The sequence below is a fragment of the Phocoena sinus genome, chromosome 12 (assembly GCF_008692025.1).
Source record: "Phocoena sinus isolate mPhoSin1 chromosome 12, mPhoSin1.pri, whole genome shotgun sequence".
NCBI lineage: Eukaryota > Metazoa > Chordata > Mammalia > Artiodactyla > Phocoenidae > Phocoena > Phocoena sinus.
The window spans coordinates 72,404,039-73,557,471 of NC_045774.1; the positions used below are offsets into that span (position 1 = coordinate 72,404,039).

The 1,153,433-nt window shown below is 39.4% G+C and overlaps 7 protein-coding genes, 1 long non-coding RNA gene and 3 pseudogenes across 64 annotated transcripts; 5 read left to right on the top strand and 6 right to left on the bottom strand.

Moving 5' to 3' along the window:
* The first annotated feature begins 308 nt into the window (after positions 1 to 308).
* Positions 309 to 155,684, top strand: SNAP91 (synaptosome associated protein 91). 44 transcript variants are annotated; one of them, XM_032651402.1, is made up of 30 exons: positions 309 to 408; positions 1,742 to 1,901; positions 54,005 to 54,147; positions 54,781 to 54,856; positions 55,611 to 55,713; positions 57,502 to 57,595; positions 59,263 to 59,374; positions 67,378 to 67,484; positions 71,486 to 71,527; positions 77,135 to 77,205; positions 79,291 to 79,296; positions 82,764 to 82,791; positions 93,941 to 94,050; positions 96,467 to 96,585; positions 114,354 to 114,368; positions 114,517 to 114,684; positions 120,646 to 120,753; positions 121,396 to 121,659; positions 121,900 to 121,977; positions 122,138 to 122,209; positions 122,636 to 122,719; positions 123,991 to 124,074; positions 130,097 to 130,231; positions 131,786 to 131,935; positions 137,693 to 137,723; positions 138,841 to 138,952; positions 148,137 to 148,220; positions 148,978 to 149,082; positions 152,309 to 152,411; positions 154,275 to 154,299. In XM_032651402.1, the coding sequence occupies exons 2-29, from the start codon at positions 1,772 to 1,774 to the stop codon at positions 152,399 to 152,401; spliced, it is 2,724 nt and encodes a 907-aa protein (XP_032507293.1). In that variant the 5' UTR covers positions 309 to 408; positions 1,742 to 1,771; the 3' UTR covers positions 152,402 to 152,411; positions 154,275 to 154,299. The 44 variants fall into 44 exon arrangements, 43 of the variants coding, with proteins under 43 accessions (XP_032507293.1, XP_032507291.1, XP_032507325.1 ...); XM_032651400.1 differs by having other exon boundaries at positions 323 to 614; positions 154,275 to 155,677; XM_032651401.1 differs by lacking the exon at positions 309 to 408 and adding an exon at positions 608 to 867 and having other exon boundaries at positions 154,275 to 155,677.
* An 11,028-nt stretch (positions 155,685 to 166,712) lies between these two features.
* Positions 166,713 to 180,647, bottom strand: PRSS35 (serine protease 35). The gene is made up of 2 exons (XM_032650581.1): positions 180,459 to 180,647; positions 166,713 to 168,312 (listed from the first exon to the last, which is right to left on the bottom strand). The coding sequence occupies exon 2, from the start codon at positions 168,291 to 168,293 to the stop codon at positions 167,055 to 167,057; it is 1,239 nt and encodes a 412-aa protein (XP_032506472.1). The 5' UTR covers positions 168,294 to 168,312; positions 180,459 to 180,647; the 3' UTR covers positions 166,713 to 167,054.
* Positions 180,648 to 238,046: 57,399 nt separating this feature from the next.
* Positions 238,047 to 238,446, bottom strand: LOC116763324 (annotated as a pseudogene).
* Positions 238,447 to 264,186: 25,740 nt separating this feature from the next.
* Positions 264,187 to 455,604, top strand: ME1 (malic enzyme 1). The gene is made up of 14 exons (XM_032651130.1): positions 264,187 to 264,404; positions 294,660 to 294,793; positions 300,833 to 300,982; positions 337,183 to 337,258; positions 339,616 to 339,777; positions 357,986 to 358,089; positions 410,911 to 411,020; positions 422,599 to 422,696; positions 424,440 to 424,553; positions 438,757 to 438,862; positions 440,239 to 440,381; positions 443,132 to 443,305; positions 449,385 to 449,483; positions 453,929 to 455,604. Exons 1-14 carry the CDS (start codon positions 264,327 to 264,329, stop codon positions 454,094 to 454,096), a joined length of 1,716 nt encoding a protein of 571 aa, XP_032507021.1. The 5' UTR covers positions 264,187 to 264,326; the 3' UTR covers positions 454,097 to 455,604.
* LOC116763427 lies at positions 375,165 to 378,285 on the bottom strand. Its single transcript, XR_004352522.1, has 2 exons — positions 378,222 to 378,285; positions 375,165 to 375,267 (listed from the first exon to the last, which is right to left on the bottom strand). It is a non-coding gene; the product is annotated as an uncharacterized LOC116763427 (long non-coding RNA).
* Positions 455,605 to 462,670: 7,066 nt separating the features above from the next.
* Positions 462,671 to 468,176, bottom strand: RWDD2A (RWD domain containing 2A). 2 transcript variants are annotated; one of them, XM_032650639.1, is made up of 3 exons: positions 468,125 to 468,176; positions 466,874 to 467,091; positions 462,671 to 465,825 (listed from the first exon to the last, which is right to left on the bottom strand). In XM_032650639.1, the coding sequence occupies exons 2-3, from the start codon at positions 467,072 to 467,074 to the stop codon at positions 465,148 to 465,150; spliced, it is 879 nt and encodes a 292-aa protein (XP_032506530.1). In that variant the 5' UTR covers positions 467,075 to 467,091; positions 468,125 to 468,176; the 3' UTR covers positions 462,671 to 465,147. The 2 variants fall into 2 exon arrangements, with proteins under 2 accessions (XP_032506530.1, XP_032506529.1); XM_032650638.1 differs by having other exon boundaries at positions 466,874 to 467,216; positions 468,125 to 468,174.
* Positions 468,177 to 468,257: 81 nt separating this feature from the next.
* Positions 468,258 to 495,492, top strand: PGM3 (phosphoglucomutase 3). Of its 5 annotated transcripts, XR_004352452.1 has the most exons (16): positions 468,260 to 468,385; positions 470,067 to 470,272; positions 471,743 to 471,927; positions 474,834 to 474,901; positions 480,259 to 480,392; positions 481,302 to 481,497; positions 482,894 to 483,051; positions 484,639 to 484,722; positions 487,231 to 487,329; positions 488,865 to 488,981; positions 490,098 to 490,220; positions 491,040 to 491,213; positions 492,223 to 492,304; positions 492,839 to 492,984; positions 493,533 to 493,680; positions 494,889 to 494,943. XR_004352452.1 is itself a non-coding variant. In XM_032650634.1 (14 exons), exons 2-14 carry the CDS (start codon positions 470,069 to 470,071, stop codon positions 493,047 to 493,049), a joined length of 1,878 nt encoding a protein of 625 aa, XP_032506525.1. In that variant the 5' UTR covers positions 468,258 to 468,385; positions 470,067 to 470,068; the 3' UTR covers positions 493,050 to 493,355. The 5 variants fall into 5 exon arrangements, 3 of the variants coding, with proteins under 3 accessions (XP_032506525.1, XP_032506527.1, XP_032506526.1); XR_004352451.1 differs by having other exon boundaries at positions 493,533 to 495,492; XM_032650634.1 differs by lacking the exons at positions 493,533 to 493,680; positions 494,889 to 494,943 and having other exon boundaries at positions 468,258 to 468,385; positions 492,796 to 493,355.
* On the bottom strand, positions 493,118 to 603,815 carry DOP1A (DOP1 leucine zipper like protein A). 8 transcript variants are annotated; one of them, XM_032650630.1, is made up of 38 exons: positions 603,698 to 603,801; positions 580,448 to 580,651; positions 577,164 to 577,345; positions 570,658 to 570,828; positions 567,946 to 568,135; positions 563,253 to 563,351; positions 555,612 to 555,711; positions 554,762 to 554,871; positions 553,735 to 553,843; positions 552,385 to 552,505; positions 550,066 to 550,185; positions 548,215 to 548,329; positions 547,268 to 547,501; positions 533,722 to 534,343; positions 532,828 to 533,102; positions 531,580 to 531,732; positions 527,941 to 528,041; positions 526,295 to 526,554; positions 522,793 to 524,773; positions 521,864 to 521,975; positions 521,575 to 521,757; positions 519,814 to 519,939; positions 514,916 to 515,050; positions 512,103 to 512,158; positions 510,842 to 510,946; positions 506,321 to 506,387; positions 506,023 to 506,167; positions 505,771 to 505,850; positions 504,825 to 504,934; positions 504,415 to 504,564; positions 504,206 to 504,267; positions 502,561 to 502,713; positions 501,316 to 501,452; positions 500,371 to 500,426; positions 499,288 to 499,452; positions 496,389 to 496,518; positions 495,535 to 495,591; positions 493,123 to 493,745 (listed from the first exon to the last, which is right to left on the bottom strand). In XM_032650630.1, the coding sequence occupies exons 2-38, from the start codon at positions 580,583 to 580,585 to the stop codon at positions 493,440 to 493,442; spliced, it is 7,416 nt and encodes a 2,471-aa protein (XP_032506521.1). In that variant the 5' UTR covers positions 580,586 to 580,651; positions 603,698 to 603,801; the 3' UTR covers positions 493,123 to 493,439. The 8 variants fall into 8 exon arrangements, 4 of the variants coding, with proteins under 4 accessions (XP_032506523.1, XP_032506522.1, XP_032506521.1 ...); XR_004352449.1 differs by lacking the exon at positions 495,535 to 495,591 and having other exon boundaries at positions 493,610 to 493,745; positions 499,288 to 499,295; positions 499,406 to 499,452; XR_004352450.1 differs by lacking the exon at positions 493,123 to 493,745 and having other exon boundaries at positions 499,288 to 499,295; positions 499,406 to 499,452.
* Positions 603,816 to 606,377: 2,562 nt separating this feature from the next.
* Positions 606,378 to 950,891, top strand: UBE3D (ubiquitin protein ligase E3D). Of its 2 annotated transcripts, XR_004352625.1 has the most exons (11): positions 606,517 to 606,710; positions 615,630 to 615,826; positions 619,406 to 619,496; positions 630,059 to 630,290; positions 636,188 to 636,257; positions 644,449 to 644,518; positions 645,737 to 645,845; positions 649,151 to 649,314; positions 707,080 to 707,218; positions 903,068 to 903,220; positions 949,915 to 950,891. XR_004352625.1 is itself a non-coding variant. In XM_032651947.1 (10 exons), exons 1-10 carry the CDS (start codon positions 606,634 to 606,636, stop codon positions 763,621 to 763,623), a joined length of 1,170 nt encoding a protein of 389 aa, XP_032507838.1. In that variant the 5' UTR covers positions 606,378 to 606,633; the 3' UTR covers positions 763,624 to 764,215. The 2 variants fall into 2 exon arrangements, 1 of the variants encoding a protein (XP_032507838.1); XM_032651947.1 differs by lacking the exons at positions 903,068 to 903,220; positions 949,915 to 950,891 and adding an exon at positions 763,603 to 764,215 and having other exon boundaries at positions 606,378 to 606,710.
* Positions 711,180 to 755,775, top strand: LOC116763706 (annotated as a pseudogene).
* On the bottom strand, positions 811,713 to 812,342 carry LOC116763707 (annotated as a pseudogene).
* Positions 950,892 to 1,153,433: the final 202,542 nt, after the last annotated feature.

The following is a 1,153,433-nucleotide window of genomic DNA, read 5'->3' on the forward strand; positions in this document are numbered from 1 at the left end:
GCTAGAATTAACTGCCCACCCCAGATCCCAACTAAAACAGAGACAAGTAGAGGAGCTCCAAGGAGTTGAGGACGCACAGGTAACGGGCGCGGTTGGCCAGCAGAATCTGACATTTTAAATCGCCCTGCCCATCAGGGCCTCTGCTGCCTTTGACGGGCGGGCGAGTCAGAGGTAGGGGAGAGCTGGCTGGGCTTTGCCAGGCAGCGCGGGACGACGCCCCAGTCGCGGCCTTCACAGCGCTGAACTCCAGGAGCCCACTTGCCCAACTGCGCCAACGCCCCCGGCGCCCCCGGCGCATCCCGCAGTCGGCCGGCAGGTGTGCGTGGTGCGCGCGCACGCAGTGCGTGCTGGGTGCGGGTCCCGCGAGCCGAGAGGCAGCTGGGCGCCTGGCGGAGGGTGGCTGGCTGGGTGAGTGTCGCCCTCCTCGCCTCCCCGCCTCCTCTCCTCGCGCCTGCCGGGGATGCTCGCGCGCGGCGCCCCCTTGCCTGTAGGCTCGCGGCCCCGGGGGGCGGCGTGTGTGAGTAGCTGGGAGGGGGCCGCGAGGCGCTGCGTGGAGAGCTCGCCCGGGTTTGTCCGCCGCCGTCACCTGACTCGTCAGAGCAGCTACAGCTGAGGTGGGGGCGGGGATGGAGACGCAGCGCGGAGGGCTGGAGAGACACGGCGGCGGGCGGGTGCGGCTGGCTCCTGGGGCCACGGGCGGCGGGCGCAGGGACCGCGGAGCTGAGGGCGGGGGCCGGGCCAGGGCCGGAGGCGGCGCGCAGCGGACACCGGGTCCGCTCGCGGCCGCTCACACCCACCCGACGCGACTTCCCTCGGCGGCCTGGGCTCCGCTCATCCTGCGGCTGGCGGCGCCGCTCCTGGGGCGGGGTGAGTACCGCCGCCCAGGCTCGGCCCCCTCCCCGTGCTTGGGCCGCCCGGGGATCCGGAGAGGATAATCCTAGGGCGCGGAGAAGGGCAGCGGCCGTGTGACAGCTCCGCGGCGCGCTGAAGGGCGGGCGGGGGGCTGGGCTGTCAGCCCGTCTCTGCTCCGCTGTCAGGAAGGGCGAGGCGCTGCGAGACTCCGGCGCCTCCGCGGAGTCCTGGGGCGGCCCCTGCGGCGGCGATTTGGGGGCGAAGGGAGGGGGTCCGGGCGGAGGGCCTCGGCGGGTCTTTGGAGACCGCGGCGAGGAAGGAAGGGGAGGCGGGCGCGTAATATGGCGCAATACTAGGATAATCTCTGCCGCGACCGAGGGAGGACGAGCCGGTTGCTGCAGCAGCGCGAGGAGGAGGAGGGAGACGGCCAGGGCTTGGGTATACGATCCATTCTCTGAAGCCTGCGGGCTGCTAGGAGGAGACGCTGCGGCTGGCAGGCGAGAGGTGGGCACACGGCGGGCGCGGCGCCCAGGGCATAACCCCGACGCACGCGGGAGCTGGGCTGGCACCCGAGATAGCTTGCAGGGGAAGTGCTGATGGACGGGGGGGGCGCGGAAGGGTGAGGCGGGCAGCATCTGGGGGGAGGGGAGTGGGGGGGGTCGGTCGGGGACATTGTCACGATGCTGGCACCGGACTCGCACTAGTCTCGCTCAAGACTCCTAAACCGCGTCGTTCGAGCGGAGCTTAGCGCGGTGCTGCCTCCGGGAAGGTGGTACCAGGGCGGGGACGGAGAAGAGAGCCGCCCTGCGGCTGGAGGAGGCAAGGCCTGGGTGCTCGGAGGGTCTGGTCTGCGGCTTAAAGCAGGACCATCTCCCCCTTTTTCCCGCAGAAGAGAAGGCGGTAGACGCGACCGGAGAAGATGTCGGGCCAAACGCTCACGGATCGGATCGCCGCCGCTCAGTACAGCGTGACAGGCTCCGCTGTAGCCAGAGCGGTGTGCAAAGCCACCACTCATGAAGTGATGGGCCCCAAGAAGAAGCACCTGGACTGTAAGCATCTCTTTATATAAGTGGGACATGCGCATGGCCGAGGCGCCGTGGATACGGGCGACGCGGCCTGGGCGCTCGGTCGATAATGCTGCAGCCTTCCGACCTACCAGCGGGGCTGCCCCTGAGCTCGAAATCTCCCACCGTAGAGGTGTCGCCTTGGGTCGGCCCTGAAACCTTGACTTTGAGCCATTTTTTTCTCCTGTTGACCTCCAAGGTTTTGCTGGAGGAAAAAAACGATTATATAGATAGATAGATAGATAGATAGATTAATAATTTAAGATACCAAGAAATTGTAAATTCAGGGTTAGGCGCTTTTCACCTCTTTTCCTCCTTCCTTTCTCCACCCTTCCCCTTTTCCAGTCCACGTTCGAGGAAATGAGGGGTTACACAGTGGTAACAACAGTAACCCCAAAAATGGATTCATGGAAGGTCAAATTTATCACCCTAGTTGTTTCCTAAATACATTTTGGGTAGTTTTAAAAGTGTCATCTTTTTCGGTGCTGCTGCTGAGATTTGGTGCCTGAGTGTGTGTTGTATGTCACCACACCAAACTGAAACAAATTCAAGCTCTTCAATGAGGAAATTGCACATCATAGATAATGGAGATTTCATTTTACCCATCCCGGCACACTCCTTTGTCCCATTCTTGGGAACTGCTGGGCAGAATGACCATGCAGTGGACACAAAATGGATGTGCTTTCCCAGCCTTAGAGATGGTGCAATTTTAGATGAAAACATTCAACTTATAATTTTTTTTAAAGTATTGGGTTTTTTGATGGGTTTTTTAAAGTATTGGGTTTTTTAATCTAGTTTGGAATCTATATATTTCTGAAGTAAATATTTCATTTTATTAACAGTAAATGTTTAGTTATTGAAGGGCAAATGGGGACACTTAGAAAAAGGCTTTCACCTGCTTTGAGTAGTGAGGCTCCTTATAAGTAAGGCTACATCAGAATATATTCTGTAGTTGCTGTTCAGTCTTTTGGGACCTGCTTAGAATCTGTCCTGCTATTGTGTTCGTTGGTAAAGGTCAGTGCTGGCATGAAAGACACAGGCAGGTCAAGCCATACCCATTTCCCACCTGGCTTCCTTTGCCCATTTTCTGGTTTTCTTATGCTTGAGGCCTTCCCCAGTGTCTGCCTTGTGCAGCTGAGAAAATGGCACCACTGTTAGAATTGACTCTGGTCCTGTTACCTGTTTAAGCAAAGCTTGATGAAGCTGACAGCTGGATATCGTAAGGGTTCTCCGGCCTTGCGAACCTGTTGTCTCATAAAATTGAATAATTTTGCTACCAGAAGCTTGCCTGAGGGGGAAACACCATTACTCTTTTCCTGAGGGAATTTTCAACAAAATGTGTTGATTATGGTATCGTGTGTTATACATGCAGTACAGGGTGAGAGAGGTGGCCAGGGACCCTAACAGAAGTGGAAATTATAAATTCATGACCAGCTCGTTTTGCTGCAGCGTGCTGAATCGTTTAGCCATCTTTGATCAGTTTCCCCAACTCTGGGAGGATGATTCATGTTTTAAAGATAGGTGTAGGTGTAGCAAATCCTCATAATAAAAAAGCTATAGGTTATGGATTTGCTCAATGATTTGAAAATGATAGATCGATACATTGATACATTTCAGAGAACACTTACAGGTATTTCATTAAACGTGATTCACATAAAGACTGACTTTTCCATATCTAGATAGTCACCTTAATCTTTAGATCTTGAAAAGTCTTTTATAAATTTTCCAGGTGGGGGGTTTTTCAGTCTCTCCAGCATATGTTAGTAAGTGAAGTGATTCTGAAGATGTGGAACACAGCAGGAAGATTTAAGGAAAGCCGTGGAAGCAGGAACTCGTATTGAGTTAAGAACATGGACAATCATAAGAGCTAAACATTTATCGAGCAGTTACTATATGCTGGGCACTGAGCTTTACATTATTAATTTATCATCACTTAAAAGTTTCGGGGAAGGTAATTAACTTTCATACCTTTTAACCCCTGCACTTAACTGCCATCTGTGGTTTATTTAGTAATATTCTCTATTGGGGGGGTGGGGAAGGGAACCAAATGAGCCTGAATGGTCTAATCTTCAAAATACCCATCCTGTTTGCATGGCTTTGTGTGAAATTGAGCATCACAGCCCCACACACTTATTGTAATTTCTATGATATGCGTGCAGAAATGTTAATTCTGTCATTTAAAAAATGAGCAAAAGCCAAGCACTGAGGAGTATTGGTCTTTCTTTTTAACATTTTACTTTTCCAATAAGACATAAAATAAATTATCTTCACTTAAAGCCAACCTTAGGGTAGAATTTGGAAAGATAGGTATCAAGTTACTGATATGTCCTATTTTAAGAAAACATGATATGGAAAGTCTGAACATATAAATAGTGTTGTATGTATATGTACTGCAAGAGGGGATCTTTGCACAGAATTCTTTGTAATGTTCCTTTAAATAACAGTAGACTACCTTATAATTTATTCACAGGTGTTCCAATAACACACCAGTTTTAAAAGTGAGTTACACCAGTTATTAAAACATGCAAACATATAACTAAGTTTCACTATAGGCACTGAAATAATCTTAAGTTTATTTAGTTTTGAAAATATTAAATACTAGTTAGGAGGAAAAGAGTGCAAAATGTAGAGTTGGGGATTTGAAACCAAAAAAGTTTTTTTTTTAATTTCTCTTGTAAGTTTATTTTCAATATTCATAACAAAGAGCTTCCTGTTTTTTAGCTGGTATATAGGTCTTTTTTTTTTTTTTACATCTTTATTGGAGTATAATTACTTCACAATGGTGTGTTAGTTTCTGCTGTATAACAAAGTGAGTCAGCTATACATATACATATATCCCCATTTCTTCTCCGTCTTGCGTCTCCCTCCCACCCTCCCTATCCCACCCCTCTAGGGGGTCACAAAATACCAAGCTTATCTCCCTGTGCTGCTTCCCACTAACTATCTAGTTTACATTTGGTAGTGTATATATGTCCATGCCACTCTCTCACTTTGTCCCAACTAACCCTTCCCCCTCCCTGTGTCCTCAAGTCCATTCTCTACATCTGTGTCTTTATTTCTGTCCTGCCCCTAGGTTCATCAGAACCATTTTTTTTAGATTCCATATATATGTGTTAGCATATGGTATTTGTTTTTCTCTTTCTGACTTACTTCACTCTGTATGGCAGACTCTAGGTCCATCCACCTCACTACAAATAACTCAATTTTGTTTCTCTTTATGGCTGAGTAATATTCCATCATATATATGTGCTACATCTTCTTTATCCATTCATCTGTCGATGGACACTTAGGTTGCTTCCATGTCCTGGCTGTTGTAAATAGTGCTGCAGTGAACATTTTGGTACATGACTCTTTTTGAATTATGGTTTTCTCAGGATATATGCCCAGTAGTGGGATTGCTGGGTCATATGATAGCTCTATTTTTACTTTTTTAAGGAACCTCCATACTGTTCTCCATAGTGGCTGTATCAATTTACATTCCCACCAAGAGTGCAAGAGAGTTCTCTTTTCTCCACACCCTCTCCAGCATTTATTGTTTGTAGATTTTTTGATGATGGCCATTCTGACTGATCTGAGGTGATACCTCATTGTAGTTTTGATTTGCATTTCTCTAATGATTAGTGATGTTGAACATCCTTTCATGTGTTTGCTGGCAGTCTGTATATCTTCTTTGGAGAAATGTCTATTTAGGTCTTCTGCCCATCTTTGGATTGGGTTGTTTGTTTTTTTGATACTGACCTGCATGAGCTGCTTGTATATTTTGGGGATTAATCCTTTGTCAGTTGCTTCGTTTGCAAATATTTTCTCCCATTCTGAGGGTTGTCTTTTCATCTTGTTTATGGTTTCCTTTGCTGTGCACATGAAACCAAAAAAGTTTTAATTAGTTTGATTTGTATATAACTTTGTAGTTTGGAGATCATATTAGAAGGTTGTAAGAATAGAGTTTATGGCTCTGTGATTTTCTTTTTTTTTAAGACACTGGGTTAATTGAATGGGCTCAGAATCTTTATGAAATGTGTACTTAATATTATTTAAAGTACTGGTTTAGAAGATAATTTTTTTCTCCTTGGGTTGATAGGCCACAAAAATTATTGTTAACTATGGTAATTTATAAAATGATGCTTAATGATATATGATTTATACATTTGAAGAAATGATTTGTTAACATCTGGAGGCAGAATTACATGTAGTAAGAAGGTAGAGAGAGAAGCAAACTCTAGACATATATTCTCATATATTTTGTCCTTCTTTTCACTCATAGTATGTTTCTTGGAGGAAAAAAATGTATTCAGAAAAGCTTGACCATAATCAGCAGTTATAGATGAAAGTTAAGGGTTATGATTAACCTTAATAATTTAAATAAGGATTATATATTTTAAGGTACTTTTGGATTATGTAAAACTTTTATTCTATACTATCATAAGATTGCCCTTTGCACATGAAAATTAAACACCTAACCAATGTTAGTTTAACATTAGTTTTTCTGGATCCATCTGTACATCCTCACTTCCTTTCCCTTTAACATTGTGTACCTATTTGATAGCACATGGAACATCCAGACTTGTCAAGCATTCACCTTCTTGATTGCGTTACATTACAAAATGTAAACTATTTTACATTTCCACTGTTTTTCCTTTTCTGTTGTGTAGTTGATGGCCTAAGGGAGAGCCCAAGTCAAATAATAAAGTAACAGGATCCAGTAGGGCACCCTGTGCTTTCCCAAGTGCTGCGTCAAGGTTAAAGAACAACAACAAAATGGAGTTGGCCCAGAGAAACACCTGCAGGGAGAATTTGGGAAGTTTTACAGCCCTTGTATAAGATTCATTTTGGTTAATTGCTCTTATGAACAGTTTCTGTGTATGCTATACTTTTAAAATACCCTATTTAAGATTGTCAAAATTCCAAACTTAGACATTACTCTCAACATCAAACCAAACCTTATGAAAAGCCAAATTGCTTATCAGTAATCCTACTTTTTTCCATTCTAAACCTCTTGTGAGTTTTTAATAATGAGCTTATCCTACATAATAAGCAAGTAATTCAAGTTCTGAATCTTATGTTTGAGAGATATTGGCATTTTATAAATGATTCTTTTCCTCCCAAATTAAGAAAAAATAAGATTGTATTTCTTTTTTTTTAAAATCAGACTATCTTTATTAGATACCTTTTTTTTTAATACATTTATTTATTTTTGGCTGCGTTGGGTCTTCATTGATGCTTGCGGGCTTCCTCTAGTTGCAGCAGGTGGGGGCTACTCTTCATTGCGGTGCGCGGGCTTCTCATTGCGGTGGCTTCTCTTGTTGCGGGGCATGGACTCTAGGCGTGCCAGCCTTCAGTAGTTGTGGCACGTGGGCTTCAGTAGTTGTGGTTTGCAGGCTCTAGATGCACAAGCTCAGTAGTTGTGGCGCACGGGCTTAGTTGCTCCATGGCATGTGGGATCTTCCTGGACCAGGGCTTGAAACCGTGTCCCCTGCATCGGCAGGTGGATTCCTGACCACTGCGCCACCAGGGAAGTCCAAGATTGTATTTCTTATAAGAACATCTGGTAAAGGGAATGGGAGATACAAGACTATGTTTTGATTCGAGACAAATATTGGCAAATGACCACAAAATTCCTACTGCTTTTACTTTATTTATAAAATATCTGCTAATAAGAAATTTTGTGAGTAAACATAGAATGAAAATTTAAACCTAAAAATGTATTTGCTTTACATAAGCTTCTTTAGGATACAGTATATAAAATATATTTCAATTTATAGAAGTACTATTTGCACACTGATTCAGTTGATACCATATCTATCTTTGTGATAACTTATAGAGCTTTCTGTAATGCTAGTATCAAAAATGTAAGCTTAGTTTATTGAGTAAAATTAAGTTGGAACAGTGTATAAAAGTTTACTGAACACTAGGGTAACTTTCAATATGAGAAGTGTACTAACTTGCTGTAAATATATTTTACTTTGATTCCAGTTCTCATTTAACCATTTGTTATTGTCTAAAGAAACCCTCTAATTTTCTATACCGAGGCATACTCTGTTCCTCCTCCTTGATTTCACCGGAAGCCTCAGCCCATGTGGAGATGGTTTAGAACAGTCTGTGTTATTTTTTAGGTAGTCAAGAAGAGATGAGGGAAATAGACTTCTGAAAAACATTCAAGCTGAGTATCCTTTATACCTTAAATCTGAAGGGGTCCAATCTGTGTGGTCCTGTGACATTCTCAGGTGACGTTCAGCATCCCAGGAGGGGAGAAGAGAGATCTTGTGAAGTTTAGGGGTTAGCAGGATTAGGAAAAGAACAGTGGCAAGGAGTCTTAGGTACATCTTTGGGTCACTTTAGATTTTTTTTTCCCGTTTGAGATCAGTGTGGTTAGCGGGTACTTTCTTAGCAGCAGTATAAAATTGGTAACTCAAATCAATTTTTTAAGAAGTTACTCTAGTGATTTAAAAGACTGTAAACATGGAAAAAGATGTAAAACTATGGACGTAGTAGGTAAATTCATATCTTAATTGCAATGTTAGCTTGATGCATTTTAGATTAAAATCTGTATTTTTCGTACATTGCCATATTAGTTTTTGACATTTAACAAATGGCTCCTGAAGTCTTATTTGAAATTTAATCTGTGCACTTAGTTGCCATGGATCTTTCCCTTCGTTTTTCACAAGTAAATATCCTTTAAATATCTTACCTCTTCTCTTCAAATTGATTGATCCTGGGATAGGGTGTTCTTTGGAGCTTATCTTGGTTTCAGTAACTTGGTAAAGAAGGTCAGGAGTGGCATATAACCCTGTTCCCTGAGGGCCGAGGATGCTTGAGTTGTATTTTAGGTGACTCAACTCCTGAGCCAGCAACTCCTGAGAGAACCTTCAATACAATCTTAGTGCAGTTAAATAATTTGAAAAGCCACATTTCTTGCCATTAAAAATATTTATTCATCAGTTTCACTTTGTAAAATTCCTTTCTCTTTACAAAGGAATATATTGTTTGCTTGTAAGGGACATGTTGACTATCTGTTTTTCCTTAGGTGTTTATGTAACATGGAAGTTTATCTTTTGTTCCTCACAAAGGGGAGAATAGTTGAATGGCATACTCATTGTCAATTGCATGGTGACCTATAAGTGCAAAATGATGGTGTCTTCCTTGGAGCAGTTGGGTGAAAGCACAAACCAGAGCGAGAATTGTATCCTGAAGCCCACAGCCCTTCTCTAGCTGTTTTCCTGCTCTCTGTTCATTTGTCCTAAGCGTGTGAGGATCCCCCGTCCCCCCTCCCTGCCCTCCCATGTGTACGTAAGGTTTCTCTATTATGCATCTTTAAGAAGGGTCTAGTGTCTTCTAAAAGATTTTGTGATGTGCCATTCCTGGCTACCCAGGAGAGAGAAGCTAGATCTTTGCTTTCTGTGGTTTTGCTTTATGGCCTGATCATTTGATTATTCTCCTAGGGTTAGCACTTTTATTTTAAGCTATAACTCTCCTCCTTTCTGCATCAGTTATTCTCTCTGTCATCCGTATCTTTAACCTCTCTCTCTAGCTCTCTTACGAAATTTTCGAGTATCTCCATTGAAAACAAACAAACAAAACCTCCTACACACACAGCTCTCCTTGGACTCTATGACCTCTTCTAGCAACCAACCTGTCATCCTTTGCTTTTCTTTCACAGCCATGCTTCTTGAAACAGACACTCACGATTCCAAAGAAAACGAGCATAGCTCTAAGCTTACTTTGGATATTCTGTGTCTTTGGCTTAATTCATGCGTGAAATATTAGAAGCTTTGTGAGGTGCCAGGTATTGCCCACCCAGTTGCCCAGGCCACTGACCTGAGGGTTTTCCCTCCTCTCTCAAATTCAGTGAGTGATCAATTCTTTTAAAACTCTCTGACGTCTCCTTCTTTAGCTGTCTTCTGCCTGGTTTTGATCAGTAATAAACCTTATCTGTAAAATGATTAGTAATAGTACCTACCTCATATCTGTTGAGGAGTACGAGAGAGAGAGTACAGGTAAGAGACCCAGCCCAGAGCTTGACACACACACCTGCAATGAACATCAGTTATTACTACCACTACTGTAGTTAACCATTACTAGTACAGTTGCTGTTTTTGCCATGACTAGTACCATTACTGCTACTCCCACCACCATAACAACTGATGCATGATCCTTACTAATTTGCCCTTACTGTGCTTGTTTTTCGTCTCCTTTCAATTGCTTCAGGTTTTACTTTAATTCTGACTTTCCCCTTCTTTAGTTTGGAAGCTATATATACTATTTCTTTTTTTTTTTTAACAAGAATATCTTTATTGAATCACATTTTAAATTTATAATTCTAGACATTATAGTTTTATGAATAAATAATATTTGTATTGCATTTATAGGAAATGTTCAGAAAGTGCTCATTACTTTGAATTTGTTCCCAGTGATTTTTGTAGCTCTCTAGAAATGTACTACCATAAATGTATTATCGTAAATCAGATTCTAGCTTTAGAAGAGAATGTGTTATCTTTAATCATGGAGACCATATCCTATATTATATTTATCATTATTAGCAATACAGCTAGGTAGGACGTTACCTGGATTACAGTATATTTAAAAGACTTGTTTTACTTTTATTTCTTTTTTTTTATTTTGATTTTTTTTTACATCTTTATTGGCGTATAATTGCTTTATAGTGGTGTGTTAGTTTCTGCTTTATAACAAAGTGAATCAGTTATACATATACATATGTTCCCATATCTGTCCCCTCTTGCGTCTCCCTCCCACCCTCCCTATCCCACCGCTCTAGGCGGTCACAAAGCACCGAGCTGATCTCCCTGTGCTATGCGGCTGCTATTTCAGTTCTTTTAGTGTTTGCCCTTCAAAATTTAGTATGCATTCTTAAAGTCTCAAGTCGATCAGTATCTCTTTTTTTTCCTACCAAAGAAAAGAAATTTAGAAACTTTTTTTTTTGCCATGAAGTGTGTTTTATTGTCATTAATCATACAAACAATTTTCTATAATATCCCAGAGCAAACCAGAGAATTTGGCAGTCCTATAGAGGATCCCCTCAGAGACCCACAGGCCGGTGGCATCGGCACAGAGTGCCCGGGTTCACAGTGCAGCTTGTTGCTCGTGTCCATCTTGCAGGTGGCTCTTCCTCCACATCATGACTAGGGTCTCCAAGATGATGGAGGCGGAGAATCCTCCAGGTTCTTAGAAAATCTCACTTGACTTGCTGGGTGTTCTTCTCCTGCGTCTCCATCTTCTTCAGCTTGGCCTTATCAAAGCTCACGATTTCTCTCATGTCCAGCTTGTCTGCCATTTTCTTAAAACAATCTTAGAAGTTCCACTCCAAGCCTGTGGTCCCGGTGCACCCACTTGCGTCACTGCAACAAGAGACGAAATTTAGACATTTTTAATTCCAGTCATCCACTTTTTACTTATATGCTATTATTGTCCAGGGATTTAGTCCACCATTGTTTTAACCCCCAAAGCCAGACATTATTACTTCATACAGACAGTGTTCATTTAGCTGAATCCACCTTTCCTTCTTTGTTCACCATTCCTTGATCATGCCTAGGATTTCCTTGAACTATATCTTTTTGAAGCTCTTTCAGTGAGGCTGTTTAGTAGTAAACTCTGTTTTTGTCTAAAAAAAAATCTTTATTTTACCCACATTGCTGAAGGGTAGTTTATCTGGGTATACAATTTTAGATTGAGTTATTTTCTCTTTAAAGATTATATTTGGCTTCCATTGTTGCTCTTAAGAAGTCATCTATTAGACTACCAGCCTTTAGGTAATCTCTGTTTTTGTGGTTGCTTTTAAAATCTTGTGTCTTCTCTATCTATACTGTATGTGTGTTTAGACGTACTTTTTATTTACCCTATTTGGAGCTTTATGAGTTTCCAGAATTTGAGAATTCATGTCTCTCATTAGTTCTGGAAAATTCTCCATCTTTGATTGTTGCCTATACCCATTCTCTTCCTTCTCTCCTTCACACATGATTATGTATATGCTGGACCTTCTCATTACACCCTTATATCTATAAATATACCTTTCATAGTTTCTAACACTTTCTTTACTGTTTGGCATGCTTTGTTTTTCAGATATCTTCCAGTTCATTAATTCTTTCTTTAGCTGTATCTTGTCTGCTTTTACTCATTCTTAGTTTCTAATTTCATTCATTTATATTTTTCATTTTTGGAGTTTTTCAAAATTGCCCTGTTTGGGGATAACATATTACTTCCTGCTCACATTTTTGAGTTCCTCTTTTATTTCTTTACCATTTTGAACACAACTCATTTTATATTCTGTATGTCATAGATCTATTACATGAAGCTCTGTTTCTGCTGTTTTTGCCTAACCGTCAGTCATCGTTTATTTCTTCATGTGTCTTATAATTTTGGACTATGAGATCACGTTGGCTAGGACTTCATCTTTGGGAATCCTGGAAAGCCTAGGATCACCTAGAGAGGATTTGTGTTTGCTTCTGCAAGGTCCCACAAGTGCTACCATCCTGGGAGCACCTTAAGTTGATTTGTGCTCTTGGAGCTTCCCATCTAGTGCAAGACCAGGTCCATAATCCTTATCCATAATTGGAAAATCCAGAAAGCTCAGAAGAATGAAATTCTTTTTGTAAATCATCTGGTGGCAAAACTTGATCAGATATAGCTGTTGTACTACCTACCATGAAGGTTCATATATTGAGCTACAGAAATGTCATATTATGGTGTGTTGTCCACATTATACTAGGTTACTTAGTATATGGTATATGCACCACATTACTTTTGTAAAATCTGGGAAATCCTAAATTCTGAAACATGTATCGCTCTAAGGGTCTTGGATGGAGGAATGTGAGTCTGTAATATAAATTTGAATCACAGACTCCAAGGAGGTGAAAAGCTATGTTTACAAAATGCCCCAGAGATTTTTTCCCCGACATCTACTAAGAACCTAGGTTGAGGGAATAGTTTTCTTTTGGTCTTCCCTTTGCTTGAAGGTGTTCTTTGTTGATTTTTTTCCTCCTAATTTTAGTAAGGGAGTAACTCTCTGAGGATCCCAGCTCTATAAGGAGGTCTTAGTTCCAATCAGCCATCTTGCTTAGTCCCAACTGCCTTGTCTTCTATTCCCCACAGGGTTGTTAAAATCTAAGCCTCTGGCTGCTCAGACTAACACATGGCCTCAGGGCAGCCTTCTCTTAAGTATCAGTTTACCATGTGGTTTTCTGCATCTTCTTTCATTTCTGGCCCTGGGGATTGCTTTTATTTCCTCATGAGTACAGCCAAATGGGTAGAAGATGCCTGTAATGTTTATCTAAATTATCAGGTGTTTTTTTTCCTTGATAGTCCACCTGTATGCTAGAAATGGATCTAGCCTGTTTTTCCCATCCTCTGTCCTCCCACCCCCTTTACACACATCCCAGAGCAGCTCTGACATTCATCGGCTTCACTATACTGTGCATTATTTTGGGGCCTTTGTACACGCTGCTTCTATGTTTTAATATATATTTTAAAATCTCATGTCTGAAACCTGGCTTCACTCATTCCTTTTCAGTAGGTCGATGGCACCCAGTGCTTCTGTCCCTGTCATCTCACTCATGGAGCTGTGGTGGGTTTGGCGGCTCCCTCTGACCTGCAGTTTTGTGAGGCTGCCTTATCTCTAACACCAAACACAGCATGGTAGCAGGTTTAGGTAAACATTTGCTGAGTGTTTTTTTATTACACCTTTACTAAATTTTAGGCCCTTTTTTTCTTACTATTTAAAGATTCTATTTAAAGATTTTACTCTTTTATTTAAAGATTTTACTTTTGCTTACTAATCTTTCAGAAGGGCATGGACTTAAATGGATCCATTTTCTCTCAAGTTTATGAAAACAATAGAAGTATGATATTGAAGGAAAACAAACAAAAGAAACATTAAACTGTTTAATGTACATAGTTAATGTGCATTTCCTGACCGGCTCTTGACACTTGCATTCTTTTGACATGACAAAAATTTAATTTGGGGAAAATTATAGCCTTGATATGGAGAGTTTTTTGGATTTAAAGTATATGTACTTCTCTTGGTGCCTATCACTAATGATGAGATAGGAGATGATTGGGTATTAATATCAGAGAAAATTCTTCACCAGCGTCTTGTGTGCGCAGATGCATTTGCTTTGGGTTTTTTAGAGCTGGATACAGTTGGGTAGCATTGTTCTTCAATAGCCCCTTTATAATTTATAACTGCCTACATTATGAATGGTAAGGGTATTATGGAAGAAAAGCATTATTTCAAAAGTAGCTACATGTTGTTAATTTTCACTGAAATGATATCATTCACCAGGTGTATAGTGATATGATATTACCATTAACAACTTGAGGGTTTTAGAAAAACAGTGAGGAGAGGAGACAAGCTTAACCTAAAGCTTTGGATTCTCTTGCCTTTGTAAAAAGAACAGTGAATATCAACATATTTCATTTAGCTTTTAATGATCTGTTTGGAGAAATTATAAATTACTTTTAGTATTGAGGCTTTTAGTAGCTTATTAAGCACAATCCCATCATTTGTTCATTTAACAAATATTTGGGTGTTTACTAAATGCCAGGAATTATTCCAGGAGGCAGGGGTACTATGGTGAACAAGATACATACAGCTCTTGGCATCAGAGAGCTTGCAACTTACTAGTGTTGACAGAAAATGCAAACACTAATTACTGGTGGTTCTGAAAGTTTTAACAGGGGGAGGTGAAGACATCCATGGGAATGCATTGAAGAGGAACTGATATTTAAGCCCAGCCTTGAAGAACGATCATGACTTAACCTGAGTGAGGGGTGGACAAGGGCTGCCGCACAGTGTTATCTTGGAAGAGGCTTAGAGCAAGCGAGGTACGTTTTAGGAACTGAAAGAAGTTAAGGGCTGCTGGAAGACTGAGGTTAAGAAGGCTAAGAATGCTGTGAGAGGAAACCTGAGTTGTGGGCAGTGGCAGATATGGAGGGCCTTCTAGGCTACAGAGCATATTAGAAGTTGTCCAACTTTTTCATTTTTATAGATGAGGAAGCTGAGTCCCAAAGAGGCAAGAATCACACATTCTATATGTGTTCATACTGAATATTTCTTGGGACTTCCCTGGCGGTCCAGTGGTTAGGACTGTGCACTTCCACTGCAGGGGGCATGGGTTCGATCCCTGGTCAGGGAACTAAGATCCCACATGCCATGCAGCACGGCCAAAAAATAAAAAAAATACTGAATACTTCTTAGCTGTCTGCCTTCGGCAGGTGCACTAATGGGTCATTGCTTTGTTCACCTAGTTCTGATGGCTGTGCCTATATGGCATATAACATTCTCCATGTGGGGTCATGTGGGAAATGTAAAATATATATAAATATTAAGTAGACACACACATGCACGCACACTTTAATAGTGTTGAATTCAAATTCACCATAAATGTACACGTAACCCTGGGCACTTCTGACACAGGGACAACCATGCAGCTGTCCCTGGTAAGTGTTGCAGGCCTCATCCTGCCAGCCTGAACCTTTCTTACCGTTCTCCTCTCCTTGTCTTTTGCTTGGTTCTTGGGTCCTGGTGCTGGCACGAGAGAATGCTCTCTTTGCCATTGGTGACAGTGAAGACTTTGAAGATTACAGATGCGTAATTTAGTTGAAAGTCTTCTAAAACTATGTATTGAAACAAACTTTAAGGCCATTTGGTTTGGTCTTATTGTGGTGACATAATTTGTAACATTCCTTAACTATCACCACTGAAATAATAGAATTTTGCAAATCAGGCTTCCTAACTATTAAAACTACAAAACAAAATACCAAAAAGAATCCCCCCTCAAAACACCGTACATGTTAAGTATATCTAAGTACGTTCATGCCATACTTCACTGGGTTGGTCTGTTAGCCTGTTAACACCAAAGAAAAACACAACAGTTACTAAAATTTAGGTTAAGAAAATATCCAAGTGAAGAATGTTACCTTTCCCCTATTCTTTCCAAAGCCAGTTGCTTTCATATCGCTATCTTTTGTAATTTTTTCCTCAAGGTAAATATTAAAAAGATATAAGAAAATATCCTATTGGTTCTTCCTTAATAGAATTTTTTAAAACTTTCTATAATCTCACTAACAACTTGATTAACATCAAATTGTACAGCTTACAAACCATCATCTAGCTAAACACTTGAGTTAGACGGTGGCTTAATGAAGTTTTGTTATTTTTGTCTCCCCATTACAACAGAGTTGCAGTGTGTTCGTGTTTTTCTGGTCTCTTCATTAAATATTTTAACATTTAAGATTCTGGTTTTGGCTCCCCTTGAATGAGCATGAGTGTACTCATGGCACTTTCCATGGAAGACTGATTTGAGCCTTGCTAATGGACAGGCTGCACCAAATTTTTTTTTTTTTTTTTTCGGTGTGCGGGCCTCTCACTGTTGCGGCCTCTCCCGTTGCGGAGCACAGGCTCCGGACACGCAGGCTCAGCGGCCATGGCTCACGGGCCCAGCCGCTCCGCGGCATGTGGGATCTTCCCGGACCGGAGCACAAACCCGTGTCCCCTGCATCGGCAGGCAGACTCTCAACCACTGCAACACCAGGGAAGCCCCTGCACCAAATATTTTTCACACTTGAATCTCCTTTTTGCTTTGTGGTTCTCTAGTTGTTCATTTTTTCCCACAAGAGTTCTCATCATGGTTCCAAAGGAGTCACTTAATTTTTAGTTATGAAAAAATTATTGCATTTTTTGAAGAACAGTGTGTTGCACTAACATTACTATGTCAAGGGTCTGTTCTGTATGTGTATGTATATATATCGGTAGAATAGAGATTTGACTTTGGTCCTTCTTGTGGATTGTACTAATCATTTCATGCGGTAATGCTGTGAATTCAGCAAGAAATGCTTCTTCAGTTGAGTTCAGCATTACTTTCTCAGGTGGAAAAAGAAGAGTATGAATTGGGCACTGAGTTGGTGGGAGAATAAACTGGTACAAACTTTTGGGAGGGCAGATTGGCAGTACTAGTCAAAACTCTTGAAAACAACAATTTGACTGTTATAAATTGGTCTCAGATAAATAATTGGAAAAATAGAGAAAAGTATGCATTTAAGGGTATTTGTTGCAGCAATGCATACAGGAATACAAAATAATACTCCTAAATACTTGATTAAAAAAGGATGGTGTGTGCCAACAATAAGATACTAGGCAACCTTGAAAAATGAGTTTGTTAAAGTATATTTGACATGGAAGGACAGTTTATGAGATATGATTCAGTTTTCATTTTTTTAGAAAGTATGTATATGCCCATAGTACTTAGTTTGGTAGAATGTATGCCAAAACGTTGTCTGTGCATGGAAAGATTTTTACTTTCTGCTTCATACCCATATTCATCCTGACTGTTTTGAATGTGAGTCACAAGAATATAGATCAAACTTATTTTGGCAAACAGCTTCACCAAAAGAAAGGGACTCTCTTCCTAGAGCTAAAGTTTTACAAAATCTTAGGGAAGAACTTTTTTTAACATCTTCATTGGAGTATAATTGCTTTACAATGTTGTGTCAGTTTCTGCTGTATACCAAAGTGAATAAGCTATATGTATACATATAACCCCATATCCCCTCCCTCTTGCGTCTCCCTCCCATCCTCCCTATCCCACCCCTCTAGGTTGTCACAAAGCACCAAGCTCATCTCCTTAGGGAAGAACTTTGATTTGCTTTGCTCAGGTCCTTGTTGACCTGTGAGAGTATGTGGCATGGTACTAATGATTACCGGTCCAACCAGAACTACTTAGTTGGGAACCCCAAGAGCTAGTGGCTTGATACAAGTTTTATTTCTTGCTTGCCTCACAATTTGCTACAGATTAGTTCATTCCATCTAGGTGATTTCATCACCTAGGGTTTCAGAGTCCTCCACTGGATTCTATGCATCTGTGTGGTTGGAAGAAGGAAGACAGAAAGGGGAGTATTGCAGGGGAAGATTGAGGGCCAGGCCTAGACATCATTTCTGTGTATTTTCCATTGACAAGAATTCAGTGGCCTCACCAAAATGTAGGAGAAGATAGGAAATGAAGTCTAGCTATGAGTCCAGGTGTAGAAGGAAATGAGATGTGAACACACAATTGTTGACTCCACCGTGCCTGTGGAAGAAGAAATTGGATTATGGCTTGTCGCCTATATCTTAAAAACACTTATTTTATGCCACTGAGATCTCCAGCGATTTGACTCCTATAGTAATGTCATTCATATCTAGCAATAAGCTAGTTGCTGTTAATTTTTTTTCAGTGAGGCCAGATCATTCTGGAAATGGATGACTAATGGCTGGTCAGGAGACTCTCGGCATATTCCTCCCTCCTTGGCAGACATTGCAGATTGATGCTGGCACTCTTCGAAGCATTGATTCAGCCTCAAAATGCCGTACATATACAATGTTTTGGATTTCTACTGCCAATCATAGTTGACATTTAAGATGAAACAGATTTGCTATTACTTGTCTAGGTAATTTATCTATGTTAGATACTGAGGCATACTACTCTCTGGATTTATCTAGATGCCCAGAATTGACATTCAGCTTGGCTGGTTCGTAGCCCGGGATTCATCTGCCAGTGATCTTGTCTTTAAAAGCTAGTAATAGAGTGATTTGTGTGGTTAGGCCATGGGGAGAAGTTCTTCCTGGCTCCATTTAACAGCAAAAAGCTATTGTTCTTGATTTTATATTTTGTGTAACAGAGACAGTTATAGCTTTTGTGAGGTAAGGAAAGGATGTTTTGAATTTTTGCATAAAATCTAAACTTTCTCTAGGTAGGCATCAAGTCTGATATTAACCAGTGGCCTTAAAATATAAGTTATGCAAAGCATATTAGAATTTTAGTACGGAAGAATTGTCTTTGAGCTGCTGCTTAGGTACCTACATGGATATGGTTTCTTTTTTAATGTAAGTTGATTCTTGATTCACTTGTTTGATGTATAATGTATTAGCAGTCTATCTTTTCCTGGAAGATTTAAGTGAAGAAAACTAAAGGAGGCCCCTAGGGCTGAAGTGGGTGAGCGTTGTGCCTGGCACGTGTACAGGACCAATTGCTGTTTCCTCACAAACCTCCGTGAAGTTAATGCTCCTATCCTAGGGAGGTTGGGAAACTCACCTGAAATCCCCCAGCTAATGAAGGAAGGAGCCAGGGGTTCTAACTGCAAGACTTAAGGGTTATTTTTTTCCTTTGTATCGTGTTTTTTGCCTCTTGCCTGTGTCTCTAGTTATCACAAGTCTCAATAATCCGAACAAAACCAAACCAATTAAGATACCATATGATTGTTGTAGGGAGGAAAGACCAGGGTGAGCTCTGAAGGCAGTTCATTAGCTAATTAGCTTGATGGGCAGAAGCCCTGTGAAGGTCCTCTTCTGCGTAATGGGGAAAAAAGTGGAGGGGTGGTTTCAAATGACTGCCCTTAGCCCAGTCTCACCTCTCATCAGTTACGTCTTTTGATGCTTTGATACTGAAGCCTTTATTGGAAATACTTGTTAACTAAGGACTTTGGGCAGTGCTGGGAGGTACAGGAGGAGTAGTGATTTGTGAAGACGACCTAGGGTAATGCCAGGCTCTGTTGCTCTCTGGCTGTGATCTTGGCCAGATGAATTTCATTTCTTTGGGCCTCAATCTCCTCTTTTCCAAGGCATCATGGGGTTATGGTAATATTTAAATATATTTGTTAAAAACATCAATAACAACAATAAAATTCAAACGTAAATGACTGCAAATTATTGTGATTAGAGGAATAAGCCTTGTGGGCCCCAACAGTTAGCGTCCTACAATGTGCAGCAATGAATGTACAAAAAGAGCCCAGCCTCAGCTGCTCTCCACATATCTTTGGCATCTGCTTGAGAGATGATAGTTTCTTCCTAGAAGATAAGAAAAGAGAATTGGGCAATTAAACCCTCACTGTATGGTTTTCATGATCTTGTTTTTATTCTGTTGACAGATGTTAGTACTAATTATCAAAATACAGGTGTAACTTATGTTTGATTAAAATCATCTACTGAAATAGATTGAATTGATGCTATAGGTTTAAACTTCGCAGTTTTAGATATCAAGCTTTTCCAATATAGTCTTTTAGTAAAAGAGGGTTATTGCTTTAAGAAAGATAATGGTCGTTGCTCACTGAAATGTTTAATAGGACATGTAGGCAGTGGGAAGACTGAAAAATGTGGAGTGACTTTATTGTTGGCTCTAGATTCTTCATGGTTAGCATTTTGTACTATTTTTGGTTTATATTTGAACACATGAATAGAAATGGAGAGACACTAAATATACTGTTTTGCATTGAACATTAAAGAATTGAGGAAAGATTTTTTAAATATTTAGAAAAAATTTTTGAACTGATAGCAAAACTGATTTAAAAGTGAGGTCAGTTTCATGGTGAATCTCAATTTATATCGTATGTACTAATAATATTATATTTGAAGGATTTGACAATTTTTAGTACTAATAGAAAGGTAAACAAGATGTAGTAGAACCATATAACAAGATGTAGTCAATAAATAATGTTAAGAATACTGATGTTCATTGTTTGTATTGAAGACATTTTGAAAAAATATTAGCAGGATAATTGAATCATTTAAAATTTTACGTATGAGAATTTAGCTCCTGTAGCTAACAGTAAGCTGTGTAGCTGTGGTTAGGAATTCACAACATTTAATAAACGAATTGATCAGGTGAGGTATAACTTGAGGGAGGTTATAGTATGTAGAGCTTGTCAAAATCTTAGTTAGGTCATAATTATGAGCTGTCTTATTTTTAAACATTTTTTGTGTCTTTGTTGTATATTTCTAAAAATGTGTAAACTTGGCCAGCCTCTGTTAAGAGTGTGAAAAGGGGAAGCATTTGTCTTGACTCAGGACTACCATTTTTTGAATTAAAATTTTAATTTTAAAAACCCAGGAATTAATTATCTGTAGTAGAACATTGGAGTTGAAAAGGATAGGAAATGGAATATTAGCAATGTCTGTACCATAGTACGACTCACTATGTATATCAAGTCTTGGTTATTTTATATAAAACTGTGTTATATGGTAGTTTAAATGATTTTCTTTATATTATGTGATAGTTCTTAGAAAAATGAATGCTTTTCCCATTCTCATCTAATAATTATTTTTGGACTGTTAGTTAATATAGGAACCAAACTTATACTGCCCATCTCATCTTTCTTACAGTGCATGGCAGAAGAGATAAAATTGAAGGGTATTAGGGAATGAGATGGAAAAGCAGAAATTGTCAAAGTTGTAAGACTTACCTGTTTTCAGCTCAAGATTCACTATTTCTGTTTCCAGACTTATTCCTATGGAAACACATGAGGTTTTATACTGTCAGCCTTCTCTTTCCTTTCAGGTATGTCAGTCAGTTTGGATATAACCAACCAAACGAAACAACTTGTTCAGTGTATCTATTGCTTTAACAGAGAATTGAGAATTTTATTACTAATGTGTAACTGAGCTGAACTGTGTTTTCCTAGACCTACAAACCTTCTTTCAACAAATGCTTCCTAACTAACTTTGAGATCTTAAAATATGTTCTAGTCTCTTTTGAGTTGTACAGCAAAAGAAGGCTAATGAGTTCACACTTGTCATCAAAAACTGCTAAAAGAGAGGTACTTCAGAAATGTGTTCCGTTTGTCTTCATCACAGTATGATTTATTCCTCACAGAGAGTTTTGTTCATCAGAGTAGTATTAGGAAGTACTTCCTGGAAAACATTTAAATACTCAGGTTAAGTTATTGTTCTCTGTCCGTAATCATTAGGAAAACCTTCAATGTATGATGTCCCCTTTTATCCTTAAGTTCAAGAAAATTTACCTGAGAGTATTTTTTTTATACTCATCATGAATGCAAAGAAAACTTTAATTGTTCACAAATAGGGTGGAGTAGAAAGAAGCTGTTAAGATTAATAAAAGTTTTTTAACATATAAAATGAAATTAAATGATGAGAAACGGAAAGGAAGTAAAAGGAAAAAATGAAGATAATGATTGTAAACCACTTAAGATAAAATTTTATACTCTGAAGAAAAGACAGTTAAATGACAGAATGTGTAAGATAGAAAAGAAAGAAAGGTGAGGCAACTGACACGAAGAAGTGGGGGGTTTGACGACAAATATTTGACATAGTTTAATAGAAAATTAAAGATGTGATATTTATAGCCATACTTTTTTAAGGATTGATGTCAAAAATTGTTTTCAAAAAAATTTTTTAACATCTTTATTGGAGTATAATTGCTTTACAGTGTTGTATCCCCATATCTCCTCCCTCTTGCGCCCCCCCCCCCCATTTGAGGCCTCATTCTTTTTGGTCCTCTTTCTTTTCTTTCTGTCTTTTTTTTTTGGTGGTGGGGAGGCACCACACTGCCTGACACGTGGGATCTTAGTTCCCTGACCCGGGATCGAACCCGTGCCGTGCCCCTGCAGTGGAAGCACGGGGTCTTAACCACTGGACCACCAGGGAAGGCCCTGGTCCTCTTTCTTGATCTTTAGATGACAAGAGAGTACTTAGATGACAGAGTAAAGAGAGTACCATCATACTGAAATTGGGTTAATATTTACCAGATTTTAAAAATATTTATCCCAAAGTTATTTGAAAGTTTCCATTTTTTAGTGCTTGTTTTGTGTATACTTTTTCATATAATCTACGATTTTTTTAAACCATTCTCTGTATGAGCAAAATGTATTAAGATTCATTTATCACTGCTATGTTCAGCAAATGTTTACTGAAGACCATAGAATATTCCGCTAGGTGTTGGCTTTCTGGCTCTTATGGTTTTGTAATTTGGTAGGAGAGCCAAAGTAGAATTTTGAATTTTGAGGACTTAATTGGATGATTGTTTGAAAGCTGTGCTTTGTAGTTTCATAGGCATGTTATAAAGACTTCAATATATTCAAATACAAAGGATGGCTGATAGTTCAGTTACCATGAAGGCTGCTCTGTCATCAAGCTGTCTTGGCCTCCCACCCGCTTCCCTTTCTCTGGGTGGTCCTAAATGTCTTTGTCCCTAATGTTGCAGGTGGGATGGGGGAGGATGTCCTAAGGCCTACTCTGAACCTTGATGGGTGGCTCATCTGAAGGTGGAAAGATCTTGAATAAGAAGTACCTTTGCTACCTCTGAGCAACACTTAGTTTCATTGGGGAGGCTCAGTTTAGCAGACTTTTCCATGAACCTACTGCTTAGTGAGATGCTGTGAAGAAAACAGATAAGACACAGCAGCCTCTGTTGAGATCCTCATAGGATAAACATGTAAACAGACCAATAATAATATACCATTATAAGTGATATAGTGAAGGAATAACCAGTGTACTGTGAGAGCACAGAGGAGGGATGGCCAGTTTTGCCGGAAGAGAGTCAGGAAAGGCTTTTCTGAAGTGGTGCTATGTTTGGCTGCATGGGAGACAAATAGGAGTTTGCAAAGAACAAAGGAGTGTGACTAGGCACAAAATATTCAGTGTGCAGTGGAAAGGAAGAAGAAGTAGGGTGTAGTAAAGAATCGTAGGGGCCAGCCCTAAGTCTTATTTTATAAAGCAGTGAAAAGCCAATGCAGAGTTTTAAACAGGAGAGTTCCATTGTGAGATTTAATTTCTTGGAATATACATCTGGTTATGGAGAAGATGGCTACATTAGGAAGAATGGAGACCAGATGGAAATACTGGAGTGAGTCAAGTGCGAATGAGGGTCTGAGCAAGGAAGTTGCAGAGGGGATAAAATGGAGAGGCTAGATTTCAAAGGAAATTCTGCCTCAGAAGCTACGGGAGTGTGTTTGAAGGGTAAGGAGGAAAGATTTTAAGCTGGCTACATGGAGGCAAAATTAATGAGTTTGCAAACATCTAGACTCTTACACTCAGCACATCCAAGGCTGACCTGTTTATTTTCCCCTCAAACCCGTTTCATCTCATATCAGCCATCTGAATCTCAGTTGATAGCAGCTTCATCCATTCTGTTGGTTAAGTCATTGAGGTCATTCTCGACTCCTTTCTTTCTCTCCTCCCCTGTATTCTGTCAGTCAGGAAAACCTGTTGCCTCTGCCTATCTGCAAACTTGTGTTTATCCAACCACCTGTCACCACCTCCTCTGCCAGTCTCAGCCGCCATCATCTCTTACCAGGATTACTGCAGTAGCTGCCTAATTCTGCAGCTCAAGTGATCCTCTTCAGTGTCATTCCAGTTACGGCACTGCTCTGCTCAAAACCTCCATTCCACTCAACCCCAAATTTAAATTCTGATAAATTCATTACAGTCTACGCCCTGTCATTGTTAATTAAATACCTCTGTGGCCAGTAGCTCTTTTTTTTTGGCCATGCCACGTGGCATGTGAGATTTTAGTTCCCCAGCCAGGGATCGAACCCACACCCCCTGCATTGGAAGCACGGAGTCTTAACCACTGGACCACCAGGGAAATCCTGGGGCTAGTAGCTCTTAAAAAGAAAATGGTGAATTTTATTATGAGTTATGTAAATATGACCAGCTTATTCAGAAAAATACTCAAAGTAATAAAAATAGCACGTAACTAAGGAGCCACCTTACACCTGAGAGACTTCATCTAATTTTGTCTGTTTTGCAGGCCTGGTATAGGAAGAACCCAGATTAGAATCATAAGAAAAAATCAGAGCTGACTATAGGAGATGAAGGAAGACTAGACTTAGGCAATTGAGATAAAGGCAGAGTGCATTCCAGGTTGACAATAAGTATTAGTGAATAGGTCCGCTGTCCACCAGGTCCCGTTCTCGATGCTTGGGGGTACATCAGTGAACCAAACAGATGACAATGCTTCCCTTGTAGAGTTTATATTTGAGGTGGGTAAGACAGTCAAAATAAACATAAGCAAATGGAGTTAGATGTTAAAGACGAAAAATGGTCTAGAAAAAGAGAGAGATGAGAGCACAGATGCAGGAATTCATTGGGAGGGGCCTTGAGTGTGAAATAAAAATGACTACATTTTATTTGTAGGTAATAGGCCATTGAGATTGTTTAGAGCAAGAGAACAATGAGCTCAAAGAGATGTTTTTGAGAACCTCAGTCTTGTCGAATGTAGAGAGGGTTGGAGGGAGGGGAATCTAAGATTGTTTCAGGAGACCGGGTTCTGAAGGGTTGGTAGGCAATGTTTACAAGGAAATTGGAAGGAATGGACAGAATAAAAGACATTCGCAACACTTAGTGTGGTGATCAGGAAAAGGAGAGAGTCAGAGATTGCAGTGCTTCCAAGCCTTGTCTTGCCCCCGAGAATGGTTGAATAAGAAGTTAAGCAGTGTGTGGTCATCTTTAATTTACTAAAGTTAGGGATGGTCCCTCTTGGTGTTGAATCTCACTTTAATTCTTTTTAATCACAACGAGATGAATGTTCTTGGATAGGGAAAATCAATTTATGACTTCCTCGATTCTCTACTCTTAGTCTGTGCCAAGCAACGCATTAGGCATGGCTTCTCTCCTCCTTCTGCCCTCTGCCAGAAATGAGATGTCTCCCTGTGGGGAAGGAGGCCTGAAGCCCCAAGCTGGTGCACCCACTGTGCTTGGGGAAGGCGCAGAGGGGTTTCAACACTCATGTTCTGAGGGCACAAACAGGCAACTGTGTCCATGTGGGCTGTGTTCTGACCCTTATTCTATCTTTCTCTGATGCATAAATGTTGGGTCCGTGGCATCCAATCATAATTTTTCCCTTGTTTACACACTGAGGGACAAGTTTGGCTCCTTTTTCTAACAAGAAATTAGAGCAGCAAACAAGCATGATCTTTAAAGAGAATTTTAACAAGGTCTATGCGGATATTTCCCATCCTCCTCCCTTTCTTTTGGTCACGTGTCAGTTATCTTCTGGGGAGGAGGCACAGATCTTGTTGCAACTCACTGTAACAATAGTCATCGTGGTTTTCTCCATCTCTTCCTTTGAGAAAGGGGAGTCATCATATAGTGGCTCGAGAGTTTCTTGTGACTAATGTCAATGTGATATTACTTTCTGATTTTCTTAATTGATGGATACAGCTCCAAGAATTGGAGTTACTACTGCAGGTTTTTTGGGATAAGGAGAAAAGGAACATTTATTATAGTTCTCTCCAAAGGGTTTTATTGCATATCCACTGTGTTTCAGGGATTTTGCTGGTGAAGCAGAGCTCACATCCTAGTAAAACATGCAGATATGCAAATTATCCTGCATGATATTGTGAGATGAGCCCGAAAAGTGGGTCCAGAGTGCCATGGAAAGCACTGTGTTTGGTGAAGTCCAAAGAAGTTCACAAAGAAAGCATTGTGTGAGCACCCAGGCTGCATGGGAGCTCTTGAGTGGACAAGTGGAAGAAGAGAACGCCAGGCCAGGGAACAGCACGTGCAAAAGCACATGGGTGTGCAAAAGCACATGGGTGTGCAAGAGCCTGGAGGTCCTGTTTGGAGGCAGGCTGTGTGTGTGAAGAAGTAGCAGGACGTGATGGAAGTTGGGCAGCTGGAGGCCTGTGTCAGTCTTTCTCAACCGGGGTAACTCATCTGAACCACAGAACATAGAACATGATTTAAGTGACTCCTTCCTCAGTTCTCCCAGGGGTGGTCTATAACTAATCTATTCCAGATGCACGCCAGAGACGTTAATTTGTTACATACAATGGCTGCTCTAGGGCATTGGGGAACCCAGGTTGAAAAGGACAGTATTATATGAAACTGTTCATTTTATCAGTAGGATGACACCCCATTTATATTTAGAAATATATTTTGGAGAGCTGATTAAACATAAAGTGAGAAGAGGACAGGGAAACAAGTTAGGAGGTAATTGTGCGAGTGATCCTAGTGGAAAATAGGAAGATGGTTGAGCACAGCAGAGAAACAGTTTCAGAGATACGTAAGACGTAGGATCTGTAGGACTCAGTAATTAAATACAGAAGACAAGAGAGAAGACAAGGATGACGCTGAGTTAGAAAGCTGAGGCGCCTTGTGGATGGTGGCACTGTCATCTGGGCAAGGCTAAGTAGGTTTGAAGAGAAGGTAATGATTTCTGTCTTGCTGGTCCATTTCAGATTATCCAGGTCGAGTAGAAGTATAGGCATGGGAGCGAGTGCTTAGTAAGAGAGTCTTGATGAGAAAAGAAAAGTGATCTTGGGGACATCCAATATTTAAGGGACTGGAGGAAGAAGAAGGGCCAGTAATGGAGACTGAGAAGGAAAATCAGAGATAAGAAAAGGACTAGAAAAGGGCGGTTCCCCCAAATCACAGGAAATATGACTTTAAACACTAAAATTGGGGGGAAAAATTATTCAGCGACACACGAAATGGAATAGGACGGGAACTAGAGGGTGTCCACTGGTTTTGGCAGTTTAGGGGTCCCTGCTGGCCCCGGAGCAGATTCGATAGCATGGTGAGGATGACTGTCATGTTGTAGAGACTCCTGTGACTGAGTTCTAATGGATTCCAGACCCTTGAGTGAAGAAATGGAGGGAGAGAGAGAAGGTTTGAGTTCACGAAATCTAGAGTATAACACAGGGTCAAGAGAGGGATTTCTTGTTTCTTCGCCCTCCAAAATGGGCTATGTTGACCTTGTTTTTAGAAGATACAGAGGAGCGGGTATGATGGAAAGAATAAAGATATAGACAGAGTGGCAGAGAGGCCGGGGGGAATGAGAGCGCAGACTGAGGTGTGGCCTTAAGAAGGAGGGGAGGACTCGTCTTTCTCCAAGGTCGAGGAGAGAAAGCAGTAGAGTATCAGACCACCAGATGGAAGGGAGGTCAAGAGGGTGTCAGCGGAATTCTAGGGAGCTCTTGTTACCCTGTGACTTAAAAGAACATTCTCGTTTGCTGGTTGCCCCACCACCACCACTTCTGTGACTTGATCACGGGAGCCCCATGACCCATGGAACTGGAAGTTTAAGCTCTGCATCTCCACTGGTTTTGAGTCCGGCCTCCACTCCCCATTTCAGGACATTTCGGGAGGAACGGTAGAGTATGTTCAGTCATCTTTGGTGCAAGTTATTGTGTGCAGAGTTCATTGCTGCTTAATGGACAGCCCTCTGATCTACCTCTCAGCCCTTTCTCTGCAATACAGAATTGCTCCTCAAAGCAGCTACCCTTCATCTACCTGCGTTCTCTACTATTCTTCACTTCCAACAAGTGCAATTCTGTTTCTTTCCTCATCTTTTCTTCCTTTGATGTTTTCTAACTTTTTCTTTTGCCTCTGAGCTGGCTAGTAATCTTTGTCATATTGTAAACTATAGATGAATCTGAAGTGGACTTTTGTAGATACTAAGACCTATCATTTGTCTTTATCTTGGGGATCTAAATAAATGGGAGAAAAGAGCCGAAGAGAAGCATAGGAAGCTGACATCTTTTGGGGGCCGCTGGGTCTTATAAAAGCTGAAAGGCGATGTATTTTCCCACGGGGTCTGGAAAGGTGGAAAACCTCATCAGAGACAGAGACCACTCTTGGAGAAAATGAAAATGTGAGTCAGTAGTGCCTAAGGACCTTGAGGTAAAGGGACAGCCGGAGTAGAAGAGTTCAGCAGGATTTTGTGGGAACATAGCATTGTTACAGAAAGAAATGATTATGTTGAATCATATGAAGTTGCTGGTAGTGTTAAACCATTTTTTGATTGACAAAAATGGTAATTTTGATATAGCTCAACTGAATGTGTTCCTGATTCTAAGGACACTTGTAAACTTTAAAATCGTAACAATCATAACCCTTTCGAAAGCTGGGAACTGCTGTCCTTGGTTATGTGTGAGAGTTCCTTTCCTGTAAGTCTTCTTTGCTTACAGCAGTACATGCTCTCCGTGTATGTTCAGTTCTTATAGACTGCTACCCATGCAGTGCGGTCCTTTGCCCACAACTGCAACTGGAGAGGATACTGGTCACAGGCTGGGACAGCTTCCCTGGGGACCTAATCTAGCCTGACTTCAGCTCCTGAGATCTCCAGACTCTTACTCTAGACAAGCAGTTCTTACTAGGGGGCAGTTCTGTCCCAGTGGGGAAACTTAGCAGTGTCTGGAGATGTGTTTTGGGGGGGGCGGGAGGATGCTACTGGCATCTTGTGGCAGAGGTCAGGGTTGCCGCTAAGCATCCTCCAATGCACAGGACAAGCCCCCATAACGAAGAATTTATCTGTCCCCAAACGCCGGTAGTGCCAAGCCTAAGAAACTTCTTCTAGACTGAGCCACAAGGGAACTTAAGAAAGCACACGCAAATCATATTTCTTCGTGCTGAGCATGAAAAGTGTGTAAGGAGATGGGTAGAACTTGGCAGAATAAAGTTTGGAGAATATAATAGAGCAAAACCAATGGCTTAACTATCCTAGATTTCTGAGGCTGCTTGTCTGCAGAGTGCACTCAGAGCCGCTTAGACAACAGACAGTTTTGAAGAAGAGTTGGGAGCTGGGGTCTCAGGAGTTGACTAACTGGTTTAGCTTTCTGCTGCTACCTACCACCTGTTATATCTGAATTTCTGACCATCTTTCATTTTTCCCTACAGTTACGCATCAGTACATGAAGTCTCAACAGCTTCTCTTCCGTGTCTCAAGAGCAAATGTAAAGCCTTTTTTCAGCTTTTCCTTTATTCCCCCCCCTTTATCCCCTAGGGATTAAGGATATATATGAAGGAGAGGCCTAAATATTCTTTTCATTTCGCTTAAACATTCTTTTTCTCTTTTACTGCAGGAAAGTGATATTACATATATGTGTTTTTATATATTTATTTATGTGTTGATATATATAACATTTATGTATTAAATAATCCATAAAATAAATATGTATAAAGAACTAGAGTTGTATTCCTTAGTATTTCAGACCAAAAATAGACTTGGGTTTTTTTGAGGGTTTTTTTGACATTTCCTTCTAGGAAGTTATGTAGAGGATTGTGAAAAATAAAAACAAATATGACTTTGGGTAGGCCAAGGAGATGGGATAGTGCTGGGAGGTGTTGCCAAGGATCCTTGTGTTGTGGAGGAACAGGAGTGGAAAGCACAGAACATCCAGCCCTGTACTAGCCTTGGAGTGAGGGCTAAGAATTTGGGAGAGGGCTTCCTGGTGGCGCAGTTATTGAGAAACCGCCTGCCAATGCAGGAGACGCGAGTTTGAGTCCTGGTTCGGGAAGATCCCACGTGCTGCAGAGCAACTAAGCCCGTGCGCCCCATCTACTGAGCCTGTGCTCTAGAGCCCGCGACCCACAACTACTGAAGCCCCCGCACCTGGAACCCGTGCTCCGCAACAAGAGAAGCCACCGCAATGAGAAGCCTGCACACCGCAACAAAGAGTAGCCCCAGCTCGCCGCAACTAGAGAAAGCCGACACGCAGCAACGAAGGCCCAGTGCAGCCAAAAATAAATTTATATAAAAAAAAAGAACTTGGGAGGAACCCTGAGATTAGGCTGTAGATACAGCAAAGGAGGAAAGTTCTAAATGTCTACAGCAGGAGTTGTCATTTCTGGATACTATTTATTTTTAGGAAACATAAGCTTCACATATGTGAGTGGGGAGCTTGATTGGAATCAGAAAACTGATGCCTTATTTCTGCTGCCTGAGTCCTAACTATGCAACGCTGCTTTCCTCTATGGCTCGAGAGCAGTCTGAAAGGAGATGTTGAATATAAAGAGTTAACCGAAGTTGGAATGGCTGTTCTTTTCTGAGGATGGAATAAGAAGTGATGGGCTGTGGTTAGTGCATGAAGGACTTAGGTTAGACATTTAAAAAGACGTGCAGGGTTGATCAGTGTTAAGATACAGTAATTTACTAACATGGCAAATTCTTCTCCAGACACCCCTAAGATGTTGTTTGGGGATAACTTAAATATAAGCCCCTTAAGCTTTTAATTTTAGTCCAAGTCTCTGTGAAAAACAAAAACAAAACTTAAGGTCATCATGTAAATAGGGCATGAGTTAATTTACCTGACACACTTGAAGACTAGACGTAGGTAGATCATCATGTGGCAGTAGCAGGAACTCAGAAACCCAAGCTGCACGTATCTTCTGAAATCTCCCTGGCAACGAAGTCAGCAAAGGCCATCCTTCCAGCAGTTACTGCCAGCTTAAAGAACTGGCTAGAGATTCTTTGTGGATTGCCCAGAACACCAGGATCTTCTGTTTCAGTGGTTCTGTTACAAATGTCATCTCCTACCTCTGTGCTACTGTCTCCTTTTCTGGTATCCTTTTAAAATTCTGTTCATATAAATTGTCATCTGGTTCTTAAGGCCCAGAGTTCTTTTGAGAACCCTATGATAATTTATAGAAAACAATTGGAAGAGGATAACATATAAAAGCAATGTAGTGTTATGGCTAGTGGACGTATGTGTTTATTTCTACCTCAGGGTTACAGTGTTAATGCCAGCACTGTGTACAGATCCTAAAGGACAAAAATGTAACCTTCCAATTTTTGTGCTAACAATTTTCTACTACCCTAGAGTTAACTGAGGGTGCAATATTTGGTACATGGACTGCTTACCTGCCCCCTACCCCCCAATCCCAAGCAATAGTGGTTCACGGCCCTGGATCCAGAGTCAGGCAGGCAGGTGGGCACTTGTCCTGGTTCGTTGAAGCTCTGTGAGTCCTGATCCTGCATCCGGGAGGCACATGGTCAGTATCTCCTCTACTCCACCCGGTCAGAACAATCATAGTAATTTATAATGTTCCTTTTGAAAAGTTGCCTATGTCTGCATGTCAAACCAACCCATGTTCAGAACTCTTTTGGGTATAGTTTCCATGAGGCTTAAATGATTGACGTAATTCTTGGGACGTCCTTTTACGTGTTCCACAGACAATAGACCTTCCATTGGATGTAGCTCAAACGTTACACAGGGCATGGGCCTCCCTGTGGATGGGAGTAAAGTCCAAAAAGAGAGTGACAAAGTAGGTGAAAGGAAGTAGAAAGAGAAACAAGAACACGAATACAAGCCTAGGCCTCCCGTGCTTCCCTTCCCCAGAGGGTACAAGAGGCCCTTCATCCAGTTGTTCAGATGCTACAAGCTCATCATTCTTGATTCTTCTCTGTATCTCACGCCTCCCATCAAATCCATTGGCTAATATTCTTGGCTCTGCCTTTGAAATATCCAGAATCCTACCTTTTGTTTTCCTGCTTCTATCCCATTGTCACACTGATGTAAGCTCACTATCACCTCTCACCTGAACTATTGAAATAGCCTCCTTTATTGTCTCTCTAACTCTACTCCCTCTACCCAGTGTAGGCTCCACATTGCCCCCAGAGAAACTCTTCAAGATATAAGTTGGGTCACATCATTCCCCTGCTCAAAACCCTCTAGTGACTTCCTACTGCGTTTTAATGAAATGTCAAGTCCTTCCTGTGACCTATGATGCACTGAGTTACCTGGTCCTGATAGTTCTCTGTCTGCCACTCTCTCTGTTGCTTGCTGTTCCCCAGGAACCTGGCTTTCTTGCTGTTTCCTTTTTTTTTTTTTGCGGTACGTGGGCCTCCCACTGCTGTGGCCTCTCCTGTTGCGGAGCACAGGCTCCAGACGCGCAGGCCCAGTGGCCATGGCTCACGGGCCTAGTCACTCCGCGGCATGTGGGATCCTCCCGTACTGGGGCACGAACCCGTGTCCCCTGCATCGGCAGGCAGACTCCCAACCACTGCGCCACCAGGGAAGCCCCATCTCCTAATTTTGAATTTGCCAAAACCCTATAGGGAAGCAAATAGAGATAAGCAGGAGATTCTTATATTTCTACAAACGATTACAAAAAATCACAAGGTATACATATTTTTCTTTGAGATGAAAGATGTTCCCTTAGTGGTTTAGAAATTAGGTTACATTAAAGTTCACAGATGGTAATATGAAATACCAATAAAGTTTTTATTCAGCTGTATTGACCAAATTAAGTGAAAAATATTGAAAGTTTACATTTTATACCTTCTATTTAAAGGATTTGTTTGAAGGACACCTGTTGTTATGTTCTGCAAATCCTATTCATCAAGTTGGGCACATTTACAAAGTGCTCCCCCTTGATCTCTGTAAACTCGAAGGTGTTTATTCTTTTATTTCCTGCTCCATTCATCCTTGCTATCTACACTTAACAGTTGAGCGACATCACTTACCCTTGCTGTCTCCACCTTTGCTGTCGTTCTCGTAGCTCTCAACGCCTCCCCATTAAGCCCTCACTAGGTCACTTCATTTCACATGCTCAGCCCTGCCTAGACTTGCCAAGGTTCTCCCAGTACCCCTCCTCAGCTTCTTTTCTTTTGGGATGTCCATGCAGTGTCCAACCACCTCCTTCATATTTTTGTTCTGATTACTGGCTGTGCTACCTCTGAACTTCTATATGCAAAATTTATATCTTATAAAATTATTTCACATTTGTTAGGTCTTTCTGCATGGCACACAGAAACTCTTCTTTCTCCTTCCCGATACATAATTCTTTCAGTGGTACCCTCTATCCTAGTTCCTGTAACCAGCTCACCTGAAACAACTTCTATGCAAAAAGCGCTTACCTCTCAAGGGAAGGCATTAAGGGATTGTTGAACACTGTAAAAGCTCAGAAGCAACATGGTTTTGAGGAGCGGTGAGTGAGATGCTCAAAGGATGTTAGAGCTGGCAGGCACTGGGGAAGTCATGGGCCTGGTTCCTTTTGTTGTGTTATGTTCTGTGTAGGTTGTATCACTTAGGTTGCTTTCAGCTGCAAGTAACAATACCCTAAGAAAGGAATTGACAAGATTATTTACCATCTTCCTTAACAAGAAGTCTGGAGAGGAGCCAGTTCCTGGGTTTGATTAGGAGCTCAGCAGCATCACCACTGAACCAGATGCTATCCATAGTTCCCCTTGCTATCTTCAGCTTGTTGGTGAAGCCTGTACTTCTGTGTCGCGGTGACCGTGATGTCACAGGCATACACAACTACGTCCACTGAAAGAGAGGAGACTTGTTTCCACTCTGCTAATTGTACAGCTCTGCTCATTCCAAAGGGAAACGTTTTCCCAGGTGATCCAGCAGACTGCCACTTCTGTGTCCACGGCTAACTACAGGGGAAGCAGGGATGGCATGTATCTGGCATTTGTAGGCTTTCTGATGGGCGAGGTGGGCGTGTGGATTCTGCTGGTATAGAAGAAGAGAGAAGGAACTAGCTGTTGGTGTGGCACCCATTAATGTCTGCCATTCATACTGAACCCAAGAAGAGGAGCTTCTGAACCATCTGCATCATTACCTTTCTGCATTGCCCAAACTGGAAGGATTAGTTTCTGTTTACAAATGTTTGAGCTCTCTGATGTTGTTAACTAGCAGGAAGGAAGGGAGAGAGGAAGAAAGAAAAAAGATACAAATTTAGAAGAACTATAGTTAATAAATTTTCATGTATATCAGTTCCCGTGGCAAATACTCTGAGATGTTATGACGTATCAGCAACTCTTAAAACCTGCATATTAGTGTGTCACTGGACTTTGGTCTATAACGTCTCATTTTCTTTTTGGGGGCTCAAGTTTAGATGATTGTAAGATAAAATAATGACCAATCTTTGTACCCCTTTCTGGCATTCAGTCGAAGGAAAATTGCTTTCTTAGTGGAGTTTGACAGAATCATGTAATTGAACTTAGGAAGAGATTTTTTTAAAAATTGAAGTATAGGTGACTTACCTGTACTTTACAATATTGTATTAGTTTCAGGTGTACAGCAAAGCGATTGTTATTTTTATCAGATTATATTCCATTATAGGTTATTACAGGATACTGAATATAATTCCCTGTGCTATACAGTAAATCCTTGTTGCTTATCTATTTTATGTATAGTAGTTCTTATCTGTTAACCCCATACTCCTAATTTGTCCGTCCCACCCTCCCTCGCTCTCCCCTTTGGTAACTACAAGTTTGTGTTCTATGTCTGCTAATCTGTTTCTGTTTTGTATATAGATTCATTTGTACTGTTTTTAGATTTCACATATAAGTAATACCATATAATATTTGTCTGTTTCTGTCTGACTTACTTCACTCAGTATAATATTCTCTAGGTCCATCCATGTTGCTGCAAATGGAAATATTTCATTCTTTTTTATGGCTGAGTAATATTCCACTGTATATATGTACCACATCTTCTTAAGCCAGTCATCTGTTGATGGGCACTTGGGTTGCTTCCATGTCTTGGCTGTTGTAAGTAGTGCTGCTCTTGAGGTTCATGTATCTTTTCAAATTAGAGTTTTTGTTTTTTCCAGATAGTATACCCAGGAGTGGGATTGCTGGATCATGTGGTAGCTCTACTTTTAGTTTTTAAGGAACCTCCATTCTGTTTTCCATAGTGGTTGCATCAGTTTACATCCCCACTGACAGTGTACAAGGGTTCTCTTTCCTCCACACCCTCTCCAACATTCATTAATTGTAGACTTTTTGATGATGGCCGTTCTGACCAGTGGGACGTGATACCTCATTGTGGTTTTGATTTGCCTTTCTCTGATAATAAAAGATGTTGAGCATCTTTTCATGTGCCTTTTGGTCATCTATATGTCTTCTTTGGAAAAATGTCTATTTAGGTCTTTGGCCCATTTTTTTATTGGGTTGTTTATTTTTTTGATATGGAGCTATAGGAGCTGTTTGTATGTTTTGGATACTAACCCCTTGTTGGTCACATTGTTTGCAAATATTTTCCCCCATTCTGTAGGTTATCTTTTCGTTTTGTTGATGGTTTCCTTTGCTGTGCAAAAGCTTTTCAGTTTGATTAGGTCTCACTTGTATATTTTTGCTTTTATTTCACTTACCTTGCAATGAAGGCAAATTTCATTGACCTAAGAAAATATCACTACGATTTATGTCTGAAAATGTATTGCCTATGTTCTCTTCTAAGAGTTTTATGGTGTACTCTTATATTTAGGTCTTTAAACCATTTTGAGTTTTTGTTTGTTTGTTTGTTTGTTTAGTATGGATGTGAGGGAGTGTTCTAATTTCATTGATTTATATGTAGCTGTCCAGCTCTTAGGGAGAAATTTTTAAATGGAATAGAAGATGCCTTTCTAAATGTAGGCTGCTGATAAAAGTCCATGTAACAATGAAATAAAAAGTAACTCTTCCTTTCTAATTTGGTGATTCAGTTATGTCCAGTAGGAGTTATAGAAAGAAATAGCCTCTAATACCTATCAATTTTATCATGAAAGTATCTTAAGTTGAGGCAGATAATTCTAAGCCAGTCACGGCCATCTCATTTACTAAGTTTCTTTTGTATGTCAGGGCCTGTGTTATGTACAAAGGATCCAAAGATAGTGATGGCCTCATTCCTACCTATTGGACCTTGAGCTCCAATGGGGTAGAGACCTATGTAATCAAGCAATTACAATTCCAGGTACTACAGACTACAATAGAGATGTGTAAAAGTAAGGATTAGCACAAATGACAGTGTCTGTCCTATAAGATAGTTCATATTATCCTCATTTCTAGGTGAAAAAAACAGAGCCACAGAGTAGTCAAATTAACTTGTCCATAAACAGCCGAGTCAGGTTGTGAACTGCATCTCCGACCCCAGGTCCAGTGTCCTCTGGCCTACTCTGCATGGAAAGGAAAATCAGGTCTCTCTTCCCCTTGAGGGCAGTGTCAGAAAAGATCTCACAGAGGTTATAGTATTTGAGATTGGCCTTGAGAGATGAGATCTCAGTAGGGTGAGGGCAGAGACATTGTAAGCAATGAGAACAGCATGAAAGGCTTCAGTGCTATATAGTTGGTGCACAATTTGTAGCAGAGAAAAAAATTAGGAAGGTAGCTGAGCCTTCTAATGAAAGACCTTATAGTCAGGGTTGAGGTATTTACTTAATTCAGTGGACAGCAAGAGGATCCAGTGGGGTTTGAGCAGGTGACTGCTATAACCAGAAGGGTACACTTAAGCAATTATTTTTCCACAAATATATCTAGTTGGGCTGGAGGTGATCCAGAGAACAGGCTAAAGAGCAGTCCAAGCAAGAGGTAACGAGGGCCTGTCACGTGGCTCCCTTTTCACGTGGCTCAGGTAGATGAGAGTCTCCCGTAGTCATGGAACAAGAAGCAGGTGATCACAAATTTGAGAGCCATTCAGGTTTGTTGCTATTTTCTTGTCTTAGTGAACAATTATTTACAACTCCTAAAAGTTCAAGATTTTTTCCCACTCCCATTTATTTCTTTTATTCTCTTGATTGTATTATCTTGCCTCAGAGAGATTTTTCTAAGACATTTTTAATAGCATAAAACTACTGAAAATAGAGACTTACTTTGTGACAAGATAGAGTAGCAGGGTCTGTATTTACCCTCCTGCGTGCAACAGCTGAGAAACTGGACAAAGCATATGAAATAACTCTTTTCAATATGTTGGACGTTAGGCAATAAATGGCAGTGACGCCTGAGAGACGGGGAATAAACAAGGCTAACTCTAGGACTGTCGAAGCTCATTGCCATGAGAGGGTCTCCGTGCCATAGCACAGGGTGCTGGACCCCAGCTGGATCCTAGTGGTCTCCTGAATGGTGGAGGGTGGAGCTGGTTCTTTGAGAACATTGACACAGTTAAATGCCTTTACCCAGGCTGATCAGAAAAGAAGAAAGATGTAAATAACCAGTATCAGGTAATTAAGAGAGGGGGTGACGTCACTACTGATTCTGTAGCGGTTAAAAGGTCAATAAGGGAATACTGCTAATGAGTTGATGCCAATAAATTCAACAACTTACATGAAAATGACAAATCTGTTAAAGGCACAAACTACCCAGCCTCATTCAAAAATAAATTTAAAACCTGAAAAACCCTGTATCTATTAAAGAAATTGAGTTTATGGTTAAAAACCTAGCAAAGAAAACTCCAGGCCAAGATGACTTAATTGGTGAATTCTGTCTATAAAAGAATCAATCCCAAACTCTTTCTAGAAGAATACACAGACTCTTCCAGAAAATTGAAAACGAGAGAACACTTCTCTGCTTATTCCATGAAGACAGCGTTACCAAAGACGTTACAAGAAAAGAAAAGCTATAGACCAATATCCCCCATGAACATAGATGTAAAGATTCTGAACCTCCCTGTGGCACAGTGGTTAGGAATCTGCCAGCCAATGCAGGGGATATGGGTTCGATCCCTGGTCTGGGAAGATCCCACATGCCGTGGAGCAACTAAGCCTGTGTGCCACAACTACTGAGCCTGCGCTCTATAGCCCACGAGCCACAACTACTGAGCCCGTGTGCCACACCTACTGAAGCCCACGTGCCTAGAGCCCATGCTCCGCAACAAGAGAAGCCACCACAATGAGAAGCCCGTGCACCACAATGAAGAGTAGCCCCCATTCGCTGCAACTAGAGAAAGCCCGCGCACAGCAGTGAAGACACAACGCAGCCAAAAATAAAAATTTTAGCAAATCAAATCCATGATAAAATATCATGACCAAAGGGGTTTATCCCAGGAATGCAAACTTGGTTTAACATTTGAAAATCAGTCAATGTAATTCTCCATAATAACAGACTGAAAAGGAAAAGTGATTATGATCAGTATTTGACAAAGTCCAATATTTATTCATGAGAAAAAAATCTCAGCAAACTAGGAATAGAAGGGAACTTTCTTAACCTGTCATAGTACATCTATGAAAAACCTACAGCTAACATTATACTTACTAGTAAAAGGCTGAATGCTTTCCCTCTAAAACCAGGAAAAAAGACAGAGATATCTTCTCTTACCATTTTTGTTCAGATTGCTCTGGAGGTTCTAGCCATTGCCATCAAGTTTAAAAAAAAAAAAAAAAAGGAAAAGGTATTGAAATTGCAAAGAAGTAAAAACTGACTTTTATCAAAGAACACATGATCATCTGTGCAGAAAATGTGATGGAATCTACCAAAAAGAACTATTAGGTGACTGTAGCAAACTGTAGGATAGAAAGTCAATAATACAGAATAAGTTGTATTTCTCAATATTGGCAATGAACTATTAGAAATTGAAATGGAAAATAGTACCATTTACCATATCAAAGAATATGAAATACTTAGAAATGCATCTGACAAGATATGTATGAGACTTGTATACTGAAAACTGCAAAACATTGCTAAGGGAAATTAAAGCAGATTTAAATAAGTTGAGAGACAAACCATGTACATGGATTGGAATACTCAGTATTGTTAAGATGCCAGTTCCCCCTCAATTGATCTATAGATTCAACATAATCTAAATCAGAATCCCAACAGACATTTTTGTTAAAATTGATCAGCTCCGTCTAAAACTCATATGGAAATACAAAGGATCTAAAAAGAGCTAAAACAACTTTAGGAAAGAACAAAGTTGGAAGAGTAACTTTACCTGATTTCAATTAATTATTATAAATTTATAGTAATCAAGGTAATGTGATATTAGTATAAAGTTGGACAAGTAGATCAGTAGAACAAAATAAAGAGTCCTTTAATAGGCCCAAGGATATATGGTCAAAATTTATTTTTAACAAAGGTACAAAGGCAGTTCAGTGGGGAAAGAATAGTTTTTTCAACAAATGGTGCCGGAACAATTTGATATCCATCTGCCAAAAAAAAAAAATCATATATCCATACCTCACACCATTTATAAAAACTAACGATGTATTATAGACCTAGACGTGCAATCCTAAAATTATAAAACGTCTAGAAGAGACATAGGAGAAAATATTTGTGACCTTTACTTAAGCAAAGATTTCTCAGATATGACACCGAAAGCATAATCCATGAAAGACAAAAACCTGATAAATAGGACTTAATCATAATTTCTGTTCTTTGAAAGACATTGTTAAGGGAATGAAAAAGAAAGCCACAGACTGGAGAAAATATTTACAAATCGTGTGTCTGAGAGAGGACTTTATCCAGAATCACTCAGTGATAAGAAAACAAACAATCCAATAAAAATGGGCAAAGAATATATACCAATGGCAAGTAAACTAATGAAAAGCACATGAAAAACATGTTCAACGTCATTAGTCATCAGGGAAATGCAAAGAAAAACCATCACGAGATACCATGCTACACCTGTTAGTATGGTAAAAAATAAGTAAACTGAAACACTCATGTACTGCTGGTAGGAATGTAACATGGTACAGTCATTTTCGAAGTATTGATAGTTTGCCAGTTTCTTAAATATCTACTTCCAAATGACTTAAACATTTCACTCCTGGGCAATTACCCAAGGGAAATTAAAGCATATGTCCATACAGATACTTGTACACAAATGTTTATAGCAGCTTTACTCGTAATAACCAAAAACTGGAGTTGCCTCAGATGTCCATCAACAGATGAATGGATAGACAGTTTTGGTATGTCTATATAAGGCAATACACCTCAGCTATATAAAGGAATGAACTGTTGATACATGCAGCAATTTGATGACTTTCAAAATAATTATGCTAAGTGAAATAATCCAGACCTCTGCCACCCCTGCCCAAAGAAAAAAGTATGATTTTCTTTACAGAAAATTTAGAAAATACAAACTAATGTATATTTACTGAAAACAAATTGGTGGTTGCTAAGGGACAGCAGGGAGGCAGATGGGGAGGGATAGGAAGGAGGATTTTATAAACGGGATTGAGGAAACCTTTGGGGTGATGGATATGCTCATTATCTTGATTTTGGTGATAGCTTTATAGGTGTATAATGTTAGTCAAAACTTATCAAATAGTATGCTTTAAATATGTGCAGTTTTGTGAATCTCAATTATACTTCAGTAAAACTATTTCTAAACTACCAGAGTGCCACCAGATCTGTCTTCCCAAGTTCAACTAAGAGTGAATTCTAAGGAATTGAAATGTGATAAATATTTAGCATTTAGATTCTCACGATTTTCCAGAGTTTTGTTCAGCATGTTTATGTCTTTGTTCAATTTTTTGAAGTTCTTTACATGAAAGCCCTTTATTTCATGAAGAAGTAGAGCAGTATAAATGCATACAGACTACTGGTGAGAATATAAATTGGTGCAATCACTATGTGACAACACTTCTAATGTAAAATATGTGCGTACTCTACAACATAGCATTTCTCTTTCTTGGAATGGACCGAGAATAGCAGCTCTCAAACTGGTCTCAGGTCGCCTTTGCACTCTTAAATTATTGAGGAATTAAAAGAGCTTTTGTTTATGTTATGTGAGTTATATCTTTAGATATTTACTTATATTAGAAATCAAAACTGATAACATTTAGAAATATTTTTCATTTTTAAATAACCATAATAAACATACTGACAGGTTAACACAATTAATACTTTTAGGGAGAATAATGGTTTTCCAAAACAAAAACACAAGTGAGAAGAGTGGTATTGTTTTATATTTTTAATATATTTATATCTAACATCTTGCTCAATCGAAGATGGACACTCATATCTTTTTTTATATTTAATCTTTTGGGATATACTGTTTTGTTTTTTTTTTTGCGGTACGTGGGCCTCTCACTGTTGTGGCCTCTCCCGTTGCAGAGCACAGGCTCCAGACACGCAGGCTCAGCGGCCATGTCTCATGGGCCTAGTCGCTCCGCGGCATGTGGGATCTTCCCGGACCGGGGCACGAACCCGTGTCCCCTGCATCGGCAGGCGGACTCTCAACCACTGCGCCACCAGGGAAGCCCTGGGATATACTGTCTTAATTGAAGTGTATGAGGAAAATCTGGCCTCACACAGATATACAGTTGGAAAAGGGAGAACCTTTGCAGATAATTGTGGGTAGTCTTCTTTGATACTACACCGTAACTCTCTAAGTGATAGTTTTTAAAATTTAAGTTGCAGTGTTGAATCTGAAACCACATAAGTGAATTTTCTGTACACTGTTGCATTAAAATCCATCGGCATTTGTCGATCTGTACTTTGAATGGACTGATCACATGATTTGTAATATTATGCACTCGTTTGGAAAATATTGGCTCGGGTGAGTTATTCGCATCTCCCAAATGTTGACACATTTCATTATATAATATCAACAAATGATACTCATTAATATCACCCACAATCTTATCAGAAAAGCCTCAAAGAGCTAGAAAGCTGTCAAGCTTGCCATGGCAGACATAAGTTTTCTGAAATTCTAATTTTTACTTGAAAGACTGAGTTTTATCAATGGCAGCCAGTAATGCCATTCATTTCTTTGAAGCGACAGGTTCACTTTCTTTGTTTTCGAGAGGTAACTGTTAAATACCGAGTCTGAATCATGATGGTTTGAAATCTGTCAGTCATTCTTTCAAGTAAAACAGTGGTCTGTGGAAAAAGGGGTTAGTTCAGCTTGCAATTCAAGCACACGACTGCTTTTCCTTGAGATAGACGTTGCTATTTGTTAGACAGCAGAAGTGCCTTATGCAGCTTCCCATTTAGGGACAGAGCAGGAAACATTTTCTGTAAGAGGTCAACAAGTATGTACGTTAGGCATTGTGGACCACGGAATTGAGTTTAAGTTGAGTGTTGTAACGATTCAGCTACATCAGTGCAGTGTGAAAGCAGCCTTAGACAATATGTAAACAAATGGATGTGACTGTGTACCAATAAAACTTTATTTACAAAAACAGGGAGCGGACTAGGTTTGCACAGCAAACTGTAGTTTGCCAACCCTGACATACAGTATTAAAAAGATGAGTATATTAAGGTTAAGAGTTAATAAAATTAATAACTTGCTGCTTCACCAAGGACATGCTTCTCAGTAGCATTGATATCTGTCATCATTCTTCTATCTGAATGATAGATGCTCTTGAGCATCTATCAAGAGGATCCATGCTTACTGCTCTTCATTGTGTAACCCTCCACTCTGATGCTATTCTCAGCATCTGAGCCCTGGATTCTAGAGTTTATCCTGCCTTGAGAACATCCCATAAATTATCTCTACCCTCTTTTCAAACTCAGCTCTTTTTGACTTCTCCTTCTTGATCTCAAACATGCTTACACGTGTCCCATCTTTAAGTGATAAAAGCCTTCCTTTGACCCTCTCCTCCACTCACACCCAGTCTGTGCTTGGGCTCTATTTCCTTTGCGTGGCAGCAGTCTCCTAGTCGTACATTGTGTTCTTAGGGTTCTCTTTGCTAGGACTTTTGCAATGTTTGATACCAGTGATCCCTGACTGCTTCTTGAAATTTTTGAAGCTCTCTTCTTAATTCGCTCGAAAATTTAATTTTCCTGGGCTTCTATTTACCATTCTGATGGTTCTTTCACCCAGTTTTCTTCCATTCATTTCTTAAATGTTGGTCTTTCTTGGTTTTGCTTCTTATTTTCAATAAGATAATTTTCATTGTTCTTTGTATGATCCATGGGTTACCTCTTCTACTTTCATGATTTCAGCTCCCATGTCTTTGCTGGTGACTCCCAAAGTTGTATCTAGACTAAGCGTTTCTCCTGAGCTTTAGAACATGCTTCCAGTCCCCTATCAGACATCTCAATTTGGAGCTCCAACAGCTACTTCCTATGTATCATGTCTAAAATAGTTTATATCTCTTTTGAAACCCACTTTCCTCCTTATTTCAGTCAAAAGTATTTACTGGGCCCCAAACTAGAAATCTGGAATTATTTAAGATTCCTTTTCCCTTCACCTCTAATATCTATGTGCTCACCTGCAAATCCCCATAGCTGTATCTCCTAAATTTCTTTCTGCTACATTCATTATCTCCCTGTCTTCACTGCCTTTTTGTGAGTTCAGCTTCCTCTCTCTGGCTATCGCTGGGCTTTCTAACGTACCCTTGTCCTGTCTTCTAGTATATCTTTCCAGGCAAAGGTGATTCTTCCTTATCTGCCTCTTCTTACCTTGCGGATATTATTTAGTAGTCACTGGGTAATGTGGTTGCCTGTAAAAGCAAAATCTTATTGGTACTTTTCTGCTAAAAGACTCCCAGGGGCTCCCCTTGGTCCAAAGGGTGAAGTTGAAACTCTTTAATGCCAGGTGTGAGATCTCTCACTGGCCATCCCCTGGCTCTTTAGTTAAGTTTCTCCCCTCCGTCTGCCCACATATACCCAGCCCCCAGACCACCACAGTTCTCCAGGGACACGTCCATCACCTCTTACAGCTGCACTCTTGGCATATTTGCTAAAAATGTCCTCACTCCCCTCCCATGTCACAGTCGACTTAAGGGCCGCACTCCACTCTTTCCTTCCCATGGAGTCTTTCCTAATACCCCAACATACTCTCAAAGTGCACTGCATGGATAACAGCATTTACAGACATTTATTTTGGGTGCCTACTTTGTTCAGATCATTTGCAATCCTTATAATAACCCTGAAAGGTAGTAATTATTACTCCCACTTTAAAGATGAGTGCCCGAGTCCAAGATATATAATATTAAATGATTTGTCTGAAGTTAACACATCTAGACGGGGGCTGAGCTAGGCTCTGGAACTGGGCTCTTCCTGTTCTATCAGTCTGTATCTCTTTACTCTTCTAGGGATTTCTTTACTATCTGAACATGTATTCATCTCCTCTGATCAGCAGTACATTTCCATATCACCAGTTCAATAAATAAAGGAATAGAAGAATTTGTGACTGACACAGAGTTTCAGGTATAAAGCAGTCCCCTGATATAATCTCAGAAAACAGTGTTAGAGCTTAGTGATTTGTCTTTGTCAAAGAGCTGTTTATTTAGATCTTGGGTAAAGTATTTTGGTTCTTGTACATTTTGGTCAACAAATGTTTACTGTGTGCAGTGTTCTCCGAAGCCCTGCCCAGGAAACAGACATTGGTATGGTTGTTTCCATCCTCAGAGAGCTTTGGTATGGTAAGAATTTATGACAGACACACAGCTGATGTGGACAGGCGGTAAGAATAAAGTGCCTCAGGTTTTTAAGCAGAGGAAGGTCACGTGAGACTGCATTCAAATGGGACCAGGAAAAATTTCCTGATGGATGAGTAGAATTCCAATCAAGGGAGATATTTATTTTAAACTTCCCATCTTCCTATTCAGGGGATAGGAAGTTTAAAATAAATATAAAGTAAGAAAGAAGTCTGGTTTGGTCCATTTATAATTCAGATCAATTATTGATACCCTTTAGTCTTGGAGTTAAGAGCAGTGATGGAGTATCAATTTTAAAAATTCTGTTTATTGTACAGTAAACAAATGCATAAAGTAAATGTGGAGCTTAATGATTAATGAGTGTGGATTTTAAGTAAGGAACAGGGTGGGTTTGTCTTTGCGTTTGTTGCATGGGATTTCCTAGACACTGGGTATCCCATGCAGTCCTCTGCAGGACGGGTGTGGCCTGTAAGAGAATTCCCACAGTTTTCTCGTCCTGACAAGGTCATCTTGTCTGTTGAAGTAATTTTCTTAAGTCCACACTGCGCCAGGGTGGCTTTGCTTCTGTTCCTTAGGACATGGTCTTTGGTTGCCTCAGCTAACTTTTTGACAGTGCTCACTTTTTCTGAATTCTCGGCAGCCCCTCTTGGACACTATAGACATTTTTTTCCCCTGAGGTACACCTGGAATAGTAGCTAATATGTAGATGTGGATGGTGAATGTGTTACAAAGATTTACTCTCTTATAAACTCAGGTCAGATCATAGTAATTTAACGCCTGCATGATGTTCTGTGAAAGCTTTGATGAGCAGAGTGGAATTCTTTCTTCTTTTACTGTTCCCTCTCATTCTGCCACTTACATGACAAGTGTGTTATTAGCACCCATCAAAATTAAAATCCAAGTGAAGTAGGCTTTTCGATATAGTATTTCAAAAAATACACTTATGTTATTGCCTTCAGATGGTATATAGCAGGAGTCCCCAACCCCCCTGGGCCGCACAGCAAGAGGTGAGCGGCAGGCAAGCGAGTGAAGCTTCATCTGTATTTACAACCTCTCCCCATCGCTCACATTACTGCCTGAGCTCCGCTTCCTGTCAGATCAGCGGCGACATCAGATTCTCATAAGAGCTCGAACCCTGCTGTGAACTGCACATGCGAGGGATCTAGGTTGTGCGCTCCTTATGAGAATCTAATGCCTGATGATCTGAGGTGGAGCTGAGGTGATGCTAGCGCTGGGGAGCGGCTGCAAATACAGATTATCATTAGAGAGAGAGGTTTGACTGCACAGAGACCATAATAAATCAATTGCTTGCAGACTCATATCAAAACCCTATCAGTGAGTGGCAAGTGAAAACAAGCTCAGGGCTCCCACTGATGCTGCATTATGGTGAGTTGTATAATTATGTCACTATGTATTACAATGTAATAAGAATAGAAATAAAGTGCACAATACATGTAATGTGCTTGAATCATCCCGAAACCACCCCCCTGCCCAGTCCGTGGAAAAATTGTCTTGTATGAAACCGGTCCCTGGTGCCAGAAGGGTTGGGGACCGCTGGTGTATAGAATAAGTGTCCACATGTTTGAGACATTGTGCTAGGAGTGATGACAAAAAAGATTAACATAAAGTTTAGCTTCCCTGGGAGTTTGTAATTTTAAAAAATGACAGTGGTACCAGAAAACGGATAAAATTCAGAAGAGAATTCAATAGAAAAAATAAGCCCAAGAAAAAATAAGTACATTGGGTAAATGTATTTATATGTCCATGTGTGAAAATATGACATTTAATTTTCTTTGAAGGCAAGATATTTATTTTTTTTTAATTTTATTTCATTTATTTTTTTATACAGCAGGTTCTTATTAGTCAACAATTTTATACACATCAGTGTATACATGCCCATCCCAATCTCCCAATTCATCACAGCACCACCACCACCACCCTGCCACTTTCCCCCTCTTGGTGTCCATACGTTTGTTCTCTACGTCTGTGTCTCAGTTTCTGCCCTGCAAACCGGTTCATCTGTACCATTTTTCTAGGTTCCACATATATGCGTTCCACAAATATACGATATTTGTTTTCCTCTTTCTGGCTTACTTCACTCTGTATGACAGTCTCTAGATTCATCCCCGTCTCTACAAATGACCCAATTTCGTTCCTCTTTATGGCTGAATAATATTCCATTGTATATATGTACCACATCTTCTTTATCCATTCGTCTGTCTATGGGCATTTAGCTTGCTTCCGTGACCTGGCTATTGTAAATAGTACTGCAGTGAACATTGGGGTGCATGTGTCTTTTTTAATTATAGTTTTCTCTGGGTATATGCCCAGTAATGGGATTGCTGGGTCATATGGTAATTCTAGTTTTAGTTTTTTAAGGAACCTCCATACTGTTCTCCATAGTGGCTGTATCAATTTACATTCCCACCAACAGCGCAAGAGGGTTCCCTTTTCTCCACACCCTCTCCAGCATTTGTTTTTAGTAGATTTTCTGATGATGCCCATTCTAACTGCTGTGAGGTGATACCTCATTGTACTTCTGATTTGCATTTCTCTAATAATTAGTGATGTTAAGCAGCTTTTCATGTTCTTCTTGGCCATCTGTATGTCTTCTTTGGAGAAATGCCTATGTAGGTCATCTCCCCATTTATGGATTGGGTTGTTTGTTTTTTTAATATTGAGCTGCATGAGCTGTGTATATATTTTGGAGATTAATCCTTTGTCCGTTGATTCGTTTGCAAATATTTTCTCCCATTCTGAGAGTTGTCTTTTCATCTTGTTTGTAGTTTCCTTTGCTTTGCAAAAGCTTTTAAGTTTCATTAGGTCCCATTTGTTTATTTATTTATTTATTTTTAACATCTTTATTGGGGTATAATTGCTTTACAATGGTGTGTTAGTTTCTGCTTTATAACAAAGTGAATCAGTTATACATATACATATGTTCCCATATGTCTTCCCTCTTGCATCTCCCTCCCTCCCACTCTCCCTATCCCACCCCTCCAGGCTGTCACAAAGCACCGAGCTAATATCCCTGTGCCATGTGGCTGCTTCCCACTAGCTATCTACCTTACTACGTTTGTTAGTGTGTATATGTCCATGACTCTCTCTCGCCCTGTCAAAGCTCACCCTTCCCCCTCCCCATATCCTCAAGTCCGTTCTCCAGTAAGTCTGCGTCTTTATTCCTGTCTTACCCCTAGGTTCTTCATGACATTTTTTTCCCTTAAATTCCATATATATGTGTTAGCATACGGTATTTGTCTTTTTCTTTCTGACTTACTTCACTCTGTGTGACAGATTCTAGGTCTATCCACCTCATTACAAATAGCTCAATTTCGTTTCTTTTTAAGGCTGAGTAATATTCCATCGTATATATGTGCCACATCTTCTTTATCCATTCATCCGATGATGGGCACTTAGGTTGTTTCCATCTCCGGGCTATTGTAAATAGAGCTGCAATGAACATTCTGGTACATGACTCTTTTTTTTTTTTTTTTTTTTTTATGCGTTACGCGGGCCTCTCACTGTTGTGGCCTCTCCCGTTGCGGAGGACAGGCTCCGGACGCGCAGGCTCAGCGGCCATGGCTCACGGGCCCAGCCGCTCCGCGGCATGTGGGATCTTCCCAGACCGGGGCACGAACCCGTGTCCCCTGCATCGGCAGGCGGACTCTCAACCACTGCGCCACCAGGGAAGCCCATGACTCTTTTTGAATTTTGGTTTTCTCAGGGTATATGCCCAGTAGTGGGATTGCTGGGTCATATGGTAATTCTATTTGTAGTTTTTTAAGGAACCTCCATACTGTTCTCCATAGTGGCTGAACCAATTCACATTCCCACCAGCAGTGCAAGAGTGTTCCCTTTTCTCCACACCCTCTCCAGCATTTATTGTTTCTAGATTTTTTGATGATGGCCATTCTGACTGGTGTGAGATGATATCTCATTGTAGTTTTGATTTGCATTTCTCTAATGATTAATGATGTTGAGCATTCTTTCGTGTGTTTGTTGGCATTCTGTATATCTTCTTTGGAGATATGTCTATTTAGGTCTTCTGCCCATTTTTGGATTGGGTTGTTTGTTTTTTTGTTATTGAGCTGCATGAGCTGCTTGTAAATTTTGGAGATTAATCCTTTGTCAGTTGCTTCATTTGCAAATTTTCTCCCATTCAGAGGGTTGTCTTTTGGTCTTGTTTATGGTTTCCTTTGCTGTGCAAAAGCTTTGAAGTTTCATTAGGTCCCATTTGTTTATTTTTGTTTTTATTTCCGTTACTCTAGGAGGTAGGTCAAAAAAGATCTTGCTGTGATTTATGTCAGAGAGTGTTCTTCCTTTCTTTTCCTCTAAGAGTTTTATAGTGTCCGGTCTTACATTTAGGTCTTTAATCCATTTTGAGTTTATTTTTGTGTATGGTGTTAGGGAGTGTTCTAATTTCATTCTTTTACATGTAGCTATCCAGTTTTCCCAGCACCGCTTACTGAAGAGGCTGTCTTTTCTACATTGTATATCCTTGCCTCTTTTGTCATAGATAAGTTGACCATAGGCGTGTGGGTTTATCTCTGGGCTTTCTATCCTGTTCCATTGATCTATATTTCTGTTTTTGTGCCAGTACCATATTGTCTAATTACTGTAGCTTTGTAGTATAGTCTGAAGCCAGGGAGCCTGATTCCTCCAGCTCCATTTTTTTCCCTCAAGTCTGCTTTGGCTATTCGGGGTCTTTTGTGTCGCCATACAAATTTTAAGATTTTTTGTTCTAGTTCCGTAAAAAATGCCATTGGTAATTTGATAGGGATTGCATTGAATCTGTAGATTGCTTTGGGTAGTATAGTCATTTTCACAATATTGATTCTTCCAATCCAAGGACATGGTATATATCTCCATCTGTTGATATCATCTTTAATTTCTTTCATCAGTGTCTTATAGTTTTCTGCATACAGAAAACTTTTGTCTTTTGTCTCCCTAGGTAGGTTTATTCCTAGGTATTTTATTCTTTTGTTGCCATGATAAATGGGAGTGTTTCCTTAATATCTCTTTCACATTTTTTTATCATTAGTGTATAGGAATGCAAGAGATTTCTGTGCATTAACTGTGTATCGTGCAACTTTGCCAAATTCATTGATTAGCTTTAGTAGTTTTCTGGTGGCATCTTTAGGATTCTCAATGTATAGTAGTATCATGTCATCTGCAAACTGACAGTTTTACTTCTTCTTTTCCAATTTGTATTCCTTTTATATCTTTTTCTTCTCTGATTGCCGTGGCTAGGACTTCCAAAACTATGTTGAATAATAGTGGTGAGAGTGGACATCCTTGTCTTTTTCCTGATCTTAGAGGAAATGGTTTTGGTTTTTCACCATTGAGAATGATGTTTGCTGTGGGTTTGTCGTATATGGCCTTTATTATGTTGAGGTAGATTCCCTCTACACCCACTTTCTGGAGAGTTTTTATCATAAACGGGTGTTGAATTTTGTCAAAAGCTTTTTCTGCCTCTATTGAGATGATCATATGGTTTTTCGTCTTCAGTTTGTTAATATGGTGTGTCACATTGATTTGCATATATTGAAGAATCCTTGCATCCCTGGGATAAATCCCACTTGATCATGGTGTATGATCCTTTTAATGTGTTGTTGGATTCTGTTTGCTAGTATTTTTGCATCTATATTCATGAGTGATATTGGTCTCTTAATTTTCTTTTTTTGTAGTATCTTTGTCTGGTTTTGGTATCAGGTTGATGGTGACCTCATAGAATGAGTTTGGGAGTGTTCCTTCCTCTGCAGTTGTTTGGAAGACTTTCAGAAGGATGGGTGTTAGTGCTTCTCTAAATATTTGATAGAATTCACCTGTGAAGGCATCTGGTCCTGGACTTTTGTTTGTTGGCAGATTTTTAATCACAGTTTCAATTTCATTACTGGTGATTGATCTGTTCATATTTTCTATTTCTTCCTCGTTCAGTCTTGGAAGGTTATAACTTTCTAAGAATGTGTGCATTTCTTCCAGGTTGTCCATTTTATTTGCATAGAGTTGCTTGTCGTAGTCTCTTAAGATGCTTTGTATTTCTGCAGTGTCTGTTGTTACTTCTCCTTTTTCATTTCTAATTTTATTGATTTCAGTCCTCTCCCTCTTTTTCTTGATGGGTCTGGCTAATGGCTTATCAATTTTGTTTATCTTCTCGAAGAATCAGCTTTTAGTTTTATGGATCTTTACTACTGTTTTCTTTGTTTCTATTTCTTTTATTTCTGCTCTGATCTTTATGATTTCTTTCCTTCTGCTAACTTTGGGTTTTGTTTGTTCTTCTTTCTCTAGTTCCTTTAGGTGTAAGGTTAAATTGTTTATTTGAGATTTTTCTTGTTTCTTGAGGCAGGCTTGTATTGCTATAAACTTCCCTCTTAGAATTGCTTTTGCTGCATCCCATAGGTTTTGGATCATCGTGTTGTCATTGTCATTTGTCTCTAGGTATTTTTTTATTTCCTCTTTGATTTCTTCACTGATCTCTTGGTTATTTAGTAACATATTGTTGAGCCTCCATGTGTTTGTGTTTTTTACATTTTTTTCCCTGTAATTGATTTCTAGTCTCATAGTGTTGTGGTCAGAAGAGATGCTTGATATGATTTCAGTTTTCTTAAATTTACTGAGGATTCATTTGGGACCCAAGATGTGATCTGTCCTGGAGACTGTTCTGTGCACACTTGAGAAGAAAATGTCATCTGCTGTTTTTAGATGGAATGTCCCATAAATATGAATTAAATCTATCTGGTCTGTTGTGTCATTTAAAGCTTGTGTTTCCGTATTAATTTTCTGTTTGGATGATCTGTCCATTGGTGTAAGTGAGGTGTTAAAGTCCCCCACTATTATTGTGTTACTGTCGATTTCCTCTTTTATAGCTGTTAGCAGTAACCTTATGTGTGGAAGTGCTACTATGTTGGGTGCATATATATTTATAATTGTTATATCATTGATCATTATGTAGTGTCCTTCCTTGTGTCTTGTAACATTCTTTATTTTAAAGTCTATTTTATCTGATATAAGTATTGCTACTCCAGCTTTCTTTTGATTTCCAATTGCATGGAATATCTTTTTCCAGCCCCTCCCTTTCACTCTGTATGTGTCCCTAGGTCTGAAGTGGGTCTCTTGTAGATATCATATATATGGGTCTTGTTTTTCTATCTGTTTAGCCAGTCTGTGTCTTTTGGTTGGGGTATTTAATCCATTTACATTCAGGGTTATTATCGATATGTATGTTCCTATTACCATTTTCTTAATTGTTTTGGGTTTGCTTTTGTAGGTCCTTTTCTTCTCTTGTGTTTCCCACTTAGGGAAGTTCCTTTAGCATTTGTTGTAGAGCTGGTTTGGTGGTGCTGAATTCTCTTAGCTTTTGCTTGTCTGTAAAGCTTTTGGTTTCTGCATTGAATCTGAATGATATCCTTGCTGGGTAGAGTAATCTTGGTTGTAGTTTCTTCCCTTTCATCACTTTAAATATATCTTGCCACTCCCTTCTGGCTTGTAGAGTTTCTCCTGAGAAATCAGCTGTTAACCTTATGGGGATTCCCTTGTATGTTATTTGTCATGTTTCCCTTGTTGCTCTCAGTAATTTTTCTTTGTCTTTAATTTTTGCCAATTTGATTACTATGTGTCTCGGCATGTTTCCACCTGGGTTTTTCCTGTATGGGACTTTCTGCACTTCCTGGACTTGGGTGGCTATTTCCTTTCCCATGTTAAGGAATTTTTCAACTCTAATCTCTTCAAATATTTTCTCTGGTCCTTTCTCTCTCTCTTCTCCTCTGGGACCCCTATAATGTGAATGTTGTTTTGTTTATTGTTGTCCCAGAGGTCTGTCTTCATTTCTTTTCATTCTTTTTTCTTTATTCTCTTCTGCAGCAGTGAATTCCACCATTCTGTCTTCCAGGTCACTTATCCATTCTTCTGCCTCAGTTATTCGGCTCTGGATTCCTTCTAGTGTATTTTTTTTTTTTTTTTTTTTTTTTTTATTTATTTATTTTTCTGGCTGTGTTGGGTCTTCGTTTCTCTGCGAGGGCTTTCTCTAGTTGCGCCAAGCGGGGGCCACTCTTCATCGCGGTGCGCGGGCCTCTCACTATCGTGGCCTCTCTTGCTGCGGAGCACAGGTTCCAGACGCGCAGGCTCAGTAGTTGTGGCTCACGGGCACAGTTGCTCCCGCAGCATGTGGGATCTTCCCAGACCAGGGCTCGAACCCGTGTCCCCTGCATTAGCAGGCAGATTCTCAACCACTGCGCCACCAGGGAAGCCCTCTAGTGTATTTTTAATTTCAGTTATTGTATCGTTCATCTCTTTTTGTTTATTTTTTAATTTTTCTAGGTCTTTGTTAAACATTTCTTACATCTTCTCGATCTTTGCCTCCATTCTTTTTCTGAGGTCCTGAATCATCTTCACTATCATTATTCTGAATTCTTTTTCTGGAAGGTTGCCTATCTCCACTTCATTTAGTTGTTTTTTGGAATTTTTTCTTGTTCCTTCATCTGGTACATAGCCCTCTGCCTTTTCATCTTGTCTTTCTTTCTGTGAATGTGGTTTTTGTTCCACAGGCTGCAGGACTGTAGTTCTTCTTGCTTCTCCTGTCTGCCCTCTGGTGGATAAGGCTATCTGAGAGGCTTGTGCAAGTTTCCTGATGGGAGGGACTGGTGGTGGGTAGAGCTGGCTGTTGCTCTGGTGGGCAGAGCTCAGTAAAACTTTAATCTGCTGACTGCTGATGGGTGGGGCTGGGTTCCCTCCCTGTTGGTTGTTTGGCCTGAGGCAACCCAACACTGGAGCCTACCGGGGCTCTTTGGTGGGGCTAATGGCAGACTCTGGGGGGGCTCACACCAAGGAGTACTTCCCAGAACTTCTGCTGCCCAGTGTCCTTGTCCCTTGGTGATCCACAGCTGCCCCCTGCCTCTGCAGGAGACCCTCCAACACTAGCAGGTAGGTCCGTTTCAGTCTCTTACAGGGTCACTGCTTCATCGCCCTGGGTCCCGATGCGCACACTACTTTGTGTGTGCCCTCCAAGAGTGGAGTCTCTGTTTCCCCCACTCCTGTCAAAGTCCTGCAATGCAATCCCGCTGGCCTTCAAAGTCTTGGTTCTCTAGGAATTCCTCCTCCCGTTGCCAGACCCCCAGGTTGGGAAGCCCGACGTGGGGTCAGAACGTTCACTCCAGTGGGTGGACTTCTGTGGTCTAAGTGTTCTCCAGTCTGTGAGTCACCCACCCAGCAGTTATGGGATTTAATTTTATTGTGATTGAGCCCCTCCTACCGTCTCATTGTGGCTTCTCCTTTGTCTTTGGATGTGGGGTGTCTTTTCTGGTGAGTTCCAGTGTCTTCCTGTCGATGACTGTTCAGCAGTTAGTTTTGATTCCCATGCTCTCGCAAGCGGGAGTGAGAGCACATCCTGCTGCTCCACCATCTTGAACCAATCTCTCTGACATTTAATTTTTGAAAATCTTTTTAGCTGTTGTCAGTGCAATTTTGGACTCATAAACTCAACAGGTTTAAATGTTTAAAATTTGAAATGAAATTTTTTTATGCAATCATTAGTGTCATTGGCTGAAATCTTCTATTTCCATAGATTTGATCCAGGCTACCAATGAGACCAATGTTAATATTCCTCAGATGGCGGACACGCTTTTTGAGCGGGCAACAAACAGTAGCTGGGTGGTTGTATTTAAAGCTTTAGTCACTACGCATCATCTCATGGTGCATGGAAATGAGGTAAGCCATGTAGACCTAACTTTTCTTTTTCTGGCAGGGGAGGGAGGCTGGTGATGACTTAAGTTTCTTAAGCTTTCACTAATTAGGAGAAAAATAAGAGGAAGTATATGGTTCAGAGTCATCTGGAGTACAATTTTAATCTACTGTTTAGCTGTTTTTCAGAAATATGTTGTTAGACATTTTGTTAGGGATATCAAAGTGTTAAATCTGTATATACCATGTAAATGTATTAGTGGACAAAAATATTAGGAGAAAGGAACAACAAAATTATTTTCCCATTGGGAAGTAATTCTTTGTGCCTCTGTGTGAAAATTGCTTTCATAAAAATGTTTAATTTTGGAAAATATTGACTAAACTAAAAATTAGCCATTTTATATGGGATACCTACCGAATCCTATTAAATTGCAGTGTTTCTGTTATATACAGAAATGAAAGATCACACAATTTAATTCGATTTCAGTGGGTCTGATCAGTTTTTATTCCCCCTCAGAGAAAGCCCGTAGGAAACTTTATACTGAGTAAAAAAGATCACAATGAGAATTTATGTTTTTAGAAAATTGTCTTTAGTATCAGAACTTGTTTAAAGTAGTGATTTCAGAATATTGATGTTTAGTTCTGACTTTTGTTTTTCAGAGATTTATTCAGTATTTGGCCTCTAGAAATACACTATTCAATCTCAGTAATTTTTTGGACAAAAGTGGATCCCATGGTGAGAATATTATGTTTTATAATTTTCTTGCTAATGTTTTTGATGCAGAATTTTTTGATTTTTGAAATGAGGTTATCAATTAAAAATCCGTGTTAACTGATAGCTCCATTGGATATAAAAGGGAAAAAAATGTAAACCTAACTATATAGTTACTTTATACTAGCTTTAAAATACTTAATTGTTATGCAACTCAGCATATGAATTATACATTAATTCTATTTCTTGTCTTTTTCAGTGTTTACCTTAAAAAGTAACAGTGGGTATGTTAGATCCACAATTGTTTGTTAATGAAGGTGTAAGAGACAATGAAATGAAAAAGTACTTTGCCAATGAAAAATAATCCAGTTTTAAATGTTTTTTTGTAAATTAATAGAATTTGTACTGCAGTCATTTGTTCATTCAGCGTATTTACTGGTTGTCACTTAACGTATAAGGCAAGCACACCAAGCACGTGGATAGTTCTCAGATAGCTACATGTATTAAATCTGCAACAGTGAACAAAAATGCAAGGAAAAATCAGAAAAGGCATTCTGTACAAAGATGGTAGCATATCTAAATTGAATAGTCTTGGAATGTCTCATGCCAAAAGTATTTTTGCCTGAAGTAGGATTTTAAATGAGGCCTGTCTGGTACACTTATTGACCTCATCTTAGAATTATTTATATTTGAGGAGTTTAAAAAAAAATTGGAGCTAGCAAAGCACAGTTGAAGGTATTTTATTAATTAGTTTTATCTCCTCTGCCCCTCTCCCCAGGTTATGACATGTCTACCTTCATAAGGCGCTATAGTAGATATTTGAATGAAAAGGCTTTCTCTTACAGACAGATGGCATTTGATTTTGCCAGAGTGAAGAAAGGGTATGTTTTTTCTTTCTCATACTTATTTGAGCAGAAGAAGTCTTTGAGACATACTTGATTTATCTCAACTAAGTTAATTGCCAACTAGTTTTTTTGATCATGAAGGCCCAGTTTATAATAACCTAAAAAAAAAACTCAGATGCAAGTTACCTTGTGGTTGCAATGTTACTTATTTATATTTTCATGCAGAAAATCTGGTTTGCTGCTCAGAGTTGACATGGTACAACATTTTATTTTGTTAAAATCAACTCAAAATTCTTCAACAGTTATATACCTTCAAATAATTTTAAAGGGAGAGAATTTAAACAAGTTTCATTTAAAAGAACATGGCTGTAGTCGACAATAGTTATTTCATTGTGTTTTGATTGAGGTGAAACTGAACTGTATGTGTGTGTGGAGATCTGTCACAGATTTGGAGAACAGATAACACTGTCCAACTGTTATACATGCACACACACAAACACATGAAAACACACCATATCTGAACTAATTATTAATACTAACCATTGATTAGGAAAATCTCATTGATACAGACTCCTTGCATGTTTAATTCATAATTGCTATTTATTTCCCTCTAAATAGATGTTTGAGTTTAATCAAAAGTGTTCAGCTGTAGATCTGTGCAAATCTTGTATCCATTCCTAATTTGAAATAATGGCAACATATTGTACAAAGTTTAATATTTTAGTCTCAAGAATTCACACAAAGAGATATAACTCTGTTTTCTTTTTTTTTTTTTTTTTATAACTCTGTTTTCTGATAGCTGACCTCAACTTAGCTTTGAACGACTTTTTTTTTTATCATGGTAGTGAAAAATATAAACTTGCCTATTCAAAATAAACTAGTTTCTTGTGGGTGAAGATTTTATAAAATTAAGGTTTGAGTTCATCCCCATCTCATTAGAGATGATTCTAGTTGCTATGCCTTCCTCTGACTTCTTACATGGCCCTGGGCAGCCGTGGCTGATGTTCCGAGCTGGATTGTGACCTCTCCACGATATGTCCACAGCCTTCTTAGAAACTTCTGCACCGCTGAGTGGCACATAAGGGCACTTTGGGATGCTTTCCCTACCGTTGAGGTGGGAGAGACCGAAAGCTGCCATTATCAGCGCAGTCGTGTCAGCTGGGCATTTTCCTCAAATGTTTCACTCCTGCTGCTTCTTGACCATCTCTGGATACAGGAGCTCCCTAAGAGGCCTGTGGGTGGGTGCAGGCTTCAGTACCCCTTACGATGCACCCTTTAGTGCTAACCTCCAGTCACGTTCTCTACAGCTGGTTAAACTCAGCTCTTTTTGACCAAACTGCAAATCAGAATGCCTTTTTCTTCACTTGATGCTTAATAGTATAAATTCTGTTCCCAGTCCTACAGGTTTTGAAGACTTCCAAGACATGTTTTCTCTCTCTCTCTCTCAAAAACAAACAAACTGGGGTTTAGGAAACCTAGATTTTTAATACTACTATTTCTAGATTTTTAATACTACTAAATCTATAGTAATACTACTATAGATTTAGAAAAATCCATTCATAAATTCAGCTGGCCTCTTTTATCCAGACCACATTGCTTTCTTCCTGAGGGCAGTGCATAGAAAGCACGGCCTTTGTGGTTAAGGAACGCATGTGGGTGAGAAGGAGTATAGAGAAGGGACCCAGCCAAAGCCTCTTCACATCTCAGAATCATCCCAGGAGATTAACGAGGAAATAGGAGGAAAACAGTTTGGAACAATGCATGTGGTCTCAAATTTTCCACATACAAGTAAGTCTTACCTTTTTGGTTTTTGTTAAATTGTAGGGCTGATGGTGTCATGAGGATAATGGCTCCTGAGAAACTACTGAAGAGTATGCCCATACTACAGGGACAGATTGATGCACTGCTGGAATTCGACGTACGTACCTCACCAGAAAATGCTTCTTACACAATCATGCTGCCTTTTATTTGAAGGTGGGCTACAGATAAGGAATTTCCTCAGGAGACAGATTTAGGTCTCCCTCATATAGTTGAATTAGGTGAACACTTAGTTTAGGCCATCAGTGAGGAATAGAGGATTTTGGTTGTCCAGATTGTCAGAGAAGTTTGCAGGTGTTGACTTGAGTCATGGAAAACTACGAGTGGTGCATTCTTGGATCCCCATGTTCAGAGCAGGATGGTGGCCTCCTGTTGTGTTTGACAGAATAAAGTAGCTGCAAAACATACGTTCAGGCAGCTAAATACCCCAGCCTACTATTAGAAACTATTTTATACAGTCTGTTTAAATGGCACCATCCATGGAAGAGAATTATTTTTGTTTTGTCATGGTCCTTCTTCCTGCCAATACCAACGTGGCTTGTCTCTTAAAACCAAACTTGTATCTTGACTGTGATGTTGGATACACTAACTTACACATGCGATAAGATGATGTAGAACTAAACATACACACAACAGGTAAAACGGGAAATCTGAGTAAGATGGGTGGATTGTATTGATATCAGTATCCTGGTTGTGACATTGTAATATAATTTTGCAAGATTTTACCTCTGGGAGAAACTGGTAAGTAGTACATGGGAATCTCTATATTTTTCACAGTTTCATGTGGATTTGCAGTTATTTCAAACTAAAAATTTTAATTGATGAAACATACCTGATTTGTGAAAATAAAATGTTCTGCCCTGTAGGAAGATTCTTAACTCACATTGTTATCTTTCCTCTGTTTTGGTGGTTGCCTAAAACAAAGATTTTCCTCAAATATTAGTAACTAACATCTCTGTTAAGATTATGGTTTCGTCTATCCTGGTCACAACACCCAACTCCTGTGAAATTTCACTTAAAGCAGCAAACCATCTTACTGTTTTTTTTTTTTTTTCCATCTTACTGTTTTTTGACAGATTTGACAGTAAGGACATCACTAGGTATATATGGAATTGCTTCTCTTCACTTTTTTTCTTATTATTCATTTTTCTTTGTTTTCCTTACCCTTAATGTTGGTACTGTCTTACTTAAAGGAGAAAAGAAGTCAGAAAAGGAAAAAGAGCAGAGCGTGAGGAGTTGTGAGCAAGGACTGGGAAATGGAGAGAAATCATTCTTCTTTGTGCTAGTGATTAGAGTATTTGCTGGGTGGGCGAATACTGTGAGTCTCCAGAACTATTTTAGGGGTAGCCGGCTAAGGTATGTTTTCCCTGTGCTAGGCTTCCTCTCTGAGTCACTGCAGGCCCCTGGAGCCTGAACCCTTCCACAGAGGTCGTTACCCAGGGGAAGGAGAAGAATGTAATATGGCATAGTAAAAGCAACAGGAGTTCAGGTGTTCAAAAGTTGGATTTGATTTATCTGTGGGTCATTAATCCCATAGAATGTATATATGTCTTTTAATTGATAGGACTAACTTCATTGACTTAAATTGAAGCAAAAAAAAATAGGCAATCCAGTTTTTGATATTGGTAGTGTTACTCGAAGAGTTATGCAGCATTTGGTGAATATGAATGAATTTCTTGTCATCATTTGAGACTTCTTAACATGCTCTGAGAAAAATTGTCATTTGATGATCTGCAGTTAACTTATGAAATTTTCATCTGTTTCTAGGTACATCCAAATGAACTAACAAATGGTGTCATAAATGCTGCATTCATGCTTCTTTTCAAGGACCTTATCAAACTTTTTGCTTGCTACAATGATGGAGTTATTAATTTACTTGGTAGGTAGAACTACTGCATGGTGTCTGTGAAGAGAGACTGTATCAGAATGCAAAGATTTGGATGCTACAGACTTCATAAAAATCTAAATACACGGCTCATTCAGGTCACATTTCTGTGTGTGTTCTTATGTCGAGATTAAGTGCAGGGAATGGAAAGCTTTCTAGGTATTTTCAGCAGAAAGAGATTTCATACAGGGATTTTGATGCTTACAAAATTTTGGAATGACCGAAGGAGCAGGTTCTAGGCTTTGCCTCTTGGAATAAGTCCCATAACAATACATAACTGTTCCACTGTGCTGACAGCTACCTCTGATGCCTGCCCTGGAGGTGCTCCTATTTTGATGTAGTTCCATACATCTCACTATCTTTCATTTGCCATAAAGTGAAAATCAGATAGATACACTGCTTGACGTTTGGCCTACAGTAAAAGATTTCTTTCTACTGACAAGGTCACCCCTTTCTGGGATATAATGATTCAGCAAACCACTTCCACCTAGTGCCAGTCTGAGAAAACATCTCTAAACCAAGCTTGAATTATATTTTTCCCGCTGTCAGCTGGTCATAGGGATCTCCCAGGGGCTATAGGCATGATTGGAGGGAGAAGTAGCCGTCCAGAAGATGTAGGTATGCTGGGAGTATGAGCCACCCGTTCATACAACCTACATGGGTATTCAGGCACTGCTCGAGGCTGATCGCTTATATTACCACCTCCGTTTGATGATGGAGTATATTCTTGCGCTTGTCTAGCTTTACGGTTTGGTATATAAGATATCGCTTGAGGTCTTATGATCACTTGGTATTCTCTGGTCAGAACTTCAGTCTCTAGAAGCAAGCCTAGAGCAGTTTTTCCAAAGGAGATCAGTTACTATCTGAAAAAGAAATGGCCCTGCTCCAAAGCGCTAGAGGCTTCTGTTGTATTTTCCTATTGGCACGTGCCAGAGTTGTCCTGCAGCATTTGGATCTGCTGTAGACACTTGCAGCGCCTTTAGCTTTGCAGGAACAAAGGCCCGAGTGGCCCCAGGTTGGAGCAGTTGCAGAGTCTTCCTTGAGCTGGGCCCTGCTTCCATCTGACACCATACACCGATACTCTGTTTAGAGCAGCACATACACATGTTGTCTATGCTACCTCCAAAACCGAAAAAAGCTCGGCAAAACTTTCGCCTGCATTTTTGTTACAGAGAGTGCAAGGTGAAGCAATGTGTCTTTCAGATGGAGGGGACCTTCGGACCCGCAGAAACTTCATCGATGTAGCAGGTCCCTGGGCTTTCATAGATTCTCTCTCCTTCCCCTTGACCTGCCTCTGACTTACTAGGCACCTAGCATACCTGAAATTCTTTCCCACCAGCCACAGTCAACCTGATGTCAAGTGATATCCAATGACATTATGACAACCAGAGAGGTTAATATACTTGAAATAAGACAGTGACCATGTACTGGCATCCCAGCCAGATGAAAGAAAACTGCTTCTGATGGGCTGTGTTTACTGGGGTAGATAGAAGAGAACTTGCTAGTTTGATAGATGCTGATCACATGTCAGCAACTGTGCTGATTTTATGCTGGAAAGGAGGACACATCTGGATCTCTACAAGTAAGAATCATCACCTGATTAAGTTTCCAGTAACCTACAGTTCATCTCTAAGATTCACTCATCTTTTGCACAAACCAGGTATGCAAGTTAACTGGGAATATGATGGAATTGCTACCCTGTATCTTTGTAGAGATCATGAAACCGATGTGGAGATCCTGCTAGGTTTAAAGTATTTCTGTGTATTTCAAAGTATTTCATCTATGTATTCAGGAAACTGGGGAAATAACCACTCATAGTTTCATGCATCCACTGGATCTAATTTTTTTTAAATCTCCTAATCCCCAGAAAGCCTCCACTCAGATCGGTAGAAAATATAGTGACATTTTGGATCCCCAGAGACTAGCATCGGCTTAGAGTCTGTGTCCCTGAAAATTCTGGGTATGTCCCCTTTCCCATGTGTGTAGTCACTCTGGTAAGTGTCCTTTGCAGAAGAGTAGGAATAGATGCTTTTGGCTGTGTTTCAAGGCTCTTACTCAAGAATATCTGGATGGCTTATTAAAATTGAGGTTGCTGGATGCTAACTCAGAGTTTCTAATTCAGTAGGTCTGGGGTAGGGCCTGAGAATTTGCATATCTAATGAGGGCCTGGATGGTGCTGGGTTTGGGGGACTACAGTTTGGGAACCACTGTGTTAGATCCACTTCCGGATGTTCAGGCCAGCATTTTTTTTTTTTAACATCTTTATTGGAGTATAATTGCTTTACAATGGTGTATTAGTTTCTGCTTTATAACAAAGTGAATCAGCTATACATATGCATATATCTCCTCCCTCTTGTGTTTCCCTCCCACCCTCCCTATCCCACCCCTCTAGGTGGTCACAAAGCAGGGAGCTGATCTCCCTGTGCTATGCGGCTGCTTCCCACTAGCTGTCTATTTTACATTTGATAGTGTAGATATGTCCATGCTACTCTCTCACTTTGTCCCAGCTTACCCTTCCCACTCCCTGTGTCCTCAAGTCCATTCTCTACATCTGTGTCTTTATTCCTGTCCTGCCCCTAGGTTCATCAGAACCTTTTTTTCTTAGATTCCATATGTATGTGTTAACGTACAGTATTTGTCTTTCTCTTTCTGACTTACTTCACTCTGTATGACAGACTCTAGGTCCATCCACCTCACTACAAATAACTCAATTTCGTTTCTTTTTATGGCTGAGTAATATTCCGTTGTATATATGTGCCACATCTTTATCTATTCATCGGGTCGATGGACACTTAGGTTGCTTCCACCTCCTGGCTATACGGGCCAGCATTTTCAATCGGTGCTTCTTGGCATGTTCACGCAAATTGGTGAATTATCAGTGACATCAGAAGAACGAACGTAATGGTCCTTCTTTACTGCTCAGAACCTTTAGAATTTATTTAAATTCTCTAGATTTTTATCAATTAGGATTGCCCGATTCAGGAGGAAAAAATTACAGGACGTCTCGTTCAGTTTGTATTCAGATCAACATGAGTAACTTTTTTAGTATTAGTAAGTCCCATGGAATATCTGGGACCTACTTAAGCTAAAAATTATTTTTTACAATTTAAATTTAACTCAGTGTCTTGTATTTTATCTGGCATCCCGACTGCCGACATGGATTTGCACGGTCTTACACTTCTTTTAGCGTGTATGTTTTTTTCCTCTTGAGTCAGGCTTTGTACCTGTCTCCTGAGGACATGCTGGATTGCTGGGTTCTAAATCTCATTCTGGGTATTGAAGCAGTTGGCAAGGGGAAGGGAGTAAGAAGTAGAGGGACAGAGCACGAGGAGAATTTTTTGCTTGTTTGTTTGTTTTGTTTTTTGCGGTATGCGGGCCTCCCACTGCCGTGGCCTCTCCCGCCACGGAGCACATGCTCCGGATGCACAGGCCCAGCGGCCCAGGCCCATGGACCCAGCCGCTCCGCGGCATATGGGACCCTCCCGGACCGGGGCACGAACCCGTGTCCCCTGCATCGGCAGGCGGACTCTCAACCACTGCGCCACCAGGGAAGCCCATGAGGAGAATTTTTATTCCCTCGTGGAAGGTGGGTTGATTACAGGATCTCCAAGCAACGGAGGACCAGCCTCTTCAGACTGAGAAAGAAAAGCTTTTCCAACAAGGGTAGCTCATTTTGGTTTGAATCTACCCAAGTACTTTCCTTTCCAGTTTTCTTTTTCAATAAGAGTCCTAACTTTCACAAAGGAGACCATGTTGAAGCTTGAAATTTAACTTGCCCACATACATTATAATTCAGCAACTCACAAGATTAGCCTCTCTGACTTTGGCGATGACAGCCCTGTGTCTGTAGGGATAAGATTATTTTAGGGCAGCTTGGAGTACCACAGCTCCAATGACTGGAGCCTTGAGCCAGTCATTTTAAATCCTGTGTTGTCGTTTTCCTTTTTAAGCTCTCCAGTGGAGTCGGGAGCAGCCGTCCACCCCACAGTTCCATCTGCCTTGTTCTCGTCATGGTCTATCCCAGCAGCTGCTTATTCTGATAAGCTCCATTCTATGTGCTTATTTCAGAAAACCACAGGTCATAATTTAAGTCATTATTTTGCTCCTGTGCCGCACAGATTCCGAGAATCCCATTCTCCACTAGTTGCCGGTGGTCATCATAGCCTTCACATTCATTCAGTTATCTATCTAATCCCAGATTCCTCCCTTTGACGTTTTCGAGGGTCTGATTTCTACAGCCTCTTCAGCCACCAAATACTGCGTCTAATGCGAGAAACAGAAACCACTCTACGTATTCTAAGTAGAAAGGGATTCAAAACAAGGGGTTAGGTCTTCATTTAATTATGGGAAGCCTACAGGAACTGGTTCTGGTCTCGGCCTCCTGAGATGCTCCTGAAGTAACCAGTTCTTGTGCTCTAGGGAAGCTACTGCTTGTGAGGCCAGTACTTGAAAGTAGGCTGAAACAATCTCGGCTGCCTTACAACACTAGGGAGCTGGAGAAGGGACACTTGAAGCTATAATCCAGGGAATCAGGTCAAGTGGCTGTGACTGTGACAGTTATTCCCTAAAGCCCAGGAAAGCTGGAGGGTGACAGTGAAATGCTGTGAAGGGTAGCTCACCCTCCAAGGATCTTATCACTTGCCATAGGAAACAGCTGTTCAGGTACAGGAAGCCTGCTGCTTCGGCCTCAGTTTCACCTTCCAGATCGCCCACAGGTCTGTCTAATGTGCGGAACTAAATCTGCATCCAGATCCCTGGCTTCTCATGAGTCTAGAAAAAGATAGAATGGAATTGGGCGAGCCAGTCACCAACGTCGAATACAGTGCCCTGGGAGGTTTTGCCTTTCCTGGGGAGAGATTCCTGCCCGTGGTGTGCAGTTCAAAACCACATCACCTTTATTTCGCATGAGGGAGTTTGGTGGCAAGCCAAGTAAGGTAGACTTTTCCATTCGCTTTTGCTGGCTGACCTTAATCTTCTTTACAACTCATAAATGTGAGCTTTTGCTAAAGTTCATGTCCAGCCATCTGCTGTTTTGCTTTCTCTGTGTATTCTTCACTGGGAAACTTATCGTTTCCATTATGAGGAGTCTCACATCTATGCTTTCAGTCCTTCCCTTCCTCCTGAGCTTCAGTTTTGCACGTCTGCTTATTTGTCGACACTTAAATATTGTGTTCTTACCTCAAGCTTTGAGTTGCCCACTGACTAAAATCTGTGCCAGCCAGAAACGAAGTTCTGTTGATTCATTCTCATCCTCTCTCCCCAGCGTACCCCTGCTTCATCCCCACTTCTGCTTCATGAACGCTGGACTTAATGCCTTTACCATTGATTTAGCAATTAAAGATGTTAAGTCATGTGACTCTCCTCTGTTATTGTCTTGAACACTCCTTAAGTGCTGCCCTGCTTTACTTTATGTTGACTTTACAGATGGAGTGTATTAAGCATGCATTTTCTCCTTATATTAAAATAATAAACATTCCATGTATTTTTTTATTTCATTTAATTTGAAAAAGAGAGTCTCTTGCCTAAGATTAGGAGCAGAAAAGGAGAAGAGTTGTACCTTTTCATATTAGAGACCTAACCTTTCAAAAGTGGTAGTTGTACATTCTGGCCTCACGACACTGTGGTGTTGAGTGGCCTTCATTCAGCATTGTCAAATTGCTCTTGTAAAAGTAACACTCTAGAGAAGTATACGCAGTATCCCGAGTGGTTTGAGACAGGTCTGTTTTTTGTTTGTTTACTAACCAAGCTCTAGGAATTAACTTTATATATATATCATGGGTGAGTCTCAGTCAAGGACTTCATGACCTGTTCTCTACATCTAATGTTGGAATCAACAGTGGTGCAAATCTTAGCAAACATTTTATCACTGTAATGAAACTCTGGCGCATGAATAAGAAGATGCTTCCCTTACTGGCTAGTGGTCGTTAGTAATAGCTTACATGCAAGGTCTCAGTTTGTCTCACAGGGATGAGATACCTTTTCATCTGGTTCTTTTCCGCGGACAGTTATTCTGCAAAAGCCAGTACTAATATGACAAGGGAATTTGTCAACACTTTATAAAGATTCACGTTACAAATGTCAATATTTGATCATTTCAGATACTGAAAATCAACATGTTATCTTTATTATGAAAGAAAGAGACTCATTTCTGGGTGACCCATCCCCTCTGTTAAAAGTGTTAATTTCTCTGGTCTCTTAAGCGGGTGAGGGAACTTCCCAGCTTTGCACTGATCAGTACATGTTCCTTTTCTGTGTCATTACCACTGTTACAGAAACACTTAGGAGATTATAACCTAAAACCATCATTATTGAAAACTCTTTTGTTGCTGAATCCTAAATTACCACAAAAGATACAAACAACTTAAAAAGCATCCAGAGGAGACAAAAAAACACTGCTTAAGATTTTGATGCATTGGTTCTAAGAGGAGATTGAGATTATTCAGTTTGATTTCTCTTCTTGTGTTATCCCTGAAGATCTGATTCAAAGAAATAAACTTGTAGTAAAGAAAAGTAATTTAGACACTTGGAAGAAATTGTTTATGTGAAGATTGCTTAAAAAGCAAGAAAGGTGTGTTTTACCAGAATAAGTCCTAATTTTCAAAGGTTTAAACTGAAAAGATCTGTTCCCCTATAACACCATATTTCTGTCTCTAGCTTAGAAGACAGGGTGGGTGGACAAAGAAAGTATACTTAAATTTGGCCATTTTTTAAAAGACCCACTTTCCTCTCGAATCCTAACAACTAGAATACATTATGTGTTTGTTTTCTTGATCTTTTTACTTCCCTTGAATACCCTACAGGGGAGGTGCATGTTAAAAGTAAAATTACCGAAAAACTGTCAACAGAAGGTAATGAGTAGCTACCCTCAATAATTAGTTCTTTGTGTAATTATATATTATTAAACCTTTCATGAGAAAATTAAAAATACTTTTGAGGTAGTAAAATTACATGCCGAATGAAATCCAGAACTTTCAAATGTGAGAGAGCATAAAAATAGCATATGTTTAACCATGTGCAAATATGAAATAATGAAGATACTGAGCCATCAGTTATGATCCAGGGTTGCCAGGGAGCTATTGTAGACACTGGCCGACTGTGTCTCCATCCGCAGTGTTAGTAATTTTTGACTGAATGAATGGATGAATGACTGGCTGGGGAAAGCACTGTTAAAATGCTAGTTTTCTTCAAAACATGTATGGAGAAAAATACACTCTCATACTACACTTATAATTCATAATTCTAGTCTTGGGAAGCAGAAGAGAGCAGCAAAAGGACCCTTTGTTTTTCTGTCTAGAAAGCTAAAAGTTGAGAAAATACCCTCTCATACTACAATTATAATTCATAATTCCAGTCTTGGGAGGCAGAAGAGAGCAGCAAAAGGACCCTTTGTTTTTCTGTCTAGAAAGCTAAAAGTTGAGAAAGACGATACGATTATGGACTAGAAGGGACGAAACTCCACTATTTTATAACAAAAAGACATAATGTTTGAAAGAAATAGTTGATGACCAGTAAAAGCAAGTATCACTTATATGGAGTGTAGACAATTTCAAGAATTCTTTAATTCAGGGAAGTTTATAGATTATTGCTTTATAATATATAGATTATTGCTTTATAGTGAACTATTAAGAAAATAAGGATGCTGTAGGGTGCAGTTTTAACTTTTGAGATTGTTATCAGTAAGAATTTGATGCTATTTTCTGAAACAGAATATTACGCTATATGTATCATGAAGTATACCTGTTATGACAATTAATATATTCTTCTACTTTAACTGTATTTTCGTTATTTAAATTGTTTCATGTGAGACATCTTAGAACATAACACCTTTCCTAAACTACTCAGACCTCACTTGTTTAGGTGTTTTTAATATTTCCCATAAGTTTTAGTGCCAAGTGTTTTGATTCAGACATTAAAGTTGTTAAGTAGTTGTATCAATGTAAGCTTAGAAGAAGATTGAATATAATACACTTTCCGAAATGCTTATCTGTCTCTTCTAGAAAAGTTTTTTGAAATGAAGAAAGGACAATGTAAAGATGCTCTAGAAATTTACAAACGATTTCTAACTAGGATGACACGAGTGTCTGAATTTCTCAAAGTTGCAGAGGTAAGTAATATTAACACATGTATCTGGAGTAAACAGTAGAGTTCATAATCTGGCAAGACATTCTGCCACAGAGTCACAGGTTATTAGGGTTGGTAGTGGCCTTGGAAGACATTTCATCCAGCTTCTCACCCAGAGCTGTGCTCTGCACTCTTGCTTTTCAATCAGAAGATCATCCTGTGTCCAAATAAAAGTTTCATGGATAATGAGCTCACAGCTTTGCAAGGTGGTGGTCTGTCCCTCCATCTCACCTCATGGCTGTCCTTGATTTTGAGAAAGTGCTTCCTTTGTATTGAACTGTAGAAAAAAGCCCTTAGAAAAGTCTGTCCATTGTTCTTAGTGTGTAAACGATAAACCCTGACTTTTCTTACTGTGTCAAAATGATTTCAATACAAAGGAAAAAAGAAAACAAAGTATAGTTAATTTTATAAAGTTTATAAATTGTGTCTTAAGGATGTCTCTTTATACGTAATCACAATAACTGTGTAACCATACAGTTGTTGTTCCTGAGGTTATCTGTAAATTGGTGTCTTCTCTTATGAAATCCAATGATTGACTCATAGTGGAAATTATGACATTTTATTACATTCCTTTGTCAGGGTGACAAATGGGTTCTTATCTTGCTTGTCAACTAACTGATTGCTAGGGCTGACTGAAGTGTTTTGCGGGAAGGGTTCTGAAGCTCACCAGCAAAGCATAAAATGCTGTGGACGTGGGACATTCATGCCATGTTTTTGCTGTTCTTGCCATTTTCAGAATGTAGCACAAGAACAGGCATTTTATACACATAGTTTCAAAAGCACTCTAGTCCAAGCATTATTCTTCAAATTTCATTTATTCACAGGAGTGCTAATTGTCATATGTAAATTCCAAGACCAAAATAATCTTGCAAAATACTGTCTCTCGAGCTTAGATCCATACAGTTTATAATCAGAATTTGCTAAAAAAAAAAATCAATATGGGAAACAAAAGGTAAAGATTAGCTTAATAAACTACATATACATTAAAGCATGTTCATGTATATTTCCATGGGTTTATTGATGTTGGTGGCCTTTAAGGAAGGATAGAATTGCTTGAAACTTTTGCTGCTACACAAGTTTTATTTTTTGTATTTGATATGATTTTCCCATGGTTCAACTGTAATTATCAGTGTAATCTAGCAAAATTTGCCTAATTTCTTTCTGTGAGAGGATCAGTTATACCTAAACACTCAGGGCAGAAGATTATTTCACTGTTCGATTAATTCCTGATGCACACTCTTCCCAGTGTTCCCATCTGATGTTGTGTATATCGAAAAAGTAAAGAGCTGGACGTGTTACAATTTGGGGGTAAATATTTCTCTAATCAACCTAATAAGGCTGGGCTCAAGGTCTCCTTGAGAAAAAGGGTGCTTATATATCAGTTCCTTCTATTCTTACATGTAAAATTTTACTTTGTGTCTCTTGATAACCTCGTGTTATCACAGGCCCATTTCAGGCTGCTGAGAAGGAGATATACAGAAATTAGATGTCACTTTGAGAGTTTGTCTTTAAACAACATAATAATCAATATTTTAATTTTGTTCAAACATTATGACTAAGACTTCTTATAGAATGGATACTAATTTACAAAATTACTTTTAATAGAATAAACATTAATCACAATGGGTTAACCATTAGTGTTTTCTTTCACATTTAAATCGCATCGTTCATAATTTAAACATTAACTATTTGGATACCAGTGTCGAATGGTTTGGTTATGATTGGTAAATACAGAAAAATTTCAACAAATATACGAAGCTTCTCTTTTCTACCAAGCAGTGCTTGTGTGGTGTACATATGTATGGACTCCTACCCAATAAGCTACCCTGTTGTTAATACCATTTGCCTGAAGAATGTGCAGATGACTTGCAAGAATGTTGTTTCTAAAATACAACTCTATATATAGGCTATATGGCAAATGTTAACATTAAATTTCCCATCGTATTAAAAGAAATGTGGAGTAATTGAATAATTCCTATGGATATATTCAAATTTTGCAGAGGAATTGCTTAAAGTACAGAAAACTTCCTGTGCTTTGAATTTTTATACTGAAGTCTCCTAAAGCAGGCAACTGAAACTTTGAAAATGGTTATTTTACAAGTAATAGGCGTGTCTGCTAAACGCACTTACCTTTTATAGAACTAAATTATTCTTAGTTTGCTATTCCAAGGTAAATACCAACTCATTGGAGTTACGTCTCCCAGAATACTTGCAGACAGAAAGTGATGAGATTTTTGTAATACAATCGCACTTCATCCTCCAACTTCATTGTGATTCAGAAGTTCAGGACAGTAAGAATAGCAATGTAAAGGAAGAATTCCTTTAACAGAGTTACCCACTTCATAGAATCGAATCACCTTTTAAGGAGGTGATTCCAATATTAGGGACCCATAATGCTTTAATTTAAAAAACACTGACTTCATTCATATTCATATTTATTTTAATGGATCATCTCAAGAGGTATTGAAATATGGAAATAAATAGAATGAAGTTGCCTTAATTTATAATTTCCATACTTTGAAAGAATGTGAGTTTAGGGCAGACATAAGGCAGCCCCCAGCAAAGAATTATCATCCCAAAATGTCAATAGGGCCAAGGCTGAGAAACGCTGCTTTATTTTGTATTTTTTTTTAACATCTTTATTGGAGTATAATTGCTTTACAATGGTGTGTTAGTTTCTGCTTTATAACAAAGTAAATCAGCTATACATATACATATATCCCCATATCTCTTCCCTGTTGCGTCTCCCTACGCTGCTTTAGATATAGAAAAGGCAAAGGAAAGAAGTTAGCTCAGCATTTGACACACAAGTGGACTCTAGTTTGCCTTATTGTCTTTCAGGAGCCGACACTTAGGCTTCCTGTATTTGCTTCCACATTTCCATCAGCATAATGAAGCACTTCATTTCTCACAGAGAGACTTGGGTTAACCCGCTTTGTTTCTTTAAGCCTCAATTTCATCATTTATATAGAATGAGAGAATGAAGTTATGATTTGTATTTTTCCCCAGCTTTTTATTTTGAATAATTGTCAAACCTACAAAAGAGTTGATAAGCTTGTATAGTGAACACCTGTGTACTCTCTTCATTGATTCACCTTTATTAATATATTCCCGTATTTGCAGTCTTGATAGCACTTTCTTTTTCTGCCCCTCCCTCCCTCCCTTCTCTTCCTTCCCCAAGCTACCAAAATTTAAAATTCACATTTGCTTTTATCTAGTAATTCCACTTCTACAAATGTGTCCTACAGATGTGTCCACACAGGTGCAAAGTGATGTGTGCAGCATTGCTTGCAATGGCAAGGGATTGCACGCAACTTAAATGTTCGTTAATAGGTGACTTGTTAAATAAATTGTAAGACAAGGAAGCTGTTTAAAAATGAGGAAATTCTGTATATTAATATGGATATAGTTCCAAGATGTATTGTTAAATGAAAAGTATAATCCCAGTGTATATAGTACACCATTATTGTATAATAATGTGGGAAATAACTATGTATTTATGGATTTACTATTTCCTTGGATATGCATAAAGAAACTCTGGAAGGATACATCTTGGATGTCACAGTGGTTCTCTCTGTGTGAGGAAGGGTGGAAACTACACCCTGAACAAGTTACTAAAATTCAGTGAACATTCCCTGTCCAGAGGACTGACTGGGCATAATTAACAATTTAAATTTAGTCGAAGCATTTAAAAAAAATTTTAGTTGCCATTAACCATGGAGGAAACCTTTTACACTTCAGTTTCCTAAGTTCTTTTTTCAGGTTCTAGCAAAATTCTGCACATTTGTTATATCTATATTGCCAAAATCATTGCTCTTATATTGAGTGGAAAACTACACAAAAAGCACATATTCAAAGTGAGATTGATATATATAATAATTATTATTTTATACCAAGATTGAGCTGTGGTTTTAACTAATTCTATAGGTGATCTGAGAAATTAATTTTTTAAAACCTATTAAGTAACTTTTTTTTAATCCGCAGCAAGTTGGCATTGATAAAGGTGACATTCCTGACCTCACACAGGTAAGTGATTCTCTGAGTGAAAAATTCAGTATGCATGAAATTATTAATCCATAGTTTACCATAAATGGTCTTACCTAGGGCGGAGGCTTATAAGCATTTAATGCATTTTTGAATGTAGGCCAACCACCTTTCTTGGAAATCATTCTAACTTACTCTTTCTTTTTTAGCTATTAAATATATTTCTGGAGATAATATGAATAGTTTCCTAATCTTATAAAATCGTTTCCTCTTTAAAGGCAACGGTATTTGATTATTGAGCTCGTTTTTTTCATTCTTAAACTTGAATCAAACGGAAGCCTTGAAAAATGTTTAAAAAGTGTTTTATCCATGAAACGTGACTATTCATAGGCATGTAATCAGAACATTTGAACTGTTCTTCCTGCTTCTTCTCCTAGTTTTCAACATGTCCCAGGGATGGAGGAGGGGCACGAATAGCGAGAACACTGATGTCGTAGTTCTACTGTTCGATGCACTTGATTTTTGTCTCCCCTGTGAAGGGGAGGAATTTCTGTATACAAAAGAACCTTTTTAAAAAAAATAGTAGTGGTAGATGAGTGATTTTCTGGGGACTGTCTAGGAAGCAAAAACAATAGTAGAGCTTCCTTATCAATCCTTTTATCTGTTAAGAGGGTACATTGTATGGCTCCTTGGATTTAGAATCAAGATCATTCACATGTGCAGAATTACTGTAGGACCTTTCTCATAATTGGCAGGAACTATTTTTGTTTAATCAACTTGCATTCTGCTACGGTAAATTTCTGTTCCAAACATGTTCTTTAACTAGAAATAGATGATAGGAGAGAGTTAAGAACTGCTACCCTATATACCAGTAATGAATATATGAGTTTTCTGTCTTTGCAAATAAAAAGAAGTTATTGTAATTGAAGAAAATTGTCATAATGCAAGGTTACCCATTTTTAATAGTATCAAAATGTGTTTAATAATATATTATCTTTATTATCCCTTAAAATGTTTCTATATTTAAATGTTAACCTTAAATTTTTATTAAAAATTAGGGAAACCCAAAGTAATGGTCTCTGTATTGAGACCATTATTATTATTATTAAAATACCAATTAAATACCAAGAATTCTTCATAAATAAAATTCACAGAACAATTCAGAAAATGATGGCATTGTATTTTTTTATTTAAAAGTCGGTGGAAAGTGCCTTCTAATAGACAGAATATTAGTATAAAATATTTTTGCTACTATGAGAAAATAGTGTTCTTTGATTAGGTGCATACCTAAATAAGATATTGGTATCATCTTGGATATGGCTAAAAATTGTGTGCATAAAATACTATTAAAATTTCTTTATTAGATTATAATCTAATAAAGATTTGTTAATTTTGTACCACTGTAATAAAAAGCAAAGAAAATCACTGTGCTTTCATTTTAAATTATTTAATTATTTACATTATTAACATTTACATTGCAGTTTAAAAAAATAACCCAACTACATGTTAACCTAAAAAATGTAGATATTTAAATATTTAACTCAATGAATAGCTTTTAGAAATGGTAAATCATCTTTATTTCTACTGTACAGACTGCTCTCACCATGGAACAGAAGTAAAACTAGTCATGTTGTTAGAGAGGCTGGCAGGTTAAGAAGAAAATAGGTCCTCATTTATCTCAGTTTGGGCAGAGTCTGAAGGGAGATAAAAAAAAAGGTTTAAAAGGATACTTAAATACCTTTCTGTTTTTAAAATTAGAAAATTATAGCATATCATTGACAGATTTACATACTTGGCTTTAATTTTTAATGATACTGTTATATTCATTACAGTTTATATAATCTTCTCTTAAGAAGTCCAGAGGCATAATATTTTATGTAATGATGTATGTTCTGTGTTGTTACAATCTGGGGAACAGAGACCCATCCTTAAAGAAGATAAAATCTTACTCTGGGTCTAGTAGAAAGCAATTCTGTGGTAGAGATTCATTAGACACTGGTAACATTCTATCCTCTGCTTTTGTTATGACTTGAAGAGCCACGTAGACTTCAGTATTAACATTTATTTTGAAATTATCTCCTTATAAAAAAAATCCTCTAGTTCATTTCTCCAGTGTATATTTAAATCTCAATTCAAAAGTTTTGTGTGCTTCTGAAATTTCTTAATAAGTTACTTAATTGTGATTTCTGTTGGGTTCATGAGCAGCAGAGCTAAACACACTCCCTAATTTTTATTTAGAACCCTTCCACAGGTCTCATTGGAGGCTTGTCATTGAGCTGGGGTTTTAGACCCACTGTGACAGTCTGGTCAGACAGAAACTGGAATGTGAGCTGTTCTAGGGTTAGTCCTTCAGATAGTGTTAGACAAGAACTAATCTGGAGATGGGTCAGAAATGCCAGGTAGTGTGGACTCTGTTTGAGACCTGTGAGATTGGGTTCTACTCTCTGCCAGGCTTCTCTGTGGCTGCCATGGCCACTGAATCTAGCCGTGGCGATGGACAAAAATAGCCAGCAAGGAAGAGGATTAAAGAGATGATGGGGACCAGAAGGGCTACCTATTGACTGGGAGTAGGGAAAGGCTGCTCCTCACTGAGAAAGGATTAGAATTCCTCTTGCAGCAAGATGAAACAGAGGGATTGAATGGATGTCTTTCTGGTTAGAAAATGTACAGTAAATACCAGTGTGGTCATCTGTAGCCCTTTTTAAATTGTGCATATAATATCATCATAAAAGCATTTTAAATGATTTATAAATAACAGTGAAAAACCTTGTTAAACACTCAGAAGTACTGTATTGAATAAGAAGTGAATATGATATCAGAACTGAAATATTCCTCCTCAGCACTTTCCAATGGTTTCTTAGATCTAATAATCAAAAAATTTGAATGACCTTTTGGTTGCTTTTTATTTCCATTTGTTTTTAATGGTGCTTTAGGATCTAAAGCATCTGAATTGTAGATGGATGCTTCCTTTTTGATCCTGTGCTCACAATCAGCTATGAATTTGTTTCAAGAAAAGGATTTTCAAAATATTATTTCCTGTTTGGTGTGTGTGCATGTGTTCCGAATTTAATATATCTCCGTTTATGAAAAACATCTTAGGTTTTGATGTCAGGAATTCTGGTTGATCTGAAAACTACTGGTAAAGAAAAGTCTCCTTTTAAAGACTGTACCACTGATGAATCGGTAACCATGATATATCACTGTCATTTATTAGTCACAAGCTGCCTCTTGTTCTTTGGGTTGGTATTTTCACCTGATTGGTCTGTTGACTTCAGCAGTATTTAAACTAAGCAACTAAAGATACTGCTAATTATACTAAAGTTCCTTTTACAGCAGCAGAGGCATTCTCAAAGTTTTGCCCCTTGGAAATTTGAGACAGTTTTCATTTTTGTCTGCTGCATGCCAGGATGTGCTCAGTGCCATAGAGCTCAGAAGGCCAATATTCCTACACCCAATGAACTTTACTATCAAAGTAGTTTTTTTCCCTCCAAAAATGTTTGAAGAGTTTATTTCTGTTAGATTTCACATGTCCTAATAAGAGATATAAATGATGAAGCATTTTTAAACTTCTAAGCTAAAATGCTCCAAAGTTAATTTTATGTGCAATGCATTGCAAAACAACACCTCTTAAAGTCAGTTTTGTAGTCTGTGTTCTTGGTCACATTTCTCTCAACTATTGTGATTTTAGTGACTACTACTTTATTTTTTTCTTAAATTACTAAGAAACTTTACAAAAAGAATGAAATTGAAAACTATCATCCTGTTTTTGGTTTTTTTGTTTTACATAATCAAGAAACTATATAGGAAAAAATACTACTTCTTTTGTTATCCCATACTGTTCTCTATTTTATAACTATAAATAGCATTTCTTTAAACAGGTTTAGCACAGAATCACATTTCATTTACCTTGCATTTAATATTCAGAGCACCTAAGTCTTCCAACTGGAGAGAGGTTCTATGGCATGATATATTTTTCCTTACTGTGATCCCAATGAAAAGAATGGAAACCGAAAAGGTTAAAGTTATATGCCCGGGCCTCCTAAGTTCCATTATTATGACAATTATAATTACTACTATTATGACAGTTATAATGGAAGTTCTCAGGTGTGAATTCATCTAAAAATTGTTAAGCCATTTCTGTCTTCTTCCTTTTAAAGTTACAATACACATTCTGTTTATTAAGCGAGCGCATCTTAGTAGTTTACAATTTTTCTATAGAGCAAAATTTCCTTTATCTCTTAAAAATTCATTCTTTAAAACTTAGAAGTATACCCCTAGTTGCAGTTTACTGGAATTTGCTAAGTCACCTTTTACCTGAGCTATATTAAGAATTCTAATTTTTATAACTTTCAAAATTTATTATATCTCCTGAAAGTCATTTTTTCTACTCTACAGTAATTAACTTTTTATATAACGTTCACAGGGCTGTCCCTTTCTACCCTACCTTCGTCACTTTGATCAAGTTAATATTTTTGTTCACTTACTAATTTATATTTATAAATTTATGTGTGGCTCACTTTGTAATTTACATGTACAATAATCTCACATAATTATATATGTAATAATATTATTGTTAAGGCAGTATATGAGTCTATTAGTGAAATGAAAATGAATATTAAATGTACTAAACAATTTTAATATGAATTTTATTTTCATTTGTCATTAGAGGTGCAATGTAAAATGTAGAGTTATACTATTTTAGAAGTTAGCATAGTTACTTTAAAATCCCTCAAAATTAATTTTATATTAATTTTAAGAATAATTGTCAAAATTAAATGTATCTATAAATGTTATGCCAGTCTTTGAATGCCTATGCTGCTGTTAAAGTCTAACTTGGGTTAAGATTATTCGAGAAAGGTGAAGGTAAATTTCTAATGCTTGAGGAATAGATGGGGTGGAATATTTATATGAACCTATTATTTCTTCTCCTAATATACAGCAAAATGCCATCACTTTATATTGCCTAAAATATGATAAAAACATTCAGGTACTTCTTAATAAAAGAGGTGAAATATATTAAATTTGCCAAAACACAGTAGTCTGTTATAACATTAATATTTGCTAAAGTTACTTTATTATGTATATAAATTACATAGCTGAATAATAAGAAAATCTTAATTGTGATTGACTATTAAAGTTGTATTTTTTTCCCCACAACTCTCACTTACCCTCTCTTTTTTAATAAAGTAGTAATTTTCCCTAATATTTCAGTCAAATATGGATAAGTGAGATTTTACTGTATTTTCATATTTCTGTAAGTTTGTATTTGGGCACTTATATTTTTGACTTGGATACAAATACCTTTACTTTTTCCACTGTGGTCTTATGGAAACATATGGTGAACTTGATTTAATTGAGTTTACTACATTTAAGTAATATCTTAGTAAAAGTCTATCCAATGTCATTTCTACACCGAAACCACACTGTAACACTGTTTGTTATGCAGTGAAGTTAAGTATGTATATGATGGGCCTGTTTGAGATTCTGTGGAATTTAAATATCTAAGTACCAAAAGACCCTGGAATGAAATTATCTCCCATATGTATTAGGGTGCCCAGACCTGCACTATACAAAGTTACAGTGATGTTCCAGTGTATTTATTTTGAAAGAAAGCGATGCAGACATTTATATTTTACTTTCTTATTGTAGGCTCCCAGCAGTCTTATGGAGACCCTTGAACAGCATCTAAATACATTAGAAGGAAAGAAACCTGGAAACAAGTACGCATTAGTTGTATATTCTAAATAAGATGAAAAATACTAGACTTATTCTTTATACAGTGAGATTTATCACAGTACTACCGTTTTAGGGTATGCTTTATTGTAATTATCCTGAGTTCCCTCAAAACCCCTACCCTTCCCATTAACTTACGACATCATGACCCCATTATAGGTAATCTATCTGCAGGCTAATTCAGCAAACTAGTAGGTTGTACCTGTGTTGGCTGGACTTGCTGATTTATTTATTATTTTGCCCTCAGAAGGGTCTCACAATCCTCAGAAAAAGAATTTCTCGTGCTAAAACTTGAGACTGTCATCATTGGGAGCCCAATTTCCCAAGAAGCCTTGAACACTCTGTTAGGTTACCGACCCTACTGTGAAAAAGCAGAGCCTTCAGGAATGGCTTTCTGGATTCAGACTCTTCTCAGGTGGACCCTTCAGCATGACATGCTGCTGACACTTGACAGTTATTTTTCTAGACAGAGTAGCAGTTGAGCAGCGATAAGTGTAGTTTTAATAGACTTTCAACCTTTCTGTTTAGACACTTAGATTTTTGACCATTTTTCCTGACTGCATGCCAGAAATGTCCAGGTTCCATTTTTGTCCTCTCTCCAGCCGGGGTCATACTTGTCGGTTCACAAGACCTGGTACTTTCCCGTCTTTGTACCTCGCTCAGAGTGTAATTCTGCTCATCTTGGGTGCCTCCGCTCCTTGTCTCTGCGTGTGTGCATTTTACACATCCTGGGAGGGCCATCTCATGAGGGCTTCCTTAATCATGCACCACACTGTTTTATGACTCTCCTCCCCACCTCCCCTGCCCTCATATGTGGTTTAAATGGATTTTCTGATTCTTAAGGTCAGGGACTATTTTATACTTCATCATCTCCACCTAGAAACATAATGTAGCTCTCTCTACAGAGTCAGCTTGAAATCTGTTTTTGTTGGTGATCCCAGCTTTATGTTGATTCTGTTTAGATCGACAGCAGAAATTGGTAGAGACAACCCGTGAAGTGCTCATTGCAGGGCTGTAGGCTGATCGTGGATTTTACCTGTGATACAGCTACCAAAATGCACCTCCTTTCTGCTTGCTTCTCTCTGGGTGTTCTCCCAGAATCTAGACTCATGTGTTGAGTCACTCTTTTGCCTGTTGTTTAGCTAAGGGTGATTTCTGTCATCTTTTCCAAGTTAGTATAAAAACTATTGCATGTCTTAAGTTTTTGATGGTAAACAACGGAGTAGGGCTCTCTCAGGCTGTGATGGCAGAGCTATTTGGAATGATGGATGACAGGACCTCTCAGGGGCTCTGTCAAGGTTGTACCATTGTCCAAGGTCTGTCCCCACTTCAGTGTGGCCATGGACGATCAGACTTGTGTGTGTGGATTGACGTCAACTGAAAAGACGTGTGAGTATATTAAGTCACAAAAGAGGGTGCCCGCTTCCAGTAATTGCTGCCTTCTCACACCCCTCCCGTATTAGGGTGTCTGGGAAGCAAAATGAGTGGCCTAGGATTTAAGCCAAAGGAGGCAGGAAGCCTGAGAAATTTCCCTCTTCCTGTGGCAGATGGATCCCTTTAGCTGAGGAACTATGCATATGCCAGAGTTAGAGCCTCTCCCTTGGGCCATGCAGGATGCGCATGGGTGCAAGTCAGCTTCTCCGCCCTCTTCCCTGCTCAGGTCCCCGCACCCCGCACAGGTCCACCCTCTTGCCTCCTGAAATCTGCCAGGGCTGCAGTCCTGTGAGAAGCCGCCTTCTAGAGTGGATCTCATCAGCCCTAACTTCAGCTCTAAAGCCGCCCCCTTGGGGCTGCTACCAACTATTTTTGGACTATTTGGCTATGGACACTTGGTTACATTTCTAGGAGTAGTAAAATAAGAACCTAATGATCTTCTGTTTTGATTTACCTTGTACTGAGCATAATTTTCCTCTCTCCTTTAAAATCATTTTATGCTTGTCAGATTTCTTTTCTGAATTGGCTGAGACCACCTATGAACTTGTCTTTTGCTTATTCCCTATTTTTAAAATAAATGAACTATAGTAGTTAACTATTTTCTTCTTTGTATGTTTGTGCTTACCTGGGACCTTAAGTGAAGGGTGAGTACTATATTGAGTGACATTTTTTGCATTTGGTTATTCCTAAAAATGCAAAAAACACTCTTAAAATTCCACATTTGGTATTTAGAACATTGAAAACTGATTTCTGTCCATTTTACACATCTGTGTTTTTTCATTATACTCTTAAAATTTTCTCCTAAGGTGGCTCGCATAAATGGTTTTATTTTGGTCTTCTTTGATCAAGACTAACAGACTCTCTTAGTTGTATATTCAGATATCCCTCTTAGATTTTAGACATCAAAGACTTTTTCACTTGTTTAGTTAACAAAAGATTTCCCTATGGCACGTGGCAGAAGTGCCAAAAGACAATGCTATTAAGAAAATTAATTACTTAAATGGGTTTTCTTTGTCTTCTGGTAGCAGTATAAAACTATTCTAACCTCTAAGTCAAGTAAGTGCATAAAATGAAGCATTTTCAAATGTCTGCTGAAAAATACGTAGGCCTTTTATATTTAGTGCCTTATATCCACCGATACTCGTTTTTGAAATTCTATGCAATACTGTGTGATATGCCTTTGTATATTGTCTGTTTCTGTAATTCCACAGAACAAAAGAGAGAAATTGATTTTATTTTATATGTGGGTTTACTAAGTGTTGAGGGTGCAAGAAACTCAAGTTTATTGTAATCAAAATTATTTGGAAGAGATAGGTTTTTCACATCTGTGTTTTGTTTGTCTTTCTGGCTAGCATTTTTGACCAAAAACTGTGTAGGGATTAGTGTTGTGAATAAGAAATAAAATTTCTTCTTTTGATAGTTTACCATTAACACATGGGAAGTGTAAACCTTAGCATTTTCTGTATTCATCATAGAAACCCATGGATTTGTTTGTAACATTTTACAGGATCTGTGGGTCATTCATTCTCCTCTAAAATTACATTCGTGTTTTATTTTCCCCCAACATGGTTCACCATGTACTAAATTTCTCTAGCTGAAGTTATCGAAATAAGTATCGGGCTTTAAATGATGTCATTATATATAAAAGATTGTAGCATTTCCTTTTATAAAGGGCGAAGAGCCAGTGGTAGGGTAGAAAATCAGCTGAGGAACAGGTAAAAAGAAGCAATTTGTGTGTTGTGTAGGGGAGGAACAAATGTGCTGGGCTCCCCTGTGCTTTTGTCAGGACGGGCTGGAATGTGAAATGTGCACAGACAGACTTGGACTGGAGCCTGAAATCCACCATTAAAGAATGATGAGACTTTGGCGAGTTATTTACCTCTCTGAGCCTCAGAGCCCTCAGACTTGAATCAGTGTTGAGTGATGCTTTTTAAAGCTGTGGCCCCAATGGGAGCACCTCTGGTTCTACCTTTTTGATGAAATCATGGCAAAACCTGGATCTGGTCCATGGGAACAGAAGTCATACATCCTGACAGTTTAGTTTCATACAATATAATTTTTAAGATGTTTGGTTAGTTTATTTTGGTTAATATGTTTATCTGATATAAAACAATGAGATAGGTTCGCTTCCTTCAAAAAATTTGGCATCTAGTGGAGAAGACAGACGAATAAGATACAGTGCTTTAAGTGGGATGATAGTGGGAGACAGGAGATTTTTTTGCTGAATCCATGGGGTAGCTACAAGTGTCATTTAGTAATAGCACTCATGCAAGAGCTTGACAAAGTGATTCTTGTGCCAGTTATGATATTTTGTACTTAGGTTTGAGCATGATATTCTTTAGTAGTAGGTAGAGAAATTCTGTCATTTTTACTATATCTTTATTTTGCTACAGAGTATAGAATATGTTAGAAACTTTTATATATTAGTTTGGAAATACAGTTCAAAAAGTTCTCGTTCATCCTCAGTTCTCTTTTCTATATTAATATTGCTCACTGTGTCAGTACCACTAAGAATTGGTTCATGAAAATCTCTTGAGAGAGAAACAAATTAATTTCAATTAACTCATTCTTAGAAACTGACCACATCAGATGGCTTCTATGTTTTCTTTGCAGAGTTAAGGCTATTATTTTCTTGAATTTTTATTTAGACTTAACTCGCTTCCTTTTCCACATATGTAAAGAGAAAAAAATGGTAGGAGTGGAGGAATTATTAACCAAAAACTCATTAGGGAATTTTCAACCTCAGTACTAGATTTTTAGGTTCCTAAGTTTCTGAGATATAGAGAATACTGTGATTCCATTTATTTCAGTAGACCCTTAGTGAGCAATATAGAGAAGCATATATCCTTTTCTTCATAGGATATGTTACTCTGAAGATAACAGCCCAAGTACACATAACCTAATCGAGTGTAACCCTTATGCATCTGTCTTCCTTATATCACAGAAATCTCTGTTAGCCCTTGCTTTCATGTTCATTTTAAGTGAAAACTTAAATGACAGGAAATGGCAGGCTTGTGTTTGCAAATAAAGTTGAACATAAGAGGTATTAATCTGGCATATAATATTGTTAAATTTCTTTTGCTATATCCAATAAAATAAAAATTCATGATATTGTACAAAACTCCAGTTACTCAATCTCTGCTGATTTTATTTTACTCCTGCCACGTGTGATATTTTCTCTGTAGATAAGTAGAAGGGCATCCCTGCCATTCTCTGAGACCCTGACAATAGTCTTCTTACTGAAATGTCTTTTTTTCTTCATTTTGTTTCCTTACTAATTTATTTTCCACCAACTCAGGTTAGTAAAACCTAAGCTGTTTAGGCAGTCATCTCTGAAGCATTTTTCTGGAAATGATATATATAATCAGTGCTACCAGCAATCTAACTGAAAAAAAAAATGTATGTCTTCCTGATTTTCCCTCACTCCCTTAGACACAAGCATTGAGGTTACTTTTCTTTTTCCAGCTCCCAAGTTCTCACAGGATAATGGGAATATTTCTCATAGTTTTCATTACAGCCATGAAGAAAACCAGACAATCTCTAGGAGTACACACTGTGGAGTATGCACAGTGTGTCTCAGCTCAGTATGGAAGCTGAGACACGCATCAGGCACAGGGCTTGTAGGGATCTTTTTTTTAATTCTAGTGTTCCTTTTATGTATCACAATTATGACTAAATGAATCACAATGTGCTTTAACCTTAATGGGTTTTCTAACTTTTAAAAATAATAAACTGGACGATTTTCTAAAAATTCTGTAAAGCATTATTTTTCCCAAGTCTTGGCAATTTTTTTAAAATTCCAATTTGAACAGTTTATTTTTGATGGACGTAGGCAATAAAGATCAATTCGAATAATTAATTGAGTTGCTAGAGATACCAAAAAAAAGATTTTGAATTTAAGAATTTCTAATACTAGAAATTAAGTAGATGGGAGACATTGGAAGCAGATGTTGTAATGAGTGAAAGATAAAATATATTTTAAAAATAGTTTATCCATTACTAAAAAAGTCTGTATATAAACAAGTTCATGCTTGACCAACCATCAAACTTAAGTGCTTCTACAAATGTATTCATGTATATCCAATTTTAATTCTTTTTGGTTGCCTTTTAGATCTGGTGCTCCCTCTCCATTAAGTAAGGTAAGTTTGTTTTTTGTTTTGTTTTGACCATTTTAACAACTTTTGATTGTACAGTTCAGTGGCATTAAGTACATTCACATTGTTGGGCAGCCATCGCTGTCATCTGGTTGGAGAACATTTGTCATCTTCCCCAGCTGAAACTCTGTACCCTTTAAACACTAACTCCCCGTCCCCCTCTCTGACCACGCTCACCCCCAGCTCCTGGCAGGCACCATTCTACTTTCTGTCTCTATGAATTTGATTACTCTAGGTACCTCAAATAAGTGGAACTGTCCTTCAGTATCTGTCCTTTCATGACTGGCGTATTTTACTTAGCATAGAATCTTCAACGTTCATCCATTTTGTAGCATATGTCAGAAATTTCCTTTCTTCTTAAGTCTGAATACTATTCCATTCTATGTGTGTATCACATTTTGTTCATCCATCCATCCATCCATTAATGATCACTTGGGTCACTTCCGCCTTTTGGCTGTTGTAAATAACGCTCCTGTGAACATGGTGTACAAGTATCTGTTCAAGTCCCTGTTTGCAGTTCTTTTGGGTCTACACCCAGAAGTGGAATTGCTGAATCATATGGTAATTTTATTTTTAATTTCTTGAGGAAAGGTAAGTTTTTATGTATTCCCCTTTATATTAGTTTCTTAGCCATATAGCAATGTGTACTTAGCCCTCTATCTGGACTAAATTTTTCTTTAAGTAGACGAAATTTTCATACATTTATATTACAACTGAAAACAAATGTGTCAGTGTTAACGTCTTACTAGTTACAAAGCACTTTCTCGTACTCTGAATCACAGCCCTGTGACATAAATAAGGCACATAACATTGTGCCTGCTTTGATGGTAGAGAAACCAATTGTCATTGGGTATCCTCACAAGCATACCTTTTAGACAGTCTACCGTAATAACTGTCGCAACTCCTTCACCTCCCTCTCTCCTTTAGCATCCTGAAGGACAGGATTAGGGTTGTTAGTGACAGGAGTATTTACTTCTATAGATCAGTAGTTCACATTTGCCATTGTATTTTTCACATTGCCATTTTCATTGCAAAAATGTGATAAATGTGCTCTTTCCTCTTTGCCAAATTTCTGTTACATAACTGCTGTTATTACAGACAAAAAAGTTGGCATTATGACTGCACAGGGTACCCCAGATACCCTTTACTGTGTCGATACCTGGCCGGCTGCCCAAGAGACCCTCAGGGAGCTCCAACAATCAAACAAAGAAACAAACAACCTAAGCTCCCTGGTGATTCTGCTACAGAGCCAGGTTTAAAATCATTATGTCACATGGGAGAAGATGACAGTGTGGGAAGATGCAGAGTTAGCGTCTCCCCACAACTAGGGAGCCTGCTGGCCGCTGGTGGGGGACTCTGATGCCCAAGGAGATTGGAGGAACCCCAAAGTGAACCGGTAGGACGTAGGGGGACTGAGTGGGGAGGAGTAGTGGATGCCAGACAAGATCAGTGCCCCTGAGGCCAGGGAGATCAGGAGAGGCAGGCGGGAGGGGCCATCCAGGAGGAGCGGGAGAGGAGCAGAGGGCGATTGCCCTGCCCACTGGGGCCGTAGGAGCCTCTAACCTCCCAGGCTGGTCCCCTACAATCCAAAGCCCCCTCCAGGCGACGTGGGTTCTGGGAGCATAGGAGGGAGGCCAGAGAGATTAGGAAAAGCAGGCAGGAGGGGCCCTGTGGGAGGAGCAGGAGAGGAGCAGAGGGTGATTGCCCCACCCACTCGGGCATGGGGAGCCTGCTGAGCTCCCAGGCCGGTCCCCTCCCCACCAAGACCCACCCCTCCCTGCCAGCCACATTGGTCCTCGGGGCATAGGAGGGAGGCCGGGGAGATCAGGAGAGGCAGGAGGTGGTGGGGCGGTGGCCCTCTGGGAGTATCGAGAGAGGAGGGGAGGGCGTTTGCCCCACCCCCTTGAACCTAGGAAGCCTGCTGGGCTCCCAGGTAAGGTCCCCCGCCCTCTGAGACCAGGGGTGGGGGGCACGCCTGGGCCCCTTCTGTTCCTTGAGCCTAAGCCCCACCCCCTACTGTCCCCAGGGCCTTTTCCAGCCCTGTGGGTCCTGAGCACTGGCCCCACCCATTGTCCAAACCTCACCCTTGCTTACTCCCTGCCCTCCACAGCCAAGGCCTTTCCCGCCATTTTTTGTTTTCTTTTCCCTCTTCTTTTTTACTATTGTGGTACTGATGTACCTTCCGGTTGATTCATCTATATTTTATTTTTATATTCTCTCTAACATATCTGTTAGTTTCATACTCTAATTTTATTTTTTACTTTGTTATTCTGGTTTTTTTGTTTTGGGGTTTTTTTTTGCCACCCCACGTGGCTTGTGGAATATTGGTTCATGAGCCTGGGGTTGGGCCGAAGTTCCTGTGGTGGGAGCTCTGAGTCCGAACTACAGGACTAACAGAGAACCTCAGACCCCAGGGAATATTCATCACAGTGAGGTCTCACGGAGTTCCTCACCTCAGCACCAAGAAGCAGCGCTCTACCCAGCAGCCTACAAACTCAAGTGTTGGAAGCCGCAGACCAAACAACCAGTAAGACAGTCACACAATCCCACTCATAAAAAAAAAAAAAAAAAGGCAAAAAACTATGTCACAGATGAAGGAGCAAGGTAAAAACCTACAAGACCAAATAAATGAAAAGGAAATAGGCAATCTACCTGAAAAAGAATTCAGAGTAATGATAGTAAACATGATCCAAAATCTTGAAAATAGAATGGAGGCGTGGATTGAGAAAATACAAGAAATGTTTTAACAAAGATCTAGAAGAACTAAAGAACAAACAGAGATGAACAACACAATAACTGAAATGAAAAATACACTAGAAGGAATCAATAACTGAGGCAGAAGAATGAATAAGTGAGCTGGAAGACAAAATAGTGGAAATAACTGCCAAGGAGCAGAATAAAGAAAAAAGAATGAAAAGAATTGAAGACCTCTTAGACAACACTAAACACACCAGCATTCGAATTATAGGGGTCCCAGAAGCAGAAGAGAAAAAGAAAGGGTCTGAGAAAATATTTGAAGAGATTATAGTTGAAAACTTCCCTAACATGGGAAAGGAAATAGTCACCCAAGTCCAGGAAGCACAGAGAGTCCCATACAGGATAAACCGTAGAAAAAACACACCAAGACACATTAATCAAACTAACAAAAATTAAATTCAAAGAAAAAATATTAAAAGCAGAAAGTGAAAAATGAAAATAAAATACAAAGGAATCCCCATAAGGTTATCAGCTGATTTTTCAACAGAAACTCTGCAGGCCAGAAGGGGGTGGCAGGATATACTTATAGTGATGAAAGAGAAAAACCTATAACCAAGATTACTCTACCCAGCAAGGATCTCCTTCACATTCAGTGGAGAGGTCAAAAGCTTTTCAGACAAGTAAAAGCTAAGAGAATTCAGCACCACCAAACCAGCTTCACAACAAATGGTAAAGAAACTTCTCTCAGCGGGAAACACAAGAGAAGGAAAAGACGCACAAAAACAAACACAAAACAACTAAGAAAATGGTAATAGGAATACACATATCAGTAATGACCCTGAATGTAAATGGATTAAATGCCCCAACCAAAAGACACAGACTGGCTGAATGGGTAGAGAAACAAGACCCATGTATATGCTGTCAACAAGAGACCCACTTCAGACCTAGGGACACATACAGACTGAAAGTGAAGGGATGGAAAAAGATATTCCATGCAATGGAAATCAAAAGAAAACTGGACTGACAATACTCATATAAGATAAAATAGAATTTAAAATAAAGACTGTTACAAGAGATAAGGATGGACACTATATAATGATCAAAGGATCAATCCAAGAAGAAAATGTAACAATTATAAATGTTTATGCACCCAACAAAGGGACACCTCAGTACATAAGGCAAATGCTAACAACCATGAAAGGAGAAATCGACAGTAACACAATGATAGTAGGGGACTTTAACACCCCACTTATAACAATGTACAGATCATCCAAACAGAAAATAAATAAAGAAATACAGCTTTAAATGGCACAATAGACCAGATAGATCTAATTGATATTTATAGAACATTCCACCCAAAAGTGGCAGAATACACTTTCTTCTCAAGTGCACATGGAACATTCTGCAGGATAGATCACATCTTGGGTCACAAATCAAGCCTTGGAAAATTTAAGAAAATTGAAATCATATCAGGCATCTTTGCTGACCACAGTGCTATGAGATTGGAAATCAGTTACAGGAAATAACTATAAAAAACACGAATACATGGAGGCTAAATAGTGTGCTACTAAATAACCAAGAGATCACTGAAGAAATCAAAGAAGAAATTAAAATATACATAGAAACAAATGACAACGAAAACACGAAGGCCCAAAACCTATGGGGCACAACAAAAGCAGTTCTAAGAGGGAAGTTTATAGCAATTCAATCTCAACTCCAGAAACAAGAAACATCTCAAATGAACAATCTAACCCTACACTTAAAACAACTAGAGAAAGAAGAACAAAGAAAACCCAAAGTCAGTAGAAGGAAAGAAATCATAAAGATCAGAGCAGAAATAAGTGAAATAGAAACAAAACAGTAACAAAGGTCAATAAAAACTGGTTCTTTGAGAAGATAAACAAAATTGGTAAACCCTTAGCCAGACTCATCAAGAAAAAAAGGGAGAGGATGCAAATCGATAAAATTAGAAATGAAAAAGGAAAAATCACAACTGACACTGCAGAAATACAGAGGATTATAAGAGACTACTACAAACAACTATATGCCAATAAAATGGACAACCACAGAGAAATGGAAAAATTCTTGGAAAGGTAAAATTTTCCAAGACTGAACCAGGAAGAATTCGGAAATATAAACAGATCTATCACAAGTAATGAAATTGAAACGGTAATTAAAAATCTTCCAACAAACAAAAGTGCAGGACCAGATGGCTCCACAGGTGAATTCTAGCAAACATTTAGAGAAGAGCTAACACCCATCCTTCTCAAACTCTTCCAAAAAATTGCAGAGGGAGAAATACTCCCAAATGGATTCTATGAAGCCACCATCATGCTGATAGCAAAACCAGAAGAGATCACAAAATAAGAAAATTATAGACCAATATCACTGATGCACACAGATGCAAAAATCCTGAACAAAATACTAGCAAGTGGAATCCCAACAGCACATTAAAAGGATCATACACCATGATCAAGTGAGATTTATCCCAGGGATGCAAGCATTCTTCGATATATGTAAATCAATCAATGTGAAACACCACACTAACAAATTAAGGAATAAAAACCATATGATCATATCAATAGATGCAGAAGCAGCTTTTGACAAAATTCAACACCCATTTATGATAAAAAAAAAAAACCTCTCCAGAAATTGGGCATAGAGGGAACCTACCTCAACATAATAAAGGCCATATATGACAAACCCACAGCAAGCATCATACTCAATGGTGAAAAACTGAAAGCATTCCACTAAGATTAGGAACAAGACAAGGATGTCCACTCTCGCCACTTTATTCAACATAATTTTGGAAGTCCTAGCCACAGCAATCAGAAGAAAAAGAAATAAAAGGAATCCAAATCAGAAAAGAAGAAGGAAAACTGTCACTGTTTGCCAGTGGCATGATACTATACATAAAAAATCCTAAAGATGCCACCAGAAAACTACTAGAACAAATAAGTGAATTTGGTAAGGTTGCAGGATACAAAGTTAATGCACAGAAATGTCTGGCATTCCTATACACCACCAATGAAAAATCAGAAAGAGAAATTAAGGAAACACTCCCATTTACCATTGCAACAAAAAGAATAAAATACCTAGGAATAAACCTGCCTACAGACGTGAAAGACTTGTATTCAGAAAACTATAAAACACTGATGAAAGAAATCAAAGATAACATAAACAGATGGAGAACTATACTATGTCCGTGGATTGGAGGAATCAATATTGTGAAAATGACTGTACTACCAAAAGCAATCTACAGATTCAGTGCAGTCCCTAGCAACCAACCATAGCATTCCTCACAGAATTAGAACAGAAAATTTTACAATTCGTATGGAAACACAAAAGACCTGGAATAGCTAAAGTAATCTTGAGAAAGAAAGAGAGAGTTGGAGGAATAAGGCTCCCCAACTTCAAACTATACCACAGAGATACAGTAATCAAGACAGTATGGTACTGGCACAAAAACAGAAATATAGATCAATGGTACAGGATAGAATGCCCAGAGATAAATCCATGCACCTGTGGTCAACTAATCTATGACAAAGGAGGCAAGGATATACAATGGAGAAAAGACAGTCTCTTCAGTAAGTGGTGCTCGGAAAACTGGAGAGCTACACGTAAAAGAATGAAATTAGAACACTCCCTAACACCATACACAAAAATAAACTCCAAATGGATTAAAGACTTAAATGTAAGACCAGACACTATAAAACTCTTAGAGGAAAACATAGGAAAAACGTTCTTTGAGATAAACCACAGCAAGATCTTTTTTGACCCACCTCCTAGAGGAACAGAAATAAAAACAAAAATAAACAAATGGGACCTAATGAAACTTAAAAGCTTTTGCACAGCAAAGGAAACCATAAACAAGACCAAAAGACAACCCTCAGAATGAGAGAAAATATTTCCAAATGAACCAACTGACAAAGGATTAATCTCCAAAATTTACAAGCAGCTCAATATCAAAAAAACAAACAACCCAATCCAAAAATGGGTGGAAGACCTAAAGAGACATTTCTCCGAAGAAGATATACAGATTGCCAACAAACACATGAAAGAATGCTCAACATCATTAATCAGAGAAATGCAAATCAAAACTACAATGTGATATCATCTCACACCAGTCAGAATGGCCACCATCAAAAACACTACAAACAATAAATGCTGAAGAGGGTGTGGAGAAAAGGGGACACTCTTGCACTGTTGGTAGGAATGTAAATTGATACAGCCGCTATGGAGAACAGTATGCAAGTTCCTTAAGAAACTAAACATACAGCTACCATATGACCCAGCAATCCCCCTACTGGGCATATACCCTGAGAAAACCATAATTCAAAAAGAGTCATGTACCAAAATGTTCACTGCAGCACTGTTTACAATAGCCAGGACATGGAAGCAGCCTAAGTGTCCATCGACAGATGAATGGATAAAGAAGACATGGCACATATATACAATGGAATATTACTCAGCCATAAAAAGAAATGAAATTGAGTTATTTGTAGTGAGGTGGATGGACCTAGAGTCTGTCATACAGAGTGAAGTAAGTCAGAAAGAGAAAAACAAGTATCTTATGCTAACACATATGTATGGGATCTAAAAAAAAAAAAAAAGAAAAGGTCACGAAGAACCTAGGGGCGAGACATGAATAAAGATGCAGACCTACTAGAGAATGGACTTGAGTACACGGGGAGGGGGAAAGGTAAGTTGGGACAAAGTGAGAGAGTGGCAAAGACATATATACACTACCAAATATAAAATCAATAGCTAGTGGGAAGCAGCCTCATAGCACAGGCAGATCAGCTCGGTGCTTTGTGACCACCTAGGGGGGTGGGATTGGGAGGGTGGGAGGGAGGGAGACACAAGAGGGAAGAGATATGGAGATATATGTATATGTGTAACTGATTTACTTTGTTATAAAGAAGAAACTAACACACCATTGTAAAGCAATTATACTCCAATAAAGATATTAAAAAAAAAAAAATGGGTTGCAGACCTAAATAGACATTTCACCAAGGAAAACATACAGTTGGCCAAGAGGCACATGAAAAGATGCTCAGCATCACGAATTATTAGAAAAATGCAAATCACAACTACAATGAGGTATCACCTTATGCTGATCAGAATGGCCATTTTCAAAAAATCTAGAAACAATAAATGCTGGAAAGGGTGTAGTGAAAAGGGAACCCTCCTCACTGTTGGTGGGAATGTCAGTTGATCCAACCATTATGGAAAACAGTGTGGAGGTTCCTTAAAAAACTGAAAATAGAACTGCCATATGATCCAGCAATCCCAGTACTGGGCATATACCCTGAGAAAACCATAATTCAAAAAGAGATATGTACCACAATGTTCATTGCAGCACTGTTTACAATAGCCAGGAAGTGGAACCAACCTAATGTCCATCGAGAGATGAATGGATAAAGAAGATGCGGCACGTATATACAATGGAATATTAATCAGCCAGAAAAAGAAATGAAATTGAGTTATTTGTAGTGAGGTGGATGGACCTAGAGTCTGTCATACAGAGTGAAGTAAGTCAGAAAGAGAAAAATACGATACGCTAACGCATATATATGGAATCTAAAAAAATATATATGGTACTGATGAACCTAGTTGCAGGGCAGGCATAAAGAGGTAGACGTAGAGAATGGACTTGAAGATGTGGGGTGGGAGGGCGAAGCTGGGGCGAAGTGAGGGTACCATTGACATATATACACTACCAACTGTAAAATAGTTGGCTGGTGGGAAACAGCAGCATAGCACAGGGAGATCGGCTCGGTGCTTTGTGGTGACCTAGGGGGTGGGATAGGGAGGCTCAAGAGGGAGGGGACATGGGGACATGTGTGTGCATATGGCCGATTTGCTTTGTTGTGCAACTGAAACTAACACAGTACTGTGAAGCAATTTTATTCCAATAAAGATCTATTTTAAAAAATGAGTAAAATCATTATGTCTCTGGAAAAATTTTCACCATACGAATACTGAGTAGCGTGTGGTAAAATTCTGGAATCCTTTGGGATGGTCTGTTTCTGCAGTTTGGCCAAATTGAATTTTCATCTTTTCTTCTTGTAATAACAGGATTATTTTGGTTCTGTTTTCATACCTCCGGCATCTCTTCAGAACTTATTATTACAAGGCAGTTTTTTTGTTTTAATTTATTTATTTTTGGCTGCACCGTGTCTTCGTGGCTGCGCACGGGCTTTCTCTAGTTGCAACCAGCGGGGGCTACTCTTCGTTGCGGTGCGTGGGCTTCTCACCGCGGTAGCCTCTCCCGTTGCGGAGCAGGGGTTTTGGTGCACGGGCTTCAGTAGTTGTGGCTCGCGGGCTCTAGAGCGCAGGCTCAGTAGCCGTGGCGCACGGGCCCAGCCGCTCCGCGGCATGTGGGATCCCCCCGGACCAGGGCCCGAACCCGTGTGCCCCGCACCGGCAGGCGGACTCCCAACCACTGTGCCGCCAGGGAAGCCCTACAAGGCAGTTTTTAATGAGCCTTTGAAGACCTTCTTTTCTGCATTTATATTGATAGATTCATTGCTGTCATTACGTTCTCCCTGGTGTTTCATAAACATCACTTTCTAAGGTATTTACATGTATTGGTTTATTTTTATAAATTTATTTATTTTATTTTTGGCTGTGTTGGGTCTTCGTTGCTGTGTGTGGGCTTTTTCTAGCTGCAGCAAGCAGGGGCTACTCTTCACAGAGGTGAGCAGGCTTCTCACTGTGGTGGCTTCTCTTGTTGCCGAGCACAGGCTCTAGGCACACGGGCTTCAGTAGTTGTGGCTCGTGGGCTCCAGAGTGCAGGCTCAGTATTTGTGGCGAACCAGCCTAGTTGCTCCGCGACATGTAGGGTCTTCTTGGACCAGGGCTTGAACCCATGTCCCCTGCATTGGCAGGTGGATTCTTAAGCACTGAGCCACCAGGGAAGCCCACATATATTCGTTTAAAAAAAAAAGCCACTAATTTATTTCAGAGTTGTCAGTGTCCACAATGGATGACATGCAAATTAATGTTAGTCCTTTCTATCCCCTTGATAATCTTTCACATTCCATTTGGAAATTTTAAATTTTGGGTGAAGAGCAAAGCTTGAGTTCACCCTTTCTGAGCAACAGCATCCATACTGCTCATGGGTTTGTCTTTCTTGAAGTGCTGAGCGCTTGGCACTTGCGTATCTTTGGATTTTGACTTCTTGATTAGTTATATTCTTGGACAAACAGCTATTAAACAGATACTATCTAAGTCTGGAAACTCCTATACATTTCTTATCTCCTCAGTCCTTTTTCTTAAATTGTTCTTTTTCAAACTTCCTCTGAGTTTGGTCTACTTGATATTAGATGTCCTGTTACAGCAGTGTCTGATGGCCCTTGCTGGACCTTGGTCTCTGTGCATTTTGCTTGCTGTTAGGTCTCGTTTCCACTTACAGAACTAAGTATTGGTGGACTGGTTTGAAATTGCTATTAATCTTTCTCTTGTGAATACAAGCAAATTAAATATACCAAATAGAGTTAGGATAGTTACTAAACAAACATTTTTTTTGATATATTAGCTGACTATTAAGTCCTCTTCTTAAACCAGCCCAGGACAATAAATGTTAGGTTTATTTCACTTTTTTAGTTTTATCTGTTTCATATTAGTGATGGGCTGTCCTCAAGCTGTCAGTGACTTGAATCTTGTTTGGGAATTGTTCTCTGCCATCTGTGAACTATTTTGTAAGTTACCTTTCTAGATTTTAAAGGCATCTGAGAAGACTTTACATGAAATCTGTTTAGGATGCAGAAAAGAAAATAATGGCCTTGGTTTCACAGGAGTCATTACAATTAATTTTTTTTCCATTTTTGGCAGCTAGCAAGATCATTCCCACTAATTTAATGTTTAGAAAATATGTTTGGCTTTGATTTTATTTTATTTTTTTATTGAAGTGTAGTTGATTTACAATGCTGTGATAGTTTCTGATGTTCAGCAAAGTGATTCACCCCTTATATATATGTATATGTATTTGTGTGTGTGTATTCTTTTTCAGATTGTTTTCCATTATAAGTTGTTTCAAGTTACTGAATAAAGTTCCCTGTGCTATACAGTAGGACCTTGTTGTTTATCTATTTTATATATAGTAGTGTGTATCTGTTAATCCCAAACTCCTAATTTATTGTTTGGCTTTAACTGTAAATACAGGCATAGAAGTCATTGCAATGTTAGGCCAATTATTTTTTTCATAATTTTATGTAAATTACGTATAACTTTTAAAATTTGAAACATGTTTTGTCCAGTACTGATTATTTATTACAGTTCTCAATTTCAAATTTTCTTGAGTTTTTTTCTCCCACGAGGAGCAACCAGAAAATTGCTGGGAATGGCATGGGTCTGAAAATTGGAGGTCCTCTTGCCTTGTGTCCTGTAGATTCAAATCTGACCAGAGTGTGCTTTGCATCTTCCCTTTCAGTCTTCTCCAGCCACAACTGTTACGTCGCCTAATTCTACACCAGCTAAAACTATTGACACATCCCCTCCAGTTGATTTGTTTGCAACTGCATCTGCGGCTGTACCAGTCAGGTTAGTTCATGAGAATGCAGCGAACCGTTTATTAATATTATGATCAGGTTGTCATTTTATTTTTGTGTACCAAACCCAATGACTTCACAAAATGAAATGTAGTCCTAGTAAATGTGTGATATTTGGGGTTATTTTCAGGTACATAGACTAAGTTCTTCTATACTCCATACAGTTACTTAGGCTTGTACCTCTCAAAGTGTAAGACCTAAGCTGTGGAAATCACCTTGGTGCTCACACATTTGGCAAAGGAAGTGGAAGAAAGATGCACACACTTCAGGTTCTTCTGAAATGGATGATATGGACATTGTTTTCTGAAATTAGTTTCTTCTTATGTGAAATTTAAAGGGTGTCTTAAAGTGGTAAGAAATGAGATGAAAGGAAGTGTAGTGAAAAGAAATGCTTGTAGTTGCAGGCCAGTTAGCTGGTGCATATGAGGAACTCAAACTCTGGTGGTAGGAGGAAACCGTCAGGATGTGCCTAATTGCTTTTTTAAAATATTTATTTATTTATTTGGTTGCACCAGGTCTTAGTTGCAGCAGGCAGGCTCCTTAGTTGTGGCTCATGGGCTCCTTAGTTGTGGCAGGTGGGCTCCTTAGTTGAGGCTCCAGGAATGCTTAATTGCAGCTCCAGGGCTCCTTAGTTGTGGCATGTGAACTCTTAGTTGTGGCATGCATGTGGGATCTAGTTCCCTGACCAGGGATCAAATCCGGGCCCCCTGTATTGGGAGCGTGGAGTCTTATCTACTGCACCACCAGGGAAGGCCCCTTATTGCTTTCATAGTGCCTAAAGGTCAGAACAGTAGTGAGAAAACGGGGGATGACTGTGCTTTCTGTAAAATCTCTGAGCCACCTGAAATGAAGCCCCAACTCAGAGAGGCTTCCTCAGATAATAATTTTAGGTCAACTCTTTGTTTGGTTCTTTAGCCTTGAGAGCATTCTAGTCCCATCTTGTAGTATCTGTGACTCTGATTATGAATGCCCTGTATTTGGAGACGTGAATTTTGAACTGAGCAATAAAGCCCCATAATGTATGCATGTTAACTATGCACGTTACCCTCTACTTGCTTAATTCTGCTTTCATAATCACAGGCTTGGTAAAGCCAAGTCCTTTCTGCCTCTATACTAAGATAAATTGCTCCTTATAAAAGCTTTGATTCCAGTCTTAATAATAAATGTTTCCCTGTTCTGGCTCTTAGACCAGTCGTATTTATGAAATAGACATCAAAACTATGCAAGTTTCAGGGGTCTTGAAACTTTATTTTTTTAAGCAGCAGAATCCTTTTTTCCAAAAAATATTGCTGGGAAATCTAATACGTAAAAAAGAAAAAGATGGAATGGCTATTTATGAGGAGGGGTGGGGAACCTGGGACCCTGATGGCTTAGTACCTGGTCTGGCAGCCTTTAAGCCAGTGCTCCTTAAACCTGACTGTACAGTGAAACCCCTGGGGTTGTAGTAAAATGAAGACTGATGTAGTAGATAATGGTTAAGCCTGGGATTTTGCATTTCTAACAAGGTGCCAGGATGCTGCTAGTTTGGAAACTACACTTTGAGTAACAACGCTCTAGGCTCCTCCTTGGAACTTCTTTAGATGGAGGAGCTTTGAAAAGCACAGCCCCAATTGAATAAGAGTGAAAAATATGGAATTATTTTTAGGTGAGGTCTCTTATAGGCAAACTTGATGTGTTGTAGTTTAACTTAGAAAAAAGGTACAATAGTGATTATTCATTTTAGTATTCTTTGGTTTATAAATTCTTTTCAAGTTAAGAATTATTTACCATACTACAAAAAAAGCATACAAAAAAACTTTAGAAAATAGAGAAAAGGAAAAAAATTACCAATAATTCTCTTACCTTTATTATTTGGAGTATGTTTCCTTTTGTCACAGCCCTCATAACCAGCATTTCAGATGACCCAGTGGACATAACATGTTTAAAATTCCCCCTTATTTTGAGGCATTTAGATTTTCCCTTTTAATTTCTGCTCTGTGATTTGCTGAGTGACCCATTGCTTGAGGTATAATTTAACTTTGCAAGAGTTGGCAAACGATGGCCCATAGATCAAATCTAGCCCACTGTCTTTTGCTGTAAATAAATTTTTATTGGAACAAAAGCATGTTCATTTGCTTACGTACTGCCTATGTCTTATTTCACTCTGCACTGGCAGAATCGAATAGCGATAGAGACTGTCTGGCTCGCAAACCTAAAATTTTTAGTATCTGGCCCTTTACAAAAGTTGTTTGCCAACTCTCAGTATAGAGGAACATATGCTTTACTGCTGTACTTTACAAAATATTATTCTCTTACTGAATTTAAAATAGCCAAAATCTGTGATGTTTTCTGCATAAGTCTTCATTTTAAAAGCATCTTTACATTTTAAAATTTCAAAATCTGATTTTAAAATCATATTTTCCTTTCAGCGCTTCTAAACCATCTAGTGATCTCCTGGACCTGCAGCCAGACTTCTCCTCTGCAGGGGCGGCAGCAGCCGCGACACCAGCACCACCACCACCTTCAGGAGGCGCCACTGCGTGGGGGGGTGAGTGAAACCAGGCAACCATGCCATTTTTCTATTTAGTTGTTTTTATTCAGGCTGTAATTGTTATACTTACCTTCTGATTATCCAAAATGGTGCTAGAAACTCGGGGAGAAAATGTTAAGAATGGCATTGATTGATTGATTGAAATATATATTGAGAGAGCGAGACAAAGACAGAAAAAGTACCCATAATACAGTTAAAATATTCAAGTAATCATACATGTTTTTTAGTTTAAAAGCTGGAACAATGGGAGTATTTTTTCTTCGCTGTTCTCAAATTCTGATTATTTTTAGTAGTTGCTCCCTAGAGATGCAGGCCTTAGAAGATTGGGTGTTCCCATGAACTTATAAGTTTACTCAGAGGCAGCATTTCGAATTTGGTTTGTTCGGATATGGTCTCCTTCATGGATTCCTTTAGACCTTAACTGGTTTTATTCACATTGTATTTGACTTCATGCAGTTGAAATCTGGGATAGATTCTTCTTGGTGCCAGAAAATATCCGTACTAAACTAATTAAGAGGAATCACACCTAAGTGCTTGATTTCCATTTTATTCATGGATCTTAGGGGAAAAAATTAAGCTTTTATATGTTTTTAATTAAACATATTTAATACCAATATAAAAGTTAATTACTGCTTAATTCTCAAAGCTTCACAGAGTTGGTGTTAAATAACTTACTCTACTACATCAAACTATCAAAATAAAAAATTGTTTAAGTTTGAAAATGGCTCGTAGGAACAACACAGAGGGAAACAACACAGAGGGACTGACACAAGAGGTGTCCCATCATATCCCCCCATAGGAACAATACTTTGGCAGCCACCCACAGATAAAAGTGCCTTTGTGGGAGCTTTGGGATCCAGGTAAAAGGTTGCAAACCCCAAGTGGAGCCCAAGACCAAGAACAGTTGATTTGAGAAGGCAAGCCTACTACCAGGTGGGAGGCTCGCCAACGCTGGTCCTGGCAATAGACCTGGAAACACTGCCATGCCCCTGTGGACTCACTACAGTCCTGTTTGGCCATGATCCTGCCACCAGTAACATCTGCCAAGGGACCAGGGAGGAGTGTACCCAACCATGCCTTGGGTAACAGGCCTCCTGTCCTTGGTCTCAACTGTGGACCCTGAAACTGCCTGTGACCCAGCTCCAGCCTCTCTCAGTCATGGTCCAGGAGCAGTCCTGCCTGCCCAGGGATCCAGCAGGAGGCACATCTGTCTGTGCCCCCAGAGGCAGGCCCAGTGACCTTAATCCAACCTCAGATCCTGAAGCAGCCTTGTGACTAGGCTCCAGCCCCTCAGTCTTACCCACCCAGGGACGCTGTGGGAGACACACTCATCCATGCCCCTATGGGCAGGCCTATAGATCTTGGTCCCAACTGTGGACCTTAAAGCAACCTTCTCACTTCATTTAGCCCCACTTAGCTGCAGTCCAGGGCTAGTCTGGCCTAGCTGGAGACCCAGCAGGAGCTACACCCAGACACATACCTGGTAACAAGCCCACCATCTCTGAACCCAACTGCACATCCTGCAGTGGACCCTTGTCCCAGCTCCAGCCCTACTAACCAAGGTCGTGAAGGCAGTCCTGTCTGCTCAGGGACCAGGAGGCAGGATCTATACCTACCCAAGGCCCTGGTAACAGGCCCACTAACATGGACACTACAGCAGACCCAGAAGCAGCCACATGACCCAGCCCCAACCCCACTCAACTGCAATCCTGGAGTCAGTATCATCAGCCCAGGGACCTGACAGGAGAAGGCCTGCCAAAACCAGTGTTTAAAAACAGGAAGAGGTGTTTGCTCCTTCAGGTGCACAGACACCAACACAGGGCTACACAGAGTATGAAGAATCAGGCAAACAGACATGACACTGCCAAAGGAAACTAATAAATCTCTAATAACTTACCCTAAAGAAATGGAGATCTCTACATAGCTTGATAACAAATTCAAAATAATTATCTTTAAGAAACTCAGTGAAATACAAGAGAACACAAATAGGCAACGAAATTAAGTCAAGAAAAGTATACATGAACAAAATAAGAAAATAGAAACCATAAGAGGGAACAAAACAGAAATTCTGAACGAAACAGAATAGTATGACTGAACTGAAAAGAAAAACTCAGTAGAGAGCTTACTTGATCAGACAGAGTAAAGAATCAACAAACTCAAAGATAGAGTGTTAGAGAATAGCCAATTAAAAGAACAAAAAGGAAAAAAGTGATGCATACAGGACCTATGGGTTGCCATAAAATTAATTAATATATGCATTATGGGAGTCCCAGAAAGAGAAGAAAGTGAGAAAGAGAAGAAAGCTTATTTAAAGATAATGGCTAAAAACTTCATAAATCATGGGAGGGATATGGACATTTAAATTCACGAAGTTCAAAAGTCTCCAAGCAGGATCAATCCAAAGAATATTACCTGAGACACAGTATTTAATCAGATTGTCAGAAGTCAAAGGCAAAGAGAAACTTTTGAAAACAACAAGAGAAAAGCACCTCCTCACATACAAGGAAACCCTGATAAAGCTGTCAGCATATTTCTCAGCAGAAACCTTGCAGGCCAGGAGTAAGTAGCATGATATAATAAAAGTCCTGAAAGAAAAAAACTGCCAACCAAGAATACTATACCTGGCAAAGTTGTTCTTCAGAAGTGAAGGCGAGAAAAAGACATTACCTGACAAACAAAATCTGAGAGAATTCATCACCACTAGACCTGTCTTACAGGAAATGCTAAAGGAATTTCTTTAAGATAAAACAAAAGGATGCTAAATAACAATGAGAAAATGTATGAAAGCACAACCCTTGAACAACATGAGTTTGAACTGTGAGAGTCCACTTCCACACAGATTTTTTTTCCACTAAATATGTAATACACAACTAAACACTACATGGTTCGTTGAATCTGCAGAACTGTGGATATGGAGGACCAACTGTAAATGTATAGGTGGATTTTTGACTGCATGGGTGGTTGGCTCCCGTAACCCCTTTGCTGTTCAAGGGTCAGCTGTATCAAACTCACTGGTAAAGGTAAATTTGTAGTCAAATTCAGAATACTCTAATACTGTAAATGTAGTAGGTAAATCACTTTTAACCCTGGTATGAAAGTTAAAAGACAAGAGAACTTAAAATAACTAAAGCTACAATAATTTGCTACTACATACACAATATAAAAAGATGTAGGGTGGATAATATGTGGAGAGTAGAGAAAGGTAAAAGTGTCCATACTTTTTGTATGTGATTGAAATTAAGTTGTTATCAGCTTAAAATAGACTGTTAAAACTATAAGATGTTTTATGTAAGCCCATGGTAAACACAAAGAAAAAAAACTCTACTGGATACTAAAAATAAAGAGAAAGGAATCAAAGCATACCACTGAGGAAAATCATCAAGTCACAAAGGAAGAGAGGAAGAAAAGAACAAAGGAACTACAGAATGGTCAGAAAACAGTAAACAAAATGACAATAGTAAGTCCTTACCTGTAAATACTGTAAATTTAAATGGATTAAATTCTCCTATCAAATAATAGAGTAGTTCAGTGGATGTTAAAAAAAACAAGATCCAACAATCTAGTGCCTACAAGAGACTCCTTTTAACTTTAAGGACATACATAGGCAAGGTAAAGGGATGGGAAAAGATTTTCAGTCAAAATCTATCACAAGAAACAAAGAAAATCACTATATAATGATAAAATCAATTCATCAAGAGGGTATAAACATCAAAATGCCCAAATATATAAAGCAAATATTAACAGAACTGAGGGGAGAAAGAGACAACCATACAGTAATAGTGGGGGGCTTCAGTATGCCAGTTTCAACAATAGATAGATCATCCAGACAGAAATCAGTAAGAAAATAGCAAACTTGAATAACAGTTTACCCCAAATGGACCTAATAGGCATAAACAGAAAATTTCATCCAACACAGCAGAATATACATTCTCCTCAGGTGCACACAGAACATTCTCCATGGTAGATCATATGTTGGGACACTAAAAATTTCTTAACAAATTAAAGAAGATTGAAGTCATATCAAGTATCATTTCTGAGCTTCAGTGGTATGAAACTAGAAATCAGTAACAGAAGGAAATTTTGAAAATTCACAAATATGCGGAGATTAAATAACATACAACCAACCAATGGGTCAAAGAAGAAATCAAAAAGAAATTTAAAAGAATCTTAAGACAAAGGAACATGGAAACACAACATATCAAAACTTACATGATTCTGCCAAAGCAGTTCTAAGAGGGACATTTATAGCGCTAAATGCCTCCATTAAGAAAAAGAAAGATCTCAAATAAACAATCTAGCTTTACATCTCACAGAACTAGATAAAGAGCAAACTTAGCCAAAAGATAGCAGAAGGGAAGAAGTAATAAAGATTAGAGCAGAAATAAATAGAGACTAGAAAGACAATAGAAAAGATCAGCAAAACTAAGGGTTGGTTTTCTGAAAAGATAAACAAAATTTCTTACAGCTAGACTAACCAAGAAAAAAAGAGCAACAACTCAAAAATAAAATTATAAATGAAAGAAGCATTATAGCTGATACCATAAAAATACAAAGAATCATAAGAGACTACTGTGAGAAAGTTATGCCATAATTGGATAACCAAAAAGAAATGGATAAATTCCTAGAAAGATACAATTGACCAAGACAGAATCATGAAGACATAGAAAATCTGAACAGACCCATATGAAATAAGGAAGTTGAAGTGGTAATCAAAAACCTCCCAACAAAGAAAAACCCATGACCATATAGCTTCATGGGTGAATTCTACCAAACATTTAAACAGGAATTAATGCCAGTCCTACTCACACTCTTCCCAAAATATTTAAAAGGAGGGAATACTTCCAAACTTATTTTTTGAAGCTAGTTTTACCCTCATTCCAAAGCCATATACAGATACTACAAGAACATAGATGCAAGAATCCTTCACAAAACATTAGAAAACTGAATTTAGCAGCAAATTAAAAGGGTCATACACCATGATCAAGTGGGATTTATTCCTGGGATGCAAGGAGGGTTCAACATATGCAAGTGATACACACCACATTACAGAATAAAGGATAAAAATCATATGATCATCTCAATAGATGCAGAAAAAGCACTTAACAAAATTTAACAGCCTTTCATGATAAAAACTCTCAACAAATTAGGTAAAGAAGGAATATATCTCAACATAATAAAGGGCATATATGACAAGTCCACAGCTAACATGATACTTAATGATGAAAAGCTGTAACCTTCTCCTCTAAGATTAGGAACAAGACAAGGATGCCTACTCTCTCCACTTCTCCTCGACATAGTACTGGAAGTCTAAACAAGAGCAGTTAGTCAAGAAAAAGAAATAAAATGCATCCAAATAGGAAAAGAAGAAATAAAATTGTCTCTGCAGATGACATAATCTTATATGTAGAAACCCAAAAGACTCCACCAAAAAACTGTTAGAACTAATAAACGAATTCAGTAAAATTTGGGATACACAATTTATGTACAAAAATCAACTGGCTTTCTATACACTAACAGCAAACTATCTGAAAAAGAAATGAAGAAAACAATCCCATTTAGAGCAGCATCAAAAAGAATAAAATACTTAGGAATAAATTTAACCAAAGAGGTGAAAAACCTGTACACTGAAAACTACAAGACATTGATGAAAGAAATTGAAGATACAAATAAATGGAAAGATATCCTGTGTTCATGGATTAGAAGAATTAATATTGTTAAAATGTCCATACTACCCAAAGTGATCTACAGATTCATTGCAATCCCTAGAAAAATTGAAATGGCATTTTCCCATTAATAGAAAAAAAAATTTGTCTTCATACAGACCACAAAAGACACCAAATAGCCAAAGAAATCTTGAGGAAGAAAAATAAGGCTGGAGGCATCAAACTTCCTGAAATCAACCTATATTTCAAAGCTATAGTAACCAAAATGGGATGGTACTGGCATGAAAACAGACACATCAACCAACAGGACAAGAGAATAGAGAGCCCAGAAATAAACCCATGCATATTCAGTTACCTAACCTTTGACAAGGATGCCAAGAATACACAACAGGGAACAGATAGTCTCTTTAATAAATGGTGTTGGGAAAACTAGATATCTATGTGCAAAAGAATGAAATTGGAACCTTATCTTAAATCATACACAAAAATTAACTCAAATGGATTAAAGACTTTAAATACAAGATCTGAAACCATAAAACTCCTTGAAGAAAACAGGGAAAAAACTCCTAGACATTGATCTTAGCAGTGAATTTTTTGATTTGCCACCCAAAACACAGGCAACAAAAGCAAAAATAAGCAAGTAAGACTACATTCAAACTAAAAAACTTCTGCACAGCAAAGGAAACAACAAAATAAAAGTGCAGCCTGTGGAATGGGAGAAAATATTTGTTAAAAAAAAAAAACCCAAATAACTTGATTTTAAAATGGGCAAAGGACATAAATAGACATTTTCCAAACAAGATATGCAAATGGCCAACAAGTATATGAAAAGGTGTTCACTGTCATTAATCATTAGGAAAATGCAAATCAAAACCACAGAGATAGCACCCCACACTTGTTAGGATAACTGTTGTCAAAACCACAAGAGATAACAAGTGTTTGGTGAGGGAGTGGAGAAAAGGGAACCATTATTCATTGTTGCTGGAGATGTAAATTGGTGCAGCCATTATGGTTTTTTTTTTTTTTAAATTTATTTTTTTGGAGTATAATTGCTTTACAATGTTGTGTCAGTTGCTGCTATACAACATAGTGAATCAGCTATATGTATACATATATCCCCATATCCCCTCCCTCTTGAGCCTCCCTCCCACCCTCCCTATCCCGCCCCTCTAGGTCGTCACAAAGCATCCAGCTGACCTCCTTGTGCTATACAGCAGCTTCCCACTAACCATCCATTTTACGTTTGGTAGTGTATATATTTCAATGCAACTCTCTCACTTCATCCCTACTTCCCCTTCCCCATGCCGAGTCCTCAAGTACATTCTTTACATCTGCGTCATTATTCCTGCCCTGCCATTAGGTTCGTCAGTACCATTTTTTTAGATTCCATATATGTGCTTTAGCATATGGTATTTTTCTCTTTCTGACTTACTTCCCTCTGTATGACAGACTCTGGGTCCATCCACCTCATTACAAATAATTCAATTTCGTTCCTTTTTATGACTGAGTAATATTCCATTGTATGTATATACCACATCTTCTTTATCCATTCACCTGTCGATGGACATTGAGGTTGGTTCCATGTCCTAGCTATTGTAAATAGTGCTGCAATGAACATTGTGGTACATGTATCTTTTTGAATTGTGGTTTTCTCAGGGTATATGCCCAGTATATGCCCAGTGGGATTGCTGGATCATATGGTAATTCTATTCTTAGTTTTTTAAGGAACCTCCATACTGTTCTCCATAGTGGCAGTACAACCATCATGGAAAAAATATAGAGGTTCCTCAAAGAATTGAAAATAGAACTGTCACATGATTCACCATTCTCACTTCTGGATGGATGGAGATCTGTACCCCCATGTTCATTACAGCATTATCCACAATAGCCAAGATATAAAAATAACCTAAATGTCTGTCAACAGACAAAAGGATATAAAAAAAGCACATTGTATATATTCAATGGAATATTAATCATTTAGTCCTTTAAAAAGAAAGAAGTCCTCCTATTTGTTACAGTATGGATGATGAACATGAAGGACATTATGCTAAGTGAATAAACCAGGCACAGAAAGACAAATATGTATGATCTCACTTCTGTGTGAAGTCTAAACTCATAGATGCAGAAAGTAGAAGGGTGGTTGCCAGAGGCTGGCGGTGGGCGACGGAGGGCAGGGCATGGAGTGGGAAGACGATCAAAGGGTACAAAGGGTCAGTTGTAAGATGAATAAGTTTTGGAGATCTTATATACAGTATGGTTACCATATTTAATAATACTGTATCGTATACTTAAAATTTGCTAAGAGAGTGAATCTTAAGTATTTGCACTACAAAAATACAGTAACTATGTGAGATGATAGATGTGTTAATTTGATTGTGGTAATCTTTTCATAATGTATATGTATATCAACTCATCACATTGCATCTTAAATATATACAATTTTTATATGTCACTTATACCTCCATAAACCTGAAGGGGGTGGGGAGAAACAGCACTGGCAAAAGACATTAACTGGCTGATGAGGAAACCAGTAAGATGATAAAGCTGGCTCAAAGAGCGTTTTGAGGAACTGGGTATTTATAGACATTTGAAAGGAAATGTTAAAATAAGATGTTAAATAAATAAGTACAAAACTGGTTAATGTCCAGTAGAGCAGTAAAAACCATGTCTTGAGGTTTTCTCCCAGATAGAGCATCACTAGCAGACAAGAACTGTAACTCAGTATATCATTTCAGGATCAGAGTCCTTAATTAACAGTTAAATTGCAGCATCAAATGAAGATACATTTCCACAGGTAATTAAATAATCCTTGGGTGAGTTTGGTAAACATTGGCAATATAACATCAACACTACCTGCTATAATCTCTTGGTTTTATTTCCAAGTTTTTGTGGTAACAAAATAAACAAAAATAACTACTTGTGAAACAAAGTTGCTAACTATATTTATAAGCATTTAACTATTGGTGCTTTTCCATTTAAATACTTAAAACTTCTCCTTTGTTGAAATGGTCAACTCCTAAGCCTATAGCTATCATTTTCTTAATAAAAATTTTCTTTCAGCTACACTTAACTTTATTAAATTTCAATTGGTAAAGGAAAATATTTTTGTTGAAGAGATTTTATAAGGGCCTTCTGGTTTTCATGTTTTTTCATTCTGAGCTTCATCTTTCAGAAATGTTTGATTATTTCAGTTTACTAATAATTTTCATTGCCACGGTATCTTATACAGTGTATCATGTTTTCCTATTTATTTAAGAATGCTTCAAATCCATATCCTTAAATCAGGTTTTCTCTGTCACAAAATTCATATAAATGACTTTCATAGAACTTTTATAATTTAAAATTTAGTATTAATTATAAATTTGTAGGGTTATACAAAATTATTTTTCAGTATTATATGAATGTGTTAACTCTAATTCTCTCAACTGATTAAATCAGTAGATTGTTCACACTGTAATTTTTAGAACTTATTAGACATTTAGTTGTTTAGTGATTTAGAACTTTAATGAATAAACAGTGAAATTATAAACTGTCTCCTTTCACTGTATTCTCCAGCATCAAATTGAAGAGAAATTGTGTCCTTTTTGTTTGTTTGGTTTGTTTGGCACCAAAATAATAATAAATGAAAAAGAAGATCCCTTGGTGAAATCTTTTTAAATTGCATTGTAACATTTTTATTTATATTCAAGTACTTTTTGCTAAGACACATTATAAGGAATAAGTTTTAATAACCAACTTTATTATAACACATTTCAGTCTTTACTTGTTAAGAATAAATAACTATTGATGATTGAAACATTGAGGTGTCAGTGGATATAGAAGAAAGCAGATTAGTGTGGTTTTAACCAGGGCTGTGCAGTGTGGACCCGCAGTTTGTGCCTTGCCCAAAGGCAGGGCGAGAGGCCTGAAATTCAGCCTGCTTTCTGCTAGCCAAGCTGTGGGCTTTTTTCGTCCTTGAGGAAGAAGTAAGTGCTTTTCCTGTTCCAACCTGCTGGCCTAATGGGAGCACTTTTTTATAATTAGTACAAAACGCATTATAGTGTATGAAAATGTTGGCTTAGGACCTGATGGGTAGCATTAGTCTTTTGTTTCAACAAAATATCTACAGCTCCTTTCATAGCAGTAGAAAAGTCAGCTGGGGAGAAAAAATACTAATAAGTAAATTCTCTCATTCCTAAGCAAAACAGTAAAAATTATAAGCCTTAAGAAATTCAAGTAGGGAATTCCCTGGTGGTCCAGAGGTTAGGACTTCAGCGCTTTCACTGCCAGGGCCCGTTGTTCAGTCCCTGATCGGGGAAAATAAGATCCCACAAGCCCGTGCACACGGCGAAAAAATTAAAATATAAAATATGTATCTTATTTAAAAAAGAAATTCAAGTAAACTAGTTGAAATATGAAATTGATAAATGTTACCTTCAGTTACATTTATCCTGTAGATACCCAGTTGTATTGAAGAGGTGCTAAATTGTTACCAATATGTTTTGGCTCATTTGACTAAGCAAAAAGTAAATACATAAAACCACTTTCTCAGTCTTGTTTGATAAGATCACTCACTATTATTGTAGTTTATTTGAATTTTGTGTAACTAGATGGTAAAATGCAAACTCTAAACTCTTTAGACCTACTTGGATGTTCTTATCCGACCATAGTGATAGAGGATTTCATTTTCAAATGGACTATGGCCACATCAGTTGTTTACAGATTTCTCTTGGGTGTTTCTGGGTATGGATGAATATTTGCCATTTTAGGGGACGTATTGTAAAGGATAGTATTTCTTGTCATTGGTGTAAACCAAATTTTAGCAAATTCATATTTTAGTAAATTTTAATTTAAATAGTGCATATTCCATGTGGCATTCTGCCAGCCAGTAATGAACTTGGAAGAATACAGAGTGCTTTTAAATTCCTACCTTTCTCCCCATAAAAAGGAGAGTGTTTTTTTCCTTCATAATAAATTCACCTCTCTGCACAAACAAATGAGTGTGTGTGTGTTATACTCCTATGCATCTTAGAAGTGGAAAATGCGTAATTTTTTATTATAAATGCTTGAAGTGAAATTTCTACTTTTTGAGAAATACAGAATTACTGCTAGGGTTAATTAGAGTTAATAGACTTATAGAAGTTAATTTACACATGCTGGAACGCTCATCAATATTATGTGATCACATGACTTTAATAGTTTCCATGAGAAATATTAGGTACAGTACGAGCAGATTTTGTGACCCATATTACCATTTGCTTGTTAATTAGATCTGGGGGGGGCACATCTGCAGACTGTCTTCAGACACATTCATGTGTACACACACACACACACACACACACACACACACACATATACACACATATACACATGCTCTCTCTGAAAGATTTATAGAAGCTTTGAAATTCACAGTCCTATAATGAAAAATTATTATTTAACTTAAATGTTAGTTATTGCTATTTTTTTATTGAAGTATAATTGACATGCAACATTATATTAGTTTCAGGTGTACAACATAGTGATTCAACATTTATACACATTGTGAAATGATCACCACAGTAAGACTAGTTACCATCTAAGCTATTGCTATTATTAACTTTTATTATTGATATGTTCTTCGTATGGGCGAGCACTTAAATAAATTAACACACTTAATCTTCATAAAAACATGAAAAGTTCAGCTCCATCTCACAGCACAATATAGATTTCCTTGTTCATTTAGTTGTAGCTCTGTTTCCTTGGTTACAGGGAATATTTTCTAGCAATTTCTATAATACAAACAACTCTAATTATGTACTACTTGCAAATGGATTGAACTCAAAAATGGGGTTTTTTTGTATAGTTTAATCCTCTATAAAAAGTAGCAGTTTTGAGAATATTTAATAACCATCCTCATCATCTTGTAATAGGGACTTGCTTTATAGTAGAAGAAAATTTTGCATAAACAAGGAATATATAACATAAATTATATTTCATCTAGAAAATTAAGATTTGGAGACTAACACCTGTGGTTTCCAAGAGTGGAAAAAATTTTCAACATCAGTTATCCACCAATATGCTTAATCATTGTACATTTTCCTAGGAAATTTTACTTTCCATCTTCCATCATATCATTCTCATCACCCTCCATCTGAACAAAACACTAGTTAAGAGCAAGGAACTAATATTTTAGTCTTTCATACCTCTTTTTAAAATCTTTTTAGCTCTCTCTCCTTCTAGTACACATCAACAGTCTTCTCCTTTCTCACTTACCAAATGTATGAAATAAATTACCTGTCTCCTGTGATAGACAATGAGAGGTGTGGAAGTAGACAATGAGAGGTCTGGAAGCTGTTAAATCACATGGCTCTTAGCTCTTCTGCTAAGTCACACTGCAGCTTGAAGTAGCCATTGATAAGGGCAGGGCTAAGGAGAGCCCCACCAATGCCAGGAGAAAAGAGAATCCAATCTCTCTGGCTTCTGATGACCCACTTTGGTTTCTAATGAATATTTTTATTTATATATTTTATTTTTTTAACATCTTTATTGGAGTATAATTGCTTTACGATGGTGTGTTAGTTTCTGCTCCATAACAAAGTGAATCAGTTATACATATACATATGTTTCCATATCTCTTAGGACTTAGGACTGTAGAGTAACAGTTGTATTGGGTCAGGTCCGGTTGGCTTGAGGAATGACTGGAAGGACCTTCTACTTCTCAGGATTTGGGACCTGGACACCTAACAGCAGAAAATACCCTAGCCCTACTTCAGCTATCCACTAGGCGTACATTCTAAAATTTAAAAACTATTTCTAATGTCAAGAACTCTATGTGCTATAATTTTCTAATGTTGCTATGAAATATGTAAGATTTAGTTTTAGGAAGAGCCTTGATTATCTTAGTGGATCTGTAGATGCTTTACCTAATATTTATTGGGTTCACAAATTGCATAGTTAAATTAATGTGATAATTTTTTTCTTCCAGTTTTGTTGAGACATAATTGATGTACAGCACTGTTAGTTTAAGGTGTCCAGCATAATGATTTGACTTGCATACATCATGAAATGATGACCACAATAAGTTTAAGTGAACATCCATCATTTCATAGAGATACAAGATTTAAAAAAGAGAAATTTTTTTTCCTTGTGATGAGAACTCTTAGGATTTACTCTCTTAACAACTTTCATATATAGCATATATAGCATGGTGTTGATTATGTTTGTGATGTTGTATATTTTACCCCTAGTACTTTTTAATCTTATGACCGGAAGTTGGTATGTTTTCACTGCCTTCATCAAACTCCTTCATTCTTCCCCTGCCTCTGATAACCACAAATCTGACCTCTGTTTCTCTGCATTTGTTTGTTTGTTGTTTTGAACTATAATTGACCTACAACACTGTTAGTTCCCATTACATAACATAGTGATTCAGTATTTCTATACATTTCAAAATCATCACCACCGTAAGTCTAGTTACGATCCATCACCATACAAAGATAGTACCTATTAATGACTGTATTCCCCACAATACATTTCATCCCCATGACTCATTTATTTTGCAACTGGAAGTTTATATCCCTTAATGTCCCTCAGCTATTTCTCTCCTACCCCCCAACCCCTCCCCTCTGGAAGCCACCTGTTTGTTCCCCAAATCTGTGATTCTGCTTCTGTTTTGTTGTGTTGTTCATTTGGTTTGTTTTGTAGATTCCACATATAAGTGAAATCATACAGTATTTGTCTTCCTCTGACTCATTTCACTTAGCATAATCATCTCTAGGTCCATTCACATTGTTGCAAATGGCAAATATGGCTAAGTAGTATTCCATTATCTATATGTAGACACACACCACATCTTCTTTATTCATCTAGTGATGGACACTTAGGTTGCTTCCATATCTTAGCTATTATAAATAATGCTACAGTGAATATAGGGGTGCATGTATCTTTTCTAATTAGTGTTCTGATTTTCTTTGGATAAATAGCCATGAGTGGAACTGCTAGATCACATGGTAGTTCAATTTTTAATTTTTTGAGGAATCTGTATACTGTTTTCCATAGTGGCTGCACCAGTTTACATTCCCACCAACAGTGCATGAGGGTTCCCTTTTCATCACATTCTCACCAACACTTGTTATTCATTGTCTTTTTGATAATAGCCAGTCTAGCAGGTGTGAGGTGATATCTCACTGCGGTTTTGATTTTAATTTCCCTGATGATTAGTGATGTTGTACATCCTTTCATGTGTCTGATAGCTATCTTGTATGTCTTCTTTGGAAAATGTCTACTCAGGTCCTTTGCCCATTTTTTAATCAGGTTGTTTGCTTTTTTGATGTTGAGTTATATGCGTTATTTGTGTATTTTAGATATTAACCCCTTGTTGGATATATCATTTTCAAATATCTTCTCCCATTCAGTAGGTGGCCTTTTCATTTTGTTGATCGTTTCCTTCACTGTGCAAAAGCTTTCTAGTTTGATGTAGTCCCATTTGTTTGTTTTTGCTTTTGATTCTCTTGCCTGAGGAGACATATTCAGAAGAATATTACTAAGACCAGTATCAAAGAGTGTGCTGCCTATGTTTTCTTTGAGAAGTTTTATGGTTTCAGGTCTTACATTTAAGTCTTTAATCCTTTTTTTTTGCGGTACGCGGGCCTCTCACTGATGTGGCCTCTCCCACTGCGGAGCACAGGCTTCAGACGCGCAGGCTCAGCGGCCATGGCTCACGGGCCCAGCCGCTCCGTGGCATGTGGGATCTTCCCGGACCGGGGCACGAACCCATGTTCCCTGCATTGGCAGGCAGACTCTCAACCACTGCACCACCAGGGAAGCCCTGCGCCACCAGGGAAGCCCTCCATTTTTAACTTATTATTGTACATGGTGTGAGAAAGTAGTCCAGTTTGATTCTTTTACCTGTAGCTGTCCAGTTTTCCTAACATCATTTATTGAAGAGGCTGTCTTTTCCCCATTGTATATTGTTGCCTTCTTTGTTGTAGATTAATTGCCATATAAGTGTGGATTCGCTTTCTGATAGTTCACTCTTAATGTATAGAAACTCAACAGATTTCTGTATATTAATTTTGTATCCTGCAACTTTATTGAATTCATTGTGAGGTCTAGTCATTTTTTTGGTGGCATCTTTAGGATTTTCTATGTATGGTATCGTGTCTTCTACAAAGAGTAACAGTTTTACTACTTCCTTTCCACTTTGGATTCCTTTCATTTCTTTTTCTGATTGTATGATTGCTATGGCTAGGAGTTCCAATGCTATGTTGAAGAAAAGTGGCAAGAGTGGGAATCTTTCCCTTATTCCTGATCTTAGAGGAAAAGCTTTCTGCTTTTCACTGTTGAGTATGATGTTAGCTGTGGGTTTGTCACATGTGGCCTTTATTATGTTGAAGTATGTTCCCTCTATACCCCCTTTGTTGAGAGTTTTCATCATAAATGGATGTTGAATTTTGTCAGAAGTTTTTTCCCCATCTATTGTGATGATCATATGAGTTTTATTCTTCAGTTTTTTTGTATCACATTGATTTGCAGGTATTGAACCATTCTTGCATCCCTGGGATAAATCCCACTTGATCATGATGTATGTTCCTTTTACTGTGTTGTTGGATTTGGTTTGCTAATAGTTTGTTGAGGATTCTGGCATCTATGTTCATCAGTGATATTGGCCTGCAATTTTCTTTTTTTGTGGTATCTTTGTCTGGTTTTGCATCAGGGTGATGCTGGCCTTGTGGAATGAGTTCGGAAGTGTTTCTTCCTCTGCAGTTTTTTGGAGTAGTTTCAGAAGGATAGGTGTTAACTCTTCAATAAATATTTGGTAGAATTCACCTGTGAAGCCATCTGGTCCTCTACTTTTGTTTGTTGGGAGTTTTTCTTACTACTGATTCAATTTCATTACTGAACTGTTTGTATTTTCTATTTCTTCCTGATTCAGTATTGGGAGATTGTCCATTTCTTCTAGGTTGTCCATTTTTTTGGCATATAATGGCTTGTAGGACTCTCTTATGATCCTTTGTATTTCGTGGTGTTGGTTGTAAGTTCTCCTTTTTCATTTCTGATTTTATTGATTGGGATCCTCTCTCTTTTTTTCCTTGATGAGTCTGGCTAAAGCTTTATCAATTTTGTTTATTTTTTCAGAGAACCAGCTCTCAGTTTCATTGATCTTTTCTATTGCTTTTTTTAGTCTCTATTTCATTTATTTCTGCTCTGATCTTTGTGATTTCTTTCCTTCTTCTAACTTCTTTTTTGTTTGTTTGTTCTTCTTTTTATAGTTCTTTTATGTGTAAGGTTAGGTTGTATTTGAGATTTTTCTAGTTTTCTGAGATAGGCTTGTATTGCTGTAAACTTCCCTCTTAGCCTTGTTTTTGCTACTTTCCATGAATTTTGGATCACTGTATTTTCATTTTCATTTGTCTCTGGGTATTTTTTAATTTACTCTTTGATTTCTTCAGTGATCCATTTGTTTAGTAACGTATTGTTCAGCTTTCATGGGTTTGTGTTTTTTGAAGATTTTTCTTGTAGTTGATTTCTAGTCAAGGCATTTTGGTTGGGAAAGATGCCTGATATGATTTCAGTCTTCTTAAGTTTACTGAGACTTCTTTTGTTGCCCAGCATATGATCTATCCTATAGATTTTTCCATGTGCTCTTGAAAAGAATGTGTATTCTGCTGCTTTGGGATGGAATGTTTATATACATAAATTCATATATTAAAAAAATATATATATAAGTCCATCTAATCTAATATGTAGTTTAAGGCCAATGTCTCCTTATTGATTTTGTGTGGATCTGTCCATTGATGTAAGTGGGGTGTTAAAGTCTCCTACTCTTACTGTGTTACTGTCAGTTTCTCCCTTTATGTCTGTTAATATTTGCTTTATGTATTTAGGTGATCCTATATTGGTTGCATATATATTTAAAATTGTTATATCTTCTTCATTAATTGATTCCTTTATCATTGTGTAATGTCTTTCTTTGTCTCTTGTAACAGTCTTTATTTTAAAGTCTATTTTGTCTCACTTAAGTATTGCTACCCTGACTTTTCATTTCCCTTTACATAGAATGCCTTTTTCCATCCCCTCACTTTCAGTCTGCGTGTCTTTATATCTAAAGTAATTATTTTTAATGTCAAATTTATGTTTCTCAATCTTTTAAATGTCTTCTAGAACTTTTGGTTTACTGAGGTCCCATATGGCTTTTAAGGCTCTGAAAAAAATAGCTCCCTAATGAGTTTTGATAAAGTTTCTTCATGATTAAAATAAATTTCCAGTAACATTCATGAATTTGAATGTGATCCCTGAGATATATCACATGACTGAGAGTAGAAGAATGCCATTGGACACTATAAGTGTTTAACCTAACATCATAGTACAGTTAAAAATAATCCCTCCTAGGCTTTTTCTTTAGAATGCCAACTGTAATCCCACTGTTGGTCGCTAAGTCTGAACCTCCCATTGGAATGCTGGCCTCAGAAGGGCTGAAAAGTTTTGATGCTGTATAATCTCTCACATTCTTCTTAAAAATAATTTTCATATGTTGTCACATAATGTTTATAAATTAGAGATTATATATTGAACTGAAAAACACCTGGTAATGTGAAACTTACAAAGAAGAAAATAGCTTAAGGTAGAGTTTCTTTTTTCTATCCCCTAAACTTGCATTCAGCTTAGTATGTTCCACAGTCAAACTGTAGCCATTGTAAAGCCTCTGTTCATGCTCTGGTATGACACATCAAATAAAGAGGATCAATAAAATTCAATTAACTATGGTTTCTTCAGAATTGACAACTACAGTATAATGAAATCAACCAAAGCAGATGAAATGGTAAATCTGACAAGAAATCGATTGAGTTTGTCAAAGTTGTTTAGACCTAGCTTAAGGTAAGTCTCTTGACCTCCCTTGCTCTCAGTTTTCCCATCTATGAAGTTGGAAAGTTGATCTGGAGGATCTCTAAGGTCCATTCCGGCTCAAAAGTTCTATGGTAATAATAGGTAATACATTTATTTTTTAAATTTCAAATGGTCCAGAAAGGTACATAAAGCTAAAATTTCTTCAGTTAGTGCCTCACCCTGCTTGGACATTGGTGTGGTTGAAAGTTTCAGCTTTCTCTCTTATTTCTTCATATGCTGACCCATGGACATCGATAGACCTCTTGGGAGAGGGTGAGTAAAACTTTATTTGTAAACTTCTGTTTCGAGAGACTTCCGTATCTTAATAACTGTCCTCACTTTGATCATTTGGAGCCTGGTATATCTTTTGTCCTCTCCTTTTCTTCTCTTCCATTTGTTCTCTGTCTCTGGTGCGACATAGATTCTCTGGCTGCACTTTCCTCTGTTCCCTCCGAAGCACAGATTTCAGATCCGTTCGCACCAGAACCTACTCCTCCTGCTACAGCTGCTGAAATTGCAACTACTTCAGCCTCTGTCTCAACTACTACAACTGTCACTGCTGTCACTGCTGAAGTGGATCTCTTTGGAGGTTAGTCAGTCACATCACTTTTCTTTCATTTTCCTTCCAGGATTGCTAGCGTTAAAGCACTTAAATCTTTTACATGATAGAACATGGCAGATAGATAGAACATGCATGGCAGAGTGTTTAACTCCTTTTAAAATGTTTATTCATATATATTTATCTTTGCTCAATTTGTCAACTTCATATTCATTTAATTTTAGTGATTATAGAGCAAAGGTTGCAAATGCTTTGGACCTATTCAATTTTCTACTTTTTGCGAAGTTAGGATTTAAGCTGCTATTAGAACTCTTGTCCAGTATATGCTCCAGCCCTGCAGTATCTATAATAGTGGTACCAGATCTTTCTATCATATTTAGAATTGGTTTTTTGGCATTTTTTTTTAGATTTGAACTAGCTGAGAGAAAAAAATGTTTGGGGAACATGGGAGGAGAAATCCTGGCCTAAGTTATTTTTTAAGATTTAGGACAAAAAAAAATCACCTAAGTGGAGTTCAGATCTAGAGGTCTCTGAAGAGAGTTTAGGGATATGTCCATTTTTGCAACTTTTTAAGCTTGTTCTGTCCAAGCAAAAACTTGGATCATCTTTGGCTTCAGAACTTTGAGAGATCACTGGAGTCGGCACTTGCAACGCTGATTGAAAACAGGTTTATATCAGACTTTGAAACGATTGTCTGAAAATATTTTTCCCATGCAAATGTAAATTCTGACACAGAGTTGATTTACAGCTGTAAGCTTCAGTCAAATATCCTACACTCTGTCAATATAATATGCCTGGACCTGATGAACCATCTGAAACCAGTTTATTTACATCTTCCCATTTTGAGTGGTGCTAATGTCCAAACCTGGAGAAGTGCTCATTATGTGTACATTGAACCGTGTTATAGTCATCATAGTTTTGTGTTTCTTCGTTACAGTATAACATCTGTCCCAGGGCATTTTGAGAATATGGTAAAGAAATTGGAGGAAGCAAATGATAAGGGGTGGGGGCAGGAGAGATTTGGCAGGCTCTGGTGGAGTTAACGTATTCCCCTGGGAACATACACTTACTTACGCACTGTCACATACCACTGTGCTACATGCCGTGCCCCAGTCTCTGAGGCTTGCCAACGTTGTCTAAGACAAGGCATACTCAGCGGGACACAGCATCGTTCGTTGCCTCTGTTTCATGCGAGGAATTTGCTCCTGCCTTGCTGCACTGCCATTCTGTTGCTCTTCCAAATCTATTATAGGAGAAATTCGGGGTTTTTTGTTTGTTTTTTAAAGTAGGAGAAGGGATTTGCATACTCTGAATAATTTATTATGAGGAGTCATCCACTAGAGAAAGTTAGTTTTTCAGTTATGCCTCTGTAACTTTTGAGACCAGAAATTAAAATATTAGCTTAAATTTATAAAAACCAACTTCTTCACCCCATCCTTCCTACCTCCATTATTGGTCTTGAGTATGGATGGTTTCTCATAGGCTTATGTTCAGAGAAAAATTCAAGGAAAATATGGACGGGTTGGATGACAATTTTGGATGACAAAGCATTTCTATTCCTTTAGCTATTTAGATTTTTGTTTTTCAGCCCATTTTAAGGAGCTTAATTGCCTATAAGAAATCAGTCAACTCCATCTTGCTTCTCTCATGGTCCTGCCTAAGATATTTCTTGGAAATATTCTTTGTGCCATTATGCTGTTTGTGGTAATCATTTATTACTGCTTTGATGACAGTCATCAAGCAGAAGAATCTGTATGTTTGAAAATATTTTCGTGATGTCAGTCTTTCTACCCTGAAATACAAATTTAAAAGGTCAGTACTGTAGAAAATCATATGATTTAATGCCAAAGAATGGAGGCTGTCCTTTAATTTCACCAATATCCTTTCTAGTCATCTGGATGGAGGATAAGTAAAGATGAGTACATCTGCAAATCTCATCACAATTATTTTTACTAATCTTTATAGTTCTGTAAACTGTCTCCCGGCCTCTGATAGCTATAAAATCTCTATCTTTTATGTTCAGAAATCTATATGTGTCACTGTCTGTCTTGTAGTTTTCAGTGATACTCCCTGATTTCTTTCGTGTTCTTTATGGATTTATAAGGAATCATTTGGAGGTAAGATTTTTAATTAAAACTTAAACTAAAATCTCTTTGGTCGTGTTGTGTGGCCATTTTAAAAAAATTTTGTATCTCTAAAATGGGCAAGTGGTAGAACTTTTGAATAATAAGAGCACCAGTTATTTCATTTATATGACTTTAAAATATCCCCTTTGAGGTTTTATGTAGCATATATAGCAGTATTAAGTAGATTTCTTTAGAAATAAGCTTAATGAATTTTAATTTCTGAATAATGGCTAATTGTTTAATTTCAGGACTATGAGATACTGAAATGTTGAATTTTTCTATGTATTTTAGTCTTGTATTTTCATTACAAATTTGAAAAATACGGAGTGTCTGTTATTTTAAAATACTCAGATTGATACCCACATAATGTTTTAGTCGTTTCAATGTAAGTCATTAAAAAAAATTTTTAGAAACATTATATTTACTAAATGCTTATTTTTTTTAAGGGAACTTTTAAGAAATGAAATCTGCCTTCTGCCTTCTGTGGTCAGGCAGAACAGGACTGCAAGGCAGTGTTATGCTTTAAAAATGTAGTAAAACTTACAGATATTGATAAAGATAAAACACAGAATCCTTAAAGGCATTCTGTTTTTCACTGATGCAAACTCTACTAACAACAGCACATTAGTTTGTAACAATACAGTTTTTTTCTAAGGAGTGCAATGCTAAATGCTAATTCCTCTACATGTTCACCCGGGTACCCTTTCAGTCAACTGTGTTAATTTGTGTGCAAGCCTCCATGATGGTAGGCTGTGAGCACAGAACCAAGTGGCTGGAAAACCAAAGAACTTGCCTCCCAAACCTGACTTCATGTGAACAAGTTGGTTAACCAAGTTAATCAATCTTCCTTAACACCAATACTTAAATATAAGCACTTACAACTAGATTTCATGTAAGATTCTTATAATCTGGGACCTTTGGGGAAGAAAATGAACTGGAATGGTGACTCTTGGGCTCAAGAGGCTGAGAATGATTGAAACCTTTGTGCCGAGTATGTGATTTAAAGATGGTGTGTGTGCCTGGAGAAGACAGGGAGAGGAGTTCAGGCTGGAGAAGACAACAGCAGTAAGAAATTTTTACAGAGGTAGTCAGTCACATGATAAAAAATGAGGGAGAAAATTCTTCCTAGATTGCCAGAAGGAAGAGAAGGCTAGTCTGCAGCAGTGTCAGAGACTGGTTTGCTGAGTAAGGCTGGACTGAGTCCATAACAGTAGAAAAGCAGGAACATGCATTTCCTGGAAGTAGCACTGGTAGGTAATGGGCAGAATGTAGACCTGAACTGCAAATGGGTAACAAGGGAATGAGAACTAGATTGGAGATTGCTTTCGCTTTCAGTGCTGGAAGGATAATGCTGCCATCGATGATGAAAGAAAGCTGGGTAGCTAAGAAGTTTTGCTGTTTTTTTAAACAAAATCAAAATTATCTTATTGTCTCTGACAGTCCCAGGGGGTCTAGTGGGCTCAGCTGGACGGTTGTCTCTCAGGGTCCCTTTCGTGGCTACAGTCAGACAGTGGCTGTGGGGCTGGGATTATCCAGTCTCACTCGTTCACATCTCCATCAAATGGGCTGGGAACACTTAGCAGCTCGGGGCTGGAGCAGCTGGGGCTCCTTTGTTTAGGAGAAGTGTTGACAGTTGATGAGTTAAGTTTACAATGTTTAGTTTCAGAGAAGCATTAAAAGGAGATGTCTTGCTGACCAGGAATGGAGGGACACCACCTCTCCTAAAGATATAGCTACAAATATGGGTTTCACCTACGTACACAGAAATCATAATTAAGGAGGCCAGCCTGTGAATATTTGTTTGAACTCTAGCACTGATATAACTGGTGCTTATTCCATCCTGCAAGGAGGGGACAGTATAGTAGAATGTGGCACAGTTCATAACAGTAGAGTGGTCAAACACCCAAACCTCCATCAGACAACTTACAGCCAAATCCTCACCCCGCCACTTGACAGACCTTGGTCACATCCTCAGACTTTACAAGTTTCTGTTCTCCTATCTACAAAGTGGAGATGATAAAACCTATATCACAAGAAAGTTGGAGGAATTAAATTTAATAACGCAAATAAAATATTTACACAGCGACTGGCACATAAATAGTGATTGCTATTACTGTTTCTATTACTTCCAATGGTATTACCGTCAGTTCCAAATTTTCTAAGAACGAAAAGAAAGAAAACAGACCTGACCCGTGGCAAAATATTTTCAGCCCTTCCAACCTCCTCTTAGACTTTTCTTGTGGTCTTTTGCCCCAGCTGTTAGGGCTTTCAAGTTGCTCTAAGTCCTCTGTGATAGTATTCTTAGCATGGCATCTGAGGAGGTGTGTCTGTCCTATCCCCTGGTGTGTTTTTCCTACTCCATTATTATTATTCAGCCTCTCCCCTGACTGCCCTCTACTCAGAACATATATATATTCCCTCAGTGTAGCTGTGGGAAGCAATCAAATCAAGCTGTAACATATGATTGTCCCATTGTCCCTTCTAGGGATATTTGTGTTTTTGTAAAGGACCTTTTAACTCAAGCGAGTCTCTAATGTTTAATGTTTGTTAAGGCCGGGCTTCAGGACGTTACCATAATGTGTCTCATACTCAGATCAGTTTGGAACACGCTGGGTGAACCTGAGAAACAAGTGTCTCGACTGCAGGACTTCCTACAGCCCAATACACCACATAAATCTCTGAAAGTGGGTATACTGTGTAGCATTTCCCAAGCATGTTTGACAAATTCTTTTTAATGGCTAGAGGAGCAGTGTTCTAGGGAACACTGGTAGATACTGCAGAAGGCGGTATTTTAGGATGGGAAATCTAGCAGGTCAGTGGCAGGTTCTTGTTGGTCCCTACCTTCCAGAAATTTCTTCTAGGCAAGGCATATTTATGATGGCTTCATTCCTTCTGTAAAGGGTTTCTTTGAAAGCTCCAGGATTTTTTTTTTTTTACCATAATTAACATGGTGTGTTGACAGAAACACATTGGGAATCATTTGTACACATCAGCCACTGATAAATTGGACATTTATAAATGGAGGCTGCCTGCATGTTAATGGATCTACTGTATATTATTATAATCTACTATAGATAGTTATACACTTGTAGTCTTAAAACATGAAACTACATTTTTAATCTGTTGAAAATGGATCATTGACCACATAACTGGAGCAATTCAGTATTTGAAAACAACTATAAATTTAAGTCAAAATAAAGGCATTATGGTGCCATCTCCTAATTTTGTTTCTTTAGTTCTTTAAAACAAATCCTTGGTTGTGTCTGAAAATGTTTTTCAGGGATAGTGAAGATTTAACTTTTATGAACATTTAGTATACCTTTCATGTTAACAGTGTAATTTTGTCTGTAGTAGACTATAAAAGAACATGTAAACTAAAATTGTTTACATCCTCATCATATATTTAATTTTATTGGGCTTAAAGAAGAGATCCGTGTTTGCTAGAAACCACTAGTCAGAGACATCATAGTAACATAGTATATAAATATTACCTGGACATGAAAGATCGATGTCTTAAATTGCATAATAAAGTTATTTTTGTGTTTTATTTTTCACATCCATTTCCTTCCTAATGATACATAAAACATGCTTCTCAGAGCCCTTATACAATGAGAATCTTGTTACCTTTTGGATCCTCACAGGCCTCAGCAGGATCAAGGCTGTACCACTTGCATGTAACCAACATGAAGGGGCGCCAAGAGTCATTGTCTTGTGACCGCCAACAGTGCATGGGCCATAAAAATGCGTTTCAAGCAATTCATGTTGTATAAGGGAGCCTTCTTTGCAATTTAACTTGGTTCTTTTACGACATTTTTCTTCTCTTTTTATCCCTTTCATTTCTGTTGTTTTAAAACCTGCACCCAAGATGCCTTTGCAGCTTCTCCCGGGGAGGCCCCTGCAGCATCCGAAGGGGCCGCTGCGCCAGCACCCCCGACCCCTGTAGCCGCGGCGCTTGATGCGTGTTCAGGAAACGGTGGGTTTCCAGTCCTGAGCCCGTCTGTTGTCGTTCTGTCCTGATGTGAAACTCCTGTAGCTAGGCTTGGCCCTATGTGTTTCTGATTTTGCTTTCTTCTGAGTATAAAGTATCACTCATCGTAACGGAATAAAGAATGCGGGCACTTGAAAACATTAAGAAAACGAAGGGCATCCTTATCAAAATTGACAATTTCTCAAGATTGACAATTTTTGTCAGTGCAAGTATGCTCTCTTAATGTTTTTTTGTTTGTTTCCCTGTAATGCTGTATTGTACTCTTTTGTAACACTGAGTTCCAATACATTGGCATGTTTTCATGAATTTTCCAAGCTACCAAATTGACCAGATTAAAGTAAGGATTTGAATAACCATCTCTGATCCTAGACTGTAGGCTAATCTGACAATACTCTGAAGTGTTTCCGTTTCTGAACTTCGTGGTGCCTACTACATTTTCTTTTCTCTTTAGAAAAACATCCTAATGACTGACCCCTGCTAATAGGGTAGTAGCTCAAAGCAGGCCGCCTAACGCCTAGCTCGCATGTGAATATCTGTGCCAGGTGTCTCGTACCTATAGTTTAGACGCCTCTCTGTTGTCTGTTTCCTTACTGATGCCGTATGTGTCTCCACTTTCCTTTCCCCAAGACCCCTTTGCCCCATCTGAAGGTAGTGCAGAGGCTGCACCCGAGCTGGACCTCTTTGCAATGAAGCCACCTGAGACCAGTGTTCCTGTAGTTACCCCTACAGCTAGCACAGCCCCTCCGGTTCCCGCCACCACTCCTTCTCCTGCTCCCGCCGTCGCAGCTGCCGCCGCTGCCACTACCGCTGCCACCACAGCTGCCGCTGCCACCACTGCCACCACCTCTGCCGCCACCACCACCGCTCCTCCTGCTCTAGATATCTTTGGTGGTAATTTTTTTTTTGTCATTGTCGTTGAACTCTTTCCACCTGGTGGATTGAATTCTGGTCCTTGTGATGTACTGCATCCGCACCTCTGTCTGCATGGTGACTGTGTCATTAAATGGTTCTCCAGCAACCATTTGCAGCTCGTTTCAGAACCCTCCAGAGTGCTCATGCACAACTGGAAAGTGATGCTGTTTCAGGCGGGTTTGTCCAGTTGAGTAAAGGCATGTGTGTTCTTGGTCTTAGATTTATTTGAGTCTGCTCCCGATGTCGCCCCCGCACCTAAGCCAGATGCTGCTCCTAGCATAGACCTGTTTGGGACAGGTAAAGCCAACTCCCGCCTTTCTTTACACTAATTTGCCTAGATGTTTTCATGACTAAGCCCTTTGTCCTCACCTGTGATAATGCACTTGTTAGACTTGTGACTTTGATTTCAGCTCTCTACTTACCTCTGCTTGGTTTTGGTTTGTTTCACTTTTGGAAGATGCTTTCTCCTCTCCACCACAAGGGGCCTCTCCCGTGCCTGAGAGTTCTCTCACTGCTGACCTCCTATCCGGTGAGTGCTTTTGCCAAGGTGAAGCCTTCCGAGATGTCTTGTGGGCATCATATGTGGAGAGGCAGATGTGAAAACACGCGGGTTCGTCTTGAGTTCTTTTACACTCAAAACTCACTTTACAATAAAAAAAAAAGTCTCGTTTTGTGTCCATCCCCAACTGATGAGGGTAAATATTTCAAATCTACTGCCGATTGAAAAGAGAAAACCTCTTTTTCACGCTAAAACCTCTGACCTCAGGAGTCAAAAGTTTTATTTTCTTCTGGAAAGCATGTATTTTAAAATCTGTTGGCTTTTCCTTAACTGTTAAGATTGTCTACAGTCTTCGGGCTATTCAACATGAAATCTCAAGAAGCCGTTTGTCAAGGCTCATGGTTTCATTTTCCTTTGGGTGACATGCACTTTGTCCTGTTCTGTGCTTTGCTACAGTGGATACATTTGTAGCACCATCTCCTGCAACCACTGCGTCGCCAGCAAAGGTGGATTCTTCAGGTGTGATAGACCTTTTCGGGGGTGCGTATCTCTCCTCCTTCAACACTCACAGAATCTTTTATTCCCTCAGAATAGCTTTTAGATCTTCTGTTTCATGATACTTGGTCTTTTTTCTTTCGACTATGTGAAGTTATTTCCATCTTTTAAATGTAAACTTACGTTCAGATCTTTTCCATTTGTCATCATCATCTACATGCTCGTCAGTTCATCATATTTTTTAGTGCATGTCCTAACAAAACCAGATCATTTTTCATTTGCAGTCTTTTCATTCGAAGTCTTTGTGTTTTTAACTTTTTGTTCGTCCTAACGTAGAATCAGCTGATTGGACTTTCCTTCTACTGCTCTTCCTTAGTGATCCTGATCTGTTGGCTAAATCAACATTTCTAAGCTCTTAAAAGCAATATAAACATAGATAATTCAGAATTGAAAAGACATAAGCCAGTCGGAACTGAAAGCATAAGCTCTAGATGTCATACATTATTCTATAGGGTTTATTTATGTTGCGTTTAATGTTTCTAAATCCTCCCAGAGAACTGGAAGAGGTTTCACTGATTTAAATGCATTTTCCTTTTCCTGTGTGTTATCAGAAGACAGGCAGATGTACTGAATTAACTCTTGAACTACTCATTTGGATGATACATTCGAAGTCTTCTATTAGCAGTAAATTTATAGGGAAAAGTCCAGGTTTGAAGTGATTTCTTCGTGAACATCTATAAATGTGTATGCTATGGGGTAAAATACCATCCTTAGCAAATTAAACCCACACTGAGTACCTATAGTACATTGACACATCATGGCGTACAAAGATGTCACAGTCTGTGACATTCAGGGGCTCAAAACTTGTGCAAATAAACACTGAAATTTAATATATAGGTACAAGTAGGGCTGCTGCTGTTTAAATTAAGTTTGTTAAATTGTATTTAATAGAGTTCTAAGTGGGAAGATTCTTTCATTTTACCTTTGGGCAAAAATTTTAAAAACTTTGATCCTGTTTGGATAGGAATTAGAATTTACAGAATTTAGTCCCAGAGTTTTATTCGTAAAGAAAAGAAAAAGAATTCTCCTACTCTTACAGAGATGTTAATTCTTAAATAGCCTAGAACTCATCTTTTGAGAGAATAAACTGGTCAGAGCACAATTCAGTCCACTAAGTCATTTAACACATCCACAGGAGACAAGCTTACCTCACAGAGTGTCATGTCTGTGCATTTCTTGGGAAATCACTTCCCTTACTTGCTGTACTTACTGTTTACACTCTTTTACTTTTTTGCTGCATAATGGATAATGGGTAGATGCATTTGGAAGTAGTGCTTCTGAACCCCAACCTGCATCTCAGGCTGCTTCTAGCTCGTCAGCATCGGCAGACCTACTAGCTGGTAATTAATTACATTTACATAAAATGGTGTTTTGTTAAAGTTAAGTTTGGGTGTATTTTTATAAGTAACAGATATTATATAAATTTCAAGGTGCATGTTTTTTTCCCTTTTGAGACATGAAATTGAAAAGCAAGACATTGTGTAATAGAAGGTTGATTATTTCCCAGGATTTGATGAAATTGGTCTTAAAATCACAGCTGTACACAAGCCACCCCTGTGGCTCCTTGGGTGCTCTTAATATGCGTTACTTTCAGTTAGCACATTCCTTTTTTGTTTATTAAGGAGGTAATGTGCTTATAGCAATTTTTATCTTGTATTGCCCATGCCCACCTTTTTTTTTTTAAGGAGTTTGTGGGGAAAAGTACCGTGATATTTGACAGTTGGTTCTGTAACATGAGAAACTGTTACAGAGTTCCACCCTTGGGTTGAAGCCACTGCTACCTATATGTTACTGTAAAATAACTGATTGTTCTATCTGAAAACCCCTGGAGTGATCCCAGTTCAACAGGGCCATAGTGTGAAGTAGATTGGCACAAGGTGCCCACGATTATTGCTCATTGCCAGGATGGGATAGATAGAATAACAGGAAACATTTCAGCGACTCAAAGGTCGTAAAAGCCAACTAATAGTTTTCCTTGGGACCAAATCAAAGTGTGCTTAATGATAGCTAGACCTAGACATTATTATTGTTACAAGCAAAGCATTTGCCAGTTGTCAGACCACAGTAGTAAGTTTCAGGTTCAAGTTCTCAGTCAACAGCCTCTCGGCAGACGCTGCTGGTTTGCCTTGCTCTGACTTGACTTAGAAGGGTACATAACAGGAGGTACGGCAGTGGCATCACCGAGGCCACAGACACTCAGATGCAGCTTTGATGTCCCTCTCCTGTCATCACAAGGGACGCATTTTGTCACAAGGCTGGCAAGGGGCTGATGAGAGTGTGACTCACATCAGCACAAGGAAGTCACCAATGTCTGGAGTCTCTCAGCTTCAATTCCCTGCTACCCAGGTAGCCCCTGATAGGGTGAGAGGCTAGTTCTCATTTTTTAGTGTAATGAACAATCCTGACACCAGGAACAGCAGACTAAGGAACATTCTTTCTTGGATTAGTGATGACCAGTGACCTCGTTAAAGGACCCTCATCAGCTTTCCAAGTTGTAGGAAGTTGGACACAAGGTCCAGAGTCTGGAGGTGTCATCACAGCCCAGCTGTTACCCTTTCCTTCTATCGGTCATTCAGACAGGTTTAACAGTCTTTGCCAGGGGCAATAGCATTTCTTTTGCATTTTTCCCATTCTCTCCAGACTACCCTGGTTAAACATGACACTCTTGTTTTCTGAATCCACTTCAAACCAGTAACTGCCAACCGATATTTTCCTGAAGGGTGAAGAGCCAGGTTCCACTGTGATGTCACTGTGGACTTTGGAAGCTACAAGTATAAGAGGCAGTGCACTTAACACAGACCACAGCTGGTTACTTGGGGAAAACAGTACTACCTTGCCTGGCTTTTCTCCTGACCTAGGTAGTCTTCATAACAGCTTCAAATTGGTCACAGTAACTTTGAAGCTCTTACTAAACCAGTAAACTTCATCCATGTTTTCAAGGTTCAGCAAAAGGATTTTAACGGGCCACAGAAATAGCATATTTGGGGGGAAATGACCTTGTCAATTTTTACATGAGGTTGCTAATTATAAACCTTTTGCTCTGAAGTTATAATTAAGCTTCAGGTAGCACATGACATCAAACGTTCTGGCTTTTTGCAAAATTCTCAGAAGTCTTTCTTTCTCTCTGGGTAGCCCCCATCCTGCCACAGACCCCAGCAAGGGGTTTGAATCCTGCCAGACAGAAGCCTGGCAGAGTGGTCAGCCACCACTGACCACATCCAGTGCTGCAAAGCCATGTCGTCTTCTCCAGTGTCTCCAGTTTGTTTGGGCTCTCTGTGCTTCCAGGGCTAGAACCTGAGATACTGTGTTTCCAAAAGAGCCAGGTACACTAGAAACAGGAGCAGAGAGGCCAGTGGTGAAAGCCACTGTTCCCTTCCAGTGCCAAGTCAGACGTCAGTGACAGAGCTGAGAGATTTGATCCTGGGAGATGAGATGGATCTCAAATACACCTGTAACGAGCAGGAAGGGTTCTGTCACCTACTGCTGAGTCTAAGAGCAGGTAGCTGAGCCTCCACCGCTCAGCTTGGTACATGGATGGGTCCCACGGGGGAAGTGCACAGATAATGCAAGTCAGGTCCCTTCACTAGAAGCAAGCTTAGATTACTCAACTGTGTTGTCCATCCTGAAATCTTAGTAAAATGTGGTAGAAAAGAGCAGAAATCAGTGCTGAAAGTGACAGTGTCATTTACATAGGTGGTGTTTTTTTTTTTTTTTAATTTATTTATTTTATTTATTTATGGCTGTGTTGGGTCTTCGTTGCTGCGCACGGGCTTTCTCTACTTGCGGGGGGGGGGGGCCACTCTTCGTTGCGGCGTGCGGGCTTCTCATTGCGGTGGCCTCTCTCATTGTGGTGGCCTCTCTCATTGTGGAGCACGGGTTCCAGGCACACGGGCTTCAGCAGTTGCAGCACGCAGGCTCAGCAGTTGTGGCTCCTGGGCTCCAGAACACAGGCTTACCAGTTGTGGCGCATGGGCCCAGCTGCTCCGCAGCACATGGGATCCTCCCGGACCAGGGATCTAACCCGTGTCCCCTGCACTGGCAGGTGGATTCTCAACCACTGCACCACCAGGGAAGCCCTACATAGGTGTTGTTGACTGTGCCCTTCCCCCCTTTTCCACCGTATCTTCTTGTGATTATTTCAGTGATGGGAAAGGTATTTTTGTGTACATGTTTTCCTCTATTTTTTTCCTATTTAAATTAATTAATTTTTTAATATAAATAGGTATAAATGGGTTTTAATGTCTAGTTTGCTTTCCAAATATTTCTTGAAATTGAGTTTGTACATTTCTGTGTCTGATTTACTTGGCATGGGCCAATATCCTGATGTAAGAAATTTTCACCTAATATCCTGATATAGGAAATTTTAAATTACTTCTAACTTCTCCAGGTCTTAATTATTCGGGCTGGTTTTTCATACTTCTGTTTTGCTTATAGAAAAACATTTTTCACACTTGCTCAAGTAACAAAATAGCAAGAAGCCATGTTTTCAGTGAAGAATATCATGGACCATTAATGTAATTCTATCTTATGAACCAGAAGCAACTTTCCTAGCCAAAAAAATGAATAAACACAAACCCTGCAAATATATACAGTATAAAATCACAGTCATATTTGTACAGGTAATCTAGCTGACAGTGGCTATTCTGAGCTTTCACATTGCCTAGACATATTTATTTGATGAATATCAGTGATAGGACAAACATTCGGGGCCCTGTATTACAGTAATTTGCAGTGAAGCTTAGCACTTGGGTTATATCTGTGTGTGTGTCTGTGGAGACAGATCAGATAAGTCCACAGGCTACTGAAATAAAGGGGAACATTATTTTAAAAGGTAAATGAGCCTAATCATGGATAACAAAGAAGTCCACAACTGGGCTTCCCTGGCGGTGCAGTGGTTGAGAGTCTGCCTGCCGATGCAGGGGACACGGCTTCGTGCCCCGGTCCGGGAAGATCCCACATGCCGCGGAGCGGCCGGGCCCGTGAGCCAGGGCCGCTGAGCCTGCACTTCCGGAGCCTGTGCTCCGCAACGGGAGAGGCCACAACAGTGAGAGGCCCGCGTACCGCAAAAAAAAGAAGTCCACAACTGCCATCAGGTTCAAAGTAGGAATTTGAATTAAAAAATAAGAGAGAGAGAGAGAAGGTTGTATTATGTGAGTCTCTAGAATCTTGTATTATTGGCTTTCAGTAATAAGACGATTGTGAAAGAGTAAAAAAGAAAAATAATACACAGACACAGTAATGGGAGGTTCAGACTGTCCAGAATATAATGTCCGTTGCTTGACTGGGAAGAGATCTCACCTTATGCTTGACTGAGGTTAGATTTTTTTTGAGGGCATAAATATGCATGTAAATAACAAGGGAAATGCAATAAAGATGTAGTGTAGATGTAGTGTAAATTTTAAAAATGATTTTTAGAGATTTTAAACCAAAAATTAAGAATCATCTCAAAATTGGGGAGAAAGCTTTATCAAAACTTGGTTTGTAATTTAAAACTAGAAAATAAAGGCTAAGTGGATAATCTCTTAAAAATGGGCTTATCTCCCAGAAAAACTTGTTATTCTTCTTCATTTAATTTACTTCTAGAACTGTCAGATAGTACCAATTCCACAATTGAACTATGGATAAAATATCATCTTAGTCACCTTCTACTCCTTGAGTAAAAATTTCAAGTTCTGTTTGGTGCACCCAGTGTGGTGACACTAGAGAAAATTCTAGAAAAGGCAACTGCTGTGGCCAAGGAGAACCGACTAACAGAATAAGTCTCTCCAAGTCATCGAGATTACTGGTGGGATGCAGGTATTACCCGTATCTCAGACAGAGTCTGGCTGGACCCTTGAGAGTTAAGTTTATAACAAATAGAAGGAAATATTATTTCACACAGTGAAGAGTAAAGCTGTCAAATTCCTCTCATGATGTACCAGCTGAAAATACAGATGTTTGAAAGCTAGAGACAGATTCCTGGATGACAGTGGGAAGTGGATTATTAAGGGAGGTTAGGTATGTTGAAGGATATGAGGTTGACTTCTGAGGTTGACATTAAACAGGAAAACCATGTTCTTCCATAATAGACCATTCTGAGGCAACCGTGCCATAATCTGTACTAGTGGTAGTAATACATTTTTGATAATAGAACATCATCTAATGTCTTATTAAGAAATCACTTTCTTCACAGGCTGCATAATTTTGTACGGAAGCGAAACAGAGTGAGCTCTGCTTCTGTCTCTTGATTGAGAGCAGTACTTTACTTCCAGACTTCAAAAGAGAAATATTTAATTTGAGGTTTGGTTACTTTACAGTAGGCTTTGATTTTTCCTCACCTTTTAAATTCAGAAGTTGCCCTTCATTCAGTAAGTGTAATTCAGTGTTTTAGGCATTTTGTTGAATATTAGTGGAAAAGGTGAAAACAAGAGGAAACAGTTCCTGACACCAAAAAGCCATTCCTAGGCTGGGGTGGAGAGATGTACCAGGCGCTGAGGACGCAGAGGCAGAGCACATAACCCACGTGTACCGGCGGTGGGAGGGGCAGGGCGCGTTGTGGCTGGTAGCAGCAGCAGGCAATATAAGGTAAGGAAGCCCTCCCAGAGTTGGCGTTTGACTCACTACGGTGCATTATGGCTGCAACTGAGTTTGCAGGGATGGGGAAGGGCCCAGAGACAGATGAGCTTGTTTGCCATGCAGAGGAACCTGCATTTTATGAATCTGAAAGCTAAGGGGAGCCAGTGAAGGATTTCAGAGACGTTTTCCACTCAGAAAGATCACTCTGGCTGCACCGTAGAGGCTAGATTGGACGAGGTACGGGTTAGAAGCAGAAAGCCCCTCGGGTTGTGTTGGGTGAGCCTCAACTTGTCAGTACCAGCAGTGGGACTGGAACGTACGTGAAATATATTAAGGAGGATTTGATGGCAGAGTACACGCATACTTTTCTGATTTGCCTTTTATTATTATACCGAGCCAGTGTGTACAACTAAGCATTTTCTAGCTACCTGGTATTGTGATTTGAAGAGGCAAAATTTAAATACGATGAAAATAATTATCTGAAGTTTAACCCTGGTGAGACCTTCTTAGCTTTATGTACTCCATTAAAACAGTAGATTAGATAGCTGCAGGTTCTTTTAACAAGGGTATACAGTCTTGTGTGCTCTCTTATTTCCAGTTAAATTAAATCGCTCATTAATACATGACAGGTTTCAAGGTACTTGAAAAACTTTTTAAAAACTAACTTCCTGGGTTTCAGTGCCTTCTCATCCATATGCATTCAATTCCTTTTTGGTCTTCTATGACTTTTTCTGACTCTGTTTTAATGGCCTTTACTTATCTTTAGTTGTTTCTGCTTATATTTCTCTGGAATTATTTTTTTCCCAGGATTTGGGGGTTCTTTCATGGCCCCTTCTCCATCACCAGTAACTCCTGCTCAGAATAACCTGCTACAGCCCAATTTTGAGGCAGCTTTTGGAACCACACCTTCAACTTCTAGCAGCAGCTCCTTTGATCCGTCAGGTGAGGCAGTGATTTTCAAACATGCTTTTTATTTGTTCTGATTATAAAGTACACCACCTAAGGCTAGCGTGATATCAGGAAATTTATAAGCAAATATTGAGTGATGACCTTGTTTTAAAACTGTTCGATAAATCTCTCATTCTATAATTTAAAGTAAATATTTTCTGTACGTTTTGGTAGCTCTAAGAGTAACCTGCAATCCCTCTCTGTGTTTGTTTTTAACTTTTAGCAGAAATCTAACTTAACATGCACACCCATCTGTTTGCATGAGCTTACATGCACATGGTTTGGAGAAGGTTAAGGGAAAACAAATACTTTGTGCTAAATCTTTGTGCAGTATCTTAACGTGTGGACACTCCCACTGCTGTTGCTTACACCCTCTGAAGCTTGCCTGGCCCTTGGTTTTATGAAGTTGACACAAATAGTATTCTTTGCCTGCCTTTAACCTTTCATCCTGCTGTCATTTTGTTTGTATTCTCTTCCATTCTACTCTTCCCATGCTGGGTCCTTACTACAAATTTTCAATTGGTGAGTTTTTGGCAATCAAATGTGTTTCAGAAACACCCTAAATATATCCCCTGCTTGACAATTTGGTTGCTTCCTTTGCCAGTGCCTAGTTGAATGCTATCGTTTTTTCAACTTAGAATTATTGTAGAGTGGTGTGTATGGTAAATATGCATAGTTTTTTGATAAAAAATTAACAACCATAAAACCTTGACATAGTTATCAGCAATAACTTTTGCACACATCCTATGAGCCTTCATTTTGAATGGTCTTTCTGTATTCCAGGAACTAAACAAGTGATCATTTGTTATATGCTGATCAGGAACCATCCATAATGGCATGATTCCTGATGTTTAAAATAGTGTTTACTGTAGCTATGCCCTTAAAGTTAGAACCAAAAGTGAATACTGTAATGAGAGAAGAAAATCAAAATTCTTACTTCTACAATATGGTCAACTGTTTTTCAGATACTTATTACTAGGTACTGACCATTAGATCAGGTTTTATTCCAGCACTGATTTCATAGAAACTAGGAGATTCGGCCTTCCTTTCTCGTTTAAGAATTGTTATAAAAGTAAGCATTGTAAATACTACACACTGAGTACCTATATAAAGCAAGCATTATAATAAAGGTGTGACATATATTATCTATTTTAGTTTTCACAACAAATCCGTGTAGTAGTGGTACTCTCCCCACTTTCAAATGAGAAAACTAAAGCTCAGTCACTTTCTCAGAGTCACATGTTAGTGAGGCATGCAGCTGAATTTGAGCCCAATTCTGATTCCAAAGTCTATGCTCTTTCCTGTACATTATACAGATTTTCTTTTCCATCTTCACGTTCATTAGTATTCCCATACTTTATGAGTAGACATATGCAGAGATGTTCTTTTTTGGTGTTATAGTCGTTAAAAGTGTGAATGAAATGCCTTCTTTTATAAGATTGTAAATACATTCACTTGTTTCTATAGTTTTTCAAAAGGCAGTGTCCCTTTAATTTTGCATATGGGTTTTTTTGCAGTTATTCTGAACCCAGTCTATTTGATTTCCAGTGTTTGATGGTCTAGGTGATCTTCTGATGCCAACCATGGCACCAGCCGGGCAGCCTGCGCCCATCTCAGTGGTACCTCCCAGTTCTGCAATGGCAGCAAGCAAAGCTCTTGGGAGTGATCTTGACTCATCTCTTGCCAGCTTAGTAGGCAGTGAGTAATATAGTTTTCTTCAACAGAATCGTACGTGAATTTTTTTCTCTATCTGTTCGTATGTATTGTTTCTGGATTCACTTACAGGCGAGTGTGTCAAGGAGCAGACAGAAATTCTTAGCGCTTTACCCAGTACAGTTCCTTGGAAGATACACAGTCACTCTGCCGTTGTCTCCCAAGCAATACCCAGGACACTTTTAATCTAAATTACAGAAGGTGTAATTAGAGAGCATGTACAAGTATGAAACCAAGTGTATTATGTTTAAGAGGTACTTAATTTTTTATTTCTCTTGGAAATAACATAGAGTAGCTTAAATACAGTATATTTACCAATTGAGTATCCAAGTTGATTTCAGTTACTCATTGAACAAATATTTATTGAGCAGCAGGCAGTCTTCTAGTTTCTAGAGATAAATCATGAACAAAACAGGTATAAATTTCTATTAATAAGATGCTTAGAAGGGCAGAGACAAACATTAAATATTTTCAAATAAATGAATTTTCTAGTGCCATGGAGAACAAAAACAGAACACGCCAAGAGGGATTGTGAGTCCTACAGAGTGGGAGTTAGAGTAGGCCTCACTGAGAAGGTAAAATTTGAGCAAAGATTTGAAGGTAAAGGAATGAACCATACGGATATCTGAAGGAGAATATCTGCAGGCAAAAGAGAGAGCCAGTGCAAAAGCACTGGGGCAGAAGATTGCCTGAAATATTCAAGGAGTACCAACGAGGCTAGTGGCTAGAGCTGGCTAAGTGAAGGAGAGGGTCCTAGGAGATGAGGGCAGCTATTATAAAGATTGCCTTTTTTAAAACAACTCTGAATTTAATTTTTTATTAAGGTGAATGGGTTTACCATCACAGATACCTTTCATTTTACTCAAAGCTATATCAAAAATTTAGGCAGATCCCTGAGACAGACCTTTTTTCCTATGCATTATCCTGTGGACATACTTTTTTTCCCATTCATCGGTCCTTGGTCTGGACATTCATGAAAATGCTTTGATAACAACCACGGAGAGGTTATTTGAATATTTCTTCCTACTTTAAAATTTTATCTTGCTGGTGGATAGTCTGCAGTAGTAAACTGCTTTTACTGAATATTATAATGTACTGTCTAGATCTTCCTTCAGAAATAAAGACTTTATACCTCCAGGGCTGAAAGTGCCACTAGCACACATCCCTCAGGTGGCAGCCACCTTTAAAATTATCTCAACTGAAGCAAGCAGACCACTTGAGAAATAGCCAGACAATCTGGATAAAGAAGCATAAATTCGAAGTAGTCATATTTTGCAATATCAAAACTTCTACAAAGCTACAGTCATCAGGACAAATGGTATTGGCTTAAGGATAGAAAGATAGACCAATAGAATGAATAAAGATCTCAGAAATAAACCTCACATACATTGTCAAACAATTTTTCAAGGATTCCAGGACCATTCAAAGTGGGAAAGGACAATCTTTTCAAAAAATATGCTTGGATAACTGGATAGCCACATGCAAATGAATGAAGTTGGGCCTCTTCCTTATACCATCCACAAAAATCAATTCAAAATGAATCAAAGATCTAAATGTAAGATAAATCTGTAAAACTCCTAGGAAAAAAAACTAAGTACAAGTCTTTATGACCTTAAATGAGGCAGTGGCTTCTTAGATATAATAGTGAAAATACAAGCAATCAAAGAAAAATAAATTAATAAAAATTCATCAAAATTAAAAACTTTTGTGTTACAAATTGATACCATCCAGAAAGTGGAAAAACAACCCACAGAATGGGAGAAAATATTCCCATATATCTCATAAGGGACTTACATCCATAATATATAAAGAACTCTTACAATTCAATAATAAAAGTAAAACAATTTAAAAATCGGAAAAGGATTTGAATAGGTATTTCTCCAAAAAAAAAGCACAGGTGGCCAATAAGTATGTGAAAAGATGTTGAATGTCATTAGCCAGCAGAGAAATAAAAGTCAAAAACCACAATGACAGGCCACTTCACACTCACTAGGAAGGCTATCATCAAAAAGATAATAACAAATATTGGCTAGGATGTAGAGAAATTAGAATTCACACAGTGCTGGTAGGGATGTAAAATGATGCAGTTCTCCAAAAGTTAAACATAGTTTCCATGTGGCACAGCAATTTCAGTCCTAGCTATACATCCAAAGAGAATTGAAAACATATGTCCACATGACTTGTACACAGATATTCACAGAAGCAATTTTTATAACAGCCAACAAGTGGGAACAACCCAAAAGTCCATCAACTGTTGAACAGATAAACAAAATGTGGTACATTCATAAAATAATCAGCCATAAAAAGAAGATGAACCTTGAAAATAGTTTGCTAGGTGAAAGAAGCCAAAGTACAAAAAGCCACGTATTATATGATTACCTTTATATGAAATGTCCAAAGCCGGGGAATCTTTAGAAGCAGAATGTACATTAGTAGTGGTCAGAGTGACTGCTAATGGGGATGGGGATTCCTTTGGGGTGATGAAAATGTTTTGAAATTAGAGTGTGTTAATGATTTCACCACCTTGTGAACATACATTGTGCACTGAATTTTACTCTTTTAACAGTATGAATTTATGATATGTGAATTGTATCAGTCTTTTTAGAAGTCTCATCTTACTATACACCCATTAGAATGACTAAAATTTTTAAAAGAAGAGAAGAGCTGACAGTACTTTCTACTTACCAAGGGTGTGGAGCCTCTGGAATTCTCACACTTTGCTGTTGGGAATGCAACATAGTGTTGCCATGGAAATCAGTTTAGCAGTTTCTTATAGTTAAACCTATACTTAATATGACTCTGTAAATACATGTCTAGGTACTTGTCCTAGAGAAATGAAAACATATGTTCTCACAAAAACTTGTCCATGTATCTTTATAGGAGTATTATTTTAAAATGCCAGAAACAACCGAAATGTCTTTCACTGGGTAAATGTATAAGCAAACTGTGGTAAACCTCTTCATTAGAATACTACTTAGAAATGAAAAGGAATGAACTAGTGAGGTACACAAGAGCACAGATGAATCTCAAATACATTATGCTAAGTGAAAGAAGCCAGACATAAAAAAATTATATACTGGTAATTCCACTTATACAGTTTACTTTTGGGCTTCCCTGGTGGCACAGTGGTTGAGAGTCCGCCTGCCGATGCAGGGGACACGGGTTTGTGCCCCGGTCCGGGAAGATCCCACATGCCGTGGAGTGGCTGGGCCCATGAGCCATGGCCGCTGAGCCTGCGCGTCCGGAGCCTGTGCTCTGCAGCGGGAGAGACCACAACAGTGAGAGGCCCACGTACAGCAAAAAAACAAAAACACATACAACATATACAGTTTACTTTTGTTAAGGCAGAACTATAGGGAATATATCAGTGGTTGCCAGGGTTAGGAGTAAGGGGAAGTTTGGGTTGCAAAGAGAGAATATTTTTGAGTGATTAAATTGCTGTGAATCCTGATTGTAGTGATGATTACGTGAACCCACGTATTTGTCAAAATTTATAGAAATGTACAACACCCCGCAAAAAAGTCCCACTGAATTTCACTGTAAGTAAATATTTTATTAATGAAAACATATTCCAAAACTGAAAAAAATTTTATCTTCATACTCCTTATCAATATTGCAGCTTTGCTTTTTTTTTTACAGAAATTGACAAGCTGAACCTAAGATTTATATGGAAATGTAAGGAAGCCAGAATAAGCCAAAACATTTTGAATAAAGAAGAATCATTTTGAAAGACTCACACTTCATGATTTCAAAACTCAACTACAAAGCTACAGTAATTAAGACGCGTGGTACTGCATAGGAATAGGCATACACATCAGTGGAATAGAATGACAGGCTACCAATAAGCTTACACATCTGTGGTCAGTTGACTTTCAACAAAGGTGCCAGGACAGTTCACCTTTTTGATTTGTTGAAAAGAATTTGTTGAACAGAATTTGTTGAAAAGAATCACCTTTTCAACAAACAGTGCTAGGACAAGTGGATATCCACATGTAAAAGGATGAAGTTAGACTTTTTATTTACCCCAAAGTAATTAATTCCAAATGAATCTAGAACTAAGTGTAGGAGTCAAAATGATGAAACTTTTAGCAGAAAATTTATGAGTAAATATTGATGACCTTGGATTAGATAATGTTCCTAGATGTGACAGCGAAAGCACAAGCAACAGTAGAAAATAAAAGATAAATAGGACTGCATCAGAATTAAAAACTTTTGTGCCACCCAGGAGACCATCAAGACAGTGTAATATCCAGAATAAGTAAAGAACTCTTATAACTCAATAATGAAAAGACAACCCAATTTTTAAATGGTCAAATGATTTAAAAAAGACATTTCTCCAAAGAATATATACATGTGGCCAATGTACACGTGAAAAGAGGCTCAACATCAGTCATCTGTGAAATGCATATCAAAACCACAGAGAACCATCCCTTCACACCCATTAGGATGGCTATAATTAAAAAGGCAGATCATAACCAGTCTTGATAAGGATGTGGAGAAATTAAAACCCTCTAACATTGCTGGTGAGAATGTAACATTGGGCAGCTGCTATGGGAAGCAGCTTGGCAGTTTCTGGAAATGTTAAACATAGAGTTACCATTAGGCAGAGGTGCCTAGAAAGCTCTTCCCCAGATCTCTGCTCAGCTTTGCGTAAGCTTCACCCCTATGAGGCCTTCCTTGAACACCCTATTTAATCCTGCCTGCCCCTCACTCTCAGCCTACCCCACCAGTTCCCCCTTACCCTGCTGCTTTCCATTTTCCATAGGCTTGCCATATCATCTTCTAGCAGCCTGTATACTCTTTTATTATTTTATTGTTTTATCATCCATCTCACCCATCAGAATGCAAATTCCTCTGGGGTTGGGCTCTTTGTTTTTGTAACTAACCTATCCCAACTGCTTAGAGCAGTGCCTAGCATATGTAGGGTTCAATAAATATTTGCTGAAATAATAAATGAATTGAGCTTAGAGCAGAATGACTAAGCCCGTTGGGTCAGGAGTCCCCAGGACCACCCACACATTTATAGATCCACTAGGAGGACTCAAGGGAGTCAGCACGTAGTTGTACTCACAGCTAAGGTTTATTACAGCAGCATAGTAAGGATACACAGCTGGATCATCAGGGGCAGAGACACAGGCAGCATCCAGAAGAATCCACACATGGACTTCCTTATGCTCTCTCTTCCCCTTGAGGGGAAGAACACACAAACATGCAGCAACCCCTAGGATGTTCCTGCCCAGGAAAGCCCTTTAGAGACTCAGCATCCAGGGTTTTTATTGGATGCTTGTCCTGTAGGCACTCTGCCTGGCATGTACCAAAATATCAGTCTCGTGGAAGGAAAGCAGATTTTCAGCATACACCTTGTTTGTGCAGTTTAGATACAGTGATCCACGCTTATCATTAGGAAAACTTTTATCTCAGTATAGGGGACAATTGATATTAGCAAGGTCCCCAGCCACACGGGCTTTCCTAAGATAGCAGTCTCAAGCCTGCTATGTTCACTCTTTTCTGGACACCAGTAGACATTAAAATATGATCCTTAAGAATAACGTGAAGTGAAAGAAAATGTTAGACTTGAGAATATGTTTCCTAACGTGGTTTCTCCTTTGTAAAACTAAATGCAGTCATCTGTAGGCAAAATATGGACTTTTGCTAGACCTCTGATTCTTTGATCTTTTAAATGTCATATCATTTAAGCTGAGTATAGAGGTTTAAATTCTTTTTTCTTCTATCCATTTATAGATCTTGGAATTTCTGGTCCCACGTCCAAAAAGTAAGTATTTTTGAAATTGTCTGGTTTTCTTATGAAAAGTGTATCTGTACTTATTTGAGACTATCAAACATTGCGCTCATTGGAGTAATTACTCATTCCCAGGCTAGGTAACTGCAAAATTGGTTTTAATTCATTCCCAGTTTTTGTTTTTGTTGTTATTCTATTGGAACCTCCAAACTACTGGCTCTGCAGTGAGAAGGAATAATCTATTTCAGCCTCCATATTGTCACTAAGTATATCTAGAAATATTTGGGAATTGTGGTTTGAATACTTTAGTAGCTTTAAATTGTAGATTCATTGTAATATTACTAGCTAACATTGATTTTTAAAAAAGTCTCATGGGGGTCAGTTTTAAGGAAGAGTAGTAAAAATGACAAACAATGTACACTTTTTTTTTTTTTTGCCTCTCACTGTTGTGGCCTCTCACTGTTGTGGCCTCTCCCGCTGCTGAGCACAGGCTCCGGACACGCAGGCTCAGCAGCCATGGCTCACGGGCCCAGCCGCTCCACGGCATGTGGGATCTTCCTGGATCGGGGCACGAACCCGTGTCCCCTGCATTGGCAGGCGGACTCTCAACCACGGCACCACCAGGGAAGCCCCAATGTACACTTTTTTTTAGATGCATATTTCAACGTCTCTGAAATTGGGATGCATTTAACAGTAGATGTAATCTTACAATCACTTGAAGGCAGGTTGTAGTCATGACATAGTTATGTGAAACCCTCTTTTGAACCCTGTAAGATCCAGAAAGTGCCATTATGGATTCATCTTCAATTCAACAAAGGATATACAATATTTATGATATACTTATTTGGAATTTTTTATAACCAGTGATGAATTCAGTTGAATTTTGTGGCACATTTTTCCATTTGAAGTGACAAGAAATTCTTGTTATCCCTGAGGTCTAACCTCTAACTGATTTTTTTGTCAAATGCTCTTAAGATCTCTTAGATGAGATATGGTAAGACTCCTCTATCTGTTTTAACCTGTTCTCTTTATTACCGCTTGACCCAAACAGACTGCTTCTGACCCCAGATAAAAGTATTTAGGGAGCCACACACCCTTCTTTTCTGATTGTGTGTTTGTCTCTTTGTTTGGTTTGCGTGCTTGATTTTAGGGGAGATCTTCAGTGGAATGCTGGAGAGAAGAAGTTGACTGGGGGAGCTAACTGGCAGCCAAAAGTAGCCCCTGCCACTTGGTCAGCAGGTGTCCCACCCAGTGCACCCTTGGTATGTAGTCCCCAGAGGCCAGGGCAGTGTGGGCACTTTGCCAGTTTCCAAGTGTATAGAACAGGGTCCATGTTGCTGAATTTTGCTACTGACATTGTACTTTTTCACCCACATTAGGAACAAGATGCCATATTTACTGAAATGCAAATTTCATTGACTTTAGTAAAGATTATGACCTATCTTTTTATTTTAATGATTTCAAAATAGTATTTATGCTTCTTCAGATATTAGTCCTTTATTTGTACAGTTATGGAAATGATTCTTCAAAACATGTAATATCATTGATCGCTATCTGTGTTTTACCACATTTCTTGCCCAAATTTCCTGATGGCCATAAGAAGTAATGAAAACTTTTTTTCTTACCAGAAAGATTGGGCAGTTTTCTATCGTGTAAGTGAGCTTTCATTTTAAAACCTTGTGGATTCTTCTCACCATGTTTTCAATTTGAAACGACTTTCACCATCTTTTCTATAAAATTTAAATAGGTTTCATTTCTGTATATTAAATTTCTATCAGTATATTAAGGCCAACATTCACTCTGTGGAAGAACATATCACTGGAGATAAAGACTTAATTATTACTTAGTGTGATTTGCCACCACAAAAAGTACGTTTCCAGGATAGCAAAATTTACCATTTTTCTATATATGCCCCATATTTAGCAGAACTAGGCTAGCTACTGCTTCCCCAGCTCACCCGTAGTTTTTCACCTTTGCTTACATTACACCTTCACTTGTCTAATTGACCCATCTCTAAGGTTTTCTTGATGCCAACCTCTCCTTGTTGCTGAATTAATTCCTAACCATCAACCGCCAACCCCAGCCAAACAAGCATGCATGGAGGTGAATTAGTATATATTAGAATATAAACATTTTAGATAGGCTCCATTAAAAATGATGTGTTCCAGAAATTTATTTAAATATCTGAGTTTTTGAATTTAGAACACATTTTCTTTTTTTTTTTAACTTTTTATTTTATATTGGAGTACAGTTGATTAACAGTGTTGTGTTAATTTCAGGTGTACAGCAAAGTGATTCAGTTATACATATACATGCATCTATTCTCTTTCAAATTCTTTTCTTAAGTTGTTACGTAATATTGAGCAGAGTTCCCGATGCTGTACAGTAGGTCCTTGTTGGTTATCCATTTTAAATATAGTAGTGTGTACAAGAACACATTTTCTTTTAAACAATTTTATAAATAGTAATGTTTTTACACATAGTTTCATAGCGAGTTTATAAATAAAAATAAGCTCAAATCACTCTGAAAAAGGACTTTTGAATCAAAATTTACCACTAAACAGTACTAATAGTATTAGTTGAACTACAGTTTATACCGTAGTTTCTATAGGAAAATACATTCTGTGCTCAGACTTGGTTCTCAAAACCCACTTCCTCTGGTCTCCCCACTCCACCCCTTGGTGCTTGTAAGAGAGCAGGAAATTCAAGGACTGATATTCTCTGCCTTTGGTGAGTTCAAAAGTCTGAAAGAACTTAATTTTAAGAAGTGACTTCTAAAAAGATAACAATGAGAAGATTGCCTATTATGTATGGATATTTACCTCTTCAAATCTTTCATTATTTAAAAACAGTGCTTAAGAGGGCCATTTTTGTATTTAGCTATAAATAGAGTTCCATTTTAATTTTTAGAAAGGATACTTAGTAGAAAGCTACCAGTCTCTTAAACTGAGCTATGCCCAGGATAACCATATAATTTATTCCCGAACTAGGGCTCTTAAGGGTGGAAGGGAGCATAATTATTATCCTGGGACCCCAAGCATGTGCCTGGTACCTGGTGGCCCACATAGATGATCAGACCACAGTCAGGTAGCACTCTGGCCTAGGCAGCTGCACTCCATTCTTTTTTTTGTTTTTTAATTGACATAAAGTTGATTTACACTGTTGTGTTAATTTCTGCTGTACAGCAAAGTGATTCAGTTTATACACATATATGTATATATATCTTTTCATATTCTTTTCCCTTATGGTTTATTATGGGATAGTGAATATAGTTCCCTGTGCTGTACAGTAAGACCTTGTTGTTTATCCATTCTCTATATAATAGTTTGATTCTGCTAACCCCAAACTCCCAGTCCATCCCTCAGCTGCACTCTATTCTTAAATACAAAAACATTGCTGGGGGTAGAGGGAGAGAGATTCAATAAACGTAAATAACATCCCTAAAGAAAGAGAAAGCTTCTTTAGAACGGATCTTATAAATCTGTTAATACTGCATATTGACATGAACGCTCACCAATTTATATTATCATCACCAAATTAAAAGAAACTAATTTTTCTGCTCTGTTCTGTGCAAAATTAAAGAGACCTTATCTGCAGTCCTAAGAAGTTTATACTTAGTAGTGTTGCCCTTATCAGCAGGATAAAGCCATTTAATGTTTTTTTAACAGGTTAGTTTCAAAACAGTCATGGAGGGAAGGGCGATGAGAATACTGGCATCTGGCAGATCAGCTGTAGGTTTAAAAATTTTAAAAAGGTTGGAGCCAGAGGTGAGGATGGAAAGTAAGACAAGAAAGAAAAGTCTCAGGTAGATTCCATACAACTGGGGATAATTGTGAACAAACACACCAAGACACTGGTTGCCCAGGTTTGTATGTGGGGCAGTTTGCTAAGTAATGAGGCCATTACCCCAGAAGGGGAACAAAGGAGAAGTCCTTTAAAACGGTATTGAATTGGAGATCTTCCTTGGCCATCACCTCCCCTGAGATGAAGAGTTTAACCATACAAGGTTAGGAATTCATCAGGTGCTTAATTAACAGCTCTTTTGCTTCTTCAGGCCCACGAGGCTGCCAGTTACCTGATTGTCAGGCACCATCCCTGAGACTGAGATTAATACTCTTATATTTTTAAAACCCCAGAACTCCTTATTTTTGTTTAAGAAGCAGAAAACTTTATGTTGTTCATAGTGAAACTCCAGAAAGTTAAAGACAGTAGGCTTTAGCATGAAGTGTCCGCAGGCAGCTGTGGAAAGAGAAATTAGAACAACAGAAATAATTTATTAGGAGGGCAGAGTTACATGTAGTCCTATTTCTTTTGTTTATTTTCTTTAACATTTTAGGTAATAATATGAAGGCTGTCCTGTGCAGTTATTTTATCATTATTAACCCTCACTTAGTTGTATAAAATTCACTGCCATTTACTGCAAAGCTCTCCTTCCTGAACAAAGCTGTAGCCTTGTTTTTACTTGGTGGTGCAGCTCTAAAGTTTTTCAGACCATAGAACCCAACTTATATCTAAAAACCTTTAACAGGACTGGCATATCATCATGGCCATCAAGAGGGTTACTCATTCCTAGTTTTGAGCACAACAGACCTGTTAAGTTTCCATCAGACAAACTAGGAAGATACTTGCAACTCGGAAATATGTGCATTTTGCAGGAGGCCACAGAATCCACAATTCTCCCCCTAAAAGCAACTAATCTTTATATGCCTATAGGTGAAAGATTTTGTTGAGTGTGGAAAAAGAAAACAACTTTTAAAACCTTAGGACAAATAACACTGAGGGAGTAAATTATTAAGAGTTAATCTACCATTTGAGCAAAATGACAAACAGACTCCCTTTAAATTTTTTGATTCATTTGTCTGATCAGGATCTGCAGGTTCATTTTATTTTGGTAGCTTTTTTCGTTCACGGTCTTAAGTCCTAATGATACAATTCTTGTAAATACAGTTATCATTGTATGGTGCAATTCTGGGTCTAGTGAATAGCCTACCACCTAACCTGTTGAGTAGAGTGAATGTGAAGTATAATACTTCTTTTGTAGGGGAGGAAAAATAACTTCCCCTCTATCCTTCTGAATTCTTAGTAGAGACTCCTGTAATAAAAGACGTATGAACAAGAGAAAAACAGAAGTTTATTAACATGTATGCCTCATATATACAGGGAGATACCCAGAGAAAAAAATGAGTAACTCCCCAAGGTGGCCCAAGCCAGCAGCTTAAATATACCATTCAGCTAAAGACAAAAGAAAGAATGATGTAGGGAGGTTACCAGGAAAAGCAGGGTCGACAAAGTTAAGATTTGTTATGTAGATTTTAAGTCAGTGACTTCTCCATTGATAAGATTCTCTTGTGATTCAGTCATCCTTCTCTTCCCAGTACAGAGAAGGAGACACCCTTACAAGTGGAGATTTCCTTTATAAATCTAAATGTCCCTTACAAAAGTTTAATTTCTACCGTTTTCAGAGTTTCTCCTGCTGTTCTTCAAAATAATCAGCTCAAAATCATCCTTATGCCAAAGAAGCGTACGGTGGTGGGGTGGGTTTTTCTGCTACCCTTTGGATTTTCTTTCATTTAAAAATTTTTGAGATAAATTTATGTAACATTAAATTCACCATTTTCACAACTTTCAAGTGTATAATTCAGTGATTTTTAGTATATTTTTGAAGCTGTAAAACCATCACCATTCTCTAATTCCAGAATATCTCCATCACCCCATAAAGGAACACAGTCTTTCCCAATTTTCCCCTTCCCTATACCATGACATCCAAATATTTACTCTGTTTCTATGGACTTGCCTATTCTGGATTTTTAATATAAACAGAGTCATATACTTTGGAGCCTTTTGTGCCTGACTTTTTGGCTTCTTTCACTTATCATAATGTTTTCAAGGTTGATCCGTGTTGTAGCATGTATCAGTACTTCATTTTTGTATTGCTGACTGTTCTGTTGTTTGGATATACCACGTTTTATTTATTCATTCATTAACGGACAGACATTTGTGTTGTTTCCACTTTTGGCTGTTATGAAAGATGATTCTGTTATTTGTATACAAGTTTGGTAAGAATATATATGTCCTCAGTTCTTTTGGGAATATACCTAGGAATGGAATTGCCAGGACTTGTGTGACTGTTGAGCTTTTTGAGGAACTGCCAAACTTTTTCACAGCAGCTGCATCAGCTTATGTTTCCACCAGCAATGCACAGGGTTTCAATTGTGGTTTTCATGTGCATTTCCTTAATGACTAATGATACTGAGAATCTCTTCAGGTACTCTTGGCCATTTGTATATCCTTTTCCAGAGAAGTGTTTGTTCATGTCCTTCGCCCATTTTATAATTGGGTTGTCTGTTTATTGTCGAGTTCTAAGAGATCCTTATTATTCTGGATACCAGATACATAATTCGCAAATATTTTCTCCCATTCTGTGAGTTGTCTTTCTTGGTAGTATCTTTTAACCCACAAACTTTTTGATTCTGATAAGCTCCAATTTGTCTATTTTTATTGTTGTTGCTTTTGCTTTTTTTTTTTTTTTTTTTTTTTTTGGTATGCGGGCTCCGGACGCGCAGGCTCAGCGGCCATGGCTCACGGGCCTAGCCGCTCCGCGGTATGTAGGATCTTCCTAGACCAGGGCGCGAACCCGTGTCCCCTGCATCGGCAGGCGGACTCTCAACCACTGCGCCACCAGGGAAGCCCTGTTGCTTTTGCTTTTGGTGTCATATTTAAGAAGCCATTACCTAATCCAAAGCTTAAAGATTTACACCCAGATCTCCTTCTAAGAATTGTATAGTTTTACCTGTTACATTTGGTTTTTGACCTATTTTAGGCTTATTTTCATATGTGGTCCAAATTCTTTGTGTTGCATGTGGAAATCTAGTTAATCCCAGAACCATGTGTTGAAAAGACTGGTTTTTCTTCATTTATTGGTCTTGGCATTCTTCTCAAAAATCAATTGACCATAGATATATAGATTTATTTCCATACTCTCTATTCTGTTATATTGACCTATATGTCTGTTCTTATGCCAGCACCACAGTGTTTTGATCAATGTAGCTTAGTAGTAAGTTTTGAAAACAGAAAGTGTGAGTCCTCCAAATTTGTTCTTGTTTTACGAGATTGTTTTGGCTATTCTGGGTCCCTTGCATATCCATATAAATTTTAGGTTCAGATTGTCCATTTTTCCAAAAGAAGCTGTTGAAATTTTTATAGGGTTTACTCTGAATCTATAAAGCAAATTGGGAAATAGTGCCATCTTAACAATATTGTCTTCCAGTCCATGAACAGAGGACATCTTTCTGTTTATCTGAGTCCTCTTTAATTTCTTTAACAACGTTTTATAGTTGTCAGTGTACAAGTCTTATACTCTCTGTTAAATTTATTTCTAAGTATGTTGTTTTTAATGCTGTTGTAAATTAATTTTTTTATAATTGCATTTTTTATTGTTCATTGCTAGTGTAAGGTGAATGTCACATTGATTTTTGTATACTTATTTTGTATCCTGTGACTTTGCTGAACTTGTTTATTAACTCTGATAGTTTTTTTGTGTGTGGATTCTTTAGGATTTTCTGTATATAAGCTCATATCATCTACAAATATAGTTTTATTTCTTCCTTTCTTTCTGGATGCTATTTCTTTCTTTTTCTTACCTAGTTGCCCTGACTAGACTTTCCAGTACATCTTTGTCTTGTTCTTCGGGAGAAAGCTTTCAGTCATTCAACATTAAGTACGATATTAGCCATGAGTTATTTGCAGATGCCCTTTATCAGGTTAAGGAATCACCCTTCTGTTCTTAGTTTATTTAGTGTTGTTTTGTTCATGAAAGGATGTTGGATTTTGTCAAATGCCTTTTCTGCATCTACTGAGATGATCTTTTTTTTCTTATATTCTATTAATATGACATATTACATTGATTGAGCCTACCTTGCATTCCTGGGATAAATCTCACTTAGTTTTGGTGTGTAATTCTTTTAATATGCTGCTAGATGTGGTATGCTAGTATTTTGTTGAGAATTTTTGTATCACTGTTTGTAAAGGATTTGGTCTGTAGTTTTTTCTTGTGATGTCCTTGTCTGGCTTTGGTATCACAGTAATACTGGAATCAAAGAATAATTAGAAAATGTTCCCCTTCTATTTTTTTTTTTTTGAGAGCTTGAGAAGGATTGAAATTAATTCTCCTTTATAAATGTAATAGAACTGACCCGTGAAGCCATCTGGTTTTGGGCTTTTCTGTGATAGAAGGTTTTTGATTACTGACTCAGTCTCTTTACTTGCTATACCACTATTTAGATTTTTCTGTTTCTTCTTGAGTCAGTTTTCGTAGTTTGTGTCTTTCGTGGAATTTGACCATTTCATCTAGATTATCTAATGTTTTTAGCATGTAATTTCTGATAATATTTCCTCATAATTTTTTATTTCTGCAAGGTTGGTAGTAATATCTCCACTTCCTTTCCTGATATTGGTTATGTAAGTTTCTCTCTCTTTCTTGGTTTGTCTACCTGAAAGTTTGTTAATTTTATTGATCTCTTCAGAGAGCCAACTTTTGGTTTCTTCTATTTCCTCTTTTGTTTTCCCATCTCTATTTCACTTTTCTCTGATCTAATCATTATTATTTCCTTTCTCTGCTCACTTTGGAATTGGTTCTTCTTTTTGCTAGTTCCTTCTGGTGGAAGTTTAGGTTATTGATTTGAGATCTTTCTCCTGCATATGGGCTATATGTTCTTGTTTCTTTGCATGCCTCATAATTTTCTGTTGAAACCTGGACACTTTGAATATTATAATATGGCAGCTTTGGAAATCATGTTCTACCCCCTCCCCAAGGTTTTTGTTGCTACCTTTTTTGTTGTTTTGCTACCTTGGTTGGGGGGAGGGGGTTATTGTTTGTTTGTTTGTTTTGTCCTTTTAGCTAAGTGGTCAGCTAATGATTAGACAGATACTACTTAAACTCCTGGAACCAAAAATATCTCCCAGTCTTTGCAGAGGGGCTCTGAGTATGTATTAGGCATGACTTCAGACTCAACCAGGCAGTTTGCAACTCTGCCTTAGCGATCACGGCTGCTTTCTTAAAGCCTCAAAGTCAACCCAGAGGCATCTCACATCTATCCTGAGCATATGCACAGCCCTGGGTATGTGCCTGGCTATCTAAATTCCCAGGAGAAGGTCTGGGTTTTTCAAACCCTTTACCCTCAAAGCATCTCATTCTCCAGCCTTTCCTTCTGAGCTTTTTGTTTAGTCTGTTGTTTTTGCTGACTGATATCCATTGCCTGATACAGCAACAACTGAAAAATTTGCCTTTAAGTATTTTCCACAAATGTCTTCAGGTAACAGCTTTAGCGCTAGATGGGTTCCCAGTTTGGCAAGATAAGGACAAGCCTTTTGAGCCAATGTTTCCAGGGAGCCACCTATACACGAGACAAGACAAGGCAAATAATTAAAATATATTCTGCTCCTCGTGGTACTATTACTGGGACTGTGTGCTGTTATTTTCAAAGCTACAGCTGAACTGGAGAACAGTGGCTGGAACTCTAGGGTAAGTTAAAATGCCCCAAAGCTCAATGTTCTTACCAAGATTTAGCTGATTTTTTTTTTTTTTTTTTTGATTAAGTACTTTGTAGGCCGCTGCAAACTTTTAGTTAGTTTCCAGAGTTCCAAAAAAGTTGATTTTGACCATTTTTGCCTGTTTTTCCATTGCTTTTATGCCTAGGGGGACTCTTAGAGTTCCTTATTCCACCATTTTTGTTGATATTACTATAGTATTTTCTTTTTCAATTAGGATTTTGCTCTAACGGTTAACTTAAATTTAAGAGATTGCAGCAGGGTTAATTTTATACATAAGGGAAACATTAGGGGGTTTGGTGTGTGACTGAAGACTATCAAACCTGTACCTGAAATGGGATATATGTATGATATTATGTGCAGTCCTCTAAATGCTTCCTAAGACTTAGAATTAATTTTGGTCTTTGTGCAAATGTACAACAGTCAAAAGTCAGAGAGAAGCAAATATAACACAGAAAAGAATAATATAAAAATGGGGGGGGGGAATGGAAACCAAGCATTAAAAATGTAAATGAAAGCATTCTTTAAATTTCTAATTCGGTGCCTATTGGAGGATATAATGATAGGAAAAGACAAGCTTAGAAAAATTTGACTTGTTTACAGTGAGGGTGGTATAAGGAGACAGAGACGAAGCCCAGTGCTTGAGTGTAAGCTGAGCCCGAATAAGTGAACCCAAATAGCACCACAACAGTGAACATCAAATTAGTAACCTTCTTCATATCATTGGCGTGGTGCTAGTGCCTTTTTTTTTAATTTAAAACTGAAATTTGAGATTTCTTTACATCTTTACACATACTTAAGGGCATGCATTTTAAAATTGTATTTTGTCATTTTAAAACCAAATTATATTGGTTCTTTTTGTTTGTTGTTGTTTGTGTGTGTGTTGTTTCATTTTTATAGCAAGGAGCTGTACCTCCAACCAGTTCAGTTCCTCCTGTTGCCGGGGCCCCATCTGTCGGACAGCCTGGAGCAGTATTTGCAATGGTGAGTGATGACCGGTGCTAAAGATTGTAATGAATACTTCTACGGCCTTCCCCAAATCCCAGATTAACTATAGAATATAATTCTCCCCAAAATGCAGTAAAGTAAAATGTAAAAAGTTAAGTCATCTGCTTTAGACATTAAGTAGTCTACAGAGGGCATGACTGAGTCACTTATAAGACACTTAAATTCTGCCATCAAAATAATTTTTATAGTACACTGTTATGTCATTTTTGAAGTACTATTTACCAAACATATTTTTAGCTCAATCATCAAAATCCACTTTTAATCACTATACTAGGACTTTTCACTTACCACGTTTATCACTAGCAAATTTTAGAGCCATTTTCCTTAAAGAAACAAGTTTTCATCTCTTCAAGAACTATGCTTCCAGAAGATGGGTAAACAACAGCAAAGCCTGTGTGGGGTGAGGATGCTTTGTGGCCAGCCAGGCTCCTACTGCCCCTCAGTGATTCTTTGCCGTCTGGCAGCCTCACAGCACCCATTGTTCAAAATTACAAATTATACTTTCTCACAGACCTGGATTCCTCAGGGGATATGGGAATATATGTATACATATAGCTGATTCACTTTGTTATACAGCAGAAACTAACACAGCATTGTAAAGCAATTATACTCCAATAAAGATGTTTAAAAAAAAAAAAGGAAAGAAAAATTTTCAGGAACATATTAAAGACGTAAAGGTCAGGGCATTGCCAGAGTAGATTCCACTCATGCTATGAACTGCTCTGCTTTTCAGCCTCCTGCTGGGACAGGCATGCCCGTGATGCCTCAGCAGCCTGTCATGTTTGCACAGCCCATGAGGAGGCCACCCTTTGGAGCCACAGCTGTACCTGGCACACAGGTCGGTTTTTAAATGTCCCACAAAAGAATGACATTACTTTATAAATGTAAAACTGTCATGTGACAAACTGTTTAAAAATGTTTTTACCTGATACAGTCTTCATACCTGTTGCTTCAGAAGTAAAGGGAACATGGAAGAGAGATGAGCAATAGTGTGACATTTGGAGGAAAATGATGGAAATAACTAACTGTCCTAAAGTCCCTCCGTTCCTCTCCTACTTAATTCAGGATGGTTCCTGAGAACTACCAGGTGTTTAAAGTATCCAGGCATTTAGTCCAGAAAAAATGAGCAGCTCTGATCCATACTCTTATTATGTGTTCCCAAAGTTAGCCAAGCGGAAAGTTAGCGACACAGTCCTCCAGATTGCCAAGTTTGCCCAAGACTAGTAACACAAACTGCAGCGAGCTTGCCAAACTGCAAAGCCTGAGGGAGCAGTTCCCACAAGGCTGCCCTCGCATCAGACCCTTCAGGTCCCAAGGGCCACCCTCACTTCCAACCAGCTGCCTACAGATTTGAGGGTTCCCAGGACCATCCTCAGATTAGACAGTTTTCTAGAATGACTCATAGAACTCAGGGGAGCACTAACTTTATGATGACACTTTTAGTGTAGTAAAAAGATGCAAATCAGATCCAGCCAAAAGAAGAGATGTGTAGGGCAGAGTCTGGGAGGGGCCCACATATGAGGCTTCTTTGTCCTCAGGGATGCATTACCCACCTGGCATCAACGTGTGAGGGTACGCAAGCCGTACTGCCAACCCAGGAAGCTTACCTGAGCTTCAGCGTGCAGAGGTTTTATTGAGGTTTCATTCGATAGGAATGACTGATTGAGTTCAACCACATGGGAAATAATTCAGTCTCCAGCCCTCCTCCCTCCCTGAAGGTCAGGCTCATATCCTGTGGCCCAAAGACTTAACTCTGTAATCACATGGCTGGTCTTTCTGGCGTGGCTAGCCCTCCACCCTGAGTCATCTTGTTGGCATAAATTATCAGGTGTGGTTCCAGACGCCCACCCTGAATAATAAAGACATTCGTATCACTCAGGACGTTGCCAAGCGTTGAGAGGTTACCTACCAGGGTCCAGGACAAAGGGCAAACCTCTCTTTAGATGAGGCCAAATTTCTTCCTGCCCAATGTGCTACCTCCATTTTTGAAGATGCTAAAGTATATGCACTTGGTTGAACTGTTTTGCTGCTAATAGTGATGTGCATACTGATGAATCACCCTTTCTTTATTACTCTTATAAATTGCCTGGCCAAAGTGAAGGTGTGTGTAGAACCAAAGAGGTCACTGTGAGAAATTGATTTAGATGGAGACAGAACATTGTAACTACTAGCACCATGATAGTCCTATTCACATAGCTCAAATATATTTTAAGGATATCAGTAAATAGTTTCACTTCTATAATGTTTTTAATTTACCACATGGGTGTTTTTATTGTTTCAGCCGAGGAGTCCTACTGTGAACTTTCTGAGTGTACTTTAATCCCCTTTGCTTCCTTGAATCATTTCTAAATTCATTTTCTACCTGTTCCCAAAATTTGCTTTCTTCAGCTTCTTTACTTTAACCCTCAAAAGCCATAATGACCAGGAGAGAGAAGGGTGGGTGTCCAGAGAGATGAATTTACAATGTAAGAGACTCTAGCCTTCAAGGCCATAGCCAAAGCACTGGCTTCATGAGAAATCTTCTGTTCTGCTCTCATACTAATGAACGCTGCCTAAAGTTGTTTGGGGGGAGTGGGGTGGTAGTGAGGAAGCTTTTAGGTGTAATAGTTGGTTTTAAATTTAATCTGGATATATTTAAATTCTAAGAAGGATCTCATTTATTGTGAATGTCTCCTTGATGGTTAAATATATCCATGACTGTCTACCACCTTTTTGAAAGAAAGGAAAGCTGTTCCTATTTTTCTGAGATTTTTAAAAGTCATTGTGTTTGGTGTGCTGAAAGCTTTAGAAATAAATTACTATAATTTTATTATTTAAGGTAGTTTTTCTGTGTGATACCAGTGTTACAGAGCATCCGTTTGCTTACTTAATTCAAAGAATGAAAATGAAAAATAGATGATGTGATGAAAACAGTGTTTTCAATCATTTAATTGATTATAGACCAGTCCTTGAGTTTCTTATCTTCCAGACAACTCTGACCCTTACCCCGGTCTTTCTATGAAATACGATCCCAGTTTGAAAAATGGAAATTTGACTGATAGATACTACAGTCAGTCAGTAGTTCATGGACATAGGAACAAATCTGAAACTTCTTACTTCTGGAGCTTTGTTTATGGAACCAATGAAAACATACATCCGTGCCCTACAATCCCAGGTCTCTGAGGTTTCCATCATGTTATAAGCATAGGAAATTAATGAGACTCGAAGGATACAGGTCAGTTATTGCTCTGTGTAAATTCCTTGACCTTTTTCAAGGCCTTGGACCTTAACATTCCTGCAAAAGCCTGTTCCTAGAACTTATGTCTGTCACACAATGAAATAACTTAGGTATTCACTAAACAGAAACAAGGTAAGAAAATTTTTTATTGCTTTTGCTGCAGGTTTAGTATGACTCTTCTCTACAGTCTGTAATAATTAGTCCTCTCTACAAGCTTGGAATTAGCGACATTCATAACTAGGAGACTGTTTGCTCATCTGAAACTAACAGTGCCCCAAAACTTGACAGGTTTTCACTTAAAATACTTTCCATGAAATCCTAGTATATTTAGCTGATATTTTTAAATAATTTCTTAAGGAACTTTCTGCAAGCTGTTTTCTTCCCATTTTTCCTTCAAACTCACTGTCACTCTAAGAGAAGTCATTTCTATTCCTTTATTCGTTTAGTGGTACTAATAACTCAAAGTAAAATGCTTTGAATAGAGAAATGGTTTGGGTTTTTTTTTGTTTTTTTTTTTTACTGTATATTCATAATAGCTTTAATGTGACTAGTTTTTCACATCTTCCCTAACTAATATCCATATTGTTCTACCAGAGTCCTCAAATTTTACTTTGGCTAAATTTGATGTCAGAGAATTTCAAGAAAGCCAATATCCTTTGCAGTGTGTTTTATAAATCCAAAATCTAAAACAACACTGTGACTAAGTAGAACAAAGTAGATTTTGTCAACTTTTAGCCATCTAATCTTCTGCATGTTTGTTTTCTGTGGTATGTGCTCGGCCTAATGCTTGTCTATCTCTCTGTTTGCTTTCTGTTTCCACTGTCTTGGGCTGGCTTTTCCCCCTTAGCTTTCTCCAAGCCCTACACCTGCCACTCAGAGTCCCAAGAAACCTCCAGCAAAGGACCCATTAGCGGATCTTAACATCAAGGATTTCTTGTAAACAATTTAAGGTATCTAATATTGAGCTTTTCCTGTGGGCTTGTAATAATGACCTATGCTATGCTTAGCTATTTTATTAGGTATAATATTTGTACTTCTGTGTTTTTAATACATGTATATAATAATTTGAATGTTTATGCTTTTTGAATCAATATTGAAAGCTATCTTTATCAATGATTTTTTTAATCTTAATTTATAAAACTAAGAGGGAGAGAAACCTCCAAATTGTCCTTACACTGGAAAGCACAAAGGTTATACTGATAAAGTTGCCCAAGCTACTACATAAATTAGAAAATTCCCACTTCATTCCATGATGACTGGAATTTATGGAAAGGTAACATTTATAATACTTCATTTAGAAATTGTCTAAGAATATATTTGGCTACAATAATTGTAATTTTATTTTGCTTATTCTTCTTTATTCTCATCAAATAAAGCTTAGATTATTATTTTGTATTCTGCATTCAAGAAAAATTTTAAATTTCTAACATTCTAGTTTTAAATTTCTAATGTAGTTTATGAAATTACATTATGACTAATAGTGGACTTAACAGAAGAAAACTGATGAAGGAAAAGGGTTTACTACTAACCCCAGCACCAAACACAGTGGGTAGGTTCTCAAGAAATACTTGCTGAATGTGAATGAACAGTATTAATGATGCTTTTCATTTACATGGTATTTTTCGTACTTGCCAGTCATTAACTCCTTGACCATCTCTGTAGAAGATCAGACCCTGCGAGATAAACTAGTCAGATACTTTTGCCTCCATTTCACAGCTAAAGAAACTGTTCCTTGGCATTAAGTGATTTACCCAAGGCCACACTGGCAGAGCAGTAAGAGTGTTGAAGCTTTTGGACCCCCATCCAGTGTTATTTTTATCCTATATCTACTACCTATATTTTTTTTAACTTTCTCAAATGCCTACTAAGATTTTTGTGGATTCCTGCCTTATGAGTTTTTTCTTCATACAAAATTAATAAACAATTTATCATTTTAAGGCCTTGGCATCTCAGCCAAGTAATTCTCCTTGTGCCCAACTTTTCTGTCCCACTTTGGTTTGGATTGGGCTGAGGTAGGCATCATGTAGGCTTATGTAAGACAATGATCACTTATTTCTTAGCAGCTGAAGTTTCAGGAATGACCAAGGACACTGCAGGGGGCAGCCTTTTATCCGTCTTCTATTCAGTAATATTGCTGTCAGTCTGTGCAGGAACTCCGATAAGGACCTGAAACAGAGATACTTTAGACAGCCCCTGCCCTCAGAGATTCACAGTCAAAAGAGGAACAGATACAGACTATGTTTTGAAGAAGAGTTACCCCCATGGCTAAGCCTGAAGACCCCAGGAAAGTTTTCCTGGCAGAGATGTTGAAGCGTGGGAGATGGCCAGGGTGACTAGTGGGGGGTGGCATAAGCGAAAGCTTTGAATCGCCAGGGATATCTCCCCTCTATTCTGTTCTGTCACTTGTGCAACTGTTTAGTGGCTCCTTGAAAACCATAACTGAAAAGGACCCAAAAAAAAGGGAGTCCCTGCCCATCCCCCTTTTTTTCACTGCCCTTTTTTTAAGGTTAGCTGTTCTTAATTGGTACTGAATGTCTTGCTAAGGTTTCTAAGTATCCAAATTTCAAAATCTTGCCGATAGAATTTTCTTATCTAAAAATGAAGCTATACCTTGAAAGTTTTTTTTCCCCCTGGATGAAATTTTAAGCTTGTTTTAAAGAATTGTGAAAAGTATATAAATGTGACTTTGGTAATACGAAAACCTTTGATGTGAAGATTTTCATTGTAACGGCCAAGTAAAATTGCAAGGAAGGTAAAATCTTTGAGGAGTACGTAGTATTGTTCTCTAATTCGAGTGCTTTTTATCTTTACAGCTGCAATTTTTGTGACTGAATAGGAGAAAAAAATAATGAGTTTGGACACTTCAAATAAGACTGATGCTCAGAGTTTCAAAGGGAGCCACCAGTACCAATCCCAATGCTTATACATAACTTCTCTTCCCAAATGTGTAGCACAGCTGTGAAAGTGAACATTAGGAATGTGTACTACCTTAGCTGTTATCCCTACTCTCAAAATTGTAGTGTATATGGGTTCTCTGTGTGTTGTACGATGTAAACAACGAATGGATGTTTCTAATGCCTTTAGTGCTTCTCTGGACCTCACCCATGGATGGATGATGCAGCTGTTGTGTGGTGAGCCATTTGGAAAGACGTGTCTGTGTTTTTGAAGGTTTCAATGTATATATAACTTTTGGACAAATCTAAACTCGCCCCATAAATTCTCTTTTCTTCTGTATGTACGTTACAAACATAGTGTGATGATATCAGATAGTAAGGAAAACACTCTTAAATATACAGAACTTTTTTCGGTGTGGAGTACACTTTTCCAATCACAGGAACTTCAGCTGTTGTGGGAAATGTTTATTTTTGTGGCACTGTATATGTTAAGAACTTTTATTTTAAAAAAATGTAAAGGTTAATGTCCATAACAAATATTTCTCCTCGAAGCTACCTTATCAAGAATGAAATTCATATGGGAAGAATTCCATATTCAATCACTGCTATATTAAAATATATATTTTAATTCTATTTGACAGGTTTTGCATCTAAATTGACCTATTTGTTCATTTTTGATTCAATGCACTGAAAAGTGAAGGGTGCATTTCCATCATGTCTGTGAAAATGCAATTAGAAATGTGCTATTCAAGTGATTATAAAGGCACTCCAAGGTATAACTGTAATTTAAAGATTACTGCAAATATTTTTATTTTCTTGTGGGTTTTATGTACATCTGTTAATTTAGTATTTCTTTATGTGTTCTGTAGCGTAGTGTTCTTCCATCCCTCAATTGAGCTCAAAGTAGGTTTTGTTGTACCATTGTGATTAGAATTTAAACTAAATCAGAGAATTGTATCCTTTACTGTACATATTGTATTCTTTAATTTTTAAGTTGTTGTCATATTGTCTGTGCTGATGGCTTGGCTTAAGATTTCGATGCATAAATGAGGTCACTGTTGATCAGTGTTGCTAGTGGCTTGGCAGTTTTTTGTTAAAGCATATTGGGTTGGAAAGGTGTTTGCCTTTTTTTCAAATTATTCAATAGATGTATGGTACCATTTAAAAGTGGTTGTATCTGAATTTACTGTGGGGACAACATACACTGTAATGGGGAAAAATTACCTAAAACCAATTTCAAAACGGCTTTTCTTTGTATTTCAGTTTAAAAACCCAGTGCATGTATGCCCTCTGAGATGCAATAAACACCTTGAACAAAGAAAATGCAAACATAATCTTTCTCTCTTTGATTATTTCTTAGGGGAAAAAGTCTGTTTCAGATGACGCATGCCTTTACTGCCTCTCCTGGGCTCTGCGTGCATACACACGCGAGCACACCCTTCAGGGTGTGACCACACCACTGCTCACACAGGTGGGCACTTTGCTGGCCAACACAGGGCCCTCTGCCTTAATTCCCTCCCCCAACCCCACGAGTACAGCTAAATCCTACTCGTCCATCATGGCTCCCCACCCTCTTCTCAGAGCCCAACTTTCATCGGCCTTTATGGCACTTGACATACTGTGTTATAGTCAGCTGGGAAGGTGGAAAAAGGGCATGGTCTTGTAGCAGTAATGACAGTGTTTCTTGTGTGGAAGTAGTTGATGAAACTCAAAATGTGTGTTGTCTTAGTTGAAAAGTCACGTTGGTCTATACTTTTGAGGCAGCAGGCTTTGTGGTAGTTTGTTATTCATCCTCTTGGACTGTAAGAAAACTTCTGTTTCTCATTGCCTTGCTGACAGCACATTTCACTACTGGATACATCATTCGGGTCTCCTGTATGAGTGGAGATGTATGAGGGAGCAAGGTTTCGTGGCTTAGTGATATGGTCATTAACCTTAGCTAAACTGTCAGAGCCGCAGCACTAAATCATCCAAGTTCATTTCCACTTATGACATGCCTCGTCAAACAATTCTGAAAGAGGAATCCATGCTATAATTGATTCCATAATTAGGTATTCTGTATTTGATCGCAGAACAGAGATTTTCAAACTCTTTGTCTCAGAACTGAATTTGAACTTTTTTTTCGCCGCGCATCATGTGGGATCTTAGTTCCCCAATCAGGGATCAAACCTGGGCCTCCAGCAGTGGAAACGCGGAGTCCTAACCAATGGACTGCCAGGGAATTCCCTGAAATTTATTGAGGACCTCCAAAAGCTTTGTTTATGTGGGTTATGTCTGTCAATACTTGGCTATGTTAGAAATTAAAACTGAGGAAATTTTAAAGTTTTGTTTAATTCATTTTTTAAATATTAAAACTATTCTATATTAACATCAATAAAATATTTTTATGAAAAATTCCAATTAAAAAAAATTTAGAAGAGTGGCATTGTTTTGCTATCTTTAATCTCTTTAATGTTAGACTTAACAGAAGACAGCTACATTCTTTTATCTGCTTCTGCATTCAATCTGTTTTCATATCCCATGTCATGCAGTCACTGGGAAATTTCACAGTGAGCACAATTGTGAAAAAATGAGCATCCTAGTATTATTATGAAAACAGTTTTTACCTCACAGTATTGTTATAAAAATAACTTTAACCTCACAGACCCTTCGAAAGGGTCTCAGATCCTCAGGAGTCCCCAGACCAACCACACTTGGAGAACCACTTCTTTAGATCTGAAAGAACTGTTCACATGTTCTTTGAAAGAGAGAAAACATTTACTAGTTAACAGATTGCATCATTTTCTGTGTGTGTGAACAGAATAACCCTACCACCACCATGTGTTTTGTTCAGTGTCTGAACAAATGCCCTCCTCCACCAACCCCACATTACTTTTTAAGCAACTTTGAGACACGTACAGGAATGGGAATTCTGCGTCAGACTCCACAGAAGGGCATCCCTGCTCAACCACCCACTGTTACCTTAGGCAAGTTACATAAGTTCTCTGAATTTGTTTTCTTGTCCGTGGAAATGAGAAAATTTCTATCTTTGTACTTACTCTTCAATGAGATAATGCATGGAAAATGCTTGGCACAGAGATAGTGCCCAAGAAATACTGCTGTTGTTACTTTTAGAATTACTATGGCTGTTTTTGCTATAGATTTTGTCATTTGTCTATGATTGTAAGAACCCTAAGGGATGGAGAAGATGGAAGTATAAAAAGTAGTCAATAATAGGAATATTCCTTAATAAAGTACAATCACCAGAAGTACTAAACGTGTTTTAAGTTTCATCAACGTAAGTGCCTGTTCCACATATTAATACAGCTCACAATTCAACACAGCTGGAAGATGAGGTATCTGAGCAGGGTACAAACAACATCTACCACCGAGTTCAACTTGTTTCCCTGGAGCCTCTTCCTGGGCACAGTTTCCAGTGTCTAATGACACTTTTTAAGAACATAAATGAAAGATACTGATATGAAAGATGCTTTGGGCCCGTAATAGAATTGTTGCCATTGGCCAAAAGTGTTTCTACTTGGAGATCAAATATCTTTTAAAAAATACACTTAATAGTGATTTTTTTAAAATAGGAGAAATATTTAATGAGTATTTGACAGAGATGGAAGGTAAAAATATCCAGAATGGACATAGAATGTGCAGGTAGCAACATTGAGGACTGGAGTAGGGAGAAAATTTTGAACAGAAACCTACAGCAGCAAGAGACTATAGCCTAGGACAGAACCCAGGCCTGCAGACAGCAGACCACAGGTGAGTAGGACCTAGAAGGGCCCCCTTCCAACAAGGGGAGGGGGAGACAGTCTTCTTTTAGTGATCGTGTTCTCTGCTGTTAACCCACTCTTTAATGCTAAATTCATCTCCAGATACCCAAACAGCCCGTGGTTCATCTCTCTCCTTCAGAGTAGGGAACATCTTTGGGGTAAGTCAACTAATTTTGTAATTAATAATTGTCTTTGTAAAACCTAAACAGAAGGTCAAAACTTACAGCCTGAAGTGACTTACAAATCTGTGCCAAGGAAATTTGGAGTTACTTTTTAAATCACCTGCTATTTAGGATCACATGGCTTTTGGTACTCTATTGAAAACAGGACATGAAGTTGTGACCATGTGCGTAATATTTTAGTTGTGTATTTGGGGCCAGATTTTTTAAACATCTATCTCTTCTCGCAGGGAAAAAAAAAATGGCTTCAAAGCTACACTAAAAGGAACATTTAGTTTAGAACAGAGACAAAGGTGTTCCTATTTGATTGGGTCCAGAACAAAATATAGTTACATAACTGGCTAGTTGGTGATGTGTTAATGGGTTAGTTCACTGTAAAACCACATAATGTTTATAACTTGTTGCTTTCTTTATGTCTAGGTGTTATCAAACTTATTGATAAATATTCTACAAAAATGTTTAACAAACATGTCTAAGAGTGAACTCGTTATCTGTTTACCTCAAGCCTGGATTTTCTGTCTAGGTTGGTGGTCTCACTGTCTACCTAGTCTCCCAAACCAGAAAGTTGGTGTGACATTACACCCTCAGTTCTCCCCTGTATTCAGTGAGCCACTAAGTACACTGAACATTCTGCTCTCGGAATGTCTTACAAGTTGCCCTCTCGTGCCATTTCTGCGGCCACTTTCTTAGGACAGTAGCTGTTTACTGGGCTCTTTGCCTCTAGTCTAATCCCCACCCAAACTCACCCCAATTCAGCCTACATGGTTGGCCAGGTTTCCCTGTCAAAATTCTCATCTGATGACATGACTTTTCCCTGACCTCAAAACCTGCATGTAAAGGTTGAAGTCCAAGCTCTCTAGCATGACATTCAAGTCAAACGTCTATTCAAGGCTAGAAGTCTAGTTTGGAGCCTCATTTCTTGCCATTCCTCGCCACTAGCAGGAGCTAACCTCTCATGGCAGCAACCCCCAACACTGCGTCCTAAGCACACAGGACAGTGTCACACTTCCATACCTTTGCACAGGCTGTTTCATCTCCTGTGGGTGGCCTCCACTCCCCCAAGCTCCCCCCCGATAGGCTGGCAAACTTGAACGCATCCTTCAAAACCCAACTGAGGTATCACCTCCTCTAGGAAGCCTTTCTTTTCATCACATCTGCCCACCCCGATAGAGCTGATGCTTCTCAAATGTGTTCCTTCAGCACCTTGTACTTGCTTCACCTTTTTCACACCATTTTTTAAACATGTGTCTGACTTCCTTACTATATTATGAATTTTTTGAAGAAGGGTAGAATCTAGTACTTAACTCTGTATCCTATGTGCCTAAGATTGGACTCAATAAATGTTCATTGAACTACAGTGATTTGATCTAACCTATAGTGTAAAGCAGATCATGAATTTTAAAAAAAATGATCTCATTTCCAGGAAACAAGTAAAATTGGATTTTGTCCCTGATTGTAAAATGATTGCCTATGTTCAGGAGTTTTGTAAATTTGACTCGTTTCTTACCATCATAAAACAGAATTTGACAATGTTATTGCTAAAATGTGTTTCCGCTTTATAAAAATACTGAAAAGAATACCATCTATGTGTCTGATGGTTTTACCACCACTTTCCTTACCAAAGTACTTAAGATAGTTTACAGGAAAAAATATAAAGATAGGTAAAACTGAGAAAACATTTTATTGGGGAGAAAAAGACAAACATAATTGTGCACAGAAGGAAAGTGTAGGAGCTGGAAGAATTAATTTAGGGAAGATAGGTTTTCATGGTGGTTCCCAAATCAAGCTAAATTATGAACATCATAATTCCTTGGAGAGCTTTATCAAATATAGATTTCTGGGCCTCACTCTTAGGGGCTGCAAGGTAGATCTCAGTGGGGCCCTGGAAACAATCTTTCTAAAATAATTCCCTAGGTCATTCTGATGAGCAACCAACTTTGGAAACCACTGAAATGTCATAAATCTGGTGGACTCACAGGGTGTAGCTCTATTTGAACGTTCTAGATAATTCCAGCAAAAGAGAAAATTTCTGAAGTCTTCAAAATAGGAAAGACACGGAGAGTATTTTGTCTCATCTAGTCTAAAACTTGAGACATGTAGTTCCTAGTCATAAAAAGGTGGTCCCTATGGCATTATGATACATTAGCTTCCACCAAAAACCAAGCTTTCATTTGGCGGCTATGTGCAGGAAAGATGCTGGACCAATGAGTGCCCAGGACATCTGTCCATGGAGCCACATCAGCCACGTACCATCTACAGGAAGTGGCACCACTGCCCATTGGGTGGGTACAATGATGTTGCTTATTTTCCCAGGCCACAAAGAGAGCCTTTTAAAGTAAATGCTCCAAGTACAGTGGCAGAATACTAAATTTGGTTCTGTCTTAGAAATAACACGCTTTTATCTTTCGGCAGTTGCTTGATAAAGTGGTAGTTTTGTTTGGCAGTAGAATCTTGGCACCAAGCCCCCTCTGATTTTTAAAAGAAAAACATAATTAAACGGCACTTTTGTAGGTACTGTAAAGAAAAACTGTTGAAAAGTTTAAAAGGTGCATCTTCTAAGATTGTTAGCTGCAATTTTTTCCAACTGATCAACTTAAAGGAGTTTTGAGGGAAAAAATGAATGTGTCCTCTCAGATCTCTGTACTGTATACTAGTCTGTTCTTTTCTCCTATATGCTGAGATCGATGTTGTTTTGTGATCTGGTATCTGGGTCGGTAGCTGTAGTTTAAATCCTAAGGAACGGAGAATTGCAGTTTTTACTCCTGTCAGTTAAGAGGAGAAGAACGGAACATGCTTAGAACAGAAAGGGACTTCTTCTCATTTTCCAGAAGCCTCAGTCATCTAAGGATTACTCTCGGAAAGCCCCTGGAGGGCTTATCTAGCTGAGAAGAGAGTAGTTCCTTAATAGGCACTTCTTAGAAAAACCTTGTGTTGTTGGCTAAACCCCAGGAAGCTGGAGGTTTAAGAGTAACATAGTCGTGGGAAGGGGAAGCTGACCGTTTCAGAGAACAAGAGTTGCAACACCCCAATCCTCCCAAAACATGCACCAGCACACACTCACCCTCACACTAGTTCTTCAGGGATGATTGATTGGTGATCTCTGCCCTTAGGAACTTCCAATCTTTCTTTCAATTATAGGAGGTAATTTCTATCATTTTATAATACTAATTACAATTATCAGCATATTGTATTTGGTGACCATTTACTTCACTCAGGGCAGTCTACTAGGATTAGACAATTAAAGCTATTGTATTCCACGTCCTGAATTTTCTCCAATACACCAGAGTTGCTGTACCTGTGTGATGTGTTTGCATAAACTGGGTGCAGCTGTATGGCTAATTCTCAACTTTCAATACACTCATTAACAGTCAAAATCACCAATATTTTAATGGTTAAGGATTTGGGGGTATAATAAAACATCTGGGAAAGATTTTTTTCTTGACGTTCGAGATTAGAATTTCATTTGGTACAGAAGCAAGTCGATTCTGTAGACCACTGATGTTTTTCTCTTCTTTTAACAAAGCTTTAAAAATGTATGTTAAGCTTTTTTATGAAAAATGTTCTATAACACCTTACAAAACTCGTACTGACCATAACTAAATTTTATATCAATTATTCAGCCAGCATTGTGAACATAACATACATTGGTAGGCTTTCACAAGCTAGTATGGGTCGCATAGCTACTGCTCCGAAACTCAGCAGCTCTAAACAACTGTAATTTTGTAGTTTTTAATAACTGGTTTTTGTTGTTGTTGTTTTACTAGTTTAGTAGTTTGTCTGCACCTTCTCTCTCAGGCTGTCACTTCTGGGGACTGATCTAGACTTGCCTTGACAGCTGCTTTCAAGTATAGTTTAGGAAATGAGATAACCAAACTTGTTAAGATTATTTCCAGAGTAAAAGTCATTTCATTGTCATCCATTTCGGTTATCAGAGGATAATATCTGGGGCTTAATATTTTTGCTATATTTTGGATACTTGTACTTACCAGCAAAGGAAATTCTGGGTAAATAAGATGATAATCGTATGGTATATTACAAATCACTGATGAAGTTGAATGTAAAATACAGAGATGAGTAAAAAAAAATGAGTAGTCGTTATGCTGAGCAAAAGGCTAAAGGAACTTTCCAAACTCATCTGTATTCACTTGTGTGAACAGTTTCCAGAATTTTGCTCTCATCTGTGCCACGTGTGAGAGTATATACTATACACATTTCAGTATATGAATGCATACACAGAGGATTTCAAAAGCGTAAATGTCAGTTTTACTACTAGTAAAACATTTACAAATATAGATTAAAATGTGATCATATTGTCTCAGTTTGGTAAAACCACACTGGAAGGCAATAATGGATCATATGGTCACAGTGACTGCAATCTGGATTAAAGTAGACATTCTAAGCAGACTACTTGTCCCAGGGCTTGAGAAAAGTGAATGAATTTTAACATGTTATTGGAAATTTTAAAATATTGCTGAAACGAAAGACTTCAGAGGCAAGTTTTGAAGCAGAGATTATCTGATTAAATATTTACATGGCGTGGGGGAAGGGGAAGCTGGGACGAAGTTAGAGAGTAGCATCGACATATATACATTACCAAATGTAAAATGGATGGCTAGTGGGAAGCAGCTGCATAGCACAGGGAGATCAGCTCTATGGTTTATGACGACCTAGAGGGGTGGGATAGGGAGGGTGGGAGGGAGGGGATATGGGGATATATGTATATGTATAGCTGACTCACTTTGTTGTACAACAGAAACTAACACAACGTTGTAAAACAATTATACTCCAATAAAGATGTTTAAAAAAAATATTTACACAGCAGAGCAGGGGATGAGGCATAACTACAGGACCCTGGCACTCCTCAGTTTGAAAGCATTTTCATCAGAAATACCCAAACCAGTAGGGAACATGGCAAATGTCTGATTCCTATGCCATGCTACAATATTCTGATATTAAAATTCTCATTACAAATAAACGTCCCCATTATTTGAACATGTGCTATATACAATATGTGGCTAAGATAATACCTCTAGTATAATATTTTGGAGCCTTATCATGCAGTGCAGAGTAGATAATGCCCTGAAAGAGTAAGCCTCAAGGAATTCTGGGTGTTATTTTAAAGCATGTATTTATCACCTCCTCTGTGTCAGGTATAAGCACTTGAGATAATGATCATGAAAATGTGGAGAAGGAGATTGGTTGGCCTGGGCTTCCATTCATACCCCATTGCCTCGTTCCCCTGCTGACTGCTTTATTTTATGAGTTCCCTGGGCCTGGCCCAAGTTGCAACTTGTGGGTTTAGAATAGACACTTGTTATGGACTGAGTGTTTGGGTCCCCCCAAAATGCCCTACCCCCTATGCAATAGTATTGGGTGATGGGGCCTTAGGGAGGTAATTAGGGTTAGATGAGGTCATGAGGGTGGGGCCCTCATGCTGGGATTAGTGCCCTTGTAAGAAGAGACACCAAAGAGCTTGTTCTCTCTCTCTCTCTCTCTCTCTCTCTCTCTCTGAGAGCACACAAAGAAGAGGTCATGTGCACACAAGCAAGATGGCAGCCACCTACAAGCCAAGATCAGAGGCCTCAGAATGAAACCTACCTTGCCGGACTTCCCAGCCTCCAGAACTGTGAGAAATAATTTTCTGTTGTTTAAGCCACCCAGTCTATGGTATTTTGTTACGGCATCCCAAGCTGATTAAGAATTACCTGGACTGTGGGTAAAGCAAGCTAGCATGGCCACCATGCTCTAGACAGTTTCACTAACTGGATCAAACTGCCAGTTATTAAATACAGAAAGAAGTAGACAGGGGATTGCCCTCCTAGACTTTATTTAGAAAAAAAAAACACCTGAGGGTGATTTTGTTCCCCTTAGTTGAATGGCAAGTCGATAAAGAATTGTGAATCTGCCTATACACTGACCCCATATAATGACAACATGATTTCACCACCAATTAGACCAAATATCCTAAATATCTCTGAACTTTATGATTTGGCCATTGAAGAAAGCTAGAAAAATCAGTTTATTAAAAAGATTGTTTTGAAGCTGAAAAAACAAAAAGGTAATGATTTGTGCACAACTCTGATCTTGGTCATACATATATTTAAATCTTTTTCAAAGTGAATATCTGGGATTTAACTAGAAACATATCAAAAAAGGAAAAATGTCTCTTCTGCCCACACAGTTATTGATTTAAGCAAGAAAAAACATAAATAAAATGAAATGTATTATTTGGGTAAAGAAAAAAACATAATTCTAAGTTTCAGTTGTTTTATAAATAGTTCTTTAAATTCACCCATTGATAAGTCTTTCTAAGCAATAAGTCAGTATCATCCTTTACACACAGTAGACAACATATGTGTGTGTGGGTATATTTGTTCAGCTAAGAGGATTGAAATTAATTTTCTATTTCAAATCCGATAAGCATAACAGAAGAAGTATGTGAAGTAAAACTTTCTGAATAATGTAGTACATTTTGGTGGTCCTAAATAGGTCATATGAGATCCATGATTCTCTTGGGAAAGAGAAGAAAATGAGAGAATCAAACCTCTGTGAATAAAATGAGCTAAAATTTTGTATTTTAGAAAAGTATATTATACAGTGATTTTAAGGAAATCATGTATATTCAGAACTTAACCTTAAGAACCAAACTGTTGACAGTAAGCACCATAAATTCCTCCAAACTGACTCAAACCCAGGACTTACTGTCCAAGAAACTAAGATGAAGAATGCGTGTGTGTTTGCAAGAGTGCAAATGTGCAGAATTCACCTTGGAACATTTTTAGTCGCAGTGATCATATAGATGTTTCCCCAAAAAAGACTTGATCAAAGTTTTTGAGACAATAGCCCTATTCCACTACCACCAGTGATAAAATACTTCCCAGCAAAATGTGCTTAGAATTAAGTAGAATCATTTTTTTAAATAAACAGTTAATACTTGCTAAAACCTTGTATGTAAAACATATATACAAATACAGTAAGAGTGATAGTTGATTTATTTTAAAAATTTTTATTGAATGATTTTTAACAGATTCACATTATAAAAGAATATAACTTGTGCTAAATTTCAGCTATTTTCAACACCATTTACAAAATCACTTTTTAACATCATAATCTAATGTATTCCTTTGCATACTAGTCAAGGGTATAACTTCCCCTTATTACAGAAAATAATAACAAGTAAAATAAATTGGAACTCAGGCAGAATCAATGACTTGGGTGTGTCCCAAGAGAAGAGCGTGTACCCTAGACACTACCAGGAAGAGCAGCCCAGAAATAAGGTCTGCAACTCCTGAATTTTGTAGTGCACTCAATTACAAATCACTAAAACCCTTTAAACATAATGGCCTGAACTAAACCGCTTGTACAGCCATTCAGCAAATATCTGATCATTCAAGAAATATGTATTGAGTGTCTACTGTGTTTTGCCCCAGGGCAGCCACTGGGCTCTGTCTGCTGAGGCTGCCATGATGGCCCCAGTGTGTGCACCGCCTTGGTCCCTAATGAAAACGATCAGAACTTTCTTTTAAAAACTATATTCATAAATTATACTCACTTTGTTAAAGGGACATATCCAAAATCGCTAATCAGAGAATTCACCAAAATAATGTCTGTGGCCCTATTAAGAAAAGCGAACTTTGTCAAGGGGAAGAAAGGCTTTCTCTTAAAAAAGACGATAGAATTCCTTGTCTCAAACTGTAACACCTCATTCGTAGGAGACCGTGTAGCTGTATAAAATGATGTGGCTTTCAACACCTGATCATTTATTAACTTTGGAACTGTCTTCCTACGCATACTTGAAAAGTCCATATTCTGAATACTAGTTAAATAAAAACTTGAGATCTTAAAATGTCTCAGTTTCCCTGTTTTTAAATTAGATTTATTTCATAGAACAAAGTAGTTCTCCCTTAAATAATAACACTTCAGTTGGTATTTTTTTAAAGCAGTAAAACTGTTAATAGTTTTGTTTATAAAGATTGCTGTTCATTGTAATTCTTAAAAAAAAAAAAAAGAGGGCTTCCCTGGTGGCACAGTGGTTGGGGGTCTGCCTGCCGAGGCAGGGGACATGGGTTCGTGCCCCGGCCCGGGAGGATCCCACGTGCCGCGGAGCGGCTGGGCCCGTGAGCCATGGCCGCTGAGCCTGCATGTCCGGAGCCTGTGCTCCGCAACGGGAGAGGCCACAACAGTGAGAGGCCTGCGTACTGCAAAACAAAAAAACCTAAAGTTTCTCAGACCCAGTGGAAAACACAATATAAACATGGAGGGCATGAGCTGAATGGGTCTACCTCAGAGTAGTACAAACTGTGTTGTAACTGTCTCAAACTTGATTCTAGTCGTCCACCTCCGTATATGCAGTTTCACATTGAATACGCAACCAGCACCCTATTGGCCTCTTCTTAGAGTAGGACCCTGAGAGTTAGTCCATTGAGAAATCATATTATTTATGATACCAGCTTGAAATTTTAAAGAGTGTCTAATCTTTAACAAGGCAGAAAGAAACAAAACTTTTCCCACCAATGAAACTTATCACCATGTAAAGAAGAATATATACTTGGCATTGAAGTGTCCATCTAATTGTAGGATGCGTACCAACACCTTTTAAAAATGTATGAAAAGCTCCTAATTTTGAAAAAATAAACATGTTGAAATACTATGGATAGGGTTCAAGTCCAAGCAAAACCTATGAAGTGACCTTTACTAGAGTAATCAGAACCAGTTTTCTCTGCGATGTAGGTCATCCACAGCCTCGTTTCAGGGATCCGTTAGCCGTAGGTGCAACTGGCATCATCCCCGTGCATCCAGAGGCAGATCTGGGCGTACTTGAGGGGCGTGATGCGCACGGCCACGTTGTAGTCCTTCTGAACCCCGTTTATGTCCACCCACTGGTGGCCGGAATAGACCGCAATGATTTTGCGTTTCCATCTCTTTTTGTCCGGATCTTTCAGACGCAGATAGACCCCAGAGCCAATGGAGCCCGACTCGGCATCGCAGTATTGATAGAGAAGATCATTGGATTCCTCGGACACGCTGCAAAACCGGTAGACTAACTGATCCGCCCTGTCGTGATCAAATCCTGAGAAGTGGATCATTCCGCCGGGCAGCTTCTTGACAGTGGGACTGATGCCCAGCTCCATGTATTTCTTTTTGTGAGCACGCTTCAGCTCCAGAAGGGCGTAGTCATAATCCAAGGCTGCATCTCCCCTCCCTCCTCTAGCCCAGCCTTTGGGGATGTGGATGTTCTTGACCCGGGTCCACTGGAAGGAGGGCATCCCGTCAGCGGCTCTCTGACCCCGAGCAGATTCCTTTCTCCTTCTCCCAGCCTTGGCGCTCTCCTTCAGCTTCTCTCTGCTACCCTCTCTTCCAGCACCACCCCTTGCTTCCCTCCTGTTCCTCCTAGAACCTCTGTGCTTCTTGCCACTACCTTTATTTCTCATCTTCAACAACCCTACCCTTAGCTTTTTGCTACCTTTGATGTAGTCGTTTCCGTCGTGGACACAATGGGCAGCTGTTAGGACGTGGTTGGGGGAGATGAGGATACCACTGCAGCCCGTGGAGAGCTTCACGGCCGTATTGAAAGGGAAATTGGTTAAGAATCTCTTGTCCAAGATGCTGAACCTGCTGTCAGTGCCGTACACCTGTCTCTTTCTCCTCACAGGTGCTCCCTGGGCAGTGAGATTTTGATGTGGCTCAGGGACCCAACCTTGAACTTTCACTCTGGTCAAGGTTCGGGTGCCGTTCTCAAAGACAGTCTCATATGAGAGAGAGTCTTCCAGGTCAGAAAGTTTGGGAGCCGGGAGTTCTTTCTGGCATTCGATGCCACACGTTTGATTTAACACCATCTTAGCATCTGCTTCAAAGGTGGGGCTGGTGAGATGGAAGGTCCTTTCACTGACAAGCCGGGGTATTTTTCTCAAGTGCCACATAAAATCCCGTTCCATTTCAGATCCATCGATGAGAGTCCACCCAAGGGTGGAAAGTATCAACCAAAATAGCGTTTCCATTTTGTTCTTCTATGTTGTCCTTTAAAGTAGAAAGAGAGGCTTTATAATGGTTTCTTTTAAAATATGTTACTTATCATTCATTTAGGTCTTGGGTCCTAAACGTAGCTTCACCACAAATAGGAGCCCATATTCTCACTGTACTTAGATTTTACTGAGATTAGATAAACACCCTACTAAGTAGGCTCATACAGACATCCAAAATCAGTAAATTGTTTTCACTCAGACTGCCCTCCACCAGCCCTAATCCCCGTGCATCCTACTCCCATCTGCCATCTCCCCCTCTTTCTCCCCTCTTTCAACCCAACACATGGGAGAATAAGAAGGGGTGGCAAACTGCGGTCCTCTGTTGCATAAGCCACACCATCTTCCTTCCAAGGTGTCCTACAACCTTATCTCCAAATGATTTAGAAATAAAGATAACAGCAGATGTCCGGCCCTTTCCCTGAACTCAGCTTCTTAATAAAAGCAGGGATCATAAATTCCTCATCTCTAGAATGTAAATGGCTAGCACAGAGCTCAAAAAAAGCACTCACTGGAATACAATGAATTTCCCTTAATCACGGCTTGCAGACCAAGCTGATTGATGGTGCAATTAAAATCATAGGATAATATTCTAAAATATTCAGTAGAGATTTTAGAAGTAAATAAATGGGCTCCTCTGCTATTGACCTGCTTTGATTTTCACAAGCAGAACCCCTAATCGTAAAAAGAAAATACACAGCACAGGCCCTTTTATCCGAAAATAAGCAAAATGTACCCTGTACTTTTTTAAAACAAAGTTGTGCTTGGAACTACCACCTAAGCAAAGCACCACGCAAAAATACTTTATAGTGGCATTTTACTTTATGTTAAAATTGTAAGAATTTATGGAGCAAAGGCGATGGTTATGAATTTGCTACTTGGGGGAACATGATCATGATGAAATATAGTCCCTTTCATCCTGGGTCTCTCATCTGAAAACTGTTTAAATTGTATAATACCTCTTCTATTGTTTACATCTTCTTGCCTTCATTTCCTGCTTCTCTAGGTTCACTGGTATGTAAATCTGTTCCTAGAACTGACTTTCGTCAGTTGTTGCTTGGTGAGAGAGGGGGAGTAGTACTCTTTGGAGCAGCAGTTTGGAAATTTGTAAGCTATGTTCCAAGTTGTTTTTAACTAATAGTTAAAATACCCAGGCTTAGCACGTGATTTGCACTGTGTATAAAGCGGAGGCAGTTCAAGGTTAGATTATTCCTACAGTACCTTCACTCTCAAGGCTTTCTCATAAGCTTTCTTTGCTTATCAAAGAAAAGAAAGCTAATAAAGAATGTCAGGAATGGCCCACAAAGCAGGGTACACCCATAAGATCCTGGGAGCTGGCAGGAAAAGCCGAAGTTGTGTCTGATTCAGAGCCGAACATGGGCATCTCTTGATACAACAGAGTTCATTTTGCCATATACAAGTACAGAATTTTATTAACAAACTAATAACATCCTTTTGATAAAACAAAAACATATACTACATTAACCTCTTTGTTAAACATGATCTATTCATCAAAACACGACAATTAATTTGAATGATCATACATTGGAACGTGTTAAGCAAGTTTAGAATAATCTTTACCGTGACTTGCATCAGCAAAATTACGTAGAAGTTTTGCAATTTCCATTTTTTTCTGTTTGCTCCCAGTTGAATGCTAAGTAATGGTGATTCTGGTTAATATTAGTATTGTTTGCTGAATAGCTTGTACTTCATTTTGGAGACAGGGCATTCTTCTGTAGACTGATGGATATTGTCCAAAAAATCAGTAAACAATATACTTGAGAAAAAAATCCACACTCATGTCACAATATTTTCTAATCATTACCATGGCAAATTTGACTTTACGCAAAGCAGTAATTATATCAGTAATGATTTTGTTGAACCACTTAGTATTTTCTTTTGTTGCCTTTTATGCAATTTTCATAATGAGTATTTCATCCATTTTATTTAATTGGATTGGAATGACAAAGGCTAACAACTCAGTAACTCTACTGAGACCTTGAAATTGTATGTTTAACTGGGTGGTTCCCAAGATGAAAAGTTATGTCTTTCCAAAAAAAAAAAAAACTAAAATCATAGTTATTTGCTGCCTCTTAGTTTATCAACAGGCCATAATACATGATTTAAAAAAGATGCATACATATCTTTTTATCTACTTGATTCTTAGCAAAATTTCAACCAAGGGAGTTTTTTGATGTGGGAAACAAAAGTTTTAAAAATTGATTTTTTTATCTAGCTCTATGTGATAACAGCTGTTCATTATGTACTTAATATATGATTACAGCAAAGACTGAGAATCAGCCAATTACCCACATTAAAAAATACACAGGATCACCTTGTACATTTTAACACTTGGTAATAATGATCTGTGCAGTAATAAGTGTGTCAAAGGCATTCCTAGGCAAAAGAGAGAACATCAAAATCTTGGTGTTGTGGTATTGCTTCCACAGTTAGGTTTCGTTTTTCGGATTTGGGTTTTTTTTTTTCCAGTGTTGTTTAATTTAGTCTTGCAAATTTTTAGCTAGTTAGGATTTAGATAGGTAGAATGCAAATATTAAATTATAACAGACCAGATGGTATTTTGCTATACAAATAATTGACCTAGAATATGAATCTTAAATTTAGAAGTTCCTTTATTCTTTACCAAATAAAACATGTGCCCTGTGCATTAATTCTGTAGTCAGACTTTTAAGAAAGTCCCATGTAATGGTTAGTTTTATGTGTCAACTTGACTGGGCCACAGGGTGCCCAGATATTTGGTCAGATATTATTCTGGGTGTGTCTGGGAGGGTGTCTCTGGATGATATTAACATTCGAATTGGTAGATAGAGTAAAGCAGATTGCTCTCCCTAATGTGGGTGGGCCTCATCCAATCAGCTGAAGACCTACATAGAACAAAAAGGCCGACCCTCCTGTGAGTAATGGGGAACTCCTTCTGCCTGACTGCTTTGAGCAGGGAAATTGGTTTTTCTCCTGCCTTTGGATTCAAAATGAATTTTGAATAAGATTTTGTTTGTTAGTAAGATTTTGTTAGTAAGATTCTGTGCTTGTGAGTGGCAAAATAAACTCTGTCACATCAAGGGATTCCCAGGTTGTAGTCCCCAAACCAGCAGTGTCAGCATCCCCTAGGAACTTGTTAAAAATGCTAATTCTCAGGGCCCAACCCAGACCTACTGTTCAAAACTCTCCAGGAGAGGTGTGGGTTCCCAGCTAGGCATGTTGTACACAGCCCTCCAGGCAATTCTGATACTCAGTACGGTTTCAGAACCACTTCAGCAGCCAAGGTCCTGGTGTAGCAGCTTAAGCCCCTCCCAGAAGGTAGACTTTCCAGGGATGATTGCTTAACCAGGTTTCAAAGGACCTCTGCTTCATCTCTGTGTACAAAATAAATTCATTCTAAACTTTGCTCTTTTACTATGTTAGCAACTGTTAATATTGAATGGTTCCTCCTTTAATAGAAAAAAAACCCATACTTTTACATAAGTGATTTAATAATACTTCCGAAAAGATTCAAATTCAATAGGCTTGTGTGTAACGCCTCTGATGCTACAGATGATGCAGGAGTGTTAGTTGGCCAGCCCTATCTGGTGCCCTTTGAGGGACTCAGCTGCAATGGAGCACAGGAATAAAAGCCATGCCCACATTTATCCTTGGGCACGGGAAGGGCAGAGCCTCGTCATATGACCTCAGAATCACAGTAATAAAGGACATGGATTTAGTAAGCCTGTCTAATTCGGCCTATAATTTCAAACTGAGCAAATGTCTCAGGACACTTCCTTTTGGGAAATCTAAGTTTGCCTTGTGGTAAAACGTCAATGTAACGTAAATGATAGCTCTTGCTGATAGAGCAAGCCATGGTTCAGTGGATACATCTATAGACTCCTGTCATCCAAAAAGCACTAACTAAAGAGACACGGTCCCAGCTGGTGGAGCAGTTATAGTATTTTGAAAGCTTTAATGTGCCATGTCTTCCCTCATTCTCCTCCTTTTTCCTGTCTTCCATTATAATTGTGACCTTCCCTGTCACTTTCCAGATGGCTTGGATTTGGGGCTTCAGATTCCAATTTTGGTTAATAAAAGTGAGGTTGCAGTCATGGCTCTCACCACGAGTCAATGTACACATAGTTAATTATGGGTTGGACCATGGAGACGAACGGAAGGGAAGAGAATTAGGGAGGAAGCAAGAATACCAGGATTTATAGATGAATTCTTACTGATGAAGCAGACATCAGTCCACATTTCTACCTGGTCTGTACGATTAACAGAAATGACCACCCGTAACTACAAGAGATAACTTACTATTGCTTTTGTTTGGTTGCTTGCTTATACTTTCTTAGAAATGTAAAAGCTGATAGTATTTAGAATATTTGGGTATCTCTACCAGCACAGTGGTTACAAGGGCAGACCAAGGAGTAAGAAGACTTGGGTTAAGTCTCATCTTTACCACTTACTAGGCAACTGAATATGGGCAGTTTATTAAGTTCAATTAAGTTTCCATTTCCTCATCTGCAAAGTGAAGATAAGAGTAATCTCAACTTCATAATGTAATTGTGAGAATTAAATAAGTTGATATATGCAGAGAATTACCACTGAGCCCAGAGCATAGACACAATCAATAATAAGCTCTTTTATAGTTATTATTCTGCCTTAATGGGTGAATTAATATCACTTTAAAACAATTCATCATATAAGGCAAAGTTATAGCACTTTTAGTTTTCTAGAAAGTCAGTTTTACACTCAAATATTTTTATTTCAGGATAGTTCCTGACACACTCTCAAACTCCGTTTTTCTTTGTTTTGTTTTTTGTTCAAGGACAGCTTCACTTTAGAGACTTCTCAAATGAATGTTTTCCTAATTACTCATTTCTATGAATATCTGTGGCTTTGTAATATGTTTTTCTCATTGCTATTAAACTTCAGTGTGATTAAACATTACCCAGCCATAGAACACTTGAATTGCATTTCCCATGTCTTATTTTTAGCCTGGATCTACCCTAAGAATTCTGGAACTGCAACAGGCCCTCAGCCTAAAAAGAAACAGTCAGTGTCAGAATAATTACTCTAAGGGAGCGATTTACAGTGAAAGAAAAACCTAACTTTTTGAGTGAGTCTTCTAGAGTGTATAGAATTTTACCATGGCATGACATAATTACATTCTCAGGCTCAGTTTCTCTTTTGTTTTTTGGTTTGTTACCCTTTAAAGTTTATATTTTAACCCATGTCAGGCAGACGAAAGAAAGATTAGATGACCTTGCTATATTAAACGTTTTGAATGAACTATTTTTCTTGTAAATGAACATGAGCTGATTTACCATCCAGAATCTGCACCAGGTGATAGAGTCACACTTACCTGGGCCATTCTTTTCACCTGGTCCCTTGTAATGGACAGTGAAGTAGTTGCCCAAGTTCATGTGTATAGTATGCTGCCTTGGAACATAATTTTGCATTACTCTGTCAGACACTTTCTGAGGGGCTGATATGGGTCAGGGACCACTCAGATCAATGACCTCATAGGGCCAACACCAACTTCTACCTTAATGTATATTAGGACCCAGAAATGACTGCATAACCACTTTTGACAACTTGCCTGTCCTTTATTTAGCCATTCAAGATCCCAGCCACTCACCCCTCCCAGCATCACTGCCTGCATTTACACATGTGCACAAATGTGAAAACATGTTCCAGCTATCTCCCTCCTCCGCCAGTTTCATCCTCCACCTGCTCGGTCAAGACTGACACACAACAGGTAGACATTGCGGTCCGGACAAGATACTCTCTTTATCTGCAGAGAGAAGTGCTGGCTTAGGCAAAAGGCCAGGGCAGGAAAGGAGGAGCATTACTAGTGAGAGCAGACAGGTGGGAAGTGAGCATTAAACGGGTCAGGTTTTAGAGAACACTTGTCGAACTTTGAGTCACTTTCGCAAATTGGGAGCAGATGCAGAGGAGAAGTGGTTGGGAGTCCGCCTGCTGATGCAGGGGACCAGGGTTCGTGCGCTGGTCCGGGAGGGTCCCACATGCCGCAGAGCGGCTGGGCCCGTGAGCCATGGCCTGCAGAGCCTGAGCGTCCGGAGCCTGTGCTCCACAACGGGAGAGGCCACAACAGTGAGAGGCCCGCGTACAGCAAAAAAAAAAAAAAAAAAAAAAAAAAAAAAAACAGCTAGAAATGAAGAAGGCATGTGGAGAGCCGAGATAGGCTGAAAGCTAGGCTTCTGCACCAGTCAGCCAAGTTGTGAATGCAAAGAAGTTCTTGAAGGAAAGTAAAAGAGCTACTCCAGTGAACACACAAATGATAAGAAAGCAAAGGAGCCTTATTACTGATAATGGAGAAGGTTTTAATGGTCTGGATAGAAGATCAAACCAGCCACATATTCTTTAGGCCAAAGCCTAATTCAGAGCAAGGCCCTAACTCACTTCAATTCTCTGAAGGCTGAGAGAAGTGAGGAAGCTGCAGAAGAAAAATCTGAAGCCAGCAGAGGCTGGTCCATGAGGTTTAAGGAAAGAAGCCATCTTCATAACTTAAAAGTGCCAGGTGACACAGCAAGTGCTGATGTAGAAGCTGCAGCAAGTTCTCCAGAAGGTCTAGCTAAGAGAATTCATGACGGTGGCTACATTAAACAACAGATTTCCGATGTAGATAAAACAGCCTTCTATTGGAAGAAGACGCTATTGGACTTTCACAACTAGAAAGAAGTCAGTGCCTGGCTTCAGAGCTTCAAAAGACAGGCTGACCCTCTTGTTAGGTGCTAATGCAGCTGGTGACTTGAAGCCGAAGCTAATACTCATTTACCATCCTGAAAATTCTATAGCCCTTAAGAATTATGCTAAATCTACTCTGCCTGTGCTCTAGCGATGGAACAACAAAACCTGGATGACAGCACATTTCTTTACAACATAGTTTACTGACTATTTCAAGTCCACTGTCGAGACCTACTGCTCAGAAAAAGATTCCTTTCAAAATCTGACTGCTCACTGATTTTGAATTTTGAGAACTGTAATTTATATTTTCTTTTTATTTATTTTTATTTATGTATTTATTTTTGGCTCGTGGGCTTAGTTGACCCGCCACATGTGGGATCTTAGTTCCTCAACCGAGGATCTAACCTGCGTCCCCTGCATTGGAAGGCGGATTCTTAACCACTGGACCGCCAGGGAAGTCCCTATATTTTCTTTGGTAATACACAAATTTTTTTTTTTTTAATAAATTTATTTATTTATTTTATTTTTGGCTGCCTTGGGTCTTCATTGCTGCACGTGGGCTTTCTCTAGTTGCGGCAAGCAGGGGCTACTCTTCGTTGCAGTGCACAGGCTTCTCGTTGCAGTGGCCTCTCTTGTTGTGGAGCACAGGCTCTAGGAGCACAGGCTTCAGGAGTTGTGGCTCATGGGCTTAGTTGCTCTGCAGCACGTGGGATCTTCCCGGACCAGGGCTCGAACCCATGTCCCTTGCATTGGTAGGCGGATTCTTAACCACTGCGCCACCAGGGAAGCCCTACACAAATGTTTTGAGATGAACTGATTCTAAGTAACTGAATCTAATTAAAATGGACTCTTAACCCAGAAAAAAACATCTTACTGCTCACTGACAATGCACCTGGTCACCCAAGAGCTCTGAGGGAGATCTGCCATGAGATTCATGTTGTTTTCATGCCTGCTGACACAACATCTGTTCTGCAGTCCATGGATCAGGAGTCATTTTGACTTTCAAGTCTTATTATTTAAGAAATACATTTCGTAAAGCTACAGCTGCCACAGATAGTAATTCTTCTGATGGATCTGGGCAAAGTTAGTTGAAAATTTTTGGAAAGAAGACACTATCGTAGATGCCATTAAGAACATGCATGAGTCACAGAGGTCAAAATATTAACATTAACGTGAGTTTGGAAGAAGTTGATTCTCATGGATGACTTTGAGGGGTTCAGGACTTCAGTAGAGGAAGTAACTGCAGGTGTCATGGAAACAGCGTGAGAACTAGAAATAGAGGTGGAGCCTGAAGATGTGACTGAATTACTGCAGTTTCATGATAACACTATAACAGACGAGGAGTTGCTTCTTATGGGTGAGCAAAGAACGTAGTTTCTTGAGATGCAGTCTACTCCTGGGGAAGATGCTGTGAAGATTGTTGAAATGACAACAAAGGATTTAGAGTGTAACATAAACTTAGTTGATAAAGCAGCTCAGGAAAGAAGTTCTGTGGGGGAAATGCTATCAAACAGCATTGCATGCTACAGAGAAATCGTTCATAAAGGAAGAGTCCATCGATGCAGCAAACTTCAGTAGTGTCTTAATATCAAGAAACTGCCACGGCTGCCCCACTCTTCAGCAGCCACTGCCCTGCTCAGTCAGCAGCCATCAACCTCAAGGCAAGACCCTCCACCAGCAAAACGGTTATCACTTGCAGAAGCTCAGATGATGGTTAGCATGTTTTAGCAACGAAGTGTGTGTTCAATTGTTGTATACGTTGTTTTTTAGACATAATGCTATTGCACAGTTAGCAGACTACAGTAACTTTTATATGCACTGGGAACCCCCCCAAAATCACGTGACGCTTTGCTGCAATAGTCACTTTATTGCAGTGGTCTGGAAATGAAGCCATAGTATTTCCAAGTTATGCCTGTAACACATCCTAATGTGTCATATGTGACTATGTTCCTGACTTGGTAAAAGAGACTTTGCAAACGTGATTTAGTTAAGGATTGTGTGATGAGGAGATTAGCTCGGGTTACCCAGGTGAGCCCAATGTAATCACAGGGGTCCTTCTGAGAAGGAGGCGGGAGGGTCAAGAACGAGAAGGATCTGTGAAGATGGAGGCAGAGGTCAGCGTCAGGCAGGACCACAAGCTACAAAATGCGGGTGGCCTCTAGACCCTGAAAAGGTAAGGAGACATTCTCTGCTGGAACTTGCAGGGGAGAAGGCAACCCTGCTGACCCTCTCTGGACTTCTGGCCTCCAGAATTATAGGATACTGGGTTAAGTCACGAAGGTTTTGGTAATTTGTTACAGCAGCAATAGCAATATACTTAGAAGGGTAAAAACCTAGTTCTTAAAACGGCCTGCCCTGGTTGTTTGGAAAGAAAGAAGTAGTGGGGAGTGATATAAGGGGGGAAAGAACGTTTGGTTCAGAGACTTACATAAATGAAAATGTTCGTTTTCAGGAAAATTATACAGACACACAACTTTAGAGCTAAAATCAGAAGATCGTGATAAAACATTCCTGTAGCATGCAGCAGTATTGCTAGGGAGAATCAAGAACTGGAACAGGATAGATACATTCGTTTATTCGACAAATTCAGTGCAGTGCTGTGCATCACTTCATAAGCCTCTTTCCCTGCTTATGAAACTCTGTGATAAGTCCTCCTTAGCCATCGAGTTGGACTAGAACATTTCTAAGATCTCTTTTAGCTCTAAAGTCCTAGATTAAATCACAAATGAAAAAAACACAAGTTAACTTACTCATCGCTGAGCCTCAAGCCGCTTCGATCCCTAGCCCCCGGTGAGGGGAGGGGTGGGGGGAGGCGGGTAGGAACTTGCCTGCTATCCCTATTTCTACCACTAGATGGCGAAGCTAGCCTGGTGATGCCCAATCTAAGGTCCCACACTTAAGATGGTTTACGTTCCTTGAGGTACAAAATCGAATTTATTTTAAAAGCATGTAGGATTCAGGGGAGGGATAGAAGTCTAACTGGCTAACAGTATACTAGATGGTTATCACATAGAACTGATCACATTTAGAAAACCCACCTCCAGGCCACAGAGCCCAACCGGATGAGCTGAGGGCTGATAATGCTGTCTACAGCCAGACGTCTGGCAGGTGGTTTCGCAAAACCATTGTGGTGCCAGCACACTTCCACTATGACCTCGGGCGCTGCTAAACAGTCCCCCAAATGTGCTGCAGTTCATTTCAACAGGAAGAAAAATCTTCAGCCTGTCAAATATTTCCCATGTCTATCAACTACTTAATAATTCACTTCCAAAGGGTAAGCTCTCCACTGATTCTGTGCTGAAAATAAATGGCAAGGAAGTTCATTGACAATGTGCCAATTGCTATTCAAAATATCATACCATAGCACTATCTTCAAGTTTAGTTTCAGGAATGAGACAGAGTAATGTCTGCTGGAAAAGTTTCGCAGTAGTGGAGGGAAAGGAAGATGGTAAAGTTACACAGTTGATTACTTTACAGTAACCCACAACTTCTGTTTCTCATCATAATAAAAAAATAAAACTTCCCTTTGTTTTTTAAGCTATTTTTCCAGGACCTGTATATTTCAATCTGGGCAATGGATATGCTGTGTGTAAATCAAATTTGGGGTGAATGGCACTGAGGGAGCCCCAAGGGAACCCTCTGCTGGCTCTCTCATCCACTGACATAGGAAATGCACAGCGTATGGCTCCTGACTTATGTTTTATCTTGCAAGTTGGCCTTTGAAAGTGAAGAATATCTGGAACTGTATTAGGTTTGCTACTCTTCAGGCTTTAAAGCATCTTATGATGACTGTGTTTCTAGCTAAGCAAACATCTGTTAAAGCTTGTGAAGCTTTTGAAAGAATATTAGTTAAGCAAAGTCATAAAATAATAACATTCATACTTAACTTTGCTGTTTCCAATCTCTCATCTCAGATTTCTCATGTGCAAAGTTAACCCAGGCGAAGTAGCTTCAGCCTCCAAAATTCTGAGTCTGATCCCGCTGTTAAAATGCAATGTGCTTGCCTTGGATAGTTGAGCATTGGGCAGAGAAAGGTAAGTAATGAACTCAGCAGGGGAAATTAACTCACATTAGCAATTGATTACTTTAACATAATATGCACATTCTATGTGCCAAGCACGAGGCTAAACAATCTCACGTTTGAAAACACGGAAAAGATTCTTAAAAGTGTGCAGGTTTCCAAGCTGTCTGGAGGAGAAACAGGAAGAGTATCCACATCCGACCTCTTCTCACGTTAAAGGAGCTCTTCTAGTTATGTCCTAATAAACATAAAATTCCATACGATGCTCACACACTACTTTCAAGCCTAGATGTCTTATTTGGCTGGAATTTTAACCTTCTCTCTTCTAAATTATATGCCAGATCCTAAGCATAATTCTCCAAGCAGCAACATATGACTTTTATAACTCTCTGTGGAGACAAATGCACTTGGGATAAAATGAGAATTTCAGAAGTGAGAAGAGTTAATAGAAGGGAGAAAAAACACCTAGACAGGATATGCAGCTCCTTTCGAATCAATGACAGTGTAAAAAGGTCAGAGGAATCAGGCAGGAAGTGTTTCTACAACTTTTCAAAAACTTTTATGATAGGGCTTCCCTGGCGGTGCAGTGGTTGAGAGTCCGCCTCCCGATGCAGGGGACACGGGTTCGTGACCCGGTCCGGGAGGATCCCACATGCCGCGGAGGGGCTGGGCCCGTGAGCCATGGACGCTGAGCCTGCGCGTCCGGAGCCTGTGCTCCGCAACGGGAGAGAGGCCCGCGTACCGCAAAACAAAAACAAAAACAAAAACTTTTATGATAGAAAATTTCCAAAGTAGAGAGAAAGCTAGAAAGTAGAAAATCACAACCCCACATGCCCGTCATCCCGCGGCAACAATTACCAATATTTTGACAATCTTGTCTCACTCAGTTGTCTTCCCCCACCTTTTTTTTCCCCTAGAGTATTTTAAAGCAAGTCCAAGACTTTTCAATTTCATTTCATCTTCTCGCTTAAAAACTGTTTTGCGCTGCTCCTTTTGCTGACCTGTGCAGCCAGGTTGATGAGACAGCGAGAGATTCCTAGCTTTCATAGTAACTCTGCCAAAGAGGCTTTCAAGGAGACGAGGCTTTCCAGGAACGCGTTTTACACCTTTTTTTAATGGCATCTGTTAATAATCATAAAAATAAAGAGGGTCCCCTCTGGTAGTGCTTAAGTAGAAAGAATTCCATTTATATTCCAATGCAAACAATTTTACTGTTGATATTAAACGGTGCAGAGGCCGACACAAAGAATTGCCTATTTGGAAGAGTAGCTTCTTTGATGACTTAAAACTGCTAAGTTTGATCCCTATCTTTAGAGCCCTTCAAAGAAGCTCTCCCCGGGTGGGTCCTGCCTTTCTCGGGGGAAACTTACAGGTTCTAGGGTCTCGCCCTGTCCGGGGGCGGGGGGGGGGGGGGTCTCCATCTTTACCTGCGAAGGTTACTCGGTCCCGGGGGCGCTGCCCTGCTCGAATCAAAGTGCCCCCGAGGCAGTCACCGACGCTGGCGAGGCAGGAGGGCAGGGGTGCAGCTGCCTCGAGCCTCGGGACAAGCCGGAGTCAGAGCCTGGGCGCCCGGCCACCGCCCGCCTGCGTCGCCGGGAGCTCGCGGCTGAGACTGCGGGGAGGCTGGAGGCGAGCTGAGCGCAGCGTCGTGGAGGTGGGAGGGGAAAGGGGGCGGGGACCGGGGCGGCCGCGGGAGGGAGGGGGTGTCGGAGGAGAAGGGAGAGGAGGAGGGGGTCAGGCGGGGAGGAGGAGGGGGGATCTGGGGAGGGTTTACAAGGAGGTGCGGGGCGGACCGGGCAGCCTCTCACCCCAGCGCCTCTGCCCCCAGCATTAGGAAAAATTCATGAGTGGGTTCACAAGAGATGTCTGTCCCTGTGCTAGCGTGCATCCCTTAAATAAGGTTAAGAAGATACTCCCAAGTGTGTGCTTGGATGGATTGGGGAGGGGTGTTCGGGACTGCTTCTTTGAGTCCCAATCCCCCGGCTCTTAGACCCCAGCGCCTACAAGAACCAGGGGCGTTTCCCCAACCCCATCGCAAGCCTGTCTCCGCCCGGGACGCGCTCTCCACAAGGCAAATCCTGCGTCTCAGGCTCCTGCAGGCGCCCACATCCAAACTGAGGACCTGCGACCTGCCTTGGGCTGGGATCTGGGTCACCCTGTAAGCATCCCATGCGGCCTCCAGGGGGAGCGCGTCAGTTTCTGTCTGTCCTGAGGCTAGTAGGCTTTCTCTACTTTGGACGAGCCTCCTTTAAGATGTTTGCCCACCTCAGACCCACCAAAATTCTAAGCACATCCTTTCTTACTCTCTTCATTCTCCTCTTTAGGAGAGGTGCTCCTTTGGGGTGGGAGCTGCGTAACGAAGGGGACTTCATTTATTCAACATCTACTGATCTACTGGGTGGCAGGTCTGAAGCAAGATGGCACCGATAGAAAAATGAGTTGAAAAACTTGGTGCTGGCCCTCAAGGAAGGAAGGTCAAATAAGTGCACAAGTATTTATAACACAAGGTCTTAGCATGTCCCATAAGACTTGGCTCAGTAGTGGTTTATTGCATTTCTCAAGTTTTTATTTATTTTTTTAAGCAATGAGATTAGAACATATATACAATTGTTTCCTGTTTTTCCACTTAGCATTTTCATTTAGGCGCTTACCCATATAATTAAAATCTATTAATAAATTTTATCTGGTATAAAACAATTAGTTCTGAAGCCCTCTGTCTCACCAGTTAGATCATAATCTTCAAATGCATCTTTGAATCACCACCCTCTACCACAAGGGCTGGCATATAACGGCTGCTGATTATGTGCCGAACTTAAAAAGTTTACTGGTGAAATGGAGTGTGGGGAATTGAGAGAGGAAGCCCAGAACTCAGAATGGGAAGTCCCGTCTGACACTAAATAGATATGCCCTGGGCCTCAGCCTCTTCATCAGTAAATTGAGAAGGTTACACTGGAGGAGTTCTACAGTTTGGACTTCTCAAACATTTTGGGGGATTCTAGCACTGCATAAATCCAGGAGGATTTAGTGTGGACGCAGGTCTGATTCCTCTAATTCCGTCAGCACCCCTGTTGACATCACATAAAGCCAACTTCAAGGCTCTCACATTTTCAGGGCCCCCTTCCTGAGCCTTTTGCCCCAAGCCATCTTTTTTCCCCCAGTTTTATCGAGATGTCATTGACATGTAATATTGTGTAAATTTAAGACGTACAATGTGATGATTTGTTACACGTATAGCAAAATGTTTACCACACAAGGTTAGTTAATACATCCTTTACTTCACGTAATTACCATTTTTTAATTGTTTTTATGGTGAGAACATTAAAGCTTTACGTTCAGAGTAACTCTCACAATACAATATTGTTAACTGTAGTCATCAAGCTGTGCATTAGACCCCTGAAACTTATTCATCTTATAACTGAAAGTTTGTGCCCTTTGACCAACTTCTCCCCATTTCCCGCATCCCTCACCGCATTGAGTATTCCTGGCTCTCTTTTCAAATACTGGTTTACTATATATGTGTTGGTTTATTTCCGGGCTCTTGATTCTGTTCCATTGGTATATGCATCTGTTTTTGATGTATAGATATTTAACTAGATTGGTTAAATTTATTTCTAAGTATTTTATTATTTTGGATGTTATTGTAAATGGGATATTTTATTTAATTTTGTTTTCAGATAGTTCATTGTTTGTGTATAGAAACACAACAGATTTATGTAGGTTGATTTTGTATCCTGAAACTTTAGGATAGTTTATTAGGTCTAAGGGTTTTTTTAAGTCTGGAATTTGCTCTATACTGTACTACTCTGTACAAGATAATGTCATCAGCAAAGAGAGACAATTTTACTTCTTCCTTTCTGATTCAGATGTCCTTTTTTTTTTCTTGTGCCTAATTACTCTAGCTAAGACTTCCAGTAGTATTCCAAACAAGAGTGGTAGCAGCCTTTATTATTTATTGCTGTGGGCCTTTATGATGTTGAGGTATGTTCCTTCTATACCCAATTTTTTGAGAGTTTTTATCATGGAAGGATGTTGAATTTTGTTAAATGCTTTTTCTGCATCTATTGGAGTGATCGTATGATTATTGTCTTTCTATTAATGTAGTGTATCACGTTTATTGATTTGCATATGTTGAACCATCCTTGCCTTCCAGGGATAAATCTCACTTGATCATGATGTGTGATCCTTTTAATGTGCTCTTGAACTCAGTTTACAAATATTTTATTGAGAATTTTTACATCTATATTCATTAAGGACATTTACCTGTAGTTTTCTTGTGATATCTTTATCTGGCTTTGGCATCAGGGTAATGCTAGCCTTGTAAAATGAGTTTAGGGGTGTTCTCTCCTCTTCAGTTTTTCTGAAGAGTTGGAGAAGAATTGGCATTAATTTTTAACGTGTTTAGCAAAATTCACCTGTGAAGCCATCTGGTCCTAGGCTTTTCGTTGTTGGAGGGGATTTAAATGCTGATCCTATCTCCTTACTTGTTATTGGTCTGTTCAGATTTTCTATTTCTTCATGATTCAGACTTGGAAGGTTGTATATTTCTAGGAATTTATCCATTTCGTCTAGGTTGTCCAATTTGTTGGCATATAACTGTTCATAATACTCTCTTATGATCCTTTGTATTTCTGTGGTATCAGTTGTAATGTCTCCTTTTTCATTCTGATTTTATTTGAGTCTTCTCTCTTTTTTCTTGGTAAGTCTAGCTAAAAGTTTGTCAGTTTTGTTTATCTTTTCAAAAACCCAACCTTAGTTTGAGTAAAATTTTCTATTTTTTTCTAGTCTCTATTTCATTTATTTCTACTTTGTTATTTTCTTCCTTCTACTAATTTTGGGCTTAGTTTGTTCTGATTTTTATAGTTCCTTGAGGTATAAAGTTAAGTTTGCTTGAGAGCTTTCATTTTTCTAAATGTAGGTATTTATTGCTATAAACATTCCTCTTAGCACTGCTTTTGCTGGATCCCATAGGTTTGGGTATGTTGAGTTCTTATTTTCATTTGCTTCAGTATATTTTTGACTTCCCTTTTAATTTCAACTTTGACCTATTTGTTGTTCAGAAGTGTGTTGTTTAATTTCCACATATTTGTAAATTTTCCAGTTTTCCACCTGTTATTGATTATCCCCCCCGCCACATGTTTTTGATGTCACAATATACATTTTTATATTATGTATCCATTAACAAATTACTATAGCTATAAGTTATCTTTAGTTCTTTTGTCTTTCAACCTTTATACTAGACCTAAGTGGTTAACACATCACCATATTACAGTATTAGAGTATTCTGAATCTGGTAATTCAGATGTGTGTTGTTTATTTCTGTATGTTGTCATGTTTCTAGTTGGCAGTCTTTCATTTCAACATTTCTTGTAAGGCAGGTCTAGTGTTAATGAACTCTCTCAGGTTTTGTTTGTTTGCAAAAGTCGTTATCTTGCGTTCGCTTCTCAAGGACAATTTTGTTGAGTATTCTTGGTTGGCAGTTTCTTTCTTTTTTTTTTTTTTTTTTTTGCGGTACGCGGGCCTCTCACTGTTGTGGCCTCTCCCGTTGCGGAGCACAGGCTCCGGACGCGCAGGCTCAGCGGCCATGGCTCACGGGCCCAGCCGCTCCGCGGCACGTGGGATCCTCCCGGACCGGGGCACGAACCCGCATCCCCTGCATCGGCAGGCGGACTCTCAACCACTGCGCCACCAGGGAAGCCCAGGCAGTTTCTTTCTTTTAGCACTTAGAATATCATCCCATTCTCTCCTGCTCTGCAAAGCCTCTGATAAGAAATCTGCTGAGAGCCAAGTGCAGAGGTGTGCACTGGCGCCAGCCCCAGGGGGGCATGGTAGCTCATTGGCTCAGGCCACTGGGGTCCACAGAATTGACTTGGTGAGCACTACAAGAGGTCTTAAGAGGCTGCAAGGAGTCTTAAGAGGTTGTTTCGCTCCCCAGCAGCATCTCCAGGTCCAGCAGCTAGGGACCGGGGCAAGTACGGGTAGTGGCCAGAGCCAGTGATACACACACACTTGGCTGTGGGGGACCAGCTGTAGGCACCTGTGTAGTGGCAGGGGGGTTGGTTGCAAATGTACACGTAGTGGTGGGGGCCAAGGCAGGCAGCAAGGGCCGGGGCCAGTTACTGGTGCACTGGCAGCTGCGGAGGCCCTGGCTATCGGCGTGCGTGACTGTGGCTGCTGGCTCTTGTCGTGGGCACACGGCAGTAGAAGGTGATGATGGAGGTTGGGCCCAGAGCATGCAGGTGCACTGGCTGCCTGTGAGCACAGTGCAAGCATATGACGGAAAGACAAGGCCAGATCTGGGCCCACCAGCAGCTGCAGGGGCTCTGACTTCGGGCGTGCTTTTCCATGTCTCACCGTCTGCCCCCCATGTGTGCGCATGACAGTGAAGTCTGGTGATGGATTGCATGCGAATGCACAGCTAGAGGGGCTAGCCGTGAGCACACACACAGTGGTACTGGTCGGTCTCTGGGATCTAGGCTGGTGTCTTGTATTCTGGCAGCCAGAGAGGCCTGCAGTGGCTGTCGGTGTGGCTCCGGGGCTCTGGCAGGATTTGGGGGGTGATGAGCAGGGAGAGACTCGGGTAGCTGGTGTCAGCAAACAGGAACACCTGTGGGACGACAGCCAGTGAAATCTGCAGGAAGTCCATGGTGGCCATGCTGGCGGTTGGTTACTTCAGTGGTGAAAACTGTTGGGTTTATCAGCAAAGCAGGTCACCGAGAACGAGGATCACGCCCACTGGGTGGCTGCCACCGGTAGCCCCTGCTTTGCTCCCTTGTTCCTAGCCGTCTCTAATTGTCTCAGCTCTGTGTTCCCTGGGCAGGGTGAAACCAAAGCAGAACCTTCATGGGGTGATCTGAGGGGCTGGGGAAAATGGTAGCTCACCTCACTCTTCCTTCCCCTTTGAAGGCAACTCTTTGTAGCTTGGTGTGGGAAACGGTCAGCCATGAGAGCAGGCTGCAGACACGCCAGGCATGCCGCCGCTGCTCGAAGGGACTGTCCCTACTCGTTCCCCTCCTTGTTCCATCCCATGGGAGATAAATCACCAGGGCCCAGAGATCAGAAAGAATGTAAACTGAGACAAGCAAAGCTGTCTCCCCCCTGCACATGCAGGTTATTTTTGATGATTCTGGCTTTATGGCTTTTCTCCCAGGGAAGTTAACCTTGAGCCCAGACAGTCTGTAGATAATATAAGCCACCGTCTGGCAGCCTTCCTTTTTCTAGTCTAGATAATCTGCAACTGTAGCGCAATAAAATTTGCCTTGCAACCAGCAGTTGTCTTGGTCCTTCTGACCACATTCGTCGGTGCTACTTCAGTTCCTTACCCCTTCCCTTCTGACCCTGGGCCGTGAGATCCCCTTTCTCCAGCTGGTCCGCGGCAGCTTGGGTGTTCCCCTCCCTGTGCTAAGAGCTGCCACCTTGTGTGTGTGTGCATGTGGGGGAGTGCAGGGGGGAAGCAACAAAGCAGACAAAATGAAGCTGTCTTCCTTCCCTTTTGGGGTGGTTATTCTCAGGGGTTTTGTTCCACTGTTTTGCTGTTCCGTTTTCTCAAGTGGACTCCAGAGCTCCTCCAGATCTGTTTTTGTTCACTGATCTCCATCCTGATCTCTGTGTGGGTGCAGAGGCTGGAGCCTCCTGTGTGGCCATCTTGGTGACATGACTCCCCCATCTACCCCAAGCCCCCTTGTACTCTATTTCTGGATCTGATCAAGGTTGTCTTAGCATCAACTGGAAACTTTTAAAAAAATTAATTAACCAATTCATTCATTCATTTCTAGCTTTACCTCATCTGGCCCTGATGTGTGATAAATACTACTTCTCTGCTTTCAGGATTCTGGCTTCTCTTTATCGGAATTTCTTCTCCTGGCTTCATCCAGTCCCTCAGGTTTTCTGTAGCCTTGGGTGAGCCATTCAGACACCTATACCCAACTATCTCACAAAAAGGTCCTTTGCCAACCCCTCAAGTTCCCCATTCTGGTCCTGTTACAATGATCCTTCAATTTTCCAATGCTCGTCAATCAGTTTTCTTTGTGAGAATGAACACTTCATACAATACGAGTGACTCCTACCATTTCAGAAAATGCACTGTAGGGAATGCTGTTGTCAGTTTAAAATAAAACATGAATAATGAAGTTTCTAGGCTTCTTTCCCCAACATTCCTAGGCTTGGTCTTTTAGTGTTGCGACTACCATGACCGGAGATTTTATCCAATTACTTTCAATACAGCCCAAGCCCTCCATTAGTGCGGGAGTAGAATTCATAATTACCTACCCTGTGTGGGGCCTCTAGGTTATGGGCTCATTGGTATACCCCTCCAAAAATGGACCAAGAGTCCTGGACACATCTCTTGTCACATTTCAGGTCATTAGGGATATTGTGACTTTGGGAGAAGTCGTGGCCGTGATTAAGGCTGTATCACTTAACTTTTTTCCTAAACTTGATTTCCCAAGGGACTCAGATCAAAATAGAGGAGGTCCCTTTCTGAGGCTAAATCTTATTTGTCATGGAAATGTACTTGGAAAGTTTTAGCCATGGAAAGACAGGAAGAGATGTTTCATGGTTTATCTATGATCAGGTCTAAGCGATGACTCAGCCTTGTAGAAGGGGAATGACTTGCTATGGCTGGAATCATCCCTGTTAACTTTTAACTCCAAAGTTTGATCAAAACCTTTTACTTATTAGGTAGTACGGATATGGATCTCTGTGTTTAAAACCCAGGGCCTCTTGACTAACAAGACAGAGAAAATTAAGCAAATGTGATGATAAGAAAAATTAGAAGATAAGGTGACATTTACCCTCAGATTAGATTGAGTCTGAAAGGAGCCACCTTTGATCAGCTAATTTGAGGAACGGCTTCTGGCTCTCCACAAACTTATAGCATCCTTGACTTTCTCCATCTTTCTCTGTGGCCCGAGGAGAAGCAATGATGTATTCCCAAAAGAAATCTGGAAGTTGTGTCCCCAGGTGTAGCCCTCCTCCATTTGGACCTGGTCTCTCTGATAAGTGGTGTTGATCTCTCCCTCCTGTGTGCCCGCACTGGACCTGGATACTTGTCACACTCTCCTGGGATTATTTGTTCCCATGTCTCTTTCTCAGACTGGACTGTGAGAACCTCAAGAGCATCAAAACTTCTCTATCTCCAGCACCAAGTATAGTACCCAGAGTTTTGATATTCAGCGTTAACTGAGAAAATGAAAAGGCCTCCAAAGGGGACCAGAATGAAGAGATTCTCTCCCATGCCATGGGTGAATTAGAGAGTAGAGAAGACTATCAGAAGAAACCAGATTTCCCACAGAAATAACTAAGACTTAACCTAGAACCATCCCAAATAAGTATAAATAAAAAACCTGAAGAGGACCTGGACTCCAGGGAATGCAGCTAGGATACAAACACGGGGCCCCAACCAGAAAGTCTCCCAGAGACAGGATTTCCTAGGGCCTTGCTGGCAAATAGAGAACCTTGTAAAGCTGAATTTATAAGAATGTAGATTGAGGCTAATGGAGCAGAATCACTTATACTCCAAGCCTGGAAGCTCATGACACCTTTTTGTGTATTATTATTACTTTCTCTTTTGGTTCTGGAAATAGTGATAAATACTATAGGACATGAGCAAGGCTTCAGTAAAGATCTTCAACAGGGTCAGAATGATCCTGGGCAAACTGTACTTTCTAACATGTATCCAGTCAGGAAGAATAAAGGCTGTTCTCTGAATGAGGCACTGAGTCCATCTTAGGCTCGTAACAACACTACCCTCTGTGGAAGTGTTTTTGGGGTTGACAGAAGTTGGAAGCTGAACGCTGCCACTTATTAGCTATTTGATTTTGTCAAGCCATTTAACCTCTCTTTGCCTCTGTTCCCTATTTGAAAATTTGGCATGACAAAAACTTGCCTGAAGAGTGGTTCTGAGGCATAAATGTGAAAATGTATGTGAATGTCCTTAGCTGTGACCTGGTCCATGATAGGTGCTCAGTAAACAGATTCCAACTCCACAGATCCAGAGAAGTGGTCCCGGAATATAGAGTATAGTGGGTGACAAATGGCAGAGGTCATGACCTCACGCCCAGGTGTAACCGGAAGCTGATTGCTTTTTTAATTTAATTTTATTTATTTATTTTTTAACATCTTTATTGGAGTATAATTGCTTTACAATGGTGTGTTAGTTTCTGCTTTACAACAAAATGAATCAGTTATATATATACATATGTTCCCATATCTCTTCCCTCTTGCGTCTCCCTCCCTCCCACCCTCCCTATCCCACCCCTCCAGGCGGTCACAAAGCACCGAGCTGATCTCCCTGTGCTATGCGGCTGCTTCCCACTAGCTATCTACCTTACGTTTGGTAGTGTATATATGTCCGTGCCCCTCTCTCGCTTTGTCACAGCTTACCCTTCCCCCTCCCCATATCCTCAAGTCCATTCTCTAGTAGGTCTGTGTCTTTATTCCTGTCTTACCCCTAGGTTCTTCATGACAGTTTTTTTTCTTAAATTCCATATATATGTGTTAGCATACAGTATTTATCCCTCTCTTTCTGACTTACTTCACTCTGTATGACAGATTCTAGGTCTATCCACCTCATTACAAATAGCTCAATTTCGTTTCTTTTTATGGCTGAGTAATATTCCATTGTATATATGTGCCACATCTTCTTTATCCGTTCATCCGATGATGGACACTTAGGTTGTTTCCATCTCTGGGCTATTGTAAATAGAGCTGCAATGAACATTGTGGTACATGATTCTTTTTGAATTATGGTTTTCTCAGGGTATATGCCCAGTAGTGGGATTGCTGGGTCATATGGTAGTTCTACTTGTAGTTTTTTAAGTAACCTCCATACTGTTCTCCACAGTGGCTGTATCAATTGACATTCCCCCCAACAGTGCAAGAGGGTTCCCTTTTACCACACCCTCTCCAGCATTTATTGTTTCTAGATTTTTTGATGACCATTCTGACTGGTGTGAGATGATATCTCATTGTAGTTTTGATTTGCATTTCTCTAATGATTAGTGATGTTGAGCATTCTTTCATGTGTTTGTTGGCAGTCTGTATATCTTCTTTGGAGAAATGTCTGTTTAGGTCTTCTGCCCATTTTGGATTGGGTTATTTGGTTTTTTTTTTGTTATTAAGCTGCATGAGCTGCTTATAAATTTTGGAGGTTAATCCTTTGTTAGTTGCTTCATTTGCAAATATTTTCTCCCATTCTGAGGGTTGTCTTTTGGTCTTGTTTATGGTTTCCTTTGCTGTGCAAAAGCTTTGAAGTTTCATTAGGTCCCATTTGTTTAATTTTGTTTTTATTTCCATTTCTCTAGGAGGTGGGTCAAAAAGGATCTTGCTGTGATTTATGTCATAGAGTGTCCTGCCTATATTTTCCTCTAAGAGTTTGATAGTTTCTGGCCTTACATTTAGGTCTTTAATCCATTTTGAGCTTATTTTTGTGTATGGTGTTAGGGAGTGATCTAATCTCATACTTTTACATGTACCTCTCCAGTTTTCCCAGCACCACTTATTGAAGAGGCTGTCCTTTCTCCACTGTACATTCCTGCCTCCTTTATCAAAGATAAGGTGACCATATGTGCGTGGGTTTATCTCTGGGCTTTCTATCCTGTTCCATTGATCTATCTGCTTTTGTGCCAGTACCATACTGTCTTGATTACTGTAGCTTTGTAGTATAGTCTGAAGTCAGGGAGTCTGATTCCTCCAGCTCCGTTTTTTGTTCTCAAGATTGCTTTGACTATTCGGGGTATTTTGTGTTTCCATACAAATTGTAAAATTTTTTCTTCTAGTTCTGTGAAAAATGCCAGTGGTAGTTTGATAGGGATTGCATTGAATCTGTAGATTGCTTTGGGTAGTAGAGTCATTTTCACAATGTTGATTCTTCCAAGAACATGGTATATGTCTCCATCTATTTGTATCATCTTTAATTTCTTTCATCAGTGTCTTATAATTTTCTGCATATAGGTCTTTTGTCTCCTTAGGTAGGTTTATTCCTAGATATTTTATTCTTTTTGTTGCAGTGGTAAATGGGAGTGTTTTCTTGATTTCACTTTCAGATTTTTCATCATTCGTGTATAGAATGCCAGAGATTTCTGTGCATTAATTTTGTATCCTGCTACTTTACCAAATTCATTGATTAGCTCTAGTAGATTTCTGGTGGCATCTTTAGGATTCTCTATGTATAGTATCATGTCATCTGCAAACAGTGACAGCTTTACTTCTTCTTTTCCGATTTGGATTCCTTTTATTTCCTTTTCTTCTCTGATTGCTGTGGCAAAAACTTCCAAAACTATGTTGAATAAGAGTGGTGAGAGTGGGCAACCTTGTCTTGTTCCTGATCTTAGTGGAAATGCTTTCAGTTTTTCACCATTGAGGACAATGTTGGCTGTGGGTTTGTCATATATGGCCTTTATTATGTTGAGGAAAGTTCCCTCTATGCCTACTTTCTGCAGGGTTTTTTATCATAAATGGGTGTTGAATTTTGTCAAAAGCTTTCTCTGTATCTATTGAGATGATCATATGGTTTTTCTCCTTCAATTTGTTAATATGGTGTATCACGTTGATTGATTTGCATATATTGAAGAATCCTTGCATTCCTGGAATAAACCCCACTTGATCATGGTGTATGATCCTTTTAATGTGCTGTTGGATTCTGTTTGCTAGTATCTTGTTGAGGATTTTTGCATCTATGTTCATCAGTGATATTGGCCTGTAGTTTTCTTTCTTTGTGACATCCTTGTCTGGTTTTGGTATCAGGGTGATGGTTGCCTCATAGAATGAGTTTGGGAGTGTTCCTCCCTCTGCTATATTTTAGAAGAGTTTGAGAAGGATAGGTGTTAGCTGTTCTCTAAATATTTGATAGAATTCACCTGTGAAGCCATCTGGTCCTGGGCTTTTGTTTGTTGGAAGATTTTTAATCACAGTTTCAATTTCAGTGCTTGTGATTGGTCTGTTCATATTTTCTATTTCTTCCTGATTCAGCCTTGGCAAGTTGTGCATTTCTAAGAATGTGTCCATTTCTTCCAGGTTGTCCATTTTATTGGCATAGAGTTGCTTGTAGTAATCTCTCATGATCTTTTGTATTTCTGTAGTGTCGGTTGATACGTCTCCTTTTTCATTTCTAATTCTATTGATTTGAGTCTTCTCCCTTTTTTTCTTGATGAGTCTGGCTAATGGTTTATCAGTTTTGTTTATGTTCTCAAAGAACCCGCTTTTAGTTTTATTCATCTTTGCTATCGTTTCCTTCATGTCTTTTTCATTTATTTCTGATCTGATTTTTATTATTTCTTTCCTTCTGCTAACTTTGGGAGTTTTTTGTTCTTCTTTCTCTAATTGCTTTAGGTGCAAGGTTAGGTTGTTTATTCGAGATGTTTCCTGTTTCTTAAGGTAGGATTGTATTGCTATAAACTTCCCTCTTAGAACTGCTTTTGCTGCATCCCATAGATTTTGGGTCATCGTGTCTCCATTGTCATTTGTTTCTAGGTATTTTTTTATTTCCTCTTGGATTTCTTCAGTGATCACTTCGTTATTAAGTAGTGTATTGTTTAGCCTCCATGTGTGTGTAGTTTTTTACAGATCTTTTCCTGTAATTGATATCAAGCCTCATAGCGTTGTGGTCGGAAAAGATACTTGATACAATTTCAATTTTCTTAAATTTACCAAGGCTTGATTTGTGTCCCAAGATATGATCTATCCTGGAGAATGTGCCATGAGCACTTGAGAAAAATGTGTATTCTGTTGTTTTTGGATGGAATGTCCTATAAATATCAATTAAGTCCATCTTGTTTAATGTATCATTTAAAGCTTGTGTTTCCTTATTTATTTACATTTTGGATGATCTGTCCATGGGTGAAAGTGGGGTGTTAAAGTCCCCTACTATGAATGTGTTACTGTCGATTTCCCCTTTTATGGCTGTTAGTATTTGCCTTATGTATTGAGGTGCTCCTATGTTGGGTGCATAAATATTTACAATTGTTATATCTTCTTCTTGGATCGATCCCTTGATCATTATGTAGTGTCCTTCTTTGTCTCTTCTAACAGTCTTTATTTTAAAGTCTATTTTGTCTGATATGAGAATTGCTACTCCAGCTTTCTTTTGGTTTCCATTTGCATGAAATATCTTTTACTATCCCGTTATTTTCAGTCTGTATGAGTCTCTAGGTCTGAAGTTGGTCTCTTGTAGACAGCAAATATATGGGTCTTGTTTTTGTATCCATTCAGCCAATCTGTGTCTTTTGGTGGGAGCATTTAGTCCATTTACATTTAAGGTAATTATCGATATGTATGCTCCTATTCCCATTTTCTTAATTGTTTTGGGTTTGTTATTGTAGGTCTTTTCCTTCTCTTGTGTTTCTTGCCTAGAGAAGTTCCTTTAGCAGTTGTTGTAGAGCTGGTTTGGTGGTGCTGAACTCTCTCAGCTTTTGCTTGTCTGTAAAGGTTTAATTTCTCCATCAAATCTGAATGAGATCCTTGCTGGGTAGAGTAATCTTGGTTGCAGGTTTTTCTCCTTCATCACTTTAAATATGTCCTGTCAGTCCCTTCTGGCTTGCAGAGTTTCTGCTGAAAGATCAGCTGTTAACCTTATGGGGATTCCCTTGTGTGTTATTTGTTGTTTTCCCCTTGCTGCTTTTAGTATGTTTTCTTTGTATTTAATTTTTGACAGTTTGATTAATATGTGTCTTGGCGTATTTCTCTTTGGATTTATCCTGTATGGGACTCTGTGCTTCCTGGACTTGATTAACTATTTCCTTTCCCATATTAGGGAAGTTTTCAACTATAATCTCTTCAGATATTTTCTCAGTCCCATTCTTTCTCTCTTCTTCTTCTGGAACCCCTATAATTCGAATGTTGGTGTGTTTAATGTTGTCCCAGAGGTCTCTGAGACTGTCCTCAGTTATTTTCATTCTTTTTTCTTTATTCTGCTCTGCAGTAGTTATTTCCACTATTTTATCTTCCAGGTGACTTATCCGTTCTTCTGCCTCAGTTATTCTGCTATTGATCCCATCTAGAGTTTTTTTCATTTCATTTATTGTGTTGTTCATCGTTGCTTGTTTCATCTTTAGCTCTTCTAGGTCCTTGTTAAATGTTTCTTGCATTTTGTCTATTCTATTTCCAAGATTTTGGATCATCTTTACTATCATTATTCTGAATTCTTTTTCAGGTAGACTGCCTATTTCCTCTTCATTTGTTAGGTCTAGTGGGTTTTTATCTTGCTCCTTCATCTGCTGTGTGTTTTTCTGTCTCCTTATTTTGCTTGTCTTACTGTGTTTGGGGTCTACTTTTTGCAGGCTGTGGGTTTGTAGTTCCCATCGTTTTTGGTGTCTGTCCCCAGTGGCTAAGGTTGGTTCAGTGGGTTATGTAGGCTTCCTGGTGTAGGGGACTAGTGCCTGTGTTCTGGTGGATGAGGCTGGATCTTGTCTTTCTGGTGGGCAGGTCCACATCTGGTGGTGTGTTTTGGGGTGTCTGTGGACTTATTATGATTTTAGGCAGCCTCTCTGCTAATGGGTGGGGTTGTGTTCCTGTCTTGCTAGTTGTTTGGCATAGGATGTCCAGCACTGTAGCTTGCTGGTCGTTGAGTGAAGCTGGGTGCTGGTGATGAGATGGAGATCTCTGGGAGATTTTCACCGTTTGATATTATGTGGAGCTGGGAGGTCTCTTGTGGACCAGTGTCCTGAAGTTGGCTCTCCCGCCTCAGAGGCACAGCAGTGACTCCTGGCTGCAGCACCAAGAGCCTTTCATCCACATGGCTCAGAATAAAAGGGAGGAAAAGTAGAAAGAAAGAATTAGTAGAAGTAGAAGGAAAGAAAGAAAGAAAGAAAGAAAGAAAGACAGACAGGAGGGAGGGAGGGAGGAAGGAAGGAAGGACGGAGGGAGGGAAGGAAGGAAAAAAAAAAGAAAGAAGATAAAGTAAAATAAAATAAAGTAAGATAAAATATAAAGTTATTAAAATAAAAAAATAATTATTAAAAGAAAAAGAAACGGACAGAACCCTAGGACAAATGGTGGAAGCAAAGCTATACAGACAAAATCTCACACAGAAGCATACACATACACACTCACAAAAAGAGGAAAAGCGGAAAAAATCATAAATCTTGCTCTCAAAGTTCACCTCCTTAATTTGGGGTGATTCGTTGTCTATTCAGGTATTCCACAGATGCAGGGCACATCAAGTTGATTGTGGAGGTTTAATCCGCTGCTCCTGAGGCTGCTGGGAGAGATTTCCCTTTCTCTTATTTGTTCGCACAGCTGCCGGGGCTCAGCTTTGGATTTGGCCCCGCCTCTGCGCGTAGGTCGCCGGAGGGCGTCTGTTCCTAGCTCAGACAGAACGGGGCTAAAGGAGCCGCTGATTCGGGGTCTCTGGCTCACTCAGGCCTGGGGGAGGGAGGGGCACGGCGTGCGGGGCGGGCCCGCGGCGGCAGAGGCCGGCGTGACGTTGCACCAGCCTGAGGTGCGCCGTGCGTTCTTCCGGGAAGTTGTCCCTGGATCCCGGGACCCTGGCCGTGGCAGGCTGCACAGGCTCCCCGGAAGCGGGGTGTGGACAGTGACCTGTGCTCGCCCACAGGCTTCTTGGTGGCAGCAGCGGCGGCCTTAGCGTCTCATGCCTGTCTCTGGGGTCCGCGCTTTTAGCCGCGGCTCGCGCCCGTCTCTGGAGCTCCTTTAAGCAGCGTTCTTAATCCCCTCTCCTCGCGCACCAGGAAACAAAGAGGGAAGAAAAAGTCTCTTGCCTCTTCGTCAGCTCCAGACCTCCCGGACTCCCTCCCGGCCAGCCGTGGCGCAGTAACCCACTGCAGGCTGTGTACACGCCGCCAGTCCTCTCCCTGCGCCCCAACGCTCCAACGGAAGCCCGAGCCTCAGCTCGCAGCCCCGTCCGCCCCGGCGGGTGAGCAGACAAGCCTCTCAGGCTGGTGAGCCCTGGTCGGCACCGATCCTCTGTGCGGGAATCTCTCCGCTTTGCCCTCCGCACCCCCGTTGCTGTGCTCTCCTACGCGGCGCCGAAGCTTTCCCCCTCCGCCACCCGCAGTCTCTGCCCGCGAAGGGGCTTCTAGTGTTTGGAAACCTTTCCTCCTTCACAGCTCTCTCCCACTGGTGTAGGTCCCGTTCCTATTCTTTTGTCTCTGTTTATTCTTTTTTCTTTTGCCTTACCCAGGGACGTGGGGTGTTTCTTGCCTTTTGGGAGGTCTGAGGTCTTCTGCCAGCATTCAGTAGGCGTCCTGTAAGAGTTGTTCCACCTGTAGATGTATTTCTGGTGTATCTGTGGGGAGGAAGGTGATCTCCGCGTCTTACTCTTCCGCTATCTTCCCAGAAGCTCCCCGCAAGCTGATTTCTGTGCCTCTATGTGACCCCCAGGTAAGACACCCAGGGACCTCTAATGTCAGCTTCTTCTCTCTGTTATGCTTTCCCTTCTGTTCTCATTGTACCCCAACTCTGACTAGAGGTAAAGCATCAGTTAGGTCAAACAGCCTTCATAACATTGAAGTCAACAAACAGGGAATGATCACCAGAGGGTGGAGTGAAGGGTACGAAGGGAGGAGCGGTGAGTGCTGGAAATAACACACGAAGACTGGGCCACCTTTGATCTTAGGACCCATGTTTCAGATTGCAGAAGTTTTGGTATAGCTAATCAATTGGAAGGTTACTGTGAAAATCCTGATTTCTAGGATTTTTCTGTGAAAAATTAGAAGATCACACAAGTCAAGTTCACATTCCCTCGTGGCAAGAGTCTGTTGAAGCCAAGTATGAGCCAACAAATGAGGTGGCCCAGCCCTTCTTGAACTTGACAGTTGCTTCCACTCCTTTTTATCTGCCCTGTATCCAGTCTGAATACTGGTTTCCATTTGTTATCTCCATGCATGACTGTTTCTCTTAGCTAACTGTACTATTTACACGGTAGGGAGCTAGCAGAAGAGATAAGATCAGTTTGAGTGTTAGAAAAATAATCTTGGAAGCTGAAAGATTTGTAACTGTGAGAGGGAGATAAAGTGAAAGAGAAGGATTAAAGATCAAAAGTAGAAAGATCAGCTTAGGGACTACAATAGTTTACACTAAACATCAAGAACATTCCAACCGGGAGGTAGCCCTGGAGGTGGGGAGAGGATAGATTCCGAAGATAGGTTGGGAGCAAAATTGAGGGAGCTGGTGACTGAACATGGAGGGTGAATGAAGGAAAGGGAGAATTTCGGGGCACAAAATAAGTCAAGGCTATGCACAGGGGTCTTTATTACAACAGGTTTTGTTTAGTAGCAGAAAAATAGAAACCAAGTGAGTGCCCATCAAAGGAAAATGGTGGAAGATACCATGGTATGTCCATGCTCTGGGACACTGTACTGCCATTGTCAGGAATAAGTCAGATCCAACCAGCTGCCATGCAGGGATTTCCTCTGAGTGTATTTAGGTAAAATGCACTGAGGAACATTTATGAGATGATTCCATTAATGAAAAAGCAACAACCCCCTAACCTACGTATGTATGTATATGCAGAGAGTTGTGTATTCGTTCGTATATATGTACGTGTGTATGTTTGATTATGATCATATGAACAAAGGAAAAAGGATGGGAATCATTATAGTAATAGAACGTGGGAGTAAGTGGACAATGAAGGAAGTAGGAGAAAACCAAAAAAAAAAAAAAAAAACCAAGTATATTATAAAACGTGATCTTTGGATTTTTAAAGAATGCATATTTTATTTTTGTCTAATTGCATATGTGTGTGTAACCATTGAAAAGGTGCATGAAATGGATACATGGGGTCTGAGGGATTCCAGTTGATTTTAATTTCTTAGAGTTATAGATTATTTATAAAATTGGTATAAACTCCCCACAATATGTGAACCTAAAACTGCTTAACAAATGAAGTTTGCTAATTTTGTAAAAACCCACAAGAGATCTCTTTTCATTGTAGACAAGCACAAATCGAGGTATATTTTTCAATCATCTCAATATTCCTCTCATTTTATATTTAAATCGTGCCATGGCTGTTTCCCAGCTGGGTGAACTCAGGTAATTTACTTGATCTCTCTCTCTCCGCCTAATTTTTCTTATTTGAAAAATGGGAAAGATCATCTTAACCCTGAAATGTTGTTGCTAGGATCAAAGGAAAGAATATCCATAAAGTGTCTGGCCCCTGGGAGGCTCTCCTTAGATGACAGCTACTATTTTTAGTACTTTTACAGAATACTTTACCCCTACCCTGCTCACAAGTGTGACATGATTGATGGTTTCAGCCATGGCCTTCAGTGCCTCCTGAACCTCCAGATACTTTTCCGTCCAGTTCCAATGATAACGCTCCCTCTCCTTTTCTTTAGACTTTAATCAGTTACTTGAGGCCAAGGAAGGGATTCTGGGCCACTGGCCTGTGAGCAGGCATCAGGGCTCAGTTTCTTTCTCATCCTATTTTTAGCTGATCAGACTTCTTAGTTCAAAACTTACCATCAAATTTAAGTCATTTTCAAGCCTTCTGATCATGTTTAACAAGTAAAAGCCTTTCGAGGGGCACGTTTTTGCAAGTTTGGTAAGTTTTATTTTTGCAAGTTTTGCTCACAATGTAAAGAAAAAGATGAAACGAAGGTGGGATTTAGGTGTGATAACATTACTAAGTGCTAGGTAAGATTTACAGAGCCACCGTCCCTCCCAGCCCCATCAAAATATAATAGAAATTATTTGAACTTTGGATACAAAGAGGGTCAAATCGATTTAGAGGAATTAAAATCACCTTGTATTTGTATATTTGTTTAGTGTCTCCACTCCTGGAGAAACAAGAAATACTGAGATATTTCAGGTAGAGCTGTACTGTGTCAGCACTGAAGTTGCTTAGGGTGTTTCTGTTTTATTTTTAGCTAAGAAATTCCATATAAGTCTGGATAAAACTTAACAATTCAATTTGCCATGTTGTCTGTTTTATTTCTAAAATAAATCATTGATATAGGGAAAATGTATAAATAAGTGTAAAAATGCAAATCCCAATCAGTTGAAAGTTTCCCTCAAAGTTCGGTTGATTCCACATAAAACCTTAGAGCAAGTCTGTCCTAGCCCCAGAGCTTTTCAAAAGGAACTACAGGGGCCCTTTTATAATGAGTTAGACTTTGGGCATTTCTTGAATTCGTTAGGGGGTTTCTTCATATTTTATTTGTATAAGAATTTTATTTATTTATTTCTGAATAGAATTTCCTCTTTTTTTGGTCTCTAAATTACACTTTAATCTTCTTCAAACAGCAGATTACTTAAAATATTTTAGAAAATAAACCTTCAGATGTGGCCATTTCTGGGTAAAAATTCTATTCCATTTGATTTGCCATGATTAATAGAAAAACAGAAACCAACATTTACTGTTTATAATGCCTTAGGCATTGTTCTAAACAGGTTTCTCAACCTCAGCACTACTGAAATTTTGGACCGGATGATTCTTTGTTGTTGAGGGCCGTCCTGTACATTGAATACCATTAAACAGCATCCCTGGCCTCTACCCACTTGATGCCAATAGCACACCTCCACCAGCTGTGACAACCAAAATGTCTCTAGACGTTGTCAAATGTCCTTTGAGGGGCAGAATCACCCCAGTTAAGTACCCCCAATGTTGAAGACACTTTCACATAGGTCATTTTATTTACTCTTTACAACAGAGACTCTGAGAGTTTACGTTATTTTCCAAAGGTCACGTATTGGAGTAGTGAGTGGGGTCCTGGGATTCCAATTCCAGCTGGTATAATCCCACAGTTCCTCTTTTAGAGATCATGCTGGGAAAAAAGAACAGAAAAGAAAAAGGAGAAATCTGACTTAGCTTCAAGATTTCTTAAAGCATAAAAATTATTCTCAGTGCTATTCTCTAATAATTTCTACATCCTCAAACCTTATTCTCGTCCCCAGGATGTGCTTTTAGCTGCCGCCAACCCCCAGCCCTCCCTCCCAACAAATATCTCATTTTTCCCTGAGAGATGGAAGTTGTCTAAAGTGAGTTTTTTCCAGCTTTTTTCTCTTCATCTCAAAAGTCTTCCAACACCTAACCCATCTTTTACCATACTTCTTTCTAAGCCCAACCCCTCTACCTGTGCCCTTGATCACACCCCCTCTCTTCTCTCTAACCTTGCTTCATGAATGATCCCTACTACAAATGATCCCTGTGACAAGTCTTCAGTTCTTCCCTAGGCCTGAGCACATGCTTCTCCCTTTGTGATGGTTACTTTTAAGTGTCAGCTTGAGTAGGCCATGCATGGTACCCAGTTATTTGGTCAAATATTATTCTAGATATTTCTGTGGAGATATTTTTTAGATGTGATTAAAAATCAGTAGACTTTGAATAAAGCAGATTACACTCCATTGGGGGGGTGGGCCTCCAATCAGTAGAAAGTTGGCCTCTCTGGAAGAAGATGAATTTTTTTTTTTAAGGAGCCTGTCAGTGGATGTAATGGTTATGCCTCAGGAGGTCTTGTCTCTATCATTTGCTTTTTCTGTTCCAGTGAAGTATGTTGTCAATCAAACTTCTTTGAAGATGAAATTCTTAGGACTGAAACTACAACTCTTGTCTGGGTCTTCAGTCTACCAGCCTACCCTGAAGATTTTGGACTTGCCAAGCCTCCATAATCACAGAAGCCAATTCCTTAAAGTAAGTCTTTCTCCCTGTATATACAAATAGAAATTTGTTCTATTTCTCTGTAGAACCCTAATATACCCTCCTTTCCTAAAAAACCTTTTCCCTGAAGCTGCCTTGCATCTAAGCTCACATGCCCCTTCTCTACAAAGTCAGCTCTACTACCTCTCTCCTTCTGCTGGCTGCTCTTACAGTCTGCATAAGGAGATGTTTGAAATAGTGGGATTTCTGCAGTGTGAAACAAGGACGTAATCTATTTCATCGTTACATTTCCAAAATATGTCTAGCACAATAACTGGAATATTGTGGGTACTTGAGCTTATTCATTTGAAATGTCAAATCCTTTCTCTAAGTAAGGCTGAAAAACAACTGAGAAAAATGCAACCATAAACATTTCCTTTGATATTTCTGGACTAAGATGTTTGAATTTGAACTCTGTTTATTAAAAACATTCTTGCTGGGCTTCCCTGGTGGCACAGTGATTGAGAGTCCGCCTGCCAATGCAGGGGACACGGGTTCGTGCCCCGGTCCAGGAGGATCCCACGTGCTGTGGAGCGGCTGGGCCCGTGGGCCATGGCCGCTGAGCCTGCGCGTCCGGAGCCTGTGCTCCGCAACGGGAGAGGCCACAGCAGTGAGAGGCCAGTGTACCACAAAAAAAAAAAAAAAAAAAAAAACAAAAACACATTCTTGCTGGGTAATTTAGTCCTCTTTTCTCTTAAAAAATGTTTTTCAGAGTTGCAGTAAAAGAGGAACCCAAATGCATAACAAGATCAAAGAAATCATTCCCTACATCCCAGTAGTGATGAACAGACATGTGGTGAGTGGCTGGTGGACACTGTTCTACTTTACTACACGTTTAACCCCTTTGTTTCTGTCCATGGTACCTAGAATGTCCTTATAAAATCAGAACATTAGGAAAAATTTGAATTAATTATTAAAATAGATTTTTTTTAAGTCAATAAGAAAAAAAAGAAACAGGGTCAGAGAAGGAATATTACTGCTGTTAGTGAAAAACAGTTATATCAGTTGAAATTTTGACCTTTAGGCTGAAAATGGGAAAGTGGGTTTTAAAACAGGAACATATTCTTAGGGAATAAGAAGGAGCTTTTAAAAATTCAGTGGGGATTTACCACTGATATTTAAAAAAAAATTTAGCAACACTCAGGGCACTCTAAATTGAAAAGAGAAAAAATATTATCCACAACAACAAAAACACCATAAATCAAATCACTTCTGCTTTTATATTTGTTTTATTTCTACAGTCCTTGACCATTTAGATTTATAATTTTTCCAACAATGTATTATAAATCTTTGAAACAAATCACTCTATCCATCTTATTTTTGTTTTAAATACATTTCAAAGAAAGTTGCAGATACCAGTATACTTCACTATAACCAAATGGGATTTGTTCCAGGTATGCCAGGCTAGTTCAACATTCAAAAAAATCAAATAATGTAATACACCACATCAATAGATTAAAGAAGAAAAATCATACAATCATATCAATAGATGCTGAAAAACATTTGACATATTCAACATCCATTCATGATCAAAGCTCTCAGCAAACTAGGAATGCAGAGGAACTTCCTTAACTTGATAAAGAACATCTATAAAAGAAAAACCTATAGCGAAGACCATACTTCATGATGAGAAACTAAATGCTTTCCCCCTAAAATTGGGAACAAGGATGTCTCCTCTCCTGTCTAACATCATACTGGAAGTCCTAGCTAATGCAATGAGACAAGAAAATAAATAAAGTATACAGAATGGAAAGAAAGAAATGAAACAGTCTTTGTTTCCAGATGGCATGAATGTCTATGTAGAAAATACCAAAGAATCAATCAAAAAAACTGCTGGAACTAATAAGCAATTACAGCAAAGTTGCAGGATACAAGATTACTTTCCTATATGCCAGCAATGAACAATTGGAATTTGAAGTTATAAAAACAACACTATTTACATTAGCCTCAAAAAATTTTTTAAGAGATACTTAGGTAAAAATTTAACAAAATATATACAAGATCTATATGACAGAAACTACAAAATGCTGGTGAAAGAAATAAAAGAATATCTAAATAAATGGAGAGACACAAGATGTTAGTTCTTCTCAACTTAATTTATGGATTCCACACATTCTCAGTCAAAATCCTGGAAAATTATTCTGTATATATCAACAAACTGATTGAAAAGTTCATATGGAAAGGCAAAAGACCCATAAGAGCCAATACGACACCGAAGAGGAACAGAGTCAGGGGACTGACATTACCTGGATGAAGACAGTGAGGTACTGGTGAAATAATAGATAAACAGATCAGTAGAACAGAATAGAGAGTCCAGAAATAGATCCACACAAATATAGTAACTGATCTTTGACATGGGAACAAAAGCAATTCCGTGGAGAAAGGATAATCTTTTCAACAAGTGATGCTGGAACTACTGGATATCCACATGCAAATCATCATCATCATCATCATCTAGCCACAGACCTTACACTCATCCCAAAATTAATTCAAAATGGATTATAGATGTAAAAATGCAAAATTATGAAATTTCTAGAAGATAAAAAGGAGAAAATCTAGGTGACCTTGGGTTTGGTGATGAGTTTTAGATACAACATCAAAAGTGTGATCAGTGAAAGGAAAACTTGATAAGTTGGATTCCATTAAAATTTAAAACATCTGCTCTGTGAAGGACACCATTAAGAGAATGAAATGACAAGCCACAAACTGGGAGAAAATATTTGCAAAACTCATCTGGTAAAGGGCTGGTATCCAAAATATACAAAGAACTCTTAAAACTCAATAATAACGAGACAACCAATTAAAACATGGGCAAACAATTTGGACAGACATCTCACCAAAGAATACATACAGATGGCAGATAAGCATATGAGAAGATGCTCAATATCATATATCCTTAGAAAATTACAAGTTAGGGAATCCCCTGGTGTTCCAGTGTTTAGGACTCGGGACTTTCACTGCCATGGAATGGGGTTCGATCCCTGGTCAGGGAACTAAGATCCTGCAAGTAGTGTGGCGCAGCTAAAAAAAAAAAAAAAAAAAAAGAGGGCTTCCCTGGTGGCGCAGTGGTTGAGAGTCCACCTGCCGATGCAGGGGACACGGGTTCGTGCCCCGGTCCGGGAGGATCCCACATGCCGTGGAGCGGCTGGGCCCGTGAGCCATGGCCGCTGAGCCTGCGCGTCCAGAGCCTGTGCTCCACAACGGGAGAGGCCACAACAGTGAGAGGCCCGCGTACCGCAAAAAAAAAAAAAAAAGAAAATTACAAGTTAAAATAACCACTACACACCTATTAGAATGGCTAAAACCCAAAACACAACAACAAATGCTGGTGAGGATGCAGAGCAGCAGGAACTCTTGGTCATTGCTGGTGGGAATGCAAAACATTGTAGCTACCTTGGGAGAGAGTTTCGCAACATTTTACAAAGATAAATATAGGCTCCATAAATCCAGTCATGTTGCTCCTAGGAATTTACCTAAATGAGTTGAAAACATGTCCACCCCAAAATCTGCACATGAATGTTTATAGCAGCTTTATTCGTGATTGCCAAAACTTGAAAGCAGCCAAGATGTCCTTCACTAGGTGAATGGATAAACAAACTGTTATACATCCAAACAATGGAATATTATTCAACAATAAAAAGAAATGATCTATTAAACCATGAAAAGACACAAAGAAACCTTTAGTGTATATTGCTTTATGAAAGAAACCAATTTGAAAAGGCTACATATGGTATGTTATGGACTGATTGTGTCCCCCCAAAATTCACATGTTGGAGCTCTAACCCCTAATTTGACTGTATTTGGAGATAGGGCATTTGGAGAGGTAATTAAGGTTAAATGAAGTCATAAGTGTGGGGCCCTAATTGGATAGGACTGGAATCCTTAAAAGAGAAGAAGAGACACCAGCACTCTCTCTCTTTCTCTGCCCACACACAGACAAGAGGCCATGTGAGGACACAGCAAGATGGAGACCATCAACAAGCCAGGAGGAGAGATCTCACCAAACACCAACCCTGATGGCACCTTGTTATTGGCCCTCTGGCCCCCGGAACTGTGAGAAAAAAATCTGCTGTTTAAGCCACCCAGTTTGTGTTATCTTCTTATGGCAACCCGAACAGAGAAATACATGGTATGATTCCAAATATCAGCTATCTGAAATAGGCAAGACTATAGAGACAATAAAAAGACCGGTGGCTGCCAGAGGTTCAGGAAAAGGGAGGGAGATTTGAATAGGTAGAGTTCAGGGCATTTCTGGGACTGTGAAACTATTCTGTGTGATACTGTAATGATGGATACATGAGCTTATTCATTTGTCAAAACCCATGGAACATACAGCACAGAGAATGAGCCACAATGTAAACTATGGACTTTAATAATGATGTACATTATTTAATAATAATGTATCAATATTGGTTCACCAATGTTAACAAATGCACCACACTAATGCAAGACGTTAATAATGGGTGAGACCCTATGCATGAGTTATTAATACTTTCTCTGCACTTTTTCTACAAACCTACTCTAAAAAATAAAGTTTATTAAGACTTATAAAAATTAATATTCTAAATGTTAAAAATTAGCCTCATGGATAACTACCAGTTTTTTCTTCACAGTTATGTGTACTTTAATATAGTACCCATATTATCCAGTTGTCTGTCTTGTTCTTGAAAGTATTTTTCTGGTTTGCTGTTGACATTTTAAAGTTAAGGGTTTTGTTTGTTTGTTTGTTTTACAGAAGACTAGCCCCAGGTCAACTAAGAATGTAGCATATTTGTGACCTAAAGATGACAAGGTTGGTCTGCTTTTTAGAACATAACAGTCACCTCGAATACTTGAAAACACTGCATATTTAGTTATTTTCACATTTGCCATTAGTCTACCATGTGAAGAAGGTGAAGATGAGAAGTTAGAGTCGTCCAGCTCCCCTTAGAAAGTAGTTGCACTTCACCAAGATGGGGCAAGCCTGCCTGCTAGCTAGCACCTTGCTTGAAGTGATGGTGGTTGCCGGGAACCATATATGCCCCAAATCTCATACACCCCTTTTTCCAGAGACATTAAAGAAGGATTCTGACTTTGTATTGAGTATCTACAAAACCTAAAGCATACATTATCCCTTCTAAGTAAATTCTCAGGACCACTCACCTTTTACTGCCCCCCTCCCCTCCTACCCTTCTTCCTCTATTTTTTATCCCTGGTCCTATGTTCCTATGTTCCAGCGTTCAGTATCTGCTCTGCTCTCTCCACTTCCTTTCTTCTTCCTTCTGGTACCTTCTGTATCATTTTCTCCAATATATCTTTCAGTTTACTTTATATCATTTATTGTTAAAACCACCTATTAATGTTTTATTTTGTTTTTTTAAAATTCTTTTATTTCAGAGAATTTCAAAGTTCTCCAAACATACACATATACAAAATAGACAGAAGAGTAAAATGAATGCTCATAGCCCCGTGGCCCTGCTTCAATAATTGTCTTTTTTCATTTTTTTTAAACCAGTGGATTTTAATATAACAGAGTATCATAAGATGTTTTTTTCATTTATATTTTCTCTACAACTAAGTATTATTTGAAGCAAATCTGATAATCTTTTTTCAAGACTGCTTTTATTTATTTTTATAATTTTTATTGGAGTATAGTTGATTTACAACGTTGTGTTAGTTTCAGCTGTACAACAAAGTATCTCCACTCTTTAAAATTCGTTTCCATATAGGCCATTACAGAGTATTGAGTAGAGTTCCCCTGTGCTATACAGTAGGTCTTTATTACTTATCTATTTTGTATATAGTAGGGTGTATACGTCAATCCCAATCTCCCAATTTATCCCTCCCCCCACTTAACCCCTGGTAACCATAAGTTTGTTTTCTACATCTATATCTCTATTTCTCTTTTGTAGATAAGTTCATTTGTACCCTTTTTTTAGATTCCACATATAAGCGATATCATATTATATTTGTCTTTTTCTGACTTGCTTCACTCAGTATGACTCTAAGTCCATCCATGTTGCTGCAAATGGCATTATTTCATTTTTTATGGCTGTGTAACATTCCATTGTATATATGTACCACATCTTCTTTATCCCTTCATCTGTTGATAGACATTTAAGTTGCTTCCATGTCCTGGTTATCGTAAATAGTGCTGCAATGAACATTGTGGTACATGTTTCTTTTGAATTATGGTGTTATCTGGGTATATACCCAGTAGTGGGATTGCTGGATCATATGGTAGCTGTATATTTAGTTTTTTAAGGAAACCTCCATACTGTTCTCCATAGTGGCTATACCAATTTACATTCCCACCAACAGTGTAGGAGAGTTGGCTTTCTGCCCACAGTAATCACCTCCCACCGGTCAGAATGGCCATCATCAAAAAATCTATAAACAATAATGCTGGAGAGGGTGTCAAGACTGCTTTTAAACGCATGGCTATCTCTCCATTGATAGGCATTCCCTGGCCCTGCTTGTTTGTTCATCCTCTAGGAGATTCTATCAGAGCCTTAGGGTATAGTGAGAAAAGATTGGGAAGTGTAGCATACCAGGGCAGAGAGAAGAGGCTGACACTAGAGATCTCGAAGCTATTGCCTCTTCTGGGAGTCATGTGGCACAGTGATCAGTTTGTAATTAGAGTGTAGTAGTGACCTCTGTCATATGTCACCTGTTTTATTCTGCTCCTGGGGCCCTCCTCTGGCGCATGGCTTGTGGCTCAAGAAATTGTGCTCTGAGTCTCTTTATTGTATTTGTGTTGAAGTACTTTCAAGACAGACCTCACATAATTTCTTCAGACACATTTCTGAGGAATGTGAGCTCACAAGGAAACAAGGCAGGTGAGCAAGATCCAGGAGACCCAGACCCACAAGAGATTGCAGACATTGGAATTATTGGACATAACATTTTAAATAGTTTGTTTACTATGTTTAAAGGAATAAAAGAGGACATTGAAAATATGTGTAAGGATCAAGAGATTCATTTTTAAAAGACCAAGCAGATTTGAAAAAAGAACCAAATAGACTTTTTTTTGAAACGAGACTGCGAAAACTGAAATTAAAAGCTCAGTGTTGTCATGGATGAGATAGTCATGCCAGAAACATTGAACCTAGATGTGATTAAACCTCTGATTCCAACTATCAGTTTACAGGTGCGAGAGGAACTAAACCACAGATAAGCAACTGGCAAAATCCAAATTGTAGAAAATTCCACAGGACAAACAACTCATTAAAAAAAAATAGATTGCAAGGAAAAGAAAATATGGAGGACCTATTGATTCAATAGCAGCATAAAAGACACATTTACCAATTGCAATATTCATAGTTTGCTTGATTCAAGCAACTTGTAAAAAATATGACATTTAGGATACAATTGGAAATTTGAATAGTTACTGGACGTTGAGCCTACCCATGGATAATAAGCGGTTATTGTTAATTAGGGGTGTGATCATGGTATAGTGACTTTTTGTAAAAACAGGAGTTACTATCTTTTATAGATACATACTGAAATACTTATGGGTTTTTGTTTTCCTTGCATTGTGAGCAGAGAATTAGCATGATCAGTCATTCTGGTTCACCTAACTCTCCCAGTTTTAGCACTTAACCCCTTAGTCCCAGGCTAACCGGGATGATGGGTCACTCTAGTCTAATGTCAGTTCTTTAAAATTGGTTGAGTTATCAAATTATGATTAGATTATCCCTGTTAATTATTTTGTCTCTTTGGATATTCCTGAAATGAGTTAAAATCTAACACTTTTAATACGATTTTTTGGTGATTTTATCATTATAATTCTGTTAAGTTTTGCTACACATATTTTGAAGCTCTATTTAAGATACATAGAAGTTTATAAATGTTCTATCTTCTTGAATCCTTTAATTTCCTTATAGTCCTCCTTTTGATCCCTATTAATGCATTTAATTCTAAATTTTATCTTATTGTATTAGTATTGCTACATCAGCTTTCTTTGGTTAGTACTTGCTGGGTATATCTATTTCCATACTTTTATTTTCAACCTTTCTGGGTGATTTTCTGGTAATTTTGTCTCCTATATGTAGCATATACCAAGATTTTTTTAATTTTAATTTTTTATTGAAGTACAGTTGACTTACAATGTTGTGTTAATTTCTGCTCTACAGCAAAGTGATTCAGTTTATATATATATATATTCTTTTCAAATTCTTTTCCATTATGGTTTATTACAGGACACTGAATATAGTTCCCTGTGCTATACAGTAGGATCTTGTTGTTTATCTATTTTATGTATAGTAGTTTGTATCTGCTAATCCCAAACTCCTAATTTATCCCTCCTCCACCGCCTTTCCCCTTTGGTAACCATAAATTTGTTTTCTATATCTGTGAGTCTGTTTCTGTTTCATAGAAAAGTTCATTTGTATTATATTTTCGATTCCACATATAAGTGATATCACATGGTATTTGTCTTTCTCTTTCTGATTTACTTCACTTAGTATGGTAAGTGAAGTAAACCATCCATGTTGCTGCAAATGGCATTATTTCCTTCTTTTTTATGGCTGAGTAATATTCCATTGTATAGATGTACCACATCTTCATCCATTCATCTGTTGACGGACATTTAGGTTGTTTCCATGTCTTGGCTATTGTAAATAGTGCTTCTGAGAACACTGGAGTGCATGTATCTTTTCGAATTATAGTTTTGTCTGGATTTATGCCCAGGAGTGGGATTGCAGGATCATATGGCAACTCTATTTTTAGTTCTTTAAGGAATCTCCATACTGTTTTCCATAGTGGCTGCACCAATTTGCATTCCCACCAACAGTGTAAGAGGGTTCCCTTTTCCCCATACCCTCTCCAGCATTTGTTATTTGTAGACTTTTTAATGATGGTCACTCTGACCAGTTGGAAGTAATACCGCATTGTAGTTTTGATTTGCATTTCTTTAATAATTACTGATGCTGATGCATCTTTTCATGTGCCTACTGGCCATCTGTATGTCTTCTTTTGAGAAATGAAGATTTATTTTTTTAAATTGATAATCTCTGTCTTTTGATAGGTGAAGATAGTTCATTGAAATATATTAGAATTTTTCTTATTTCTGCTATCTTAGTTTGGGTTTTCTGTTTAACCTCCTCTTTATCTATTTCCTTTCTCCTCTTCCTGTGTTCTCATTAAATGATAAACTTTTCTATATACCCTTTACATCCTCAGAGATTTTGTAAAATAAGGATTGTTTTTCTATTATGATTTTTGGTTTTATATTTTAGTAGTTACCTTGAGCACAGCACGCCTTTGGCTTCAGCAGGACTCTCACTCTTAATTGTCCTGCTTCTTTTCTGGTTCTTGGAAATGTTTATATTCTGTTGAGCCTGATTATGTCTTTGTCAGCCTCTCTTATTTGCATTTTACATAAATTTCTGTGTAGAAATCATTGCTGTCTTTTAGAAGTAAATATTGACCTTCAAAGCATTAACTTATTATTAACAACCTTGAGCGGAATTCAGCCATTCAAGCTACTCATTTCTTACATACAAGTTAAAGATCCTTTATTTTTCTTTCTCTTTTTGTATTTTAGATAATGTATTGTCAAAATTTTACAAATTTATAGTTTATAGAATATTTTTAACATATCACATATTCAAAATGCAAAGTTACTTATTAAGGTATAATTTGTATAAAATACACAAATCTTAAAAACACAACTTGATAAAATTTTACACATTTATAAATCTGTGTAACCACCACCAATCAAGATGTAGAACATGTCTATCTACCCAAAAAAGTTCCTGTGTTATCTTCCCAGACAAAACCAACCTCTGAGGTAACCATTATGTTAACTTCTATCACTGTGGAAAAGCTTTGCCTATCCTAAAACTTCATATAAATGGAATCCTGCCCTATATACTCCTTTGTATCGAGCTTCTTTTGCTCTCAATATCTTTTTCAGTTTCATCCTTATTGTTGTGTATATCAGTACATTCCTTTTTTATTGTTGTGTAGATTTCCTTATATTAACATACCATGACTTATTCATTTGTTCCTCTTATGATGAATACTTGGATGGTTCCTAATTTTTTACTATTATAAATTAATATGCTATGAAGAGTCTAGCATAAGTCTTTTTGTGGACGTAGCTGTGCCATAGAAAAGACACTTGTTTAACTTTGAATAGAAACAGCCAAAGAACAACGTGTGAGAGTCTCAATTACTCCACATCTTGCCAACACTAGAAACTGTCAGTCTTTAACTGTAGAATTAAAGAGGGTGTGTAGAAGTATCTCTTGTTTTTAATTTGCATTTCCCTGATAAGTAATGTTGTTGAATAATTTTCTTATGCTCGTTGACTAGATATTTTATTTTGTAAATTATCTCCTAAATCTTTTGCCTTTTTAAAAATTAGGTTGTTTGCCCTATTATTATTGAACTGTAAGAGTCCTTCATATATTCTGGATACAAGTCCTTTGTCAGATATATGTTTTTCCAGGCTCTGGAGTGCCTTTTCACTTCCTAAAGAGTATCTTTTGATAAGCAGATTTTTAGATTTTGATGATGACCAATTTATCAGTTAAAAATTTTTATGGGGACTTCCTTGGTGGCGCAGTGGTTAAGAATCTGCCTGCCATTGCAGGGGACGCAGGTTCGAGCCCTGGTCTGGAAAGATCCTACATGCCGCAGAGCAACTAAGCCCGTGGACCACAACTACTGAGCCCGCATGCCACAACTACTGAAGCCCACACACCTGGAGCCTGTGCTCCGCAACAAGAGAAACCACCGCAATGAGAAGCCCACCCACTGCAACGAAAGAGTAGCCCCCTTTGCGACAACTAAAGAAAGCCCACGCGCAGCAACAAAGACCCAACACAGCCAAAAATAAATAAATAAATTTATTAAAAAAATAAATAAATAAAATAAAATAAAAGGGGGCTTCCCTGGTGGCGCAGTGGTTGAGAGTCCGCCTGCCGATGCAGGGGACACGGGTTCGTGCCCCAGTCTGGGAAGATCCCACATGCCTCAGAGCGGCTGGGCCCGTGAGCCATGGCCACTGAGCCTGCGCGTCCAGAGCCTGTGCTCCGCAAACGGGAGAGGCCACAACAGTGAGAGGCCCACATACTGCAAAAAAAAAAAAAAAAAAATTTTTATGGTCAGTGCTGTTTGTTCCCTCTTTTAAAAATCTTTGTCTGTCTCAAGGTAGCTTTAGCTTTCAAATTTACACTTGATCTACCCAGAATTAATTTTTGTGTGTGGTGAGAGATAACATCAAATATTTTTTTTCTATAGGACTATCCAGTTGCTCTAGCAGCATTTATTAATAAGACCATCCTTCCTCTTTGAAATGCATGAGTGTCATAGTTGTAAATCAAGTGACCAAATATATATGTGTTTATTTCTGAACTCTCTCTTTAGTTCTATCAATCTGTTTGTCTGTCTTTTTGCCAGTACCTCACTATCTTAATTACCAAGCCTTAGAGTAAGTTTAAAATCTGTTAGTATAGGTCTTCCAACTTGGTTCCTTTTTTCTTTTTTTTTTAAATAGTTTTGGCTAGTCTATGTCCTTTGCATTTCCCAATAAATTATAGATCAGATGATTGATCTCTATGCACAAAATATTAAGCCTTCTGGGATTTTCATTGGAATAGCATTAAATTTATAGATCAATTTAGGGATAATTGATATCTTAATAATATCAAGCCTGTGGTATATCTCTCCATTTATTTAGGTCTTCTTTAATTTTTCAGAGCACTGTTTGATAGTTTTTAGCATGTACATCTTGCACACTTTTTGTTAATTTACTTTCCTTTTCTAGTTTCTTGAAGTGGAAGCTTAACTCCTTGATTTTAAAACTTTCTTCTTTTCCAGCATATGTGTTTAAACATATAAATTTCTTACTAAGCATTGCTTTACTTACGTCTCAAAATTTTGCTAATTTGTGTTATTATTATTTGTTCCAAATAGTTTCTAATTTACCTTGTGATTTCTTCTTTGACCAATAGATAATTTAGAAATGTGTTGCTTAATTTCCAAATATTTGGACGATTTCTAATTATTTTTTGTTACTGATTTCTAATTTAATTCCATTATCTTTGCAAAATATATTTTATATGACTTTGGTCCTTTGAAATTTATTGAGACTTGCTTTATAGCCCAGAATATGGTCTATTTTTGTGAATGATCTATTGCACTTAAATAGTATGTGTTCTTTTTTTCTTTTTCATGGTTGTTGGCTATAATATTCTTTAAATGCTTTATTAATGTCGGATTAGGTCAGATTATTCATCTTATATATTGTGACTGATTTTTGTCTGCCTGTTCTATCAATTACAGAGAGATATATTCTCAAATATCCATTTCTAATTATGGATTTATCTATTTATCATTTTATTTCTGTCAATTTTTACTTCCTATTTTGAATGTATGCTATCAGGCATATACACATTAAGGATTATTATATCTTCCTATTGAATTGACCCTTTCATCATTATTAAATACCCCTCTTTTTACCTGGGAATACTTTCTGCCTTAAAGTCTACTTTGTCTGATATTATAGCCAGAGCTATAATTTTTATAAATATAAACTTAATTTTTAAGCTTTTTGTGGTTAGTGTTTACATCTAATATGGTATTCATGTTCCTAATAATTTACTTTCAACTGTTCTGTGTCCTAATATTTAAAGTTTGTGTCTTATAAGAATATTCTTGGGTCTGTTTTTTAGTTAGTCTAATAATATCTGCCTTTTAGTTAGGATGTTTAGTCCTTTCACATTTAATGTAATTACTGACATGGATTTCAGTCTGTCATCTCACTATTTGTTTTCTATTTGTCCCATACACTTTTGCTCTTCCTTTAATGGATTTTTTTTGGATTAATCAAAATTTTCCCTCCTATTTTGTCTACCTTCTTATGCTAACTGGAAATGTTTTGATGATGTAGGGAATAAATTACTAACTCAAAAACCTTGTGCACCAAAATTCACATAGTCACAGTTCTTACCTTTATACTTTTACATTGTGGTTATTATTTTTTTTCTATGTGAAATCATTTGGTCTCCTATTATAGGGTATATGTGGGTGGTGCATATGTGTAGGGGTGTGTGTGTGGGGAGTATGTGTTATGCATATGTGAATGTGCTGCATATGTGAGTATGTGTACAAACATGTATGCTTGCACATGTCTGCATGTATAGTGTGCCATGTGTGTGTTGCCTTTAAATCCTAAATATCTAGGTGATGAATTTTTTGTTTGTTTGTTTGTTTTGCGGTACGCCAGCCTCTCACCGTGTGGCCTCTCCCGTTGCAGAGCACAGGCTCCGGATGCGCAAGCTCAGCGACCATGGCTCACGGGCCCAGCCACCCCGCAGCATGTGGGATCCTCCCGGACTGGGGCACGAACCCATGTCCCCTGCATCGGCAGGTGAACTCTCAACCACTGCGCCAGCAGGGAAGCCCTAGGTGATGAATTTTAAGAGCACATTTCATAATTTAAAGATATCACTTCGTTAATTTCTGACTACAATGAAGTAATTCATTAAATGACAACAGACTGGTCTATCAGAATAAATGTTTCTGCCAAGCTGTTTTAGCTTGTAAGCCAGAATTTAACTCAAGTATTTGAAGAAAAAAGTTGTGCATTCATAAAATCTCTCAAGGGGAAGATATGAATGATGTCCTAATTTAATTCAATATGTATTTCCATAAAATCGTACAATAAAATTCATGAAACATAGTAAGATACCATGTCAGACACTCCTAGCATTGGAGAAACATATGCTGTATTGGTTTCATGTCAGCTTTCTTTTTTTGACTGATTTCTTAAGGAAATACCTTCCTCTCCCTCTGGTAATATGCTTGAACTTTGTTTGGAAAGCTTCAGGGCAAGGGAGGTTTGGGGCAGACTGCCTAGAGAACTTATTTCCCTTGGTGATTGATATGATCCAGGCTTACAGCATGCAGGTATGATGCAAGTCTGTACATGTGTGGAGATTATGTTTAACCAAGGGTTTTCTTGGTGAAGGGGTAAAACTGAACTCTGGGAAATTTTGAGAAATAATTCTGTGAGTTATAATTGTAACTAAGGTCTCTTCTCTATTAGCAGTAATTATATTAATTTCTTTTACCTTGATTTCGGTACTGTGAGAAAGACAAAAAAACGAAGTCATCCATTACATGAATTCACACTTTTTAAGCACTTGTAATCCTGCCAGGCACCATGGGTAATCTAAAATGAAAAAGTCTGGGTTACTGCTTAAGAAAAACACAGTCAAGTACAGGGAGCTACATTATGAACACAAATAACCGTAGGATAAGGTAGAAAGTGACATGCACCTTAAATTTGAAAAACAGAGGCTGGGATTGATCAAAGAATGCCTCCTGAAGGAGGGGACATTTGAATTGGGCCCTAAAAAATGGGTAGAAATTTGATAGCCACTGATGAAGTGAACGGTGTTCTTAGGGGCAGACACATGGTCAAACGTACAAGGATGGGTTTAGGGGAAAAGGAACAATTCTGTTTTATTGGTATATAAAGTACATAGGAAAGCAGTAATAGATAATTCAGGAAAGATAAGATAGACTATGTCAAGGAGAGTGTTAAAGGTTATTATCATTATTACTACACAATTAACTTTTTATTATTCCCCTCACTATGTGTTAAAAATAGGACCAGCTGCTGTGTAGACATGCAGAAGGAAACATGGTCTCTATGTGGATAGAAAATAAAACACAGTTCAGTTCCTCCAATTTTGAATTGTCTCCACTCTTTTCAACATTACAAACATCCTCGTTTTTTAAATGCTTTGTTTATATTAATATTTACTTATGTTTATATTTAATTATATTAAATTTATACTTACTATCATTTATATTGGCATTAACTGGAAAGCTGGTTCAAATAGCAAAATAGTTTTCCATTGATCTGCTGCTCATGGCTACTTTCATCAGTACCACCTGCCTATAGCCCCTGTTACTTATTGAGCTTTTGTCGGCCAAGGGCATAGAGATTTCCAGAACGTTTGTTCTCTTTCCTTAAATTTTAAGTATGCAGGGCTTCCCTGGTGGCGCAGTGGTTGAGAGTCCACCTGCCGATGCAGGGGACACGGGTTCGTGCCCCGGTGCAGGAGGATCCCACATGCCGCGGAGCGGCTGGGCCCGTGAGCCATGGCCGCTGAGCCTGTGCGTCCGGAGCCTGTGCTCCGCAACGGGAGAGGCCACAACAGTGAGAGGCCCGCGTACCGAAAAAAAAAAAAAAAAAAAAAATTTTCAGCATGCAGAACTTCAAATATACTAGCCAATCTTTAACATTAAATATCTAGGATATGTATGACCACTACTTAATAATTCCCCTGGCATTGACCTTCTACTCCGTGTTCTCCCTAGTTCTAGTCTGTGGTAGGTGGAATACAGATTCTCTTTTTTTTAATTTACATTTATTTACCATTTACCAATAAGACTGAACACCTTTTCCTATATTTATTTTACATTCAAGTTTCTTATTCCATGAAATGACTCTCTGTCCTGCCCTTTGATCTCTCTATTAAAACATTTGTCTTTTTTGTTTGTTTTGTTACCTTCTTTTTATTTTTAGAATTTTATTTATATTTTTATATAGCAGGTTCTTATTAATTATCCATTTTATACATATTAGTGTATATATGTCAATCCCAATCTCCCAATTCATCACACAACCACTGCTCCCCTGACCCACCACTTTCCCCCCTTGGCATCCATACATTTGTTCTCTATATCTGTGTCTCTATTTCTCCCCTGCAAACCAGTTCATCTCTGTACCATTTGTCTAGGTTTCACATATATGCATTCATATATGATATTTGTTTTTCTCTAACTTCTCTCTGTGTGATACACTCTAGATCCATCGACCTCACTACAAATAAATCAATTTCATTCCTTTTTATGGCTGAGTAATATTCCATTGTATATATGTGTCACATCTTCTTTATCCATTCATCTGTTAATGGACACTTAGGTTGCTTCCATGTCCTGGCCATTGTAAACAGAGCTGCAATGAACATTGTGGTACATGACTCTTACTGAATTATGGTTTTCTCAGGGTATATGCCCAGTAGTGGGATTGCTGGGTCATATGGTAGTTCTATTATTAGTTTTTTAAGGAACCACCATACTGTTCTCCATAGTGGCTGTATCAATTGACATTCCCACCAACAGTGCAAGAGTGTTCCCTTATCTCCACACCCTCTCCAGCATTTATTGTTTGTAGATTTTTTGATGATGGCCGTTCTGATTGGTGTGAAGTGATACCTCATTGTAGTTTTGACTTGCATTTCTCTAATAATTAGTGATGTTTAGTGGCTTTTCATGTGCTTCGTGACCATCTCTATGTCTTCTTTGGAGAAATGTCTATTTAGGTCTTCTGCCCATTTTTGGATTGGGTTGTTAATTTTTTTTAATATTGAGCTGCATGAGCTGTTTATATATTTTGGAAATTAATCCTTTGTCCATTGATTTGTATGCAAATATTTTCTCCCATTCTGAAGGTTGTCTTTTTGTCTTGTTTGTAGTTTCCTTTGCTGTGCAAAAGCTTTTAAGTTTCATTAGGTCCCATTTGTTTATTTTTGTTTTTATTTCCATTACACTAGGAAGTGGGTCAGAAAAGATCTTGCTGTGATTTATGTCAAAGAATGTTCTTCCTATGTTTTCCTCTAAGAGTTTTATAGTATCTGGTCTTACATTTAGGTCTCGAATCCATTTTTTTATTTTTGTGTATGGTGTTAGGGAATGTTCTAATTTCATTCTTCTACATGTAGCTGTCCAGTTTTCCCAGCACCACTTATTGAAGAGACTGTCTTTTCTCCATTGTATATCCTTGCCTTCTTTGTCATAGATTAGTTGACCATAGGTGCACGGGTTTATCTCTGGGCTTTCTATCCTGTTCCATTGATCTATATTTCTGTTTTTGTGCAAGTGCCAGGTTGTCTTGATTACTATAACTTTGTAGTATAGTCTGACGTCAGGGAGCCTGATTCCTCCAGTTCCGTTTTTTTTCCCTCAAAACTGCATTGGCTATTCGGGGTCTTTTGTGTCTCCATACAAATTTTAAGATTTTTTCTTCTAGTTATGTAAAAAATGTCTTTGGTAACTTGATAGGGATTGCATTGAATCTGTGGATTGCTTTGGGTAGTATAGTCATTTTCACAATATTGATTCTTCCAATCCAAGAACATGGTATATCTCTCCATCTGTTGGCATCATCTTTAATTTCTTTCATCAGTGTCTTATAGTTTTCTGCATACAGGTCTTTTGTCTCCCTAGGTAGGTTTATTCCTAGGTACTTTATTCTTTTTGTTGCCATGGTAAATGGGAGTGTTTCCATAATTTCTCTTTCAGATTTTTCATCATTAGTGTATAGAAATGCAAGAGATTTCTGTGCATTAATTTTGTATCCTGCAACTTTACCAAATTCATTGATTAGGTCTAGTAGTTTTCTCATGGCATCTTTAGGATTCTCTATGTGTAGTATCATGTCATCTGCAAACAGTGACAGTTTTACTTCTTCTTTTCCAATTTGTATTCCTTTTATTTCTTTTTCTTCTCTGATTGCCATGGCTGGGACTTCCAAAACTATGTTGAATAATAGTGGTGAGAGTGGACATCCTTGTCTCGTTCCTGACCTTAGAGGAAATGCTTTCAGTTTTTCACCATTGAGAGTAGTGTTTGTTGTGGGTTTGTCATATATGGCCTTTATTATGTTGAGGTAGGTTCCCTCTATGCCCACTTTCTGGTGAGTTTTTATCATAAATGAATGTTGAATTTTGTCAAAAGCTTTTTCTACATCTATTGAGATGATCATATGGTTTTTATTCTTCAATTTGTTAATATGGTGTATCACACCGATTGATTTACATATATTGAAGAATCCTTGCATCCCTGGGATAAATCCCACTTGATCATGGTGCATGACCCTTTTAATATGTTGTTGGATTCTGTTTACTAGTATTTTTTTGAGGATTTCTGTATCTATATTCATGAGTGATATTGGTCTGTAATTTTGGTTTTTTGTAGTACCTTTGTCTGGCTTTGGTATCAGGGTGATGGTGGCCTCATAGAATGCATTTCGGAGTGTTCATTCCTCTGCAGTTGTTTGGAAGACTTTGAGAAGGATGAGTGTTAGCTCTTCCCTAAATGTTTGATAGAATTCACCTGTGAAGCCATCTGGTCCTGGACTTCTGTTGGAAGATTTTTTTTTTTGTGATACGCGGGCCTCTCACTGTTGTGGCCTCTCCCGTTGCGGAGCACAGGCTCCGTACATGCAGGCTCAGCGGCCATGGCCCAAGGGCCCAGCCGCTCCGTGGCATTTGGGATCTTCCCGTACCGGGGCACGAACGCGCATCCCCTGCATCGGCAGGCGGACTCTCAACCACTGCGCCACCAGGGAAGCCCTGTTGGAAGCTTTTTAATCACAGTTTCAATTTCATTATTTGTGATTGGTCTGTTCATATTTTCTATTTCTTCCTGGTTCAGTCTTGGAAGGTTATACCTTTCTAAGAATTTGCATTTATTCCAGATTGTCCATTTTACTAGCATAGAGTTGCTTGTAGTAGTCTCTTAGGATGCTTTGTATTTCTGCAGTGTCTGTTGTCACTTCTCCTCTTTCATTTCTGATTTTATTGATTTGAGTCCTCTCCCTCTTTTTCTTGATGAGTCTGGCTAATGGCTTATCAATTTTGTTTATTTTTTCAAAGAATCAGCTTTTAGTTTTATTGATCTTTGCTGTTGTTTTCTTTGTTTCTATTTCATTTATTTCTGCTTTGATCTTTATGGCTTCTTTCCTTCTGCTAACAATGGGTTTTGTTTGTCCTTCTTTCTCTAGTTCCTTTAGGTGTAAGGTTAGATTGTTTATTTGAGATTTTTCTTGTTTCTTGAGGCAGGCTTGTATTGCTATAAACTTCCCTCTTAAACTGCTTTTGCTGCATCCCATAGGTTTTGGATCATCGTGTTTTCATTGTCATTTGTCTCTAGGTACTTTTTTTATTTCCTCTTTGATTTCTTCAGTGATTTCTTGGTTATTTAGTAACATATTGTTTAGCCTCCATGTGTTTGTGGGTTTTACATTTTTTTCCCCTGTAATTGATTTCTAATCTCCCAGCATTGTGGTCTGAAAAGATGCTTGATATGGTTTCAATTTTCTTAAATTTACTGAGGCTTTTTTGTGATCCAAGATGTGATCTGTCCTGGAGAATGTTCTGTGTGCACTTGAGAAGAAAGTGTCATCTTTTGTTTTTGGATGGAGTGTCCTATAAATATCAATTAAATCTATCTGGTCTATTGTGTCATTTAAAGCTTTTGTTTCCTTATTAATTTTCTATTGGGATGATCTGTCCATTGATGTAAGTGAAGTGTTAAACTCCCCTCTATTATTGTGTTACTGTCAATTTTCTCTTTTATAGCTGTTAGCAGTTGCCTTATGTATTGAGGTACTCCTATGTTGGGTGCATATATATTTATAATTGTTATATCTTCTTCTTGGATTGATCCGTTGATCATTATGTAGTGTCCTTCCTTGTCTCTTGTAACGTTCTTTATTTTAAAGTCTATTTTATCTGATATGAGTATTGCTACTCCAGCTTTCTTCTGATTTCCAATTGCATGGAATATCTCTTTCCATCCCCTCACTTTCAGTTTGTATGTTTCCCTAGGTCTGAAGTGGGTCTCTTGTAGACAGCATATATATGGTTCTTGTTTTTGTATCCATTCAGTGAGCCTGTGTCTTTTGGTTGGAGCATTTAACCCATTCACATTTAAGGTAATGATCAATATGTATGTTCCTGTTACCATTTTCTTAATTGTTATGGGTTTGTTTATGTAGGGCCTTTTCTTCTCTTGTGTTTCCCACTTAGAGAAGTACCCTTAGCGTTTGTTGTAGAGCTGGTTTGGTGGTGCTGAATTCTCTTAGCTTTTGTTTGTCTGTAAACTTTTGATTTCTCCGTCCAATCTGAATGAGATCCTCACAGCTACAGTAATCTTGGTTGCAGGTTCTTCCCTTTCATCACTTTAAATATATCATGCCACTCCCTTCTGGCTTGTAGAGTTTCTCCTGAGAAATCAGCTGTTAAGCTTATGGGAGTTCCCTTGTGTGTTTTTTGTCTTTTTTCCTTTCAGTGCTTTTTCTTTGTCTTTAATTTTTGTCAATTTGATTACTGTGTCTTTGCATGTTTCTCCTTGGGTTTATCCTGCCTGGGACTCTGTGCTTCCTGGATTTGGGTGGCTATTTCCTTTCCCATGTTAGGGAAGTTTTTGACTATAATCTCTTCAGATATTTTCTTGGGTCCGTTCTCTCTCTCTTCTCCTTCTGGGACACCTATAATGCGAATGTTGTTGTGTTTAATGTTGCCCCAGAGGTCCCTTAGGCTGTCTTCATTTCTTTTCAGCCTCTTTTCTTTACTCTGTTCTGTGGGAGTGAATTCCACCATTCTGTCTTCCAGGTCACTTATCCATTCTTCTGCCTCATTTATTCTGCTATTGATTCCTTCTAGTGTATTTGTCATTTCAGTTATTATATTGTTCATCCTGTTTGTTTGTTTTTTAATTCTTCTAGGTCTTTGTTAAATATTTCTTGCATCTTCTCGATCTTTGCCTCCATTCTTTTTCTGAGGTCCTGAATCATCTTCACTATCATTATTCTGAATTCTTTTTCTGGAAGATTGCTTATCTCCACTTTATTTAGTTGTTTTTCTGGGGCTCTGTCTTGTTCCTTCATCTGGTACATAGCCCTCTGCCTTTTCATCTTGTCTCTCTTTCTATGAATGTGGTTTTTGTTCCACAGGCTGCAAGATTGTAGTTCTTCTTGCTTCTGCTGTCTGCCCTCTGGTGGATGAGGCTATTTAAGAGGCTAGTGCAAGTTTCCTGATGGGAGGGACTGGTGGTGCATAGAGCTGGCTGTTGCTGGTTGGCTCCAACCAAAAGAGCTCAGTAAAACTTTAATCCACTTGTCTGCTGATGCGTGAGGCTGGGTTCCCTCCCTGTTGGTTGTTTGGCCTGAGGCAACCCAACACTGGAACCTACTGGGCTCTTTGGTGGGGCTAATGGTGGACTCTGGGAGGGCTCACGCCACAGAGTACTTCCCAGAACTTCTGCTGCCAGTGTCCTTGTCCCTGTGGTGAGCCACAGCCACCCCCCGCCTCTGCAGGAGACCCTCGAACGCTAGCAAGTAGGTCTGGTTCAGTCTCCTATGGGGTCGCTGCTCCTTTCCCTGGGTCCCGATGTGCACACTACTTTGGGTGTGCCCTTCAAGTGTGGAGTCTCTTTTTACCCTGTGCTGTCCAAGTCCTGTAATCCAATCCCGCTAGCCTTCAAAGTCTGATTCTCTAGGAATTTCTCCTTCCGTTGCCGGACACCCAGGTTGGGAAGCCTGACGTGGGGCTCAGAACCTTCACTCCAGTGGGTGGACTTCTGTGGTATAACTGTTTTCCAGTCTGTGAGTCACCCACCCAGCAGTTATGGATTTGTTTTTATTGTGATGCGCCACTCCTGCCGTCTCATTGCGGCTTCTCCCTTGTCTTTGGATGTGGGGTATCTTTTTTTTTTTTTTTTTTGGGGTATCTTTTTTGGTGAGTTCCAGTGTCTTCCTCTTGATGAATGTTCAGCAGTTAGTTGTGATTCCAGTGCTCTTGCAAGAGGGAGTGAGAGCACGTCCTTCTACTCCGCCATCTTGACCCAATCTCCAAAACATTTGTCTTTTTAAAAAATTGATCTGTAGGCCTATTTACATGTTTTAAATACTAATCCTTTATCAAGTGTATGCCTTACAATAAATGCAGTCATTTTGAGGTTTGTCTTCATTTAATTTATGGTATCTACTGATGTACAGAAATTTTAAATCTTAATTTAGCCTAGTTTATGAATCTTATCCTTAATGATATGTAGTTGTAAAATCTTGCCTAAAATCATCCTTTCCTAATCCAAGATCATAAAGGTATTTTCCTATATTTTCTTCTTAAAATTTTAAAGTTTTTCTGTTCACATTTACATCTTTTATTCACCTGGAATCTGTTTGGGGGAATGATATGAAGCAGAGATTGAAATATAATTTTTCAGTATGGACAACCAGCTCTTCCAGCATCCTGTCCCCAGGAGTCGGTAGTTCCTCTTTTAGTAAACAAGCTTCCGTATATGTGGATCTGTTTATAGACTGTTCATCAGTCTAGTTGCTCTCTCCCTGTACTAACCCACTCTGTCATAAACCACACTGTCCTAATTACAATAGCTTCAAGATATAAGATACATGATTTTTTTTTTTTTTAATTAATTCATTTATTTATTTATATTTTTGGCTGTGTAGGGTCTTCGTTTCTGTGCGAGGGCTTTCTCTAGTTGCGGCGAGCGGGGGCCACTCTTCATCGCCGTGCACGGGCCTCTCACTGTCGTGGCCTCTCTTGTTGCGGAGCACAGGCTCCAGACACACAGGCTCAGTAGTTGTGGCTCACGGGCCCAGTCGCTCCGTGGCATGTGGGATCTTCCCAGACCAGGGCTCGAACCCGTGTCCCCTGCATTGGCAGGCAGATTCTCAACCACTGCGCCACCAGGGAAGCCCCATGATTTTTTTTTTAATTTTTAAATTTTTTATTGAACTTTAGTTGATTTACAATGTTGTGTTAGTTTTTGGTGTGCAGCAAAGTGATTCAGTTATATATATCTATATTTTTTTCTCTTTCATTATGGTTTATTATAGGATATTGAATATAGCTCCCTATGCTATACAGTAGGACCTTGTTGTTTATCTATTTTATATAGAGTAGTGTACATCTGCTAATCCAAAACTCCTAATGTGTCCCTTCCCAACCTGCTTTTCCCTTTGGTCATCATAAGTTTGTCTTCTATATCTGTGAGTGTGTTTCTGTTCTGTAAATAAGTTCATTTGTATCATAGTTTAGATTCCACATATAAGTGATATCATATAGTACCTGTCTTTCTCTTTCTGACTTCATTAAGTATAATAATTTCTAGGTCAATCCATGTTGCTGCAAATGGCATTATCTCATTATTTTTCATGGCTGAATAGTATTCCAGTATATATAATGCTATATATACATATATATATATATATATATCTCCCATCTCCTTTATCCATTCACTCGTCAGTGGACATTTAGGTTGCTTCCATGTCCTGAATATTGTAAATAGTGCTGCTATGAACACTGGGCTGCTTGTATCTTTTCAAATTACAGTTTTCTCTTGACATACAAGATGCATGGTATTTTAAAAAGTGGGTCCCTTTTGTTCTTCCTAAAAATTATTTTGGCAATTTCTGGCCCTTTGCTCATTCAGATGGACTTTAGGGTAATATGGTTTAACTTTCATCAAAAGAAAAAGTCCATTGGGAGAACTGAAGTCTTTATGTTACTGAGACTTCCCATGCAAGAACATTTATTTCTTTAATAGCTTTCAATAAAGTTTTCCTCTTCCTATTAAAAATGTCTTACACACTTGTCAAAGATTTATTTGTAGATAACTTAAATGTTTTGTTGCTGTTATAAATGATATCTTTAAATGTTATATTTTTGAACTATTTGTTGCTGGTTTGGGGGATGCAGTTGGTTTGCATAATCATTTATCTGTTGGTTCCTTTGGATATTTTTATGTAGAAAAGCATATAAGTTGAAAATAATGATGGTTTTATGACTTTTTTTCTAATCTTTATATCTCTCTTAGTTACATAACAGCTATATATTATATGTGTATATTCCTATGTATAATATAGTATATGGTATACAAGTATATAGTATACAGTATATGCTATAGTATACCTATATAAATGGTATTACTATAGCAATATTATATAATAATATACTAATTATATATATTATATGTAATTATATATGCAGACACTTTAAGTAGAAAAGGGCTAACTTGTAAAGGGCTATCTGTGATTATTTTTAGTGGTAAGTCCAGGAGCTGGTTTAAGTAACTATATTCAGTAATTTACTATTAGAATTAGACCTGTAAATACATTTCAATATTTGCCTGAAATAAAATTGAATATGCTGTTTAACAGGATCCATTAACTTAGGCTCTGCAATTTAAGTCAGTTTTCCAGAAATGGTAATAAGTTTGTATTGACCCAATACAACTTTGCCACTAAGTATTCCTGAGGACCAAAGACGTAGTATTAGTTACTAAGTATAAAAGTATAATGCAAAGATCTGGTTGCAGATTCCCCAAATCAGCGGATTCAAAGCATAGACATTAGTAAGGGCATACACATCACGTGCATTTACACATTTCACATTAAAATAAAATGTTAAGGCATGCTTTTTTTTTTTTTTTTTTTTTTTTTTTGTGGTAGGCGGGCCTCTCACTGTGTAGCCTCTCCCTTTGCAGAGCACAGGCTTCGGACGCGCAGGCTCAGCGGCCATGGCTCACGGGCCCAGCCGCTCCGCGGCATGTGGGATCTTCCCAGACCGGGGTATGAACCCGAGTCCCCTGCATCGGCAGGCGGACTCTCAACCACTGCGCCACCAGGGAAGCCCTAAGGCATGCTTTTTAAAAATTATTTTCGACTGCCTTTATTGACCAATTGCTTTTCCCAAGCACGTCAAAAAAATCATTCGCTTCTACTGCTGACCAGGGCTACATTGGGGTCATAATTAGTACACTGTTGATTGACGTAAAGTCTAAGCCGCAGGCAAAACTCCGTTCTTCAACGTTGTCTCTCTTGTTTGCTTAGCTCAGCAGCTGGCCACCGACATGTATAGAGGAGCTTTGTGCAAGCACCGATTATCAAAAGTCTGTGCTTTCATCCACACCATTAATTTCTGAAGCCAGAAGACAGCATGGTGAGTGCACTGACGAACACTACTACAGAGAATCCCAGGACAAATAATCCTAGGAAAGATCAGCTCCTCTAGGACTGAACGGATCTTCATTTCTTGACCTGGGCACCTGTAGGGTGTGTCAAGTATAGTACGAGGGTAAATACTAATAGTGCTTTAGAGGTAGGCACTACCTTTCATCACAGAAGTTCACATTTTTCATTAGATGCTTTCCTTTGTCCTGACAGCACTGTAGTGGGATACATAGTAATTAATTCATGTTTTCATTTTCAAATAGGGACACCACACACAAAAGGAGCCCACTTATTTACTCAGATTTTCCTACGATTCTACCAGTTGCAGTCTTACTTAATCTTCTCCACCAGGCACACATATTCAGAAAGTTCTGGTGCCGTCAGGTTCACCAGACCCTGCTTGTGACCCTTCACATGTTTGCTGTCTGCTCTGTCTCTCTGGGGATGATGTTACACAGCTGTTGGCAACTTTATGTCCTCCAGTGTTCTTCCTCCCCTTAATCCAAACAGGACAGAGGTAGTGAGAGTGGAGAGAGAAGCACTTCAGCTAAAATCTCATTGCCCCAACTGCTAACTAGCATGACTTTGCAACGTTTCCAGACACTATTTTGTGTTATCAGCATCATAATGACAAATACATTAAACTGACTGAAAGGACTCTTTGAACTCTAACCAGAATGGACAAGTTATATGTTAGAGGGGGTTCTATGAATTATGTTCATTAGGGTTATTCTCTGTGACTGGTTCCATGGAACTGTCTAAATGAAAATGACTTGGGGGCTTCCCTGGTGGCGCAGTGGTTGAGAGTCCGCCTGCCGATGCAGGGGACACGGGTTCGTGCCCCGGTCCAGGAAGATCCCACATGCCGCGGAGCGGCTGGGCCCGTGAGCCATGGCCACTGAGCCTGCGCGTCCGGAGCCTGTGGTCTGCAATGGGAGAGGCCACAACAGTGAGAGGCCCGCGTACCGCCAAAAAAAAGAAAAAAAAAAGAAAAAAAAAAGAAAATGACTTGGGCTTAGAGCAGCCATAATTAGGAGGGAAAGGAAGTGCTGAAAACTTTCTAAATCGGTGTGAAGACAGTGGTAGAACAAAAGACACTAAGAGCTGGGAGGAACATTGGAATTCATCTAGTCTAAATGCTCATTTTACAGATTAAGTAATAGCCAACATGTTTCTCATCAGGGACACCACTGGCGTTTGGGCAGGACAGTTCTTTGCTCTGAAGGACCATCTCACACATTGCAGGATGTTTAGTATCCCTGGCACCTGCCCACTAAATGCCAGGAAGCGCCAGTCATTATGACAACCACAATTCCCCTGCCAACTTCCCAGTGGACCCTCCCAGAGGGAGCAGTACCCTCGCTGTTGAAAACCTCTGAGCCAAATTGCTCAGAGACAACCAGGAAACCCGTGCTAACACAACTGACTCACTGACAGCACTTCTGAGACTTTAATGTGTGTGAGAATCAACGAGGGATCTTGTTAAAAACACACACTCTGACTCAGGAGGTCTGGGATGGAGAGTGAGATTCTGCATTTCTGACCAGCTTGTAGGTGATGCCGAGACTGTGAGTTTGCAGATCCCACTTCGAGTAACGAGGGTCCAAGCATCTAAATGAGAGGACGTCTGAACTGTCTTGGTGTCCTTACCAGTTCATGTACCACTCAGAGTTGTGGCTTCGGAATTCCACAAATGGTACCTGCTCTCTGTACAAGCTTCTCGGGAGATCGGCTCTAGCTTTGTCTTGGGGACTCTGCATCTGATTCTTCTCCCCGGTGACCTGATGGCAGACTCTGCCTTTACCTCTCTACACAGCAGGCTTCAGACTATTTTTTTGTTTGTTTCCAGAGCCTGATTTTATGTAAGTCCCTCTCTTGGAGTCTCATACCCTCACCTGTCCAGCTGCAGCTCCTGGAAGCCCAGCTGAGACCAAAAGCAAGGTGCCCGCTGGTAGCTGAGCTGGCGGAGGTAGGTGGGTTCTGGGAGAGCCTAGGAGCTGTCATTTGTCTCAGTGACGGAGCTGCCCAGAGCCCGGGTTTCCTGACTCCTGCCCAGAGTTCCTCCCCAGTGGTCCATGTTCTCGTTTCCCTTCTATTCCTACCATTAAGTGAAACTGTGTGTCACTCAGTATATCTGTTTAACTCACCAGGAAACTGCCACCTACTCTGCTTTAGCAAGAAGGTTCCTCATGGACCAGCTTCCTGGTTGAAGTGCAATGTTGAGAACTCTTGCAACGTAGAACAAATGGTATAATGAGAAGTAAGTTCCCACAGGCATTGTCATTGATTTTTTTTTTCCATTTCTGGAACTTGGAAGTAGCTGATGGGAAGATTTGGAGATGGTTTCATCTCCACTGGTGATAAAACAAAGAGCTATAATGGAATTCAATTACTAGTCACAGAAAATCAGCTCTATATTCTCCCTTATCTTTTCTGGTTCCCTCCATCCCTTTTCAGCCAAAGAAACAAGCCAGAAGGCCATCCATGTGGGTGGGTAGGCATTTCATGGGGAGCAAGCTTCTCTGAAATTCCATAATATCTGTCTTAGCCTGGGTTCCTCTGAAAGCAGAGTCTGAGACAGATGTTCGTGTGATGGTAGGTTATTTGAGAATGGAGATTCCGTGGAGCGGCAGGGCAGACAGAGGGAGTCAAACAGAAAGTGAGGGGAAGAAAAATAAGGATAATTATCAAGTCAGCCCCTGGTACAGGTGATGGTGCTGGATTCCTCCTGGACCCTATGAACTGACTTGAGAGCTCTCTAACTAGAGGACAGAAGGAAGAAGCATTTACCTATCACTTCCCACTCCCCATTGACCAAGGGTGGGCCCACAGGTGTTGACTCCCATGAACTTTCAGGTTTTGCAGGTGTGAGTGTCCAGCAAGTTCCCAGAGGACCTCAGAGCTGGTCAAAGTCTGTGAAGAAACCTAGAGCAGGAGGTGGGGTTGAGTGAAATTTTAAGTGGTACCTAACAGGCAATAATCCTTGAGACAATGGAGGATACTGGAAACAGTTCTGGGAGTCCTGGGAAATGGAGGTATCCCCCTCGAAGTATCTTTGGCAGGCCAAGCACTGGCTCTTGTTTTTATATGGGAGCTGTACTTTCTGAAATTCATGCTTCCAACCTGCATTCTGTAACCCTGCATTGTCACAGCAAGGGCCCAAACGGGGAGTCTGGAAATTTTAGAGAATTGCAGACAATTTAGACCATTTCCCAAGTGTTGGTTTCTCATCCTCAACTTTGAGTTTGGGAACACCGACCATAAAAACAGTTTTGGAGGGCTTCCCTGGTGGCGCAGTGGTTGAGAGTCCGCCTGCCGATGCAGGGGACGCGGGTTCGTGCCCCGGTCCAGGAAGATCCCACATGCTGCGGAGCGGCTGGGCCCGTGAGCCATGGCCGCTGAGCCTGCGCGTCCGGAGCCTGTGCTCCGCAACGGGAGAGGCCACAACAGTGAGAGGCCCGCGTACCGCAAAAAAAAAAAAAAAAAAAGAAAGAAACAGCTTTGGAAAACTGGATATGTACGTGCAAAAGAATGAAGTTGGGCCCTACTTACATCATAGACAAAAATTAACTCAAAATTCATCAAAGACCTAAACATCAGAGCAAAAACTATAAAACTCTCACAAGAAAACAAAAGGGGAAACTTCTCGACAGTGGATTTGGCAAGTATTTCCTGGAAGTAACGCCAAAGGCCAAAAAAAAAGTAAAAATAGATAAATTGGACTACATCAAAATTAAAACTTTGTATGTACCAAAGGACTCCCAGCACGGAATAGAAGAAAATATTTGTAAATCATATATCTGATAAGGGGTTGGCATCTAGAATATGTAAAGAACTCCTACAACTCAACAACAAAGAAACCAACAACTCAATTTAAAAATGGGCGAAGGACTTGAATAGATACATCTCAAAAGAAGACACATAAATGGCCAAAAAGCACATGGAAAGATGCTCACCATAACTTATTAGGGAAGTGCAAATCAAAACCACAATGAGATGCCACCTTATACCCATTAGGATGGCTACTGTGTTAGTTTGTTATGGCTGCCGTAACAAAAGACCACAGGCTGGGTGGCTTAAACAGTAGAACTCTCTTTTCTCACAGTTCTGGAGGCTGGAAGTCCCAAGGTGTTGGCGGGTTTGGTTTCTGGCGAGGCCTCTCTCCGTGGCTTGCAGATGGCAGCCTTTCACTCTGTCCTCACCTGGACTTTTCTGTGTGTGTGCACATCCTTGGTTTTTCTCTGGATGCCCTAATCTCCTTTTCTTATGAAGACACTAGTCGGATTGGATTAAGGCTCACCCTAATGGCTTCATTTTAATTTAATTACCTCTTAAAGGCCCTATCTCAAAATATGGTTACATTCAGATAATCATATTGGGACTTCAACATATGAATTTTGAGGGGACGTAATTCAGCCCATAACAGCTGTTTTCAGCAAAACAGGTGTTGGCGAGGGTGTGGAAAAATTGGACCCCTTGTGCATTGTTGGTAGAAATGTAAAGTGATGCAGCTACTGTGAAAAGCAGTAGAGTGGCCTTCAAAAACTTAAAAATAAAATTACCTTATGATCCAGCAATTCCACTTTTGGGTATATACCCAAAAGAGTTGAAAGCAGGGTCTTGAAGAGATTTTTGTACACACGTGTTCATAGCAGCATTATTTACAATAACCAAAATGTGGACATAACACAGGTGTCCATTGAGGGATGAATGGATAAACAAAATGTGGTATATACGTACAAAGGAGCATTATTCAGCCATAAAGAGGAAAGAAATGCTGACATGTGTTATAACATGGATGAACCTTGAGGACATTATGCTAAGTGAAATGAGCCAGTCACAAAAAGACAGATACTGTAGGATTCTACTTATATAACACAGTCAAATTCATAGAGACAGAAAGTGGAATGGTGGGTGCCAGGGGTAGTGGTGGATGGGAGGGCAGGGGGATGAATGGGGAATTGTTGTTTAATGGGTGTAGAGTTTCAGATCTGCAAGTTGAAAGAGTTTTGGAGGTTGGTTGTACAATAATATGAATGTACTTAACACCACACTACTGAACTGTATACTTAAAAATGGTTAAGATGGTAAAGTTTATGTTATATGTATTTTGCTGAAATTGAAAGTAGATAAAACAAAATAAACAAATAAAAATATCTATGGAGGTGAGAGAGGAGGAAAGCCATCAGAAAATGGGCAGGGAGTTGGATAAATGGATGAACAAACATGAGCAAGTGGAAATTTTTAAGCTCTTGTAAAACTGTTTCCTTACTAAATGGGGATGATTTAAACGACTGAATCTTGCTGACACAAACATAGCTGTTAAGAAATCTGCTGCAAAGGCAGGAGCGAACCCTGTAAATCTTGATCTCTTCCCCACTCTTTGCTCCTGAGGCCATGCTACACAGTGCTTAGAAGCAGACAATGCACTGCAAGGGCAGTGAAAAGAAGCGTCCCTAGGGGTTCAGGGGCCCTCTAGCTACTGCTGCACATCTACAGTGTTGTCTTTAGGCACTGCTGGTGCAGGAGCCTAAAGCACTTTGCCAGTAAATTAGGGATGAGAACAGCATAAAGATGTCAGCTTGCGAGCCATTCAAGCAAATTGAAAAATCTGGAAAGATGGTTACACTGGTGGTAGCTGTTCATGCACAAAGTCATACCTCTAATGCTAACCTTATGTTACCTAACATACAGTCATCTTTGACAGCCACCAGAAACCAAAAGTCATTGCTTGTGTAAAGCAGCAGGGAAGTGGGAAAGACAAAAGCCTTAAAAATGCTTTTTTTATGTTTTGAACGGACCGATTTTCCATTTGGATTTTGCTGATGTCTCTGCCCTCTACCATTTGCTCGTAAGATTTTACAGATGCTCTGTAATCTTCTCCAAAGACGTAAGATAGTATGTAATTTACTTTAATTATATATTATTAACTTTTAAGTTAATCAACTTTTATAAATAAGTAATGGTTTTTCTGACTGATCAGGTTATTTTATAATATACACAATAAATGTTAGCATTTATGAAGAGTCTAAAAGAGATGACAAAGCTCAGAATGAAGGGGAGAGAAATTCACTAAACACTTCAGTTCCTACTACACTCAGAGTTGTTACTATGTGTTTTTGTTTAAAGCAGTTATCCCCATTGTTTTAAAAGTTCTTTATGACCTTAGTGTTAGGAAAGATTAATCCCATTTAGCAGAATAAAATTTTTATATAAAATGTAAAATCCAGTTTTGAGCACTGGTTTTGAAGAGACACAAATGTACTTGAGCATGTACAGATAACAGTAACTACAATGGAAGGGTCTAGAATCATTTTATGTGCTAAATGATTAACAAAGCTGGCAATACTAACTTAGAGAAAATTTGAGAGACAGGTGTTCATGTTAAAATACTTGAAGAGTTATTGGGTAAAAGATAAATTATATTTCTATGACATCAAAGGTAGAAATATGGCTGCTGGATAGAAATGAGACTAGAGAAACCTTTTGCCTATTAAAAAGATAAAAGTTCCTAGAGCTAGTAGGAATTTTTTAAGTCACATACTAAGGTCTACAAAATGTAATTTTTTTTTTTCTATGTCTAACAGATTTTATCGCAAGTACCCACCTGCAGGAAAAAAAAATTCATTTCAAGACAAATTAGATCAGTTCAAGATTCCTCAGAAAGGGAGCCTTTTTCTTCCTGCAAATGCACCAAGCCATGCGCCAGAGCACAGAGATTGGTTAGGGAGTCACAGGCTGGCCACTCACAAACCGTAGATGACGGGTTCTCGGGGGATGGGGCAGTGGTGGCTCCAGATGGGCCGGTCCAGGGAGACTGAAAGTCTTGACCTCTTTCTTCTTCTCCAGCCGCCTCTCCCTTCCCTCACTTCAGAGGGTCTTTACATATTCAGGAGATGGGAGGAGGCGAGGTAGGGAGGAATCGCGTCCCTATTCATCCAGATCCTTCTTGAAGAATTTGATATTTTGAAGTCTCGTTTTGTTTGAAGCCACCCATTTGAGGCAATGGAAGCTTCAGACTGCATTCGTAGTGGCTCCAATGGGTGGGACTCTTGAGGTGAGAGGAGAAGGCGAGAACCCACCATAAATGGCAATAAAGTTTTCCCCGACTACCATGGTCCTAGGCACTTTACATTTCAACCCTACAGTAGTCCTGTGAGATAAATATTATTTTATAACCATAATAATACCATTATCAAAATAAAACAAAACATCATCACTAACATCACTAACATATAGCCCACAATTAAATTTCCCCTGTTACCCCAAAAGTGATTTTATACCATTTTTTTAAAAATCCAAGATCCAGTTAAATTTCCACAAGGCATTTGGTGGTTAAATTTTTTTTTTGCCTATGCTGTGATAATCTCTGAATAAATTATTACATTGAAGGTTGCAAAATGCTGATTTTAAAACGATCATTCCTCCTGTACTTATTTGCTATTTAAAAGAATAATCTTCATATTTGTTTTCAACTATAGAAACATAGCAAAAACTTTTTTTTTTTAATTAATCAATTTATTTATTTATTGGCTGCGTTGGATCTTCGTTGCTGCGCGCGGCTTTCTCTAGTTGCAGCGAGCGGGGGCTACTCTTCGTTGCGGTGCACGGGCTTCTCACTGCGGTGGCTTCTCATTGCGGAGCACGGGTTCTAGGCGCCCAGGCTTCAGTAGTTGTGGTGCACGGTCTTAGTTGCTCCACGGCATGTGGGATCTCCCCGGACCAGGGCTCGAACCCATGTCCCCTGCACTGGCAGGCGGATTCTTAACCACCGTGCCACCAGGGAAATCCCTTTCTAACTTTTTTTTCAGGTGGTTTTCCCCCCCAGCTTTATTGAGGAATAATTGACACACAGCTTTGTATAGGTTTAAGGTGTAGAACATAATGATTTCACTTACATACATCATGAAATGATTGCAGTAGGTTTAGTGAATATCCATTGTCTCATTTAGATACAGCATAAAAGAAATAGAGAGAAATTTTTTTTCCTTGTGATGAGAACTTTTAGGATTTCCTCTCTTAACAGCTTTCATTTATAACGTACAGCAGTGGTATTGTCTTTATCATGTTGTACATGATACCCCTAATACTTATAACTGGAAGTTTGTATGTTTTGACCACCATGATCTAGTTACCTTTCCCTCCACTCCCCTTTCTCTCGTAGCCACAAATCTGATCTCTTTTTCTGTGAGTTAATTTGTTTGTTTTTGAAGTATAATTGACTTACAACAGATAAATATTTTAATTGCATTTTATAGATGATGAAAGTGAGGTTTACAAGATTAACATCATCAATATCACAGCTTTAAAGAAGCAGAACTGGGATCTGAAACTATAACTGCCTCATCCAAAGCTTGTAAGTTAATATTTTTGGTTCTACTCTGTGCCCCCAACTGCTGTATGTATTAGGAATAAATCAGCTTTAAACCACTATGCTCCCTTAGAATAGACTGTGTCAGAGAATTGAAAATTCTTGATCACCTGAGACATTCAGGCAAGAATAGAAGGCTTTTGGCTGAGATAGTTTCTATTGGACAGTAATCTGTAGCATTCATTTCAAATCAATAAAACATTAAAGCTTGAAGGACATAATCATTTAATCCAAACACCCGTGACTCAGAAGCATAATTTTCCTCACAATTCCATAAAACGCTTATTAGACTTTGGGTGCCTAGTAATATTTATGAAACTGCGCTAATACTAAGACTGCCACAGAAACTGGGTATGGTTATACTTTGGCTGAACACAAAGCCAATGAAAAGGACACCTTTCCAAATGAACAGCTCCAATGTCTGAACAGTGTTGGCTGAATTCTAGAGTGGCTTGACCTGTCGTAGGGTAATATTCAATCTCATAAAAAGGAGAATTTTTCAGAGTATATGAGCCATGGAGATTGGGCGTAAGCAAACCATGGCCGAACTGCCTACTGATTGCGACAGGCCCAGCCTGACACTCTTTGGGGATGTGCCATGAGAGGCTTGCTTCAATTACACGGTAATCATGAATGGCTTGATGTGCCACAGCTTCACATGAGACATAGGAGCAATTCTACTCTACCCTCCTATCTCCAGAAGTGAGTGACAGCTAAGAGTCACTGCATTTACTACAGCTGTTGCATAATAAGGCAGGAATGCTCCAGGAGATGACTTATACTTCTGCTCTCTGCCTTTATACTAGTGAGTGTACTGTTGCTATTCTTGGCATATGGAGCATTAACTGATTTGAGAAGCTGACAAATACTTTTGAAGCTTATAACACCATAAAACATAAAACATAATGGCAAGGTCTCTCTCCCTGGCCCCGTGATATTTATAAGTGTGACTAAGGGCCCATTTGAAAATACAGCATGTAAAATGCACATATGTAATGCATAATAACAGCTACCATTAAATGTAATAAATAACATAGACAGCTGTATTCCCCTCATCTGCCCATTTCCCTAAAATGCTGCCATTTTGTGGTCTGTGTTCCTTGACTCCTAAAGGTAATGTGTGTAAATATGGGTTATATGTTGATGACTCCCCACGGGACATCTTGAACTTGAACCCTTTCCTGAATTCTAGATTTATACATGCAGGGCCACCTCCCCAAACCTATTTTCCCCTAGAAATATCCCTCAAGCCATAAATCAGTGTCTCCCTTTCCCTACATCGAATCCATTCACAAGTCAGTTCCCCTTTCCAATATATCCTGAATCTGTTCATCTCTCTTCAGTCTGTTCACCTCTTCAGTCTTTTCCTTTCTACTGCTACCACCCTAGTACAAGCTTCCATCACATTTTCTCCAGATTTTTCTAATACATTCAAAGCTGCTCTCCTATTTCCACTCTTGTCCCCTACTATTCTTTTTACATGAACAACCAAAGTGATTAAAGATAGATAGATCATTAGATAGATAGATTGTTAGATAGATAGATGATAGACAGAGATTGTCTACTTTGTCTCACCAGCATTTTAGGCTCTTCAAGGTGATGCTATTCCCCATCTATCTATCTATGATGTTCTCAGCCCCCTGCTTAAAATCCTTCCTGAGTTTCCACATCACTTAGAATAAAGCCCTAATTCCTCACCACTGCCTCTAAGGTCCCATGTGACCTGGCTCTCTTTCTCCACATCTCAGCCCACTCCCTGCTAATTCACTGTGCTTCAGTGACGCCTTTCTGTTCTGTAAACTCACCAAAACTATTTCCACATCAAGGCATTTGCACATGTGCCCTCTGTCCAGAATGCTCTTCCCCCAGATCTTTGTATGACCACAGGATCATTCAGACTCCAACTCAAATGCCTGTTCAGAGAGGTCCCCTGAGCTCTACACCTAAAGCAGATCCCTCCCAGCCCATCACACTCTATCATATCACCCTGCTTGGACTAACTTACAGTAATTTTTTATAAAATGTTCTAACGTCTTATTTCCTTACTCACTTATTGTCTGTCTCCTACCATTAGAATGTGAACCCCCTAAAGGCAGAGATCTATTTGTCTCATTTACCACTGTATCCTCCGGGCCTAGAACAGTGCCTAGAACGTGGTGGGCAAAAATGAGTATTTGTTGAATGATTTGGTTTTTCCTTAGAGCACAAAGTGTGTTTCAAGGTAAAATACCTAGGTGGGGTACTGAGTCCATTTACTTACTTACGATAAAAGATGCAACCCAAAGACAGTGAAAGCAGAGGACTCGTCATTTGCTTTTCTAATAAACTCCTTTCTCAGCATTACAGTCCACTACTATGAATTAAATTTCTGTCTCTTGGGCATTAGTGATAGTAAACGTCTCAATTTCATTGAGACCGACTCTTGTTTTTCACAAAAAGCATGAGTCTGGACAATTAGGTATTTTAGAAATAGTGAAAAGTCAACAACTTTCATTTTATTCTTCAAGGCCTCTTCTTGACTAGGCCTCAACCTTTGCCTCTAAGAAATGTAACTTTTAGCACAAATGGTTTTATCCATCCTTCACACTAAGAGACTTGAACAAACACTAACATAATTTCTATCAGCTCAGAGCTGTGTTCCTAGGATGACAACCCCAGTCCCCTTAAGATGCCATGCCTGGAAAACTCAGTACTGCCTAAAGAATTTGTTTGTTCTAGCAAAAACCTGACCTCACTTTTCTTAGAGCATTGACTTTAGAAAACATGCCATTGTAAATCCTTTCTCTGTCTCTTTGAGATTGTATCTTCTGCAACCCAGGAATGTCTTTGTCAAGGATCTGGGAGCCATCCCTTTAAAATGCAATCATCAAGCCCAGGGTGCTTGTCTCCCTTTCAGATATAAATTGAGTAGATAAAGCTTACTCAGCAAGAATGGGTTGACTGAGAAGAGGGCCAATGACAAAACCTCCCAGGAAATACCAATATTTTCAGAAAGGGTGGAGGACCGTGTTTCCCAACTTTAAACATATAGGAGCACCCATAGAAAATAGCATCTGTATGGCACACTGCAGGTAAACTGTAAGAGATTTAGGGGTGTCTATGTGGACTTGGTGAAATTGTTCATTACTTTCTGTACTGGTTTCCGAGGGCTGCTGTAACAAAGTACTGTAAACTGGGTGGCTTAAAAGAACAGAAATTTATTGTCTTACAATTCTGGAGGCTTTAAGTCCAAAATCAGGGTGTCAGCAGGGCCATGTTCCTTTTGAAACGTGTAAGGGAAATCTTTCCTTACCTCTTTCTTGCTTCTGGTAGTTTGCCAGCAGTTCTTCGCTTTTTTTTTTTTTTTTGGCTTGAAACTGCGTAACTCGGCTATCTGCCTTTATCATTATATGTTCTTCCTGTGTATCTCTATGTCTTCATATGATCATCTTTTTGTAAGGACACCAGTCAGATTAGGGTTCCACCCTACTGCAGTATGACCTCATCTTAACTAATTATATCTGCAATGGCTCTATTTCCAAATAATGTCATATTCTGAGGAAATGGTGGTTAGGACCTCAACGTATCTTTTTGTGGAGGGAAAAAGAGTTCAATCCATAATAATAACTTCTTTACATACCATACCTATAATAAAATAAAATTAAAAGTAGTAGGAATGCTAAATATTGAATTTGTAAAATATTTAATATCAGATTTTGTTTGAAATGGATATATTTTCCTTCTAATTATATATGATCTCTTCAGTTTTTTTTTTTCTCTTCCAAATCCCTTTGAACGAAGCCATGGGCAGTAGAATATACAACATGGCTTGGATACGCAGCACAGCAGGGCCTAGATAATGAGATAATTTTCCCCACATCTTGGGGAAAAGAATGAAATGTATTTCTTTATGAACACTCTTTTTAAAATATAAACTCACAACATTCTCCAGGAGCTAGAGCCTAAGAGTTCCCACTGGGGATCCGTCATCCATCAGAAGCAGCCTCTAGGGAGGGGTAGGGAGTTTCTCCATGGTCGGGAGAGGCTGCAGCAGCCCCCGCCTTTGCTGGGAATGTGAGGCAGTGACAGCAGCAATGAGGGAACAGATCTGGTGGCAGCAGTTTGGGGCAGATCTTTAGCATCTTCATCACAAATACCCGGTAGGATCCAATTGGTGGCCTTGCCAGTGGGGCCAGAGAGGCGGAGGGAGCCTTTTCCTTCATGGAGGCAGAGAATTTGCTTGAAGGGAAAGAGGAGGGGCTGATAAGGAATGGGGGAGGGCATGGGGGCCCACAGAGTCTGCAGTCTTGGCGACCTCATCTGGACCACAGCCACGGCGTCAGGAGCAGGTTAAGCCTGGCCACTGTCAGCAGGAGAGGATGCAGAGCCCAATCACTGACAGGTTTGGGAAGTTTAGGTTCATATCTGTTGCAAAGTTTTTCTCTACCAACTTGGCATCACAGGGACTTCCAGAGCTGGAGTAGCCCGGCTTGGAGGTGCTTTTGTTGCTACTCCAGGCCAGGGGTCTGCCGCCTTTGGAATCCATGGTCCTCCTGTGTAGCACAGTTCTGTTGGAACTGGACACGGTGGCTCTGTGACTTGCGGCACTTCGGCGTGAGAATCAAAATCGGTGAAGAGGTAGATGGAGGTGTTGCTGGATTTCGGGCCTCTCGGCCGGTACAGGGTAGGATCAGGGCTCCGACTAATACATGCCATTTAGTCTTAAAACAGACATGGTTTTTTTCCTCTGCTCAGGGAATTTGATTCTCATATTCTTGATTATTACCAATGGTGAGAAATGTTCATGCAAATAGGTAATAAAAATTTTTATAACCACTCAAAAATTTATGATGGTTAAAATTATATTGTACATAAGGAATCCATCGGCCCTTCCTTTTTTTTTTTTAAATATTATTACTTTATTTTTATTTGTTTATTTTCTTTTGGCCGCGTTGGGTCTTCATTGCTGCGCACGAGCTTTCTCTCGTTGCAGCAGGCGGGGGCTACTCTTTGTTGTGGTGCGTGCTCTCGTGGCAGCGGCTTCTCTTGCTCCAGAGCACGGGCTCTAGGCGTGCGGGCTGCAGTAGTTGCAGTTCACGGGCTCTAGAGCGCAGGCTCAGTAGTTGTGGCACATGGCGCACGGGCTTAATTGCTCCGTGGCATGTGGGATCTTCCCAGACCAGGGATTGAACCCGTGTCCCCTGGGTTGGCAGGTGGATTCTTAACCACTGCACCACCGGGGAAGTCCCGGCCCTTCCTTTTTTTTTTTTAAATTTCATTGACAAATGTAATAGTAAATTTCATGAAAGTGAATTTTGAATCCAATCAGATTTTCTCTTTTTTAATTGAAGTATGGTTGATTTACAATGTTGTGTTAGTTTCAGGTGTACAGCAAAGGGATTAAGTTATACACACATATATATCTATTTTTTTCAGATTCTTTTCTCTTACAGGTTATTATACAATATTGAGTAGAGTTCCCTGTGCTATACATTAGGTCCTCGTTGATGATCGATTTTATACACAGCTGTGTGTATATGTTAATCCCAAACTGTTAATTTATCCCTCCCCTTACCTTTCCCCTTTGGTAACTATAACTTTGTTTTCTATGTCTGTGAGTCTATTTCTATTTTGTATATAAGTTCATCTGTATCATTTTTTTAAGATTCCACTTATAAGTGATTTCATAACGATATGTGTCTATCTAGCTTAGTATGATAATCTCTATGTCAATCCATGTTGCTGCAAATGGCATTATTTCATTCTTTTTCACGGCTAATAGTCCTTTGTATAAATATACCGCATCTTCTTTATCCATTAACCTGTCGATGGACAGTTAGGTTGCTTACATGTCCTGGCTCCTGTAAATAGTGCTGCAGTGAACATTGGGGTGAATGTATCTTTTCCAATTATTGTTTTCTCTGGATATATGCCCAGGAGTGGGATTGCCAATCAAATTTTCTCTTGATGCACAAGTCTGCCTTGTTAGGATGGTCACCCTGCAGCTACCTTGGAGGCTACTAAAAGTGGAGTTGGCACTAATACCCCTGAGGACTGAATTTGGTCCTCTGATTGCTGCTCCCATACGAAGGAACCCCTCCCTACCTGGCTTCCCCACCACTGCCAGCTATAGCTTGAGCTGTGTACTCCCCTCTTTGGGCTGCTAAAGTTGATGTACACCTTGGCCTTGGAAGTGAGTTCCGCGTTGCTGGGAAGGAGAGAGGCACACTTTCAGATCCATTCTTCTTAGTGGCCTTCATAGGATAACAGAATAAAAGTGCTTGTAATGACGGCCATCAGCTAGGAGGTTCTGTACTTCCAGGCACCATCTGGGTAAAGCAATCAGTATCTCTTTGCTTTCTGCCTGTTGGAAAGCTCTTAGAGGAAGTTAAGTCCTTAAATGGGCAACTGGTTAAGCAAGAGAAAAAACCAAGGAGTGTGGTGTCCCAGAAACCAAGGAGAGTGTAGCTCACAAAGTCAAGTGCTGGTGACACTCTTGGAAGATAAGGACTGAAAGATTTCCACAGAGAGGTTGTGGGAATACTATACTACTCATTGGAGGGAGTAGTTTCACTCAGTGACAGGAGCCCAAGCGTAAACTGCCACGGGTTACAGAGAATGGCAGTGAGAAGTGGGGATGGTAGAGGCAGGCATCTCTTCTACAAGCTCTGCTTACCGCTCAGTGCCTCTAAGCTTCCTAGTTGGTTTTGTTTCGTTTCTGTAAAGTGGGCAAACATTAAAACCCATTCCCACAGGATTGTTGGGAGGTTTGAAAGAATTAACATGAAAGCTTTCTGAAAATTATAAAGCACCAGAAATGTATATCTCTACGTTAGCAGGTATCTTTAGTTCTAATGAAAGTTTGTGATTCCTCCATGCCGACCCGTACTCCCACCTCCACCCACAAAAGCCATCTCTTTTCAAAGCTAGCTTTTTTTTTTTTTTTTTGCTATACGCGGGCCTCTCACCCACTGTGGCCTCTCCCGTTGCGGAGCACAGGCTCCAGACACACAGGCTCAGTGGCCATGGCTCACAGGCCCAGCCGCTCCGCGGCATGTGGGGTCCTCCCGGACCGGGGCACGATCCCGTGTCCCCTGCATCGGCAGGTGGACTCTCAACTGCTGCGCCACCAGGGAAGCCCTAGCTTTCTTTTTTTTTAAAAGGGTGGTGGGCTTCCCTGGTGGCACAGTGGTTAAGAATCCACCTGCCAATGCAGGGGACATGGGTTCGAGTCCTGGTCCAGGAAGATCCCACACGCCACAGAGCAGCTAAGCCCGTGAGCCACAACTACTGAGCCTGCATGCCACAACTGCTGAAGCTCACGTCTAGAGCCCCTGCTCCACAACAAGAGAAGCCACTGCAATGAGAAGCCCGCACACCGTAATGAAGACCCAATACAGCCAAAAATAAAAACAAATTAATTAATTAATTAAAAAAAAAAAAAGGTGGTGAACCAGGAACCAGAGCTGGGTGGAGTCAACATTTCCTGATCCCCTCTTTGGTGCCCAGGTGGTAATGGAAGGAAATGCCCTGGCATGTCATAAAGAAAGGAAAGAAAATTCCTTCAAAGAGCTGTCTCTCTGCAAACTATTGGATTTACTCTCTGAAAAGGAAGTGTTTTTCTATTAATAGTGATTCAGCTTTGGCAAAATGCTGAGAAGAAGCCAACAGACATGATGATTAATTCCTTGAAATTTGCAGAGAACATAAACTGGAGGAAGGGCTGGGAGTGTAGATTTGGGCTAGAAGTGGCCTTGGCTGGGCCTGAAAATCCTAGTGGAAACAGATCACTGGAGGGACCCACCTGAGAAGCCAGCCCCACCACTCCAAGCCTAGGTGGGGCTTACTTTGATGTTTAGCTAAAGAAAGAGTATGTTCCAGAAGAAACTATTCCTAGATCAAAAAGCTTGGCTTCCTTTCCTATCGTGTTTTCATGGTACAGCAGTTAAGCTGGGTAACAGGTCTGTGTAGCATTGAAGCAGTATCAGGCATAGCTACGTGTAACTGTAATTCTGTACCCTTCAGTCCTGGAATTGTATTTACCTTTGCAATCGAACCATTTCACCTTGTGCACATAACTGTCTGCTTGCCTAGGTAGACCATTCAACAGGGGGTTGACCTTAGGAAAAGAATATCAAAACTATTTTCAGTATAAACTAAGACAGTAGTTTGAATGACTATTTTCATTTTCTGAAAACTTCCTTCAGAGCAAAATTGCACCAAAGTTAAACAGGCAAGAAAGACTTTATTCAAGTCTATTGCGTTAGGGAAGAACTAACTCTGAATGTCAGAACTAACTCTGAACCCAGCTTCACTGGAGAAGGGTAGGTTTTTTAAGGGTTGGGGGCGCTGGAGAATGTTAGAGGAAGTCACAGGTCATCTGTGTTTGCTAAGTGGCTTTATCCAAAGGAAAAATAAACTCCTCATACCTTTATGACAGGAGGTAGTTTTGCAACTTGGAAGAAGGTACCCACTGAATTTAGGCTCCTACCCTCCCAGGGAGCTGGGAGATAGAGGTGCTGTCTCCTTTGATGATTACATTTTAAAGAGATAGCTCCCAGGTCATGGAGAAAGATATTCCTGGATTGTGAAACTGGCAAGAGAGTTTTTAAAGGGCATCTCAAAGGGACAGAGAAATAATTTACAAGTTTTCTAAAGACAGTGATCTAAGAAAAGGGAGGACGGGGGCCTGAGAATGAGGAAGAAGCCTATCTAAAGTTTAGTCTGGCTGAAGGAGATGTTAAGGCCACCTTAGTCCCTGGTCACATGATAAATGATCATTGAGCAAAAATTATTTCACTATTAAATCTAATTACTCAACTGTATATCAACTCCACTTCTGTTTTCTTCAGTAAAATTGCCATCTGTTCTCATCGTTGCAAGCCTCCAATTAGCACTGTCCGATAGAACAATCGGCAATGATGGAAATGTTCTGTAGTCTGCACTGTCCAACTCAGTAGCCACTAGCCACATGTGGCTACTGAGCCCTTGAAATATGGTTAGTGTGACCGTGGAATTGAATTTTTAATTTTAACTGATTTAAATTTAAATAATCACGCATGGCTAGTGGCTGCCATATTGGGCAATGTAGCCTCCAAATCTATCTCACCCTCATTTTATCAGCAGAAAAAAATGCTATCAAACATAACATCTATGACTGTGTCATTCTTCAAGGAAGAATTATCAGTGGAGTATAGGGATACTTATACTCACTTTGCAGGATGCTGGTAAGAATGAAGCCAGGTACTGTATGTAAAAGTGCCTAGCGAAATGCTTAGTATCAACTAGGTACCCAACAATCTTAGTTTCCTTTTCAGTCTCCTTCAGGGGGCATGTAATAAATCGCGGCAGGGTCTTCACCATTTAGAACATAGCGGTAGGGCCTTGATTGTGTGGGTGTTACAGGAGCAGGTGTGTTATTGTTCGTCACCATTACAATGCACAGATGCTCTTGCCGTTTTGTGATCTACAAGAGGTTACTTAATCTTGGAACCAATCTCCTCTTTTTATTGCCTCAAATTAAAATGCCAAAGCTTAACATTAGAAATTGCAAGCATTTGTTCTTCTCTTTCTGAAATACCATATGCACATATATATGGACTCTTAAAAAAAAAAAAAGGTTCTGAAGAACCTAGGGGCAGGACAGGAATAAAGACGCAGACATAGAGAATGGACTTGAGGACACAGAGGGGGGAAGGGTAAGCTGGGACGAAGTGAGAGAGTGGCATGGACATAGATACACTAGCAAATGTAAAATAGATAGCTAGTGGGAAGCAGCCGCATAGCACATGGAGATAAGCTCGGTGCTTTGTGACCACCTAGAGGGGTGGGATAGGGAGGGTGGGAGGGAGATGCAAGAGGGAGGGGATATGGGGATATATGTATATGTATAGCTGATTCACTTTGTTATAAAGCAGAAACTAACACAACATTGTAAAGCAATTATAGTCCAATAAAGATGTTAAAAAAAAGTGCTAAATTCCTTAACTTGAAAAAAAAAGAAATTGCAAGCATTTGAGTTACTCTCAAGACATTTAATATTATCTATTATTGCATAATGTTATTGATGCACTCTTTTTCTCAGAAGAATTAAAGCAAACGAAAACTAGAAAAATACTATATCAGAACATCCATACTCTGAAGATTCCTCTGGTGTAAAAACATGATTTTATATATTATATGTTTTTAAAAAACTTATCTCTTCTGTGGAGAGTGAGTTATATAATTAAGAATGTGGGATACACAGAGGAGGAAAGGAGTAGCATGTATAATGAGGGAAAGAGAATGCTTTTGGCAAATCTTGGCATACTGCAGTTAACCTTAGTCTGAAGTGAAGATGCTCTAGGCCCCGCCATCAGGAACTCCACATTATTGAGCTATGGTCACACAGCTGGTTTCTCCCACATACTATGTTCTCGCCTATGTCTGAATTGGCTTTTTCTCCACTGTTAATTACTGTCATGTATTTTCACTTGTTTTCAATAGTTCTGTCTTAATTTTCTCTTGGGAACTGTACAGTGATAAGTGGCCTCAAGAGGTAGTAAAATTTTTATAACGTGACCAGGGTGTTTATATGAAAAGTAATTATTTTGAATGACCTACCCTTACTCTTTTTAATTCAAGACTGGAGTGTTGTATTCAACAAAAAGTAGAATAGTGGAACCCCTGTCTCAGATCCCATCACATTGCCACTTAAGAATAAATGAATTGTAGCAGTTTATTTCATAATCGGTTTGAATAGGGAGGTGTCATATACTGCCTTTTTATTCTGAATCTTATGCCAAGAAGATATGACCCATTTCTCAACAGCTAAAAATGTGTACTGCAAGCAAAATGTTCTTAAAACAGCTCAGATTTACACAATGTAGAAATGATAAGGTTATACCTTGTTAACAAATAATATTAAAGCAGATCCCAATGATCCAGTTAAGATATTTAATGTATACAATTTCAACTTACACTTTTCAAGGTCATGACTATAGTGTAATGTAAGACACAACTATTCAACTATGTTTCCTTTGCCAGAAGTTGAACATATAATACAAAGCAAGGAAGGCAACTAACATTTACCAGGCCACTTCTATATGCCAGGTGCACATATGAAAAGGACTTTTAAAATCCAGTTTTGTAAATCCATTTTTAGTTCTCACCTACCTGACCTCTCTCCTCTACTGAATTCACTTGACTTTTTCACTTTCAACCATTGCATGATTCCTTTGGATACCACAAGTCACCTTTATGTTGGAATGATCGACTAAACAGGACAATGTTCTGTATTCTGCAAATACCTTATAACTTGCCTTCACTCCATTTTTTATATCAGTTAAGAAGCATATTAATTTCACATGAATAGCTGCTGAAATAACCATAACCTTTTAAGAAAATTAACTAGGAATATCCTTATCTATGAGCATTAAAAAGCTAAACCAAAAAGAATTAGCAAAAAATTGGGAGGTTGGGAAGTACTTAAGATTTCTGAAAAAGATCTCTCACAAAGTTAGTCACTTACAATCTTTCTAGAGGCCATGATTTATTGTTTTATCTCTGCATCATAACTCATCTCTTTTCAGAATATCTTTTGTCCACAAATCCAAAAGTAACTCCTTTCAAACACCTGAGGCAAACATTTCTGATTAATGAAATATTCATCAGACATTGACACCTTAAAAAACTTCAGTACTTGATTTAAAAAAAACCCCATGATTCTGAATATATTCAAGGTATAAGGTAATAGTATCAGCTAATCCTATTAATGCTAATACTGTATTAGGTAGACTAATTCTTTCCAAGAATGACTCCTGGGACATTGCCAATGTCTGTTTCCTTTTTTCCATTGTTTGACTCCTTTTCAGAGTTCATTATATAAGCTCTGCTTAGATATTCACCCTGAACAATTTATGAGATTACTACACAGTTTTCTTACTTTACTGAAAACTTTCCATTTTATAGTTTCAAAGATTTGTTTTTTTTTCCCTAAGGAATTATCACATTTGAAACACAAATATATTTCACGTTCCACACCATCCAGCTAGGAATAAAGGATAATGTCTCAGTAATTGTGTAAATTCACATTCTTGGGTTCCAAGCAACACTTTCAGAAAAGGTTAACTTTCTCTTTTGTTATTTCCAAAAGAAAGAAATCCTGTTGTAGAATAATATCCCATGATGAATTACATCATGGAATCAGACTCTTACAGTTGGATCTAATCCAATATCCCACCCAATGAAAGAATCCATTATTTAGTATAACTTAGCACCCTGATGGATGGTCATCTAACCTTGACATAAAGTCCACCAGTGATGGGAAACTCATCATAAAAACCTTGTTCTGTTTATGGTATAGTATAAAGCCCACTGGTTTTGCAACCTGACAGGCTGGATGGATTACGATCCCAGTTCTAACAACATGAGGTGGGGCAAAGTTACTTACCTTCTCTGAGCCTTGTCTTCTTTGCCTATTTCTGGCATATAAGTGCTCAAAAAATAGCTAATGACAAACTATGAAGACAAAACTGGTTAATGTAAAGTATACTCAGTGATTGATCTCCACAGAAAAAAAATTTTTTTCTTCTGTTAAGCCCAAATCTGCTTCTCTGTAAATTCATTCAATAAATATTTATAGGAACACTGTTCAAGCTACAGTATCTAACTGTGAACAAAGCTGAAGGGACCTTATTCTCAGGGAAATTATATTCTAGTGGGAAAAAACGGACAAACAGACAAAAGTTAAATGAACTAAGGTTATAGGGAAAAAATTAAATAATAGTCTAGGTTTTTGACTAAAACCTAGAATGAAAACAATACTCCAGATGTAGCCCAAACGACGTGGAATACAGCGACAGCATCTCTTCCTTTCACCTGGATTCTGTACTTCACTCCTGGGACATAAACTTGCATTATCTTTTTTTGTAGTGACTATAGCCCAATACTAAGTTGTCATCAACTAGAAGGACTGGGTCTTTTCCACAGGAACTCCCCTCTGGATACCTTGTGCCCTTCCTATGCTACACGGTTGTTTCTGTACTAGAGCTCTGTGGTTTACTTTTGCTATCTTGTTAGTTTCAATCTAATTCTTCCCGCCTCTTGGAGAGGTTTTTGCTTGTTTGTTTCCGGATTTTTTAATTGAGGTATAGTTGGTGTACAATACTGTGGAGAGGTTTTGAATCTTAATTCTCTCCTCTACTATCTTAGCTATGCTTCCATTCTCCATGTCATTCATAAATTTAGTTAATATGTTGCTAGGCCTATAAAATGGGCATCCAGCAAACACAAAAACATTTCAGAGCCGTGCTAATTTGTTCAAGAAATATAATTTGCCCATGAGAAGGAAAAGTCACACCACAATGGATGATTTCCTCCATCATCCATGTTTTCTAAATTATCCATATTAGGCATGAACTATTATTATAATTTAAAGACATTATAAAAAATATATCTTACATTACTTTTTTAAAAGGTATGCCTGCTACAGTTTCATCTAAAAAGTTGAAGAGTGTTAAAGAAAAAAGACAATGACAGAGCACTGTGTCATTCTATTAGAGTTCTCTCCTGGCTGATACAGGGCTGTTAATTTATTATTAGGACTGTTAATATAAACCCAACTCTTCCTGGGCTATGGTAACATATTACTAATTGTATTAATACAGGAAGGTAGCAACAAAATGAGGATGCAGGCCTTTGATTCCATGTCCTCATATCTGTTATCTTCTCAAAAAAATGAGATTATCTGGTGGAATTTCTACTTCTTAGATTAAAAGTAATTTTCTCAAGAATTCATGGAAATAATGATTAACTGTTTGAATCAAACAAAAAAATTTTCTTTTGTGCTATAATGTATACTTCAAAAACTAAACTAAAGAGTTTAGAATTGAAACTTGGCATAAAATGAATACTCGGAGGACCAAGAATGCATTTCTGAGTGTGGGAAAGCATTTGCCTTTGACAAAAATTTAGAATAAAAAAAGAATTTGCTGGGTGTGGGCAGAGAATTCATCCTTATTCAGAGAGAAATGGTTACATGATTTTAATAATTGTTTTGATAGAGTGTACACACTGACCTTGAGAAGTTCAGTTTGATTTGAATTTTTATCTATCCCTTTATTTCCCTGAAGATCTGACACTTGAATCTGATTCCTGTTTTGGAAAATTTAATATGTGCCTTTTTTCTAAAACTTGCCAGCGAAGCAGACACGATCAGTTCATTGCCTTAATAACATTATCCTCTTTTCTCCATCTCCCAGGTCACTTGCTGATCTCAGGGCAAGAGCTGAGATGGAACATGATGGGGAGAGCTGTGCCATCGGCTCAGGTCAGGAAAGGGGGAGAGGACTGAGATGAAGGATGGTTTTTGGTTGATAAAACACAGCAATGTCTTTCTAACCAGTTTCCCTAGAAAGAAAGCATATGGTCTTGATGAAGACATTTCTTATGTCTTAACAGATCTCATATCAACGACATTCATTGATTTTGACTAAAACCTAAGGGAGGAAAAAATGTCAGTCATTCTGCATCTTACTACTTAAAATAGAAGTTAGAGAAAGTCCTGGGGCATGCGCAATCCCTCTGTCTCTTCAAGTGCAGGTCAACAAACATTGCTTGAACTACCATGCCCCAAGCACTAGGCATTCAAAGATTAATGAAATGTATGTCTTGCTCTCAAAGAGCTCGTAATCAAGCAGCAAAGAGATACACTTAAACAGATTTGACTTGGAGGTAAGCACAATCAAGGTATGCCCAGATTACTGTATGATCACAGAGGGGATTCCTAGAGGAAGTGATCCCTCTAAGCCCATAATATAAACTTTTCAGAGAAGCATGTCCATCTCTGTTTCTCCAGCATCTGGCCCAATACCCAGCCCCTGGCCCAATACCCAGCCCATAGCGAGTGCTGCATAAATATTCGCTGGACTGAACTGAGTGTATTTTACTGATGTTAAAAAGTTTTATGAAAGATCAGAAGGGCTGATTTACGGTGAACTGTATATTTCCATGAAAGCTTGAAAAAATTCAGGAAAAACCTGCTTATTTTCTCCACAACGTTTATCACACCATATATTGTATACATTACTGTTTATTGTCTTCCACCCCCTTACCCTCAGGAATGTGAACTCCCTGAGGATGGGACTTGTATTTCCATTGCCTAGAACTGTGGCCGGCATCTAGTAGATACTCTGTAAATATTTGTTGAGTGAATATGGAACTCAACACTAGTTACATTGATGAAATGGACAGTTTAAAAGAAAATTCAATAATTTTGCTTTACTTTCTTTTGTGTTTATATGAAGCAAATTCATGAGACTCTGTATGAGAATTCAGTGCCGAAATTCTTGTTGCCTAGGACAGTGGTTCTTGTTCTTTTGAGAAGCTCATGAATGCTATTAACCCCTTCTACAGAAAATGCACAAACACATCAAGTTTTCACATCTATAAATAAACAAAAAAATCTGGTTGAGAACCCTTGACCTAGTGAGAAGGGGAAGTTTTTAAAAAGAATTGACTAGACTGTGTTATGGATTTGTTTATTTTTTGGAAACAATTGTAATGTCCACCTATCATGGCCCTTTATCTTAATTTATTTGTAAAATGAGAGTTATGGATGACAGATGTGTCAAACAAGCTATATTCCATGATATTATCTAGCTCAATACTGAAGCATACTTTGGAAAACTATATTACTTATTTCATTTTGACTCGCTTTAATTTTGTTTAGTCAAAAAAGTGGTTTTGATATATCAAATGTTCAGATATAGCATTAATCAGTGAAAACTAGGCAATTATTTTAAAAGGGCTATAAGAAATATCTCCGTCCCCCCCATTTAAAAAATCTTAAAGTACAAAACAGACCACATTTTATTAAAATAAAAACCACTAACCCTTGGAAATTGTCATCCAAAAGCGTTGAGATCTGAAAAAGCTCTGGAATTATAAAGAATGTCCCATATCAGGTGTGGTAGGCAGTCTCTAAAATGGCTCCCAAAGACACCTACCTCCTGGTATTCACACACTTTGTGCAATCTCCTCTCCCAGAGTGTAGACAACCTAGTGATTAGCTTCTAAAGATTCGAACAGGGCAAAAGCGATGGATGTCGTTCCTGAAATTTGGAAGCTCGTGCTGTGCTCTCTCTCTCTCTCTCTCTCTCTCTCCGGTTCTTCTTGCTTGTTCTAATGGAGCAACCTGCTGTGGTTGCCCTGCCCTGTGCGGAGTCCCACACAGCCAGCAAGGCCAACCAGAAACTGAATCCTGCCAATATTCACCTCAGTGAGCTTGGAATCTGATCCTCCCTGGTCGAGTTTTGAGATGAAAGCAGCCCTGGCCATCACCTTGACACAGCCTTGAGAGAGACCCCGAACCAGAGTATCGAGCTAAGCTGCCTTCAGATTCCTGCCCCACAAAAACTGTGAGATAAAAATGTTATTTTAGATCATTCAGTTTTTTGGTAACTTCTTACACATTAATAGACAACAAAATACATCAAGAACTACCTTATCTACCGTCAGGAAGACGCTAATGTTGTAACTAAAATGTTAAAATGGCCTTTAGGGTAGATGTCAATAAATCAGTAGTATTTCATAGTAAGGGGAGCATATTTCCAGCAGAACTGTCCTTACTAAGATCTCAGTTCACTCATTTTTAAAAAATTATCTAATTTTATGGTTCTCCAATGACATTTTATCTCCCCTAAGTTTTGGTTGTAGCATTAAACTTCTGTTTCATTTTCATAAGTTGAATGGGTAGAAATATTAGCAACCTATTAGAAAACTAATAGATTTAATTTTTGATAGATTTTTAAAAACATTTATTTTATTGAAGTATAGTTGATTTATCAATACAGTGTGTTTCTGGTGTACAGAGAAGTGATTCATATATATATATATGATATATATATGATTCATATATATATATATATTCTTTTTCCGTCGTGGTATATTACAAGATATTGCATACAGTTCCCTGTGCTCTACAGCAGGACCTTGTTGTTTATCCATTCTCTATATAATAGTTTGCATCTGCTAATCCCCAACTCCCAATCCATTTCTCCCCCACCCACCCTCCTCCTCGGCAACCACAGGTCTGTCCTCTATATCTGTGAGTCCGTTTCTGTTTTATTGATAAGTTCATTTGTGTCATATTTTAGATTCCACACATAAATGATATAAAATGATATTTGTCTTTCTCTGTCTGACATTTCACTTAGTATGATAATCTCTAGTTCTATCCATATTGCAGCAAATGACATTATTTCATTCTTTTTTATGGCTGAGTAGTATTCCATTGTATATATGTACCACATCTTCTTTACCCATTCATCTGTGGATGGACATTTAGGTTGTTTCCATGTTTTGGCTATTGTAAACATAGGGGTGCAGGTATCTTTCCAAATTATGGCTTTGTCCAGATATATGCCCAGGAGTGGGATTCCTGGATCATATGGCAATTCTATTTTTAGTTTTTTGAGGAACCTCCATACTGTAAAACTAATAGATTTGATAGTTTCATTAAATGACTATAGAAATAAGGAGATACCTGAAAAAAGCATGTAACTATTATGTTTATAAATAAATTTATATTTACTGATGGTTTTGAAATAATTGGAGTGTGGTAAATATTTATTTATAAATTTCTAAAAGGAATCTCTCTAAGGAGATTTCAAGTTTAGGCTGGGTTTATTAAGTACTCTAGTTCCTGTAAGAATATTATAGATCATAAAGATTGTCAGGAGTAGAGCTGGGAAACAAAAGGAACATAAATTCAAGTAAAATGTATCACTAAGGGAAGAAATAGCTCTTTCCTCTGAGCTCGATGAAGGTTTTAAAGCAGGTAATTTTGAAAAATATTGTAAGGCTGTATCTTCCTTAAGATGTGGGAGCTAGGAGTAGGGCATATGAAAAAGTGGGATCTTTAGGTACAAGAGGTACAAGAAAATTAAAATACTGTGCTTCTCTCTGCCGCTCTTTAAATGTTCAGAAACTACTATAAGGCTTCAAATTTATAGGACTTTGTTCTTATGCCCTTTTACTTTTGCTATGTACAGATCTATTATGAAGAATAGATACAGATTGGAGGAAGATGTTGTAATTAAAAAACTATTTTATTCTCATGAGATAGATTTAATGTCTCCCCAACAGATATTATCAGGAAAATTGCAAGCAAAACTATATATAACAAAGTCCAGTTGATTTAATATTTGTATTTTCTCCTACTATGTATCAGTTTCCCTGTAGACAGGGCTAACAAGTCAAGTACGAATCAACTCTGGGACATGACCTGTACAACTTTCAATCGTTTATTCTCTGACAAACGTAGAGCTGTTTCTGAACTTAGTTCCAAAAGCTTGAAGGCATTTTGTTATACTCCTTTTAACAGTGATTTGTATCATTTTGCTCTAACTTGGCCTGTGTTCCAGAAGTTTCCTCCATTTTTCTGCTCAGCATAGACTTTTCATTTTTTGCTCCCTGTTTTTTTTTTTTTCCCATTGCATCAGTAGTGGTTTAGTAAAGCATAAAGAAAGGCAAGGTAAGGGCTGAAGAGGGAGAGTGGGGAATTATTTGTTGTTTCTGTGCAGGTCCGGCTCACCTGATAGAACTTGATTCCTGCCTTGCTATTATTCTCCACCACAGGAAGACAATGGTAAGGGCATAATGGCCTCAGATCTTTCCACAGCCTAGTTTCACTGCATGACGCAGCAGGAGAGGAAAGTGCTCTCAGAATCCACCTTTTAACCTCAATTAGCCACAGATGATAAACAGGCTGTTCGGGGCTGGGGGGTGGGGTGGGGTGGGCGGGGAGCACAGGGAAGGTGATTGGTTGCTTCCTCCAACATTTTTGGCGTATGGTTCTAGCAAAGAACACCTATCCCCCAAATCTGAATAAGCACAGGGCTGGAAATGCACTATTACATCTAAGGTTTATATCCCTCCCCCATCCCTACCTTTCCCCTTTAAGCCTGGTTATTTTCAGAACCCCACAGTGACTTGTGACTTAATAACTCTCCTGCTGCATCTATACGATTTTTTTCTCCTGCCCCCAGATTCCCAATTTTCCTTCAGAAATTAGATCATGTCTTTGCTGTTTCCACTGCAGCAAAATTTATTTTAGTGTTCCACCCTGGCCTACGTGCTTTCTCCCAAGTCTCTTCATGTGTCATGAATGAACCTCTTGTATAACTCTCCTGAGTACAACCTTTCATACACATTTTCTCCCTCTCCCATTAACCAGGAGGTCTGGAGCTCTGCCACGGTATTAGAGCTTCAGTTTAGGACTCGACTTGAAATGCCAGGTTTCTGGTGACATTACAGATTGATGGTTGGTGCCTAAGGCTGGCTTAGTTGTATTTCTGGCAGTCACTGGATGCTAACCACTAGATACAGCCCGCGAGCTTCATGTTAACAAGGTCGATGTGTTTTGAGTTGATCTCCAAACACACAGAATATTCTGTCTCTTAAAATTCAAGTTAAGTAAGGCAACCAAATAAGGCTAGCCCTTTTATGGGTGATTTTTTTTGATTCATTACTTTTTATAACATCTGTTTGAGCTATACAGGCGAATAGTTTAACACAGTGTCAGAAATGAATGGCAATTTTCAAGCGCTTACTCGCTATTCATTAAAATGAGAAATTTAAGTAGTTTTTTGGGAAACATTTCTTGTGATTGAAAAACTTTATTTGAAATTCAATCATATTTAATGTGTATTTTCTCTAACTTTAAAATCAAGTTTTTCAAAACATGAAGCAGATACTAAGAAGTAAAAAAGCCCCATAATATTGTCATTTACAGAACTGCTATTAACATCATGTTATATTTGGAAATCAATTATTTGTTAACTAAATTCCATGATAATCTGTTATTTGGGTGAGTCTGCATTAAATGGTAAATTCAATATATAGTGTTAAGAAAAATGGTTACATTTCTACACAGTTTTTTAACTTTAAATTTTAATCTTTTTTTTGTTTGTTTGGTTTGGTTTTAGTCCAGCTTTTTCAAAGTTAGAAGAGTAGGGTGGATCCACACAGGTGTTTGGCAGAGAAGGGTATTATGAAATTTATCCTCCCTGTCTCCGTGTTGCATTATGTGGTTGGCTTCAGTGCCTCCTGGCAAGCAGAGATTTTAGAGTATCCATACTGTAAAGCAGCATATGCCAAATTGTCATCTTAAATTACCTTCGGAACAAAAGAAAAAAATCGAGATTCCTAAAATTTTACAGTATATTGGGTTGTTTTTTTTTTTGTTTGTTTGTTTGTTTTTAAAGCTTCAAGCTCCCTTTATTAGGGAGCCCTCCCGGGTGAGGTTCACTGGTCCGAGAGAAAGGGGGCCAGAGAAGTTGCCTGTTTTGGTTTTTTTAACATCTTTATTGGAGTATAAGTGCTTTACAATGGTGTGTTAGTTTCTGCTTTATAATTATAGACACTCCCGGGTATGTTCCACATTTTAAAGTTTTTTCTGAATGTAAAAGTAATTATACAAACTTCAAACATTACAGAACTGTAAAATACAACAAGCCATCAACAGTTTGGGAGCAGATCTTTCCAAATTAAAAAAAGAGAAAACTCCATTCGGTATTCAGTGTTCAGTATTACTTTTAATATGGTATTCGTACTAAAACTAAACCAGTACGTGGTTCCAACAGGCCCAGATGTCTTTGGTTTCTAAAATATAATTCTTTCACTGCTCCTTGTTAGCAGTCTATGAAACTAGCCTAATTTAGTAACCTCCTAACTATTGAAGATAATTAAGGTATTATAGAATAGTGCATTATGGCTAATTTAATATTCTGGCACTAATATATATATTTTCTATGTATTGTCATTTTTCAAAGTATTAAAAGAAAATATACCTCATTAAATCAGATTGAAAACAATTTAGAAAGCACTTTGAAATCTTGTAATATTCAGAACCATCATTGGTGACTCCAAAACCTGGTACACTGAAGATGTAGTAAAGGTTGGGGGTCTGTATCTAAACTGAATTATAGTTTGCCCTCTAGGCTGCTTTTCTAGAATACGTGTTTCTTGTTTCCTTATGCACATTTTATATTGGTGTAAATACTTTGTGTCAAGTGTACTGCCCACTGCATATTTTAGATGAACTAGTATCTAAAAAACGTGATGGGAACAAACATTTTAATAGATCTTTTCACACTCCTATGTGGCAGGTTGTATTTTCCAAATGGCTGCAACAAATCTCCTATCATACAAGCTCTTCTTACAGTGTGGCTTTGGCACTCTTCCCATTGAGACAGGCTTTTGTGACTGGATCAAGAGAGTATGGAAAAGTGACAGTCTGTGACTTCCAAGGCTAGGTAAGCAAAAGGAAAAGCACTTTTTCTAACCTGCTCCCTGGAATACTTGTTCTGGAAGCCTTCAGCCTCCAAGTAAGCAGTTTGACTGCTCCAAAGCTGCCATGCTGTGAGGAACCCAAATTAGCCCACAGTGAGAGACCCCATGGAGAGAACCAGAGAGTACTTGAGGGGGGTGTGTGTGTGTGTGTGGGAGAGAAAGAGAGAGAGAGAGAGAGAGAGAGAGAGAGAGAGAGAGAGAGTGAGTTAGAGTTGCCTGGACAGCCTCCAGCTACTCTAAGTTACCCCCTTTTCACTGGTTGTTTAACTGCAACCACGTGAGAGATGCTGGGCTGGCGCTATCCCGCTGAGGCTTCCCAAATTCTCACATGCAGAAACCATGAGAGAGAATGAAACTGTTATTATTGTTTAAAGCCACTAAATTTGGGGGTAATCTGTTACATACCGATAGGTAAATGGAATACCCTACAAGCTTTTCCAAATTTCTCATAACATAATTTCCCTGCTTCCCATAGAATCTGAGTAGCCCTACCACTCCTCAGTCTAGGGAAGAGGTTTGGACCAGTGCGGATATAATGGCCAATGAGAGTGGTCAGCTGTAGTGTGCAACTCATAAAAAATTGACCGGGATAGAGAAATGATGTGTTATGGAAGCTGTTCTGTGGTGATATCTTGGAAAGACTAACAAATCAGGGGAACTTCCAGGGATTCAACTATATTTTGAAGCACCTTCATCTCCAAATTTAAAAACACGAAATTTAAACAAAAACAAGTGACTTCAAATAATATTTACTTTGTTACAAGAGTAAAAAATACAAGAAAAATCTAGTACATTAGATAAGCCTACAGAATTAATACTCAACTCTTGTCAAGTCACTTAATTCTGCTTTCTAATGCCAAAACGTCTAAGTGCTGAAATTCTAACTAAAAATCCTGTCCTTAGGACACTCTAGTTTCTTCTAGTGCTGGTGATGGGTAGTGTTTTCTTTTTAAAAGTTCATAGAAAAAAAAAAAAAAAAAAAGTTCATAGAGTAGTGTGCCTGATTTATTCATCTTGTTGGTTTTCATTTGATAAATATTCATCTAGTGCTTATCACTAGTCAGGCTAAATCATCTGAGGAAACAAGGGGAGGTAAGTTAACAAGGGCACACAAGTTGGAGATGGCAAAGCTGGAATAGAAGCCCAGGAATTATGGTTCCAGACTCTATATTTCTAACCTACTACTTAATCATCAGGGAAATGCAAATCAAAACCATAATGAGCTATCACCTCATACCTGTTTGAATGGCAGTTATCAAAAAGACAACAAATAACAAGCGTTGGTGAGGGTGTGGAGAAGAGAACCCTCGTGCACTGTCGGCAGGAGGGAAATTGGTGCAGTCACTATGGAAAACAGCATGGAGCTTCCTCCGAAAATTAAAAATAAAACTACCATATGCTCCAGCAATTCCACGTCTTGCTATTTATCTGAAGGAAACAAAACACTATCTCAAAAGAATACATGCACCCCACATTCACTGCAGCATTATTTACAATAGCTAAGATATGGAAACAACCTAATTGTCCATGGATGGATGAATAGATAAAGAAAGTGTGATCTATATATATACCACATTATATATATATAAAATGGAATTATTCAGCCATAAAAAAGGAAGGCAGTCTTGCCGTTTGCAACAAACTGGATGGACCTTAAGAGCATGGTACTAAGTGAACTAGGTAAGACAGAGAAAGACAAATAATGTATGATCTGACTTATACGTGGAATCTTAAAAGAAAAAATAAAACGAGCTCATAGATACAGAGAACAGATTGGTGGTTGCCAGAGGAGGTGGGTGGGAGAGGTGGGAGAAATGGGTGAAGTGTTTTCATTTTTTGTTTTGGTTTAAATAAATTGAATTTAAAAAATCATACCAACGAATGACAGAGTTGCTATATTAAAAAGCACTTGGAAGCAATGATACAGATTTATCCATGACAGTGTTGGGGGTTGGTTTTTATCTAGATTAATTGATAAAAAACAAATGTAAGGAAGTAGTAAAATTTCAATTCAATGAAATTGAATAGCAAAAATATTGAACTGGATCTTTTTCATAATAGATGTAACTTTAGGTTTTAAATAATATAAGACATGCCATTAATGAATGGATACTTTATTGACAGTAGATATAATTGTACAGGATGATAAAACATTATACAGTTGTACAATCCAAATGAGTATTCCTTAGAGAACAGCCTCAGCCAAATTTATGCAATTCTATAGGAAAAGAGTAACGTGAATTTTTCAAGAACGATTTGAAAACTGAGGATTATTTGAAAGGCTATTGTGCCAACCATTGCAACAATGAATTTTCTATCTCCAATTCTGATGGCTCGTTAATTATTTCCAGATAAATCTTTTGCCAAAGATGAAGGGATCTATTCCCTTTATTCAGAAGGCTTAAAGGAGACAGTCAAATAAAAAAATATATATGTGAAAGAAATGTGTGTATAAATAAATAGATCATGAAATAAGTTAGAAAAGTTGTTTATGTGGAGTTTTGGAACATGGAAGTGTTGGGTTTCGCAGAAAAGACCAAAAGATATAAAACCTCCACTGCCATGGAGTTGACATGTTAGTAGTCATGGTAGTGAGATGACAAACAAATAATAAGTGAATTGCATTCTATATTTAAATATAAAAGTTATATGGAGAAAAATTAAGTAAGGAAGAACCATAGAGAGTAAGGAAGGTGGGTGAAGGAAGAATAGCGATTGCTGGATTCCGTGGAATGGTTGGTGAAGGCCCCAGGTGAAAAATGACATTTGGGCAAAGACTTGAAGGGATTGAGGGAGCCATGTAGATATTTGAGGGACAAGTGCTCCAGAGAAAGAACAGCAAGAGCAAAGGCCATGAGGTAGGAATGTGCTTCTCCTATTTGGGGAAAGGTAAGGCAGTCACAGTCAGTTAGAATAGCGGGAGAGGGGGGAGGAAAATAAAGGTAACAAAGCCGCAGAGATACAAGGGACTGGGGCAGTTCCTTTGGGGCCTTGTAGGCCATGTAATGACTTTGACTTCTATCATGAGTGAGGTGTGTGCCAATGGAGAATTTTGAGCAGAGGACTTCAATTTAGAACTAGTCCTTATTTTTAATTTTAGTATAAAAATAGGAACTATATTTTGCATTTGGAAATATTTCTGTGATTTTTTTTTAAGGCACAGGTTGTATGAATGTCCTTTATTTATGCAGTGAGATAAAACAACTATTATTTCAAACCAGATGTGACTGTAATTGATTCTGCCTTTTAAAGAAAGTGACATAGTTCATATCTATTGAGAAATAAATCTTTATATCGCTCTTCTATTTTCTCAGGGCATATTGAAAGAGAATTCTACTCATGGAGTACCGATTTGGAACTTGTCAGACATTTTATGCAGAAATATGTTTTAAAAACTTCAGGGAAGTACTCTTTTATTCTTTGTATGATATTTCAGCCATTATGTGTTAGTGGGCTTTTAAAGGCTACTGTGGAAGCATTTGTTGTATTATTTCTATGAAAAAAATGTAATACGATTGACTTACATCTGAACTTTAGGAACACAATTCATTACCAGTATGGAAACTGCCTACACAAACAGGTAGAAACAGGTAGGTAATGTTAATGATCAACCTTCAGTAGACCAAATAGTCTTAAATTTTTCAAATGGGGAAAAGAAATTTATTTGATTTTAATTTAAATATAAAACTCAATTTCATTACGAAAAACTTTTAAGTATGTTTGTGGCAACTTGGTTATATGCATCTACTACTTCAACTAAATTTTATAAAATCTAAGTACAGAAAAAGCACTTCTGATAAAAATTTGGTGTCAAAATTGAGATGCATGGTGGGTATAAAATACACATTAGATTTCAAACACTTAGTACAAATGAAAAAAGTAAAACATCTCATTAGTAATTTTTATATTGATAATGTGTTGACATACAAATATTTTGGATAAAGTATTAGGTTAAATAAAATATATGATTTAAATGAATTTCACCTGTTTCTTTTACTTTTTAAAAAACTTGGCTACTTGGAAAACTTTACATATGTGGATCATGTTATACTTCTGTTGGATAGCATTACTCTAGATCAGTGGGTCTCAAAATGTGGTCACTTGACTATCTCCAACAGCATCACCTGGGGACTTGTTAGAAATGCAAATCATGGAGCTCCACCTCCAACTTACTGAATCAGAGACTCTGGGGGTGGGTCCCTGCTTTAATGAGCCCCGCAACTGACTCTGATGCAAGCAAAAGTGTAAGAACCATTCTTCTAGACCAGGGGTACAGAATTCTAATTTGGCTGCAAAGTAGAATCATCTGGGGACCTTGGGCATAAAATCCAGGTACTAAAGCTACCACCCAGACCAAAGAAATCAACAACCTTGGGTCCAGTCAAAAGTGTTTTTAAAGCTCTCCAGGGGATTCTAATATGGGAGAAAGATTGAAAACCACTGGCCATGATCCATGATTTTTAAACTGTGCTCTTCAGAGGGGCTGCAGCTGGCTGGACCACGTTCTCCTTTCAGCTTCCGATGTGTCTGCTCGCTTTCCTGTCCTGCTCATCCTGGAAAGGCAGCCGCTGTGGTGATTTTCCTGGTGGATGGAGAGATACAGGGCTTGGATGGGCAAGAAGGCTTTACAGGTATCAGAAGTTCACATTTCAAATATATCTACCTACATGCGTCAGTTATGCCTGTTACATTAAATGGCTATATTATTGGGCTTTCATTAGATTCACAGGAGGATAAACCTGGAATTAGCAGAAAATGTAAAAGCTTTGATAGAGCAGAGGTGAAGAAGAGTATTCCTTTTAACATTATTATTTTGGGTAGTTTTTTTTTTTTTTGCGGTACACGGGCCTCTCACTGCGGTGGCCTTTTCCCGTTGCGGAGCACAGGCTCCGGACGCGCAGGCTCAGCGGCCATGGCTCACGGGCCCAGCCGCTCCACGGCATGCGGGATCTTCCCGGACCGGGGCACGAACCCGTGTCCCCTGCATCGGCAGGCGGACTCTCAACCACTGCGCCACCAGGGGAACCCTATTTTGGGTAGTTTTTTAGGGAGGAACTTTATCTTTGTACACCGCTATTACCACTCAGCAGTAACTGGCAGGCAGCACAGTTGCTGACTTCCACTGGGGGCTTGGATTCCACGGGGTTCTATCAGTGGTGCTAATAGAGATATTTCTATTCTCCAGTACCATGGAGATTACTCCCCTTAAGTTGGCCTAATGGTCGGTTTTCTTGCTGTAGAAAAGAAAAAAACATTGGTAAATCCAGTCAATGTAACCTTCAAAACCCAGTTCATGTCACCAGGAAATGATGGATATCAAGCAATTCATTGGTAAACTCCCACCTCCAGTTGATTGACATTTTCCTTGTGGAAAAGTACCCAGCATCATTGTAGTAGAGTATAAACTTTTTCCAGTGCCCTATCTTGAAACTTCTAATGTTTGCAGTGTTAAAATGTTTTACAAATACATACCATGACACAGACTAAATAATGTCTCCTCATGGGAAATTTATGATCTTTTAAGTTTCTATACATGTATAATATGATCCAGACTATACTAGTATTGAAATAGGTGAAACAGCTAGCTTCTTTTTCCCAAATGTAATTCAGCCAAATACTGCAAGCATATTTTTTATTACATCATTTGAAAACCATTAGCATGCTTAATGAAAACTTGTTCAGGTATAAAGGAACAGTTAAGATATAAATGATTTATGCATGTTCTGACTTAGTCTATAGATTTATTCCCAAATGACAAAATCACCATGCAGTATCTGTATTTTTATGTGTTCATCTATATTTAATGATTGTAATATATACTAAGAATGAGATGGTATTACATTATTCCTAATAGTAGAGGTAATAGTAGAGGGTTAATAAAGAGAAATACTGCTTCCTTCTTTATTTTTTAAAAAAAAGATGTGTTCTACAGGGCTCTAGACATTCTGTAGGGTCTCCTAGAGGATGGGGCTTTTGCATAAACTTTTGCTTAAAGAACAGAATAAAATAAGGGTGCATCTCTGCGAAACATTCTAATGAAATGACCCATGTACTCATTTCACCTGTTACTCTAATACTCAGATACCAATAACTTATAGCTTGGTTCATCAAGGATTCCTTAGAGCCAGGTAAAGCCAGGATATGTCACCCCAAATTATGAGGACCAGAGGAATCTGCAAACAAATCTTATTCCATTAATTTCTTCCTGTGTATTTACCTTCCTAGAGTTTGCCGCCCTTGGAAGCCTAAAACTGCTTTCCTGTGTCCTGTCACTTCTCTACCAATTTATTGTTCTTTGTCGAAGATGCTGTATAGATCGCAGTTCTAAGCTACTGCTTTGAGCCACTCTTAGTTTTAGGTTTCTCCTGGTTGATGTGCACTGCATGTGTTAGTTAATGAACTGTTTTTCTTTGGTTAATGTGTTATCTTCTTAGCGTCCCAGCTGACAACCTAAAATGGGTAAAGTGTTTCCTCCCCCCCATTAGTGCTCATTCAACTTGTATCCTCACTGCAGTAGGCAGGCAAAAAGTCAACTCTCGCCAAGGTTGCCAGTTACCCTGGGGCTGGCCACCCCAAGGATTCAGCTGCCTACTTCTGATTCTGAACTTTTAGGGTTGGCCACTCTCGTAGGCCTTGTCCTCTCTAATATATCGGACACTGGGATTCTCAAATTAGAACCCCCAAAGGTCAAAGGTCTTTCCTTCATACAGAAACACACCAAGAACCAGGCGCGTTAAGATTTTTAACTAAAAAAGAAAAGAAAAATTGGAACTAATTTTACACAGCAATAATGTGTTTTTGTGTGAAGAAATACAAAATCATTTACTTAATATCACAAACCATCACACAGCTACAGCTTTTTTCTATTAGATTTTTTTCTCGTGAAAGTTACATTTGAAATGTTGCATGTGCTATTATTACGTATTTCCTGAATTTTCTCTGCTTGAAATCTCAATGACCTTAGATAGGAATGCTACAATCATATTTAAATATGATTAGAGTTCATTGTACATTAAACTTGGGCAAGAAATATCTGATTTTGACCTAGTATTCTCACTGGGCATCAGAAACTACAGATTCTAGTTCCTTTGTTTGTGAATCACACGCATTCTTAACTTGTCAATTGTGTATAGAGTGACTGTAGTTTCTCATAAGGGAAATTATAGCAGAAGTTTTTCTAATGTGTTTGGTTTCTTTAATGTGTTTTTTGGTTTTTGTAATAAAACCTAAACCTACAAATCTTTAAAGAGGATGGAAAAAGTTGGTGTTCTAGCTAACATTTATGTGGAAAAATAGGTTCTTCCCAGTACTCTTGGAACTGCACATGAGTATACAAAATGACTCCCCCAGCTAGGCCTTATCCTGTCATTCAAGAGGATTGAAGCTCTTTTCACGAGAGAAATAAACGTGGAAGGGAGATGTGAACTTTCCCTGCACTGGCAGGATTCTGTAATCCCTCTGTAATGATGGCTTGGGGGAAGAGCTCACACACTCTTTTGGGGCTACTCCCTATATTTACATCAGCCTTTCTATCTGTAAATATTGTATCACAAAACTAGGAATAGACAGGTAATGTGTCTAAATTTATGTAATAAAGAGCTGTACTATAATAAGGTTCTTTTGTACTAACATTTTTGTTTCTTCTTCAGCATCTTGTGTTTTGTTTCCGGGCCTGTTGTTAAACTGGTCTTGTCGCCAATAAAATACGCTAATTGTAATGTACCTCAGTTAATTCAAGAGAGTGAGTTTTGTAAAGTATACCTTCTTCTCAGATGTTGTTGGGTTAATTATTGATGGATTATAGAATTCACAGGGAAAAGTGTTACTGGAATGCAAGGAATCTTGAAATAACTCTGTGATACAAATAAAATGTTCTCTATTAAAGCAGCTGATTCTAGATAATTTAAAGGCTAGCCCTAAGAAGCTTCTGGATGGCCAAAAAATAAGGCCGTAACAAATCTTTCTGATAAGGAAAAGTAACATAATTAGAAATGAAACACTTTGGTTGAACGTCTAGTTTATGGATATATAAAATCAAACGCTCAATCCCAAACACTACTTTTTGTAAAATCATTAGGTAGGAACAGGGCAGAAACTAGCGATCCTATTAACTGAAAAGGAAATTGGGGCACAGGAAGCCTTTAGGGTGTGCTGTGTCTGACGCTCCTTTTGGCTGTGATCTGATTGCTCCAACATTCCTTGAAACTTCAAGTATAAATATCAATAATAATGGAATTCCAGCGCTGGAAGATCATTTATTCCGACCTTCTCATTTTACCAAAGAAGACACTGAAGCCCTTAAAGATTGAGTTACCCACCATTATTCAGAGAGAGAGGTTCGTAAACATCTCGGCTTCTAGAACTCTTGGGAACAATATATACAAGATAAATGTGACTGTCCAGTGGGCTCTAACATTTGCACCTTGTCTTTTATATTAAATGGCATTAAAATAAAATTCCCAGGGATGACCTACAGAGACTCCTGCGGCGTCGCGGCCCGCACTTTCCTCTCTTGCCTTTCTCCCAGTTCTACCCGGGCCTGTTCTTTCTGGGTCAAGGTTGGTTTCCTCCGAACCCCGGCCCTGGCTGCCATCTGGAACTGTGCGCAGCGCGTTTGGAAGCGCCTGATAGGAGGGGAGAGATGAGGTGTCGTTCGCATCAGTCAGTTAAGGCCTTTTGCAAACAGCCCCCGGGCCCCCCCTCTGTGTCTGGGCAGCGGTCCTCTCCGCCCGAGGCTCTCCGTTTCCCACCCCATCTCAACCTCCCCGCTGGGTGCGGCTGCGGGGCCGCCTCGGCCAGGGGTGATGGTGCCCACGGGCCGGGCGGGGGGAACCTGACCTTGCTCCCCATTTGGTTCTCTGGAACAAGGAGGGCACTGCGTGCGCGACACCGAGCCACGTCCCACGCAGCGATGGGCTGGGACGGTTGCTCCTCTAAACCGATGGCGAGCGGGGACCTGGGCGTGGAAGGGAGCGGCACCGCCCGGGCCTCGCCCTTCCTCCCCCTCCTCCTTGCTCGCCGCTCGCCTCTCCCCCAGCCATGACTCAGCGCTTCTCGCAGGCTGCCGGGCTGGGGACACGGGCTCCTCGCCGGCCCCTCCCGCCGCGTCCACCCCCTCTCTCCCACCCACGCCCGCCCTCGGCCGCCGGCCCTGCCCCAGCGCCGCCGCCGCCGCCGCCGCCACAGTCAGCTCGGGCGTCCCGGCAGCATCAGCCGCCCGACCCGGCCAGACCCGACCCCGCCGACCCCGCGCGCCGCCCGCCATGCAGCCCCAAGCCCCCGGCCGCCGACACACCCCCCAGCGCGGCTACGCCGTGACCCGGAGCCCCCATCTCAACAAGGTAAGCCCGCCGGCCCCCCTCGGTCTCGGTCAAGGTCACGGGCAGGCCCCCCGGCGGCGCAGCGGACGCCGCTTAGCCCTTCCGCCCGCGCCCCCGGGATGCCGCCCCGCCGGAGCGCCCCCCGAGAGCCTGGGCGCGGGGCGAACGGAGGGGCCGCTCGTGGGGGTCGGTCCCCGGGAGCGTGATGGGAAGGGGTGTTGTGGCTCCGCGCCTGGGCATCTTGTTCGGGGAACGGAGGGGACGTAACTTGTTTAAATACCGCTTGGCTTCTCCGAAAGCGGGAGCCGAGGCAAAGAAAGTAGTGGCAGCGAAGTGCGTGACTGGAGTGTGCCTGTGAAGGTAGCAGGTGGGCTGCCAGCTCGGCCTCGATGTGCCACGCACGTACGGGGCGCACTCAGGGTGCCCATCACTGGAGGCTGCCGTGCAGCGAGGTGGCCCTACGGCCCCAGCTCGGCTAGAAACGCGTTCTGAGTGGGGTCACGTGAGCAACCGGAAAGTCAAGGCCTCTCGGTTTCTGGAGGGACGCGGTCGAGAGGCTGGGAATTCGTGGTGGGTGGCTTCTGCCTCGGGGGCCCTGGCGTGGCCCGGCGCAGAATCCCTGCCCCAGACGTGGGACTGTGGGTAAAGCCGTTCCTATGTCTTTGAACTTGGCCTGGAAAAATTATTATTTTTTTAAGACTTCTCCTCTTTTTTTATGAAAAGGGGAATACAGTGCAAGAGACCCTTTTTCAGATCCTCTTAACATTTCATTTTTCTTCACTGGTGATGTAAACACCTAAGATTTCTCTCAAATGGAAAACACCTCGGAGTGTATCAGTTTGCTGCCGAGATACTTAGCAGTCACATTTATTTTATCGCCAGGATTTGTCTCTGAATTGTTCTTTTGTTTAAGGGTGTGCTTTTTGACATTTCCTTTAGTACATGGAAAATGCCATCAATCAGCACAGAGGCCTGTTGGGTCATTTGGGGCTCTCTACCAGAGGCTTCTTTTCATCAAGAACTGGACCTCCGCGTCCCCCTCCCCCAACATGGTGCCGGTGATTTGTTAATCATTATTAATGGCTTAAAGACTTGTGACTTCTTTGATTTAACAAACTGTAGCTCCTGTGAGTTCTTTTTGATTTTTGTGATGACAGGCAACTTTTACTTATCTATGATTATTCAGTATTTCTGGTCATAAAGCATTATGAAATTTTAAATATTTCCTACCTATATTTTCCTCAGTGATTTTAATTGCTAGTTTGATTTTATACTTCCTTTTTATTATTCTGCAGGTTGGGGCCTATTTGCAGTAGGAAAAAAAGGGAAAATTGGATGTGACAAAACAATATATGACTTTCAGGTGTACCTGCCTGCTGTAATTTATGACCAAATAATGGGTTGCCCCTTAAAAAGAACCACGTGAGTGGTATAACCTGTTTGAATTTCCTCCAGTCAGGGGCCAGGGTGTCTGTTTCAAGGGGTTGATGGAATAGGCAATCCCTGAGCAAGAGTCATTATGCCTTTACTGTTTACATCAAGAATTTAATAAGAGTCCTGTACCACAGTGTTCACTGCAGCACAATTTACAATAACCAGGACATGGAAGCAACCTAAGTGTCCATCATCGGATGAATGGATAAAGAAGATGTGGCACATATATACAATGGAATATTACTCAGCCATAAAAAGAAACGAAATTGAGTTATTTGTAGTGAGGTGGATGGACCTAGAATCTGTCATATGGAGTGAAGCAAGTCAGAAAGAGAAAAACAAATACCGTAGGCTAACACACACACACACACACACACACACACACACATATGGAATCTTAAAAAAAAAAAAAGGTTCTGCAGAATCTAGGGGCAAGGACAGGAATAAAGACAGACACAGAGAATGGACTTGAGGACATGGGGAGGGGGAAGGGTAAGCTGGGACGAAGTGAGAGAGTGGCATTGACATATATACACTACCAAATGTAAAATAGCTAGTAGGAAGCAGCTGCATGGCACAGGGAGATCAGCAGGGTGCTTTGCGACCACCTACAGGGGTGGGATAAGGAGTATACTTAGGCATATAGCTGATTCACTTTGTTATACAGCAGAAACTAACACAGCACGGTAAAGCAATTATACTCCAGTAAAGATGTTAAAAAAAGAAAAGAATTTATGCTCTTGAAATCCTTTTAACTCCTGTTCGCGAGTAAGGGTTAATTTCCACTTAAGAATAATAATATCACAGAGATCTTCCACCAAAGGCATTAAGGTGTGGTATTTAATGTGTTAAGAACACGTGTTTTGACTTTGTAACTGAACTTTATTATCTGCATAGTATCAAATTGGATTTAAAATCCAGGTGGCCAGCTTTGGAGTGATTAATGGAATAAGCTTTACTCTTCTTGTTCAGCTCTAAGACAGTTCTGTGGTACCTCATGGAAGTCACAGAACATCCTCATATGTACCACTGAAACTATAGTTGTGGGATCTTCTTGATGGGCGCTGCTCTGAAGACCTCTGGGCCTTTAAGTTTTCCAGTAGCCCAGAAATTTTTCTTGATTTTTGTGGTAACCTTGGCTGCAAAGAAACTAGTAGATCTTTCCCCCATAACCCCCCAGCCTGTCACCTGGCTACACTAAGCCTTCATCAGCCACTGTCACACAGACCCTTCATCACCTTACCTTTGGGTAACTGGCACAGTTTTCCTGGTTTTATTTTCAGTATTATAGTCTGTCCTACGTGTAGGTATGAAAGAAATACCTTCATCAATTAGCATTTTATTCATGTTGCTCTTCTGTTATCCAAGTATTTTTAGTATGATATTATTTCCTATTACATTGAATGTAAAATCAATCTGTCAGTTAGGTCTACTGTCTTCTCCACATTTATCTCATTAGGTCCCCAATTTAGCCTTCCACTTAAAATATATTTGCTGAATGTCTTACTTAGTACTTGCCTTTTTGTCTGTGCGGAATTCCTACAATGAAAATGTCATTAGTTGATTTAATAGTGATCTGTTTGGGGAAGACTTTCCTAATTATTTTAGTCCTATTAACATTACTTAACACCTCTGTTTTTTATGTATTCAGTTGTAACATGTCATTTGGTATTTACTGCATTGTATTTTTTTCTTATTTGATTTAGATTGCCATAGTAATCATAATCCTTAGTACATAATTTTGCTCATTTAACATTAAATAAATGTTTATTTAATGGGGAAATGAGCCATGTTAAAACATTCTTTTTTTTGGTCTTCCAAACAGAACTCAGCTTTTAAAGCAGGTAGCTTTTAAAGTGGTAGTTTGAGCGTTATTCTAAGACATTTCTCCTCTTTAATGTAATTTCTTGTAAGTAAATTCACATTGAAGTCTAAAACTCAGTTGACTCCATATACCATTGTATTGTATAATGGCATATAGTCAGAAAAGGTGGAATTTGGTTTAAGCCTGACCATGAAATTTTAATTATTTGCTGGATAAGCTTTGGGAGGTGCTTAATCTTGGTACAGATTGAGGTAAACAGTAGATGTGATCTGAATTAAAAAATAATTTAAGGGAATTCCCTGGCGGTCCAGTGGTTAGGACTGTGCTTTCAGTGCCGAGAGCCTGGGTTCAGTTCCTCGTCCCTTGTTGGGGAACTAAGATCCCCCAAGCTGTGTGGCACAGCCAAAAATAAAAATAATAATAATAAAATAAAGAATTTTAAAAACGTTAGAGAAATAGAATCTTTCTTCATTTGTAATAATTCATGTCTGGTTCTTACTGTTTGTATACTCAAGTATACATCATTGCAGGTAGGATTTCATCATAGCATTTGGAGAAGCATTTCTACGTCACACTTTTGAGATTCAGTATCTTTCTGTTCACAGCCCAAATTACTTGTTCTTTTGTGTGTGTGTGTGTGTGTGTGTGTGGTACGCGGGCCTCTCACCGCTGTGGCCCCTCCCGCCGCGGAGCACAAGCTCCGGACGCGCGGGCCCAGCCGCTCTGCGGCATGTGGGATCTTCCTGGATCGGGGCACGAACCCGTGTCCCCTGCATCGGCAGGCGGACTCTTAACCACTGCGCCACCAGGGAAGCCCAGCTTATTAACTTTTAAATGTGAGAAATGAGCTTCTGGGCAAGTGCTTTTGTAGATGTTTGTCTTGATATGTCAAGACCTAATGAGCTGAATGTGTTGTAGGGAAAAAAAGAGAGAAACAAGGCTGATGACTATGAAGGAAAGTTACTTTAAACCCCCTCTTTTTCTTCAGTGTAAACTATACCAGAATGAATCATTCAAAAAGTTTTCACCTAGTACAGTTCTCTGGAGTGGCCTCAGCAATATGATAAACTGATATATTATTTAACGTGGAATCCCACTGATGTGAACCCATTGTAATGAAGTGTTCAGCCATACACCTCCATATTTGTCTATTGCCTTGGTAATGCAGGATAGTACAAAACCAAACAATGCGGTGCTCTAATGGGTAGAAAGATGAATTTGATTTGAGAACTGGTGGTGTGGAGTACAGAACATGTTGAAGAGAGGAATAGGTTTGAGATTTTTCATTTTGTGTTCTGATGTCCTTCAGACTTTCGGGCAAGTGTGGAAAATGCGAAATAATGGAATGAACCCTCTTAAGACTTTGTGTCTAGAAGAAATGAGTCCAAGTCACAATTCTTTTCATTAGCAGATTTTGAGTGAGATTTTCTTAACTGGCTTCAGTTATTTTTTTTATAAAATAGAATGATGATTTCATTTATTTATCTCTTTCAAATTTTAACAAATATTCAGAATCCACTATATGCTAGGTAACATTCTGGGTGCAGGGGATATAGCAATGAATAAGATTCCTGCTTTGAATATACTTACATTTCCATTTGAAATATGATTTGTTTTACCTCTTCCCTCAGATATTAAAGAGTGCATATTAGTTTTTTCTGACATATATTATAAAACAGGTTTTTTATTACTACAACTAATTATTGATATGATAATATTTTTTTTTTTTTTTTTTTTTTATGCGTTACGCGGGCCTCTCACTGTTGTGGCCTCTCCCGTTGCGGAGGACAGGCTCCGGACGCGCAGGCTCCGCGGCCATGGCTCACGGGCCCAGCCGCTCCGCGGCATGTGGGATCCTCCCAGACCGGGGCACGAACCCGTGTCCCCTGCATCGGCAGGCGGACTCTCAACCACTGCGCCACCAGGGAAGCCCTGATAATATTTTTATATAGAGAATCTGAACTCATAGCTGGAACGGTTATGAAGTACTTATTTTTTATGTACTTTTTACCCCCTTCTCTCTTGAATTTTTGATTTAACAAATCAAACATGATTGTGTGACCTATTAAATTTATGAGTGTCATAGTAAAAAATAAAACTATACTTTCTCTCTGGGAGAGACAGATGGACATTTTACTCTCAGATTCATATAAGTGAGCCTGACTGAGATCACACGTCCTTTGCAGTCTTTCATAGATTTTCACAGAATGCCAGGTGTAGGTTAAAAAATGTCTTTGTGAAGAAAAAGAACAAGGAAAGCTTTTTGCTTCTCAGTACTCTGCTCAAAGTGTGTGAAGGCTTGGAAGTGCGAAAGAAAGGTAGAGGTATGCCCTGGGGAGTTAAAATTGCTGAGGTGAGAGCAGTGAAATGCAAAGATACGGAATTTAAAAGTTCCAGTGGTGTGAAACCAGCCTTTAATCTATTTGACTTTGGAAGTAATCAGTTACTCTGACAAAACAGGTATATGGACCGTTTTCCAATGGCTTTCAAAACTGACATGACCAAATACTGTTACAGACTCCAAGTGGCCTGATTTGGTCTATTCATTACGTCATTATTTATTTTATGTTACTGAGCCAACTCAACAAACTTGTTGATAGTGTATGGACCCAGAATTGATCAGCAGACATGTTACAATTCAGTAGGACTAAGCTGGGAATGTTTCTAAGCTAAATTATTAAGAAATTTTCTTAGGCATGGGGCCTAAATATAAAGTTTGGTTGTTTGTATTCTTAAAGTGCTATTTAAAATATTTTATGGCTTATATATTAATTTTACCTGTCTGTAGCTTCGTGTATGTAATATAGTACACTATAAAACAAAGGATTAATGTTGCCTTAAATGAATTTAGAGAATTTAAAACATCAGTATTTTTCCTCAGGCCCTGAAGATATATCTAAGTTAGCCATCAACTAAACTGGTTTCAGATACTTGAGGTCTTTGGGATTAAAGACAGGGGAGAGACACTATGCCTTTAAATTTCTGTAGTTTAATCTGGTAGTTTGGGAAGTCAATATAGTAATTGATGATGTTCTCTAAAACATGGAAATGTAACTATTAGAGTTTCTATGCTAATAAACAAACCCTAGACCTAAAACACTAATTTTTTTTTTAAAATAAGTATTGGTTGAGTAAGAACATCAGCAAAAGTACTTTCATGTTCACAGGAACATGGTTCTATGAATTACATCAGGAATACATTATGAGTAGTTAAATTCTAAACTGTCTCACTAAGACCTGACGATCTGGAGACTGAAGGAGGCCTAAGTCTCCATTAAAATATTAAGGCTGGGCTTCCCTGGTGGCGCAGTGGTTGAGAGTCTGCCTGCCGATGCAGGGGACATGGGTTCGTGCCCCGGTCCGGGAGGATCCCACATGCCGCGGAGCTGCTGTGCCTGTGAGCCATGGCCGCTGAGCCTGTGCGTCCGGAGCCTGTGCTCCGCAACGAGAGAGGCCACAACAGTGAGAAGCCTGCGTACTGCAAAAAAAAAAAAAAAAAAAATTAAGGCTGAACCCCTTAAGCTTGCAATATATTAAAATACATTTAAAACATCTATTCAGAGTCCTCTAAGATATTTAAAAATTTTTTTGATTGTGAGACATTGTATATATACATACATAATATATGTGTAAACACATTGTTATGGGCTGAATTGTGTCCTCCCCAAAATCATATGTTGAAGTTCTAACCCCAGTCTCTCTGTATTTAACCATATTTGGAGATAAGGCCTTTCAAGAGGTAATTAAATTAAAATCAGGTCTTTAGGGTGGGCCCTAATCCAATATGACTGATGTCCTTATAAGAAGAGGAGATCAGGACACAAACACAGGAAAGTCAGTGTGAAGACAGTGGGAGAAGATAGGCATCTACAAGTCAATGAGAGAAACCTTGGAGTGTAAGCAGCCCTGCCCACAGACATCTTGACTGTGAGAAAATGAATTTTGTTGTTTTAGCCACCCAGTGTGGTACTTTGTTATGGCACCTTTAGCAAACTAACACATTTATGTAATTGAAACAATTTTATAATATAATACTTGCTGTGTATAGCACACTCTAGTACTATCCCATTTCAATTTTTTAAAAATGTTGGTTGTGATTCATTAATGAATCACAATCCATTTAATCCATTTTAAAATTCGAGTTAAAAAAAAATCTGCTCTGTTGCTTAAGTAGTGCATTTATGTGCCTGGGAGGATTATTGCAGAGTGACTTACTGTTCTGTGTCTTAGTGTTGTATATGAAGTTTGAGTTTGTCTTGGCAGTACTGGCCCATCCTCCTTTTGTTTTTCCATCTACCTGTCCAAACTGAGGTATGTCTTAAACCAATAGTCTTGAAACTATGAGAATGTTATTGTTGTAACTAATATTGGCAGGTCTGGTTAGTAAGCCAAACAGCGTCCTTACTTATGTACCCAGAGCCAATAAGAAATTGAAACTTGGTTAGTGAGCATTTTTATGGGCCTTTAAACTTTTTACTTAGTCAAAATCTTGCTTATATTTAATTTTTACATATGTTAACTATATCATAATAATATGACAGAATTGAGAGCAATCAAATTAGTCATGAATAAATATGAGTGAAGATTAACTCTAATAAAATTATTTTCAGATTGTTTCACAAAGTACAGGCAAGCTATGCTGAATATGAGAAATACATTGAGAACAAAATGTTACAGAAAGGCTAAAAATAAAGATATGAGAAAGTACGAACAGCAAGAAATCAGGGTTATCCTGACATCAGACAATGTAGACATCATGTCAAAAAGCATTAAACGATCAGGACTTCCTTGGTTGCGCAGCGATTAAGAATCCGCCTGCCAGTGCAGGGGTACCGGCTTCGAGCCCTGGTCTGGGAAGATCCCACATGCCACGGAGCAACTAAGCCCGTGCACCACAACTACTGAGCCTGCATTCAAGAGCCCGCGAGCCACAACTACTGAGTCTGTGTGCCACAACTACGGAAGCCCGTGTGCCTAGAGCCTGTGCTCCACGAGAGAAGCCACCACAATGTGAAGCCCGCGCACCACAAGGAAGAGTAGCCCCTGCTCACCTCAGTTAGAGAAAGTCCGCATACAGCAATGAAGACCCAACGCAGCCAGGAATACATAAGTAAATAAATAAATTTATTTTAAAAAAAGAAAAAGCATTAAATGAGACAAAATACATAATGCTGAAAGGTACAATTCTGAATGAAGTTATACATGTAATGAATGTCTGTGCACCAGATAACACAGCAGGTACCTTCATAAAAAAGACAGTATAGGAAATGCAAAGAGAAATAAAAAAGATACTAACGCTAGAAGACTTCAACTAATCTCTCTCAGTGCAGGACACATCATAGGGGGGAAAAACTGTTTCCGTACAGTAATTTCTTTCTCACATTTCTTGGGAAATTTATGTTTTTCCAAATCATGAGAATATTCAGTTGAGAAATTGGGAAAATAAGAAAGTTTAGTAAATAACAGAGATATTACTGAATAGAAAGACCTAATGACAAAAGGAAGAGCTGGAAATTGTACTTGTAGAGTCAGAGGTTAAGGTTGACATTTCATGGATCTTCACAGCAGTAATGGTCTATCTAATTAGTCAGTTTTGCTTGTAGCCATTGCCAGTTTCTGACCATATCTGTCTTGTAGTTTCTGTGTTTAGACCATTCACACTTCATGTAATTATTCATGTTTGGATTTCTGTCCAGAATTTTATTATTAGGTGTCTGTTCTCTCTGTTTTTTATTCTTCTGTTTCTCCTTTCCTGTCTTCTTGTGTATTATTTGAATATTTTTATCATTCCCTTGTAATTTCTCTATTGAGTTTTTTAAGTAAATTTATTTATGTATATATTTTAGGCTGTGTTGAGTCTTCGTTGCTGCGTGTGGGCTTTCTCTAGTTGCGGTGAGCAGGGGATTCTCTTGTGGAGCATGGGCTCTAGGCGTGTGGGCTTCAGTAGTTGTGGCACGTGGGCTCAGTAGTTGTGGCTCACGGGCTCTAGAGCACAGGCTCAGTAGTTGTGGCATACGGGCTTAGTTGCTCTGCAGCATGTGGGATCTTCCTGGACCAGGTCTCCAACCCGTGTCCCCTGCATTGGCAGGCAGATTCTTAACCACTGTGCCACCAGCGAAGTCCTCTATTGAGTTTTTGACAATATCTCTTTGTATAGTCTTTTTTATTAGTTGCTATGGAAATTATGATATACATAACTTTTCACAATCTACTTAAAATGAACATTTTGCCACTTAATTGGAGTGTAGAAATCCTACCATCATATCGGTCTCACTATGTTCCTCTGTTTATGTTGTAGGTGTTATGTGTTTTACATCCACTTACATCTTCATATGTGTATTACATAGTATTTTAAAAATTGAGATATAATTGACAATTGATACAGTTTCAGGTGTAAAACACAATGATTCAGTATTTGTATATATTGTGAAATGATCACAATAGGTCTAGTTAACATCCATCATTGTACGTAGTTGCAAAAATTTTTTTCTTGTGATGAGAACTTTTAAGATCTACTCTCTTAGCATCCCAATATGCAATACAGTGTTATTAACCACAGTCACCATGCTGTACATTACATCCCCAGGACTTACTTATTTTATAGCTGGAAGTTTGTACCTTTTGACCCCCTTCACTCATTTTGCCCATTCCTTATTCCCTACCTCTGGCAACCACCAATCTGTTCTCTGGATCTGTGAGCTCGTCTCTCTTTATTTTGTTGTGTTTTGTTTTTTGATTTCACATATAAGTGAGATCATACAGTATTTGTCTTCTCTGTCTGCCTTACTTCACTTTAGCATAATGCCCTCAAGGTCCATCCAGCTTACTGCAAATGGCAAGATTTCTTTCTTTTTATGGCTGAATAATATTCCATTGTAAATATTTACACCACGCTTTCTTTATCCATTCATCCATTGATGGACACTTAGGTTGTTTCTCTATCTTGGCTATCGTAAATAATGCCGCAGTGAACATGCGGTGCATATATCCTTTTGAGTTAGTGTTTTGTGTTCTTGAGATAAATACCAAGAAGTGGAGTTTCTGCATATGGTAGCTGTATTTTTAAATTGGAGAAGAACCTCCATACTGTTTTCCATAGTGGCTGCACCAATTTCACTTGTACTAACAGTGCACAAGGATTCACTTTTTTCCACATCCCTGCCGACACTTGTTATTTCTTGTCTTTTTGATAATAGCCATTCTAACAGGTGTGAGGTGATATCTCATTGTGGTTTTGATTTGCATTTTCCTGATGATTAGCGATGTTGAGCACTCTCCTGTGTGCCTGTTGTCCATCTGTATGTCTTCTTTGGAAAAATGTCCATTCAGATCTTCTGCCTGTTATTTTTTCTTTTTTAATCAGATTCTTTGTTTTTTTGCTTTGATTTGTATGAAAAAATTTTTTGATGTGATAATGTAATGTTTATAACTTTTGATTTTAATTGTGATACATGTTTTAAAGAGTTTAAGAGGGAAAGGACAATCTATTATAGTTACTGAGATATTTAATGTTCCTGTTACTCTTCTTTTATTCCTGATATTTCAAGTTTTCCTTAGGTATCATTTCCCTTCCACTTAAAGGATTTCCTTTAGCATTTCTTTTAGAGCATTTTGCTGGAGACCAGTTGTCCTCTTTTTCCTTCCTCTGAGAATGGCTTTATTTCATTTTCATTTCTGAAGGATATTTTCTATTTTCTTTTGAATTTTTTTTATACAGCAGGTTCTTATTAGTCATCCATTTTATACACATCAGTGTATACATGTCCATCCCAGTCTCCCAATTCATCACACCACCACTACCACCACCTCACCACTTTACCCCCTTGATGTGCATACGTTTGTTCTCTACATCTGTGCCTCAATTTCTGCCCTGCAAACTGGTTCATCTGTACCATTTTTCTAGATTCCACATATATGTGTTCATATACAATATTTGTTTTTCTCTTTCTGACTTACTTCACTCTGTATGACAGTCTCTAGATCCATCCAGGTCTCTACAAATGACCCAATTTCATTCCTTTTTATGGCTGAGTAATATTCCATTGTATATATGTACCATATCTTCTTTATCCATTCGTATGTCGATGGGAATTTAGGTTGCTTCCATGACCTGGCTATTGTAAGTAGTGCTGCAGTGAACATTGGGGTGCATGTGTCCTTTTGAATTATGGTTTTCTCTGGGTATATGCCTGGTGGTGGGATTGCTGGATCATACGGTAATTCAATTTTTGTTTTTTTAAGGAACCTCCATACTGTTCTCCACAGTGGTTGTAACAATTTACATTCCCACCAACAGTGCAAGAGGGTTCCCTTTTCTCCACACCCTTGCCAGCATTTATTGTTTGTAGATTTTCTGATGATGCCCATTCTGACTGGTGTGAGGTGATAACCTCATTATAGTTTTGATTTGCATTTCTGTAATAGTTAGTGATGTTGAGCAGCTTTTCATGTGCTTCTTGGCCATCTGTACGTCTTCTTTGGAAAAATGTCTATTTAGGTCTTGTGCCCATTTTTGGATTGGGTTGTTTGTTTTTTTATTATTGAGCTGCCTGAGCTGCTTATATATTTTGAGATTAATCGTTTGTCCATTGATTCATTTGCAAATATTTTCTCCCATTCTGAGGGTTGTCTTTTTGTCTTGTTTGTAGTTTCCTTTGCTGTGAAAAAAACTTTTGTTTCATTAGGTCCCATTTGTTTATTTTTGTTTTTATTTCCATTACTCTAGGAGGTGGATCAAAAAAGGTATTGCTGTGATTTATGTCAGAGTGTTCTTCCTATGTTTTCCTCTAAGAGATTTATAGTGTCTGGTCTTACATTTAGGTCTCGAATCCATTTTGAGTTTATTTTTGTGTGTGGTGTTAGGGAGTATTCTAATTTCATTCTTTTACATGTAGCTGTCCAGTTTTCCCAGCACCACTTATTGAAGAGACTGTGTTTTCTCCATTGTATGTCCTTCCCTCCTTTGTCATAGATTAGTTGACCATAGGTGCATGGGTTTATCTCTGGGCTTTCTATCCTGTTCCATTGATCTATATTTCTGTTTTTGTGCCAGTACCATATTGTCTTGATTACTATAGCCTTGTAGTGTAGTCTGAAGTCAGGGAGTCTCATTCCTCCAGCTCTGTTTTTTCTCCTCAAGACTGCATTGGCTATTCGGGGTCTTTTGTGCCTCCATACAAATTTTAAGATTTTTTGTTCTAGTTCTGTAAAAAATGCCATTGGTAATTTGATAGGGATTGCATTGAATCTGTAGATTGCTTTGGGTAGTAGAGTCACTTTCACAATATTGATTCTTCCAATCCAAGAACATGGTATATCTCTCCATCTGTTGGCATCATCTTTAATTTCTTTCATCAGTGTCTTATAGTTTTCTGCATACAGGTCTTTTGTCTCCCTAGGTAGGTTTATTCCTAGGTATTTTATTCTTTTTGTTGCAGTGGTAAATGGAAGTGTTTCCTTAATTTCTCTTTCAGATTTTTCATCATTAGTGGATAGGAATGCAAGAGATTTCTGTGCATTAATTTTGTATCCTGCAACTTTACCAAATTCATTGATTAGCTCTAGTCATTTTCTGGTGGCATCTTTAGGATTCTCGATGTATAGTATCATGTCATCTTCAAACAGTGACAGTTTTACTTCTTCTTTTCCAATTTGTATTCCTTTTATTTCTTTTTCTTCTCTGATTGCCGTGGCTAGGACTTCCAAAACTATGTTGAATAATAGTGGTGAGAGTGGACATCCTTGTCTTGTTCCTGATCTTAGAGAAAATGCTTTCTGTTTTTCACCATTGAGAATGAGGTTTGCTGTGGGTTTGTCCTATATGGCCTTTATTATGTTGAGGTAGTTTCCCTCAATGCCCACTTTCTGGAGAGTTTTTAGCATAAATGGGTGTTGAATTTTTCCAAAAGCTTTTTCTGCATCTGCTGAGATGATCATATGGTCTTTCTTCTTCAATTTGTTAATATGGTGTATCACAGTGATTGAATTGCATATATTGAAGAATCCTTGCATCCCTGGGATAAATCCCACCTGATCATGGTGTATGATCCTTTTAAAGTGTTGTTGGATTCTGTTTGCTAGTATTTTGTTGAGGATTTTTGCATCTATATTCATGAGTGATATTGTTCTATAATTTTCTTTTTTTGTAGTATCTTTGTCTGGTTTTGGTATCAGGGTGATAGATGGTGGCCTCATAGAATGAGTTTAGGAGTGTTCCTTCCTCTGCAATTTTTGGGAAGAGTTTGAGAAGCATGGGTATTAGCTCTTCTCTAAATGTTTGATAGAATTCACCTGTGAAGCCATCTGTTCCTGGACTTCTGTTTGTTGGAAGATTTTTTTTTTCTTTTTTTTTTTGCGGTACGCGGGCCTCTCACTGTTGTGGCCTCTCCCATTGCGGAGCACAGACTCCGGATGCACAGGCTCAACAGCCATGGTTCACGGGCCTAGCCACTCCGCGGCATGTGGGATCTTCCCGGACCAGGGCACGAACCCGTGTCCCCTGCATTGGCAGGCGAACTCTCAACCACTGCACCATCAGGGAAGCCCTGTTGGAAGATTTTTAATCACAGTTTCAATTTCATTATTTTTGATTGGTCTGTTCATATTTTCTTTGTCTTCCTGGGTCAGTCTTGGAAGGTTATCCCTTTCTAAGAATTTGTCCATTTCTTCCAGGTTGTCCATTTTGTTGGCATAGAGTTGCTTGTAGGAGTCTCTTAGGATGCTTTGTATTTCTGCGGTGTCTGTTTTAACTACTCCTTTTTCATTTCTAATTTTATTGATTTTAGTCCTCTCCCTCTTTTTCTTGATGAGTCTGGCTAATGTTTCATCAATTTTGTTTATCTTCTCAGACTACCATCTTTTAGTTTTATTGATCTTTGCTACTGTTTTCTTTGTTTCTATTTCATTTATTTCTCCTCTGATCTTTATGATTTCTTTCCCTCTACTAACTTTGGGTTTTGTTTGTTCTTGTTTCTCAAGTTCCTTAGGTGTAAGGTTAGATTGTTAATTTAATATGTTTCTTGTCCCTTGAGGTAGGATTGTATTGCTATAGACTTCCCTCTTAGAACTGCTTTTGCTGCATCCCATAGGTTTTGGAGCATTGTGTTTTCCTTGTCATTTGTCTCTAGGTATTTTTTTTTTCCTTTTGATTTCCTCAGTGATCTCTTGGTTATTTAGTAACATATTGTTTAGCCTCCATGTGTTTGTGTTTTTTACGTTGTTTTCCCTGTAATTGATTTCTAATCTCATAGCGTTGTGGTCAGAAAAGATGCTTGATATGATTTCAGTGTTCTTAAATTTACTGAGGCTTGATTTGTGACCGAAGATGTGGTCTATCCTGGAGAACGTTCCCTGTGTACTTGAGAAGAAAGTGTAATCTGCTGTTTTTGGAAGGGGTGTCCTATAAATATCAATTAAATTTATCGGGTCTACTGTGTCATTTAAAGCTTGTGTTTCCTTATTAATTTTCTGTTTGGATGATCTGTCCATTGGTGTAAGTGAGGTGGTTATAAAGTCCCCCACTATTCTTGTGTTACTGTCGATTTCCTCTTTTATAGCTGTTAGCAGTTTCCTTATGTATTGAGGTGCTACTATGTTGGGTGTATATATATTTATAATTGCTATATCTTCTTCTTGGCTTGATCCCTGATCATTATGTAGTGTCCTTCCTTCTCTCTTGTAACATTCTTTATTTTAAAGTCTATTTTATCTGATATGAGTATTGCTACTCCAGCTTTCTTCTGATTTCCATTTGCATGGAATATCTTTTTCCATCCCCTCACTTCCAGTCTGCATGTGTACCTAGGTCTGAAGTGGGTCTCTTGTAGATAGCATATATATGGGTCTTGTTTTTGTTTCCATTCAGTGAGCCTGTGTCTTTTGGTTGGAGTATTTAATCCATTCACATTTAAGTAAATTATCGATATGTATATTCCCATGACCATTTTCTTAATTGTTTTGTGTTTGTTTTTGCAGGTCCTTTTCTTCTCTTGTGTTTCCCACTTAGGGAAGTTCCTTTAGCATTTGTTGTATAGCTGGTTTGCTGGTGCTGAATTCTATTAGCTTTTGCTTGTCTGTAGAGCTTTTGATTTCTCCATCGAATCTGAATGAGATCTTTGCCCTGTAGAATAATCTTGCTTGTCGGTTCTTCCCTTTCATCCCGTTAAATATGTCATGCCACTCCCTTCTGGCTTGTAGAGTTTCTGCTGAGAAATCAGCTGTTAACCCTATGGGAGGTTATGTATGTTATTTATATGTTATTTGTCGTTTTTCCCTTGCTGCTTTCAGTAATTTTTCTTTGTCTTTAATTTTTGCCCGTTTGATTACTATGTGTCTCAGCATGTTTCTCCTTGGGTTTATCCTGTGTGGGACTCTCTGCACTTCCTGGCCTTGGGTGGCTGTTTCCTTTCCCATGTTAGGAAAGTTTTCCACTATAATCTCTTCAAATATTTTCTCTGGTCTTTTCTCTTTCTCTTTTCCTTCTGGGACCCCTATAATGTGAATTTTGTTGCATTTAAGTTGTCCGAGAGGTCTCTTAGGCTGTCTTCATTTCTTTTCTTTCTTTTTTCTTTATTCTGTTCCACAGCTGTGAATTCCACCATTCTGTCTTCCAGGTCACTTATCTGTTCTTCTGCCTCAGTTATTCTGCTATTGATTCCTTCTAGTGTGTTTTTCATTTCAGTTATTGTATTATTCATCTCTGTTTGTTCTCTAATAGGTCTTTGTTAAATATTTCTTGCATCTTCTTGATCTTTGCCTCCATTCTTTTTCCAAGGTCCTGGATCATCTTCACTATCATTATTCTGAATTCTTTTTCTGGAAGGTTGCTTATCTCCATTTCATTTAGTTGTTTTTCTAGGGTTTTATCTTATTCCTTCATCTGGTACATAGCCCTCTGCCTTTTCATGTTGTCTCTTTCTGTGAATGTGGTTTTTGTTCCACAGGTTGCAGGATTGTAGTTCTTCTTGCTTCTGCTGTCTGCCCTCTGGTGGGTGAAGGTATGTAAGAGGCTTGTGCAGTTTTCCTGATGAGAGGGACTGGTGGTGGGTAGAGGTGGTTGTTGCTCTGGTGGGCAGAGCTCAGTAAAACTTTAATCTTCTTTAATCTGCTGATGGGTGTGGCTGGGTTCCCTCCCTACTGGTTGTTTGGCACGGGGAGACCCAACACTGGAGCCTACTTGGGCTCTTTGGTGGGGCTAATGGCTGACTCTGGGAAGGCTCAGGCCAAGCAGTACTTCCTAGAACTTCTGCTGCCAGTGTCTTTGTCGTCATGGTGAGACACAGCCACCCCCTGCCTCTGCAGGAGACCCTCCAACACTAGCAGGCAGGTCTGGTTCAGTCTCCTATGGGGTCACTGCTCCTTCCCCTGGGTCCCAGTGCACACACTACTTTGTGTGTGCCCTCCAAGAGTGGAGTCTCTTTTTCCCCCAGTCCTTTCGAAGTCCTGCAATCAAATCCCATTAGCCTTCAAAGTCTGATTCTCTGGGAATTCCTCCTTCCGTTGCCGGACACCCAGGTTGGGAAGCCTGACGTGGGGCTCAGAACCTTCACTCCAGTGGGTGGACTTCTGTGGTATAACTGTTTTCCAGTCTGTGAGTCACCCACCCAGCAGTTATGGATTTGATTTTATTGTGATTGCACCCCTCCTACCATCTCATTGCGGCTTCTCCTTTGTCTTCGGATGAGGGTATCTTTTTTGGTGAGTTCCAGTGTCTTCCTCTTGATGAATGTTCAGCAGTTAATTGTGATTCCAGTGCTCCCGCAAGAGGGAGTGAGAGCACGTCCTTCTCCTCCACCATCTTGAACCAATTCTAGGTTGACGGTTGTTTTCCTTCAATGCTTTAATAATGCCATTTCTCTTTCTCTTGGCCTCCCTTATTTCTGATGAGAAATCTGCAGTCATTTGAAATGTCATGTGTATGTGATGTCATTTTTCTTTGGCTCATTTAAAGTTGTTTATTTTTTAGTTTTCAGCAACTTGAATATAATTTTTCTGGGTTTGGATTTCTTTATCTACTTGGGGTTTGCTGAGCTTCTTGAGTTTTTCAGTTTATGTCTTGTGCTAACATTGGTACGTTTTTAGCCATTATTTCTCCAAATGTTTTTTCTTTTTCCTCTGCTTTTGGATTCTGTTGAAATAAGTAGTAGGCCTTTTGGTATTGTCCCACAGGTCCCTGAGCCTCTGACTTTTTTTTCAGTCTTTTTTTTCTTTTCAGATGGTTAAATTCTAATTATCTATCTTTAAGTTAATTGAGTCTCTGCTCTTATACCTCGTTTCTGTTCTTGAGCCCATCCAGTGAATATTTTATGTCAGTTATTGTATTTTTCAGTTCTAAAATTTCCATTTGGTTTTTTATAGCTTTTCTTTCTTGGCCAAAACTTTTTATCTTTCCATTTGTTTCAAAATGTTTGGCCCTTATGGTTTGTGGCATAGTTGCAGTAACATTGTAAGTCTTCATGTGATAATTCCATTGTATGTGTCATCTCAGGACTGGCGTTTGTTGATTTTTTTCCCTTTGAGAATTAACACTTTCCTGTTCCTTTATATGCTCAGTAATATTTGCATGTATTCTGGATATTTTGCATATTAGGAGACTCTAGGTTTTGGTTAAATCCTCAAGGGAATGCTGTTCTTTTTAGTTTTTTGCAGCCACTCAACCTTTCAGTTTGTAATTTCTGTAGTATTTCAAACTTTCAGTTTGAAAGTTGGACTCACGTTCTATGGGTTGTGGTTCCAGTATCAATTATGTTTTCAAAGCCTACTTTGTAGTTCTGCTTGGATCTGTTCATCATGTGTACTGCTTAGTGGCCAGTGTAGGATCTATGCAGTGGTTTACTCTATAGTTTAGTTCTGAGGTCCTTTGTTATGCTGTTTAAGATCAGATCTATACATGCGTATCTTAGAGGTGACCTCAGGAGTTTATGTACAACTTTATGAGATTACTTTCTTGAGTTTCCTTTTCTCTGTGATCTTTCTGATACTTTTTGTCTTCTTGAGGTCCCCCCTTTCCAGCCCAGTAGCCAGAAAACTGGGCCTTTAGTTTCCCCGCTCTGCTATGTGTTTCTTCCAGGTGCGTTTGTGTCTGGAGCCAAGTTTTACTGGAAGACAGAGAAAAATGCAACAGACATTTGACCCATGATCTTTGGGCCATTGCTCCTTTGTTTAAAAGGAATGATTTTCCTCCCTCAGAATTTTAGACATCTGCAGTGGCTCCTGCCACCCACTATGGGATTGCCTGGGGTTTGGGACTGGAGAGAATGGAAAATAATAGTGAATCTCCCTCCTCTGTGACCTTTAAAAAGAGTACCCTTTTCTGATTCTTGGACCAGAAGGAGAAATCTTCTGTTGGCACTCTTTTTGCCTGCACTCAGTTGCATTCGCAGCCTTTGTGCTGCTTTTTGAGTCAAGGTCAGTTGATTACAGAGGGATATGAAAAAAAAAAAAGCCAGGTCATACTGGAGGGCAAACTCCAAGAAATGTCACTGATGCTTTGGTGGTACCTTGGATTCTGGTCTTCTTCCCCAGTTCTTCTCCTGCCATTTACCCTTCAGAGTTTTCACGTGGCTGCTCAGTGCATTGTATGCAAGGTCTATAGTTGGATTTAGTGGGAGAGACAAGGAAAAGTATGCTTATACCATCTTGCACAGGACCAGAACCCTTAGATTGTTATTTTAAAGGTGGGAATGTGTGAAACTAAGTCTAACTTGATTTTAAGTTTCAGGGGAAAAAAAAATGGGGGAATCAGCTCTCAAATGTTTATTCACATTTTTTTTGCCCAGTTTACTGGGGACATATTTTCTACAGCCAAATAAATATTAGTAATAAAGGTTATTCTGTGGAAAATGGTTCATTTCTATGTAGAGTTCTGTGGAAATATTTCTGTATTCTAAGGATTTAGAAAGATGATTTTTTTTTTTTATATCTATGTAGTACTTCACTTCTGTTCCTCTTCATGTTATGATGAAAAAAATACTACAGAAATTACAAGATTCAAAGTTCCTTGGTGGAGGTGGGTTGCAGGGTGGTTATGCTGGTTTGTATTAAAGCTTCATCTTTCAACATAGCTGCTCATAGGCCCTGGAATATAGTTAAGTATTCTGCAAAAAAAAAAGTTTATTGAAGGGATACATGAGGGATCATTCTTGAAGTCATTCTTATAGCTCTGTTCTACCTTTCAGATGTGGCCATAACCTCTCCACAGGTCACATGCCATTTGAGGGATGTTGATGCTGTTGGGTGTGTGTTGGAGAATCTCTTCCCTTTAGTGAGTATAAGGATGACCAGTGTATCATTTAGAATTAGACTTTGCGGGCTTCCCTGGTGGCACAGTGGTTGAGAGTCCGCCTGCCGATGCAGGGGACATGGGTTCGTGCCCTGGTCTGGGAGGATCCCACATGCCGCGGAGCAGCTGGGCCCGTGAGCCATGGCCACTGAGCCTGCGTGTCTGGCGCCTGTGCTCCGCAGCGGGAGAGGCCACAACGGTGAGAGGCCTGCGTACCGCAAAAAAAAAAAAAAGAAAACAAAAAAACAAAAAAAAAGAAATAGAATTAGACTTCGCTACATATAACAAACAAAAAACAACAAAACAGCAGTGACTCACTTAAGACCTAGCTTATTTCTCTTTCACCCATGAAGGAACTTAGAGGTAGACAGTCCGGGACTGTTTGGTGGGTCCACAGAGTCATCAGGGACATTGCTGCTCTGTCGTCTTCAAGAGCACTTCTTGGTCCTAACCAGCTATAGGTTTATAGACATCATCTACTCTTTCCAAGCTGGCCGCTGGAAGAAATGAGAGGAACACAAGAAGGCCTCCTTTCCAGTGGAGTCAGCTTTCTTTAAGGAGCCTTTCCCGCAATGCATGCAACACTTCTGCTTCCATATCATTGCTCAGGACTTCGTCACATGACCGCATCTCACTCCAGGGGAGTCTGGAATGGTAGTCTTTCACCTGATACATGACCGCCCTACATAATATTAGGATTTTCTTGCTGGGGAGGAAAGGGAGAACAGATGTTACAGTAGGCACCTGGCCGTCTCTGCCCAAGCCAGAGCTGCCGGAAACATAAGGATAGTGATTTAACCAATGTAAATAAGAAATACGATTATCTTATTCTTGGAAAATGAGATAAATGGTTCTTAATATGTTTTACTATCCTTACAGGTTCACTGTATAAAATTAAATACACAAAAATATGACAGGTTTGTTTCCCTCCCATTTCTGTGCCCCGGCTAGCTGTTTTCCCTTGCTGGGAACTGCTGCTTCTGGTGACCAGGGTTTCCATTATAGACCAGAAATATTCTACAAAGTGTGTTTTTAAATATTGTTTGAAGTTAATTTTCATATGTTAAGTTGTCACTGATGTAGGGTATGAATCCCTTAGTGTGGTGGAGAGGAGGTGGTGGTATACAGGGAACGGGCGCAGTTGGGGGGAAGTGTGCGAATTAGACGGAGACGCGGAAAACAGGGAGTCGTGGTCCCCTGCTGAGTCCTTTGTTAGTTGCCTGGTACTCTGAAACTGGTTCTGAAGCATGGCTTTTTCTTTCTTCACTGAGCCACCTTGAGTATCGGGATTCCTCAGTGTAGGAGTCACACATACTGTGTGGTGAGTGCTGCCAGCTCCCTGGTAGCATTTTCATTAGACGGCATAACTCACCAGGAAAACAACAACGACAACTAGATTTAAGGTTTAAAACTTTAACTAGTCAACAGGGCTTGCCTCTTTCATCATTCTTCCCACAGCTGGTGTTTCCTTCACTCTGCTCTCTCCAGGAAGCCACGCTTTTCTACATCGGGGTTTGTGCCTCTCTTTCCGGCATTACCACCTCCAGCGTTTCAGCTGGTCAACCCCTCCTCTTCTACTTGTCCTTAGATCTCAGTTGAACCTCACCGCTCAGTGAGCTCTTCCTTTTTAACCCTCCAGATGAATTTAGATCTTACGTTTTGCCTTTTCTTTCCCCTGTACTTATCACATTGTTATTTTAGAGTTATTTGTGTAGCTCTTCCTATAATGTCCTGTTAAGCTCTCTGGACTGCAAACTTCATGAAGCTTTGAACCACATTCAGCATGTCAGTGTTCCACTGGTTTAGTGCCTGTAAGCATTGTGAGCATTCGCTCAACAAATACTTGTTGAAAAATATTTGGTTAATTTTGTATCCACTTGACTGGGCCACTGGGTGCCCAGAAGTTTGCTCAGATATTATTTGGGGTATGTCTAGGAGGGTGTCTCTGGATGAGATTAACATTTGAATCGGTAGACTGAGTGAAGCACACTTCCCTCCCTCATGTGGGTGGGCCTCATTCAATCTGTTGAAGGCCTGGATAGAACAAAAGGGCTGACCCTTCTGTGAGTAAGAGGGAACCCCTCTTGCCGGACCGCCTACAGGCTGGGACACCAGTTTTTTCCTACCTTTGGACCTGAACTGAATCTTTGGTTCTTCCTGGGTCTTGAACTTACTGGCCTTCACACTAGAACCATACTATTGGCACTCCTGGTTTCTCCAGCCGTTGAACTTGGACTAGACCTACACCATTGGCTCTTCCGAGTCTCCAGCTGTACTGGCTCTGTTTCTCTGGAGAACCCCGATCAATACAGTGAACTTCACAGTTTTCCATAAAATAACTCTTGAGAGGAGATAGAATGTTTCTGAAAATCTCAACTGTGGATCTGAAGTAAGAAAGCCATCTTGTGGTATTTCTGGGAATATCATGTGAAGTATGCATCCCTTAGGACACCGAAGCATAATTTTCTGCAATGATTCTTAACATGTTTTTTGCCAAAGTCCCCTTTGGAAATCTGGGGAAGTCTGTGACTCCTTAAATCACTGGTTTAAATAAATAGTGTTTGAAATAAAGAGTGTTACAAAAGAAACCGATTATATTGAAATATAGATATCAGAATATTGAAAAAATAAATGTGGGATATTATAAGATATATTCCTCTTTATCAAAGACTTAAATAGCAAGATAATATACTTAAATACGGGCAATTTAAAATAAAATTTTATTTTGTAAAGAGGTCATTATGAAGGTCATCGATATGACTAGACTGTATGCCTGTTTATGTTATAAAACAACCATATTTTGGGTCTAAAACTACTGTAATTTCAAAGTGATGATAAGCATAAATGATATTTCAAGATATATGTCACAGATGTAATGTGATATGAAAATATTTGTTATTTCTGTTGATGACATAATCACAGGAACTACTACTATTTCTCTTCTCCCTTCTTTTATAATGGAAGGAAACACTAAATTTCATGCAGTTAGCGAGAAAAGATGTCCACATTTAAAGATTCCTGAATTATACCCACTGATTCCTTGAGGGTCTGTCATTATTAGGTCCTTGGACCTTAGGTTCAGAACCTTTGGTAGGGTTCTAAATTGGATCTTCACAAAAAGTACTGACAGGGTCTCTAAAAACTGATTCTTAAATTCAGGAGTTTTCTGACAATACCAAGAATGTGAAGAATAAAAGTCAGTATTTACTTAGTTCTTGTATATTCATGGTTTTGTTTTAAAAGTTATTATTAGTAACTCACGCATTTTTATCAATATAATACTTTATAATTCACATAGGATGCAAAAATATCTGGTCTCATTTTATCCTCTCAGCAACCAAACGAGACACACATAACATGCACATCTACTGTGTGTTCCATATGTTTGATTACTCCTATTTAGTAGATGCGAAAGTTGAGGAGAGCCTGCATTTAACCCCAGGCACTTTAAGTACCTGCTCAAAATCATAGTGTTAAATAATATCTCCTTGTGAACCAAACTTGGGTCTAAATCCAGATAGTATGCTCTATAGACTTATATTGCCATGAATTCATATTTGTTAGTGAATTATGTGTGTAAATTTAAAGTGTATGGATTAATGGAACCTATGATATATTCAAAATGTACTAGACAGCTGCCTACAACAAAGAATTATCTAGCCCAAAATGTCACTAGTGCTGAGGTTGAGAAACCCTTGTTTAGATGAAGGTACTTAAAAAAAATTCCTCACAAACTCTAGCACTTAGGCTGACAGGTAGAAATGTCTTTTTGTCATACTAAGTTGATCTTGAATACCTGGTTCAAAGTCATTTTAAAAAGCTGTTACAAGTGGATTAATTTAATTAAATAATCTAATGTATGTGTGGAAAGCGCAATTGTTATTTGAGAGATTTCAAATCATGAGCGCTCTGTATTAGTGCACATATGAAAACATTTTAGTTTGAATTTGAATTAGGTGTGTTGGTTATTCAAAATAGAGCTACAGAGAACTGAACTACATGAAACTGAAAAGTTGTTTCAGATCCATATATTTATTTATCCATTTGTTTATTTAAAATTGATCGAGGCACTGCTCCATCCTGATGTTGGATTAGGTGCTGTCATACAGACATGAATAGCATAGCGCCTGTCCGTCAGAAGCACCTAGATCTCTGGGCGAAATAGTAGTTAAACAGAAATAATGAAATATGGGAAGTTCCATGATAGAAGTACGTGGTGCTGTAGGAGAACATTGGAGGACACCTCCCTAATCCAGAGAGAAGGAGGAAGGCCACCATTCAGGAATCGGCAAGGGTCATTTACAAATTCATGTGTGATTTAATTGGTAACTCAGTGTATTGGATTGCTGTCTACTTTGAGGCTGTAGATTCTTCTACCTCAAAGAGGGAGGAAATCAAATGAAGGCACAGTAGACAGTTACCTTGTGGTCCTGATCTTTCTGGTTCACTGTCTTGAGTATTCGCTTTACTTATTATCGTAGGCATATTTAGAGGGTTTTGTCTGAGTCACATGTATAATATATTTGTTGGAATAGCGTAAATGTCCGTGTGATTACTAGAGACTCTTCTGGCGATGGGTATTACCCATTTGGTTTGGATTATTCATATACATTTCAATCTGTGATCTTAGACTTGGTTTTATCGTTTGTGTACACTGGTAGTTTCAATAGTTTATTAAGAATTACCAGTCTGCTTCCTTAACAGGGACTTTTCTCTACTGTGAAATTCGCCTTAGAACTTCTTTGAGAACAGTAGAACTCCATTCTGCTGAAAGGATTTTGAAACCTCATTAATGATTTTAAGACTTACATTTGGAAAATATAGTGTTGACATTGATGGGTAACAATTTCTCAGCCTTATAAGGAATCTATAAAGTTCTGACTTTTAAGTAAGAAATACTTGACCTAATTAAACATCTCATCTGATATTTTAAAAATCCTTTTGCTCCCTTAGGTAGAGGTGTTCTTTCTTTTTTAAAACTGAGCAAACATCACTTAAACTACAATGTAGTTATACTTGCTATATCCTGTAATACCTAGATGAAATAAGTTTGGGGTATTGTACAATTATGATATTTTCTTATAAGTTTTAGTGTATCTAGGGCCAAGTGTATTTTAGATATATTTTTATAATCATTACTTATATCAGTTTAAATTACTTTATATCAGATATCTGTAAGAATTAATTGCTATGTAATAAAGCCAAATATTTTTTCTTAAAGATGTTAATATATTGATTTTAAATAATTGATTTTTCTGTCTCTTAAAGGAGACTATTACCAGAGAACTTGACTGCACAACTGAATGCATTCAAAATAATCATATTATTTTTCTGATGTAAACTTTACCTTGGAAATGTATATTCCATCTGGCTGATGGTTTTTTTGAAGAAACGAGATTGTATACCACTAGGAAAATTTTAAAAGTTATTATCTATGTTGTCAATTAGAATTAAAAAAAAATCAGTTTCAAAGGACAATTTTTGGCAATCTGGAAGACTTGGGGGAAGGAACCATTCAGTAGAATGTGTCCAGGGCAAATGTCCAGTATCTCCTCTCATTCTATAGATATGAAATATGCACATAAACTATGTTAATACATTTGAAATTATTATATTTAAAACTAAAGCTCAATTTGATCTCTTTATTTCAGAACAATAAATAATAAAAATGTAAAGGTCTCTCCTTTTGTACTCTTTACATATAAATAATTTCTCCCCAAAATTACTGTCAACAAAATTGTAAAACATATTTTCATAAGACCTTTTAGGATAGATATGCCATATTACCTGTAATGTCACATTTATCAAATCTGTATGTAGTTCAGTCAAAATCATAAGTTATGAAAAAAATTTGGTAAAGAAATTGAAGACAAATTAGCTTTTAAAAAAGGTATTTTAAAATTTGGAATGTGAAATGCATCCATAATTTGCTAAGCAAACTTTAAGTTATTTTAATTATATTCTTTTCACATGAGCAAATTAGCTGCTGAATTGATTTTTTAATAGATTAAACCTAATAAAATTTAGCACAGTGAAATTCACTCTTTCTGGTATATACTTCTCTTTTTTTTTTTTTTTTTTTTGTGGTACGCGGGCCTCTCACTGTTGTGGCCTCTCCCATTGCAGAGCACAGGCTCCGGACGCGCAGGCCAGCGGCCATGGCTTACGGGCCCAGCCGCTCTGCAGCCTGTGGGATCCTCCCGGACCGGGGCACGAACCCGCATCCCCTGCATCGGCAGGCGGACTCTCAACCACTGCGCCACCAGGGAAGCCCTACTTCTCTTCGTTTTGACAAGTGTACAATGTTGTGTAACCAGCGCCACAATCAAGAAAAGTTCCACCACCTCGAAAATATTCTCTCGTGCTGCCCCTTTGTAGTCAGCTCTTCTCTCCACTCCCCGACCCGAGAACTGATCTTTTTAATCCTTATAATTTTGCTGCTTCCAGAATGTCAAATAAACGAAGCCACGCAGTATGTAACCTTTTGCGTCTGGCTTCCTTCATTAGCATAATGCATTTGCAGTTCATTTATGTTTCTTGTTTCAGTAGTTTTTCTTTTTTTTACTATTGAGTAATATTCTTGTGTACCAGTGTAGCTTAGTTGTTTCAGGTTTTTTGCGATTATTACTTTCCACTGTCTTTTCTACTTCTTTAAACCTTCTTTCTTCACTTTTCTGCTTTGTCTTCTCCGAAACGTATAATAGCAACTGTATAGTTACGGCAAATCAGTAATTGATTAATGATTTATTAATGATTAATGTGTTAATCCAACACATTTTTTTTTTTTTTTTTAAAGAGCAGTTAGTCCAATTTTATTTATCTATTTTTTTTTTTTTTTAAGATTTTTTTTGATGTGGACAATTTTTAAAGCCTTTATTGAATTTGTTACAATAATGCTTCTGTTTTATGTTTTGGTTTTTTGGCCACGAGGCATGTGGGATCTTAGCTCCCTGACCAGGGATTGAACCTGCACCCCCTGCACTGGAAGGCAAAGTCTTAACCACTGGACCATCAGGGAAGTCCCCCAACACATTTTTTGTTGATCATCTACAAAGTGATGAGTATTATTCTGGGCACTAGGGATTCACTGGTTGAATAAAACATACAAACATCTCTGCCCTAATATGATTATGGCTTCAAACATTAAAATTAATGAATTCTGTTGTCATAATGCATTACCATACATGTAGAAATTATCTTAAAGATTTTTGTGATTTAGGTAATGTTTTCCTTTTTGCCATTCAGCTTGATTATTTTTAGTCATTATACAGGGAAAAAAGAAAAACTACTGAAGTTCGTTGGAAACATTAAAGACTGTTAGTGTGGAATATAGATCCTATTTGTTGTTTTTATGGCAATAGTTTCTAATAAATTACTCCGGACAAAGTTTCTTTCTCAGTTATGTTTGCTCTGTGCAAACATGGTTTCTAATATAAGTCTCCTGTTATGCCAGGAATTTTGTTTTCATTTTTGCTTGAGAGTCTCAGTTTTCTCAAGAAGATATACATAGATTAATTAGTAGAGTCTAGAAGAATAGTTGTCCTGTTTGTTGCCCTCAGCAGTGAAACAACATACCATTCTGCTGTGTAGGGATCTAGTCCAAAAGGTTTTTTAAGGAGGAAGGAAAGTAAAAGAAAGAAAAAGAGAAAAACAGGGTTGAACCTAGAGTGTATGAGAACACTTTTAGGTAATTAGGATTATAGGTGATCTGGAAACCTAATATATGTATAGCTAAGCTTTTCAACTACATAAAAGACTTAATAGAAGTCATTTGAAAGTTAGAACTTGCATGTGTACTTTGGATACAATGTCCTTTGTTGGATAGGCCCTGCAGGAGAACCCTAAGGTAAAAATTCTTTGAAACAGGTATATGTTACCTTAACTTTTTAATAAGGAGAATGTATTAAGTTAGGGTGTCACTGTCAAGTTTTAGATGTAACTGACCTGTTTATAAATTTCTGCAAAATATATTAATATGTCTTTGTTAGTATGAAAAAATGCATTAGAGAGCCGGAATTATTACATTGTTCAAAATTCAACTTATTGTTTCTCTGAATACTTTTTGGGAAGTTGCTGGTTGGTAGGAATCACATTGATGTGTCATTCTTAAAACTGCTGTATATATTTAAAATTTTTCAGGGGTTTTAAGATTTAAGTTTACATATTCATTGATTTTTAAAAAATTCACAAAGAGTAGTAATAGGATATGAATCCAGTCATAGGACTTTAACTCTTTAACTTGGCCCTGTTCTTCAGATTCTAAGCCCTAGTGGTTTGTTTGTTTCTGTTTAAGAGTTGAATTTGTACTTTAGTGCGTGTTGGAAAATTTGGCTAACAGCTTATGGGAGTTTGTAGTTACTAAACATCAAAGAATATAGCAAGAGATATCCAGGTGGCGTTATCATTTACATGGCATAAGGTATGGTAAACCTGTTAGACTGAGGAATTGTTTCAGACCAAACATTGGAAAATTCATATAAAAAGACTGGCTAATGACACCAATAGATGAGTTAATGCCATTATAAAGAGAAAGAACGAGCATATGTTAGTACTTCCGATAATGAGCCTTATTCTCAGAATACCAATATTTTGATTATTATTTTTACAGGCAGATTTTCAAGGGCATAACATTCAAAAGTTTGCTGCTTCTTCACATATATTCATATGTTTTTGAGACTTTAACTTCAGCCTAGCTTTTTTCCCATTTTTAATTTCCAAGTTTTCATTTCAAGCTAGAGAGAAGTCTATTGTCTTCTTTTTCAAATAGATTACTGTATATAATTCTGCTTCATTTCTAGGAAGCAGACATTTTACATTATATCTTTATATTTTAAAGTATTTTCCTTTATGTCCTTATAAAAAGTTTTATATCTTTATAACAAGTTGTGCTTTTAGCAGGTGAAGTGTGCCTTCCATTTTGTAGATTCCTTTTTCACAAAAACATCCCTTTCTTGTTACTTTAAATTTTAAATGTAATTTTACCAGGCTTGATAGGCTAGTTTCCTGAGCAGCAGTTTTAATGTTTTTAAAATTTTAATGTCAGTCTCTAAAATATTTAAAACTTTCCATTTATCTTGCACGTTACTGAGGTCTAATGTCAGTTACTGTTCTGAGCACTAGGGATAAAGCAGTGAAAAACAAACAGACAAAATTCCCTGACCTCGTGGAGTTTGCATTCTGGTGGGGACACAAACCACAAATGAAAAAGAAAATGGCATGGAAGGGTTCTAGCAACACCGCAGTGTCTCCTGGTGCGGACGGGGACGCCAGGCAAGAGGATAGAGAGGCTGCGCTGGTCCGCTGTGCTCCAGGCATCTGGGAGGGGGTGATGGCACCAGGCACGGCCGGACACCCTGGATTATCCTCTTGGAGGGGGACCATCCTGCTGCTGTCCACGTGTATTAGAACTCCAGAGGACCCCCGGCTGGGCATGTAATGGGGCTTTTGTAGTGAAGGAATGGCTGCTGGTGGGGCAAAACATCTTGGAAACGGGCACCAGCCGTGCCAATAGCACGTGGAGCAAACCCGCCCATCATCACGCTGGGGCCAGACCCAAAGCAGTCAGTCTAATCTTGGGCTTCAGTATCTCCAGGGAGATCCTAATCTTCCAGATTAATGACTACTGGGTTTATCTGCTATTACTTCCCCTCGTATTATATCGTGGCCGGTCTCCTAGGTCCATTCTGGGTTTTTGTATGCACTCATCAGTTCTATTTTGTTTGCTTGTTTTTGAGTTTGTAATGCTGTTGTTTTGTACAGTCAGTGTTCATGTAAGCAGATGATGTAGGTATAATAATAAGGTTCGAATGGGCTTACTGGGTGAGTCTGGAAAGGCTTTAGAGAGGAGGGAGCGTTTGAGGTATGGCTTGAAAGGAGAGAAGCAGGGAAGGAAGACATTCTTGACTGTGGTATAGTGCAAGAAGAAAGGGGTGCGGCATGTCCAGGCAATGGTGAGAAGTTTTGTGTAACTAGGAGTGTATAATTAGTGAGAGATAGCTTGGGAGAGGAATGTTGGAAAAGGTACCGCGGAATCATAGATAAGGCGTCTCCTGACCTATTTTATACATAGAAACACAGCAGGGGACTTCCCTGGTGGTCCAGGGGTTAAGAATCGGTCTTGCAATGCAGGGGACACTGGTTTGATCCTTGGTCGGGGAGCTAAGATCACACATGTCGCAGGACAACTAAGCCTGTGCGCCGCAATTACTGAGCCCACGCACTCTGCAGCCCGCACGCCACATCTAGAGAGGAGCCCGTGCACTGCAACAAAGAGCCCGCATGCCACAACGAAAGATCCCGCGTGCCGCAACTAAGATCTGATGCAACCAATAAATAAATAAAAAAGAAACACAGCAGGTCGTAGGTGACCTACTCATGTTCATCATTTAAAAACCTTTTGTAATAACTACTATTCATTTTTAAATTTAGTGGTACTAATACTGATAATTATATCTTCTTTCATTTGCGTGGCTTCAGATAATTTCCTCCTATCCATTGCCTGATTTTATCCTAACATTATCTAAGTGACACAGATCTGAAAATATTATCCTAATATTTAAAGGTGAGGAAAGTGAGGTATGGAGAGATTACATGGTTTACTCAGTCACATGGCCACGCTTGGAGGGATGCCAGATCTTCTGATTTTCAATTCCATATACTTGTTGGATTTATCTGGTGTGTAGATATGCGTTTTGTCCTTTTCCCCCCTTGAATTATCGTGTTTTCCTTTTCTCCATAGGACTTGGCTTTTACCCTGGAAGAGAGACAGCAGTTGAACATTCATGGATTGTTGCCACCTTGCTTCATCAGCCAGGATATCCAGGTCCTTAGAGTAATTAAGAATTTCGAGCACCTGAACTCTGATTTTGACAGGTAACATGTTCCTGAGGGTGATTTTTATATGTCTCATTGGCAACTGTCTAGTTTATTTGTTATCAGATGAGAAAGTTTAAATATTTAGTGCTTTGGAAAGAGTAGCCAACTTCTAGGAAGATTTGCCTGTAAATACAATGATGTTTTGTAAAAAATTTACCCTCTGTAGGAACATCTGAACAAATTAAAGTTTTCTAAACTATATCCTCAGAAAGACAACTTTTCTCTTGTGATAAAGTTGTTGCTATGAAGGTGAATTACCAGGAAATGCCATTCCAAACTAGGTGAAAGTGGCTTTGAGTCAGACACTAAGTACGTTGTAGGTGAAAGTGCACTTTTTCATCTTCCAAGCGTGGTTCCGACACTTTTGTGAATTTAGGTCACTTACTTTGTTTAGGACCCAGTTTCCATGTTTGTACAAAGATAAAGGTACCCTTGGGAATTAGCTAGCCCTAAGTTGAAATTCTGGCCGTATATCACTAGAGCAAACCACTACACCCACTGCCATGACCACTGCATGTGCCTTGCCCTCTATTTTTGATGCTGCCTTTTCTTATTAAGGTGTTAGACCCATCTACACCTCAGTTTTTCCATTTGTGGGTTGAAGAGAATAATAGTTATTTGAAAATATTGTTGCGAAGGTTAGAAGAGAGAGCTAACCCAGTGCCTAGTAAGTCTTCGTATTAGTCAGGGTTCTCCAGAGAAATAGAACAGCTAGGATGTGTGTGCGTGTGCGTGTGCGTGTGTGTGTGTGTGCGCGTGCGTGTACATACACATAGTGAGAGGGAGAGAGAGGGAGGGATTTATTGATTGATTGATTTTGATTTCAAAGAATTGGCTCAAGTGATTTTGGAGGCTTGGTGAGTCCTAAATCTCCAGTTGGAGTCCCAGGGAAGAGCTGCAGTTCAAGTCCGAAGGCAGTCTGCTGGCGCAGTTCTTCTTTTGCTCTGGCGTTGGAGGGAAGGCCAGTCTTTGTTCTATTAAGGTTTTCAATTGATTGGATGAGGCTCACACACATTATAGAGGGTAATCTGCTTTATTCAGAGTACGCCAATTTAAATGTGAATCTCATACAAAAACCGCCTTCACAGAAACACCCAGAATAGTGGACCAAGTATCTGGGTGCTGTGTCCTAGCCAAGTTGACACATAAAACTAACCACTCCTTTTCAACTTGGCACCCATGCACGTCTCCTTAAACTAAACTGAATCTCTGCATAAAGACAATAAAAAGTCCTACCTCTGCCTAACATGATAGAACTATCCCAGGTACAACTGAAAACACACTCTTTCCCCAGAAGAGGATATAAAGCCCTTGGTGCTATTTACCCTTCTCGTTGGTATCTCTTGACTTTAATACTATGATGTAAAGTTAACTATACAGTTGACCCTTGGGGACTTCCCTGGTGGCACAGTGGTTAAGAATCTAGCTGCCAATGCAGGGGACACGCATTGCTGGTCTGGGAAGATCCCACATGCCTCAGAGCAGCTAAGCCTGTGCACCACAACTACTGAGCCTGAGCTCTAGAGCCTGCAAGCCACAACTACTGAGCCCGCGTGCCACGACTACTGAAGCCCGAGCGCCTAGAGCCCGTGCTCCGCAACAAAAGCCACCACAATGAGGAGCCCGCACACCGCAACGAAGAGTAGCCCCAGCTCGCCGCAGCTGGAGAGAGCCTGCATGCAGCGATGAAAAAAAGACCTAATGCAGCCAAAAATAAATATAAATAAATAAATAAATATTTTTAAAAAAGTATAGTTGACGCTTGAACAACATGGGTTTGAACTGTGCAGGTCCACTTATATTTGGATTTTTTCGATGAATGCATCCTACAGTACTACATAATCTGTAGTTGATTGAATCAAATGAGGAACTACAGATAAGGAGGGCCAACTATAAGGTTATATGTGGATTTTTGACTGTGTGGGGGTCAGCACCCCAATCTCCACATTGTTCAGGGTCAGCTGTTTTTAAATACTATGATATAAACTCAGTACATCTTAGGTTACATGATAAAGGGATAAGAGAGGGAAAAATTATATTTGTCTACATATATTTGTATATATATATTACAAATATATATATATTTATATACACATACACGCAAACGTATTCATAACAAAATAAGGAAGAATACACGTGGTAATTACAGTCCTCGTTTCTGTAACTGGTCACGTGATCGGAGCTGGTATTTATGACTACTGTCTGCCCCTACCCATTTCACGCTTCCTTTGCCTTCAGCCAGTACCTCAGCCAGTCTTGACTCCTTACCTGGTACAGTGAGCCAGATCTTTAATTCTGGAGGGTCTGGGCTGTTAGTAGTCCTGTCTGAATTGGGTTGTTGTAGTTTCCCATTGACTTTAATCATGGAGACCCCCTAATGGATCTCTTGTTTTCCAGACACCCTCTTCCTTACCGCCATTATGGAGCGGGAGTCCGATTTCCCCTTGAAGTCAGGGTTGGTCACCCCAGCCAGCACAGTAACTCCCTTCTTTGCCTGTTAGTTCGGAGGCACGCGGTGCCCAAAGCGGCCAGTGGCAGTCTTAACTTCCAGTTCAGTGGAATCATTGTCTCCTGGTGGAAACATTCCTCCCTTTAGAATGAACACTTCTAGGCCAGTGGAGCATCATGGCACAGGGACAGGAAGCAGGAGTTTCGCTGGCGGGTCACTGGGGGATAATGGTGAGTGGTGCCACTTCCATTTCCAGCCCTGTGATTCCGGGACTTGTGCATGCTGGCTATGGGAGAAATAGAACCATATATTGGATGCGGATTCAGAGCATGTATCACCTCCTGGAGTATCTTGCCCCAGCTTTACAAGGTGTTGTCACCTAGCTGGTGCTGTGACTGAGTCTTCAGAAGGCCATTCCACCATTCTGTCAAGCCAGCTGCTTCAGGATGGTGGGGACATGGTAAGACCAGTGGATTCCAATGAGCAAGGGCCCATTGCCTCACTTCATTTGCTGTGGAGTGAGTTCCTTGATCAGAAGTCATGCTGGGTGGAATTCAGTGGATGAGGCATTTTGTAAGTCCATGGAGGGCAGCTTTGGCAGAAGCGTTGTGTGCAGGGAAGGTAAGTCTTCATACAGAGCAAGTGTCTCTTCCAGTGAGAACCAGTGCCGTTCCTTCCGTGATGGAAGCTGTCCAGTGTAATCAACCTGCCACCAGGTAGCTTGCTGATCACGCCATGGGATGGCGGCATATCAGGGGCTCAGTGTCGGTCCCTGCTGCTGGCGGATGGGATTCTCAGCAGTGTCTGTGGCCAGGTCCGCCTTGGTGCGTGGAAGTCCCTGTTGCTGAGCCCATGGGTACCCTCCATCCCTGCCATGGCCACTTCTTTTATGAGCCTGTAAGCGATGACGGGGCAGCTGAGGACAGAGGCTGACTCAGTTTATTCAACATGTATATTTGCTTCTTAAATTCCTTCACCATCCCTTTCACATATTTCTTAAGTCCTTCCTTCAGCTGCTTCCATTTTTACTTTATATTCTTTTCCTGGGCCATTTTATCAGCTGCCTCCTCGGAGCTAGTGATTTTCATATTTTTATCACAGACTGTCCCTCAAAGATTTTTGTTTAATTAATTAATTAATTCGTTTGTTTATTTTTGGGTGTGTTGGGTCTTTGTTGCTGCGCGCAGGCTTTCTCTAGTTGCGGTGAGCGGGGGCTATTCTTTGTTGCGGTGCGCGGGCTTCTCATTGCGGTGGCTTCTCTTGTTGTGGAGCACAGGCTCTAGGCGTGTGGGCTTCAGTCGTTGTGGCTTGCGGGCTCTAGATCACAGGCTCAGTAGTTGTGGCGCGTGGGTTTAGTTGCCCCGTGGCATGTGGGATCTTCCTGGACCAGGGACTGAATCCATGTCCCCTGCATTGGCAGGCGGGTTCTTAACCACTGTGCCACCAGGGAAGTCCCTGTCCCTCAAATATTTATTGAGCATCAACTCAGTGTCAGGTGCTCTTTGAGTTATTGGGATTGTAGACAATGATCTCTGCCCTCACAGAACTTACCTAAATTATTTTTTTTAAAATACTGAAAAAAGGAAGTAAATAATAAAATAATAAGTAAATTATTTAATACGCTAGAAAGTGACAAGTGCTAATAAAAAAAAGAAAAGGTAGAGCAGGGTACGAGGGATGAGAATGCTGGGGAGCGAGTGGGTAGGGTCAATTTGCATTGTCAGGATGGACTTCATAGAGAAGGTAGGTTATGAGCAAGTAATGAGAGGCAGTGAGGAGGTTAGCCATGAGGAAGTCTGAGGAGCAGTGCTCTTTAGCTGGTAGATTCAGGGACCAGCAGGGAGACCTGCGTCTGGAGCAGGATGGTGAGGGGAAGAATGGTAGGTCGGGAGAGCAGATTAATGAGGTCACGGAGGACAGATTATATAAAGACAGATTGTGGAGGCCACTGACGGACTTTTGCTGTTACTCCGAGTGAAAGGGGGAGCTGTTCAGGGTTTTGAGCAGAAGGTCAACGTGGTCAGAGCTATGTTTCCAGAAGACTTGCTGCAGCGTTGAGAATAGAATGTAAGCCGGGAGAGTATTTAGGAGACTCTTACAGGCCAGAGATGATGGTGATTTAGATCCAGGGTGGTAGCAATGAAGGTGTTCAGGTTGGAATATATCCTGAAGCAAAGCCAACATAATCTCTTAATGTAATATAATATATTAGACAAGAGTGTTAGAGACCTTCCAGAGAAGAGGAGAAAATAGCAAAGAAACAGAAAAGGCATGATCAGTGAAACAGGAAAACCAGAGAATCTGCTGACCTGGAATTCAGGTAAAGAGAGTGTATGGAGCTCTAGGGAACGCCACTTGTGTCAGATGTCCTGACAAGTAAACTAAGATAAGGTCTGAGGATTGATCATTGATTTGGCATTGATGAGTTCCGCATGGCGAGATCAGTGTTTAGCATGTCTAAAAGTCATCATCTTCTTCCCAGTTGTTAATTTTTGGGGTTGAAATAACTCATCTATTTGCCAGGCATTAGAATCCTTGTGTCTCTGACTCCAAATTCTGTGCATTTTCAACTATTCCAGGGAATGAGAACCCACCCCCCCCCACCACCACCAAAAAAAAAAAAAAGCTGGTAAGGCTATTAAGGACAATTTTGGAAGATTCTTTTAAGTTGCACCAGGCAGTTTGAGTTTTATTCTATAAACCATTGAAGGTTGCCAGTAATATGATAAGGTTGATATTTAGACATCCTCTAGAAGGAAAACTGCCTCTAGAAAGAAAAAGACCATTTGATATAAGTAAAAAGTCCCTTGAACTTGCTTACCTTAGTAATTTTTAGGGTCAGTGCTACATTCCTTACTCATTTTCTGCTTGTCATTTCCCTTGGCCATTCAGTACTGCAAGGTAAAGGATGAAGTCTTTCTATTTACTTAACGTTTAAACTATATCCACAGTGGTGTTTTCATTTGTCTTTGATTTGAAAGTAGGGACAAAGTCTTTTCAAATATTAAATAAAACTGCTATTTCAGCACTGATTTTTTTTTTTTTTTTTTTTTTTGGGCTGCTTTGGGTCTTCCTTGCTGCATGCCGGATTTCTCTAGTTGTGGCGAGTGGGGGCTACTCTTGGTTGCGGAGCGCGGGCTTCTCTCATTGCGGTGGCTTCTGTTGCGGAGCACGGGCTCTAGGCACGCGGGCTTCAGTAGTTGTGGTACACGGGCTCAGTAGTTGTGGCTTGCAGGCTCTAGAGCACAGGCTCAGTAGTTGTGGCGCACGGGCTTAGTTGCTCCGCGGCATGTGGGATCTTTCCGGACCAGGGCTCGAACCTGTGTGCCCTGAATTGGCAGGCGGATTCTTAACCCTTGCGCCACCAGAGAAGTCCCTCAGCACTGATATTAACATTTTGAATGACACTAGCTCAGGTTTATGGTACTTCATTTTTTGAGATGATTAGGAATTCTTCCAAAGTCTTTTGATCAGATGTTTTCTGTGTGACCTACTGTATACTTGGTTGAGAAATGTTTAGTTAGATTTCTAACAGCTATTGTACAACTTTGTTGGAACGTAGATCTAATTATGTCCAATTTCCACAGGTATCTTCTCTTAATGGATCTTCAAGATAGAAATGAAAAGCTCTTTTATAGAGTGCTAACGTCTGACATTGAGAAATTCATGCCTATCGTTTATACACCCACTGTGGGTCTGGCTTGCCAACAATATAGTTTAGCATTTCGGAAGCCAAGGTATGTAAACTCTTAAGTACAATTTGTGTCTTTCTTTATTTTTTTGTAAAGTGTTTGCAATAATTAAAAAGAATTATGGAATGGAATGGAAGTTTGGAAAAATCTAAAACAAACTTCATTTAAAAGAACATTTAAAAATATAGTGTTTTATTTCTGATTTAAGATCATGGGAAAGTATTTTTTTATAAACCAATTTATGTTTCCTTTTACAGACAATAAATGAGCTTTTTCTTTTTTGGGGAAAAAGTAGTTGATCATAATTAAGCTTGGCTCTGAGATGGTAATTACCACTATTATGTTTGCATTTTACAAGTTAAAACAAAGATTCCCAGTTTTCCTGAAAATAAGGAGTATATTGTTTCCTAAATTCAGAGCTGACATTAAACTGGCTCTTTTGTTGATTTCTTTTAAATGAAATTGTAATCACCTTTAAAGATGTATAAAATATACAATATAGTTTTTCTAAAGCCATAGCTTTATTTATTATATCGCTTTAAATACTTTTGCAGCAAGAAACAATTGAAATAAGTATCAGTGCTTTTAACAGCAGCAACAATAAAAGCTCGAGTTGACTGCATTTGTGCTCCTTATAGTTCTGAATTTAAAGATAAAAAAGAAATGTTTATAAGTTTATACCACAAAAAAAGCCTATTGAAAATACTGTCATTGAAGTGACTATTTTTGAGGTAAGATCTGAAAGATTGAATATGTAGATTTCTTGAAGGTATATTGATGTAGTGATAGTACTTTGCACACTTGTGCCACATTACCCCTTGTATAAAGGGAAGAATTATATGTAGGCGGTCTGTTAAATTACACTAATAGCACATATCTATGTTGCATTTATATAATGGCTATGTTAATAGTGAATAAATTTTTTTCATAGACAAACAGAATTTAGCTGGTAATTGTATTATGACGGATAATTCTTTTTTGAGTATATCAGTATTTTTTAATCTTACAAATAATACATATTCATTATTGAAAGAATGAGAAAATGCATATATACAGAAGGAAGAAATATTTTAAAAATACACAATGTCATCATAGCAAAAATTCCGATACGTACAAATACATACTGTTTTCCTTATAGAAGGGATCATACTGTATAAGCTGTTCTTTACCTTACTGTTTCTCTGAGTGACATCATAAAATATATATGTCTGTCCATGTCTATAAAATATATTTCTACATAAAGACTCTTGATAAAAGTGTAAGTGTATACATCTTAGCTGTTTTAAAATGTAGTTTAAGCATATTTATTGAAATTCAAAGTTTTCTATGAGATCCTGAGAAGTGCTAACAACTATAAGACATGTAGAAGAGCTTAGCTCAAAGTATTTGGGTTGAAGTTGACATAGAAATCCCAATAGCAACAGTTACTTTTTTGAGCACTTACTAGGTACTAGATTTTCTACGGGCTTGGGATACATTGGTATATATATAAATCTAAAAACAGAAGAGACAGCGAAACAAAAAGTAATTGTCTAGAGTGTTGGGAGGCAATAAGTGTTATGGGGAAAGAAAAAGTTGAGCAGGAAAAGGGGGATGCGGAGTGTCATGTGCTTTGGGGGAGGGGCAGTAGCTGTTTTACATAGAGTGGACATTGTAGGTTTCATTGGAAGATGATATTGGAGGGTGAGAGGGGGAGATACAAGGGGGAACGTGTACCATAGAGTAGCATAGAGACAGGGTGGAGTGAGAGAGGGCTGAGTAGTAGATGAGGTCACAGATGTAGGATAAATAAGAGGGTATAGAGCCTATAGCTTCCTGTCGGCTATTTTGAAGAACGTTGGCTTTTACCATTAGTTAAATGGGTAGAAGAATCAGGTAGCAGCTATTGCAGTAAACCTAGTGAGTGATAACAGTGGCTCAGATTAGGAGGGTAGCAATGGAGTTCGGGGTAAGAGTTCAGTTTCTGGATAAAGATAAAGTCCCGAGGACTTCCTGTTGGATTGGAGGCTTCCTAGAGCAGTGGTTAAAAGTATGGGCTCTGGCGTAGATGGCCTATTTTTACTTACTGGTTTTGCCACTTGTTCTAGCGTTGAATAAATTAGTTAACCTTTCTGTGCTTCAGTTTCCTCCTCTGTAACAGTGGGGATAATACTATAGCCCAACATCCTTTATCTACATTTTTTAAATCCCAAACTTTGAAAACCAAAACATAAAAAAAGAAAAAATCTCATTTGGGACCAAACCTGATCTATCGGAGCCCATTTGGTGGCAAAATTTGAACTGAATTTATATGGGGATATTTATAGGATTTATGTGACGTAGTGTCATTTTTTTTTTCTTTAGAAGTATTAGTGTATTTGATTATGGGGAGCTTTGTCAGAAATAATCTGATAGGTGTGTGGATAGATGGAGATGGGTAGATAGATGGATAAGGAAGGAGAGGAGAGGGAGAGGAAAGGGGAGAGATGGGACGAGATGTAGCAGGGCATTCATAGCAAAATGCTCACAAATGTTGATTCTAGGTGACACATTCATGGTATTAGTCTATCAACTTTTCTGCCATATTTGAAATTTAAGGAATACTATACTAACAGAGAGAAAGTAAAATTTCCACAAGTGTTTCTAAGTAATCTCTTTATGGCACTTTTCTGTCATGTTGATTTTTTTTTTTTGCGGTTCGCGGGCCTCTCACTGTTGTGACCTCTCCCGCTGCGGAGCACAGGCTCCGGATGCGCAGGCTCAGCGGCCATGGCTCACGGGCCCAGCCGCTCCGTGGCATGTGGGATCTTCCCGGACTGGGGCGCGAACCCGTGTCCCCTGCATCGGCAGGCGGACTCTCAACCACTGCGCCAACAGGGAAGCACCCCCCCCAACTTAATTCTTTAGTAGAATAATTCTCATGGGTTCTCCCATGATTATAAAAAAAGAAACCTGTTTGAAAATGTGTTATGTGACATATCTAGATATTATATTTAATTAGAAAGGAAATTGTGTTCGAATAATGATGGATCTTTCAGGCATCAGTTAGCATCTAGACTTTTTTTTTTTTTTAAGCCCAAATTGACAAATGTCTTTTCAACCTTTCCTACCGCAACAGTAGGTATTCAAAGACATTTAGAAACTAAACAGGAGGATTATACCTCTTGTTATATTTACTTTGTGGGTTTGGTGGTAGCAATTAGGAACATAATTAGTGAAAGTTAAGGGTTAATAGTACAGGTACTGAGTTTAGTACAGTTGCAAATAGGTATATCTTTTGATCTTATACTTTTTTATATATCTTAATGACATGATACTTTCCTATGGCTAGATATTATTTTTCATTTTGAATATGGCATTAAAATCTGGCTAGGCATCCAAAAATAAATTCTTCTGTGAATAACTCGTAACATTTTTTTCTTGAGGTATGATGCTGGAATATTCTTTTGTTGGTGTTGTGTGGAATTTCTTTTCTCTTTGGCATAGATACATCGTGTGGGGTTTTTCAACACGTCGTGGATAATGATTTTTAAGAATGTTGTTGAGTTTGCTTAGATTATCTCGTTCCCATAACATTCAATTCTTGCAAAATTTTCGGTATTTGGTAGTGCAGTATGCTTACGTCAACACATCTAATTGTGGCTAATTTGTAGATGATAGAGGTGTGATTGTTGGAAGCTAAAGACAGTTCCTTTTTACATTTTTGCAGAATGCTGATCCTACTGTGTTACTTAAATTACTTGTATTCTGTGAAACTGTTCTTAAAGAAAAGTTTTGTGCAAATTGATAATGCAGGTTTATGTAAAGGACAGCTAAAGCAGATTTATATAATTTCTTTGGAAATATTTCTGCCTGCTATATTTTACACTGCATTTTCCAAGAATCATCTTCTCCTCTAAGTTCTTATTAGCTACATTACTACTTCACCATGCCTTTGGCAGTTAATCATGTTCCTATTTTTGGTATTGTGAATGTTCTATCAAGTACTCTTGGTCTCTTTTCTTTTTTAATTTAATTTATTTCAGTTTTTAAGTTGAGGTATAATCGACATATTGGTTCCAGGTATATAACGTGACGATTCTATATTTGTACATATTGTGAAATCATCACCACAAAGTCTAGTGAACATCCATCATCATACATAGTTAGAAAAGAACTTTTTTCTTGTGATGAGAACTATTAAGATATACTCTCTGAGCAACTTTCAAGTATGTAAAGCAGTATTATTAACTATAATTGCCATGCTGTATATTACATCCCCAGGACTTATTTATTTAATAACTAGAAGTTTGTAACTTTTGACCTTCATTCACTTCTACCCGTCCCCCTCCCCCTACTTCTGGCAACCAACAGTGTGTTCAATCTACAAGCTCAGTTTTTCTTTCCCCCCTTGGTTTCTTTTGTTGTCATTTTACTATTCATTTAGTTACAACTAGACTGTAAGCATCTAGAGAGAAAGGATCATATTTTAGAATTTATCCCTGTATTTCCCATGCTGTTTTAAGCTTAGTGTCTGCTTGGTGCTGAATGAATGTATGTTGTTTGCTACCTCACGGAAATAGTAACTTGATATTCCTCTATTCATCCACTCACGAAGAAAAACATAAAGTATTGGTATGATCTTTGTATCTCCTACTATTTTAAGCTTACTGTTTTAACAGGTAAATTCTCATAAATAATAGATCCGAAAGAAATTAGCTTCATTCCAAGGAATCAGGTTGTGAGGAAGTAAAGCTCTGATTAAATATAGACCATACAACTTTAAACACATAACTACACTCCTTTCAACTACTCATCTCTATACAGTGCATCACTGATACAATTTTGGCAAAAAGGATGAGCTAATACAACAGTTTGTTGGTGATAGTTTTTTTAAAAAAGCATTTCCAAAGTCTGTTCTGACTAGTACCATTAATTGGTTTGCCAACACTTAGGTGAAAAAAAACATTCAGTGTTCAATTTAATTGGAGAACCAGAGTTAACTAAAATTAAACAGGATTCTTTATTGTAAAATTTCTCAGAATAATACGTATTTTGAAAGTTTTTTGGTTGAGGAGAATTAGATTTAATATAGATAATATAGTTAACATAATTTTGGCACAAAGTAGTTTTTCCCAAGTAGTGGTTATTACAACTGGTACCATTATAACTCCTGGATTTCTGGGTGACTAAAGGAATGATGGTGTCATTCACTGAGTTTCAAAATAATTGAATATGTTTATGAGAGATATAGAAAGTTCTTTTTGGGGGCTTCCCTGGTGGCGCAGTGGTTGAGAGTCCGCCTGCCGATGCAGGGGACATGGGTTCGTGCCCCGGTCCGGGAAGATCCCACATGCTGCGGAGCGGCTGGGCCCGTGAGCCATGGCCGCTGAGCCTGCGCGTCTGGAGCCTGTGCTCCGCAACGGGAGAGGCCACAGCAGTGAGAGGCTCGTGTACCGCAAAAAAAAAGAAAGTTCTTTTTGGGACATGTTGAGTGGGATTTTTTCTCAGGCGTTTTATTTTAGTTTATTGAAGTATAAAGAATAAAATAACACATTGATTTGCAATGTGTTAGTTTATATGCAGAAATATATATATACATATATATTCTTTTTCATATTCTTTTCCATTATGGTTTATTACAGGATATTGAATATAGTTCCCTGTGTTGTACAGTAGGACCTTGTTTATTTTACATATAGTAGTTTGTGTTTGTTAATCCTAAATTCCTAATTTATCCCTCCCCCCGCTTTCCCTTTGGTAACCATAAGTTTGTTTTCTATGTCTGTGGGTCTGTTTCTGTTTTGTAAATAAGTTCATTTGTATCATATTAGATTCCACATATAAGTGATATCATATTATATTTGTCTTTCTCTTTCTGACTTATTTTACTTAGTACGATAATCTCTAGGTCCATCCATATTGCTGCAGACGGCATTATTTCATTCTTTGTTATAGCCGAGTGATATTCCATTGTGTATATATATATATATATATATATATATATACACCATATTTTCTTTATCCATTCATCTGTTGATGGACATTTAGGTTGCTATTGTAAACAGTGCTTCTGTGAACGTTGGCGTGCAGGTATCTTTTAAAATTATAGTTTTGTCCGGATATAAGCCCAGGAGTGGGATTACAGGATCATATGGCAACTCTGTTTTTAGTTTTTTTAAGGAACCTCCATACTGTTTTCCATAGTGGCTGCACCAATTTACATTCCCACCAACAGTGCAGGAGGGTTCCCTTTTCTTCATACTGTCTCCAGCATTTATTGTTTTACATTTTAATGATGGCTGTTCTGAACAGTGTGGGGTGATACCTCATTGTAGTTTCAATTTGCATTTCTTTAATAATCTGTGAAGTTGAGCATCTTGTGCCTGTTAGCCATCAGAAGGGACATGTTGAATTTTAAATGTCTTTGGGACTTCCAAATCGAGGGGGATGTCTAATAGGCAATTAAATGTATGGACCTGGAACTTAATGTATTTAAGGATCCTAGTATTTTAACTCAAACATTATATATGCTACATAAAAGGTACATGTTTTGATTTTGGCAATGATGAAGATTATTAACAAGTCTAATTGTCAAAGAGAATCAGTAAGATGCGGTTTTTTGCTGATTTTTTCCCAGAAAATTCTTAGAGAAATGCATGGAAGGAAATACTAAGATGAACCAAAACAAAATACTAAGATCGTTTTTCTACACTTATTGTTTATTTGTATACATATTTCCTTTGGAATTCTAAAAAGGACTTGAAGTACAGTATTTGTTATTTAATTGCGAGGACCAAGCTTTCTTTATTACCTCATGTGCAATTTCATAGGAGAATGTCTACCTGGTAATATAGAAATGGTCGTAAACATGACCATGATTAGACCATGATTATTGTAATGGAAATATATAGTTTATCCAGAAGGGCCAAAAGTTCAGCAAATTTTGTAGTCTTATAGGGTGAGGGTGTCGGTTTTAATTGATATTTGGTTTATGAAAGAGCAGCAAGAAAAAAGCTTAAAAGGAATAAATGTGAAAAGGAACCTTCCCAAAGCTAATACTCCTTTAACCCAAGAATGTCCTCATTATATGCTGAAGATTATAATTAGAATAGCTATCGAATGAATAGTTAATAGGATGAACACTTTCATATTGTATCCTGTTTTATAAATTTTCACATTTTAAATCTATCTGGTTTTCTTAAACAGTCTTTTTTTATATGTACTATACAGGTATATGATAGAGATTTTACTTTATTAAGCTATAAGTATTTCAATAACTCAGTAATTAATTATAAATAACGGCAGTTTAAGTTGCTTATGGAAAAGAAACATGATTTCACAGCCAGTTTTTTTTGTTTTTTTATATCATTTTTTTTACATCTTTATTAGAGTATAATTGCTTTACAATGGTGTGTTAGTTTCTGCTTTATAACAAAGTGAATCAGTTATACATATACATGTGTTCCCATATCTCTCACCTCTTGCGTCTCCCTCCCTCCCACCCTCCCTATCCCACCCCTCCAGGTGGTCACAAAGCACCGAGCTGATCTCCCTGTGCTATGCGGCTGCTTCCCACTAGCTATCTACCTTACATTTGGAAGTGTATATATGTCCATGCCTCTCTCTTGCTTTGTCACAGCTTACCCTTCCCCCTCCCCATATGCTCAAGTCCATTCTCTAGTAGGTCTGTGTCTTTATTCCTGTCTTACCCCTAGGTTCTTCATGACATTTTTTTTCTTAAATTCCATATATATGTATTAGCATATGGTATTTGTCTTTCTCTTTCTGACTTACTTCACTCTGTATGACAGACTCTAGGTCTATCCACCTCATTACAAATAGCTCAATTTCGTTTCTTTTTATGGCTGAGTAATATTCCATTGTATATATGTGCCACATCTTTTTTATATGTACTTTATCCATTCATCCGATGATGGACACTTAGGTTGCTTCCATGTCCTGGCTATTGTAGATAGAGCTGCAATGAGCATTTTGGTACATGACTCTTTTTGAATTATGGTTTTCTCAGGGTATATGCCCAGTAGTGGGATTGCTGGGTCATATGGTAGTTCCATTTGTAGTTTTTTAAGGAACCTCCATACTGTTCTCCATAGTGGCTGTACCAATTCACAGCCAGTTTTAATAGCTGTGAGTTAGAGGTTTAACCCGTAAATTGAATAGTTCTATCCTTCGTGATGTGGTCCTTTGTGATCCATTGTGATGTAAACTGCCAAGTGATCCAGTGCCCAGAGTATCTCTTGCTTTCCTAGGTAATCTCACTTTCAGAGCTAAGGGGGCTTCTGGGAAGAGGTCAGAGGAGGTCCTAAACCTCTGAGTAGTCCTGGATACAGAGCTGCGCAGGTGGACCAGGAATATTTTTTATTGAATTTGGCTTTCTTCGATTAAGCCACTTTAGAATCTTTAGAAATATTTAGGAGACTTTTGAGAACAGGGAATATTTTTCATTGATAGCTCTGGTTCAGTTTGTAATTTTTATTTTTTATTGTATTGGAATTTTCTGTTTCTACAATTTTATTGTGTTAGAATCTCTAGAAATTGAAATAGTTGGTGTTTAAGAGAGAATTTTTTAATGCTTCTAGAAAAGTTATTTAAATATTAGATATTAATAAGCTTTTCACCCTTTATCCATGGTAATAAGCCTTTGATTTGGATTTATACTTATTCCAAAATATTCTTTTGTTCACTTCTTTCTTTCCCCATGACATAGGCCTGATATTTGCATCTACGCACCCTCCCTTTTTTTTTAAAAAAAAAAAAACAACACTACATGGTGGAATTTTTTTTTTCAAAAATATGAAACAAGTTATTGGAATATTTGGACTAGTTCAAGTCTCTTAACTGTTACCTCAGTTGATTTTTTAGAGATAATTATTTGCAAGAAGTTGATTTTCGTTTATTATGGAGATTTAGAGGATGATGATTTGTTGAACTACTAATTAATTCAAATTGACTTTTTTTCTGAACAGACTAAATGTCATACTTATGAAAATGTATATGTGATTTGTGCTAAATAGGAGTGAGGTAGAGTAGCCTATATCTTAAGTTCTGGCAATACAGTGTGTGCCCAGAAGTAGTTTAAAATACCAAACTATCTTCTTTCTTAAGTATTGCCTTAATTAGGAAAAATCTGGAGAATGGAGAAAATGTAGGCATGATTCAAAGAGCGTTCTTTCACATCAGGATCTAAGGATTGTCTAAACGTTTGCATAGACATATAAATCTCTTTCGCAAGGCAGTTAAACTTATCTTTTACTGTAAAAGACCCTTAAAAAGTGTCAAGTAACAGTTCATCAAGTCTCCATATTCAGCTAGAGACTCGTAAGTGTGGAAAACTTGAATGGAAATTTAAGTTTAGGATCCAAAAATAACTTTGCTACAGTCTGTGTGGTACACCCAGGTGTTTTAAGTTTGCACATAGCATATGGAGAATTATGAAAAATTACCAAGTTTTATCTCAGGTAGTCTTTATGAAAGTGTATTAATTTGGGCGTTATTATGTCTTTAAGAAGGATTATAAGTGCCAGTCTTCATTACTGAAAATATAGAATTTTTTTAAAGGGAGGCAATAAATGGTTCTTTACATCACCTTCTCAGATCACATCTGGAATATTGTGTTTAGTTTTGGATTCCATATTTTTGAAGTGACGTTGGCAAACTGAGATATACCCAGAGAAGAGTGCCCAAAGCAGTGATAGTTATTGAAAACTTGTAATGTGAGAAAGAGTTGGTGGAAATAGAAATGTGTAGCCTAAAAGATAAGACTTGAAAGGGACATAGTTAGGTCTTCAATTATTTGGAAGATTTTCATGTGAAAAAAAAGTATACTTGCATGGAATAGCCTCAAAATGTAGAACTAAAATCAGTAGATAGAAGTTATTACAGGGATGCAGATTTACAGTCAGTGTAGGTGAAGCTTTTCTGATAATTTATCTGACATTGGAATAGACTTTCCTTATTCTCCTCATTGGAAATATTCATGTGGTTAGATAATCAGTGGTCATACACATTATAAGTGAGATTCTTGCATTGGGTGTGATTGTAAAATAGTTTAATTCTAAGGTCACTTTTAACTAGAAAATTCTGTGAATTTTTAAAAGAGCAGCCTACAGAAGAATAATTCCAGGTATTTGGAACACCTCACAACTAACTCATCACTTCAAGTAACCTTGCTTTCTAGTTCAGGAAGTTTTTAGTAGCAACTTTAAATCACAATTTTAGGATTTATTAAAAATAATAGATTTTCAAATAAGAAGGATTGTGAACAGATTTCAAGTGATTTGATGACACATCTCATCAAAATTCGTACTCCTTCCCCCAGACAAACACACAAGCACATGTCAGTTTACACAGCTGTATCCTGGTTATAATGTTTCTGTTAGTTTGAATGGATAAAAAGTTTAATGTTGACATTTTCTCATTTGAAGTAATTACATTCTTCTCATCTGAGTTTTAAAAATTTCTCTGTAGTTTTTTTCAGACTTTGTTCTGTGCTTTTAAACTGTTGTTTATTTTTATATATTTTCCTTAACTTAGTTACAGTTTTAGCTCCTAGAGAAATTATTAGGAAGAATTTTCCCAGAGGCAGTGCTTTGTCCCTCCCCCCGACCCCTGCCCCCCCAATCAGTAGTTGAGGAGAAATAGCCAGGCTAGAGTTTGCTTTTATTCTTTCCACCAAATTTCCTTTGTGCTTCTTAGGTATGCTTCTGAAAATTCAAAGGTCTGTTTTTATGACAAAGTACTCTGTAGTTAACATCGTCTAAGAATTATTTTATATACCTGTAAAAAATGTTGGTTATTTTATACGTAGGTAATTTTATAGTCTCAATTTTAACTGTTTGAAGTAAAGTCATAATTGAAGTTGTCAATTTGAGCTCCTTACTATATATTTTATAATAATATTTTATGTTCACTGTAGTAAAATTTATAAAATATTTGATAGAATTCCAAATTATGTAATTATCTACTTAAAATAAATCATGAAAGTTATTGAATTTCATTTCTTTCTAAGCAAGGAAAATGTTCATTTATCAATATAAATTCTAGTCTTACTATGATGGGCGGCTGAATGAATGACATTTATAATAATTTGGAGGGTGTCATATTTTACACATTTTACAAAATTAGTGCTGCTTTGTGAAGTTAAAACATTTTCACTGTGAAATGAGGTAATTTATTTTAAAAGCTGAAAATGGTTATTAGGGAAATGTTATTTCCCTAATGGAAGAAGTTAATTTTTATTGACAACGTGCCAAATAAATACCATCTGTTTGATGAATTCAGTATTACCTTAGGATTCTTTCCAGTGTTTTCTGCTGTGGAAAGTACGTTGGATTTTAACCATCTGAACAACACCTATTTATGCTTAATTAATTGGCATGCTCATATGAGTTTTAAAATGAATAAAGAAGAGCTTATCTCAAATTGTTTTTATGTACATTTTCAGTTCACATTTATTTGGAAACAGTAGTTGAGTGTTAATGGAGCATGAGGAGATAGAGTCATTAACGTATACTACTTGTTGGTTTTTAGAATCTATGTATTTTATGATTTAATACAGTCATTCCAAGGAAACTCAGTATCACCAGGTTGTTAAGTACCAGAGTTAGGGCTTGAACTCATTTTTCTACTTTGTACTCCTCTGTTTTAGAGTTCTCCAGAGAAAGAGAATCAGTAGAGTGTGTGTGTGTGTGTGTGTGCCTGCGTGCGTGCGTGCGTGTGTGTGTGTGATTTATTTTAAGGGATTGGCTCACTCAGTTGTACAGGCTGGCCAGACCCAGATCCTCAGGGTAGGCTGCCAGGCTGGAAACCCAGGGAAGAGTGGATGCTGCAGTGCACTTCAGAAGTCTGCTGGAAGAATTCCCTCTCCCTTGGGGAAGGTCATGTAAGTCTTTTCTAGTAAGCTCTTCAAATGATTGGATGAGGCCCATCCACATAATGGAAGGTAATCTGCTTTATTCAAAGTCTACTGATTTAAATGTTAATCTCATCTAAAAATTACCTTTACAGAAACATCTAGACTAATGTCTGACCAACCATCTGGATACGATGCCTAGCCAAGTTGAAAGACATAAAATTTTTTTTTAAATGTTATTTATTTTTGGCTGCATGTGGTCTTCATTGCCGTGCACGGACTTTCTCTAGTTGCAGCGAGTGGGGGCTACTCTTTGTCACGGTGCGCGAGCTTCTCATCGCGGTGGCTTCTCTTGTTGCAGAGCACGGGCTCTAGGCACACGGGCTCAGTAGTTGCGGCACGTGGGCTCAGTAGTTGTGGCTTGCGGACTCTAGAGCGCAGGCTCAGTAGCTGTGGTGCATGGGCTTAGTTGCTCTGCGGCATGTGGAATCTTCCCAGACCAGGGCTTGAACCCATGTCCGCTGCATTGGCAGGCAGATTCTTAACCACTGCGCCACCAGGGAAGTCCCGACACATAAAATTAACCATGACATCCTCCTAGATTCATGTTGAGTCGTCTTCTTGCATTGATTATGTTCTATCTTGGATCTGAGTTGTTCAGAGAAGCTACACTCTTAACATGTAGCTTCTTGGGTTTTTCCTCATTGACTAGTATGTGTTCTGATTTTCAAAAGCTAAAATTGTATGTTGTGTTGTTAATTAAGATTTGTCTCCCAAATAATGGAGTATTTACATATAAAGAATTTCATCTATTGCTTTCTAGAAGACTTAGTTCTAATAGATACTCCATAGGAATATTGTTCAAATATGGTTTCACTTTAAGAAGTTTCTAACACTAGTTGATTTAATGACAGCAATTTAACATTTAAACCTAGTTTTAGAAATTGTCAGATAACATTGCTGATCACTCAGTTGTTCTGGAAGGTCCCTGCTTTGTTTTCTTCCCAACTCTGCCACTTCTTCAAAATCTTTTTGTTGATTCTCTGTGTTCATGATTTCTTCTCTCCTTCCTTTCTTTAACAGAAGTGTATTGAGTGTCCACTACATGCCAGGCACTTTACTAATCTGAGTATAGGTAGATAAAAGGAGTATTTCCTGCCTTTGTGGAATTTATAAGGACAGGCATACCTGGAGAAGTTGCGGGTTTCGTTCCAGACCGGCACAGTAAAGTGAATATCACTATCAAGTGAGTCACACACATTGTTTTGGGTTCCCCAGTGCGTATAAAAGTTATGTTTACTCTGTGCTGTAGTCTGTTAACTGTGCAAGAGCATTTTGTCTACAAAACCAATGTACATACCTTAATTTAAAAGTACTTTACTGCCAAAGATTCTAGCTATCATCTGAGCCTTCAGTGAGTTGTCGTCTTGTTGCAAGAGTAGTATCAAAGATCACTGATCACGGATCACTGTAACAAATATGGAAATGTTTGAAATATTAGGAGAATTAGCAATGTATGACACGGAGACGCGAAGTGAGCGCATGCCATTGGAAAAATGGCGCTGATAGACTTGCTCAGCGAAGAGTTGCCACAGACCTTCAATTTGTAAAAAAACACAACATCTGTGAAGTGCAATAAAACGAGGCATGCCTGTAATATTCAGGGGAGCAGAGAAAGACGTGAGTACAGCTTGGGTTATGAAGGAAATGAACAGAGGAGAGTGATGAAGAACAACAGGGATTCCTTTTCATCGTGTAGCCAGGGATGTGTCTCTGAGAAGATAATATTTAAGCTGACACCTGAGGAATGAGGAGTTAGCTTGTGAAAACCAGAAAAAAAAAAGAATCATTTGAGGCGAAGGAAATAACATGTTCAAAAGGTCTGGAAGTGGGGAGGATGGCATGAGACGAGGTTTGAGATAGTCAGGAGTCACGTGCAGGTCTTGCGGTTCATGGTAGAGTCTCATTGTTATTCTTAATCCATTTGGGGAGCCGTTGAGGTATTTGAAGCAGAGGAATGATGACATCCAGTTAAAGTTTTAAAAGATTATTCTGGCTGTTAATGTGGTTAAAAGATTGGAAAGGAGGGGCTAGAGTGGACATGGGAGGCCCAGTAAGAAGACTGTTGTGATATGGGCTCCCCTTGCGTCAATCCTGATCACTCTGAGGGCACTGGATCCCCTTAGGATATGGAGTGCGGAAGTCAAGGAAGGCTGTAGGAAGCTAACACAGTTGCCAATAGCAGTAACCATCCACATGGGAATAACTCTACAGTCTCTTAGTCCTGGAGTGATGGCTGTAGGTGAGGTGACGTGGATATGCGACACCCTAGTGTGTTTACACCGACCCTGAAAACATTAGCAGAGATAAGAAGAGCTGCCGTCCATAAGAATTTCTCAAGCTTGCAGACTTAGTATGCCTAATTTTATTTATAACCCAAGTCCATTCTCCTAAGATCTTGTCCTCTGTGCACTGCACAAATCCGTCCTTTCTTCCGCCTCAAGGAAGAGCCAAGTAGACCATGTTTTTTTTTTGTTTTTGCTGTACGCGGGCCTCTCACTGTTGTGGCCTCTCCCGTTGCGGAGCACAGGCTCCGGACGCGCAGGCTCAGCGGCCATGGCTCACGGGCCCAGCCGCTCCGCGGCATGTGGGCTCTTCCCGGACCAGGGCACGAACCCGTGTCCCCTGCATCGGCAGGCGGACTCTCAACCACTGTGCCACCAGGGAAGCCCAAGGAGACCATGTTTTACACTGCCCCTACATCCTATTCATTTCCTTTCTGTGCCCCTATGTTTTCAATTCAGATGTTGTTAACGTGGGGTTGGAGTTCCGTAGCTCAGCCTCAGCCGGATCTTCTGCTCCTCCCGGTTGAGCTCCAGCTGTGTTCTTGGCTCTTCTCACCCTTAGGGTTGCAAGAATGTAAACACTGTACCTGATCTTCCTTATCTCATATACTCCTCTCCATTACCCCTAGGAATTCACTGGCTTAACGTTTTACTTCCATGAACTAAATCTAATCCGTTTCCGCTCTTCAATATATTTCCTTCTGCATCTGTACAGCTAAGAGCAGTGACCCACCCCACCCATTAAAATGTCAGTGCTCCCCACTGTTCTCTTCTAGGTCCTATTTTCTTTTTCTTCTGTTCCTCCCCAGCCTACCGTTCCAGTCCCCCAGGTTTCTTAACTTTGGGAGGTTCAACACCATCCACTCAGTCACCTCAACCAGACACCTCAGAGATTTTCAGGATTTTAACCCCCTTCTTTTCCCTTTTTGCGCCTTGTCAGTTTTACCTCTTATCTGTTGAATCTCTCTCATCCATTCAATCCCATTGCCACTCTTTTAGATTAGGCCCTTCTCATTTCAAAGGAGAGTGAGTGTTCACAAAAGGATGCCTAATTAAGTCCCTTCTCTGACTAAAATCCTAAGGCATTAGCAAATCAAGACTTGTAAAAAAAACTACTGAAAACGTGTTTGTAAGTATTCATTGAACACAAAGGAAGTTTATATATTATTCTGCTTCCTGACCAGTATATTATATTTGGTACAACTATTTCTGAAAACAGATGGAAAGTGTTAAATACAAGCAATAATTTAAACTCTGTTAAGTTTTTCAAGGAAGCACTCACCCAGAAAAATATCTAGTAGTAGGGGGGAGTTCTTTCACATGAGAAGATGAGCTCATTAATTTTTCCAGTAAGACAAACAAGATACTGACATTGCATACTTTTTTTTTGCAAAGATTATTTTTACACCAAATTTAGCTTCTAATTTATTATCTTGTAGTTATAAGACATTCCTAACATGTGACTTAAAGTCTTGGACATGGTAATGTGGTTTCTTTTTCCTTTATTACCCTTCATTATCTCTCATGTAACAAAATAGTATTGCTGTGTATCCCCTGAGGGGGAACCAGGACCCTGCCCCAAGGCTGTTTCACTAAATAATATGAAAAGTTGTACTAATGAAATATACTTTCTTAGTAATGTAAATAAGGAAGTAATTTGAACACAGTGTTTATCAAAGTATGTAACACTAACAGCGAACAATTCGAAAGGGTATATATAGATACAGAACAGCTTTCTTCTTGCTTTTATTTAGAAAGAGATACATGCGCTACCCCCAACCCCCCAAAATGAAAACAAAATACTAAACAGTCTCAGAGGACAATTGTCATTCCTTACCCAGAGAAAACCACCAGTGACTATGGTGGGAAGAATTCCTTGTGGTTGGAAAACAGGGATAAATTGCATGAAGTCTCATTTAATGTATTAAGCTGCTTGAGTCAGTTTAAGAAAACTTTCACATATGAAGGATTTCTATTGTGCAAGTGTCTGCCGACTGCCACCTTGAGTTTGCATAAAACCTTCCCTCCACTCGTGTGCCCCACTTAATAGACAGATAATTGCTGAGTAGAGAACATACCTCCCAGTTTGATACTTTAACAATACAGCAAACTATGATCAGTGAAGTTAGTTTTGATTTATTCAACCTGGTTCACAGGCATTCATAATTTAATGTTATATTCTGTCTTTCGTAGGGTCCCTATGAGAAAGAAATGCCAAATAGAGAAGTTCTTCTTTATCTTTTATTAAAACTTCTTTTGGAAAGAAAGTCTGATGTATTGTTCAGTGTCCTTTATATAAAGACTCATTTGATAAATTCCTCTCAGAATTGAAGAACTGCCTTTTTTTTCTTTCCCAGATGCAGTAGTATGTTTTCTTATGTTAGCTTTGAGAACTAACTCCATTTTCCCTCTTGGACTTTGGCTGTATTTTGTGCTCAATTGCAGTAGTTTTCTTTAGATCACCTTCTTTTTCCTGTTTCCATCCCGCCCCACACACCACCCAAATAGTATTAATTCTCTTCAATGAGTATGTCTTGCAGACCCAGGTTTTAGATAGTCATTAGCCCTGGATTTCTTCCCAGGCTAAGTGGAAAGCCCATGTCCTCTTAAAAAAAAAAAAATAGTATCTTACTAGAATTCTACATCTTCTTCCCCCTCCAGGGTAAGATGGCTTCCTGCACTCTAGAGAAAACAGTAAAGCCTGCCAGTCCTCTGGATCCCTGTGTTTCCTGTCATTTTTCTATGATTTGAATAATCTCATGGTTTCCCTGAATCTATAACTTGTATTGTTTACTGCCTCAAACCTTTATTAATGTAATGAAAACATCAATTTTTCTAGTCTAGTTTTATTTTAGTTTTAAAGGAACAAAAAAAAACAAGAACAGAAGCTAAAACCATCATTTCAGTCTTTGTTTTGTTCTAATGCTTTCTAAACACCAATCCCTTTGTTTTCCCAGCTATGAACATGTGACATAGTTGTTAATCAGCAAGATCTTGAGATCCATAAGGCTTCATACATTTTCTTTCAAGTGATGCTTCACCGACTTATTGCCTCTCCGTTTTAAACTAATTTGTTAGTTAAATATTTGGGAGCTTAAAAGATTATATTCTTTTGATTGCCAATATGCTGCTAAACATTAGGATAAATTTAAATTTTTCTGATAACCATATTCTCAAGTCTACGGTTCAGTGCTTGAGAGTAACTGATAATTGCATCAATGCCAAATGATTTTCTTTCCCCTTTCGGAAGAGACATTCTTGATAGAAACTTCATTTTATTTCTGTTACTTCATGTCATATTTATAAATGTGCCAACGTATAAACTACACCATTGAGAGAATTCTGTAGCTATTCACAATGTATGGGAAACACAAATCCTTAATTTAATAAGAACAGTCTAGAAATAGTAAAAAATAAGTTTCAAAATTCATGTTTCATCTTAAATTCAGTGAAAACTGTATTTCTTGGATTCTAAAATCATTGCCAGTCCTTTATTGAAGTACATGTATTCTTGGCATGCCACTCAACTGATTCGTTTAAGAATTTTGCTCGGTTCTGCAGCCAGTCACATTCAGGAGTAAATGTTAAATATAACATTGAACTTTTGCATCATTTAGGAAATTAAGATGGCACATCTGTCAACACCAGTGAACACTCGAGATTATGTTTGCTACTGTAGATCAGTGATCATCGTACTGTTTTGCTTGTTAACTCTTCAAGAGAATTTTGAAGAACTTCACCCTTCTTAACATGTAAAAACTATCATCATAAGTCTGAATAGTTGCAAGGAATGTAGTGCCTGTATTAAATTCTGGTGTTGGACTTTTAGAAACAATTAGGTAAGAAATATACGTAAATAATAAAAAGTAAATTTATTAACTTTGCTAGACATAATGTTCAAACTCTCTACATATTTCGTGAAAGATAAAAATACATGTTGCTAAAAATGAATTGGTATGGTAGATAATAACTTTACCTTTTAGATGAAGCTGTAGAAAAATATGCAACATTTGATAAAATAAAATAACGGGATTAACTGTAATAGGAAGAAATATGTCATAAATTTGATAAAATTATGTCTAATTAAATGATAGACCTTTTATTTGAATGGAATCATATTAAATTTTAATCTGCAGGTTTCATCCAGTATATCTAGAACTGTTTAATACTTTTGAAAAAAATCATAGGTGGGACACCTAACCAGACAGAACTGGAATTAGGCACAACTCCCCAAAAGAAGTAGCCTGAGAACCCTATTATAAATCAAGTTAATGCTGTTTAAGTTTCTCCTTTAATTTCCCCAAAGTCTTACTGATATAATAATAATACAGCTTATGCTTTTTGAAGGCATATTTCTCACTTATGCTTGACTTAAAGGAAATGTGACAGATTTCCTGTGATAGTGTAGATTTGAATTTGTAGAGGGATGGTCGAAATGTGAGGGAAAATGGACATTATTTGGTTTATAGAGTAGCATTGGGGGGATCAGTTTCTTAGGCCCCAGCAGTGGCAGCTCCCCCTGCAAAATTCTTTGGAAAAGTTGAAACCGAATCTGGCCTCTGTACCCCAACACTGAATTAAATCTCAGAGACAGAGTTTTGGGTGAAGTAGAAAAGAACAGCTTTATTGCTTTGCCAGGCAAAGGGGGCCACAGCAGGCTCATGCCCTCAACACTGTGTGTCCTGACCTGGAGGCGGTAGTGAGGAGTTTTATAGTACTGGTTCACAGGGGGCGTGGTCAGCTCGTGGACATTCTTCTGATTGGTTGGTGGTGAGGTAAGTGGGAGTCAGCATCCTCAACCTTCTGGTTCCAACCTGTCTGGGGTCTACGTGCTGGTGGGCAGCGTACTGTTAACTTCTCCCACCTGCTGGGGGTTTCAGTATCTGCAAAACAGCTCAAAGGTATTGCTGTGTATCCCTTGAGGGGGAACCAGGACCCTGCCCCAAGGCTGCACTACAGTTTCTTGACTTCCCTTGTCTTGCATCCCCTCCCTTGCCTAATTAGCAGTTGTTTGAACTTGTCCGTTGGAACTCAGGGTAAGTCGTGGAGGCTGAATGAAGCCTATTTCCTGTAATGAAAGAAATGGGGCACACAGGAAGGCTTTTGTGCCCAGGAGCCCCACAGGGCCCTGCTCCGTATCAAAGTGGCTTCACATCAAAGGCATTTGCTTGAACTGTATTTGGCAGTGTACCAAGTCTGCCCATGTGGCTTATATTTTTCTACTGATGAATTTTCTTTCTCTGAAAATGGGGGGAAAAAAAGACTACCTAGAGACAATACCTGTATACATTTTTTTCGTTTAGATGAATAAAGTCTTATTTTTATGATTCTCAGCATATGCATATGGAGCTCTGTTAGTTTTCTTCAGTATTAGAAAAGGAAATGGGACTAAGTGGGTGAATAGTTTGATCACTAGCTTTGGTTTTACATAAATTCCTCTGCAAGAATACAGATTCCCAAAGGAAAGATTAGCAAAAGGAAAGACTTCTGGATGAAGGCCCAGAGTCAAGGCTGTGGGATTTACTTTATTAGCCATTTGAAAAGAACCTGAAAGCAAAGCTTCATCTAAGAAGCTCTTGCTATCCAAGAATGCTGTTTATCAGAGAAATGAGAATGAAAGAATTAGGATAAACTTCAGTCAGTTTATAGCAACAACAGCATGATTAATGAAAGTTGTTACATTTATGTTGAGTCTCTCTTAAGATTTTGGACATGGGATCATGAGCCTGAGTGGGTGAATTTCATGCAAGTATTGGGACAAATCTTAATGGTCTGAGTAATGCGTTATACACAGAGGAGTAATTGAATTCTTCTGTATCCTCGTTTTCGTTGCTGTTTCTTGTCCTTAGTGCCTTTGCCTTCTTGCATAAAAAGAAGTGGCGTTATTCTAGGGCACTTCCATCATCGAGCGTCTTTATTATTTCCGCTCTCGAATGCCATTGCATAGTCAGTTTATATTGGCCTTGGATGTGACTCTCATTCCATAGACATCAAGTAACTGAAGGATTTTTGTTCTTCCATTGCTAGTAAATGTTTGATGGGATGTATGGATTTTCCCCTAACAGTGAGAAGAAAAGTGCTTTTTTTTTTTTTTTCCCCCCTTTCCTTCATTGCTGTTTTTTGTAATTTTGGAAGGAAACCTGAGATACCAGCTGAGATGTGAGACTAAGTAATTTTTCTGTTCTGATAGAATTTGCTAATTCAAACAGAATGAATCAGATGGATGCTTGGCAAGTAACTGGTCCTAACACAATTGTTTTCTGTGTATAGAAGTCTACCATTCTGTGACTGTTCTCCGTGTTTGTCTAGTCTCATTTTCGTTTCTGCCTCATAGCTCTGGATATTTTTAAATTTTCCTCACTATCACGTCATATTGAAAGGATTTTAGACTATCCTGTCAGATATTTTTGGTGTCTTTGCTACTGCTTTCTTTACTGAAAGGGAGTTTAGAAGAAGAAAATATCACATAAGGGATTAAATACAAGGTAGGTAAGGTTGCCTTTCTTTTTCCTTGCAAAGTTAAATTGCAGAATTGGTTGTACCTTTTCATCTCACCATACAGTATCTTGGAATAATAGTAGTACAGACTGAGAAAGACATGGATATGTCAGCTACTTTATTTCCTTAATTTCTAATATCACAGAAAATCTTAAACACACCTGCTTATGATCTTCCTAAACCTAACCATTTGAATACTTAACAGCCTTTACAAATGCAAACCTGAATCACTTGTATTTTATCTAAGTTTTTATTCTTAATTGAGATTTTAAAAATAAGGATTCTTATACTCTTTGTAAGAATCCTATAAATACTTTAAAACTGTTATCTTTTTCTCTGTATGTCTTCTCCACTGCATCCTTTGAAAACTTTTCCTTTAGAGGTTTCCTTTTAAAACGTTGAATCATCTTTGCTGTCCTTTTAAGATCCTTTAAAAAGTTCTCTATAATCACTTTAAATCTTATTAATTTGATTGAAAATATATAGGAATTTTGTTATAACTGCCAGGTTTTGATCTGAGAAAGAACATACTCCTTCCTCTCAAATTATGGTAAAAAAAATGGTTTTCTATGGCTTTCATTTCTGATAGTAGTAGATATTTTTGCTCTTTCCTGATAATGACATTTTGCAATAAATGAGAACATCCTTTCTGAGGATATTAAGAATTGAACTCTTTTTCATTGAGTGAGCGTTCAACACAGGATATGTTTGTCTTATTTCTATAAGCTGTAGGTAATTAAATATAAGACCAAAATATATATATTGCCTAAATAATAGAGAATAGATAACCTACATTTTATGAAATGACGAAAACAGTGTCATCTATAGAAACAGCACCAGCCATCTATATAAAGGGAGCTACCAGTTCAGATCAGTTGGCATGGCCTGTGTAGAAGAACCTATCATATTCTTTAAAATATTTTTATTCACAATGAATTTGTAATGATCACAATATTATCAGTTTGTACCGATGGATTGAACAAAAGGAAAAGTAGTCCATTTGTTACGCTTGATGAAACATTCTTAAAAATTATCACCAATTGTGGTAAAAATACATGCTTGTAACATTAATAATAATCAACATTTTTCATCTTAGGAAATAGAAGGGTCATTTTTCTACCAGTCATTCAAAAATGGAAGATATTATCTCCAGCTTAGGAACAAAAATATTTTCTTTATATGATGGCAGCCTTTGTATTTACATAAAAGGGGAAAATAATGTCATTGACTTGTTGGGAAAACTAAGGAATTGCTTTAAAATAATCTAACCAAAAAAAAAAAAAAAAAAATCTAACCAGCCCAAATCCTCTAAATTAAGGATATTTTTTAAAGCATGAAGCAAACATATCTCAGTTCACTTCAGTAGATACTTAGAGTGTATACATGTTTGCCTGTGTTTGACGTAGTTTGGTGTCAGGCATAGAAATGAAAGTTCCTATGACATGTTCTGTTTGGTCTCCTGACAGCTGGGTAGGTTTGTGATTTCCCACTCATCATCCCTCGTTTTTCTTCTTGTAATGACCCACACGATCTGATTCTTTTTTAAAAAATTAATTAATTATTGGCTGCGTTGGGTCTTCGTTGCTGCACGCAGGCTTCTAATTGTGGTGGCTTCTCTTGTTGTGGAGCACGGGCTCTATGCGCATGGGCTTCAGTACTTGTGGCTCACGGGCTCTAGAGCGCAGGCTCAGTAGTTGTGGCATGCGGGCTTAGTTGCCCTGTGGCATGTGGGATCTTCCCGGGCCAGGGCTTGAACCCGTGTCCCCTGCATTGGCAGGCAGATTCTTAACCACTGCACCACCAGGGAAGCCCTACACGACCTGATTCCTAACGATGTGCCTGAAACTACCAGGAAAAGTCGGGGGGGAAAAGTCACAGGAGAAAATTCTATAATGCATGTATCTGTTTTTATTTTTTTTAATATCTGTTTTCTCTGGAAGAAGAGTTTCTCCATTCAAATTTTCTGTAGTTCGGCTGGTAGCTATATATATTGCAGAAGAAAAAAAATAAAGTTGGAAAGTTCTTTCTATTGCAGTCTCAGGATTAGAAGAGACAATGTCATAGATGCAGAGATTCTTGAGACACAGCTTACTAATATCATTCTAGACCAAATCTTCTTTCTTATTTGTAACTTAGTGAGATGAGAAGAGTTAACTGACTGGTCTAGAGTTTTGTAGCTGTGACTAAAACTCCTCTTCCTATCCAGTGCCCTTCTATAATAGGAAGCCAAAATGTATGATATGGTCCACTCATTAAATGGTCATGTGTGTCAGTTACATAAACTGATGTCCTAAACTGTGAGATCAACATATGTAATTTTATTTTAATTCATTATAAAATAATATTTAAGTAACTCCTTTGGAATTAGAGGACTAACTACAACAAAAATTGAAAATGTATAAAGGCCAGAAAAGTAATAGAATTAATAATTAAATATTAATGCACAGCACATGAAAATAGTTAATTAGGGAACCAAGCTTATTAATATATTTGTGCAAATCATTAAAATATGGTTTTCATGCCATAGTTCTGCCACTTTAAAGGTTTATTCCCGGGAAAGGAGAGAGTGTCAAGCCAAGAGGAATGTCACACAAAGGACCATTAGTTCCCAAAAGGTCGTCACATGATCCATATCTCTACACCCTCCCATCCACTCTGTTTCTACCTCTCATAACTCTCAGACCTTCTTGTTAGGCAGTTGATTTACTTCCCCAATATTCAACTCTCCTGCTTTGATCATTATTCCACAGCTCTTCTCTTCCATCGTGATGTACGTTGAACTCTTTGCGTTCAGGTTGGCTCCAGACCCCTTACCTGTGAGTAGGAAACCCTGACTGCACATAGCCTGGTCACCTGGGCTCTACCTCATGTACTCTCTTGCTGGTCAGATGGCTGTAGACGCAAGTGGTTTATAGTATAGGATAACCCTTTATACTACTGGTTAGAAGGAGTTTACATCTCATAGTAAGATGGAAGGACCACTGATCTAGGTGTCACAAGATCAGAGTTTTTGTTCCACTTCTTCTACTAAGTAGCTGTCAAAGCTAGAAAAACAATCACTCATCTTCCTTCTGCTCAAAGAGAAATGTATTTACATTTACTTCACTTTTCTCTTAAAGATGGGAAATAAAATCATTTCTTGAAAAAAGTCAAAATGTAGGAAAATTACAAAGACTAATTACAAATACCCATGTATCCATCATTTAGATTTGACATTTGTTAACATTGTATCACATTTGATTTTTTTAAAAATTAGTGGTAAACTAAGATCAGGAACAAGACAAGGTTGCCCACTCTCACCACTCTTATTCAACATAGTTTTGGAAGTTTTAGCCACAGCAATCAGAGAAGAAAAGGAAATAAAAGGAATCCAAATCGGAAAAGAAGAAGTAAAGCTGTCACTGTTTGCAGATGACATGATACTATACATAGAGAATCCTAAAGATGCTACCAGAAAACTACAAGAGCTAATCAATGAATTTGGTAAAGTAGCAGGATACAAAATTAATGCACAGAAATCTCTGGCATTCCTATACAGTAACGATGAAAAATCTGAAAGTGAAATCAAGAAAACACTCTCATTTACCATTGCAACAAAAAAGAATAAAATATCTAGGAATAAACCTCCTAAGGAGACAAAAGACCTATATGCAGAAAATTATGAGACACTGATGAAAGAAATTAAAGATGATACAAATAGATGGAGAGGTATACCATGTTCTTGGATTGGAAGAATCAACATTGTGAAAATGACTCTACTACCCGAAGCAATCTACAGATTCAGTGCAATCCCTATCAAACTACCACTGGCATTTTTTACAGAACTAGAACAAAAAATTTCACAGTGTGTGTGGAAACACAAAAGACCCCAAATAGCCAAAGCAGTCTTGAGAACAAAAAACGGAGCTTTAGGAATCAGGCTCCCTGACTTCAGACTATACTACAAAGCTACAGTAATCAAGACAGTATGGTTCTGGCAGAAAAACAGAAAGACAGATCAATGGAACAGGATAGAAAGCCCAGAGATAAACCCAGGCACATATGGTCACCTTATCTTTGATAAAGGAGGCTGGAATGTACAGTGGAGAAAGGACAGCCTCTTCAGTAAGTGGTGCTGGGAAAACTGGACAGGTACATGTAAAAGTATGAGATTAGATCACTCCCTAACACCATACACAAAAATAAGCTCAAAATGGATTAAAGACCTAAATGTAAGACCAGAAACTATCAAACTCTTAGAGGAAAACATAGGCAGAACACTCTATGACATAAATCACAGCAAGATCCTTTTTGACCCACCTTCTAGAGAAATGGAAATAAAAACAAAAATAAACAAATGGGACCTAATGAAAATTCAAAGCTTTTGCACAGCAAAGGAAACCATAAACAAGACCAAAAGACAACCCTCTGAATGGGAGAAAATATTTGCAAATGAAGCAACTGACAAAGGATTAATCTCCAGAATTTACAAGCAGCTCAATAACAAAAAAACAAACAACCCAATCCAGAAATGGGCAGAAGACCTAAGTAGACATTTCTCCAAAGAAGATATACAGATTGCCAACAAACACATGAAAGAATGCTCAACATCACTAATCATTAGAGAAATGCAATCAAAACTACAATGAGATATCATCTCACACCAGTCAGAATGGCCATCATTAAAAAATCTATAAACAGTAAATGCTGGAGAGGGTGTGGAGAAAAGGAAACACTCTTGCACTGCTGGTGGGAATGTGAATTGGTACAACCACTATGGAGAACAGTATGGAGGTTCCTTAAAAAACTACAAATAGAACTACCATATGACCCAGCAATCCCACTACTGGGGATATACCCTGAGAAAACCATAATTCAAAAAGAGTCATGTACCAAAATGTTCATTGCAGCTCTATTTACAATAGCCCGGAGATGGAAACAACCTAACTGTCCATCAACAGCTGAATGGATAAAGAAGATGTGGCACATATATACAATGGAATATTACTCAGCCATAAAAGGAAACGAAATTGAGTTATCTGTAGTGAGGTGGATGGACCTAGAGTCTGTCATACAGAGTGAAGTAAGTCAGAAAGAAAAAGACAAATACCATATGCTAATACATATGTATGGAATTTAAGAAAAAGAAAAAGAAATGGACTTGAGGATATGGGGAGGGGGAAGGGTAAGCTGGGACAAAGCGAGAGAGTGGCATGGACATATATACACTACCAAACGTAAAATAGATAGCTAGTGGGAAGTAGCCGCATAGCGCAGGGAAATCAGCTCTGTGCTTTGTGACCACCTAGAGGGGTGGGATAGGGAGGGTGGGAGGGAGGGAGACGCAAGAGGGAAGAGATGTGGGAACATATGTATATGTATAACTGATTCACTTTGTTACAAAGCAGAAACTGACACACTATTGTGAAGCACTTATACTCCAATAGAGATGTAAAGAAAAAAAAAATTAGTGGTAACATTGAAGGTGCCTTTGGCCTCCAGGCTTACTCCCGTTACCTTCACCCATCCTGAAGGCAGTTTATTCATTGCCCACTAACGGCCTGAAATAAAATATCATAAAATATCCATAATATAGCATTGGATTAGATGAACAGTGGGTTATAATAATGTAGTTGTTATTATTTCTTAACTGTGCTGCAAAAAAGGAATTTTTTTCCCCCAAATGTATGGTTCTTTTTTCTGACCAAGTGTTCCTGTTTTCTCACATAGTATCTGAGGACATTACCACTCTGTATCTGCGTTCTTTTAAAAGAATACTGCCTGTGCGTCTTCTTGGAATTCTAAAAATTGAATTGTAATAGCTAGCATGTTACCACCATTTGGAAGAATATTACCGATCTTAGTACTGAGTCACTTTTAATTTCTGGAAACTACAGACATCTCTGCTAATTAATGCTTTGCGTTGGTAATTGGGTCACAGAAGTGACAACAGAGCTATTCAGCTATATGTGGATAGTCCTCTAGTATTTTCCCTGGTGTCTAGCCCTGTGTCATGTCTTCCATAAAATAAATATGAATCTATGATAAATGATGGAATGAGCATCTGAATTTTACTTTTTAATATACATACTATTTACATTAGGGTTGTATTGCTGTGTAACAAGTTAGTACAGACTTAGCTGCTTAAGACAACATCTCTTTATTAGCTCGCAGTTCTGAAGGTCAGAATTCTGGTGTGGTATGCTTGAATCTATGTTTAGGGTATCACAAGGCTAAAATCGCGGGATCGGCCAGACTGAGTACTCATCCAGGGGCTTACAGAAAAATCTGCTCCCAAGCTTCTTATTCTTGGCAGAATTCAGTTCCTTGTGATCGTAGGACTGAGGTCTCTGTTTCCTTGCTGGCTGTCAGCCAGGGACGGCTCTCAGCTGCTGGAAGTAGCTCTTATTCTTTGCCACTTGGCGTCCTCTAAGTTTGAAGCAGTGCCTGGAGTCTTTCTCACTCTGAACCTTTGACTTCCCCTTCTGTGACCAGCTGGAGAAATTCTGTGCCTTTAACGAGTACAGGCCCGCCCAGATGACCTTGCTACCTGAGGCCCAGCTGTGCTAATCATCTGTCACTTAATCAGAGTAAAATCCATCATGTGCACAGTCCTGGGACGATTCAGGATGTGAACACCAGGGAGATGGGAAATCTTGGGAACATCTTAGAAATCTGCCTACCACACTAATTGTCACTCCTCCCGAGGATTGAGACTAAAAATAGAGCTTTAAACATTTTCTGCAGTAAACAAAAAGAATCCACAAGATTATCATTGCAGAGCAAAATCCAATAGTTACCCAAAGAAAAATGTCATGCATGTTAGCAATATTAGGATGTTATGTGGGGGAAAAAACACCTCAAAACCTTACTTTTGGAAGTAGATGACCAGAGGAAATTGGAAATCTACCCTTCTCTTCTAATCTCAATTGAAAAGTTTTTTACTTGTATAATAAATTGGTGTTCAGTAACAAGGATATCACCTTCCACTGGCACTTGACCTTTCCACTGGGTCCCTCCCAACCTATAGACTCTGTCTCTTCCTACGTTTATTTCTAAGCTAAACCCGAATGAAGGCTGAGATGCTTAAACCATCTTATTTACCTTTCTTCCAAAGCTCATGTGATCTTATAATTTGTGATTCTTCCTCAGACCTAGTGGCTCTGAAGCTGTCAGTTGGTTCTCTCATTATTTCTTAAGTCTTTTGCTGTCATTCAAATCTGTTGCCCCCACGTTAATACTAAGATCTCAAACTGCTGATCGCTTAGCCGCAGATTCTCCAAGTCCTACAACTGGGCATTGACTCTGGTTCTTGCTCTACTTTCCCAGGGGCTTTCCCCATAAATTGCGATATCTTCGGTCTGGTCCTTGGCCTTGTCAGTTTCAGAAGACTCCCGAAATTATATATATCGACCACGTAGCACCTGGGTGTTCTCCAGCCCAGATTCTTTGCCGTACTGCTTTCCCCACCATTGGGTTAGCTAGTGCCAGAATCATATCTGAACTACCTTCCCCCTTTCTTCTTACTTATATTCTATCACTTCTTTTTATTTTTCTGTGAGAAATGTAGAATTCCTGACTTCAAGAGTTCATAATCTAATAGGACAGACATATAAGAAAGTGAAAAATTATATGACAATATGATGTGTTATGTTACAGAGAAGCAGCGGGGGTCTGTGGGATTACAGAGACATTCCAGCTCAGCTTGAATGTCGGTCAGGAAATACTTCCAAGAGGAGGTAACACTTGCACTGTCTCTGATAAGCAATTAGGAGCTAGCGTAGCAGCGAAGAGCAGTGGGGGGGCATTGGAGGGAGGCCTAAAGGAATCCTTTAAAGACCATCCAGAGTTAGAAACTAGATCGTTCTCAGGCTGAACTAGTTGAGCAAATGCCAAGAGCAAAGGAAGCAACCAAAAATGGGAGATAAAGCCAAAAGATGAGATATTCAGCAGAAGCTGAGGCAAAGTGAGCCTTGAAAATGAGTCCAAGGGTGGGAGCAGAGCAGGGTCCAGAGGCCTTCACTATGCATGAGAGTGAAAAAGAGAACTGTTTCGGAGCCTGCAGGGTGCCAGCATTTAAGGGTTAAGCAGAAACAGGAGACTGTGAAACAGACCAGGAGGAGGGCAGAGAGTGACAGCGGGAGGACAAACTGGGCTTGAGGACAGAGATACTGACGCTTTATTCACTGATGAATAGTGAACGATGGAAGCAAGTTTCTAGGTGGAGAGCTGGAAGCTGGAAGTCTCTACTGTGTCTTCCGAGTGAAAAATGGTGTGGTGTGTGAATCTGATGAGAGTGTAGAAGGGTGGGGATGGGGGACGGGGGAGAAAGGAAGTAGCTCTCGTGGACAATTGCAGAATAACCAGTAGAAGGCCCTCGAGGGAGTCATACTGAGTTATGAGGACCTGGCTGACAGTGGAGAGGCCATGAGGTTTCAGCGGATCTAACACACCCAGCTGAGTACCCGTCTCAAGCAGCATTCTGCAGTAGGGCTTGAGGAAAGGAGAAGGCAGGTGGATTGATTTAAATTTGGAGGTTTTCTGCAAGGGTGTGATGGGAAGAGAAAAAGTCAAGGGAGTTAAGAATGGTTGGCAGAACAGATAAAAATCTAGCTGAATAAAGAAGGAAGTTCAGTCAGGATAGACTGCTAATTTGGAGGAAAAAAAATAAAAGCAGGTACCAAAAGACAGGAGACATTCATGAGGTCAAAATGTAGTTATATCAGAAGTGTGATATTCAGAAAAGTATGATGTGGGTTAGATCCTCACATCACAGACTATAGTGACATTTCCGATAGATTTAAAGAACTGGATCAAACCTAGAAAAAAAAATTAAAATATAGGAACATGATTGACGAGGGAGGACTTTGTATACTTAAAAGAAATGTAAGAAATCTGAAAGGAGAAAAATCAATTCGTTTTACTATAAATAAATGGAAAACAAGAGTGAAAGATGAGAAATTAAACGAATTTGTACAAGTATGATAAGCAAAGGGATAAAAATCCTTCATCTGTAAAGATGGGATCTGGGTTGATATTTCCCAAGTAGCTGTGGATAATTATAGCTTCTTTTTGCACGTCTAGCACCAGTTTTTTTTGTGTTCCTCAACGATAACAGCAGCAGTCAGTCTGCACCCTCTCTCTGTCTCATGCTTGTCCTGTCTCTGATTAAAAGGGCCGGGAGCCCAGCATGGGGCGTTGGAGCCTGGGCGGGTCGAGAACACCTGTGAAGGAGGGCAGCCTGGAGGATCTGGGTAGGAGAGCGGTACAGCGCCAGGTGTCAGAGCCTCAGCGGGGCAAAGAGGGCATCCGTGTGGGAGGGCTGCCTACTTCAGAGACTGGAACCTTAGCGGAAGTAAGTGGGGTGTGACACAGCGAGAGGGGACAAGATTGGTTTCACACAGTCAGACCCATCAAGTAAGGAAATATATTAAACATGATGGGAGGTAGGTTTCTCGCTCTAGGAGAAAGTTGTTACAAATGTGAACAGGGGAGAATAGTAGAAGGAACCCTGTGTTGTTGGTGGAATTGGAGGTATTGGTGTGAATTTATAATTTTCAATGTACGGATAGATGAATGGATAGTTATAGAAATAAATAGGTATACATAAAATGTGTATATATGCGTGTACATACCCGTATGTGTGTACACATGTAGAGTACGTGTGCACACGCATATATTCTCTAGCTCTGCCCATTGAGTCAGCTTGGCAAGCCACAACACCCCAGTAACAAGGAGCCCAGCCAGCACTCAGATCTCAATGCTGCTTTCTGACAAAAGCAACCAGAACGCCTTAGAGAAATTGCTGATCCCAGGGCTGGGTCAGGGTAAGCAAAAGATGAGCTTGGAACCTCTTATACCAGAAAGCAAGGAGGTGCTTAAAGAATGATGGGGATGTGTTGAAAGGACATAGAAGCCAGCTTGAAGGGGCTCCCTCTGGCCCAATCTGGGACATTGTAAGCACTCAATAAATAATGTTTGCAGCAGATTAGAACCTACTGAGTAAAAGAACAAACACAAGCCCACATTGATATGCATAAATTTAGAGTTGAATGGAGGAATAGGGTATTTACAGAGTTTTGAAGAATCGTCCCATAAAATACTTGTTAATTACAAAGGGAAAAAAGAGCATCTTTGCCGTGAGGAAGCCTGGAAGGCACCACATTAATCAAGTGATCAAAGTGAACATCATCAATAATGGGAGGAAGGAAGAACAGCACCGCCTGATAGGGTGCAAGGAGAAGAAGCCAGCATCACTTCCGTGGCCTTCCTGCAAAAGATGTTATAGTCTGAATCGAATCGTGAGGAATCACCACCTAAATCCAGATTGCAGGACAGTCTACAAAAACACTGACTTTTAACTTCAAAAGTATTAAGGTCATGGAAGTCAAGGAAGGACTGAGGAAATGTTTTAGGTTGAAGAGGACCAAGAAACATGACAACTAATTACAGCACAGGATTTTGAACTAGGCTCTTTTGTTATGAAGGACGAATGGTGAAATGTGAAAGGTGTCTGAAGATTATATGATAGTAATGTATCAGTAGTAATTTTCTGATTATAATTATGTAGGAGAATATTTTTGTTTGTAATGCACTCAATTATTTGGTAATGATGAGGCATCATGCTGGCTACTTAGCTCACAAATAGTTCAGGAAAAAACAAATTTTTTTTAAAAGGGGGGGTTCTTTTTTAAAAATAAATTTATTTATTTTTGTCTGCGTTGGGTCTTCGTTGCTATGTGCGGGCTTTCTCTAGTTATGGTGAGTGGGGGCTACTCTGTTGTGGTGTGCGGGCTTCTCTTGTTGCGGAGCATGGGTTCTAGGCGCGTGGGCTTCAGTAGTTGTGGCGCACGGGCTTAGTTGCTCTGCGGCATGTGGGATCTTCCCGGATCAGGGCTCAAACCTGTGTCCCTTGCATTGGCAGGCGGATTCTTAACTACTGCACCACCAGGGAAGTCCCGAAAAAACAATTCTTTGTAATATACTTGGGAGAATTCTTTTAAGCATTTACTGAAGGATAGAATAATATTGACCCATGCCTTTAAAAAATTTTTTTATTGACGTATAGTTGATTTACAATGTCGTGTTAATATCTCCTTTACAGTAAAGTGATTCAGTTATATGTAGATACATTCTTTTTCATATTCTTTTCCATTATGATTTGTCACAGGATATTAAATGTAGTTTCCTGTGCTCTACAGTAGGACCTTGTTGTGTATCTATTCTATATATAATAGTTTGCATCTGCTAATCCCAAACTATCATTCGTTCCCTCCCCACTGGCAACCACAAGTCTGTTCTTTGTGCCTGTGAGTCTGTTTCTGTTTCATAAGATATGTTCATTTGTGTTGTATTTTAGATTCCACATATAAGTGGTATCATGGTATTTGTCTTTCTCTTTCAGACTTACTTTGCTTAGTATGATAATCTCTAGGTCTATCCATGTTGCTGCAAATGGCATTATTTCATTCTTTTTTATGGCTGAGTAATATCCCACTGTATAGATGTACCACATCTTCTTTATCCATTCATCTGTCAATGGCCTTTAGGTTGTTTCCATGTCTTGGCTATTATGAATAGTGCTGGTGTGAACATAGGGGTGCATGTATCTTTTCGAATTATAGTTTTGTCTGAATATATGCCCAGGAGTGGGATTGCTGGATCATATGGCAGCTCTATTTTTAGTTTTTTGAAGACCCTCCATAGTGTTTTCCATAGTGGCTGCACCAATTTACATTCCCACCAACAGTGTAGGAGGGTTTGCTTTTCTCCACACCCTCTCCAGCATTTGTTATTTGTAGACTTTATAATGATGGCCATTCTGACTGAGGTGAGGTGGTACCTCATTGTAGTTTTGATTTGCATTTCTCTAATGATTAGTGATGTTGAGCATCTTTTCATGTGCTTTTTAGGCATCTGTATGTCTTCTTGATACATGCCTTCTTAACATTTCCTCTGTTGACTTCCCCTGACTTTAGAAACACTGGTCGTCCTACCTGTTAGATTGTTTTTTTCTCATGGACTCTTCTTAGTCATCCTATTCTTCTAGTATAGGTACTAATTTGTAATGTGTTCTCCTTGACCTTCTCTTCTTTCTCCTTCAATAATTTCTTCCATTCCTTTCAACTCTAGGCATATGACTCTTAAATCTGCATCTTTATCCTAGGTTTCTCCTGACTTGCATTTTACCTGAACTTAGCTTTCTTTAGTACGACTTTTCTCATCAGCCCAGACCTGCTGGTATAACTCAACTTTAGGTTAACCCCTGGAGCTCACTAATGCATACTCAAATTTTGTGAAAAATATGGGGTTTAATTTTCTTCAGCTTCTGCAAGAGAGGATTATTATTGAAAACTGTAGAATGATTGCCTTCTCCACTGGGTTAGGAGAGAGTCATGAACCCATTTCCATAAGAAAATGTAAATCTAGTTACAATAGAAAGTTGCATGTTAGAAAATGAACTCTATTTTGATATGAAATAAATTTCATTAGAGATGTTATGTGAGACAACATGAAGTAAGAATATTATCTAACAAATCTGTTTTGAGAGTGGAATATATCCAGTGGCAGAGGTTATGAGAAAAGTTTGAACTGCATATATGAGAAAATGATCCACATTTTAGAATTATCTCAGTTCTAACATGAAATAGACACAAAAGTATGAGTATTTTAATTGGCATGTTTAATATACTTTGAATAAAGATTAAATATTTTAAACAAATTGATCATCAAGAAATTGGACCAAGAAAAGGTTTTTATTGTAATTCCATTCATTTAAAAATATCATTCATAAATAACTTTCTTGTCTAAACTTTTCATTTTATAAATACGTATATATTTAAATATGTTCAGATTAATGTTTCATATCCAGTTTTATACCAGGAAGCATGAGTCATTTCTGTGCTGAAATACTTTTGGATATCTCATTAGATTTCTGATCAAAGAGACATTCCAGGAAGTTTTAGAAATTATTCTATCAAAACGCTTGACTTTAGTGGAACATTACAGATTCTTCATTTTACTGAGCTCTCTCCAAGAGTAAGCACTTTTGTACAAATGAATCTGCTGAATGCAAGAGATGACAGGTGTCCAAATGGCTGTCCCACTGAAGTTGTACTCATATATTTGTTAATTAACTTTGGCAATTAATTGATGCAAATTTTAGTAAATTCATTGTCCCTCTTGTTTAAAAAGAATGATACTATTTCCTGAGACCAGTGTTACTTGGAAAACCTTGGCTAACTAACAAGTTCCCAAGGAACATTATTTAATGGTATATTGCCAAGAACATCTTAGATAATTCAACAAAATTGCCTTCTTTAAAAAGTCCAACCATATTTCATTTAAATTTGACAGTTATTTATTGAGATCTTTAATGTTGATTGCATAGTTGGGTGTGACAGGGATCCAAAAGAAATATATAACTTATAAAGAGCTTATAGTCATTTTGGAGAAACCAAATAACTTCATATGAAACAGCAAAAAATAAACAGGAAAGGATACAGTTTAGTGCCAACTTGGTAAATTAATGTTTTTGTTGAATCAGACAGTCGTCAGTAATCCGCCTGTGGTACTTACTATCATAATATAATTTTTGGTTACTTAATAAGTCATAATAAGTCTGGGTTTACGTCATGTTTTCTGTACGTAAAACCCTTTTTTGAATCCGGAAGGCTTATTTTTTCAGCACTGAAGTCAGCACGTGTTGCTGCACACATCCTGTGTGCCAGCACACTTACAGGCACTGGGCGTACAAATGTGAACAAAATAATCACGGTCCTTAGGGAACTTGCTGCTCTGTGTGTGTGTGTGTCCTGGGGGGCAGTGGCAGGGAGGAGACAGCCAGCCAACACGCGAGGAAATAGTCAAGGGGAGTTCAGATGCTTTCTACGCAAAATGACACTGGTGAAAATAGCAGGGTGGAGATGCTTGGACTGCTGTTATCAGAGAAGGCCTGTCTGAGGAGCTCAGGTTTGAGTTGAGGCCTGAATGATGCGAGGGCTTAGGCACGTAGTTAGATTGACAGTTTGGAGCTCAAGGGAGTGGTCTCGGTTGAAGATGGAAGTTTGAAAATCTTCATTGTGGGCATGACGCTGAAAGCCACGTCAGTCACAGTTGGGACGTGGAGTAGGGTGAGTTGAGAGCTGACCTCTGACTTTATCAGCTGTCAGTCGGCAGTGACTTTGGGAAGAGTTGTTTTTGTGGAGAAGTGAGGAGGAAAGGCCTAATTAACAGGGTGAAGAGAGAATGGGAGGTAAGGATATAAAGGCAGTAAGAATACGCAAGTCTTTGAAGCGTTTTGCCGTGAAGGAGAGAGAGTAGAAGGGTCGTGGCCGTAAACAGTGCTTTCGGCTGTACATTTGTCATGTGTGGTGCTCTGCATTTGAGTCGTATTTAACGATGCTAAGGCAAAACTTTTAAGTGAGGTTAAGACGTCTACAAATTTCTTATTTTAATTTTTAAAGTTCCTTGTTAAGCTTTCATAGGAAATGCAGGGCTGTCGGAGAGCAGTGTTAAAGACTGAGAGTTAAAGTTGAGAGTCTGAAGAGCAGAGTTGCAAACAACTGAGACCACAAATCGAAGAAGCAAGTGAAACCGAACTCTGCAAGCCGGGGAGTTTGCAGCAAAGTAAGGGTTTATTGCAGGGCGCCAAACAAGGAGGTGGGAGACAAGCCTGGTCTTTGAGTTGTGGGTGTCTTTAAAGGGGAAGAACATAGAGGCTGGGCTTTTAATCATTGTCCTGTGACATTTCTTAATCGTAGTTTTGGGAGTCAGGATGCTTCCGGTTTAGGGTTCTCTGGCCAGGTGGTCCGTGGCTTGGAGGTCTGTTAGCTCATCTTGCCCTGGAGAAACAGTTTGTATTGTTTGTATGTTAATAATGATATCTATAACAACAGTTTTAGTACATCAACTATGTTATCAACAACATGACTTTTAGCACCTGACTCTGGTTGATTGGTGTTCAGTTAGCACAGGATTGAGGTGAGAGGGGACAAGAAAAGAATAAAGTTTTGGCTAGAGAGATTAATCATAAACTTGGTAAGGGAACTTGGTTTTGTGGGGGGCCTCGGTTTCAGGGTTTCCCAAGTAACTTCCACATGAAAGGACTGCTCAGCGTGTGTCTGTCACTTCAGTCCTCCCCATAGGGGTCTTGTCTTCACACTGTGAATACGTAATAATGGAATATACACTGAAAATCCCTATGTACATATGCCTCATGCTGTTTTTCAAAGTGCTTTTACGTGTATTATCTTATTTAATGAAGACCGTGAATAAATCTATGTGTGGAAATGATAATGCTATCTAAATTCTCTGTGTATAAAAATAGTGAATATTTCTTTAATTAAAAGTATTTAAGAATATGTAATATAAGAGTGAAGCTACCTTTATTGTAGATGTTGATATATCATTTAAAATAATTTCTCCCTTACTTATAAGATTCTTGCCCCATATGTGTTTAAGGAAATAATTTTCACAGTTTGATAAAAATGGAGATATATTACATGGATTTGAAAATTTTAAAAAAAGTTCGTGATAGTGTGACAAGTCTGAAGTGAATTGAAATTACTCCTTTTTTTTTTTCCTGTCAGAGGTCTCTTTATTAGTATCCATGATCGAGGGCATATTGCTTCTGTTCTTAATGCATGGCCAGAAGATGTCATCAAGGTAAGTTAGTTATCACGTTTTCCCACTGTGGCACATTTGTTCTTTTTCCTATCCCATAACAGGCTGACGCTTTTCACCATGCTGTGTAGCCTTCACCAGCTTTTCTATTTATATCCCTTTGATTTTTGCATAGTGGATTAATTTTATTCTGATACCATTTGGATTCTAAGTTTCACCATTATTTCCATCAGATTTCTTAGTGTTTCTTCATTCATTGTAAGTTATGAAAAGTGTTGAAAAAATGTTGAAGTAGTGTCTGAATTTCTTTGAGCAAACTCCTTTTTCTTTTGTGTTTAATCATCCACTAAGAGGAATCAAGGTAGGCAAAAATCTTAATCCATTTCCTTTATCGTGGTGACCTGAAGTATCTAACCTGACTCCCCTCTGGGAGTGAGCTAATGAAAATAGAATAATAATAGTATCTACCGTTTGGTAGCTTTCTGAGTGAGCCACTTTACCTGGATTAACTCAGGTAGTATCATGATAATTCCATGAGGAAAGGAAGGCACAGGTGGGTTACATAGTAGTGGATGGTGGTGGTGGGAATTGAATGCAGGTGTCTCAAGTTGCCTTCTCCAAAACAGCCTAACATTGACCCTTTTCAATGAGACATGGAAAATTTGACAAAAGATCAACTTTATGGAATATGCAAAAATAATTTTCACCCACTTTTGGGTGAAATGTATATATGTATTTTTAAGTTAGTTAAAAGTACATATATACATGTACACATTTACTTTTAAGGCAGGTCTTTAAGAGCTGCATAATATAGGTGAACAGAAAACTAAATGAAAAGCCCTCAAACTTTAAAAATATATGTTCTGCATTATAGTGTGGTAGAAAAACACTGCACTAGGAGTTAACACACTCGGGTCCTGGTTCTTTGATATTAATGAGGTAAATCACCGTAGGCAAATTATTTCAGTTCTCTTATCTTCGGTTTCCTAATCTGTAAGAGGGATAGACTGAATGTACTCTAAATTCCCCTTGGCTTCTAAAATGCTATGACTCTGTACATTAGTCCTTATGATAATAATAGTACTAATATCTATAATTTTTTGAGAATTCGTAATATACCAGGTAATATGGTAAGTTTTGTTTATCATGATTTAATTGTATTGAATCATAGATTTATTCGATTAATTAATGTTTTTGATTGTTTACTATGTGCCAAATGCTGTGCTAGATGTTGGTGTGCAGTAGTGAGCACAACAGAGTTGGCTCCTAATTTTATGCAGCTACTCTGAAAAGTACATTTTTTTTTTTTTTTTTTTTTTTTTTTTGCGGTACGCGGGCCTGTCACTGTTGTGGCCTCTCCCGTTGCGGAGCACAGGCTCCAGACGCGCAGGCTCAGCAGCCATGGCTCTCGAGTCTATCCTCTCCGTAGCATGTGGGGTCTTCCCGGACCGGGGCACGAACCTGTGAAAAGTACATTTATCGTTTGTATTTTTATAAATAAGAAACAGAAGCTTTAATTCATCAGTTTATCTAAGGTCAAATAACTGACATTTTTTCTAGGCTCCATGGATATGACAAGTTTAGCAGTTTGTAGAAAATCTAATAAATTGTGTTTCACAAAATCGGTTTTGCTTAAATTCATGTAATGGCCATGAATCACAGAATACAGATGATAGATGCATTAATTTCAATAAAGATAACAAAGTACTTAGCATTAAAATCTCCACATGATTAAAATGTATGCTTTGTAGATATTCAAGATGATTAGAAATAAACTAAACAAAACTCATTGTCTAGTGGTACTCTACTATCAGGTAAGAGTAGTAATAGACTGTGCTTGGCATATTTCAAAGATGGTAGAACAGTATCCTATGTTATAGGAGTTAAAGAGGATGGATCAACATTGTTGTGAAATTAGGAGGATGCATAAACTAAAGATCAGAGCACTGGGGACTCCTGAGCAGTGATTTAACCATGGACTCTCCTAATGGTACTCAAAGTGGATGCGACTAGTTTCAAAGCTGTTCTAAGGTTCACTTTAGTTCCCAGTTTGAGCTCTTATTTACCTGTACTCTGCCCACTTACTCCTCCTGATTGAAGACTGAGTTATTTGAGTTGTTTGAATCTTTATGGGCATACCTTGTCTTCTTTTCTCAACAACCAAACAATCATATGTATGTATTTTAAAAATACATTTGAAATGCATATATCAAATTTATTTATTCTCCCCAGTCTTCCACACTTAATGATCATATAAAATCTTTTCCATGTATATTCAATTTATGCTTTTTGACAGCTTAGTATTTCATTGCATAAATATTAACTTCAGAAACAGAGTAGGAACGATGCCCCGGAATTTGCAAACATCTGTTAATAGATATTTTTTCTTTTTCTTTGAGGCTATTGTAGTGACTGACGGAGAGCGTATTCTTGGTCTGGGAGACCTTGGCTGTAATGGGATGGGCATCCCTGTGGGTAAACTGGCTCTGTATACAGCTTGTGGAGGGATGAATCCTCAACAATGTCTGCCTGTCATGCTGGATGTGGGAACAGAAAATGAGGTAAACAATTTAAGTCTGTAACACAGCTCTACACCTTAAAAAATAGTACCATATTTCTGCATTTTGAGATTATTTCAGGAACTTAATGAAATTCATCTTTTTTGTTTGGTTCTTTCTCTCTCCTCAAACCCATCCCCCAAGTCTTGTAAAGAAATTATTCTTTTGCTTTTCCTTTCCGCTTCCCCTTTTCTGTAATGTGATTAAGTTTTTAGCAGCTTCTTTAGTGTTTTAGTATCCTTTGATGAGCACTTAACACCATTATTCTATAGAGTATATGTTTTACTTTAGGATATCCTCGTTACTTTAAAAAAAATTATTTTTATACTAAGCAGGAACTAATCCCAAAGAATTTATTAAGTTTAGTCAGTCTGAAATCTTGTTCTAAAAATCTGTATTGTTTGTGGTAGATGATTTGGAGTTTAGCATTTCTTTTTCCTGCATCGATATTTTAGAATCTTAAAGTTATATATCAAGTAGTACATATTTTTGCTCATCTGTAATTGCTAATATTTGGATTAGTTGTGAGTGATAGGTACTATAAATTAAAGGTAGAGGTTTATGAAATAGAAATGAGAAATAATGGTCAGTTAAGATAGACTTTTCAAAAGTTGCATGTAAATATCAAACCTAGATCTTTATCATGTTGAGATATATTCTCTCTGTACCCACTTTTTGATAGTTTTTATCATAAATGGATGTTGAATTCTGTTAAAAGTCTTTTTGGCATCTGTTGAGATGATCATATGATTTCTTTTTCGAAAAATAAATTTTATTTATTTATTTATTTATGCCTGCGTTGGGTCTTCATTGCTGTGCACGGGCTTTCTCTAGTTGCAGCCAAGTGGGGGCTACTCTTCATTGCAGTGTGAAGGCTTCTTCTTTTGGTGGCTTCTCTTGTTGTGGAGCACGGGCTCTAGGCCTGTTGGCTTCAGTAGGTGTGGCACACGGGCTCAGTAGCTGTGGCTCGCGGGCTCTAGAGTGCAGGCTCAGTAGTTGTGGCGCGTGGGCTTAGTTGCTCTGCGGCATGGGATCTTCCCGGACCAGGGCTTCAACCCGTGTCCCCTGCATTGGCAGGCGGATTCTTAACCACTGTGCCACCAGGGGAGTCCCGATCATATGATTTTTTTATTGTTCAATTTGTTAATGTGGTATCTCACATTAATGTGTTACATCACATTGATTGGCAGATATTGAACCATACTTGAATTCCTGGGATAAATCCCACTTGATCATGGTGTTTGATCCCTTTAATGTATTGTTGAATTTGTTTTGCTAATATTTAGTTTAGGATTTTTGCTTCTATGTTCATCAGTGATATTGGCCTGTAATTTTCTTTTTTTGTGTGTGACATCCTTGTCTGATTTTTATATCACGGTGATAGTGGCCTTGTAGAATGAGCTTGGAAGCATTCCTTTCTTTTCAAGTTTTTGGAATAGTTTGAGATGGTTAGGTGTTATCTCTTCTTTAAATGTTTTATAGAATTTTCCTGTGAAGGCTTATGGTCCTGGACTTTTGTTTGTTGGGAGTTTTATTTTTATTATTATTGATTTAATTTCATTACTTGTAATGAGTCTTTTCGTATTTTATATTTCTTCCTGATTCAGTTTTTGGGAGACGTAAATTTCTAGGAATGTATCCATTTCTAATAGGTTGTCCATATTATTGGCATGTGATTGTTCATGTAATCTCTTATGATCCTTTGTATTTCCGTGGTGTCTGTTGTAACCTCTCATCTTTCATTTCTGATTTTACCTATTTGGGCCCTTTCTCTTTTTTTCTTGATGAGTCTTGGTAAAGGTTTATTAATTTTGTTTATCTTTACAAAGGACCTTATTTTCATTGGTCTTCTATTTTTTTTAGTCTCAATTTCATTTATTTCTGCTCTGATCTTTATGATTTCTTTCCTTCTACTAACTTCGGGTTTTGTTCTTCTTTCTATAGTTCCTTGAGGTGTAAGGTTAGATGGTTTATTTGAGATTTTTCTCGTTTCCTGAGGTAGGCATGTATAGCTATAAACTTTCCTCTTAGAAATGCTTTTGCTGGGTACCATAGGGTTTCTTTTTTATTTTTGTTTTAATCGAGGTATAGTTGATTTACAATATTATATAAGTTTCAGGTGTCTAGCATAGTAATTCACAGTTTTTAAAGGTTATATCACATTTACAGTTATTATAAAATATTGGCTATAGTCCCTGTGTTGTACAGTATGTCCTTGTAGCTTATTTATTTTATATATAGTAGTTTTGAACTCTTAAGCTCCTACCCCTCTCTTGTCCCTCACCCCTTCTCTCTTCTCACTGATAACCACTAGTTTGTTCTCTATATGTATGATTCTGTTTCTTTTATATTCACTAGTTTGTTTCATTTTTGAGATTCCACATATAAATGATATACAGTATTTGTCTTTCTCTGTCAAACTTATTTCACTTAGCATAATACCCTCCAAGTCCGTCCATGTTGTTATAAAAGGCAAAAGTTCATTCTTCTTATGGCTGAGTAGTATCCCATTGTATATATATATATGCCACATCTTTATCCATTCATCTGTTGATGGATACTTAGGTTGCTTCCATATCTTGGCAATCGTAAATAATGCTACTATGAACATTGGGGTGCATGTATTTTTTCGAATTAGTGTTTTTGTTTTCTTCGGATATATACCCAGGAGTGGAATTGCTGGGTCATTTGGTAGTTTTGGTTTTAACTCTTTTGAGAAACCTCCATAGTGTTTTCCACAGTGGCTGCACCAATTTACACTCCCACCAAAAGTGTACGAGGGTTCCCTCTTCTCCACATCCTCACCAACATTTGTTGTTTGTGGTCTTTTTGATGATAGCCATTCTGACAGGTGTGAAGTGATATCCCATTGTGGCTTTAATGTGCATTTCTCTGATGATTAGTCATGCTAAGCATTGTTTCATGTGTCTGTTGTCCATCTCCCTGTCTTTGGAAAAATGTCTACTCATTTCTTCTGCCCATTTTTTAATTGGGTTGTTTATTTATTTATTTTTGCTGTGTTGGGTCTTCGTTTCTGTGCGAGGGCTTTCTCTAGTTGTGGCAAGCAGGGGCCACGCTTCATCGCGGTGCGCAGGCCTCTCACTATCGCAGCCTCTCTTGTTGCAGAGCACAGGCTCCAGACGCGCAGGCTCAGTAGTTGTGGCTCACGGGCCTAGTTGCTCTGCGGTATGTGGGATCCTCCCAGACCAGGGCTCGAACCTATGTCCCCTGCATTAGCAGGCAGATTCTCAACCACTGCGCCATCAGGGAAGCCCCCCGGGTTGTTTTTTTAATATGAGCTGTGTATATATTTTGGATATTAATCTTTTATTGGTTATGTCATTTGCAGATCTTTTCTTCCATTCATTAGGTTGTCTTTTTGTTTTGTTGATGGTTTTCTTTCCTGAGCAAAAGCTTTTAAGTTTAATTAGGTCCCATTTGTTTATTTTTGGTTTTGTTTCCTTTAGGAGACAAATTCAAAAACATCTTGCGATAATTTATGTCAAAGAGTGTTCCACCTACATTTTCTTTTAGGAGTTATATGGTTTCTCGTGTTACATTTAGGTCTTGAATCCATTTTTTTTTTCTTTTTTTTTTTTTTGCGGTACACGGGCCTCTCACTGTTGCGGCCTCTCCCGTTGCGGAGCACAGGCTCCAGACGTGCAGGCTCAGCGGCCATGGCTCATGGGCCCAGCCGCTCCGTGGCATGTGGGATCCTCCTGGACCAGGGCACGAACCTGTGTCCCCTGCATTGGCAGGCAGACTCTCAATCACTGTGCCACCAGGGAAGCCCTTGAATCCACTTTGATTTTAGTTTTGTGTAAGATATTAGAGAATGTTCTAATTTCATTCTTGTACACGTAGCTGTTCAGTTTTCTCAGCACCACTTATTGAACAGACTGTCTTTTCTCCATTTCATATTCTTGCCTCCTTTGTCATAGATTAATTGACCACAAGTATGTGCGTTTATTTCTGAGCTCTCTATTCTGTTCCATTGATTTATGCATCTGTTTTTGTGCCAGTATCATACTGTTTTGATTATTGTAGCTTTTAATAAAATCTGAGGTCAGGGAGCCTGATTCCTCCAGCTCTGTTCTTTCTGAAGATTGTGCTGGCTATCTGAGGTCTTTTGTGTTTCCATACAAAATTTTAAAATTATTTATTCTAGTTCTGTGAAAAATGCCCTTGGGATTGCATTGAATGTATAGACTGCCTTGGATAGTATGGTCATTTTAACAATATTAATTCTTCCAATCCATGAACACGTTATATCTTTTCATGTGTTTGTGTTATCTTCAATTTCTTTCCTCAGTGTCTGATAGCTTTCTGAGTACAGGTCTTTTACCTCCTTAGGTAGGTTTATTCCTAGATATTTTATTCTTTTTGATGTGATGGTAAATGGAATTGTTTCCTTAATTTCTCTTTATGATCTTTTGTTGTTAGTGTATAGGAATGCAAGATATTTCTCTGTATTAGTTTTGTATCCTGCAACTTTACCAAATTCATTGATGAGCTCTAGTAATTTTCTGGTAGCATCTTTTTTTTTTTTTTTTTTTTTTTTTTTCACTACGTGAGCCTCTCACTGTTGCAGCCTCTCCCGCTGCGGAGCACAGGCTCCAGACGCGCAGGCTCAGCAGCTATGGCTCACGGGCCCAGCCGCTCCGCGGCATGTGGGATCTTCCCAGACTGGGGCACGAACCCACGTCCCCTGCATCGGCAGACGGACTCTCAACCACTGCGCCACCAGGGAAGCCCTTCTGGTAGCATCTTTAGGATTTTCTATGTATAGTATCATGTCATCTGCAAACAGTGAAAATTTTACTCCTTCTTTTCCAATTTGGATTCCTTTTATTTATTTTTCTTCTGTGATTGCCATGGCTAAGACTTCCAAAACTGTATTGAATAAAAGTGGCGACAGTGGACATCCTTGTCTTGTTCCTGATCTTAAGAGGCAATGCTTTCAGCTTTTCACCACTGAGAATGATGTTAGCTGTGGGTTTGTCATATATGGCCTTTATTATGTTGAGGTAAGTTCCCTGTATGCTCATTTTTGGAGAGATTTTTAGCATAAATAGGTGTTGAATTTTGTCAAAAGCTTTTTCTGCATCTATTGAGATGATTATGTGGTCTTTATTCTTCAGTTTGGTAATGTGATGTATCACACTGATTGATTTGCGAATATTGAAGAATCCTTGCATCCCTGGGATAAATCCCACTTGATCATGGTGTACGATCCTTTTACTGTATTGTTGGGTTTGGTTTGATAGCATTTTTTTGAGGATTTTTGCTTCTGTGTTCATCAGTGACATTGGCCTGTAATCTTTTTTTTTGTGATGTCGTCATCTGATTTTGGTATCAGGTTGATGCTGGCCTCGTAGATGGAGTTTGGAAGTGTGCCTGCCTCTGTAGTTTTTTGGAATAGTTTGAGAAGGAATGGTGTTCAGTCTTCTAAATGTTTGGTAGAATTCATCATAGAAGCCATTTGATCTTGGTGGGATTTTTAAAATTACTGATTCAATTTCATTACTGGTAATAGGTCTGTTTACATTTTCTACTTCCTCCTGGTTTAGTCTTGGGAGAGTGTACATTTCTAGGAATTTGTTCATTTCTTCTAGGTTGTCCATTTTATTTGTTTGTCATAGTCTCTTATGATCCTCTGTATTTCTGCAGTGTTGGTTATAATTTCTCCTTTTTCATTTCCGATTTTATTGATTTGGGCCTTCTCCCTTTTTTTTCTTGAGGAGTCTGGCTAAAGGTTTATCAATTTTGTTTATCTTTTCAAAGAACCAGTTCTTAGTTTCATTGATCTCTTCTTTTCTTTCTTTATTTCTTTTTTAAGTTTCTATTTTATTTATTTCTGCTCTGACCTTTATGATTTCTTTCCTCCCACCAACTTTGAGTTTTGTTTGTCCTTTTGTAGCTCCTTTGGGTGTAAGGTTGGGTTGTTTGTTTGAGATTTTTCTTGTTTCCTGAGGGAAGCTTATATCAATATAAACTTCCATCTGAGAACTGCTTTTCTGCATCCCATAGATTTTGGATCATTTGTGTTTTCATTTTCATTTGTCTCCAGGTATTTTCTGGTTTCCTCTTTGATTTCTTCAGTAATCCATTGGTTGTTTAGTAGCATATTGTTTAGCCTCCACGCGTTTGTGGTTTTTGCTCTTTTTTTCCTTGTAGTTGATTCCTGGTCTTAGAGCATTGTGGTTAGAAAATATGCTTGATATGATTTCAGTTTTTTAAAATTTACTGAGCCTCGTTTTGTGGTCTAACGTGATCTGTCCTGAGAATGTTCCATGTGCACTTGAAAAGAATGTGTATTATGCTGTTTTTGGATGGAATGTTTTATAAATCTATTAAGTCCATCTGGTCTAATGTGTCGTTTAAGGCCAGTGTTTCCTTCTTGTTTTTCTGTGTAGATGATATGTTCATTAATGTAAGTTGGGTGTTAAAGTGCCTACCATTATTGTATTACTGTCACTTTCTCTCTTTATGTTGTTAATACTTGTTTTATGTATTTAAGTGCCCCTGTGTTGGGTCATATATATTTTTAATTGTTATATATTCATCTTTGATTGATCCCTTTATCATTATGTAATGTGCTTTATGTCTTGTTATAGTCTTTAAGTCTATTTTGTCTTATATAATTGTTGCTATCCAAGCTTTTTCATAGAATTCTTTTTTTCATCCCATCCCTTACAGTCTGTCTGTTTTTCTATCTGTAGTGAATCTGTTTTAGGCAGCATATATATGGTTCTTTTTTTTTTTAATCTATTCAGCCACTTTATGTCTTTGATTGGAGCATTTAATTAATTTACCTCAACAATAATTGTTGATAGGTATATACTTATTGGCATTTTAAAATGCCAATGCTTAGGGCTTCCCTGGTGGCGCAGTGGTTGAGAGTCCGCCTGCCAATGCAGGGGACACGGGTTTGTGCCCCAGTCCGGGAGGATCCCACATGCCGCAGAGGGGCTGGGCCCATGAGCCATGGCCGCTGGGCCTGCACGTCCGGAGCCTGTGCTCCGCAATGGGAGAGGCCACAGCAGTTAGAGGCCTGTGTGCCACAAAAAAAAAAAAAAAAAAAAAAGCCAATGCTTTTTGGTTGTTTTTATAGTTTTTCTCTGTTCCTCTTTTTTTCTCTTGTGATTTGATGAGTATCTTTAATGTTAACTTTGGATTCCTTTCTCTTTATTTTTCGTGTATCTATTATAGTTTTTTTGTTTGTGGTTATATGAGGTTCATATATAGCAACCTTACATATAGGTGTCTGTTTTAAGTTGATGATCTCGTAAGTTTGAATGCATTCTAACAGCCCTACATTTTTACTCATCCCTTCCCCCACCATTTATGTCTAATGTCATATTTTACATCTTTTGTGTATTCCTTAACTACTTATGTTAGATATAGATGATTTTACTACTTTTTTCTTTTAACCTTTCTACTAGCTGTATAAGTAGTTGGTCCATTACCTTTACTGTGTGTTTGCCTTTACCAGTGAGATTTTGCTTTTTGTAATTTCCATATTTCTAGTTTTAGCTTTTTCTTTTTCACTTAGAGAAGTCCCTTTAACATTTTTTGTATAGCCGGTTTAGTGGTGCTGAACTCTTTTATCTTGTGCTTGTCTGTAAAGCTTTTCATCATCACTCCTTCAAATCTGGATGGTAACCTTGCTGGGTGGAGTATTCTTGGTTATAGGGTTTTTCCTTTCAACACTTTGAACGTATTGTGCCACTCCCTCTGACCTATAAAGTTTCTACTGAAAAGTCAGCTGATAGTCTTATGGGAGTTCCCTTGTACGTAACAAGTTGCTTTTCTCTAGCTGCTTTTAGGATTCTCTCTTTATCTTTAATTTTTGCCATTTTAATTATAATGTGTCTTGGTGTGGACCTCTTTGGGTTCATCTCCTTTGGGACTCTCTGTGCTTCTTGGACCTGGATGTCTGTTTTCTTCCCAAGGTTAGGATAGTTTTCAGCTATTATTTCTCCAGATAAATTGTCTGCCCCTTTCTCTCTCTTCTTTTGGGACCTCTGTAAGGTGAATGTTAGTATGCTTCATGTTGTTGAAGAGATCTCTTAATCTGTCCTTATTTTTTTACAATTCTTTTTTCTTTTTTCTGTTCATCTTGGTTAATTTCCACTACGCTCTCTTCCAGTTCACCAGTCCATTCATTGCTCTTTATCATGTAATCTGCCATTGATTCCTTTAGTGTTTTGTTTTTTTTTTTTTTTTTTTTGTGGTACGCGGGCCTCTCACTGTTGTGGCCTCTCCCGTTGTGGAGCACAGGCTCCGGATGCGCAGGCTCAGCGGCCATGGCTCACGGGCCCAGCCGCTCCACGGCATGCGGGATCTTCCCGGACCGGGGCACGAACCCGTGTCCCCTGCATCGGCAGGTGGACTCTCAACCACTGCGCCACCAGGGAAGCCCCCTTTAGTGTATTTTTATTTCAGTTATTATATTCTTCAACTCTGTTTGGTTCTTCTTTTTATTTTCATATTTTTGAACTCTGTTGAAATTCTCACTGTATTCATCCATCTTTCTACCAAATTTGGTGAGCATATTTATGATCATCACCTTGAACTATTTATTGGATGTATTGCTTATCTCCATTTTATTTAGTTCTTTTTTTTGAGGTTATGGCTTATTCCTTCATTTGGAACACATTCTTCTGTTTCCTTGTTTTGCCTAATTCTTGTGTTTTTTTCTATGTGGTAGGTAGACTGGTTACGTTTCCCAGTGTTGGAGAAGTGGCCTTATGTAGATGTCCTATGGGGCCCAGTAGCACTCTTCTCTCAGAGCCAAATGTTCTAGGGGTACGCCCTGTGTGGGCTGTGTGCATCCTTCTGTTTTGGCAGGGCCAACTACTCTGGGCATGCTGGTAGGCAGGGCTGGTTTCCGTCTTGGTTGACTGTGAGGCCATGCCTCCTGAGGTGGCTGTGGGCCAACTGGATGGGAGGGTAGGCTTCCTGTGTGTTTGGCTGTGTGACCTAGGGTGGCGTGGGTCTGTTGCCAGTCTGCTGGTGGGTGAGGCTGGGTCCCTGCATGGCTCTTTGTGCAGCTGGGGAGCCTGGGACCGATGCTGGCCTGCTGGAGTGTGGGGCCTGGACCCTGGTGCTAATAGGCTAGAGGGAAGATTTCAGAATGGTGCTTTGCTAGAGCCAGTATTATCATAGTAGAATGAGCTCCTCAAAATGGCTGTTGCCACTACTTCTTTCTCCGAGGGCAGTTCCAGTTGCTTCCTGCATCTTTTGGTGGCTCTCTAAGATCAGCAAGCATGTTGGACCCAGGCCTCTGCCTCTGTGCGTGTGAGATTTTGCTTATACTTTTTAGGAGCCAAGTCTCTGTTTCCTACAGTCCTCCAGCTCTCCCAAAGAGAAGCCCCACTGGTTTTCAAAGCCAGATATTCTGGGGGCTCATCTTCCCAGTGCAGGACTCCTGGGCTGGGGAGTGTGACGTGGGCTGAGACCCCTCGCTCCTTGGGGAGAACCTCTGATTGTGATATCCCTCCTATTTGTGGGTGGCTGACCTAAGAGTGTGGGTCCTGACTCTGTCATCTCTGCCTCCCACCCATCTCATTGTGATTTCTTCTTTATGTCTTTACTTGTGGAAAATCTTTTTGGTTAGTCTTCAGGCCTTTCTCTTAGATACTTGTTCTATAAGGAGTTGTTATTTTGTTGTGTCTGTGGGAGGAGGTAAGTTTAGGGTCTTCCTACTCCCCTATCTTGGCCACTTCTCGACACTTTATTCTCTTTATGCTTGCACTGCTACTGTACTGAGAAGACAAAAAGAAAACTTAATTCACTGAAATATGGCAGAATGACGGGTTTGTGTAACATGTCATGTAGTTTCTATGTTGCCACTCTGTATTCCACTTTCACATGTGAAAAACCTCTTGTAGTCAAAATGTCCTGTAGTCGTAATTTTTAATCTCATCCCTTTTGTGAATCTCTGTCCAGTTTTAACACTTCATAATAAAAATACAAAAGCAATTGCTAACAACAGTTAGTTTCTTAGCCAGAATAACTTAGCAAAGTTTCATGAAGGCTAGATCCATTTTTTATAAATTACAAATGTTTTCCTTTTTTATCATAAATACCTATATTGAGTAGTAATGAAAGTAGAAAAGGAATTAGCAGCTGATTGATAGGACAGTCCTCACTTGCTGTTAAACCACACTTGCCTGCCTTCTTCAATCTCTGCAGCTTACAACTAAAAGAAATTTAAAGGACAGAGACACTGGAACTGAGCCACCGAAGTACTTGCCCCAAAAATACTCTTATTCTTTAAGTTAATAATGCAAAACATTTATTTAGGTAGGATGTTTGTGTTTTTATCTTACCTTTCATCTATTATTTCATAGTCCACGTTTTCTTTAATTTGCTTGTGAAGCAGTTGCTATATAAAAGTTATCTTTTACCTGAAATAAATTGTCTTTGTCTCTTAAAAGCATTCCATACTTGCTTTTTTTTCTGTTGTTGCCGAATCTTTTCATAGAAGTTATGTTTATCATTTATCTTTTCTTAAGTAAGTGACCAATATCGAAGCTTGATATTTTACTAAAGATGGGAGTAAATGTTCCTTTTGCCCCCTCCAGTCTTAAAAACTGCTATGTGTATCACATGGTGTATGTTTGCTTGGGCTGCTGTAACAGTACCATAAACTGGGTGGCTTAGCCAATAGAAATTTATTTTTTCATAGTTCTGAAGGCTAGAAGTCCATGATCAATGTGTCAACAGAGTCAGTTTCTTCTAAGCTCTCTCTCCTTGGCTTGTCTTCCTTCAGTGGTATTTTGTCTCTGCATCTGTGTCCTAATTTTTTCTTAGGAGAGCACCGGTTACGTTGGATTAGGGCCCACCCTAGTGACCCCATTTAATTTAATTACCTTTTTAAAGACGCTGTCTGCAAATACAGTCATATTCTGAAATACTGGGATTAGGGCTTGAACATATGAATTTTGGAGGCGCACAGTTGAGCCCGTAACACATGGTTGGTCTTCAAGAGGGCATGGGCAGTGTGAGTGGGAGAATATTGTCTCTACATAGTCAGTCTCTGTTTATTAAACTGCTGCTCTGGATCTCAGCTTTTCTGATTCTAGCTTTATGTTTAGTCTGGCCTTCAGTTCATGTGTACAGTGTATCTAGATCTGGAATCCTTATTTGAACTTAAAGTCACAAAGTTGAAGCCTCTTCCTGTTGAGGAGGTTCCCCTTTTGTTCTAGAAAATGCTCTTCATGTTTGGCATGAAGCAGCTGTGTTGGGGAGAAACTGAACAAAAGAAAAACCTTATAGATTTTTCCGTCATATGAACCTGCCATGTATCTTTCAGCACTTGTACAGAAGTCATTGTTGGCACTAGAATGTGACTGGTACTAGGTTTCTATTGCTACCATGACAAATTACTACAAACTGAGCGGCTTAAAATAGCACAAATATATTACCTTATAGTTCTATAGGTCACAAGCCTGACACAAGTCTCAACAGGCTGAAATCATAAAAGATGTCAGCAGGGCTGAGTTCCACACCCTTGTCTTTTCCAGCTTCTAGAGAAATGCCTCCAGTCCTTGGTTCATGGTCCCCTTCATCTATTTTCAAAGTCAGCAATGTAGTGTCTCTCTGACCCTGTTTCTGTCATCCCATTTCTTTCTCTGACTACAGCCAGAAAAGGTTTTTCGCTTTTAAGGACTGACCTTTAATCACATCTGCAAAGTTTCTTATGCCACAAAAGGTAATGTATTTATAGGTTTGTGGGGAGGGGCATGTCATTATTCTGCCTGCCACATGGTCCCAGCTAGGTTGTCAGCATTTCTCCCTCAACCCCCCTCACTTTTTTTTTTTTTGCTGTACGCGGACCTCTCACTGTTGTGGCCTGTCTCATTGCGGAGCACAGACTCCGGATGCGCAGGCTCAGCGACCATGGCTCACGGGTGCAGCTGCTCCGCGGCACGTGGGATCTTCCCGGACCGGGGCACGAACCCGTGTCCCCTGCATTGGCAGGCGGACTCTCAACCACTGCACCACCAGGGAAGCTCCCCCCCTCACTTTTTATCTTTGTCCTTTCATATTATGGGGATTGCTTGTGTATGCTGTAAGGGTAAGCTGTGACAAAGCGAGAGAGTGGCATGGACATATATACACCCAGTCGAGTGATCCTGCATTTGAATGAGTACTAATCGTTATATTGTATAGTAAAGCCAGAGGAGAGAAGGTAATCCCTCATTTCCCAGCTTGGTGTGTATTGTCACATGCTTACTTTTTCATTGTCTCCTCTTACCTCACCCTCTCTAAATTAGGATTATATCAAGGATTTGTTCATCTGTTTTCTGAGGCACAACACCAATGTCTTGGGAAAGAGAATGGGGTCTACAGTTTGGTTTTATACGCGCTGCTAAGTCTCAGGAACTCCTCGAAGTTTGTGATATATTTCAGAAATACCCATTATATAAATGAAAATAGAAAAAAATTTACCTGAGACAGGAACTTTCGGGGAAGTAGAATACTTTTATTTTAACTTAATAATTTAAGGTTGAAACGAGTGGTTCTCAATATACGTTCCATGCACGAACCCAGTTCAGAATTACTGGGGGCATGTGTTAAAAATGCAGAATGCTGGGCTCCACTCCAGACTTACTGAACCACAGTCAAATTTTAATCGTTTTTATTTCCACTGCTTGTTAACATTCATGCCAGCTCATATGCATGCTGACATTTTAAGTATTGCTCGAGACTCTTGGCTGAGCATTGGCAGTTAGATTGCTTAACCATATTGATGACATGAACTAGCAAAACAGCAAAAAGTTTATATTATTTCTTTACAGCATTTGGTTTCTCATTTGCAAATAATGAGTAAATAGCAGCATAGAGTATGATTATCTGTATATTATAAATGTAATTTAAAAATAAATGCTGAAATGGGAGATATTCATAACATTTGTGGCAGATCAAGATTTAAAATGTTCTTAGTATTCAAAGAACAGTTTCAATTCAATGGGAAAATGTTAACTGTGAAATATACAAATTGCCTAAGTGGTCACAGATAATTTAAAAATGAAGAAATGAAAATGGTCAGTAAACTTATGAAAAATGTTTAATGATACTAGAAAAGAAATATAAATGAATACTACTTGATAACATTATATTTAAATATATTTATGTATTTTTAACTTTACTGTATATTTTATTTATTATATATTTTACATGTATACTTCAGATATACACACACACACACATATATGTGTGGAAAGATAATACTGTTCCTTTGGTTGCAACAAAATAAACATATTTATTATATGTCACTGGGGGGTGGGGGATTGTTAATTTGTCCATCCTCTCTAGAAGGGCAGAGTTCCAATACAGATCACAAATTTTAAAGATGTTCATCTACAGACTGCCAACAAACACATGAAAGAATGCTCAACATCATTAATCATTAGAGAAATGCAAATCAAAACTACAATGAGATATCATCTCACACCAGTCAGAATGGCCATCATCAAAAAATCTAGAAACAATAAATGCTGGAGAGGGTGTGGACTGCTGGTGGGAATGTGAATTGGTACAGCCACTATGGAGAACAGTATGGAGGTTCCTTAAAAAACTACAAATAGAACTACCATATGACCCAGCAATCCCACTACTGGGCATATACCCTGAGAAAACCATAATTCAGTAAGAGTCATGTACCACAATGTTCATTGCAGCTCTATCTACAGTAGCCCGGAGATGGAAACAACCTAAGTGTCCATCATCGGATGAATGGATAAAGAAGATGTGGCACATATATACAATGCAGTATTACTCAGCCATGAAAAGAAATGAAATTGAGCTATTTGTAATGAGGTGGATGGACCTAGAGTCTGTCATACAGAGTGAAGTAAGTCAGAAAGAGAAAGACAAATACCGTATGCTAACGCATATATATGGAATTTAAGAAAAAAAAAATGTCATGAAGAACCTAGGGGTAAAACAGGAATAAAGACACAAACCTACTAGAGAATGGACTTGAGGATATGGGGAGGGGGAAGGGTAAGCTGTGACAAAGCGAGAGAGTGGCATGGACATATATACACTACCAAACGTAAAATAGATAGCTAGTGGGAAGCAGCCGCATGGCACAGGGAGACCAGCTCGGTGCTTTGTGACCGCCTGGAGGGGTGGGTTGGGGAGGGTGGGAGGGAGGGAGACGCAGGGAGGAGGAGATATGGGAACGTGTGTATGTGTGTGGCTGATTCACTTTGTTGTGGAGCAGAAACTAACACACCATTGTAGGGCAATTGTACTCCAATAAAGATGTTAAAAAAAAAATGTTCATCTAGTGAGTTATGTGAAAACTTTCCACAATATATTCCTATGTGAAAAGGGGTTATAAAACAGTCTATGATATTGTCCCCAATTTGGACAGATAATATTATACAGGCATAGATGTAAAGAAAAGGACATAGAAGAATATGCATCAAGGTGCTAGTGGTGGGGTAGTTCTGAATGGGTAGAGCTTATTGGTTTTCTTTGTTTTTGATTTTACATTTCAGTGCTCTCAAAATCTCTGATAGGAAATACTGCTTTTTGTAATGATTTTTAAAAACTTAAGAATATTGAGAAAATATTTTTTATTTCTCAGAAACTTTAGACTGGTAGAAATGAGAGATATGAACAAGGTAAAAGTTGATAGTGATTACTATTAACTTCAAATAAAAATTCCCAAGGTTCCAGAGTTGAGGCAGTGCTAAGAAGTATGATAATTAATTTTACCGATATATACCCTCCTTATCTCCTTTATGAAACTCTCGTATGTTTCCATATGCTTTTGTCCTTTACTCTCTTTCAAAGCCTAAGTTTCTTCCTTCTCACATGCTTCTAAGTCTTTGTAAGTCTTCATTGACAACAAATGCATTGCATGTGACACCTCTTGTTAAAGAAGGTCTAATCTTTTTAAAGTGTTTGCTTAATACCAAGTCTTTCATTTATTTTCCAACAAAGATCTACTAAGTGTTTACTCTTGGCTGTGAGAAGTTTTTAATCCAATGAATTAATGTCACTTCTGTGCCAGGCTACTTGGTCTATGGTGCTATTATCACAACTGGGTAATCTTGTTAAATTGCTTTTTGTAGGTGTTATTTTTTTGTCAGCCAGATCTCCAAGAATGCACTCATTATTAAAGCTTTAATTATCATGAAATTTTTAAAAAAGAGTAATTTTTGACAGAGACATTATGACTGGAAGAATTTTATAACTCCCTGATTTAATTCAAAAGCTTTATCTTGTTCATAAATCTTCATAATTGACTCTTCACTGTAGCAGACTTTAATATACTTTAATTACTAGCACGGGAAAGAATGAGAGGAAAGAGAAGGGAAACATGTAACATCTTTTCTCCATTGTGTTCTTTTTCTAATTCCCGTTTTAGGAGAGTCCAGCTCTGTCCCAGACATGGAGGAAGTATTTTAATTCTGGCAGCCATTAGTAGCTCATTGGCACTTCAACATCAACTGTTCAGAAGCCTGCCAGTAGATTGTTTAACGTTTTTAGGCCTCAAGGAACAGCTGGGCTTTACAACAGTACTGTTTCAGATTTTACATTTCCTGTGAAATACATTTATACGATTTGATATGTTAACTTCCAGCTAGCCAGAAAGCCTTAACTCATTGTCGTGCAGTACATTATAAGTGGGACGACCACATAATGTATTGGCCAAACCAAGGCACTTTCACGATGAAAGAGGATACTGTTAGTACTTACACTAGGGCAAGACGTGTGAACTGGGCTATAGTTTCTGTTGTCTGTAAGCAGATTCCAACTTAGGTGATTCAGATGGTTCAACCTTCTTAACAACATGACCACACCTGCACAACCATATCATTTATCTATAAACCACCTCCAAACCTAGTGACTTAGAATAATTGCTGTTTTATTAATGTTCTTGATTCCCTGGGATGGCTAGGGAGGCTGGACTTCCTGGGACCGCTTAGCCTTTCTCCATAGAGATTCTCACCCTTCACACATTGTTCACATTCCACATGTAAAATATGCTCATCTCCATCCTAGGTTTCCAAAAATGTCATCCCAGGAAAAACAGCAGGCCCACAGTTCAGGATCCTGTCATCTAAATCAGGTCTAGATGCAAATGAAGACCCTCGTGTTTTGCTCCTTGATGTGGCTCCTCCTGTATGTTCCCACATACCAAGCATACAGTGGTGAGGCAGGGACAGAATGACTGCAGTCAACACTCCCTTTCAGAATGGCAGGAATAGGAGTCATATGGCTGTAAGTGGTTCATAGCAATTCTGAATTCCCAGTGGACGTATGTTGCCAGGCCACCTACTTGAGGAGCAGGGAGTGTTCTTTGAATAGTCCCAGTTCTTCTTCTTCAGAGTGGTTCTGTAGTTCATTGTTCTCCTAGGCTTTTGGCTCTTCTGTCTGGGCTCTTGGCTCTGTCCTCTGAGATAGTCTTCCTGTTCCATAAGAAATGGCCCCATTGCATCAGAATGGCTCTCTCAGTCTGCTTCCTGCCTGTGGAAAGTGGAGGATCCAGTGAAGTATTTTCGTTTTGAAGTGTCTCTGTGTCAATTAATCCAAGTAGTACAGTACCTTTAAAATTTTCTTTTTGGCTTTCTGTATATCAGATTATAGTCTACTACATTAGATAAAGGCCCTACTCACAATTCTTTTCAGAATAGGCCTTCTCCCTATTATTGGTTGACATATCAGAGTGCTGTGGTACCAGTTCCACTGAACTAGGCAAAATGGTCTTCTAGGCTCCACTTTAAATCATTCAGAAGCTTTCAAAAGAGTCATTACAACCACACACTTAATTTGTTCTTTGACCACAGGCCTTATTTTACTTTGGAAATCTTTTGCAGGCAAGTCTTGTGTCCTCTATATTCTGTTTAAATGTTGCTCACAAGCTGAACATTTCCTTCTTTAGTTCATGTCCGTTTTAACCTTAGCACACAGCCAGTTTATGCATTCAGCATTCTGCCTGGAAATCTTCTTAGTCAGATTCACAAGTGCGTTAGGTACATTCTTCTCTATTCTAGGTTACTGAAGGTGGCAGTGTTGTCAGTTGTTTCACTATTATGTCAAACAGATTGCCATTTTTCCCAGGCTGTAAAAAGTTTGTCTTTGTAATTTCTTTCAGCAGTATTTTGTGGTTTCCAGTATATAGGCCTGCCACATGTTAAATTTGTCCCTATGAATTTTATGTTCTGGAATGCTATTGTAAGTGGAGTTGTGTATTTTATTTCATTTTCAACTATTCATTGCTAGTATATAGATATACATTTGATTTGTGTAAATTGACCTTATATCCTACAATCATGTTAAATTCATGTATTATTTCTAGTGACTTTTTTGATAGATTCCTTAGCATTTCCCATGTACATGGTCATGTGTGTACACATAGAAACAGTTTACTTCTTCCTTTCCAATCCTTAGTCCTGTTTTTTTCTTTTTCTTGCCTAATTTTAATGGCTAGGATCTCTAGTATGCATAGTGTTGAATAGAAGTGATGAGACTAGATATCCTTGTCTTGTTTCCAGTTTTAGGGGAATAGCATTCAGTCTTTCACTGTTAAATATGTTGTTTGTTGTGGGTTTTTCACAGATGCCCTTTATTAATTTGAGGAATTTCCTTTCTATAGGAAAGGAAAGCTTTTGTTATAAATGGGTACATATTACTGTATATAAATTATACCTCAATTAAAAACTGATTTTATTAAAAAATTACCTATTCTAAAGCTTAAACAGAGTAGTGTTGCCTGATATATATATGTGTGTGTGTGTGTGTGTGTGTGTGTGTGTGTGTATCAGTTTTAGAAAAAAATCTAAGATAGGAATTGCTATCTTGCCATTTCCTAAGCTAATATGATACTTCAAATCTCAGTATTATTTTTCTATGTGATGAACTTTGCCTTTTGAATTTTACACAACTGAGAAATTTTAATACCTTTTCTTTCCTCTAGAATAAGACATAATAACAGTAAAAACATAAGAATCTTTTAAATGTTTAGTAATTATATTTCATATTCTTATTTATAAGCATGTAGCTATATTATATATAATACTAAATAATAACTCTGTAGGTTAATTCTGAATCAGTATAGCTAGATTTTATGTCCATTTCTATCCTTTTTGTACAGATGAGAAAACTGAGGTTCACTCAGAAAGAGTAAACGACTTGCTTTCAGTTATTTCTATACTTACGGTAACTTTTTTACGAATAGGAGTTACTTAAAGATCCATTGTACATTGGACTACGGCAGAGGAGGGTGAGGGGTCCTGAATATGATGACTTTTTGGATGAATTCATGGAGGCAGTTTCTTCCAAGTACGTATAATCTTTATTTTATCTATTTTTAAGTTAAATTTCAAAAACGTAAAGATAACATAATAAACTGTAACAATATCCAAGTATGGTGCAGTGTGTTTAATAACTAGAAGTGATTTGAATGAAATATACATATCTCCTCATAACTATTGCTGGCCAAATGACAATCTCATGTGTCTCCCCCGCCAAAAGTTGTCTCTGTTTCTATCCCAGAAGATACTATTTTCTTACAAGAATCTTCAGATTCTGTTGTTTGGGAGGCATGATTATGGTGAATGAGGCAGTGGCTAGTGACTACATTACCTGAGCAAGACTTTTCATGATTATGGGCCGTCTGTACTTTGTTTCTGGCTGCTGATAAAATCTGGTCTTCCGTCATCTTTGTGGGTGAATCTGACTCTTGTGGTAGGAGAAGCAGAGGAAGAAGTGAGCATTGAGTTAGTACAATCCACAGGGTCCAGAATGGAGCAAGATCCATGAATCTCTGATTAAATCGACTGTATTTGGTTAAGATGCAGTACAATATTTCACCTGGTCTAGGTAGCATTTAATTGTGGACCCAGGGCTACTGTAAAATTTTCCAGTTTTTTTCCTTCAAGGTAGCGACTTCTGCCATAATTCAGTAATAAGTTCTGAGAGAATTTTGTCACACTAACAGTCATCCCATTTGTTTCTGTATAGCCGCAGAAACCGTGTACTATTTAAAAACATATACGTTGCTTTGGTTTTTCATAGAAATGAACTCATCACTAGAATCAATTGTAACTATAGACATACTTCTCGTTTTTTTTTATTACAAGGTTTAATTTTAAGAAGCTGAATTCAACAGCCGAAAATGCTTTCATCAGCTTGCACAGTATTTAGAATATTTTGAATCTCTTATTACCCAAGATTTTGTGCAGAGTATATTTGCCAACTAGTGTGGACTACTTTTTTGCCATTAGTATGGACTACTACTGATTTATTTGTTATTATTTATTAACTTAAACTTATAATAAACTACACTGATTCATAGAAATAGTTGAGAAACTCTACAGTTTAAGTTCAAGATTTCATGGTACAGTTAATTGATAGTAGTTTTTCATGTTTAAATTCTTTACCCTGTAAAATTTATGTAAGTATTTGAAATTATGTGTAACTTTATAGGTAGCAACATTAATCAGGAGATTGTATAGAGAATACTGCAAGGCTATATGAAAGAAAAGGAAATTCTCAACTTGTTTGTTTTTATTTTCTGTTTGTGTAAATAAAATCTATCTTTATATCGATAACTTAAATATACTTACAAAGAAGCTGTTAAGACAAGTTATGAACTTAGCGTGTATGGCCTATATACTTAAATGCTGTTAAATAAAAAGAATATTTCCATAATCAATGAAAAGCTTTCCAGATGAAAAGCTAATTTTGAATAAGCTGTGTCAGTCTAGAATCAGAAAAGCTGTTGCTGTTTTTTTTTAAATGTTGTATTGAGAGGTTACCTAGGATCTATAATAAGGAAATGGGGTTTGACAAGAGTCAACAATAATTTAAAATGCAGAGACCACCTGTAAATCAGGAATTACACTTCTGGGCTCTTCCCAGAGAAAAGTCCCACAGACTTTTCAAAGACACTTCCTGGCAGGACACTACTTTGGGAAAAGTTTTCTAGTAATGAAACCTAGTACTACCAAATTAAATTGGGGAGTAGTCCTGAAGATAAGCCCAAGATTATTTAAAAAGGAAATATAACTTACATTCAAGGTAGAAAATGCCTGTTACAAGTTGGCTTAGCCAGGAATCTGGTTCTGAGATGGAGATATTAAGGAGTATGCTTGGAATCAACCCCTTTGGAGGGGGAGGGGACAGAAAAAGAAGTGGATAAAAGAGAAGTTGAGCTGCAACGTCGACCGGCCAACAGCCTTGGGATCACCCCTGCATGCTATTTAGACCCTTAAGGAAAACTAATTTCCATTCCCCACTCCCCAAGCAACATTATGTTGGTTTTATAATTTACTATCTTGTCAGGGTTGGGATGGGGCAGTTGCAACTTCTTCCTCTTGGCTTTCTCTGTAATTATATATCTTACCTCATAGGCCAGAGATTTGATACGGGTGTTGTGGCAGTCGCCAAGTATATGTCTATCCTGGTCCTATATTTGGGGACTGTGGAAACCACCACCGCCTGGGTCTGTGGTCCCAGTGGATCCAGTATGAACTAGACCTTGGCCAGGGCACCATTAATTACGGGCCTCCATACGCTTCTAACGTGGAGGGACAGCATATTGATGCTTCAGGTCTCCTGGTATCCCTGTCAACTCTGTGCCCTCAAAATGTTTGGGTATTCCCTGTCCCCAGTGCACAGTGGCTTGAATAAAGGGCTATAGGTCCGTTTGGGGAAGGATTGGGGGAATTATTATCTTGTATTCTTTTTTTTTTTTTTTGCGGTACGTGGGCCTCTCCCGTTGTGGAGCCCAGGCTCCGGACGCGCAGGCTCGGCGGCCATGGCTCACGGGCCCAGCCGCTCCGCGGCATGTGGGATCTTCTGGGGCACGAACCCGTGTCCCCTGCATCGGCAGACGGACTCTCAACCACTGTGCCACCAGGGAAGCCCTGTCTTGTATTCTGGCCATGGTGTTGCAAGATCCTTCCTTCTGGAGGCTAGGCTGCTTCTTCCATCAGTGAGTCCAAAAATTAGCGAAGGTTTGGAAACTGAGCATGTGATTGGGACTTCGTTGGGGCAGCTACCCTCAGCTTTGTGTTCATACGTCTTTGATTTCTTTTGAATGTACCTATTGAATAGTAGCCTCATTAGCTTCTTATTTTGTCTCTAGGGATGCCATACTCTATGAATTAGGTCAATAACTGTGGGTCAGCACCCCCTGCACACCAACCTTGCCACTCTCAGGATGATTGTACCTACCTGGCTTCTGGTGGCTTCCGGTCCTCATCTGGTTCTATTATCCCCATTGCTGTTAATGAGCCTGGTTCCATAAAAACCTTTCCTCTGTCACTTCTGACCTTCAGAAGAGAGCCACCACGCAGAACCTAGTAATGTAGATGTCTTCTTACTAATTCATTCCTCATGGCTTTGGTAAGTGGTATGTTTTCTGGACCTTCCCAGGCAACATCACCATCCAATGGGGTTCTGGCCTTATGTAGCATGTGCACCCCAGAATGTACTCTCTGAGCCTGTACTCCCCTCTTCTGCCATCTGCCCCCGCATTCTTAGCATTTCAGCATTACACGAGCTGTTCCTTTGCCCCTGTTTTGAGGAACCATCCTAGTAGCCAGTTTGTACCGTCTCCTGAGATTCTTGCTGGCTGTAAATCTTGCATCTCAGCACAGTGCCCTCAAATCGATAAACTCTCCCTTATCTCATCTTAAATTCCAGCCCCTTTGATTAAACACCCTCAGAATTTAACCTTAGATGTACTCTCCTTGCTAATGTAAACTTGCTAGATCTTGCAGTTCCTTTCTCAAATAAATAGCCTCTTTCTTTTTCCTTTATCAGACGTCTTACATCCCAGGTGGGTTATATTGTGATATAACCCTAGTTATACAGGCCAGAGTTTCTGGAGAGGAGGTGACGGTGGACAGATGGGGGGTTACAGAGGCACAGGTGGTCTTATGGGAGAGAAGCCTCTACCTACATCATCCCGAAAAAAGAAGGGGCAGGCCACTTTTGTGGGTTCAGAAAGTTCTGGGGAATCTGGGAATTCAGGACTTTGGGAGGCATCAAACGAGACATCTCATCCCATGTGGCAGGATCCTGTTCTTTTCCAGTCAGGATCCTGACGCGCACATCTTCTGTGCCTGGAAGTTAGGGAGCTTTTGACTACTCTGACGATTAATCCCTGTTCCTGGCCGTTACCTTTCTTTGCCCAAAAGCTTCAAGATCTGAGAGCATTTTTATATCTACCAGAGAGTTCCTCTGGCTTTCTTGGTGGTGGTTACTTGCCCTTAGCTTTTTTTTTTTTTCTTCAAATTTACAAATGCATTCCTTTTTTAAAAAAAAAAAATTTTTTTTTATCGGAGTATAGTTGATTTACAATGTTGTGTTAGTTTCAGGTGTACAGCAAAGTACATCAGTTATACATATATTGCCCTTAGCTTTTTATATTCTTTTTCCATCGTCCTTATAGTTTTTATTTCTCCTATGTTTCTCAAACATCATTCTGGCTAAAGTGTTCCCCTTCTGCTGGTATACCATCCCAGCCTACCTCTGGTGAGAGCTTTAACAGGTGGATAGCCACCTTGTGCCAGGGGTTCTGTGTGTTCCACTGGGGTTGGGCTCCTCTTTGCCAGCCAGGCAGCTAGTGACCTAGCTCCAAAGCCCCATCTGATCACCTGCTTTCTCAGACCACTCCTGGTACCGTCTGTCACAGATTAGGTTACCTGGGAAACATAGTTTGAAACGACCCTTTACTATTCAGAGGTTTATAAGACGTGCCCTACCCTGTGGAAGGGGTACCCAGGCGGCAGGAATGGGCACAGGGAAAAACTGAGCTGGGATGCAGCACAAGACACCTTCCTCTGGCCCCACGGGGAACTTTGCAACTACAGTGCCTTTTCAGAATTGTCCCCAGTTGGGCTGAGATAGCCAAGCCTTTCTATTCCTACAACAGTTAGTCATTGGATGTGTGTCACCCTGAGACAGAGCGTGACCTATGGTGTAGTGCTCTCTGTAGCTGAGGCAACCCCTGGGCAACAGTGGGGGATCCGAGAGCCATAACACAGTGATAGTTAGATTAAGATGAGAACTGAGCAGAAAAAAAGTTTTACGGTTTGTAATAAAGGCAGGTGCTAGAATCTGTAGGATGGACCATATTCCTGATATTCTGTTATAAGTCAGATGATAGACAGATGCTAGCCTCTGCGTAGTATTTTTGCTTTGGAAACATGGGCCATTGGAGCAAACCTTTGAGTTGCCCCAGGCAGCTGTGCCCTAACAGAAGCTGGATCTCTCCAGTAAGAATGTCGTGTCAATCTATTTTAAATTTCTCATTGTTTTGATTCATTCATTCATTTGTTGAAAGCCAGGCACTGTGTTTGGTGCTGGGGATATGGGGCTGAATCGGACAAAAATAACCCCTGCCTTTCACATAGCTTCTCTATTAGAGGAGACAGATAATAGACAAGAAAATAAGCAAGTAAGCAAATGAAAGAATGAAATTTATAGTGAATGCAATGAAAGAAACAGGAAATTGGACTGAGAGTAATAGTAAGTGACTTAATTTATATAAATCGGATGAGTGTTACAGATACCAGTTACCTCTTCTATGAAGTCCGTTGTCAAAGTCATGATACTTTTTAGTCATGGTACTTTTGTTGAAAATTAATAGGAGCTCTTTGATTATAGTTAGGTAAATTCATTAACAGTGGAAAACTGAATTCAGAAAGTATTGATTGATTAGCCTGGATACTAAGTAGCAGCTCCAATGGAGTACCACAGGTCTGTTTCCCTAGTATTTGCCTTTTCAATGATTTTACCAGTTGGTCCTAGTAATTCTACCTCTGAGAATATAGGTTAAGAAAATAATCCTGAATAGGAAATAATTTCTATGCCCGGATATGTTCACTGAACATTTTTAGTACATGATTTTCTTCCCTCTGCTTCCAGAATAGCACACCCTCCTCGCTTTCCTTCTACCTCACTGGTTGCTCCTTCACACTTCCCTTGGCTTCTTTCTTTTCATTCCCTTGACCTCTATACTTTACCGTACTCCAGGGCTTGGAGCTTTCCTCGTTACTTGGTGACCTCGTCTGGTCATTGATCTTTATATCTGTGACTCCGAAATCTGTGTTTGGAGTCTGTACCTCTCCTCTGAACTCCAGGATCATAGTCTGCTTCCTCCGTGATACAGATCTGCACTAGAAAGAAAGAGCCTTATGGAGCCCATGGGGAGCTGGACTCCCGACCTCCCACCCACCCCGCCCCGCTCCTGCTGCAGTATTTCCCACCCAGTAAGTGACAGCCCTTTCTTCCTGTTCCCGAGATGAAAATCACTGGAGTTATCACTCTGTACCATGCTACTTGCAAAACTTGTTAGCTTTAACTTCAAAATGTATCCCATTGCTCGTTGTCTGTATTGTTACTTCCCTTATCTGAACCTCTTCTCCCTGATTGTTGGTAACAGTCTCCCGACTAGTTTGAGTTGTTCCTACCTTGCTGCCCTTTAGTCTGTTCTCAACACAGAAGCTAAAATGATTGTACGTTAGGTAATTTCTCTGCTCAGAACCCTGCAAGGGCTTATCATTTCATGCAGAATAAAAATGAGTCCTTTCCATAGCAAAAAAGGCCCCGAACCATCTGATTCCTTGTTTGCTATTTTTCTAATTAAAGCCAGGCATGCTAATGCCTCAGGGCTTGTCATTTCTTCTCCTTGGAATCCTCCCACCCTCACCTTGCCCACTTTTCCACACGGCTAGCTCTCTCCTCCTTTAAAGAGATATTTAAAATTCCTCAAGGGAGTTCCCTGGCAGTCCAGTGGTCAGAACTTGGCGCTTTCACTGCCGGGGGCCTGAGTTTGATCTGTGGTCAGGGAACTAAGATCCCATGGCATGGCGAAAAAAAATAATAATAAAATAAAATGAAATACAATTTCCTCAAATGTCTCTTTCTCAATGAGGTCTTCCTTGAGCAACTTATTTACAATTTTACCCCCAACTCATTTTTCTTCTTCTCTGCATTTATCAGTATCTGACATATTTATATTTATTTATGTTCTGCCTACATCCTTACACTGTAAGTTTCATGAGAGCGGGAGTTTACTCCCTCCTTCGCTACCATATTGCTGGTTTCTAAAATATTATCCAGCGTGTGATAAGTACTCAGTAAATATTTGTCAGATGAATGATTGATTTGTTTTGTTTATATAGCTTAAAATGATAGGTATGAATGGCAGAACTCTGGTATTTTAAATAATTCCTTCTTTTCATGTGATTTAATTTCAGGAAATATTAAAACTCTTATAATCCTTACATACTGCCAAGTATATATTGAAATCACTACTTGTAGGCACTCCTTAAATATTTGTGTTTGTTTCTGTGCTTGTACTTCTCGTAGTAGCCTTTGTTTTCCAGAATCAGTTGCCTCTGAAAGTTAATAAGAAAAGTAGTGGCAGCTTCAGCTTTGCTGTCTAAAATTCTTTATATCAAAATTTCATTGATAGTTATTAACTGAATGAGAAAACAGGCAGTACCTCAAGTGAGCTTTAAAAAGCTAGTATTAAATTTTTTTATGAAAGTAATAGAAACTATTCAGCAATGACTGTACTTAATCTATTTTCCTTTCCCTCTTTAAATGATTAAAATTAAAAATCCCTTGGAGTCACTAAGAATGGCAACAAGGATGATTATTATATTTAGACCTCAACCTTGGCTACCATCACAAATTTTATTATGCTGTGTCACGTAAACCTTAAGAGAAATAATTCTAGTTTGAAGCCATTCCATCTACCATTTGCCACAAGGTGTGGTAATGGTGTTTTCATACAACGACGCTTTCTTTACTGATTCAGCATTGAACTAAAGCCTTGACTGTGTGCCTGAGACAGACCAGACTGTTTAGAGAAGTTATTAATTTGGTCAAAGGTCACATATCAGATTTCAAAGGTATAAGATATATAGCCCCCGATTATCATGGCCAGATTTACTAAATATATTTTTATTATTAGTATAATATCCTCTCTTTCTAAAGATGTCATCAGGTGTGTAAGTTAATGCGCTCTTCATCCTTACACAGGGCTGCAGTTCAATACTTTCTCCACCATTCTGCGTTAAATCTTTGGCTGCCCCGTAGGGAAGGGGCCTTTTTATTGTCCTGCCGTTCTTCTTTCTGCCATTTCTGCTGCAATTAATTTCATGGCTGACTCTCTGTGCTGCCTTCTTCCACATATTCCAGTCATTGCCTTTTATGCCTGCTCCTTGCTTTAGAAAAATGTATGTATTTATAGCTTAGATGATTTTATCTATAAATCTGTGAGTTCCTTTGGATTCCACCTGTCACTTTGGGCAGCATAATTTACTTTGGTTTTCATAAGAACTGTAATAAAAACATATGACCCTATGGGACACCACTGCTATGCTTCCTTGTGGTCCAAAGGTGATGTAAACCATTTGAAAGAGAAATCAAGTGGAAAGAATGTCTTTCAATATGAGAAAAATCAGCAACCATGTTACTAAGGAACATGACTCAAATCTAATTTATGACTAGATTTTTTTTCCATTTTCCCATCCAAAGAAAGATCAGATTCACACTTTAACTATAGCCATATTTTTCTTGGAGTTCCAGCTATTTCTGTTTATAACTTTCTCTCTACTCTTTTTTTCAAGTGAATGAAAAAGATAGGTCATGTAAGTATTAAAAATCCATAGGTATGCGTTGTGTGTGTGTGTGAATGTAAATACATTTATATTCCCTCAAAGATTTGAGGTGGATATATACCTCAGTATTTTAACGTTAGTTTTGCATCTTTGCCTTATTCCCATCCAGCCTTGGTGGAGCCAGTATGACTTGGAGGAACAAGTGAAATTTACTATCTTTCTGAACATAGTTTACAACTCTTTTCTTTCAGATGCTTTTCTTTCCTAATCCTAGTTTAATCATTAATTCTAATTGTATTAATTCCAGCATTCCTTTAATATGGGTGTAAATTTTTTACACTGATTTTGTTCTGTTTGTACGAGTCCTGTGTATGTACTACTTTATTGTGCCCTGTTTTCCTTACTTGAATGTGAGCTTTGTCAGAAAAAGCACTTTAGTATCAAGAGACAACTTTATTTCTCACTGTCCCACGTTATGCTGTACTACATAGTGAGAATAAAATAACTCCCGTTGAAAGCATTACTTACACGTTGAAGCTAACCGTCATCAAACTACTGTGGCACATATCCGAAGGAAAGGTGATTTCCTAACATAAACTAGAGAATCGTACAATTTTCCAAATAAAGTGGCTCTGCCTGTAGTAAACTAAAGGTTTGAATATTAATTACAGAGAGACATGTATGTTTTAGATTCTAAATTTTCTCTAAAGAAGCAGAGTGTTTTCATAAATTCCTGTTGTATCCATTGTTACCTCTCTTTTTCTCTTTGAATCAGCAAACATTGAGAGCTATATAGAGGCATCCCTTAATATTTTATCTGAGTTTATTAAAGCGAAATTATTGTATTTATTAAAGATAATCATTCTGTTTTGACAGTTTTTATACCGTGCTTCCTCATTTTCTTCTTTGCCTATTCTCCTGACTTTCATTTAGCTAAGTGAAGCCCAATTTCTTAAAAGCTTGTGTTTCTTGTTGTTTTCCGTCTCTATTACCATATGTAATAAATTAGAAAGAATGAATGAATATATCTGCTCATTGGCAATATTAAAAAAGGAGACTCACTGTAGATCTCCTTAGTTGTACTCATAGATTAATCTAAAAACAAAAGCAAAAAACCACTACCAGCAGCGATGCCTTTTGGGTCAAAATAAGGTCCTTTGTTATAACCTTCTTTCCTGCCCTCCTTAGTTTATATGTATTTATAAACAAAGATAAAGCAGGTATGCACATATGAAAGCAGTTTAGGTTTTATTTTTAGAAACTATCTGTATGGCTGGGTTTGATGGGGAAATAGTGTAACCGTATTTGAACGAGAGAGAGAGAATTTTATTATTGGAAATTAAAGATGCTGAAAGGAAAAGAGGAATTAAGGAAGCAAAGTCAGAAAGTTGGTTGGGGTAAGGTCAGAAATTAAAGGGACTTTTTTGTTCTTCTAGGAAGTGTGGAATCTAATTTGCAGTGATGTCGTATCTGGACCTAATGTTATTGCTGATGGTCAGAACATTTCAGTTAGTAGAAGCCAGAGCCCCTGTGCTGGCCCGTCCTCACCTCCCTGGCTTCCTCTGCCACTCTCTGCCCTGCCTTCCCTGTCACTGGACTCTCAGGGTATATTCTTCCCAATTTGTTCTTGCTCTTCTCTTTCTCTGAAATCTGCTCCCTCCTCTACCCTGAAATCTCCTTGGTCCACTTGGTTTTTCAGTATTTGTTGAAATCTTACCTTCTTCTGAGACTTATCCTGATTTCCCCCAGATGATACTGAAACAGCCCCACCTTCTCACCACCCCTGGCTCTCCTGATACACTTGCTTTGCTCGACTTTTTCTTATGATATAACTTTATATTATTTACAGAGATGATATCATTGTATATAATTCATTTATTACATTTTTTGCTTATTGCGTGTCTCACCCATTAGAATGTATGTTCCCCAAGGACAGGGATCTAGTTTGTTCCTTTTATGAGCAAGTTCCTGTATCAGTGCCTGGCACAGAACAGATATACGATAAATACTTGTTGAACCGAATTGAACTACACTCAAAGGGAGGCCACACAAGAGAATATGAGTGAATTGGCACAAATCTTTTCTGTTACTAGAAAATTAAATTTTAAACATGCCTTACTTTTGATGAGTTACTAGCATCATTTTCATGTGGAAGGAGAGCCATAAAGATGTGAGTGATGAATACCTGATTTTCTCAGGTCTCATGAATAGACTGTTTCTTGAGGGACTAAAAATAAGTGCCGAAGTTGGTATGTTACACAAAATAATAACTACATTCAGTGTAAGCTGGTGGTGGATACTTTTTGAGCCGATAGATTTCAAAGTTCTGTTATTTAAAGCTGTAACAAAATTTGTGTAAAATTTGCCCTAATCAAGACATAAGAACAAAATAATCATTCATATTGCCAAGATGATTACATTCTGGCTAACTCAGTTTTCCATCACTTGACGGTTACTTTTATTTCACAAATTATAAAGCAAGCCGGAATGACCATAGCATGCCACAATTTTAATTTAACCATGATGTAGTGATTAATTCTTCAGACTGTTTTTCTTTGTGGTATCCACAGATGATGACTCATTTATTTTTCATATCTTCAGTCAAAATAATACCACGTCCCGCAGTATATGTGTAAAGACTGCCACATTTGTGCATAGGAAACAAAATAAGCAGCTGTGAAATTTATTGTTAGCCAATATGGTGAGATAGGAACTGTAGAAGTTCAAAGGGAAAAAAGACTTAATCATTCTGAGCACAGGTTGGAGTGGGGTCGCCTGGGATAGGTTCACAGTCCATTTCTTCAGAGGGCTCACAGGATGAATTTCTTATGTCAGTGAGTTCACCGTAGTTTGGATCTGACTCAGCTCACGAAGTTTAGAGACCCGACTACAAAGCCCACATCTCAGGAACATGTGATATGTAAAACCTTGGCTTTGAAAAGTGCGTGGGCAGATGCACTTCAGTATATAGATTTCTGTCTTAAGTGAGAGGGTGGATTATAATTAAACATTCTCTGAAGTGTTCCAACTTTAGGATTTTATTAAAGTACTAAAGAAGCTGTATATTGGTTCACAATTCAGGGCTGATCTGTAGCCTAAAACTTAGTGAGTCAGTTGAAAATGTTGATCACATCATATAATTATACTTGACCCAGAGGAATAAGCTCATTCAATGTTTCAAACTACTTTGTTTTGCATAAACTTTAGCTTTTCCTTGCTGCCCAAAGATGATTTTAGCAGGAGCTCAAGAGACAGTTGGCAAAGGGATTCATTCAAGAGAAAAAAATTTCACAAAAGGTTTTTTATTTGCATTGCATTATTTTCTCTGTGCTGCCTATTAAATTGTATAATCAGCTTCAAAGCAGGTTCATGATAAGAATTACTTTTGCAATAAAAAAATGGTACAGAGAACTAAAACCTGTTGAATTAACTGTGTGAAGATTAAAAATGAGACTTGGGCTTACATAAGCCATTTATGCTAATCAACTAGACAAGTTCTTGACTTTCTCTCTCTCTCTGTTTTTAAAACATCTATATCAGCACCATCTGATTATACCCTGAGGAAGAGACAAATAATTCCTTCTTGAGTAATTCGTTGTATCCCATCTGATTATATCCCAAAGCAGAGACAAATAATTTCCTCTTCTTGAGTATCTTCTTTGACCCCCCCCCCCCCCCAGTGTTTTCCTATGCATTTAACTCAAGGACAGGTCCATTACTAAATCTGTCCCACATTTCCTCTCTTATGTCCTTGATCCATGCCCTGACTCCATCTGCATCACCGTAACCCACCTTCCCTAGACCTTGACCACTTTCTATCTTTATCACTGTATAGAACCCTCTGGTAACTTTGGTGTCATAGTAATAAGTCTTCATGTGCTTATCTTTACCCTTTTATTAACTCTTTTCACCCTCCACATATAAATCCCATTCTGATGTGGTCCTCGCACTCGGTCTTTCTCTCTTGCCACCTGCCACCCTCCGTGTATCCTTTGTACAATTCACGAAGAGCTAGTTTTAGTTGCCTGTACGTGTACCTGTCTGTCACACCTCTGTCTTTGTACATAATGCTCCTTCTTGCCTCAGTGCTTTTGATTATTTAATTCTTGCTTGTCTTTTATAAATCAGCTTAAATCTGTAGACTATCCCAGTCTAGATAATAGAGGCTTCCTAGATGGTTCCTTAGCATGGATATATCCTAATGGCATGTATCACACTGAGTTGTAATTACGTTTATTCATCTGAGTTAGCATTAAGTCTTAGAAATACTGGAGGTGAAGGACTGGGTCTTTTTTTCTTTTCCTTTATAATACCTGTTGTAATATGTAAGAGGTGCTCAAAAATGGTTATTGAATGAGGGCTGAGGTGAAATTTTGCACCTCAGAGATGTTGTATCTGAAGATTGTATATAACTTTAAGGAAAAGTATATTGGATGACTACCTGAAATTTGTTCTGAATTCCATAAAGAAATAGTGTTTCCACTCCCTATGGCTTTATAGTGTAAAACTAACAACTCTCTATAGATGAGCAAAACATCCATAGAGTGATTTATATTTGTTCAGTGTTTCTGGACACACTTTAGTATTTTATATGCATTTCAAGGGTAAAAGGATTTTTACGCATGGGAGGTAAAAGTTTAGCCTTATTTATGTCCCATACTTATGATTTAACCTGCAAGCATTTATGTTGTTTTCTGGTTAACAGATGGCTAAGGATATAAACAACTAATAATTCTAACCATTTTTAGTTTTACTAACTAAACTCTAGATTACTCTACATTTGGGTTACTCCAGATCTATAGTAGAATTTACAACTGTTGAAACTCATGTGTGCACAGGGAGTATATAAAGAGATGCTACAAGTTAATGCAAGAGAATAATTAAAACACTTAGTTCATTTTAATGGTATTTGTGATAAAAGTGACCCTGGAGAATTTGTATGGTAGAGATGGACTTTGCCTTTTGTTTGTTTTTTGTTCTTTTTAAAATTGCTTTGAAATGTTTCACACTCCAGATTTTACAGTTCTTTATTATTATTTTTTGGGGAGCACGCTGTGCAGGATCTTAGTTCCCCGACCAGGGACTGAACCTGGGCCCTGGCAGTGAAAGCGCCAAGTCCTAACCACTGGACCGCCAGGGAATTCCCTAGAGATGGTCTTTGGAAATACCTAGAATGAGGCCAAGTGCAGTGAAACAAGTGACCCAGCAGCAGGCCCAGTATGATAGCCCCTTCCTCTCTCTTATCTCAGCCCCCGCCCCAACCCACATATACACAGGGCTGATTTTCCAGGCAAAATTCATTTCTGTCCAGTTTATTTTAGAAAACATTTCTCGTCCAGGTTAAAATGCTAGGCGCTAAATCTTCGCTTTCAGCAAAACATACCTCAATAAAATGTTGCCCATAAGAAGTTGTTAGTGTTTGAGTCTCTTCCTATGAAGTATCTAAAGTAGTCAAGATCATAGGAACAGAAAGTGGAAAGGAGGATGCCAAGGGCTGGGGAAAGAGGAGAGGAGGAATTAGTGTCTAAAGCTTATAGTGTTTTGCAAGATTAAAAAGTTTCTAGAGATCTGCTGCAAAGCACTGCGCATATACTTAACTTATTGAACTGTTCATTTAAAAATGGTTAAGATAGTAAATTTAATGTTAGGTGTTTTTTACCACAATAAAAAAGAGAAATGGTTAGTAAAGTTTTTATGGATGAAAAATATAAGTGAGAAAGCTTTTTAAAGATTAGTAAAATATCATTTAGTGTTAGAGACTAAAATGTTTTACTATTTTTATGGTAAAGGAAATTTACAGTCCACGTAAAGTGCTTGGAATAGTAAAAGCTCAATAATGTTGTAACTGAATACAGTAACTTTCACTTTTCAATTCAATTTGATGCAATTTTATGTAAATTCCTTTTAAACTGCTTTTAATTACAGGATACTGGCATTCTGACTCAAAATGATCTGATATATTTCTGGTAAAGGGCTACGTATATAGACAGAGAGAACACCTTGAGGCTAAAAGGAAACTTTTAGTATAAATACACATTTTTCGGGATAGTTTGTGCTTTGTAAATTTCCCCAGAATAGCTACTCTGCTCCTCTGTTTATCACTTGTTTATATTTTTCTCCTAAATGTTATAAAATACAAAAGAAATTGCTTCTAATATACCTTTTACATACTACTGAACACTCAAAAATATTAGGCATTAAAAGGCATCTTTTGAAATTAACACATTATAAATCAACTATACTCCAATAAAAATTTTTTTTAAAAGGCGTATTTTCTTCTAACTTAGAAATGATCAGAAGGTGACTTGATTTGAAAGCATCGTTTGTTTTCTTGATATTTAAAACTATCTATTGAAATATAAGAATGAATACTTTAAAAATATTTAATTTTATTTTTGGCTGCGTTGGGTCTTAGTCGCAGCATGCAAGATCCTCTTTGACATGCGGGATCTTGCGTTGAGGTGCGCGGGCTTCTCTCTAGCTATGTTGCGCGGGCTCCAGAGGGCATGGGCTCTGTAGTTTGCGGCACATGGGCTCTCTAGTTGAGGCGCACGGGCTTAGTTGCCCCATGGCATGTGGGATCTTAGTTTCCCAACCAGGGATCGAACCTGTGTCCCCTGCATTGGAAGGTGGATTCTTAAGCACTGGACCACCAGGGAAGTCCCAAGGATGAATACTTGATATGCATTCAAATATTATCATGGACTAGAATCTTCAAAAGTTAAAGAAAGACTTTTACGGGTGCCATTGAGAGAGAGAACAAAGATTAAAAATTAAGGAATCATAATTTCATCTTATTTTGGGTATGACACATCAAGAAAACCACCAGATGTCTTCCATCATTATTAATAAAAATAATAACAGCAACAGCTAATATATTTTTAGGGTATATACCAGCCTCTGTTCTCAGTGCTTTAACATTTTTTTTTTTTTTTTTGGCTGCATGCTGGATCTTAGTACCCTGACCAGGGATTGAACCTGTTCCCCCCTGCAGTGGAAGTACAGAGTCCTAACCACTGGACCACCAGGGAATTCCCACTACTTTTACATCCTTTTAAATCCTCAAAACAGCCCTGTATTCTTACAATCATTTATCCCCATTTTTCTGTTAAGAAAACAGAGGCACAGAGAGATTGAGTAAATTTCTATAGCTACCCAACTGGAAAGTGACAGGGCTGAGATTCAAATCCAGACAATCTGGCTCCAGAGCCCATGCTCTTAATCAGTGTGCTTCTTTCCTCTCTGATTTAAAGGAATGTTGTCCAAATATGTCAAGTGCAAATAACATGGCATCTGTAGTCCGTTCTGAGTTCAGACATCTTATAAATGCAGCTTTTGGTATAATGGTGAAAATAGAAATCACAATAACTCTAAGATCTAGGCTGAATGTTAAACACATGGCCACGAAGATAAGCAGGGCCCTAACTGTGGGAAAGCAGTTACGGAAAAGTAGGTGATTTTGTTTGAAAACTATGCATTTTCCTATTTCCCCAAACATGATGACTTCCTTAAACATACGGAATAGTTTAATGATATTTTGTGACATTTGAATTATAAACAAATAGGAAATTTGTGTGAATGCAGTAGAATTCCATGGGAATTCCAGATCTTGCTATTTCTTATACACTTCAGATATATTCGCACCTTGGATTCTTCGCTTTTGCTGTTCTCTTGAACCTCCAGGCCTTTCTCTCGCCCTCTCTCTCTCCTCCAAGTCTTTACTCACTTGTCACCTTCTCAGTGAAGTTTGCCCTGTATCATTCTGTTTTACATTGCAACCCCCCACCCCTCCCACCCCACACTGGCTGGCTTTCTCTCCTTTCTCTGCTTTATTGTAGAGCTGCTTGTCACCTTATAACATGTTGCTTAATTTACTTATTCTTATTTATTATCTGTCTCCTGTAAATACAATGTAAACTCTATGAGAGCGAGGAGTTTTGTCTAATTTGGTTTACTGCTGTGTCCCCAGAGCCTGACTCCTAGGAAACACTCAGTAAATGTTTGTTGAATGCATTCAATTTATCTGTGGTTTCTAAATAATTCACATTAAGATTTAGCTGGTAGTTAACAAGAATGAAAACTTTCATCTTTTTTTTTTTTTTTTTTTTTTTTTTTCGGTACGCGGGCCTCTCGCTGTTGTGGCTTCTCCCGTTGTGGAGCACAGGCTCCAGACGCGCAGGCTCAGTGGCCATGGTTCACGGGCCCAGCCGCTAGGCGGCGTGTAGGATCTTCCCGGACCGGGGCACGAACCCGTGTCCCCTGCATCGGCAGGCGGACTCTCAACCACTGTGCCATCAGGGAAGCCAAAGCTTTCATCTTTTTGTTGCAGGTGAAAGAACAAAATGGAAGAAACCCATCCACGTGGTTTTGAATGGTCCCTAACACATAAGAAGTTTTCAATAACTGTTAAATATGTGTTATACTTTAGTGGTTTAGCTTGTTGTATTAGTCAGTTTTATAATATATTATACTTCCATTCCCAGTTTTTCATTCTTAACATTCTAATGTTAAGAAAAGACAAAACAAGCAACTATATCCCACAGTTATGCATATTAAATAGATTTATTCTGAAATTACATTCTGCTTTATAAGATTTCTTTCTTTTTTTTTTTTTCCCCTGTAACAGCTCCTTTACTTTGCAGTGAAAATTGATTTGTATATTTTTTGCCTCTGAGTCCTTGTAGGATTTTTTTTTTTTAATTCAAACAGAAAGTCACAAAAATTATAATCATCCTCATCAGTTCACTCAGTTCCATGTAATTAATTTTTTTCATCTTGATCTTTTGTTAGCACTTTTATGAATTCATCAGTTTTCCATTAGAGTTCTGAAAATGCTTATTCATTCAGTTCAGCAATATAGTCAGTAACCAGAAACCTGTACTGCTTTATTTCATCCAGCTAAAAGGTCTGTAAGTCATCACATTTCTATTGCCTTTTGGTCCTAAAATTAATCTTAATTTCGGTTGATATATATATGTCACCGTGACAAGAATCTGTGCATTATTTTTGTAAAAACTGAAAAAGAATGTCAGTCATATTTTATTTTTCTTTAGAATCACTTCATACCCCTACCATGCATTGGTTGTCATTAAATGTTGATTTACAACTATGTATTATTATTCAACGAGCAAGAAAATCATCGATTGTTTGTAATTTTAAACGTTGGAATGCCAGCCTGGAGAGGTAAAGAATTTTCCCAGGCATCTTTGGACTAGAAAGCCATTTAAATTTGATTGGTTTTAGCAAAACAATGCTCTATGTAGGAAGCATGCCATAGCCAAGTAGGACTTAATATGAACTTCAGTATGGGTCCAAAGTCAAACCAGTATTTTTATAGTTGTCTAAGTTAAACTTTTTCTCTAGGTAAGCTATGTTGATACATTGAAAAGCAAATAAATGATAGTGAGGCTACAGGAAAAAAACAAAATCAAACATTGTTGACTAGTACACAGTGAGAGAAATTAGCTCAGTCTTCCTCAGCTATCCCCCATCATACCAAAGATTTCTGTGAACATAGTCAAAAGAAAATATTTAGGGTACCTTGAATTATCTATTTATTCAGCAAACACATCAAGCACTTATATGTGCCAAGTATTTCTTTTGCTAAATGCTCTTAAGGAAATCAGTGTGGTTGGGGAGAGAGATAAGTAAACAGACATTTTCAGTAAGCCCTGTAGTAGAAATGACTTGAGTATCGTAAGAAAATATAGGAAACAGTGTACCTAATAAGTAATATAGGCGAGAGGAGTTGTCAGAGAAGACCTGTCCCACTTGTCTCTTCTGGCTTTTGTAGAAAGAATAGTTTAGTGTTCACTGTTCTTTTTCTCAAGTGCCAAACTATGTGAAATTAAAATTAGGGGCAGATTTCCTCACTTTGTTCCTTTTGATTCACCATCATCCCTTGATACTTTGAAAAAGTTATATTAAATTTCTGCGAAATTGGCTTTATTCATGGGGTAAGGCTGCCTAAATCTGCATATGTATCTAGAAAGCTTTCAAAGTGTTTTTTCACAAATGAGTGTTTTGTGTTTAAAGACGTAGACACCCGGCCTCAACACCTTTTAATGTGCCAGATGTAAGATCTTTTCCAGGCATACTCTTAAATACTTCTGCAAAGTTAGATTTCAGAAATGCAAACCAATACTGGAGACTTCATTTTGTTTGTGAGATGGTTGTTAAAGCAAGTTGACAAATAATATTTAAAAAATATTGCTCCTCAGCAGGTATCAAATGTTCTTCCTTTTAACATCAGTTCATTTATTCATTCAATAAATAATGTGTATTTGCTATATGCCATGTGTTGTTCTAGATACTGACGATATATTTTTATTACTAGTATTATCAGACTCTCCTGCTCAGAGTTGTTATATCAACTAGTACACACTTATATGTTCCTGGTGAGGCAAGGGTTATAAAAATTCTGTCACACTTCCAGGTCTTTATCCAATGTGGTTGCTGGATCAGTTCTTTCATTACTGTGGGCAGCTTTTTCTGTTTGTTTGTTGAACTTATTCACCATCTTGCCAAAACATGAGCATCAAAAAGATAGAGCAACTGGAGGAGCCAAAACCTGAAATACATAGAGCTCCAAGAGACACATCTAATATACTACAAATAAAGGAAGGCCAAGGAGTTAATTAGTATACGAAGAAACAAGTACTGACATAACATTCATTTTCTCTCTTCTATTAGTGTATCAATTATACTGCTTTTAAAAAATTTTAGTGGTTGCCCCAGGATTTGTAATACACATTTGAAACTAATACAAGTCCACTTTCAAGAAACTGTATCACATCATGGGTAGTGTAGGTAGCTTATAACAGAGTGAGTATTCCCAGTTCTCCCCCCATCCCTTATAACATCACTGTCATTTATTTCACTTGTCTGTAAACTCTAGTCACCAAATACATTGTTACCATTATTATTTTGAACAAACTGTTATCTATTAGATCAATTAAGATAATGAAAAGAGATTTTATTTTCTCTTCACTTATTTCTTCTCTGGAGCTCTTTCTTTATGTAGATCTGTGTTCCTGACCTACATAATTTTCCTTCTTTCTGAAGAACTTCTTTTTACATTTCTTGGAAGGCAAATCTACTGGAGATAAATTCCTTCAATTTTTGTCTGAGAAAGTCTTTATTTCTCCTTCTGTTCTGAAGGATAATTTTACAGGTTACAGATTGCTAGGTTGGTGGGTTTTTTTCTTTCAACACTTTAAATATTTCACTTTACTTTATTCTTGCTTGTATTGTTTCTGGAGAGAAATCTGATGCATTCCTTAACTTTGTCTATAGGTAAGGTATTTTCTCCCCTCTGGCTTCTTTCAAAGTTTTCTCTTTGATTTTCTGTAGCTTCCATATGGTATACTTAAGTATAGATTTTTTGGGGTATTTATCCTGCCTGGTGTTCTCTGAATTTCCTGGATCTATGGTTTGGTGTCTGTCATTAATTTTGTAAAATTTTTAGCCATTATTACTTCAAATATTTCCTCTCTTCCATTCTTTCTTCTCCTTCTGGAATATCCATTATATACATGTTATACCTTTTCTAATTGTCCCACACTTTTTCTTTTCTTTTTTTTATTGTATTCCACCAGTTTGCTATCTTTGGTGTAAAAGTGTCCCTATTTTCTTTTTTTTCTGTTTTTCTTATTCAAACAGAAAGTCACAAAAATTATAATCACCCTCATCAGTTCACTCAGTCTCATGTAATTAGTTTTTTTTTCATCTTGATCTTTTGTTAGTACTTTTATGAATTCATCAGTTTTCCATTAGAGTTCTGAAAATGCTTATTCATTCAGTTCAGCAGTATAGTCAGTAACCAGAAACCTGTACTTGTCAGAGTCTTATCCATGAATTCCTTGAAGATGAAACCCTTTTATAGGAATATTTTTGCAGAAGCATCACAGTACACCCAGAACTATCAGTAAATGACAAGACTTAAAAATGACCACGGTTGAAGATTTGCTGAAAGTTCATAATAACACAATTGACAAGGATATTTAGTTATTTCTGAGATGTACATTTTAAAATAATAACTAGAATTATGACTTATAACATTATACCAGAACATATAAGATTTTTACGAATTTCATGTAATGTCTGAAACATTTATATTAACATATTTCCATACAAATAACCCAAAGAAAGTTTAGTATTTGTTTTTTATTTTTTGAATTTTATTTAATTTTCTTATACAGCAGGTTCTTATTAGTCATCAATTTTATACACATCAGTGTATACATGTCAGTCTCAATCGCCCAATTCATCACACCACCATCCCCAACCTCCTGTGGCTTTCCCCTCTTGGTGTCCATACGTTTGTTCTCTACATCTGATTCTCAACTTCTGTCCTGCAAACAGGTTCATCTGTACCATTTTTCTAGGTTCCATATACATGCGTTAATATACGATATTTGTTTTTCTCTTTCTGACTTACTTCACTCTGTATGACAGTCTGTAGATCCATCCACGTATCAACAAATGACCCAGTTTCATTCATTTTTATGGCTGAGTAATATTCCATTGTATATATGTACCACATCTTCTTTATCCATTCATCTGTCAGTGGGCATTTAGGTTGCTTCCATGACCTGGCCCTTGTAAATAGTGCTGCAGTGAACATTGGGGTGCATGTGTCCTTTTAAATTATGGTTTTCTCTGGGTATATGCCCAGTAGTGGGACTGCTGGATCATAATGGTAATTCTATTTTTTAGTTTTCTAAGGAACCTCCATACTGTTCTCCATAGTGGCTGTATCAATTGGCATTCCTACCAACAGTGCAAGAGGGTTCCCTTTTCTCCACAGCCTCTCCAGCATTTGCTGTTTGTAGATTTTCTGATGATGCCCATTCTAGCTGGTGTGAGGTGATACCTCATTGTAGTTTTGATTTGCATTCCTCAAATAATTAGTGATGTTGAGCAGCTTTTCATGTGCTTCTTGGCCATCTGTACGTCTTCTTTGGAAAAATGTCTATTTAGGTCTTCTGCCCATTTTTGGATTGGGTTGTTGGTTTAGTTAATATTGAGCTGCATGAGCTGTTTACATATTTTGGAGATTAATCCTTTGTCCATTGATTCATTTGCAAATATTTTCTCCCATTCTGAGGGTTGTCTTTTGGTCTTGTCTGTGGTTTCCTTTGCTGTGCAAAAGCTCTTAAGTTTCATTAGGTCCCATTTGTTTATTTTTGTTTTTATTTCCGTTACTCTAGGAGGTAGATCCAAAAACATCTTGCTGTGATTTATGTCACAGAGTGTTCTTCCTATGTTTTCCTCTAAGAGTTTTAGAGTGTCCAGACTTACATTTGGGTCTCGAATCCATTTTGAGTTTATTTTTGTGTGTGGTGTTAGGGAGTATTCTAATTTCATTCTTTTACATGTAGCTGTCCAGTTTACCCAGCACCACTTATTGAAGAGACTGTGTTTTCTCCATTGTATGTCCTTCCCTCCTTTGTCATAGATTAGTTGACCATAGGTGCATGGGTTTATCTCTGGGCTTTCTATCCTGTTCCATTGATCTATATTTCTGTTTTTGTGCCAGTACCATATTGTCTTGATTACTATAGCTTTGTAGTATAGTCTGATTCCTCCAGCTCCACTTTTTTCCCTCAAGACTGCTTTGGCTATTCAGGGTCTTTTATGTCTCCATACAAATTTTAAGATTTTTTATTCTAGTTCTGTAAAAAATGCCATTGGTAATTTGATAGGGGTTGCATTGAATTTGTAGATTGCTTTGGGTAGTATATTCATTTTCACAATATTGGTTCTTCCAATCCAAGAACATGGTATATCTCACCATCTGTTTGTATCATCTTTAATTTCTTTCATCAGTGTCTTATAGTTTTCTGCATACAGGTCTTTGGTCTCCTTAGGTAGGTTTATTCCTAGGTACGTTATTCTTTTTGTTGCAATGGTAAATGGGAGTGTTTCCTTAATTTCTCTTTCAGATTTTTCATCATTAGTGGATAGGAATGCAAGAGATTTCTGTGCATTAATCTTGTATCCTGCACCTTTACCAAATTCATTGATTAGCTCTAGTAGTTTTCTGGTGGCATTTTTTAGGATTCTCTATGTACAGTATCCTGTCATCTGCAAGCAGTGACAGTTTTACTTCTTCTTTTCCAGTTTGTATTCCTTTTATTTCTTTTTCTTCTCTGATTGCCGTGGCTAGGACTTCCAAAACTATGTGGAATAATAGTGGTGAGAGTGGACATCCTTGTCTTGTTCCTGATCTTAGAGGAAATGGTTTCAGTTTTTCACCATTGAGAATGATGTTTGCTGTGGGTGTGTCGTATATGCCCTTTATTATGTTGAGGAAAGTTCCTTCTATGCCCACTTTCTATAGAGTGTTTATCATAAACGGGTGTTGAATTTTGTCAAAAGCTTTTCTGCATCTACTGAGATGATTATATGGTTTTTATTCTTCAATTTGTTAATATGTGTATCACATTGATTGACTTGCATATATTGAAGAATCCTTGTATCCCTGGGATAAATCCCACTTGATCATGGTGTATGATCCTTTTAATGTGTTGTTGGATTCTGTTGGCTAGTATTTTGTTGAGGATTTTTGCATCTAAGTTCATCAGTGATATTCGTCGGTATTTTTTTTTTTCATAGTATCTTTGTCTGGTTTTGGTATCAGGGTGATGGTGGCCTCATAGAACGAGATTGGGAGTATTCCTTCCTCTGCAATTGTTTGGAAGAGTTTGAGAAGGATGGGTGTTAGCTCTTCCCTAAATGTTTGATAGAATTCACCTTTGAAGCCATCTGGTCCTGGACTTTTGTTTGTTGGAAGAATTTTTTTTTTTTTTTTCCCCCAGTACGTGGGCCTCTCATCGTTGTGGCCTCTCCTGTTGGGGAGCACAGGCTCTGGAAACGCAGGCTCAGCAGCCATGGCTCACGGGCCCAGCTGCTCCGCGGGATGTGGGATCTTCCCGGACCGGGGCACGAACCTGCGTCCCCTGCATCCGCAGGCTGACTCTCAACCACTGCGCCACCAGGGAAGCCCCTGTTGGAAGATTTTTAATCACAGTTTCAATTTCATTACTTCTGATTGGTCTGTTTATATTTTCTATTTCTTCCTGGGTCAGTCTTGGAAGGTTATCCCTTTCTAAGAATGTGTCCATTTCTTCCAGGTTGTCCATTTTATTGCCATAGAGTTGCTTGTAGTAGTCTCTTAGGATGCTTTGTATTTCTGCGGTGTCTGTTGTAATTTCTCCTTTTTCATTTCTAATTTTATTGAGTCCTCTCCCTCTTTTTCTTGACGAGTCTGGCGTTTATCAATTTTGTTTATCTTCTCAAGGAAGCAGCTTTTAGTTTTATTGATCTTTGCCATTGTTTTCTTTGTTTCTATTTCATTTATTTCTCCTCTGATCTTTATGATTTCTTTCCTTATGCTATCTTTGGGTTTTGTTTGTTCCTTCTCTAGTTCCTTTAGGTGTAAGGTTAGATTGTTTATTTGAGATTTTTCTTGTTTCTTGAGGCATGCTTTTATAGCTATAAAGTTTCCTCTTAGAACTGCTTTTGCTGCATCCCATAGGTTTTGGATCATCATGTTTTCATTGTCATTTGTCTCTAGGTATTTTTTGATTTCCTCTTCAGTTTCCTCAGTGATCTCTTGGTTATTTAGTAACCTATTGTTTAGCCTCCATGTGTTTGTGTTTTTTATGTTTTTTTTCCCTGTAATTCATTTCTAATCTCACAATGTTGTGGTCAGAAAAGATGCTTGATATGATTTCAGTTTTCTTAAATTTACTGAGGCTTGATTTGTGACCCAAGATGTGATCTGTCCTGGAGACTGTTCTGTGTGCACTTGAGAGGAAAGTGTAATCTGCTTTTTTCGGGTGGAATGTCCTATAAATATCAATTAAAGCTATCTGGTCTATTGTGTCATTTAAAGCTTCTGTTTCCTTATTTATTTTCATTTTGGATGATCTGTCCATTGGTGTAAGTAAGGTGTTAACGTCCCCCACTATTATTGTGTTAATGTTGATTTCCAATTTTATAGCTGTTAGCAGTTGCCTTATGTATTGAGGTGCTCCTGTGTTGCGTGCATATATATTTATAATTGTTATATCTGCTTGTTGGATTGATCCCTTGAGCACTGTGTAGTGTCCTTCCTTGTGTCTTGTATCATTCTTTAAAGTCTATTTTATCTGATATGAGTATTGCTACTCCAGCTCTCTTCTGATTTCCATTTGCATGGAGTATCTTTTTCTGTCCCCTCACTTTCAGTCTGTATGTGTCCCTAGGTCTGAAGTGGGTCTCTTGTAGACAGCATATATATGGGTCTTGTTTTTGTATCCATTCAGCAAGCCTGTGTCTTTTCGTTGGAGCATTTGATCCATTCATGTTTAAGGTGATTATTGATATGTATGTTCCTATGACCATTTTCTTAATGTTTTGGGTTTGTTTTTGTAGGGCCTTTTCTTCTCTTGTGTTTCCCACTTAGAGAAGTTCCTTTAGCATTTGTTGTAGAGCTGGTTTGGTGGTGCTGAATTCTCTTAGCTTTTGTTTGTCTAAAAAGCTTTTGATTTCTCCATCGAATCTGAATGAGATCCTTGCCGGGTAGAGTAATCTTGGTTGTAGCTTCTTTGCTTTCATCACTTTAAGTATATCATGACACTCCCTTATGGATTGTAGAGTTTCTGCTGGGAAATCAGCTGTTAACCTTATGGGAGTTTCCTTGTATGTTATTTTTTGTTTTTCCCTTGCTGCTTTCAATAATTTTTCTTTGTCTTTAATTTTTGCCAATTTGATCACTGTGTGTCTTGGTGTGTTTCTCCTTGGGTTTATCCTATAGGGAACTCACTGCACTTTCTGGACTTGGGTGGCTATTTCCTTTCCCATGGTAGGGAGGTTTTCGACTATAATCTCTTCAAATATTTTCTCTGGTCCTTTATCTCTCTCTTCTCCTTCTGGGACCCCTATAATGCGAATGTTGTTGCCTTTAATGTTGTCCCAGAGGTCTCTTAGGCTGTCTTCATTTCTTTTCTTTCTTTTTTCTTTATTCTGTTCCACAGCAGTGAATTCCACCTGTCTGTCTTCCAGGTCACTTATCCGTTCTTTTGCCTCAGTTATTCAGCTATTGATTCCTTGTAGTGTAGTTTTCATTTCAGTTATTGTATTGTTCATCTCTGTTTGTTTGTTCTTTAATTCTTCCAGGTGCTTGTTAATCATTTCTTGCATCTTCTTGACCTTTGCCTCCATTCTTTTTCCGTGGTCCTGGATCATCTTCACTATCATTATTCTGAATTCTGTTTCTGGAAGGTTTCCTATCTCCACTTCATTTAGTTGTTTTTCTGGGGTTCTGTCTTGTTCCTTCATCTGGTACATAGCCCTCTGCCTTTTCATCTTGTCTATCTTTCTGTGAATGTGGTTTTTGTTCCACAGGCTGCAGGATGGTAGTTCTTCTTGCTTCTGCTGTCTGCCCTCTGGTGGATGAGGCTATCTAAGAGGCTAGTGCAAGTTTCCTGATGGGAGGGACTGGTGGTGGGTAGAGGTGGTTGTTGCTCTGGTGGGCAGAGCTCAGTAAAACTTTAATCTGCTGACTGCTGATGGGTGGGGCTGGGTTCCCTCCCTGTTGGTTGTTTGGCCTGAGGCAGCCCAACACTGGAGCTGACCTCGCTCTTGATGGGGCTAATGAGAGACTCTAGGAGGGCTCACGCCAAGGAGTACTTCCCAGAACTTCTGCTGCCAGTGTCCTTGTCCCCACGGTGAGCCGCAGCCACCCCCTGCCTCTGCAGGAGACCCTCCAACACTAGCAGGTAGGTCTGCTTCAGTCTCTCCGGGGTCACTGCTCCTTCCCTTGGGTCCTGATGAGCACACTGCTTTGTGTGTGCCCTCCAAGAGTAGAGTCTCTGTTTCCCCCAGTCCTGTCGAAGTCCTGCAATCAAACCCCACTAGCCTTCAAAGTGTGATTCTCTAGGAATTCCTCCTCCCGTTGCCGGACCCCCAGATTGGGAAGCCTGATGTGGGGCTCAGAACCTTCACTCCAGTGGGTGTACTTCTGTGGTCTAAGTGTTCTCCAGTCTGTGAGTCACCCACCCACAGTTACTGGGTTTGATTTTACTGTGATTGCGCCCCTCCTACCATCTCATCGTGGCCTCTCCCTTGTCTTTGCACGTGGGGTATCTTTTTTGGTGAGTTCCAGTGTCTTCCTGTCGATGATTGCCCAGCAGCTAGTTGTGATTCTGGTGTTCTCACAAGAGGGAGTGAGAGCAGGTCCTTCTGCTCTTCCGTCTTTGTTCCTCCAGTGTCTGTCATACACTTCTTGACTATTCTTTTCTTTTTCTCTGTTTGCATTTCCGTTTTGGAAGTTTCTATTGACACTTTTTCATGCTCATGAATTCTTTCCTCCTGCATATCTAGTTTACTGATGAGCCCATCAAATGCAATCTTCATTTGAATTACTATGATTTTGATTTCAAGCTTTTCTTTTGACCCTTTCTTAGAGTTTCCATCTTTCCACTTATATTACCCATATGTCCTTGCATGTTGTCTGCTTTTTCTGTTAGACCCACTAGCATTATTAACTCTAGTTGTTTTAGGTTCCTGGTCTGATTATTCCAAAATCCCTACCGTAGCTGAATCTCATTCTGATGCTTGCTTTGCATTTTTTACCTTTGATCATGCCTTGTAATTTTTTGTTGAAAGCTGAACGTGATGTTTGGGCTCTAGTTGGAGCGTTGCTCCTGGCCTTCTGTTCCTGGTGGGCTAGTGTTCTCTGTGTTTGCTGGGTTGTAGCTCCAGTTTTCAGGGCAGCAGGATTAGGCTAAGAAGAGTTATTAATTTTGAGTTTGTTCAGCTTTTTTCTTGTAATGACTGAAGTGCCGACTTTCAAGCTGTTTGCATGTCAGACTGGAAACCTTGACCCCCGATTCAGAAGCCTGGGTTGCAGATGGCAGGAGGTCCAAGAAGAAGAGGAAGCTTTCGGGCACACTAAGTTAAAATTCTAAATCTTATTTTTGTTTTCAGTTTTCGTTTGACAGTCCAGACTATGACCTTGCCTCATCATGTCCCGTATGAATCCTTTCTCCTTGTATTACCTTAAATTCCATAGTCTTCTAACTTTTCTGACGCAAGCCCAGCTGAGCCTTTGCTAACATACTGTGAGCATTGCTTTTCAGGTGTATTTTCTGCTAATGTAGAATGACTGGTTGATGCTGATTAAAGTGTGGGAGGTAAGCCTGTTGGGAGATTTATACTCAGATTCCAAAAACCATTGAATTTCACCCAGTGTTTAAAAAATTGTAGTAGTTAAGTGGTAGGCATTACACATCTTGGCTCTTACAGTTAGTGGATATAAGAATATAAATATTCTGTTTACAAAAGACAACGTAAATGGCTGGGCTTATTGTAATTATTTAGTTCACAAAATATATTAAAAGCTGTATTTCAGAGAATGTTTATTGCTGTATTTTCATCTAAAGGAATTCATCTCTTAAGTATTTCTTTGAGGTGGGATTCATTTTTATTTAAAACAGTTTATTTAAAAACAGATGACTCAAAAAAAAAAAAACAGATGACTCCCTGTCTTAGGACTTAATGCACTGGAATTCCTTCTAAAAATCTTTACTTTCTTAACTGTTTGTAGTCGAGCTAAAGAATTGTAACATGTAAGTTAGACATTTTTAGAATTAGTCTCTTTCCTGTGGCCGTTTGTTAATAGATATCTGCTAATAGGTAGAACTTTTTGCAGGTAATAAATTAATAAAAATGTACTTTCCATCCTTTTTTCTTTTTAATTTAACTGTGGACATGAGCACTTATCAGTACCATAAGAGAAATCAAAATGGAAATTTAAAAAGTCAGGCAATATGCATAAAATAACTTTATGTTCTTCTTTTCCATATTTCCGTGTTAGCAGAGCATTGAGAAACACCAATATTTGAGTATTATTAGCACAGTAGGGGAAAGGAGACAGATGCTGGAAAGGTAGCAGTGAGGCTAAGGATAAGCGTTACAGGAACGAGGGGTTAATGGGGCCAAACACAGCAGTGAGTCAAGCAAGGTAAGGATTAAAATTTTTCCACTGAAAATTTCCCTTTTTTTAAATTATAAAAATAGGACACGACATGAAGGGATTAGCAGGCACTTAACCAAATGAGGTCACTAGGGCACACATGGGAGTATAGTTAGAAAGCTTTGGCGGAATAAGACTTAACTGAAGCAGCAGAGATATTATCATATCACTTTCATTCCATAACATAGAACATGAAGTGGATTCTTGTCAGCAGGCATAATTTTTCTTCCAAAAGTCATGGTTGATGTTACCTGATTTGGCACTGTAAAATCAGTCATCTGAATATTTTAGGATAATTGAGTAGAAGGCAAAATCAAGCCTTTTTTTTAACCTCCATCTTTTTTAGGTAAAAATGCTTCATCATAGAAGGCAAACTTTTTTGCAATCATAGAATGTTGTTTTTGATTGTAGAATAAGACAACTTTTAGGATTTTTGTTGAAAATATAAGTTTCGATTTGAGATGCTTGATTGTTTTACGGCTTTTAAAATACTTTGTTAAAAATTTGTAACAATGGAAAACTTGAAGAGCAGTCTTCAAGGTTCCAAGGTTCTTATGAATCCAAGCTAGAAAAAAAATAGTATTCCCATGTAATGTATTTAGTCACTGTTTATATTTAACTGTGGTTTTGCAAAAGATTAGCTCATAAAAACATTAAAACTTTTTATCTTAAAAGAGATCATTTGAAACTCATTTTAGAAATGAATATTGCAGCTTTATATCTTATCTTTTGCCTTTATTCTGACGAGCTATTAGTTGCTTTTATAGAATTAGTCTACATCTAAAGATTAATTCTGTAAAGAGGTAAATATCAATATAAACTACAGATATATATAATTATTTGCATATAGATATGCTAAATATACACCTGCTAAACCTGTCAGTAGGGACTGATTCTGTAAATGCCTGGTGTATATGTCCTCAGTTTTAGAGAATAGCTTCGTCTTGATTTTAGTTGTATGAATCTAATCCTTGGATTTAGGGAGCTGGCTAGAGTAAGTAGCTGACAGCTTTTCTTTTCCAGTGACCCCTGAAAGGTAATTCCCCTATACCCTACAGCTTCCCCTATACATGGAACCATAGGAATATTTGAGAGCATAATATGTAAGTCTCTCCAACTTTAATCCTGATAACCTTTGTTCCACTTTCTCCCATTTCAGATTGTTTTTAAAAATCGTCATACTCTTCTGTATTCTATACTAGAATATTGTGTTTAGATACAATTAAAGTATGTTATACACAAATTATCTTCGATAACATTTGAAACTGATAACATTTTAAAATTTGACACAGCAATGTGAAGCTTAAGGTAGAGCCAGGAAAAAATCCTTCTCTTTGTTAGGATTTTACGGCAATGTTAAGACTTCTTCTATGCCATTGTTTCAAGAAGTATCAAAGATACTTCATATTCATAACTCTAGGGTCCTTTTAGTCTATCTGATGAGTTGGTTTAAGGATGTCCATGTTTTTAAATGTTGTCCTTACTGCCTATATTGTGATTATGAAGTTGAAATTTTTTACTTAAAGTTATAACCTCCAGTCTGCTAACACTCCGTGTTGTCTTTACATTTGCTTGGTATGTGGAGAATTTGGAATGTCTCATAGTTGATACTTTGCTTACAACCAGCACTGCTCTGAATCTGTTTTCTCTTTTATTGAAAAATTTCTTCTTAACTTGGGGTATGAAAATCTAATTTGTTACCCTTTTTTCCGGAGACCACAGAATCCACAAAATGTTACTGCTGTCAGCTTACGGGAAAACTAGGTGACTAATCCAGCTCATATGAGCGAGAAGAGCAGGGGCTTCTTCACTCCACATATGCTTATGATTTAAGCGTTGCCAGCTTTCAGAAAACCAGTTGCAGCCTCCATGTGACTCAGTTGTAGCTACATTCTCCTCTCTTCCGCTAAACCACTGTATACCTCTTTTCTCTCCTGATCCGGTAGAGTCACCCCGGGAAAAGAAAACTTGGTGCGTTCATGAAACTATGTCGATAAATTGTCAGTTGACTTACTTCCTTTAAAAATTTGTATCCCTTTTGAATTTTGTGGAACTTAGTGAAGTTTCTTACTATTTAATAAGCCTACCTTTGTACCAATAAATAATCTTGAAATAGGAATTTCCACCCATCACGTGCCCATTCCTTCTTGAGACCTTCTTATTTTGTATTACCAGAAAGTAAAAGGTCCTTTCCTGAAATTTTGTGTGGGCTCCCTTGTTAGATTTTTTTTAAAAAAATTTCTTAGCCTAGCCACAACCTTTCCTTCATTTAAAATTAACTCAGTGTTTTGGCATTGATGATACATATACCTTGTTTGGATTTTTAAAATTTCCCCTCCAAAAAAATGGCATCCCTATTCTTTTTACTAGTATAGAACAATAATTAACTCTTACATGTTTTGATCTTTATTATAAACTGTTGAACAACGTGGAAACTTTCTTATCCTATTTTAAGAGTTGCATGGGTAGGTCCTTCAGTATTCTTATCAACTCTTTTTGGGCCATGAAGAGGTATTTTTTTAGTTAAATAAGAATGATAAATTTACATATTGAGATTATGCATCTTCTCAGAGATCATTAGTTTATAATAGTATGTTGAAGTTCTGAGAACTCAAGTGCTGAGTGAAGAGACCTGTTTTGTTTTACCTAGTGTTTATCAAAACCCAAGGGCAAGAGTTGCTGTTTTTGCAAACTTCCTATTAACATACTATAGCACAAGGTTCTGAGAAGCCCAGTTTCTCAGATGTTCCTAATCATTAAAGTAGTGACCACTTTCGCAGAAGACCGTGTAATGGTCAAATGAGATTTGTCCTACATACAGATCAAGCTTTTTTTATTCTGAGGGAATTCTAGGGAGAAGAGGGATTTTGATCACTCACCTGGAAATCTGGAACCTAATCTGTTCTGTAGTTTAGCTAACAACTACAATAAGAAATGAAGAGTGGTGATTTAAAAGATAAGGTATAGTATGTAAGAGCTGATATAGTCTGGTTAAAAGTATATTTTAATAGTACGTATGTCTTAGAAAATGCAATAGGAATTTATTATGCAGATTGATCAAAGTAGGGTAATGTCACTCATTTTACTGACAAGATAGTGCATATCTTTTTCTCTTTCTACCACTTGCTCTAGCATTGTTTTTTTTTTTTCCGTCTTTATTGGAGTATAATTGCTTTACAATGGTGTGTTAGTTTCTGCTTTATAACAAAGTGAATCAGTTATACATACACATATGTTCCCATATCTCTTTCCCTTGTGTCTCCCTCCCTCCCACCCTCTAGCATTGTTTTTTGATGCATTATCTTGGTTTTTCGTTCCATTGGATGGATAAAGTATGGGATATATGATCTGTTTGCACAAATGTATTACAGAGGTCAGTAGGCCCGGACTTCTGGGTATATATTTCATCCAGGGTTTTGGAACAATACAGGTTTATTTTTCTTGCTCTGGAGAAATATAGAATTTTGGAATGAGACAGAAAAAATATTTCAAAAGGTTAATGGAGACTTTTATTTTTACAAGCATTTACTTATTCAGAAGTTTATATTTGGCCAAACTCCTAGTCTTAAAACCAAAGATAGGGAATAGAATCTCATTACAATAAATGTTTGACTGGCTCATTCTTAAAGACTTAATGTTCCTCCGAATTCTTATTCTCTTCGTCTCTGAGGACAAGAGTGCAGGAAGAATGCATTAGTTACTACACTTCTTTCCCGATCTTTCTTCGTAGATAGATATCATTTTGACCTTGAATTATTATAAATTTTAGAAAGTTATTGATGAAAAAAGGGGGAACTGGTGTGTATTTCTGGGAAAATAATTTTAGGGGAAAAAAACCAATCTAAAAAAGAATACCAGCTATGTTTTGACTTCTGCATTATCTTGGAAACAATTTATGATATTGTTTAACTGATTCTTAGTATCTCCCCTTAAGTAAACTAATACAACACTCTCAAGATGTGTGGACTATGAAATCCAAATATATGATACTCTTTTATTATAGAGAAGACAATTGATCAAAGCCTCCCAAGAATGTTTCTCAAGTTTTACGGTTTGTATTCTTTAATGTTACTTGCCTGTGTATTTTATTATAAGCAAAAAAAAAAAAAAAAAAAATCAAAACACAAGTGGTAGAGGAACAAGTTTTAGAATATAGATTAATCATTGACAAAGAGAATCGGGCTGGAACTATTTATCATCACTGAGTATTTTATTTGAGATGACCCTACCTTTACCCACATATTAGAATAACACCTATATAAATATACACACATATCTAAGGAAAGGACCAGTAAATTGTTCCCAGATCGTTGTTTACTAAATCATGGTTTCATATATCCCCAAGCCTAATCACAGCTCTTGTGATAAATAAGGAAATCACACTTGGTGAACAAAAACTAATATTTAGTGAATGCTTATTGTGTGTCAGAGATCGTTCCATCCAAGGGCTTATATTAATTTAATCACACCTACGAGGTAAGTACTATTATTATTCCCATTTTAAAGATGAGGAAGCTGAGGTGTAGGGAAATAAATAACCTGTCCAATGTCCAGAGGTGTTAAGACGTAGAGCTGGGATATAAATTCAAGCCATTTAATTCAGTAGAGGCTTGAGCTCTGATCTACTCCATCAAGATATCAGTTTGAGTTTTCCATAATGCAGTTCCTGAGATGGAGGTGAAATATGAGGAGTATATTGGGGGTAATGCCTGTGAAACTGGGAGGGAGAAGGATTGGGCAGGAAAAGCCTTCAGACCAGTGCACATCTGGGAAGCAGAACTGGACAGAGGACGCCTCAGACTGTAACACATATCTGACAAAGTCTCAGCCAACGCAGTGGGAGCCGCAGAGCAGAGATTGCTTGTTCAGTGAGTTCCGCATTGAGTGGAAATGGCCAGCCCCTAGTCCTACTGCCGTGCTCTGTCATTGACTGGGGACTCCTCGGGAAGAGCATGGCCTGCACGGAATGCTGCAGCCCGTCTTCAAGCTGTGGCTGGAGACAGTTATCTGACTGCGCTCCTTCTTTCTTGAAGGGCAGTCCAAGCAGCACGTTTCCACGGTTGCCCGACATCATCCTGTCACCTCACATTTCACATCCATTAGATGGGCAGAAATGTTTAAATCTGACAGTGCCACACGCTTGGGGGGCTGTAGATGAATATGTCTACTGCTTGCAGGAGTGTAAATTCATGAAACACTTTGGCAATATAATATATATGATCATCTCATCATAACCTACTGCACAGCGCTTGCACCCCAGAGAAACTCCTTCATGAGGAGACACGTACAGAAATGTTCACAGCAGCAGCACTTGTAGTGGTGATAAATTGGAAGCAATCTAAATGTCCATCAGCAAGAGGATTGACCATTTGTGCCGTATATATACACACATATATATAGAGTTTGCAGTACTGTACAGTACCTAAAAATGGAATGAACCAGTGTTTCGTATGTCCACACGAATATATCTAAGAACCAGAGAATTAAGGGAAAAATTCCAAAAGGAGACATTTTAACTCAGCCTGAGCTCTTAATCATGGCACCCATACTGTCATTTCACAAGGATCAGATACCATTCAACATCCATCAGATTCATATATAGTTATCCACGTACATAAAGTTTAAAAGCAATGTCATGTTTGCTTTCGGATATTATACATTTGTAGTAAAGGTATAGCATGCCTGGGAATGATAAACATCAAATTTAGGTGAGTGGTTACCTGAGGGAAGTAGGATCAAGGAGGGGCACAGGGAGTTTCAAGTGATGTGTGACCTTTTTGTGGTCTGAAATAAAGATGGTATAATGTTAATATTTCACAGAATTATGTAGTGGAACACATGGATGTTAGTGAATGTTCTCTAATGCTTTTCTGTGTGGTTAAAATGTTTTGTTAATAGATAGGTGGGTATTTAGTAGTGAAACCGTAGGTGTGCATCTAAAACTTACTTTCAGGGCTTCCCTGGTGGTGCAGTGGTTGAGAGTCCACCTGCCGATGCAGGGGATACGGGTTCGTGACCCGGTCTGGGAAGATCCCACATGCCGCAGAGCGGCTAGGCCCCTGAGCCATGGCCGCTGAGCCTGCGCGTCCGGAGCCTGTGTTCCGCAACAGGAGAGGCCACAACAGTGAGAGGCCCGCGTACCATTTAAAAAAAACAAACCAACAACAAAAAAAACCACCTTACTTTCACATGCAGGCATCCTATCTACAGATCCAAATAAAAGAATCCATTCAAGGAAGATCAGTGCCATTTCACTGAAATCCTTTGTTAAAAAGTTTTATGACATAAAAACGTAAATCTGTTTTTTAAAAAATCTTTGCCTGGCAGCCTTTTTATAGAAATTAACAGAATGGTTCAAAATGTTTATGGAAATATAAAGGACCTAGAATAGCTAAAACAATTTTGAAAAAAAAGAATAAAGTTGGAGGACTTATACTCCTTGATTCTAAGACTTAAACTACAGTAAACCAAGATAGTGTGATATTGGTATAAGACAATAGAACAATAAAGCAGAATAGATCAGTGTAAAAGAATTTAAAAATCCAGAGATAGACCCATGTGCAGATGGTTAATTGATTCTAGATAAAGTAGCAAAGTAATTCAGTGGGGATAGGATAGTCCTTTCAAGAAATAGTCTTGGAACAATTAGATATCCATAAGGAAAAAAACGAATCTCAACCCTTATCTCATACTTACCCCACAAAAATGAATTCAAAGTGGGTCATAGACCTAAATGTAAAGCTAAAGCTATAAAACTTTTAAAAGAAAATATAGGAGAAAATCTTGGTGCCTTTGCGTTTGGCAAGTATTTCTTACAGAAAGCACAAGTCATAAAAAGGTTTTAAATTGAACTTAAAATTGAAACTGATGCTCTTCAAAAGATGCTGTTCAGGAAATGACAAAGCAAGCCACAGATTGGGGAAAAGAGTTATAATACATACATCTGATGAATGCCTTCTATCCAGAATATATCAAAAAAACAAAGCTCTTACAGCTCAAGGTAAAGAACTCAGTTTTTAAAGTTGACCTAAAGATTTGAAACAAGACTTCGCAATGATCATTGAGCACACGTAAGCTCCTTAGTCATCGGGGAAGTGCAAATTAAAATCAAGTGAGGTGCCATTACATACCCATTAGATGGCTAGAGTTTAAAAGTCTGATGACAACAAGTGTTGGTGAGCATTTCCAACAACTGGCACTCTTTTATGTTGTTGGTGGGAGTGTAAAATGGCAGAACCACTGTGGAAAACTGTTCAGCAGTTACATTTTTTTATATACCTATCATACTACCAAGGAATTCCATTCCCTGGTATTTTCAAAGGAGAAATGAAAACTTTAAACTATTCACGGCAGCTTTATTTGTAAGATCCCCAAACTGCAATCAACCCAAATGTCCAGATGTCATCATATACCCAGATTGTGGTATAGCCATATAATGGAATAGTATGAAGGAATAAAAGTAACTGACTATCGATTTATGCAATAGCATGGATGAATCTCCCAAAATCAAGCTGAGCAATAGAAACCAAATATGAAAGGTTTCTTGTATATTATTCCACTTACATGAAATCTGGAAAAGACAAAACTAATCTATAGCAATAGAAAGTAGATCAGTGGTTGTCTGGCGCCATCGTTGGGCTGAGGATTGATTAGAATGGGCTACAAGAGAGCTTTTTGGAATGTTTGAATATTCCATATCTTACGTGTAGAGATGGTTTGATGGGTGTACAGTTATCAAAACTAATCAAATTTTATAACTAAAATGGGTGCTTTTTATCCTATATCATTAAAGTTGATCTTAAAGAAAGCAAGGCACAGAAAAAGTCTTAGTCGGACATAAAACTGTTAACAGTGCCTCATTTATTGAAGTGACTTTGTAGATGTTGTTATTTATTCTTCCGTATGTAGATTTTCCAGCCACTTTCAGTATTTTTCTCCTTTCTAAAGAATGTTCTGCCTTTTGGCAGTTTCACGGCATAGTAGAAAACCTAAAGGAGTGTGAAAAACAAAAAGGAAGAATGCAACATTTGAATTGGTCAGTTCAGGCTGTTTCAGTGAGGAGGGTGTTGAAACTTGGTTTATTATAAAAGGTTATCAAATATCGTGTATCTGTGTTCCTGTTCTCCAGATATTCCACAGTGGGTTATTAATGGTGAAGTGGAACACATGTATACAGTATTTATGTGTATATTTTAAAAGAACGAAGTTATGAGAAACTGATTCAGTATTCTCTTGACTTTATCAGTCTACTGTTGCTCAGAAGTAAGAAAGGAATTCTAATACTCTTACGCATGTGAAGTGTAATTATCTTTTTTCAGAGTATTTATGTTTCTTGCACATCTATGAAAAACAGGTGTGTCGAAATACTCCTATCTGGACAATGCAAAATTTATATATCTTGCCGTGTATGCCTACCTCATTAGTAGTCATAGTTTTATTCAGACATCTCTTATCAGAGAGCCTACAACTGTTCTCCATCTGGACTGCACTGAGAGCAAAATTATCAGATTTTTATTTCCTCACTTTCCACTGATCAGATTGGTGAAAGTCAGACTTTTGCAAAACCTGAATACTTTGCATAGTAATAGGTGGTTTGTGTTGTCAATGACCTCTGTTGAGTATATTTTTTCAATTCTTTTTATTGATTCAGAACTGCAAAAGGAGTTCTCAGAAAGGTAGTGGAAGAACTGAGAATTTGACCCAAAAGAGTCAGTTTATGAAGAGGCAGAACTCAAATGCAGGTAGTTAGATTCTAATACCGTGAGAGAATTAGCTTCACTTGAAGTGTTGTTTTTCAGTAAGTACTGTTGTAGGCACAGAAATACTTTGCCTTGGTTTGCATTTCTCAGTGATACCGGAATAAAATCATTAGTTTACAAATGATAAGTTAGCATACTTCCATATGCTCTTGTCCAAAATCAGATTTTGGAAATATGTCAGTTTGGCAGAGAAAGAGTTGCATTCTTGAAAACTTAGACTGAAATATGTGTACTTGTTAATTCAAAAAAGAGTCAGAATCATTTAAAAGTGATTTAATGCAAAAGGAAGTCAAAACAATTCTTTGAACTATGTCAGGTTTTGTTCCTAAGAATTGTTCAGAATTAAGTAGGGGCTCTGCAATAGAATTCTAATTTTAGTGTATTAGATTAAATCACTTCAACTAATTATCGAGCCATTTTAAGGGGAAAAGAAGGCATTGACATACAGGTAAATGTACCCATACAGGTGCCAATAGAAACAATCCTAAAGCAGTTTGGGCTTCAAAGACCTTCAGGACTAATGGAACATATGATGAACTTAGTTCGTGGGGTCCCCAGTATGTGGGAAGAAAAGAGCTTATTAATAAAGCAGGGAACATGATATTTTTGGCATTTTTATTAGTATTAGGCAATAATACTTCCGTAAGAAATACTATTAATATGGAAATGTAAATAGTCGTAACTTCAGGACACATTACTGGTAGGTGGGTTCTGATTATGGAAAATGGTTAGTGTTCAAACTTTGACATTAGCCCAGACGATTGAGCCAGAGAGGCCTGATTTGTAATTTACATTGGATTTGTGCCTTCAGCTATTTCCAAACGTAGAGTTCTCAGGTTTTTCTTGAATAATAGACATAGATTTCTCTTATTCAGTGGCATAAGAATGGATATCATCTGTCAAAGTTTTTAAGTAGTGGTACATGCAAAGTCCTTTTTCATTTTTACAACGATTTTGAGGTTTCACTATAAAGTAGCGTGATTGATTTTTTTTTTTTTTCTTTAAAAGTTAGATGTGGATGAGTGTTATCTCTTTCTAGGTAATACCCTGGAACTCTGTACAGTGATTACAGCCGATGTTCATAGTACTTTTGGAATGCCTCTTTGAATATTGTATTTAGAACCTATAGCAATTCTTTTACATATCACAATGATGGCATTTAAAGAAAAATCCTTTGAGACTGATAGTGATTCTTTTTTTTTTGATAGTGATTCTTGAGAACAGTCAGAACGAGAATATTGATCCAGGTCAGTATTTGGATGTAGTTCTTGTTCTCAAAATATTTCTTCAGATTTTTGTTTTTTTACTGCTAGTTAAGAAAGAGGGAAGAAAATTACCTACAAGATAGAACTAAGTAATAAAACTGATTTTAAAGTCACTTTGAAAGTAGTTGAGCAGTGTGCAGCATCATTGGATAAATAAATAGTCTGAAAGTGGACACTCTAAAGGATAGTATTCATAGTCACTTGAATATATAAATTGTGACAGATGTCTCTGGAAATATTCTGTACTTTATAGTCTGAAATAAGAAGATATTTTCCTACATCAAAAAAAGTCTCCTGGGATCATAAGTGGCTGTCATAGTTGGGGTTCCTGGCTTTTCTCTTAGGTGACAATACTCACTAGTGTCTGCTCCTGTAATCCGGTCTCCAAGGACCTTTCCAGCTTGAAAGTTTTATGGCTCTGATAATCTGCAGCAAAATCACACACAATTCTCTCTGCTGCTCAAAACCTGATCCCTAGTGTTTTGTGGAAGTTGTTGGCTTTTAAAAATAAACAGTTTGATCTAGTCTAAATTGGGAAGGAGACACAGACAGATTTAGTGATTCAAACTGCAGAAATAAATGACATGATTGAGGTTGGGGATAAGGTATCTACTGGAACATGCATTTGAGGAGACTTTTAATTCTCTATAGTAAGTTTGCAGATGGAGTTTATAAAAGCATTTTCTGAATTTCTGCATCCTTTATGTGAAGGTTTTCTGGGCATGGGACATGGTGCAGAGTAGAAATGGAGGATCAAAACACAAATGGCATGTTGAAACAGAGATCCGTCCGTTAGAGCCAAAGCTGCCCTTAGGATTTGAGCCTGTACTGGTGCTGCCTCAACTCATAGACACCAGGATGCAACCTTCCCCCTGCCGTAAACCCACCTCCTGGCACTCCATCTTTGCAGTCCATCACGTGGCCTCTGGACATAATTCTTAGAAAGCCTTACTTCATATTATTGTTATACTTGGTCTCCCGTTATAATGTAAAAATAACATCTCATTTGTCTAATTCCATATACCGTTTCACATACTTCATGCCTTTTCATACTTTATGTTTTGTATTTCCTCTCCCCTAAACCCAACTGCCAACATGCCCTTCCCTGTCAAAACTTCCCACTCTGCTTTTGGAACCCTGTTCCTTAATAAAGGCTCCCTAACTTCCTCACTGGATGGTCCCTTTACCTTCTTGCTTTCCTAAAACATGGCTCTCATTTAAGACCTCCACTGTTCCTGCAGTGCTTTCAAAGAGTGATGCTTGTTGGTCCACACAGTGTTTTAGGGTTGGGAGGTGAGATCAGTGCCTTCTCCCCGCTGTCCATTCAGACTATCAGTCCTGCATCCTTTTTTAAAAAATTTGTTTGTTTGTTTATTTATTTATTTATGGCTGTGTTGGGTCTTCGTTGCTGCGCGCAGGCTTTCTCTAGTTGCGGCAAGCGGGGGCTTCTCATTGCGGTGGCTTGTCTTTGTTGCGGAGCACGGGCTGTAGGTGCGTGGGCTTCGGTAGTTGTGGCGCAGGGGCTCAGTAGTTGTGGCTCGTGGGCTCTGTAGTGCAGGCTCATTAGCTGTGGTGCACGGGCTTAGTTGCTCCCTGGCATGTGGGCCTGTGGCTCCCGGACCCGGGCTCGTGCCTGTGTCCCCTGCATTGGCAGGTGGATTCTTAACCACTGCACCACGAGGGAAGCCCAGTCCTTCATCCTTATGTAAGCCCCTCACCCTGGCATCTTTGGTGTTTATGCCAATTAGGTTTATCTTATCTCTGTCTTCTCCCAGTTTCCTAACTGCCCTCCTCTAATTCTTACCTGTTTTCAAAGCCTTGCTCTCAACCTACTTTCATTTCCATGTGGATGATGTGTTTTGTTGGCCTTTCTTGTTCTTAGGATCTTCGTTTCTAATGGCCTTTGGCCCATACCAGTGTAGACACGCACTCACGGCTACCTCATGGGCCTTATCTTCACAGGCAGCTGCTCAAACTCTGACATACTAAAGTCACACACCTTAATGTCTCACGTACAGCTTCCTCTGCTTGCGTGTCGCTGAGGTCGCTCCAGGGCGGCGCTCATGATCAAGTGGCCCAAGCTAGAAACTTGGAATTCATCCTTGATTTCTTCTCTCTCATCATCTGCTCCTCTTCTCGAATCCGCCCACTTCTCGCTGTCTGCATTCCCATGCCAGGTGCAGGCCTGGGGTTTTGCGGCAGCCTCTTAAGGAGACTTCCTGCATTTGGTCCTCCCCATCTCTAATCCATTCTTTACCCTGACCACACAGAGTTAGTCTAAAATGCAAAGTGATCATGTCACACTCCTGTTTAATATCCTATTTGTAGGATCAGATACAGACCCCTCAACACAGGTTAGACGGCCTGCATAATCTTGCCCTACTTACCTCTCTAGCCTTAATTCTTGTCTCTTCCCCTTCAAACCCTGTGATTCAATCGTATTTAATTTATTTCAGTTCTTGAAATATGCCAGAATAAATATGATTTATTGAACCCTGGGCCTTTGAGCATGTTCCCTGTTTCTCACAAATTCTTTCCCTTTCTCTTAACTTGACAAACTCCTACTCATCCTTCAGGCTTTAGGTTCCTCTAGAAAGCCTTTGTTAATTCTCTTAATTCTGGGTAGGTGCCCCTGCTCTGTTTTGGAATCCTGAACTTCCTGTTACAGCACTTACCACACTGCATTATAATCTCCCACTTACTGTGTCCGCCCCAAACCTACAAACTCTGTGAGGGCAGGAATGTGTCAACAGCACCGAGAACAATTCCTGACCTCTAGTAGGTGCTCAGTATATTATTTGATAAATGAATAAATAAGGGAAGAAAGGAAGAATACGGTTTCTTTTTGAGAACGGGGGAGATAAGTTTATAAGAGCTCTCATTACACAAGACCTGCTTTAAAATAGGATGAAAAAATTTTTTACTGTGTAAACTGCCTTCAGTGGGGAAGTAAACACAAGCAAGGAGACGAACTAGGAGATTGCAGTACTGTTGCAGTGATGGGGTCCAAAGAGCCTGAACTTGAATTGAGGCACTTGGAATAGAAAGCTTAACAATTACTGTGAAAGGGGTAATCATTAAAAGGCATAACAGAACTTGACCACTAGGGTATAAGGCAGGAGGCAAAGTAGAAATTGATTACAGTATTTTGGCATTGGTGGAAATAGGAAGAGTTTGGATAATAGGTTTTGTAAGGAAAAAAGTTCAGAATTTCTAGAAATTTTATATTCACATATTAAATTAAAATCATTAGAGAAAAGATTTCACTGATTTTGGAGGCAAGAAGTAATTTTTAAATGTTTTTTTAGTAAATATACTAAATAGAAATTTTATTTATAAATGCAGTTTCAGAATTTGTTGAATTTTAAGGAACTTAAATTTTAACAAACCCTGCTGTCTTTTTTGAGAAGTAGATGGCAACCTAAGAAAATGGTTTCATTTTGTTTACGTTTCTTTGTTTGTCCTTGGTGTAAAAAAGTTGTGAATTTTTTGATACTATAAATACTTCTGATACTATAAATAACTGAGTAAGAATGGTTAACAATATATTAAAATATTATCTTATTAACATGTATTCCTCATTTAAAAAAGATTCATAATATAATATGTCTCCACATCTTTCTTACTATCCTTTTGGCTACATGGAGTTGGAGTTTCTTTGAAAGATTAGCAACAGAGATTATAGATTTAGAAGTTATTCATCTAAAGATGATTACTGAATCCCTAAGAATAGGTGAACTTGATAAGGGAAGATTATAGGAGGAAAAGAAGGAAAGAAAGGATGATTACTGCTGAATGTTTATAATTTCCAGTGTCACAGGGAATAATTAAGAGGTGTCAGCAAAATATAACAGAAAGAATGGTAAGAGAAATGAAAGGTATATCTAAGTGTCAGAAAATAATACAGAAGTAAAGTTGTAGGAACTGGATTACAGTGGGTTAACAAATGAGTGAACACATTTCTGTTCTTAATTCTTACCGACAAGGAAGAATTAAACTTGAGTGGTTCTTGGCCAAAGAGAACTTCAGTCAACTTCAAATTCCTTAACCTGGCATTCAAGACTATTCATAATCTGAAATTCAGTGGCCAATGTTGATCTTCTAAAGTTCCTCAAACTATTGTCCTCAAGGTCCTCCAGCACAGACTCTGAGACCTCTGTGGTTTTTATCCCCACCTCACTCTTTTCCCCACTGGAATCCTACCAAGGGCCCTGTTTTAAGCCTCAACCTAATTCATGTTGTCTTCCCTGAATCCCATAGTGATCTCTTTGTGTACCGCTGGTTTTGCTTTTAATTGGAACCTTCTTTAAAATTTCTGCTTGTATCTTTTGTCTTCCCAATGAGACTGTAAGCATTTTAAGGGCAAGATCCGTGTTTCCTATTTACTGCTCAATTTGCTCAGTTACATTTTTAAAAGTGAGTAATACATTATCGCTAAGGTACCCATCAGAGGTAAAATGCTGTGGATCTGGAATGCTGCATAGTGCCATGTATGTAATAAATACTAAAAAAAAATTTCATTAAATCAAAATGTGCTTGGTCGACCTGATTATAGTTAATTCTTGATAGTTTATAATCAAAGAAAGGCTAATGTTTTCGCCAACATCTGTCCATATACTTTCTGTCATAAAAATACCTTGTATACGGAATACATACAAATGCTGTGTTGGTAGTTTTATGATAAAATTATAACTCCCTTATTTTATCATTACAGTCCTTTTCTTTCTAAACATACTGTTCACTTCACTGATGGCAACATTGGTGCTCTGTGGAAGCCAGTATATAAAGTTGTTAAAACCATGGACCCTGTGGTTCAGTCCAGGTCCTACAACTTATTAGCAGTATGAACTCAAGCATGGCCCTAATCTCTCTGAGCTCCAGTTCCTCCATGCATAAAATGGGTAATAACTACCTTCCTCCCTGGGTTGCTGAGAGTTAAAGGAGGTAAACCCTATAAATGTGGAGCACTGTGCCTGGCCCTTAGTAAGTGCCATCCCTGTAATTAGGGTTTTGTCTAATTTAACAATGCCACAAGAGAAAGTTCTCTGCAGTTTTTACATGTTAATTTTATGGGTGGTATTTCTGTTAACTTCTAAAACCATTTACACCCACTATTTTATGTGATATTTTGATCATAAAATAGTAGGTTCTTTTCATAGTCATGTAGAGTCCAATTGGCTAACGTCCTTGTGTTCCACTGCTTATAATTTCATAGCGACAAGGCTGGTTCAATCTGGAACAAAATATCCCTTCCATGGCTTTCTTTTATTATATGATGCAAGATGCTTGTATCACAAAATGAATTCAGGGTGCCTCTCCCTATATCTTTAGGACTCAAATCCGAGTTAATTACCAAGTAGAGAAAATTCATGAAATGAAAACGGATAGGCAGTATTCTCCAGGGAATGATCCTAAAATATCCTTTTGTAAATGATGAGGTATCTTGTGCACCCTTTTACTACCTATGCCTATTCCCAGACTTCACTTAGAAAACATTATAAATTCATAACCCGACCCCATTGTATCCTAAACACTGAAGGCAAGCCATATTGTGAGGGTTTCATTTTAACCGCAGAGAAATTGTAACCAGCCCCAAACCACAGGACCAAGTAAGTAGTAGGTCCAGGAATAGAACTGAGAAGGCTCTGATTCCTCCTCACATCCTGTAACCACAAGGTTCTGCTGCTTTGGTACATAATAACAGATCATCTGGTGCTGCTGGACCACAGTACATGACACATCAGGAGCAAACCATAGGACCCTGTCTGAAAACACGCAGCCTTTACTTTCTAAAGGGCTGCTTAGAAGCCAGAGAGGTGGGGAAGGAGCCGTGATGAGCACCAGATGATTGCTGACTGATATTTGCGTTTGGGGTAAGCAGTTGCTACCACAAAGTTTGCCTCTCTGCTAAGGTTGTTTAAACAAAAACAAGGTACTGATTTATAGCCATGGAGATGCTTTTACCCATTCTTAATATTTGAGTTATTTTTAATCCAGATAGCTAAAGAGTGTCCTAGAATGGCATCGTGTCTATGAGAAGCGTAGACATTTTATGTTCCTTTCAAGAACTGGCCCACTCCCCATTTTACTTGAAAAGTTTTGCTTCTTTGCCTTTAGTTGATTTCCAGAGCACTGACATGGTTGTGTTGAAGTACTTGTCCTGCTGTATTGTTGCTGTGTGGGGAAGAAATTTGCCAGCCTCCTCACTGTGTCATGCTGGAAGTATAGCTTACTTATCCTTATTATTTTATATGGATACAAATTACTTGTATTTACTTACATTTTGTTTTGTTATATCACAGATGTGTTTTTTTCTGGGATTATTTCCTTTCTCTCTGAAATACACCCATTAGTAAAAGTCCTTTAGTAAAAGTCTTGGCTTTTATTTATCTAAAGGCGACTTTGTTTCAACTGTACTCTTGAAGAATAGCTTTGCTAGATATACTATTCTTGAATGATATTTATTTTCTCTTAGGCTTTGGAGGGTATTATTTCACTGTTTATGGCTTCTATTGTTACTATTAAGTAATAGAAAATATCTAGTGATTATGGAGTACTTAGTGCCAATCTTTACACATTGAACATTGGCACTTATCGCTTCATTTAATCCTGATAATATACTTACGATAATATGCCATTGTTATTCTTATTTATTCTGAGGGAGAAACAGGCACAGTGACAGAATCTCATCCCAGGATCTCTGACTCTAGAGCCCATGTTTATTTTCTTTTTTAGTTGAGGTGTAGTTGACATATAACATTATTTTAGTTTCAGGTGTACAACATAATGATTCAGTATTTGTATACATTGCAAAATGATCACCACAGTAAGTCTAGTTAACATCCATCACCGTACATAGTTACAAAAAAGTTTTTATCTTTCAAGATCTACTCTCTTAGCAACTTTCAAATATGTAATACAATATTATTAACTATAGTTACCATGCTGTACATTATATTCCCAGGACTTATTTACTTTACACTGTGACATTTGTAGCCTTTGATCACCTTCACCCATTTCCCCCCCCCCCCCACGCCCCCCCACCCCCTTCTCTGGCAGCCACCAGAAAGTTCTCTGTATCTATGAACTTTTTTTTTTTCTTCTTGTTTGTTTTTAGATTCATATATACGTGAGAGCATACGGTATTTGTCTTTCTCTGTCTTACTTATTTCACTTAGCATAATGCCCTCAAGGTCCTTCCATGTTGTTGTAAGTGACAAGATTTCATTTATTTTTTATGCCCAAATAATATTCCATTGTGTATATATGCCATATTTTCTTTATCCATTCATCCATTGATGGACACTTAGGTTGTTTCCATTTCTTGGCTATTGTAAGTAATGCTGCAGTGAACATGGGGGTGCAGATATTTTTTTGAATTAATATTTTCATTTTCTTCAAAGAAATACCCAGAAGTGGAGTTGCTGGAACATACAGTAGTTCTATTTTTAATTTTTTTTGAGGGACCTCCATACTGTTCTCCATAGTGGCTGCACCAATTTACATTCCCACCAACAGTGCAAGAGGGTTCCTTGCCAACACTTGTTATTTTTATCTTTTTGATAAGAACCATTCTAACAGATATGAGGTGATATCTCATTGTGGTCTTGATTTGCATTTCTGTTGATTAGCGATGATTAGTGATGTTGAGCATCTTTTCATGTACCTATTGGCCATCTGTATGCCTTCTTTGAAAAGTGTCTGTTCAGATCTGCCCATTTTTTAATTGGAGGGTTTTGGGTTTTTACTGTTGAGTAGAGTCTATGTTTTTAAACTGCTAACACAGCCAAGCAAATACTGAAAAAAGAAGAATGAGAGATAACTAATATTACTAAATATTAAAGTCACTTAAAAACTAAAGTTAAAATAAAGGCATTTTTCAGTGGATAGAGGGATTCGTAGGTTAATCATTACTATGATAGGCTATCATTACTGAGCAGGACCAACATGCTGTGCCTGTTTTCTCATCTATAAGATGCGGATAATAACAGTGCCTGCCTCATAGAGTGCTTGTGAAGAATAAGTGAGTGTACACACACACACACGTGTGCACACACATATTATTAAAGGTTAAAAGATATTTGTTGTCGTTAGCCATAGTAGAATAAAAGAGAAAAGCACAGAAAACTGACTCTACTATGTATGAGAAGATAGTATCTGATTACAGGTGATGAGGGGAAAAGATAGGCTATTAAGTAGATGGTGCTGGTAGAGTTGAGCGAATTATATAGAAGTCAGACATTTTTATCTATATTTTAAAAAAATCTACATCTAAACGGTGAAAAATAATACCAGCTGTAGAGGTTAATCATTTTCTATATCCATGATATCACTAGAGGAAATTTTTGATTAATAGTTAAACGTGTGTGGAGAAGATTGTAATAAGCATGCCATCAAGGGCAGAAGCTATAAGTAAGAAGATGGAAAGATCTGACTACATAAAAATTTAGAATTCCTTTTGTAAAAACAAACAGGAATGCTGTGTAAATGATTAATGACACAGTATGCTAGAGTAGGGAGGCCCCATGCACCATATGTAACAGGGAGTTAATATTCTTAATATGTGAAGAACTCTTATGAAATAATAAAGAAAAGACCGTAAAAATAGAAAAACAAACCAAAGACCATATAATCTTCCAGGAAGAATTACAAGTGACCAATGGACATAGAAAAAGACGCTAAGGTTCATGAGTAATCAAAAAAAAAAAAAGAAAAGAAACAAAAATTCAGGAAACAGTCTTCAGCTTGAATTTTACAGTGATTTAAAAAGATAGACCTTCAGGGACATAATAATAATATGTAAATAACTGCAATGGAAGAAAAACAGATGATTTACAAAGTATTTTGTTGGATCAGAAGAAAGAGACCTCATCTACATTGTGATATCAGAATGTGGTAGTGTGAGACTGTCTTTGAAGTATAGGCATAATATTAACAAGAAGTGAAAAGTGAGGGAAAGTTTGTCAGCCTCTCTTTTAGAGGTTTGGCAGTAGGTGGAAAGAGAGATAAGTAACCATAGCTTTGGCTTTGTCATGGTCAAGAGACATGGTTTTAAAATCAGGGAGTCCTGAGGCTCCTTGGAGACAGGAAGGAACCAGTAGAGAAGGAGAAATCGAAGCTGTTAGTGTAGAGAGGTAGAGTTGAGGCAGTAAGGTCTGTAGAGAGTTTAGAAACAAGGAAGCAAGAATACATCTCGGAAGTGGAGGAAGAGAAGAAGTAAAAGCACACATATTTTTAAAGGTGGGGGAGCTGAGAAGGTGAAGATTGTTCACTCTGCATGGCATTCATCTCAGTGAAGTAGTGGCTGGTAAGAGAAGGAATGCTTGTGGGACAAGGGGAATAAAAAATGGTTTGCAGAAGCTGCTCTGGGATCATGCTATGGACCAGTGAGCAATAGAAAACAAATATTGCAGGACTTGATTGAGGTCCTAGCTGAGACTCCATAGCACGGACTCGTGTGCTATCTAAGTGGAATGAGGGAGAGCAAGGGGCCAGGGGCTGCTAGTGTTGCTGAAAACTCAGCGTCTGTGCACCAGTGGCGAATCGAATCTCAGAGACAGAGTTTTGGGTGAAGGAGGAAAGAATAGCTTTATTGCTTTGCCAGTCAAAGGGGGACACAGAGGGCTCATGACCCTCAAAAACTATGTGTCCCAACCTAGGAGGATTTGGTGAGGAGTTTTACTGCAGTGGTTCAAGGGCTGGATTGCTGATAAGGATCAGGGTGTGTGCAGGGCCTGCGCTCCTTTAATCTGGTCTCATGTTGTCTCTTTTTTTTTTTTTTTTTTTGTGGTACGCGGGCCTCTCACTGTTGTGGCCTCTTGCGTTGCGGAGCACAGGCTCTGGACGCGCAGGCTCAGCAGCCATGGCTCACGGGCCCAGCTGCTCCGCGGCATGTGGGATCTTCCCGGACCGGGGCACGAACCCGTGTCCCCTGCATCGGCAGGCGGACTCTCAACCACTGCGCCACCAGGGAAGCCCTCATGTCGTCTCTTGATGAGCTTCTCTGGTTCCTTTCATCTGGCCTCAGGTGGTCTTCTCTGGAATGAAGGATGCTAACATCTTCAGTTTGTTGGGGGTTTTAGTTCTGTAAAGAGTTTAAAGATATTGTCATGTGTATCCCTTGAGGGGGAACCAGGACTCTGCCCCAAGGCTGCACTGTTGTTTCTTGACTGCACCTCCCTTGTCTCTGCATCCCCTCCCTTCCCTGATTAGCAACTGCTTGGACCTTGTCCTTTGGAACTCAGGGAAGTTCATGGAGGCTGACGGCTATCCTGTACAAGAATAGGGAGGACAGAATCGGGGGACAGAAAGTCTTCTATGCCCAGGAGCCCCACAGGGTCCTGCTCCGTTTCACTAGGGGGACGGCCAGTGTATGACTGTCTTCAGCATACAGAGGTGAAGCTAGGAAGAATGCACTCGGAGGAGAGGAAGGACCAGATGAAGAGTGGGTAGCGTGCTGGGGAAGGAGTTGGTGGAAGAGAGGGAAGACAGGACTAGCGGCAGAGAAGGAGAGTATTAGAGAATTTAAGATATTGGCAGTAGAACTTTTAGACCATTAACTTCTTATTCATATTTTATTAGTCTTTTTGCTCATACGGGAATTTTCTCATGCTGCTTGTTTGAATTAAAATATTACTTCTTTTAAAGGCCTAAAGGACTACTATAGAAAGTCTTCTGAACAAATAATTAACATTTCCAAAATGACTGATAGAAAAGAAAAGAGGAAGGGATACGGGAAAGAATTTTAAAGTGCTGGTGGAAAACATAGCAGTTTCTTAGGAATTTGTTTTCTTAGGTAACTGTAGAAAATATTTTCAAAGGAGGGGCAAATAAATATGAATAAAAATTATAAGAATAACTGTGATTTACATGATTTTAATTCCTGTTTGTATTTGGGAATTCAACCAAAAGAGAAAAATGTGTTAACGTCTTATAGTACTAAATGAGTTTTTTGAAAAATCTTGGTTTGCCTAGGCTAACCTTTTTACCTCTGTTAATAGAAACTATTGGTATTGAAAACGTCTATAACCTACTTAGTGCCAACTCTTTAAAAAGTAACATGAAACGAACTTGATTTTGTTTCTTGCTAAATAAAAGAGAAATTCTAGAATAAAAGCCATGTCTATTTAAATAATAGAAAGATTATACTTTTTTTGAACTAGTATGAAAAACGCAAAACACTAGAACTTCTGGAATTTGGGCAAGTAAAGGGAAATACCTACTCTGATGCAACTCATTCAAAGCAACTGATAGTCATAGTATTCGGCAGTACAGATTATTAACCGAACCAATTATTCTTATTGAATGAAATAAATTTTTGCTTACATATTATATTCACTTGATCTTCTCTCTACTGACGTAGTACTGTCTGAAAGAGTTTTAAGTCTCTCAGGAAGCTTTTGATCTAGTTGATGAGACATCTACATGCTAGTAGTTTTAGACCCCTCGTAACTGGTATAGAAAATATTTGCCGATTCAAGAGTGACGGTGATTTGCAATGGCAGTGCATTAATAAAGACATGGGAAGGAGGCGGACGTGGCGTGTTTGAGAGAGGAGAGAAGTGGTTCAGTGGGGAAGGGACTTACCCTGCAATATAGGGAGAGAGAAGGCAATTGAAAAGAGAAAATGTGATTGTAGATCCTTGAGTTTAAGGAATTTGAGCATCATCATCAGAGCAATCCACTCTGTGAATTTTGAGCAAGGGAGTAGCTGGCGGAAGTTGTTGTTTTACAAAACTTTGGTGGCTCTATGTCATATGTTTGAGGGAGACAAGGAGAAGCAGAGACCAGTAGACTTTTTGCAGTCCTAGCAGGAGCAAGACTAATTTCTTGGGCTGTGATAATATTTAAATAGTAGCAATGATAGAAAATGGTAATTAACTGAATATGGTGGGTTAAAAAGGAAATAGTAAAATAATAGCTTCAGTCTTTGGGTCTCTGAGACATGGAAATGTACGCTTCCCTCATAGAAAAACAGTTGTTGAAATTGAGTCAAGAGCCTACTTGACTTTGGAAATGTTCTATGAAGATGATTGAGTTTCAATAAGCAATTTAGGTTGGAAATACAGAATAGATAATCTGTAAGAAGGTGTTGGTTTCAGTCTTGAGGAGACGGACTTCACCATGAAGAGGTAGGGCCATCATAAATGTTAAACAACCAAACCTATGCTTAGCAGCTTTCTATTAACTGTTGGTTTGCAACAAAACATAACCCCTAAAGACTAGTCAGTCTTTTCACTAGTTTATCATTCTGATTAAATCTTACAAAACTTTTCTGTTATAGAGCTCCTTATTTTTAGTTTTAGAACTCAGCGTTGTTCAAAGGTATATACTTAAAGGTATATATAATAACCTACAGGATAACAGAAAGGAATCAATCATAAACTTAAAGCTTAGCTTAAACGTCAGGCTCTACCACCTCATCAGGCAGACTTGAGTGCAGATCTCCCCTCCCCAGCTTACCTGGTGCCCAAGGCTATCCTCATCTATAAAATTACACCCTGAGATTAAATGAGAAAATATCTATAAATTACATTCATCCAACAAATATTTGCTGAGCACTTATGGGTATTATGGAAATGTAATGAGTTTAATTTTGGACTTTTCAACTTGAGGTACGTTCAAGTGAAATTATCCAGCTGGTCATGAGATTTACAAGTCTGGAGTTCACAGGAGTAGAGTAGAAACATACCTTTGGGAGTCACTGTATATAATTGGTGATTAAAACTATGATAGGATTGAGATTCTGTCAGGATGGACGGACGTGCGTGCGCGCACACACACACATACACCATGTAGTAGACCAAGGACGGAGTCATGGGAAACACCAATGTTTAAGTGCTAAGAACTCCCTAAGGGAGAAAGAAGAAGAAATGATCAGTAGTTTCGGAGAAGGCACAGAAAAGCGTGATATCACATTAGCCTAGGGAATAGAGTTTCAAGGAAAAAAGGTAAACAGAATTAGTGGCAATGCAGCAAAGAGCCCTGGTAAATTAGGGATGAGAAACAGTGTTTCTTGGATTTTTTAGTTCGGAAACATTCTAATTTTAGAGCAGCAATTTTAGCAGAGTCGTGAGGACAGAAGGTAAATGACAGGGGATGGAGAAATAATGTAAACTGTAAACTAATATTTCATATACCTTAAATGGAAAGGATAGGAAAAACATGGGGTTGAGAAAGAACTTTTCCCCTCTAATAAGAAGCTCCAAGTCAGTTATCAAAAAAGAGGAAGGAACTTGTCCAGAAGAAGGAGTTTTAAATAGGAGAGAGGGAGCTAATTAAGAAGGAAGTGTTGGGAACAGTGGGCAGCAGCGGTGAGTTACCTTAAACAGGAAGAGGAACGCCTTGTTGACTGATGCCTGCAGGGTAGCGCTAAAGATAGAGATGGGAGATGGGAGATGCGGTGGGAGGAGAATAGTTGAGGGAGATCACACATTATGCCCTCACTATGCCAGGAAGTAGGAGACAGGTGAAGAGGTCAAGATTTAAAAGAATTGGCGAAGATTAGGAATAGCCTTTGGGTGCAGTAGCAGTGGAAGCTGACCAAAGACAAAGAAAAGGAACCATAAATATGGCAGCAGTGGGAGTCTAGCCGAGGTTGGAGACCATACATCTCTAAATCACCTAGCAAGGATGGCCATGGCTATAAGGCTTTCTCTGGTAACTCTCAGATACTTGGGGTATCAATGGTGTTAATTTCCCTTGTCTTGGATGTACAGGCCATAGATGATCGTAAGAATAAGGGGTCAAACCAGTAAGTTAATTTCAGGAATAAAAATCTGTGCTGTATACTTCAAAGCTCAAAGCTTTTCAGTGTTTGGTTATGGCCATAGAACAAACATCAGAATCCTAGGCGAGAATTTTTAAGGTTTCCAACATAAAATTCTGACCTTGTCTTTCACTACACGCTTACATGTACCAAACACGACATTTTGGCCAAATGGGGCTTCTTGCTGTTTTTTGAATGATTTTTTTTTACTCTCCTAACTTTCACTTCAGTTAGTTTGCTTCTGCTGTTTACTCAGCTTGTAGAACCTTACATCTCTACTTTTGAAATCATGACGTGATTAAAACTCAGTTCATTTGTTACCTGGTTTGTAACCCCAGTCAGGAGTGATATGTGGCTTCTCAACATGTTATCCCTTGTTTGTACCACTTTCGTATTACTTTTCATGCACTTTTCATTTATTTCAAAATAATTTCTACTAACTTTTAAATTACTTGACTGCAGGGTACCATATTTTTGTCATCTTTGTAGTATTTCACAGTGCCGATGCAATGCTTTTTCCTGTAGTAAGCATGTAGTAAATATTTACTGAACAGACACTGTATTATATATTTATACTAAGTACCAAGATAGGACCTTTAAAAGAAAATAATGTTTTGCCTTTTCTCCAGTCTAATTTTCAAGGTTTATTTTTAAATGTTATTTCATTAACCTCTTCTAATGTGAATATTTTGCCCTATAGGTATGGCATGAATTGCCTTATTCAGTTTGAAGATTTCGCCAATATAAATGCATTTCGGCTCCTGAAAAAGTATCAAAACCAGTACTGCACATTCAATGATGATATTCAAGGTAATCAGATTTTCACTGCATGTAGATCAAGACCAACATGTCCCGATATTAGTTTGTAATTTTATAATGATTCAAATTCAGTAAATTTGCACTGGATACCGATTAAATGCCAGGGATTATGCTTGATGATTTCACATATTATTTCTCATTTAATTTTATGTATTTGAGAAAAGAACTCTGTGACTTTAGAATGTACCATATTACGTGTGAGCTAGAGAACAGGTGCCCTAAAATCTCATAAAATCCCCAGTGATCATGGCTAAACAAAGAATAAAATGTATGAAAATATATTATTCATTGTTTAAAATGAAGACTGTATATTTTTCTCTCTTCAGCCTTCATCTCAGTCAGTTTTAGAGATCAGTCACAGTTTCGGAGCTTTACCCCAGCAGAAGCTGCCTTTGTATATACAGTGTGTACCGCAGTTTCCTGTTTGTCTTTGATTGATTGTAGATGCTTGGCTACCTGCTTTTGTCTAAGTTACTTGTTTTGTTTCTCACTAAGCCTTTTTTTGCAGCTCTTTCTAGATCCACACCGCCCCCCCCCCACCAGCCCACCTCCCCACATCCGAAACCTTCCAATGAGAATCTTACTCTTCCTGTTTCATGAAGGGCAGGTAGAATAAAGGCGCAGGCAGAGATCTAAAGGAGGAAGACCATAGTAAGTTCTGGCAACCTGAAAGATCACAAATGGCTTCCATTCCACTCATCGCAGTGAACATTTTTCAGTGTTGACCTTACTTGGATTCTCAGCAGCATTTAACATTGTAGACCCCACTGTCTTCCTTGAAATACTCTCTTCCGTCAACTTCCGTGTCACATGCCCGTGCTGACTTGCTTCCTACCTCTTTGAATTTTCACCCTTCTTTTTTTTTCCAGGTTCATCCCTCTCTGACTAGCTATTAAACACTGCAACACTGCAACACTCAGTACCAGGCTCTTTTCTCTTTGTTCTATTATATCTTAGGTATATACTGCAAGGCCACCATCCCACTAGCAGATTTATATATTTAGCCCAGACTTCTTTGAATTCCGGGTCCATATACCCATCTGGTTATTTAAAATTTCCTCTGGGATGTCTCAAAGTTATCTCATACTCAACCTCCCCACCATCAAACTCTTATTTCCCCAGCCTTCTTCGTGTGTTCTCCTTCTCTGTGAATTCCTGATGTCTCTCTCTTCTTTATCTCTCCCTGCCAAATACACTCCATCACTCATCCTCCTGATTTTCTGTTGTAAAAGTCTGTCTCTTCCACAGATTCCTCGCCATTAACCTAAGGTAAGTTACCATCATCTCTCCTAAATAATGGGCATTTTCTAAGAAATCTGTCCACATTTACTGTTGCTTCCCCTTCTTATGTGTTCTCTCCATAGTATGACTGCAGTTTGCCAGATGTAGACCTAGGAGCTGAGAATTTTGTGACAAGCCAAAGTTTTCTTTTTGCCATAGATATCTAGTCATATCATCCGTTCCATAAAATACTTGAATGGTTTTCCATTGCACTTAAGATGAAAGTCATAAATATGGTCCAAAATGCATGGTCTGATCCCTACTTGTCTCTCCAACCTCATTTTTTTTTGCCATTCTAGCCATCACCGTCTTTTTCAGGTCCAAACATAAGCCAGACTTCTTCCTGTCACAGGGTCTATTCAAATGCTGATCCATCCTCCTAGAATACTCTTCCCTCCCCTCTTCAAATCTCTTCTCAGTCAAGACATTCCTCAGGAGAATCTTCCGGATCCTTGTGCTAAGTCAAATCTACCTATCACAGGCTTGCATAGCCCTACTTATTTTTCCCTGGTTGAACTTATCACAGAAACAGTTCTATATATTTATATAATTAAAAAAATGAATACCTCCCTCCCCACTAAACTTTAAGCTCTGTGAAGGACAAGAATATGTCTGTTTTGTTCATCACCTTGTCATTAATACAGTGCCCAGCCCATAGAAAATACATAATGTTAGTGGAATGAGTGACTGTAACACGTCCAAAGCAGGAGTTAGCAAACTACAGCCTACGGGCCAAATCCAGCCCACTGTCTGTTTTTGTAAAGTTTTCTTGCCACACAGCCATGCCCATTTGTTTATGTATTATTTACGATTGCTTTTGTAAGTCTGGGGCAGACATCATGTGACTGCAAACCCTAAAATCCTTACTATCTGGCCACGTACAGAAAGAGTTTGCCAACCTCTGGTCTAAAAAGAGTTGGTGAGAGTCGAACTGAGGAATTAGGTTGGCTAAGGTAGGCGTGGCGTACATTTTGGAGAGATCCCTTTCACTGTTTTCAGTGTAGAGACTGGATTCATTGGGAGCAAGCCTAAAGGCTGTTGCTGTAGTCCAAGTTCATGATGATGGTGCCTGGTTCTGGGAAAATGCCAGTCAAGATTAAGAAATAGGTGAGTAGTTGTTGATGATGAGGGTGAGGAAGTAGCCAAGGACAGAGCCTAGGTGTTTGCCTTGAAGAACTGGTAGAATGGGAAGGCAGTAACTGAGAATGAGAAAATGAGAGACATTATAACATACAGATGTTAAGAACTCCGGGGTCAGACTGACTTGCTTTGCTCCTTCTTCATTGGCTGTGGACTTTGATCAATTGACTTCACCTCTCTGAGTTTTAATTTCTCATCTATGGCAGGAAGCTATATAATAGCTTCTATTTTTCTCTTTGGAAATGAGAGGATTAGAAGTTTGATGAGGGTAAAGGGAATTTGAAAGAACTGCTGTAGAGGACTAGAGAGCCATCTGACCATGAAACACAAAAGGATTCAGTAGTGGGTGCTGAGGGTCCACTGAAGTTGAAAACCACAAACATACCATGACCCCAGGCTGAGCAGCTTGAGTGCAAGAGCTTTAGGAGTAGGCAAGGCCAGGATGGTCAGTTGGGTTTATCTATGCTGGGTATTTTATGTATTTGTGCAGAGAAGGGACAACGGGATAAGAGTTAAGGTTAAAGTATGACCATAGCACTAAGTTGGATAGAGAAGGAAGTGCAGATATAAGGGTGGGTAGATAGGGCCAAAGGGCTAGATTCCCATGAAACTAAACAATAGGTATAATGGCGATAATTGAGTAAAGAACTGGAAAGGTAGGAGATTGCGACCATGATGAGTGAGGTATTCTAATGTAGTTCTTCCAAGAAGGATTAGTTCTCAGAGATGAACCAAGACGAAACAGGAGGAATGTAGCCAAAGTGGAGTAAGATGAATGCCATTGGAAATGAGGTGGTCAAAGAAAAGTTGACATGTAAAATGAGGATGATAATATTTCTCTCGTAGAGTTTATATAGTGGACCAAAATAGTTATTTGTGAAAATACTCTGTCAACTGAAATATACTTTATAATTTTTTAAATTGACTGTGCTTAAGTTCTTTAGTATAACATAGCTATGTAAATATAGTGTATTTAAAGGTAATGAGTCTCTTTTTACGTTTTGAGGCACACTAACGTAATTGGTTTACTCTTTCTTTTCCTAAAATCCTTTGTGACGTTAATTACATTATTACTTTATTGCCATCTTCATGACAAAGATCCTTATGTTATTTCAACTTCATTTTCTTCTTTTTGTATTCATTTTTTTGAATGTTTATTTATAAGAAGTGAATATGTGGAGGATTTCAGAAAGGAAATGAAGACAGTCTAATTTTAACGTGCTATAACCCTAACTTGAAGATATAATATATAATGATAGAGTGCCTTTGATGCTACAGACATAGGCTTTGTAGATCAGTGTCTGTAAGTCACTTATCAGTTCATTTTGTAGTAGTCTCTAAAGTAGCCACCAGTTAACTGTTGAACAAAACTGCCCTGTCCTTTTTTTAATAGTCTATATCTTTTGATTTTGTGGGTCTCACAGAAATGTCTGTATAGACGTTAAAGACCGGTATTGCACAGTTTTGAATCATTTTACAGAATAAATCGGTATCAGAGTTCAGTTTAGGGAAAAGAACGCTAAATCCAAATCATCAAACAAAATGAGCAATTAGGAATTAGGGTCAGCATTTCTGTCAACTGTGGCCAAGAATTTAGGGGTCAAGGCTTGGGCTGCATCAGCATTAAAGTCAGGAGCACAGGAAATCTGAGGCAGATGCCAGGCCAAGCCAAGAGCACTGCATGTGGAGCTGCCCTGAGAATCCACAGCGGAACATTTCCCCCAGCAGATCACCCCTATGGAGCATTAAATAACTAGTTTTCCCCTCAACTAATCTGCCTAAAGTATAATCTGCACACACACAGTCTACATATTTCCACATTTTAGGGTCCTACTGCCTTAGCCAACAGAAAGTTACGTTTGAGAAAAATGGGTCTAATCTCTGACTACACAAAACTTGTGGCAAGTTATTGGGGTTCTGACTAGAAATGACCAAACTGTCTTGTGCTTTCTCCATACCAAAATAGTGTCCTTAGTGACACATCTTCCCCATATGTTTCTATTTTACCTTTTTAACCATATGTTTTTTACTATTTTGCCCACAGATGTCATACTTTTCTCACTGTGGGCATAGAAATTGCATTCTAGTGCCAACAAAAATAATTACATAACTATTACAGCCTTACCATGTAAATAAATGCTTTTACACTGGGCCTTTGGGGGAACTTTCTTTCTTTCTTTTTTTTTTTTTTAACAGATGTGTTATTTAAATTTATTAGCATTTTATGAAAAGTATTTGATTTTTAAAAATACTTAAATTCTACTATATTAATGATCTAAAATAATCTTAAATGATAGAGATTTTGGTTCAAAATTTATTTACACCTTAATGCATTCTAATTATAAATTATTGCTAACTAGAAGAAGTGTGCAAATTAGCTATTAAGAAATGGAAATTACGGGACTTCCCTGGCAGTCCAGTGGTTAAGACTTCACCTTCCAATGCAGGGGGTGCGGGTTCGATCCCACATGCCTTGTGACCAAAAACCCAAAACATAAAACAGAAGCAATATTGTAACAAATGCAATAAAGACTTTAAAAATGGTCCACATAAAAAAAAAAAGAATTTTAAGAAAAAGAAAGAAAACAGAAATGGAGATTTAATAATATAATCTGGAGACCATCAGAATTCAACAAATTCAGATCAAAAGAATAAGATCTCATCCTTTGGTCTTTAAAATCAGCTGCAGGGCTTCCCTGGTGGTGCAGTGGTTGAGAGTCCGCCTGCCGATGCAGGGGACACGGGTTCGTGCCCTGGTCTGGGAAGATCCTACGTGCCGCGTAGCGGCTGGGCCCGTGAGCCATGGCCGCTGAGCCTGCGCGTCCGGAGCCTGTGCTCCGCAGTGGGAAAGGACACAACGGTGAGGCCCGCGTACCGCAAAAAAAAAATAAAAATAAAATTAAAAAATCAGCTGCAAAAAGAGATTTTTCTTCCCATAATACCCTCTCTGGAATAGCTATTCTCTTAACTTGACATTCTAAGTAATTTACATAGAAATTTTTGCCATAATGAACTAGCTTGTTAGGATTTTTAAAAATAAGGTAAATGTAGCCTAATCTTATATACCAAATGCTTTGATAATTGAAAAGATCAAAGTCAGACATGGTAGAACAGACATTTCACAAATGAAGGAATACCATTGGCCTGAAAACATGTTTTAAAGTTTAACCACACCAAGTTTTAAAAAGCGTATTAAACAGCAGATGACAAACTCGTTTTCTGTATCAAGCTGGCAAAGATTTTTATTGTAATCCCAACTGTTAATGATGCTTTAGGAAAATGAACACTCTTGTACATTGATGTTGGGAATATAAATTGGTACAACTCTTGGGGTGGCAATACATGTCACAAATCTTAATATTATGCAGATCTTTGATCCAAGAATTCTGTTTTTAGAAATTTATCCTCTGCAGACGAAGGTGTGCAAAACAAATATACAAGGATATTTAGCTAGTTAGTTTAAATATTTGCTTATTTTCAAAATGAGATGTAATTGACATATAACACTATTAATTTTAGGTGTACAGCTTAATGGTTTGATACACGTATGTATTGCTAAATGATCACCACAATAAGTTAACATCCATCACCACACATAGTTACAAGTTCTTTTTTTCTTGTGATAAGAACTTTGAAGATCTACTCTTGTGCCAACTTTCAATGTACAATATAGTATTATTAACTTAGTCACCATGCTGTACATTACACCCCCAGAACTTATCTTCTAACTGGAAGTCTGTGCCTTTTGACTCCCTGTACCCATTTTGTACAACTGCCACCAGTCTGTTCCCTGTATCTATGTGTTTGTTTTTTGTTTTAGATTCCACATATAAGGGAGGTAGAGTGTTTGTCTTTCTCTGTCTGACTTGTTTCACTTAGCATAATGCCCTCACGGCTCATCCCTGTTGTCACAAAAGACAGAATTTCTTACCTTTTAGTGGTTGAATAATATTCATATATATATCTACTTCACATTTTCTTTACCCATTTGTTTGTCATTGGACACTTGGGTTGTTTTCACGTCTTGGCAATTGTAAATAATGCTACAGTGAACATAGGGGTGCATGTATCTTTTCAAGACGGTGATTTCGTTTCCTGCAGAGAAATACGCAGAAGTGGAATTGCTGGGTCACATAGTAATTCTAGTTTTAATTTTTTGAGGAACCTCCATACTGTTTTCCATAGAGGCTGCACCAATTTACATTCCCACCAACAGTGCACCAGGGTTCTTTTTTTTCTACATCCTTCACAACATGTGTTATTTTTTGTCTTTTTTTTTTTAATACCAGAAATTAAGTTTATTCAGGAAGAGCAGAGGAATTGCAATTTGGGAGATGCATCCTGTAGCAAATTACAGGAGGGTCCCTTGTCTTTTTGATAATAGCCATTCAAACAGGTGTGAGGTAATATCCCATTCTGGTTTTGAATGGCATTCCCCTGATGGTTAGTGAGGTCTTGCCCATTTGTATGTCTTCTCTGGAAAAATGTCTATTCAGATAAAGATATTTATTGTGATGTTATGTTTAATGGCAAAAATCAGAAAGCCTCTAAATACCCAAAGATACAGGTTTGGTTAAATAAATTATCACAGGTTCATCCTATAGGATATTATAACTATACAAAATAATATTTTAAAATATATTATTGATATGGTAAGATAGTCACAAAATATTTTTAGGTGATAAAAATATGTTAAATAAGTATGTTAAAATAATAAGCATGGCATGAGATTTTTTAAAATTAATTTTTATTGGAATATAGTTGATTAACAGTGTTGGGTTAGTTTCAGATGTACAGCAAAATGAATCAGTTATACATATACATATAGCCACTCTTTTTTAGATTCTATTCCCATGAAATATTTTTCTATAAAGTTTTCTTGAATTTGCATATATCAGGTAGAGAAAGAACTTGTAAGAATGTACATCAGAATGTTGAAAACTACGGTACCTAGACAAGGGGATTATAGGTGACATTTTTATTATTATATTATTTATTATTCCTGCCAGTGTCAACTTTCTGCCAGTATTCTTCAAGCCAAGTAGGGAAAGAATAAACTTTCATTTAGTCTTCTTATTTTGAGTATGGTACCGTTGCACCATTATCCCTGGAACCTTACAATTATGTCTGGTGCCTTACAGTCCGGAGACCCTCTTTAGAAAATAAACCTCTAGGGGCTTCCCTAGTGGCGCAGTGGTTGAGAGTCCGCCTGCTGATGCAGGGGACACGGGTTCGTGCCCCGGTCCGGGAGGATCCCACATGCCGCGGAGCGGCTGGGCCCGTGAGCCATGGCCGCTGAGCCTGCGCGTCCGGAGCCTGTGCTCCTCAACGGGAGAGGCCACGACAGTGAGAGGCCCGCGTACCGCAAAAAAAAAGAAAAGAAAAGAAAAGAAAAGAAACCTCTAGTTTCTTTCTACACCTCCAGGGTGTGGGAGAGTCAACTGTGTGCCGACAGGAGAGGGAAGTGGATCTGGGTTCAGACAACTTCTCAACAGATTTTTGAGCAGCTTCCTGTGTGTATCCTCTCTTTTATCCCCACTTCCAGAGGTACTTGGTGCCTCCTACACTCCGGCCCTCAGGACCGGGGTAAGTGCCCTAAACGCCTCAGTCTGTGCTTAAGCACATTTATTCATCCTCCTCCTGCCTCTAGGTCTTGTTCTTCACCTGATCTATTTATCTAGTGAAGCACTGTGATAATTGGACTATACGTAAGTCTTCTCTACTAGTTTTATATAGTAAAGTCTAATCAGATTTAATAAATGAATTGCATTAGTAGAAGTGATTCTTTGACAAAAGGTAAGACTGATATTTAATAACCACAGCAAAGGGACAGCATCAGTGGTGACTTAATGTTAAAGTTGTAATGTACACACAGACAGTAGAAGTTTCTACACTTCTAAGGCTGACCCTTTAGTGTCTCGCTAACAATGTTAAATGTTAAGTACTCTTTAAAAGTGATAGTACAAAGATAAACTTTAACCTGTCTTTGATTTCCTAAAAGTTTAGTTTTCCATCTCAAGGCAGAAGTTACTTTGGAACAGTTGAATGTGGAGACTCACATTTTTCTGTAATATCAACTTGCCACATTTGCTCCCTTGATTGCAATGAAATTTAAGTCAAGGCAGTATCAGGTGGTAGGACCAGGTCATGTAGAAGAATCGTGTTCAAGTTCGCCTTTTGGTAGTGCTAAATATTTCTAATTTTGTTAATTAATTCTGTAAAGAGAAGTTTAGATGTTTCATTATGTCCTCAGGAAATACTATAAAATATATTTTTAAAGTTTATTTATTTATTTTTGGCTGCGTTGGGTCTTTGTTGCTGTGCGCAAGTTTTCTCTAGTTGCGGCGAGTGGGGGCTTCTCTTGTTGCAGAGCACGGGCTCTAGGCGCGCATGCTTCAGTAGTTGTGGTACGTGGGCTCTAGAGAGCAAGCTCAGTAGTTGTGGCACACGGGCTTCGTTGCTCCGCGGCATGTGGGATCTTCCCGGACCGGGGCTCGAACCCATGTCTCCTGCGTTGGCAGGTGGATTCTTAACCGCTGCATCGTAAACAGGGAACCCCCATAAAATATACTTTTAAATATAAGGCTCTGATATCCAGTGTAGATAGAGACTTATTTTGCCTTATTTGGGGTAATATGTCTGAACTTAAAACATGTTGAGTTTTAGTGCAGAATGATGTAGCATAACCATATAAAAATATCACACATTATAGCTAGTATCTTTTGGAATATTTTATTCTGTCTATCCTTAAATGCCCAATTCTATTTAAAAATCAAAACAATAGTATGGACAGTGATTGTTGATGATACTTCAACTTTGACTCTTCAGCTGGTTAAATCTTGGGGTGCTGGTAGAATCTGTAGAGACCCTTCAAGTTACAGAATCTCAGAGTTGGAAGGGAGCTTAGAGTCCCTTAAATCCCAACTTCTGGCCAATGTAGAGACAGTTTGAGATGCTGTTTGTGAATAAGTGTTCATCTAGTGTCTGGATAGCTGTACCTCTCTAATTAAAATTCTCTTTTCATCTGTTTAACAACTCTAGTCAATCTATCTTGTTTGTATGAAGCAAATACCATTCTAAACCTGCCATGGTATCTTTCTTACGTAGATCAGCCTTATTTTTACACAGGCTTTCATCATAAATAATATATAGAAGAGTGACCTTTGTGTGATGTGTGACTTAATTGCAATTCGTAATGTGTAGCATGGCGGCTCAAAATTGCAAGCATTTTATATTTGTGTTCCTAAATAAAAAACATGCAAGAGACACACAGCTCTTCAATAATTAATCATTTATTGTGATCTTATTTGTGACTACCAAATTCTATAAGAAAGAAGCAAACAACCAAAAGATGCAAAAGAACAAATCTACTGATGGTGCAATGTGTGATGCATCTTTGGTATTTGGCATACATAACGCTTCATCATTGTGTCACTCTTCAAACCTATCCTAATCTATGTTTTTTGGTTTATTTTTATTTTTTTAACTAAATGAGGGTGTTTAAAGTTTCACTAGGCTTTACTACCCAGTTGAGTGATCTAGGAATCATAGGTAGAACGTTACTTTAGAGGAGTAAATTGTAGATACAACAGGGAGGTACTGCAGGAAGCTTCAGGGTTATACTTCAGACGTGAACCATGAAGGAATTGAGCCATGTAATTATGTTCAAAGCAAAAGAACTGCTCTGTGATCTGTGAAAGCTTATATGGCAAAGTAATAAAATTAGAACTGGTGAAGTTTCTGCTACCATGAGGCATGATGAGGAAAGCTCAGTTTTTATCCTAAATAATTTTTACATTAATTTTGTCCAGTGTCTTTGGGATTCACCAGTGATTTATCGTAGGTGGGAAGCTGATTAAAGACTGCACCAACATCAGTTTTTCGTTGCTATTAACTTAATTTTTCCAGTTGAAAATTAAAACATTTAAATTTTCTAATAGCACTTAGTATTTTTTGATCTCGTATAATACAGTGATTTTACAGCTGAGCAAACTGATGAACACAATGATTTCTCTAAATTCATTTACTAGTAAACAGGTTGAGCTGGAAATCCACCTACGAATCCAAACCCCATGTTCTTTTTTATTTATTGATCTATTGATCTATTTATTTATTTTAAAATTGAAGTATAGTTGATTTACAATGTTGTGTTCACTACCGCTGTGCAGAAAAGTGATTCAGTTTGACTATATATACATTCTTTTTTAAAAATATTCTTTTCCATTATGGTTTATCATAGGATATTGAATACAGTTCTCTGTGCTATACAGTAGGACCTTGTTGTTTATCCATCCTATATGTAAAAGCTTACATCTGCTACACCCAACCTCCCACTCCTAATTTATCCCTCCCCCTCCACCTTTCCCCCCTGGGAACCATAACTTTGTTTTCTACATCTGTGACTCTATTTCTGTTTTGTAAATAACTTCATTTGTATCATTTTTTTAGATTCCATATATAAGCGATGTCATATGATATTTGTCTTTCTCTTCCTGACTTCCTTCACTTAGTATGATAATCTCTGGTTGCATCCATGTTGCTGCAAATGGCATTATTTCATTCTTTTTTGTGGCCGAGTAACATTCCATTGTATACACCACACCTTCTTTATCCATTCTTCTGTCAATGGACATTTAGATTGTTTTTATGTCTTGGCTATTGTGAATAGTGCTGCTAGGAACATAGGGGTGCATGAATCTTTTTGAATTAGAGTTTTTTCTGGATATATGCCCAGGAGTGGAATTGCTGGATCCTATGGTAGCTCTAGTTTTAGTTTTCTGAGGAACCTCCATACTGTTTTCCACAGTGGCTGCACCAACTTACATTCCCACCAACAGTGTAGGAGGGTTCCCTCTTCTCCACATCCTCTCCAGCAGGCTCTTAGTCACTGCATCACCAAATTGAGCCACAGAACCTTCTTCTTTGGAAAGTTTTCAACAGTCGTAAGTTGCTGTCTTAAAAGACAGGTGTCAGTAGCCTGAGAATTTCACGTCAAATGCAAGCGTGGGGTCAGACAACTGCAGGTTCCTTTTCTGCACCAGTTAACCTGTTGTGTGATGATTTCAAGGCATGAGTATCAGTTTGAGGCTTGGGATTCGGGATACAGCAGCGCCCATGTGAGGATTGCTCAGGGTGTTTCTTGTTGCAGGAACGGCATCTGTCGCAGTTGCTGGCATCCTTGCAGCCCTTCGAATAACCAAGAATAAGCTGTCTGATCAAGCAATACTATTCCAAGGAGCTGGAGAGGTACCTGCCTTATGTAGGGCTTATGTTCTCCTACACTAGTGAACATAACATACATTCTAATTGCTCATGAATTTGAAGTTTGAGGTAGTCTCTCAAATTTTTAGTTTATTGAAACTATAGGTTTTACTGAAAGGTTCTTCAAATTAAGTATTGAGGCATATTAATTTTTCACAGGAGACCTTAGAGGCATAGAGATATTTTCACAGTTTTCAATTTGTAAGATTATCAGATGTTGCCGTGGGTTTTTGTTAGGCATATTTAAGGTGCCATGCAGGAACCAAAAAAGTTTCCAATGTATGACTAATTATATATAGAAACCTTTAAGTATTTAAGCTTTTATAGCTGATGCTAACTTTTAGTATCCTCCAGTGTCACATACCAAAATTTTCTTAACTTGACTCACAATTCAATGTGCACGTTCATAACTATATAGAAGTTTCTTAGAAAAAATATCTTGAATTGAACATTCATCATGCATTATAACCATTCACACGCGAAAGAACTAAAACATTTAAAATTGTTGGAAAGAGATGGCAGGAATACAAAATAATGCTGTTTCTTGTTCTCTTTTTCTACGGGTTAATCATTTGAAAGAAGAAAATTAGACTCGTTATAATAATTCACCCCCAAAATAGAAATTAAAATGTCAATTTAGTTTGAGCTTCTTGTGAGAAAACTGCCAAAATCTTTTTAGAATTATAGAATGTAATAAATGGGGAAATGCTTCGTGGCTATACATATTTTAAGAAGCCTTAAATTTTCAAATTTAATATGATTATGAATAAAGGTGTTGCACTGGAAGAAACTGTGTATACTGTGTGGGGTTTGATTTTACTTGTTCGTAAAATAAAGCAAAATACATGAAGCTAAAACTTACAAGATATAAACGTGAAACGTGAAATTCAGGGTGTAAGTCACAAATTTATTTTCATATCAGAATAAAAATCAAGGTTAAATTACAGCTCATTAAAATTTGATTTTTTTTTTTTTATTTCTGTGAATTGTTACATGCTGTACTTAATTTTAGTAAACTTCTTTAAATTTCCAAAGGGTTTTGTTGAATGCCACAGGCCAGTTCTTGGTACTCAGCAGGAGAGAGGTATTCACGGTTGGATGATTCAAAACTGGCCCTTGTTTGTCCCTGAAAAGGTTTTGGAAATTTCACAGATCATCACCAAATTTATCATATACCAAAGGAGTTGTTTCCTTTAATCTTGCAAGAAATCTCACAGTACTTTCTTTGTCCAAATTAAGAGAGTAAATAAATGCTCGGGAACACATATTTTAAGTGTTCCATTTTATTGCCTAATTGGTCAAGTTCTCATCCAGATGACCAGACTTCATTCTTCCAATTCAGTTAGCAGAGCTTGAACTGAACAATAAGCAATACAGCCTCATAAGCAAGGTTGAAAAGTTCATTATTTTAAATTCAATATTTTCTTATTAGAGGAAATCTTAATTGTATGAACAGGGTTAAAGATGCTGACAACCAAGGATATCACCGGTTTATCTGTGGCTCAGTATAAAGCAGCATAATAGTGATTCTGTTGTAATAAAAGGAGTAAATAATTGTCATTTAGCAGAACCCAAATGTGACAAAAATACTTCACTCCCAGTACAAGTGAAGAATATAGCTCTTTCGGTCAATAGAGCCATTTTGTACTTCCTCGTTCACAGTGACGAAATGAGGTAAAATGTAATAAGGGATTATGTGGAACAACCTGAAACATTTTTGTTTTTAAGGCTGCCTTAGGGATTGCGCACTTGATTGTTATGGCCATGGAGAAAGAAGGTTTACCAAAGGAGAAAGCCATGAAGAGGATATGGTTGGTGGACTCGAAAGGATTAATAGTCAAGGTAAGAATTTGTCATTTTTAACCAGATACAGTATTTCAATCAGTACCCCATTCTGGACGCCCATCTCAGAGACAACTACTGTTTCCACCTACCTCACCTCCAACACTGTGTTAAAAGAGTAGCCATTGCACACGAATGACCATGTCATACCGTAAGGCGGGTACTCTTCTGAATAAAGAAGAAAACTATGGCTTGGCTGTCGTATCCGTCTGTCGTGTGAGTAGGCTTTTTACAGCTCCATCGGTTGTCTGCCCGCGTGAATTAGTTTAGTTTCCAAGTGAGGTAGTTTGAGACTGATACGGGTGAAACACTTCGGTCCAGCTCCTTTCACTAAGGGCTGTCTGTCAAATTGCACACTGGCTGGAAAGAAAGAAGGGAAAAAATGAAACAGCTACTCTTTACCAGCTACTTTCTCTTAACCAGAGTCTTGAGAGTTTTCGTGGTAATTCCTGAGAAGAACTTTAATAAATGGGCTGTTTCAGTGTTAACTTCCTTGAGGTTGTCTCCCAGCTTTAATAGAGACAATGGTATCCACGTCATAGGGTTATTGTGAGAAGCTAAATAGGAATAGGAAGGTGACCATGACCCAGTTGTAAGGCGTTATTATTACTGCTGCCAGGTGTGCACATCACCCACTCTTCCTTAAACTGCCAGAGAAAATATAGTTGTAAATCCCCCTTCCACATGAAGGAGAATTTTTTTTTTTTTTTTTTTTTGCGGTACGCGGGTCTCTCACTGCTGTGGCCTCTCCCGTTGCGGAGCACAGGCTCCGGACGCGCAGGCTCAGCGGCCATGGCTCACGGGCCCAAGCCGCTCCGTGGCATGTGGGATCTTCCCACACCGGGGCACACGAACCCATGTCCCCTGCAACGGCAGGCGGACTCTGCAACCACTGCGCCACCAGGGAAGCCCTAAGGTGAATTTTGTAAAAAAAACAGTGATAAGCAGTGTATCCAGGAATTTAATAGAGAAACAAATGTGAATGTGTGCTGACTTTCTGGAAAGCGATTTTATGTGTATCCAAGAGTCTTTAAAAGTTTATGCTTCTGATCTAACAGTTTCCATTCTAAGAACCTTTACCATAGAGATAGAGATGTGTACAGTGTTTTATGTGTGAGGGTGTTATCACAGCACTATTTACATTAGTGAAATGTTTCATCATACAGTAATTATAATAGTGATATGTTATACTTACCTAAATAAAGGATAATTGTGACATGAATTGGGGAATAGCCCCTGTAATATACAGGCTTAGAGTTATTTTCAAAGAACTATAAATAACCTTAAAGGATTCATAATATAATGTTAGGTGAAAATAGGAAAACACTATATTATATGTAACTATTTTGCTTTAAAAATTGAGTTGTATATGAAAGAGAAAGAAATGCATCAAATACATATTACTTGAAAACTTATTTTTAGTGCCTTTCTCCATATTCCAGATTCTCCTTAATCATTGTGTTTCTTTAAAGCTAGAAGAATGTTCATTTTTTAAAAGATATAGACCAAGAAATTTTGCTTTAAATGAAGAAAAAGTATATGCATAACTGTTTGTAGAACATGAGTATCTATAAAACCGTGAAACAAAACAGAAAGTACCTTTATAACATCTCCTGGGACCAAATAATAATAATTTTATCAATTTTATTAACAATAAATAGTAACGGTGTAATTGTTTATAGTATATAAGAAATAAAGTTTTAAGTTTGTTGGCTTAAAAATTCCTATTGCTTTAAAGAATCAGCACAACTATAAAAAATTGTACACTGTGGCCACCTGACGTATACTGTCATGAAATAAGAACATTTACTGAGTGAAATCATCTGTGGCTCAGGCATTATACTTGTGGGGACACAGTAAGGCCCTTGATCTCAGGAGGCTCCCAGCCTAGTGGGAAAAACTCAAGCCAAGAGTTACAACTCCACATGACAATGTTACAGAAATATGTCCTTGGTGCCAGGGGTGCACAGGGCATGGTGCTCCCACCGCACTAAAGAGAAGAACAGGGAGGCTGAGGACGGTTCCAAGACAAGGCGTCTCTCCAGCTGAGTTTGAAAGGAAGAGTTGGGAGTTGATCTCTAGTCTCCATAGACATCTTAAACTTCTTATATGCAAAACTGAGATAAGGGAAGTTGAATGGCAAGTTCACTCTGAGATCTTGATTGAAGCTACGGATCGTGTCTTCTACCTCTCTATCTTCAAAGCCCTACTGGTGTCTAGTAATTGACAATAAATATGTTGTTAATAAATGAGTTAATGAATGAGTGCCTTCCAGGCAGAAGAACGGCATTTGCAAAAGAAACCATTTTGCGAGAAGAGACATTTAGGGATTAGGATTGAAAGGAATCGAGTGATGACAGGTGATGAAGGCTCTTCTAAATCCTGAACGTGAGCAGTTTTCAGCGTCTTGTCACTCTGATGGCCTTGTGGAGGATGGACTGAAATGAGGTGCAGCTAAGAAACTAGTTACAAAGCTGTCGCAGTAATACAGATCAAAGTTAATTAAGGCCTGAAATAAAGCAGTGACTAAGAGGGTCAGTGAAAGATGTTTGATTCGGTAGATACTTAGGATGCAGGACTGGCGTACTTAGTAACCGATTAAATACGGAAGGAGGAGTAGAGCAGAGGAAGGAATCTAGCAGGACTCCTTGGGTGTATAGGTAAGTGATGTGGCCATTAATATTACCAAAAAAAAAAAAAAAAAAAAGGAATGAAGAATAGGCCAGTTTAAGGGAAAGGTAGTGAGATCAGTTTCGGACATAGCAAGTTTAAGATGCCCGTGGAGACCTCAGATGGAGGTATTCCTTTGGCAGTTGGAGAGACAAGACTGATGCTCGGGAAAAGGATCCGAGCTCCCAGAAGTGGAGATTTGAGGATCATCATGTGTATATAGTGGGAGCCATGGAGAACGCTGTACAAACTGTGCTGTACTTAGGGATGCAATACATGCGAGAATCAGAAAAGGTGAAAGCCCACGACTGTGGTTTTCTTTCATGATTTCTCATGACATTTCAATGAGAAATCTTCAAAAAAAATACATAGATTTTAGCATCTCAAGTACTTTTAACTAGATTAACTGAACTGAGACTCCAAATTCTGTGGATTACAGTACTTGGAAGGGCATGTATTACAGGCATGACTAGTATTTGGAATAACTGTGAAATTGTTGCCTAGACCGAATCAGTCACTCTTACTTCATGTCTTTTACTTGCCAAAACAAAGAGCTGCGTATGTTCTGCTTGCCAAGATAAATAAAGTTATGTTTTAAAAGACTCTTATATATTTAATAGTTTTTGTGCTATTTAATGTAAGAGAAACTTCAATTCACCACTTTTTCTTTCATGTTTTTAAACCGTCAAAATTATAATGTTGATTTTTGTGGCAGAACTAATAAATCTTAGAGTAACTACTAAATTGGTATAATCTTGCTTTCAGTTTTGCGTGATTTTTTGGTGCTTGTTATCCTTTATTCTTAGTATTTTTTACAACCTCTCTTGAAAACCAATAATAATCTTCTTATTAATTTCATTAAGTTACATGCAGTTGTTTATAATATGTAAAAAATAAAGTTCTAAATAAAATGTTTTATTAGTCGAACTCCTTCAGTCTTTAAACCCATAAAACCCAAACTATAAAGTAACACTGTGAGGTTAGCGCATTTATGGAGTTATGTAATCATCAGACTAGATAATTATTATTCTGATGTGTTGTCTGTTTTCAGTTTTTGTTTTCAACTCCACATCTATAGTATTTTCTATCATTTACCTCATATCCATATGTACTATAATTATCAATATCTTAAATAATTCATCAGTATCAGTAAGGTTGATTGAAATGGATTATTTGGTCACTGATAATACTCAGATATCTTAGTTTAGTGTCTTACATCAAGAAACAGTTGACATACTGTTTAGCCCACTAAGATTAGTACGTTTTAATATAAACAAACTAATACTTGGTTTAAAAGCAATCCTTCCAAACTAAATATTTAGAGGGAGAATAAATACAGTAAAGAAAGGATAAAAAAGGAGTGCTCCCAGCATGACTAGTATTTGCATTTCACAATGATAACTTGGAGCATTTTTAGGGAGGACAAGAAGCCACAAACAAAAACCAATCCAGACTTAAACTTTTTTCTTAAATAAATATGTCTTGGCTTTCACCAATAAACCAAGTGAATGTTAATGCAGGAAACTCCAAAATAAAATGTAGGATATTAATAGATATCATGAAGGATAGACTTCATCTAACACAGAATGGGACTATAGTATTTTATTTTATTTTTATTTTATTTTCTGTTTGGCACAGTTCTGTTTTCAATTATTTAAAAAGTTTCTTGCTTTACAGTTATAGTTAAATGTGTGGTTCCTGTAAGAAAGAGATAGTAACTAAAAGTATTTTGTATGTTGCAAGGGTAGTTGTTTCCTTCCTGAGAGTTTAATCTTTAGGTCTAGGGCTTGAAACTCCATGCTGTAGGGAAAAAGGTTTCCTTTCCCCTGTGATATTATCAGAGTTTTAGCCAGTGATACTGTCACCACCTTGAATGATGGTTAATACATTGCATACCCTGTGGTTTAAAAAAAGAAAATTCTGATTCCTAAGAAACTTTGAAGCTTGGTGAAAAGTATCTGGCTTGCTTTTTTTTCCTCCCTCTTTTCCATTTCTTACTGAGCATATGATCACTATATATGTAGGTCCTAAAAAGCGCAGAGGCGGAAGTTATATACACGAGTCTTTCAGACAGAAAATTATGGACATGGACTTTTAGCAAATACAAAATTAAATACTGATGGAGTTAACCACCTGTTACCTTCCGTTATGACCACTCTGCACCCCGTTGTTATGCTCACGTGGAAAACACTTTTGTCACATCGTTCATCTTCTTTTAGTCTGTCCTTGAGATGACGAAACTGAGCTCTGAGCTCTTCAGCAAGCACACACACTCGCGCTGCGAGTGAAACGTTATTGACTGACAGGTTCTGTCTTCAGATAAAGAGGGGCCAGATTCAACTCTGATAAACTATCGACATGACAACAAAAACAGGCCAGTAAAATGGGGCAGGTTGTCCAAGCAGGCACGGATTCCAGAGTTCTTCTAGTACCTGTGTGTAGGGAGGAATGCATAGTTATTAGTGGCAGTGCACAGTTATTTATTTTTATTTATTTATTTTTTTTGCGGTACGCGGGCCTCTCACTGCTGTTGGCCTCTCCCGCTGCGGAGCCCAGGCTCCGGACGCGCAGGCTCAGCGGCCATGGCTCACGGGCCCAGGCGCTCCGCGGCATGTGGGATCTTCCCGGACCCGGGCACAGACCCGTGTCGCCTGCATAGGCAGGCGGACTCTCAACCACTGTGCCACCAGGGAAGCCCCCACAATTATTTTTTTATACCTCTCCTGGGTCATGAAATGCTACCTCAAAATCCTGACAGTCTTTGCCACCCTTCTCCCCGCCCCCAGCAGAGCAGATGTTGCTTTTGAGAAAGGTAGTAGTTCAGTATAGTTGTATCTCCTGTACTAAGGATCAGCACAAAACCAAGGGGTGGCGGTGGGGGGGAAACCAAAGAAATAATAATATTCAAAAGAAACTCCCAGCTACTTGTAGTACATTTGGTGTAATTAGAGACTCTTGAAAAAAGAAACACCATAGAATTTGGGGTTTCTGAGATAAAAAGAGCCCACGTGCACGTTGCCAAATGAAGGTACAGTTTCAGCAAGGGATCCTGAATAGGGAGACTGAACTGATAAGAAATCTATATCCACATTTAGCTGAAGTGATGGGCGTAAAGAAGGTAGATTCCAAATTGGATTTTGAAAAGAGGAGAAAATTGAGCCATTGGCACAGAAAATAGAAGTCCAAAGATAAAAGACATTGGCCTGAGTGTTACAGATCTAGAGAATGTCACATTCCAATAGTTTTTAATCTAATCCAGATCATCACATCAACTTTGAAAATGGTATAGAAAATACTTGGGAGACCTTTATTTTTGTCTTTTGATTCTTCTGTTTTTGGCAAGTAGAGCCCTTGAGTGATGCTGGTTTGCATGATTTCTGGCCGCCTTTCAGTACTTATTCTCCCTTGGTTCCTAAGTCACCACCAAGAATTAAGCCTTTGGGGCTGAGGCTATAGGTAATTTATGTTTCTTGCTAGATGGATGTCTTCTGGCCAAGTTCTGGCTTTAGTGGCTAGGAGCTGCCAGTGCGGTTACTATGATTAATAAAGTAAGATGTTCATGATAAAAGCATACATCTTTTCATATAATGTTTATCTACCTTCTTGATGATTTGCTGCTCATTCCAGGAACCTTAGGTGGTTTAAACACATTAAATACTTTTCATTATATCTCAGGTTGCCAGCCAAAAGAGCACTACTAGAAATCTGTGCTTTTGCATTATTCTGTAGCTTTCCTCCTTTAGAACTCATCATTTCATACTTTCTTGAAAACAGATCACATACCTTTTAAAAATGCTTCTGGTAGAGATCTGATAAATCCTTTAGTGCAGTGATTCTAAAAACTGGCTGATCACTTGAATCATCTGAGAAGCTTTTAAAAAAATACAGACTCCAGGGCCTCGTCCTGGATTTGAATTAAAATATCTGGCAGCAGGGCTCAGGAATCTGTTTTTCCTCAGGTGAGTCTGGCACTCAGTTGGCTTTGGAAAGTCCAAATCAGGTTGATTTTTATTACACTGTCTTCATCACCTATCCAAACCATTTTCTAGATGGAGAAGCCAACATCTGTAGAAGTATCAAAGGACTTGCCCAAGGTCATGAGTGAATGGAAGGGCCTAAGGACTTCTCCACACTGATCCTGAGTCCCACGTTCAATCCCCAACATGTGCAGATGGCATTTATTGTGGCTAATTGGGGAGCTTGTCTTTCATTTTTTTGTATATCATTAAAGGTTTTCAGAAGTAACATAAATGTATTTGCTGTTCGCTATTAGAATGTATTCTGCTGCTAGTTATTTATTCATGTTCCTAAGCCAACAAAATTTATCACAATTTATATCAATTTGTCTTGACCACAATTGACAGTTGTGAGGACGACACTGTAAGATACATTTTTAAATGTTTCATTTCCTGTTTGGGATAATCTGGGACAGTAAGCTCAGGAAAATAATTTTGAATTATTGAAGTAAGAAAATGAGGATTATGTCTCTCCCACCTTCAGATTATTCAACATCTTTTAAATTCATTTCACATTATGGATTTGTAGGTCCACATTCAATACAAACAGACTAGACCCTCTTCTCTCATTTACATGCTACTTGTAGCAGCTGTTCAATTCATATCATGCAAGGTTGAATTTGGTTATTTCAGCTGCTAGTAAAACTTTTCTAAGACTTTTACTCTCATGCTAGTTTTATTTATTTAATATACTCATTTATTTTTGGCTGCGTTGGGTCTTCGTTGCTGCGTGCAGGCTTTCTCTAGTTGTGGCGGGCGGGGGCTGCTCTTTGTTGCGGTGCGCGGGCATCTCGCTGCGGTGACTTCTCGTATTGCGGAGCACGGGCTCTGGGTGCATGGACTTCAGTAGTTGTGGCACGTGGGCTCAGTAGTTGTGGCTCGCGGGCTCTAGAACGCAGGCTCAGTAGTTGTGGCGCACGGGCTTAGTTGCTCTGCCACCTGTGGGATCTTCCCGGACCAGGGCTCAAATCCGTGTCCCCTGCATCGGCAGGCAGATTCCCAACCACTGTGCCACCAGGGAAGCCCTCATGCTAGTTTTATTTTCTCACGTGGGAGGCTACTTCTTGGCTTGGTAATATAATGAAAATGAATAGATTTCCTTTTTTAAAAATTTTATTTTTATTTATTTATTTTTGGCTGTGTTGGGTTTTTGTTGCTGCACGTGGGCTTTCTCTAATTGCGGCAGTGGGGGCTACTCTTCGTTGTGGTGTGTGGGCCTCTCACTGTGGTGGCTTCTCTTGTTGTGGAGCACGGGCTCTAGGCCCACGGGCTTCAGTAGTTGTGGCACATGGGTTCAGTAGTCGTGGCTCGTGGGCTCTAGAGCACAGGCTCAGTAGTTGTGGCGCATGGGCTTAGTTGCTCCACGGCACGTGGGATCTTCCCGGACCAGGGCTCAAACCTGTGTCCCCTGCATTGGCAGGGAGATTCTTAACCACTGCGCCATGAGGGAAGCCCTAGGTTTCCATTTTATGCAAGTTTATTTAAAACTGTATAGCAGAAGCAGTTTAGGTATATTTTCATTGGCGTGTTGTTTGTCAGTAGCCAAATGGTCAAGAATGGGTTGTTTCCTCAGACTGGGAACACCCAGATGCTTTCAGCAAGCCTTCACTGTGAGCTAGTAATTCTTCTGTTTCTTACTGTGGGCCACAGTGCTTTACCATGGATTGTGTGGAATCTATTGTTTTGTGAGCCCAAACATTTTCTAAAATAAACAAATCCGTGGTACAGTTCCTCTTAAGCTATTTTTAGTACTTCCTATTCTTATTCTGTTAATAACCCTGAAATCTTATAAATGTCCTTTTTGCTCACAACCCTTTCAGTGGGCTTTCTGCTTTCTATTTCAAAGTAAACCACAGATAAAGATTAATTATAATCTACTGTTACTAAAGAAGAAAACTTGATACTAGAACGCATTAATAGAACATTGAAAGAAAGATCTAGGACATATGGTAATTCCTTAACGATATTGAGCACTGGTTATTCCTTTGATGGAATGTAATTGCAGAATACTTAAACGTTGTCAGGTGGAAACCAAAAGACCAAGAGGCAAAACCCAGTGATTCATTCAGTCTTCTCTAAGAGATGCGCGTTTTATCAGCAGCTCTCAAGATTACATTATGTTGCGTTGAGATGACGATAGTTGGTTTGGATTAGGTGAATAGTTATCCTGAGATAGTTTTTCTTTGTTAGAGAACCTAGCAGAGGTTGTAGCATTAGATACCCTGAAAAGCAAATCTCTAAACCTTTGAAGAAGTAAGCACCAGGCTGAAGTTTGAGGAATAGTTCCTGTAACACATATCTGCATTAACAAGGGAGCTGCTGTCTCTGCCCATGTGAGAATCAGGGTCTCGGCCACAGACAAGAAAGTTGCCAGATATGGTAGCTGCCACCCACTGTTCCTTAGCACCCACCTGTTGGTGGTGGACTAGAAACTAGAGACTGGAAACACAGCTGCCTGGAAACAAACACCACCACCACGAGCTTCCAGAAGAGCCGTATGGCTACCACTTCATGATGTGCATTTCTCCTTCAGGGTCCTGTGAAGGCACGTTAGCTTGGTGAGTGCTCTGTGTAAAGCAGAAACCCTAGCTGCAAGGGAGTCTGGGGCCTATAATTTAGCCCTTTAGGCTCCATTGTACTGGAAGTAGTGCTAGGAGCAATTTGCATTTTTGCAGTATTTGCCATGTAGGACCTGAGTGAGATTTTAGTGTAGTTACTTGCCTTTATACCTGCAGTTGAGTATATGTGTTTCTGGGAAAGAGTAACAAGCCAAAACTATGTTAGCTTAGAATTCTGGAAGCTGAAGGTTATTATCCCCAGGAAATATATCTCCCCAAGCTGCACCTTTATTTAGTACGTGTCCTAGAAATTGCCTCTTTGTGAGAATGAAAATAGTCATGAATTTTAGTTTATACTACTTACAGAGAGAGTTCAGAAACAATTTAGATAAATACTGTAACTGTCAAATGGCTCCAGACTCTTATTCCTATCCATGACCAGAATTTCTCTTTTTTCTAATAACGCAGGATTATTTTTTGCCAAATAACTAAGCAGTAATAAGGGCATTGAGGTAGCAGGTGGATTGCAAAAGTGTTCTCATCAAATCATTTTGGGGAAAGGAACCTCTATTTTATTTTTTTAATTTTTATTTTTTATTGGAGTATAGTTGATTAACAATGTTGTGTTAGTTTCAGGTGTGCAGCAAAGTGATTGTTATACATACACATTCTGTTTTTTCAAATTCTTTTCCCAGTTAGGTTACTACAGAGTGTTGAACAGAGTTCCCCGTGCTGTACAGTAGGTCCCTGTTGGTAATCTGTTTTAAATATAGCAGTGTGTACATGTCCATCCCAAACTCCCAATCTATCCCTTCCCCCCTCGGTAACCATAAGTTCGTTCTCTAAGTCTGTTTCTGTTTTGTAAATAAGTTCGTTTGTATCATTTTTTTTTTTTAGATTCCGCATATGGGCAATATCATATGATATTTGCCTTTCTCTGTCTGACTTACTTCACTGAGGAACCTCTTATTTTCAAAGCAACAGATAGGAATAACATTGGGTAAAAAGAAACGGTGGAATATGTAATCAAAATTAAAATCATCCCGAAATAGATAACCAACAAGGACCTACTGTATAGCACAGGGAACTATACTCAATATTTTGTAATAGCCTATAAGGGAAAAGAATCTGAAAAAGAGTATATAACTGAATCACTTTGCTGTACACCTGAAATTAACACAACATTGTAATTCAACTGTACTTCAATAAAAGAAGAAAAACAAACTAAAATCATCCCCTGTATCAGTTAGCTATTCCTGTGTTATCGAAAGCCACAAAATCTCAGTGACATACAAACAATAATTATTTATTTTCTCACACACCTGTGGGTCAGAGTGGGTGGCCGTGATGATGCTACTGGGTGGCTCTGAGCTATAGGTTGGGTCCAGGTCTGCTTCACAAGGCTCATCGTCCGTGGACCAGCAGACTGGCTTGTACTTCCAAAGCAGTGGTGATGGTACAAGAGAATTACTCTTAAGGCCTAAGCTTGGAACTGGCACACTGTCATTTTGGCCCACATTTTATGGACCAGAGCAAGCATCATGTTCAAATCCAAAGGCAAGTGGTAGGAAAGTATATTCTGCCTTTTGTAAAAGGAACTGTAAAGTATCATGGCAAAATCACTGACACAGGAAAGAGATGATGAGGAACTGGGGCCTAAATCAAAGTCTGAATTACCTTTTTTTTTTTTTTTTTTTTGCGGTATGCGGGCCTCTCACTGCTGTGGCCTCTCCTGTTGCGGAGCACAGGCTCCGGACGCGCAAGCTCAGCGGCCATGGCTCACGGGCCCAGCCGCTCCGCGGCATGTGGGATCTTCCCGGACTGGGGCACGAACCCGTGTCCCCTGCGTCGGCAGGCGGACTCTCAACCACTGCGCCACCAGGGAAGCCCTATCAGAACTTTTGGGGGAGGATTCTTGTGGCATGCAGATACCTCTGTTTTCTTATTTATGACTAATTAGCATTAAGCCTAGCTGCTTTTTACATGCTAGGATGATGCTTAATTAACCTCTGTGATTGAGATATGTAACTGAAATAAATTTCCCAGCTGTCAAGCTAAGAGAGTAGAGGATGGGGGCACCAGGTAGCCTCACCCCCCATTTAGTGCAAATTGTAAAGATTTCAGTATTGTAATAATTTTTTATATTATTAAAAGGCAATTTAAAAATCTCATAAATACAAAAGAATGGTTTGAGAATATTTAGTGGTTACTCACAAAATCAGTCTAGGTTTACATCAACTATTTGTGTTAGACCTATGACAAGTTGTAAAAAGGCTATGATAATAGTTAGGTTTTATGGAATGATTCGATGCTTCCTGATGAAAGTACAGCAACTGAATTTATATGATTCTCTTGACTGATTTTTTTCTTTAATAAACATGATGAACAAGAATATAGACTAACGATATTTGAGTTAATGTTACTAGAGCCTAGAATGTTCTCTCCTGAAGTGAATATGAAACAGGAAACCAAATTTGATTTGGAATGAATGAAATAAGGTTTTTTAAAATTGAGATATAATTGACATATAATGTTATATTAGTTTCGGGTGTACAACATAATTATTCAACATTTGTATATATTGTGAAATGATTACCACAGTAACTCTAGTTCACATCCATCATCACACATAGTTAACAAATGTTTTTTCTTGTGATGAGAACTTTTAATATCTACTCTCTTAGTGACTTTCAATACAGTATTATTAACTATTGTCAGCATGCTGTACATTACACCCGCAGGACCTATTTATCTTACAGCTGGAGGTTTGTACCTTTTGACCCCCTTCACCCATTTTTGCCTCCCCAGCCTCTGGCAACCACCAGTCTGTTCTCTGTATCTATGAGTTTGTTGTTTGCTTTTTGTTTTTTCAGGTTCCACGTGTAAGTGAGATCATACAGTATTTGTCTTTCTTTGATTTACTTCACTTAGCATAATACCCTCAAGGTCTATCCATGTTGTCACAAATGGCAAGATTTCCTTTTTTATGGCTGAATAATATTCCTACGTGTGTGCATGTGTATTTTCTTTGTCCATTCATCCATTGATGGACACTTAGGTTGCTACCACTTCTTGGCTATTGTAAATAATGAGGCAGTGAACATGAGGACACATATATCTTTTCCAGTTAGTGTTAAATAAGATGATTTTTCAGTTTCTCAGATGTAGTATATTTTGATGTGCAGGGAAGAAAAGGTAAGATAAAACTTTTTAGAACCCAGGAGTCAGTAATGGTGAATTCTGTTATTAGGATGCTGTTAGCTCTGAAGTCACGCTCATGACAGAAAACAGTGATACAGAAATAGCACTTTCCACTACAAAAAAGAGTACTAGAATTATAAGTGCTAGAGCTATGGTTTTTTCTTCTTCACAAAAATTTTAATTATAACAACTAACTTTGAGTTGTTGTTAAAAACTGGGCACAGTCCTAAGTGCTTTAGATATATTATTTAATTTGCTAAAAAGCTGATGAGGTAGAAATTCTAATTATTCTTATTTTATAGATGAAACGAGTGCAAAGAGGTTCATATGTTTCACGTTATCTATAATTCACATGTATTACTTTTAAAAACAAAAATAAAATAACCTTTTTATAAAAATTTTTGCTTTATATTGGAGTATAGTTGATTTACAGTGTTGTGTTAGTGTCAGGTGTATAGCAGAGTGATTCAGTTATACGTATGCATATACCTATACTTTTTCAGATTCTTTTCCCATTTAGGCTGATAATAACCTTTTAAAGCAAGAATATTGTACCATCTTCAGGATTAACAATTTGCATACAAGTTGACATATACCATTTGTAAAGTGTTTTTTCCAGGGCTGTACTGTGCTGTATTATTGGAAAGACTGATTTCTAGCACCTGTCTTGGGCAAGTTGCTTGATATCTCAGAGCCTCTGTTTCCTCATGCAAAAGCCTAATTGTATTTGCCCTACTTTTCAAATTGTTGTGGGGATCAAATGAAATATGTGAAAACAACTTATAAGCTATAAAGTACCATATAAAGTTAGGTAGTGATTTATTATGTAGTCAAAATCTTAAAAATTTGTAGGTAGAATATTATTATTGTTATTATTATTTTAATAATTTAAAAGTCAAGCATAATACGTAGTGCACTTAATTTACCTGTTGCTTCCTGGGAACAAAAAGCTATTGTATCACTCATTCTTTGATGAAAGCTTCAGTGAAGTAAGGAGATCGAATAATAGATGAAGGAGGAGAATTCTAATTTGAGCAGATTTTTATTCCTGGTCGTAGAAGTTTGGATGAGAATTTCATCTTCAGATCTACTAATTATGTGGAAAGATACAATACTGAAAGAGCAGAAGAAAAAAAAAGGAAGGACCAGATTTTCAGCTAACACTCCTCTCCCCCATCCTACGTTCTTTCTTGTAGCTACGATATTAAATTAGATGTTTCCTAGATAATAGTACGTGGTACGATTATAATCAAAACATTACAAAATAAAAACATATAAAACTAATAATTATGTAGAACATCAAAGTATGATATAAATATGGCATCAAGTTCCATTCTTAGTAGTCCATAAGTTATTTGTGCAGCCGCTAAAGGCGACTCTGCTTTATCAACACAGATCGTGTCTAGTAAACAGTATCTTTGTGTAAATGATGGTTTTCATTGCTCTTTGTTAATGTCAGTTTCTCGTAAATGTCTGTAGAGTTAGGTTTTTAAATATTAAATAATAAATAAGGGAAAGACTTTATTTTGTTCACTGTTATATCCCCATCGCCTAGAACATTGTCTGAGACAAATCTTTGTTGCAAGGGTGAATGAAATAATACTCTGGTAATTGGAAAGGAGACTTTAAGAACAGCTGGAAGACATAATACGTAAAAATGTTAAGCATAAATATGGGTAATATGCATAATATTCTGAAATTTCTTTGACTCTCACATGTTTGGCAGATTTATCGTTCCTTTTTATTTGCTGTACTTAGGGACGTGCTGCCTTAACACAAGAGAAAGAGGAATTTGCCCATGAACATGAAGAAATGAAGAACCTGGAAGCCATTGTTCGAGATATAAAACCAACCATCCTCATCGGTGAGCTTTGGCTTCTTCCTCCCCGCCATAAACCCTACCTCAGCCCCACGTGGGCTTGATTTGTTTTCCTACTGCTGAATTTTGAGACGTGATTTAGCTTTTTGAAATTCTAACCTTTGGCGTTCGCAAACAAAATTACGCATTCCCTGAAGCAACAGTACCCCCTAGAGGCCTAGATTTGTAAATGCAGTGCCGTCGTCTTAATCTTACTGATGATCCCAGCTGAAGTGTGTGGTTCCCTCTGCTCACTCTGTCAACCTGCCAGTACCTGGCATATCCAGCACTTTGCCAGGCTTGATTATTCCAAATGGACAGTGGTTCTCAAAGGGAGGTGGTTTGGCCCAGAAAGGAAACATTTGGCAATGTCTGGAGACATTCTTTGGTAGTCACAACTGGAGGGAGAAGGGGTGGTCAGAGCTCCGGACATTAGTGGGTAGAGACTAAGGATGCTGCTCCACAGCCTCCAGTGCCCAGCGAAGCCTCCCCCCAGTAAGGAATTGTCCAACCCAAATCGTTTGTGGGGCCAAGGTTGAGAAAGACTGAACTAGACCCTCCTTGAAAACAGGGACCGTATTTCATGTCTTTATATAACTCAGTGTGTTACACACTGCATGTGAACAGTAAGGTGTTTATTATGGACGAATTTGTTGCGGTTGAAAAAAACTCAAAAGTTTTGAAACTTTGTATCCTTTATCTTGTGTGTATATAATGTCAACCCTTACTTGGTATTACACTCCATTTCTAGAAGCTCCTGTGAAACAGATGACAATATTGAGAATAATGATGAGAACCATAGTAAAAACAAATACTCCATGACAGGAGTTAATGGGTAGTAGTAAGCCTTTATTGTTGTTTTTTATAAAGTATGTTCCATCAGGAATCTTACTTTTTCCATTCTCATTATGCTAATAGCTTTATTCTTCTGTTCAGTTTTTTTCAGTGAGTCATACTTCAGTTTTATCATTGAATCGGATGATTGTCTTAAGTGTTAGCACTGGATTATAAAATATGATTGCTTTATAGCCTGAGGGACTGAAATATACTTCTAGAATTGTTTACAGAGAGATAGTATATATTAGGCACATTTATTTCCTAATAAAATTGCCTGTAATCAGAATTCCTAGTGATTGGTCACTAAATTTATTAATGAGTCAAATGTTAAAGCTGTGATTTTTTTTTCATAGATACTTGTAGACTTGTAACCTTAAAGGTTGTTGGCATTAACGAACATCTCTATTTTGTCACTTTAATACACATATTCTATATTTTGTTTAGGCGGTATTACAAAATGACCTGACATGTCTCATTGTTTGGGGGGCACTGGATTAATTAACCAATGATAGTCCTATTCACTGGTTTCTTGTTTTCTACATTAGGAGTTGCTGCGATTAGAGGTGCATTCTCAGAGCAAATTCTCAAAGACATGGCAACCTTCAATGAACGGCCTATTATTTTTGCATTGAGTAATCCAACTAGCAAAGCAGAATGTACTGCAGAGCAGTGCTATAAACTGACCAAGGTAAAGCAAAAATGGAACTGATATTTTAATAGTCAAATTGTGATTCTTTATAAGGGAGCCCAGGGTATCTAAGGTGCTTACCGGTTAACCTTTAAAAATTTTATAACCAAGACTGAAAGAACAATGAACAGGTCATGAAGGATAAGAACCAATCCTTTTTTAGAATCTTGTATAAATCCTGTTCTTCAATAAAACAAAATAAACTTTGTAATGTTTTATTGATAATTTTCCTTAAGTGCTTTGGAAGTATCTAAGATTTAAACATGAAAGTTAAAAAGGAAAAAGCTTGATCCTAGATACTCATTAAAATAGCTTTTAACTAGCTATTCCCAAACATTGACGCACACAGTATAAAACCACAGTCTTATTTCTGCTTTGCTGACTCCTCCTGGGTTTGGATTTTGATGGCATGGGTGGAGCATTTGGGCAATTATTTTGACATCCAGCCTGGCTGGGATAGGAGTCCTCAAAGCTTCAATACTTCACTGTTTCCAAAAAAGTGACTTATTTTATACTGTGCTTGTATTAATATATATTTGACCAATATGTTGACAAGGGCCCTTTTTTTCCTTAAAAGACTTGAAAATGTCATTACAGCAAAACAGAAGTTGAGTCACATATATCTAACACTTTTATTTTGGAAAGAAATCTAAAATGAACTGGAAAAGATAAACAAGACAGAGTTAAGTCACTCTGCATAAATCTAACTCTAAAACTGCATAAATAAAACCGGGTGGCTCTACTTCTTTACTACTGTATCCTTAAGTGCTTATTACTAGAATTGATGAAATTTTGCAAAGGAGCGACTCCATTGTTTATTTCTCTTCTCTGGGATGGCGTCGGTATCCTCAGTAATTTAAGTTTTTATCCCCTCTCTAGGTTGGGGAATTTGCCTCATGTAACTCAGTCCTTAAATCCTTAAAGCAGAAAAAAAAAAACCAGTAACAGAATTTTAGCATAGTGCATTACACACAGTAGGCACATAATAAATAAGTGTTTAAGTACATATTTTGTTTTGGCATATTTCAGAAGGCCTCAAAATTTCCTAATAATAGATGTAAACAAAATTAGCCAAATTTCTATAGCTGTGTTTTTAAGTTCAAATGTGTCCGATATAAATGGCCTAAACTCTTTCTTATGATTTTGCCTAATGCTCTTGTGTTGCTATTTATAAAATTAAAAGTCATTTTGAAGCTGAAAACATCGGTTCAGCCAAAGGATTACAGAACAAGAAAGGGGCTATCTGTTGCTGGATGTGAGTCTCTGCTGCTTCAGGCACAGGTGAAAAGTCATTAGGAATGGTTAAAAATACAAAGAGACCGTTGAATTCCGAAAAACTGTAATTATACCAAAAATGATACGGAGAGGTTTCCTTCTCCATATTAACAATCTATATATAAGAGGATATCTAGCCGTTTATTTAATAGCATTCCTCCGTAAAATATGATGCTGCTGGAGTGACTGGCTGGAGTGAAGGAGAGGAGGGCGGCCAACAGGTGTGTGTAGAATGTTGCAGGTCTCTTTCTCAAATATAATTTTCAAAGGTATATATATATCAAATAATATATATATCAAATAAGTATATCAAATGATAATTTAGTTACATTAGAAATTTGCTTGTAACAAAACACTGTATCTGCTAAACAAAGCAGACTTGAAGGTATCACCCTTGTCTGAAAACAAAACCTAATTTTGTGCAAGACATATCAGTGTCTGATAAACACCTAGATGAGAATTTCTATTTTTTTCTCATCTATTTTCCTCTTTTTATATCCTGGAAAGGTTGAATCATGTTATACTTTACCTTTATGGAAAAGGTATAGTATGACATGTGTTAAAAATGAGTAAGTTAATATTATTAATATCATAATGGATTTAGACTCAAGGTATAAGAGGGATGAAATTTATAACCCAATCTATTACCATTTAAACTATGCTTTGGGGATTTAGTGCTTTTTTAGACTTTGCAAATGCATTTCTTAGACTGTAGCGCTTTATTTGTTGAGGGTTTCCCATCCCTGTTTCAGAAGCCTGAACGCTTCCATCTATATCGCCTCCCGGATCAGACAGACGCCCCCCTTTTGACTGGCAGTATGGAATACAGCACCTGACAGGCCCTAAGTTCATGCCATCTTAAAGCCTGTAGTACATGAGGTTCCTCAAAAATATTATGATGAAATATTAAGACCAGGAAAAAAAATGAAAGACAGTTTTAGACAATTACTGATAATTTAATCTCATTCTTGTCTGTTAACCCCATTTGTGCTAATGAATTTTTTTCCTATATGACTTTTCAGGTAATTCTTTACAATACAGAAATATACAGAATTTGTCCCAGTGATTACATTGGGAGCCTGTTGACCTCTAAACTGTAACCTAAAATGTCATCTTTTCCAAGATTCAAACATTAACCTACCCTTTTTGTCTTCAGAAGCCTGTAAGTGGAAGTCTGTAGTCTAGATTTGGTTGATGGGCCCGTGGGTTGGACCACTGCCAACAACAGGATGGTGGTCTTGGGGTCTCCTGTGTTTTGCATCCTTCTCCTACGAATAGAGAGGCAGATAGAGAACAGAAAGAATCACTCACTCCAGAACCTACTGCCAGCATCATGATAGCTTACTCACACTTACTAGGAAGTCCATGAAAAATCAGACTTCTTTCTAACTACTCAGTACTTGAATTACTGTCTTATGATCCATTTGTTTGACGATAGCCTGCCTCTTTTTTACAGTTGTGTGTCTGTGTTGCAGGGTCGTGCCATTTTTGCCAGTGGCAGTCCTTTTGACCCTGTCACTCTCCCAAGTGGGCAGACCCTATATCCTGGCCAAGGCAACAATTCCTATGTGTTTCCTGGAGTTGCTCTCGGTGTGGTGGCGTGTGGACTGAGGCACATCACGGATAAGATTTTTCTCACCATTGCTGAGGTATAGTACAATGCTCTGTGTTCGCCAAGGCTGTAAAATCTCAAATCAGCTCCTTGTAGGTTGTCTACTGTTTTATTTATTTAGTATCCCAGCTCACTGTCTAGGAGGTGTAAAGTCCAAAGAAGATCACATCTTTCCCGGTAGAGAGTAAGGGATGGGTAGTAAGTTCACATTGAGTCACTAGGAAAGATTGTTCTTCAGTAGCCAGGAAAAAGACTTACGTTCTGATTTCTTAAAAGAGGGCTCTTTAAAAATTGAAGTACAGTTGATGTACAATATTGTATGTTACAGGTGTACAGCATAGCGATGCACAATTTTCAAAGGTTATACTCCATCTATAGCTATTATAAAATATTGGTTGTATTCCCTGTGCTGTACGATATGTCCTTGTAGTTTATTTTATACCTAAAAGTTTGTACCTTGTACTCCCCTACCCCTATATTACCCCTCCCCCTTTCCTCTCCCCACTGGTAACCACTAGTTTGTTCTCTATATCTGTGAGTCTGCTCCTTCTTTGTCATATTCACTAGTTTGTTGTATTTTTTAGAGTCCACCTATAAGTGACATCGGGCAGTATTTGTCTTTCTCTGTCTGACTTATTTCACTTAGCATAATGCCCTCCAAGTCTATCCGTGTTGCTGCAAATAGCAAAATTTCATTCTTTTTTATGGCTGAGTAGTATTCCATTGTACGTATATACCGCATCTTATTTATCCATTCACTTGTTAATGGACACTTAGGTTGCTTCCATATCTTGGCAATTGTAAATGATGCTGCTATGAACATAGGGGTGCAAGTATCTTTTCAAATTATAGTTTTGTCTGGATATATACCCAGGAGTGGAATTGCTGGGTCATATGGTAGTTCTACTGTTCGTTTTTTGAGGAACCGCCATACTGTTTTCCACAGTGGCTGTACCAATTTACATTCCCATCAACAGGGTATGAGAAAAGAAACCTTTTTTTTTTTTAAATCTTTACACTTTCGGTTATGTTCTGTGACAGTAATGAGACAATAAAAATTTTGTTTCCAAATTATGGAGGAAGTGGTAAATATTTCTCCATGGAGAACCTACCTAGACGATGGCTTTTTTTTTTTTTGGCCATGCTGCGTGGCTTGCGGGATCTTAGTTCCCCAACCAGGGGTTGAACCTGGGCCCCAGCAGTGAAAGCACCGAATCCTAACCACTGGACTGCCAGGGAATTCCCGACGATGGCATTTTGAAGATTTAAGATGACAGTCTGTTAGAGAACGAACTTATGGTTACTGGGGGGAAGGGTAGGGAGAGGGATAGTTAGGGAGTTTGGAATTGACATGTACACACTGCTATATTTAAAATGGATAACCAACAAGGACCTACTGTATAGCACAGGAAACTCTGCTCAATATTCTGTAACGACCTAACTGGGAAAAGAATTTGAAAAAGAATAGATGCGTGTATATGTATAGCTGAATCAGTTTTTTGTGCACCTGAAACTAACACAACACTGTTAATCAACTGTACTCCAATATAGAATAAAAAGTTAGCAAAAAAGAACATACCTCCAATATCTACCTATCTACATATCTATCTAATAATCTTTGTAGTACTGTACTAATATAAGCATTATGGGAAATAAATGACAGTCTGATTTGGTATGGTGAAGTGTTTATTATTCAGGGTGCAGTGTAGAATACAGAAACCACTCTAGTACTTCAAGCAGAGAAGAGATTAAAACAGAGAATTCGGTGTTTGTAAAGTCATTAAAAGGACGGAAGTGGGCTCTTCTGTGGGCCTTCAGGAAGGATTCACAGAACAGCACAGAGCAGAGCCGGTAGGGATGCTCTATTAAGCTACTGCTTAAGAACTGTGAAGGGTCTGAAATTTCACCTTACTTGCAGGCTAACAAGTCAGCCTGCCACAGATTCATAGATGCTGGCAAAAGACACAAAACGCTTAGGTCAGCCACAAAGGCACAAGAGGTACTCTGAACCTAAGGCTCCCATCAGTTCCCCTTGCCTCGCAAACCTCAGGGGGTGATACAGTGGTTGGGCCGATATTTGTAAAATCATGAGCTGTGGGCAATCAGAATGTTCACCTGGTTGATACGTCTGAGGAGGATTCAATTCATGAAGGAGAAATTTGAGTGAATTTCTTCTCTTGAAATGAAACCACGCTAACTGAACCCAACCAAGTGAAGCCTGATTAACGTTCACATATTTTCATCATGCAAACAGACTGTTCTTTGCGTTGTGAAAGATTTTTATGTCATTGGTGTGATGGCAAGTAGCCTAAACCCGGGGTTTCGCGCCTTGGTGTCATTCTGTGAGAACAGAGGTCAGCCAGCTCTAATTCTCCTTTCTTTTTCTTCGCTGCATTAAAAGCACGACGGCTGGTGTCTTAGAGCTTCTTTTTTTTTTTTTTGCGGTACGCGGGCCTCTCACTGTTGTGGCCTCTCCTGCTGCAGAGCGCCGGCTCAGCGGCCATGGCTTACGGGCCCAGCCGCTCCGCGGCATGGGAGATCTTCCCGGACCGGGGCACGAACCCGCGTCCCCGGCATCGGCAGGTGGACTCTAAACCACTGCGCCACCAGGGAAGCCCTTAGAGCTTCTTTGACTCAAGAAATCATGTCTACTTACTTATGAGGGCTCTTCAAAGTTGTTCTTACTTAAGGGAAATGTAGTCATTGTCTTTTATAGCAGACACATCAGAAGAAGAAAGATCTTTTTACTCATGGTAGCCAGTGTTTTCTTTCCTAAATAACTCCAGCACCCTCTAGTAACAAATTTCATGAAAAAAAAAAAGTCTTTCTACTCAGGGAAAGTAATAATTACTCTCAAACACCTCTGAAGGAAAACAGTAAGATGTGGTGAGGTTACTGGTGTTATTCTTATCACAGCCAGCTATCTCTCCGGCTGAACCTTGGCCTTTCCACCGTTCCCCTCTTAGGCTTCAACACAATATTCCTGTTTTTCATGCCACCTCATCGTTTTCTTTGTCATCCTTTCAAGTCCCCCCCACCTTTTTTTTAAGACTTTTTTGATGCGGACCATTTTTTTAAAAGTCTTTATTGAGGGCTTCCCTGGTGGTGCAGTGGTTGAGAGTCCGCCTGCCGATGCAGGGGACACGGGTTCGTGCCCCGGTCCGGGAGGATCCCACATGCCGTGGAGCGGCTGGGCCCGTGAGCCATGGCCGCTGAGCCTGCGCGTCCGGAGCCTGTGCTCCGCAACGGGAGAGGCCACAGCAGTGAGAGGCCCGCGTACCGCAAAAAAAGAAAAAGTCTATTGAACCTGTCACAACAGTGCTTCTGTTCTATGTTTTGGGCCTCTGGCCGCAAGGCACGTGGGATCCCAGCTCCCTGACCAGGGATCGAACCCGTACCTCTGCATTGGAAGGCGAAGTCTTAATCACTGGACCTCCAGGGAAATCCCTCAAGTTCCTTTCAACTAAGCTTCTTCCTAGTATTCAGTTTTTTTGCCCTCACTTTTCTCTTTCCTTTTAAAGTCTACTTTCACAGATCTCACGCATTCTCTTATTTCCATTATCGTCATTCTAAAAGGGGCCGAGTCTGTATATCCCTATTCTTATGTTTCACCACATCTCCAGTGACCTGATGGGTATTTCCACCAAAATGTCCTGCTGTTTCCTTAAATACGATGTGGAAAACCATTTCTTATCTCCCCTCGCCCTCGATATCCGCATTTCTGTTCGTGACACCCTTTCTAAGCAGGCACCGAAGCTTAGAAGCCTGATGTTCCTTTTATCCTCCCTCAACCCAAAGCCTTTAAACACACCAGGCATGTGAACACCCATGTAACTGTCCGATGTATCATCCTGCCTGGAAAACTCCGAGACTCATTCTCCACCTGTCTAAGCCTATCTTCAGGTCACGGCTTAAGTCTCACCTCGTCCTTGGGTCCTTTTATGGCCTCTCTGACTCATTTTGATCTTTCTCCTAAGCCATGGCTGTCTCTAGGAAACACTTCATTTGATTCCTAGCTGTATTATGCTCTCGAGAGTTTCATGTATTGAACAATCAAGTCTTGCCTTATTTTTAAATTGTATGTTATCTTCTCTGAAGACAGAAGGTCTCCCATATACTTCTTTCAAAACACCAGTAGCACTAGTGCGATACTAAAGCACGTAGCAGAAACTTAGTAAATACTTATTGAATTAAATAGAACTAGTAGTCGGTAGTATTTATCAGTGAGAATAAATACAACACCACAGACACACCTCTAGAAGGGGCAAAAAGAAGAAGGTTCTTGTCTAGATTATATTTTGTAGTTAACAAAAGTAGCATGTAGGAGATCTAGGTGAATGTTTTGTTTGCCCACCCCAAATCTAGTAACTGTTAGGGTTATTGTCAAAGTACTAATTGGATGTCTTACGGAACTAGTAGTCTCATGGATTGGCACCAATCTCAAAGACTATTCCTGCACGTTTTTATATCACAAAGAGATTTTTGGATTTCTCGGTCCTCTGGACAGTCTCTGGGACCTCTGATGCTCCCTGGGGACAGCCCTGCTGGCCCTGCGCGGTCTGTGCAGCAGCCTGGAACAGTCTCCTCCCTCCTGTTCACATCTGGGAGGCAAACCTGGGTCTCCTACCCTCACACCCTCCTCCTAAGTCACCTGCTCTGTGTTCTCTCATTCTCCTTGCCCCACCCTTTCTGCTATCTGCCCAGAGGGCACTAGAGAGATCCCCACTGACAGCAGCGTCTGGAGGACACTGATTCATGTAAGTCACTGGATAACTGAAAACCCAGGTAACTTTAACGTTGATATGATACTATTATCTAACGTATAATCCAAATTCAAATTTGCCAGTTATCCATAAAAAAGACCTTTATAGCCTCTAGACTACTCTTTTCATCTGCAAGAGCATTTCAGCCTTTCTGTTTCTTTTACGGCGATGACATTGTGAAGAGTACAGGCCAGTTGTTTTTCACAACATTCCTCATGATTTAAGTTGTGTGGTTAGAGGGTTTGGTTTAGGTTTGCCTAATAATCGAATCCTTCTCAGTGAATCACATCAGGAAGCACATAACGTCAATTTGCCTCATGTTTTTAAGCCACTTTATTGAGGTGTGATTGACATAACAAAAAGCTATGTATCTTACAACTTGATGAATTTAGAGATAAGTAAGTATACACCTTTGAAACCATCACCACAATCCATGCCATACACAAATCGATCACCTCCAGAAGTTTTTTGTTTGTTTGTTTGTTTGTTTTTGTGGTACGAGGGCCTCTCACTTTGTGGCCTCTCCCATTGCGGAGCACAGGCTCCGGACGCGCAGGCTCAGCGGCCATGGCTCACGGGCCCAGCCGCTCCGCGGCCTGTGGGCTCTTCCCGGACCGGGGCACGAACCCGTGTCCCCTGCATCGGCAGGCGGACTCTCAACCACTGCGTCACCGGGGAAGCCCACCTCCAGAAGTTTTTCCCCACCCTCTTTATTATTATTATGAATGTGTATGTGATAAGAATACTTAACATAAGATCTACCCTTGTAGCCCATTTTCATGTCTACACTGTTTCCTTTAGAAATAGGGACTGGTTTGGGGACAGCAAAGGCTGAGGCTACTTAGGCGATTTGGCTAATCCAGAATCTGTATCCTGCTCTGCCATGTGAGTCGGAAATAGCTCTCTCGGCCTCCTGCTCTACCTCCCGTGCAAGTGTATGTGAGCTGGGAGCAAGGCCTGGCCAGCCTCTCCTCTGTTTTCAGGGTCCTTTTCCATCACTTTCCTCATCCTCCTCTGCCTTTCTTACCCTTCTTCCCCCGTCCCTCTAGTGCATCAAACAAGAAAGCCGCCAGCGTTTCATGGTACAGTAGAAAAGGAACTGGGTTAAGAGGAAACCCAGACACTCATCCCCATCTTTTTCACTATTTGTCTTCCGCCACCAGTCACCAAGCCCCTCTGAGCTCAGTTTTTCCACTGAGAAAGGGAGAAAGGGAGAAAGAGATGCAATTGGATGATGGCGTTAATGGGATCTGCTTTTATCCGCGACCATTCACCATTATCCTCACAACTACCACATTCTATGGTATGAAGTATTTTTTTGTCTTTCTTTCTTTTTTTTTTTTTTTTTTTAAGGTTATAGCTCAGCAAGTATCAGATAAACACTTGGAAGAGGGCCGGCTTTATCCTCCTTTGGACACCATTAGAGATGTTTCTCTGAAAATTGCAGAAAAGGTAAAAACCACTCTTGTTGAAGTCTCATTATTTTCCCTTCCACCTATGGCTGAATGTGCATGTTTAGGTATTAAAAATCCACTTCCTTGAAATATCTGTATCAACTTATTATGTCAGAAGTCAGAGAAATGAGGCCTGGTGCTTCGGTAGAGCTTGGGAACTGTTTGATCCTCCTTTGGACACCATTAGAGATGTTTCTCTGAAAATTGCAGAAAAGGTAAAAACCACTCTTGTTGAAGTCTCATTATTTTCCCTTCCACCTATGGCTGAATGTGCATGTTTAGGTATTAAAAATCCACTTCCTTGAAATATCTGTATCAACTTATTATGTCAGAAGTCAGAGAAATGAGGCCTGGTGCTTCGGTAGAGCTTGGGAACTATGTTTGATCCTTAGAGATGGGTTGAATCATTAATTTCCTCATCCTGTTTCTCTCCCATAATTCAGATAATTCATCAGGGTTTCATTTCAGCTAAGCTCCCTCCACTTGGCCTTTTTTTTGGTTGGTATCTTCCATATGACACTGAGATAGTCACCACAGTATTGCACATATGGTAGAGGGACAGACCTTGAACCACCTGCCTTATCCATGTCTCTGTGGATGTGTGGCACCTTGAAAATCACAGTTGATTATACTGGGCAGAAAGCGAAACAGTGACAACAGAGAACTCAAAGCTGGCTGGCGTGGCGGGTGAGCTCTTCAAGGAACTAGCCGAGAAGCAGCTCCATTTTCTACAACTAAGACGAGAGAGAAACCGACTCCTTTTGCGGGCTAGTTGTGTTCATTTACTAGGGCTGCCATAACAAACTGTCACAAACTGGGTGACTCAGATGACAGAAATTTATTTTCTCCTGGAGGCTAGAGATCTAAGACAAAGGGGTTGGCAGGTCTGGTTTCTTTGGAGGCCTCTCCCTGGCTTGTCGATGACCACCTCCTTGCTGGGTCCTCGTGTGGCCTTTCCTCTGTTTGCACATCCCTGGGGTCTCTTTGTGTGTCCAAGTTTTCCGTTCTTATAAGAACACCAGTCAACTTAGGTTAGAGCCCACCGGAATAGCGTCATTTTAACTTATCTGTTTAGAGGTCCTGTCTCCAACTACAGCCCCACTCTGAGGTACTAGAGGTTAAGGCATCAACATTTTCAGGTGACGTATTTCAGCCCACAGTAGTCATCATATGTTGAAACTAGGGTTTCTCAACCTCAACGCTACGCACATGGGTCTGGGTTACTCTTTGTCACGGGGGCTGTCTTGGGCATTGTCGGATGTTCAGCAGCATCCCTGGCCCTTATGCACCAGATGCCAGTAGCCTCTGCAACAGGTGTGACAACCAAAAATGTCTGCAGACATTGCCAGATGTCCCCTTGGAGGCAGATTTGCTCCTGGCTGAAAACCAAAGCTATTGGCAAATTTATCAGAACAACACTATTTAGATTTCATATGTCATGATTTATTTTGTTGATTCAGGGTAGATGCTTCAAAAACCAAGTAATCCTTCAAAAAAAAAAACTTCAGGTAATCTGCTTGGTTATCTATTTAGGAAAGAGTATGCTTATGTTTTCTCCTAGTTTGTATCTACTAGTTTTAAACTAGTTTGAATTATTAATACACTGAACATCACATTATCCCTTTAAGTTCATTTTGAAGGGTTCAATGAAAAGGAGTAGCATATGATCAGAGGGGTAACTAAGAAGACGAGGGACAGCAGGAGAGTATGAAAAACTCAGATATTACACCTAGAAAGAGGAACGAATGCTGAGTGGATAAACAGAAATTGGGAAACCTGGACAAAGAATCAGCTTCAGGAAGGAAGGTGATATAAGTAGACTGCAGGTTTGTGGTATCCATGGCAGCGGGTTGGCCAAAGGTTCGTTGTGGTTTTTTGTAACGTCTTACAGAAAAACCCGAACGAACTTTTTGGCCAATCCAATACGTTCAAATGTACAATTCTAACAAGTAGACGGTGATGACTGAAACTTAAAGAGAGGCTGGATATAAAGGTGGTGGATCATCTACACGTGGTAACAGGTGAAGCTCTCGTCTTCCAGAGAGTCTGGCGTTGACGAGAAGGGGAGAGTGAAGATTTCACTGAGAGAGTGCATCGTTAATACAGTGTGTCCTGGGAGCAGAAAGAGGAGTGGATTTCCGCAGAGTCTGTGTCAGGAATGAAACAGAACATTTTATTATAAAAGTGATACAGCCTTTGCAAAAGAGGCACAGGGGAACTTTTGGGGGTGATGGAAATGTTCTGAAACGGGATGTGGTAACAGTTGCCCAACTCTGAATTTATAGAAATAATTGGATTAAAAAAATTTTTTTAAAAAGAAATAATTGGATTATATGTTAAAACCATTGAATTTTGTGGTCAGTGAATTGTAACTCAAGAATATCTGTTAAAAACATAGTATTACCACATCATAGGTACTCTGAAACCTAGAAGAGAGGAAAATACCTGACATTCTGCCTTTCTGAAGCATTGTCTTCGTTTTGGCGTGTGTGCTTGCTTGCAGTCTGTTTTCGTCTGTTTGCTTTCTTTGCTAACACTGTTGTAATAACGTGTAAGGGTGTATTCACGTACTTCTGATCATGCTTTTTTCATAAACATTTTTCCACAGTACAGCACACTCTTTATAACTTTATTTTTTTTCATAAACGCATAATTTTACATTGAGAAGAGATACTTCACCATTCTGATATTCTTCAAGATCACGCTTATTCAAATAAGTCTGTCATACAAGTAGCTCCGTAATGATTGCTTTCTTAAAGACTGGAGTGAATGAAAGAGCACATATGGAGTGATTAATTTTGACAACAGGGAGAATCCATTCTTCTCAAAGAAGGCAGGGGAAGAGAATGTTTGACGATACGGAGGAGACAGTTTGAGTTGAGGAAAAGAGGAATTGAGATCATTCTCTTTGATCAGTTGGAATTTTCCCAACAGAGTGATGAGAGTCAAATGGAGATGTGAGGAGGGGAAGGTTTGAAATTGACTTCGGGGAAATTGACTTGAGACACAGTTTTTTTTAGGTCGTTTTTGATTTTTAAAGGGTAAAAGCATAATGTGCAACCACATGGATCCAAGTAAGGTTAGGAAAAGAATGACATGGCAGGAGACAGCTCTGAAAGGAGAAAGCCAGCACTGAGGGTTCCCCACAAAGACGTGGACACAAGGTTCTGTGATAGCGGCAAGGCACAGAGCACGGAGACTGGCTCCAGAGCCCCGCTGATTAGAATCAGGAGACCCTGGGATAGAGAAAGAGGTTGTGTAGGAGGCCGTGGTTGGAATCGGGATTGCTGAAACTGCAGGGTATCTGAGTTCAAACTTAGCAGGGATTTTAAGGTATTTAGTTCAGTTAATTATCAGTCAAGTCATTTCAAGGCTGTTAAGACGGACTTATCTGAGAAATTCTGGTAGGATCACCCATGAGTAAATCTGTACTATTCACACTCTGCTTTCTTGCTGATACCGTAGTCTACTCTTGTGACATAATTGCATTTTCACTTTGTATCTTCTTTGTGATTATGTGTTCTATTATAATACACTTAATTTTTTGGAAACAGACAAGATATAAATTAGAACTTAATTTTTTGATACATAAAAAATTCTTTTTTTAAAATTGAGGTATAGTCGATTTACAGTGTTAATTTCTGCTGTATAGCAAAGTGATTCAGTTAAACATATACACACACACACACACACACACACACATTCTGTTTTGTTTTGTTTTTTTTTTGCGGTATGCGGGCCTCTCACTGTTGTGGCCTCTCCCACTGCGGAGCATAGGCTCTGGACGCGCAGGCTCAGCGGCCATGCCTCACGGGCCCAGCCGCTCCGCGGCATGTGGGATCTTCCTGGACCGGGGCACGAACCCATGTCCCCTGCATCGGCAGGCGGATTCTCAACCACTGCGCCACCAGGGAAGCCCCCACATTCTTTTTTTTTTTTTTTTTTTAATACGCTTTTCCATTTTGGTTTATCATAGGATGCTGAATATAGTTCTCTGTGCTATACAGTACGACCTTGTTGTTTATCCATTCTATATATAATAGTTTGCATCAGCTAATCCCAATCCGTCTCTCCCTGGCCCCTCACTCCCCCTTGGCAACCACAAGTCTGTTCTCTATGTCCATGATTCTGTTTCTGTTTTGTAGATAAGTTCATTTGTGTCATATTTTAGATTCCACATATAAGTGGTATCATATGTTATTTGTCTTTCTCTTTCTGACTTACTTCACTTAGTATGATCATCTCTAGGTCCATCCACGTTGCTGAAAATGGCATTATTTTGTTCTTTTTTATGGCTGAGTAGTATTCCATTATATATATATATATATGTACCACACTTTCTTTATCCATTCATCTGTTGCTGAAACAGATAAAAAATTTCTGACATGTGCTCACCATCATCTCTATCCATTAAAATAATTAATATTCCTTTCTTATTTCTAGATTGTGAAAGATGCATACCAAGAAAAGACAGCCACAGTTTATCCTGAACCCCAAAACAAGGAAGCATTTGTCTACTCTCAGATGTATAGCACTGATTATGAGCAGATTCTACCCGATTGTTATTCCTGGCCTGAAGAGGCCCAGAAAATACAGACCAAACTTGACTAGTAGCTTAATAGCTGATATTTCTAACTCCATTGATGAGATCTTGAAGTCTTTCATAATTTTCAAAGATTAGAATCTTTTATAATGATTCATAGTACACTAGAGTAAGATAATTTTACTTTAACAATCTAAAAATTTGTGGACGAATATTAATATACTTTAGGTAAACATCTCACTAGACAATTTTGCTTCATTTACTTTATGGTTATTTATGGTTTCTATCTTAATTATTTTGCCCAAGTTCTGTTTAAAAGCTATTGTAACTACTGCTGAGAAACCCATCATTTTTATATAGGGAGCTAAGGGGAAGACTAAAATTAGTAATAAATTGATATCAGTATTAAAACCCATAATGCTTTTGTTGTTCATTTTATTAAAAATCTATTTTGTAAAAAAAGGATCGAAATGAATTTTAGGCATAGACGAACTTTTGCTAAAAACAGAAACAACACTTACTCTGTTGCCTAGAGAAAAACAACTCCTCAGATATTTTTATCCCAACCCTAGCTTATATCTGTTCTTTTTGTGCAGCTGAATTCTAACATTTCTAAGAAAGACCACTGCTGTTTACAATGCCTTGTGCAGCCTTAGATTTTAATGTTCTTTTGACATTGTTCCATCTCCTCATCACCTTGGTCCTCAGTCAGAATTCCCTTCATAAAAGCACTTTTCTTTCCCCCTGACCAAGTGCCCTATCTCAGCTCCACACCATTGCTGCTGGGCCTTTGTGAACCATGGCCCTATCCTGAGGTTGGTGCCTTCAGCTGAGCACGGCCTGAGAAGTGGGCAGAGCTGAGAAGAAGAGTGGGTGAGCTCCTTGAGAAAGGGCTGCCTGTGGAGTTGACGTCTTCAGACAAACATCCCCAGAGTCAAGGCAAGCTGAGTTCCCGACTGAGTGACCTGGCCTAAAGTCCCCTTGATTAGCTCAGGTAATTAAGAGTTCATTGTGTTGCAGCAAACTAACTCACTTTCCTCTGGGTTGGGTTTGAAGAAAGTTTTGTAACCACTTCCCCAATATCAGAAATTATCTTTACATCAGATATTAAAATATTCTAATTACTATCAGTAGTTACAGCCCAGAAATGAACGTTCATTTCAGGTTTTACTTTTGAAGTTAATAACTGAACCAGTGGAAACAACTGTAAATTCCTAAGCTCAGGTGCCAGTAACGTTTACTATTTATTTATAGAATTATCTGGAGACTTCTTTGTTTTTGAAGTAATTCTTTTAAAGAGTGTAAGAAGATGTTCTAGACAAACTATAGTAGTACGTGATTTCATTAAAAGTGGAAGGTTACACAAGTTGTTTTAGGTGTCAGTAGAAGAGGTAGGGGTATTTCTGAAGGTAACGTTTAGTCAAGAGTTTCCTCAATATAGTTATTTTGAAAAGATCCGGAATGCCTATTTCTCGTCTAGTTTCCGTGTTGTCTTGTAGCTCTAACTAATTGTATTTACTTATGCAAAGATTTATTAAAGCATAGAAACAGTGAATGAATAAAATTATAAAATAATTGTCTTTTTCTCTTAAAATATTGTTACACTTAAAAATGACAGTGCTGGGACTTCCCTGGTGGCGCAGTGGTTGGGAGTCCGCCTGCCGATGCAGGGGACGCGGGTCCGTGCCCCGGTCCGGGAAGATCCCACGTGCCGCGGAGCGGCTGGGCCCGCGAGCCATGGCCGCTGAGCCTGCGCGTCAGGAGCCTGTGCTCCGCGACGGGAGAGGCCGCAGCAGTGAGAGGCCCGCGTACCGCAAAAAATAAATAAATAAAAATAAAAAAATAAAAAAGGATCTGTTTAAAAAAAAAAAAAAAAAAAATGACAGTGCTGGGTCTTGGCAGTCATATGGTAGGGAATTTGGAATTTTAAAAATATTTCAATAGCTAATTTCACTATGAAATTCATTCATTTAATATATGTGTAGTCATATTTGCTGTATACTGTTATGAATGAGCTGCTTCCTTGTCCTCAGAGAAAGGTAATGAAACAAACATTGGATGATTACTTAACCAGGTACCAGGTAGTCTATATACCTTATCCTATTTAATGTAGTCCCCACAATTCCCTTAGGAAGTCGATAGTTTAAGTAATGTGCCAAGTCCACAGAGCTCATAAGTGAAGGAGGAGGGCTCTAAATCCATGTTTACCTTTCTCCATAGTCTGTTCTCTATTCACTAGAGTACAGTTAGAACAGCACGGTCGAATAGAAAAAAAACAAAGTGAGTCACACGAGTCATTCCTGTCCTGTGGCCTCATAAAAAGAAGAAACAGGTGGAATTCATTTTAATATATTTTATTTAAACCAACATATCCAGAATATTATAAAAAGTATTGAGATACTTTTACATCATTTTGTTCATACTAAGCCTCCAGCCTTTTCACATTTACATCAAAGATATTTGCATATACATCAAAGTCATGAGAACATATAGAACAATGGAATAGCACAGCTCACAGACAGACCCCCTGAATATATTAGTTACAGAGTTAGCACGAAATTCAACACATAAAGAATGGAGTGTTCAGTAACAGGATTGGGACAGCTACCTACCTCATGGACCTACCACCTCATCCTGTATAAAAAGGAAGACTTTAGGTGGATTAAAGACCTAAATAAGAATGGTAAAAACGTAAAGTTAATAAAAATGTAGCAAAATATCTTTGGGACCCCCAAAACACAAACATGAAGTAAAAACTGGATGTGTTGCATTATCTAAGGATAGGAAGGTTTTGGCTGATAAGTGGGTGCTGCCATATAACAGTATAAAGTGAGGAAATCCAGAACTGTGGAATAGGTTGGTTGCTTCTACAGAGATGGATTCATAAAGAGAGAGATAGTTTAAGTTCAAAGGCTTACATTCTCAGCTCAAGGCGCCGTATAAACACTAGAAAAAATGCCTCTGTTTTTGCTAAAAGAGTCTCTTCTCCCTTACTCGCTATAAGGCTGAAATAACAGAAACCCAAGGTCATACTTCATCCTGCTGGTTGCCAGATTTTAACAGGAGTTGTATTCACAGCCTCACCAGGACTCTCATGTGAAAGTGAAGAGTATTGACCAGGAAACAGGAGGATGTTGATTTGAAATGGGGATCTATGGGTAGGGAGATTTGGAGGACTTGTGATACCCTAAACTAGTCTTGAGTTCTGACAGTCCTGTGTCCCAGGAAACCCCTCATCACCAGGCAAACCAGCACAGTTGGCAAGTCCTTCCTTGCTCATCAAAACGGGAGCTCTTCCTGCCTAAAGAGGCTGTTACTGCCTTAGGTGAAGATCCGGTAATGACCTCACTCCATCTCCTCCCAGATGCCATCTCATGATCTCTGTAGGCATCATATCAGAGACCAGCATGGAGAGGAGCTGTGGTGGGTACAATTAAGAGGGCAAACCCAGGAGGAGAAGACTCCCACCAAAACAAGTCTAGACTTTGCTCATTTACATTGGCAACATCTGAGGAAAACATATGGAATTCTGAAAATGTTGTACCGAGGATGGAAAAGTGTAATTTGGGATTGGGCAGACTTGACTGATGGGGGTGCACTTGCCACAGATCCTGCATCTAATGTGCTGCCTTGAGCAGCTGAAAATGATTCTGCTTGTTGGTTCAGTTAGTTGACTGAAATGTAGACTTGATAATGACACACATTAAATGAAATTGAGAATGCAAACATTCCTTGAGATAACATAAAGGTATTCAAAGATTTACAAAGTTGGGAATATGGGAGTGGTGTTGTCACGTGCAATCTGACCACCCTAACCCTAATGATCTCCTAAGTCTCCCAAGAGGACCTATTGCTGAACCTCCTTTCAGCAAGACCTTGAGAAATAGATTCGTGAAGGGATTAGTAGCATCAATGAAAAGCATTTTTTAAATTGAGGTGTAATTAACATATAACACTATATTAGTTTCAGGCGTACAAGGTAATAATGTTTGTATATACTGCAAAATGATCACCACAGTAAATCACCATACCTAGTTACAAAAGCTTTTTTTCTTGTGATAAGAAATTTTAAGATTTACTCTCTTAGCATCTTTCAAATATGCAGTACAGTGTTATTAATTATAGTCACTATGCTGTACGTTATATTCCCGTGACTTATTTTATAACTGAAAATTCATACCTTTTGACCCCCTTCACCCATTTTGTCGACCCCTCCATCCCCCACCTCTGGCAACGACCAATCTATTCTCTGTATCTATGAGCTTGTTTGTGTTTTGTTTTGATTTAGATTCCATATATAAGTGAGATCATATGGTATTTATCTTTCTCTATCTGACTTATTTCACTTAGCATAATGCCCCTGAGGTCCATCCATGTTGTTGGAAATGGTAAGATTTTATTCTTTTTTATAGCTTGTGTGTGTGTGTGTGTGTGTGTGTGTGTGTGTGTGTGTGTGTGTGTTTTCTTTATCCACTCATCTGCCAGTGGACGCTTAACGTTGTTTACATGTCTTGGGTATAGTACGTATTGCTGCAGTAGGGCTGTATATATATTTTCAAATTGGTTTTTATTTTCTTCAAATACCCAGAAGTGGGATTGCTGGATCATTTGGTGGTTCTCTTTTTAATATTTTAGGAACCTCCGTACTGTTTCCATAGTGGTTGCACCAGTTTGCATTCCCACTAACAGTGCACAAAGTTCCCTTTTCTCCACATCCTCACCAACATTTGTTATCTCTTGTATTTTTGATTATAGACATTCTAACATGTGTTATGGTTTTAGTTTGCATTTCCCTGGTGATTAGTGATGTTGAGCGTCTTTTCATGTACATATTAGCCTCTGTATGTCTTCTTTGGAAAAATGTGTATTCAAATCCTCTGCCCATTTTAAAATCAGATTTTTTTTTGCTCATTTTGCTAATGAGTTTGATGAGTTCTTTATATATTTTGGATATTAATTAGCCCCTTATCAGATATGTGATTTGCAAATATTTTCTTCCATTCAGTAGGTTGCCTTTTCATTTGTTGATGGTTTTCTTTGCTGTGCAGGAGCTTTTTAGTTTGTTGTAGTCCCACTTTTTTATTTTTACTTTTGTTGCCTCTACTTTTGGTGTCAAACCCCAAAAATCATCACCAGAATTGATGTCAAAGAGCGTACCACCAGTTTTCTTCTAGTGTCATGGTTTCAGGTCTTTCATTCAAATCTTTAATCCATTTTAAGTTCATTTTTGTGTATGATGTAAGATAGTGGTCTAGTTTCTTCTTGTGCATGCGACTATCCAGTTTTCCTAACACCATTTATTGAGGAAACTGTCCTTTTGCCATTGTATATTCTTGGCTCCTTTGTCATAAATTAAACGATATATATGTGTGGATTTATTTCTGGGCTCGCTTGTTCTGTTCCATTGATTTATGTGTCTGGTTTTATTCCAATACCAGTTTGATTACTGTAGCTTTGTAGTATAGTTTGAAATCAGGAAGTGTGATGCCTCCAGCTTTGTTCTTAAGATTGCTTTGGTTATTCAGGGTCTTTTGTCGTGCTGTACAAATTTTAGGATTGTTTGTTCTATATCTATGAAAAATGCCATTGTAATTTTGATAGGGATTGCACTGAATCTGTAGATTGCTTTGAGTGGTATGGACATTTTAACAATGTTAATTTTTCTAATGAGCATATAATGGCTTTCCATTTATTTGAGTCTTCCGTTTCTTTCATCAGTGTCTTATATTGTTTTCAGTGTACAGTTCTTTCACCTCTTTGGTTAAATTTATTCCTAGGTATTTTGCTCTTTTTGATACAATTGCAAATGGGATTATTTTTCTTGATTTCTCTTTCTGATAGTTCATTATTAATTAGTGTATAGAAATACAACAGAATTTGTATATTGATTTTGTACCCTGCCACTTTACTGAATTTGTTCTAACAGAATTTTTTGTGGAGTCCTTAGGGTTTTCTGTATATAATATCATGTCATCTGTAAATAGAGACAGTTTTACTTCTTACTTTCCATTTTGGATCCTTTTTATTTCTTTTTCTTGCCTAATTGCTCTGGCTAGGACTTCCAATACTTTGTTAACAAAAATAACAAGAGTGGGCATCCTTGTTGCTGATCTTAGAGGAAAAGCTTTCAGGTTTTCCCTATTGAATATAATGTTAGCTCTGGGCTTGTCATGTGTGCCTTTATTAAGGTGAGGTATGTTTCCTTGATACCCTCTTTGCTGAGAGTTTTTTTTATAAATGGATATTGAATTTTGTCAAGTGATTTTTCTGCATCTATTGAAGTGATATGATTTTTATCCTTCATTTGGTAATATGGGTGTATCACATTGATTTTCTGATGTTGAACCATCCTTGCATCCCTGGAATAAATCCCACTTGATCATGGTGTATTATCCTTTTAATGTATTATTGAATTTGGTTTGCCAATATTTTGTGGAGGACATCAAAAGCATTTTAATGACACTTCTCTATAAGCTGGGAAATGCTGTAGTTAAAAATGGGCTCCTTATTTCAATAGAGACATCAGAATCTTGGGGCTACTAGAGGCTTAAAAAGCAGCACTTTGCAGTAATTAACAACTGGAGACAAGGTGGAAACAGTTACCATAATAGGGATCAGGTCCAGTGTAATCAGAATAGTTTGGCCTACAGAAATCTTTGGTGGGGGCCAGTAAATCACAGGGTCCCGGAGCTTGAAATGATGCTGAAAAATTGAACTAGGACCTCACAGGTCTTGATCAAGAAAAATAGACCCAGGTGTATACAACTGATACAACCACAGCAATGCATATCAGCTGAATGTCAGTTTGGCTTAGGACCAAAATGTGGACAACCCGTGTTAAGTCCTACTTGATATGTATAACAGTAACAGTGGAAAAGCCTGACCAGAGCCACCAAGACAGAGTAGCAAGGCCCTCACCAGACTGCCATGCACAGATATAAATGAAAGATCCCTAAGGTGAAGAACTCTGTAATATCATAAATATGTTTCCCAAATCTTCCTTTGAGGCTCCACTTACTAGGGTAACAATGCATTACAGAAAGGAAACCACTAGGCATTTGGGAAATCATCTGGCAACAGTCTGAACAAATACAAACTTCTGAAACCATTGTGATCTACTGGACAAAGTGTATGCTATCGGAATGAACCCATCGTCCAGTTATCTTCCCAGTGAAGAGTTAGAATTGATTTCTTCATTGTCTATGGCAACGTCCCCACATTGGATCCATGATACATAGAAAAATAGTTATTCTGGCAAGAAGTACCAAATGATTTGCCAAGGTAAGTCCCACTATCAAAAGCTTTAAAAGAAGCAGGGGTATGATTTTTATCACATCTGGACTTAAATGATCTTTGGCATGTGCAAGAGAAAGATAGGGCTCGAAGAGTGACGGCATTAGGTTCATTCATTTAACCAGATGCTGGTTCTAACTGTAGCTGTTGTCAGACAAGTTCTCTTTCTTGGAGCAAATCAGTAGGTAGCTATTAATTTGGCCAGTGCTTTTTTGTTTTTTCTTTATTCAAGTAAGGAGAGGGCACCTGTAGTGTAAGTTTATCAATAAGCAACATTAAAGATTGTCTTCTCGGGCTTCCCTGGTGGTGCAGTGGTTGAGAGTCCGCCTGCCGATGCAGGGGGCGCGGGTTCGTGCCCCGGTCTGGGAAGATCCCACATGCTGCGGAGGGGCTGGGCCCGTGAGCCATGACCGCTGAGCCTGCGCATCCGGTGCTCCGCAACGGGAGAGGCCACAACAGTGAGAGGCCGTTCCATTAACTCTCTGTGTGCCAGAATATAATTCTTGATACCAGACTTCGATCATCTCACCATTGTACAGGGCATCATGCCGGTCTTAACACATTGATGATGATACATGCTCATAAGACCTGGAGCACAGGTGTCATGAGCTTCTCTGGATACCTGGTAAGATACGTCGTGCTGAGGGGTAGAAGATAAATCCTGGGAAAACACAAGATCCTGCCACCTCAGCCAACTTTGTGGTGGTCTAGTCTTTGGTGTATGTTGGAATATACAGTCCACAGTGAAGAAAAAATTGTGTGCTCTATTCCACCTACAACTAAGGAGGAGCCTCAGTGTTTGGCGGGCCTCTTTGAATTTTATGTGCGATGCTCAAACCCATTTATGGGTTGATCCAAATGCTTCTAGATTTAACTGGGCTCAGGAGAAAAGTTTCTCCGGCCAATCCAGGTTGCAGTGAAAGTGGGTCTACCATGTGGACCCTTGGAGGGAGATCCAATGGGCTTAGAGTTTTGAGGCAAATCAGGATTCTGTATAAAACCAGGATTTTTGAGCAAACCGTACCCTCTTCAGAAAATACCTATTCTTTCAACTTACTACTGGGATGCTTTAGGTAAAAGCAAGTGAAAGAAAATTGTCCTGTTCAAGAGGGTTCTGTGAAGACCTCAGATAGGCTCCCTCCAAGCCTTCTCAAGTTCTCAGAAGGATGGCATGTAAGCAGACATACATAGAAACTCACAGGCAACATATTTCTGATTTCATATAGGGATGTTTTGAAGTCCTTATGGTGCATCAGCTCATCCAGCCCACTCTTCAATCCATTATGCGAGTATCCTCAGCCCTTAGCCTAACATAATAGACCAACAAGGAATGAAAAGCAGAGAACATATTTGAAGAAATACTGATTTAATTAAGTTAAAGAAAAAAAGACACAAGCATTTATAATGAGCATCGTTTCCAAATAACCATTTAAAAATATAATGTATACATCATCAGGGTTCTTGAATTACAAGCAATAGAGACTGATTCTGACTTTGAAGGAAAAATGGGGGCAGATGTTAGGTAGCTCAAAGGAGGTTTTGGCCAACTGAGCATTCCGTAGGCCAGAAAGGAGGGTGGCATTAGGGATTCAAGCAGCAAGGGATCAAAACCATCTCCCCGGGAGGCTGCTAGAGGGCAGCTTGATTCCAGTCACTTCTCCTCCCAGAGAAGGGGCATTTCACCAGAATAAGTGGTGTGTGTGTGTGTGCGTGTGCGTGTGCGTGTGCGTGTTTGGGGAAGGTAGGGGAGGTGCCTGCTCCTATCAGGCTAGGCAGACAACACCGGAAGTGTATCTACTATACATACAAGCCGAGCTTTGAATTATCATTGCGTGTATACATATTTTTTCTATGAAACCTACACTTCTATTATCAGTGCTTCTGGTAGGAAAAAGCATTGGTGCATGCTCCTATTGGACCTGTCAAAGTAGGTTCTGAAAAATTATCATCAGAAAGAGCTCCAGAAGCAGTAAAGCATTCATAGACCAGAATTTATTCCCTTCACTTGAATTATGTAAATAATTTTTGTTCCATATTCTTTCAGCTTCTCTCTCTCTGGCTACTTTTGTTCATTTAATCATAGAAAACCCTCTCTGAGTGGCTTAGGCAAATATTAGGTGGATGGCATCTATTCCTGTCTCAGTTCAAAGGGAAAAAAGTTAACGGGGTTCCATCTGTTTAGGGCCTGAAAACTTGTGAATGCTAATTATACTTCTTATGGCCTTGGGGAGATTATGTGGGAAATTGAACTCTGTACTATGTTGTTTTCAGTCCTGGTAAAGATTGAGAAATGAGTCTTTGGCAACGTCAGCCCTATTTCTTCCCTTTGTATACAGGGAAAGTGAGGCCCCGGCTTGAGCCCCAGGCACATGCAAAGCCAGGATTAAAACGTGACTAGGCAAGGTGGACAAGCAGGCAAGGCAGGCCCACGACAAGAGCCTTGGTTTGAGGGTCTGAGTTGTGCCGTGACAGGAGACTCATTCTGATGAGCTAAGAAGAGCGCAGGCAAGGACAGAGTGGACCCCGTTCCCAGGCCTCACGGTTAGGAGGGTCAGCTTAGTGCAGGGTCTGCTGTTTGTCACGTCCTGGCCCTGCCCGGACATGTGTCTGCATCCTAGACACAGACTAAAACCAGACACCGGAATGGACGATTTCATCAAAGATTCTGTAAGTGCCACCAGCACACGCAGGAATTTTGGCATCTAACATCATCGTGAGATGGGGAGTGAAGCATCCCCTCCATGTCACTAAATTTCAGCACCCAGCTTTGGTGTTCTGAGGGGACCAGGACATCGGTGGGGTGCTCCCCGGGAGAGGGCAGTAGTAGCTAGAGAGAGAGTGGGAAACCAGAGAAAGCTGCAGAGAGGCAGCTCACGACCTTATGTCCTCCCTTACTGCAGGTGAGACTCCCAGAAATTCCTGGAGAGGGGTAGATGCTTTGTAATAAAAAGGTTTAGCAAGAGCTACTTAAATAGGAGCTATTATCGTTAAACTCTCATTTTGAAGCAGGCAGGTGAAGCTTGTGGAGCTTGAAAGTTTCAGAAGAGATGGCAGTGACATCACCAAAATGTAGAGCCTGACTTCTGTCCTCTGGGAAGGTGATGGTACAGGGACATCCACAGTGGTCCTCTCCCAAACTCCTTGCCCCACAGAGCGATGCAAACTGGCACAGGGATGAAGACCCATGCGCACTACTGGTGGGGCTGCGTGGACAAGAAACCGCATCTTGTTCTGTGGAGAAGAACCCAACTAAGAATATTGGTACATGGTCCTTAGTATTGTCAATCAACCGATGTAACAACACGGCGTGGTGTCACCACCATTCCAGTCAGGATTTGGCTTTATGAAAAGAAAAAACCCCAAACAGGGAGTTTAAGTTAAAGTGAGAAACATGGTAAACACGTGCTCTCTCTTTGTTCTGATTTTAAACTCGACTTAGAAAAATGTGGGGTGTCACCTGCATGCTAGCAACACGAAAAGGAGAAATGTTATTCATATTTATGAGTTCGGAGCTGCAATTTGACTACTGCCATTAAACTGGGCTTTGGACTCCTTTTTAATCAAATTAGCTTCACTGGTTTAACTGACAGACAGGTTTTTATTAATTTACCATTAAATAGCTTTCAATTAACACAAGAACATAGAGGTAACATCACAATTGCACTGTTATAAAGTTAAAAGCCTTCTGTGTCTCATTTCCGGGGAAAAGTGCTGGAGCTAGGTTCCCCACAGATGATGCTTAACAGCCACTGGTCCTTTTATTTTGGTCTTACTAACAGAAATACTAACTTAGCGAGATTACAAGCATGGGTCTCTTAATAGCTTCCTAGGAGTCAGAACTTTTGCTTTCGATACCAAATAATATCTGGAAAACATGCTCACTTTTGTGTTTTTTGAGAAATTCTAAGAACTGGCCCAGATTCATGTGATAGTCATTCCTTAAGCCATAGTCACCATGGGCCTCAAGAAGTAATTCTTCAAAAGAATGGAAAAGGCGCAGGTCCTCCCCATTTCCTTCGGTTTCGATACTCTCGGCATGCTTACAGGAAATGTGTTTCCAGTTGGGATACCTAATTGTGTGCCAGAATTCCTCACAGTGCTCTTTGAAACCTTCCACACAGATTATCCCCGGCTTTCCCGTCATGCAAAATCCTGTCACATCTAACCTTTTCCCGATATCCAAAATCTTTTTTCGTAGGTCCTGCTGATATATATGGTGACTGTAGATCCACATTCGGAGGAATGTGTTCTTCACTGGCTTGGCTTGTGTAGATGGTTCATACACGAGCTTCCTGTTCAGGAAGTAGGAGGCACTGTTGTCCTGCAACCACTGGATGGCTGCACACACACACAGCTCACCTGGATCAAAAGTCCCTATGTAAGAAGTGAGACCTTTGTTGAGAAGGAGCTGCTGTTGTCTGTCAAGTTCGGATGACCGTCCAAATAGCTGCAGTGCTGCGTAGGGGTAGCTGTGAGGCATGGTTACTTGCAAGTCAATTTTCACCTTAAAATGAAAATCAAATAGATTTAAGTACTGTAAAATCACATAAGCTAGTTTATCCATGGCCACTGCACGATGCTGATAAATGTCATAGTTACTGCTACTATTACGTGTCAGCTATGTGCCAGACACCGCACAATTTTACAAACGCAATTTTACATACATAAATTCCTTCCATGTATGCATTCATTCATTCCCATATTCATCCAACACCTACCATGTGTCAGGTACCCTATACTGAAATAAAGAAGTGAAGAAGCTAGACACTAGTTCTGCCCTTCATGGAAAGAAGCCGAGAGCCTAGTGAAGGAGACAGACGTTAAACAAATAATTATACACGGCAAGTATTTCACTGCAAAGGTGAGAAGCATTGCCATAGAAAAGTACAGGGATCCACTGAAAGGTGGAACCAGAGGGATTGCATCCAGTCTGGGGAGCCAGGGAATTCCTCTGAGGGAATGACGCCCAGAGGCTGACTAGGAAGTAGCTAGCACAGCGGTTCTCAAATGTCTGGTCTACTTGTTACTTGGGCTATGCTAAAGTTGCTGGAGATAATGGATCAGAAGGTGAAGGTGAATTCATTTTCAGAATTTAGATTTTCTGTCTGTATTTGCTTTCAGTGTCATGGTGCCATCAAAGAAACAGTCATTAACTCCTTAAAAGCCAGTTTTGCTAAAGACAATATTTAGATTTGTGAAAATCGTAACATATGTACAAGATAGTCCATACTACAATAGCAAGACTGGTAAAAATGGATGAGTGAATAGAATAAAAATGGCAGTAGAAGACTGCAAGATGTGTTTAATAAAAACACTAGGCATATTTATAAAAAAAACCACTAGGCATATTGGTATAAAAGATGTGCATGTGTATGTAAAATTCAAGATCTTTATTGAAAACAATTTACAGGTCATCCCATATTTTGCTGGAATATTCCATATATGCACCTGGAATATTCTCTATTTGCTTCCTGGACAGGAAGCTCAGGTTCCAAGTGTTTCCAATATAAACTGGGCACCTGGAAACAATTAAAACCACTCAGGGCACCTACCTTGGGCTCCTCGATCTGGAGTGTAATCACAAATTCGATTTTTGGTGGCAGTGCCTCCCTTGTGCCTTCCAAATATCTCTTTATATTCGTCAGGGCATTGACATCTTCAAGTTTTACTTCTCCTTGGTTAGGAAACATAGAAAACAGCATTTCCATCTCCAGCAGCTGAAGTTGAAGGCATTCGTTCATTGAAGCGGACATGCTGACTTGAAATCAACCTGTCAGGAAAACCGGAAGGGCCCAGGGACACTGGATTTGTCAACGTCGCTGGTGTCCAGAGGAATTTCCCGCAGCTCCCTTTCCGTGGAAGCAGATTTGCAGGAGCGCTATTACGCGTCGAGAGCTAGGGGCACAAACCGGGACACTTACACTCTTCTGCTTTATCTCCTGGCCCCCAAATCTAGTATACACGACATCCTCCAAGATACGTCGTTGAAATTCAGATTCCCAGTCCCTTTATCCCCAGCCCCCGCTTCCGATCTGGATCAGGGAATCCGGACTCTCAACAAGTGTTCCGAATTATGCAGTTGCAGGTGGTTGGGCAACCACCACCTGCAGACGCTCTGCAAGCCTGAATTCTGGGAAAGGCGAGGGGCCCAGCCTCCGAATCCCACCCAGGTGTCGGGCTTGGGCGGAGCTGGCCGCTGCGGCGAGGGAAGCCCGCAGTGCCGGCGGGGCGGAGCTCCGCCTATCCCGGCTCCCAGGTCTCCGGGGCCCCGCTGCGCTCCACGCCAGTTGCCGCCCCTCAGCCCCAGCGCCACGAACCCCTCCCGGGTAGGCCTTTCCGCCTTTCTCGGGAGCCACCCTGGCCCCGGGCGGCATCCTGTGAGTCCTGGCGATTTGGATCCACCTGGCCTCTGCCCCGAGGGGCCCAGGCTTAGTGAGGGGGTCTTACAGGTAAATAAATAAAATGACGTTTTGTGCGAGCTGTGGCGGTAGGATGGGGAAGGGGGTGGGGCATGAGAAGGCTCCACAGAATCAGACGTTTGGGAGCTGAACCTCGAGAACCGAGAGTGGGATGCGAGAAGCCGGGTGGCGCTCACTGGGGCCGGGACCACCCGGTTAGAGGCCTCATATCGGGGCTGGTACCCCCCATCCAGGACCACTTGGAAGCCCGGCTTCCCAGGAACGCGGGCCCTGCCGCCCTCTGAGACCCGAATTTGGAGTCAGGGGCTGCGTATCTGCCGGTCGTAGTGCTCTGAGAGCCCGCGACCCTCGGCCCCAACCCCCGGGCCACCGCGGGGGCCTCACCCTTCCCGGTCATTCAAAGGAAACAGCCCCAAGTCCTCTCGCAACGCGGATCCGCAGTTCCGCAGGCGCGAGCCGCGCGTTAACCGGCAAGGAGGCGGGGCCTGGCCCGCGGACTCTTCCCGCGCTGTGATTGGCTGAGGGGCGGGACAACGGGCCGGAAGCCACGCAGGGCCACGTTTGCGGACGCCGATCTCTCTAGTCTGGTTCTCGTCTAGTCTGGTTCCCCCCGCCGCCGCGAGGAAGGTGGTCCGCGCTGTAGAGGTGAGTGGGGGGGGTTGTCTCCCGGCAGAGGTGAGCGGGGTCCCGAGGCTTGGCGGCGAGAAGGGGGCCTTCCGGCCCGCAGGGGTTCGGCCGACCGCCAGGCTAGCGGGCCGGCTAGCGGACTGACTCGCGGGCCGCGCGGGACACACCTACTCGCCACTGCGGATCGGGAGCGGACTAGGGGCGCGGGCCCGAGGGTCTCGAGCTGGGAAAGGGGTCTCGTCCATCACCTAGGTGGGGACCTCAGGGCTGGGTGCCAGGAAACGTGGGGCGATTCGGGGGCTGGGAGGAGAGGGGAACTAACCAGGTGCTAAAGACTGGAGGGAAGGGGGCCTTTCTTAGCTTTTTTAGAGTGGACAGTTTGGACTTGAGAATACTTTCAATAAAAGCCGCTCACAGGGCTTCCCTGGTGGCGCAGTGGTTGAGAGTCCGCCTGCCGATGCAGGGGACACGGGTTCGTGCCCCGGTCCGGGAAGATCCCACATGCCGCGGATGCGGCTGGGCCCGTGAGCCATGGCCGCTGAGCCTGCGCGTCCGGAGCCTGTGCTCCACAACGGGAGAGGCCACAACAGTGAGAGGCCTGCGTACCGCAAAAAAAAAAAAAAAAAAAAAAAAAAAAAGCCGCTCACATACTCGTTGAAAGTAGTTTTAGGACCTAGAACGCATGAAAGGGTGGAAACATTTTACCTTGACTATTTCTTTATTTTTTTGACTTTTTTTTTTTTTTAAAGACTTTTGGACGTAACAGCTCGTTTACGCCCTTAGAAATAATCAAGATGCATTGACGACTGGTCACTTTTTAATAAAACGTCTTCATACAGGTGAACTAGATTTGATCGCTCTAGGCCAATCTAAATTAGCGTCCTGGATGCCAGCTTTTTCCAACTGGGCAAAAGGAAACATTTAACTTTTGTTCATTGACGCAGTGAAGGACAATAAAAGAAAACGAGAGTTGGAAGCCCCAAGTTCCACTTAAAGTTAGAGTATCCCAGAGAAGGAAGTACTAGCGGGCTAAGGGCTGATGTTTGATTTTTTAAATGAAAGGTAAAAGGAAGATGTTGCTAGTTTCCGAGCTTAATTTAGAAGGGTGTCCTGAGCCTCCCTTACGAAAATACAAAAATCCACTGCAAGGTGTATTGGGAGGTCTGGGCAGTCTTGGAGAGGAGGCTTTTGCCCTTTGCTTTTCCTTTGGGAATAGGTCTCTGTAGTCTGGGAGGAATAGCAGAAGACCTGCACAGATTTCCCAGATATTTTGTATATGCAGCCCCAGTCCACTGGAGAATGTGACCTTCGGCCTCAGTCTGTCAGCAGCTTTCCATGTAAAATTTAGGTTGTTTAACTGATACCCAGAATTAAGTGTTCCCATTTGTAAAATGATACGGTCCCTTGTAGGATTCTCTCAATCTAGGTGTAGAATCTTCATTTTAGTTGGGAATGGACCATTTTAAGTTTGCCTTGGGTCCAGGAATTGTTGGGGACAGTCTCATTTCTGTCCTGAAGTGAACAGTACAGTTAATGCTAACCTCCGGGACTTATTCTACCATTTTTTTCCGCTCTCAAACATAGGATTTTGGGGGGAGGTTCAGAATGAGGCAGATCTATTAGTTTGGGATGGCAGTTTTTGAACCAGATGGTCCTTGAAAGATTTCTTATGCCCGAAAAATATTCCTTAATTTTGTAGACATGGATTTAGATGCTGTTACAAAGCAGTCAGCATTACATGCCAAGCCTGATGGACTCACTCTTCAATATGGGACTGCTGGATTTCGAACGAAAGCAGAACACCTTGATCATGTCATGTTTCGAATGGGATTGTTAGCTGTCCTGAGGTCAAAACAGACCAAATCTACTATAGGAGTCATGGTAACAGCATCACACAATCCTGAGGTAATGCGTTTAGTGCTCTGATAAAGCAAATGTTTATTTGCAAGACCAAACCTTAGTTTCTGAGCACTTTGACCCGAAGCACAAATTCTAATTCTAGGAGTGTGCCTTCTCATTGCTATATGCCTTTACTTTTAAAACAACTCTTTTCTTAACAAGTGTTCATTTAGCTCATGACTCTTTAAAGGGTGTGGAGAGAGTGAAAGGAGATGGTCATTTTTTGGAGTGTGTCCACATTGAGAAGTGACAGAATGTCCTTCCAAGTTGGTTGTATTGAGACAGCATCAGTAATAAAGTGTTTCCTCTGTTAATTTAGCAGAGATTAAAGAGATTGGAGGCAAGCTGGGGGAGGGGAGAAGGAAAACACGTGAAAAGACTTAGCACAGTTTGAAAGTTTTCACACAGCTTTTCTCTAGCTAGGGAATAGTTTCCCGTTCTGAGTGAACAGCCAAACACGTGGCTCCAGGGATCCAAAGGTGAGCCCTGGGCAGAATACTGATGAGGCCTGATGGGTCTAGTGTTTATGACAATTAAGTTTCTAAAGTATTCCTTTTGAGACAATTTAACCATCATATTCTGTACTGGCCTATAACTGATACGTGGCTTAAATAATATGCTTCTCTTTGGTTGCTAGGACATGAGACTTTTGCCTTTGTAGCTAAATCAGCAGCAAGTTAAAGCTCTGTGGGTTAGTGAAGGATTGTAACCTCCTCCCTTCCCACCCCAAAACAAGAGGGTGTTGCTTATTCAGCTTCTAAATGCGGATCACTCTGAAGGTGTAAGTGTCTGAATGGCTAAATCACCTTAATTGCTTAATGATTTGTAGACAGAACCCCACATTTATTGTTATTTCAGAAGCACTGCTTAAAACAATTCTGAGCTATTTCCTTCCTTTGACATTCACTCTGAACTACACTTTTTTTCTTTCCAGAAATTTGAGCAGACCAGAATTAGGCGTCAGTTTTCAGCTTCTGTACCACCCACTGGTTGACACGCTGGCCAGTGTGTTCTTTGAGTCCAGCCATAGTGAGAAGGATCTCCAGGGGTCCTGGGTCTGCTGCGGTTGTGCCTCGTCAGTTAATTGGTGGCGAATGCTCAGATGACAGCCTTTTCAAACAGCTAGTGTGGCACGGTGGCTGTTGGCTTTAAGAGTCAGATGGACTTGATGTTTTAATATCAGAACTGACACTCGCTGTATGAACATAAGCAGAGTACTTGCTCTGAATCTCAGTTTTCTCAAAGTAAGATTGGACTAACCATCGGATTATTAGTTAGACAGATAACGTGTGTTGTGAGGATTTACTGAGGTGATGTATGTACAACACCTGGTCCAGCGCCTGGCCTTCAGTAGTGGTCACCAGTGAAACTGCCCGGCCAGCACTGTCTTTTGTTGGGGGAAAAGCAGCTTGGGTTTACTTCCTCACCTCACCCTCACAACTGCACGGATGGCTTATTATTTGTTTTTCTTTCAAGGAAGACAATGGTGTAAAATTGGTTGATCCTTTGGGTGAAATGTTGGCACCGTCCTGGGAGGACCATGCTACCTGTTTGGCCAACGCTGAGGAACAAGATTTGCCGAGAGTGCTGGTGGACATCGGCGAGAAAGCAGCTGTGAATCTGCACCAAGATGCCTTCGTGGTGATTGGTAGAGATACCAGGTGACCATCAGAGCTGCTGGTGAAAGCTGCTTGGGAACACCACATAGATGGTTGCGTCTGTTTTAGCGCCCAGGACAAATCAAAAAAGTCGAGGAAAGTGGAACTGCCCTGAGAGGCTTCTCCACGTCCTGGTCTTTTCAGTAGGATGTAGGAGCTCAGTCACTACTGCAGCTTGGGCTTTGGAGTCTGAGCCCCAACTCTCACACTTACTGTACGGGTTGAGTAGGTCCCTTAACCTTTTGGAGCTTACCTTTACTCACCTGTACAGTGTTGATGATAAGCCTACATCATGCAGTCCTTCCTGAGGATTACATGAAGTAATACGTGCAACACACCTGTTTCCTGGCACAAGAGAAGCACGTAGCAAATGTCTCCCATCCCTTTACTTCTGCGGGTTTAGGTTTTTCCCCCATAGAGTAAGAACTTGTGATTGTAAGTCATTATTTTTAGAGGTTTACTTTATAACCTGTGATATTGTTGGTTCATAGGTCATTTTTCCCTTGCTGGAGTTCATTGGAAAGCATTAACCATCTATAGTATTTCTACGCATTTGTCACGTTTGGCAGCTCTTACCTTCCTTTTCAAAAAGGTGTTATTGTAAAATGTTAGATTAAAAGTGTACTTTGGGGCTTCCCTGGTGGCGCAGTGGTTGAGAGTCCGCCTGCCAATGCAGGGGACACGGGTTCGTGCCCCGGTCCGGGAGGATCCCACATGCCGCGGAGCGGCTGGGCCCGTGAGCCGTGGCCGCTGAGCCTGCGCGTCCGGAGCCGGTGCTCCGCGACGGGAGAGGCCACAGCAGTGAGGGGCCCACGTAACGCCAAAAAAAAAAAAAAAAAAAAAAAAAAAATAAAAAAAAAAAAAAATTAATTTGAAACAGAAGCATTCTCTTTTGCATAAGATCTGGTTTTAGCCAGAGATTCTTTCTAAAGGAAATTTCTACTCCGGCTCTGAATGGCCTAGACTGGTGTTTTACCCTTTGTGTGTTACCAGAGGGACTTCCAAATACCATTGTTTGTAGATTTATAGGTAACAGAATAGCCAAGTGACTTATGTTCTGTAGCAAATTATTATCTCACAGTAAAGTCTTGCATGTGTATTGGGTTGGCCAAAAGGTTCGTTCATTTTTTTCCGTATGATGGCTCTAGTAGCTCTTAGTTGTCTTTAATGTCATTCGAAACAGTTTTGTTAGATTGTATGTGACAGCTGTCATATCAGCGTGCAGTTAAAAACAGACATCAAAATTGGTGAATTTTTGTATAGCCATTTTAATATTGAAGATGGAAGAAAAACAACATTTTCGGCATATTATGCTTTATTATTTCAAGAAAGGTAAAAACGCAACCGAAACGCAGAAAAGATTTGTGCAGTATGTGGAGAAGGTGCTGTGACTGATCGAACCTGTCAGAAGTGGCTTGCAAAGTTTCGTGTTGGAGATTTCTCTCTGGACGATGCTCCACGGTCGGGTAGACCAGTTGAAGCTGATAGTTATCAAATTGAGACATTAATTGAGAACAATGAATGGTATACCATGCGGGAGATAGCCGACATACTCAAAATATCCAAATCAAGTGTTGAAAATCATTGGCACCAGCTTGGTTATGTAAATTGCTTTGAGGTTTGGGTTCCACGTAAGCTAAACGAAAAAAACCTTCTTGACGGTATTTCCGCATGTGATTCACTACATGAACGTAACGAAAACGTTCAGTTTTTAAGACAAATTGTGACGGGCGATGAAAAGTGGATACTGTACAACAATGTGGAACAGAAGAGATCATGGGCAAACTAAATGAACCACCACCAGCCACACCAAAGGCCCGTCTTTATCCAAAGAAGGTGACGTTGTGTATAGGGTGGGATTGGAAGGGAGTCCTCTATTATGAGCTTCTTCCAGAAAACCAAATGATTAATTCCAACAAGTACTGCTGCCATTTAGACCAACTGAAAGAGCCACTCGATGAAAAGCGTCTGGAATTAGTCGAGAGAAAATGCATAATCTTCCATCAGGATACCGCAAGGCCGCATGTCTCTTTTGATGACCAGGCAAAACCTGTTACAGTTTGGCTGGGAAGTTCTAATTCATCCGCCGTATTCACCAGACATTGCACCTTCGGATTTCCATTTATTTCGGTCTTTACAAGATTGTGTTAATGGAAAAAATTTCAGTTCCTTCGAAGACTGTAAAAGGTACCTAAAACAGTTCTTTGCTCAAAAAGATAAAAAGTTTTGGGAAGATGGAATTATGAAGTTGCCTGAAAAATGGCAGAAGGTAGTGGAACAAAAGGGTGATTATGTTGTTCAATAAAGTTCTTGGTGTAAATGAAAAATGTGTCTTTTATTTTTACTTAAAAACCGAAGGCACTTTTTGGCCAACCCAGTATTTGCCTCTTGTCTATTACCTGGTTTAAATGATACAGAACATCTTTTTCTACAAGGCAGTTATATATCTTACATATCTTATTTTCAGATAGATAGAAAAATAATTTATTCTGACTTTTTAAAATGAAAACTAGATTCTATACCCTTGGTGGTTTAATACCCAGCCCTGGGTTATGCACGCTCTGTGGTTTCAATATTTATTATTACTGTTCTCAGGCAGTGTATGTATTGTTACAGTCAAAGTTGAAAAGGTATTTAGGTAGGTTAATTAGTGTATCCTTTATATCTTTCCTAAATGCATTTAAAAGCCAAACTCTTTCCAAGAAATATATTGTGAAAGGCTAATGGAAAATGCTTAGACTTCACCCGTATTTTCAGAGTTTTCAGGCTTGGCGGGTTTCATTTAGTTCAAATACAATGGAGTTGTTATTCTGAAACTGGTAGCACAGAATTTCTGCATTTGCTTTTAGAACTAGCAGCTCAGTTGGTCTTGGGATGGGATGTAATATTTTCTTCCTTTTCTTTCCTAGGCCCAGCAGTGAGAAACTTTCACAGTCTGTAATAGACGGTGTGACTGTTTTAGGAGGTCAATTCCATGGTATGTATTTATCCTGACTTGTAAATTAATCTTTTAAAAAGTTTTATAAAAAAATCACAAAATAAATATATATTTAATTTATAGAAGTTTGAAACTACAGATAAACAAAGTTTAAAAAAATGGACTCCTAGATATAAACTACTAGCTTTTTAAGTTAAAAAAAGTTTAAAAAAATTTTCTGGGCTTGCATATTACATTTTACCTGTAGGAGATAATATGTAGGCAAGGCTGATCTTAGACAACTTCCTTTATAATCCTGAATTTCCTGATATAAAAACCCCTGGGGGGACTTCCCTGGTGGTACAGTGGTTAAGAATCTGCCTGCCAATGCAGGGGACGTGGGTTCAAGCCCTGGTCCAGGAGGATCCCACGTGCCATGGAGCAACTAAGCCCGTGTGCCACAACTGCTGAGCCTGAGCTCTAGAGCCCATGAGCCACAACTGCTGAGCCTATGTGCCACAGCTACTGAAGCCCACATGCCTAGAGCCCATGCTCCGCAATGAGAGAAGCCACCGCAATGAGAAGCCTGCACACTGCAACCAAGAGTAGCCCCTGCTCGCCACGATGAGAGAAAGCCCCCACGCAGCAATAAAGACCCAACACAGCCAAAAATAAGTAAATTTTTTTTTTTTTGTGGTATGCGGGCCTCTCACTGTTGTAGCCTCTCCCGTTGCGGAGCACAGGCTCCGGACGTGCAGGCTCAGCGGCCATGGCTTACGGGCCCAGCCACTCCGCGGCATGTGGGATCTTCCCGGACCGGGGCACGAACCTATGTCCCCTGCATCGGCAGGCGGACTCTCAACCACTGCGCCACCAAGGAAGCCCAAGTAAATAAATTTTTAAAAATGTTTACCAAAAAAAAAAAAAAAGCCCTGAGGTAACTTGAAGGTGTTCACTCTGGGGAGTTTTTGTCAATGTCGGGTATTCCCGAATAGCTGATCATGTGTGGAGTCAGCTGTTAACAGGTCAAATAACGATGGAAAATATCTTTGACCTACTTGTAATCATGATTTGAAGTTCTGACAGGTGGTTTTTCCTATTGTATCAACTGAAGAAGAATTAAATGCAACAAGACAGGCTGGAATCTTCTTCTCATGTTGGTTGTGTACCATGTGAATGCAGTGACTCCACTGTGCTTGGAGGTGAATTTTCCTGATGTCAGATCTCTCTCGTTTAAAATACCTTCTCTTGATCCCCTCAACCTCCTGTGTGTTCCCTCATTCCCAGTTAACCTGGCCTCTTCCAGGACTCACCTGGTTTGCTTCTCTGTTTGCTCTTCTGGTCATTACTAAGCCTACTGCTGGTGAGTCTCCATCCTTGCCTCTGCAGGGAAATGTCTCCCCCAACACTCATCTGTTATATAAAGCGGGAATTCAGCTGGGGCCTGGGCTTTCCGGGGCGTGTTTGGTTAAGCTGCAGGGATCCTGTGGGCCTCTGGATACAGCGTGCTGTGTTACCTGCACATACGCTTTTCTAGGGAGAGGAGTCATAGCTTTTGTCAGATACTCAAAGGGATCTGTGATCTAAGAATAACTCTCAGAATTTATATTTTAAAGTTTTTATTTCAGTTGATGTCTGTGAAGAGACATCACCTGAAATAACATCAACAGTCCACACTGTGACCTCTCCCTTTCTTTCCCTTCTACTTCCTTGGCCACTGTTGCGTGTTGGTCTTGTCCACGGGCTCCTCTTCTGTCTCTCCGAATGTGGCATTCCTCACTTCTCGCTTTCATTCTGCCTCATTTCTGAATGAGTATCTTTACTGCCATAGCTCCAGCTGCGTATATTCTTTTATTCATTTGCTCATCAGTTCATCTGCCATTTTTGACTACCGGCTACATACAGCCCTCCAGGAGTCTGTTACACTGCGTACGTATCACAACCTACAGTAAGAAACCGATTTTGTATCATGACATGTGTCTAGTGTGCTTGTGTGTATGACTGAAATGAAAGTTTCAGTGAACCGTACTTACCCATACTCAATGACATGTGTTCATCTGTTTTGTTAAAAAAATGCAGAAATGACGGCTGGGTCTGCTAAGTAGATTCCATGACCTGTTGACAGGCTTGGCCTGAGGTGTGAAAGCATTGGTCTGAGTGATGTCTCACCCTGTCCCAAACTGTGTTCTTTCTGTCATCCCCAGAGTGGTTGAACTTTCCAGTACTGTCATTCTATCTCTAGAACCATCACTTTTCTAGGGTTTTAATCTAGAAAAATTTGAGAGTGATTTTTTTTTCCTTTTCTTTAAACCTTTTGCTCATTTCTCTCTTCAACTTAGTGTATTTCAGGAAATGAAAGATGGTTAATGTGACTGCAGCACAGAGAGACTGGGGGAAGCTAGTAGAAGATAGGGTGAGGGAGGTAAGCAGGGGCCAAGTCATTCCAAGCCTTACAGGTCGTGGTGAGAATTGGGGCTTTACTCCAAATGCAGTGGGACTCTGTTGAAGGGCTTTATGCCAGAGAATAGGATCACATTTTCACTTTAAGTCCCTTTGGCTGTTGTGGGGGGACAGGGGGAGAGAGAGAGAGGCAGGGGGGAGAGAGAGGGAGGGAGGGGAGAGAGAGGGAGGGAGGGAGAGAGGGAGGGAGGGGAGAAAGGGGGGGTGGAGGAGAGGGAGAGAAGGATGGGGAAGCGGGGGGAGAGAGAAGGAGGGAGGAGAGGGAGGGAGTGGGAGAGAGGGAGGGGGGAGAGAGAAGGAGGAGGGAGAGGGAGGGAGTGGGAGGGGGGAGAGAAGGATGGAGGGGGGAGGAGAGAGGGGGGAGAGAGATGGAGGAGGGAGAGGGGGGAGAGAGGGAGGGAGGGGGAAAGGGAGAGAAGGATGGAGGGGGGAGGAGAGGGAGGGGGAAGAGAGGAGGAGGGAGGGGACAGGGGAGAGAGCGAGGGGGGAAGCGAGAGAAGGAGGAGGGAGGGGGCAGGGGGGAGAGGGGGGACTGTGCAGTAGTTCGTGCAAGACTGATGCTAGTGAGAGAAATGGAAAAAGGTGGAATTAGTAATGAATTCAGAGGATTTTGTGATACGTGATGAGGCTAGAGCTTGAAGAATGGCTTCTAGGTTTCTGGGTTGTTCCGTGGAATAGATGGTGATGCTTTTTACTGAGTAACTGTCTATAATAGTCATTTAGTAAATGTTTATTTGGTAATTTTGATATCGGTCACAAAATCCTTTTGTTTTGTCCTTCAGTATGTATCTTTGGAATATGGTTTTTCTCTCCTTACACACTTCCATTAAGCTAGTCTAAGCTCTTACTCACTTTTTTTGAGCTTTCCCACCTCCTCTCACCTAATCCTTATACCAGAGCCAAAGTTGCCTTCACAAAATACCGTTTCTGTTACATAACTGCAGGGCTCAAGAGCTTAAAGTGACTTTCTGCTTCCAGTCCAAACTCTTGTGCTTGACTCTGAAGACCATTGAGGGATTTTGTCACGGAATATTGATTGGATCCTGGTCCACTTTTGCTGTTTCTCTTGCTTCTTGCTTGTGGTGCCTTTCTTGTGTGTTTAGCTATTTTTGACTGTAAGCTGTTTTCTGGGAAAATTATTTCTGGGACATTTTGGAGGTTTATGATAAAGGTGTATTTCCCTGGCTGAGTTTAGTGTTTGCTTCTGCTGGGGCCTGGGGGTACTACCTGGCTGGTGGGTGACAAGGTTCTTTGATGCCAGGGCTCTTCTGATCCGTGTTTACGTGAATTTGAACTGGGTGTCTGTGGGAGGCCTGTGCTTGTGGTGACAGCTCTTCGGGGTGGGCTTCCCACTCTGCTCTGCTCGGTGCCAAGACAGCTTTCCGGGGAGTAGGCCCTGGGGGCTGATTCACTTCTAACCCACTCTTGCACCGACGAGTAGTCCTTTTTTTTTTTTTAATTTTTTATTTTTTATTGGAGTATGATTGATTTACAATGTTGTGTTAGTTTCAGGTACGCAGCAAAGTTATTCAGTTACACGTATACATATATCTATTCTTTTTCAGATTCTTTTCCCACGTAGGTTATTACAGAATATTGAGTAGAGTTCCCTGTGCTATACAGTAGGTCCTTTTTGATTATCTGCTTTATATATAGTATTGAATAGTATGTGTATGTTAATCCCAAACTCCTAATTTACCCCTCCCCACCACGTTTCCCCTTTGGTAACCATAAGTTTATTTTCTAAGTCTGTGAGTCTATTCTGTTTTGTAAATAAGTTCATTTGTTTTTTTTTGTTTTAGATTCCACATGTAAGAGATATCATATGATATTTGTTTTTCTCTGTCTGACTTAATCATTTAGTATGATAATCTCCAGGTCCATCCACTTTGCTGCAAATGGCATTGTTTTATTCTTTTTTATGGCTGAGTAATATTCCATTGTATATGTGTGCCACATCTTCTTTATCCTTTCATCTGTCGATGGACATTTAGGTTGCTTCCATGTCTTGGCTACTGTAAATAGTGCTGCAGTGAACATTGGAGTGCTTGTATCTTTTCGAATTATGGTTTGAAGAATAGTCCTTTGGGGCTTCAGCCTCATGAGAGCCTGTTCCCCCAGTTGCACATCTTAGACCAGCATGGACTGTTTGCACTGGGAACCATTGCTCAACTTCTTATTTAGAGGAATGTCCTCAGCAAAACTGGCTTCCCTTAGCTCACATCCTGGAGTTCTCTCTTCATGTAAATTTTGGCCTAATTCCTTTGTAATGTTGGTACTGTAATTCTTTTTAAAAAGAGATTTTTCTCTTATTCAGCATTTTTGGTTTTCTTCGGGAGGAGGGTTCATCTGAATTACATAGTTCGTAATGTTACTGGAAATAGAACTCAGTTATTACTTTTCTACGTTGCTGTATTTTTATACTGCTACCCGTCTATACTGAATGATTGGTTTTTGCTATCAGTAGTAGTTCATATTTTTTTTAGAACCAAGTGTGTGTCCAGTGTGTGCCTTTTCCACCACCAATTAATTCTGACACTATCTACCTGGAATTAGGGTCACATCCCACAGGTTAAAGGCTCAGTGCCACAAGCCTTGCCCCTCCCCCCTTGAGATGCCAGTCACTTGGGCTTCTTTTTTTTTTTTTCTTTGCAGTATGCAGGCCTCTTACTGTTGTGGCCTCTCCCGTTGCGGAGCACAGGCTCCGGACACGCAGGCTCAGCGGCCATGGCTCACGGGCCCAGCCGCTCCGCGGCATGTAGGATCTTCCCGGACCGGGGCACGAACCCGTGTCCCCTGCATCGGCAGGCGGACTCCCAACCACTGCGCCACCAGGGAAGCCCGAGGTGTCTTTTTTTGAAGAGGATTTGTCACCCTGAAATTCACACAGTATGAGTCCTAAACTTTTCTTCTTTCTTAAGGAATGTGGTAAATTGCTTTTTGTATTTCTGTGGCAGATTATGGCTTGTTGACGACGCCCCAACTGCACTACATGGTGTACTGTCGAAACACCAGTGGCCAGTATGGAAAAGCAACCATAGAAGGTTACTACCAGAAACTCTCTGCAGCCTTTGTGGAACTTACGAAACAGGTGAAAATCTCTTGAATGTGGTTAGAGCTTAAGAAGATGACCAAAATAACATCAGTTGAACAATTTATTTTAATTAGATATTTGTTACCCCTCCTCCTCTTCCAAAAATGTGGCGTGTCTCCTTTTTCTTTTTAGGGCTCTGCAAGGTCTGGGCCTTGTATCCTGCTAACTCTGTTGGCATTTACTCGGCAAGGCATGTAATATGTTCTGAGCTCACCGGGGGAGAAGAGTGGTGTACTTGCGGTTATCGTTGTGTTCATTCAGAGGAATTTGGTCTTAGAGTTACTGTAGGTGCTGTTGGCGTCATACTTGAGGCACCTACTGTTGAGAAAGCCTTTCTTCGAGGTGAATTAGCTTCCTAAACCTGAACAAGATTTGAGGGGTGTAATTCATTTGATTGGCAAATATCGATGTATGTCATTGTCAGGCGTAGTTAAACAAAACCAAGCCTTTGCTCTCATAGAACTTACATTCTGGGGTGAGATGGGTAGGAGAGGAGACTGACAGGAAAAAAGCCTGGTGGTGTAATATGCTCTGAAGAGAAGGATGGATGTTACGACTGCTCACTCATCTGTGTACTCAGGCCCATATTTGAATGCCTGCCGTGTAATACAGACTATAATATTGTAAGAGACCTTGCTTAATGGAGGCTAAATTCCAGTAAAGCTTCATTTCCATCATTTATTCAGTCAATGCAACTGTTCCAGTGTCTGTGTCTGAAAAAAGGTGTTTTAACATTTTACTTCGGTGTTTTACACTTTTCATCTGAATGTGTGTACCCTTTTGTTTCCTGGGTTAAAACAGACGAGTTATAACTGAAATAATGGAAGATGTTTATATATACATGTATATGCCATGCTTCACTGTTACAACTTGAAATTTTTCTTGCATATGTCTTTTCCTTTTCAGGCCTCCTGCAGTGGAGATGACCAAAGAACACTTAAGGTTGACTGTGCGAACGGCATAGGGGCCCTGAAGCTGAGAGAAATGAAACACTACTTCTCCCAGGGGCTGTCAGTGCAGCTGTTTAACGATGGGACCAAAGGGAAGCTCAATCATTTATGTGGGGCTGACTTTGTGAAAAGTCATCAGAAACCTCCTCAGGGTATGTGAAAGATGTGTTTTTCGCGCTCTCCCTGAAACCAGTCTCACAAACAGAGCTGGCCAGGTGAGCTGGTCCTGGCCCTGCCGCCGTTACACACATCTGGGCCTCTTCCCGCTGTTTGGTACCACATGGAGCACAGGCTGCTCTCTGCCTGCGCGTCACAGCACTCCTCATGGGGCGCAGGAAATCTGGTGGAGAAAGCAAAATCAAGGTGGGATTCTAGAGCAGCGCTCTCAAGCTTTAGCAGGCATCAGAATCACCTGGAGGGCTGGCCCGCACACAGATTCCTGGGCTCTGTCCGAGGGTTTCAGTCTCTGTAGGTCTGGGGTGGGTTTGTCCATCCGCTGCTGTCATGGCAAAGGAACAGCCACATTGTCTAAGATTTGATGTGACACAGCTGTTGAGGTTTCAGTAACTTTACACAAGTTACACAAGCCATTGGTCTCTCACAGGTTATCCTTTGCTCTTAATGACCAGTGTTTCTTGTTATTAATGGTGTTAACAAATAAAAATCACTTTTTTCAGGATTCAAGCACATACCTCATCTACTGCCGGTTATTTTTTATATGAGAAAGGACATTGTGGTGCTAGGGAAATTGCATTCAATTCAGTACGTGTAGCTCTGAAAACACTGTGTGGGAATCTGTATTGCCAGACCTCTGGCTTGTAAAATGGAATTTTATTTTAGTATCACATCGGGTTTCAGCTTAGATAGATTTTGAATGCTCTTTTCACTTAGCTGTGAAAGTTTGCCCTGTATACAGTAAACCTGTGTACTATTTAAAGCTTACGACATTGGTTTTCGTTTGGAAGGATAATTATTTTTATGTTGTTTTCTTTCCATTTAAATGAATCCTCTTCCCTTGATTTTGAAGCTATTATCTCCATTCAGGTACAGGAACAATTACATATGTTTATGTAGCGCTTCAGACAGGAGAAATGATCAGGATTCTCCTCAATGACAAAACACTCCAATTATTTATATTTGCTTGTACCCTCTGCTTGATCATGTAAGGATAGTAATGGTTCTTTATCTGCAGTTATAAAGACATTTATTCCTTTCAGCTGGGCTTCAGTTTACAAATTGGGAGAAACTTTGTTCAATTGATTTTTGTAAATCTTGAGGACAGGCTCTATTTGCCTAGCACATGTTTAATTCTGCTTAAGCCCTGGAAGGATAATTTTAAACGCCTCTTGAAAAGTCATAGTGGACATGCTTCCATGTAACACAGAAGGTCACTTATGATCAGTACTTAACCAAAAGAATTTTCCCTTGTAACTGGTGTGAGAGAAAAACCAAAAACTTTTTACACTGAGTTTTATCCCCCTTTATTTGAAGAAATTTGAATTATTCAGTTAATTTGAATTATTCATTTTGAATTATTCTGTGTGGCAGGAATCGAAATGAAGTCCCATGAAAGATGCTGTTCCTTCGATGGAGATGCAGACAGAATAGTTTACTACTACCATGATGCAGACGGTCAGTTTCATCTCGTGGATGGAGACAAGATAGCAGCACTCATCAGCAGTTTCCTTAAGGAACCCCTGCTGGAGGTATGGTGCGGGGACGGACTGCCCTTTCAAGCAAGACTCACTGGGGAGGTTGTTCGGTATCAGGCAGTCATTTGAATGTCTGAGGCATGATCGTGGGAAGTGGCCAGAAAACACAGAGAAGTGGTCATTCCAGTCATTTCAACACTGGGGCTCTGGTTTGGAACCTGAAGAGAGTAGTCTTTTCTTTTTTAAAAAAAATTTATTTTATTTATTTATTTTGGCTGCATTGGGTCTTTGTTGCTGCACGCAGGCTTTCTCTAGTTGCGGCGAGCGGGGGCTACTCTTTGTTGTGGTGCGCAGGCTTCTCATTGCGGTGGCTTCTCGTTGCGTGCAGAGCACAGGCTCTAGGCGCGCGGGCTTCAGTAGTTGTGGCACACGGGCTCAGTAGTTGTGGCTCCAGGGCTCTAGAGCGCAGGTTCAGTAGTTGTGGCACGTGGGTTTAGTTGCTCCGAGGCATGTGGGATCTTCCCGGACCAGGGCTCGAACCCGTGTCCCCTGCATTGGCAGGCAGATTCTTAACCACTGCGCCACCAGGGAAGCGCAGTCTTTTCTTTTTCACACTGGCAAAAAGTTTCATGATCTGCAGCTTTACGAAGTTTTGGTTTCTTCATAACTGATATTTTAATGAGGGTTCCACGAACATCATTCCCCAGAGCCTCAAGTTTAAATAGAAAATCTCCTCCTCTGAGGGATTTATTTACTACGATTATGATAAGCTTAGTAACGTGAGATTTATTTTGTTATGCTCTTTTGGAAATCTCAGGTTAGCTGCAAGTATAAAATGTAATGATAATTATCACAATCGGGAAAATGTGTACTTTAGGAATTCAGTGTATACTTTTATTAAAAACGAAAGAGAAAAAGATCAAGAAACCACAGGTTTCTTTGAAAAGGATTCCTTAACAAACAAGATGTCCTTCATAGGCGAATAAACTGTGGTCCATCCAGACAATGGAATATTATTCAGCAGTGAAGGAAAAAAGAAAGAAAAAAAGATGTATCAAGCCATGAAAAGACGTGGAGGAAATTTGAACGCATGTTACTAAGTGAAGGAAGCCAATCTGAGAAGGCTGTGTATTTTAGTATGAGTCCAACTATATGATATTCTGCAAAAAAATCCCACAGAGACCGAGGAGACAGTTAAAAGATCAGTGGTTGCAAGGGGCTGGGGGGAAGTGGGTGTTGAGGGATGAGTAGGTGGAGCACGAGGCTTTTTAGGGCTGAAAACACTCTATATGATACTGTAAAGAGGGAGACGTGTCCTTATACATTTGTCCAAGCCCGCAGAATATACAGCACTAAGGGTGAATCCTGATACAAACCGTGGAGTAACAGAAACGAAATCAGGTGATTTTAAAAAAAAAACACAAGGATTCCTTGTACAGTTGCTTTAAATAATGCTCAAAAGTATTTTTATCTTTTTTTCTGGCATACATGTAAATTTTTGGTGAGTTGTTTATTGCATAAAACTAAGGCACAGCTGAACTGGCTGATAATTTTGTCATCCTTTAGAACTCTGATTAAAGGTTTGCTTTTGTAGGGTCTTTACTTTTGATGGCAAGGTAATTTGTCCTTGTTTTTGTCTAGATTGGAGACAGTTTGAGTCTTGGTGTCGTACAAACTGCATATGCCAATGGAAGTTCAACACGCTACCTGGAAGAAGTTATGAAGGTATCGAAACATTTCCATTTTCTGGTAGCTTCCTCATCATTATCTTCTACTGTGAGGAAAATAATGCCCTCACAAAAATAAATAGGTCGAAGTGCACGAAGCTGAGCTGTTGTCTACTTAAGGATAAATAGAAATCAAAAATAAGAAAAAGTTGAATTGTCCCTAATGCAAAAAGGGAAAGAGACTTTCCTCCCTCTTTTTTCTGAGAGTATTTCTTTTAGAAAACTTTTTTCTCTGTCCTTTTGAAATTAATATCAACCTTTTTAGGTGAAATAGGCCAGTTTTACAGTTCAGAAGTGTTTACCATAAGGGCCTGGAGTCACCTCTTTGAAATATAAACGTCAAGGAAGATAGCATCCCATGCCTCAGTCTCCTGAGAGTTTCACCTAGCTACCACTTAGAGCCAGACACCTATCTTCTTGACAGAGAGAGATGAGAAGTTGTATTATTCCTTTGCAGAAGGGCAGTTAGCTAACACCAGTGGCCACTCCACTTATCAGGTAGATTTAGGACAAACTCCGTGTGACAGAAGGTACTGTGACGTCTTCCTAAGAAGTAGGCTTATTCAATAGATACATCGCCATGGGGTTTTGTAGCGGGGAACAGAGACTGGGCTCAACTCCTAACACAGCAAGGAAAAGTGGGGATTTTGTAGCCAAGGAATAAGGTGGGGGGTGGGTGTTGGTGGATGGGAAAGTACGAAGAGGAACGGGGGCGGCTAGGGGGGATTCTGGCTAAACCAACCTAACAGGAGTTTTGCTGAAGGCAGGCCTGGGTGATCAGATGCTTCTGGGTAGGGACTTCGGTCAGATATTGAGGGAAGGGGATTCTGGCTAAAGTGAGTTAGCAAAAGATTCCTGATAAAATTGGGCTCCTGCAGACACGGCCAAGGACAGGACCTATTCAGGCTCAAAGGAGCCTCCCTCACGTTCGGTTGAAGAGAGATCTTGATCACTAGCTAGCTTTAGCTCTGCAAAAGGGTGGGATTTCTTCCTGTCTCGCCATCTCTTAGCAGATTGCCTGAGATGTGCGTCACAGTCTGGCTTAACGCTTACTCAGTAATAAAACCTGTCTTCTTCTTCTGTGGAGATGTTTTCTGGATTGGTGGGAGGTTTTGTTTCTGATTTTTTTCCCCAGCATCCACCAGGTAGGTGACTGTCCTGTACCATGCTACCTGCTTTAAGAGTTAGAGGCTGCGGGGCCGAAGTTGGGTCTTTTTGCCTTTATTCTTTTTTCCCTGGCTAGTGTAGTATTTTCCAGCATTTGTGTATCCATTTTCAAATGTCTGCATTTTAGTAGTTTTTGTGGCCACTCTATTGTTGTTAAAGCAGGAGTGACAAAGTCAGGTTCCTTTAGGATCTGGATGGGGGCAGTGAACGAAGCCAGTAGGCGGGCGAGGACTAGGAAGGTATGCCAGGCCAGCTGCTGCCCCCTCTGGGCAGAGTCTTCAGGAGAAGCTGAAAGTCTGAGTTGTGTGAATTTCCTGCCTTTTAAGTCTTGGCAGCTGATTCAGAATTGAAAAGAAATAGTGGGTAGTCCAAATAAAACACATCTGGAGGCTGCTAGTTTGTGCCCTGATTGTGCCCAGTAAACTTACTCAAGGGACTCCAGCTGGGGCCCAGTTGCCTGCCTTTCCTAGGGATTCTCAGTGTTAGGGTTATTTGAGTATTTTCTTAATTTCTGTCTCAAAACTTCCTTATAGTAAAATGCCCTGTTGAAGAAACAACATCAGAAGCTACTCCTTCTCAACACATTCTCTTATGGGTTAAATATTTTCAGCACTAGCCATTCCTGAGGTCCCCTGAATCCAGTTAAATGCCAGGCTCGTTTGAGCTTGCTCTCTTCTGCAGTTTCGCTGCCGTCTTTCCTCAGCCATGCTTGTCTGGCAGATCCATCCAAGGCTTTCGCTACCCACTGTTGCTGTCCCAACCACCGTGATTTCTTACTGGGATTAGCCCTAGAAACCACCTAACCTGAGCCAGGGCTTAGCAGACAGTGGCCTGTGGGCGACGTCCAGCTGGCCAGCTGTTTCTAGTGTTATTGAAATACAGCCGTGCTCGTTTGTTTTTGTATGGTCTGTGGCTGCTTTCGCACTGAAGTGGCAGAATCGAGCGACTGTGACAGAGACCACATGGCCTGCAAAGCCTGAAATATTAGTTATCTGGTTCTTTATAGTAAAAGCTTGCAGACCCCCCGCTCTAAGCCATTCTCCACACTGTAGCTACACGGAGCTTTCAGAAACAATTGTATCGTGCCACTCCCCAACTTGGGATCTTTCATTATCTTGTAAGGGACCTCTCACTCTCACCCTGCTTTTCTCTCTGGCTGTGTGCTTCTACAGTGCAGCCACTCCCCCGCAGTGACACTTTACACTTAGTATTTCAATTGCTTAGCTGTCTTCCTCACTAGACTAAGCTCCGGAGGCTTTGTTCCCTGGGATGAGAGGTACACAGTGAATATTTGCTGATGGAATAACTGCTGTTGTTTCTTTCAACATGTGTGTTACAGGTACCTGTCTATTGTACTAAAACTGGCGTAAAGCATCTGCACCACAAGGCTCAGGAGTTTGACATTGGAGTTTATTTTGAAGCCAACGGGCACGGCACGGTAAGTTCTCGTGAGCAGCGGCATCTGGCTTTAGCTGGCACCTCTCTCCAGTGATGGAATTCTGTATCTGGGTAGTAATAGGTAATATTCCACTTTGCTGAAATGACTGGGATGGTGATAGAATAAGATATAGTTAATATATTATTATGTTCTGTGAAACTATGGCTCTTTTAGGTTATAATGATCTTCGAGTGTGAGGAGATAATGCTGATTTGTTCCTATAATACAGTTTTTTTCAGAAACATGGCAGGTCTTAATTTTCCTACAACCAGATGGTCTGTACATCCCTTTTAAAATATTTTCCTTCAACTGGCCATACGTGGCAAAAGGAAAGTTCAGTAGCTGTGGTGAATTGAAAAGTGTTGGAAAGGTTGAGAGTTAAGTTACTAGCAACTAAAAATGAGTTTAAAGTAATTAGAATTGGCATATAAAGTTTTTTATGGCTCTTAGCAGAGAAAATTTTAAAGGTTTGAGATATAATTTGCGTATCATAACGTTCACTATTTTAACGTATATTAATAGGTCTTTAGCATATTCATAACGTTCAGAATATTTATTAAATGTTTTTTTATACATAGCCTCATTTCATAAATGGATTTGAAGTGGCTAACAAAATTTTATCTAGGTCAAATAATTTTCATTAATTCAAAATTGGCTTCTAGAGGCCATGAATATGAGAAGAAAACTGAGTTCCTAGAAAATGCAATTAAAATATAACTTCAGTGATCTAATGCAGGGGTTGGTAAATTATTTTGAAGGGCAGATAGACAGATAGATAGTAAATATTTTTTAGTCTTCACAGGCCGTAAGGTATGTCGCATCTGCTCAGGTCTCCTGGTGGAGGGTAAATGAATGGAAATGGCCGTGGTTCCACAAAACAAGTGACCAGTGTGCATCTTAGTTTACCAGCAGACTTCTCTGTATATCACAAGTGGCTTTTCCTCTTTAGTACTGGGCCTCCGAAGGCACTAAAATCATGCCAGGCAAGGCAGTCCCAAAGGGCGGGGATCCTGAGCAACACGCTGTTTGTTTATTATACTGAACATCCGTGGCAGTGTTTGCCGTAACGTAAGATAGAAGATGAACCTCTTTTCTACTTTTGCTTAGTTTATGTCCTTAAAAACTTAGGACAAGAAAACTGCACTAATTGCAGTGAGTTATTTCTTCAAAGTAAAATGAATATAGGTAAGGCTTAAGGAACCCTGGTTGCCCAGCACTGGTTCAGCTGGCTGAGGGCAACATCATAAACTCGCCACGTGCATTCTCCTTTGCCAATGGGATATTTTATTTGTAATCTTTATATTTCGATAACCCAGTTTTATAATCCATAAAGGAACTCCCCCCCCACCCCCCCTTGTAATATCTTGAGTTCTGATTTGGTTTTTTATACTAATTTCATACATTCTAAGGCTGCCATTTTCCCCTCAGTTTCTCCAGAGTCATTGAGAGTTTCAAAAGCAGTTCAGTTGGGAGGATCGTACGTAAGACTGGGGCATGGATAGTGTTTTCTGACTTTTGTTATGCTTTGATTGTAGGTTCTGTTTAGTAAAGCTGCTGAAATGAAGATAAAACAACTAGCAAAAGAATTAGAAGAAGATAAGAAAAGGAAAGCTGCTAAGATGCTTGAAAACGTGATTGACTTGTTTAACCAGGTCAGAACTGAGGGGTGGCGGGCTCTTGGTCACTTTTACATCATTCAGAAGGTGGACAGGATAATGTGCTGTATAAACATCAGAGTGGAGAAGTGGTGGCGGCTTCCTTGCAACAATTTAGATTTATACTGAAATGCAGTGACAGTGTTTATGTGCTTCATATTTTCAAGTAATGAGTAGCTTATAGCTGGAGCCAACAGATTCAGCTACTAAATGTATCTAAGCATATGTTTTGAAACCAGCCTTCTCAAGGGAATTCAGGAAAAATAGTCTCTGACAAGGCACATATGTGGGTCAGATTATTGGATTGGAGTGGAGAATATGGCAATGGAAGCGCAAAGTGTAGGTCAGCGGAAAGCAATAGAACTAATGTTTGAGGGTCCTGCGCATATTGGGCACTTTGCATACCTCTCACTGTGTAATCCTTGCAGTAACAGAGGGAGAGGGGTCACCATAATTCCTGTTTTTTTTTTTTTTTGCGGTACGCGGGCCTCTCACTGTTGTGGTCTCTCCTGTTGCGGAGCACGGGCTCCGGACGCGCAGGCTCAGCGGCCATGGCTCACGGGCCCAGCCGCTCCACGGCATGTGGGATCCTCCCAGACCGGGGCACGAACCCGTGTCCTCTGCAACGGCAGGCGGACTCTAACCCACTGCGCCACCAGGGAAGCCCCCTAATTCCTGTTTTATAAATGAAGAAGACTCAGTGGCACAGTATGGACCCAACTTTAGGTGTGTCTTACCACCAAAGCTCCTATTTCTCCACTTTACCATGCATGAGGCCTTCCATCATCGTGGCGTAGTATCTCAAGAGGGATCTAGTTGTAAGCAAAATTCTGAGCCATACAGTGTTAGTGCTGGAACCTTAAGAGTTCGTTACACTTCACAGATGAGCAGGAAGGTTAAAGGCAGGCTCGTCTCAGTATTCTTGGTAGACCCGTTACTGCTGTCTTCCATGGATACCTTTTTCCCTCGTTGTAGTTCGTATTTACCCCCGTCAGTTACCTGCATTGGGGGCGGGGGCTGGGGTGGGGAGGGCAGCCAGGACATGACGATTGGTTTTGAGACAGAGGCATTCATGTCCACGCTCTGCTTGTATTCTGCTTCTGCATCTTGCAGGCAACTGGTGATGCTATTTCTGACATGCTGGTGATTGAGGCAATCTTGGCTCTGAAGGGCTTGACCGTACAGCAGTGGGACGCCCTCTATACAGATCTTCCAAACAGACAGCTCAAAGTTAAGGTGTGAGCGAGATTTTAAAATTACTTCTTTTCTGAAAATTAACTAAAACAATTGCATTCTGTAAATAGATATTGCATAGAAAAGACTATTTTCTCACATCTTTAAAGATTACAGAATCGCTCTTAACCATTGTTATTTAGTAGTATCTGGTTTCCAACGTTAGTATAAATGATATTATGTATCACTTTAAAAGATTTTATTATAAAAATTTAAAAGATAACATGTGTAGAGAGAACAGATTTCAACAGGTGCCCTCCATGTCCCTAATATTATTTTGAAGCGAGTCCTGGATAGCCTGTTGAGTCAGCTGTAAATATTTCCTCTGCATTATTCTTGGCTTACAGAGTACTTCCAGAGGCTAGATGCTGACAGGTAGAATCTGTGGGCTGAAAGAGAATTCTTAAAGGCATTTCAGATAAATTGCTGGTTGATTTCTATACAGATTTATACCAGATTACACATTCACCAACAGAATTTTTGAAAGACAGAGATATGGAAGCCAGAGCTCACAGAAACGGCTGCCGATTGTTCAGATCAGTTTTTTCTGGAGATTCTTATGACCCTCTTTTTTTAAATACCTAAGATTATTTGATCAATGACTAAGTCATACAGTACTTACTGGCCATTATTTTAGTAATAACTGTAATACAGTCTGTGGAAATCTCAGTGCTGTACTCTTTGTGGTACAGTAAGCTGAAATGTGGGCCTGTTCCTGTTGACATGAAATGGCCATAATCTTTTGGTGGGAATTATGTTGAATGGGTTAAGCTTGTGAAAGGGAGTGTGATATGGTAACAAATGAGAAATGCTTGTGCTTAGGTTGCAGACAGGCAAGTTATTAGCACCACAGATGCCGAAAGACAAGCAGTTAAACCTCCAGGACTCCAGGAGGCCATCAATGAGCTGGTGAAGAAGTACAGGCTTTCTCGAGCTTTTGTCCGGCCCTCTGGTACCGAAGACATAGTCCGAGTCTATGCAGAAGCGGACTCGCAGGTAAGCTGGGACAAATTCTGTTGGAGGAATGTGCAGTGAGAGTCTAACATAGGTGGAGGAGGGCAGGCAGCAGGAGAGAAAACTATTTTAATGGTGTTGGAATCTCTAATGTGTGAGATTCATGGAGCCTTTTAGGTTATTTTCATCAGTAGTAGTTACACAGTTGAACAGAATTTCCCCCAGATATTTTTCTTATAATTTATTCTAGATTTCCTGAAAGTGTCATATTTCTTATAACTGCTGCATGAATAACTAATACTTAGTGTACTAAACCATACTTAGTTTGACACATATTAAGCATATACATCCTGAAGTGGATTATACCTTTTTCCTTCATTTAAAAAACATCCTGTTGCTTTATGAAAATAGCTGGTTAGTTCAAGTCCACTTCTAAATCAACTGGTACCGTCATCCATACTGCTTGAAATTCATCTTTGTCTCTGGACTTTTCAATTTGTTTTTCAAAAGATTTCCTTTAAATGACAGCCTTGCTCTGTGCCTCTGTTTTCTTGATAGGGTCAAAGACTTAAAAGTGTTTGCTCAGCTGAGGCAGTTAGAGTGGGGTGACTAGGTAAATAGCTCTCAGAAGGAGATATTTACCGTTAACTTATACAGTAGCTTTTCTGCAGAAGCTTAGGCCGCCCCAGAATATACTGAATAAATATCCCTAGTGGATGAGGATGGGGCCTTAAGAGTTACTTACTCTTCAGGCTGGTTGTGGCCTTCCTGCCTTTAAGGACTAGGTTCTATTGAATTTATTCAGAGCTTTAGCGTGATAATCAAATCAGCTTATAAAATCAGTTAACCAGGAACTTACCCGATTTAGAAGAACGTGACTTGTTTTCCATTTATCTGAGGGTCTTGTAATTCGTTACTGAAAGATGAAAAAAAGTTCTCATTTGAATATTTGTTAGTGAATCAAAATCAGAAAGCTACCTCCCCTAAAGTTGCAAGTAACCTGGTAGATGCTGTGTCTTTCTCATCTAATATCCTTTCATGTAATTTGCAGGAAAATGCGGACAGCCTTGCATATGAAGTGAGCTTGGCAGTATTTCAGCTGGCTGGAGGGATTGGAGAAAGACCTCAACCAGGTTTCTGAGGACAATTTTTATATTTTTTAGAAACTAGACTTTTAAAAACTTTTTACAGGATAATAATAGTACTGCCATTATTGTGACAGGTTCAGACACATAATCATAAATGTTTAGTCTGTACCTTACTGGATTATTTCTAGATCTGATTATTCTTCTTAAACAAACACTACCAGAAGCATTCTTTAGAAATAGGTAAGCCCTTATACTTGTTAAAATTTAGCTTTTTTTAAAAACTGAAATTTACCTCTAATATCAATCACACTAATGTAAACTATTGGAGCTTAAGTATATGATTCAGTCATTAACTTTATAATATATGCAAGGAAAAATTCATGAAGGCTGCTAGAAAATTAAACTTTATTTATTACCAATTCCATACGATGTCTTTTCTGTCATCGTCACCTCAGTCATTTTGCAGTACTAATACTCACCATTGTTAATACACACGAGGAGGTTGGAGAAGACTTCATATAACCAATTTTTCATAGCGGAGTCTCCAGAACAATTCTTAGATGACTTACCTCTCTTCAGTGAACATCACCAGGAATTTAGAGTTGTGACTATGGAGGCCGTATACACCTGTACTCCGTCCCGAGGTCGAGATGCTCGCGCTACACTTACAAGGAAGGATGTGCGGCCCAGGCTTCAATTATTCATTACTCCTCTTAGTGAAGAAGGTATGTGGGAGAAACGAGTTGTAATACATTACCAAGCCTCTGACAGAGAAGTGACGGCTTTCTGATACTAGAATGTGGGTTAATAAGGGAAAGAAAAAAATCCCCAACCAATCTAAATTAAACAAAGCCTGAAACCAATAGAAAAAATGTGCAGTGTGTATTTGGCAGGTTTAAGACAACTCAGGACAGTAAAACAATGGACCATAATGGACTATTTATGTATATAGAGATCTCTCTTAGGCACCATAATCAATATGCGCCTGTAATATTTAAGCTTGATTCAGGCCACAGTCACATTCGTTCTTATTTACAAATATTTAAATTAAATACAACCTGAAACGTGTTTCGTTACATACAAAAAAAAAAAAAAAGAAAACAAAAAGAAACTCTACAACTCAGAGCAATGTTTTAAATAATTACATTTACATTTAAACTAAATGGAACCACTATGTCGCTCAAGTTTTTATCACCCCTTCCAGAAAATCTTTTTCTACCATCTCTTCTATTTTTTGCCTGGCTTTGCTGGAAAATGGTTTGTGGTTTTCCAGCTTCATGTCCTTGCTCGGGAAGGTGTTTGAGTAGAGGACGGGGCTCCCTGAGTGTCCTGCGCATCGGCTGGTGACTTTGCTGTTGAAGACTTGGCTGAGCACGTTGAAGAATGGCAGGAGCTGCTCAAGGCTGCGCACCGTGCAGACGGTGAGCAGCAAGTGCCCCGGCTCCCAGCCCAGCGCTCTCCCTGAGTTGTCCTCCTCCGGGTTTTTCTGCAGAAAACAAAAAGGCGACTGTTCCCAACAGACGATGCAGTATGCGAGGAAACTTAAAAGAATATAAACATCAGCAAACAGGGTTAAGAAATGAATACAAGCGATGACATTAAGTCTCCATTCCAGACTTGCTAAGATGTTTGCTTCTAACTGAGGCCTTCTGGTGCCAATTATTAATTGTACATTGAGGGTCTAACACTGTAGTAATATTTTCCAACTTGAATGCACAAGTAAGCTTAGTTATTAGCTGAATTAGTTTTGCATAGGGACTGTCAAATCCAAAAGTTCATGTTGTGCTTTGCATATACTCAAAAAGCTCCCAGATTTCTGGATCCCCACTAATGTATCCGAGGACTAGGTCAAAATGACTAAAGAAGGGACAGAGTCTTACACATTTCACTACTAGCAAGTCAGTCAGTTACCTTGTGGCCAAATGGCTTAAACCTGCCACAAGACAGCAGCAGAGTCCACAGTGAATCATTACTATCAGCACAGAGAAAGGAAAGGAACTCCCAGGACAGACCCTGCCATGCGCTTCTGTGTTGTGCTAAACCACATGGGAGCAAAGCTGGACCTGGAGTCAGAATAACGCCAGGGTCAGGGCCCTAGCTCTGCCGCTTGCTTACTGTGTGTGTCCTGGGCAAGTACAGAACAGTTCCTCACTCGTAAGATGGGGCGATGAAGAGAATGTATGTGAAAACCTGTCAACTGCATTAACACGACAATTTACGTACTTCAAGTAGCTAGTTTGAGAAGCCAGCTAAACTGTACACACACAGCTGTAGACATCGGTCTATCTAGAGAAAGTTCTGAGAGAAGTGAAGGTGTTTGAACTGGGGCAGAATCATAGATATGAAAACACACTGAGTAAAGATAATGAAGACAAACAACTAGGTAGAAGAAACTATCAAGTGGGACTTAGGAAGCAGAATTATAGTCTGTCATATTTGTTAACAAATGGAGTTGCCTTCTAAGATGAGATGTTGCTGAGAAACTTGCATTGTTCACTTAATATTTTAGTATCACTAGTTTCCTAGTGGAGAAAACAGATGCAAAATCCAGCTTATTTTCTTGTGTGTGCTTAAAATGTTTGCCTATTTTAAAATAAAATCCTGTTTTAAATCTGTTTTCCTTTCTCAGAGGTCTACAGGAGCAAACAAGAAAAAAAGATCATCTAGTTCTTTATCTATGGCCAAATTTAAAAAAAATAAAAAGGAAAAAGAAAAAACAGCTATTAGTTTATTTCTCAGTACGAAACCGCTTTCCTTTCTCTCACCTAATAACACTGGCTTTAATGATGGTCTGGGACTGATGACCACTCCACCGTCAGTCCCCTGAGTCAGAGTACAATTCAGTAGTCATGAAAGGGTCCACAGAGATGCATTTACTGAGGGGAGACGAGTAATACGCTTGAACCCTCTACGGAGCTGACTTTCAAATGTAAGGAAGCTATGATGTAACCTTTTGTTTCTATTCTTGTCAAGATGTACCTTTAAGAGGACTTTTACTAAGCTCTTGACCAAGAACAGTGCACTTGTTTTATAGTGTTTCTGCTTTTCTTAATCAGAACTACGCCACCTCCTCACTAATAAAATTAACAAGTCAAACATGTTTCCATATGAACTGTTTCTCCTTTCACTGCAACAGTCTACACTTGAAGAAAGACTTCCTTCCTGTTTACCTCTCTTGTCCTGTTGAAATCCAGACCTGGGTTTGTGTCTCAAGATGTGGCCCAGAGGTGGCAGCTTTTGCTGCCATACCACAGGCATCAAAAAGCCACCCTCACCTGATGCTTGGCCATCTCCAGTCCCTCCACAGTCACTGTCTTAAAGTCCTCCTCGTCCTGTGGAAGGAAAGAGGAGAGCTCACAGCCTTTGCTCCAGTGAAAAGTGGGCTTGGCCATGAAGACCTTGTTTAAGGTGTTTTGGATGGGAAAATGCTTTCCAATCAAAACATTTTTTTATTCTGTGGGACAAGCGTTGTGCAAAAGCCTGTCATGTTTATTCCTTAGATAAGGGAGGAGTTTTATAAAAACTGTCATTACTAATGAAATGCAGGGATGACAAAGTACATGTGCCTATAATCACATTGCTTCCGGATTTGTTGTCATGATTATTTTTTCCGACCCTGCAATATCAACATGAAAGTACCCAAGTGCTCTCCTAAACTCTGGACTCAACTTTCATCTTTCATCTCTTCTTTTACTTATTAGTCCCTAAAGAAACAACTTGATTTGAAATCAAGTTCCGCATGTCCTTCAAGGACACTGTCCTCCATTCCGTCTCTGGAGTCTGTGGAATGTGGTTTAGGAGCTGCTGCCTGATAGGGGACCCCAGAAGAGTGGAAAATTTCTGAGCACTCAAAGCACATATTACAAACTAGGGCTCGCAAAACAACCCAGATCGTCCCCAGACTGTACAATTTATTTTTGAAATTTTCTGAATGCAAGGAAAAGATGACAAAAGGTTTGTAACAGAGGCCTACTGATGGACGTAAGAAACTCACTACTATTTTCTTGGGTAAAGATCTGTAATTAATCAGCCTGAAGCACAGTGGAAGATGCACATAAGATACAAGTATATCTTACAAAGTTTATCTTCTTACACTTAACAAAAACAACTTTTAAAAAGAATGCAATACCTTTGCCCTTTTCCGAAGAAGCTTTGCAAGTCGTACTACATAAGGTTTAAATTCTCGTTGATGTATGCCCTGCCTTCTCACTTCCAAACCGGAATCATCTGAGGCTTCTGGAATAAAGGCCCATCGGTACCTACGTATAGAAGAATGACACCAGTATCGGTAAGATGCACGCTGTGCCATCTAAGACAAGGCCACATAAATCCAGTAGACACATCATGACCCCACCACTTATACAGATTCACATACCAGCTGTGCCACTTGTAGCCCTGTCACCGTGGGCATGTTTCTTAACCTGGGCCTTTACCGGTAAATAAGGACAATATTAACTACTTCATAGAGTTGAAATGAGTACATGAACATTTGTAACGAACAAATGAAATTTGGAAAGTACTCCACACCATTTTTTCCATGAGCACAAGTAACTTGACAAATGTTTCCATGCTCATTCATTACTATATAGATAAAAATCTCCAACATTTATTTCAAATTTTGTCTTTAATAAGTAAAATTAATATCTATGGAAAAAACTCAAACAGTATAAAAGGGCAAACCAAAGAAAGGTAGTCTCCTTCCCACCACAGGCTCCACCAATACTGCCAGTTTCGTATATACCGATTCAGAGTTTTATTATGCATAAAAGAGCACACAGTCACACAAGCAACCCTCTCCTCTTTTAATAAATAAAATGATTGCTGCTTATTTTAATTACACATCTTGGAGATAAGATCATATAAAACAGCATCCTTTTTAACAGTTACATAGTACTCCGGTGTTGGAAGGTACTGATTCAACCAGTCTCCTAGACTGTCTGATTTCTAGCTATTACAAATAGTGCCATAAACGTAACTGCTGGCTTTTATGCGTGTCTGAGAGGACAGTGAGTGGAGAAACCCTCGGATACAGCAGAATTACTGGCCTAATGAGAATCTGTATTTTGAATTTTGGTAGATATAAACCTCTGGAGAAAAATGAGACAATATCAATGTACTCTTCCAACAAGAGTAAGAATGTCTCTATTGTTAAGGGTAAAAGGAAGTACACGTTTAGATCTTTAGCATTCTGATAGTTATTAGTAACTTTAATTGGAATTTCTCTTGTGAGTATCACTGAGCACCTTTTCGTACGTTTTACAAGCCATTCCTTTTCTCTGAACTATTTGTTAATCCTGTCATCGTCCCATTTTTCTATTGTGTTATCCATTTTTACATATTAAACAAGTTAGACTTGGTCATATACATTGTAAATATCTTTTCCCAACTCAGTGCTGTCTCTCAATCTTTATGGTATTTTTTAGTCACACAGAGACTAAAAATTGTATGTAAGTAAATTATGAAATATTTTAAACTTTTGGAAAAAAATCATGCTCAGAAAGATATTACCCTTTCAAGATTATTAAATTCTCCATGTTATCTTTTATTACCTTATAGGTTTTTTGAAAAGAGACAGTAGTTAAAAGAAAAAAAACTGTAGTTGATATTACAGCATTTTTATCTCTTTTCTGATTCTCGACAAGTAAAGAGGATAAACTCAATTTTGCTTCTCGTCACAGAAGCTGAAAGGTCACTGCTGTAAGCATAACACTCTCCCTAGAGCATGAAGACTGTAGTTTCTGTTACCTCTGTGAACATAAACATCCTAGTTAATTTTGGCCACTTTCCTACAGTTCTGCTTCGTATCCTTTTCTGAACTTCTTCAGGAGTAACAACAGTTTAACAGACACCCAACCACTGAAATTCATTAAGAAGTGGATATATATGGTTTTCAAATGGAAAAAAAAAGGAACTGGAATTAATGTAAAAAAATTTCTAGTTCTTACCATTAAATTTAATGAAAAGTAAGCTTGTGCAACAGAAATTTTTAGAGATTTAAGTATATCCAAATATAGAAAAAAGATTCTGGTATCTTACTCTTTATCCTATTAATATTCCATTCCAGAAGAATAATATAACACAATTTTATATATTATATAAATACATATTTGATCATGTGGATAAATTCTCAAATTAGCTATAGTGATAAAGCAATCTTATACAGTTTGCCTATTATTTAAAAAATTTAAATATGAAAAATCATAATTAAATATTTTTGAGCACTTATGAACAAGGCATTTAACTTACATTAATTTTCTCCCTATTCCCCTCTGCCATTTCTAGTTCAATTCACTATCACCTGAAAGAAGAGCCTCCTTGTTTCCAGTCTTGCCCACCTCCCATCCTTTCTCCAAACTACACAGCCAAAGTAAAATTTCTAAAATACAAGACTGATAACATCACTTCACTCCTTAAAATTCATGCTTCAGTGGCTTCCCACTGTCCTTAGTTAAAGTCCAAGTTCTCGAATATAGCTTGTAGGTCATGTAACTCGGGCCCTTTCCAGCCTCATATCTCGACATGCTGCTCCAGCGATACTGACCTTTCAACACTGCAGACACACCAGGGCCATTCCAACCTCTAAGTCTTCACCCCTGCTTCCCCCAACCATCACCCCACCTCCTCAACGTAAAACTGCCCTCAGGCCTGCTCTGACCCCTAGAGCTCAGAGGGGTCTCCGCTGTGTGGCCTCACAGCATCCTGCACAGCTGCTCTCAGAACACCCGTGGTGTGTTAACGGCCTGTCTCCTACACTGGACTTGAAGCTCTTAAGTCATGTATCCGGCGGCCTCACGTGTGTTGCCTACTCAACTTGTTGACTGAGTGACCTGTCAGTCTTAATATACCCACAACGGCCATTTCCGATACCTTCCAACAACTGTTGCCCTACCATCCTCCTGCCAAAACAATTACATTTTAATAAAAATTATGAATACTTCAACTTACACAAAAAAACTTTATCTTAGATGTCACCAACCAAAGCAAATGCATTTCAAAAATATCCATTTAATATCCTTACTTTTACTTACATCTGAAACTGAGGAAGATTTTCGGAGGGCAATGCCAGAGCCAGATCCAAAAATTTGCAAGCAGAAAGATAGAGGTTTAACCACCGCTGGCTGTTATATGAAGTAGAAAAGCCATTACCTCCTGTGTAGGTTGTCTCCAGACCAGCCACAGAGGGGCCTGAAGTCCTATAAGCAGGAGACAGTGCTGTCAGCAGCTGGACCCACTTACTCCCAGGTAATTCCTGGAAAATCTCAAAGTGCCAGCTACTATTTTTCATAATCATTCTGATAAATGTACCAGTAATCGCTAAGCAAGTTCATGACTAAATTAATATTACTGTTCTCAAATCAAAAATTAATTTTTCTTCTTTAAATTTTAAGAATGTAAAAATAGTAGAGAATAACTTGTTATACTCGAGAAGTATAAAAATACAAGCTGTAAAACCAGGAGGCCTCCCTACTACCCAGTGTCCTTCTGCAAGGATGGTGGGAGGGAAACTTTCTATAATAATCAACACAGTTATTAGTATAGGGGATTCTCTTTTATAAACCTAGTATTAAAGAAGAGTAAAATATATTTAAGACACACAGTGTTAAAGGAACTTTTAAATTTATAAACTTATTTGTACAAAAATTCCTAAATAAAAACAAATTATATTTAGTCACATATTAATAAACTGCTTCTGCTGAAGAAAACCCCAAATTTTAGTACATTAAATGGAGATCATCCTGGAAGATATGGACATTTGTATACCTTAGTTACAGGTTACCTGCCATAATAGGTTTTGCTGAATGTTTCAGGAAAAAGATCTGACCTACTAAAACCGATACTGCTCACATAGCTGAAACAGTATTGCTTTAAACTAAATTTGTGTCTAGAGGCCAAAGGCCACACATGTTGATAGTTTAATTCAGTCTAAAATACCTAAGGAATACATGTAACTGTATTATATCCAAATATGATCAATTGGATAATAACAGACTAAATACATAAAGTGTTCAGATAAAATAGTGTCTATACCCTCCTAGTTGTAAAGTAACGTTCTGGATGATTTTAGGATACTACACACTGACAAGACTAAATCAAAATGAATTACATATTACCGTGAAATGTCTTCATCAGCAGTGAGCTCCTGCTCCATCAGTAAAAATACCTGTACCTGAAGACCGTGGAAAAAGTGTCAAATGTTTATTTAAACCTTCTTTCAAGTTATCTTTAGGCTATATTTTCATTAATCCAAATACAGATTCTAGGATACAACTTTAGGATCTTTAAATTATACTTAGTTTCCAAAAGTAAAACTGAAAATTCAGCACAGAGCCTTGCTACTAATTTGGCAGAGGTGAGACGAAAGCATGGTCTTATTTGGTGATTATGGAACAGAGATACAGTTATTAAAAAAGGAAAAAATATTAAAGCCAATTTCTTTGTGGGGAAGTTATAATGCTGGGTTTTCGGAGTTACAGATTCCCGTCCCTTTCCTTTCTCATCTCTTTCCCCAGCTCCCCACGTTGTTCAGATGAGGGCGACAGGGTATGGTTTGGGAGGGGAACGGACGGGTGTAGTGGGACTTAGGAAGGTTTTACTGTTTGGGGGTTTACAAAATCTTGTCAAAGTCTCTCTGAAGCAGCTTACCTGGGTAAGTGCTGCACTTCAAGAGTGATACATGCCCTATGTCAGGCCATCTAAATCTAGCTAAACCATCTCTAACCACTCTCAAGGTGGTGCTGCCAAAGGCAGGAACCAGGCCTGGCAGCCGTGACAAAGTTAAAACTCTGGTGTAGTTGAGAATGAACTAAACCAGATCAGACGAGGTCATGATTCGCAAGGAGCTAATAATTGCTAATGCTGCATTTTTCAAAGTTTAAGCTGTATGGAGACAGAATCTGACGTGTTTTACTATTTTCATCTGTACAAATTTTCAGTAACAGGCTTAACTAGAGTTCAGTTCTCTTCCAAGATTAGTTTTTATCCGGTAAGCATGTTGATGCTTGTCACATTGTTTTACAATTTAGATTCATTACCTAATTGAATTAAAATTAACTCACAAGTTCTGTGATCATGGTAGGCCAGAGTGAGGTAAGGTGTTGTGGAGACATTCTTAAAAGTAACACTCTGAAGAACAGGAACACTTGAGAGTGAAGAGTTGGCACCTGGGGCAAACGGAGACTCTCAACCAATCTCTCTGAAGGAAATACAGTATATTTTCAATACCAAAATAGAATCATTTTCATATAAACTTTTCTATATAATCTAGTTCAGTACTTCTCAAACTATGATGATCAACTTTTTAAATAATTTCCAGTCTGTTGCAGACTGATACTTTCATAAAATATAATAAAAATGAATTACCAGAAAAAATCAAATTAAAAAAAGATAAATACAAGCCATGTTCTTATTATTAGATTCAACAGATTCTATCACATTGCTGTAAAGGCTTACGATGCTTACTCTACATTTCTGAACGTAACATGGATGGAATAACAGACTGATACTGGTCCATGGACCACACTTTGAGTAGCACCAATCTAGTCGATTTAAAAAAAAAAAATCAGAGGACAAATAGTGTGCATGTTGCACACTGGACATTAGGTATAAAGGGTCAGAAAAGGAGGAGTCACTTATCTTCTGAGGGAGAAATAATCTCAGTAAAGAGATGACGACTGTCATCCCCAACCCCATCCCCCACAGCCCGCTGAGGCTGGCTACTGCACAAGCACACTGACTCGGCAGCGAACAATACTGCCTGGGGCAAGCTCACTCCCATCATGGAGCCATTTGGTGGCACAGGGTGATGACTGCCCTGATACCCTTCAGGACACAGAGAGCCACCAAACCCATGGGATGAAGGTTATCAAAAGCCTTATACAACCCCAACCCTGGCCCCAAACTCTAGATCTCCACCTACTTCTAGCTAAAACAGAGGCTACGCCTCTATTTCAGACCCCTCCTTTAAAGGTGTATAACCTCTCACCCACAACAAAAAAAACCCCACTAATATGCCTGTCTGCAGTAAAACAGTCTTACACCTCATTCTCAAACATGAATTCCTAGGAAATTTGACCCAAACAATAAAATGGAGACCATGTTTAGGCAAGTCCTATAAACTCAGTGTTTGATTTCTTTTACATACTGGTGATAATTTTTGTCGTTTCAACAGAACAAATTTCTAATTCAACATTCTCCATCTACCAACGCTTGGTATATTTCACCCCAACTTACAACTTACGGAAGGTAATTTCTAAGGAACCAAAAAATTTGGAAAATAGAGAAAATAGTTTTCCACTATTTACCTTGTATATCTGGAAGATATTTCTGATACTGGTCAATTTCACTGCTAAAAATAGCAAATGCTAATCTCTTCAGAAGCATGGCTCTCTGCTCTAGCTCCACATCACGGTTTGCAAAGAGATTAAGCGAACTGCTCTGAGCTACAGCTACACGAGCTGGAAGAGAAAAAAAAAAGCAAGTGAGAGGCTGTGATGCAGTCATCAGGCGATTTGAGTAAAGATGATTCTGTATTTTGTTTTTAAGAAAGTCTAGACCCTATGACATCCAGGAGAGAGGACCTCAGGGTAGAGGACTTGGGACTCTACCTCTCCGAGGCAGAAGGACTGGCAAACAGATCTAGCATATACAAGCCAGAAGACCAAGGGGTGGGAATTGCAATGTGGAGAGAGAAAAAAATTTAGAACTGTAGGTTTCAGAAGGTAAAATCACTAACAATGCCATTTTATAAAACCCTTTATTATTTCAGGCCATCTGCCGAAATCCTTCTCATTGCTTTAAAAATTTCTGGCCTGGCCAGGCCTAGCCTACCCAGCTCTCCGTCCTCATGTCTCGTACTCGCCCCCATTCCCTCTTCTGCAGGCACTGTCTTGCTTGCTCTTCCTTGAATTCGCCGAGCTTGTTCCTACCCTGAGACCGTTATTATTTTTGTCCCTTATCCCCGGAATACTCTGTCCCTAGGCCTTCTCGTGGTTGGTTTCTCTAGTTTCACATCAAATATGAGCTCTTCAGCTGTTATTTAAAATCTATCGTATCACCCTATTTCCTTCACAACTTCTTACCTACTGTCTGAAATAATCTCATCTATTGGATTAAGGTGAGGATAATGCCTGGCCCATTTTGTGTCTTTTAATAAATAACTGTTAAATAGATGAATCTGAACCTTAAAACAAGCCTGTGAAGATTATAGCGAATACGATGTCCCTTTTCCAGAGGGGGAAACTGCAGCTTGGGTTAAGAAGTGACAAGAAATTCTACAGATTCATCCAACTTCACTGCTATTTAAGGTCACTAGTTTAATAACTTTCAAACTTTTAGAAAACCCTTTTTTTTTCCAGATTAGATACTATGAGGAAGCCTAATATATAAGCCAGTAAGATAGAGAAGAAGTGGGGCGGAGAGCGATTCTGGCCTTCCTGGCCCCTCTCTTTCTTCCTTCCGAGAAGATAAACACAGCCCCAGGACTCATTTCGGCCGAGCCATGCAGCGTGTGGGATCTTAGTTCCCCGACCAGGGATTGAACTTGTGGCCCCTGCAGCGGAAGCTTGGAATCTTAACCACTGGAACGCCAGGGAAGTCCCCAGAGCCCCAGGATTTAGAAGGAGTTGTTTGCTAGGTTTGTTCCTATTGCTGCCATTCTTAGCCTCCCTACCTGTCAGTCTTTTCGTTCAGTGATTACTTATTGAGTGCCATGTTCTACGTTATGTGCTGAGGAAACAGTCTGGAGACAAATTTGACATGGCCAAATAGTTTTACTTATTATTTATCAACTATGTTGTCCTTTTTAAGTTTTAACATTATGTTCCTATCGGGTACTAAGTATAACTTGACAAAGAGCTAACTCAACAGTTTCTAGAAAAGAGCAAAGTACATACGAATGGATCCTGTATAGGAAAGACACTGCTTAGGTTGTCACCCCACAATACTCACTCATCAAATCTCTAAATGTCGTCTTATCATGTGTCATCAGATTGTCCATAATTGCTCTCCAACTGAAAGAGACAAAGATTATGATATGTAAATAAGATTTTGTTGTTGTTTATTATTATTAAAAAAGTGTTCTACTTTGCAGATGGTAGTTGATTTCAACAGACTTTGTGAGGTACATTATCATGTTGGATAGAAGCAAGATGACTTACTGATTAACACAAGAGGCATCCATCTGAAAGAAGCTGGGATCCATAAAGAGGTCAAAGGCTTCTTTTTTCCAGGCTCTCCGTGTGTACTGATACCCACTAAGGCTGCTAAGCAGCTGGACACAGGCTCGATAACTAGGGGCATTATGTGCACTAGGAGGAAGGAAAACCACTTTAACCTGTATGTTGTAACTTTAATCACCATATTACGTTATACCTAAGTGGTCACATTTACCTAAAGCCCTGATGGGAAACAGAAAGCACTATAAGAGAAATAATTTTTTTTTATCACGATAATTCAAGGTAAAAATAAAGTCATTTTGTGGTAATTCCAAAAATGGCAATAAAGGAACACAATTTATTTTTAACAGAGTATGAGTTAACTAACACATCTAGTTAAACAATAATAGTACCTGTGATTTCGGAGGTAGGGCACAACGTAATGCATGATATTTACAAGTAAAGGAATAACCCGTTCTTTTTCATCACTGTAGAAAACCATATCCAAAAGATGAGCCAAAACCTAAAAAAACGTTAAGAAATGAAATGGAACGTATAATCTGAGCGCTAAAACTGACAGCACTTACAGGTGGTTTTCAGTCTGTAAGAAAATCAAGAATACCTTAAAAGTAGAAAAACCTAAAATCAAATCTCCCTAAGCCATTTTTACATGAATGGTTTCTGCCACAATGGTTTTCTCCATTATAACTATAGGATATAAATATGGGCAAATGTTACTATTTCTAACCAAGACAGGGAAGACGAGAAAAAGAGAGGTTAAGAACCTTCCAATGTGACAGTGAGTAAACAGCAAATTTAAGACTAGAAACTCAGTATTCCCTTCTCCTGACTGGGATACGAGGTGGCCTGGGAAAAACCCAACCACATGAATTGACTGTCACTTTGGTCTTAGTCACACTGTGCTACTCTCTCTCTGTAACCACATCTGTGAAGGGGAAACAAAAATGCCCTGATAACAGGGTATAAAAGAGAGCATGTCAGAGGATGTATATAAAACTGTTTGGTAAACTGTAAATGCTTTGTAGTGGCAAGCATCATTATACCACCTCCACCCTTCCCTACCACACTGTGAAACAAAAGCACTTATCATTTTTAAAAAGTACACTTTTAAAAAACAGTGCATGGGGGGGGGAGCCATATCTAAAGTTATTATCACTAATATTTAACAAACTACTAACCTGAATACAAAGTCAAAACTTTATTTTACATAGTGATTTCTTAAAGTACAAAACAGTTTTTCAAATTAAAATCTTCTCTGTAAGAATTACTTGCTAATATTTAATTGTGAAACTGTTTACTTGAAAGTTCATGTGAAAAAACCCGATAATGTTTATTTACCTCAGAGAGTAATGTCAATGCATGGACACTATATACAGAAGGAGTTATGTTTGAGGTTTCCATTGCAGGTGATAACATATCTAAGTAAGAGAAAAGACAGGTAAAGATATGGTTAGGTTTTTTCCCCACTGAAAAAGCTACCTGCTAAACACAAGAAAAGAGATGATTTTACTGTACTCACAGTGTTGACTGCAATAAATTCTTAGTGAACAGATGCCTACAAATATAAACCTAAATGTCTGAGATCAATACCTTCAACATCAGATTCCAAATTGGTTCCATCTACCATTATTTTGGGAGAAGGTTTAACTTCAAGATTTCGCCGCAGCCATGTTGTCTGTTCCAAAGAAGAACCCGCGATTGCACCGATCGCATCCACTATTTTATGAGTCACATCCTGAAGAAACAGGGATAACCCATTATATCTACGTATGTACACAGGCGCACACACAAAACTTCACAGACGATCTTGTCTGACTTCCCCATTTTAGACTTGAGGTACTGAGAAACACAGAGTTTGGGCAACAGCTCTCAATTCAGAATGGCTTACCTGGAGGTCTCTTTGGTCTTTTTTATTTTCCAAACTAGGGTTTTTCATAATAAACTCATTCAGAACCCTAAAAGGACCAAAGAAAAGAACAAACAGGAAATATTGGTGTAAAGAAAATGATGCAATCTAACTTTTCACAGTAAGCAAGTGGTTTTGTGGCCTGAGCTTCTATTTTGTATGTTTAATGGATGGATGGGTGGGTGGCTATCCTATGACTCAGGTGAAACGCATAAACATACGCATGAAAGACCTGTGCAAGGATGTCTATAACAGCATTATCTGTAAAATCCAAGACGGGAAAGAACCCAAATGTCCAGCAACACAAGAGATAAACTGTGGCATATTCATACAATGAAACACCAAACAGCAATGAAAAGGAATAAATTATAGCTACATGAAATTACGTGGATAAATTTTAGAAACCTATGTTGTGTGAAAGAAGTAGACACACACAAAAATATTTATATAGAATTACTATTCAAAACAAGACAAAATTTATCTGTGTTGTTAAAAGTCAGAACAGCGGTTTATCTTGGGGTGAAGGGAAAGGACAGTAATTGGGAGGGGACCTGAGGGGACATATGATGTCTTATTTCTTAATTTAGGTTTGTGGTTGAACAGTTGGTATATTCACTTCATAATAACTTGTGGAGTTGTATGTGTTTTATACATCAACAAAAAATTTTAAAAATACCCCAAATCCCACCAATCTTAAATTGTAATATAAAAATGGTTTCTTGTGTGTGTGTATGTGTGTGAGTGTGTATAGTAGACAGGTATAAAAGATTAAAAATACTTCGTGAATGGAAAAGAATCCATTTCCATTGTTTGCTAAAATTCCACTCAATATTTACCTTGACTTGCTTTTATTAAGGTAAATTATATGTATAATTATTTCCAAACTAATATGAAAAGTGATATTGAAGAGCAATCATATCAATTTCTATTTTATAATTAGGAATTTTTAAAGGATCAGTGGAATGGCTGGGGGAAAAAATAAGCCATCAGAAATTTAAAAAGGGAATTTTCTAGTATAACTGAAAATGTCCAACTTTTAATTTAAACACTCAGAAGATAACAATTGAGAAGGAGGTAGGATCGTTCATTATCCAAGAAACAAGAAAGGAATTAAAAAACAGTAAATCTTGTGGGGGAGAAGCTACAAGTCATAATAGATGGCCTTAATTTTTTTTTTTTTTTTGCGGTACGCGAGCCTCTCACTGTTGTGGCCTCTCCCATTGCAGAGCACAGGCTCCGGATGCGCAGGCTCAGCGGCCATGGCTCACAGGCCCGCTCCGCGGCATGTGTGATCTTCCCAGACCGGGGCACGAACCCGTGTCCCCTGCCTCGGCAGGCAGACCCCCAACCACTGCGCCACCAGGGAAGCCCCGATGGCCTTAATTTTTAATGAAATCAGCCAGCAGGATATTTGGTGATGATTCAAAGAACTGTCCATATAGTCCCTCTTTGAGCCTTAGAACAGTTCAGAGGTAGGTAAGGCAGGTACTGTTATTCTTGACAGACAGGAAGATAGTCTTGGAGAAGTTTACTGATGTACCCAGGGTGCCAGAGATGAGGGTTAGAACTAGAGATCAGAAGATAAGAATCAGAAATCTTCACGAGAACGTTGTTTGAGTCCCAGTGTTTACCGTTATCGGTCATCACTAAAAATTATCACACACACTAGTTATCTTAATCTTTGATCCAGGAATTGCAGACACTGAGTCCGCTGCTCTTTTCATTACACGTTCAATGTCTAAAACTCCTTCAGCTTTTTGGTGTAGAGAATAGACAGCACGAGGGTCTAGGGATCATCGTGACCCCTGACGCTCTCGAGCAGGATTGCTAGCTCACTGTGGCCGGGCTGGGCTCCCTGTGCTACTCAGCTTCTGCAGGCTGATCTACTCTCCTCCAGCTCTCATGACTGTCTCTCCACCCCTTCTCTGCTTCCTGGTGGAAGACTACACTCCTACATTTACCAGAACACTTGAGGCCATTTTACTAAAGAGCCCTCACTTTCCCTCCCCTCCACTTCAAAATTTTCTAGACCACTGGTTGCCAAACCAGAATCACCAGTTTTCTTAAGGACAACAGAGAAGCTATGTCTGTGTATATAGATACTGGCAACTACCTATTTAAAGTCACCATCAGAGGGCTTCCCTGGTGGTGCAGTGGTTGAGAATCCGCCTGCCGATGCAGGGGACACGGGTTCGAGCCCTGGTCCAGGAAGATCCCACATGCCGCGGGGCAACTAAGCCCATGAGCCACAGCTAGTGAGCCTGCGCTCTAGAGCCCATGCTCCACAACAAGAGAAGCCACTGCAATGAGAAAGCTGCGCACCGCGACAAAGAGTGGCCCCCACTCGCCTCAACTACAGAAAGCTCGCGCACAGCAACGAAGACCCAACGCAGCCAAAAATAAAAATACCATCAGAGCTACAGGGGTTGAACAGAAGGTCAAACTTCTTTGCGCTTGGTTGAATTTACATCCATTCAGCGTGAAAACATGCGGACTGTGTGAGGTAATGTAACCCAGGTTGGAGAAAAGTGTGTTCCCTTTCCTTCCCCTCTTCTGTCTTAAGCAGTCCTTTTCAAACTTTAGGGTGTACTCAAATCACGTGAGACTTGTTAAAAGGCAGATTCTGGTTCGGGTGGTCTGGGGCGGAGATTGCGACTCTGCATTTCTAACAAGCTTCCAGGCGACTCCAGTGCTGCTGGCTGAAGGATCAACCTCTGAGTAGCAAAGTCTTAGAGAAAATGCAGCAGGACTTCCCTGGTGGCGTAGTGGTTAAGACTCCGCGCTCCCAATGCAGGGGGCCCGGGTTTGATCCCTGGTCAGGGAACTAGATCCCACGCACATGCTGCAACTAAGGAGCCCGCCTGCCACAACTAAGACCTGGCACAACCAAATAAATAAATTAGTTAATTTAAAAAATGCAGCCTTCTTTCTCACTCTTACACCTGCCATTCCCTCGGCTCCATCCCCTCCCAGCTGTCTCTGGAATCTGGTGCTATCAAGGAGGACCCCGCTCTCTACAATCTTCTGTCTAGCACTCTCCTCTTATATGACACTTATCATCGGCCAGGCACTATTCTAGGAATTTAACAAATATTAATTCATTTAATCCTCGTAACAACTTTATGAGGGAGGCCCTATTATCGTCTCCATTTCACAGATGGAGAGGTTAATAACCTGCCCAAGGCCATACAGCAAAGAAGTAAAGGAGCTGGGATTTGAATCCAGGAAGAGTCTTTGCTGTTCACTACTCAACATCCTCAGGTCATCCTTACCATTAATGATGACTTTCAAATCACATTTCCTCCTGCTACCTTGCCAGTTCTCTTTCTTCTCATAATCACACATTCAAAGAATAATCCACACTTACTTTCTCACTCTAACCCTTGCTGTGCTTATCGTCTCACCAAACTCCTCTCTCCTAAATCACCAATCCTCTCCAAATCATCAATAAATACAGCCTCTTTATTATATATCATCTTCCTTAATCTTTCTGAAGGCATTAGCCAAGCCCTCTTAAATTCTCTTTGCTTCTAGAACATCGAATATGCCTGTTTTCTTCTAACTTTCCGATGTTTCAGTGTTTGCTTTTCTACCTCCTTTGCTGGCCCGCTTTCCTTCTTTTGTTGTCCTGTGATTTCAATCCCACCATCCACAGCACACAAACCTGCTACCTCCCATGAGAAACAATTCCTAGTCCATCTTCTTTTCCCTCTGATCCATTCTACTATTAATTTGCCAGCCATGACCCACCTCAAAACCTGCCATCACTCCCACCCCCTGCCCAAGGCCAAACTTCTTAATGAAAATGCAAAATCCTTCCCCCTTCTAGCTCCCATCTCCCTTTTCATCCACCCACCATTCCACTGCTGTGCCCTATTTCATAGCCAAACGAGACAAGGTACCTTGCCCAGTGTACCCTTCCCCTTCCTGTTCCACAAAGGCTTTCTGCTCCTACCACCTCCATTCACTGAGCAAATACTGCTTAGGGACATATTATGAACCAAGAATAATGGAGAGCAAAAGACAGACATTGCCTAGGACATCATGGTGCATGCAGTTAAGGGTGACTGGAATTTATCAAATAATCACACACATTATTAACATAGATCAGGAAACAACATGACAGAGAGAAAATGATTCTTCCAAATCTTTTTATGTTTAGGGCCCTGAACTCAAATGACCCTCCTCTAGGAAGTTCCCCTTCAGCCATCCTACTCACCCTCACGCCTTTCAATCCCACACTTCCTCCTAAGTGACTAAGGTCGCAACAGCTTTATGTTAGCACATTTACATTTTCCTCGTGTATAAACACACAATGTTCCCTCCGAATCCTCCCCCGCCCCTTTTTTTTTACTGGCCTCATATTATACATCTAGTTCTGTACCTTTGAGAATCCTATGAGAAGGCAGATGTCACACAGTCACCCAACACATGTTATTCAGCAATCAGACAATGAACATTATTCTTTTATTTGAAATCATATTTTTAAGTGAAACTGCTTACCCAAGTATAAGAAACTGCCCTGGGGCTGGAAGGCTCAATTGTATGGAGTCTTTCAGAAGTATCAACAATGATGCCCAGCTATCCACTAAATTGGGCACTGGAATTCTGCAAGATAAACATAGCTTCTATATATAGAGAAAGCCAACATCAACTTTAACTTTCCCTATATTTCCCCTGTCTTTACCATATTTTCCCACTACTTTCTCTGAAACATTTCCTGAATTTTTATAGGCTGTGATAGAACATTTCTAAAAGTTTTATATTTTCTACTAATATTATATATAAAAAGAAAACCAAGCACACTGAAAATATCCAGTGTAAACTATTAGTCTAGAAATTCTGCTGTATAGAAATACCAAGTTTTAATCACATGGACTCTCAAAAGTAAAATACAACTGCAATAAATCTCAGTTTAACTACTGCCATCATAGTTACCTACTCAATCCTATTCTCTCCACATCTCTCTCATACTGGCTCTTTTTCCTTCACCTATGAGTCTCTATCTCATCTAAGGGAGAGCCGTCAATCTATCCTGAATATCAATCACCTCTAGAGAAATTAAGATTATTACCTCTGTTTCCGGCTGACCTTAACCCTAACTCCTCTCTGTGTAACCTGAAGTCAGCTTTTAGGCAGTCCTTGCACTAAATCACAACCAGTTTAACCTAACTTTATAAATGTTAATCATAGATCACAGACTGTTACCAAGCTTGATGATTAAAATGGAAACTACCCTATAAGGGAGGATTAAGATTCAGGTTCTGAAGTAAGAAGTCCATCAAAACTCAAATCAACTAACTTCTGTTCAGCTGTCAGTTAAATGCAAAACTGGAATACCACAGAAAGAAGATATTTTCATATCATCATTCCTAACATTAAAAACAGATTAGATTACCAGGTGTTCGCCTATATCAAAATAATGGATTTAGTGGCAGTAGGCATGGTTTCAAGAGTAGGATGTAGCTTTTCATTCATATTTTAATGATTTTCTTACAATTCACTGTTTTCATGTCCAGTGTATCTTTAATACACTTAGGTGTTTATGTTCCTAGGATTTGCATGACTGGGTCATTAAGACACCAATGACCTTTACTAGTATATCCGTAAACAACGTTTTTCTGTTTCTGCTATTAGTTCTTTTCGTTTTAGAAGGAAAAAAATAAGCAACTTCTTGAAAGAATTCAGGTGCTTTTCTCCTATATTTCCTAACTTTTATACACTGCTAAATGAAATGAGGAGAGATCCACATCAGTTATCTTACCTTTGAATATAAGCATAGAAAAACTGAAGCATGCAGACTTCCAGAGAAAGATGTTTCTATAAACAAAAGAAATCAGTTTTATAGTGAAGAAAAATGCTGCCTCTCCTTTTCATAGTTGCAACTACTCTGTATTTTACTGCCAATTTTAAATTAAAAAATGAAAAGCAAACAAAATCAAACACTAGGTTGTCATAAAAACCACGCAGCTCTCTTCCATGTAGTAGGGAAAACACAGAACAAAAGCTATTTAAAAAGTTGAAAATGGACAGAAGAAATCAAACTATTCTCAGTCCCCTGCCCCAATCCCATAGCCGAAGTTGATATCCCAGTCATTACTTTTAATGATCCATTCACTCTGTAAGCATCAACAAACACTATTTTTATTTTAATCAGCCTATGCTTGGCTGGGGCTATCAGAATTAGCTTGAAATTTTTTATGAAATGGGAATTTAAATCTATTTTACCACATGTTTCTGTTAAATTAGTGTAGTTGTCCCAAATTTGAACTAACTCCTAACAGCCTAAAATGTAATCTTTAACTAAAGGTAGTGCTGAGTGTAACATATAATAAAAAGAACACAACTGTCCTTAAAAATCAGTAACTGGCAAGAAAATAATACCGATGTCCACTAAAATTTACCAATTCGTTACTTTTTAGTATGAACTATTCCCTTGAAAACTTCCTCTTTTACCATATAAAGAAAAATTCAGAATTTAGTATATTGAGAGCAGGGGGCGCAGCAGGTGAGAGGTGCAGAATTTGCTCTTATTTGTTTTTATATCCTTCACACTTAGCCCAATATTTCGGGCACAAGTAGATGCTCAAAATATTATGCTGAATTGAGCTTTCACATGCAAATTTAAAATCCTATCACAAATGCCCCAGAGGTGATTTCAGAACAGTAAGGAAATTGTTAAAAAGTTAATAGGAGGATTAATCTCCAAAACATACAAGCAACTCATGCAGCTCAATATCAAAAAAACTAACAACCCAATCCAAAAATGGGCAGAAGACCTAAATAGACATTTCTCCAAAGAAGACATACAGATTGCCAACAAACACATGAAAGAATGCTCAACATCATTAATCATTAGAGAAATGCAAATCAAAACTACAATGAGATATCATCTCACACCAGTCAGAATGGCCATCATCAAAAAATCTAGAAACAATAAATGCTGGAGAGGGTGTGGAGAAAAGGGAACCCTCTTGCACTGTCGGTGGGAATGTAAATTGATACAGCCATTATGGAGAACAGTATGGAGGTTCCTTAAAAAAAACTAAAAATAGAACTACGATACAACCCAGCAAACCCACTACTGGACATATACCCTGAGAAAACTATAATTCAAAAAGAGTCATGTACCAAAATGTTCATCGCAGCTCTGTTTACAATAGCCAGGACATGGAAGCAACCTAAGTGTCCACCAACAGATGAATGGATAAAGAAGATGTGGCACATATATACAATGGAATATTACTCAGCCATAAAAAGGAACGAAACTGAGTTATTGGTAGTGAGGTGGATGGACCTAGAGAGTGTCATACAGAGTGAAGTAAGTCAGAAGGAGAAAAACAAATACCGTATGCTAACACATATATATATAGAATCTAAAAAAAAAAAGAAAAAACAGTGATCAGAAGAACCTAGGGGCAAGACGGGAATAAAGATGCAGACCTATTAGAGAATGGATTTGAGGACACGGTGGGGGGAAGGGTAAGCTGGGACAAAGTGAGAGAGTGGCATGGACATATATACACTACCAAATGTAAAATAGATAGCTAGTGGGAAGCAGCTGCATAGCACAGGGAGATCAGCTCGGTGCTTTGTGACCACCTAGAGGGGTGGGATAGGGAGGGTGTGAGGGAGGGAGATGCAAGAGGGAACAGATATGGGGACATATGTATATATATAACTGATTCACTTTGTTATAAAGCAGAAACTAACACACCATTGTAAAGCAATTATACTCCAATAAAGATGTTAAAAGTAAATAAATAAAATAAAAATAAACTCATGGTAGGAAAAAAAAGTTAATAAGGACACTGGCTATTCACACACACAAGTAATACACTCTTCAGGCAACAGAAAAAATAATATTTTCAGGTATGTGTAATAATTCTTTTAAGGAAGTGATTAGGTCTATTTTGCCTTGGCTTAAAATCTAATGTTTTCAGTTGGTAAATATTTTTTAAGAAAATAGGGCCTCTTAGTGTTCTGGAACAAAGAGCAAAAAAAGTAGAGAAGTCCATAACTTTAGTAATTTGTAGACTGTTATGTCTGCCTAGCTAGAGACAATGCATTGTGAATGTAGAGACTCCGTTATTCACTTTTTGGTAGCCCTTGCACAGTACAGTTTGTACATGGTCAAGAAATGACACTGACTAGAACTAAGGTTACGGCAAAATGTGGGGAGTTTACAGACTTGAGACATTCATTCTGAAGAGAATGCAGTAAGAAGCTGTGAAAAAGGCAAAAACTGAGGTAAACAGACCTTGGGCTCTGGCTTCTGTGCTCTTCCTTTACATGACCAGAAAAATCTCACCTAAGAATTTGGTCCCACAGCCCCTAACTGCCTTAGACGTACATCTGGAGAGCTACGAGCAGTGAACTGCTCTTCACTGGCCACAGGGATAATCACACAGCAAGTCACTGCAGATACTGAGAACTGTTTTTATTAGGGCGATTCGAGGAACACATGCAGTCATTTCTGCAATCCTTTTAAATAAAAGGATGTATTGTACAAAAAATATCTTACCTACCAGGGTCATTTCTGAAATACAACTGTAAACAAATCAAAGTTCTTCTTACCTTGTCCTTGGCTATGGCTGGGGGCTGCTTTAAAACTTCCTTCACCGTCTGTATGACAGTTTCTGCTCTCATGACACTGATTGAACGAACCAGTTCTACTAGTAAAAGCTGTTCTTCACTGGCTGCAGGAATAACCTGGAGAACACATCATTGTATTCACTTATGTACGTGTATATTTAAGTCTTTTAAGACAAATCACACAATCAAGAGAATATTTTATGGCCTCTTCTTTAGGTAAAATTTCTTTTTTTATCCATATAATACCTGTACATCATTTCAAAAAATCAAATAGGACAACAAGCCTTTTAAGACAAAATAGCAGTGCCCTCACACTTCTCATGCCCCAAAGCAACAATGCTCAACTCTTAGCTCTTTTCTATCATTTCTGAGTAATATACACTCATTACTTTTCCTACTTCACAATATTTTCTTTAATTTTACACACCATCTACTGACTTCCTACTTTAGAAGACAAAGGTTTAGCTCTCTTACACTTTTCTCCCTATCCTCCCAACGTAGTTACATCATAACTTCATTTAAATCAACATCTAGGGTTCACATGACTACTTATGGTTATGCTGTGTATTATCACTGCATGTCTTTTCTTGTATGACTTTTTTTTTCCCTAGAGTTAAACTGTTTTCTTTTGCCAATCTTTAAAATAGTTTTCATTATTCATTCCAATGATAAGGTTCAACAAATCTAGATTAATAAAATAATTTGCCTCCAAGAAATATAATTGTTTTTAATTTAATTTTTTAAGGACTTCCACAAAGAAACACTGGATATGATGAACTATGTATGTGCTTTCATTCATTTCAGAGTTGTTTATGATATGAAGAATTATTTACGCATATTTTGTATATAAATTTCCTCTTTGCGCTAAAATCATGATGAAAAAAATAAAAGATGTATGAATAATTGTATATCAACCAGCAGATGGATGAAATAAATGAATATACATCAAAGGAATACAATACCCGTATTCATAGTATTTCATATGTAAATGTGTTTAAAATTCTGATAGTATATACAAGAAAACATGGTTATCATTAAGCAGTATGACTTCAGTTGGATTTTTCTACCTTTATAAAAAAAACTTCCTTAATTGTCACGTGTTTAATAGTGTGTGTGCACATACATGTGCATTTGTGTGTTTGCACTATTTTTGTTTGCTTGGTTTTCTCTATCACATGTTCATCCACAAACATGCCAAAGACGGTAAATGTCCTGTAATTGCGTATTCAAAAACATCAGATAATTAATCTCTCTACCTTCTACTTGGGTTGGTACTCTCTAGGCTTGCTATACAGTATCATCTTGATATCTCTCCTGTGACCACCAGTCTTAAAGATTCCCTTTCCTTTTCTTCTGTGTCGGAACTCCTATTTCTTGGACCCCATGTTGCCTTCTTTCTTGTTTTTTTCCTCCTCTGGTGGAGATACATCTTACAATAGCTGAGAAAGGGTAAATTGATCACAATTTTTTTGTTTTTCTGAGACATTTCATGGTCAAAACTCACTTGAGTGACAGTTTGGCTCGGTTAGGATTATAGATTGAAACTAATTTTCCCATCATAATTTCTAGTGCTGCTGTTGACAAGTCTTATCATTATTCCATTGAATGTGACCAGTATCTTCTCTTTAGAAGACTGTCAGATCTTTTTTTTTAATTTCTTTTTTATTTTTATTTATTAATTTTTTTGCAGTACTCAGACCTCTCACTGCTGTGGCCTCTCCCGTTGCGGAGCACAGGCTCCAGACACGCAGGTTCAGCGGCCATGGTTCACGGGCCCAGCCGCTCCGCGACATGTGGGATCCTCCCGGACCGGGGCATGAACCCGTGTCCCCTGCATCGGCAGGCAGACTCTCAACCACTGCACCACCAGGGAAGCCCCTGTAAGATCTTTTTTCTTCAGTGTTTTGAAATTACTTGCTGATCTTTGTGTAGACATATCTCTTTTTACAGTGCCTGCAGCAACTCATTTCCTTCATTTCTGCAGAATTTCCTTGTACTATTTCTTAGATACTTTTCTTCCTTCATTTTTTCTATTCCTTCTTTCTTCAAAAAGATCTTGAGCCTCCGGTATCCTTTCCGTAATTTTTAAATCTCCTTTCACCTATTTTCCATATCTCTAAATTTACATTCTATATTTGGTATTTATCTACTTTCACTTTCCAACCCTTATAACTGATTTTGTTTTGCTTCTGCTATAAAATTTTTTAACATTCAAGATAATTTAAAAATTTTGCAATAGTCTTTCTTATAATCTCTTCTTATTTCATGGATGCAATATGGTTTTACCTCTTGAAGGACATTACTATTATTTACATTTTCTTCTGTTACATGCATTGTTTCTTTTGACTTTCTCTATTTAGTTGTTTCGGTCTTTGTCTAATTTTTTGAGACTTTCTTCATAAGAGTTGGCTATCAATTTTAAATGTGAGTAATAATAATATAACTATATATATATTTACAGAGTGCTTATTAAGTACTGTGCATTGGTAAGTGCCATATATATATTTTTCCTTCTTCCCTTCCTCCCTCTCTCTCTCTCTCACTTTCTTTCTGATTCTCACAACCCCATGAAGTAGTACTGCTACCCTGAAGAAGTCATATAGTTAGTGAGTGGAGAAGTCAATATTTGAACCCCAGAGATCTGGTTTCAAAGTCTGCGCTCTTAACAACTATGCTACTATTGCCTTTCAAAAAGAAAGTAAAACATGATGGGAACTCAAGCATTTGTGCACAGGACTACTGGATAGGTGGGCCTTCCTGTGTGGTGATAGCAGCCTAGTTTGTTTTTGCTAGGAGACTCAACTTCAGTAACTACAGATCTTTTTCCTTGGTCAGGTCATTTTCCTAGAGAGGAATCCTCCAAACTCCTACCTGAGGGCCATAGTAACTTACTGCCATCTCACTGGGGTGAGGGTGATTCCCATTTTTCAAAATGTAGACTTTTGAATGCTGGTTTCAGCATGAAGTCTAATTTCTACTTGTGTCAACCTTATGCCCTTGGGTCAAGAGCCCCTCTTTTTTTTTTAAATTAATTAATTAATTTTTGGTTGCGTTGGGTCTTTGTTGCTGCGAGCAGTCTTTCTCTAGTTGTGGTGAGCGGGTGCTACTCTTCATTGTGGTGCATGGGCTTCTCATTGCAGTGATTTCTCTTGTTGTGGAGCACGGGCTCTAGGCATGTGGGCATCAGTAGTTGTGGTGCGTGGGCATCAGTAGTTGTGGTGTGTGGGCTCAGTAGTTGTGGCTCGTGGGCTCTAGAATACAGGCTTAGTAGTTGTAGCACATGGGTTTAGTTGCTCTGCAGCATGTGGGATCTTTCCAGACCAGGGCTCGAACCCATGTCCCCTGCATCGGCAGGTGGATTCTTAACCACTGCACCACCAGGTAAGCCCAAGAGCCTCTCTCGATAAACTCTTCACATAGTAAACTTGACTCCAGTCTCCTGATGGGATAGGGTAAGAGAAGTGGGTGGTTGGTTGCTTGGGTTGGGAAAAAGGGATCTATAAACTCTCAATCAGTCCTCCAGATTTCAGCCCCATCCTAACTCTCTGCCTTTAAGAAGTATCTGATACTTCTACTTCCAGAAACTGTCTATAGTTTTTACAGTGGGAATTGAACCCCTTCTTGCAGCAACTGTAGAGTAGAGAAGCTGATACTGATATCTAAGTCAATTACAACTCAGACATGTGTTTTTCATCTTGCAAAATTTTGTTGACTCTTATTTTTTTGTGGTGACCTCTCCCGATTTCTTTGTCATTGTGGGTTTTGCCATTAAAAATGTTTTTACTCTCATTTTTGGGAAGAAAGCAGAGAAAAATGCATGTGTTCAATATGCCATATTAAACCACGTGTGCTTGACTGATTTTAAATAGTCTAGGATCTCAGTTCTGTCCAATGTAATATCTACTACTGAATCCTCACATGCAAAATGTCATATAAGTGGGAATGTTTATTTTTATTACTTTAGATATGTCAGCCTATATGTAATGTGAAATCAGCACAAAAATAAGATTAGAAACCTTTAGCTGGACAAATCATATATCTTATGGGAACATAAATTATTTAATAGCCTTAGTATTCTAATGACTTAGTATTTATATCCAATATAGAACACTTTTTTGAGCTTTTTTTCTTTTCAGATTAAAAAAAAATTATTAATTTCATTGATTTTTGGCTGCATCGGGTCTTAGCGGTGGCACGTGGGATCTTTTTGTTGCGGCGCGCAGGCTCCTCTCTAGTTGTGGCGCGCGGGTTTCTCTCTAGTTGTGGTGCACGGGCTCCAAAGCATGTGAACTCTGTAGTTGCGGCACATGGGCTCTCTGGTTGTGGTGCGCAGGCTTAGTTGCCCCGCGGCATGTGGGATCTTAGTTCCCCAACCAGGGATCGAACCCGCATCCCATGCATTGGAAGGTGGATTCTTAACCACTGGACCACCAGTGAAGTCCAAGAACACTTTTTTGAGCTTTCATACCCACAAAGCAACAAAATTTTCACATACATAATCCAAAGACAACATATGAATTACATTTAGAAATGATTTAAGAGGTCACGTTGTAATGGAAAACTAGTCAAGATGAAAATTTCTCTCCATATTCTTGCCCTGTACCCTGAATGACTATCATTTAAAAAACACATTGCATTATATTACCATTTCTATGTAAAATACAGCTACAGTTTTAATATTACATTAATTACCTGTCTTCACATAAAATATCTTTTATATTTATTTAAGAAATTTAGGCAATATATCATTATCTAAACCTGTACACAAACTTGTTGCCTTTCCACCACCCACCCTATCCCAGCCCCACTGCAACTAATGGAGAATTGAAAATCAGCATGTGCTCACCATATGCTTACCAAATGAAAAGACAAATACATACCTTGGTCCTAGTGGTGGTTTTGTTCTGTCTTCTTTCATTCCATACAAAGGCGATGGCAGCCATAAAGTGAACACCATGATTCATTGAAATGGGCCCCAATAATTCTAGGATCTGCTGTCTCAAGTTCTACAAAAATTTAAGCAAATGACAAGTGAATTAAAAATTATGTAAGCATTAATAACTGGACCGCACTTTTAGTTTTTCTTGAAATAATATACAGAACTTGTATGTTTTACTACCTACATAATGGTAGAGGAAACTTTAATAGTGTTAAGAGATGCAACCATGGTCATTTTAATTCAAAAGGAAAAAAAACCCCTATAATAGTTTAATCCAAACATCAAGACTTAAATACAATTTTCTAATGAGTTCTACCCTTCTCCCGCAATGCCCGGTGTGCTCCCATGACTCCCAGATCTAGGAAGTCAGGTCTAGGAGCAAGATGAGGTAATTGAGGGATATCAATTTGACAACCTGCCATAGCCTAACACGCTCTTAAACATTCACATAATTTCCCTCTAAATATAAAGAAGACAATTTGGAAAATACCTAAGAGTATAAGAAGAAAAACACTTTTTTAAAATCAACAATTAACCTCATCATATTAAGATAATCACTATTAACACGTGAATTTTCTTTATTCCTTTTTCTGCAGATAGATTTTTTTTACATAATTAGAAATTCAATATTTGTTTAATTATGTAACATCCCTGTTCCACTAAACTTTTAAGCACTTTCCATCCACTAAGAATTCTTCAAAACCACGACATTAGTGGCTACATAATGTAACACTGAACAGATAATTATTTAATCATTCCCTTATTGTTTAGGATCTCTCTTTTTTCTGCCATTAAATAAGGCTATAATAAATATTTTATGTATATATTTACATAATTTTGATTACCTTAGAATTCATTACTAAAGTAGATTACTAGGTCAAAGACTATGAAACTTAAAGATCTCTGTACATATTGCTAAACTGTTTTCCAGGAGAGATTTGCATATTAAAATGTCAGCTTGAGGGCTTCCCTGGTGGCGCAGTGGTTGGGAGTCCGCCTGCCGATGCAGGGGACGCGGGTTCACGCCCCGGTCTGGGAGGATCCCACATGCCGCGGAGCGGCTGGGCCCGTGAGCCTATGGCCGCTGAGCCTGTGCGTCCGGAGCCTGTGCTCCGCAGTGGGAGAGGCCACAAAAGTGAGAGGCCTGCGTACCGCAAAAAAAAAAAAAAAAAAAAAAAAAAAAAATGTCAGCTTGAAATGTCCTAAAAAAAGGAACAAAGTTATGTATGAATGAACCTCAAAAATCTTATGTCACATGAAAGAAACTAGATACAAAAGACCAAATAATGTATAATTCCATTTACAGGAAATGGCCTGTAAATGGTAAAAGCAAACCGATGTAGAGAAAACAGATTAGTGATGATTGTGGTTAGGGATGGGAACTGAGGGGCTGCAGATGGGCATGAGGCATCTTTCTGTGGTGAGGGGTATGCTCAAACATTAGGCTGTGGTGACAGTACTACAGCTCTGTACATTTACTAAAAAACAAACACAAACATTGAATTATATATGCTTAAAAAGGGTGAATTTTGTGTTATGTCATCTCAATAAAACGGTTAAAAAATTACTTGATAACTAATTACACAATCTATGCAGAGAATCATAAATACTACTCAAATTATTCACAAATTCAGAACATAATCTTTGGGAGAATCCTCAAATAGCCTCTTGAGCGCCAAGGGTGAAGTGTGGATTATCTAACCTTTGTGGCTCCAAGATTAACAGTGGTAACAGAGGCGGATGCAGCAATGGGTATCTTTTCCGAAGAGTCGGCCTGATGCAGTGCGCTCCAAAGCAGTGTCACAGAGGACATGATCATGTGAAGGATCGAGAGGATTCCACTGCGGGCTTCGAACAGGTGTTTCTGGTCTACATTGACCAAAAGCTATTGAAGTTGGGGGAAGAAAATGTATCACTTCCTGAGGATTACAAATGGGACTTATTAGGTCTCATAATCTTTAAAAAGCAGTCAAATATTTCTGCAGTCTTACTTGGTGATACTGTGTAGTAGGGTCCAACAAACAGTAGTGGATAATGGCTGTGATCCCTTCCAAAAGGGTAAGAATCATATCTGGTGGAATAATTGATGCCATCCACAGAGGCCTGAAATAAAATGTATCCATTTGAACACAAGTTCTGTGAAAGAGAAGTTTGTGTTTTATCAGTAGTAAATGTCCCGCGTGTGACAGGCACACAGTAAGTGCTCAATAAATATTATATAAATAAATAACTAAGTGAATAAATTAGGAGCTTTTATATCCTCTTCTAATAAAAAAAGTGAGTCACATTAAATGTACTAAAGTTCTTTTTGGATAATAAATTCTACACAAAATAAATACAGCCAGTAAATCTCTAGCAACCGTGTAATGGCAGGCATATAAATATTAAAGGATACAGGCAGTTTTCTTATATTTTATATCTAGTACCTGAGATTATACAGGATATAAAGCCAGACATTAGTCTATTAAACATCTAGATAATTTTGACAGATTAATTTTGAACATGGCCTGGGGATACAGATAAAATTCGTCACCAAACTGAAAATCCTGAATGAGAAGTAAGATCAGATGGGAAAAGATTTGTAATTTTAAATTAATTTTAGTGTGAAATTAAAGATATCAGATAAAACCAGGGAAACCCTTTGCTGAACTTTCTATTACTTTTGCCAGCTCTGTTAAGAGCATCAAAATTAATTTCAGCTCTTAGGAGAAAAAAGTCCTGTTTATATATTCCTTGTTTTCCACTCCTGATTCTTTTGTTGACACTTCTCCTCAATGCTCTTTATGAAAATAAGATACTGTTCGTAACCTAATGATAACCACTAATTTACTTCCCCAAACTGCAACTGACTTACTGGATGATTAAGCAGTAATATAGGTAAAAAATGTTAATAATGACAAAATTAAAAATCAACCCTTACCTACTGTCAGATAATCCCGTTTCATATTTGTACTGTTGAATTAGGTTATCTAGATTTCTGCAAAGCTGTAGTGTCACAGAAACAACGACTCTCTGTAGAACTTTTCCCATATAAGGCAGAGTAGATGTGATTAAACCAATCCATTGTGGGTGCATCTTACAAGCACAGTGTTGATGTAAAGCTCGTATCACCGCACAGAGGAACATGCCTTGAGATGTGATTGGCTGGGCATGCAAATACTGAAGAGAAGTCATGGGCTGATGGGGATTGATGTGTTCCAGATCAGATACCACAAAATCAAAACCTGTTTCATTCTCTTCAGGGACAGTCATTACCCTGTGTTCTAGAACAATGAGCCTCTGAAGCACTTTAAGAAGCTGTGACTGGAGTGTGCTGCCATTGTCAAATTCATCTTCCGAGAAATTGATCAGGCTGTCCTCTGAGAAACCTTCTTCCACAGCAACCATGTTCTTACCTGCCATCTTTTCACTGTGCCATTTCTGTGCACTAAAGATGGATGACAGCAAACAGTGAAGAATCACTTTCTGAACTTTGCACTTGGATAACATATCAGAGATAAAACTAGGGAAACCTTTTGCAGAGCTTTCTATGACTTTTGCCAGCTCAGTAAAGAGGAGTGTCAAAATTTCGATGCTCATCATCTGCATGTTTCGATTGCCTATTAAATCTTGTGACGTGACCTTGACATGAGTTGGGTAATGGCTACGCATATAATACAAGCAGAGGGAAATAAGGATTTCTATGTACATAGAACTCCGGAAATTATGATTCGAGTCCACAGGAATGTGACTATAAAAATCTTTGCCCATAACAGAAATCCGGTGTCTGGCCAATAGATTCTGAAGCAGAGACAACTGAGGAGTATATGCATTATTTACACTAGTGGTTGAAATGGCATTTACAAAAGCAATGGGGTTAGTTTTCAAGATGGCCTTGATGGCAGAAAAAGCATACAGAGTCCTTGATGAATCATACAACTGGAGATACAAAAGCACATGTTGATAGAGTGGATGGATGTTGAAATTGGGAGACCTCCGTGATCCCGGAGAACCCACGTCACTCTCAATTTCAGAAATTTCTCCCTCTCCACAGCTATACCAGTTCTCTAAATCCAGACCATCACTAAAGAAAACATTGGTTTGTCTGAGCTTTTCATTTGAAGTTTTTTTCTTGTCATCATCCTTTTTTCTGGCAAGTTTTACTTTAGGTTTTGCTCCTGGTTGTTTACCTGACTCCTTAACAATTGTTTCTTTCTCTGAGACTTTTTCCGATAATTTTTCTTTGAAGCTGAACTGAATACTACCGTGACTTCTGTGTCTAGATCTGGTCTCTGTAGCGGCAACAGGAGAGTCATGGAGAACCTGTGTGGTTCCTGAAATGCAAGGTGAGGAGCTATTTCTGGAGATCCCACTGGGCACACACTCACAGCCTTCCTCTGCAGACACAGACAAAAACTGAGAATTTCCCTTACTCAGCAAAGCAACCTGAGCGGACTGATCTTCACTTTTAATCATCTCCTCGCCTGGATCTACATCGTTGTCCTTTGGGGGCGTATCTTCAATTTCTAACTGAGATGGCACTGATGCAGATTCTGCTTCGAGGCCACTTACGACTTTACATATCAGGTCAAAGACTACCTGCTGAACATCGTCATCTGGGGAGCCTGCGTTTGGCATCTGGGAATCCTCTTGTGCATTCACGTTTTCAGGATCAACTTCGTAACTCAAGTTGTCCCCAGCAGAGGACTGAGAACATCCAGAGTCAGAACTCTGAAGTATTTCTATCTGTTGGTCTGGAAGATCAAAATCAGATACAACCATTGGAATTGTCTCACTGCTGGTACTTAGAAGGGACAGTCTGTCACTTAATGGATTAACAGTAAGACTGAAGTTCTCTATTTCATCCATGGTAAGCGTCTTTTCACCATTTCCTTTCGATGCAATGAGTTGTACTTGGCTTACTGGCATATGAGAAAAAGAGTAAAGGAAAAATATAAAATATATTAAAATAACTGAAATGTAGACTGGACAAGATTTTTAATCATTACTTTCATTACCTCCTTATATTTTCCTATTAAAATATTTATTAATATGCTAGACTTAAGTTAGAAAATTATGTAGATGACCATTAATCAGAATTTAATAGACAATTCAGTTTAATTCAACTGAATTAAACAAAACAGCACATTTAACAGATAAAATATAAAACTTTGCCCTTATCCCCAAATACGACATCCTTTTAAAATCATTTAGTATATAGTTAATATATAAATACATAATCTTCTTGATTTTAATAAAATTCAACAAGCATTTATGAATTATATAGTTTGAGTAAGGCCCTAAACCAGGACAGGAGGGTGAGGTAAGGAAAAGACATCACTGTTCTAAGAAGTTTAAAACTAGCAGGGCATCACAAACATCCATTTCAGTACTTTTGGGGGAACATTCTTTTAGAGAGGCTTAGTTCCGTGCAAGCAGTGCAAAATCAGATGCTTCAAATTTAGGAAAAGCATCATGACACCACAGGTGAGGTCTGAGAATGATCTCAGAGGACAGATGAGAATTCAGCTGACAGGCAGGAACTACGGCAGGCAAAGCGCTAACACCAGAGTTCTGGCAATAAGCAGGGTAGAGCATGTTCTTAGAAGATTCAGGGGAAGCAGTGGAAACGTAGTAAGAGAAAGGAACCAAGGCTCTGTAGAAACACACTAAAGATGAAGTAGGAGCACGACAGTTTAGTTCTAGCTTAACCGCTTACCAGCTGTGGGACTTTGAGAAAGCCACAGCCTTCTAAGCATCAGCTTCCTGCTCGGTCAAATGACCTTTCATTACTGACCTCACAGGATTATTTGACAAGAGATACAAATGAAATACTGAGTCTTTTGTCCCTAAGGTATATTAACCTAAGGGGGCCATTATCAGTGTATTACAGAGGGTATCATTTGGCAATTTGTGAAGTGTGGACTTTATTCTAGCAATAGAGAATATTTATCAAACACACTAGTCTCTGCACTAAATATGTCACAAACGTTACTATGTCTAACATTCACAATGAAGCCTTAGAGATGGGTATTATCATTCCTATTTTACAGATGAGGAAAATGATGCATGAAATATAAAGTGCATTATAAGCTTACTAAAGATTCCCAGTGAAGTATCTACAGAGCCTTGCAGGGCCAGGATTATAAACTCTAAAGGTTATTTGTTAATACTGAAGAATGTTTCTGACCAGAGCTGGGCTGAGTCCTCCCCTGAAAGAAGCAACTGATAACAGAGATCCAAGTCCCCTGTGATGGTCGCTGATAAGGTACATACTGACACAGCCCATGTGAGCACTGCTAGTCCATGAGGAGGGGAGAAAATCAGCCCAGGGAGAAATTCTCACGTTTGGTTCTCCTGACAATCACTGTTGTGTTCGCCTTTCATTTTATTTTAATAATTTAATTCTAAATAAAGTTGTTCTACTTCTGTGTGATATTCACCATTATTGCAGGAAAAGTTTTGCATGAAATGCTTGTCATTCTCTTCTCCGGGATAACAGGGGGCCTTATTCCAATAACGTTCTGCTTGTACCCGCTGCACTGAAACCCTCTGAGTTTTGGGATGCAGCAAGAGCAAGAGCAGTGGTTCCAAAACTCTTGCAATATCATGTCTTTGCAGGACTTGGTTCAGCCAGGCTTGTCCCACAGAGCTGGTGGAACCATCGAGACTGTTAAGGCTATCTAACATGATGAACAGTGACCTACAATAAACACCAATAATTAAAACAAAGAGCAAAATACCTACTTTAATTTTAACACTCTAATTTTTCTAAAATTAACATTACGATAAATTGTGTTTCTGGCTTTGAATTAACTGTTTTAAAGTAATCATACTTCAGAATAACTTTTGACCACAGTATTTTAATAATCTTAATCCCCAGTCTCAGTAGATACAATAAGAAAGGAGAAATAGTTTTTTCTCTTTTCTTGTGTTTTTTGAAATTTCACAAGCATACATTACCTTTAAAAGATAAATACCAAAAAACAGGGAAAAAAAACCTTAGACAATTAGTCTTGTTTTAGCAACATATTACTGTTCACATCACCAAATACTGAACTGTCTGCAAGTCAACACTACTTTCATGTTGGTCTGTGCCCCACTGCTCCCATTCTCTTTACCAGTTGAAAGCGATGTGCTTAATTCAAGGAAAGACCTTCTGTGAAAGGTGTGGAGGTATAGTTTGGAATCAGACAACCTAAGATTCAAATCTGGGCCATCCACTTCACCTCGTGTATAACGATCTTGGGCAAATCACTTAACTTCACTGGGGCCTTCACTGCCTCACGTGATGAGGACAGGCAGTCATTAAATTACAGATGGTATTTGTAAAGCACCTAGGCCCAGGGACCAGTTCATTACAGGGGTTCAACAGCAGACCGTTTTAAAATGGTGATGCTGCATGAAATAACCAGCTGAAATAACATCCAGTAGAGTCCACATCTGATCCTGAGTGCGGCTTCAGTGTAGTTAGATTTGGGGCCACCTCTATGAGACTTGCTGGTGAGACTGCTATCTATGCCAATGTATGTAAATTTACCTATAAATGGCATCTCCTTGGAAGTTACTGCAAATCTCATATTTGGGGTATGGGTCATCTATGTAGTCTAGACAAACTCTCAGGCAGTTAACTGCAGATTGTTTTAATCCATGGAAGCGCTTTGTCAGTATTTTTGCTGTAGATTTTAAGGTCTGGTTCAGGCAGAAGACTGAGAATGATTACTAGAGAAACACTTATACAATCTACTGTTTATATGAAATTTCACTGAATGTGAACTCAAGCAGGCTGTATCTGTTGCTGTAACCCTGACACCTAGAACGGCTCCTGGCACACAGAAGTAACTTGATGAAGTCATCCAATGAAAGGAAGGGGAACTGGGTGCTCCAGAGCATGAAAGGTGAAAATCTGTTAGATAAATGAAAATGCCATGCCTTTTAATACAGCTTAGATTTAAAAAAATAATTTATAAATTCTCTTTATAAAATCGCAAGTTGCTCTCTCCTATCCCTGCTCTCTCTCCCCTACCAAATAGGCCAGGGGATTCAAGAAAAGAAATGTTAAGATATCAGAATATAAAATGTAACCAACCTGTCAAAAGACCGTGCAAAAGATGAAGACTTATTTATATGGAGGTCCCTTGTTAGATGCCAAAGAACTGCAAATTTTGCATGTGCTTCCATCCTTATTTTCTGAGGATGAATATGAGAGATTATTTTATTATCCTTTCAAGGTATTAAGTGATTTTAGTATGAACAAAGTAGTTATTTAAGACAGAGTATTATGTTGTATTATGTTCAATGTTCACAGAACTCCAACACCCGATGAAATAAGCTGTGTTTTTTATGGAAGTAGAAAAGTGGAAAATACTTAAATATATAAAGAAATATTAAACCTAAAGGATCATCTCATGCTGCCACATAAGTTATTATTTAGTTTAGGTAATCAGTTTACTAGATTATTTTATAACAGGGGATGGAAAAACCTAATAATGTGCATGTTATGATATTCTGAGTATAGGAAGCACTTTCCCCCTCATTTTAATATATAAATACACAGTAGTCAAAACCAATTTTATGGCACTATATACTTTGCTTTTGCTCCCAGAAATTACACGTTAATCCCAAATGAATTTATCAACACCTACAAAGCTGGTTTATTAGATTAAAAATTTTAAGGACCTAAAAAAATTATTTCTACAAGAAAAATATTACATCACTTTTGGGATTATTTGGAAAAGATTAACTGTTAAGATAACAATAGATAGAATAATGGAAAAATAAATTATTTAGAAAGACCAGCATCTGGTATTAGGTAATGAAAATGTGTTAATGGAAATCACAAAGAAATTGTTCTTGGATTGAAAAAATCAATATTGTGAAAATGATTATACTACCCAAAGCAATCTACAGATTCAATGTAATCCTTACCAAATTACCAATGGCATTTTTTACGGAACTAGAACAAAAAATCTTAAAATTTGCATGGAGACACAAAAGACCCCAAATAGCCAAAGGAATCTTGAGGGGAAAAAAATGGAGCTGGAGGAATCAGACTCCCTGACTTCAGACTATACTACAAAGCTACAGCCATCAAGACAATATGGTACTGGCACAAAAACAGAAATATAGATCAACGGAACAGGATAGAAAGCCCAGAGATAAACTCACACACCTATGGTCAACTAATCTATGAGAAAGGAGGCAAGGATACACAATGGAGAAAAGACAGCCTCTTCAATAAGTGGTGCTGGGAAAACTGGACAGGTACATGTAAAAGAATGAAATTAGAACACTCCGTAACACTATACACAAAAATAAACTCAAAATGGATTAAAAACCTAAATGTAAGACCAGACACTTTAAAACTCTTAGAGGAAAACACAGGAAGAACCCTCTATGACATAATTCACAGCAAGATCTTTTTTGACCCACCTCCTAGGGTAATGGAAATAATTTTAAAAAAATAAACAAATGGGACCTAATGAAACTTAAAAGCTTTTGCACAGCAAAGGAAACTATAAACAAGATGAAAAGACAACCCTCAGAATGGGAAAAAATATTTTCAAATGAACTAATGGACAAAGGATTAATCTCCAAAATATATAAACAGCTCATGCAGCTCAATATCAAAAAAACAAACAACCCCATCCAAAAATGGGCAGAAGACCTAAATGGACATCTCTCCAAAGAAGACATACAGATGGCCAAGAAGCACATGAAAAGCTGCTCAACATCACTAATCATTAGAGAAATGCGAATCAAAACTACAATGAGGTATCACCTCACACCAGTTAGAATGGGCATCATCAGAAAATCTACAAACAACAAATGCTGGAGAGGCTGTGGAGAAAAGGGAACCCTCTTGCACTGTTGGTGGGAATGTAAACTGATACAGCCACTATGGAGAACAGTATGGAGGTTTCTTAAAAAACTAAAAATAGAATTACCATATGACCCAGCAATCCCACTACTGGACATATACCCTGAGAAAATCGTAATTCAAAAAGACACATGCACCCCAGTGTTCACTGCAGCATTATTTACAATAGCCAGGTCATGGAAGCAACCTAAATGCCCATCGACAGACGAATGGGTAAAGAAGATGTGGTACATATATACAATGGAATATTACTCAGCCATGAAAAGGAACGAAATTGGGTCATTTGTAGAGATGTGGATGGACCTAGAGACTGTTATACAGAGTGAAGTCAGTCAGAAAGAGAAAAACAAATATCGTATATTAATGCATATATGTGGAATCTAGAAAAATGGTATAGATGAACCGGTTTGCAGGGCAGAGAGACACAGATGTAGAGAACAAACGTATGGACACCAAGGGGGAAAGTGGTGGGGGGTGGTGGTGGTGGTGGTGGTGGTGGTGGTGGAATGAATTGGTAGATTGGGATTGACATGTATACACTGATGTGTATAAAATGGATAACTCATAAGAACCTGCTGTATAAAAATAAATAAATAAAATTTAAAAAAAAAAACAGAGAAAAAGAAATTGTAATATTCCAAAAATTTTATAGTCTTCCTCCAGCATTTGTGGAATCCTTCAAGTAAAAGACCCCTGAAATCGGGATTGCGACTGTCTAAACTGTTTGTGATAGGTTAGAGGAGCGCCTGCTTTTTCTGTGGGCCTAATAAATGTTCTTCCAATGAAGCCTGTGCTTGTACATCAACCAACATGTAAATAAAAGTAAGTAATAACAGATAGTTTTTTCCGTGGATATATAATATCTTTATTCAGAGCTTAGTATTTCTTTAAAATGAAATGTTATACAAGTCAACAGGTGTATAATTTGTCCTAGATTTACACTTAATGTAAAGCAGATTACTGCACTGAAATACAAGGCTCTATTTAAAATTTTCTGAACAATTCTGAAAGAATGTGTTGAAGTAAAATTAGAATTTTAACAGTTTTCTTGGAATAAGCTTTTCAGTCCTCTCATTTACTCCTTCATTTGCCAGGTCCCCCTGCCAAATGCTGCATTTACTCTACACAATGTCTTTTTGAACATAACCCATTCAATCTCACTAGCATTGAGAACTTTTCAAAATGAGGGCAATCCACTTCTAAAAGCTGTTCAATAAAATCTTCTTAAAATTAATGTTAGAGAGCAGATACAGGAAGACCACAAACTTCATTAAGTTACCCTGAACAGGTCAATCAGAATGATCGTTCTAGCTTCTTCTCAGGCCCAGTCATGACTCAGCCATATTTACTCTAACTGACGTATGTATCACACTTCATATACATTTGGATACAAAATCCTTATTCTGGATGTTTATTATAAGGCAAATAATATAATCTCACATACTAACACTCTATAGCTTATAAATGTCATTTCACATATATTAGTTAATGTATCCACCAGTTTCATAACAGAGGCCACCGAATACATCTTTAAACAACCCAAGAACTTGGACCACCACCAACTTTAATCATCACTCCCCACAGGTGGTATCCTGAACCAAGAAATAAACCCAGCATTTGATTTTGGGTTCCTTGATTTTTCATATTACTGACGCTTATGTAAAGAACTTTCCTCTAAAAAGAATAGAACACATGTATTTTAAAGATTTGATGATCACTGAATGAATTCCTATTATCTCTTATTCAGATACTAGATGAAATAATTTTCCTAGAGTTTCCTTAATTTACCTTTTAGTATAATATGAGCAGGAGGTAGGGTGGGCACAGGATAAGAAGAGAAGAACTTACCTTATCTTTATGGGTCAACTGCTGACTTATAACATCCTCACAGATGCTAGAAGAAGGAACCAAGTTATGTAATTGATAAAACAGTTCCACACTCTTTTGGTGGTGCTGAGGTGTCCCATCTCCCATCTGGTTCCACAATGTTAAAGCTACATGCTATAAAAAAAAGATGTAAAAGTCACAGTTACAAAATTGCAAATGGAAACTTATTTAACAGACATTTCCTATTAGGTACAAACAAGCCTCTGACTGCCAGACCTAGAAGGTCTTAATACTCATTATGCCACTGGAATGAGATTTAAAAGTGTAGCTTTCCATCTGTTCACTTTCTGGTCCAGGCTTTTAGAACCTCTTACGATAGTCCTTTAATTATATTTACCTTAAACAGCAGATATGTAATCACTTTTTACAGGGTCCAGATGAGACCCCATTTCACTATTTGAGAGATGTTTAGTAAAGTGATGCTAGAATATGTTATCTTTAAGAGGATATAAATCCCACATTGAAGGCGCTTTAACGTTTACAGTTATATGCTGCAAAGTGAAATATAATTCATAGTCCAAATATGCAAACTACTTAAAACGTACAAAATAGGTTGTATGTATTTCAGTGCTACATGTGTTAACACAGCACTTGATGATCTATGACAGCATTAATAAAAATGCAAGTCATCAGGGTTCACCACAACATTGTAGAACCCAACTCTAACCTAGCAGGAGGAACTATCTGGAGGGGCACAATAACTTGAAATTACATTAAAATTAAAGAAAAATTTTATATATAAATAGTCTACCTGCTTAAATCAAATATACTTGATGTTCTTTCTATGTAGAGGATATCATATGTACTGTTGTGACAGAGATCAAAGACTGCATTTTTTTGAATGACATCATACATCACCAATGATCATCAGACAATTCAGAGTCAGAAAACTTTTTCTGGGTGTTTTGGAGAGCTGAGGTTGCACTCTACGAAAAGCAAAAGTGTCACAACCACTTTATCTGGAAATACATTTTACTGTATAAATGAACTTTTCTCTTTACCCTAATACTCCCCTCATCCTTATCTTTTTTCTCCTCACAAAACTGGGGAGAAGACCGGCCAAGCAGCACTGATCAAGTGTGGTGTCTTTTCCTATATGGTATGATATTAAGAGGTGTTTAATTAAGCCTGATTACCTTCTTTAAAATCTCTGCTATGCAAATTAGCTCAAGTATCATCTTAGTCATGAATGTATTTCTTAGGGCTCACCTTGAAAAATTCAGTCTTCTCAGCTATATATCTCAGATTGCCCGGAGTGAGGGGAGGTCTAATAACCACAGCTACTCTTCCCTGGTTTGGACTTAAGGGTTGTGCAGGCTCCACACTGTTGATGTTTTCCCCAGTGACCATGGCCACCGACTGAGTCAATCCTACCAGATCCATCACTAGTGAAATCGCAGCGCTCTGCACACTGCAATCACTTGCTTGGCTGCAAGCGGTCATCAGTGTCTGGAGCCACAGTGGAGGCTGCACGTGCTCCCAGTCTGAAACGAAAGCCGGAAGCCAACACGGTCCATCACACTGAACCTTTCACGCACACTCTATCTTCCAAGTTAATTTCAAAACACAAAGCACTTCTACCAAATAACTTTAGGCCTTGCTCGGTGAACAAAACCATGGTTTCTCACTTAGACTAGAGCTTCAATAAAATAAAGCAGAAACAGGAATTTCATAAAAATTTTTAAATATGTATTTGTCTTATGCAAGTCATACAAGCTATTTTATGTCCTAAAAAAAGTTTAGTAATCAATTAACATTATGTAGTACTCACTGTACTATGTGTGTGTACCATGTATGTGTGTGTGTATGTCTGTGTGTGTGTGTATATATATATATATATATATAAAAAAATAAAAATTTAAATGAAGGTAATCACATATGATGCTAGTCATAATAAAGGAAATCAGGAAATTTTCCAACATATCAATCTCCCCATAATGACAGTATTTCATTGAAAAAAAAATCTATAAATTAAAAGTTTTAAAAATTAAGAGGCTAAAAGAAATCCCAGTTTTAGTATCTGAGTGTTCCTTAAAATAAAGGAGGAGGGGAAAGCATGCCATAAAAAATATTTTTAAATAAATAAAACAGAGATGACCTTACCAGTCTCTGATTTTTCAGAACATAACTCTGAGGTATGGTTCCCCTCAGCAATGTAAACTGGGAAGCTTGAGCACTCCAGGAAGAGCTGACAGGCAGCAAGGAAGGCAGAAAGGTATTCTTTTGAAGTTTTTTGTTTACTTATGTTTCTCTCTTTTACACCACCACGGGAATCCCTGTCCCAGTCTGAAGTCTCTCCTAGCTCTCGACTAAGATCCCCTTGATGCTCTGTAGCCAAAGCCTGAGAGAAAGAGTTACTCTGAATGATGTAGAGGTTGATAAGTCTGGTGAGAAACTGTTGGACATACTCCAAGCAGCACTGCATTGCAGTTTTTTGCGCTGTCTTCCCACTTTGGGGTGCTGTCCCCTGAGTGACTATGGAAGGGGGCTGGATGATGGTTTCTTCAGATCCCACAGTGGAGGCCGTTTCTGTTTCAGATGATGTGCTACCAATTGGGATGGCAACTGCCTCCGGTCCCTCACTCAGTTCTCTGTCGATGTCATCAGTTCGGTCTGCTTGATATTGTATGAACTCAGTGAATCCACTCTCTGAGGAGCGACTACTTGGTGGATTTTCTCCATCTTCAAACACTTCAGTAGGATTTTCAAGAGAAACTGATAATACCTGGTAGAGTGTAAAAAGAGCAGAAGGCTGAGTAACTAAATGTATTATATTAGAAATTAAAATTAAAAAGTCACATTTTGAAAGAAGTCAGCTTTATATTTGACTTATTCACAACCTAATTCACGTTTCACAACTTTATCTATCTATCTATCTATCTATCTATCTATCTATCTATCTATCTATCTATATTTTTTTTTTGCGGTATGTGAGCCTCTCACTGTTGTGGCCTCTCCCGTTGCGGAGCACAGGCTCTGGACGCACAGGCTCAGTGACCATGGCTCACGGGTCCAGCCGCTCCGCGGCATGTGGGATCTTCCCGGACCAGGGCATGAGCCCGCATCGCCTGCATCAGCAGGCGGACTCTCAACCACTGCGTCACCAGGGAAGCCCTAATCTATATATTTGGTTGAATCTTAAAAAAAGAGTTTCTACAATTGATTCACATATCTATGCTAATAGGAAATACTGATACGGTTCTAATTAATATATTAATATAAAGCTATTCAATAAATATTTATTATTTGCTATATGCATAACTTAAGCTTAGGTTCTTGAGGACAAAATACGTATATGTAAAACTCTCTAGGATCTACATCCTTGTTTTCAAACTACTAATAATTTATTCAATCTACTTCATGAAATCACTTTCCTAACGTCTAAACAATGCATGGAATGAGACATGTAAGGTTAAAAAAATGACATTTTAAAAACTAGAAATAGGGTGGCCTTCAAAATGGCAGAGAAGACATGGAGATAACTTTCCTCCCCACAAATGCATCATAAATACATCTACATGTGGGAACAACTCCTACAGAACACCTACTGAACGCTGGCAGGAGACCTCAGACCTCCCAAAAGGCAAGAAACCCCCACGTACCTGGGTAGGGGAAAAGAAAGAATAAACAGAGACAAAAGAATAGGGACGGGACCTGCACCTCTGGGAGGGAGCTGTGAAGGAGGAAAGGTTTCCACACATTAGGAAGCCCCTTCGTGGGTGGAGACTGCGGGTAGCATAGGGGGAAGCTTCGGAGCCACGGAGGAGATCGCAGCCACAGGGGTGCGGAGGGCAAAGCGAAGAGATTCTCGCACAGAGGATCAGTGCCGATCGGCACTCACCAGCCCGAGAGGCTTGTCTGCTCACCGGCCGGGGCGGGCGGGGGCTGGAAGCTGAGGCTCGGGCTTCGGAGGTCGGATCCCAGGGAGAGGACTGGGGTTGGCTGCCTGAACACAGCCTGAAGGGGGTTAGTGCACCACAGCTAGCCAGGAGGGACTCCGGGAAAAAGTCTGGACCTGCCCAAGAGGCAACAAACCATTGTTTCGGGGTGCGCAAGGAGAGGGGATTCAGAGCACCGTCTAAATGAGCTCCAGAGAAGGGCGGCGCGAGCCGCAGCTATCAGCGCGGACCCCGAGACGGGAATGAGACGCTAAGGCTGCTGCTGCCGCCACCAAGAAGCCTGTGTGTGAGCACAGGTCACTGTCCACACCTTCCCTCCCGGGAGCCTGTGCAGCCCGCCACGGCCAGGGTCCCGGGATCCGGGGACAACTTCCCCGGGAGAACACACAGCGCACCTCAGGCTGGTACAACGTCGCGCTGGCCTCTGCTGCCGCAGGCCCGCCCCGCATCCGTGCCCCTCCCTCCCCCCGGCCTGAGTGAGCCAGAGCCCCCGAATCAGCAGCTCCTTTAACCCCGTCCTGTCTGAGCGAAGAACAGGCGCCCTCCTGTGACCTGCATGCAGAGGCGGAGCCAAATCCAAAGCTGAACCCCGGGAGCTGTGCGAACAAAGAAGAGAAAGGGAAATCTCTCCAGGCAGCCTCAGGAGCAGCGGATTAAAGCTCCACAATCAACTTGATGTACCTGCATCTCTGGAATACCTGAATAGACAACGAATCATCCCAAATTGAGGAGGTGGACTTTGGGATCAACTGTAGACTTGGGGTTTGCTTTCTGCATCTAATTTGTTTCCAGTTCTATGTTTATTTTATTTTAGTGTTTAGAGTTTATTATCATTTGTAGATTTGTTTATTGATTTGGTTGCTCTCTTCCTTTTTTGTAATATACATATATTTTTTCTCTTTTTGTTAGTGTGTATGTGTATGCTTCTTTATGTGATTTTGTCTGTACAGATTTGCCTTTACCATTTGTCCTAGGGTTCTGTCTGTCCGTATTTTTTTGTTTGTTTTTTTCAGTATAGTTCTTAGCACTTGTTATCATTGGTAGATTTGTTTTTTGGTTTGGTTGCTCTCTTCTCTTTTCCTTTTTTTTATTACTTTTTAATATTTTTATTAATTTTTTAATAACTTTATTTTATTCTTTCTTTCTTTTCTTTCTCCCTTTGCTTCTGAGCCAAGTGGCTGACAGGGTCTTAGTGCTCCGGCCAAGGGTCAGGCCTGAGCCTCTGAGGTGGGAGAGCTGAGTTCAGGATGCTGGTCCACCAGAGACCTCCCAGTCCCACATAATATTAAACAGCGAAAGCTCTTCCAGAGATTTCCATCTCAACGCTACGACCCAGCTCCACACAATGACCACCAAGCTCCAGTGATGGACACCCTAAGCCAAACAACTAGCAAGACAGGAAACCAACCCCACCCATTAGCAGAGAGGCTGCCTAAAATCATACTAAGTCCACAGACACCCCAAAACACACTGCCGGACATGGTCCTGCCCACCAGGAAGACAAGACCCAGCCTCATCCACCAGAACACAGGCACCAGTCCCCCCTACCAGGAAGCCTATGCAACCCACAGAAACAACCCTACCCATTGGGGGTAGATACCAAAAAAAACGGGAACTATGAACCTGCAGCCTGTGAAAAGGAGATCCCAAACACAGTAAGTGAAGCAAAATAAGAAGACAGAGAAATACACAGCAGATGAAGGAACAAGGTAAAAACCCACCAGACTGAACAAATGAAGAAGAAATAGGCAGTCTACCTGAAAAAGAATTCAGAGTAATGATAGTAAAGATGATCCAAAATATTGGAAATAGAAGGGAGAAAATACAAGAAGTGTTGAACAAGAACCTAGAAGAACTAAACAGCAAACTAACAATGATGAATAACACAATAAATGAAATTAAAAATTCTCTACAAGGAATCAATAGCAGAATAACTGAAGCATAAGAATGGATAAGTGACCTGGCAGATACAATAGTGGAAACAACTACAGCAGAGCAGAATAAAGAAAAAAGAATGAAAAGAACTGAGGACAGTCTCAGAGACCCCTGGCACAACATTAAACACACCAACATTCGAATTATAGGAGTCCCTGAAGAAGAGAAAAAGAAAGGGACTGAGAAAATATTTGAAGAGATTATAGGTGAAAACTTCCCTAATATGGGAAAGGAAATAGTCAACCAAGTCCAAGAAGTGCAGAGAGTCCCACACAGGATAATCCAAGGAGAAACACACCAAGACACATATTAATCAAACTATCAAAAATTAAATACAAAGAAAAAATATTAAAAGCAGCAAGGGAAAAGCAACAAATAACACAGAAGGGAATCCCCATAAGGTTAATAGCTGATCTTTCAGCAAAAACTCTGCAAGCCAGAAGGGAGGGACACGACATATTTAAAGTGATGGAAGGGAAAAACCTACAACCAAGATTACTCTACCCAGCAAGGATCCCATTCAGATTCGATGGAGAAATTAAAACCTTTACAGACAAGCAAAAGCAAAGAGAATTCAGCACCACCAAACCAGCTTTACAACAAATGCTAAAGGAACTTCTCTAGGCAGGAAACCAAAGAATAGGAAAAGACCTACAATAACAAAGCCAAAACAAAAAAGAAAATGGTAATAGGAATATACATATCAATAATTATCTTAAATGTAAATGGATAAAATGCTCCAACTAAAAGACATAGACTAGCTGAATGGATACAAAAACAAGACCCATATATATGCTGTCTACAAGAGACCCACTTCAGACCCAGGGACACATACAGACTGAAAGTGAGGGGATGGAAAAAGATATTCCATGCAAATGGAAATCAAAAGAAAGCTGGAGTAGCAATTCTCATATCAGACAAAATAGACTTTAAAATAAAGACTATTAGAAGAGACAAAGAAGGACACTACATAATGATCAAGGGATCGATCCAAGAAGAAGATATAACAATTGTAAATATTTATGCACCCAACATAGGATAGGAGCACCTCAATACATAAGGCAAATGCTAACAACCATAAAAGGGGAAATCGACAGTAACACATTCATAGTAGGGGACTTTAACACCCCACTTTCACCAATGGACAGATCATCCAAAATGAAAATAAATAAGGAAACACAAGCTTTAAATGATGCGTTAAACAAGATGGACTTAATTGATATTTATAGGACATTCCATTCAAAAACAACAGAATACAATTTCTTCTCAAGTGCTCATGGAACATTCTCCAGGATAGAGCATATCCTGGGTCACGAATCAAGCCTTGGTAAATATAAGAAAGTTGAAATTGTATCAAGTATCTTTTCTGACCACAATGATATGAGAATACATATCAATTACAGAAAAAAATCTGTAAGAAGTACAAACACATGGAGGTTAAACATTGTGCTACTAAATAACCAAGAGGTCACTGAAGAAATCAAAGAGGAAATCAAAAAATACCTAGAAACAAATGACAATGAAAACACTATGACCCAAAACCTATGGGATGCAGCAAAAGCAGTTCTAAGAGGGAAGTCTATAGCAATACAATCCTACCCTAAGAAACAAGAAACATCTCAAATAAATAACCTAAACTTACACCTAAAGCAATTAGAGAAAAAAGAACAAAAAACCCCCAAAGTTAGCAGAAGGAAAGAAATCATAAAGATCATATCAGAAGTAAATGAAAAAGAAGTGAAGGAAACAATAGCAAAGATCAATAAAACTATAAGTTGGTTCTTTGAGAAGATAAACAAAATTGATAAACCATTAGCCAGATGCATCAAGAAAAAAAGGGAGAAGACTCAAATCAACAGAATCAGAAATGAAAAAGGAGAAGTACAGAAGTAACAACTGACACTGCAAAACTACAAAGGATCATCAGAGATTACCACAAGCAACTATATGCCAATAAAACGGACAACTGGAAGAAATGGACCAATTCTTAGAAAAGCACAACCTTCCAAGACTGAACCAGGAAGAAATAAAACATATAAACAGACCAATCACAAGCACTGAAATTGACACAGTGATTAAAAATCTTCCAGCAGGGCTTCCCTGGTGGCGCAGTGGTTGAGAGTACGCCTGCTGATGCAGGGGACACGGGTTCGTGCCCTGGTCCGGGAAGATCCCACATGCCGCGGAGTGGCTGGGCCCGTGCGCCATGGCCACTGAGCCTGGGCGTCCGGAGCCTGTGCTCCGCAACGGGAGAGGCAACCGTGAGAGGCCCGCGTACCGCAAAAAAAAAAAAAAAATCTTCCAGCCGACAAAAGCCCAGGACCAGATGACTTCACAGGTGAATTCTATCAAACATTTACAGAAGAGCTAACACCTATCCTTCTCAAACTCTTCCAAAATATAGCAGAGAACGGAACACTCCCAAACTCATTCTACGAGGTCACCATCACCCTGATAGCAAAACCAGACAAAGATGTCACAAAGAAAGAAAACTACAGGCCAATATCACTGATGAACATAGATGCAAAAATCCAACAAAATACTAACAACCAGAATGCAACAGCATATTAAAAGGATCATACACCATGATCAAGTGGGGTTTATCCCAGGAATGCAAGGATTCTTCAATATACACAAATCAATCAACCTGATACACCATATTAACAAAATGAAGGATAAAACCATATGATAATCTCAACAGATGCAGAAAAAGCTTTTGACAAAATGCAACACCCATTTATGATAAAAAAAAACCTCCAGAAAACAGGCACAGAGGGAACTTACCTCAACATAATAAAGGCCATATATGACAAACCCACAGCCAACACTGTTCTCAATGGTGAAAAACTGAAACCTTTTCCACTAAGATTAGGAGCAAGACAAGGTTGCCCACTCTCACCACTATTATTCAAAATAGTTTTGGAAGTTTAAGCCACAGCAGAGAAGAAAAAGAAATAAAAGGAACCCAAATTGGAAACGAAGAAGTAAAGCTGTCACTGTTTGCAGATGACATGATACTACACATAAAGAATCCTAAAGATGCTACCAGAAAACTACTACAGCTAATCAATGAATTTGATAGAGTAGCAGGATACAAAATTAATGCACAGAAATATCTTGCATTCCTATACACTAATGATGAAAAACCTGAAAGTGAAATTAAGAAAACACTCCCATTTACCACTGCAACAAAAAGAATAAAATATATATGAATAAACCTACCTAAGGAGACAAAAAACCTGTATGCAGAAAATTATAAGACACTGATGAAAGAAATTAAAGATGATGCAAACAGATGGAGAGACATACCATGTTCTTAGATTGGAAGAATCAACATTGTGAAAATCACTCTACTACCCAAAGCAATCTACAGATTCAATGCAATCCCTATCAAACTACCAATGGCATTTTTCACAGAACTATAACAAAAAATTTCACAATTTGTATGGAAACACAAAAGACCCTGAATAGCCAAAGCAATCTTGAGAAAGAAAAACAGAGCTGGAGGAATCAGGCTCCTGGACTTCAGACTATACTACGAAGCTACAGTAATCAAGACAATATACTACTGGCACAAAAAGAGAAATATAGATCAATGGAACAGGATAGAAAGCGCAGAGGTAAACACGCGCACATATGGTCACCTTATCTTTAATAAAGGAGACAAGAATATACAATGGAGAAAAGACAGCCTCTTCAATAAGCGGTGCTGGGAAAACTGGACAGCTACATTTAAAAGAATGAAATTAGAACACTCCCTAGCACCAAACACAAAAATAAACTCAAAATGGATTAAAGACCTAAATGTAAGGCCAGACACTATAAAAGTCCTAGAGGAAAACATAGGCAGAACACTCTATGACATAAATCACAGCAAGATCCTTTTTGACCCACCTCCTAGAGGAATGGAAATAAAAACAAAAATAAACAAATGGGACCTAATGAAACTTAAAAGCTTTTGAAAAGCAAAGGAAACCATAAACAAGACGAAAAGACAACCCTCAGAATGGTAGAGGTAGAAAATATGAATCAAAGGACAAAGGATTAATCTCCAAAATTTACAAGCAGCTCATGCAGCTCAATATCAAAAAAACAAACAACCCCATCCAAAAATGGGCAGAAGACCTAAAGAGACATTTCTCCAAAGAAGATATACAGATTGCCAACAAACACATGAAAGGATGCTCAACATCATTAATCATTAGAGAAATGCAAATGAAAACTACAATGAGGTATCACCTCACACCAGTCAGAATGGCCATCATCAAAACATGTACAAACAATACATGCCGGAGAGGTTATGGAGAAAAGGGAACCCTCTTGCACTGTTGGTGGGAGTGTAAATTGATACAGCCACTATGGAGAACAGTATGGAGGTTCCTTAAAAAACTAAAAATAGAACTACCATATGACCCAGCAGTCCCATTACTGGACATATACTCTGAGAGAATCATAATTCAAAAAGAGTCATGTACCACAATGTTCACTGCAGCTCTGTTTACAATAGCCAGGACATGGAAGCAACCTAAGTGGCCACTGACAGATGAATAGTTAAAGAAGATGTGGCACATATATACAATGGACTGTTACTCAGCCATAAGAGGAAATGAAATTGAGTTATTTGTAGTGAGGTGGATGGACCTAGAGTCTGTCATGCAGAGTGAAGTAAGTCAGAAAGAGAAAAACAAATACCGTATGCTAACACATATATATGGAATCTAAAAAAAAAAAAAAAACTGGTTCTGAAGAACCTAGGGGCAGGACAGGAATAAAGACACAGATGTAGAGAATGGACTTGAGGACAAGGGGAGGGGGAAGGGTAAGCTGGGATGAAGTGAGAGAGTGGCACTGACATATATACACTACCAAATGTAAAACAGATAGTGGGAAGCAGCCGCAAGGCACAGGGAGATCAGCTCGGTGCTTTGTGACTACCTAGAGGGGTGGGATAGGGAGGGTGGGAGGGAGACACAAGAGAGAGGAGAAATGGGGATATATATATATGTATAGCTGATTCACTCTGTTATACAGCAGAAACTAACACACCATTGTAAAAGAATGATACTCCAATAAAGATGTTAAAACAAAAACAAAAACTCGAAATAAAATCTAATAAGTCTTCTATTTGGGACCGTATGAAGTGAACTTTCTGTCTGAAATATGTGAAGTACTATTTAAGTGTTTGCTATTAAGCTTACATTCTTTCAACAAGCAGTTACTGAACTGACATTATTTCCCACATGAGGTATTTGGAACAAAAGGAACTGTTTATAATCTAGAGGAGAAGAGACAATTACAGTATAAACAAAAAATGAACCAGCTACTGAAGTAGAATAACTTCATCATTATTAACAATAATGATTAACTGTTCCCTCTCTATAAGATAGGATGAGTACAATCATCAAGCATATTTTCTGGCTTAGTTTAAGTAAACAAAAGCTATACATACCACAAACTCCTTAGGTGATTGTGCCAGAGCATAATTTGTACTTGAAGATGATCACTAAAAAGTGATCTTATGGAAGATCACTGAAGATATACACACTAAATGCTCTGGTGCTACAAAGCTGGGCCTCACCTGGTGTTCTCTGCCTCAGTGAATGACACCACCCTTCAACAAAACAGGAAGGCAGAAATCTAGAGGCGATTCTTGGTACCTTCTCCACCTCTCCTCCACACCTTCCTTACATCCATTCCAGTACAGTGGTCAAGAGTGCTGGCCATGAGTCAGCTAAGAGTCTGCCACTTTCCCGCTTGGCAAGTCATCGAACCTCTCTGAACCCTGGCAAGTTACTGAACCTCTCCAAACCTCCTAATCTATGTAACTGAGATGGCAAATTCCCACATTTTACAGTTGCAATGAGGATTAAGTAAGACAGTGTAGAACCTGCCACTTAGTAAACCTTCAATAAATGTTAGTGATCACTCATTACCCTACCAATGCATTACTACAGCTTATTGATTTTTCCTCCTCAATACGTGGCTGATCCGTCCATTTCTGTCTTTACTCCCCCATCTTGTAAGCACATGTTACCACCACCTCTCATCTGCACTACTGCAGGTCTCCCCACATCCATTTCTGTTTCTCAGATCCATATTCCACATTGCAGCCAGAGTAATTTTTCTTTTCTTTTTTTTTTTTAACATCGTTATTGTAGTATAATTGCTTTACGCTGTTGTGCTAGTTTCTGCTGTATAACAAAGTGAATCAGCTAAACGTATACTTATATCCCCATATCCCCTCCCTCGGACTAATTTTTCAAATACACAAATCTGATTATGTCACTTGCTTCTCTCCCTTCGGTGTCTTCCCATTGCTCTGAAGATAAAGAATAAAAGCCTTAGTACAGTGAAAGGCTCCGTAAGACTTGGCCCCCGCCTACCTCAGTAGCAGCATGTCCCCTCCCTGTCTGCACAGCGCTCCTTTTTGCCTAGAGTCTGCAAATGCTCCTTCCTCTGTCAAGGGCTCTCTTCTTCCTACCTCACCCGCCCGGATTTCTCTAGAGCTTCACTCAAACAATCCGTCCTCAAGAAAGCCTTTCAAAAAAAAAAAAGAAAGCCTTTCATGGCCCCCAATCTAGGTCTGATCACCCCTTTCCCACATTCCTATCACTCCATTCTTTCCTTCATACATTTATCACAACTATAATTAAATATGCAATTATTTGTTTAATATATGTCTCCCAAGCAGAAAGAAAGGGCCAGGAAGGGCAAAGTTCACCTAGGTATGCCTAGTTCACTGCTGGATACATAGAGTGGGTGCTGAACAAAGAGAGGTTGTTTTCTCTATTTCAAAGGTAAGAAAACTGAGGCTCAGGGAAGTTCAAAACAAAACTCGCCCAAGGTCATAGCAAATAAACTTAGTAGGTAGAAGAGCTCAGATTAGATGATTCTAAACTTCATCCTCCTTTCACCACAGCAGATCACTGTCTCTATAACAGCATGAGAACTTTTCACATTGGAATGCCAAAGTTTAGAGGCAACAGAACTGAACTTGTCGATTTTTCTCCTTTGAAATTAATACATTAAAAAAAATAAGTCTTATTTAAATGGTAAAATTGTCATTAGCTTATTATTATTTCTGTATCAATCTTTCTCATATAAGGATTATAAAACAATGGATGATATTACATTAATAGAATTCATGCTATAAATTCAGTTATACCTGCATACATTTATAACAGTTGTATGGTCTATATTATGTAACTATAGTTCAGATTATTTTATAGTAAAATATCTTTCTGAAAATAGAAAGGAATTACATTTGGGTATAGAATGCAATACACTGATTTTACAAAAATGTACTAAGTGCGTGGAGAAAAAATTAAGATTTATAATTTTTAAAAGAATCATTCCTTCAATTACAATTTCAAAAAAAGGAATACTGAAAATACTCTCAGCTTTCAAATATGATCAATATTAGACATCTCAGTGAAGATAATACCATTGTGCTTCAGTAAGAAATAGAAAAGAACATAGAAACCCTGGGAACAGGCAGGAAGACCAAAGGGTGAGGGGGGGAAGCATATCTAAGGTTAATCAACGATTATATTTAAAAAGTGTATTATTTAATTCTTTCATTTAATATGAATGGGTGTTCCCATTTACTTTACCTGTAACCACCGATAAAGTGCCTCCAGATGTTTTCTACATAGTAAATATTCACATATTTGAATATGTTATTGAGAGACTGCTAAGGTCCCTCCCCTACTTTCACTAATCTCATTCAAATAAAAACCAAACCAATAACAGCTAATATCTATTTTAGTTTTATTCCTAAGATCCTAGAGGCATAAATTAAGGAAAAACAGCACAGCAAAATGAACTGTCCAACAACAGAATCATTATCTCTCACATATAAATAATAAGCAGGTAGGAAGGAAAATAAGACAAACTAGTTTTAGTTTATGTGGGATAATCCTGGGATATATTTAAATTGTTTGAGGGTAATGTTCATTTCATACATGAAAGGCAATATATTTAGAAGGTCCAAGAAAAAAGTTCTAGGGTTAAGACTTGATGGAAAAGGCTGTATGAGATCATCCTGATCATGTATTTTGCCTGGCTGACAAAATTAAAAAGCAACTGAAAAAGAAGTAAGGGCAACTATACAACCACAGGATTTAGGTAATGACCTTACATGCTAGAAATTTTTAAATCTTGTTTTTGACATAGTGCCCCTGTACCTAGATTCAATGGAATTACATGATTCTGGGAATGTTTTCATTACTATTTACTAAAAAGTATATGTCATATTATAAACCTGAAAGCTTTTAAATCGCTGAGTTTTCCACACCCATTTCATAGGTATTTAAATATGTTACTAGTGCCAGACATTAAAATTATAGTTGACTCTGAGCAATGAAGGGGTTAGAGGTACCAAACCCCTATACAGTCAAAAATCCACATGTGGGCTTCCCTGGTGGTGCAGTGGTTGAGAGTCCGCCTGCCGATGCAGGGGACAAGGGTTCGTGCCCCGGTCCGGGAAGATCCCACATGCCGCGGAGCGGCTGGGCCCGTGAGCCATGGCCGCTGAGCCTGTGCATCCGGAGCCTGTGCTCTGCAACGGGAGAGGCCACAACAGTGAGAGGCCCGTGTACCGTAAAAAAAAAAAAAAAAAAAAAAAAAAAAAAAATCCACATGTAACTTTTGTTACCACCAAAACTTAAGTTCTAAAAGCTTACTGTTGTCTGGAAGCCTTACTGATAACATAAATAACATATTAAAACATATTTTGTATGTTATATGTATATCTATGTATATTTTATGCATTCATGACACACCTAACTTTTTCTTAATTTTTGTGATTTTTCTAGGCTGTGCGGTTTGTCTGAGAGTTCTCTCAAATCTCCAAAAGAGAGTCACAAATCTCCAAAAAATTTTCCAATATATTTATTGAAAAAAAAAAATCCACATATAAGTGGACCCACTCAGTTCAGACCTGTGTTGGTCAAGGGTCAACTGTGTTACAATTCTATTCAACATCATAAAGTAAGCATTAAGAATCTGGAAGACTGAGGAGAGCAAAAAGATTCTGGATTTCAAGGAGAACATGTCAAAAACTTAGTGTATATATATGAAAAGGACCAATAAAGTTTGGATTATAAACCTGCTGTTTAATAGGATAGTTACTAGCAACATGTGGCTATTGAGCTCTTGAAATGTGGCTGATCTGACAAAGAAACTAAATTTTTTAATGCAATTAATTTTAATTAAAATTTTAAAAGTGATCCTTAATTTAGTTCTGAGAAAACTTTTAAGTATGTTTTGAACAACCTGGGTATGAGAATTTAATTTTTTAAATGTAAATTTTATGAAATTAAGTATAGATCAAGTACTTCTAATAAAAATTTAGTATTTGAATGTGCTGTAAGTATAAAATACACAGTGGAATTTTGAAGACAGTACAAAAAAAGAATGCAAAATATCTGACTAGTATTTTTTTATGTTACATCAGTTTTATATTGATTACATGTTGAAATGGTAATATATTACCTTTAATGGGCCAAGTAAAATACAATTAAAATTATTTCCACCTGTTCTATTTTGTTTTTTTTTTTTACTGTAGCTACCAGAAAATTTTAAATTATATATGTTGCTTGTGTTATATTTCTTTTGCAAAGTGTGGATATAGACAGTTAAATTGCACTAGAGCCAAAAAAAAGCCTACAAGACGGTCTACTGCCACAACACTGGGAACTAGGAAAGATTGACAAATATTTAAATGAATATGTGTAAAGTGATGTTAGTTAGAAACTGTTCTGCCTTGAAGAAATATAATTGGTCTAGTACCAAAAATAACAGCAAAACGTTACCTTTTTGTCTTCCCACTCCTTGACTGAGTTGTTCTGCCCATTTGGAAACTGCAACACACCTCCAGTGCTGGCAGATAACAGAGGAGGTTGAACCTTGCTAAGGATCTTTGAGCAGAGCCTGAGAGAATCTGTGAGTTCAGTCAAGTGCAATGTCTGGAGGTGGCTTGTCAGGGCAGATATCATCCTGAGCAGCAACTGGGGCAAGTGTTCTGTCTGGATTTCAATATAAGTCTCCTGAAAATAAAAGCGAAGTGACAAAAGTTTACACAGTGTATAACTCCAAAGTTATGTTACTTAATTTTTAATTTATTAATATATAAGAAAAAGAAATAATTTTACTCATTTTATATGTACCATGCTCTTAATTAACATTGTATGGTCATTTATTATTAATGACGTAAAATTTCTATTCCCAAATTCTCAATTTAAGTACTTCGAAGCATGTACTATAAAAGAACCCCAGTTTTATCTGTTACACTACTGAAATTATAACATAACAAAAGTGAATACAATCAGTTAAAAACAAAACAGGCTGAATGTCATACCTGACACAGCACCCTCATACTTCTAGTAGGCTTCAAAATGAGAAAGCAAAGAATTGAGGAGAGAAAAGGGGAAAAGATTTCCAACAGTCTTCATTTAATAGAATCATTAATGAATACAAATGCAGCATTAGACTATTATATACTAAACATGTAAGACTTCAATAACATGCAATTATGAAATACATTCCATGTATTATATAAGAATTGTATATGTATTACATATAATGTATGTCAGAGGACAAAACACTTCAAAAATTTTATTTAAAATGCTATACCAAAAGGGGGAAAATCAATTTAATTTAAAAAATGATATTTATTTGAAGATGAGGTCTACTTCCAAAATGAAATATTTGAACTATGTTATTACATTTCCTCAATATTTTTTCACCAGGGTGATCTTACCAAAGAAACTATATCCAACAAAAAATCCACCAGTAAGCAGAAATTGCTCAGTTGTAACTCAGATGAGTCGTTAACATCTCCAGGCCCACTCTGAAGTCTGGCATGCAGTGTCCTCCTAAAAGGACAAAATTCACTTTATCAAGTATCCTATCAAGTGATGTGAATACATGTGATGATATCATTGTTCTTTAAATGAGTCATATCAACATTGGGATGCACACGGGTAACTTCTTGTGATGAAGTATGTTCCCTTTCCCCTAGGACACTACTGTATCTCTCCATGGAAAATTCCCAAAGCAAGATTCCTAGGCTGAACCTCTCCCTATGACACCCATCCTGAACTTCCAAGTGTTCTGGATGGTTCTATTTGGGACTTATTTCCTATTTCTCCCACTACAGATCTCATCTCCTAGTTAAAATGGACTATTTGCTGCTTGATTTCTAACCTCAGGGCCTTTGTTCATACCAACCTGTCCCCCTGGATAGGCACCCTCTCCCAGCCTCATTCTCTCACATCCAGAATGCAGCCATCCTTCAAATGGTACCTCCTCTAAGAAGCCTCTTCTGATACAAGTAGTAGAGATTATTCCTCCAACAAATATGCACATTAAATCACATTAATCCTATCTGCCCATACACTGCCCTACACTCTGAAGACACAAAGTAAGAATATGCTACAGTCCCTAGCCAGCAAGATATATAAGCCTATAGACAAATAACGTAACAATGTGATAGGGTAGAAGAAGTTGATTCTGATGGGAGATTTGAGGGAGTCATAGAAGGCTTCTGAAAGGGGGTGACCTCTTTATAGGACCTTACCAGATGGGCTAGGGAGAAGAATATTTGTGAAAAAATAACATGAGTGAAAGCTCAGCAGCATCACTGAAGGCTCAGTTAATGTTGTTCAAGGAATAGTCCAGGTTAGCTAGAGAAGGGTATATGTGTATGTTTGTGAATGTGAAAACAAAGTAGAAACCTGGGCCAAGGCCAGGTGGTGAAAAGACACCCACAATTCCTCTACATTCCTACCACATCTTAATCTCTCTCTTAAGGCACCCGTAACCTTTAGTTTAATACAGTACTAGGAATATGCATGAGCATGTATTACTTGTTCCTGCTGTGAGCTCTCTGAAGACAGGCACTGTCTATATGTCTAGCATAGTGCCTTTCCACTGGGTGCGCAGCAGCTGTTCAATGAGTAAGCAAGCAACTTTCTAAATCGTTAAAGGGATTAATTTTATATTTATAAAAGACTTCTAATCCCGAGATCATAAATGCTTACTTGTTGACTCTATGCTCCCAAGGCTTGAGAGGTTAATCGGCTGCTGAGAGAATTTGGTCTAGAATCCAGACAGAAATTCTACCCAGGTTCACTAGTATTACTGGGTTTTCTGAGCATTTTTTAAGCTTTACAACCTAAGGAGTGGATGATAATATGGGCTGGTTCTATGTTTTTAAAAACATAAAAGTGACCGAGGACTTTTTTGTTATTCAAAGTGGGAAGCATTTTGGGAAAGTGTGCTGAGGCACCAGCCACAAATTTGCTACTTTCTCTGCAACAAAGAAAAACTGGATTACTATAGATTGGAGAGGGAAAATCTTTCATCTATGCTGGTGATTGAATAACTCATCTCTAACTTCCTTTTCAAATCTAAGATTATACGATCAATGATTCTGTATTCTAGAGTGACATGGTAGAGACAGATTATGGCCATTAAATGATAGTTGTCAGGAGTAGTAGTAAAATGTATAAAAGAACATTCTTTTCATTAAACTCAAGAACTTAAAAAAAATAACAAAGACTGGCTTTGAATGCTATTAAATGAAAATGAATAAAAGAGTTTAACGTACCTACAACATTCTTCAAACCAACGTGCAACATAATCCCACATATAATAAGGCTCAAAGGAATTAAAGAGAAGGTTGGCAGTTTTAATCAGTTCTGCTGTTTTCTTATTTTCCCTTAATTTACTAAAAAAAAAGAAAAAACAAAAACTGATAAATATAACATCTACTTTTTCAAATTTAAATGTGAGTGGAATGTTGTTAGGGGAGTATATATTCCTAAGTATTTGCTAGAAACCTTGCTAGTGAGAATATTGCAACAAATAATTTTTATCTACTGTCACTTTATCACTTTATGTGTAGTTATTTTTCCAAATTTGAGTTTTCATAACTCAAATGTATGATCAAGATCAGAAATTAACCTTGCGTAAGAAAAATAGCTGTGCTTTCAGCAGAACAAGAAGTTCTTTTTGAACTATTTTGAGAGCCTGATGGTGAATTTGGCATTAAGTCCCTTTGTTTCCCTTAACACATATAAACCGAGTGATTTTTAAAATTAATTAATTAATTAATCTTTGGTTATGTTGGGTCTTCGCTGCTGCGTGCGGGCTTTCTCTAATTGTGGTGAGCAGGGGCTACTCTTCATTGTGGTGCGCAGGTTTCTCATTGCGGTGGCTTCTCTTGTGGAGCACGGGCTCTAGGTGCACGGGCTTCAGTAGTTGTGTCATGCAGAATCAGTAGTTGTGGCTTGCGGGCTCTAGAGTGCAGGCTCAGTAGTTGTAGCACATGGGCTTAGTTGCTCCACAGCACGTGGGATCTTCCTAGACCAGGGCTCGAACCCATGTCCCCTGCATTGGCAGACGGATTCTTAACTACTGCGCCACCAGGGAAGGCCCGGTGATTTGATATTGACAGCCTTGATTCTGAAAGAATTTTCTCTGCTTTCCTGTACTATTCAGGATTTGTTTGAGAAAGGTTAAGTTTATCTTGGTGAGTTTCAATCAAATTATTATTGTTAGCTTGAAAAACAATAACAACAAAAAGAAGTAATCCTGTCAATAGCCACTTTTACTGTAATTCCATCAGGGAAAAATAACTTCGTTATTTCAAGTGGGAGCCCGCCAGCCTATTAAATACCCACCTAACTACCATCTCCTGTCACCCTTCCTAACAATTAAAACAATTATTTTTCTATATAGTGATGTACTGTCAATACAACTAGCATGTTATAGCACGAAAGGCTAATTAAATACTCTATGGGACTAAATAAATTATCAGGCAGTGTACAGAATGAAACAGAGTACAAGGTTAGTCAATATTAACTGCTCAAACAAAAATCAGAGGGGATAATATTTATCAGAAATCAAAAACTGTCTTAAAAAGTTTTAATATATAAAAGTATGCTTTAGGAAAGCCCAGTTTATCTCCAAAGTGTCACCAAGGTGACACTAATAAAATGCAAAGTGAGAATTCCCTGGCGGTCCAGTAGTTAGGACTCTGCACTTTCACTGCTGAGGGCCCAGGTTCAATCCCTGGTCAGGGAACTAAGATCCCAAAAGCCACGCAGTGCAGCCAAAAAAAATTAATTCATTAATTAATAAAATAAAATTATGCAAAGTATGTAAAAGAAATTGTTGTCTTGGATCCTTTGTCATAATGATAAATGAGACTGGAAAACAGGTAGGCTCCTTAAAGTAGAGAAGAAATGAAAAAGTAAGACTTTGTCAGCATGTATCTACCACTGACTTAGAGAAGAGGATATGCTAATGTTATATGACTTCTCCCAGGGATTAAAGAAAAAAATGTGTATATACACACACACACACACACACACACACATATATAGAAATAATTTGAAAGAAGAAAGAACCATCACTTGAAAAAAAGTCTTTAAAGAACGCCTAGTGCCCTCTGATTCATTTAATTCTGTGGTCAAGTCTTCTTCTGATCTATGCTTTGGTCTCCTGAGTGTGTCAAGGCACCAAGAGGGCACGACCCTGTGCAAACTACCAGGCCTGGTTACCAAGCAAGGTACAGCTTTCATTATTAACTGACATGTGGAAGCTAATCTTTTGTGAGTTTGATAAGTGTGAATGAATTCCCTGGAATCTATATCTTCACATTAACTGCTAAAATTTAGTTTTCTAAACTGGTGAGGCTGAGAACTAACCCTGGAAGGTGGTGGCATTGCACACAGCACTCATGCTACAGATGCGTGTTTGAAAGGTCAGTGCAGTTAATTATGAGAGTTCACATTACTAAAATATAGCGATACTTTAAATCAAACTCACTCATTCATAACACAAATTTCATATAGCAATGTCTACTTTACAAACATTAATAAAGGAGGACCTTTGTGTCATGCTTAATTTTTTGGTAATCCACCTGCTTAACTGAGCGTGATCCTTGCTGAAGGGTGGTTCCATCTGAAGATCCAGTTCTGCTTTACACTGAGAATATAATGTTCTAAACACTTCAATGAGGACGTCTTCTAGAATTACAGGTCCTAAAATTAATATACATATTAAAGACAATAATTAATATTACAAATCATGATTATCTACAAATTGGCACAATTAAAGTATGCTTTAAAACAGGTATTTTGAAAAAATAATGTTTTTTCCAGAAGTGAAACTAAACTTCACATCCTGAGAGGCTAACAGTAAAATAGCAAAGAACTGAACAAATGTTTATCTAACTATATAGGTTGACGTAATACAAATTACAAAATCAGGGAAACTGGTTTTGCCAGTTAATAGCTCTATTAGCTTGGACAAGTTATTTAACTTCTTTGAGCTTTGGTTTCTTCATGCAGAATGAGGATAATAGCAAACTTATGGGACTATCAGTGTAAGGGTCAGGAAAAATTCTGTAAGATGGGTAGCATGGTTCCCAGAATATAATGAGTACTCAATGAATGTAACTTATATTACTATTATTAATTAAAATAATACAAAGGTGTACAAGGCTAAACTTTACTGCTATAAGAGACGCCAATCTCCTCAGAAAACTTCCTGAACTTCCATCTATTACCATGTAATAGAGCCACTGGTACAACTCAAGTTATTTTTATATTTAAATTTTTTCATTTTTTCTTTTAAGAGTTGGTGAGAGAACTTATGCATATTTGCTAAAACTTCTGCACATAAAAAGAAGAAAAAAAAAACTTCTGCACATAATTTAATAAAACTACATACTTTATTATTTCACTTTATAATTGCTAATATTTTCAGTTTTTCTTAATTTCTGTCTCAGGTGCCGTAACTATCTTCCCAAGAGATCTAGTATATAAGAAGTACACAGTGAAGAAAGGGAAAACACATAAAACAAAGGGGATGTGGGGAAGAAGGTTGAGGGGTATGACTAAAATACTTTTGCTCAAATCCTTGAATTCTGTGAACTATAAGATAGTCATGACAGATCATCAGTGTTTTGATTTCAGTACCTTAATCAGGATTAAGAGGGGCTTAGATAGCACCTTTAAGGTGAATCTTCTGCTACCTACGTAGTACAGGGTAGACATATGTTAATATACCAGCTGAATGTACATCTGTATCTTCTTAATGTTCTAGAGTGAATTTTAGGTAAGGAATTGTTGAGAACCTGTATTTAAAGGCCACCTCAAAATACAGAAATTTTTCTAAGTAATGACTTTGTCTTATATTTATCATGAAGAAATACAAAACCACCACATATGATCTTATGCCCTAGGATAGTTAGGATAGTATATATTACCTAGCTCAGGTTTGTCCAGTAAACTGATTAAAATACGAAAAGGTTTTAGATCCTGCATTAAAGTGCTCTCTTCTCCAAATCCATTCACTTGTAAGATCCCCACCATTGCCTTCAAAGAAGAAAAAGTACATTAGTCATTTAAGTAAACAAATTCAAAGATTTTTTCTTAAGAAAAATATTTTTATATACAACCATATGTAAACAGAGATTTACATCTCCTATTGCTTTTCTGAAGTTCTTTTGCTGAAGTTGGCTTTTTTCCTCTGCTGGGGAAAAAGAAAAGTTATATTCATTTCTCTTGACAGAAGAAGAAAGGGCTTAACTTTTCCACCATTTTTTCTAGAGAAAATCTAGAAAAATAAATTCATGAATTATTTGATTTCCTAAAAGATAAAAATGTTCCTCTTGACTGTCAACATGCTCCAAACTATCACTCATTATCATGGCAGTATCTACTATTATGCAATTATTTTCTCATTAGTAACTCAAAACTGTATTCTTATAACTTCACTTATTTCAAACTGTTTCAGATACCATGTACTCTCTCAGTTTAAGATATCTTGAATAAATTTAATTGAAGTAAAAATAATATGAAATAAGCCTATAGATCATTTTAATATTTCCATTACAAAAGTAGTTTTAACATTTAAATTCTTGTTGCAACCCAAATTTCCCTGGAATTTCAGAGTAAATAACACAGGTCCTGGCTCATTTTTGGAAGAGCTCCAACTTCCATAGGGCAGACAGGTGAGAAGCTGCAACTACGTTGTGATGAACTCATGAAAACAAAGTAAATGAAGAAAAAGATCTCAGGACTTACACACAGAAGTGAGTCTAGCTTACCATTACTTACTTATTTCATTGCAGCCATTTGCTTGTTACAGTCATTCTTAGGAAGTTTGTGAGTCTTGTCTCCACCCCTTCAACTGCAAATTAATTCAAGGCACGACTTCGTCTTATTTGTTATTTGTTGAGTAACTACAGTGGTCACGGAGTAACCAAAAAATAAAATGAAAGCATCCATTACCTGAACCAACAATTCTTTTGAAAAGGTAGTGAAATAGTAAGTAGCGTGTTCTTCAGGATTGCTGTGTCTTGTGCTTCTGGGTCCTATGATAGCACCGTTGTTATCAAAACCTCCATGGAAACAAATTGTAAAATAAATTAAAATGGAGTTCTTAAAACTGTTGTTCACTAAATACCAAAACAGCAAATATCTCAAAAACAGCACTAAACACTTACCAATTAGTAGCCCAATCAATGTCAGCAAGAGAGATTTTAGATAGTTTAATAAAGGGAAACCAATTCAATACATAAGTGAGTATCATAGTAAACTTCCAGAATTATCTTGGTTTTTTTCAAACAGTGAAAGAACTGAAGATTCAGAAAATCCAAAGTAAGTTATATTGTGTCTTCTCACTCCAGGCAGTAAAGAGTTGTGAAGACAGGCCAAACACAAAAAGTACGGAAGAACAAAGTGTACACAATGTTTTACTGCCTGAGTGGGAGACAGGTAACATGTGTGGGACAGGAGTACTAGTCCTGATTCCTTTCAAGTTTTGGATATTATGTCATTATCCTGATTATGAATTTATCCTTCTTTGTCTACATACTTAGAGTATAATAGCCTCAATTTATAAGGGGAAAAAAATCTTGTCAAAGGGAACACGACCTATAGATTAAAACAGCTTCTTCAACTAAGAAGCTTTTGAGATTTCTTCATACCATACACAACTCATACTGTCTTTATTTTTATTATCTATTTAAGTAAACTTTTAGTTTCTTAATTTAGGACATACATAAACTTGATAATACTTATGTATGGAAAATTTCCCTTCATCCTTTCCTAGCTAAGACCACACACATCAAACACTTACCGAGAAGCCAGGCATAAAGTCTTCGGTTCAGGGACATATCCCTCCTTAATACTACGTGCAGGGCTGCTGACAAGATCCTTATCATGTCTGGTCGAGTGGCCTGCAATAGTTGGGAACGTGGTCATACTTAATCACATACAGAAATATATTACTTTCCTTCCTCTTTAAAAAAATAATACCTCACAGTACATTCAGAACTTGAGGGTTTATGAGGTACTTTCATACAACATTATCTCATTTGATCTTTCAAACACAGGAATTATTACTTCCATGTTACAGATTAGGAAACAGAAAAGCTGGATAACACAGCTATTTAGTTGCATAGCTAAAACTATAACTGAAATAGTTTAACCTCCATTTTAAAGTTTTTTATCCTATCCAATATTAGCAAAATCTGTCAGAAACAAAGCAATTGGAGCCAGAAGGGACAGACACAAGAAAATAATACGCCTTTAGTCTTTCACATTCGTAGTGGTGTCAAGTGACTATAAATAAACTCTTCAGAAGTTCACTATCTTCATCAATTCCAAGTCTTTCATTTCTTGTTTTTAAAATTTTTATCCTGTAGTATTTCAAACACAGAGAAATACAGAAAACAATATAATGAACCCTTTTTGTAACCATCACCCAGCTTTAACAAATCTTAATTTCTTTTTTCATTTTACTGAAGGTCTTTTAAAGAGAAATAATTCACTTTTTTCTTTGCCTCTTTCCTAATAGCCTTAATTAGATGTTTAAAATATGATTTACTAAAGGAGATCTGGTTTCAGCTAAAAGGGTTCAAGTTAAAAGAAAAAAGGAAAGCAATTAATTAAATTGCTGGCAATTTTAAGAATATTACTAGATAATCACTTTAGAATAGAATTTTGGAATTTGAGCATTAGAAGGTATGGTAGAAATCACCTAGTCTCACAACCACTTTAGAATAAAGGACCAGAGCCTCATAGGGCCTAAGTACTTAAATGCCTTGTTGGTGCCCAGCTGATAGTGAATGCACCTCTCCTTAATCAGACTACCCAACTTTTTACTACACCATGCTTTTTGACAGACAGTATTAGAAAGGAATTCACCCAGCCTGCCTATTTTAAAGGAATCTTAGAGAAGTAACTGACATGTTACAGAACACAGATCATCAATAGCTGCCAAAATACAGGCACTCATCTGAACACAGATGTCTTCTATTTCTCTAAGCAACTCTCAAACGGCGGTTCCCAGACTCCTGGGGATCTGTAGGAGCCTTTCAGGAGGACCACGAGGTAAAAATATATATATAAAACAATACCAAGATGTTGTTTGCCTTTTTTGATGTGTTAACATTGGCTCTGATCGTGCAATACTGGGTAAAACTGCTGGCATCTTAACACAAAAAGAAGCAGTACCAGCAGTGGCATCCACCGTACTTGTAGTCATTGTATTTTTTACTGTTATGTATTTACAGTAAAAGTCAAAAACAAAAAAAGAAAAGTCAGTTTCACTTAAGAATGATGATTAAACAGCAAACATTTATTTTATTAAATATTGACTCTTGAGTACCTGTCTTTTAATATTCTGTGTAATGAAAGGAGTATACATAAAGCACTCCTACTGTAAACTGAAGCATGATGGATGTCTCGAGGAAAAGCACTTGTGTGACTATTTGAATTGTGAGGTGAACTACCAGCTTTTTGTCACAGAATACCACTTTTACCTGAAAGAATGACTGATATGATCTATGATTATTCAGGCTTGGACACCTGGCAGACATTTTCTCAAAAATAAACAAACTGAGCCTGTCACTTCAAGGGAAAACAATTAATATTCATTATTGCAAATAATAAAATTTAAGCTTACAAGAGAAAATTAGAATTTTGGAAAATTTGTATTTGGCTTGAAATTATACTGAACTGAACCGAACTGGCTTGAAATCTTCCCAATACCCAACAGACTTTACTGATGAGATCAGTGGTGATACTAGTAAATGGGATTGTTGTTGTGTTAGCACTTGGGACATATGCATAATTCAGTAAAACAACACTTTCCAAACAACCAATCATGATGTTACAAAAGCATGTATGGGTAAAAGATCTATTCAAAGTGCAAGACAGACCAGTGGATTTTAATGAAACACACTATGAAAAGTTCATTGATATGGTTTTAGATTTCATATTACAACTAATTTTTTAAAAAACTATGGCTTGTTGAGTTTTGGCGTAGTATCAAAGAAAAATATACTATTTTAACAAAAAAGGCTATTAAAATATTCCTTCCTTTTCCAACTAGTATCTGTGTGAGATCAAATTTTATCCATATACTTCAATCAAAAGAAAAAAATCACAACAGAGTGAATGCTGAAGTAGATACGAGCATTCTGCTTTCTACTATGAGACCAGACATTAAAGAGATTTTCAAAAAATATCAAACAATGCTAATCTACTAATTTTTTTAACGTGTTGGAAAATACTCTCATAAAATCTGTACTCATGTGATAACTTTGTTATTTTAAATGAATTAGTAAATATTTTAAAATTTGTCAGTTTTAATTTATAATATGATAAACATAGATAGATCTAACCTACATAAGCAGAAGAATTTTTAGGATCCTCAATATTTTTAAAGAATGTAATGGGGTCCTGAAACCAAAGAACTGCTGATCTACCTATTTAACCTCAGATACATGTAGGTCACAGATATTGTCACAAGATATGAAAAGTACTAATGTCTTCCAATCTTATTTTGAGAGAAAAACTTACTTTCCTAAGAAAGTAAGAAGTCACTTCTTGATTACTATTGACATCACTACGTATTGCTAATATGGAAAAAAATTCTATTATAATCTCAATTAAAGGTCTAACTTCTAGAGATTAGGGTCAACTTTCCATAAAATTAATAAAGAGAGTCTAATAAACTTGTAAAGTGCTAACACTCCTAACAGCAATCACTCTTTTTGGGATAAGGTAATGAAGGCTCTCTTAAATTACCATTACAATCAATACTTGTTATGAGTTTATTACATGCAAGACATGGAAAGGAGGAAAATGGGGAACAAAGAATACTCTGTCATGATCCTTTGATCCTTTTTCTCAGGTAATCTAATATGGTATAGTAATGCGGGGGGGAAGAGTATTAGAATTGGTCTGGGTGGAGTATGTACTTTTAAAAAAACATATTCAACACAGCTATTGTTTTCATAATGCAAATTACAGAAGGAAGGCAGAGAAAATCTTTTTGCTTGGTAGGGATACAGAGATGGTAAAGTAAGAAAGTACTGAAAGAAGCTCAGGCTGAAAAAAGGTTGAGAAGTACTGGTCTAGTGAGATTACATTGTTCGTCTCCATTTAAGTCTACCATGACTCAATTCTTCAGATCTTGCTGAATCATCTATCAGTATATTGAAGGACTAATAGCATTGAAAGTTTGAAAGGGAAGAAAGCAATGGGAATGTTTAACGGTAAAGGTTAATAAGTTTTTTTAATAAACATTTTAGGCTTTTGAGCCACATATTTCTTTGCCATAATCTCCTTTGTTTTCTTTCTTTCTTTCTTTCTCTTTCTCTTTCTTTCTTTCCTTCCCTTTCTTTCTTTCTCTCTCTCTCTCCCTCCCTCCTTTTCTTTCTTTCTTTCACATCTTTATTGGAGTATAATTGCTTTATAATGGTGTGTTAGTTTCTGCTTTATAACAAAGTGAATCAGTTATATATATACATATGTTCCCATATCTCTTCCCTCTTGCGTTTCCCTCCCTCCCACTCTCCCTATCCCACCCCTCTGGTGGTCACAAAGCACCAAGCTGATCTCCCTGTGCTATGCGGCTGCTTCCCACTAGCTACCTACTTTACGTTTGGTAGTGTATATATGTCCATGCCACTCTCTCACTTTGTCACAGCTTACCCTTCCCTCTCCCCATATCCTCAAGTCCATACTCTAGTAGGTCTGTGTCTTTATTCCCGTCTTGCCCCTAGGTTCTTCTTGAGCTTTTTTTTTTTTTTTCTTAGATTCCATATATATGTGTTTAGCATACAGTATTTGTTTTTCTCTCTCTGACTTACTTCACTCTGTATGACAGACTCTAGGTCCATCCACCTCACTACAAATAACTCAATTTCGATTCTTTTTATGGCTGAGTAATATTCCATTGTATATATGTGCCACATCTTCTTTATCCATTCATCTGTTGATGGACACTTAGGTTGCTTCCATGTCCTGGCTATTGTAAACAGAGCTGCAATGAACATTTTGGTACATGACTCTTTTTGAATTATAGTTTTCTCAGGGTATATGCCCAGTAGTGGGATTGCTGAGTCATATGGTACTTCTATTTTTAGTTTTTTAAGGAACCTCCATACTTTTCTCCATAGTGGCTGTATCAATTTACATTCCCACCAACAGTGCAAGAGGGTTCCCTTTTCTCCACACCCTCACCAGCATTTATTGTTAGTAGACTTTTTGATGATGGCCATTCTGACTGGAGTGAGATGATATCTCATTGTAGTTTTGATTTGGATTTCTCTAATGATTAATGATGTTGAGCATTCTTTCATGTGTTTGTTGGCAATCTGTATATCTTCTTTGGAGAAATGTCTATTTAGGTCTTCTGTCTGTTTTTGGATTGGGTTGTTTGTTTTTTTGATATTGAGCTGCATGAGCTGCTTGTAAATTTTGGTGACTAATCCTTTGTCAATTGCTTCATTTGCAAATACTTTCTCCCATTCTGAGGGCTGTCTTCTGGTCTTGTTTAGGGTTTCCTTTGCTGTGCGAAAGCTTTTAAGTTTCATTAGGTCCCATTTGTTTATTTTGGTTTTTATTTCCATTTCTCTAGGAGGTGGGTCAAAAAGGATCTTGCTGTGATTTATGTCAGAGTGTTCTGCCTATGTTTTCCTCTAAGAGTTTGATAGTGTCTGGCCTTACATTTAGGTCTTTAATCCATTTTGAGTTTATTTTTGTGTATGTTGTTAGGGAGTGTTCTAATTTCATTGTTTTACATGTAAGCTGTCCAGTTTTCCCAGCACCACTTATTGAAGAGGCTGTCTTTTCTCCATCGTATATTCTTGCCTCCTTTATCAAAGATAAGGTGACCATATGTGCATGGGTTAATCTCTGGGCTTTCTATCCTGTTCCATTGATCTATCTTTCTATTTTTGTGCCAGTACCATACTGTCTTGATTACTGTAGCTTTCTAGTATAGTCTGAAGTCAGGGAGCCTGATTCCTCCAGCTCCGTTTTTTGTTCTCAAGATTGCTTTGGCTATTTGGGGTCTTTTGTGTTTCCATACAAACTGTGAAATTTTTTGTTCTAATTCTGTGAAAAATGCCAGTGGTATTTTGATAGGGATTGCACTGAATCTGTATATTGCTTTGGGTAGTAGAGTCATTTTCACAATGTTGATTCTTCCAATCCAAGAACATGGTATATCTCTCCATCTATTTGTAACACCTTTAATTTCTTTCATCAGTGTCTTATAATTTTCTGCATACAGGTTTTTTGTCTCCTTAGGTAGGTTTATTCAGATATTTTATTCTTTTTGTTGCAATGGTAAATGGGAGTGTTTTCTTAATTTCACTTTCAGATTTTTCATCATTAGTGTATAGGAGTGCCAGAAATTTCTGTGCATTAATTTTGTATCCTGCTACTTTACCAAATTCATTGATTAGCTCTAGTAGTTTTCTGGTAGCATCTTTAGGATTCTCTATGTACAGTATCATGTCATCTGCAAACAGTGACAGCTTTACTTCTTCTTTTCCGATTTGGATTCCTTTTATTTCCTTTTCTTCTCTGATTGCTGTGGCTAAAACTTCCAAAACTATGTTGAATAATAGTGGTGAGAGTGGACAACCTTGTCTTGTTCCTGATCTTAGTGGAAATGTTTTCAGTTTTTCACCATTGAGGATGATGTTGGCTGTGGGTTTGTCATACATGGCCTTTATTATGTTGAGGAAAGTTCCCTCTATGCCTACTTTCTGGAGGGTTTTTATCATAAATAGATGTTGAATTTTGTCAAAAGCTTTCTCTTCATCGATTGAGGTGATCATATGGTTTTTCTCCTTCAATTTGTTAATATGGTGTATCACACTGATTGATTTGCGTATACTGAAGAATCCTTGTATTTCTGGGATAAACCCCACTTGATCATGGTGTATGATCCTTTTAATGTGCTGTTGGATTCTGTTTGCTAGTATTTTGTTGAGGATTTTGCATCTATGTCCATCAGTGATATTGGCCTGTAGTTTTCTTTCTTTGTGACATCTCTGTCTGGTTTTGGTATCACGGTGATGGTGGCCTCATGGAATGAGTTTGGAAGTGTTCCTCCTTCTGTTATATTTTGGAAGAGTTTGAGAAGGATAGGTGTTAGCTCTTCTCTAAATGTTTTACAGAATTCGCCTGTGAAGCCATCGTAAAAAATCATTCTTATCTTGTGGGCTGCTTTCCCACCTCTCTACTGGTAAGTTCAGACTACACCGATATGCCCCAGCAGCTGTTTTTGTGAAAAGCCAGAGGCAGAATAAAGTCCCTTGGCTTAAGGATGGCATGTCTTAAAATAGAAACTGGGGGTGGTTTATGTCCCACCCCTATAAATATACTGTTCCTATTACTAGGGAACAGTATAGGCAATGAAGTATAAGATTCTTCAATTATTAGTAACTCAATTTCAACCTGAATAAAGCAATAAAAGAAAAATTTGAGCATGGCAAATTATAATGAAAATTCACTAGTTATCTACTAACCACAGCTCTTACAAAATCCCAAATAATAGTGTTTTCTGCTAATGACGTTTTAGAAACAAACTTACTTTTCTGAGGTAAAAGTTTTCCATTTCTTATTACATTTGTTAGGTATGTAGTTCCACCATTCTGAATACTTACACATTCGTGCTCTAAATTGCTCATCATAATTTAGAACTCAAAAGAATTTAGATCACTTCCTTAAAAAATGAGGATAGTAATTAAATTAAGTTCCAGCTTCATTTACGATTTAAGTGAGCTATTCTCATCTGTCACGAAAGTACCGTTGACCCATGAACAAAGAGGGGGTTAAGAGTGTCGACAGTTAATGGAAAATCCAAGCATAATTTCAGTCGGCCCTCCATATCCACGGTTCCATATCCTAGGATTCAAAAAACCATGGATTCTGTAGTACTGTAGTATTTACTACTGAAAAAAAATCTGCATATAAGTGGACCTGTGCAGTTCAAACCCTTGTTCAAGTTTCAACTGTACTAGAGAATGTCAGAGTAACTAAATATTTGGCTTTCAAATTACAGCCAACTCTGCTAAGGGTCTGACATACATACCCCAAATCACCAAACCAAGAAAAGATGACATTAGGACAGAGATAACAGCTAGGTAGAAGGCCTGGGTCTCAGAGTCTTGGCTCACTCACAGCTAGCAATGAATAACAATACCTCTTGCCTTTTAAAGGTTAAAACGTTTTTTTTAAAGGTATGAAATAATCTATTTCATTCTTCATATTCTTATCCAAATCAATAAATCTTATTTTCCCCCAAATTTCACAAATTCCACTCCTTAAAAAGGGAACTTGTTTTCTATGTACTTACTGGTTTATAAAACAAGAGAATACAACTTAAATCCAATTTTAAAAATAACTACACATCAGGAATCTATGAATGTCGAAAGAATGCCTTATGTTGATACTGGCATTACTGTTTTACCTGACTCATGTGGAATGGAAAACAGAAGAGTATGAGGTCCAGTGTGCTTCTCTGTACCAGTACACTTGAATCCTGCACCGAAGTGCTTACTGCTTCTACCTAAAATAAGAGAGCCTTTAGTATCTATTGCGTATTACCCTGGGAAATAGTTACCATGAAAATGTAACAATGCTTCATTTTCCTCAAAAAATAGAAGTATGCTTCCAAGTTTCTTTTATCACTAATTACACATTTGTACATTGTTTTCAATAGGTAAATAGAATAGTTTAAAATTAAGGAGCACAAAAGAGCACACAGCCAAAAGGTTCTCCCCCATCTGTTTCCAACCACCCAGTTTTGTTTGTGTAAACAATCAAGACTACCAGTGAATACTTTCTGCAAATATAAGTAAATAAAAACATGCATGCATAATCCCAAACTCTGCCTTTTTCATTTAACAACATACTCTGCAGAGCTTTCCTTAACACTACATAAAGAACTTCATTTTTTATATCCAAAGAAATACTTCCTTTCATAGATGAATCCTAATTTATTTAACTAGGCTCCTAATGATAGACATTTATACTGCTTACAACCATTTACTATTGTAAGTAATGTTGCAATATACTTACATAATATACAAGCACACCTACAGGATAAATCTTTCAAAGCAGAATTGCCAGATATTGTGATATACGCAGTTGCAATTTAAATAGTGTAATGCTTTGTCTTAAGGTTATGTATATTTATATTCTCACCAGCTCTGTGTGACAAATTGTTTTTCCGTGTTAACCCACACGTTTCTTGTTTTTGTCAATCTGATATATGAAAATGGGTATCTTCATACAGTTTAAATTTTTATTTCTCTTCTTACAAATAACACAGAATTTTTTCGTACCTTTGAATTATTTTTATTTCCTTAGGTTAAGTTTCTGTTCAAATCAATTTTTCTACTTGACTGTTAATATTTACTTATTTATTTACGTAGCTCTTTGAATAATAAGGAGGCTAGTCCTTTGACTGTGATGTATTATAAACAGTTATCCAACTATGGCAATTGATTTTTAAAGAAATTTTAAAAAATGACTTCTTTAAAACTTCCATTAAGTCATTAAAAGGAAATGTAACAATACATTTGGAAAATAGTTTGGTGGTTTCTTGTAACCTTAAAACATATATTAGGACAAAATATAAAACTAAATCTGTTTGAGCTTAGATTAGACACAATTTCTTAGATAATATCTAACACCAAAAGCACAAATGACAAAAAAGAAAACAGATAAATTGGATTTGATCAAAATTAAAATTTTTGTGCTTCAAAGGACACTATTAAGAAAGTGAGAAGACAACTGAATGGGAGAAAATATTTTAAAATCATATATATGATAAGAATTTAATATCCATAATGTATAGAGAACTCCTACAACATAACAACAAAAAGAGAAATAAACCAATTTAAATAATGGGCAAAGAATTTGAACAGACATTTCTCCAAAGATTTAAAGATGGCCAATAACCACAAATATGTTCAACACCATTAATCATTAGGGAAATGCAAATCAAAACCACAATGAGATAACACTTCAAAGCCATTCGGATGGCTATAATAAAAAAGACAGACAGTAACAAGTATTGAAATGGATGTAGAGAAAAGGGAACCCTCGTATATTGCTAATTGGAATGTAAATCGGTACAGTAACTTTGGAAAACAGTTTGCCAGTTCCTCAAAAAGTTAAACACAGTTACCATATGACCCAGTAATCCCACTGTTAGGTGTATACCTAGAAGATACAAGAACTTATGTCTACACAAAAACTTCTGCATGAATGTTCATAAAGCATTATTCCTTAATAGCCAAAAAGGAGAAGTAACACAAACTGTAATTAACTGAATGATGGATAAATAAAATGTGCTATATCCATACAGTAGAATATTAATCAGCTATTAAAAGGAATGAAGTACATGCTTCAATATGAACAAAGCTTGAAAATATTATGGTAAGTGAAAGAAGCTATTCATAAAAGACTACATATCATATATTTCATTTATATGAAATGTCCACAATAGGCAAATCTATAGAAACAGAAAATAGACAGTGGTTGCTAGGGACAGGAGTGAGGGAAAATGTGATGTGATTAATGGGTACAGATGGGGTTTCTTTCTGGGGTGATGAAAATGTTCTCAAATTAGTGGTGATAGTTGTACAACTTTGTGAATATACTAAAAACCACTGAACTATTCAATTCAAAAGGATAAATTTCATGGTATGTGAATTATATCTCAATAAAGCTGTTATAAAAAAAGTTAAACATATATTTACCTTATAAAGCAGGAAGCCCATTCCTATGTATTTTCCCAAGAAATAAGAATATATGTCTGGATAAAGAAGATGTGGTACATATATACAATGGAATATTACTCAGCCATTAAAGAGAATGAAATAATGCCATTTGCAGCAACATGGATGGACCCAGAGATTATCATACTAAGTGAAGTAAGTCAGACAGAGAAAGACAAGTATCATATGATATTGCTTATATAAGGAATCTTAAAAAAAATGATACAAATGAACTTATTTACAAAACAGAAATAGACTCACAGACTTAAAAAACAAACTTATGGTTACCAAAGGGGGAAGGTGGGGGGAAGAGATAAATTAGGAGGTTGGGATTAACATATTCACACTACTGTATTTAAACCAGATAACCAACAAAGACCTACTGTATAGCACAGGGAACTCTACTCAAGATTCTGTAATAATCTAAATGGGAGGGCTTCCCTGGTGGCGCAGTGGTTGAGAGTCCACCTGCCGATGTAGGGGACACGGGTTCGTGTCCCGGTCCAGGAAGATCCCACATGCCATGGAGCGGCTGGGCTCCTGAGCCAATGGCCGCTGAGCCTGCGTGTCCGGAGCCTGTGCTCCACAACGGGAGAGGTCACAACAGTGAGAGGGCGGCGTACCGCAAAAAAAAAAAAAAAAAAAAAAAAAAAAAAAAAAAAAATCTAAATGGGAAAAGAATTTGAAAAAGAATAGATATATGTATATGTATAACTGAATCATGTTGCTGTGCACCTGAGGCTAACATTATAAATCAACTACATTCCAATATAAAATAAAAATTAAAAAAAAAAAGAGGGACTTCCCTGGTGGTCCAGTGGTTAAGAATCTGCCTTCCAATGCAGGGGATGAGGGTTCGATCCCTGGTCGGGGAACTAAGATCCCACATGCTGCGGGGTAACTAAGCCTGCAGCCTCTAGAGCCTGTGCGCCACACCTAGAGAGCCTGCGTGCCTCAACTACTGAGCCCACGTGCTCTGGAGCCCGTGCACCACAACTAGAGAGACCACACCCTGCAACTATTGAGCCCATGCGCTCTAGAGCCCGAGTGCCACAGCTGGAGAGAAGCCCGTGCACCGCAACAAAAGATTTCGTTTGCTACAACCAAGACCCAACGCAGCCAAATAAATAAATATGAAAAAAAGAGAAATAGTTGTAAATGGAAAAAAAAAGAACATATGTCTATATAAATAACTGTACGCAAATGTTTATATTAGTTTTATTCATAACTGGAAAGAACTCAAATGTTCATTAATCAGTGAATGAATAAACAAACTATGGTATATTCATACAATACTACATAGCAATATAAAAGAACAAACTATTGATACATGCAAAAACATGGATGATTCTCAAACACGTTGTACAAAGTGAAAGAAACCAAACAACAGCTAACACTGCATGATTCTATTATGTAACATCCTGCAAAAAGCACAGTCTACAGGAATAGAAAATAGATCAGTGTTTACAAGGACTTGGGAGTGTAGGGGAATGAGAGTGACTACGAAGGGACAGAAAATAACTTTTTGGGGTGATGTAAATGTTCTCTATCTTGATTTTATAGTATGTATATGTGTATATAGTATGTATAGTATACTATAGTATGTATAGTATGTATGAATTTGACAAATGACTGTATGTATTTGTCAAATTCATACAACTGTACACGAGTTAATTTCAGTGTATGTTAATTACACTTTAATACATATAACCAAAAATCTGCATAAAAATCTGTCATTTCATAATCATGTGGGGAAAAAGTAAAGGATGATTAATCACAACCTTTTTTTTTAAACATTTCAAAATGACCCTTAAGGGATTCTTTGGTTTTCACTCCTTGCTCATTTTAAGAGTACAGCACTCTACAGAGATAAAAGGTTTCCTTCTGTTCTTAATCTTGAAATTAAAAAGTATAAGCAAACTGTGATTTTTTTCAACTATCTTTCACTATCTGCTTTAGTAATACATCATTTTGCATAAATCCCATACAGAATCTGGCTATCACTTTGTCTAAAATCTGTCTTTCCTATAAAGAAATCTATGATCCAACAGAAGGTACACTTCGGGATAATATAATGAATGTGGCTATGTTAACAATGGTCTAATCAGTTAGCAAGATGGTAATAAAGACCATTTATTTGCTTGAATAACAGATAATAAAGATAACATATAAATAACAATTCCTTTTCCATGAAAAAAACTTTGCAGGTTTTCAAAAAAATAATTAGCGACTATTTTGGTCTTTAAGTTTCCTTGATGAAAAATGTAAGCTCCATGAAAACAGGAACTTCATTCATGGCACGATTCTCAATATCTGGAATTTTGTGTCTGGCTATAAAGAAGTATGAGTTAAATGAGCAACCACATGTATACCTACCATTAGCTCAATATCACTGCCAATTATATAAAGCTGATCTTCCATGGAAAGCTTCCTGTTCAAATGGGCGAGAACATACGTGATTCCAGGTAAACGCACAGCAGGACTGGTTAGAAGGCTACCCCAGAGGGCACTGTAGAATGCCGACTGGTCCACTGCAGTAGCAACCTTTTCCAATAATGTGTTTGTTCTGAGGTACAAAATAAAGTGGTTGAAAAAGGGAAATATTTAGTTTCACGATGTTAAACACAAATCATTATCCTCTCCCAGAATGTATGAAAGCATCCCTGCCATAGTCATGTGTTCCATAGGTGGGAAGAAGCATACACGTCAGAGTCAGAGAACTGGGGTGTAAGTCCTGGCTCTCCCAATTACTAGCTGTGTAATCTGGGGAAATCACTTAGTCTTTCTTCAGTTCAGTTTCCTCAACCGTAAAATGAAGATAACAAAAACACCACCGCAAGTCCCATCTGCCTCAGTGGGTTGTTAAACACATACATTACAGTTAATAATAATCCTATAGCAGAACATATCTTCTGTTGATTTTCTACAAAATTTTAAAGGTTATTTCTAAATATTTCTTTCTCTTTGAAATCACATTATGTAATTCACTATTTCAATGAATTATCCTATGACAAAATCAGAGGTGCATTATTGCTCTATTAAGAACTGCATTTAAAGAATAATTACCTTTCATTTGTTTTAAACATAAGATAAACAATGCAATACACAAAAATTATTACATTGCTGTGTAGCAGATTCAGAATCAAGAGAATCTGATGACGAGTTCTACTTCCTATGTGATTTAATACTAACACTGTAATCCCTTCTAGCCTCAATTTAACTACGCATTAAAAGAACATGTTTTCATATCATTTTATAGAACTTGTGTGAAATAACTGGCAAAACATATTGCTATGGTCTGAATGTTTATGGCCCCTGAAAATTTATACATTAAAACCCTGATCCCCTAAAGTGATGGTATTAGAATGTGGAACCTTTGGGAGGTGCTTAAGTCATGAGGGTAGAGCTCTCATGAATGAGATTAGTGTTCTTATGAAAGAAATACCAACAGAGCTCCAAAGTCCCTTCCAGTAGATGAGGATATAGGGAAAAGGCTCCAGCTATGAACCAGGCAGAAGGCTCTCACCAGAGCATGGTCATGTTGGCACCTTGATTTTGGACTCCCAGCCTCAAGAACTGTGAGAAATAAATTTCTGAACTTTTGCATTTCTGAATATTTCTAAATTTCTGAAAATAAATTTCTACCCAGTCTGTGATATTTTGTTACAACAGCCCAAAAGACTAAGGCACATAACAAGATTAAATCATAGAGATACCACAGTCATAAAGATCATTATTCAATTTCTACGTTAAATTTTTAATTATAACTAGCAGATTTATGAAATGGTATTCATTGTATGCTTCCCTTAGGAGAATTAATAAAACAATTTAAAACAAGACTGATTTATAAACTTAATAATCTCATATTGTGTTTCTAAACTTGTAAGCAAGTAAGTAAAAAAGTTAATAAAAGTAAATGAGGGCTCCCCTGGTGGCGCAGTGGTTGAGAGTCCGCCTGCTGATGCAGGGGATGCAGGTTCGTGCCCCGGTCCGGGAGGATCCCGCATGCCGTGGAGCGGCTGGGCCCGTGAGCCATGGCCGCTGAGCCTGCGCAGCCGGAGCCTGTGCTCCGCCACGGGAGAGGCCACAGCGGTGAGAGGGCCGCGTACCGCAAAATAAATAAATAAATAAAATAAAATAAAAAAAATAAAAAAAAAAAAAAAAAAAAAAAAAAAAGTAAATGATAAGTTTTGAGGACTAAAGTATTTTTTCTCAAAGTAGCTTATAAGAGTAATCCAATATTTTCAGGATTAGATTCTTACAGCATTATGGGAGCGGATGAAATACAATAAAAGAGTAGCTGGTCAATGCACTGGAATAAATTATTTAAATTTAAATCATTACATGTACTCGTAAAGAAAGTTTGGCATTTTCTTTTTCTGCCACCTTAATTCATAATTTCCTTTTTGGTAAGAATATCAGTAACAGAGATATTAAAGATACTTAACGTTACCCTGCATTGGCTACCACTATTAACTTCCAAAGAAATGATAGGCTCCAAAACAGATCAAATCATTTTCTTTGAAGAGTTAAAATATCAAGAGTATCATGTCAATAGGTTGGTGCTAGGCTATTTTCCACCATTAACAATTTAAAAATTGATGGTACATGGCCCAATTTCCCATTCATTTTATTAATTTAAATGTCCTATCTATTGTACTATTATTTTAAATTATGGGTCACAAATTTTTGAGTGATTTTTATGTGCTAGGCACTAGACTAAGCGATATTGAAATATTATAGTAACACAATGAAATAGGTTATGCTTTTTTATACATGAGAAAACTCAATAAAGTTCAGAAATGTTGAAAAAGCTTTCCTAAGCTCACACAGTGTCTGTCAAACTAGGATTTGAACCCAGTCCATCTACCTTCCAGGTCTGTGCTCTTATTACTCAGCTAAATTTTCAGTGTGATACACAAACTAGACACACTACAATAATTTTTTTGCTATAAAAATCTTCAGGTGATATACTGAAGTGTCAAGAATAATTAGTTTTTGTGATGCTAATATTATTGATTTAAGGATGCTTGCTGACAAATCCATGACTTTGATTACTTAGCTGCAGCAATAACAGTACTATCTTACCTCTCATAGTACTCTGACCCTTCTTCTAAGCCAGGAAGAATACCAGTTAACAATCCTTGTAGACCAGGCTTCAGTGTTTTACCCAAAGGCAGATAATATATCTCATACAAACTTAGCAATGTTGGTTTCACCGACATGGCAGCATTTGCAAGAAGAGGAAATAGTCCAGAACTGTTTTATAAAAATAAAAGTGGGGGATAAAATAACTATAAAATATTAATTCATATGTACCAACATGTGTGTATAAATCTTTTTAAAATGAAATAATGTTATACTGCTCAGCTTAAAATGGTACCTTGTATAGTGATGCCTTCTATATCCATTAAACCAACCTAGGTCTCTCACCTGAGCTTCATACTCATAAACCCAGTGGCCACCTAGCTGTTTCACAAGGCCTTCAAATTTCACAATTCATAAACAGAGTCCCCTCTCTCCCCCTGCCCCAAATCCTGATCCTTCCCCTGTAATTTCCATTTCAAAATATGGCATCAGCATCCATCTGGTTGACCAAAGGCTATACATCTTAGAGTGACCCTTGACCCTTTTAAAAAAATCTACTTTAAATCGGAATCAATTACCAAGTTTTCTCTCCAAGCCATTCTCCTAGATATTTTTTGAATATAATAAATTCTCTCCATCTCCATCAGATAGCTCCTTAGAAGAGACCACCAAGATATCTCAATCATCATGTCTTACCAAGTACTGCTTCAGGATAGCCCTGAAGCAGCTGTTCTCAATAAAACCTTCCACTGGTTTCCTGCTGCCTTTAAGATATAGTCTAAATGCTTAATGTGGCTTTTAACATCTTGCTACTACATACTTCTGTAGAGACCATGTAGGCTCACCAATATCACTCCTGCACCCTCTGCTCCAGCTACACTGAAGAATTCCTCTCAAGTTCATTTTAGAACTTTCCACACCCTCGTTAGCGAGCAGGCCTTTGCACATGCTGCTCTGAAAGATACAATTCCTGCTCCCTTACTCACAACCTCCTTGTTGTCTGGATGATTCCTAGGACTCAGGAACTCAGCCTAAGCTGTTTCCTTGAGGAGACTGTCTCCTAATTAGACTAGGTTAGGCTCCCTATTTGATGTTCCCATAGAACCTAACACTTATTCTAATAAGTAATTCTGTTCTTACTAACAGTAAGTAATTCTACTGCTGTGATAATAATAAGTAATGCTAGGGACTTCCCTGGAGGTCCAGTGGTTAAGACTCTGCGCTTCCACTGCAGGGGGCAAGGGTCCGATCCCTGGTCGGGGAACTAAGATCTCGCATGCCACACGGTGCAGCCAAAAAAAAAAAAAAGTAATGCTATTCCTTGCAGCGGCAGAAGGAAACATCAACAAAGTAAAAAGACAACCTACAGAACGGGAAAAAAATTTGCAAACCACGTATCTGATAAAGGGTTAGTATCTAAAACACATAAAGAACTTGTACAACTCAATAGCCAACAAACAAATAACCTAATTACAAAATGGGCAAAGGACCTGAATAGACTTTTCTCCAAAGAAGATACATGAATGGTCAACAGGTACATGAAAAGATGCTCAACGTCACTAGTCAACAGGGAAATGCATATTAAAACCACAGTGAGATAACATCTCATGCCTGGCAGAAGGGCCATCATCAAAAAGACAAGATATAACAAATGCTGGTGTGGATGTGGAGACAAGGGAACCCCTGTGCACTGCTGGAGGGGCTGCAAATTGGTACGGTCACTATAGAAAACAGTATGGAGATTCCTCAAAAAATTAAAAATTCCACTTCTGGGAATATATTCAAAGGTAAAAAAAACCACTAACTCAAAAAGAATCCCCATGTTCATAGCAGCATTATTTACAATAGCCAAGACATGGAAACAACCTAGGTGTCCACTGATGGATGAATAAAGAAGTTGTGTGTATGTGTATACACACACACACACAATGGAATATTATTCAGCCATAAAAATGAGGAAATCCTACCATTTGCAACCACATGGATGGATCTTTAAGGTAGTATACTGAGATAAGTCAGAGAGAAAAAGACATACCGTATGATCTCACTTATAGGTAGAATCTTAAAACAAACCAAAACAAAACAAAAAAACACCCAAACTCATAGAAAAAGAGATCAAATTTGTGGTTACAAGAGCCAATGGTAGAGGGGGGGAATTAGAAGAAGGCGGTCAAAAGGCACCACCTTCCAGTTATAAGATAATTGAGTACTAAGAATGTAATGTAAAACATGATGACTACAGTTAACACTGCTATATGATATACAGGAAAGTTGTAACAGTAAATCCCAAGAGTGCTCATCATAAGGAGAAATTTTTTTTCCTTTATTCTTTTCTTCTTTCTTTTCTTTTTATTGTATCTATATGAAAAGATGATGTTAGCTGAACCTATTGTGGTAATCATTTCACAGTATATATAAATCAAACCATCATGCTGTACACCTTAAACTTACACAGTGAGGAATGTCAATTATTTACCAATAAAACTGGGGGAAAAAAAGAGTAATTCTAATAGATAATTCTGTAATATCAGAAAGCAAGAGATCATGACTCTCTTTTTATTTCTGTATCCTAAATCCTTAACATCAAGTCTTGCACTTGCAAAGTGCTTAACAAATGAATTAAGAATCTGTCTTGCTCCTACTCTATACAGAAAACAGAGGTCATCTAGTGGGAATTCCCTCAACTCGCCATTTTCCTGCCTTCAATTTTAGATAGTACAGTGTGACTTAAAGCTACAGTAGTAACCTCTTCAAAGCTACCTTGCCCCAGGGCCCAATGTCTCCTTTTGCCAGGGCCCTGCTTTATCTACCATCCTTTTTCTTTCCCCTAATTTCTTTCTTCCTCCACTGACAATTGTACTTAAATCTTTCCTATGACTCTAAAAAGAGAACAAATTACAACAACAAAATCCCCAAACCTTTATCTTAACTACCTCCTGGCTTGAAGCTGCCTTCCTACTTCAACTTTTGGGGGAAAAAAAAAAAAAGCACTTCTCCCAATTTATCACCTCCCATCTGATCTTCAATCACGACACTTCTACCTGCTCTACTGAAGCTGTTCTCCATACTGTCACCAATGTCTACTAATCGCCAGATTTGATGGTCTATTTTCAGTCCCTACTGTTTCATGTGCCAGTAATATTTGATACTATTAACCACAACTTTCTCTTGAAATTCTTTCCTCTTTTGGCTTCAGGTGAGCTGTCTCCTGGTACATTTTCTATCTCTGGTTCTTCGTGTTCCTTTTCAATGACTACTTTCCTCCACCTGCTCTTTAAATAATGTGACTCCTAAGTATTCACAGAATGGTCTCATTCCTTTACCCTCCTTATTATTCACAACGTACTGGGTGATCTCAATCATTCTCTTGGCTTCAACTGCCACCTGAATACTAACTGCTGTAAAATCTCTCTAGCCTGAAGTCTGGGTTTGTATTATCAAAAGTTTACTTTACATATCCATTTAATATTTTACGCTGCTCAAACTACATGTCTAGCCTTCTTAGTAACACTTCTGTGTACTGTATCATATTAAAAAAAATAAGTTTGAAGACACAATATGGTATTTTTTCATATAATAGGTTATAGAACTTTAGAAGTATTTGTATTTATGTAAAGCATAAACCTTGAGATTAACTTACTTAATAAAAAATAAAAAGTCCAACATTAATATAAACTTTAGTTTTTAAATTAGCTATACTTCTAAAAAATACACAATAACAATTTTACTCCATAAGGTATGTGTATATAAGAATGTCTGCCATATTTAGACATGGTATTCTAGAATTAATTTATTATTCTTATATAGCATATTGCTAATAAAATTAGATATATTGCAACTTCGTAAAACAGCTGTTTCTTAAAGTAAACTTTCTGTTATTTAAGAGTTTAAAAAGTAGCAGGCATGAGTTATATAAGAAAAGTCTTGCCTTAAGAAAGGAATCTATCAGTTATTACATGTAACTGAGCAATTTTCAGTTTTTTATTAAAAAGTGCTGTTCCTTGGAATATAGTGTTTATTATTAGTATTAAAAATACCTATTACTGACTTTAGGTTCTATTTTTAAAACATCCATGCAGGATTTAAAGAAAGAGAAAACACATACACAGTAAAGTAGATCAATGAAGTTAAAAGTTTGTTTTTAAAAAGACTAACAAAATTGATAAACTCATGACAAGACTAACCAGAGTAAAAAAGGATGTCTGCATCACCAATGTCATGAATGATAGAGAAAAATTGGATATGCACATGCAAAAAAACGAAATTAGACCCCTATCTTACATCACTTACAAAAGTTAACTCCAAATGGATTAAAGACTTAAATATAAGGCCTGAAACCATAAAATATAGAGGAAAACATAGAGAAAAGCTCCCTGACACTGGCCTTGGCAATGATTTTTTTGGATAAGAAACCTAAAGCAAAGGCAACAAAAGCAAAAATAAACAAGTGTGACTACATCAAACTAAAATGGAAGAGAGGATAAGATATGGGGAAGCCAGAATGAGAAGTTCTAACATATGTTTAATCATAGTTCCAAAAAAGGAAGAGAGAATACATGGAGTAAAGTCAATTTAAAGAGACTCCAGAATTGATGAAAGGTATTGATTTACAGATTTTAAAATCCCAATGAATCCCAACCAGGATAAAGAAAAAGATATCTACCTCTAAATACATCACAGTAAAACTGCAGAGTACTAATGACAAAGATGTAGAAGTAAATACGCAGACTTCTATGAGCTGATATTTGATCAGAGACCTGGATTAAAGCATTACAGGGTGAGGAAAACAAAGAAAATGAGGAAGAATAAGCAGAGACCTAAGTTGTCAGAATGGAGTAAACTGGGTAGAAAGTGATAGGAGTTAAGAGGTCACTGACACAGACTGGGCCAAAGTATATAAAGCCTTAAAAGCCATAGTAAGGGCTTTGAATTCTATTTTTAAGCGACAGGAGGAAGTCAATGGAGGTTTTTAACAGAGGAATGACATTACCTATTCAATGTACTAAAAAGTTTACTCTGATACTATGTGAGAAAAGGGTGTAAGAGAATAAGAACAGATGTTATATGAATATTCGGAGGCCAGTAACAAAGACCAGGCTAGAGATAATGCTTACTTAGTGTGGATGCTGCCAGCAAGCGTAGAGAGAGGTAGATGTATTTGGAACATGGAACAATAGCTAACATTTATTGAGGACTTATTACATGCTGTACATTGTTCTAAGCACTTTATATATATTAACTCTTAATTCTGTTAACAATACTATGAAACTGATCATCTTATTCCCATTTTTGCAGATGAGAATACATACAGAGAGAGGTGAAGAAAATGGCTCACGATCACAGAGCCAGTTAGCTGTAAATATGAATTGTCTGACTCCACTGCCTCTGCTCTTAACCACCATGAGATAGAACTCTTAGCGACAGAATGTTCATGAGAGGAAGGAGAATATGGGCAAAGAAAACAAGATGTCAAGTGTAAGTCTGAGATTTCAGGTGTAAATGGATGGATGGTGGTGCCATTTACTGAGCTTTAGTGCACTGCAGATGGCCAGGTTTATGGGAGAAGGTGAGGTTAGTTTGGAGCAGGTTGAGCTTCAGTTGCCTTTAAAGATCCACACTGAGGTGGCGAGAAAGCCAGGAGTTTAAAGCAGAAGTCAGCACTAGTGATACCAAGTTGGGAGTCTGCACATAAAAGATAAATCATGGCTTGGATAAGCATGCCCAAGGAGAGAATATAAAGTGAAAACATTAGGTACAGGACTAAGCAAGCCTTAAGGAACTCCATATGTAGAGTTTAGGGAAAGGAGAAAAGGTTGGTAATGGAGATTGAGAAAGTAACAAAACTGGAGAATGCAGTATAACAGAAGGCAAGAGAAAAAGACTATTTTAAGTAGAGAATGGTCAACTATGTTGAAAGGTGCTAAGAGATCAAGGTATCTATTTTTTCTCAGGGTAGTTCTCTAGCTTAAAAACATAGAATGCACTGTAGTCTCAACAATTTTGAAAAAAAATAAACTTTTCAAAAATGACATCTGAGAAGGAAAAAATTCTTGTATTAAGAAATATTAGGGACTTCCCTGGTAGTCCAGTGGGTAAGATTCCACGTTCCCAATGCAGGGGGCCTGGGTTTGATCCCTGGTCAGGGAACTAGATCCCACATGCATGCTGCAACTAAGAGTCTGCATGCCACTACTAAGAAGTCCGCATGCTACAACTAAGAGTACGCATGCTGCAACTAAAAGATCCTGAATGCCGCCATGAAGATCCCGCATGCTGCTACTAAGGCCTGGCACAGCCAAAATAAATAAATAAATAAATAAATCTTAAAAAAGAAAGAAAGAAATACTGTAAAATTTTCTGAAGTATTTATTTATCAAAATATTTAAGACTGACATCTGAAAACTTTCATCAAGGACTTTTCAATTTTTACCTTTTACTGCAAAAAGCATAAAATAGCTAAAAATACTTTTTACTTACATGCAAATAGACAGTAAAATTATTCTCACCTATATAAAAAAAGATCTTTGGCAAGTCGCTTAGGTCCAATGATTTTGAAGATAATTTCATATGTTTCAAGTGCCTTCCGATGAACTCCACCTGGTAATGCTGGATGTAGACATTGAGCTAGGCGTTTGCCTATGGTCAGCTTTTTGGGTACCACTTGGTACTTTGCATTATTTTGTAAAACCTTGAAGAAAACATTTTAATTCAGTTGAGAAAAATATTACATTTCACTTTATTTCCATTTTCTAGCATAGTATTACCAAAAACCCTTATAGGACTTCTTTACACTCTGAAAAACTTATAGAGGATGTCAAAAAACTTTTGTTTTTGTCAGTTACATCTGTCAATACTGGATTTAAAATTAAAACTGAGGATTTAAAAATATTTATTAATTTGTTAAAAAAAAACTCATGGGCTTCCCTGGTGGCGCAGTGGTTGAGAGTCCGCCTGCCGATGCAGGGGACACGGGTTCGTGCCCCGGTCTGGGAGGATCCCACATGCCGCGGAGCGGCTGGGCCCGTGAGCCATGGCCGCTGAGCCTGCGCGTCCGGAGCCTGTCCTCCGCAACGGGAGAGGCCACAACAGTGAGAGGCCCGCGTAACGCATAAAAAAAAAAAAAAAAAAAAAAAAAAAACTCATTACGTGTTAACAGAAATAACATTTTTATGAAAAATAACAATACTTTCCAAAACAAATTTGTTCAGAAGAAAGGCACCGTTTCAGATGTCTGCAAATCTTTAATGTCAGTCAGCCTTCAACCTATTTTTGATACACTGTTTGAAATACATGAAGAAAATCGAACCTCAACATAGATACTTTGTTGGAAGAGGAACAACCACTGCTGTACTATATCATATTATAGCAAGTAATTCTAGTGCTAACAAGAACATACATGAGATTATAATTGCCCATTTGCTTTTACTAATCTCCCAATTGGGCCAAATACATGTTGCTGTATTTATTCAGCCACTACATTTCTTTAGAGATGATGGTCAAGGCAGAATTTATAGAAGAAGATGCTATCTCACAAATCACTCAAAGGAGATTATTTAAGTGATAAAAGACTTACAAATGCAGTTCTTCAGAGTATTATGGCAAAATGCTGATAGAATACTAGAAAATGAACACTCAGAATGAATACAGTATAATAGACTGGAACTGGAATTTAGATGAAACACAAAAGAAGTCCTTTATTTTAAAAAATAAAGAACTGAGGTTAAAATATATAAAATGAATGATCTGCCAAAGGCAGTACAGAAGAGAAGCACTAGATTTTCCATTTCATAAAAAAAGCGGAGGGTCTGAGGTCCACTTAGATATAACGTTTTCAATGTTCTTCCCACTACAAGCCTTCAATCCAGTTTTAAATTGGATGTAACGAATGTAAATAAAATTAGACCTATGAATGCAAAGCAAATCAAGGGCACAACACTAATAAGACTCCAACTACAAAATATTTTTATTTTTTGAAACTAGCTGCCTTCCATTTCTAGAATATTACTTTGCATTTTGGATGCAGGAGCAAAGAATCAATATTTACATATATTTTAAAGAAAAGTATAATTATTACCAGAAGTACTTCTGTAGAAGGAAACTTAATGATGTGTAACACAAAATGCCTCAATAAAGAAAATCTACTGATACCAAAAAATTTTTTTTTTAAAAGTAAAATATAGCATTATTTTCTAAAAGCACTTGAGTTAGAAAACTTGTATAAATGAGGTATAATAATTTAGTATATTAATAAATAAAATTTTATACTAAAACATATTTAGACTATCTTCAACAAATTTATATCTATATAACCCTTGCCTTGTTTCACCATGATTTTAGGTAAGTTTCACCAATGCCTTGTATATCCTATGTTATATTATCTGGATACAGTGAAATCTGTTTTCATGAATACTGATTAAGCATAAAAAACTAGGGGCGTCCCTGGTGGCGCAGTGGTTGAGAGTCCGCCTGCCGATGCAGGGGACACGGGTCCATGCCCCGGTCTGGGAAGATCCCACATGCCGCGGAGCGGCTGGGCCCGCGAGCCATGGCCGCTGAGCTTGCGCTTCCGGAGCCTGTGCTCCACAACGGGAGAGGCCATAACAGTGAGAGGCCCGTGTACCGCAAAAAAAAAAAAAAAAAAAAAGTATAAAAAACTAATTATGTACTTAATTAGGCAAATTAATTTCCACAATTTAATGAACTGCTTTTACACGTAGTTCCTAATAAATCTTCAGAAAGAGACCCTTCAGGACAAAAAAGAACCTAACTACCTTTAAACAAACTCATATTTTTGGATGCAATTTCTTGGGGATATTGTAAAAGTTTTGAGAATTTATCAAACCTCAAATGACAAATGTTAGAAGTTAACATGTCAAACAGAAGTTTGTGCACCTAATTTTAAGATAAATCCTTGGCATTGGAAATGAAGGCTTTTTTTTTAAGATATCAGGGTAATTATCTATAGTATGAGGTTGAAAACTAGTGTTCTTGGTATGTATTTTAAGACAAATTTCTTTCCTAATAATTGTATCTAAACTGTTTGATGTTAAAATAGTTACCGGAAGAGCTCGCCCTTCATATCTGCTCCCCTAGTCCCCTTAATATTTAGTAGCATTTGTATTCAATAACAGATATTAAAAACAAACCCCCAAAGCCCCCAAAATAAAAACTATGTGTGTGAAGTGAGAAAACTTTGATCTAAGTTAAAAAAAAAAAAAGGGGTCAAAATTTAAAGCTACAAGTTGATCAGTGATGCCACCACAATAACAGTGGGTAACAACCAGACGTGTGAAGAAGGATCATTCAAGGCCAAGCTCCAAGGCCGAAGCAACAGCTTGTCACTTCTGTAAAAAGTACTGACTATAACTAAGAACTGCCTGGACATAAAATGTTTTCTTAATGCTACATACCATTTGGAAAGGACACAGCAGTTACTGCTTTCCACATGCAATTTTTCATTTTGCTGCTAGGAACTCCAGAAGCATATCTGATGCTCATTTACAGGAACTTATTAACCTTCATGGTTAGCATATTTGCTTCCTAGTCTTGTGTTTATAGGTAATAAAGGAATAACTATATTTTTCAAGTACTGTTGTGGTTTTGGCCTCAAAAAAAAAAAAGTCTGACTATATAGGCATGCAACTCATGAAGTAAAATAGCAGAGTCAAAAGTAATTGAGGTTTAGCTATGTTTTTAAATTCTTTACTTCAAGGTTGAGAGAAATTCAGTAAATACAGATGCAGATTTCCGATTTTTACTCCATTTTATAAAATGAGTAAGACAGACATACCTTATTAAGTTTTCCAAGTGCCGATATCAAATCTGCCCATTCACTGGAGTATTCAAAATTCTTTAGTGCTTTATCAATTGCAGCTACATAGTTTCTGTATTTGGAGTCACTCAATAACTCCAGCTCTTCTGTGTTCATCCTCCCACAGCGTCCCACTAGAGGCAAATTCCAAAGTCATGTAAAATCATCACCTACAAAAAAAGTCTGCAGGAGGAACCAAAGTTACAAAGTAAAGTATTAAAATGGGTTCAGAATTAATGGCTAACTTTTAAATGTTCCTTGAGTTAGGAGTGATCAAAACTTCAGTCAGCTAGTACGCAGGTTCACGGAAGTATTCAAAGACAGCTTCAAAGATAAATACTCATGTGTTGCTTTCTAGGAACTGGAAAAATGGCTGTGAGGACTTAGGGATTTATAAAGGAGGAAATATTCCTGTACTTATTTCATTTTAGGAATCATGTTATTTCTTTGTCATATTTGCTGATATAACATTCTGATACATACTCCTCTACTTTGTTTTGATCCTAAAATGCACTGACTGGTTATATTAGAAAACATCAAGGACATTAAAACAATAACAACAACAACAATAGGAAAAAGAAAAAGAAATGAATGACTTGGAGATCATCTAATTTTATTAAGTGATAATGGGCATATAGTATGAAAGAACATAAGCTGTTTGGAATTAATAAAACTTTTAATAAAACTGACGAGTATATGAGATAGTTTAAAATATGTCCACAAATTCTTTGATATTACTTTCAAAAAGCACTGCCTAATTCTCCAGCCCTGTGAGCTGGATTCTGGGACTCAATTCTAACGAAAATAGTAAGGCAGAAGTGACAATTTGTAATGGCCAAGACTAGGTCATAAAAGCACTTCAGTTTCCTCCCTGCTCTCTCTCTTAGATCACTAGATCTGGGGAAAGCCAGCTGCCACATCACGAGGACACTTCAACAAACCTTATGGAGAGGTTTCTGTGGTAAGGAACCGAGGCTTTCTGCCAACAGCCACGTGAATGAGCCATTTTAGAAGCAGATTCTTCATCCCTAAGAAAGCCTTGATTTGACTGCAGTACCAACTGACATCTTGACTGATTTCATGAGAGATCCTGAGCCAGAACTACATAGCTAAGTCTCTCAAATTCATGACCTAGAGAAATTTTGTTGTTTTAGGCCACTGAGTTGGGGGGTAATTTGTTACACAGCAATAGAATAGATAACTAATGTGCAGTAGTAACAAGGAATCGAGGCTCAACTTAAAAATCAATGTGGGGACTTCACTGGTGGCACAGCGGTTAAGAATCCGCCTGCCAATGCAGGAGACACGGGTTTGATCCCTGGTCTGGGAAGATCCCACATGCCACAGAGCAACTAAGCCTGTGTGCCACAACTACTGAGCCTGCGCTCTAGAGCCTGCAAGCCACAACTACTGAGCCCGTGTGCCACAACTACTGAAGCCTGTGTGCCTAGAGCCCATGTTCCACAAGAGAAACCACCGCAATGAGAAGCCCGCACACCACAATGAAGAGTAGCCCCCATCGCCTCACCTAGAGAAAGCCCGTGTGCAGCGATGAAGACCCAACACAGCCATAAATAAATAAATAAATAAATGAATGAATAAATGAGTAAATAAATAAATAATGTGGCCTCTCCACCTTTTTGGTGTCCTATCTGACTTTTAACTTTGCACCCTTCCCTAGAGCTGGGTTTGTGGATCTGCAGAAGGATCTAAGAACTAGCCAATACAATTAAATGAGGGTTAAAAAGTCTTTCAACAAATGGCTTTGGGATAACTGGATATTCATATGTAGAAGAATGAAGTGGACTCCTTCCTCACACCTATACAAAAATCAACTCAAAATGAATCACAGATCTAAATGTAACAGCTAGAACTATGAAACTCTTCGAAGAAAGTACAGGAATAAATCCTCAAGGCCCAGAGCTAGGTCTTCTCAGGATTTCTCAGAAATAACACTAAAAGCAGCATAAGCAATATAAACACAAGCAAGGAGAAAATAAACTGGACTTCATCAAAATTAAAAACCTTTCTCTGCTTCAAAAGATACCATCAACAAAGTGAAAAGACAACTGACAGAATGGAAGAAAATATATCTCCCATATTTCTGATAAGGGACCTGAACCAGATATATAAAGAACTCTTACAAGTCAATAATAAAAGGACAAATAACTTTGAAATGGGCAAAGAATATGAATAGACATTTCCCCGAAGAAGATACACAAATGTCCAAAAAGTCCATGAAGTGATACTCAACATCATTAAGTATCAGGGAAATGCAAATCAGAACCACAAGATACTTCATACACACTAGGATGGCTATAATAAAAAACACAATAATAAGTATTGGCAAAGATATGGAGAAACTGGAACATTTGTACAGTGCTGGTGGGAATGTAAATTGGTGCAGCTGCTTTGGAAAACAGTCAGGCAGTTCTCAAAATGTTAAACATAGAATTACCATACAACCCAGCAATTCTACTCCTGGGTATGGTACACATATTCAAGAGAAATGAAAACATGTCCACCCAAAAACTTGTACGTGAATGTTCAAAGAAGCATTATTCATAATGGCCAAGAAGGCGAAACAACTCAAATGTCTATCAACTGATGTGTGGATAAATAAAAAACAATGAAATATTATTCAAGGATAAAAAGGAATGAAGTATTGTTATATACTATGATATGGATGAACCTTGAAAACATTCTGCTAAGTGAAAGAAAGCATGTATTTTATAATTCCATTTATATAAAATGTCTAGAATAGACAAGTCTTCAGGGATGGAAAGTAATTAGCTTTTGGTTAGGGTAGAGAGGGGAGTGAATTGGGGAGAAACAGAAAGCAACTCCTAATGAGAACAGGGTTTCTTTTGGAAATGACAAAAATGTTAAAATTAATTATAAGACCCACACACCTACGGTCAATTAATCTTCAACAAAGGAGGCAAAAATACACAATGGGGAAAAAGTCTCTTCAGCAAGTGGTGTTGGGAAAGTTGGACAGCCGCATGTAAATCAATGAAGTTAGAACACACCCTCTCAACATGTACAAAATTAAATTCAAAATGGCTTAAAGACTTAAACATAAGACATGACACCATAAAACTCCTAGAAGAGATCACAGGCAAAACATTCTCTGACATAAATCCTACCAATGTTTTCTTAGGTCAGTCTCCAAGGCAATAGAAATAAAAACAAGAATAAACAAATAGGACCTAATTAAACTTACAAGCTTTTGCAGAGCACGGAAAACCGTAAAAAAACCCAAAAAGACAACCTACAGAATGGGAGAAAATATTTGCAAATGATGCGACTGACAGGGCTTAACTTCCAAAACATACAAACAGCTCATAGAACTTGACAACAAAGAAACAAACAACCCAATCCAAAAAATGTACAGAAGACCTAAATAGATATTTCTCCAAAGAAGGAATACAAATGGCCAATAGGCACATGAAAAGATGCTCAACATCACTAGTTATTAGAGAAATGCAAATCAAAACTACAATGAGATATCACTTCACACCAGTCAGAATAGCCATCATTAAAAACTCCACAAGTAACAAATGCTGAAGAGGATGTGGAGAAAAGGGAACACTCTTGCACTGTTGGTGGAAATGTAAGTTGGTGCAGCCACTGTGGAAAACAGTATGGAGGTTCCTCTGAAAACTAAAAACAGAATTACCGTATGATCCAGCAATCACACTCTTGGGCATGTATCCAGACAAAACTCTAATCCAAAGAGTTCATATGTTCATAGCAGCACTATTCACAATAGCCAAGACATGGAAACAACCTAAATGTCCATTGACAGGAGGAATGGATAAAGAAGATGTGGTATATATACAATGGAATTCTACTCAGCCATAAAAAAGAACAAAATAATGCCATTTGCAGCAACATGGATGCAACTAGAGATTATCACACTAAGTGAAGTCAGAAAGAGAAAGGCAAATACCATATAATATCACTTATATGTGGAATCTAGAAGATGAGACAAATGAACCTATCTATGAAACAGAAACAGACTCACAGACATAGAGAACAGACTTGTGGTTGCCAAGGGGGAGGGGATTGGGAGAGAGTTGGAGTGGGAGGCTGGGGTTAGCAGATGTAAGCTATTATATATGGAATGGATAAACAACAAGCTCCTACTGTATAGCACAGAGAACTATATTCAGTAGCCTATGATAAACCATAATTGAAAAGAATATAAATAATGTATACATATATATAACTGAATCACTTTGCTGTACAGAAGAAATTAACACAACATTGTAAATCAACTATACTTCAATAAAAAATTGTTTATAAGGATGGTTACACAGCTCTGTGAATGTACTGAAAACCACTAAATTATACACTTTAAATAGGTGACTTGTATAGTATGTGAATTATATCTCAGTAAAGGTATAGAGCTATATATATGTGTATATATGTAAGATATATATCTATATATGTAAGATATACACACATATAGATATATGTATACATATAAAAATGGGCTTTAGGGATTTGTGCATTACCTCAAATTACATGCAAAATTTACATCTTACATTTTATTGGGGAATAGCCTACTTCTATAATATTGTCAAAAATAGTTTTTAAAGTAATCCTCAAAAAGGCTAAGAATCACTACCCTAGAGAATGTACTCTATATTAATAAAAACCTGTTTGCCTGAAAAAAGCTAAAATTCTCTTAATTTATTAAATCAAAATTTCCCTGGTTAAGGTTATGCCAAAAAGAAGCAATACGCACTTCCCAATTCTCTATCTCAACTCTTTAATCCATAAAAACAAAACCAGACAAATCCTAAATCCCGTCTTTGGAGAGAATATCACCTTAAATACAGAGTCACTTGACGTATGAAATTATTCACTTCACTACACCACGTGCCAAGCAGTATGTTTGGATGCTGACTAGAGAGAATATACCTGATTTATTGATGCTTTTCCCATTGGGAGTGGTGGGAGTGGCGAATAAAGTAAAGTAAATCCTTCAAGACAGTTAATCCGCTTTTCTCTGTAAAACTGTAATTTTTTTTTTTTTTTTTTTTTGCGGTACACGGGCCTCTCACTGCTGTGGCCTCTCCCATTGCGGAGCACAGGCTCCGGACGCACAGGCTCAGCGGCCATGGCTCACTGACCCAGCCGCTCCGCGACATGTGGGATCTTCCCGGACCAGGGCACGAACCCGTGTCCCCTGCATCGGCAGGCGGACTCTCAACCACTGCACCACCAGGGAAGCCCAAACCTGTGATATTTGACCCTTGGGGCTTAATATAAAGTTTATGAGGAAAAAAACCCACTTTATAGTTATATTTCATGGTCTGGACTCTCAAAGCAGCAAACTAAACATAAAGCAGTATTTTGAAGAACTACTCTGTGAAATCCAAGATGACTGTGAAATTTAAATAAGTGAATCAAAAATTATCTCAACTACCTTCCATTTCAAAATTGATTTTGTTTTATAGAAGCGTTGGATATGTAATTCTCCTTCTAGGGTAGAAGTCTTTGAGAGCAGGAACTATGTTTTATATATACTCGTACGCTGCACAGCACATAACTTACAATAGTGAATGAAGCTCAAGCTGGATTCATACAAAGTGGTTTAAGTGTAATGGTTAAGACTGGGAATAAATTAAAAATTCTGCAAGCTGTTTTATCATCAATCTATGGTTTCTAAAAATTTTTTAAACTAGATTTAACCACAACTATAAACAAACACACTGCAATATGTGCTTCAGATACAAAAGATTGACATATGAAAACATTTAAAGCTATAAAATTTGGTAACTAATAAATATTAATACATAGTGAAATATGGAATGAAGGTTAGAAGGAACACAAACTAAAACATTTATGAAACACTTATAATTTTTCTTCTGAAAAACCAAAGAAAGAACTGCAAAACCAATTAAACTTGGGGGAAAAAACCAACTTGATTGGATTTTCTGAAGGTGTATAAAAACAGTATAAAATAACTATAAATTCTAATTGATAAACCTAAGAATGTACTAGTGGTAGACACAGTAAAGCACATGTATAAATTTTACTGACAGGGACATTTTTTTCCTTAGCAGTATTTCCAGTATAAGAGATAACATCTATTTTGAAGATATACAATATTTGTGCATGGGGAAGATTAATCTGAAAATCAATTTACTAGTAATTTCTAACAATGAAAATGAGTTATCTGTTATTGGGGTATTAATATAATTGTGAAGCTAAGTTACCTCAGTTGACATTTTCAGACATACTTTTTTTATTTGGTATTTATATATATTAAAAAAAAATCCCAACCAATAATGAACAGCTAAGTTTCTGAGGTTTATAACTCTTGTACATGCTTACAGCTAAAAAAGTTGAGTCAGGTAAGAAATTTGGATTTTCTTATTTAGCTAAAAAATTCTAAATTCTTAAATATGATTAAAAAGAGTACATATAGCATGGGACACATATAATACTAGGTAGAACATCAAAAGCAAAATCTTATGCTTCCTGCAGGAACTACTCAGTATTAACCAATTCTAAAGATATACCTGGGGACTGTCCAAGTGTTCTACCACATCCCAAGGATGTATATGAATAAATTATTTAAAGCATCATGCAATGCAGGGTAAAAACCCTATTTGTTGATTATGAAAGAAAAAGCACCTAAAAAATGCTATAGAGATGCTTTTTCCAAAATTTTTTGACGAAACGAAAAATCATCAACCAGTAATTGTTACCATCTAACAAAGGAATGTGGCAATTATTGACAAATGTATTTCATTTTGACCAAAAGTTCTGAATTTCAATGTTGACACTTTCACTAAATAATCTTTAGCAAATCATTTATTTAACCGATTTATGAAGCTAGTTACCCCAGAAAATTAGTAACTTCCCTGGAGGGCTAACAATACAGATAGAAGAAAACACCTACCAGGTCTTTCACAAATAGGTTAAGATCACCCACTAGAACGCTGATGCTCTGTACTTCCCCCTATCTGACCCAATCTCAAACCTTCAAATGGTAATAGCTAGGAAACTCCAAACACGGGATCAACAGATCTTCAGCTTTTCTCTGCAGGTCCTGCCACCTGCTGGTCTTAAGTATATTCTAAGGATAAGACCTTCAAAGCAGCAGAGGTAGCAGCATCTTAGCTAACCTTATATTATTATGTGCTTAACCTTATGTGCTTAACTAAATGCCAGACACTGTTCAAATGCTTTGCATATTTCAATTCATTTAATCCTATTCGATCTTTTGAGGTATAGGTACTTACCATTATTACTGTCAACATTAACAGATAAAGAAACTGAGGCATAGAAATATACGTGACACAGTTAAATGGCAGAGCCAGGGATTTACACTTAAGCAATCTGGCTTTAGAGTTCTAACTGAACCACTGCTCTTCACTCTCATGGAGACTTTTTTCCTTCTTATACCCAATCCTACCTCAGGGCCAGGGAGTGAAGTGTCTTTCTTACTCCCTCTATAACACTTACCTGGAAATTCCAATTCTGGTTGAGCTCAGTTATGCCTGAACCCAAGCACCTGAACATCGCCGGAGAAAAATTATACAACTAGGCTGACCAACTGCCCTTTAAATTGAGAAACACAAACCTCAAACACTCAACACTGTTCTAATCCACCACGTTTCCTTTATAACCTTACCTGCCTGACACAACTATGTCATACCTTCCCTTCTCAAAGCTCTAATACCACCTTTTCTCCATCACGGCTAAAGACCAAGCTTCAAATTATGTAAGAAAACAGAAGAAAAAGGAACGCTCTTACATTCCCTCCAACAAATCTACAAACCTATCTCCACCTATATTCATATTCTCCACTTTCCCTCCTGCTCTGAGGAACAAAGGACCCTCCTCCTTTTGCCTTGTTCTGGATTCCATCTCCTCTTGCCTTCTCAAGACTTTTCCCCAAGTGCTTTATTGGCTTTCTCTCCTCCCTCAGTACCAGTTTCTCCTTCTCTACAGGATCATGCCACATATAAGCCCTGCAATCTCTCATGGTGAAAAACTAAAATTAACAGCCTCCCCTCCACCCCCATAGGCTCTCTGGCTGCCAAGCCATTTCTCTGTTCTCTATTATTACAAACCTTTTGGAAAGATTTCTCTGTACTCACTATTCCACGCCCTTATCTCCTATTCACTCTTCAGCCCACTCAAAAATGCCTCACGATGCTGTCCCTCCAAGAAAACCACCCATGTAAAGGTCACCAGGAAAGTGACCAAAGGTCACTTCTCTAGCCCATCATCTTAACTTCTCAGCAGCATTCAGTACTTTGCTCTTGGCTTTCAAGGTATGTTCTGACTTCTCTAATCAGCCTTTTTCAGTCTATGTAGGCTTCTTTTCTCTATTCGAATTTTATTTTATTATTTTTTAAATGCTAAAGTACTTCAAGGCTCAATCAGGAGCTCTCCTCTCTTCTCTCCCTTAAGTTATCTCCTCTAGTTCTACAGTTTCAAATAGCATTTAACTGATATAGCCTAAATATATTACCACCTCTTCTATTATTTCCTCTTCTATTCTTCTAACTGGTTGGCGTCAACTCTAGCACGCCACTGAATCCTGCTTCTATTCTTGAGCGCTATCGTCCACAGAGAAGCCAGAGATCTTTTAAAATCACATTGTATCATTATAAGAACATCCAAACTGAAATACAGCAACATGTTTTGCATTGCAGGGCATCTTGTATTTGCTATTCTCCACACGCGGAAATTCTTAGGTCAACTCTTTGTGAGGCAAATGCCTTCCCATCTCCAAGTAATATCAAACCCTCAGAGAAGCCTTTCTCAAGTAGCCCACACTCGGCCCACAGGCTTAACATCTATTCTAGAATATCACATGATTACCCTCCTAGCACTTATTACAGTCTGAAATTATCCTATTTATTTGCTTGTTTCCTATCTACCCTCCCTCACTGGAATGCAAATGTCATGAGATCAGGAGCCCTACTGGACTTGTTCATTCCTGTATCAGCAGTCCCATAAAAGTGACTAACACATAGTAGGCCCTCAAATGCTTTGAATAAATGAATTAGTCAACGTGAACACAGTTCACAAACCATTTTGCTTTGTTTCTGAGAAAAGCTTTGTAGAAAACAGAATTAGTTCTATTTTTCTAACCAAGCGTAGCCAACATGCACTCTCTTCAGACTGTATTCATAATCGCTATTAAGTGCTTTAAAAAATTAGAAGATTCTCCTAAGAGCACCTATAAAAACTGTGCTGTATCCAATTATATTTAATATTTATATTTTACCAAATTATAAATTAGTTCAGTTTAAGCTTCAGTATTAGGCATAATTTCTTAATGTGGAAAATGTCATTCTAGCCCTTGTGAAAGGAAATCTGTTAAGTATGATACTCCCAGAGGTCTAATCTTTTAAAATTAATTAGGTGACAATCTCATGTTGAAGAAAATTCTGACAAAGAGTTTTACTATATTTAGCTATATTTTCACTTTTGCTTTCAGTCTATAAAAATTAAAACCTAAGGTATGAAAAATCAAGAATCCCAGCATTCCATCAGAGTGAAAAACAACTAACTTGATTTCACTTTGCTTTTTCTTCCCATAGACATATACAAAAGTATACATCTGTTAAAAATAGTCTTTGAATTCTATAAAAGTGGTAACTTAAGGTTCCTTGTAGCTTTAAATTCTGTGATTTTTGTGACACATAAGCAATATGACGAAAAGTAATTTAGAAAATAGAAAAGCGTGGGCACATATTACAACTTAAAATGATCCATTACTGGGTAGCTGGGATTCTACTGTAAGCATCAAGTAGTAAACAGCTATAATAGTGAACACTAAACATATGCCCTGAGTTAAAGATAACTATCCTGCCCCCAAAGCACACCTGGCAAATAAACATTGCCCATACATTATTCAAGATGATGATATTTACAGCAACTGACTTAGGAATTCATTACTCCGTGGCAGGCACTACACTAAGCTCTTTTACACGAATTATCTCATGTAATCTTCACAACAAATCCATGAGGCAGGTATGCTCATGGGTCCACGTACATAGGAATGCTTTAGTGTTTGAGGTTCCACAGAGAGTAAAGGGAGGAACCTGGAAGAACTCTGGCAGGCTGACTCCTGCATCTGGTCCTTAATCACTTATCTTTCTGAACTACTTTTAAATTACAGCTCTTAATTCTTCTGACTGGCATATCCTACCTCTCCTCTGTTTTTCATTTTTGAAAACCTGTTCAGGCTATCTAGCCTTTCTTGACTCTTTACCTCCCCAGTTTTTAGACACTGTATTTTCTTTTCCTGTTGCACTTATTTCTTAAAAAAAACAAAAAAACAAAAAAAAACTGTAATAATGTAAGTACATAATATCTCTGTTGTTCCTTCCAGACCTTGAGTTAAGCACAGGGACAAAAGCTCAACTCTGAATACCCCTACCTAGCTCATTGCTTGATATTGCAAGTGTTTAGGTTAAAGTATAAGGCTAAATGACTATAAATTCTGATGTAAAAGGTTTTGTTTTGGTTGTTACATGTAAAACAGTGATTCTAATTCAATAAATGACTACAGTGGAAGAGGAACCATACATAGTATTGCTATATATAATATATATAGTATGTACAAGAACTATATATAGTATGTACAATCTACTTGCCTGAGAAAACAATTCTAAACAAGTAAAAATACGCTCTCAAGTGGAATTAAATCCTAGAGAGGTGCTACTGGTTTGGGTTGTGTCTCCAAAAACTATTACAGGTGTGGCTTCCCCAAATTAATGTTGCCCAGGGCTGATGAATCCTGTACGATCTAGTTTATAAATTCTATTATTAAGCACCCAAGGGATGCTTCACAAGACCCAGTTAAGACAGGTTTTATTTTGTTTCTCTTTTGGGAAAGGGAGATATAATTCATGAGGGCTGCTAAGTACGAGAGGACAAAATAATAGTTCAGAAAATAAGTGTTTCAAAGAAGTTTCCCACATTTTCATGAAACCTATGGGCATCACTGATAATTCAATTACATATTCTAGTTTAGTCATATTTGTATTAAACATATCTATAGAAAGAAATGGTTGTGTTGATAATTTAAAACTGAGAATCTAAAACAACTGAATTTTGCCTTTAGGACTTATCATATGCCTTTTTTAAACATACCTTTTTAAAGTTTGGCATTTGCTAATATTAAAATCTGCTTGATTTCCCTATCGATGGGGATGGGAGGGGGGATGAAACAGAAATGTTTTAGGTGGCAAGGGTAAGTCAGCCTGAGAGTAAGTATCAGAATAATACACTTAAAGAAAATCTAAATTATCTAGACTGACCATGTTCTGGTTTGTTTTCAATTAGGAAGAAGCAAGAAAACAGTGTTTGTTTTTTATACATAAGAACAATAATGATAAAACTGAGTAGCTAGTCAGAGTGATTAAAAAGAAAGATGTGAAACAAGATAAAAGACAAATCTAACTTTCAGCTAACCTATCAAATACTTTTCCAAGTTTATTGAAAACATCACGTTTCAGAAAGTATCTTTCTCAAAATACTTATGTTCATTTGTAGCTATTTTCTTCATTTAATAATGAAGAATAATGATTTTGCTTAAACTTTGAAAGAAATATTTTCTTAACTAAAATAAACTACTAGAAATAAAGTAAAAGAAGCAAAAATAATCTTTACAGTACAATTAAACCCACCATATTAAGTTAATCAATTGTTTCAAATAAAATTTCATTTTTTTAAAATTAGTACTTTAACAATAATGGTCTCAGCATTAAAAAATTAATGAACAATATACTATTAATTTTACTATTCAACTTTAAAATAAAGACTGGTTGCTATACAAATTAACATAAAAATACTATACTGTATATACTAAACATATTTCTCTGTAATGTATTTAAGTTCGAGTATCTATAAACAAATTTTATTCCCTGTGAAAAAAGATATAATTTTTTTCCCAACTGAAAAAAATCCTACACAATAAGGTTTATTTTCCTTTGTGAATTTTATTGAAACTGCTCCAAAAGTATAATCATGAGGAGTAAAACATACACACATACATGTTCACTAAAACGCAGATTCAATCAATGCCTATGCATATAAAGGATAGGAGCAAAATATGACACAAGCAGGGAGGCATCCACACTTTAGCTGAGTAATTTTACATACAGGGATTTACAAAAAAGCATTCACACTGTACACAAACCATGCATGTGTTTGTGCACATAGGTTTGCTCAAAGCTATGAAACAATGGTGCTACATAGTAAGTAGCCTTGCAAGTGTTAAAACCCTTGATGCGTAAAGGAAAGAGACTAGAATTAATCTGAAGGACATCAGGAAAACTTCACAGAGAAAAATGAGGTACTACCTACAGCAGACCTGCCTTGCTTCTTCTACATCTCTTCCAATGTTCATTCCCTCTCACGTTTTATGGTTAAGGTAAAAATAGAACAAAAGTATTAATAACACATATATGAAAGAACAAAACCTTGCTGAGGTATTATTACTCTGCAAGAGAATTAACTCTAGATACTTTGGTAAATTCTGAAGCACCTAATAGAATCAGAACCAAAATAAGGTATTGCTTGATCTTTATTCAGAGGCCCTTTATGAAAACTAGGTACCCTCCAAAGCACTGATAAAACCATCAACTGTTATCATTATTATTAGACTCTCCTTACTTTCTGTTTCAGTCACTCTACTCTGTTAAATTCCTTTAGGATATCACTCCAATACAAGAAACCTGTCAAGCACTGCTATCATTATTCTCTGAACGTCGTCGTCTTTTTTTTTTTGTTTTTACTTCACTACTGAAGTAAAACAGCACCATCATCTTTCACACAATCACACAGCATGAGCTGTGGCTTTATTCCCTATTCTCATATTCAAATCTATCAACAAATTCAGCTTTTTTTTTTCTTCAGCTGAAGTTGACTGTGGTAGACAGTATCATTCAGAATGGCCTTTTAACCATGGCTCCTGAATAGTTTCCACCTGGACTAGTACAATAGCCATCTATCTTTCACTAACTTCAGCTTTCTAAGAGCCAATTAATTTTACACAGCAAAAAAAGAGTTTGAGCATATAACTCCCTGCTGGAAGCTCAGAAAAATAAGTTCATACACCATGAAAAGCACTTCAGCCCAGTGCTTACTTAGCATGTAGGAAGTACTCTCATCACTGCTACAGCTGTGACATTCAATCACTTAGAAAGTATATACATGCAAGCTTTTAATCATATGATTGAAGTCTTTTCATAAACTAGACCCTAGATTTCAATCTTAATACATATTTCTGTTCTAGCTAAGCAAAACCTAGTGACAAAGATTCTTTGCTTGACCAAACTTTGGCCAGGGTCTGAACCTTCTCCTGGGCCCATCTGTGCACTTTCTTATAAAATATAGTTTTTTCAAGAACACTGCTATGTCAGTTTAACCAGAATCCTCCCACCCTCAATATCTGATCAGGATCCTCACCCTCCAACTACTGATTATCCTGGTCTGTCTGCAGCAAGAATCCTGTTAGGTTGGTTTTAACCAGAATCCCCTCTTACTCCTTATGTTTCCTCTTAAGAGTAGTTTTCCATCCACTGACCTTCAACTACTCCTTGGCTATAAAGACCCACGTGCCCACGCTGAGAGTTGAGGCCAATCTCTCTCTTCCACTGTAAAATCCCATTGCAGTGGTCCCTACACCTATGATGATGATACTGAATAAGGTTGGACTTGGACTTACCATCTTAAGAAGTGTCACTGAATATTTTTTCTTTAACATTAGTCAACTGTTCAAAGACTTGCTCCCTTCCACCTCAGTGCTTTTTTTTTTTTTTTTTTCGCGGTACGCGAAACTGTTGTGGCCTCTCCCACTGCGGAGCACAGGCTCCAGACGCGCAGGCTCAGCGGCCATGGCTCACGGGCCCAGCCGCTCTGCGACATGTGGGATCTTCCCGGACCGGGGCACGAACCCGTGTCCCCTGCATCGTCAGGCGGACTCTCAACCACTGCGCCACCAGGGAAGCCCCCACCGCAGTGCTTTTACATATGCTATTTCTTCTCTGGATAGGCCCCGTACTCCCTTTTCATCACCTAAAGTTTTTCTATCAAACTATATTTGAAATGCTATGCCTCTGCACAATACCTTCTGATTCAACCCCTCTGACCTGGCTCATTCTTTAAACAGTACCATTTGTCAATATTTGGAAACATGGCTTACATTACAGGATAGTATTTGAAAATGCTTATATGCCACATTTTGAAAAGTTTAATGTCATTTTTTCAATTGTGGTAAAAATGCATAAAATTTACCACATTGACAACTGTTCAGTGTACAGTTCAGTGTTATTAAGTATATTCAAATTGTGCAATTAATCTCCAGAACTTTTTCACCTTGCAAAACTGAAACTCTATACCAATTAAACAACTCCTTTTCTCTCAAAGATCATATGACCATATACACACCAGGGTTTATTTCAGGGCTTTCTATTCTATTCTGTCTTTATGCCAGTACCACAGTGTTTTGATTACTACAGCTTTGTAATATGTTATAAAGTCTTTTTTAAAAATTCCTTCTGCCTGAAACACTGAATCATAACTTAACCTGGCTAGTACCTACTCATCCTTCAGGCCTCAGATATTACCTTCTTTGGGAAGTCTTCCCTGACCTTTACATCTCCCCAGCATTCACATACATACATCTTTCTGTGGACTCCAACTATACACTGTACTTCCCCTATCATAGAACTTACTTTGCTTCACTGTAATCGAACCGTGACTCCCAGTGGTGTTAATCCCTGTGACACAGTCTTTATCATTTTAGCTTTCACATCCCCAGCTCCTAGCAGTGCTTGACCTACAGTAAATAACCAATAAATATTAAAAACTGAATGACAATAGAATATACTCCAATGGTAAAAGAATAAAGTCTAATTGATTTAGAAAATGTTCCTAAGACATATGAGGTAAAAAATCAAGGTGCAGAATACTGTTTACAGAATGCTACCATTAATATAAAAAGGGGAGAATATATATTCATATAATCAGCATACATATGATATAGCTCTGAAAGAACACACAAGACAATAGTAAAGCTGATTACTTCTTGGAGGCCAGGTGGGAACTTGGGTGGATGGGGGCCAGGGAGACGGAGCCTTTTCACTGCATACTTTTTTTATACTTTTAAAAACACATGATTTATTCCCTCTTTATGGTATTAAATAAGTTTAATTTTTTAAAGGTATATGAATGAATAGTATCCCTAAAGAAAATCAAATAGCAGCTGTGTAATATGTGGCACTCTTTCCCCCCTCCTTCGTCTCATAAGAAGTAAGAAAATCAAAATGAATAAAACCTGTATCTTCAGTGTTACATCTGAACCCAGTCATCCCATCATTCCCAAAGAACCATGGAGACTAAGAATTTAGTTGATAAAGTACTTGCTTTGTTTAGTAATCTTCAAGTGGCATGGTAAGTTAATCTTTGAACATCCTTTCTAAAAGCATAAGCTGTGTATAAACTGCATTTTGAGTAAATATGTACTGTTTATTACTTAGTGACATGTTCACATACTAGCTTTACAAGATGTGGTAGCTAGCTTCCAAGATGGCCTCCGATGATCCTCAAGCTCTTGTGTAGTCTCCTCCTGAAATTACTGCTGGCCTACGTGAACAATAAATAGAATACTGCAGAAGTGAAAACAAGGCCATAAAAGACATTGTGGTTTCCACCCTGATGTCTCTTGGATCTCTTATTCTGGGGCAAGCTAGCCTTTATGCCAAAAGGACATTCAAGCAGCCCTGTGGGGAGGCCCCTGTGGGAGGAACTGAGGCCTCCCTTCAACAAACAGAAAGAACTTCCCAGTAGGTGAGTGAGCCACTTTGGAAGGGGGTTCTCCAATCCTAATTAAACCTTTAGATGACTGCAACCTCACAGACTCTCAAGCCAGAACCTCAAAGACAAACGGCTCCCCAATCCCTCCTGAGATTTATATTGTTGTTTCAGGTCACTACATTTTGAGATAATGTTACGTAGCAAAAGAAAACTAAAAAGTTTATTCTCAAATAATAGATTCCTTTTTAAACCACACCTCTATTATAACTTAAAAGCCATAATTTAAAAAGTAGTTAACAGATCACGTAAAATTGGCAGCTTCAAATTATAGAACCAGGTAGCCTTGGAGCAAAGAGTTTTGAAGACAGCCTTCCAATAAAATGCCAGTTGCCATTAAAAAAAAGATAAGTAATTCTGCTGGAACCCCTCATTCAGGCTCAAGGGTGAAATCCTGATTAACTGGTGTAACACCTATGAAACTGGTGGTATACAGTATGGAAGTCATTTAAATATTTATTCTTCTTTAAAAATGACAGACATTAACTTTAAAGCAAGTACCATATTTTCTTTTTTTCCTCAGGAGAAAAACCTCTGTCAAGGAAACTTTAAAATTGTTTAACATCAACATTGTTAATGTTGTTAAATTGATCATACTACCCAAGGTAGTCTACAGATTCAATGCAATCCCTATCAAAATACCAATGGCATTTTTTTACAGAACTAGGACAATTTAAAAATTTTTATGGAAACACAAAAGATCCCAAATAGCCAAAACAATCTTGAGAAAGAAAAACGGTGCCGGAAGAATCAGACTCCCTGACTTCAGACTATACTACAAAGCTACAGTCATCAAAACAGTATGCTATGGTAGAAAAACAGATCAATGGAACAGAGCGCCCAGAAATAAAACTACGCACCTATGGTCAGTGACATGACAAAGGAGGCAAGAATGTACATTGGAGAAAAGATGGTCTCTTCAAGAAGTGGTGCTGGGAAAACTGGACTGCTACATGTAAAAGAATGAAATTAGAACATTCTCTAACACCATATACAAAATAAACTCAAAATGGATTAAAGACCTAAATGTAAGGCCAGACACTATAAAACTCCTAGAGGAAAACATAGGCAGAACACTCTTTGACATAAATCGTACCAATATTTTTTTTGGATCCGTCTCTAAAGCAAAGGAAATAAAAGCAAAAATAAACAAATGGGACCTAATCAAACTTAAAACCTTTTGCACAGCAAAGGGAACCATCCACAAAACAAAAAGACAATCTACTGAATGGGAGAAAATATTTGAAAACGTTATGACTGATAAGAGGTTAATATCCAACGTATATAAACAGGTCATACAACTCAACATCAAAAAAAACAACAACCTGAGTTAAAAATGGGCAGAAGAACTAAATACACATTTTTCCAAAGAGGAAATGCAGATGGCCAACAGGAACATGAAAAGATGCTCACCATTGCTAATCAGCAGGGAAATGCAAATCAAAACCACAATGAGATATCACCTCACACCTGTCAGAATGGCTATCATCAAAAAGAACACAAATAGGGGCTTCCCTGGTGGCGCAGTGGTTAAGAATCCACCTGCCAATGCAGGGGACACGGGTTCGAACACTGGTCCGGGAAGATCCCACATGCCGTGGAGCAACTAAGCCCGTGCGCCACAACTACTGAGCCTGCACTCTAGAGCCCATGAGCCACAACTACTGAAGCCCACGTGCCTAGAGCCCGTGCTCCGCAACAAGAGAAGCTACTACAGTGAGAAGACAGCGCACCGCAACGAAGAGTAGCCCACACTCACCGAAACTAGAGAAAGCCCACATGCAGCAACAAAGACCCAACGCAGCCAAAAAAAAGAATACAAATAACAAATATTGGTGAGGATGTGGAGAAAAGAGAACCCTTTTACACTGTTGGTGGGAGTGTAAATTGGTGCAGCCACTGTGGAAAACAGTATGGAGGGTTCTCAAAAAACTAAAAATAGAACCAACAATATCATAAAAATATGATCCAGCAATTCCACTCCTGGGTATATAGCTGAGGAAAACCCCCACTAACTGGAAAAGATACATGTACCCCAATGTTCAGAACAGCATTATTTACAATTGCCAAGATATGAAAGCAACCTAAGTGTTCATCAACAGATGAATGGTTAAAGAAGATGTGGTACATGTATGGAACACAATGGAATACTACTCAGCCATAAAAAGAGAATGAAATTTTGCAATTTGCAGCAACATGAATGGACCTGGAGGGCATTATTCTAAGTGAAATAAGTCAGAGAAAGACAAATACTGTATGATATCACTTATATGTGGAATCTAAAAAGTACAACAAACTAGTGAATATGACAAAAAAGAAGCAGACTCACAGATACAGAGAACAAACTAGAGGTTACCAGTGGGGACAGGGAAGGGGGAGGGACAACAGGGGTAGGGGATTAAGAGGTACACACTATTATGTATGGAATAATATACAAGGATATATTGTACAACACGGGGACTACAGCCAATATTTTATAATGACTATAAATGGAGTATAACTTAAAATTGTGAATCACTATATTGTACACCTGTAACTTATATAATATTGTACATCGATATTCAATTAAAAAACATAATTAGAAATGCAAAAAAAAAATTGAGACACACTGTAAGACATGTAAGTGTATATGAGAAGCCACTGCGCCAAGTGATGACTCTTCATCATGTTGAAGATAAGCAAAAAGTATAACTACAGAATGGGATGGCATTTATGGTATATAATATAAAAAATTCCAGCTATCTGGAAAATTTGATCACAATAACGCATATACTAAGGGTTTCGGGTGGCTGATACTCTACTGTATTTTTTCATAAAATAACAGCACAAGCAAAAGCAACTGGAAATGCAGGGCTATTTATATGTATAATGCAAAGGACTAAGCCTGCTATGCTTTTATAGTTTTTCGGATTACAGTCTGCTGTCACTTTTAAGTGATAAGAATTTATTTGCACTGCTTCTATACTGTTGCTTTATTTTATAGTACAGACACAGGAAAGAAACTACTTGCTTGGGTGAAGGTTTTTTTATGAAATAAAAACTATTCATCCAAAGGGCTCTTGTCTTATTTCCAAATTTAGGTTGCATTCCAGAACTTTAGATTACCTAGTATTACCACTCCGGTAAAGTAGTTTTTGGAAAATGATAGCACCAAACTAAATGGTCTATTTACCTAAACTCTTTGTTCATAAACATGAAACAATGGCAATTTAAACACTAAGTACATAATATAGATATATACTGGTAAATAACGTCAGCAAGTTGAGATACAAAGTATATTTTATAGAACAAGAGTAGGGAATTTATTTCCTTTCCTGCTCATATAAAACTCCATTAAGAGAGGAGAATTTTTCATTACCTCAGAAGAAAAAAGGCTGGAAATGTCTTCTGCAAGATGGAAATAAAAATATACAGCTCAAACTTGAGAATTGATGAGAGGAAGAAGTAGAGGAGATTATCAGACTCTTTTAAGTTTACTACCTCATCTACTCGTATAGGAGCTTTGCCAGATAAACATATTATTAACATTTCATCACTCTTGAATCAAGTCATCACTTTGTCATATCAAAGGCTTTAACTGGTTTTAAATTTAGATTTATTTCTCTACAGTCAAAGGTTTATCTTAAAGCCAATGTACCATAATAACAAAAAGATGTTTTATTTGTAAAAGTTATTACTAACATTAAAAACATTTTTGAAGAAAACAGACATTTACCGATTCAATAATGATCCTATTTAACTTTAAAAATGCAATACAAAGATGAAACGCAGTACACCTTTTAATTTGCAATTGAGGCTTTATTTCCCAGTTCTTACACAGATAAAATTCTAAGGAATTCTCAGGCCCTGATTAAGCCAGTATCTCCCAAATTTTGACCACCAATCCGATGGGAGAAGATTTTATGGGGCCCAAGGACAGGGCTAAGTGACACTGAATCAAGCGAGGAAGTTCTTCTCCCTTTTCTTTCAATTCCTCTGACTACATCAGGAAATCTCAGATACCTGCTTTTTACTTATGGTGGTTACTTCAAGTTTCCTTTAAAATTATGTTAATAATTATATTGATAAATATGAAGTAAGTATACAGGAAGTATGCAGATATGGCCAAAATTCTGAAGCTGATATAAGAATGACCTAGTCAAGTTTGAGAAATACTACACTTTCTATTTGGTCAACAAACATAACTGCCTATTATGAGCATGCCGTTGGTTTTGCCATCATGAAGGACAGAAAAAATGTTCAAAGAAATGTAAACAGGAAAGTCAGAAAAGAAGGTAATTACTTCAAAATGAGGTAATTAAAGGATTCACAGACAAGGTGGCATTTAAGCTAGAACTTAACAGGTACGATTTAGACATGCAGAGACAGGGAGAACATTCAAAGAGAACAAAAGCATAACAATACAGGCCTGAGTGGTGTGTGACAAGTTCTAAATCCTGACTGTGGAGGTGGTTACATGGGTGTGTATATAATGTACACATAAAACGAGTGCACATTATTACATGTAAATTATTCCTGGATAAGTGTGATACTGTATCTTTGACCTATGCAAAGAAAATCATTGAGGTTTCAGGCTTGGATAGTTTGGGAAGGGGAGGTAAACACAATCAGGAGAAGGGAAATCCCAATTCAGACAGGGGGATCAAAAGTACTTATTTTCATATAATAAATTTTCAAAAGTTGTTAGCTATTACACAAAAATAGCAGCTCCATACTTAATAGTTTCATTTCAGGGACAGAACTTACCCGAATTAAGGCTTACCTATTATAATTAAATGTACTGTTCCCCACCCCCTCAAACAAAGAAGCACATTAACAGTACTCACCCCTAACAAAGTAACAAAGAATAGACAGAAGTAGCCACACAGGTTGTGTTGTGTTACTGACACCTGAGGGAATTTAGCAAAATGATTTGAGATTGTATTCAACACAGACCTTGTTTGTAAGCAATTTAGAAATAACTGCCTTAGTATTTACATTTTAACCTTTAACTCTTTTTTTTTTTTTTTTTTTCGTGATACGAGGGACTCTCACTGCTGTGGCCTCTCCCGTTGTGGAGCACAGGCTCCGGACACGCAGGCTCAGCGGCCATGTCTCACGGACCCAGCCGCTCCGCGGCATGTGGGATTCTCCCGGACCGGGGCACGAACCCATGTCCCCTGCATCGGCAGGCGGACTCTCAACCACTGCGCCACCAGGGAAGCCCCTAACCTTTAACTCTTTTCAATGATCTAAGCTCTTAAAATTATTTAGTTATTAAGTACATTTCAAGTGGCTTTTATCACATTTCATAGGTTAAAAATTCATGACTAGAAAGTGGAATCACTGTAAAAAAAACAATGCAATCATCAACAAGTCTTTACTTTCGGAACTTTATAATGCCATTCTTAATAAAATCAATAACTTGACCATAAAATCAAATTCCAAACTTGAATTAATTACAGTTATAGAAAAGCATCAAGAGCCCAGAAAAAAGATGATACTCTTCCGCCATAAATTAGAGCATTAAGGTTCACAGAAACCTATGTGAATCCTCAATATCCTACTAAAGCACATATAAGCCCTTTGGTCCAATGAGTTGCCACCAAGCTTAAGCTGAACACCATAGAAGCATACAATGTAGGGAATTTTAGAGCTGAAAGGGGACTCAGCTCAACTACAGTAATTTTCCAATCGGATTCTATGTAATTATACCCTAGGAGACGTTAACAGGTTGGCCATGAGAAAATGTGCTCTCTGGCCAGGTAAGTTTAGGAAATGCTTGGATAACCTTCCCCGGGAAGCTTACACCCTGGAAGTGTACGTGCGTATTGGTACAGTAGTAAAGGTTTTGAGAAGTCTTGCGGTTAAAAGTAAATCAGAAGTTAAGCCTGATGAAAACCAATGTGCTCCCAAATTATTTGCCACGGAACACTGTTTGGGGGCAGTAAGAGTATTAATGGATTCAGAACAGTGTTCAGGGGAAACAGTTTGGAAAAATGTGAACCTATGAAACTCCCTTAAACAGATGACAAATCTGAGGCCTAGACAGATCACACCTGGTCATCAGGAGAACAAAGGACTTGAATGAAATCTCTCCTTCCCAGGCAAGAGTTCTTTCCACTAGTTTAACTATTAAATAGGACTCCTTTGACTGCATATAGTCAAACATTTAATTAACATTTACTTTACATTTAATATTTTGGTTATGGTGTTACATTTCCAGGTTTGTGTATTAACTTAGATGTTTTTAATTCTTTGAGTCTCGGGTTCCTGATAATCAGGGTCACCTGGAGATCTATTGTTTAGTAATTCTGGGTAATGATTTAGTTCAGAGTGGCTGAAAGTAATCACTTTAAAATAAACCATTTGTACTACAACTGGTTTTAATTTACTCTCGTTATAACTTGTCAGCTCAACAAAATCACTGTTGTTTATCAGGTGGAGAGTTACTTACAACATAAAGCTAACATATGTTATCCACAGTAAAATGCGAGATCTTATGTCTACATCAAGACAACCAACAACATCGAAATTGAAGGATTTTGTGTTTCTATAGTTCGGGATTTATTTCTCAGGCAAAAACTTAGTTTCCTATCTTTCCTGTAATCACAAAAAAAGTTTTGATTGCTTTAACTGCAATCTCCAAATCAGATTTTTCCAATCTTTATATTTCTCAAACTCCACAGAACTCTAAGAAAGTGTAAGAATAATCAAAACACAAATTACTTAGCTTTAAAAAAAAGTAGTTGTGTGCCACTCCCCTTCCCCCTCCGAGAATGGAGGAGACCGGAACAAGCGACTATTGTTATGTTGCAACTTTAAAAGTCTCGGGAATCAAAGGTGACGATTGTTAACAACTTCCTCATAACTGATCTGACTTCCTCTAATAAACTTCTACACTCCTTTCCAACCCCCCGCATGTAATATGAACCAGGGCGGGCATTTGTGTCTCCTCAATCCTAAACCAACCCCCCAGATGCAAGAGGCCGCACGAAGCCTCGATTCCGCCAACACAGAAGTGCATCCGCGCGCTCTCATCGCACGGGTGCGACTTCCACCCCAACCTCGCGCACCGCGCGGCCCCTGCGCAGGAGGCTCGACCCGGTCACCCGACGCTCCGGCCCCGCCGGCCCCGGCCTTCCTCGCGGCGCCGCCGGCCGGCCCCGGCCCGCCGGTCCCCGCGCAGCTCCCGCCTCCACGGAAACCAGAGGGCGGCCGGCCGGCCGGCTTCGCGAGTTCAGGCGGGGCCGGGGCAGCAACATCCCCCAACCCATCAGCCGACCGGCGGGGCGTCCCGGCGGCTCGGGAACGAGCCGGGCCAAGCAGGCCGCTCGGGGCCGGCGGCCGGCCTCGCGACCGCGTTGGGGGCGGGGACGCTGTTACCTGCCGGGGCTCGGCCGCTTCCTGCCGGCGCCGCTCTCCTGGCAACCGCGGCAGCGACACGGAGGCCGGGAGCCGGAGGGCCTAGTGACAGCTCCCGGCGTGCACCGCGCTCGCGCTCGCGCTTGCGCCCACGCCGGCGTCGACGTCCTCGGCCCTCGATCCCCGCCCCCGGTCCGCTCCTTGCCTCCGGGCGCTAGCTGTAGCCACAGCGCCCTCAAGCGGACTGTCGGGGAAGCGGCCCATCACCACCAATTGAGGGAGCGGACCTGCAAAGGGGTGTAGCAGGTGTTTTCCACGCGCCAGCCGCATCATGATGGGTGGAGAGATGGAAGGGATGCTAGGAGTTGAAAATAGCTTTTAAATATTATTTAAGTATTTGTTTAAATTGTTTAACTAATTGTTTAATTCCTCAATATTAAGGAACCCCAAGCACAGAGAGGTTAAAAGATTTGTGAAGTTAGGAGACAAATAGTTGTTATCACATAAGGAGATATTTTCATTCTAGAACCCTAGCATCATGTTGTTACAAGAATTGCACCCTTTTACCTAAAATGTAGGGTGAAGAAAATGGTTGATTTCTTTTGCGAATGTGAAATACATGAATACATGAAATATAACAATTCTTAAAAATAATGAAACATCAATTATGAAGAGCATGCTGTGTTAAGAATGGTATATAGGGAGTTCCCGGATGGTCCAGTGGTTAGGACTGTACGCTTCCACTGCCGTGGCCCACATTCAATCCCTGGTCAGGGAACTAAGATCTTGCAAGACGAGTGGCCCACAAAGAAAAAAAAAAGTTATATTTCAAAGAATGTGTCAGTATTTAGGCACTTAATAGCTTTGAGAATTAAAGGTGGAAGGCATAAGGAGTCGAAATTGTGGAGGGAAATAATCAATAAACCAATATATCATATATATTAGGAAGAAAAAAAAAGTTTTATTTAAGCCAAATTGAGGACTATAGCCTGGGAGACACAGATTGAAGAAACACTTGAATTGTGTTCCACTGGACTACAAAATGGGGGCAGCTTATAAAGGCAAAAGGCCCAAAATTACATAAACTATTTGTCAAGTATTAGGATTGGAGCTGGCAGGAAGTACGGGTGCTTGTTAGGTAAGGATTGGTTGGGGTCTGAAACGGTTGCATAGTTACAAGGGGAGACCTTGAGACTATAAGTTTGCAGCTGGCAGCTGCTAGCAGATACTGTTCTGAGAATGGCTGGTGGCGTCCTTGAGTCTGATACAGTTCAGAAAATTTAAGTTCTCGGTAATACAAGAACGCGTCTGAAACTATGTCCACGATGACCACCTTGGCTCCATTTGGAATGCCTGAACCACAGTTACTCCATTTTTTTTTAATGCATGTTTTCTTTAATGGTTAAAGTAGATGCACGATGCATTTTTTTTTTTGGCCGTGCCAGGTTACATATAGTATCTTAGTTCCGAGACCAGGGATTGAACCCACATCCCCTGCAGTGGAAGCACAGAGTCTTAACCACTGGACGCCAGGGAAGTCCTCAATGCATATTTAATAGGCCACAAATAGGCTGTTTTGGTTATCCTAAAGTTCAAGTTAAACCTTGTATAGGCCAGAATGACTTCCCTATATCTTAATATGTGAAAATTTCTTCCATCAAAACCATCATGCTTCATCACCATTGAGATGAAATAGCAGTCAACTTAATTCTTTTAATTGTGTTACCTCCAGCCATAATTTTTAATTATTCTGATGGATACAGGAATTTGTGAGGCAAAACAATAAACTTTAAAAACTCCAAATATAGATTTTAGAAAAACTGTCTTAAACTAGTATCTCTAGGGACATGGCTTTATTATTTATTTGGAAAATCTTCAAACTAATACGTTTGGTGTGTGATAATTGTGACGTTGAAATGGTAAAGTGGAAAATCAATAAACATACGATTTTCTACATACAAGCAATCATTGTTTCTATTTTTTTAAAGCCTCTTGTTTGAAAAGAATTTTCATTATAATACCACCATGGCCTTATATTTTAATATATTCCCATGATAAGTACTTACATTGTGTTATATCCTTTTCTTTACTGGGTCAAACTTTCCAAAAACATCTTCTAGTAGCATGATAGTACAACTTCCCTGAGTCAGTTTTTACTTTTGCAAAAGTGAAGAGTGGAAATGTACATATGGAGTCATTCTCATCTTCCTCTTTTCAAAAGTTATGGGAATGCTTGATCCTGTGCTTCATGATATACTGGATTTAACCACACTCTCTTCTGCATAGATAACAGAAAACTTCTCTCATTTTTGCAACCGTTTCCATCCTGGAGCGACTGGGTCTAAATTGAGAAGCAACGCCACGTCAGTCCTGGACATTTGTTGCCTCAGACAGAGCTACCAAACGGCCGACTAGCGTTCATTAAAAAACAAAAAACCAACCGTAGTTCATTAAAACAAAAACAAAAACAAATCCAAGATACAGTGTGTTTGGGGTGGGGAGTTCGGCTCTCTGGCTTCCTGGGGACAGTGCCCAGCTATACCGACCCCTCTCCATCATCTCCCTCTCGTCCAGTCTCCTCCCTACCCACACTACCCAAAGCACTGCACTGGGGGTCTGACTTTGAAGGTCATTTCCAGGGAGCCGGATGCATCAGGTGGCACCGTGGGAGGACACTTCGGCTCCCCCCTCCGCCCATCTTTCTCCGCGCTCAGACCCAAAGCCGGAATTTGAGACTGCCACGCCCCTCAGATGGAGTCCTCGCGGCGGCGCGCTCTTCTCCCGGCAGGTGGCGCTGTGGGCTGGCGGGCAGCCGACCTCCGGGTCCTGGAGGCCCGCGCCGCCCGCGCCGCCCACACCGCCGCCGCTGCCGGTCCTGCTCTGGCTCGGGTCGCACGTGCAGCCCCTTTCCGGCCCTGGTGTCCGGGGTCGCTGGAGCCTCTGGCTGGGTGCCCGCCATGGCGGCGGCTGCGGTGGACGCGCGCGTGTTCCTGGAAGTGCGGAGACGGCTGCAGAGCGCGCTGCTGATCCTGGGGTAAGGCGGGCGGTGGAGTGCGGGCTTCCAGGCGCAGCCTAGCTCGCTTTTCGGCTGCCCGGGCAGGCTCCGCCTCCCTCGGAAGGACGGGTTTTTGAATTTCTTTTTTCCAGTTGCTTAGAGCTTCTGGGTTACTAAAAGTGGAGGTGCTCGCCCCCGCGCGCGCCCCTAGTCTCCCCTCGGCTGGCAATCTCAGCATCACCTGGTAACTTTTTAGAAATGCGTTGTCTTAGCTCCACATCAGCACTACTGAATCAGAACTTAGATTAACACGTTTCCCGGGATTCAGATGCACAATAAAGTTTGAGGATACCTAATGTAGCACACCGTTGACAGTTCCCTGAGTTTCCAACAAAACAGTGGAAAAAATGTTTTGATTGCCTCTTTGGGATCCTCGTTGTAAGAAATCTGTTCCAATGTGAGAGCTTCCTGTTTTGTAAATAAACTCCGGTGTTATTTTTTCCTCCCCAAAGTGTTCTCTATGCAAAGGAACTGACACACTGGTTCAGTAAACGTGTGTTCAGTGAACGACTAACCAAGGTTGCAGACTTCTTATTGGAGCTCATTCTTTTATTCATATTCGGAGTTCCAGTGAGAAGTTTGCAAGCATTTAACTTGCTATTCGTTACACAAACAAGAAACTGTTAGGAAAAGTGTTCTCTTTTTTTGGTTTGGTAGTATATGGGACCTCGACTGTTCCCTTGTGACCACTGTTTCAAACAGTGTAAATTAGACGTTAAAATCCTGAACGTTTTATTACCCAGTACCACTCAGATAGACTAATGCTTAGCCTTCTCTTTTCCTGAAACCAGCCGGATGTCTGGTGTGGCAGTTTTGGATTTGGCCTGAGAACTGGATTCAGTCCTAGCTTCTTCACCAGAGTAGAATCCTTTAATTTGAATGTTTTCAATTGTAAAATGGGGACGATGTTTATTACTCTTATTTCTCTTTCTCCCCGGCGTCCTCCCCTGCCCTTTCTCAAATCATGAGTTCCAATAAGTGCTGCACGTCCAACTCAAATTCACCTTGTGAGGTTATTTGGAGCCCACACCTTACACAAAACGAAACAAGACAACCTCCCTCCTTTCGCTCATCAAGGGGGCCCTTCATGGTTCCCCTGGATAACTCTCCCTTCTTTCAGCAGGTTAAGAAACCTAACTTTCCTGGACTCCTGTTTTGTCCCTGGTGGTCTTTGGCTGTTGAACTTTATCACCAGTCAATTTCCCCAACCCTAAAAGCAACCACTGTTCTGATTTCATTCAACAACGATTAGCTTGCCAGTTCTTGAACTATGTGTAAATGGAGTCATACAATATGTACTTGTTTGTTTCCGGCTGCTTTCCTTCAACAGTGTTTGCGAGATTCACGTTTCATCTATGTCATAGCATGTGTCAATAGGCCATTCTTTTTTTCCTGCTGAGTAGTTTTCCAGTGTATGAATATACGACAATTCATTTATCCATTCATCTATTGCTGGATATTTTGTGTGTTTCTAGAGCTTGCTTGTTATGAATAAAGCTACCATACATTTTTTTTTTTTTTTGGCCACACTGTGCGGCTCGCTGGATCTTAGTTCCCCCACCGGGGATTGAGCCCGGGGCCCTCGGCAGTGTGAGCATGGAGTCCTAACCACTGGACTGCCAGGGAATTCCCAAAGCTGCCATACATTTTTGTGTAAGTATTTTTGCTGGGTCATAGGGTAGACGGGGGCTTTATGAGAAACCATTGAACAGTTCTCCAAAGTGATTGTACCAGTTTACACTCTAACCAGGGAAAACTGAATTCTAATGGCTTCACATTCTCATCTGCATTTATTGTTGTCAGTCTTCGATTTAGTTATTCTGGTGGTATACAGTAGTATCTCATTGTCATTTTAATTTGTATTTCCCTGATTAATAATGTTGAGTACCTTTTCATTTGCTTTTTGCATATATGTTCCTTTGTCAAGTGTCTTCTAATATCAAGTTGTTTGTCTTATTGTTGAATTTAAATAGTTTTTTATATAGTCTGGAAACAAGACCTTTTTCATTTATGCCTGTATGTGAATATTTTCTCCCAATCTGTAACTTTTCATTTTCTTAATTGTGTCTTTTGATGAACAGAAAATCTTAATTATTATGAAATCCAGTTTATTGCATTTTTTTCCTTAATGATTAGTGTTTTTTGTGTCCTTAAGAAATCTTTGTCTACCTTCAGCTTGTGAGACTTTTTTCCTATGTTTATTTTCTAGGAGTTACATAGTTTTAGCTTTTACATTTAGATCTGTGATTATGTCAAATTAGTTTTTGTATTTGGCATGTGGTAGGGGTCAAAGTTCATTGCTTTTCTATAAGGATGCGCAGTTGTTCCATCACCATTAGTTAAAAGGCTGTCATTTCTTCCACTGATATAACTCAGTGTCTTTGTCAGAAATCAGCTGACTATACTGTTTGCATGGTATGCCTTTTTCGACCCTTTTACTCTCAACTTGTGTCTTTATATGTAAAATTTTAAAAGCATGTACTGGGCGGAGTTTTTTAAAATCCATTCTGAGAATCTCTGCATTTTAATTAGAATTTTTAGTCTATTTGCAGTTAATGTAAATGATATGATTTTTATTCTTTCCCAAATCTTTTTTTTTTTTTTTTTTTTTGGTACGTGGGCCTCTCACCGCCGCGGGCTCTCCCGCTGCGGAGCACAGGCTCCGGACGCGCAGGCTCAGCGGCCATGGCTCACGGGCCCAGCCGCTCCGCGGCACGCAGGATCCTCCTGGACCGGGTCACGAACCCGTGTCCCCTGCACTGGCTGGCAGGCGGACTCTCAACCACTGCGCCACCAGGGAAGCTCTCTTTCCCTAATCTTAAAAGAACTGCTTCTAGCATTTCATCATTGGGTGTGATGATGTTGACTTTTGGCGAATCTGTTTGGCAGACTGCATAGTTCCTTTCTTTTTGTTTTAATAAATTTATTTATTTATTTTTGGCTGCGTTGGGTTTTCGTTGCTGTGCGCAGATTTCTCTGGTTGTGGCGAGCGGGGGCTACTCTTCCCTGTGGTGTGCGGGCTTCTCACTGCGCTGGCTTCTCTTGTTGCGGAGCTCGGGCTCTAGGTGCACGGGCTTCAGCAGTTGTGGCATGCGGGCTCAGCAGTTGTGGCTCGCGGGCTCTAGAGTGCAGGCTCAGTAGTTGTGGCGCACGGGCCCAGTTGCTCCACGACATGTGGGATTCTCCCGGACCAGGGCTTGAACCCACGTCCCCTGCATTGGCAGGCAGACTCCTAACCACTGTGCCACCAGGGAAGCCCCATAGTTCCTTTTTATTCCTAGTTTACTAAGGATTTTCATCATGAATAGATACTGTGTTTTCCTTAATGATTTCTACATGTATTCTAGAAATATATGGTCATATTTTTTCCTTTAGTCTTTACTTCTGTGAATTGCATTAGAAACAGTCTATTTATATTAAGCCATCTTAGCATTCCTGGGATAAACCTTGGCCATTCACTTATTAAATTCACAGACGTTTATTGAGTTCCTATTCTAGGGCCCAAAACTCAGATTCTAGGTGCTGGTTATATGGCTGTGAACACCACCAACAAAGCAAAGACAAAAATACTTGCTTTCATTGAGTTTACAGTTTAGTGGTGGCAAGAGGGAGGCAGAAAATACACAAATATTTATATATGTTATAGTGAATAGAGATATGTACCTAGCAGAAAATAAAACAGAAAAGGGGGTAGGGAAAAAAATTCCAACCCCTTATTCTGAATGAGAAAGCAACAGTGGAGCAATAAACTGAAAGGGGTGAGGTCTGGGACTGTATTATTCCCAGTGGAAGACTGTTGCCCTGTGAGAGAACAGAAAGTATGAGGTGGTGCCTAGTTCAGAGAGACGTAGGTGGGCTGGTGAAGCACATAGTAAAGGGTCTTGCAGTGGTGTGCTGGAAAATGTTCAATGACCTGCTCTCCAGGAAAACCAGACAGACAAAAACATTCTTCCTGATTTGCAGCACTTACTGATTCCTGTGGTGGGAATACTTTCACCATAGATGATATCAAACTACCAAAGTGAGGTCAACTGGCTTGCAAAATGCCTGGAATGTTAACAATTGCCTCTAGTGTATTACTGGGTCTTAGAAACCATTGAAAGGACCTTAGCTCGGACTCAGAGTTGAGATGTGAGGTTATTAGATAGTTCCGAGCAGGGTGTGCCACCTGAAAGGATACAAGAGAATAGTGACAAAAGCCTCACATATAAAAAGTGTGGGCAATTAGGGTCTCAAAGACTTTGTTTTGGAATAATCTCAAACTTGAGAGTAAGTTGCTGTCACTCCTGAATACGTTACTGTGGATTTCCTACAAATAAAGACGTTCTCCTACAAAACCAGCATGCAGCACTCAAAATTGGGAAATATGTTACTGCCATCTTATACTCAGACCTTATTCAAGTGTTTCCAGTTGTCTATTTAATATCTGTAATACAAAGGAATCCAGCTCAGAACCATGCATTGCATCCTCGTGTGTCCTTCGTTTGTCAATCTGGAAGAGGTCCTCAGTTTCCTTGACTGACACTTTCGAAGATTACAGCCCAGTTATTTTGTAGAATGTTCCTCCATTGGTTTTGTCTTATGTTTCCTCAAGATTACGTTCAGGTTATACATCTTTGGCAGGAATATCACAAAACAGATGCTGTGTTCTCATCGCATCCTCTCAGGTGGCACATGGTTTTGATTTGTTCCATTCAAGTTCACGTTAACTTTGAGAACTTAAATAGGGTGGTATCTGCCAGGCTTCTCCACCATAAATTGCCCTTTTTTTTCATTATCAGTAAGTATTAGTTGTATTAATAATTCTTTTCATTATCAATAAGTATTAATTGAGGCTGTGTAAATGCCCTGTTCCTCATCATACTTTCCTTTTATTCATTTATTTATTATTATTTTAAATTGAAGTATAGTCGTTCAATTATTCATATCAGTATAGACCCATAGCTCTGTTTCATTCAGTGGGTTACTTTTTTTCTCAAATTATAAGCAGATGTGGCCAGGGGGAGTCCCTTCAACATGATTTCTGTGTTTTTTTGTTTGTTTGTTTTGACATTCTTTGATTTCTTCTTCACTTAGTTGCACAGCAAGATATGCCAGGCTCAGGTTCCTCTCATTCTCTTCCTGTCCCAGCCCTGGATGTAGTTATTTTTCCAAGGAACCGTGTTTTGTTTCATTTTTGTTCATTTTGTTTTTAAGTGGAAACTGACCTTTAGAAACCAAGATCTGGGCACAGAGTGTACTCATTACTATTGGCGTGTCACTTCTCCCAGACCCACTAGTAGACAGAACTAGAGTGTGTGTGTATGACATACGTATTGTGTTTATGTATATGTGTGTGTTTGTAAATATATCATAATACATACATATGTATCTCTATATATTACTGTATCTATTTATATGCATTGGAAACCATGACTTCACCCAGGTATTTTAGATTCTAGTCTACTACCATAGGATACGTTCTGGTTTTCTCCCTTTCCCTCTTTGTAGCTGTTCCCCCACAGTGAGAATCCTGGATTCCATTATCCTCATGACATGTGTTTATTTACTTGGTCAGCTCCACTCTATGCAATTAATCTTCCTCTGGCATCCTTTGCCACTTCCCTTCCCTCCACTCACTGTCGACACTCTCCCCACGTGCTTGGGCTCTCCTATGGACTGAATGTTTCTTTTCCCTCAAAATTCATATGTTAGGGCTTCCTTGGTGGCACAGTGGTTGAGAGTCCGCCTGCCGATGCAGGGCACACGGGTTCGTGCCCCGGTCCGGGAAGATCCCACATGCCGCGGAGCGGCTGGGCCCGTGAGCCATGGCCGCTGAGCCTGCGTGTCGTCTGGAGCCTGTGCTCCGCAACGGGAGAGGCCACAGCAGTGAGAGGCCCGCGTACCGCTAAAAAAAAAAAAATTCATATGTTAAAGTTCTACCCCGTGGTGGTATTAGGAGATGGGGCTTTGGGAGATAATTAAGTTTCAATGAGGTCATGAGTGTGGAGCCACTATGATGGGATTAGTGTCCTAATGGGAAGAGACTTCCTCTCTCTGCCATGTGAGGATACAGTGAGAAGGCAGCCATCTGCAAGCCAGGAAGGGGGTCTTCCCCAAGAACTGCTAGCATCTTGATCTTGGACTTCCCAGCCTCCAGAACTAGGAGAAATAAACGTCCGTTGTTTAAGCCACCCATTGTGTGGTGTTTTGTTATAGGCACCTGAGCAGACTAAGACAGGCTCTGAAACTCCATGCTGAGCCGACCCCCTCTGCTGCTCACATTTCCTCCTTTCTCCTCTTGGAACCTGACGTCCTTGCTGGGTGGCCCTCCTCACCCTGCTGGGTTTCTCATATCTACCCCAGGCTTCAGTGGTTCTTCTACCCTTTCGAAGATACCTGTCTTGCTTTGCCGTATGTAATTGGCTGCATTTTTCAGGAAGAGGAAGAGAGGAAAGGGTGGTATGGCAGAGGTGGGCAGGCAGGGGACTTAAGAACCCAGTGGTTTCCCTTGAGACGCTTCCAAGTGCCAAGTGCACAGTCTAGTTTGAAAATCACTGAAGTACCAAACTGAACAAATTGTGTATCTTTAGAGCAGTGGTTGGCAAACTACAGCCTAGGGGCCAGATCTAAGCTACGGCCTGTTTTGTTACAGTCTATGAGCTAAGAATGGATTTTATATTTTTCAAAGGGTCATTAGGAAGAAAAAAAAGTAGACTATGCCTCAGAGACCATATATGGTCTATAAAACCTGAAATGTTTCCCATCTGACCTTTTATATAAAAAGTTTTCTGACATCTACTTTAGAGGATTATTATTTCTTAAACATCATTTCTGAAGACTAGACTTTTGACTCAAGAGTTTGAGTCTGTCTTCCCTGGAAAAGACTCAGGTTTGTTTTGTTTTTTTAATAATTTCTTTTTTAAAATTTAATTTAATTTTTAATTTTGGAGGACTTCCCTGGTCATTGGGGAGCTAAGATCCTACATGCCTTGCTGCCAAAAAGCCAAAACGTAAAACAGAAGCAATATTATAACAAATTCAATAAAGACTTTAAAAGTGGTCCACGTCAAAAAAATTTAAATAAAAAAAAAATTTTGACCACGTTGCACACTTAGTTCCCTGACCAGGGATCGAACCCACGCCCTCAGCAGTGAAAGCGTGGAGTCCTAACCACTGGACCGCCAGGGAAGTCCCAAGACTCAGGTTCTTGATATTCTGTATTGCCAATTAAGGGCAGATCTACACACTTCTAATAGGAACTAGCCAGAAAGTAGTTTTAAAATTTTCTAAGGCAAAAATAGGAGGCCTGACCAAGATTCACACCTGAACACACGGTATGACCTCTCTACTTGGATGACATGCAAGTGGATGGCCCACCTTCTGCACTTCAGTGACACTGAGTGGACGGCCTGCTCTTGCTGTCAGCATTTAAGAGGGGGATCCAGGTGCTTTGCTCCTCTGGTGCTTTGCTGAGCATATTTCAGCTTCATAGGAGTTTCATCTCTATATGTCTTCATACCCTTCTGTACTTATGGTGCCTGGTGGACAGCAACTGTGTTTTACTCTGTTGCCTGCACCAAGTGATTTGTGTTTGTCGTGGACTGGGTTAGTAAGTCCTTTCATGCCTGGTATTCATACATCACTAGATTGTTTTCTTCATTATTTGTTTATTCTTAAAATCGACAAAGTTTTTCTCCTGTACCTTTTGTTTTATGTAATCCTGGCTTCCTTATCAAAATCCTGTATATCAAATACCAATGCTTTACTCTCATGTATTACTGTAAGTAAAGTAAAACATTGAAATGCTGGTCTCAGGAGCAAGAATATGTCACTAACTCATCCATTCATTATTCACATAACATTTACTTAGTGCTTGGCCTAGGAGAGTCGCTGCCCCCCTCCACGTGCTTCCTTAGTCCCCTGTATTATGAATAAGTGCAATGTAGTTTTAATGCTCCCTTGATCATTCCTGTTTACTAGCCTGTCCCCTGCTTGGGGGTGTGGGGTGCAGAGGAAATATCTTGTTAATCATTGTATTCCCAGTACTTGGCACATGGTAGAACTCAAAAAAGGTGTGTTGAGTGAGTGAATGAAGGTCGAAATCATGCTAGGATCAAGGGACGCAAAGGTGAATAAGCCACCGTCTTATGCTGCCTTGTTGAATTCTCTGGCCAAAAATACTTTGATGGGGCTTCCCTGGCGGCGCAGTGGTTGAGAGTCCGCCTGCCGATGCAGGGGACGCGGGTTCGTGCCCCGGTCCGGATAGATCCCACATGCTGCGGAGCGGCTGGGCCCGTGAGCCATGGCCGCTGAGCCTGCGGGTCCGGAGCCTGTGCTCCGCAGCGGGAGAGACCACAGAAGTGAGAGGCCCGCGTACCGCAAAAAAACCCCCAACTTTGATGAGCAAGTGCGTGGTGCATGATAGACTAGCATTCCATTGTGCTGGTTTGCAGAAGCTGAAGTCAGGGAGACCGGTGGGAGGGAAGAGTCGGGGTGGGGAAGCGAAGTGGCAAGCTGTGCGGCAGATCCTGGAGCAGCCCAGGGGTAGGTCCGTGCTGGAGTAGATGGAGGAAGCACTGGGGTAGAGGAGAGAGTCGGCACTCAGGATCATTGGCAGTGGGGAAGAGTACATGCTTAAAAATGCATCGTTACCATAAAAAAAGAAGCAAGAATGAAAAATATGTCTCTGAACTTTCATGTCAACGGTGACAGCGAAAAGTACTCTCTGACCTCATCTAAACCTAGTATAGATTAGTTTCCTTTACGATAAGTTCACTGCTGTTTTTCCACGGCAGTGACTAAATTCAGGGCCCTTATTGAAGAGGAACAGAGAGCTCCTTGGCCGTTTTTGTTTCTTTCATAATGTGGCTTTCATCAATGAGAAATAATTTCTTGTGGGTTATTTTTAATTCCCAGCGTTCCAGACGAAGGAGGTCTGCCCATGGATGTTTGCATAACGCCGACCTCGCTCCAGATGAAAAGCCCTGGCGGCTGCACGGAGCTCTGGCTGCCAGCAGGGGTCAGGCTTGTCCCGTCCTCCTGCCGTGGGCTGCGGCACGTGGCCGGGGACGGCCTGCACCTGCGGCTGCAGGCGCGGGCGGAATTCTGCACAAGTGAGTAGTGCTGGCGGTCCTGTTTCTGCATTTGCTTTTTCGTTATAAATCAAAGGTGATTCTTTTTTTTTTTCCTTTGAAAGGTTGAACTTTTTCCAGGTGAAAATCACTGCTCATCAGCTGCATAGAATGTGCTGGGGGTCCAGAAGATGTATGTTTTTTGCCAGCTCTGCCCATTATTAGCTGCATGCAATTGAACATGTTACTTAACCGTTCTGAGGCTTTGTTTCTTTGGGGTTTTTTTAAGTGTTTTATTTTGTTTTCCTAATAGCCTGCACTTTTTTTGTTAGAGCAGTTTTAGGTTCACAGCAAAATTGAACAGAAGGTAAAGAGATTTCCCTCATACTCCCTGCTTTGTTTCTTTAATTGTAAAAAACCTGGCTCACAGAGTTGATAGGAGGATGAAATCAGATGGCAATCGTGCAAGACCTGGTTGATATTAAAGCATTACGTAGAAATATTCATTCAACAAATATTAGCTCATTGATCTAGGTGCTGGGGTACAGAAGTGGGCAAGCTAGGAAGGTCTCTGCCTTCATGGGGCTTAAGATTCTAATCAGTGGGAACAGGTAATGAACACACAAGTTGTTTGGATACAGAGGTAAGTGCTGTGGGCAAAGTAAAGCAGAGTAATGGGATAGGGCGTGACTAGGGGCAGATGAGGGTCAGGGAAGGCCACTCTGAGAAAGCAGTGTTTGACCAGAGAACTGAATGATGGAAATGATCGCATCCATTAGGGACATTTAATTAATTAATTAATTAAACTTATTTATTTTTGGCTGCGTTGGGTCTTCATTGCTGTGCGCGGGCTTTCTCTAGTTGCGGCTACCGAGGGCTACTCTTCGTTGTGGTACATGGGCTTCTCATTGTCGTGGCTTCTCTTGTTGTGGAGCACGGGCTCTAGGCGCGCGGGTTGAGTAGTTGTGGCACACGGGGTTAGTTGCTCCGCGGCATGTGGGATCTTCCCAGACCAGGGCTCGAACCCGTGTCCCCTGAATTGGCAGGCGGATTCTTAACCACTGTGCCACCAGGGAAGTCCGGGACATTTCTAACTAGAGGGAACAATACATACAGATTCTGAAATTGAGTTTGATGCGTCATTGACTTTGATTGTTGCTATGCCTGTGATACTTCCAATATTTTGTTGTTGGCACATTGATTCAGAAAGGCAGTAGAAATGTTTCTCGCAATAATTTATCGAATGACCTCACTGGTTCATTGCCTCTTTGCCATGTGAATGATATGCTTCGGAGGATTAAAAATGATGTAAAAAGGGGAAACGGAGGCTGTGACAGCTGGATGTGATACTCGTTCTCAGAGAAGGATTGTAGTTCTTATAGATGCACTTGATTTCCCTGTTGCCTCATGGATGCGAAGCCTTTCATCTGCATTTCTCCATGCAGCCCCGAGGGCGGTCAACAGGATTGTACTGAAGAGCTGTTTAGGAGTTGTCAGGTGTTCCCTCGCATCTCTATCCTGGCTTTTGAAAGGAAAGAGAAGTAGAGGGAGCTCCGTTCCTTTTTTGTTGGAGAATGATTGTGCTTAAGTGCTGGATTAGTGAATAACTAGTCTGAGTTGATCAGGGTTGGTTTGAGGAAAGAAATGTCCTGGGGCTGAAGTGGCATAGGATAAACCTAAGAATGACTGTTGGAATAACCATGGAAAGAAGAATGGGGCCATCAAGATGGGAGATAGACGCTCTGAGGGTACCACATGATGGGCAGGGGAAGTGTTGTTTCAGGGAAGAAGCCTTGGGAGTCTGGCTCCTGTGATGTCATCACCTGTCTTTAGCGATGATGAACAGTACCCAGAGCAGGAATCTTGGGTCACATCAGGAAACTGGAGAAAGGCAGGCGTGAAAGCCACAGTGGAGCGTTTTCAGATCTTCTGCTAGTTTTCTGGGACCATGATTTTAGGTCCTATAATGAGGAGGTACGGAGACCTTCCAGAGACAGAATTGGTATGTTGCCTACCCATATTCTATAACAGTTAAATAGCAAAACTTGAGCCATTTTAAAAAATTTAAATCAGCAAACATTACCGTCTAGTTTCAACTGTTGGAAAAAATAAATTGCTGTGTGTTGGTTTGCATCTGTTGTTGGCATTCATGGGTCTCCAATTTCTTTACATTTTTAACACATATTTTACGCAACAGTCTGAAAAGGAAAAACATTTGAAGCCCTGCTCTGCAGTGCATGAAGGGGTATGCAAAATAGATTCCTCAGTATTTAATTGCTTTCGTGCTTTCCGCATAATAGGTGGTGAATAAATATTTGCCGAATGAATAAATATCAAATAGGTGCATACTGATGTAAACTTGAATCAAAATCTGTGGTAGGAAGCGAGTCTTAACATTTATAGCATTCAATCTGTGTTTCAGGGTTTTTACAAAGCTGACTTTTCAACTATAAGGATGCTCTTTTAAGGACTACAGTAGACATACTGTTACACTGTTTTGAATGCATAGGTCAGACCTTTGACCCAGAACTGGCTGCAGTAAAATCTGATGTAGTACCAGCATTGGATTCATCCCCAGGTGGCAGCGCTTCCCAGGATGCCCCTGGATCAGAAGGTTCTGACTTGAACCTGAGCCTGCATCATTGCTGGGTGAGCAGCAGAGGGCAGTGTGTCACTGAAAATTTGTTTATTGGTTCTGAAAAGAACATTTTGAATGTCTTACCCAGGTCTACTTATTATCTGCTCAGAGCTAAAGAATACTGTTTGTTTCGCTTTAGTGCTACAGGGCAGTCCTAGAAATTAAACAGAAGAATTTTTAACTCTAAGGCTTAAACTTGCTCACATCAATTTTTTTAAATCTTAGAATATAAAGTAACATAAGCCAAATTCAAATTGCTTGATTCTAATGGATATAACCTCATTTCTTCAGACTTTTTTTTAATAGACAAAAATTTTTGTAGGTTTGGATTTTGTTTTTTGGGCTTTTTTGGAAATGAAAGTTTCCTTCATGAATGAAATAATGGAAACTAAGGAAACATACTGTCTTATACTGCTCTTTCATATACTATGGGAAATATATGTTTTCCCACAGCTTTAATCAGAAATTGAGTTTCACTCTTGGAAGATGGAACTCTTCTTAGGAGCCGTTTCATTCCCCGGGACCTGCCCAATAAAGACCAATTTCAAGATTGATTTTGTTTGTACGTACTGGTAAGATGCCAGAGCGGACATCAACCTCGTTTCAGTCGAATTAAATTTAAGAAGTCTGTGCAGTCACAGTGATGAAAAACTGTCCCTAAGCATAGCAGAGGAAATAGCTCCTTTTCTCTCATCCTTAATGTTGGTATTTGCATAATGAGAGAAATAACGAGTTATCTATGTGACACAGATCATTTAGGGCAATACCTAACTCTGAAACATGTAGCAAAATCTGTTTTTGAAAACACTTCCCAATATTTGCTTCTGCTTGAGTCATCAGATAATACTAACTAAATGGGTACTTCTGGGTAGATCATAAACAGTGCTTATTGGTGGTAATTTATTGCGGCTCTTAAACACTTAAGTATGTTAATGGATTTGTCCCAAACCGCTAAGATTTGCCGTTTCCTCGATTTCCTCTAGAACTGATCTCAGTGTTTAATCAACACTCCCAAGCCCAAGAATGTTGCACGTTTTATTGCCAGTCCTGCGGTGAAATCATCATAAGGAACAGGTAAGGAACACAGTCAACTCTGGTTCATCCTGTGCCTGGCAATGGCTTTCCTCTTTTTCTATCAGAATCTTTGAAGGAACTGCCAAGGGAGCAGTCTGCGGCCTTCGAATGAGAGCCACATTGAACCAGACCAGCCCCCAAACGCTCCAGCAATCACGAAGCAGCTAGATTTTCTCCAGCTGACAAAGGGGAACAATAGGATGCTGGCTTTGAGGGAGGAAGGCTTATCTTGGTGGAATAGCCTGTAGAGATAGGCCCCTCTCCTCTGAAAACAGACACGGCATCTGTCACACGTTTTAGCCATCATCCTGGTGAATGAACTTCTTCCACATTAAGTGAATTTTCTAAATAACAGAAGCTTTTGCAGCACAATTTTGTACTTGAACTATTTCTATTAGTGCCTTTCTAAAATCCATTTCCTGTTTCCCTGCTTATTAAAACAGCATATAAAGCACAAACCAACCTTCTCTTGATGCTTAGGTTAATGCTGTAACCTGCCTTCGAGGTGTGCTGTGATTACCCCATTGAGATGGGAAGGGCCCTTTGCTGTATTCTTTGTATTCCCATGTTGTCTCTTTTAATTATTTTTCCATCCTCTCCTCCTGTCAGCCTCTTTGTTTCCTGGGCACAAACCCTGCTCTCTGAATTTTCTAATCACTCATAGGCTGGAAAGATAGAGCAAACCCTTATTATCGTTAACCATATTTTTTTTACTTTATTTGTTTTTGGCTGAGTTGGGTCTTTGTTGCTGCTCGCAGGCTTTCTCTAGTTGCGGCGAGCAAAGGTTACTCTTCGTTGCAGTGCGCGGGCTTCTCATTGCGGTGGCTTCTCTTGTTGTGGAACACGGGCTCTAGGTGCGCACAGGCTTCAGTAGTTGTGGCTCACGGGCTCCAGAGCGCAGGCTCAGTAGTTGTGGCATACGGGCTTAGTTGCTCCGTGGTATGTGGGATCTTCCCAGACTAGGGCTTGAACCCGTGTCCTCTGCCTTGGCAGGCGGATTATTAACCACTGCGCCACCAGGGAGGTCCCTGTTGACAATATTTAAAGGAAGAATTTCGAGCTCTTCGTTGGACGGGTTTCCTTGGAGACTTACATGAGACCCCTCCTCCTCCAGTGTTCCAGGTCTCCATGGAGGGATTCAGCAGATCTCTGCTGGGAGCCTTTCCTGAACCCTGAGCTGGTTTATGTGCTCCTCGGAGATTTATTCGCCTGTCTTCCCGCTTAAACTGTAGGCTTCGGGTGCGGGATAGTCCTACGCATATTACTCCTCACTCATATTTAGGGTGCAGTGTTGTGTAGCGGCTGGTAGTACAGACCCGGAAGCCAGCCTGTCTGTGTTTGTGTCCACCAGTTACTAGCTGTGACCCTGGGGAAGTTACTTAACCATTCTGTGCCTTCATTTTTTTTTTTAATTATTACAAAAATATAGATAACAATAAGAGCTACCCCCATAGGGTTTGGGGGAGGAGCGAATGACTGTAACTGGTAAGCATTCAGTATGTGATAGCTCCTGCTGTAATTCTTACTCTTATCACCATCTTCATCATCACCGCCCCCAGCAGCAGGCTCGCTGCCCGAGGAAGAGTGCATTCTCTATAAATTCTTGCCGGTTGACTCGAATAAACGTTAGGGTGCTTAGCACAGGCTCTGGACGCACAGGCTCAGCAGCCATGGCTCACGGGCCCAGCCTCTCCGCGGCATGTGGGATCTTCCCGGACCGGGGCACGAACCCATGTCCCCTGCATCGGCAGGCAGACTCTCAACCACTGCACCACCAGGGAAGCCCCATCAGCCTCTCTTGCTTGCTCTCTGATTCCTGGCAGCATCCCGGGTAGATGAGATCGTGGAAAGTTATGCTGGTGTAAGTGGGGGGCTTGTGAGCAGGGCACCCTCTGAGTGATTATCTTGGGGAAGCCATGGGGTGACTCTGAATCTGCAGGGGAGGGAGAACGTCCTCACTCAGGTTCCCTAAGGCTGAGGTGGCCACACTGTCAGGGATAGGCCCGCTTGAGCCTGGAAGGTCCAGAGCATCCCAGGTTACCCTGGAGTTTAACCAGGACAGTTTTCCTTCTCTCAGTCTATTTCTGGCTTTAGTTTAACTCTCAGACGCAGTTTCTGAAACATGTGTGCCTCTACAACAGCGAGAGACCTGGAAGTCACAGAGGAGCGAGTTTACTAGAGTAACGGACCTCCCTGGTGTGCTTGGACTGAAGGATGCGCTCGTTCATCATTGGCTGATACTGCATCTTCTGTTTGGTGTCAGTCCTATTTACGACTGTGGACTTGAGAGCTCGGAGGGCTTAGAGGCTGACACTGGAAGGCTGTACGCGCTCTCCCGAATCCTGACCTTTGGGAGGCCGTGGGGTGAGAGGTAGAGCGGGAGAACGGGACCTGGGTTTGAACTCCAGCTTTACCGTCACAGGCTGGGGAACTTTGTCCACGTCACCTCAGCTTCTTCTTATGTAGATGTTAAGACGGCCTAGTTTCCTAACTTGTGAAGAGGATAAACGCTCTTACCTTTAAGGCTGTAACATATATAATAGTAAAGACTCGACAAGCTCTTTTTAGTTGGCTCTACAGCCTCCTTCCACCCCCTTTTCCATAATTGGCCTTATTGGCAAGCTAGCAGATTATCTAGTACAGTGTTTCAGGCCTTTTTGATTCAGGACTCCGTATTTTTGAGGGGTGCCAGGGAAATGACCCCCTCTCTCCCTTTTTCTTTGCGAGAAGGTCCACAGTGGACGTGACTTGGGTCTTGCTTACTTCACAAGGCTTCCCTGGACGCCTTTGCCTATCACACATGTGCGCCTGGCACCTGGGGGCCTCTTGAGCAATGCGGAGAAATCCTTAGTAGGCGACGGAAGGCTTTGCTTCCATTTCACTCTCAGGCAGCAGGCCCCGTGGCTCTCTGTTTGATGGAAAGACATGCTTCCTCCTGTGTCTGCAGAAGGATGTCATGCTGACTGTTTGCATCAAGCCCAGTGGTCTTCTCATTTCTCCCTCAGTTACCTGTGCCACGCAGGTGGTAAGGACATCTGTGCTTGTTGAGTAGAAAGTAAAACCAAAGGTATTTCAAAGGAGGCTTGTATGTGCTGTAATCAACTCACTGTCGGCATCCTTTTCAGGAAGGCATCTTGGAATATGGTGGTTTGTCTTAGCAGGAGCTCTTGTATTGGGAGCAATGGAGCCGAGTTAAGATCTGCTTACCGGCCAGCCTTTCTATCTGGGAACAAGTCACTTTGATTCTCGGTTTCCTCATCTGCAAAATTCGGAGGTTCAATTAGATAGACTTGTAAGAGTCCTGCCAGCATGAAAATTCTGTGCGTAGTCAGCCTCAAAAAGTTGCACCTTGAGTTCTGTGAAGCATGATTATTTGGATAGTGCAAGACTAATGCTTGTTACTATTTTTTTAATGAAAAAGATTCTTGTCAAGCAAATTATAGGTGCAGAACACTGTTTAACCTATTAAGACTCATTAATGGCTTTTAATACTTACTCGCCCCGGGGTGCCTGAAATCTGCTAATTACAGCAGTGTTTTTTCTTCATTCAGAATCACACGTTCCTAGCCATTTGTTTGGTGGTTTGAAAATAATGCCTTGTTTCTTTACAATAAAATTCTCCAATTTGCATTCTTACCAGTTCAGCAGAGTTTTTCTGTAAAAATTGTCCAAACATATACAATTTTTGATCATTCTCTTGTTAACAGTCCCTAATATCAAGCAACAATAATAATAAAATTTAGTTCGTTGTGATCAGTCTCAGAAACAGCTAAATGGTCGTTGTGTTTGGAAGTTGTTATGTCTTTTAGAAATAAATTCATGTCAGACTTGGATTATATCGGTTGGCCAAACAGACTTTGAAACATCAGCCTGATTTTCAGTCGTTTGAGAGGTCTCCCAAGGTCTCTGGAAAGGCCCTCCCGGTTCCACCTGCACCAGCAGAGCTGGGTGTCAGCCCAGCAACTATGAGGGCATTGAAACTCTAGCAGGTAACAAGCAGAATGGACTTAACGGAAACAGAAAAGATGTCGGAATATCCAACTAGTTGATTGGTCCATTTGACAGACCAGCTATTATCGTAGTCTGAAAACAACTACTCCTATGAATAGTCACTTTTCTGTGAAAGAGAACAAAGAGGTGAAAAGAGAGGATAGGCACACACTGAATTTTTGGTAACATTGTACAAACTTTTGGAATACATAATAATGCCAGCTTATCTATATTCTAGTGGCTATATTTTGAGCTTTAGATATTTGATCTTTTTCTTAAAATTCTTATTGCCCACTTGGTTCTAATCCAATGTGAAATCTCTGTATTACCGTTGTTAATATCACTGATTAATGGTTGATTTTAAAGTTAAGGCATTTCATTTTCTTGTCTGTGTTTAAGTTTTAAATAAACACCATCAATCAATAACATTTATTAAAGTTGTGCATTTTAAAATGTAGTAAAATGGATATTCTTAGACGTTAGTGGTGGATCTTTAAATCGATCATTTTTTTTCTGAAGGCAATTTGGCAATACGAACTAAAAGACTAAAAATTGCTTATACTCATTGACCAAGTTTAAAAAAATAAATTAAATAAAATTGTGCATTTTAAGTTTTTTCCCCCAAAGCTTATGCTTAAGATACGTTAAAAATAACTAAAACATTTTAATTAATTAAAAGCATGTGTTGCTGTTCATCGTAGAATCTTAAGCTGAGAGAATGTTCGAGAAATCATTTCACTCTTTCTCTGAGCTTCAGCAGGTTTTTACGTAAAAACTACCTTGAAAAAAATGTGGTATCTATTTTCTTTTGAAAGTTCTCTTGGGAAGTAGATCATATCAAAGTTTCAGGGTTTTCGATAGATACACTTTCAGGAGAGCTGTGATTAAAATACATCTTTTGTTCTTAAAGGTTTTATGTTGTTTCAGAACATCAGAAAATTTCTTTCGGCTGTAAAAACACTTTTATCTTTGCAATGACTTGTGAATTAGCCTCTTTCTTGCTCGATGTCTTATGTAGATAGCTGTGGGGTATAGTATAGCTTTTATTCACCGTGATACAGGGTCAAGTTAAGTCTGCAATATCACATTGTGCGCGAATGTGCATCAACGCTCCCAGATCTCTCTAAGTCTCAGTGCAGTTTCATTTCTGATCATGTATGAGGTTTTGACGTTGCTGCCTTTGACACTGTATTGAGCATCTGTTTATTGGCACTACGTGCAAAATGTCAAGGGACAGAGAATCTTAGTGATGGAGAAGATCTAGGAGCCTGTTTAGGCCCAACTCTTACTCTAAACAGGCACCTTTGTTTGTCTTCCTCCTAATCTTTGTAAAAATTCAAATCCGACCTATCACTCCCGCACCTTAAATTCTGTGATGCTCCCCAACTATCTGTAGAACCAAGTTCCCGCCCCTTAGGTTGACGTGTCACACCCCATGTAGTCTGTACCATCCCACCTTCCCTGTCCCCTTTACTGATGTTCTGTGTTACCAGGAGAGGGAATATATTCCAAGGGAGAGAGTTAGTTTGGAGTCTGGAAGACCTGGGCTGTGATCCTGCCTTTCTTCATCAGCTCTGACTCTGTGAACTTGTAGAGACTATTTAACATTTCTGAGCCTCCCTTTCCTTCTCTGTAACAGGGGAATGGAAATTCTCATCTCACAAAGTTGTAGTAAGCATTACATGGAATAAGCTGTGGGCGCTGCCCACCTGAGGTTTTCTTAAGTTCAGCTAAAAGTGCGGACTTACAGCACTACCACCGGCCACGTTTCTCGCCTTCGGGGCAGTGGCAGGAGTTCCCCTCAGCAGAGGACCTGCAGCAGTTCAAGCAAATGGCAGGTCACATACCCCTCTGGGGACTCTTGTCTCCCCATGTGACACGGTTCCAGGTACAAAGTGCAAGATTCATATCTGGCAGGTGCAGGAGCTACCCGGAGAAGAAGCCTCATGCCCGAAACAGCCAATAGCTCTTGTGATAATCCTTTGGCATAGTTTCTAGGGTTCCCCATGAAGCTCTACATTCAGGGAAGTTTAAAGCACGGCATCCTCATCTAATATTTACAGCTCATTCAAACTTCTTCCTAGTCCAGATGCAATAGACCAATCAAGGATCATTGTTACCATAGTCAGCGTTGCCTAGCAATATAATCAATGCCTACCATCTATCTGGCTTCCAGGGTAACAGGTCTAGGTGGTTAAAACAAAGGTCGGATTCTCAAGCAAAGGAAAATATTTGTTAACCCTTTCATCCGAGTATGCTGTAGACCCAACCAGGGGCCTCACATGTTATAGTTATCAACACTCCTTTATTTAAGAGCTTACACTATGAGTCAGGCACTGTGCCTGACACTGGGACTCCAGTGGCAAGTTAAACATATATGGTGCCTGTCTTCATATTGTTTCCTACACCTGTGATGCCCTTAGTTCCTTTCAGTGCCTGGAGAACTCCTGTTCATCCTTCAAAGGTCTGCTCAGATGTTACCTCTTCTCTGAAGTCCAGCGGCACTCTACTTCCCTAGCACTTTGTACATGTTGCCCTGAATTCATGGATTGGTTTTGCGAGTCCATGAATCCCCTAAAGTAATATGCAGATTTTGTGTGCAGGTGGGAATGTATGTTTGAAGAAAGGGCTCTCATCGGATTTTCAAAGGGGTCTGAGCCATCCTCTCCCTTTCCCCCCTCAACTCCCAAGCATTTAGAACTGCTGCTCTGTTATGAGCATTTATTATATTCTGGTTTTGGTATTTGTTCATAGATGTATGTTTCCCACTAGAACGTGAATACCTTGACAAAGGGACTATATGTACTAATATTTTGTGTCAGCAGAACGCCTGCCTCCTAGCAGTAGACTTTTAGAAAGTATATGTTGAAAGAATCGATTCTTAATCTCTTAATAGACTCAGCAATCTGAATGATGGTAGTGGTACAGCATTTCCTAATTTAAAAGGGAATGTTCTTGCTTCTAGTAAACTAAAATCAGCCTTTCTTGTTCCTACTTCTGTCCTCTGGAGTGAAAATTAAATGTCTCCCCTCTTCCATGTTGTAATTGCCCTTTTATGAGACTCAGAGTTGATTGGGGAAATCAAAGAAAAAGGGTTCATGGGAGGGAATCATTTAAAAATGATACATTTGCATCTTAAATCTTTTCATTTAAAACATGGCAAATGTACATTACCGTACTAGTATTTTAGTATGGAACTAATATCTTTTTGTTGAATATGAGTCTGCTGCTGTGGACTCTTAGCTTTCTTCACTTATGCCATCCTAAATTCATTATCCAGAGTTTCCAGTTTAGGTTTCTTTAACGTGGAATGAGAAGTTAGACACTGAAGCAGTCTGATTGCAGAACTCTTCTCGATTTTTATTCTTTTTCCCTCGCCTCAGTTTTTTTTATAGTTGTATCTCCCACATTCCACCAGTGATTTTGTTTTTTAATAACTGACTGTCCTCTACTCTGAAATGTTTAGTTTTCAGAGGAATAGCAACTCATATTTCCTTGGTTTACATGTTTGATTAAATTATGTAACTAAAATAACATGTAACAAACTAACGTGTTGGATTAAATTATGTAACTAAAAAAAACATGCATAAGTGGTATACACAGGTCTGTGATCAAATACAGTTGCTCCTTAGCAGGCAAATGGTCCAGTCGATTGGAGCAGAAGCGAGCAAGTATTCAGGGTGCTTTAAGCTTTCATGATATTCAAAGGCATTAGGAAGCCCAGAAGCATGTTTGTATTCTGGTTGTTTTTTTTTGCGGGGGGATAAATTATTTTGAAATATCCTCATCATCCTGCCCACATTTCTTCTCCCCTGAGACCAATTTAGATTAAAATAGAGGTAAATTTAGATTAAACCTTCCCAATTTAGATTAAAATAGAGGTAAACCATGGAAAAGTCTCAGGTGTCTGTATTTCTACAGGAAAAAAATGAAACCATTAAAACAAAAGCTGGGAGCAAATATAAGGGGCTACTTAATTGCAAGGACGTTCTAAGCATAAATAATAATGACAGAGTGGAGCTTAATTTCTCTTCCCTTGAGTGTGGCCTGGATTTAATGACTCACTTCCGAACAATAGAGTGTGCAAAGGCAGAAATAGGAGCTCTGCTAGTGGAGGAACCTTGCAGATGCCACCTTAACCGAGTGATCAAGGTTGACATCCCCAGGAATAAGTCATGTTGATACAGTGTCTTCTCTGGGTTTGGTGTGATGAGAAGTCGCCTCAGTGGTAGACATCCCCCAAACCCATAGTCTCAGTCTAATCTTGAGAAAATACCAGACAAACTCAAGTGAGGGATATTCTGTAAAATACCTGGCCAGTGCTTTTCAAAAACCTCAAGGTCCTGAAAAACAATGAAGGACTGCCACAGAGCAGAGGAGATGAGGGAAACCTGATGACTAAATGCAGCGTGTTGTGAATTGGATCCTGGAACAGAAAAAGAGGACTTTAGTGGAAAGTAGTTTTGACAAATCCTCCCTGGTTATGTAAGATGTTAACGTTAGGGAAAGCTGGGTGAAGTATATATGAGAACTATTTGTACCACCTTTGTAACTTTTCTGTAAACGTAAAATTACACCAAAATAGAAAGTTTATAGAAAATAGTAATGAGAGAAATCACAGAAGAAAGGGTTGGATGATTTGAAATTTAAGACACGTTAGTCAAATTAGAGGCAATAACACTGGAAAAATATTTGTCCCAGATTTTAGACAAAGGACTGATATTCTTAATATAGAATATACTTGTACAATTTAATAAGAACATACTAACATCTCACTGGAAAATGACCATTGATCATAATTCACAGAAGAAACACTGTGGCGAATAGATATGACAGCCAGTTCAGTCTCACCAGTAATTAAGGAATTGCCAGTTACAGCAGTATTGAGAACATTTTCACCAATTACATGGAAAAATGATAGTATTCAATTCTGAAAAAAGGAAGTAGAAGAATTATAGATTGGTACAGCCTTTCTGGAAAGCAGTTTGTCAATATAGGAATTGAGTGTAAAAAAGATGCACATTGGGACTTCCCTCGTGGCGCAGTGGTTAAGAATCTGCCTGCCAATGCAGGGGACACGGGTTCGAGCCCTGGTCCGAGAGGATCCCACATGCCGTGGAGCAACTAAGGCCATGCGCCACAACTACTGAGCCCGCATGCCACAGCTACTGAAGCCCGCATGCCTAGAGCCCATCCTCTGCAACAAGAGAAGCCACCGCGGTGAGAAGCCGCGCACCACAACGAAGAGTAGCCCCTGCTCACCGCAACTAGAGAAAGCCCGTGCCTAGCAACAAAGAACCAATGAAGAATCAACGCAGCCAAAAATAAATAAATTAATTAATTTAAAAAAATGCGCATCATTTGTGCTTGTAATGTCACACTTACAAGATTTCTTTCCCAAGGAAATAATCAGATCTGTATACAAATTTTCTGGGACTGTTCATCACAGCGTTGTTGATAATGAAATACTCAAAACCCAAATATCTAACAGTGAGGGAATGACCTAAAAAGTTTTGGCATACCTATGGAGTAGAATGGAGTCATTAAGTATCATGACATAGATAAATAAAACAATGAAAGCAAGATACAGTTTGTGTATTTCCTCTGATCCCAGACTGTGTGCCTGTGTACAGCTGTCTCTCTTGAAAGGCTGGCAAAGAAATACAGTCATGTAAAAAAATATCTACCTGACCTTGGGTGGTAAAGAAAGGATTTTTAGAAACAATTTTATTGGAGTATAGTTGATTTACAGTGTTGTGTTAGTTTCAGGTGTACAGCAAGGCGAATCAGTTATACATATACATATATCCACTCTTTTTTTAGAATCTTTTCCCACGTAGGCCATTACAGAGTATTGAGTGGAGTTCCCTGTGCTATACAGTAGGTCCTTATTAGTTATCTGTTTTATATGTAGTAGTGTGTGTATGTCAATCCTAGTCTCCCAATTTATCCCTCCCCCCCTCTTATGATAACCATAAGTTTGTTTTCTACATCTACTTCTGTTTTGTAAATAAGTTCATTTGTGCCCTTTTAAAAATTTATTTATTTATTTAATTTTTTTTCCGGTACGCAGGCCTCTCACTGCTGTGGCCTTTCCCGTTGCGGAGCACAGGCTCCAGATGCGCAGGCTCAGCGGCCATGGCTCACGGGCCCAGCCGCTCCACGGCCTGTGGGATCTTCCCGGACCGGGGCATGAACCCGTGTCCCCTGCATCGGCAGGTAGACTCTCAACCACTGCGCCACCAGGGAAGCCCTGTGACCTTTTTTTTAGATTCCACATATAAGCGATATCATATGATATTTGTCTTAGGAATAAGTGAAGTAAGTCTGACTTACTTCACTCAGTATGACAATCTCTAGGTCTATCCAAGGATGGTTTTTATTTGCTTTATACCTCCCTGCGTTTTCAAAATTGTCTATAGTGAGTATATGTTACTGGTGCCATCAGGGGAAAAAATAACACTGCAAGTAATGTGGTTAATGAGTTTCTTTCATCCTTTGTGCTGATTTAATTAAGAGCATGTCACAGTTCCATTTTGTCCTGTAAAACACTGTTTTCCTCTCTCCACTAGGAAGCTCCTCAGGGTGCTCCCCCTGCCACACGAAAACTGGGGTGCTCTGGTTGACGAGTGGTGCTGTCACCCCAACCCCTTTGCTAATAAGCCACTTCATCCACAAGAGAATGACTGTTTCACTGGAGACTGTTTCTTCTTGGTGAATTTAAGACGTGATTTACAGCAGCCGAGACCTGAAGTAGCCCCAGTGGAGACGCGCTGTCTTTCTTCTGAGAACCATTTAAAAATGGTAATATATCTTTCAAATTAAATGCTTATTTAGAGATCGGTTTAGAAACTGCTTTCTCCAATCTTTTCTTCATTCAGGGCATGTGACAGACAGTTCTAAAGACCAAAATCCATGATTTTCAGTTGCCCTAATCATCTAGCTCTGCTCTTTTGTTATGGAAAAAGCATGTGGCGACCTTAAACCAAAACAGTCAAAGGGGGGTGGGGGGTGGGCGGGGTGGGGGGAGGTGGCGGGAGGAAGAAGGGGAAGAGGACTTCTTCCCGCGTAGACTTGGGAGTGTTACCGTTTTACAAACCAAAATGCCCTCCTTCCTTGCTTTTAGGACAATATTCCATAATCCACGTACATTTTATCCCCACAGTCCGATTTACATTAAATGGGTTCTTTGCCTTCAGGATGCGTACTGTCCTGATAGGTCCAGGTATTTTCCTGTATCTGCCCATAGTCTAGACTTCTGCTGGTGTCATACAATCAGATGCCATCAAGGCAATAGGGGGACTGGAGGAGCCCAAGCGCGGAAATAAAGCTCTGGCTGCAGGTTCCAAGTTGATGCTTAACGAGCGAGGTCAGGCAGCTCCTGCGCTCAAAGTTGCTGGAGGGGGAAGGCACTGCGGAGAACAGGTGGTTTACCTTATTTTAAAAGAAAATCAGTGCCATTGACTTGGCCCTTGTGAGAAATCATTCCCTGGATGGCAAGTCAATACTGATGTGATTTAAAAAGTTAAGAAAATCATTGCCAGAGAACCTTCATTTTAACATCTGATTATTGGTAGGAACAAAAGCATTGTGTGTTAAATTTCATTTAGAACTTATTTAATTTTTGTAATGAGAACTGAGCCACTCTAGGAAACACGCAGCAGTCCGCAGCCCTTAGGTTGTCAGCTAGTTTATGGAACTATTTTCTAATTTGCGGGAGATTAAGGAGGTTTGTCAAAGATCGAGGTTAAGCTGTTATCTGTTTAAATTATGTACGTATCTCATCTTTCACCATAAACACAAATCCCTTTACCTTTAGGTTTATTTAAAAGTATAGTACTTTACTGTCTCTAGCTGTCCTCCTCTCCCCCAACTCTTTCTCTGTATGTATCTTTACCTTTAGTAAAATCATAACCATTCATATTTCCTTTGATCTCCACTGCTTTTCAGTGTGTATATGTGTGTGTGTATTACATAATATATATTAGATAAAATGTAGGTATATATTCTAATGTGTATATATAAATATGTATAAGAATCCCCCCCCCAAATTCTAGTGCTGTAGCCTTCTATATTTTTAAAAGATAAATGGTAAGCACATAATATAAATCTATGGTATAAGTACATTTAATATGGTTAAAGTAAATTTTTATATATATATATATATTTTTTTTTTTTTTTTTTGCGGTATGCGGGCCTCTCATTGTTGTGGCCTCTTCCGCTGCGGAGCACAGGCTCCGGACGCGCAGGCTCAGCGGCCATGGCTCACGGGCCCAGCCGCTCCGCGGCATGTGGGATCTTCCCGGACCGGGGCATGAACCCGCGTCCCCTGCATCGGCAGGTGGACTCTCAACCACTGTGCCACCAGGGAAGCCCTAAAATTATATTTTAATCTAAATTTCTATACTAGTACTTTATGTTTTATGTATTTTGACTGTCATTTTTATGATTAAGCTATAAATTTTTTAAATGTTTGGAAGATATGAGAAGACGAGTGGGAAAGATTAAATAAGAAAAACCATGAGTTTCCTTCTTTCAGATGAACTCTGCATTCTGTATGGAAGTAGATTCCTCACATTTATGTCTTTATCAATTATATGATGCCATTTATAAGAATTCCTCTTAATTGTGGATGGCCATCCCACGTGTTAAAGGAAGACCCTTCATATTGAGACATTACAGTTTTTTAAGTATCAAGGAGACTGTGGGAAATTACCATCATGACAAGCTGCTGTTAACAAGATTGTTTTCAAGGTAGCCTAGATGAAAGTTTCACTTTCATTGCATATTACTGCAGTTGAAAGAATATACCTGTGACCAAAATAGTAATGTACATTTGGAGGGACTCCTTAAACAGTACTCTCAAGGGTCTTGTGGGAACAAGGCTTCTCTGTGCTATTGAAAACCTGTTTCTCATATCACGCAGTCTAGCCATCTAGCAGGGTTTTGAAATGTCACATGGTGACACAGCATCCTAATGGTATCTCTTGGGAAACATTTTTTTGGCGAGACAATATCAAGGGTCCTTAGAAATGGAAGCAACACAAAGGAAAATGAAAACGAGGACAGGAGGCTGATTCACCTCTCTGAGCAGCGGTGCCGTGTCGCAGATATATTGATTTAATTAGTCCACAACAATGTCTGTCTTTCATGTTTGCTCTGTAGAGTTCCTGCACTGCTAGGCTGCTGCTTTGCACAATTCGCTTTATTATTTCCTTTAAGCATAGGTCAAGAAGAATGCACTGCAAAGCAGAGTTTCTCTTTAACAGAATTAAAAGCATTGTAATATGTTAATTTAAAAGGTCAAGACTGTTTAGCTTATCAGACATTAATGGTGCATTCTGTGTGTATTCTGAGTGTTTGGTAGGAGTAATTTCTGCCTCTGCTTGTGAGAGATTATAAAAACCTATTTTAATTGTGGAAAAGGATTTTAAGAGATCACTCACCTCACCATGAGAAATGTATATTTAATTCTGCTTAAGGAGTATTTGACAATTAATTACTCCAAAGCATATCTCTTGAACTAAAATATTCATAAATGACAGAAAAACAGCATAAACAAAGTCCAACACTTATTCCTTTCCCTGAATAACCCCGTATGTGTACAGTGTGTTATTTGTGCCTCTGTGAACGTGACAATATATATCTTTGCTTTTCAGAAGACATCTATTGAATATTTGTTATTTCACAATATTTTTCATTTCACCATAATAAAAATTTTGCGTCTTAGAACAGGTTGATAAAGGTGGCACCTCAGTCTTTTAAGATTCATATTATTATTCTAGACGAAAGTATAGCCACACTGATGACTTCAACCTATATTTTAAAGAACAAATGAAATTGAACATTGGTATTTTAGCTGGCGAGTATGACTAATAGTTTTACCTTTTTTTTCGTTATTTGTTTGTCTTGTTAAATCCATGAGGGTCTCTCTTTTTTTTTTTTCCTTAGAATAATGTGTTGAACTTTGTAAACATTCCCAAACGTAAAAAATCGAATTATGAACTTCCGTATAACAGTCATCTTGATTCATAAAGTATGCTTCATCTGCCCATTTTATTTTTAGTTTTTCGTTGAAGTGCTTTAAAGCTAATCGCAGACATTATATCATTTCACCCATATGGATTGTTCTTTTTCACATGAATACAGTGTCATTTTCACACCAGACAAAATGAACACTCGATGGTACAATACCAGGCCATATACACATTTTACAAATTTTATTAGAAGTATCTTCTGATGTCATTAAAATTTGTTTGAATCAAAATTCACACATTTGGTTGTTTGAGGTAATTTATTTTTTTATTGATCAGATTTTAAAATCCCAGTTACCTATGTGTTGAAAAGGTAGAATTTTATTTTAAAAACCAACCAACAAAACCCACTTTTTCTGCTTCATTGAAAGACAAAGCAAAATGTGCTATAAGAGCAATGATAAATGAAATACATAACAGCACCTGACAAAAAATTTTTTGCTTCGAATAGAAAAATCCCTTCTTCTTAAGCATTACTACTCCAATAACCTGTATTAGTTTTTAGTAAAGCCCTTAGTATTTGGTAAGATTTAATGAGGATGGTCTGATTTAACTTGTACGAAATAGGATCCTTTAAAAAGTGTCTTTAGTACCAATTTGGAGCCATACAGATAGCTTTTATTGTAAGAAAGCATGAACCTGCCAAAATGTGAAACTTTACAGTTGAGCATGCTTGGTTTCTAAGCTGTCGTCTTCCTGTAACCTTGCCTGGACCTAAACAAATTGGCACCTGCCTTGGTTTCTATGTCTGTGGCTTTTGACTTTTTTTTTTTTTTTACCTCTAACTAAAGTAAGAACTGTATAATAATTTTTTTACATTAAGATCTGATAATGCACACACAGAGACACAGATGCACCTCAAGTAGATGTTTCTTAAAGAACTACTTACACTATGTTTGAAGCATGGTGATATTTTCTGTTCCATTCTATTTCGTATTTCTTTAAAAATTCAGGGTGCCACCCACTGAATTGATTCTATGAATTAGTTTGGAAAACACTTGGCATAGTGCTTAGGAAGCATAAGCTCTAGCATCAAAGGGACCTGGATTTAAATATCAGCTCTATTAGTTACTAGCAGCACATCCAGACAAAAAAATCTATACCTTTGTGGGAAGGTATGGGTTTTCTGCCCATTTTTTGAATGACGTGTGCCAAAAGTGTATTTTATTTACGTAACATCTGCCTAGCGGTTACCCATGTGCCAGGGACAGTGTTTTACAGCACTCCGTTTTAGATCCTAATAAACAGCTCTATGAGTTAACACTACTGTCGATTTCATCTTACAGATGAAGAAACCGAAGCAGGTTAATTAACTTGCCCATGGTCACACGTCTAGTAAGTAACAGAGCTGGGATTTGAACTTAGGAAGTCTGGCCCCAGGCTCCAGGCTCTTAACCACCATGATATTAATTATAATATCATCTCTTATAACAAACTATAAGTCAGTAAGATTTTTTTTATTAAGGTGTAATTGACGTTTTACTACTTTTAGGTATATAACATAGCGAGCGATTCAGTATTTGCATGTACTTCAAAGTGATCATGACAATAAGTTTAGTTAACATTCATCACCATACTTAGTTACAGAACTTTTTTTTCTTGTGATGAGAACTTGTAAGATTTACTAAGGCAACTCTCAAGTATGCAATACAGTATGGTTAACTATAGTTGCCATACTGTACATTACATCGCCGTGACTTATTTTATAATTAGTTTGTACCCTTTGACCACCTTCACTCATTTTTGCCCACCCCTGCCAACCTCTGTTCTGTATGTCTAAAAGATTAGTCTTTTGTTTTCTTCATAATTAGGTGACTGCTAGCTGTTTTAATCTGTATCCCCAATGATAAAGTTGGATTTTCAAAGTTTAACAGTGTTTCAGGAATTTGTCCCAGAATGCTATCTTTCCAGGTACAATGCATATCTTAAATGGAAAAATAGAATTATATGAATGGGTTAGGTATTTTTAACTTCCAGTGGTGATTATGAATTATAGATTACTTTTACATAAGTTGCACTGGACTAGGAGTCAAAATAATGTAGGTTTGGGCTTCCCTGGTGGCGCAGTGGTTGAGAGTCCGCCTGTTGATGCGGGGGACACGGGTTCGTGCCCCGGTCCAGGAAGATCCCACATGCCTCCGAGCGGCTGGGCCCGTGAGCCATGGCCGCTGAGCCTGCGCGTCTGGAGCCTGTGCTCCGCAATGGGAGGGGCCGCAGCAGTGAGAGGCCCGCGAACTGCAAAAAAAAGGAAAAAAGAAAATAATAATATAGGTTCAAGTTCTAATTCTTCTGTTTTCTAGACACATGAGTTGGGGCAAGTCACCTACCCTCTCTACCTTTGTTGCCCACCATCTGCCTATTCTAAATGATGTTTGGAGGTGCTTTTTAGAAATGTAAGATGCTTCTTGTTCAAATTACTTGGCAACGTGTAGATTATCAGGAGCTGACTAGTTTGGAAAAATCATTCTGTTCATTTTGTGTTTAGACTTGGAAAAAGTGATCTCTGTGCATGTGAATTACGCATACAAGCTAAATGTATTCCCAGTATTTAGTAGACAGCAAAATAAAATGTAAAGTTCAGTGTATACTCTAGAGACCATGTTAAAATTATATATTCCTTTTAAGAAAAGCTGAATGACATTTAAATGACATTTTTCTGTTCTACAGAAACCAAAGGCAAATACCAAAGTAATTTGTAAGCGTTGCAAGGTAATGTTGGGAGAGACTGTGTCATCAGGTAAGAATTTCATAATAAAAAAGCCAAAATGATTGCCTTCTTGTTAAAAGAAAAAAACAGTAGAAGGAGATTTTTATAGGAAATATATAGGAAAGATAGATGACTAATACATGTTGTAGAATTGATGCTTTTAAAAATAGAAATCAACTAATATATCATCCAGTATGCCAAGAAGTTTGTGTATTTTGACCTTTGTAAGTACATAGTACTGAGTTTTAAGCATTAAGAAGTTGGGTCATTTTCAGTATTTCATATCTTCTTTGTAGATATAAAGCAATAGTATAAAGCTTGTACTTGGGTCTATCTTAAAGAAGATTGGAGCTTTTTTCTTAATACAGCTCCTCAGTCAGAAGAATTGGTTGCCAGAGATGATGGAGGAGATGCTGGCTGTTGTGTGCCTCAGGGCTGTGTTTTGAGGCTTGGAGGTTGGGGGTGCAGAGAACCTGTTGAAACATTCTGAGTTTTATACTCTCTTCCTTGTTCTTTTTTCCAATAGTGTTAATTATATTTTACATAAAGCCTATGTTATACGACTTTCCAATATAATAATGAAATCCTGATAATTAAAATGCATCACTCTTTAAAGATATGGTTTAAAAATGTCTAGAGAGCTACAGCATGCTGTGTTAGCTTTGTGGGTGAAGAATAATTGTTTTTAATAGAATTAATTAGAAGATGTGAGTTAAGTGAAACTATTGTACTCAAGGGAAGGCAGATGGTGGCATTTTTTTTGTTTGTTTTTTAAGACCATCAGAGTCTCATAACTTGCTCTGAGAGAACAGAAAAGGAAGAATGAGTAGTAGTAAAGGATGCCACCCTCAATGTCATTTTTGGAGAATGAAAACAAGTCCCTTAAGCAATGACTTAGAAAATCTTAAGGCTTCCAGTTTAAATAAGGGTGAATTGATTTTTTTCATACTTTTCTCCCCTCCCTGAAGCCCAGTTAAAATGTCAGTTAAGGAATAAAAAAAAAAGGACATCCACAGAGACAAAGAGAAATGGGGAGGAGGCAACAGTGATGTGAACTAGAGGTGTAAGCAGACTTCTTTTGGAAGCTGTAGAGCTGAGACGGGTAGGAACACACTTGACAGTGTGGAGGAAGCTGCAACCTTGGTGTCTGCAGAAGACCATTTAGATAAGGAGTGAACCAGTTCTCACTGTAGATCCCCAGAACTGGCCAGAGTTTAGAGGTAGCAGGCAAGAGGGACAAGGGACTGAAAGCGGGATGATTAATGCAAAGTTTGTATGTGGAGCCATAAGATTCCTAAGACTCTTTCTCCGCTTGCAACTTGCTTATGCCCTCAAGGTAGGAGATTGGAGCAGCCTTTCTTGGAATAAGGGAATGGAAGTGTACTAACCAGAGAAAAGATCTGCAGACACTGATTCTCAGGGGTCATGTAACAACAAAAAAAATGAGCTTATATTCAGCCATGCTACTCTCAACAAGCCTTATATCTACACACAAGAGCTCCCTCTCAGCATTTTACTACCTTACACTTAAATCTGAATAGATTGCTGAGAATCAGTAAATATTAAAAAGAGTCCAAAGCAAATAAATAAGTAAACAGAGTAGACGCATTGAGAAGAAACAAATTATTTATAAAACAGAAGAAAATCTTTTAAAAAACCATAATAAATGTCCTTGGAGAAATGAAATAATATTATCTCTATAATTCAGAGAATGTCGAATTAAAGATGTAGTAGCTTGAAAAAACTAACCAAAGGCCTGGAAAATGAAATTAAGGAACTATTTCAGAAATCAGGACCAAAAGACAGAGGTTGAAAATTGGAAAGGAAATTTCAAAGAAAAGATCATGTAAGTTTCCTGAGGATAGGAATATTGTCTATCTCATTTCTCAGGATAACCACAGCACCTAGATCAATATCTGGCACATAGTGGGTACCCAGTAAATATTTGTTGAATGAGTGAATGAGTTGAGCCTTTTAGGGCATCTGACATCTAGCTAGGAGAAATTCTAGAAAGAGAGAATAGAGACAACAGGGTGGGGGAAATTATCAAGGAACAGAAATACCAAAAACACATTAAAAAGGTATTTCCCAGAGCTAGGGCTTAAGTTTCTCAACTGAAAGAGCCCACTAAGTGTCTCATATAATTAATGGAGGGGTGACAGGGAAGCTACTTAAAGCCACGTAATTGAGTGATTTCCAAACGCCAAGGGTGAAGTTTCTAGAGAGAAAAAAGCAGGTAATGTACAAAGGATTAGGAATTACAATGGTGCTGAACTTCTTAATAGCTAGAAGCCAATGAAGAATGCCCTCATAATTTAGAAGGAAAAAGATGTTCAACCCAGAATAATTCAATAGACAGTCAAACTGTCAGTCAGGTGTGAAGATTATAAATACATATTTGGAAATACAGGGTCTCAAAACATGGACCTCAAAGTTACATTTTCCTTAGGAATCTACCATAGGGTATGCATCACCAAAGCTAGGAATTTAACTTCAAAAGAGAAAGTGTGGGATTTGGGGAAACAGATTGTCCAACACAGGAGAATGAGGTAAGGAAGTCCCAGGGTGAGGGATGTACAACAGGCATTACAGCCTGGATTGAAGCAAGGGGAGAGAAACTGTAATAAAGACTTTTTCAGTTATACACTGAAACTGGTAAATTTGTTGAGTTGTTTGACTACATGTAGCAAATAATCTTGAGACAAGCCATTTCATCATATGGGAAGAATTAACTAAAGGTGTTTGGAAAAACTAAACACACGAAAAAAGAAAGCAGTTACGTGCTTCAGGAAAACAGAAGATTGAACAAAAAAGGAAGCACTTCCATGGTATCATTATGGTCACAATAATGTGAACACTGATTATCAATTTAACCAAAAATCTTTATGATGTAATATATAAGTATATTAGGAGGTCATTGTATGTGAATATGTGTATGGGGTGATGTAAGGGAGCTATATCCACATCTACTCTAAAAGTAAATTAGTAGGACTCTAATCCCAAAAATGGTGGCATAAAGAGAATGGATAGTTCTACGCTGTAGGAAACAAGTACTGAACTGTACAAGTTCAGAAGAACAGCTACTAGAAAATAACCAAAATGAAGCAATGATTTGAGAGGTGTAGTTATCAAAAACTGCTACTGCCTTGGGTTAGAATGGCAAATTTGTGACCTTTTTTTGCTTGGGATCATGGACATACTTCACACGCCCCCCCAAACTTGGGCAGGAGAAAAAAAACACAGCTTTATTATCTATAGGTGGTAGGTTTGGTTCAGGGTAGGCAAAGGAGAAAGTAGAAATTTAAGAGGGATATTTTGGAAGCAAGAGGGCCGTGGAGGGGCTGAGCTGATAACTTCTTAACCCGGCTCTGGCTGACTGCAAAACTATATGTGCATACAGTAGATGCCAGGGAGTCCAATAAGAATTGAAAGCTTGGGGAGACCAGAAAATTTGCTGTGCCTTTGATTGCATTCCTCAATTCACACACAACTCGGGCAGCAGAAGATGGAAGCCTTAATGGCTTGAGGCATTTGAGCAGAACCTCTCCCCAAATCTGCGGTCGATCAAACTGTGCAGAGACAGTGAATACTCTCTAGGGAGTCAGGCTAAACAAAACAGGACTGAGCAGAGACATTAGTGACTACACACTGTGGGAAGACATATTTCCCGGTTTAAGTCGAAGCTTGGTAATTGACCTATAAACCAATTACCCTTAAAAGGACAAAGCAAGGGACTTCCCTGATGGCCCAGTGGTTAAGAATCTGCCTGCCAGTGAAGGGGACACGGGTTCGGACACAGGTTCGAGCCCTAGTCCAGGACGATCCCACATGCCATGGAGCACCTAAGCCCGTGCACCGTAACTACTGAGCCTGCACTCTAGAGCCCACGAGCCACAGCTCCTGAGCCTGCGTGCCACAGCTATTGAAGCCCACACACCCTAGAGCCTGTGCTCTGCAACAAGAGAAGCCACTGCAATGAGAAGCCCGTGCGCCGCAACGAACAGTAGCCCCCACTTGACACAGCTAGAGAAAGCCCGTGCACAGCAATGAAGACCCAACACAGCCAAAAATAAATAAATAAAAATAAATTTTAAAAAAAAAGGACAAAACAAAATCCAGAATTGGTACGATGTATTACATACAATGTCCTACTTTCTTACAGAAATTATTAGCCATGCAGAGAAAGAAAAAGGAGTGACTCATACTCAAGGAAAAAGCACGACTCAATAAATAGGTGCTGAGTAAGCACAAATATTAAATTAGGAGACAAAGATGTTGAAGTAGCTAATTATAAATATGGCAAAGAATTAAAACAGAAAACCTCTTGAGTGAACTAATAGCAAATCTCAACAAATTGGAAACTTCAGAGAAAGAACCAGTTGGTAATTACAGAGCTGAAAAGTCCAGTAACAAAAGAAAAATTCACTAGATTACTAAAACCTCATATTTGAGGTGACAGAAGAAAAAAAATGTTGAACTTGAAGATAGATGAATAGAAATTAACCAATCCAAAGAACAGAGAAAAAAAATCTCAAAATGGAGAGAATGTCAGATTTGTGGAAAAATATTAACTGTTTCAATAAATGTGTAAGTGAAGCTTTAGAAGGTGACAAGAAAAAGAAAGGGTCAGGGAAAAAATGTAGGAAAAAAATGGCTGAAATCTTGTCAAATTTGGTGAAACATTTTAACTTTTGGGTCCAAGAACTGCAGTGAATCTCAAGTAGGATAAACACAAAGAGCATTTCACCCAGGCACGTTGTGGTCAAAATGATAAAAGCCAGAGGTAAAGAGAGAATCTTGAAAGTAGCAAGAGAAAACAAAGCATCACATATAGGGATTAAGCATTAAGGCCAACTTCTTATAGAAGTAATGACGGCCAAAATACACTAAAATGAGATATTCAAAATGCTGCGGGAGGGGCTTCCCTGGTAGCGCAGTGGTTAAGAATCTGTCTGCCAATGCAGGGGACACGGGTTCGAGCCCTGGTCCGGGAAGATCCCACATGCCACGGAGCAACGAAGCCCATGTACCACAACTACTGAGCTTGCGCTCTAGAGCCCGTGAGCCACAGCTACTGAGCCCACGTGCCACAACTACTGAAGCCCACATGCCTGGAGCCCGTGCTCCACAACAAAAGAAGCCACGACAATGAGAGGCCCACCCACCGCAAGAAAGAGAAGCCCCCTCTTGCTGCAACTAGAGAAAGCCCGTGCGCAGCAACGAAAACCCCACACAGCCAAAAATAAATAAATAAATTTATTTTTAAAAAATGCTGGGGGGAAAACAAACAAAAACACCTTTCATCTAATCTTTTTCCAGCAAAGCTCTGCTTCAAAAATGAAGGCAAAATAAAGACATTTTTCTATAAACAGATGGAAATAATGTATTACTAGCAGACAATGCTAAGGAAAGTTCTTCAGGCTGACAATGCTAAGGAAAGATATGGTAATTGGAATCCATAGGAAGGAATGAAGAGCAAGATAAATGGAAAATATGTGGGTTAATTAGCACAAAAGCAAACTCAAAAGAGGTTAGCATAAAATTGAAAAACACCTTTTCCCTGCCATTTTCCAGTTCTTTAAAAGTAGAACTTTTGATTGCTTTGAGAAGTAAGGACGGAAGTCAAAGACTACACAAAGTAAGAACCTAGCAGGTGACTGTACAAAAATATGAGAGCCTGAATGGCTGTACCATTCACCTTCACACAGTAAAGGTGAATCAGAAGTGAAACAAGCCTGTGGAATTACAGGCAAGTATCAGTTCTTTGGGACATTAGGAATTTCAGAACTTAGTCTGCGTTGGCCTAGACATAATGCCATGAGCCTGGGAAAATCAAATGCAAATCACCTCTGGAGGAAAATACTTTCATTATAAAACTCATGTTATTCCCACAAATAATTTGGCAAGTACAGTGTTTACCATACAACCAAACATAAATAAGTACACAAGTAAACAACATCCATCCACAAGAACTAACAAAAATAGCAAACAATAGAAACAGACTTATGTTATTGGAATTATCAGATGTAAACTGTAAAACAACCATGCTTACTATTTTTAACAATACAAAAGACAGATTTGAAGATATCAAAAGGAAAAGGAAACTATAACACTAAGCATATTTGGAAAAGAATTTCTAAAAAATTCTAAAAAATTTCTGAAAACTATAATTGAAATTGAAAACTCAGTGGGTAGTTTAACAGCAGGTTAGGTACAGCATGGAGAACGATTTAATGAACAGAAGATAGATGAGAAGAAAAATCTGTAATCCAGCACAGAGACACAAGAAGGTAAAAAATATAGAAGAGAGAGTAGGAGACATAAAACACAGAGGAGATCTAATGTATGTTTAATCAGACTTCTAGAAGGAAAAGAGAAATAGAATAGAGCATAGGCAATATTTGAAGAGATAATTGCTGAGAATTTTGCAAAAATGATGAACAACAGTTGGTAGTTTGAAGTCCAATGAATTCTACTTAAATGAGGCCCAAGTAAGAGAAATAAAAAGAAGTCTATAGCTAGACACATCAGTGATATGGCAGAAAAATTAAAAAAAGAAAAGAAAATCTTAAAAGTAACCAAGGAAAAATGACATCACCTTCAAAGGAATAACAGAAATGGAGGTTTGAAGACAGTGGAATGAAGTGGAATAATAGTGTGCACAAAGGTTAAAGACTGCTAACCTAGGATTTTATATCAGGAGAAAATGTCCTGATATGAAAGAATCAGGACAAAGATAAATATATTCTCTGTCAAACAAAAGCTAGGATAATTCAATTCTAATGGTTTGGTTTCTTATGAAAAGAAATTTTACCTGTATATTAAGTAAAAGAAAACGATCCCAGATAGAAGGTCTAAGTTCAAGAAGGATTGGTAAAGAAAGTGGTAAATATGTGGGTGACACTAAATGAATATTAACTGTGTAAATCAATAACACCTTGTGGGATTAAAATTGTGGAATTAAATTATAGTTTAACAACAGCTGGGACAAAAGGGATCACTTTATAATGTTCAGAGGTTCAATTCTGCATCTAATAACATGATTTCAAAATAGTAAAGTGAAAAATTGGACTTCAAGGGGAAATGTATAAATTCATCATCATAACTTGAGATATATAATAATCTGTTAAACTTTTAAATTTGTTTTTTTACCTTTTTCTGTGTGTTTTACTGAGCAGTTGTAAACATTTGTAGAAAATCTACAAGGAACAACTTTCCATCTTATTAAAACAATTAAAAAATTGTTAGCACACCATTTTTAATGACTGTATATGATTCTCTTGCCTAAATGTATAGTTGTTTATTTAATCCAACCATCCTCAATTTTTAGAAATTTCAGTATTTTTCTATTAATATTATAAGCCCCTTAATAGATAAATGTTACAGATATCTGTGAGTATTTCTTTGAGATAAATTTTTAGGCATTTAATTATGGTGTCAAAATGTATAAACATTTTTAAGGCCTTCACCAAATGGCTTTCCGGAAATTTATTTGCACTCCTGACAGCAGAATGTAAGCGTATCCAATTCTCCATATCTTCATTGCTGCTGCACTTTATCATTCAGAAATATTTTATTTATTTGATGCTGAAAAATATTTTAATTTCCATTTCATTACTAGCGAGTGAATATTTTCCATGGATTTTTTAAAAAATCCAAAATGGTTATGTTTATATTCAGTTCTATTAAATATTTAGTTTACTGTTTAAATTTTCCTGTAAATGAAGGACTCAGATAACCAGATTTGGTAACAATTGTACATTAATTGACTCAGTGAGATTCTGGGTAGATATCAATGTGAGGTTCACAGCTTCTGTTCATGGGCTTTAGAATACTGTGATTAAAAAGCCTTTTTCAGTGACTCCTAGTTTTGTGGCTACTCTGTAGAAAGGAGGGAACCAAATGACTAATTTTTAGGTGAGTGGGCTTTGCCTGTGATGTGACTAGTTATTATGACCTTGCATACGTGTGCAAGGCTCACCTGGCCACGTGCTCTTCTAAAACAACACCGAGTTACCTGAAGTCTCAGACTGTCTCCTTGTAGCCATCATTGCTTTGTCTTCTGACACTGAGTCATTTTTGGAAAAGTTTTACTAGATGGTAATTGGACCAGTATAACGAATATTTGGTTTGGAATGTCTTAATTTGGAACCAGCATGTCCACAATAGAAATATTAATGTGTTGGGGGGATCTTTTAATATTCTTATTTTTTGTTTCTAGAAACCACGAAGTTTTATATGACAGAGATAATTATTCAGCCATCTGAAAGAAATTTTCCCATCATACCAAGGTACAAATAGCTGATTAAGTGTGTTCTGTAATTTCACATGTAAGGAAAGATAGGTATTTGGGAATTATTAATTATAATTATTTATTGTAAGTGATTATTTGGGAATTCATTTTTATTTATACCCCTCTTTGTTTGGAAAGGAAAAATAAACGTCTTTGGAAAGGTTTTTAGGTAGTGGAACCAAACCACAGATATGAAAGATTTGAGGATTTATTTATGGTTTGCTTGCATAATGGTATAGACAAATGTGCTCTTATAAATCTTCTAGTTCTGAAAGTTTTTTGTGTTTCTTTTTTTTTTTTTCTCTGCGGTACGCAGACCTCTCACTGTCGTGGCCTCTCCCATTGCGGAGCACAGACTCCGGACACGCAGGCTCAGCGGCCATGGCTCACGGGCCCAGCCGCTGTGCGGCATGTGGGATCTTCCCGGACCGGGGCACGAACCCGTGTCCCCTGCATTGGCAGGCGGACTCTCAACCACTGTGCCACCAGGGAAGCCCTGTGTTTCTTTTTATGTGCTAGATACCCAAGGTTTTATGATATAATCACTCATAGGTTTTTGAGTAATTATTTCTGGTTTTAATTTAACTTACTTGAAACATGGGTTAGTTTTCAAATGACTTGTGTGTTTTTAAAAAGAATGTTACTTAGCCACTCAATCCATTAGTGTTTCTTTTCTTAGAATCTTTTTAGTCTTGCAAATGAAAGTTAACTGTAGTTATGTCTTTATTTCAGCTAATTTATTGATGTCTAAAAATTATGGCTCTCTGAATATAACCTTGAACTTTATCCTCCTATAAATACTTTGATTCTGTACCTCAGATCTGACACTCTGAGGGAATACAAATGGAAAACATTGGAGATAATACTGTCTAATGTTTGGGAGGAAATTTCTTACCTTCTTTTTTAACTTATTATTCACTGTTGAATGTGCCACAGCACAAATGGATTATTGACTTGTCTAACAGTATTTTTTTATTCAGTGGGGGGAATAGTTAGGTTTGGGGTGGAAAATGTATTAAGGATCAAAGAATGGGTTATAGAAAGACTGGTGCAAGCACAAATACATTACAGTCGATTAAAATTAGCACAGGTTGTGAGGGGATGGACAGCATATAGAAAAGTCCAGCATGCACCCACCTCTGCCTTATAGGTGCCCTGTGAGTATTTAGACTTATTACGAGAGGCACATTGTGAAAACTGGTTTGTGTTCAAACAGGTCTCAGTTTGTACAGAGCGTTATTGCCCAGTGCCTGGTGGAACTCTCCTCTGCTAGAAGCACTTTTAGATTCACTCTTCAAGGACACGACGGCAAAGCGTACATCTTGGTAAGAAATGATTTCACCCAGCTTTTTGTAGCCTAGTAATCCCGGGTCTCAGAAATTCTTTGGTTTTTGTCATTCTTTTTTCTTAATTCTCGGGTCTAGAAAATAAATGATGAAAAATTGAGTTTTTAATCTCAGTTTAATTCACAAATCAAGTCCCCTTAATTGGACAAGTGATTTAAGTGCCTCTGCGTGCTAGGTACTAGGGATTTAGAGACAACTACAACCTGATTCCTCGGTAGAAGCTCATGCCACAAAGTGAAGTTTTTCTACTCTTAGTTTTCAATGGCTTTCTTGGTCAGCGTAACACAATTCTGTCTTTCTCACTTTTTTCCCCATTTGATACTCTTATGGCTAAAATACGTTCTGCTGCTCCTGTTTTTGTTTTTATTGTTTTGTGTGTGTGTGGTAAGAACACCTAATGTGATCTACCCTCTTTACAGACTTTTCAATGCACAATACAGCATTGTTAGTTACAGACGCAGTGTTGTAGAACCGGTCTCTAGAACTTACTCACCTTGCCCAACTAAAACTTTATACCCTTTGATTAACAACTCCCCATTCTTCCCTCCCTCCAGCACCTGGCAACCAGCATTCTGCTTTCTGCTTCTGTGAGTTAGACTATTTTAGATTCCTCGTGTAAGTGGAATCATGTATTCTTATCCTGCTGTGTCTGACTTGTCTTATTTATCATAATGTCCTTGAGGTTCATCTGTACTGTTGCATATGACAAGATTTCTTTCTTTTTAGAGGCTAAATAATATTCCATAGGGTGTATGTACCACATTTTCTTCATCCATTCATCACTGGTGGACAGTTAGGTTGTTTCTGCATCTTGGCTATTGTAAACAGTGCTGCAGCGAACATGGGAGTGCAGAGATCTCTTTGAGATCCTGATTTCAGCACTTGGATGCTTGAGAAGTAGTAGCAAGTTTTGGAGAAAAGCCTCCGCAGTTAGCAGAATCATCCCCTACACGTACCACAAGCATTTAATATTAAACTGCTCCTGTCAAAAATAATGTTCTGCAGAAAACAATTGGGGACGTAATGTGAAAATCCAAGATCGAGGGCCCCCGTCTCTTCTCTGCCTCCACACCTGCTTTATTCAACCAGTAAACATATATTGAGTACTTCTTATTTGAAAGACACTGTCCTGGGTGCACAAGATAGAACCAAAAATGCCTTTGAGGACCTCGCAAGCTAATAAGGGAGCATGGTAGCTAAAAGGAGAGAGGGATTGAAGTGATTATTAGGTGTTGCTTTGTGGCTGTCCATCCATCACAGGGACCCCATGCTTCTCTAATTCCAGATAATTTCTACTCAAAGCTGAAATATTTTCTAACTCAGGTTGATACTAAGTATACCTCATAGTCCTAGTCTGAAATCAGTCTTTTTTTTTTTTTTCACCTTTTATTTCGGCCGTACTGCACACCTTGCGAGGTCTTAGTTCCCTGACCAGGGATCAAACCCGTGCCCTCTGCACGTGGAAGTGCGGAGTCCTAGCCACTGAGCCACCAGGGAATTCCCTTAATTTCCTTTTATTGCAAAGTTTTCGAGTTGAAAATCAGGAGTAGGAACTTTTTAAACTTACTACTAATGTCTATTTAAATTAAAAAAAAATTTTTTTTTGTAAAAGTAATACAGTCTTGAACCACATTCTGACAGCATGAAGAACATAAAAGAAGTGGTAGCTCCCCTGTCCTGTCCCCTCTTCTGCCCCGCTGTGTCATACCATCCGGAGGTAATCATTAACAGCCTGACATGCGTACTTCATCATTCTTTTCCCTGTTTACAGTTCTGTGTACATACGCCCACAGGTATTTGTAAAAATAACAATAATGATGTGATTCGCATTGTTCTTTAACATGTGTTCTTCACACAACCAGGTATCGTGAGGCTTGTTTCTTTGTTAGTGTAAATATGGATTGGACTCTTCCGAATGAGTAGAATTCCACTGTATGGCCGGTAAAGACAGTGCTGCAGGGGAAATCCTCTTTGCACATGTATTTTAGTACTTCAGAAACAGATCTTTCTCATCTTATGCAGTATTGGAATTTGTGTACTTGAAACTCTGATATTTTATATCACCTCTAAAAAGTTGGACTAATTTATCCCTTGTGAACATCCTTTATCCCTTATAGACATTCTTTTTTTTTTTTTTTTTTTTTTGCGGTACGCGGGCCTCTCACTGTCGTGGCCTCTCCCGTTGCGGAGCACAGGCTCCGGACGCGCAGGCTCAGCGGCCATGGCTCACGGGCCTAGCCGCTCCATGGCATGTGGGATCTTCCCGGACCGGGGCACAAACCTGTGTCCCCTGCGTCGGCAGGCGGATTCTCAACCCCTGCGCCACCAGGGAAGCCCCCTTATAACATTCTTGGTGCCTCCGCCCAGGTCCCCTCTCGTTGGCTGGTCCCCCCCCTTTCCCATTGCTGAGAATGTTGCCTGCTCACGGCTCACGGTCACCCTCTTCTCCAGAGACTTGTCCCATCCTGACAGATGCTGCCTGGCCCGGGAGTTTCCTGTCCTCCGCCGTCCCCCCACCCCTGCCCTACTCAGCCCACTGCCGATGACCTGACCCTGGGCTACAAAACCTGCCATCTCCTGTCTCAAGATGGGACAGACTCTGTAGGTGGAATTCAGGCTTCAGAGCTCCCTGTGAGATCAGGCTGAGTCCACATTGTTGGCTACCCTGCCTTATCTTCTTGCCCTCTCTCCCTTTCTCCTGAGAGTATTTCCTCAGTGAATCAGCTGTGTCCAAATCCCAAAATAGTCTTCCATGAGCAACGTGTGGGAATACCTGCTCCAAACCCCTCTTCTGAGCTGACTGTTATCAATCTTTTTGTATTTGCCAATCTGATAAGTGAAAAGTGGTGGCAAAGAATTTTGCATTTCCTTATTACTAGTTATGTTAACATTTTAATATATTTATCACTTATTTTTTCTGTTTATATTCTGTTCAGTTCTGTTCATATTCTTCGCCTGTATTTCTCTTGGGCTGTTTTTTTTTTTTTTTCTCTTATTGATTGCTAGGAGCTCTATAGATTATGGATCATAACTTTGTATGTATTAAATATTTTCTCCTAATCAGTTGTCTTTTCTTTAAAAACTTTGTGTTGTCAGTGGCTCTACCAAAGGTTATACTTTGAAAGTCTTACCCTACTTAAAAGTTATATATGTGATATTTTTTCTGGTGTTTTATAGTTTTGTCTTTTTTTAATGGTTTTGTTTTTGTTTTTTTGAGTGGTGGTATGAGGTCTGAATAGGGTTGTGATATTCTTGTACTTGGACTTTTCTCTCCATGTCTTTAGCTATGGCTTTTAAACTCAGACACTTTGGTGATTGAAGCTTTGGAAAGTTCCACAAGTATCAAAAAATTCCCTCTGTTGGAAGACTTATTGAAGGCCGATTCCAGTTCTGCCTGGAATGCTGTTAAGGTCCTCTACCAGCCATGCATCAAAAGCAGGAATGCAGAGTAAGTCATCCTTTTGTTCTCTCCCTCCACATTGGTTTTCGTTTCTGTTGCCACATTGGTGTTAAGACATTAAGGAATTAAATGGGACTGTACCACTTCCCTACTTGATGCTCTGGCAATCATACTGCTACCCATTGTGCTTTAAAAATGGGTTGAATCATTACAGGTCATTCATGCTAATGTGCAGAAAGCTTGCTTTTACTGAAAATAATTGGTCTTTTTTTTTTGTAATCTCAGCTGTCTGTACATATGGCTGCAGGACTAAATCAGGCTTCAACAGCTATGACTATTTACTGATAAACACTTTCCAGGCATTGGGATACAGTTGTGAACAAAACGCAGCCCCTGCCTCCTGGGGTTGTCATCCTCATAGGGAGAAAGAAAGCAGGCCATAAACAAAACAGACAAAACATCAAAAACTGATATGGCTCTTCCTGTAAGTCAGGAGCTCATCTGAGGGCTTCTCGCTCCTTTAAGCCCAACAACAACCCTGTGGGGTAGGTACACTTATCACCCCATTTTAAAGACAAGGACACTGAGACACAGGTGTGAAATGTAAAGCAAGTTAGTAGGGTGTAGGAGGTTGGCATTTTGTACTGAAAAGTCAAAGAAGGTTCCTCAGATAAAATGATATTTAAGTGGAAATCTTGAAGGCAGTGAGGGAGTGAGCCATATCTGAGGAAGAGCATTCTTGGCAGAGGGAACAGAAAATGTTCTTATTTAAACAGATTGGAAGTTTATACTTGTCCTGTACTCTCTGATGGGTTTGATCAAATTTGTACTAAGAACAGAAAGATCCCAGTCTTCTTCTGGGAAGTAAATAAGAAATTTTTAAAAATTATTGCTTGTCTTTTCTTTTCTTTGAATTATGCAAGCAGTTCGAGTTATAAAATATTCAAACAGTAGAGACTTACATAAAGTAAACTGTGAAAGTTCTCCATCATGTCTCTCTCCAGAAGAAAAAAGTATGTTGTGAATTTTTCCACTTTTTTTCCATTTTGCATCTTAACATAATTTGCAGGATGCATGTGTATTTTTTTACACTTGAAAAAACAAAAAACAAAACAACAACACACTGTGTCTTGGAGATTCTTTCCATGTCAGTGCTTGACATTTTATGAAAGGATGTACTGTAAGTAATTTAACCATTTTTCTGTTGCTGGATATTTGGGTTATTACTTTTTTGCGGCTATAATTAGTATTCCACTGTATGTTGTATATTTGTTTTGCAATTATGTGTACTTTTTAATGAGGTATTTCTAAAAGTAGAATCACTAAGTCAAAGGGTGTAACATTTAAAATTTAATAGGTAATATCAAATTATTTTGCAAAAAGGCATTGCAAATTTATACTCCCACATAAAGTTTCTATAAATGCCCATTTCCCTACACCCTCACCCAAGCTGCTACGTAGATTTTTGCCCATCTGATGCCAGTCTAAATGAAACAGATTCAGTTGACTCTCCTTGTGTTTTATTGAAGCATGATCAGAGAATATGGCTTATGTATTTGATGTTCTGGGGACTTTGTTGAAGGGTGTGTGTGCGTGGTGTGTACCTTTATGTATTTAGATTTATATAGTCAAATTTATTAAAACTTTTTATTCTTCTTTTTAATTTATTTGAAACGTGGATATTTTGAGAAGGGTATGTTAAATCTCATGCTGTGATAATGGAAAAGTCATTTTCTTCTGGTTTGGATGCCTGTTTTCGCAGTATATATTTTGAAGCTATGTAATTAGGTACATGAAAGGTTTGTGCCATAACGACTTGACTAATTGTGTATTTCATCAGTAAGATTTTTCTCTCCTTTCATTTTATGTTAATTTTCTTTAATTCTAATTTGATGTTATTATTGCTATATTTACTTTTCTTTTTAAAAAATTATTGATATTTTTCCAATTGTGTTTTTTCAGTTGTGTGTTATTTTATCTTAGGTATATATCTTATTAACATTAACCTTGTAAACAACATGTAGCTGGATATTTTAAAACTCCAATGTGACAGTCTGTTTATTTTAATAGTAAACTTAATTAATTTACATTTATTGTGATTACTGATGTAGTTGAACTTAGTCTGCTAACTTTTACATTGGTTGGCTTCTCTGTGTCATTTCTTTCCTGTAATGATTTGAATATAAAAAAAAAAAAATCTATTTCAAAATGATTTTTAATGGTTAACCTTAAATTTTTTTTTTTTTTTTTTTTTTTTTTTTTGCGGTACGTGGGCCTCTTACTGCCGTGGCCTCTCCCGTTGCGGAGCACAGGCTCCGGACGCGCAGGCTCAGTGGCCATGGCTCACGGGCCCAGCTGCTCCGTGGCATGTGGGATCCTCCTGGCCCGGGGCATGAACCCATGTCCCCTGCATCGGCAGGCAGACTCTCATCCACTGTGCCACCAGGGAAGCCCTTAAAATTTTAAGACATATCCTTATACTTGTTTTTCAAAGCTGTCAATATGTAGATTTATCTAGTATCCATTGTCTTCACCGAAACAAGAAACGACTCTTAACAGAGTTTCACATTCACTCTCTTGCTCCCTCCCGAATGCACTCTCTCCCTTTCTGATTCTGATGATGGTGGTTGTTTCTTCTTAAAGAAGTATCAAGCCAAAGCTCTACCCCTTTTGCTTACTTCTTACTTATACTCGTGCCTTATCACCATAAATGTTTTTATTGTGTAAGTCTGTTTCCATAAAAACATACAGGATTGCTTGATGGTTTTAAAAATGTTTACAAATAGTATTACATTGTATGTATATTTTTACAATTTTTTATACTCACGATTCTTTGTTCCAATTGTTTGATTTGATAAAGTCCAACAACTCTTTTAAACTTGGACTGTAGTCGATCCTTGAATATCTGAAAATGTCTTGTACCTATTTTGTCTCTCTGAAAACCTTTAGGATTTTCTCTTTGTCCTTGATTTCTAAGATTTCTTTCAGAGGTGTCTAAATGTAAGTGTTTATTCAAGATTTTCTCTAATGTCATAATCTGTCCTCAGTCTCTGTGAGAATCATAATTATACTTAAAAGTCTTCTGTTTTTTCTATTAACTCTTGTTCCTTGGATATTAACTCTTCTCTTTTGGAAAAAAAGAAAAAAAAGCATTGTGTTTGGTACTGCCTTTCATGGTGTTGCTTTTCCCAAATGTTTGATGATTTTACTGGAATTCCTGCACCGGGCTGTAAACTCCAGGTGAGCCAGGACCTTGATGGTCTTACTCATCACTCCATCTAGATGAGTGCTCGTAGAAGTGCTCAAAACATGCAATTTATGTTTACGTCTATGAAACATTTGTGAAGTGAATCACACATAGTTTTCTGCTTGTCCTTGTATTTGATAAGTAATGTTCATCTATTGGTGACTGTTTGTTCTTGTTACCATAGCTTGCCTTTACAGACTGGTGAATGAGAACCCAAAGGAGTTACTAGTCTGGATGTGCCCGTTTTTGGACAACTTTTGGGTATCATGAAAAAGGAAGTGATTGTAGCTTTAGTTATGGTGGTGAACCTTGTATTCATTATTGTGAAGGATCTTTGCACTGCCTTTCTTCAGGAGTGTTAACAAGGAAGCAGTGCACCTGTCCCATCATTTCATGTATTTTTAACAAATCCCTGTGACACTGGGATGTAATGGACTATAAATATATAGTCCATTGTATTCTGCTGTGTTTATTAGTGGACTTTTTTTAACGCCATGTGTCTTGGGGATGAGTTGACATCCAGTAAATGAATTTATTACTTCAGTTTGCCTGTTCTATAAACCTACTTCTGTTGTGCTTTTCCTTCTCCTACTGTTTGCCTCTGGGTCCTCCAAAGGTGGGGAGGAAATTTCTCAGGTTGAGTAAGCATCGTGTGAGTTATTTACTTTTGTCTTTTAAGGACATTCATTTCTTTCTTTTGGGGCATGACAGAGCAAACCATAGACTCCCTGGCATATTTTTGGCACATGGGGTGGTATATTAACTATTTTAGTCCAATCGGCTAGAATTTTTTTCCTAGTGGAAGTGTGGATTGCCAGATGGCAGTCTAAAAGAGGAAAGTAGCAAATGTAACTATGGTTTTATTTCCTTGAGCACATACAAAAACGTGGCATGTAATATTCTTAGAATGTTCTTTCTAGCAATAGACACATGTCTCAACATTTTGAAGTCTATTGTCTTTTATTTAATCCCCCTCACCCTACCCACCCCCAGCCAGAGTTATCTTACAACTCACATTCTTTAGTTTGCATATCAAAGTTTAGATCCTAAATATTAACTTTCTAGCTTTGGATTCTTTTAAGTTCACTTCTGCGGTTTAATTCTGCTAATTCAGTAATTCACCTGTGGCCTCATAGTCTCTAGATTGGGGGTAATTTTGCCCCTCAAGGGACATTTGGTAATGTCTGGAGATACTTTTGGTTGTCACAACTTGAGGGACCACTGGCATCTAGTAGGAGGTGGAGCTGGGGATACTGTTAAACATCCTGCAGTGCACTGGCGCCCTTACAACAAAGAATCGTCCAGCCCCAAATGCCAGTAGTGCCAAAGTTGAGATACCCTGTTCTAGATTATCTGCTGAAATCAGGCTGTGTCTACCTTTTCCCTCCGGGGGTCACAACCCACACTTTTCTTGAAATGGTATTTAGACCAGCAAATAAGGGAAATTTTACTGTGTCATGAGTTAAAATATCTATAATCCCACATGTTAACTTTGGTTAGAATAAAACAGGATAAGTGGTAAAATATAGTGTAACTATTGCTACACTTCTCTCTTTTTTGAAATGGGGGGGCAAACGTGAAGAATAGATGTATTTTTGTTAAACAATGACAAAGGATTTCATAGATATCAAGTCCTTTGTTCTCATATTTTTAAGAGAAGAGATCTTAGGGGAATGCATTCATTAAGTGCAAATAAGTGGGTTTTTTTTTTTTTTTAAAAGCTAAACTGAATTCTCTTTTGTATAAGTTATGTAAGTCCTAATATTGGTAGTGGTTCTTTCCACCTTTTTCGAAAGATACAATATCTGATTTAGGAATCTGGAAAATTTGAACTGGTAAGAACTCTTCTATATTCTACTGTTAACAGCAGCATTTTCTTGCAGAAGGTATTGAGGGAAATGCTGATGATATGTTATATTCACCCCTAACTTTAGTAGAATTTAGCAATTAAATTTTATAAACTAAGTAGGTTTGTCTGTGTTGGCTAAATATCGGTTCTAAAACAGAAGTATTGTTTTTGCCTTAAGGTAGTCATCATTACTGCTTTTTCTAATGAAATAAAAACACATATAAACCGCACGCGTATACATTTCCTATGCATAAAATAGTATTACTAGTTGTTTCTGTTTGTGAAGTAGAATTTTTTATCTCTTTTTCCTCTTTATTTCAGAAGGAAATTTGAAATTCGGCTTAATTTTTCTTTATTGTGGTAAAAATCACATAACATAAAATTTAGCACCTTAATCAGTTTTCAGTGTACAATTCAGAAATGTTAAATGCAGTTGCCCTTTGAACAAAACTGACTGTGCAGTCAAAAATCCACTTGTAATTTATAATCAGCCCTCTGTGTTTGAGGTGCCTCTGTATCCACATTTACGGATTCAACCAACCAAGTATCGCGTAGTACTGTAGTACTTACTATTGAAAAAAATCTGCATGTAAGTGGACCCACGCAGTTCAAACTCATGTTGTTCAGGGGTCAACTTTATATTCACATTGTTGTGAAACAGATCTCCAGAAGTTTTTCATCCTGCAAATCTGAAACTGTACCCGTTCTCCCCTTCCCCCAGCCTGTGGTAAGCACCATTCTGTTTTCTGTGTTTATGGGTTTGACTACGTTCATCTGCTAGGGCTGCCATAACAAAATGCCACAGACTGTGTGGTTTAAACAACAGAAATGTATTTTCTTATAGTTCTGGAGGCTAGAAGTCCAAGATCAAAGTGCCATCAGGATTGGTTTCTCTTCCTGGCTTGTAAATGGTTACCATCTTGCTGTGTCCTCACATGACCTGTTCTCTCTGTGTATGCACAGAGAGAGAGAAAAATCTCCGTGTCTCTTCTTCTGATAAGGACTGATAAGGCCCCATTCTTAAGGACTTCCTTAAAGGCCCTATCTCCAAATACAGTCACATTGGTGGTTAGAGCCCTAACTGTATTCATATTCAGCACATGAATTTTGGGGGAGCCACAATTCAGTTCATCACATTGACTACGTTAGATACTTCATGTAAGTGGAATCATATAGTATTTGTCTTTCTGTAACTGACTTATTTCACTTAGCATAACGTCCTCAAGGTTCATCCATGTTATAGCATGTAACAAGATTGCCTTCCTTTTTAAGGCTGAATACTATTCCATTGTATGTATATACCACTTTTTGTTTATCCATTCATTCCTCTACGGGCATTTGGGTTGCTTCCACCTCTTGGGTATTATGAGTAGTTCTGCTGTGAACTTGGATGTGCAAATAGCTGAGACCCTGCTTTCAATTCTTTTGGATGTTTTGTTATTTTCTGTTTGTTTGTTTTTTTTATAGTAGCCATTCTAATGGATATGAGGTGGTATCTTATTGTGGTTTTGATTTGCATTTCTCTGATGATTAGTGATATTGAGCATCTTTTTTGGCCATTTGTATATCTTCTTTGGAGAAATGTCTGTTCAAGTTCTTTGCCCATTTTTTAATGTAGTTATTTGATTTTTTTGTTGTTGAATTGTAGGATTTCTTTATGTATTTTGATATTAACCCCTCATCAGACATATGATCTGCAAATATTTTTTCTTATTCCATAGGTTGCCTTTTTATTCCACTGACTGTGTTTTTTGATGCACAAAAGTTTTAAGATTGATACAGTTCCATCTATTTTCACTTTCGTTGCCTGTGGTTTTGGTGTCATAGCTAAGAAATCATTGCCAAACTCTGCTTCGTTTTGAAGCTTTGTACCTGATGCGCCAGAGACTATCATTGCCTGAAATACTTTGGAGATAAAAATAAGCGATTTTGAGACTTAGAGGAATTTGTCCTTTTGATTGATAAAAACATAAATGTTAATTTATGCTAATTTTATATCCAACAAAACATCCAAGACTTGTTATTTACTAACTGCATAACCTGCTGAAACATTTCATATGAGCTTATGTGGATAGTGTGTGAATACGATGCTAGAATGAATACATGAATGAACAAGTGAATGAATGAATTGATATGTGTCACCAGCCCCTCAAGAGTGCTTCATTAAACCATCTCAAGTGAGCGTCTTCTGCTTCCCCACATAGGAGTCACATGGTGACATTGTCCATGCACTGCAATTAGGGACACTGACTTTACAGAGTAGGAGGAACTTGCACTTGAGAAATGAATGTACACTTGTTATATTTTATAAGTGAGGAAACTGAGAGAAATGACTACAGTTAGTCAGTTTGTTAGTCGGTTATAAAGCCACAATTAGAGCCACGTTGTTATGGTTCCAAATCCAGTGCTTTGTCATTATATCCTGTAGTCCCTTTTAGGGGACCTGAAAATGTCGCTATAAATGTGTACTCTTGCTCAAGGACTGTCGCTGTGGTAGTTTAGAATGTGTCAGCATTTTGATTACGCCTCAAAATATACTGTTTATTATACTCAGTGAATATTTATACATATTAATATGTAACTTGGGTAGCAGAAACTTCTGATTTATATTTTGTTCATATCTGATCGTACAGGTCAGAATTTAAGGACACAAATGTGATTTTTTTCAGAAGTCCCTCACCTTAGCTTCTTAGAACAGGAATCCATTGAAAGAAAGTTAATCTAAAAATGCAGGAAAATAATCAGGTACCTCTAGGAAAATATAAATGCTTCTTTGGAAAGGACTTTTCACACATTTTATCTGCTAATACCATATTATCACCAAGACTTACCCATCGAGAGACCACTTTTCATGATGAAGCAAGTTGAGCACACACTTCTTTGATCTGTAATTGGAAAAATCCCTCTTCTGAGTGGACTGTGTTAAGTACAGTGGCCTAAATTCAAGCCTATTTTATTTGGAATTCCTGTATTATCCACAAATTCATTTATAGTCATTAAAGAAGATACAGGAAATAAGACCATGACTTATAATAAGAGTGAGCGTTTTTTCCTAGAGATTCCAATCAAGCAGGTTTCCTATGAGAAGTAGTTCATCTCTTGGGATTGCTTTCTCGGGGGACAATCCGGTTTCTTTCTTCTGAAAGAACGTGAGATAAGTATTGTCCTGACCTGTGGTGGTAAAGGGGGAGGTGGGGTGACAGGGATTGGATAAAGCAAAGGAGGGGAATGTGTATGTGAAATTGTTTCTTCGCTTTCCTATGCTTTCTAATCATGTGTTGGGTATCTTTATAAGTCAGGTCTGAGGTAATTATCTTAAACTTTCATGTCTGAACAGTTTTGGGTTTTTCTTTTTCCTTTTATTACCTCCTACTGTGCTTGGTATTTTATGTGATTCCACAGTAAGAACACAAAGACTTCTGCCATAAAGGAACTTGCAGTAAAGTTAAGGCTATGTGGTAAATGTCCCCCCCCCAAAAAAATTCTTTCAAAAAACCAAAATCTACATATATACTGAGGAACAGCTTTTCATAGAAAACAGTATTCACTAGCTGAATTGAAGAAAAAGGGGGAAAAGTTAGGAAGTGCTCTCCTCCAGTCCACCCCACCCCAGTAAGATCTGAAAAGAGCTGAGCTGCGAATGTGGTGGGTTCTTGGGAGCTCAGTGGCCGCTGCTGATGGGGTGTCGCTGGCTCACAGAGGTGCTGCGGTGGGACAGACAGTCATCTGCCCACAGAGACGCTCCCATGTACTTGCTTAACCTATCAGGGTTGCCTCAAAAGCTTCTGTCTGAAGAAAAGCTTCCAGAGCTGATACAAAAATGTTTGAGAACAACTGTTCCCTGTGCTATGCATTTCCCCAGACTGTGCTTCATTGGCTCCTGGCAAAGCCGCCCCTTAGAAAGATCCCACCGAAATAGTTCTGAGAGTTAGAATGGTCTTCCTTTTATTAGGCTGAAATCTGCTTCCCAGAAACTCTCATTCGGAACTACCAGAAACTAATCTTCTGTCTCTTGAACGTGGCAGCTCTTCAAATATTTCAGATAATCTGGCACTCATTCCTAGATTTTGTCATCTCCAAGCTAGACATCCTCAGATGGAATGGTTTCAAGCTTTCCTTTTCTTGTGCAGTCTCTTTTTTTACTTGGTCCCCTTTCCTGTGACCATCTTTTGTTTTTTTTTTTTCTTTTAACATCTTTATTGGAGTATCATTGCTTTACAATGGTGTGTTAGTTTCTGCTGTATAACAAGGTGAATCAGCTATACATATACATATATCCCCGTATCTCCTCCCTCTTGCGTCTCCCTCCCACCCTCCCTATCCCACCCTTCTAGGTGGTCACAAAGCACCAAGCTGATCTCCCTGTGCTATGCGGCTACTTCCCACTAGCAATTGGTTTTACATTTGGTAGTGTATATATGTCCATGCCACTCTCTCACTTCATCCCAGCTTACCCTTCCCACTCCCTGTGTCCTCAAGTCCATTCTCTACGTCTGCGTCTTTATTCCTGTCCTGCCCCTAGGTTCATCAGAACCATTTTTCTTTAGATTCCATATATATGTGTTAGCATACGGTATTTTTTTTTCTCTTTCTGACTTACTTCAGTCTGTATGACAAATTCTAGGTCCATCCACCTCACTACAAATAACTCAATTTTGTTTCTTTTTATGGCTGAGTAATATTCCATTGTATATGTGTGCCACATCTTCTTTATCCATTCATCTGTCGATGGACACTTAGGGTGCTTCCATGTACTGGCTATTGTAAATAGAGCTGTAATGAACATTGTGGTACATGACTCTTTTTGAATTATGGTTTACTCAGGGTATATGTCCAGTAGTGGGTTTGCTGGGTCCTATGGTAGTTTCATTTTTAGTTTTTTAAGGAACCTCCATACTGTTCTCCATAGTGGCTGTATCAATTTACATTCCCACCAACAGTGCAGGAGGGTTCCCTTTTCTCCACACCCTCTCCAGCATTAATTGTTTGTAGATTTTTTGATGATGGCCATTCTGACTGGTGTGAGATGATATCTCATTGTAGTTTTGATTTGCATTTCTCTAATGATTAGTGATGTTCAGCATCCTTTCACGTGTTTATTGGCAATCTGTATATCATCTCTGGAGAACTGTCTATTTAGGTCTTCTGCCCATTTTTAGATTGGGTTGTTTCTTTTTTTTTTTTTAAACATCTTTATTGGGGCACAATTGCTCTACAATGGTGTGTTAGTTTCTGCTTTACAACAAAGTGAATCAGCTATACATACACACATGTTCCCATATGTCTTCCCTCTTGCGTCTCCCTCCCTCCCACTCTCCCCATCCCACCCTTCCTCTTTTTTTGATATTGACCTGCATGAGCTGCTTATAAATTTTGGAGATTAGTCCTTTGTCGGTTGCTTCATTTGCAAATATTTTCTCCCATTCCGCGGGTTGTCTTTTCATCTTGCTTATGGTTTCCTTTGCTGTGCAAAAGCTTTTAAGTTTCATTAGGTCCCATTTGTCTATTTTCGTTTTTATTTCCAATTCTCTAGGATATGGGTCAGAAAGGATCTTGCTGTGATTTATATCATAGGGTGTTCTGCCTATGTTTTCCGCTAAGAGTTTTATAGTTTCTGGCCTTACATTTAGGTCTTTAATCCATTTTGAGCTTATTTTTGGGTATGGTGTTAGGGAGTGTTCTAATTTCATTCTTTTACATGTAGCTGTCCAGTTTTCCCAGCACCACTTGTTGAAGAGGCTGTCTTTTCTCCATTGTGTATTCTTGCCTCCTTTATCAAAGATAAGGTGACCATATGTGCGTGAGCTTATCTCTGGGCTTTCTATCCTGTCCCATTGATCTATATTTCTGTTTTTGTGCCAGTACCATACTGTCTTGATTACTGTAGCTTTGTAGTATAGTCTGAAATCCAGGAGCCTGATTCCTCCAGGTCCATTTTTCTTTCTCAAGATTGCTTTGGCTATTTGGGGTCTTTTGTGTTTCCATACAAATTGTGGAAATTTTTTCTAGTTCTGTGAAAAATGCCATTGGCAGTTTGATAGGGATTGCATTGAATCTGTAGATTGCTTTGGGTAGTAGAGTCATTTTCACAGTGTTGATTCTTCTAAAACAAGAGCATGGTATATCTCTCCATCTGTTTGTATTGTCTTTAATTTCTTTCATCTGTGTCTTATAGTCTTCTGCATACAGGTCTTTTGTCTCCTTAGGTAGGTTTATTCCTAGGTATTTTATTCTTTTTGTTGCGATGGTAAATGGGAGCGTGTCCTTAATTTCTCTTTCAGATTTTTCATCATTCGTGTATAGGAATACCAGAGATTTCTGTGCATTAATTTTGTATCCTGCTACTTTACAAATTCATTGATTAGCTCTAGTAGTTTTCTGGTAGCATTTTTATGATTTTCTATGTATAGTATTATGTCATCTGCAAACAGTGACAGCTCTACTTCTTCCTTTCCGATTTGGATTCCTTTTATTTCCTTTTCTTCTCTGATTGCTGTGGCTAAAACTTCCAAAACTATGTTGAATAATAGTGGTGAGAGTGGACAACCTGTCGTTTTCCTGATCTTAGAGGAAATGGTTTCAGTTTTTCCCCATTGAGAAAGATGTTGGCTGTGGGTTTGTCATATATGGCCTTTATTATGTTGAGGAAAGTTCCCTCTATGCCTACTTTCTAGAGGGTTTTTATCATAAATGGGTGTTGAATTTTGTCAGAACCTTTCTCTGCATCTATTGAGGTGATCATATCGTTTTTTTCCTTCAATTTGTTAATATGGTGTATCACATTGATTGATTTGAGTATATTGGAGAATCCTTGCATTCCTGGGATAAACCCCACTTGATCATGGTGTATGATCTTCTTAATGTGCTGTTGGATTCTGTTTGCTAGTATTTTGTTGAGGATTTTTGCATCTATGTTCATTAGTGATATTGGCCTGTAGTTTTCTTTCTTTGTGACATCTTTGTCTGGTTTTGGTATCAGGGTGATGGTGAACTCGTAGAATGAGTTTGGAAATGTTCCTCCCTCTGCTATATTTTGGAAGAGCTTGAGAAGGATTGGCGTTATCTCTTCTGCAAACGTTTGATAGAATTCATCTGTGAAGCCATCTGATCCTGGACTTTTGTTTGTTGGAAGATTTTTAATCACAGTCTCAATTTCAGTGCTTGTGATTGGTCTGTTTATATTTTTTATTTCTTCCTGGTTCAGTCTCAGAAGGTTGTGCTTTTCTAAAAATTTGCCCATTTCTTCCAGGTTGTCCATTTTATTGGCATTTAGTTGCTTGTAGTAATCTCTCATGATCCTTTGTATTTCTGCAGTTTCATTTGTTACTTCTCCTTTTTCATTTCTAATTCTATTGATTTGAGTCCTCTCCCCTTTTTTTTTTGATGAGTCTGGCTAATGGTTTATCAATTTTTTTTATCTTCTCAAAGAACCAGCTTTTCATTTTATTGATCTTTGCTATTGTTTCCTTCATTTCTTTTTCGTTTATTTCTGATCTGGTCTTTATGATTTCTTTCCTTCTGCTAACTTTGGGGTTTTCTTGTTCTTTCTCTAATTGCTTAATGTGTAAGGTTAGGTTGTTTATTTGAGATGTTTCTTGTTCTTGAGGTAGGATTGTATTGCTATAAACTTCCCTCTTAGAACTGCTTTTGCTGCATCCCATAGGTTTTGCATCATTGTGTTTTCATTGTCATTTGTTTCTAGGTATTTTTTGATTTCCTCTTTGATTTCTTCAGTGATGTCTTGGTTATTAAGTAGTGTATTGTTTAACCTCCATGTGTTTGTAGTTTTTACAGATTTCTTTCCTGTAATTGATATCTAGTCTCATAGCGTTGTGGTCAGAAAAGATACTTGATACGATTTCAGTTTTCTTAAATATACCAAGGTTTGATTTGTGACCCAAGATGTGATCTATCCTGGAGAATGTTCCATGAGCACTTGAGAAGAAAGTGTATTCTGTTGTTTTTGGATGGAATATCCTATAAATATCAATTAAGTCCATCTTGTTTAACGCATCATTTAAAGCTTGTGTTTCCTTATTTATTTTCATTTTGGATGATCTGTCCATTGGTGAAAGTGGGGTGTTAAAGTCCCCTATTATGATTGTGTTACTGTCGAGGTCCCCTTTTATGGCTGTTAGCATTTGACTTATGTTTTGAAGTGCTCCTATGATAGGTGCATAACTATTTACAATTGTTATATCTTCTTCTGGGATTGATCCCTTGATCATTATATGGTGTCCTTATTTGTCTCTTGTAATAGTCTTTATTTTAAAGTCTGTTTTGTCTGATATGAGAATTGCTACTCCAGCTTTCTTTTGATTTCCATTTGCATGGAATATCTTTTTCTATCCCCTCACTTCCAGTCTGTATGTGTCCCTAGGTCTGAAGTAAGCCTCTTGTAGACAGCATATATACAGGTCTTGTTTTTGTATCCATTCAGCCAGTCTGTGTCTTTTGGTTGGAGCATTTAATCCATTTACATTTAAGAAAAGTATCGATATGTATGTTCCTATTACCATTTTCTTAATTGTTTTGGGTTTGTTACTGTAGGTCTTTCCCTTCTGTTGTGTTTCTTGCCTAGAGAAGTTCCTTTAGCATTTGTTGTAAAGCTGGTTTGGTGGAGCTGAATTCTCTTAGCTTTTGGTTGTCTGTAAAGGTTTTAATTTCTCCTTTGAATATGAATGAGATCCTTGCTGGGTAGAGTAATCTTGGTTGTTCGTTTTTCTCTTTCATTACTTTAAATATGTCCTGCCACTCCCTTCTGGCTTGCAGAGTTTCTGTGAAAGATCAGCTGTTAACCTTATGGGGATTCCCTTGTGTGTTATTTGTTGTTTTTCCCTTGCTGCTTTTAATATTTTTTCTCTGTATTTAATTTTTGACAGTTTGATTAATATGTGGCTTGGCATGTTTCTCCTTGGATTTTTCCTGTGTGGGACTGTCTGCGCTTCCTGTTCTTGCAACTATTTCCTTTCCCATAGTAGGGAAGTTTTCAATTATAATCCTTCAAATATTTTCTCAGTTCCTTTCTTTTTCTCTTCTTCTTCAGGGACCCCTATAAATTGAATGTTGGTGTGTTTAATGTTGTGCCAGGGGTCTCTGAGACTGTCCTCAGTTCTTTTCATTCTTTTTTCTTTATTCTGCTCTGTGGTAGTTATTTCCACTATTTTATCTTCCAGGTCACTTATCCATTCTTCTGCCTCAGTTATTCTGCTATTGATTCCTTCTAGAGAATTTTTTATTTCATGTATTATGTTGTTCATCATTGTTTGTTTGCTCTTTAGTTCTTCTAGGTCCTTGTTAAATGTTTCTTGCATTTTGTCTATTCTATTTCCAAGATTTTGGATCATCTTTACTATCATTACTCTGAATTCTTTTTCAGGTAGACAGCCAATTTCCTCTTCACTTGTTAGGTCTGGTGGGTTTTTATCTTGCTCCTTCATCTGCTGTGTGTTTCTCTGTCTTCTCATTTTGCTTAACTTACTGTGTTTGGGGTCTCCTTTTCTCAGACTGCAGGTTCGTAGTTCCCGTTGTTTTTGATGTCTGTCCCCAGTGGCTAAAGTTGGTTCAGTGGGTTGTGTAGGCTTCCTGGTTGAGGGGACTAATGCCTGTGTTCTGGTGGATGAGGCTGGATCTTGTCTTTCTGGTGGGCAGGACCGCGTCCAGTGGTGTGTTGGGGTGTCTATGACCATGTTATGATTTTAGGCAGCCTTTCTGCTAATGGGTGGAGTTGTGTTCCTGTCTTGCTAGTTGTTTGGCATAGGGTGTCCAGCACTGTAGCTTGCTAGTCGTTGAGTGGAGCTGGGTCTTAGTGTTGAGATGGAGATCTCTTGGAGAGCTTTTGCTGTTTGATATTACATGGAACTGGGAGGTCTCTGGTGGACCAATGTCCTGAACTCGGCTCTCCCAGCTTAGAGGCACAGGCCTGACACCCAGCCAGAGCACCAAGACCTTTTCAGCCACACGGTCAGAAGAAAAGGTAGAAAAAAAGAAAGAACCAAAAAAATACAATAAAAGAAAGTCATTAAAGTAAAAAATAATTATTAAAAATAAAAAAATTAAGAAGTAATTAAAAAAAAAAAGAAAGAAGAGAGCAACCAAACCAGAAAACAAATCCACCAGTGATAATAAGCACTAAAACCTATACTAAAAAAATCAAAAATCAAAAAAGAAAACGGACGGACAGAACCCTAGGAAAAATGGTAAAAGGAATGCTATACAGACAAAATCTCACACAGAAGCATACACATAGGCACTCACAAATAGAGAAAAAGGGGAAAAAAATCATAAATCTTGCTCTCAAAGTCCACCTCCTCAATTTGGGATGATTCGTTGTCTATTCAGGTATTCCACAGATGCAGGTACATCAAGTTGATTGTGGAGCTTTAATCCGCTGCTTCTGAGGCTGCTGGGAGAGATTTTCCTTTCTCTTCTTTGTTCGCACAGTTCCCGGGGTTCAGCTTTGGATTTGGCCCCGCCTCTGCGTGTAGGTCGCCGGAGGCCATCTGTTCTTCGCTCAGACAGGACAGCGTGAAAGGTGCAGCTGATTCGGCGGCTCTGGCTCACTCAGGCCAGAGAAGGAATTGACTAGACAGGAGAAAGAAGTGATGCCTGGTTAGCTAAGGTTCTGACAATATAGGGCTGGTACCTCCGGCTCAGATGTAGCAGCCAGCCTTAGGAGCACAGATGGTTCCCTTTCTGTGACAGGACAGAAGGAGATCAGAACTGAAGAGGATGGGACAGGTTTGCATATTAGGTTTTGGAAAGACGAGAGACTCATCTTCTGATGGCCTCTTTTTTATCTGTAACATAGATGTGATAGCGAAGGGGCACGAGGGAAAGAGGTGGGGGTCACGGACAGTTGGAGGTTGGAAGAGGATAAAGAAGATGAAAAATGATCATTTGGAGAGCAGGTGAGGGGTCAGTAGGCATTGTTCATTGCCCATTTGAGGTTTGCCATCCTGAATTTATGGTGATATGAATCTTCCCCTCAGTGTGACTTTCTCCAGCTTATCATCTACTTGAGTGTTAACTCAGAAAGCAGAGTTGGATTCAGCAGGGTTAAAACTGTGTTGTCTCAATGCAAAGAGTGTTGTGTTCTCCTTGTATCATTAAAACCACAGAATCTACATGGCCTGTTTTAATGAAGATCAAGGGTTGGAAAGTGGCCATAGCTTCTAATCATTTACTGAGAGTTAGTTGTGGTAGAGAAGAAATTGACTTTTAATTACATATTTAAAGCTTCTAAAGTGTTCTTTTAAAGCACACCAGATTGATGGGAAATGAGCTCTTTAAAATATGTTAAGGAAAACGGTATACTTTAAAATGGAGCTTTGGCACTTATTTAAATGTATGCTCTGAGGAGTTAAATTTTCCATAGGATTTTTGTAACCCCACTTTGTAAGGAAATCTATTGGCCTAACATGGGAGAACAAGTATAAAGGAAAAGATGCATAGTTTTTCAAGTCTGCCAGACTTTTAGTTTGACAGTTGTCACATAAAGCGACTGCAGTGGTCTTGGTTGGTTCTATTTTTGTTCTAGGCATGGGGAGTGAAAAATGAACCTTCGATTCTAAGGTCATCTGGAGTAGAGGGAAGAAGTCAGTTTCTTTCAGTATCACTTGGGGGCCTTTTTTTTTTTTTTTTTTTAAATCCATATGGCTGTAGGAGCTCTCCGGGTACTTGCACCTCTGTTGAAAACCAAGATAAATTGACATTCCATTGTTGGCCTCTCTACTGTTAAGGCTGGCTTCTTCTGTGACATCCAACTGACAGCAAGTGCTTGTCTCAGAAACCCAGGCAGGGCTTCAGGCCAAGGGCCTCCAACAATGCTTCTGGTCTCCATGGGATGCCTTCACGCCACTGCACCAGGTCCACTGCCAGAACCCTCCTCTAGCCATTTTCTCTCCTGTGTTAGAGGAAAATTGTCTTCCCACCTTATAAATCATTACTAATTCCCCAGGTAAATGATGAAGCTATCGTCCTTGTGAAATAATTTCAGCATCATAGGGTAAAGCTCACATCTCCTTGGCCACCATCTCCAATTCCAGCACCTCCCCCCGCATAAGTCACCACTGTAACCAGGTTGCTGTGTATCTTGCCAGACTTTATCTAAACATACACATATGTGTCTGTATGCCCCAGAAATATACGTAGAAATACTTTGTGTTCTCTTTTCCTTTTTCTTGTCATATAGTATCCTTCTGCAGTTTATTTTTTCTCTCGACATTATATGTTCTCAGTGCGTATGGATATATCTCATTTTTTAAACTGCAGTCTGATATTCCATCATGTAGGTATTTTATGATTTCTTAAGTCATTCTCTTACAATTATTTAAAATATTTCCCTGATCCTAACAATTCTGCAGTGAAGACCGTGTTCTTTATGCACCTCTGCAAGGATTTCTTTCAAGTGAATAGAAAGAAGTGGAGTTGCTGCTCCTGGAATCTATTTATTTTACATTTTTTTAATAAACTTTTTTATTGGAGTAGTTTTAGATTTATATAAAAGTTGCAAAGATAGTACAGATGGTTCTTGTGTACATACCTTTCATCCATTTTCAGTTTCCCCTGATGTTATCTTACGTTTCCATGGCACCTCTGTCAAAACTAAGAAACCAACATTGGTACATTGCTGTTAACTAAACTCTAGGCTTTATTTGGATTTCACTAGGTCTCCCAAACGTCCTCTTTCTATTCTAAGATCCAATCCATGATACCACATTGCATTGATTCGGTGCATCTCCTTTGTCTCCTCTGCTCTATAGCAGTTCCGCATACTTTCCCTATTTTTCATGACCTTGACTGTTTTGAGGAGTACTGGTTAAGCATTTTGTAGAATGTCCCTTAGTTTGGGTTTGCCTGATTTTTTTCTCTTGAATAGATTGAGGTTATAGGTTTTGAAAAGAATACTATCACATCACATCATATTCAGGGGGTACATGGAATCCACAGCCATCACTGGCAATGTTCAACTTGGTCACCTGGCTAAAGTAATGCTGGCCAGGCTTCCTCACTGTGAAGTGACTGTTTTTCCCTTTCCATATTCTTTTCTTTGGAATCGAGTCACCAATTCCAGCCCACAGTCAAAGAGGAGGGGGAAAGATAAGCTCCACCTCCTAGAAGGGCTTGATATCTACATATATTATTTGAAATTTTTACTTAAGGAAGATTGATTTCTTTTCCTCTGTTTATTTATTCAGTTGTTTTTATCTGATGTACTCATGTATTTTTATTTCATACCTTGGGTTATAAGCCAACACTATGTTATTTATTTATTTTTTAATATTCATAGCAGTTTTATTTTTAATAAACCCAAACTGGACATAACTCACATGTCCATCAGCAGATGAATGGACAAACATATTGTAATAGCCATGTAGTGGAATACCACTGAGCAATGAAAAAGAAATGAATTACTGATCTGTGCAACAACGTGAGTGATTTTATTTTCTTTGTGAATTTCTTTTTCGGCTGTGTGTGCCATGTGGCATGTGGGATCTTAGTTTCCCGGCTAAGGATCGAACCCTTGCCCCCTGCAGTAGAAGTGCAGAGTCTTTACCACTGGACTGCCAGGGAAGTCCCTGTGAGTCATTTGTTTTTAATTGAATTAAAGTTGATTTACAATATTCTGTTAGTTTCAGGTCTACAACATAGTGATTCAGTATTTTTATATATTATACTCCATTTAAAGTTATTATAAAATTGGCCATATTCCCTGTGCTATACAATATGTTATATTTATTTTATTTATTTATTTGCTATTTATTCTGTTGCTCAAGTTGTTTCATCTTTGGACATTGGGAGCCCTTTTTGGCTGGCTCCCTGTGTCCTTTGACATGCCCTCATACTCTTAATTTTTGATCATCTTCCTACTTTCTGATACTACAAAATGCTCCAGAGTCATCTTATACTTTCCCTACCCCAGCCCAGGAATCAGCCATAAAAGAAGCCCTGGTTCTTTTTGTTGGAAATGGAAGTGATCCTTACTGCCAGTATTTTAAATATTAATACTTAGATAATGCCCAGTTTTTCTCCTAGGGGCTATTCTAACTGGCACTTTTACTTCTCATACCTGTTCTAGTACTTGATTATATTAGGTTTATTAATTTTGGCCAATCTGACAGAATTATATCTTTTTTAGGTGAATGTTTCACTGACTGTGTGGTTGAACATCTTTATGTTTACTAGCCATTCGAGCTTCTTCCATGAATAGCGTGTTCATATTCCTTTGCCTCCTTAAGCTGGTGTCTGTGAGTCTGTGTGTTTGTGTGTGTGTCTTTGGTATTAGGAGTTCTTATAGATTGTGATATATGTATATTTACCATGCCTTGTGATACATAGAAGTTTACATTTTGATCCTATCAAAATTAAAATTAGAATTGGAAGGCTTTCACTTCTGTATCCCACTTAAGGAGATCTTCTTTCTAACATGGCCATTCATGCTTTTACTCCGGTCATCTACTGAAACTGCTGATCCAAGGACCTCAGGTGGTCACCTGCCAAGCAAAATCATTTGCTTTTTCTCAATTTTTAGCACTCAGCATTATTCACCATTTCTTCTTGGAAGTGTTTGTCTTGGCATTCTCCTGGTTTTGTTCTGACCTCTTCCCTTTCCTCTTTCTTTTGACCTCTTCTCATCCTCTCTTGCCCCATCTGCTTTGTCTTATACCCTGCTAACAGTGTTCTCCCCGACTCCTCCTTCCCCTTTGCGAAGCTCATCTGCTCTCATGGTAGAAACTCTAATTTCTGTTGAGTAAAACCTTTCAAGTCGGGGCTTTCCTGGTGGCGCAGTGGTTGAGAGTCCGCCTGCCATGCAGGGGACACGGGTTCGTGCCCCGGTCCGGGAAGATCCCACATGCCGCGGAGCGGCTGGGCCCGTGAGCCATGGCTGCTGAGCCTGAGCGTCCGGAGCCTGTGCTCCGCAATGGGAGAGGCCACAACACTGAGAGGCCCGCGTACCGCAAAAAACAAAACAAAACAAAACAAAAAAACCTTTCAAGTCTTCGTTCTCGGTGCTCCCTTTCACTTATATTCTGTGCTTATGTCTCCATCTTGTCTGGTTTGTCTCTGCCATAGATCTCATTGATCCCATAGCCCACATTCAGTATGGCCAAGGTAGAAGAAACTCATGAACGTTCCTGGTGAACGTACGCTTCCTCTTGTTTGTGCCTCTATCAATGGCATTATGATCCTGCTAGCCAACCAGGCTCAAACCCTAAAGCTGGCCTTTGATTGTTTCCTGCTGCGCGCACACCCAACCAGTTGTGAAGTCATGTCCATTCTACCTTCAAAGTCTCCTTCATAACTATTCTTCCTTTTCTCTTTATAATTACTGTTAACCTACTTCAAGATGTTGTCACTCATCATTGACGTTTATAAGTGTTTCTTCAACCTATTTGAACTCTCTAGTCCAGCCTGTATTCTGCAGCCAGCCAGGTCATCCCAATCATATCACTCACCCGCTTTCTTTTATGCACCCAAAGTCTTTATCTCCTTGGATTAGTATATGGGGTCTTCCACAGCCTGCTCCAGTTTCACCACCCCGGCCCTGCCTTCTCCTGGTCCTGTCACATGTTCTGTCATGTCCAGTCAGAATGGAATTCTGCAACTCCTCAAATATTTATTCACCTGTGCAGGTCATATATAGTTAAGTGTGTTTGTTCAGAGTATATAATTACCCATTATATATTAGCTTTCCATTTCAACCAATATACATATGTGTGATTTTTGTAATATTTCCATAAGAAAGGGATTGATACGGAAAATGATGTCTTTGTTTGTAAGTAGTCCTGCATGGGTAAGGTCTTCAGTAGGAAACCTATAAAATTTTTTTCTTCTGTTATCCATGGCTCATAAACTCTTCTTTACATCTTAGGGAATTACATAAAAATAAATATATAGAAGCTTATTCTAGGTTTCTTGGATTTTTAAGAAAGTCCTTAACATCTCTTATTTCCATCATTTTTCTCCTTTTAGCAACATAAAATAATAATACCTTTACCAGTGAAGTGGCTTATTAACCTTACTAATTTTATCACAGAGTTTGTCTCTAAATCAGTAAGGCCCAAACGGAGAGATTGGGAGGCATAGCTGACATTTTATAGGCTAGGTTGTTCCAGTTAACGCTGAAAAGTTTTTCAGGCGTAGTTGAGTTTTCTGAATAGAATTGTCTCTAAGTTCAAATAAGATTTATACAGACACTGTGGACTACCATTCCCACTTTTCCTTGGGGTAAATATTTTTGTGTTTTCTGTGCATTATGTACTCTTTTTTTTTGTAAGCTTGATATAAATCCCCTCCTCTTTAAAGTGTTTAAGGATAAATATTATGGTTTTAGTGATAATAATTATAACTCACTCACTGATTGAGCTTTTATTATGCATCAGGCTTGTGCTAAAGCTTTTTAATACATTATATCATTGAATCTTCATATCATCTGTGTGTGGAAATGTTGTGCTTACCACTGTTTATAGAAACTAAGGTTACTTGCCCAGTGAGGCACAGCTAAGATGTATTAGACTTAGGATTCAAAAACACATCTGTCTTCAAAACCCTGGGCTATGTCTGCCACGTGTCCTTGTATTAGGATTAAAGGACTAGCATCTAAAGCCACTGCCAGTGAAGCAAAAACAGTGGTGGAGATGGATTTATTTACTTAGCACTCTAGATTTATACCATCAAACCTCATTTAAACCCCCAAGTAAGAGTAACTAATCCATTCTTTTTATCTACCTAATAAAGCCTAAACTTGTCTACTTACTGCCTTTAAACCTAATTTCAATACCTACTCTTTTTTCCCTCCTGGTTGCAAATAGCAGTCCTAATTGGCTGCCCCCTGAGCCCATCTTAGTTTATTTCCCCATTACCATGCACTCACTAATGGCTTCAAACCATCTTGGTGCTTTTTGGGCTGACCCCCTTCCCTTTCTTTTTCATATTTGACGCACAGGCAGGGGCTCCTTTGCAAATACTTTATTTTTCCAATATTCTCCATAGTGAGCTCTCATTTAGGTCTCCTGCTTCATTTCTTTTCCCTGGTCTTTGGACCCAATTCCAATAGCTATTTGTATGTTATTCACCTTACCCTTTTCCCATTGGGGTAACTGACTTAGCCACTGTAAAACCTCCAGATCCACCTTGGCTTACCAGCCGCTTTTTACCTCTTTGAGGAAACCATTTGGTCTGCGTTTATAAACACCGGCAACAAAAGCAGAACTTTAGGATAGGAGATTGTTTAGAAATGCTTTGTTCTTAGCAAAAATCTTACCTAAATAGCTCTTTAGATGCTTATAGATATATGCAAATTATTAGTTAAATTTACATATAACTCAGCAAATGTGTTCTAGAAGAGTAGTATGAACCTAGAACAAGATTAAGGTAACGATACTATGTTCCAATTGAAAAAGTTGCATGGGGCTTTGTGATGTGGTTGTAGACATGCATTTCTTAAATTTAATAGTCTTACCTGGTTTGGGACTTCAGCACTCTGAAGTAGGACGGCCACAGGAGTGATTCCCCCATCTATAGCTGGGGTGATTGTTAGGATGTTTGATATTGAGATGACCTGAAGCATTTGAGGCGCTTAGAAGTTGTAGGAGGGCATTTGACATTTTACAATGGGAAGAGTATGAAATTGGAGTCAGACGTGGAATCTAGTCCCAGATTTTCCATTGACTAGCTACATTGGCAGGACAAGTGACATGTCCTCTCTGGGCCTTAATTTCCTCATCTTTTGGGATGGGTATACTTTAACATTCTGCAATACCACAACTTTGGGACACACATAAGCATTTTAAAGAGTGTGACCTCAAGCTCTGTATTGTGTTTAGTTTTTCTTATAAACTGAAGGCTTAATTTTCCCTTGCTACATGTATTTAGTGAATGCAATGCCTAGTCTCAGATTCATTTCAACAGACATTCACTTAGGCTTCCTGTGTGTAAAATTTTCTGCTTAGAGATATAAAAACTAAAAGTATAAAGAAGACAGAATTTTAGCTTCCAGAGTCTCAGTGTTAATCTTGGAAACTGGCAAATTACATAAAAGCTTTAGAAGGTACACAGCTATGTCCTATGATAGACAAACAAGGGGCTTTCTGATCATTTCTAATTAAGGAAAATTTCATGGAGAAGGTAGCATTTGATCTGAGAATGAAGAAATGGAAAGATAATGGGGGCAAATGGTTGAAGAGGAGAGAGTCTGAGCAAAGGTGGAAAATTACAGGATGTATTTCCCAAAATATATTTCAGAAGATATTTTTTGGGGGGGAGGAATTGATGCCAAAGTCAAATAATACTATTTGAGATTTTTACTGTGCAATTATTGTTGCCTATTATTACAACTATTTTGTTATTAAACAAAGTTGTGAATCAGTTGGCTCAGTGAAACTGTATATGTAGATATTTTTAACTGCTGTACTGCGCGGCACCTTAATATTCTAAAGGTAAATATGACTTGCTAAGAGGAACATATAGCACTTACCATTTATGAGTCTTACATGATCATGGAACCCTTTTTCATGGGAATGCTAGGTCCAAAGAATATATGTTTGAGAAATTGCACAAGAAGATCCTACGTATCAGAGGAACAGAGTGATATAGAAAGAGAGATTTCCTGATATTAATTGAACCAAAGTTGGCAAGTAAGAGTTTAAGGAAGAAAGAGATTGAAGAATGTGTATGTTCACACGGAAGCCATTTTTTTGTCAGCCGGTAGGTGTCAGTGTGTGCCAAGTATGGCTTGGTTACATCCAGCAAGGGGAATAGATTAAAGGAGGGCAGTTACATGTCGGTCATTTCCAATAATGCCTGTTTACCGAAGGAAAACAGTTCATAAAAGAATTTATATCTGTTTACACTTTTAAAGTTGATATGTTTTAAACCACTTAAATAATGAATTTTATTTTGCTCACACACACTCCCAAGAATCCTGCCCTACTGTACACACAGATAAGATGGAAGGTTTATTTATTTATTTGTTTGTTCATTAATTCATCTAATAGATGGTGTGTCAGGTGATAGGTATACATTAGTAAGTAAAAGCTACAAAACTCCTGCTCTTGTAGAACATACAGTCTAAGAATGGGACTAAGCTATATCTAGTATTATGTATTTTGAAGAGTATCACCACTTACCTGGTGACTGCATGGAAAAAACCCAAAAGGCAAAGCCAGTTCTTAGTAAAGGACTCAAATAGAAGTAATCTGTAGAATGGTTTATAATACAAAATATGTCCAACAGTACCTCTGTACACACTAGCCTATCTTATTGGACCCTGTCCAGTGTGCTGGGTTCCCAGGATTGTAGCTACAGGTAAACTACCCTGTGAGGAGTTAAAACTACTGGATCTGTTATGCAAGTACACAAAGAGAGCCAGGCCAGTGTTACTAACCCTAGTGCCCATGGCCTGTAGGGTGGACAGGTAACCAACAGTCCCAGAGCTGTCATCCTGCTTCCAACTCACACTTCCGTTGGAAAACCCAGTTTCTCCTACTTTATCCTCCTTTCCCTAAAGAATGCAAGATGTTTTTACAGAGACAAACTACAGATCCCATTTCTTTACCGTGGAGACATGTCCTATAAATTTTGGAGGGCTTATTTGACATATTAGCATATTCATATAAACTCTGTGTGTGTTTGCGCTGAAATCTATGGAAACAAAAGAAAATTTAATAGAAAATTTTTAACTTACAACTGTCTTTTTTAACATGAAGATCTTAATTTTTTTACTGATTCACTTGGAACTTTTGCAGGCGACGCTAATTAATGCTAATGTGACATATACATCTAATTCTCTGAAACCATATTGATTATGCCTGGAAGTTCTACCTCCTAAGGCTGTGTCCTTGGCAGAATTATGGATAATCAGACGCTTGGTGAAAAAACCTTAAGGGAAAATTCCAAAAGTTGGGAATTCAGGAAATACTCAGGGGAAGATAGTTTTTGTTCAGCCAGTTTAGAAGGTAAATGTTAATTAGGGATTGCTATGCTTGTGTTCTGTTTTTTAAATCTTCAAAATGATAAATCTTTTTTATCAATAGAATTTATCCGTTTTACCTTCTTACATAAGATCTTCCTTAGCAAAAATTGGCGGAGGAGGGGTGGGGGCGGAGGCGGATTTCACTTGTAAGCCCTGGGAGCATCTCAGGAATCATCATTCATTCTTCATTGTATAGTTTAATTCATTTGTGAAAGCCAAACAACGAAAGGTTCTATTTAGATACTTGTAGAAGTGGTTTGCTACCCAATTCACAGGATTGTTAATGAAAAACTAGCTGATCCCTACCTAACTCAGTGTATTAATCAGTCAGTGCCATGTATTCATTTAGTAAGCATGGTGCTAGGAAAAATGAGTTATTCCTGGCAGATTAAATATAATCCCACCTTCTTGGTATCATTTGGGTTACCTGATGGTGTGTGATGATTTTAAAGTATGTCCACCCATTCTTTATTCCTCCTTTTAAGAGGTGGAGCTTAATTTCTCTTGTACCTTGGTGTGAGCTGAACTTACTGACTGACTTCTCAGGAGTAGAACCAAGTGGATGTGCCCGAGTGGGGATTCTGAGAGTAGGTTATAAAAGGCACAGCGGATTCCTCCTTGCTCTGGGTCTCCAATCACTCGCTCTGGGGGAATCTACCTGCCAGCCTGAGGACACTGGGGCCCTAGCCCAACCTTCAGGTGTTGCCCTGCTGGCATCTTGGCTACCAGCTTGTGAGAGATCCTGAACCAGAGCCAGCCAGCTCAGTCGTTCCCAGATTCCTGTCCCACAGAAACCGTGAGATGTTTGTTGTTTCAGCTGCCAAGTTTTGGAGTGGTCGTTAAGCAGTAGCAGATGACTAACCGCAGGGATAAGACAGAAACCTGGAGGCCTGGGACCTACTACCCGCACCTCCAGCAAATTTCAGGGTGTCAGTGAGCCCCATGAAATTGGATAGAAAAGTATGTGTGTATTATGCATGTGCATTTCTCTTGGCAAGTATTCAAAGCTTTCATCAGTTTCTAAAAGGAGTCCTTAATCTCTGAAAGACTCTAAATCTGTTTTTATTCAGAGGAAATAGAGCAGCAGGGCCCAGAGAAATAGATAGAAAGGTTTCATTGTGGGAAACATCTCTTTTTTTTTTTTTTTTTTTTTGAAACATCTCTTATATATAAGTAATTGATGTGTATTTGCTGAGGAAACCTGGAATGAATTGGGCTTTAAACAGTGAAAAGAACTTACACAGTCACATGGGACGGTTCTCTTTCAAAATGTGTTTGGTTGTTGTAGATCAGGGCTGGGCAGACTATAGCCAGCAGGACAAGTTCAAGATCCCCCCACTCCCTTGCTTTTGTGAATAAAATTTTATTGAAGCATACTACGTGCATTTGTATAAACAATGTCTAAGGCTGCTTTTGCCGTATAAGAGCAGAGTCGAGTTGTTGTGACAGATGTCCCACAAGACTAAAACATTTATTATCTGGCCCTTTATGAAAAAGTTTGCTGATCTTTACTTTTGAATGCTGAGATGAGGCTGGCATTCTTGTGGGGTGAAAGGAGTAGCTAAGACGCATCTTTCCAACTGATGAGTGAACACACCGCATGCCATGTAGCAGACTCCGTTACAGGTAGGTAATCCATTAACAGTTACTCTCCGGGCCCCATAGGAGTGATTATCATCCTGGTCTAAGGAAGAAGTGGCTATCTGGACAGGCTCCTGGAGAAATGAGGTTTGTAGAACAGAGGGCACGGGTTAATGATGCTGGATCAGAGGTGAACACCCCAGGGTGTTGAACTGCTCAAAGTGGCTCTTTAGCTATAAGAGGTATAAGTAGGAGAGCTTGCTGTAGTTTGTTACTATAAAGCTCTTGCTTCCCCTGTATTTATCTCGATGACTTGACATCTTTCTTTTTTCCCCAAAAAATTTCATAAATGATCTATAAATGATGCATACTTTATTTTGAAATAAGAGGCTTGAGGGCTAGATTCTAGACTATTTCCATTCTGTTTTGTATAGTATCGTGAACTCTCTTGTCACTAAGAGTTGCTGATTGATTCTTCCAGATAAAAGTGATATTCCCTTTAGTACTGGGCTTCATTCTGGAACTTCAGGTTAGATTCTGTTTCCTTGAAGTTAACTTCCTGGAAACAGCTGGTTTTGCTTTGTACTTTTGGTTTCCTGTGCTAAATGTTCATTCTTTAATGTCTAAGACATTTCTCAAGCTTTAATAATATCCAGTTTAGAAAAAATCTCAAAAGGAAATGGCACATTTGTGTCAGCGTTTTGTACGGTCTTTTTGTCTTATTTCTGCTGACCGTGACTGCCCAGGTGCTCTACCTCCAGCTTGATACCTACCATACCGTTGTATGTACTAACATTGACCTCATGCGAACACCAGCTAATGTCTTTAGCAGGGAAGAGCAGTTACCAGATTCATGCATCTGTATTCAAAGCCAGTTGTTGAAGAGTTCTGTCTGTATGGCTGGTTATGCCGGTGAAAGAGTATTTGTTTTCTTACATCTTAAACTTCGGTGAGGGAGCCAGTCTCTCAGAGTACTTTAGCTAATTTCCTAGGAGTTCTTACCAAACTTATAATCTAATAAATTACGTTTTGTTATGAACTGTTTTGAATTTATAGAAGAGTTAAAGATGGGACTTCCCTGGTGGTCCAGTGGTTAATACTCTGTGCTCCCGATGCAGGGGGCATGGATTCGATCCCCGGTTGGGGAACTAAGATCCCGCAAGCCACACGTCATGGCTGAAAAAAAAAAAAAAAGAAAAGTTAGAGAATAATGTAATGAACTTCCTTTTTCTTATTCCCAGTTTTTAATAAACTTTACCATTGCCATATTTGTTATAGATAGATAGGTAATTTTTGAAAATAAGATATTAATACAGTTGAAGCTTCCTCTGAACCCACCTTCTTTCATTTTCCCAGAGAAAAGGGGAGTTCTGAAATTTGGTGTTTACCATTGTCATGCATACTTTTATAAATAAGTTTATATGCTGTTGATCACCATTCATATTTTTACAAAATATGTGCACTTCTTTACTCTTACTAAATATAAATATTAAGACCAATACTATTCATTTGTGTGTTTTTAAATGCCATGTAAATGGTATCAGGTTGTATGTATTCTTTTGCAACTTGCTTTTTTCACTTAACATTGTGTTTTTAAGGCTTTTCCATGTTGAAACTTATATTCCTTTATTTTAACTATGGTAAAATATTCCTTTGTTAGAATATAGCACAGCTTATTTACCTGTTATCCTTTCAGTGGACATTTAAGTTGTTTTCAGTTTTTTTCATTACAAATAATGCAGCTTTGAGCATTCTTATTCATATGTCTTATTAATATGCATGAGCTTTTCTCTTCTTTACACTAAGTGGAATGATTGGGTCTTAGAGTATGTTTTCAGTACTATTAGCTAATTCCTAGTAGCTGTCCAAAGTAGCTACTCAAATTTACACTCACAACAGCACCATAAGCATTCCTGTTGTTTCACATCATGGTCAATTTTGATATTTCATTATTATAAATAGTACTTTCCTAATTACTAGTGTGATTGAGCACTGACTTTATTTTAAAACTTTTACTCTTTAGCATTGTGTTGGTGATATTAGCTAATGCAATTAAACAAAAGAAAGCAATTACAGTCATAAGAATTAGAAAGGAAGAAATAAAGCTCTTAGAGGGTGATATGATTCTATATCAAGGAAATCCAAAAGTATCCAGGAAAAAACAACTGCAGACAATAAAACAATTTATTAAATTAGCAAGTTATGTAGAGGTTATTATTTTTTAGTATACAATCAAAAATCACTTAGAATGTATTGTGAAAGGGAATACCCTTTATAATAAATAGCAAGAGAGAGAGGGGATACATAAACTTAACAAGAAATGTCCAAAACTTGTATGAGGAAAATTGTAAAAGAGACCACAAAAGTTGCCATAAACAAAAAGTTTTCTTATCTTTTGGATAAGAAAGCTAAAAATCATAAAAATTCCAGTTATCCCTAAATTAATGTATAAACCCAATAAAATAAAATAATAGAAATACCATCAGACTTTGTTTTGTTTTCAGCCAGACAAGTTGATTTACAAAATTCAAATGAAACAAATGAAATTAGGGGAACCCTGAAAAATAAAAGAAATCAGGGGAGAGACTAGACCTATCAGCTATTAAAGTGTATTAAGCTACTGTATGTAGGCCCGTGAACCATGGCCGCTGAGCCTGCGCGTCTGGAGCCTGTGCTCCACAACAGGGGAGGCCACAACAGTGAGAGGCCCGCGTACTGCAAAAAAAAAAATATATATATATATAGTATGGGACTGACCCATGAATGGACAGACCATTGGAATTCAGTAGAAATGACCTGATCTCATATGGAAATAGAATATATATAATAAAGGTGGCCTCTCAAATCAGGAAATACAGAATTTATAATAATTTGTGTTGGGATAATGGGACAGATACAAGGGAAAAGAGAAAATTTTAATCTTCACAACCTGCACTATATACATTCCAAATGGATCAGAGGTTTTAAAAAAAATATGAGTGAATTCTTCCATCACCTTGGAGTGCGGCAAATTTTTCTATGACTCAAAATCTAGAAGCAATAAGGAGAAAGAATGACGAATTTGATTATATTAACAAAAATAACTTTTGAACAACAAAAGAGCATCATAAGGTAAAAAAGAATAACTATGAAAACTCTTCGTAAATTAAACCACAGACAAAGGCTAACAACCTTAATGTATGAAAATCTACAGAGAAGAAGGCTAACAACCCTGTAGAAAAATGGACTAAAGATATTCACACGTATTTCATAGGGACAGAAATGCAAAGAACGCTTAAACATATAAAAAGGTGTTCAGTCTCACTCCTGATAAAATAGATGCAAGATAAAACTCCTCTGAGTTTTATTAGATTGGCAAAAATCCAAAAGTTTGGCAACATATTTTCCAGATGAAACTGGGGGGAAATGAGAAATCTCATACCATGCTGGAATGCAAAATGGTACGATCCCGATGCAGGAGAATGTGACAAAATACAAGTGCATTTCCTTTTTGTTGCAGCAATCCCACTTCTAGAAATTTATTCCAGTGACACATTGGCCAAAAATGAAAGGACGTATATATACAAGACTATTCAATATAGTATTATTTGTACTGTTAGTAACATGAATGAATGAATGAAAGAAATAAAGAAACAACCTAAATGCCCATCCATATGTGATGCATTCTTTTTTTAAAAATTTATTTATTTAATTAATTTATTTTTGGCTGCGTTGGGTCTTCATGGCTGCACGTGGGCTTTCTCTAGTTGTGGTGAGCGGGGGCTACTCTTCGTTGTGGTGCACAGGCTTCTCATTGCAGTGGCTTCTCTTGTTGCGGTGCACGGGCTCTAGGCACGCAGGCTTCCGTAGTTGTGGTGCACAGGCTCAGTAGTTGTGGCTTGCGGGCTCTAGAGAGCAGGCTCAGTAGTTGTGGTGCAGGGGCTTAGTTGCTCCGCGGCACGTGGGATCTTCCCGGACCAGGGCTCAAACCCGTGTCCCCTGCATTGGCAGGTGGACTCCTAACCACTGCGCCACCAGGAAAGTCCCTGCATTCTTGCAATTAAGAACCATACGACTGTAAAATGTGAGGAAACTTTTTGGTGAAGAAAAGTATGTACAGTATGCCCTGGTGAAGAAAATTGTATATAGTATTCTATCATTTATTGAAGAATGGTTAGAATATGAATATATTTGCTTATATTTTAAAAAGTCAAAGGATAAAACATAAAAACCTTAAATAACATATAAAAGGAGGAAGAGAAGAGGGTGAGTAGAGTAAGGGTAGAAGTTAGACTTAAAAATCTACCAGATTTCATAGATCTTGTGCACATAATTTACATAATTATAAGACAAAATACAATTTTAAAAAGCCATCCCTAAAAATCCATGGGCGGGGGGGCACCTAAGTGCACATATACTGTTGGCAGCATAAACATATGAAGAGGAAGCGCTCCAGTGACTTTAAAATACAGTAAGTGGACTGTACGTCTCTCTTGGGGATATATCCTCATGACAAAAGAAACTACAAAAACATCTTAAAGCCTTTTCACTGGTCATATTGTTGGTGATCACGTGGCTGATATACTGAGGCTGTTGTTATGTGCATTTTAGGATAAGTCAAACCAGTAATTACGTTGGTGTCATGAGAACTGGGATTTTGGGCAAGGGAGAAAGAAGATATACATGCAGGACTGAGAGGTTAAAAAACCTCTGTAGTCCTGCATTTGAAATAGTGTATTAAAATGAATACACGATTTAGTTATTTATTTAAAATTTTATTTTATTGAAGTATAGTTGATTTACAATGTTGTGTTAATTTCTGCTGTACAGCAAAGTGATTCCATTATTTTTTTTTCATATTTTTTTCCATTGTGGTTTGTTATAAGATACTGAATATAGTTCCCTGTGCTATATAGTAGGACCTTGGCGTTTATCCATTCTATGGAGAATAGTAGTTTGCATCTGCTAATCCCAAACTCCCAATCCATCCCTCCCCCACCTTCCCCTTCCCTTGGCAACCACAAGTCTGTTCTCTATGTCTGTGAGTCTGTTTCTATTTCATGGATAAGTTTATTTGTGTCATATTTTAGATTGCACATGTAAGTGGTATCCATGATTTAATTTAATCTCAAAAAAAATAACCCTTTTAGCTTTTTTCACTGAAAAGTCTTAAAAATATTGACTAACCTGTGACAATGCATCCATCAAACCCAGAGTATTTGATCTCTAAGTACCATTTTGCAATACAAGCAACCAGGACTCCAGCCAGAAGTGATTATTCCAGGTATGTACAGGCAGTGAATGGGAAGAACTTGTAATATCTTGTTCTAACAGAAAAGAAGTTATCAAGTATTATCAGGGCCATGTCAAAAGGACTCAGGAGACAACTTAATTAGGCTTCACTAGCTAAATATGGGTCAATCTGAGTCAATAAAGATAATAGCTTAATAATAAGAATAAAACAATAAATATGTTTAGGTCCATGAGTTCATAACGATACTAAAAAAAAAATCAAAAAGAAATTTCATTGGTCATTGCCTTTGGAAGATGCTAGTGAACCACCTCATTGCTTTGAAAGGGGGGAAAACTAGCATTTATCCTGCCTTTTCTCTCTGAACTGCACCTCAATGGAACCAAAGAGATCATGAGGCAGAGTTTCTTTTTATAGAAGGATTCCAGCCAATAAATGAAAAAGAAATCATAGAATTGGGGTATCACCATTTCATGACCCATCATGAAACAATGGGACTTGGAAATGGTCATCTATGGATACTAACATCACCAGAAGAAAGGCAGAAAAGGGGAGTTGATTATATGCCTCCTGATAGAAGTATATAACCCTACTTACGAAGTGATCTTCCCCAAAGCATCAGACCTGGTCAATCAAGTCTCTAGATCCAACACTCAGCTTACAGGAAAGTCAGGAGACAGAAACATGTTAAATTATACCATCAGGTTGTAATCAGAAGAAACCCAACTGGGAAACTCTACAAGGCAAACGACCTGGTTTCTTTAACAAAAAACTAGCAAAGGAAAAAAAAAAAATAGAGGGGAGAACCTGTTGATTAAAAGGAACATATGACTTATCAAACAGTTGTAATATATGGACTGTATGTGGACCTCAATTTAAACAAACTGAAAAAAGAATCTTAAAATAGTTGAGGAGGGACTTCCCTGGAGGTCCGGTGGTTAAGACTTCGCCTTCCAGCGCAGGTTCAATCCCTGGTTGGGGAGCTACGATCCCACATGCCTCGGGGCCAAAAAACCAAAAACCAAAAACATAAAACAGAAGCAAATTCAATAAAGATTTTTAAAATGGTCCACATCAAAAAACCTTTAAAAAAATAGTTGAGGAGATGTGAACATTTGATGAGATGGAAAAATTATTGTTAGGTTTTTTTCAGGTATGGTAATATTATGGTTATGCTAGTATAAAATGAGTTCCTAACTTTTAGCGTACATATTGAAGTATTTACAGATGATATGATAGCATTTGTAAAATTTGCTTTAAAAAAAATCCAGGGGCTGAAGGTATTTGGTGGGGAATATAGCTGAAATAAAATTAGCCATGAATTGGTAATGTTAAAGCTGGCTGACGGGATATGGGTGTTTATTACACTCTTCTCTCTACTTTTGTATATCTTTTGAATTTTGGGCAAAAAAAATCTTTTTTTAAATTTAGGTGAAATGATTTTCATTGAGAAACAGAGGTAGTTTACCATAGGCTTCTGCCTATTCGTTTATCAATCCATCCTTCTAGAAAACAATCATTAATGAAGGATGTCTTGTTCTTAATGTGGTCTTCCCACAGCAGCACTGGGTAACCTGTACTTGAATTGAGAATCAGCTTGCCGTTCTGCAACTAGATCTAGAGTATACACTACTACTTTATTCCCCTTGAAAAATGAGAATAAAATAATGTTTTAAAATATTCTATCATGCCTTAGAAAACCATTAATGGGCCTTACAAAAGAAAGTGAAAAAAGTCTCTTCTCACTTATAAATGGGTATATTCCAAAAGCTTCTTTCTAAGGCAGTTCCTTAGAACTAGAAGTATGTTTCTCATAGAATTAATGTTATAAATATCAGATAGGTTTCCAGTCCAGTCCACAAAAATCTATTAATCCATAATATAGTATAATCTGCAAAACTGACAGAATACTAAGGGTTCAGTACAGGCAAAAATTACATCATTTTTCTAGGAAAACACTTTTTTTTTGTATGAAGTATGTTCATTTACAATATATATTACTTTCAGGTGTACAGCACAGTGATTCAGTATTTTTGTAGCTTGTATTCTGTTATAAGTTATTACAAGATAATGGCTATAATTCCCTGTGCTATACAGTATATCCTTGTTGCTTATCTATTTTATACATTGCATCTGTTAATCCCATCCCCTAATTTGCCCCTCCCTCTTCCTTTTCCCCTTTGGTAACCACAACAAGTTTGTTTTCTATATCTGTGAGTCTGTTTCTGTTTTGCATATACATTCACCTGTATTATTATTATTTTTTTTTAATTTATTTTTTGTGGTACGCGGGCCTCTCACTGTTGTGGCCTCTCCCGCTGCGGAGCACAGGCTCCGGACACACAGGCTCAGCGGCCATGGCTCACGGGCCCAGCCGCTTCGCAGCATGTGGGACCTTCCCGGACCGGGGCACGAACCTGCGTCCCCTACATCGGCAGGTGGACTCTCAACCACTGCGCCACCAGGGAAGCCCCACCTTTATTATTTTTTACATTGCATATATAAATGATATCATACAGTATTTGTGTTTCTCTGTCTCACTTATTTCACTAAGCATAATATTTTCTGGGTCCATCCATGTTGCTGCAAATGGCAGAGTTTCATTCTTTTTTATGGCTGAGTAATATTCCATTACACACACACACACACACACACACACACACACTCACACACACACTTCCTGCATCTTCTTTATTCATTTAGCTGTAGATGGGCACTTGGGTTGCTTCCATGTCCTGGCTATTGTGAATAGTGCTGCTATGAACATTGAGGTGCATGTGTCTTTTTGAATTAGTGTTTTTGTTTTTTTCTGGATACATACCCAGGAGCAGAATTGCTGGATCATACGGTAATTCTATTTTTAGTTTTTTTTTGAAACCTCCATACTGTTCTCCATAGTGGCTGCACCAAGTTACATTCTCACCATCAGTGTAGGAGGGCTCGCTTTTCTCCACATCGTCTCACCAGCAGTGTAGGAGGGCTCCATTTTCTCCACATCGCCTCCCAACATTTGTTATTTGTAGAGTTTTAGATGATGGCCATTCTGACAGGTGTGAGGTGATATCTCATTGGTTTTTTTTTTTTTAAACATCTTTATTGGAGTATAATTGCTTTAAAATGGTGTGTTTCTGCTTTATAACAAAGTGAATCAGTTATACATATGTTCCCATATCTCTTCCCTCTTGCATCTCCCTTCATTGTTGTTTTGATTTGCATTTCTCTAATAATTAGCGATCTTGAGATACTTTCATCTGTATGTCTGTTTTGGAGAAATGTCTATTCAAGTCTTCTGCCCATTTTTTGATTGGGTAGTTTGTATTCTTGATATTTAATTGTTAAGAAAATACTTTCTTAATTGAATTCAGAACTCCAAAAGATGAGTGACTTTCCTACATCTTTATAGGACTGAGTCTCGTAATACTCCTGGATCATTTAGTTGCCATATGCTTTGAATTTTGGAAACAAAGAACAATAACATTCACATCACCTGTGACTTGGACCGCTCCCATTCTTAAATTAAATACTTGAAACAGCAGAATTTATCTACATATGAATGATCTTAGTGGTAAAAACCTGCCTTTTATGCTTTTTTTCCATATATTATCTCATTTGATATTCACAAGAAACCTTTGAGGTTAAAAGGGCCAATATTATTACCCCTATTTTACAGCTGAAAAGACTGAGGCTCAAAAGAGTAATGGAAAACACTTGGGAGTTGGAGGAACTGGAGTTGAGTCCTTCTGTGAGATCATGTGCATGTCATTTAAACTCTTGAACTTCAGCCTGCTTGTCTGTAAAATGAGTGTAATGAAACCCCATTTTCAATATTATTATGGAGATTAAATGAACTAATATATTGAAAGTGTCTGATAACGTAAGAGATACTATGCAAACTTTCATTCTGCACTGAAGACGAAGATCGTGGTAGAGCTATTTTAATAAATGGTCACCAAGTTGAAAAACTAGAATGGTAATGAGACTCATCTATATGAAACGAGGAAATGGGGAATGTTTAGCTTAGAGAAAAGTTAGGAGAAAGAGTTAGATGTCAGATATTTTCTGAAGGGCTCTGGTTGTGAAGAGATTTCACTTAAAGAATTTCTTTGCAGTGAGTCTCCTGTTACTGGAGATATTCAAGCCAAGACCGTATAGTCACATGTTAGGAATATTGCAGGGGGGTTTCATTCCTCTCAGGTTTCTATGCTTGGGGATCTATTGTTGAAATATAACAAACTTTTAGAATTGGGTTAAGATTCCTGATCACTGATTCCAAGGTCTGAGAAATACTGAGGATGATAGTCCTGTAATGGAATAAAAATGGCAGAAAATGATTTTTAAAAATTCATTTAGCAAATATTTATTAAACACTTACCATGTTGCAAGGTGATGTGCTAGGTACGGAGGCATTTTTAAGGAGCCATTTCTGGTGTTTCATTGTTTGAACCTATGAGATTCTGTTCTGTTTCCAACCACTCTCTCACCTTTTGAATGTATCCTGTGTCAGTCTGGATCATTCCAGGTCTGGTAAGAGAGATGATAAAATGTTAACATTGCCCACTACTTATGTTCTTGTTATTCCAACTGATTGAGTTTCCAATTTTGTTGGAACTTTCCTGCCTAGACTTTAATTCTCCAGGGTAGAGTCAGAATGTGTTGAAATGACCTCCTAAAGAAAAGAAAGGGAGAACAGATCACCTCATACAAAATACGTTTTTGCATCGTAGGCTCTGAGGATAAAGTATGTGGCTAGATGAGTACCGTACCAGAACCTTAATGCTGTTTAAACATACGGATGAGTGCGTTGTGTGTATTTTGTGTATTTTAAAATTGAGATTTTTGTTTGAACAGTGTCTTTCATTTGGTGTATTTCATGGTGACTTATCATAATAGACTGCTTTAAATCGTCTGAAATAGCAAGACATGAATTTCAACAATGACTTCCCCAAGGCTAGAGAAGTCAGCGGGAGCTGAAACTGCTAGGTAGACAGTTTTTTTTTTTTTTTTTAACTCATATGCAAGTGTAAAACTTTTATGAGGCTGCTTTAATGAGGCCCTTTGGGATTTAGAGTTATTTATCTAAGCTCTTATTAAAAATGAAAACTTTTCTATGTTTAGCCCTGGAAAGCAAAACTGATCCTAACAATACCGTAAGCTGGGAGCATGAATCCTGTTCTGCAGACTGACTCAGAAATAAAGTGCAGGAACTTTGGGGCTAGTGTCTTCAGCACTGATGTGATGGGAATGGGGCAGTGACAGCAGAGCCAGTATTTCAAAGTCTCCTTTAACTAAAAAAGTTCAGCTCTACTATGCTGGTAATTTAGGGTGTGATATGACTTATTGAAATGGCTTCCAGCCCAAGAGTCCTATTTCCCAGAGCACTCCAGTGTCTCCATCGGAGTCGAGTTGCCCCAGGACAGTGTCATCTGGTACAAGGTCTGTGAGCCCTTTTCATTTATGGCATCTGCACTTGTTGAAGTCTTTGACTTCTGCCCTCCCATGCTGAGAAGTGGGACATAGGAGAGAGGTTGTTTCTAAGGTTAATGTGCCCAAATCACTCTCGTACGTAACCCAGCGGAAGAGCCGAAGCTGCCGCAGGAAAAACTTTGCAATCATAAAACTTGCTCAGCTTCTTCGTAGGTATCTTCTGGTTTGATGAGTCTGGGTACTGCAGTGAATCTGTTCTCAGACAGACCCTGGGAGTTCAGATTTTAAAATATCTGTGATGCAGTACAATTATGGGGAATGAGGACATCGTGAGGGGAGAAAGCAAATGTTACAAAACCAGGGGCAAGATCTTCTGCAGACTTTAAGAGCTTATCAGAGTCAATTTAGCTTGGGTGTGTCCAGTCCAGTTGGCAGAAATTTTAAGATGAGAAAGTGGGCGGATAAATGGATGAATCCATGGATAGAAAGGTAGGGTAGAGAGATGGATAGACAGATAAAACTTATTGTTGATAATATGATTGTTGGTGGATAGGTTTCTGTGCTAAAGAATGAGTAAAAAGAATTGGACAAACAGACACATCTGAGTGAGAGCATGGTGACAAATGCAGAATTTTGAAGACGTGTATGAACTGACCACAAATGAAAACCTGTAGCCAGTGAGCAATTTTGGATTATCTTTAAGGATCTTTCTTCAACAGTTAACCTTAATAGTACTAATGTAAGTCACTGGAAGTAGTATATCACTTAGTGGAATCTGGGAACTTCTGAGTTTCCACCTCTGATTCTGAGACAATAAAGAGAAGAATAAGGGTGTGAAACACACAGATGATATTTCTAAGGAGGAAAGCACAGAACCACCAGCTGGCAATTATGGTGCAGAGTATGGAGGTGACAGAAGGCAAACACCAAGAGAGAGGCTGATGGCAGAAATGTTGGCTGAAGTCCAGAGGTAGAGGCAGTACAAGCATGAAAATTTAAACAGGTCAGGGAAATGTCAAAATGCACTTAAGTTTAGGAACTTCTATTCTGGAAGAATCTCAAAGCAGTTGCAGATGGGAGGAAGACTGTGTGTACACTTGGTTTTAACTCTTCAACTTGAGCAGCTGTGTTAACAGTTGAGTTGCTAGGCACTGTCAGGACTAGACTATTTTAATTTTGGAGAAACCCAACTGTTAAAACAGCTGTTTGGTCTGATTATACTTAAGCTGGCTCTGCTTAGGTAACACAACCTAATGGGATCATAGCACCAGGCAGATTGGCTGTTATTGTGATTTTATTGGACATAACAAAAAGACGAACGGATGCTAGGTTGATTGCGAGGTTGGACACTGACTTTCCGAAGAAACTACACTCTCTTGTTTATTTTGGCAAAGTGCAAAAGCAACTATCATGGGCTTTTACCTTGTTCCAAGTCCATGGAAATTACCTGAAATAATTTTGCCTTGTGTTCCTTGGATGCAAGCTTTTTGTTCCTGGCACTTAAAAAAAAAGTCTCCCTAGTTTTTTCTTTTTTGTGTGTGGTGCACAGACCTCTCACTGTTGTGGCCTCTCCCGTTGCGGAGCACAGGCTCGGGACGCGCAGGCTCAGCGGCCATGGCTCACGGGCCCAGCTGCTCCGCGGCATGTGGGACCTTCCCGGACTGGGGCACGAACCCATGTCCCCTGCATCAGCACGCGGACTCTCAACCACTGCACCACCAGGGAAGCCCTGTCTCCCTAGTTTTTTTCACATCTCCTAATAATACATAATATACCTGCTCAAGTCACCTCAAGCAGTCAGTCATTTGTATATTTATTTTGTATTCTTTGTTTTCTAAGCAAAAAATGCTGTTAATAGCAACCACCAAGTTTGTCAATTTGCAGACAACAGATTTTTAATGTCTAGAGCAACTTGAATGACATCACTGACAGTGATGAAAATCTTAGATTCCAAATTTACCATCTCAAGTACTTTTTTTCATGGAAAAGACAGCTGATAAGGTTAGTTTCAGTAAATTTTTAAGTTAAAGGTTTAAAGTACTTGTAATTTGATTTGGTTGATTTCTTGCATAAAAACTAAATTTACTTTATGTATTGTTAATATATATTTTAAACATTCAAAAATAGGTTTCATTTCATATATTTTCAAAATGAAAATAGCTTGACTTTTTATATGATCACCAAAATAGTCACATTCATTGTAAACATTTGAAACAATACAGGAAAATATAGTATAAGAGAGCAAGCAGAATTCTTATAATTTCAGTCCCCGTAGGAAACTGCTATTAACATTTTGGCACTCTTCCTTGTATATACCTCTTTATGTACATTACACAAAAAGATATGATTAGAAGATTTAGTTTTATATGAATTAATTTTAGCTGTATTATTGTTCTTTATTCTTCTTTTGCTTTGTTTTTAACTTGTCAAAATAGTGTGACTTTCTTTCCATGTCAGTGTAGATCTGCAGTCATCATTTAGGTCTTCATTTTTGGGGGTTTCATATTTTAAAGTAGTGACTTATTTTTGCTAGTTTCTAAAATTCAATGTTGTAAGTAATTAGAAAGCAGATTTGAAGGTGATGCTTGGGATGTTAATAAGAGGTAAACTTAGGTATCAAAAGTATACTTTCACTGAAAATATATGTTTCTTTCACTAACTAAAGCAAGTGTACAGGTTTCAAAAGTTTGTATGAATAAGTTAACAAAAAACGCTAAAATAAACAAATGGGACCTAATTAAACTTAAAGACTTTTGCACAGCAAAGGAAACTATAAACAAAACGAAAACACAACCCACAGAATAGGAGAAAATATTTGCAAACAAAGTGACCGACAAGGGATTAATCTCCAAAATACACGAACAGCTCATGCAGTTCAATATCAAACAAACAACTCAATCAAACAATGGGCACGGGAAGATGGTGGAAGAGTAAAACGCGGAGATCACCTTCCTCCCCACAGATACACCAGAAATACATCTACACGTGGAACAACTCCTACAGAACACCTACTGAACGCTGACAGAAGACCTCAGACCTCCCAAAAGGCAAGAAACTCCCCACGTACTTGGGTAGGGCAAAAGAAAAAAGAATAAACAGAGACAAAAGAATAGGGATGGGAGTTGTGAAGGAGGAAAGGTTTCCACACGCTAGAAGCCCCTTCGCGGGTAGAGACTGCGGGTGGCAGAGGGGGAAGTTTCGGAGCTGCGGAGGAGAACGCAGCAACAAGGTGCGGAAGGCAAAGCAGAGAGATTCCCGCACAGAGGATCGGTGCCGACTGGCACTCACCAGCCCGAGAGGCTTGTCTGCTCACCCGCCGGGGCGGGCGGGGCTGGGAGCTGAGACTCGGGCTTCGGTCGGATCGCAGGGAGAGGACTGGGGTTGGCGGCGTGAACACAGCCTGCAGGGGGTTAGTGCACCACGGCTAGCCGGGAGGGAGTCCAGGGAAAAGTCTGGACCTGCCGAAGAGGTAAGAGACTTTTTCTTCCCTCTTTGTTTCCTGGTGCGCGAGGAGAGCGGATTCAGAGCGCTGCTTAAAGGAGCTCCAGAGACGGGCGCAAGCCGCGGCTAAAAGCGCGGACCCCAGAGACGGGCTACGAGACGGTAAGGCTGCTGCTGCCGCCACCAAGAAGCCTGTGTGTGAGCACAGGTCACTGTCCACACCCCCTTTCCTGGGAGCCTGTGCAGCCGGCCACTGCCAGGGGCCCGGGATCCAGGGACAACTTACCTGGGAGAACGCACGGCGCGCCTCAGGCTGCTGCGACGTCACGCTGGCCTCTGCCGCCGTGGGCCCGCCCCGCACGCTGTGCCCCACCCCCCGCCCCGGCCTGAGTGAGCCGGAGCCCCGAATCAGTGGCTCCTTTAGCCCCGTTCTGTCTGAGCGAAGAACAGACGCCCTCCGCCCTCTGGCGACCTACACGCAGAGGCGGGGCCAAATCCAAAGCTGAACCCCTGGGAGCTCTGAGAACAAAGGAGAGAAAGGGAAATCTCTCGCAGCAGCCTCAGAAGCAGCATATTAAATCTCCACAATCAACTTGATGTACCCTGCATCTGTGGAATACCTGAATAGACAACGAATCATCCCAAATTGAGGAGGTGGACTTTGAGAGCAAGATTTATTATTTTTTCCCCTTTTCCTCTTTTTCTGAGTGTGTATGTGTATGCTTCTGTGTGAGATTTTGTCTGCATAGCTTTGCTTCCACCATTTGTCCTAGGGTTCTATCCGTCTGTTTTTTTTTTTAACTTCTTTCTTAATAATTATTTTTTATTTTAATAACTTTTATTTTAACTTCTTCCTTCCTCCCTTTCTTTCTTTCTACTTTTTCTCGCTTTTATTATGAACTGTGTGGATGAAATTCTCTTGGTGCTGCAGCCAGGAGTCAGTGCTGTGCCTCTGAGGTGGGAGAGCCAACTTCAGGACACTGGTCCACAAGAGACCTCCCAGCTCCACATAATATCAAATGGTGAAAATCTCCCAGAGCTCTCCGTCTCAACACCAGCACCCAGCTTCACTCACCGACCAGCAAGCTACAGTGCTGGACACTCTATGCCAAACAACTAGCAAGACAGGATCACAACACCACCCATTAGCAGAGAGGCTGCATAAAATCATAATAAGTCCACAGACACCCCAAAACACAACACCACACGTGGACCTGCCCACCAGAAAGACAAGATCCAGCCTCATCCACCACAACACAGGCACTAGTCCTCTCCACCAGGAAGCCTACACAACCCAATGAACCAACCTTAGCCACTGGGGACACACACCAAAAACAATGGGAACTACGAACCTACAGCCTGCAAAAAGGAGACCCCAAACACAGTAAGATAAGCAAAATGAGAAGACAAAAAAACACACAGCAGATGAAGGAGCAAGGTTAAAAACCCACCAGACCTAACTAATAAAGAGGAAATAGGCAGTCTACCTGAAAAAGAATTCAGAATAATGATAGTAAAGATGGTCCAAAATCATGGAAATAGAATAGAGAAAATACAAGAAACATTTAACAAGGACCTAGAAGAACTATAGAGGAAACAACCAATGATGAACAACACAATAACTGAAATTAAAAATACTGTAGAAGGGATCAATAGCAGAATAACTGAGGCAGAAGAACGGATAAGTGACCTGGAAGATAAAATAGTGGAAATAACAACTGCAGAGCGGAATAAAGAAAAAAGAATGAAAAGAATGGAGGACAGTCTCAGAGACCTCTGGGACAACATTAAACACACCAGCATTCGAATTATACGGGTCCCAGAAGAAGTAGAGAAAAAGAAAGGGACTGAAAAAGTATTTGAAGAGATTATAGTTGAAAATTTCCCTATATGGGAAAGGAAATAGTTAATCAAGTCCTGGAAACACAGAGAGTCCCATACAGGATAAATCCAAGGAGAAACACGCCAAGACACATATTAATCAAACTATCAAAAATTAAATACAAAGAAAACGTATTAAAAGCAGCAAGGGGGCTTCCCTGGTGGCGCAGTGGTTGAGAGTCTGCCTGGCAATGCAGGGGACATGTGTTCGTGCCCCGGTCTGGGAGGATCCCACATGCTGCGGAGCGGCTGGGCCCGTGAGTCATGGTCGCTGAGCCTGTGTGTCCGGAGCGTGTGCTCCACAACGGGAGAGGTCACAACAGTGAGAGGCCCATGTACTGCAAAAAAAAAAAAAAAAAAAAAAAAAAGAAGCAGCAAGGGAAAAACAACAAATAACACACAAGGGGAATCCCCATAAGGTTAACAGCTGATCTTTCAGCAGAAACTCTGCAAGAAGGGAGTGGCAGGACATGTTTAAAGTGATGAAGGAGAAAAACCTACAACCAAGATTACTCTACCCAGCAAGGATCTAATTCAGATTCGATGGAGAAATTAAAACCTTTATAGACGAGCAAAAGCTGAGAGAGTTCAGCACCACCAAACCAGCTTTACAACAAATGCTAAAGGAACTTCTCTAGACACGAAACACAAGAGAAGGAAATGACCTATAGTAGCGAACCCAAAACAATATATAAAATGGAAATAGGAACATACATATCGATAATTACCTTAAATGTAAATGGACTAAATGCTCCCACCAAAAGACACAGATTGGCTGAATGGATACAAAAACAAGACCCTTATATATGCTGTCTACAAGAGACCCACTTCAGAACTAGAGACACATACAGACTGAAAGTAAGGGGATGGAAAAAGATATTCCATGCAAATGGAAATCAAAAGAAAGCTGGAGTAGCAATTCTCATATCAGACAAAATAGACTTTAAAATAAAGACTATTAGAAGAGACAAAGAAGGACACTACAAAATGATCAAGGGATCGATCCAAGAAGAAGATATAACAACTGTAAATATTTATGCACCCAACATAGGAGCACCTCAATACATAAGGCAAATACTAACAGCCATAAAAGGTGAAATTGACAGTATCACATTCATAGTAGGGGACTTTAACACCCCACTTCCACCAATGGACAGGTAGTCCAAACTGAAAATAAATAAGGAAACACAAGCTTTAAATGATACATTAAACAAGATAGACTTAATTGATAATTATAGGACATTCCACCCCAAAAAACAGAATACACATTTTTCTCAAGTGCTCATGGAATATTCTCCAGGATAGACCATATCTTGGGTCACAAATCAAGCCTTGGTAAATTTAAGAAAATTGAAATCATATCAAGTATCTTTTCCGACCACAACACTATGAGACAAGATATCAATTACAGGAAAAGATCTATGAAAAATACAAACACATGGAGGCTAAAGAGTATGCTACTAAATAACCAAGTGATCACTGAAGAAATCAAAGAGGAAACAAAAAACTACCTAGAAACAAATGACAATGGAGACACGACGACCCGAAACCTATGGGATGCAGCAAAAGCAGTTCTAAGAGGGAAGTTTATAGCAGTACAATCCTACCTTAAGAAACAGGAAACATCTCAAATAAACACTCTAATCTGGCACCTAAAGTAATTAGAGAAAGAAGAACAAAAAAAAACCCCAAAGTTAGCAGAAGGAAAGAAATCATAAATATCAGATCACAAATAAGTGAAAAAGAAATGAAGGAAATGATAGCAAGGATCAATAAAACTAAAAGCTGGTTCTTTGAGAAGATAAACAAAATTGATAAACCATTAGCCAGACTCATCAAGAAAAAAAGGGAGAAGACTCAAATCAATAGAGTTAGAAATGAAAAAGGAGAAGTAACAACTGACACTGCAGAAAAACAAAGGATCAGAGAGATTACTACAAGCAACAATATGCCAATAAAATGGACAACCTTGGGGCTTCTCTGCTGGTGCAGTGGTTGAGAGTCTGCCTGCTGATGCAGGGGACCCGGGTTCGTGCCCCGCTCTGGGAAAATACCACCTGCCGCGGAGCAGCTGGGCCCGTGACCCATGGCCAGTGAGCCTGCGTGTCTGGAGCCTGTTCTCCACAACGGGAGAGAACACAACAGTGAGAGGCCTGCGTACAACAACAACAACAAAAAAAAGGACAACCTTGAAGAAATGGACAAATTCTTAGAAATGCACCATCTGCCAAGACTGAACAAGGAAGAAAGAGAAAATATGAACAGACCAATCACAAGCACTGAAATTGAAACTGTGATTAAAAATCTTCCAACAAACAAAAGCCCAGGACCAGATGGCTTCACAGGCGAATTCTATCAAACGTTTAGAGAAGAGCTAACACCTATCCTTCTCAAACTCTTCCAAAATATAGCAGAGGGAGGAACACTGCCAAACTCATTCTACGAGCCCACCATCACCCTGATACCAAAACCAGAGAAGGATGTCACAAAGAAAGAAAACTACAGGCCAATATCACTGATGAACATAGATGCAAAAATCCCCAACAAAATACTAGCAAACAGAATCTAACAGCACATTAAAAGGATCATACACCATGATCAAGTGGGGTTTATTCCAGGAATGCAAGGATTCTTCAATATATGCAAATCAATCAATGTGATACACCATATTAACAAATTGAAGGAGATAAACCATATGATCATCTCAATAGACGCAGAGAAATCTTTCGACAAAATTCAACACCCATTTATGATAAAAACCCTCCAGAAAGTAGGCATAGAGGGCACTTTCCTCAACATAATAAAGGCCATATATGACAAACCCACAGCCAACATCATCCTCAATGGTGAAAAACTGAAAGCATTTCCACTAAGATCAGGAACAAGACAAGGTTGCCCACTCTCACCACTCTTATTCAACATAGTTTTGGAAGTTTTAGCCACAGCAATCAGAGAAGAAAAGGAAATAAAAGGAATCCAAATCAGAAAAGAAGAAGTAAAGCTGTCACTGTTTGCAGATGACATGATACTATACATAGAGAATCCTATAGATGCTACCAGAAAACTACTAGAGGTAATCAATGAATTTGGTAAAGTAGCAGCATACAAAATTAAGGAACAGAAATCTCTGGCATTCGTATACATTAATAATGAAAAGTCTGAAAGTGAAATCAAGAAAACACTCCCATTTACCAATGCAACAAAAAGAATAAAATATGTAGGAATAAACCTACCTAAGGAGACAAAAGACCTGTATGCAGAAAATTATAAGACACTGATGAAAGAAATTAAAGATGATACAAATAGATGGAGACATATACCATGTTCTTGGATTGGAAGAATCAACACTGTGAAAATGACTCTCCTACCCAAAGCAATCTACAGATTCAATGCAATCCCTATCAAACTACCACTGGCATTTTTCACAGAATTAGAACAAAAAATTTCACAATTTGTATGGAAACAAAAAAGACCCCGAATAGCCAAAGCAATCTTGAGAACGAAAAATGGAGCTGGAGGAATAAGTCTCCCTGACTTCAGACTATACTACAAAGCTACAGTAATCAAGACAGTATGGCACTGGCACAAAAACAGAAATATAGATAAACGGAACAGGATAGAAAGCCCAGAGATAAACCCATGCACATATGGTCACATTATCTTTGATAAAGGAGGAAGGAATGTACAGTGGAGAAAGGACAGCCTCTTCACTAAGTGGTGGTAGGAAAACTGGACAGGTACATATAAAAGTATGAGATTAGATCAGTCCCTAACACCATACACAAAAATAAGCTCAAAATGGATTAAGGACCTAACTGTATGGCCAGAAACTATCAAACTCTTAGAGGAAAACATAGGCAGAACACTCTATGACATAAAGCACAGCAAGATCTTTTTTGACCCACCTCCTAGAGAAATGGAAATAAAAACAAAAATAAACAAATGGGACCTAATGAAACTTCAAAGCTTTTGCACAGCAAAGGAAACCATAAACAAGACCAAAATAGAACCCTCAGAATGGGAGAAAATATTTGCAAATGAAGCAACTGACAAAGGATTAATCTCCAAAATTTACAAGCAGCTCATGCAGCTCAATAACAAAAAAACAAACAACCCAATCCAAAAATGGGCAGAAGACCTAAATAGACATTTCTCCAAAGAAGATATACAGATTGCCAACAAACACATGAAAGAATGCTCAACTTCAGTAATCATTAGAGAATTGCAAATCAAAACTACAATGAGATATCATCTCACACCAGTTTGAATGGCCATCATCAAGCAATCTAGAAACAATAAATGCTGGAGAGGGTGTGGAGAGAAGGGAACACTCTTGCACTGCTGGTGGGAATGTGAATTGGTACAGCCACTATGGAGAACAGTATGGAAGTTTCTTAAAAAACTACAAATAGAACTACCATATGACCCAGCAATCCCACTACTGGACATATACCCTGAGAAAACCATAATTCAAAGAGTCATGTACCAAAATATTCATTACAGCTCTATTTACAATAGCCAAGAGATGGAAACAACCTAAGTGTCCATCATCAGATGAATGGATAAAGAAGATGTGGCATATATATACAATGGAATATTACTCAGCCATAAAAAGAAACGAAATTGAGCTATTTGTAGTGACGTGGATGGACCTAGAGTCTGTCATACAGAGTTAAGTAAGTCAGAAAGAGAAAGACAAATACCATATGCTAACACATATATATGGAATTTAAGAAAAAATAATGTCATGAAGAACCTAGTGGTAAGACAGTAGTAAAGACACAGATCTACTAGAGAATGGACTTGAGGATATGGCGAAGGGGAAGGGTAAGCTGTGACAAAGTGAGAGAGTGGCATGGACATATACACACTACGAAACGTAAAATAGATAGCTAGTTGGAAGTAGCCACATAGCACAGGGAGATCAGCTCCGTGCTTTGTGACCACCTAGAGGGGTGGGATAGGGAGGGTGGGAGGGAGGGAGATGCAAGAGGGAAGAGATATGGGGATATATGTATATGTATAACTGATTCACTTTGTTATAAAGCAGAAACTAACACACCATTGTAGAGCAATTATACTCCAATAAAGATGTAAAAAAAAAAAAAAAGGGCAGAAGAGCTAAATAGACATTTCTCCAGAGAAGACATACAGGTGGCCAAGAGGCATATGAAAAGATGCTCAACATCACTAATTATTAGAGAAATGCAAATGAAAACTACAATGAGGTATCACTTCACCCCAGTCTGAATGACCATCATCAAAAAGTCTACAAACAACAAATGCCAGAGACTGTGTGGAGAACAGGGAACCCTCCTTCACTGTTGGTGGGAATATAAATTGGTGCAGCCGCTATGGAGAACAGTATGGAGGTTCCTTAAGAAACTAAAAATAGAGCTACCATATGATCCAGCAATCCCACTCCTCAGCATATATCTGGAGAAAACCATAATTCGAAAAGATACATGCACCCCAATGTAATAGCAGCACTATTTACAATAGCCAGGACATGGAAGCAACCTAAATGTCCATTGACAGAGGAGTGGATAAAGAAGATGTGTTGCATATATACAATAGAATATTACTCAGCCATTAAAAAGAATGAAGTAATGCCATTTGCAGCACATGGATGGACTTAGAGATTATCCTGCTAAGTGAAGTAAGTGAGACAGAGAAGAGACAAATATCATATGGTATCACTTATATGTGGAATCTAAAAAGGTGATACAAATGAACTTATTTACAAAACAGAAACAGACTCAGAAAATACGTAGAAAACAAACATGGCTACCAAAGGAGAAAGGTTGTGGGGAGGGATAAATAGGAGTTTGGGTTTAACATATACACACTACTATATACAAAATGGACAATCAACAACTGTATAGCACAGGGAACTCTACTCAGTATTCTGTAATAACCTAAATGGGAAAAGAATCTTAAAAAGAATGGATATAAGTATATGCATAACTGAGCCACTTTGCTGTATGCCTGAAACTAATACAACATTGTAAATCAGCTATACCCCAATATAAAATAAAAAGTAAGTAAAAAGTAATCATAATTTAACAAAGAAACTTTGGTTATAAATGAAATATTTTTGTTATTTTAAAGTAAAGTATTAAACAAAAGCTTTTCTGGTTGGACCATCAAGAAGCATTGTGTTGCTATCTTCCTATTTCTTAGGCTACAAAATGCAAGCTTTCCTCATTTTAACATTCACAGATAATTTCTTATTATAGTGTAAATTTGTTCATAGGATGGCAACATTTTTCTATTCACATTGTGTTGTATTGCTGTTAAAAAAATAAAAAAAGACAAGTTAGCTTTTGTAGCTCCCCTAATGTCAGTAAATTCAGATGCTTAACTGCCTTTCATCAGCTCCTGAGAATAACTTGAAAACCTTTCTAGAATACTGATTTCTTGAGTATCCCACATTTAATACCCCATTCCCACCCCCACTTACACACACATTTATACAGGGCTGATTACCCACATTTTCAGTGTCTTTTTCATACTTTGGTCCCAAATATTGAGAATAGTCTCTCCAAAATGAACAGAATGTACAATAGTGAAAGCCAGTTATCAGAGATAGCTCATTTCAAGGGTATGGTGGCAAGGAAAGGGAAACTATATATTTAATAATTAAAAAAAATTGTGGCCTTTGGGGGTTTCAGTGAACTTGCTCTCAGGTTCCAAAAGCTTTCATTTAACAAGATCTCTTTCTGCCTTGGAAAAATTTAGTCAAACATTTCCCTCTTTGACTCAAGGTGCTCACCTAGGGGATACTTCTTAATCCATAAAACCTTTGAATAGAACTTTGGAGTATACTTGCCAGTCTCCATAATCACATCTCTTTAGGGTGTGCTAATGGGTAAATGATAGATATAAAATTTAGGAGACTCTGTGGCCTGATCTGGTAGATCTTATGGTTTATATTCATTTTATTAAGGTACAGAAGAGTCAAATTGTTACAGGGGAATTGAATTTAAGTTGGTAGAAGTGAATTTTCTCTATGCAAGATAACTTGGAAATTGATTCTCTGACCTTACCTGAAATGGGTGTGGCCATCTGGGCTTTCACGTTACCAGAGTTACTTTGACATGTGTAAGTTAGTGATCTTGACATTTGGATTCTCATCTCTCTTCATAGAGTGACAGAATTTTTAGTCATCAGGATGTATCTTATGATGAATCAGAGAGAGCCACTTGTGATGTAGGGTCATGCAGTCCAGTTACTAATAGCTGGGATACCAAGATTGGCCAGGCCTGATTCATCTAAATGAGTTACACCATTGCCAGCTGCCCTCTCGTGAAGGAAGTGTCTGGATTTTCAAGAGAAGGCCATCTGAGAGTGGACTTAGGAAGAGTTATAAAGAGTAGCCAGGGACGCTGAAGATGACAGTATTCAGTAAAGGCAGCGGAGAGGAGGGGTGGATGGTGCAAACCACCAGGAAACACCCCTTCTGAAGCCACGGGCTGATACAGCTCCGATAGATCATCTCTCTCTTCTCTGCTGAGACCAAATGTGTTTTCACTGAACATCTCAACACGGTCACTGCCAACCGATTTGAATTGAGAAATGAAGATAACCTGTTTGTTATACCAGGTCTAGGAAATATACCAGGTCTAGGAAATAATAAAAGAAGAAGTCTTAATCCATTGCTTTGTACTTCATGCATCATAAGCACTTTTCCATCCACATTGGCAAAGGACTTAAACTGTGGGACAGAGTAGGTAGTGTTGATCAGTGGACGTGTTGGCTGCGGTGGCACCTGTTGGGACAGGGAAGCTAGGGAGCCCCAGTGTGAGGTTTATTTATGAGAATATCATCAGAGTGGACCTAATTTATTACATCCCAACCTCATACATTGACTTCAGTTACTCAGGAAAGTGGTTAAATGATTGGAAATGCATTTCTCAGTCTCCTTTTCAACTAACTTCCTCTGGTAATGGATTGAGATACAAATGTGAACCAGGAAACTTTCTCTTTAAAATGCTTCAAAATTTTTTTCTAACTGGTTATACTTACTAAAATATGCTAACACAAATACAGTGATGTATAATTAGTTGGAACTTTTAAAATATGTTATCAAATATGGTAAATTAGAAATCAGATTTTGACCTAAAAAAACAGTGGTTCTTATGCTGAGGTCCATGAATCTTAAAAACATTATGCTAAGTGAAAGAAGCCAGGAAAAATAAGTTCATATATTGTATGATTTCATGTATATATGAAAGGAGGGCATGAATGGGCTTGGGGAATTCGGTGATCTGAGAAACAATCAAAATTCTGTGCAAAATTTTCTTTGTATAAATAAACACCTTTGAGGGCTTTCTTGGTGGTGCAGTAGTTGAGAGTCTGCCTACCGATTCAGGGGACACGGGTTCATGCCCCAGTCCGGGAAGATCCCACGTGCCATGCAGCGGCTGGGCCCGTGAGCCATGGCCGCTGAGCCTGCGCGTCTGGAGCCTGTGCTCCGCAGTGGGAGAGGCCACAACAGAGAGAGGCCTGCGTACCACAAAAAATAAAAATAAAAAAAACACCGTTGTAGGGAGAGACTTTATCACGGAAACCTGTGACGTTCAAATGGTTTGGAAATTGCTACTTGAAAGCCTTTTAAAAAATGAATTTGTATCCTTTGTCCTCCTTTTATAAATATGTAGTAGTTCTTTCTATTACAGTGGTTTCTGCCCTCTGCCTGTGATTTTTAAAGATTTTTTGTTTATTAACAATACCATTAAAAAAAATAAAGCCCTTATGGCTTATGAGTTTGTTGTAGTTTCTTAGATTTTTCTGGAAAGATTCTTTTTTATAGATTTGTTTTTTACACTTATGCCATTAACACATCTTGACTTTAATTTTGAATATGGTATAAGTTTTTAAATTTATTTTCTTCCAAATATCCTTTTGTATACTTGACATTTTCTATAGTTTCAAAAAATCTGAAGGACTAACTGTCCTCTTTTGATGGACTTCTTTAAATTATGACATCTCTAATGATATTACTTCTAATTATGAAGTTTCTGGCAGGCATGTTCGTAGGGTCAGTTCTCTTTTTTAGTGATATGGATAATGCCAGTCCGATGTGCTCAACAACTGGTATCTTGCAATATTACAGTCATTTACAAAAAGCAAAATCTCTTATTATTTTTTGGCTTGAATTAATACACTTAATCTTGAGATTGCCTTGTTGGTATCTTATTTAAGCAGAACCATTTTACCCGTGCTTTCTGATACATGGGAGAGAGAAAGAAGTTTATATCTCTCTCTTGATAAGCTTATAGGTCTTAGGAGCAAAGTCTGAAAGCCATAGCTTTCAGGAATTGTGTACCAAAATCTCTTCTCTCAAGAGCCCTTTAATTCAAAGAGAGTTGAAGGACTGTTTTGACATTTGTGATTTAAAAAGCTCACTTTTTCCCTGTGATTTTCAAAGAAAACACTGTAATTTCAAAGAAATACTGTTCATCACTTAATGGACCTTATTTTGAAATTTATAAGCAGTAGTTGGTATGTGCATTTTTCAAGTTCTATTTTTACGAATTAGTAGTTTTAAAATATTTAAATATGATGGAGTTAATACAGCTTATTATAACAGATATGCCAGTACATTTAGTTGTTGCAGAATTTTGTGTTGTTGACAATATAAGAATTTAAAAATTTTTGACTCTTTGTCCAAATTATGTGTTAAATGGTTGTATGTTTTTAATGATTCTAGCACTAAGTTTTGGTCATTTGCCTGATTTGGTATTTTGACAGCTTACATTAATGAGATTATCATTGTTAAAGCTTTGAAACTGAATTTTAAGAATCTACAGGTATAAACAATATTATATTTCAACATCATTAATAAAGGCTGTTTGCCTTTTTAGGTCTTTCTAGGACTGAAGTGTCCAAATCAACTACTAAAATATGAGAAACATGAGATTTAAGTTAAATATTTTCAAGTTGAGCTCTTTTGTACCGTATTACAGTGTGTTGGACTCTTTTGGTATAATTGTAATTTTTGGCAGAGGTGTTTGTCATTTTTGCCTTTGTTACATTAAATGACCTCTCTGTTTCCTAGAAGACTGTATCACCTTTCTGTTTTCTCAGGTTCTTTTCTTAATATTGATGGGTGTTTGATTCATTCTCAGTTTCACTATTTTTGTTAGAAGTGATGGAAAATGACTTTTTTTCTCCTTCTCATTGCCTCTTTAAAAATAGATAGGCCATAGCTGCTTCTCTAGGGAATTTTGTCAAGGCAGAAGTTTAGAAATAAAGATGGTGTGTCCTCTGCTCACATTTGGTCTCTTAGACTAAGGTCACCTGGCTGACAGCTCTGGTCTCCTAGGAAGGCTTTTCCTCTCCCAGTGCTTTAAAAATCACAGAAATAGGTTTCACTTGATATTTAGTTCATTATTCTGTTTGAAGTATCTTGTTGATTTTATAGGTCAAATGTGATTTAGGTCTATGATGTCTTTGTAGGAAATACCAGAAATAATCCAGATTCTGGATTATTAGAATCCTGTTTCTTAAAATGTTTATATCATTAACAGAAATTTGTATTGATATTTGAGCTATGGGTGGATAGTCTCAAGTATCAGCTCTGGCTTAAACAACACATACCCTAAATAATACATAATGAGTTTGGTACTTATATTAAGATAAACTGAATTTTCTCCCTCTTTCCCTCCTGTTCTCATTTCTTTCTTCCTTAATTAGAAAAAAAAAATTAAAAACATTAACTGAAGTTTTGGGGAAAACCTACCCATAGCTCTAACTTTCCAAAAGAGTTATTTTCATTTTTCATGTATTACTTTCTCTCTTTCTCCACAGATATGGATGTTTCATGTGATTAAAGTAATGTTTTATGCAATTAAAATTGTAAAGAAAATTTATAAGTCTTAACACTAAAAAAATAAGTCCTGGGCAAATGAAATGTGTACTGAGGAAAAAAAAAATAGGATAGGATGAATATTAGGATTTGAGAGCCATATTAGGTCCAGCTGGATTACCTGATGTCAAAAATAAGGCTGTTCAGGGCTTTCCTGGTGGTACAGTGGTTGAGAGTCCACCTGCCGATGCAGGGGACACGGGTTCGTGCCCCGGTCCGGGAAGATCCCACATGCTGCGGAGTGGCTGGGCCCATGAGCCATGGCCGCTGAGCCTGCGTGTCCGGAGCCTGTACTCCGCAACAGGAGAGGCCACAACAGTGAGAGGCCCGCATACCGCAAAAAAAATAAATAAATAAAAATAAAAAAAATAAGGCTGTTCAAAGTATGAAAAAATGACATGTTCTGAGATATCTAAAATTTATCCCAAAGAGGACTCAGGAGATAGGATTTAGATCAGAGTAAGTAAAATTTTCTTCTCTCATTGCAAAACTTGATAAATATCAGATATATCTGCTTTCAAACTCTAATAATAAAATTTATATAAAGCAAAAAAATAAATAAAATTTATCCCATTATTTGCCCTTGAGCTTCTCTAATTTTTTGGATAAAATTTATTAAAAAATATCTACTATGCTTTTGCTCTGTTTATGATACAGCAAGAAAAGAATGAGATTTAGGTGGAGAGGAACATGCTTGAGTTTCTTCTCCATCACTTACTATGTGATCAGTACAAAGTTCTTCACCTTTCTGAGCTTCAATAGAGATAAAAGTTGTTAAATCACAGAATACTTTAAGATTGGATTGAAAATGCTAGTTTTGGATTTACATGCCATACACATACTTACAGTTACAGAGAAACATGACTAATTAACATGTATAACTAATAATTGTATTTTTTCTTTGTGACTATGGTTATCATTCGTGGAATGAATGTCCTTTTTATGTAAATGTTGGTGGTTTGATACATTGGTTAGGTTATGTATAAACTCCAAGGTCTTATGAGGAAACTTGGCTTATCCAAGATCACTTGCTGGTGAGTGACAAGGCAGTGCTAATGTATTTTATTTTCTATTTGAGTGTCCTTTTTGATAGGTCACACCATAGCCACCTTTTTGATAGGTCACACCATAGCCACCATTTTATTTTCTATTTGAGTGTCCTTTTTGATAGGTCACACCATAGCCTCTTAGCAGCATGTTGATACCTTTAAACAGCATTTAAACATTCCTTTGTCTGCACCACAGATCACATCAACATCATAACATTAACTTGTTTCTGATTATAAAAAATAACACTTGGAAAATAAGAAAGAATAAAGAAGAAAATGTAAGAAACAGGTTATTATATTCCTCTCGTGGAAATAACCGTTTATATTTGTGTTGCCTCCTAATTTTTTTTCTCACTGTAGAACTATTTTCGCTTACTGTGACATAGGTGTATTTTCCCATGTCCATCTTACCACCTTTCTTATTCAAGTTTTAGAATATATATGTAATAAAATAGCAGCTTAGAAAGGATAAAATAATTTCCTACAGAAAAATGAAGATACTCTTAACTCTATCTTTTACGAGCTAAAGAGTTAAAATGCAGAAGAAACAGGCGTTGGCAGATTCCTTTACTAAGGTCCTACTTGTGGTTTGTTTGGAGAGGATAATGCTACTTACGATGTCTTCAGAGATCAGTGTGGTACGATGGGGAGAGAGCAAGGCTTTGAATTCGGGCTCGCTTGAGTGAATCCTGGCCCCATCACCCACCAGCTGCATGATGCTGGCCCATCACTTAAACTCTCTGACCTCTGGTTTCCTCACCTTTAAAATGGGATGAACATGCCTGTCTTTCAGGGCTGCTGTAGGATTAGACCCAACAACCGTCAATAGAGCGCCTGGCCCGCCATCTGGATGAGATGATAGTCAGAAGCAACCTAAGTCCTAAGACTTGTCAAATTTAAGCATTCAATATGGAGAGCATGTTATAACCATAAGCCAAGATATAACTCTGTTCTGAAACGATTTATTTGTATAATTCACCATTTCCTCTTTCTCTTGCAAATATGATTACTGCCGAAAGAGGAGAAGAAAATGATGAAACGTGAAAGTGGCTTCAGTTGATCTCTGATTGGCAGGACCCTTCACTATGAGCTGCAGCAGCCCCGGTCCAGGTTGCGGTGTTCCCTTCGTCTTGGGGGACACCCTTGCTGACGGTCTGCGGCATGATGACCCAGGGTTAGGTTTGGGGGTTTCACAGATGAGTCCCCAAGGGACATTCACGCTCCAGGCCTCTTCTTGTTGAGGCAAGAGATCCAATTCAGAAAAAGCAAATACCTTTTCAAGACACTGAAAAAAATTTCAGAATGAAAATAGCTTTAGTCAGCCCTGTTGTGGGTGATAGGGCAGGCGGTATCAATTCTGAAAACTTAAGTTGTTGATTGAACATACAATAAAAGTGAAAAATCGCTATTGCTTTTAGCCACTAAAGAAGTCAGTACCTGGGTGTATCTGAGGAACAGCAACACCAACCTTATCTTTATTTCCACACTAGCTGTAGAGTTAGAGGAATCCACAGGCCGTGGTTGCTCATCTAGGATGAGTCAGAGATGTAGACACAGCCCAGAGAAGAATGCAAGGAGGGTGGTGGTTAAGGATTGTAATAGCTACAAGTACGGTATTAAGCAGGTAGTTAATTCCCATAAGGGAAACAGGAGGATGTCTCTAAGAACTGTTACCTAAGTGGTCCTTGCAGGATGAACAGAAGTTCACCAGTAAGGATGACAGCCTTCTAGGCCCAGAAGACTGTATGAGCAAGACACAGCATGTGTAGTATATCGCAGTTCAGGGAATGGAAAGTAACCATGTGGTTGTGGGTCCTAAGGAAGGGGGAGGGGAGGATGAGCTTGAAGCCACCGCGCTAGTGCGACACTTGACTTTTACCAAAGACAGCAAGATTTTTACTTCCATGCCAGTGAAATGTTGGGAATGTTATATACTTGGTAAAAGCAGAAAGAATCACTTAGCCAATCAATAGGAAAGAGTAATTTTTAAAACAGAAAAAGCACTCAACTGGGCACCTGCTGAAATAGACCATTTTTTAGGAAAGTGAACAGTGTCCTATCTCAGTCCAGCTAGTAGGCAAGTGCTGCAGAGTTAACTCCCCACCCCACGTCAGAGATGTATCAGCCTAAGTAACCTGGTGGACCACACAGCTAAAGCATCTGCTATGGCTCGTCATAGAAAGTGTTAAATCCCTTATGCCCTCAACCACTGATGCTCTCTCAACTTGCAGAAGTCACCACTGGTTCGGTTAAAGGTACCTTTACAGAGAGAGGTTTAAGGAGAGGCAAACGTGTATTTTTAAGAGAAAATATATATTTAAAATACACGTATATTACTCTTTCAAAATTAGGACAGTGATAAGAGACACTTTGGTAGGGGCACAGGCAGGAAGTACTCAAGTAAATAGAAGAGTTGATAGCATAAGACCCGTGCTCTTCTCAGTACATTGTATTCTCATAATGCTTTCCTGATTTTCCCTTTACTTTAAGCACTAGATGGGAAGTCAGGAAACCAGGATTCAGAGCCAGCCACAGCGTTTCCTAAACATCTGCCTCATCTCAGACAGGTCTCTTTACTTTTCTAGCCCTCTGTTCCCTCTCCCCTCCCTGGTGAGAGGATTTTCGAGTAGGTCCCACAGGAAGTAGCAGAGCTGCTTCACGGGCCTCTCTGGAAGATGACGGGGGTCTCCAACCCTTCCCTTCCAAGAGAGCAGCTTCACTCTCGTTTGTATTATGAACAGGGGCTTTTATAAGAATTATTGATAAAAGGATTCTATCACTTTTTTAAAGTCTGGGAGAAAAAAACAGAACCCGGTATTTCATGGGGCATATCCAGGTCAGAAAGAATTTCCACATCTGGAGAATGGGATAACAGTAGTTCCATTTCATAGCTATCTGGGGGTTGAACAAGATTACTACATGTGGAACAGGGCGTAGAACAAAGGAAGCGTTTGATGTGTTAGCTATTAACCCCCCACCCCAATAGGTCCCTCACAAATGAGACTGCATTTCATACAACTCTTAAACTTTGAGTATGAGCTGTTGACCTGAAAAAAATTGCCTAATCCGTCTGTTTTCTATCAAAAACACTCTAAAAATGTCTTGTACATGTTCTCTGTGAATTTTTAGTGTAACCATTTTATTTCTATTTCTTGTACATCGCTCTTTCTCTCCCACAACCAAAAGTTTTCTCCTTACATCAGATTTTTGAAATACGTCTGACCGGATGCAATGATGAAGTTGCACATATTGGTGTGTTTCAGGCTCGCCAGCTCGTGGGAAAGTGACGTCAGTGTCCACAGCCTCACCCTGCCCTCTGCAACCTGCTTGGAGCTGCTGTTGATATTGTCAAGGAGCAATGCCACATTGCCTCCCTCCCTCCGCTGCATGAATTCTTTCCAGGTAAGGCATGGCTCCTTTACCACGGCGTGATTTCTCAGTTTGACTTGTTATTGTTTCTTAAGGATCCTGTCTTTAACAGGCGCTAGCCCACGGAAACCCACATTTTCACAGGATAGTAATAACGAGCACAATGAGTGTGTTGCCTTGTTCTGTCTCTTTCTAAATGGAGCCTCAGAACTGATTAGATAATGGTCTAGTAGTGGCCAAACCCATGCCTCTCTAACCCGGGGTTTGTTCTCGTCATCTCCGTCTTTCCTGCCTCTGAGAGAAGAGGTGGGAACGTTCGGCAAAGACACTTGTGAATGCCACTTCCCTTTTCCCAGCTTTGCCCTAGAACAAGGATTTTCGGCCAGCATTAGTATCTTTGCTGCTTTTAGCTTGCAGTCAGATTGCCGAATGGAGGTTTAACGGTGGCTGCATCCTCCCCCAACTCTCGGCACTTTTTCCCTCTCTCCCCACTCCCTCCCTTCTCTGGGTATTTATCTGTGCTCCTGGTCAGAGCAGTACAGAACAGAACAACACATGTGGACTGACCAGCAGGAAGACACCTTCCCTGGTAGGCAGCTAGTTGTCACCCAGGTGGCATATGAGAATTCACATGTTGGCTGGTCACTTCACTTGTGACCATATAGCTACTGAATGTTATTGAACTTATCTGTGACTCTCAGCATTGGAAAAATATTCCCAAGCCCTCTGAGCCTGTTGAGCAGGCCACGTGCATTGCTGAGAAATGACTGAACGTGGGTGGCTTGTTTCTACTTCTGAAGGGTTGCTGATGTGTCCTAAGATAACTTCAGAATTGGTGGATATTGCTTGGTGCATCTCTGTGGTAAAACAAGACATGGATTTTCCTATGAAATACAGCTCAGGAATTTGGTAAAAGGAATAATAATAATAACTGCTCCATAATAATTTGCATCCGTATTCTCCTGGTAACTCTGTTACATTGATTGTCTCTGTGATTTTCTTCCTGATACACACATTTCGGACTTTGGGTGTGTCATACCTGTTTGAATTTATCATTACTCGATGATCAGCTTGAAGGTCCTAGATTCAAGGACCAGAGAGAACACCTTCCCATTTTATAGGAGAGGAAACTGAGACCCAGAGAGATGGAGTCAGTTGGCCAGGGAGTAGCCAGCATGTTAGAGACAGAGCCGGACTCGCCAGGCTTACGCTGGGTAACAGCTTCTGCTACCCAAATTCAGTGCTCGCCGAAGCCCCAGGAGGTGGACGGGGTGTGAGTGGTCATATCTGCCTTGGAATGTCCACAACACCCCCTTATTATGTGATTATTGTAATTATTTGTCTACTGCCCTGAACTGGAACTGATTTAAAATTCTGTGTATCAATCCATATTTCTTCTAAGTTTTGCTCTTTGGATTGAACATTGAATAACACAAAAGTTCACCCACAAACTTTTATGGGAGATGCGAGAAACTTAACAGTGGGGGAGCGAGGCTGGAAGATGATTATTTTTTATTTCACTCCCTTCTGCACTGTTCGAAGTTTTTATATGATGGATGAGTGAAGAGCAAAAGAGATGACTCGGACTTGGAGGATTTTACAGCCTATCGGGGGAGATAGAACTGTCATCCATGGGTGATATAAATCTAGAATCATTTTATTACAAGGTAGCCTCCACGCAAGTCTTAAAGAGATTAAAGGTAAAAGAGTGATCTAGGTCGGGCGTGGGGGATTTGAGAGGAGGCCCACTCCGTATTTCTTCTCCAGGAGACGGAGGAAAACCAGCTCCTTCAAGGCGCTCACCTGGAGCACACATACACACACAGGCACGAAAGCCTGGCCCGCCCTGCGTGCCATCCGTGTTCGCTCCTGGCACCTGTCATCACAGGGGCTCTCACCATCAGGATAATTGCTGACTGTCCCTCTCTATTAGTGACTGTGCTTCTGCTTTCAGTGCATTTGCTGAACAAGATTGTCAGGGGCACACACACTTTTCCCAGTTTCAAAGGTACAGAGAAACTGGGCGCGGGTTCACAAACAATGTCTGCTAAAGAGATCTTGTCCCTGCCGTTACCCCTGGAAGGATGCATTCTTATCAAGAACACACCAGGAATTGATTTCCCCACGCAGGTCTTCACTCTAAGATAAAGGATCAGTGAACAGGGGAGGGTGTCTGTTGGGATTAGAAAGAGATGCTCTGCTTTTTCACCTTCGGAACACCTACCTCATCAGTTATTACAGTGGCAAGGAACTGGGCTGCTAATGTTGCCCGTGTTGGGGATTTACTTCTTCAAGTGGAAATTCACTTTAGTGCGCGTTTTTTTTTTGTTTGTTTGTTTGTTTTTTTACAAAATGCTGTGCTGGGGCTTCCCTGGTGGCGCAGTGGCTGAGAGTCCGCCCGCCGATGCAGGGTACACGGGTTCGTGCCCCGGTCCGGGAGGATCCCACGTGCCGTGGAGCGGCTGGGCCCACGAGCCGTGGCCGCTGAGCCTGCGCGTCCGGAGCCTGTGCTCCGCAATGGGAGAGGCCGCAACAGTGAGAGGCCCGCATACCGAAAAAAACGAACAAACAAACAAACCATAGAGATAAAAGAGCTGTGTTGGCAAGAGCTGTAATATAGTAAAATGACACTTGTTAAAGATACCATCTTTACATTTCCAGTTCTCTAACTTTGCAGGGCGAGTCAGTTACTGTGAGCTGCTTTTTCTGTAAAAATGTTATTTTAGGTTTCTGAGGATTCAGACAGCACTACTGCCTGAGCTCTTATCACTGCCAAATCCCAGAAGGAAGGGTTTATCTTATTAGTTAGAGCCATTAATGTCTATGAAATTCTAACTTCTTACGTTATAGTGCAACATTTCTCCCAGGCTCACAGGGATATCGTTAGGTGGTTTTGTTATACTTTTCACTTCCACTCTGGTCCAGTCCCTTAATATCCCTGGTATGATTCTGAGCAAACAATGTAGGATTTGGTTGAGAATCACATACCATAGTTGTTGCAGCCCCAAGAAGGATGGACTTACCACGTCACTCCCCGCTTACGGTCCTTCTGTGACTTTCTATTGCAGTGAGAACAAAATCCAGACTCCTTATCCGGACCCACAAAGCCCAGCAGTATCTGTCCCTACCTCCATCTCTGGCCTAATCCCCTGCTCGCTCTGTCTCACCCACTCTGTTCCAGACACACTGGCCTTACTTCCTGCTCCCTCTCGTGGGCTGGTCCTGGCCGCCGGGTCTGTGCACTGCCTGTTCTCTGCTTCCAGGAGAATACTCTGGACCAGAGCTTTGCGTGGCTGGGTCCTCTTGTCTTTCAGGTCTCAGCTCAGGTATCCCTTCCCCTAAGAAGCCTAACCTCACCCCCACCCCCTGTCCCTTACTAAATTCCCCGCTCCCTGTCACCATTATTCTATAATCTCGTTTTATTTTCTTCATGGCTCTTTTCACTATTTACAGTGCTTTTTCTTTCTTTTTTTTTTTTTGTTTGTCTTTTCTCCTGTACAAAAATGTGTGTTGAATGAGAACAGGGAGAATGTCTATTTTTGCTCAGTGTTGCATCAACAGAACTTAGGACAGTGCTCGGCTGTAGGAAGCATTTAATAAATATTGGCTGGCTGGCTGGCTGGAGATGGGTGGACGGACGCACCAGTAAAATGCAAACTGGCGTGGCCATTTGACATTCTAGAGAATTCCAAAGGACTGAGCTAGGGAGAAGCAGAGGCACGGGCAGTACACCCTCAGGGGCAGAAGCAGCAGCTTTTTCCCTGCCGGGACAGGGTGGACTCCAAGGGTAAGGTCCAGATTTGAGATATGTCAATAAGACTGAGCATAGATGGGGGTCTGAAATGACAGCCTGGAGCTCTGTACAAATGAGAAAGCCTCGAAGAAGGGGTTGACCTTGGAAGGAGCTGGCGAGATCCAGGATAAGCAGAATGACCAGTAGACAGGTCCAGGCTCCCTCTGAGCCCTGGAGACCACAGGAGGGGAAACCGGAGTGATGCTTTGGTGCCAGAAACTGAGGCAGAGGGGACTGGGGGTGTCGACGGCTCCTTTGGAGGGGGCAGGCGGCGCTGCTGCCACTGTAACTGCTGCCAGTTTGATTCGCCTCTTGAGAGCTTCAGAGCTCTGGGGGGAGGTGGCAGAAGGCAGTTTCCATAGCCATCTTGGTGAGCAGCATCCAGCTTTTTAACCCGAAGTCCTGCAATGGCAGCTTTAAGTCTGAACAAGGTCTCTGGAAGGTAGAACCTTAGAGCACCCAGGTTGGATCCAGGACTGGGTCAGGGCCACTGGGTTTAATGGTTCTATGCCTCTTTCTTAGACTCTTGTAGCTGGAAGGATCAACTAGTCTAATGACCTTACTTTTATAAATAAGGAGCAGAGGCAGGAAGGGTAAGTTGTTATCGGAGACTGAAACTCTGATTCCTACGTTAGGCTTTTTGGGCTACAACCTGATTTTCCCCGTTCCGTGGGACACAAGTTGCTTAGCATATAAATAGGTGTCACTCATAAAAAGCCACGAGATATTTAATCATCAGATAATAATAATGCAAATTAAAATAGCTAATATTTATTCAGCGCTTTCTGTATTCCAGGCCCTGTTCTCAACGATTTGTACTTATTCGTTCATTTCATTTTTGTGAGAAACACCATGAGGACGGTATATTATCGATATTATTCCCATTCCACAGGTACAGAAACTGAGCCAGGGAGATTAGCTTGCCTACACTCACACAGCTAGTGAGCGGAGGAACAGAAGGTTCAAAGCCTGGCTCTAGACCGCACCTCCACCCCCATTCTTAACCACCAGATAATGTTGCCTATTAAAAGAAGTTTGGTTAAACAAAGTTAGATCTTTTCTTTTTAGCTGCAAGACTTTTCAGGGCCTTTCAAGTGTATACAGGGGCAGTGTGACCCTCCTAGTTGAAGAATGTTGTAAATGCTTTTAAAATTTGATATCAGGAAGACTTTTTCTCGGGGCGTTTTATGGGATTAGTGCTCTCAGCACAGATGGGGAGACAGTGTCCTGTCCGATCTTGAAAGATTTGGATGACGGTGACCGAGGCAGAGCGCTCACCTTCTCAGTCTTTGTGTCAGCCTTGTTTATCTCCCAGAGAAGTAGTGCTGCAGTCTTAGTGGATTGTCAGAAGGATAGCATCTCTCCCTTTAGTGACTAGGGGGTTCTCCTCCTGGTCTGGGCCACCTTGGTCCGAAGGTACAACAGGAACAAGCTGTGCCTGCGGCCCCTTGTGGTACATACTGACCCTGCCTGGAGGCGCAGCAGGCCCTTGGCTAAGCGTTGCTTTCCCGGTCTGCACCTACTGCCCCTTCCGTTTCACTCGCGCCTCATCCAGTCTAAACACAGCGTTGCTAGGTAGTCATGTGGCAAGGGCTCCCATTAATAGATGGGGCCGTCTGGCTCAACTCCGTCTCTCTCCTAACCGATGGCTGGACTCCCACCGAGAACTCCCAAGGGGAGTCTGCCTTGGGAGCTTACACTTAACTGAGAGATTAGGAATGTTCTAAGGCCTTGAGCTCCGAGTTCAGGAAGCCCCTTTTGTTCATTCGCATACCTTACCTCTAACTCCAAGCTCTGCCCACTGCGCCCGGCCATCCAAACTGTGTGGATGGGATTTTCCAGGCCAGAGAGCCCCAGAACTGAGGCTTCTTTTTCTTACCCAGGTAAGTTGCTACATCCTACAGTAATTTAAATGTTTCCACAGACATTATCCTTTTTAAAATCCTCACAACAACCCTCATGTTAAAAGGGGCATGGAATTCTGTGGTGGTCCAGTTGTTAAGACTCCATGCTTCCAATGCAGGGGCACAGGTTCAATCCCTGGTTGGGGAACTAAGATCCTGCATGCTGTGCGGCGTGGCCAAAAAAAAAGATCGTTTTAAAAAAATAATAATAATAATAATAAAGGGGTAGAACGTAAGTAATGTAGGCAAGATCACGTCACTACCAAAACACAAGGCTGTGTTTCAAACCTGGGTCTTCTGGTTCTGAGTCTATTACGTATTGCATCTCATGGCAGTTACATCAGAGAAAGTACCAAATGGTCCTGTCATTGCCCTGGGTCTTGCACATCTTAGTTTTACCACATGGCAGCAACAGTATCTCTTCTATTAATACCGTCCTTTAGAGAATCACAGCCTTCAGCTAAGGGGGCAGTATGAGCGGTATGGATCCTGGCAAATACGTTGAACTTCATCAGAGTATCGTTTTATGTGTATGCTGTGTGGCTGTATAGTGCAGTGAACATATGTAGCAGAGAAGAAACAAAAGAGCTTCATAGAGTTTATCTATTTCCACCTGACAGGCTTAGTCAGGGAAGCTTCCTCAGCTCTTGATGGATTTGAAGTCATAGACTGTTCCACGGGGGAAGGTGAAGCTGATGAAGCGCCTTGACTAAGGGTCGCGTATACTTTTCCAGAGCAGGGAATTCTCAGTGATGTTACTTGTGTGTAGTTTGATTTTTTTTAAATAGATCTCTACTGGAGTATAATTGCTTCACAGTACTGTTGGAACAACAGAGCGAGTCAGCCATATGCACACACATGTCCCCATATCCCCTCCCTCTTGCGTCTCCCTCCTACTCTCCCTATCCCACCCCTCTAGGTCATCGCAAAGCTGATCACCCTGTGCTATGCGGCTGCTTCCCACCAGCCAACTATTTTACATTCGGTAGTGTATACATTACATGTCGATGCTATTCTCACTCCGCCCCAGCTTCACCCTCCCACCCCACATCCTCAAGTCCATTTTCTATGTCTGTCTCTTTATTCCTGCCCTGCAACTAAGTTCATCAGTACCATTTTTTTTTTTTTTAGATTCCATATATATGTGTTAGCATACAGTATTTGTTTTTCTTTCTGACTTACTTCACTCTGTACAACAGACTCTAGGTCCTATTGTAAATAGTGCTGCAATGAACATTGTGGTGCATGTCTCTTTTTGAATTATGGTTTTCTCAGGGTATCTGCCCAGTAGTGGGATTGCTGGGTCATATGGTAGTTCTATTTTTAGTGTTTTAAGGAACCTCCAAACTGTCCTCCGTAGTGGCTGTATCAATTTACATTCCCACCAACAGTGCAGGAGGGTTCCCTTTTCTCCACACCCTCTCCAGCATTTATTGTTTGTAGATTTTTTGATGATGGCCATTCTGACTGGTGTGAGGTGATATCCAATTGTAGTTTTGATTTGCATTTCTCTAATAATTAGTGATGTTGAGCATCTTTTCATGTGCCTCTTGGCCATCTGTATGTCTTCCCTGGTGAAATGTCTAGTTAGGTCTTCCACCCATTTTTTAACTGGATTGTTTGTCTTTTTGATATTGAGCTCCGTGAGCTGTTTGTATATTTTGGAGATTAATCCTTTGTTGTTTCACTTGCAAATATTTTCTCCCATTCTGAGGGCTGTCTTTTTGTCTTGTTTATGGTTTCCTTTGCTGTGCAAAAGCTTTTAAGTCTAATTAAGTCCCATTTGTTTATTTTTGTTTTTATTTCTGTTACTCTAGGAGGTGGATCAAAAAAGGTCTTGCTGTGGTTTATGTCAGAGTGTTTTTCCTGTGTTTTCCTCTAAGAGTTTTAAGGTGTCTGATCTTACATTTAAGTCTTTAATCCATTTGGAGTTTATTTTTGTGTATGGTGTTAGGGAATGTTCTAATTTCATTCTTTTACATGTAGCTGTCCAGTTTTCCCAGCACCACTTATTGAAGAGGCTGTCTTTTCTCCATTGTATGTTCTTGCCTTCTTTGTTGTAAATTAGTTGACCATAGGTGCGTGGGTTTATCTCTGGGCTTTCTATCCTGTACCGTTGGTCTATATTTATGTTTTTGTGCAAAATACTAGCAAACAGAATCCAACAGCACATTAAAAGGATCATACACCATGATCAAGTGGGATTTATCCCAGGGATGCAAGGATTCTTCAATATACACAAATCGATCAGTGTGATACACCATATTAACAAATTGAAGGAGAAAAACCATATGATCATCTCAATAGATGCAGAAAAAGCTTTTGACAAAATTCAACACCCATTTATGATAAAAACTCTCCAGAAAATGGGCATAGGGGGAACCTACCTCAACATAATAAGGCCATATACGACAAAACCACAGCAAACATCATTCTCAATGGTGAAAAACTGAAAGCATTTCCACTAAGATCAGGAACAAAACAAGGATGTCCACTCTCGCCACTCTTGTTCAACATAGTTTTAGAAGTCCTAGCCACAGCAATCAGAGAAGAAAAAGCAATAAAAGGAATACAAATTGGAAAAGAAGAAGTAAAACTGTCATTGCCGATGACATGATACTATACATAGAAAATCCTAAAGGTGCCACCAGAAAACTACTAGAACTAATCAGTGAATTTGGTAAGGTTGCAGGATACAAAATTAATGCACAGAAATCTCTGGCATTCCTATACACTGACAACGAAAATTCAGAAAGAGAAATTAAGGAAATACTCCCATTTACCATTGCAACAAAAAGAATAAAATACCTAGGAGTAAACCTACCTAAGAAGGCAAAAGACTTGTACTCAGAAAACTATAAAACACTGATGAAAGAAATCAAAGATGATATAAACAGATGGAGAAATATACCATATTTTTGGATTGGAAGAATCAATACTGTGAAAGTGACAATACTACCCAAAGCAATCTACAGATTCAGCGCAACCCCTGTCAAACTACCAATGGCATTCTTCACAGAATTAGAACAAAAAATTTCACAATTCGTGTGCAGTTTGATTTTAACTTTAAGAAACGCACTGATATCCAGTGCCAACATTTCCATGACATGAAAACCATATACGGTGACCCTTGAACAACATGGGTTCGAACTGCACGATTCCACTTATACATGGTATTTTTCGATGGTGAATATCACTGTACTGCGTGGTCTGTGGTTGGTCGAATGTGCCAATGGAAAGGAACCGTGGATGCAGAGGGCCAGCTATGAGTTACACACAGATTAACCTCCACGTTGTTCAAGGGTCAGCTGTATTCAACTTCTCAATTGTTCAGAAATTAATAATTTTACAGATACTTCTCCCATCCAGCTACTTTTTCACTACCTGTTTTAATATCTGTATCCAAAGAGGAGAAGAAAACAACACATAAAAATTTGGTTCAGTCATTTGGCCATTAGTTGGCATCTTAGGTGAAAGGCTTTGATTGTATGGAAGTTTGAAGTTGTGGTTCCAACTTAAGGATTTTTTTATAGGTATATGCAGTCTATATAGCGCTCCAAGAAATGGGTAGGCAGGGGCCCGGGAACTTTGCAGACGAGGAGTAACAAAGGGGCTACAGAAAGGGAAAGTGAGGATTCTGTCTGTACACCAGTTTTTTCCTGCCTGCTTTCAGATGTTACACTACATAAACGGTCGTCTATCATATGCCATGCTCATGTCTAGGTAAATTATAGCCTTTAATATCTTTTAAGGTGACGTTTTATTAAATGATTATAAAAAGATAATCACCTTGATGATAAAAGATTGGGAAATACAGAAAAATGTAAAGGGAGTGAAAATCACTGGGAGTCACCAGGATTGACATTTTAGAGTAATTCTTGTTAGTGTCTCTCGTTCTATATATGCACATATACGCACACACACAGAAATATATTTTGGTATAAAGTTGGCCCCGTTGGAGATGCTGGGACTCAAGTACTGGCTGTATTCTGCCTTTTCCTGTGTTTCGTCACTGGCATGAAGACAGTCAGCCTTCCTGGAGACTGTCAGAGGAGGGCTTTATAAACCGGGGTCCTGTTATCAGGTGGGAATAGAGGGGAGGGAGGCTGCGAGCCACTCCAGATGTCCAAGGGTTGCTGCAGATGGAATTAGGAGGCGGGCAGACCCGCATCAAGATGGGCAGGCGCTGGCTAGATAGAAATTGTCCTGATCCGCACGCACCGTCCAGAGATTCGAGAGCATGCAGCGCTGGTGCCCTCAGGTCCCAAGGCACGTAGGCCTTCTTTCTTTCCTTCTGTAACGCCTTCGTCCTCAGTGGGCAGAGATAATCTGGGGTTGAGTGCTGCTCGTTATATTTAGGGAATCCAGTCTCGAAGGTGGTGATTACTGCTCTGGCTATTTTCAGTCTCTCTCCTTAAAACAGATTTCTGAGAACTGCCTCAACAATTTGGGTGTGAAAAGGATGTTGCCCTAACCTTCCTTTCTGCCCCGTGGGGCGTTCTGTGGTTTGGGGAAATAAGCAGGTATCCTTAGATTCATACAGGTCTCTAGTCTGAATTCTCTATCCTCTGTCTCTTCTCGTATTGGACTCTGCTGTTTGGCCACATTCTAGAGAATACACGGAGGGGCCTGGAAGGAGCCTGGAGGTTTCCCAGAGGGTCAGCGAGCCCAGAAGTCTTCTCGCTGCTACACTGCTTCTTTCAGGGGGCTGCTCCCCTGTCCCAGATTCCCCGCCACATGCGCTGCTCCTCAGAAATTTCTATCCTTTCCAAGGAGTTGGGCTTGTAGGCAAAGCGGGACAGTTCCCAGGCCTTCCACGGCCTTTACTCTGAGGGGCTACCACTTGGTGGGGAGCCTGGTAGGGCTGGGGCGCCCTGGCTTCGGCCTTATTGAGAGAAGTAGGAACGAGGCGTAGCCCAGAAAGTCAGTCATTCTGTCTCTTGTTTCGTTTGCTTGTTTTTAATAAGGTAACTTTTTCCCTCTGACTGTGAAGGGAAAATACATGCTCATGACAGAAAAATCTGGTATGTTTTTCATTAGCAAAGGAATACTTATTTGCACTTTAAGCCTGAAAGTATAGAATCTTCAAATCAAACAGGTTCAGTCCTTCACAGCCTGGCGGCAAGAGCAGGCCTGGGGCAGGGCCTGGGGAGCCTCTGTGGTTGGAGGGCACTCACTGTCTCTGTGCCTTAGACTCAGTAACTCTGAAGTGGGTGAGGGGAGGCCTGGAGGACAGATGGATTTGGCTGATTCTGCAATGCTGGGATTATGGATGGCTCTGGCTCTTGTATGTCAGCGTCCATAGGAAACTTGTTCAAAATTCAGATTTCTGAGTGAGAGCCCCAGAGATTCTGCTTCAGTAACTCCGGAGGAGAGCCCAGGGATCTGCGTTATAACAAACACCCCTAAAAAAATAAATTAATTTTTGGAAAACAAAAAATACCCCCAAAAAACAAAACACCCAAAGCGTTTCTGAAAAAGGTTTTTGAGAACCAAGGTAAGAAAGACTTCAGTGAAAATGGAATATATTCCCACTGAAGTGAGAAATGTAAAGGAAGAAAATCTTTCAGTTATGATGAATACTTAGTCATTAGCTCAAGTAGCTTATTTTCCTCTTTTCTTCACTTTTTCTTATTAATCTGCACATTACACAGTCCCTAACAAATGAAGTAAACTGAATTGTTGTCATGCAGTTTGTTTGTTTTTTTTGCGTTACGCGGGCCTCTCTCACTGCTGTGGCCTCTCCCGCTGCGGAGCACAGGCCCCAGACGCTCAGGCTCAGCGGCCACGGCTCACGGGCCCAGCCGCCCCGAGGCATGTGGGATCCTCCCGGACCGGGGCACGTACCCGCGCTCCCTGCATCAGCAGGCAGACTCTCAACCACTGCGCCACCAGGAAAGCCCGCGGTTTGTATTTTTTCTTTTGCTGTCTTTTTTTTTTTCTTCTACCATGATTTCTCCCTTTCACACTCAGATGCTTGGTAGAATCCGGAGGTCATTTCTCTCTGTAACTCATCTTTGTGCCATTCAGCATGAACTTAGCATCCTCTCTCCCTCAGGGCCGTGCAGCCCTTGTAACCTCTCCTTCTCACAGCAAGGCTGGTGTCCTAGGACAGTCACTCACCCTGATGTAGGACACTCAAGCTCTAGTCTCAGATCTGCCACCACCTGGATTTTGTGACCCCCAGCTAGCCAGGTAACCTCTGTGGGTCCCAGTTTCTTTGTCTGTGCAATGAGGGCATTGGGTTAAAATCTAAAGTTCCTTTGAAAGTAGATGCACACAGAGTCATTTTGTCTGTTCCCTGTTTGTTCCTAATCTATTCACCCAGACTGAATAATATAACGTTATTCCTTAAGGGGACTAAGTCCTTATTTCTTTTGAACATCTTGAAAGTGTTTAACTGAAGGAAAGCATAGATAAAGCCACATAATGTAGGGTTTTTGTTTTTGTTTTGCTCTCCAAGAGAATTGTGTCTCTGTCACAGCATCTTCCTACCAGCCACAAAGAAAGGTCAGGAATGGTGGGCTTAGGGTGCTGTCCGGCCCTCGGCTCTTCCTGCCTGCGAGACCCGGCTCACTCTTTCCTACGGAGGCAGGCGAGGGGAAAACACTGTCAGGTAGGCTGTGTGCCAGAGAAGAGCGAGAGGAGAAACCTGGAATGTTCTCTGCACAGCCTTTGATTTCTCTGCCTCTCTCTTCTTCTCTCCCCTCCCTCAGGCTTCTTCTGCTTTCGGTTTCAACTTCTGTTTCTTTTTTTTTTGTTGTTGTTGTTGTACGCGGGCCTCTCACTGTTGTGGCCTCTCCTGCTGCGGAGCACAGGCTCCGGACACGCAGGCTCAGTGGCCACGGCTCACGGGCCCAGCCACTCCGCGGCATGTGGGATCTTCCCAGACCGGGGCACGAACCCGTGTCCCCTGCATTGGCAGGCGGACTCTCAACCACTGCGCCACCAGGGAAGCCCCTCAGGACATTTTATAACTGGAAATTTGTGCCTTGTGACCCCTTTACCCACTTTGCCCCCCCCATGCCCCTCCCATTCCTTGCCTCTGGCAATTATCAATCTGTTCTCTTTAGATGATATCAAGTTTTAAAAATCTTTCTGAGGCTATTAAATATACCCGCTTTTAAGTCCTTTTCATTTGTTCTGTTCTTTTAATTTTGTCTGGAGTCGCCTAACATTCTAGTTGTGCATTTTGTGGCCTAATTCAGGGTTCCGTTTCTTCGTGTGTTTTAGAATGTTGGTTTGCAAGCTCACGTTGTTTAAGTTCTCACCTTGTGTAAGTTTCTCCCCTTAGTGCTCCCCGGGCTTGCCCCACCTCCCTGGTAGTTTTGTAGCTACTTCAACCTGCCTCGTCCAGAACCGAGTCCAGAATGGGGGGCGGGGGTTCTGTGCTGCTCTTGGGCTTCCTGCAGACTTACGCCCTGAACCAGCAGGCAGCCTGGCCTCTCGCCATTGCTGTAGCTGTGGACTCTGTGTGAGTCGTAACCTCCAGCAGGTGTCAGTAGTGACTTTTTTGGGTCTCCTTTCGTGGCTATTACTCCGCCCTGGAGCCTGACTTTGACTTCAGCCCCATGAGATCCCTGGCTTCAGCTCTGACTCCCCGCTTTGTTCTTCTGGTCCAAGGAGATGCTTAGCTCGTTGAGTGTAGCTATGGTTTGGAAGTTTCTCACTTTATATTTTGACCGCCATTGCCATATATTTGAAGAATTCAAGGCAAGGACTTTTAGTGTCGTCTCTGGCTCTCTGTGATTTAACCTTGGTTTTTATATCAACAGAAGGAGAATAACAACTACTCTTCCTATGTGAAAGCACTTTGTAAGTCATATAGGCAAGGTGTGGCCATTTTTATGATTAATGTAATCAGTATCACATTTTTCCACTACTCTACATCTTTGGAGTCACATTTTTCTTGGGGTGGGTGAGTGGCATGGTGAGGGAATGAAATATCCCCACATTTTTAGTTTTCTACTAAAAGTTGTCAGCGGTTCAGGTCACAAATTACAGAGTGGTTTCTTTAGGCAAATGGATTGTGGCGTTGTTTTTACTTTTAGACTTGTGCGAAATGCAAAGGAAATTGTGCTTAATGACAGTTAGAACTAGCACAACCATTCACTGGATTTTTCATTTTTTTCTCAACTTTGTTTCTTTTTTAACCCAGTCATGGTGTCCAAAACACAGCTTGCTATCTGATATTTAGATGCTTTAAAAAAATCCACTTAGGGCTTCCCTACTGGCTCAGTGGTTGAGAGTCCGCCTGCCGATGCAGGGGACACGGGTTCGTGCCCCGGTCCGGGAAGATCCCACGTGCCGTGGAGCGGCTGGGCCCGTGAGCCATGGCCGCTGAGCCTGTGTGTCCGGAGCCTGTGCTCTGCAACGGGAGAGGCCACAGCGGTGAGAGGCCCGCGTACCGCAAAAAAAAAAAAAAAAAAAAATCCATTTAAACTAAACCTGCTCTGGGTATTTTAAGAGTTTAAATTTCTTCTTTCAGTTGATTACTTTTATCTCATCATGCAGAAGGCTTGGAGAGTCTCACTGTGAAGATGATGCTTTTTATCAGTTTTATAAACCATTTTGTTTAGGTCCTTCCCTCCCCAACAAAAAAACCCTCAAAACTGTGCATTATCAGGTGTCAAGAACCAGCCAGAGAGGCCCCAGGCTAAGTTTGACTCTGGATACAAAAATTAAAGGTTTCCTCTTCTCCTGCTGCCCCAGTCTTGGCAACAGTCAGCTAGAGCCCTGCTTTTCTCTTTTAACTGGCCATTTCTTTGTTGTTGTTTTTTTTTTTTTTGCGGTACACGGGCCTCTCACCGCTGTGGCCTCTCCCGTTGCGGAGCACAGGCTCCGGACGCGCAGGCTCAGCGGCCATGGCTCACGGGCCCAGCCGCTCCACGGCACATGGGATCTTCCCGGACCGGGGCACAAACCCGTGTCCCCTGCATCGGCAGGCGGACTCTCAACCACTGCGCCACCAGGGAAGCCCCTAACTGGACATTTTTTAAATTGCCTATCTTGTCTCCCTCTCTTTCTCCATTCTCTGATCACCCGAGGTTAAAAATGCTCCCTGCACGTTTCTACATCGCAGAAAACAACGGCAGCCACGTAGTAATCAGTCTCCCAAAGTGAAAACATTAAACAACTTCCCAACTGTGAAAATTCTACACAGAACCACACCTTTAGCATTATTCTGGAGACAGAGAGTGCCAGAACTGCAAAGTGACTGTGAGTAAATAGAAAAAAAAAAATCAACAGGTTCCAGCACTCAATTCCGTATACTTCTGCCCCATCTCCACTCTGCCACAAGGCTTTTGGTGAGCAAAAGCAGACTTAAAAAAAACTGCAGAGAAGGCAGGAGAAACTAGCAAAGGTACCTAAGAGCTATTTGGAATGGCCACTAGAAAGATTAAATCCAGCCTAAAGTTTAAAATGCTAGAAAAATGTCCAAGCAGATCAGAGCACGGAGATTAGGGAGGGGATTTTTAAAGTGCATGTGATTTAAAGGGCCAGATGCAATACAGGACCAGGTACACCATTTAAAGACATACAGGATTTAAAGGGGCAAGCATGATTTTTAAAAGGTAGGCATCACTTAATAGAGCAGTCTTCCAGAAGTATAACTTCTGGAAGAGAAAAAAAGGAAAAATAAAATAAGTACTTTTTAGAAATTAGAGGATGAAGGAGAAAAGGGAAATTTAGGGTTCTCTAAGATAAAAGAGAATCACACAGAGGATTGATACCTCTTTCCTACCACCGAAACACTCTGACAGAAAACCGCACTAAAGCTTTGGGACTTTGCTAGGCTTACAGAAAAGGGCACCTGTTAAAATGGGAATTTATAAAGCTTTCAGTATCATAAAAATGAACAAAATAAAGTAAATTCAGTAGAGAAGCTTTACAGAAAATCAGAAAATGGGGACTTCCCTGGTGGTGCAGTGGTTAAGAATCCACCTGCCAGTGCAGGGGACACAGGTTCGAGCCCTGGTCCGGGAAGATCCCACATGCTGTGGAGCAACTAAGCACGTGCACCACAACTACTGAGCCTGCACTCTAGAGCCCATGAGCCACAACTACTGAGCCTGTGCTCTGTGCCACAGCTACTGAAGCCCGCGCACCTAAAGCCTGTGCTCTGCAACAAGAGAAGCCACTGCAATGAGAAGCCTGCGCACAGCAACGAAGAGTAGTCCCTGCTCGCCGCAACTAGAGAAAGCCCACGCACAGCAACAAAGACCCAACACAGCCAAAAATAAATTTATTTATTTATTTTAAAAAAAAGAAAAAGAAAATGAAAAAATCACAAACATCAATTCAGGAAAATTCTCCCCATAATGCAAAAGAAAATTGTAAGTTCACACTCTAAATAGAATTAAGAATTCTCAAACAAGCATTTGAGGATATGAAAAGTCACTCTAAGTCAGAAAGGCAAAATGGACAAAACCCAGGATAAATAAAGGATTTAATTGAACTCAGAAAAGAAATGGAAGAAAAAGACAAAATTATTTCAGAAATGAAGAATTAATTAAAAAGTGCCCAAATGAAAATACTCTAATGAAAATTTAATAAGGAGTTTGAAGAAAGATAGGAAAATAACCAAGAAAATGAAAAATGACATAAAGAAGGAAGTTAAAAAGTATCTGAAGGGAGGCAGATTTTTACCTCTACCCTCTTAGGGTTTTTTGGCTGTCCCTGAGGTTTAAAGTAGCATAAAACAGATTATCAGGAGAAAAGCATACAAATTTATATGAATTTTACATGGCACAAGAGCCGTCATAAGGAATGAAGACCGAAAGAAATGGCAAACCTACATGTTTTGATGGTAGGTTGAGCAGAGAGAAACAATTGTGGAAAAGTAACTGAACTATGTAGAAAAGCTAAAGGAAGATAATTATTTTAACAAGGTCTGACGGTATAGAATTCTTTCAGTCCCAATGATAAGAACATTCCTTGATGATAAAAATGTTACTTTTCTTCTGGTTCAGTGAAGACATCTTTCACGTGGGAATTTCATCTCCTGCTTTTAAGAAAAAGAAGGAAAGTCAGAGTGTTTTTTCTTGCATTTGCTGTTTTTCAAGTGCCTTTACCTCAAAATAATCTTTATGCCAAAGTGGTATATTTTGGGGTGGTATATTCTGCCATCCTTCAGGTCCAAGAGAAAGTGTTGGGAATGAAAGAGGCAGACAGAGTCATTAAAAAATTTTATGGGGGCTTCTCTGGTAGTGCAGTGGTTGAGAATCTGCCTGCCAATGCAGGGGACACGGGTTCGAGCCCTGGTCTGGGAAGATCCCACATGCCGTGGAGCAACTAGGCCCGTGAGCCACAACTACTGAGCCTGCGCATCTGGAGCCTGTGCTCCGCAACAAGAGAGGCCACGATAGTGAGAGGCCCGCGTACTGCAATGAAGAGTGGCCCCTGCTTGCCACAACTAGAGAAAGCCCTCACACAGAAACAAAGACCCAACACAGCCAAAAATAAATAAATAAATAAAATTTAAAAAAATTTATGGTAAAGAGCTAATATATAAAACTATAATTAAAATTTTTTTTCCAGAAATAGAAAAACCTGAATCCACACACCTGTGGAAACTTCCCACAAGTAGAAAAAGACCTGAATCTACACATTGAGAGGGTTCACTGGGCACCTGGGCAAGTTAACCTAGAGCGATCAACTTTGGTACACATCATACTAAAACAGATTTTAGAAAGATTTTCTAAAACCTTGACCCAAAGGTCAAATAACTTATAAAGGCAAAAGAATTAGACTAGCATCAGACTTAAAAATCTACACATCAAAAAAAAAAAACCCACCACCACCACCAAAAACTACAGGGACTTCCACAGCGGTCCAGTGGTTAAGACTCGGTACTCCCAATGCAGGGGGCGTGGGTTTGATCTCTGGTCAGGGAACTAGGATCCTACATGTTGCCGCCAAAAGAAAAGAAAAGAAAAGAAAACAACAACGAAACCACTACAAATCAAAGGAACAGTGGAGCAGCATTTAAAAAACCAAAGAAACACCTCAGTAAAGTGTGAATAAAGCATTTTATATCCAACCAAGCTGTCCTTCAGATGTTAAGGCAATGCTGAAACAGTTCTGACCATACAAAGTTAATCCTGCACTTAGCCCCTCTTGAAGAATGTACTAGAGAAAGGTTAGCAAACCATGGACTGCCACTTGTTTTTGTAAATAAAGTTCTGTTGGAACACAGCCACGGACATTTGTTTACATATTATCTGTGGCTGCTTTTGTGCTATATTGGCAGGGTTGCAGTACACTGGGGATCATATGGCCCACAAAGCCTCAAGTCTCTACTATTTGGTCTTTTATAGAAAAAGTATGTTGACCCCTATTCTAGAGGATTCCCTGGTAATGGCTGAGAAAAATTCAGCATAGGACTGGCCCTGATCATGACCTTTAAAAATATAAAGATGCACGTATTAGACTAGAACAGTGACAGGAATGATGGTAGAAGACTAATGCACAAATGTTACATACTGTGCAAAGTAGAAATAATGTAACTAAAAGGCGGGAGGAGAGGGAGAGGGAAAAATAAAAACAGAAAAAACTCGTATAGGCAGTAAGTGGGTGATAAAGAATACTCCTACCAAAAGCAAAACCTGATAATCCAGATGGTGACTAGTTAAATAAAGGATGTTTAAAAAGAATAATTGGGCTTCCCTGGTGGCGCAGTGGTTAAGAGCCCACCTGCAAATGTAGGGGACACGGGTTCGTGCCCCGGTCCGGGAGGATCCCACATGCCATGGAGCAGCTAGGCCCATGAGCCATGGAGCGGCTAGGCCCGTGAGCCATGGCCGCTGAGCCTGTGCGTCCGGAGCCTGTGCTCCACAACGGGAGAGGCCACAACAGTGAGAGGCCCACTTACCGCAAAAAAAAAAAAAAAAAAAAAAAAAAAAAGAATAATTACAGGGCTTCCCTGGTGATGCAGTGGTTAAGAATCCGCCTGCCAATGCAGGGGACACGGGTTTGAGCCCTGGTCCAGGAAGATCCCACATTCTGCAGAGCAAGTAAGCCCGTGTGCCACAAATACTGAGCCTGTGCTCTAGAGCCCGCAAGCTGCAACTACTGAGCCTGCAAGCCACAACTTCTGAAGCCCGTGTGCCTGGAGCCCGTGCTCCACAACAAAAGAAGCCACCGCAATGAGTAGCCTGCACACCCTAACAAAGAGTAGCCCCCACTCGCCGCAACTAGAGAAAGCCTGTGCACAGCAACAAAGACCAATGCAGCCAAAAATAAATTAATTAAATAAATAAAATTTTAAAAAAGAATAATTACAAAGGTAGACACTAGAACAAAAATAAGAAACTTTCCTAAATGTCAGTATACACTTCTTGTGGGGAAAGAAACACAGGGAAATTTTTTTAAATTTATGGTTATAAAATATTATGATAGATTTATGACTAAACACATCAGGTATAACAATAAATGTGAATAGGCTTAATTTACCTATTAGAAGAAAAAGATTTACAATTTAGTTCACAATATAAAACCCAAATATATGTTCTATATCAGAGACCTAGCTAAAATAGATATTCTAAAAATGAAGGATGGACAAAAGTGTACTGTATAAATGGAAAGAAAAAGAAGTGGTAGTGATGCTGATATCAGACAACATAGAATGTAAGCCCCAGAGCATTAAATATGAAAAAGGACACTCTTGAATGCTAAAAGTCACAGTTTTCTAACAAAAACAAAAAAGAGGAAGGCCCTTATACCTGGATATTCATAAATTCTCTTATTAAACAACTCCTGAAAGGGACATATATATTGAAATTGCAGAATTTTTTTAATGATGGCATCACGGTCTTTGTGACAGGCCTCTTTCACTTAACATAATGTTTTGAAGCTTCATTCATGTTGTAGCATGTATCAGTGCTTCCTTCCTTTTGATTGCTGAGTAATACTCCATTGTGTGGATATATCACATTTTAATTCACCCACTCGTCAGTTTATGGATATTTTGGTTGCTTCTATTTTTGGGCTATTATGAATAACGCTGTTATGAACAACGGAGTTGCTATTTGGAAAAAGGTAAATTTGATGCATATTCTCACACCACACATAAGAATAAACTGCGAATGGATTAGGGATCTAAATGCAACAAATGAAAACTGATGAAGTTGAATAAGGTCTGTAGTTTACTTAGTAAATATTGTACACATATTAATTTCCTGGTTTTGGTAGTTGTCCTGTGGTTATGGAAGATGTTAATATTAGGGAAGCTGGTTAGGGGCATATGGGAACACTCTGTACTTTTTTTTGCAACTTTTCTCTGAGTCTAAAATTATTTGAAGATAAAAAAGTTTGAAAATAATGAGTGGCATACCGAAAAATGAAAAAAAGGTATTCTGTGCAAAGTGGGAGGCTAGACTAAGGCTTATCTTTTGAGCTCTAAGAAAGGGAACATCCTGGTACCATGTAGGGAAGAGAGGTGTTGGAGGGAAGCCAGACTGCATCTGAGGGTTTGGGCCAGGAGGTAGCAGGGATACAATTTAAGAAGTCCTCACATACTGACAAGGGCTTAGTTTGCAAAATACACAAACAGCTCATACAACTCAATAACAAAAAAACAACCCAATCAAAAAATGGGCAGAAGATCGACATAGACATTTCTCCAAAGAAGACATATAGACGGCCAATAAGCATATGAAAAGATGCTCAACATCGCTAATTATTAGAGAAATGCAAACCAAAACTACTATGAGGTATCACCTCATACTGGTCAGAATGGCCATCATTAAGTAGTCTACAAATAACAAATGCTGGAGAGGGTGTGGAGAAAAGCAAACCCTCGTACACTGTTGGTGGGAATGTAAATTGGTGCAGCCACTATGGAGAACAGTATGGAGATTCCTTAAAAAACTAAAAGTAGAACCACCGTATGATCCAGCAACCGCACTCCAGGTCATATATCTGGACAAAACCATAATTCGAAAATATACATGCACCCCAATGTTCATAGCAGCACTATTTACAATAGACAAGATATGGAAGCAACCTAAATGTCCATCGACAGATGAATGGATAATGAATATGTGGTACATATATACAATGGAATATCACTGAGCCATTAAAAAGAATGAAATAATGCCATTTGCAGCAACATGGATGGACCTAGTGATTATCACACTAAGTGAAGTAAGTCAGAGAAAGACAAATATCATATGATATCACTTATATGTGGAATCTAAAATATGATACAAATGAACTTATTTACAAAACAGAAACAGACTCACAGACATAGAAAACAAACTTATGGTTACCAAAGGGGAAAGGGGAGAGGGAGGGATAAATTAGGAGTTTGGGATTAGCAGATACAAACTATTATATATGTAAAATAGATAAACAACAGGTCCTACTGTATAGCACAGGGAACTATATTCAATATCATGTAATAAACTATAATGGAAAAGAATATGAAAATATATATATACATATATGTATGTAAGGCTGAATCACTTTGCTGTGCACCAGAAACCAACACAATATTGTGAATTAACTGTACTTCCAAAGAAAATAAAATAAAAAAGAAGTCATCACACTGATTATAGTTTACTTTATTACTATAATATGTAAGATAACATGTAAGACTTCAGGTTGAGGTGGAAAGTTTTGATATATACACAATAGTTAATTGTTTTTTGAGTGTGGGCATCATTTATTTCAAAGCTTTTAAGCTTGTTGATGGTATAAATGCACACTTTGAGGGTTGGAAGGATGGATAGAAAATACTGAAGAAGTAAATGTTGGTTATCTTCATCTTAAAGACATCCATGACTTAACATTAAGGTTCAAAGTATAGATGGTGGCGTTGAGGAACTGGAATCTTAAGAAAATCAGAAATCTTCTGTTTTTTATTTATAGAAAGCCCTTATCTAGTCCTTGAATTATAAAAGAAGCTTAGCAAAAATGACATTTTCTCTAAAAGCATTGAAGTGACGCTTTCCCCCCAAAAAATCTTAGTTTCATGATGCAACAGGCAATTCTAGTAGGTCAGTGTTTATTACATTGGATAGAATTAGGGCCCAGGGTATGCAGGACAAACATGGCTATTGAAAAGCCATGCCTAAGAAGTAAGAAAGTTGTTAAGAAAGCGTTCATTGGCTTGTGGGCTAAATGGATATCTTACCTTTACCCAAAGAAAGATTTATGTCTTTAACCTCTGATTTTTCTCATGAACTCAATCAGGAATCATACTTGGCATGGTCTTATTATTTTGGTTGCCATATTGGTTTTTTAGAATCATGTTTGAAATATTACAGAAGAGTTGATTAAATACAGTGTTTGTAGTCATATTTAAAGTTGGAATAGATTTAGTGACTCAAGCCTTTGTTATAATAGTGTTTCCACAAGAAAATCAAATTCATATTGAATCACCTAACTTACAGCTTTTTCCCCCCAAGAAGATAATTTACCATATGTACAAAGACGGCTGCTATTTGGATTCCTTTGGATATCTTTATCCAGTATTTTGTCAGAGGGGAAATCGCTTTATGCATGATCTGAAATAATTGAAATAATTGGAAGTATAATGAGAGCCAACATTTAGAAGCTCCCCTGTGCTTCTTTCTGCTCTGCAAAATAAAATTATCACTGAATGCGTTCATGTTTTAAAATTTAAGCAGACTTGGTCAATGAATCTTGTTTTCTAAATGTGCGGAGGTGATTGTATAAGGTGGTTGGTGCCTTTTTAAGCTTCCCCATACATTTGCAAATTTACTGTGATGAAGTGGTAACTTGCAGTCTAGAGCTGATTACAGAAATCAGGATGTAGTTAAACTGTATTTTTTAAAATTCAGATTATTTCTTGTTCCTCTGCTTTTTATGATACATGTAACATCATTAATAATGTTTTCAGACGTCCATGAGAGATTTGAAGACTTGTTTTGTTTTTTTGTGATTGATAGCAATTGGCTTAAAAAGAAAGTCATTCATATGTGTGGCTCCCAGGATCCAGTTTAGCATCTGACCAAACGTTGCATTCTTTTTCACTTTTTACATGGGTCCCACTCCATTTCTACATTCAGGTTGACAAGTCACAGTGAAATGGACTGAAAATTCTGAGAAAGGGCTTGGGTAATGCAAGCTGGGATTTCCTCCTGTAAGCTTCTTAGGAGTCTGGGGGAACAAGTTTTCTGGCTTCTGACCTAGGGAAGTAGGGCCAATAAGGAAAGAAATTCCTCATACATTTCAAGGGTGTTCAAAAGATGCTGGGCAGGCAGAAAATATGATAGCACTCCAGGGACATTTTTGTTACAGTAGATTGATTTATAAAGACAAAAATATATTCAAATTAAAAGAAAGGTGACTTCGGTGTATTATTCCTTCTTCAAATCATATATTTTATTTTCTAAAGAAGTAGGCTTTGTTTTCAGACATATCTGTGTCACTTAACCTTATCATTCAAATTTTTGTCCCTATGTAATATATGGGACATCTTGACTTTGGTAGGCTGTGAACACAAAACCTAAGCAAATCAACCTAGATGGGGGAGAAACTCATTTTCCTTATCCCTAGCCTTGTGCTAACTTTTATCATGAATGTCATCACTAGCTGACCCATTTCTCTACATGGAAATATGGAAATTACATTTCTCCTCCATGACGTGGGCACCCGCCAATTTTTCCTTTCTGATATATTCTCCTTTAGACATCATTCTGGTATTTTTGATATGTTTTCCTCTACTCATCCTTCTCTTATCTTATCTACTAACCTGAAAGTTATGTCCCTAAATTGGATCTCTGTGGAAAAAAAAAAAAAAAAGAGCACACTAGCACTGAGGCAGAGTACCGTGGCCCAACAAGAAGAAATGGGAGTCCTTTAAAAAAAAATAAGCATTTCTCTCTAATTTTAAAAGAAATATATAGTGCTTGTTGGAAATTTTAAAATGAAAACGTCTAAAAAGTTCCTGAATCATATCCTTCAGCGTTAGCATTTAAGTGTCTTGCCTTCTGGAGTTTTCTCTGCATACATGCAGGGGAGAACTGCGGGGGAGGGGGGGCGGCGGTGATGAAAAGAGAAGGCAGTCGGTTTTACAAAACTAGAATCATACTGTACATAATGTTAAATCCTGCTTTCTGCATTTATGTCATTAATAGTTTCTTATATCATTTAATAAGAATAGCTTATATTTATTGAGTATTTACAATGTGGAATCACTCTTGTAAGCACTTTGTACATATTAACTCACTGAATCTTTTCAAGAGTCCCGAATATAAGTACTGTCATTATCTACCTTTGTCACATGAGCAAACTGAATCACAGAGAGATTTTAAAAGTTCACAAAGCTCGTAAGTGATAGAGACGGGATTCAAACTCAGATCTCACTCAGAGTCTGTGACTTTTAACAATTACGCTGTTGTCTTCCGTCACTTTGAAACATGATTTGTGATGCCTATATGATATTCAATCACGAATAGTGTTGATTTCGCTTTTTTCCCGTAATGTTTTATTTTGGGGAACAGTTTCCCTGGCCATTAATGTGATTTGCAAACATAATATTTAATGACTGCATAATATTCATTTGTATGGCTATCTGTATGAAGTCTGAGGCTGTTTCCAGTTTTTAAGATGATAAACAGAGTCCCTATCTGGGCCTGGGCATAAAGCATCTTTGGGACTAGGATCTCCCTACCACAGCCATAACAAAGGGCCTTGTTTTAGGAATCTGTGCCAAAGGAAAAGAAGTTGCTTCACAGTTTACATGGACAGGAGATAATCGTGATAAACTGATTTCTGAAATATCAAGAGAAATTTGATCATTCTGAACCACCTCCGAAGGCAGGCAAAGCACAAACCTTTTATGGCCTGCGTCCTGACTTCTCCACCATCCTGTTATCCTGGGTAAAAAGGCAGCTAGAACAAATGACCAGGAAAACCAGAATGAAGGTAAAAAAATCCAGCGTTGCTACTCCAGCAGAGTGCAGGCAGCTTCATGACAGAAAGATCTCATCTGTGGAGGAGTATCCATGGGGTTGCCCAGCAGTGGGAGAGGCATATCTTGGTCTATACGAATGTGCGGAGCTGAAGCAGAAAGACAAAACTCTTGTCTTTGCTTAGCTACCTGGAAGTGGGGAATCACAGGCCTGGTAGAAAGGAGTCCAATTTGCTTCTGGGCAGAACTTGGCCTCCTATTTGATGGAGACACCAGCCTATGAGATGATACCTACCATATTTGCAGAAATAATGGAGAAGAATCTTAAAGTTCTAAGAGTAAAAGCTCAGGTCTAGATCACACCTAAGTCTTGGACTGAAGACCCAGAAAGTGGATCTTTTTAAAGTGTGGCCAAATGACGTAATGAACATCTGGTCTTCTTGCAGATTCACTACAGGGGCAGCCTCAGTGCAAGTCAAGTGCCACTCGTATTTTTGGGAAGGGGATGTCCTTTGACCCTGGTGGTAATCTTATCAAGGTGTCTGCAAACGTCAACTTCCTGAGGGCTGACATGGGAGGAGCTGCCGTGTGTTCAGCCATTGTGGCTGCCACAAGCTCAGCTTGCCACTTAATGTAATAGGTCTGGCCCTCTTGGTGAACATAACCTCAAGCCTAAGCCTTCAAGCCAGGAGATGTCATCAGAGCCAAGAATGGGGAGACCATACAAGTCAATAACATTAATGCTGAGCCAGGGGTGTTAGCTGGCATTCTCTGTCATATGTACATCTTCAATCCAAAGTTCATCAGAAATGTTTCGACCGACCTAAACAGGTGCCACAGACATAGCTCGGGGGTCGGGAGGAGGGACAGGTATCACTGGAATTTTTACCAGTTCATACTGGTGGCCTACCAGACTACTTGAGGCCAGCATGGAAATGGAGGACCATGTCTGGGGGATGTCTCTGTTTGAACGTTGTATAAGGCAGGTTACAGATTGCCAGCTCATTGCTGTTAATAACAGTGGGCAATATAGGTCTGCAGGGTCACGTCCAGCCACAGCACACCTGAATGGGACACATTCTCCATGGGCTCATTTAGACATAGCAGGTGATGACCAGTAAAGATGAGATTCCATGTCTTAGGAAAAGCATGACCAAGAGGCCAACAAGGACTCCAGCAGAGTTCTTAGGTTCAGACAAGACAAGGGTAAGGTTTAATTTAAATACTATGAAATTTCTACATTCTACCTTAAATTGAACAGTTGAACTTCAAAACATTTTTAAATGGATGAAAAAATTTTAAAGGAAACAAGTGATGGCATTTTTAAAAACACAGAATACAATGAAATATGTGTGCCTTTTTAAAAATTTATGCAAAGATTCAGCAATTTTAAAAATAAAGCTCAGGGGCTTCCCTGGTGGCGCAGTGGTTGAGAGTCCGCCTGCCGATGCAGGGGACGCGGGTTCGAGCCCCGGTCCGGGAAGATCCCACATGCCGCGGAGCGGCTGGGCCCGTGAGCCATGGCCGCTGAGCCTGCGTGTCCGGATCCTGTGCTCCGCAACGGGAGAGGCCACAACAGTGAGAGGCCCACGTACCGCAAAAATAAAATAAATAAAAATTAAAAAAAAAAAAAGCTAGTATCCTGCTGGGCAAGGATTTTTTTAAACGTATTCTATAAATGGTAATAAATTGTTTACAAGTTGCCTGATCACTTTTTAGATCATATAATTGGATTGAGAGGCAAAATACATGTTCAAAATATGTTTTGAATCTGTGATACTAGAGACGGTAAACAAACTAAAGTTACTCAGCAGTTTTCATAAATAATAAATTCAGCTTTTTGTACAAAAAATTAATTATGCTATAGAAACAATTCTTGTCCATAAGCCTTGGCCGAATCTCTAATCATTTCTGAAGGCAAAGGGTTATGAATATTTTTTTTTTTTTTTTTTTTTGCGGTACGCGGGCCTCTCACCGTTGCAGCCTCTCCCGTTGCAGAGCACAGGCTCCGGACGCGCAGGCTCAGCGGTCACGGCTCACGGGCCCAGCCGCTCCGCGGCACGTGGGACCCTCCGGACCGGGGCACGAACCCGTGTCCCCTGCATTGGCAGGCGGACTCTCAACCACTGCGCCACCAGGGAAGCCCATGAATATTTTTAATATTTTTTGTTTTGATACGTTTTGCCAAATCACTCTCCAGAAAGTTCACATCAATTTACTTTTCCACCAAAATATACTGTTTTATCAATTAGTAGTTGTAAACTATGCAAGAAAAAGGCTGTACCATTTTTTGCTTTTATTACTGTACATCTTGTCAAGTACAGTGTACAGTTAGAGGCTCAGTTAATGTTTTGAATAAAGAGAGAAATGTGTTTAATGATGGCTGTTTGGGGACTTTTTTTTTTTTTACGTCTTTATTGGAGTATAACTGCCTTACAGTGGTGTGTTAGTTTCTTTTAAGTGTGTTCCCCCACACCCCCACACCCCACACCCCCGCCCCACCCCCCCGGGTCTGGCTTTTCTTTATATGCTGTTTTTGCATATGCATGTTTCTACTTAAGAAAGAAATTAGCCTCTTTTCACTGCTTTACCTACTGTGAATTACCAGGTATGCAGGGAAGGTGTAATTAGCCTACAAAGAACATTACAAAGCTTAATTTATGTTTTTACATTTGACTCCAGGCTTTGGCTGCACACAATTTTTTTCTGCATCTCCTCTGTTAATATGGTGAATTACCTGAAATTTTCAAACGTTAAACTTACTCTTGAGTTACTCTCAGTTTGGTCATGATCTGTAGTTTGCTCGTCTTTTGTTTAGGTTCTGCATTTACATTCAGAGTTGAGATAAGCTTGTACTTTTCTTCATTTATACTGTCTTTGTGGGGTTTTTGTGTCAAGGTTTTGATAGGCCCATAAAACGACTTGGAGAGAGAGTTTCTTCTTTTTCTGTTTCTGGAAGACTTTATAATAAGATTGAAATTACCTGTTTGGTAAAACTCATTTGTAAAGCTGGACCTGGTATTTTCCAAGTTAGAAAAATGTTTAACTGCTGACTCAGCAGAAGTAAAGGTTTAGGATGATTCAGGCTTTCTATTTCTTCTTTAATCACTTTCAGTAACTTATATTCTCGAGATTTGTCTGTTTCATCTACATTTTCAGACTTTTGGTGAAAGTTGTTAGAATATACCTGCTACAACTATTATTTAGTTGTTTTTTTTAATTAATTAATTTTGGCTGCGTTGGTCTTCGTTGCTGCGCGCGGGCTTTCTCGAGTTGCAGCGAGCAGGGGCTACTCTTCGTTGGGGTGCGTGGGCTTCTCATTGAGGTGGCTTCTCTTGTTGTGGAGCACGGACTCTAGGAACATGGGCTCAGCAGTTGTGGCTCACGGGCTCTAGAGCACAGGCTCAGTAGTTGTGGCGCACGGCCTTAGTTGCCCCGTGGCATGTGGGATCTTCCCAGACCAGGGCTCGAACCTGTGTCCCCGTATTGGCAGGTGGATTCGTAACCACTGCGCCACCAGGGAAGCCCTATTATTTAGTCTTAATCACTAATCTTTCTTCAGCGATGTCCCATCTCATGTTTTGCCTTATCCATTAAATTTCTGATGTCAATTTTTATATTTTGCATTTCCAGAAATAAGTTTGTTTCTTTTTCACATCTTCCCGAAGTTTTGAAAGTCTCATGTTCCCTAGGCATACTTTTGGTACTTCTTTTATTTCTTTAAACGTACTTATTATATGTTCTTCCATAATTAAAATCCCTACAGTTTTGTGGGTCTGGCTCTGCACCTTGTTTCTGCTCAGCTGCTCACGTATTGGGTAACTGTACTGGCAAGCTCGCGCTCTCCTTGGAACTTTGTCTGTGGGAGTTCTTTGAGGCCCGGGTGGAAAGTATGTTCCTGCAGAGAGGATTATTTGGGAGGCCCCGTAAACAGGGTGAATTCTAATCCCAAACAGGGTGAATTCTAACGCTCTAGCGTGGACCTGTGATCAAGATTTCTCAGGGGTGCCTTTCCCCCACCCCCCCATGCCAGACTCTGCGTCAAGGCCGAGGCAGGCAAGTAGCCTCACCCACAGTCTGCCTCTAGAACGTGGATATTTTCCCCCAATTTGTTCACTGTGGAGTGGGGCAGGAATCTCCGGCGTCTCTGATCCAACCTTCTATTTTTCAGGGCCCCAGGCTTGTCCTAGGACCCCCAAAATTCTACATGTTAAAGCTCACACTCCAGTCGAAACCTTCAAGGATAGGCAGAGGCCTCTGGGAAACTCTTTCTTCTGCCCTGGCTTACCAAGAGGTGCAGGATTCTTTTCCCACCGGAGGGTTCAATTATTCTCCTGACAATTTAGCTGTGGGCTTTAAAGATTTAAAAAATATTTATTCAGCATTGTTAGTCTTTTATATTGAGAGGGCTTCTTCCGACATCAAATCTACCATATTGGAAGAAATGGGAGTTCGATCTTTTGTTTTCCTAAAAGACAAATAAATGTTTTAAAGTTGTAAACCCTATGTAGTAACTTCTTGAGAAGTTACACTCATAGGTCAACCTAATTTTCTAGATCACAGCCCAAAGCAGGGAAATATGTTAAAAGTAGCAGTAGCTACCATTTTGAGTCTTTTGAGAATGCAAAGGACTCCGTGCTAAGTGCCTTACAGGGTTGATCTCATTTAATCCACCATCACCATTCTATGAGAGAAGTACTGTCATTCACATGGTAAAGAGGATCACCTATGCTTAGAGGTTCCCGTGACTTGCCTGAGGCCACAGAACTAATAGGTAATTCATAACATTGACTTTGGATCATCAGGCAAAGGTTAAATTGTGCCTGATGAAATCTTTTTAGGCTTGGTGCATTGCTGTTTTCAAGGGCAGCAAAATGTGTAATATATCTTAAATTGTGTTGCTGCAGACCAGCACGCTGTTACCATGCTGAACAGAGAAGCTTATCAAAGGAGTACTGCAGGCAATTCACCTTGCCTTCTTAACTACTCTGCCTCCTCTGGGAAAAATTACTCTTAGAATTCCTCCTAAGGGTTTTCTGGATATCCCCAAAATGCATCTGTCAGCCTGGATGAGAAGGGAAAACTTTGGCGAAGGACTTTAGAGATTAGTTGCTAGACGCGGATCCCCTTTGTTCCATAATTCATCCCAGAACACTTCTCTCCCATGACTCCAGCCAACCGTGTGGTATTTGGTTATAGTGTTAATATATAGTAGTTCTCTCTGTGAGTATGTTTTTTAAAAAAATTTATATACTTGTTTTTTTAGCAGTGGAGCCTTAATGTTAGGAATCAGACTTGGAAAATGAGACTTTTCTTAGTAATTTCATATGGTGATGTTTGAAGTACTCTCTTCTCAGATAGTGAATGTTTATAGTGAACTTTTGTGTGTGAGACGTTGCTTCCTGTTTGCCATTTTGGGGATAGATGTTGAAACTACAGTGTCTGCTTGTTCTTCTCAGGCAAGTTTTCTCTCTCCTAAAGTAATCAGTCGATTGATTCCCTTACAAGTAACCAATCTTTATCAGTCCAAGAAAATCAAGGGAAAAGATTCCTGGCAAGACACTCTGCCCAAATCCGGAAGAATGGTTTCCCTGGGGTTTTGACTCCCTCTGTGCCAGGCTAGTCATTGAGACCCGTGCTGCTGCTTCTGGGACCTCCACTCAGGACCTTGACCTTAGATTCATCTGCCCTCCTAGATCCTGACACTTGTACAGCCAGGAACTATATGAAGAGCAGGAGTCGCCACCATTTTGGAACTTAACCCACCCCCTCCCCTGACTTACATCTTAAGAATTCTACTTTCTCCTTGTGGGGCTGCCCACTCCCCTGGCCTCTGGAAGCGTGAGCCTCAAGGGGGAGTAAGGAAGGTCCAGAGTCATGCTCACTAGGGTCTCTCTGCTCTGTCTATGCATGAGGGAAGTCGAGGAGAGTGAAAACTATCTTATAATTCTTTCACGAATGAATCCATAGCAGCAAAGAAGACAGTGCACTGGTTTATATCTTGTTACACCCAACCTTATGCTTCCGTGGACCTTCAGCTAAGCTAAACTAGGAATCTGTTCTGGAAGATGCTTCGGTCTTCTTTTGAACTTCTTCATCACATAAACTCAGGTGTGTTTCTTAATACCTGATGCCATCATTTTCTCATTTGTAAAGTGACTTTTAAAAACCTTGTAACCATAGCAGTTCAGTCATGCATATAACCAGCAGAAAAAGTTTGGATTTGTGGAGGGTTTGTTGTTATCTTAAGGATGCTACATTAAAAGCCTTTAAGGTATATTAATGTGAGGACTAGAACATCATTACCTGCTTAGATATCAGTAAAATTTCTGCAGTAATGTCTGAATACTTTATGAGCTTTGCTGTATTTCATAATTAAATAAGATATCAAATACTACATATTTAAGACACGGAATCTCGGAAATGATAGGACTTAGGAGTCGAGATGCATTTTTAAGCATGGGCTTAGAAATCAGACAGGTGTGTTGTGAAAGTTCAACCCCTCCACATGCTGACTATAGGACCCCCCTTAGCCTCTGTCTCTTCATCTATATATTAATAGTATTACTTTATGGGTATTGTAATTATAAAGTCAATGAGTATATGAGAAGTACTTGGAAAAAAATAAATGCTGAATAAATGGTTGTTACGTTTATCCCTGGGACTATTCCCTCTGTTTCTAATTCTACACATCGACTTCTGTTACTCTCGGAGACGCGTCCCCTTATCTCCCAGCCCAGTGCTCTGTTGTCTGTACCACTCTGGTTCAACAAGCCACGTTATAAACCTGATATTAGGTACTGTAAAGGATCCCACAGAAGACAATAAGATTAACTCCTGCGTTTTCATCACTTCCTGCTCTGGCTGCTGTCACTTAGTATGACAGCTGCTTAAATGTACTTCCAAGGTTTCCAGCGAGATGATAAATTCCTTGAAAACAGGAACATCATCTTATACTTGTATGATATAATTCACAATGCCCGGAACATTGCTGGGTGTCTGCCCAGCTATTCAATGAGAGAATAGCTTTCAAAATTCTAATTCTAGGGGAGGGGCCATATGGAGTAGTAGAAATGGTTAGACTTGGGGAGAATGGGAGAGAGAGAGTGAACCAGCTGATTGCTAAGTACCCCTCCAACCCCAGGCTCTGCCAACCTTCATCAACACATGAAGTCAGGGGGTAAAACCAGAAGAAGAGAAACATCAAACCTCAAATATAAAAACGTCTTCCGGGTGGTCAGTTTTCAGTATGATACTTATTTTTGAAGTCATATATTTGTACTCGAATATCGTAGAAACTCACACAGGCCCAGACCGTGATCCTGGTGTTTATAACTGAATCTTTAAGAGTGATTGCTTGTCACAATATTCCTGCTAGCTGCTGCTAATGTTATAACTATTTTGTTGTGATCTCCTGTAATCTGCTCTTGCCCTATTATAGCTTAAGGTTAATGCAACACAAACAACATTATCTAGACTTGTGTCTTAGGGGCATGAAGTTCTAATTTGGGGTGAAAATGACCAAATATATTGCTTTCTAAACGTTATTGCTTTTTACTAGCTCTCATTTTTCCCCATCCATAATTCAAGTTAATGAACGTGCTATAAAACTTAAAACTTCTTGTTTGTAAATATATGCCCTCAACTCTTTATTGTCTGAGAAAAATGGAGGGGAGAGCATTTCTCTGGTGATAAAAAAAGAAAAAGGTGGACAATCCCTCAGGGATTCTGATGCATCTATAGCAGCACCTAGGCCTTTGGGACGCAGATCAGCCTGTGAGATGCCAGAGAAACAGAAAAAGTAATTTCCATTATCCTCTCAGAACGAGAAAAGGTGGACTCAGGCTCTTTTTTTCTAGCCACTTGCAATGCCTGGCCCTTATTTTCTTGTCACCGGTGGGAACTCATGAAGATGTTGAGAAGGCAAGAGGTATCTATCATCTTGATTGTTAAACATGAGAGTAAAAGAACAGCAACAGAGACAGTCAGGAGAAGGGGCGCTCTTGGCGGAATGCTGTAAATTATTATGGACAGGAACTCACACCTTCGCTGAGATTTTATAGGCGTGCTGTAACAGTGGTTTTCAGTCTCCCTACTCCCAGCAGCAGAAGGCTTTCTTTCAGCAAACTGAGCAGAACATGAATTTCGAAAGAAGGTAGGAGGTAGAGCCACACTGCTTGACGCCAAGGTGGACGGCGGAGTCTGCTCTGCCAGCCAGCTTCTCCCTACCCCTCCCGCACCCCCCAGGTCCGCACTGGAAGCACCCTACCTGCAGAGCGTGGAAACACTGGGCTCACCACTCTCTTCTCTGCCCAGTCCACTCGCTTAACTTTGTTTTGCTCGCTGGCACCTTTGAGAGCGTGTTAAAGCTTCTTACCCTATTCCTAGAAAAATGTCCATCCACGTATAATTCTGCCTGCAATTTCAGGGCATTCACGGACCACTCCACCACCATCACTGGGCACTTAAAGTAAATCCCACCAGTCCAGACTTATACAGTCAGACTGCATCTTTTTCATGCTAAGTGAAGACAATAGCAACAAACAAACGAGACAAAATATGATAACCTCAACCACCTAAACACACTACACCCAAAACATTTGAAATTCTGTTTGGAATGAAACTGTAAGAAACCTAGTCTAGTTGTAGGTCTGCAGCGATGAGCTGGGTTGCCTTCAACACATCTTATAAGACTTCTTTGGGCCTCAGTTTCTTTAGCTCTAAAAGGATGGGGTTTGACTGAATGATTTTTGAGATCTCTTCCAGCTCTAGTGTTCTATAATTCTGTGAGCCAAATTGAGGCGAACACATGAAATCGATAGGCCTCTCCGCAAGCAAGCATCAGTTTCTGTTGTTAAGTTTGGATCATTAAGTCCCTTATTTATTTATTTTTTTTAGTCCAGTTATCTCTGTGTCCTTCTGTACCTCTTCTGTCATCTCCATCACAAACAAAAAGAAAATTGATTTATTTTCTTCCCTTTTTTTTTTTTTTTTTTTTTTTTTTTTTTCTGTACGCGGGCCTCTCACTGTTGTGGCCTCTCCCGTTGCGGTGCACAGGCTCCGGACGCGCAGGCTCAGCGGCCATGGCTCACGGGCCCGGCCGCTCCGCGGCATGTGGGATCTTCCCGGACTGGGGCACGAACCCGCGTCCCCTGCGTCGGCAGGCGGACTCTCAACCACTGCACCACCAGGGAAGCCCCCTCTTCCTTTTCTTTGACTCATTTAAAGTGGTCAGCTACTTCCCTGAGTTAAGCTATCTCTCAATAAGTTTGGGCTAGATAGAGGAAAAGATCGTGGTGAAAGGGAGGGGTCAGTGACTGGGATGCTGATGCAGAAGGGCATTCGTGGAGATAATGAGTAATTGGGGTACGTAGGTGCCCAACTCAGAGAAGTGGGGCAGGGCTAGGACGAGGTAGACCCTAATTTTCAACCTGTCTACTCTGCCTCCTTGAAATTAGCCCTGTCATTCTCCTTCTGAGAAAAAAAGAATGCCTTGATTTAGGGCTGTCATGTCTGCCCTGCTGTAAACTCCAGTCATAATGATGCTGCTAAAACTGTAATGTATGGAGCATCGACTTTGCGACAGGCACAGTAATAGAAGCCTTGTGCATTTTATCTCAGTCAATCCTAAGAACCACTCTTTGGAAACTGGTGCAGTTGGTCCTGTTTTTCACAGGAGGAAACTGAGGCTCAGAGAGGCTAAGTCAAAGCCAGACAAGCAGCAAACCACAGAGCAAGACTCCAAGGCCTGGTTGCCTTTCTCCCACTGTGGTCCAAGCCCACTGGGCTGCCAGTTATTAACTAGTGAAACAGTCATGGGTTTTACAGAGTGCTGTAAAACCACATCTGCCTCAGTGAATCTGCCTGCAGGCAGGTTTATTATTACCGTGCCGCCTCATTTTCTGCAAGTACATACAACTTATGAGATAATTTTTGAAGTGAGCGACTTGCCTAGAATAGAGGATAACCGTCGACATGCTTTTCAGGGTAAAAAAGATTTATTTTTGTTCTTTTGCTTTTTAAAAATTCATCACTCTGCCTGGCACATTGGAGGAGCCCAGTGAACATGGGGAACAGAGACGACATGGATGTGTGCATGAATGAGAAGCAGGTCATTCTCCAAAGTTTGAATGAACTGATTTTGCATTGGTGAATCCAGAAAGCAAAACTTTGGCATTCCACAGCGGCATGGCTTTATTGTCTATATTGCAGGAACAAAATATCATATAACTTTGCACATAACCCTCTAAAGCTCTTGATAGGTTTTTTTTATATTCCATTTCCTAAATCTCTTTGTGCAGTTACAAGTGTAGTATTGCACCACTTTCACTGGAAAAAGGACTAATTTCACATTGTAATGATTGCACCTGCTCTGTGACAAAAACCTTGATTTTTTCTAAAAAGCCATTTTCCAACTTAATAGCGCAAGGAAGGAGACTGTCCCTGGGGGAACCGTGACACAACTTTAAAATTTACTCGTTCTACAGTTGTCCTTCAGCTCTGAAATGGGGGCAAAATAAGGATGAAGGTGGAAGGAAAAACCATAGAATAACTGAAGGTTATTAATAGCTCGAAGGTCATTAATGACACTGAGGGGGTAAAAATGATAAAGCGAACACAGAAAATCATCTTCTGTGAAAAATGAAATAGGATTGCTCTGAGCAAGAAGAAAGTAAGGGGGAGAAAAATGACAGAGGAAAGCTTTTTAGTGCGTTTGGGGGGGGCGGGGAGGAAGGACTGTACGAAATGAGTAACTCTGAATTGGAGCCAAAGAATGGGTTCTAGCCCTTACCAGAACTTCAGAGCACATCCCTTTAAAGACAGGTAAAAATACAACAACATGGTGAATATAACAAAAACGAGGCAGACTCACAGATATAGAGAACAAACTAGTGGTTACCAGTGGCGGGAGGGGTGATATAGGGGGAGGGGATTACAAACTATTCTGTATAAAATAAGCTACACGGATATATTTACAACACAGGGAATATAGCCAATATTTTATAATAACTATAAATGGGATATAGCCTTTAAAAATTGTGAGTATATTGTACACCTGCAACTTTCATAATATTGTACATCACCTATACTTCAATTAAAAAAAAAAAAAGAAAAAAGGTAAGTTGATAAGACCACAGAGTTAGCAGAGAAGCCTGGTGTCCTAGAGACAGTTTGTCCGTGCCCCAGGAAGAAAGTCCACCGTCAGTTAGTCTGAACACAAGTGCCTGATGGTCAGGAGACACAGCATTAGCCAGGGAGAAGCTGCTGGTACAGGAAGCAGGTTGAGCCTTTCTGAGGGATGACAGGACAAAGCTTTAGATGAGGTGCGTTTCAGCCCCTCTGATGAGCTTTCCTGAGATCACACAGTACTTGCGAATGTCATGGTTCCCCTTCTTGCTACTGTCTACCTCTTTTCTCTACCTTCTTCATCCTCACTGGGAAAGGCATTCGTTATTTAGAAGGCAGTAGCACTAGTGAAATGCACATAACTCACGTTGTTTTTGGAAAGTCTGAATGGTTGAGTTTAAATAGAAGTCTCAAAAGAAATAAAATGTCCCACATGGGGGCCGTATGCGGAGTTTAAAAGGTTTCTGTGTGAAATGCTGTAACCTTTAGCCTCTGTGCTTCTGTACTGCCTAGCTCAGACTCCGGATCGGTGTGCTGGTTTATGATGATCGGTTTTATTTTCATATTGGAAATAAAACAACAAAACCCAGTGGCTGCCTGAAATGCTTGAGCTCTGGTTATTCAACGTAGGAGCAGTATTCTGGTAATGGGGCTTTTTGCTGTGTCCCCAAATACTGCACTTCCAAGCCTCATTCTGGTCCTGTTACCATGGAGGGAGATGATTGGCGAGTACAGTGAACCAACGATTAAGTCTTGCATTGAGATGAAAAATGAAGAGATTGTGTCACAAAACCCATTCAGTGTCCACTGTGGTTCCTTTGCCAAAGGCTCTTGCTGTGACCTACTTCTGCAGGTAAGAAAAATGATTTTGCCATCCTTCTATGACATGGCTATGGTGAACTGTTCCCAAGTGCCTTGGTGTAGGTGGCCTTGTGCGGATAAGCATTAATTATTTTAAGACCGCTGATGCATCACCTCGGGTGTCTATATTTGTCTTCTAAGAGTGCATCATCACTAATTATAGGTGATCTTGTGGGATTAGATCTTTTGAGTTAGACGAGGATGACACAAAATGTGCATGGAAAGCAAACCCATGTAAACTTGGTGAGCCACGATCATTGTTTTTTGTTTGTCTGTCATAATTTTATTGGAGTAGAGTTGATTTACAATGTTGTATTAGTTTCTTCTGTACAGCAAAGTGAATCAGTTATACATATACATATATCCACTCTGTTTTAGATTCTTTTCCCATATAGGTCATTACAGAGTATGGAGAAGGGTTCCCTGTGCTATACAGTAGGGCCTCATGGTCATTGTTAAGACCCAGACGGTGCCTCAATGTTCAGAATCACACTTGGAACATCTTCACCTTGTCAATGTCACCACCCGACTAAGTTTTTACATTTTAAATCACTTGATGATTGAGGTTGTCTTTAAGTTTGTGTTTTCATCATGAAAATGGTTATCACCCCATTCTAATTCTTAGATTCTTACGTTACCCCAACAAGCAACTTTTGTAGGAAACAAAATCACCATGGAATCCCCAGGCCCCTACCTTCTGATAGTTACCTCTTCACAGAGCTGGGAAGGGCAATGAGGGTCTCTGCCCCTCGGTCTCAACCTTGAGGCTGTGAAGCAGTGCTGGGCAAAGCTGTAAGCAATGTTTTCTAAGCCAAGTCCCATTTGGGCCAGGGTGAGGCTTTGCCCAGTAGCGTGGAAGTGTTAGAGTTGAAAATATCAAAATTCCCACTCTGTTTTTAGCTCCATCCTATAAAACATTTTTTTTTTGACACCTCCATAGAAAAGAACTTAGCCTGGAATCTAGTTACGTAACTCATTAATTCAATCATTTATTCATTTCAGCCAACAAATATTTATTGAAAGCCTCCTGTGTGCAAGACCCCATGGAGGGATAGACAGAAATTTAGATAAGACATTACTATCCCACATTGCGGGTTTGCCTTTTATGGGGTGGAGGGTGGGTGGATAAAAATGGTTTTTACTGGGAAAACGAAAACACCAAGTGTCAGCAAGAAGAGGCATGTGGTCCCCCCCCATCTCCCCCCCCCCCCCACCCCCAGTGTCCCTGTGCATGGGCAAGGGCTGTTGAACATTCCATGGAGCTGTGTTGCATGCAAGGTTTGGGAATTAAAAATCACTGGGGCCTCTTTTGTGAATCCCACCCTACGAAGTAGCTCCCTGGAATCAGCAGTTCAAGTATTGAATGGATGGTGGTAAAGCTGGAGTATTTGAATATGTCAGAGATGGTGGCCAAAGTGTAAAGGTGCCTTTCTTGTCCACCACCTACCACGTCTAAAACTCTCTTTAGATGTGCGTCTAAAACACATCCAATTTCACTCCCCTGCTGGGCAGCAGATGTGCCCACAGGAACCAGGGCTCAGTGTGAGGCTGTCAGGTTTCCAAAAGAATTTGGCTAATGGGCTTCATTGCTCAGAGAGCTCGCCTCCTGGAGAATCAACGCGAAGGTTAGAGACAAGCACAGAACTTCAGGCTTCTGAGAGTGAGTGAGGGATACAGTCCTTGAGGGCAGTTTTTCCAACTTGGGAGTTCTCGTTCGCCCGGCCAGAAGTCGAAGCAGCTACTTCCTCCTGCATAAAGGGAAGGGAAGTAGACGTGCATGCTTCTGTTAAAAGTCAGTTAATTCAAACTTGAGGGAAAAGTTCTTGGTCTGGGAGAAGGCCAGAATGTTGAAGGAGCTCTGCAGCATCTCCACCAGAGGCATTTCTGAGTAATCTGTCTCTTGATTGGCTTAGGTGTACAGGTAATGGCACAGCCGACTCAGGGCTGCCTCCAGGCTTTAGTGTAAAATGTATTCTGGGTGCTACTGTAAGCAGTAGGGAATGAAACTCACTGGCACGAAGGCTAATTGTATACAGTTCAGACTCCCCCCGAGGGAAAAAATGTTTTTGAAATTCAACTTTAGTAACCTGAGTCATGAGCTACTTGTTTTCTACAAACATCGGAGGTAACAGCACCCGTACCATAAACTAGTTTACGGCATAGCACTTCCGGATCCATTTCTTTTTCCACTTAAGCACAACTTTTTACTTTGTACCAGCAATTTCCTGAGATTCAGGGAGAACCGTGGAAATCAGCTGCCAGCTTGTTACTGTGACCTGTGCGATGGCGGGAAGCCCTCACCCAGCTCCACGCCTGGCTCGCCCTGCGGCTGCGTCCCGTGACGTTCGTGAGCTCAGAACCATGGGCGGGAAGAGCGTGGAGTCTGGGTTGGGTGATTAGATGCTGAGGCTGAAGGGGGCCAGGCGGGCTCCCTGACCCCCACTGTTTTTATCACCCAGGGCTGTCTGTGCATAACCATATCAACATTTCCCTGAGGCCCAAACGTAATTCCTTCAGGAAGTTTTAAGTGGAGTAGCCCACGGTGTGAGTTTTACCAGTGGGAGAGGGGAGATAGGAAGGGTGTGTTTGAAGGGAGAGTTGTGGAGAGGACTGCCCATACTCCGTCCATCTTTCCCCCGGTATAATTTTTTTGGACGTTTTTATATCAAGTTTTAATTTTTTTTCTCCCCCCTTCTGTGGTACGGGACGGCCAGATTGGGCTGGAGTTGGTCATTTCCCTTTCCCCAGGTCAGTTAGGCTCTAATAACGCCCAGCCGGTTAGATTCTGGTTAACTAGTTGTCCCCCGCCCCCCCCCCGCCCCTGAGGGCAAACCTTGTTAAGAGCAGAGGACTCTGGCATATTTCAAAATGGTTCCTTTTCCCCTCCCCTCTCTGGAAGCTCAAGGGGATTCTTCTCCCGTATTTACTGTGAGAACCTGGGTCGAGCCTCTGGAGGTAAATCTCACACAACTGTGGGACCCATCATAACTGGATCCCCTTGCAGTTTTTCACTCTCAGACCGGTGCACACTGAGCCTCCAGCGGTTTGTCAATTACAGCCCAGGTTTCCTACCTTGGCTGTGGCTCCCTCTAGTAAACCTCTCCTCCAGTAAGCCTTGAATCCCCGCCTTGTCCTGTCTCTCCAGTCTCGGTTTGCCCTGTGTCCTCCTCTCCCTTACGGATCCAAGAGCTGTTGATTCTTCAGTCTGTTCAGCTTTTTACTTGTTAGGATGGAATGGCAACTTCCAAGCTCCTTACATGCGGAACTGGAAGTTTGCCCAAGATTTTAAACTTCCAATCAACATTAACTGAGCATGATTTGGATGTTGAAATGTGTTTTTTGAGCAGTTGAACTCACAGAATTGAAATGTGAATTTTTTTTTCCCCCAGTCTCGTCCTTCACCAATATTTTGGGGTGAGGAGAGAGGTTATTGAGCTCTTTTTTGTTTCTTTCTTTTGCTAATAATTAACATTCAATAGGATGTTCAGATTTTAGTTGTTCAGTTTGATGAGTTTAGACAACTGTATATACACTAGGTTTCTCAGCCTTGGCACAGTTGATATTTTGGAATAGATAATTCTTTCTTGTAGGGAGCTGTCTGTTAATCCGTGACCTCTAGTCACTAAATGCCAGTAGCATCCCCTCCTGGGGGGTGACCATCAAAAGTGTCTGCAGGCATTGCCACATGTCCCCTGGGTAGCAAAACCACCCGTGGTTGAGAACCACTGCTGTACATACACCCATGTAACTACCATCCAGAAAGAAGGTATAGATCATATCCATTCCTCCAGAAAGTTCCCTTCAGGCCTTTTTATTAATCCTCCCTCCCCCAAAACCAGTGTCTCTCATGTCTATCATCATAGATCCATTTTGCCTATATTTGGACTTTGTATAAATTAAATCGTGTAGTGTATACTCTTTTTTTGGGTCTAGTCTCTTTTACTTAACATGATGTGTTTGCAGTTTCTCCACATTATTGCATTTGTCAGTGGTTCACTCTTCTTTTTATTGCACAACAGTGGTCCATTGAATGAAAAAACCACAATTTGTTAATACATTCTGCTCTTGATGGATACCTGGGCTGTTTCTGATTGAGGGCTGTCTTGATAAGGTTGCTGTGAACAGTCTGATAAAGGCTCTTTGTGGACATGTTTTCAATTTCTCTCAGTAGATATCTAGGAATGGAATTGCCGGGTTGTAGGGTAAACGTGCGTTTAACTTTTAAGAAACCGCCAGACGCTTCTGCAAAGTGGTTATGCCATTTTACACTCCCAGCAGCTGTGTACGAGCATTGCTGTTGTTCCGTATCATCATCAACGGCGTCATCATTTGGTGTTGCCAGTGGTTTTTATTTTAGCTCTTCTGGTGGGCATCTCATTATGATTTTTATTTGCATCTCCCTGGTGCTTTTTGGTTATTTACATTCTTTTGTGAAGTGTCTGTTGTGAGACTTTTTATGGTTGATTTGGAGGAGTCCCCATTACACTCCCCCCAGACCCCACCGCCGATAATAGGTTCAGGTTTTACAGGAACCTGCTGCTGCTGCTGAGGGGCTGGGAAACATTTTGCCATCTGAATAAGTTTGCTCTAAATTATCAAAATTACTGTGAAGCGTGCCCTTCCATTTTTTCATTTTTTTTCTCTGTTCCAGACATACTGTGAGGGTTATAGGGTATTTTCCTTTAGTGAGGGCAGAAATACTGTTCCTAATTAGCCAGACAAGTGACTTTTATTGTCTTTGGGACGGACTTCCAGTGCTCAGACTCCACGGAGTGACCGTTCCCCCCCACCCCCTCATTCTTCCACAGCTTTGACAAACAAATTAACAGCAGGGACCTGTCCATGCAAGGCAGTGAGTCACCTTTATTATTCCATGCCCAAGGGACCTCCTTGATCAGCCTTTTTCTGGAAGCATTTTTCTTTTACTCATACAGGAAGGTCTTTACCTAGTTAAAAAGAAAAAAAATTAAGTTCTCTATCTAGAAAGATTCCTTTTTCCATCTAAGTTCTGATAACAGAACTTAACTATTTCCTTTCAGTTCCAGTGGAAAAGGAAGGGACTCATGAGCTTTCTTTGGTTTCAGTTTCTCTCTCTGTTGCTAAGGTGGTATTTTTCTAACCTGTCCTCCTTAGGTAACCAGACAAAAAGGTTCATCTCTGAGTAGTTGAGGACCTGGTTTCTGAATAGGGTCTGAATGCACTTTGAAAAGGGAACATGGTGGCCCCCAGAGGTGGGTAGCGGGTATATATGTGTACACGTGAGGTAACGTGTCCAAGGAACTTTGGAAGCAGTAAGGCGCTCAAGTTCTTATCTCCTAATACCATTCCTCACTGAAGGACCTAGGCTTCTCCGGAGAATGGCTGATTCCATGTCTGGGATAAGATGAGGCTGAGTCCCATCCTACCAGAAAGCAAACCAATCAACCAACCCAACCAACAAACAAAAAAACAATATAAACTATTAAGATCATGTCCTCAGGACTTAGGCTCTGAGTTGAAGAGATTCTCGCTGACAAAGATGGGATGATGTGAGCATTAATACAAATAAAGACTGTAGTAGATTAAAGCATATCAGATGTATTTTAAATCCACGAGTTTATAGTGACACTAAAAACACAAAAAACACTCACCACATTCCAGTCTATGGAAAACCCGGCAGACAAAAGATCTGATTTCTTCAAAACATAAAAATCAAAGGGAGAAACAAGAGGAGAAACTTATGATTTAAAAGAAACTTAAAAGACATATGAATCCATTGTAACACTACTTAGACATGTTTCGATTCTGATTTGAACAAACACCAGCTGTTCAAAAATTTTATGAGCTAGTTGGGGAAACTTGATCGCTGAATGGATATTTAATTATGTTAAGGAATTATTATTAATGTTTTAGATGTGGTCATGGCATTGTGGTTTTATTTTTATCCCAGTCCTTCTCTTTCAGAGACACACACTGAATTATATACAAAACAATAGGTCTGGGATTTGCTTCAAAAGAGTTCTGTGGCAGGGCTTTGGATGAAACAAAATGGCCATGAGTTGGTAATTATTGTTTCTGGGTAATATTTGTGATTTTATTATACTATTCTGTTGACTAGAAAATATGTTAATATTTGAAATCTTTTATAAATTAAAAACAAACAAAAAACAGCCAAGTGCCCTGCAGATTACTGGTGTCGTGGATTAACCGGCAGAAGTTTGAACAGGGAGAGGTGACCGCTGGGGGTGATGGGACTTGAGTGAGGAGCCCTGTCTTTTTTTATTAATTGAAGTAAAATTGACTTACAATATTATATTAGTTTCAGGCATACAACATAGTGATTCAATATTTTTTGTACATTACAAAGAGGTGCCCTGTCTTGATGGGTTTGTTCATAAGTTTGTCAAAATGAAAAGATAGTAACTGGCTGATGTAACCAGTCCCCAACATTCTTCTCTCCACATTTGCTTCACACTAATGTTATGAACCAAGGGTTCTCGAGAAAAGGAGTGAGATCGTGCATGCTTATCTCATATGGGGTCTTGGTTGTCCCCAAACCCCTACTGAGGGACCCCCAACTGGGCCCACTCTCCTTTTCCATTCATTTCTCATACTTGAGAAAGATGACCTCAAAGAAAATTCGGGGGAATTTTAAAAAATACATTTTTTCTTTTCAAAGAAATTTTTTTTACCCCTAAACCAGTAGAAAATAGAGAACATTTTTCAAGTGTTTATAGGTCTTGTCTTTAAAAATACCAAATGGACTAGTTCTGAGAACACAGCAGACTCTGTGGAATACTTGTTTACGCTCACCACCTTTTAGCAGTTTAGGTGAGTTAAAGACACCTGAAACAATATATGAGTTTCAAAATTTTCTCCACTTCCCATCAGAATGTAGTACGTTATTTTCTCATGGCTTCCCAGTCCTTCCTCTCCTCAGATCAAAATTGTCTCTGGGTCTCATCTCAGAACTTCTCTAATCCTGAAAAAATTATTTCGCACTTTGTCGTAAAAGACCCGTAGATATTTGATGTTCGTTTTGCAGCTCAGTGAGTCACGATGCTCAGACCCCATTTAGGTAGGGGGAGGGAGGCTTTTGGCTGAATAAGCTTTCCTCATCCTCCGTGTGGGGAAGAGAGGACCTCCTTGGGGCCAGTCACAGACATCACAGTATCTCCTACCATCCTTGACCCACCAGAGGAAGAGGGAAGCCCCGTCTTACAGATGAAGAAACTCAGGCACGGAGGTTGGGTAACCTGACTGTGTTGCCTCTGGAAATTACATACAGTCTTTCTCCTAAAGCCAGGAAGCCTCTTTCAGCTATAAATTGTGCCAGCTGTTACTTGATTGAAGTATGCTGAAGTATGCAAGTTCTTCAGGCAATCTGTGATACCATCTCATAGAACATGCATTTCTGTGGGAAGCTGGCATGGTGAACTCGTAGTGAACTCTGAAGGCCAGCATTTGAAGGCAGTTAGCTGATTTTAAAGGTTACTGGTATTTCCCAACAAAATATAGTTCAGCATTCGTCATCTCCAAGTAGTCAATGCCCCAGAAGCCAGGAAAGTCCAGTCCACGTTGTAATACACTAATGATGAGTGGTTATAAGTCGTGTTTAGGTCCATCCATTCACTCCCGCTGCTTTACAGAGTGCCTCGATGAATAATCAGTCAGACTCTTCTTTCTAGTTAACGTTATAAATCGGATATTTTGGGGAGAAGCCTAATTATTGGTAAATTCAGCCAGATGGTTTCATGTAGTAAAGACCCATGGCTTAGTCAATAATCCTGGGTTCAGAACTGAATTTCTATGGAATGAATTATGTCTCTAACCAAGGATGTGCTGGTTTGAACCACTTGGAGTGCTTTCCGTTACACACACCCTCTCTACACAATCCTGTCAGTGGCCTCTGGGCTCGGAGTTATTTTTCTAGTAGCTGGTGATATTTTACACTAAGCCATCTACATTCTTCCGTGTGCAGACATCATAGGTTTGCAGTTTTTTCTTCAGACGTAATGTGTGCAATGTCAGTCCCTGTCCCTGGTAGATACTATTGTCATAGGATAGTATAAGCGAGAGAAAGCCTTATGTAAGCCTTGGAGGTTTTTTATACACAATCAGCCAGTTGTGCCTCTTCCTTTAAAAATAATTAAAGAAGCATGAATTTATTCACGAACAGCATCTGTAGCAATATTTAAAATACATAAAACATTAACGTCTAGTTATAATAATAATAATCGTCTCTTTCAGTTTTTGAGGATCTTGTCCATTCCAGGGCCTGCCAGGCCATTGATGTCCTTTGCCACTAGTCCCCACGGCCACCGGTGGGCAGAACTGGAGGGAGAGGAGGCTCTCAGCTTGGAGGAGTCAGGGAAGGGATTCAGTCTCATCTTTCCCTTGGTCTGAATCTTTGCTCTCTGTACAGAGTACCACCTTCTCACACCAATCTGTCTTTACTTCTCAGCTTCATATACTCTATCTCCAGCTTTCCACATCTGTTAGACTTCACCAGTCTGCACTCTCCTCGTGTCCACCTAATTTCCTCTGGCTTCTCGTGGAGCTTAGAATGGCAGGTGTAAAACTTACCACTTTGAACCCTGGGAGCCCTTGATGAGTATGTACCCTTTTCTGTTCCCATACACTGAGCTGTTCTTGACTTGGAGACGCTCCACCAACAGTTCTATATACAAGAGCCCCTCTTTACTTTCCAAGCAAAAAAATCACCAAGCATTGTCCTCTTCAGTGTGCTGCCTTCCGCACACATTTACTGTTGTTTCATTTTGTAGTTATAACATCCTCATGCTCCTCCTTTAAAACAAATAAATGACAGTTTTATAAGCCCTGTTTATTTCCAGCAACTCCAAATAACAGGCTTAAGAAATAAATGGTATTTATTTAAAAACGGATATATTAGCATGCTTTCCTTTTTAAAGATTCATGTCTCTTTAATATTATATTTTCAAAGTAATGTCTAAGGAGTTAGTGGCTAAAGAAAATAAGCATCTGGTTCCTATGTGATCCATTTCTCACTAGACCTTAACTGTTGTTTGATTATTCCAAGTCATAATCTTTTCTACTGAACTGACTAAACTATGCCAATGTTAACTTATCCTGCTTGCTAAACTTACAGACAAAAATTCCTTTCTGAGGTTTCAGGCTGATTTCTCATTTATCCTGCAGGCTCTCCTCACTTGCCGGAAGCTTTCTCTTCGAATCAAGGAATTATTTTCTTTTTACAAGAAGGGCTTGAATTTGCTCTTCTGTCTTTTTCTTTCTCCTCCTTACATCTAACCGTAAAGAAGTAATCTGCTTTCTGCTTAACAAATAAGAGCGACTGCATCATTTCAACTGCTACTAAATCTGTTTTAAAATTGGAATATAATGGATTCTTTCTTCAACTAAAGTTACTTGCAATTATCTCTCACCATAATTAGATGGAAGGGAGCTTTGATGATGGAATGAATACTAGGCTTGGAAACAAAGACCCGATTGCACACCCAGCCTTGTTGCTAGCTTATAGCGGTGAGCAGAAGTTCCTCAGCTTCTCTGAACCTCAGTTCCTCATTTATAATCCAGAGACAATTAAATTAGATATTTAATTCAAGTGGATTTTATAAAGATTTAATGGGATGCTGCCTGGCACCTAATTTCTTCACTTCATAGAAAACATATTAACATTTACTAAAGGGCTTATACAAACTATTAAAAACATTAAGCCCCCTGTTGGTAGGTTTAAAAAAAGGATGTGAATTCACGATTAACCGAATTACAAGAAACAAACGTTTGGGAGAATGTTTATTAAACAAACGTTTGGGAGAATGTTATTAAACAAACGTTTGGGAGGATGTTTAAACTCATAGCAGTTAAATAAATTCAAAAAGCATGAGATGTCATTTCCTTTTATTAAATTAGTACTAATTTTTTTAAAAAAAGATAGGATGCTGGTGGCATTACCAGTCGGTACAGCTCATTGGAAAAAATATGTATCAAATTAGATTAATACTCATACATTTCAATCTAATAATCCCATTTCTGGGACTCTATCCTAAGGGAATATTCTAAAAATTGAAAAAAATTATAAACACAATAGTAACTACTTCATTATTACTTTTTTTTTTTTTTTTTTTGGCGGTACGTGGGCCTCTCAGTGTCGTGGCCTCTCCCGTTGCGGAGCACAGGCTCCGGACGCGCAGGCTCAGCGGCCATGGCTCATGGGCCCAGCCGCTCCGCGCCATGTGGGATCTTCCCGGACCGGGGCGCGAACCCGTGTCCCCCGCATCGGCAGGCAGATTCCCAACCACTGCGCCACCAGGGAAGCCCCATTATTACTTTTGATGTTAACAAACCTGGGAACAACTTAAATTTGTAATAGATTGTTATGATGGACTGTTTTGCAGCTATTAAAATAAGAATAAAGACTTACTGAGGGGCTTCCCTGGTGGCGCAGTGGTTGAGAGTCCGCCTGCTGATGCAGGGGACGCGGGTTCGCGCCCCGGTCCGGGAGGATCCCACATGCCGCGGAGTGGCTGGGCCCGTGAGCCATGGCCGCTGAGGCTGCATGTCCGGAGCCTGTGCTCCGCAAGGGGAGAGGCCACAACAGTGAGAGGCCCGCATACCGCCAAAAAAAAAAAAAAAAAAAAATTAAATAAAAAAAAGACTTACTGAGCAGCACCTAAATATGTTTATTATGATATAAATAATATGCACATGTGATAATCAATATGAGAAAAATGCATCTTAAAACCATATGGAAATAGACCCACATAATAATAATATTAGAGTCTTTGGGGAAACAGGAAAAAAATAATGCACTTAATTTCTTCACTGCATAAAAAACATTAACATTTACTAAAGGGCTTATACAAACTATTAAAAAAATTAAGTCTCCGTTGGTAGGTTAAAAAAAAAGGACGTGAATTCACAGTTAACCAAATTACAAGAAACAAACAGACGCTCTCTGTTTTCCTCTTTCTCCAAATCTTTTGTAAGATACTGTTAATTTTAAGATTAAAATTAGAGTTATAATCTAATGTATTCAGTCTGAAAAAAATATTTGTCCAGTGCCTCTTATGTGTCTGGGAAATTTGTTATAGCAATTCTGGGTTTTAAAAATGCCAGAATTTTTTCTCATTATTTACCCCAGGGCAATAAAAAAAACAAAAAATTGTGCTTAGTGGACTATTTAGAATAAGTACTTCATATACAACGTAAGATTTCAGGTGTGTAACCTAAGCATTTAATGCCAGACTGTCAGCCCAACCCGTGTTAAATATAACGGTGTTGTGTCTCACTGTAGCCGTCTGCTTCGGGACTCATTCCAAAATTAACCTACCAGCTTACTCAGGTCATTCCACTGAGGAAAATGGGATCACAGTGATATATTAACCATAACATCAGTGTGAACAAGACTTTGAATAATGCATCTCAGAGCGACACTCTAGGTAACTGGATTGGAGTAAGCTAGACAAGGTCATTTGCAAAGTATTGTGGCATTATTTTAGTCGAAATTTTTAGTGAAAGAATGGTAGAGTCACTCGTAGCTGTAAGAAAGAGTTTGAAAGATCACTTGCACACGTTGCCCAGTTTCCCCCAGTGGTAACATTTTACAGAACTATGATACTGGGGTATCGACATGGTGCAGTCCTCCCATCTTACTCAGATTTCCCTGGTTGTATTTGTACTCCTTTGCGTATGTGTGTGCGAGTGTATGACATTCCGTGTAATTGTATACCTGGGTCTCTTTGTGCATCCACCACAGTCAGGACACTGAACAGTTCCGTTGGCACCAGGATCCCTCCTGTTGTCCTTTTATAATCACACCCTCCCTCCTCTCACCATCCCCAACCCCTGGTAACCACTACCTTGTCCTCTGTTTGTGAAATTTTGTCATTTCAAAAATGTTGTATACACGGAACTTTACAGTACGTAACCTTTTGAGCCTAGCGTAACTCCCTGGTGAATCTTCCAGGTTGTTGCATGTGTCAACAGTTCGCTGCTTGTCAGTGTGGAGCAGGCATCCACAGTGTGGATGTACCACCCTTAAGCGTTCATCTGGGCTGATTCCAGGTTTGGGCTCTTAAAATGATGCTGCCATGAACATTCATGTACAGCTGTTTGTGTGAACATAAAGTTTTCATTTCTCTGGGATAAAGGTCCAAGACTGCAGTTGCTGGGTCATACAGTAATTATGTACATGTTTAGTTTTTAAAGACTGCCAGACTGTTTTCTAGAATGTCTATCCTGTCTTATAGGCATACTCCAAGCAATGTATGGGAGATTTCTTCTTTACCAGCTTATTCTGAAGTCAAATTTGTGACAGTTTTCTTTACCTGAACCAAATAAGTTTGCTAAAGATGCCCATGTTAAGTAGATTTAGAAAAGAAAACTATATCAGGGCATATCAGAAGCTCTTCCCTCCCACCCCACCCCACCCCCCAAAAAAGCCATTCTCTCAACTCTTACTAGACTAGCTTTACACAGTGGGTCAGTTTGAGAGATTTGGCCCCTTCAGTCTCTAGATAGCTAACAAAAAGGACTCAGTCCTCCTTTTGTAGATGTTGGGCCCGATCTATATCAATATCAAGATACTGGTCTAGACATAATTTGTTTCTTTCTCCCTTGTTTTGACAATCTTGTTGTCTTCTAGAAAAAAAAAAAGTTTGTTTTAAAGGACTCTTGGATACCCTAGACCAGCGTCTTCATTTTGCAGTGGCCAGAAATGAAGGCACTGGATTAGGAGTTAGAAGAACTGTGTATGAGTCGTTCCTCTAATTAGCTGTGCCGCTGTAAATACATCAGTTACCTCTCTAAGATCGCTCAGCTGGGTAAAATGCTTTTAGCACTTCTCAGAATCACCTGGAGGACCTACAGGATACCAGTTGCTGGGCCCCGCCCCTAGAGTTTCTGGTTGAGCAGGTCTAGAATGGAGGATTTGAGTGACTTACGAGTTCCCAGGAGATGCCATTAAGTCTGGTCCAATGGAATAGAGCTTACTTTATTTTGTATTTGCCCTAGTGTCTGGGTCTCAACATATGTTTGAACGAACAAAGGAATTATAATGCATGGCATATTTGCCCATTTACAAGAGATTTATGTCAGGTAATAATAAATGCTGTTTAAATGAATGAACGGAAGTGAAAAAAGAGCGAATCTTCATTCTTAACAGCCTTTGACAAAGACCTCAGGGACAATATTATTAGTAAACACTGGGTAATAGTTCCATTGTTTGCATGTGTACCTAGTTGTCTCTATAATATCTTCATCATTAGGTTAAAAATTTAAGTTTCTTGAAAGAAACAAATGACTCTGGTTATTTGGTTAAATGTATTGCTTTTTATAGTTTCTCAGAATTCCTAGTATTAAGGACTGTTGAATACATATTATTGACTGCCTGAATTGACTAAAATAAACATTAGATTTGCCTGTATTTAAAAAAAAAAAAAAAAAGTCTGGTCCAGAGATGACACCTTGAGGACTCAGGCCAGATTATGCCAAAGTCCTCTGGGCCCAACAGTTAGTAACATCCCCTCACTTATCCACACCCCCCCAACACCCCCCCAAAAACCCTCAAGTTTGCTTTCTGGTGGAATAATTTATGCATTTATCCTTTTTTATTTTTTTTAAGTGACCCAGATATATAGCAGAATATAATACAGTCATTAAAAATGTCATAGAAGAATATTCACTGTCATGGGAAGATTACCACAATATATCATTAAGTTAAAAAGAAGCTACATATTACAAAACAGCATATGCAGAAATGTCCAGTTATACATAGAAAGTAAATCTAGAAAGATACATCCAAAACACTTAATAGTAGTTACTCTGAATAATGAAGTTGCAAAAATTTTATTTTCCTCTTTCTGTGCGTTTCTAATTTCATCTGTACCTAATATATTTATAGATCAGTTATGAAAACGAAAAATTACGATGAGCAATACAAGTCTTGATTTCTCTAAGTTTTAATCATTACAGTTAAGAACTTGTTGAATACCAACCAACACAAATAAGGCTCTTCAGGTATGAGATAAAATTGTCCAGGAGGGTTTACAGAGGCAGCTACGACCTTTCTTAGCCCTTTCCCGAAAAAGTGTGGGAGCTCACTTTGTGCCGTTCTCCTTACTTGACAGAATTCTGCACTTATGCACCTGAATAGTCCCGGCCCCAGGAACGCTCGTTACGGCATCTCATCACTGCCTGCGTGATGTTTCCACAGAGCTTTTCCACTGTTCAGTAGTGGGATCCACAGCCACAGCCTCCCAAGCTAGTCCCTCCTCCCTCCTTGAGAGCGGGTTGGAAAGTGTTTTACACGGATGAGGCTAGTCTCTCCTTTGGTTGCGTCTCTGTTACAAAAATTAATATATACAGCTAAAATAGGAATTTTAAAATATCACTGAGATAAACCTATTTAGATGCCAGAAACCAGCTCTCTGCTGTGGAAAGCTCTTTTGTCCCCCACGTGGGTTCGTGTCCCCTCCTGGAATTTCTACCTCTACTGCTGTCCCAAGTACATTGTCTTCTTCAACACCCATGCTTCTCAACATTATGACGGATCAGAGTGAGCATGGCTTCCTTGAAATATTATTTGTTGAAATGGTTTTGCTACTAAAAATGTCAATGAATTGATACTGTAGGAAAACACTCCATTTCTGGACTCTAGTGACTCCGTTTCTGAATAAACTTGTTTGATCAGAGGCATGTTGCCGGTAGGGCAGTGCAGTGGTGATTTTCATGACACCACTCCTGTCCAGAGCTGCAGTGGTACCGCTGCCTTTCTGCCACGTTCCCTTGTGTACGTTCCCATAGGAATGAGAAACTAAAAGGACTTTCTGATTTATGAGTGACAGTGTATTTATTGTGGTGGTACTGTTTAATGTTATACATTTTAACACCCACCCATATTGGCATCATAGAATTTCCTTTAACAAGTATGTTTTGTGCTTGAGAAAATATATTTTTATGTAACACCTAAAGACTGTTGCCATATAATGTTTGCCCCATGGGCTTGCTATCATTAGCAAGTTTGGTGGGCTTGCCTTATATAACCAGGAGCTTCGGCAACTGCATCAGGAGGGCTTGTTCACCACAGTGCTGTTGTAATAGCACCATCCAACACCAGCAATGCTTCCACAACGCCCTTACTCTGAAAGAGGTGCTGAGAAGCTTACATCCAGAACTTTCTTGCTTTGTTGAAGAATAGGCTCAGGACCCAGGAATTGCTGCTTTTGTCCATGTGTCCAGCCCCATCTGGAGAGGAAGAGGCATCGGTCGTCTTTACCCCACTCACATCTATGTCTTCTGGTACTTCACACGCTGCCCTCCGCTAGAAAGCACAGCTGTGCTTTGCTTCACTGGCTCCCGCTAGATGAAAATCACAAGCTTTTGATTGACCTATAAATTATCCTAGTGCATCCATGGCCTAAATAAAATACAAGGTAAGGGTTTAAATCCCTTTAAAGACACTGATCCTATTTGCTTTTTTCCCACTTTCTAAAGGCTTTTACAGAATTCGAGTTGGAAGGCCGCGCTGGTGTTTCCTTGGTCTAGTATTTCTGTCCACATATAAGTGTGTGGACAGCGTCCACACAGGCGTTGTCATTTTAGTGGGATAAGGTCTTCTTCCTCATTGTATTGCTTCTCACATCTTTGGTCCTTTGTTCCATCCTTCCTGTTTGCTAGTAGTTCCTTTAGCAAAGCCAGCATCTTTCAGTGGGAACAAAGTATATCCCACTCAGTGCCATGCCAGGTTTTATTGTCTCTCCTTGCCAACACACTATTCATAATTGGAGTAATAACTGCCTTGTTCGGGCTACTGCTTCAGAAACCGCACTTCCTTTCATAACCCAAGAATGATCCTTTTTCTGCCAGCAGGCGTTAGGCGTCCGTCTTAGACTTATTCCAACCTATTAGAATCATCTCATGACTTGACTCTCCCCCACTCGCATGTTAGTGCCACGAGGGAATGCCTTCTCACTGTGGTCTGTGACTGGACAGTCACAGGCACATAGATGGTACTTAATCATCGAATGAATCGAGTGAATGAAGACAGCCTGCCAGCCCAGAGAGAGGACAATCTTATACTGTTTATTCAGCACAAAGAGTGGAGTCCAGGTGTCATCAGCACAGGCCTGATTGATGCTGAATTAGTGAGTTAGTAAATGGTTTGTACCCCATTGTGATTTAAGACTCGAAACAAATAATATGCTTGAAAAGGTCATTTTCTTTTATTATTTTTATATTTACATTTATATTGTATATTTTATTTTGTCAATGAAGTTTGAGCCTAGAAACTGGATTTTGTAATGTAAAGTATAAACTTTTTTTCCATGCCATAACATTTATTCCAGACATAACTTTGAACAGGAGCCGTACCTAGACAAAAATATATATTTAAGGAATAGTTTTAAATATTTATTTTTTTAAGTCTACAGTACCCTTTAAAAGGAACATTTGTGTATGGCTATGCTACTTATTCTAAAGAGACTTTTCTAAAGCTCACAATTATTATGAAACTCACAGTTTCCAGTATTGTACAGTTTTATCTGTCTTGTTTAGTGCACCTCAAAGCATTTATGTAGGATTTTTTTTAATGTTAATTTTATCTTGTGCAGTCTGCCTTGACAGCATGTCTTTTTATTGATTGAAATTCCAGCTCTATGTTGAGAAATAGAATTTCATAGTATAATTTTGTTAACTAAGATAACAAGAACATTCAAAAGTGTTTAACATATTTACGCAATTGTACAGAAGCATTATAAACTGAACATTTGGTCCGCTATTACAGCAGCCTGGCCCTGTTTATGGTAGTTTAAGAAGATTGTTTTTAGATGATGACTCAAAGCAGAGGCATTATTTTTAGACATTTTCATTCTCTCTCCCCTTTTCCTTTCCCAAGTGTCCAAATCCAGGAGGAGAGAACAGGGAGAGTCAAATGTTACAGCCAACTCCAGAGTCCTGTCTTCCCTGGTTTCTAATAATTATTTATACTTTTGTAACTATATATTCCAGGAATGTAACAATGGAGCCTGAAGCTGTAGCTGTACTCATAGACTCTGCAAAGCTTTAAAACTTCTCACTTTGGGGAATAAAACTAAAAAGATGAAATACAGAGATTTTTCTCAGTGTAGTAGAACAAAATAAAATTATCCTGTCTTAAAATAAATGGCAGTTAGGGAAAGCAATTTTTCCTGTCATGGACAAAAGCTAGGGAACACAAAATCAACATCTGAAATATGTTAACTCACAGTGTTTTAAATAAAAAGAAGCTAAAATGCATCGTACGGTACCTGTTCCCAAGGATGATTGCAGTTTCTTGTTATTAAGTCCTGCAAAACACATAGTGTCCTTGGCAGGCGGCACTATAAAAAAGAACGATGGAAAAAAAAAAGACATATTAGGTCAAATTAAATTTTTTTTCTTTTTTGATGAGGACTCCATTTTGCATTATTTGTTTTAATGAGCTCTGCCTCATGTAGTTTTCTCCATCTTGTGTCCATATTCACAGGCATGCAAAAGAAAATAAATCTTTCCTATTTGAGACAATAATGAGGATTAAAAGTCCCCCAACCTGTGCAGTTTTATCTCGATCGTCTATCTGTAAACTTACCAGGGGAAAAAGCATGGATTAGAAATCAAAATTTCTTCCTAAAACCATCATTGCCACTTACTAGCTTTGCATCCTGAGCGAGCCACTTAGTTTTTCTGAGCTTCTGTTTCTTCATTTGTAAAACAAAGTTTCGAATGCCTGCGTTACCTAAATCACCAGACTGTGCTGAGGATTGAAAAGTGTTAAAATAGGAAAGTGTTTTACAGGTTTCAGGTAGGTCCTGTTATAATTCCCATTTTGCAGACAAGGAAGGGCTGAGAGAGGTTAACAAGCTTGTCAAAGGTCACAGAGAGATCTAATTCTAAATTTCAGCATTTTCAAACACTGGCAGTGTTAACGTTTTGAGGCTGTTAGTTCTTTCTTATGGGGAGCTGTCCTGCACATAATTGGATGTTTAGCAGCGTCCCTACCTCTCTACCCACTAGATGCCATTAGCATCCCCCAAGTTGTGCCAACCAAAAATATCTCCAGGGACTCCCCTGGCAGTCCAGTGGTTGGGACTCCGGGCTTCCGCTTCAGGGGGCTTGGGTTCGATCCCCGGTCTGGGAACTAAGATCCCACATGCTGTGACAAAAAAAAAAAAAAAATCTCCAGACACTACCAAATGACCCCTGGTGGGTGAAATTGTCCCAAGTAGAGAACCACTGGTCTGTATGGTTCCAGAGCCAAAGTTCTTAACCATTTTTATGATGACATTTATCATCATCAGTTATTCTAAGTAGTTCGTGGTTGGAATACTCCATGACACAGCAGTTTTCAGAATTCAAAAAGAGATAACTGGGTTTTATCCATCGTCTTTGTGTCTCTGAGTATCAGCAGTGGTATTGGCATCTTGGGAATCTCCCTGTAAACTGTTCTTGAAGAAGCAGGATGTCCCCACGGGGATGCTAACCACCGTGAGCGAGAAGTCAGACTCAGTGAGCCCCGAAGTCCCCTTCCCTGGGATTCTGTGATCATTCCCTAAAGGGCCCAGCTGGTCTGTCTTCAACAGCCCCTTCTCATCAGAATATTCATGGGCTCCTAATGTCTGTCATCTGAGAGGCCAGGGAGGGAAACACAAGTATTTTCATAAGTATTCTCTCATTTACTCTTCACAATAAGCCCTTGAGGTTTGCATCCGTTGTCCAAAAGAAGGGGTGAGCTCACATCCTTCTACTCTCCTATCTTGTCCCCTCCGCATTCCATGTTTATGTTTTGTTTAGGAATCTTAACCTCTCTTCTGTGCCTGCTCCTTCAACTTTGTTCTCATTGCAGAACTTGATGTGAAAACTCAGCGGGAAGTTGATATGGAAACTCAGCAGGGGCCTTTCTCTCCAGCACTGTATGAAGAGTAACATCCTTCTGAATTACTCAGCATAAAGCAGATGGCTTTTGCCCTGCACGACTCTTCACTTTTCCTATCCCCTTAACAGGGATCATTAAATACATACCTCCTTCAACTGCGTTTGGGGACTTAAGTACCAAATGTCCAAGAGTACAATGTTTCGCTTCTGCTGCTCACTCTTTCCCCCCAGAAAAGGCCTGGGACGAGCTTTCTAACTGCCCCGTGTTTCTCCATCTTTATCCCTAACCTACATTCCACTTTCTTCCTGATGCTGGCACCTTCCCAATTTATTATCACCCCTGAACCCTGAGCTAGAATTTTCTAAGTGTTTATGATTGACTTTATTACGTTTGTTTCTCCTTTAGCTAAAACTCTTGAGAAATTCGATGCATTTGATCTGGACCTTATTAAATAGTCTGAAAGTATTTTGTAGCTAAGCCTGTATGAATTAAAATGTTTTAAAACAACCGAGTTTTAAGATAAATTGCTGCTGGCAAGCCCAATAAATATGATGCAATTAAAAGCATTGGCATGACCCGAAGAGAGACTGGAATAATTACCAGTCGTAATAAGAAACTGGAATTGCCCAGGAGTCTTCGGGATTTGGAATAATGCTCATGGAAGATCCAAAGCAGCCGTTTGAACCAATGGGAAAGAGAACTGGATTACTTCACGGCAATACAACTTGAGTGTCAATTTAAACTTCTTTTTTTCCTTTAAAATGCATGTGAATTATTTTAACTACTATATGGTTCATTAAAAAAGGACTGATCTACTCCTGCTGTGAAATGGCAATGTCTGGCCCGACTAAGAGTCGTTTTTCTTTGTAGACCTGTGAGCATCCTTACCGAGCAGACTTACCTGATTCAGGTTTGATGTGTACTCAGCCATTTCATCACATTATATAAGGAAAGCACTGTGGGTTTTTCTTCCTTTTCCAGGTGGCCTTTTTGAAGATGTAACTGCGGGAGCTGACACATTCCTCTCCACAGCACGGGGCGCACCGGCAGCCAGCTGTCGGCCCAGTGGGCAACAATTACAGAGACAAGAACCCAGGTACAGAATGAGAACAGGGCATCGCAGTTTTGAGTTTACCTGCCTGCATCTATTCTCTAAGAGAAGAGTTAACTTGAAACCTTTGAAAAACCAAGGCTGTGAAGAAAGTCATAGTAGCAGGTTGAGAGATGAGTGTAGAATTTACGTCTCTGTTTCCCACCGAGAGGAGTATTCAAATATGTGCTGTGTCAGCACCACCTGGAGAGAGAGAGAGAGAGAGAGAGAGAGAGAGAGAGAGAGAGAGAGAGAGAGAGAGAGAGAGCCGGTGGAGACCCATCTGTCCTGTGCGGAATGCAGCAAGGGGCTTCATTGGTGGAATTGAATGCTAGCTGCTGCAAATCTTAGGACATACACTTTCAGAGAACTTCGCAGGCTCGTGTAAAAACATTTTTTTAAATGAAATTGTGGAATTTTGTGTACCTTATTCAGAGGAGATGCTCAGTAAATAAATGTTTGTTGAGTGCATGGTTATCAAATTAAAGGGTTTCCCGTTTATGCAAACCTGCGTGTGTTCCTTTTGTTCTTTATTTCCTTTACCAAATACTGCTTCAGATCAATAAATATACCTCATTGACATCCTGTTACAGAGCTGTCTGAGCCCTTGTGTGCCAGAGCAGGTGGTGAGGAAACCACTGAATGAGAATGACAGAGCTGGAGGGGGTCCTTCAGGGCATAGGCCTCGCCCCTCATTTTACAGAGAAGGTTTCAGACTTGTTGGTAATCCTACAGTAGGAGCAACTCTGGGACTGGAGCCAAGCAGATCCTCCCTGCCCACTCCTCAAGGGAGGACAGTCTCTGGATTTGCAGCTATATCTGCTTCTCATCAAGCCTGTTTGTTACCAAACTCAGGTTCAGCTGCTCGCCGCTTGAAAGCCAATACTCCAGAGACGAGTGTTGGTTGGAACGGAAAAGCTGCTTTATTCAGGAGGCCAGCAACCTGGGGAGATGGCGGACTCGTGGCCAAAAACGAACTCCAAAGATTCTGCTCGACCACGGAAGTTTTTAAAGGGAGAATCATTTGGGGAGGGGGTCTGAGTCTTCATTTTCTTCTAGAGTGTGCAGACTTTCTTCCGGTTGGCTGTTGGTGAGGTAACAGGGCGGTGCTCCAAGAATCTTGCGCTCAACCTGAAGTTACCATCCTCCACTTGGATGGGGCGGTCTTAGTTCCTGCAGAAGATACTGTTATGTGTATCCCTTGAGAAGGAACCAGGACCCCGATTTAATGACTGCACTATTGTTTCTTGACTCCTCCTTAGTTTCTGCATTCCTTCCCTTCTCGTATTAGCAACTGTTTGAATCTGCCCTTTGGAACTCAGGGAAGGTCTAGGAGGCTGAATGAAGCCTATTTCCTACGAACAAGAAATGGGGGACATGGAAAGGAGTTGTACCCAGGAGGGTCCTCCTTTGTTTCGTATTGGCATTAATCCTACCCTACAGACCACCTAATGCCTCTTTACTCAAAAAGTTTTCTGTCCCCTGATTTCCTAACACCCTTAACATAGGGGTCACTGGCGTTGTGATTTAGTGAACCTTTCATGATTTCTTCTTCCGTGTAGTTTTAACCGAAACACAGGTCCTACCAGCAGAGCAGTGGTGTAATGCTCCTAATTCTGTGGCTGGTGAACGGACATAGGAAGAAAACCCCTCTGTCTGATCCTGCAGGGTCACTTTATTAAGCACAGTTTGAAACGTTAAAGTTCTGCGTATTACATCCAAGACTCACAGCCATAAGGGAGAGTTGGTTTGAGATCACTGAAGCTACTAAACTCCCAAATGCCCCGCTGACTTTTGGTGCTTTTGATTTCTGTCTGTCAGTACAGAGCAGGGTTTTCAACCTCGGCACTATTTACATCTGGGGCCCCATAAATCTTTGTTTTGGAGACTGTCCTGTGCTGTGGGGAGGAAAAACCTTCCTTCCTAAACCCTCCTAGGTTCAGTGGCTGGGGCTTGCAAATCAAGCTGACAAAAGACAGATTAACGACAGAAAAATAAAACCAGCTTAATTACATACATCTGCACAGAAGTTTCACAAAGACATGAGACTTTAGGAAGTGGCCAGATGATCGAAATTTATATACCATCTTAGAATAAACAAAGAAAAGGGAGTTTGCAGCTTCTGGGCAGGGGGAGGCAAGTTCTAGGAAGGTGAGGGGAGGAAATACGTGGTAAATAAGGGTTGTCTTGTTTTGTTGGTAATAGTTTCTCCGATGATAAGAGTTGTCTCCAGGTGTAGATGTTTTCCTGATACAGAGACATCTTTCTAAATGGGAATTTGCTTTATAAATGTAAATTTCCTTTACAAATGGGGAAATTTAGACTTCATTTTTAGGCAGTTAAGGGGAGGTTAAAAAGCTTTTCTTGCCTCTGCTGGTTCTCAGTTGTCTTTAGCTCAAAATAATCCTTATGCCAGAGTGGCGTATTTTGGGGTGACATATTCTGGTACCCGTCAGTACGTTGGAGAATGTTTAGCAGCATCCCTGGCCTCTATCCACCAGATGCCAGTTGCTCCCTCCTCCAGTTGTGACAACCAAAAATGTCTGCAGACATTGCCCCGGTGGCTGAAACTGACCCCAGTTGAGAACCACTGCTATTGAGGACGTGTCCTGAGAACAACATGTAGTGGTTGCCTATAGTGGTGTATTGCCAATGACACAGTCATTCACAAAATCTGAGTCTTTTTCTGGCACGTGGCCTGGTTTTAGTATAATCTTGTTTTCGCAAATGGACACTGCTGATGAATACCATTGTGTGACTATTTCTTAAGAGGTCAGTTTGTTTTGATCTAATTGTTGGAGATCGGAATAAATTAGGTGAAGCAGAGTTCAACCTGTGCCTAAAATAGAATTTCCTTCTGAGATAGTTTTTCTCCCTCTGGAAAAGAAACCCATACCATACTAATGTTTGTTTAGTTTAGATGCTCATGATTCAAAAGATAACTCTGCCACTCAACAAAACCCAACTAGAAAGGTATTCTGATTTACTAACCTTGTGCAAGTAAAATCAGGTTAAGTCAAATATAGTGACACCCCTTCACCTCTGTCTGGGGTCTGAATGAGAACCAAGCCAATGAGAGGTAAGCCCACCCCGCTCCTTTCTGTTGACAGAGGGGGGCAGTGCAAGGTGGAGTGGCTGTGAGGGACTCTGAAGGAGGGGTGGGAACCAAGGGAGGGGACAGACACACACACACACACACACACACACACACACACGCACGGCAGATTTCTGTCCACGCACTTTAGTTACCATGGGTGAAGCTGCATCTGTCGTGCCACCTGAAATCTTGTCATGGTGAAGTTCTCAGGCTCAGTCGGTCTCCATTGGCTCTCCCAGGGCTAGGAGGGGAAGGCCAGCACAGCTCAGCTAGTGCCCAGAGTGAGCTGAATGTAAACATCAAGTCACTGGGTAGGTCTGAGAATAACATGTCTAAACCCAGGAGAGTTTATTTCTTTGGGACCACAGCGGGTGGGAAAAGAAGGGAAATGGGAGGCTTTCTATCCGACTTCCTCTTTGTACAGAGAAAATTGCTTCTCTGTGTGTGTGTGTGTGTGTGTGCGTGTGTGTGTGTGTGTGTGTGAATTTAGTAAACCACGTTAGGAGGGCTAGAGAGAATTGAAACAGGCTGTACAACCTTAATGTCGTCCCTTGAAAATTGTTCCACACTAGCCTCCTGTGTCTTGTGAATACAATTCCAGAATCTATTCCATAGCATTCCTAGATAATGGTACTGAGAATTTTGAACAGTAAGAGGTTACCAAGGGCCAGAAGCATAGTAAAATATCAATTTCCAGTCCATTTTTTTATATCTAAAAACTTACATCACTTAAGTAAGTTGTGAACAAATAAGATCAACGAGCATTGCTCACCCCTCATCCTACTAGGGTTACGTGGTAACACACTGCAGTGACTGACCAGCAGTGCACCCTGAGACGAGTTCGGGATGGAAAACCAGAGGAGGCGCTCTGTGCTTAAACAAGCAGGCTCCTTAGATAGTTAGATGCATATCTCAGGAAGAATTTTATGAACCCAGAGTGTTGCATCTTTCCATACATAGGAAGGCACTAGAATCATGAACTTGAGATATCTATTCTTTGCGATTAGCAGTAATCTTTTACCAAGGTGTGTGCTAGACTGCATGTATGACCTCACCAAAAGTCTTATATAAATGGGCCACTCCCCTACTTCCTTGGAGCAGTTTTCTCAGAGCTAATTGATTGGCTATCTCCTGGGCTATAGTCCTCAATAAGACCCTGAGTAAAACTTAAACTCACAACCCTTATGTTGTGTGCTTTTTCTTTAAGTTGACAAAGTGATTATCTGTTAAATCACATATCGCTTAAATAACCTTAAATAGGTTTTGTGAACCTATTATCACCTAGTGTAATTACAGTACATAGGTCCTGTCGAACATTTCTGCCGGCCACCCATTCCGGCAAACCAATCTCTGAGGTTTCTTCATTTAACATGTATTTATCGAATGCCTTCTATGTGCCAGACACAGTTATGGGTACAACAGATAGAATCAATAAAACAAAGTCCCTACCCTCACAGAGCTTACATTTTCATGGGGGAGCTGACCAAAAAAGTACTATATGTTATTGTAAAATGCTATGTTATACAATAGTATAATTTCTAAAAATAATAAATACAATGAGAAAAAACTGGGTAAAGGGAGAGTGAAGGGAGGTCCAACTTGAGCCTAAAGTGTACAAAATATTTCAACTCCATGAAAAGTGACTGTGGAGACACGTTATTAAATGCCAACAGATTGAGTAGAAACCACAAACTTACATCATTTTGCCGAAAGTACCTTGACTAAACAAGATACACCAGTGTTAGCAAAGCTTGTTTGATTTCATTGATTACAGAAAAGCTGACTAGAACTCAGATGTAATTGGCTTTGTAGTAACCACTTCGGTAATTAAACCCATCAGTAGCCCCTGTAGTAAAAAGTGCTGACAAGGTTAAATGGTTTTGCATAGAAAAAGCCAGCCTAGTTGTTGACCCTGTAACATTTGTTTTTGTTCTTAGCATATAACAAAGATTAATTGGGACTCATGTTTCATTGTAATTCAGGATGTGGGGATGACTGGTACATCTTATTTTGTAGTTAGAAAAGCATTAACATTTATCTTACACATCAGAGGGGTGGTTCCCACTAACTGCTTATCTAAGCGTTCTACACATTCTTAAATAATCTTTATACCCAGTGGCATTCAGTGTGACTTAATATAATGATGATTTCTCTTCCTTTGCCTCTTGAGATGCCTCCAGCTTTTATCTATTGAATCGAGCTCATCATTCCTTAATCTGGGAGAAAAAGTTGGGGGGACTTACATGGAAATAAATTCTTTTAAGAGGTAAATTCTCTAGTTTTAAGAAAATGACAAGAGAAACATTTGGTCAAAACATTTTAAAAAGCATCCAACCTATCCTAATATTCTTTTAAAAACATGAGTCCATTTTCATTGAGGAATAGACAAAACTATTTCATTCTCAATCCTGTTATAGATAAATTAAGAAACCCATTTTCAGGGGCCCACAATTATTCTAGGGTCCTTGGGCTACAAGGTACCATTAGCAGGGTGCAGGATTTGTGTCCCCTTTCTGCTTTGCAGTAGACCTATCTGTGACCTTCCACAGCCTTTCTTTAATATTTTTATTTGATCTCTTAACATTTCATGGATTAAAACTTTTTCCTCCTATTTTATTATTTGTTTTGGAGGCAAAAAAATGAGAAGAATCTTTATGGCCAAAATTTGTTTATACACACTCCATCAGTATGTTGGTTGCACATTTCAGTACAACTACCAAAAGACCTAAATCGGGAACAAGTAGGTAACCTAATTCAAAACGACTGCAGCAGTAAATTGCCTTTTTGGAATGTCTGGCTGAACCTTTTCTAAACTCAGGAAAAATGGGACTTGTTACCCTTTGCCCAGAACCGTTCCAGGCTTGAGGAGGCCATTGGCAGGCTTTCTGCAGACTTAAGCTGGGAAAGGAATTATAGAAGCAAAGCATTTTGTAAGTTCCCATACAATAATGGAATCTCTGTTTCTTCATTGAGTCTTAGGAAACCAGTGCTTGGAAACAGGAAACAGATCTCTGACCTGTATCTCCCTTTACATTTCCCACCCCCTTCCCCATCCATCCTTAAGCAACACCATTTCTAGGAAAATGAACCAGAAGCACCTGCCTTGGTTACTCCTATACTCCCTTCCAGAATCGAGACTTAAGGGTCAGCTCGGTGCTCTGTGATGACCTAGATGGGCGGGATGGGTGGGGGGGTGGGAGGAAGGGAGGTCCATGAGGGAGGGGATATATGTGTACATATGGCTGCTTCACTTCGTTTGTACAGCAGAAGCTAACATCACATTGTAAAGCAACGATACTCCAATTAAAAAAAAAAAAGGCTTAAGGATTGGAAACTGGTGTGGCCTCTTCTCTTGAAACTTTGATTTCATAGAATGGTGACAGTATCAAAATTAGTCATCATTCCATAATCGTACATATTGGACTCAGAGAGTATACCACCCCACAAATATTCTGAATAATAAACTCGACAAAGGGCACTATAAATTCTCTCAATTGTTCATATGATTACAAAGTTTAGTGCAAATGTTAAGAAAGAATTCTTGAAATAAGGTACATAAAGTAACAAAGGAATTGAACTAAAATTCTGCATTTTAATTCAGTTAAACCTGAGAAGGGATGTCAAGAAGAAAAGAAAAAGTGGCCAAGTTTCTTTCTCATCTAGCACAGCAGAAGATGCTGTTTTATGGTTGAAATTAAGAGAAAAATAAGTTGAAATATATTTTTAAATTTTTTTAAAGAAATCACGAGCAAATTGGAAATGTACGTGTTAGAAATCCCTAGAGGAAACAAAGAGACTCGATCAATAAAACGTTTCCTATGTATCTTTCCAACCCTGTGATAATTGTTCAAGGCAATTTTAGAAAAGCCTGTTTCGATACTTGTATTTATTTGTTCCTCTGCTTTATTCCATCACAAATGAGTGATGAGAGCAAACCACTGGTGTGGACCGCAACGACTGTAGGAGTTCAAAGAGGTCCCTCCCAATGAATATGGCTGGAGAAGATGTCCTTGTTTGGATGAGGCACAGGACTCGATGTGGGCCTTCAATGATCACGAAATTTGTAAAGACAGGAAGATGGAGACACTCAGGAAGAGCATTTCAGGATATTAAGAACATTTGGCTTGTTTGGAGGAGTTGAGATGGAAAAGTGAATAAGATAGAAAAAGAGTTCTTGTTAGATGGTGGAAGTCACTGAATGCCATCATGAAACCATAGAAACTTCCTTCTGCCTTCTCCAGATTGAGCACAACGTGAACAAGAGACACATTTTTCTTTTGTGCCCCTGAGGGCCTTTTGAGCTCTGGGATTTAGCTGCAGTGGTTAAGAGTGAAAGGCGCTAGAGTCAGACTGCTTGGGTTGAAATGTCACCTCTATAATCTTTAGCAAGTTACTAACCTCATCTTTATTTTTTGTTTTGTTTTGTTTTAAATTTTTATTAGAGTATAGTTGATTTACAATGTTGTGTTACTTTTCTGCTGTACAGCAAAGTGAATCAGTTATATACATATATTCATTCTTTTTTAGATTCTTTTCCCATATAGATCATTATGGAGTACTGAGTGGAGTTCCCTGTGCTATACAGTAGGTCCTTATTAGTTATCTATTTTAGGTATAGTAGTGTGTATATGTAAATCCCAATCTCCCAATTTATCCCTCCCTTCCCTTTCTCCCCTGGTAACCATGAGATTGTTTTCTGCATCTGTGACTCTATTTCTGTTTTGTAAATAAGTTCATTTGTACTCTTTTTTTAGATTCCACATATAAGCAATATCACACGATTATTTGTCCTTCTCTGTCCGACTTACTTCACTCAGTATGACAATCTCCAGGTCCATCTATGTTGCTGCAAATAGCATTATTTTGTTCTATTTTTACGGCTGAGTAATATTCCATGGTATATATGTACCACATCTTTTTTTTTTTTTTAATAAATTTATTTAGTTTTGGCTGCATTGGGTCTTCATTGCTGCTCTCAGGGCTTTCTCCAGTTGCGGCGAGCGGGGGCTACTCTTCCTTGCGGTGCACGGGCTTCTCATTGTACCACATCTTCTTTATCCGTTCCTCTGTCAGTGGACACTTAAGTTGCTTCCATGTCTTGGCTATTGTAAATAGTGCTGCAATGAACACTGGGATGCATGTATCTTTTCGAATTATGGTTTTCTCTGGGTATATGCCCAGGAGTGGGATTGCTGGATCATTATGGTAGCTCTGTTTTTAGGTTTTTAAGGAACCTCCATACTGTTCTCCATAGTGGCTGTACCAATTTACATTCCTCCCAACAGTGTAGGAGAGGTCCCTTTTCTCCACTCCCTCTCCAAAATTTATTGTTTGTAGACTTTTTGTTGATGGCCATTCTGACTGGTGTGAGTCACAAACTCACTACAGTGTGTTTCGCTGTCGTTTTAATTTGCATTTCTCTAATAATTAGTGATGTTGAGCATGTTTTCATGTGCCTTTTGGCCATCTGTAACCTCATCTTTAAATTGGGGTAAAAAATTAGCATCTATGTCATAGGGATTTTTGAGTATTACATGGGTTAAGATACTCACAGTGTTTAGAAGAGTGCCTGGCACACCGTGCACCATACATTTTAGCTATAGCTATTATTCTGTTAGCTATTCTTTGCCACTCCTCCTTCCCATTGCCTATGAAATTTATTTTCTGAGATTTTAAGCAGGAGAATGACATGATGAAGGTGGTACATTAGGAAAATTAATCTGGTAGCAGAGCACCCAGTAGATTGAGAAGAAAAGGAAGATCTATTGTTACGAAACAAGAAGAGGCTTTCCAATTCCAAAAAAAACTGTCAAAGAGAGTCTTGATGGAAGAACTTCATCAGTGCTTTTCCTGTTCAGTTCCTAAATATTTTTGAAGGCCATTAAAAGTACAGTAGGATACATACTTTTCCATCTGCAGTCAGCTCTGATCTACCACGGTGCAGGATAACCCATTCTCAGCACTTTCATATAGACCTTTTACAATGAGTTCTTTTTCAGTATTCTCTTGTGAGCAGAAAAGCTTTTGCAAAACTCTTTAAGAGAGGAAAGGAAGCCAGCCCAGAAGTTTCTGACCATTTCAATTTACCTTTTATATAATTTCCAAAAGTAGCAGGAGTTCTTTTTCATCGTTCAGTGCCACTGGTTCCCAGGAGAACGAGGTAGAGTCTTCATGGTGAACAAGCCTTATTGCCTTATATTCTTAATTTTCTTGTGTATTTTTCTCCCTCCCTTATGTTCAAGCATCAGGCTCTGGGGTCACAGCAGTCTAAAATATGGGTACTCAACCAGAAATACCACAGATGGGAAAGAAGTTGTTGAAGATGTTACTAAATTTCAGATAAGCGATCACTTTTCTTCTTAGAGAATAACTCAGCATATTCTTGAAATGAATTAGGACCTAATATTTGAGTAACGTAGGTTTATGTAGACTACTGTAGTCAACTTCATCATAGGGAAGTAGACAAATGGGGTCAGACAAGCAAGAATAAACTGTAGTTCTCTGGTTCTTATCTTCACCTGCTATTGAAAGTCCTGCAGCTCCCTGCAGAATTTTCTATATCTAGGTGGTGATCATGTAAATCATCTACCAGCTATCACCTACCCCATGGCGTCTGCCATTTTCTTCTTCTTTTATCCAGCATCATTTGGTGCTGGTGATCTCCACTGCTGAGGTGTCCATGGTGGGGCTGTTGTCTGTGAGCATGGCGTCTCTTATTCCTGGATGCCCCCCATTGGAGCAAAAGGGTGCAGTTGTCTCGGAAGCTTGGATAAGCCAAATGGTCTTCTGTGTAGGGTGCAGAAGTAGGAGAATGTTGAGTGTCTCCAGGTTGTGTTACACTTTGTGACAGAAATCCCAAAGCAGTGTTTCCCTGCACCCCAGTGTCTGTAGTTTGTTTTTAGTAAAAATTGCTTATCGATTTTTAAAATTCGAAGTCCCCATCTCATAGCTGGACTTAAAGACAAATTTTGAGTACGACACACTAAAATGCCACTTTTGAACCAAGCCCACGTGCAGAATTCTATCTTCTTTTGAAATGGTTTTCTGCCAGGAAGTTTCTTGGACCCAGATGTTGCCACTGTTTGGATGAAGATGGGACTGAAATACATTTATATATTTTTGACTGTTCTACCTTTACAGAAGTGTTGTAACTTAAGCATTAACCAATTTTTTCTTCTGTTTTAATTTTCAAGCCGTGTAGCAGTGTAGAATTACTAAATTTGTGGCTATGGTTATGGTGAAAATTTATGGAATCCAGCTGATTTTTGCAATTACGTTCTGTCCTAGAAAAGCTGTCTTCAAGAAAGCCAAGCACTGTAAGATGTCACTTATATGTGGAATATAAAAAAGTTAAACCTGTAAAAAACAGAATAAAATGGTAGTCACTAGGGGCTGAGAACTGGGGTAATAAGACTGATGGTGTTTAAGGGTACAAACTTATAATGAGTAATAAATAAGCCATAGAGATCTAATGCACAGTATAATGAATATCGACAATAATATTGTACTATAATTGTGTAAGGTGATAAATATCACTACGTTGGCAATATGAGAATATAAATGTATCGAAGTAACACATTGCACACCCTAACCATATATAATGTTACACGCATTTATTCATTAAATTTTTTCTTAATTAAAAGAGTATACAAATTAAAAAGAAAAAGAAAAGCTATCTTCTTTGTATCTTAGGTCATTCAATTTTATTTTCAGAGAAAATTGCTGTGAAGCAAAACTTTCATGTAGAGCTTCCAAGTGAACTTCAGAATCAATTTATAATGATTCTTGTGTTTTATTTTGTATAATAAAGCTAAACAAGAGTTAGAACTCTTTGAAGGCTAAAAGCTCCTTGAGGGCAGGCCCAGTGTTTCTTCGTCTCCTTAACCCTGTGTTCAGCATGGTGCCTGGTACAGAGAAGGCATTCAATAAGTTGTTGCCTTCATTAATTACTCTATTGGGGACAATAATATTGGAAACCTAGAAAAGTTAGACCAATAGGGCATGACCCTATGATTTGAGTCTATCCATTCTTACAAAATGTTTGTGCATCTCTGTTAAAAACTTCTACATCCTTCAAGGTTTATTTTCAATATCACTTTCTCTTAGAAACATTCTCCTTATGAGCCCCAAAATATTTCTCTTTTGGAAATATATTTTTCAAAAGTAAAATGATTAAGTCTTTGGTTCTATTGAAAATGCATTGAAGACATCAACCCATGGCTATGAAATGCAGATGAAAATTCAATCTTGATTGAATTATATCTTCTTACACAAATATAATGACCAGGTTTGCAAATCCATTCTATGTCCTGACTCTTTCCTGACCTGGTTTGGAAACTTTGTGTAAAGTGGCACTTTATCTCTTATTAATTCCAAAGATGACAGGCACAGGATTTCATTGTCTAGTTAGTGGAAGCTGTGTTCTCTGATGAGCTGCCTTGCCCTTTTGAAGCTTTGATTTATTGGGACAGAGCAAGCACTGGCTTTGGTATGTGCTGAAAGGAATCTAGGGTAAGGAATAATTTATAGTTCTCTCTTTGCAGCTGGAAAAAAAAATAAAGGTTATTTTCATTATATTGCTATAGGAACTGTTTGAAAACAAAAGAAAGATACTGTAATAAGTAGAAACCCAAAGAATGACATTGAGCTACTGTTTCAGTTAGCTTAAAAAAATTGTTAAAATCATCTTTAGAAGCAGATTGGCCCTCCTGAACTCTTATCTTAATTTTACAGAAAACAATGTCTCTTCCAATTTGGCATGAGAGCTGTGCAGAGCAGCATTTCTTCAGCTCCCAGGCAGGTTACACTTGCCAAAACAAAGCGTGGGTGGAAGGTAACAGGAAAGAACTGACTGGTAGCACTTTCTATCTGGGAAAATGCTGCCAAAGAGGAACCAAAACAGAAGTGCCAAGGAAAAAGTACTCAGCTATTCACAAAGATAAAAGGATAGCAAACATTACACAGCACCGAATTTGTTTGGGCTTCCCAAGATTTCATTCTTCTCCTTTTTATACTCGATAAAGGCTGTGTTTGGCAAGATGCTCGCTATATGATCCTTCTATTGAAACATATTAGGGGACTTCCCTGGTGGTCCAGTGGTAAAGCATCCGCCTTCCAACGCAGGGAACGTGGGTTTGATCCCTGATCGGGAAGCTAAGATCCCACGTGCCGCGGGGCAATGAAGCCAAAGCACCACAACCACTGAGCTCACGCACCTCAACTAGAGAGCCCGCGTGCTGCAAACTACAGAGCCCACGAGCTCGGGAGCCCGCACACCACCAGAGAGAGAAAACCCACACGCCACAACTAGACAGGAGCCCATGCACCACAACGAAAGATCCCTCACGCCTCAACGAAGATCCCTCGTGCCACAACTAAGATCCGACGCAGCTAAAATCAATCAATCAATCAAAAAATTTTCTAAATAACACGTATTAGGAAAGTCTCACGGAATCAGAGTATTTTCTGTCATAGAATAAAGTCTGCATTTCCCCTTGTGAGCCAGCCAAGACTTTGTTTAATCATCACAGTGAGTGTGCAAACTCTTCTAATCTCGTTAATTCCAAATTCCAACCCCAGCTCTTAGTGTCAAGGATAAGTAAGATTTCAAGATCTTGAGTAGGGAGCAAGGTGAACAGGAGGAATGATACCCGTTAGTGGATGGGTCAGGCTCAGGTAGGAGGACATTGTAAGCAGAGAACAGCAGCAGGGGCAGGTGATCAGAGGTAGGAAAGTTGGGGTGTGTTTGTGGAATGGTAAGTCATCTGGTTTAATAACAGGTGACATTTTTAGACATGTACAATATGCCAGGTACCAATTCATTGGTTTGTCAAAACCACATTATGGACTTCCCTGGTGGCACAGTGGTTAGGAATCCGGATGCCTGCCAATGCAGGGGATGGAGGTTCGAGCCCTGGTCCAGGAGGATCCCACATGCCGTGGAGCAACTAGGCCCATGTGCTGCAGCTACTGAGCCTGCGCTCTGGAGCCCACGAGCCACAACTACTGAGCCTGTGAGCCACAACTACTGAAGCCCACGCGCCTAGAGCCCGTGCTCTGCAACAAAGACAGGCCACTGCAATGAGAGGCCTGCGCACTGTAACGAAGAGTGGCCCCCGCTCGCTGCAACTAGAGAAAGCCCGCGCACAGCAACGAAGACCCAATGCAGCCAAAAAATAAAATTAATTAATTAATTAAAAACCCCCACATTATACAGAATATACTTTTGTGAGCACCATTTTATAGATGAAGAAACCAAGGCTTAGAGAAATCAAATGAGTTACCCAAGGTCATACAGCTAGAGAGTGGCAGAGTTAGTATTGGACTCTCGCTCGGTCAGATCCAGAGCATGAGTTCTTATCCACAGTGCTATGTGTAACCTTTCAGTCATGACAGAGGAGAGGTCCTTTCTTGGAGGAAGAGAGAGCGGTAGAGAAGCGACAGATAATCTGGAAATTGTAGAGCACTCAGCCCTTTTTTTTCTAATTGCTTGCTGGACATCTCCACATGAATATAGTGTCTGCCCTTCGAATCCAACTGGTCTGAAAACCAAGCTCATTGTCTCCTCCATCTTCCTGGGAACCCCTCCCCTGGCTGTCGGTATCCAGGCTGCAGCATCATCACCTACACTTGGGTACCCAGGGTGGAGCCCTCCCTCACCATCCTTCTTCTCTGTAAGTCTCTCTTTGCCCTCTTCTTCCAACCCAGCTGCTGCTGCTCTGCTTCCCACCCTCACCTGGGAGTCTCAACTGGGAGTCTCACCTGGACTGCTGCAACCACCTACTGACATACATGTCTTTCTCTGTACCTCCTCCAAGCCCCCAGTGCATCCTGCAGAGGTCAGCCAGAATACGTTCAGAAACCGGGGCTCTGATCATATCACTCTCCTCAAAACTTTGTGGCTTGCTGCAGAATTGCCTCAGAATCCTGTCGGGTCTCCTCAGTCTGGCTTTCAAGGTCCTCCACGATCGGGTCCCAACCTACCTTTCCAGCCTTACCTTGTCCTTATCTCCTCACTGATGTGAAATTTCTGAGACCACAGACCAGACTTTCCCATGGCCTGCCTTACACTTTCTAACTTCCACTTGGTCCCTTGTTAATGGAGTGCTTCCTAACTGAAACACCCCCTCCCACTTCTCAAAACCTTTCTTCTCCTCCCAGGTCAAATTAGTTATCCCCATACGAGCTCTCCCATAGCATTTTGCTTATCCCTCACCCTTCAGATTCTTCCATCTGCTTCATGATGTCATAGCCTTTTGGGTTTAAAACTTCTCCCCAGTTAGATCACAAACCCTTTGTGATGAAGGACACTGGTCATCAGTCATCCGTGTGATTCTACAATTTAGTAGTAAGTTCACTGAAATGAATTATGCTGAAATGAAGACACACTCACTTGATCCTGAGCAGAGGCTACCTTTAAGAATGGACTTGAGGCATTTCTTTCTTCTTCTCTGAACCAGAGGATCATCCTTGGTTACAGACCACACCTTAAAGGAGCAGGTTGTTATGGTGCTACATGGGGCAGGGTGGCTTAGAAACATTCCCCAAGTGTTTCATCACGTACAGTCCAAACCAGGCTAATTAATGGAATGAAGGAGGGAAGATGTCAGAGAGCTCTTTAACTTGGCATATTCTCTTTTTTTTTTTGAATTTTATTTTATTTATTTTTTATACAGCAGGTTCTTATTAGTTATCCATTTTATACATATTAGTATATACATGTCAATCCCAATCTCCCAATTCATCCCACCACCACCCCCCCCCACACACACTTTCCCCTCTTGGTGTCCATATGTTTGTTCTCTACATCTGTGTCTCAGCTTCTGCCCTGCAAACAGGTTCATCTGTACCATTTTTCTAGGTTCCAGATATATGCGTTAATATACAATATTTGTTTTTCTCTTTCTGACTTACTTCACTCTGTGTGACAGTGTCTAGATCCATCCACTGGTAATTTGATAGGGATTACATTGAATTTGTAGATTGCTTTGGGTAGTAGAGTCATTTTCACAATGTTGATTCTTCCAATCCAAGAACATGGTATATCTCTCCATCTGTTTGTATCATCTTTAATTTCTTTCATCAGTGTCTTATAGTTTTCTGCATACAGGTCTTTTGTCTCCCTAGGTAGGTTTATTCCTAGGTATTTTATTCTTTTTGTTGCAATGGTAAATGGGAGTGTTTCCTTAATTTCTCTTTCAGATTTTTCATCATTAGTGTATAGGAATGCCAGAGATTTCTGTGCATTAATTTTGTATCCTGCAACTTTACCAGATTCATTGATTAGCTCTAGTAGTTTTCTGGTGGCATCTTCAGGATTCTCTATGTATAGTGTCATGTCATCTGCTAACAGTGACAGTTTTACTTATTCTTTTCCACTTTGTATTCCTTTTATTTCTTTTTCTTTTCTGATTGCCATGGCTAGGACTTCCAAAACTATGTTGAATGATAGTGGTGAGAGTGGACATCCTTGTCTTGTTCCTGATCTTAGAGGAAATGGTTTCAGTTTTTCACCATTGAGAATGATGTTTGCTGTGGGTCTGTTGTATATGGTCTTTATTATGCTGAAGTAGGTTCCCTCTATGCCCACTTTCTGGAGAGTTTTTATCATAAATGGTGCTGAATTTTTTCAAAAGCTTTTCCTGCATCTATTGAGATGATCATATGGTTTTTCTTCAATTTATTAATATGGCGTATCACATTGATTGATTTGCATATATTGAGGAGTATTTGCATCCCTGGGGTAAATCCCACTTGATCTTGGTGTATGAGCCTTTTAATGTGTTGTTGGATTCTGTTTGCTAGTATTTTGTTGAGGATTTTTACATCTGTATTCATGAGTGATATTGGTCTGTAATTTTCTTTTTTTGTAATATCTTTGTCTGCTTTTGGTATCAGGGTGATGGTGGCCTCTCAGAATGAGTTTGGAAGTGTTCCCTCCTCTGCAATTCTTTGGAAGAGTTTGACAAGGATGGGTGTTAGCTCTTCTCTAAATGTTTGATAGAATTCACCTGTGAAGCCATCTGGTCCTGGACTTTTGTTTGTTGGAAGAATTTTCATCACAGTTTCAATTTCATTACTTGTGATTGGTCTGTTCATATTTTCTCTTTCTTCCTGGTTCAGTCTTAGAAGGTTATACCTGTCTAAGAATTTGTCCATTTCTTCCAGGTTGTCCATTTTATTGGCATAGAGTTGCTTGTAGTAGTCTCTTTAGGATGCTTTGTATTTCTGCGGTGTCTGTTGTAACTTCTCTGTTTTCATTTCTAATTTTATTGATTTGAGTCCTCTCCCTCTTTTTCTTGATGAGTCTGGCTAATGGTTTATCAATTTTATCTTCTCAAAGAACCAGCTTTTAGTTTTATTGATCTTTGCTATTGTCTTCTTTGTTTCTATTTCATTTATTTCTGCTGTGATCATTATGATTTCTTTCCTTGTACTAACTTTGGGTTTTGTTTGTTCTTCTTTCTCTAGTTCCTTTAGGTGTAAGGTTAGGTTGTTTATTTGAGATGTTTGTTGTTTCTTGAGATAGGATTGTATTGCTATAAGAGATAGGATTGTATTGCTATAAACTTCCCTCTTAGAACTGCTTTTGCTGCATCCCATAGGTTTTGGATCATCGTGTTATCATTGTCATTTGTCTCTAGGTATTTTTTGATTTCATCTTCCATTTCTTCAGTGATCTCTTGATTATTTAGTAACGTACTGTTTAGCCTCCATGTGCTTGTGTTTTTTATGTTTTTTTCTGCTGTAATTGATGCCTCATCTCATCGCGTTGTGGTCAGAAAAGATGCTTGATATGATTTCAATTTTCTTAAATTTACTGAGGCTTGATTTGTGACCCAAGATGTGATCTATCCTGGAGAATGTTCTGTGTGCACTTAGAAGAAAGTGTAATCTGCTGTTTTGGGTCGGAATGTCCTATAAATATCAATTAAATGTGTCTGATCTATTGTGTGACTTAAAGCTTGTGTTTCCTTATTAATTTTCTGTTTGGATGGTCTGTCCATTGGTGTAAGTGAGGTGTTAAAGTCCCCCACTATTATTGTGTTACTGTTGATTTCCTCTTGTACAGCTGTTAGCAGTTGCCTTATGTATTGAGGTGCTTCTATGTTGGTTGCATATATATTTATAATTGTTATATATTCTTCTTGGATTGATCCCTTGATCATTATGTAGTTTCCTTCCTTGTCTCTTATAACAGTCTTTATTTTAAAGTCTATTTTATCTGATATGAGTATTGCTACTCCAGCTTTCTTTTGATTTCCATTTGCATGGAATACCGTTTTCCATCCCCTCACTTTCAGTCTGTATGTGTCCCTAGGTCTGAAGTACGTCTCTTGTAGACAGCATATATGTGGGTCTTGTTTTTGTATCCAGTCAGCAAGCCTGTGTCTTTTGGTTGGAACATTAATCCATTCACGTTTAAGGTAGTTATCGATATGTATGTTCCTATTACCATTTTCTTAATTGTTTTGGGTTTGTTTTTGTAGGTCCTTTTCTTCTCTTGTGTTTCCCACTTAGAGAAGTTCCTTCAGCGTTTGTTGTAGAGCTGGTTTGGTGTTGCTGAATTCTCTTAGCTTTTGCTTGTCTGTAAAGCTTTTGATTTCTCCATTGAGTCTGAATGAGATCCTTGCCAGGCAGAGTAATCTTGGTTATAGGTTCTTCCCTTTCATCACTTTAAGTATATCATGCCACTCCCTTCTGGCTTGTACAGTTTCTGCTGAGAAATCAGCTGTTAACCTTATGGGAGTCCCCTTGTATGTTGTCATTTTTCCCTTGCTGCTTTCAATAATTTTTCTTTGTCTTTAATTTTTGTCCATTTGATTACTATGTGTCTCAGTGTGTTTCTCCTTGGGTTTATCCTGTATGGGACTCTCTGCACTTCCTGGACTTGGGTGACTACTTCCTTTCCCCCATGTTAGGGAAGTTTTCAACTGTAATCTCTTCAAGTATTTTCTCAGGTCCTCTCTCTCTCTCTCTCTCCTCCTTCTGGGACCCCTATAATGTGAATGTTGTTGCGTTTAATGTTGTCCCAGAGGTCTCTTAGGCTGTCTTCATTTCTTTTCATTCTTTTTTCTTTATTCTGTTCCACAGCAGTGAATTCCACCATTCTGTCTTCCAGGTCACTTATCCGTTCTTCTGCCTCAGTTATTCTATTGATTCCTTCTAGTGTTGTTTTCATTTCAGTTATTGTACTGTTCATCTCTCTTTGTTTGTTCTTTAATTCTTCTAGGTCTTTGTTAAACATTTCTTGCATCTTCTCGCCTCCATTGTTTTTCCAAGGTTGTAGATCATCTTCACTATCACTATTCTGAATTATTTTTCTGCAAGGTTGCCTATCTCCACTTCATTTAGTTGTTTTTCTGGGGTTTTATCTTGTTCCTTCATCTGGTACATAGCCCTCTGCCTTTTCATCTTGTCTATCTTTCTGTGAATGTGGTTTTTGTTCCACAGGCTGCAGGATTGTAGTTCTTCTTGCTTCTGCTGTCTGCCCTCTGGTGGATGAGGCTATCTTAGAGGCTTGTGCCAGTTTCCTGATGGGAGGGACTGGTAATGGGTAGAGCTAGCTGCTGCTCTGGTAGGCACAGCTCAGTAAAACTTTAATCTGCTTGTCTGCTGATGGGTGGCGCTGGGTTCCCTCCCTGTTGGTTGTTTGGCCTGAGGTGACCGAACACTGGAGCCTACCGGTGCTCTTTGGTGGGGCTAATGACGTACTCTGGGAGGTCTCACGCCAAGGAGTACTTCCCAGAACCTCTGCTGCCAGTGTCCCTGTCCTCATGGTGAGCCACAGCCACCCCCTGCCTCTGCAGGAGACCCTTCAACACTAGCAGGTAGTTCTGGTTCAGTCTCCTATGGGGTCACTCCTTCCCCTGGGTCCCGATGCACATTCTACTTTGTGTGTGCCCTACATGAGTGGAGTCTCTGTTTCCCCCAGTCCTGTTGAAGTCCTGTAATCCAATCCCGCTAGCCTTCAAAGTCTGATTCTCTAGGAAATCCTCCTCCCGTTGCTGGACCCCCAGGTTGGGAAGCCTGACGTGGAGCTCAGAACCTTCTCTCCAGTGGGTGAACTTCTGTGGTGTAATTGTTCTCCAGTTTGTGAGTCACCCACCCAGCAGTTATTGGATTTGATTTTATTGTGATTGCGCCCCTCCTACCATCTCATTGTGGCTTCTCCTTTGTCTTTGGATGTGGGGTATCTTTTTTGGTGAGTTCCAGTGTCTTTCTGTCGATGATTGTTCAGCAGTTGTGATTCCGGTGCTCTCGCAAGAGGGAGTGAGAGCACGTCCTTCTACTCCGCCATCATGAACCAATCCCCACCTTGACATATTCTTAATGTAGAATATCTTTTAATAAAAAAGGAGATCCCAATCATTCCCCATTTGTGTGTGTGTGTGTGTGTGTGTGTGTGTGTGTGTGTGTTTACAAGTGGCCTAGGGAAAATTTGACAGGCAGACCAGGGCACCACACAGAAATGAAATCCATAGATATGATAACCTACATACATACCTAATTTTAAGTAATTATAGTGCACTAACTTCAGTACAGAGAAGACATGAAAGAAGTGATTTATAATTATAATAACCTACATTTCAGTAGGCAAATGCTCAGCCTAGGACCACACTGAGGACCTGATGAAGCCATCTGTGCTTGTACCATGGGTGTGATGGGCACACATGCAGACTCATGCAGGTGGGAGGGTGGTCTGAAGGACTCAAACCCATGAGTGGAATTGCTGGGAAAGTGCCGACAAGACAGTGTGCAGTCTCCTCTCAATTCTGGAAAATTCCACAGGTATTAAAATCATGCAAAACGTATGTTGTTTTTATGTATAAATAGATTCTAGGCTCCGATAGTTATAAACAAATGTTTCACCTAAGTGAATGTCTGATAAAACATCCAAAAATTATGTAGGATGTGGAACAGTTCCTCGCTGGGCCGCTCTGTGCCGTGCCTTGTGGAACATTTAAAATCCCTGACTCCCCCTAAATGCCAGTAGTTCTCCCAAATGTCATGACAACCAAAAGTCACCCCCTCCATTTTCAAAATGGCCTCTCATAGGCAAAGTCACCCCCAATGAGAACCCCTGACCTGTGTCACTAGGTTTACAAGGAAGTAGGCTCAAGAAAATAAATGAATCACTAAAGTTGGCTTTTCCAGAAAGTAGTTAAATCAGTTATGCAAGTATCACCCACATGTCTTGAGTCCTAATCTAGTGCTTTATTGTTAATCAGGTATATTCATACAGACATAACTATATATACATACGTTACATTTATATATATTTATATATTCACACACATATGATGACATTTGTTTTGTTGAAAACCCAAGTGGTCAGTATTTGACAAAGTCTGATTCATAAAAGCCTGTTCTGACATTTTGATTAAAATTAATTCAGTCATATTGCTTAACTCAAGTAAACAGTTTTGTATGAAAACATGGACTAAAGCCAGGAAAATGCATTTCCTCATTATTACAGACTCTTTCATTTCCAATCATTATGGATAGGTAATGAGACTACGCTTCCACTGAAAGCAACAACTTTCCACTGAATACGACTGCAGAATTTGGGAGGTTCCCAAGACCACCCTTACTTCAGACACCAATTGAAAATTTGGGGCTCCTAAGATACCCACAGGTTTGATAATTTGCCAGAAGAACTCACAGAACTCACTGAAAGCTGTTTTATTCATGGTTATGGTTTATTACAGCAAAAATATACAGATTAAAATCCACCAAGAACAGAGATATAGGGGCAGAGTTCAGGGAAGTTCCACGTGTGAAGCTTCCCTTGCACTCCCAGTTGAGTCATGTGTAGGGCTAACTTCTCCCAGGACAATGTGTGATAATATGCACAAGGTATTGCCAATCAGGGAAGCTCACCTGAGCCTTGGTGTCCAGAGTTTTTCCAAGGACTTAGTCACTTAGACATGGCTGAAGCCTGTGTAGCTGATACCCAGTGACTCACATCCTCCACAGTGGGCTCTTGGTGTGACCCAAGGCCCTTAGGTAACCAAGACACACTAGTATCAGGCAGAATGTTCCAAGAGCTTAGAGATCACCTCCCAGGGGCCAAGAGCAAAGGCCAGACCCCTCATTGAGTGAGGTTAATTCTTTCCTATAAAACAACCTAAAATACTACAAAATATTTAACACCCCTCTTTTAAGAGCATCAAAGACCTGATAAGATAACAGAATTATTAGGCCAAGATTAAGTGAGGGTGGGACCCGGAGAGGTAGGCAAATCCCTGAAGCCATCCCTGCTTTAAAGACAATTGCTAGTCCTGATGGACTTGTCCAGCTGGCCTCAGAGGTGTGGGGAATCAGACCAAGCTCGAGATGGGAAATATAATAGCAGACCCTTCTGTCATCATTCTGGGACCTCACAGGGAAAGGGGAAACCACAAATATTCATTTAACATCCTCCTGCAAGAGAACGCCAGGATATTTACCTTGGCACCAAGCAGTGATGGAAAGAGGGAAACGTGAGACGTAACGACAAGTTGATCCTGACACAGATTTGCAGCCCAAAATTCCCAGGTTTGCGGTCCAATAAAACGCAGCCTGTGAATTTTGTTTAAATTGGCTTTAAACCGGTGGTCCCTCCAAGCACTTGGCAGAAGTAAATTTCAATCCTCTTCGGAGGAATGCACCTTCATCCTGGGCCTCAAAGAGTTCTCACAAAGAATTTTCTGAAGGAAATGAGCATCATATAGTAAAAGATACCTAAGCACATAAGGACATAAGACATGAGAGGAAGAACCAACAATAAGAAACAGACCCACAAATACTTCGGATATTGGAAGTGTGAGAGAGGCGGCAAAACAACTATGTTTCCTATGTTTAAAGAAATTAAAACCCTAATTACTACCAAAGATATTAGGAGAGCTTAGAAAAGTGAATCAACATCTTAGACTAGTCCAAGATTTGAGCCTCTTCACATAATACACACCCATAGACAATAAATAAAAATCGTTGATCTTCTGGAAATGTTTTCAGAGTTGTGGATGAGCTAAGTTGGCTCTAGTCAAACGTACATTCTCTTTAACTTTTGATCCTCCAAACAAAAACGTGGAAATTTTATGATTTATATCGCTCAGTGCTATTTACGAAAGAAATGTAAATACAGCTATTCCTTAATCTGCCTTACCTTAAAAGTAAAACAAATTGGGTCTACCATTTACTAGTTCTTGGGCCTTGGGCAAGTTATTTACTATCTTTAAGTTTTCTGTGAAATGGGACAATAATAGCAAGGACTCAGTTTTTAGTAAAATGAGGATGAGAATAAAATTGATTCCTAGGAGTATCGTGAGGGGTGAATGAGAAAATGCATGTAAGATGCTTAGCACACCTGGCATAGAATAATTGATCAATACACGTGAGCTTCTTTTTAAAAAGGAAGATGCAGTGTTTAAAAGAAGATAAATTATGGGGCAACTATTCACTTGACAAGTGTACATATAGCGTCCTTTTTTTGTATTGAAGTATAGTTAACATACAATGTCGTGTTAGTTTCAAGTGTACAGCACAGTGATTCAGTTATACATAGGCATGTATATCTATTATCTTTGACTCTTTTCCCTTCTAGGTTGTTACAAAATATTGAGTATAGTTCCCTGTGGTGGCGTTCCTTTAAACAGTGGTATACCTGAGACACACTGATGAAAATATTCCTTTAGTCCTGAATAGACATGTCTGCCACAGAAACAGGGAGGAGAGTGCTGGGACCATGTTTACAGGTTTTTACCTTGTCGGGCCATTCTGTTCCTCTAGTTCCATTTCCTTCCCACGCCTCACTTTCCCCTTCCCTTTGTTTCCTGTGTCTCTCTACTCAGTGAACATGGAAAACAGCTGGACACATCCTCAGCAAAAATAACACTTCAAACATGTGAAAACTATTTTATTACCTTTTCTCTGTTCTTCACGTTGCATAAGTCGACTCATTTAAACTCTTCACTTGGTCAGAGTTTTCCAAAGCTATAATCATCACTATTTTAGAACCTCTATGTTTTATCAAACCCCACTTAAATGTTGAGCCTAAGGAAGACATTTTATCAAGTGATGGTCTGACTAGTGCTGACTCATTTAGAAGATGAATTTCCTAACTCATTTAGAAGATGAATGTCCTGCTTCTGCTTATGTTTTCTAATCCAGTCTTATTCCTGCTTTTATTCTTTCAGGGGTTGGCAACTGAAAGAATTCTGATTGCAGGCTAAGTCTGTCCATTGCCTGTTTTGTAAATCAAGTTTTATGGGAATATGCATCATTTAAGTATTGTCTATGGCTGCTTTCTTACTACACCTGAAGAGCTGAGAACTTGGGACACAGACCTTACGGTCCACAAAAGCCTAAACTATTTACTCTCTGGCCCTTTGGGGGTTCCTAGACCATTCCTGCCTTGGGAATAAATACAGGATATTTGCTTGGCCTGGAACAGTCCTCTGTCTGGAACAGTCTCCTCCCTACAGCTGACTGCTTCTCATCATTTATATTCCAGCTCGTGTTACCTCCTCAGAGAAGCTTCCGTAACCACTCCACCTAAAGAATCCCCCTTCTGTCACACCAACCTATTCTTTTTCATATTCCTCTGCTCTTTTCCTTCAAAGCACATATCATAATTAGGAAATTAAAGTTTTATTTGTTTGCTTACTTGTTTAAGGGCTCTTTCCCTCTTGTCTCTGAGCTGCATGAGTGAGGAACAATGTCTGTTTTGCCCACTGCTCTATCCCCAGACCCTGGTAGATAGTAGGTGCTCAATAATTAATTGCTGAATAAATGTATAAATAAATGGCAAACTTGCTTATATACTGACCTTTATTTTGCAATTTGGATTTTCTCTTTCAATGTATATCTTGCTCAGATAATGTTTGCTATATTTTCTCTCCTTTGCTCCAAATTACCAAGGTCATGCTGTATTTAATTTTTTTTTTTTCTCCTTTGGGATAATTTCCCTCTTAGCTTGATGCCACCTGCAAACTTAATGATTGCTATCTGGTTATTCATGTGCTTTGGAGCTGAATGAAGAAGACAAGTTGTACTAATGACTCTGGGTCATTTCAGGAATAGGAACACTGAGTCTTCACAGAGAAAGCATCAACTCATTCCTGAGTGAGATGCTGGAAATAGTATATTCGAATATTAATGAATACCTTGTCAATTGCATAATGTTTGTTTCTGGAATATTTGTATTTTGATGCCAGTGTGCATTTTGATTTCTAGAAAAGCCTTCCCATTAAGCCAAAATTGATTATACTTATAAAGCATTCTCTAATTATAAAAATTTTCCTTTAAAAACTGTCCGCAGTAAATGCCTCTTCAGAGTAAAATGAGGTGTAGCAGAATGAAAATCCTTGTGCAGTGTACCGATTATGGCTCTGGTTAAACTGTGTTTCTGTTTTGCAGTGATGGCTTTACTAAAATGAAAGCTTTGCTATTGCCGGTTCCACTGCATACCTCTCCTTACCAACCACTGCATAGGCCAGCCTCAGGGTAAAATCCAACAGCTCCTTAACAATCCGAGAACACGATCCAGACTGGGGAGAGAACTTAGAGCACGGGGTACAGCCAGTAGTTCTCAGAGTGTGGCCTGTGGTTCTCGGACCAGCAGCCTCAGCATCACTGAGAACTTGTTACAGATGCAAATGTATGGGCCCCACCTAATGAATCAGGAACTGGGTGCGGACAGAGGTCAGCAATAAGTGTTTTAACAAGCCCTCCAGGAGACTCTGAAGCAGGTCAACTGCTGAGGAAGGCAGAAAATAATTACCCCCAGGTAAACCCAGGGTACACCCAGGTGGTGTTTAGGTAGGAAGCTTGTGGGGTTTTTTGTTTGTTAGTTTTTAATATTTATTTATTTGGCTGTGCTGGGTCTTAGTTGCAGCATGCGGGATCTTCACTGCCGCGTGTGGGATCTTTAGTTGTGGCATGCATGTGGGATCTAGTTCCCTGTCCAGGGATCGAAGCCAGGCCCCCTGCATTGGGAGCGCAGAGTTTTAACCGCTGGACCACCAGGGAAGTCCCGGAAGCTTGTGTTTTAACTCACTTGGGTAAAGTGCAGAGCTTCCCAAGCTGTACACTAAGGAGTGAGGCTTTCCAGATGGATCCATTCCAGTGCTTCTGGGATGAGTCTCTAAAAGTCAATGAGCTGCTTCTTTGTTCTGGAGAGACCGTCTGCAGACAGGTTTGACGGTCACTTCTCCTGACCCAGATGTGAGTGATAATCGGGTAAATGGTAAATGAGTGAGACCTTTCTGCTCTGCAGTCTGCATTACACACTTACTTACCAGATCTGTGACCACCCCTGGCTCTTTTTTTTTCATTAAAATTGACCTCAGGTTCCTCTCATTAGCTTCCTCTACCTTGATTTCTTTAGTTTCACAGGGCTGAAATGGAAGAGGGATTTCGAAATTAGGAACAGAATCACCTGGAGGCTCATAAAAATAATGATTGCTGACCTCCCCTGCCCACCCACCCCCGTCACCATCCTCTTTCTGATTCAGTAAGTCTGGGGTGGGACGCATCATTTGCATTTGTAACAAGTTCCCAGGTGATGCCGATACTGCTGGCCTGGGGACCACTCTTTTAGAACCACTGGTCTGGAAGAACAAAAAATCAGTTTAATTCATCAAACAGTACGCGAGTATTTAAAATAGATGTGTTTCTTAGTTAGTCATCCAAAGTTAATCCAAACAGGGAGGATTTTTTTTAAATTTTTTTTTTTCAACTTACACTAGTCAATATGGGTGGTGTGCTGAAGCACCCCTGCACCACATACAGGAAGTGAGCTGTACGCATCTCTTTCCGACTCTGTGTTCAGTGACATCATCTCGGTGGCTTGAAATTATCCACGATAGCAGGATTTATGCCACGGAAATCAGACAAACACTACAAATCAGGGCTCCTCTCCCAACTTCCATTCTCAGAGTTGACTGTCAGATATTTACCAGCACACCCCTGAGAAGAATCATAAATAACGAGCGTACGTAATAAGATCTGACATTTTTTTTGCAGGGGCATCGATTTGAATTGGAGAGGAGTTGGGGACTGAAATTAGTAAATATTTGTATCTTGCAAGGAAATATGAAAGGAAATGGTGAGGTTAAGAAGTTATTCAGCTGCAGTGGTTGAGAGTCCGCCTGCCGATGCAGGGGACACGGGTTCGTGCTGCAGTCCGGGAAGATCCCACATGCCGCGGAGCGGCTGGGCCCGTGAGCCATGGCCGCTGAGCCTGCGCGTCCGGAGCCTGTGCTCCGCAACGGGAGAGGCCACAGCAGTGAGAGGCCCGCGTACCGCAAAAAAAAAAAAAAAAAATGTTATTCAGCAGTTTTGGGGACTTCCCTGGCGGTCCAGTGGTTAAGACTCCACGCTTGCACTTCCGGGGGTACAGGTTTGATCCCTGGTCGGGGAGCTAATATCCTGCATGCTGCGCAGTGTAGTCCCCCCCAAAAAATAAATAAATAAATTATTCAGGAGCTTTTTAGGAAAGTCGAAAAGGTAGGGAGATGATAGTATTGTAAACTATTTGCATGGTGGGCTTTGGAAACAGATACACCTGGGACGGAATCTGGCGCTCTCACTTATGGGATGTGTGATCTTGGGAAGGGCACATTTAACCTCCCCAAATTTTAATTCCCCCATTGGTTAAGTAGAAATAATGTGTTGCTATGAAGTTCACATGAGAGAAGTAATTTAAAGCCTAGCACAATGCCAAACACAGAGTAAATCGTTACTTTCCCTCTGGAAATGTTCATTATTATTTCTATTAAGCCCAGAGGTAGCCAAAATTCTGTAAATAAATATTTACTAAAAGTAGCACCTTTTAGTGCACGCAGCACTTTGCCAGACACCATTAATAAGTTGTTGTAAACTCAAGGAGTTTAAAAATAAGTTGTTGTAAACTCAACGTTGTTATGGTGCCATCACATTTTCTAATTAGACTGCAAGAAGGGAGAACTGAAAGGTATTTATTTAGGTACGTATGCTAATACTTGAGTATAGATATTTACAAAACAGAAAGTAGACCAAAAAGAATAGAATTACAAACTATAAAAAACTTAAGTTATAAAATATAATGTGAAATAATTGCTCTTTTTGATCGTGCTTTGGAATAGCTGAAATAATTTCTCGGACCTAGAATACTTTGCAAAGAATACACAGAGAATAAAAAATCTCTTGTTTAAACAAGAGATAATGTTAGCATATGATTTTAAATGATTAAAGGCAAGAACCTCTTGTCCCTTTTCGGGATAGTAGAAGAAAGGTGTTATGTAACACGGTATGAAATAGAGTATTAATTGGCACAGCAAATTAAAACACGCTTTAAGATATAATTCTGTAAGAAGTGAACTATTCACCCGGCTTTCCGTTTTTGCTACCTGAGTATTGACTGAAATATTTACGTATCTATTGTTAATGACAGTTAGAGGGATTCTTGAACATATAACGTTATGAAGGTGTAAAAATAATTCATTTAAAATGTCTTGAGCCCACGCTCTGTAAAGAGAGTGACATATATTTATATAATTTTTAATTGAAGTATAATTAACTTACGATATTAGTTTTAGGTGTACAACATAGTGATTCAATATTTTTATACATTACAAAGTGATCACTATGATATCTAGTTATCATCTGTCCCCTTATAATATTACTGACTGTATTCCCTATGCCGTACATTACATCCCTGTGACTTATTTACTTTTAAACTGGAAGTTTGTACCCCTTAATCCTCTTCACCAATTTTGCCTCTTCCCCATCTACTTCCCCTTTGCCAACCACCTGTCTATTCTCTGTATCTTAGTCTATTTCTGTTTTATTATGTTTGTTCATTCATTGTTTTATTTTTTAGTCTCCACTTGAGTGAAATCATACAGTATTTATCTTTATCCATTTGACTTATTTCACTTTGCATAACACCCTCTAGGTCCATCCATGTTGTCACAAATGGCAAGATTTCATTCTTTTTTATAGCTGAGTAATAGTCCACTAATTATATATACCACATCTTCTTTATCTGTTCATCTATCAATAAGCACTTACGTTGCTTCCATATCTTGTAAATAATGCTGCAGTGAACATAGAGGTGCATCTGTCTTTCCAAATTAGTGTTTTTGTTTTCTTTGTATAAATACCCAGAAGTAGAATTGCTGGTTCCTATAGTAGTTCTGTTTTAAATTTTATGAGGAGCCTCCATACTATTCTCCATAGTGGCTGCACCAATTTACATTCCCACCAACAGTTCATGAGAGTTCCCTTTTCTCCACATCATCGCCAACATTTGTTTCTTGTGGTCATTTTGATGATAGCCATTCCAACGGGTGTGAGTTGATATCTCATTGTGGTTTGGGTTTGCATTTCCCTAATGATTGTGATGTTGAACATCTTTTCACGTGTGTGTTGGCCATCTGTATGTCATCTTTGGAAAATGTCTATTCAGATCCCCTGCCTACTTTTTGATCGGTTTGTTTTTTGATGTTGAGTTGTATGAGTTCCTTGTATATTTTGGTTGTTAACTCCTTACCAGATGTATCATTTGCAAATATTTTCTCCCATTCTGTAGGTTGCCTTTTCATTTCGTTGATGGTTTCCTTTGCTGTGCAAAAGCTTTTAATTAGGTCCCATTTCTTTTTGCTTTTATTTCTTTTGCCTTAGGAGACAGAGCCAAAAAATATATTGCTATGATTTATGTCAAAGAGTGTTCTATCTATGTTCTCTTCTTAGAGTTTTATTGTTTCAGGTCTTATTTTTATCATAAATGGACATTGGATTTTGTTGAAAGCATTTTTTGCATCTATGAAGAAGAACATATGATTTTTATTCTTCAGTTTGTTAATGCAATGTATATTATTGATTTGCAGCTATTAAACCATCCTTACATCCCTGGGATAAATCCCACTGGAGCATAGTGTTTGATCCCTTTAATGTATTGTTGAATTTGAGTTTGCTAATATTTTGTTGAGAATTTTTGCATTTATGTTCATCAGTGATATTGGCCTGTAATTCTGTGTATGTATGATGTCTTTGTCTGGTTTTAGTGTCAGGGTGTTGCTGGCCTTGTAGATTGAGTTTGGAAGCATTCCTTCCTCTTCAATGTTTTGAAATAGTTTGAGAAGGACAGGTGTTAACTAGTCTTTAAATGGTTTGTCAGATTCACCTGTGAAGCCATCTGGTCCTGGACTTTTGTTTGTTGGGAGATTTTAAAATTATTGATGCAATTTCATTACTGGTAGTAGGTCTGTTCATATTTTCTATTTCTTCCTGATTTATTCTTGGGAGATTGTATGTTTCTGGGAATTTATTCATTTATTCTAGGTTGTCCATTTTATTGGCATATAATAATTCATAGTAATCTCTTATGATCCTTTATATTTCTGTGGTGTTGGTTGAAACTTCTTTTTCATTTCTGTTTTATTTACTTGGGCCCTCTCTCTTGCTCTTTGTTTTTGTTTGTTTGTTTGTTGTTTTTTTTTTGGATGAGTCTAGCTAAAGGTTTATCAATTTTATTTATCTTTTCAATGAACCAACTCTTAGTTTCATTGATCTTTTCTATTGTTTTTATTAGTTTCCATTTTATTTATTTCTACTTTGATCTTTATTATTTCCTTCCTTCTACTGACTTTGAGTTTTGTTTGTTCTTCCATTTCTACTTCCTTTAGGTGTAAGACTAGGTTGTTTGAGATTTTTCTTATTTCCTTAGGTAGGCTTGTATCACTATAAACTTAACTCTTAGAACTACTTTTGCTGTGTCCCATAGATTTTGGATCATTGAGTTTTCATTTCATTTGTCTCCAGGGATTTTTTGATTTTCTCTTTATTCCTTCAGTGACCCATTGGTTGGTTAGTATCATATTATTTAACCTCCATATGTTTGTGGGTTTTTTGCAGTTTTTTTTCTTAGTGTTGATTTCTAGTCTCATGCCTTTGTGGTTTGAAAAGTTGCTTGATATTATTTCAGTCTTCTTAAATTTATTGAGACTTGTTTTGTGGCCTGACATGTGATCTATCCTGGAGAATGTTCCAGGTCATTTGAAAAAAAAAGTTTATTCTGCTGCTTTTGGATGGATGTCCTTTATATATCTATTAACTCAATCTGGTCTAATGTATCACTTAAGGCCAGTGTTTCCTTACTGATTTTCAGTCTGGATGATCTGTGCATTAGAGTTCCCTACTATTAAGTGTTATTATCAATTTCTCCCTTTATGTTTGTTAATATTTGCTTTATATATTTAAGTGCTCCTATGTTGGGTGTATACATATTCACAATTGTTATATATTCTTGTTGGATTTATCCCTTAACCATTATGTAATGTCTTTTTTTGTCTCGTTACAGTCTTTGTTTTAAAGTCTATTTGTCTGATTTGTGTTGCTACCCCAGCTTTCTTTTCATTTCCATTTATGTGGAATACCTTTTCCCATCTGCTTACTTTCTATGTGTGTCTTTAGATTTGAATTGTGTCTCTTGTAGGTGGCATATATGTGGGTCTTGCTTTGTACCCATTCAGCCACTCTATGCCTTTTGATTGGAGCTTTTAGTCCATTTACATTTAAAGTAATTATTGATAGGTATGTACATAGTGCCATTTTGTTCATCATTTTGGGGTTGTTTTTGAGGTTCTCTTTTGTTCCTTTCTTCTTCTTTTGCTCTCTTCCTTTGTGACCACTATTTCTAGTGTTATGTTTGGATCCCTTTCTATTTTTTTGTTTGTATCTAGCATAGATTTTTGGTTTGTGATTACCATGAGGTTCTTAATATAACAAGTTACATATATGTAATCACATGCATGTGATTATTATAAGTTGATGATCTCTTAAGTTTGAATGCATTCTAACAACCCTGCATTCCCCCCCACATACAATATTTTTCCATTATATTTTATATCTTTTTGTTTTGTGTATCCCTTAACTATTTATTGTGGATATAGATAATTTTACTACTGTTGTCTTTAAACCTTTCTATTACTTTTATAAGTGGTTGATCTGCTTCCTTTACCAATGAGATTTTTCCTTTCATAATTTTTATATTTCTAGTTGTGATCTTTTCTTTTCCACTTAGAGAAATACCTTTAACATTTCTTTAAAGCTGGTTCAGTGTTGCTGAACTCTTTTGGCTTTTGCTTATCTGTAAAACTCTTGATCTCTCATCCAAATCTGAATAATAGCCTTGCTGGAGAGAGTATTCTTGGTTTTAGATTTTTTCCTTTCCTCCCTTTAAACATATCATGCCTTTCCCTTCTGGCCTACAAAGTTATTGCTGAAAAGTAGCTAACAGTGTTATGAGAGTTCTCTTGTATGTCCCTAGTTGTTTTTCTCTCATTTTAGGATTCTCTCTATATCTTTAATTTTTGACATTTTAGTTATAATGTTTCTTGAACTTTTGGGGTTCATCTTATTTGGGACTCCACTTCCTGGACCTGGATGTCTGTTTTCTTTCCCAGGTTAGGAAAGTTTTTAGCTATTATGTTTTCAACTATATTCTCTGCCCCTTCCTCTCTCTCTCTTCTCCTCTGGGACCCCTATAATGAAAATTGTAGTACATTTGATATTGTCTCAGAGTTCTCTTAAGCTATCCTCATTTTTTAAAATTCTCTTTCTTTTTTCTGTTCAGCTTGGGTTATTTCCACTACTTTGTCTTCCAGTTTGCTGATCTGTATTTCTGTGTTATCTAACCTGCTGTTGACTCCTTCTAGTGTATTTTTTATTTCAGTTATTGTATTCTTCAGCTGTTTGGTTATTCATTATATTTTCTCCTTGTTAAATTCCTCACTGTGTTAGTCCATTCTTCTCTTGAGTTCATTGAGCATCTTTAAGATCACACCTTGAACTCTTTATTGGGTAGATTACTTGTCTCTACTTTGTTTAGTTCTTCTTCTGAGGTTTTGTCATGTTCCTTTGTTTGGAACATATTCCTCTCTCTCCTCATTTTGCCTAGTTCTCTGTGTTTATTTCTATGTATTAGGTAGGTTGGTTACATTTTCTTGTCTTAGAGAAGTGGCCTTGTGTCAGAGACATCCTGTGGGGCTCAGCAGCACACTCTCCTCTGATCACAAGATCTATAAACTCTAGGGGTGCCCACTATGTGGGCTGTGTGGGCCCTTCTGTCAAGGCACGCTGGTAAGTGAGGCTGGTCCCCTGCTCAGTTGGCTACTAGCCCTGCCTTATTTGGCCAGGGCCAGGTCCTGGGGTGGCTGGCTGTGTGGCCCAGAGCTTCATGGGACTGGTGCCAGTCCATGGTGGACAGGGCCAAGTTCTGGCGTTACCAGCTCACAGCCCAGGGGACCCAGGGTTCATTCTGCCCAATGGTGGGTACATCTGGGTCCCCACTGCAGCTGGCTGCTTGCCTGGGGGGTTTCCTGGACTAGTGACTACCTGCTGGTTGATGGGTTAGCCCCTGGCGCTAATAGGCTAGAGGTAGGAATCCAAAATGGCATTGACGGTACCAGTGTCCTTGTGGTAGAATGAGCTCCCTCCAATGGCTGCCACTAGTATCTAAATCCCCAGGGGGAGTCCCAGTTGTCTCCTACCTCTCTGGGAGGCTTTCCAAGATCAGTAACTGGGACTGATCAGACTTCTTTCAAATGACTACCTTTTTCTGGGACTTGGAGTTTGTGAAATTTTGTGTGTGCCCTTTAAGAGTGGAGTCTCTGTCTCCTACAGCCCTCCAGCTCTTCCATATGCAAGCTCTTCTGGCCTTCAATGTCAGATGTTCTGAGGGCTCATCTTTCCAGTGCAGGACACCAAGGGGGGGGGGACCCTGATGTGGGGCTCGGGACCCTGACCCTCGCTTCTTGGGGAGAACCTCTGCACTGGTGATTATCCTCCCATTTGTGGGTCATCTTCCCAGTGGTCTTGACTAGCCCATATCTCTGTCCCTTCTCCCCATTTTGCTGTCTTTCCTTCTTTATATCTTTAGTTGTGAAAAAATATTTTTTTCTAGTCTTCTTCTTTTTTTTTTTAACCTTACTTTCTGTTTAATTCATTTTGCCAGACACTTTTCTGCTAGTCTTCTGGTTGTTCTCATTAATAGTTGCTCTGTAAATAGTGGTAATTTTGGTATGCCCATGGGAGGAGGTGAGCTCATGGTTTTCCTACTCTGCTGTCTGGACCCTACTATACATTTTTAAAACTTAAATATATACATTAGCTTTACATACTATTGAGTGCGGTTCTCATGTCAATATCATGTTTTTTTTAAATTAAATATTAGATAATCATCCTTATCCAGATGTCCAAGAAGGATTTCTGTTTTGGATTGCTCCTCTCCTTGTGTTATCCAAATCACCTTATGTCTTCTGACTACTTTGTGTTAAAACCACCTGGATTCTGTCACATATATACTGTGTGATTTTTGGCAACTCACTTAACCTCTCTGATCCTTAGTTTCCTCTTCTGTGAGATTGTCAAAGTAATAGTTCAATTTCATATAGTTGGTGTGAAAATTAATTAAGGTAACGCATGTAAAATATTTTGCATTCTGCCCGACACATTTGGTAAACACTCAAAAACTAGCGGTGGGGTTTGGTGTTTCTCTCTCCTTTCAGGGTTCTTATTATTAGTTGCAAATTGCCTCCAGTCAATGAATATGCAAGTGATAACTGTTCACTTTAAGTGCTGTCTTTATAAAGGTTTTTCCTTCACTGTGCTCTGCAAAATGCCTGCCTTACTGGAAAACTAACTTGAAAAATTGCCTCTTGCTGTCATTAGACCCTGTTGTAGCTCTTTCTCACCTGAGTATTCTTTAGCTGGGTACTGTGGCCAGTGCTGTGTCCTCCATTTTGATAGTAGGGGCCTTTTCTTGCTAAGGGATTTTTCTTTTGTGGGGCTTTAGATAAAAATGTATGTCCAGTACATAGGTTCTGAGACTTCCTGGATCACAGCATTAAATATCCCTGCTGTGTTCCAGAAGCACTTGAGTGAAGAAATAAAGCTGAAGCCTTTGAAAAATTAAAATGTATATTCCCAGCTATAGAAGCACTTAGGAAGATGGTGGGTGGGGTGGATGGAGGTGATGAAATTTAAGTCAAAATAGTAAAAATTAAAATAGAAGTGAGAAGTTTGGTTAGAGTCCAGGAGAGGAGAAGAAAGAGAAGTTCAGGCAACAATAAAGACTCCATCCCCAGAGTGTATAAGGGGCAGAGAAAAGAGGGCAGAGATTTAACAAGAGAAAAGGGGAAAATGAAGATGGTTCCAGGAATGATTTCAGGAGAAAGCAGTACAGAGGATATTGCTCAAGCCATTAGGAGGGTCTGAGAGAAATAAAGCAATGAGCTGTAGCTGTTAGGCAGCTTAACTGAGTTGCAGATAGGATGGGTGCTTGTGAGGGGTATAATTTTAAAAACTCTATATATATGTGTAAGTTCTCTTTTGCAACTCCACCCTCCCCCCGACCTTGTACTATTCTGCAGAACATTCTTTGTCTTGGGGAGGTTGAAGATTGTTATAGCAGGCATACAAAGGAGGATGGGGGTGTATTGAGGTAGGGGTGAAGGGGTAGGGCAGTGGAAGGGTGGGGCTAGATGGGGGAGAACAAGATAAAAAGAAAAGCAATTAAGTTTTAAATTAGCTCCTGAAATCTGACATAGTGTTTTGCAAGAAGACACACCTTTAAAAGCCAGACGCTTTAAGACAAAGGAATTTTCTGATTCTTAATATATCAACGTTTAGTGGACTTGACCACAGAGGTGCTTCTGATAGAAATCCCTGCAGACAGGAAGAAGGGTCTGGGTTGAGCTCCTTTGAGAAATCCTGGGTCCTCGTGTGACCTGGCAGGGACAGAAAAATTCCTGCCTGCTCCCGAGAAGAGGGGGAAGGGTACGGGATATAGCCACTGAGGTGGGAAGAACGAACCCTGTGCCTGATGGTTTTGGGGGAATGGTCTGGGCCAGGGATTGGATGGGCACTCTAAATAGAACCCTGAGGTTTTACGGGCTGGCGAGGGCCAGGGTGGAGCTGGCTTGGCAGCAGAGCCCCTGCCCTTGGTGGCTTTCTAAGTGGCATGTAGAATAACAGTGAAATGGCCAAGACAGCAGAGCAAAATTCTTTGCTGTGATATTTTTTTAAAGACCAGAGGTGATGTTGGAACTGATAGGTATTGGTTTTACTAAGTCAGTTTTCAGATTTTTATGGAAATTGTGCTTCAAAGATAAATATCTGAAAATACAGAGGACAGGATAACGTGAGATTCAGCCAGTGCAGTGGGAAAAAGGAGCTAACTTAAGAGAAGGTTCAGGATACATCCTAAGAGGAAGGCACACAGTTTATTTATAACGTGCAGATCAAGAAAAGGCATTGACTATTCAAAGGGATATAGATTTTTCTCTTTATAACCAGGCAGATTTGTGATCTGCCAGATCAGGTGTATGAGTGCCGTGAATCCCTGTCCTGCCCTCACCTCCACCAAACAGTATCCCTGGGATGAGGTAGTTACTGGGGAAAAGGTAAGTGATGCGGAGAGAGCTGCTGAGCAAGGCCACTCATGAAACATTTCCTGTGGACTCTCCTGTAAAAACGTTAACACTGAATCTGAAGGTGGCTAGAGGGAGAAAAGGGGAAAGCGATTTGAAGATGGAGTAAGTCATAGCTTATGCAGACGTCCTCCCTGGTAAAAGCCAGAGAAGTGTTGACTTCACAACCATCCTACTCAATCAACAGAGTTTTATTTGCCAATGAACACATTGGGTCTAATAGGACTCTCCTTTCAGGGGCACAAGGCGTCTGGGGCTTTGATGAATCCATCTGCTAGAACTGCTGAAAAAAGGAAAAAAGGAGAAAAAGCACAACAACTGCAGGACTACAGCAGCCTCATCTGTGAATCACTTGACCCCCTGGGCAGGGATGGGCACCTTGCTGCTTCCGGTCACTGCAGGGCTGTCTGCGTTCAATAATCATTAGCTGTTTCCTGTTCACAGGACTGGATACAAAATAGATTCAGGAAAGGGTTAGCTGCCCACCCAATCTAAGACTCTTGGGAGTTAACAGTCAGCTGGGCAGTAACTTTCCATGAGGGCAGCTGGAGGGTTTTTTCTTTTTTCTTTTTTTTGGGGGGCTGAATAAATTATGTGGCTCATGTTTGGGGCAGGGGGATGGGATTTGGTTGGATACCCAAGTGTGACAGGTGTTTATTTTGTGTTAAGCTAGGATAATTTGTTATATGAAGTGGCTCTGGAATATAAAAATGGCCTCGATTCAACTCTTAAACCAAATATTTGCAATTTGAAGTAATTAGCAGTTAGGACAATAACATCTGGTACATTTGCAGGCATATTTCAAGGAAATTTATAGTCATGGGCTCAACGACATTTATTGAACTCCGTTAGCCCAGTCGCAAATAGTAGCCTACTATCGCTCTGCTGATAGAAAAACAAAGGCAGAAAGAGGGTAAATTACCTGCTCTGGACGAGTGGCTTACCGGCAGCGAGGATTAGAACACAGAGAAGCTGATCTGGTCCCAGGGAGCTGACCTTTGAGGCACAGCAGAGGCGACATTGCAAATGCCAGCCCCTGTTGGCCATGACTGATACCTGGAGAAGTCTGTGACTTTAAAGACATGATGCTGCTTCCATAAATAATATTTACCAGGTTATTTATTCATGGGTTATGGATTATTCACAGGTCATAATTGTGAATGAAGCCATTGCAGCTGATCCTACTGTGGTGATTGATACTACATTAGTGCATGGGATGAGAGAATAAATACACACACATTTTGTCAATTGAAGATGCCCAAACTGAACGGATGGTGCATGCAGCTTCTAGAAAGCAGAAGATTTTCCAGTCTTCTACTCTAGGCCTTGTAGTAAGTATGTTAGGGAAGCCTAAGGACACAGATAGGGAAGGGCATAAAATAGAGCTGCCCGTCAAGAGAACTGAGTTCTCATTTGCAACAGGAATAAGTGAATCTATTATGAGCTGGAGGACTTGAGAGAGAAGCTTCCATGTAGATACTCTTCATACTCCAGTGCTTCGCTGTGCACGTGTTCCATGGAAGGCCTTTTTCCTTTTTTTCTCTTATCCACCTATAGAGAAAACCTACATGCATTAGCAACTCAATGGTAGTTTCATCTTACCGCAACACATAAAGATATTTATTGGCAAAACACCTCACAGGGGTGTTTTGTTAGAAAAATGAAGGCCATCTGTGCTGGCATCTCTGGGTAGTACTTCTTTCTTCTCTCTTGTTCTGCAGAATTGCACTGCTTTGTACTCTCTCACTTTCAGCAGCAAAGCAATTTTGTAAGTGGTGCACTCAGATGCTCTGCTGAAGTTATAACTGATACAGGCACTGGGATGAAGATGCTGCAGTGAAAAATGGGGCATGTCAAAGAAAACTGATTCACAATCACAAAATGCAGACAAGGTGGTAGGAAGTGGTGAGTGTACTGCAGGCTGGCAGTTGCCCACTTCCAGGTTTGTCCACAGCCCGAGGGAACCATATCTTGTCAGAAATGCTTGTGGATGCTAATCTATCAACACTTGTTCAATCTCAAATTGTATCAGAGGGTTCAATCTCCTTTTGGACTTCAGCAGTCACCTCCTAGCTCTATTAGATCTCCTTTGGTCAAATGAACTTGCATTTAAAAGCTGTAAGGCTTTTCTCTTCTGTCTCTTTCCCCATGGAACTGGAAATGTGGGCATGTACTGTTTATTTCTTTTAACAGTGACCTGATAGATCTTTGATATAAAATTCCAATCACCTCCCAGAAAAACACACAATCCCCCACACACCATCCCTTCTGTGCCCCTTTGTCTAACAGTCTTTCCTGCCTGGGTCAGTGATTTTCCTTTCAGTCATGGAATCCAGCTGCTTTATCTTTTCCTGTTGTGGATTTTTCTTACAAGTGCTACTCTCCTGCCTGGAATCTTTTTCCTCCTTGCCTCCACGCATGTCTCACTCTCTCTCTTTCTCAGCAAATTAAATCCTTCTCTAAGATGCATCATCTCACAGACCTTTCAGTTTCTCACTACCTGAGACTTCCTTTTCAGACAATATTTCATATGAAATAACCTGCAAATCCTCCCCTGACAAAATACCTAGAAACTCTGAATGAACAATTTTTTAAACCTCCCCTATAAATGCCTAGATGAGTTCATAAAACATAATCTCTAGGGGACAAATGAATAAAAAGCCATATCTGACACTCTAATTGCTGTGTGTGTGTGTGTGTGTGTGTGTGTGTGTGTGTGTGTGTGTAGGAGAGGGATGGTTTCCAGTAATCATGATAAGATAGGGATTTAGATGATATCACCATGGGGGCACCAATGACAAGGCTTGGGGCCTATATGAAGTAGGGATTGGAACTGAGACCTTTATGGTGGGACTCTTGAAGGGCAACACCCTCCATAAAAGAGAGACTAGAAAATAAATCTGCTCACCCTCACAAGGATTCTTTTAAAACTAAGCATGTTTGCTGTAGGTCAGTCTTCCATGAAGAATTTCATAATCATTGGCTTGTTAATCTCGTGGGTTTGTGGTTCAAATGTATACTGCTCTGTATGATTTGTGAACCCACAAGTTGAAAATCAACATGAGAAGTCACAGGTCAGTGAAACCCATGAGTACCTGGGAAGAGCAAACACCCAGCCCAGGCCACAGAGGTTTCCCACAGAAATAGACACTCTGAAGATGAGCTCACAATCTAAAATTACAAAATACTTAAGGAAATAATTCACCCTGAACTAAAATCAGCAAAGGCAGTAAACAAACATCAGGATCATAACCTGAAGAAATTCAGATGTTACATTTAAAAATCTCAAACTGTATCAGAGGGTTCAGTCTCAGACTTTAAAAGGTGAATTAAAATGATTAAAAGAAGAAATACAAAAGAACAAGAAATGGCTAGTATCAAAGAGAACCTCTAGAAATTTACATGTAATCATTTAAATAAAAACTCAAGAGTATATTAAACAGAATATTAGATTCAGCTGAAAAGTGAATTAATGAACTGAAAAATATATCTGAAGAAAACTATAATGTAACTCAATTAAATGTATGGATGATATGAACTACAGATAGACATAAACAATAGACTGAGTTGCTCTAACGTATATGTCTAGTACAACTTCCACGTGGAAGAAACAGAGGGTAGAATTCCCCTTAAGAGAAAAGATCACATACATTTATTCTCTCCTGTTACTATCCATCCATCCATTCATCCATCCACCTGGTCATTAATCCTTCCCTCCCATATATTCACTCACTAAACATTTATTCAAGTATATAGTCTGCCTTTATATTGTGTTATGTGCTTTGTGCACAGAAATAAAAATCTAGTCCCATACTTACACTTCCAAAAAATTGCTTAATGTTATATAATCATCCTTAGAATGGTCAGAAACTCTCAAAGGGAAGAATCTAAAGTTTAATTAGGATCTCAGTTAGGTTACCATCTCAAATGCTGCAATATAGTACAAGTACAAAGTAGTAAAATGAACCATCCTGAGGAAAAAGGAAAAAAAAAAGAGAAGGGCATTTATGTAGGAATATTAATGTGTACGTAACACAGCAAGAAGAAATTACGCAGCTGGCATGAGCCATGGTTGATGTTGCCTTCAGCCGGCACCGCCGATTGTTGGGTTTCTTACTGAAACCTTCATTCCTGAGCATCTGGGCTCTTGATGTCCAATCTGTCTTGAACTGCAGGACTCTTCCATTACTCTTTACCTCTTGACTTAACAGAGGCACCTTAGGATCAGTTGGGTTCCAGCCATACTCCTTCATGCCCCTGTTTTGCAGCAGTCACTCTATTTCCCCAAGGGAGCCAGGACCTAGCATCACTTTTTTGCTGCTTTATCTAGCGTCCCCAGGAGGAGTAAATGAACAGGTGATAGTTGCCACCTCTAATTTAGGGGGACTATTGTTAAATCCTTTGATAGAATCATTTCTCCTTTGGATATTGAAAACTCTAAGTCAGCAGAGTAAAAAGTCATGGAGATTGGGAGCAAATATTTTGTGAATGAGTCATTGGGTGTAACTAAAATATGTGCCCATCTCATTCCCCTCTGGTGCTGGGACTCACGTCTTCTAGCCAGTCCTCTTCAGAGCGTTTACCATAACCTGTAGGACAGCATTTCAAGCTTGAAAAATGTTGTGTACCGGTTGACATGATAACTGGATATTTAGTAAGCAATTCCAGCTACATCTGGGAGATGGGGAAACAGATGTGATCAGTGAATTTTTATTGCATTGACTTATTTCTTTTTACAATAAAAGGACTTTTTTTGGCCAGAAGCAATGTTGTGTGACATTCCGTTAGGATGAAAAACCCATCTAGTAAGTCCATGGTATTGAAAAGACTGTCCAACATGAAAGGCATATCCAAACTCAGAATAAGTGTTTGTTCCAGGGGATGTAGCAGGATTCAGCATAATTAATCGGCCATAAGATGGCTTCGTGGTTCAATTAAGTGTTCTACCATATTGGAGGGTATGGGCTGTAGTTGGCAGATTTGCTGACTGACTGGGACAATAGCCAGACAGTCATAGTGAGAATAGGTCCTTCTTGATGAGTCTGTGTATTACCTCTGTCCCTGCCAATGTGGATGACTGTGCAGAAGCCCAGGGAGCAGGATTGGCAGGCTGGAGAAAGAGGCTAACTGGTACCACAGGCTAGTTGAGCGCCACTTAATTACCAAGCAGCTTCTCTGCAGTAAAGGCATTATAATCAGCATCAATATGAGATACAGATACTCTCCTTGTCGTCAGTCCTCTGATCCTGTCTCTTCTAAGAACTCGACAACCCATCCAGTCAAACCAATCAGGACCTTCTTTTCGGCAATGTGGGCAGAAAAAGTACTTGAAGCTCTGCCCACTGGGACTATTTCTTTCCTTTACTTCATTTCTCTTCAGGTCTACCCCAGGGTGGGCTCTAATATCATGGTGGCCTACCTTTGCCTGTTGTCAGCCACAGATTTCTCTTTCATATCAGCTAGTCATAGGAAACTTCCCATGCAGCAGTGTGAGCCCATGAAGTGAGCTGAGGGAGGGACAGCAGCTTGGGAGATGTAGCCCTGCTTGAAAAGTGGACAATGTTCTTTTTCAGTTTTTTCCTTGAGGATCTTCCTAAGGCTGGTCTCTAATACACTAATTTCTCCTTGATTGTGGAGTATATTACTTACAGCCAGTTTTAGAACTAGGTAGATCTGAAAACTCCAAGTTTATGATGGTCAACTTGTAATAGGAAAGAACCTTTGTATTTTATTACAAGTTAATCACTAAAGGGATGTTGCCTATAAGCTTAAATTATACGTAATGGCCCATCTCTGGGAACCCTGCCTCCCAGGTAATGAGCATTAAGCTAAAATACCTTTGTTTAGCTCACAGGAAACATCCTGACCAGGCCCATCTGTAAACGACTGCAGGAAGGAAGAAATTAACACATCCTCTCTGGAGGCTGACCAGAACCAGGAAACGTTTGACTTTACTCCCTCCCCTTTGAGTATAAAAGAAGCCTGAATCCTAACTCAGGCAAGATGGTTCTTTGGGACATGAGTCCACCGTCTTCTCGGTCTGCTGGCTTTTCTATGAAAGTTGCTGTTCCTTGCCCCAGCAACTCATCTCTCGATTTATTGCCCTGTTGTGCAGTGAGCAGTACGCATTTGGACTCAGTAAGAAACTGAGGTTCCTGATCACCAGATGTTCTATGGTTAGCAGGATTCAGTGACAAGCAAACTGTTGTTTTCTAAAAAAGTAGTTATACACCAAAGGGGACATGGCTTTCTTCAAAATTTCTGGGAGCCTTCACTGTGACTCTTCTGCTGGGATTTTGCCACAAGCTTCATACATTATCTTAATCTGCCCAAGGCATTTAAACTACCATACCCCATTGAATTGGCTGAGTCGTGGAGATCAAAGGACAGAGCTTTTGCAGTATAGCTTGGACAAGATAAAAAACTCTTCTTTTGCTCTAAGCCTTATTCAAATTAAGTAGTGTCAGATCACCATATAAACCAGTTACCTTGTAAATACAGTATATATAGCTTCCAAAATGCAAGGATCCCACCAAGACTTATATGTACGTGAAACTACAACTTACTTTTAGTTTTGAAGGGGATATCCGGCCTTGTACGAGGTTGCCCATCTGCCAAAAACTTCACTGAACTATCAGATCCCTCTAACTTTGTGACACCTACCTACTGTCTTCTGATGAGCCTGTGTCTAGCTTGAGCCTCCAGGCAACTTGCTACTTCCTGCTCTTCAGGTTATGTTATTGTTATCATCAATATGGTGGACCAGTGAGATATGCTGTAGCCTCGGAAACAGTCAGGATCCTTGGGAACTAAATTGTGGCACAGGGCTGGGAAGTTGATGTTTCCTGAGGTAGGATAACAAAGATGTACTACTCTCTATTTCAGGGGAATCTAATGGTTTCTGGTGTTTTTTTCTGCTTGTGGAGATTTGAAAAGAAAATCACTGGATCAGTAGCTGCTTACCAGGTGTCACTGGCTATACTAATTTAGTCCATTAAAAAGAGTACATCTGGGGCTTCCCTGGTGGCACAGTGGTTAAGAATCCGCCTGCGAATGCAGGGGACACGGTTTCGAGCCCTGGTCCGGGAAGATTCCACATGCCGCGGAGCAACTAAGCCCGTGTGCCACAACTACTGAGCCTGCGCTCTAGAGCCCACTAGCCACGACTACTGAGCCCACGTGCCTAGAGCCTGTGCTCTGCAACAAGAGAAGCCACCACAATGAGAAGCCCGTGCCCCACAAGGAAGAGCAGCCCTGGCTCGCCACAACTACAGAAAAGCCTGCGCGCAGCAACAAAGACCAAATGCAGCCAAAAATGAAATAAAATAAAATAAAGAAAAAGAGTACATCTGGAATAGCAACATTTGTTGGCATCATCAACTAGCTCAAGTTATGAAAATTCACTATTACTTTCTCAGAATCAATGATATTTTGCATTAACTAAACTAGAGAATTAAACTGGGCATGTTAGAATTACCACCCTGCATTTTCTAGCCTTCAACGGTAGCAATAATCTCTATGCTCCTAGGGGTGTAGTATTGCTCTTGATTTACTATTCTGTACAAAAAGAGAGATACACAGGCTCCAGGTGGACCTATTTTCTTACTCTATGAGTTGGAAATCTACTGTGATTATTTTTCCAGCTACTGAAATGTATTCAAACATTATGTTCAGGACCTGGGGAAATAACCATGTAGTGAGTTGTGGGGTCACACATACCCAATTGTGAGGGAGTCTTGGGTGAAAATTCTTTTTTTTTTTTTGCTGTACGCGGGCCTCTCACTGTTGTGGCCTCTCCCGTTGCGGAGCACAGGCTCCGGACGCGCAGGCTCAGCGGCCATGACTCCGTGGCACGTGGGATCCTCCCGGACCGGGGCACGAACCCGCGTCCCCTGCATCGGCAGGCGGACTCTCAACCACTGCACCACCAGGGAAGCCCCTAAAATTCTTTTCATAACTTATAGTTCTGGGAGTATAACATATTGAATATTTATATCTGTGTGTATTGTGGAGGGGGTCTTCTCATTGGGGAAAAAGCCTAGATACTTCATGAGACATAATTTTTGGTGTTTTGGGGCTTGAAGGAATTCAGGGTAATCTCAAAAGATCTAGGGTTAAGAAAAAGATAAAAAAAAGAAAATCTGTGAGGAGTCAGCAAACAGCAAGCACACAGGGGAAAGTAAGGATTTCTCCAAAGTCAGGAAACGAATTGTCACTGCTTCCAAGAAACTGTGCCTTGGCCTGGTGACGAGGTAGGGGTGGGAAGTTGCTAAATCTGAGTGTCCAGAATAAGCCTAGGAAACTTGAAGGTGGCCTGAGTGGTCACAGCTTGGTAGCCTCTCCTAGCTCAAGGCTGAAGGAAACCAAATTCTTGCTAAATATCTTCATTTTAGGCTTTTAGGTTTCCACTCATTAAAATCAACCAAATATAAGCCTACCATCAAAGATTACTAAACATGCAAAGGAACTAAACTACATGAGTGAGAGTTAGTCTAGGTAACCTATGACATATGAGACCCTCAAGACTCTGAACATGGGAATCATAAAATAGACTTCCATAAGATGTAGAACATCAAATAATATTTTATAAAGTTAAGAAAAAATAGAAGATGGAATAACCAAAATGTGCAAACTACAAGGCACTATTTAAAATGTCTGGGCATATATAAAACAGTATGAATGAACAATACAATTTTTAGAAATGCAAAATGTAGTTGTTGAAAAATGAACAGATTGGTTAAAGAGCAAATTAGATATAAGATAAGAGAAATAAGTTAACTGAGAGACAGACCTGAAGAAATTAACTGGGATACAACACAGAGAAATAAGGAGGTATAAAATAGGAAAGAAATGTTAAGAGATGTGGAGGATAGAAAGAGGAGGTCTAACATCATGTTACTTGAAGTATAATACATGGAACAGTAGCAAGAGCCCTGCTTAGGAGATTGTTAGAAATTCAGACTCAGGGCTTCCCTGGTGACGCTGTGGTTGAGGGTCCGCCTGCCGATGCAGGGGATGCGGGTTCGTGCCCGGGTCCAGGAAGATCCCACATGCCGTGGAGTGGCTGGGCCCGTGAGCCATGGCCGCTGAGCCTGCGCGTCCGGAGCCTGTGCTCCACAGCGGGAGAGGCCACAACAGTGAGAGGCCCGCGTACCGCAAAAAAAACCCAAAAACAAACAAAACAAAACAAAACAAAAAAAATTCAGACTCAGCCTCTCTGATGACCTCTTGAATCCAAATCTGCATTGGTCAATAAACTCCCCATGTGGTTCATATGTACCCAAAGGTTTGAGAAACTGGGTGAACAAATTTAAAATTTGAATCCCAGAGAGAGAATATAAAGAGAATGGAGAAGAAGCAATGTTCAAAGAGATAACGAATTGATGGATGACATGAATTCACTTATTCATACCAAGAAGAATAAATCAGAAGAAATTTTACACCTGGAAAGGTTATAATCAAACTAGAACACCAAAACCCCAAAATAAATCCTAGAGAGAAAAGACAATTAGACATTTGACATCTACAGTGATTTCAATAGCAACAATAGAAGCAGAAGAAAGTGGAATAATATCTTCAAAGTGCTGGGGAAAAAGAAAAACCTCTCTGTATCCACCAAAACTACCTTTTAAGAAGAAAGGCAAAATAAAGACATTTCATAACCAAAAATGGAGAGAATTTATGAACAGATCTATACTTGAGAACTTCTGAAGGCAGCATTTAAGGAAGAAGAAAGATTATTCTAAAAGGCATGCAAGGAATGGCGAACAAAGAAACTGATAAACCTGTAAATAAGTCTAAACAAACATGATCTGTATAAAATCATATCTGTGAGAATTAAAGGGCAGAATTAAAATACTTGACAACTAGTATTATGTAAATTGGGAGGGGTGGTTAAAATTAAAGTGTTTTTAAATCTTTGTATCATCTGGGTTAAGGTCAATATGTTAATCATGGTCTGCACTGTGCTAGGTACTCACCATAAAATTTCCAGGAAAACCCCTAGAAGAATAGAAATAAACAGTATAAATTTTCAGAAGAAAGTACAGTTATCAGAAAGAGTGCATAACTTCCAGTTTGATTTTAAAATAAAATTGTTTACATTAGTTTTAAATGTATCTAGTATGGAATCAAAGTACGATAGCATTTGAGATATACCATCACCTATTTAAAAGAACAAAATTGTCATTAATAAGCAGAAATTTTGCATTGCTCTAGTTTTCAATTTAGGCTAGATTTCCATTTCCCTCTTTCTGATACATTTTTTTAAATTTTATTGAAGTACGGTTAATTTGCAATGTTGTGTTAATTTCTTCTGTACAGTAAAGTGACTCAGTTATACATATATATATATTATTTTTCATATTCTTTTCCATATGGCTTGTCACAGGATATTGAATATAGTTCCCTGTGCTACACAGTAGGACCTTGTTGTTTATCCATCCCAAATGTGATAGTCTGTCTCTGCTAACCCCAAACTCCCAGGCCTTCCCTCCCCCACACCCCTCCTCATTGGCAATGACAAGTCTGTTATCCGTATCTGTGCATTTCCCTCTTCCTTCAAAAGTTATAATAATATATAGTTGGCCCTCTGTATCCACAGTTTTCTGCATCCTCAGATTCAACCAACCATGAATCAAAAGCGGTTTTAGTCCGTGGATGGGAAACCCACGGATATGGAGGGCCGCTCTTTTCTTTGTACTACCAAGGGACTTGTGCACCTGAGGATTTTGGTATCCATGGAGGCACCTGGAACCAATCACCCTCAGATACGGAGGGACAACTATACTTCCTGGTAGAAAGTTTTTTACTGAGCTATCACAACTCTTTCCATAATCATGGGTATAGATTAATATTAATTTTTATTTCCTATGATACGTCTTTTTTTTTTGCAGTACGCGGGCCTCTCACTGGTGTGGCCTCTCCCGTTGCGGAGCACAGGCTCTAGACGCGCAGGCTCAGCGGCCATGGCTCACGGGCCCAGCCGCTCCGCGGCACGTGGCATCTTCCCGGACCGGGGCACGAACCCGTGTCCCCTGCATCGGCAGGCGGACTCTCAACCACTGTGCCACCAGAGAAGCCCCTGATATGTCTATTTTATTAAAATTTAAAAGTTAATTACTATTACACCTACTATTAGTGCACAATTGGTCAAAACAACATACGTATTCCACATTTTGATCAATAGAACTAAACATACAAAGTAAAATTTTTATTGCAAATGAAATGCATCACTTCTTGGGACAGTACTGCTTGGTTTCAATGAATTTATGTATCCAAGAGTTGGTAGAAAGACACAAGATTTAGCAGTAATTGTATTCCTATTTTGTGTTATATAAGATGTAAATCCTGAGAAAATTTTTCACACAAATAAGTAGATGAGAATAGAAGGAGTTTTATTATAGAACGTCACCCACAGTGAAATTCCTTTAACACAACTGAATGATGGTTTCTGAAGAAGGGAAGCTGATGTAATCCCTTTTTAAAAAAAAAAATTGGCAGTAAAATATACATAACATAAAATTTAACCTTTTGATTACTTTTAACTGTATTCATTGGCATTAAGTACATTCATATTGTCGCACAACCATTACCACCAACCATCTTCAGAACTTCATCTCCCAACACTGCAACCCTGAACTCATTAAACACCAACTCCCCATTCCTCCCTTCCCAGCCCCTGGATAACACCATTCTACTTTCTGTCTCTGTGAATTTGACTACTCTAGATATCTTGTATAAGTGGAATCATACAACATTTGTCCTCTTGTGACTGGTCTGTTTCACTTAGCATGATGTCTTTGAGCATAATGTCATCTGTGTTTTAGCATATCAGAATTTATTTCCTTTTTAAAGCTGAATGATACTGTACTGTATGTATACAGCACGTTTGTTTATCCATTCATCTGTTGGTGGACACTTGTGTTGTTTCCACTTTTGATGGCTGAGAAAAATCGAATCCCTCTTTAGTAAGATAAGTAATGGACAGTTATAATATCCAGTTGTAACCTTCTGCTTATTTGGTACACATCCAAATGAGTTTTCCTTTAGTCTCTAGTGGGCAAGTTACAAAGTAGTGAGGAAGCACAATTCCTCTGACCAAAGAAGCCAGTTATAAAAATTTTCCTGCTTCCATTTCCTTCCCTTGTTGAATGTTTGTAAATTATCTGTGGAGAATAAAATTAAATGGTCATGCTTTTGAGGTGCCAGGACTATAGGACACCAGTGACAGTTCCAAGTCCAAGACTTTCCAAATAAAGGAAGGATTTCACATGGTTGAGAAATCGCCTGGCCGGCAATGCTTGCTTTTCCAAGTGTCTCCAATGTATTCCAAGCGTAATGCATTACTTACTATACCCCACTCTTTTTTTTTTTTTTTCTGTAAAAAGCTTTATGGTTTCCATTTGGTCCAAGGCTTGGGAGAGAGCTCCAGGGCGGTTAAAAAGCTGCCTAGTGGATGCAGGGAGGGGCTTCAGGCAGAAACCCCGACGCCAGAGGGGGGCTCCTCAAAGGCCGCTGGGCTCCAGGGGCACCTACTCGTGCTGGAGGGTGAGCCTTTCCAAGAGAGACCCACCCAGCCCAGCCTGGGGACCAGCCGGCAATTGGAGGTTGGTCAGGTGGTCACCCATCTTCTTGATGAGTTTCACCTGCTCATCTAGGACAAGGCTCTCCAGGAAGTCACAGAGGCGGTGTCTGCGCGGGCAGAACCCAGAGCACGCAGGTCCACAAGGGCCTGGTTCATGTTCTCCTCCACGAGCATGGCAGCTTCCATAGCATCCTGGGTTTTACTCCACTCATCTGGAGATGGCTTCCGCACGTTCTGGAAGAGGGCGCGGCCGCCACGCTGGTTTTGTGTTTTCAGGAGATGCTTGGCTCCGTCGCACTTCTCCTTGGCCAATTCACGGAAGAAGTGGCCCATGCCCTCCAGGGCCACGTTGTCACAGTCGAAATAGAAGCTCACAGAGAGAGAGGTGTAGGAGGCCCGCAGATGCGTGTCGGCCAGGGGGTTGACAGTGGCCTCCACCTCAGTGGGATAATTCTGACGAAATCTGGAAACTCGTGGTTGATCGGTAGAAAGCAGTTAAGCTCAAAAAAGTGGTGTTGGCTGGTCCGGTGACCAAGGGTAGCTAAGTGGCTGATTCTGAAGGTTGCGACTGGAAAAAGGTTGGAGGGTGATCGGAGGCTGGAGCAAGGGGATGTCCCTGTGGGTCCTGTCCTCACCCAAACACTATTGAAGCAAGAGACAGATCCGCGGCACTGCCTAGCACACTGCCTACACCCTGACCTCCTCTGCTGCAAGTGAATGAATCGTTATCAGTCCTTGTCTTAGTTTTCTATTGCTGCATAAACAAATGACATGCAAATTTCAAAGCTTAAAGCAGCACACAGGGCTTCCCTGGTGGCGCAGTGGTTGAGAGTCCGCCTGCCGATGCAGGGGACAAGGGTTCGTGCCCCGGTCCGGGAAGATCCCACATGCCACGGAGCGGCTGGGCCCGTGAGCCATGGCCGCTGAGCCTGCGCGTCCGGAGCCTGTTGCTCCGCAACGGGAGAGGCCACAACAGTGAGAGGCCCGCGTACCGCAAAAAAAAAAAAAAAAAAAAAAAGCAGCACACACTCGTGAGCACTACAGTTCTATGGATCAGAAGTCTAGGTGGGTTCAACTACATCCTATGTATAAGATCTCACAAGGCTGAAGTCAGGGTAGTCGGCTGGGCTGGGCTGGGCTCTTATCTGGAGGCTCTGGGAGATATCCTGCTTCCAAACGCATTCATATTGTTGGCAGAATCGGTTCCTTGAGGCTGTAGATCAGAGGTTCCCTGTTTCCTGCTGGCTGTCAGCAAGGGGCTGCTCTCTGTTCCTAAATGCTGCTTGCATTCCTTCTCATGGGCCATTTCCATCTTTAATCCAACAATGGCACACTGAGTTCTTCCCGTGTTTTAAATTTCTCTGACTCTTTTGCTTTGGCTGGAGAAAGCTCCATGATTTTAAGGGCTTGTGATGAGTTTCAGGCCTGCCTAGATTATGCCAAAGAACATAACATAATCACAGAAATGAAACATCATCATGTTAATAGGTTCTGGAGATGAGAGCAGAAAAAGTCCTGCCTACCATAGTCTGCCTTCTTACCTCCTTGCCAAATTCACACTCTTCCCAAATATCAAATACATCCATCTATGAAAGCCATCTATAAAAAACCCACAGCAAACATTATACTAAATGGTGAACGTCTGGAGATTTCCTCCCTAAAATCAGGAAGAAAATAGGCATGTCTGTGCTTACCACTTCTATTCAACATTGTACTGGGGGTCTAGATAGGACACTTAGGCAAGAAAAAAAATAAAAGGTATTCCTTGGAAAGGAAGAAGTAAGCTATCTTTATTGAAGATAACATGATTTTTTTGTATGTAGAGACCTTTTTCCTAAAGAATCCTAAAACTATTAGAAATAATAAATGAGTTAAGGAAGGTTTCAGGATACAAGATCAATATAGAAAATTTAATTGTATTTCTGTACTCTAGCAATGAGACAATTCAAAAATGAAATTAAGAAAATTCCATTTGTAATAGCATCAAAAAGAATAAAATACTTAGGAATAAATTTAACATAAGAAGTGTAAAAGTTGTACTCTGAAAATTATAAAACATTATTGGAGGAAAGTAAAGAAACCTAACAAATGGAAAGACATTCCATGTTCATGAATTGGAAAATGCAGTGTTAAGATGGCAATACTCTCAAAACTGACCTGCAGATTCAATACAATCTGTCAAAATCCTAGCCTTTTTTTTTTTTTTTGCATAAATTGACAAGTTGGGAATTCCCTGGCGATCCAATGGTTAGGACTCTGTGCTCTCACTGCCGAGGGCCCAGGTTCAATCCCTGGCCAGGGAACTAAGATCCCGCAAGCCTCCTGGCATGGCCAAAAAAAATAAAAAAAAAAAAAAAAGAAAAAGGAAATTGACAAGCTGATCCTAAAATTCATATGGAAAGGCAAAGGACCCAGAATAGCCAAAGTAATCTTGAAAAAGAAGAACAAAATTGGAGAACTCACTCATACTTCCTGATTCCAACACTTACCACACAGCTGCAGTAATCAAGACTGTGTGGTACTGGCATAAAGAGAAACAGGTCAATGGAATACAATTGAAAGTCCAGAGATAAACCTTTAACTTTATTGTCACAGATTTTCAACAAAGGTACCAAGACAACTCAAAATGGGGAAAGAATAATATTTTCAACAAATGGTGCTGGGACAGCTGGCTATCTACATGCAAAAGAATGAAGCTAGAGTGTTAACTTCTTACACAAAAATTAACTCAAAACAGACCATAGACCCAAATGTAAGAGGTAAAGCTATAAAACTCTAAGAAGAAAACATAGGAGTAAGTCTTCATGACCTTAGGTAGTCAGTGGTTTCTTAGATATGACACCAAAAGCATAAGCAACAAAAGAAAAATCAGATACATTGGAGTGCATCAAAATGAAAACCCTTTGTGTTTCAAAGGACAGCATCAAGAACTTGAAAACACAATCCAGAGAATGGGAGAAAATATTTGTGAAACATTTATCTGATAAGAGACTTGTATCCTGAATATGTAATGAACTCCTGCAACTCAACAATAAAAAGTCAAATAACCCAGTTTCAAAAAATTGAATAGACATTTCTCTAAAGACTATATACAAGGAATATATACAAGTGGTCAATAAAGCACATGAAATTAGGCATTAGAGAAATATTAATCAAAACTGTAACACTCCATACCTATAGTGTTACCTCTATACCTCTATAGAATGGCTGTAATTTAAAAGATGGGTAATAAGCGTTGATGAGGATGTGTGAGTAGGCAAGTGTATAGAGATAGAAAGCAGATTAGGAGTTGTCTGTGGCTGTACTGGGGGAAAATAGGAGTGAGTGCTAATGGGTATGGGGTTTGGGGGGAGCTGATGAAAACATTTTGTCATTAGATAATGGTGATAGTTGCATAAGTCTGTGAATATACTAAAAACCATTGAGAAATACACTTCAACAGTGTGAGCTTTAAGAAATGTGAATTATATCTCAACGAAGTTGTTATTAAGGTAAAAAGAAAATTTAACCTGGCATCGAGGTATGAGTGATTGGGGTGGATGAGGGAAGTAGAATAACAGGTTAATAGACTATTGATTTCAGTGTTAGTGATGGCAATGAGGAAAAAAATGCAAGAACCATAACCAAAGGGAGACTTAAAGAATGTAATAATTCCCACAGCAAAAGGAGTGAGAAAGGAAAGGATCAATAGGCTTTGTTCACATGTAACTCAGAAGATGGCTGGGCCACGGAGAAGCGAGTGACAGGGGATGTGGGCAAAATGATGTTGGGTTTGGAGATCTGAGTGGAACATGAAAGAGTAAAAGGGAGACGGTCAAAAGCCACTGAGTGCCTGTACTTAAATTAACAGCTAACATTTATATAGAACTAGCTACATGCCAGATACCATTCTAAGCACTTTTTAGCACGCATTAATTAGCACGCATTAATTCAATGGAACCCTTGCAGCAGCTAGAGATAGGGACTACAAATATCTCCCTTTTACAGATGAAGAAACTGAGGCACTGAAAATTAAATAATTGCTCAGGGTAGAATATGAATGTATGTTCTGAACTTCTGTGCCTCTATAGAGCCTTTCTAGAGTTTAACAAACAGATAGTAGACATTTTATAAGTAATATTCATCTCCTCAATTCACAATTATTCTTCACTGACTGATTGTTTACAAACAGCAAACAAATCATCATAGAGTAATTTAGTCTTAATTTATGTAACTTGACTTTGGAATCTATCTGGAAATAAACCCAGCCACGTTGATGGCAAATAAACTTGCTGTCACCGGGGTCTGGCACTTCAGGCAGATGTGAAGGGCAAGTTTAGAGGGATTCCTTTATCAACCAAGGGTAAGACGGATGTCTACTCATATCCCCTCTGACACACTGCCATCCTCTGTGAAAGAAATTCTGCTCTGTTGGTCTCCCTCTGGCTTCTGTAACATAGGTAGAGGATTGTCTTTCTGAAGAGCTTGAGATTTTACTTCTACTAGGCGTTATTAGTTTTGCAGTTATCTTTCTGTCATGATTCCTAAAATTTAATTTGCAGAAATAATTGTTTCTCTAAAAATAATGGCTCACGGCATTCCCCTGATGTTTAAAATGGCTTACCTCTGTCACTCATTATGAGATCATTATATTTCGTTTATTTCATTTTTCTAAAGGAAGTTACACTGTCCGGGGTATATTGCTATGAATGAGGGGTTTGGGGAAGGGCAGTCACGCACAGCCTGCTGACCTCGCAGGGATGCATAAGAGCGTGCCTCGGGCCTGGAACGTTTCCTTACCTGGAGCCCTCACCACCTGTGCTGAGCATACTGCCTTATTTGTGAATCTCTTTTCCTGTTCTAGGTTTGATGTGTATTTCTTTGTTCTGCTTCAAGTGTGTGCATATGGCACCTGGACAGCCCCACTGCTGTGTTTGTTCCTGGTGGGGAGAGAAGGGGGTCCTTTGCCTCTATCACAGAAGGGGTGTGTGCAGACCTGTGTCAGCTGTGGGTCAAGGTGCGCTGGCCATGGGGCACCCACACTCGCTATCAAGGCTGATCTTGCTCTGTCTGTTCTCTGAGTGTTGTTCCATCCAGTGTCTGTGGGAGTCATGTTTTTCTCAGCAACCCATGCAACCATGCGACCTGCAAACCATGCAACACATATAACCATGCAACTTGCAAACCATGCAACCCATACAACCATGCAACCTGCAGCCCATGCAACCTGCAAACCATGCAGTGGGTTGACATTCTGGGACTCCTTCCCTGGAGGTAGTAACAGGTGTCACTTGCTTAACAAGCGCCCAAACTGTATCTGAAGAAGTAAGAGACCAGATGTTAAACCTATTAGGCTAATGTCAAGCCTTCAAGAGCTAAAAATCAAAATCCAATAGTATTATTTTTAAAATACAGACAACCAAAAAGAAAGCCATTTGTCATTCCATAACTAAAGCACAGTCACTGATAAAGTTTCAGGGCTTATCTTTGCAGTTTTTTTCTTCCTTCTTAAACATACATTTAAAAAAGTATTAGGTTTACAGATGAGTTTCCAGGAGAGTACAATATAGAGTTTTCTATATACCCTGTACCCAGTTTCTCTATTATTAACATCTTGTATTAGTATGGTGTCTTTGTTAAAATTAATAAACCAATATTTATATGTTGTTAATTAAGTAATATACTTTATTCAGACTTCCTTAGTTTTTACCCAGTATCCTTTCTCTGTTTCAGGATCCCATCCATGAGACCACATTACATTTAGTCATCCTGTCTCCTTAGGTCTTTCTTGGCTATGACATTTTCTCACACTTTCCTTGTTTTTTTTTTTCGGTACGCGGGCCTCTCACTGCTGTGGCCTCTCCCGTTGTGGAGCACAGGCTCCGGACGCGCAGGCTCAGCGGCCATGGCTCACGGGCCCAGCCGCTCCGCAGCATGTGGGATCCTCCCGGACCGGGGCACGAACCCACGTCCCCAGCATCGGCAGGCGGACTCTCAACCACTGCGACACCAGGGAAGCCCCACACTTTCCTTGTTTTTGATGACTTTGACAGTTTTGAGGAGTACTGATCAGGTATTTTATAGAATATCCCTTAACTAGGAATTTGTATGATGTTTTCTTATGATTAGACTGGGATTATGGGTTGTCGAAAGGAAGACCATGGAGGTAAAATGCATTCTGATCCCATCGTATCAAGGATGCAAACTATACACATGATTTATCACCGTTGATGTTGACCTTGACCTCCTGGACGAAGTAGTAGTTGTCAGGTTTCTCCCCTGTAAAGTGACTCTTTTCTCTCCCTCTCGCCATCCTGTCCTCTTTGGAAGGAAGTCACTATGCATAGCCCAGACTTATGGAGAGGGAAGTCCACATCCTTGAGAATGGAGAGTCTATATGGATTATTTGAGATTCTTCTGCATGAGAGATTTGTTTCCTCTTCATCCATCTATCTATCTAGCTGGCTTTATTTTTATTTATTTATCATTGTGAACATATGAATACACTTTGAGTATATGAATATACCTATGAATATACTTTTTTGTACTTTGGGTTATAATCCAATACTGCTTTAGTTATTTTCTTGCACAAATTTTTCCAGCTTTCACTATTGGGAGCTCTTTCAGTTGGCTCTGTGTCCTTGCCTTTTGACATTACCCCCTAATTGTAAGTGGTTCTGTTTGTTTGAGTACTTCCTTACTTTCTGGTACTGCAAGATGGTGTAGGGTTATCTTCATGGTCTTGATCCTAGTCAGCCATTTCTCCAAGGAATCCTGGTCCTTTTATTAGAGAATGGTATTAGGAAGCAAGATCTGGGTGTTAGGTGTGCTCATTGTTACTGGGGTGTCCTTGCTTTTAGGCCCTTTCAGCTGACAGAGCAAGGGCATAATGGTTCAGTTCTAGCATACATGTATAGAAGAATTAGAATTGTTAACTGGTATTCATATGGGAACCAACTTTATTAACTAGACCACAGTATTTATGTGCAGTTTCTTTTGCCTATAGTCTTATGGTTCTCACTCATTTCTAAAGTTACTTACTCAACACCTCTCCCCCTACTCCTTTCACTGTAATTGTTTCACACATTTGTAACACAATTAGATTCTTTTGTCACATTCTGCATTCCATGCTAGGATCTGTAGGCTCTCCTAAGTGATTTTTTAAGAAATTTGCATCAGTTGAGGTTCATTCTTTGTGCTGTAAAGTTCAATGGGTTTTGACAGGGGTATTATATATCCACCATTATAATTTTATGTAGAATAGTTTCACTGCCCTAAAAATCCTCTCTATTTCACCTGTCAACCCTCTTACCCAACCCCACCCCCCCCAATCTCTGCCAACAACTGCTCTTTTTAGAATTGTTTTGTCTTTTTCAGAATGTTATAATTGAGATCGTATAGTATGTAGCCTTTTCGGACTGACTTTTTCACTTAACAGAATGCATTTAAGATACATTCGTGTATATTTTATTATGGCTTGATAGCTCATTTCGTTTCCTCACTGAAGAATATTTCACATTTTTGTCACTGGAGAATCATACCAAAATTTGTTTATCCATTTATCTATTGAAGGACAAGTTGAGTGCTTCTGATTTTCACTTTAAAGCTGCTGTAAATATTCACATGCAGGTTTTTGTGTGGATATACGTTTTCAAATCTTGTGACTACGCACCCAGGAATGCGATTGTTAGGCTTGTAAGAAACTGCCTAACTCTTCCGAATGGCTGCACCATTTTGCATTCTCACCGGGGATTAATGAGCGTCCTTGCTGTTCCACATCCTCACCAGTAATTGGGATGGTTAGTTTCTCTGGGTTTTAGCCGTTGTAACAGCTGTGTAGGGGTATCTCATCCTTGTTCTCATTTGCATCGCCTCAGGACAACTGACGTTGAGCATCGTTACATGTGCTTATTTGCCGTTTGTATACCGTCTTTGGTGAGGTGTCTGTTCAGATTTCTTGCTCATTTTTTGATTGGGTTGTTTGTTTTCTTATTGTTGAGTTTTAGGAGATCTTTTCATAGTTTGGATGTAAGTCCTTTATCAGACATGTGAAAATATTTCGCAAATATTTTCTTCCTCTCTGTGGCTTGTCTTTTGGTTTTCTTAACAGTGCCTTTGGCAGAGCGGATTTTAAAATTTTTAATAAGGTCAGACTGCTTTCTTTCATGAATCATGATTTTGGTACTGTATCTAAAAAGTCATCACCAAATCCAAGGCCACATAGATTTTTCTCTTTAGTCTTTTTTTGTTATATGAACATGAGATTATAGTCTATACTGTACTGTAATAGGTTTTTATACTTATCCATATATATGTAAATTTTCATGTTGTTAAATATTCTTCTAAGTCATTTATCATTGACTGCCCAGTATTATCTTATTAGATGTACCAGTAAGGATTAAATCAACCCTCTAATGTTGAATAATATATTCTTAGATTTACTGAGTCATTTTAATATACACATTTCTGAAAAGTTGTTTCAGGTTTAAACTTGTTGGACTAAATAAGGAGATCTTAGTCTCTAGATTGAAGAAATATCTGTATCCTTTCTTCTCTCCTTTTTTTTCTTCCTTCTACAAATATTTAGTGAATCTATACTATGTGTGAGTTTCATTAGTGGTTCATCCTATTAGACTCAGTGAACTGGAGTCCCTGCCCTTAAGGAGGCTATATTCTAGTGGAAGAGTCCTAGATGAGTAAATAACTAGTGTGATTCCGATTTTAACTATTATAATGAAGAATAATATAAAGGAGGGTAAAGGCGTAATGATAGACCGTGGGTGCTGGGACCCAAGACAGCATTAAAAACTGATAGTTTGGAAGAAGATGATGTTGGGGGGATAAAAATCTTGCTGAGGTTTCTGAACTGCTAATAGTGGGATTAAAGGAAGGGGGGCCAGGAGGTTAGAGAGAGTATAGAGTAAGAATTCAAAAGAGGAGCAATTCTGAGACATGATGATGTCCTCAGTGTGACGTGAGAAGGAGTAGATGGAATGACGGAGCCTCCCATCAATGGAACTCTGAGGAACCAAGAATCTAGGGCCATGGATGGTCACCCATGTGAAGTCACACAGGCTGGTGGCTATACTTGGAGAGTTGAGGAAGAATGAGAACCATAAACTGTGCAGAAGAGGGTGGAGTGAATGGAGATCAGAACTGACAGAGCTGAGGAAGGGCCAAAGTGGTGTAGCCAAATGGCAGCATCCTAAACTCAGCAGGGATTATTATTAAATAGGAAAAAATAATGGTCTGGAAGTGGCATAAGTGATTTAAGAAAATGCTAACCCCATTTCCCAACCTCCAGGTGTAAAGTGAGTAAGAAATGAGTTAGAATGGTCTCCTGAAGCCTGATAATCTTTGAGAGCAACAATCTTAGGGGAGAAAGCTTTTAAGCCAGGAAAAAGAGATGGAAGATGCTTTCTGTGAATAGTTAAAGGATGGAGGAGAGCTTGTTTCGAGGGAAAACTTTGGGAAGGAGGCAAGCAGTGGGGAGGGGATTGGAAGCACAGAGAAACACTGGGACACGAGTGGAGAACAAAGAAGGTAAGAGTTGCTTCTGTTTGGGGCAAAGAAGGTAAGAGTTGCTTCTGTTTGGGGCCATGGCCAAGGAAGACAACAGGCCTCAAGGTTTTAACAGAACTCAGTGATAAAGTGCCGTGGTGCCAGAGCAGTTGGAGGCTCAAGGTGAAGCTCATGGTTGACACCTTGTTGTGGTAGAGCCTATGTCAGGGAGAGTGGAGGCCACCGCTGGGAGAAGCTGTAAAGGAAGTTTTACTCCGAAAATAAATGGTATAAACAAAACCGTAGGCAGTTGCTGAAATTTTGAGGAGAACAAAACAGTTTAAGCACCCTTACACACTTCAGAAATACCCATTTATCCTTAAATAATTGATTCATTAACTATAGGTCACTCAGGTTTTATTGAAAGCAATTCCCTTAAGAAACTTTATGTAATTATAGTTCCTTGCTCTGCTTCCTGGGAGTGTGTACCTGAAATAATGACACTATATTTCTTTAAATATACTTGTTATGGACTGAATGTTTGCATTCCCCCAAAATTCATATGTTGAAATCCTACCCCGCAATGTGTCAGTATTAGGAAGTGAGGGGGCCTTTGGGAGGTGATTAGGTTATGAGGTGTTTAGGTGATTAGGTTAATCTCATGAATGAGATTAGTGCCCTTGTTTTTTTTTAACTTTATATTTTATATTGGAGTACAGTTGATTAACAACGTTGTGTTAGTTTCAGGAGTACAACAAAGTGATTCAGTTATTCATATACATGTATCTATTCTTTTTCAAATTCTTTTCCCAATTAGGTTATTACAGAGTATTGAGCAGAGTTCCCTGTGCTATACAGTAGGTCCTTGTTGGTTGTCTACTTTAAATATAGCAGTGTGTACATGTCAATCCCAAACTCCCTAACTATCCCTCCCTCCCACACTTCCCCTCTGGTAGCCATAAGTTCATTCTCTAAGTCTGTGAGTCTGTTTCTGTTTTGTAAATAAGTTCATTTGTATCATTTTTTTTAGATTCCGCATATAAGCAATATCACACAATGTTTGTCTTTCTCTGTGTGACTTACTTCACTCAGTATGACAATCTCTAGGTCCACCCATTTTGCTGCATATGGCATTATTTCATTCTTTTTAATGGCTGAGTAATATTCCACTGTATATGCATCTTCTTTATCCATTCTTCTATCGAAGGACGTTTAAGTTGCTTCCATCTCTTGGCTATTGTAAACAGCCTGCAGTGAACACTGGGGTGCATGTATCCTTTCATACTATGTTTTTCTCTGGGTATATGCGCAGGAGTGGGATTGCAGGATGATATGGTAGCTCTATTTTTAGTTTTTGTAATTGGCTGCACCAGTTTGCAGGTGATGATTAGGTTAATCTCATGAATGAGATTAGTGCCCTTATAAAAGAGACTCCACACAGTTCCCTCATCTCTTACATCATGTAAGGACACAATGAGAAGGTGGCTGCCCATGAACCAAAAAAGTGGGCTCTTCCTGAACACCACATCTGCTGATGACTTGCCAGCCGTTTCTCTGGTGAGACATAAATGTTGTTGTTTAAACCATCCAGTCTATGGTATTTTTGTTATAACAGCCTAAATGGACTAAGATAATTTCAAAATCGCCCTGACTACCTTCTCCTAATATCATGTACCTGCTGTTCCCCTCCCCCAATGGCTATTTTTCTTGGCCTTGGCTCAAAAAAGAAGCAACTCTTGTGTGTTCTCCACTCACGTCCCAGTATTTCTCCGTGCTTCCTCTCCCCTTCTCCAATGTGTCTGGCAGTTTAGGCTGGAGGAGGACTTTGGGGCCTGAAGAAAATCAGAGATGGCTAACCTCACTTCCACAGGGAGAGGCAGTATCAGTGCCTAAGGGAAGAGTATGTCATCCTTTCCCCATAACTAGAAATGGTGGTGGTGGGGGGGGGTTGTTGGTTTTTTTTAACCTATAGAAGGTTTTTACCTTTTGAGGTCCTCTTCATCACATAGGAATGACAGTTATTAAGCCATTTCCCAGTGCCTAGAACATTATTCTTTGGGCTCACTAAATGCTACTCCAGTGTTAGGGATGTAATAACTTCCAAATGGATTTGCCCTAGTATGAGGAAGTCGTTTTGAACGTGAAAGAAATTGAATCTGAATGTATAGTTGTTGAGGGACTTCTCTGGTGGCGCAGTGATTAGGAGTCCCCCTGCCAATGCAGGGGACACGTGTTCGGGTCCTGGTCCAGGAAGATCCCACAAAGTGCGAAGCAACTAAGCCTGTGTGCCACAACTACTGAGCCCACGAGCCACAACTACTGAAGCCCACGTGCGTAGAGCCCATGCTCTGCAACAAGAGAAGCCACCGCAATGAGAAGCCCACACAGTGCAACGAAGAGTAGCCCCCGCTCACCACAACTAGAGAAAGCCTGCGTGCAGCAATGAAGACCCCATGCAGCCAAAAAGATAAATAAAATTAAAAAAAAATAGAAAACACAAATGTAGAGTTAAAATAAATAAATAAATGTATAGTTGTTGCTAATAAGGTTGCTATGTGAGGAAATTTACATCAAAGATTTATGTTTTGTGAAGCTCTTTGTCTTAAAAAAGAGTATAGCACTAAATATAGTTTGAATATGTATAAAAAATAGATAAAATTATGGATAATTTAAAAATATTATAAATAAAATATATGTTTAAAACAATAAATATTATTAAATGTGCAAATAAAATATAATTAAAATCATTAATGAATCCCTCTTATATTTAGTCACAATAATATTTTGAAAAAGATTTTAGGAACAACATATTATAGCCAAAATATTAAGATATCATCTAGTAATGATTTGTAAAGTTTTTTTTTAAAGTCAATCAATTATATTTAAATTATTTTTCAAGAGTTTGGTCTAAGTGTTGTAAATTCATTATTGCTTCCAGTTAGAATTTTCAGCTGCAAGGCTGGTGGTCTTTTCAGTAACAGAAACCGTGAAAGATTCTGACCATTGCCTCAGATAAGGGGAGGAAGCCCCTAAACAAAGACAGTAACTTCACATGTGAATGAGAACTTGGGATCTGGGATGAAAAGTTCAGGCTCAGGTGGTCAGGAGAGAAAATCTTCAGGTTGTAAGAGGGTAGAAAAAAATTAGTGTTGTGTGGGAAAAGGTGATTTGTTAAGGTGGACTCCCTGTGCAAACAGGAGAAAGGGAGTAGCAAAATTGAAATGGGAATGTACTAAAGCTTATGGGGGCCAATTGGCTTCACTGATACTGTCTTTTGACCTGAAAGTTAAAAGTACTTCTGTGTGGGGACTTTCCTGGCTGTCCAGTGGTTAAGACTTCGCCTTCCAATGCAGGTGGTGCAGGTTCGATCCCTGGCCGGGATGCTGGGGTCCTACATGCCTCACGGTCAAAAAACCAAAACAGAAGCAATGTTTTAACAAATTCAATAAAGACTTAAAAAATGGTCCACATCAAAAAAAAAAATCTTAAAAAAAAAAGAGTACTTCTGTGTGGGTGTGAATGCCCCAGGGCGGGAAGAAAACAGTAAACCTGTGGTTGTGTGGTGTGATGTTCAGCATGCCCGGAGAGCATTCTACAAAGTGACTCAGACTCTTGACTCTATTGGCCAAGGAGGTAGTCAGCCTATCCTGGCATCTCCATATAACAATTTTGTTAACAATAACTAAACCCATACACAGAAATGAAAATCACGTACATAGTTATAAATGGTCTGGAACTGAGCTGGACTGAATGTAATGTGTGAAATGTGTAATTCCCTCAAGTAATTGTTTGCACCCAGTGACGTACATAGGGACCAAAGAATCTGGAAAACCACAGTATTAACAACCTGTCTTGAACTGTGACTTCCAGGGAAGTTCAGAGATTTACAGACATGTCTTGTGGATAATGGGTGTGGAAGACAATGGAATTCAGGTTTTGTGAAAAAATGTTGGATATGCTCAGGGTCTGAGGAAGTTGTGATTGCACATATAACACAGAGGCTGTTACACACACTTGAATCTGTCCCTCTCCAGCCAGTAAGAGTGCTCCTTGGAGGAAATATTTGTGTTCTCACTTCAGAAGAGTCTGCTGAACTCTCAAGACACAAGGAGATGATAGAGCTTTAAAGATCTGTACTTAGCATAGCAGAAGCCCGTGTAGCATACTGGACAGGAAGCATGACAGTTCTGAACAACCGAAGCCAGCAGAGATGAAGATTGCAATCAGTTGAGGTCACTGGCTCTCAAATGCTAATCACATATCATATGGTTGACTGCCTGGTAACCCCAGGAATGGCTTTGTGACGCATGCGGTAGATGTCTGTATCTCTAATCCTCATGCTCTCCAACTATGCTCTTCCTGTTGGATTAGCATTCTACATACTACGGTGTTGAGGCTGCGGGTTAGGGGTGGTAACAGAGGGTGTGAATCTCTCTTGGTTGGAACCACTTGCATATTGCAGTGGAAGTGGAAATGGATCCACCCCTTGTGTAGCCCGATGACACGTCCTGTGTGACACCAACAACTCCCTACTTGCAGTGCCACAGGAATAGTTTAGGAGCATTTCTGTTTTACCATTTCATGCCTGATATCATGTGGGCTACACTTGCTCCAAGTTGTGTCTCTTCCAACTAGTATGTCTTTGGTCACACAGAGTCTGAATTCCCTAGGGACCTGAGACAGTTTTGAGGATTGGCTCTACCCTGCTGACCATTCTGTGGTACTTATACAGATTTAATCTTTTAGTACATCCAGAGAATTATTAGTTCCCAGGGATGTTTTATGGTGTTCCCTATAATTTTGTAAATCACTTGGTTAAACGATGTTAAGCAGGTTCCTTTCCTGCAAGACTTTTCAGGGTCTTAATATGCTAATGTCATTTGGAACAAGGAGATGATATGGTATTCAGCATTTCACAAATTTATTTGAAAATTTCTCATAGAATACTCATTAACATCCCTCTCTCACATAATTCTTATTAATAGCTTACAGGACAATGCTGTTTCAAGGAGTGCAGTTTGAGAAATATTGTTTTACAGAAATTAAGAAAAACCTTAGCCTGACCTTTTGAATGAAAGAAAATCCCATCAATCCCTGGCAGAGCTGAGCTATTATTTCTGGGTGAAATTCCAGTGTCATTAACACGATTATATTAGCCAAATAACCTCTCTGAGCCAGTGGGGACAATCTGTTACCTCCTGTTTTAAATTTCCAAATGATTCCCTTGGGAATTAACATCTAGTCCACTGAAAGAAAGACAAATTCTTCTCCATGGAAGAACTCTAACTGCTTTGTTATATAGTCATGGTTACATACTTTTCCTATTTTTTATTAATTCTGTTTAAAAAAATCACTAAACAAATTGTAAAAGGACATTGTCTAGGTCTTACTGTTGAGTTTTAGAAATGAATTTTATTATAATTTGGTATAGTAAGATAGTCATTTCCCAGGACGATAGCCGTCTGAATCGGATCTTTCTTCTAGTCAAATATAGGAGCAAGCATCTAAGACCAGTGCTCCCCCCCGCTTGTGATGGTGTGATTTACCCACACAGGGCCTTTGAATGCCATGTTCTCAGATGGGGCTTAGAAACATGAACTTTCTGGTGCTTTAAAGTTCACTAGGACTGAGACATAGCTGGGGTCATGGGTCTCTAAGTGACAGAAGATCTTATGACCTCCAGGTATTTGTGACTGGGGGACCATTGTTTCCTAAAATGTGGATAATGTAACCTGTGATATAAAGAAGGGCAAAAAATGAGCATGTGTTCTTTGACTGGCAGGTTAAGAGAAAAGCCCTGCTTGAATGTATACTTTTGAGGTGAAGTTTCTGACCCCAAACTAAGGGTATTAAAACCTTGTTACCTTTAGCTCTCCAGCAAATGATGACTTCAGAGACCAAAGCAATACAGCACAAGTTTTTACAGAATCTCTTTTAAAATGCCAGACTAAATATATGGTATTCAATCTCAGCTTTCCAAAGTACTTATTAGAACAATAAACTTTGTGCTTTTTATGGAATGATTCTAGGTAACTGGATAGTGTATTAGTTAGTATGGGCTAGGTTTGCTGTGTTAACAAACAACTCCAAAATCTAAATGGCCTACAACCCAAAGATTTATTTTTAATCCACACTACATTAACAGTATGTACAGGTCCATCATGAGTAAGCTACAACTCTGTTCCCCATCATCTTTGGGATCAGACTGATGCAGTAGCATCTATCTGGAGTATTGCCAGTTTTGTAACAGAGGGAAAAGTGACAGCAAATCACATACTGGCTCTTAAAGCTTTTGTCCAGAAGTGACGTGTCACTTTGACATTTTTTAACAGCCAAGAACAAATCTCGAGACCAAGCCTGCCATCAACGGAGTAGGAAAGTATAGTCCTTCCCCGGAGAGGAGCAGTGAATACTTTTGAACAAGAATGCAGTCCACCCCGGCCCTCCTGAGGCTGTTTTAGAGGGATGTGGTTTTTGGAGCAGGAGAGACTCAGGAGCTCACTGTTATCTTGGAAGCCTTCTGAGTGCCAACTCCCAGTCTAGATCGTCTTGAGTTGGGCAGTTCAGGTCTTCAGTTCTCCAACACGTACCACTCCTGTCAATGCCCCAGAGTGCCCTAACTCCCCAAGGTAGGCTCAGAAGTATTCTGGTTAAGGCCCAGATAGACACTACAACGTGATCTTTGCTTTAGAGGTTTTCTGGACCACCAGGACAAGGTGTAGCCTGGGGGGGAATTGAAGGCTAGCCCTGAAGGGTCAGCAACATCCAGGTGTCAGTGCCGCCTTCTTGTCAGCATGCTGCCAACCTTTTTGCCATGGACACTCCCCGACCCATATTTATGCTCACGAAATCCTGGGTGTGGGTAGTGATAAAGACCTAAAATCTACACAGCTCTTTCTAAAAAGCCAAAGGAGCCCTTGTAGGAAGAGGCCTCACAAACTTTGTGGACATCCCAGAATTCCTGAGCTCATGAGGGAAGGAAAAGGTGGGCTGAGTGAACATGACTGTATTTCATCCGGAACGATTATTTTATCCAGAGTGACTCCGTTTTTACCGGTTGACATAATCGAGGACCTTCACAAGATTGAAAGAGTTTGAGACCACAGCTTACAGAGGATGAAGACGGGTGCCTGAGTCAGTTAAGGAGGGGGAAAAAAATTAAGGAATTTTCTATTTATAGAGGCCTTTATAGACTATTTCATTAAAAGAAGATTATATACATTTCCACCCTTATATTTAATTTTTCAGTTTAAACCCATTTCCTTTCAGCCTGTCATTGGCAGTGATCTGGAACAGCAAAGCAGCACTTTGTGTGTGTCAGAAACCTTTCTGTTCTCTCAACTCTGCAAACACTTCTTTTGGGGACTTTTAAGCCCATATACATATGGGTATATATGTATATATATACCTATATATATATAATTTAAAAATGTATATTTATTTGTATTTATTTTGAAACAATCACAAAATTACAGAACATTTACAGGTCAATTTCAAAGAATGTTTTTTCTTGAACCATTTGAGAGTAAGCACCCTGTTACTTGAGTTAATTTTTTTACAAACAAGGACATTTTCCTACATAACCACAATATAGCCGTGGTATTAGTTTGCTGGGGCTGCCATGACAAAATACCCCAGACTGGCTGGCTTACACAACAGCAGTTTATTTAGCTCCCCGTTCTGGAGGCTGAAAGTCCAAGATCAAGGTGTTGGCAGGCTTGGTTTCTTCTGAGGTCTCTCTCCTTGGCAGGCAGACAGCCTCCTGTCTGTGCACGCACATTCCTGGTGTTTCTCCGTGTGTCCTAATCTCCTCTTCTTATAAGGACACCAGTCAGATTGGAATAGATCCCCCCCACACCCCTCGCCAACAACCTCATTTTAACTTAATCATCTCTTTAAAGGCCCCATTCCCAAATACAGTCACTCTCGGAGGTACTGGGAGTTAGGACTTCAACATACGAACTTGAGAAGGGTCATAATTCAGCCCATAACAATCATCAAAGTCTGGAAATTAACGTGGATAAAGTACTGCTATCTAGTCTTCAGACCCCATTTTCCAAATATCCCAATAATGTCCTTTACAGCCAAAGCATCCAGCTCAGAATCATGGGTTGTATTTAGTTACCAGGTCGCTTAAGTCTCATTCCGTCTGGACCACTTTCTCGGATTTTCCTTGATTCTCGTGGCCTTGATACTTTTGAAGTTACAGGTCAGCATTTTGGTAGAATGTCCCTAATGTGGTGTTGTCTGATATCTCTTCATGATTTGATTCAGAGTAGCATCTTAGCAGGAACATCACAGAAGTGATGCTGGCTTCTTCTCATTGCATGCTGTTAAGTGGTACCAATCCTGATTTGTCCCATCACTGATGATGTTCACCTTCTCTTGATTAAGGTGATGTCTGCCAGGGTTTCCCAGAGGCTTATTCTCTTTCCTTCTGTAATTACCAGATATTTTGTGGAGATGTGCCATGAGACTATGTAAATGCCAGTTCCTCACCAGACTTTCAGTTTATTTGTTTATGTATAGCTGTCTTGTCTCGGGTTTTCTTAGTCCAGTGGGTTATAATCTATTACTACTGTTACGTATTTTGATGATCTCATTGTCTCCAGTTTGGCCAGTGGAGGCCAAGATGATTTCTCTGTCCTTTAAAAGTATCTTATTCATTCTGAGAGCATTTTCTGGCACAAGATGTTCCAGCCGTGGAATTAACCATTTTACCAAGGAGCCCTGGTTCCTTTCAGTGAGGAATTGTATTTAGATATATTTTGACAACAGTATGTCTAAATCCATCTGTTTTAATAGTATCCTATCGTAACAATGTAAATACGATTACCTATTCATGCTTGGCTTCTATAGAGATGTGTGATCTGAACAGATGACCACTAATCTTTTCGGTGTGGTTGTTCATTTTAGTATTTTTTTATAAGGGAATATACAGATGTAGTAATGGGTATAAAGGACAGAACACACCAGATATCTGTATATAAATTAGCATAGGTGAGTCCTAGTTCTAAAATTTACTTCTGGGGAAGAAATGAATCTCATTTATTTCTAACAGGGCAAATTAGATAAGAAATCCAGTTAGTTTCCCAAATCCTGCTTTCATTCCTTAAATCAGTTCATTAGAGATGTCACATTGTTACTTTTAGAGTCTACGGCTTGGATTTGATAAGAGACCAAATGTATGGCCACTCCTAAAACTAAAATATGAAAGGTAATCTATTTAGAATGTGATTTTAAAACACTGGCCTTGGGTGCCTCTTCCCACGCGAGGACAATCGCATCTAGAGTCTGTCATACAGAGTGAAGTAAGTCAGAAAGAGAAAGACAAATACCGTATGTGAACACATATATATGGAATTTAAGAAAAAAAAAATGTCATGAAGAACCTAGGGGTAAGACAGGAATAAAGACACAGACCTACTAGAGAATGGACTTGAGTATATTGGGAGGGGGAAGGGTAAGCTGGGACAAAGTGAGAGAGTGGCATGGACATATATACACTACCAAACGTAAGGTAGATATCTAGTGGGAAGCAGCCGCGCAGCACAGGGAGATCAACTCGGTGCTTTGTGACCACCTAGAGGGGTGGGATAGGGAGGGTGGGAGGGAGGGGAGACGCAAGAGGGGAGAGATATGGGAACATATGTATATGTATAACTGATTCACTTTGTTATAAAGCAGAAACTAACACACCATTGTGAAGCAATTATACTCCAATAAAGATGTAAAAAAAAAAAAACAAAAAAAAACTTGACCTGAAGGGGTGCCTCCTTTTGTTTATTTATCACATCTTACTGAGAAAATAGTTCTGATTTTCTTGAATTCTCTTTGTATTTGAGCCAGTTGGAAAAATAACGTGATTATTTCTATTCTTGGTTTTCAAACTGTTGTTTTTCTCTTTCTCTTTCTCTTTCCCTTATTATGCTTCTCACTTCCTTTTGTCCTTCTCCTTCCTTGCCTGGCTTTGCTTTGCTGGTTCACATCCTCTCCGATACAGTCAGAGTCATCAGTGGTGGAAAAATGTGACTGCCAGGAAGCCTACTTTCGTTTTTAAAACTAAATGTGTTGACAGCCTTTAAATTTATACTCTTGTCAGAGATGACATGGAACATTTAAGCTTTGTTCCTAATTTCGGACATTTAACTCTGTCGAACAGTATGGAAGATGAAATCCAGACCTTCATATTGGTAAAAGACATATTAATTTCTTTACAATATGTATCTTTTAAGTTCTTCTTCAGAATAATTATGTGGCCATAAAAATTATATGTTAATATTAAATAGATCATGATTTTTCTAAAAAATTTTCTAAATTTTTTCTAAAATTCTTGTTTCTTAAACTTGCAAATAAATTATGCTTACTCCAAGAAATGTCATAAATAATTTGCAAAAGAACATTTTATAAAATATAAGATGTATTAAAATCCGTATTGAATATGATGTATCTTTTCCTGATGATTTAGGTTTATTGTAATCAATAAATAATTTTGTTAAACAGGAAAGCAAATATTGAGGGCAAATACTGAGGTATATAAACCTTTTTTATTCCATTAAAAAGATGATAGGCTTCTAAATAAAAAAGTTCTTCTTTCAGGAACTGTGACCATAACCTTCTAGAAATGAAATTTTTTGAAAACTCTAAAAATGTATGTCTGGTCCACGCGAAAAGACAACCTACTTCTGGACAATTGGCCAGATAGAGAAAGCCTAGCAGGTATATTATCTATAAATGTGACCTTCAAATTCTGATATTTGTGAACAGGTCTCTCACACTTTATGATGAATGATGTTATAGGAGCTAATTAAAAAATGAGCAAATTTTAAAATAGCTTTCTACTTTTGCAGTTCTTTGGCTTCTGTGACTCAGGAATCATATTTCTCTCATATGGTGTTTGATAAATTTCAGTGCGTATACTGTAGTTCATATCCAGCCTTAACCTGGTTCTTTTAAGTTGCCTAGGGACTTGTCTAAAAGAATGTTCAAAATATACTCCGTGACACACAAACAGTTTAATTTAAAGGTCAATGGAAATTTAAAAATCCAAATGCACAATAGAAAGTATAATCAAATAGCAAGTCAGAATTCATTTCCTCTTATTTTTCATCCTCATTTCTTTTGAAATATAAACCAGCTCTTTAGGCTAACAAGCCTTTACAAGCTAATGTATATTTGATGCTAGCAGTCATACAAATATATTATCACACATTTAGATCCTTTTAAAATTTTTACAAAGAAAACTTTTTTGTCTTCATGCATTTGGGCTGCTATAACAGAATCCCACAGACTGGCTCATAAACAACAGAAGTTTATTTCTCACAGTTCTGGAGGCTGGGAAGTCCAAGATCAAGGCATTGGCATGGCAGATTTGGTGTCTGGTAAGGGCACGCTTCCTGGTTCATAGGTGGCCATCTTCTCACTGTGTCCTCAGATAGTAGAAAGGGTGAGGGAATTCTCTGGAGTCTCATTTATTTATGAGGGCACTAACCCCATTCACGAGGGCTTCACTCTCATGACCTAGTCACCTCTCTAAGGCCCATCCTGCAAATACTACCATCACATTGAGGAATGGGTTTTAACATGTGCATTATGGGGGGACACAGACATTCAGTCTATAGCACTTTTTATTTAGAAATTATATTCTTTTTGACAAAGAACATTTAATACAGTCACCTCTTCACAGAAGGCTGAATAATAACAGCTATAGCTCAATTATGGCTCCTATTTATTGAGCATTTACTACATACTTGGCTTTTTCATATATCTTTCATTTAATCCTCATGGCAACTGTACAAGGTACATAATATTATGTCTCTTTTACAGATGAGGAAACTGAGGCTCACTGAGCCTTAAGTAATTTTCCCATGAGCCCACAAAAAGAAAATGATAGGATGATGGAGAAACCCAAGTCTTGCTAATTAAACAATTCATAAAAACACTTTCCATTACAATGACAGTCCCTGAACAAACCTTCCAATGCAATTTGACATATTTTCCTTCTTAGAACTGCTCTCTCTATCCGTGTACTGAAACGTGAACCCTGATTCTGAGCCTCACGCTTTCACTTTTCTATGTACTCACTAAAAATTACGTAGAATTATTTTCATTGGACATAACAGGCACCAATAACTATTTATTGAGTGCAGAATTGATTCCAGAACAATACCATTTTCATGTTTTTAAGGGACAATAACACCTTAATAAGCATGACCTGTGGCATGGTGTGTGTTGGTGAGATCTTTGGACAGCGCCGGTTCCCAGATCTCCACAGCAGAGTATTAAAAAGTAAGACATTCATTCCTGAAATAACAACTTCTCCCAGCAAAGGAGCTCTTAAGCCACATTGGCATTTACAAATACAGTCTCATTCAGCCAGTCATTTCCTGGGTGTGTAGGGATCTGAAGCCTGTTCGTGTTTGTGCAAAACCTCACTGTATTTTTATGCCTGAAAAGGGAACTCAGTGACAGTCGCTACAATTGTCTCAGCTTCCCTTTGAAAGGCATCTCGCCAAGGTCAAGTATTAAGAAATGAACTTTTTGTTCCTTTGGTCACTATCATGAGAACTTGAAGATAAATAAGATTTGTACTGTGCAAAGATTCAAAGCCGCAGCTAGATACGTGTTCTAATGCCTCGTCTATGATATGCTGTGAAAATTATATTTCTGATAAAATGCCAGTCTAACTACTTTTTAACTAGAATTGCCCCATCACACAAATTGTACTGAGACATCGAATAATGCATTTCTACTTCACACTGGAATGTCTTTTGCTATTTTTCATAAAGTTTTCTCATTTTCCCCCCAAGAGGTGTGCTTGTTGAACAAAGTAATTCTTTAGCATTGTGAGACCTGTGCTTCAATCGGTGATTCAGAATAAGATGTACATTATTAAAACATAACCTCTTTTATCTTCAGTACCCATCACAAGAGCTTTTCCTTCCTGAAAGACCGCACGTGGTTGAGGATGAACTGTGCTCTCTTGACACCGCAGAACCCAGAAAATTGTTCTCTCCCTCCCAGTTTGTATTTCTGTCCTCTGCACGAGGTGCTCCCAAAAGGCTGGCAGGGCAAGTTTGAAACAGCACTAACGCTCTCCGTTTCAAGTAGTGACCGAGGATCCTTGAGTATGAAAGCAGCCTTCAAGAGCACATTTCATCTTGTGACAAGTCTCTGCAGCTCATCCTGCTGAAATCTGGGTTGTGTTCGGTAACTCAGCTCGTTACCTAGAGAAGTGAAAAGTCTTGATTGACCTGTCCTGCTTCTACAGCTGATAGAACTGTCAGCTCTCCTGTCACTCGGCCATCACCAGTCCTCAGATATAATAAAGGCCTTGAAGGCAATACAGGAAGTGAAGCATCCCAAAGGCGTAAGCTTCTCAGAAAGGAGGCTGTTGTTGAACTAAATACTCTCCTTCAAGTGTCCAAATTCACAGCAAAGGGGAGTGAACATGCTTCAGGGTTGGTAATTTTCATCAGTGTAGTTTTCTTCTCCATCTCAATGTGTTCATATCACTTCAATCTGTGAATGTCCCAAGTATAGCAATGTAAAGCTGAACCTGGCAAGGACAGAAAAGCTAACTCAGCAAAGGCATGATTTGTGTGTGTGTGTTGAAGGGTATGCGTGGATAACAATGGTTAGTTGTAAGGGGTGCTTTGTGTGTGTAAAGGAAAACAAAACCCAGGTTTCAGTCAGTAATTATTCAATTCAATTCTATTTATTAAACCAGTAGTCAACATATACTGAGCTCTGGATCTTGACTAGTATTGTCCTCTCTGCTGAAGTTAGAGACAGAAGATGCTCTGAGAGAGATTGTTTATGCTCACAAGACATCCATGTTCTCCTTTACATTTCCCAGACTACCTCGCTATTATGTTTGGACCATGTGACTAAGTTCTGGCCAATGAAATCTCTGCAGAGATGATATAAACTACTTCCAGACTTGACCCCTGAGAACATATCACATGACTCTCCAGGTCTCTCTTCTTTGCCATGTGACCTTGGAGGCCACGTGTTCCAGATGGCATCACATACAAGGAAGAAGTAACTTGGACTCCTGGGTTTCTGCTTAGAAGAGCTATCCATCCCAGTTGGACTAAAGAAGATATGTATCACATCTTCTTTACCCAGTCATCTGTTGACAGACACTTAGGTTGCTTTCATATCTTGGGTATTGTAAATAATGCTGTATGAACACTGGGGTGCATGTACCTTTTAGAATTAGTGCTGTCATATTCTTCAGATAAATACCCAGAAGTAGAATAGCTTGATCATGAATGGAGATTCCTCAAAAAATTAAGAATGGAACTCTCAGTGGTTTTTAAAGTGTGGTTTTTATATTAGCAGCATCAGCATCACCTGGGAACTTATTAGAAAGGCACATCCTTCATTGAGTTCATCTGAGGTCTACTAAATAAGAAGCTCTAAGGATGGGACAAAAAAAAAACCCAAACTTTTAACCAGTCCTCCAGGTTATTCTGATGTATACTAAAGTTTGAGAAGCACAGGTCTAAACTATTTTGTCAATACAGACATAATCCTTGCTCTCAAGGCTCTCACAGTCTAATAGACAGATGCCCTTATGTCATAGCCTCTTCATAGTTTTCCCAAGACCCTCTTGCCTTAATAGAAACCAGGCTTTTCCCCAAGCATAGGGCATTCCTTGTGGCCATCTCCAAGTGGTGCTTTTTATTCTTCTACCACTCGCATTCCGTACCTTGTGTTTAGAGACGGAATTGATGTTCTCTTTGCTTCTTCTAACTTAGTACTCCCTTACTTGTTTTCTTTAATGCCGATGCCATTCAGCTCTATCACCCCACCCCCTCCTGGTTCCTGTCATCTGGAAGCTTCTGGGTCTCTTTCATTTGTTGACAGTTTTGGCACCTGGATCACACTCTTCACCTCCACCACGAGTATGGATCGTATCTATGCACAGTTATACTTGTTTAAGTCTCTCCCAGGTAGAATAAATTCTTAAACTTCACATATCCCTAGAAGATTCTATCTTATTTCCCCTCTCCCCATTCACAGCCACATTTCTTGAAGAGCTGTCTATAATCATTGCTCCATTCTTTACTACTCTCAAAACCATTACCATCTAACTGTGCTCTCATCAGCCCACCAGAATACCTTTTGTGAAGGTCATTATGTCTTCCATGTAGCCGAATTCAACTGGTGATCTTGACACTCAATGACTGATGACCACAACCTCCTTTTAAAATGACTTCTTCCCTTAGTTCTCTTGATATCCTCTTATATCCTTCTGTTTCCCTCTTATATTTTCTGGCCAGTTCTTCAGTGTTCTTTATACATACTCATCTTCCTTGAAGCACTGTCCTGGGCTTGTTCTCCACCCTCCCTTTTGTTCTCATGCTCTAGTCCTTCCCGAAGGAATCTCAGATAGAACTCTGGTTCAAGTACCGTGGATGTCTAGATGACTGGAAATTTCTATTTTCATTCAAGATCTCGCTTCTAATTCCAGTCCCATATGTCCAACTGCCCACTGACTTCTCTTGTATACCCTCAAAAGTACCTTAAACTCAACATGTCCGGCCCTGAACTTAGAATCTTGCCATTTCCCCAAACGTGATGTTCTTTCAGTATTTCTTATCTTGATGAATGCTGATCTCATCGGACCATTTGCACAAGCCAGAAACCCATGCGTTTTTCTTGACACTGACTTTTCCTTCACTGTCTACATCCCACATATCACCAACATATCACTGTATTTGATCATACAGAATATCTCTCAAAATGTTCCTGTTCTCGCCCTTTCCACCAGCCTCACTCTTGTCCAAGCTACCGTGCACTCATGTCTGACCTATCATAATTGCTTCTCATGTGGCCTGTCCACATCTATTCTATGTCAGCCCATTCTTTCTTCTTAAAATCTTCCATTAGCTTTACATTGTTTTTAGAATAAAGAAAAAGATCGTTATGGTCCTGTATGCCACCTGTCACAGGTTCTTACAGCTCGCTTCACACTCGTGCTGTTGCTCTCTTCCCTGTATCTACAGAGCCTTCTTTCAGGTTCCCAGTGTTGCCCTCTTGCCTCCAGCTACAGGGCCTTTGCACAAGTAAGTCTCTCTTATTTTTATTTTTATTTGAAGTGTGATTGATTTACATAGCCACTGGTTTATTTATTTGTTTATTTATTGATTTATTGGTTGCACCATGCGACATGCGGGATCCTAGTTCCCCAACCAGGGATCAGACCCGGGCCCCCTGTATTAGGAGCACGGAGTCTCAACCACTGGACCACCAGGGAAGAACCAAGTCTCTCTTTATAGAATGCTCTCTCTCGAACCTCATCCTCTTTATGTAGTGTTAGTACTATATCATACCTAGATCTCAGCTAAAGGGTCCCTTCCTCAGGGAAGGCTTCCCTGAATTTAAAGCCTTCATTCATTATAGGCCCTCATAGATTCTTATTCTTTTTCCATAGAGCCTCTTTCTTAGTTTTTGTTTCTTCGTTTGTTTATTCATATTATATTATTTTTGTTAAATGTCTTTCTTGCCCACTGGACGTTCTATGAAAGCAAAGATCCTTTTATTTGCCTACAGTCGTATCCCCAGTGCATAAGAACAGCTCCTGGTGCGAAGAAGCTGCTCGATAAATATTTGTTAAATGAATGGAGGCCAAGACGAAAATTACATTTTTGTTAGTCACGTTTTCTTCTCTGTCGTTTCTCTAACACAGTCGTAGCTAAATTGCTTGCTTTGACTTCTGGGCAGAAAGCTCAAAACCAAGGTAAGACTGTACAAATGTTAGGATAAATAATATTATGTATAGAGGGAGAACCGTATTTGGATTCCGCAAAGGAGCATTGAGGAAGGTAAATTAAAATTATGTCAGCTTCCCAAGTAGCCTAGGTTTTACCTGCAAATCCTCTTCAGAAATTGGCAGAATGTAAATAGTGTTTTAAGGGTGGGTCTGCATAGCATTTACAAGCATGGAACTTGAAATTAGACAAACTTGTATTTGTTTCTTACCTCTTCTGTTTTTTTGGCTATGTGACCTCTACAAATTATTTACCTCATTCATTGATTTTCAGTTTCTTTGTCGGTAAAATGGTGATGTTAACATCAGTTTCATTTGGTTTGTAGAGATTTGCTCAGTGTCTGGAACACCTCATACCAAAAATGGTAGCAGGGTTTCTAATGATTATTAGAGAATTTCAGCAAGTCTAATTCTGCCTGAATTTTATTCTTGTTCAAACAGATTGTTCAATACACATCACAAAATACTGTGCTACAAGTCATCTACCATCATTGTTTTTGTGAGGCCCATTTGTGGTAAGCGATGTAATTCCTGAGGCTCTGGATAGATCCTTCAGATATGTAATTCCTTCCAGCCCTCAAAATGCTACTCAGGACAAGTAAGACACATTCTTAAGGTTCTTCATTATAAATCCTCCTTGGTCAGTTAGCTGGCAGAGTTGGAGACTTTTAATTAACTGGTTGATTTTTTCTTCCATTCTTATTGAGAGGTAATTGACATATAGCACTGCATAAGTTTCAGGTATACAGCGTGAGGATCTGACTTACATATGAAATGATTATCCAATAAGTTTAGCAGACATCCATCATCATATAAATTTACGAAATTAAAGAAATAGAAAAAATCTTTCCTCTTGTGATGAGAACTCAGAATTTCCTCTCTTAACACCTTCCATATATAACCTACAGCAGTGGTAATTATAGTTATCATGTCGTACATTGCATCCCTAGTACTTATTTATCTTATAACTGGAAGTTTGTACCTTTTGAATGACTATCCAATTCCCCTCCCCCACCCCCATCTCTGGTAACCACAAATCTGATCTTTTTTTCTGTGGGTTTGTTTGTTTGTTTTTTGAGTATAATTGACCTACAACACTGTGTTAGTTCCTGGTACACAACATAGTAATTCTATATTTCTATACATTTCGAAATAATTGCTATGATAAATCTAGTTAAAATATGCCACCTGATAAAATATTACATGTTATTGACTATATTCCTGACACCATACATTTCATCCCCTTGACTCATTTATTTTGTAACTGGAAGTTTGTACCTCTTAATCTCCCTCACCTATTTCTTTCCTCTCCCTACACCCCTCCTCTCTGGCAACTACCTGTTTGTTCTCTGTATCTATAAATCTGTTTCTGTTTTGTTGTGTTTGTTCATTTGTTTTGTTTTGTAGATTCCACATAGAAGTTAAATCATGCAATATTTGTCTTTCTCTGTCTGACTTACTTCACTTAGCATGATATCCTCTAGGTCTACCCATGTTGCTTCAAATGTCATTATTTCATTCATTTTATGGCTGAGTAATATTCCTGTGTGTGTGTGTGTGTGTGTGTGTCTCCATTTCACATTGTGCTATATAGTCCCAAATCTAAATTAGCACATCTACTTAATATGAGCTCTTATCCAAGCCCTGTACACAATGGTCAAAGATGATCCCTAGTGAATGCAAAATTTGCTTGCTCTTAGCTACTTCTCAAGTATTTTTATATTTGGGGGAAAAATTATTTGCATGAGTTATCACACCTGGATACCTGACTCCAAGGAAACATGAAAGTCTTATGTTGGTGCTCATACCTCACAGCCAGTGGTTTTGTACACAAAAGATACTCAATAAATATTTCCCGAATAAGTAAATTAATAGAGTAACAAATATATTTAGACTTTTTTTTTTTTTTTCCGTACACGGACCTCTCACTGCTGTGGCCTCTCCCGTTGCGGAGCACAGGCTCCAGACGCGCAGGCTCAGCGGCCATGGCTCATGGGCCCAGCCGCTCCGCGGCATGTGGGATCTTCCCAGACCGGGGCACGAACCCGTGTCCCCTGCATCGGCAGGCGGACTCTCAACCACTGCGCCACCAGGGAAGCCCTATTTAGGCTTCTTTACAAACTAATCCTTCTAGAATGATTGGCATGTGCTGCTATTATGATTCTTGAGTTCCTGTAGTAAAACTTTGAGGGATTTTAACTTGTTCAATGAATGAGGCAGATAATCCCCTTGGACAACTTGGTTCCTCACAGCTACAATCGTAAGTAGATTTTATTTTAAAAGGTAGATTTTATTAAAATTATGAGTGAAATAATAAAATTATAGGGAAGTAATATTTTACTACACATAAATTGAAACAGAAATCTATATCTAATATTTATTACACTGTCTCAACCCACCTCTGGATATGGATGGGGACCACTTTCTATGACCCTGACTTCTCTTCTGCCTAATTCTTTTTTTTTTTTTGCCTAATTCTTATTAAAACCCAAGTTCATAATGTGGCTTTTCTTTCTGAGTGAGATTTCATGGCTTTTTTGACCATGAGGAAGTTCTGAGTCAAATTTTCAACTCACTTCTTATAATTGTTCATGCTGCACTTTTTAAAAACTATTATTTTATTCTGTTTATTCCTCTTTCCTCTCTATGGTACTTGTATGGTACAGTAAGGTAAAGTATTAATAGTTCAGATTTCTCCTAGAGGCAGCTTTTGATGCGGCTGGGTCACAGCTTTAATTAGACTGATTTTATCTGTGATTAACATAGTCCCCCCCAAATGGATTTAAATTTATAATTTCGATATGGCTATTTGTGTATTAGAATTTTATTGAGAGGTATATAATGACTGTTTCTATATCCTTGAAAAGCAAATAGTTCCAAAAATTCTTCTGATCAGGGCCATCAGTCAGAACAGGAGCATTAACCACGTTGTAAACATACTGCATATCCACTGCGCTGCGGGCCCTGACATGCTGCAATTATTTGTTTGATCAGATTTTTAAAATGCATTTGTTATATTGTATGCTTTGGTAAAATGCCTCAAATCCTCTTTTAAAATGATAAAGTATAACGAAATAAACATTTTCAGAACATACTCTTGTTGCAGGCACTGTGTTAGGTACTACAGACCTGAGTCAAAACTTGATTTGTAAATTACAGGAAAGAACATTGAAGCCTAATGAAAACTGGTAAAAATGTCCCCACCCCCTAAATATATGTCAGTTCAAAGGGATAATGGCAGATTTGTGCAACCATAAATTCTTTCATAGATTTAGAAGTAGGAAAGGAATAAAGGGGGTATTTAATACAGCTTTTTCCAAATGTGTTCCATGGAACACCATTGCAGAAAGTAGTAGTATTTTCAAGAAATAAATGAACACTTTCCGTGGTCAAATGATGATGGTGCAAAATCATATGGTGGGTAAAACTGCTGGTGCCTTAGCACAAATCAAGGGAGTGGGTCTAACCTGTACTAGTTGTCGTTGTATTCTTCACTGTCACACACTTGCAGTAAAACAACAATAAACAAACAAAAAGCCAATTTTACTTAGTAATGTTCTCAATGGGGCAGTAAAAATTATTATTATTAAATCTTGACTATTGAGCACACATATTTTTAATAATCTAGGTGGGTAAATGGAAACTATGCACAAACACTTCTCCTGCATGTGAAGTAGGATGGCTATTTTGAAGAAAATCATTTGTAGAGTTGAGTTGTAGCTGAACTAGCCATGTTTTTCCTGGAACACCAGGAAATGTTTCCTTTTCACTTGATAAAATGACTACAGATAACTAGTATTGAGACATGAATATTTAGCTGACATTTAAAAAGAAATAAATGAATTCGTCCTGCACTTCAAGGAAAACAACTGACATCATTTGTTGCCAATGAAGCATAGTTGATTGACAATGTTTTGTTAATTTCTGCTATACAGCAAAGTGATTCAGTTATACATATGTATATACAATCTATTTCATATTCTTTTCCATTATGGTTTATCACAGGGTATTGAATGTAGTTCCCTGTGCTCTACAGTAGGACCTCGTTGTTCATGCATCCTATATATAATAGTTTGCATCTGCTAACCCCAAACTCCCACTCCTTCCCTCCTCCACCCCCCTCCCCCTTGGCAACCACAAGTCTGTTCTCTATGTCTGTGAGTCTGTTTCTGTTTTGTAGATATGTTCATTTGTGCCATATTTTAAATTCCACCATATAAGTGTTATCATATGGTATTTGTCTTTCTCCTTCTGACTTATCAAGTGAAAATTTGAATTTTGGAAAACTTTTATCTGCCACCATGAGCTTAATCCAATATGTAAAAACTTTTCTGATGAGATTGGTGGTGATATTAATTGATGTTTCTGATATTGTATAATGAAATGCATCAACATTTGGAAGATTGCCATAACTCGGTGAATCAGTTACCAAATCATGCACGGGTAAGAGATCCATTCAAAGAGCAAGCTAGACCAATAGATTTTAATATAACACTGAATGAAAGTTTATTGACAAGGTTTCTGATTCCATGTTGCAGTTAACCTTTCAGAAGTGACCACTTGTTGAGTTTTAGTGTAGTATCAAAGAAAGAGATCCAGAATTATCTGAATGCTAAAATATTCTCCCCTTTCCAGATCCTAGATCTTGAGATGCTAGATTTTCTTTATATGCTTTAATAAATATAACATAGCAAAATTAATTGAATGCTGAAGCAGATATGAATGTCCAGTAATACAGACTCAAAAGGGATTTTTTTTTTTTTTGCGGTACACGGGCCTCTCACTGTTGTGGCCTCTCCTGTTGCGGAGCACAGGCTCCGGACTTGCAGGCTCAGCGGCCATGGCTCACGGGCCTAGCCGCTCCGCAGCATGTGGGATCTTCCCAGACCGGGGCACGAACCCGTGTCCCCTGCATCGGCAGGCGGACTCTCAACCACTGTGCCACCAGGGCAGCCCAAAAGGGATTTTTTTTTTTTTTTTCGGTACGCGGGCCTCTCACTGCTGTGGCCTCTCCCGTTGCGGAGCACAGGCTCCGGACGCGCAGGCTCAGCGGCCATGGTTCACGGGCCCAGCTGCTCCGCGGCATGTGGGATCTTCCCGGACCGGGGCACGAACCCTTGTCCCCTGCATCGGCAGGCGGACTCTCAACCACTGTGCCACCAGGGAAGCCCAAGGGATTTTTTTTTTTAACGTAGAAAAAAAAAAATGATACTCTGCTAAATATTTTTTATTTTGGAAATAAATTTTCAAAAAATATATTATTTATGTGATATGTAATGGGTGTACTATTGTTATTTTTAAATGAATTAATAAGGATATAAGTATATCAGTTTTAGTTTTTAAAAGAGTAAATATCAATAGAAATAACCAACATAAACAAAAGCAATTTTTATCCTCAATAATTTTTAAGGATGGAAAGGGGTCCTGCAAAGAAAACATTTGGGAACCACTGGACTAGAAGAAACCTCCACATTTAAGTCCTTTCATTTATGCATCTTCCATGAAAATTAAAACCAGCACTTACATTTCTATGACGTTAAAAAATAGCCATAAGGGACTTCCCTGGCAGTCCAGTGGTTAAGACTTTGCCTTCCAACACAGGGGGTGATGGTTCCATACCTGGTCAGGGAGCTAAGATCCCACATGCCTTGTGGCCAAAAAACCAAAACATAAAAACAGAAGCAATATTGTAACAAATTCAATAAAGACTTAAAAAAAAATGGTCCACATAAAAAAAAAAATCTTAAAAAAAAATAGCCATAAAATCTTTAATAGTGTCATAAATGTGAGAAGTATGTCTTTTCTGGTTATTTCTAGGAACAAACTTTATGGAGAATGAAAATCCTGAAATGTTATACTTGTTTTATTTTACCACAACTACCTTCTGTTTGTGTATCAAATAAGTATTCTCCAAAAAGCTTAATGATATTAATATTAAAATAATGTTACAATACAGATAAAACTTGAGACTCTAAAAAGATAGCAGCATAAATAGAAATTCGATAGTGAGGAATACATTCATTATACTTTCCCAAAGGCTTTTTTTTTTTTTCCATTGAATTATGACACCTGACAAATGGCTGCAGGGAAAATGCCACATGACTTCCCCTGTTGTTTACAGCTTGTCACAGGCAGGTGCAATACAAAAAAAGATGAATGCATCTTTCCCATTCCAGAGCATCTCTACTCACAAAAGGAAACTGGTCTCTCCCCATCCTAAGAGTGGTTGACTTAGAGCACTACAACAGATCAATGATGTTGTGGGTGCTTAATAAATTTAGGGAAACAGAATGAAAAAGATGGAGTCCCACTCATGGATTTCCTTGCAAAGTCACCCCGCACTAGCCAAGAAGCACTGTTTATGTTTACTACGGGAGCCACTTTTCTTGTATCCAAGTTACCCTTTTGGTTACATATTGGTACCTCTGAGAGCCTTGCTGCTCCAAGAGTGAGTCACAGACCAGCAACCTTCATATCTCCTAACGCTTTTTATAAACGTAGGCTCTTGGGCCCCATCTTAGACATCCTGAATCACAATCTGCATTTTAACAAGATCCCCAGGTGAGGTGTACACTTACTCATGTTGGAGAAGCCCTGATGTACATCAGATGATCTCAACTATGACTGCACTTTGAAAGCATCTGGGGAGTTTCAAAAAACCCTGATGTGTGGGCTACATTGCAGAGCAACTAGATCAAAATCTCTGAGGGTAGGACACTCCATTCAAGAATAGGCCTTCTTCGATACATATTCATAGATGCACCTTTGGATTTATTACGGAAGTCAGTGGGAAAACATACTTCTTTCATTGGCAACCTTTTATAAAAACACCTTTATTGAGGTGTAATTGATATTTAAAAACACTGAATGTACCTAATTTGATGAGTTTGGGCATAGGGATACACCCATGGAACCATCACCACAGTCAAGGAAATAGACATATCCATCACCTCCAAAAGTTTTCTTGTGTCTTGTGTGTGTGTGTGTGTGTTTGTGTGTAGGAACATGAGATCAACCCTCTTAACAAATTTTAAGTGTACAACACAGTATAGTTGACTATGGGCACTGTATCACAGGAGTTTATGTTGCGTAACTGAAACTTCATGCCGTTGAACAACAGCTCTCCAGTTCCCCCTACCCCAGTCCCTGGCAACCAACCTGTCCTCTGCTTCTATTATTTTGACTATTTTAGATACCTCATATAAGTGGAATCATGCAGTATTTGTCTTTCTGCAATTGGCTTATTTCACTTAACATAATGTTGTCAAAAACTCCAGAAATAGCAAAATTAAAACCACCATATCAATAAAAAGTATTTAGCAGGAGTTCGTTATGCATATAAGGACAGTTCAGGAACTGAGACAGTTCAAGTTCAAACACTGATATGAAGTTCAGGGGCATGACATTACAGGATGGCTTATAAAGTGAAAATGAGGAAGTTGTTTAACCTTTACAATGAGGAGTTATTATAATGGGGGTTTCCAGACAGCAGGGGATTGGTTAAAAGTTGAGATCCTGATTTCAGTTCTCTTGGATATATACCCAGAAGTGGGATTGCTGGATCGTATGGTAGTTCTCTTTTTAATTTTTTTAGGAACCTCAATACTATTTTCCATAGCAGCTGCACTATTTTCCATTCCCGCCAGTAGTGCACAAGGGTTCCAATTTCTCCTCATTCTTACCTACAGGATGTTGTTATCACTTATCTCTTTTGTGATATCCATCCTAATTGGTGTGAGGTGATACTTCATTGTGATTTTCACTTACATTTTCTAATGTTAAGAGATGTTGAACACCTTTTCATTTACCTTTTGGCCATTTGTATATCTTCTTTGAAGAAATGTCTATTCAGATCCTCTACCCATCTTTTAATTGAGACATTTTTTTGTTTGATTGCTGTTGACTTGCAGGGGTTTCTTGTAAATTTGGGGTATTAACCTCTTATCAGATATGTGGTTTGCAAATATTTTCTCCCATTCTTTAAGTTGACTTTTCACTCTGTTGTTTCTTTTTTCCATGCAGAAGCTTTTTAGTTTGATATAGTTTCACTTGTCTGTTTTTGTTTTTGTTGTCTGTGTTTTTGGTGTCAAACCCAAGAAATCATTGCCAAGACCAATGTCAAGATGTTTATCTCTAGGAGTCTTGCAGTTTCAGGTCTTATGTTTAAATCTTATCCATTTTGAGTTGACTTTGTGTATGGTGTAAGATAAGGATCCAATTTCATTCTTTTGCATGTAGATATCCAGTTTTCCCAACACCATTTGTTGAAGAGACTAGTCTTTTCCCCCCTTGTGTGTTTCTGGCACTCTTATCAAATTCAGTTGACTTTTTATGCATGAGTTTATTTCTAGGCTCTCTATTCTGCTCCATTGGTCTATATGGTCTGCTTTTATGCTACACTGTCTTAAGTACTGTAGCTTTGTCATATATTTTAAAATCGGGAAGTGTGATGCCTACGTGATGCTTCCAGCTTTGTTCTTCTTTCTCAAGATCGCTTTAGCTACTCTGAGACTTTTGTGGTTCCAAATGAGTTTTAGAATTTTTAAAACTTTCTGTAAAAGTGACTTTGACATTTTAATGGGGATAGCATTGAATCTGTAGATTGCTTTGGGTAGAATGGGCATTTTAACATTATCATTTCTTCCAACCTATGAAGGCAGATGTCTTTCCATTGACTTATGTCTTCTTCAATTTCTTTCATCAGTGTTTTGCAGTTTTCAGTGTACAAGTCTTTCACATCCTTGGTTAAGTTCATTTATAAGTATTTTATTCTTTTTTATGTGATTGTAAATGGGATTTTTTTTCTTAATTTCCTTTTCAGATAGTCTGTTGTTAGTGTGTAGAAAAACAGCTGATTTTTGTATGCTGATTTTGTATCTTGCAACTTTACTGAATTCATTTATTAGTTCTAACAACATTTTGGATGTGGAACTTTACTGTTTTCTATGTATAAAATCATATCACCTGTGAACAGAGATAACTTTACTTCTTCCTTTCCATTTTAAATACCTTTTATTTCTTTTTCTTGTCTAAATGCTCTGGCTAAGACTATGTTGAATGGAAGTGGCAAGTGTGGGCCTCCTTGTCTTGTTCCTGATCTTAGATAAACAACCTTCAGGTTTTTACTGTTGATTATGATGTTAGCTGTGGGCTAGGTCATATATGGCCTTTATTATGTTGAGGTATATTCTTTCTATACCTAATATGTTGAGAGTTTTGATCATGAATGGATATTGAATTTTGTCAGATGCTCTTTCTGCATATATTGAGATGATCATAGGATTTTTATCCTTCAATCTGTTAATGCGGTGTATCAGATTGATTGATTTGCAGTTGTTGAACCATCCTTGCATCCCAGGCAAAAGTCCCACTTGGCCATGGTGTAAAATCCTTTTAATATGCTGCTGAACTTGGTTTACTAGTATTTTGTTGAGAGTTTTGCATGTATGTTCATTAGGGATATTGGCCTGTAATTTTCTTTTCTTCTGGTGTCCTTGTCTGGCTTTGGTGTCTGGATAATGCTGGCCTCATAAAATGAGTTTGGAAGTGTTCTCTCCTCTTCAATTTTCTGGAAGAGTTTGAGAAGGATTGGTGTGAATTCTTCTTTAAATTTTTGGTAGAATTCACCCATGAAATCATTTGGTCTTGGGCTTTTCTTTTTTGGGAGGGTTTGGTTATTGATTAAATCTCCTTACTGGTAATTAATCTATTCAGGTTTTCTATTTCCTCATAATTCAGTCTTGGTAGGTTGTAGGTTTCTTGGAATTTATCCATTTTTTATAGGTTATCCAGTTTGTTCATACTAGTTCTTTTAGGATCCTTTGTATATCTCTGGCATCAGTTATTGTCTCCTTATTCACTTCTGATTTTATTTATTTGTGTCTTCTTTTCTTCTTAGTCTAGTTAAGGGGTTGTCAACTTTGTTTTTTTAATCTAGCTCTTAGTTTTATTGATTTTTTTCTATTGTTTTTCTAGTCTGTATTGTGTTTATTTCTCCTCTAATCTTTCTTATTTCCTTCCTTCTGCTAACTTTGGGCTTAGTTTATTCTTCTTTTTCTAGTTTCTTAAGGTGTAAAATTAAGTTGTTTATTTGAAATATTTCTTCTTTTTTAATGTAGATGTTTATTGCTATAAACCTCCCTCTTAGGACTGCTTTTGCTGCATCCCATATATCTTGGAATGTTGTGTGTTTGTTTTCATTTGTCTCAAGACACTTTCTGACTTCTATTTTGACTTCTCCTTTGATCCATTGTTTTGTCAGGAGTGTGTTGTTTAATTTCCACACATTTGTGAATTTTCCAGTGATCCTCCTGTTATTGATTTCTAATTTAATACCACTGTGGTCAGAAAAGATAGTTGGTATGATTTCAGTGTTCTTAAATTTGTTGGTGTCCTGACATGTGATCTGATCTATCCTGAATAATGTTCTGTGTGTGCTTGAGAAAATTGTATTCTGCTGCTGTTGGGTGGAATGTTCTGTGTCTTTTAGCTTCATTTGATCTATAGTATTGTTCAAGACTGCCATTTCCTATTGATTTTCTGTCTGAATGTTCTATCCATTGTTGATAGTGGGGTATTGGAGTTTCCTACAATCATTGTATCACTATTTCCCCTTCAGTTCTGTCACTGTTTGCTTTATTATATATTCAGGTGCTCTGATGTTGGGTGTATGTGATTGCTATATCTTCCTGATAAATTAATATTTTTATCATTATATTATGTCCTTCTTTGTCTCTTGTGACTTTTTAACTTAAAATCTATTTTGTCTGATATAAGTATAACCACTCCTGCTCTCTTTTGTTTAGTATTTGCATGGAATGTCTTTTTCCATTCCTTTATTTTTAGTGTGTGTCCTTAATTCTAAAGTGAGTCTATTGTAGAAGGCAATAGTTGAGTGTTGTATTTTATCATTCAGCCACTCTATGTCTTTTGATTAGGGAGTTTAACCCATTTAGTTTAAAGTATTGTAAATATTGATAGGGAAGGACTTCTATTGTCATTTTCTGTCTGTCTGGTAGTTCCTTTGTTCCTCTTTTCTTCTCTTGCTATCTTCTTTTGTGTTTCATTGATGTTTTGTACTGATATTCTTTTATTACTTTTTACTTATCTTTTATGTATATTCTGTAGGGATTTTCTTGTGTGGTGGCCATGAGGAGTCCATAAAACATCTTATAATTTTAACAGTCTGTTTTAAGCAGATAAAAACGTAACCTCAATCACATACAAAAACTCTACACTTTTACTCCCCCCTACAGACACACACACACACACACACACACACACAACCTTTATGTTATTCGTGTCACAATTTACTTGTTTTTGTATTGTGCCTCCATTAACAGGAAGAAAAATGAAAATTTTCATAGTTAAGAACTTGGGTTTGGTGTGAGAAAGATTTAATTGTTTTGGTTAGAACTCTTTGGTTGCAAATAACAGATGCCAACTCAAGCTAGCAGATATCTGTAGAAACTAATTATGGACAAGTTACTTAACTGTGCTGACCTCCAGTTTCCTTATCTGTACAATGGGGACATTAAAGAGTACCTACCCTCTAGAGTTACTGGGCTGCTCAAATGAGATAATACATGCCAAGTGCTTAGGGTAGTGCCTGGTTTATAATCTGAGCTCAATAAACGTTAGCTATTATTATTGATAATGAAACCTGTGCAGGCAACTTGACAATACTAGTTACAATACTAAGAGTTGGAAAGAAGGCTGAGTTGCCAGCTCCTCTCCAGGTCTACCCCTTAGCCTGGAAGCATGGTAACACCAGGGGGTCCTGCTATTAAATTAGGACTCATCTCTTTTTATCTAGTATGTTGGCTAGGATTTGGGAGTGGAGAATGAAGAAAGAGCTGCAGGGGCTTATGAAAAAACAAAGATAAAAAGAGCTACATGATTAAAAGTCCACAAAATAGGGCTTCCCTGGTGGCGCAGTGGTTGGGAGTCCGCCTGCCGATGCAGGGGACGCGGGTTTGTGCCCCGGTCCGGGAGGATCCCACGTGCCGCGGAGTGGCTGGGCCCGTGGGCCATGGCCGCTGGGCCTGCGCGTCTGGAGCCTGTGCTCCGCAGCGGGAGAGGCCACAACAGCGAGAGGCCCAAGTACCGAAAAAAAAAAAAAAAAAGTCCACAAAATAATGGGATTCAAAGAGTTATGGTTTCTTACAAAGAAATATTTTCTTTTGGGATTCATTGTTTCCATGAATCCCATAACCACTCTTGGAGTGCAAAATGCAATAAGAATTACATGGGCCAAAGAAGGAGAATGCTGGTGGACATTCTCTACAGGAGAGTACATTTTTAATTTAAAACATTAGCATATGCTTGTTCTCTATGAAAGCCCATTGCAGAGAGTTCAGGTTAACACTAATTGATTTAAACCTCAGATCTCAGTAGGAACCCACGGATGTTAACTGCTCACTGATGCACTAAAGCTTCCTAAGTTTCTCACAAAGCTTCAGAGTAATTGTAAAATATTTTCTCTAGGTCCATGGATTAGTGAAGTCATTATTTGGGGGAGGTGCTGTGAGGCCTGAGCTAATGCTGTACTAAAAAGTCTCTTTGGGAAAAGAAAACTTCTTGGTGGGTTTGTGAGTTGTAGGGTGAGTGTCCAGCTGAAAAATACATCTAATGTTCATGTAGACCCGGCAGAAGAAAGGATTCCAAATTTGTAGAATCTGAAGCTTAAAAAATTGGGGGAGGTCCTCTTTAGGAGATCGGTCTTAATGAATTACAGTTAGAATAATGGTACTTTTGCAGATTTTGCAAAATTATATCACCATGTGAGATCATATGAGGGTGTCACCCAGGGCTCTGGAAGTGATGCATGCACATCTAGGGTCCTGAAGTTTAAGCTTCACTGAATTGGGGGTGAATCCACCTCTGTCTGGCAGTGAAGTTAAATAATCAGATGTTTTATCTAGACAACATGATCTGGAATTAGGGTCCTGCAGCCTGTTCTCATTTACACTTTTGACTCAGAGTGGTCTCAGCAATTCACTTGCTCACTTGCAACCTCAGTGTCTTGGTTTGTTCTGGAAAACACGAATATGTATGTTTTTCTTCTGTCAGTGTTGCTGCAGCAATGACTATTTCTAAGACACTTAATATCTTTCCTTGGGAAGAAAGTTGTACCCGTACACCATCTTACTACATTTTTCATCCTAAGTGAATCTCTTGGGTGATCTCAGACTCAGTGGAGTGGAGGCTCGGAAATCCTCTTTTCGTGTCTTTACGTATCCATCAATATAACAATGGAAGAGGGACAAGCCTTTGTTCTGAAAATCTGCAAGTTGCCCACAAAACTTATTTGATAAAAATTGTATATTGTTACAGAGACAAAAGTGTTACCCAATGCCAGGTTAATAAAAACAAAAGATAAAGACTCGAGTTTTCCGGCAGGTATTTGTAGGGTGACTCCAACACAAATTAAATGAAATATTACTGCAGAAGTGTCTTGGTTAAAGCAAAACTGAAACTTAGTGAACCAAATAGAGACACTGGGCTTACTCAGACTAAACATTAGTTCTGAGGACACCTACAGAATTGTTAACACTTTGCCCTCTTACAGCGAGTATCCCGAATGCTACTTTTGGCTTTGAGGAAATTTGGTTGCTTGTTTAGTTTTACCTCAAAATTGGTCACTAAGTTAGTTGTGAGCCTGATTGATATGTGTTCTTCAATTCTTAATAACACCCTAGTATTTATTTCATTGAAGTATAGTTGATTTATAATGTGTTAATTTCTGCTGTACAGCAAAATGATTTAGTTATACATATATACACATTCTTTTTTATATTCTTTTCCATTATGGCTTATCTCAGGATTTTGAACATAGTTCTCTGTGCTGTACAGTAGGACCTTGTTGTTTATCCATTCTATACGTAATAGTTTGCATCTACCAACCCCACTCCCAGCCCGTCCCTCACCACCCCCCACCATCCTCCCCCTTGGCAACCACAAGTCTGTTCTCTATGTCTATGAGTCTGTTTCTGTTTTGTAGATAAGTTCTTTTGTGTCATATTTTAGATTCCACATATAAGTGATATCATATGGTCTTTCTTTCTCTTTCTGACTTAATTCACTTAGTATGATAATGTCTAGGTCCATCCATGTTGTTGCAAAGGGCATTATTTTGTTCTTTTTTAAGGCTGAGTAGTATTCCATTGTATGTATGAACCACATCTTCTTTATCCATTCATCTGTTGATGGACAGTTCAGTTGTTTCCATGTCTTGGCTACCGTGAATTAGTGCTGCCATGAACATAGAGGTGCATGTATCTTTTTGAATTATAGTTTTGTCCAGATATATGCCCAGGAGTGGGATTGCTGGGTCACATAGGAGCTCTGTTTTTAGTTTTCTGAGGAACCTCCATACTGTTCTCCATAGTGGCTGCACCAATTTACATTCCCACCAACAGTGTAGGAGGGTTCCCTTTTCTCCATACCCTCTCCAGCATTTGAATAACACCCTAGTATTAATTGAGATAAAGATTCTGAAAACTTGGCACTTGTTAAGAACCGAATGAACACCTCTCACACTGTTTGAGACAGAGCTGTTGACATCTTAATCTGTGTTCCCCAATACATTTCTCTTTAAAAACTATAAAACCAAACTGGCTTGATTTTCCCTTTCTGCCATAACTGTGGGACCTTGGGTGTTAGGGTGAACTCTGCCAGAAATTACATCCTGAGACAAGAATTTGAGTATAAGGGAGGGTAAGTGTGGCAGGGAGTGGGGAAGTGGGTCAGGGAAGCCAACACAAGGGATGTCAGCAGGTTACCTGTTTCTGGGAGATGGTGTAAAGCACACCTCAGGGTTGTGTCATCTGAGGGCAAGGAGCTGGTTAACCTAACTACCTGTGTCATTGGCTGAGAGTTTGTCTGGAGGCGTTAACTCCCCAGCACCTGCTTCTTACCTATGCATAAACTCAGTTGGCTCCTGAGGCCAGAGAAAACAGTCAGGCAGGTAGAGACAGGGGCTCGCTGTAGGATGCTGTGGGCCTGTGTGGGTACCCTGGTGGTGAAGGGTGTCAACAGCTTCCACCATACAAGGCAAATCACAACTTCAGTGCTGGAAGGAAACTTTGAGTTCACCCTACAGGATCCATTTTCTTTCATTGCAAAAATGAGAGTTGTCCACTAAATTCTAGACATTTTCTTCTCTCACTTTTTAATTCTTTCATTGACTGTAGATCTTTCCTGTAGGTGCAGTTCTGGACAAGGTAAGAATTCTGTACAAAATCCTGTTCTGAATATGCCTGGTGAAGTGTATTTGCTAGAAGCATGGTAGGAGTACCGAGAGACTTACAAACACTTTGGAAATGCACAAAATTCAACTCTTTTCATTCTATAGAAGCGTTAGCATGGGGACTTTTTTGTTTGGGTGTTAAAATGTGTGGTGTGAAATAAGGGTGCGTGAATCAAAATGATTGCTTTTTTGTGGTGTTGGAAAAGGAAATCTAGAGTGAATAAAATCAAATAGGGAACTTAGTATTTAACTTGAACCTGGTTTTAAAAGTAGTCTCAACTCAGGCAATTATTGAAGTTAAACAAAGTTAAAGGTTAGATATTTGAAAATAGCAAGGGAATGAGTTTCTCTATTTATCTCTGAGGTCTTCTTTCTTAAAAAGGAAGCAGGGAATCAGTGGACAGTGGGCTTTCCCTCAGTGGCCGTGTTTGAACTTGAAGCTTTCCTGGTTCATGTTATGTTGTGTCTGCTATTGATTGATGGGGGCAGGAGGAAGGAGAGGTGCTTGGCTTTGAGCAGCTCTGGCCAGAGATACAGGCAAAAATCCCTCCATGACTCACTTTGGGAGCTACTCTCCCGGAGCCGGGAATATCCGTCAGTAAATAGCAAGGCAGGCAGCCCGGCACTGGGAAGGAGCTACATCGGCTTCTGCCTGTCCCACGAAGGCCGAGACCTGGCTGCCAGAGGCCCTCTGAGGGTCGAAGACCTGTGCCCCGTCTGTAAATAGGCCTCAAATCACCACGCGACAGACATCCAACCATCCGGCCTCCGTGCGCCTGGTGTACTCAGGGAACACGATTATTCTGGGCCCGCCAAGCTGATGGTGAGCCCTCATGTCAACCTTCGGAAAATTTCCAGTGATCTGAGCCTTGCGTCACCCTGGTGCCACTGCAGAGATGTGACTAGTTTTGCTGATATATTTTAGACGCCTTTAAGAACTAGACGGGAAAAGTCCTTTCCCATGAATCCATTACCCGAGAATGGAAAGGATCCTTACACTTCAATTCCTTTATGAATTGTCTGGTAAATTGTTAAAATGCAGATTCATGGGCCCTTAATATTTCCTGGGTGGGGCCCCTGAATCTGCATTTTAGTGTTTCCTTGGTCGATTTTGAGGCAGGTGGTCGATGGGCTGCACCTTGAGAAATACCTTGTCTTGTAGATCCATTTGGTTTTCATGAAGGGGGTGGGGTAGGGAGGTAAAAGAGGGGCAATGCCCATCTCATCTTGCAGTAGAGAGCAACAGCTGAAAATAAACCCATTCTTGGATTTATTTTGGCTGGTTTGGGGGAAAACACACCATCCCCCAATTTCACACTGGGCTGTACCTAGTTAAAAAACAGAAACCTAATGCTTGGGAAGATTCTGGGTTTGAAACCACCATGATATTTGATAGAGAGAGGAGGAGACCTTGATCGCAGAGGGTGATTCAACTCAGAGAACTAAGCGTGTATATATTCCATTCTGATCTTCACGCTTCGCCCTGCTGCTGCCCCAGTTCTCAGGTTGACCAGATGCTCCTCTTGCAAGGAAACAGCTCTTTTGAGCACAGATGGCTGGTTGTTATTCCCATCATGGATGTGTCAATGTCACAGTTCCTACATTAGTCAAACACCTCACCCTAAACTGATTTTTCTGGAAAGTTAGTCACTGCTTGCATGGCATGTACAGCTGACCCTTGAACAACATGGGTTTAGGCTGCGTGGGTCCACTTATAGGCAGATTTTTTTCAGTAGTCAGTACTATGGTACTACACCATCTGTGGCTGCTCGGATCTGCAGATGCCAAACTGAGGATACAGAGGAACCAGGGACAGAAGGGCTGACTATAAGTTATAGGCAGATTTTTGACTTTGTGGAGCATTGGCACCCCTATTCCCCCCCACCCCCGAATTGTTCAAAGGTCGACTGTATTCATATCTGTGCAGAACTGTGTTGCTTTAGTCTGGTATTTTCTCTGGGCTTGTTCTGATTTCAGCGATTGTCACCAATATCATGTATTATGTAAATGTAATCCACAGATTCCCAGACTCTTTGGAGGGGAACACAATATTTAACTATTTGAACTTAACATCACCTAGGCCCTTTCAAATGTAACAAGAAAATCTTGGGAGACATTCTGAAGTATCTGTGACTGGCTAAGGCTTTTGGAAATCCAAGGTTAAGATTTCATGGTTTAAATAAAAGTATGGTTCCATGCAAGCCATTCCCTTAAACTGGGAGACCATAGATAACGTTGCCCACTGGTTGGTTTTACTGAAGCACAAATGGAATACTGTGGTTGTTAGAAGCTAGAGTGTTTGTTGCCGTGGCTGTCCCTAGCCCTGTTTTGGGGGTTGCAGACAAGAGTCTTAAAAATCGATTAATGATTTTTGTTCTGGCCAAGTGACAGAAGAGTGGCAGCATTCTGCAGGCTAATTTCCAGCCCTACTCAGCAATACTTTTAGCCCATGGGCTACTCTGAGCACAGGCAGGGGAATGGAAATAGTGGGGTATGGGAAGAAAAGACAGTCACAGAGTAGAACCAGAAGAAGGGACAGAGGAGAAGTTGTGCAAGAAAGAAAGGAAAGAGGGCTGTGCATGAGAGTGTGTCACCAACCGGGACCTCAGGTGCCACTGGGTAGTTTTAGTGCTCCAGGCTGCCTGTTCCGGCATTGAACTGTCATGGGTCTAAATTTCCATTCTGCACAGCACTGCCACATTCAAAAGAGTTATATTGTGAATCTAGGAGTCAAAACAGCAATAGAAGTGAAAGGGAAAGGAGAACTAGGGCTTTGGGATTGATAGGAACTCAGGAGAAATAGTCTAAAGTGCTTCAACCCTCTGCCCCTCTCTGCCTGGCCACCCCTATCCCAATAGTGCCATGGGGATTAGGCAGAAGAGAGAGAGAACTGCAAACCTCCAGCTACAAGTTGTCATTATTTATTGACCTTTAATGTGGGAGGCACCATGAAAGTCATTGGGACTTATTCAGAGATGAATAAGACATGTTCTCTGCCTTCAGGGGGTTCCCAATCTGGCAGTAATAAAAGATCCATCAACAACAGCCCCCATTGAAAAGGTGAGAAGCATCGTGATATATATCTGAGCAAAGAAATATTAATTCTGCCTGAGGGGGTTGGAGAATTTCAGCTGTGAAAAATATTTAATAATACTCTACCTTAGGAGATATTTATTTTGATAGATTGTTAGGAAGATAAATAACTTGCTGTTGAAAGAGGGATTCTAACCTCATATAGAATTGCAAAGTAGATACAGCCTGTAACACTTGAGTGTGTCTCTCCTCTTAAAAAATGTATGAAACACCATGATCAAGTGGGGTTTATTCCAGGAATGCAAGGATTCTTCAATATACGCAAATCTATCAATGTGATAAACCATATTAACAAATTGAAGGAGAAAAACCATATGATCATCTCAATAGATGCAGAGAAAGCTTTCGACAAAATTCAACACCCAGTTATGATAAAAACCCTCCAGAAAGTAGGCATAGAGGGAACTTTCCTAAACATAATAAAAGCCATATATGACAAGCCCACAGCAAACATCATCCTCAATGGTGAAAAACTGAAAGCATTTCCACTAAGATCAGGAACAAGACAAGGTTGCCCACTCTCACCACTCTTATTCAACATAGTTTTGGAAGTTTTAGCCACAGCAATCAGAGAAGAAAAGGAAATAAAAGGAATCCAAATCGGAAAAGAAGAAGTAAAGCTGTCACTGTTTGCAGATGACATGATACTATACATAGAGAATCCTAAAGATGCTACCAGAAAACTACTAGAGCTAATCAATGAATTTGGTAAAGTAGCAGGATACAAAATTAATGCACAGAAATCTCTGGCATTCCTATATACTAATGATGAAAAATCTGAAAGTGAAATCAAGAAAACACTCCCATTTACCATTGCAACAAAAAGAATAAAATATCTAGGAATAAACCTACCTAAGGATACGAAAGACCTGTATGCAGAAAATTATAAGACACTGATGAAAGAAATTAAAGATGATACAAATAGATGGAGAGATATACCATGTTCTTGGATGGGAAGAATCAACATTGTGAAAATGACTCTACTACCCAAAGCAATCTACAGATTCAATGCAATCCCTATCAAACTACCACTGGCATTTTTCACAGAACTAGAACAAAAAATTTCGCAATTTGTATGGAAACACAAAAGACCCCGAATAGCCAAAGCAATCTTGAGAACGAAAAAAGGAGCTGGAGGAATAAGGCTCCCTGACTTCAGACTATATTACAAAGCAACAGTAATCAAGACAGTATGGTACTGGCACAAAAACAGAAAGATAGATCAGTGGAACAGGATAGAAAGCCCAGAGATAAACCCACGCACATATGGACACCTTATCTTTGATAAAGGAGGCAGGAATGTACAGTGGAGAAAGGACAGCCTCTTCAATAAATGGTGCTGGGAAAACTGGACAGGTACATGTAAAAGTATGAGATTAGATCACTCCCTAACACCATACACAAAAATAAGCTCAAAATGGATTAAAGACCTAAATGTAAGGCCAGAAACTATCAAACTCTTAGAAGAAAACATAGGAAGAACACTCTATGACATAAATCACAGCAAGATCCTTTCTGACCCACCTCCTAGAGTAATGGAAATAAAAACAAAAATAAACAAATGGGACCTAATGAAACTTCAAAGCTTTTGCACAGCAAAGGAAACCATAACCAAGACCAAAAGACAACCCTCAGAATGGGAGAAAACATTTGCAAATGAAGCAACTGACAAAGGATTAATCTCCAAAATTTACAAGCAGCTCATGCAGCTCAATAACAAAAAAACAAACAACCCCATCCAAAAATGGGCAGAAGACCTAAATAGACATTTCTCCAAAGAAGATATACAGAATGCCAACAAACACATGAAAGAATGCTCAACATCATTAATCGTTAGAGAAATGCAAATCAAAACTACAATGAGATATCATCTCACACCAGTCAGAATGGCCATCATCAAAAAATCTAGAAACAATAAATGCTGGAGAGGGTGTGGAGAAAAGGGGACACTCTTGCACTGCTGGTGGGAATGTGAATTGGTTCAGCCACTGTGGAGAACAGTATGGAGGTTCCTTAAAAAACTACAAATAGAATTACCATATGACCCAGCAATCCCACTACTTGGCATATACCCTGAGAAAACCAAAATTCAAAAAGAGTCATGTACCAAAATGTTCATTGCAGCTCTATTTACAATAGCCAGGACATGGAAACAACCTAAGCGCCCATCATCGGATGAATGGATAAAGAAGATGTGGCACATATACACAATGGAATATTACTCAGCCTTAAAAAGAAATGAAATTGAGCTATTTGTAATGAGATGGATAGACCTAGAGTCTGTCATACAGAGTGAAGTAAGTCAGAAAGAAAAAGACAAATACCGTATGCTAACACATATATATGGAATTTAAGGGAAAAAAATGTCATGAAGAACCTAGGGGTAAGATAGGAATAAAGACGCAGACCTACTGGAGAACGGACTTGAGGGTATGGGGAGGGGGAGGGGTGAGTTTTGACAGGGCGAGAGAGAGTCATGGACATACACACACTAACAAACGTAGTAAGGTAGATAGCTGGGGGGAAGCAGCCGCAAGGCACAGGGATATTAGCTCGGTGCTTTGTGACAGCCTGGAAGGGTGGGATGGGGAGAGTGGGAGGGAGGGAGACGCAAGAGGGAAGACATATGGGAACATATGTATATGTATAGCTGATTCACTTTGTTACAAAGCAGAAACTAACACACCATTGTAAAGCAATTATACCCCAATAAAGATGTTTAAAAAAAAAAAAAAAAAATGTATGAAACATGTGCATTGAATTTAATGAAGCAAGCCAAAGGACATGGATAAGTGTGCTGGTCAGTAAAAGACAAATCACTTTTTTCTACAAAAGGCGATCTGAAAGTTTGCTGATTTGAATTGAGTTTCTTAAAAAAAAAAGAAAAAGAAAAAAAAGCCCTGTAACTCGAGATGACCCCAGAATGCTTGTGTTTAAGATCAGTACTCTAGTGATTTCTAAAGGCAAGAGCTCCATAATAATCTAATCTTATATATGTGAAGCTCTCTAATCAGTTTAGTGCTGGTGGGTATTAGTTTTTTGCTGGTCTAATTGCTCACTGGACCATCCTCTGGAATCAGAAGCACAGATAAAGGGAATCCATTCTTCTGTAAGAATGTGCTTATATTGCAGACCTATTACCCATTGTGGATTTTCATTAACTGGACTTTGCAGTGGGCGGTTCTACTTTATGTGCCCAGCGGTTGCTCTGTTGATCTTCTGGGGTGGGGGGCGGGTTGGCAGGCATTTCATGGCTTAAGGTTGCCTGAAACATTTGGAAAGAATGTTTAATTTTAGCACTGTTGCCTAGATCCGTTCTATTACCTGCTATGAAGTCAGACCATCAGGCCCTAATGAGCTTACACTAATTAAAGGGCAAGGTTCAAGAGAACATGCTTCTTGTTTTACCAAAAACCTTTTATATGAAATAATGGCCCAGGGTATAGAGATAAACAGTCCAATAAATACTGTGTAATTTCAATTTATATGGTGAGAAGTTGAAGTAGCCTTGTGGGAAGATAAACTTTAAAATGAGGTGATTGTGTAGATACCGTTTGCACTAGGTTCCCTAAACGTGTCACTAAAATATTCTTGAAATAGGAGGGCTCAGTTTGGTCAAAACCCATTACAGATTTAATCGAGAGTGAGACATATATAGGAAATTGTGTGGGTTGGCAATATAAACATTACAGGAAGGTCAGAAAGCCTGCAAATCTAAGAAATTTGGATCATTCAAGGACTGAAAAAAGAGATTTGAATCTATAGAGTAATTTGGGAGTCAACAGCAGGTGCTTTTTTTCATAACCCTTCCAATAAAAAAGAGAAGACTTTTCTTCTGGGATTATGCTGTCAGATCTGATTAGTTTCTTTTTTTCTCTTTTTATATGATTACTTACTATTTATCAGTTTTTATGCTTTTAAACTCTTCTCCAAATATTAGCAAATGTAACATATGTTCCTCTTGAGAAATAGAGTGAAATAAACCCCTATTCTCTTTCCTTTTTCTCTAACTTGAATTTCTTTTCTTACCTGTAAAAAATTGAAATATAATTGACTTACAACATTATATTAGATTTAGGTGTTCAACATAGTGATTTGATATTTTGTACATTATACAATGATCACCATGACAAATCTGGTTCTCATCTGTCAGCCTACAAAGTTATTACAATATTATTGACTATATTCCCTATGCCGTACATTATATACCTGTGACTTATTTATTACTATAAAGTTGTACCTTTTAATCTCTCTAACCTATTTCACTCATTCCCCCATCCCCTCAACTACCCCACTGGCAAACACCAATTTCTTCTCTATATCTATGAGTCTGTTTCTGTTTTGTTATGTTTGTTTATTTGGTTTGTTTTGTAGATTCCACATACAAGTGAAATTACGTGGTATCTGTCTTTCTATGTCTGACTTATTTCACTTAGAATAATACCCTCTAGGCCCATCCATATTGTCACAAATGGCAAGATTTCATTATCTTTTATGGCTAAGTAATATTCATATATGTACATATGTGATATGTGTCACGTCTTCTTTATATATTATCTATCAATGGACACATAGGTTGCTTCCATATCTTGGCTATTGTAAATAATGCTGCAGTGAACATGGGGTGTATATATCTTTTAAAATTAGTATTTTTGTTTTCTTTGGTTAAGTACCCAGAAGTAGAACTGCTAGTTCCTGTAGTAGTTCTCTTTTCACGAGGAGGCTCCATACTCTTTCCACAGTGGCTGCACCAATTCACATTCCCACCAACAGTGCATGAGGGCTCCCTTTTCTCCACATCCTCACCAACATTTGTTATTTGTGTTCTTTTTGATGATAGCCATTCTGCAGGTGTGAGGTGATACTTCCTTGTGGTTTTGATTTGCATTTCCCTAATTACTTGTGATGTTGAACGTCTTTTCATATGTATGTCGTATGTATGTCTTCTTTGGAAAAATGTCTATTCAGGTATTCTGCCCATTTTTTGGTCAGGTTGTTTGTTTTTCTGATGTTGTGTTGCATGAGTTCTTTGTATAGTTTGGATATTAACCCTTTATCGTATATATCATTTGCAAATATCTTCTCCCATTCAGTAGGGTTTTTTTTGTTTTGTTTGTTGATGGTTTCCTTTTCAGTGTTTTGTTTGATGGTTTCCTTTTCAGTGCAAAAGCATTTTAGTTTGATGTAGTCCCATTTGTTTATTTTTGCTTTTGTTTCCCTTGCTTATGGAGACACATCCAAAAAAATATTGGTAAGATCAATGTCAAAGAGCATACTGCCTCTGTTTTCTTCTAGGAATTTTGTGGTTTCAGGTCTTAAACATAAGTCTTTATCCATTTTGAGTTTATTTTTTGTACATGGTATGGAAAAAGAGTTCACTTTGATTCTTTGGCTCTCCAGTTTTCCAAACACCATTTATTGAAGAGGCTGTCTTTTCCTCATTGTATATTCTTGCCTGCTCTGTCATAGATTAATTGACCATAAAGTGTGGGTTTATCTCTGGGCTCTCTATTCTGTTCCTTTGATATATGTGTCTGTTTGGGTGCCAGTACCATACTGTTTTGATTACTGTAACTTTGTAGTATAGTTTGAAATCAGGAAAAATGATACCTCCAGCTTTGTTCTTTTTTCTCAAGATTGTTTTGGTTATTTGGTGTCTTTTCTGTTTTCACACAACTTTTAGAATTATTTGTTCTAGTTCTGTGGAAAGTGCCATTAGTACTTTGATAGGGCTTGCATTAAATCTATAGATTGCCTTGGGCAGCATGGTCATTTTAACAGTATTAATTCTTCCAATCCATGAGAATAGTATATCTTTTCATTTGTTTGTGTCATCTCCAATTTCTTTCTTCAGTGTTTCATAGTTTTATGAGTACAGCTCTTTTACCTCCTTGTTTAGATTGGTTCCTCAATATCTTATTCTTTTTGATGCAATTGATTATTTTCTTAAATTATCTTTCTAATGGTTTATCAGTGCATAGAAATGCAACAGATTTCTGCATATTAATTTTGTATCCTGCAACTTTACTGAATTCATTTATTGCTTATAATAGTTTTTTGGTGGTGTCTTTAGGATTTTCTATTTATAGTATCATTTCATCTGCAGACAATGATAGTTTTGCTTCTTCCTTTCCAATTTGGATTCCTTTTATTTCTTTACCTTGTCTGATTGCTGTGGCTAGGACTTCCAATACTATGCTGAATAGAAGTGACAAGAGTGGGCATCTTTGTCTTGTTCTTGATCTTAGAGGAAATACTTTCAGCTTTTCACCGTTGAGTAGGATGTTGACTGTAGGTTTGTAATAAATGGCTTTTATTATGTTGAAGTATTGTTTCCTCTATACCCACTTTGTTGAGAATGTTTATTAAAAATGGATCTTAAATTTTGTCAAAAGCATTTTCTGAATCTATTGAGATGATCATATTATTTTTATTCTTTAATTTGTTGATGTGGTGTATCACATTGATTGATTTGCTGATATTGAACCATCCTTGCATCCCTGAGATAAATCCCAAGCATATTCAGTTTGTTAATATTTTGTTGAGGAATTTTTGCATCTAAGTTCGTCAGTGATATTGGCCTGTAATATTCTTTTTTTGTGCTTTGTCCTTGTTTTGGTATCAGGGTGATGCTGGCATTATAGATTGAGTTCGGAAGCATTCTTTCCCCTTCAATTTTTTGGAATAGTTTGAGAAGGATAGGTGTTAACTCTTCTTTAAACGTTTGGTAGACTTTATGTCTGAAGCTCTGTGTTCCTGGACTTTGGTTTGTAGGGAGCTTTTTTTTTTTTTTTAGCTGATTATTCAGTTTCATTACTGGTAATCAGTCTATTCATATTTTCTATTTTTCCGTAATTCAAACTTGTGAGATTGTATGTTTCTAGGAATTTATCCACATTTTTAGGTTGTCTATTTTATTGGCATATAATTGTTTGTAATAATCACTTATGATTCTTTGTATTTCTATGTATCAGTTGAAACTTCTCCTCTCTCATTTCTGACTTCATTTATTTTGGGGCCTCTCTCTTTTTTCTTGATAAGTCTGGCTAAACATGTTTCAATTTTGTTTATATTTCAAAGAACCAGTTCTTACCTTCATTGACCTTTTCTATTGTTTTTTATTGTCTCTATTTTATTTATTTCTGCTCTGATATTTATTATTTCTATTCTTCTACTAACTTTGGCTTTTGTTTGTTCTTCTTTTTCTAGTTTCTTTATGTGTAGGTGAGATTTTTCACCTGAGATTTTTCTTGTTTCCTGAGGTAGGCTTGTATCACTATAAACTTCCCTCTTAGAACCATTTTTGCTGTATGCCATTGATTTTGGAATGTTGTATTTCCAGTTTCATTTATCTCCACGTAATTTTTGGCTTCCTCCTTGATATTTTCAGTGACACATTGGTTGTTTAGTAGCATATTGTTAACCTCCACATGTTTGTGTTTTATGCAGTTTTTTTAAGTTGATTTCTAGTCTCATATTGTTGCTGGAAAAGATGTTTGCCATGATTTCAATCTTAAGTTTACCAAGACTTGTTTTGTGGCCTAGCTTGTGATCTATCCTGGAGAATGTTTCTCTGCACTTGAATGTGTATTCTGCTTTGGTAGTTGTGGTGCATGGGCTCAGTAGTTGTGGCTCGCGGGCTCTAGAGCGCAGGCTCAGTAGCTGTGGTGCACGGGCTTAGTTGCTCCATGGCACGTAGGATCTTCACAGACCAGGGCGGATTCTTAACCACTGTGCCACCAGGGAAGTCCAGGAGGTCCTTTTAATTTAGCAATCTTAGCCATTTGGGATATGTGTGAATTTTTTTTTTTTTTTTACCATTTTTTCCTTTGTATTTTGGCTTTGCTATGTGGAAATTTGTGTTTTGTATATTTTAAATTATCAGTCTTTTCTTTTATGACTTCGGATTTTGTGTTAAACTTAGAAAATTATAAATCATATAAAAATACTTACCCCATGGCATTTCACCAGGTATTTTTATGTTTAATTTTTTTACTTTTAACATTTTAATCCATCTAGAAATGACCCTAGTTCAAGATGTGGATATGTTTTCCATATGGCTACCCATTTTCCCCAGCACCATTTCCCTTTCTCACTTATTTAAATATCACCTTTGTAACATCCTAAATCACCTAATGAATTTGGGTCTATATCTCAACTAATTGTTTTATCTGTTCATATGCCAGAGCACTGTTTTTAATTATTGAGACTTTATAATTTTATAAAAATCTAGTGATACTAGTTCCTACTTCATTTTCAGAGTTTTTTGCATATTATTTTTTTATTTAATACAGACTTTAGAATCCACTTGCTTATTTAAGATATCAACTGGTATTCTTATTGGAATATTATTAAATATTTGATTAACTCAGGGAGTATCAACCTCCTTGTAATATTGAGTCATCCTGTCTAAGACCATTTCCATTTATTCATACCTTCTTTTGTATTATTCAGTAGCATTTTAAACTTTTCTTCATAACGTTCTTGTACATTTCTTGTTAATTTTATTCCTTGGTGATACGATATATAAAGTCATTTCTTCTATTATACCTTCTATCTGTTATATTTAACTATATAAGTTATTGATTACTACTGTGTTTATTTTTTTCACCTTGCTCCCTTACTGAGTTATCTTACCGTTTGCAGTTAATTGGCTTGGATGTTCCAAATATACAGTCATATCATCCGCAAAAAAAAAAAAAAAATTCACTTCCTCCTTTCCAATATTTTATACCTCTGACTCTTTATTCTTTGCAGTTCTGTTGGCTAGTAATAACATTAGTGAAATGTTAAATAACAGAAATGGTGACAGGCATCATTTCTTGTTCCTGCCTTTTGTGAAAATGCCTCCAGTGTTTCCCTATTAAGTATGTGGTTGGCTTTGGGGCCATGTTAAGATGGTATCTGTCTTTTTGTATTTTACTGAGTGTTATTCTTTCAAGAATGGTTATTAAATTCTTTTCATGTAATTTCCATAATAAATCTCATGAGGTTATGTTATATTATTCTTGTAACATGCTGCCAGATTTTGTTTGCAAATACTTTATTTAGGATTTTTTGCACTTATATTTATAAGTGAGATTTGTCTCCAGCATTCGTTTTATGCTCTTTTGTCAGTATAGCTATCAATGTTAAGCTTGCTTCACAAAAATAGTTTAAATACGTCTGTCAATACCTATAATTTGAGCTGTTTAAAATCACTGAGATTTGTTAGAATTATCTTGTGAATAAACTGGGCTTAGTTCTTTTGTTGTTGTTTGAAGCTCTTTATCACTTTAGATTTTTTATTTCTTTTGTGGTCGGCTTTTACAAGTGGCCTTTCCTAGAAAGTTATCTATTTCATACAGGTTTTAAATTTTATTTTCATAGAATTCACCAAATTCTATGCAAATTAGTCTCTTGTGATTCTTTAATTTCTTATGTTTACATTTCCACTTTATCATCTTTTTTAAGGTTGAATGCTTGTGTCATTTGTCTTTATTCTTTATTATTCAAATAGGCATTTAAGGTATGAATTTTTCTCTTAGCACTGTGTTGACTCTATCTCATTTATCTTGATATGGTGCATTATTATAACCATTGTTTTCTAGAAATTTGGAAATTTTGCTTTTTAGTTCCTATTTTACTCAAGCATTGTTTAATGGAAAGTTTTACTATCTCTAGATAGAATTTTCATTTTAATGGCATTGTGATTTCTACTTTTGGGATTTACAAGTTTATTTTGGGAGTCCAATATGTTGTTAATCTTTGTGAATGTTTATGTCTATATGAAATGAAGGTATTGTCTCAATTTTCAGGGTGCAGAATTTTATATTTACCAGTCAGATCTCTGTTGTTAATTTTTATTTTATTCTTCTATACCTTTACATATTTTTCCTCTATACTATTTGTCAATGGACTGAGAAAAGTAACTTCAAATCTCTTACTTTAATGTGTTTCTAGGTATTTATCCTCTCAGCTCCTATAATTTCTGCTCTAGTTATAATGCTGCTATGCTATTTGGTGCAGAAATATTTTAGCAGTTGTATCTTCAGTGTAAATTTTACATTTTGTCATCATAAATAGGTTTCTTTGTCTTGTTTAATGCTTTTTTGCTTTGGATTCCGTGCTGCCTGCTGTGAAACCTTTAAACCTCACTTTCTATTTGTTTTTGCTTTTTATAATGCTGCCTATCTCTTTATTTTCACTTTATAAATCACCTTAGTTTAGTTTCCATATATATATGTAGAATTGGGTTTTTATGTGTGATTCAATTTTTGTCTTTTAATTGGTGGGGGCCATTTAGATATATTGATATGACAGCTGTGCTTCATCTTGGTTCTGCTGTATTCATGCAACGTTTTCGATTTTAAAGAGTCCTTCACTCTGTGGTCTTTTTTCATTGTTTGCCTATGTGTAGTTTTTCTGATATTAAGAAGATTGCATTTTTGTTCTAATTACCTTTTCATTATGTTTTTATGTAATACCTTTGATTCCTCCGTGTTTTTAGACTATACTTATTAGTTTCCTAGTATATGCAACACTGAAAGTAACATGTTCTCTGTTCCTTCTCCCGCTCCTCTTTTACTTTATCAATTTATTTCAATCAATAAGATTAGCTTTCTTAGTGTTGCCCTTTGTACTTGTAAGTATTTTGAAACTTATATTACTTGATTTTGTTGCCTTTGAGATCCTTTCATTTCCAGGTATTCAATATTAAAGGTGAGGTAATCAAAAAACTTGCTTATCACCTTCCTTCACAGTTCTCTCCAAATTTTTGTTAGTGGTACCATGTTGAAATATTTTTTCTTTGGTTTACAGTGAAATACATTCGATGTTCACCATCACTTCTCTTGCTATACTTTCCCAGCTGTATTTTGGTTGGATGGAACTTGTCATCCAGCAGTTTCTCAGAGAGGGATCATGGCAATATTCCCTGAATTTTCTCATATTTTTAAGTGGTTTGACTGAAGCTTTTATAAAACTCCGAGGATAGCTTGATTGAATATAAATTCCTAAGCTCACAGTCCTTTCTTTGAAAATCTTAGGAAATGATTTACTTGTTTTTGGCATTGGATTCTATGGAGAAATCTGAGATCAGCCTTGTTTTTTCCTCTCTTCATATATTCCTGGGGTTTTTTTTGCCTGGCTGCCCCCCAAATTTTTTGCTTGTTTTTGAATTTTAATAACTTTTGTAGTATATGTCTCATTTTTTTTTTAAGATTTTTTTGATGTGGACCATTCTTTAAAGTCTTGATTGAATTTGTTACAATATTGCTTCTTTTTTTTGGCACAAGGCATGTGGGATCTTAGCTCCCCCGACCCGGGACTGAACCTGTACCCCCTGCACTGGAAGGCAAAGTCTTAACTACCGGACTGCCAGGGAAGTCCATGGATATGTCTCAGTTTTCATCATTTTGGATTAATTATTCCTGGGTCAGTGTGTGCCCTTTCCTCTAAAAGAAAAACTCATGAGATTAGACATGTCATATTTGCTATAAAACATATTATTTAAAATGTAAGTAGCATTATACCAATGTATAAAAAATGCTTACATTTTCCACTAGCACTAAAATACTCATTCACAGGTTATTTTGCACTTGTTAGTCTATTCAAATAATGGATAAATATTCATAGGTCTAGTCTATCCAATTCAACAAAAATTTGAATACCATCTATGATAATAGCAGGCGATATGACTCATTTGAGATCCTTCTCTGCTTTACTTTATCTCATCCTCAAAACAATCCTATGTGTAAATTCTGCTATTATCCCTGTTTTGTAGAGGAGGAAACTGAAGCTTAGAAAAGACAGGTAACCTGCCTACATTAGAAAAAGCTGGGGCCAGGATTTAAACCTAAGCCATCCGACTTTACAGTCAGAGCTCATTTTCTCACTAGATCACCCAATTATCTAGCTGTTTAGATGCTTCACTTGATGCTGAGCTATTATTTGATCTATCATTGTATCCCACTTATGCAAACTATGAGCTCGAAGGTTTTTGCGCTTTAGATCCTTCAGTTAGTCAGTTCTCAACTGGAAGTGATTTTACTTTCCAGGGGGCATATGGTAATGTCTGAAAGGTTTTTGTTTTTTTAAGTGGGGTGAGAGGTAGTGCTGTTGTCTGGGTAAAGACCAGGGATGCTGTTGAACATTCTACAATGCACAGAACAGCCCTTACAACAAAGAATTATCCAGCCCAAAATGTCAATAGTGCTGCTGTTGAGAAAATCTTAAGTTTTTAAAAAATTGCTTCTTTTTCTTTCCCTGATATAATTTTATAGCAATAAATATTTCAGTAACTGTTGTCTCATCATCGAATTAAAGGGAGACTGCAAAAAAAAAAAAAAAGGGAGGCTGCTCATTAAGGAACTTCATCCCCATTACTGATGAAGAGCTCTAAATTAATTATTTCCTGATTGCATGGTACAGTATTTATGAAAATTAGTAAAAATTGTTCATTTTTCTTTGGGGGTGGAGAAAAGGGTCATTGGAATAATGAAGTTGGACAGAACTGACAGACTTTCTATTTAAAAGACCATTTTATTAATTAGCCTTTCTCTTCAGGGGATGAGATCAACACTGATTGAAATTTGCTCAAGATCATTTCCTTATGAAAAGCGTACCTTTCAATTTCATCTTACACTTCAGAGCAAATAGAACAATGTACCCCACAGTTTTAGTAAAGCCTGGCCCCCTCAAAGACAAAAACCTGCTGCCAAAATGAAAATTTAAGGATTGCTGACTGGATCCTTTTCTTTCTTCCTTTTTTTGTTCCTGTAATTCACATGTATCCAAAGCAAGAACTTCTATTAAGTGCCTGTGGAGAAGGGTGTGGAGGTGTGTCACAGTACTCTAAGCCCAATATCTTTTTCTTTTTTTCATATTCTTTTCCATTATGGTTTATTATAAGACATTGAATATAGTTCCCTGTGCTCTACAGTAGGACCTTGTTTATCCATCCTATAGATAATAGTTTGCATCTGCTAACCCCAAACTCCCAATCCATCCCTCTCCCCCACCTTGGCAACCACAAGTCTGTTCTCTATGTCTATGAGTCTGTTTCCATTTCATAAATAAGTTCATTTGTGTCATATTTTAGATTCCACTTGTAAGTGACAACATATGGTATTTGTCTTTTTCTGGCTTACTTCACTTAGTATGATAATTTCTAGGTCCATCCATGTTGCTGCCAAAGGCATTATTTCATTTTTTTTTTTATGGCTAAGTCGTATTCCATTGTACATATATACCACATCTTTATCCATTCCTCTGTTGATGGTGATTTAGGTTGTTTCCATGTCTTGGCTATTGTAAATAGTGCTGCCATGAACATAGGGTTGCATGTATCTTTTCAAATTGTAGCTTTTTTCCCCAGATATATGCCCAGGAGTGGGATTGATCGATCATATGGCAGCTCTATTTTAGTTTTTTGAGGAACTTCCATATTGTTTTTCCATAGTGGCTGCACCAATCTACGTTCCCACCAACAGTGTGGGAGGTTTCCCTTTTCTCCACACCCTCTCCAGCATTCGTTATTTGTAGACTTTGCAGTACGTGGGCCTCTCCCGTTGCGGAGCACAGGCTCCGGACGTGCAGGCCCAGCGGCCATGGCTCACGGGCCCAGCTGCTCTGCTGCATGTGGGATCTTCCCAGACCGGGGCACGAACCCGTGTCCCCTGCATCGGCAGGCGGACTCCCAACCACTGCGCCACCAGGGAAGCCCAATTTGTAGACTTTTTAATGATGGCCATTCTGACTGGTGTGAGGTGATACCTCATTGTAGTTTCTATTTGCATTTCTCTAATAAGTAGCGATAATGAGCATCTTTTCATGTGCCTATTGGCCATCTGTATGTCTTCTTTGGAGAAATGTCTATTTAGGTCTTCCTCCCATTTTTTGATTGGGCTGTTTGTTTTTTTGTTATTAAGTTGTATGATCTATTTGTATATTTTGTAAATTAAGCCCTTGTCACTTCGTTTGTAAATATTTTCTCCCAGTCTGTAGGTTGTCTTTTCTTTTTGTTTATGGTTTCTTTGCTGTTCAAAAGCTTATAAGTTTGATTAGATCCCATTTGTTTACTTTTGCTTTTATTTCTATTGGGAGACTGACCTAAGAAAACATTGGTACAGGTTATGTCAGAGAATGTTTTGCCTGTGTTCTCTTCTAGGAGTTTTATGATGTCATGTTTTATATTTAAGTCTTTAAGCCATTTTGAGTTTATTTTTGTGTATGGTGTGAGGGTGTGTTCTGACTTCATTGATTTACATGCAAGCCCAGTATTTTTTAAAAAGTGAATTAGTGGTATAACCAACTGGGAAGTTCATTTTCTTTGGCACCAGTTTTCAAAACTTTCTGTTTGCATTTCCCCTATCATACAATACCAGCAGCTACCAGTCAAATATTTGGGAAGTTTTAAAAACATTTCTGGGAAATGATTCCTGTAGTAGGGTTTCATGAGCTTACAGAATAATTTTTTTTTAATTCATGATATATCTTTCTTACTTAATGAGCGCTCTTAGTATTGCGAGGAAACTGATTTAGGAAGGATAAATTATGCATTTTAGAACAAAAATAAGTAGCATAACTATGGTATTTATCTGTATGAATTCCTCCTAGAGCGGGTAAATGCTTTTCATAAGAAGTTCTCCAGCTAAAGGTTCCCATTAGTAGTGGTTTGGTTGTTGTCTTTCTTTAAAAAGTAGTCCCGGAAAGGTTTCATGGCACCGGCATTCTTTCTGCGTGTCTCCTCCACCCACATGCAAAGGCATCCTTAGAACATCTGGAGGACAGTATGACAGCCCAGTCCTTCTGGTACCCGCTGTTCCATGTGTCTCTCGATGTCTTCATAATTAAGATGCAAAGTAAAAGTGACAGAGCTGTTGCTGGTGAATAGGCAGCAGCTGACACCTCCATGAGAGGGGACAGGCTTAGCTATGGGGGTAGAGGATCATAATTCATCTGCCCTGACAGACAGGAACACTTTAAAAATGGAATGTTGCGAGGCTCTTTGCCTGTCAGATGTAGCTTCCTTGCTACATTTCATAGTTTTCTTTGATGAGAATAAATGGGGCGACTGTGGTTCCACCAGGTCTCTAAGTTCTGAAGCACTCAGAGTGGAGCTCAAGGGAGCTCAGTTTCCTTAGGAGACAGTGGAGAAAATTGAGATATTTCTTTGGGAAAGATAACCCAAATATAGTGGAATAAAATCTCTTCAGGTCAGTGTAGAAGTTCTTGGTGATGGAGCTGATTGCACGTTTTAACTAATTAGAACTTTTAAACATGTGAAGGGCAGAAAAATAGACAAGACACTTGAGTTATGGCCCCAGAAGTCTGTTAGTAAATTACAGAATAAGATCATACAAGTCTATAGACTGGAAACTTACATCTTCCCTCTTATTTGTAAGAAAGCTGTAATAGACAAAGAAAATGGGATTTTTGTGCTATATTCATGGAACTCGAATACATCCAACCAAAATGTGAAAATTCAATGTTGTCAGTTGGTAAAAACTCATCAAATTGTATACTTTTCTGTATATAAATTTAATAAAACCTTTCAAAAATTCACTTAACTGTTTCATTCTCAGAATACCAAGTGAACAGAGTGAATTTTGCTTCCTTTTAATTCACCAGAGTTTTTATAAAAATGACTTATTTACCATCAAAGTGTGCTATTTTGATACTGGATAGAACACAGCTTTGATGTCCCACTGATTCACCACTTATGAGCTATATATGAGTTTGGGCAAGATCTATAATCTTTCTAAAGTCGACTTTCTCCATCTGTAAAATGAGGCTAATAACGTCTGCCTTGTAGGGTTGTCTGAGGGTTAGAGATCTCCAGCTCTCAGCATTGCATGTGGCACATGGTAAACCCACCATAATTGGTAGCTAGTAAAATGATTATAATGATGATTGATGGTGATGATAATGTAGCCTGTAGTCCTGCAGGAAATAGAAACAAAACAAGTTGAGTATAGCAGAAAAACACATTCGCGTAGTTGTTCAGAAAATATACATTGAATACTTACCTCTTGTAAATCATTGTAGCAGCAATTTGGGGAAATAGTAAAGATAATCTCAGCTAGCTTATTCTGGCTGTTGGGTGGGGTCACAGATGAATTTTATTGTCCGGGACCCGATATCTGATATTCTCAGGCTGTATTCTAGACATTGGTGGTCTGCTCATCATAGGATGGCCAAGACCATTCTGCGTGGACCCCGGCTCCTTACGCTGTCCAACACTGAGAGGGACGGTACGCTGCCTTGAGCTCGTGACTAAGCCTTGGTCAAAGTCTTTCCCAGGCCTGGGGTCACAGGGCCAGGGAGACAGCCCTGGAATCACGGCTCTGCTGACCCTCAGATTTCAGACACTCCCTGCTCCCTGGGCTCTGCTGGTGATCGCCACACCCCAGTTGATGGGACCATGTTCCATATCAGGACTGCAAAAGGGGACCCATCCCTCAGGCTCCTTTATACACGTCCATTAGCTGGTGGGTTATTTCTCTTTGGGCCCAGTTCTAGTCTGGTCCATTACTCCAGCCTCCATTTCGGCCCCAATTAAAATACTTCATCTTTCCTATGTGTCCTTGAGCCTCTCAGTAATTTGGTACTCACCTTTCAAGAACCAGAACAAACATTATCTCCTGATGAGATTCTGTCTGGCCATTCCAGGCAAGGTTTTTTGTTTGTTTGTTTGTTTTTTACATCTTTATTGGAGTATAATTGCTTTACAATGGTGTGTTAGTTTCTGCTTTATAACAAAGTGAATCAGTTATACATATACATATGTTCCCATATCTCCTCCCTCCTGCATCTCCCTCCCTCCCACCCTCCCTACCCCACCCCTCCAGGTGGTCACAAAGCACCGAGCTGATCTCCCTGTGCTACGCGGCTACTTCCCACTAGCTATCTATATTACGCATGGTAGTGTATATATGTCCATGCCACTCTCTCGCCTCGTCACAGCTTACCCTTCCCCGTACCCATATCCTCAAGTCCATCCTCTAGTAGGTCTGTGTCTTTATTCCTGTCTTACCCCTAGGTTCTTCATGACATTATTTTTTTCTTAAGTTCCATATATATGTGTTAGAATACGGTACCTGTCTCTCTCTTTCTGACTTACTGCACTCTGTATGACAGACTCCAGGTCCATCCACCTCATTACAAATAGCTCAGTTACGTTTCTTTTTGTGGCTGAGTCATATTCCATTGTATATATGTGCAACATCTTCTTTATCCATTCATGCGATGATGGACACTTAGGTTGTTTCCATCTCTGGGCTATTGTAAATAGAGCTGCAATGAATATTTTGGTACATGACACTTTTTGAATTATGGTTTTCTCAGGGTATATGCCCAGTAGTGGGATTGCTGGGTCATATGGTAGTGCTATTTGTAGTTTTTTAAGGAACCTCCATACTGTTTTCCATAGTGGCTGTACCAATTCACATTCCCACCAGCAGTGCAAGAGTGTTCCCTTTTCTCCACAGCCTCTCCAGCATTTATTGTTTCTAGATTTTTTGATGATGGCCATTCAACCTGGTGTGAGATGATATCTCATTGTAGTTTTGATTTGCATTTCTCTAATGATTAATGATGTTGAGCATTCTTTCATGTGTTTGTTGGCAGTCTGTATATCTTCATTGGAGAAATGTCTATTTAGGTCTTCTGCCCATTTTTGGATTGGGTTGTTTGTTTTTTTGTTATTGAGCTGCTTGTAAATTTTGGAGATTAATCCTTTGTCAGTTGCTTCATTTGCAAATATTTTCTCCCATTCTGAGGGTTCTCTTTTGGTCTTGTTTACGGTTTCCTTTGCTGTGCAAAAGCTTTTAAGTTTCATTAGGTCCCATTTGTTTATTTTTGTTTTTATTTCCATTTCTCTAGGAGGTGGGTCAAAAAAGATCTTTCTGTGCTTTATGTCATAGAGTGTTCTGCCTATGTTTTCCTCTAAGAGTTTGATAGTTTCTGGCCATACAGTTAGGTCCTTAATCCATTTTGAGCTTATTTTTGTGTATGGTGTTAGGGACTGATCTAATCTCATACTTTTATATGTACCTGTCCAGTTTTCCTACCACCACTTAGTAAAGAGGCTGTCCTTTCTCCACTGTACATTCCTTCCTCCTTTATCAAAGATACTGTGACCAATATGTGCATGGGTTTATCTCTGGGCTTTCTATCCTGTTCTGTTTATCTATATTTCTGTTTTTGTGCCACTGCCATACTGTCTTGATTTCTGTCACTTTGTAGTATAGTCTGAAGTCAGGGAGACTTATTCCTCCAGCTCCATTTTTCGTTCTCAAGATTGCTTTGGCTATTCGGGGTCTTTTTTGTTTCCATACAAATTGTGAAATTTTTTGTTCTAATTCTGTGAAAAATGCCAGTGGTAGTTTGATAGGGATTGCATTGAATCTGTAGATTGCTTTGGGTAGTAGAGTCATTTTCACAGTGTTGATTCTTCCAATCCAAGAACATGGTATATGTCTCCATCTATTTGTATCATCTTTAATTTCTTTCATCAGGGTCTTATATTTTTCTGCATACAGGTCTTTTGTCTCCTTAGGTAGGTTTATTCATAGATATTTTATTCTTTTTGTTGCAATGGTAAATGGAAGTGTTTTCTTGATTTCACTTTCAGACTTTTCATCATTAGTGTATAGGAATGCCAGAGATTTCTGTGCATTAATTTTGTATCCTGCTACTTTACCAAATTCATTGATTACCTCTAGTAGTTTTCTGGTAGCATGTATAGGATTCTCTATGTATAGTATCATGTCATCTGCAAACAGTGACAGCTTTACTTCTTCTTTTCCGATTTGGATTCCTTTTATTTCCTTTTCTTCTCTGATTGCTGTGGCTAAAACTTCCAAAACTATGTTGAATAAGAGTGGTGAGAGTGGGCAACCTTGTCTTGTTCCTGATCTTAGTGGAAATGCTTTCAGTTTTTCACCATTGAGGATGATGTTGGCTGTGGGTTTGTCATATATGGCCTTTATTATGTTGAGGAAAGTTCCCTCTATGCCTACTTTCTGGAGGGTTTTTATCATAAATGGGTGTTGAATTTTGTCGAAAGCTTTCTCTGCATCTATTGAGATGATCATATGGTTTATCTCCTTCAATTTGTTAATATGGTGTATCACGTTGATTGATTTGCATATATTGAGGAATCCTTGCATTGCTGCAATAAACCCCACTTGATCATGGTGTATGATCCTTTTAATGTGCTGTTAGATTCTGTTTGCTAGTATTTTGTTGGGGATTTTTGCATCTATGTTCATCAGTGATATTGGCCTGTAGTTTTCTTTCTTTGTGACATCCTTCTCTGGTTTTGGTATCAGGGTGATGGTGGCCTCGTAGAATGAGTTTGGCAGTGTTCCTCCCTCTGCTATATTTTGGAAGAGTTTGAGAAGGATAGGTGTTAGCTCTTCTCTAAACGTTTGATAGAATTCGCCTGTGAAGCCATCTGGTCCTGGGCTTTTGTTTGTTGGAAGATTTTTAATCACAGTTTCAATTTCAGTGCTTGTGATTGGTCTGTTCATATTTTCTCTTTCTTCCTTGTTCAGTCTTGGCAGATGGTGCATTTCTAAGAATTTGTCCATTTCTTCAAGGTTGTCCTTTTTTTTGTTGTTGTTGTTGTACGCAGGCCTCTCACTGTTGTGTTCTCTCCCGTTGTGGAGAACAGGCTCCGGACATGCAGGCTCAATGGCCATGGGTCATGGGCCCAGGTGCTCCGCGGCATGTGGTATTTTCCTGGAGCGGGGCACAAACCCGGGTCCCCTGCATCAGCAGGCAGACTCTCAACCACAGCGCCAGCAGAGAAGCCCCAAGGTTGTCCATTTTATTGGCATATTGTTGCTTGTAGTAATCTCTCTGATCCTTTGTTTTTCTGCAGTGTCAGTTGTTACTTCTCCTTTTTCATTTCTAACTCTATTGATTTGAGTCTTCTCCCTTTTTTTCTTGATGAGTCTGGCTAATGGTTTATCAATTTTGTTTATCTTCTCAAAGAACCAGCTTTTAGTTTTATTGATCCTTGCTATCATTTCCTTCATTTCTTTTTCATTTATTTGTGATCTGATATTTATGATTTCTTTCCTTCTGCTAACTTTGGGGTTTTTTTTTGCTCTTCTTTCCTAATTACTTTAGGTGCCAGGTTAGGTTGTTTATTTGAGATGTTTCCTGTTTCTTAAGGTAGGATTGTACTGCTATAAACTTCCCTCTTAGAACTGCTTTTGCTGCATCCCATAGGTTTTGGGTCGTCGTGTCTCCATTGTCATTTGTTTCTAGGTAGTTTTTTGTTTCCTCTTTGATTTCTTCAGTGATCACTTGGTTATTTAGTAGCATACTCTTTAGCCTCCATGTGTTTGTATTTTTTATAGATCTTTTCCTGTAAGTGATATCTTGTCTCATAGTGTTGTGGTCAGAAAAGATACCTGATACAATTTCAATTTTCTTAAATTTACCAAGGCTTGATTTGTGCCCCAAGATATGGTCTATCCTGGAGAATATTCCATGAGCACTTGAGAAAAATGTGTATTCTGTTTTTTGGGGTGGAATGTCCTATAATTATCAATTAAGTCTATCTTGTTTAATGTATCATTTAAAGCTTGTGTTTCCTTATTTATTTTCAGTTTGGACTACCTGTCCATTGGTGGAAGTGGGGTGTTAAAGTCCCCAACTATGAATGTGATACTGTCAATTTCACCTTTTATGGCTGTTAGTATTTGCCTTATGTATTGAGGTGCTCCTATGTTGGGTGCATAAATATTTACAATTGTTATATCTTCTTCTTGGATTGATCCCTTGATCATTTTGTAGTGTCCTTCTTTGTCTCTTCTAATAGTCTTTATTTTAAAGTCTATTTTGTCTGATATGAGAATTGCTACTCCAGCTTTCTTTTGATTTCCATTTGCATGGAATATCTTTTTCCATCCCCTCACTTTCAGTCTGTATGTGTCCCAAGGTCTGAAGTGGGTCTCTTGTGGACAGCATATATATGAGTCTTATTTTTGTATCCATTCAGCCAGTCTGTGTCTTTTGGTGGGAGCATTTAAGCCATTTACCTTTAAGGTAATTATCGATATGTATGTTCCTATTCCCATTTTCTTAATTGTTTTGGGTTTGTTATTGTAGGTCTTTTCCTTCTCTTGTGTTTCTTGCCTGGAGACGTTCCTTTAGCATTTGTTGTAAAGCTGGTTTGGTGGTGCTGAACTCTCTCAGCTTTTGCTCGTCTATAAAGGTTTTAATTTCTCCATCGAATCTGAATTAGATCCTTGCTGGGTAGAGTAATCTTGGTTGTAGGTTTTTCTCCTTCATCACTTTAAACATGTCCTGCCACTCCCTTCTTGCAGAGTTTCTGCTGAAAGATCAGCTGTTAACCTTATGGGGATTCCCCTTGTGTGTTATTTGTTGTTTTTCCCTTGCTGCTTCTTTTTTTTTTTTTTTTTTTTTTGCAGTACATGGGCCTCTCACTGTTGTGACCTCTCCCGTTGTGGAGCACACGCTCCGGACGCGCAGGCTCAGCGACCATGACTCACGGGCCCAGCCGCTCCGCAGCATGTGGGATCCTCCCAGACCGGGGCATGAACACATGTCCCCTGCATTGCCAGGCAGACTCTCAACCACTGCGCCACCAGGGAAGCCCCCTTGCTGCTTTTAATATGTTTTCTTTGTATTTAATTTTTGATAGTTTGATTAATATGTGTCTTGGCGTGTTTCTCCTTGGATTTATCGTGTATGGGACTCTCTGTGTTTCCAGGACTTGATTAACTATTTCCTTTCCCATATAGGGAAATTTTCAACTATAATCTCTTCAAAAATTTTCTCAGTCCCTTTCTTTTTCTCTACTTCTTCTGGGACCCGTATAATTCGAATGCTGGTGTGTTTAATGTTGTCCCAGAGGTCTCTGAGACTGTCCTCAATTCTTTTCATTCTTTTTTCTTTATTCCGCTCTGCAGTTGTTATTTCCACTATTTTATCTTCCAGGTCACTTATCCGTTCTTCTGCCTCAGTTATTCTGCTATTGATCCCTTCTACAGTATTTTTAATTTCAGTTATTGTGTTGTTCATCATTGGTTGTTTCCTCTATAGTTCTTCTAGGTCCTTGTTAAATGTTTCTTGTATTTTCTGTATTCTATTTCCATGATTTTGGACCATCTTTACTATCATTATTCTGAATTCTTTTTCAGGTAGACTGCCTATTTCCTCTTTATTAGTTAGGTCTGGTGGGTTTTTAACCTTGCTCCTTCATCTGCGGTGTGTTTTTCTGTCTTCTCATTTTGCTTATCTTACTGTGTTTGGGGTCTCCTTTTTGCAGGCTGCAGGTTCGTAGTTCCCATTGTTTTTGGTGTCTGTCCCCAGTGGCTAAGGTTGGTTCATTGGGTTGTGTAGGCTTCCTGGTGGAGAGGACTAGTGCCTGTGTTGTGGTGGATGAGGCTGGATCTTGTCTTTCTGGTGGGCAGGTCCACGTGTGGTGTTGTGTTTTGGGGTGTCTGTGGACTTATTATGATTTTATGCAGCCTCTCTGCTAATGGGTGGTGTTGTGATCCTGTCTTGCTAGTTGTTTGGCGTAGAGTGTCCAGCACTGTAGCTTGCTGGTCGGTGAGTGAAGCTGGGTGCTGGTGTTGAGATGGAGAGCTCTGGGAGATTTTCGCCATTTGATATTATGTGGAGCTGGGAGGTCTCTTGTGGACCAGTGTCCTGAAGTAGGCTCTCCCACCTCAGAGTCACAGCACTGACTCCTGGCTGCAGCACCAAGAGAATTTCATCCACACAGTTCATAATAAAAGGGAGAAAAAGTAGAAATAAAGAAAGAAAGAAAGGGAGGAAGGAAGAAGTTAAAATAAAAGTTATTAAAATAAAAAATAATTATTAAGAAAGAAGTTAAAAAAAAAAAAAACAGACGGATAGAACCCTAGGACAAATGGTGGAAGCAAAGCTATGCAGACAAAATCTCACACAGAAGCATACACATACACACTCAGAAAAAGAGGAAAAGGGGAAAAAATAATAAATCTTGCTCTCAAAGTCCACCTCCTCAATTTGGGATGATTCGTTGTCTATTCAGGTATTCCACAGATGCAGGGTACATCAAGTTGATTGTGGAGATTTAATACGCTGCTTCTGAGGCTGCTGCGAGAGATTTCCCTTTCTCTTCTTTGTTCTCACAGCTCCCAGGGGTTCAGCTTTGGATTTGGCCCCGCCTCTGCGTGTAGGTCGCCGGAGGGCGCCTGTTCTTCGCTCAGACAGGACGGGGTTAAAGGAGCCGCTGATTCGGGGGCTCTGGCTCACTCAGGCCGGGGGTGGGAGGGGCACGGAGTGCGGGGCGGGCCTGCGGCGGCAGAGGCCGGCATGACGTCGCACCAGCCTGAGGCGCGCCGTCGCACCAGCCTGAGGCGCGCCGTGCGTTCTCCCAGGTAAGTTGTCCCTGGATCCCGGGCCCCTGGCAGTGGCCGGCTGCACAGGCTCCCCGGAAAGGGGGTGTGGACAGTTACCTGTGCTCACACACAGGCTTCTTGGTGGCGGCAGCAGCAGCCTTAGCGTCTCATGCCCGTCTCTGGGGTTCGCGCTTTTAGCCGCGGCTCGCGTCCGTCTCTGGAGCTCCTTTAAGCAGCGCTCTTAATCCCCTCTCCTCACGCACCAGGAAACAAAGAGGAAAGAAAAAGTCTCTTGCCTCTTCGGCAGGTCCAGACTTTTCCCTGGACTCCCTCCCGGCTAGCCATGGCGCACTAACCCCCTGCAGGCTGTGTTCACGCCGCCAACCCCAGCCCTCTCCCTGCGCTCCTACCGAAGCCCGAGCCTCAGCTCCCAGCCCCGCCCGCCCCGGCGGTTGAGCAGACAAGCCTCTCGGGCTGGTGAGTGCCGGTCGGCACCGATCCTCTGTGCGGGAATCTCCCCGCTTTGCCCTCCGCACCCCTGTTGCTGTGCTCTCCTCCGCGGCCCCGAAGCTCCCCCCCTCCGCCACCCTCAGTCTCCGCTCGTGAGGGGCTTCTTAGTGTGTGGAGATCTTTCCTCCTTCACAGCTCCCTCCCACTGGTGCAGGTCCCGTCCCTATCCTTTTGTGTCTGTTTATTCTTTTTTCTTTTGCCCTACCCAGGTACGTGGGGGGTTTCTTGCCTTTTGGGAGGTCTGAGGTCTTCTGCCAGCGTTCAGTGGGTGTTCTGTAGGAGTTGTTCCACGTGTAGATGTATTTCTGGTGTATCTGAGACTAACGTAAAAATGAAGACTTCAAGGAAGGGAATGCTGTAGAGTTGAAAAAGAAATCATGGTTGAGTTTCTACCTTTCGTAGGCTTCAGAGACCCTCAATACCACTTCAATCATTTATGCCATCCAGTTCCTCTACAAAGTAGCTCAGGCAAGGGCCCATCCCACCAGATCAATTGGCCGAATTTTCAAGCTGTTGATTCCTCCCTCTATCCTTGCATCACTTTTTATTGAAAGCTCTAAATTAAGGCTGTCACACATCAAAGACTATAACGCGGGCGGGTGCCAAGTCACGCGGTCACCGACTGCAGGCGGCGGCAGCTTCAACCTTTCTAGGGGCCTTAAGAGGAGGGGAAGGGGGGAGGGGGGAGAACTTTTGCTGTGCCAGCTTTGGCAACAGCACCCACCCCTGTGCCTTCCTCCTCTTCCTCCTCCAGGCCACGTTTGATTTTTTTTTTTTTTTTTAATGCCCAGAATACTTAGTTCATAATTCTCTAGCCTTCATCACGTGGTATGATTTACTGGTGCCTGTGTAAAGATGGTGAGTTTCTGGAAGGCAGGAAATGTCTATTTTATCTCCGTAAATGTCTGCTTTATCTCTTGACCAGAGATTAGCACATGTTGACGGATTTATAAAAGCTTATTAAACTGCATCAGTTTAAGGACCTTATCATTTGGCTTTAAGACTTAAGTATAATTATTACATTCAATATTAAGAAAATAGAATAAAAGTTGCCTACATTTGGTTTTGGGATCTATGGGGCCAAAGGGAGGAGAGGAGGACCCGGGGGTGCTTGTAACTGACATGGATGTGGACAGTGTCCCGGGAGTTGGTCAGTGAAGCTGTATAGCAGTAGGTTCTCTCTGCTCAACTCCCAGGTGGAACTTCTGCTTCTCTCTAAAGCTGTTGTCTGGATCTCTTCTTTCCCTTTGCATCAATGGGGGAGGCAATTCAGTGTTTCAAAACCAAATTCTGTTTCAAAGTTTTGTCTTTGTGCTGTGTCAGGTTAAGGACAAGGGGGAAGATGCTTCCTTTACTAACTATCCATCATCCTACAAGGACACGACAAATTTTTTTGGCCACCTTCTATACCAGACCTGTGCATCTGTTGGGCCCAGCCTCTGTTTACACCCTGATTTCCTTTACCCTCTTCTATTTAAAGTCATTCCAATGGTACTCTCATGATATCCATATTTTCATAGCTCCACCTCAGGCGTTTTATGATAAGGGGACTGAACCGCCATTCCATGTAAGGAAACAGGCTATGGGAAGAGAGTGGATTGGGAGTTGATAGAAATCTACTCCTACTTCTTTAATGTGTAACCTTAAGTAAGTCTCTTAATCTCTTGGAGCCTCAGTTTTCCATTTATAATAGAAACAGCCAAATCTATTTCATAGTGTCTAAAGATAAAACAGGTAAATGGCTGGGACGACAGCTACAACACAGGAGCTATTCAGTAAGTAGCGGAAGTTGTAATTACTGGAGTTGGTATTATAATTACTGTGCTTCTGGTTCTTTGCTCTACATAGTTTCAAGCCAGTTATTTTCTTTTCTAGATTTTATTTGACCTCTCACCCTCTCTCCATTTCCATAGCTCTAGTTGCCCACAAAATATGGGCGTTCCAGTTATCCTAAAACCTAACATGGAAATGATTCATTATTTGTCCCCCCCAAAAAACAGTCACTTCAGCCCAGTTTCCTCATCGCTGTCAAGAGCTCCAACATTCTTCTCGTTCCCCCCTTCAGAGGACATAGAGACATCTCTCCTGTTTTTCTACCTACATGCAGCTCTGCACATTTTTTTTCTTAGAGATTGGTCCCTTTATACTACTACCATCAAGTCCTAGCAGTTACTGTCTTAGATTTTACATCGTTTCAACAGCCTGAAATACCAGGCTTTCCATCTCAGTCTTCTCTTCTAATGCGTTCTGTGCACTGCTGCTCACATCTTTCTCATTGAAGACTGATTTCATCACGTCACTGGATAACTCAAGAATCTTGAAAACTCTTCACTCCCTAATGCAAAGATCTTGACTTTTTGGCCTTGTCTTCTTTTTTTTTTTTTTTTTTTTTTTTCCCGTACGCGGGCCTGTCACTGTTGTGGCCTCTCTGGTTGCGGAGCGCAGGCTCAGCGGCCATGGCTCATGGGCCCAGCCGCTCCGCGGCACGTGGGATCTTCCCGGACCGGGGCACGAACCCGCGTCCCCTGCACCGGCAGGCAGACTCTCAACCACTGCGCCACCAGGGAAGCCCCTTCATTTTTAAGTAGTAACAAAAATCATTTACTTGCAACTTATCACAGACAAGTTAGTATTTTCAAAGAAGACCATTATTCAACTCTAAGAGGGTGGGGGGAAGAAGCTTTTCTCTTTCTTTTTTTTTCAATTTTAGAAAAATCATTATCTTACTTATTGATACAACTTGTAGGATCTGAGCCTTGAATTTCTTTCCTTCACTTCAACCCTGAAGTGGGCATGGCCTCTAGGCTGGTAGAATTCTCTATCCCTCCCAGAACCTATGTTTTGTTCTCCCTTGGCATGGTCCTAGGGTCATCATCTCCTCAGATACAGAGCTGGGCTTCAGTTCAGCTCTGGCCAGTGGATTCCTCTCTTGGACCCAGTCAGTCAGTCGGTGTTGACCTCCTGTATGAAGACTGTTCGGACCAGGACAGCCCACGTGTCACTAGCTGTGATGGGCTGGCACGGTGAGCACCAGCCTGTCAGAACCCGTCCCCTCCACTTTCCTATTGCACAAAGTGCATGCTTCGTAAGGGCCATCCCACTCTGTCTTGCTTCTAGTCTGAGTGCTGTCTCTGGTTAGACAATTTGCTAAACAGAGGTGATAGACAAACCCTGATCCCTATAAAGAATCCTACTCTTCTAGGCTCTGTTCCAGTGCCATCACCTCTCCATGCAATCCCTCATGGGCCGTCCCTGAGAAATTGATCTTAAAGAATGCTGGCTCTCATAAGCTATGCCAGTAACCCCGAGGAGCGCCTTTCCTCTCAGTTTCAGAAAGCAATGACATTGCTGTTCCGTTTTTACTTGGCTCTAGTTCAGCTGGTACTTTCCTTCTTAGCACCATGTTAAGGATGAGCTTTACCCCGCCCGGTGTGATTCCTCTTTGCTTTCGTGGCTTGAGCCGGAGCCCTTGTTCCTGTAACCTGCTGAGCCTTGTCCTGCTCTGGTTCCTGCAGCCGCTGTGGGTCTCAGCTGCACGTCTTCAGCAACAATTACTGAGAAAGACAAATACATTTCTCCAAAAAGAAAACAGTTTGCCAGAATCAGCCCTGACACGGTCACCAGGGTAGTAGATTCCCACAGCGATGCCGCTGCTGAGTGTCTCCATTCAGAATGACTCAGGTGTCCGGGGATCGATCGGTCAGGGCTCCCACCTGGAGCTGCCATTCATTTTGTTTTCAATACTTTAAACAAACAGTTGCTCTCGTCCGCACAACCACCACTCCAGAGAACAGGTTTGAATCATGCTGACGTCTCCGTTCGGTTGAAATGAACAGGGATCATTTAATTCCGTTTTAATGTCATTTGCTCCTTTCAATGATGTGCCACTTGTAACGTGAATCAGGGCCTCCAGTGTCTCAGCTTCCAGAATTCAGGTTAAGGCTCGGCCGAGCGATGCTGAGTCACAAGCTGTGCGTTCCCCCCTACACACTTTGCCCTTTCTCTCTGACACCTGCTTTCCCTCTTTGGCCTGTTTTCTTTATTCCTACAGGACCTAAGCAAATCTGTTTTTCATTTCCCGCACTCTCCAGTTTTCTCATTTCTTCTTCCTGCTATAGTAGATTTTGTTTCTTCTCTAATCCCCTCGGCCAAGTCTTGAATATATAGACCTCACTTCCTTCAAACGTGGCTTGAAGCTGATCTCTCCCAGGAGGAGAATAGCCACAGCTAAGAGTCCTGCAGTGACGGACGTGCAGTTCACAAAGCACTTTCATGAAGTTATCACATGAACCTCATCTAGCTCACTTCAGTCTTCTCCCTGGTGATTCCCCAGAATCTAAACCCTCAGCCCTGTTGTTGCTTGAATGTAGAGGTATTATTTTATGGGTTCTCTGCTATTCATTTCTGTGTGTAAACTCAGTCTCCCACAGAAATAGTAAGCTTCTGGAGAACAGTATTTAATGTCTTTTGGAAATGCTAACATTTTCCACTCAATTAGTATCATTTTTTAATGGGTGCAGTGAAGGGAGGTCTAAACAGGCAATGAAGAGGCAGTGACTGCAGGAGGAAGGTGTGTGACACAGGGTCTGTGCATCAGTCAGGAGAAAGGCGTGGAACTGGCCTCAGCGATGGTAGCCCTGAGTCTCCACCCCTGCCTCCACGGCTGGCTGAAGCCGCGTCTTGTGGAGCCATATTGCAGCCTGAGGAGAAAGGGAAGATCAGTCACACTTATCCTGTCTTTATTGAAAATTTTGGTATTTTGTTCATCGTAGATTTTTTGCATTAATTATGATTCTTAAAACACTGCATCGAAGTATTATCTACCTTGATTACTGCGTGTTTTGGCACCTTACCTGCCTCACCTTAGTCCCAGTCTCATGCCTAAGCCCCATCGTCAAACTCGGGAGACTTTTGCTTGTGAGTTTCTGTGTCTGCTAAAAGGATAGAGATGCACGGGCTTAGAGTAGCAGCTGTGAAACTTCAGGAAGCATCACACTCACCTGGAGGGAAAACACAGGTTGCTGGGCCCTGCCCCCTGAGTCAGCAGTTCTGGGTGGACCTGAGAATTTGCATTTCTAACAAGTCCCAGGGGAAGCTGCTGGGGGGAACCACACCTTCGGAATCACTGATGTGAGATTCCTCTGTTTGGGATTGCTCATCCCGGGGTTTGGGCATTCAAGGTGGGTTCTTTTTATCTAATCTTTGAATATCTTTTTTTCATTTTCTTTTCTTTTTTCTTTTTTTTCCCCCTTCCCTTCCCTTCCCTTCCCTTCCCTTCTCTTCTCTTCTTTACTATTCTCTTCCCCTCCCTCCCCTCCCCTTCCCTTTCCTTCCCATGTGTGTATGTGTGAAAAAGAAGCAGTAATAACATTGGGTAACGAACCCAATTACATCTAATCCTATTTAAGTAAGACAGTTCCCAACTTTTAGTTTTTTTACAAAGACTGTTTTTTTTTTTTTTCAGGGAAAAAATTGTATTAACTCTGAAAGAACTCTGTATTTTTCAACTGTACAAGCTGATATGTTTTTACGGATTAACAGACTCTTTTTAGAGCAGTTTTAGGTTTACAGAAAAATTGAGCAGAAAGTACAGAATTTCTGTATACTACTCTCCACACACACACCCCAAATACATAGTTTCTCCTAATAACATCTTGCTTTAGTTTGGTACATTTGTTACAATTGATGATTTAATATTAATACATTATTATTGACTAAAGTCCATAGTTTACATTAGGTGTCCCTCTTTGTACATTCAGTGGGTTTGTTGCAGGAAGGAGGACCCCTTCCAGGGCCCTTGTCTAACACTCAGAAATGAATTGTCCGAGGAGACACACGTGCTGACAAAGCAAACGACTTTATTGGGAAGGGGCACCCGAGCAGAGAGCAGAGGGTAAGGGAACCCAGGAGAACTGCTCTGCCACGTGGCTCGCAGTCTCAGGTTTTATGGTAATGGGGTGAGTTTCCAGGTTGTCTCCGACCAGTCATCTTGCTTGGCCCACATTTGGTCCGACTTAGGGTCCTTCCTGGCGGCGCACGCATCTCTCAGCCAAGATGGATTCTAGTGTGAGGGTTTCTGGGCGGTGGGCAGACATATTATGGGCTGACGTCTCCTCCCTCCTCTCGGCCCCTCCTGATTGCTTCCGGTTAGTTTTCAACAACAGCACCATGTTCCGTATCGGGACCTCCTCTCACAACTGGGGCAGGTTCTTATCACCGTGCCTGGCCAAGGTGGGGAGGTTTGATCAATGGCTCCCTAACAGGTTTTGACAAATGTATAATGCCGTGCATCCCCCATTACAGACAGTATCATAACAGAATACCGTCGAGCCTCGAACAACCCTGGGATTAGGGCACGATCCCCTGTGCAGTTGAATATCTGCAGATAACTTGTAAGTCAGCCCTCCATATATGCAGTTCCTCTGCATCTGTACTTCCGCATCTCAAGGATTCAACCAACCTTTGATCATGCAGTACTGTAGTATTTATTATGGGAAAAAATCTGCATATAAGTGGACCTGTGTAGTTCAAACTCGTGTTGTTCAAGGGTCAACTGTAGCTTAATGTCTTAAAAATCCCTTGTGCTCTACCTATTCATCCTTCCCTCCCTCTCTCCTCACAGACCTTTGTCAGTCACTGATCTTTTCTAACTCTGTCCATAGTTTTGCCTTTTCCAGAACGTCATGTACTTGGAATCACACAGTATGTACCCTTTTCAGATTGGCTTCTTTCACTTAGCAATATGTATTTCAGGTTCCTGCATGTCTTTTTGTGGCTTGATAGTTCTTTTTTTTTAATTGCTGAAAAATATTTTATTGCATAGATGTACCACAGTTTGTTTATCCATTCACCTACTGAAGAGCATCTTGGCTGTTTCCAAGTTTTAGCAATTATGAATAGAGCTGCTTTAAACATCCATGCACAGGTTTTTGTGTCAACCTAGGTTTTCAGTTCATTTGGGTAAATACCAAGGAGCTGCAATGACTTTTAACACCTTCCATCACTGTGTTTCTCATAGGGAAATGGTGGCATGAGATAGTCTTCAAACTGAGTGCTACTGTTGCAGGGACTACTGCTCACTACTTTTTTTTTTTTTTTTTTTTGTGCGGTCCGCGGGCCTCTCACTGTTGTGGCTTCTCCCGTTGCGGAGCACAGGCTCCAGACGCACAGGCTCAGCAGCCATGGCTCACGGGCCCAGCCGCTCCGAGGCATGTGGGATCCTCCCGGACCGGGGCACGAAGCCGTGTCCCCTGCATCGGCAGGCGGACTCTCAACCACTGCGCCACCAGGGAAGCCCCACTGCTTTTTATAGAGTGAGTTTATTCATATGAAGCACTTAGAAAAGTTCCTGACAAATAGTAAGCACTCAGGAAAGGTTGTTATCATCCTTATCATTACTACTGTGTTCCAGTAATTATCAATACTGGGTCCCTGTGTAAGGGGCTTTGTATATTTTGTCTCTTCTTCTCAAAGAACTTGGCAAGTTAGGACATCTTTTTCCTGCTTTATGTGTGGATATCTGAAGCTTAGGGAGGTTAAATAACATGTCCAATGTTACACAACTAGAGTGACAGAACCAAGATGTAAACCCAGGCCTTTCTGAAGCTTTAAAAACACTTCCATGGGAAGGGGAAGAAGTTTTACTACAAATGTTAGACAGGAAGAAAGGAAAATACTAATAATTAAACATTGGGATTTTTTTAAAGGCATTATGAAAAAAACCCCAAAAGATTCATTTTATCGATGCTTGTTAAAAAACAATTATGCTATGATTACGTGGTACAATCATGGGTCTAAATATTGTCAATAGTTCAGTATGCACATTTGTACAAATTACACAATGAGTTGTAATTATTCCCGTGATGTAAATAAGTGTTAAGTGACTAAATGCTGCTTGAGAAACATAATGGAATGATTTTTCAAGTCCATTATTCTTATTGAAGCAAAGAATTTCATGTTACTTCTTATTCTACTTGGGTAGAATAAACGTCTACCAAACCCAAAGATTAGCATTCCAGACATTTCTAAAAGGCGTTGCCCATCTCTACCACTTCATGAGATTAATACATATCTTTACTATTTTGTGTCAGAGTCCAGAAAACTCCACCTTTTGTATAATGCAGTAACTAAATATGGGTTCTAAAGATAGAAAGGTGTAGTTTCAAATCCTGTGTCTGCCCTTTATTAGCCGTTGCTTGAAATGCGACATGTTCCCTTTAGGCCTCGATTCTTCACGTGTGCAGTGGTGATAAATGGTAACTGACTAATGGATTGTCGTGAAGATAAAGTGACACAGTGTGTACATAAACACACACACTTAGCACGTGGTCTGGAACATAAAAAGGAATCAGTACATGTTGCTACTGTAATCAGGGCTAGATTCTCATAGATGCTCTTCAAATACTGAGTCAAAGATTCAGTACTTTGAGGAAGTAGATGCATATGGAAACCAGAAATATTTCATATCATACATGCAGGGTAAACTGTCCCCTAAGTAATCTTATTTTTTTTAATTCATTAAACTTTGTTTTTTTTTTTTTGGCCATGCTACACAGCTTGCAGGATCTTAGTTCCCCAATCGGGGATTGAACCCAGGCCCACAGCAGTGAAAGCCTGGAGTCCTAACCACTGGACTGCCAGGGAATTCCCTCATTAAATACTTCTTAATCAAAAATTTATTTCCAGAAAGTTTGTACTGTACTGGGGAGACCAAAAACAGTAAGACAGGTCCCCTGCCCTCATGGAACTCACATTCTAGAGGGGAAGAGAAACATGTAAACATAGAAACTAATACATGATACCTTGGGGGCCATAAAAAGGTACAAACACTGGGGTGCTGTATATTTTTGGTCTCCAGTGACAGGGAGCTATGTAAGAGCAATGAAACCTGCTCAGAGCCGCCTGATAGAGATCTTTCTGCAGCTGCATTCAAATCAGAGCAAACTGAAGCCCTCAAGGAGGTAAAGCCAAGATTCCACCTACGCAGAGTTGGCACACGGAACCTGCAAGTCCAGCTGGGAATGAGAAGGCAAAAACTGTACCACTGGTAACACAGATGGGGTTCCATCCAGGTCCTGGGCACCGCATAACTCTAATTTCGGCTGTTGATATCGCTGACCAGAAAAGAGCACAGAATCAAACTGTGCTTCAGTGCCTCCAAGGCCACATTTCAAATCTCCATTAACCAAAAGAACCGCAGGACTCCTGGCTACCTTGAAAAATAACCTGATAACTTGATACAGAAATAAGAAGAAGAGAGCCACAGGCTATACTAGGAGAAGAGAGCAACATTGCAGCACTCTCAAGAGAGGGTGCTATCCCTGTATAGACACTGAGATTCCCCTGCGAATTTCCCGCGAGCTGCTTTTCCTGTCTTACTCATCGTTGTGACCCTCAGGTTCTAACAAAGGTCCAGTCACAAAGACTCTTGTCAAAAGTTGGTTGAATCTAAGTGAATTGAATGACTAGAATTTAAAGACTTGCCAAATACTGACCTGGCCCACAGAAAATGTATCTTAATTGAAGCGTGAAGTCTGTGATACAGAAATAAGTATCAATGCCCGAGTAATTCCGTACTCTTAAAGGACTCTAAATTAATGCTCCAGAAAGCCCTGTTGGCTAAATAATAGCACTCTTCCTTTTGGTAGGAGAATAATGCTAACAACTTTCTACCCATGGAAAGAATGTTTTCATTTTTTCCTCCAGAAGTGATGAATGGCATATTGCTCAGTTGTCCACTTTCTTGACTGAGTTCTGCTTATTTTAACCAGGACTTTGTGTTATTTTTAATGTTTAAATTATAAAATAAGGAAGTACAAAATGAAAATCTTTCCCCTCCTCCACCTACTGCTCCCTATTCTGACCTCTTGGTGTACACCTTCCTGGTCTTCTTTCTACCTACATCCATAATTCATACTTTTATATTTATATAATATTTTCACACACACTGATCCTATTACGTATTTATTTTCTGCCACTGTTAGGCCTTTGCTTAGGACTCAGTCTCTGTACAGAAGTCCTAATGTAACTATACATTTATTTCTAAGTTTATCTTCCCCACCAGACTATCAGTCCCATAAGAACTGTTATTCTCCAGTGTACACCCAGTACAGTTCTAGGCCCATAGGAGTCCCTTGATTAATTTTGAGTAAATGAATGGAAAACATTTTCACCAACATCACATTGTGGACATCCTTTTCTGAGGGACTTCTGTCCCCCTTCTGTCCTTCCAGCATCTGCCAGGATTCCATTGCGTGGACACGTTACCACCTATTGGAGGAGATGCTACCAATTCCCTGTGGTGAAGGCCCATCTTCATTTTATTTTCTCATTTTAAGCTAGTCTTTTATAGAAGTTAAATTTTTATGTAGGCATATGTCTTGGTCCGTTCAGGATGCTATAACAGAATACCACAGACTGGGTAGTTTATAAACAACAGAAATTTATTTCTTACAGTTCTGGAAGCTGGAAGTCCAAGACCAGGGTGTGGTTATGGTCTGGTGAGGGCCCTTTCTGGGTCACAGACTTCTCACTGTGTCCTCACGCGGCCAAAGGGGCTAGGGAGCTCTGTGGGGTCTCTTTTGTAAGAGCACTAATCCCATTCATGAGGGCTCCACCCTCATGACCTGTTGACCTCCTCCCAAAGTCCCCACCTACTAATACCATCACCTTTAAGGGTTATGATTTCAACATAGGAATTGGGGGTGGGGTGCGACACAGACATTCAGACCATAGCAGCATAGTAAAAATACTCAAACCATAAGGAAAACATATATAAGATGAAAAATAATACTTGTCATCTGTCCCTACCACTAATTCCCTTTCTCAAAGGGAGCACTAGTACTACTTGTTTATATTTTTTGTTGCTTTCCTTTATAATTTAAATAAAATATTTATGATTCATAGTTCATAATTCACAATTTAGATGGCACCTTTTAATTCTCAACTATGGAAGATGAGGAACTTAGTATATATGTACCTCAACCACAATCCCTTCAATTTCCTGCTTTTAAAAAAAGTTTTATTCTTATTTTTTATGGTCAAAGTTTGTGACATTTACAATATGATCTTTAACTAGAACTCAGCATTCTCTGAGTTATCTGTAGCTTGATTTTTTAAACTTAACCCCAAATAAAAATAACAATTACAGTAGTAAAATATTCTTCATTGCCAAGTATTCTTTTTGCTCTTAAAAAAAACTGTCATACTGTGTCTCTGAACTGTAACTACTGGGAAAAGAGTATCCCAATTGCCAAAGAACAATGAATTTGCACCTTCAGTTTTCTTTTCACCTTTTAGGTAATATTCAGTTACCATGGTTTTTTGGATCTCATGTCATTTTCTTTCTTGCATTTCTTTTTCTTTTGCCAAAGTTTTCATATGAGATGCCTGAATGTAAACTTTCTGAATCCATATATAGCTGAAAACTTTTTATTTTATTCTTGCCATATTTGACAACTCACATAGGTATAAAATTCTAGGTTGAAAATTGTTTTTCCTTGACCTTTGAAGATGTTACAACTTGGTATTCTAGTACCTCGTGTTGTCAGTTTTATTTCTCATTTCTTTGTAGGTAGGTGTGAGTCTTTAAAAATTTATTTTTTATTAAAGTAATTCATGATTCCCTCCAAATTGTTGCTGTTGATTAAGAGCCAAATAGCTCTAAAAAGCTTATTAAATAACATGTTTTACTGCCAATTCTTCTTGTTTTTTGTTTGTTTTTATTTTGGGGAACTACCTATTGATCTTTATTATGGAAACTGAAGATTTATCATTCTTTTATTAATTCTGCAAGCAGTCTTCCATGCCTCCTGTCTTTCTGATGAACTTATACATAATTTTGCTTAGATCAATATTATATGATTATGACCATGGTAACTTTAAACTATTGCACATCTTTTTGCTCTCGCTGCAGTTGTTTCATTTTAGTTTTTAAAATACATTTATCTTTAATTTATACCCAAACTTTCTGCAAATTGTTTAAATATCCTTTATACATATATTTGAGTGCATGTGGGACAGCATCAATTTTGTCTCTTTTGAGAATTCTCTACTGGAAATTTCTGAACTTCTCTCATTTGGACCCATCTCTTCCCAGGCTTGTTGCCTAGCTAGCGTCTCCTTTCACCACCACTTTGGGAATTTCCTCACCTCACTTGGGTTTAATTTCCTGTTCCAGAATCTCATTGACTTGCTTCATGTACTCACTCTGCAGGAACATCTCCTCCAGAAGCTTCCTGAGAAAACAGTGCATGGGATACACGTTTTGACACCTTATATTTCTGAAAACATCTTTATTCTACCCTCATACTTAATTGATGATTAGCTGGATTTGAAATTAATTCTGTGTTGGAATCCATTTCCCGCAGAATTTTTGAAGGCATTGCTCCATTCTCTTCAAGTTTCCACTTTTGCCTTCGAGAAGGCTGATGCAGTTTTGATTTTTTTTTTTTCCCCCCAGCTGTTTTTACCCTCTGAAAGTTTTTAGAATTTCTCTTTGTTCCCAGCATTCTAATATTTATCCATCATATATCTAATTTTAAGAGCTCTTTTTGCTCTGAATGCTCCTTATTAAAAGCATCCTAATCTTATTGTATGGATATATTTTCCTTTATTTCTGGAAGAATATTAATGACAGTATTTTTTTAAGTTTTCTTTAAAACAGACTGTTTCCTCCAACTTCATTCCTTCTGGATGTGGCTTTGATCTTTCCTTTCCTCAGATATATATTGATTTCTGGTTCTAAGCTCATTTCATTAAGGGGCTTTCTAGTGCCATTGATCAGGCAGTTTAATTCCTTGGTCTGTTCTTTGGGGCTGTTATAATTTCCCAGAGAATCTCCTAGTGTGTTGTCTGGAGGGTGAAACATTCCTGAAAACATTCTGGGATCCTGCTGGGAACAGGGCAGTGGGTCTCAAGATTTGTATGTACCTAGACTTGCACTCACTCCTCTGTTTTTCATATGGCAACCCGTCCCTCAGCTGAATCTTTTTTCTCCCAGTCTGGAGACTCTGTTTTAGTCTCAGGTACGCTAAGTCAGTAACCATTTTTAGTTTTCAAGATCTATACTTGATTCACTTTATGGATGTCATACTCACTTTTATGTCTGTGAGGATATTATTTAACCCATCCTGAAGGTTTATTCTGTTTGCTCTATTTCCTCAGGATGCAAGTGCTTCCATTTGTTATATGTGGTGCTGTTCTGCATCAAAGTATTGGTGACTCCTGGTTTTGCATTCTTCTTTGTGTTCCAGCTTCCCTGTCAGCCTGTCTGTGGAGCCTACTTTTGGGAGAGGGTCACATGTGCTGTCCGATGACTTGTATTCTCTGGTGGTGACTGGAGGAGGGGCAGATGTGCCTATATTTATATAAGCACATCTGCCCCTCCTCCAGTTTTCTGGGTTAGCAGATACCCGTTTCTCCTCCTTTTGTTACCGGAAGGGGGACCCTTGGAAGGGTCCAAGAGTGGGCTCTTGTCTAACACTCAGAAATGAATTGTCCGAGGAGACACACGTGCTAACAAAGCAAGAGACTTTATTAGGAAGGGGCGTCAGGGCAGAGAGCAGGGGGATAAGGGAACCCAGGAGAACTGCTCTGCCACGTGGCTCGCAGTCTCTCGGTTTATGCTAATGGGGTTAGCCTTCTGGGTTGTCTCTGGCCAATCATCTTGCCTGTGCCCATATTTGGTCTGACTCAGGGTCCCTCCTGGTGGCACATGCATCTCTCAGCCAAGATGGATTCCAGCACAAAGGATTCTGGGAGCTTGGGAGGACGTTTGGGCTGGCGTCTCCTCCCTCCTTTTGGCCCCTCCTGAATTCTCCTGGTTAGTTTTCGGCGGTAGCACCATGTTCCTTACGGGGCCCTCCTGTTGTGAGACAGCTCATGCAAGTGGTTATCATCATGCCTGGCCAAGGCCGCGGTTTCAGTCAACGGTTCCCTAACACTTTTACCCAGGGTTTTGCTCTGTGTCCATGACCCAAGTGCCCTCAGACATAATTCTCATCGGGGTCACCATTTCTATTGCTCACCAGCATTGCCCAAGGGCAGGGTGGTGCACTTGTCTCCTAGCTGCCCTAAGACCCATTCATCTCTCCCGTAGCTGCTGAATCTGGGCTTCAAGCACTCTTGGCCTCCTTTTTGTTTGTTTTTTCCCAGTAGTCCTTTTTTGTATCTGCTTTGGTTTGTGGTTTTCTTCTTTAATCTGATCCCGTTTGACTTCCGTCTTGCAGGTGTCCTCAGAGTTTCTGGTCCTACGGATGCAGTTTGTTTTTCACTGAAGAAATGAATACTAAAAATTTTGTTGCTGTTGCTTCTTGGGATGCTCTGTCTGCCATGCTGAATCTGAAGCCCCTCAATTTCATAAAGGAACAGTTTTTAGCTGGCCTTCTACGGCCGTATAGTATGACATGGCTATTAGAAAGATGTTTTCTGCAAACTGTTCCTGCGTTTGAGTTCCTGTTTGATCATTTACTAGACATGTGAATGTAAATATGGAGCTTAAACTCTCCGTGCCTCCGTTTCTTTATTTAACTAATAAGGATAAAAATAATATCTACTGCGAGTAGTTACTATGAAGATTCAGTGAGCAACTGGCCTTTTGTAAGTCCTCAGTAAATGTTAGCCATTATAATTCTGGAAACTGCAAGGGGCCAACTGGCTCAGCTGTTCTGCCTTTAGCCTTGTATTACTTACCTTGATGAGTGCCCCAGGTCTCATTCCTGCTTTTTGTATTAGTGTTACAGAGCAAAGTTCATGTGCCCGCCCGATGCACAGTGAGGCCAAATAAACTGAAACTTTGGAGTTTGGAGCAGAGGAAGGTTTATTGCAGGGCCAAGCAGGGAGAATGGGGGGACTCGTGCTCAAAAACCCCGAACTTCTCGATGGTTCTGGGGAAGAAGTTTTTATAGGCAAAATTTGGGATGAGGGCTGCAGGGTGTGTGACTTTCTTCTGATTGGTTGGTGGTAACAGGGCGGTGCTCCAGGAATCTTGTGCTCACCCTTAAGTTGCCAACCTCCACCTGTGTTGGGGGCCTTAGGTCTGCAGCAGAACTCAAAGGTAGTGTCATGTATGTTCCTTGAGGAGGAACCAGGATCCTGCTTTAATCCCTGCCGTGTAGTTTCTTGATTGTTCCTCCTTTGTTTCTGCACCCCCTCCCTTCCCTGATTAGCAACTATTTGAATCTTTGGAACTCGGGAAGGTCAAGGAGGCTGAATGAAGCCTATTTCCTACAAACAAGAAATGGCGGGGTGGTGGTGGGGGACTGAAGTATTTGTATCCCGTAGCTGCACAGAGTCCCCGCTTGGTTTCATTAGTTAACCTAAATCTTGAAGTTTCATTGAACACTGTAGTTCTGAAGTGCTGTTTTCACTACTTCGTTTTTTTTGTTCATTTGACCATATTTGCTTTCTCTCTTCCTGTTTCATTCAGACTTTCTGCTCTTCTGCTCGATTCCTTTCTTGCCAGCACAGTTATAGGTTCATTTAAAAAACGAATAACTTTTCTCCCATTTCAGTAGGACACAAGAGGAGGTAAGGTAGGCCGATACATGTGCTTGGTCTTCCATCTTGAATCTGAGTCCGGTCCTGGGAAGGCAGGCACTGGAGTGTGATTTGTGGCCACTGGCAACGACACAGCATTTTATTCCTGCATACGGCACTGAATCACAGTTTTGTTTTCTTCTGGGTTTTCATTTATCTGTTCGTTTTAATTTGCTAGCATTTCCGTGACTCATAGTTTCTCCTTTCTGTGGCTAATCACACAACAGTATGGATATTTATGAAACTCAGCCACCCGTTGAGACCAGAATATTGGCACTTGCAAATCTTTAGCCATAACGCTGAGCAGCAGGTTCTGTTTCCAAGTTGCCCGCTCGGTGTCTCACAGCCCCACACACACTGTTTCTCTCCAGTTCACAACTAGGAAAACGTGATGCTTCCAGGAAATTTTTCTTGCATCTCTCCAAGAGCAAACACAAAGTCTGGGACCAAATAAATCTCTTTAGTTTAAGCATAAGATGGGTAAGGGCAAAAAAAAAAAGAGCAGAGTGTAAAAACTCCAGACTGATCTAATTTATTAGATTAGAGCCACTCACGGATTTGAAAAGGCCCATTTTCCAAGAGAGTGAAGCAAGCTCTATTAATGGATAACAGGCTATGTAGAAAATACTGCAGCTTGTGTATCATTAACACTTGTCTTTTATAAGTAGGGTTTGCATGGAAGTGAATTTATGACTGAAAAGCGTAATATGTATTATGTAAAAGAAGAGCTTAAGTTGCAAAGTGCTGTGTAGTCACTTTTACTTGATAGTTAAAAGGGTTTGTGTGTTACGCGTGGCCCTGGGGAAAATGTTCGGGGCTACAGAGGATTCGTGCAGATATCCTCTGTCTGCTTCCAACCAAGTAAAGAGTGTCTTTCTCCTTCCTGAAATGAAGTAATCTTAGATTAAACAGCGTGGAGCACGTTTCTGTAAATAAAGTCTAAAGTTACTGCCAACAGTCAATGTGAAGAGAAATACAAATAGCTACTGGAAAGCTATTATCCAGATTCTTACAACTATGCTTTTAGCCCAAACTCCCTTACAAAAGACATTGCTTTCACAACTGTAATTGCGACGATGTATAAATAGCCCCCAAATTAAAGCATGGTACTTTCTTTATTCCTTCTGCTTGGGAGATTGAAGTATACTGACACTAGGGCAAGGCCTTGTCTATAATATACTCTTATGTCACTGTGCCTACTTTGCTCAATTTAGACCCAAATGGATTGTATCTGTCTTTATAGTCTTCTGGAGGATGTCTGCCACCAGGTGCTAAGCATTAGATGAATTTAAACCTGCAGAGTAATTTTTTTTTTTTTTTTTTTTTTTTGCGGTACGCGGGCCTCTCACTGTTGTGGCCCCTCCCGTTGTGGAGCACAGGCTCCGGTCCGGACGCGCAGGCTCAGCAGCCATGGCTCACGGGCCTAGCCGCTCCGCGGCATGTGGGATCTTCCCGGACCGGGGCACGAACCCGTGTCCCCTGCATCGGCAGGCGGACTCTCACCCACTGTGCCACCAGGGAAGCCCAACCTGCAGAGTATTGAATCTGGCAGTTTTGCTCTCTCTTTATTTTTAATTGAAGTATAGTTGATTTACAATGTTGTGTTAATTTCTGCTGTATAGCAAAGTGATTCAGTTATACATATATATGCATTGTTTTTCATATTCCTTTTCCATTACAGTTTATCACAGGATATTGAATATAGTTCCCTGTGCTATACAGTAGGACCTTGTTTTTTATCCATTCTTTAGATAATAGTTTGCATCTGCTAATCCCCAACTCCCAATCCATCCCTCCCCGACCCCCCTCCCCCTTGGCAACCACAAGTCTGTTCTCTATGTCTGTTTCTGTTTCATAGATAAGTTCATTTGTGCCGAAGTTTAGATTCCGTGTATAAGTGACATCATATGGTATTTGTCTTTCTCTTTCTGGCTTACTTCACTTAGTATGATAATCTCTAGGTCCATCCATGTTGCTGCAAATGTCATTATTTCCTTCCTTTTTATGGCCGAGTAGTATTCCATTGTGTATATATACCACTTCTTCTTTATCCATTCATCTGTCAATAGATATTTAGGTTGCTTCCATGTTGTGGCTGCTATGAACATAGTGGTGCATGTATGTTTTCTAATTATAGTTTTTTCCAGTTATATGCCAAGGAGTGGGATCGCTGGATCATATGGAAACTCTATTTTTAGTTTTTTAAGGAACCTCCATACTGTTTTCCATAGTGGCTGCACCAACTTACATTCCCATCCAGTTTTGCTCTCTTGTGCCCAAGTCAGAAATACCCGATTTGACCTTCGTTTACTTCACTCATCACCAAACCAATACTAAGGATGGGCTAACAAGTCCGGTTGAAATAAATCCCACTTTAAGCCTTTGTTAATTAACTGACCCAAGATAGTTTTAAAGATCACAAGAATTTGAAATGAAATAAGGGGGCAGATCTCTGTTTGTCTGTGACTTCTCAATAGATGGTGACCCCATTGGTATTTAATGTCCCGATTTTCCCAGGATTACATATATTTTCATCTGACTGATGAAAGAACAGGATCACGGTCATGATTGCTGTAGCAGAATATTCCTGACAGCTCTCCTACCCTAGAATGAGAAGGCTTATTTGTCCCTTTAGAACAGAAGTTTTCAAACCATCCTAGGGATTTCTGGGAGTTATCTGGGGGGTTTGGGGGAATGTAGAGCAGGTTGGTCATTGGAGAGAAGACAAGCTGGCTGGAGGCCAGACCCTACCCCGTTCCAAACTCACAAGCCTTCACCATCGTGTAGACACAGATTTTACTGATTTTATAGATATCGTGCTTCAAAATAAAATTTCAGTTTAATAAAGATTGTCTTCCTCAAAACAAAATAAAATAAATAAAACCCCCTCATGTTTGGAAACTGGTGCTTTCAAAGAAAATATGTGATCCTTTACTTTCTGAGAATGAAGTTGTGTCTAAGAATTTTGAGATCTTCTGAAGGAAAGATAACTCAGGTGAATTGAAAACCCCCTATTCTCTGAATGCGACTCCAGGGATTCAGGGTGGGGTGAGGGCAGGGAGGGAACTGGAGCCACCTGTATTTGCTCTCAAGAACTGGACACGTCTGGCTTCACTTTCAATTCAGATTCAAATTCAACCACCATTTACAGAACTCTCACTGTTCAGCTGTGAGTTTTTATCCATTCTTCATAGCACTTTGCAGGTATGTATTATTATCCTTACATCATAACTGAGTAAATAAAGGCCTGTAGAGGATAAATGTTTTGTGCAAAAGTGCATAGCTCAGAAGTAGTAAAGCCAAGATTTAAACCTATCTCCTCCTAGCTTTCTACTCTGAAATGATTTAACTCTTAGACTCTAAAACTCTGAGAGTTTATACATTGCATCCTACGTCCATATTATTTGCACTGTTTGTGATTAAAAGTATATTATTATCCTTCAGTAGGTGAATGGATAAATAAAGTGTGGCATATCCAGACAATGGAATATTATTTGGTGCTAAAAGAGATGAGCTACTGACTCACGAAAATACACGGAAGAAACTTAAATGCATATGACCAAGTGAAAGAAGTCATTCTGAAAAGGCTACGTACTGCATGATTCCAACTATATGATGTTCTGGAAAGGGCAAAACCATGGAGACAGTGAAAAGATCAGTGGTTGCCGGGGTTGAGGTGGGGCGCTGGAGGGAGAAGGATCAATAGGCAGAGGATTTTTAGGGCAGTGGAAATACTCTGTATGATACTGTGATGGCGGATACATATCATTATATGCTTGTCCAAACCCAGAGAACGTGCAACACCTAGAGTGAACTGTATAGTGCAAACCATGGACTTAGGGTGATTGTGACGTGTCACTGTGGGTTCATCGATCGTAACAGATGCACCACTCTGGTGGGGATGTCAGTAATGGGGGAGGCTGTGCGTGTGGGGGGCAGAAGGTAGATGGGAAAATCCCTGTACTTTCTGCTCAGTTTTGCTATGAATCTAACACTGCTCTGAAAAAACTAAAGTCTTAATTTTTAAAAAAGGTATATTTAATACTAGATACTAGAAGTATATTGATTATCGGAAATAAAATTGTATGTACTTTGAGTGAAATGACTCATTTATACAGTGATTCCATGGAGATGCCTTTGGATTTCCGAGGCCTTCCTCTCCTTATAAGGCGCTAAGACCTGGGCAACTCTAGGAAGTCAGAGTATAAGAATACCCCGGATCAAGAGTTCATGGGGCGATTCCAGAGGATCCAGGAAACTATTTGCAACTCCCCTCCCCCAGCTTCTTCATTTTGGGGTTTTCAAATGGGTCTGGTATTAATAATGCATTTTAAAGGGCTCCTGATTTTAACCTGAAAGAGTTGTCCATCTAGTTTGCAAGCAGGTTGTAATAAACGGTAGTTTTTATTTGTGAGTGTTTTATTTAGGTTCTAGTGAAGTTTTCTGATTTCTCAACATGATTATATGTGATAATGTCTTTTTTTGTGTGTATTTTCTCAAGTTCTAAGATAATAACTATCCAGACTGTAATCAGAAAAGTTCTTTTCTTATACATAAAATATATTGTACCAAATGATGGTGCTTTCTCAGCACCATTCAGTATTATTGTGTGTTCTTGCATCTTAAAAAGGTGTGTATTCTTATTTTGAATTTATGAAACACTGAGCACAAGCCAGCTTGTGAAATATAAGAGCTACAGCAAACGTTTCTTTGAAGAAATTAAAACCCTGACTCAGCAACCCTGCAGCAAAGTTGGAATCACATGGAGGCTGAATTTGTTTTCTCTCTCCTCTCCCATCATTGAATGGTCTGTGCTTTGTTCTTGAATGTCCCCTGAATGTCACTGCAGATTTTCCATCCCTAACCTACCTACAATTTTCTTAGACAAAAAAATTGTGGTTTGATATACAAATATACACACATATATGTATAATATATATATACATATATTCTTGTGTAAAGCTACGAATTGTTCAAATCAGACCATAATTTCCCGACCGCTGTAGGATGGTAGGAATCATGTCAGTTCTTGGCCACTAGAGCCAGAAAAATAAAGCCAATCTCACAGAATCATTATCTGTGTTACTAAGAAATACGTTTCTTGTGTTGGTAAAAAGTGTCCGGGGAGTCGAGTGCCTTAGGTTCAGTTTAGTTCTGTTTCTTGTTAATGGCCTTGGGCAATCCCATCCTCCCTTTATGCCTTAGTTTGCTCTTATGTAAAATGGTGCTATTAGCCCCTAACTTAGAGGGACCTAATACTAATAGCTGCTACTAAATGAGTGCTTTCTCCATACCAATCCCAGTGGAAGATTATCTAATACATTAAAATATTTAGTTCTCCCAACAATTTTGTGAAGTAAGTATTCTTAGCTGACTTTTATGTGCCCAAGGGCACATGCTGGTGAGTCCTGAGCTAGATTGAAACACAGAATCCTCTCTGGGCTCCCAAGCCCATGTGTCAGGGCAATTGTAAAATTGCCTTGTAAACCGGAAAGTGTTATCATGGGTAAGACATTTTCTTTGGGGGAAAGAGAAAGAGAGTGAGGAAGGTGGAGGGGGGTAGACAGGATAGGAGACGAGAGAAGAAAGCAGGGAGCTGGAGGACCGAGTAGGGGCTCCTGTTTCTGAGTTTGCGCTCTGCCCACAAACCTGTGGGAGAACTTGGGGTTGGAGTATCTGGGTGCTGGGTGCTGGTCACATATCAAGTGCCCACGGTGCCTTAGAACAGTCTCTTCCGGCATGTTCTGGGCACCTTGGCAGGCAGTTCGCCCCTTCGGGAAGGATGCTAAATTCTTCAGGTGTCCGGATCCCACCCTGCTGGGCCCCAACCTGCCAGACTGAGGCTGAAGGTGTCACCTTCTTCCTTCTAGAGTCCAGACAAGGAAACAAGAGCCGTGGAAAAGGATACATTCACAAAGCTTCTCGGCCCACATGGGAAAACCGTTCGCCAGAGCCTATGTATAAAGAGAGAGGGCCCACCGCTGCTTCTAGAAGCTCCATGCCTGGCCTGCTGTGGAACAGTCACACAGTGCATTATTTCCCAGGGCCTGTTTCCATGGATATTTAAAATTCTAGTGTATAGCTAGAAACTGACCACCTGAACAAAAAATTCTAAAGATCCTTGCAGATTACTCTGTTAAAACTTTCTTACGATGTGCATAAATGCTCTTAGTTTCCATACACTTTATTTATTACAAAGACCCCTACCCAGGTACTTCCACTTCTCACTCCAAAAGGAAGTGGCCTCTTGAAAAGTAATTTCCATTTATAGAAGGGGGAAAGGAGGATTTTTGTTTCTTTCCATTGTGGGTCAGGGCCGCGAGAATAGTGAAACCGTAACAAGCTGAGTGATCAGCCTTCAGCAACTGGGTATTTTCTGTGCACGCAGAAAACTGTACCTGAAACTGTGGCATTTTACAGAGACCAGGAAGTGTTTGATAATAATTGACATTTACATAGTGTCATTGGGTTTATAGAGTATTTCCACGAATTTCATGTAACCTTACCTCCAGCTTTTCGTATGATTTTAAAAGGTAATCGCTAACATTCCTTGAGTTTTATTATGTGTCAGGCAGTTATATTAACCCATTCAATGCATTATTTCATTAATCCCTGAGACAACTTCATGCTGCTTCCATTTCGCAGATGAGAAAACTGAGGCTCAAAGGAGTTAATGTCTCCCCTGATTAGTCATCAGAACATGACACCTTTCTAGCTCTTCACACCCACAAGCGCCTTCAGCAGGCTCTGGTGGAATCATCACCTGAGAGGCTAATTCACATTTGGATGTTGGGATTGCCTTGGGGGATATTGCTTCTCAGCCCTTGTCACCCTGTGTTCTGGGAACTGTCGGTTCTGCAGGGTGCCAGGTGTTGTATGGAAAAAAGGCTTTGTGGTCACGTGAGTTTTTGAACTGTTGCATTACGCTACACAAAACTAAATAAACTTTTTGAAAAAGTTACTTCTCAGGAACCTTATTTCCCTAAACACACTTTGGGGGATGCTAACCTGGGTTATGCTCCCCAAGAAAGAGGCTCTAAAGGCAGAGCGAAAAGGTGAGTCACTTTGGCCTCCTAGGGTCCATGACCCATTCCTCATTCTATCCTAAAAGATAGTTGGAAAAACCCTGAAATGATAGCAGCGTCACTTAGAAAAAGCAGATTAAAGAGTATTGCTGCCCAGAGCCACACCCTGCATCTCTTGTCTTTCCCAGCTCCAACATTGGCTTCCGTGTTCTGGGTCAGAGCACCTCTCAGAGCTCACCTGACCTCCCCAAGGTGGCAGCTTGGGGCAAGATGTAGGACTTGGAGGTAACCAGCTTTCAGATCCAGTCCCCTCTCTGAAACCCTCCAGCACCATGACTTAGGTAAGTTATTTACCGTCCTTTTCAATATCTGTAAAATAGGAATAGTAATACCTTCTTCGTGTGCTGTTTGTGCAGATTAAGACTTATATAATAAGGCAGCTAGTATGAAGTCCGGCACTGAGTCGGTGATCAATAAAGGTAGCTACCCTGGCAAGCTAGAACCAAAGCCTTCAAAATAAAAGCTGAGCTGTGCTGTGGACTTGGCCCTGGCATTCGGGGCTGGTTGGAGTTGGGAGAGGCTGGTGACGTGAGGCTCTGCTGTTCTGATGGAGTCATTCATAGCGGGATACTCGCCTCCCAGACACAGCAATACCAGGAGAACTTTTGGGTGGGTGTGCAACCCCCAGCTGAAGCCACACTCCTCATATTGGGACTCGATCCCAGCCAAAACTCAGATTGGGGCTTGAACCCATGGGCTCGACTCGAACCCACTGTCTTTTCCTTGAAATCACTCACTTGGTCTCAGGACTTAATGAAGCTCAGCTTCTTTATATCTCAGCACAGAAAGAATTCAGCGAGAGGCAAAGTGATAGGTAAAAAGTAGACTTACTGAGAGAGATACACACTCTACAGACAGAGTATGGGCCATCTCAGAAGGTGAGAGGGGCCCTGGAATATGGGCTGGGTAATTGCATAGGCTAAGTGGGAGGATTATTCCAATTATTTGGAGGAAGGGGTGGGGCTTTCTGGGAACTGGGCCACCGCCCACTAGTTGGGCTTTTCTGGTTGATCTCAGAACTGTCATGGCGCCTGTGGGTGTGTCATTTGGATGCTATTGTATTATAATGAGCATATAATGCGGCTCAAGGTCTACAGGAAGTCGAATCTTCTGCCATCTTGGACCTAGTAGGCTCTAACCAGTTTATGTCATATCCTCAACAGCCGTGTCATTCTTTTAAAGGCTGTGCCCTGCCCCCTTCCCTTCTGTCTCATCAGTATGAGATGAAGGGAGGCATGACTGGGTCCTATGCTCGTCTCCTTCTGGTGGGAGGATGCAGAGGGCCCAGCTGTGCCCTGAGCATCTGCGCCAGAGTGTTCACTACAAGACTCTGGAAGCTTCTTGCCATTCAGACTTGGAGGCTCTCTTACCCAGTGTAGCCCAGTCCTGCGAGTCTGAGGACTTGAAAAGTCAGTGAGCCCCCCAAAAGGTGGATCGATCAGAGCAGACAGCTTAGCTGACATGGAGAGGACGGGGGAGGATCTACCAGGAGGGCAAGCCTCCTGGGTTGGTGCAACCTGGGATCTGTATGTCTGCGCAGATTTTTGGTCAGTGAGAACATCTCTCTTTCGGGGGACCAAATTCCCTTAAGTCTTCTCTGCTGGGTCTGCTAACTTCAGCAAGTTTCCTTGGTGGCAGAAGATTCAGGACTAGAAAACAAGATCACAACCCAATTAAGTGATCGTAGAATGAGCCGGTGCCAGCTGCTGGAGAACAAAGCGGTTTGCTGGGACCTGAGGGCCTCTGAGGAAATGAGGGCAAGTCTGTAAATAAACTTTCTCCTTTGATGAATAGGCATGACTCCAAGGGTCAGGCCAGGGGATTTGTTACCTTGGGGGTGGCTGTGGAATTTTCTTTCCTGGAGATTTTCACAGCAGGTTACATTTTTATCTGTCTGCAGTCATTCAGCTGTGAGCCATCCTGGAAGTGGGGAGGGAGTGGCAGCTTTGAGTCTCTGTTAATTACAAACACTGCTCTAGAGGAGGGATGAGGGGAACTGTGTATGGTCTATAGATATACTTTTACCACCGGCAAGTTTTCCTGTGGTTAGCCATAGAGAAATGGCTTGTTCTCCATGGTGATTCAGAGTTCTTGGGATTCAGTGCATTAAGTGAGCCCCTTAATCAGTATCCAGGATAGTGTAAGCGTTCCGGAAGATGAACAGATAGATGTAAACCCAAAACGTTGCTTGAGCTCATCCTGTAGGCTAAAAACAGCTTTTGAAAAGCCTGAGTAAGTAAGGATATAAACAGGTTGTTAGACTAAGTAACTGCATGTTTAATGTGAGAGGCGGCATGGTGTAGCCAATTCGCTGTGGAGCCACACTTCAGATTCAAGTCTTAATTCTCCTACTCACTAGCTGTGTGATCTTGGGCAAGTTCCTTAACCTCTCTGTGCCTCAGTTTCTTCTATGAAAAGGAGAAAATAGCAATTCCTACTTCATATGGACATCATAAGTACTAAATGAGTTCATTCATGTAAAGCACTTAGTACAGCACCTGACATATGAATAGTATGAAATAAAGTATCTTAGCTGTTATCGTGTTTGCCAAAATATTTATATACACTATACCTCTAGCTTTTCTTTCCAGTTTTATTGAGATATAACTATATAATATATATATGTAACTGTATAAGTTTAAAGTATACAGCATAATGGTTTGACTTACATATATCGTGATTACTGCAGTAAGTTTAGTTAATATCCGTCATCTCATATAGATATAATAAAAAAAGAAAACACCAAAAAAGAAAAAAATTTTTTTTTCCTTGTGATGAGAACTCTTAGGATTTAGTGTTAGCTATAGGCATCATGTTGTACATTAAATCCCTAGTCCTTATTTATCTTATAACTGAGAGTTTGTACCTTCTGACTACCTTCATCCATTTCCCCTACCTCCAGGCCCCTGTCTGTGGTGACCACAAATCTGATCTCTTTTTTGATGAGTTTTGTTTTGTTTTCAGATTCCACATAGAAGTGACGTCGCACAGTATTTGTCTTCCTCTATCTGACTTATTTCATTTAGCATAATGTCCTCAAGGTTCATCCGTGTGTGTGGTTTGCAAATGGCAGGATTTCCTTGTTTTATGACCGAATAATATTCTACTATATATAGATAGATAGATAGATAGATCTACTGTATATATACATATCCTTGGATGGACACCTAAGTTGCTTCCATATCTTGGCTATTGTAAATAATGCTGCTGTGAACATGAGGGTACAGGTTTTTTCAAGTTAGTGTTTTTGTTTCCTTTGGATATATTCCCAGAAGTACAATTTCTGGATGGTATGGTACTTCTACTTTAATTTTTTGAGGAGCATCTATACTATTCTCCATAGTGGCTGCACCAGTTTACATTCCCACCAACAGTGCAAGAGGGTTCCCTTTTCTCCACACCCTCTCCAGCATTTGTTACCTCTTTTTCACGACGGCCATTCTAACTGTTCATGTGTGGCCAAAATTTTATTTGACTATATTAAGAGTATGGAAATGAATATCTCAGAGATTCCCACACTGAGTAAAAAAGTCCTCAGCCATGACTAGGTGATTTGTCAAGTTTATATAATTAGCGTAATCAGTAAGCATTTATTAAAACACGTCCAACTTCTTCAAATAGATTCTGAAGGTTTACATCCCATCCCTTCCCTTTTTGCTTTGCGCTCTTAAGTCTGGTTTGCCTGTTATTTTCCTGGTGACATTATACCCTTCTCTTTCTATAGTTCTTTTTTCAGTTGCCTTTTTTTTTCTTTGGTTTTGGCCGCACTGCGGGTCTTGAGAGGTCTTAGTTCCACGACCAGGGGGTGGAACCCGGGCTTCCTGCACTGGAAGCACGGAGTCCTAACCACTGGCCCGCCAGGGAATTCCCTCCTCTTCCTTTGTATCTAATAGGAATCGTGTGTATATCTTTTAGGGTACTTATCTCTTTCTGTATTGTTTTTTTGTTTTGTTTTGTTTTGTTTTTTGCGGTACGTGGGCCTCTCACTGTTGTGGCCTCTCCCGTTGCGGAGCACAGGCTCCGGACGCGCAGGCTCAGCGGCCATGGCTCACGGGCCCAGGCGCTCCGCGGCATGTGGGATCTTCCCGGACCGGGGCACGAACCCGTGTCCCCTGCATCGGCAGGTGGACTTGCAACCACTGCGCCACCAGGGAAGCCCTCTGTATTGTTTTATAGCTTATTTGTGCATTTTTCTGATTTTTTTCCTACTCCATGTAAACTTCTTGTATTTTCCATATCCACTAGCATAAAGCGTTCTATATCGTGAGTGTTTGAAACCATGTATTGAACTAAACTGAAGTAAGTCTTATAACGTAATGTTTGCTATGAAAAACTCCTATTCTTGGGACATCGGTGTTGAGTCCAACCACCTATGCTCTTGGCAGCACGCATTACTAGGGAGAGTGATTCAACAAAATTTTTATTCTCATGTAGGAAAATGTGTGTTCCTGGAAAAGGGCAGAAGCCTTCACACCAGGGCCCATAGGTAATATGGTATCACATTCTGGTTAGTGTATTTTAACACGGACATTGACCAAGTAGGATATAGTCAAGGTTAGTGTCCTGGGGGAATGAAAGGTTTATCTCTAAATGAAGAGGTGGGATAACTGGGGATGTACAGCCTGGGTGAAGAAGGCTCTTATTGCCTTCAAGTATTTGAAGAGTTGTCATGGGGATAATGAGGGACTTAGACTCTGAAATGCTCAGAGGACAAAACTAGGACCAGTGGGTGGAAATTACCAGGAGGCAGATCTCAGTCTGCTATTAGGACATTGTAGTAACTGTCACTCTTCCTCAGTGGAAGGGGCTGCCTGAAACAGTGGTAAGCTCCCCAAGTGGAGGTTTTTGAACACAGGCTGGATAACCTCCTGGCTGTGGGAGTGTTGGAGGGGGAAGGGTTTGGGCTTCATGACCTCCAAGACCCCTTTCACCCCTAAGATTAATTGATTTTATGGAAATCTGTATTTGTGCAAAGGATGGTGGGATAAATATCCTGAGTGGCACTGCATTTTGGATGCTGGCTAAGTTAGGGATAAAAAAAAAGTTAATGGCTTATTTCTTTGCTTTTCCCAAGGAAAGGTATGTTAGCTGTCATTTAGGGATTTTATAAAATCTATTCAGTCTGATTTTCTTGTCTCATGGCTTAAGTGCAAGAAGGTGCTCATCGGGCTTTCTACTTGGTAACAGGCTAAACTGTGTTGCCACGAACTGTTTCCTGCAAATCTTGTTTTGAGCCCATTTTTATAGGCTGCCCTTAATACCAGGACTGTATTTCTGTGCCTTGATAATTCGTGCAAAGGTTCTCATGCTCTGATGGTGGGGAGGGCAGTGGGGGGAAGAGGTATTGATAATCTGATACTAACCTGAATTTCCTGAGGGACTCAAACAGTTTTCACACACTTTCTACACTCCTGTGGATAATGGTATTGCTGGCTGGCTCCCATGCTGTTAATGTATTCATGTGTATTCTGTTTAGGACAAAACAAAGTGCAGTGTGTTGGCTGAAGTTGTCCTTTCATTTCTTCCTCCTCTGTCTCTCCTGGGCAGAGTCAGGGCTTTCCTGCCCTTGATAAAGACCACGTTTGCATTTTCATAGTAATTAGCAACGAATTCTTTTGCATTTTTTCCATAGTGCTTGCGGTTTGTAGTCACACCATGCGATGCAGAGCTTGCATTTATACCTTATACTGACTGAATCATTTATATCAAAGACCCGTGCGTCGCAGCTGCTATAACCTTACAGCTTAGACAGTCTCCAGTAGACGTCTTCTCATCCACCATGTTATTGGAAGAGCGGGAAGCATTTCCTAATTCTGATTGAAAGGAAAACAAGGACCTCAGAGCTAAACTCATTTTCTCTTCGGAGAGAGACGTTCCTCTCGAGAACGATTTTAACCCCCTACCCAAGGCAGCAGGACTTCCACAAGCCATTCAACGGACACCAATGACCTTAGCAGCCTCAAGGACCTCCCACAAGGCTGGATGGATTCCACCGTGATACTTTCCTGACCAAGGATGAGAAGGCTCTGCTAAGTTCAGTATAAACATTATGGTTCCCCGAGTGTAAAGTTTGCTTTAAAAGTGGAATCAGAGTACTCAGAAATTTTTACTTAAAAATTCCCCTTTGAAGAAACCTGGGTACATGATGATCTGAAAATCCAAGAGGAACCTGGAAAAATCCCTATCACAGCCAGATGGAGTCAGAATATCTGCAGGAGCTATTGTCTCTCATGCTCCTATTAGAAATGAAATAGTTCTTGGGACTTCCCTGGTGGCTCAGTGGTTAAGAATCTGCCTGCCAGTGCAGGGGACAGGGGTTTGAGCCCTGGTCCGGGAAGATCCCACACGCTGCGGAGCAACTAAGCCCGTGTCCCACAGCTACTGAGCCTGCGCCCTAGAGCCCACGAGCCACAACTACTGACCCCATGTGCCACAACTACTGAGCCTGCGTGCCACAGCTACTGAGCCTGCACTCTAGAGCCCGCAAGACACAACTACTGAGCCCGCGTGCCACAACTCCTGAAGCCTGCACACCTAGAGTCCGTGCTCCACAACAAGAGAAGCCACCGCAATGAGAAGCCTGCGCACCACAAGGAAGAGTAGCCCCCACTCGCTGCAACTAGAGAAAGCCTGCACGCAGCAGCGAAGACCCAACACAGCCAAAAAAATTAATAAATAATTTTTTCTTTAATTAAGAAAAAAGGGGCTTCCCTGGTGGCGCAGTGGTTGAGAGTCCACCTGCCGATGCAGGGGACGCGGGTTCGTGCCCCGGTCCGGGAAGATCCCACATGCCGCGGAGCAGCTGGGCCCGTGAGCCATGGCCTCTGAGCCTGCGCATCCGGAGCCTGTGCTCCGCAGTGGAAGAGGCCACAACGGTGAGAGGCCCGCGTACCGCAAAAAAAAAAAAAAAAAAGAAAAAAGGGAAATGAAATAGTTCTGTAGTACAACAGAGTAATTCTCTTTTACACAGGGATGTAAAAATTTATACCAATGCAGAAAATAAATGATAATATCTGTGAAATTTCTGTTTACCTCTAAATAAAATTTTGCTGGACTTTAAATTAAAAAAAAAAAAAAGGAAAGAAAACAATGTCCCACCTCAACCCCCAGCTTTGCACTCTCTCTGGGCTCCCCCTGGAGTACTAAACAGTGAGATTATTCCAGAAATTCTGGGTGTCTCAGGGCGGTTGAAAACAGGAATTGGCTTTAATTAAATTGAAACACAAAATAACAGTCTTTTGGTGGAGGGGCATTCCCCTGACTTTTCACCTGCAGCAACTGTCCTCACCATACTTATTTTGGGAAAAGCTTTGTTGCTAGCAGATTTCTGATTTAATGAAACTGAAGGACCCAAAATGGAGTTCAGTTAATTTAAGCAACAATGGGGGATATTATATGTATTAATAATGTTTTCATTAATTTATATTAGGTTAAGATTCTTAACCTATTCTTCTTAAAATAGTTACTGAACTTTACAAACAGAGCTTCTGAACAAACAAAAACATCTCAAGATCTAACCTAGAAGGGAGACTAAGAGAGGGAAAACGAGCCTTTGGTAATCATTCACCTAGGACAGCTCTCTGTTCTCAGCTCTTGTTGGCAGTATTTGTCCTTTTCCGAAATTCACTAACAACAGAAAAAGGAAGAAAGGAGGTTTTTTTGGTTCTTCTCTGCAAATCAGTGGACAAAAGTTGATGCAAAAAACAAGCTCAATTTTCTAGTTCTTCCTTGGGATCAGGAGGTAGCCGTATAACATTTCTTCTCTCTGCGCTTACATTTTGTGCTGTTCTTAGTGTTTTATTTTGGACGTGATTGGTTTCACATACCACCAGCTAGAGCAGAAAGAGAAATAATTTCTCCAGGAGGTGTCCAAGCTATTAGGATATTACTATAGAAACAGGCTGTCAGCACTGACATTCTCCACACCTCAACCTTTGTTTATATAGAAAATGAACTATTTTAAACCATCCTGATTGCACTTGGCCCCCACCTCCACTAACTGAGCCATCGTCTGGTTTGGATTTTGGTGCCATTCTCACAACTTTTTATTCCACTAAATTAAAATTGGTGGTATTCTTCTTGCTTGTATGTTACATCTGCAGTGTGTACTGTTGCAACCTGCATACAGGGAACCTTGAACGGTCCTGCCCAGCTTCTGTGACATGATCAGAAATGCCATCTCATTTTATTGGTGTTGGATCATGTTACCTGAACTTTACTTAGACTTTTATGAGCAAAGTTGGAAGTTCATCATCGCCAACTTTAATCCTCAGAGGTTATAGGCTGTTAACCACACGGGGGCAGGGAACTGTTTGGGGGACACGTAGTGTCATCTTTAGAATAAAATCCATCAGGCTTTAGAAACTCTTGGCTTAGATATTAAGTTCAGTTATGCGCTAATTAAATCATCATAGCTTTCCAAGTGTCAAGGTGGTTTTAATCCCGAACTAAGGGAAAAATTCAGAGTGAAACTTTAAAAATAAAGAATAGGACAGAGAGGGATAGGGGAATTAAGATTTCTATCATCTGGTTTACAAAATCAGAGATGTTTCTTACTTAAAAAGAATCACAGCATTATTCCTTGCTTGCTGAAAAATGTTTTTCTCCCCCAGTGACTTCACTTGGCCTTTTTAACATGGTACCACATTTTGGCAATGGAGCATTCTACCTTGTGAAATTCAGGCTGCTGGGAGGCCGTACAGTGCGCAGAAAAGAGAGGAGATCCCAGTGGGGGGAAATGCTTCCCTCTGGAATTACTGGTGTCCCTGGAACTTTATAATGTCACCACTCTCTCTGATTGTCATTGTCGTGACAGCGCAAGTGGCTAAATATGGCTACTTGTGATACACATGATATTTGGACTTCAGTTATTCCAATTATTGCTTACTTAAGGTCAACTCAACATACATGAAAGAGAGTTTTAAAACCCACATCATCCCCATAAGGTTAACAGCTGATCTTTCAGCAGAAACACTGCAAGCCAGAAGGCAGTGGCAGGACATATTTAAAGTGATGAAGGAGTAAAACCTACAACCAAGATTGCTCTACCCAGCAAGGATCTCATTCAGATTTGATGGAGAAATTAAAACCTTTACAGACAAGCAAAAGCTAAGAGAATTCAGCACCACCAAACCAGCTTTACAACAAATGCTAAAGGAACTTCTCTAGGCAGGAAACACAAGAGAAGGGAAAGACCTACAATAACAAACCCAAAACAATTAAGAAAATGGTAATAGGAACATACATATCGATAATTTTCTTAAATGTAAACGTATTAAATGCTCCAACCAAAAGACATAGACTGGCTGAATGGATACAAAAACAAGACCCGTATATATGCTTTCTACAAGAGACCCACCTCAGACCTAGGGACACATACAGACTGAAAGTGAGGGGATGGAAAAAGATATTCCATGCAAATGGAAATCAAAAGAAAGCTGGAGTAGCAATTCTCGTATCAGACAAAATAGATGTTAAAACAAAGACTATTACAAGAGACAAAGAAGGACACTCCACAATGACCAAGGGATCAATCCAACAAGAAGATATAACAATTGTAAATATTTATGCACCCAACATAGGAGCACCTCAATACATAAGGCAAATACTAACAGCCATAAAAGGGGAAATCGACAGTAACACAATCATTGTAGGGGCCTTTAACACCCCGCTTTCACCAATGGACAGATCATCCAAACTGAACATAAACAAGGAAACACAAGCTTTAAATGATACATTAAACAAGATGGACTTAATTGATATTTATAGGACATTCCATCCAGAAACAACAGAATACACATACAAGAGAATGGAACATTCTCAAGGATAGATCATATCGTGGGTCACAAATCAAACCTTGGTAAATTTAAGAAAATTGAAATCGTATCAAGTATCTTTTCTGACCACAATGCTCTGAGACTAGATATCAATTACAGGAAAAGATCTCTAAAAAATACAAACACATGGAGCCTAAACAATACACTACTTAAGAAATCACAGAGGAAATCAAAAATACCTGGAAACAAATGATAATGAAAACACAACAACCCAAAATCTGTGGGGTGCAGCAAAAGCAATTCTAAGAGGGGAGATTATAGCAATAAAATCCTACCTTAAGAAACAAGAAACATCTCAAATGAACAACCTAACTTTATGCCTAAAGCAATTAGAGAAAGAAGAACAAAAAAACCCCAAAGTTAGCAAAAGGAAAGAAATCATAAAAATCAGGTAAGAGATAAATGAAAAAGAAAAGAAGGAAACGATAGCGAAGATCAATAAAACTAAAAGCTCGTTCTTTTTCTTTTTGTTTTTTTTTTGCGGTATGCGGGCCTCTCACTGTTGTGGCCTCTCCCGTTGCGGAGCACAGGCTCCGGATGCACAGGCTCAGCAGCCATGGCTCACGGGCCTAGCCGCTCCGCGGCATGTGGGATCTTCCTGGACTGGGGCACAAACCCATGTCCCCTGCATCAGCAGGCGGACTCTCAACCACCGTGCCACCAGGGAAGCCCTAAGAGCTGGTTCTTTCAGAAGATAAACAAAATTGATAAACCATTAGCCAGACTCATCAAGAAAAAAAGGGAGAAGACTCAAATCAATAGAATTAGAAATGAAAAAGGAGAGGTAACAACTGACACTGCAGAAATACAAAGGATCATGAGAGATTACTACAAGCAACTATATGCCAATAAAATGGACAACCTGGAAGAAATGGAAAAATTCTTAGAAATGCACCACCTTCTGAGACTGAACCAGGAAGAAACAGAAAATATGAACAGACCAGTCACAAGCACTGAAATTGAAACTGTGATTAAAAATCTTCCAACAGACAAAAGCCCAGGACCCGATGGCTTCACAGGTGAATTCTATCAAACGTTTAGAGAAGAGCTAACACCCATCCTTCTCAAACTCTTCCAAAATACAGCAGAGGGAGGAACACTCCCAAACTCATTCAACGAGGCCACCATCACCCTGATACCAAAACCAGACAAAGATGTCACAAAGAAAGAAAACTACAGGCCAATATCACTGATGAACATAGATTGAAAAATCCTCAACAAAATACTAGCGAACAGAATCCAACAGCACATTAAAAGGATCAGACACCATGATCAAGTGCGGTTTATCCCAGGAATGCAAGGATTCTTCAGTATACACAAATAAATCAATGTGATACACCATATTAACAAACTGAAGGAGAAAAACCATACGATTATCTCAATAGATGCAGAGAAAGCTTTTGACAAAATTCAACACCCATTTATAATAAAAACCCTCCAGAAAGTAGGCGTACAGGGAACTTTCCTCAACATAATAAAGGCCATATATGACAAACCCACAGCCAACATCGTCCTCAATGGTGAAAAACTGAAACCATTTCCACTAAGATCAAGAACAAGACAAGGTTGCCCACTCTCACCACTATTATTCAACATAGTTTTGGAATTTTTAGCCACAGCAATCAGAGCAGAAAAAGAAATAAAAGGAATCCAAATTGGAAACGAAGAAGTAAAGCTGTCACTGTTTGCAGATGACATGATACTGTACATAGAGAATCCTAACGATGCTACCAGAAAGCTACTAGAGCTAATCAATGAATTTGGTAAAGTAGCAGGATACAAAATCAATGCACAGAAATATCTTGCATTCCTATACACTAATGATGAAAAATCAGAGAGTGAAATTAAGAAAACACTCCCATTTACCACTGCAACAAAAAGAATAAAATATCTATGAATAAACCTACCTAAGGAGACAAAAGACCTGTATGCAGAAAATTATAAGACACTGATGAAAGAAATTAAAGATGATACAAATAGATGGAGGGATATACCATGTTCTTAGATTCGAAGAATCAACATTGTGAAAATGACTCTACTACCCAAAGCAATCTACAGATTCAATGCAATCCCTATCAAACTACCAATGGCATTTTTCACAGAACTAGATCAAAAAATTTCACAATTTGTATGGAAACACAAAAGACCCCGAATAGCCAAAGCAATGTTGAGGCAAAAAAAAAAGGAGCTGGAGGAATCAGGCTCCCTGACTTCAGACTATACTACAAAGTGACAGAAATCAAGACAGTATGGTACTGGCACAAAAACAGAAATATAGATCAATGGAACAGGATAGAAAGCCCAGAGGTAAACCCACGCACATATGGTCACCTTATCTTTGATAAAGGAGGCAAGAATATACAGTGGAGAAAAGACAGCCTCTTCAATAAGTGGTGCTGGGTAAACTGGACAGCTACATGTAAAAGAATGAAATTAGAACACTCCCTAACACCATACACAAAAATAAACTCAAAATTGATTAAAGACCTAAATGTAAGGCCAGATACTATCAAACACTTAGAGGAAAACATAGGCAGAACACTCTATGACATAAATCACAGCAAGATCCTTTTTGACCCACCTCCTAAAGGAATGGAAATAAAAACAAAAATAAACAAATGGGACTTAATGAAACTTCAAAGCTTTTGCACAGCAAAGGAAACCATAAACAAGACGAGAAGACAACCCTCTGAATGGGAGAAAATATTTGCAAATGAAGTAACTGACAAAGGATTAATCTCCAAAATTTACAAGCAACTCCTGCAGCTTAATATCAAAAAAACAAACAACCCAATCCGAAAATGGGCAGAAGACCCAAATAGACATTTCTCCAAAGAAGATTTACAGATTGCCAACAAACACGTGAAAGAATGCTCAACATCATTAATCATTAGAGAAATGCAAATCAGAAGTACAATGAGATATCATCTCACACCGGTCAGAATGGCCATCATCAAAAAATCTACAAACAATAATTACTGGAAGCGTGTGGAGAAAAGGGGACACTCTTGCACTGCTGGTGGGAATGTGAATTGATACAGCCACTGTGGAGAACAGTATGGAGGTTCCTTTAAAAACTAAAAATAGAACTCCCATATGACCCAGCAACCCACTACTGGGCATATACCCTGAGAAAACCATAATTCAAAAAGAGGCATGTACCAAAATATTTGTTACAGCTCTATTTACAATAGCCAGGACATGGAAGCAACGTAAGCGTCCATGAACAGATGAATGGATAAAGAAGATGTGGCACATATATACAGTGGAATATTACTCAGCCATAAAAAGAAACGAAATTGAGTTATTTGTAGTGAGGTGGATGGACCTAGAGTCTGTCATACAGAGTGAAGTAAGTCAGAAAGAGAGAGACAAATACCGTATGCTAGTACATATATATGGAATTTAAGAAAAAAAAATGTCATGAGGAAACTAGGGGTAAGACAGGAATAAAGACACAGACTTACTAGAGAATGGACTTGAGGATATGGGGAGGGGGGAAGGGTAAGCTGGGACGAAATGAGAGAGCGACATGGACATATATACACTACCAAACATAAGGTAGATAGCTAGTGGGAAGGAGCCGCATAGCACAGGGAGATCAGCTCGGTGCTTTGTGACTGCCTGGAGGGGTGGGATAGGGAGGGTGGGAGCGATGGAGACTCAAGAGGGAAGAGATATGGGAACATATGTATATGTATAACTGATTCACTTTGTTATAAAGCAGAAACTAACACACCATTGTAAAGCAGTTGTACTCCAATGAAGATGTTTAAAATAAATAAATAAAACCCACATCATCTGCCAGTTGACTCCATCCACGTCGCATTTATTCCATGTATCCTGTAATCATTTGCTAAGAGAAACTGTCAGTTGCCAAGTGTCACTTCTGTAGCCAAAGTCTGCGTTATTACTTACTTCTTGGAGTGGGCTGGAGGATTCTGAGGGAACAAGAAGGATGTCGAGGTTAAGACTTTTCATTCTTTGTAGAGCATGGACACCATGGGCTTTGTTGCTGAAAGTAATAATACCAGACGCATGCATAGAGAATGGCTCTGCGAGTGTTAGGGAGCGTATGTGAGACAAGAAGGAACATTTAAGGGATGATACAGAAGAGGCTACGTAATGCTGTAGGTGGGAACAGGCAAAGGCAGGCAGGGGCGAATCCAAGACAGAGCCACAGAGGTTTCATCAGCTAGGGATCTTAGCCCCTATTTGTTCTCTAAGTGAGAACGGGATTGTAAATGGTGACGTCTGTGACATTTGTCTCCAGGGTCCCTCTCTGTCATTTCTGTGCCCTTTCTCTTCTGCTTGGTAGCCTATGAGCTTTGCCACCTCTGTGTTCATATCCTTCTGTGTTCTCGGTGCACCATTTGTGAGTGTTAAGCTGTTCCTTCATAGCGTCTCCCATTTTCTTAATTTATTTTATCTAATTCTGAAATATTAGATTACAGTCATTAGTTGTTCTAGGACCCATGTATTTTTTCCTGGGATGTGGTAGTTGTCCCAGTATATGACTTGGGCCATTCCTCCTTTTTTCTTATATTTGCGTGGGATCCCAACACCATCCTCTGTGTTACTCAAGGCAAAATGTGCTGGGTTTTCCTGTATTTTTAGTTCCTTTGTAAGAGGTGGGAGTGGTCCAGGAAAGCTTCCCTGGCATCATGGCTGTTGCCAGGCATTAAAAAATGTGGCCTCTCGGGCTTCCCTGGTGGCACAGTGGTTGAGAGTCCGTCTGCCGATGCAGGGGACACGGGTGCGTGCCCCAGTCCGGGAAGACCCCACATGCCGCGGAGCGGCTGGGCCCGTGAGCCATGGCCGCTGAGCCTGCACGTCCGGAGCCTGTGCTCCGCAACGGGAGAGGCCACAACAGTGAGAGGCCCGCGTACCGCAAAAAAAATAAATAAATAAAAAATAAAAACAAAAAATGTGGCCTCTCTTCTGCTCTCCGATTCTGTTCTCAGTGTGTTATCTCAGGACGCTGCTTTGTTCATCTGGAAGTTTTAGTTGAGGATTCTGAGAGCCTTGATCTCGATGGCTCAGATCACCCCCTTCCTGCCCTGCCTGCCCTCTTTCTTGCTGCCCTCATGGGGTGCCAAGCCTTTCTGCACATACTCCTAACGAGAGCCTGTGGATCCCCTGTAGGTTGTGTGGTGTCCCACTCGGCGTGTGATTCGTCTTCTGGGTGTGATCCCCGGTGGCCTGCTTCCAGTTTCCCAGCTCAGGACTGTCAGATCTCTGCCTCTGCTGCTTTCCTAAAACCACTTACCTGCAGGGTCAGGCTGCTGGGGGACAGGGAGAGAGGAAAGAGAGAGACCTGCCCCACCCCTACTGTTTCTGGAGGATTCCTTTTCATCAATGTTCTCTCTCTCTCTCCCTCCCACCCCTTTTTGTTCTATTACTCTGTTTTGTGTGGGGATTTGGAGAGATTCACAAATTTCTCCAGCAAGCCTCCATCTTGCCCTTCTCAGAAGACCCCTTGTACTGGTCAGAGCTCTCCAGAGAAACAAAACTAATATATATATAATGATTTAATGATTATATATCATATACACATATATATATATGATTTATTATAGGAATTGACTCATGCAATTATAGAGGCTGAGAAGGCCCATGGTCTGCTGACAGCTAGCTGGAGAGCTAGGAAATCCCATGCTATAATTCAGCACAAATCAGAAGCCTAAAAACCAGGAGCCCCCTTGACTGACGGCAGGAGCTATGGATGTCCAGGCTCAGGCAGAGAGAGCAGATACCCTTCTTCTGCCTTTTTTGTTCTATTCAGACCCTTAATGGATTGGGTGATGCCCTCCTGCACTGGAGAGCACAGTCTCCTTTACTCAGTCTACCATTTCAAATGCTAATCGCTTCCGGAAACACCCTCACAGACACATCCAGAATTAATGTTTTACCAATTATCCAGGCATCCTTTACCCCAGTGGAGTTGACATAAAGTTAAGCAGCACACCATCCTTCCCATCTAGGCTGAAATCATTCTTTCTTTGGATTCCTTCTTTGGGTTCCAGTTTCAGATCACAACTGTCTTTGGGCAGTCAGTTCTTTGATGATTCCAATACATTTTTGTATTTCCTTCATCTAAATCTCCCCTTTTTATGTGGTCTTTAAGGGCTGTATCCTTAGCTTTTTTTTTCCATATTTTTTTGGGCAATCTTTACTGTACCCACTATTTTAAAATCTTTTTCTCTTTGGTGAACATTTCTCTGATACAAATCCAATTCTTAGTCCTCTGCTAAACCTCGGACCTTTGTTTCAGATTGCTAGTCAGATGTACAACAGGTGAATTAAATTTGGAAAATTCCAAAATGAAACTCTTCAGTTTCCCATTAAAAACGATGTTACCCTAATTCAATGGCCAGAATCAATTTCTCAGAAACCACATAGTCATTCTGGCTTCTTCCCTAGACTCCTGTTTTCTGAGTCTCTAACTTCTGTGAATTCTAGCACTGCTATGGTCTGAATGTTTTTGTCCTCTCATCCCCAATTCATAAGTTGAAATCCTGATCCCAAATGTGATGCTATTAGGAGGTGGGGATTTGGGGAGGTAATTAGGTCATGAGGCTGAAACCCTCAGGAATGAGATTAGTGCCCTTATCAAAGAGACACCGGAGGATGTATTGTACAGCATGGTGACTATAGTTAATAATACACTGTTGTATATTTGAAAGTTACTAAGAGAGTAGATCTTAAAAGTTCTCATCACAAGAAAAAAAATTGTGGATGTTAACTAAACTTATTGTGGTAATCATTTCACAACATATACGTACATCAAATAGTTATGTTGTATAACTTGAACTAATACAATGTCATTAGTATATTGTAGTGTATATGATATATACCTTGTATACCTTGAACTAATACAATGTTATATGTCAATTAAATCTCAATAATTTTCTTAAAAATTAAAAGATTGAAACAGAAAAAAATTCTACTATTCAAGTTAGTATTATGTAGATGATCAAGTTAATACTGCCTTAACACCATTAAGATAAATTAGACCTTGACATGTTTTGAATAAATGTATTTATAAGAAAGGTTTAGTAAGCTATTACACTTTTATAAAAAATTGAGCTTGCCTCAGTGTATATCAACATAATTTTATAAACATCATTAATTTTTCATATTAACAATTGCTTTTACAACTTATGTAACTGAGCAGTGCTTCAAAAGCATTGAAACTAAAGGCACAGAAATTTAGCAGAAAAATAAGGCAGTAAATCTATTAGCACAAGATGAGTTTTTGTCTTCAAGAAAATATTGCTGTATATATGGGATCAGTCTACTCTATAACATTGCTGGGAAATTTTTTGTCACTTTAAAATGCTTTTTCCTTTGCTTTCAGTTTTTCTGGCAAGCAAAACACTGTTCAGAAGCTCAGTGTCATAAAAAGAAAAATACGTTTCTGATCTTTTTCTTCCCTGAGTCAAGAGGAGCTTATATGTTCCTCTTTGACTTTCTCTTCTCTTGAAGCTTTATTTGTAGCCCCAACTTCTTCATATCTGAGTCAGTTTTTCTGAGATAGACATTGTTTGTTTGTTTTTATTACATACGTGCAATCCTTTTTTAATATTTGAAGAGCTTCTTTCATCAATATTTTGGTACATAAAAGCAAACTCTTATCACTAGCGTTATTATGACACCTTATTTATTTTCCCCTCCCATATTCTCCCATTAAGTTAAAAATCCAGAATGGTGGGTCTCTACCTTGTTTCTGAAATAATTTAGTCTAATCATTGGTCGTGATATCTCTAACTTTTGTTTAACTAAGAAGGTTTGGTTGGTACCATCTTTAGAACATGAAAAGTGATATTTATAGCTAGCTGTCCTGTTATTATACATCTATAAAATGATTTTAATCTTCATTTAGCCTTTATATTTTATTATTTTAAAAATTCCCTTTAAAGTCTTTCTTTTATTTTTCAGCTTTATTTTTTGTTTTGCTAAAGAAAATTTGATTAAGATATATTTTCTCTTAATTTAAGTAGTATAACTCTTTTTTTTTTTTTTTTTAGAGAAATGAGTATTGCTAAAGCTGTTGTCATCCAGTGCCATTTTGGAGTTAATGAAAGGAAAGTTATTCTAACATATTTTGCAGAGAGAAGAGTAATTTCAAATAGATAGGCCAAATTAATTCCAGACTGGAAATCAGCCACTAGAAGAACTTAAACATTCAATATTGCTTTTCAGAAATCTGAAAACCTCATGTTAAAATGAGAAGAGGGGTCAGAAGTTCAAGTCTTCTCTAAAAAAATGGAGATATTTAACTTTTTTTAAGTGAAAGGAACATCTAATGAGCCTTGTTTATAATATATAAATAAAGAAATGCATCTCATTTTTGCAAAATCTGTTATGCAATCATTTTATATGCAAGAACGCTAATAGAGAAGATTGGGTACTTCTTGAAATTCAGTTGGCCTGACCCTTAAAAGCTTCAGGGACCACTCCTTCTCTGAAACTTAACTAAACCAATGTACGAGGAAAGTTTTCGCTCTTGTCAATGTACTCTTGGGTGCAAGTTGGCAGTTAAAATTAACTGCCAACTTGCACCCAAGAGTACATTGACAAGAGCGAAAACTTTCCTCGTGGATATGCTTGTAATGTCTTTTCCAGGAGCTGTAGGCGTAGCCAGATGTGTCTTTCCTCAGATCTTTAGAATATCTATATAGGAACATTATTTTATAGTGATATAATATTTTTTAATTTATTTTTATTTATTTATTTATTTTGCGGTACGCGGGCCTCTCACTGTTGTGGACTCTCCCATTGCGGAGCACAGGCTCCGGACGCGCAGGCTCAGCGGCCATGGCTCACGGGCCTAGCCGCTCCGCGGCGTGTGGGATCTTCCCAGACCGGGGCACGAACCCGTGTCCCCTGCATCAGCAGGCGGACTCTCAACCACTGCACCACCAGGGAAGCCCTATAGTGATATAATATTAATGTAGGGAAACTTTTTCTTAAACTGAAGTACAGTTGATTTACAATGTTGTGTTAGTTTCTGGTATTTAGCAAAGTGATTCTGCATATTTATACATATTCTATTCTATATTCTTTTCCATTATGGTTTATTACAAGATACTGAATATAGTTCCCTGTGCTATACAGTAGGACCTTTTTGTTTATCTATTTTATATCCAGTAGTTTGTATCTGCTAATCCCAAACTCCTAATTTATCCCTCCCCCACCCTCTTTCCCTTTGAACCATAAGTTTGTTTTCTATGTCTGTGAGGCTGTTTCTGTTTCATAAATAAGTTCATTTGTGTCATTTTATAGTATGGTATTTGTCTGTCTCTGTCTGACTTACTTCACTTAGTATGATAATTACTAGGTCCATCCATGTTGCTGCAAAGGCCATTATTTTATTCTTTTTATTATGGATGAGTAGTATTCCATTGTGTATATATACCACTTCTTTATCCATTCATCTGTTGATGGACACTTAGGTTGCTTCCATGTCTTGGCTATTGTAAATAGTGCTGCTATGAACATTGGGGTGCCTGTGTCTTTTTGAATTAGAGTTTTCTCTAGATATCTGCCCAGGAGTGGGATTGCTGGATCATATGGTAATTCTGTTGTTAGTTTTTTAAGGAAGCTCCACAGTGTTTTCCATAGTGGCTACACCAATTTACATTCCCACCAACAGTGTAGGGGGGTTTGTAGGGAGACATTTTGAGCTTTGGATTCACAAAAGAGATGAGACAGTATGTAGTTTAGACAGGGTAGGAATTAGGATAGGGCCAAATGAAAGTTAAGTAGAGAAAGGAAGAAGGTAAAGATGTAGAAAAGTGTTGATAACACTTTTTCACATCATTGATAACACTTTTTCACACATTATTTTCACATCAACTTCTGATTTCTCCCACCAAACTTACTCTTTTCTTCCCATCCCACCACGGATGGACCCCGCTTCATTAACACCATAAATTTGGATCCTCAGACCCAAAACTTCGAGTCATCAAGTCTTCTTTCTTTCATATCCCACATCCAATCTACCAGAAAATCCCGTTGGTATTACATTCGTAATATATCACAGATATGACAATTTCTCACCACTTCCACCTCCACCACCCTCATCACCATAATCTTTTTCACCAGGACAGTTACAATAGCCTTCTCTTTGGGATTCCCAGTTCCTTCTCTTGTCCCCTTATTTGCTTTCTTGTGCTGCCCAGCAGCCAGAATGATCCTTTAAAAATGTAAATCAGATCATTTCCCTCCCCTGCTCAAACCTACTACGCCTTCCCATCACATTCGGTACAAGGCCCCACATCAGTGGTTCTCAAGCTTGTCTGCACATTAGAATCACCTGGGGAGTATTGACAAATTACTGTTGATTGGTACCATCTGCAAATCAACTGAAATCAGATCTCTGGGATCCGGACCTAGCATCTGTGAATTTTTAAAGTTCCCCAGGTGTTTCAGAGGCACAGTGAGGGTTGAGAGTCCTCTCTGGCTACCCCTCCAACCCCATTGCCTACCACTGCCCGCTCTGTCCTCCCACTTTGACTTCCTTGTTGCTCCTCAAGCCCACCAAGGATATCTACGACTCAAAGCCTTTGCAACTGCTACCATTCACTCTGCTGGCTACAAGGTCATTACCTCACTCCATGCAGATCTCCGCTCAAATGTCACCTTCTCAAAGAGGTCTTTCCTGACCATCCCATCTAAAATAGGTTGACAGTCCTCATCTTGCTCTATCCTATTGCCCTCTTTAATTTTCTTAAAGGAAGTTTTAATATTATATTACAACTACTTGTTCATTGATTTTTTTTCCCCTTCTGTCTCACCACTAGAATGTAAAATCCAGGAGGCCAGGGAATTTGTCTAATTTGTTCACTGCTGTATTTCAAGTTTGTACAATAGTTCCTAGACATTGTAGGAGCTTAATACATATTTATTATTTTTTAAGTTAATTTTTTTACTTGCTTAAGTTTGGGCAATGGCAAAAAGGATGCCCAGGATCTGTGGTTGGAAAGTTTGGAAATTTGGCTTTGCCTCCTACTGGGTTTTGGTGTGGTTTTGACTTCTTTATAATCTCCCCGTGGTTGCTTGGCTGTAGAGCCTGGTGGTCAGCACGGGCAGTGCACTCTGGGGCCTGGTGAGTGGCTCACATCCCCCTTCCACGGGCTTCAGTGGGAAAATTCCAGCATTTCAGGCTTGTGTGGGCGGGGCAGGGGCGGAGCCCCAGATCATCCTGAAATCAGCCCAGCTGAGCAGACTCTGAGAGTGAGTAGGGAAGCTGCTGCTGCCGCCATAGTTTTTCCAGAACCTACGCAGGAATCACCAGCGAGAACTAGACTGAAGGAAGAACTGGAGAGAAAACACTGAAGTATTAAATCCGTTGCTGCCCAATTATTTCAAGATTTTGTTCAAAATGCAGAGAAGGTAAAATAGAAGTTAGTTGTTTTTGTTTATATTGAGACATAATTGACATATATATTCGTTTCAGGTGTACAAAATAATGATTTGATATGTGTAATATTGCAAAAGCTCACCACAATGAGTCCAGTTAGCCTCCATTACCACACGTAGTTACAAATTTTTTTCTCTTGTGATGAAAACTTTTAAGATCTACTGTCTTAGGAACTTTCAAATATACAATACAGTATTGTTAACCATAGTCACCTGACTGTTCTTTAAACCCCCAGGACTTATCTGTTTTATAATTGGAAGTTTGTACCTTTGCAGCGCCTTCACCCATTTTGCAACTGCTCCACCACCCTACCCCCTCAGCCACAAATCTGTTCTCTGTATCTATGAGTTCTGTTTTGTTTTTTAAGATTCCACATATTTAAAAAAAAAAAAGGTTCCACATATAAATGAGATCGTCAGTATTTGTCTTCCTCTGACTTTTTTCACTTAACATTATACCCTCAAGGTCCGTCCGTGTGGTCGAAAATAACATGATTTCCTCACTTTTTATAGCTGAGTGATATCCCATTGTGTATATATGCCACACTTTATCCATTTATCTCTGGATAAATAGATAGGTTCTTTCCATGTTTTGGCTATTGGAAATAATGCTGAAGTGGATGGACCTATAGTCTGTCATACAGAGTCCAGTAAGTCAGAAAGAGAAACAAATACCGTATGCTAACACATATATATGGAATCTAAAAAAAAAAAAAATGGTACTGGTGAACCTAGTGTCTGGGCAGGAATAATGATGCAGATGTAGAGAACGGACTGGAGGACACAGTGGGGAAGGGGGAAGCTGGGACAAAGTGAGAGAGTAACATTGACATAGATACACGACCCAATGTAAAATGGATGGCTAGTGGGAAACTGCTGCATATAGCAGAGGGAGATCAGCTCGGTGCTTTGTGACGACCCAGAGGGATGGGATACGGAGGGTGGGAGGGAAGCTCAAGACAGAGGGGATATGGAGATACATGTATACATATAGCTGATTCACTTTGTTATACAGCAGAAACTAACACAACATTGTACAGCAATTATACTCCAATAAAGATGTGCAAAAAATAAAATTACTCAAGATAAAAAATAATGCTGCAGTGAACATGAGGGTACATATATCTTTTTTGAGTTCGGTTTTTCATTTCCTTTGGATAAATACCCAGGAGTGGAACTGCTGCATCATCTGATCGTTCTATTTTTAATTTTTTGAGGAACCTCCATACTGTTCTCCATAGTGGCTGCACCAATTTACATTCCCACCAACAGTGCAGGGGGTTCCCTTTTCTCCACATCCTCACCAACACTTGTTATTTGTTGTCTTTTTGATGATAGCCATTCTGACAGATGTGGGTGATGTCTCATTGTGGTTTTGATTTGCATTTCCCTGATGATTAGTGATGTTGAGCATCTTTCATGTGTCTGTTGACCATCTGTATGTCTTCTGTGGAAAAATGTCTAGTCCACTTTTATATTGGATTATTTGGCTTTTTGCTATTGAGTTGTATGAATTCTTTATACATTTTGGATATCAACCTCTTATCTGATATATGACTTGGAAATATTTTCTCGCATTTGGAAGGTTACCTTTTCATTTTGTTGATGATTTCCCTTGCTGTGCCGCTTTTTGGTTTGATATAGTCCCATTTGTTTATTTTTGCTTTTGTTGCCTTTGCTTCTGGTGTCAAATCCAAAAAATCATCACCAAGGCAGATGTCAAGGAGTTTAATGCCTGTTTTCTTCCAAGAGGTTTATGATTTCAGGTCTTACGTACAAGTTTAATCCATTTTGAGTTAATCTTTGTGTATAGTGATCCAGTAGCATGTGGCTTCCAGTTTCCCCATAACCATTTATTGAGGAGATAGTCCTTTCCCCACTGTACATTCTTGGGTCTTCTGTTATAAATTAATTGACCATACAGGTATGGGTTAATTTCTGGGCTTTCTGTTCTATTCCATTAATCTATGTGTCTGTTTTTATGCCCGTGCCATACTGTATTGATTACTATAGCTTTGTAATATAGTTTAAAATCAGGAAATGTGATTCCTCCAGCTTTGTTCTTCTTTCTCAAGATTGCTTTGGCTATTCAAGGTCTTTTGTGATTTTATATGAATTGTAGGATTGTTTTGTTTCTGTGAAAAAAATGCCAGTGGAATTTTGAGAGAAATTGCATTGAGTCTGTAGATTGCTTTGACAGTATGGACATTTAAACAGTATTAATTATTGCAATCCATAAGCGTGAAATATCTTACCACTTATGTGTTTCTTTTTCAGTTTCTTTCATCAATATTTTATACTTCTCAGTGTTTAGTCTTTCACCTCCTTGGTTAAATTTATTTATAGACATTTTATTCTTTTTGATGCAGTTGTAAATGGGATCTTTTCCTAATTTCTCTGATAGTTCATTATTAGTATATTGAAACACAACTGATTTTTGTTTATTGATTTTGTATCCTGCAACTTTACTGAATTTTTCATTCTAACAATTTTTTGATAGATTATTTTGGGGTTTCTTTATGTAATATCATGCCATCTACAAATGGAGGCAGTTTTACTTTTTTCCTTTCTGATCTGGATGTCTTTTATTTCTTTTTCTTGCCAAATTTATTTGACTAGGACTTCCAATACTATGTTGGTTAAAGTGGTGAGACTGGGCATCTTTATATTGTTCCTGATCTTAGAGGAAAAGCTTTTAGCTTTTCACCATTGAGTATAATGTTAGCTGTGGACTTGTCATATATGGTCTTTATTATGTTGAGGTACATTTCTTTTATATCCTCTTTGTTGAGAGTTTTTTAATCATACATAGATGTTGAATTTTGTCAAATGCTTTTTCTGTATCTATTGAGATGATTATATGATTTTTATTCTTCAATTTGTTAATGTGGTGTATCATTGATTCATCTGTGGATATTGAACTATCCTTTATCCCTGGGATAAATCCCACTTAATCATGGTGTATGGTCCTTTTAATGTTTGTTGAATTTAGTTTGCTAATATTTTGTTAAGGATTTTCACATCTATGTTTATCAGTGATATTGGCCTATAATTCTCTTTTTATTGTGATCTTTGTCTGGTTTTGGTATCAGGGTGATGCTGACCTCATGGAATGAGTTCAGAAGTGTTCCTTCCTCTGCAATTTTCAGGAATAGTTTGAGAGAGATAAATGTTAACTCTTCTCTAAATGGTAGAATTCATCTAGTCTTGGACTTTTGTTTGTTGAGAGGTTTTTTTTTTTTGCGGTACGCGGGCCTCTCACTGTTGTGGCCTCTCCCGTTGCGGAGCACAGGCTCCGGACGCGCAGGCCCAGCGGCCATGGCCCACGGGCCCAGCCGCTCCGCGGCATGTGGGATCCTCCCGGACAGGGGCACGAACCCGTGTCCCCTGCATCAGCAGGCGGAGTCTCAACCACTGCGCCACCAGGGAAGCCCTGTTGAGAGGTTTTTAATTACTGATTTACTCTCCTTATTAGTAATCAGTGTGTTCAGATTTTCTGTTTCTTCATGATTCAGTCTTGGTAGGTTGTATATTTCTAGGAATTTATCCATTCCTTCTAGAGTGTCTAATTTTTTTCCATATAATTGCTCATAGTAGTTTCTTATGATCGTTTGTATTTCTGTGGTACTGGTTGTAATGTCTCCTTTTCATTTCTCTTTTTATTTATTTCCATCTTCTCTCTTTTTTCTTGGTAACTCTAGCTAAATGTTTGTCTGTTTTATCTTTTCAAAAAAACAGCTCTTAGTTTCATTGATCTTTTATATTGTTTTTTAATTTCTATTTTATTGACTTCTACTCTGACCTTTGTTATTTCCTTCCTTCTACTAACTTGGGCTTAGTTTGTTCTTTTTTTTTTGCTTGAGGTGTAACGTTAGGTTTTTTACTTGAGATCTTCCCCCAGATTAAGGAAGTCTTCAGCCGTTACTTCTTTCAGTAAGTTTTCTGCCCCTCTATCTTTTCTCCTTCTGGGATCACTATAGTGTGAATATTGGTCTGCTTGTGTTGTCCTGTGAGTCCCTTAAGTTATCTTCACTCTTTTTCTTTGTTTTTTGTTTTTTTCTCCTCTAATTGGATGATTGCCACTGCTTGGTCGTCAAGTTCGCTGACCTTTTCTTCATTCCGTCTAGTCTACTATTGAACTGCTCTGTAGAATTTTTCAGTTCAGTTATTATAATCTGCAGTTCTGTGTTTCTGTTTGGCACTTTTAAATATTTTCAATCTCTCTTTTGAAATTCTCACCCTATTCACGCATTATTTTCCTGACTTCAGCGATCACCTTTGTGATCATTATCTTAAATTCTTTATCAGCTAAATCATCATTTTGTTAACATTTTTTTTTTCTGAGGTTTTATCTTGTTCTTTTGTTTGGAGTATATTCCTTTGTTTCTTCATTTTTCTTGATTCTCTGTGTTGGTTTCTGTGCATTAGATAAAAGAGCCACGTCTCCCAGTCTTGAAGTAGTGGTCTTACGTAGGAGGTGAATCTTATGGTTCCACCCTGTCTGAGCTCTTGGTTGTCTCTCAAACCTTTATGATTGTCCAAGCAGCCGATTTTATTTTTAATAGCTCCCCCTAGTTGAGGATGTGTCAAGACCTGTCAGTGTCCCAAATGGGAGGATCTCAGTCAGCAGCTAGGTTCAAGGTGATTGGAAGTTGGGCCCTCAGGTTTCACCTCTTAAAGTGTGCAAATATATCTCTTTCAGGGGAAGACTGGGAGATGGGAATTTCTGTCTGCTTCCTCTCTGCTGAGCCCTGGGGTGACAGCTGTTAAGAACTGGTTTGTTTGTTTGTTTGCTACCATCCCACTGAACCCATGAACATAAGCCCTCCTGAACACCAGAGCAGGCTCTCAAGGGATGTGTCCTCTGGCAACATACCTAGAAAATATATCTTGTTATCATAGTTAGTGTTGTAAGGCACAAATTAGTGTGTGCCATGTGTTGTACACCACATTTCTTTGCAAAATTATTTCCATGCTGTTTTGACATCTAAATAGAAACAGACAATTTGAATCAGAGGAAAGTGGTCATTAGAAGACAGTAGAGAGAAAGGCAAGTTGTGAGAATGATCAGGAGTTAGCCGTAGAAGATATGGCAAAAACAAAATGATGAGAAAGGAAGAGGGCATATGGTAAGGACCAGTGAAGTAGTGGTGTAGGAGGAGGAATAGAAATAAAGATGAAGAGGGAAGTGGTTATCTTTGAAGGGCAGTTTTTACCTGATGAGTATACTTCTTTCCTGTAGAGGGGAGGTAGGGCTTTTGTTCTCTCGCTCTCTTTTTTAATTTATCTGTGTCCCTGTATCACTTACTTCTACATACCTCTTTCCTACGTGCTTCTACAGGCATGTAGCCCTAAACAGAGGATAACGATAAACGAGGACAGTCATTCATTCCTTCAGCAAGTAATTTTTATTTATCATCTATTCTAGTCCAGGCACTGGGCTACAGTAAAAGATGAACATTTTAACAAGGCAGAAACAGTTCTTTGTCCCAAGGATGGTAGAGTCCAGCAGGGGGGACAGACAGTAGGCCACAACAACAGTTTGCTGCTAAGAGTAAGTAGGGCACTAGGGGAGTCACAGGATGTCACCTATCCCTGAGTTGGGGTGGGGAGTGCTCAAGGAAAGCACCTCTGAGGTGGTGATTGAGGAAGAAGAACTGGCCAAATAAAGGAGGAGAAAGAGGAAAGGAAAGGTGTTCCAGGCAGAGGCAGCAGGAAATCTAGCATCAGCAGAATGGTTTTGCAGAAGGACAAAGCTCACCATAGCTGGAGTGTGGACTGTAAAGGGTAAGGGAACTTACTGGGAGGTTTGAGAGATCTGGGGATAGATTTGGTACTTTTCCAGGTGTTGGTGTAAGTAGTGGCTGAGGACTGAAGAACACCTATGTCTAGGGATCCCTGGTCATATATTTCCTGGATATAGAAACATGTCTGCAGAGAGGCAGAGGATGAGAACTGAGATTTCTCCCTGGATTAGTTTTCTGGAGTAAATCCCTCTCTCATCATCTTATAACTGGGAACATACCTACTACATGGAAAGACAAGAATTCTCCAAGACTCTGTCTGTGTATTGTGACAAATAGTAGAAACTCAAGAAAATGCTTCTATCTGTTCCAAATAGTTGGATATGTTGCTTGTGGCTTCTGCAATGCAAGAAATGAAGACCAGGCAGTATGAAGCAGTGGAAAGGGGGCTACATCCTGGCAGTCTTATTTTCAGAGCAATATTTAGTTCTCTCCATTGAGAACCAGGACAAATGAGCTTCAAGTCAGGGCAGTTGAATGTCTTGAGCATGTGTCCCTTGACCTGCAGACATAAAGTGAGGATAAATGTCAGCCAGGGTGTAACAAGTAAGGATGTATCATAGTGACCTACATTTTGGCTTTTTAGAATGTAAACCAAACAATGTTTTAATTGTCCAAATAACACAGAATTCAAGGAACAGGCTAAATTACCTTCTTGGATCACTTGAGCAGTTATAAATCACTGATTATATATTTGAGGTACTTTTTTGTTATTTATAGAAGGCTGATAACTTTTCATTTGCATAATATCTCATAATAGTTCATTAAAAAATGATGTACAATGTAGAAAACAATATATCATTTAAATTACTCATGAAGTAAAGCCATTCACCTCCTCCGGCCTTGTGCTTTATTAGAATAATTTTGACTGTAAAATAGCATTTCCTTTATGAGAATTTATATATATGTTTTTGTATAAGTTTTCCAAAGGTAAGATGAGGGGAAGGAAAAAATAATCCTAAATCCTTCATCCCTTGGTGACCAGTTCTCCTAGTGTGATGGACTTTATCACTGGTCTGTGCTCAAATCCCAGCCCTGCAACTTGAGCTGTACAACCTTGAATAGGTTATCTAAACTCTCTGAGCATCAGTTTGCCCCCCTGTGATATAGGTATCTCAGTACATAATATTTTTATCAGAAGATTGCATTGGGAATTAATTTAGCTCATTCATTGGACTTCTCTTGTGACGCACTGGTCAAGAATCCACCTGCCAATGCAGGGGACGTGGGTTCAATCCCTGGTCCGGGAAGATCCCACATGCCACGGAGCAACTAAGCCCGTGCGCCACAACTACTGAAGCCCGTGCGCCTAGAGCCCGTGCTCCACAACAAGAGAAGCCACAGCGATGCGAAGCCCACACACCACAAAGAAGAGCAGACCCCGCTCGCCACAACTAGAGAAAGCCCGTGCACAGCAACAAAGACCCAACGCAGCCAAAAATAAATAAATATAATAAATAAATTTATTTAAAAAAGAAAGAATTAATTTAGCTCATTCATGCTAGTACTAGGTACATAGTGAAGGCTCAATAAATGTTGGCAATTACTAGCTCTTAGAATAGTGGAGCTAAATGTTTTGATTGAGATTTTTATGAAAACTATGGATGTTTCCTCAGAATAAAATACTTATACACAGGACATTTTGCATATATTTTCAGGAGTCTCACCAACCCCTTGAGGCTCTTTCATAATTCAGAGCAGCTGAGAGGGACTGAGATTCTGTGTACAAGGGGAGGGATTGCCTAGATAAGCACAAGGTCCATTGCTATGTATGAAAAATTGGTAAATTTGATAATGGGAGGATATGGAATTCTCTTCTGTTTTCTCATTGAAGTAAGAAGCAAAGCCATTGGTTGAGAATGAGGAGGGGAGGGAATGTTGGAGGTCTAAGGAGAGAAAAGTGAATAATTGGAAGAGTGAGAGAGTGAATTGCATAGGGAAAATGTAGCAGGATTGCCAGGCAGCCCTGGGACCCACCTGAGGTTTGTGCTCACAAATTCACAGTGAGATCAGGTAACTGCTGAGCACAAGTGCAAAGCAGAAGCATCAATGAGGGGGAATTACCTGGCAGTCCAGTGGTTTGGACTCTTCCCTTTCACTGCTCAGGGCCTGGGTTCAGTCCCTGGTCAAGGAACTGAGCAAGGAACTAAGATCCCCCAAGCTGTGCAGCACAGCCAGAAAAAAAAAGAAAAGAAAAGGATCAATGAGTATAACGAAGTTTGGGTATTTCCAAATGAGTCCCACGGAAGGAGAGGTAAGGGAATTGTGGCGTCTGATACGTTTCTCATGTGACTTCTACCCCTTGTTACAGCTTTTGTATGAGAATCTTGGACTGTGTGGTGGTGTGCAGACCCTCTGTTACTGGGAAGTGATGGGAGCTCCATCATGGGAGGGGCAGGAGTGCCGTCCCTTCCCTCCCCCTCCCCACTCATCTCTTCCCTACCAGGAGCTGGAGGAATCAGAATCTCTGTCTTCCATTGCCTTGCGGGGAGGAGGTAACCTTCTGAGCTGGGCAGGGAGGGAATCTACTCTAAAATAGACGCTCTTGCCTCTTTCCACCTGTTACTACATTAGGTAACTGTATTACTTATGCTAACTCCATCTTAGGTAACTACATTCCTGGCAACAGAATGTTCAGTTGTATTATCAAAGTGTTCTTTGATAATCAAGTTGCCTATGCGGTTAATAAACCATTTTCCAAGGAAAAAGTACTTAGTGCATAAAAAGGCATGTTCATACTGAATTTCCATGACTTAAAGTTTGGGGAAATATATGCCTTATTTCACTTGCCTTAAAGGGTAGGAAAATAAAAACAAATGAAGTTAAGGGTGCAACTTTCCCTGCTCTTTTTGCAAAAGTGTACACAGTCAATTCCTCTACCTATTTGACTCCCCTGGTAGCATTTTATTTTCTCCATCGACTTGTTTCTGCTAAGGCCTTGAGAACAGGAGTTGCTAGCAGTTTCCTTCCCGTTGCTGCCAGAATTTGCGCTGTGATGAAACATGACCCAGGGAAGCCAGAGAACAGAAGGGAAGCCAGCACTTTCTGCCTCTGCCACCCCCATAGGATCTGGGCTTCTCCTTTCAAGACTGGGTTCCAGGATTAGTACTCTTTCCCTTCCTCTTATATATAGCCCTTTTTTTTTCTCAAGCAGAAGTTATTTTACCAGCTGGTGTGGAGGTCCAGGGCACACCCTACTGAGGCAGGAAATGAAGCATGCGCTCCTCTCTGCTCATCAGTAGAAAGGCAGTGTGAGACGACAGTGGGCAAAGACAGGCTTCCAAAGTCAGCTGGACTTGAGCTGGAGTACGATTTAGTGCAAGTTGCAATAATTTTTCCGAGTCTTACATATAATTCCTCCTCTTCCTCCTGCTTTTCCTCTTTCTTCTTTACCAGGGTGTTCTATCACCTATGACAAAGCATTGAAATCAAACTGGCTTCAACCGTAAGGATTTTATGGGCTTGTGAAATTGGAAATGCTAGGTGAGACGGCTTCCGAGTGACCTAATCCCACAGCCCTTGCCCCCATGTATGTATTTCTTTAGCTCTTTGCTCCTAGTGGACTGACTTCATTCCCAGGTTGGCGACAGCTCTGGGCCTTGCATCACAAAGAAACAATTTTTTGAGGAATGTCCAAAATGTCTTCCAGAAGGCGGGGTAGAGCTTTAGCAGAAGCCCCGGGAAACCTCTCCCTGGTCTCAGTGGATCACACGACAATTTACCAAACCTCTGGAAAGGAGGACGGGATTGCTTTTAGATAGCTAAGACCCATCCTAAGAACTGGGGATGGGGTCAGCCTTCTCAGAGACTGTATAGGGGAAGAAAACATCCATGGAAAGAAATTGAGGTTTTGTTAAGAAGGAAAAAAGAAGGAATGGATGCAGGGCAGCCAACCAACAATGCAGTCTACCTGGGGCTCATGCACTGCTCAAGCAAGCTCCCTTCTCTATTTGGTTCCAGGTTAAAACTGCTCGGCCACCTGGCCCCGGAGGTCTCTTATGTCCTCCAGTAGCATTTTCCTGAAGTAGACTTTCTGGGCACACAGTCTGTACTGGAGTTGTAGAGAGTTCATTTGTCACTCGGTCTTTCTTGGTGCTTTCGGTGGCCTGGTTTTTCTGAGCAGGATACGTCTTTTTCTTTTATTCATTAATCCTCTCCCTGGCACTCTCACCATCTGAGGCTTCTAGGCTCCCATTCAAGATTCCTGTGCTCTGCCCAGTGAGTCACCTTCCTAGGAACTCATCATCTGGTCTTTTCTTGTTACTGACTTTGGCATCAACTTTGAAAAGTCTAAAAACCCAACTGTGTTTGATGGCTCTCCATCCCTTATGCCAGATTCGTGTCCGTTCCCATTTTATTTTCATTGTCATCACCCAGGGGCTTGACCTGAGCGGGGGAGACAATGTGAGGGCAGAAACAGTAGCCCAGGCGTGCTCAGCACTCAGCAGCTCAGAGGAGGCACAGGTGTGCCTTTTCACGCGACAGGAGTGGCTCCACTGGAGGCAAGCCTCCCCAGCCTAGCGACTGAAGATGAGGCTCCACAGCCGCCATCTACAAGATGAAGGCCAGGTCTGCTTTCTCTCTTTGGGGGAGTTGCTGCCGCTGAGGAAAGGGAAACTATTCTGTCGCTGGAACATTTTAAAGCATTTTCCCAATTTTCCAAAAACACAAATTAAAAACTGATTTACTACAAGGTTGTTCTGCCCTCCTGACAACATCTGTACATCATAATCTGTCAAACTCTCTCTTCCAGGAAGAAATATGCGTTACTGTGAATGAAGAGGGTGAAGCAGGCACCTTTCCTATATTCTAATACTTTTTTGGTCCCTTGGAAAGAAAAATGGCACCGGCTTGGTAATTATAAAGGCAAATTTTAAGATCTTTTATATATGTCCATACGCTTATGAAAGGGTCAAGGACGAGGTGATGTTATTATCATGATATTAGCCAACTTTGAGAACATACTGTGTGCCAGATACTAAAATGTATTCACTGATTTAGTCGTCACCAGCTGCCTTGAGGGTGAGCGGTGCTAGGACTCATCCATGGAAGCCAGGACCCAGAGAAATTAATAATTTGGCACAGTTAACCCACTTGGCAAAGAGCAGAGTTGTTTACCAGAGCGAGTCTCCAAAGTTCTTGCTCTTAACCACTTGTACCCTACTTGGAAGTCGGCCCACACCCTTTTATAACACATCCCTTGCATGATAGCACATTGTATTACTTCTCCTACTTTTAGGACTATTCCTTTGTCGTCTTTTTGGGGGGCTCCTTTTCTCTTTCCTATTCCTTTTTATGATTTCAGTGTGGAGGGAAGTTCATGCCAGCAAGGAGAGGTCTGACAAAGATGTCGGGGCCTGAGGGGGTTACTGGGTAGAGTCAACAGAGGGATATTGGACTGGATGAATTCAATGAGTAATAAATTGATCCCAAAGGCTTAGAAGAAAAGGGTCCAGAATCTTGACAGGTGGAAAGTTACGCACAGTGGCCTCGGGAAGCAGTCAGACACTGGGGGATGAGCCACAGACCTTCTGTTTCTACCTTGGCTTGTCCACCACCTGATTCACTCTATTTATTCAAAATTCTAGTGACCAGATCATCTATAGGCCCTTCCCGGCATGGTTCCTTTGACATACCTTTATTTTGTCTTTGTCAGTCCTATGTCAGCTTTATTATCTTAAAGGATCCTGGACCTTCCTGGATGAAGTTAAAAAAAAATAAATCTTAGAGCAGAAGCTCTTTCGTAGTTTTCTTCATGCACCAAAGATTTATTGAATATATACTATATTTCTGGTATTGCCTTGGGTTCAGGAAATTATTCAGACGGTAGAGACATCTTTAGCCCCTCTATAGAGGAGACAAAAAAAGGGAAAAGAAAACATTTTAATCCTACAAATGTGTGTACATGAGCAAACTCTGGTTCACATCAGGTGGTAATGTTTGTCTTGACCTCCAGTCCACACCAGGTGATAAATCTCGTTTCAACCTTAAATGCAGACCATTTCTTTTCATGAGATTTAGTTTTGGTCAGCTGTCACTGGATTCAGAACTCCGTGGACCAGGCTTGTGTTTTCCCCACTGTATCTCAGCATCCATCCCAGAGCCCGAGATGCAGCAGGAACAGCAGGAAGCATTTATTGTAAAAGATCACTTCTCATAAACCACCTGGTAATATTAGTGTGCCCTGTGTATGGATTTCTTTTGCCCTTTCTCCCAACTTGACTCTCAGCCCTTTCAGACTTTCTAAAGCCTTTGTTTGCAAGAAGGACCCAGGAACTAAAGAGATTCTCAGGGAACTAAAAAAAAACTTTCTGGAGGAGAGAGAGGTTGACAAAGATGTTGATACAGGTGACTCCTGAACACCTCTCCTCCCACGGACACACCAACAGCTTGACATCTACAGCCACACACAGAGCAATCGCACCTGCAGGAAATCCAGAAACGAACTGAGGGACTCCTACACGATGGAAAAATGAGAAAATACCCCCATCGAGATGAGCAGAAAAGGCCAGACACGCCCTTGCCATAAACACACCCTTGGCCCAGCACCAGACAATGGGGGGCCTCCCAACTCCCAGCTTCTCTCTGATGAGTGAGGGGTTTGGAACCCACACTTAGCATCCCAACTTTTAAGATTCCTACCTGAGAGACAGGCCCCCAAAACATCTAGCTCTGAAAGCCAAGACTATAGCAAACAAAGGAGCAGCTGTTTACAAGGGCACAAGCACTCGTCGTGTCTGTTCCCCAGGGCTCTGTCCTGGGCAGCAGGCAAGATGAACCATCTCCCGGTCTTTCCCTGAAGGAGCTCCACCTGCATACTTTGAAAGCTGCTGCCTGAGGATCAGACTTCTCATTTCGCCCACGTCTAAATGCTGCCTGCAATCCTTCTTGGAGACCAGGGGAACAGATGGACATCTCCTCTGCTATCTCCCGATAGCCCTCTTCATGTATCTTCAGTCTCTCCCTGGAAAGAGCTTGTACACATGCTTGTACCCCAGTTTTTGCTCTGTTGCCCAAGCGATGGGTCCCTGGGTTGCCTGGCTTTGATAGCAATCGGGCTTCCGTTCGTGGTCCAGCAAGCAAAGAAGCGGTTATTAACAGGTGCAAGAGCACCCGTCTTTCACAACTATATACACGAGCCTAATGCAGAGAGAGCAGGTAAAAAAAAGCCCTTCTCCCAGTTTCTCCCTGGAAAGGGCTTAACTACATACTTTCCCAGCCGCTTCCTGAGGGTACAGCTTCCAGTCAGCCTACGTCTAGGCCCTGAATGGGATCCTCACCTTTGGGACACTGTTGGGTCTTGGCAAACCCTCAACTCTTGGGAGCCACTAACAACAAAAGAGATGAGTTGGACAATCACAGACATATGAGAGACAACCGAGAGCTAGGGTGGGGCTAGAGGATAAAGTTCATCTCCTACATGAGACCACGTTGTCAAGGCTGGGAGAGGTGGCTGTTTTATCTAATGTACAGGAGACAACATGGAGAGTCAAGGAAAATGAAGAAACAGGAATATGTCCCAAACAAAAGAACAAGATAAATCGCCAGAAACAGATCTTAACGAGATAGAGGTAAGGAGCTTACCTGACAGAGTTCAAAATAATGGTGATAAGGAGGCTCAGTGAGTTCAGGGGAGCAGTGCATAAACAAATTGAGAATTTCAACAAAGAGATATAAAATATATAAAGTACCAGACAAGACACAGAGCTGAAGAATATAACTGAAAAATTTAATAGAGGGGTTCAACAGCAGAATAGATGAAGCAGAAGAAAGGATCAGGGAAATCAAAGACAGGGCAGTGGAATTCATCCAATCAGAGGAACAGAAAGGAAAAAGAATGATAAAGAGTGAAGATAGCTTACGAGACTTAGGGGACAACATCCAATGGACCACTTTGCACATTACAGGGATCCCAGAAGGGGAAGAGAGAAAGGGGAAGAAAGCTTATTCAAATAAATAATGGCTGAAAACTTTCCTAATCTAGGGAAAGAAACAGACATCCAATCCAGATCCAGGAAGCCCAGACGGTATCCATTCTGGAGCCTTTTCCTGTGACTGGGGACGGTGGGAGAGTGAAAACACGGGAGTGAATCCTGTGTGAAACTTTCGCTTGCAGTAAGCCTGAATTAAACTGTTATCACTGCATGTGATGGGATGTTGTGTTTGTCTAATGAGCCTGTATGTTTTCCCATGTTCCTCCTGTCTTCGGGTGTAGGAGATCTGAGACAGGAGAATGGGTGAGAACGAAGATTTCAGAGCCTGACAGTGCATAGCATGAGCGAGTCATGACTGAAAACACTGCCTAGCGTCTTGGCTGCTGTAACATGTGTGAGGAGAGGGTCGAGGAAGAGGTGAGAGTAGGTTAGCTGTTTGCTCTTGCATGTTTCTGTACTCAGGTGAAACTGTACAATGACATAGCATGCTGATTTCAGTTCGTTTTGGCACCAGAAATAAAATCCTCAGAAGAAAGATGATCAGCTTGCCTATTTATTAAAAATCAAGCAAGCCGCGGTTGCAAAGATTTGACTAAAGCTTAGAGTCTTTGAGGGAAACAATGCTGAGCTACGGTTGACCTCAACCTTGTACAAGCTCCCATTTACTGTCTCTGTGCCCACCCCACCAGCATGACACCCCTCGATCCTCCGCCTTCTGCTCCACTGGCCTGTGGCCATCATCCATTCTCAAGCTTAAGCTGTGGACAAGAGTGTTGTCACTTGGCACAGATGAACTTATCCAGGAAACAGAAACAGACTCACAGACATAGGGAAGAGACTTGTGGTTACCAAGGGGGAGAGGAATAAGGGAAGGATGGATTGAGAGTTTGGGGTTAGTAGATGCAAACTATTATATATGGAATGGATAAACAACAAGGTCCTACTGTGTAGATTAGGGAACTATTCGATATCCTGTAATAAACCATAATGGAAAAGAATATGAAAAAGAATATATGTGTGAATAACTGAATCACTTTGCTGTACACCAGAAACTAACACAACATTGTAAATCAACTATACTTCAATAAAGCAAACAAACAAACAAAAAGTGTGGTCAGTTGGAAGCCTGGGAGTGTGAGTATCTTTCCCTTTCCGTCCTAATTCTGAATCATGTTCACAGGCAATCCGACCCGTAAAACCAATGCGATTCTTATGCTTTCATTCTTTTCACCTTATGGAGCCTCAGCTTCCTCATCTGTAAAACAGAGAAACTAGATTTCAGAGTTTCCTTCCAGCTCCAATCTCCTATGGCATCTGTGACCTTTCTCTGCTGAGTAGAGAACCTAAGGTGATAATCAATGGGGTACGTCATTTTAAGTAGCAAGTGAGTTTCTGAAATAGCAAGTGTGTGGAAAATTGTATTTTAGACATGACAACAATGGTTTTTAAAGGACATTTTTAGTGACTTGCTTTGGAAAGTTCTTTTCTCCAACTTCACCTAATTTGATGTGTTTTGATAGCTTGATTTAAAAAAAACACGTTTCTTGTTTTCTGCCTATAAAATATATACTTGTTTTACCATGTGCTTGTTAAATGATAAAAGCATCAATAAAATCCTCTATCTCCATGATGCAGAAATGGTGTGGAAATCATCTGAAGAGAGTTAAATATACAGCACTTGTTTCTGGGCGAGTGTCTGATATAGCAGTTGTGTTTACAGATCAACAAAGGACAAAAAACCAAATTCTTAAGTGCAATATTTTAATTGAGTACAAGGAACAGCAAATATATCAAGTGTATACTGAGTGAAATTTTATTCAGTGAAAGGGAGAAGGCACCATTTCCTTTAGTAAATTAAAGAACACAGCTTGAAGGACGTCAGAAGTTATGAATTACAAGGGGAAGGAAAATGCCTCGTCTATTTGGGGAGAAGGCTTAGGCATCTGATGATGTCTGGACAACTTGAAGATACCTGTGGGCTTAACTCATTGTGCAGAAGATCCGGGCAGAATAACAGCTCCCCAAAGATGTCCATGCCTGATTCCGGGAACCTTTATGTGACCTTCCATAGCAAAAGGGACTTTTGCAGATGTGATTAAGGCTAAGGACCTAGAAATGAGGAGGTGAGCCCAGTCTAATCTCATGAGTCCTTAAAATCAGAGACCCTTTCCTAGAGATGTGGTCATAGAAAACGTGTCACAGAGATGGGATGTTTCTGGCTTTGAGAACAGAAGAAGGGGCTGTGAGCCAGGGTGTGCTGGCAGCCTCTAGAAGCTGGAAGAGTCAACAAAACAGATTCTCCCGTAGAGCCTCCGGAAAGGAATACAAGCCCTGCTGACACCTGATTTCAGTTGATGAGACCTGTACTGGACTTCTGACCTACAGAACTGTAAGGTTATATATATATATATATATATATATATATATATATATATATATATATATATATATATGCTGTTTTAAGCAGCTACATTTGTGGTAATTTGTTACAGAAGCAATAGAACACCAGTGCACTTACTCAAATTCATATCCACATAAATAAAAACCCTGACATTTCAATGTCAAACGACTTCACCAAAAAAAATCAAGATTTTGTCTTCCAAATTCCTTATTTTATGCTCTATGAAGGAAATATTTATGTCCTACAATGCTGAAACAAGATCAAAATAAAAAATTGGGTGCTTCTTTAATTTCTTTGACTGCCTGTGGCCTTTTCTTGGCTCATATGGGCTGACTGTGTTTCTCTTGCCCCTTCCTTGGTGTACAGCAAGCTCTCTTTTGGGGATGGTTGCTCTCTGCCTTTCTTTCATGACTAACCTGCCCTAAAAGCCCTTCAATTGTACCTTCCCATTTGAATTATTTTTGAGAATTGTTTCAAGATTTTTATGGAGCGTATTATATTCTAATCTTTTCCTTGAGAATTCCTCTTTTAACTTATCATGCTTATTATTTTAAAAATATTTTTCTAACAACTTCAATTTGTTGGGTCTTTTTATCTTCAGATGCTCTTGGCCTTGAATATTGAGACAAGGTGAATCTGTCTGATTTGAAAACATTTTGTGTAATTGGATGCACAAAGAACTCATCACTGTAGGGATTCCTAGGTATAGAGTCCTCCAGGCAAATATTTTCTACAGATTCCTTCTGGGGCTCCCACTTCAGGGAGACTGGATGACCTATCTATCTAAAGGCTGTCCCTTTAGCCTCTTTCATCCAAAGGCAGGAGTAGGGACCATCTAAGCAGCCTAGATCAACCAAAGGTGAGGGATGTTCCAAAGCAATGGATTCATGCAACCCCATGTTACCTTTCTTGGTGTAAAAAAGGAAAGAGAGTAAAATGTTTCTCCCAACCCAAGCTTGCCTTATCAGTTGAGTGCCAGGAGCATGGAAACATCTAAGGGCGCCTTAGAATTCCATCTCTGTAATACACCCAGGCCACTCACTTTAGTCACTGCTATTTTATTTGGTCTGAATGTTTGTGTCCCGCCCCCCCCCCCCCCCCCCCCCCCCCCCCCCCGCCAAATTCGTATGCTGAAATCTTAATGCCCAATGTGATGGTATTAGGAGGTGGGGCCTTTGAGAGCAGATTAGGTCATGAGGGCGGAGCCCACACGAATGGGATTAGTGCCCTTATAAAAGAGATCGCACAGAGCTCCCTAGCCCCTTCTGTTATGTGAGAACACAGCAAGAAGTCTGCAACCTGGCTGGAAGAGGGCCCTCACCAGACCATGCTGCCACCCTGACCTGGGGCTTCCAGCATCCGAAACTGTGAGAAGTAAATTTCTGTTGTTTATAAGCCACCTGGTCTGTGGTGTTTTGTTAGAGCAGGCTGAATGGACTAAGACACCTCCTCAGACTATCTCAATTTTAAAAAGTGTGATTATTAAGGCTACAGAGAAGCCTCATGGAAGTCCTGAAAATGCTGAACAACTGGTCCTTAGAAAGAGCAGGCCCTGGGGCAGCGCTGGGGAGCTCGCAATCAGTTTACGGACTTTCCAGTACTTCCTCACTCAGCTGCTCCCCTTTCTGTCTTACAGCAGACCCAGGCTCTCAGCATCCCCATGCACATTTCTACAAGAAGAATATGATTGCCTCTCACCCTCCCCCACCATCGTGGTCCCTGGAACAATTATCTTGCTTGGGAGAATCACACTCAATAAGCACTGCCACCTGTGGCTGGGGCCTCCCAGCCCTTTTATCACAGGCTGTGACTGGGCTTTGGTGAAGCAGGACATACCTGGTCCACAAATGCACACACCCCACTCCCACTTCTTCCCTTCATACCTTGTTCTACATTTTAATCTCTTGCCTATCAATTGGTATATCATTTTTTTCTTTGTAATCCCGATTTAACTTTAACACCCTTTTTAGGGTACAGCTTCAGATTTTCTCTTTAGGAATTTGTTACCACAATGAAGAAGCATCCTGGCCTATGTCCTTCCTTGGACCCCATGTACCAACAAAGTAGACCCATTTCTTGTCTTGTCCTTAATACCATCAGGAACTACAAGAAGCAGAAGACATTTGATTCCTTTGTTTTCTTCTAGCAATAGATCTTCCATTCTAGAGGTTGTGACCCTATTTTACATCTTAAGATATCATTCTGGCTGGATTTTTCTCTCTCATTTATTTACTTTAATAGTGAATGAAATATTTTTACCGTATGAATCCCAGGAGGCAGGCTGATTGTTGTGAAGTGTTTCTTTAATAATTCAATCATTTTCTTTAACTGTAGATAGACCACCTGGTTCATACTTGAATTTCACTAGATATAAATTTCTTTAAAAAACTTTTTTCTTATTGAAGTATAGTTGATGTACAATATTATATAAGTTACAATATAGTGATTCACAATTTTTAAAGGTTATATTTCATTTACAGTTATTATATTGTAAAATATTGGCTATGTTCCCCACGTTGTCACTAGGTTTTGAGTTCAAAATAGATTTCAAAATATGATTCCCAGGAGGCGCCTTGTTTGCCAGTATGGTGGGGAAGAAGGGCATGGACTTTGGGGGTGAGATATTCCTGGATTCAAATTCCAGGTCTGCCACTTACCAATTGTGAGAACTTGGGCAAATTGCTTAATTTCTCTAAGCATCCGTTTCCTCATCGGTGTGAAGGAGATAGTAACTGCTCTTTCAGTGGCGTTAAGTCAGCTGGTGCATGTAACCGGTGAGCACACTGTCTGGCACATGGTTATTTCCCTTCCTTTTTGTCCTCCCTTGTTTTCTGCACAAGTCCTTTTGCACTGAGTTCATTCAAATTTCAGTGTAGACTTTCTTACCGAGACACTTGAAATTAGATTTCTACTGCCTGCTCTTCAGCACTTTTCTTTTTAAATAGTATCCCAATCTTGTTGCCAAATAATAATATAGTTGTTTTAATATCTCGGGTAGCAGGGGTCCCAGCTTAAAAGGAAATTATTTCCTCCTTCTGATTCTAGGAGGATTTAGTGGAGCTTTACTTAATCAAACCAAAGAACCTCATAGGAAAGAATTCAATCTATGAGAGGGAGAGATGGAAGTAAAAGTCTGGTTTCAGGTTGGTGGACGAGGGCTCGAAGGGGCCAAGAGGAAGTTAAACGTAGAGCTCTATACCCAGAGCTCAGTTTCAATCAGGGCAGGCTTTTATTCATTGTGTTTTCTTGGAGGATTTATTCTATGGAGGGTTTTACACCTTAGAAAATTTGAATACTATATCCCTTTGGTATGTAACCTTGGAACCTGGAGACAATTTAACTCAGAAATCAAAACGAATAACATTCCTGCTGACATTATGCTACTCCTCTCCTCATATGCATATAGTGTTTCATAGGACTTAAAGATTTATTTTTATCCAATCCTTGACAGGATTTTTATTTCCATTTAAATTTGTAGGTCATGGCTAGTGTTCATCAACCAATTAATATGCACACATGGTCTCAAAGTTAGTCGAGTTTCTAGCCATATTTATAAACTTATGTTTTATTAACCAACATTTTCTAATTTTTTGTTAGACACTGTTGCTATGTCAAAGTGACTTTTTTTAAAATCAAAGTAAAGTCGATTTACAATATTGTATTAGTTTCAGGTGTATAGCAAAGTGATTCAGTTTTCCATATATAATATTTGTATTTTTTCAGATTATTTTCCATTCTAGGTTATTACAAGGTATTGAATATAGTTCCCTGTGCTATACAGTAAATCCATGTTGCTTATCTATTTTATGTATAGTAGTTTGTATCTGTTAATCCCATCCCCTAATTTGCCCCTCCCTCTTCCTTTTCCCCTTTGGTAACCACAAGTTTGTCTTCTATATCTGTGAGTGTGTTTCTGCTTTGTCTATAGATTCATTTGTATTGCTTTTTAGATTCCACATATAAGTGATGTCGTATAATATTTGTCTTTCTCTGTCTGACTTCATATGATATTCTCTAAGTCCATCCACATTGCTGCAAATTGTAATATTTCATCCTTTTTAGTGACTGAGTAATATTCCACTATATATATATGTGTGTGTGTATATATATATGTGTGTGTGTGTGTGTGTGTGTGTGTGTGTGTGTGTGTGTGTGTATATATATATATATATATATACACCACATCTTTTTAAACCAATCATCTGCTGATGGGCACTTGGCTTATTTCCATGTCTTGGCTATTGTAAATAGTGCTGCTATGAACATTAGAGTGCATGTATCTTTTCAAATTAGAGTTTTCATTTCTTTCCAGATATATGCCCAGGAGTGGGACTGCTAGATCATTTGGTAGCTCTGTTTTTGGCTCAAAATGACTTTCCTGAGTCTGCAAAAGTTTGTGTTATCTCCCTTTCCCAATGTTACTTTTTTTTTTTTTTAAAGCAGAGGTCTTCTTAGAAGCCCATATGATTTAAATTTATTTATTTATTTATTTATGGCTGTGTTGGGTCTTCGTTTCTGTGGGAGGGTTTTCTCTAGTTGTGGCATCGCAGTGTGCGGGCGTCTCTTGTTGCGGAGCACAGGCTCCAGATGCCCACCTTCAGTAATTGTGGCTCATGGGCCCGGTTGCTCCGCGGCATGTGGGATCTTCCCAGACCAGGGCTCGAACCTATGTCCCCTGCATTGGCAGGCAGACTCTCAACCACTGAGCCACCAGGGAAGCCCTCAATGTTACTTTTTATAAAGCATTCTTCTGTTGTAATATCTATTTCTCTTGGGTATGAAACCATTTCTTTACTTCTTAACAATTGCCTTGATGAAAACATCCCACTGCTACAGATATCTATTGGAAATATAGACATTTCTCTCCTTTCTGTTACATCAAATCATTGGATACACACTCAGAAACTGGAAGGAGGAATTAGGCTGTACATGTCATAATGAACAGAGGTGCAACAGCATCCATCAATACTGGCCTACAAAACAATTGAAACTTATCAGATATATTCACAAAGCATGATTAAGCAACAAGTTCTCATATTTCTTTTTCTTCAAAGAAGGAGTCCTAGTGACCTCAGGAGGTGAGCCATGTTCTTGATATTGGCCAAAGTCACCATATGCCTTCTTTTGTACAAGGAAGTAAAATCAAAGGTGGCATGAGGTCCTGGGGAATCCTGGCTGCCTCCTAGGACATACTTTAATATCATGGCACGTAGAGTTGTGTTCTTCTCACTGAGGTCTCTTCCATGTAGCAGTAGTTCCCAACCCTTCTATTCACCAGGGGAGTTTCTAAGAAATACTGATGCTCATGTTTCACCCTGGACAAATCAGAATCTTCCTCTATAATTCTAATATGCCACCTGGGTGAGGGCCACTGACTTAAGGCTTCAATTCAACCTTCATTCATCTTCGAAAACGACAGGCGAATACGACTTACAGGGCAGCAGGAGGGTTTTTCTACATGTAGCCTGGCTCCTTGCCTGAGGAATTCAAAATTGTATGCAGAGATGGTTCTAAACACTTAATGAGATCTCCTGAAATATTAATTTTAACCTTCCCTAAGGAAGGTTGCTGCTAGTAACATAAATACGATTCCTAGCTTATTTTTTTGCATCCGGTTTACTTGCTGACGATTCAGATTCACACCTTTGATCATTTACCCACACAATGGAAAACAACTGGCTAAAGGAAACTCAAGCTACGTATTCAGTTAACAGCTGATTCGCATCCTGACAGTTTCTTCAAGCTGCTGTAGAGGCTTCTGTGTTCTGTCACGGGAGGTTTTCAGCCAGAGCTGTTAATTAAGGCTCATTAGGAGAGTCAAAATAGATTGTTCTGTTTCCATCTTCATATTCTTTTTTTTTTTTTTTGCGGTACGCAGGCCTCTCACTGCTGTGGCCTCTCCCGTTGCGGAGCACAGGCTCCGGACGCGCAGGCTCAGCGGCCACGGCTCATGGGCCCAGCCGCTCCGCGGCATGTGGGATCTTCCCGGACCGGGGCACGAACCCATGTCCCCTGCATCGGCAGGCGGACTCTCAACCACTGCACCACCAGGGAAGCCCCATCTTCATTTTCTTGCATCTCCATTAGTTTTACATTCGTAGGCTTAGCTGCCAGTCCCTGACTCTAACTTTGATTTATTGATACTTCTACATAGATCTGCCAATTTCACACCCTCCTACTCCCCCGATAAGTCTGCCAGGCCCCCTCTGCGTGCTCATCTGGTACCCTTACTTCCCTGGCCGTCCCATTCATCCCACACCCTTGCTTCCCAAACTTGTAACCGTATTCTGCTATTCTTGGTCCTGTTGCTCACTTGCCAGCATCTTCCTTGCCTGTCTTGACCCTCATCCGTTCTGATGCTCTCCACTCTCAAGCCTGAGCTCTGTGTCTGTGCCCTCTCCTGACTTCTACCCACCTCTGCTAGCCTCCATCCACTTGGGAGACCGAGTTATGAATTTCTACCAAATTATGTGAAAACAGGGTTAGTTTTCCTTTCCTAAAAGTGATTTAATCAAGCTCTGTTTTTGCTGTTGCTATGAAGGCCTCTGATATCTATGCCTGCCTGCCTTTTGATAAAGTAATCCATTGGCAGATAAATGGAAAATTCTCTAAAGTGTAATTAGAGTATAAGGTAAAATTACATATACTCATGGAACACTGGGGCAGCAGGGAGCAATGCAATCAACATGCAAAATACAACCTGCAATTACAAATAATAATAATTACCTATAGGAGTATTTAATTTTGCATGTCTTATAAAATACAGCAAGGAAAAGAAATCTGCAGCTGAAGTCTCAGTCTGGAAGAACCTAAATAAGTGAGAATTTTAATAAAAAAGCCAGAGCAATGAACACTTCTGCAGACAAATGATATTTTCTGCCCTGAGGAGCCTCATTTCTGTTCACTGTAGGACTATATAAAAACCAGACTTGCAGATATAAATTTGAGGAGCTGTGTCACACATTTTATTGGGGATTTCATGTATAGTCTGGCTCTGAGAAAAAGCCATGCCTTTGTAGCTCAAATATTGTTTATCTGAATTCTATAATATATATTTAGTTAGGTGTAATGGGAATTAATGGCTCTCAGGGAGCTTGCAGGAACAAGGGCATTTGACCATTTAAATTTCTGAGCAGTGAGAATCCACATGGTAAACCATTATAAAGTATATCCTTTTTATTTCCAGTGATCCAACAAAATGTGGGTGTCTTTGACTCTGCAGGTAACTAATAGAATTAGAAATACAGGTTAGGAAAGTTCAGGAATAATCTTCCCAAGGAAAGCTGTGGCCCGACGTGATTATTAAACATTAGAGTTTAAAAGTTAAAAAAAAAAAAAAAAAACAACTTTTTCTTCTTACAGAAGATTTTCTTATTTAAGCAATTCTGGACTTTTTACAAAGGCCTGGAAAACAAGGCAAAAACCTGGCCTCTTATGGGTACTTGACATAATGTGAAAACAATGTGGTTTTGTTTTGTTTTCCCTGTAGGGGTAAAAAGACAATAGGGCAGTCCCAGATTCTTTTTTTTTTGCGGTACGCGGGCCTCTCACCATTGTGGCTTTTCCCGTTGCGGAGCACAGGCTCCGGACGCGCAGGCTCAGCGGCCATGGCTCACGGGCCCAGCCGCTCCGCTGCATGTGGGATCTTCCCAGACCGGGGCACGAACCCGTGTCCCCTGCATCGGCAGGCGGACTCCCAACCACTGCGCCACCAGGGAAGCCCCAAAATTCTTAAAATGGATTCTCCTCCAGGCAGTGGACAGAAACACTCCTCTTTATCCAACTCTCAGTCACTCCAGAAGAGGTGGCCTGATTTTTGCTTTGTTGTGAAATTAAAGAAGGCCAGTGCAAGGTAGAATAATAGCAGTCCTATGGCTTTTAAAATTTTACTGCATCATTAAACCATCAACCCTTGAATGGGAAAAAGATAACATTTTATTCAGAAGTCTCGAATTCCTGGAATTCTTAATTAAAATTCCATGTCTTCCAGAAATGGTTTTCAGTGGCTATAATTTATGCTATTAAGTTGTTCTCATAACTTATGTAAGAAAACATAGGGAAACGTCTTTTTCTAAAAGCTTCCAGGAATATGGTAGATAAAACATTTAAAGGTACCAATCAGTTTTGGGTTATGGTCAAAGTATTCAGGGGATTTCCGTATTGATCTATATATAGACCAGTGGTTCTCAATGTGTACCCGCTCCCCCTGCCAACAGCATAGGCATCACCTGGCAGGGGTTAGCGGGCTGGGAGGAAGGGGGTTGTCCTCAGCCCCTGCTCCAGGCCCACTGAATCAGAAACTCTTCAGGTGGACCCAGAAATCTATATATATTTTTTCTTTTTTGGCCGCCCCACAAGGCTTGTGGGATCTTAGTTCCCCAATCAGGGATGGAACCCGCGCCCTCGGCAGTGAAAGCGCGGAGTCCTAACCACTGGACCGCCAGGGAATTCCTGCAATCTATATTTTAACAAGCCCTCCTGCTGATTCCATTGCATGCTGCAGTTTGGAAAATGGGTTGGTGGGCCTGTCAACTCATTCATTCAACAAATCGTTATAGACACCAAATATGTACCAGATAGTGTTCTAAATTTCTATGAAGGAATGGATGTGAGGTAAGGAAAGTGTAAAAAGGAAAAGAGGAGCTGTGGATCGCCTTTGGCGATTTGTCAAAATAAAAATGCCTGGACCGCCACCTCACACCCAACGAACCACCACCTTCCACTGTAGTAGCCATGCCTCCATCCAAGGAATAAGGACAGGCAGAATGGTGAAAGCGTTCCGAGCATCTGATGAAAGGATGAAATACGAATGGAAGATCCCTTCCCTGTGGGCTAGGGCTGCATGCAGAGCAGGAGAGAAGAGGATTTCCCACCAGAGGCATCATTTGGTGACAAGTCTGTTTACTACATTTGCAGGAAGGGACAGGAAGCAGACAGAGGCAACAGGGCTTCTAAGTAATGGGCGTATGTTTCCAGGCATCACTCAGCTCCGAATATATTTCATACCGGAGATGTTTACAAAACGCTTCCCGTCACTGAGGCACAAAGCACAGGGCTCTGGCAGAGCATGTGTGGAATTTTAAAAGAGGAGCTTAGGTTCCAGCCAAACTGGACCATCATTTTTTCCTGAACATTTCCCACCTCCTCCCATTTCCTAGGCTTTGATCCATCTCTTTTCTGCCATCTGGAATGCCTCCACCTCATTTCTACTTGTCAAAAGCCCATAAATTCATTAAAGCACAGTTTTTTAAAAATCCTGTTATAAATACTGGCCTAATCTGCCCTCCAACTTAGTACAATGTCTTCTTCCTTCAATTTCCCCACTGCATTCGGTGTTTACCTTTGTGTTCTGAGCCCTGTGTGCACACAGCCTGGTGGGTAGACATAGAAGTAGTTTCCCAGAAATGAATCTAACGAACTCATCAGCCACCAACCACCTATAGAAAACACTTGATTTTACCGCTTCAGGTTTCCTCAATCACTAGTTAAATCAGGACTTAAATTCAGTTGTTTTCGGTTCGTGCCACCTATCAGGGTTGGTGTAGCCTCTTACGTGTTCTCCCTTCCTTCCAGCACGCAGGAAGGAGCTGCGCCGGGGCCTGCATGGCACGGACACCTCGTGGCACAGGGCAGGCAGGTAGGTGTTCCTGGTTGGCCTTCTGTGAGGTCTCGCTGTGTCTGTTCTGGAGGTACCTCTGGCTGGAGTTGCTGGCCATCTCTTCTCTTCCCACCATCTTCTCTCAGCTCTGCCCCCACCAGGGCTGCTGATTTTCTGTGACGGTGACCCCATCGTCCCCTGGACTTGCAGCCTCTGCTGAGGGTTCCCTTTCCCCACGACACAGCATTCTCAGGCACGAGGACTCAACACAGAGAGGAGGATTGTGTCCTTTACTCTCAGAGTCCTTCGTGCCCCTCTGAAAGGATTGCAGAGATTTTCTGGATTGTTTTCACTTTGTGCTGGAGGAGAGGATGCGGGTATATCTCAGATACTCTCAGCTTAGACACAAGTTGTTCCCATTTCTACCCTACTGCCCAGGGTGACCACTTGGTGAGTTCTTGAAGGGAGTGATGCTCAAGCCTCCTGCATTCTGAGGTTCTCAACCTACCTGTTTCCGAATCCTCCCTCCCCACCCCAGGCTTTCAGCCCACAGGTGCTCAAAACAGAGGCACCTCAACTCGCTGGCTCTTCCCTTTCTTGCCTAAATTTCCTCCTCCAGCCTCAGGATGGGCTTTCCTCAAATCCCTGCCCTTTTCCTACTATCTCTCTGCTCTGTTTGCAGTTAAAACTCTACAATCCACTCCTCTGTGCTGGGCCAATGGGTATTTATTTCAAAGCTTATCTTTGAGATTTCTGGGAAAATGCTTTCTCTTTCGTCTCTGGCAACTGAAAGCCGGGGGGTTTTGTGTCTGAAAGCTGGAAATTTGAAAAAAAACAAATCATAGTGTGGCTGCGCCTTTTTAAATCTAGACCAATCCACCTGTCCCCCAAAACGATGTGCACTTCAGCCTTAGTGTGTGGAGAGCCCCGGTGGCACGTTTGATTGGGAGTGAGAAATAGAAACAATTAAAAACAAATGAAAAGGGGACTTCCCTGGTGGCACAGTGGTTAAGAATCCTCCTGCCAGTGCAGGGGACACGGGTTCGAGCCCTGGTCTGGGAAGATCCCACATGCCGCGAAGCAACTAAGCCCGTGCGCCACAACTACTGAGCCCGCGCGCCTAAAGCCCGTGCTCCACAACAAGAGAAGCCACCGCAATGAGATGCCCTTGCACCGCAATGAAGAGTAGCCCCTGCTCGCCTCAACTAGAGAAAGCCCACGCACAGCAGTGAAGACCCCAAGGCAGCCAAAAATAAATAAATTTTAAAAAAACAATCTTTTTCCTGCCACCCCTCTTTTGGTTCATGACCTTCTGCCTTTATCATATTTATGTATCTTGTTTTCACATCCCTCTTCCACTTTTCCACTGACTCCCACCCAGATTGTCAGTCTGAGGTAAAGATGGGGCTGAAGCCCTATTCATCTCTAGATTCCCTTCAGCCCCTAATGTTGGTACCATCGACGCCACTGCCCATCCCCCACCCCAGAAGTGTTGGTTGCACTGTTAATTCTCAATATTTTATTTAAACTTCTATAAAACAGCTATTTATTACTGAAACAAATTTCTCCTTTGCCTCTCTCTCCTTTTGAGAGTTGCTTACTTAAAATCCTGAGTAGAAAATAAGGTTCTCTCCGGAATTTAACCTCGGACTCCCTGAAGCTTGCACTACCTTTAATTATAGTAATGATAACCTAAAACCACCATCTGGACACTGCTTACAAAAAGGCAGTGGCTCTCGTTAGCTTTGCCTAATTAAGAGAGGGCTCAGGTAGGATTCCCACAGCTATTAACTACCTCCTTGAGTACCCGTGCTCTCTCTCTGGCCTGAATGTGCATTTTGAAGGCAGGTGTACAGACTCAGGAGGTCCTTAAGCACACTGGTGCCTGAGGACTGGGTCTAGGCGGTCACGATGATGAGGAAGGCTAGCTGGCTCACTCATGCTGGTTCTCATGTGTCCCAACAAGAATCTAAAGTCTGATCTCAAATCTGCAAGATGAGAGGAATATTAGCCTTTTTTTTCTTGGAGTAGAACTCTGAGAACAGAGGCTTAAATTATTCAAACTGATAAGAAAATTGTGATACCAAAAGAAACACCTACCTGTCTGTAGTGTTAAAATAGATTGAGATGCCCACCTGTCTGTAGGATTTGTTGTCGTTTCTTAGATCAAGATTTGCACCTTCAGTTCTCAGTGATTTTTTATTTGGTTTTTAAACCTTTGGCTGTATTGGGTCTTCGCTGCTGCACGCGGGCTTTCCCTAGTTGCGGCGAGCTGGGGCTACTCTTCGTTGCGGTGTGCGGTCTTCTCTTTGAGGTGGCTTCTCTTGCTGTGGAGCACGGGCTCTGGGCACGCGGGCTTCAGTAGCTGTGGCTCGCGGGCTCTAGAGCGCAGGCTCAGCAGTTGTGGCGCTTGGGCTTATTTGCTCCGCCGCACGTGGGATCTTCCCTCAGTTATTTCAGCAATCCAAATATGAAACCTGTATGTATCAGAGTCTTAGTTCCAGCTGACTTGAGCAGAAAGGCAGTTAATCAAAAGGATAGTGGGTCCCGAGAGAGAACTGCCTGAAGTCTGGCTCAGGCTCCATGGCTGTGAGGCCCTGTCAGCCCAGCTGTAGAGTGTTAGCGGCCGCAGTTAGGTTGCAAAGTGGGCCCTGCTGGCCCAGAGCTCAGCGCGCTGCCAGGGCTGCAGGAGCGGCCTCCCCTCCCTCCGCGATCCTGGCTCCTGTACCTGGCTAGCTGCAGCAGGTGCGCCTGATTTGGTGAAGTGCCGGCATCCTTGGCTTGGGAAAGTGAGAATCCGACAGGCTGAGTCTGGATCATGGGAGAGAGCTCGGCCTCTCAACGGGACTCACAAGGTGAGAACGTTTTCAGACAAAGGGAGAGTGGGAGGGGCTTCTGATGAATGGCAGCCAGACGGGGAGAGAAGTGGTTCTGAGCGCGATTAGAAGCATGGGGGCGGCAGGGCATGACTGAGAGACATTTGCGTCACCTAGGCTTCTGCTTACTCAGGGGAAGATGGCTATTCTGTTCTTAGACTATAGCATCGAAAATATTGTGAGACAAACAGCCCGGCGAAGTTTGGTACCTGTCTCATTAAATTCTAGTGTGATTATTTCCTCATTATTTTCCCTTTTCTCCTTGGTGTTCCAAAAAGAAAACTTTGGGTTGAAAGCTCCCAGTGTTATATGTAGATGTTAGCTTCTCTTGGCAATAATCTCCCTAAAAGTTTTGGCTTTATATGTTAACTTGGCCCCTCTCTTCTCTCTCTGTCCCCTTCTCTCCGCTAATGGAGAGAATATATAAAGCCCAAATTGTTGAAGGAACAGCCACAGACGAAAAGAACTTGGCTTTTTTGATTTCTTGCCATAGCTTTTCTTACTTTCTATGTATTAGGCATGTAATGAAGGAAATCAGTAAGTCATTTAGATAAGAATTCATGCTGAGAATACGAAGAAATATTAATATGACAGGATTCTTCTAATTAGAAGAGAACAACTTTCTATCCTCTCAAAAAAATAAACAAGAAACTTTCCTATACTGAGAAAGACCACTGATGCTCTTACACGATGGGAAGTAGAAGTAAAATATCTCTGACCAATTCTCCTCTCAAAAGTCACTAACAAGACAAGAACAGTAATGACAGCAGGAAAATGATGGGTGTTCAACTTTACCTTTGAGCCAGTCGGGAAATATCTGCAACTGCACACTGTATAATAATATGAAGATGGTTGAACATTCACGCACCCACTTTGCATTTAGGTTGCGTCTAAAGGAGGGTGTGTGTGGAGTTGGGGGACGTGACCAGTGAGAAGCTGGGGGGTTGACCCTGCCAAATTCCAAGAGTTCTTAGAAATTGGAAGCATCAGGTATTGCACAGGGTGGAGGAGAATCAGGAGGCTGAAAACAAGAGGTCTGTTAACAGCAGTTTAAAGAGCAGTTAACTCCAAACCCTACCTTCATTCTGAGAAGTTATATGACTACCCCTCCTGTATCCTAATGGGAATTGAGAGATGCATTTCTTGGAGAAATTTCAGAAATGGGTTTTGGAGTTGTGGGTACCAAGCACAGAGGAGGGCAGTGATGTGGTTCTGGATGGAAAGCAGTGGAAATACACGTAACTCTGCATGTCTAACAGGAGGCCTCTAGTGCCCTTCCAGCATCTAACCTGAGAGTGCCAGCAGCCAGACTCCTACCCCAAGGTGGGGATAGAAGGATCCCTCTCCTAGGAAACGCAGAAACTGAGATATTTTGGTGGTATCTCGATGAAAGAGCTGTGTCTCCACGTGATTGCCCTACAGTGAGCTTCACTAGTTGTCAAGGCCTGCTGTATAGCAGGGCTTTCAATCAGCATTCTAAATGCCTTGTTCTTAAATATGAGCAAATGATCAGACATTTAAGGAAAGCCTCCAATATGAAAAGTCCGTCCCTATCAAAAAGAAAAAAAAAAAATCGAGAAGAAACTCAGAGCTAAGAGGCAATGAATTGAAGGAAAAAATAAACTACAAAAGAACCTACAAACTAACTCCAGTTAATATCCTTAATGAAATAAAAATGCAAAGCTATAAAACAAGTATAGTCAGAGCAAAGAGCACTTAGAAATTTCTAATTATACTTGAAATTAAGAATTCTCATCATAATTTGGTAGATAAAATCAGGAAACTGTCCATTTGTTTATTCTTTTTTCCCTGGGTAATCAGTGAGAAAAGCTAAGATAGAGGTGTAATCTAGGAGGTCCAGTAGCCTAACAATAGGAGTTTCATAAAAAGGAAACAGAAAATGATAGGACATTTTCAAAGTAACAATACGAGCAAATTTCCTTGGATATGGGTCTTCAGATTAAAAGGGTACATCACATACCAAGCACAGTGAATGAAAAATACCCTCATATCGAGCACATCATTTTGAAGTTTCAGAATAACAGGGATAAAGAGAGAATTCTAAAAGCTTCCAAAGAGGAAAAAACATGTGTAAAGGATTCTGAGTCAGAGTGGTATCAGCTCTCTCAACAATACTGCAAACTAGAAGGAAATCTTCCAGATTCTGGGGGGAAATTATTTCCTCCTTCCTCACAGATTCATAACGTATTTTCTTTTCAACTCTGCCAATTCTTGACCCAGTTAAACTATCATTCAGGTGGGAGGATAGAATAAAGTTATTTCAGACGTACAGAGCCACACACAAACAGTTTACTACCCATGCAACTTTTATCCTGACCGACTCCTGGAGGGCATGATCTAGTCGATGAAGGAGTAGGTTGAGAGAATTTCCTGAAATGTGACCCAGGAGAGAAACAAAGGGAGCTTCCAGGGCTCTAGCTGTAAATCCGGTCCAGAAACCAAGCCAACTAGATTGAAAGGGGAGGATGGAGAGTCCACAAGCGTGGTTCCTGGTTCATTTGCCAGGTTTGACTGCTTGAAAATTTCCCGAGAAACATTTACAGTTGTTGGAGGGTGTATGAAAATGTAGCCTAGTTTCAAATAAAAGCAAGCAAATGAAGACGAGGAGAAGAAGGCTGACTCCAGGGGAAAACGGAAAAAGCACCAGAGAAGAAATGTAATCATGATGCGTGTCGTGGCTCGGCAGTGAATGATGTTTGTGTACGTCTAGATTATGACGTTATAATAATGAAAACATTAAATTGTGATATAATATTAGGTGAGGGAGCAAGATGGGCATCTAAGAGAGCTAGGTACTCTACCAATCATAATAGGAAGTCAATAGGTGTGTAATGTTTTGAGTTAAGAGGTAGTAATAAACATCACTTAGAAATAAGGAGGTAAGTGATAGAAAAAACTGCTAGAGGTACAAGTGGTTGTCTGAGAATGGAGGTTAGAAGGGTAGTTGAGTGCAAGATATTTTTTGTTGTGGTCTGTTTGACTTTTTAAACCATGTTATGTGCCTTGGTTTTAGACTGATTTGACAAGATAATTTTTGAGTTTCTGCTAGATGGAACCTTGTAAGCTGTGATTACTCTGAGGAAATTAAATATGACTGAAAGCCAGATGTGACCCTAGGAGCTTCCAAAAGGGAAGGAATGTAATTATAACCTGTACTATAATCTTTATTTTTGTATGAAGCCTATGACTGAATGACCTTAGATATGAACTGATCAATAAAGTAGCCACTAGCCATATGTGACCATTTAAATTTAAATTAGAATTAAGTAAAATAAATTAAGTCTTCATTTATACTAGCCACATTTCAAGAACTCAGTAGCTACATGTGGCTAGTGGCTACCATACTGGACAATGAAAATATAGAATATCATCATAGAAAGTTCTGTTGGACAGTGCTGCCTTAGACCATCTGCATTTGCCCATGGATCCTGAATCATGGAGGGACGAAGTCTAGCTATATGTTTGTTTGCCCATTTTGGGAAGGACCTAAGGGAGCAGAGATTGGTACAGATACTCTATGACATTGGAAGCAACTGCAGAGCAGTTACTCTATATTTATAAGAAAAGTCTGCTGAGTTCCCACATCAAGTATGCTGGAAACTGGGAGGATGGAAGTTTTTCTCTAGCATATGTGCTTAAATGACGGGGCTGTTTCTCATAATGATACAACAGCCAGTGAGCCAGGCTGAAACCCCATCTATAGAAAAAGAGACCCTTTTAGTATGAGCTCATCTTTTCTCCTGTTGGCCAAGGTTGGAGGCACAGAGTGAGATGGGCCCATGTGAGGTTAAAGAGGTAATCCCTTTGTTTCCATGTGTCTGAAAGGCTGGACCAGTCTTCATCAGTGTCAGAATCTCCTGGTGTGTATAGGTGGTAGTGCGGGTGCAGGTGGAGCTGGTGTGTGTGCATTTGTGAATGTTCGTGTGCCTTGGGGGATGGGAGGTCAGAGCTGTTAATAAAGCTGATGACTGGGTCCCCCTCTGAACCTAATGAATTGGAGTTTCTGGTGATCAGGACAAGAAATCTGTGTTTCTTTAAATTGAAGTTTAGTTGACTTACAGTATTGTATTAGTTTCAGGTGTACAATAAAGTGATTCAGTTATATATTTTTTAGATTATTTTCCATTATAGGTTATTACTGGGTACTAAATATGGTTCCCTGTGCTATACAGTAGGTCCTTGTTGCTTATCTATTTCATGTATAGTAGTTTGTATCTGTTAAGCTCATACTCCTAATTTATCCCTCCTCCCCTCCCTTTACCCTTGGGTAACCGTAAGTTTGTTTTCTATATCTTTGAGTCTATTTCTGTTTTGTATATAGATTCATTTTTATTATTTTTTAGATCACACGTATAAGTGATGTCATATAATATTTGTCTTCGTCTGACTTCACTTAGTATGAAATTCTCTAGGTCCATCCATGTTGCTGCAAATGGCATTATTCTTTTTTATGGCTGAGTAGTATTCAATTGTGTATATATATATATATATATATATATATATATATATATATATATACACACCGCATCATCTTTATCCATTCATCTGTCGATGGACACTTAGGTTGCTTCCATGTCTTGGCTATTGTAAATAGTGCCTCTGTGAACATTGGGGTGCATGTATCTTTTGGAGTTAGAGTTTTCTCCAGATATACTCCCAGCAGTGGGATTGCTGGATCATACAGTAACTCTATTTTTAGTTTTTTAAGGAACCTCCATACTGTTCTCCATAGTCACTGCACCAATTTACATTCTCATCAACAGTGTAGGAGGGTTCCCTTTTCTCCACACTCTCTCCAGCAGTTGTTATTTCTAGACTTTTTGATGATGGTCATTCTGACCAGTGTGAGATCATTCCTCGTTGTGGTTTAGATTTGCAAGAAATCTGTATTTTATTTTTTTGGTTTTTTTTTTGCGGTACGCGGGCCTCTCACTGTTATGGCCTCTCCCGTTGTGGAGCACAGGCTCCGGACGCGCAGGCTCAGCGGCCATGGCTCACGGGCCCAGCCGCTCCGCGGCACGTGGAATCTTCCCGGACCGGGGCACGCACCCGTGTCCCCTGCATCGGCAGGCGGACTCTCAACCACTGTGCCACCAGGGAAGCCCTTGTTTTTTTTTTTTAATGTTGGCAACTAGATAGACGAAAAACCAAAAATCCACTGTGAGCGCCTAGCATAACATGTCTGCAGGCCAAATTTAAGTCAAGGGCCTTGGATTTGTAACTTTGGATTTAGTCCAAGTGAAGGCACTTGGCACGTGGGAAACTGAGGCCCAGAGAGCCTATGACTTGCCTAGCTCTTCAGTCATATTTTAACTGCCTTAAAAGTTGTATTGTTTTTTGGGGGGAAAAAAACCCTATTTTAGTTATTTGCTATAGGTAATCTGTAAAATGGCTCAAAATTCAAAAGGATCATGAGGTATAAGATTATTTAATGCCTAGATTAGCAACCAGTGTTACCAGCTGCTTGAGTATTTTTTCAGGGATTTTCTATGCAACTCACCTATGCTCCTTTTTGTGGTTAAATTGTATTTTTTAAAATAAAAATGTCCTTATTAGCAGATTATGTGATCATTTTTGTAGAAAACCAAAAGAATCTACAGATAATTTATTAGAAATAATAAGAGAGTTGAACAAGGTGGATAGGGATATGTCTGTAGTATAAAAGCCAACTGTAGGGCTTCCCTGGTGGCGCAGTGGTTGAGAGTCCGCCTGCCGATGCAGGGGACGCGGGTTCGTGCCCGGGTCCGGGAAGATCCCACATGCCGCACAGCGGCTGGGCCCGTGAGCCATGGCCGCTGAGCCTGCGTGTCCAGAGCTTGTGCTCCGCAACGGGAGAGGCCACAACAGTGAGAGGCCCGCGTACCGCAAAAAAAAAAAAAAAAAAAAAAAAAAAAAGACAACTGCATTTCTTTACACCAGCAACAAATACCTGGAAAGTACCTGGCAGAAAAAATCAAGTACTCAGGAATTAATCTAATAAAATATATGTAAGATCTCTAGGGAAAACTATAAAATTATATATCTGTAATATATGAGGAAAACTATGAATGATGCATTAAATGAAGACATAAATGAGATTAAATGTGCTCATGGGTAAGGAGATTCATTATTGCAGAGATATCATTTCTTCTCCAGTTGATCTATAGAGTCAATGCTATTCCAATCAAAATCTCAATAGGTTCTTTTCATGAATCATGGAAAGGCGATTCTCTTACAGTATTTTCAGGCAAATTCATCAGTATCTTTGGTGATTTTGATGAAGTATTCATGCCTTAAAGAATAAAGCTAACCTTTGCTTTTTTTTTCCCTTTACACGTTTCTGATGTTACATGCTTATAAATTGTATTCATCTCACATCTAGATTTGAGCATCTGGTTAAATAACAAAAGGCCCTGGAACTCTTATGTTTGGACAAAGGGTCCTTTAATTTTGTCCAGTTTTTTCCTCCACAAATTATCAACTCAAGGACAATGAAAAATAATTAAAACTTTGGGCGGTTGTATTCCCTTTTCCATGTTTCCTAGAAATCCTCTTGGTCTGTGTATGGAATCCCCAGTCTCTATATCCCAACAAAATTTTGGGTAGGGTTCATTCTGCTTCTGTGGGGTGGATGCAACAATTCATTACTCAGATTATATTAATGCAGTTTTACTGCTCTTGTTTGTTTTGTTTGCTCCACGTTGTGTGTACGAATGTGAATATGAATTGTGGTTATGCATATTAAAAGGCATGTGACTCTCAGGTAGGTTTTTCTCTCTAACTTGGGCTAGAGGGGTGGCTTCAGAAAATGGCCTCAGCTGTAATGGCAGTGATATTGCCACCGCAGACGGGATGAGGTGAGTGGGCGCAAGACCTGAAGGAGAAGGTGGGTAGAAAAGCCCTAGCAGGACGGTGGATCCCACAGATACCCACTTATGTTGTATTTTAATATGAAAAGAAACAATTTAAAAACCAAGTATTTTGCTATGAAGTGTTCTAAAATCCTAAGTATAATAAAAATCAAATAGGTAAGGAAGCCATGTTCTCACTGCTATCTCATCTTTAAAGAAAATTTATCTGTGACGTGAACAGCTAGATATCATTTTTTAAATAAGTTACTTTTTCATTGAAATATAGTTGATGTATTTTGTTAGTTTTAGGTGTGCTATACAGTGATTTGACATTTGCATACATTATGAAATCACCATGATAAGTCTAGTAACCATCTGTCCCCGTACAAAGTTAATTACAACCTTACTGATCATATTCCTTATGAATACATCCCCTAAAAGTTATTTTTCTAAGCGTAAAAAATACAGGTTGCCAAGTAATGTGAACAGTATGATCCTAAGAAAGAACTTCCTTTAAATTTATGAGCATAAAGATATGGAAGGATGCCAAAAGTACCTTTAGAGGAGGACGGACTTGGTGAGGAATATGCTGGGGAGATTATTAGTATTTCTCTATATATGTCTTTATTATATGCTTTGTTAAAATGAGTGTTTTACTTATATAAATAAAAAGAGAATGCATGTAAGATGAAATACCCTTTTCTCAACATTTTATTATGAGCATTTTCAAATATAACAAAGTTGGAAGAATTTTACAGTAAATATCTGTATACCCACCATCAATCCAACTTATTTTTTGATACATTTCAAAATAAATTGTGGATATCAGTATACTGCCCTCCTGAGTAATTAAGCATGTATATCATTAATTAGAATTCTGTATTTGGTTACAGTTTTTTGGCGATGACTAATTATAAAAGAAATACATGTTCATCAGAGAATTGGAAATTGCACATAAAAAATTACAATCCTATTAGTATTTATTTTTATCAGGTATTATACTTTGTACTTTCCTGGCATGGTCTCACTTAATCCTTTCCCAAACCCTAAAACGTAGCTTTATCCCCATTTTACAGATAAGGACTCTATAAACAAGTCACTACAGTTCCCACAGTGGCAGACTCAGAATATGCACCAAGCATGTGTCCCAGACCCTCACCCTTAATTACATGCTGCCCTGCTAGCCTTGATTCCATCCCACCTCACTCCAAGATATAACCACTGTTGTCTCCTCTCCAGACCCATTTCTAGATGTTCATGTTTCCACAAATATATTTTTTCACAAGAATGGGTTTACATTGTGTGTATTGCCTTGTAACTAGATTCTTTTCCATGTTTGCAAACCTTTCTGCAACATCTTAATGGCTGCAGAACATTCTGCTGAGTTGCCTATATCATATTTTATAACTACCTTATCGTCCAGTATTTTTCCAGTTTTTGTTGTTATCAACTGTGAGAGTATAAATCTTCACGCGTGCTACTAATTACATCCTTAGGGTCACAAGTAGAATTACTGGGTCAGATTGGGTGTAGTTTTTACTTCTAAAATCTGATGCATGTTTTTATTTGTGTACAGTTTGTAGGCCAGCATCAGACCACCAGTGGCTCTCTTTGAGGGGGGCAATTGATGTCACATCTTGTTGGTCCACCATTATGAATTGTCCCGACACTCATTTTGATGATGTGTCTTGTGTGTGTGTGTGTGTGTGTGTGTGTGTGTGTGTGTAGTTTCCACTCTTAATACAAATTCCCAAATTTGTATTTGGGAAATTGTTTTTATCAAACTCCTCCCCCCCCGTAGTGTATGTATGACCAGCAAGTCTCCCCCCATCCTAGCCAATGCTGACATCAAATATACAATTTAAAAAAATCTTTTCTAGTTAGATAAATAAATATTTATGCTTTGGCCTTCCTTTGATTAATGAGGTAGAACCTATGTTCCCATGTTTATTCATCATTTAAGTTTCTCCTTTCAGATACTGCTTGTTCATGTTCAAGCAGTTCAATTTTAAGTTAGTTTTTTGAAGAATTTAAACCCATCTGATGTTAAAGCTTGTGTTAAGACAAACTTTATTTTTCACGCAGTTTACTTTTTGAGAAGGGCGGTAAAAGCAGCCACACTGGGAGTACCTCAGTGACAGCAGAAAGGTTTATGTTTTCCTCTTGGTGACAAGATAAATCTCTGAGAGATTGCTGTGAAGGAAGGAAGGATTTTAGGATTCATTTGTACAGAGCTTCCCACGTGACTCGAGTGGCCTTGGAGACCCGCCTGGGCCGACCACAAGGGCAGAGCCTTGGCTAATTGAGTGATTGGCTTGCATGTAGTGTGTGGCCCTGAGGGCCCTGAGGGGGAGCAGAAGACGCTCAGCTGGGGATGGGACCACCCTGAGCAAGGGGAGGAAGACTGCCTGGGCAAAGAAGCGGTAACAGAATCAGAGAGCAGAGGGGAGAGAGCAGGTACTTTGGCTCCATTTTCTCTGCCCTGCTTGATGGTGAGGAAAATCAAAATCGTGCCTTCCATGGGGCCCTGAGTCCTATTTCCACACTAGTGGGGCGACCCAGTGGCTCTCACTGGGTATGAGTTCTCAGAGGACAGGGGAGCCTGGCACAGTCAGTAAGTACATTTGGTCAGGGTTCACTTACAGTCTCAACCAGGCCTATGCTCCGTGGAAGTGGGATAGTGAAATGCAAGTTAAGGAGAAAACAAACAAGTTGCTGTTTCCAAAGAAACAACAGTGTTAATACTGGTATATTATGAGTGATAGTTTTACTCCTTTTTATTTTTCTTTATAGTCCATAATGGGCACAATTACATGTATAGAGGAAATACTAATAAATTGAATTTGAACTTCCGCCCGTGAGACCCTATCGTGCTAGGTTAGGTTCAAGACATAGGAAATCCATTCATCCCTATGCACGGCAGTTGCAGCCTGCGAGTGTAGGCTCTTCTGTATTGATGTATTTGGTAATTTAAGCTTTAAGGGAAAAGGCAGCAGTTTAGGAGCAGGAATAGTTTAAAGCCGGAACGCAGTATTCCAGATACCCCAGTGCTTCTGTGGATCGTGTGACTGACAAAGGAATCCCTGCTGAAATCTGTTACATTTGCTCCAGTCCAACTGGCCCTTTCCTTAGAGACTTAATTAAATCTCAGTGAGTGTGGATTTATCTTTTCCTGGTAATGCACTGAAAGATTCTAGAAGGAGAGGTTACACAAAAGGAAATTTACATAATGTGTTGTCATCATTTCCCCTCATCACTGGTCCCAGGAGGGATGGCACTCAGGGTGAAATTAAAAGCTGGTCCTTCCAGTGAGCTGGGTGGTATTTGAGCAGAAAGGGCCAAAGTGTAAAGGGGGGCCTGAAATGAGCATGGAAAAGTTCTTGAAAACTGAAACATGGTACCATTGTACCTTTTGTTAGCTTGGTATTCTTGGCAAGTTCATTAGCCTGTAGAAAGGGCCTTGCCGATGTCATAAGGCGAGTTCTAAAAGCCTCAGGCTTTTAAACTTGAAGTAGTACAGTGAAGGATGGACCTCACACGGAATGTTCACAATGTACCACAAAAAGTGACAAAAGTTGATTAATTACTTATATTGAAACTAATTTGCAGGGATGGCATTAACATTCTGAAGCCAGCTATTTCCTCCAGTTCGCTGCTTGTAGTTGGCAACCTATCTTCCTTCTTTGTTCATTTCTTAAAGGGACCATCTTTCATTTTCCCTCTTTTTTTGGTAACCTTTCTTCCAAGTACTGTAAATGTCTGAGGTTCACTTAGCTAATCAAGATTTCCTTCCTGACAGAGGTTCTTAAAGAATTCAGTGGCAAAAATGAGTTACATGTTTGAATTGAAATCTGAAATGACTAAAAAAAAAGGAAGATAAAAATTAAAGATAGCAGGTACCTTTCTTGGGCTGAATGTTTGCAACAATTCTTTTAAGCAGAACATGGTAAGTACATGACCTGATATCAATCTCTGATTCCCTTCCTCCAAATTTTAATTAAATAATTCTACTTAGGAAAAGAGCCCTCTAGGGACTTCCCTGGCAGAACAGTGGTTAAGGCTTCGCCTTCCAATGCAGGGAGTGCAGGTTCGATCCCTGGTCGGGGACCTAAAATCCCACATGCCTCGCGGCCAAAAAACCAAAACAGGAAACAGAAGCAATATTGTAACATTCAATAAAGACTTTAAAAATGGTGCTTCCCTGGTGGCGCAGTGGTTAAGAGTCCGCCTGCCGATGCAGGGGACAGGGGTTCGTGCCCCGGTCTGGGAAGATCCCACATGCCGCGGAGCGGCTGGGCCCATAAGCCATGGCCTCTGAGCCTGCGCGTCCGGAGCCTGTGCTCTGCAACGGGAGAGGCCACAACAGTGAGAGGCCCGTATACCGCAAAAAAAAAAAAAGGTCCACATCAAAAAAACAAAAATCTTAAAAAAAAAAAAGTCTTCGTGAAGTTGTATGGGTTACCAGCAACTGCTCTCTTTCCGAAAATTAGCTTTCATACAGTTATAAATGATATGAATGCTCAAACTTAAAAAAATATATAAAGTACTTACAGTGTCTTATCTGTAAAAGTAGCGATTATTTTTTAAAATTTTATTGAGGTATAGTTGCTTTACAATGTTGTGTTTAATTTCTGCTGTACAGCAAAGTGACTCAGTAAGTAGCAGTTTTTTTTTTTTAACATCTTTATTGGAGTATAATTGTTTTACAGTGTTGTTAGCTTCTGCTGTATAACAGAGTGAATCAGCTATATGCATACATATATCCCCATATCCCCTCCCTCTTGCGTCTCCCTCCCACCCTCCCTATCCCACCCCTCTAGGTGGTCACAAGGCACCGAGCAGATCTCCCTGTGCTATGCGGCTGCTTCCCACTAGCTATCTATTTTACATTTGGTGGTGTATATATGTCCATGTCACTCTCTCACTTCGTCCCAGCTTCCCCTTCCCCCTCCCTGTGTCCTCAAGTCCATTCTCTATGTCTGTCTTTATTGTAGCGGTTATTTTTACATCTTGGTGACGGCATTTCTGTTCCGCCCCTGGTGTGAGTGATGGACAGTGTGGAGCTGCCTCCTCTTTGGTGTTCCAGCTCCCTGGGGCAGCAGGGCCCTCACGTGAATAGCATCAGGAATTAAGAATTCTCTTTTGCACTGGTTCTTTTTTGGGGGGGACCATTGGCCAAAACTTGCTGTCTTCCATGGAGCAGAATTTTCCAAATGTGTTCATGGAACGTGTCCCAAAGGAGGCTCTGAGCTCAAAAAAACAAGACAAAACAAACCCTATCTGCTCAGCTGATTTGGGGAAGCACTGGAGAATGGACATAAAGCAAGTTTAGTATTTTCTACTTAAACTTGAAAGCCAATGATTATGCATATCTAAGTGGTGTTGATTAATAAGGATGGTCTGTCTTACCATCAGCCTTTAAATGGTTGCCATGCAGTGAATCCTCCTGCATAAGGTGTTTGCCTCCTGGCCCCAAGCAGGCTCCTTCCCACTGGGGAAGTCTTCTTCCCAGACCTGACTATTGCCATCTACACAGACTGTGACAAGGTTAACAAAGCCAAATGGACATTAACGGACCCTGTCAACTCTGGTGTGTACCTGCTGGCAGCATAAATTCTGCATTTTAAATTCAATCTGTGGTACAGTGTTAGTGATGAGATCTTACTTTCTTTTCCAAGAAGCTTTTCAAGTGAGTATTTCTCAATGAGAGCAGCCTGGTCAGGAGAGAAGCAGTCTTTCATGATCGTCTGGAATCAGACCACAGAGTCTGAATAGCTGAGTTTACTTGTAGACTTGCCATAAATTGTATATTTGATCTTGGGCAGTTACTTAAACGTGCCGAGCCTCAGTTTCTTCACCTGTAAAATGGGAATAATAATGGGACTTACTTCATAGGGTTGTTGTGAAAGCTAAATGAGATAAGTTACATCAGAACAGTTACTGGGACATAACTAGCAATAAATAAGTAGTAGTTATCATCATCATCATAGTGTTGTTATTGTTACTTTCTCAGAAGTTGAGGTTGGAGTTACCATTCATCTGATACTGGCTTTGAGAGTGCGTCTATAACTGGACCTTTCCGGTCCCCCTTGGAGGGCCTGTTGCAGTCAGTAGCGTATGACACTCAGTCTACACATAAGCAACTGAGTCTTGAGGAATTTGTGTTGAAATGATAGCATGTTGAGTTGGAAGGACTGCAACAGCAACCAAGTCTCGCTCTCATTTTGCAGATGCTTAGGTCCGGGTGAGGTGACTTTTCCAAAACCCCCTAGTTTGTTGCAGGTGGAATTGACAACAGAACCTAAGACTCCTGATTGCAGATCTACTGCTCTGCCCAGTTGAAGGCCTCAGAGTGTGTAGGATAATGATAGTTATTTTGTTTTCTCCTTGAACTTGTGGATTGTTTCATAACTGAGGTTGGCGTTCCTGAAGCGTAAAGAAGCAATGTAAAAGGAGGGCAAGGGAGACATGGTGGAAAAGACACAGGTTTTAGAGCCAGAGAGCCCTGTGTTGCAATCCTGGTATGTGACTCTGCGACTTTGTGTGATTTAGTGACCTTTTGTGACTTTCACTCCCATTATGTGTTTGGGGATAATTTGCTTTTCAGAGTTACTGAGAGGATTAAATGAGAAAATATATAAAACTGCTTTGGATGTAGAAGCTACTCAGTAGATGGTAATTATCATTAAAATTTATTGCTAATGGAGTTTTAATAGATGGATGTCACTGCCAGAAACAGCTACCTGAGAATAATAGAGTTGGAAACAGTGTGTGGGACCTACTTCATCCCATGCTTCTTTTTTTTTTTTTTTACGTCTTTATTGGAGTATAACTGCTTTACAATGGTGTGTTCGTTTCTGCTTCATAACAAAGTGAATCAGTTATACATATGTTCCCATATCTCTTCAGTCAAGGGATAATAATATAAGTAGTCTTGTGCAAAAGTGAAGGAAATGGTAAATTATTTAGGAGTGTCACTTTTATTTGAAATAACTTGAAATTTTCAGAGGTCAGTTATTGAAAACATTTTCAAAATTACATGGCTATTCTGTGGAATAAAATTCAAAGTTAACATTTTTTAAGAAAAAGCATGGGACTTCAAATCAATTTTAGTTTTGCAGCAGACGGCTCTGAAACATACTGCCAGCCTCCTAGTCTACCACCCAGCCCAAATTCCAGAGTGCTCACGGTAGTTTGAGGGAAATGTTTGAGAATTGTTGATTTAATCTGTCCTCTTACTGCTGGGCTCTAAATCTAATCACCGAAGGAAAGACAGACTGAGGTGATGTGTGCCTGACGCTGCCCTGCTCCTTTACCAAGTGGTGTGGTGGTGATGCAGTGACGGTCAGATCAGGTCGGCTTTCAGAGGTCTTCCTGGGCTCTAGACCCATACATGTGATTTTCTAACCTTTCATCCACACTTCTGAATACCCAGTCCTCATTTCTGGGATCTGTTTGAGGTGGTGCTTATTCTTCGTGTCTGCTGAGCGTCTGTCCTTCCTTCTGGTGATAACTCCTGAATTTCTTCACCCTCCCCAACTCAGTCCATGAGACGTGGGTGGCAGTGCTCCCGACTGCTGGACCAGGGTGGCCACATGACCCAAACCTGACCATGAACTCCTTTCTTCTGTGGCTCCTGTGATGCTTTCTTGCCCTTGAACTTGAAGCTGTGAGGCTGTAAGCCTGGAGCTGCCTGATGCCTCTCTCAGTGAGGAAGCTCCATAAAGACACATATATTAAGTCCTTTCTTTGTTTCACTTTTGTGCAAAGTTGTTGGGCTTCAATTTTCTGTTACTTGGGTCACTCTGCATTGGTATTTACCCTTGGTTTTTCCACCCTAAGCAATTACCACAACGATCTGCCCTTCTTTATTTTGAAGGTTAATCATTTATTCTTTTTCGTGTGTGTTTCAAAATTTTTATACATTATACTTCGTTTAAAATTATTATAAGATATTGGCTCTATTACCTGCGCTGTACAATATATCCTTGTAGCTTGCTTACTTTATACATAGTTGTTTGTACCTTTTCATACCCTACCTCTATTTTGCCCCTCCCCCTTCCCTCTCCCCACTGGTAACCACTCATTTGTTCCTTACATCTGTGAGTGTTTTTGTTATATTCATTTTTTTGTTTTATTTTTTAGATTCCACATATAAGTGATAACATATAGTATTTGTCTTTCTCTCTCTGACTTATTTCACTAAGCGTAGTACCCTCCAGGTCCATCCATGTTATTGCAGATGGCAGAATTTCCTTCTTTTTTATGGTTGAGTAGTATTCCACTGTGTATATACCACATCTTTATGCATTCATCTGTTGATGGACATTTGAGTTGCTTCCATATTTTGGCTATTGTAAATAATGCTGCTGTGAACAGTGGGGTACATGTAAAATCTTTCTGAAGTAATGTTTTTCTTTTCTTTGGATATATACCCAGGAGTGGAATTGCTGGATTATATGGTAGTTCTGTTTTTAGTTTTTTGAGGAAACTCCATATTGTTTTCCACTGTGGCTGCTTCAATTTACATTCCCACCAACAGTGTAGGAGGGTCCCCTTTTCTCCACATCCTTGCCAACATTATTATTTATAGACTTTTTGGTGATAGCCATTCTGACAGGTGTGAGCTGATATCTCATTGTGGTTTTGATTTGCATTTCTCTGATTAGCGATGTTGAGCATTTTTTCATGTGCCTGTTGGCCATCTGTGTGTCTTCTTTGGAGAAATGCCTATTCAGGTCTTCAGCCCATTTTTAAATCAGGATGCTTGTTTTCCTGATACTGAGTTGTATGAGCTGTTTATGTATTTTGGATACTAACCCCTTATTGGGCATATTATTTGCAAATAATTTCTCCCATTCAGTAGGTTGCCTTTTTGTTTTGCCAGTGGTTTCCTTTGCTGTGCAAAAGCTTTTAAGTCCCATTTGTGTATTTTTCCTTTTGTTTCCTTTGCCTTAGGAGACAGATCCAAAAATATATATATTGCTACAGTTTATGTCAAGGAGTATTCTGTTTTCCTCTAAGAGTTTAATAGTATCCGGTCTTACATTTAGGTCTTTAATCCATTTTGAGTTTACTTTTGTGTATGGTGTTAGAGAATGTTTGAATTTCATTCTTCCCCATGCATCTGTCCAGTTTTCCCATCACCATTTATTGAAGAGCCTGTCTTTTCCCCATTGTATATTCTTGCCTACTTTGTCCCAGATTAATTAATCATAAGTGTGTGGATTTATTTCTGGGCTCTCTATTCTGTCCCACTCATCTATGTGTCTGTTTTTGTGCCAGTACCATACGCGTTTTGATGACGGTAGCCTTGTAGTATAGTTTGAAGTCAGGGAGCATGATTCCTCCAGCTCTGTTCTTCCACAAGATTGTTTTGGCTATTGGGGGTCTTCTGTGTTTCCATACAAATTTTAAAATTATTTGTTCTAGGTCTGTGAAAAACACCTGAAACACCTGAACTTTGAGTTAACAGGAATGAGGGTTTTCCAAGTAGACCTAGGCATGGAATTGGAGGACTTGCAGTCCTTGAAGTTGGAACAAATATGTACAAAGATACATGGCTAATTCAGGAGCTAGAAGCAATTACAAGTTGTAAAATGTGAGGAGATGTGTTTGTAGAAGCAGGTTCCAGATCTTAAGAGCCCTTATTTTTCATGCTAAGAAACTCAGAGCTAGACCTGGGTCAGTGGATCAGCACCTGAGTGAATCACCTATGGGCCCTTTGCCTGGATCTACTGCATTGGAGTTTATGTGTGGAACCAGGGCATCTGGATTTTGTTTTTTTTTTTAATCTTTATTGGAGTATAATTGCTTTACAATGGTGTGTTAGTTTCTGCTTTATAACAAAGTGAATCAGCTATACATATACATATATCCCCATATCTCTTCCCTCTGGCATCTCCCTCCCTCCCACCCTCCCTATCCCACCCCTCTAGGTGGTCACAAAGCTCGGGGCTGATCTCCCTGTGCTATGCGGCTGCTTCCCGCTAGCTATCTACCTTACGTTTGGTAGTGTATATATGTCCATGCCACTCTCTCACTTTGTCACAGCTTACCCTTCCCCCTCCCCGTATCCTCAAGTCCATTCTCTAATAGGTCTGTGTCTTTATTTCTATTTTACTCCTAGGTTCTTCATGACATTTTTTTTTCTTAGATTCCATATATGTCAGCATATGGTATTTGTCTTTCTCTTTCTGACTTACTTCACTCTGTATGACAGACTCTAGGTCCATCCACCTCACTACAAATAACTCAATTTCGTTTCTTTTTATGGCTGAGTAATATTCCATTGTATATATGTGCCACATCTTCTTTATCCATTCATCCGATGATGGACGCTTAGGTTGTTTCCATCCCCTGGCTATTGTAAATAGAGCTGCAATGAACATTTTGGTACATGCCTCTTTTTGAATTACGGTGTTCTCAGGGTGTATGCCCAGTAGTGGGATTGCTGGGTCATATGGTAGTTCTATTTGTAGTTTTTTAAGGAACCTCCATACTGTTGTCCACAGTGGCTGTACCAATTCACATTCCCACCAGCAGTGCAAGAGTGTTCCCTTTTCTCCACACCCTCTCCAGCATTTACTGTTTCTAGATTTTTTGATGATGGCCATTCTGACTGGTGTGAGATGATATCTCATTGTAGGTTTGATTTGCATTTCTCTAATGATTAATGATGTTGAGCATTCTTTCATGTGTTTGTTGGCAATCTGTATATCTTCTTTGTAGAAATGTCTATTTAGGTCTCCTGCCCATTGTTGGATTGGGTTGTTTGTTTTTTTGTTATTGGGCTGCATGAGCTGCTTATAAATTTTGGAGATTAATCCTTTGTCAGTTGCTTCATTTGCAAATATTTTCTCCCATTCTGAGGGTTGTCTTTTGGTCTTGTTTATGGTTTCCTTTGCTGTGCAAAAGCTTTGAAGTTTCATTAGGTCCCATTTGTTTATTTTTGTTTTTATTTCCATTTCTCTAGAAGGTGGGTCAAAAAGGATCTTGCTGTGATTTATGTCATAGAGTGTTCTGCCTATGTTTTCCTCTAAGAGTTTGATAGTTTCTGGCCTTACATTTAGGTCTTTAATCCATTTTGAGCTTATTTTTGTGTATGGTGTTAGGGAGTGTTCTAATCTCATACTTTTACATGTACCTGTCCAGTTTTCCCAGCACCACTTACTGAAAAGGCTGTCCTTTGTCCACTGTACATTCCTGCCTCCTTTATCAAAGATAAGGTGACCATATGTGCGTGGGATTATCTCTGGGCTTTCTATCCTGTTCCATTGATCTATCTTTATGTTTTTGTGCCAGTACCATACTGTCTTGATTTCTGTCACTTTGTAGTATAGTTTAAAGTCAGGGAGCCTGATTCCTCCAGCTCCGTTTTTCGTTCTCAAGATTGCTTTGGCTATTCAGGGTCTTTTTTGTTTCCATACAAATTGTGAAATTTTTTGTTCTAGTTCTGTGAAAAATGCCATTGGTAGTTTGATAGGGATTGCATTGAATCTGTAGATTGCTTTGGGTAGTAGAGTCATTTTCACAATGTTGATTCTTCCAAGAACATGGTATATGTCTCCATCTATTTGTATCATCTTTAATTTCTTTCATCAGTGTCTTATAATTTTCTGCATACAGGTCTTTTGTCTCCTTAGGTAGGTTTATTCCTAGATATTTTATTTTTTTTGTTGCAGTGGTAAATGGGAATGTTTTCTTGATTTCGCTTTCAGGTTTTTCATCACTAGTGTATAGGAATGCCAGAGATTTCTGTGCCTTAATTTTGTATCCTGCTACTTTACCAAATTCATTGATTAGCTCTAGTAGTTTTCTGGTGGCATCTTTAGGATTCTCTATGTAAAGAATCATGTCATCTGCAAACGGTGACAGCTTTACTTCTTCTTTTCCGATTTGGATTCCTTTTATTTCCTTTTCTTCTCTGATTGGTGTGGCTAAGACTGCCAAAACTATGTTGAATAAGAGTGGTGAGAGTGGGCAACCTTGTCTTGTTCCTGATCTTAGTGGAAATGCTTTCAGTTTTTCACCATTGAGGATGCTGTTGGCTGTGGGTTTGTCATATATGGCCTTTATTATGTTGAGGAAAGTTCCCTCTAGCGCATCTGTGTTTTTGAAAAGTTTCACAGGTGACACTGTTAAGAATGACTGATGTAGGTGATGAAAAGATAGTGAAAATTTTTGATCAGGGGAGTCATGAGATCAGATCTAACTTTTAGAAAGATCCAGCTGCATGCCTAGCATATTTGACACAGAGTGCTTCGTTCTTAAACACATTCCTCCATTATGTGGCAAAGCTATTTTCAGTAATAATAATTAATGACTTATTTTTTATTCTTTATTTTTAAAAAGTCAAGAATCTAAAAAGAATAAATTTCAATTAAGTATTCAAATTTAGTAAAGAATGTACGAACTAAAATTTACACTAACTAAACAGCACCTATTTTTGCACCCCTATCACTGTTTGAAATATTAAACACAAAAACATCAGCTGGTCACACAATGACAAAATTCAAGTAACACAAGTTTTGTTTATTCATCTTTATAATCACTGTACTATCTATCACTGTTGAGAATCTACTATAGGTAATTCTTGCTTTGCACAGTTCCCTGGTCACAAATTTCAGTTACCACAGCTTAGTTAAATAACACTAGTCTGTCAAAAACAGGGTTCAAACTTCAGTTACAAGTTTAGTTTATTAACTGTGAGGAATTGCATGAAGTACAGACTTACACTGCGGGCTCTTCAGCTCACAGATCACAGCATAAATAATAGATGTGGATCATGGTCAGTGACCGATCAGTGACTTCTTTAAAAGTCATTGGTCACTGATGACTGTAAATGTAAGTCAGTTCATAATGCACAGACAGTGAAGTGTGCAGTCATGCTGCATCCTTGTTGCCCAGTGATAATCCACATGACATTTACAAAAATGGATAATCAAAAGGAGAAATCGGCCGACAAAGATGAAAGTGCTAGAAAGAAACGAAAGTGATAATGCCTGAAGTGAAATCCAAATCTAACCTGAGTGGCGTTTATAGAAGAAATAGCTGACCATGCGAATGTTGACACTGAATCATTTGAGACTCTAGATGCACAGCCAGAGGAATTCAGTGATGGTGAATTTACTGACATTAATGAGGCAGGTGGTTGTGATGAAAAATATAAAGACGTCCCCGAGGAAGTGGCGCCAGCAAAAACTCCACATTAAAGGAACACTTGGAGATATTTCATGACATTGAAAAAGCAAAGGAAAAAATGTCGGAAACTTATCCAAACTTAAGAAGTATAACCATTTGTCAAGGTATAGACAAAAATGCTCATTCCAGATCATAAGTTCTAGGACAAGAAGAATGCCATTTAAACTATTTTTGAGGCATTTTTATTTTTTTATTTAAAAAAATTTTTTAAATAAATTTATTTATTTATTTCTGGCTGCACTGGGTCTTCGTTGCTGCATGCGGGCTTTCTCTAGTTGCGGCGAGCAGGGGCTACTCTTCGTTCCGGTGCCTGGGCTTCTCATTGTGGTGGCTTCTCTTGTTACAGAGCATGGGCTGTAGAGCGCAGGCTCAGTAGTTGTGGCGCACGGGCTTCGTTGCTCCGTGGCATGTGGGATCTTCCTGGACCAGGGCTCAAACAAGTGTCCCCTGCCTTGGCAGGCGGATTCTTAACCACTGCACCACCAGGGAAGTCCCACATTTTTAAACAAAAATTAAAACACCTTTATTTCATGGTGTTTCCACTGTTTTAACTTACAGCATACTAAAGTATCAATTTTACTATTTTTCATTTTGCTATTTGTTCATAGCCCACAGTAAGAGTTTTTAATGTTCCAACCAAAAAGTTTTAAAGAAGCATCCTTTTCTTCATTGATTATGAAGATTGCTTTGCATGGTTTCTGCTTGCATGGTTGTTTTTTAGTCCCACGATATCATGCAAAGTAAGGACTGCCTGTATTTAAATATGAGAACATGTAGTACCATAGGGACTAGGGATATAAACTGCTCCTGAAGTGAGCTTGAACAGTATTGAATCATTACAGATTTACTCAGGTGATAACACATTTAGGGTGTTGACAGTATAATTGGGAATTCTCTGAATTAATTTCCATGTAAGAAATGTTTATCAAAGGATATGCAATAAAGATGTGCTAATTTGAAGCTCAAGTAGATAATACTGAAACTCACTAGTGATCACAGCAATTGTTTAGAACTTAGAGTGAGAAAAAAAAAATTTTTTTTTTTTGGTGGGAGGAGTAGTTTGTCACTGACATTATTTAGACGCACTGACTCATAGAGATACTAAAAGACTCACTTTTAGTTTTATTATTGTTTTACTCTCAGTGGACTTGCTCACCTTAGTGCCCGCAACTGGGTGGACCATTCCTGCCACCTTGTTGTTGGCATATCACTGAAAATACCACTAGAGAAGCACTGTGGAGGAAGGGTGGTCAGAAGACAGTGAGACAGAACTGAAAAGCATTTTGCAGAGAAACTGATGGAGAGCACCTGAGCTAGGGCAGTTCCAGTAGAAATTAACTTATTTAGGCTATTGGTCTTTGCAATGATAATCAAGTTTAATCCGCACCTGAGATAACCACTGCCTCTTAAAATTTCCGCCACAACTTATTTCTATCAGATCCATTCTTTTGTGGTTGGCATTGCTGGTTACTTTTGAACTTGAACTTACCTGTGAACTTGGGAATTGCCCGTCCACTTGTACTTGAACTTCCAGCTCTCCCTGTGTCCAGGGATGTGTACATCTGACTTTCAATGCGACATGGCCATACCCTCAGTTGGGTTTGACAGTCTAAACAATCTAGCCTATTATTCTTATAATCATTAGTGAAATGGATTCTAGACTTCCTAATATTTAACATCTTTTAAAATATACTACAGTTGACCCTTGAACAGCGTGGGTTTGAATTTCATGGGTCTAGTTCTCAGGTTTTCTTCAGTGGTAAATACTACAGTACTACACGATTGATGGTTGGCTGAATCCAAGAATGTGGAACCGGCGATATGGAGCGCTGACTGTACGTTATGTGTGGATTTTTTACTACAGAGATGGTTGGTGGCCCTAACCCGGGATTGTTCAAGGGTCAACTGTAGTTTTTAAAGACAGGAGTTCACCCCACTCCACCTCATTTTCCAGAAATGACTGTGCCTGTTTTCCTTTTTAGGTCATCATTCTCCAACAACCATTTATAAATTTGGTTCTTCCATCACATATCTTTTAACTGCACATCTGAGTGTCCCAGAAAAAGTTCAATAACAACAACAATAGTACAGAATCCCCAGGTTATAATAGTGTAGTTAAGCTAGAAATCCAAACTCAGATTACAGATGTACAAATCTTGTTTTCATATACAATAGAACCTCCTTGGGAAGCTTTAGCTATACTTATCACTTGGTTGCCAAAAAAGATTTTTTTATAAAAGAATATTTCCTGAAATGGCACAAATGAACTTTTACCCTTTGGGAGTGACAAAAACCAAGGTGAGTGATATTTAGGGAATTAAACTATAAATTGAGATAGGTTTGGGATAGACTGAACTTTGGCATTAAGAGTTGTTTGAATGCAGCAACAGCTTAATGTCTTTCTGGGGTAAAATAAATTTGGGATTTTTTTTGGAAAATGCTAATGCAACATATTATAAAAATTTCCAGTATCATTAGTTGGAAGCAACTGAAATAATGACTGTACTTCTGGGAAGGTCTGCAGTGCTTTTGGAAGAATTGATCATGTTTTCCAGTGTGAACCTTGCTCTGGGTGCTGTAACTGCTAGAAGCAGAATGCGAAGCTACTTTTTTTTTCTTTCTTTTTTTTTTTTTTGCGGTACACGGGCCTCTCATTGCTGTGGCCTCTTCCGTTGTGGAGCACAGGCTCCGGACGCACAGGCTCAGCGGCCATGGCTCATGGGCCCAGCCGCTCCGCGGCATGTGGGATCTTCCCGGACCGGGGCACGAACCCGCGTCCCCTGCATTGGCAGGCGGACTCTCAATCACTGCGCCACCAGGGAAGCCCCGCGAAGCTACTTTTATTGCAGAGAGGTGGAGGACTAATATTAACAAACTCAAGAAAACCATTGTAAAGGCCAAGGAAGACTTCTAAAAATCACAATGAATGTAAAGTATCAATACAATATGTAGTGTAAGGTGAGACTATGACAGTATGAGATAATCCCACAAAACTTTCATAAGAAACGTGGCTCGTTGCCTGTTGCTGTAATTAGCAGCCACTTCATCCAAGTCAAGCTATTCCCAGATGGGTGGGATGTTTCAGGAAATTATGTGGCCACATACTTTCCAAAGGGGTCCTGGAGGTACCTCCAGTGTTCTCTGTGTCAATATTCATTTTTGCTGGGGACACATCTACTGCCTAGTTTTTGTCATCTCACAGTATTTAGGGTGGAAGGGGTACTTAGAAACCCAAGCATCCCTGCAGAGAGGCTTTGAGAAGGAAACTGCTTGGGATAGATTAAGTAAAATCAGGTATGGGTAGGTGAAATGGATTAAAGGGAGAAGCTAGGGGATTATGTAGGGACATTTAGAAAGGTTATTTTGTTTGTGGTATATTCTTGAAACATTTGATACACTATTGAAACCTATTCCATTCCTTAATATGGAGGATTTTTGGGCTAAGCAGGTTCACTGGCTACAAAGGTATTGATAACCAAGAACGAATTGACCAGATAAAACTAGTGCAATTTTCAGGCTGAGTGATTCTGTGTCTGTTACTGATCTTGTAGTCATCACCTTGGGAAGCATAAAAACAGTACAAAGATAAAAATACTGATGTGCCCTTTCCAGATATTAAAAACTGAATCTTTTACAAGGTGTGGTTCATCTTTGTTTAAAAAAAAAAGTTATAAAATATTCCTTATTGATGTGCCATAAATCTGTCAAGTTGGCTAAGTACAAAAATAGATTTTATCTCTTTCTTCTCCATAGTGAAATCTGTTTTATGGTTCCAAGTCAAGAAAATGATGTTCTGTATAACATTAATGTGAAATGTTTCCAAAATACGATGTTTACATAATGATTTACCTTTTACAAAACATTTACACAACCGTTATTTCAACCGGAGTCACCAAACAGGAGAAATGTAAGGTTTAAACAGAATTTTTCTTGGAAATTCTGAAAGAAAGTGATTCTTTAAAATGTTTTGTTAGTGTTTTCTCTCTTCAGATATTATACCCTCTAACCCCAGTGTGTGTTTATTCTGTTATAATTTTACCTTTTAGGTGCCATGTTAATGATGTAGAAGCTGATTTACAATACGGTGTATCCTCATCATAGCAAATATTTTCATTAAAGAAAACTTTCCTTTAATCCAGTTCACTTCAACATTACTGATTGTGTGTTCACTGTGTGGAGGGTGCTGTGCTGGCTGCTGCAGGGCATATCAGGAGGAGAATTACTTCTTGCACTCAAGGAGCAATAATTACATCTAAAATAGAAACACGTCAAGAGTAGCTTATCACTCTGCTTTGGGGAGTGAGGGAGAGTCAAGGCTGGGACAGAAGACACTACGATGCTAAGCTGAACTTGATGAAGCTAGAGAAAAAGCAATGCCCTGTGGGAGTTCACAGGAAGACGATAGAGCTGGTAAGACTGGGAAAGCCTTCATGGATGTAGTGAATATGACATGAACTTGGAAGAATAAAGAAAATTTAAAGAAGTAAAGTTTAAACCTAATCATGGGCAGAAACAAAAGTCTTTTAGTTGAGGATGTCTTAATAAGTTGAACTTTCTCTTCTTCCAAAGGTATCTGTAAATCACCGTTTCGTCAGTGAATGACGTAAAGGGGAGACTCGAAGTCTTACGATCTGGGTTACCTCATCCAATGTTTTCAGGAAATTCTGGTCCAGGGAAGTCAAGTGCCGGTCCACAAACCCTGGGGACTTGTTGAAGGAATCGGATTAGAGCCTGTCCCCTTATTTCCAGGCCGTTGCTAAACTCAGTTTACTTACAAAACAAAACATTGACACAAGTGTCTGTACCTCTTGGGTTTTTAAATTTTTCATTACTTAGGATGTTAATATAAAGAAAAAATGTAAGTGATTTTTTTTTTTTTTTGGTGTTGGGTGGTGGGATCTGAGATTTTTTTTCTATACTACGTATATTGCTTTGCTACAGCTGCCATAATAATACCTCGGACTGGGTGGCTTAAATAACAGAAGGTGATTTTCCCACAGTTTTGCAGACTAGAAGTCCAAGATCAAGGTGTTAGCAGGGTTGGTTTCTCCCGGGTTCTCTCTCCTTGGCTTCCAGATGACTGTCTTCTCTCCGTGTCCTCATGTGGTTTTTCTCTGTGTATGCACACCCCTGGTGTCTCTTTCTCCTTGTAAAAACACCAGTCATATGGGATTGATCATATCATATGACCTCATTTAACCATAATTCCCTCTTTAAAGGCCCTACATCCAAATACGATTACCTTCTAAGGTATTGGGTGTCGGAAATTCAACATGAATTTGGGAGAGGCAGTTGAGCCCCTAACACTATATCATAGTTTTGGCTAAATGGAAGGGAATAATAATAGAAGCCATTACTAGGAGGCAAGCATTTAGCATATGTTTTCCCATTTAATCCTCCCGATATATAGTTAGGCACAGTTAGCATGTAATTATCATTATCATGATGAGGGAGATGATTCTGTGAGAGGGTAAATGATGGGGTTAGTACCACATATTTAGAAAATGGTGGAGTCAAGACTCAAATATAGTGTGTTGAGCTGTGGATCTATACCCCAGTTTTTTTCTGTTTTTTTTTTTTAATTTTTAAATGTTATTTTCCACTTACAGTTATTAACAAAATACTGGCTATACTCCCCCTGTTGTACAATACATCCTTGAGCCTATCTTACACCCAGTAGTTTGTACCTCCCTCTTTCCCACCCATATACTACCGCTGCGCCGCCACTGGTAACCTCTGGTTTGTTCTCCGTATCTGTCTGCACCCCACTTTGGAACAGAGCTATGACAGCCTCTGATTGGGGATGAAGGAGTGAGATCTCTCCAATCCCTTTAAAATTACATTTCCCTTTGCTCTAAGGCAAAGTTTTTGGGACACATTTTGGGGGTATATCTCCTCTGATATTTGGTCTATAGGCTTTTTGGAAATATAAGGAGGGTAGTTTCTTCCCGTAGAAATAAAGAACGCACGAAGTATGTAGTTATTGATGTATGGAGGATATCTACCTTAACGTCTCATACTAGTTTATTCTTAGTAAGAGGTCACTTTTAGACTGTCACCGGCAACCTTGCTCATAGCTGTCTGAATGGTTGTACAGCCTGGGATTACTGCCCTTTCCAGGCTGACCCCCATTATTGCTCCTTTACTGCTGACACGTGGGGGTCATTGTGCCTGTGTAGGAGCAGGTAGAAGGTACCTTCTGGTCTTTTAAGAGGTGAGTTTTCCTGAAGGTTGAATGTAAAAAGGTTTGCCAAAGACATGTCAGTGGAAAGTGGAATTTTTAAGTTGCACACAAAAATGGAGAAAAGCAAAATGGAGACTTCCAGTATAAGGTTTCAGATGTACAGACAAGTGTGCTGATAAAAACAGACAATTCTCTCAGCATACTGCTCTCGTTTTATTTTTAATTACAGTGAGTTACAAGGTTAGTCCTGCTCTTTAATTATTCCCCCAGTGTTGTCTTTCTGTGTTATGATCCCTTTAACAGGCGGGAAGAAATAGACATTTAATTAACCAGACGTCACTCAAAAAATCTGTGTTATTCTTTGTATCAGAAAAGCAAACGCAAACCAGTGAAAAAGGGCCTGAATTTTAAACTGATGAATCTGGCATAGTTTAGGGTTTTGATGATGCTGACATTTTTGAAAGAAAATCGAGAAAGTCTTAAAATGTGAGGTAGAAAAGGGTTTCTTATGGGTCAGATGAGCAGAACCATGAATCATGTTCTTTATTTTTCTATATGTTTATCCATGATTTATTGGCTGTAGCGTATTCTTAAGGCACTCTTTTCTTCAAATAAAGGAGGCTGATTACAGAGAAGGGCTCAACAAGGACAGGAAGTTGGAAGGTGGCTGGCATTTTAGATTTGATCAACAGCCATTCCCCTTCTTTGAAAATAGAACCCTGATTTTTGTTCGCCTTCCTCCTAGGAGCATCTCCTTCAAGAATGGCTGGGCTCTTCCCAACCAAGGAGGTAACTCTTGATTGCTCTAAGCCAATTATAGTGGTCTCGTTCACTTTCCCAGGTAATTGGCTTAAATGTGTGCATGTGACAAAGCTCTGGCCAATGAAGGAAAATCTACCAAGGGCTTCTGAGAAGGTTTTTTTTCGCCCCCTCACTAATAGGTATGTAGTGATATCACAATGTTATTGTATTTTAATTTGCATATTCCTGATGACTTATGGTGAGGAGCTTTTTTTTTTTTTTTCAGAACTCATTCAAATCTTTACTGAATACCTGTGTAGTCAATGAATCTGGCTTGAGTTTCTACCGTGAAGTTGCACACATCATCTTCCTCAGGAATGTTAATTCATCATATATATTTGGTGTTTCACATACATTGAGTTTACTGATACACACATTTCACTAGAACAAGAACCCAGATTTAAAGACCATGGAATATATTCTAGACATTTTTTACTAATATCAACACCTGAGAGAAGATTATAAGCCTTAAAAAAACCCCACAGTTTGTCACCATCTAATAGTACATAAGGGAGCATTTTAAAATATGCTTATTTGCCATCTGTATATCTTTGGCAAAGTGTCTGTTAAGGTCTTTGGTCTATTTTTTTAAATCCTGTTGTTTTGATTTTTATTGTTGAGTTTTAAGAGTTCCTTGTGTATTTTGGATAACAGTCCTTTGTCAAAGTTGAATTTTGCAAATACTTTCTCCCAGTTTCTTGTCTTTTCATTTTCCTGAAGTCCAGCTTATAGATTCTTTCTTTCATGGATTGTGCTTTTGGTATTGTATCAAAAAATCGTTGCCATATTCAAGGTCATCTAGATTTTCTCCTGTGTTATCTTCTAAGAGTTTTACGGTTTTGTATTTTATATTTGGATCTGTAATCCATTTTGTGTTAATTTTGTGGAAGGTGTAAAGTCTCTGTCTAGATTCATTTTTTTGCATGTGGATATCCAGTTGTTCCAGCACCATTTGTTGAAAAGACTATCTTTGCTCCATTGTAGGTAGATTTTGTACATATTTTATTAGATTTTTAATGAAATATTTCATTTTGGTGGTTGGTAATGTAAATGGTATTGTGTTTTTAATTTCAAATTCCACTTGTTCATTATTGGTATATAGGAAAGCGATTGACCTTTATATATTAAGCTCATATCCTGCAACCTTGCTATAATTGCTTAGTAGTTCTGGAGTTTGTTGTTGTTGATTCTTTCAGATTTTCTACATAGTTATGTCACCTGCAAACAAAACTGGTTTTACTTCTTTTTTCCTAGTGTGTATACCTTGTATTTCCTTTCCTTGTCTTATTGCATAGCTAGGACTTCCAGTATGTTGTTGAAAGGAATTGTGAGAAGGGTCATCCTTGCCTTGTACCTGATTTTAGTGAGAAAGTTTCAAATTTCTTACCATTAAGCCTGGTGTCAGTTGTAGGTGTTCTTATAGATATTCTTTATCAAAATGAAGAAGTTACCCTCTAGTCCTAGTTTACTGAGTGCTTTTATGATGAATGGGTGTTGGATTTTGTCAAATGCTTTTTCTGCATCTATTGATAAAATCATATGATATTTTTTCGTCTTTAGGTGGGTGGTGTGATAGATTACATTAATTGATTTTCAAGTGTTAAACCAGCCTTGCCTTAGTTGGGATAAATCCTGCTTGGTCATGGTGTATAATTCTTTTCATACACTGTTGAATTCAATTTGCTAATGTTTTGCTGAGAATTTTTACTTCTGTGTTCATGAGAGATATTGGCCTCTAATTTTCTTGCAGTGCCTTTGTCTGAGTAACGCTGGCCTCATAGAATGAGTTAGGAAGTATTCCCTCTGTTTCTATCTTCTGAAATAGATTGCAAAGTGTTGGTATAATTTCTCCCTTAAATGTTTAGCGGAATTCATTAGTGAACCCACCTGGACCTAGCACTTCCTCTTTTGAAAGCAGTGTTATTAATTAACAATTAAATTTCTTTAATAGATATAGGCCTATTCAGATTTTCTACTTGACAACCTATTTTTTGATGACATTGCTGAACTACTGAATTAGCCATCCCCCAAACTGACCTACCTTCACATTTCTAGTTATGTGAGATGATAGATGCCCCCTAATTTGTAAGTTTCTTTGGATCAGGTTTTCTCTAATTTGCAGATGAAAGCGCTCTAGTTAGTATGTCTCAAATTTTTTCCCCAGAATCATCTTTAGCTGCTCATCAATTTGAACTCCTTCCCATCTTGTACTCCACCTAAAATGCTATTTCCTGGCTTCTGAGACTATACAGAGCCTGAAATCTCATATTCTATATGAAATCTCCCCAAAACTTCCTGCAAAGAGTCCCCTCTTCTGAACTTCTCGAATAGTACCTCTCAAACTTTAATGCTCTTAGGAGTCATGTGGGGATCTTGTACACATGCAGATTCTGATTCAGCCGGTGTTGGGTGTGGGAGCAAAGATTGCGAATTTCTGAAAAGCTCCCAGGGGTTACCAATGCTGCTGATCCATGTACAACATTTTGAGTAAAAAAGGCCCTCACTGATAACACTCATTTGGTACTAGATCACACGCAGTGTTATATATGATGTAACTTTCATGAGTTTATGTCTCACCTTTCCAATTAGATTTCAGATTTTTTGAAGATGGGAGCTATGCCTTCTTTTTTGAATCCATGACCACACTCAACACAGCGCCTTACACAAAGTGTCTGTTAATCAAGTGAAGGGATAAGTGAATGAAGGAAGAGGAGACAAAGTTAAATGTAACTGTTTTTTGATAAAGAGGAATTCATTATCTCAAATAACTGCAGAATTCATTGAGATGGATTGATTCTGCCTTTGGTAACCGCCAAATTTGGACCAACATTTCCATGGATAACTAAAAATTCTAGACAAAATATGAAAAATAACTACCTAGAGGCACTGGAGATTGACCAAAAGCAGGCAAATACTGGAGAGGAGGTGACACTGGGAGAAAGAAATATCATTTTGTGAAATCTTTTGCATTTTGCCTCAGGTTCCAGTTAGCCTTGTGGGAGGACCTATAAACAACAAAAAAGTACCTCTTATAATCTTACTTGTTAAAAGAAATAGAGGACAGTATCTAGAGAAACCACAGCCACTGGAAAGTGAAGAAGAAATCTTAGGAAGAAAAGAGCCAGAAAGGGGGACCCCAAAATTCTGTGCGTAAACTCTGCCCAAGTTTCTTGCTCGTCCAAGACCATGCATATGTGGGGCAGGTACCAAGTGGTTCATCTATGGCTGAAGGAACTGAAGTGAGATTTGAGCTGCTGCTTCATCATAGAAGAGGCAAGAATTTTCAGTTTGAGTTCAACCAACTTAACTGACAACAAAATTAATACTCTTCAAAGGAACATAACAGTATCCAGAGTTTGTGTAGTATATCACTCACAGTGTTCAAGATAAAATCCAAAAGTACTTGACATACGAAGAAACAAGAAAATGTGATCTTTCTCCTGAAAGTCAAGCACCAGAGACTGACTCTAAGATTACCCAGATGTTGGAAGTAGTAGAGAAGGATTTTAAAGAAGCCAATTAAACCTATGTTCAAGTATATCAAGAATGTGCTCATTTAATGAATTAAGAGGTAGTAAATATTATCAGGAAAATAGATACAAAAAATAACAAATGGATATCCTGAAACCAAAAAATGCATCATCTAAAATGTCAAAAATCCAGTCAATAGCCTTAAAAGCAAAAAGAAGAGTCAGTCTTGGAGATATTGCTGGTTCAGTTCCAGACCACCACAATAAAATGAATATTGTAATAAGGCAGATCACACAAACTTTTTGGTTTCTCAGTGCATATAAAAGTTATGTTGACACTACACTCTATTAAGTGTTCAATAGCATTATGTCTAAAAGAAAGTAAATACCTTAATTAAAAAGCACTTTATTGGTTAAAAAAAAAAGCTAACTATTTTCTGAGCCTTCAGTGAGTTGTAATCTTTTTGCTGGTGGAGGGTCTTGTGCCAGTGTTGATGGCTGCTGACTGAGCGGCAGAGCGGTGGCTGCTGAAGGCTGGGGTGGCCATGGCAGTTTCTTAAAATCAGACCACGGTGAAGTTTGTCACATTGATGGACCCTTCCTGTTATGAACAATTTCTCTGTAGCCTGCAGTGCTGTTTGATAGCATTTTACCCACAATAGAACTTCTTTCAAAATTGGAGTCAGTCTTCTCAAGGAGAGGGAGAAGGAGAGGGAGACAGATGGGGGAACGGCCAGTCGGTGGAGCAGTCAGAACACACACAACACTTGTCGATTAAGTTCACCGTCTTATATGGGGGTAGTTTGTGATGCCCCAAAACAGTTACAATAGTAACATCAAAGATCACTGATCACAGATCACCATAACAAATATACTGATGCAAAACTTTGAAATATTGCAAGAATTATCAAAATTGGCACAAAGACACGAAGTGAGCAAATGCTGTTGGAAAAATGGCACTGATAGACTTGCTCCATGCAGGGTTGCTACCAACCTTAAACTTGTAAAAAAAAAAAAAAAAAAAAAAAAAAAAAAAAAGCGGTACCTGCAAAGAGCAATAAAATGAAGTACAATAAATCGAACCTCAGAAATGACATCTGTGGCTAGTCTAAAGACTTTCTGGGGACCAATTACCATTTCAAGGACCTCAGGAATTCACTGTTTTTCTGCGATAAGGACTTTGAAACTCAGGAAAATTTGGGGAGTTTACAAGGTTCTTAATTCTGTCAAACAGCAGTTGAAAATCTTTACTGAACTCAGAAGAGACATGCCAACCAGCAATATTCCGGGTATCTATTTGATGGCAGCCCTATTAGGGAAGCCCCAGAAGGTACTGAATGACACCAACCCAATTAGACTGATCGGAATCTGATCAGCTCTGAGAATGCAATTAAGCAATGCCACTGCTATGTTAATATTATGGCACTTCCAGAATAACAAATATCTGATATTGCTGAAAGAAAAGAGAAAACTTAAAAAGCATTAAAAAGTAGACACATCATCATTTGGCAACCACAACAGTAATAATACTTGCAGGCAAGAATCAAGAAAGCAACCTAAAACGAGTAGGTGAAAACTTGATGAGAAAGATGGTATTTGTGTTGCCTCAGAGTAGCTCCCCAGAATGTATTTATTAATTACAAAGAGAAAAACATAGATTTACACTGGCAGGAGCCACCTCAACTAGGTGATCAAAGTAAACATCACTAATAATGAGACATACAGGTGTCATGTGCCTCTCGCCATCATGTACTGAGAAGGACATAACATTTCTCCAAAAACGGCATAACCTAAATCTACTCATGAGGAAACATCAGGCAGACCAATTTCAGGACCTGTAAACTTCTTGAATGCCAGGGTCATGGAGGACAGAGAAAGATTGAGGAACTGTAACAAGATAAAGATATATGACAACTAAATGTAGTGTATGGCCCTGGATGGCAAAAAATTATTTTTTTCTTTTGCTATCAAGGACATTAGTAGAATAATTAGTGAAATTTGACTAAATTCTGTGGATTAGATAAGAGATATGTGTGAATTTCTTTTTTTAGAAATATATATATTTTTAATATTTATTTACTTGGTTGCACCAGGTCTTAGTTGCAGCAGGCAGGCTCCTTAGTTGTGGCTCGCTGCTCCTTAGTCACAGCTCGCTGCCTCCTCAGTTGTGGCACGTGGGCTCCTTAGTTGTGGCATGCGAACTCTTAGTTGTGGCATGTGTATGGGACCCAGTTCCCTGATCAGGGATCAACCCGGGCCCCCTGCACTGGGAGCATGGAATCAACCACTGCACCACCAGGGAAGTCCTGTGAATAAGTTCTTAATTTTAATAATTGAACTGTGCTTAAATAAAAGAATGCCATTGCCCTTTTAAAAATATATTTTTTTAGAATAATTTTAGGTTCACAGAAAAATTGAGCAGAAATCACAGAGTTTCCATATACTTCCTGTCCCTACACGCGTACAACCTTCTCCACTACAGACAGCCCACACCAGCGTGGTACACTTGTTACAATCAATGAATCTACATTTAAACATTATTTCCACCCAAAGTTTATAGTGTACATTAGGGTCCATTCTTTTTTCTTTTTTTAACGTCTTTATTGGAGTATAATTGCTTTACAATGGTGTGTTAGTTCCTGCTTTAAAACAAAATCAATCAGTTATATATATACATATGTTCCCATATCTCTTCCCTCTTGCGACTCCCTCCCTCCCACCCTCCCTATCCCACCCCTCCAGGCGGTCACAAAACACCGAGCTCATCTCCCTGTGCTATGCGGCTGCTTCCCACTAGCTATCTACCTTACCTTTGGTAGTGTATATAGGTCCATGCCTCTCTCTCGCTTTGTCACAGCTTAGCCTTCCCCCTCCTCATATCCTCAAGTCCATTCTCTAGTAGGTCTGTGTCTTTATTCCTGTCTTACCCCTAGGTTCTTCATGACATTTCTTTTTCTTAAATTCCATATATATGTGTTAGCATATGGTATTTGTCTTTCTCTTTCTGACTTACTTCACTCTGTATGACAGACTCTAGGTCTATCCACCTCATTACAAAGAGCTCAATTTCGTTTCTTTTTATGGCTGAGTAATATTCCATTGTATATATGTGCCACATCTTCTTTATCCATTCATCCGATGATGGACGCTTAGGTTGTTTCCATCTCTGGGCTATTGTAAATAGAGCTGCAATGAACATTTCGGTACATGACTCTTTGAATTATGGTTTTCTCAGGGTATATGCCCAGTAGTGGGATTGCTGGGTCATATGGTAGTTCTATTTGTAGTTTTTTAAGGAACCTCCATACTGTTCTCCACACTGGCTGTATCAATTTACATTCCCATCAACAGTGCAGGAGTGTTCCCTTTTCTCCACACCCTCTCCAGCATTTATTGTTTCTAGATTTTTTGATGATGGCCATTCTAACTGGTGTGAGATGATATCATTGTAGTTTTGATTTGCATTTCTCTAATGATTAGTGATGTTGAGCATTCTTTCATGTGTTTGTTGGCAGTCTGTATATCTTCTTTGGAGAAATGTCTATTTAGGTATTCTGCCCATTTTTGGACTGGGTTGTTTGTTTTTTTGTTCTTGAGCTGCATGAATTATAAATTTTGGTTATAAATGCTTATAAATTTTGGAGATTAATCCTTTGTTGCTTCATTTGCAAATATTTTCTCCCATTCTGAGGGTTGTCTTTTGGTCTTGTTTATGGTTTCCTTTGCTGTGCAAAAGCTTTGAAGTTTCATTAGGTCCCATTTGTTTATTTTTGTTTTTATTTCCATTTCTCTAGGAGGTGGGTCAGAAAGGATCTTGCTGTGATTTATCTCATAGCGTGTTCTGCCTATGTTTTCCTCTAAGAGTTTGATAGTTTCTGGCCTTACATTTAGGTCTTTAATCCATTTTGAGCTTATTTTTGTGTGTGGTGTTAGGGAGTGATCTAATCTCATACTTTTACGTGTACCTGTCCAGTTTCCCCAGCACCATTTATTGAAGAGGCTGTCCTTTCTCCACTGTACATTCCTGCCTCCTTTATCAAAGATAATGTGACCATATGTGTGTGGGTTTATCTCTGGGCTTTCTATCCGGTTCCATTGATCTATCTTTCTGTTTTTGTGCCAGTACCACACTCGCTTGATTACTGTAGCTTTGTAGTATAGTTTAAAGTCAGGGAGCCTGATTCCTCCAGCTCTGTTTTTCGTTCTCAAGATTGCTTTGGCTATTCAGGGTCTTTTGTGTTTCCATACAAATTGTGAAATTTCTTGTTCTAGTTCTGTGAAAAATGCCAGTGGTAGTTTGATAGGGATTGCATTGAATCTGTAGATTGCTTTGGGTAGTAGAGTCATTTTCACAATGTTGATTCTTCCAATCCAACAACATGGTATATGTCTCCATCTATTTGTATCATCTTTAATTTCTTTCATCAGTGTCTTATAATTTTCCGCATACAGGTCTTTTGTCTCCTTAGGTAGGTTTATTCCTAGATACTTTATTCTTTTTGTTGCAATGGTAAATGGGAGTGTTTTCTTGATTTCACTTTCAGGCTTTTCGTCATTAGTGTATAGGAATGCCAGAGATTTCTGTGCATTAATTTTGTATCCTGCTACTTTACCAAATTCATTGATTAGCTCTAGTAGTTTTCTGGTAGCATCTTTAGGTTTCTCTATGTATAGTATCATGTCATCTGCAAACAGTGACAGCTTTACTTCTTCTTTTCCAATTTGGATTCCTTTTATTTCCTTTTCTTCTCTGATTGCTGTGGCTAAAACTTCCAAAACTATGTTGAATAAGAGTGGTGAGAGTGGGCAGTCTTGTTCCTGACCTTAGTGGAAATGTTTTCAGTTTTTCACCATTGAGGACGATGTTGGCTGTGGGTTTGTCATATATGGCCATTATTATGTTGAGGAAAGTTCCCTCTTGGCCTACTTTCTGCAGGGTTTTTATCATAAATGGGTGTTGAATTTTGTCGAAAGCTTTCTCTGCATCTATTGAGATCATATGGTTTTTATCCTTCAGTTTGTTAATATGGTGTATCACATTGCTTGATTTGCGTATATTGAAGAATCCTTGCATTCCTGGGATAAACCCCACTTGATCATGGTGTACAATCCTTTTAATGTGCTGTTGGATTCTGTTTGGTAGTATTTTGTTGAGGATTTTTGCATCTGTGTTCATCAGTGATATTGACCTGTAGTTTTCTTTGTGATATCCTTCTCTGGTTTTGGTATCAGGGTGATGGTGGCCTCGTAGAATGAGTTTGGGAGTGTTCCTCCCTCTGCTATATTTTGGAAGAGTTTGAGAAGGATAGGTGTTAGCTCTTCTCTAAATGTTTGATAGAATTCACCTGTGAAGTCATCTGGTCCTGGGCTTTTGTTGGAAGATTTTTAATCACAGTTTCAATTTCAGTGCTTGTGATTGGTCTGTTCATATTTTCTATTTCTTCCTGATTCAGCCTTGGCAGGTTGTGCATTTCTAAGAATGTGTCCATTTCTTCCAGGTTGTCCATTTTATTGGCATACAGTTGCTTGTAGTAATCTCTCATGATCGTTTGTATTTCTGCAGTGTCAGTTGTTACTTCTCCTTTTTCATTTCTAATTCTATTGATTTGAGTCTGCTCCCTTTTTTTCTTGATGAGTCTGGCTAATGGTTTATCAATTTTGTTTATCTTCCCAAAGAACCAGCTTTTAGTTTTATTGATCTTTGCTATCGTTTCCTTCATTTCTTTTTCATTTACTTCTGATCTGATTTTTATGATTTCTTTCCTTCTGCTAACTTTGGGGTTTTTTGTTCTTCTTTCTCTAATTGCTTTAGGTGCAAGGTTAGGTTGTTTATTCGAGATGTCTCCTGTTTCTTAATGCAGGATTGTATTGCTATAAACTTCCCTCTTAGAACTGCTTTTGCTGCATCCCATAGGTTTTGGGTCGTCGTGTCTCCATTGTCATTTGTTTCTAGGTATTTTTTGATTTCCTCTTTGATTTCTTAGTGATCACTTCGTTATTAAGTAGTGTATTTTTTAGCCTCCATGTGTTTGTATTTTTTACAGATCTTTTCCTGTAATTGATATCTAGTCTCATAGCGTTGTGGTCGGAAAAGATACTTGATACAATTTCAGTTTTCTTAAATTTACCAAGGCTTGATTTGTGACCCAATATATGATCTATCCTGGAGAATGTTCCATTGAGAAAAATGTGTATTCTGTTGTTTTTGGGTGGAATGTCCTGTAAATATCAATTAAGTCTATTTTGTTTAATGTGTCATTTAAAGCTTGTGTTTCCTTATTTATTTTTCATTTTGGACGATCTGTCCTTTGGTGAAAGTGGGGTGTTAAATTCCCCTGCTATGAATGTGTTACTGTCGACTTCCCCTTATATAGCTGTTAGTATTTGCCTTATGTATTGAGGTGCTCCTATGTTGGGTGCATAAATATTTACAATTGTTATATCTTCTTCTTGGATCGATCCCTTGATCATTATGTAGTGTCTTTCTTTGTCTCTTCTAATAGTCATTATTTTTAAGTCTATTTTGTCTGATATGAGAACTGCTACTCCAGCTTTCTTTTGGTTTCCATTTGCATGAAGTATTTTTTTCCATCCCCGTACTTTCAGTCTGTATGTGTCTCTAGGTGTGAAATGGGTCTCTTGTAGACAGCAGTTATATTGGTCTTGTTTTTGTATCCATTCAGCCAATCTGTGTCTTTTGGTGGGAGCATTTAAGCCATTTACCTTTAAGGTAATTATGGATATGTATGTTCCTATTCCCATTTTCTTAATTGTTTTGGGTTTGTTATTGTAGGTCTTTTTCTTCTCTTGTGTTTCTTGCCTAGAGAAGTTCCTTTAGCAGTTGTTGTAGAGCTGGTTTGGTGGTGCTGAACTCTCTCAGCTTTTGCTTGTCTGTAAAGGTTTTAATTTCTCCATCAAATCTGAATGAGATCCTTGATGGGTAGAGTAATCTTGGTTGCAGGTTTTTCTCCTTCATCACTTTAAATATGTCCTGCCAGTCCCTTCTGGCTTGCAGAGTTTCTGCTGAAAGATCAGCTGTTAACCTTATGGGGATTCCCTTGTGCATTATTTTTTGTTTTTCCCTTGTTGCTTTTAATATGTTTTCTTTGTATTTAATTTTTGACAGTTTGATTAATATGTCTTGGCGTGTTTCTCCTGGGATTTACCCTGTATGGGACTCTCTGTGCTTCCAGGACTTGATTAACCATTTCCTTTCCCATATAGGGAAGTTTTCAACTATAATCTCTTCAGATATTTTCTCAGTCCCTTTCTTTTTCTCTTCTTCTTCTGGAACCCCTATAATTCGAATGTTGGTGCGTTTAATGTGTTCCAGAGGTCTCTGAGACTGTCCTCAGTTCTTTTCATTGTTTTTTCTTTATTCTGCTCTGCAGTAGTTACTTCCACTATTTTATCTTCCAGGTCACTTATCCGTTCTTCTGCCTCAGTTATTCTGCTATTGATCCCATCGAGAGTATTTGTCATTTCATTTATTGTGTTGTTCATCGTTGTTTGTTTCCTCTTTAGTTCTTCTAGGTCCTTGTTAAATGTTTCTTGCATTTTGTCTATTCTATTTCCAAGATTTTGGATCATCTTTACTGTCATTATTCTGAATTCTTTTTCGGGTAGATTGCCTATTTCCTCTTCATTTGTTAGGTCTGGTGGGTTTATCTTGCTCCTTCATCTGCTGTGTGTTTTTCTGTCTTCTCATTTTGCTTATCTTACTGAGTTTGGGGTCTCCTTTTTGCAGGCTGCAGGTTCTTAGTTCCCGTTGTTTTTGTTGTCTGTCCCCAGTGGCTACGGTTGGTCCAGTGGGTTGTGTAGGCTTCCTGGTCGAGGGGACTAGTGCCTGTGTTCTGGTGGATGAGGCTGGATCTTTCTGGTGGGCAGCTCCACGTGTGGTGGTGTGTTTTGCGGTGTCTGTGGACTTATGATTTTAGGCAGCCTGTCTGCTAATGGGTGGTGTTGTGTTCCTGTCTTGCTAGTTGTTAGGCATAGGGTGTCCAGCACTGTAGCCTGCTGGTCGTTGAGTGAAGCTGGGTGCTGGTGTTGAGATGGAGATCTCTGGGAGATTTTCACCGTTTGATATTATGTGGAACTGGGAGGTCTCTTGTGGACCAGTGTCCTGAAGTTGGCTCTCCCGCCTCAGAGGCACAGCCCTGACTCCTGGCTGGAGCACCAAGAGCCTTTCATCCACATGGCTCAGGATAAAAGGGAGAAAAAGTAGAAAGAAAGAATTAGTAGAAGAAAGAAAGAAAGAAAGAAAGGAGGGAGGGAGAGAGGGACGAAGGAGGGAAGGAAGGAAAAAAAGAAGGAAAGAAGATAAAGTAAAATAAAGTAAGATAAAATATAATAAAGTTATTAAAATAAAAAAATAATTATTAAGAAAAAACGGACGGATATAATCCTAGGACAAATGGTGGAAGCAAAGCTATACAGACAAGATGTCACACAGAAGCATACACATGCACACTCACAAAAAGAGGAAAAGGGGGAAAAAAATCATAGCTCTTGCTCTCGAAGTCCACCTCCTCAATTTGGGATGATTCGTTGTCTATTCAGGTATTCCACAGGTGCAGGTACATCAAGTTGATTGTGGAGATTTAATCCGCTGCTCCTGAGGCTGCTAGGAGAGATTTCCCTGTCTCTTCTTTGTTCCCACAGCTCCCAGGATTCACCTTTGGATTTGGCCCCGCCTCTGCGTGTAGGTCGCCGGAGGGCGCCTGTTTTTCGCTCAGACAGGACAGGGTTAAAGGAGCAGCTGATTCGGGGTCTCTGGCTCACTCAGGCCTGGGGGAGGGAGGGGCACGGCGTGCGGGGCGGGCCTGCGGCGGCAGAGGCCGGCGTGACGTTGCACCAGCCTGAGGTGCGCCGTGCGTTCTTCCGGGTAAGTTGTCCCTGGATCCCGGGACCCTGGCAGTGGCGGGCTGCACAGGCTCCCCGGAAGGGAGGTGTGGACAGTGACCTGTGCTCGCACACAGGCTTCTTGTTGGCGGCAGCAACAGCCTTAGCATCTCATGCCTGTCTCTGGGGTCCTCGCTTTTAGCCGCGGCTCGCGCCCGTCTCTGGAGCTCCTTTAAGCAGCGCTCTTAATCCCCTCCAGGTACGTGGGGCAGTTTCTTGCCTTTTGAGAGGTCTGAGGTCTTCTGCCAGCCTTCAGTAGGTGTCCTGTAGGAGTTGTTCCACGTGTAGATGTATTTCTGGTGTATCTGTGGGGAGGAAGGTGATCTCCTCGTCTTACTCTTCCGCCATCTTCCCAGAAGCCATGTCAAGGTCCATTCTTAGTGTTGTGATACTTTTACTTTACCCATAGTTTTTCCTTTTCCAGAATAGTCATATAGTTGGAATCATTCAGTATATAGTCGCTTCAGATGGGCTTCTTTCGCTTAGTGATATGCATTTAAGGTTGCTGCATGTTTTTTCATGGCTCAATAGCTCATTTCTTCTTAGCACTGAATAATGTTCCACTGTCTGGATATACCACAGTTAATATATGCACTCACCTACTAAAGAACATCTTCGTTGCATCCAAGTTTTGGCAATTATGAATAAAGCTGCTTTAAACACCCATGTGTAGGTTTTTGTGTAGACATAGGTTTTCAGCTCCTTTGAGTACATACTTAGCAGTACAGTTGCTGGATTGTATGGTAAGAGTGTGTTTAGCTTTGCAAGAAACTGTCTTCCAAATTGTACCGTTTTGCATTCCCGTCAGCAATAAGAGGAGTTTCTGTTGCTACACATCCTTATCAGCACTTGGTGTTGTCAGTGTTTTGGATTTCGAATATTCTAATAGGTGGCTAGCCCTTGTTTTAAAGAAATGTACACTACAGTATTTGTGGGTAAAGAGGCATTACAATATAATTTTCCATAGTTCAGAAAAAACTTGTGTGTGCTTATGTATATGTGTCCATCTGTAGCACATAGTAGACACTCAAAAAGTAGTAAATATTAGTACTGATCCATCTACTTTATACTAGCTTCACCACCACCCCCACCTCCCTTACCTAATCTTCAGCTTCCTTCTTTCTGTTTTATATCCAAAATAACAGGAAGAAGGACTTACTATGGTGGTGGGGTTGGTGGGAGGAGGTGAGAGAAACACATTTCAGTTCCTTCTGGCTCTGACCGTAAATTCTGGAGCAATCGTTTTCAAACTTTGGCTGCACATGGGCTCACCCAAGGAGTTTTAAATAAATACTGATGCCTACGTCCATCCCTGGAGATTGTGGTTTAAGTAGACTGGGGTCTGGTCTGGAGATTTAAAACCTCCCCAGGTTATTCCAAGGTGCAGACAAGTTTGAGAGCCACTACTCTCAGGTGACCTTATGATTTACAAATGCAAAGGAAAAATTTTGACAAGGAAATTGAGTCCTGGATTTATTAAACATTTAAATCCTCTGAATCCTGTAGAGGTAGGTATCTCATGCTTTTTAGCAAAGCAAACTTTGTGCGTTCAGAGGAGCATCAAAGTGATTTTTCTTTAAACATCTTTATTGGAGTATAATTGCTTTACAATGTTGTACTAGTTTCTGCTGTTATAACAAAGTGAATCAGCTATGTGCGTACTTATATCCCCTCCCTCTTGCTTCTCCCTCCCACCCTCTCTATCCCAACCCTCTAGGTGATCACAAAGCACAGAGCTGATCTCCCTGTGCTAAGTGGGTACTTCCCACTGCTTTACATTTGGTAGTGTATATATGTCCATGCCACTCTCTCACTTTGTCCCAGCTTACCCCTCTGCCATGTACTCAAGTCCATTCTCTACATCTGTGTCTGTATTGCTGCCCTCCTGCCCCTAGGTTCATGAGAACCTGTTTTCTTTTTTAGATTCCATATATATATGTTAGCATACGGTATTTGTTTTCCTCTTTCAGACTTACTTCACTCTGTATGACAGAGTCTAGGTCCATCCACCTCACTACAAAGAATTCAATTTCGTTTCTTTTTATGGCTGAGTAATATTCCATTTTATATATATATATATATATATATATATATATATGTGACATATCTTCTTTGTTTTTTTTTTTTTTTGCGGTACGCGGGCCTCTCACCGTTGTGGCCTCTCCCGTTGCGGAGCACAGGCTCCGGACGCGCAGGCTCAGCGGCCATGGCTCACGGGCCCAGCCGCTCCGCGGCATGCGGGATCCTCCCGGACCGGGGCACGAACCCGCGTCCCCCGCATCGGCAGGCGGACTCTCAACCACTGCGCCACCAGGGAAGCCCTTCTTTGTTTTTTAATCATCTTTATTGGAGTATAATTGCTTTACAATGGTGTGTTAGTTTCTACTTTATAACATAGTGAATCAGCTATACATATACATATATCCTCCCTCTTGCATCTCCCTCCCTCCCACCCTCCCTATCCCACCCCTCTAGGTGGTCACAAAGCACCAAGCTGATCTCCCTGTGCTATGTGGATGCTTCCCACTAGCTATCTGTTTTACATTTGATAGTGTATATATGTCCATGCCACTCTCTCACTTCGTCCCAGGTTACCCTTCCCCCTCCCCCGTCCTCAAGTCTCCCTGTTCTCTGTGTCTGCGTCTTTATTCCTGTCCTGCCTCTAGGTTATTCATGACTTTTTTTTTTTTAGATTCCATATATATGTGTTAGTATACAGTATTTATTTTTCTCTTTCTGATTGACTTCAATCTGTATGACAGATTCTAGGTTCATCCACCTCACTACAAATAACTCAATTTCATTTCTTTTTATGGCTGAGTAATATTCCATTGTATATATGTGCCACATCTTCTTTATCCATTGATCTGTTGATGGACACTTACGTTGCTTCCATGTCCCGCTATTGTAAATAGTGCTGCAATGAACGTTGTGGTACATGACATTTTTTTTAATTTATTTTTTTTATTTATTATTTTTGGCTGTGTTCGGTCTTCATTGCTGCATGCGGGCTTTCTCTAGTTGCGGCGAGAAGGTGCTACCCTTCATTGCGGTGCACTAGCTTCTCACTGCGATGGCTGCTGTAGTTGTAGCTCGTGGGCTCTAGAGCGCAGGCTCAGTAGTTGTGGTGCACGGGCTTAGTTGCTCCGCGGCACGTGGGATCTTCCTGGACCAGGGATTGAGCTCTGTGTCCCCTGCCTTGGCAGGCAGATTCTTAACCACTGTGCCACCAAGGAAGCCCACGTGACTCTTTTTGAATTATGGTTTTCTCAGTGTATATGCTCAGTAGTGGGATTGCTGGGTCGTATGGTAGTTCTATTTTTAGCTTTCTAAGGAACCTCCATACTGTTGTCCATAGTGACTGTATCAATTTACATTCCCACCAACAGAGCAAGAGGGTGCCCTTTTCTCCACACCTTCTCCAGCATTTATTGTTTGTAGATTTTTTGATGATGGCCATTCTGATCAGTGTGAGGTGATACCTCATTGTAGTTCTGATTTGCATTTCTCTAATGATTAGTGATGTTGAGCATCCTTTCATGTGTTTGTTGGCAATCTGTATATCTCCTTTGGAGAAATGTCTCTTTAGGTCTTCTGACCATTTTTGGATTGGGTTGTTTGTTTTTCTGATATTGAGCTGCATGAGCTGCTTGTATATTTTGTAGATTAATCCTTTTTCAGTTGCTTCGCTGGCAAATATTTTCTCCCATTCTGAGGGCTTTCTTTTCGTCTTGTTTACGGTTTCCCTTGCTGTGCAAAAGTAAGTTTCATTAGGTCCTATTTGTTTATTTTTGTTTTTATTTCCGTTTCTCTAGGAGGTGGGTCAAAAAGGATCTTGCTGTGATTTATGTCATAGAGTGTTCTGTCTATGTTTTCCTCTAAGAGTTTGATACTGTCTTGCCTTACATTTAGGTCTTTAATCCATTTTGAGTTTATTTTTGTGTATGGTGTTAGGGAGTGTTCTAATTTCATTCTTTTTCATGTAGCTGTCCAGTTTTCCCAGCATCACTTATTGAAGAGGCTGCCTTTTCTCCATTGTATGCTCTTGCCTCCTTTATCAAAGATAAGGTGACCGTATGTGTGTGGGTTTATCTCTGGGCTTTCATATCCTATTCCATTCATTTGTATTTCTGTTTCAGTGCCAGTACCATACTGTCTTGATTACTGTAGTTTTGTAGTATATTCTGAAGTCAGGGAGCCTGATTCCTCCAGCTGCATTTTTCTTTCTCAAGATTGCTTTGGCTATTTGAGGTCTTTTGTGTTTCCGTACAAATTGTGAAAGTTTTTGTTCTAGTTCTGTGAAAAATGCCAGTGGTAGTTTGATAGGGATTGCATTGAATCTGTAGATTGCTTTTGGGTAGTAGAGTCATTTTCACAATGTTGATTCTTCCAATCCAGGAACATGCTATATATCTCCATCTGTTTGTATCATCCTTAATTTCTTTCATCAGTGTCTTATAGTTTTCTGCATACAGGTTTTTTGTCTCCTTAGGTAGGTTTATTCCTAGATATTTTATTCTTTTTGTTGCAGTGGTAAATGGGAGTGTTTTCTTGATTTCACTTTCAGATATTTCATCATTAGTGTATAGCAATGCCAGAGATTTCTGTGCATTAATTTTGTATCCTGCTACTTTACCAGATTCATTGATTAGCTCTAGTAGTTTTCTGGTAGCATGTTTAGGATTCTCTAGGTGTAGTATCATGTCATCTGCAAACAGTGACAGTTTTACTTCTTCTTTTCCTATTTAGGTTCCTTTTATTTCCTTTTCTTCTCTGATTGCTGTGACTAAAACTTAAAAAACTATGTTGAATAAGAGTGGTGAGAGTTGGCAACCTTGTCTTTTTCTTGATCTTAGAGGAAATGGTTTCAGTTTTTAACCATTGAGAATGATGTTGGCTGAGGGTTTGTCATATATGGCCTTTATTATGTTGAGGTAGTTTCCCTCCATGCCTACCTTCTGGAGAGTTTTTATCATAAATGGTGTTGAATTTTGTCAAAACGTTTTTCTGCATCAATTGAGATGATCATATAGTTTTTATCCTTCAGTTTGTTAATATGGTATATCACATTGATTGATCTGTGTATATTGGAGAATCCTTGCATTCCTGGGATAAACCCCACTTGATCATGATGTGTGATCCTTTTAATGTGGTGTTGGATTCTTTTTGCTAGTATTTTATTGAGGTTTTTTGTATCTATGTTCATCAGTGATATTGGCCTGTAGTTTTCTTTTTTGGGACATTTTTTTCTGGTTTTGGTATCAGGCTGATGTTGGCCTTGTAGAATGAGTTTGGGAGTATTCCTCCCTCTGCTATATTTTGGACAAGTTTGAGAAGGATAGGTGTTAGCTCTTCTGTAAATGTTTGATAGAATTCACCTGTGAAGCCATCTGGTCCTGGGCCTTTGTTTGTTGGAAGATTTTTAATCACAGTCTCAATTTCATTGCTTGTGATTGGTCTGTTTATATTTTTTATTTCTTCCTGGTTCAGTCTCGTAAGGTTGTGCTTTTCTAAGAATTTGTCCGTTTCTTCAAGGTTGTCCATTTTATTGGCATATAGTTGCTTGTAGTAATCTCTCATGATCCTTTGTATTTCTGCAGTGTCAGTTGTTACTTCTCCTTTTTCATTTCTAATTCTGTTGATTTGAGTCTTCTCCTTTTTTTTCTTGATGAGTCTGGCTAATGGTTTATCAATTTTGTTTATCTTCTCAAAGAACCAGGTTTTAGTTTTATTGATCTTTGCTATTGTTTCTTTCGTTTCTTTTTTTTTTTTTTTTTTTGCGGTATGCGGGCCTCTCACTGTTGTGGCCCCTCCCGTTGTGGAGCACAGGCTCCGGACGCGCAGGCTCAGTGGCCATGGCTCACGGGCCAAGCCGCTCTGCGGCATGTGGGATCTTCCCGGACCGGGGCATGAACCCGTGTCCCCTGCATGGCAGGTGGACTCTCAACCACTGCGCCACCAGGGAAGCCATCTTTCATTTCATTTATTTCTTAACTGATCTTTATGATTTCTTTCCTTCGGCTAACTTTGGCGGGGGGGGGGGGGTTTCTTTTCTTCTTTCTCTGATTACTTTAGGTGTAATGTTAGGTTGTTTATTTGAGGTGTTTCTTGTTTCTTGAGTTAGGATTGTGTTGCTATAAACTTCCCTCTTAGAACTGCTTTTGCTGCATCCCATAGGTTTTGGGTTGTGTTTTCATTGTCATTTTTGTCTAGGTAATTTTTGATTTCCTGTGATTTCTTCAGTGATATATTGGTTGTTTACTAGCATATTTTCTAGCCTCCATGTGTTTGTATTTTTTACAGTGTTTTTCCTGTAATTGATATCTAGTCTCATAGCATTGTGTTCGGAAAAGATATTTGATATGATTTGAATATTCTTAAATTTACCAAGGCTTGGTTTGTGACGGACGATATGGTCTATCCTGGAGAATGTTCCATGAGCGCTTGAGAGGAAAGTGTATTCTGTTGTTTTTGGATGGGATGTCCTATACATATCATTTAAATCCATCTTGTTTAATGTGTTATTTAAAGCTTGTGTTTCCTTATTTATTTTCATTTTGGATGATCTGTCTATTGGTGAAAGCGGGGTATTAAAGTCCCCAAGTATTGTTGTGTTACTGTCAATTTCATCTTTTGTTGCTGTTAGCATTTGCCTTATGTATTGAGGTGCTCCTTTTTTGGGTGCATAAGTATTTGCAGTTGTTATATCTTCTTGGATCAATCCCTTGATCATTGTGGAGTGTCCTTCTTTGTCTCTTGCAGTAGTCTTTATTTTAAAGTCTATTTTGTTTGATATGAGAATTGATTCTCCAGCTTTCTTTTGATTTCCATTTGCATGGAATATCTTTTTCCATCCCCTCACTTTCAGTCCTTGGTCTGAAGTGGGTCTCTTGTAGACAGCATATATACGGGTCTTTTTTTTGTATCCATTCAGCCAGTCTGTGTCTTTTGGTTGGAGCATTTAATCCATTTACATTTAAGATAGTTATCGATATGTATGTTCCTGTTACCATTTTAATTGTTTTGGGTTTGTTAATGTAGGTCTCTTCCTTCTCTTGTGTTTCCTGCGTAGAGAAGTTCCTTTAGCAGTTGTTGTAAAGCTGGTTTGGTGGTGCTGAATTCTCTTAACTTCTGCTTGTCTGTAAAGGTTTTAATTCTCCATCGAATCTGAATGAGATCCTTGCTGGGTAGAGCAATCTTGGTTGTAGGTCTTTCTCCTTCATCACTTTAAATATGTCCTGCCACTCCCTTCTGGCTTACAGAGTTTCTGCTGAAAGATCAGCCGTTAACCTTATGGGTACTCCCTAGTATGTTATTTGTTGTTTTTCCCTTGCTGCTTTTAATATTTTTTCTTTGTATTTAATTTTTGATAGTTTGATTAGTACCTGTCTCGGTGTGTTTCTCCTTGGGCTTATCCTGTATTGGACTCTGCGCTTCCTGGACTTGATTGACTATTTCCTTTCCCATGTTAGTCGAAAGTTTTCGACTATAATCTTTTCAAATATTTTCTCATGCCCTTTCTTTTTCTCTTCTTCTGGGACTCCTATAATTCGAATGTTGGTGCATTTAACGTTGTCCCAGAGTCTCTGAGACTGTCCTCAATTCTTTTCATTCTTTTTTCTTTTTCCTGCTCCCTGGCAATTATTTCCACTATTTTATCTTCCAGCTCAGTCACCCATTCTTCTGTCTCAGTTAATCTGGTATTGATTCCTTCTAGAGTATTTTAAATTTCAATAATTGTGTTGTTCATCACTGTTTGTTTGCTCTTTAGTTCTTCTAGATCCTTGTTAAATGTTTTTTGTATTTTCTCCATTCTGTTTCTGAGATTTTGGATTATCTTTACTATAATTACTCTGAATTCTTTTTTAGGTGTGTTACCTATTTCATCTTCATTTATTTGGTGTTGTAGGTTTTTACCTTGCTTCTTTGTCTGTAACATATGTTTTGTCATTTCTTTTTTTTTTTTTTTTGCTGGGTGGTGGTATATTCCTATCTCACTGGTTGTTTGGCCTGAGATGTCCAGTGCTGGAGTTTGCAAGCAGTTGGCTAGAGCTGGGTCTTGGTGCTGAGATGAGGACCTCTGGGAGGCCTCACTCCGATTGATATTCCCTGGGATCTGGGGTTCTCGGTTTGTCCACCTGTTTGGAGTCAGAGCCCCCACTGTAGGAGCTTGGACCTGACCTCCGACGTGCAAGCGGTCGCTGGGGGTTCCTCCCGTTCCCTTAGGTGTCCGTGTCCCCCACCCATGCCTGGTAGGTGCCCTAGTTGTGCGGCGACATGAATTCCACGTCTTCCTAGTATGCCATCTTGCCTCCCCCAAAGTGCTTCTTAAACCTGGCATGATAATCAGAATTATGGGAGAAAATTCAGACCCCACTCCATGACTTCTGAATCTCTAGAAGAGCCTGAGCAAAAGTTTGTTTTTTTAAAAAAAAAACAACCAAAACAAAATCCCCAAGAAATTTTGAAGGTCAGTGAGGATTTGTAACAGATGGGAACTGGGTGCACTTTTCTAAATTTTAGTGATCCTCTAGCCATGTCATTGACTTCCAGAGTACAGTGTCTGCTCAGATTAATTTGTACTTACTATCAACCACGTAGTAGGTACTATGGAGTAGGGTTTCTTAATCCAGGCTCCATGGGTTTCCCTTTGAAATCCAACTTGAAAGGTTATAGGAAACACCTGAAGAACTATTAAAATGCAGATTCTTAGCTTGACTAGCAGAGGTCCAGATTTTGTAGCTCTGGGAGGGGCCTAGGAATTGTTATTTTAATAATGTTTTAGGTTGATTTTGAAGCAGGTGTTTCAAGGATCAAGTTTGGAACTCTTCCTTGGGGGAAACAGATTCACTTCAAGTGGTCTTCAAGTTTGCAGTTGTATGCAGGATTGTGTATATGTGTGTCTATGTACATTCTGGGGGGATAGAGAGGCCTTACCTACTGGTACATCAGGTTCTCAAAAGGGCCAATGACCCATTATATAGGACAGAAAATTTGAGTAAGGTGCAGTCAGGAGTTTACAATCTAATAGGGAAATAAAACAAAAGATGGCATTTTTATCAGCTGCTATCTAAACATAGTAATAGTAAGTACTGGGGGTACAAAGTGCTTACGAGGGACCTAAAAGGAGAATAAAATTAATACGGTACGGACTTCGTGACAGGCACCATAGGGTGCTTTACATATGTTACACTGTATCATTCTCCCCATAACCCAGGGTGCCAGGATTTATTGTCTTCAGTTTACAGATAAGTTTAAGTAATTTGCTTAAGGCCGGTTATTGAAGTCTGTTTCGCTGTATCACAGTTTTTCTTAAAATGTGACCACAGGCTCCTGGGGTTCCCCAAGGTTCTTTTAGAGGATTTGTGTGGTTCAAAGCATTTCAAAATAATACTACATTGTTATTTGTCTCTTTCACTGTATTTCTGTTTTGATCCAGTGATGGAACAAAAACAATGGTGGATAAAACCATTGACACCTTAGTAGAAATCAAGACAGTGGCTCCCAACCATGTCTCAAGTCACACTGTTCCTTAACTGCCAGACACTCACAGGAAAACAGAATGCCATTTTCAATTAAGAACATCCTTAACTAAGCAGTACAAAGGATTAATTTTATGAAGTCTTGATCCTTGAACACGTGTGTTTTTAACATCCTGTGTGATGAAATGGGAGTTTCTATGGAATACTGAAGTGTAACGGTCATCTCGAGGAAAAGCAGTTGTTTTTGTCATGAGCTAAGTTAGTTGCTTTTCCTATGGCACAGCAGTTTTATAGAAGAAATGATTGAAAGCTAAACTGATTATTTAGACATGGGTATTTGGCAGCCATTTTCTCAAAATGAATTAAGCGAGCTTATGGATTCAAAGAAAACAACTGACAGTGTTGCCAAGGATAAAACTTGAGCTTTCAAGTGAAAATTAGAATTTTGGAAAACTTTATTTTCTACCATGAACTTGACAACTTTTCAATAGTTGAAGGCTTTTCTGATGAAATTGGAAGTGATATGAATGTGATTTTAAAAACTATTTTATAATTGAATATAACATTTGGAAGATCTGCATAACTCAGTGAATCAGTATTTTCCAAATAACCAATATATGATGTTAAAAAATTGTCCATGAGTAAAAAGATTTATTCAAAGTGCAGAAAAGAACAATAAATGTAAGAGTATGAAAAGTTCATTAATATTGTTTCCGATTCCACATTGCAACTAACATTTAAGAAAGATGACTTGTAGAGTTTTGGTGCGGTATCAATACGTAATATCCACAATTATCTGAAAAGCCTGCCAAAATACTCCTCCCTTTCCCAACTGCATATTCTGTGCAGCTGTTTATTCTTCAGATGTTCCCATCAAGATCATATACTGTAACATAGTAACTGCAAAGCAGATGTAAGAATCCAGCTTAAAGAGATTTGCAAGATGGAAAACAGTGCCAATTTATTCACGATTTGAGGGGTAAATATAGTTATTTTTCATAAAAGTGTGTTATTTATGCCAGTATGTACTGAGTTTATTGTTCAGTGAATTAACAAATGTTTAAAAGTTGTTTCAGTTTTAATTTCTAATATGGTAATTATTGATAGGTAGAATTCATTTAAACAAAACCTCTTTGAGGTCTTCAATAGGGTTTAAGAGTGTAATGGGATTTGGAGACTAGGCTGATCTCTCAGCATTCACAAGAACCTCCCAGCATTTGCTATAGCGTCTTTAAGAGCTGGCTGGAAATTTAGCAACTGAAGAATAGGGGCTGATGCTGTGAAACAATGCTCCAGGCAGAGGGACCAATGTGAGCTGAGGTCCAGAGATGTGAAAGTTTGGACAGCATCTCGGAAACAATGGATAGTCCACTTCAGTTCGACAAGTATCTGCCTTGTGCCTTTTGTGTGGTAGATCCATACTGGGGAATAAGACGCATTATTTACCTTTAGCTCACAGTTCGTATGCATGGGAACACTGGCTATTTTTTTTTTAAATTTATTTATTTTTGGCTGTGTTGAGTCTTTGTTTCTGTGCGAGGGCTTTCTCTAGTTACGGCAAGCAGGGGCCACTCTTCATCGCATTGCGCGGGCCTCTCACTATCTCGGCCTCTCTTGTTGCGGAGCACAGGCTCCAGACGCGCAGGCTCAGTAGTTGTGGTGCACGGGCCTAGTTGCTCCACGGCATGTGGGATCTTCCCAGACCAGGGCACGAACCCGTGTCCCCTGCATTGGCAGGCAGATTCTCAACCACTGCGCCACCAGGGAAGCCCCCAGGAGCACTGACTTCTGATGGGAAAGCAGCCAAGGATACACATGGCTTGACCTCAACATTATTGTCCTAGGTACTGTCTTTAAAAAAACAAAACAAAACACTTTGCTTAATTTCATAATAATTCTTCATCTTTTTTCCAGCGTCTTACATTGAATTAACTGTAATGCCTTTGGACTTTATTATCCAGGCAGTCTTTGGCAGCTGCCTCACTTTTTCTTTGTGGACACCTTTTTCCTTATGCAGCCAGTTTTACACAGATGCCGGTGAAATCCTTCAGCTAATATATGAGCAGGTTATGTCCATGAAAATTAATGGGAGCCAAATATGTGCACCGGGGGAAGGATATGCTTCAAAAAGTCAGTTTACACAGTGTTCCTTGTTATGTTCTCATTGTTGGATTTCTATTTTAATTCTACTTAATGAATGGTATTAAATGCCCTGTGTCTAAGGTTAGTGACATCAGTTATGCTTCTAGTTGTGTTTCATGTCTTGGGCCGTCCAGAGCAATCATTTAGAAGTGGAATTAACCTCACCTCCTGTGATGCTCAGACCAACTTAACGGGTATCAGAAACCAATGCCAAAGTCTCCACAAACAAGAGAATACGATTAAGAAACAAATAAAGGAGAGATAACAGATTGCTTGTAAAGCATATGACTTTGAGATGGTAAATGACACGTTATTCCCTGAAAGAGCATTCCTAATAAGAAAAACAAACAAAACCATCGCACAAATGCATGGATATTCAGGAGAGGAGACGGACCTTTTCTTCCGGGATCCTTTTATGAGTAGTGCAGTTTGTCAAGAAACCTTGGTTTCATTAAAGATCGTTTATCCTTGTACTAATAAACCAGATTTACTGAGAAACGCCAGAACATGATGGCAAACATAGACCATATGTTTATGTTATTATCTACTTATTGGCTTCTAGATACAAATTGATCCTCTGTTGAACTGGCTGTCTCAGCCTTTCTAATAGGCTCAGGAAGTGCCTGGCCATTTTGCTCACAGGAGCCAATGAACCTGGTCATCCTTCATTGCTGTTGTTGTTATTCTCAATAATCTTTCCTAACGTCTTACAAAGGAACACCTAATAAGTGCCTTAACACTCCATCAGCATCAGTGACATTATTACTGAAGGAACCTTTCACTGTTCCCCTGCCCTTCTGCTTCTGGTGGCTATAACATGTTCTTAGCACTAATGCAAGATTTCAGCACATCAAGAAGCATTCCTTGGATTGAGCTTTGTCATTTGAGCGTTTGCTTTTTGAGGGAGTATGCATAGGAAAACATGTCTTCTTGCTTTTACTCAATGATTATGTTCGTAACGTTTCTTCCTATAAAAACTCCTTCCTTCGAGTGCCTATGTACTAGGACTGTGCAAGGAACTTTATTTATAGGCTTCTCTTGTTTACAACTCTTCAAGGAAACTACTATGATGATTATCTTTTCCTTTTTTCAAAGATGAAGAAATGAGACCGGGAGAAGCTAACAAACTGGCATTAAACTGCACAGATTTGGACCCAGACGAATTGGCTCCCAGATTGGGCTTTTCATGCCTTTGCACTTCACTGTATTTTCGGGGGAAGGGAGGGTTGGATCAACACCAAGGGGTCTTTGTCATTTGCCATGACTTGCTGTCTGGGACCACTGTCCAGCAAGGCCTCTGTCCTCATCAGCTTTGCTTCCCACGCATTCACTGTAGAAGCTGATAGCTGCCATTACATGTATATCTACATGTATCTGTGTATGTATAGCCTGTACTTAGGAATTTGCCTCCAATCCCTTTAGAAAGTAGATTAAATTAAATAACAGTTAAGTGGTGACATGCAAACATGCAGAGTTTTCTAAGCATCTTTGAATGATTTCGTTTTCTAAGGAGGAGGTTTGTTTTTACATTTTCAAACTTTCACGAAGCCTGTGGCTCAGGCTCTGACATCAGACAGACCTCAGTGGTCCTCACAGCTCTGCCCTTACTATGTGAAATGGGCAGGTAATTAACTTCTTTGAGCCTTAATGATCTCACCTGAAAAACAGGGCTAGCTATGGAGCTACCTCACAGGGTCCTTGTGGGCATTTCATGGACTCCTGTGTTGAACGAACCTTTAGTGCAGCATTATTACAGAGTATGCATTCTGTGATTGGCGCTGTCTTAGTACCAGTGTTCACTTTTAGCCATCACGTGTCAATCACTCTAGCTTTTAGAAGAGGTCATTCATGCCTTCATCCATTCATCTACACACAATGTAGCAACCATGAACACTTAGTTACCCTCCTTAAAGAACTTTGGGTTTAATGAGCAACTGAACACATATGCTTTATTTTTTAAATGAAAATAGACTGAAAACATGGACTCTGTGCGCAGTGAGTGACATGTTGGTTTTGCACATTCATCCGGACAGGATGTACATCCTGACACCAAAGATGAAAGCCAAGATTATGTTCCCTAAATAACGCTATTTTTGTGTTTGGTTTTTGTCTTAACAGTCTCCTTTGTTAAGAAGGTGTTTCTCTTCAGAGGGTCTGTTAGCTGAATAGACCCAGAGTGTGGGTGCCTTCGGTCCCCCTAAGGAGCAGTGACGGGGCTACACTTGCAGGTTCCGGGCACAGAGCAGTGTTTGCGTGACTCCTCTTCCCTTTCAGCTTATTTGCCCCACTCTGTGTCCAAGCCTCCTCACAGAGACTATAGGTTTCCCAGGAAAGTTTATTTTAGTACTTTATTTGTGCGCTATAACTTCCCTTTCCTGTCCTCTTAAAGGCACTCTTTTTTTTTGTGTGTGGTACGCGGGCCTCTTCCTGCTGTGGCCTCTCCTGCTCTGGAGCACAGGCTCCGGTCGCGCAGGCTCAGCGGCCATGGCTCACGGGCCCAGCCGCTCCGCGGCATGTGAGATCTTCCTGGACCGGGGCACGAACCCATGTCCCCTGCATCGGCCGGCGGACTCTCAACCACTGCGCCACCAGGGAAGCCCTAAAGGCACTCTTGATGGCCTCTAATCGTTGCTACCTATGTTTCTGAGGACGTGCTCTTTTTAGTCGCTATGGGAACGGGTCCAAGCCACCTAGAGTGTGTCTCAAACATCACAAGGAACAGAACCAGTGCGCAGACTGGCTGCTGAGCCGGTGCGTGGCCTGAAGGGCTGGGAGCTTAGTTTTAACTTGAAGTTTATGAATTGAAATGAAATAATTTTGGGGTAAAAAGCAGATGAATCAGTAGGTTTTAGCACAGTGGCTGTCCAAATGATGGCAGATGTGGGGATGGGGAAGAAAAGCTACATTTCAACGTGTTATAAGGTCTCAAAGTACTACGGATGAAGAGAAGAGACACCAAAGGCACCGGCCTCTATACACAAAGGGTACATGTCACCTGTAAGATACATTAAAATGTTAAAAGAATCTTGGGTAACTGAATCACTTTGCTGTATAGCAGCAATTAACACCATGTTGTAAATCAACTATACTTAAAAAATTAAGAGTATCAAAAGAAAAAAATGTTAAAAGAATCTTTAATGGAAAGTTAATGGGACTTGCTATTTTGAATAATCTGCCTATTTATTTTTTCTTAAATCCGTTCCAAATACTGTTGAGTAAATAAATCTCAAGTTGAATGTGCACGGCAAAGTGAGATACCGAAAGAAAATCCCGTGATAAGAACAATTAATGATGTGATTTCTTTCTAATTCAACCAGCGATGTCTCTTGAAGGGGCTGCATTCTCTAGATTCAAGTTCTCAGAGTTAAGTGCAGGGATGTTATTTGGTTTCCCAGTCAGTAAAAATGGTGCAGCAAGATCTGGAATGGTTTTCCCATACTCTAGGAAACTGCAAGTCTTTTGATAAAATAATACCATTTTAGACATTTATTTAGATTTGGAGGACATTGTGACAGTGAAAATAAAGAGCAGACAGATCTGTTCAGAACATATAAAGGTACCATTGACACAGCACCATTCCAGTTAACAACACCTGTGCTAAAGCCCGCCTGGCAGTTTTATTTTTATGTTGCGATTACAGCGTGAGGTAAAATGGAAAGCTACCGGGACGTCTCCTTATCCAGGCACAGGATGCATGGAAGCGGACTCCTACATAGGCTGTAAGTCAGGGAAGCGATTTCATATACTTTACCCGGACTTGCTTTTAGAATTTTGGGGTCTCCTCTGCCATGGATTTTTTGGTGAACATTCAGCTCCATTACGTCTGGGACCATTGTGTGGATTGTAGGCAATGTGCTATATCTCTCTCCTCTGCTTCTTTCTGCCACATTCTGAGTCACAGTCCCTCATGTATTTGTTTTTGTTTCTCTTTAATCTTGCAATCGATTAATTAATATTTATCATGATGATGGTGGTGATTTTAATAGCCTTCCTTTAACAGCTGCTGAGAAGATGGATCTGAGATTCATAGAAGGGGCCAGCATGTTTGCATTTTCTAGTATTTTAGAGGTTTAATTAAAAACCAGAAACTTTTAAGCTCAGTTTGGTCTATTCTCTTAATCTTTTGGTCTTTGGCAGAAAATTCTGAAAATCAAAGCACGCTAGCTATTTTTAATTCATAGGTGTTTTTGCTCATTTGAATTGTAGCTGTCAGATCTTACCAAATGTTTGTTACATTTCTTTAAACTTGGAGATTTCGATGGCTTTCCTGCATTGTGAAGTGGAATCCCCCGGTCACCTCTGCACACATACACACGTTATGAAGCTGGCTCTTTATTTCCTCTCAGGTGGACACCTTTAAAATGTTTTAATGAAAAAAATTAGATGTAAGATACAGAGATTTACTTCACAGGAAATCTTTATGTGGCTCCATGTATTTTGTAAAGTGGGAGAAATTAGTTTTACAGTCAGGACCACCTCTCTCTTCACAGGGGTGAGCTAGCTGTGAAATCCAGCCTGATTCAGCTCCCCATATACAGCTGGGGGAAGAGGGTCCTTTTTCCACTTGATCCATCCAGAGAGGTGATTTTTTTCTCATTCTTACAAATCACATGGCATGTGCTTGCAGCAGCCCTGAAGAGGGCATTTTTAAAGACAACTTTTAAAAATGTTTTAAAACGATAAAAACTACCCCGTATTTATTATCTTTTTTATTGACGTATAGTTGATTTATAATGCCATGCTAGTTTCAGGTGTACAGCACAGTGATCCATTTATGTATATACACACACACACACGCATATATATTCTTTTTCAGAGTCTTTTCCCCTATAGGTTATTATAAAATATTGAGTATAGTTCCCTGTGCTATACAGTGGGTCCTTGTTGATTATTTTATATATAGTCGTGTGTACATGTTAATCCCAGCCCCCTAATTTATCCCTTCCCCCACCTTTCCCCTCTGGTAACCGTAAATTTGTTTTCTATGTCTGTGAGTCTCTTTTTGTTTTGTAAATAAGTTCATATATATATATTTTTTATATTCCACATTTAAGCATTATCATATGATATTTGTCTTCTCTGTCTGGCTTACTTCACTTAGTATGATAATTTCTAGGTCCCTCCATGTTGCTGCAAATGGCATTATTTCATTCTTTTTAATGGCTAGCATTCCATTGTGTTATATATATACCACATCTTCTTTATCCATCTATCTGTTGATAGACATTTAGGTTGCTTCTATGTCTTGGCCATTGTAAATAGTGCTGCAGTGAACACTGGGGTGCATGTATCTTTTCGAATTATAGTTTTCTCCAGATATATGCCCAGGAGTGGGATTGCAGGGTCATATGGTAACTAGGTTTTTTATTTTTTGAGGAACTTCCATACTTTTAAAAAAAATCTGACAATGGAGTCATTGCCAAGTAAAACAACCATGATGCAAAGTCTCAAGTTTCTGGGAGCATCAAAATGTGTTTCTATTTCCACAAGTAAATTTGTGTACACACACACACACACACACACACACACACGGAGGTAGCTAATTTTCAATATGGCTGTGGCTCCCTATTTAACAATGTATTATACTGATATCCCAAAAGGTTGAAGGTAGTAACCTTTCTGCTATACATTCACGCTGGAAAAAATTGATTATAGAAATCACTAGGTAGCGATACATATTCATTGAGTTTAGAAAACTATTTCTCTAGAAAACATTGTTAATGTCAGAATAACGATAACTAAATTCGTTTACCTGTAATTCAGAGTCCCAGTATTTGCAATGTTAATTTGCATAGTCTGTTTTCTGTTTTGATCGGAAAGAGACAGTGGCCAGTAAACAAGTTGACAGGGAATTCTCGAAATCAACTTTCAGGCTATGTTATAACTAGAATTACCATAAAATTTATCTTGCAAACATGGACCCTTTTGAGAGTGAAAGGGAGAACTCTGTGGGGACAGCAGGTGTTAAGTAGAGCTATCCCAGGCGAGTGGAGTATATGAAGACCTAGGTTACCCATCACAGACTAATCTGAATTAATAATTCAATGTGGGCTCTGGGATATTGTGGTACTTCACGTATTAATGTCTTAAACACGCACCAGGCGCTTTATGGTGTGCAAATGCTTGCATACTTGTGGTGTGTACAAACACGAGTCAAGGACAGATTCTGCCTTCGAGGAGCTTACAATCAAATAGGAGGTAAAAGACAGGTCTGTACAGCCTGGTTCGGCTCCTTTAAGATGCTGCCTCTGGCCTGGTAAGATGTGTCAGGCGCTGTCAGAGAAGTGTAGAATTCCCAGACCAAAGAGCTACATGGTGCGACTCACTAGCCTGAACCTCTCTCCTCACTGTGTTCTCTCAACTACCTTCGTTCTCATCTCCCATTCAGTCTCCGGCAGGCCTTGGGGTCGCTCGCCCTGGTCCCACTCGGTGTCTTTGCCTCACCTTCCTGTCCCTAGGTTGCTCATCTCGCCGTTCTCTTCTGGTCCTTCCTACCTCCACCTCAGCGGGACTTGCCCTCCTCTGATCTCTCCTCCAGTCGTTCTGGAAAAATGGCAGCTTCCTACACGTTTTATGGATTTCGTTTCAGCCTTTTATAGAGTGGATTCATTTTATTTGCATATGTACACTGATTTGTTAGTAGGGGGAGATTGTTTATTAGCCAATTTTTTCTCCAATGATACAGGGAAGATTTTTAAACCCCAGCTGCAACTCATTTTGAGTTTTATTGTGTATTATAATTTTCATTTAAAATTGCACCATGCGTGTCGTGTTGTCTCCTGTTTTAACTTATTTTTATGTTGTCTTTCCCTGGCAAAAGTCGTGATTCTTTTTATTGTATTCTGTGCAATAGAGCAGGAAAAGGATAATAAAGCAAACCAATTAAAAAGGAGATAACATAAACTTCTCACTGAGCTAATAATACTCTGCCTACTGAATAATATTCTCGCATATTTCCATGAGTCTCAGGGAATATTAGATCAGCATAATTTATTTCTGAGCATGGAGCATTTGGAAGACAGTGATCATCATTAAGGGAAAACGAACTAATTGCAGGAGGTCCAATGTGAAATCCAGTGATGACTGGTTCTATATTGCTTAAGGGAAGCAGTTAGTTATTTAGCTATTATCTCTTCGATCTGATCAATATAGACAGTCAAACTGGTTAATTTAGGCCCTAAATAAAGAGCCCTCAGAGCATCTTCAGAGGTCTCATTGATAAACCTGATTCAGTTCTAAAAGTGTTGAAATTTCAAGAGAGAGAGAAGAGTTCATATTTAGGAAACAGCCATCAGTTCTTCTCTGTTTATCAAATGCCCAACAGTGTAGAGCCCTGGGGGTTTTGCAGCAATTAAAATAGACCCCTTTCCTGTCCTTAAGGTTTTCAGTGTGGTGGAGAAGACACTGCATATGAAATGTGGAATGTACTGAATGTTTCTGATACATGGATACACAGGAGCTACGCAGATGAATCCTAGGCTGATAGGCACTCAGATTTGGTAGAGGCATTTTAACTATTTAGTGCAAGTGCCAAGTAAAATCATTTCTGAGGGGTGAGGATGTTTCAGCAGGTGGAGCAAATGTTGACAGGAAGGCAGAGAACATGGGCAATGAAAGAGGAAAGGACATGCTAAAGCATGGCCTCGTAGGCCATATGGTGAGGCCATATTTTGACTGCCCTTGAAAATCTGTTCAAAGAATGCTTCAATTGGCAGGTAATGGGGCCACTGAAGTTTTGTTGCTATTATTTTTTTAGCAGAGAAATGACATCAGAACTGAACTTAAAGGAAAATGAGTCTGGCAGTTGTATGCTCAACGGATGGGAACAGGAGAAGAGTTCGGAGGCTTCTGCTCTTGTGCAGGGACAGATGGTGAGGTTGAATGAGGATGGTGATAGTGGGGCTGCAGAGGCAAGAGACTCGGCCAGCTATGGAAAGCAGTATGGTGACACCTTAAAAAATTAAAACTAGGATTACCATACGATTCAGCAATTCCACTTCTGGGTAAATACCCAGAAGAATTGAAAGCGAGGTCTTTTTAAAATTTTTCATTTTAACTTTCCCTATAATCCAAGTGAAAACTAGCTGAGAAGTTCAGCTTCATTAGTTGTGTCACCCAGGCTCAGTATTTGTGGCGCACGGGCTTAGTTGCTCCGTGGCATGTGGGATCTTCCCGGACCAGGGCTCGAACCTGTGTCCCCTGCATTGGCAGGCAGATTCTTAACCACTGCACCACCAGGGAAGTCCTGAAAGCAAGGTCTTGAAGAATTATTTGTACACCCCTGTTCATAGCAGCACTATTCACAATACACAAAGCGTGGAAGAAAGTCAGGTGTCCGTTGTTGGATGAAGGGATTAAACACATGTGGTCTGTATGTGCAATGGAACATTTTTTCAGCTTTACAAAGCCAGAAAGTTCTTAGACATGCTTCAACATGGGTAAACCTTGAGACCATTGTGCTAAGTGAAGCAAGCTAATCCCAAGAAAGACACGCATTGCGTGACTGAAGTTATATGGCTGACGTAGAGACTAATCAAAAGCATAGAGACGGAAGGTAGAACGGTGACTGCCAGGGCTGAGGGGGAGGGAAAATGGAGAGTTGTTTAAAGGGTTTAGAGTTTCGGTCTTCCAAGATGAGAAGAGTTATGGAGGTTGATTGCAAAAAAAAGCGTGCATGTGCTTATCACTACTGAACTGTACGCTTGAAAATGGTTAAGGTGGTAAATTTTACGTGACATGTATTTTACCACAGTTTTCAAAAGAGAAACATGGCAGACAGTGCATCCACAGGGTTTGAGCTGTAAGGCCTAAAAAGAAGGGATCGAAGTTGGTTTTAAGGTTCTGACTTAATGTGACTAAGGAAAAAAATGGCGACATTAATAGACATCAGGTAGAGAAGGTTGGTTTGGAGCGGTTGGGATAGAAAGTAGGATCTGGTGGGAAGGGTAACTTGAATTTTAAAATAGTGACCTGAAGGTTCTGGTGGGACATCCTGATGGAGGTAGTTGGAAGGAGAAGAGCCAAAAAGAGGTTTATTTATCCTTTTCCCAGGTTGATAAAACTTACCTATCTTGTATGTTTGATAAGCTTATCCATGATGTTGTCAATAAAGTTTCCTAATGACTCAGTGCAGTATCCCTTTCAGGTAAAATTATGGATGTGTTGCCTAAAAGTGACCCTAATGGTAGGAATTTCAGGAGAAATATCAGGGCTTGGGTTTTTAGGCAAAGCCTTTTTATATTCCTTAAACAATATTTGATGAGAAGGGAGTGACATCAAAGGCCAGCCTTATAGCCTGAGTCAAAATTACTTGAAGCAACTATGATGGTTTCTGTCTCTCCTATAGCCTTAGATGATTTTCCTATTTATAGCACTCACCGATTGTTTCTGGAAAAGCAGCAGTGTTGGTTTAAGTTCTTTGGATATTTCTCAATGAAAATGGGGGTGATAACAATAGTATTGTATAAACAAGGATAATAGTATTATCATGATGAATTCCCTTTGTTTTTCCTACTATTATATGTGCTGTGTAGGAGAGGGACCATATCTTCTTCATCTTTGTAATCCTAAGAACTGGTAAACTGCCTGGTGCAGCGTAGTAATAAGTTCATGGACCTGATCATAGAATTAAAGAAGTTACAAGGCAAGAAACTAGAGAGGCCACGTAGTCCCTCCCCTTTGCTGTCAAATGGAAAGGTGAAGTTCAGAGCAATAGGTGGGCTTGCCCAAGGAAGTGCTGGTGGGCTAGTTGGGACTAGAACCTGGGTCTCCTGACTCACAGCCCAGTCTTACTTCCATCTTACCTACAATTTCATGAAAGTTACTTATGCTCACAAACCACAAATTACATGTAATGGTACCCTTGGTAGTGCCCAGCATAGAATCCCGCACTTAGTAATTGATAAATATTTGTTGGATCTCTTCCTTCAAAAGTATCAAGGAGGTAAGGGGGAGAAGAAGCATCTTACCCCTGAATGACACCTAAGAGTTCTTATTTGAATTCTTATTCTGATACAAAGAATTTATAGACATTGGGTTATCAAATAAAATTCAAGGCTTCCCTGATGAAAATGAAGTCTTTTCTAATAATCTTACTTGTAATAATCTTACTAGCTGCATATTATAAGCGAATGGGTCACACAAAAACTTTTCAGTTCTTTTTGGTCGATCATGAGAGGCACTGGAGAAGTCTGAAGTTGATGAAGGTAAATAATCCCCCCCCCAGCCTTGGTACAGCTCATAAAAAACGCAGGTCTCGGATCAAATTCTGCCATAATAGAGATATTTATGAAATGGATATTAATTAGAAAGCCAGCACAAAATAGAACATACAACAGCTGTATAAGCCCAATCAAGTCCCAGCTCTCTGTCCTTTAGCATATTCTGACCACCATCGTGCATGCAGTTTACTTGAGACAGACACAACCATATTCCACCATCACAATGCTTTCCCTTTATAGACAGTATCGGGCAACTGAAAATCCTCCTAAACTGATGGCCAAACACAGAACTATTTAGTTAGGTGCTGTCCTTAAAGATGAAGGGAGGGGCTTCCCTGGTGGCGCAGTGGTTGAGAGTCTGCCTGCCGATGCAGGGGACGCGGGTTCGTGCCCCGGTCTGGGAAGGTCCCACATGCCGCGGAGCGGCTGGGCCCGTGAGCCATGGCCGCTGAGCCTGCGCGTCCGCAGTCTGTACTCGGCAACGGGAGAGGCCACAACAGTGAGAGGCCTGCGTACAACAACAACAAAAGAAGGGTTAGGCCTCACTGGATTTTATTCTGTATTCATGCAAAGGAGTTGAGTATCTCCAAAATGTCTTAAACCAGTCCTCACCTAGAATACTTTTAATTTAATCAGTAAGAACCCTTTCTAAAATTTATCATTCTCTTCACGAGGCCACTATTTTTATCAATGAAAACCCATTGCTGATATTCATTAAGCTAATTAGCAAAGCGTTGGTTGGTGATTGAGATGTGGGTGGTTCAAGTTACTGTGGTAGCTGCTTCTGGTAACAGATTTCCTGAATAGAACACCAGGAGACCACCCTGGTCTTTGCATTCTTGATTTGATATCTAGGCTGAGCTTTCACTGGGTAATATACACGTGATGTTCACACCATATGTTATAGAACAACATAATACTATGTTGTGTTTTTATTAATGAGGTCATTTTAGATAAACTGGTTAAGGACCCAAAGTAGAATTTGAGAGCTACTTTTAGTACCTTATTTCTAGGTCAGATGTCTTTTTCTCATGAATGTCAATGAACTGATGTACACTGATGGCAGATACCGAGCTTTAAGCTGTGGCTTAGTTAAATGACTTTTTTAAAGTATATAGAAATAAGTGTAGAGGGAGAACCAAGGAGAGGATCCAGAGCCCCTGATTTCTTTGCCAGTGTGTATTTCATGTGTGGGGATCCCACGGTGTGAGCAAAGAAGGACATTTCTGCGAGAGAAGTAAGTGAGATACTAACATTAGGTCACCTCTCTCCTCTCTCCTCACTGTTAGGGCTGGGGAAACTTAATTCTGTATTTCTGGCCGATGTTTGTCTCTCTTCTTACCTTGGGGTCCGTTATCAAATGTCACTGGCCTCCAAGGCCAGGGTCCTCGTCACCTGCAGCTGAGAGATCTGAAGGGCGTAGCCCCCAGGTGTTCACACTGCGCCCCTGGGGTTATACTTTCTGGTCACATGATGGTGGCAGCCAGGAGGACAGTGCCTGTGGTGACAGTGACCTGGCTGAGTGTAAGCCCAGTGGTCTATCTGGGGTTATCTCCTTCTATCTTACCTAGAAAATCCTACACCAACACTAAATCCCTGGTGCTTTAGATTCTGTTCAGAAACATTGGACTAACAACTTCTTAACATCCTTTTTGGAAGAGTTTTATTCCAAAGTCTCCACTTCTAAGGCACCTGCGACCTCAGAGTATCCCTCCTGCATTCTTCCTGTTTTCCTCTCATCATCCCCACCCCAAATGTCCAGGCTCTTGGAGACACAGAGGCCCCTGAGAAGGTATGGACAGGGTGGATATTTTTTTTAAATTAGGTTTTCATGCAAACAGTAAAGGAATCCTAGCAGACCCAAGATTTCTCCCACCACCGTTTTAGGCTTTTGAGACCAGATACAGAATTGAGAGATTTATTGCCTCTACTGTTTGGTAATTATTTGCCCTAACCTGTATAGGTTCTTTGGTTTTGATGGCTACTTCCTATCCTTTAGGCTGTACAGATATTCTGAAACTCAGTAACTCCATGGCCATGGAAATTACTGTTTTAACTGAGGAGAGATTCTGAGATCTTGACTAACTCAAGACACTATTTCAGAAATTCATGTCAGTGATAGTGTTTTATTCCATCGTTTCTGCATTTTGTTCTGGGAAGTAACTGGATACCACCTGGCCAAAACTGAATTAAGTCTCATCCTGTATTTGAAGACTGAGCTGTTTTCTATAAGCTTAACTTTGTTATATACAGTACTGACTTCTTTTCCCCTTTCAAAAAAAATAAAATTTTTTATTTTTATTTATTTTTCTTTTATTTTTTAAAATTATTTTTATTTTTAATTTTTTTTATTTTTCTATGCAGAAAACACACTAAAATCAAGTCACGGGTAACATTTAAAATACCCAGAAATGAAGTTATGACTTAACCCAATATGTATTCTAAATGCTTGTTTAATGGAGTTTATGAAAGTTTAGAATGTATAATTAAATTTTTGAAAAATGAAATTAGTCTTAATTTTACATAAGATAGAAATCTCTTTGGCCATAGAAAATATAATGAAAAATGTGTTTTAGTTTTTAAACCACTGAACTTCCTAGTTGGGTGAGTTTCAGACTATAGCTCTTGGCTTCCAAGTGTAGCCTTTCTCTTGTTCTCCCACCCTGCTTCTGCTGAGTCCCTTCATCCTAGTGCTGGGGGTGAGGAGAATCAACATTTTTATTGAGCAACAAATATCTGTCAAGCGCTCCAGTAGGGACTTTATACACACACTATGCCATTTATTCATTGATTTATTATCTTTTATTGCTTAATACTATTTTATTTTAAGGATACACTACTTTTTTGTCCCATTCATCAATTGATGGACATTTGGGTTATTTCCACTTCTTAACAAGTATGAATAATGCTGCTATGAATATTCATGTACTTAGGTTTGTGTGGACACATGTTTTTATTTCTCTTGGTTATATGTCTAGGAGTGGGATGCTGGGTTTTATGGTAACTCTTTTTACCCCTTTGAGGAACTGGCAGACTGTTTTCCACAGTGGCTGTACCATTTTACATTCTCACCAGCATCGGATGGGGCTTCCCATTTGTCTCCCTCTTTTTTTTTAATAGTCATCTTAGTGGGTGTCAAGTGGCATCTCATTGTGATTTTGATTTGCGTTTCCCTGATGGTTAATATTGTTGAGCATCTTTCCATGTGCTTATTGGCCATTTCTGTATCTCCTTTGGATACTCCTTTGTATTCTCCGTTGGAGAAACGTGTATTCACATCCTTTGCCCATTTTTAATTGGGTTATTTGTCTTTCTGATGCTCACATTATGCCATTAATTCTCTGTTTTTGAGATGAGGAAACAGAGGCTTAGAGATGTTAAGACCTGATCTTAGGTCTGCCAGCTGGGACATAGTAGAACAAGGATGCATAGATTGGCCACACAAATTTCGTTGTTTTCCAACTTTGCAGCATTTACTGGAGTTCAGTTTCTTGTTTACCAGTGGCATGGGGTCTCCACAGACTCCCAGATGTTTGAAATCATCCCTTTTTGTCCAAGCTTTGGGTACTCTCAGTCTGGGTAATTCTGTCCACAGCAGATTATACTTGGTGGCCTGGCTTTTTGATTGGATCATGCAGACTTGTAAAAACATACATAACAATAAGAGAAAGAGCCTAGCTGTATCTTAAAGATGCTCAATATGTGTTTCCGTCTTCCTTCCTTCCTCATCTTTTTCCTTCTTTCCAGTGTTCTGTTTTACGAGTAACGCTGTTTCCCCCATGCCGCCTCCGAGAAATTTTGTAATTTAGTTCAGGGCAGTCTTTGTATTGATCCTCTACAAAGGCATAGGGGCTAGGCAAATGACAGCATAGAACGTGGAATGGGTTATCTGAGAATCAGGTAATAGGCAATGACTTCCATGTGATTTATCATCAGGTTACTTAGACTTTGACTCCATCCGTCTGCCAAAGAAAGTTAGACTTCCCTGAGTGAAGGACACACACTTGATCTGGGGCTGAGAAGTGCAGATGAGTCATTTCTGTTATAAATCAATCTTGACAGGCAATGTCAGAAGCTCAGGGCCAATAAGTCAGTGTCACTTACTGAGCCCTAACCTGTCCACTGTATAATTAGTCCTGGGCTTTTCCCCTTGAGTGCACCACTGTCTTCGTATATGACAAGATATTAATTACTAGACCTGGGAAGTTCAGTGTGTCTGATTTCACTCAATCACTCAAACTCATGTCAGTCTCCATGCATGTTCCAATTAGGCATGAGGAGTAAGGCGAGTGAAAAATAAGGACTAACTTGATCTCCACAGTCCCTCCAGGGAAACCTAAAAAATATATATACTTGGATGTCAGAAAATTTTTAGGAGTTCATGACATTCTGTGTTTTCCTTTTAATTGTCATTGTTATTGTCATCACTAGGAAATCTACCACATAGTGAAAAAAGAAACGTGGTTTTTGCTACATTTCTGGACCACCTTCAGTGAAATTTATACATCAGAAAAAAAATTTATGTAGGTTTTCCCTAATTTGCAAAGTATATATTCTTGAAAATCAAATACAGATTTTATGTACCTAAAGACTCATCTTAAAATCATTTTTCTGCCCCATCTCTAGGCCTTCCGCAGAGGTAGACTCCTGCTCTTTGTGTCTGCATGACACTAGTCATACCTCCTGGGCAACATACTTCTTCTTCCTATATTTTTTCCCTTTCCCTATTTTAAGCAAGTAGCCAGAGCTTTTGGGCCTTCTTATCTCAAGGATGGTTTATGTTTCTGGGCCCAAAGCCAGAGTTTCCTGCAAGCCACACACCTTCTGGATTTTGGGGAAGCTGAAACCCACTGAAGGGATTCACAGGGCGTTTTGGAGTTCTACAGCTTAGAGAGGATTGGGTCTTTGAGAAGATGCAATAAAGAGGATAGAAGAGAGTTCGTGGATTCTGCGCAGAGGTCCTAGAAAGAGCAGGGACTTGCGTTCTGCTCTGTGGCAGTGCCTGAGAGGGTGGCGTGGCTCAGAGGGCAGGACTGAGGGCTGAACCCTGATGAGGGGTTCCCAGCCACGCCAAAGATGCCCATTGCCCACAGAGGCGCAGAAGCAGTAGAGCGCAGGATCTGAAGGGACGAGCATACCGTACTATGCATATATCAGTGCCAATCAGGGCTGACTGCGGACCAGTGACCACACGGGCCACCTGGTGCTTTGGTCCCACGTAGAGCCCATGTAGTTTTTGCCTGGCCCTGCTGGCTTACTCCTAGCAACAGCTTCAGACACTGCCCTCTGCCACTTTAAAGGGACCAACGCCTTCACAATAGAACCTGACCACTGTTCACGGAAAACGTAACTCTGCTTTCCTACAAGGCAGTCACAAGAATTTTACCCTGGGCTCTTAAACTCTTGGTCAGGCCCTGGGTCTAATGCATTCTTAACCTACTTTGCAAAGTTAGTCAAAGCTGCTCTGTTCAAATACAATTCTTGGTTCTCTGGGGGTTTGGGGACCCCTGATGTGAATTGATGACCCCAGCCCTTTCATTGACTTTACTTACTGTGCCCAGTTATTAATTACCTGTCTGAAATAGGTGCATGATTGGGAATGAGGTGGAAAAAGCTGGGCCTTGTCCTCTTTGGGTGGGCAGATGATTGTGGGAAGAAGGTCTAGAGAAGACAGAAAGGATCCCAGGATGGAATCATCAGAACAGACTAAAGCTGAGTCAGCAAAGAAATAGGCCCGTATTAAGGAAGGGGCGGGGCTTGTCTTCAAAGGTGTCCGTCTACTTCTGGGGAGCTCACGCTACACAACAGAAGGACAGGAATGTATTGTCTGTTATCCACTTTTGTTGGCTTAGCTAGTGAGTATACAGGATTGAAAAGAGAAATAATAGTCTTAAGGAACCTTAGTAACTTAGTTTAGAAAATTTTGGAATCCCCAGGCAAGCTGGAGAGTCCTATCCCTGCCGGGAGACACCCAATAACACATTAACTTTTGTAGTTCATCTACACGGTTGTGTGGGCCTCGTTCAGTTCTCTTTATGTCCTGAATTAGTTCCTCCGTCTCCACTGGCATCATCTTCCTTAAGTTATAAACGCCTAGAGGTTAGGCACTGCGTCTGTTTAATTAGCTTTGTAAAATGCCTAGTACAACTCTACACGCAGGAAATTATTAAATGTGCTGGGATAATGAGCCGTTGTTTGAAAAGTGAAAAAGGGCTCTGAATCACTTAAAATAAAGATAATATTTTACACGATGCTTTTTGGCCTCTTTTGGGGACTCTTTTTAGTTGACAGGAAGTGTAGAGGTGTCGCTGGGGAACTGGTATTTATTTCTGTGGACAAGCACATTTCCCAAGTTCATACACTTGGACCTACATTGGACTAAGGCCCCCATGTTGATGCCTTGTTGTGTTCCAGGTGTGCTTGATTCCCATTCCTCTGAGCATCCCTGTCCTGTGCCCATCTTCTCTCAGGAGGCACAGGACAGCTGGCACTGAGGTGTGAGCCTGACTGCAGGGGGATGAAGCACATGGATGAAATGCACTGCTTGGTTCGTCTGCTCAGGCCAAGGGCCCAAAAACCAAACCAAACCCAAAAGGCGTGTTAGCTCAAAGAATGACTATAAATTATCAGAGTTATAAGGAACAAGAATCAGTAATAAAAGAAAATCCAAACTTCTCTCTGAGTGGTCAAATTTTGGATCTCCATTGTCCTTGAAATGTAAAGGATTATGAATGTAGCCTTGACAGGAAACCTAAGACACAATTGGACCAGAGAGGACAGGGCTATTGTTGGCTCTGACAATGGAAGGAAAGGAATGGAGCTCAGACAGTGCTGAGAGCCTTGGAGCTAATGAGGTCAGTGGTCCAGGACTTAAAAAGAAAAATACCTTAAAAAAAAAGGCTTGGGATGTTTGCCTATAAGAGTTCCAGAGCAATTATCACAAGTTGTCATGTCCTCAGGCCCTATTTCAATACCTGCTAAAGCGTCCAGCTTGTTAGATACCACACACAGGAAGACTTTCCTTGGCAGATACATATGGAGGTGACAGCTAGTAAAAGCTTATTAAAGTATTCAGTGAAGACCTTGGAGAACAGCCTGGAGAAGAGAGATGCTTAGTGCAGTAAAAGAACAAATATCTGGAAGTTTCTGTCTCGTTTGATTAGTTACCTCAGGTTTGAATTGGAGGAGGAGTTTAAGGGCAGTGCTTGGAGGGATGGATGTCTGGTGACTTCAGTTTACAGCCCACAAGCTCTCTTGGACACTGCGGAGCCCTTTGGGCAGAGTTGGCCGTCAAGATGTTCATTCCCAGGACTCTGCTGTCCTCCCTGTGCTCTGCCTCCAGAGCTCACTGGGGCTTGTGTCTTCACCTGTCAGCTTGAAGCAGTTAGCATCTGACTCTTTATGTCCGGCCTCAGTCTCTCTTCTGAGTCACTGTTGAACATTTTGAATTATTCAGTGGATGTTTCCACTTGGAGGCTAACTCACCATCTTCCCTGAAAAACTGCTCCTAACTTGTTCTGTGTCTGAGGGACACTGCATATTTTTTCTCCTGGACTGCCAGTAGAAATCCTGAGGTCACTATTGACTTCGTCCATTTCCAACTTCTCCATAAGTACTCACTCATCAGAGCTAGTTGACTCTTGCTCGCAAATCCTGTCCTGAAACCTGGGCATTTAAGCCTCGATTCCTGGCAGACTTGGGTTGTTTCAGCCAACTTTGCACTGTATCTGTTTGTAGTTTCAGTCTTCCATAAGAATGGCCATTTGGGTACAGGAGCCTGAACCAAGATGGCAGAGTAAAATATACAAGCCTACCTCAAGAAACAAGAAAAATCTCAAACAATCTAACCTTACACCTAAAGGAACTAGAGAAAGAAGAACAAACAAAACCCAAAGTTAGCAGAAGGAAAGAAATCATAAAGATCAGAGCCGAAATAAATGAAATAGAAACAAAGAAAACAATAACAAAGATTAGTAAAACTAAAAGCTGATTCTTTGAAAAGATAAACAAAATTGATAAACTATTAGCCAGACTCACCAAGAAAAAGAGGGAGAGGACTCAAATCAATAAAATTAGAAATGCACTAACAAACGTAGGGTAGATAGCTAGTGGGAAGCAGCCGCATGGCACAGGGATATCGGCTCGGTGCTTTGTGACCCCCTGGAGGGGTGGGATAGGGAGGGTGGGAAGGAGGGAGACGCAAGAGGGAAGAGATATGGGAACATATGTATATGTATAACTGATTCACTTTGTTGTAAAGCAGAAGCTAACACACCATTTTAAAGCAATTATACCCCAATAAAGATGTTTAAAAAAAATTAGAAATGAAAAAGGAGAAGTTACAACAGACACCACAGAAATACAAGGCATCCTAAGAGACTACTACAAGCAACTCTATGCCAATAAACTGGACAACCTGGAAGAAATAGACGAATTCTTAGAAAGGTATAACCTTCCTAGACTGAACCAGGAAGAAAGAGAAAATATGAACAGACCAATCACAAGTAATGAAATTGAAACTGTGATTAAAAATCTTCCAACAGGGCTTCCCTGGTGGCGCAGTGATTGCGAGTCCGCCTGCCGATGCAGGGGACACGGGTTCGTGCCCCGGTCCGGGAAGATCCCACATGCCGCGGAGTGACTGGGCCCGTGAGCCATGGCCGGCGAGCCTGCGCGTCCGGAGCCTGTGCTCCGCAAGGGGAGAGGCCACAACAGTGAGAGGCCCGCATAGCGCAAAAAGAAAAAAAAAAAAAATCTTCCAACAAACAAAAGTCCAGGACCGGATGGCTTCACAGGTGAATTCTGTCAAACATTTAGAGAAGAGCTAACACCTGTCCTTCTCAAACTCTTCCAAAAAATTGCAGAGGAAGGAACACTCCCAAACTCATTCTGTGAGGCCACCATCACCCTGATACCAAAACCAGACAAAGATACTACAAAGAAAGAAAAGTACAGACCAATATCACTGATGAATATAGATGCAAAAATCCTCAACAAAATACTAGCAAACAGAATCCAACAACACATTAAAAGGATCATATACCATGATCAAGTGGGGTTTATCCCAGGGATGCAAGGATTCTTCAGTATATGCAAATCAATCAATATGATATAGCATATTAACAAATTGAAGAATAAAACCATATGATCATCTCAATAGATGCAGAAAAAGCTTTTGACAGAATTCAACACCCATTTATGATAAAAACTCTCCAGAAAGTGGGCATAAAGGGAACCTACCTCAACATAATAAAGGCCATATATGACAAACCCAGAGCAAACGTCATTCTTAATGGTGAAAAACTGAAAGCATTTCCTCTAGGATCAGGAACGAGACAAGGATGTCCACTCTCACCACTATTATTCAACATAGTTTTGGAAGTCCTAGCCATGGCAATCAGAGAAGAAAAAGAAATAAAAGGAATACAAATTGGAAAAGAAGAAGTAAAACTGTCACTGTTGGCAGATGACATGATACTACACATAGAGAATCCTAAGGATGCCACCAGAAAACTACTAGAGCTAATCAATGAATTTGGTAAAGTTGCAGGATACAAAATTAATTCACAGAAATTTCTTGCATTCCTATACACTAATGATGAAAAATCTGAAAGAGAAATTAAGGAAACACTCCTATTTACCATTGCAACAAAAAGAATAAAATACCTAGGAATAAATCTACCTAGGGAGACAAAAGACCTTTATGCAGAAAACTATAAGACACTGATGAAAGAAATTAAAGATGATACCAACAGATGGAGAGATATACCATGTTCTTGGATTGGAAGAATCAATATTGTGAAAAGGACTATACTACCCAAAGCAATCTACAGATTCAGTCCAATCCCTATCAAATTAGCAATGGCCTTTTTTACAGAACTAGAACAAAAAATCTTAAAATTTGTATGGAGACACAAAAGACCCTGAATAGCCAAAGCAGTCTTGAGGGAAAAAAACGGAGCTGGAGGAATCAGACTCCTTGACTTCAGACTATACTACAAAGCTACAGTCATCAAGACAATATGATAACTGGCAGAAAAACAGAAACATAGATCAATGGAACAAGATAGAAAGCCCAGAGGTCAACCCACACACCTATGGTCAACTAATCTATGACAAAGGAGGCAAGGATATACAGTGGAGAAAAGACAGTCTCTTCAATAAGTGGTACTGGGAAAACTGGACAGCTACGTGTAAAAGAATGAAATTAGAGCACTCCCTGACACCATATATAAAAATAAACTCAAAATGGATTCGAGACCTAAATGTAAGACCAGACACTATAAAACTTTAGAGGAAAACATAGGAAGAACACTCTTTGGCATAAATCACAGCAAGATCATTTTGTTTGTTTGTTTGTTTGCGGTACGCGGGCCTCTCACTATTGCGGCCTCTCCCGTTGTGGAGCACAGGCTCCGGACGCGCAGGCTCAGTGGCCATGGCTCACGGGCCCAGCCGCTCCGCGACGTGGGATCTACGCAGACCGGGGTACAAACCCATGTCCCCTGCATCGGCAGGCAGACTCAACCACTGCGCCACCAGGGAAGCCCAGCAAGATCATTTTTGATCCACCTCTTAGAGTAATGGAAATGAAAACAAAAATAAACAAATGGGATCTAATGAAACTTCAAAGCTTTTGCACAGCAAAGGAAACTGTAAACAAGATGAAAAGACAACCCTCAGAATGGGAGAAAATATTTGCAAACGAATCAACAGATAAAGGATTAATCTCCAAAATACATAAACAGCCCATGCAGCTCAATATTAAAAAAACAGCCCAATCCAAAATTGGGCAGAAGACCTAAATAGACATTTCTCCAAAGAAGACATACAGATGGCCAAGAAGCACATGAAAAGCTGCTCAACATCACTAATTATTAGAGAAATGCAAATGAAAACTACAATGAGGTATCACCTCACACCAGTCAGAATGGGCATCATCAGAAAATCTACAAACAACAAATGCTGGAGAGGGTGTGGAGAAAAGAGAACCCTCTTGCACTGTTGGTGGGAATGTAAATTCATACAGCCACTATGGAAAACAGTATGGAGGTTCCTTAAAAAACTAAAAATAGAATTACCATATGATCCAGCAATCCCACTACTGGGCTTATACCCAGAGAAAACCATAATTCAAAAAAACACATGCACCCCAGTGTTCATTGAAGCACTGTTTACGATAGCCAGGTCATGGAAGCAAGCTAAATGCCCATCGACAGACGAATGGATAAAGAAGATGTGGTACATATATACAATGGAATATTACTCAGCCATAAAAAGGAATGAAAGTGGGTCATTTGTTGAGATGTAGATGGATCTAGAGGCTGTCATACAGAGTGAAGTAAGTCAGAAGGAGAAAAACAAATATCGTGTATTAACACATACATGTGTAACCTAGAAAAATGGTACGGATGAACCAGTTTGCAGGGTAGAAATAGAGACACAGATGTAGAGAACAAATGTAGGGACATCAAGGGGGGAAAGCAGCGGAGGGGTGTGTGTGTGATGAATTAGGAGATTGGGGTTGACATGTATACACTGATGTGTGTAAAATGGATGACTATTAAGAACCTGCTGTATAAAAAAATAAATTCAAAAATTGTAAAAAAAAAAAAAATGGCTATTTGTATTTTTGAGGACTTTTACAGCTTCTAACTCACTTGATCCTCATTATAATCTTTATAAGGACAAGGAAACTGAAACTCAGTGACTCATCAAGGTCAGAGATATGCAGTGGTAGACTAGGTCTCTTGATTCCAAATCTACTGTTCTTTTTGATACAGAGAGTCTCTTTTCATGTCATATAATTTAAGAGTCTGGTCAATGTCCTTGACATCTTTTCCGCAAACCTGTGCCTCTCCAGGCGGGAGATGGACTGTATACTGAAGTTGTGACCATGTCTTGGTTGTCAGGGAATCCTCGAGGACCTATCACTTTATTCATCTCCCTCTCTTTTTTTAAATAGTCTCTCTTTTTTTTTTTTAAAGAGTGTTAGATGCACAGTAAAATTAAGTGAAGGGTATACAGAGTTCCCATATACCTCTTCTCCCCTCACATGTATAGCCTCCCCAACCATCAGTGTGCCCACCAGAGTGGTACATTTGTTACAATCCATGAACCAATACTGAAACATCATAATCGCCTGAAGTCCATAGTTTACATTAGGGTTCATTCTTGGTATTGTACATTCTATGGGTCTCCACAAATGTGTAGAGACCTGGATATACCATTGTAGTATCATACAGAATAGTGCACTGCCCTGAAGATCCCCTGTGCTCCATCAGTTTATTCTCAACTCCCTGATTACCCCTGACGACAACGGATCTTTTTACTGTATCCATAGTTTTGCCTTTTCCAGAATGTCATATAGTTGGAATCGTACAGTATGTAGTCTTCTCAGATTGGCCACTTTCACTTAGCATTATGCGTTTAGGGTTCCTCCACATCTTTTCATGACTTGATACCTCATTTCTTTCAGATTCTGAAATACACTCCATTTTATGGGATACAGCGGTTTATCCGTTCACCTACTAAAGGACATCTTGGTTGCTTCCAGGTTTTGGCAATTCTGAATAATGCTGCTGTAAATATCCATGTGCAGGTTTTTGTGTGGACATAAGTTTTCAACTCCTTTGGGTAATACCAAGGAGTACAATTGTTGGATCATATGGTGAGAGTATGTTTAATTTTATAAGAAACCTCAAATTGTTCTCCAAAGTGGCTCTACTATTTTGCATTCCCATCAACAGTGAATGAGAGTTTCTGTTGCTCCATATCCTTGTCAGCCTTTGGTGTTTTCAGTGTTCTGAATTTTAGCCACTGTTAGGTGTATAGCAGTATCTCATTGTTGCTTTAATTTGCAGTTCCCTAATGATGAATGCTTTTGAGTATCTTTTCGTTTTCTTATTTGCTATCTGTATATCTTCTTTGGTGAGATGTCTATTCATATCCATTTTATAAAGCAGGTTATTCATTTTCTTATTGTTGAGTTTTAAACGTTCTTTGTATACTTTGGATAATGGGGTCTTATCAGGTATGTCTTTTTGCAGTGATATTCTCCCAGTCTGTGCATTGTCTTTTCATTCTCTTGACAGTGCCTTTCACAGAGCAGAAGTTGTGCAGAAGTCTAGCTTATTCTTTCTTTTATGGACCATGCCTTTTGTATTATATCTAACAAGGCACCAAACGGAAGATCATAAAGATTTTCTCCTAAGTTACCTTGTAGGTGTTTTATAGTTTTGCATTTCACATTTAGGTGTACATTTTGAGTTATTTTTTGTGAAGGGTGTAAAGTTTGTGTCTAGATCATTTATTTTGCTTGTGGAAGTCTAGTTGGTCCATCACCATTTGTTGAAAAGACTCCTCTCTCCATTGAATTGCCTTTGCTCCTTTGTCAAAAATCAGTTGACTGTATTTTGTGGAGTTTTTTGGGGGAGCTCTACTCTGTTCCATTGGTTTATTTGTCTATTCACCAATACCACACTATCATGATTACTGTAGCTTTACAGTAAGTCTTGAAGTTGGGTAATGGTAGTCCTCTGATTTTGTTCTTCAATATTGTGTTGGGTATTCTGGGTCTTTTGCTTCTTCATATAAACCTTAGGATCAGTTTGTTGATATCCACAAAATAAGTTGCTGGATTTTGATTGGGATTGTATTGAATCTGTGGATAGAGTTGGGAAGAATTGACATCTTAACAATATTGAGTCTAACTGTCCATGAGCATGGAATATTTTTCCATTTATTTCGTTGTTCTTTGATTCCTTTCTTCAGAGTTTTGTAGTTTTCCTTGTATAGATCTTGTACATATTTTTTTATATTTATAACTAAGTATATCATTCTGTGGTAGTGTTCATGTAAATGGTATTTTTTTATTTCAAATTTCAATTGTTTGTTGCTAGTATATAGGAAAGTAATTGACATTTGTATATTAACCTCATATCTTGAAACCTTGCTGTAATGACTTATTACTTCCAAGAGGGTTTTTTTTTTTTTTGACAGTTCTTTCAGATTTTCTACATAGACAAGTGCTATCTGTGAATAAAGACAGTTTTATTTATTCCTTCCCAATCTGTATACCTTTTATTTCCTTTTCTTATTGTACTAGCTAGGACTTCCAGTGTGATGTTGAAAAGCAGTGGTGAGGAGGACATCTCTGCCTGCTGATATTAGCAGGAAAAGTTCTCATGTTAAGTCTAACATTTGCTGTAGGTTTTTGTAGATGATTTTTATCAAGTTGAGAAAGTTCTCTTCCATTCTAGTTTGCTGAGAGTTTTTATCATGAATGGGTATTGGATTTTGGCAAATACTTCTACATCTATTGAAATAGTCATATGACTTTTCTTTAGCTGATTGATGTGACAGATTACATTAATTGGTTTTTGACTGTTGAACCAGCCTTGCACACCTGGAATAAATCTTATCTGATTATAGTGTATATATTTTTTAGTATATTGTTGAATTTTATTTGCTGATATTTTGTTGAGGATTTTGTATCTATGTTCATGAGAGATACTGGCCTATAGTTTTCTCATAGTGTCTTTGCCTGGTTTTGGTATTGGAGTTAGCTAGCCTCATAGAATGTGTTAGGAATAATTCCCTCTACTTCTATCTTCTGGAAGAGATTTTAGAGAATAATTTCTTCCTTAAATGTTTGGTAGAATTCACTAGTGAACCTATATGGACCTGGTGCTTTCTGCTTTGGAAGGTTATTGATTATTGGTTCAGTTTCTTTAACAGATACAGGCCTATTTAGATTGTCTGTTTCTTCTCGTGTGAGTTTTGGCAGATGTGTCTTTCAAAGAATTGGTCAGTTTCATCTAGGTTATCAAGTTTATGGGCATAATGTTCATAATATTAATTTATTATCTTTTTAATGTTCATGGGATCTGTAGTGATGTTCCCTCTTTCACTTATGTTATTAGCAAATTGTGTCTTCTCTCTCTCTTTTTTTCCCCTTAGCTAGCCTGGCCAGAGACTTACCAATTTTATTGATCTTTTCAAAGATCCAGCTTTGGTTTTGTTGATTTTCTCTATTGATTTCCTATTTTCAATTTCATTGATTTCTGCTCCAATTTTTATTCTTTCTTTTCTTGTGCTTACTTTGGATTTAATTTACTCTTTTTATAGTTTCCTAAGGTGGGAGCTTCCATTATTGATTTTAGATCTTGCTTCTTTTTCAAAATGTGTATTCAATGGTATACACTTGCCACTAAGCACTCTTTTACTGTATTCCACAAATTGATTAGTTGTGTTTTTATTTTCATTTACTTTAAAATTTTTTTTTAATTTCTCGAGATTTTTAAAAAATGTGTTGTATAATCTCTAAGTATTTGGGGATTTTTCAGCTATCTTTCTGTTGTTGATTTCTAGTTTAATTCCACTGTGGTCTGAGAACACACACTGTATGATTTTTATTCTTTTAAATTTGTTAAGTTGTGTTTTATGGCTCAAAATGTGGCCTGTCTTGGTGAGTGTTCCATGTGAGCTTCAGAAGAGTATGTGTTCTGCTGTTCCTGGATGGTGTATTCTATAGATGTCAATTAGATCTAGTTGACTAATGATGCTGATAGTGGATTTCAACTATGTCCTTACTGATTTCCTGCCTGCTGCGTCTGTCCATTACTGATACAAAGGTTTGAAGTCTCCAGTTATAACAGTGGTGATATTTCAACTATTTTCTCCTTGCAGTTCTATCAGTTTTTCCTCATCTTTTTTGCTCAAATATGTTTAGTTGACTCTCCATACCCTTTTAACATGACAGCATGACTCAATCAAATAGTCCACTCATCTCTGTTTCGCATTTCCACCTAAGATTCTGGTAGCTCTGTTGTCACATCCTGTGACCAAGGCAAGTTCAAACCTAATGCACTGACTCAATTTGGTTTCCCCAGATCCTACCTGTTGGGAGGGACAACTAGCTGTGTTACTTGAATTAATTCATCCTTATCACTACAAGCCAACTTTTTGTAGGTATATCGTGTGACGGTGCATATTTGCCCCAGTATGTTCTTCTAACATTAACAAAATGAGAGTAGGGGCAGGTGTCCTGTTTATTGGTCCCTGCACAATGCCAGTAGCATGGTGGGCCCTTAATACATGTTTGTTTGAGAGTCAAATGAGCACATTGATGTACAGCTGGAGGAAGGAATTTTGTGGGGTAGTGTTTGAATTTGAAAAAATAAAGACCAAAGATGAAAATTTTTAAAAAGAGGAGAAAGAAAGGAAACAGTTCTTTGGAATCAAAATTCCTACTCACTAGAGATAAAAGAATATATCAATGTGTAGTCTGAAAATAATATTGTATTTAGAGTTATAAGATCTGGACATGAGTTCTCGCTCCAGCATCTTGGATCATTTACTTATCTTCTCTAAGCTTTAAGTAATACTTAACTCATGGAGTCATTGAAGGAACACCATGAGATACGATACTTTACAAATGCTATTAAATATTTCCTTTAAATCTCCATTAAGAGTGAGACTATGATGACATCAAATATTCGTTCACAGATAATTGTTAAAAGTACTGTTTGGGCACATGTATACAAAAAAAGAACAGCCTCTGACACACAGTTCACTTTTTCATTTTTGTTTAGAGAAGAGGTGAATCCTGATTTTACTGTTTTATTAGGCTCACATAAAAAAGTTTCACATTGTGTTACTGGTTTGTGCAATTTGAGATTAATGCCTAATGGTTGTTTACAAAGACACATTTTAATTTCTGTAGCATGAGTTCAGGCTATTTGGCTTACACCATCTGTCTAATGTAAGCTCACTTCAATTCTCAACTACTAATGTGCTTCTAATTAATGAATGTGTAATGGAAGCATTGAAAAATCTCTTTCATCATGAAGAATTGAGGCCTGAAATTATCCGTTGGTTTCGTGTGTGCCTTTCATGTTTGTTTATTTAAGGTCTTTTGACACGTGGAGATTTTATCCCCCATAATGCCTCAGCTGAACTAATATTTTTCCATAATAGAATTTCTAAAGTATCGCTTACATAGTATATATGAGCTTTCTTAAAGTGTAACTAATTTCAAACAGGTCCTCTTCCAGAACCTGAAAGTCTGTTTAATTGTTATTAAAAATGTTTAAAAAACAAGTTCAACTAAGGTCTCAGAGGGGAGGACACTTCGAGACTAGCAACTCACTTGTTAATTCCTGTTTCTTCCCCACGGGAGAACCACTAATTAATGTCTTCCAATCCAGGCTCCAAGCTCCCTAGTCAGCTCAGTCCTGAACCAATCCTAATTACACGGTCACATCCACACCTAGTCGTGAGGCTATTGACCTATACCCGCAGTGAGCCCTCAATAGCCATTCTGACCAATTCGTGTGACAGAGCGTTTGCTTCGATCCTTCCTCACCATCCCCAACCCAAGCCCACCTGCGTGGCTCTTGGCACTGTGCCAAGTTCTAGCCCGTTCCTGTGTCTTTGGGTAGAGTCCTGCTTCCTGCACTTCCATGAGTCAGAATAGCTGTGCTTGAACACTCACTCAAATCCATAACTACTACCAAGATTCCTCTTCATGTGCCCAACCATGTTGGATCTGCTTAGATAGCTCTCATTCCTTGACCCCTGGAACTCAATTCTCCAGCCATTTTTCAGCTTTTTTTTCTTTCTTTCTTTCAGTCTTTTTTGGCATCAGGCTCTCTTTGGTGTCTGTGTATTTTCATGTGCATTTCCCTTTATACGGAACAGTTTCCGACCCTTACCACAGAAACATACACAATCCTAACTAATTCCACAGGTCTATGCTTCTGAGACACTCCAGTTTGGGTTAGGTCTTTTTCCACGTCTTTCGATCACATCTTGCACTTTCCCTATTGTAGCTTTATTCCACCCTGTTCTAATTATCTGCCCCCTTCTCTATTACCTTCATCTCCGGATTATAAAGCAATCGTATCTATAATATTCAGTTGAATTCCCATGTCTAGTGAAGGGCCTGGAATGTAATAAGCACTTGGTGAAAACTTGCTGAAAGAATAAATGTTGACCCCCCACCCCAACCAAGTCTGAGTTTGCCATGCTTCAGCTGCCCTTGAAGAAACCACTCTGTAAACCACTTTTATTTCTCCATGACCTTGTCTTATCTAGGCCCTGAATCATATCATATCTTCTTGCCAGTTGGAAATACTGGAATTTTGACATAGCCCCAAAGCCTTGCCAACCAGGGCCGGTGGAAGTAGGTGAGAATGTGAACCTTAGTTCATCACATCTCCCCTGAATCCTATGATTCCTCTGAAACTCTTCCCCTCCAACTCTTCTTCTAAGGAGCTATGCAGTCATATCTTGAGGCAGATTCAGACCTCTCTGAAAGCCATTGTTCCCTTACTCCTCACCTGTGTCAGAAGTAGCATTTGCACTGATATTAGAGCAAGAGAAAGGAGACCCGCTCCCCCACCCCCAGTACCCTTAATATAAACTTTTTTCTCAAGGCAGGAGTGGGTCACAGACTCACAATGCTTCTGGGCTCACCATGTGGACATATATGCATAGATGCGTTCCTGGATCTGTTCAGTAAAGGTGGAAACCACCCTTTGTACATGTCCGGTTGAAACAGATGGTTGCATGAGACCAAAGTTATCACTGTGCACTAAATCTACAATCAGATTTTGTGATTTTAAAACTGTCCAATTTTCCAGTTCTTAATTTGGCTCTTTGCATGAGAATCCAGCTCGTGTGGAGGCCTCAGACTTGTGGCCCAAGGACTGAGCCAGGCTCTCAGACAGTTTGGTTTTGCTTGCATAGTATTGGCCTGCACAGTGTTTCTTAAAACTTTCTATCAGCTGTCAATTCTTCCCAATCAGATAATACATTTAAAATTTTGGATTTCTAGCTTCTCTTGAAAAAATGAGAAGACCAGGCCTGGATTTTAGACCACAGTCCTTATAACTCCCAATTGTTTTGCCACTGTGCCTAGACCAGGCCATGCATTTATGGCACCTACTGGTTCCTTATGGCCACTCAAGTTTATGATTCTAAGTCCAGATCCCAAGAGAATCTAGTTTCTAATTTACTAGAGTTAAGCTGTATGTAATCGGGCTCTGAAAAGTGCATCTAGGCTACTTCCCCTGTATTGTACATGTGACAGACTATGGGCCAAGGGTACTTAGCTTCTCATAAAGAGACTGGATTATGCATGAAGATAAGTAACACCAACTTGGAGGCATGTTTAAATATGGTGTATCTATTTGGTGGTATGTAAGGAGCCATTAAAAATTATTTTTTGAAAATAATCATATATTGGTAGTGGAAAAATGCAGACTACATTACTACATATGATGTGTCTCTAATCCTATAGGAAAAGTATAAGTATATATAGATCAGAAAAGTCTGAAGGAAAGAAATATATTGATGTCTTTTTAAAAATATTGATTTATTTGGCTGCACTGGGTCTTAGTTGCAGCAGGCAGGATTTAGTTCCGACCAGAGATCAAACCTGGTCCCCTGCATTGGGAGCGCAGAGTCTTAACCACTGGACCACCAGGGAAGTCCCAGAAATACATTAATGTATAAAGGTGATAATCTCCGGCTAGTGGGATTATAGATAATTTTAGTTTTGTTTTTTTTAATACACTCTTGAATTTTCCAAAAATCTTTTTGAGTATCTATTACCTTTATAATAAGAAAAGTAATTTTTAAATAAGAGGAAACAGAAGTTATTCCAGCAATCTAAATGTACCATTTCTGTAAAATTTGTCATGGTCCTGGGGAGGATTTTTAGCCTATGGGTCTCCCAAATTACCCATTGTGTAATTTTTTTTTAGAACAATGTTGAAGGGATCTTGAGCTCCATTAATGAGAGCCCAAGGGACAGCTGGGGGATGGCTGGAAGGAAGGAAGTACTAATCATTCCCACTCTTGGGTGCCTACTCCATGACCCTCCCCACCCCATGTTCCTGGGCCTGTGTGAAACTAACAAGGAAGGAAGTTAAAGAACCCACATCAGATATGGAAGGCATTAGGGACTGATGGGCTCACAGTGGCAGAAGGTTGAGAAGAGCAGAAATTGGGACTAAAGGGTGAAGGACAGAAAGAATAAAATAAAGAATATTTAAAAGATTGCAATATAAATGATTAAATAAAATATAGTTAAAACAAAAACAAGTTAGAACCCCCGGAAGCTTAGAAATTAAAAGTGTTCAAAAAAGAGAGAAGCAAAAATATAAAAGGAAAAAAAATGATAAATGCTCAGGAATAAGATAAATGCAACTGAAAGAATAAGTAAACTATATTGATGAAATTTCGAAAATGAACAAAAAGAACTAAAAAACCTAAAACTTTGAAAGAGTAGAATAAAAGGTTACAATTCCATAAAATAAGAAAAAATTTAAACCCTATGTAAAAGAAGATAAAATGGTAAAATTGGGAAGCTTGAAAATTAAAAGGATATGACAATTGAGAAGAAACCTGTAATTAAAATTGTAATAGCCAGCTTTTAGTAGAAGCTTACTGGGTGCCGGGGACTTGACATTAATTCATGTAATCCTTTCACTCACTCTACGTGGTCGATGCTATTATCTTCCTCTTCCTCTGAAGCAGGAGGAAAGCAAGGCACACAGGTGAGAGGCTCCCCTGCAGGGACCCATTGGGAAGGGGTGGCTCTGGGGCTTGAGCTCAAATCAACTATCTCTGGATCCTGGCATCTTCTTGACCACTTGACCATACATACTATGATATAGTATAGATGAAATGGAAATCTTAAAGCTAAACACGGCTAAAATAATACTCCCTCTGAAGTTGAAAAGTCTTTAAAATAAATAAAATTCCAATGAAGAAGAAGGAGGAGAGAAACACAGAGACCAAGACAATGACACTAGTAAAGGCTACTCTGCTGGACAGAAACCTCTGGGCAGATGCCTGGGTGACATGCTGTCCTCCCCCCAAGGAGAGCATGCAATCTTGTGCCATCTACACAGGACACACTCTCCCTTCCCCTCTGGAGGTCTCTGTACCCAGTGCTGTTCTGACAGCAGTGTTAGCTGCCCAAATATTGTGAGGGAGGCTAACATAGAACTATCTTTACTTATTTAAGGTGATAGAAGATTTGAGAATAGGTAGAAAGTCATAGGAAAATCTCACATCTTCTCTTTTCAGTTAAATCTTTTTTAGAGAGGGCTGAGATATTTGAGCTCATGCCTGTATACCTTTCTTAAAAAACAAAAACAAAAAAATCCTGGGGCTTCCCTGGTGGTCCAGTGGTTAAGACTCTGTGCTTCCACTTCAGGGGGCACGGGTTTGATCCCTGGTTGGGGAACTAAGATCCCGCATGCCTCATGGTGTGGCCAAATTAAAAAAAAAAAAAAAAAAAAAACTTGATTACTGTTTTTATTTTCCTAAGCATCTTTAGCAGATAACTGCTGTAAATATAAAACGAAAACAATTTTCAGGAAAAATTTGATGGCAATATCAAGCTTATGTGCTATTTTCAAGAAAACTTTAAAAGTCAAATTTTACTGGTTTCTGAAGCTTAATACCTCACACACAGTGAGGTGTAACTAAATGGAAAAGTACTATCTGGAGCAATGCAAACACGTAAATATGGGAAATATTAGAGTCTTCAAAGTCTAGGTAGAATCTTGAAGAAATCACATGTCAATCTGTTAGAATTCCTTGCTGCTAACCAGAAGTTTGGCAAAATATTACAAGGAACATAGATGGATTTTTTTCTTATGTCTCAGCAGTTGCTGTTATACTAAGATGTATATAGGATATTACTTTTAAGACTGTCTTGAAGTTCAAAAAGATGCCTCAAAATACCATTGCAATCTACTTGGTCTTAAAATGTGAAAGTAATACAAGATCGTGGGAAGGATGGAAAAGAGTGCTGAGTGTTGCAGTTAACTTTAATGCTTACTCTTCTCTGAGATTACAGTAATACTGGACTTGCTGGTTAAAGATGTTAGAATAAAGATCTTTCTGTCCCTCTATGTCAAAACCAACTTTAAAAAAAAAGAGAAGGAGAAATAGCAAACTTGTCTTTGAGGAAATTGGGAAATACTCCAAACTCTGAGTTGACAAATAAAAGGGGCTGAGGGTAGTAAACACTGGACCAACATGTTTGGTGTATGTGATGGGGTCGGGGGAATACCAAGACATGAACTCTGTTTCTCCAGATCCCAGGCAGAGAGGGCAGAGTGCAAGATTCCCCACAGTTGGCAGCCCACAGAGCCTGAGGCACAAAGGTTGGGTGTTTGGTGCACTACAGAAGGTTCCCTGAAACCTAACTCCAAAGTTTAGAAATCTAGGAGGGGCTAAATGCCTAACTCAAGGCAGGACCCTGTCCAGGGGTACCACATTACATTTAATTATCACATCTCCTTAGACTCTGGTTGGCTGTACCAGTTTCTCAGATTTTTTTTTTTTTTTTAACGTTTTTGATGCCTTTGACAGATTTGAAGAGTTCTGGTAAGGTGTTTTGCAGTATGTCCCTCAGTTGAGATTTGTCTGATATATTTCTCATTAGACTGGGGTTAATGGTTTTAGGGAGAAAGTGCCATTCTGATAATAATGTATCCAGGATACATACTATCAATATGGCTTATTACTGTTGATATTCACCTTGATCACCTGGCTGAGGTGATGTTTGTCAAGTTGTTCCAGTGAAATTATTCTCCCTCCCCTTTCCAGAATGTCCTCTTCAGAAGGACACCACTGTGCACAGCCCACACTTAAGGAGTGGGGAGTCACGCTGCCTCTCCTTGAAGGAAGAGTATTTATGTAGATTATATGGAATTCTTCTGGATGGGAAATTTGTCTTTCTCCTCCATTCATTATTCAGTCACTCACTCAATCGCTTATTAGCATCAGTGTGACTCACGACTGTTTCTTTTATACTTTGGGTTATAATTCAATCCTACTTCTTTTGTTGCTCAAATTTTCCACCTTTGGGAATTCTTCCAGTTGCCTCCTGTGTCTTTTTGACATTCTTCTGTGATTGGTGGAGGGGTGGGGGAGCGAGCAGTTCTTTACTTTCTGGCAGTACAAAGTATTCCAAGCTCATTTTGTTTATTTCTTGTCTCAGTCCTAGAATCAGACATTTCTCAAGAATGGTAATAGAAAACAAGATCTGGGCACTAGGTATGCTCATTGTTACTGAGGTGTTACTGCTTCTAAGCCCTCTCAGCTGAGAGAACAAAGAAATGACTGTGTGCGTACTAACACATGCACATGTCTATATCTGCATCTATAACTGTATATATTTTTTATATATATTTATATCCATGTGTATCTATATCAATCTGGACATGAGTTCATACTGATGACTTCAACTTTAATCTCTTACCTCGTGAATCATTCTAGACTCCGCCCCTTGCTTGTCTGTAATCTGTTACTCCAACAGTGAGATACCAGACTCCCACCATCTGCTTTTACTTAATGTACTTAATTCATTTACCTAATTGTTCAGTTTCAGTTGACATTATAGTGGTTTCAGAATTGTTCACCAGAATTCTCACGGGAAGCAGTTTTATCAACTAGAACACAGTGCTTATGTAAAGTCTCCTTTGCCTTTTGTCTTACAGAATCCACTTACTTTTCTTTTTTTAATATTTATTTATTTGTCATTTATTTGTTTATTTTTGGCTGCGTTGGGTCTTAGTTGCGGCATGCGGGATCTTCATTGCAGCATGCGGGATCTTTCCTTGTGGCGCACGGCCTTCTCTCTAATTTCGCGGGCTCAGTAATTGCAGCACGTGGGCTTAGTTGCCCTGTGGCATGTGGGATCTTAGTTCCCCCACCGTGGAGCAAGCCTGTGTCCCCTGGATTGGAAGGTGGATTCTTAACACCTTCCAAGTGAAGGAAGTCCCTCACTTTCAGAGTTACTTAGCCACCATATTTTTCCCCACTTCCTTCAGTAAGGTTGTTTATATATTTGTAATACAGTTAGATTCTTTTGTCACAGTCTGAAGTTCATCCTGGGATTCCACAACCTTCTAGAAGATTTTTTTAATTGTATATACTATGGTTCACTCTTTGTACTGTAAAGATCTGTATGAGTTTTGACAAATGCATGATGTCATGTATCCACCATTATAATATTATACAGAGTAGTTCTACCACCTTAAGAATCCCCTGTGCTTCAGGGAGATCAACTCGGTGCTTTGTGACCACCTAGAGGGGTGGGATAGGGAGGGTGGGAGGGAGGGAGATGCAAGAGGGAAGAGATATGGGAACATATGTATATGTAAAACTGATTCATTTTGTTATAAAGCAGAAACGAACACACCATTGTAAAGCAATTATACTCCAATAAAGATGTTTAAAAAAAAAAATCCCCTGTGCTTCATCTATTCAACCCTTTCCCAAGCCCCTGAATTCTTGGCAACCACTGATCTGTTTACAATTTCTACAGTTAATGCCATATGAATGGAATCCTTTCGTATGTAGCCTTTTCAGAATGGCTTCTTTCACTTAGCAATATGCACTTAAGACATTCTTTGTCTTTGCACGGTTTGATAGCTCATTTCTTGTATCACTGAATAATATTCCATATTTTATCACCAAATAATTATACCACAATTTGTTTATCCACTTATCTATTGAAGGACATCTTGGTTGCTTCTAGTTTTTGGCAATTTGAATAAAGCTGCTATAATCATTCATGTACAGGTTTTCATGTGGACATAAGTTTTCAGATCAGTTGGGAACATGATTACCTAGGACACCTAGGAGCGTGATTGCTCTATTGTATGGTAAGACTCTGTTTAGCTTTGGAAGAAGCTGCCGGTCTGTCCTCCAAAGTGGCTGTAGCACTTTTGAATTCCCACCGGCAATGAGTGAGTGTTCTTTGCTCCAATCTTCACCAGCAGTTAGTATTGTCGGTTTAAAAAAATTTTTATTTTAGCCATTCTCAGAGCTATGTAGTGGTTTTTCGTTTGTTTTCATTTTCATTTCCCTAATGACATGTGATGTTGAGCATCTTTCCAAGTGCTTATTTACAGTCTGTATATCTTCTTTGGTGAGATGTCCAGATCTTTTGCTCACTTATCAGTTGGGCAGTATTTCTTTTTTCTAATCTTCAAGATTCTTTTACGGACCTCAGTTTGTTTTCTCTCTGCATTCTTATCTTTGAGTGAGGTGCATTTTCATTCCAGCACCAGTGGAGGCTTCCCTCGGCCCCCCCTCACCGTTCACCTGAGACTCAGGAATCTCCTCGGCTCTCAGAGGGCATGTGATCTGCACACCTGCTTGTCATTTACCTATTGCGGATCTGCTTGGCTGGCAAAGAACCCGTTCCTGCTGCTTCTGCGTGCTTCTGTGATACGTGGAGAGAAATTACTCCTGTTAATTTGAATGCATCTGCAGTTTTCTCTTGTCGAATTTCATGTGCGAAAAACCTCCAGAACCTACCATTCCCATGGCCCTTTCTGTCTTTTCTGCCCCTTCCTCATGTGGTCAGCACATGCCAGATGCAATCCATGCACCTGCTAATTTTTGCTCCCAGCTACAATGAGTTACTGGAAGTTGCAGTCTGTGAAACAAATGAAAAAAGAAAGTTACCGGTGCATGGGTTGGAGGATGTTGTATTGACTACTTTAGAAAAGAAAACCTGCTTACAGGTATCCCAGTAAGAGTGTGATTGCCAGCTTCTGCAAATATCCTGCATCTCCAAGGACAGCAACACAATGAAAGAGAGAGAAAACAGTCTCACTTAACCATGACAGTGCCCATTGTTAACCTCTTCAAATGACCCAGCACTTTGCTAAGCATTTTATATATATTATGATATTTAATTTTTAAAGCGACTCTCTGGGATAGGAATAACTGTCTTCAATTTACAGATAAGGGAATATCAGACCGAGGGAAATAGTTGAGGATACACTGTACTAAGTAGCAGAGCTGAGATTCAAACTCAGAAAAATCTGACTCCAATGCTCATCCTTCCAACCAACGTTTTCTTCCTTCTTGTTGGGCTTTGCTCTTCTGGGTCAGGTCCACATTTGGGCTTCACTCAGTGAGTTTCCTCATTCCTTTTTTTTTTTTTTTTTTTTTTTTTTTTTTTTTTATGCTGTACGCGGGCCTCTCACTGTTGTGGCCTCTCCCGTTGCGGAGCACAGGCTCCGGACGCGCAGGCTCAGCGGCCATGGCTCACGGGCCCAGCCGCTCCGCGGCATGTGGGATCCTCCCCGACCGGGGCACGAACCCGCGTCCCCTGCATCGGCAGGCGGACTCGCAACCACTGCGCCACCAGGGAAGCCCCTCATTCCTTTTTTAATGATTAAAAAATTTAAGTCAGGGCTTCCCTGGTGGTACAGTGGTTGAGAGTCCGCCTGCCGATGCAGGGGACACGGGTTCGTGCCCCGGGCCGGGAAGATCCCACGTGCCGCGGAGCGGCTGGGCCCGTGAGCCATAGCTGCTGAGCATGCGCGTCCGGAGCCTGTGCTCCGCAAGGGGAGAGGCCACAACAGTGAGAGGCCCGCGTACCGCAAAAAAAAAAAAAATAATAATAATTAGTCAAATGAACAACGAGCTGCTCACCAGCTGCCTGCCATCTTTATCCCTCTCTACACTTGACATTAGAAGAATAAAGTTATAAAAACAGGTTTCAATTTTTAAATTAAAATCCACGTTTCTGAATTACAGAGCACCCCACTGCTATGCTTTATTTCAATAGATGAAGATAGTATAAGTATTTTCAATTGATATAGCACCTTTCATTTGAAAACTTTACTATCTCTGTGTCATTCATAAATCATCAAACCATTTTGGGAAGTAGGAGAATTACTTAATAAATGACCCTTATGAAATCTGAAATTAAAAACGTTGAATTTTCTGATATTTGCGAGGTAGGGGAATTGCTTAATGGCCTTCATGAAGTTTGAAATTTAAAATGTTGAATTCTCTAACATTTTAAAGTCTTCCTCTGTTCAGTAAGAGGGAAAAATCAAGCAGTGATTTTTCCGAAACAAGAATGAGGCTTAAATGTCTTGAGTCCTTTGAAGTGCCTTCTCTTTTCTGCCATCTCATCTCCCAAGGCCATTAAAGTAAATTTCTTTTTTTTAAAGTTAAAGTTTACGTGCTTAGATGTATCACTTGGACTTCTGGTACAAATACAGTATTGACTTCAGCCAGTGTAACTTTGTGTGTCATTCCTCTTGTCATCATCGTCGCACAGGACTTACTTCTTTTTAAAAAAAAATTTTTTTTTAATACCATGCATTTTATTTATTTACTTATTTGTTTTTGGCTGCATTGGGTCTTTGTTGCTACACGCGGGCCTTCTCTAGTTGCGGTGAGCAGGGGCTACTCTTTGTTGCTGTGCGTGGGCTTCTCATTGCAGTGGCTTCTCTTGTTGCAAAGCACGGGCTCTAGGCGTGCAGACTTCAGTAGTTGTGGCTCGTGGGCTCTAGAGCACAGGCTCAGTAGTTGTGGTGCACGGGCTTAGTTGCTCCACAGCATGTGGGATCTTCCTGGACCGGGACTTGAACCCGTGTCCCCTGCATTTGCAGGCGGATTTTTAACCACTGTGCCACCAGGGAAGCCCAGGACTGATCTTCTTGTACCTGGATCATTGCAATTGTCTCCTAACAGGTGTACCTACCTCTGGTGTCCTTTCCTCTTCTTTAAAACATACACATGTGCAGTATTGTGCTGTCCATTGTGTTCATCACTTCTGGGGGGTCTTTTTCAATTTCTGAAGGGAAAATGCAGGTCTAGTCTCACATCCCATGGAAAGTGTCTGTTATTTGAAGACAGCCCTGGATTGGAATCCCATCTGCTCCATTGATTAAGCCTAGCAAGTTACCAAACCCAACTCAACTTTAGTTTCTTACTCTTTGAGGGAACTCTGAAAGGTTGTCATAAAATTAAATGACATGAAGTATGTAAGTAAATGTTAGTTTTCATTTCCCTATCCACAGCTGGACCCCTAAAGGACTTGACGGTTTTGTTTCCAAACTGCTGGCCATGCATTACCTACCACTTCTCAAGCAAGTTTTGTCTTTCCCTGGTTCTGTGCGTTTTATCATGTGTTTTCTCTGACTGGAATGTACTTCTTTCCATATTTTCATTTGCCAAATGTGTCAGTTATTTCCTTGTCCACTCTAGCTGCTGACATGGAGAATCATCTTCTGAGGGCTCAGCCCCATCATTTCCTAAGCTAAGATCCTGGGCAGGACAGGCCGTAAAATAATACAACCCCCATCCTAGTGGCATATGTGTGGTGGCTTGTAGGGATGCCTGCCCACTAAGTCACAGACTTCTCTTAACTCCTGTATCTCTCCAGTATGCAAAACAGGGATTCCATGCAGGTTTCTTTATAGCACTATAGTTGTACCATGTTAAGAATGCATTCTAGCCCTGGGCTCCAGTCCTCCTGACTGGGATCTTGATGCTTCCTAATTCTTGAGAGCTCCTGCTCGAAAGGGCTCTCACAGCCTCTGGTTGGGGTCTTAATCTGCAAAACTTAACCTGCACACAGTATCACACCTAACTTATTTTGGTAGCTTCACTTGAAAGAATCATACTATGATCTACCTGCTGGAGTGGATCACAATGCTGATTTCTACCATACCTCTCTGGGCTTTAAAATGTTGACTTCTGGCTTCATTTCTTAGGCACAAACTTTGCAACCAAGTAAATTACCTACCCAGGTCTTTCTAGTTATTCTCTCAGTCTGGGCACTGAGAATTGAGATCCTGTCTTGCTTCATCGCTTTATTCAGAAGCAGTGAACAACTCATCAGTGAAGACTAGCTCAAATGCTTCCTCTTCTAGAATGACCCCCAGCCCATTACACATTCATATATGGCCTGTGAACCCCTTCATTCAGTTCTGTTCACTGAGCATCTAGTATGTGCGAGGCATTTGGGATCAGCAGAGAAAAGCAAAGCAAAGCAGGAAAGCACAAAACCTTTGTCCTCATGGACTTTTCGTTTACGTGGCTTATTGTTTCTTCAGATTGTTTTTATTAGTTATTTGTAAATGCTATTAATACAAAAACAGGAAACTTTTAAGTTATCTTGTCTAACCCCAAGATGGGTTGAATGGTGAATCTCCAAAAGATCTGTCCAAGTCCTACCCCCTAGAACCTATGAGTGTGACCTTATTAAGGATCTCGAGATGAGATCATCCTGGACTATCTGGATGGTCCCAAAATCCAATGAAAAGTGTCCTTAGAAGAGACAGAAGAGAAGACGCAGACAAAGAGGAGAAGGCTATGTGAAGATGGAAGCAGAGAGTGGAGTGATGCAACCACAAGCCAGGGAACACCTCGAGCCACAAGGGCTTCCTGGAAGAGGTAGGGAAGGATTCTCTCCAAAAGCCTTTGGAAGAATGCAGCCCCTCTGACACCTTGATTTCAGACTTCTGGCCTTCAGAACTGTGGTAGAATAAGTATTGGTGGTTTTAGGCTCCGAATTTTGTGATGATTTGTTATGGCAGCCGCAGAAACTAAAATATCACCGTATTTTGCAGTTGATCAGGGCTGGTTAAGATCTTTAGAACTCATCAATACTAAAAAGAATAGATAGCTAGTGGGAAGCAGCCACATAGCACAGGGAGACCAGCTCGGTGCTTTGGGACCACCTAGAGGGGTGGGATAGGGAGGGTGGGAGTGAGGGAGACACAAGAGGGAGGATATATGGGGATATATGTATATGTATAGCTGATTCACTTTGTTATAAAGCAGAAACTAACAAAGGTGTTTAAAAAAAAAGTAAACAGATTACCGTCTCACTTCTGCCTCTATGCCGCCACATGTAATTTAATGTAAAACCAATTCTAAATTGAAAAGCGCAAATATGCATGCTGAATTAATAGTTCCCTTTCAGCTTTTCTGGCTATACAATTCTGAAGAGTTCAGAAAGTGTGATGTGTTCTTTTGGGTTCTGATCTGCAGAATAGAAATAAAACACCACCCCATAGGGTTGTTGTAGGGATAAAATGTTACAGTGTGTGAAAATGCCTCATGTGGTGCCCATCCCTTGATGAATGTGCTTTGCTTTTTTATTTATTTATTTATTGTTTTAATTTTTATTTTATATTGGAGTATAGTTGATTCACAATGTTGTGTTAGTTTCAGGTGTACAGCAAAGTGATTTAATTATACATATACATGTATCTATACTTTTTCAAATTCTTTTCCCATTTAGGTTATTACAGAGTATTGACCAGAGATCCCTGTGCTACACAGTAGGTCCTTGTTGGTTATCTACTTCAAATATAGCATGTGTACATGTCAATTCCAAACTCCCGATATATCCCTCCCCTCTACGCTTCCCCTCCAGTAACCATAAGTTTGTTCTCTAAGTCAGTGAGTCTGTTTGTTTTGTAAATAAGTTCATTTGTATGTAGCTTTTTTTAATTTTTAGGTTCCACATATAAGCCATCTCATAGGATATTTGTCTTTCTCTCTGACTGACCTCACTTAGTATGATAATCTCTAGATCCATCCATGTTGCTGCAAATGATATTATTTCACTTTTTTTAATGGCTGAGTAATATTCCACGGTATATATGTACCGCATCTTCTTATCCGTTCAAGGTTCAAAAGGATACATGCGCCCCAGTGTAAATTGCTTTTCTTTATTTTAGGACTGGGGATGCGGTGTTAACAAGGGTATAGTGAAGATTTGAGACATACTTGCCTCTCACTCTGCTGACTCAGTGGTTCCAGGTCTGTGAAGTAGAGACATGAGAATTGGTCCAGATAATTGAAATTAACATAGCTCTGCAGATCAGTGTTCATACATCATCCTCCCACACAACTGGAACCTAGTGAATCTCACAGCCCTTCATTTTTGTACTTTGGTTTTTTCCACTCACCAGGCGAGCTCATTTGTGCCTTTCTCATTGGGATGTTCTAAAGCTGTGAGGAAGACGTTGTTGAGGGGAACTCCCAAGAAACAAATCATAAAATAATTTTCCTTAAGAGGATGAGAGGAAAGTAAGCAAGAACTTTCTCCTTGAGATGTTTCTGGGATTGCAAGCAGCTGATTGAGTGTCTGTGAGCCATGCACGAGCCTTAGCATTTCTTCCAAATGAGTGCGAAAAGTACATAATATCTTTGGGAAATTTTTCACACTGTCAATTATATCTTACCTCCTGGAGAGACAGACTCCATTGACAGTATGTCACAGAAGCATCTTAAGTGCCACTGTGTCATCCCCAGAGCTTTAGTCACTCATAAGACTACAAAAACATCCCCTAAAATTATTTTTCCTTTTTTTTTAATTGAAAGAATTCTTTGACCTTTCTCAAACAGCTGCTCCCTAGAAAATTCCTTTTAGCTGAAGCCATCCTTTACCCTGGCCTTCCAAACAAGCTCATTTCTATGCAGACAGGTTTCTTCATATTCATTTGAAAATGGGGAGTATAATAGCAAGATTTTAGGGAGCCATAAAGTTATTTTCTGGGTTGACTTCCAATTGAATTAGATCAAACAGACCAGAACTGTGATCACTAACATGCATTCACATGTCTGTCCATTTTTTATGTACTCCAGCAAATTCTTGCTGTTCGACTTCCTGTATTCAAAGTCAAGCACGAGCGTGAGTTCTCAGTAGAATTTAGCAGCTGGTTAGATCAGGCAGTATACTTGTTCATAGCCCACTTCTGTTCTGATTGGTGCCCATGTTACGTATTTGGAAGGTCACTCATGTAACAGCCACACTTTAACACTGATACGTAGAATAAGTAGTTATAGAAGTACATAAAGTGTTTAGAAAGTACACAGTCTTTGGAAAACATTGTATTTCCTATAACATGGTAAGTCAAATCTCGGGCTTTGGAAGGACTGGGAAAACTGGTGGGCAATATGATGCCATAAAGCCAATTCGGTTTGTTTCTCCATCTGGTTTAAAGGATAGTTACTGGGAGGGGCAGTCCGCCATGAGCCCTGAGCGTCCCTGCACATTCTTGCTGGGTGGGACAAGAATGCAAGGCCCTTACCACTCTTTACTAGACCACACATCAGACTTATCTCAAGCAATCTTGAGATATCGGGTACGGTAAGTCCCTACGTATGAACGAGTTCCGTTCTGAGAGCGCGTTCGTTAAGTCCAATTTGTTTGTAAGTCTAACAAAGTTAGCCTAGGTACCCAGCTAACACAATCAGCTATACAGTGCTGTAATAGGTTTATAATACTTTTCACACAAGCAATACATAAAAAAAAAAAAAAACATTTTTAACCTTACAGTACAGTACCTTGAAAAATACAGTAGTCCAGTACACCAGCTGGCATCCAGGGGCTGGCATCAAGTGAACAGGCAAGAAGAGTTACTGACTGGAGGAGGGAGAGGAGGGGGGAGGTGGTAGAGCTGAAGGGTCGTCAGCAACAGGAGACGGAGGGCAAGCTGCAATTCCACTCATGCCTGACGTAGACGGCACAGGTTCTGGTTCCTTGCTGGAACCAGACGCACGTTTGCATCTTTGAAAGTTCGCAACTTAAAGGTTCGTACGTAGGGAACTTACTGTACTGCCTTCCCCAAAAGTAAGGCCAGGTTGCGTCTGCTTACCACAAAGGCAGTGAATCCCCAAGCTCAGCATTTCTGTCCTCTGAACACAACCCATTTCGTTTGCAGGCATCCACCCTGAGCCCTTTGTCTTGCCCCCATGTCACCTGGGGAGGAGGGACATCTGAAGCAAGTGTCTGTGAGGCTCTGGCCGCTGCTTTTGCCGTGAGTAATGAATCCTTTGCTTCTGACCCAGGGGTCTTGTGTGTTTTGTCAGCATCCATGAAATAGTAACAGGCCCATTTGTTAGTTTGTAAATAGGGTAAAATCTCAAGACCCTACACTTTGGAAATATTTCTATTTATACCCATGAAATAGGTCCAAGAATGGTTATATTATTTCAAATAATTAATGACCGTGACCAGTTTAGAATCTTGGTTTTTAGTTCTGACTCTACTACTAAGTGAATGACCTTGACTATATTTTGTATTCCTCTGGGACTCTGTTTCTTTATCTGTAAAATGAGGGGGTTCAACTAGGGGAATGGCTTTTCAACTGTGCTCTGGGGACCCAGGGCCAGTCATTTCAAGGGCCCTCTCGTTAGCCCCGGGCGGAGGGGCAGCCTGCGGGATATAGTTGGAGGCAACAGCATTGTTGTGTTGACTGGCCTGGTCACCTACCCTCTGCAGGGCCACCAGCTGTGCTGTGGTTACTGTCGCTGGTCAGTGCCCTTTCCCATTTCCCTAAGCTGCCATATCCTCTATAGTTCTCTTCATACTTCCTTTCTTAGTTCCTATGTCTCAGGGGAGAAACTGCAGCTAAGCAGAATTTTTTCCTCTCTATCTCTTGGTCCACTGGCTGCTTTCTGGACATTACTAAAGAAAGAACAGAAGACAGGTTCTCCTCTCAAATTCCCTAACCCACCTGCCATCCTATCAGTCCTTCCAGGGCTTGACTCCCAATAAGTCACAGAGTCCCACCTCAGGGACTCTTGCTTTCCAAGACTCTTTCCCTCCAATGCTATGGAATATTTAGCTAAACAAGAGGCAATAAAACTGGGTCTTGCTAGGGTGACCAGCTGTCCTGATTTGCCTGGGACTGAGGGTATTCTCAGGACATGAGACTTTCCTTTTTTAAACCAGAATCGTCTTGGGCAAGCCAGGACAAGTTGGTTGTCCTATGAATCTTCTAGATCCAGACTTTATGGTTATAAAGCTTATGTAATGAGGTCCTCAAAGATTTGGGTGTTTGAAGCTCAGAAGTCAAGAATTAGACTTTTTTTTTTCCCCTGGATTTTGTTCTAACAACCATATCCCAAGGCAGTAGATGTCCTTGAATAAATGGGAGAAGAAAAAAGATAAGAAAACAGTGGGAAATGTTGGCTAACATAAAAAGTATCACACTCTTATAAGCTAGCTATCTTTAATAACAGACTAAAATGGTTTTATTATGATCCCTTTCTAATGAATTCCTAAGTAGTAGGGGTGAAAATATTCATGAAAATATGCTTAGAGTAAAGGTCTAATACAGAAAAGAACAAAAGAAGAAAGACAGGGGCCTGGGAAGAATATGTATCCACGGAGTAAAAAACAAGTGCCGGGAAATAAAATGAAATATGAATAATAGTGGTTATTTTGGGTTGTTGATTTTTATTAATATTTATACGTCTTTGTATTTCAATGTGCCTGTAATAACCACATATTACTTTTATAATTGGAAAAACTTTACTAAACGAAGCTTTTAAAGAATGAGAAGAAAATATCCGTCAAGGTCAAAGGATGAAAGACCACATTAAGAAAGTGTTAGGATTCCATGTTAGAATCCTGACCATGGGAATCCGCTGGTGATTTTTAAGCAAGTAAATAACTTATTATAGTTGATCAGAGAGAGTTTTAGATCGGATTTTGGAAGGATCCGGCTGGTATGTGGGGAGGTATTGCCGTGGCTGGGATATTTGGATTTAAACGGAGACCTTTGCTTTCAGATCCAAAACTAGCAGAAGTGCAGGCCCTCTGACAGGTGCTTGCCCAGTGCTGGCCAAATATTTTCACTAAGGGGAGCACAGCTCACTCCTACTCAAGTGAGCTGCCCGTTTCTTCATCAAAACCACTTAAAGGTCATCTAGAGAGCTTGTCACATTTGTCAACCTCCACTGCCTCTGAATTTCTGGTAATCTGAGGCTTTCTGAATTGAGTAGTCTCCTTTCTATAGACTGAGTTTTTACGAGTTTGATCTCAGGACTGGTTGGACTAATTCGCAGTGGCATACTACTTATAGTGTAAGGAGAAATTGTGCAAATAAGCATGGGATCGTCCAAAAACTATTTTTTGCTAGATACGTGTGTTTTGTTTGGGGACTTTCTGTGATTCTATAATCATTTACCAAAGAGAGAATTTCAGTAAAAAGAATACAGAGGGGCTCCATCAAGAAGTGTCCATGGGCACATTAATTAATAGAACTGTTAATACCAGAAAATGAAGGGAATCGTCAATCAGACTAAAGTGCTTCTTAATTCTCTTCTGTTTCATTTAGGCACAAGATTTAGGGGATTCAAGGTATGTGCTAAGGTAGTGTACTCTTGGCAACACTGTGAAACTGTAGCCCACCAAGTTTCTCTGAGGGTGTCTCTGGCTTCTATCTCTGGCGTTTAAAGCACACAACTGTATTGCTTGGTTCTTTGCTGTTCTGCGTTTCCAACAAGCATTGTCCAAAAGGAGTTTCCCGTCTGCTGTTTGCATATCGTGTTGTTGTCACCTTACTAAAACATGAAATGATTTAAGCTTCGCAGCTGTTACTCTTTTCCATAAAGCAGCTTCCCGGCACTTCCAGGGACAATGCCAGGTGCACCAGGAGGCTATCTCTGCAAATTACAGTGAAAAACTGAGCAGTAATCTGGTGGCTTTGATCATCACAGACAACCAGTCTAAATAACTCAGATGCAGGTCACGTAAAGTTACTGTCATTGGCCCGAGCAATCCAGCAGATTGCTTCAGCTCCTTATGTAATTTTGGACTTAGCCTAAGTGATTGGCTTAATAACTAGATTCACAAGAGACTGATGTATGAACCTGAATGACAATTTAGAAATTTATAATGGGGACCGTTGTTCATGCCAGTAGATCCTGTCTTGGTAGGAAGACCTATGTGTGAAACCAAATTCTATAATTAGAAGGTTTGCTTATGATAACATCCTGAGTGAGGACAGTCAGTTATTTTAGTCAGCAGTGGTCTCAGCGATGGGAATAAAATTGCCCAGCAATAGATCCAGGATTTGAACCCAGAAAACACGACCACAGAGCTACAGCACCATTAGAGCAGGTGTCTGGATCTTTTTTTCTTTATTAGTTTTATTCTTGCTTCCAGAATTCTATTTGATACACCTTCACTGACTTGAGTGTTTACTAATTCGGCCTCCCAGATTCACACATATTTATAAAATCCTGAATCATGTCTTCAAATGGCAATCAATCCATTCATTGGGATTTTTCCATGTTTCAGTTCTCAAACATTGAGGCTGTTGTGAGTGCTGGGAGCCCTTTACTTTGGGTCTGGACACTAAGAACCGATTGCATGAGGGTCTCAGAGTAGAGTCAATAAAGTCTGTAGAAGTTCAGTGGAGAGAGAAATCACTGTGGGCTAGGATATGGAGAGTGACGACATACCTGGACCTTCAGAACTGGCATTCTGAAATACAGGAGGAGAGCTTAGGAGACTGACTAAATCCATTTGCCTGGGTGAAAACTTAATGCTTCAGAGAAATACAGAGAAAGTTGAAAATGTATGTTGGAGCCAAATTCTTAAATGCCAGGATAGTAAGTATGGGTGTTTAGAAGGTAGTGGGGACCCATGAGAGCTTCCGTTGAGAAATGACATAATCAGTCCAGGGCTTGAAAAAAATAAATCTGACATTATCTTGTAGAAGGGAGGGTTGGAGGAGAAGCAGAGGGAACAGGTAGGAGACCACAGGAGGAGTCCAGATGGAGGGGAAACTGAAATGGCCCAAAGTAAGGCAATAGAGAATATTAGTTTCCTGTTGCTGCTTTAACAAATGAGCACAAACTTAGTGGCTAAACCAGGACAGATTTATTTTCGTACAGTTCTAGAGGCCAGAAGTCTAAAATAAAGATGCTAGAGCTACATTCCTTCTGGAAGAATCGGGAGGAATCTGTTTCCTTGTCTTCTCCAGTTTCAAGAGGCCATCTGCATCCCTGGCTCACAGCCTCTTCTTCCATCTTCAAAGCATCTCACTCCAACCTCTGCTTCCTTTGTCCCTACTCCTCCTTCTGCCTGTGTCTTCTTTCCTCCTTCTTATAAGGTCCCTTGTGATTATATTGAGCCCACCCAGATAATCCAGGTTCCTCTCCCCATCTCAAGATCCTTAACTTGGTCACATCTGCAGAGTCTTTTACACCATGCATACTAACGTACTCACAGGTTCTGGGGACTGAGGTACAGACGTTTTTGAGGGGAGGCACATTATTCAGCTGACTACAGAGACACAGGAACATTCTAGTTTGGCTGTTGTTGTGCACTACTTCCCTCTCAAAGACATTGAATTCTGAAGGAGCGTGATTACTTATATCTAAAATATACCTTGCTTTTTGCTTCTTTTGATGCTTGTAATTCTGCCCTTCTTTGCTTAGAATACCATTCCTCCATATCGGTGGCCTCAAATCTCAGCTCAGATGCTTCCGTTTTCCAGAATCCTTCTGCTCTCCACCTCCCTTCCCCTTGACCCATAAATCGAGGGAAGAATTCTCTCTTTCCTTTATCTTACATATGTATTTTACATTGCTTCTTTTTTTTTTTTTTTAGCAAAAACCTTTCATTTTGAAATCATTTCATACTTGCAACAAAATTGCAAAAATAGTACAAAGAATTCTGTTCACTGTTCACCCAGCTTCCCCAAATCACAGTAACTTAAATAGCCATAGCATAATGATGAGAACCAGAAAATTAACAGTGACCCAGTGCCATTAACTAATCTACAGACTTTGCTGAGATTCCAACCATTGTCCCACTAATGTCCTTTATCTAGTCCTTATCTGGCATGCTTTAATTTTCTCTAACCAGAGACAGCTCCCCGGTCTTTGTTTTTCATGACCTTGACACTTTTGAAGAGTCTGAACAGTTATTTTGCAGAATGTTTGGGTTTGTTTTTTTTTTCTGCTTTTGTGTAATGTTTTCTCATAACTTGATTCAGGTTATATATTTATGGTTAAGAATATCACAAAAGTGATGTGCCCTTCTCAGTCATCATATCAAGAGGTAAATGATATCTCATTACTGGTGATGTTGAATCACTTGTTTAAAATGGTGTCTGCTAGGTTTCCTATTGCTCTGAACACATCTAGCCCTGTAGTCTATCAATATATATTTTTGTCATAGCGTTTTAGGGCTGGAGAGGATCAAAGAAATGAGTTCTCAATAATATTAAAAGTTATGTAGTATCAGGTAATATACACTAAGGACTACATACACCACTTCACTTACTCCTCATAAATACCTCTAGAGACACTGTATCAACTCCAGTTTACCTTTCTGAAGAGCACATGCCTGGTTAACCTTGGGGAGAGAATACAACTTGCTCATTTTTTATGCCACATAGAGCCTAGCACAGAGCTTTACACAAAATATGGGTAGAAAATATTGAAGTTGACTTAAATTGAACTTAAATGGAAGGCAGAGTGTTCAGACTGTGTAACTAACCACATGTATGACAAAGGAGAAGGGACCATGGGTAATTACGGAGAACTGAATTTGAACTGAATACATAATGGTGCTGATTTATTTTCAAAGGGACGAAGCTAAGAAACAAGATAAAATGGTTGTTGCCCAGAGGAGTTAAGAGCACAGCCTTGGAGAGCACTCACATTTTGGGAGTATTTGGCAGAAAAAAATCAGTAAAAGTGAAAGGGGATGAAGTACAAAGTAGAAAAAGCAAGGTAGTATGGGGTTACAGCCAAGTTCAAATCTGGAATGAAGAAAATTAAGCGATGAGATGCATGGGGCCATGATTAAATGGCAATGGATATTTTGGGGAAACTGTAGAAACAAGGTTTTAAAAAGTTGTCATAAGTTTATTTATTTTTTTTTTAGTTTAGCCAACACACAATTATCCGTAGTAATGGAAGAGAAAAATGTCAAGATAAGTTAGAAGAATGGATAACTCCGAACATGCAGACTTGACTATAAAGCACATTGTATATGATTTCTGAGGCAGCACATTTCCTTTTCAAGGTTTGCTAAATTTACATGAAGAATAGCTTGTATTTCTTGATAAAAAAGCCTGCGTGGTGGAAGGGAAAGAGAACCGGAATTTGAAAAGTGGTCACGTGTTTATGCTTGTGAGCTTATTATAAATGTAAGATTGTTTCACATTGTTGTAAATGTAAACCTTTTCTGGCTTTATCTATCTTTAAATTTTACAATGAGGGAGATCAGATCATTGGACCAGAACTCAGATCTGATTTCTGCTCTTGGCATCACCAGTAACTAACTGTGTCGGGCAGCAGGGAGATTCCTTCAGGCCTTTGGTGCCTCAGTTTTCTAACCTAAGAATGCAAAGGTTCACTAGATAATCTCGATTATGTCGTCTGGAGCTAATACTCTAGATGGTTCTGTTGTTTTGGGGATTCTAGCTAAATAACTGGTTTGCATCTCAGACAAATTTTATTTACTAAATCATGGCATGTGTAAGTGCTTCCTAAAAAGCAGGTTTTCTAGAGAAAAATATAAGTAGGGAGATTCATTGCCAAAGCTACATAACATGGTAATTGTGGAATGAACAGTTACAGGAACAGCTCTTTATTTAAAACGGGCTTGGCATTTTCATTTGTTTGGGGCTTTCTCAGTAGTATTGAGGTTGACCCTTGCTAATTAGGTCTCACTCCCAAAGTCCCTGGATAAGCTGCTTCTGTGAGAGATTGGTCTTAAGAGCCCAAGGCAGCCGGGAAGAAGGATATTAATGCTGCAGTGCCCAGCTCTCCTTCAAAGAGGACCTATGGAGACGGGTAGCTAGAGAGGAGAGGACCCTGACAAAAGAATTAAATTAATTTGGATAGGAGCCCTGGAGACTGGACAGAGTTAAAGAGTCTAACAGTAGGTGGCTTATTTTGCAGCCAGAAGTAGTTTTCTTCTGAAAGAAGAGTCCTTTACGCTAGGAAACATTCTTTCTTCTTCCATGGCAATCTCTGTTTGGAGTCTTTCTTTTTGCCTTTTCCCCTCCTCAACTCTGTCTTTCTCCACCTCCACCTTCTCTTTCTCCCTCCGCCTCCTCTTATTTAGCCCGTTCTTTCACGATTAGATTGATTTGTTTACCCGGACAAGGGGAAGAATGAGAGTTTGCATACTGGTAAGAACAGGCTTCCTCTCTCAGAGCTGCAAACACTAAACTCTCCTCTCTGCCCTGGGGAGGCTGTGAGCAACAGAAAATGATGCCTCGTCCTAAGACAAGGAAAGGTTCTGAGATCCTTTAAAATCCCAGCTAATCAAAATCCTGCTGAAGTGAGGAAGGGGGAGTGTGTGTGTGTGTGTGTGTGTGCGCTGACCCACGGCCCAGAGGGATGGGCAGTCTCTGAAGTGGACACATACGATAAGGCTCTAATGAGCTCTGGTGGGGACTGTGGCCGAAGGGATGGAGCGTAGAGGAAGCACACAGGAGCCCTGCTGCAGCCTAGAGGTGTCTTGAAGTAGGAGAGAGAGGCTGAAAAGAATCTGGTTTTCAAATAGTACAATTTTGATACTGCCAAGACCATATTCCCAGGATGTGGAATATAAAAACCTCAGTTCTCACCTAAGATCCGTTCCCCATTTAGTGTGTAGCCCTGAGTAAGCTACTTAAGCTTTCTGAGTCTAGGTTTCCCAAAATAAAATGGGCACGCTCATGTTTCTCACATTTTTTTTGGAGAGCACAAAATAGCTTATCTTTGTGCTAGTGCTGAGAGAGCTGTGGCATGTTAGATACGACTTGGAGCGTTCAGTTGCCCATCTGAGAAAAGGGAATAGTGATTCCTAGAGGGATTTCATAAGAATTTAATGAGATAACAAAGCCAGGCATAGAAAAGTGCCCAATAGTACTTGTTTATTCCCTCCCTTGCCCTTGCGTGTTATTTATCTGGAATATTTGGGAAATAATAACTTACTTTGTACTACTGACTTTTGATACTAGCATAAAAGTATAGTTAAGAACTTGAACTTGCCGAAAATCACAAAACACATTCCAAAATAAACTGGAAAAGCATTTTATGTGGTTTCCTGTATTTTAAACTATCAGTTGGCCATTGATATAGCTAACTCAGAGTTGACTCTATATGCACAGATGATTAGCAGAAAAAAATAAAAGGATACAGTTTTAAGATCTCATCACCTGACATTAACCATAAACTGGTGCCCTGTGGTCACCGACCAGTTAGAATAGACACCCACCCCAGTTAGAATAGACACCCATCCCAGTTAGAATAGACACCCATCCCAGTGCTGGAGCAGGGCCCTGTGACATCCCAGATGTTAACCCTCAAATTGCTGGACCCTAGGGAGTTTGGGGGGCCTGGGACAGGGTCCAGGGAAAACAGGAAGTCCTTGAAGGGGCTTAGGGCAGTGGCTCTTTACAAATACCAAGTTTTTGGTATTTTAAAAACTAGAAGACTGAACCAACGCAGACACCCAGAGCATCCCTGCTCAACAATAATATCATGCAAACAAATGAAAATGTCTTTAAACTACCCGTTTCCCCCCCCCAACACCAACTCTCAACCCACTGTAATACTGATTGGCAAGTTTCTAAATGGGCTTTTAAGTCACTTAACCTTATTCTTTTGGTAAGTCAGCAGAATGGGGGCAAAAATGGGGAAGCTCCTTAGCTGGGATCCAGAATAGGCATGGAACAAGAGGCTTGTGCTAAGAGATATGTACCTTACCCTTGACACTTTTCTACTAATTAGGATTCAATTTTCAGAAGTAGTGCTGTGAAGTCTGGGCCTAACAATTATTCTACTTTACAAGGATTTATCTAGTTAATTATGCTCAGAACCTGGGACCCTGACTGTAATCAGGATGTGAGGGGAAGAAAAGAGATTATTTCGAGGGATAGTTTGCTTTAGAAGAGGGCATACATGGTGAAGCACTGCATTAGGGCATTTGGACATCCTCAAAGTACTTCTGAAGTTACTGGCTGCCTATGAGTCAGGAAGGAAGGATTCCCACGAAGGCGGAGGCGTCAAATCTTTCTCCCTGGTGGTTCACCCTTTCCACACATACCTTGCTTTGGGCGTGTGTAGCATCAGATGCTAACACAGGCTCCAGGATGAGAAAGAGACTGGTCACATACATAGCAGTTCTTGATGAACCCACAGCTGTGCGGGGCAGCGCTGTCTGCAAACACAGAAGAAATAATGGAGTTATATTACCAAGTGATATTTTCCCTTAATTGCAAAGACAGTCATGAACTCACCTATGGTGTTTAATGGGCAGGGACTTGGATTTGGGAGAAAGTCAGTTGAAGGAAGGGGAGGCTAAGAGAGAAAGAAAGCAAAGTCACATAGAGTCCTACGTGTAATTCCAATAGGGAAGCTCTTGGAAAATGGTCAGTAGTGATTCATCACCACCAATTCCTGAACCACTGCGATGGCTCACTTGGAGGGCAGGCTCACATGAAGACAGCTTGTTCAGCCAGAGACAGCTGCTAGGATTACAGCTCAAGTCACAAAGCTTCCAGCTAAAGCTCTTGGTGAACATAGATACTCGTTTTACTTTGCAAATGAAGTAAATTGTCATTAATAATAATGTTTATACTTCTTAAGTTCTTTAATATTATGCTGTCTTCTTTCTTTAGCTAGAATTCCTGAAAAACAGAATATTCTGGTTAATGGAATTTTTTTTTTAAAGGAATTGCCTTTTGCACTATATAGAAAGCAACAGTTACATTAAGAATTGAAATGTAGTAAAATATACTTAACAGTCCAGTAGTCCTTTTGTGATTTAAGAAGCCCTTGATGAACTCCTATTACTACCTAAAGCTCATCGGGGCACAAGTCTGGGATGTCAAATATTGGTCTCAATTTGATGTCACCATAAGAATATACTTGAGGAATTGATTGAATTAATTTTAAATGGTTTTAGCTAGAATTAAAAAAAAAATTTTCTCAAACCTAAAATGCAAAAACTGCATAAAAATAATCAAATTATATACTTGTGTATACATGCATACCTTTATATACATGAATATATGTCATTTTAATATTTATGTTGAATAAAAAGTTAATGTTATCTTTTCCTGGATTTTCAACTGTGAGCTTATTTGACCTAAAAATGGCTTTGAACATGGTTTAACAGACAGGGTTTTCTAATTTCTTTTACTACAGTAATGAAAAGACATAGGAAAGAAGAGTTTCTCAACAGAACTCAGCATAATAAGCTGGCCCCTGAATTTCAGTTAGTGTGGATATATTTGCCTAGAAGGAATCTGCTTCCAAGTAATTTTAATAAAGTTATTTTTTAGATGGAAGTATAGTCTGTATACAGTGAAATGCATGTATCTTTAGTGTTAGAGCTCAATGCATTTTGACATATTTATACATCTCTGTAACCACAAATTTGATCAAGATACAGAATATTTTTACCACCAGAGAACTATCCCTTCTGTGCACGTGATCTGGATCATAAATGGAAAAGTATTTTAGTAATGATTGTGTGTTTTGCTGCAACCAAGTTCGTCTGTTAGAGAGCAGATGCAGAGCTAGTGTGGAGTTGGATTTCACTGGCACTGATATCTTGTTTCCCTTTTCCGGGAAAGAATGCCAGAGAAGGAGATGAGGGGAAGAGAGTTGGGAGTACATGCAGTGGAGCCATTAGTGATGTTTTATGGAATCCAAGATGAGAGAAGTGAGAATATAAAGGGAATAAGAGGATTTAAAAAATTGTGCCAGTGGACTCGATATCCAGACATCTTTAGAGTTAGGATACTAAAATACATGATCTGGAAAAATAGAAATTGGTAGAGAGCAGGCTGTTTGAATGAAGATTTTCTAAGTGATGAAGTGAGTAATCATTAATGAAAGTTTCTGAAATATAACCTTAGGATTGGGTTGCTAAAGTGGAGAGGAAAAAAATAAATCGTTGGAGATAAGGAAGTCAGTGAATGAGGGGTCAGGGTATTGAGTGGATATGGACATGAATATTGAACTCACTAAGAATGATGACAGAAGTAATGGTGGCTTGGAAAACAAATGAGGCAGAGGTATCCAAAGGCTGGTGGTGACCACAGCATCACCGACTGTACCACTATAGAATGGTACCCTGGGGTACAGTCTGATGGGCTGTGATTCATAGATCTGTGGTTTTTATGAAAAGAAGGAAGAAAAACATTTTCTAGAAGCTGCCATGAGGAACAGACACCAATTCTGTCTCCAGGCCTGTGGTACCACATGGCATATGAGAGGGAAAAGCAGCGACTTGAGGCTACAGAGAAGACAGCATATTCAGGGGATAGCTAAGTTTCTGATAGATGAAGAAGTTGGAATTAATATCTAGAGAAGAGTTGGAAGATCTGGAGAAGAATTAGAAGAGTGAGTTTCAGAGAGTACAGTGCAAAAGTTTGGGAGGTCGAAGAAGATTTTGGATTAGGGAATAGGCAGAGTTGTATGAGGGGATAAGTGTGGGTGATGAAGGATGATCTGGGAATTTGGGGCGTCTAGCAGAGCCCAAGGTAAACAAGGTTATGAGGCGCCATGAGTTACGGGAAAATGTGTATTGAGTTCTAATCATAGCTTCCTTCTCTGGATCAGTGCTGTAGGCCATTTGCGCTGGTTAGACAGGTAGTGTTGTCGCTGGGACAGGCGGGTTTGACCAGGAACACTTGGAGCTCTGGAGGCCTCTCACATTTACGAGATGCATGACAAATGAGGCAAAACCTCATGGACCTCACATATGTGTTGATGGACATAAAAAAGAAATGAAGCCACAAGTAAAAATTTTGAATCACTGTGTTGTACGCTTTAAACTAATATTGTAAATCACCTCTACCTCAATTTAAAAAAAAAAGTTTATTGATAGATTTAAAAGTGATCTGTTACTAAAAGGAGAGGCTTGGCCATGCATGCACGTGAAACAACTTGAGACACATAACTGGTCAATTTTTAGGATTTGCTTTTCTTCCTTTTTAGTTATTCCAAGTAATTAAACACCACTGGAAATGGCATAAAATGTTAGGGCAGTAATTCTATAAATATGAAGACTGACACTAAACATTATATATTATATTAATAATATATTATTATATAATATAAATTTAATAATATATAATAAGCAATTGTATAGTTATTAATATATAGTATTATGTTATATCATTAGATTATATTACGTCTTCTCACAGGCCAAGCCTATATAAATATGCAACTATTATATAATTATTAATATAGTGTTAATATATCATTAGATTATAATAATATAATATTATTCTCATAGGCCACATCTATGAAAAATGATAGTTACCTGCAAAGTTTTAAAAAACATATTCCATGTGCTTATATTTATTAAAAGGTTTCAAGAGTAGCTTTAATCCAAGAAACGCCTTTTGATCCATATTTACTCTTTAGTTTTCATTTGTCAGCTTGAGAGCTACAATAATAAAAAGGGCGGGGGGGGGTGTCTATATAGAAGACAGAAGAAAACCTGTATATTTTATTCATGTTGTGTCCTGGGCTAGAAAATTGATGTCTTACACTTGGGAAAATGAAGAAAGGTTTTTTGTAAGATCATATCTTGGAAAGCCTATTTCTCCCTATTTTCTCCTCTCCCTCTTCCTCCCGTAATGGGAAAATTCTGTTCTTGTAGCTTAGACCTTTATCTTTCCACAGCTGGCCTGCAAATTTAATTCTCAGCTCACAACCTCTTTCTCTCTACTCAGCAGCTCTTCTCTGCCTGACACTCAGATGTATCACCTTAGAAGTATTTTTTCTCTTTGCAAGTTAAATATGGAAAAGACAAAAATAAATAGAAGCGCTCATTAATTGGTGTAAGAAAAACATATCAGGGTGAGAGAATGAAGTTCTGTTCTAAGGGCAAGCACAGTGTTGATTTTTAGCAAGTTGACCCAAGATCATCCTTTGTTAAATAGCTATAATGTAGGTCATAGTTTGGATCATGCAGATATTATGAAAAACTTACTTGACTTATGAATTTATTATTAATGAACAATAATATTAGTAATAAACTTGAACTAGTCTCAGCTGCTTCATTTGGCAATACAATGCTAATAAACTCTATGTTTAGATAAATAGGAGCAAAAAGCAATAAGAACAATTTGCTGAAGGGCCTGTTTCCCACTTGATAGAACAGTTTTCTTAATTTGTTTTCTATGCCTTTATTCATTTTCTCATTTATTTAACAGTTTCTGGTTCTGGAAGTAAACAAGGTTACACATAAAATTGTAATTAAATTTTTCCTCAAGTTCAGTCACCAAAGAGTTGGGCTTAGAGGCAAAGCAAATGTTTAGTGGTATAACAGTGGGAATCTTCTTAATTTATTCAGAAGAATGCAATACTCCTGACCTGGAAAATCTGAAATGAGAGAAAGTGTAGCCTTACCAAAGTATGTCTCACAGACGAGTAAATGCAATAGAGAATACATTTTCTTTTTAGTGATCTCTGGAGTAATTTTTGAGACATTAATTTGTTATTTTTTCTCTGTATTTTTTTTTTTTTTCTGTTGCTCAATTCCTAGAAGGTAGTAAAACCTTTGTACTGCCTTGCCTCTAGGAAGGATCGTGGCACAGGGTTTAAGAAAAAATTGCTTATAGACTAGAAAGCATGTCATAGAGTTAAAAGAACAACATGGAGCTAACTTGGACAGTGGGCATCTCAGTAATAACCATAGTAGCTGTGAGAGTGGAAGGGTCTTCCCAACGCTTTTGTTCTTGATAATAAGACTGCTGGACTTTTGCAGGGCACTGGGTTGGGGAATCGTCCAATTACTTGAGCTTAAATTTCCCACCAGTTCGGCAGGATGCAACTTGTAAATGGAATTAATTTTATTTTTTTGTTTGTTTGTTTGTTGTTGTTGTTTCTGCTGTAATTATCATTTTTTTTTTACCTTAGGGCCCCAAATAGGACTAATCATAATCTTCATGACATACTGCCATCATTGCTTATTCATGGCTTTCATTTATTTTATATATTCATTAAAAATATGATGAAATTATATGAATCCATTGCCCAATTCAAGAACTGGAATCTAATATACATTGTTTTTATTGGAGTATAATTGCTTTACAATGTTGTGTTAGTTTCTGCTGTACAATGAAGTGAATCAGCTATATGTATACATATATCCCCCCCGCTTGGACCTCCCCCTCTCCCCACACATCCCACCCATCTAGGTTATCACACAGCATCGAGCTGAGCTCCCTGTGCTATACAGCAGGTTCCCACTAGCTATCTATTTTACGCATAGTAGTGTATTTATGTCAAATGCTCTTCCCTATTCCATATTTTTGCTCTGCCATTGGAGTGGCCGTTATTTTTAATTTTATGTTTATCCTTACCTTGACTTAAGAAAAGTTATTACATGCATATGTTGTCCTGAAAAGTATTTTGTTTAGTTTTGCTTCTTTCTGATTTTTATAAAAAGAGTATCATAATATATGTGTCTTCTGCGAGTTGCTTCTTCCATTCATATTATCACAATAAGATTTATCCATGTGTTACATGTAGTTTGGTTCATTAATTTTCATTGATATTTAATATTTCTGTGATTATGCTGCAGTTTTTTCAAACTCCTATTAATGGGCATCTGGGTGTTTCCAGATTTGTGCTGTCATTAACAGTACTGCTAGTTGTTTTCTGGTACACATTTGCTTCTACCCAACTTCTCTTGGGTAAATACCTGGGAGTGGAATTGCTGGTGTATTGAGTATGCAAATATTCAACTGTATAGAATAATGGGAAATTGTTTTCCAAAGTGATTATTCCAAGTTATAGCCTATTAACAATGTATAAGAGCCTATTGCTCTACAATCTCTGCAATACTTGGTTTTGGTAACTTTTTAGTTCCTGCCCATTGTAAAATAACTTTCCTGCACTTTTAAAAAATTTCCCTGATAACTAGTTAATTGAGCCTCTCCTCATATGCTTTTTCATGATACATGTTTTCTATTCTATAAAATGCCTGTTCAGATATTTTGCATATTCTTCTTCTTGTATTTTTATTATTGACTCATAGGAGTTTTTAATTATAAATAATATCACATTTTTAATCTTTCCTTTCCTATTAAGTGTTTTGTGATGGTCTAGGAAATCACTTTGTACCACTTTCTAAGGTTAGAAAGATATTCATCTTTATTTTCCTCTTAAATTTTTAAACTTTTCATTTCAACAACACATCACCACTTCTACTCAACATTGTATAGGAGTTTCTAACCAGTTCTACAGAAGAAGGAATGAATTAAAAGTTGTAAGGATAAGAAAGGAGAAAAAACCTATCACTTTCAGATGATATGATTGGCTACTTGAAATCCCCCCCCAAATTGAGTAAACAAAGTTTAATAATAGGAGAGTTGGGCAAGGCAACTGAACATAAGATCAATACAAAAGTTGATTATACTTCTATAAACCAGAAGCAAACAATTTGAATAACTATGAAAGACACTATTTACAATGACAATTTAAAACATAAAGTACAATGTTTAGGAATAAATCTAACAATATATAGGTAAAACTTGTATATAGAAAACTGTAAAACATTTCTAAAGGATATTAAAAAAGATTAGCAGTAGAGAAGTATCCCACGTTCATCATGGGAAGATGTCGTAAACACCTTAATTCTTCCTACAAAGATCTGTAGATTTAATGTGACTACAGTCAAAATCCCCAAAGGATTCTTTGTGTAACTCAGTAAAGGTCCCAACATAACCAAAATAATTCCTTAAAACATAACAACATGAAGGAGTTGCTCTCCCAGGTATACAAGCTTCTGGAGTTATATTAATTGAGATGTGTTTCACACAGGAGAGAGAAATTGATGCATGAAATAGAATATAGAGTTCAACAAAAGACCCCTGCAGATATAGAATTTGGATATTTGATAGAGGTGGCATGGAAAATCACTTGGGAGAAGTTATTATTCAATAGCTACGGCTGAAAAAGCTGGTTATTTACATGGAAAAGGCACAAAAATTAATCTCTACCACACATCATACATGAAACAACTTTCCATGGATTAAGAATTTGAATGGAAAAGGCAGAAATTTAAAACTTTCAGTAGACTTAATTTGTTTTAGAGAAAGGGAAATAATGTAACATTTCTGCATAGCCAGATTTTCAGTATCATATTCATACCGGGTTTGCTTTAAGTATTATAGTAAATTGTCCCATATTTACTGTAGCACAGATTTTAGAGAATCCCTGGAATAGAAAATTCTTATGTTTCCTTTTATAAAATGACATCCACCTTTTCTCCATTGCTCTTCCCTTTCCAGTCCTGCTGACTATCAGAGGAGCAACTCCTAAATTAGGTAGTCTATAACTCTTGCAAATTCTTTTTTCAATATAGAGAAGTGTATCTAGGGGAGATGAAGGAACGTTGGGGGCAGCACTGAAGGAAGAGGCAGCAAATATTAAAACTTCGGATTCTGAATATATGCATTAACCATTCTTATGTGTGGTAGATACTGTTAGTTGACTCTTTCAACACCCATTCCAATTTCTTTTCACTTACTTTCTTCCATTTTGGAAGCTCAAAAACGAAAAGCTTATTTTTTCAGATTCCATTTTAATTAGAGGAGCCCATGGGACTCAGTTCTGTTCAATGAGACATGAGTGTTGCAGTCTGTTGGTGCTGCCACTTCTGTTTCCTCCTTTCACTGCCTGAAACATAGACACCATCCCAGAACCGTAGCAACCATTATTAAGGATGACAGAGCAGAAAAGCAAGGGTCCTGCTTTCTTGATGGCATCCTTGAGGCCCCATACAAGCCCTAGACCTACCTACCTCCAACCTTTTCTTACATAAGTGAAGGAAATCTGTTTCCACTAAGTCAGCATTTATTGGGCTTTCTGAGACTCAATACAGAATGCAATCCTATCAACACTCTATGGATAATCCTTACTATTTCACATGTGTGGACCTGAATACAGTGATTATCATTCATTCATATAAGCATATGCAACTCCAGTATACCTCTCCCAGAATTTAACAATTCTGGTTGACAAAGCTTCAGTAGTAAAGACATAGAGGAATTAAATCATATAATTAACACATTTTATCTTATAGGTGTAAATAGGCCTTTATATTCCTCAAGAAGAGACTAAATAATTTTTATACATTCTGGAACTTTCACAAAAACTGATTATGAATTTGACCACAAAAAATGTTAATTTTTTAAGTGGCATTGTCAGTTTTTTATGGGTCACATATTCTGGTCATAAATCTATCATATTTGAAATAAATAGTAAATAGATAAACAGAAATTCTGACAACCTAGAAACATACTTGTAGAAATATTATGTCGGGTCAGTGAGGAAATGAAAAAGGGAATTACATGCCATCCAGGAAGCAAAGAAAATAAGAATACTTCATCCCAAAGTCTATGAAACACACCTATAGCTGCACTCAGGAGAAAATCAGTAGTCTTACATGCCCTCAATATTGAAGAAAAATAGAAAATAAAAGAACTAAGAATTCACCTTAAGAAATTAGAAAAGGAGTGCCAAAAGAAACTAGAGGAAGTTTTAAAAGATGGAATGGATTTAATTAAGTAAAAAACAAAACTCTATAGAAAAAGCAAAAAATAAGTCTAAAAGATGATTTTTAGAAAAGAGCAATAAAACAAGCCTGATTATAAAAAAGAACAAAATACATATAAGGTTAGGAATGAGAAAGACGTAAGTACAGATATAGAAGAGATTAAAAAGAATTATAGAAGACTGCATATCTATTTTGACAACAAAATTGGAGACCTAGGGGAGATGGATGATTTTCTAGCAGAAGATAAAATACCAAATTTGATCTAAGAAGATGTAAGATTCTTGAATAGACCAGTTACGAAAGACACGATTGAAAAGGTGAATAAAGATGTACCATTCAAATAGACACCAGGGCCAGCTGAGTCCTCAGCCAAGTCTTATCTAACCTTTAAAGAAAAGTTTATTCCAGGTTATTTAAACTATTTCCAGCCATAGAAGAAGATAGAAACCTTCCCAGTTTATTTCATAAATCTCATACACATAATGACAAAACTTTATCTATTACCAATATATTACCCAATACAAAACAAAATTCATTAATATATGCAAATATTCTAAACAAAAATTGGCAAATAGAATATATCAAAAGAATAATACATTATTATTAAGAGGTAACTCAGAAATTCAAATGTGATTCAGTATCCGTATAATCTATTATGACATCAATAAATTTAAGAAGAAAAAGAACATGTGATTGTATAAACGGGTACTAAAAGACATTTAATAAAATAAAGCAGTTTTTCCTAATAAAAACTCAGTCAAACTGGAAAGGAAACTTTTTTAAAGTACTACTAAGTTTTATCATATACCTACAGCAAATACCACTCTAAACAGCAAAACACTAAAACTTTTAATTAAATCAAGAAGAAAATAGCTAACGCTTTTATAGTGCTTATTATGTGCAGGGATGGTTTTAGGCACTTTATATATAATAATTCTCACAAAAATCATACATGAGTGATATTATTATAATCCCCATATTAAAGATGGGAAAAATGAGGCAGAGAGAGATTAAATAACTTGCCCAAGAATATTCAGACAGCAAGTGGTGAACTTGTGATTCAAAGTTAGGCAGTTGTGCTCTAGAGACCATGCTCTGAACACTGTGCTGTGTAGTCTCTGTAACTAACTAGAGATTCCTGTTTTCATTGTTACTATTCAACATTTTTTGGAGTAGTAGCAACTGTAATACAACAAGAAAATGACAGAAACCTTAGTGTTGGAAAAGAAGAGATAAATGAACATTTGGAAGATTGTATTCCTTGAAAACGAAAGAGCATCTAATAAAATACCACTAATATCAATAAGGAAATTTGATAAGGTAGCTGGACAAAAGATAAACAAAATTGTTTTCCTCTACTCTTGCAGTAAAGACCTAGAAATGGAAATAGTGGGAAATATTTCACTTGCAACAGTCATACATACACATGCATAAACCTAAAGAAAACAATGTTAAAATTTGGCAAAAATTTGATAAGAAAAGCACAAGACTTATATAAAGAAAACTACAGCCTTATTAAAAGACAAAGAAGTTTTGAACAAATGGAAAAACATCTCAAATGGAAAAACTAATTATTATTTAATATCTTGATTCTCCAAAATTAATATGAATTTTAATGAAATTCCAATAATACAACTTTGCAGGCATTAGATAAAATCATCTTAAAGTGAAGAAAAAAGAATAAATGTCTCAAAATAGCCAGAAAAATGTATGAAATGGATGAAGAGTGATGGGGAAATTTCCTTACCAGATATGCAACACAGCAAAATCAGTATGAGTACAGGGAGAAACAAATAATTTGAAGTCACGGTACATGAGGCTTTTATGTTTTATGAATAGGGGTTCAGTTCAGTGGGAGAAGGATGGATTATTTAATAAGTGGTAGTGACACAATTCCCTGTTCAACTGGAATGGAAAATATAGGGTTGTCTTTAATCAGCCAGTCTGTTTTTCAAGTGGTAGACGAAAACAACCAGGCCATTGGCAATAGCCCAAGCATTAGTAAAAATATAACGGAGTTCATCAAAAGAGATGTTGGCTCAGGCTATGAGAATGACCTTCAGTCTACCTACTAGTGGAGCAACAGTGTCCATTTTTCGTTTGCATATCTGGTGTTGAGGTTGAAAAGCTATGCCACCCAGCAGACCCTATGAGGTTTCAGCTTGGCCAAGCCGTTAGTGAACTAGGCCCTGGCACTTAGGTGAACCTCAGTAAACTGAGAGTTCCAATGAACCAGTGGTTTCCTTCAGGTAGTAGAACGGGGGAATAAAGTTTCTCCCAAAGAAACAGCTGTCATTTTTTTTCATGTAAAGCTGAGTTGTCACTGAGGCTGTGGCAGCTGTGTTCTTGAATATACCATTTCCATGTAACAGTCAAGTTTAAAACCACAAGGGGCGCCTTTGAGTGGTGACTGCCTCTCTTTACCAGAGTCTCCAGTTGGAAAAATCATCTGTAAGAGAGACTTGTAGCTCAAAACGGTCGTTAAAGCTGTCGGACCCCAAAGGTTGACAGCCTGCCTCAGCTTGCCGGACACCTTCCGACACCACCTGTTGGTTTAGGCTCCCACTCAAAGGATACTAATTTGTGAGTTAGCCGATATAAATACCCAAGCAGAATGCCTGAGTGAGGCACTTACTGTATCCAACACCAAATTAGATGTTCTTTTCGGTGGTGTGTGGCCAGAGACAGCAGTTTCTCCTTGACTGCCGAAGGGATTGAACATTGTGATTCCACCCACATAGTCCCAGGAAACTTCATTAAGAAAGCAGCCGCCTGAATTTCATCACAGTTTATCAGCCACCCCGCTGGCTGAAGTGTGATAACACTACAGTTAGAGTAGCTAAAACAGTCTCCTCATTTATCAACCAAAGGATATTACCTACACAAGTGAAAGCTTTGGACATCAGAGAGTAGAGGCATTTGTACTAATCCCGACTCACCCACTGGTGGCAAATGGTAGGGGAATTTAGGTCCTCCATGGGGAATATTGCAACTGTATATTAGAGGACTTGCTGCAAGAATGTGAATGCCAGTGAGCTAGAAAAAGAAAAGCGTTGCCAGTGTCCAGGGCTTCATACTAAGTGCCATACGTTTGTGAAGTGACTTCAGTTATAGTCACAGTGTCAGGGCTTTGGGAACAATTGAAATTCAGTAAGTCTCAAGCTCCCATTAGCCTTTTTCACTGGCCGTAAAGGGCTATTATATTGAGATAGTGCATCTCTCGCTACCCCTGCTACCTTTAAGTCAAGGCTTCGAGGCTGTGCTTTCTCTTTTTCCTCCTGGGGTACTCTTTCTGCTGGACCACCTAGGAGGGGATGGGGAGGTGATTTGAGGAGATATTTACAGGTCCCTTTATGACTTCTCTCCCAGGGCTCTACCCAACTGGCAGATTTCCTTCTGGCATTTATGGGATGGGAAAGTACAAGTATATAACACCTGAATTCTTACTGTACAGTCAGATGTAGAAGAAAAAGCAACAGTACACTGAATTGGCCTAAAGTTCCCTGAGGTGTCGCAAAGTGTTTTCTTCCCCACTGTGCATCACTTTTCCTCCTCATGTTGAGTGACAAGGTGACACTGTCTATTCCTGCCTTGAGGATACTTTGATTTCTCACCCACCAGCCATACTGTTCTCTGGCTAGGACTGTGGAGTTTTCGCACCCTTTGGTGACTTGTGCTCGACTCACACAACAATACCTGTTTATTTATTTATTTATTTTTGGCTGTATTGGGTCTTCATTGCTGTGCGCGGGCTTTCTCTCGTTGCAGCGAGCGGGGGCTACTCTTCGTTGCAGTGTGCGGGCTTCTCATTTCGGTGGCTTCTTTGTTGCAGAGCATGGGCTCTAGGCATGCGGGCTTCAGTAGTTGTGGCTCACGGGCTCTAGAGCACAGGCTCATTAGTTGTGGCTCGCAGGCTCTAGAGCCCAGGCTCAGTAGTTGTGGCGCATGGGCTTAGTTGCTCCGCGGCATGTGGATCTTCCCGGACCAGGGCTCAAACCTGTGTCCCCTGCATTGGCAAGCAGATTCTTAACCACTGTGCCACCAAGGAAGCCTATATACCTGTTTAAAAACAAATCCACTTTAACCTGGATCAGTTGCTGCCCCACTAGCATGATAACATCTCTTAAATTTTTGCCCAGTTTTTAACATAAATACTAGGAAAGTTTTCCAGGGCAATGGGGCCGACCATAAGAATGGATCTAGAATCTCTTGAGTTAGTTTCTCATTCTCCATTGTTTCACCTTCATCAGCATTGTAAACCCAGCCTGGGCAGTGAGAGCCTGAATACCAGTCAGTGACTCAGCTATGGTTTCCCCTAAGAGTTTGTCTCTTTCAGGGAAATCTTTCCAAGAGGGTTCAAGGTCCCCCGTAGCAGCCAAGGCCCACTGCAAAAACTGAGACCCTCTCTGTCATCTTTGAATGGACTTGAATTTGGCTTGATAGGCTGCAGAAGGGCCTTAGAAATCAGGTGTCCCTGCTGTGGCCATTCTTCCTTAACAATCATTAGGTACCCAGCATCCTTGTTTCCCAGATGATCCAGCCAGAGCACAACAGTTGGTCTGGTTTCTGCCACAGTGTTTGCAAATTTGCCTCCTTTTTCTCCATGTAGATGTGCATCTCTGTAACTGTTGGGATGGAACCTTCCGCACATCCAGCATGAATCGTAATACTAGTGGTCACAGTGTAGAGAACTTAAGGTTGACAGCCCAGCTGGTAAGAAAGCCCACCCTGAACAGAATTAACGACAACCCCTGCACCTTTGGGGCAGTTGTCTTTGAACTGATTTCCCATTATCCAGTTTACAACCACAGCCTCAATTCTACCTCATTTACAGGCAATAAACTGGAGGACCATTTACTGTCTAGTCAACCAACCAATTCAGTCAACATATTCACTACCAATATTATGGACTTCGCTCAAATACCCTTAATTGGCCCCAAAGCTCGCCCCTCTTTCTCTTCCACAAAGTCACACCTCTGTCAGTATGCCATTCTCATCACAGAAACTGGCAAGAATTGTGACAAGTTGGGTTCGACGGTATTTTCAAGCTCATATGTTAGCCTGCCAGATTTTCATGGATGGTGGTAGAAGACAATGAGACTCCTGGGTCAGAGAGAAAGGACAGTTTAGTACGTACAGCAGTAGTAATAACCAGAGAATCGGCACTTTTAGCATTGATTCCCTGAGCCCCAATTCCCTTATACGATGCACAGAGCACCAGCTGATACCTCACAGGCGGTGAGTTGTGTTACAGGAGAGAAACCTTGACCGTAGGGGACCTAAATCTTTTATAAGGGGCAGTTAAGTATGCCTGAACTTTGCTCCAGAGGGAGACACTATCTTTACCTTCTCAGACTGTAAACCAGCATGTTCTCCGCTCTGGAGGGAAACATTCTCCCTCTCTTCCTAGGCTGTTTGCTGTATAAGCATCCTTGAAAAGGCAGTCTCAAACAAACCAGTCACTCTGAGAGATCCATGGAGAACGGTCTCCTGACAATGAATTTATACTCTTTGCCAGAGTGGAATAAAATTGTGCAGCATCTAAGTCGAGGGAAACTTTAAAAAATCATACAATTAGACAACTTTGACAAAAACTATTGCAATGGACAGAAGAGTCAATTGAAAATATCAGTAATTCCAAATAGATAAACCGTGAATAAATTTTATACATCTTGAAGAAGATTGCAGGCAATTTCATGAAAAAGAAACTATGGGATATTGAAAATTTTAAGAAAAATACTAGCAATGCAGTCTTTGGAAAAATTTAGCTCAGGCTAATTATTCTGCTTGTATTAGTTGCAATAATCAGATATTCCATATAAAGTTTTGAAAACTTTGCTTTATACATAGATGTCATTTTTATTTTCAAAAAGAATTTTAATTTTGAAAGTAGCTTCTAAGTAGAACTATTTACAAATCCACCAATATAATTAAAAAACAATTTGCAGTCAGTAAATAAATGTTTTCCAAAACAATATATAATTTCAATTTTTAGGACCCTCTTTCAGGATCAAAAACGTCCGGTGTTGATGACAAGTTATCTGTTCATCTGATGAATGAATGAAAGTTGCCTAATGAGAGGAAGGAATTCTGAGTGATTATAGGAGACTAATGGGGAGTGAAGAAATTTTAAAAAGCTTCCATGAGAAATGTGAAAGTAATATCATACCATATATACACAGAGCAGTTCTGTTTAATTCATTTATATTTTCACCAATGATTCAGAGAAGCACTGAACTTTTGAGACAGAAGGAAATTTAGAATTCATCTACTTTAATGTTCAGTTTAATGTAATATCTTTAAATCTTACTTAAAAGCCTTAATTATATTTTTAAATAATTTAGGGGGCATGTGAAAAAGTAATTTGTTGGACATATTTCATATAAAAGTATATTCCATTCATACTGCTGCTGCTCAACTGGAAGAATCAGCTGTATTCTCTCCTGGGGGCGACTTTCCTCCTTTTAGCCGTATAGGTTTATTTGAATCTTTTAATTAAAAAGCTGCTTTAATTTGGGCCGTATTCTACACCTGCAGTAATATCAGCTACACGACATCGTCTTCCTTTTCATAATTGCATTAAATTTTGACACCACTTTCGGTTGCTGAGTAATTTAGTCATGAAAATTAGCAGGATGGGGATATAGCGAGGTGATTAAAAGCTGAGCCTCTGGGGTCAGTTTGAACCAAGTCTGAGCTCTAGTTATATCTTTTCCAAGTCATATGACTTCGAGTTATTTGATCCCTGTAAGCCTCAACTGCCTTACCAGTAAAATGGGGATAATAGTGACAATACTTTACTCATTGAATTGTGAGGATTAAATGAGAGAGTCCATGTTAAAAAGCTTATTAGCGCAGTGCCGGGCACCTGGTTGACATTCAGTAAACATTGATGGTGATGAATATAATGACAATAGTGACATAATACAAAAACCAGAATAAAATAGTAGTGAAAAATTCAGTGTAGTCTTAATTAAAAAACAGGCCATGAGTATCAGAATCTAATTATAACTTTAAACTAGGTATTAAATTATGTATAGCTTCACATTTCATGGGATTATTTCAGAAGGGGTGCCTGATGCCATCTACCATTAGTTCATTTTTCTCACCTGAGAGGCTCTAGTATGTGGGAAAAGGGAATGAATGATTTGAGTGGGAGAGGATGGTATTTATAAGGATGTGCAGAATAAGTACATCCTTTGCTTGCTGTGATTTTTGCAGCCTGATAATTTTTGCGAGCGGTTTGCAAAGCTGGGATAACTAATCTGAACCATAGCCTTATTAGTAAAGTCAATATTTTTATCCTCGTTTTACACATAGAGGAACTGAGCCAACACATGGTAAATGTCTTTGTCAAGGTTACATAGAAAGTCGGGCAGAACTACACATGTATTTCTGGGTCCTCATTCCAAAGCCATAGGCTGTCTAATTCTGGCAATATACAAAACGAGTGAAAACACATTCTATGTGGTAGTTATTTCTAAAATAGAATAATGCAAATATCATTTTCAGAATCTCCAAATCAAGGTCACACCTGTGTAATCACATATTTCTAACATCATTATTTATGCTGACTGTAGTTGAAGCGTGCAAGAAAACGTATTTGCAGAAAGAAAGTACGAGTTATATTGATAAAGCAGCCTTTGGAAGGGAACCGGTGCTAGAGGGAGAAATACTATAGAAGGAGTTGACTTAATACATTGAATAAATTTATACCTGATACATTTTTAATAGTGAACTGAAATTCATGAAATAAAAAAGAAAAAGTACTGGTGGGATTTCCCACTGACATATCGGCAGTTCCGCATTTCCTTTCCTTTCTGTAGCCCCAGCTCATCTGGGTCTCTATGGCTAGGTAAAGGAGAGAGTCAGCCAGCCAGAGTGAATTCATCACAAAATAGCCTAATTCTTGGCCAGCAGAAAAGAACTATTTATTTCTTCTGTAAAGCAGGGTGTGGGTAGACACCTTAATTAGAAGCACATTTAGATGCAGGGAATAACTATATTTCCTTTCTCTATTTTAGTCTTCAGTCTTTGGCTGAACTGTGTGATCAAGCAGCTCCTGGAAACCATTTGAAATTGGCATAGATGGATCTTCCTTGACTAAATTTAGCAGAAGAGTCAAAATTTTAGTAGTCTGTCTCACCCACTCTAAGTTAATTTACCAGTTAGCATTTGTGGCTGCTAACTGGCTGTTGTTTGTGTGGAAATGTACAGTTTTGCTTTCCAGGAGAAAAGAGGTGGGGGTGGGGTGTAGTCAGCCCTGAAACTGTTCCTATTCCAGGATTAGACATTATTTTCCTCTTCCAGGGGAGAGATAAGCCAGACGTGTCCAGACATGCCTTCTATAAAAGGCTGGCTCAGAAAAGCCCGCTCTAGAACAAATTCACTTTCACTATTGCTATTTCAGGTAAATTGCATCCCTAAATACTTTACATAAAAATTTTCCATTTGCTAAATTTGGTTGAAAAAATAGTATATTTCATTTGGATGGTGGGTAAAAAATAATCAACCTTGTGACATCTGATACATTAAAAATACTCTCATGTGGATTTAGAGTCTCACAACTAAAGAAAGAAAAACCTGTCATGCTCTGGGGCTAATTTCAAATACTGCTTTTGTGCCAAACGATAACCATATCAATAAGCCAGGTTCTATCACCACCTACAATAGGAATTGGACATTTACTCGGTCATTAAGTCTACTATGGCTGTTACTGTCACGTTGGAGTCCATTCAGTGCACTGATCTTTGTTTCCCATTAAACAGATGATTTAATGAAATGAGAACCACCTGAATCCCAGGTCCATCACAAGACCCCTGCATGGTCTGGGTCCCACCTCCCCATCGGCGTTCACCTTCCAAAGCTGCGTTTGCCGCACCCTCTGTGGCAGCCAACCAGTTGATCTAGTCACACCTGCCTTTGCATGAGCCTGGAAGGGAACATTTTTTCCTTCCTCTGAGAAAATTCCTTTGGTCACGTTTCTGGGTTGTACCGTCAGAGCCCCTGTTTCCACCCTGGCTCCTTTTTATCTATGTCATTATATCTCTTTGGTAGAAGTGATTCATGAATTTCCTCCCTGCCCCACTCTTGACTATAATCTCTTTAAGAGCAGAAAATATCATTGTATCCCCACCACTTAGTTCAGTGTCTAGCAGCTACAAAGAGGAAACTCAATAAGGATTTGTTGAGTAAATGACTGAATAAATAAATGTTAGGAGAACTTCCTCCAAATCAAGTCAATAGAATGCAGAAGAGCCGCCTGTGTCTGGGGCAAGGATTAGTGGCCTCACTGAGATAACAGGAAACAGAAGAAGCTAAAACCTTGAAGACAGACTTTTCCAACCTTGCAATTTTTCTGGAAGGTTCACTCTGTTACTGAGTGCCCCGGTGCCCTGGAACAAGTTTACATCATTAGTGTCAGGTTTTGAAGACCCTGATCTATAAAAGAACTGTTTCCACAGGAACTGCTCAGGTAATGGAAGTGATTTTTTTTTTTTTTCCAGGAGTGCTTGATAAGCCTATAACTCTGAGTTAAAACTGAAAGGAGCCCCAAGAGAGAAGCACAGCCAAATGGAAATAACTGAAGCATCAGTGAGTGCATATATGAGATTTGAATTCCAGGGTCACAGCTTCAAGGGATGCCTGTTCTGATAGACAGAGGGCCAACCGGGTAGGCTTCCTGCTCCTTCACTTTACTCCACCTGTGTGATGACTGGGGTCCGGTAGGAGCAGACATCTTTGGTCCCAAATCTCTCCCATCCAGGGCAGCAGCAGTAATGCTTGGGTCACGTGCAGAGGACAGGTGAAGGTATTCAGCAGGAAAGAGACCTCTCTGGCAAAACATATGTAGTTCTCTTTGGAAGCTGCATTTTTCAAGGTGTAATCCTAGGAGTTCTGGCTGTGTGCTTTTTAAAAATTCAGATTCATGCCTGCCCAGCCCCAACTAAATCAGAATTTTCCATTGTTTGAGGGAGTGGGGGTGACTGGGGAATTGTGTTGGTTTGCTCAGGCTGCAAAATACTACAGACTGTGTGGCTTAAACAGCAGAAATGTATGTTCTCGGAGTTCTGGAGTCTGGAAATCCTAGATGAAGGTGGCGGCAGGATTGGTTTCTCTTGAGGCCTCTCTCCTCGACTTGCCGACGGCCGCCCTCTTGCTAACTTTCCATAGAGTCGTCCCTCCGTACTCCCGAGCCCCTTGTGTCTCTCCGTGTGTCCTAATATTCTCTTGTAAGAACACCGGTCTGACTGGAATAGGACCCACCCTATGAGGCCTTATTTTAACTTAATCACCTCTTTAAAAACCCTAACTCCAAATACAGTCACCTTCTGAGGTATTGGTGGTTATGGCTTCAGCATATGAATCTTGTTGGGGACACAATTCAGTCCATACAAAACTATTCATTAAAAGACATGTCAGATGATCCAGAAGCACACATTTGAAAAGCAGTGGTGGTTCTTCACTCCTTCCCTTATAAAAAACTGTAGGGCTGTAGCTAGTCCTTGGAAAGACCAAGAACCTTCTGCCTCTTGCTGCTCCAAACTCATCAGGCACGTCTGTGAGCGTCATGACCGTCAAGGCCAAGGAACGCTATGCACTTTTTAACCTAATGTGATGACCCTTTCCTTCTCAACTTAACTCATTAAGTTTAGAAGGAAAGAGTCCTCGTGAGGAACTCTCAGAACATTAAAACAATTTACCTCTTAGGCAAAGGAGTATTTACAGACATAATTTTCATTTTACCAGGCTCAACAGACGTTGTTTTTATGAATTAACAACCTCTAATGCAAACGTCAACGTCCATCCATTCATTAACCCATGTCTTTTGAGCTGTCATGTGCAGAGAGCTTGAATAACTTGTCAGCCATCAGGACAGCCTGGCAACCAGTTAGCCCAGCAGCCGTGACACACCGGACTCGGCGTGCCTGTCACACTTCGCAGTTACGGGAGATTTGTCTATGCCTGTCTAATGTCAAGTACCAAATTATATCATACCATGTCTTCTTTGCTAGCTGGCAGGTTTCTTGAGAGCAGAGGCGAGCACTAGACCTTATCCAGCTTTATTTCTCTAAAATAGTAGATAAATATTTTTATCTGGCATAAATAGTTTCTGAATGAATGAATAATGGATTTACTTGAGAAATATCTTTAGGTTTGAGATTTGTCTGAGGAGGTACAGGCAGACCTCATTTTATTGTGCTTCGCAGATACTGCTTTTTTTTTCTTTTTCTTTTACAAATTGAAGGTTGTGGCAACCTTGCATCAAGCAAGTCTGTTGGGGCCATCTCTCCAACAGCATTTGTTCACTTCATGTCTCTGTGTCACACTTTGGTAATTCTCACAATATCTCAAACTTCTTCATCATTGTTATATTCATTATGGTGATCTGTGATCAGTGATCTTTGATGTTACTACTGCGTGTTACTCACGGAAGGCTCAGGTGATGGTTAACACTTTTTAGCAATAAAGTATTTTTAAATTAAGTTACATACATTTTTTAAGACATGATACTATTGCACACTTAATAGACTAGTGTAAACATAACTTTTCTATGCCCTGGGAAACCAAAAAATGTGCACTGTATTGAGGTGGTCTGGAACTGAACCCACAAAATCTCTGAGGCCTGCCTGTACTTCCTTATCCCTCATCTTTACTAACCTCATGAAACTACGCATATTCACTATTTTACATCTCTTCCTATGGAGGTGAAAGAAGAAAACCTCAATATTTCTCTGTACAACCTCAAGGACAACAATGCAGAAAATATATGAATAAAATTCAAATGTATTGCTTTAATAGAAAAATTTAATAGTAAACCGGTAAGTGATGAACAAAGGAATAACCCCGTTATGGAAAACACATTATGCTAGTCTTAGTCATTTACTTTGTTGCTATGGGCTGGACAGACGTAAAGTGTCCCTGGAAGGAAATGAATCAAGTCTCTGAGGGAGAAGGTGCAGAACTCACGCCCTGTTCCCCGAGCCTCCACTCACCACACACACACACACACACAGCAGCAGCAGATTTGTGTCTAAAGAGAGGGCTCCTGGAAAAGCCTCGTTTTTCTTCAAAGAAAGCATCTGTAACAAGTACTACGGCTAAGACCTGTTTACTGCGAGTTTCCAGGGCATGAGCGTGATCTTTCCCTGTGCCGCCACGAAGAAGCAAGTCTTCATTTGGGACTCGGACTTTTTCTTTCTTTGTGCGAGCTTGTCCTTTTATTCATTAGAACAACATGGAAGCAATAGTTGGGCATTTTGTTTGCGTGAAGGAGAATCTTCAAAGAGTTCTAGTTTAAAAACCATTTCATTATCCTCTTAAAACAATGCCTTTTGTTGAAACATTTCTAGCTTAAGACTGAAATGTGAGGTATTTCCTGGAGAGAGAAAAATATTACAGAGAGCAAGCAGACAGCGTGGTGGCAATAACTCAAAAGAACAGAGTTATAAAAAGATGGTCTTGATAGTGTGATATGTCACTAATTGGGACTCCCTTGATGAAAAATTCTGATAATTCTGATAGAGTTGAACCTGAAAGTAACTTATCTGCTTCTGTAGGAAAACAAAGCATGTCTTTATTAAGTAAAGAGGTAGCATCAAGTGTAACGATTCAGAAAGAACACATAAAAACCTATTTGATGAATGCACCATTTTCAAGTACCTTAGCACTACTAACCTACATAATACAGTGTAATGTTTCCTTCTTATATCCTTTCCCGTCCTAATTATCAGTGGTGAGTTGTGAAGGTTTTTCAGAAAAATAGTGCATTAGAGCACGCCTTGAGGCGTGAGGGATACTGGCAAGAATGAGGACTGTTTTGTCTTTAAATGCTCACTGTGGAGAATGAAGAACCCATCCTTGCTCTCCCAGGATGGATCCAGGAATAGATTCCCAAGCCTTTGACGGCCATGAGCAGTAGCTGGAAAAAGCTGAGATTCTATGGGAAAACTGAGGGGAAAATAGAGTTTTGGGTGCCAATCCCTGAATAACACTGAACACAGGGACCCAAAGAAGATAGTTAAGGGACATTGTGACTGTCTTTTAGATTTGGAATGTTTGAAATGGGTTGCTTATGAAGTCATGTTCTTTCTGAACGTGGACTTACCGGTATGCCTTTGCAGGGAAGTCAGCCATTTTGGCAGAGTTGCATTTATCTCATTGCTCACGGCGTCCTGTACCACAGAATCCTCTTTAAGTGCTCACAGACAATAAAAATGCATTTCTTTAAACATATTTTAGAAATCAGACTTTTAATTATTCTTTGCTGGCCTTCCTTCCGGTTAGCACATCTCTGACCTCCTATTGTCCTGCTATGTCCAGACAGTTGGGTTCTTTAATTTTCCACATCTGCTTAGGTGCTCTGGCTCGGCTGTTAGATTGGGGTTAAGTTACTGCACAGTAGTGGGACCTTATGTTACATTCCTCTTGTGATCTCCAAAGAGCAGAAGGTAACACAGGAACATATAAGTATTTGATAAAAATGTATTGCTTGTTTGGAATTTTAATAATCTGACTGCATAAACAAGGTTCTTCTGATTTCATCTCAGCCTTTTCTCAGCTCTTCATAAATCTCTTAAAAGTTTTAAGAAAAAGATGTATTTGTTACCAATTTCTTAAAAAACACAAAAACAAAAAAAACCCCACAGATCTTCCCTTTTCTGCCAGAAGCAGAAGTGTTACGAACACTAACTCACGGCATCCTCCCACCCCCATTACTCAGTGGATCGGTGACTGTAAGTTAGTCATGGCTGAGCGCTAGGGCTGTTCAGTTGATTAACTATGTGACCTATTTTGTGTCAGAAACAACTACTCAACAGTTTCATCCACTGTGTCTCCCCGCTGCAGATCAGCCAGCCGCTCACAACCACCATCTGAAAACCTTTCTAATAATTACCACATGTGGATATTTTCCATTCATTACCTGCAGTACAGCATTCGGAAATGGTAGCTCACGTTTTTTGTTTTTTGTTTTTTTTGCGGTACACGGGCCTCTCACTGTTGTGGAGCACAGGCTCTGGATGCGCAGGCTCAGCGGCCATGGCTCACGGGACCAGCCGCTCCGCGGCACGTGGTATCCTCCCGGACCGGGGCACGAACCCGTATGCCCTGCATAGGCAGGCGGACTCCCAACCGCTGCGCCACCAGGGAAGCCCTGTAGCTCACATTTTAGAGAAGAAACAGAAAGTTGTTTTTCCCTTCTCTTCTCCATACTTGGTGTTCCCAACGGGTTAGTCCACCACTGATCATCAGGCGTCCTAATGGGAAAGCACAGCAGCGCTTCTCAGTTACATTCTTTCATCATCGGCCCCATGTCTGATGAATGTTCTTGAATATGTACACCATTGCTCTCAAGAGGAATATAATGTGCCTGCCTAAAAATAACCACCATTTTCCCATGCTGCGCTCATTCATTGTCAGTAAATATTTTATATTAGAAAAGATTTTTTGCTCTTGCAGTGATTGTGTGAGGAAAGATTTGGCAAACACTGCAGATTGATTATTGTCAAGAAAAAAATATAAAAATTAACTTAGTTTTTTTCTTATCTAATTATTGTCTAGCTAGCAATTGAACTGAAAAATAACAGTAAGATTACTGGGCTGTTTATTGATAAGTTGGACCTTTGATAATGCCAATATTCTTAGGATTTTTTGCTTGAGACAAATTTCTTGATAGATTATGTCATGGAATCACAGAATCTTAGAAATAACCTTATAACCCTCTAATCCAATCCCTTCAATTTTAGCTTGAGAAAGATCTTCCCAAAGGGGAAGGTGGGGGAGGAATAAATTAGGAGTTTGGGGTTAACATATACACTACTATGTATAAAATAGATAACCAACAAGAACCTACTGTATAGCACAGGGAACTATAATTCAATATTTTGTAACAACTCTATAAGGGAAAAGAATCTGAAAAAAGGGCTTCCCTGGTGGCACAGTGGTTGAGAGTCCGCCTGCCGATGAAGGGGACACGGGTTCGTGCCCCGGTCCGGGAAGATCCCACACACCACGGAGCGGCTGGGCCCGTGAGCCATGGCCGCTGAGCCTGCGCGTCCAGAGCCTGTACTCCACAACAGTGAGAGGCCCGAGTACCGCAAAAAAAAAAAAAAAAAAAAAAAAAAAAAAAAACTGAAAAAAAAAAAGATATACATATGCATAACAGTCACTTTGCTGTACACCGGAAACTAACACAACATTGTAAATCAACTATACTTCAATAAAACTTTTTTAATTTTACAAAAAGATTTAACAAAAGAATAATCTTAATAACATACTTCCTTTACTTTTTAAAATTAAAAAATTAAATAAGCTTGTAATTTTAGAATATAGATTTATAAAAATTTGCAAAGATAGTACGGAGAGTTCCTATATATCCAAACAGTTTCCCCTATTATTAACGTCTTAAATTAGTATGGTACGTTTAGCACAATTAATGAGCCAATATTGATATATTATTATTCACTGAAGTCAAAACTTTATTCAGATGTCCTTAGTTTTTATCTCATGACTGTCCTTTTCCTGTACCAAGATACCACGCAGCGTACCACGTTACATTTAGTTGTCAGGTCTCCTTGGGCTCTTTTTTAACTGTGTCAGTGTTTCAGACTTTCCTTGTTTTTGATGACCTTAATGGTTTTTGAGGAGTACTGGTCAAGCATTTTGTAGAATTCCCCTTGAATGGGATTTGTCTGATGTTTTCCCTATGATTAGGCTAGGGTTATGAGCCTTGAGGAAGGCACAGAGGTGAACTGCCATTTTCATCAAACCGTATAAAGAATATATACTATCAACATGACTAGACACACTTGGTATTGACCTTGACTACCTGGCTCAGGTAGTATTTGTTAAGGTTTCTCCACTACAGCTACTCATTTTTTCCCTTTCCATACTGCTGTCTTTGTAAGGAAGTGACTACAAAGAGGGAATTGGGAGCTAGGCTGCCCTTCTTTGAGGATGGAGTATCTACATGGATTATTTGGAATTCTTCTGCATGGGAGATTTGTCTCTTCTCCCCCATTTGTTGATTAAATCAGTCACATATTTATAATCATATGGACGCATGAACATTTATTTCATGCTTTGAGATATAATCCAATCATTTCTTTATTTTGTTGGTTAAATTATTTCAGCTTGGACCATTGGAAGCTCTTTCAGTTGACTCCTGTCTTCTTGATATAATCCCATCGTTGTGGGTTTGGTCTTTTGGTTTTTGAGGGTTTTTGGTTGTTGTTTTGTTTTTGTTTGTTTTAGCATTTTCTAACTTTCTGGCACTACAAGATGCTCCAGGCTCATCTTGGCATGTTTCCTGCCCTTGACCTAGAATCAGCCATTATCTCCATCTTGATTTCTTTTATTGGAGAATGGTATTAGAAACCAAGATCTGGGCACCAGTTTTGCCTGTTGCTACTGGAGTATTGTTGCTTCTAGGCACTCTCAGCTAGCAGAGAAAGGAAATATATGTGTGTATACTAATTCATATATACACCCATATCTATAGATATTCCTATATGTCATCAACTGCATCTTAATTGTGTAAGCTAAACATAAGTTCATATGTCTCCAACTATAGTCCATTACCTCATGGATCCTTCTAGACTTCTCCCCTTGCTTACCTATACCCTCTCACTCCAACAGTGGCTTCCACCATCTGCTATCCACTTTGCTATCCAAATCCTTGTATACTGATTTTAGAATTATTTACCTGTATTCCTGAGGGAAACAACTTTATCAACTGTAGAGTAGTACTCAGGTGCAATTCTTTCTGCCTTTAGTCTTATAGACTTCCCTTATTTCCAAAGTTGCACAAGTAAGTGACTCTTTTCCCTTTAGTGAAGTTATTTCATATATTTGTAATATAGTTAGAGTCTTTTATCACAGTCTGCATTCCATCCTGTGATCCTCTGACCTCTTAAATGATTTTAATTTGCATATAATAAGGTTTGCTCTTTGTAATAACGTCTATGGGTTTTCACAAATACATTGTGCCATGTATCCGCCATTACAGCATCATACAGAATAGTTTCATTGCCCCAGAATTCTCCTGTGCTTCCCCTATTCAGTCCTCCCCCAGCCTATCCCTTCCTGGACCCCTGAAAGCCAGTGATCTGTTTACCATGTCTATAGTTTAGTCTTTTCCAGAACGTCATATAAATGGAATGATAGAGACTGGCCTTTTCAGATTGGCTTCTTTCACTTCACAGTATACATTCAGTATTCATCCATGTCTTTGTGTGGTTTGATAGCTCATTCCTTTTTATTGCTGAATGGTATTCCACTGTGTTGATATAGCACAGTTTACCTATTCACTTATTAAAGAATGTCTTGGTTGCTTCCAGTTTGGCAGGATTGTAAATAAGGCTGCTATAAAAATTCTTGTGTAGTCCACTGTGTGTTGGAGGGAAATTGGAGGGAGGGGGTGCTCTTCTCCATTCAGTCTTTCAAGGACCCAAGTTGATAAAGTATCTCCCATCTTCAGTGTGGAACTCTGAAGTTTCTCCTAGCTGTTGACATCCAAGTGGCAATGGAGAAGGAGAAAGGAAGTAGAAAATTGTGCCATAGATTTAATGGGCAAGGCCTGTATATAGTGTATATATACATCAATTTCTGCCCATATTCCTTTGGTCAGAACTCAGTTGAATGACCCTGTTGATTGAGGGAAGCTGGACTGTGTGCCCAGGAAGAGAAGGAAATGAGTTTGGCGAACACATAGCATTGTCTTTGCCTTAATATTCCCATTTGGTCACCATATATGGTTACTCTTCCTCCTAAGCATGGATCACACTTACACCCTCCCCAAGGTACACAGTCCAGAGTCCCATCCAGCCACTGCCTCCACTCAGAGTCTAGGACCTCAGGCTGGTGTGGCGATCTGGACGTGGCACTTAATGGTGACTTCGACTCTAAAAGCAGCATATGGTGATGGGGCAGGGGGAGGGTAACCACAAGAAACACTCATTCTGAAAAGGGTAGAATGTAAGACACAGCAGCCACCAGTGCAGAGCAATGTGGGCATCCCATGGGGCTGGCACTGTGAAGTTTTTCTACCCTGGCAGTAGAAGAGGTCTCTCATTATCCCCCGATTAAACTTTATTTTGATCTTCGGTAGGAACTCCATGGCCCCTGGTTCCATTCCCTAAGGGATTCTCCCTTTTTCTTCCTCTTCCTTACCCACATCTGAAAGGGGCATTTGGTACCCCCTATAGATGTTACAGAGCTCCCTGCATTTAGGTGATTAAAGTTTCAAGGATTGTTTTAAGTCACAAAAAGTCAGAGACTTTCAATATCCATGCTCATGGTTTCTTTGGTAATAAAATTCCCTTAAGTACTTAATGGGTTCCTAATCCATTATCTTTCAGTCATTCCATATACCCGTTAGCTCATGACAAATTATTTAGAAGGTATGATTCTCAAATTTATTTTATTTCTTGGCTTCCCCTCTATCTTTCCTCTCAATCCTATCTCTCACACCTAAATGGTGGATTTTTTTTTTTTTTTTTTTGGCCACGCCATGCGGCATATGGGATCTTAGTTCCCTGACCAGGGATCGAACCCATGTCCCCTGCATTGGGAGCACGGAGTCTTAATCACCAGACCACCAGGGAGGTCCCAGTGGTGGATCTTTTGAAGCTACTAATCTTGAGAGGGAAGGCCACATTCTTAATTTGATTTTATTGTGAGACTGAATTTTAATTGTCTCTTTGGCTCAAAGGCTCTTTTAATCTTAAATCCTCAAATCTTAAGTTGGGTTGTATAGAAGCAGGTGATTTTTTCACTATTGGCCAAATTTCTAGAAACTGTCCAATTCTCTCCTATATACATCTTTTTCTTTTCTGCCATGCCAAACTCAGCCAAGGTCACCAGCACGCACTAATCCATTCATCCTTTCCAACCAATTTTTCCAGAAAGGCCACTTCAGTGGGCACATGGTCTGTCTTCCATGTTACTAAAATTTCCCCAAATGTTTTGCCACAGTATAGCATCGATTTCCGTCTCCTCTGGCATCTGGTATTAGTTTCCTTGCTAATGCCATATATTTTAGGGTTGTGTTACAGCAGCACCTTGCATCAAGGTATTGATTTCCATACTAGGCAGGATAATTGACATCTCATGGTTCTCAGTAAGAATCCCAACACAAAAATTTCAGTGACTTAATGCACTGAAAGTATGTAATTGTTCTCATCACATTCCAATATGGGTCTTCAGGGAGACCTAGTCCACACAGCCATTAAGAGAACCAGATTAAAAAAATAATAATAATAATAATAAAAAAGAACCAGATTGACAGTTGCATCTCCGTCTTCAACACGTGGCTTACAAGGTCATTTTTAAGTATCAATATCCGGCAAACAGGGGAGGAGAGACTCTATTGCTTCTGCGTTAATTCCTCTGGCCAGAAGTCAGTCATGTGATCTTTTTTTGGTTGTTTTTGTTTTTTTTTAATTTTATTGGGTGCTTTTGTTTTATCTTTGTTGCGGTAGTTTTCTTTTTAATTTTTTGAGGAACCTCAGTACTGTTTTCCATAGTGGCTACACCAGTTTACATTCCCACCAATAGTGCAGAGGGTTCTTTTTCTCCACATCCTCTCTAACGCTTGTTATTTTATTTTATTGTTTTTAACATCTTTATTGGAGTATAATTGCTTTACATCGTTGTGTTAGTTTCCGCTGTATAGCAAAGTGAATCAGCTATACGTATACTTATATCCCCATATCCCCTCCCTCTTGCGTCTCCCTACCACCCTCCCTATCCCATCCCTCTAGGTGGTAACAAAGCACCGAGCTGATCTCCCTGTGCTATGCGGCTGCTTCCCACTAGCTATCTAGTTTACATTTGGTAGTGTATCTATGTCGATGCCACTCTCTCACTTCGTCTCAGCTTACCCTTCCCACTCCCCATGTCCTTAGGTCCATTCTCTACGTCTGCATCTTTATTCCTGTCCTGCCCCTAGGTTCTTCAGAACCATTTTTTTTAAGATTCCATAAATATGCGTTAGCATATGGTATTTGTTTTTCTCTTTCTGACTGACTTCACTCTGTTTGACAGACTCTAGGTCCATCCACCTCACTACAAATAACTCAGTTTCGTTTCTTTTTATGGTGGAGTAATATTCCATGGTATATATGTGCCACATCTTCTTTATCCATTGATCTGTCAGTGTACACTTAGGTTGCTTCCATGTCCTGGCTTTTGTAAATAGTGCTGCAATGAACATTGTGGTACATGACTCTTTTTGAGTTACGGTTTTCTCCAGGTATATGCCCAGTAGGGGGATTGCTGGATCATATGGTAGTTCCATTTTTAGTTTTTTAGGGAACCTCCATACTGTTCTCCATAGTGGCTGTATCAATTTCCATTCCCACCAGTAGTGTAGGAGGGCTCCCTTTTCTTCACATGCTCTCCAGCATTTATTGTTTGTAGATTTTTTGATGACGGCCATGCTGACCAGTGTAAGGTGATACCTCACTGCAGTTTTGATTTGCATTTCTCTAATGATTAGTGATGTTGAGCATCCTTTCATGTGTTTGTTGGCAGTCTGTATATCTTTGGAGAAATGTCTCTTTAGGTCTTCTGCCCATTTCTGGATTCGGTTGTTTGTTTTTTTGATATTGAGCTGCATGAGCTTGCATATTTTGGAGATTAATCCTTTGTCAGTTGCTTCATTGGCAAATATTTTATCCCATTCTGAGGGTTGTATTTTCATCTTGTTTATGGTTTCCTTTGCTGTGCAAAAGGGTTTAACTTTCATTAGGTCCCATTTGTTTATTTTGTTTTTATTTCCACTTCTCTAGTAGGTGGGTCAAAAAGGATCTTGCTATGATTTATGTCATAGAATTTTCTGCCTATGTCTTCCTCTAAGAGTTTTATAGTGTCTGACCTTACGTTTAGGTCTTTAATCCATTTTGAGTTTATTTTTGTATGGTGTTAGGGAGTGTTCTAATTTCATTCTTTTGCATTTAGTTCTTCCAGCACCACTTATTGAAGGGGCTGTCTTTTCTCCATTGTATACTCCTGTCTCCTTTATCAAAGATAAGGTGACCATATGTGGGTGGGTTTATCTTGGGGCTTGCTATTCTGTTCCATTCATCTATCTATCTGTTTTTGTGCCAGTACCTTACTGTCTTGATTACTGTAGCTTTATAGTATAGTATGGACTCAGGGAGATTGATTCCTCCAGCACCATTTTTCCTTCTCCAGATTGCTTTGGCTATTTGGGGTCTTTTGTGTTTCCATACAAATTGTGGAATTTTTTGTTCTAGTTCTGTGAAAACTGCCATTGGTAATTTGATAGGGATTGCATTAAATCTGTAGATTGCTTTGGGTAATATAGTCATTTTCACAATGTTGATTCTTCCAATCCAAGAACATGGTATAACTCTCCAACTGTTTGTATCATCTTTAATTTCTTTCATCAGTGTCTTATAGTTTTCTGCATACAGTTCTCTTGTCTCCTTAGGTAGATTTATTCCTAGGTATTTTATTCTTTTTGTTGCAATGGTAAATGGGAGTGTTTCCTTAATTTCTCTTTCAGATTTTTCATCATTAGTGTACAGGAATGCAAGAGATTTCTGTGCATTAATTTTGTATCCTGATACTTCACTAAATTCACTGGTTAGCTCTAGTAGTTTTCTGGTAGCATCTATAGGATTCTCTATGTATAGTATCATGTCATCTGCAAACATGACAGTTTTACGTCTTCTTTTCCAATTTGTATTCCTTTTATTTCTTTTTCTTCTCTGATTGCTGTGGCTAAAACTTCCAAAACTATGTTGAATAACAGTGGTGAGAGTGGGCAACCTTGTCATGTTCCTGATCTTAGTGGAAATGCTTTCAGTTTTTCACCATTGAGAACGATGTTGGCTGTGGGTTTTGTAATATATGGACTTTATTATGTTGAGGTAGGTTCCCTCTATGCCTACGTTCTGGAGAGTTTTTATCATAGATGGGTGTTGAATTTTGTCAAAAACTTTTCCTGCATCTTTTGAGGTTACCGTATGGTTTTTCTCCTTCAGTTTGTTAATATGCTGTATTACATTGATTGATTTGCATATATTGAAGAATCCTTGCGTTCCTGGGATAAACCCCACTTGATCATGGTGTATGATCCTTTTAATGTGCTGTTGGATTCTGTTTGCTAGTGTTTTGTTGAGGATTTTTGCATCTGTGTTCATCAGTGATATTGGCCTGTAGTTTTCTTTTTTTGTGACATCTTTGTCTGGTTTTGGTATCAGGGTGATGGTGGCCTCACAGAATGAGTTTGGGAGTGTTCCTCCCTCTGCTGTATTTTGGAAGAGTTTGAGAAGGATGGGTGTTAGCTCTTCTGTAAATGTTTGATAGAATTCATCTGTGAAGCCATCTGGTCCTGGGTTTTGTTTGTTGGAAGATGTTTAATCACAGTCTCAATTTCAGTGCTTGTGATTGGTCTGTTTATATTTTCTATTTCTTCCTGGTTCAGTCTTGGCAGGTTGTGCTTTTCTAAGAATTTGTCCGTTTCTTCCAGGTTGTTCATTTTATTGGCATAGAGTTGCTTGTTGTGATCTCTCGTGATCCTTTGTATTTCTGCAGTATCAGTTGTTACCTCTCCTTTTTCATTTCTAATTCTGTTGATTTGAGTCTTCTCCCATTTTTTCTTGATGAGTCTGGCTAATGGTTTATCAATTTTGTTTATCTTCTCAAAGAACCAGCTTTTAGTTGTATTGGTCTTTGCTATCATTTCCTTCGTTTCTTTTTCATTTATTTCTGTTCTGATCTTTATGATTTGTTTGCTTCTGCTAACTTTGTGGGTTTTTTGTTCTTCTTTCTCTAATTGCTTTAGGTTGTTTATTTGAGATGTTTCTTGTTTCTTGAGGTAGGATTGTGTTGCTATAAACTTCCCTCTTAAAACTGCTTTTGCTGCATCCCATAGGTTTTGGGTCGTCGTGTTTTCACTGTCATTTGTTTCTAGGTAGTTTTTGATTTCCTCTGATTTCTTCAGTCATCTCTTGGTTATTTATTAGTGTATTGTTTAGCCTCCATGTGTTTCTATCTTTTACATTTATTTTTTCCTGTAATTGATATCTAGTCTCATAGCGTTGTGGTCACAAAAGATACTTGATACAACTTCAATTTGCTTAAATTTACTAAGGCTTGATTTGTGCCTCAAGATATGATCTATCCTGGAGAATGTTCCATGGCACTTGAGAAAAAGTGTATTCTGTTGTTTTTGGATGGAATGTCCTGTAAATATCAATTAAATCCATATTGTTTAATGTATCATTTAAAGCTTGTGTTTCCTTATTTATTTTCATTTTGGATGATCTGTCCATTGGTGAAAGTGGGGTGCTAAAGTCCCCTACTATTATTGTGAATATCCCCTTTTATGGCTGTTAGCAGTTGCCTTATGTATTGAGGTGCTCCTATGTTGGGTGCATAAATAATTACACTTGTTATATCTTCTTGGATTGATCCCTTGATCATTATGTAGTGTCCTTCTTTGTCTCTTGTAATAGTCTTTATTTTAAAATCTATTTTGTCTGATACGAGAATTGCTACTCCAGCTTTCTTTTGATTTCCATTTGCATTGAGTATCTTTTCCATCCCCTCACTTTCAGTCTGTATGTGTCCCAAGGTCTGAAGTGGGTCTCTTGTAGAGAGCATATATATGGGTCTTATTTTTGTATCCATTCAGCCAGTCTGTGTCTTTTGGTGGGAGCATTTAATCCATTTACATTTAAGGTAATTATCAATATGTATGCTCCTATTCCCATTTTCTTAATTGTTTTGGGTTTGTTATTGTAGGTCTTTCCCTTCTCTTGTGTTTCCTGCCTAGAGAAGTTCCTTTAGCATTTGTTGTAAAGCTGGTTTGGTGGTGCTGAATTCTCTTAACTTTTGTTATTATGTAAAGGTTTTCATTTCTTTCTCAAATCTGAATGAGATCCTTGTTGGTTAGAGTCATCTTGGTTGTAGGTTTTTCCCTTTCATCACTTTAAATATGTCCTGCCACTCCCTTCTGGCTTGCAGAGTTTCTCCTGAAAGATCAGCTGTTAACCTTATGGCAATTCCCTTGTATGTTATTTGTTGCTTTTCCTTTGCTGCTTTCAATATTTTTTCTTTGTATTTAATTTTTGATAGTTTGATTAATATGTGTCTTGGCATGTTTCCCCTTGGATTTACCCTGTATGGGACTCTCTGTGCTTCTTGGACTTGGGTGGCTATTTCCTTTCCCATATTAGGGAAGTTTTCAGCTATAATCTCTTCAAATATTTTCTCAGTCCCTTTCTTTTTCTCTTCTTCTTCTGGGACACCTATAATTTGAATGTTGGTGCGTTTAATGTTGTCCAGAGGTCTCTTAGACTGTCCTCACTTCTTTTCATTCTTTTTTCTTTATTCTGCTCTGTGGTAGTTATTTCCACTATTTTATCTTCCAGGTCACTTATCTGTTCTTTTGCCTCAGTTATTCTGCTATTGATTCCTTCTAGAGAATTTTTAATTTCATTTATTGTGTTGTTCATTATTGTTTGTTTGCTCTTCAGTTCTAGATCCTTGTTAAACATTTCTTATATTTTCTGCATTCTATTTCCAAGATTTTGGATCATCTTTACTATCATTACTCTGAATTCTTTTTCGGATAGCCTGCCTATTTCATCTTCGTTTCTTATGTCTGGTGGGTTTTTACCTTGCCTCTTCATCTGCTGCATATTTCAGCATCTTCTCATTTTGCTTAACTTACTGTGCTTGGGGTCTCTTTTTTTCACAGGTTGCACGTTAGTACTTCCTGTTATTTTTGGTGTCTGTCCCCAGGGGGTAAGGTTGATTCAGTGGGTAGTGTAGGCTTCCTGGTGGGGGGGACTGGTGCCTGTGTTCTAGTGGATGAGGCTGGAACTTGTCTTTCTGGTGGGCAGGGCCACATCTGGTGGTGTGTTTTGGGGTGTCTGTGAAGTTAGTATGATTTTTAAGCAGCCTCTCTGCTAGTGGGTGGGTTGTGTTCCTGTCTTGCTAGTTGTTTGGCATGGGGTGTCCAGCACTGTAGCTTGCTGGTCATTGAGTGAAGCTGCATCTTAACGTTGAGATGGAGATCTCTGGGAGACCTGTTGCTGATTGATATTACATGGGGCCAGGAGGTCTCATCTGGTCCAGTGTCCTGAACTCGGCTCTCCCACCTCAGAGGCTCAGGCCTGACAGCTGGCTGGAGCACCAAAACTTTGTCAGCCACATGGCTCAGAAGAAAAGGCAGAAAGAAGAAAGAAAGAAAAATAAAATAAAGTTATTAAAATTAAAAATTAAAATATATATTATTAAAATAAAAAATTTTTTAAGTAATTTAAAAAAGAAAAGAAAAGAGAGTAACCAAACCAATAAACAAATCCACCAACGATAACAAGCACTAAAAACTACACTAACATAAACATAAAAATCAGAAACTAGTCAGTCACATACAGCAAACCCCAAGTCTACAGTTGCTCCCGAAGTCCACTGCCTCAATTGTGGGATGATTCATTGTCTATTCATGTATTCCAGTTATAGGGTACATCAGGTTGGTTGTGGAGATTTAATCCGCTGCTCCTGAGGCTGCTGGGAGAGATTTCCCTTTGTCTTTGTTCACACAGCTCCTGGGGTTCAGCTCTGGATTTGGCCCCGCCTCTGTGTGTAGGTTGCCCTCTGGCATCTGTGCTTTGCCCAGACAGGAGGGGTTAAAGGAGCAGCTGGTTAGGGGGCTCTGGCTCACTCAGGCCAGGGGCATGGAGGGATATGAAATGCAGGGCGAGCCTGTGGTGGCACAGGCCGGTGTGACGTTGCACCAGCCTGAGGTGCGCCGTGTGTTCTCCCAGGGAAGTTGTCTTTGGATCACCGGACCCTGGCAGTGGCGGGTTGCGCAGGCTCCCTGGAGGGGCGGTGTGGATAGTGACCTGTGTTTGCTCACAGGCTTCTTGGTGTCTGCAGCAGCAGCATTAGCGTCTCATGCCCATCTCTTTTGTCTATGCTGATAGCCGCAGCTTGCCCCCATCTCTGGAGCTTGTTTAGGCGGTGCTCTGAATCTCTTCTCCTCGTGCACCCTGAAACAAGGGTCTCCTGCCTTTTAGACAGTTCCAGAGTTTTTCCCAACTCCCTCCCGTTTAGCTGTGGTGCACTAGCCCCCTTCAGGCTGTGTTCACGCAGCTGACCCCAGGCCTCTCCCTGGGATATGAACTCCGAAGCCCAAGCCTCAGCTCCCAGCCCCCACCTGCCCCGGCAGGTGAGCAGACAAGCCTCTCGGGCTGGTGAGTGCTGGTTGGCACCGATCCTCTGTGGGGGGATCTCTCCACTTTGCCCTCCGCACCCCTGTGGCTGTGTTCTCCTCTGTGGCTTACCCCCTGCCCACACCCCATCTCCGCCCGCGAAGGGGCTTCTAGTGTGTGGAAACCTTTCCTCCTTACAGCTCCCTCCCATTGGTGCAGGTCCCGTCCCTATTCTTTTGTCTCTGTTTATTCTTTTTTCTCTTGCCCTACCCAGGTACATGGAGGGGTTTCCTGCCTTTGGGAGGTCTGAGGTCTTCTGCCAGCGTTCAGTAGGTGTTCTGTAGGAGCTGTTCCACCTGTAGATGTATTTCTGATGTATCTGTGGGGAGGAAGGTGATCTCCCCGTCTTACTCCTCCACCATCTTGAAGATCCTCCATGTGATTTAATTATAATTGCAAGTCAGGGTAAGAAATGGGATCTGGCTCTGAGTGTATATGTCCAAGAGAAAATAGGAATAGGCTTGATTAACATAGAGCATTGGTTCTGCCACAATCTTGTTGAGTTTCTGTCACTTCATTAATAAAATGGAGCCATTGATAACCAACCACCCAGGGTATCATTTGTGAATGCTATAATTTATGTAAGCAACAACTGAGTTCCTTGTACATTTTCTCATATTTGAAAAATCTTACCTCCCCACCCCCCACCTTCTCTTTGTCTCTGTCTTCCTTCTTCCCAACCCCACCTTTCTTTATAAAAGTAACTTCACATTAGTGAAGTTAGAACTTGCTTATTACTGTACATCATATGATCAGTGGCATTAGACAATAGCTGATTATAGTTCAAATATTCATATTTCTTTTTGCCACTCTCTTGGTGTCTGTCTCTCTTCCTTTAGCTACACTTAATCCAAAAGTCTTGTTAATTTCCATCAAACTAACTAGGCTTTACACGCTTACTGCAGCCTTCTGATGTATGGACACTGGAGATGAAGATCTTTCTGGTGTTGTTCTTAGATTTTTGCGTTTTGTCCTCATCAAAAATCATTACAGTCCTTGAACATGAACTGTCTGTAATTGAATTCAAGACTTTTATTAATTTATAACCCAAACACTGAAGGTAATGATCATACCCAGATCATCACTCCATATATGTCAGGCAGGTCCCAGTGATAGGCTGCAAGAAATTATTGTCTTTTCCCAGGATAGGTACCAGTATGTCAACCTCCTTAAACTAATGCATCATGGTAATCAGTGCTTTCAAAAATAGTGAATGCTGCATAATGAAGACACAGAGACACTGGGAAGTCTCAGCAATGCTTCACCCTAATTGTCATGCAACTGAAAGCCTGGGATCCCCCAACAGCTGGAAGCTGCTGCCATGGAAACCTTAATGTTCCATCATCTGACAGATTAAAAATTGAGACTATTAATGGCCTCGACAGTAGTTTGCATGTTGCATTAGTAAACAATGCCATTATTCTAGGGTTCAGGGGAATTGGATTTTTGAATGATGCTTTTTTATTCTCTGTCAAAATAGTCCAAGCATAATTTGGATGGTATAACGAAAGAAAGAGAATAACTGAGGCGAAATTATGACATTTCAGCAGATCAATTCTTCCTCTTTTCTGTGACCTTCTCCTGCTGGCTGTTTGTTTAACTGAGCACAGGTGGGGGTGGAAGGATGGGCAGGAAATGAGGGAAAAGCCAATTTCAGCCTCCTTTCTATTCCAGTATAGGTTCTTTATGAATCCCAGGCCCCTGTGTTTAGGAAGAAGCATAATTAGTAGAGTGTTTGGATAACTGAGGGCACATCCTATTTACTGAGCCATAAAATAAATTCACAGAGTCTCAGCCAGCATTTATTAAAAACGGAATGGAAGGGACTTCCCTGGTGATGCAGTGGTTAAGAATTCTCCTGCCAATGCAGGGGACACGGGTTTGAGCCCTGGTCCGGGAAGATCCTACATGCCACGGAGCAACTAAGCCCATGAGCCACAACTACCGAGCCTGTGCTCTAGAGCCCACGAGCCACAACTACTGAGCCCACGTACCACGAATACTGAAGCCCGCGTGCCTAGAGCCTGTGCTGTGCAACAAGAGAAGCCACCGCAGTGAGAAGCCCACACACCACAACAAAGAGTAGCCCCCACTTGCCGCAACTAGAGAAAGCCCGTGCGCAGCAATGAAGACCCAATGCAGCCAAGAATAAATAATAAATTAATTAATTAAAAGAAAGAAACACAGAATGAAATAAAATACAAAGGAAAATACTGAGAGGTGTTCCCCATTGTTAGGGTAAGTATCATTTTTACAACTCTTTCTACTGGTTTACAAGGTAAAGTTACTTCCTAGAGCTTTTTCTGGTTCTGGGTCAGATGGTGGAGAAGGAAGACCCTGAGCTCACCTCCTCCCATGGACACACCAAAACTACAACCACACATAGAGCAGCTACCTCTGAGAACAGCCTGAAGGCAAGCAGAACAGATTTTCTACAACTAGGGAAATAAGGAAAAGACAACATCAAGATGGGTAGGAAGGACAGAGATGTAGTCTAGTCAGAAGACACACCCTGGGTGCAGTGACCCACAAGTAGGAGGGATATCACAGCTACAGGGGTCTGTAGGGTTTGGGCTCCCAAGCCCTCAGGGGACCTGCAACAGGAAGATGAGCCCCCATCACGTCTGACTTTGGAACTCAGCAGGGCTTACGTCTGGAAGAGCAGGAGAGCTGTGGGAAACTGAAACTCTGCTCTTGAAGGGCTCACGCACAAATGCACTTGCTCTGAGTCCCAGCACAGAGGCAGCAGCTTGACCCAGTGCCCGGGTCATACAAGAAGGAGAATCATCGACTCATTTCAGGATGTATACCAGAGGGGATGGCGTCTGGGGGAACCTTCTCCAGGAATGGACGTGCTGGTGGGCGCCACTTCTTTTTCACCCTTTTTCCACCTAGATGGGCTGGCACTGGTGGATATGCCTTTTCTGTCACTCTCCATCAACCTCGCTAACACCGTGCACCCCACCCCAGCATTCCCCTGAGGACCAGCCCCACCCACCCCACCCACCCTGCTCCTCCAAAGCAGCTCTTGCCCTGCCCCACCCAGCAGATGGCCTCAGCGGGCACTGGCGCCCCTCCAAAGCAGCTCCCACTCCTGGGGACCAGCCCTGTACACCAGCATACCCACAATAGTCACGGTTGGTCCTCTCAGCTGGGCTGGGGGCCAGCCCTACCCACCAGCACATCTGCAGCAATCTCAGCACAACCCCAACAGGAGGGCACGTGCAGCCCACACAAGGGGCAACCCTGGAGCACCTGTCTGTAGAGACCAGAGGGGACTGCATCACTGGGCCCCACCGGGCACCATCTACACAAGGCCATTTGGAATACCTTCCAAATGAAAGAACAAGACAGAACCTTAGAAAAAGAACTAAACAAAATGGAGAGAAACCAGATTGACCAGATGAAGAGTTCAAAATACTAGTTACAAAAGTGCTCACCAAACTCGGGAGAAGAATAGGTGAACTTGGTGAGAATGTCAACCAAAAGACAGAAAATATTAAAAAGAACCAATCAGCACTGAAGAGTACAATAACAGAAATGAAAAATACGCTAAAGGGAAACCAACAGCAGCTTAGAGGATACAGTAGAACAGATCAGCAATCTGAAAGCCAACGTAGTGGAAATCACCTGATCAGGACAGCAAAAGGGAAAAAAAGAATTTAAAAAATGAGGGTAGTTTAGGGGGTTCTCTGGGACAACATCAAGCATACTAACCTTTGCACTGTAAGGATTCCAGAAGAAGAGAGAGACAAAGGGACAGAAAACCTATTTGAAGAAATAATGGTGGAAAACTTTCCTAACCTGGCCAAAGAAAGACATTCAAGTCCAAGAAGCGCAGAGAGTCCCAAACAAGATGAACCCAAAGAAAATCACACCAAGACACACTATAATTAAAATGTCAGATTTAAAGGTAAAGAATCTTAAAGACAGCAAGAGAAAAACAACTAGTTACATACAAGGGAACCCCTTTAAGACTTTCAGCTGATTTTTCAGAAGAAATTTTACTGGCCAGAACGGACTGGCAGGCTATATTCAAAGTGCTGAAAGAAAAAAAATTTACAACCAAGAAAAGTCTACCTGAAAGTTATCGTTGAGAACTGAGTGAGAGATTGAGTTCCCCAGCCAAGCAAAAGCTAAAGGAGTTCATCACCGCTAAACTGGCCTTACAAGAAATGTTAAAGGGACTTCTGTAAACAGAAAAGAAGAAGCCATAATTAGAAACAAGAAAATTATGAAAGAAAGAAATCTCCCTGGTAAAGGCAAACATATAGTAAAGGTAGTGGATAAACCAAATTCAAAGCTAGTTTGAAGGTTAAAAGACAAAAGTAGTAAAATCATCTCTATCTAAAATAATTAGTTAAGCAACACAAACAAGAAAAATGTGTAAAATATGTCAAAAACATAAAATGTCTGGGGGGGGACAGTAAAAATGTAGTGCTGTTAGAATGCACTTGAACTTAAGTGACCATCAATTTAAAATAGACTATTATATATATATAACAGTCTATTGTGGAACCTCATGGTAACCACAAACCAAAAACCTATAACAGATACACAAAAAATAAAGAAAAGAAATACAAACAACTCAAGAAAGTCATCAAATCACAAGGGAAGAGAAAAAGAGAAGAAAGGAACAGAGAATAACTACAAAAACAACCAGAAAACAGTAACAAAATGGTAACAAATTACTCTCAATACCTATTAATAATTACTTTAAGATGTGAAATATATATATATATATATATATATATATATATACTCACACATACATATATTACTCATCCATAAAAAAGAATGAAATCTTGGCCATTGCAAAGACATGGGTGGACTTTGAGGGTATCATGCTAAGTGAAATAAGTCAGACAGAGAAAGACAAATACCGTATGATCTCACTTATATGTGGAATCTGAAAAAAATGAAACAAAGGAACAAATAAAACAGAAATAGAGTTATAGATACAGAGAACAAACTGGTGGTTGCCAGAGGAGAGAAGGGTGCTGGACTGAGTGAAATAGTTGAAGGGGATTAAGAGATACAAACTTTGGGGCTTCCCTGGTGGTGCAGTGGTTAAGAATCCACCTGCCAGTGCAGGAGACACAGGTTTGAGCCCTGGTCCAGGAAGATCCCACATGCCGTGGAGCAGCTAAGCCCTTGGGCCACAAACTACTGAAGCCCGCGTGCCCTGGAGCCCATGCTCCACAAAAAGAGAAGCCACTTCAATAAGAAGCCTGCACGCCACAACGAAGAGTAGCCCCCACTCGCCGCAACTAGAGAAAGCTTGCAGGCAGCAATGAAGACCCAACACAGCCATAAATAAATATACATTTATATTTAAAGAAAAGATACAAACTTTCAGTTATGAAATAAGTCAGGGAGATGTAATGTACAGCACAGGGAATATAGTCAATAACATTGTAATATCTTTGTATGGTGGTGGGTGGTAACTAGACTTATCGTGGTGATCATTTTGTAATGCATATAAATGTTGAATCACTTTGTTGTACACCTGAAACTAATATAATAGGTCAACTATACTTCAATAAAAATAATAATAAAGTTACTTCCTATTATGAATCATAATAAAAAATGTTTGAAAAACATGGTTATAGTACATGATTCAGAGCTCAGGCTACGTATGAGCCTAGACTGTCTGGATCTGAATCCTGATTTTACAACCTTCCAGCTATAGAAGCAAGTCATTTAACCTCTCTATGCATCTGTTTGCTTATCTGTAACACAGGAATGATAACGGTAGAACCATAAGGTTGTTGTAAAGAGGAAATAAACCATCTAAAGCACTCAGAATGTGTTTGGCACATAGAAAGTAATCAAATGAGTCAGCTATTGAAAATGCATCATCAGTTACCTGGAGGAATTACTTGGAGTGATCTAAAGATCACTGGACGTGTCTATCTTTTCATATTTATATTTGTAAAATAGGGCTATTTCTTACCAGTTTAGAAAAGCATCGTTATAAAGTGTCCTGTTAGACCACATGGTACAGCACTCTGTATACCTCTTCATACCATTATGCAGGTTTTATTCCTGTCTCTTGAAACCAGAATCATAATGGGGTTGTACTGCATCACGAGGTCCTTAGAGAAATATTTTTATAGACAAATGCAAATAGTAAGGCTCTCTTTTTTTTTTTTGCTAAGCAACAACAAAGTTTTTAGTGCAATTTCTCCTTAAAGGCTGCCTCCTGTCTGAATGGACCACTGGGTACCATTTAGTCCATCAAAACATTAATCCACTAAATGGTGCCTGAAAGGTTAATGCAGCCTCTGGAAATGACTGACCTGCTCCTCGAGGCCAGTCCTGGGAGCACTGGGTGTTCTGAGTCAGACATGGGGCATTGCCTGGGAAAACCAGTCGGAGGAAAGCAATGTAAGGTCGCAGACGCAGATGCTTGGGGTCTACGGGTTCATGGCACCTTTGAGATCTGAGTCTAGGGGTTGCCTCATTTCCTTAAAGTAAAATATGTCTAAATGATTCCCAGTGTGATCTATTAACTGACTGAAACTTTGCTAAATGGAACTTATTTGGGTTGGAGGCGTTCCGAAGACTAAAACGTGATGATCGTTTTGTGTGTTTGAAATTCTTTACCTTCACCCAATCCCCAAACAGGGGTGAACTGACTCAAAAGCACAGTTGCATTTAACTTCCGTAGGTGTTTCAGTTAAGTACAAATCCAGGGAACTGAGGCTCAGAGAAGTTGAAAGGGGAAGGGTTTCTAAGAATTATAGCTGCTATTTACTAAGCACTTACTAGGTACCAGGCACTGTACTGAGCACTTTATATACATGAATGGATTGAATTCCAAACCATGGCTCTGTAATGTGGGCATTACTACTCCTATTTTCCAGATAAGGAAATTAAGGCTTTGAAAATTAGTGAATAATTTACCAAAGATTCTAAAGCCAGTCATTATGCCTAGCACTTTCCCTTCGATGACTGATAACAGAGACCTTCAATCCATCGCCTCCGTTGCTTTTACACTCTCCAGCGCTTACCTACCTGTATCCTCACTTCTCTCCTAAAATTCTAGGCTACGTTTTAAAAAATCACTCTTTTACAAAAGCCCTTACTCCTGCTTCCTTCCCTCTAACGTATTCACCTGGGGAAACGCCAACCCTGGTTAAACACAACTTCGGCCTGCTCCCAGGCTGTGTTTGAGCAGCTGTCCATCATCCCACACATCCAGTTCTTATATATCATCTATGTCGATCCTACTCCAGTGTAGAAGCAGAATTTGTCCCCTTCTCTACTCTCCATCACTGCCACGTGAGCCTAAGCCACCGGCATCTCAGCTGCTGCCGTGGCCGTCATCTCCTTGCTTCCACTCTTGCTTCCTATGCTATTCCCTGAATAGCAACTGGAGCAATCTTTAAAACTATTATTCTGATCGCGACCTCCCTGTGCATCGAGCCCTCCAGTATTGAATAAAACCATTGATTAGGGCTTCCCTGGTGGTGCAGTGGTTGAGAGTCCGCCTGCCGATGCAGGGGACGCAGGTTCGTGCCCCGGTCCGGGAGGATCCCACATGCCGTGGAGCGGCTGGACCCGTGAGCCATGGCCGCTGTGCCTGCGCGTCCGGAGCCCGTGCTCCGCAACGGGAGAGGCCACGGCAGTGAGAGGCCCGCGTACCGCAAAAAAAAAACCACAGGAAACCATTGATTACCGAATAAAACGTGAGGCCCCACGTGACCAAGCCCCTGTGTGCTTTTTGACCTCAGCTCAGATTGTGCTTCCCATTGCTCACTATGCCCGAGTTCCACTGGCCTTCTCTTTGTTCCTTGGACACTCAGAGCTTGCACCTGCCTCAGGTTCTTTGCAATCCTCTTTCCTCTACCTGACAGCTCTTTTCCCAGGCCATCCCATACCCAGCTCTTTCTTGTCATTCAAGTCTCAGCTCAGATCTCACCTCCTCTGAGAAGCCTGCCCTGGATACTCAGTTTAAGGGGCTTTTCACGATAAAGAGGTGAGAGCTGGTGGCCGAGCTCAGGTTTTCTAGCTCCTTTCCTCATTTTTTTCCCATTACCTGGTGCTAGCTCCAAACTGTTTTCCTGAAGCATAGTCATCCTGGACCAAATCTTTCAAATCATCATTTTGATCAGGGATTATAAAATTCCAGTAGCCCAAGGGCAGAACTTCCTTCTGCAACCTCTCTGTTGTGTCCTGAAGGGCTGACAGCTCCCTGGAGGCAGGTTGGCTCTCAGCCAGCTCCCCGCCCCCCCCCCCCCCCCCCCCTCCGCCCCACTGACAGGCAGGCAGCTTCAGGGAGCAGCTGTACAAACACATGGAAGTACTGTCCCCAGTGCTGAGTGCGGGAGAAACTTCATGCCCCACTGATGTATCTGTGTTGTTTATATCCACAAAGTCAACTGTTAAGTCATAATGACCAATCGCACACTTGATGTTTGTGTGTACATAACTGAAAATGAATGCTGCCTTTTATTGAAATTCTGTGCTGTGTGATTTTACGTATATTATCCCTAAGGTTCAGAGAAATGAAAAGACCTATTTAAGTTCCCATCTGAGTGATGCCAGAGCCTGTGTTCTTTCTGGAACACCATGCCGCCTTTACAACAATATAGGAAATACTTGGAAAGCACACGTACTGAAAATAATCTTTGTTTGCATAAGTTATTCATAATACACTGTAATATAAAAAGATGTGTTGTATGACACTTTCTGTCAATCTATATTTGCACATGGAAAGTATGTAAGGATATACAATAAAAAGAGGCAGAAAGAAATACATGAATAAATAAAATAATATATGTATTTGATGAGATGCCCTTTAGGTATAATTTGCAAGTCAAGCTTTTTCTCTCTCTTTTCCATCCCTTTCCTCTGACATAACCACCCCTAAGGTTTCTACCTGTTTCTTAAGTTCCTCAGTATGTAAACCTCACAAATGTATTATTTGATATGACCCATTCTAAAGTATTATGTGGTTGAGGAGAAAGGTAGCAGGCTTTTATTTTTTTAGGGAAATAAATCTTAGTTGTATTGAGCAGGGACTTTGACAGGAGGGCGGAGACTTAATGAGAGCTTCACAAGGTCCCTCAGATAAATTTATGTCCCAGCCACATCAGTGGCCACTGCTTCTACTTAATGTGTTTACGGACTCCTTTTCAGCTGATGTTCCCACGACCTTGTCTGAGTCCTGTTACATCAACAGCACCTGAGCCTGGAGCAGTATTTCGCACGTGAAAGTAACTAGCCCTATTAAGGATTAACTCTGTCTCTTAGTTTCACTAGAACAGATTCTAACTAGAACTGGCCGCTTCAGATCTAATATCAGTTAACAATTTTGGTGTGTCTCGTAGCTGTTAGACATCCGAATAAATGTTCTCCTTACATTACTTCTCAGTGCCTTTTGAGTACAAAAAATTATTTAGAGCTAGGTAGGAAAAGTCCACGACTTCCTGTTTTTTCTTTCCGGACTGCACTGCCTTGCCACCTGGTCATGCTTTCCAAAGGCTGCTTTCTGTATCTTTTGGGCGTTAATCATAACCCATTATCATTTTCTTGGCGTGGCTTTCATTTGCTGGGGAAGCTATTCAAAAGCTTCCACCCCCTCCTCGGTGACCCAGATAGGTAGGAGAATACTCCTATCTCTGCAAGGCTCATTACCAAGACAGCAATCGTGCAGCATTGATTAGTAGGATAATCAATTAGTAGGATAGAGAGGCGTTTTAAAATTCAATGGCAAATGTTAGAATTCTTTCATTTTAAAACAATTTTTAAACCCCCCTTTTAAAAAAAATGATCTGTAGAAACCTCTAATAGACTCCATGGTAGAGTTTGTGCTAGGATAAACATGCAACTTTAACAAAATCGACTATCAAAGCACCAAGAAGTGGACAGGAATAAAGAGCATTTCCATTTTTATCTTCCTACTTGAAGTTGAATTATCTTGATGACCCTCCAATTCTAATTTGATAATAGATCTGAGTATGTTTTGTTTTCTGTGTTGTTTACTTATGGTCTCAGCTTCGTAACTGCCCTTCTCTGCCCGGCTCTGCATTGCTGGGGCTGGTTGTCTGCAAACTACATTTCCCAGGCTCCCTTGCTACATGCCTTCCAGCCAGATTCGGCACTGGTGGGAGACCAGAAGTCCAGAGGTAGAGACTTCTGCCTCTGGCACCAACTCCATGGCAAAGACTGGCAGTTGATGGTAGATTCTGGGACTGGCAGGAGGAGACTGACGGTTTCTGGCAGAGCATCTCGCAGCTTGACCAGACCTGGCAAAAGTGGCACCTCTTTGGCAGTTCCAGCCCCCAGTCACGGTGGCTTTAATACTGGCAGCAGTGGTACCGAGGCAGCAGGTGCGAGCTGGTGGGTGCCAGGCCAGGGAACAGCGGCTTCCTGGTCTCCAGATATCCCTCTTCTTCCTTTTTTCCTCCTCTAATCCTGCCCAAACCTTTGTAGTCAATTCCTTCTGTTTGAAATATATCGTATATTTTGTTTTCTTGACTGGATTCTGACTGATACATTTCTGAACAAACTGTTTCAACCTTGAAGTTATCAGTACATTGATTTTGAACTTTAAAGGTTCAGTGGTCTTATGTTTTGTTTCTAATCATCATTTAATGGGGCTTCCATTTAAACATCTGTAGTAGAAAATAATAGCAAATAATAGTAAATGATAACAAAAATCGCTAACCTTTATTTATCATTTACTGTGTGCTAAATGCTGTGCTTAGCCCTTCACGTCTTATTTAGTCCTCACAATAACTCCATGAGATACATAGGACTATTTTTATCCCCTTTGACTCTGAGGAAAATGAGGCACAGAGAAGTCAAGTAGATTGTCAGTGTTCATCACCGCCCCATGAGGAAGACTCGGGTTTGACCCAGGACCTCCTGACTCTGTAGCGCAAGCCCTTATTCATTATGGAATCTTGCCCCCGGGGGCTCTATATTCTAACTGAATCTACTTCTATATTGTAGACCAGGAAGTCTTTGCCAGCCACAGTCTTTTATGAGAGGTTTTGCAGATGTGCTCCCCGAGGCCACTTCAGGAGTTGGGTAGTCCTAGAAGTAATGGAGTGTCAACTCTAGACTTGTAGATTGTGAGCTCCTCAGGCCCAGAAACAATTTCCTGCCTTGTTCATCACTTTATCCCCAGCACCTGGAATAGTTTCTGCCACATTTGAAGCTCTGTTAATATGTTTATACAGTAAACAATAAATTGTATACATAAAACAAATTGTACATACAATATACAGTAAGTCAGTGAATCTAAGCCTGCGTGGGCTTGGATGGGGTTAACATTCCGCAGCCAGATAACCCTTTTTCTTGTTGCTAAATGTCGACACTTCCACTTGGAAAGAGATCCAGGCAACAGATAGGCAAAGAAGATTTTGAGGTTTGTGTTTTTCAGGCAGAATACAACATAATCTGGACTCAGGAGAGTACATTTTCATAAAGGCAAAGATATGGCCTGAGAACACCAGGGAGGAAAAGTAGGACATTATGTTATGATTAAGGACTATATCTGATGGCTTCTTGTAAGTCTATATAGACAAATTAAGGAGAGGAAATCAGATATCATAGAAATATGGCAGGTCCTTAGGGTCGAAGAGGCAATAACGAACAAACTACAGAACCCCATCTGTTTCCTTTAGAAGGAAAGTTTACAGCGTCGAGAGCAAGCAGGTACAATGAAGGCTTGAGCCTTTGCTTGTAAGGGTCAACAATATCATGAAAGAAGTAGTAAGGTACCTTTGGGGAGTGAGGCACTGACACTGCCTTGGGAGAGAGGAAGGTGGATGGGATAGAGACAGGACACTAAACATCATGTCCCATTGAGCTGGCCATCTCAGGTCAATTCAGGCTCTGTTCTAAGAGCTTTGCCAGCAAAGGGTCATGTGGAGATCCTGAGTAAGGCAAGTTTGTGCAGGGGTCTTCTGTGAAAAAAAAGAAGTGGATGATAATATTCGATCTGTGGCTGAAAGTGGAGGGAATGTTTAAGATTCCCGGAAGAAGGACGTGAATCCATCAAGATTGCAATTCAGCTTCATCAAATTGGAAGGAAGCAGCATATCGAAGTTGGGTCAGTGGTCAGCCTACCCCAGATATAGGCAAAAGGGGTACACTGTGTATAGGGAGGGTAAAAACAATAGTAAAGCCAATTGAAAGTTGGTCTGCTATTTATTATCACTGTGAGCCTGTAAGTCTAAACACTCTCAAGAGAAAAACACTCCTCCTTGATAAAATCTTTTGTTGGTTTAAGGTCTAACAAGTACAGCAGTCACTGTTGTGTTTAATATATACATACTTCAAATTAGCTCCTTTTTAAAACTGTATTCTTCAATGAACACTGTATTCCACCTGGAAGTCAGTGTAGAGAACTGCCAGATGTGAAGTTGCCCCTGACACAGGTGACTCAGCCACATGTATTTGTTCCAAGTGTAAGTTTGTAATGATTCAGAATCACTGTGGCTCCCTCCTGCCATAGTTTGTATCTTCACATATTACTGCGTTTCAACTGTAGATTTTAAGTCATGGTTGTAAATACAATGAAAGAGAACTTGAGTCACTTTAATTCTGTCATTTTATGTGACCACTTGGAGTTTTTGTGGTTACAGTTTTAAACTTTCCAGGAGCTAAACCTCAAAAACAGAAACTGTGCTGTTAACTCTTCATGACTGTGATAAACCAACATAGGTATTTTTTTCCTTTCTTTTCCAAAAAGTATCTTGAGAACAGTGGGGACAGTGAGACGGTAAACCATTAATTTCTTCCTTTTTAGTTTTGTAATATATATCCATTCACTCATTTCTGGTATGGTTATGTCTATTAAGGCCAATAAAGAAAAAATTTTACAGTCTGCATTTTCTTTCTGGACATTATTCGTTTCATGGTCATAGTTATTACTGAAAATAATTTTGTCACATAGAGGGAAAATATTCTTCTCTGTCGGCTATACTAGAGATGTCACTGATTGGATGTATATGGATTGCTGTGAGTGTGTGTGTGACAGACTTCTCCAGATTCTTGTTGCAGATGAAGTCCATGAGACTCTGGGTAAGAGAAATGCTATCAGTTATGCTATCAGTTAAGTGCATCTTCTGCTTTTTAACCAACTCCCTTAGTAGGCAGGGAAGGAGAGTGGCACTGACCTGTATCTTGGACCTTCCTCCATGTCTCGTGAACTTCTTAATGATTTATCCACTTACAACATCCTGGTGGATACTTTTAAGTTTCCTGTGTGGTGTATAGCGTTTCATCCAGAGTGACTTTGTTCAGATGGAGATAATGTACGTTAGTAATATATTCCTTTTCATTTTTCAGAGCCAATGAGTGAAGGACGTGAGCTAGGGGTGGGCCATCAGTGAAGGTTTTTTGAGTTGGACATCTGTTAGAAGCTAATAATATGCTTATTAATCATCTCCACTTTCCAGTGCTGGGAAGAAAATGCTGAAGTAAAGAAAAAAGGTTTTCCTTTAGTCAAGTAAACATGGGCATAATAGCCAACAGCCTCCATATTTACCTTCTCTTCAGGCTTTAAACTCCCAGGTAAAAGTTCTTATATTTTATTGTGGAATAAAGCAAGGTTAATAAAAATGAATTTGTCACATATAACTTTTTCAAGAAACTGAAGAAATGTAAACACATCTTTATCTGATATCTGAATCAGAGTTTGGCAAGTATGATGGGAAGAAAAAAGTTTAATATAGGAATTAGGGCTTCCAAGAAGCCCTAATTCCTATATTAGTGGTTTCTTCTGGTCACTGGTCATGCTGGTCTCCTCCTTGTAGGCAAGTGACATGGCCTCACATTGGTAAGTGATTCCAATGTGTAATGACGGCAGGACTCAGAGCTGCCGCAGCTCTCCCCTCACAGGAGGAGGCCAGCAGGACTCGGTTATCAGAATGATCTGGCCCACACCCTCCTCCCTGGATACTGTTTGGGTGGGCACTGCTGAGACCTGACTCTGTGATGCTGGTTTTTCAAGTTTTCTTGGCTAACCAGCCTCTCTTCTGAGTGACGCCATCTTTCCTTTAATATGTAGTCTTTAATCAGGTGACCATCCTTTTGATTCTGGAATTTTTCCCCCACTAAAGATTGACTGAATCTGAGCCATTTTGTATTGATTTTATAATTTCACCCTCAGAGGGATGATTATTATTTTCTGGTAATTTATGATTACATACCAGCTATAGAGACCATAAGGAAGTTCACCAGTCAACTGAGGGTTTATCAATCTCTCTTCAGTGCATTCACTTCTGAATTTATAGACAAGCACGAAGAATTGGAAAGGGTTCAGGGGAAAGTCATGAAGATGAATAATGAATTTGAGAATGACTCATGGGGAAAGATCAAAAGTACTGAGGGAGAGACAGCGGAAGGTGAATTTAATAATAGTATCCAAAAATACTGCATGGTTAAACATAAGAGAACAAATTATTTTGCAACATGAGAGAGTTAGGCCTGACAGAAAGGAGAACTTCCTTATGGTGAGAAATGTGAACAATGCATAGGCTGCAAAAAAAGGATTGGAACTCTGCCCTGCAGAGTTTGAAAAATGGATCTATTTTCACTTATTATAGACTTCAGTCCTTTCTGAAAGCAGAGAAATGGGCTGCATAACATTTCAATTTTTTTCCAGATCTGAGATTCATGGATTAACTGGCTCAGGAAGAGAGTAATGAATCCTCCCATGGTTAAGTGAACCAAGAGCTTCTGGTAGTGATCCAAGTTAAATTTCAAAGAAATTCTTTTTTAAGTGCACTGGTTTTAACTTCTTTTTAGCAAAAGAACTCTTTGAGATACTGATATAACCATAGACCATCACACACCCATATGTGCACACATACCACATTTTACATACAATTTCCAGGGAGTCGTTGGCTCCCCATGACGTATTCAAGGAGCCCTTCGAGGGTCTACGGACCCAAGTTAAAAAACCTCTTTCTAGAGGAAATTTACTCTTGTCCCAGAGTCAATCCCATTTTTCTCTTTATAGAAAAATTTGTTCTGGAGTCTTCTCCATATCATAAATTACCTCCACACCACAGGGAATGTATGACTTGCATACTTCTTTTTTTTCTCATTTTCTTCTTTTTTTGTTCTCTCTTCTAATTTTTTCTCTTCCTCTGACTGTTTCCCCACCCTTTTCCAGTTTTTTCTTTGTTCCCTCCTCTTGGTCAAGGTTTATTAGTGGCCCCAGGATATAAGGTAACAACTTTAAAAGGTTGATTATTAAATCCCAGAATCTGATTTAAATTAACATACAAATTAAACAAAGATCCCTTAATTCCATTTGCATTAGTTGGTCAAAGTCAGAATGTCACTCACACTTTATAGTTCATTGTAAAGGGAGAGCTAATGGTAAGCACAGACTGTAGAATGTGAAAATGATTGTTGTGTTCCTGAGATTTGACTTAGGAAAATCTGGGAAGTCCCCTTTTATGGTTGGGGACAGAGGCACTTAGGGCAAGCAAATTTCTCAAACCTCTCTGCTTGATTGGAATCAATTTCCCTTAAAAAAGTTTTCTCTGAAAACAATCTTATGGTTACCAAAGGGGTTGGGGCTAGGATAAATTAAGAGTTTGGGATTAACAGATATACACTACTATATAAAAAGTAGATAAACAACAGGGACCTACTGTATAGCACAGGGAACTATATTCAATATCCTGTAATAACCTATAATGGAAGAGAATCTGAAAAAGAATATATATATATATGACTAAATCACTTTGCTGTATACTTGAAACTAACACAACATTGTAAGTCAACTATACTTCAATTTGAAAAAAAAAAAAAGGTTTCTATGAGAAATCAAGGGGAGATTAGGGTGCACTTTTTTCCTTCTGTTTCCCAAGAATGAAATTTTGTGAAGGATAAGTGTGTCTCCTCATGTTACTTTGCAAAATTTCCACTTGTATGCAGCCCTTTCTTTCTCCTTTGCTGATTTCCCTTTGAGGAGCTGTTGTAGAGGCCCTTCCCTGGGAATAATGGACAACACATTTTATATGATACTTAATCAGAAGGCTGTTCATGGCACTCATCTTTCCCAACTTCATAACATTCTAGTGTCTCCAGGTCAAAGGTGTTCTCAGTCCTGGGATTCAGTTTAAAGAAAATCTTGCTATAAAATAAACTCCCTGGAAGTCTGAGTATTCATATATGAGATACATAAGAGAAAATAAGACCAGTAGACATACTTGGAAGATTTTCTCCTACTTTTAACTTAAAAACGTCACCCCCCAAAAAAGTCAAAGATTTAAATTTTAACTTGAAGTCTTGACCAAGCGCCCGTTTTAAACCACGAGAAACAAACAAAGAAAAAATAAACTATGCTTTTCTTTTAAGCAAAGAGCTTGATTTACAGAGGAACCATTCTCTGAATGTGTACTCAGATAATTTAATCTAAAGGAGGCGAAGTCAACAAAATGGCATTTCTTACTGGCAAAATTCTACAAACTGAGATACCGTAGTAAATTTTAAAAATTATTATTTTTTAAAATTGAAGTATAATTGACATATAACATTATATTAGTTTCAGGTGTACAGCATAATGATTCGATATCTGTATATACTGTGAAATGATCACCATAATAATCTGTTTAACATGCATCACCATACAGCCATACTACATTTTAAAGTGAGCATCAGGTCATTTGGGGCTTGAATATCCCATTTGTTAAATATTTGTTAAATATTTACTATATATCCCATGGTTACGGACAACATGAATTCCATAGCTGACTATATTCCCCTTCTAGCTAAGGGTACCACCGAGGCATCCAGTACTTAATGTGTGGTTTCCCTTACTTCTATGCAGAACCTTGAGGCATGCATTTCTGTGAACTAACTCTCCTGGGCTTTTCTTTTCCTTCCTATCAAATTTGCTCTGATTTCTTTATCCTTAAAAAAAAAATCTCATTGTGCTACATTTAAGTGCATAAGCTACCTCATATCTGTTTCATACTAGGGTAGGGCATTAAGAAATAACAGACACTTTTCTTTTTTTCTTTTTTTTTTATTTATTTTGCGGTACACAGGCCTCTCAACGTTGTGGCCTCTCCCGCTGCGGAGCACAGGCTCCGGACACGCAGGCTCAGCGGCCATGGCTCACGGGCCCAGCCGCTCCGTGGCACGTGGGATCCTCCCGGACCGGGGCACGAACCCGCGTCCCCTGCATCGGCAGGCAGACTCTTAACCGCTGCGCCACCAGGGAAGCCCCGGACACTTTTCTAGTGGTATAATCTTGAAACTTTAAGTTCAGGAGGAAATCAACACCTTTGAAAAATGGATGAGTTGACAAGTCTTTCTTTTTCAGAAAGAGTTTATCTCCTCTGATTCAAAGTAAAGTGGACCACCCTAAAGTTTCTGCATAGCTCTCCACAATTAAACCCACAGCAAAGACAGGCTCTTAAATAAACAATATTTTGCCAAGTCCAGATTTATGTCACACCTATGCGTATGTTTGAAAGAACATCATCTATAAGTTAATTATACAGAATTTGCAACAAAATCCCATGTTTTTTCATTTCTTAGGATTCTAGGTCTGAATGGTCTGTAAAATATGGAAGCCATATGCCATATGCTAGATCTTAAATATTGCCCCATGGAAATTGCAGAATTCTTTTTGGTAGCACTTAAGTATCCTTGTCGCCATTTCTGATCGAGCTCTCCAGGTTTTTAGAGCCACTGCTCTTCTTCTGGAAAGTCTGGACAGTCCCTTGGAGAAAACACAGCGGGATGGTTGAGGAGAGAGCCCGGCTACACAGCTATAGTTAAAGCAATTATAAGTTTGGAGACTGGTTAAACTTTAAAAATAAGCCTTTGCTGAAACACACAATCTCTTCCAGTTTCTGAAATCTTTTGGTAGAATCTTAGAAATACCTTTTCCCATTATGTTCTGTCTTTTCCTTTAAAGAATACATTCAATGAACTGAGCTCTGGAAAATACAGGTGCCAGATAAAATCACAAAGAGAAGTAACCCAAGGCTCCATCCAGATAAGAAAAATGAATAACCCTACCCTGCTCTTCCCCTGACAGTGTGTACGGTGGTGGTCGTGAGACAGCAGAGTGTAGGGAAATAAAGCAGAAGTACTGGAACCAGGGAACCTTGCTGGTGGGCTTGAAGATTATGATATGATGACTATGTTTGAGAGCTCTGACATTACACAAATCTGAGGTTATACTGGGTGGTTACTTCACCTCCATCTCCATTTCCTAATACGCAAACACGTCCTAATCTGGAAACAGTGTAACTGCCAATTAAATACGGTCAAATGAAATACTGTGTGAAAAGCACCTGGTGAGTGCCTGGCACATAGTAATAATAAATGGTGACTATTATTATTGTTTATCATTTTAAACTGATTTTTTTTCAGGATGCAAGACGTCCTTTTTCTGTGCCTGAATTTCAAAGCTATATTGGAAATAGTTACGCCAACAGTGATTTTACTTCCTTAAGGGAAGGTGCCATTTATTCATATGTAGTTTTACTAATTTAGAGTGATTTTCTAGAAGGTCAATCATAATGATTAACAGTTCTGCATTACAGAATATATTAAAAGAATGAAAAGAAAACCTTTTTCACCCATAGCATATACTTATAGATATTTGTCGTATTGAAAAGAACATACGTAGTTGGGGAAAGATGCTCCCTCAAAGTCTGAATAGGTGATAGCTACTTGTAGCCAGTACCCTTTGGATGTGAAGGTGTTTGTTATTCTATAATTTTGACTAATTCTGTAATTTAAAAAATTTTAATGATGTTTAAAAACTGTGGAGTTGAACTCGTGTCTAGGGCAAGACTCAGTGTTCTCCGGGTAACTGTGCCCTAAACGGGTAACTGACAAGCGTATTTTCAAGCCTCTCCCTCCCACGCTTTCCATTTTCTCCACTTTGTGCCCCCTGCCTTCAGGGCTCTCCTCCTTACCCTTGACACCACAAAAGCTCCCTTTCTAGGCCTAATGAGATGATCACAGACTGAACTTTTGACCCTTTCTTTCCTCATCCAAGTCAAAATACACTTATTCTGGGTCCAGTTTCTTCAGAGCTCCTTTGATAGACTGATTTAAACTACAATGCGAAGTAGTCTGTAATAATTTTGCATATTATAACTCCCAGAAAGCATGTGCATTTGTAGAGCTATCATTAGTGTATTTATAAAATTTTATTTTTTTAGTAAATAAAAAATAAAATGCTTCATTTTGAAATAATATTAGATTTACCAAGAAAAAAAAAGTTGCAGAAAAATACACAAAATTTCCATATACCCTTTGGTGAACTTACCCACATTTTAACATCACATATAAACCATAGTACAGTTATCAAGCCCAGGAAGCTAATATTGATACAATACTATTAATTAATCTACAGACTTTATTCAAACTTTACCTGTGGTCCCACTTACATTCTTTTCTGGTCCAGAATCCAATCCAGTTCCCATGTTGCATTTATTTTTACATCTGTAGTCTCTTCCAAACTGATTGCTCATAATCTTGACACTTTGAAACATCTGGCCAGTTAGTTGATAGAATGTCTCTCCACTTGGGTTTTTCTGATATTTCCTCATAACTCAGGTTATACATTTTTCTTGAGAATACCACAGAAGTGATGTTTTGTTCTCAGTGTATCATACTGGGGGGTACCTTGTGCCAATGTAACGTAATTAGCAGTGACCTTAATCTTCATCCCTTGGTTAAGGTGGTGTCTGCAGAGCTTCTCCACTGTAAACTTGCTGTTATTCCCTTTGTAATTAATAAGTTTAATAAGTATATTATAGGGAGATACTTTGAGACTGCAAATATCCTGCTGCATGTCTCACTTTTGCCCACTAATTTTAGCATCCAGCAATGATTCTTGCCTACAACAATTATTTCTGTAGTGTCTACCAGTTATTGTTGGCCCTTTCCATTTCATTTATTCTTTCACATTTATCAATTAGAATTTTACTATGAAGAAGAGCAGTCCCTTATCCCCCGTTTATTTATATATTAAATTATTCACTTATATCAATATGGACTAGTGGATGTTTGCTTTACTCTGTGGGCTATAATCCATTACTATTATTATTTATTTTTCAATACATAATTGAGCTCCCTCAGGAAGGTGCCTTTGTGCTTTTAACATGCCTCTAGTTTTCTAAAAATGTACTTTCTTACCTTTTGGCATTCATAACATCCCTGCCCCAGCTTTGAAATCAGCAATTTTCCCCAAAAACCCTGATTTCTTTTATTTGGATGATGTTTAGAAACCAAGGTCTAGATGCTCTTACCTCTAGACCCTCCTATATATCTATAGCTATATATATATATGAACTATTAAACTAAAAACTAATTTTTTGATTCCTATCCAACACCATAGGCAACTTCCTCACTCTTATTTGTAATTCCTATCTCTGTGAGAAATCGAGGTTTTCATTATCCAAAATATATTTATGTGCTAATAGAATGCATAAATGTCGTTTGAGATTTACTAACCTACCCCTGTGAAAACCAAAGTCAATAGAGTACAATATTTGTGTCCTTTTTTTATTTAACCACGCATACATATGAAACTATTGTTTTCCGAAGGTTACTTAGGCTAGTCATTTCTTCACCAACTCCTTCACCATAGTTACATTATTCATTGGTAATACAGTTAACTCAACTCTATTTGAACTCCGTTCCGGGCTCCCCCAATGTCCTGGTTGTTTTTGTTTATTTGTTTTTAGTTGTGTGAAACATCATGGCTCTAAAAATTAGGAATACACAAAAAAGTTATTCTTTCTCCATTCTTTCCGCTTAGGCACTGTGAATAACCACGCCCATTGATGTTCCTGGTTTGTTTTTCCTATATTTCTTTTTGTATACTTTCTTATTTTCCTCTATTTCTTAAGGAAAATAACACACTGTAGATTATCTTTTGTACTTTGCTTCTGTACTTAGCAATATATCCTAAGAGTCATTCCCTATCAGTTCATAGTGATTTGTCCTTACTCTTCATACGGTTACATAGTACTTCATTGTGTGGAGATGCCATAGTTTATTCATAGCCTCTTGTATACATGGGGAAGTGCGTGATAGCTCTGTTATATTTTGCCAAATTCCCCCATCCAGATGACTTGTTCCAGTTTGCATTCCTAGCCATGGAAGAGAACACCTGTTTCTTCACAGCCTGACCAATAGAATGTGTTGTCATACTTTTAGATTTTCTCCCATCCGACAGGTGAGAAACGGTAACTCAGAGTTGTTTTAATTTGCATTTCTTGAATTATGAGTGAGTTAAGCAGCTTTACATATGTTTAAGGGCCATATATTTAAGGGCCATTTCTATATATTTCTGTGAATTGTCCATTCATATATTTTTTTAACATTTTCCCATTGGATTGTGGTCCTTTGTTCCTCAGTTTTTAAGAGTTCTTGTATATTAGGAGTTTTAGCTTTTTATTTGGGATACATGTTGCAGATATTTTCTCCCAGATGGTTAGTTGCCTTTTAAATGATGGTGTTTGGTATCCAATTTTTTGAATTTCAATTTTTATTAATAATTATTTGATTTCAAATTTATTAATACAGGCATACCTCAGAGATATTGTGGGGTCTGTCCCAGACCATCGTAATAAAGAGAATATCACAATAAAGCAAGTCACACAAATTTTTTTGTTTCCCAGTGCATACACAAGTTATGTTTACACTATACTGTACTCTATTAAGTGTGCAATAGCGTTATGTCTCAACAAATACATTGTTTTTCTATTCAAGAAAAACTTTGCTGCTAAAAAAAAGGTTAACCATCATCTGAGCCTTCAGCAAGTCACCGTGTTTTTGCTGGTGGAGGGTCTTGCGCCGGTGCTGATGGCTGCTGACTGATGATCAGGGCGGTGGCTGCTGAAGGCTGGGGCAGCTGCAGCGATTTCTTAAAATAAGACAACAGCGAAATTTGATGCATCGATGGACTCTTCCTCTCACTTGAACACTTAAGAGGTCACTTTTGTGTTATTACTTGGCCTAATTTCAATACCGTTGTATCTCAGGGAAGAGAGAAGCCTGAGGAGAGGGTGAGAGATGGGAATAGCTAGTCAGTGGAACAGTCAGAACACACGTGACATTTGTCCATTAGGTTCATCAGTTTATATGGGCGTGGTTTGTGGTGCCCCCAAACAATCACAATATTAACATCAAAGATCACTGATCTCAGATCACCATAACAAATAATGAAAAAGTTTGAAATATGGTGAGAGACCAAAACGTGACACAGAGACATGAAGTCAGCAGATGCTGTTGGAAAAATGGCGCTGACAGACTTCCTCCATGCGGGGTTGCCGCAGACCTTCAGTTTGTAAAAAACTAGTGTCTGCGAAGCACAGTAAAGTGAGGTATCCCTGTATTTCCTTTTTTTTCCCCCCCCAGTTCCTTATTTTTTTTTAAACATCTTTATTGGGGTATAATTGCTTTACAATGGGGTGTTAGTTTCTGCTGTATAACAGTGAATCAGCTATACATACACTTATATCCCCGTATCCCTTCCCTCTTGCGTCTCCCTCCCTCCCACCCTCCCTATCTCACCCCTCTAGGTGGTCACAAAGCACCGAGCTGATCTCCCTGTGCTGTGCGACTGCTTCCCACTAGCTATCTGTTTTACATTTGGTAATGTATATATGTCCATGACACTCTCTCACTTCGTCCCAGCTTACCCTTCCTGCTCCCCGTGTCCTCAAGTCCATTCTCTACATCTGTGTCTTTATTCTTGTCCTGCCCCTAGGTTCTTCAGAACCATTTTTTTTTTTGTAGATTCCATATATATGTGTTAGCATATGGTATTTGTTTTTCTCTTTCTGACTTACTTCACTCTGTATGACAGACTCTAGGTCCATCCACCTCACTACAAATAACTCAATTTCGATTCTTTTTATGGCTGAGTAATATTCCATTGTACATATTGCCACATCTTCTTTATCCATTCATCTGTCAATGGACACTTAGGTTGCTTCCATGTCCTGGCTATTGTAAATAGAGCTGCAATAAACATTGTGGTACATGACTCTTTTTGAATTATGGTTTTCTCCAGGTATATGCCCAGTAGTGGGATTGCTGGGTCACATGGTAGTTCTGTTTTTAGTTTTTTTAAGCAACCTACATACTGTTCTCCATAGTGGCTGTATCAATTTACATTCCCACCAACAGTGCAAGAGGGTTCCCTTTTCTCTACACCCTCTCCAGCATTTATCGTTTGTAGATTTTTTGATGACAGCCATTCTGATGGGTGTGAGGTGATACCTCATTGTAGTTTTGATTTGCATTTCTCTGCTGATTAATGATGTTGAGCATCCTTTCATGTGTTTGTTGGCAATCTGTATGTCTTCTTTGGAGAAATGTCTATTTAGGTCTTCTGCCCATTTTTGGATTGTGTTGTTTGTTTTTTTGATATTGAGTTTCATGAGCTGCTTGTATATTTTGGAGATTAATTCTTTGTCAGTTGCTTCGTTTGCAAATATTTTCTCCCATTCTGAGGGTTGTCTTCTCGTCTTGTTTATCGTTTCCTTTGCTGTGCAAAAGTAAGTTTCATTAGGTCCCATTTGTTTATTTTTGTTTTTATTTCCGTTTCTCTAAGAGGTAGGTCAGAAAGGATCTTGCTGTGATTTTTGTCATAGAGTGTTCTGCCTATGTTTTCCTCTAAGAGTTTTATAGTGTCTGGCCTTACATTTAGGTCTTTAATCTATTTTGAGTTCATGTTTGTGTATGGTGTTAGGGAGTGTTCTAATTTCATTTTTTTACAGATAGCTGTTCAGTTTTCCCAGCACCACTTAATGAAGAGGCTGTCTTTTCTCCATTGTATATTCTTGCCTCCTTTGTCAAAGACAAGATGGCCATATGTGTGTGGGTTTATCTCTGGGCTTTTTGTCCTCTTCCATTGATCTATTTTTCTGTTTTTGTTCCAGTACCATACTGTATTGATTACTGTAGCTTTGTAGTATAGTCTGAAGTCAGGGAGCCTGACTCCTCCAGCTCCGTTTTTCTTTCTCAAGATTGCTTTGGCTATTGGGGGTCTTTGAATTTTGAATCACAGTTAGAAAGGCTTTTCCTGCACTGAGATTAAGAAAAATTCACCCATTTTTTCCCTAATACTTATATGGTTTCATGTATTATATTAAGATTCCTGATCTATTTGGAGTTTATTCTTGTGTCCAGATTGAGGTATAGATCTATTTTTATCTTTTGCCAAATGGCTACCATTTTACTAAAAAATCAATCTTTGCCCCAGTAATTCCAGATGCACCCTTATCATACACTGAATTTCCATGTGTCTTTGGATCTGTTTTCATTATTTTCCTTTGGTCTCTTTGTCTATTCATGTGCCACAATGTTTCAATCATAGAGTCTTTATAGTATGTTTTAGGTAGGGCTAGATCCCCCTCACAGTTTTTTCAGTTTTCCTGATTTTTCTTGCATGTTTGTTTTCTATATGAGCTTTAGTATCAACTTGTCTAACTCCATAAAAAAGCTGGTTGGTATTTTATTGGGATTGTAAATTTATCAGTTAACGTGGGGAGAACTGACATCTTTATAATGTTGAGTCATTGTATTCAAGAACAGGGGAGGACTCTGCGTTTGTTCAGGTCAACTTTTGTGTCTGTCCGGACAGTGCCATTAACATTTTAATCCAAAGAAGAGATTGATAATGAAATGTTTGGGACCCAAGGAGTCTCTGGGCACCACCATCAAACATGGTGTGATGGTGGTTGCCTCCCCCTTATTATCCGTTCTGCTAAGTTTTACTGAGCACTAACCCACCAGATGGTAGGCTTTATGCTGGGCCCTGTTGATACAAAAGTAAAACACCTGGTGTCTGCCCAGGAGGCACTCACAATCTAGTGGAGGAGACAGGTTATTAAATGGACAGGAGCAATTACTCTTCCTTTCTAAGGACAGCCCAGTCTTTTCAGTGAGGTGGGGAACTAGCTTATGCCTCATGAGACATCAAAGAGGATGCTGACATTTCGTTTTCAGAAACCTAGCTGGAAATTTATTTCTCGATGTCATGTATGCATTCAATCACTTTTGCCTGCAACTGCGTCTTAGAAGGCAACTTAAAAGTCTAATTGTAAAGTGTTGGAGCCCTTCTTGTTCATGCATGGGTATCGAGTGAGATAACGAGTGGAGGGTTGTAATTAGTTGGCTCCAGCAGCAACTGGGACTCAGCAAGCTTCTCTTCTCAAATCACGTTACTTTCCCTTGGCTGTTAATAATTTGCCTCAAAAGGAAGCAAGTCCTTGAAGACTTTTATTATTCATCGCCAATTTTTCTACCAGTTCTTGGGATTTAGCATGTGACTAGCACGTCTGGGGGGTATTGGCAGTGTTGGGCATCATGTTTCTATGCTTTTAACAGAATGTAGTTGCTGCCTAGGCTGAGTTAATAATCACTTAAGAAGTTTTGTTTTCTATTTTTTTACTCTGATTTCTGCAAGCTTACTTCAGTCTTATTTTGAGAGTCAAGCAGGATATTAAGTGTGATCCTGTGGAAGTTAATTAAGCCTTTCAGGAGTATCAATGTTCCTAGAAAAAAGAGACAGTTGACCTTCTGAGCTGCTCTCTGGCCAAATATCTACTATAAAATTCCCAGTCTCACATTCTCTCATTAGGACCGAATTTTAGGTTTCACAGTGGAATGAAGAGAATGGTAGGATGCCGATGTGGATGTTTGCTGCTCACTGTAGAACTGGAGGTGGTGATGCTGATACCAGGACAGGGGATGGCGCGGGAGAAGGGGAGGAATCCTAGTCCTTTCCATTCCTTCTCATCTCAGCTTGAAAGTAAAAGGAGACACGTTCACTACAGCTTTTCAGAAAGCAAAAACTATTTCCTCAGGGAGCCTGAGAGTCCAGAAGGGAAAGTAATGGAATGTAGTCTTAGAGGCCTTTCAGAATGAGAAGCAGGCAGGCAGCTGTTACTCAAACAAGCTGAAAGTAACCTTACATGGAACTGGCTCAGAGGTAACTCCTAGAATTTAACCAGGGGGGTTTCTTTTCTTTCTTTCCTTTTCTCTCATTAATTTCATCTCACCTCTTTTCTGCACAGCACTGCAGTCATTCAGTTAAATCCATTCATTCCCCGCCCTCCCTACCCACCCCCTCTCCACTCTCCAACTCCTTTCTCCACCCTCACTCGCACTTTTCCTCTTTCATTTTCATTCTAAAGTGGTGCTCCAGGAGCATTATATAGTCTCTAAGGCTTTGTGGTTCATCACCATCCTCAATAATTTTCAAAGCTATTTTTTTTTTCTGATTCTTATGCCCTTTTACCCAAGAAAATGTTGCATCCAAAGATCACCTAAAATCACTGGTCAGATCACTTAATATCACCAGGTTTCCTCTAGTCATTCTTCCGTCAAACAAGAGTATGTATCCCAAAATAATACCTAACATTTATATAGTGACACGAGTTATAATCAGAAAATTTCAAAACATAGGAAACATAGGAAAACATAGGAAAGGGAGTCTACTGTACCAAAGGATCATTAAAGATTGACAAATTGAGAAATGTGAAATATGGAATGAAGTATGACTCTTCCCATTTAGTTTCATTATAATTATATAAGATGAAAACACATCTGACCTTTTTTCCTTTCCTGTAGCCTTGTTTCATCTGTTTGACAAAGGACCGGTAGGAGATGGCGGCATGCTGCAGTCGCTTCCCAATAGTAACTTCTCCCCTTCCACTCCTGCCAGTGTAGACATAACGTGCCCCCCACCCCAGGCAAATTTTCTAATAGGAGACGCTTCTCACTACCATTTTTGAGGCTCTTGGCAGACCTAGTGGTAATGTTTTAAGTCTAAACCATGAAACCACATGTATGCACGTCATAGATGAATTTCTGCTTCTCAGCAGCCTCTCCGTACCTGTCTGTTTTCATTTCACTACACATTAATATTTGACAGAATAAGTTATGAAAAGGAACATTTCCAGATTTACTTGCTATATCACTGCTCCTTCCCTTCTGTGGTTTCAGTTTTGTATTTTATGCCACGTAGAGGAAAGAGAGGGATTATTCATAAACTGAGTAAATGAAATGTTTATGCTTTAGATGGTGTCCCTCCCCCCAACCCCACTTCCCTGGAGATTCAGAATTTGGGTTTTATTATGTTTGGACTAAAAATAGAACTACGAGGTAGTTATAACTGCGTGGGACTTACTGGCTCATTGTCTTCCATGGATTTGAAGGTTACTACACCTTGAGTCTTAGAGCAAGCTTACTCGGACTTAATTATTGTAATTCAGGGCCAGCCATGTTTAAAACTGACAGCCCTGCCCACATACCCACACCAGTTCCAGCCCAAGGGTAGGTTGGAAGGCAGAGAGCATTACGAATGAACACTTTGTTGCTAGGAAAAAACTACTTCAAAATTTTTTCCTGACCCACTTTGTCTCCTAGTGTGACTCCAATTTTATACATATATATATATATTTTTTTTAAAGATTTATTATATTATTTATTTATTTATTTTTGGCCGCGTCGGATCTTTAGTTGTGGCACACGGGATCTTCATCGAGGCATATGGGATCTTCCATTGCAGCACGTGGACTCCTCGTTCCAGTGTATGGGCTCCTTGTTGTGGCATGCGGGCTTCTCTCTAGTTGTGGTGTGCGGGTTTTTCTCTTCTCTAGTTGCAGCGCGTGAGATCAGTAGCTGTGGCACACGGGCTTAGTTGCCCTGCAGCATGTGGGATCTTAGTTCCCTGACCAGGGATCGAACCCGCATCCCCTGCATTGTAAGACAGATTCTTTACCCCTGGACCACCAGGGAGGTCCCTCCAATTATCTTTGGCTATTTGATATTATCTCTCAGTTATAGATGTTCTGTTGATTTTAAAACATTTTTTTCTTTTTATTTCAGTTTGAGTCATTTTTAGCGACTTCTTCAAAGTTCACTCATCCTTTTTTCTGCAGTATCCAATGTGCTGTTTGCCCATCCAATAAATGTTGACTTCTGATATCACGTTTTTAAGTTTTCCATTTGGTTATTTTATATCATTTCCATTTTTTCATAGAAAATCAAGAGAAAATTCCATTTCTTGGCTCACAATATACATTTTCTTATAAATTCCTAGATAAATTTATAATAATTTTTTTAAAGTTCCTGTCTACTAATTTCAGCAGCTATCTCTGGGTCTGCTTCTATGTCATCTGAATTTTCTCTTGATTATCACATTCCTGCTTTCCCACATTTTTCATCTATAGTTATATTTATATTTATATCTATAGAGAGAGAGAAGGAGAGGGAGGGAAGCAGCAGAGAAAGAGAGAGAGAGAGAATTACAAATATTGTGAATTAAAGAACATTGGAGCCTTTTTGACCTTGTTGGTATTTGAGCTGGGAGGGGTTTACTGAGGTTTCAGACATACTGGGTTCAGTTTTGGCCCTGGAGTCCAATCATGGTGAAAATGCCCAGGACCCCGTGATTGCCCTTTGCTCACCAGCCCCTTTCCTGCTGCTGCTTTCTGTATGTGGGGAAGGCTGGGCAGATAGACTCGTGGAACTGAGACTCTCAATTCAGTCCCCTAGCCAGTCATCCAGTGAAAGGCTGGCTCTTCTCCTCATACCCACAAGGTCTCCCCGTCTCTGGCAGCTCACCTGAGCCCTGGATCGAGGTATGGAAGCTGCTGCCATTCTCTGCTCACCTATCATGGGCTCGTTTCTTTCTGGAATGTAGTTTATCCAGGCTTCTTTGCTGCCACTGTTCTCTACTAGCCTCATGGAAAAGTATGGTTTTTATTTTGTCTGGGTCTTTTCTTGTAGTTACTCTGAGAGCAAAGGTATATTTCATCTTTCTACATCCTAACTGAAAAGTTAGCCTGCTTCTTCAATTCAACATTTCTATGGCCTGGAAAAGGCCACGGGACATTGAGGAATATTCATAAAGTCCCCAGAGAATTTCTATGGCATCAATGGCTTCTGGTACAAAGTAGAAAAAAAAGGATGGATAGTGAAATTTCCTGATAAGATATAATTTATATTTTCCAAAGGAGATGACTAGAGAAATGTAGAGAAAGGGGATGAATAAGCATAGGCTCATTAAGGACTCCTCATCACAGGATCAGATAGTATAAAGAAACCACACTACTGGGCTTCCCTGGTGGCGCAGTGGTTGAGAGTCCGCCTGCCGATGCAGGGGATACGGGTTTGTGCCCCGGTCCGGGAGGATCCCACGTGCCGCGGAGCGGCTGAGCCCGTGGGCCATGGCCGCTGAGCCTGCACGTCCGGAGCCTGTGCTCCGCAACGGGAGAGGCCACAGCAGTGAGAGGCCAGCGTACCCAAAAAAAAAAAAAGAAACCACACTACTACAATCACAGTATTTCAGAGCTAGTAGAAAACCTTACATGGTCTAAAGTCCAAACTCCTTATTTTATAGGTGCCGATGCTCATTTGGGTTCACTTGATAGACAGTGTTTCTTTCGCCTTTTCCATGCCTGGGGAAGTCTGTCAGTAAACGTCAGCATGTCTTCATCAGACCTATAATGAAGGCTAGTCCCTCCTTTCTTATTCCTTACAGTCAAAAATACCAGAAAGCACGTATCTTTTCCTGAGTTCTAAATTTGAAGTCTTTAAAAAAAAAAAAAAATCAAACTTAGACTTCATAACGTGGGGAAAAATCACACCATCTCTGCATAATGGAAAACAGGTTGTGATGGGTGGTGTGGTCATCTTTTGACAAAAAGCACCCCAACTTAGTGTATCTGAGGCAGGGCAGATCTGGAGGGTCAAGGGCATTTTGGAATGTATAGGAATCCTTCCCGATCTGTAGGCTATCATAGAAAAATATGTTGATGAAGACTATACCTCAAACCCTTTAGTACCGACTAATAGGCTCAGTGGCTAAAAATCCATACTTTGGGCATGTAAAAACTAAAATTAGAACCCGTGGTAGTTGGACTGTTCTTCCACAGTCTAAAGAATGATGTACCCAATGATTCATGTTGGGATATGGTCCATTGCTTTTTTGGTTTTCTATTTAAGCTTGGGCTTGTGACCTTGCTTTCTTTTGTAGTGTTTCTTAAAAAGTTCTAGGAAAAGGTGCTTGACAGTCACCTTCATGCTCTAACAGGAGACTGATAGTTATTTCCTAAGGGAATTTTAGAGTTCCAAAGAGCTTAAATAATTCAACCAGAAATAGCCAAGGAAGGAAAGAAAAACGTGACCCAGTGATAAAGGCCCTTTTGAATATGTTTAGAGTACAAGAGAAAACAGGAAATTTGGGAGGTATGCACATCTTTAGGAAGGAAAAGAGTGAAACTTGTAGTTGTTAGGAGAGCATGGTCTGTGATTCCATCAACTATGATACAGAAAAGCATGCTGTCCTTTCAGAGGAAAGTTGGTTTATTGAATGTGGCCAATGGTTTCTTTGGAATTTGTGGAAATACCATAAACTAAACCTAAGTGAACATCTTTTCTCAGTTTCTCACAGGAAAAGGTGATTTCATCGTTGGAAGATCTTTTAAAACTAGAGATTAAACTCTCATAGCTTTAGAGTAGCTCCAAATAGATGTGCTTCAGTAAGAAACTTTAGAAATAATTGTGGTTGCTGCCTCTAACCGTCTCTAACATTCTTAAGAGCACTTTATGATTTGCTAACATGATAAAACGTACTAAACGTAAAAATTTTGTTTGCAGATGTTCTTTTATCCAGCTTGTGTTTTGGTTCCTTTATTTTATTTTGTTTTCTTCATTTATTTTTTTTTTATGTAAAGAATATATTATCTTAGCTTCTCTCTGGTAGTGAGTGTTCCTGAGAGCATGACCATAAGGCAGAATTGGAAAAACGAGAAGATTTATGAAAACTGCGAAGACTTATGACGCTGTTTGTGCTTCGGCAACTTGAGTCACAGAGGGTGGAGGGGAAATAGCCCCCACTCTTTCCTACCCCTGCCCACTGTTGTCCTCACTGACCAAACTCAGCCAGAAACCAAGTGGCACAGAGCCTATGAAATGCAACCTATAAGGGTCAGCACCCCACCCTCACCTCCCTGAAACAGAGCAGAGTGAGGGAAGGGCAAGGAATGACTGAGGGAAACCAGGCCCAAGATCAGTTCATAAGGGCCCTAGTCGTAAGGAGTCCCGTCATGGAGGAGCAGTATGTCACCTATAGGAACACCATGAAACATGGCCCAGCCAGCAACAACCAAGAGCTCTTGCTATCCAGTCACTTCACTTCCAGTACTGAGGGGGATTTATTTTAAATGGGAAGATTTATTTATAAACAAGGGTTTTCCTTGTAGCTGGGACCAGCAGAATTTAAAGAAATGTAATTAAAGATTAGTAGTCATCTAGTTTTGGTATCAGGCTGATGGTGGCCTCATAGAATGAGATTGGGAGTGTTCCTTCCTCTGCAATTTTTTTGGAGTAGTTTCAGAAGAATAGGTGTTAACGCTTCTCTAAATGTTTGATACAATTCGCCCGTGAAGCCATCTGGTCCTGGACTTTTGTTTGTTGGAAGTTTTTTCATCAAAGTTTCAAATTCAGTCCTTATGATTGGTCTGTTCAGATTTCCTGTTTCTTCCTGGTTCAGTCTTAGGAGATTGTACCTTTCTAAGAATTTGTCCATTTCTTCTAGGTTGTCCATTTTATTGGCATATAGTTGCTTGTAGTATTCTCTTATGGTCCTATGTATTTCTCTGGTATTGGTTGTAACTTCTCCTTTTTCATTTCTAATTTTTTTTGATGAGTTTTTTCTTGAGTATGGCTAAAGATTTATCAATTTTGTTTATCTTTTCAAAGAACCAGCTTTTAGTTTCGTTGATCTTTTCTATTGTTTTTTTTTTTTTTTTTAGTCTCTACTTCATTTATTTCTGCTCTGATCTTTATGATTTCTTTCCTTCTACTAACTTTGGGTTATATTTGTTTTTCTTTCTCTAGTTGCTTTACGTGTAATGTTAGGTTTCTTATTAGAGATTTTTCTTGTTTCCTGAGGTAAGATCATATTGCTGTTAACTTCCTTCTTAGAACTGCTTTTGCTGCATCCCATAGGTTTTGGATTGTCGTGTTTTCATTGTCATTTGTCTCTAGGTATTTTTTTATTTCCCCTTTGACTTCTTCAGTGATCCATTGGTTGTTTAGAAGCATATTGTTTAGCTGCCACATGTTTTTATTTTTTTGCAATTTTTTTCCTGTAGTTGATTTCTAATCTCATAGCACTGTGGTCAGAAAAGATGCTTGATATAATTTGAATTTTCTTAAATTTACCGAGGCTTGCTTTGTGGCACAGCATGTGATCTGTCCTGGAGATGGTTCCCTGTGCATTTGAAAAGAATGTGTTTTCTCCTGCTTTCAGATGGAATGCTCTATAAGTATCAGCTAAGTTCATCTGGTCTAATGCATCATGTAATGCCTGTATTTCCTCATTGATTTACTTATTGCTGCAATTTATGTCAAAGAGTATTCTGTCTATGTTTTCCTCTAGGAGTTTTATAGTATCCAGTTTTACATTTATCTCTTTAATCTATTTTGAGTTTATTTTTGTATATGGTGTTGAAGAATGTTCTAATTTCATTCTTTTATATGTAGCTGTCCAGTTTTTCTTCAATATAACTTATTGAAGAGACTGTCTTTTCTACAGTGTATATTCTTGCCTCCTTTATTGTAGATTAACTGACCATAAGTGCATGGTTTTACTTCTGGACTCTGTCCTGTTCCATTGATCCATTTGTTTGTTTTTATGCCAGTACTATACTGTTTTGATGACAGTAGCTTTGTAGTATAATCTGAAGTCAGAGAGGGTGATTCCTCCAGCTCTGTTCTTCTTTCTCAAGAATGTTTTGACTACTTGGGGTCCTTTGTATATCCATACAAATTTTAAAATTATTTTCCTACTACATTTTTGATAACCACGTTAAAAAAGAATTGTGTGTGCATGTGTATACGTTTTCAAGTCATATTAAATTGAAAGGCTTTCCTATATATACACCTCCATGTAAAAAGTCAGACTATGATTCTACAGATTCCATTTAAGGCTCTGGGGAAGCTCCAGTTTCTCCAGAGCACAACAGCGCAGAGGGAGCTTTTCCTGACCTTCTATTTAACTTTTTCTAAATTACTCACCTGAGAATCATATGCTGCTAAGTATATTGCCTTATATTGCTGTCTTGTATAATTTCTAACCTCTTAAACTGTACTTTAACGTTTGGGTAGCCATATACTTTCTTCACTAAGGTTTTATGCTCATTGGGCGTTGTCTCCTTCATATCTTCTCAGCCCCTTGCAGTGTCTGCTACAGAGTTGGTCCTCACTAATCCAGAAGAATACCTGATGCTGCTAATTCTCTGAATTTCTAGCTAGAACCCACTTTCTCATCAGAATTTCTGGGCTTCCAGAATGACTAGTCTTCCAAACCTGAAAATCTTATTCTCTCTCTAATGAAATGGATAATGATCTTTTAAAAAATAATAAAGCAATCCATGGTAGGTAAGCTCCTTGTTTTCAAGACCGTGTACTAGACTTGAAACAGTAGTTCCCCCTGAGAGATGCCTGAACCTCCTGAAATAACTCACCTTGGCAGGTGGATCATCTACTATTACTATCTCAGCACCCTGAGCAGAAAGCAGCTTTTTGGAAGTCTCCTTGTTGGACCCTAAGAGTGGCAACTAAAGGACAATCTGGTTCCTATTAGAAGATTTAATTGAAAATATGTGAAGTCTCCTGCATAACATAAGAAGTGTAACCTTATACCTACTTTATTTTAGTTTAGTTTACCATAGTTTTCTGTATTCATCAGAATTCTCCAAAGAAACAGAACCACTAAGGGGTGTGTGTGTGTATGTGTATGTATGTGTCTGTGCCATGTGTGTGTGTGTGTGTGTGTGTGTGTGTGTGTGTACGAGATTTTAGGGAATTGGCTCACACAGATGTAGAGGGTAGCAAGTCTAAAATCTGCAGGGTGGGCTGGCAGGGCCTAGGGACCCAGAGGAGAGTTTATGCTAGAGTTCAGATCCACCATCTGCTGCAGAATTCCTTCTTGCTCAGGGGAGGTTGGTTTTTTTTTTTTCTATTCAGGCCTTCAGCTGATTGGAAGAGGTCCACCCACTGTGTAGAACAATCTGCTTTATTCAAAGTCCATCAATTTAAGTGTAAATCTCATCTAAAGACACCCTCTCAGAAGCTTCCAGAACAATGTTTGGCCAAATATTTGGGCATTATAGCCCAGCCAAGTTGACACATAAAATTGACCACTACATTTTTTTTTTTTTTTTTTTTGGCTACACCAGGTCTTAGTTTGGCACGTGGGATCTTCGTCGCGGCACATGGGATATTTTAGTTGCGGCATGCATGCGGGATCTAGTTCCCAGACCAGGGATCAAACCCAGGCCCCCTTCACTGGGAGCATGGAGTCTTACCCACTGGACCTCCAGGGAAGTCCCGACCATTACATTTAGTTTATTATTTTAACAACAGGTGCACCAACTCTCCCTTGACTCAATGTGAACGTCATCTGCCCAAGGGAAGGGACCCTCTGCCACTCACTCCTCACTATATCCACAGCTCCACAGATGAACGGGTGACTGTGTACTTCTGACAGCCAACCTCTTTCCTTTCTCCCACTCCATTAGCATTTTAGGCAGCATCTGACTTGACAATAGCCTTCAGTACCTCTTTGTCTACCCTTCACCATACACACACAATAACTCACTTAGAGTTATGCCCATAGGGCATATGTTGAAAATGGGTCATCCTAAATATGTAATGCATAAATAAACTGATTTCTAATCATGATTTTGGCCAAATAATATTACCCTGCATTGTCACAGGAGGTGGGGACTGTGTTTTCTACTTGATAAAGGGGCTTCTTCTTCCCTGAGCATCCATAAGCTTTTTGATATCTTTCTTCTTCTAGCTCCTCCCTGTCACTCACTGTCCTTCACTCACACACACACACACACACACACACACACACGCAGGCATGCACACATCCTCCTTCCTCTCTATTTTATTGCCAAAATTTTTTCTACGCTAGTATTTCTCCCCAAGTGTGCAAGGTGAATAGTGTTAATTCTAGGATTCTGACAGCTTTTTGTGAAGCTCTCTTGTCTTCGGTGCGGACTGTCACCGGTTCTTTTGGCCTCTTACCTTCCCTTTTACTCCTTCCCCGGGGGAACTCACTGTACTGTTCATCCTCACAAGCTTCAGCCTCACATTCAGGCCTGTGGTAGTTGTGATGCGTGTGTAGCTGTGGAAATGAACACCGGAGTTGGTGCCCAGAACCTAAATGAAACGAGGCAGTAGACCTGGAGGTCACTTAATGTGCCTTGTTCCTGCTGCTTCCTTCCTTTTGGCTGGTGTTTTGATCAGTATTTACAGATAGAGTTTGAATGTGCAGACCAGCTCATTTCGTTCTTGAACGGGATGGATGGAATTATTTGTGAAGAAAAAAAATCATACTTAATGAACATTTTTTCAACATCTTTTGAGCTTAATGATATTGGAAAAAATGTTTATACTGCACTCTGTTATATATTTTCTTCCCCATGAAAATAGTGTAATATGTAGGAAACTCAGACAGAAACAAGCCTGTAAACGCATATTTTTATATGTGGCCTGTTTACCTGGTTTTGTTGCTCTGAACAACAGAATCTTGACAAATAAGGTATGGCCTGCCCAGTTTTGATTTTTATCTAAAATACTGATTCTTTACCTTTTTTATAGTCACAAATATCTTTGAGGGTCTAAAAGAACTATAAACCCCTTACCTAGGAAAATTCACATATGGATATGAAATTTTGCAGAAATCTTTAGCCTTGATCCAAAGAGCCCTACAAGTGTATCCACGGGACTCCAGGTTAGAGCCCTTGATGAGTCCACAAGTCAAAGCAACTTAATTCCTTCCCCCCCTACCCCCCAGTCACAACTTTAGAAATCACCATGGAAATTTAACCTTTAAGGTGTAATAAATAAGTCTCAAAAGCACTGTTCCTCCTTCTTGTCTCTTTGAAAGTGTCAGAAACATTGTACCATCATTGTCCAGCCTCTACGGCCAATCCTGGAGGTCAGACGAGGCACTGAAACAGCAATGCAGAGATTTAAGATATTCTTGTGGAAACTGATTATTTCTTTCCTTCCAGATTTTTTACCTTCCCCAGTTCCATCAGGTGATTGCAAACTAACAGATTTGGTAGAACATCAACAGTCAATTCTAAGCAGCTCTTCTTTTTTTTTTTTTTTTTTTGCGGTACGCGGGACTCTCACTTTTTGTGGCCCCTCCCGTTGCGGAGCACAGGCTCCGGACGCGCAGGCCCAGCGGCCATGGCTCACGGGCCCAGCCACTCCGCGGCACGTGGGATCTTCCCGGACCGAGGCACGAACCCGCGTCCCCCGCATCGGCAGGCGAACTCTCAACCACTAAGCAGCTCTTCTTTAGGGAAAAACAAAACCCCACAAATACCCAATATCCCCCCTCGAAAAGAATAAAATGGGAAGACTTAGCTTAATGAATACTTATTATTCATCTGTATCAATTAAGATAGAAATAGATAAACAGACCAATGAAGCAGAATAGAGAGCCCAATAGATGGACACTTGATAAATGATGTGCTGGAGTTAGCTTCCGCCAGCTCCTGAGAGATGATTATTCAATCACTGGAAGCCTGAAATTAACATTCGGTTCCATTAGGCCTGTTATGTAGATTCTATCCAAAGCTAATGGTTGACTTCTTATCTAAAATCTTTATTTTTATCATTCAGTAGCTTTTGAGAAGGCAGAAGACTTCATAAGGAGGGACTGTGAATGAATGGGTGAAGGTGATGTGCCCTGAGGCAGCCAAAGAGGATGACTGAGTATAACAATCCAACTCTGCGTCTGAAGTGCACCTAGAAACATGGTAGATGAAACACCAGAATCCAACTGTTCTGTAGTTTCACTGCTATGGACGTATTTTATAGTATAAACAACAAATCAAGTAACAGAAAAATAGGTTAAGTAATGGTGGTGAAGTTGAGGGCGCATTTTTTTTTTGTTTGTTTTGTTTTGTTTTTTGCGGTACGCGGGCCTCTCACTGTTGTGGCCTCTCCCGTTGCGGAGCACAGGCTCTGGACACACAGGCTCAGCAGCCATGGCTTACGGGCCCAGCCGCTCCGCGGCATGTGGAATCCTCCCGGACCGGGGCACGAACCCATGTCCCCTGCATCGGCAGGCGGACTCTCAACCACTGCGGTACCAGGGAAGCCCAAGGGTGCATTTTTGTTCTTTAAACTTTGTTCTTTATTTTTGTTTTGATGAGAATTTTTTGTTTGGTATTTTGTCCTATAAATCAAATTTTGGGGGGAGAATAAAAGAATGAACCTCAAATGAATGGCAGTGGTATTTGCTGCAAATGTCCCATTTCCTTCTCACTGAGACCCAGTGAGACTAGGGAATGATCTGTGCCCTGGGGCAGCCTGGGTTCCACGGGCTCTCCAGCTGTGCCCTCCTTCAGTGTATTCCTCTAATCCACACTGGGATATATACATTTTCATCTTCAGGACCTAAATTTCCCTCTTTACTTATGCACTTGTGCAGTTTTCTTTTTACGTACAAACTCTCTCAACTGTATTGCTAAGGAGTTCTTTCTCTCTCTTAAAAAAATGCCTGCTACCAGTAAATTCCCAAAGGACTTTTCTCTCTGTTTGCAGGAAGCTGAAGTTTATGACCTCGTTCTGAAGGGAGTATATTCCATCACTCTTTGTTCTGTACTCTTTGCTCTCCTTTGGAGTTGGAAGAAGTTTTGAAACACCTTTTGGTTGAAAGAGTGTCTTTGTAGTTGGGGTTTGAGCTAAAAGCAGATCCCTCGCCCCAAATAGGGTAGAAATATGGAAGCCATGACACCTCCTGTCTTTCTCCCGTCTTACTTCCAGCGGAAGCATCTAAGGGTGCGTCCCCTATAACTTCATCACAGTCAGTAGGCTATGGCAGATTAAGCAGAGAGTGTAAGCAGAAAATAAATTGACTTGATCTCATAGTTATCCAGTTTTATCTCATACCTTCTAATCCAGATACTTTTAAAAGTTTGCTTCAGGCTGAGGTTTTAAAGCAAAAGTTCTATGTTGTGAAACATTTTGAACCCCAAATACAAGCAAATAAAATTCAGGACGGCAAAAATTATTTCTAAGTCCTGTAAGTTTAAAGGTAGTTAATATGTTCATTCTTTCCATTTAAAAATTTTTTTTAACATGGACCATTTTTAAACTCTTTATTGAATTTGTTACAATATTGCTTCCGTTTTATGTTTTGGTTTTTTGGCCACAAGTCATGTGGGATCTTAGCTCTCCAACCAGGGATCGAACCCACACCCCCTGCATTGGAAGGCAAAGTCTTTAACCACTAGACTGCCAAGCAAGTCCCCTGTTCATTCATTCTGCAATCCATTAATTATGTGTTACATGACACAGAGTAAACATGAGGTAAGAATAAAAGAATGAAAGACTGCCTTTGGCCCAAGATCTTCACTGTGGTACTCTGTTCTTTCCAAAGGAAAAATGTACTCTGCTGCTATCATCAACAAAACAGAAAACAGACATAATTATCCAGAAATAACAAGCAAAAACTCTTCTGTGCCCTGAATTATGTGGGCAATTGAAACCAGAAGTGAGTTTGCCCCTGGAGATCTGGCTTCAGCTGAGTTTTGTCCTTCTCGTTCTTATTCTCTGTGTTTTCTTATTCTCAGATGCATTTCCCTCTTTCCTGCTTTCCCTCTTTACAAACAACTAAAATAAGCTTTGTGACTACTTAGCTTTTCCTTGTACCCTGCTGTCACATGTAGTAAAAAGAACAAAGAAAAACCTATTTGGTCTGACTACTCTGAGGCTTTCAGCAGTCATCTCAGTCCCTGGAGGAGGAAGAGACATCCTGCCCACAGACGCCAGGTTGGCCCCTCCCAAGTTCACTGGGCAGTGCTTGGGGCTTCTGCACAAGGAGAATGATGGGAGTTGCTCTCCATGGTAGAGGAGAATTCCGCAGCCAGGGTTCACTTCAGGTGGAGGTGGCTATTTCCTGTGTTCTGTTTTTGAGTGATCTCAAATTTGATCTGATGATCAAATTTCAAGCCTTTCATCATAGTCAGCTATGATTTTTTTTCTCGTCAAGGTGAAAATCTTAACACACTAGGCAGTGGTTCTCAACTCCCGCCACACATTCTAATCACTTGGGGCTCTTCTAAAACATACCCGGGTCTGCTTTGCCAACTTAGGCTGAATGAATCAGAATCTCTGGGAGGGGGAGGAGGGCATAACAGGCATTAGTCAATCAAATGTGCTGCCAGGGCCATGAACCACTGGATTAGAATCCTCATTAATCCGGTCTGGCTCTTCTGTAATAAATAGAGTCAATGCGTTTAGGGTTGCTGTCAGCCATCTACTGTAACAGATGTCAGGAGACTCTTACCTGTTTCTAATGAGACTGGCTTATCTGTCAGCTCTGATACTAAAAAAGAGGAGCATAGTGATGGAATTATTTCTTTTTTATTTCTTTTAAAATCTTATTATTCTATTGTTAATATGATTTAATACTAGAATGAATCTTGCTAGCACAAAACATTCTTTGACTTTTTGTATTTCTAATTAAAAGTAGAAGAAAAATACCATTTTCCCCACATACATTTCTTTTTTTTCAAATTAATTAATTTATTTTTTGGCTAAGCTAGGTCTTCGTTGTTGAGTGTGGGCTTTCTCTAGTTGTGGCGAGCAGGGGCCACTCTTCATTGCGGTGCGCGGGCTTCTCTTGTTGCAGAGCATAGGCTCTAGACCCATAGGCTTCAGTAGTTGCGGCATGTGGGCTCAGTAGTTGTGGTTCGCAGGCTCTAGAGCTCAGGCTCAGTAGTTGTGGCACACAGGCTTAGTTGCTCCACGACATGTGGGATCTTCCCAGACCAGGAATTGAACCTGTGTCCCGTGCATTGGCATTCATCAATACATTTCTTATTAAGAAACAAAGCATATACACTAATATGTATAAAATAGATAACTAATAAGAACCTGCTATATAAAAAAAATGTAAAATAAAATTCAAAAATAAAAAAGAAAGCAGGACCAGGATTAGAAGTTATTTTAGTCACTTCAAATATTTGTCCTTTAAGCCTTTGCCCAAGGACTACCTTTACCATAGGCATACTCCATTCAGTAGGTTTCAGTGTATCTTTTCTCCTGGTCCATTCTGTCATTCATGTTGTTATTATTGCATTCATTTTACTGTTATGAGATGGTATGTGTTCATGAATGTCTTCTCTGTATTAGATGATAGGCTACCCTAGTACCTTGTGCACAGTCGGCTTCTGATAATATGTTCTGTGACTGCTCTGTGTATTGATAAATGAATGGACACATCTAAAAAAATAAAAGAAAGCAGATCAGGTTGTTTTTAAAAAACGGATTCTTTAGATCCCTTTGAGAAATGTAAGATGGTCATTAGTAAAAGTGTAAATAATATTCTTTTCAGATTTTAACTTAGGAAGGATGTTAAGTTTTATTATCAATTGTATGCTTCTCCCCCAGTTGCATTAAGTAATTAATTTAGAGAGAGTAGGGAAAAGGGACCTAAGAACAGAGATTGAAACCCTTCTGTAATGAGTACAAACATGCAACATCTCCTATTTAAACACACACACACACACACACACCCCAGAATCTCTCATGGCTCCCATATCCTTTCCCAGCTGACATCCCATATCTGTATCCCTTTACAAAGAGTAGTTTCTTATTGCTGGTTTCCATCTTCATTTACATTTCTCCACCTAGTCTCTCTTTAATTCTTTCAAACCAGAATTTTGTCCTTATATTCTACTGAACCATCTTCCGTAAAGGTCACTAATGACTTCCTAGCTTCCAGATACAATGGTCACATCTCAGTCCATATCTTACTCATCTCTTCAGTAGAATTTGACAGAGTTATTACTCCCTTGATCTGAAACATTTCCTTCCCTCGGCATCTGGGATGCCATTTTGTCTTGGTTTCTACTCCACCTCCCTGACTGCTCCTCTCCCTTTGCTTTTCTGGTTCCTCCTCATGTCCCTGACTCTTCTAATGGGATTGCCCCAGCACTCCGTCTTTCTTCCCAACCCTCCCATTCATACCCTTACTCTAGAGCCTAGGGGATTTCATATATCCTAAAATCCCATATGTATGTTAATATCTCTCCATCTATATTTCCATCCTTCCTTATTTTTCACCATCTCCTCTTGGATGTTAATAGGTAGCCCTAGTTTAATACATCCAAGGTGAACTCTTGGTTTTTCTCTCCTCCAAACAAATTCCTTCCACAATCCCCCCCATCTTAGTAAATGGCAACTCCATTCTACCAGTCGCTTGGGTCAAAAATCTTGCCATCTTCCTTGATTTCTTTTAACTTTTTTTTTTTTTTTTGCGGTACGCGGGCCTCTCACTGTTGTGGCCTCTCCCGTTGCGGAGCACAGGCTCCGGACGCGCAGTCTCAGCGGCCGTGGCTCACGGGCCCAGCCGCTCCGCGGCATGTGGGATCTTCCCGGACCGGGGCACAAACCCGTGTCCCCTGCATCGGCAGGCGGACTCTCAACCACTGCAGCACCAGGGAAGCCCCCTCCTTGATTTCTTTATTCCATATCTAATTTATTAGCTAATTCTGACAGCTCTACCTTTGAAATTTATCCAGAATACTAGCACCTCCATTGCTGTCACCCTGTTGCCAGCTACCACCACCTCTCACCTGGATTATCATAATGACCCACTTACTGTTATTTCTGTGCCCATCTTGGCCAACCCCTCTCGTCCACTCCCCTACCCCACATGCAGCAGTGCACAAACCCATACCTGAGCCAAACCATATCACTCCTTGATTAAAACTCTTAATAGCCTGTCATATTCCTCAGGATAAAAGCCAAATCCTTATAGTGACCTCTAAGGTCCTACATGATGGGACCCCTATTACACCTCTGGCCTCATCTCCTAGAACTCCCACGCATACTCACGGGCTGCAGCACACTAGCCTCCTGTCTGTTCTCAAACATTCCCAGCATGTGTCTTCCTTTTCTAGAACGTTCTACTTGCTCTTTCCTTGTCCAGCATGCTCTACTCCCAGGAGGCACATAACTTACATCCTTGCGTCCTTCTCTGTGCATGTGTCACCTCTTCAGAGAAGACCACCCTGACCACCTCATCTAAAATAGCAATCTCGGGCTTCCCTGGTGGCACAGTGGTTGAGAATCCGCCTGCTGATGCAGGGGACATGGGTTCGAGCCCTGGTCTGGGAAGATCCCACATGCCGTGGAGCAAGTGGGCCCGTGAGCCACAACTACTGAGCCTGCACGTCTGGAGCCTGTGCTCCACAACAAGAGAGGCCGCAACAGTGAGGGGCCTGCGCGCCGCGATGAGGAGTGGCCTCCGCTCGCCACAACTAGAGAAAGCCCTTGCGCAGAAACGAAGACCCAACACAGCCAGAAGTAAATATAAATAAATAAATAAAATAGCAACCTCCCATGCACAGATGAATGGATAAAGAAGATGTGGTACATATACACAATGGAATATTACTCAACCATAAAAAAGAGTGAAATAATGCCATTTGCAGCAACATGGATAGACCTAGAGATTATCATACTAAGTGAAGTAAGTCAGAGAAAGACAAATATTACGTGATATCACTTGTGTTTGGAATCTAAAAATATGATACAAATCAATTTATTTACAAAACAGAAACACACTCACAGACATAGAAAACAAACATCGTTACCAAAGGGGAAGTGGGGGGAGGGATAAATTAAGAGTATGGGATTAACATATATACACTACTATATATAAAATAAATGACAAGGACCTACTGTATAGCACAGGGAACTATATTCAATATCTTGTAATAACCTATAGTGGAGAGGAATCTGAAGTTGACTTAAAATTAACACAATATTGCAGATCAACTACAGTTAAATTTAATTAATTAATTTAATTTAATAGCAGTTTCCCTCCACTTCCCTCCCCTACCTTACCACTTGGTGTTTTTTTTCCGTACCACTTATCCTCTGACATTATACATTCTTTAAAATATATTATCTGTTTCCCCTCCTATGATGTGGGCTCCACAGGGGCTATTTTGTTCACTCTGTGTCCACAGCACCAAGAGCAATGCCTGGCAAATAGCAAGTGCTCAATAAATATTACTGTTTGAATTGTTACTCTGATTTCTTTAATTTTTAGGAAATGCCTTTCCTACCCCATGTTATGAGTTTCTGTCATTTGATCACTTTTTGTATTTTTTACTTAACTACACTAACAGATTCCCTTAAACCCTGTATGAATATCTCTCATTAGGTACAGTTCGGCACCATGTTTCATTGAATATAAGACACTATCGATTATAAGATGCATAATTACTTTATAGGCCATTAAGGGAAAAAAATTGCTATTTAAAGTATGACATGCTACTTGAGGTATAGGGTGTGTGTGTGTCCCCTACTGTGAGCCATGGTTAGTGGTACTAAGGAAAGGAGAAGGGTAGCCATAGAGATTGAGTGTGAGTGTTTGGTATGCTGGAGGGTGGGGTGAAAGCTGATTTTATCTAAGTGAGTCTCTCTTGTTTTGTGCTTTGTTTTTATTTTTTAACTTCATTTTGTGGCTGTATCTACTTCTTAAGGGATAAACATAGGTGATAAAAATAGCATAAAACACAAAGACCAAGGCAACTTTTCAAATTAATCCAGCCAATTTATTTTTAAATAAATAAAGCCTGGTGTTTTTGCAAAAGAACCGATTTGGTTTGCTTTCATTTCAAAAGCATGTAAATTTTCCCCAGAAGATATTTCTGGTGAATGAAATGGAAATCCAAGATGAAAAACTGCCAGGTCAGTTATCAGATCATTTGATTTATTGCTGGGAGACAGTTGGTTTAAACTCTGCGTGTCTGCAAGTCATTGTATTATCAGTAGACTTCCTCTTGAAATTATTTGTACACATATCCTGAATCACCTGACATGGCAGCTGGTCGTAAAGGATCCAGGGCTTGAGAAAGCATGCAATATTAGATTAGCAATAGTGCTTTACAGGGACATTATCACTGGGAACAAAGACATTGAAGGACAAAGAATAATTCCACCCAACGCTACACATTGGGCTCCTATCCAATAAGCAGTGTTTTCAGTGTCTAAAGAGAAAATGTCTTTTCTCCTAAGGCGGATCATTTGCTATAGAGATTCTTTTAAGCTTAGCTCTCACCTCACACTTAATATTGTTTAGGTTCATCCTCTACTCCTAAAGGCCCTATATTAAGTACATTGAAAACTTGGGAGAAAGCAGAAGAGAAACTTTAAAGTTAAAAGTATATGCAAACTTCCCGTCTCTACCCCCTCTCTCCATCCTTGGTCAGGCTTTTTGACTGCTAGGCCTTTACTAGGCGGATCAGTATACTGTACTGTTCAAAGAAAAAGGTTTTTAAAGACAAGTGGAGTGACTTCCCTGGTGGTCCAGTGGTTAAGAATCCACCTTGCAATGCAGGGGACGTGGGTTCCATTCCTGGTCAGGGAACTAAGATCCCACATGCTGCGCGGCAACTAAGCCTGCTCACCACAACTACTGAGCCCGTGCAAGACAAACAAGTGGAGAATAAGGTTCTATGTGAGAATGGGCTTAAGCTACCTGTGAAAGGAGATCCAGGATCAGGGAGGACACTAAAGGTATGTAGACAGAGACGTTGGGGAAATGAGTTAGAACTTGATAGCTGGAGGCTGAGAGATTGGAGCAGTTTCCCTGAGAAGTTGGAGACTGTCCATGAGAACTTTGGAGAGAGAGAGAACTCGCAAGGCCCCTTGCAGCAGTCCCACTGTGGTGTATGTGCTGCACACTCCCTGTATGCTGTTTCTGGCCTTGAAACTTCAGGAAAAGCCTGTAATCATTTCAGTGCTTTTTGGAGCTGGGCTTGTACCTTTTTGGGGGGATGTGAAGGTATAACGAGATAGGGCATAGGGTGCATGCAAGGCAGTGCAAAAAGCTTAGCTTTATTTGAATCACATTTGCTCCCCAAGATGCAGTAGGACAGCAGACCCATCTTGGCAGAAAGGCGAAGTATGCAAAGTGTGATTAGGCTTGTCCGATGGCTGCCCGCCCCCTCTGTCTCCACACGTCTGCCAAGGTGCCCTGGCCCCCGGGCTGCCCATTTGGACTGGCTCATGTTCTCACATCTTCCATCCTGTCGATCAGAAGTACCGTGTCCTGAGTCCTGTTCCATTGGAGACAGTAAGTGAGTGGCCAGTTAAAGATTGAGTAGCTGGTAGGAGAGTGAAGTGGTTAAGGACACGGGGTATGAAATCCAGTGCCCAGGTTTGAGTTGGCTCTGGTCCTTCCTCAGTTATATGAAATTGGAAAAGCTGCTTAACCTCACTGAGCCATTGTTTTCTTCAGGTAAAAGAGAGTAAAAGCCTTGGTGATAGTAAAAGAATTAAATAAAGCAGTGTTTCTGTAGTGGACGCTGTTATTTCAGTCTCACCAGCTTCCCATCTTTCCTTCTTCTGGTGACAGATTCTGTCCCTGGTCCAACACCTTATCTCCCAGCTATGGTGAGGCCATCAGCGTCTATTCACAGCATGTGTTTCAGACTGGAGCTCAGGAGAGGGTCATCTTTTTGTGCTCCTGTCATGATGTAGACCTGCTGATAGCCATGTTCTCTTCTCTGTAACGAGGCCGGGCTGAACATATTGACCTGATGACTGACTTCTGTTTGGAGTCACATGGCAGGTTAGGTTATTTAGATCATTTCCCACACAGAAAATAAAATTTAAAAATAGTGGAAAATTTTTGTTTTAGTTTTCTTAAAATCATTTAGGAGCTGACAAGGTAGTAAGGTTACAGTCTATGAATGGGAATGAAGGGACGCTGCTTAAAGTCATAGAGGGTTTGCAAAAAGGAGCTTCTATTCTGATTAAGTCAGCTCTGCAGGGGACAGAAGTATGGATCCATCCAAGCTGGGATGTTTAATAGGAAACCGCTCCTCGTTAAGCCAAGGCCCCAGAGGGTTATGACTTCAGAGAAATAGTAACTTGAAGTCGACCTGACTCACCATCTCACTATCACCTCCACCATGAGAGGCTGCAAAGGGAAGTTTCCTTGGAATGGTGCAGGGCAGGAGGGGAAACTGTCCCTGAGAATTTACAGCTACAAGCTGGCCTTCCTGCAGATTGCACTCCCAAATCAAATCACTTGAATAACCCCAGAACCCCTAAGCCCAAACTTCGTTTTTCTGTTGTTTTGTTTTATTAATTAATTAATTTGTTTTTGGCTGCGTTGGGTCTTCGTTGCTGCGTGTGGTCAGTATGACTGGGTTATTCTCCCAGATCTTATCAGTGCTTTTCAAAGAAGGCCTGTGACTTGGTTAGATGCCCCGGAGCCTCCCTGTGAGGCTCCAGTCTTCTATTCTCAGAAGTGGCAACATTTAAAAGCAGGTGACGTTTGTCTTTAACACCATCTCTCTTCCTTAAAGTCCCCATCTCCCCAGTCTGAATTGCTGTACTCAAATAATTTCTGGGATTCCGGACCTCCTTTCATAGTCCCATTTCCAGAAGATCCTGATCTCAGCTAGCTGTTCTGATAAGACAGTTTGTGTAAAGTGTTAGTAACCAAAATGATGCAGCTGTTACCTCCTTGAGGCCGACAGTTACTCAACTTCTAGGGAAAGGAAGTTGGTGTCGACCTATCTAAAGCTTTCTTTGGACCTTGGATAAAAATAGCCTTAGATGACCAATTTCATATTTTTAGACATTCATGGATACTGAATCTTTTCAGAACTATGGCTAGAAATGTTCTGTTTGCCATAATCAAGAGTGACTTTAAAAATCTAATGAAGCTTAAAGAAACCATCTCAGCACTTTTAAGAACCAAAAACGTGTAATGATTTACTTTTCTTGTTTAAAATAAGCATTTGGGGGTTAGGCCATCTCAGTCCATAAAATTCTTTGTCTGATATATAAAATTATCACGACTTTAGTCCTTACCAAGAATGCAAAAACTTGGTATGACAAAACTTTGTGAATGACAAAAACTATTGCCCTAAGAAAGATTTGAAGGTTAGCATAAGTGAATAAAATAGAAAGTCTTTGCAAGACTGCTCAAGTTAGTGATAGCAATGGGTTTACTCTCATAGAAAATCACGCTATTGCCTCCAGACTTTTGTGTTGGCAGAAGCGACCTTTGACAGTCAAAGTTAGTATGTATGCAATGACTATTCTCTCAATTCAAAAGAAAGCTTAAAAATACTAAGTGTATTTAGTTAACACAGTTAGGTATTTTATTTTTTTAATTAATAAGAGGAATAAGAGTGCTTTAATTTCATGGATGAGGAAATGGGGCCACAGAAAGGCAAAGTGACTTTCCTCTGGTCACAAAGGATGACAGTGGCACATTTCCAATATATTTGATCTGTCCCTTGCTAGACTGTGCTTCATTTAAGCAGCTAAACCACCAAAAACTCTGGGTTTTGCTCGTATCAGCTTTTTCCTTTTTAAAACACATGTGAAGTGTTAAGGTTGGGCAGTGAAGCCAGATGTGGGCAGATGGCAGACTGCATGTGAACAGCCACAACTCTTGCAAGGTCAGTAGAAGGCTGTGGGGTGTGCATTTGACATCTCGGAGTCTATAGTCTCTCAAGGCACAGTAGGAGGGAAGAGCCTCCCTACCTTCCCAGGACAACCCAGTGTGAGTGAAAATATGTATTTCTGTAGGTCAGTGAAGGACCCGAAAATAAAAGTTAATATGGATACTTGTCTTCTCTATTTTTACTGTCTGCCATGCACTTGCCTTCCATCACAGGGGCAGGTTCACATGTGCACAAGGCAACATATACAAAGTTGTTCATTGTGACATTGTTACAACAGGGAACAGAGGAAACTTGCTGTCCACCAGTAGGGTTACAGACAGGTTGTCGTTTATTCATTAATGGGAAACCTTAATGTGGTTATTAGATCTACAAGAATCATTAAATCTCAAAGGCATAATGTAGAAAGAAATCAAGCGAAACAGAAGCTCTTGGTGTCTTTTGACACCATCAGTGGTGCCCTCTGTCAACTGAAAAAAATATGCACAACCTAAAAGTTGAGAGTTATGTTTTATTAGGTGGACAAGTCTGAGAACTTAAGCCCAGGACACAACATCTCAGATCATGCTGAGGAAATGGTTCCAGAGAGGAAAGGGGGAAGCCAGGATATATAGGAGTCTTTGCAACAATGCCACGTAGTTGGAACAAAAGATCACTGGTAATAAAAGAAAACCAGATATCTCAAGTTAAGGAGTTTAGCGCTTTTCTATGTATGGGAAGATGCAAGAGTCTGGATTCACTGAAATCATTCCTTTGATATGCACCTCAGCTATCTGGGGCCAGTATCCTGTGTCTTCTCATCCTGAGTTTCCTCAGGGTGCACCGCTGGGGATGGCTGCACTCTGGTGATGATTCCATGGTGGCTATTATGTTTCCATCCTAAGTTCCCTCAGGAACTTTTCCAAGAAAAGCTCCATCTTTGAAGTCTTTGATTTTATATTTTCTAGTGTATCCTTCTATCCTAATGATCTATAACAGATATTTATTAGAGTAATCTGTTTCTCTTTTCCACTATATCTGCTGGTAATAATGCCAGCTCTGATCAATTCTATCTGCAGAATTCCCACAAATATGTGACTCTAAACTACATACCTTTTTATGTGTTTGAAAAAAATTAAATGTAAACCCTTTATTAAAAGGCACATCTTCCGATTAGAATTTTAAGCTTTAAAATTAATTTTTAATGAGCAATCATGTAAATAACTCAAACATCAAAGTATGAAAGGGTATACAGAAAAAGTCTGCCCTACTCATGTCTTCTATCTACTCAGTTCTCACCACTCCAACAGATAAATACTGTTATTCTTTTCATGTTATAACAGATTTCTTTTTGCACGTTCCATCACGTATTTTCCCACAGAATGGTCAAACATTATCATCTGGAGTTAAGGCAAAAGACTTCATTTAAACAAACAAATCATTATCTTTCAGAGAAGAAGCACTAACTGTATTCTGATTTATGGATGTATTAATTGTCTGTCCGTACACTCTCTAGGAAATATTTTCCTTTTGTTTACTTATTTTTTTTTATACAGCAGGTTCTTATTAATCATCCATTTTATACACATCAGTGTATACATGTCAATCCCAATCTCCCAATTCGTCACACCACCACCACGCCCCCCCCACCACGGTTTTCCCCCCTTGGTATCCATACATTTGTTCTCTACATCTGTGTCTCTGTTTCTGCCCTGCAGACTGGTTCATCTGTACCATTTTTCTAGCTTCCACATACATGCATTAATATACGATATTTGTTTTGCTCTTTCTGACGTGCTTCACTCTGTATGACAGTCTCTAGATCCATCCACATCTCAACAAATGACCCAATTTCGTTCCTTTTTATGGCTGAGTAATATTCCATTGTATATATGTACCACATCTTCTTTATCCATTCGTCTGTCGATGGGCATTCAGCTTGCTTCCATGACCTGGCTATTGTAAATGGTGCTGCAGTGAACATTGGGGTGCATGTGTCTTTTTGAATTATGGTTTTCTCTAGGTACATGCCCAGTAGTGGGATTGCTGGATCATATGGTAATTCTATTTTTAGTTTTTAAAGGAACCTCCATACTGTTCACCATAGTGGCTGTATCAGTTTACATTCCCACCAACAGTGCAAGAGGGTTCTCTTTTCTCCACACCCTCTCCAGCATTTGTTGTTTGTAGATTTTCTGATGATGCCCATTCTAACTGGTGTGAGGTGATACCCCATTGTACTTCTGACTTGCATTTCTCTAATGATTAGTGACGTTGAGCAGCTTTTCATGTGCTTCTTGGCCATCTGTATGTCTTCTTTGCAGAAATGTCCATTTAGGTCTTCTGCCCATTTTTGGATTGGGTTGCTTGTTTCTTTAATATTGAGCTGCATGAGCTGTTTATATATTTTGGAGATTAATCCTTTGTCCGTTGATTCGTTTGCTAATATTTTGTCCCATTCTGAGGGCTGTCTTTTTGTCTTGTTTCTGGTTTCCTTTGCTATGCAAAAGCTTTGAAGTTCCATTAGGTCCCATTTGTTTATTTTTGTTTTTATTTCCATTACTCTAGGAGGTGGATCAAAAAAGATCTTGCTGTGATTTATGTCAAAGAGTGTTCTTCATATGTTTTCCTCTAAGAGTTCTATAGTGTCCAGTCTTACATTTAGGTCTGGAATCCATTTTGAGTTTATTTTTGTGTATGGTGTTAGGGAGTGTTCTAATTTCATTCTTTTACATGTAGCTGTCCAGTTTTCCCAGCACCACTTATCGAAGAGACTGTCTTTTCTCCATTGTATATCCTTGTCTCCTTTGTCATAGATTAGTTCACCATAGGTGCGTGGGTTTATCTCTGGGGTTTCTGTCTTGTTCCATTGATCTACGTTTCTGTTTCTGTGCCAGTACCATATTGTCTTGATTACTGTAGCTTTGTAGTATACTCTGAAGTCAGGGAGTCTGATTCCTCCCACTCCCTTTTTTTTTCCCATAAAGACTGCTTTGGCTGTTTGGGGTCTTTTGTGTCTCCATACAAATTTTAAGATTTTTTTGTTCTAGTTCCGTAAAAAATACCACTGGTAATTTGATAGGGATTGCATTGAATCTGTAGATTGCTTTGGGTAGTATAGTCACTTTCACAATATTGATTCTTCCAATCCAAGAACATGGTATATCTCTCCATCTGTTGGTATCATCTTTGATTTCTTTCATCAGTGTCTTATAGTTTTATGCATACAGATCTGTTGTCTCCCTTGGTAGGTTTATTCCTAGGCATTTTATTCTTTTTGTTGCAATGGTAAATGGGAGTGTTTCCTTAATTTCTGTTTCAGATTTTTCATCATTAGTGTATAGGAATGCAAGAGATTTCTGTGCATTAATTTTGTATCCTGCTACTCTACCAAATTCATTGATTAGCTCTAGTAGTTTTCTGGTGGCATCTTTAGGATTCTCTATGTATAGTATCATGTCATCTGCCAACAGTGACAGTTTTACTTCTTCTTTTCCAGTTTGTATTCCTTTTATTTCTTTTTCTTCTCTGATTGCCAAGGCTAGGACTTCCAAAACTATGTTGAATAATAGCGGTGAAAGGGGACATCCTTGTCTTGTTCCTCATCTTAGAGGAAATGCTTTGAGTTTTTCACCTTTGAGAATGATGTTTGCTGTGGGTTTGTCATATATGGCCTTTATTATGTTGAGGTAGGTTGCCTCTGTGCCCACTTTCTGGAGAGTTTTTAGCATAAATGGATGTTGAATTTTGTCAAAAGCTTTTTCTGCATCTCTTGAGATGATCATATGGTTTTAATTTAATTTTATTTTATTTTTTAAAGAAGATGTTGGGGGTAGGAGTTTATTAATTAATTTTTGCTGTGTTGTGTCTTCGTTTCTGTGCGAGGGCTTTCTCTAGTTGTGTCAAGTGGTGGCCACTCTTCATCACAGTGCACGGGCCTCTCGCTATCGCGGCCTCTCTTGTTGCAGAGCACAGGCTTCAGACGCGGAGGCTCAGTAGTTGTGGCTCATGGGCCTAGTTGCTCCGCGGCATGTGGGATCCTCCCAGACCAGGGCTCGAACCTGTGTCCCCTGCATTAGCAGGCAGATTCTTAACCACTGTGCCACCAGGGAATGTGGAGGATTTTTGCATCTATATTCATCAGTGATATTGGTCTGTAATTTTCTTTTTTTGTAGTATCTTTGTCTGGTTTTGCTATCAGGGTGATGGTGGCCTCATAGAATGAGTTTGGGAGTGTTCTTTCCTCTGCAATTTTTTGCAAGAGTTTGAGAAGGATGGGTGTTAGCTCTTCTCTAAATGTTTGATAGAATTCACCTGTGAAGCCATCTGGTCCTGGACTTTTGTTTGTTCGAAGATTTTTAATCACATTTTCAATTTCATTACTTGTGATTGGTCTGTTCATATTTTCTCTTTCTTGCTGGTTCAGTCTTGGAAGTTTATACCTTTCTAAGAATTTGTCCATTTCTTCCAGGTTGTCCATTATACTGGCATAGAGTTGCTTGTAGTAGTCTCTTAGGATGCTTTGTATTTCTGTGGTGTCTGTTGTACCTTCTCCTTTTTCATTTCTAATTTTATTGATTTGAGTCCTCTCCCTCTTTTTCTTGATGAGTCTGGCTAATGTTTATCAATTTTGTTTATCTTCTCAAATAACCAACTTTTAGTTTTATTGATCTTTGTTATTGTTTTCTTTGTTTCTATTTCATTTATTTCTGCTCTGATCTTTATGATTTCTTTGCTTCTGCTAACTTTGGGTTTTGTGTGTTCTCCTTTCTCTAGTCCCTTTAGGTGTAAGGTTAGATTGTTTACTTGAGATTTTTCTTGTTTCTTGAGGTAGGCTTGTATAGCTATAAACTTCCCTCTTAGAACTGCTTTTGCTGCATCCCATAGGGTTTGGATCATCGTGTTATCATTGTCATTTGTCTCTAGGTATTTTTTGATTTCATCTTCCATTTCTTCAGTGATCTCTTGATTATTTAGTAACGTATTGTTTAGCCTCCATGTGTTTGTGTTTTTTACGTTGTTTCCCCTGTAATGCATTTCTAATCTCATAGCGTTGTGGTCTGAAAGATGCTTGATATGATTTCAATTTTCTTAACTTACTGAGGCTTGATTTGTGACCCAAGATGTGATCTATACAGGAGAATGTTCCATGCACACTTGAGAAGCAAGTGTAATCTGTTGTTTTTGGAAGGAATGTCCTATAAATATCAATTGAATCTATCCACCCTGTTGTGTCATTTAAAGCTTCTGTTTGCTTATTTTCATTTTGGATGATCTGTCCATTGGTGTAAGTGAGATGTTAAAGTGCCCCACTATTATTGTGTTACTGTTGATTTCCTCTTTTACAGCTGTTAGCAATTGCCTTATGTATTGAGGTGCTCCTATCTTGGGTGCATATATATTTATAATTGCTATATCTTCTTCTTGGATTGATCCCTTGACCATTATGTAGTGTCCTTCCTTGTCTCTTGTAACATTATTTTAATGTCTATTTTATCTGATATGAGTATGCTACTCCAGCTTTCTTTTGATTTCCATTTGCCTGGAATATCTATTTCCATCCCCTCACTTTCAGTCTGTATGTGTCCCTAGGTCTGAAGTGGGTCTCCTGTAGACAGCATATATATGGGTCTTGTTTTTGTATCCATTCAGCAAGCCTGTGTCTTTGGTTGGAGCCTTTAATCCATTCACATTTAAGGTAACTATCGATATGTATGTTCCTATGACCATTTTCTTAATTGTTTTGCGTTTGTTTTTGTCGGTCCTTATCTTCTCTGTGTTTCCCACTTAGAGAATTTCCTTTAGCATTTGTTGTAGAGCTGATTTGGTGGTGCTGAATTCTCTTAGCTTTTGCTTGTCTGTAAAGCTTTTGATTTCACCATCAAATCTGAATGAGATCCTACCCGGGTAGAGTAATCTTGGTTGTAGGTTCTTCCCTTTCATCACTTTAAGTATATCATGCCACTCCCTTCTAGCTTGTGGAGTTTCCGCTGAGAAATCAGCTGTTAACCTTATCTGAGTTCCCTTGTATGTTATTTGTCGTTTCTCCCTTGCTGCTTTCAATAATTTTTCTTTGTCTTTAATTTTGCCAATTTGATTACTATGTGTCTTGGCGTGTTTCTCCTTGGGTTTATCCTGTAGGGGACTCGCTGCACTTTCTGGACTTGGGTGGCTATTTCCTTTCCCATGTTAGGGAAGTTTTCACCAATAATCTCTTCAAATATATTCTCAGGTCCTTTCTGTCTCTCTTCTGCTTCTGGGACCCCTATAATGTGAATGTTGTTGTGTTTATTGTTGTCCGAGAGGTCTCTTAGGCTGTCTTCATTTCCTTTCATTCTTTTTTCTTTATTCTGTTCTGCAGCAGTGAATTCCACCATTCTGTCTTCCAGGTCACTCATCCATTCTTCTGCCTCAGTTATTCTGCTATTGATTCCTTCTAGTGTAGTTTTCATTTCAGTTATTGTATTGTTCATCTCTGTTTGTTTGTTCTTTAATTCTTCTAGATCTTTGTTAAACAAATTTTTGCATCTTCTCCATCTTTGCCTCCATTCTTTTTCCGAGCTCCTGGATCATCTTCACTCTCATTATTCTGAATTCTTTTTCTGGAAGATTGCTTATCTCCACTTCATTTAGTTGTTTTTCTGGGGTTTTATCTTGTTCCTTCATCTGGTACATAGCCCTCTGCCTTTTCATCTTGTCTGTCTTTCTGTGAATGTGGGTTTTGTTCCACAGGCTGCAGGATTGTAGTTCTTCTTGCTTCTGCTGTCTGTCCTCTGGTGGATGAGGCTATCTAAGAGGCTTGTCTCTTTTACTTATTTTTTAAAGTTTCTCTTTGTCAATTAGAATGTAAATTGAGAAACAGAAAGCAGCAACATAGGAAACAGATAACAATAAGCTCTTTGGTGTCATTACCTTTCTATGCCTTTGGGATAATAATTTGGGTTTTAACATAGCAGAAAACACAATCTTATGATAGATTTTTCAGCCAATTGAAGAAGTGTGATAGCTATGTGGTCCTAGTGATTTATAGGAAATTTATATAAACATATTTATGGAGAAGCTGGTACATGTCAAACAGTATGAGAGTCCAAAATAGGTAAGACCCATTTTCTTCCACTGCAGAGCCTATGTTCAAGTAAGGAAAACTAGAAAATTCAACTGTAATAAAAGCCCCAGTATGATCAGTTTGGGGTCCATCCCATTGTCAGAATCCACAACAGATTGTAAGTCTGATCTTGGCTCAGAAAACATGATTGCCACAGCCGTAACCACAAGAGATGTATGACTAGAAGAACACAAAATTATACCTTGTTAAAGAACAGAGACATTTTCTATAACCTGAAATGATTGGTAGAATGTTGACATTGAAAGGAAAGGCATTAGAAACAGAGGAAGCCACATTAGCAAACATACAGAGGTTGGGATAGCCTGGGCTGAATTGAATTATAGGTAGCCTATTTTTGTTTTGTTTTGTTTTGAATTTATTTTATTTATTTATTTTTGGCTGTGTTGGGTCTTTGTTGCTGCACACGGGCTTTCTCTAGTTGTGGTGAGCAGGGGCTACTCTTCGTCGCAGTGCACAGGCTTCTCATTGCGGTGACTTCTCTCATCGCGGAGCATGGGCTCAGTAGTTGTGGTGTGTGGGCTCAGTAGTTGTGGCTTGCAGGCTCTAGAGCACAGGCTCAGTAGTTGTGGTGCATGGGTTTAGTTGCTCCACGACATGTGGAATCATCCCGGACCGACCAGAGCTTGAACCCTTGTCCCCTGCATTGGCAGGCGGATTCTTAACCACTGCACCACCAGGGAAGCCCAGGCAGCCTATTTTGCTTGAAGGGTAGTCTATTACTGACTCTTTACATTTTGGGAAATAAGGAGAGACAAGCCTGGAAAGTTTAATTTGAGACTATACTGCAGAAAACCCTAAACCCTGGGGTGAGCAGTTTGTGTTTAATTCTGTGTATATAGGAAAGCTCTTGAATGTTTTTGCACAGGCATGTGGCATGATCAGGGATGGGCTCCAGAAAGAGTCGTGTAATGACAGGGTAAACTTAGACTGGAGACTATGAAAACTGGGCTCGGGATGAGGCTGTACTGGGTTGGCTGTAGTTGATACCTCTTTTCCTTATAGAATTGTTAACAGCACATTATTTCAATCTCAAAAATACCCTGGTTTGGACGATATATTAACCTGCTCCTCTAGTTAGGAGACTTTTACAACGTTCCAGGTACATGAAAGTCAGAAATGGAAGTTGGCAAGCATTTTCAAGACATAGGTGTTCATCTTTATGATGCTTGGTAATAAGATACAGGGGCAACAGAAGAAAAAATAGGAAAACAGTCATCGAAGAACCAGTTTAGGATTTTGAATCCATTAAATCAGAGGGAGATTGTTGGCATCAAGAAACAAAATACAGAAGGTAGGAGAAGCAGCAAGTTTAGAGATAGCGTAAGGGACGTTCTTGGTGGCCCACTGCAAGCTTTCCCTCACCCTACTTCTTTCTTGCTAGTAGAGACCAAAAATTGTTTAGTTATTTACCTTTTGTTGCATAACTGTATTCTCAGGGAAAAGTAATCTAGATTAGCCTAAACTAATCAAAGTAACTCTTCAATCGCTGCCTGTGATTGGCTTGGCCAGTTCTGGCCAGTGATATGTGAGGGGAAGCCTAATGGGAGGGAACACGTGTGAAAGAGTTATTAGTTCTCATAAAGAAACACAAGGGAGAGATAGAGTCTCTGTTGCTGCCTTCAGACGTTGGTACAAAAACACGTGGTGCCGGACACTGCTGCAGTCGTCTTAGGATCAGGAGGGTGTGCCTAGTGATGTGCTGAGAAAGATGGAGGGGTAAGATAGAGGGATGCCAATGATACTGTTGTGCCACTGAATTAATCACTTATTAATTACTCACTTACATGAGCTGTCAAATCCTCTTACTGTTGAGAACATTTTGAATCGTGTCTTCTATTACTTGTATCCCCAAAATTCTCTTAAGTGATTCAGAGGTAAGTGCAGGGATGGATTAGGGAGGGAGGAAATCACGAGTTTGACTTCTGATTAATGTCTGAAGCTGGAGTAAGCACTTCATCATCTAAACTTCCATAGTGTTTCTTCTCATCTGTCTCTTTTCCATTTCTCACCAGTACTATAGCTATCAAAGTAGATGTCCTTTCTCTCCCATGAGATTGTAAACCCTTCTAGGTTAAATTCAGTTTCATATTCATGCTGTATTTTGTAGCACAAAGACCAATGCTTATATAATGGAAGTCCTGAGTAAGTATGTCTTCAAGTAATTAATGAATACCTTGAACAAAATTAAATAAGGCACTTAGAGGGTAGACTGTCCCAGGTGTCAAAAATAAATGTGTCTTTAGACAATATTACTGGGGTAGGCTATTAGGCAGAGATATTTGAGAGAAGTCTGTATGTATGTCTGCCATTTTGTAGGCCAAACTACCTGGATAATTTTGGCATAGAGATTAATTTTTTTTCAGGATAATTAAACAAAATGTGTAAAAAGTATTTTAATAACTAGGCATATTTTTCTGGAGAAGTGCAAGAAGCACGAGACTTAATCTCAATAAAATAGGTACAAAGAGCTGTAAAATCTATTTCACTAGGGATGATGAGGATAAATAATCTAATGTATGTACAATCACTGTGGGCTCTTTGGAAACTGCTGTATGAATCAAATATATTGTAAATACTAATGATCCATATTGGCAGTCTGCCAGATTTTCAGTGCTGTTACATTGATACCTATGTTCCAAAAACATAATTTCTTTTATCCCAGAAAGTTTTAAAAAACAGCAATACATGGGCTTCCCTAGTGGCGCAGTGGTTGAGAGTCCGCCTGCCGATGTAGGGGACGCGGGTTCGTGCTCCGGTCCGGGAACATCCCACATGCCGCGGAGCGGCTGGGTCCGTGAGCCATGGCCGCTGAGCCTGCCCGTCGCTCCGCAGCGGGAGAGGCCACAACAGTGAGAGGCCTGTGTACCACAAAAAAAAAAAACCCCAAAAAACCCAGCAATATATAGAATCACAAATAATGGTTATTGCTTTGCATGATTGTTATTGTTAAGCAGAACTGCTAATGCATTACCATAGAACCCTAACACCATATCATTTTCGATCTTGGAGACAATTTCCTGCTACTAACACTTGATGCTACTAACACTAACACTTGAAGCAGAAGTTTGGGTTTGTCAGATTATAAATAGGAAGACTGGTGGAGTTCCAAAGGAACCAGTCTATTAATAGTTTCCTGAAGTAGGGATTGATTTTTTGAGGGAGAGAGTGAACTCCACAATGACCATGGACCAAAAGTGAAAAGAACAATAGGTAAAGTGCTTAATTCATTATTGAAGCCAAGAATGTGTTTTACATTAAAAGGAATCATTAAAAAATTGAAAATATATCATCATTGTAATATTTACTGAACAAAAATTCGTCTCATATAGTGGATCTCTAAAATAGTTATATTTAAAATATTTTTGAAATAAATATTTATTTCATGTATATATAAACAAAGATGAAATATATTTTATATTTAACATTTTAATTTATGTAATTAACTAAATTAATATTTTATTATGTATTTGTTATAATAGTTGCTATATTTATTATTGAATTTGTTTCTTGTTAAATTTATTTTATAAATTAAAAATCTATTTATAAATCATATAAAAATATTAATATGCATCACATCAGTATGCATTAAACAAAAATTTCAAAAAACTTCCTTATATCAATTACCTGTTAAAAATACAAAAGTAAATAAGTTCATTTGTATAATGTTTTTAGGTTCCACATATAAGTGATATATGTTATTTGTCTTTCTGTTTCTGACTTTGCTTACTATGATAATCTCTAGGTCCATCCATGTTGCTGCAAATGGCATTGTTACATTCTTTTTTATGGCTGAGTAACATTCAGCTGTGTATGTGTGTGTATATATATATCACATCTTCTTTATCCATGCGTTGCTTCCATGTCTTGGCTATTGTAAATAGTGTTGCTATAAACAGTGGAGTGCATGAATCTTTTTGAATTAGCGTTTTCTCCAGACATATGCTCAGGAATAGGATTGCTGGATCATATGGTAATTCTATTTTTAGTTTTTTAAGGAACCTCCATACTGTTCTCCATAGTGGCTGCACCAATTCGCATTCCCACCAACAGTGTAGGAGGGTTCCATTTTCTCCACACCCTCTCGAGCATTTGTTATTTGTAATTTCTCTAATAATTAGCGATGTTGAGCATCTTTTCGTGTGCCTATTGGCCATCTGTATGTCTTCTTTGGAGAATGTCTGTTTAGGTCTTCTGCCCATTTCTTAATTGGTTTGTTTGTTTGTTTGCTATTGAGTTGTATGTTTGTGTATTTTGGAAATTAAGCCCTTTTCAGTCACATTGTTAGCAAATATTTTGTCCCAGTTTGTAGGTTGTCTTTTCATTTTGTTTATGGTTTCCTTTGCTGTGCAAAAGCTTATAAGTTTGATTAGGTCCCATTTGTTTATTTTGCTTTTATTTCTATTGCCTTGGGAGAATGACCTAAGAAAACATTGGTACAATTTATGTCAAAGAATGTTTTGCCTATGCTCTCTTCTAGGACTTTTGTGGCGTCATGTTTTATATTTAAGTCTTTAAGCCATTTTGAGTTTATTTTTGTGTAGGATGTGAGGAAGTATTCTAACTTCACTGATTTACGTGCGGCTGTCCAGCTTTCCCAACACCATTTGCTGAAGAGACTCTTTTCTCCATTGTATATTCTTGCCTCCTTTGTTGAATATTAATTGACTGTAGGTGTGTGGGTTTACTTCTGGGCTCTCTATTCTGTTCCATTGATCTATATGTTTGTTTTTATGCCAATACCATGCTGTTTAGATTACTGTAGATTTGTAGTATTTTCTGAAGTCTGGGAGGGTTATGCCTCCAGCTTTGTTCTTTTTCCTCAGGATTACTTTGACAATTCTGGGTCTTTTAAGGTTCCATATAAATATTAGGATTATTTGTTCTGGTTCTGTGAAAAATAACATGGGTTATATGATAGGGATCACATTAAATCTGTAGCTTGCTTTGGGTAGTATGACCATATTAATAATACTAATTCTTCCAAAAATCAAAAACATACAGTTGATTCACAAAAACCAAAAAGAAGAGAACACAAACACATACAAAAGAAAACCATCAAAGCACAAAAGGAAAAACGAAAAGAAAGGAACAAAGAAGAAATACAAAATCAGCTGGAAAACAAGGTTAAAATGGCAATAAAGACATATCTATCAGTAATTACCTTAAATGTCAAGGGACTAAGTGCTCTAATCAAAAGACATAGAGTGGCAGATTAGATAATAAAACCTATAACATGCTAACCCTAACCTTTAGGCCAAAGGACACACATAGATGGAAAGTGAAGGAATGGAAAAGGATATTTTGTGCAAATGGAAATGACAAGAAAGTGGAAGTAGCATTACTCATATCAGACAAAATAGACTTTAAAACAAAGGCCATAAAGAAAAATAAAGAAGAATGCTATATAACAATAAAAGGATCAGTACAAGAGAGGATATTATACTTGTTAATATATATGCACCCAACATAGGAGCACCTAAATACATAAAACAAATACTAATAGACATAAAGGGAGAAATTGATGGGAATACAATAATTGTGGGGACTTTAACACCCTACTGACATCAATGGACAGATCTTCCAGACAGAAAATTAATAAGGCAACAGAGATCCTAAATGACACAATGGAAGAGTTAGACTTAATTGATATTTTCAGGACATTGCAGCCAAAAAAACAAACAAAAAAATAAAACAATACACATTCCACATTCTTTTCAAGGGCACTTGGAACATTCTCTAGGATAGACCACACACTGGGACACAAAACAAGCCTCAACAAATTTAAGAGGATAAAAATTATTTCAAGCATCTTTTCTGACCAGAGTGGCATGAAACTAGAAATCAACCACAGAAAGAGAAACAAGAAACAATGATTACATGGAGACTAAACAGCATGCTACTAAAAGAAACAATAGGTCAATGATGAAATCAAAGAGTAAATTAAAAATACCTTGAGACAAATGACAATAAAAGCACAATCATACAAAATCTATGGGATACAGCAAAAGCAGTCCTAAGATGGACACAGTGATACAGATGTTCCTCAAAAAACAAGAAAAATCTTAAATAAACACCTAACCTACCACCTAAAAGAATTAGAAAAAGAAGAACAAACAAGACCTAAAGTCAGCAGAATGAAGGAAATACTAAGGTTCAGAGAGGAAATAAAACAGAGATTTTTAAAAACAATAGAAAAATAAATCAGTAAAACAAAAAGCTGGTTCTTTGAAAGGGTAAATAAAATCAACAAACCTCAGACCGTGCTCACCAAGAAGAAAAGAGAGAGGACCCAAATAAACAAAATAAGAAATGAAAGAGGAGAAATAATAACTGATACCACAGAAATACAAAAAATCATAAGAGAAAACTATGAACAATTATATGCCAACAAATTGGACAACCTAGAAGAAATGGACAAGTTTCTAGAAACATACATCCCACCAAAACTGAATCAAGAAGAAATAGATAATTTGAACAGACTGATCACTAGATGTTAAATAGAATCTGTAATTTTATAACTCCCTGCAGGGGCTTCCCTGGCAGCACAGTGGTTAAGAATCTGCCTGCCAATGCAGGGGTCATGGGTTTGAGCTCTGGTCCAGGAAGATCCCACATGCTGCAGAGCAACTAAGCCCGTGCTCCACAGCTACTGAGCCTGTGCTCTAGAGCCCACAAGCCACAACTACTGAGCCCACATGCCACAACTACTGAGCCCACACGCCTAGAGCCTGTGCTCCACAACAAGAGAAACTACTGCAGTGAGAAGCCCATGCATCACAACGAAAAGTAGCCCCATCTTGCCGCAACAAGAGAAAGCCTGCATGCGCAGCAACGAAGACTCAACACAGCCAAGAATAAACAACTAAATAAATAAAATATCATTAAAAAAAAAAAACTCCCTGCAAACAAAAATCCAGGATTTTTGCCTTCACTGGGAAATTCTACCAAACATATAAAGAAGAATGTATACTGATCCTTCTCAAACTCTTCCAAAAGACTGAAGAGGAGGGAACACTCCCAAAGTCATTCTATGAAGCCACCGTCACCCCGGCACAAAAACCAGAGAAAGACATTACTGAAAAAGAAAATTATAGATGCAAAAATTCTCAACAAAATATTAGCAAATTGAATCCAACAACACATAAACAAGTTCATACACCACGACCAAGTTGGATTCATCACAGGGTCACAAGGATGGTTCAACGTACACAAATCAATGTGATATACCACATCAATGAAAGAAAAGACAAAAACCACGTGATCGTCTCATAGATGCAGAGAAAGTGTTTGATAAAATTCAACATTCATTCATGATTTAAAAAAAATAAGCCTCTTACCAAAGTGGATATAGAGGGAACATATCTCAACGTAGTAAAAGTTATTTATGACAAACCCATAGCCAACATAATACTCAACGGTGAAAAGCTGAAAGCCTTCCCTCTAAAATCTGGAACAAGACATGCCCACTCTCACCACTTCTATTCAGCATAGTATTGGAAGTCCAAGCCACAGCAATCAGACAAGAAAAAGAAATAAAATGTATCCAAATTGGAAGGGAAGAGTTAAAACTGTCATTATGTGCATATGACATGATACTATATATAAAAAACCCTAAAGACACTACACAAAACCTACTAGAATTGATAAGCAAATTCAGCAAGGTAGCAGGATACAAGGTTAACATACAGAAATCTGTTGCATTTCTTTACACTAACAATGAACTATCAGAAAGGGAAAGTAAAAAAAAAAAATCCCTCTTAAATGGCATCAAATATATATATATTATATATATTGGGAGTAAACCTGACCAAGGAAGTGAAACACTTATATACTGAGAACTATAAAACATTGATAAAGGAAATTGAAGATGATTCAAAGAAATGGAAAGATATCCCATGCTCTTGGATTAAAAGCTTATTGCTTCTTAAATAATTTATTGCAAAAGAAAAAAAAGCATTACTAAAAAGTAAAATATTTGTAGAACTGCTCAACCTCTATTTTCTACACATACTATTTTTTACCCATGTTTCTCAGCAACTCTGCTGCATAGAGATCCAAGAGCTTTGTGTATCTCAGAAGTATCAGTGTAAGACAAGGTACAGCCAGCTGGTATATCAAATGGCCAGTAGGGTTAACAGTATCAAATACTTCTCCCTCCACCACTAGAGAACAGAATGAGGTGGGTGTCCCCAGCTACTTGTATCTAATCATACTTCAATTTATCAACAAGATCTGTGCTTTAAAGTAAGTTGTAATAGATTGTTATAGTAACAGCCTCCAATGAAGCCTATCTTTCTGTGTAAATGCCCTTCTGCAATGGAATGTTGTCACTCTTCCACCGA

Bases quoted from the DNA above. Each gene is read 5' to 3' on its own strand.
- UBE3D (XM_032651947.1), top strand. From the start codon at position 606,634: ATGGCGGCGGCTGCGGTGGACGCGCGCGTGTTCCTGGAAGTGCGGAGA. The intron at 606,711-615,629 runs GTAAGGCGGGCG...TTTAATTCCCAG, and splicing joins AGCGCGCTGCTGATCCTGGG to CGTTCCAGACGAAGGAGGTC. The intron at 645,846-649,150 runs GTAAGAAATGAT...CCATGTCTTTAG, and splicing joins ACGGCAAAGCGTACATCTTG to CTATGGCTTTTAAACTCAGA.
- SNAP91 (XM_032651402.1), top strand. From the start codon at position 1,772: ATGTCGGGCCAAACGCTCACGGATCGGATCGCCGCCGCTCAGTACAGC. The intron at 82,792-93,940 runs GTAAGTTTGTTT...CTTCCCTTTCAG, and splicing joins CTCCCTCTCCATTAAGTAAG to TCTTCTCCAGCCACAACTGT. The intron at 124,075-130,096 runs GTAATTAATTAC...TTTTTTTCCCAG, and splicing joins ATCGGCAGACCTACTAGCTG to GATTTGGGGGTTCTTTCATG.
- PRSS35 (XM_032650581.1), bottom strand. From the start codon at position 168,293: ATGGAAACGCTATTTTGGTTGATACTTTCCACCCTTGGGTGGACTCTC.
- DOP1A (XM_032650630.1), bottom strand. From the start codon at position 580,585: ATGAACACAGAAGAGCTGGAGTTATTGAGTGACTCCAAATACAGAAAC. The intron at 526,555-527,940 runs GTTGGTTACATT...TGTTTATTGTAG, and splicing joins TTTGCACGGTCTTTTGACAG to GTCACTGTTCATCATGTTAG. The intron at 496,519-499,287 runs GTAAGTAAAAGT...TTCTATACGTAG, and splicing joins AATCTTCCTCAGTTTCAGAT to GTACCGATGGGCCTTTATTC.
- RWDD2A (XM_032650639.1), bottom strand. From the start codon at position 467,074: ATGTCCGCTTCAATGAACGAATGCCTTCAACTTCAGCTGCTGGAGATG. The intron at 465,826-466,873 runs GTAGGTGCCCTG...TTTCATTTTAAG, and splicing joins TCCAGATCGAGGAGCCCAAG to GTGAAAATTGACTTGCAAGT.
- ME1 (XM_032651130.1), top strand. From the start codon at position 264,327: ATGCAGCCCCAAGCCCCCGGCCGCCGACACACCCCCCAGCGCGGCTAC. The intron at 300,983-337,182 runs GTATGTAAACTC...TTTTCCTGTCAG, and splicing joins TTAGCATTTCGGAAGCCAAG to AGGTCTCTTTATTAGTATCC. The intron at 449,484-453,928 runs GTAAAAACCACT...TCTTATTTCTAG, and splicing joins CTCTGAAAATTGCAGAAAAG to ATTGTGAAAGATGCATACCA.
- PGM3 (XM_032650634.1), top strand. From the start codon at position 470,069: ATGGATTTAGATGCTGTTACAAAGCAGTCAGCATTACATGCCAAGCCT. The intron at 480,393-481,301 runs GTGAAAATCTCT...TTTCCTTTTCAG, and splicing joins TTGTGGAACTTACGAAACAG to GCCTCCTGCAGTGGAGATGA. The intron at 483,052-484,638 runs GTATGGTGCGGG...GTTTTTGTCTAG, and splicing joins TTAAGGAACCCCTGCTGGAG to ATTGGAGACAGTTTGAGTCT.